At 35.3% G+C, this 1,153,433-nt stretch overlaps 2 protein-coding genes and 6 pseudogenes across 14 annotated transcripts; 6 read left to right on the top strand and 2 right to left on the bottom strand.

Annotated features, from left to right (window-relative positions):
* Positions 1-86,198: 86,198 nt before the first annotated feature.
* Positions 86,199-86,302, top strand: LOC147830195 (U2 spliceosomal RNA; annotated as a pseudogene).
* Positions 86,303-308,817: 222,515 nt separating this feature from the next.
* Positions 308,818-1,144,448, top strand: Sntg1 (syntrophin gamma 1). 12 transcript variants are annotated; one of them, XM_087185775.1, is made up of 24 exons: positions 308,818-309,725; positions 579,120-579,193; positions 600,259-600,399; positions 671,920-672,022; positions 774,381-774,484; positions 813,478-813,520; positions 818,364-818,406; positions 828,080-828,133; positions 836,838-836,972; positions 856,700-856,756; positions 865,343-865,400; positions 866,136-866,179; positions 866,270-866,311; positions 905,214-905,316; positions 916,131-916,213; positions 922,788-922,918; positions 945,159-945,288; positions 977,612-977,650; positions 1,040,240-1,040,356; positions 1,041,900-1,041,971; positions 1,073,279-1,073,431; positions 1,078,873-1,078,965; positions 1,116,741-1,116,851; positions 1,140,500-1,144,448. In XM_087185775.1, exons 8-24 carry the CDS (start codon positions 828,107-828,109, stop codon positions 1,140,656-1,140,658), a joined length of 1,554 nt encoding a protein of 517 aa, XP_087041901.1. In that variant the 5' UTR covers positions 308,818-309,725; positions 579,120-579,193; positions 600,259-600,399; positions 671,920-672,022; positions 774,381-774,484; positions 813,478-813,520; positions 818,364-818,406; positions 828,080-828,106; the 3' UTR covers positions 1,140,659-1,144,448. The 12 variants fall into 12 exon arrangements, with proteins under 12 accessions (XP_087041901.1, XP_087041907.1, XP_087041881.1 ...); XM_087185781.1 differs by lacking the exon at positions 600,259-600,399 and adding an exon at positions 517,110-517,160; XM_087185755.1 differs by lacking the exon at positions 600,259-600,399.
* Positions 640,062-651,650, top strand: LOC147830194 (3',5'-cyclic-AMP phosphodiesterase 4D pseudogene; annotated as a pseudogene). Its single transcript, XR_015440654.1, has one exon. The product of XR_015440654.1 is annotated as a 3',5'-cyclic-AMP phosphodiesterase 4D pseudogene (transcript).
* Positions 677,477-677,974, bottom strand: LOC101698414 (ADP-ribosylation factor-like protein 5A pseudogene; annotated as a pseudogene).
* Positions 732,394-734,320, top strand: LOC101698038 (tubulin beta chain-like). The gene is given in 1 exon segment (XM_087185816.1): positions 732,394-734,320. A coding segment is annotated over 1 exon segment (693 nt). The 5' UTR covers positions 732,394-733,363; the 3' UTR covers positions 734,057-734,320.
* LOC106008304 (protein PAT1 homolog 2 pseudogene) lies at positions 956,462-959,445 on the top strand (annotated as a pseudogene).
* On the top strand, positions 1,074,700-1,074,801 carry LOC147830193 (U2 spliceosomal RNA; annotated as a pseudogene).
* Positions 1,144,449-1,144,478: 30 nt separating the features above from the next.
* LOC101697677 (securin pseudogene) lies at positions 1,144,479-1,146,154 on the bottom strand (annotated as a pseudogene).
* Between the last annotated feature and the right edge of the window lie 7,279 nt (positions 1,146,155-1,153,433).

Below are 1,153,433 nucleotides of genomic sequence, written 5' to 3'. Positions count from 1 at the left end.
GAAAACAATGAGGTTAAGAAAGAGCATGGACTATTAAATGATACAATTTCCTTACCATTTACAAGGGTTTGAAGACTGACATATAAGAGAATTATTTTGCCTATAAATAGCAACATTTGTTCAGTCTTCCTCAACCTTGACTGTCATGCTTATGACTGGAATAATGAAATTCTCATTCTGCAAACATACACTTTATATGTATTTTCATATTTAGTTATTTACCACACAAAATAAATCCGATAAAATAAAACCGCAAAATCTGATTACTTATGACTGTAATGTGGGAGTTAAATTACATGATAGAAAATGTCTACCTAATTCCAAATTAATTATTTTTTCTTTTCTTTTTTGTACTTGTTTGTTCAATCTTTCAATAACATCAAAGATAGTACCTGGTCAGGTTAAAAGCAGAATAATAGCCCAAAACCCTGGTAGTAATTTTTTTCAATGCAGATAACAGAAAATTTTAAATTGGAAATAAAATTATTGCTGTGATTTGTGTGACATTGTTTAAAAAGTTACTCTTTTAAGACTGTGTTAAATAAAGTCCTTTCTATTAATAATGTTAGCTGATTTTCTTTCCAGACTTGTAACTATGAAATGCTTGAGGTTTAGGATGAGGTTTCTGTTTGTCTCTACATATCCACCAGGCCAGGGAGGTGTTGGAAATTTAGGGATCTATTTGGGATGTGTTCTGATACTGTAAAGAGATGCTGGCAGAAGGGGAGAGAAATGCACATCTTTTGAGTAATATTATCAGAAAGAGGCAGAGACAGAAGAGAGGGAACGTACATCATAACCAGCTGTGAAAACCAGAGATAGAAGGTTCTACAACTTACTCATTCAACCAAAATCTGTTCAGCAGTGAAAAATCTACCAAGCAATGTTTCTCTCATGGAGCTAAACTTCTACTTATCATTTGGACAGAAAAGCCCACTAAATATATTATCAAGTACGTGCGTGTGTGTGTGTGTGTGTGTGTGTCTGTGTGTGTGTCTGTGTGTGTCTGTGTGTGTGCATCTATGTGCCTTTTACCAGCTAACAGTAATCCAAAAGAACAATGAAAACTCATTGCTATTGAAATTACTGCTTCTTCTAATCAAGTTGAAGTGACAGAGAACAGATGTATCTTTCCACCGAGGCAACTGAAGAACTGTACAGAATATATGAAATGTATGCATGGTGCAGGAAACAGTGAAGGACAGTGGCCCAAAGATATAAGAATTGAAATAGAGAACACCATGATAGCAGCTACTTCCTAGAGAAGTTTCTTATCTGAAATTTCAGGAAGGGGGCACCCAAGTGAAAATGGATGTATTGAGAAAGTAAAGATTCTAGATCTGCAGGGGCAGGCACCAGTGATGAGAGAACTGTGTGGACAATTGGCCCTGGCAGTCTGCAGAGCACAGCCCCAGGTCTCCAGTGGAGGAATGATTGCTACATAGATATGAGGAAAATACCTGATACCAAAGGAAGAATCACCAAGAAGATCAGAAGGACAATAACACGGACTCACAGAGGTCAGTTACAAGTCTTGTAAGAACCAAGCAGAATGGAAAATCTCACCATGTGTGAAGCATTAAGAAATGCAAGAAGAAATGCTCAACATCACTGGCCTTTAGAGAAATGCAAATTAAAACAACACTGAGATGTCTTCTTAGCCAGAAAGAATGACTATCATTTACAAAAAAGTAATAAGAAATGTTGGTGAAGCTGTGGGGATAAAGGAACCCTTATACATTATTGGTAGGAATGTAAACTGTTATAACCACTATAGAAATCAGTATGAATATTCTTCAAAAAATTACATCTGAGTCTGGTTTTCCATCTGTACTTATGATTATTGACTTTAAAAGGTCTTATATGGTAAATAAAACTGATGCTGGAAAAATAAAAGGGGGTACAGGCAGGGGCTAAAAGAACATGTACCAATCACCTACAATGAATGTAATCATTGTGTACTGCAAACATGTACTAATAAAAGTTAAATAAATAAATAAAGCATCAACTAAAAAATTCCACTTGGCCCAGTTATTCCCCTCCTAGGTATTTTTCCAAAAGAGTTAAAGATGCCATATTACAGTGATACATGCATGCCTGCATATAGCAGCACAATTAATAACAGATAAATCTTGGAAGCAGCCTATATGCCCATGAACAGATGAATGGATAAAGAATATTTTGTATTTACATAAAATAGAGTATTACTCTGCCATAAAGATAAACTTGAGTCACTAGCAGGAAAATGGATGCATCTTGAGACCTTTATTATTAACTAAAATAAACCAGGCACACAAGCTTAAATATTGCAGTTTCTTTAATATGAGAGACCCAAAGTATAAAGAGCAAATTAAAGACAGATAATAAGAAGTAGAAAGATAGATCTTTCCACAAGGGGAAGGGGTTCACATGATGGTGGGAGGGTGCAGGGCGGAAAGCGAAAGGGGATAAAAAGGAATTAAAAGTGAAGAGAAAGTGGATAAAAAAAGAACTAAAATATGTTATGTACATGTACCTACTTCATACAAGGAATATGAACACTATGTACTATAAACACATACTAATAAATAAAATTATCAGAAAAAAAGATATTCAAACTCAACTAACTATCACTAAAGGGACCAGACATAAATAAATACATTAGGCTTTGATGACCATACATAGTTATAAAAAATTTATGCTAGCTTTTAAAAAATACAAAAATAATTTTAGCTCATATGTATAAATATACACACAAGCCAAATCATTTAGAATATTTCTATGAATAAGAAAAACAGCACCACACAAATTAAATTAAAAATATTGGTGATCCAAGCAAAAAGTAACTAAGCACTCAAATAAGATGGGAAATAGAAAATCAATATAAAATCATCAAGAAGTGGCACACACAATAGAACTAATTGGTAAAGTCATTACATAACATATATTCAAGAGATTGGAGCAGAAATTAGTTGCAGATAGTAAATACATAAAAATACATACACTTAAAATATAAAAGGCAACAACTAACATGTCTGAGATCAAAAAATTAATAGGGTAAATGGAATTAACAGTATCCATTAACATTAACCTTACCAAAATAAGAGTAATAAAACATAGCAACAGAAGTTGTTAGCTTTCCATTTTTGTAACAAAAAGCCTGGGTAATCAATTTTTAAAAAGAGCAAATTTATTCTAGTTCACAGTTTTAAAGGTTTCAGTCCATAATCAGTTGGCCCCTGTTATGGTTTGAGTCTAGATGGGCCCCCAAAGCCTCATGTGCTCACAGGCTTTTGCAGAAGTGGCTTAATCTAGATTGTGTTATACTGGGACTGATTCATGATGCGATGCTAGGCTCAAGGGCACTAGGATTAAGAATGTGAGTGTTTTCCATCCTAAGTTGTCTAAATAAGGTAAAAGGGGCAGAAAGACACTGTTAAGGTCTCTTGTTGGTTTTGTTACTTTGTGGGCACCATGAACTGTTTCTCCTCTGAGATCCCCCTTTGCCTTGTTCCAGTCTCTCTTGGAGCCAGCCAATTATGGACTGAAATCTCTCCCAACTGTTAGCCAAATAAACCCTTTCCCCTCTAACTTTGAGGTCAAGTATTTTGTCTCAGCAATGAAAGCAAAGTAATTAAGATAGCCCTGTTGCTTCTGAACCTGTGCTGAGGCACAACATCATGGCAGGAACCATTGTGCTGGAGCAAAGCTGCACATCTCATTAACACAAGAGATGAAGACAAGGGGCTGAAGTCCCACCATGTCCTCCAAGGGCAGAGCCCCAGAGACCTGAAGACCTGTCCCTAGGCTCACTTCTGAATGTCTCCACTGCCCCCAGTACCACCAAATATGGTGCCATCTTTTAACTCATGAATAACTGTAGTATATTTCATATCCATAGTATACCAAATATGATAAAAAATGGGAGAAAAATTCTGAAAAAATACCCAGCATCAGTGTGTTGTGAAGCAAGAACGAGCATAATAATATTTGTACAAAAGGAGATTCTAGAAGAGAAAAGAAAGAAGAAAAAATGGAAAAGATATTCAGAACTAATGGCCATCATATTCCTAAATTTGATGGAATCCATAGATGTACAGCTCCAAGAAACTTAATGCAATATAAACACAAGAAATGTGAAGAACAATGATCTCAAATTAAATTGTAATTATATTGCTTAAAAACAATGATTAACAAAGATCTTGAGAGAGCCTACAAAAAGAGACACATTATAAGCACAAGAACAAAGATGAGAAAATCAATGGAATTACCTAGTAAAGAGTATAAGCCAAAAGGCACTGGAGCAGTATCTATAAAGCTTCAACAGAAAAGAATAACCAACTTGGAATTTGGTACACTGCAAAATAGGATTAAAGTTATACGTGAAATAAAAACTTTTCCAAACATGCAAAACCTAAAGTAATTCATCATATTTTATTATAAATAATTAACTTTTGGAAAATCCTTCTTCACAAAGGACTGATGAAGCAACAGAAATGCCAAATACCTGGGTAATATATATGAACATATATATGTTATATATTGAATATATTTGAGCCGATGCAAAAATAATTGACTATTTAAAGGGAAATATGGAAATATGATAATATTGTCTTGTCAAGTCTACATGACAAGTAAAAGTAAAATTTTGAAGACTAAAAACACAACTGCCCAGATAGGAGAAACGGAACTGTGCTTTTGTAAGCTATGCTCCGAACAGAGTGATATAACACCACTGAATAAGTTACATTTGTACAGTGTAAAACCTAAAATTCCATGACAACAAAACACATATAGTTTTAGTAAACAGGATAACAAAAAAAGATAAAGGGACATATAAAGATACTTATTCCAAAAGGGAACAACAACAGAGAAAAGAAACAGAATTGAAAGCAAATGTACTTTTTGATATTATATTTTTATACTGATAGTGTTCAGGACATCCTACCCCAACATGTGGCACCATGGCATTGGAGCAGAGAGCAGAGTAGCTGGAAGATCGTGCTGTAATGTTCTCCCACTCTTCATCTTAGAAGTAGGTCAAAATAACTAGGAATGATTTTCTGACCTTCTCCTGAAGCATATCTTAAGACCCTTTTTGAAAGGTGTCTACCCTATCCTTAAAGAAAAACACCCTTTTCTCTGAAGAATACAGAAGAATTTGAAAAATATTTTCTGTTTCCTCATGTTTGTTATCATCAGATCATACTCTGTGTTCAATCTCATTTATCCCAAAGTGTAAACTTTTCATGAAACCTACCATAAAAATAGACGCGTAAGTACATCTTTTTGTCTTCACTTTGTTATGAATTCTGCCATGTCACAAAACTTTTCAGCATTTCTGGGCTTCGAATCCATGACCTTACACATGCTAGGTAGGTACTCTATGACTTATCTATTCCTTCAGCCATCACATAAAACTTGTATTGAATAAATATATATGTTTCTCTCCAGTTAATCTGTCAATGCCAGATTTCCTTTCAGAAGTAAAAGCTACTGTGGACATCAGACAAAAGTCACCAAAACAACATTGGTCTCCCATGTCTCTGCCTAAGGGGAATGGACAAGTAAAACTGGTTCAACACTTTTCTTTCCAAATTCAGATTACCAGTAGATAACATTTTTTAAAAATAGTTGCTGGGGAGGAAGGATGAGATGAGGTTGATAAAAGGGTACTGAGTTAGAGTTAGAAAGAAGGAAAAGAAGTCCTGGTGTGTTATTGTACAGTAAGGTGAATGTAGATAACAACAATGTACTATATATTTTTAAAAACTAGAAGATTTTGGATGTTTTTACTATGCATAAGGAAATGATAAATGTTTGAGGATATATACATGTTTAAACTGATTTAAACATTACATAATGTGTACATACATCAAAACATTACATGATTCCCCCAAAAAACTAAATAACAAAAAAAAATGAGAAAAAATATTTAAACTCTGACTGTCAACAGTAACATTGAATGTAAATTATGTAAAATTCCAATTAAAATAAAGAGATTACCAGGCTCGATAAATGAGCAAGACTCAATTATTTGAGTCTCACATAAGATCCATTTTAAATATTAATAAAACTATATTTTAAAATGAAAGATGGAAAGTAGTCAAAATAAAGATGGAAGGCCTATATAAATACAAAGCAAAATTGTTTTCTTCCCCCAAAATATTGCCAAGGATATCACTCTTGGTCATTTAATGAAGAAGGAAACATAACATTTATATTTTTAGTAACAGAGTGTATTGGCCAGCTTTCCACCTACTAGGATAATGCACCAACATCAAAAACTTAAAGTCAGAGAGGTTTATTTTGGCTCAAACTTTCAGAGGTGTCAGCTCATTGTCAATCAGCTTCAAATCAAAAGCATCATGGTGGAAGGGTCAGCGAAAGCAACAGTGCTCATTTTCTGAAGGCCAGGAAGCAAGAAACCCCAGCAAGAGATGCATCATCCAAAAGCAAGCCCCACTGATCCAGCTTTAATTAGATCTCACTTCCTAGCAGGACATTCAGCTATGAGTATCAGAGGATTAATCCACTGATGAGTATGGCACCCTTGTGATCCCATCTTCTCTCTAAGAATCTCTTATTCTATTCAATCTGACACCAAGGTTAGCGATCATGCAGAGTTTTAAAAATTATCAAGCCAAACCTAATAGAACTTCAAGAATAGGTGGAAAAATCCTCAAATATAATTAGAGATTTGAATTTTTTCACTGATTGATAGAAAATATCAAAATCAGTAATAACGTAAAAGAGGCAAACAGCATTATTTAACAACTTACATTAACATTTATAGAACACACTACCTAATATTACAAATTATATATTTCTTTCAAATGCATGCCCTTAAGCTCTTTTACTAAGAAACACATTGTTCTTGGCCACAAACCAAACCATAATCAATTTAAACATATTCAAGTCACACAAATTGTACTTTTTGACAACAATGGATTAAAATTAGAAATCAGTAGCATAAAGTCATATTTTGGGAATCTACAAAAAATAATAAAGTTAATAAATATTAGTATACAAACCCTCTTTCTTTCCATATATATGAAACCACCCTAATAGAAATTGAAGGCTGAGTTATAACTCAGTGGTAGAGTGCTTTCTTAGGAGGTGAATTTGATCTCTAGCACTGTCAAAAAAAGTAGTGTGAATTTAAAAATAACCCTAGAGTAATAACCAAATATTATTTAGATTAAATCTGACAAAATTGAAGAAGAATCTGTAGACTGACAAATTTAGGAGAGTAGTAAAAGAGATTAAAGTAGAAGTGAAAAATGGACAGATGTTCTGTGGATATTATGAAAAGACTCTTCTCCCCTAACTGACATGTATTCAGTGTTACACCATACGAAATGCCAATGGGCATATTATGTAAAAGTTGAGAAGTTATTACTAAAATTCATATGGAAATACAGAGGACCTAGAATAACCTTAATAATTCTGAATAAAAAAAGAACAAAATTGAAGAAAATAGGCTAATTGGAGTATTACACATCTTTAACAATCCAGGCAGTGTGGGATGGAATAAAGATAGACTAATAATTCACTGAAAAACTGAATAAAGGGTACAGAAATAAACCCACACACGTGGGTTCAATTATTTTCAAAAGGACCCAACACATTATTATTCTAATATGACTTTCAAAAACATGCTACTTTCATCAGATAGCCCTGTGCAGAGATGAATTTCAATCCATACACTGTGTTGAACTAAAATATAACCTACTAAATGTGATGCTATGAGAACATATTTAAAATCTTTGGAAACTTAGGTTAGAAAAGATCTCTTAGATATGACACTAAAACAAACTCCAAATTTTATCCATTCAAATAACTCAGTATCCTGATATTCATGTGGGCATTATCATTTTTTAAAATTTTCATAAAAGTATAAAACTAATATCATAGAGCCTAGAAAAAGACCAAACTGAAATAGGAAACAGCTTCTGTCTGCATAATTTCCCCAAATGATCCCTACTTAAATTTAATAGTATGTACATGTGAGACATAAAACTATTATTTACTTTCCCAATTTTATATCACCTTAGGAATTTTCAGCAAATGGAATTAGAAAGATGTTTTGAAAAGATTAAGAGGTTGATATTTGCAACTGTCCCTAATGGCACAAAATATCATATAAATGCTAATTTTCTTAGGTATTTACTAATTTCAAATCAAATCTCAATAACTTTTCATTTTATAAAAGCTTCTTAACAAAAATTGAATGCACATTTTCAAAATTAACTAAATCTGAAAATGTGCCTAAGTAGAAAATGAGTGCATCAAACCAGGTTTTCCAGTGCCTAAAGCATTCACTGTTAGTTACCAAAGCAGCTTGGAAAACTGACAAATCATGTAAGCTGTAAGTGTATCTTTCAGTATGATGGAAAAAGTACATGCTTATTTGTGTTCTAGACATTCAAAACAGAATTTACCGAACACGGTGAATTAGGAGAAACTTCAAGATCTTGATTTGTTATTTAAAGATATTTAGTTTAGTGGTCATATATTTAGACTGCATTGAATATAAGCTATTTTGTTGGTTATTTCATGATTATAAAATTGGTTTTGGTGATGTTTAATGGTTTAATTTATTAATTTAAAATGTAAAGAATATGTGCATGTTATGTGTTATGTAATGTGTGTTATATAGTATTCAAAATCCGCACTATACTGAAAAGAAGTCTTTCTGTTTCATGTTTGCTAATCACTTGCTTCCTTCTTCTATAATGCCTTTTGTTGAATGGTTACTTGCTAAAAACTTGTTTTCTACCTTATTTATATCCTGTGCAGTGTACCTTCAAGGTCTTTTCATTTTAGTATGTTTAGAACTATCCCATTCTTTCCCAAATATCATTGTATGGATATAACAAAATTTATATAAGTCCTTGACTAATAAACATTCATGTTGTTTCAAATAATTTAGCCAGTGGACACAGTAGACACAACTCTGGCAATATATTTTTGCATGCACCTGCTTTCTCCATGTGCTACAGCATGTCTGCAGGTGTGTATCTGGGAGAGGATGTGATGGTTCCTTTCTCTTGGTTTATGAAGACTATGATCAATCCCCAAGCAAAAACAGGAGAAAAGGGAGGAGAAAGGGGAGGAGAAAAACCCAAAAGAAAACTGGAGATATGCTGACCTGGGGAGAAGGCAGCTTCCCTTCATAGTCGTCAGAGGAAGAAGCTGGAGTAAATACGTGTCAGTCTTAATTTCCCCTCTACAGGGTATAGGGTAGACATCTGTGTCTATATCCACATTTGCTGGAAAACTGGATGCCTGAGGTCTGTATCTCAGGAGCAATATCAAGACACCTCTGGGCTTCAGAAAGACTTGCTGACAAAAGCCCCAAATGGAACCAACTGGTATAATCTCAGGGCAAGATGGACAAACAGCCTGGCCAGTGAAATTATACTCTGAGAAGGGTCCTTTCCAGAGCTGCTTCAAATTGGGCTACTGGGTACAAAGGAAAAAGAAAACCCCATGAGTGGGTTGGATGAGGCGGATCAGATGACCTAGAGTCTCTGTCCCTTCAGCTCTTTGAGTTGACTGCAGAGCATGTCTGATTTTCTTTCTTCTCAGTGCTGAAAAAAACAACTGCTAATCCAAACAGTTAAGCATTCATGAGCACGGCCTGGGATTTACCTCCCAGCAACACACCTGCCTTGCAAGCGCAAGCTCCTGAGTTCAATCTCCAGTACCAACCCCCCCCCCCAAAAAACCAAAACAAAACAAAAAAAGAACTCATGAGCAAAATTTGACTTTTGAGGCACATAATGTATAGAAAAGAAACACAGAAGTACTGTGCTGAGTGCTGTGGTGCTCAGGACTGAGTGCAGGATAGAAGTGATTGTCTATTTATGACCCACAGCGGGTCATAAATTTCCAGAAAAAAAGACATTGAGAGAGAGGTAGAGAGGAGGAGAGGGAGGGAGGAAGAGATGGGTGGAGAGGAAGGGAGAGGGAGGGAGGATGAAGGGAGGGAGGGAGGGAGGGAGGGAGGATATGAAGAGGTTGTGATCACAGAGGTAGAAGTGGCAACATTTTCTGGAAATGGAAAAAATAAAAGAAAGAACTCCTTCATACCTAACCGCAAACGTTCCTCTTCAGAGCTTCTTGGACTCAACCTCCATCTCTTTACTCTGTGAACATAATCAATATATTAGTGGAAATATAAAATAGATACAACAAATGCGATCAAACAGAAGCTCTCTCACTTTTGAAACACCAATTTATCCATAAGCTCTTCCACTCTCCATTTTCTTCCTGTAAGATGTTAGGGTTCTTGAAAGTAATAGAATTTATAGAAAAAATATGTAATAGATTATAAAGAATACATAATGAAAAGTGTATGTTCTTATGTAACACATATTTTATATAATATATGTCCATATAGTATATTTTCTGTATATAGAGATATATTTACTTAATATCTCTCTCTACATATATATATATATATATATATATATATATATAGTGATTTATTAGGTAAGCTTACAGCATCAAAGGTGGGAGCATGCACAAAGGCAGAGAGTCTATCTACATGCTAAATAACCAGAGGATCCAGTAGCTTCTCATTCCCAGAAGCTGAAAGTCATAGAACAAGAGGGTCAAAGATGTAGCATTAGTTTGAGAACAAAGTCCTGCAAGCTCCCTGATGAGACCCTGGTATGAGCATGCATCGGAAGGCTGATTCAACTGGAGTCTGATGTCCACAAGTGACAGACAACATTCACAAGATTCACCTGCTGGAGTCAGATGGAGCGTTTTAACTCATACCAACTTCATCCTTCTTTCCTTTTTATGCCATCAAGGCTACAAGCCTATTGGGTGTTGCCAACCACAGCTATATTGGGTCTTTCTTGCTCAGTTTGCTGCCCTATATGTCAGTCATCCTTGGAAACATTCCACATATACAGAACTGTGTTTTACTGACATACTAGGTGTATATTAATCCAGTCAAGTTGATGTGTCATACTTATAAGTCACAAGAACAACTATCCATCTTTGCCTCTGGATTGAATTCTTTCTGTTATCAAAGGATTTCCTCCTAAGGCTGTATGAACTCCCTTCAATCTAGTTCTCCTCTCTATTAAGAAGATTTGCCTTAATACAAAACAAAACAAAACACAATAACCAACAAAATTCTTCTTTGAATTAGCATTTCCTTCTAATCACAGTACATTCTCAATTCTCTACTTTTTTTCTCTTTCCTTTTCAACCAGGTATTTAAAATAGAAATCATTATTTCTATTTATTCATGTAGTAATCTGCTACTGGCACTATTCTATGTCTGGGAATATGAGATAAAATACAACAGAAAAATGAAGAACAAAGCAAGGATCATGCCCACAAGCTGCTTATGTTCTGTGGGTTCACTTGTCCGCCTAATAGTCCTCCTATGCCAGGGTATGAGTTCCTATCTGTCCTTTTGAAATAGCCCTTGACATCTCAGTGGACAAAATCTAAAGGTCAATACTCTGTTTGTCTGATCACTCTTCTGTCTTCAGTTGACTTTGCAGTAATGATTTGCTAAATAAAACTTACAGGAGATGCATCTTTGTATTAGCCCCCTGCTCTGGACCCCCAAACCAAACCTGAATGGAGTCACTCATTCTGGGTGCCATATGATTGCACTAGACTTCAAAGGGGGTCAGTTAAAAAAACAAAATAAAAACAAAGCAAAACAAGAGATTCATATCAAACAACCAGAAGGACCCACTTTACCTGAATTGGCATAGTAAAGAAGTGCCCTCCATTTTAACCCTGTAAGCAAAGTAACTGAGCAATGATCGATCTGTTTCTTAGTCCTTACTTTAGATTTCTTTCTTTAGGCTTTTTCTCTCTCCAGAGCAAAACTAGTTAGAATGCTCTGTTAGCTAGGATGCTCATTCTATTTTATATACATTTTATATTTTATAAACATTGCCCAATCCTAAAATCATGAATATATCTGTCTAGGTCTTCAAATTGAATTTTTAGTAATTTTGTCTTTTACACTTGATCTTAGACAAAAGGCTGAGTAACAATGTAGTTCTTTCTTTTGATATATCATAACTGACCATTTTCCTTGAAAGGAACCATAAAGAATCAAAGTAAAAATCTACATTATACACAGTACATACCTAAAAGGGTGTCTTAGTTATGTTTCTGAAACAAAATACCTGACACCCAAAGTTAAATGTGGAAAAGTTAATTTTAGCTCACAGTTTGTAGAGGTTTCAGTCCATAGTCAGCTGGCTCCAAGGCAGAGTGGAACATGGTAGAGGGATGTCGCAGAGGAGAAACAGTTCATGGCACACAGAGGACAGCAAAACAAACAAGGGACCTTAACAGTGTCTTTCTGCCCCTTTTATCTTATCCAGACTATCAACCATCTCTGAAAAAGCCACCTATGGTCTCATGAGGATTTGGGGGGACATCGAGACCTAAATCATAATAAAGAGGAATAGCTGGGTCAAACAGAACCTCCAGTTTGTTTGTTGGTTTGTTCTTGAAGAATCTTCATACTGATTTCCACAGTGATTGTAGCGTTTTCCATTTTACTCTACCATTAACAATGGAGAAGTTTCCTTCTGTCCACAGCTATTCCCCTTCTAGGTATCTTCCAGAAAGACAGTCATCATACCACAGTGACACTGACATACTCATGCTTATAGCAGTACAATTTATAATAGTTACATTTTGGAAACAGCCTATATGCCCATCAACAGATGAATGGATTATATACAATATAGTACTACTCTGACATAAAGGATAAACTTAAGACATTTTTAGGTAAATAGATCCATCTCAAGACCATAATATTAAGTGAAATAAATCAGATGCACAAGTGTAAATATCACATTGTTTCTCTTGTGTGAGAAACATAAAGTGTAAATAAGGACCAAAATGGGGGATAGATATTAGGAAGAATTTATTCAAATAAGAAGGGGAACAAGAAAGGTGGAAGGGAAGGCAAAGGGGGTTTTACAAAAAGAAAGACAGTGTAAGGAAAAAATGGAAGCAGAGCTTTTTGTAATTGGGGTGGGAAAGAAGGGTTGAAGAGAGGGGAGGCAAACGGAAAAAAAAGAATTAAGACATATTATGTACAGGTATAAATTCCCCACAATGAATGTGATCATTATGTATGGCAAACACATCCTAATAAAACCATAGATTAATTACTTAAAAAACACAGTACAGTAAGCTTTAAACAAAGATAAATAAAACATTCTACAAACCTTTATCAAGAACAGTGAACAAATAAGAAAGTAAGAGTCAGACTACTATATTTTTCATCATCTCCAGAGAGAGAAACCAAACCATCTCTATTTGGTTCAGAATAAACTCATATCAGCAGGAAGTTATAAATTTGCTTCCTCACTGCCCTCAAATTACCATTTATTTCTAGATTTCATCTAATAATCATGTATAATACCCCCATCATATTAAATAACAATAATCATAAATATACTTAATTTAAATATAAAGAAATGGAAATCAAAAAAAGAACTGGTAGGGGTTGGGGATTTAGCTCAGTGGTTTCGCTACCTGCTGCGCAAGTGCAAGGACCGGAGTTTGATTCCCCAGTACCAAAAAAAAAAGAACTGGTAAAAATCTATCCAATGTTAGCTAGCTAGTAAGGATGGCCATACAATTTGGTTAAGAAAGAAAAAAAAAAACCTCATTTTTAAGCCCTACACTTTTGCTTTCTGCATTACTAAATTTGTGGTTAAAATGTGCCTTGCTCTAAAGGGAAATTTTATGTAATTATTTCAAAGCTTTATAAAACGCTAAATTATTAGATAACTCAAGAATTTTATAAGATATCCTATGAAAGGAACACGTATTTTCATTTAAGCTTTATAATATAAGTTATACATTATAGCAAGTTATACATGTTACATCTAATTATGTAAACAGCTTCTCTAATTTATGGTTCACTCACTTGATAAATACCATTTTAGGGTACTATTTTAGACATATCATTTTAGGAGGTATGTTAGGATAGTAGATATCTAAGTGTGGTAGACTAGTCATCTTGAGTGGGAACACCCAGATGGAGTGAGTCAGTGTGGTTCTGAGCATGGAAGACCCACCTGAGGATTGTTGCCAACAGCACAAGTGGGGAGCAGGAAGGGAAGATTGCATGCTCTTGATTTTCCCGGAGAAGCTTGCTTCTGCTGGTGTTCCTGATATGAACTAGGCTGTTCTCACTGTTGCCTGGGATGGCTTTCTCTTTGAAGGAGCTCTGGTCTTCACCTGGAGTGTAGCTTCCTGCTCTAGTGCAGATGCCTCAACTTTCTGACACAAATCTTTTACCCTGCTGGCGCAGACTTCCTAGCTTCCACCACTGGCCTTTGGGCCTTCCTAGTGCAGATCCTTGATAGAGACTTGCATGAGACATTGCCATGGGCTCTTGGCTTCCAGCTGAACTCTTAGAGGACACTTCTGTGGACACTAGGCCTTTGGTTGAACTCTTATGGGACATTGCCTTGGGATCTAGGCCCTTGGCTGGATCCATCGGGTATCTGGTGTGTGGACAGATCTCTTCCACTCCTCTGCATTTGACTTTTTAGGTGAATATTATAAAGTAATCCTACAAATTATGTGTCCTGTATTAAATCTATTCCTTTGCAAAACCCACTGACTCTATTAAACTCTGACTACAACATTAATCATATTGTTTTAATGCAGCAAAAATTTAAGTCCCTACTTTTTGGATACATTAACAGAATTAGTATCTTAAGACAAATTCAGTATTTTTAAATAATCAGTTCCCTCAAAAATATTTCTTTTAGAAATATTTGGGTTCCACCCTATTTCAAAACATTACATAAACTGCACCCATAAAGAATATATAGTTGTAGATGATAGATGATTGATAAATGGATACATATATACATTCATAGATTAGATAGGACAGACACTATGATAAAGACAGCTGTGGTCTTCTTCCTTAGTAATCTGGATTTTAGGTAAAATGTGCATGATTTTTCCCTAAAGAGAATTAGATTTCTACTAAATAGTGAAATAAATGAGTTTTTCATATCCAGCACCTGCAATTAATTCTTTTTTTTTATTTTATGGATATATTTCTGAAACACTCCATCAAAAGTAAGTAATTCAGGCTTTTTTTCCTGGAATTTTATACTCACAAAGACAATATTTCTTGGTATATCACTATTGCAAATCTTTTTCCTTCCAGTTCTCATGACTATTTCTTGCCATTTTCCTGTGGCCTTGATAAAGATATTCAAATGATAGTTGATAGTTATACTGATGGGCTGATATGATGGACAGATTTCTCTCATGGTTAGTTTTGGTTCCTGCTCCTACAGTTCATTCATTAAGAGTTCTGTCGAATTTTGTTACATAACGCTTATCATATTCAGATATTTCCTTTCTGCTCCTACTTTGCCAACATGTTTTATTTTGTTTTAGGTTTAGCAACTACTGTCTTAGCATCTAAGCAATATTTTCTCTGTTGTAAACTAGGGTGATAAATATAGTGATTCATTTTGGGTTTTTGGGATTTTTTTAGACAGGGTCTCACCAGGCAGTCCTTGAACTCCATATAGACCCCAACAAGCCTGACTTCAAAATCTCAGTTCTCCTGTCTCAACCTCCGCAGTGCTGATATTGCAGGCATGTGCCACTATGTCAAGCTTACTGATTCATTTTTTTCTTCTGTACTTGAATGTTTTTATTGGAGTGAGGCACATTTGATCACAATCAGTTACACAGTTTAAATATATTTTTAGACATGTTAATTAATATTTAGTTATATTGTATGTACAAATTAGCCTGTATTTTTATTTTCTTGTATTATTCATATATCCTAATTTGGATTTCAAATCAACAATACAGTAGCCTCTTAAAAGAATCTGAGTAGATTCTTTTCTTTCTATTTTTCAGGGCAAAAAACTCAAAGGGTAGAAATAATGTTTTGGAAGAAATAAAATAAAATTTGGAGAGAAAACTTACTTGTTATTATTTCATTTTAATAGTTTAATTATTAATCTACATACAATTTTCTTCCTTATTAATTTTGCTGTGCTAAAGCATTCTTGGTACTTCTCTAATTAATTTAATTTCCAATTTTTCATATGTAACTTTCTTCTTTCTTAAAATCTCTCTGGTTGGTTTGTTTTCATCTTTTCTTAAGTGATTAATCTTTTAATATGTTTATATTATTAGTTTTTTCAGAAAACTTATTAAATTTTTCTTGTTTTGTTCTTTCTTCTTTTTCTCCCTCTACAGTTTACTGATTTGAGTCATTGCTACTTTCCTTGCTTCTTAACTGCTTGCTCTCTCTCTCTCTTTTTCCAAACTGTATAGTTTCAGGCTTAGTGCATTCATTTCTAAGTTTTCTAATAATTTTATTAAACTTGGAAGTTTTCTTCAAAGTAACCTTTCAACGTTTTAAGTATGCTTCTGTTTATACTTTTGTCTTTCTGAACTTTTAATTCAAACGATGTTCAATAAAATATTAAGCTTACCGACACAACTTTTAAAGGCGGGGAGGTATATCTGACTCACATTTTAAGCAAATTCAGTCCATGGAAGGAATATCATGGCCGAAGGCCGTTGCAAGGAAACCCTCTAGTTTCAGGATGCCTGGAAGCAGAGCAGGGAACAGGGCCAAAAAATAAGGGACCAAGGACCAACAGAGACCCCGAGGCCATGCCTCCATGGCCACCCAGACACACCTTTGAATGTGCTCCAGTCCTCTGCGTAGCTCTCAAGCCAACCAAGTTAACAACAGTCTAGTTTAACTATCACATTCCTGCACTGATTTCGACTATTTTGAGATTGTATCGCTAAGTGGATATATTTTTAAGACAGGCCATTCAAAGATGAACACACACAAGCATACCTAACTTATTTCTAACGGTAAAAAGCTGTCATAGAATCATCTTATTATTTGAAAGACTTCAGTTATATAGGGGATGAAAAAAACTTAGTATTTTGTATGTGCCATGCTGTAGTGCTGTTTCTCTTAACAGCCAGTATTGAAAAAATGATGATCCATTGGTACAATTATAGTCATAAATAGGTTTTTATAATTTTTGTAGTTCTTGACAATTAAAATGTTGAATTTTGAATGCTTAAAGTGCAAGATGGCTAATTATTGTCATAAGAATTATTTATGTAATAAAACATTTTTTCACCAGTATAAATAAATTAACCAATAAAACTCATGTTCTTACTCACTCTTAAAGCATAAACTGCCGGTTAATACTGCCCACTTAGAAGTTGAGGTGTCTTTCTCCCAGTTCCTGAAATGAACTGCCCACCATTTGCTTGGGCTGGACAGTGTCTGAAAAGAAAGCACTATTGCAGATTATCCTTCAGCTCTATGCGAGCAGTGTCTTGATATTAGCAGCCATAGGTCTTGGCTGTGTGTTGGCGCTGAGGGTGTGGAATAGGAAGTGACTAGATATAGGAATAAGTGCAACAGGAATGCTACTGAGTGAACTCAGGTCCTCTGAGTAATGAAATAGTTGAATTTAAGGGCCAGTAGGTTTTATCACTCTGAAATACATCAAAGGTATGTTGGCATAAGAGGACATTAATTAATAGAGAGGAAAAATTAGAGAAAAATCAGAAGACTGAAATTGTGAATCACACAATTGTGAATTGTGAGAATCACTGGGCACTGGATACACACATGCTCCTGAACTTGTTTTTTATCATTCTGATCATGTGCAGAGTCCTTCATGATGACATTATCCTAACTTTAGTCCAGGTCACAAGTCCCAGTTGGGTTCCTTTCCCTCATTTTACATCCCTGCACACAGTTTATTTTCCACACTCATTCCTTGGTTTACCCTGCTGATCTCCAGAGTTTAACCCACCAACCCTTGTTCTTTTTCCACTGTAAACCATAAATATCTAACATATCCATAGATAATCTATATTAATTTTTTCCCCTAACTGAAACCTGGCATTTGTTTCAAACTCTCATGCTGACAGAAGAAAAGGATTATCAAACAAATGTTTGAGTGTTTGTATGTATGTGTTTAGAATATTTTAAATGAAATATTTGTGTCAATACATTTTTCAACTGCTATGTGATTTTGTCAATAAATATATAATTGCTTACTCACTCAATCCTATGAGTTCACACTTTCTACTTTACAATCCTAAAACATATAGTGTTTTAAAAATTTGTACCAAAATTTTATGTTTTACTTTTACAAAGAGCACAGGAATTACAGTTTCTTGTACTCTGCATTGAGAAAGTATTTATTTGTAAAAGTGTTTAACATTACTTCACGTAGTGTATGACTTGTATTATTTGTTCCTCAGGGTAAGCCTATAGAGAAGGGAAGGAGGGTATGTCTTTCCTTGTCACATAATCACTCTATATAAAAAAGAGAATCTGCATCTGAGAGGTTAGATAATCTTCCCACATTTTCACAGCAAATGTCTCAAGGCTAAGACTGTATATTAAATATTTGCTTTGAAAAGTAAATGCGAGTTAGGTTACATACTCATATGCTCTTCTTATCGCAAATCTATTCTCCAAATTTCAAGAATTTTTCTTCACAGTTAAAAACAGAAAAATGAGCAGTGCAGCCTAATTTGCAGCATTCATATTAGTCTAGTTGAAAAGGACTGGATGAAGTTTGGAGAAAAAGCACATTTTCCTTTCAATTTTATATGGTTTGGTTTCTCTGAAAATATTCAAATGTCCACATATAATTTCTCTTTGTTAGATTAATGGCTCCACTAAAAATCCTAAATTTTGAGCAACCGCCTTTAATTTTAGAAAACATTAATGAATAAAATAATTAGACTAATTCCACTGCCAAGCCAGAATATGAGGTTTTTTTCTCTATCATTGTTTACTGTTGTCCATTTCAGTGTTCTCACTTCTAATTGCTACTACTTTATGCAGAGCCCATCCCTCACTTTATACACTAAAGTAATCAGTCTGACACTTTCCCTGGAATGTGTCGGGTTACATTAAAAAACAATGATAGCAATTACATGATAAATATTTGATATTCTAGTTTCATGCATTCATAGCACTTATCTAAAAAGCTATTATGAAAATAAATTTATGCCTCCAAAAGTATAATCACTTACCATTTAAAAGCAGTACTCATTTATCCCAATATTCATGTATTATTTGCAGTAGTTACAAACACAGTGCATTGATTCTTGGGATGTAACGGCAAGCATAAGCATAAGTGACTCTCAGTGCTTCAACATATTTTTGTAGACATTAAGTCACTGAAAATGTCTTTCCCCTGAAAAGTGGCAAACATGTCATAAAAGTAAGATCATCTGTAGTTAAAACATGTGAGACACTGCAGATAAGACACAAGTCTCCCTAAGGGCAGATCACTGATATTACTAGTGAAAAGAAAAGCTATGTTAACAGCTTCACGTGTACTGAGGATGTAGAAAGAGTCACAACAACAATGAACTCTGCTTCAGTGCTAATCCTGCTCCAGAAGACCACGGTGTGGGAACTGAAGTTGTTATCAGGAACATACCTAGTGTGAGTTTGACTCTTCAGGAAGAGGTAGAAAGCAGAATTGGTGGTGCAAAGATATTTTCAGTTCACTAAACTACAAAATTATGACTTTTTTTGGTACTAGAGATTGAAACCAGGGCCTTTGCACTGAGAATCAATCCCAAACCTTTTTTGTATTAAAACAAAAATATTGGTCTGTTTTTAAGACTAGGTCTTGCTAAGTCACTAACTTGCCCAGGCTGGGCTCTTTCTTATTTGCTATTCTCCTGCTTCAGGCTCCCAGAGGGCCTGTGCTACCACACCAGGCTTCTCCTCCCCCTCATCTGCCCCATTGTATGTGCTGTGGCACAGCAAAGAGGCACAGAGCAGGGAACAGTGAAGAAGGGGGCCGCCATGTGTCAAGATGGCTTGCTTCTACCTGGAAATGGAGTGGAATTAAAGAATTATTACTCCTTCTACCCTCAACTGATACACAGTCTAACTGAAGTACTATTCCTCCTTTACAATTCAACGACTTCATTTCAAAGTTGTGTCTCAACCACCAAAGGCAATAGACCCAAAGGAACTTTAAATCAAGTTTATTGCCTCAGCCCCTAAATTTATACTCTGAAAACATTATTTTTTACTTGCAGAGGTAAATATCTTATTGATTTTCTGGAACAACTTTACACCTTCAGTTTACATTACCTGTATCTACAGATGAGATCGGAACACAAAGTGATTGTAAGTCAGGCCACATATGTCTGGATAAAATCTTTGTATGCTTATAAGAAATACATGAAAATGAAATATATTTTCTGAGTTCTTGAAAATATTTTTTAGCGTATCCTGTGTATGAGGATTGTCACTGATACTTTTTCAAAAAGGTTTAGAAAACACAAATTCTGTTCTAAACAGTGCCCGATACATTGACGTGACATATTGCTTTTTATCCATCCACCAGAAGCTTCATCTGACAATGACATTCACTGAAACAGGTGACTCTGACGGGTCTCATGAGGTAGCCCCACCTTTGTGCTTTCTTTTCTCAAGTCACAGGGACTGCTTTTTCCTTGAGAAGTCAAAATGAATTTCTGCATTAGCTCCTAATTTTATTTCTCTACAGGAAACATTTCTTTTTACTTGTACATGTACATTATTTTTTTTTTTCTTAAATTCTTTTATTGGTACATTGTAGGTATACAACACAATTACATTTCTCATTGGGAATTGGACCTTTACATAATGCATCTTGGTTCTTATTTTTTCCCCATTCCTAGCCCTCCCTTCACGCCCTCCACCCTTCCCTATTTACAAAGACTTTATTTCCATTTTTTCCATTTCTCATCATCTTTCCTTTCCCTTCTTTCCCTTCCCCTGCCCCTCCCACTACCCCTACCACATTGGACATTTTCTTACTATTTTCCATTATCAATTATTCATTCTAATCATTGGTACATTTGAGGTATACAATATAATGACATTCATTGTTGGAAATTTGCAACTTTACATAATCTCTCCTGGTTCTTATTTTTCACCTTTGCCCAACCCTCCCTTCAACCCTTCCATTCCTCCCTGTTTACAAAGATTTTGTTCCTATTTTTCCATTTTCTCATCTTAATTCCATTCCCTTCTTTCCTTTCCCCTACCCCTCCCACTTCCTTCCCCTTTGCTCCTTTTCTTCCTATTTCACATTACTTATTATACATTTTAGTCTGTATTTACACTTTCAGTTTCTCAAGCCAGAGAAACTATTTGGTATTTATACATGTGTGTCCTATTTATTTCACTTAAGAGTATCACCTCAATGCACATCCATTTAGCTATAAATGTCTCTAATTTCTCATTTTTTATGGCTGAGTAGTACTCCATTTTATTAAAAAAACACATTTTCTTTATCAGTCTCCAGTTGATGGGCATTTGGGCTGTTTCCAAGTTTTAGCTATCACAAACTGTGCTGCTATGAACATGGGTGCACATATATCACTGTGGTATGATACTTTTAATTCTTTGGGGAAGATCGCCAGCAGTGGAATAGCAGGGTCAAATGGGACTTCCAGTCCTAGTTCTTTGAGGTATCTCCATATTGATTTCCACAGTGCTTGCACCAGTCTACACTCCCACCAGCAGTGGAGCAGGGTTCCTCTTTCCCCACAGCCCCAGCAGCATTTGTTATTGCTTGATTTCATGATAGCAGCCATACTTTCAGGAATGAGGTGGAATCTCAGCGTTGTTTTCGTTTGCATCTCTCGAATGACCAGTGATGTTGAACATTTTTTCATGTATTTACTTGCTATTTCTACTTCTTTGTCTGAGAAATGTCTGTTCATTTCAGATACCCATTTTAAAATTGGGTCTTTAAATTTGGGAGGTCTGATCTTTTTAAGTTCTTTATAGATTCGAGATAGTAGACCTTTGTCTGAGGAACTGCTGGAGCAAATTTTCTCCCACATTGTGGGTTGTCTCTTCACACTACTGGTGGTTTCTCTTGCAGTGCAGAAGCTTTTTAATGAGAAGAGATCCCACTTGTTGATTGTTTGTGCTAGTTCATGGGCAACTGAGGTTTTGTTCATAAAATCTTTTCCTACACTGATGTCTTCAAGGGTTCTACCTAACCTCTGTTCCAACTGGTTCAGAGTTTCTATTTTAATATTTAGATCTTTAATCCATTTTGATTTTAGTTTTGTGCATGGTGAAAGATACAGGTCTAGTTTTAATCTTTGGCAAGTTGAAGCCCAATTTTTCCAGCACCATTTATTAAAGAGGCTATCTTTCCTCCAGTGAGGGCGTTTGGCTCCTTTATCAAAGATGAGATGGCTGAGTGTGTCTGGCATTGTTTCTGCATCTTCTAATCTGTTCCACTGGTCCTCAGGTCTGTTTCTTTGCCAGTACCGTGCTGTTTTTATCACAGTAGCTTTGTAGTATAGTTGCAGGTTGGGGATTGTGATACCCCTTGGCATGTCTCTGTTACCTAGAATTGCTTTTGGTATTCTGAGTCTCTTCTTGTTCCAAATGAATTTTTGGATTGTTTTCTCATGGTCTGAGAAGTATGCTAATGGGATCTCAATTGGAATTGCATTAAATCTATACAGCAGTTTTGGAAGTATGGTCATTTTCACTATATTAATCCTTCCTACCCAGGAGTAGGGTATGTCTGTCCATTTTCTGATATCACCTTTAATCACTCTTTTCAGACTGCCATAATTTTCAGAGAAGAGGTCTTTGATTTCTTTCGTTAGGTTGATTCCTAGGTATTTCAGTTTTTTGGATGCTGTTGTGAAAGGAATTATTTGCCCTATTTCTCTCTCAGTGAGTCTGTCATTGGTGTAGAGGAAGGCTATTTATTATTGTGTGTTGACCTTGTAACCAGTTACTTGACTGAATTTGATTATTTAAGTCTAGAAGACTTTTGGTGGAGTTCTTGGGGTCTTCTATATAGAGTATCATGTCATCTGCAAATAATGATAATTTGACTTCTTCATTTCCTATCTTTATTCCTTTTATTTCTTTCTCTTGTCTAGTTGCCATGGCTAATGTTTCCAGAACTCTATTGAACAAGAGTGGTGATAGTGGACATCCTTGTCTTGTTCCTGATTTTAGTGTAAAGGATTTCAGTTTTTGACCATTTAGTATGATGTTGGCTGTTGGTTTTTCATAGATGGCTTCTATCAGTTTGAGGTAGAGACCATCTTTTCCAATTTTTGTAGGGTTTTTATCATAAATGCATGTTGGATTTTGTCAAATGATTTTTCTGCATCTATGGAGATAATCATGTTTTTGTCCTTGGCTTTATTGATATCGTGTATTACATTGACTGATTTGTGTATATTGAACCATCCCTGCATCTCTGGGATGAATCCCACTTGAGCAGGGTGTATGATCTTCTTGATGATCTTCTGCATTCTATTTGCCAGTATCTTAGTAAGGATTTTTGCATGTATGTTCATTAGTGAGATTGGCCTATAGTTCTCCTTTTCAGTTGGGTCTTTCTCTGCTTTGGGGATCAAGGTGATGCTTGCTTCCAGGAATGAATTTGGGAGTATTGCTTCCCTTTCAATTTCATTGAAGAGTTTAAACAGTAGTGGCAGCAGTTCCTCTCTAAATGTCTTGTAGAATTCAACAGTGAAGCCATCAGGGCCCAGGCTTTTCTTAATTGATAAGTTTTAATTCCATTTTCAATTCCTTTAGTTGATATGGGATTGTTCAGAATTTTTAGGTCTTCTTCATTCAACTTTGGTAATTCATATGTATCTAGGAATCTGTCCATTTCTTCTGTGTTGTCCATTTTATTAGCCTATAGGTTCTGGAAATAGGTATTGATGATCCTCTGGATTTCTGCTTGGTCTGTTGTAATTTAAACCTTTTCATTCCTAATTGCGTGGATTTGGGCCTTTTCTTTCCTTTTTCTGATTAGGTTGGCTAAGGGCTTTTGAATTTTGTTGACTCTTTTGAAGAACCAACTCTTGACTTCATTGATTTTTTATATCATTCTCTTAGTTTCCATCACATTGATGTCTCCTCTGATCTTTATAATTTCCTCCCTTGTATGAGCTTTAGGTTTGTCTTGCTCTTCTTTTTCTAGACGCTTGTGGTTCAGCATTAGGTTGTTTAATTGGGCTTATTGTGCTTACTTAATATGTGTATTCACAGCTATGAATTTCCCTCGTAAGACAGCTTTCATTGTGTCCCATAGATTCCGATATGTTGTATTGTCATTGTCATTTAATTGAAGGAACTGTCTGATTTCTTCTTTAATTTCCTCTATGACCCATTGGTTATTCAGAAGTGTGTTGCTCAATTTCCATGTGTTTATGAAATTTTTCGAGTTTCTTTTGTTATTGATCTCCAATTTCATTGCACTATGGTCTGATAATATACAGGGGATAACTTCAATTCCTTAGCACTTACTTAAACACATTCTATGTGTGCGTATGTGGTCTATTTTGGGGAATGACTCATGTGCAGCTGAGAAGGATGTGTATTCTGATTTTGTGGGGTGGAAGACTCTGTAAACATGGGTTCATTCTGCTTTGCTTCCTGGGGTTGTGATCCTCAATGTCTGTTCCTAGAATATTGTGTAAAATTTTTTGGAGTGCTGGTTTGTTATTCTCGAAGTTCCTAAGGTGCTCTTTGTCATAAAAGTATCTTATTTCTCCAACAATTTTGAAAGAGAACTTTGCAGGGTACATCAATCTGGGTTGGAGGATGTTTTCTTTTAGGGCTTGGAATATGTCACTCCAAGCTTTTCTTGCCTTGATGGTTTGTGTTGAGAAGTCTGCTGTGATTCTGATGGGCTTTCCTTTGTATGTGATTTGTTTCTTTTCTCTAACTGCTTGTAGAAGTTTGTTCTTCTGTTGAGTTTCTGGAATCTTAACAATTATATGCCTATGTGTAGATTTTTTTTGATCAAGGCTATTTGGAGTCCTATATGCCTCACTTATCTGTATGTCAAGTTCTTTTCCCCTGCTTGGGACGTTTTCTGCCATTATTTCTGTGAAGAGTTTTTTTTTATGTCATCTGCACTCTCTCCTCTTTCTTCATTGACTCCAGCCAGTCTTATGTTATTCTTCTTTGCATCATCTAGCAGCTGCTGGATTGATTTCTCTTGTCCCCTTATAATTTTGAAACAGTTTTTCTTTTCCTTGTCACTAATTGCAATCTTATCTTCTATATCTGAAATTCTGTCTTCACCTTGGCTCATTCTTCTGTGTAGACTTTTGATGGAGTTTTTCATGTCCTGGAAATCTATTTGCATCTGTTTTATGGATTCCATTTGTTTCCTATGTTGGGATTCCATCATGTTCCTCAGCTAGTCTCTAGATTTATTAATCATGTCTTGCACTAGGAGCACAATTTCTCCTTTTATCTGAGAAATTATTTCTGATTTCATTTTTCCCAGATCCCCTTTTGTTGCCAGTTGAGTGGGTCCAGGTGGTTGAGTATCAGAGGGTTCCATCTCATTTCCCATTGGGGTTGCTGTAGGTGATCTGCAAGTCTCGTTTTGAGACTTATTTACATGTTTTCTCATTTTGACTGGGGGGTTCAGGGGGAGTGCTGTTTATGTCTGCGTGGCTCACCTCCTCTGAGCTGGGAGAGGTGGGACAAGGGCCGGGAGCATTGGTAGGGATGGTGGCCCAAAAGGCCCTTCCTCTGGGGCAGGAGCAGCTGGACATTTGGCAGCCCAGAAGCCCCTTTCTCTGGACCAGGAGCAGTGGGATGACTGCTCAGAAGCCCCTACCTCTGGGAAAGAATTCTTTAAAATGCTGAGAACTTGATTAGGTCCAGTACAGTGGTCTGGTGGTCCGCTGTCCTCTGCATCTTTGTAGTGTGTAACCAGGTGGCTACCTACCTGCAGCGGACTGATTTGGTGTTTTCTGTGTGACTGGCGACCTCGGGACTGTGTTTGCAGACCTGCCTGTCTGTAGCGGGCTGATTCGGTGTTTTCAGCGAGACTCCATGTACATTGTTTTCAATTCAGGTATTACCATTATCCACATAAGCAATGAAAAGTTGCTCAAGCTTCATCCTTCATTTAAAAATTGAGTAAATAATACTACTTGTCATTTCTCCTTTATTCAACTATATTTCTCCCTAACCATAAGAATATAAGTACCATGTTACATTGTGGTTTAGTGCTTTGATGACACCTGTCCTATCACACAGAAGGTCATCTATGAACTATTTCCATGGAATATTTCATTTATCAAAAATGTTAGTTTTTTTCTTGTACCGTGTTTGCAGAATCACATTTATCTTATTCAGTGGTGTATTTTTCCAGGAAGAAAGTCAGTTTATTTAACTGTGATGCTGACTCTTTGTCACTGAGCAAATGCTTTGAACTTAATTTCCTACAATTTGGAGTCCAGTACGTGATTTTCTACTTTGCACTCTTTATTTTTATCTGTCTCTGCATGAAAGCTACTCAATTTTTGCCTGAGTTCATCTCTTTTTTGAAATATATTTCTGAAGACTTTGAGTCTTTCTAATCACATTCTCTGAAGTCAGTGTCAGCATGTGGTCTTCCCTCTAGTTACTTCAGGGAATAGATTAGCCAGTGTTTTCCTATTGCTTGGCATGGATCTGCTGATTTACGGCATGTGAGATCCATTTCTTTTCTATAAACTGAATAACCCTAAGGCAATGTTACTTGTTAACCCTAAGCCAATGCGATTTAAGTTTTTGTGATAGCAGTGTGCCTGTTTTGTCCAAATTCCTATGTTAGCTAACATGTAATAGTTCTTATATCAAACACCATTTCAGCAATCTAAAGGATTAACTATTTCTTGCTCACACAAAGGTGCAGTGCAGATCTAATCAGATGGACAGGAGTGATGACAAGACTTTTAACTTGTCCCCATGGTTCCCCAGCAGCATCCTGAGGAGTCCTCAGTGTTGACAGTCAGAGGACAGGTAGGGAGAGTGTAAGAAGGTCATATAAATGACTTAGTGGACAAGATCTTTGTCCATCCATTTCATTGTTACAGATGAGTGCCAAAGAGGAGATGGCCAAAATCTTGCTATTTCTCTGCCTTTTGCCCATTTGCTAATAGAAAAAAACTTTGTTATGAATCAGTTGAGTTTGTGTATTTTTCTTATTAAATGTCACATTGTGGTTTAGTGCTTTGACGGCACTTGTCTTACCACAGAAGATCACTTGTGTGAGATATTTTCATGGTATACTTGATTTATGCAAAATTTTAGATATTTTTTGAACAACCATTTGAAACTAAATATGTTTATTGTCTTCTTTTCAGTATCTGAAATCTTAGTGTCATGGCTTGTACCTAGACATTCACCCAAAGTCTCATGTTTTCATTGGTGGGGCTTTTCAGAAGTGGCTGGATCTAGACTGTGTGATGCTGAGATTAAGGATTGATGCTGGGATTAAGGGTGTATCATTACTAAATTAGCCCATGTATTGGTTTAACAGAGTTCTGGGTGTGAATAATTGGAAGGCCCACCTTGGGTGTAGGTGGCACCATACAAATGCTTGCTGCCTTCTGCCTGCCCTGCTTTGCCATGGACTCTTTCTCCCCTGTGATACCTGTCTGCCATGCTACCCTGCCTGAGAGTCCAGCCAACTGGACTAAAACCTCTACAAATTGTAAGTGAAGATAAATCTTTCATCCTTTGAATGTCAAGTATTTTGTCTCAGCAATGAGAAAAGTAACTGAACACTTAGTTATCTCCTAACAGGTTTGGGCAGGGACCAGTAATGTCTTGGAATTACTGAGATAAAGTTGGGTTTCTGCAGTAAGATAACTATGGAATTATGTCTGGAACTGTGCTTTTAATAAGTTGGTCTTTGTGAAGCTGTTTTCACTGCGGAGGTAACAAAGGGTTCAAAACAGTGTATTTTGATTTTGTTGTTAAACTTTTGATTTTTGCACCATTCCTCAGATTTTTATCATAAATTTGAAATAATTTTAAAATTTATTTTGGGGAATTTCAAGGGTATTTTACCCCTAACAGAATAGATAGTTTGTGTATCATAGAACCTTGAATTGAAAAAAAATGGTTTGAAAAAATAAATATTTAAAACACAACTTTGTGGGCCAGGATTTAGCTCAGTGTTTCTGCCATCTGCCCTGCAAGAGCAAGGACCTGAGTTTGATCCCCGGTACCAAAAACAAAAGCAAAAAACCACAAACAACAGCAACAAAAAAAACAAAATCACAACTCCTTTACATTTAAACTGTTTACAAATAAATAAAAAGTCAGGGCAATATTTGCTTTATTCCTTAGCTTTACAGAGTGACTAGGCTGAGACCTGAAACAGAATAAGATTTTATTGGATAAATTCATAGTTTTAAAAATATAGCTATACAATGAAGAGTTAAAATAAATTAGGTGAAAAAAAGTAGCAAATGATGTTGAGCAGGAAGAAGAAAAGAATAAATAATGCTAGTGTTTAAATGAGTAATGGCAGGTGACAGGAAATAATAGGAATTTTCACATCTGGAAAATAATTTTGAGCAAAATCTTGAGAATAAGCACCTGCCTATATCCATCCTTTCATTGCTTTTCTTTATGAAGTCCCCTGGGGGATTTTACTTGTAATAGTATACATGTTCAACTTAACAGTTTCTTAAGATATTTTCCCTCTTTGGTGCTTGCTTATTGAACCAGTACAATGAATCTGTGTATCTCATAGCTAATTCCAAGATACTTGGACCCAAGTTAAACAAGAAAAACAAAGAAAATGGAGACTCTCACTGTTAGCATTATAATTCAAAGGCATTAATTAGCAAGGTAAGATATAGTATGATAAATAAAAGTTACTGGAATTATGGGAAACTAGAGGGGACAGTGGAGGAGACAGCTGGTTTATCAAGATTTAACATGAGAAAATATTCAAATAATACAAAAGTGAATTATAGACATTAGTGTGAATCACTCATCCCTTTTTCTATTACTAAAATTATAAGTGATATCTTTTCTTTCATTTAGTACCAGAAATCATTTGGGTCAATATAATATAGTCCCTCAAAGTTAAGGCTTGATATTTAAACATATTCTCTAGTGAAAAGATCCAGACATTTTTGGAAGAGAGGGCTGCTCAGGGCCAAAAGTAACAACAAAATATTTAAAAATGGAGACAATGGCTATTCATCAGGGAAGGTGAGTTTAAAGGTACAAAGCTGAGTGAGCAAAGCTGATGTACAACAGATTGATTATAACATGCTTAAGACTCTGATATATTTGGAGTATTAAGCCATTCAAATGATTATGTAAATCTTCTATCATACTCTGAGGTAACCAAGTATAAAAAAGATATAAAAAGATCAAATAGGTTGTTTTCTTCAGTAAGAAGTCACTATATTCACATAACTGGTATACTAATACATCATTATTTATTAGGTAATAAGCATAAATATTAATCTTTTATCTCATTAACAACACCTCTAAAATGTGATGTATATATCTTTCCTTCCTTCTGTTGAGTAGTAGATTAGTTAAAAATGGACTGAAAAAGTGCATGAATTTTAATAAATTAGACATTATTATGTAGTCATTTAATACCCTACACTGTTTGGGGTATTCACACTTGCATCGAGTCTTATTTCCTTTTCACTGTCTCTCTTTCTCTCTCTCTCTTTTTTTTTTAGATAAGTAGGAACTCCAGAATCCTATACATTTAAGCTGGAGTGAATTCTTGTGAATACATAAGATTATATTTGTAATACATGTGATATAGTTCCTTTATTGAAAGGGGATGAATCAAAGAACACATCCAATGAAGATGTTATTCCCCCTAGGGGAACTATCATTTATTTATATAAATCTTATTTGAGCATAAATAATGAAATCAATAGAGGTGCAATATATTTAATCTATATTTTTAATACCAAGACTATGTATTTAAATAACAATATTTTTCTAAGTATATACAGTAAAATGCCTTTTTGCTCAATTCTAGAAAGAAGTAATATCCAGCAATCTGAACAAATCAATTTTTCAATATCAAACAATAATGCCTATTTTGTCTTTTCTATGTGTATGGTTTATTCTCATTTATTACACATTTAATAAGCCATGATAAGGATGAACCACATTCTATTGTCCATTTACCCACTAGTCAACTGTCTGCTAGTCAATTGTTCAGTTTTTCTTTTTTGTTGTTGTTGTTGTTCCAAAAAATATCCTTATGCATTCTTTTCACATTGAGACACCCCAATGCTTCTCCAGGGAATGTTCTAGAATTATAACAATAAGGTTATATGAGCTATAATCAAAAAATATTGTAAATGTTTAAATTTTAAAACAACTTTTACACATTGCCATTGACTCCCATCAAAATACTCCTCACTGCTTCAAACACATCCAATCATTGTAGCCAATTTCTGAATCAGTTCTGGAAATCCTCTTTCATGAGGGAATGTCATTACTTGTGCTGTCATGGCTCTTTTGATGTCTCGAATTGACTGAAAACATTTACCTTCCATGTTCCTTTTGACTTTGGAGAAGAGCCACAAATTGGTGACAGATCTTATGAATAAGGGGGATGAAGACACACTGTAGTGTCTTTATGAGCCTGCATTTCAATTAGATGGCACATAGTAGAATTCATCATATTTTTTACGACACTTTATAAAATCACTCCTGAAAGGGAACTTCCAAACTGCTTCACAAAATGGCAAGAACAATGGGATGTTTGTCTGAAGCAAGTGGAAGTATTTTGAGGGAGATTAATGGCATTGGATCTTTGGCTGTAATAAATGTTTTATTTAAACATTCACTGCACATCTTGAGCACCTCTTGTATGGTATATCAGTTCTACCATCCTTTTTAATGATCCTTAAAAGTGACAGGCTAATTTGTACCATTTCCTCCATTTCCTCCAACACCGGCACTGAATACTCTTAAAAGGTTTGTTTATGTCAACAATGGAGAGAAAATGTTAGCTCATTACAATTTTTTTGTGTGTGCGCCAGGGATCGAACTCAGAACCTTGCACTTGCAAGGCAGGCACAGTGCTACTGAGATAAATCCCCAGGTCAGCTCATTACAATTTTAATGTCCAACATTCTTTTGTCTAATGAAATTTAGCAACTTTTTATTATTATTCCAGTCATTTGAGAACCATTCCTTGTGAATTACCTGCTCATAACTTTTGCCTACTTTCCAGATTGTTTTATTTGATTGCTTCTAATTAATTTAAAGTGCTATGAGCACAATTCTAGATGTAAATCCCTTATTTATTTAGATACTGAAACTATTTTTCCATTCTTCTTTTAACATTTGACACTAAATTGGTGTTTTGTGCTAAAATATTTTAGACTTTTACTTACAAATATATTTGCCTGATTTATAATTTATGATTATTTTGATGGGTTTAAGAAAACATCCTGAAATACAAGATACTTGTTTCTTTGGTAATATTATTATTTTGTTTTAGTCAGTGATTCTTATGTCTTTAATTCATGTGTGTGTATAATGACATATGTGCATACATTTACTCTTTTAAGTATAGCTTTATAAATATGGAATCAGTTATTTTTGATGTATTACAAAATCTAATTTTATTCCTTTAATATATTCTAATTCCTGCTGTCATAAATGAAATTGTTAAATCACTCCTCAACCTCTTTTTAATTTCTCTTGTAGTTGGCTTTTCCAGAAAGTGATCAAATACTTGGCTAGTAGGTTAAGTGGTAAGAATAAATAGAATAGTAAAGTAATAATAACTGAGCATAATTATTTATAAAAATTATAATATTGTTAATTATAGAACAGTATTTTATTTTTATTATTATGGTAATTGGGGATAAAAAGTTTAGCATTTATACCAGAGTTCTTGGGAATCATAATTACAAGGGTTAGTGTAAGGCAACACGAGGTCATGTAATTCATGATATAATCTCTTCCAAATACATACACAGAATAGACTTCAACTAGGTTATTAAGGAGAAAATTGGAACACTCCTGCCAAGAGCGTTTGAGAAAGTAGAATGACCACTTTTGTAAAGGTGTAAGATCTGAGGAAGGAAGGGCCAAGAAGTGCAAAAGGGCCAAGAATCTAGAGGAGAAAGGTAGTGGGTGAGGGGAGCCTGCAGACCTTCTCTGCCTTCCACCAACAACGTTCACAGGCCTAGATCACAACTGAACCCTTAGGTTTGCACGGGGAGGTAAATGCTTCTGTAGACAAGCAACCAGCAAAGCATTTGACCATCCCCCAAAGCTAAAGAGAGAAAGATGAAAATTTGAGACCTTGTTTGTGAGGCATTGGCAAGTTGCAAATCCGTATAACAAGAAAGATGAAAGCTAAGCAAGAACCTCTCAGAGGTATATCAGATCTGTGTGGGTCTAAGGAATCCAAGAGGAGGGTTATGATAAGCAGCAAGAGAAGCAAACTGATCTCTCCAGAATTCCCTCAGTTGTGAGAACATTTGTAAGGACAGTCTTGATGGGACCTAGAGCAGAGGATTACGTTTCTGTGTCTAGACATGTTGGTAGAGTCTTGAGAACCCAGATTTTGGGTAGCACATGGTAACATACATAAAGTTTCCATAACCTTCTGATGGATGTTTCAGAAGTTGTCTGCCATTTATTGAGGCTCTCCCTGAAGCCAAAAGCTTTTTAAAAAGTATTCAGTATCTGGGCCACTGTCACAGCCAAGTTAATGACAGAGCCACTGAGGTTTCCCCAGACTTCCACCATTTCTTGGTTTTGTTATGTACCATGTGGAGAATGAGGCAAAGAACAGGTAGACATACTTCTTCTTGAGAACAGAGTCATGTACCGCAAAATTACTCCAGATCCTACATCACTTACCTATCCATAAGTGTTTTATTCTCTGTAAAATTAAGTACAAAAGATAGAATTATTCCTGTCATATCCCACTAAAATGGAAATTAGGGGCAAGAGGAAAGAAAAGGAAACTCAGGTCATGGACACCTATTTCAGGAACATCTTACAAGAGTAATTCAACATATCAGCCTGAACTATCTTTTAGACTATTTTTACTTGACTATTGACAATGGAAATTGCCACCTCTGACCTTGAGAACAACTTTATATAGTAATGACCTTGACTCAAAAATCAAAGCTTCCCAACTCCTGCAAGATTCAAAAGTACTAATGAACTTTCTTTCAAATAACTTGCTTAGATTTCAAGCTTTCCCTTGTTCTCCAGACATACTAGAAGCCAACTAGCCTGTGCATGTGTGCCCCACATAGCAATATTGCTCTGGGTTTCTTACCAAGTCGAAGTTTTGGACTCTTTTATTGGAGCTTTGCCTCTGTTTTTATCTGACTCTGACAGCTCCTCCAAAATTTAAGTACAATGATCACTAAGCTGGGAAGATATGGTCAAGCTTCAAGCAGGTACAGTATAGCCAGAACGCAAATGCTGTGCAGAGCGATCATCTCCTTTAGGAGGAGTATGGTTTATTATTGTGTTTGGTTTCTGGGTAAGAACGGAGGCAGAAAAGTTAGGAAAAAGGGACATGAAGATTTACCCTGTCACTGCCTTCTGTGATTTTCTTCTGTTATGTTTATAGAACATTTGGTGAAATTCCTCCAAATTTGGTTCATTACAGTCAGGTAGTGACAACTACAACCCTGTACGTTATCACTGCTATTGATTCTCTCACTAGATCTCTACCTTTATTTAAGAATCGTAACATTCTTTCATAAAGAAATATGGTGTTAAAAATATTATTTTTCAAAACAGAAAAAAAATGCTTTTCAAAATAATATGGAATGATTTTTTAGACAATGCTGATTATGCAATTATAATTACAGCCTATAAATCTTCAGTGTCCAACAGTAGGAAGTGGTATGTGTGTGTGCATGATGTGTGTGTGTGTGCATCTGTGTGTGCAGAGGGGTGTTAAGTGTTATTACTCTGAGCAAAGGAAGAGAGAAAAAGTATAAAATGTGTAGTTCAGAACAAGGGTTTGGCAGGTATAAAAAAAGAACAGGCTAAAATGTTGACTATTGGCAAGCACTGAATGTAATTATGAGGAAAGGAGAGAATGGAACAGCAACACTGAGAGGAAGTAGAAGAGATTTTAAAACACCAAGAGCTACGGTCATGATAAACCTTCCTTATTACTTACAGCTCAGAAAATCATTTATTTTGTTTGAGATACACCTTCCATCTCATATTACACTTCACAACTTCAACTGGAAGATTTTGAGCCAGAAACCCTCCCTGTCAACTACCGACAAAACTTACAGATCTTGTATTGATTTAAAACCTAACAACATTCAATATCATATTAATTTACACTTTGGTAATGAATGAATGTTCTACCCACAGAAATTTATTCAATAGGATAAAGTATTATTAGGAACAAAAACCATGTTTTGCTTTTTCATAGAGTCCCTGTAGGATTTTATCCTGTGAAAACATAGCATAGAAGCTATGTTTGTTGATCTAGAATTGATTCTGTTATTGGAAGTACTTAAAACAAGGGAAATATTTAAAGTAACTGAAGATAGCTGATTTTTAAAAAATCTGAATTTTAAAAGCTCAGCTAATGCCTGTGTAGTATCTGACATATAACTGCGGTGGGGTCCGTAGAACACTGTTGGGGATGGCCGTTTGCCTATCACTCTGTTCAGATAGCTTGCAGCCTATAAATGATTCCAGCTAAAAGTAACTAAGAGAGCCAGATAAAATGCAATGAAAATGATAATTACAAACCAGTTATCAGACATGTTGAGAGCAAACTTAAAAAGAGCTATGATTAACATGTTCTAGGAGGCAAATTACAACTCAAGAATATTATAACTAAAGGACTAAAAGAATAGCTTTTACAACAGAATTAAACACAGCAGGAAAGAAAATTAATGAATTGGAAGCTAGGTAGTAAATGTGTTTCCACTAAAATCTATTATATTTCTTCAGTTATTACCAACAGAGTGAATGAAATTTAAGAAAAAATTAAGAGAGTTTGTGTGTTTGCATATTTTGATTGTAAAGTTTCATACTTATCCTTCTGTCTCTCTAAATCACCTGATTCTTTTTTTAAAAATAAAAATTATAAAGTTACAAAAATGATTACTTAAATATATATTCAAATCACCATACATTTTCACTATTTTAAGCAATGATTCTTTTAGATTCAAAATAACTCTATGATATATATGAGCATCTGATTTTTGAAAATTTTATTGGTGTAATTTAGATATACATAGTGATCACATTCATCATAGGGAATTTTTAGCTGTACATGATATATCTTGATGCCTCTTTTTTTCCCATTCCCCTCCTCTCCCTTCGACACTTCTTCCTCTCCTTATTTATTTAAGTTTTGTTTCAATTTTTCCTCCTTTTGTTATTTTTCTTTTCCTTTCCTTCCTTTCCCCTCCCCCTCCCTAATTCCCTTTCCCTTTGAGCAATTTCGTCCTATTTCACATTATCTATTATACGTAAGGACCATATCTTTTTAAATTTGTACTTTTATTTGTTCATGTTTGGATTACATTCATCTTGTGGAGTTGGTACCTGTTTTCAACATATCTTAAATCTTTTTATGGCCCCTTGTCCTCTCTTTTTGCCCCCTCTCACCTTATCTTGGTCCTCTTCCCATTTACAAAGAATTATTATAATTTTTATTATTCTTTATTATTATTTTTATTTTCCTCTTTAACTCATGTACACTTTCAGTTTCTCATATAAGAGTAACCATATGCTACTTAAGGTATATGATCATGTCTTGACCTGCTTCTTCAAAACAATTGACTCAAGTTTTGGTCACATTTCCATAGGTAATATCCAAATTTTTCAGGGTCAAATGTTATAGACTAATTGAATGTGTTTTTCTTTGAGAAATCTTTGAATTCTCGAGTCTAATCATTTCCCTTTATATCAACTGAATCTTCTCAACCATGCCAAGTCTGGTCATATACATTGCTTCTTTGACAGAATTCCCCATGTTTTCTTTGTTTTCATTTACTTTTAGTTTCTCTGAACTTGTAACTCAGGTGATTGTCTTCTATCTTTTCTTCAAATTCTGCCTTCTAAGTTTTCACTCTAATTGTTCTCATTCAGCTCAGCTACCATAACACTGGACACTGGGTGCCTTAAATACTAGACATGTATCCGTAACTGTTCTAGATGAATTTGTTTCATCCCTCTGCATTTTGTAGATTACAAATAGCTATCGACTCACTCAAACTGTTGCTTGTCAGTCACTGTCACTAATAAATTAAAACTGGAGTCCTCTTACTGATAAAGTTAATTTGGCCAGTTTAAGGTGCCTGGTAAACTTAATTGATGGACATATTCCTTTCAAGGATGAGGGGACAATTTTAGTGGTCAATTAGTCAAAATTATTCAATTGTGTTTTACACAATGTCTGAGTCATTGAATCTGGTAATGTCCAACATTTCATACAACTATTAAATTCTTAATTCTAGAGTTTGCGGAGCACCTACTACATTTATAATACTATAACTGGTACAATGAGTTCTTGGAAAGATGGTAGAGATATAATAATGAGGAGTAGAATCTAATTGAAGCATTTTAATGGATGTATATTGGTTAAGTATAATTTACTTAAAATATTCTAAGTAGTGAAATATTTCCTCAAGGCTTTCTGCATAAACTGGTTGCATTGCATTGTCAGAGTTTCATATCTTATTCAAATGTTAGTAACACTTAATAAAGCTCTAACTTTATTTGATATATTTGAAGTGATACATTCAGTTAAAATGTTGCAAGCAAGAAGAGTGGTCTTCACTATTAATAAATTACATGAATATGATATGCGAATTTACTGCGTGTTTGCATATTAGTTAGAAACAAACATTCTGGGCTGTCTTAAAAGTTTCCCTTGGGGTTAAACAATTAATTAAAACTTACTAAAGCTTAATTAAATCTTTAGATTTAAATAATAGACGAACATTCAGGATTATCTCTTCAATGTAATTCTGCAAGGTTTAGTATATGCATACATATTAAAATTATTCTTAAATCATATACAAGTGGTTGATTACCCTGGGAATATGTTGACAGGATGTCTTCAGGGGAGAAAATGAATTAAATGTAAAGACTTTTGCAATATGTCTTGATATCTTTCAAACATTGGTAAGTGCAATGACAGAGTTTTTATCTACATTCAATGGGAGCGAACTTAAATTCAATTTCTTCTGGCATAAGTGCAAAGAAGGGGAGGTCCCTGTGCTGCAGATAAGAGCTACTGGCTCTGGATGATGCTCAATATCTGAATTTCCTTGTAGTCAATGCCTTCTCTCTATGTTATCACTCCAGGCTGATGAGACTTCATGTTTAATCCCCAAATGTCCATACAATTCCTTAATTTCATAATCATTGAATATTGGACAATAACTATTTTAAAAACTTTACTAAAATGTTGGTGTAGGGGAGATGCACAAGTAATAGAAATTATTTGTATAGAATGGAGAAAACATTTAATGGCCCTTCATTGATTTGTTTACTTTTGAAGTGACTACAATGAGACAGTACTCTAATGACATTCTAATAATGATTATTCTCAACATCTAGGAAGAAAATATTGCAGGTCAACCATCATAAGACTTAGGTTAGGAGTTGAGCATTCTATTTATGTGAGCTTGAATTGGTAACATAAATTTCATACACTTCAATATTCACCCTATCATGTAGTAATGGAGGTAATAATAACTTATTCAGAGCATTACAGAAAGAAAAGACATAAAATATTCTTAGTACATGTCTAGAATTAAACACTCAAGAAATGCTAGGTACTATTATTTCTAGTTTATTATGTAACAAAAGTACAATTATCATTATATAATAGACCCTACATAAAACTTTATGCTCCATGGATATTCCAATCATCTGTGAGTCCTGTGGATCAGTAATTTTGAAGTGTCACTGACTATCCTAGGAGAGGATTCTAGGATCAGGGTCTCACAGATGGCTAAAAACCCTAGGAATCAATGCAAATTATTGAGTTATCTGGAGAAATTTCCCAGGCAGACTCAGAAATTAGCTCTCGCAGTCAGCCCATCATGCCCATGCGTTGCACACTGTGTTCTCTACATCTGCAGCAAGAGTCACACCATGCTGCTTCTTTCTATACTGGATTCCAATTGGGTGCTTCTGAGTTTATATTTTTTTCAGTCATTTTCAAATCTTGAATTAGTTAATAAAGTTTAGCATTCCCATCATGCCTCTGAAAACTTTGGTTCCAATTCATACTGTGGCTCTAAGTGGTCTTAGTTGTAGTAAATAAGATGATTTCCCCTTTTGCTGCACTTGGTACTCAAATCCTGGCCCTAATCCTGATAGTTACAGGCTTGGTCACACAGCCATCAGTGAAGGAAGGGCAGAAGGTAGTCCTACCACAATCAACACTGCCTGGAACACTTCATCACTGGTAGGAACACTTTTTTCCAATAAAGCCCAATTATTATTTGAGAAACAAACCTTGTACTTTTGAACTCCCTAAAAATTTTCCCTTCACAATTATATATAACAAAACTATATTTTTGTCATGTCATATAAGAAGGAAGTATAGTAGAAATACCTCTATAGAAACTGAACTGTATGAATCTTGGTAGGTTTTACATGTACCCTATAATACCTGTTCTTTTGGTAAGTGGAATATACCACATGGACAGGCATTTGGAAATTTTGTGTTGAATAGCACAATATGTAAAGTTTCCCAGGAAAAGTTATAAACAAATGAAATCAAAAAGCCTTGATATCTAGAAAATTTATCAAAACTTTAAGAAATGTTTATTGTACATATGAGACAGCAACTACTTTTAAAATAAGTAGCCTGTCTGGTTTCTTTCTTTCCCTTCTATTTCTTTCAAATCAGTGGCCATTGAAGAAACAGAAATCTACAATGAAAGCACTTCTGATTAATATGCTCCATTCCATCAGTTTACATATTCATCATCTCTTTCCCACTTATATTTTATTTTACTGTTCAAGAAAGGAAATATTCATATGCAAGGCCCTTAGATTGCTACTTCTGAGGTAGTCACAACATCCTTCATTCTGTAAGGTTTCTTAACAGAATTAACATGAACTATAAAACCATGAGAAAACTTACAAGTCTGGCATATACCTAGACTACTTCTACTGAAATTATAAAGCTAAATCATTATATAACTATAAAATATTACTTATTTTAAGAAAGTATACACATAAAAGGAAAAGATAACATGGTAAAATAATGGCTAAATATAGAAAAATTATTTGATAGAAAACATTCTTAACAGGAAGGTACAGATAAAATATATATCATGTCTTAAAATTTGAGGACAGTTTATACAATCAATTTAAACAGGATTTCAATTTGAGGGGGATATCATTTTTATTTCCAGGAGAGTAACTAAAGAAATATAATAAAAGCATGCTTCACTTTTACTGAGCAAATTGAACATGGATTTTCAAGCACTTTGAAGGTGTAAATCAATCCAGAGATTCACTGTACATTATTGTGATTCTGAGCAAAGGACCTGAACATGTCCCTTCTCCATCTTGTCCCAGGTTGGGGTGTCTTACCAGTTTCTTCATTGTGGTGGGCCTGGGCTTCCTCATTTGATTCAACATGATAGTGACATTGCCATCTAATGGGTCTACATGCAAAAACACTAAGAACAGCATAGGTGCACAGTGATAGGGTATGCTCGATTTTGTGATTACTGTTATTATTAAGATCAAATACACTTTTATAATAAGCAGGAAAATGACTCCAATGCTTTAAGAAAATAATATCAGAAAGAGAAAAATGAATGTGTCAATCAAAGAATGAATGACAGTTTTGTTCTTATCTGTTGCCTTTATTTGTGAATCCCCTTGCATTAGAAAGTTTCATAAACGTCATCAAAACTTTCAAATATATTTTACTGACCCCTCAATTTCTGCATTAAACAGTGATTTCTGCATTTAAGAGACTAGCACAGCCAAGATAATCAGTACAAGCACCAAGGATATTTTGGACTAAGGAAAAAATAGCATAATTATGATATGCTTTGAATAAAATAAAACTACTGAGAAAGCAAATTGAGAAAAGTAACTGGAATAAAGAGCTAAAGAGTAAGAAAAGTGAAACTGAGTGTTCTGTCTGACATTCACTACTGCTCAGGTCAGAGATGGCGTTACACCTGAACACCTTCTCAAAATAGAAAACAGAGCTGCCACAAGAGGAATATTGCCGCATCTTAGCAGGATTCTAAATGTTCTGTACCCTTGAAACAGTGCTCTGGAAATAATAGCCTGCTTGTGGTAATGGCAGCAGATGTTGTTGTCAGAAAGCACTTCCAATTACATTTCAAATTCCCTTGTGTTTCAGAGAATTCTAAGTCTAGCTCAGTAGGATTAGGGAGGGGGTAGAAATTTACTTACCTTACAATTCTATTCTAGTGATTCAAAGGCTATGAGCCTGAGCTCACAAGTTCTGCAAATGAAAGATAACAAATAAACAACATGTGATAATGAAAAATAAACCCAGTGCTCATTTTCTCTAATTATACTAATGTAAGTAATTAAATGCACATATATTTGATGACTTAGTATTGGCAGGGTCATTACTTTTCTGAATACAATTTTTTTCTATGCACTACTTAAATAAAAAAATATTAATTTCTTTAATGAAAGTCTTCCAAAGTCAATATTGCATTTTTTTCAAAGTAAATGAAACAATTTGAATACATCAAATTTAAAATGGGAAGGAAATGTTTCTATTTATATAAAATTATCTAACTAATTAATAGACAAGAAAATTTTCTCACCCTTAACTTTGAGAATCTGATAGGTACAAAATATTCAAGCCTCTTTAAGCATAGATGTTCCTATATCAATGTCTATCAAGGCAAGTATAGGGAAATAGATCAAATATTTCTATTTAATTCAAATTAAAATTCAGCAAAGAAGTATTTGTCAGAAATGGTTATAGGCAACATAGTAAGTTTTGTTTTGTTGTCTTAGTCTATTATGCTATAAATTGCTGTAACTTTTATTTTCAATTAATGAGGCAAAATGCTTTGTACAACTGCTACAGAGTCTATGTAGTATTAGAGTTAAGTGGGTAGTATTTACACAGACACATATCTGTGCATGAACTCACATACACGTAGAAAATTGAACTTCAACAAACATAATTCTTTGTAAAGATGAAACATACACATATTTCAAATACTGAGTTGAATTGTCAGAATGATAACATTTATTTTGCTTGTGGTTAATCTACTTGCATTTCCTTTAAATTTACATTTTTAATTTACTATATTTAATAATTTCAGAAAAACATTTTTACATATTTTATGTAAGCTTTATCTTTAAGAAAAATACTAAAAAGTGCTGCGGGTTTAGCTCAGTGGTTCTGCCGCCTGCCTTGCAAGCTCAAGGACCTGAGTTTGATCGCCAGTACAAAAACCAAAAACAAACAAAAAAAAAAAAAAACCCCAAAATACTAAAGAATCCAATGCCCAGTGTTTTTCTGTAAAAGAAAATTCAGTGAAAATACAAGTAAATAGCAATAAGTAAAATAAAGGTATCCTCTATTTTACTCAGATATCTCTTTATTCTAATCTCTGTAAAAAACCTCCTTGTTGTGAGGAATAACAAGAACACTATTCGAGTTATAATACATTTTTTTCCTTCTTTGAAAAAACAACCATCTTAATAGTGCAGAAACATGTGTCTCAGCATGGGCCACTTCATGTCAATATTTTCCTTTTATGACACTGCACTCCTTTTGTGCTCCGGCATGGGAAGCTGACAAAACGTCAATCTCGTATTTTGGCTCCAGATTGTCATAAATGTACCAAACCAGGATTTGAAAAAGGCATAATCTGCCAAGCTGTAGGACACTCTTGCACAGGAAGTACAGCCTACTGTAGCCCAAAGAACAGCAAGACAGTGCTGTGCCTGCCACACATGGCTAGATTTCTGCTTTGCTCTTGATTCTAACACTTATGACCATATGTCTGTGAGTAAATTTCTTGACATCTGTAAACTTTAGTGGTTTTCACCTGTAAGGCTGAAATGACACCAACTTGCCCCCTTCTGAAGGATTTGATTGTCAAGTTATGTACATCTGTATTATCACGACTGACCCATTCTTCTCAGTGGAATGTAAACCACACTTGTATAATGTCTGGCACATAAATGTTGAACTGACACATTTATTCACTATTTAGTGAATCACACAAAGAGAGCCCTATAACGTCTTCAGATTTAGTTTACAGCAAGAACACCTGCCAGATATACAAGTAAAATGCTTTTCTTGATGAGAAATTTCATATAAAATTACAGAGGCAAAAAATTAAGTGTAGGCTTAGTGATGTAGTTCTGTGGGGGAGTACTTGCTTAGCATGGGCAAGAACCTGAGTTTGATCTCCAGAACAGCAAAAAGAAAAACATTAAAAATTTACAAATGTTTATGAATGTAAACATGTGTATTTTATATTTATTTATTTTCAAGAGTAGAAGCAAACATTAGAGAACTGTTTATACATAATAACTTTCATTTCTTTTTCTATTGGTAATTATATTATCAGATCATTACATTTTTCTTCCTAGAAATTTTGTTACATGAAAAAATTAATTGAATATACATTGATGAAATGTTCCTGATTAAGTACAATATTTTTAAATGATTCTTTTAAACTATCTGAAGAATAGTGATCATATGTATTTCATAATTGTGTTTCTTTTTTGCTTGATATAAATTTTATGTCTGTCACATTCTTTTACATTGTCCAAAATTCCAGATAAATATTAAATAATAACTTAAAGCCATGTGTATGCTTATTCAGGACAATTTCTAGACTATCTAAATTAGTGCATGTAATTTTTAACTATTAGACTATTCTACTCTTTGTAATAATGCTTTTTAAATTTTTCTTTCAACCCTTCTTAATTTCTTTTAGAAACCACAGAAATAGGCACAGGGTTTTATGATTTGGTTTATTAATATTTAGTCACATTTACCTCATTACTTTTAGGAATTTAGGACAATTTTTCTCACTATACATTATTATTATATAATATATTATATTCTAATTTGCTAGTAGGAAGGTTAGTTCATTAATGTTTTAGAAGACATATGAACATTGTTTAATCTTTTTAATTAAACTCTTTCATTGGTATATTGTAGGTATACAACACAATTACATTTCTCATTGGGAATTGTACCTTTACATAATGCATCTTGGTTCTTATTTTTTCCACATTCCTAGCCCTCCCTTCACGCCTTCCACCCTTCCCTATTTACAAAGACTTTATTTCCATTTTATCCATTTCTCAGCATTTTTCCTTTCCCTTCTTTCCTTTCCCCTGCCCCTCCCACTACCTCTACCACTTTGGACCTTTTCTTCCTATTTTACATTATCGATTATTCATTCTAATCATTGGTACATTTTAGGTATACAATATAATGACATTCATCATTGGAAATTTGCACCTTTACAGAGTCTCTCTTCGTTCTTATTTTTCACCTTTGCCCAGCCCTCCCTTCAACCCCTCCATTCCTTCCTATTTACAAAGATTTTGTTCCTATTTTTCCATTTTCTCATATTAATCCCATTCCCTTCTATCCTTTCCCCTAGCCCTCCCACTTCCTTCCCCTTTGCCCCTTTTCTTCCTATTTCACATTACCTATTATACATTTAGTCCTTATTTACACTTTCAGTTTCTCACACTAGAGAAAGTATTTGGTATTTATGCATGTGTGTCCTATTTATTTCACTTAAGAGCATCACCTCAATGTGCATCCACTTAGCTATAAATGTCTCTAATTTCTCATTTTTTATGGCTGAGTAGTACTCCATTTTATTTAAAAAACACATTTTCTCTATCCAGTCTCCAGTTGATGGGCATCTGGGCTGTTTCCAAGTTTTAGCTATCACAAACTGTGCTGCTATGAACATGGGTGCACATATTTCACTGTGGTATGATTCTTTTAATTCTTTGGGGAAGATCCTCAGCAGTGGAAGAGCGGGGTCAAATGGGACTTCCAGTCCTAGTTCTTTGAGATGTATCCATACTGATTTCCACAGTGCTTGCACCAGTCTACACTCCCACCAGCAGTGGAGCAGGGTTCCTCTTTCCCCACAGCCCCACAAGCATTTGTTATTGCTTGATTTCATGATAGCAGCCATTCTTTCTGGAGTGAAGTGGAATCTCAGTGTTGTTTTCATTTGCATCTCTCGAATGACCAGTGATGTTGAACATTTTTTCATGTATTTATTTGGTATTTCTACTTCTTTGTCTGAGAAATGTCTGTTCATTTCAGATGCCCATTTTCAGATTGGGTCTTTACATTTGGGAGGTCTGATCTTTGTAAGTTCTGTATAGATTCGAGATAGTAGACTTTTGTCTGAGGAAGAGCAGGTGAAGATTTTTTCCCACATTGTGGGTTGTCTCTTCACACTGCTGGTGGTTTCTCTTGCTGTGCAGAAGCTTTTTAATGAGAAAAGATCCTACTTGTTGACTGTTTGTGCTAGTTCACGGGCAACTGAGGTTTTGTTCATAAAATCTTTTCCTACACCGATGTCTTCAAGGGTTCTACCTAACCTCTGTTCCAACTGGTTCAGAGTTTCTATTTTAATATTTAGATCTTTAATCCATTTTGATTTTAGTTTAGTGTATGGTAAGAGATATAGGTCTAGTTTTAATCTTTGGCAAGTTGAAGCCCAATTTTTCCAGCACCATTTATTAAAGAGGCTATCTTTCCTCCAGTGAGGGTGTTTGGCTCATTTATCGAAGATGAGATGGCTGAGTGTGTCTGGCATTGTTTCTGCATCTTCTAATCTGTTCCAGTGATCCTCAAGTCTGTTTCTTTGCCAGTACCATGCTGTTTTTATCAGAGTAGCTTTGTAGTATAGATGCAGGTTGTGGATTGTGATACCCCCTGCCATGACTCTGTAGCCTAGAATTGCTTTTGCTATTCTGGGTCTCTTCTTGTTCCAAATGAATTTTTGGATTGTTTTCTCAAGGTCCGAGAAATATGATGCTGGGATCTCAATTGGAATTGCATTAAATCTATATAGCAGTTTGGAAGTATGGCCATTTTCACTATATTAATCCTTCCTACCCAGGAGCAGGGGATGTCTCTCCATTTTCTGATATCATCTTCAATCTCTCTTTTCAGAGTGCCATAGTTTTCAGAGAAGAGGTCTTTGATTTCTTTCATTAGGTTGATTCCTAAGTATATCAGTTTTTTGGATGCTGTTGTGAAAGGAATTGTTTGACCTATTTCTCTCTCAGTGAGTCTGTCATTGGTGTAGAGGAAAGCTATTGATTTTTGTGTGTTGACCTTGTAACCAGCTACTTGACTGAATTTGGTTATTAAGTCTGGGAGACTTTTGGTGGAATTCTTTGGGTCTTCTATATAGAGTATCATGTCATCTGCAGATAATGACAATTTGACTTCTTCTTTTCCTATCTTTATTCCTTTTATTTCTTTCTCTTGTCTAATTGCCATGGCTAATGTTTCCAGAACTCTATTGAACAAGAGTGGTGATAGTGGACATCCTTGTCTTGTTCCTGATTTGAGTGTGAAGGATTTCAGTTTTTGACCATTTAGTATGATATTGGCTTTTGGTTTTTCATAGATGGCGTCTATCAGTTTGAGGTAGAGACCATCTATTCCGATTTTTGTAGGGTTTTTATCATAAATGCATGTTGGATTTTGTCAAATGCTTTTTCTGCATCTATGGAGATAATCATATGTTTTTTGTCCTTGGCTCTATTGATATAGTGTATTGCATTGATTGATTTTCGTATATTGAACCATCTCTGCATCCCTGGGATGAATCCCACTTGATCAGGGTGTATGATCTTCTTGATGATCTTCTGCATTCTGTTTGCCAGTATCTTATTAATGATTTTTGCATTTATGTTCATTAGTGAGATTGGCCTATAGTTCTCCTTTTCAGTTGGGTCTTTCTCTGCTTTGGGGATCAAGGTGATGCTTGCCTCCAGGAATGAATTTGGGAGTATTGCTTCCTTTTCAATTTCATTGAAGAGTTTAAACAGTAGTGGCAGCAGTTCCTCTCTAAATGTTTTGTAGAATTCAGCAGTGAAGCCATCAGGGCCTGGGCTTTTCTTAGTTGATAAGTTTTTCATTACATTTTCAATTTCTTTGGTTGATATTGGGTTGTTCAGAATTTTTAGGTCTTCTTTGTTCAACTTTGGTAATTCATATGTATCTAGGAATCTGCCCATTTCTTCTGTGTTGTCCATCTTATTGGCGTATAGGTTCTGGAAATAGGTATTGATGATCCTCTGGACTTCTGCTGGATCTGTTGTAATTTCACCCTTTTCATTCCTAATTGCATGGATTTGGGCCTTTTCTTTCCTTTTTCTGATAAGGTTGGCTAAGGGTTTGTCAATTTTTTGATTCTTTCAAAGAACCAACTCTTGGCTTCATGGATTTTTTCTATCATTCTCTTAGTCTCCATTGCATTGACTTCTCCTCTGATCTTTATAATTTTCTCCCTTGTATGAGCTCTGGGGTTGTCTTGTTCTTCTTTTTCTAGAAGCTTGAGGTTCAGCATCAGGTTGTTTAATTGAGCTCATTCTGTTTTCCTAATATGCATATTCCCTGCTATGAATTTCCCTCATAAGACTGCTTTCATTGTGTCCCATAGATTCCAATATGTTGTATTGTCATTGTCATTTAATTGAAGGAACTGTCTGATTTCTTCTCTAATTTCCTCTGTGACCCATTGGTTATTTAGAAGTGTGTTGTTCAATTTCCATGTGTTTATGAAATTTTTTGTGTTTCTTTTGCTATGGATCTCCAATTTCATCGCACTATGGTCTGATAATATACAGGGGATAACTTCAATTCCTTTGCACTTACTTAAACATGTTCTATGTGTGAGTATGTGCTCTATTTTGGAGAATGACCCATGTGCAGCTGAGAAGAATGTGTATTCTGATTTTGTGGTGTGGAAGACTCTGTAAACATCTGTTAAGTTCATTTGTTCAAGAGTTTGATTGAGTTCTAGTATTTCATTACTTATTTTTTGTCTAGTTGATCTATCTATTTATGACAGTGGGGTGTTGAGGTCCCCCACTACAATTGTATTAGTGCATATATGACTTTTCATGTCCGTTAGTATTTGTTTTATATAGTTGGGTGCACTAGTGTTTGGTGCATAGATATTTATGATTGTCATCTCTTCCTGTTGGATTGTTCCCTTTACAAGGATGTAGTGTCCTTCTTCATCTCTCTTAATCAGTGTTGGTTTGAATTATACTTGATCTGCAAAGAGGATAGCTACTCCTGGTTTTTTGGGGGTTCCTGTCGCATGGAGTTTTGTTTTCTACCCTTTAATTTTCAGTCTATGAGTTTCCTTTCAATTAAGTGTGTTTCTTGTATGCAGCATATTGTTGGATTTTGGTTCTTGACCCATTCTGCCAGTCTATTTCTTTTGATTGGTGAATTGAGATCATTAACATTGATGGTTATAACTGAAATGTATTGACTTGTCATTGCCATGACTTTTTCTTTTTCTTGGGTTCTCCCCCTTTACATTTAATTTCTTGTCATGCCAGATGGGTTCATTCTGCTTTGCTTCCTAGGGTTGTGATCCTCAATGTCTGTTCCTAGGATATTGTGTAAAATTCTTTGGAGTGCTGGTTTGGTATTCATGAAGTTCCTAAGGTGCTCTTTGTCATGAACGTATTTTATTTCTCCATCAATTTTGAAAGATAGCTTTGCAGGGTACATCAATCTGGGTTGGAGGCTGTTTTCTTTTAGGGCTTGGAATATGTCACTCCAAGCTCTTCTTGCCTTGATGGTTTGTGTTGAGAAGTCTGCTGTGGTTCTGATGGGCTTCCCTTTGTATGTGATTAGTTTCTTTTCTCTCACTGCTTGTAGAACTTCATTCTTCTGTTGAGTTTCTGAAATCTTAACAATTGTACGCCTATGTGTAGATTTTTTTTTTGATCAAGGTTAGTTGGAGTCCTATATGCCTCATTTATCTGTATGTCAAGCTCTTTTCCCCTGCTTGGGAAGTTTTCTTCCATTATTTCTGTGAAGAGATTTTTTATGTCATCTGCACTCTCTTCTGTTTCTTCATTGAGCCCAATTAGTCTTATGTTATTCTTCTTTGCATCATCTAGCAGCTGCTGGATTAATTTCTCATGTTCCCTTATAATTTTGAAGCAATTTTTCTTTTCCTTGTCACTAATTGCAATCTTATCTTCTATATCTGAAATTCTGTCCTCACATTGGCTCATTCTGCTGTGTAGACTTTCAATGGAGTTTTTCATGTCCTGGAAATCCATTTGCATCTGTTTTATGGATTCCATTTATTTCCTATGTTGGGATTCCATCATGTTCCTCAGCTCCTCTCTAGATTTATTAATCATGTCTTGTACTAGGGGCACAATTTCTCCTGTTATCTGAGAAATTATTTCTGATTTCATTTTTTCTAGATCCCCTTTTGTTGCAAGTTCAGGGAGTCCAGGTGGTTGAGTATCAGAGTGTTCCATCTCATTTCCCTTTAGGGTTGCTGTAAGGTGATCTGAAAGTCTGATTTTGAGACTTATTTACGTGTTTTTCATTTCGACTGGGGGTGGGGGTGTCTGTTAGCACCTGCATGGATTACCTCCTCTGAGCTGGGAGAGGTGGGACAGGTGCCAGGAGCAGCGGTAGGGTTGGTGACCCAAAAGCCCTTTCCTGTGGGCTGGGAGCAGTGGGACAGAAGTTGGCCCAAAAGCCCTTTCCTCTGGGCTGGGAGCAGCGGGAGGGATCGTGACCGGGAAGCCCCTTCCTCTGGACCAGGAGCAGTGGGAGGGTTGGTGACCGGGAAGCCCCTTCCTCTGGACCAGGAGCAGTGGGACTCAGTACCTTGGTCCAGTGTCCTCTGCGTCTTTGTAGCATGGAATCAGGTGGCTGTACAGAGGAGTGGGGGCTTGGAGGTCCAGTGGATTGTTGCCGGGGTGCAGGCTGATTCCATATATGAACTTTATAATGTCTTCTGATATCTTTTAATGACTTTTTACAATTCTACATTTGAATATTTTTTAAATCTTTATTGTAAACATATACATAAATATATTAATTTATTTGAATTATTCAAGTAAAGACAAAACATGGCTTCTGCTTTACTACTCAGGAAATAACCTAAGACTCTTTTTAGTGACACAAATTTCCTTAAGTTTTAAAGTTTATCTCTTGCTTTTCTCTCTCTCTTTCTCTCCTTAACATGCACTCAAAGTGCACATATAATTTAGAATTTTACACCCAACTTTCCTTTACATTTAAAATTACATATTCAGTATTTTCACCATGTATTCACACAAGCAGTTCTCAATGTATCACTGTACAAAGGATATACCATGATCTATAGTAAATGCCTTATATCCATCCCATTTTCACAAAACTACTTACATAAATCAACTTGACCATTACTATGATTTTTCTGTTGCCTTGTGCACCACTAGGGGGTAGCATTATTGCATAATTGGGGAAAATGAGATCCATGGGGTTATTAATTGGGTGTGATGTATCATATAGTAAACAAGAAAGGGTTCTTTGTCAAAGTAGTTTAGGGAACACTGGATAAAGCAAAGTGAGGAGAATTATTTCTTCCAAAATTTCTTGTACCCTTTATATGTTAAGATGACTCTCCATGAAAAGGAAGCGATCCACTGCTAATTTTGACAAAATACATGAAATAATTTAAAATGAGGAGAGGTTTGTTTTGGATCATAGTTTTAGGGATGTCAGTCTTTGGTCACTGGTCTCATTGTGTTTGAGCCTATGGAAAAGCAGCATACTGAAATAGGGAGCATGTCATGGAGCAAAGCTGTTCATCTCATGGCAGGAAGGAAGCAAAAGGAGAGAAACAAGAACAGCCATGTGTTCCAGTATTCTCCTCAAGGTCACACCACCAAGGACCTAACTTCTTCCTGCCAGGTCTGAACTTCTAAAGGTTCCACTACTACCTAATCAGGCTCTAGGCTGAAAAACAGTGCCTCAACACACAAGCCTCTGAGAGATATTCAAGATTCCAACTATAGCAGTCATGTTTCCCAAATCTTGTTAGATATGATATTCTTTTATCTCCCACAAAATATCTCTTATGACAAATATTCTATAGAATCCATTTTGAAAAGTAAATAAAACCTGGAAAACTTGAATATTTAGCTACTTTTATTATTATTTATTATTATCATAATTTTTAAATAAGATTTTCCATTCTTACACTCAAGTTTTATAAACCTTTAATTATAATTGTTTTATTCTACACGTCTTATTTTTATTTACAGAAAGTTACATATGTAAATAATTTTCAGCAAAACTGCATATATGACGATGCATTCTATTACTAACTTATTATTACAACTTTCCCGGCACTAAATCTAGATTAATTCACTTGTCTCCTATAATTTCTTTCTTTAACTCCATTATTTCATAAATTTTATTTTTGTTTTTGGTGTTGTGTAGTTTCTTCTAGTCATCTGCTATCAAAGAAATCCATAATCACATGCAATAAGCATATGCGAAAAGAAGAGTGAATGCAAAAGCAAAATAATTTACTGAAGAGTTTGGAATTTATTTGTAAACTTTCCATCTTCATATTGATTGCTCATGAGAATATTAGCTGTCTATGGGTGTGTATTGCACAAATTCATCTGCAACATGTTAACATATTTTAAAATTTTTCTGTCTTCTCTACCAGATTCTTTGACACAAGGAATATGATACATGTCCTGGAAAATCTAGGCAGTTTGATATTGTCATGTGGTTGCCAAATTACTGTTTTCATACAGTACTGACTCTGTCTATCCCCTTCTCAGAGCCCATAGATGCTCCTCTCTCCACCTCTGCAATGGCAGGCAGAATTCTAAGATGTTCACCAGAACAACTTCCTCCTAGTGTAAGGGCCCTGATAATTTCCTCCCTTCAGGTGTAAGCAGCATTTGTGAAGAACATGGATATCACCAAGTTTACACTGTGGTATTTGAAGGAGTGATTTTGCAAATGTGATTAAGGTGTCAGTCACTTTGAATCTTATATTATCCTGACATAATCAAGGGGGACCCTTAAAAGAAGTTGGAAATTTGCAGCAAGATAGATTCCTGCTGGCTAACAAGAGGGACATGTGGCAAGGATATGAGACCAATTTCTGTGAGATTGGGTGAGAGTCCTGGTTTACAGTAGCATGAAAATTATATTCCAGACCTTCAACAGGAAGGAAGTAAATTATACAATAACTAGTATGCCGTGAAAAGGGAGTAGGCCTCAAAGATCACAGCTCCAGCAGATGACAACTTGGTTTCTGTTATGATCCTATAAGAGGAGCCATTTAAACTACACACCAATTCCTGGGCTATATAGATACCATGAGATAACATGTGTGTATTGGTGTATGACAATAAGTCTGTGGTGATTTCTTCTTTTAAGAGCAGGAAAAATTTAATGGGAGAAAGAAAGCTTCTGTCTAAGAGAGACAGAAGGGGGACAGGAAAGTGGGTTGCCCGCACACCCAACTCTACAAAGATGTTTTATACAGCAAAGCCATGTGGTGAGGCAGGTACAAAGTGGGACACAACTATAAAACAATGGAAATTTACAGGTGGGCATGAGGTGGGACAAACCTACGACCAATCATTAAGATTACAAATACAGTCACCCAGGTAACATTGATTAAATAGGGGTCAAATGAGGTAGCAAGTCATGTAGCAAGCGTACAAGGATTTTCAGTAAAGGTGGAGGTCAGGGATATTTCCTGGAGACCCTGGGTTAAGACATTAGCCCCATACCTACTTAGAATATCAATCACTGCTATTCATCCTAATGGGTGTGGTAGTTTTTCTCCTTTTACAATGCTGGCCTTCAGTAAATGTGTCTTCACTGTCCTCCATGATGGGTCCTTGACTGTCTTCCATGTTGGCTCCTCATGGGCTGACCCTGTCTAACTGCCTACAAGATATCTAATTAACTTACCTATCTGCAATATTCCCCCCTCTGAAGAAGGACCCCTAACTGCTGTGAGGGGGCAAAGGGTGAAGACTGTTCTGGGTACTTCCGGCTGAAGAGGGTCGTAGTTGTGATCAGCAGTCAGAGTTACTCTACAGAGTCTCTCTAAAGGCCCTCAATAGGCGCCAGGCATTAGTGAGTGGTGATTTCTTATATAGATTAGTCAATGGAAAACAAATTCACTTTGTCTCTAACATTTAACTGAAGATTTCCTCTCTATTCCTCAGCCTTTGACTACATTCATCAATATGTGAATACTGCCAAAGGTAATTTTTAAATGGAGTTTGAAAGTAGAAGCAATGAACTTAGCATGTAGTTGCTTGGGTGTTGGTGAGGGTAGCTGCTCAGATTTTGATTTTTGAAGATTTGGAATAACTACCCAGTGAGATTGACAGACATGAGCTTTGCTTTTTCCTTATTTATTTCCCAACCTCCATCATTCTGGTTATGACAGTGATTATCTTATTTGTTTTTTGTTTTTTCTTTTTTTGGTACCAAGGATCAAAGTCGGGTCCTTGAGCTTGCAAGGCAGGTGGTGGAACCACTGAGCTAAATCCCTAGCCCTCTCATTTGTTACTAATTGTTTTCTTTAAGTTATGTCCAAGAGACAAGAAAGTGAAAATTTTCCGACAGCATCATATACAGCCTATGTGTATTTCTGTGTTTTAAGAGCAGTGTGTGTATATGCCTTAGTGTGCAAATCTCTGGGTATATTTTTATTTTTAATAGATTGGCTAACATAAAAGTATTTATCTTTTCCTTTGGGATGAGCAAAGAGATGGAAATATACAGAATATGACTGCATCCAAAATTGTTGCAAACAATTTGTACCTATCCAGAGAATAAGCATAGTGCTTATGGAGGGGAGGTCCACACACCCTCAGTAATCTAATCTATATCCCACTTTTCACTAATGCCAATGTATGCAGAGTTCAGGAGTTTCTTATCCTGCCAATAATACCTGTCATCTCCAACAGCTTAATTTCTATATATGGAACCAAGGAGCACACACAAATTTTCACAGTGAACTCAAAAGCAAGCAAAGTAAGATTTGTTAGAGTTGAGGATGCTGCACAGAGCCCAACTATTACATACCTGGGCTGCATTTATTTTTTTATTACTCAATTTTCTCATTACACTTAATCTCTAGTAGCTAAATTCATGTTTTGATTATTAATTTTGTTTATCAACTTGGCTGGTTCCCAGACATTTGGTCAAACGTTATTCTGGATGTTTTGTGAAGGAGATTTTAAGAATGAGACTAACACTGAAATCAAAGGGTCTTCAGTAAAGCAGATTGACTTCAATAATTTGGGTGGGCCTCATCCAGTCAGTCAAGGCCTAAAGAGACTGATATCCCTTAACAAAGGAGGAATTCTGTCACTATACTGCCTTTAGGCTTTTTCCTGAGTTTCGAGCCTGCTGGTTTTCTCAGCAGATTTTGAATTTTTCAGCTTCCATAATCTCATGGCCAATTCCTTAAAACCAATCTGTCTACCTATCGTATATGCTTTGTAGACTATTTCTGGAGAATATTGACTAATATACATGATCTTGTGAACTCTTGCCTATGTCAACTTTTATACATCAGTGAAGATTTCTGCTGAAGGTGAAATCTTACAAGATACACATCAATTTGCTGTGATTCACTGCTTTTTCCAGATTTTTCTGACTCTCTCCTGCTCAACTCTACCCCATGACTCTCTCCATTACAATATCTATAATCAAAGAGAGGGTCATATACCACAAGTACAAAAACAGTAAGCTACTAAAGTAAGAAACTCAAGTAAATATGAGTAAGAAACTCATAATTTTCTCAGATATATGTGTACCTTGTAGAAGCAAGAAAATCTTTCATGTTTAACTACATTTACTGAAATATGACATTTACTTTTTACTAAATGAACAAAGAAAAAATAAAATATTTTATTCTTTATGAATTAAATCATTTTCTGGGTAGTGTAATATTCAGTGGATACATTTCCATTATTGAATCATCTGAAGTTTATGTTTTTGGTGAAATTCATTATTTGGAAATCGGGGGGAAAATGATTTTTTGAGTATCTTCAAAGGCAAAAGGGAGCATGTGGAAACAAAGAAAGATGCACATGAATGAGCAAAACAGGCCCTGGGATCCAAGGACATAGAAAGGAGCAGAAAAGGACAGGCTTATTGATTCTGGTGTGTGCTAGTCAGTTGGGTTTTTTTTTTGGTACTGGAGATCAAACTCAGGACCTTGTGCTTGCAAGGCAGGCGGCAGAACCACTGAGCTAAATCACTGGCCCTAGTCAGTTGGTTTTCTAGCCTAATTACATCAAGGCAAGCCTATTGTGGAGGGAGTGGAAGGACAGGGTGAGGAGAATTTTACTTTTCTGATTATTTTAATTTCTTAATTTCTTAGTGCAAAGGAATTCTTCATATTCCAAAACAAAAAGAATCCTTGCAGATGAATGAGAAATCTCTCTGTGTAACCTATGAAGGGTGGATGTCTGAGAAAGACAAGAGGAGAGGGTACAGATGCTGCCCTTAAATAGGTAAACTCTGGGAAGTAGCCAACAGCCACCACACGGGTCCCAGGCCCAATGTGTGGCAGACTAATAAACAGACTGGCTTTGAAAAATAGGGGAAGAAAGTGTTTCCATGTGCTTTACTATTTTAATATATATTTTTTATATCCTATGTTCTTACAATATGTTAAATGTGCTCTTCTGGGTACTAGAAAAAACAAATAATATCCACAACAAAAATATAATAGGTTTTTGTATTTCGAGTTCATATTGACAAAAACACAGTAGACTAATCTAGGATCATTTTTAATCAGAAACACTAGGTCAGGAAGTTAGGAGAATGATATGTGTCTTAGTCAACTCAAGCTACAACAAATTGCCACAGACTTGAGAGTGTAAATAAGCAGTGTATTTTTCTCAGAGCTTTGAAGGCAGAGAAGTCCAAGATCAAGAAGACTACCTCCTGGTACATAGATGCCCATCTTCTTGCTGTGTCTTCACATGGCATAGAGGAAACAGAGAGAGATGGGAGAGAGGGAGAGGGAGAAGGAGAGGGAGAGAATGAAGGAGAATCCTCTCTTTTCTTACAAGGGTACCAATCTTGTTCACAATGGCTCTACCTTCATGACTTAATGATTTCCCAGCTCTCTCCCTTCCTAAATCCATTGCATTGGAGGTTAAGTTACAACATATAAATTTTGAGGAGACACAAACCATTCATAAGAACACAAATGTATTTTCTCTCAAAATGTCTTCTCATGGTCCAAAGTATTTATATGTTTAGTGATTTCTGAGGCAGTGTAGATCTTTGAATACTATCAGTATATTGATAAAAGATAAAGCAGGCTCAACATCTCTGTCCTTAGCTCTGGTCTGGAATGATTTTATGAAGGATTCTTTGAGCCATAGGCATGCATATAAAAGCAGATGATGCATAAGACTAGGTGAAAATCCTAATTGAGATCCAAAAAGCACATGAGAATAGTGTGAAACACTTTTCTTCAGTCTTTAAGTCAACATATAAAAGTCATTATCTCAGCTCTAACTGAAGAATCCATAATGTCAAGATTTGTTAAAGGAAAATTTCCTGTACTTTATGCCTTTTGAAAAATTATTTTGTGCATGTTTTACCAGCATCAAAAGATTTCATTATTCCCATTCAATTCACTCAAATAACTCTTACATTGGTAGAATAATGTAAACATTCTTAATTCAAAGCATTCTAATTAATTTCTATAAAGACTTTCCTAGTATTAAAATCAGGAAAACAAACCTCAAAATAATCACATTGAAATCAGTAAAGAAAGCAGGTGTATTAAATGTGATATCTATTGGGAAGCTCTTCATTTAGAGACTATAAAAGATATGTTGCCTTCTGAGAACCAAGTGTGAATATTTCATCCTACCTGAAAGTAACTGTTTTGAGCTCAATTTATTCAGTATTCAGATTCTGTGCCAACCGCAGTAGAGTTTCCCTTATAAAAATACACTGATGAATACTTAAAAAATATATGTTTGTATTTATATGTATGCACAGTATGTGCATGTGTGTGTTGTATGTGCACTCACTTGTAGCTATGCAGCACTTTATATTGATGCCCATTGGTAAGAAATATTGTACACTTCTGTGTAGAATATCGGAGTTTCAGATCAATTTTATTTAGGTGTAATGTACACCTGGTAAATTTCACCTTTTTTAAAGGTAGGTTTTAATGACAATTTTATAACAATTTTTATAGTACTTATACCACTCAAAGTTCCTTGCAACCTGGTGTTCGGTCGACCTATTTATCCTAATGGACTAAACAATCATAAATTTTTCTTTTCTAGAGTTTATTTAAAACAGAATCATACAGTATACAGACACATAATGTGTCTGTCTTCTTTTGCCAATCAGAGTATTTGAGTGTTGTCCATTTTGTTGTGTCTAGGTATTTTGTGATTCCCTGCTGGTGTGAGGTTTCCCACATAGATAGGTACTTCATGTATCCTTTACCTGTTGGTGAAAATTTTGGTTTTATTTTCCAAGTTTTTCCTATTATGAATAAAATCCTCATCAACATGTTGTAGAAGTATTTGTGTGGACATACAAAGTAAACAGCTGTAAAACATTGTGGGTATTTTAATTAGGTATAGAATAATTTTGAGAACTTGCTGAACTATTTTGCAAAGGTAATGATTATCTTGTTCCAGCAATATGTGAAAAATCTGTTTCATATAACATTTGAGGTTTCAATCATTTTATTTTTAGTCATTCTAAAGGATGGCATTTTTCTAATGACAAAAGATGTGCAGCATGTTTTGTCTGTTGTTTAATATTCAGGTATATTATCTCTTGAAGTCTTTTTCCAAATTTTTGCCCAATTTAAAAAATTGATTTAGTTCTTATTATTTATTTGTAGATATCTTTATATACTCTGGATAATATCCTTTGTCAGGTATATGTTTTGAAAGTAAATTCTCCTTATTAATAGTTTTATTTTCATTTCCCTGGTGATCTATTTAGAGCAGGAGAAGCTTTTAATTTAGATGAACAACAATATATTCATTAACTAGTTCATCAACTTATATCCTATCTAACAAACTTTACATATCTTAAAGCTGCAAACCCATAAATATAAAAAAGAAGCCAGTACCCATATCCTCTACCTGAAGTTTGTAATCTTAGTGTTTATATTTAAGTGTGCATTATAATTGAATCAAATCTTATGTACAGAGAGAGATATGTTTCAAAATTTGTGTCTTTGTTTTTCTACTTATTCTAGAGACACTTTTGAAGGCATTATCCTCCCTCTATGGAATTTCCTCATAATCTTTGTAAAAGAGAACAATAGATATTTGCAAGTGTTGTGGAAATGTATCTAGCTTTATTGGTCTGTTACACTGAGCTAAAAATTTATCCTTTTGTCCATAACTATACCTTGATTACTTTGGGAGTATGTTTTAAGTTTTGAAATTAGTATTCTGTTCTTTGTCTCTTTTCAAAATCATTTTGCCTATTCTAGGACCATTGCCTTTCCATACGAATTTTGAACAACCTGTTTTGACTTCTTCAAAAGGATTCCAAAATTTATTAGAATTTCATTAAATTGTAGATCAATATGCAGAAAAAAGTGTGCCTTAGTACTATATTCATTCTTTCTAAACAAGTAAAAAGTATGTCCATTAATTTAGGTAGTCTTTACTTTAGTAATATTTTGTAATTTTTTAATGTGTACATATTTTCTTAAATCTATCCCTAAATTGTTTCTTGTTGTCATTGTAAATGATGTTGCTTTTTTGTTAGATTTTATTTTCCAACTATGTCTTGTTATCACAAAAATACCATTCATTTGCAAACTGATTTGGGTTCACTGACCTTTCTAAATTCAGTTATTTGTTCTAATTTTTTTATTTTTAAGATTTCTTATAATACTCATCAATATGTCTCCATTATTTATTAACAGAGTTTTCTTTTGCTTTGTAATATAAAAGCCTTTTGTCTCCTTTATTTACTTTATAACAGTAAAACTTTAATACAATGCTGAAATAAAAGTAGTCATGATTTATTCCCAATCTCTGAAAGTATTCAATTTTTCAATATTAAATGTAATGGTTTTTTTCTATCATGACAAGAATTTCCTTTCTATTTTTAGTTGCAAAGTGATGCAAGAAGAACTGGCTTTGAATATTGTCAAATTGATTTTATACCTATTGAGAACACCATGTGTTTTCAACAAATATTCTTTTTTATTTATATATTTATTGGTACATTTTAGGTGTACAATACGTTTACATTTATCATTGGGTGCTCGTATCTGAACATGATGCATCTTGGTTCTTATTTTTTCTCCCATTACTTGTGCGCCCTTCATCCCCCCCTTCCCTATTTACATAGACTTTGTTTCCATTGTTTTTTCCTTCTAGTGATTTTTCCTTTCTCTTCTTCCTTTTTCCCTTCCCCTCCCACCACCCCTACACCTTGGACCTTTTCCTATTTCAAATTACCAATTATTCACTTTAATCATTTTTATCCTTATTTACACGTTCAGTTTCCCACACTAGAGAAATCATTCGGTATTTACACGTGTGTCCTATTTATTTCACTTAAGAGTATGGCCTCAATATGCATCCATTTAGCTGTAAATGACTCTAGTTTCTCATTCTTTATGGCTGAGTTGTACTCCATTTATAAAGAAAACACATCTTCTTTATCCAATTTCCAGTTGATGGGCACTTGGGCTGTTTCCAAGCTTTAGCTCTTACAAACTGTGCCACTATAAACATGGGTGCAGATATATCTCTGTGGTATGATTCTTTTAATCTTTGGGGAAGATACCCAGTAGGGGAATAGCTGGGTCAAATGGGACCTCTAGTCCTAGTTGTCTGAGGTATCTCCATACTGATTTCCACAGTGGTTGCACCAGTCTGCACTTCCACCAACAATGGAGAAGGGTTGCTTTCTCTCCACACCCCTGCCAACATTTGTTATTGGTTGATTTCTTGATAGCAGCCATTCTTTGTGGAGTGAGGTGGAATCTCAGTGTTGTTTCCTTCTGTATCTCTTGAATAATCAGTGATGTTGAACATTTTTTCATATATTTATTTGCTGCTTTTACTACTTTGTCTGAGAAATGTCTGTTCATTTCAGATGTCCATTTTAGAATTGGGTCTTTGAATTTGGGGGGGGTCTGATTTTTTTTTCAATTCTTTATATATTCTTGATAGTAGAACTTTGTCTGAGGTATAGCTGCTAAAAATTTCTTCCCACATAGTAGGTTGTCTCTTAGCTCTGTTGGTAGTTTCTCTTGCAGTGCAGAGGCTTTTTAATATGATGAGATCCCAGTTGTTGATTCTTTGTGCTAGCTCCCGTGCTACTGAAGATTTGTTCATAAAGTCTTTTCCTATGCCAATGTCATTAAGAGTTCTACCTAACTTATCTTCCAGCTAGTTTAATGTTTCTGTCTTAATATTTAGATCTTTAATCCATTTCGATCTCAGTTTAGGTCATGGTGATAGGTATGGGTCTGGTTTTAATCTTTGGCAGGTTGAACTCCAGTTTTTCCAACACAATTTCTTAAATAGGTTATCTTTCCTCCAATGAGGGTGGTTGGCTCCTTTGTCAAAGATGAGGTAGCTGAGTATGTCTGGAGTTGTTTCTGCATCTTCCAATCTATTCCACTGATCTTCGGGTCTATTTCTTTGCCAATACCATGCTGTTTTTATCACAGTAGCTTTGTATTATAGTTTCAAGTTGGGGATTGTGATACCCCCAGCCATGTCTCTGTTGCCTAGAATTGCTTTTGCTATTCTAGGTTTCTTCTGCTTCCAAATGAATTTTTGGATTGTTTTCTCTAGTTCTGTGAAGTATATTGTTGGAATTTCAATCAGTATTGCATTAAAACTATATAGTAGTTTTAGAAGTATGCCCATTTTCACTATATTGATTCTTCCTACCCAGGAACAAGGAGTATCTTTCCATTTTTTTATATTCTCTTCGATCTCCTTCTGCAGAGTGCTGTAGTTTTCAGTGTAGAGGTCTTTTGTTTCCTTTGTTAGGTTGATTCTTAGATATTTCATTTTTTTAGATGCTATTGTAAAAGGAAATATTTCCTGAATTTCTCTCTCAATGGGTCTGCTATTTGCATATAAGAAGGCTATTGTTTTTTGAGTGTTGACTTTGTATCCAGCTACTCTATTGAATCTGTCAATTAGATCTAGAAGACTTTTGGCTGAGTTATTAGGATCTTCTATGTAAAGTATCATATCATTAGCCAATAATGACAATTTCACTTCTTCTTTTCCTATCTTTATTCCTTTTATTTCTTTCTCTTCTCTAATTGCTACGGCTAATGTTTCCAGAACAATATTGAACAGGAGTTTTGATAGTGGTCATCCTTCTCTTGTTCCTGATTTTAGCATGAAAGTTTTCAGTTTTTGACGATTTAGTATGATGTTGGCTGTTGGTTTTTCATAGATAGCCTTAATCAGGTTGAGATAAAGACCTTCTATTCCAATTTTCTGTAGCGTTTTTTATCATGAATGGGTGCTGGATTTTGTCAAATGCCTTTTCTGCATCTATTGAGATGATCATATGGTTTTTGTCCTTGACTCTGTTAATACAGTGTATTACATTTCTTGATTTACAGATGTTGAATCATCCTTGCATCCCTGGGATAAATCTGACTTGGGCAGGGTGTATGATCTTCTTGATGACACTCTGTATTGTTTGCCAGTATCTTGTTGAGGATTTTTACATCTATGTTCATTAGGGAGATTGGCCTGTAGTTCTCTTTGGGTTGGGTCTTTCCCTGGTTTGGGAATCAAAGTAACACTTGCTTCCAGGAAAGAATTTGGAATTATTGCTTCCCTTTCAATTTACTTGATGAGTTTAAAGAGTAATGGGGATGATAATTCTTTAAATGTCTTGTAGAATTCCACAGTGAAGCCATCCGGACCTGGGCTTTTCTTTGTTGGTAAATTTTTATTACATTTTCAATTTCACTCATTATTATTGGGATGTTTAGAATTTCTATGTCTTCTTTTAACTTTGGCAAATTGTATGTATCTAGGAATCTATCCATTTCTTCTGTGTTTTCCATTTTATTAGAGTACAGGTTCTCAAAGGAGGTATTGATGATCCTCTGGGTTTCTGCTGGGTCTGTTGTGGCTTCACCTTTTTCATTCTTAATTGCATGGATTTGAGCCTTTTCTTTCCTTTTTTGGTAAGGTTAGCTAAAGGTTTATCAACTTTATTTATTCTTTCAAAAAACCAACTCTTTGATTCATTGATTTTTTGTATCATTCTCTTAGTCTCCATTGCATTGATGTCTGCTCAGATCTTTATAATTTCCTTTCTTGTACGACCTTTGGGTTTGTTATGCTCTTCTTTTTCTAGGAGCTTAAGGTTCTGCACTCAGTTATTTAACTGAGTTCTCTCTGTTTTCCTAATATGGGCATTCACTACTATGAATTTCCCACGTAGAACTGCTTTCATTGTGTCCCACAGACTCCTGTATGTTATACTGGTATTATCATTTACTTGTAGAAACTGTCTAATTTCTTCTTTAATTTCCTCTGTCACCCATTGGTTGTTCAGGAGGGTGTTATTCAATTTCCTTGTGTTTGTGGGAGTTTTGCGCTTTCTTATCTTATTGATCTCCAATTTTATTTCACTATGGTCTGATAATATACAGGAGATGACTTCAGTTTTTTTACATTTACTTAGATATGTCCTATGAGCTAGCATGTGATCTATTTTGGAGAATGACCCATGTGCAGCTGAAAAGAATGTGTATTCTGATTTTGTGGGGTGGAACACTCTGTAAACATCTATTAAGTCCATTTGTTCAATAGCTTGGTTCAGTTCTAGAATTTCATTATTAACTTTTTGTCTAGATGACCTGTCTATTCATGATAGAGGGGTGTTGAGATCCCCCATTACAATTGTCTTAGTGCTTATTTGGTTTTTCACGTCCATTAATATTTGTTTTGTATAGTTGAGGGTATTCATATTTGGTCATAAATATTTAGGATTGTCATCTCTTCTCTTTGGATTGTTCCCTTCACAAGTATGTAGTGACTATCTTTGTCTCTCTTTATTAGTTTTGGTTTGAAATCTACTTTGTCTGCAAATAAGATTGCTATGCCTGCTTTTTTCTGGGTTCCTGTGGCATGGAGAGCTGTTTTTCCATCCTTTCACTTTCAGTCTATGAATTTCCTTTTGAATTAAGTGTGTTTCTTGTATACAGCATATTGCTGGGTTTTGCTTCTTAATCCATTCTGCCAGTCCCTTTCTTTTGATTGGTGAATTGAGGCCATTAACATTGATAGATATAATTGAGAGATATTGACTCATCCTTGTCATGATGTTTTACTGTTGTTAGCTCTTTTATTTCCTATTTTCCCCCCCTTCCCTTTAGTGTCTTACCTTGTGTGGTGTCTTCTCTCTGTTGGGCCTCATGGAGGTGTGACATTCATTGTCTTTTTCTAGGATATTGTTTAAAATTGTTTGGAGTGCTGGTTTGGTGTTCATGATATTTCTCAGGTGTTCTTTGTCATGAAAGTATCAAATTTCCTCATCGATTTTAAAAGATAATTTTGCTGGATACAACAGTCTAGGTTGGAAGTTATTTTCTTTTAGGGCTTGAAATACTTCACTCCAGGCTCTCCTTGATTTGAGGGTTTGTGTTGAGAAGTCTGCCGTGATTCTGATGGGCTTTCCTTTGTATGTGATTTGTTTCTTTTCTCTCACTGTCTGTAGAATTTTGTTCTTCTGTTGGGTTTCTGGGGTCTTGACTATTATATGTCTAGGTGTAGATTTTTTTTGGTCATGGCTAGTTGGAGTTTTATATGCCTTACTTATCTGTATGTCCAATTCTCCACCTCTGTCTGGGAACTTTTCTGCTATTACTTCTGTGAATAATTTTTTACGTCAATTGTACTTCCTCCTGATTTTTCATGGATTCCTATCAGTCTCATGTTATTCTTCTTTGCATCATCTAGCAGCTGTTGGATTGATTTCTCATGGTCCTTTACTATCTTTAAGAAATCTCTGTTTTCTGGGTCCTTAACCGCAATCCTGTCTTCTATATCTGATATTCTGTCTTCAGATTCTCTTAGTCTGCTCTGCATGCTTTCAATGGAGTTTTTAATCTCCTGAATATCTATTTGAATCTGTTTCACAGTTTCCATTTCTTTCTTATGCTGGGCATTCATGGCTCCCAGCATGTTTTTGATGTCATCTATTTTCTTATCTGTTTCTGCTCTAGAGCCTCTAATCATGTCTTTCACTCTACTCACCACCTCTGTATTTATCTGGGAGATTATTTCTGCTTTTAGTTTTTCTAGAGCCTCATGCACCTGCTTTGTTACTTCCTGTGCTATCAGTTCAGGGTATCCAGGTGGTTGATTATCAGACTTTTCCACTTCATTTCCCCTAGAATTTCCCTTTTGTGGTGTGGAAGCCTGTGTTTGTCCCTTGCTTAAATGTCTTCTCATTTTTGTTTTTGGTACTGTCCTTGGTTTAATTCCTGGGTTGATATTTCAAAATTGCTTAATGTAGGTATCTTTGTTGCTTGTATTTAAAACCCTTGTGAAATGATTGCTTTTCAGAGGTGTCTTCCAGATATAGCTTGTGTTTAGGTTTTGAGACTCTAATGACTCTGAGGCTATTTTATTTTCCTTATACCAAGAAGGAAAACTGATTAGATCAGTCACAACATGTTAGCCCAAATGATACAATCAGCAATATCATAGCATCAAATGCAGCTTAGAAAATGGCAATTTGTGGTAGTTATTAATCTATCACATTTAACGATGTGAATTACATTAAAACCAAGGTCCAACCCAACATATGTTTATAGTGAATAAACTCTTACATATACCATCTTCCCCCTTAGGGCTGAGGAATTAGAAGGAGTTGATGAGGGAAGGACATGTAGAAGGATCAGGAAAGATTAGTGGTGAAGCCAGAAGATACAGGAAGATCACACAAACTCTAAGAAATTGTTAAAGGCAAGAGGAAAAGGCATAATGAAAGAACAAACATGTGAACAGAATCACCTAACAGCAACAGGGAGGTTAGATACCATATTTACTTTCCTTTAAAACTAATGATAATCAAGAGAAGGAAAAAGAGAAGAAAAGAAAAATAAAGGAGAAATCTGAATTCAGTGCAGAAAGGAACAAATGGGAAGATGAAGAGCAATATGGGACAGCAAGAGACTGAGTGGAGAGAGAGAGAGAGAGAGAGAGAGAGAGAGAGAATATAAAAGAAAGAAGTGAAAAAAGTAAAAATTTGAAAAGAGTAGAAAAAAGTAAAAATTAAGAATTAAAAATAAGAGAAAAATTTTTTTTCTTTTCTGCAAATAGCAAAAAATAAAAATGATGGGCTTCCTTCAGAGTATGTCTCTACTGTCACAGTAGGCAATGTAGGCAGCCATGTGCATATACAAGTCAATGAGTCTCAGCAAGCCAGCAGCAGACCTGTGAGATTCAGGCAGATTTCTGACTGATAGACCCAAGTTGAGCTCCCTGTCCTCCTGCAGGGTTGAACTCTACAAAGTTATACTGCAGGTTCCAGTTGCCCTTCCCCTGAAGATAGTGCAGGTTTTGATGGGAGGTATTGGTCCCAGGTGATGATCCCTCCAACTTACCAAGTATGGTGGTCTGGTGTGCCTTTATTATAGAGATTCTCTTTACTTTTCTGCTGAGCTTCAGTTTTCATCGAGGAGCCTGAGAAGCCCTCTTTCTGTTCCTAACTTCTGCTCTATTTTGTGGTGCTCAGGACAAGGGCCTTTATAATCCCCTGTGCCTCTGTAGTGTGGGACCAAGTAGTAGAAGAGCTGGAAGGCCAGAGGTGGGGGAGAGTGGGACTGGGCCTTGCAGGCACCTGTGCAGCTAAGCCAAGTGCTGCATGGGGGCAGAGCTCCAAGCTGTGCCTGGGACCTCACCGTGGTGTGAGTGGGGCCCAGAATGGAGCCAGGGAGCTTCAGGCTGCTTGTCTCACCCGCTTGTGCTGGCTACTCACCGAGCAGAGCACCAGATGGGGTTCAATAAATATTCTAAGGATGAAGTCAATTATATTGATTATTTCTAAGAATATTAAGCCAAAACTTGCATAAGAAAGATTTTGAAATATTTGAAAGAAGTCCCAAATAAGTAAAGTGGAAGGAAAAGTTAGAAGGAACCTAGTGGAACTATATTACAGTCAAAATTCAGTATGAATCCATATTTTCTTTAATCTATAGAAAGGCAGACAGATACAAACAACTGAATAGACATCCATGAATTAGTATAATACCCACATTTCTACTTGTCATAGAGTGAGACTAGAAGAAGAGACACAGTACCACAGTGAGAACTCCAGTTTAGCCAAGGTTGCTTCTTTGGAAATATAGATAATTCTAAGTCCAAGGCAGGGAAAAATACAAACTGTGCCTATAATATCTTGCATTGCAAGAAAATAAGGAAATGCAAAAACAATGGCACTTGATAAGGCCGTCAAGAGGACTTAAGAAGCAACTTTTTAATGCTTCACATGGGCAAAATTGTAATAATTTGAACAAAAAAATTGTGATATAATTGGATTATAACACAACAACAAAAATAAAGATATATAAAAAATAAATATATAAGGAAAATCAGATGTATTCATTATAGAAGAATTTTTAGTAAAACTTTAGAAAGAATAAAGAGAAATAGGAATATCATCATCTAGGAACATCACATTACTGTAGCCAAGATCCACTGAAGAATGCAAAAATTAATAGACAGATCTGTAGATAAATAGTATAACTGTATAGCATCGAAGTAGCTCCCAAATATGTGATATATATTGTGGTTTTAGCAGAGATATCAAGATCCTTTGATATTCTTTTCTTCAGAAGAGGGCCTTAATTTACATATTTGGTGTGTGGCTGGAGAGGAAGATTTACATCTAAGGAATGATGTGAGGAGAAGGGAACAAAACCCAGTAAATTTACAACAGACAAATTAGAAAGAACCAATTGAGCATGTTTATTATGATGAATCATAAATTATTTTTCTACATCATTCATGCAGAAGAACATCAAAAAAGTGCAATTCACACCTTTTGAGTGCACTTCAAAAATATGTTAATCTCAATCAAGTCACAAGAAAACATAAGACAAACTCAAATTTAAGACATTTTTCAAATTATCTTCCCAATAGTTTTTAAAAGTGTCTTCATGAAAATCATGAAAAATTTTCTAAAACAAAATAATACAATGAGAAGAAAAAGAAAAATCACTTTTCCCCCTTTTCTTATGGAAGTACTCAATCTATTTTAGAAGTGTGCACTGACTGAGTGCCCACAGTGGTTCACACAGTGTTAAATAGTTAAGAGACTAGGAAAACAGATGAGTAACTCCTGCCAGTGGGAAGCTTACATTCTAGTTAGGGAGAAAGACAATGAACTATAGATATGATAAGCAAAGTATTTAATAGGTTAGCAGTTTAATGTGCTTTGCTGAGGCTGATAAAATATTGCATACTGCTCATGAGCAGTGAGTTTGGATGACAAAATCTATGATTCTGTTCTCTGAAGATGAAAGAGGTAGAACTTCATGGTTAATGCTCTCACACTGAACACAATACAGCCTTCAGTTAATGAATTCCTGGAGGCTCCAAATCCGAGTATGTGAAAATTGGGGTGGTGGGCAAACATTTTCTTTACATAGGTATTACATTTGTAATAATTAAGAATCAAATTACCTGGCAAAAATGTTCCATTTTTTTACCAGTGTAGTTAATTTATATTTATAGTCATAGAATGGAAAAGGACTTATCATTGATTTACTTTAAATCACAACACAGTTCTGTACTTTCAGATTAATCTGATGGGAAGATATAAGCAATGGAATCAAACCTGAGGGAGAAATTTTTAACACAATATTTGAAATAAGCTTAAGAAATCAGTCCTATAATTATAAAACCTCCAGATAATGGAATAAAATGTGATTGCATAAACCTGTAATTCTACACACAAAATAATTTTATAAATGTAAACCTATTATTATCATGTCTGTAAAAATTGTTTAGTACTTAAAAAACTTTTCTTAAAATAATGTTTTTAAGAAACATGGATTTTAAAAGATAATTTTATGAACAAATTTTAAAGGCCACATGATCAATAATCATTAAAAATTAAAATTAGTAATAATATTAGCAAAATAAACCAGTTTTAAAATAATATCACTGTGATAGTTAAGTGATTATGTCAATTTAAGTGAGAAACACCCAACTAAATTGGTTGGGTATGGCTAAAGGAAATTATTGAGGACAGAAGACCCATCCTGGGTAGGCTTGTTGCTTGAATGGAATAAAAAGGAAATGAAGAATGAAGTCTCACTTCTGATTCTTTGGAGGAGCTCCAGTCTTCATCTTCACCTTGGACATCTCCTGGCTTACACTGCAGATTCTTCAGGCTTCCAGTACAGAGCCTTCAGGGTTCCAGGGCAGACCCTATAGCCTTCCAATGCACACCCTTTAGCAGCACTTGCTCAGGTCATTACAGTAAGCTCTAGGCCTTTGACCTTCAACTGGATGCTTCATATCTCCAGCACTCACACAGCCCTGTTGTATTCTTCCTCACCTGACTGTGGGAGGCTACTGTAAGCCTATTCTGTAAATTCTTATATGTTTATTTATCATGCATTAAATCCATTTATCCAGTGAGCATTGACTGACACAGATTTTGGTATAAGCAGTGGCTCTAGAGAAACAAACAAGCATAACACTGGGTTTCAAAAATCCATCCTTACTTTTCTACTATAAATTTTTACTTTAGCATAATAGTAAACAGCTATGCATCTCTGTAACTTCCCCTGAAGGATACAGGAAGCAATCTTTGTATTTACTTATTGGCACAATGAAGAGTAAGGTATATGTACATGTGCAAAATTAGAAAACTGGGATTTGGACCCACATTATGCTCCAGCTAACAGATTTTGCACATGTTTACCTGAGCATCATAAAGGGTATATATAATATACCCACACAACTCTATGATTTGGTTAAAAAAAAAGTTTTATTTTGATTTTTCTTTAAAAGTAGCCCAATTCAGTACAATGGGACATGAAAAACCAGATTTGCAAGTTTTGGAGGTCAAAAATGAATGATCAGATTACTCATGTATGGATGATGAAGATGATCCATTATGGTAAAATACATGTTTTTATAATAAAAGAGTGGTATGAGTGTATGATGATGGTGATGATGATGTTGATTTTGATGTTGGCCATGTGAGACAAAGTTCCTGTGACAGTGAAATAGAGCAAGAATTGACCACTACAAACACAGAGAATACAGACCTCCTTGATTGATTCAGATGAGGAAAAAAACCAGCAGTATAAGTGCATATTTGACTAGTCAAATGTCACAAAATGATCATGAAACCAAATGAAATGATTCAATGTCAGAACTAGGTCTGAAAATATAGTGAGGATTTTGGCAGGGGTGAAAATTTTTAGACAGAATGCCAGCACTGCCATTCAATGTCTAAAATTATAACAAACAAAATGCTACAAGATGATGAAACACACAAAATATGAACTACAAGTAAAGCATTCTGTATGCACCAATAGCCTTACTCAGAAATGTATTTATTATGACACCCCACTAGCTGAACTGAAAGCTTTCATAGGTTTGGTGTATTTAGCAGGGCTTTCTCATGGAAATTGCAGGAATGTAAACCGCTTATGAAAAGCATGAATGTGGGCTTGAGGTTTGTAGACTAACAATGACACTGAACAGATTTGGTATCCTTCAACATTGCCTGAGGCTTACTGACAAAACTACTCACCAAGAAAGAAAAGGAACTGATAATCTGGCTGCTATCTGGTCACTGTTTGACAGATTTGTTAGTAATTGTCAAAGAATTTACACATTATTCAAATATATGACTATTGATGAACATCTTGCAGCATTTCATGGCTGCTGTAGCTTCAGGGAGTACATGACAAAAAATCTTCAAAACATGGCATTAAAATGTAAGTTTTTGTAAAGCTGAAGACTTATTGATGCTTTCAATTTGAAATTTATACTGGAATTCAGCCATCAGGTCCTTATTCATATGGTGATAAACTAAATGATACTGTAAACATGTATTGCTCCCATCTCCCAAACTAATCAGAATATGACATTTGACAATTGGTTTATGAGTTTCCAATCCATGCTATATTTGCTAACAGAGCACAGCATAGGAAATATATGCAGGAACAAAGCAGAAATTCCAAATGAAATGTTGCAATTTCAAAATAGAAAATTGTATAGTACAATTATTGGATTTCAGAAATATTTACATTGACCTCATATATGGCAAAAAACAAACAAACAAACTGGTACTGCTAATGTCAACATTTCACCATGATGGAAATATTGACAGGAAAACTTGACAAAATGGAAGCCTGAGATGGAAACTTTCTACAATAAAACCAAAGGCAGAGTAGATATTGTTGATGAATATAGAGCAAATATGATGTCATTTGAAACACAAGTATTGGCCAATGGTGGTGTTTTACTCAATCCTAAACATGTGTGACATATATAGTTTGATAGTTTAGAAAGAAAATAACAAGTGCAAACTCCCACAGAGAAATTTTCTTAGAAGATTGCAACTGGAACTCATCGGAGATCATTTACAGGGAGGAAAAACAAAATGTTTCTTCCCAAGGAACTACATAAAATAATTATGGAGCACACTGGTGAGGTGACAGCTGAACAGGTAGGTGCGACATCCCAAAGACCTACTATGACAACAGAAAAACTAAAAAGATGTCAGTCATGTTCTACAAGAAAGGATAAGTAAACAAAACATATGTGCTATCAGTGTAAGCCATACTTGTGTATGGAACATGCAATTTTCATGTGAGAAGACTACCTTGTGTGTGACAGTTGAAGCAAAGATTATTTTCATTGTATAGTTCTACTGGTATTTTCATTGCAGTTCACATAATTTTTTATTTCCCATATTATCTTTTAGGTTTTGTAAGCAAATAAAGAGGTGATGTAAAAATCTTGATGCTTATTCTAAATATGCAACATATGTTTAGAATTTAATACTTTATTTTATTGATATTTTATGTTCCTGTTAATTCCACATTGTATAATATAATAAGAACCTCCTAACAAAACAGCAAGACCAGGGAGATGTCAAGTATGTTCTACAGAAAGTTCAGGGTAGCAACGCAAGTGCAATCAGTGTAAGTGATATGAATGTATGTAATGTACTGTTGTCATGTGTGAAAACTGCCTTAGGTGTGACAAATGAGGCAAAGATTATTTTTTTAGAATTGTATTAGTGACCTGACAGGGTGAGTTCATATTTTTTTGTAGAGTGCTATTGTCATTTGCATTGTCGTTCACATAGGTTTTTAATTCTGAAGTTCTTTTTCTAGACTTTGTAAAACAAAGATCAGTTGATGAATATTTTGAAGCTTTTTTATAAACACTCAATAAATATTAAAAGTGCAATATTTTATTTTTGTGATTTTTTTCTGTTAAGCACTCATTGTTTAATGTAATAAAATTTTTAAAATTAAAATTAATAATTCATCAATAAGGATATTCAAAACAATAAACATGAGTTTGACACACCCATGTGTATGCACCTTTATGACAAAAAGTTGTTATGCTCCCACATGTCTTTAGTGGTTCCTGAAGTTGACTCGATAATTTGATGAGACCCAAGGATGCCATGGTCTCTCCTTCTGAAACTGTGGGGAATACTAATAATCCTTGTTGTGAACTATTCAAAGTAATATACAATTTAGATTCATTTGATTACCCTAATTTATCACTTGTGAGATAAAAGGAATTTAGTGACTCCATATGTGGTACTTTCAATATTTTTGACAAAGTGGAAAATATAATTATGCTGGCTTTTAGCATCTCTAGACAAACTAGGGAAGGAAAACAATGAGCTCAACATATCCATAGGAAATCTAAAGTCTTCTTACTGTGAGGACAAATTAATAAAGGAAAATAAGGAGTTCAAAGATTCAAGTTCCCAGCTTTAGACACACATAAATAATTTAAAAGTTTCTAAGTGTGTTCTGAAAGAAAATCCCCTCTCCTTTAGCTCCAGAGCTGAGATGGCAGAATCCCAGCCACAGAACTTCATAATCCAATTGGCTAATATAGTTTAAAATGAATTCTCAGTCTTGAACAGTATCTGAAGTGAAGGTGAGGGCACTGATCAGAAAAAAATGGGGTCCCATAAGCTGGGATGGAGATGTTTGGGAGACCTTTGATGAGGCTGAGGATGTTGATCTCCTAGATTCTAATGAGATTATTTTTCCAGAAGCAAGATTTCCCCACCCATGGTGGTGGAGGCATCCCCACTCACAACCTTTGTGCTGTTCAACTCTCCTAGCATACTTGAAGAAACTAATCCCTGTGTTTACCAAGCACAATATTGTTGACACTCCTCAGGACCTACCTCATCACCCATTTTTGCCTCTAGGCCTATATCCAGATTCAAATCACAGAAGGCTGCTAAGGATGAAGTATATAGTGTGACCCATGAGGGGATCCACTCTTCTCCTAAAGAACTTCTGTAGTTTTGTAACTCTTATAAGCAAAGGAATGATGAACAATTGTTGGAATGGATTTCATGGGTGTGGTATAATGATGGCAAAAACATACACCTGGATCAGGCTGAGCTTTTTTTATATGGGTCCATTAACCACAGATTCTGAATTTAATGTTGTAGCTTGTGGAATAAAAACATGTCAATATTTTATTTGGCTGGTTGGCAGAAGTGTGGATCAAAACATAGCCCACTGTGAATGAGTTAGAGATGCTTGATATTCCATAGTTTATTGTTGATGAGGGAATTCAGAGGGTTAGTGAAATGGAAATGCTGGAGTGGATTTGTCATGTTAAACCTAATCCTCCACAGTAGGATGATCCAGACAACGTACACTTCACTAACACCTTGAGAAACAGATTCATGAGGGGAGAACTAGGATCCTTGAAGACACCTGTCATTGCTCTTGTCTGTATGCCAAACCTTACATAGAGAGTCTGCATTACTCAGCTGGGAAAATTAAAGCCAACAGGTTTGATTGGATCCCAGAGTAGCAGGAGTCAATTGGCATTCAGGTAATTGACAAAGACAAGGTGCATGCAATAGACAGCAGAATCAGAACAATGATCATAATGATCTGACAGATATAGACTTATGATGTTGCTGATTAGCCTTGGCATTCTCAAAAGTGAAATAGGAAGTCTACAAAGTTTTTACTAGATTTATATAATCAAAAAATTTAAGGGAAATGAATAGAAATCTACTTCAAATATAGTAACAAACAATCACAGACCCTCAAAAAGTTCCCAGATTTGAGTCAGTTTACAGACTCAGAATCCTTTGAATGAAGGAGAGGCCAGGTCTCCTGAAGAAGACCCCTGGTGTACCACAAAAAATGTATATGATCGATCTTTCTCCCATCCTTCACCAAAAGAACCTAAGGCCTTTTACTAAGGTAACTATATTTGGTGAAAGGAAATGATCAGACATTTTGGGGACTACTGGACATAGGTTCTGAAATAATGGTGATTCTAGGGGATCCAAAACATCATTGGGGCCCTCCAGTAAGAGTAGAAGCTTATGGAGGTCAGATGATCAATAGAGTTTTAGTAAAGCTTCCACTCATAGTGGGTCTTGAAGGACTTCAAATCCATTCTGTAGTCATTTTCTCTGTTCCAGAATCCATAATTGGGATAGGTATACTTAGTACTTGGAAGAATCCACATATTGATTCCTTAACCTGTAGTGTGAGGGCTATTATGCCTGGAAAAGCCAACTGGAAGCCAGTAGAGTTGCCTTTGCCTGATAAAATAGGAAACAAAAAAACGACATCTGTGGAAGGATTTCCGAGATTAGTGCTACTATCAAGAACTTGAAGGATGCAGGGATGGTGGTTTCCAGCATATTTCCATTTAATTCTCCCATTTCACATGTGAAGAGGATGGATGAATCTTGGAGAATGACAGTGAATTACCATAAACAGAATCAAGTGTTGACTCTGATTGCAGTCTGTACCAGATATGGTTTCCTTGGTTGAGCAGGTTACCGGTACTTGGTATGCAGCTATTTATTTAGCAAATGCCTTCTTTTCCATACCTACCCATAAAGCCCATCAGCAACAAGTTGCTTTCAGCTGACAAGACCAGCAATACACCTTTACTGTCCTATCACAAGGTTATATTAACTCTTGTGCTTTGTTTCACAACTTAATTTGCAGGAATCTTGATCACCTTTCTCTCCCACAAGGTATCATACTGGTCTGTTACATTGATGATATAATGCTGATTGATCCAAGGGAGCAGAAGGAAGCAACCACTCTGGATTTGTTAGTAAAGCATTTGAGAACAAGAGGATAAGAAATAAATCCAACTAAAATTCAAGGTCCATCTGCCTTTTGATATTTCCAGAAGACCAGTGGTGTTGGACATGTAGAGATATCCCTCCATAAAAGATAACTTCTTGCAATTACTAACAAATTTATGGAAATTAAAACCTCACTACATATCTTACTTCACAAAACTTACCCCTCTGAAGAGGAATAGAAGTACTTTTTCTCCCCTTCTGGTAACTCCTGCTAAAACATCCTTGAATATTCTATATGAAACCAACATAAATAGACTTTGAAAACTAAAGAATATCAGGGAGTTAAAAAATGACATGGTAGTGAGTATCTTGGATTTCTTTTTGTTTCCTATTCCTGACTGGATGCAGAGAAGCTAGAAACACTGAGGCAAAAGGAATAGAAAAAAATGGGTATACTCTCTGACAAAAAGACAAGAAAAGAGACAACTTAACAAGACATAAAAACAACTTAGACAATACCCGTTGGACTATAGCCAAGCACCACAGCAAGTAGAAGTTGAACTCCATCTCACTTTCACCAGCCAAGATCAAGTGGAGAACTAGATTTCACCCTTGCCCAGGTGTAATGATATGATATGGTCTATATTTCCACTAACACAGTGTTAAAAGGCAGAGAAACAGAGACTTCCACTTCTCTTCCCATAGTCAGTGGAAACAAGTAGGCTTGGACTTCATTCTATTCAGTGGTCAAGAGGCATGTACCTTGCTCTTTTTGGCAGGAAAAATCACTTTTAATACTAAGAACCAAGAAATCTCAGAATGAGGGAAAACAATATATAATTAACAGATGCCAATAATATGATGGAATAATGAACATTTTAAAGAAGTCGTAAAAATGTTTCAACAAGTGATTACAAACATCCTTGAGACAAATGAAAATATAGGGAATCTCATAAGACATAGAAATTTTCACCTTAAAAAAAAAAAAGTAGCCTCAGAGAACTGTGTAGTTTTAAAAAAAGGAATATTTGTGTTACTAATATTTGTGTTACTAAAACCCCAGAAGGAGAAGAAAATAATTGGGGATAAAGAGATGATTTGAAGAAATAATGACTGAAAATGTCCAAGATTTGGATAAAACCCAAACCAGTAGATTTAAGAGAAGTAAACAACATCCATGACCAATACAAAGAAATCCATGCCAAGACACACCTTACTCGAACTTCTGGAAACTGAGTAACAATATGGAATTATAACAGCAACTGGAGAAAATGACATATTACCTGAAAATCACAAACTTCTTTCCAGCTAAAGCACAGTGATGTTTACGGCCACTGGCCATTAACAGAGCATCAACACATTTATTGAAAGAGGACACTTACTGAGAAGACAATGAAGAGAAAGTTTAGTTTCACCTTCCTTCCTCACTGGTTCCTTCCATGGCCTCTACAAGCCTACCAATGTGCATAAGGTTTATTTTTGAACATCTTGAATAAGTATCATATTTGAACTGCAGCATTTTCAAATAGCTGTCTTTTCAATTCTCTTCTCTTTTTTGCTTCTATATACAGAGAAATGTTGGAGAAGACAAAGGTTTTTTCTGGACTTGGAGAAATAAAGTTTTGGCTTGATAGGATTTACTTATATGAATCATAATTATTTACACTGATAATATTTGGAGGAACTTCACAAAAAGAAAGGATGAAGAATGAAGATCTTTGTCTCATGCATCTCAAATATAAATTTGAAAATAGATTACAATTGATATTGCTAGAGGAAAAATTGAATTATATTTTTATTCTTTTTATAAAAAATGATATTGTAAAGTCATTGTTATAGAAAGAGCAACAAAATGTGCATGTATCCAAAAATTTTATGAAGATATGAGATATATCAAGCTATTAATGATTAAATATTGTGCTCTTTCTTCTGGAATTTTTCATGTGCATATTTGTTACTTTTTAAAATCTGAAATTCCTTCCAATTTCATATTTATTCAAGTAATTATTCACATTTTAATTCAGTTCAGTAATCTCATTTGTTTCCATAATTTGCAGTTTCCAGATTTCATAGACCACAAAATATAGCTCTCTCCAATGCACCTGCAGTATATCAATGTGCAATATCTGGAACGAGACTTTACTATGAACAACAAAATAAATGAGGTCTATTTAGCATACATCAATCACAATTTATTTTTCTTTCTCTTTATTAAAATAATCTTCATGACAAATATAAATACCCAAATTGTTAAACAAGAAATTAAAGCATATCTGTTGTAATATGGCTTGATGAATTCATTGTAAACATATGGCTTAATGATTTATCAAAGTATGTTATAGAAGCTGATTAATTCAGAGAGTGGGAAGCTAGCAAACTAGTTGTCTGAGAAAATAAAACCTTAATGTGTATAATTTACAGATTTCCATTGTATAAATTTTCCCACCATGCCCAATTTCAAGTTATTAAACAGTAATAAACAGCTTAAAAACTCCTGCACACTTAACCATCAGCTCTCCTAAATTTTTGCTTGCTCTGGCACACCACTGGGTTCAGTCACATGAAAATGTTTCTGTGAATCCCTAGTTTGTGCTGGTGAAGAGAAGTGAATGATTTATGTCACATTTGTCTTCCAACCCTATACTATTTCAAAATACTCTTTGTCAGGGGCATGCTCAGTGGTTGAATTTCAGTTCATGTCTTTTTACTGTAAAACAGTAAATAGCAGTGCAGTTTGTAACAGCTAAAACTTGGAAACAGCCCAAATGGCCATCAACTGCAGACTGGATAAAGAAAATGTGGGGTTTTTTTTTATAAAATTGAGTACTACTCAGCCATAAAAAATGAGAAATTAGAGACATTTATAGCAAGGTGGATGCATATTGAGGCAATACTCTTAAGTGAAATAAATAGGACACACATGTATAAATACTGAATAGTTTCTCTGGTGTGAGAAACTGAAAGTGTAAATAAGGACTAAGTGTATAATAGGTAATGTGAAATAGGAAGAAAAGGGGCAAAGGGGAAGGAAGTGGGAGAGCTAGGGGAAAGGATAGAAGGGAATGGGATTAATATGAGAAAATGGAAAAATAGGAACAAAATCTTTGTAAATAGGGAGGAATGGAGGGGTTGAAGGGAGGGCTGGGCAAGGGTGAAAAACAAGAACCAAGAGAGACTATGTAAAGGTGCAAATTTCCAATGATGAATGTCATTATATTGTATACCTAAAATGTACCAATGATTAGAATGAATAATCGATAATGTAAAATAGGAAGAAAGGGTCCAAAGGGGTAGGGGTAGTGGGAGGGGCAGGGGAAGGGAAAGAAGGGAAAGGAAAAATGATGAGAAATGGAAAAAATGGAAATAAAGTCTTTGTAAATAGGGAAGGGTGGAGGGCATGAAGGGAGGGCTAGGAATGGGGAAAAAATAAGAACCAAGATGCATTATATAAAGGTACAATTCCCAATGAGAAATGTAATTGTGTTGTATACCTACAATGTACCAATAAAAGAATTTAATACAAACAACAACAACAACAACAAAAAACCAGTAAATTACTTTGGGCACATGCATTGGAAAGGGCCCAGAGTACTCTGTAAATGTAGAAGACCCATATTATAATTCTATTATATTTAAAATATTATGATTCTTTTCTTTTACTTAGCAAATAGTGATTCTATTTGTTAGCGAGGTACCATGTGATATTTTGATGTAGATCTATGTGCTTTTATCAGATTATTGGTGTTCCCCTTAATCTTTCAAAACATGCACTTGCACAAACTGAAAACTTGTGAAGCCAGAGGAGCTCAAGACACTATGGTAAGACATGCCATAACTCTCAGGGGATGAAATATCATCTCAATATTTGGAGCTGAAAACAAGGATCAGTGATTCTGAGTAATGCCAATCTAAAGATAAATGTGAAATGTGTTAACACATACAAAAAATACAAGTATGCATAAGTAAGTATTCAAAACCAAAATTACAAGTCACATATGAAGATCATTTATATTTTCCATCATTGGTTCATTTCATTTCCTGATGCATTGGCTCCCCCTCTCCACACCTCTCTGCCATCCTGCAGTATGAAGCACCCCAATATCATGAAGTCAGCCCCTAACTCACTTTGCTATCCTTGGTCTTGGCTCACTGTCCTACCCATCCTCCTTGCTTCCTTCATCATCCACACTTCAATCAGAAATATGGGAGATGATTTCATGGGATTAATTCATTAAAATTATTAAGAAATTGTCTATTTCTTGAAATTTATAGATTAAACAGATAATCATTGTAAGAAGGCCTTAGTAAAATGGTCATAAATCTCCTTTTCAAATGATTTTCTAAGCTCTCAACCATATATAACCTCGTGCTCTGCCTATACAAAATTTTCTGTCACTTTTTCCAGAGGTGACAAGTAAATTGACATTGATATGTAGTGATTTCTTTCTAAATTCTTTAATGTTTTTTCTTAGAAAATAATGATTCTACTTGTTAGTGAGGTGCCATATGATGCTTTGATGTAGCTCTGTGTACTTTTATCAGAAGTATCAGAATACCCGTGTTTCCTTTAATCTTTTAAAACTCATGATTATTTGTTAATCTCATTCTTCACAATGCATTTCTGAGACAGTGATTAAAATCACTCACACCAGAGCAGAGTCAGTTTCTTCCTAGTCTTCCCAATCCTTTTAAATTAATATGTACAAGCAGCTTTAATGTTTAATAAAATGAGTATTTGAACACCTCTGCAAAAAAAAATTATTAAAGAATAGATTATGTCTATCCATATTTCATTCCCAATCCCAAGCTCACTACTCAATAAATATTTGCTAAGTGAGTGAATGGATGTTAAATAGGCCTGGCTGCTGACATGACTTATATATTGTACTTTAAAGCAATATTTAAAGATGACCTATATCAATGAACTCTAGGCCAAGAAATGGTGATTAGCTACTAGGGGATGTTATTTATATCTTCTATGACTGATGCCTTTGCTTTCTTTCATCGATATAACAATTTATTTGTATGCAATCAGATGTTCTATAAATCTTTTTAGTTCTCAGACTTTATGCAATGTATAAACTCATGGCCTCTCACTTTATGCGTTTTTTATATTTATTCCTATGGAACTAGAATTCAAACAGTCTCTTTAGAATATTAACAACTCTAAGAAGGAAGATATAGTCTACGTTATGTGATGATCATTCTCAGAAACATAGTAGCTATAATCCACCTCTTACCTTTTATGAATAAACAACTATAACTATCCATAAAGTCCATCATATTTTATCTTTTAATATAATAATTTGATTCTTTTAAAAATTTAAGCTGACTAGTGATACACAAAAATATTGTGTATGGTGTTCACTTTTGATCCCTTTTTCCACTAACCTAAAATATAAATAAGTTATTTCAGAATAGAAAATTTATGTTTCTCTCTGGAGAAACTGTTGAAATAATTTCACCATTCAGTGAATAGGAAGGTGTTTAAGGGTAAGTGCTTAGTGCTAGTATCTGCTGGTGAAGAAAGACAAGCTAGCTAATGGAGTCAAACATGAGGTGGTGAGTCCGATGTCCTTCAGGGATTTAGAAAAATCTGAAATTAAACATAACAGAAAATTAATATGTAAGAGTGCACTGAATTTAAAGATATAAAACCACAAGATAATTGAAAACATCAGATGCATTGAGAAAACTAACAATGTAAAAAGAGGAAATGTGTTTATTGATTCAAATGATTTTAACCTCCAACATTGTTTTAATTGACAGGCCATATACTTTATGCTTTCAAATAGAATATGATCACAGTCTTTAGCAAAGTTTCAGATGCAATATCTGTTTCAAATGCATGGAAAATTGTAGCATTTTTTTCCACCATTAAGTTTATTGGTACATTTTACATATAAAATACATTTAAATACATCATTGGGATCTTGTACCATTACATGAGTATCTTGGTTCTTATTTTTTTCCCCTTCCTCTGCCCTCCCTTCATGCCCTCCACCCTTCCCTATTTGCAAAGATTGTGCTGTTTCAATTTTTCCTTTCCTTTTCTCATATTTTTTCCCTTCTTTTCTTTCCTGTTCCTCTCCCACTTCCCCTGCTCCTTTAGACCTTTACTTCCTATTACACAATATCAATTATACATTTTTAAAATTAAAATATCAGGACCTAGGAGACATTAACACAGATTTTACAGAATTTAAAAGGATATAGAAAGTGTATTTCAAAAATCTGTTTTAAAATAAATTTGACAACTTCTAAGAAGTACCTTGGAAGACAAATTAATGAAACTAACTCTGGAGGAAATAAAAATTTGACTAGCACTTTTTTAAAAAAGTATATTCTAGCTTGAAAACCTACCTATAGGACAACAGGCTCGTATACATTTTAACTGATAAATCATATCAAACATTTAAAGTAGAAAAAGAAGGAACACTTCTCCCCTCATTTTAGGAACTCAACATTGTGCTAATCCTAAAACTGGATAAAGGTAATAGAAGAAAAAAGTATGAACATAGATAGAAATTTGTTTAACAAAACAAACTATTAGAAGTCAGATCTGGTGGTATGTAGAAAGTGGTTTTATTAAAGGGATGGCAGTGTTGGTTCAGCAAAGGAAGATCCACACCCGAAAGTCACCATTTTAACAGAGGAAAGGAAAAAGTCATATGATCCTGTCACTAGTTGGAGAAAAAGTATTGGACTAAATTCTACAGCTGTTCATGGTAAAAGCTATCAGGAGACTAGAAAGTAGAACAGAAACTTCTCAACAGATTAAAGACATGTACTCCACACTTCCAGCGAGAATGCCTTATATGAATGGAGAAGATACAATGCTTTCTCCTTAAGGTGGAGAACAAGGGCAGATATGCTTATTCTTCATCTGTCCATTAAACTTTGAAATATAGGCCCAAACCAAAATAGCCTGGCAATAAAATGACACAATTAGGATAGGATTGGCAAGGTAGAAGCAAAATCTTTATATGCAGATGAAATGATCATCTACAAAGACAATACTAAGAAATCTCTAGGAGCCCCTAGAACTTGTATTTGAATTTAGCAGGATTAGAAAACACAAGGTATATATAAAAAATTCAGATCTATGTATACCTGTTATAAGTGACTAATTGTATATTGAAATTTAAAAGTTATGTAGGAGTACAAAGGACCTAGAAAAGTAAAAAGAAAAAGGGAACAAAAAAGTATTGGGAGATGTTTAGTACATAATTTTAAGACTTCTTGTAAAGCTACAGTAAACAAGATAGTGTTGGTGTAAGGGAAGAGGTATAGATCATTTGAATGAAACAGAGAATCTAGAACTAGAACCACACATATACGATCCACTGAGTTTTGAAAGATTATTTAACATTAACATTTTATAGAATATAAACTCAATTCAAGAGCCAAGGAAAAGATAGTGTTTTCAGCAAATGGCACTACAACACCTCTATATAAAAAATTAACCTCAACCCTTTATTTCCCTACATAAAAATAACTTGAAAGGATCTATGAACCTAAATATGAAAGCCTAAAAGTATAAAACTTTAAGAAGAAATGATAAGGGAATATGTTTATGAATTTAGGGTAGGCAAGAACTACTATTATACAAAAAACACGATGTATAAAAGAAAAAAACTGATAAATGAGATTCCATGAAAATTTAGAACTTTAAATGACATCATTAAAATGAAAAGTAGTCCTTAAACAGACCATATTTCCAATGCATATCACCTATGACCAGAATATATAAAGAATTCTTAGAGCTCATTAATAGACAACCCAATTAAAATGTAGATGTAAGAAGATGATAAATAGCCAGTATAGCACAAGTAATGGTGTGCAACTCTAGAATCAGAAAAATAATAATCAGTACAATAATAAGATTGAATTATACACTCACTGGGGAGATGAAGTTAAAAGTTTGAAAAGCCTTGTCATGACTTTTTCTTTTTGTTGGATTCTCCCCCTTTGCTTTTAATTCATCACTCCCAATGGATTCATTCTGCTGGGCTTCCTGGGCTTGTGATCCTCATTGTCTTTTCCTAGAGTATTGTCTAAAATTTTTTGGAGTGCTGGGTTGGTATTCATGAAGTTCCTGAGGTGTTCTTTATCATGAAAGTATCTTATTTCTCCATCAATTTTGAAAGATAGTTTTGCAGGGTACATCAATCTGGGTTGGAGGCTGTTTTCCTTTAGGGCTTGAAACATATCACTCCAAGCTCTTCTTGCCTTGAAGGTTCGCATTGAGAAGTCTGCTGTGATTCTGAAGGGCTTTCCTTTGTATGTGATTTGTTTCTTTTCTCTCACTGCTTGTAGAATTTTGTTCTTCTGTTGGGTTTCTGGAATCCTAACTATTATATCCCTATGTGTAGAGGTTTTTTTGATCAAGGCTAGCTGGAATCCTATATGCCTCACTTATCTGTATGTCAAGTTCTTTTCCCCTCCTTGGGGAGTTTTCTGCCATTACTTCTGTGAATAATGTTTTTACATCATCTGCACTCTCTCCTCTTTCTTCATTGACTCCAATCAGTCTTACATTTTTCTTCTTTGCATCATCTAGCAGCTGCTGGATTGATTTCTTTTGTTCCCTTACAATTTTAAAGCAATTTTTCTTTTCTTGGTCACTAATTGCAATCTTATCTTCTATATCTGAGATTCTGTCCTCACATTGGTTCATTCTGCTGTGTAGACTTTCAATGGAGTTTTTAATCTCCTGGAAATCTGTTTGCATCTGTTTTATGGATTCCATTTGTTTCCTCTGTTGGGATTCCATCATGTTCCTCAGATCCTCTATTTTTTTATTTGTGTCCTCTCTAGATTTATTAATCATGTCTTGCACTATGGGCACAATCTTTGCTGTTATCTGAGAAATTATTTCTGATTTCATTTTTCCCAGATCCTCTTTTGTTGCCAGTTCAGGGAGTCCAGGTGGTTGAGTAACAGAGTGTTTCATCTCTTTTCCCTTTGGGGTTGCTGTAGGTGAGCTGGAAGTCTGCTTTGAGGCTTGTTTACATGTCTTCTCATTTCCAAGGGGCGGGGGAGTGTTTCTGGTGCCCATGCAGCTCATCTTCTCTGCTCTAGGAGCATGGAATGGCAGCAGAGGAGCCTCCTCCTGGGCGCTGGGACTGGCTCACCTTCTCTGCCCTAGGAGCATGGAATGGCAGTAGGGGAGCCTCTTCCTGGGTGCTGGGACTGGCTCAGCTCTGCCCTAGGAGAGTGGAATGACAGCAGGGGAGCCTCCTCCTGGGCACTGGGACTGTCTCACCTTCTCTGCCCTAGGAGTGTGGAATGGTGACAGTTGTAGCATTTTGGATAATTTTTTTTTCAGCCTTGGTAGAATAGCTTCCATTCCTTTTATAAAAGCATTATGAATCCTCCCCTTGATTTCTTCTCCATAATGACTTGTTTGTATCTATCCTGTATAGCATTTACCATGGTTTGCTGCCATATGTTTGCCTGTATTTTCCTTTTCACCAATAAAGAACACAAGTCTTTTAATGAGCACCTGCTTTGCTGTAGTGCAGACTTCGTGGTGGATGGTATCAGCACAGGAGCAGAGGCAGAGGACAGTTGCAAGGTGAGAATAAAATGAGAGGGATTCTGGGGTCATGTTCAGTCTTGTTATAAAAACCCACCATTGTAAGGACTAATTCACTCTGCAAAGCCAGCATTATTCCCTTATGAAATTTATTCCCAGATGACCTAATTATCTCTCACTAGGCTCTTCCTCCTAAATGTTCCATGGTGTCTTACTTTTCTCATTGTTGAGAAAAAATATCCAACACCCAAAGTTAAAGGAGAAAGGTTCTATTTCAACTCACAGTTTATAGAGGCTTCAATCCCTAGTCACCTGGCTCCAAGGCAGGGTGGCACATGGCAGAGGGGCATTACAGAGGAGAAACAGTTCATGGTGTGGCAGGCTGAAGACAGGGAGCAGCAAGCAGCCAACCTGTATTTCTCTTTTATCCTATCTAGGGTACCAGCCTTTTGGTCGGTAACATCCAGAAATATGCTAATTCCAATCAGTAAACTCATTTAGTACCACACTCTCTTAATCCCAGTATCGCATACCCTAGGTTCAGTCCCACCCATGAGTGCATGATGCTCTGGAGAAACATCTGGATATAAACCATAACACACCACCTCCCAAGACTGTCACACTGGGGACTATGCTTTATGTCACTGGGGACCTGAATCTTTTGGGGACACATTCAAACCACACCAAACCAATGACATGATTTTTTAAGTGTTATGGTTTAAATCTAAAATGTTCTGGCATGTCTCATGTGTTTGGAATGTGATTGGATCATGGAAATGCTATACTCATCAGTGGATTAGTCCATTGATCAGTTCATGGCTGACTCTTCTTTTGGAGGTGGGTCACTGAGGGTGTGAACTGGAAACGTAAATTTTTTCCCTATCTTCTACCTATCCCCTCCTTCATCTGCTTTCTGACCTCCAAGTTGAGGGTATCATATATAGTATTTCAACACTGGGAAAGCTGTTTAATATTTTAAGACTGGTTTCTGGTGAAGGGAAAGTATAGGTTACTGTTTCCTCTGGATTCTGAGGGACAGACAGAGAAAGAACTTCTGTTTCCTTTTAAACACTTTGTTTTAAGATTTAATTTGCATGCAGGAAAATTCAGAAATTCTAGGTATGTAGTTCAAGCAGTTTTGACAATTTGATGTGTAGAAGAAAGTAGTAGTATATTTTTTGTGTTTCTGTATCCTACACCACTCAATTTGGTTTTGTTGTTTCCCTTATTAATTTCTCCCAGGAAGTTTATGACACTTGCCTCTATAACTATTCAAACCACTAAATTCATAATATCGAAGTAAGTGCTGTCTTACTGCTAAATGCAGATTTCTTTTAATTTACACACGTTATGTGGGTGCAGGTGTTGGGTGGGACTAGTGCCGAGCTATGTCTACTGGCTAGTATGCTAGTGGCTTATGTTATATTGAAATCATGTTCCTTTATTACAGAAAATAATTTCCTGATTAGAATTGGAAATATGAGATTTACTTCAATTAGGCAAAGAAATCAATGTTAAAAATAAATTTTGTGTTGTGAAAGCTAAATATAAGCCTGATTTTAAAAATGTATCTCTAACTTTACATTCCATAATAATGAGCATTTAATTAATGGCAAACTATTAGTAATGCCTAGAGAAGGACTAAAGTAGCTCTTATAAGGAGAGTTGTGCAGTATTATGGATGGGGGAAGATATTCTAAGTGTGTTCCTCACAGAGGCCACTTGTCTAAGAAATTGTCTAAGCCTCATAGAGGGAATGGGACACAAATTTAGATGGCTAGTGATTGTGTCATCAGTTGACAGAAAGTTATGGGATCACCATCCTATATGTGGTTAGCTATTGGCTAAAATGTCAGTATGCATTCCATAACACTGTCATTTTTGAGTAAACAAAGAAAAACTTAAAATTTTCCTAGTAGTGTAACTTAAGGACAGTGATTGTTTTATTTAAAAATTTCTACTTCTCTTCCAGAGACAAATGTAGGGATTGGAGTGAAGGCAGGTGTCTTAGTAAACTATTTAACTAAAGTTTGGTATAAATGTTGCCTTATGTGTGAAATAACAGTCCTAGTGGGAAAGGACAGAATTTAATACAAAGATCCACCAATTTAAAGAGGAAAACTAGTTGTGGAGTTCCCATTACTGAACTTATGGGGATTTAAGAAGCATTTTAGAGTACAAAGGATGTGTAAATACTAACATGCATTTCTAAATTCTCCATCATCACTGTAACGTTTCTCCACATTTCTTGGCCCTAATGGCAGATATATTACATACTTTCTTCAATAAAATAGGAACAAATGAGAAATTGACAAAGCATATTTCCTGATAGGATACATCAGATAGTCATAGATTGCTGAATCTCACACTGGAATTCAACATGTGCTTTCATTCTAAAATAAAGGACATGAATTGTTTGAAAACATACTAAATGAAGAGCTTTGAAAGGAAATAAATGTGTGCTAAGAGGACACGGTTCCTCTGGTTCCTACAAGAAGCACAAATTCCTAAGGATAAGAGAGAAATAATTACTTAGTGTATGATTCCACTCATAGAAAATCTAAGAATATGTACATATAACTTATTGTGATATAATAGTGATTAATGGAGCAGGTATGTTCATCACCTGGGAATGGACACAAGAACATTTCCTGGGATTCTGCACTGTTTCTATCTTAGAATATTATACTTGTGTAAGTTATTAATAGTAAGTACATATGTATATTCACCTATAAAGAATTCATTAAGCAATATACTTAATTTACATTACTATACATATATTATGGTACAATAAACATTATTAAAGAGCAAAAAATTTTCCATATGGAGAAAACAAAGGAAATGTCTTACCTCCCACTATATACAATATCAAAGGCATAAATTTGAAAGCCAAAGATTTAGAAGAAGTCATAAAATCTTCTTTATGATTTCACAGGAAAAGCCTCATCATTCTACAAAATAGCAAAAGATATTTACAATACATATTCCAACTAATGAATTAATATTCAAATACATAAAAAGACTAAAAAAGAAAAATAACCATTATAAAAGTCAACAAAATACACGATGACATTTCTCAACAAAAGAAACAATATTATTGTACAAACATCTGAACATAATTGTAATTCTATGAAGGAAAGCGAAATTATGAACAAAGTAAAATTTTATGACCAGTAGATTGATCCAAACTCAGTATTATGCCAGGAATGTAGGAACCAGATCAACTTAGAAAGGAATCTGACCCCATTTGTAAAATATTTACAAAAATATTTTTAAACATGTATGCAATTTGCAAATGTCTATAATTTAGAATGGTATAGGAAAGTAACCATTACAGAGAAGAAAATTCAATTCAATAAGTACAAAAAGGTTAAACTTTAAAGGCCTAATATTGGAAGAAAATGAAATTCACAGAATGTTACTTTGAATATGACAGTATTTTAATAATGCTTATCGCTTCTTGGCCTTTTGGCTAAGATCAAGTGTAGTATTTTAATAATGCTTAAAAACTAGCCTAGCTGAACAATATATATTTCAGAAAATGTACACATGCCATTTACAATATTTTTATTAAAAGCAAGAGAATAATTAATACCAAATCAGGAGAGAAATATTTCTGAGTACTGGGTTAAGATCTGAGATAGGTCAGGCATAAGTGAAGGGTAATTTTCTACTTCTTCAATTGCAGGTAGGGCAACATAGGCTTATTTCATTATGTATAGAGATAGACAAAAAGACAGAGAATAAAAGAGTGGAAGAGAAAGAGGTAATACATTTGTGTATGTACATATATGGTTTATCTTTATCTTATTAATATATTACTATTTATATTACATATAGTATATATTATATTAATTATATATTATTATGGTTTATGTTTATACTATAAAAAATGAATATGTGTAAAATTTGTTTCTAGTTAGAAATTTAGCAAAATAATTTTACAGAGAGATTTTTAATAAGTAGATTGCTTTTTTTTAACAAGAGAGACTTTTGAGATCACTGTGGCAGTAGCTGTGACAAGAGCTTTCACTTGGAAGGAGAAAACCTATAATGGGGGTGGACAGGATGTAGCCTACCTACATGTTCTCCATTATATTTTTCTTTCTTGAATTAAGAAAAGCTTGAGGGGAAAACCCTGCCACATACATGCTCATAGTATATTTGTTACGCCTGTGGCATAAAGGAACTTTCTGAGGAGTTTCAGATGAAAGCAATGGCTACATTACATGGAAACAGCTAGTGCAGAAAGCTGGAAACTTTGGAGGTCTGCAGCATGAATGCTTGCAGCAGAGGTGCAGCAAGCCCAGAGGCAGCAATGGGTCCAAGCCTTCCGGAACCCAAATGGCTCAATGCCATCTCTTCTCAAAACCATTTCTAGTGCAATAGCATTTTAAATGCCAGGATGATGGCAAGGAGAGGCAGCTCTGTAGGAACGAGCTGTCAAGTTCTAAACAGCCTAAACAGACACTGCAGGTGTAATTTAAAAATAGAATTGATTCAAAGTTTCATTTGACTTTTTAAAAATTGACATTCTTGATTTAATATAAAATTTCCTGTGAAATTTTAGAAAAAAATGAGTTAATACACACACGTTATTTAGAAACAGGCAGTACTCAGTTGAGTTTGACAACATAATATGTGAATGGTTACATATTTTCCAACTATGTTTCCTAGCATTACTGACAGGGCAAGTGTAAAATACACAGGAGAGCATGATTTTGTAGCAGGAATCATAAATTGTGTCCATAGAAATTTTCAGGTTCTTACAAGATATTCCAAGGGACTAAGTTATCTAAAGCAAGAGTGGCTTTTCTATCCTTACTACTTATTTTCTACCCACTTGGGTAAATTTCCTTTTTTTTTCTTCAAACTAATCCCTGGAGACATCAAGTACCCAGGTTCCAAGGGCAGAGATGTACCTGGGCTCCTCAGAGTACACAGTGCTAGCATTCATTCACTTCCCAAGGCAGGCATACATTCGTTCATTCATCCAAGGTAACCATGCATTTTTTTTTATGGATCATATAGTGGATGTAAGGCAAATTGTTGGGATTCAGAGATGTATAATAAATTTCATACACTGGATATTTAAATGGTATATTATCCCTTTATACAGATTCATATTATCACTGTGTCTGCCTCATATCATTTTCCATTATAATTTTTTAAAATAACTATGATTAAACACCACTATCCACTATGTAGGAACATGATCAAGATAAAAACATCACAATTAAAATCTGTATCCATTTTAAAAGACATTGCAGTAATGAATAGGTTTCTATGATGTGGAGTAATTGGGGAATATATGAAAGAGGCAGATCTAATAGAAACTTTCAAGAGCATGTGTCATTTCCCAATCACTCAAAAGAAGACACATGGAAATTATTCAATAATTAAATCTCAATTAAATGAGACTTGAATATGCAGCATGAAGTCAGAACAGTGGGGTGGATGCAGTATATGTGCAGATTCAGTAAATTAATTGGCAAACACTAGGAACACTGGTCCTCTGGTAGGAGAACAAAACAAAACAAAACAAAAAGTTAGTATTTACTGACAGTGACTACTGTATGATTCATGCAACAACACTGTAGGTAACCAGGAAATTCAACAGCTATGCTAGGTGAGCGGACTAGAATGTATTAACTTAGGCTTGAAATCAATAAGAGCATGCCCATGTCATAAAAGAAGATTATTTCATTCATCTCCCATGGTGTGAGCAATATATGTGTCAAGGTTTCAGATCAATCTGATTACAGGGAAAGCTACAAATATCAAAATAGCCATCTGTCTGCTCATGCACAGACTAGACGATTTCTTCGGAAAAGACTTAAATGCTTATTTTTAATATTCCTGAAGAATAAGAATAGCAAACCACCAGTTAAATTCAGCTAGACATATAACAGTTTTAATGATACTTCATTTTATAAAATGAAAATGAGAATGAATATATAATGTGAATAGACTCAGGGGATTTTTGTTTATACCATTTGGCATGTGTGCAGTGAAAATATATACAAATGCCCCAGCTGAGATTCTTACCCTAATATACTGTTCTCACTGTCTTGACACTAGTGCATACAATATTCTAGGCAGATGGTGCCTTTGGGTTCTGAAAGACAAATGACATAATGGATTTATAATTAAGAAAACTTGAGAATCAGGAATTTGGCAAAATCAAGAAAAGGAAAAGAAAAACTAATCTGCTGAATAATGTCAGACAAACACTAAAGAAGAAATGAACTATTAGAAAACAGAATGACCCATGGACAAGCTTTCTGAGAATCTTGAGAATTGTAAATTGAACACCTGAGAAGGATTTTGGATTTCAAGTAGGTGGCTGCTATTATCTACCAAACATGACTGGGCCGATTTAGATGAAATGGTCTCCCTTGTTATCATGCAAAATTACCACTGAAATGAGATATCCTGAAATAATAAGGATTCATGTATCAGTTGGATCCTGTGAGTACTGGAAAATAGAATGTGATTAGATATGCAAGAGGTTCACTGGGGGAAGGTCTGGGATGGATAAAAAGAGTGGGGCAGGGACAGAAAGGTAAACCAGATATACTTGAAAAGTCAACATCTATAAGTATAGAGAGGCAGCAGGCAGGACAGAAGCCTGAGGCAAAAGATCTTACACTTCACTGCTTCTCAGCAGGCCTCCTTGGGCCAACAGGGCCAAGCTCAGAGGATGCCTGTTGCTGAAGCCCTGCTGGACAGAACATTCTGAATCTGCCATTATGCAGCATGTGTCATTGACCAGGAGCTGCTAGAGTACTTGAATGGATAGTAAAGAGACCTCGGGGCACAGCTGCGGGAGGGCCCAGTTTAGAAAATCACCCCACACTTCCACCAGGGCAGGTCCCCTTGAAGAGGGTGAAATGGTGGCCACCACACTCCCTGTGGTACACACACAGGTGCACTGTCCTGAGACACATTTGGAGCTCACCCTCAGAAAGTGAAGGTGATAACATAAATAGGAACAGGATGGACAAGTTCTCCTGAAAAATGACATAGAGAGGAAGCTGAATATGTAATAAGGCCTAGAGTATGATTTATTGGTGTTTGCCAGTGGCTGGTGGCAAAATGCAATGTAAGTTAATTTAAACAAAAATACTAGTAAGAAGGCCCATGAGACAGGGTACAGATGATATAAAATATTTGTGCTTCTCTACATTCTGACCCTTATATATCACAAAATCTCAGGCAAAATCTTTGTACCCCAGAATGAGTTGCAGGCTCATTTTTATGGTGAACTATGATAATTGAAGTGCTCCGGTGGCCTCAATGTAACTATAGTTTTCTTTCCAGGAATGAGAGATATATGTAATTTTCACACAATCAGATGACTAGAAATAGGGACTACTGTACACTGTGAAACAAGGGATGATTCCCTAAAGAGTTCTTCTGGTAAGGAAATCCACAAAGGGACCAAGAAGACATCAAAAGACCCATATGTTAAAGGCTTACTCCACACTTTGGCATGATTGAGAGGTAATTGGTCTTTAAGGGTTGGACCCTGTTAAGAGGATAAACAGTCACTGTCAGACTATGGTATATCTCAGGACCACTGAGGAGTTTGGCAAGTACAAACACCAATCCTCATTGTCACTACAAAGCATGGATTCTATGCTGTTCTTTGGTCTCTCATGAGATTCTGATATACTTCAACACATAAGAAACACTGCCTTAGAGCAGTCCAAGAAAATAAAATGACAATGAAGTAAATGAGGTCTACACAATTCCCTAAACTATTCTTTCACTCACTTTCTCTGGAAGTTTAGTACAATTCCTCATATATTCTTTTTCATACTTCTTCTTTGTTTCTCATTACATTTAAAAGATTTATACTCTCTGGTAATTCCAAATGTCCAGGTGTTTGGCTCCTTATATTCTAATATACAGATTCTTGACAGAAATAAGGCATGCACAGTCAGATCCCATCAGAGCGCACACGTCTACCCAATGCTTTTTGCAAATCTAAGGTCTCAGCAGTCCTTGGAATCATAACTGTTTACAGTGGGTTAGCTTGAAAGAATCCCTGATGAGTAAAGAAGAAACAAATCCAAATAGATTAATAGGCTATTTGTTCTCTGCTGGAAATACAGAATTGCTCAGCCTTTTAATAGAAAACAACATTTATATTGATAATAAGAAAAGAAATAGCCAATATCAATTCCATGTTGTGTGTGGTCTCTTGCTATTTTGTAGTCAACTGAACAAACATAGAGCCCTGAACTTGGTTCTGACATTGCCAAATATGCAAATAATCACAGAGGGAGAAAATGAGAACCTGGGAGCATCAAATGAGAGTTTTAATTCTTTCTGAATTCCTTTTGCTGAAACAAATCATATTCAATAAGCAGTAAAAAATTGCTTCACAAGAAATCAGTAGATATTTGTGCATTAAAAATGTAAGATGTTATATTTATAGGGCTAACATATTTTGAGCAAGGAGAAATCTTAAAAAGAGAAGAATATCCCCAAAATAATTTTATATTTGATAGGAACAAATTATTAAATTTAAAATTAGAAATTTAAAACTATATTAGTATGCGTAATGCAAAAGTATTTATGAATATGACACATTTTAAATATATCTTAATTGGTAAAATATTCGAGATATTAAGACTTAATTTACTACTTTGCATATTTTAATTAAAATAGTAAAGAAGCATAAATTGTGAATAGTTGATGGATACAAATTTATTCTGTTGAAAAATATTTCGTATGAAAACAATTTCAACTAGATTAGCAAGTGTGACCAAACTATAAGCATTATTTTAAGAACTCTATACTCCTTATATAAGAATTCTAGTCAAGTAGTTGGATATAAGGTCAACACACAAAAGTCAATAGCTTTCCTCTACACCAATGACAGACTCACTGAGAGAGAAATAGGGCAAATAATTCCTTTCATAATAGCATCCAAAAAACTGAAATACCTCGGAATCAACCTAATGAAAGAAATCAAAGACCTCTTCTCTGAAAACTAGGGCACTCTGAAAAGAGAGATTGAAGATGATATCAGAAAATGGACAGACATCCCCTGCTCCTGGGTAGGAAGGATTAATGTAGTGAAAATGGCCATACTTCCAAAACTGCTATATAGATTTAATGAAATTCCAATTGAGATCCCAGCAGCATACTTCACGGACCTTGAGAAAACAATCCAAAAATTCATTTGGAACAAGAAGAGACCCAGAATACCAAAAGCAATTCTAGGCAACAGAGACATGGCAGGGGGTATCACAATCCCCAACCTGCAACTATACTACAAAGCTACTGTGATAAAAACAGCATAGTACTGGCAAAAAAACAGACCTGAGGACCAGTGGAACAGATTAGAAGATGCAAAAACAATGCCAGACACATTCAGGCATCTCATCTTCGATAAAGGATCCAAACACCCTCATTGGAGGAAAGATAGCCTCTTTAATAAATGGTGCTGGAAAAATTGGGCTTCAACTTGCCAAAGATTAAAACTAGACCTGTATCTTTCGCCATGCACTAAATAAAATTGAAATGGATTAAAGATCTAAATATTAAAATAGAAATTCTGAACCAGTTGGAACAGAGATTAGGTAGAACTCTTGAAGACATTGGTGTAGGAAAAGATTTTATGAAAAAAAACGCAGTTGCCCATGAACTAGCACAAACAATCAACAAGTGGTATCTCTTCTTATTAAAAGGCTTCTGTACAGCAAGAGAAACCACCAGCAGTGTGAAGAAACAACCCACAATGTGGGAAAAAATCTTCACCTGCTTTTCCTCAGACAAAGGTCTACTATCTCGAATCTATAAAGAACTTAAAAAGATCAGACCTCCTAAACGTAAAGACCCAATCTGAAAATGGGCATCTGAAATGAACAGACATTTCTCAGACAAAGAAGTAGAAATAGCAAATAAATACGTAAAAAAATGTTCAACATCACTGGTCATTTGAGAGATGCAAATGAAAACAACACTGAGATTCCACCTCACTCCAGAAAGAATGGCTGCTATCATGAAATCAACCAATAACAAGTGCTGGTGGGGCTGTGGGGAAAGAGGAACCCTGCTCCACTGCTGGTGGGAGTGTAGACTGGTGCAACCACTGTGGAAATCAGTATGGATACATCTCAAAGAATTAGGAGTGGAAGTCCCATTTGACCCCGCTCTTCCACTGCTGGGGATCTTCCCCAAAGAATTAAAAGAATCATACCACAGTGGTATATGTGCACCCATGTTCATAGCAGCGCAGTTTGTAATAGCTAAAACTTGGAAACAGCCCAAATGCCCATCAACTGGAGACTGGATAAAGAAAATGTGGTTTTTTAATAAAATGGAGTACTACTCAGCCATAAAAAATGAGAAATTAGAGACATTTATAGCTAAGTGGATGCACATTGAGGCAATACTCTTAAGTGAAATAAACAGGCCACTTGTGTATAAATACTGAATAGTTTCTCTGGTGTGAGAAACTGAAAGTGTAAATAAGGACTAAAATGTATAACAGGTAATGTGAAATAGGAAGAAAAAGGGCAAAAGGGAAGGAAGTGGGAGGGCTAGGGGAAAGGAAAGAAGGGAATGGAATTAATATGAGAAAATGGAAAAATAGGAACAAAATCTTTGTAAATAGGGAGGAATGGAGGGGTTGAAGGGGGGGCTGGGCAAGGGTGAAAAATAAGAACCGAGAGAGATTATGTAAAGGTGCAAATTTTCAATGATGAATGTCATTATATTGTATACCTAAAATGTACCAATGATTAAAATGAATAATCAATAATGCAAAATAGGAAGAAAAGGTCCAACGGGGTGGGGTAGTGGGAGGGGCAGGGGAAAGGAAAGAAGGGAAAGGAAAAATGATGAGAAATGGAAAAAATGGAAATAAAGTCTTTGTAAATAGGGAAGGGTGGGCTAGGAGTGGGGAAAAAATAAGAACCAAGATGCATCATATAAAGGTTCAATTCCCAATGAGAAATGTAATTGTGTTGTATACCTACAATGTACCAATGAAAGAATTTAATAAAAGAAAGAATTCTAGTTCTTATAAATATGTAAATATTACTTTAAACAAAATAAATAGATCATATAATTGTCATTAATTCATTTCATTCAGGCATTTAAATGTAAAATACTAAATCCCATTTTTTTCTTTTTTTTGCTTTGGGCCTGAAAGGTAGTGTCCTTGCACCTATGCAAGATCCACTAAGGACAACAAGAACATGTAGAATGGCTATGGGAAATCACATGTAGATACCAAACTGTTTTATTTTACTCATTGCAAGTCACTTATGAATCAATACTCACACTTTACATTTATTTATTTTATTATTGTTTCCTTTGTTCATCACACAGCTGAACTCTACAAGAAGGAAAACTACCCTGGACCATTCATGCCTTTCAGTCCCTGTAACCACATAGATCACTCATCTCCAATAGATATCTCTGTGGGAAAATTTGAAATTCTTTACATTAAAGACTTACACACATTCTATCTAATCTCATATATGACATGTCTTTGATTGAATTAGATTGCTTCTTGATATTAAACATAATTGTAAACCTAAGTTCATTGGAAGGATAGAAATAACTAGGACAAAAGCCCCAAACTAAAACTGAGTTGAATGACTATTGTAAATTCAGGAATAATCCAAATTAGCTCATTCCTTAAGACAGCATTACTGTTATTTTTGAATAATGTAGCACGGCTCTTTTCTCTTTGTGGTTCACTGAAAGTTGATCTCTTATATGCATGAAGATATCATGGTATGTGCACGGTCTCTCAGTATATATCAGAGTTTAAGGTTCTTAGATAACATAGATCCGAAGATGAGTCAGATACATTTATTTTTTAAGTACATAAATTCTTCTATGTTAAACTTTTATCTCTAGTCATTTTCTCTCATTTCCAATTAATGCAATACTGAAATGCTACCCGCAATGGTGAAATGTATACCATTAGTAACAGCATTTCTAAGTGGATGGTTAAAATGGTCTCAGTTCTATGATAACCCTTTTATAATTAGTATTTCATTTATTTTCCTAAGGTCTGAGAAATTTTAACAGCTGAAGAAAGTGACATTGGCCCTAGATATAGGGCCAGAACAAATTCAAGAGTCCACAGAAAGAGGCTGAATGGAGGGGGAAAGTAGGAATTTGGACCCTGAATCCTGCGTTTCTAATCACAGCAATTCACTGCCAAAGTACATGTTTCATATTCAAACCCTGCTGAAAGGTAGTATTGTACTCTTTTAGCCTCTGCAAAATGTCTTACTTAAAAAAAACCTATCGTAAACTTTAAAAGAGTATATTAATTTATAAAACATGAAATTTTATATTCATCTAATGTGCTTAAGTGACATATATAATATATAGAAGGCATATGTATATATATGTGTGTGTGTGTGTGTGTGTGTGTGTGTGTATGTAATTTCAGTGTTAGAATACCATGTGCTACATTTTAAACAATTGTGATGCTACAACTTGGATGTGGAATGTACTCCGATTGCCCTGGTGTTGAAGGCTTAAGCCACAGGTTGGTGTTATTAGGAGATCGTGGAAAGTTTAAGACCTGGGCCTGATAGGAGATCCTCCTAACTATGCTCTTAAAGGAGATGTTGAGACTCAGCATCTCCTCTTTTTCTTTTCTTTTGTATCCCCAGGGTGAGGTGAACAGTTTGCTCCAAAATGCACTCCATGCTATGATGTGCTGCCTCAACAAAGGCTCAAGACAATGGAGCCAATTGCTCCTAATCTAAAATCCCCAAAGGTTTGGAGGACTTTTCTTCATAAATGTATTATTTCAGAATTCTGTTGCAGTAACAGCTGACTAACAAACATGAATTCATTACTCTTTTCTTTATATGTTTTTCTGAGTGCCATATAGCTAGAAGGTAGACAGAATTCATAATTCCTTCTCTGTGGGATGTATAGTCCAGTGAGAGATACAGACATACATGATATAAATATGCAGGCATTCTTTCCTGTTGATAGGTCACAAACATGGAAAGTGGACCCACTAATCAAATGTGTTTGAATGACAGTTCAGAAGTGAGCAACTGAGGAAACAGAATGGATCTGGATTTCTTTCCATGAAAGTGTCAACAAAGCCTTTCAGTTTTCATTGGTAGAGCTGGTCCACGAGCCACCTGTGTTTGCTAACTTGGGTTTCTGATGTGGAAGTGGCCTTCATGCTGGAAGCTACAGGAACGCTTTTTTTTAATATTAAGAAGTTTATTTAATAGTAAATTTGACCTTAGCCCTTGTGTCAGTCAGGAGTCAGGACTCTCCAGAGAAACAGAATCATGTGTGTAAGTGTGTGTGTGTGTTTATGGTTTTGACAACTTACCAGTCTTTTGTATTAAGTAAACAGTGATGCTTTTTTTTTTAATCATTCCAGTTCCCTAGCAGAACACTGAGCATCACTCCTGGAAGCTTAGCTTTGCCTGTCTTTCTTCAGTCATTCTTTTTTCAGCCATTCTGTATGTCTGTAGACAATAAAATGATACTGACTAAACATTGTTTCTGCATAAAGCAGCTAGACTAGTAGTAATTGTTTGCAAGTAGGAATCCTAATAAAAGACATTACATCTCAGAACAGAGTCCTGCAAATGATAGGATCAAAAATTAAAAGTGGAAATGTAGCAATGGGCACTCAGATGCCCAGATAGAAAGTGTGTGCTGTGTTATTCAGTGGTAAATATTTGATTGATTTTCAGCTTTTATCTTTTGTTCAGTGCCTAAAGGATTTAGTGCTAGAAAAGTAGTGTGTAAAATAAAAATATCAGTTGTGTACCAGCCACTTTTAAGACCAATAGCAATATTGTCACATAAATGAATGGATTCATATGAAAGGTGCCCAATTTGGAAGCCCTGATTGGAGGAAATATTACTTTACTTACAAAGGGGTTTTTGCTTGTGTTTTAGTTTGTGTTTTTGTTTTTCTGTAGCCTGAGATCTAGAATGACCAAGAAGACCACAAGAGAGCTCCAAATATTTATAGGCCTCAAATAAATCACTGTGCATCACTAGTTGAACCACATAAAGTTGCCAGTACTCAACTAGATTTTTACTTTAAAAATATTTTATGGAATTTAACTTAATATAAAATTGTTTATGAATAGGCAGCCTAAATAGGAAATTAGATTGTGGCCCCAATTACCAAATAACTACTATCAATACTTCTGTGCCAGGCAATGAGGAAGACAGTTTAATACACAGAAACTTTCTGGTATCTCATTCAACTGGAACATGTCATCATGGGCTGGAGAGCAGAAGAGGATTCCAAAGGACTGGTGTTAACACAGAAACAAATGGGCTTCCCTCATGAACATGTTCGTGTGGTTTCCCTGCCTGTGGGGAATAGGAGTGCTTGTCAGGCCAGTCCACGGTGGTCCTCCGCTTGTTAATGCAACCTGGCCCCAGGATCTCTTGGTGGAGCAAGAGGAAACTCGGGCTGGTGTAGAAAGTTTACATTTTTCCAGCCACTTACAGACACAGGTGGTGCTGGTAGATCTTCTACCTAGTCTCATCTCCTGGTTTTGTCAGAGGAACTCCCCTCAGGAGATGAGCCCAGGTGGGCACCTGAGGGTGATGAGGTTGGATGACAGGAAACCCTTAATCACAATCGCCTTCTTTTGTAAAGTGAGAGGTGAGAAGACTTTTTGATTTACTGCTCCTTGCTGCCCTCCCAAAGGAGGCCATCTCCCTCTGTTTCACTGTTCTGATTTCATTCTATGCTATTTCCAGCTTTTACAGTTTTATTTCACAAGAACAGCCAAGTCTGTGTCAGTTTGTACTGAGTAGAAGTCTCCAATGTGGATTTCGACTGGCACTGTGGAGTTAACTTTTTGTAATTCTTTAATAACTTATTCACATCATCCTAAATCTTAGTTTTGTTCCTTTTTACAAGAGACTGTGGCTTCTTATGATAGCCCTTCTTTTCTGTTAACTTCTTTTGTTTACCTCTGAGTCCTTTCTTCCTCCCTTCTGGATATGGAGTAAAGCCACTCCCCTCAGTGTTGTTCTGTTTAGGAATAATCGCATCATTTCTTTTTCCAAATGATGAGAACAAACTGAGATATGAAGCTGTTTATCAACACTCAGTTCTGGTAGTTTCTCTTGATATTGCTCAGATATACTAGTTCATCTCTCTCTTTAAAGATTTCCTCTTTCTGCAACTCTTCCTTATGTAATCCAGTGGGAACTTCTGCTTCAAACACTGACTAGAGAGCTTGCCTTCACTCTTCAGCTACTGCCTTCAGGAATAACATCACCGGCTTGAATTGCTAGTTTTTCTCTAGGTCCTTCTTCCTATGATTTCCAGAATTAGTGGTAGAATCTTACATGAAGCAGAGCAATGTTGTGGAATAATTACACTGTTTCTCAGAGTACCTTTTTAGAATTCTGTATGACTTTGCATTATTTTACGATCTTGGATTTCTGTGTCTGTAAAAATTATTTCTTTCATGAATCAAGGTTTCATCTCATTTGTACCTTATATCCGATAATATTTGAAGGTGGGAGTTTGTCATGTGTCTGAGCCCTGATCATTTTAATCACATGATCAATTGTTTTGCAATTAATATCTTCTCATCCCAGATACTGACACTGTCCATCCATCATTCTTCATAGACAGAAGCAAGTATTCACCTGAGCTACATCTGCACAGTGATGCAGAAGAACAGAATCCACTGGCATTTCTAGGTAGATGAAGTTTCGAACTTACCATCAACTTCCTTAAAATAGTCTGAATTTTAATGATGCCATTACACAGTGTTCTCATCTGGATTTAAAGATGTCAAAGAGGTAAGTTCATCCTGCTCACCATACAACACACTGCCTCTGTCTGGTACCTAAGAATTAGGACTTTGTTAGTACTTTCTTTTTTTCTTCCTCTTCCAGATGTTAATTTTATTTTAAGTCTTAATTGTAGTTAGTCCTACTTTAAGTTATCTTTATCATGGGCCGGGGATTTAGCTCAGTGGTTTCGCAGCCTGCTGCGCAAGCACAAGAACCTGAGTTCGATCCCCATTACCCAAAAAAAAAAAAGTTACCTTTATCTTTTATAGTTAAAAAATAGCTATTCCACTAACATAAATATAACACAGTGAGATGATGTATGAATTTAAAGATTGAAATGTTGATAAGAGTCCACATGATGAATTTTATGGTGCATCATAACCAAGTTCCTAAAGTGACCCTAAATACACAGTTTGGTATCACTGCAATAGTTCCACTGTTTCACAATTCTTCTACAGTGATTATTTGTCACTTTAACTCATCATCTCATTCCTTTTGACACCACTTGTTTTTACTTTCTTTTTTTAAAGTAAATATTTATTTAGTGACTGTTTTATGGCCAGCACCATTTTAAATGCTTATATGAGAAGGAAATATTAAAATAAGTTCCAGGCCAGAGAAATGTACTACATATTTATGTAGATAAAGCTACTACTCAAATACATATCATAATTTTTTTCTTTCTATGAAGAGTACATTAGGAAATAAAAGTTTGCATTAGAATAGTTCAAAAACTCTTTACAGTAAGGTTGCCAATTAGCTTAGAAGAGTACATAGAATTCCATTTATACATCAACGCCGTTTTTCATTTTAAGAAACAAAAAACATTGAACTACTTAGCAAGAGTTTAAATGCTGAAATCTGGGTACTCAGTGGTGAGGAATAAACATTCAGTGGTAAGAAACATCATTTTAAACCATAAATAAAATAGAGTAGCATTGCTGTTATTTAGCTGAGATCTATTAGTTGAATGTGTGCAGTTGCCTGTGAGCAAGTAGCAAATGCCAAGGTCTTCTTCTACCACCTATTGCTACTATAGGTATATGAGTCTGTGGTTCTTCTAGGCTCTGTGAAGGTGTTAAGGATGTGCATGATTGATTACTTTGTTTCAGGAGATAAAGAAAATCTTCCCATGGGCCAGGAGGTGTAGATGTGAAGGTGGGCTGGTTGGATTCATTCTGAAGTGCTCTTCCTGAGGGCTGCTAGAGGACATTCTTCAATGTCAGCCCTCTTAAGACTGTCTGAGCTACAGAGAAGTCCCTTGTAGAGGAACGTTACATTCCTTCCTGTGGCAGCATCTGACATTGCTCATAAATACCAGGGTGTAAAGGTCAAACCTTACAGCTCAGCAGAGCCACTTTCACTCCTGAGCACTTCCAGGACAGTTTGTGGTGTCTATTAACCTGCATGGCAGCTCCACTTCGCTTTCTGACCCTCTGGCCTCCTACTGCCACAAGCACTGTGCCTATGGATGCTCCTTAATAAGTACTTTCTTTCCTAAGCTCTATCTTGGGTGTCCTCCTGGGGACCAAAAAATTAGCAGAACACAATGTGTTAGGGCCAAGAGGAGGCCATAATATATTTCTACACACAATAATAGCATCCTGTCTCTTTGGTAGTTTTAGGGAATTCAACAGTAGCTACGTGCAAGATGATTAGAGTGAGCAGAACATGGTTTTATGAATAACAGAGGGCAGATAATGCAAATGACAGAGACATGGCAGAGTAATGACAGCCGGCTGAGTCATGGCAAAGGGAATTGACAAGAAGGCCATGGAAAGAAGAAATGACTGGACTACGTTTTCAACAAAGGAAGACATTTAAAGTCTTCCTGAGGCCCTATTCAGAGAAAAAAATGTTGTTTCTCTTGACAGAAAAAATAAAAATTAAGTCAACATTTTGTCGCTAATACAATCTAAATAAATATACCCACGGAACAGAGTGAATATTCTTAAAAAAATTTTACTTTCAAGCAGCACAGTTAGAAAGGAAGCCAAGCCACTCCCTTCCCTTCACTAAAGGCTACAGCATCCTAATGATTATCCTTGCTTCAATAACCCTAAAAGAGGGAAGCTGTGTGAGCCACTTCCATTCTCTCCATTCAACCATAAACACACCACCACCCTAATGATTTTTCAGGCTTAAGCCTAAGAGGTCTCCCAGATTGCTGACATCAGTAAAGAGAGACAGTGGAAGGCACCTAGGACCAGTGGATATCTGACCCTATGAATCCTGGAAACCTGCCTTACAAAGGCCCTTTTTGCCAACTTTGCCCTTCTTCTGTTCTTGCTACTGCCCCATGATCTTCAATAAACTTACTACATACAACAAGGTGTATGCTTGGCAATTCTTGCCTTGTCATGCACAAGAACCTGGATTATTTTTGGCCCACTCAACTGCAGCACAAGTGTGTTCACATATACAATATATTATGTGCGTGTATGTGTGTGTGTGCATGTAAAATAAGAGTGTTTGGACACAGTTTAAAGGAGTTTCAAGAGTTTAAAATTTATATGATTATTGTCTCTCAATTGTATCAGAATCACCTAGAATCATTTGAGCTTTTTGAAGAAAAATGTTGTAAACTTTTGGATCCTACCTTGAATCTGCTTTTCTTTTTCTTAATTTTAACAATTAAGGATCTTTATGCAAAGGACCTTTAAGTAAGGATCTTTATGGAAAGCAAAGTTCAAGAATTGTTGTTGAAAATAATATCAAAAATGATAGAGCCTGAACAGGGACATGGACAGTTTGAAAATCCCACCCACCATCTTAGGGAAATCACATTTTACTTAGGTCACAGAGACCATGACAGCAGGTCACATAGGACACAGGGCCTCTCTGACTGACCCCCTTGAAAACCCACCAAAAAAGACAAAAAACCTCTTAGCCTGTAAGAGACACCTTCCCTGCTCTGCTCACAGAGAGGCCCCACAAGTTTAGCAGGAAACCTGCTTGTACTGTTGAGTTCGCATTTCCTCCTTCTGGCTCAGAAATGCATGTTGTATCTGTCCTTGAACCTGTCTGGTATCCATGGTGTAAGTCCTTCAAAAAACGTAAGAGTTAAATTTGGAGAAAAACATACTATATTTAAATCAGTTATTTATAAAAGCATTTAGTGAAGAAACAAGGATGAACTGAAAGTCAATACTGAGACCACTAGAGTCAATTGGCCACCTTGGTGGAATGTGCATAGGCCATTAACGTAGAATATACAGAAGAATCAAGAAAGGAGAAAGTATCTTTTTAGCTTAAGAAATCAGTTATTAAGGAAATTGCCTCAAATCCAGGGTGAAGAAACTGAGTGATTATTATGTTAAGGGAATATGCACTTTTTAATTGAGAAGGATTATTTCCATCACTTTTTTTCAAGAGTCTTATATGAAAATGGTCTTTATGTGTAAATTATAGAAAATTTTATATTATTGTGTTGTTTAAATACAAACATAAATATAGAAATTGAGCCTATGAGAAATACATAAACATAAAACAAAACTTAGATGAGAAACTGAAGTCTTTTGGCTGTTGATTTTAAAATGCTGCCTTTCCAAAATATCTCCAAAGTACCTTGTAGAAAAACAGTATTGGAATCCAGTGATTGTGGCACCTCCAAGAGGGAAAGGCCAAATCTGGGACATTCCTTAGGATTTTATAGAGTGATTTAAAGTAGATTTTCAATGGAGGAGTATGAATGGGCATGATGGACCCGCAGTAAACACTTGATGAATCCTATCAGAAGTTCCTAAATTGCAAAGTTTATCTTCCCATTGAAGTATTTCCTGGAGTAGTAAAGTTACATTAGTAAAGGTAGTGGAATAATAAAGTCATGTTAATCTGGAAAGAAGTTGGACTCAAAACAGGATACCCAAAAATGTGGCATTTGGTAAGCTTGGAACTTTATACTGAAGAAGACTGGAAGTCCTCAGAAAAAGGCCAGCTGACCCGCACCTGTGCCCTTGTCTCCTACCTCTCTCCCTTCCCTGAGAGGCAAAATCTCAAATCTAGAACTCCTTTTCTTAAGCAAGTCATAAAACAGAAAGATCACCATCTTGTCAAGGGAAATATGAAATATTATATCTCCCAAATGGTTAACTATATGATACTCAGAATTCTTGTTCTCTAGAACTTAAAGAATGAGTCCTAGGACAAAAGGAGGTTAAAAGTAGGAAGATATTTACTCATAGGAAAGTTCAGGGCAGGAGGGGTCCCGAGTGGGTAGCCCAAGGACCCCACTTTACAGAGGCATTTTATAGGGTGAAGCCCACATGGATACAATGTGGGCCACAGCCATGGACATCCAGTAAGATTACAAGTATAGACACTTAGGTAATGGTGGTCCAATTGGGAAGCAAGTCACAAAGCAAGCATAGATGGAAAGAACAAGGATTTTCCTAGGGAGCAGTGGGTCCAGAGGTCTCTGGTCAATCCCAGGGTGGTTGATGCTTTACTTCACTAAGTCCAGTTCTTTGAAGAAGTATGTGGATCTGGTTATCTTGTCTCCATCTTGAGGCCTGATTTTCTGCTGATGTGGAGCTGTGGTTTGTTTCACCTTTGTCCTGGCCCTCGCGAGGACTTAGCCCTATCTGACTGCCTATAATATTTCTACCTAACTCATCTACCTATAATACTCTCACTTTCATTTCTCCTTTGAGGACTCACTCCAGAGGGTCCTGCCATATAGTCAGGGGTAAAAAATGCTGCACAAAGGGGCTGAGAAAAATTTGGACATATCTTCCTGAGTGTCACTTCAGTTTATAACATTGTATTAGATCTTTTGTCCAGTTCAGGCAAGGAGCAAACAGGACATTAAAGTATTTTAAGTCACTTGCTCAAGAGCAAACAGCAAAAACACTGCAGAGATGGATTTAAACCCAAGTGGTCTGACCCCAGGGTCCAGGTGTATAACTGAGACAGAGAGCCCAAAGGCTTGAGATAATCACCTGATCAGAAACAGGCAGACATCTATACTTTTGGGTGATAAGGTGGGTGGGAAAAGCAAAAGGTTACTCAGAGGAGCAAGTAATGAATCCCTAAGATAAGGAAGCAGAATGTGCAGGGACAGGGGAGACCCGATAAATATGAGTTGTGTTTTTTCCTCAGTGTAACTCCGACTGCACAGGAGTCAGATGCTTTGTCTGTGGTGTAGCTGTCCCTGCTGTGTCTGTATATCTTTTTTATAATAAACTTTCATTTCAGCATTAAACTCTGCCTGTATATGAGTTTCATTTTCATGTAGGGAAGAACACTATCTGGCAACACAATCATATTTCTATGTGGCTGTCTATGCTTTGTTGAATCTATGCATAAAAATGGACAGCTTTCCCTGGATCTCTGGGTCATAATTTCTGAAGTATACATGTCATGTAAAACTTTGATTGAATAAATTTGTCATTTTTTTTGTCAATCTCTGTTTTGTTGTAGAAGTGTAAGCTGTGACTGTATGGGTTAGTTATGCATTCTTCCCTTACATGAAAGGTAAATTGTGTGAGTACAAATGTATTTGGTTTTCACATGCAGAAAAATTTTTGAGCTCTACAATTTACCAGACTTTCAATAATTCACTCAGTTGGTGTGGAATATTAGGTATGTGAATGAAATAATATTACAAATTAGCTAGGAAAGCTAATTATCATACCCAGAAATTAAGAACCAGGCTAACAGGCCAGAAAACATATAAAATACATAAGACAATTACACTAAAAGGTGAAGAGGAAGAAAAACTGAGACATATGATGTACATGTAACAATTCCCCACAATGAATGTAATCAGTATGTACTGCGAACATGTACTTTAAAAATTAGCTAGTAGAGAGACAAGTGTTCAAATTAAGACTGTACAAGAAAATGGGGATTTATTGTCAATTTAAAACTGTACATTAGATTGTATTGAAATATCACCAACAAAAGTTTACTAACAAATAACTCAAAAAGGAATAGACCTGGGTTTTATTCAAGTGTGGAGCCAAGGGGGTTATTTAGATAAGAAAGAATGGAGATTTTTGTTTTCTTGCAATATTTGTAGGCATTTCCTGATACACAGAAGAATAAGGGGTTACCTTAAACCTTGTTGTTTCCTAGGAGAACAAGGACTGGGTACAGTTCAACACTGTTAGGATACAGAGTACTTATGTGTAGTGGAAGCAAAACATAAATATTTGGGCTTGATAGTTTGGGACACAATTAACTTAGGAAATACAAGCAGAAGCGATATACCAGAAGGCTGGGTTCTATTGCTGATTGCATCATGTCATCATGCTTCTGAAATGAGAAGAAGAGATGATAGATCTAATTGAACTTCAGTTTGCTAAATGGCAATGTTTAACTTTCCGACACAGAATGGAAACAAAATAAATTAATATCGACCTTTACATATAGCAAATAAAAGAGAAGGAAGCAAAAATAGAATAAAATATTTTTTAAAGGTTGGAAAGACAAAAACAACAAATAAAGAGGAGATTAGGAGAAAATGTGTTCATGCTAGGAAATTATAGAGCATCACTAACATTGTCTCAGGTACTAGTCAGAATAGCAGGTTGCAATTATTTCTTTAAATGGGCTTATAAACTCTTGTTAAGACTGGAAATGGCTCTCACATAGATGCACAACATGTCAGATAGCCCAATCATTGAATAAAACAAGTTTTGACTTCTTACTTACTTCTTACTAACTTTAGGTTAAGTTAGGTCCTAAACATTAGTGAGACAAATACGGCAAAACAAAACCCTTAAATTCACTTCTTTCTGATATCAGTTATTCTTCCATGTGCTGAATACCACCTTTAAAATAAGTGCTAAAGAACACTGTAATTGTCTATAACCAAAACTGAAACAGAAGAATGAATTTTTCCCCAGCAACAGTAGGAAAAATCTTAATAAAAAGTGAAAGAATTCTCACCAACAGCTTTCTCTCAGAAATCAAATGCCTTGTAGGGCAGGGGACTTAGCTCAGTGGTTCCGCCGCCTGCCTTGCAAGCGCAAGGACCCAAGTTCAATCCCTGGTACAAAAAAAAAATGTTATTAAATAGGTTGGTTTTAACACTGGTTAATTCTGTAGAAATAAATGATGACCAATCAGATGAGAAAACAAAGAGGCTATTTATTCAGAGTGTGGTGTCGAAAGGGAATCAGCTATGTCAAATGCATGTAAGTGTCTTACAGGCAGATAGAGGAATGAGAAAGTAAACCAAAGGAAAGGCCAGAGAGATGTGCTCCAACTGTCCATATGAAAAACAAGGATGTGGGCAGAGCTGGCTCATGAGAAGGTTGTCGTCATATATAGCTGGTGGTGGAATTTATTTTGTTTTTTTTTCTGCTCATAAGTTGAAAGCATGGACCAAAATAAATGATAAGAATAAATAACTCAATAAAAATAAATTGGAGAATAAAGTAGACACTGACCAAGTTCTGATGATTCTGAGTCACCTGCTATAGGAGTCTGTGGGTCAGAATTCTGTTATCACTCATGGTCAGTCCATTGTCCAGCTATCTATTCAGACACTCAGTATCTTAGAAGAAATAACTAATTGTTATCAAAAACCTAATTTTGTCTTATTTTTCTGTCCAAGTGTCTTTATATCAATCACTTAATTTTTTGTTGGTGTTGTTTGTTTGCTTTTATTTTTTTCCCAATACCAGGGATCAGCTCTGGACCTTGCACTTGCCAGGCATGTGCAGCGCACTGAGCTACATCCCCAGCCCGATCACCTGGCATTTTAAATGTACAAATATGTTTTCTCCTTCAATAGCAATCCCACTAATAGTTTTGCTGCACGCAAGTTGTTCACTATTAAAAGCACTGATGTCTTTTTACAACCAAAGTAATCCTTAGGCTTCTTTTTGCATGGAACATAGACACAGTGCTTGTCTTTTGCTTGATATTCATTTTATAAAACTAATATAAGAATACATCCTCTTTTTAAAATATATAACATGGCAGAAACATGTTGCCTCACTTTTGACAATCACCTCTAGTCTGCAGAATATAACTGTTATGTTTGAGATTTTAAATGCCTCCCAAAAGTTCACATGTTGAAGGCTTGGTGCCTAATGCTGCAGTGTTCAGAGGTGAGGTCATTGGGAGGTAAAGTGGACCATGAGGGCTCTTACTTTATCAATGGATTAGTCCACTGATAGGTCTTCTCTTGACAGGCTATTTGATGGTGTTGGAGAATTTAGGAAGTAATGCCTAGTTGGAGGAAGTAGGTCACTAATGCAATAACTGGGTAAAATAACTGGTATGAATCTCATTGTACATTACACAGAGCTTACTGTATGCTGGGCCTTCTTCTAAGACCCTTATGAGGGTAAGCACTATTATTATTCTTACTTTAGGGATAAAGAAATTGATGAAAGTTTGGGGCACCTAAAAATAGGGCAATATGAACATCTTCATTCAGTTTTTAGTAAACAAATTTTTAGTATCTATTGGTAACTCTCTAGAGTTCAATTTCTATAATAGATAAGGGTTTCTTTTCTAAATTATATTACAAATTTTTCTGTTTGGTATTGCCAGAGTTAAAGTTAGTCAACACCTGGCAGGAATGGAAGGGTCTATAGTATTCAGATTGCTGAAACATGGATATTTCCTTTAGAATTTCAACTTTTAGTTCCATACATTAGCTTTGTATAAATTTCTTGTTAACTTTCAAGGGAAAAAAAATAAGTCTATGATTATTTGCATGAGATACAACCCTAGCATTTGCATCTATGTTACACAGGTAGTGCTTTTTAAAGTAACATCTTCACTTAAGTAAAAATTGTATGCTCAATGAATCACCTGAAAGCTGCCTAAACAGTGGCACACAGTCAATGTTCATAGAAAGTTTGGCAAGTAAGCATGTATTTCCATAAAAATTTCATAACATCCCAATTTGAACATTAACTTCTAACAATAATTAAAGTAGGTAATAAATTCCAATATTTAAGAAATAGATACTGTAATGAAAAAAGTTAGTGATTGATATTATAACCATGTTCATAAAGATACAAAAAGGGATATAATAAGTATTGACTTGAGTTATCTTCAGCAGTGATGTTATTAATATTACATATACACACATACATTTAACTAAGAAAATAATTTCTGAAGAGCTGGTTGAAATTTCTTTTCTTCAGACAAAACGTATTTTTACTTGGCTGAGAAATAGTACTTACTGATATGTTTTCAGTTGTGAAGGTTTTTTTAAAGAGAGACAAATTCACTTCTTTCTTTTGAAAACCCAAAACAGCTACATAAGGAAACATGAATCATTTATATTAGCCATAACTACAATCCAAACAATTGAAGTATATACCTGTGAAAAAAGTTTCTTAAAGCTAAATGCTCATAATTATCTCAAAATAATATTTTCCTTCTTTTCTTTGATGGACTATCAAAATAGCAGTTGTCTATATGCTGAGTCTGATACCAAAATCAAAATGGTACCTGAAGGTTGTTGCCTGAAATGCTTTCATACTTTGGAATATTAAGTGTCTAAGGTTTTAAATTCAAAAACAAAATGAAACTCTAAAGCAACAATAGCACACGGCTTTTTAGAAGCTACAAAGTCTCCTCTGAATATTCAAATGCCTAACAATTCAGAAATAGACTCCTTAGAAAAGTACCATTAGTAATCCCAGGAGTCCAAAATTTGGAAAAGGCAGAGCAGGAAACTGACCTGAGGGAGAATGACTTCAATTCTTATGTTCCTACCCAACATATTATATATTAATGAGTTTTTCAGTGTCAAAAATAAAATATTCAAATGGCACAGAATGTAAAAGAATATTCAAGAAATAAAGAAGAATCAGAAATATCATACATAATTTTAATATATGTAAAGTTACTATCTTATATTCCAGGATATACAGTTGATTGCATTGAACATTTTACATAAATATGCTCCCATTGAATAATTGCCGGAAACATTGGCCTTCAAATCCTAAGAGATGCTTCCCCCACAAATAATTTTAGAATGAATATCCTTAGAATACCATGTCTCCCATGGTGTCTTACATTGCACATAAATGCTTTTGAAAGGATGGATACAAATCATGAAGAAAGGAAAACTATGGAAATAGCAGAAACCCACCCACATCGCTTTTTCATTTTTATTTCATCCATTTCTGATTTAGAAAAAGTTAAAGTGACAGCTTTAAAAACATAGCTGAAAATATCAGAGGTGTTGTCACTCATAATAGTTTTTTGGCCACAAGAAAAGTAGAAAGGGACAACATTAATAATTGTATCCAGATGTCAGCTATAAACTACAGCAAACCAGGATCAAATTCATTAATTGTGTGCTAAATGTCCCTTCAGTTAGTAGATAATTTTAAAAATATACTGAGAGATAAAACACAATTTCTTAAGGCATAGGATATATCCAGTGCCTTTAAAAAATATATAGATATATATTTATTTATATACTTTTATATATTCAGATGGTTTCTATCTGGCACATAGCATCAAGACAGAAATCTTTCTGCTATATTTGATAGCCATTATCCAGCAATGACTCACTTTTTCAGAGCTCACTTCCCCCTCATGTGCCTAATTAAAGAAACATAGGTTTGAGACTAGCTACAGACAGCTGTCCTTCTTTCAGCCAACTGCCAGAAGACCTGCATCTGCAGCTACATGAAAAGCCATCACTCACTGTACCCTTGGTTTATGTGACAGGAAAAAGAGCAACCCACTTGGTGAGCATCCTCAGGCTACAGCAGATAGCACTAGTTCCAGAGGAGTCATGCAGTGCCAAGACCCTTCTGTCACTCAAATCTTCCCAGGGCTTACAATTCTAGTGGCCCCTAAAATCTCTGATAAAACTTAATATCACTCTGTGTGTGTGTTGTGATCAGGGTTTGCAAGGGAATAAATTTAATACAAGACACATAATTTATAGGATTATTTTATATTAGTCACCCAAAAAGTCAAATGCAGAGGAGTGCAAGAGATTAACCAAACAATAGAGACCCAAAGAATCTAGTGAAGGGCCTGGATCCCACAGTAATGTCCTGAAGAAGTCCAGCTGAAGTTTAGAGTCCAAGATAATGCCTTCCTTGAGTCTAGCCAGTGTCCCAGAACCTAAGGCAATATCTCATGCTTGTCTATATCCAGAATCTTCACTGGGAAGACCCAAAAGCCAGTGGTGGAAGCTAAAAAGCCTGTTATGGCAGGGTGAAGGATTTGTACCACCAGGCTGAGTGATCTACACCAGAGCCAGGAAGGGATGCACACAGCAAAGATCAGAGCTCCTCTGAGGTGAACAGCAGCCATTCCCAGCAACAGCAAAGACCCAGGGTCTTCCTCCTGATATAGGGCGAATAGGTGTAACTCCCAACTTGCTAGATGTAAGATATACTAAGTTCAGTTTCCCCAAAGTCAAAGAATGAATTCTAAGCAACAATGGAGGTTAAGAATAGGAAAATTTGGGGGAGGATAGGAATGAGGAATAAGAATAGTTCCTGAGAGATAGGAGGGCTCCTAAATGAGTTGTCAACAAGGCCACTTCTTAAAGGTAGTTTTATAGAGCAAAGTCAGGAGGACTGGGTAAAACATTGGTAAAAACAATAATCAACCAATAGGATTACAAGTAGAATCACTTAGGTAATATTAACACAATAGTAACAAAGGTATATAGATGACATCTTTAACCTTGGTTGAGAATCTGTAGATTAGACTTAAATTTTCTTAGTCTTAGTGGTATTAGTCTTAGTGGCTGGAGGAGGATGGCCCACCCTCAATGAGATAATGGTCTACTTATAACAGAATGCCCAATAGGGTGGTACCAATAATCTCAAACTTCTATTCATCCCTTATAAAAGTATGCAAATCTGGCCATTGTAGCTTTAATCTTCAGATGGAACCTCCAGCCACAGCTTCCATGTGTTCATACCCTCTGCATTGACTTCCTCTGCCCAGCTCAGTCTGACTACCTAAAATATTTCAACCTAACTTAGCTGTCTATATCACTACGATGAGAGAACAGCCAAGTCTGCATTAGGAAAACCACCTTTGGCAAGCTTCTCCAAGAAAATCAACATCGAATGATCTTCCTCTCCAGTTCTGTTTTTAGGCTGTTGGCAACAATCTTTAGGTGGTTCTTCTAGCCCAAACCATGCTGATTCAGTTCAGCCAGGTGTTCCAAATTGACCATTATTTAATGCACCACAATCCACCCCTGGTCAATTTGATAACCAGATGTATTTCCTTACACCATAGCCTCTATGGTAGATTTATGAAAAGTTAACATATCTTGATCTCCTCAGATTCACATTAACAATTACATATACAAAGGGTTGGGGACTTAGCTCAGTGGCACCATGCCTGCCTTGCAAGCACAAGGTCCCGAGTTTGATCCCTAGTACAAAACAAACAAACAAACAAACAAAACCACAAACCATATATACAATCCTTATTACACTCATTTCCATATTATGGCTTCAAATCTTAAAAATCTTTGGGTTGCCTTTTATGTACATGATTTAACAACACTTAAAAAACAGTCTTATATATATCAACATCATATTACCACATTAAAATCATAATAGGAGAGAACTATTAAAAATCACAATCTTTGTTTCCCATTAACTTTGACAAGAGGTGCAGCAATACTAAAAATATCCCAAGAGATCTCCTGCATTTCAAATACACTCTTCCCTTCTGGTACAAGGTTTCAAAAGAAAAGTAATTAAGAATGAAATTTGTTACCAGGAGTGGGGATTCTGCAGTGACATTACCTGGCCATGTGGCTCAAGATACTTTAGAACTGGCTTATGGGAAAAGGAAGAGGTCGGAAAGACTCAGAGATGCCAGCTGAAGAATTACAGATGGAACATCTTAGGCTGTTCTGTATGAGAGATTCTGGTCAGAGCTCTGAAGACCAAACAGGCAGTAAAGACCAGGCTTGGGAGGTTTCTGCTGGGAAGAAGGACTGCATTGGCTGCTGGACTCCAGACAATATGTGTTATGCCTTGCCACAAAGTTTGTGTGCATTTTGCTCATGTGCAGAGACTTTACCTGAGATGGACATTAAGGGGAGCAGACCAAGTAATCTCACAGAGGAAATCCCAAGGCAGTCTACTGTTGAGGCCATGGCATAGCTGCTGTTTGGAGCTTTTACCCAGATCTATGTTGAGAATCAAGATCAAAGAGCCCATAAGAATGATTTAAAATGTTTTGAGTTTGGTCAGAAAGGAAGCTCCAGTAAAATTGGAGCCTGAAAAAATAGAACAGAGGAGAATTTGGTTGCAGAAAAGAATAGCATTTAAAAGCCAAGTATTTTGACAAAGGACAATAGAAAAGATCCCCTGAGGGTATCACAAGAAGCAGCAGGACTCCACAATTTGCAGCCTCAAAATTGCAAAAGTGAAAGACTTTGCTTTGAGAAGACAGCCTCAGAGCATCACGTTCCAGAATAGTGGTGACCTAGGGAAGTTGTTCCTCAAGATTTGGTTCATAGCCACTAGACCCCTATAACCAAGAGAAAACGAAGCCTGGCTACCGCTCCAGCTGGCAGCAGACCTAGGCATCATCCATGTGGTGTTGGATTTAAGTGCATGCAGAATGCAAGAATTGTAGGGTCAGGAAGGCTTCCACCCAGATCTCAGAAGAAGGCCTGGGAGGTCAGGCAGTGTGCCCCTGAGAAGGTAGTGTGTGAAGCTGTGAGTAGGAAGCTGAAGGTGCAGTGGAGATCCCAGAAGTTTGGAAAAGCCAGAACCATGGATCATTTGAGAAAACTGCAAGGAGAGACCACAATCAGCACAAGAGAAAATCCCTGGGAGCTATAACCATAGGCAGTGTCCTAGGGGCAGAGTCCCACAAGCCCTTTTAGGTTACAACTTGCCGTAGATTGCCATGGAGGCTGGAAACAGAACTGTGGGATTTAATGCTTTTCCTGCTGGATTTTGGACTTGCTTTGGTCCCATTCCTTTGTATCTCCATTTATAACTTCTGGAATGGAAATGTCTGCCTTGTGCCACTGAATGTTGGAAATGTTTAACTTTCTTTTCATTTGTGCAGGGCCTTGCAGCTAAGATTTTACCTTCAATCTCAGAGGAGACTCTGGACTTGGTTTTTTCAGCAATGCTGAAACTGTTAGGACTTTGGCAACTCTTGGAGTTGGACTAAATGCTTTCTTTGCTTAAAGGGATGAGCATGAATCTTTTGGCGGGAGGGGCAAGGGTGGAATGTTATGGCTTGACTTTCGATGTCCCAACAAAGCCTCATGCAGATGAGGCAAGGCTGTCTTTTCCAGATGTGGCTGAATCTGGACTATGTGATACTGGGATTAAGGGCGTGTGAGTACTAAACCACTACAAGTGAGTGATTGATTTGGCACTGTCCTGATCCCCGGTAGTCTGGATGGACTAAAAAGGGCAGAAAGATGTTAAGGTTCTTTGGTGCTTTTGCTGTCTTCTGCTGCCTTAAACTGTTGCCCCTTTTCCACTCTGCCTTGGAGCCTGCTGATTATAGACTGAACCCTCTATGAACTCTTAGCTAAATAAACCCTTGTCCCTCTAATTTGGGGTGTCAGGTATTTTATCTCAGGAATGAGAGAGAAAGTAACTAACATGGCATATTTTTTAGAAATTCTATGATTCAAGCTATGTCATGTGCAGGTGCAAACTCCCTTTGATGAATATGATCATTATGTATATTTAAATTGTACCAATAAAATTAATTTTTAAAAATAAAATTAAAAAGAAACTATATGACATCAGCAGCAACAGAGAATCTCACATAAACTCCACTAACTGAATAACACCTTATCACCTTCTATCTTCATTTTCTACCAGCTTTAATTCTCTTTTTAAAATTCTTCCAGAGTTACGAAGTGACCTTTTGAGTTTTCAAAGGTCTTATTTGAGGTAATCATTGTGCAGTATATTCTTTCTGTGAAGTGAGGAAAAACAGTTTCTAGTATTGCTTTTCAAACTACTGTTTAGCTCACTCTATACACAACATGGCCCCAGAAAATAACTTGTGTTTATTTCAGTTGTCAATGTTTAGTGAGAAGTAAAACTTTAGAAGCTTATCCTCTGTATAATGAATCATAGTCCAAGTTGTTACAGTTTACTAGTTTTGAAATAAAATAAGTTTTTCCTTCATAACTCTAAGTCACACACACAAACACGTAAACACATATATTAAAATATGTCAATTGATGAAAAATAGATACAGTGATCCATGACACAGAATAGAGATCCAGAAATAAATACAAATAAATTTTCAAGAGATTGTGACAAAAACAATTCAATGAAGAAAAGATAGTCTTTTAAAATATATAGTATTCAACAATTAGACAGGACATTCATATGCACAAAAATGAATCTTGACTTAAACTTTATACCTCCTGTAAAAATTACTTTATAATGGATTTTAGGCTTATGTGCAAAATGCATTATATGATGCAGAAAAACATAGGAGAAAAATTAGAACCAATGATGAATTTTAGATGCTACAACTCAAAGGCACAATCTATGAAGAAAAATACAGTATTTCTATTATAATAAAAATTTGGTCTCCAGAAAGACACTGTTAATCAACAGTGGATGAGAGGATGAGTCACTGCCTGAGAGTATTTCCAAATTACATATTTAATAAAGAGCATATACACAGAATAGTGAAAGCATTATACACAATTAGAGAACAATTATAATCAATACACAATCAAAAAACAATCCTATTAAATCTTATTGGAAAGATCTGAGTGTCCACTCCACCAAAAAAGATACATGCCTGGAAAATAAGTATATGAAAAGACATTGTACTATTTGACAGCATAGAATTGTAAATTAAAATGTCCTTAGAGAAATGCAAATTAAAACTGTAGTAAGGTAACACTATAAGCCTATTAAAATGACTAAATGAAAGCTAATAGAATCAGTTGCTGACAAAGATGTGAATGAACAGGAACTTGTTCATTTCTGGTAGGAATTCAAAATGGTACTGTTACTTTGACAATTTTGCAGTTTCTGTAGAATCTAAATATGAACTCACAGTATAAGGCAATAATGAGGCAAAGAGTATTTATCCAATAGACTGGAAACCATATCCATGCAAAAAATTTGAACAAAATTTTACAAGTACTTTATTTATAATCAATTCTTACTAGAAGCATTTAGAATGTTGAAGCAATCTTCTTCAATAGGCAAATTAAGAAACAAATAGAGATATACCCAAATGATGGAATATTATTCAGCAAAAGCAATAAACAATGCATTAAACCACTGAAATGTATCAAAAGAATCTTACATGCTTATTGTTAGGTGAAAGAAGTCAATCTTAAAAGGCTGCATTTTTAATGTAACACCCTAGAAAGGACAAACCTATAGAGATAAAAGACAAGTAACCGTTACCAGTTACTTGTTTAGGAAAATGAGATGGTTCACTGGGTAATTAGGTGATTTGTAGCACTTTGAAACTGTTGTGCATAGCACTTTATGTTGTATACAGGATACTATGAATTCACCTAACTCATAGGACATTATAACACAAAAGTGAACTTTAATGTATGGAAACTTAAACAAATGTATGGAAACATTAAAAAAAAGTCAGTTACTAGTACAAGTTATCCCCAGATGGAATACAGACAATTACAAATACTATAAATTTATTACAACTGTAATATATAATTTATCTGAAGAGATTCTGGGAAAAGAGTGGCACGGATTTATGAGATGTTAGAAGTGACTGGGATTATGAGCATATCTAAAATGTCACCCAAAATTCTCACAGGTGTGGAGTTGACCGAGTCATGGGGGGCCATACCCGGCCTGCTATTGGGCGTGGGCCCCTGGTTGGAGCTGAGTCACTGAGGATGGTGACCTGGAAGATGCTATGTCCCTCTTGGGCTCCTCCCTTTTCTTTCTACTTCCTGACCACCGTGATGGGATCAGATTTTCTCTGCTATGCTCTTCTATCGTGTTTTCCTGTCTTAGAGCCAGGTGGCCATGGATTGTAATCATGAGCCAAAATATACTTCTCCTTTAATTTGTGAGTGTCAAATATGTTTCTCAGCAACTGACTAAAGACACTGAGTGAGACAAATAGAAATTTCAATAGCAAAGACAAAAAGTGCCACATAGGAGCATTGTACGCTAGTTAAAATTGTTCTTTATAGGTATGTGTTAACATCCCTTTATTGCTGAAAGTGTTTACTAGGAGTGAACAAATAAACAAATATAAGATGGTTGATAGGAGCTGCTCCTTTCCAATGTAATGGGAGATTGTAGAGGAGCAAAGAGGAGAAAGTAGAAGAGTAGAGTGAGCCATAGAGACTGGATCAGAGATGTGCAAATTACTATGAATTTACCTTTGGCTTCATAGACACTTGCCAAAAAATATAAATAGATGTAGTTATCTGTGTGTTATGTGTGTGTTCTGCCTCTGTGCTGAGAAGTTCTAGAAGGAATGGCATCAATATCTAGCACCTAGGTCTTGGTTTCCAATATATAGCTGGTTTGAGAAAAAAAATACATTAGCTTGTAGCATTTTGTAGTTCTTTTCCTTCTTGAAGAAGGAAATAAGTAAATAAACAAATAAATAAACAAAAATAACAACAAAAAGGCAGCAAGAAATAACACTTAGGAGAATGTATAAAGGGGACATTGAGGACAAAAAACAAAAATAACTCCTGATAACCAAAGTTGGAATAATTTGAAATTCAAAATAAAAGCTGTGACATTAGAATATAATCTAAATTGTGAAAAAATATACATGAGTTCATACTGATAGAAATAATTGAGTAAGTAAATAAAGGAAAAGAGATATATCTTCTGTACCAGATTTTCCCAAATAAATGATTGTCAATTCAACTGTCTCAAAGAGGAGGTGCACGGTGTTTCCTTCACAGGAACACAAAGAGGGACTTTACATTAAAAAACATTGACAGGCACCATCTCAGCCAATAATCACAGTCAACTTGAACAAGGGAGAGTCACATTAAGAGTGTGTAGAAGGGACATGATCTGATAAGCAGGGTACTCCACCTCTGTGGCCATCCGCAACACCAAGAAACTAGGTCTAAACATAAGAAAATGATCAGACAAACTCAGACTCAGATACATGACAAACTACCTGAGTTGTACACCTCAAACTATTGCCATGTAACATTCAATCCTAATACATCGATATCATTGAACTAAAAACCACCTAGCAGATGAGTAAATGATGCTCCTGGGTAAATCCTGACCTTGTGTACTATATATACTCTTTCACCTATCCCTCCCTGGCATTGTTCACAGCTTTTCTTCCAGGTCACCCAGAGCTCAGCAGTTTTCCTGTGCCACATCCTTCTGTCATGATGTTTGTGGTTTGGAACCAACTGATTACGGACTGAATCCTCTTGAAACTGTGTGCCAAATTAAACCTCTCCTCAAATTATGGGTGTTGGGTACTGTGTCGTAGTGATGGGAAAGGTGAATGATACATGTGGTCATAGAAAAATATTTTAAAAATCTGAGAAACTGTCAAAGCCACGGGGAGCCTAAATATTTGGTGAATCAATGTCATATGATATCATTATTGGAATTCTGGAGGATGAAGAAGACAATCAGAAAAATCTCAATTACCTATGGGCTTTAGTTAGATATTTATATTGTTTCTCTTTTAAAAAAATGAACTATAGCAGTGGAAGTTATTAATAGTTGAGGAAACTGAGTATTCTTTATACTTTTCTTTACTACTTTATTGTAAATATAAAAAAACTCTATAATAAAATGTTTATTTTAAAATATTTTTAAAATTATCCCATGCGCTGCTCTTAGAGAAAGATTACAAATGCCTTCAAAGAGATTATGATGATTTGGAAAAATAGAGGAATTCTTGTGAAAAACTTGAAAAAGTAAAGTGATAATACACTGGCTTTTGCAGAGGTCTTAAGAAGTATGGGGAAAGTGTAAGTATATTCAAGTCCTTTCAGAAAGTAGTTGAATGTGTTTTAGGTATGAACCTAAGTAAAAGTAAGGAGCTCTCTTCTTTGAGTAATTTTTGTCTAAGTATATGTCTAGACAAGAGCACCAATTTTTATTTTTGTTCTGCTAAGTGTAACAGAATGTTTTCAATATTTCTAAGGCAATGTTGTAAAACATTTTCCATCCTTACATGCATACTTCCTTCCTTACCAACGTTCATATGCTTTCACTAATAGAAGGCGACAAAATAATGAAAGGGGTTAAAAGTATTCTCATCACCCTATATTTCATGTTGACATTTAGTTCCTCCCTCTCCATAGTTTTTTGTTCTATGGTTAGTTATTTGTGGTCAATCTTAGTCTAAAACTATCAAATAGAAAATTCTAAAATTAAACAACTTGTAAGTTTTATATTCTGTGGCCTTCTATCATGATAAAATCTTGTGCCATCCTCCTCTGTCTTAACTAGAACATAAATTATTCCTTTATCCAGTGTGTCCATCAGTATAAACTATCCACCCATTTGCCATTTAGTTACCTTCTTGTTTATCATGTTGGCTGTGGAGGTATCACAGTATGTGTGGTCAAATAACATATTTTGCTTAACAATGGATTCAAAGCAAAGGACAAATGATACTTGGAACTCAAATATGCTAAAGGGAAATGGCAAAGTGTTTCCTGTAAGTAAAAAGGTAAAAACACTCCATTCAGTGAGTGAAGAAAAAATTCTTATGCGGAGGTTGTTAAGATCTACAATAAGAATAACTTCTATGCATGAACTTTTGAAGAAAAAAAATTTTGTACCATTTTTACTGTGGCGCCCCCAAATACAATAATTACAGCTAGAATGCATAGGATAGCTAAGATAGAAAAGCATTACATTATGAGGTTTGATACTATTTATGATCTTAGGCAGCCAGCAGGGGTCTTGAAATATAACTGCCTGGGAATGTAAAATTGTATTTTACAGTTAGTTCAGGTACTTGATTGTACCATTAAATGTTCTTCACTTTGTAGTTCATAACATCTGAGAAGATAATGAGGAAAATGTAGTCTGAAAGCTAGAGATGATTAACCAGCGATGACAAACCCCCATGCAACGTTCACTAGTTGAGCATATCCAGAGCTCAAAATGAAGCCCCAAAAGAAAGGATTGAAGCATAAGTACTGCACAAAAAACATGAAAAGTCTCATAAAACAGAATCATGAGGAGATGTACAAATGTTTGCCTAAGGATAAATATTGCTTCAGGAACATGTCAAAAAACTGCTAGTGCCAGCTAGCCTAGATTCCCATCAAAAGATAAATGGATAAAGTAAATAAAGTACTATAAAATACTATTCATTCATAAAGAAGAATAAAATAATGTCATTTTAAAAATAAATAGAATTTAAAACCATAATGCTAAGTAAAATAAGTCAGACACATAATGTTAATTTGTTCATGGTTTCTTATATACATGAGTAATCTAAAATATAAATAAAAGAGTAAAATAAAGGACTGATACTAGGTGTCTTAGTTACTTTTCTCATTGCTGAGACAAAATACCTGACACCCAAATTTAAAAGAGAAAAGGTTTATTTTGGCTGACAGTTTGTAGAGATTTCAGTTCATAATTAGCCCTAAGGCAGAGTGGCAGGGCAGAGGGGCATCACAGAGGAGAAATAGTTGACGCATGTAAGGGCAGGCAGGAGGCAGCAAAGGAGTGAAGTACCAAGAGAGGACAACAGACCTCTTTCTGTCCCTCATAGTCTATCTACGCTACATGCCCTTAGGGCAGACAGCGCGCACACCCAGGGTGGGCTTTCCCATTATCCACACTCAGAGCTTTGTCAAACAAATCGTGGAATTAATTTTAGTAATCACACACCCTTAATCCCAGTATCCCACACTCTAGATCCAGCCAGCTCTGAAAAACCCCACCTATGACTGCATGAGGCTTTGCAGGGGCGTCTAGACAGAAGCCAGAACAGGAGGAAACAGGAAACTGTACTTGCTGGAGATGGGAAATAGATTGTGGAAAAGAAGAGGGTAGAGAAGGAGGGTAATGAGTTTGAAAGTGATCAAGATGGTATGGACATGTACATTTCCCCAAATAAATACAACTATTATGTATTGCAAGCATAAATTAATTTTAAAGAAAAAAAAGGAATGGCAATCCCTAATCTTTATAGTGGTGAAAAAGCATTAAAACAAATTTATCTGACGAAGGTAAAGGGATGAAGAAAGAGGAAAAAAGTGTGACATAGTAGATAAGTGTGATGAGCAGCAAGGATGAGTCTGAGACATCTGTTTATGCAGTGGTTCATAGCCACATACAAGTGTTTGTGGAGAGCAGCCTATGAGTTAGATTGCCTTGACTCTCATAATAAAATTCTCATAATCCATGTGCCTTAAACAATGGAAATGGTATTTCCTATGATTCTGGAAGGGAGAAGTCCAACATCAAAGTGTCTGCAGGGTTGGTTTTATTTTCCCCGAGGTCTCTTTCCTTGCTCGCAGATGGCTGTCTTCTCCTGCGTCTCCATTTGGTCTTCCATCCATGTGTATCTGTTTCCTAATCTCCTCTTCTCATAAGGATACCAGTCACCTTGAAATGGACTCACCCTAGCAAAACGATTTTATCTCTTTAAAGATGCTGTCTACAAATGTAGTCACATTCTGAAGTACTTAGGTTTGGTACTTTCATATATGAATTTTGTAGGAATAGAATTCAGCTGTAACAGCCTGGCAATAGAATTAAATGGACAGCAACACTGCCACTAAATGATGTGTAACTCAAGACATTATACCTAATTGTAGTTTAGAGGATAAAGTGAAGACCAGGAAAGCTTAGATACTATTGCTATAAAATATAGTAAATAACAAAGAACCAAAATAGTGTTGTAGAGTTAATTTGAGATATATTTTATTTGTTGAATGATAGTGATTTGATAACTTATAGGTGTGTAGTAGAATTTAAGAGTTAGACATAAAATCCATCAAGGTTGATGTATACGAAAATATTAGGACATGGGAAGAGGAGAGGATGTCTCAAGGAAATTATATTAAGAAACACTGGATTTGGGTTCATTAAATATTGGGCATGAACTACCTAGTTTTCAGCTTAATGTCAACCATCCAGTACTAAATACCTTTACCCATATATGAGATTTCCTTTGTGCATTAGTTAGAAATCTAAGGATGAAACTTATGATGATTTATTAGCTGGGTTAGGGCCAGAAAGTTTTTGTGATAATCTGTGTGGCATGCTATGAATATATCAGTTTAATATATCAACAAAACAGTTTTTATATGATCAGCTCAAAGATATTTCATTACTGATTTTTATGGAATTCACTTTCCAAAGGAGTGTGGAACTATTTTCCAAATGCAATTATTTTTGTTATTTCCACTCCTACAGGGGATATGATCCTGCTAGTTACTCACCACTGCTTACATTTCTATGAGTAAACAGGCTGGCAATGCTTTTGAAATCACTTTATGCAACCTTTTAGCATACTATACAGGACAGTTTGTGTATCCTAAGTAAAGGCTAGAAGTGTATGTCAGTATATGGGTGTATGAAAGCTTCATAATCCAGTCCCCAGTTCAAAATTTTGTTATCTAACAAGTTATGATTCTATTACTATTAAGTATGCTTAACTATAGAAAATGAAATCCAACTGCTTGGGATTTCTTTTCTCACTAACCCTGAAAATAAGTTTAAGCTCTCATTGTGTCATGGTCAATATATTGATACAACACCATGGATGTTTAACTGATAAGTCTATCGCAATTAACACTGAAAATAATGAAGCATATGATTCTTGTGAGTCTTCTCCAAGAAACTATAAATATACACTTTCAGAAGTATAATTTTATCTATAAATTTCCAACTGCCATTAACTTTAAGCATGGTGCCTTAATACTGGGCATGCTTGTGAGTGTTAATAAAAGGACACATGATCTCTAAAGGAGGGAGTTAATTTTCACACATCTTTTATTATCATAGCTTAGCACTTAAAGGAAAATAGTGATAATTAATAACAACTAATATTTAAGCAAAGCAACAATTACTTTCCAGCAAGCTGTTCTCTCTATAGAACACAAAAGATAATCTTGAAAAGCAATATGAAACTCTCTCTCTCTCTCTCTCTCTCTCTCTCTCTCTCTCTCTCTCAAAACAGTGGGTTAATTCTGAAAACAAGTGACTGGAAACAGCGATATTGATCCTTCACATATGTGCCTGAAACATAAACCTGATCTGGTTCTCAGTTTCATCAGTTGCCAGCAGCAAAAGTATGAGTTCTGGATTTTATTTTCTGGTTAATGTTAAAAGACACAGTAATTCTTCTGAAAGCTTCCAAGAGAACTGGCACAAGCAATAATGGACCAAAAGACAGAATTTTTCATAAGATTACATGGTTGCTCAACCAAACCTGAACTTGCTCAAAGGTGTTCCTCCATGTGAACACTTCACTCACTTGGCCAACAGTCAGCACAATTTTTCCCCTAGTTTTATAAAGTTATTAATCTCCTTGTGATGGTTAACTGATTATGCCACATAAAGTAGGAAGCTAAATTGGATCACCATAGTCCTAAGTGTGGCTGAGGGGGTTGACTGAAGACAGAAGACTCTGGGAGGCTTGTCAATTGAATAGTGTAAAGGGGAAACAAAGAAGGAAGGGTCACTTCTGTTACTGCAGGGGAGCTCCAGTCTCCACCTTTACCTTGGATATCATTTCCTGGCTTTCCGCACAAACCCTTCAGCTTTCTGGCACAAAACCTCCCATCTCCTAATACGGACCTGCATGGGACAATACAGTGAGCTCCAGGCCTTCAACTGGATCCTTCAGGTCTCCTGTGCTCAGACAGACCTCTTGCACTCTTCCACACCCAGCTCTGTGGGGAGCCATTGCAAGTCGATCTTGTAAACTATGTATTCATATATCTTGCATTAAATCTGTTTCTCTAGTAAGCAATGACTGATATACATGCATGTACAGACACGCATGCATGTATAGTACAGACACAGAAATAAATGTGCTGCTCACATTCTTCCCAATAAATAATTTTAACCAGCCGGGGAGTACCCTGAAGATGCAACATCCAGCTCTCAGATACTTGTAAGTCTGCCTCAACTATGTAGAGCTCCTGTCCTCCTCAAGCTCAGATGCTCCATCAGATGACTAAGCATGGCAGCGTAAATAGGCCTGGCCATTTTAGCTGAACACAGCCATTCTGATGGGCAGTACTAGCTCCAGACTATTTCACAGCTTGGCCAGTGCTCTTGATAGCCTCATACTGCAGGTTTATTTTAATTTCCAGCTCTTATTTGTCCCCTTTTCTGTGGGCTTTGATACCCAGTGGACCTTTCACACTTCAATTGCATTTTAACTTCTCCTTCTGAAGAAATCTCCTGTAGCCTATGTGGCCATAGAATCAAAAAGATGCTGAACAATAAGCAAATATTTTAAAAATTAAAAGAATGAGGGTGTAGCTCAGTGTTAGAGTGTTTGCCTGGCATGTGTGAAGCCCTGGATTCAATCCTCAGCACTGAAAGAAAAAAAATTAAAAATAGTATATCCAAAGCTAATTGAGGCAAGGGACAACTTATAAAACCACCAGAATAAGAGCAATAGGGACAAATCTATGTTGATTATATTTGGCCTACATAGCATATGGAACTAAAAAAAGTGGACCCTTGACTTAAAAACTCAATTTGTTCATGATGGCTGCTTGTAATTCAAATTGGTTGTAAGTCAAGACTATTTTTCCATAAGAAATAATGGAAATATCCATAATGTATCCTGAATCTCCCAATGAACCCCTTAACTAACCTTTTCATAATAAAAAGGGTTGTATAATGTGCATAATTTACCAGAAACACCAATAATTTTCCTAGTGTATTCACCAAAAAGTTATAAAATGTCCCTAGTTTACCAGAAACAATTTTACACTGTGCTCACCATTCAAGTTAATATATTTGGATTGCAGGAAGAGAGGATGAAATGGAAGGTGGTTATTGTTTGGAATGAGAGTTTCTTTCAATAAGAACATCAGGAATCTGTATCTTTGGTGTCTTTTCTCTCCTTGGGAGAGTCTGTAGCCCACTAGGACCTGCTTTGGGCTCACTGGATCTCAACCCTTTTAGAACTAAAAACTGGTCTAAGGTTATCTGTTTTTGTCTTTTGTTCAATAATGTTCTGTAGTATGACATGACATTTTCATTGAGAAGTGAATGCAATGAGGGGCTTTAACTCTACCTGAGTGGGTTTTCACTACAAATGTTTGTAGCTCTGTTCATTTTTTTCAGGATTTCCTTTACTTTGGAAGAAGAATTTTGCTGCACTGATTGTTGATACTTTCCCTTCTCTTTAGGAAGTTTCTCACCTGCCATTCTTTGTTGCTCAGCCAGAAGTTGCTGAAGTTCCTCTGTAGATAATTCCTCTGAGTGTTCCTCTACTAGTTCCTCAACATCACCACTGTCTTCCTACAAGCCTATGGACTCTGCTAGAGTGACAATATTGTAAATCACAAGGTCAATTAAAGGCTCAGGCTCCTCTACACAGCCTTTAAAGTCTCACTTCTGTATAATTTTAGGCCACACTTTCTTCCAGGCAGATCTCAGTGTCCTTAGAGAGACACTGGCCTAGGATTTCTCAATTAACCTCACTCAGGAAAGGATGTTGTAATGTTCCTTCCAGAACTCTTTGAAGGTTAAATCTGTACCTGAGACCATCTAGAAGCACTTTAGGAACAATTCCTTAGTGTGTAGCTTCTTAAAGTTAGCTATAACCTGCTGGTCCATAGGCTGCAGTGGAGAAGTTGTATTAGGTGGGAGGTACTCCACCGATAGCCATGGGAATTCTTCAGCCAATTCTTCTTCCAAATCTTGTGGGTGAGCAGGTGCATTGTCCATGGTGAGGAGAGCCTTGAGTAGCAAATGTCTGTCCTCTAGATATTTCTTAAGAGCAGGACAGAAAGTCTCCCTCATCCACTCACGAAAAAGTACTCTTGTTACCAGGTTTTTTCATTAGATCTCCTCATGACCCCTAGCCTATTCTTCATGACTTTATATTTTCTGAACACTCTAGGGGTCTCAGAGTGATAAACCAAGAAATGCTTCATCTTGAAGTCACTACTCACATTGGCACATAGAAATAAGGTTAGCCCATCCTTCATAGGGTTGAGGCCTGGTATTTTCTTCTTTTCTGGGTAATGTATGTTCTCCTGGGCATTTTTAGCCAGAAAAGACTAGTTTCATCACAGCTGAACAGTCGATGAGAGCAAAAGCTATTTCTCTGTGTCATCATTTCAAAGTGGTGTATGTAATTTTTAGCAGCCCCTGTATCAGCACTGGCTGCTTTGCTATGCCTCATCATGTAATGGACCCCAGTTCTCACTTTAAAATTGTGCAACCACTCCTTACTGGAATGATATGTTTCACAATTATTATTCATCGATGGATCCTCCTTGACAAATCTGCATTTATAGCTCTAGCTTTTTCACAAATTATAGATTCAGATAGATTGTAACCTGCCATCTGCCTTTGGTTTATCCACTCTAATAATGGCTTTTCTACCTCATCTGACACTGTTGATCATGACTTACTAATTTGAATAGCACTTTTAGCAAGGCTAACTTCCTTGTACAAATATTTTTTCTGTGAGATGGTCGAGATGGTGGATTGCGACGTGCTGTGAGATCATCAAATGAAAACCACTCTCATATTTCTCCACAATTTACTTCTCCCTTTTGATTGTGATTGTTTTCTTTACCTTCCCTTCTTTCCTTAGCTTCTTTTCTAGATTTTTGGGGGCCATTTTGATAGCAGGAATTGTAGTGATTATATACAGCACTCACAAAAATCATATCTACAAATGTGAGCTTCAGGGCTCACACTGATGCTTAGGTACACTTACATATGCTCTTCTCACATCATGAGTCTTTGTATACAACCACATAAGTGGCTAGAATTCATGTCATAACTCAAGATTTTGGTTGTAAGTTAAAACTAAAATTCTACGTCTAATGGAATACTACTCTCCTATAAAGAATGACAGATTCGAGACATTTATAGGAAAATTAATGCACTTGGAAAATACAATGCTGAGTGAAATAAATCTGACACATAAGCTTCAAAAAACCACTAAAATTCTGGTTGTTCATACATGAAGCTGGTCACCACTCAAGGGTCCACTGTATTATTGACTACATAATCATCTAGGTAGAATAACAATGCACATTTTTTATGCCATCTGAGACAAATGTGTAATATAGAAAAATATCATGTGGTGGGAAATCATGGAGAGATCAGTGTAAGAATTCTCAAGTGGAATTTTATAAATAGGAGTTATACTGATATAGGAGAAATGCCTGTAGTCAGAACAGAAGAAAGTTTACACACTCAAATATAATGCATTCAAGTTATTAGGCTAGCACTTGTGTTTAATATGTTTGTATGTGCAGAACAAAGTATGTATATCACATACATTAAATCTATTTAGGCATATGCTTAAACATTTGCATATGAATTATGCATTTTTTTGTACTAAATAGACCTTGATACATCTTGAAGTACTAAGAACAGAGAAGAATACAGAAGATTCATCACTGTCCTTAGAAAATGGTCAATGAGAGAAAGAATGTAAAAATAAAATAATAGTTGGTTAGCCATAAGCACAGGATGCTAAGGCAGCAAACAGAATCAACATTTACAGAGGATGAGGTACTGGAATAAAAGTGTCCTTGAGGAGCATGAGTCAGAATTAAAGTTTTAGTAATGACTGTGTTTCTTAGTAATAGCTTGTGGAATGGTGGAAGTGAGTTTGGACAGGTTATCTTAGGCCGCTCTCACCTAATGATGACTAAAAAGGAAGAGGAAATTGAGAGTTAAATATAAACACTTGTGAATATTGGAGAGACTTGTTCAGGTTGCTACTATGTTGTAGAGTAAGACTGAAAAAAAGAAGGACGTAAAACACAAGAGCTATGGAAGAAAACAATACTCCCAAAGAACTAGTTGGAAATAATTGCCTTTGAAATGAGTAATCATTTTGTCATAAATTATCTGCAATTACCTAGAAAAGAGCCCATTTATGAATATTCATCATATCTTACCCACTAGATAGTAGGAGGAAGGCTGGATATAAATGAAACAGTAGAGTAGGGTGGAAGCTGAATTTTGAGGGAACAGATGCTTTAATAGAAATAAAAGAAATGTGAAATTTAGAAAGAGCTACTGGGGGTGAGAAAAAGATATTATTAGATAAAATTTTGCAAAGCTCTGTGACCAACTCCCCTCATATATATACTAAGGCTTGCTGGGATTAGAATTACAATGAAGAGAAACTGAGGTAGGGGTTATGCTCCTCCCAATGACTTAGATCATAAACATCTCATCACTCTCCATGCTGAACTTTAAGAACCTGAGAAAAACTTAAATTATAAAGTACTATAGCTCTACAACTTGTGTTCCCAAGAATCAGGGGTAAAAAATACCTCTGACACCCCTAGCAGAATGAGTCAGCTCTATCACTTCACTGTACTGAAATCAACATGTCACATGAGCCATAACACAAGCATGCCTAAGATTTTTGAGCACCAAGAATGCAATTCCATAGGTCCCAGGAAAACACCAAGGCCAATATTTGTAAAAGGCAGATATACTAGCCTTAGCTAAAAGAAACCCAAATTACAAATAAAGAGCAGAATAAAAATAGATAATAGGAAGTATAGAGATAGATCTATCTCAAGTGGAAAGGGAATTAAGAGATGGAGGGAGGAGGGAGCTAGAGGAAGGAAAGGAGATAAAAAAGGAATTCAGATGTGTTACGTACATGCACCAACTCCACACAGGAATGCAAACATGCACGGCAACTATGTACTAATAAACAATTTAAAATTAAAAAATTGTTATAAAATGTATCAGTGTTTCAGTTAGAAAGCTAAAACTACTCCAAAGTTTATATACTTATTTGTAAAGGATAGTCAGTTAAAAGCTTTTTTTCTCTTTCATTTCCTCACTAAAAGTTATCTGGAATTCTGGTTACAGGAGGTTACATGGCCTAGTGGCAGGCCAACAGCCTATGACAGCTAGGTACACCACAGGCAGTAAACTGATTTTTGTTACAGCATGGGGTGAGGTTTTATCCAGAGGTCCTCCGGGTCTATGTGCACACCAGCCAATAGAAGACTGCTCTGGCCCTTCAGCTGCTGACCTAATTCTCTGTATATCCAGTTGGGACACTGGGTGTGGGGTAGGAGGTTGCTTCTTTTCCCAAATGCAAACTACCATAGCGTATAGACAATGTAAACAAATGTGAAACACTAGGAAAAAAAATCCATTATGAAAATACATTTATAAGTGAGCGCAGGCTGTAATAAAATCTTTGTAGACCATAAATCTCTCATTTTTCAATAATCCAAATGAAAACTATTAAAAACACTAAAACATAGCAATATGGTAAAAATTCTTTAACAGGTGATCATTTGGAAAATTAGTGAGTACTTTTCATATTTAAATGGACCTTCATTCTATATTAAAGTTCTTTTATATCAATAATCAAATGATGAATAGGAGAATTTTTAAAATGGCATTGGCATATCAGAAAAAATATCAAAAATAAACAGGCTAAACAAATATTAAAATCATCTAAAGTAACATTCAGGCTGAAAGTAAATTTTTGACCAAAATATGGAAACAAATAGATTCCTTTAGGTATTAAAAGACAAAACTGCAAATCTATCAAAAATATTTTAAAAATATGAATAGAGAAATAAAATTTATCATTGATGCATAGGCAGTTCCAATTTTCCCTTGGGAATAGTGAATCCAAATGTTGTGTCCTGTCACTTTAACTGTCATAGGGGTTAGTGATTGAAGTCCCCTTCTATGTCCAACCTACATTACTATTTTTTTCCTTAAATTCTTTCATTGGTACATTTTAGGTTTACAATACATTTACATTTGTCATGGGGTGCTTGTACCTGTACATGATGCATCTTGGTTCTTATCTTTTCCCCATTCCCTACCCTCTCTTCACCCCCTCCACCCTTCCTTATTTCCAAAGACTTTGTTTCCATTTTTTCCATTTCTCATAATTTTTTCCTTTCCCTTCTTTCCTTTCCCCTGTATATTACTATTACTTTTGCATAACTTTGGTTATACTTATTTGTTGGGTGTTCAAGACTAAGTTAAAGTGAGACTGGGATTAATCAAAATTAACTTCTTGGTATACATCAAGTTTAGTTAAGTCTTTGTCTTAGTTACTTTTCTTGCTGCTTACACAAAATACCCAGTACCCAAAGTTAAAGGAGGAAAGGTTTATTTTGTTCATTTGCTTGTTCTTTGTTTGTTGCTTGTTTTTGTGAGGCAGGGTCTCACTTTGTAGTTCAGCCTTGCCCTGAACCCACTATGTAGCCCAGGGTAACCTCAAACTCATGGCAACCCTCCTGCCTCTGACTTTCAAGCGCTGGGATTATAGGCATGCGCCACCACACCTGGCCAGGAGAGATTTATTTATTTTGCCTCACAGTTTTAGAGGCGTCAGTCTATAGTTGTAGGGAACAGGAAAAGGGGACATTAGTAGAACCTCTGCAGTAAGTCCTAGTCTCCTGCAAGCCATGGCAGCACAAGGAAACTAACTTATTATATGTGAAAGGTAGAAAAATGAGACTTTGAGAAAAAGCTGAGCTTTGGGTCTGATCAGTGCTTCTCTGGTGGCAAAGAAGAAAGCCCTCAGCTTACTGCACCTTTTATTCAGTACATCAGGGGAAACAGATGTAACAAATGACTTGCAGAGAGTTCAGTACATCGGGATAAACAAAGTGTAACAATCCAAGAACAACGAAGAACTGAGTAGATGAAGATTTTGTTCCTCCCAGGATGTATTCAGCTGGTGTAATCTTGTCCTGGAGCGGCACAGCATCACTCGATCATGGAGGTCTCAGTTGTGACTGGGAGCCAAAATAGAATTATGTCTCAAAATGCCATAGCTGGCCTATAGGCAGGAAAACTAGGCCTAATCAAATGATTTTTCCCTAAAATTATGTAGCATTGCTCTTGACATATAGTCAGCTGGCTCCAAGCCAGGGTGGCATGGCAGAGGGGCATCCCAAAGAGGAAACCATTCATGGTATTCAGAAGGCAGCAAGGCAGTGAGGTAGCAAAGAAGCAGCAAGCAACAATAGCATCCCTCTTTCTGTTCCTTATATTCTATCCAGCCTACCCTCTCTTAGAGTAGGAAGTACTCACACCCAAGGTAGGGCACCCTTAACCCTAGCATTGCTCTGTGAATCATTCCCAGTATTATATCCATTACCCTAGCATCACACATTCTAGATCCAGCCACTCCTAAAAATTCCCACCTATAACCACATGAGCCTTGGGGGACATCCAGATACAAGGCATAACATTCTTTCTCTGGACCTCCAGAGACTCAGCACATCCCTTTATGAATAAGGCATTTAGTCCATCTCCAAGAGTTGCCAAAATCCTAACAGTTTCAGCATTTCTGAAAAGTCAAAGTCTAAAGTCTCCTTCGAGATTTAAGGCAAACTCTTAGCTGCAAACCCCTGTAAAAATGAAAAGAAAGTTAATTACTTCCAACATACAATGGCACAAGATAAATATTCCCATTCCAAATAGGGGTATAGAAAGAAATGATACTAAAGCATGCCCAAAATCCAGCAGGACAATCGTTAACTGCTATAATTTCATGTACAGATTTAATGCAATATATACAAATATATAAGAACTCCCAAGATTGACTTACAATGGCCAGAGTCAGATATAGAAGAATGCAAAGGTCTATTTGTACACAGGGGATCTGAAGGATCCGGTCAAAGGCCTGGAGCTCACTACAGTGTCTCCTGCAAGTCCATATCAGGGAGCTGAAGGTTCTGCACTGAAAGGCTTACTGGTCTGTAGCAGAAGGCTGAAGGAATGCTAGTGGAGGCTGAAGGATCTGTGCTGGAAGCTAGAAGACATACAAGGTGAAGGCAAATCCTGGAGCTCCTCTGAAGATACAGAAACAATCCTTCCTTCTTTGTTTCCCTTTTATATAACATTCTAGAACCAATCTTCCCTAGAGTGGGTCTTCCACACACAGAACTATACTGAGCCAATTTAGTTGGCCATTTTTTACTCGTTAACATAGTCAATTAAATATCACAATTTCCTTAGGCATTACTTTTTTAACCATATATATAACCTCTTTATCTCTTCGTCAGTGTCAGGCATCAGGATAGGTCACAGTCTTTCTTGACAATGTGGCTTCCTGTGAAAGCATGATTTTCACTCTGATGACCTTCATTTTTAGCACACTGTGCCAATTCCTGTCCTCTGGAGTCCAGCAATCTTCCTGTTCAGGATGTTGGGTAACTCACCAAAGTTGTAGGATTCTATAGAAAAGGTCACTTCATGTCCTGGGTCTTTATTGACCTTGGAGACTCAGGGCCAAAATAAGGGCTGTTTTTTAGCCAAATTATCTTTCTAGCTCTGGTCTCTAAACCTCAGTTGTTGAATATCCCTGTCAGTTACATCACTATTGCAGTGGGAGCAGAATAGATACTGAGTTATTCATAGTCAGATTTATTAAATCTTTAAGATTTGTCTTGTATACTTTGGAAAGAGATAAATACAAGTAAATCAGGTTAGGCTACATGTGTAGCCTGCTCAAACCAGGTTGGCATTGTCCGAGGAGGCAGTTTTGTCCTTTATTTTCATCACCAGTCTAGGTGTCCCTTCAGATCATGTATAAAAGCTCATGTTCAATATCAGTCTCAGACATGAGTTATAGCCTTTGTCTGAAAGTACTAGTTAGACTATAGAGAAGAGAGTTGGGACCTGGGAAAGAGTGATTGATGATCTGAGGGTGTGGGCCCCACCCTTTCTAGCTGTGTGTGTGTGTGTGTGTGCATGCGTGTGTGTGTGTGTGTGTGTGTGTGTGTGTGTAACAAGGAGCTCTTAGAAAGCACAGACTGGGCTCAACAAAATCAACAAGAGCAAAAGCTCAAAGGAACCAAACACACATATTTATTTTTATAAACTACAACCTCCACAAACTTTTTCTCAACATATTTGAGCCTTTTAGTTTTGCTGCTAATTTTCTCTCTGTTTCTTAGCCTGGTAGGACAAAAATGTTATCATACAAAAATCTCACATCAAATATATAGCTTTTACTTATAGCTTTTCCCATATTCTTTTCTCTGCCTTACTACGATCTTTTTATAAACCTTCCAGTCATCCTAATTATAAGACATTAAATGACATTATGATGCTTTTACTCAAATTTGTCATTCTTCAATATAAGGCCAACTACGAAGACAAAATAGCTGCAGGTTTTGTTACTGGTCATTAGCACAGATTGAACAGACAGCTGAACAAGCACAAATCAGATAAGTGTATTTAAATCACTTTCAGGTGTATTAGCCATGATATCCTTTAGTTGCAAGAATACTGAGGAGAAGTCCCATTGTGTTTTGTTTTTTGGTAAATTTCTCCTAATTTTGCAGAGTTAACAGGGTTAACTCTTGCTCCCCTTCAGCCCTACCCTGATGCAATGGAGAAAGTGCAAATGGGGCTCTTCTCCAGAAGGTGTTTCGTAGACCCGTTTGGGTTTGGAAAAGGGCAAGGCTCATCCCTTATGTGGACACACACTTTGACTTTGCCTTCTCCTCTTCTGGCTCCTCCATGAATTTTATAGCAAGCAATGTCACTCCCAATGGCCAACCCCTAAAGGTCTTTGCTTTTCTCTATGCTTGAAAGTCTCACTAAGAAGAAATATCACATCATCCCAAGTTAACCTAGACAAAGAACTCACCCTTTGAATGTCTCTCATATGTCCATCTAGGTCATCTATGAAACTTCCCAGATCTCATTCAATTTCTCTCAATTTTGAGTAAGAAAATGGGACCTATTCTGGTTTTTCCCTCACTTTAGAAAGAGGGACATAACTCAGAGGGACCTAACTCATAGTATGGCAGAGCAGGTCCTTTCTCTTTAGAGGCCCAGTCAAATTTCTTCTCTCCAAAGGAGGCACACTTCCTGGTTCATGGTGTCCACGGGTGGGACTGAGTGTTAATGCCACTCAATGGCAATGAGGGGTCAAGAAAACACTGAGATACCTACTCAGGAGAAAAGTTGTGCATAGAGGATCTCACTCCACTTTTCTTTCCTTTTACAAAATAGTCTAATTGATGTATGGGGTTAAAATTGAGGGAACCCCTGACAGGCCACGTTTCCTGGTCCCCCAGCTTGTACTGTACCCAGGAATCATTACAACAAAAAATCAGGGCTTTTTTCCTTAAGATTTGAGGGCTTAAATCTTTCTAGTGTTTGAGCAAACACTCTCAGGGCAAAAGTGGTGGGACAGTGGGAGATCCAGTTCTCATCTGTGGGGAATGGGGAAAAAGACACCATGAGAAAAACTTCTCTATCCAGGGTCCCCATATGAGGTGTTCTATCTTATAGACAGGGTATCCCTCATTCTGCCAGGAGGCTACTCCACCCTAGGGTCCCCTTGTGCTGAGCTTATCCTACTACTTTCAGAATTTATCTGCATCTTACACACTATTGGATTGGAGACTTCAGCTCCAATCCAATACAATATGACCGGACTTTGGCCTTTACATTCTTTCCTATTTTGCCTAGAATGCTGATGTTGCCATCCCTTAAACACACAAAGCTCCCAAAATGACGTTTTCTTAGCTGGGGACAGTATAGCTATTAAAGTGAACTCACGGTCCTGTGGAGTCATTGTGGAAAGTGGGGACAAATAATCCTTCTAACTCTCCCTGAGGGTGATTAGACCTCTTCCAGTATTCAGTCAAGGGACACATGTTGAAGACTTCCAATACGTGGAGGGGGACCACAGGTCCCCTGGTATTCTTCTCTCATAGCACCCACCATGCACCTGAGGTATCTGTATAAATTATTGGGGAGACTTGGGAAGTGATAGAATAGGTGCAAGTTGAAGGGGAGTTAAATAGCCGGGGCCCAGCCACTGTCATGCTGAGAAGGCCCAACTTTCCCTCTCTGTGGCATGGCAGAAGGGATGATGTCATGTGGAGACCCCTAGTTTCATGAGGAGTCATAAGTCCTCTCATGAGAAATATAATTTGAAAATGGCTTGAAAAATAATTTTGTTCTGTGTGGGCAGAGAGGCTGCTGGGACATGATGGGGGGTCCTTCTCAACCCCTCCTACTTACCTAAGGACTCTAATCTAACGGAACGAAAATGACACCCTCTTGGGATAGGCATGTCGGTATAAACCCCAACATGGCTGTATGGCTCAGAACGAGCCTGGTTGGAGTCTAACAAGAATCTCCAGACAAACTGCTACAAAGCCATATGAGGGTAAAACTCAGATTTCCTCTGCATTTTGTTGCAGACAGGGAATGATCCTTCTCAAATCCAGGGCTCCCTAATCTCCGTGTGTGTTAGATCATGGTGAGGAATATCTCTGGAAAGCAAGCCAAGAAGAGGATGGAGTGTCTGCCCACGTTTGCTCTAGTTTAGGCTGTATTATACTGACAATGTCTAGTGGTCTTCATTGCCTTTTTGTAATTCTCAACAGGCCTCCAAAACATGTTGGATCCTATGGGTTTATGGTCACCATCCCACCTTCAAATTTTCCTGGGCTTGTCTCTCTCTCTGACATAGAAGGAGGCAGAGTCAGAAGTAGCAGTACAGAGCTGGAGTAGATTTATTGTAACAAAGCAAAAGTAAATTTATTGCAGAACTGGTACAAAGCCACTCCCCAGTGGGGTCCTAGAGCTGGGTGACCAATGGATATAGGGCAGCAGTGCTATCTTTATGGGATCCAGGACATCTTCACATATGCAGAGGGTCTGCAATTAATTGGTTAATGGGTTTATTCCTAAGGGTGCAAGGTCATACAGTGTCTCAGGGTAATTACAATGCACAGTTTAGGAACATTTCAGGATGTTCAAATCACAAAGTGGTGAGGGAACAGTTTTGAGAGCAGATTCAAGGTTATCTCTTGGGGGTGGGCTTGTTGTTTCTGAAGTAAAATCATAAAACTGCCTACTCATAGCCACAGAGGCTACTTTCCTCTTCCCTTCTCAAGTGCCAGTGTCCTTTAGTCTAACCCTACCTGACTCTGAGTGTGTGAAGCCCTGGAGAACATGGTGCTCCCTCTCCAGCCAGTTTCCTAGCACTATTATAGCTCTGAGACAGAAACATGTGACCAAGATTTCTCATCCTATCAACTTGTGTTAAAAGTGCTCTCTTTTCAGCAAGAGCAGCTGGCAGGGTTAGGGAATCTCTTCCTCCAAACCCTGGGAAATCAAGGAGAATGCAGTCCCAGTGCTCCTTGCTTCAGCTCATTTGAAGGGCAGAAAGTTCATCCAAGAGAAGCAATCCCCTCCCCAACCCTGCCACAGAAAGAAATAAGCTTCTGAGCACAGTGATTTGACAACAGTGAATTCACTGTCCTTGTCCTTGTGTGGCAGTGACTCAGAAGTTCTCTGAAGGAGAGGTGAGCCAGTCAGAGTAAGTGCTCATGTTCTCATATAGGAACTGACTTTATTTTGAACAGAATGTGGGGATGCTATAACAGGGTACTCTTGCAGATAATAGATATTGTATTTTTAATCTATTAAGAGGGGACTAGAAGATCCAGGACATAAAGTAACTCTTAACATGAATCCCAGAGAAGTGAGCAGAGACAAAAAAAAAAAAAAAAAAAAAAAAAAAAAGACTGCTTAAAAGATTCCTCCTAGGCTGGACCAAATCTCAAAAAATAACTTCAAAGTTTACCCCACTAAATCAATCCAAATTTAGCTGCATCAGACTGTGACACAATGTATTCTCCAGAAAACTATGGAAAATAAGGAGGAAATCAGCTAAAAGTTAGTGAAGGCTAACAGCTGGTGTAATGCAGGCAGACAGTGTAACAGAGAGATTAAGAAAAAGTCTCAGATGTACATTGAATATATTCCATGACAGAGCATAGGTAAGAACATAAATAACAAGACCTCAATGAATTTGACAGGATAAAAGGTAGATTCTCTGGCACATAGTAGTAAAATTAGAAAACAGTTATGGAAAAATATTTGGATAATCAAAATATATAATAACTGAAAAAAGCATTCCTAAATTATATAAGTGTTGAAAAAATAAGAAAGAAATCAGAAAATACTTTGTGATGAATAATAAAGAAGATACAAAATACCAAAAATGCAGAAATGAAACTAAATCTATACCTGTATAACAGCCTTGCTGCACCACATCCTTGCACCACGTTATTTCTGCCTTGGGGCAAACTGATGATAGACTGAATCCTTTGAAAACATCAGCCAAATAAACCTCTCCTCCTTTAAGTTGCCAGGGCCGAACACTTAATGCCAACAATGGGAAAGCTGACCAATACAGGAAATGATGCCACAGAGTCACTTAATTCACATCGCTACAAGGAATTAAAAGACTCATAAATGGTAGAAAACAAGGTTCATAAACTAACTCCATAAATATATACCATTTTTCTTAATTTCTCTAAAATTCTTTTCCAGCTTTATTTTTCTATTAGTGCACGTTTGTAATTACATAATGATTGCATTTCTCAAGGGAAATCCGTACCTAAACAGAAGACATCTTCATTCTTTTTTTCATCCCCTTCCCCTCCACCTCCTCACCCATCCCTCAATCTCTTCATTCCCTTTCCTTTTACAGAAGATCTATTTCTATTTTTCCACTATATTGATCTTTATTTATATTGCTTATATTTGTGTGTCTGATTTATTTCACTTAATATTAGGGTCTCAAAATGTATCCATTTTCTTCCAAATGACTCATTTGTCCTTCCTTCTGGCAGGATGGTGCTGTATCGTGTATTAAAGCCACATTTTCCTTATCCATTCATCTCTTAATGGACATATGGGATGCTTTCAAGATTTATCTATTATGACTTGTGCTGCTATAAATGTGTATATTCATGTAATATGATATTTTAAACTCTGGGGAAGATAGCTAGAAGAACAGGTGGGTCAAACAAAATTCTAATATAAAGTAAGAATTGCAACTATAATTCGGGGGTCAGCAATATATATAATTATAACTTGTATAATAAAAAAGGAGATGAAATATATACTGTCAAAAATGTATACATCATGAGAAATAAGAACTTGTATAAATATTTTACTACTACATTTATTGAGACATCCTGAGATCAATACAAGTTACCTTTGACCTCTAAAATAGCAAGAACTGCCCAGAGAGATGGCCATTAGTTTCCAGACATTTATACATTGTTTTTGGTGGGCTCTGTAGCATTTAAGAATAAAGATTTTGTGTTGTGTCTCACTGTAATTAAGTTGGAATAAAATGATTCAGGCTCTGATAAGTTAAGATGTACATGATAAGATCTAAAGTTAATAACAAGAAAATAACAGAAGTAGTGCAGTGAAAAACATTACAGAATTAAAATGTTACAATAAAATCATTAATGCAATAGGAAATACAAAGGAGGAACAATACGTAAGAGTCATATGATGTATACGCTGATGAGTGTACTTAAATTACACAGATATCCCCAAATAGATGCAATCTCAGTCAGAAACATTTTATAAAAATTGATAAGTTAAATATAAAACTTAAACAAAAATGAGAGGTTGCAAACAAATATTTTTAAAAGGTCCATCAATGGGCCGTTTTATAGTACCAAATGGTGGGCCAGGGATTTAGCTCAGTGGTGCTGCACCTGACTCGCAAAGCACAAGGTCCTGAGTTTGATCTCCAGTATGGCAAAAAAAAAAAGAAAAAATGAAAAGGAAAAAGAGATAGTTATAGTACCAAATGTTAATATTATAATAGAATATTGTAATCATTAATTAATAATATTTGAGAAATAATAATAAATATTTATTAATAAACAATTACTAAACAATAATTAAGACAATAGTACCGAGATAGAAAAACAGAGAAATGGGGAAAAACAGAGTTCAGGAATATCCTACTTGATAATACAAGTATAATATTTCAATATATCAAAAATATAAATAAAAGCCCATTTAATAAATAGCACTGGATTAACTGCATGTTAATTATAGAAGTTAATTATAACAATAAATTATAGGAAAATGCATCTTGACAGCTCTCTCTCACCATAAACAAAAGGTTGATAAAGATAGCTTGTTGATCTAAATGAAAAACTAAACAATTTGTTGCATAAGAAATTTAAATATACATTCAAAATTTTCATAAAAATATTTTTCAAAAAGATATCAAAATTGCTTTAAGAAATTTTCAAAAGATAATTTCATCTACAATAAAAGTAAGAATTTCTGCTTATCAGGAGAGAAAATAAGAGAAAGAAAAGGTGTCTTAGAGTATGAGAGAAAATATATGAAATATTCAACTAGTAAAATATATGTATTGAATATATATGAAGGATTCCCATACATAAATTTAAAACAAAGGAAACACTAATAAAATTGGGTGCTCAATTTAATTAGTCCTCAGAGAAATGCATACAAAACATACAAGACAATAATGTCAATCAGCTTATAGGGAAAATCACAAATTTAAAACAAATGTTAGCAAATAAATTTAATAGATTCTAAAGAACAACACAACCCTCGAAGCAATGGAAAGGAAAAGAACAAACTTCTAATACTTTAGAATCAGTATTTGTACTATATGTTTTAAGCCTAAGGAAAAATAACTGCAACCAAGTACTACATACTAGTTAGTAAATTTCAAAATAGTATGGATTGAATAACTGTTAAACTACTTAAAATATTCTCTGCAATTGAATAAAAACATCCCTACAAATAGTGAGAATATTGTTAGAGAAAAGTGTAACATTAACAAAGACAAAAAGTCTGTGACATGCAAAGGCATTATTCCTATATGTATAGGTAGCAAACGGGTAAATAGATGAGCAATAACAAGATCAACACAATAATAAGCAGATTTTAGTGGTAATAAGCAGATTTGTTAATCAGAATTCAGTTGCTAAACACCATTTTTGGTGTAAGAAAACAGAGCTCCTTGAAGAAATATTTTATTACATTGTAGATCTAGGGAGGTAACAGTAGGGTCTGAGAATTTGGAGAGCAATAAAAATTAATGAAGTCTTCAGAAATGTAATGAGGACACAGCAATGTGACAGAAGATCAACTTGAGTTTCTAGATGCCAAATGAGTTTGATCTTGAGGAACAAGAGTGACAGTAAGTACTTATAATGGTATATACAATAGCCTAAAGCCTCAAGAGTCTATCCTGATAGAGAGATTGATCAATCCATGTGGTAGAAAGAATTATTCACCCTTATAGTAGAATTCAAATTTATAAATGTAAATGAATGAAAGAGGTCAAAAATCAACATTTAGCAAGTGCCCCAGAAATAATTTTACTAGGAATAATTATTAATGAATGACAAAATTAGTAGGCAAAAGAAAGATTAAAAATAAAATATTTGTGATTTGGGGGATGCAGTTCAGTGGTGAAGCATTTGGCCAACATATATGAGACTCTTGGTTCAATCCCTACCACAATAAAAAGCAAACAAAAAGGCAAAGAAAGAAAGAAAAACTATTTGCATAATTTCAAAATATTTTCCCATAAGATACTTACTATGAGAAAAGAGAAATTATTAAAAGTAAAAGTAGTAACTTTACAGTGGAGAGAACAAGGAGACATCATCTTAACTAAGAGATAAAAATTAACATGACCAGAGAGTGGCAACCCTGCCATCTCATGACTTCTGATACCATGAACTGCAAAAGATATTTTACAATATTTTAAATTATTTCAAGATGAAAATTTAAAAAGTAAAATTATTAAAAGAAAGAAGAATTAATAAAAGTCACTGGTCCTTTCCACTGAAATAGGCTATACCACTCCATGTTCATCAAAAAGGTCAAAATCAAAAAGACAATGCCAAATGTCTACAACTTCATCGAGAAACTGAATGTTCAGTACCTCTGGTGAGAGAGGAAATTGACATAATAACCATTTTACAAAATATTGTAAAGTTGCCTGCATGTTAATCCCGTGTTCCAGGACATGTACTCCTAAGATATACACAATAGTCACAAGTTCGTTTATTCTAGTTCTGTTCTTCATTACCCCACACAGAAAACAAGCCAAATGCTGTTCAATAGCTTTGTGCTATTTACCATTGGAACATGATTTTGTAGAGAAGCCATGACCATAATTGTACAAAACAGTATTGCATGAACATGCTAAACTTCACACTGAACAAATAATGCACATATTATATGTTACCATTATATGAATTTCAAGTATAAGACAATCTCTGTGATTTTTGACTTTAGGAAACTATTGTAATGGGGTAGATATTGACTGGTAAGGATAGGTAGGCTTTGGGGATACTAATGCGGTTTTCTCTATCTCTGGTGTGCTAACTTTTTAAAATTTATCAGGTTGTCCTTACAGTGTGTGCACACACATACATACAGAGGATGTATATATTTACCATTATTTGCATATATATTTTCTAGATGTTACCCTATTTTTAAGCTATCTCTCACCCTCATTCAGCCTTCTATTTTCTCATTGCTCCTTCAAACTACTGTGCTATATTTTCCATGTATGCAACAGATCTAAATTATTCAGTGCTTTCTAATTATCAGTAATGATCTTTTACATTTAGAATTTGGCATTTCATTTCCACATCCTGAATCTTGCAACTCTTCTCAGTTATTTTCCTTCTTTTCCCAGAATTGCATATGAATGAATGCTATCTTTTGTCAGGCAATCTGTTAGGCAGGAAAAAAGTGACATTAAAATACACAAAATATATTAACTAAGTCATGATGGAAAATCATAGAACACTTTAAAAGTAATAGAGAACTAGAAGTAGCTACAATTTCATTGTTTCAAAAGCTCTTTCTTCTAGTTTCCCTGTTATCTCTACACCAACACAATATTCTCCTAAAGTCAAATTTCACAGAAAACTTGTCCTGTATTTGAATCTCATAGGGTGATTTCTTTTTTCTGTACTGGGGATTGAACTCAGGATCCTGCACTTGCTAGGCAGGCAGCAGAACCACTGACCTAAATCCCTGGCCCTGAATCTCAAATGTATGGGAGCACGCAGTCTGTATTCTCTTGCTTAATATGATGTTCTGTTGGTGAATATGATAGTATGCTTTTATCTTTTCATGACCTCTGTTCTTTTTCTCATACCTGTGCAGCATCCTCCTACTTCAAGGCCTCTTCCCTACACAATTCTCTGGGAAAGACAATTCCCATGGCAACACAACACATTCCTCCTCATTTCCTGTGAGAACTCCACTTCCACGCATAGAGGACAATTTCTATCTCCTTACTTTGCCTTGTTTTTACTGCACATAGCACTTATTACTACATAAATTCTAATATAATTATTTCATTTGCTTATTCTAACAATGGAGTTCTACTAAGTCAGAAATTTTCTCATTTTCCTCTACTACACTATGCATAGTTCTTTGAATGGTACCCAGTAAATTCTCAATAAATATGAACTAATGAAAATATTGGTTGAATGCTGATTCCTCTGTGAAAATTTTAATTGTACATGAATGGGAAATATTACATTGTTACAATAAAAACTCTAAAGTCAGAACTTGACCATTTAAAATGGAGATTAAAGATGAATGATAATCGTATATATTTCAATTCTATGATTCAAAATCTACCTCTAATTTTTTAAAACTTCACTCAATAAAGGTTTTATGTAAAGTGAGACATGAAGAAACAGGATGCTATGTAAATCAGGGCAATATCTGCTTCAAAGAGAATTAAAGTAAAGTAAATTTTAAAATGTTTCCTTTACATAAAATATGAAAAAGGAATATTCATTTCTGAATATTACTTCATCTTGGAATTCATATAACATCAAATCATTAGCTCATAAATACTTGTGAATTACTATTCAGAGAGATGTCAGTGGATGATGAATCATCTTTGTTTTATAGCTGAGTAAATTCAAAGAGAAATTAAAAGAGAAGGCCAAAGTTAAACAAAACATTATGGTCCAACTTGGAGTTGGATCCAGATAGTCTAACTTCTCTTCCCCAAAAGATTACATAACCCTTAATGGCTTGCTCACTTACCTTCCCTATGATGGATTTTATCTGCCATTATTTTACCTTTACTTATGTATTTATAAGAATGTTATCCAATCTAATAGAATCAATCATTTCTTTGGATTTAATAATAAATCATTTCAAACAGAACTGGTGGCTCATATTTCTCTCCACAAATAAGTGTAGAAAATTCATAAATGTCTTTCAGTTTATTCTTCAAAAGAAACTTTAGTAAAGAAGTCCGCATATTGAACTTGAAATTCCAGCTACTTCTCTTCATGTTCCAAACTGGTGAAGCACATTTCATATATTTGAAGTTAAGATTAAAGAGGTAATCTGCTCAAGATTACATGAGTAGTAATCAGAACAGTATTTGAATTCTATCCTTCATGATTCCTAAACTCTAAAGCTTTATTTTGTTGTGAAGAGATTGTGTACACCAGAGAAGAGGATATTCAACCAAAACGGAAATACCAAAGTATTCAATCATGGTCCCTTTCAGACAAATGTCATTTCATCATGCCAGAAGGCAAGAAAGTCTTCAAACAAAAAAAAAGATGGAATTCTATCAAAGGCACACAGTAGTTACCTGAAAGTTGGTAAAAGATGGAATAATGTAATCACCAAAAACAAAAAGGAGAGAACATACTATGACCCTAGTATAACATATATATTCATTTAGATAGATATAGATATGAAACTAATGAGTAAATACATGGAATAAAACAGAAAAATCTCCTGTACAGACAAGTGCCAAATAATTTTGGCAGATGTTCCATTTTTGAAGGGGGAGAGCATGATCTTTGCTGCTTAAAAGTGGGCAGAGCATAATGACTGTTCACAGGCTACTGTGTGGTATTGTGTGGTAGAGGTGGGGGCTGGGAAAAGGATACTTCACAATGGAAAAATGAGAGATATTGCATCATTCAGGTGACCAGGGTCCTCATCACCAGTGATACATCACATGGATATGTGCACCCTCAGAATGTCATGAGAAAGTCATTGCACCTCTAAGGTTTTACTGCCATGAACTCTTAATTCTAATCTAATGAGACAAATATCAGATAAGTCATAGTTGAAGGACAATCTACAAAATATCTAACCAGTATTCTTCAAAACCATCACTGTCAATGTCATAGAAAATAAAGTCTAAGAAACTGTCACTGTTTAAACAGCCCAATAGCAAAAGATGAATAAGTCAAATATGGTGCCTTGAAAGGTATCTTGGAACAGAAAAGGTATATTACTTTCAACAAACAAACAACAAATAGAAACCAATAATATTTGGATGAAATATGGATTTTTAATAGCAATAATAAATCTGTCTTCATGTATTAGTTGTGGTGAATGTAAATTAAAATGGAAATGGGGCGTGGGTGGTAGCTCAATAGTGGAGTTCTAGCCTTGCATGAATAATGCTCTGGCTTTGATCTCCAACAAAGAGAGAGAGAGATAGAGAGAGAGAGAGAGAGAGAGAGAGAGATCTTCAACAAAGAAAGAGAGAGAGAAATAAAAAAGAGAAAGAAGAGGGGAGGGGAAGGGAGAAGAGAAGAGGAGAGGAGAGGAAGGAAAAAGAAAGGAAAGAGAAAGAAAAAGAAAGAAAGAAAGAAAGAGAAAGAGAAAGAAAGAAAAGAAGGAAGGAAGGGAAGAAAGGGAAAGAAAAAGGAAGGATGGATGTTGGAGTATGTAAGAATTGTTGGTGCTACTCATAATATTGTGTGAACTAAAACTATACCAAAATTTAACAGTAACCATAAAATCATAGGCTGAGGGATCAAATGATTTCAGTAATTTGTAATTCATAAATATTACCTAAATGATTCCTTTTAGGAACACAGTTATGTAGTTGCTACAAAACCCAATTCCTCAGATGTTAAAAATTAATTTCAGGAAAATTGTGAAACTTTTCCAAGATCAGAGAGATCAGGCAACAGATCCAAGATTTAAAATTGTCTAACCTGATTATGGAACCTCTATCTTTAAACTCTGCAGCATAATGTACAAAACCTCTATCCAATCTAATTCATTAGTTTTCATTTTTTCCTTCTGAGAATACTTTTACTGGAGTAAAATACATTTTGATTTCATTCATTTTATATTTAAGAAACTTTGTCTTTAGGCTTTATAACCATATTTTAGTTTTGTTGTAAACAGGAAATTACTAACAATGAATTTGATATCTGACAGCATTGAAACATTTAAAAAGGCTTGAAAAGAACAGCTTGTAATGCAGCTGCTTGATAGTCTAAGGTAAAATCCATGGAAGTACCCTAAGATACTTTCCTATAAACTTGTAAGCGAAACTGGACCACAGAAAATAAGTAGACACAAAAACACATTGGGATCAACATGAAAAATATAATAATTAAAACATCTTAATATTTTAATAAGTTACAGAGTAACATAAAAGAGAGATAATAGGAAACAAGGAGATAGAACTTTTGTAAAGGGGGAGGGAACCAGGAGACAGAGGGAGGAGGAAGGAGGGAAGAAGAAGGGAAGAAAAAGAATTAAGATGCGTTATGTACATGTACCAACTCCCAATGATGAGGAAAATAATTATATACTGAAAACATGCACTAAATAAATTTTTAAAATCCAAAACAAAAATACTTCAGTGAGCACAGTGTGAGTGAGTGTGTGTGTTTGTATAACAAAATCTCCAAGTTGTAGAATAGCAGCACACCAGTGAGGAGGGCGTTGATAAACCACCAAGCAAAGCTTTCCCCAAGTCATATTCATTTAGCCTTTCCCTGTGGTTACAAATTAATTGACAGTTGCAGCACACAGGAAATAACAAACTATTGTTAAATGTCAAATACACTCCAAAGCAGAAAGTTCTTGCAGAAAGCTCAAGAACACAAGCAATTTATGATTAAGTTATTATGTTTTAAATTAAAGATCTTTCAGGATTAATGAAAGAAATCACTTAAGTTCACTATGAGAAATCTGGAACACAATGGCAGAAAATAACAATTATACTGTCACTTAGAGGCAAAAGAATAATTTTTAAGAAAAATGTTAAGAAATGTGAAAGTTAATTTGTCCCTCTGGAGACAATGTAAAAAAATGTATTTTTATAAAAACAAAGTACATAATCCTCACTAAGTTTAGTTTGACCCTGGAGTTTTCTTTCCAAAAGAAGCCTGTGTCTTTGAGAAATTGAGTTGTGTGTGTGCATGTGTGTAATTATAATTCTGGGAGTTTTAAATTTTCTTTGATACCTGTAGTTTTCTTCTCAAATCAGATTGTCTATGAGGATAATCTTAACAAATTCTAATAACTTAAGATAGTAAGATCTTCCTTTTTGGAATATACCTTTTCCCCTTAACTTAGAGATTAATACTTTATTATTACAATTGTTTGATTGTTACAGAATTCAAATTGTTTATGAATATTCTAAGAATATTATAACTTAATAGTCAATAAATACATTCACTAAACAAAGCATCTCAATAAGGCTTATTCTTGGTGTCCAGATAGTTAGTAGCCCTTATTAGCCTTAACTTTTAAAACATTTTGCATTAGATCACACTTTTTATCCTGCCTCAGGAGATTCTACTATTACTGTTCCCAATTCAATGTGTCTTAGACTCAAGGAAAGACCTAATGTTTGTTAACAAACATTATACATATAGGACATACAGCAGAATTAATATATGCTTGCAAACGCACACAAGGCCAATGGATCGATTTGATTAATAGATTCCATGTGATTCTACGTATTTTTAAAATGTAATCTATGAGCACAAATGCCTACGCTGTGGAATACCCATAATGCTAGGGGGTTTTCTACATGAGAAAATTACTTCTGTTATTTGAATAAGATTAAAATTTTGCAATTTAAATATTCAGTGACTTTGAAGAAAGTCTTTTTTTCAAGAAGATTTTATTTTTATATTACTTACTACCTTTCTTGTCCCTTCTTGTACTTGCTCCTAGAGAAAAGTGTAATAGGATACAAGATATTTCTATTCATCCTGGTGGCTTTATTTTCATCAGATCTCGTGGGCAAGTAAAAAGCCACTATCCAGCATAAGCATATTTAGAACCTGAATGTGTGCAAATGTTATTCTTCCATTACTGATTGGATTTAAATGTTTCTCAAAGGCCCATATGTTGACGACCTAGTTCCCAGCCCATGGCATTATTGAGTGATGATGAAAATGTAAGAAAGTGGGATCTGCTGGGAGGATATTAGGTCATTGGGGGTGCCCTTGAAGGGAACATCGGGATGCTGACCTCTTCCTCTCTCACTCTCTGCTTCCTGGAAGTTATGAAGTGAACAGAACTCCTTTGCCGTGTACTCACACAGTCACAATATTCTGTTTTTTGTTTGTTAGTTTGAGACAGGGTCTCTCTTTGTAGTTTAGGCTGGCTGTGAACTTACTATGTAGCCCAGGCTGGCCTGTAACTCTAAGCAATCCTCCTGCCTCAGCCTCCTGAGTGCTGGGATTACAGGTGGGTGCCACCATACCCGGCCACTTATGATGTTCTGTCATGCCACAGACTCAAAGAAAAAGTGGCCAAGTAACTATGGACTGAAATATCTGAAACAATGAGCCAAAACAACAACTTTCTCTGTTATAAGTTTACTATATCAGGTATTTTGTCATAGAGATGGGAAGCTGGTGAACATACCTGCTGTCCACATTGAATATATTACCTGTGCAGAGAACATTAATACACACATTTGTTTAGTAAACAATGGCATCAATTTGAATGTCACATGTAAGAAGTCACTTTTTCTTTAGGGAGAGGGATCATTAGGCTGCTAAACTACTGCTCAGCATGACCAAAAGATAAATGACCATTTTTCCATACATTCTGACACTGCCCAAAGATCAACAACTCTTTGCCCTATAAGACTCTGGGTTAACTTCCAAATCTTTGTTTCCATCTAAGCAGACTTATGTGCCTGTACAGATAGGTCACTGTACAAATGAGACTTTCTTGCATGTATTTGCTTACAGTGCCTCTTCTCTCTTAAGGTATAGCTAGCAAATCTAAAACTTACCTAGAGAAAAGTCCCAGAATAGCACAACAAAATCTCATATGTACTTAACATAGAAACACAAACTGTAGACATTCTATACTATTTTTTTTTATTTTTTAAGGTGTCTCTTAATTCAGAAGATCAGCTCCCTTAAAATAATGTCTCAAGATTTTTCTGATGTCTCTTGAGATGGTTGATTTTGTGTATTTACTCATCTACACTATGGTGTTTGGTTGTTTGGTTAAATAACGGTATGGCTGTGTGGATATGATTAGCATTTTGGCTATGATTAGCATTTCAGTTAGTACTTACTGATCCAACTACTTTGAGCAAAGCACATGATCCTCCATTATATAAGCAGGCCTCATTTAATCACTGAAGGCCTTAAGAGTAAAGACTGAGATTACTCAAGGAAGAAAGAATTCTCATGTAACAGAGAAGCCTGTCTAATTTTCCTGCTAGTCTATAGAATTAATACTCAAAACTAACATCAATTTATACTTGAACCTTTGCCCTATTAGCCTATAGACTTTTAGACTTGCTAGTCCCCATACATAGGAGGCTTAGCAAGCCTAAATATCTCTTCTCTCTCTCAATATATATATATATGATATGATATGATATATATCATATGATATATATGAATATATGAATATATCATATATTCATATATATATATGATCACACAAATCATATATATTGATTCTTTTTTCCTTTGGAGATCCATTACTACAATACATGTCATTATTTTAAGACGATATCAAAAATCATGGCACATATGAGGAACAAGAAATAGAAGGCATTGGTTATTAAAAGAAATTGTTTTGGAAAAACTAGACCTTATTTTCTCAAAGTACTATACTATTTGTCTTAATTCTTGCCTTAGTTTTTATTTGTTTTGCTGCTACATCTGCTTCTCCAAAATTTCATATATGTTTGCTTGGAGGCTAGATTTTAGGAATAACTATTTGAGTTTTCTTTTATTTTATATACTTCATAAAAGACATACCAGAAATCTGTCTACACAAAAACAAAAGTAATGCAAAAGTAATAAGCTTTGCAAAAGCTAATCCATCTTCATCAACTGTTTGACAGAAAGTATTTATTCACTCTCATTGACTCGCTATGGTAAGATAATCAGAAGCAACATCCATCCCCAAACCTACACACCAAACAAATGGAACTTGCAATGAAGTTATAGGCATTAGATTGGGAATTGAAACCCAAATCAAGATTCCTAAAAAAGAAAAGATCGTAAAGATAGCAATGTAAGGTGCACCAAAAAATCATTCCCATTTAATTCCAGAGCTATTCTAATGTTTTCAAATTCCAGGAAAAGGCTTTGATAGTGGATTATGAATTTTGGTCAGTTTCAGCTTTTAGTACATCTCAGATACCCTTCCCTCAGGCCCAACCCCATGCCAGCCAAGCATGTATGTGTATCTGGGGCAGTTGGCATAGAACTGTGTAGATAAGGGTGGAAAAAAGGACCTCCCTTGAAAATGTCAAGGGTTGATATTCTAATCTTTGATTGTTGATTCCGATTACAAAGGTTTGTACAGAGGTGGGCAGACTGTTTGATAGCCTACTCTTTGCTCTACAAGACCCTCCCCATAAGGCTAAAGTCATTTCCAATGGATTTAGTATACCAGTACCTATTTTTCTTCAATCATTTATTTTCTGTTTGTCCCTACTTAATTTTTAAATTATTGTTTTTATTTTAGAAACCACATATTAAAGAATAAAACATTTTAAAAAGCACATATACAGAATTTAGAAAGTCACTCTGCATTCCAGGGGAAAGAAACAAGTTCAGGAAATTCTAAGAAAGCCTTAGGGTTACATCATGTGAGGTCAATCTCTGGCATACAAACAGCTCACCAAAATCGAATAACAAAAGCAAAGATCAACAAATTTAGAGAAAACGAATAATTTGATTGCTAGAGTTACTATTTTTAAAAATTTAAATGTTCAATTTCTAACAAAAAAAAAATCCTAAGGCTCGTATATTGGTTTCTTTGGGCTATTATAACTAAATACCATAGCCCAAGTGACTTTTTAAATAGAATTTATTTCTCTTAGTTCTGGAGACTGGCTGTTGTAGATAAGGGGACCATATATTGAGCATTCGGTGGAGGGTCTTTTCCTGGTTTACAGAGGAGCACCTTCTTGCTGTAACCTCACAAGGTGGAAAGAGAGAGAAGTCTTTCTTTTTAATGAAAGCATTAATCCCACTGTGAGAAACTCATCTTTATAACCGTTTTTTTCAAAAGCTCCACCTCCAAATACCATCATGGTGGGAATCAAGGTTTCAACATAAGAATTTTGGGAGGACACAGATTGTACATTCATAACAAAATACAAGGAATAGGAAATATGGTCCATTCAAAGAGGAAATAAAAACCAAAATCTATCTTTAGGAAAGAACAAGGCTTTTAAACAATGATCTTAAAGATGTTCAGAGAAGTAACAGAAGATACAGAGAAAGTTAAGGAAAGCATATATGAACAATATGGAAATTATCAGTTGGCCTTAACATCCAAGACACAATAACTAACAAACACAACTGAAAGGAGGAAAGGATTAATTTACCTCATAGTTTTAGGAAATTTAGTCCATAGTCATCTAGCTCCAAGGCAGATATCTCATGCTTGAATGGAAGAATAAAGCTGCTTAGGTGTTGGAGGCTGGGAAGTAGAGCAAAGGAACAGTGCCAGAGAGGAATGGGTGAGGACCACACGTAGTACCCAAGGTCATCTCCTCATTGACCCATCCAGACAAAACCAGAGTGATTTACCAATCTGCTAGGTATTTCTTAATCCAATAAAGTTGACATATCAGGGTTAATATTCATGGAAAACTCAGAAAAGAGGTAGAAAACTTAAAAAGACACCAAAAAAATAAATTCTGGAGATGGAAATTACAATTACTGAAATGAAAATTTTATTAGAGATATTTGAAGACAGACTGAATAGGTAAAAGAAACAATCAGAAAATATGAAAAAACAATAATTGAATTGACTGAATCTGATAAACTAAAGGAAAAAGACTAAAGATGAGTTAATTGAGCAGATTAAACTGAGGGAGAGAATCAAGTAGTTCAACAGATGTGTTGTGGGAATTTCACAAAGAGAAGAGAAAGATGAAGGTGCGGAGATGATATTTGTGAAAACAATGGCCAAATCTTCCTAAATTAGAAGCAAAGAAGCTTAAAGGGTCCACATAAGTCAAATTCAAAGATACATACATCGAGACACATTATACTCAGATTATTGAAAAACAATGTCAAAGATTCCTGAAAATGGCAGGAAAGAAGCAAATTATCATACACAAGGGATTCTCAATCATATTACTAGCAGATTTCACATCAGAAACTTGGAAGACCACAAGGAATAGGCCAATATTTTCCCAAAGTGCAGAAAGAAAAACAAAAATGAAAAACTCAACCAAAAATCCTACGTCTAGCAAAATCAACTTTCAATGTGGAAACAATTTAAATATTCCCAGATAAAAGTTGAGGGATTTCATCACTACTTGAGTTGTTCAGGAAAAAAATGCTAAAAGGAATACTCTAAGTTGAAATAAAAGGACATTAGAAAATAACTTAAAAATATATAGAAAAAGATAAAACTCAGTAAAGGTATGTTATGGCTTGTGTCTAGATGTCCCCTCAAAGAGGCATGTGGTCATAGGTGGGGCTTTTCAGAGGTGGCTGGATCTAGAGTGTGTGATTCTTGGATTAAGGATGCAATGTTGGGATTGATTCACAGAGTAATGCTAGGATTAAGGGTCCCCCCACCAACCCTGTGAGTGCTATCCACTCTAAAAGTGTGTAGCTTGGGTAGAATGTAACCAGTAAGCTTGTTGCTTACTGCTTTTACTGCCATGAACTGTTTGTCCTCTGCAATGCCCCTCTGCCATGCTGCCCCTGTCTCGGAGACAGTGGATTGAGGACTGAAACCTCTACAAACTGTGAGCCAAAATAAACTTTTCCTTCATTAACTGTGGGTATTTTGTTTTTCATGTGGACAATGTGAAAAAATTAAGTAAGACAAAGTAAATGCAGGAACAATGGTAAAAGCTAATATACTAATATTGTTTTAAATTTGGTTTGTTACTCTACCTTGTGTTTTCTAAATGATTTAAAAAGCTATTTTATAAACGTACTAGTCTAAGAGTAGTATTGTTAAATTTGATTTTTGACTCCATATTTTCTGTATATTTTAGGACAGTAATGGATTCAAATATTATTTTACGTTTTTCATACATCCAGTGTAAAGATATTGTGCCAGGAATAAAATGTAATTTTGTGGTGGCTCATACCTATAATTTCACCTACCAGGGAGGGTGAGGCAGGAGAGTCACAAGTTCAAGGTTAACCTGGCAATTTTTTAAGACTTTGTCTCTAAATTATTTAAAGGCTGGGGATATATATTAGTGGTAGAATATTTGCCAGCCATGTATGAGAGCTTGGGTTTAATTCCCACAGACCCATACACAAAGATGTGATTTTGTGATATCATTAACTAAAAAGTATTGAGGAAAGTTGTACATGAACAGAGATTCCTTATGTGATTAAAATTAAACTGGTAAAAGTATAAATTACAATGTTATAACTTCATGATGCTAAATGTAATCATAATTACCATGGTAATTATGAGGATAATACCTTTATTGTTTAAACAAAAAAAATGAGAACGGAATTACCACATTGTCCTGTAATATATCAGCTATACAAAATATAAACCAACATCATGGTTTAGATCTTAAATGTCATACAAAGGCTCAAGTTTTAAAAGTTTGGTCCTCAACTTCTGGCATTATTGGGAGATGATGAAAACTTTAGGAGATGTGGTATAGTTGGAGGAAGTAGGTCACTGGAAGTGTGCCTTTGAATGGTATATTTTGTCCCTGGGATGTCTCTCTCTTTCTGTCTCTTTCTGTCTCTGTCTGTCTCTGTCTCTCTCTTTGCTTCCTAGCCAACATACGCTAGTCACCATGATGTTCAGCCTCCCTTCAGGTTTACAGCCATGGGGCCAAGCAACCAGTAATACAGACAAATGGACAATCAGTAATACAGAAAAATGAGGTACATATAACTGTAAGGCATAATAACATAAATTATATTTTATCATAAATTACTTGAAATGTAAATAAATTAAACTCTCCAATCTGAAGATAAAAATTGGCCAAATGAATAACAACAACATAAGCTAACAATATGCTGTCTACAATAGATTCCCTTTAACTCCAAGGACACAAACTAATCAAAACTGAAAAGATTAAAAATATATTCCATGTAAATAGTAACCAAAAGAGAGCAAGTGTGCTAAACTAATATCAGACAAAATAAAATTTAAATCAAAGGTTACAAGAGATAAAGGAAAATGTCATATATTAATAGAACTTTCAATACAGCAAGAGTTTATAACAATTTTAAGCATTTTCATACCTAACAAAAAGCTATTAACAATATAAATCAAATATTTTCAGAATTGAAAAGAAGAATAAATCTACCAAAATAGTTGGAGACTGTATTATTTCACTGACAATAATGAATGAAACAACCACATCATTACATAAATAAGGAAATGGAGGAATAGAAGAATAGAAGAATGTTTACAAATCAACTAGATTTGAAAGGCATACACAGAGCACTATCTGACAAAAGCAAAATATACATTCTTCTCAAGTGTAAATGTCATATTTTCTAGGATAAGCCATCTGATAGACCACTATTTAATATTAATAGACTTTAAAAGGTAGATATCATGCAAAGTATTTTATCTCACCATAAGGAGATAAAGCTATAAATAAATAGCAGGAGGAAAACTGGAAAATTCACTAATTTGTGAAAATTCAGCAATACAATTTCAAAATATCAATGACTCAATGAAGAAATCACTAGATGTTCTAAAACATTTAGAGACTAATAAAAATGGGAATTATCAAAATTGATACAAGACAACAGCAGTGGTATCAAGAAGAAATTTTCATAGTGTCCTAGTCACTTTTTGGTCACTGGGACATAATAAATACCCAGCACCCACAATTAAAGGAGGAGAGGTTTGTGTTGACTCACAATTATAGTTCAGGGTCTGTGGGCTCCAGAGCAGAAATGAAGCAGAAGCAGGACCATGAAGAGAAGAACTGTTTATATCATGGCAGCCAGGAAGCAGAGAGAAAGGGAAGAATTACAGAGGGAGAAAAAACCTTCCAGGTACACACACATACACACACACCCCTGTTCCAACCAGCAGCACACTTAGCTGCTGAAGTGACAAATGGATGAATCCACCAATGAATAAAGTGCTGCCATGGTCTAACGATCTTCCAAAAGCCCTGCCATTGACTACATGGGAGTTTTGGGGATCATTCCAGATCTAAACTATAGCACATAGTTATAGAGCCTTCAGCATTTTACACAAGAGCTAAATATGGAGGCAGCCAGAGTGTCAAGCACAAGAGGGACAGATAAGCAAATTCAGTCTTCACACAATGGAATGTTATTGGACCTCAGAAAGGAAATTCTGTCATACACCTGAGCATGAATGATTTTGAGAATAGGATGCTAAATAAAATGAGCCAGTTATAAAAAGATATTCAATGCATGATTCCACCTAGCTGAAGTATCTGGAGTATTCAAATTCATAGAAACAACAAGTAAAATGGTGGTTACCAGAGATTGGAGGGTAGGGTTACTGGGAAATTATTTTTTAATGAAAGTAGGGTTCCATTCTACAAGATGATAGGACATCTGGAGACGGTCTGTTGTGACAGTTGCACAACAATACATGTACTTAATTCCACTGAAGTGTAAACTTAAAATTGGTTAAGAGTGTACATTTTATGTCATGTGCTTTATTTCAGTCTGAAAACTTATTAAAAACAAAGAAGAAAGAAAAAGAAAGAAAGAAAGAAAGAAAGAAAGGAAGGAAGGAAGGAAGAGTAAATGGAAGGAGGGAGGCAGGAAAGAGGGAGGAAACAAAGAGATCTGTTTGTATAAATTAAGGTTCTACAGCAACTAATACCTGAGAACCGAGTAAGGAAGATCGGGTTATCACCACTTGAAACCTTCAGGCAGATCATATAAATATGCATCAAAATTTATTTTATTCCTCATATCCTTTCTTAGAGTTTATACCTCCATAAGGTTTCTCTAACACGGAGTCTATTATTTATATTTAAATATAGAATTACATATATATATGGATATATATAATCTTGCAGTAGTTATGTATGGAACTCAGGGCCTAGCACATGCCAGCTAAAGCTTGACACATTTTGTGAAGGACATAGGGAAAGAAAGAAAAAGGCACTAAAATACGAATAGTGAATCCAACAAACAAACCAAAATGTTAATACATACTTAACATCTCCCTGCTATCTCATGATGTTTATGATTAAACAATAGTACCATATAAATTATAGCAAAATGTAAAACAGCATGAGTTCAATAATTGGTTGTCATAGGGATAAGATTTTTGAGAACAAAAAAGTTTAAGGTTGATAAAGTCCTTTGAAATCACCTTTCCTGGGAATGATTCTGCTGCTTTCTGTAGGCTTTTACAAGTCTAGTTCTCCATAAACAATGATGATAAGATGACTTAGATGGAGAAGAAGGGAAAATAACACTTACTCTAATTTATTTTATATAAATCAGGACAAAGTGTTTACACCACATAAAACTACAGCTCTATTAGTGTTCCTTCAATGCATGTAAGACATCTTAAAATTAGGTCACTTTTTTTTTCAACATGGGTAACTTTAATCCTTTAAAATTATGCTTTGTGCAAAAAGCGTCACGTGTAAATCTGAAACACAAGTCAATTTGTCTTATTTCCTGATTAAGTGCCTGGGTGAAAACAAATGAAGGTAAACATTGGCTAAACAAGTGCCCAGGACTACACATGCATAGATAAAATGAATTAAGGAAGGTATTTGATGAATATGTGCTGATTGTCCAGCAGGACAAGCAATTTTGTTTACTTGATAGTTAGGACAGAATGTTTATCTTTGAAATGTGTTCAAATTTTTGGCAGCTGAAGCTTCAGTTTCTTGCTTCTAATCCCAAGCATTTGAATATGATATCATTTAAAGATGGGAGCCAAGATAAAACAGGCATTTTTGGGATAAAAATTAGCCAGCTGCCAGGAAGTAGGGAGTTTTGCAATAAACAACTAGAATTGCTGTCACTTGCACAGCCTGGAGACTTCTCAACAAATCCTTAATCATCTTTCCTGCATCTCTTGAGAACTCCCCTCTAGCAAGAGCGGCCATTTGTGACTTCTCTATAGACAGGGCAAAAGCCAACTGATATTACCAAAGTCATGGGTATTGTGGTGGGAATGGTAGGGTTATTGTTGACAAAGAGCATCGAATTAATATTATTATTGTTGTTGGGAAATGAACCAGTTTATTGGAAGTTGATGTAGTAAAGTGTATAAAGCAAATAAATAAAGCACCACTAGGTACCAGTGAAATTACACAATTTTTGTGAAAATACATCAGAAACTATGAATCATTCTTTAAAAATTTTTGAAAACATGTAATAGATATTTTCCATATTAATAAAATATCAAAAGCTGCAAATATGGCACAAATTATGGGTTTTGGTTTCAATGTTATTACTCTATATTGATTATTTATAAAAGAGTTTATAACCACTGAAAAGCATAGGAAAATAAACTATAACCATTGAAGACCATTATAATAAATTATATGTAAAATACTTCAATAAAGTGAAATAAGCATTTATAAAATGAAAGCAGTAAAGTTAACTGGATATAATATCAAACTGCATCCAAAATAACCAACAAATTTCCAACTTATTCACACAATATACAGCATAAAAGATATTTTACCATGCAGCCCCAAAATTCTACTCTGAAGTATTAGTCCAAGAAAAACAAAAACACAAAGATGAGTTTGTGTACCACAAGCTATATGGAAATGAAACAAAATGCTTATTGAAAGAAATCAAACTCAAAAGACTACAAACAATGGTATACGCCTGAAATCCCTCCACTGTAGGCTGAGGTAGGAGGATCACAAATTTAAGCACAGCCTGGTCAACTTGATGATTTAAAAAGATCCTATCTCACAATTTTATAAAATGAAGATGAGTAGGTTGATTTAAATTGTCAGAAGGTAACATTTTGTGTGATATAAATGTTTTATATGTTCATTAAATGGTGTTAATCAATACCCATGATTCACTGTTATTATTATACTGGAATCAGTAATCCTAAGAGTAAAGTTTACATATTTATATAAAGAGTTGAGTTTTATAGTTTTCAATTAATTCAGAAGTTTATTTTCTTTCTAGAGCTACCCCATAGAGTAGAAACTAGCCACACATGGTTATTCAATTTTAATGTAAACTGAAATTAAATAAAATTTAAGACTTGGCTCCTCAGTTATTCTAGCCCTGTATGGCTAGCAGTTATTATGCAAGAAAGTGAAAAAAGAGACTATTTCTAAGATCACAGAAATATTTACTGGAAAATGATGTTCTAGAATTCTGTATCACCACTAAAATGAAGTGTCCAATCTTAAATTCTAGATAATGGTATTTAGTTTGCCAATTCTATTCTTTTCACAGATCTGGGTGTTGATATGTATAACTTTATACAAAGTGAAACTCTTACTTCAAGTATTTTGTTTTCTAATCTTTTATTATCTGATTTTAATGTACCATCATTTCTCTATAGTGTTACAATTATTGATGCTAACTCTGATTTGCTTCCCTCTCAATTTGCGAGACAGTAAGACTAAAGGCAGGGTGATTAGCCTGATAATCATACCAGCTAGTAAAGTCAAGAACTAATATACAGTACTAAATTCACCATACTTTCCTTTCAAATTTAAAATAATCCCCAGAGCCTCTGAGATTTTTAAGAGCCTAGACATAAAATGTAAATTATATCAACTATAGTGCAAGATAAGAAGTTATTGATTGAAAAGGAGAGCAAGTTAAAATGATGTCTATTGTGTTGATTAAGACTGTCTGATATATGTGATGATATTCAAAAATTATGTTCAGAAAAATCTTCACTAAAATCACATAATAAAAAATTAGAACATTTTCCAAGCTTATAAACATATACAGGTACAAAGCTAAATGGGACTTACATTCTGAAAGTCAATATTATAGCAAACACAAAACTAAAATTTGTTCAAGTTGGAGGAAAAACACTATACCAACATTCCAATTTTTCAAGGAAGCATTTATTCTTAAATTTAAACTGACATTCAGTCAGTATTTAAGAATGCATGCATTAAAGATTCAAATGAACATAACTTCTGACTTTCATGATTGTATGAAATAGTCAATAAATTCAATATTTAAAGATTGAGATTTAAAAGGAACATTTCAATTTAACTGATATTTTCCAAACTTGGTCATTCATCTTATTGTATATGATACATGTTGCTTATGGGTGAAGTTGACATTCTGTCAGATAAAGCACATTTCTTTTACATGTTTTATTAAAATTCTTGGCTTAAGACTGATGTGTTCCAAATTAAGAATTTTAAACACAAATGATTTCAAAAGAAAATGTGACATTTTCAGGTTAGACACTATTTGAAAATATGTTAGCTAAAAATCAACTTTGCAGATCAAGGTAAAAACAGCTCTATATCCACTTGAATAGTCAACACATCAGAAATGTTATAGCTGTGTTACTAACTTCTTAGATTTATTTAACTTTTAAAAAATATTATACTTAGAAAAATAAGTTCATTGACTTATTTTTTAAAATTCCATATTTTTTATCATTTCAGACTTTCAAGGTATAATACATTTAGTGGCTCAGTTCAAGGAGTATTTAGTGGGCAACTATTTTCTTCAGTGCATTGTCTTAGGGCTTGAAGAAGAAGCCCATTAAATAATAGGTGGAATTTCTTCCAGAGACACCAATGAATGGTCCACTCAACAGTGATAGTTTTTCCTCTGATGGCAGAGAGTGTCTACAATGTATTTTTGTCAATATATCACATATTACATAGATATAATATATTTTGTATTTTACACTTAATACCTGGAAAGCAAGTAAAAAATATTGATTTTTTTAATTAAAAAAGGCAAATCTATGGGCCACAGATGTAGCTCAGTGGCGCTGCCCCTGCCTAGCAAGAGAAAGGTCCTGAGTTTGATCTCCAGTACCACACACACACACACACACACACACACACACACACACACACAAAAGGCAAATCTTTAACCAATCCCCTATGGAATTCAAGTATCTTTATGAGAATTTGTTGACTTTTAGGTGACCCCCAGTCTGGCGCTGATTAGAGTGGGAGAGAAAAGAGCACATCTATGTATCTCTGCCAACTGTCACACATTATAAAATTGTACAACCTCAGCAACTGTCTTTCCTTTTTTGTCCAGTAATATGGGCTTGCCCTGCTACCATGACAACATAGAAATCTGGACAGATTAAAATGACATTCAACAAATGGTACTTCTGAATATTTTGGTCTAACTCTATTGTGACAAAAGAAATAAATGACCATAGATTAAATATTATCTAAACTTCCTATTAGGTACAGTGCAAACTTAATTTTTAAATTACAGTCACTATTATTTCACAAACCTGGAGACTCACCAGCCCTGAACATGCAGCTCCTTTACATCTAAGTTGTGTTCTTCTTCTGACATGAATGAACTATGATCAACACAATAATTAATATTATCGAAAAGGCAATTTCAAAAGACAAGTTGACCTTTACAAATATCACTGGCTTGGTAACTTTTAAGACGCTTTAATCCTACAGATTTTTTCACTTCTATAAGGGGTAATATGTTGACAACTGTCTCCAAGAGTTGTCACTACCTCTGTCCCTAACATACCTGAAGTTAACACATCAAACCCATGTCAGTGAGACTGCTTGTCTAAAAAACAAAATTTAAAATGCTGTCATTAAGATTTAAATTAAACTACTATTCACAAGTATTGTTCACATTTCTTCTTGCCATATGCTTTCATTATCTTCTCATTAAAGTCAAGATTATATCAAAGTGTGTTTAGAATAGTCTGTCAGAACCAATGCAAAAGTTCTTGTCTAGACATCATCAATTCAGTAAAAATAAAACAATGTACATTTAAGCACAATTTTCATCCAAGTTTTTTCATTCCTGTCATTGCTATTTCATCCAATGCATATCTTAAACTCTGAAGACAAGGTCCATGTTTTAAAACATTAACCCCGACTGATACAGTGTCCCGTGCTAAAGCAGAGCTTCTCAGAGTGTAGTCCTTCATCCATGCATGTTACTATCACATAGCACTTCGGAAAGTCAAATTCTTGGGTCCTAACATAAACCAATGAAGTTAGAAAATAGCTGACCACAGCAGTGTGTGTTTCTACAAGCCATCCATGTAGGACTACCAGCCATCCAAGTGATTGTGACATACATAAATTCCTCGTGTTAGTTTTCCATTACTGTGACAAAATATTAAAACAAACAACTTAAAAAGAGGAAAGGTACATTTAGACTTACAGTTTCAAGGGTTTAAGTGCATAGTCAGTTGTCCCTGCCTATTTTGGCCTATAGCAAGGTCAAACACCATGGCAAGGGGTATATGCTGGGTCAAATCTGCTCACCTCATGGTAGCCAGAAAGTAGAGAAAGAAAGAAATACAGATGAGAGAGACAAAGAGAGAGAGTGAGTATTAGGGGAAGATATACCCTTCCATGTATGTCCCTATGGACCTTTTTTCCTCCAACCTAGCCCCACCTCATAAAGTTGCCACTAGTTTCCAATTAGTTACATCAGCTGTCTGATGCTTAAACTGAATTGTTAACTTGATTGGCTTGGGAGCAGCCTAGGGATTAGTAAAGCACATGATGGCTTTTGTCTGGGTGGAAACTGGAGGCATGGGTCTAATTTAATCTATCACCCCTTCCCCTCTAGCACTGTTACGCTCCTCTGCTCTGGCCACCATGATGTTATTAGCTTTCCTCCACCAAGGCCTTTGGCCATGATGTTTTTGCATCAGAGCTGGTTGACCATGGATTGAACTCTCCAAAACTATGAGCCAAATCGAACTTCTCCCTTAAGTTGTGTCAGGTACTTTTCCCAAGCAACAGGAATGCTAATACAGCCGAAGACCACAGTTTTGGCACATGGATCTTTGTGAGAAATTTAGGATCCAAATCATAGGACTAATGCCTAAGAGTTTTGAATTAGAGCACTGTAACAGCCTCAGGATTCTATGATTCATCCACTGCTGATTATCTTGTGACTATGCATCCATATTCACTACTGCTGAGCATCTCCAGGAATATGGAACTCATTAACTCCAAAGAAGCTCATTTAATTTTCAGAGTTCTTGGAAATGTTACAAAGCTTCATATTATCAGAAGCTGAAAATATTTAAATCCCAAGTGAGGACCTAGGCATCATAGTTTCTATTCATTAGTGCTTAATTGTAATAGCATGTTCTTAATTCTACTTAAAAATGATTACCAAGCTCATCATTTTATGAAAATTACTTTTCTTCTCTTTGAGAGTGTCATTGTTTTATTAGCCAAAATTCCCTCTTAGAGTGTGTGAGAAATTCACTCTATTAATTTACAAATAAATCCTGGTCATCATCTTTCACATATGACTTTAATTAATAATAATCCTGGTACTTGTGCTATGCTTTAATGGGAAATGTTTTCTGAAATCTTACATATTGAGGGCTTGGACTGCAGTGCAGCAATGTGCAGAGATGGGGCCTAAAGAAATGATTGACTCATGAGGGCTTTATTTTCATTAGGGATAAGATCATATTTTGATGGCGTTATTAAGAAGTGATGGAAGCGGGAGATGGGGCCACTTGAAGTGAGTGAGATATGAGGGTGTGAACTGGGGGACTATGTCTTCTCCCTGGTCCCCTCCTTTCCAAATCACTTGCTCTCTGGTTCCTGGTTGCCACAAGGTGAGGAAATTTCCTCCAACATGCACTTCTGCCATAATGCAGTGCTTCACCTCAAGCCCACAGCAATGAAAACAGTAAACCATGGATCAAAATCTCAAACCATGGGCCACAATAAACCTTTACTACCTTGAAGTTGCTTATTTCAAGTCCTTTGTCACAGTGACATAAAGCTGACTAATGCAGCAAGGAAAATGTGGAAGAAGGTAAAACATTGAAGTCACCCTGAGTGCTAAATGAAAAGAGCTGCTAAGTTAATAATAACATACTGTACATTTTCAAATAGGTAGAAGAGAGTTTCTTGGATTTTCTCATATAGGGACAGTTGGGATCCTTAGGTAGGGTTAGATTAGGGAACTGGGCCCCTTTAGGAGGTAGGAAGGAGGAGGTCTTCACTTCTCAGCAAACAGCTGAGCTGACAGACCTGCTTCTGTGTGGTTGCACTGAGCTGACAGTCTGTGGTGTTGAGCTCTGCCTCTGCGCAGGTGGCACTGTCCCTCCTAGTGCGGGTTGCCATGCCTGACCCAATTCCAATATTAGCCCACAAGACCAAACCCCTAGAAACAAGCCCAACAGCCAATCAACCAAGTGTCGACCCTCAGCGGGTGGAGAAGGGAGCCTTACCCCACAAAACAGGATCACAGCCCCAGATTCAGCGGTAACCCAGCTCTGAGAACACCCGGTCCACTGCCCTTGCCAAGTGGCTTTGTACTACTTCTTCTGTCAGTACCTGCAATAAAGGTTTTGTTCTGCGCTACTCTTCTCTGATTCCTCTTCCTCTTTCCACACCAAAGAGACAGGCCCAGTGAGGGTGAGTCTAGGGACCCCTTAGACCCCAGTCCCAGTGGATGTAACACTCACTAAAAAAAGTAATTTAAAATATAAATATATGAGGTGATGGATATGTCTTTTATTCTGATTTGATTATCACACAGTGTATTGAGACATCACATTGTACCCCATAAGTATGTATAAATGTGTCCAGAAAAAGGGAAGCATGTTATCAGCATTATGCAGTAGAGCTAGGCCAAGTAGCTGAACTTTTGAGAAAGGTAGGAGGTATTTCTGAGTTTCTCCCTTCCTTAGCTTCACTTTTTTACTTTCCTCCTTTCCGACTGATACATAATTTATTTTTTAACCAAAAAGACAAAAAATTTAGCTCAGTGGTTTCGCCACCTGTTGCGCAAGCACAAGGACCCCAGTTCCATCCCCGTACCAAAAAAAAAAAAAGAAAGAAATGCAATTTCTTTATCTTTCACTGGCTTAAAACAGAACAAAAAAACCTTTTCTCGGTGATAATCTAAATATCAAAATCTTTTCCTTAGCATTTTTGGGAGGTATTTTATACTTTATTTTATTATTTCTGAGAGTTTTACCATTCTATACCACAATTTTTATATTTTCTGGATCATTTGTGCTCATTTTAATATTTATGTGAGCTTTAAAAATTAAAGAGAAATTTGAATACCTGCTACAATATGGATGTACCACAAAGATTTTATGTTGAGTGAAATAAGGCGGTCACCAAAAGGGCAAGTACTGTATCATCCCACTTATATTGAATATCTAGAATAGTTAAATTTATAGAGACAGAACATATAATACAGCTACTAGAGGCTAGGGAAGCTAGAGGCTAGGGAAAGTGAAATAGACACTTGTACTTAATGAGTTTCACTATCATTTGGGAAGATGAAAAAGTTCTAGACATGAATGGTGTTAACTGTTTTATTAACAAAATGAATATATTTCATACCACTGAAATATATGCATAAAATTAATTAAAATGGCAAATTTCATTTGTAGTTTACCACAGTAAAATGTGTGGTGGATTAACTAATGGTCAGCTTGGCATGCCCAGCTGAACTGAGTCAGCATGGTTCTGGGCGTAGAAGAGCCACCTGAGCATTGCTGGCAATGCCATAAAAAGAGAACTCGAGTGGAAGGTCGTTGCAGTTGATTTTCTTCGAGAGGCTTGCCACGGCTGGTTTTCCTGATTTGAACTTGGCTGTTCTCAGAGGAAGAGCTTGGGTCCTCGCTGTTGCTGGGAATGGCTGCTGTTCTCATCAGGAGAGCCCTGATCTTCGCTTTGAGAGTTGCCTCCTGACTCCAGTGCAGGTCCTTCAGGTTGGTGCACAAATCCTTCACCCCACCAGTGCAGGCTTTCTAGCTTTCCCCACTGGCCTTTGGGCCTTCAGTGCAGATCCTCCATAGGAACTTGCATAAGACATTGCCATGGGCTCTAGGCCTCTGGCTGGACTTGTACAGGACATTGCTGTGGGATCAAGTCCCTCAGCGGGATGCTTTGGGCCTCTGGTATGTGGACAGATCTCTTGCACTCCTCTGCATTTGATTTTTTGGATTAATATTATAAAATCCTATAAATTGTGTTCTGTATTAAATCTATTCCCTTGCAAACCCTGACTACAACAACATGTTTTATAAATTAAAAAATATTGTGAAATATGCTATAAAATTAATTCCACCAAAAGGAAAATCTGCTATTTAAGAAAAAAATAGTGTCAAATATTTTATACAATTTTATACAATTTATTACAATTATACAATCCCGCATGAACTGGGATAAATACAATACATGCCAGTATAGTTTCATATATATGGATATATGGATCCATATACACGGGCTTCTAGTGTGTCTTTTAAATACACACATTTAAAGACTGAAAAGCCACATTATTTGCAGATATTTATTCTAGTTTGTAGTTTTTCTTTCACCAGCTGTAAATACAAATTTAAGAGAAATGTTAAGCTTTGATGAAAAGACGTTGGACAGGTTTATACCTGGCACACAGTCTGTTGGAGGACAAGAAACTGTCTCCTGACAGACGCTCCAGTTGGCCCTGTGGAGAAAACAGACCACCTCGAGCTCCTGCCGAACACTCACAGGCACTGTCACTAACATTAATCACTGTTTTGAAGTTCTACAATTTACATTCCTGCTCTCTCCTTGTCTCCCTGAGAGCAAGTCTGAAAAATTGAAGTAATAAAGTTTTAGAGAATTTACTGGTGTCAAAGCCTGTAGAATACATAATGGTTTAGGGTTTTGCAGCAGAGTTGAGGTTGGTGCAAAGGAACAATTAGCTGAAAATGCAGGAAACATAAAATAGAAAACGGATTATATTTAGGACCTTACAGAACATCCGGCATGGCTGGGACCAGAGAGTGTGGATGGCTAGCAAGCTGGCAAGTCTTTTCAGAGGGCCACACACTGGCCATGTCACACCCTCTGTGTGTCTGTTTTCAAGATACCATTCTCTAGTCTTTGAATATGAATTGCAGATAAGAATAAAAGAACCTACACACATAAAAACACTTCTACATGTGAAATAAATGGAAATAATTTTAGTATTTGTCTCTATGATAGACTACGTTTTTGAAAGGACAACTAGGATGTGACAGATCCTCTCCTTTGACCAACCTTGAAACTTGAGGCAGGCTTCTCTGAGTCCTTTATAACTAGGCCTAACCTTCAGCATCCTTCTCTGTCCCTGTGTGGTACACAATGAGCAGGAATCCCGCTAGGTCCACTTAGGGAACATCCTTGATGTTTCACCACATAGGCCCGCCTCAAACCAGAATTCCGTTGAATAGTCTAGGAAAAAATCCTCCCGCTCGCTCTTGGTGTTTGCTTTTAGTCATTTACCTTCCACTAAGGCCCACTATACTCCTTGGCTATAAATCCCCACTTATTCTTGTATTCAAAGTTGAGATCACTGGCACTTGCCCAGGGCAAGACACCATTGGAACCATCTCTTCAGTAAAGTCTCTTACCATCTTAAATGAGAGTCATGAACAGTTTTGTTTGTTTTTTTAAAAATAATTGTAGGGCTACCATTTGGGTAGGATGAAATTCATCATTGGACCACTGGACCTCTCCCTCAAGGGGAAAGGTGTGCACCTCTGAGGTGTCTATCTCCATTTCTGGCTATTTCATCAGAGATTTATTGGAGAAGAAAACTCCTGAGCCAGTGCTCCAGAAAGATCTAGCAAGAGATTTTTATTTATTTCTGGGTTATGAGACAGGGCCTCACTTACACAGTTCAGGCTTGCCTTGAACTCACTATGTAGCCTAGGATGTCCTTGAATTCAAGGTGATCCTCCTGCCTCAACTTCCTAGGTGCTAGGATTAGAGGCTTGTACCACCACTTGAGGCTTAGATTTTGGTTCTTAAGCTTCTGCGTGTACTCTGAAGAGAGGCTTTCTAGAAAGATGTCTTCTGGGTTGGAAGTCTTTTCCTATTGGCTCTTGGCTGGAGGGAGATGCTAAGTGTTTCTAACTTCTTGGCCTAACCCTAGCCTTCAAAGTTCTTGCTGCCTCAGTGTTCCTGAGGCAGGATCATTACCTGGCTTCTTGGGCTAGAAGGTTTCCTTGTTCTTTTGTTTGGAGGGAATCTGTTCCCCAAACCTAGGCTGATTGTTTTTCTGGCCTTTAGTAAGAGTCTCTGTTCTTTTTACACGATCCTGCTTCTTTCTTGGACATTTCAGAGGTAACTGAAACCACCTCTGGAATCTCTGCTGATGTGTGCTCTTCTAGCTCTATTTTATTTCTCTCAGAGGATTTTGCTGAGGCATTTCAATGGCCTTGTATTAGTCATATTTTCAGTTGCTTGGGTACAATTCTTGACACAATCTAAAGGAGAGGTTTTAATACGGCTCATGGCTTCAGAGGACTCAGTCTATGGTCAGCTGGCCCCAAAGCAGAAACATTCTGGAGGAAGGGTGTGGTAGAGCAGAGCTGCTTGTTCATGGAGGCTGGGAAGCAGAAACTGAAGAGTCACTGGAGAGAAGGAGCCTAGGGACCAGATGTAGATCCAAGATCACTCCTCCATGACTCACCCAGACATACCCAGAAGTGTGCTTCTAATCTCCTAGGCAGCACCTAATCAAGTTGATATTTAAATTAAACTATTTTAAATTTGTTCCCAAATTGTTTCACTTAAGATCTCTTCCTTTGCTTTTTGTCTTCCTTCCACCTGTTACCACCTGTAACCTTAATTTTCTTATATGCATAAGTAGAGCACAGGGAGGGGCTTGAGTTCAGAGGATTTCAGAAGAGTTCAAAAGCAAACTGGCTATATTGCATTTCTTTCTCCGGGTCAGGTTGAAATATAGAGCCTGAAGTCAGGGAGGATCTGTTAGGGCTGCTAATTTTTTGTTTTTTTCTGGTACCAGGTATTGAACTCAGGTTCTTGGGCTTGCCAGGAAGGCGCAGCACCACTGCTGCTAATTAACTCAGTATTCTGTTGATAAGGGTCTTCTTTCTGGAAGCAAGAGTCCTTCTTTTTCTATTCTTACCTCAAAATGTTAACCCTTATTCTTGTAATTTTTATTTTTACATGTCTAAGCGTAAATGGCTGCTTGCTTATCTCTTCCATCGGGTCCTATCTTAGTCTTCTCCAAATTCCTCCTTATAAAAACTAAACTAAGCTACGACCATGGGAAGTCATTTCCTGGCACATGTTAACTACTACTCTATAAGTGATGCAGGTTGCACAACTAGGGCTGTGGGACATCTCCCCTTCCATCCACCTGAATTTGGGCCACACCCCAAGGCCAGTCCTCCTCCTCCTATCCTAAGGGAAGCAGAAAAGAGAATAACAAGGACCCAAGAAATTTCTCAAACTCCAGGCCGAAGCACATGTATATTAGACCACATGGCATGATCCATAGTAACTTGAAGTTCATTAATGGTTCATACATGGGAACTGCATTTTCCTAATTATTTACTGCAAAATAAAGCACACCACTATGTAAATCAGCTTTAATTCCAATACTTTACAGAAATGGAACATAGGTGAATAAAAAAGATTGTTAAAAATTCAAGAATTAATTGAAAAGTATTTATTGGGCCAATTGAAACTTGTAATGAATTTTTCTTTGAAAAAATAAAGAAGCACAAACACTTTACACTATGTTATTTTCTTAGAACTACAGATGTGTCTGCATGAAATCTTCTAGGTCTTCATGGTGTATCTCCCAACACTTCTATGAAGCCTCCAGTGGCTACTGGGGTCCCCTGTGTTCTGTGTATCAATTTTGCCTCTACAGGCAGAGACTTGGGCATGGTGGCACAAGCCTGTCATCCTAGCACTTGGAGGCTAAGGCCGAAGAATCACTGTGAGTTCGAGGACAGTCTGGGCTATATAGCAAAACCCTGTCTCCCAAAAAGGAAAACAAAAAATACAGGGTTTCCTGAGCCCTGCTGCCTGCACTGGGCAAGCTGAGTAGTGGTGAGGACAGGAGAGGCACAGGTCTGTCCTTCCGTGCAGCAGCAGTGTGGGAGGTTGCAAGAGACTTCCCAGAAGACACTGGGAGGTGGCCCATGGGGGCAGTGAGGTCTGCTGCAGTCTCATTTCATTGTGTTCGTCCACAGAGGGACTTTGGGTCCTTGTGTATTACCATGTTTAGCACACTTTTTCCACGTCCAATTAAGTATTGCTAAATGCCCTCTTTGGGAGCTTTGGATGAAGTTTAATTTGTGAGTTCAGGCTCACATAACCTTAGGGGTGTCTTTTTATTATTCTTCGTGTGCTGATCTTGAATATCTAAAATATAAATATGTCTATTGTAAACAAAGTCCCCGTTATCTTTACCAATGAACTTTTTCAAAGTCTGGGACTTTTGTTACTATTTTGGGTGATTGTCACCTGCTTGTTAACCTGCCAGGCAGACAGACATTTGAACAAAGATCCTCCCCCTCGCCAATGGCTTCAGAGTAATTTCTTCCAACTGTTGTCTTCTGGGTCCTCCCACAGGGTCCTGTACCCTGTCCAGCCCTCCAGCACTTTCCATCTTCCTAGTTGACCCGGTACTCACAGAGGTACCTGGAACAAAACCTTTTGTCATCTTTGATTCTTCTTCCTCAAAACGAACCTTGAATCACTAATAAAGTACAGTAGACTGTGCCTCCTTAACTGATTAAACCTGTTCCATTCTTTCAGTTCAGGTACTAATTATCTCTTTCCAAGATTGTCAAACATCCACAAAAGGGGAAATGATGTTCTTTCCCATGAGTGGCACTGGAGAAATTAGTTTTCCATGAGGAAAAAATGAAACTTAACCTCTTCACACTGTACTAAACAATTAATTCACTAGTAACTCAATATGGACCATGTACTTAAATGTAAAAGGTTTAAACAAAGCTTTTGAAAGAAAGAAAATATTTTCATGATGTCTATTTCTAAATCTGATTAAAATAAGACTGATTACAATAAATGTCTTTAAATTAATTGTTCTTTTAAAAGATTTCATTGAGAGTAAAGCAAAGAAACTCTATAGCCTGAGAGAAAATGTGCAATATTTTCCAAGCCATTGTGCCTAGACTATATCTCAAAATCAATAAGAAAAACAACAACCCATGTTTAAAAAATTGCAGTAAAGATTTGAATAGGCACCAGCTGAGAGAAAATATTTATACCGTATCTCCAGCAATTGTGCCTACACTTTATCTCAGACTTTTTAAAGTATGAGAAACATTTAAATAGTCAATATAGAAAGTGTGATATCTAATTGGCATAAGCAGAAGAAAAGGTGGTCAGCAAAGTAGCTCATCAGGGACATGCACACCGCAGCCCTGATATGAAATGAGATACCACCGCATACCGACCACAGCGGTGAAGGCTCACAACACTGGGTACTGAGTGTGGACGAGGAGGCAGAATTTTCTGACGTGGTAGTCATTAAACTCTTTAATTATATTTACCAAAGCTAAACAGTTGCCTACTCTACAACTTAGTAATTTTATCTCTAGGTTTATAGTCAAGCAAAATTAATGAATGTGTCCACAGACTTATTGATTAGAGTTCAAAACTGGAAATAATAAACATGTCCCTAAAAATAAAAATGGACTAAAAATTTATAGTACAAAATTAAATGTCTTATGATCGTAAGGAAGAACCACATACATAGGCATAGAAAAAAATGCCAGATATCCCACTGGGTTTGGTGGCACATGCTAATTATCAGAGCTGAGGCAGGAGGATTGCATGTTCAAGAACATCCTGAGCAACTTAGATCTTGTATCAAAATTTAAAAAAGTAAAAAGTGCTGTAAATGTAGCAAGTTGTAGAGCACTTGCCCAGCATGACAGGCCCTGGGTTCCATCATCAATCATGCACACAGACATACAGATGGAAGGAAAAAAGGAAGATATCAAATAATACATATTACTACATTGAAATATTACATTTAGATTATGTCCAAGATCAAATATGAAGTATAAAAGGCAGAAATTTTCATTTCATTGGCAAGAGTATTGATTAAAAGTTATAAGACACACAAGTCTAAGTGTTGTAGATATTCTATACCTGAATCTGAGTAGCAGATATCTTAGTACATACAGATGTACAATGTCAATATGTTTGTACATTAAGAGTTTTGTACTCACTTCTCTACATTATATTTAATAAAAAGTTGTAGCTATATACCGACGTAATTTTTTTTAAAAACTCTCCTAAAATTCCCTGTTCTTCTCTAAGGAATTTATCAAAGTGAGAATCGCATCTTGCTGGCCCCGTGTGTGTCTTTCTCTGGGTTTTCTGTTGCTTTTTAGGTAGGACCTTTCAAGCACTGGTCTTGACTAGACCTGCATGCCACCCTCTGCCTCATTCTCTTTGAACCCTGCACCTTGCTGTTCTAAAGTGATTGCACTTCCTCTTCTTGTTCCTGTATTCTTTTGTGTTTTTCCAAAAAGTATTTCTTCCTAGAAGGTTCTCAAATCCTTTTTTTCCCAGCTGGGTAAGTTTTGTTCATGCTCCACTGTGGTTGAGGGATTATCTCTTCTACATAGCCTCCTGATCACTAGCCCTACCCAGTCACAATATCCAGCCAAAATATCTTATACATCCTGTAACCCTATTTTTTCTGTCTGTCATATAGTACGAATCAGCATACACTATGACTATTTAATGTTTCATGTTCTCATATAATATTTTTTGTCTCTGTATCCACGAATCTTTTCTCACAGCTTGGCTCATAGTGGACATGCAATAAATACTGTTACATAATGGGAAATCATTTATATTTGAATAATTAATTTAATAACTTTCCAACCCATTTCTCCACATCTAATCTCTCCCTCTTCCTATTCATTTGGTAAAGCTCTTTGAGCTAAGTTTCTAAAATATGTTGTTGGTCATAATTGTACTGATCATTTTGAAGCCAGGCAGTGCTCATGGTCATATGTAGCTCCTCTAAGTAACCCAATGACTTTCTGTATATCCTCCTGTCCTCTGGCTCCTCATGTTCCCTTTGCTTCAATGCCTTGTCCTTTTCTATTCTCCAGTGATGTTTCTGTGTATTCAGACCCTCCTGATTTGTGTAGAAGACAGTCCCTGGCTATGATTAAAGTCCTTTTGCTTCTCAGTAACATAGATCAAGTTAGGTGTCTGTAGTTACTGTGGTAGTTAATTGACTAATTGTCAACTTGCGTGGGAACGCCCAGCTGATTTGAGTCAGTATCGATGTCCAGTCAGTATAAAAGAATAACAAGAGGGTAGGATCAGCTGATCTTCCTTGAAAGAGCTTTGTTGTGGCTGCTTTTCTTTGCAAAGAGTTTCAGTGTTTTTTCTTTGTAGGAGCTTTGACTGCTTTCTTGCGTCGGTGGAGGGAGCTTCAGTCCTTGTCCTCATCTTGAACATCATCTCCTGGCTTCCAGTGCAGATCCCTCGGGCTTGTGCCTCAGGTCCTTCACCCTTCTGGCACTGGCCCTTGAGCCTTTCAACCACAGATTCTTTGGTCTCACATCGCAGATTCTTCAGCCTCCTTGCAAGGGACACTGCCTGGGATCCAGGCCCTCGGCTGGATCCCTCAGATCCCTAGTGTGCAGACAGATCTCTTGCACTCTTCTATATTTGACTCAGTGGGCAAATATTGTATGCTACTCTTGTAAATTTCTGTGTCCTTCATTAAATCTATTATCTTGCTAACACAAACTAAAGAATTTACTAATGTGATAACAGCATTATAAGCAACAGAATGCCTAACACTTACATTGTAATTGCTTAAAGGCTGCGTCTCTCAGTATTTCCCTTTCTGTTGCCTCATGTTGTCTACTGGGTCTCATAGAATGCAACACATAGATTCCAGCACATGGAGCTCAGAGAAGGGAGCATGAAATGTGACACCTCACAAGACTGCTACATGGATTTTTCAGTCGTGTATCAGTGGATGTAAAAGGGTAACATTTCAAAGGCGAAAACATAAACTGAGTGTTGACTCTTCATGTGTAATCCTTTATTCAAAGAAGTGATCTATAATGCCTAAGTCTATTAGGTAACAGCACATCTATTTAATAAGCAAATTACCTCACTTGGGAAATTATAATGAAGTCTATTGTACTTAATGCTCTTTCAAGTCGTCAAAGAACTTGACAAACACTAATTAATTTTCTCAACATCTTCATCAAGTAGATGCCAGCATGGTGTGCCACTTCCTGCAGTGAACTCCAGCGGATGCATAATTAACCTAAGATGGTAAAGAAAACATGCTAAAGATTGGAGCAGGTGTAGAGCACTGATATTAGTGATAGTATGTAGAGAAATAGCCTTGTTTTTCAAGTGTACTTTTGGCTAGTGACACTACATTTATTTTAAATAAATTAGAAAATAATTTAATAAACGTTAGAGAAGACAATTACCATAAGAGTGGATAGCTTGCTATTTAATTAAATTATTATAAATATGCTTACAGACTACATTCTTAATTTTCTTGTCTTTTTCCTTTGATGCTTTCCAATAACTTAGACTGTCATCTACCATAACAGTTTGGATTTATAATTGCTACTGACCAGTGTTGATTTAGAATTAGAATTTAGACAGTCTATACTTAAGCATCAAAACTTATCATTTTCATTTGTTAAATTTAAACAAATCTTCTTAACAACAGGCCAGGCAATGTTTTAATTATTTGTTTCCCTACTTTTTATTTTAATGGTTGATAATGAAATTCTAGTTACATACATTTTGACTGTCTCCCCATCAATTACAGAAACATCCTTTGAGTTCTTCTGGTTGGGATGACATAATAAAAGCTAAACTGGGGCGCCTCATTCCTGCCACCTGTTCTCTCCACGAGCCATCACCCCAGCTCCTTGGGCCCCAATCTACCTCTCTAAGCAAGCCTGCAGTGACCTGTGCCCAAACTGTCATTGAGGAGGAGGCTTATGCTCCATACCCACACACTTGTCTGTCCTCATATCTCATGTGATCCCTGATTTTAAATCACTCTCAAACACTCTAGTGTTTAATTTCACTTATCTTTTTCCCTCAATAACAGAAAACATAAGTTGAGAATCATAGAAATTTCTTAACAGAACTATTGGTATCTTAGTTACTTTTCTCATTGCTGTGACAAAATAACTGACACCCTTAAGTTAAAGGAGGAAAGGTTTGTTTTAGCTCACAATTCATAGTTTTAAATTCATAGTGGGGGGCTCCAAGTCAGGGTGGCATGAAAGAGGACAAACTGTCCATGGGAGGGCAGATAGATGGCAGCAAGCAGAGAGCCTTCCTTTCCTTTTTATTCCATCCGGGGTATATTCCTATTGTTTTCGCCACCCATACCCAGGGTGGACCTTCTCATTATCCACACCCAGAGCTATGCTAAACCAATCTGTGGACTACTTTAGTCAATACACACACTTAGACCATATTTACACACCCTGGACCCAGTCACCTCCAAAAAGCCCCATCAGTGAGCACATGAGCCTTTGGGGGGATATCTAGATGCAAGCCATGATAACTGGCTTTAGTTCAAGCCTCATTCTCTCAATTTGAATAATAAAATTTTAGCTGAATTCAGTAAATGTGAAAAATATAGCAAGATTTGTTTTCAAGATTTTTAAAAGGGCTGTGATACTGAGAAACATACTAGTCTATCAAATAAATTCACAGTAAAGAAGGAAAAGTCATTTCTTATTCTGCTTGTAGTTTTATCTCTCTATCAGCAAATAGATTATAAGATGAAATATTTTCAAATCAGATTTTATAAGCTCCCTGATCATTGGAGCCCCAGGAGTAATAAAACATACTTCTCAAATATAGTCAAAACCATGAAAGTTAATAATTTAAGTAGCAAGCATATGTGATAGCTATTTGTTTCCATGTTCTGTACCTATTTTCCTAAGGTTTATGCTTCAGACTTGTTTGTATCAGTAGTCTTTGTGAGTTGATTAAAGAAGTTCTGGAGGTTTGAAAATGTCATTTTAGAAATACTGCTTGGCAAGCAACTTTATGTTGACTCTGAGAGTGTTTATGTAGTTCTAAAGTTTACACAAAGAGATGGCAGTGCACAATGTCATGCCAGGTGGGGCTACAACCAGGAATCCAGTCCTGGCTCTCTGCATCTCTACAGAAGACTTTGAACAACTTGTTTAATCTTCCTGGAGTTAGGTGCCTAATCGTTAACCTGAAGGCACTTTACTGGATTACAATCCCTTTTTACTCTAAAATAATAGCACTGTCAAAATAATGATGATTATAGAAACAATTAAGTACTCAGCAGCTCTAAATTATTTATTAAAACTAATTTTGAAACTTTAAAAAAGTTATACATGTTAAATTCAGTCTGATTTTGAATCAAATTGAAATATTTTAATTTAGACACTGCTTTTCAAAAAGGATTCATGCTGAGTAACTGATTTTAGATAATGTATTTAAGTTGTGTAATATATTGAAAAACTGTAATTTCATCTTATTGGGGAAATAAGAGAAAGCTGCCATAAAAGAACCAATATATCAGAGAGAGGACGTAATTGATTAGTGAAAATTACTCATAGATTTACATGCATATATGGTTGCAGGAAATGAATGCTAATTTAGGACAAAATCTCACACAGCAAAGCAGAGGAAAGACTAATGGCTTCACAGTTTCCTTATGCATGTGTCTACTCACTGCTTGAGAGACCTTTCTGCCCAAGTAAATATTTGAGTTACAATTTTACATATTTGGATGTTACTTAGCCCAAAACCTTGAAGATATTTCTATACTCTAAATAAATAGAGACTGGGCTTAATCTCAGAAAAGATTTACCTTTATCCCACAAATTAAAGCAAGGATAACATTCAAATAAAGGGGAAAGGTAAAAAGAATCTCTTTACCCATTTTAAATTAAGAAAGTGATATGCATTCATCTTTAAATCCCTACAGTAGTATACCTTTTCTTTATTGTATCTAAAATGTGGAGGGGAATTACTGCCCTATACTTTCCTCCTATAAAATATTTTGCTGTTTTGCCAAAGACAATATATCAAAGATTAGAAATATTAATAACCGCATCTTCAAATATATAAAACTATTTTTATTTCTCAATTAAGGAAAGGTCAGTACTCTATTGGAACAGATGATTAAATCAGAGAAGAATACACATTTTTTGCACTTTACTTTTTTGCAATCGAATACTCATATATTTTGAATATCTCATTTGCTGTCAGACAGTGTTTTAAGTGTAGGGCAAGTTGTGGAGACCTGTAAAGTGTTCAATTCTAGGCCTAAATTGATGCCATGAACCTCAGATAAAAGTTATTTCAAGGATATCTAAGAGTTCTATTTTATTCTGTTAATCAACTGTCTAAATAAAAATGTTTTAGAGCAAGTTTCAGTTCTCTTTTTAGTTTGTAAAATAGTAACACCAATAAATGAAAATTTCATCTCTTTCACCCTTTTATCATCAACTCAACCATCAAGAAGCATAATTTAATAAATTATTTCTATTGAGGTAGGAGTAGTAGGTCCACATCTAACTCTCTTCCCACTATTCACCCCTTTATTTGTGTATGAACTGCAATGCAGTCTGGGAGAAAAAACCAATGAAGACACACAGGTAACATATACACAGACACACACACAATCACACACCTTCACACTACTCCTGGATGTGGGTGGGGTGGGGGTGCAAGTGTTGAGATAGAAGTGTGCATGCACTGGCTTTATTTATTTTTGGCTTGAATTCTTTTATTGGTACATTTTAGGTATACAATACATTTACATTTCTCATTGGGTGCTTGTACCTGTACATGACGTATCTTGTCTCTTATTTTTTCCCCATTCCCTGTGCGCCCTTCCCTATTTACATAGACTTCTTTTCCATTTTTTTCTCATAATTTTTCCTTTCCCTTCTTTCCTTTCCCCTTCCCTCTATCATTTCCCCTACCCCTTTGGACATGCATTGGCTTTTGTTTGTCTTTAAATTTGGAGCACATTTACCTCCAAATATTTTCATTATATATCAAAGAGGAAAGTTTTTTCTATATCAGCTCTATCTTGGTTTCAAATTAATTTCCTTTTCTTTAATTAATGATCATTATTTAATGCAATTTACCTGACAAATTACTGGCACTCTGAGTGCATAGATTCCTTTGTCCATTATTCTTTTCATCATATTTATAGTATGTTCAAATTTGATCTATAAAAATGTTTATCTTGACTGATGAATTTTATCTGCATTAAAAATAACAATTGAGATTTCTATCTTTTCTCACTAGATGAGAAAATATTGAATATTTTTAACTGATATCTCTGAAATTTATTTTTAACCAAATTTAGTTTGATATATGTCACATTTTATATGGCAAAGTATGCCATAGCTCTTTTATAGCTACAATATGAGAGTTATCAAGGAAAAGACACTATCAAACACTAATACTTTCTATGTTTAATTCTCACAAAAATAGACTGAATTCATTTCTTCAACAGGTATGTTGAAAAAATTCAAAAGGCTTTAATAGCATGTAAATAATACTCTGAAATACAATGGTGGAATCAGCCCTTCAACGGTGCACTCATCAATTATTTTTTCAGGCAAATATATATGATATTATCACATATATCACATATGTCTGTATCAGTCAGCTTTGTGGCACTTTAATGAAATACCTGACACAGGCTACTTATGAAGAAGAGATGTATTTAGCTCACGGTTTTGGAGGTTTGAGGACATGGCTCTGGCACAGGCTCAATTCTCAGCCCTGTCACAGCATGACAGAGAGGTGGGGTCTCATGCAGTAGCAATCATGTGATTACGTCTCTACACAGGAGCAATGAAAGAAAGGGCTGACACAAACACAGGCTTGTATACTTTTATAAACAGTTCTCTCCTGGGCCAAATGCAAGGGGTAGGAGAATATGATAAGTGACAATGCAGAGAATTTTAGGGTATGACAAGCTTAATATGAAATAACAATATAGTTTAGCTGCCCAAAATTAATGTGTCTACAAATTACACTAGGCAATGTACAGTCAACCTTCATCGTTCATAGAAATTATAGATTCACTGTGAAATTGAATTATAGAATTAGATCATACTGAACCACAGCTTTTGTGAGAAATACGGAGTTAAGTTCTTGTGAAATTTTGGTCAAATTTTTGTCAACTGAATGATATATAATCTAGTATTATATATTTTTCTCCTTAAAGGCACTTTCTTTAATTTATATGATTGACTCATTAACAATGAACTATTCGACAGTGGCACTGTTACTCAGGCTTGAACACAGCTTCTCTAACACGCATAATTTTTCCATGGAGAGTTTGGCAGCCTTCTTCACTTAGGGACCCTAGGCAGCACTTCAGCAATGTTCAGCACTGTTCTCGAGGACCATTGTAAATGGTGAAATCAACAACAAAAAGCACAAAAATGAGAAAAACTTGGCTCTCAACCAACCTCGTAAAGAGCACTTATTTATAGCATGACAGCAGAATCAAGAAGGCAGACCTACTACTCTTGTTCTGCTCCAATTGAGAACATGTGCATGTTTGGAATGTTTTTGCCACTCTTCAAATGCCCATGAATGATGCTAACAGTGCCAGTGTGTACTGATCTAAGGGCACATTTTGGCCAGTAAGTAAATCCACACATAGAGCCTCCATGAAAGTTGAAGATCAGCTGTGGGCCAAATAGACGAACTATACTTTCTCTTGGGCCCTCTTTAAGGCAGATGTAAATAAAATGTAATCACAGCAGAATGAGAATGTTGAAGTGGGTGAATGCTGTTTAGAAAGGCTGAGGGAACAAGAAAAAGTTAAACTAGAGAATAGAGTGGACTGATGAGAAAGGAATGAAACACATTTTTTTTCAAAGTTGAAAATGATATGTTGTTTCTACTTCCTACTACGTCTCTTAATGTTGGGCTGATAATCTCCCCACATGCCCGTTTCTAGTTCAGCATTAGGGATGAGCAAGACCTGTGTCCAATAGGCTGCCTAGATATCTCCCTTCTCCTCTAGCCATTCATTAGGAAATTCATGAGCTAATTCTCAAATGGAAATTATCTCTAAGCTCCTTTATGTTTTATAGTAGTGATTGCTTATATTCCACTGAATATCTTTTGAATACATTATGAAACTATATGAAGATATTCTAACAATAAAATCATATTAACCTAAATTTTTCTGTGTATGAAAATAAAACAATCATTACAAAAAGACAGACAAAGAGAATAAAAAAGTCCCCTGCTCTTAACCACATAATCATTTTTAAACTTATCTTTTTAAATTGTGGCAAAATAGATAAAAATGTATTATGTTGACCATTTTCTACAATTCAGTGGCATGAAATATATTAACTTTTTTATGCAGTCTCCATTTCTGTAAAAATTTTCACCTTTTGGAAGTGAATCTCTGCACCTATTAAATAATAATTCCCTTTCCCATTCACCTTAGCGCCGGGAAGCTACAACTCTGTAACCAATTTTAACATGCTACTTCCATTTACCAAATTATTAGAATATACATAAATGACTTCTAGCTATTTATATTGCTTTGATTTTACAATCATGTATGGATTTAGCAGAAACAATATTTTATTAATAGAAGATCAGAATGGGGCCGAGGATTTAGCTCAGCGGTTCCAGCGCCTGCCGCGCAAGCACAAGGACCCAAGTTCGATCCCCGGTACCAAAAAAAAAAAAGACTATCAGAATTCAAAATTCTTAACAGCTCATCAACTGGAATTAGAAATCAAAATTTTAACTTTGAAACTAAGTTAAGAGTGGGTTTCAGAAAGCTCCTCAATGGAAAGCCCTTATGTTCTTGAAATTTAACATTAAGGAAGTAAATTAGATTAAATTTTCTAAACTATTCTGTTATATACTGCTTTAAATTTTAAAAAGCTCTGTAAAATATTGAATTTATTTATGAATTTATTTTATATTTGTGCCTGTTGCTATGGCAAAATATAATGTAAATTATTTTAAAATAAAAATATGACTTGTAATATATCTTGATGAGAGTACTGTGATCTACTACATGATGGCATATCCTTCATTAACTTTTACAATTCTGACCTAAATTTTGCAATATAGCCCCTTGAAGGGCTGTCATTAATTGCAATATATTTTAGAATTTATTAATTTTTTTAATGAATTTTGTTGGTACATTTTAGGTATACAATATAATGACATTCATCATTGGAAATTCATACCTTTACATAATCTCTCTTGGTGCTTATTTTTTTCCCCATTCCCCTGCCCTCCCTTCCATCCATCCATCCTTCCCTATTTACAAAGATCTTGTTTCCATTTTTTTCATTTTCTCATATTTATTCCATTCCCTTCTTTCCTTTCCCCTACTCCTCTCTGTTCCCCTTCCCTTTACCTCTTTACTTCCTATTTCACATTATATATTACACCTTTTAGTCCTTATTTACACTTTCAGTTTCTCACACTAGAGAAACTATTCAGTATTTCCACATATGTGTCCTATTTATTTCACTTAAGAGTATTGCCTTAATGTGCATCCACTTAGCTATAAATGTTTCTGATTTATCATTTTTATGTCTGAGTAGTACTCCATTTTATTTAAAAAAAACACATTTTCGTTATCCAGTCTCCAGTTGATGGGCAATTGGACTGCTTCAAGTTTTAGCTATTACAAATTGTGCTGCTATGAACATGGGTGCACATAAATCATTGTGGTATGATTCTTTTAATTCTTTGGGGAAGATATCCAGCAGGGGAATAGCTGGGTCAAATGGGACTTCCAGTACTAGTTCTCCATACTGATTTCCACAGTGATTGCACCAGTCTACACTCCCACCAGCAGTGGAGCAGGGTTCCTCTTTCCCCACAGCCCCACCAGCATTTGATATTGGTTGATTTCATGATAGCAGCCATTCTTTCTGGGGTGAGGTGGAATTTCAGTGTTGTTTTCATTTGTATCTCTCACATGACCAGTGATGTTGAACATTTTTTCATATGTTTAATTGACATTTCTACTTCTTTGTGTGAGAAATATCTGTTCATTTCAGATGCCCATTTTTGGATTGGGTCTTCAAATTTGGGAGGTCAGATTTTTTAAAAATTCTTTATAGATTCAAGATAGTAGACCTTTGACTGAGGGACCACTGGTGAAGATTTTTTCCCACACTGTGGGTTGTCTCTTCACACTGCTGGTGGTTTCTCTTGCTGTGCAGAAGTGTTTTAGTAAGAAGAGATCCCACTTGTTGATTGCTTGTGCTAGTTCACAGGCAACTGAGGTTTTGTTCATAAAGTCTTTTCCTACGCCAGTGTCCTGAAGATTTCTACCTAAGCTCTGTTCCAGCCGGTTCACCATTTCTGTTTTAATATTTAGAGCTTTAATCCATTTAGATTTTAGTTTAGTGCATGGTGAAAGATATGTCTAGTTTTTGTCTTTGGAAAATTGAAACTCAATTTTTCCAGCACCATGTATTTTTTATTTATATATTTTTAAATTCTTTTATTGGTACATTGTAGGTATACAGCACAATTACATTTCTCATTGGGAACTTGTACCTTTACCTGATGCATCTTGGTTCTTATTTTTTCCCCATTCCTAGCCCTCCCTTCACACCCTCCACCCTTCCCTATTTACAAAGACTTTATTTCCATTTTTTCCATTTCTCATCATTTTTGCTTTCCCTTCTTTCCTTTTCCCTGCCCATCCCACTACCCCTCCCCCTTTGGACCTTTTCTTCCTATTTCTCATTATCAATTATTCATTCTAATCATTAGTACATTTTAGGTATACAATAGAATGACATTCATCATTGGAAATTTGCACCTTTACATAGTCTCTCTTGGTTCTTATTTTTCACCCTTCCCCTGCCCTCCCATCAACCCCTTCAGCCCTTCCTATATACAAAGACTTTGTTTCCATTTTTCCATTTTCTCACATTAATTCCATTCCCTTCTTTCTTTCCCCTACCCTTCCCACTTCCCCTTCCCATTTGTCTATTTTCTTCTTATTTCACATTATCTATTATATCTTTTAGTCCTTATTTACACTTTCAGTTTCTCACACCAGAGAAACTATTTGGTATTTATACATGTGTGCCCTATTCATTTCACTTGAGAGTATTGCCTCAATGTGCATCCATTTAGCTATAAATGTCTCAAATTTCTCATTTTTTATGGCTGAGTAGTACTCCATTCTAGTAAAAAAACCCACATTTTCTTAATCCTTTCTCTAGTTGATGGGCATTGGCTGTTTCCAAGTTTTAGCTATTGCAAATTCTGGTGCTATGAACATGGGTGGACATCTATCACTGTGGTATGATTCTTTTAATTCTTTGGGGAAGATACCCAGCAAGGGAATAGCTGGGCCCAATGGGACTTCCAGTCCTGCCTACTTCATTGAGGTATCTCCATACTGATTTCCACAGTGGTTGCACCAGTCAGCACTCCCACCAGCAGTGGAGCAGGGTTCCTCTTTCCCCACAGCCCCAACAGCATTTGCTATTGGTTGATTTCATGATAGTAGCCATTCTTTCTGGAGTGAGGTGGAATCTCAGCGTTGTTTTCATTTGCATTTCTTGAATGACCAGTGATGTTGAACATTTTTTCATGTATTTATTTACTTTTTCTACTTCTTTGTCTGAGAAATGTCTGTTCATTTCAGATGCCCATTTTTGGATTGGGTCTTTAAATTTGGGAGGTCAGATTTTTTTTGTAACTTCTTTATAGATTTGAGATAGTAGACCTTTGTCTGAGGAAAAGCAGGTGAAGATTTTTTCCCACATTGTGGGTTGTCTCTTCACATTGCTGGTGGTTTCTCTTGCTGTGCAGAAGCATTTTGGTAAGAAGAGATCCCACTTGTTGATTGTTTGTGCTAGTTCATGGGTAACTGAGGCTTTGTTCATAAAATCTTTTGCTAAGAGTTCTACCTAACCACTGTTCCTGCCGGTTCATCATTTCTGTTTTAATATTTAGATCTTTAATCCATTTAGATTGCAGTTTAGTGCATGATGAGAGATATCGGTCTAGTTTTAGTCTTTGGAAAATTGAAACCCAATTTTTCCAGCACCATTTATTAAAGAGGCTATCTTTCCTCTAGTGAAGGTGTTTGGCTCCTTTGTCAAAGATGAGGTAGCTGAGTGTGTCTGCTGTTGTTTTTGGATCTTCTAAGATGTTCCACTGGTCCTCAGGTCTGTTTCTTTGCCAGTACCATGCTGTTTTTATCACAGCAGCTTTGTAGTCTAGTTTCAAATTGGGGGTTGTAATGTCCCCTGATATGTTTCTGTTACCTCAAATTGGTTTTGATATCCTGGGTCTCTTCTTGCTCCAAATGAATTTTTGGATTTTTTCTCAAGGTATATGAAGGATGCTGCTGGGATTTCAATTGGGATTGCATTGAATCTATATAGCAGTTTTGGAAGTATGGCCATTTTCATTATGTTGATCCTTCCTACCCAGGAGCAAGGGACATCTTCCATTTTCTGATATCCCCTTCAATATCTTTTTTCAAAGTGCTATAGTTTTCAGAGAAGAGGTCTTTGATTTCTTTTGTTAGGTTGATTCCTAGGTATTTCAGTTATTTGGTTGCTACTGTGAAAGGTATTGTTTGCCTTACTTCTCTCTCAGTGAGCCTGTTTTTTCCTATAGAGGAAAGCTACTCATTTTTGTGTGCTGACCTTGTAACCAGCTACTTGATTGAATTTGGTTATTAAGTCTATAAGACTTTTGGTCAAGTTCTTGGGGTCTTCTACATAGAGTATCATGTCATCTGCAAATAATGACAATTTGACTTCTTCATTTCCTATCTTTATTCATTTTATTTCTTTCTCTTGTCTAATTGCCATGGCTAATGTTTCCAAAACTGTATTGAACAGGACTGGTGAAAGTGGACATCCTTGTCTTGTTCCTGATTTTAGTGTGAAGGATTTCAGTTTTTGACGATTTAGTATGATACTGGCTGTTGGTTTTTCACAGATGGCTTTTATCAGATTGAGGTAGAGATCATCTATTTCAATAGTTTGTAGGGTTTTTTTTACCATAAATGCGTGTTGGATTTTGTCAAATGCTTTTTCTGTATCTATTGAGATGATCATATGGCTTTTATCCATGGCTGTATTGATAGCGTATTACATTGATTGATTTGCATATGTTGAACCATCCCTGCATCCCTGGGATGAATCCCAGTTGATCAGGGTGTATCATCTTTTTGAAGATTTTCTGCATTCTGTTTGCCAATATCTTATTAAGGATTTTTGCATCTATGTTCATTAGTGAGATTGGCCTATAGTTTCCTTTTTGGTTGGGTCTTTCTTTGCTTTGGTGATCAAGGTGATGTTTGCTTCCAGGAATGAATTTGGGAGTATTGCTTCCCTTTCAATAGTAGTGGCAGTAGCTTCCTCTCTAAATGTCTTGTAAAATTCAGCGGTGAAGCCATCAGGCCTTTTCTTGGTTGGTACCTTTTTAATTATGTTTTTAATTTCATTGATTAATATTGGGTTGTTTAGAATTTTTAGGCCTTCTTCGTTCAACTTTGGTAATTTCATATGCATCTAGGAATCTGTACATTTCTTCTGTGTTTTCCATCTTACTGGCATATAGGTTCTGGAAGTAGGTATTGATGATCCTCTGGATTTCTGCTGGGTCTGTTGTAATTTCACCCTTTTCATTCCTAATTGCATGGATTTGGGCCTTTTCTTTCCTTTTTCTGATAAGGTTGGCAAGGGGTTTGTCAATTTTGTTTATTCTTTCAAAGAACCAACTCTTGGCTTCATTGATTTTTTGTATTTTTTCTTAGTCTCCATTGCATTGATTTCTGCCCTGGTCTTTATAATTTCCTCCCTTGTATGAGCTTTGAGTTTGTCCTGCTCTTCTCTTTCTAGAAGCTTGAGGTTCAGCATCAGGTTGTTTAATTGGGCTTGCTCTGTTTTCCTAGACTGCTTTCATTGTGTCCCATAGATTCCGATATGTTTTATTGTCATTGTCATTTATTTGAAGGAACTGTCTTATTTCCTCTTTAATTTCCTCTGTGATCCATTGGTTATTCAGAAATGTGTTGTTCAGTTTCCATGTGTTTATGAAGTTTTTGCAGTTTCTTTTGCTGTTGATCTCCAATTTCATCACACTATGGTCTGATAATATACAGAGGATAACTTCAATTCCTTTGCACTTACCTATATATGTTCTATGAGTGAGTATGTGGTCTATTTTGGAAAATGACCCATGTGCATCTAAAAAGAATGTGTATTCTGATTTTATGGGATGAAACACTCTGTAAACATCTTTTAAGTTCATATGCTCAAGAGTTTGATTGAGTTCTAGTATTTCATTGCTTGTTTTTTTGTCTAGTTGATCTATCTATATATGACAATGTGGTATTGAGGTCCCCCACTATTATTGTATTAGTGCTTATGTGATTTTTCATGTCCATTAGTATTTGTTTTATATAGTTGGGTGCACTAGTGTTTCGTGCATAGATATTTATGATTGTCATCTTTTCCTCTTGTATTGTCACCTTTACATTGATGTAGTGTCCTTCTTTGTCTCTCTTAATCAGTGTGGGTTTGAAATCCACTTGATGTGCAAAGAGGAGAGCTACTCTTGCTTTTATTCTGGTTCCCATCACATGGAGTATTGTTATCCACCCTTTAATTTTCAGTCTATGAGTTTCTTTTTGATTGAAGTGTGTTTTTTGTATGCAGCATATTGTTGGATCTTGCTTCTTTACACATTCTGCCAGTCTATTTCTTTTGATTCATGAGTTAAGACCATTAACATTGATGGTTATAACTGATACATATTGAGTTATCATTGTCATGACTTTTTCTTTTTGTTTGATCCTCCCCCATAGCTTTTAATTTCCTGTCATGTCCAGCGGATTCATTCTGCTGGGCTTCCTGGGGTTGTGATCCTCATTATCTTTTCCTAGGAGTTTGTCTAAATTTTTTTTAGTGCTGGTTTGGTATTCATGAAGTTCCTAAGGTGCTCTTTGTCATGAAAGTATCATATTTCACCATCAGTTTTGAAAGATAGTTTTGCAGGGTACATCAGTCTGGTTTGGAGGCTCTTTTCCTTCAGGGCTTCAAAAACATCACTCCAAGTTCTTCTTGCCTTGAGGTTTTGCACTGTGAAGTCTGCTGTGATTCTGATGGGCTTTCCTTTGTATGTGATTTGTTTCTTTCCTCTCACTGCTTGTAGAATTTTGTTCTTCTGTTGGGTTTCTGGTATCTTAACAATTATATGCCTATGTATGGATTTTTTGGATCAAGGCTAGTTGGAGTCCTATATACCTCACTTATCTGTATGTGAAATTCGTTTTCCCTGCTTGGGAAGTTTTCTGCCATCACTTCTTTAAACAGTTTTTTTATGTCTTGTGCACTCTCTCCTGTTTCTTCATTGACTCCAATCAGGCTTATGTTATTTTTCTTTGCATCATCTGGCAGCTGCAGGCTTGATTTCTCATGGTCCCTTAAAATTTTAAAGAATTTTTTTTTTACCTGGTCAATAATTGCAATCTTATCTTCTATATCTGAAATTCTGTCTTCACATTGGCACATTCTGCTGCATAGACTTTCAGTGGAGTTTTTAATCTCCTGGAAATCTGTTTGCACCTGTTTTATGGATTCAGTTTGTTTCCTATTTTGGCATTCCATCACATTCCTCAGTTCCTCTATTTTTTTAATCTGTATCCTCTCTAGATTTATTAATCATGTCTTGCACTATGAGCACAATCTTTGCTGTTATCTGAGAAATAATTTCTGACTTCATTTTTTCCAGATCCTCTTTCACTGCTAGCTCAGGGAGTCCATGTGGTTGAGTATCAGAGTGTTCCATCTCTTTTCCATTTGAGGTTGCTATAGGTGATCTGGAAGTCTGGTTCTAAGGCTTGTTTACCTGTCTTCACATTTTGACACCAGGTGTGTGTGTGTGTGGGGGGGTGTTCCTGGTGCCTCTGTGGCTAACCTCCCCTGTGCTGGGAGCTGTGGCATGGCTACCCAGAAGCCTCCTCTACACTGGGGAGTGGTGGTGTGCTGACTCGGAAGTCTCCTCTGGGCTGGGAACCATGGCACACGGACCCAGAAGTCTCCTCTGGGCTGGAAGCTGCAGCACACCTACCCGGAAGCCTTCTCCTGCCTGGAAGCCATGGCACGCTGACTTGAAAGTCTCTTCTGGGCTGGGAGCCATGGCATGCCGACCTGGAAGTCTCTTCTGTGCTGGGAGCCAGGTGCATATATATTTATGATTGTCATCCCTTCCACTTGGATTGTTCCCTTTACAAGGATGTAATGTCCTTCTTTTTCTCTCTTAATAAGTGTCGGCTTCTGCAAAGAGGATAACTACTCCAGCTTTTTGGGGGGTTCCTGTCACATGGAGTATTGTTTTTCCACCCTTTACCCTTCAGTCTATGAATTTCTGTTTGAATTAAGCATGTTTCTTGTATACAGTGTATTGTTGGATCTTGCTTCTTGACACATTTTGCCAGTCTATTTCTTTTGATTGGTGAATTGAGACCATTAATGTTGATGGTTATAACTGATACGTATTGACTTATCATTGTCATGACTTTTTCTTGCATTCTCCCCCTTTGCATTTAATTTCTTGTCGTGCCCAATGTATCCATTCTACTGGGCTTCCCAGGGTTGTGATCCTCATTGTCTTTTCCTCAGATATTGTCTAAAATTTTTTGGAGTGCTGGTTTGGTATTCAGGAATTTCCTGAGCTGCTCTTTATCATGAAAGTATCTTATTTCTCCATCAATTTTGAAAGATAGTTTTGCAGGGTACATCAATCTGGGTTGGAGGCTGTTTTCCTTCAGGGCTTGAAATACATCACTCCAAGCTCTTCTGGCCTTGTGGGTTTGCACTGAGAAGTCTGCTGTGATTCTGATGGGCTTTCCTTTGTATGTGATTTGTTTCTTTTCTCTCACTGCTTGTAGAATTTTGTTCTTCTGTTGGGTTTCTGGTATCTTAACAATTATATGCCTATGTGTAGATTTTTTTTTTTTGATCAAGGCTATTTGCAGTCCTATATGCCTCACTTATCTGTCTTTCAAGTTCTTTTCCAATGCTTGGGAAGTTTTCTGCCATCACTTCTGTGAACAGTTTTTTTTTTATGTCTTGTGCACTCTCTCCTTTTTCTTCATTGACTCCCATTAGTCTTATATTATTCTTTGCATCATCTAACAGCTGCTGGATTGATTTCTTGTGGTCCCTTACTATTTTAAAGCAATTTTTCTTTTCCTGGTCACTAATTGCAATCTTATCTTCTATATCTGAAATGCTGTCCTCACATTGCCTCATTCTGCTGTGTACACTGTCAATGGAGTTTTTAATCTCCTGGCTATCTGTTTGCATCTCTTTTATGGATTCCATTTGTTTCCTATGTTGCGATTCCATCATATTCCTCAGCTTCTCTATGTTTTGTCTGTGTTCTCTCTAGATTTATTAATCACATCTTGCACTATGGGCACAATCTCTGCTTTTTCCTGAGTAATTATTTCTGATTTCATTTTTTCCAGATCCTCTTTTTTTGCCAGTTCAGGGAGTCCAGGTGGCTGAGCATCAGAGTGTTCCATCTCGTTTCCCTTTGGGTTTGCTTTAGATGATCTGGAAGTCTGGTTCTGAGCCTTGTTTATGTGCCTTCTCATTTCAAAGTGGGTAGGGACCTAGGGCAGCTCACCTCCTTGGTGATAGGGGCCGTGGTAAGGTGGCCTGGAATGCTCCTTCTTGGCACTAGGTTTCTTGGCTCTGATCCTTTGCGCTGGGGCAGTTACACTGAAGTTCTTAGATATGCCAAGAAGTGACCTATTTATATATTTGTGAAGCTAAGAAAACTATATGTCAGATATTAGGCCACTTTTTCATGAAGGTTTAATAAGTACTAGCTATATAAAGTAGGCCTTAGTTACTTAACTTGTCTCATCATATATGATTCTATGTACTTTACTCATGAATATTACAGTCAAATCAAAACTTTAGTTATATAATCAATGCTTCCAATTATGTCATATCATAAAGAGGAGAGTTTTTTTGAATCTAGGGCCTTTGCATTGAGTGATATCCTCAGGTTTTAATTTTTGTTTTTCTGAGTCTTCCTAAGTCACCACATTGCCACATTGACCATGCTGGGCTCAAACTTGCAATCCTCTTGCCTCATTCTTCCACAGTGCTGGAATTACAAGTGTGTCCCACCATACCCATCTACTGATTCTTACTTAACTTATGTAAACAATTATGTTGGTATGAGAACAAACATATTTTGAAACTTCCAAATTAAAAAGGGATCTGGTAGAGATAAAAACCTATTTCATTTTTGTTTATGAAATCATGCTTTATAGCTAACTTTAAAAAGAAATTCTTTTCTTAATCTAGTATAGGCGTACCCTATATACATTTATAGTTATATAATTATACTTCGCCATGCATTTAGTACCACTTAATTATTCTGCTACTTAATATCAAGTTGCTGACTTCATCTCATTTAGAGTTCTTGAAGTTCTTATTAGTGGTATTAGAAGCCTGTACTCCATAATATCTGCCATAGTCCTTTTCATGGGTCTCCTAGTTAGCCCCCTTTTGCTGAAGATACACACTCTGGCCCAGAGTTCATTACAAGAAGTTTTAAGAAAAGAGAAAAGTAAGGCACCACCTGGAACATTTGCCAACTCAAGTATGCCCATCTTTTTACCTCTTTCCCAAATTTTTATGTCACTAGTTTTCTGATTGTGTTTCTCACAAGTCTTCAACCATCCAGTCAACTCATAACTTGGTGCTTAATTACATGTCTGGCCATTTCTCCTTCCAAGTGCTATACTTCCTGAAGATCTGACTACTGGCAGAATTTATCTTCACTCTAGTCCTGCAGGCAGAGAGTGAGAAGATATGGTAATAGGAGTGGAGATTTCGGGCATTCAGGCCACCTCATGTAGATTACCTATATCTTCAGGGATTGCTCAGACCCAATGGCATATACATGCTCATCTTTATGGTTTGTGTGTCAAATAACACCAGATTCTTGATGGGCTACTCAGGTCCCATGGTAATTCCATGGCTCATAATTAAATATACATTCTCTACTAAGGCCCAGTAATAGTTCAACAGCTGTTTTTCCAAAGAAGGACTGAGAAGGATAAATCCTTGTTTTCAAATTCTAAGAATCTATGCTATGAATCATCTGTTGGGGGCTGTCAAAGGCTGTAACCAACATCTGTGTGTCACTGACATTTCAAGAACCATTGAATATGCTGCATCAGATGGCCCAAATGATACAGCAGCTTCTACATAATCCTGAACACATCATAAACCCTTGTTTTTCTCTAGGTATGTCAAAATTAGTAGCTTTATGAAACATTCAGAAAATGGCCAGTGTAGTACTCTTAAATTAGAGCTATGTTACTAGAAAAATCCAAATAGAGTCTGCCCTGTAGACATTGTGCCTCTTTGTTGGTTCTTGGAAGGACCAGATGGAACAACTTATTTTTCATTTTATAAGGAATATATTGATACACATACATTGTTGAGTGTCTAGAAATGTCTCTGAATTACATGGCTCATGAATTTCAATGGGATTTATTTCCTCACTCATTCTCTGAAGTATAAGGGACCTATCAATTTCAGATTAGTTGCCACCTTTTGCCTATACATCTTATCACCGAGTCATTAATGCAATAGTGTAATAATTCGTGGAACTGAAGAGAATTACATTTTAACATAGGGCTGAAAAGCAGATATATTGCTGAGGTAGTTTAACTGAAGTTGTAGTGTTGAGCATTCCAGCTGGAAACAGGCTACTTCTGTTGGTCCTTACTGACCAGGATGGGGAAAGAGTCATCTCCCAGCTTAGTAGCTTCATACTATACAAAGAGTTATAGAAATCTGCCCAAGTAAAAATATGCAGCTAATACAACAACTACAATTCGAGTCACCATCCAGTTAAGTTTTTAATAATCTAGTAGCATTCATCAAGATCCATCCATTTTCTAGACAAACCAAATATACAGGTTGAATAATATTGTAGGAATCACAGCCTTCGCATTTTTAAAATCCTTGATGGTCCCACTAAGTTTTAGAATCCCTCTAGGAATACAAAAATGTTTATGGTTTATTATTTTGCTGGATTGAAAGGACTAGAGGGTTCTTCACTTGACCTTCACCACGATAAGAGATATTACTTCACAGGTCATGAAATCGATGTGGAGATTCTGCCAGGGGCTGTGTTTGGGCATTCTAATTATGCATTCAGGAACTGAGGAAATAACCACAGGATGGGTTGAAGCACCATTATGGCCCAATATGAGATGGATCTTACCTGAAATTGTATTCTACTCCTGTCCTTCTAAAGCCCTTTCTCTGACTCATAGACTGTAAGGATAGTTTGGTTCTCTTGTAAATAATGTCATTTACAAGCCATTATCTACTAGTTCCTCAAAGATCTAATTATTTCCTTTCCCCAAAGCACAGTTACCCTGGTAAAAGATTGTAAATCTATTTATGGAAAGCAGCCAAATAGATTAACATCATGAATATTTGGCCTTGTAATGTGATCCATTCTCAAAGGGCTCAGCCTCGTTTTGAAAGGGTCTGGGTGTAAAAGTCAGAATATGCAGATTGGTCCTTTGACTTTTCTGTCCATTAAAGTAAATTCATCCATCTTGTCCTTTGAGTGCTGCCACTTAGCCTGTGAAGCCCTGAGACCCAGCTACTAGTCTTTTATTTCAGCTTCACTATTTAGAGTCTGGATTCCTATTGTAAGTTCTTGCTTACAGATTTGTGATTATAGAATTCTTCAAAGGTTCTGGGGCTTCCTCACAAATTTGTCTCATGGCCCTTCCTAGTATGGGTGATTAGGTTTCAAATGACAAATCCTCATTAGCATTTTAATCTCATTAAATCTTTGAATCCTGACTTGGGGATGAAAATATAGACAAATAAACTTTGAGAGGGCATTTAGAATATAAAATATAACAAGTTATATTATATAGATGAGGGATCATTGTCAAAATGGACAAAAGATGTATCTGTCAAAGTATATATTGTAAAAGAAGAGTATGAACTTATTTGTATTATTTTCGTAATAACAGTATCAAGCAAAAGATAAAGACTGTGCCTATGTTTGGTTTGATTGTAAAAATACCTGTAAAATAGTCCTTTTGAAGTTGAAAAATTTGGATCTAGCAAAAATACAACTTCAATCACTTCTAGGAAAGAAAGAATATTTTTACATTTAAAAGGTTAAGTGTAGCTGGGTATGGTGGCCCATGCCTATAATACCAGCACTCAGATGGCTGAGGCAGAAGGATCATGAGTTCCAGTACATCCTGGGCTATACAGAGAATTCAAGGCAGGCCTGGAGAACACAGCAAGATGCTGTCTCAAAACGAAATAATGAAACTAAACAAAAAAATTTGCTTTCTGGCTTTTAATCACAAAAGGAACCAGATATTTACATGTAATCTTTCACTTATTTTCTAAGATCTGTTAATAAAAAGAAAAGTTAACATGTTCAGCTCCTCATCTTAATAATTTATATTAGCAATATCTTATCTAAAGACAAAAGTAGCACACTTAAAAAAGATAACACATAATGTGGGAAAAAATTTTTACCAGCTGTTATTCAGACAAGGGTCTACTATCTAGAATATATAAAGACCTCAAAAACATCAGACCTCCCAAATATAAAGACCCAATTCAAAAATAGGAATCTGAAATGAACAGACATTTCTCAGACAAAGTAGTAAAAGCAACAAATAAACATGAAAAAATGTTCAACATCACTGGTCATTCAAGAGATGCAGATGAAAACAACACAGAGATTCCACCTCACCCCAGTAAGAATGGGTGCTATCAAGAAATCAACCAATAAGAAATGCTGGTGGAGGAGTGGGGAGAAAGGAACCCTCCTTCATTGTTGGTGGGAATGCAAACTGCTGCAACCACTGTGGAAATCAATATGGAGATACCTCAAAAAACTAAGACTGAAAGTCTCATCTGACCCAGCTATCCCTCTGCTGGGGATCTTCCCCAAAGAATTAAAAGAATCATACCACCGTGCTTATGCTCACCCATGTTTGTAGTGGCACAGTTTGTAACAGATAAAATTTGGAAAAAGCCCAATTGTCCATTAACTGGAGAATGGATAAAGAAGATGTGTTTTTTTTTTTTATAAAATGGCATACTACTCAGCCATAAAGAATGAGAAACTAGAGACATTTATAGCTAAGTGGATGCTCATTGAGGCCATACTCTTAAGTGAAATAAATAGGACACACATGTAAATACTTACTAGTTTTTATGGCGTAAAAAACTAAAAGTGTAAATAAGAATCAAAATGTAAAACTGGTATGTGAAATGGGAAGAAAAGGTCTAAAGGAGTAGGGGAAGTAGGAGGGTAGGGGAAAGAAAAGAAGGGAAAAGAAAAAATATAAGAAAAGGAAAAAATGCAAACAAAGTCTTTGTAAATAGGGAAGGGTGTAGGGGATGAAGGGAGGGCAGGGGAATGGGGAAAAATAAGAACCAAGATACATCATGAAAAGGTACAAGATCCTAATGATGAATATAACTGTACTGTATACCTAAAATGTACCAATAAAGTTAATGGAAAAAAAAGATATTATACCTAATGCATGGTCAAAAGAACATGAAAACTCTAAAACCTTTGGTTTAATAACCAAATGTTCACAGGGCTTCTTAAATATAGAAAACAATTTTTCTGGGGTTAAGCAAAAGAGTATAAAAAACTTTAGGTCTATTTTTAATATTGAAACAAATTTAATCAATGATTTAGCAGAAGTTTTCATATATTATAATCTATAGGAGTTACTGGAAATAAAAGTTGGGATTCCATAATGGTTAATTAATCTTTCACTGATAAATTTCCTATCAAAGTCCATTTGGGATCAATTAGAATATGGATTACAGTGTTTTACCCTTTAAATGTTTATAGAATCAAAATGGAAATAATTTACACTGTATAAAATTCCACTCACCTTTTCTTAAACATATTGCTGAATGTAAATATTCAATGAGGATCATAAAAGAGAAAACAAGTAATCCAAATTTGCTAATCATTTTTTGCTGTAGCAAATTGAACTTAAAGGTATCCACATAGCAACCACTAAAAAAAACTATCAGCTTCATTAAGTTCTTTCAAAGTGATAGGAAACAATGAGAAAATTATAGCTTTTAAGGAGAAAATCATGATATTGAGAACTGGCTTAATTATAGGAGTTTAGAATCACTTCTATTTGTGATTTTGTTGCTGTAAAAAATATTTTTCACACAAAAATTTATATATATATAGATAATATATATCTATATTATCTATATATATGTGTCTATTTATATATAAAATTACAAAACTTATAAATAGAAAATTTAACCCATTTAAACACTACTAAATGAAGTTTCAGACTGAACTATAAAACTACAAATATATAACATTTTGCTCTTCACTTTCAAATACAACCAATCATTTTAAAAATAAAACTAATTTATTCAGGTGAAATGAGAATTTGCAATCTAAATGTTGAAAAAGTTTACATTATTGATTGAGAAAACTGAACTACAAACATCATGATACAACAATTATCATATTTATATGTTACATCCATTTTGGATCTTTTTGTAAGGTGAAAACTCTGTTTCAACATTTGAGTATCATTAATACTAAATACTACAATACAGAGTAGAGTAGGAGGAGTGACACAGATGCTTCAACATGGCACCTGCTTTTCATGACTCTTACTGCTTGAGCAGGAACCCACAAAGTCCAAAATTAAAGAGCCTCAACACTGCTCTTGGACTTTGTACAGCTGTATGCTATCTGGTGTGTGGGGCCATGTGGCCACTGCTATTGGTACCCAGCAAGATAATTTGAATGCCGTAATTTCTCTCCAGCAAATGGAGAACCATGATGAGGAACAGAGCTGCCCCCATTGCTGAGGAGGAACCTTCTAGGCCACCTTATTGTGGCCCCTTTTACCAAGGGGCAATGCCACCCCCAGCACTGAGGAGGACCCTTCCAGGCTGCTGAACCACAGCCTCCAGAGCCAAAGAGGTGAGCAACTTGGGTGCCAGCAGCACACCCCCCTCCCCAATTGAAATGAGAAGACACATAAACAAGTCTCAAAACCAGACTTCCAGATCACCTAGATGACACAAAAAATCTGTTCACAGAAGTGATGGCAGAAAACTTCCCAAGCATTGGAAAAGAACTTGACAGACGGATAAGTGAGGCATATAGGACTCCAACTAGCCTTGATTAGAAAAGATCTACAAATAGGCATATAATAGTTAAGATTCCAGAAACCCAAAAGTAGAACAAAATCCTACAAGCAGTTATAGAAAAGAAACAAATCACATACAAAGGAAAGGCCATCAGAATCACAGGAAACTTCTCAATGCAAACACTCAAGGCAAGAAGAGCTTGAAGTGACATATTTCAAGCCCTAAAGGAAAAGAGCCTCCAACCCAGATTGATGTACCCTGTAAAACTATCTATCAAAACTGATGGAGAAATAAGATAATTTCATGACAAAGAGCACCTTAGGAACTTCATGAATGCCAAACCAGCACTCCACAAAATTTTAGACAATCTCTGAGGAAAAGACAATGAGGATCACAAGCCTAGGAAGCCCACTAGAATGCATCCATTGGGCATGGCAAGAAATTAAATGCAAAGGGGGAGAATGCAAGAAAAAGAAAAAGTCATGGCAATGATAAGTCAATATGTATCAGTTATAACCATCAATGTTAATGGTCTTAATTCAGCAATCAAAAGAAATAGACTGGCAGAATGTGTCAAGCAAGATCCAACAATACACTGTATACAAGAAACATGCTTAATTCAAACAGAAATTCATAGACTGAAAGGTAAAGGGTGGAAAACAATACTCCATGTGACAAGAACCCCCCAAAAAGCTGGAGTAGCTATCCTCTTTGAAGAAACCAACACTTATTTAGAGAGACAAAGAAGGACACTACATCCTTTTAAAGGGAACAATCCAAGTGGAAGAGATGACAATCATAAATATCTATGCACCAAACACTAGTGCATGCAAGTATATAAAACATATACTATCAGGCATGAAAAATCATATAAGCACTAATACAATAAGAGTGGGAGACCTCAATACCCCACTGTCACAAATAGATCAACTAGACAAAAAAGCAACAAAATACTAGAACTCAATCAAACTCCTGAGCAAATGAACTTAACATATGTTTACAAGGTTGAATCCAAAAAATCATAATACACATTCTTTTCAGCTGCACATGGCTAATTCTCCAAAATAGATCACCTACTAACTCATAGAACATGTTTAAGTAAGTGCAAAGGAATTTAAGTTATCCTCTGTATATTATCAAACCATAGTTCAATGAAATTGGAGATCAGTACCAAAAGGAGCTGCAGAAATTTCACAAACACATGGAAATTGAACAAGACACTTCTGAATAACAAATGGGTCACAGAGGAAATTAAAGAAGAAATCAGACATTTCCTTCAATTAAATGACAATGACAATACAACATATCAGAATCTATGGGACACAATGAAAGCAGTCTTATGAGAGAAATTCATAGCAGTGAATACTCATATTAGGAAAACAGAGTGAGCTCAATTTTACAGCCTGATGCTGAACCTCAAGCTTCTAGAAAAAAAGAGCAGGACAAACCCAAAGCTCATACAAGGGAGGAAATTATAAAGATCAGGGCAAAAATCAATGCAATGGAGCCTAAGAGAATGACACAAAAAATCAAGGAAGCCAAGAGTTGGTTCTTTGAAAGAATAAACAAAATAGACAAACCCATAGCCAACTTTATCAGCAAAAGGAAAGAAAAGGCCCAAATCCATGCAATTAGGAATAAAAAGGATGAAATTACAAGGCACCCAGAAGAAATCCAGAGGATCATCAATATCGACTTAGAGAAGCTATGCGCCAATATGATGGAAAACATGGAAGCAATGGACAGATTCCTAGATACGTATAAATTACCAAAGTTGAAAGAAGACCTAAAAATTCTAAACAACCCAATAGCAATCAATGAACTTAAAAACATATTTGAAAACTTACCAAGTAAGAAATGCCTGTGTCCTGATGGCTTCACTGTCGAATACTACAAGACATTTAGAAAGGAACTACTGCCACTAATGTTTAAACTCTTCAATGAAATTGAAAGGGAAGCAATACTCCCAAATTCATTCCTGGAAGCAAGCATCACCTTGATCCCCAAAGCAGAGAAAGAAACAAGTGAAAAAGAGAACTATAGGCCAATCTCACTAATGAACATAGATGCAAAAATGCTTAATAAGATACTGTCAAATAGAATGCAAAAGGCAATCAAGAAGATCATACACCCTGACCAACTGGGATTCGCCCCAGGGATACAGGGATGGTTCAACATATGCAAATCAATCAATGTAATACACTAAATCAATAGAGCCAAGGACAGAAACCATATGATCATCTCAATAGATGCAGAAAAAGCATTGGACAAAATCCAACATGCATTTATGATGAAAAACCTACAAAAAATTGAAATAGATGCTCTCTACCTCAAACTGATAGAAGCCATCTATGAAAAACCAACAGCCAATAGCATACTAAATGGTCAAAAACTGAAATCCTTCACACTAAAATCAGGAACAAGACAAGGATGTCCACTATCACCACTCTTGTTCAATATAGTTCTGGAAAAATTATCCATGGCAATTAGACAAGAGAAATAAAAGGAATAAAGATAGGAAATGAAAAAGTCAAATTGTCATTATTTGCAAGTGACATGATACTCTATATAGAAGACCCCAAGAACTCCACCAAAAGTCTGCTGGACTCAATGACCAAATTCAGTAAAGTAGCTGGATACATATTCAACACAAAAAAAGCAATAGTGTTCCTCTACATGAACAACAGATTCACTGAGAGAGAAACAGGGCAAACAATTCCTTTCACAATAACACCCAAAAAACTGAAATACCTAGGAATCAACCTAACAGAAGAAATCAAAGACCTCTTCTCCAAAAACTACAGCACCTGAAAAGAGAGATTGAATACAATATCAGAAAATGGAAAGACATCCCTTGCTCCTGAGTAGGAAAAATCATCATAGTGAAAATGGCCATACTTCCAAAACTGCTATATAGATTCAATGCAATCCCAATTGCAATCTCAACAGCATACTTCATGGACCTCGAGAAATCAATACAAAAATTCTTTTGGAACAAGAAGAAACCTAGAGTAGCAAAAGCAATTCTAGGCAACAGAGGCATATCAGGAGGCATCACAACCCACAATTTGAAACTATACTATAATCCCTCTGTGATAAGAACAGCATGGTACTGGCAAAGAAACAGACCTGAGGACCAGTGGAACAGATTAGAAGATGCAGAAACAACTCCAGATACACTCAGCCACCTCATCTTCAACCAAGGATCCAAACACCCTCACTGGAGGAAAGATAGCCTCTTTAATAAATGGTGGTGGAAATTTGGCTTTCAACTTGCCAAAGATTAAAACTACACCTGTATCTCTCACCATGCACTAAACTAAAATCGAAATGGATTAAAGATCTAAATATTGAAGCAGAAACACTGAACTACCAGCTGGAGCAGAGGTTAGGTAGAACTCTAGAAGACATTGGTGTGGGAAAAGATTTTATGAACAAAACCCCAGTTGCCCGTGAACTAGCACAAACAATCAACAAGTGGGATCTCTTCTTATCAGAAAGCATCTGCATAGCAAGAGAAACCACCAGCAGTGTGAAGAGACAACCCACAATATGGGGAAAACTTTTCACCTGCTCTTCCTCTGACAAATGTCTGCTATCTATAGAGAATTTAAAAAATCAGACCTCCCAAATTTAAAGACCCAATCCAAAAATGGGCATCCGAAATGAACAGACATTTCTCACAAAAAGAAGTGGAAACGGCAAATAAACATATGAAAAAATGTTCAACATCTTTGGTTATTGGAGAGATGCAAATGAAAACAACACTGAAATTCCACCTCACCTCATAAAGAATGGCTGCTATCATGAAATCAAACAATAACAAATGCTCCTGGGGCTGTGGGGAAAGAGGAACCCTGCTCCACTGCTGGTGGAAGTGTAGACTGGTTTGATCACTGTGGAAATCGTCATGGAGATCTAGGACTGTAAGTCCCATTTGACCCAGCTATTCCCCTGCTGGGTATCTTCCCCAAAGAATTAAAAGAATCATACCACAGGAATATACTTGCACACATGTTTTTCACAGCACAATTCATTATAGCTAAAGCTTGGAAGCAGCGCAATTGTCCATCAACTGGAGATTGGATAAAGAAAATGTGTTTTTTTATATATATATAAAATGCTGTGCTACTCACCCATAAAGAATGAGAAACTAGAGACGTTTATAGCTAAGCGGATGCACATTGAGGCCATACTCTTAAATGAAATAAATAGGACACACATGTGGAAATACTGAATGTTTTCTCTAGTGTGAGAAACTGAAAGTGTAAATAAGGACTACAAGGTATAATAGATAATGTGAAATAGGAAGGGATTTACATATTTGTTTAATTTAATTTTTAACAATTACTTCTACATTGTCCAGAAAATGAAAAACATCCGATAAATACAAGTTAATATTCCAAATAATTTTTGTTTCCTGAGGGAAAGTAAAATTTTCAAAAGTTATAGTCAAAACCTGGAAATTTCATCTACACGTGCAGTATCCAAATCCTATTTAAAAATTCTTGAAGGCTTTTCTCAAACTTTGAACATGAATATTTACACTGATCTCAATCAATTATTTTTTTAACAAATTCTCGTGTCATCAAAATGAATCCACCTATAACACTACAAAAAGAAACAGTATTTGTCATTGGTGTTTAAAATAGCAAAGTTCAGAAAATCTAGGAAGATCCACAAACAGGCAGAAAAACTGTTCCCACATGGCTTGTCAGCCAAGTTGATAATGTTATTTCCAATGTAAATGTGGATCCTCCCCTTTCACCAAATGTAGAAGTATAGCACAGCTGGTCCATGTTTCTTCAGAAACAAATTAATGTGAAAATACAAAATTTTCTGTTCCTTCTCATAAACTTAGTTAGAATGCTCTGAAATGGACTTTCATTTTGATGTCTAGTAAAATTTTTAATTACTTCCACTTCTCTACTGTAATAATTCATAGAGTTTGTCTATTATGCAACTTAACTTCTGCTGAGTAAATTAACCTTGTAGAAGCTGCCAGTCTTTGTAAACCATTCATGCAGAAGAAAGCAGTCCTAAAAATATTCTCAATCCAACACTCAAAAGAATGATGTCATAAGGCAGTCAGGGACCATCATAGGGATGGTGAACAGCTTGCTACTCATTAAAAGAATGAGTTTCCCCCCTCCCCTTTGTGATAGCAGGAAACTTAAAGCCATTTCTACCATAATCCAAGACTCTTAACAAATGTCTAGCAAAATATTGCCAATAGAACCTCATCTGCTAATACAAAAAGCAGCCTTCCCACTGACTATTGCTAAACAATTTAAACTTTCAAATAGAAGAACGCCCGACCAGTGCTATATTAATATGTATGCCACAGTTTTCAATATTTTGCCTACTCTGATTTCCAAGTATCTTCAAGATTTTAACAAATTCAAGATTTAATTACCCTTCCTTTGTGGTCTTTAGTCCTTGTTTTATAACTTTTGTAAAACTGAAAATTCTCTTTCAAAAGTCAAACACCTAAAGAAAAATAAATTTCTTTTTTTAAATTTTTTTTTTATTTTGGTACTGGGGATTGAACTCTGGTTCTTGTGCTTGCACAGCTGGCAGTGAGACCACTGAGCTAAATCCCCAGCCCAGAAAAATAAATTTCATTGGCTAAAGGGTAAAATGTAAGTTAACATTTCTGGAGATATTTTTATCTTTTAAACATTTTTTAAGTCATATGGACTAAAAGACATTTGAATTTAGGCTTCCTTAATTACTGAGTGCTCTTATTTTTAATTAATTTAGTACATTCTAAATGATATGTCACAAGAATATACTTAGACATTAAATATAACACATACATTCATGTCAACACACATATGAAATAACTTAAATTTATCATTTACCAGCTTGTAAAAAGTTATAATAATGACATGATTTTTCCTTTTGCTATTCTAGCAATACTTAACCAGAAATTTGTACATCCAAACGTATAATAATTGTACCAAAGTGAGAAATAAACATCTCAAAGAAGTTTGTCTAGTTAATCAGAATTTGAAATTCCTGAAGTTTTTCCTTTTCCTTGCCTGAATTTATTATGAGTCTTGATCAAGTTAACAGTTCTTCCTCAGAGTTTTAGGAAATCTCCCATTGTTTTAAAATTTAGATAGGTAATCAGAAGTTTATATATCACAAAAATCAATTTTCTGCAATCAATTTTGACAAATATTTTGAAATAACTAGTTTAGAATGGATACCAGATTGTTAGTCAAAACGAGGGAAAATTTAAACCCCAAGAGAAGCTCAACATTAGACTAGAAGCTACACTGTCAGTAGCACAAAAAATGGCAAGAATGTGTAGGTATCAATCGTGGCCAAAGTGACTTCAAAGAATCTTCTTAAAGACAGTTCCACGAAATCAGGGTGTACTTTCAGTTATACAGCTCATGTTTCCTCACAATAAAATTGCTCTTTAAAAAAAGTCACTAGAACTTCTCTAGGGAGTTGCACAGTAGCACAAGCACTTTGATTCCTGAACAATTTAGAACAGAACTCCTCAAAGACATCGCCAGTATCTCTATTCTCTTAAATCTCCTAATCCAAAATGTTGTTTAACAAATTGTTTAAGAATCTTGAACTGTTTGCATGGCTTGAAGTCCCTAATGGCTTACTTAATTCTAGACAATGCTGAAACCCTGATGCCATCCTAGAATAAAGATGGTTATAAGAAAACAAAAAGATAAAAAAACCAAAAACAGACAAACCAAACCAAAAAATAAGTACTCCAAACCAACAAAAATGACTTCTTTTTTCTACCTCTGAACTTCTTCTTGAACTGGTCAGCTCCCCAGAATGTCATACAGCAGATCCAAAATGGCCCCAAATAGTGAAGGCATTACATCACCAAAAATGGCATTGCCAAAAAAACTAAGAGAAAGTACAAATGGTGGAGGCAGCAATTCCCTGGGGCACACTTGCCAGCAGAAAATCAGGCAGAACTCATCAGCTTCTCAGCTTTTTTCTTTTTACCAAGAAAATCATTTACAAGCAGCCCTTGCCTTGAATAGGGAAGGAGAGAGATTCCTAGGTGCAAACGCGTCCCCAGCAGCTTCTGGAATGTTCCTGAGTCCTGACCTGCCACACGCAGTCAGTCCCTGTTGCCTGAGAACCTGCTGGATGCATGCATCTCATGAGCTGGGACTTACTTCCTGGCTGACTTGCCAAAACTATCACTGTCCAATTATATTCATACATTCAAGTTTATTTGCTTGCTGCTAACCAAATCAAAGGAGGCCAAATATTTTTGTAGGAAGAAAATAAAGGTTTATTCAAAGCTAAACCTGAAGAGACGGAGGGGTCCATCTACCTCAAATCACCATCTCATCATGTACTTGTGGGTAAGGAGTTTTTATAGCAAGGAATAGAAAGGAGGAGAAGCTGGCAGAGACAATGCAAATCTTCACACTTGCTTTATAACTTCCAGCCTTCTTCAGCTCAGGTGGAAGGAGAGCACAGAAAGATAACGGAGATGTCCACATGTGTGTTATCACCTCCAGGCATCTTTGATTCATTCTTCTTTCTTGTAGAAAGGAATCTAGGCTCTGGTAAGCCCCTGACATCCGCATATTCTGTCACTTCTTTTTAGGATGCCGGGAGAAAATATTGGTTATATACTCCGCAAGAAGAAGTTTGGAGAAATTGCTTACCTTTACAAAACCAATCGAATGCTTAAATTTCTATTTTTCATTGCTGGTTACACCTCTACTTCTCTGTCTCTTCACCCTCTAATTGACCTCTTCCTTACCCTAATCCTAACCCTAACCCAGTGTAAACCACATTCATTCATTTTCACCATACAGGAAAACTCACAATATCTCTTAAACGGAATTGTCATTATTTTTGTATTTTACATGAGGAAACTAACACACAACATTGCACAGATAAATCATGGATTCAGTACTTCAATCTAGATAAATCTCATTCTTTTTCTAACAGGCTAATTTCTTGATATCTGTTCATGGAGTAAAAACGATCAAATTCCAAATGTTCAAACAAATTTAGAGTTTTAATAGTAAAGATCTGACTACAACTCATATTTAAAAGCACACATGAAAATCTCAGTCAAGAACATTCACATTTTAGACATTGAGAATATGTTAAATTTAAAGTACTTATATGATCATGTAGGAAAATTGACTCATCATTGCACAAAGTGCACCTTACCAGGTTACTTGGATTTGACTCTGACTCACTGGAAGATTTGTGCCTCTTATTGCCTTGGAAGAATTTTCCACCTCTGTAAATTTTGAAGAACTGAAGGAAATGCAAATTCCACTTATCTATTGACAAATACATAATTTCTGTCAGTCATTTTTCTCAATTCCCTCTCCTAGAAAAGCCAGGTTTGTATCATGTGCAAATTCACTTCAGTATTTCTGATGTATAAATGTCTTTTCTCAAATTTCTCATTTGAACTAGTTTTCATACATTATAAATTTCCTTATTCTTGTCTTAAACAAGGCCTTGAACATGTGTTTATTCCACATCTATTTAGAAATCATCACTTTGGTAGAATTATCCTTTACTAATAGAATTATGGAATGATAATCTTATTTTAAAATATTGGTATAATGATAAAACTACAAGCAACTTGAGACATAAACTACTTAATTTATTGTTTAAATACTTTACTTACATTAACACACGGAGACATACTGAAACCATTTTTGCTACCTTCCCCTGGCCAGTCAATGCTTTTGTAACTGGTGCTGCAAAATGGAACTTTAACAGTTAGGTCCTTTTGTTTAGAGAGAGACAAGTGATTTCTGCACACTTCCTGAGCTCTGAGCACGAATGACTATCCCCATCTCTCCTACACCTAGATGAGTGGACAGAATATACACATGCTGACACCAGAAGGTCAAATCTAGTTTCACTTCCGCATGGAAGAAAGGAGGGATCTGGGCCTAAGAAAGGGTGGAACGAGCCTGTACATGTCTATTTTCTCACTGTACTACTCCCCAGCATGGGGGATGGTGATTTGTGTGAGGCCCCTTCATCTCCTCAGAAGTAGCATTGACTAAATCTTGGTTCCTTTTTCTCAAGAAGCAGGAGGAGGAGGAGCGTGGAGGAAGGAGAGGAAGGAGGAGAGAAAGGGGAAAGCCTCTTTTGATTTGGTCAGCAGAGGGCAAAGAAACCTCAGCTTTTGAACCTAAGTGGCCAGTAAACATTACAGTTGCAACTAATTAAAATTCCCATCGACTTTCAGTGTTTTTCCCAATTGTAACAAACTAAATAATTGCAAAATAATTCCATAATGGGTACGAGCTGTGTAAAAAATAAAGTTGTAATAAATGACCTATTTAAAACCTAAAAAAACACATTAGTAAAAAGTAGAAAGTAATGTATTTTTAAATTTTTTTGTTTTTCAATTAATTTTCTTAAATATACCCTAGAAAGAATTTACAAAATTATTTTACTAGAGTTACATAAAAATATAATTTTATGTATAATGACATATATTTTATTAATTCTATCAAAACTCATATTGCCACAAAAGGAAAATCTAATAAAAAGGCGTGATAATATCATAGTATCCTCACCAGGCCAGGTGTGAGAGTTTCTCAGACTTAACCCAACCTGCTGTAGCAGACTTGCTGACTCCCATCATAGAAAAAGAATCTTCAGAATGCATCAGAAAGAGGCATGAGTAAGGTTTATTAGACAGAAATAAGAGATTATAGGACACACTCATGAGAGGAGTGCAGGTGTTCCAAGAAATGAGCCACATTACAGTTTGAAGCTAGAGACATACTGCATATGCTTTTCTTGAGGGGATGAAGAGCTAGGGAAGAAAAGCATCCACTCATTTCTCCCCTCAAAAGGGTACCAGCCCATTCCAAGGCACAGCTTTTTAACTTTTTTTAAATAGGTGACTTAAGCATTCTCTGGATTTACTCAAATTGTTTACTTTCTCAATTGGGCCAATTTCTGGCCTTCTAATTGTGGGGCGGGGGGGGGGGATGTGTGAATCTGTCTAAGGACTTGACACTGGGACAGCCCTTATCTCAGAGCCAGGTTCCTAGTTGTTACTTTGTTAAGGTCTTTTAGTGACAGCCCTGGTATTGAACAGGTGTAAATCTACAGGAGGAATGATGTTGTGGGGCTGTCTCGGGTGACTTTGTCTAAATCCTAGAGGTTGCAATCTTTTTAAAAAGTACAATTTTTATTTATGATTTCCTGTATCCTTTCTACCTAGCTTTTATTCTATCCTACCTCAGTATTACTTGAGGCATATGTCTAAATCATGTGATGAATAGATGAATAATTTGAAGGAAGGAGAAAATTTAATCTAAAGCAATCCTATTTCTACTAGGTACTTGCTGTGCAATCTTTAATTATATAGAAAGAAATGTTGTCTTTCAATTAAGAAGTGCATTACACATTAGCACATCCTCAGGGTTATCAGATTATAGCCTTATTTATGGCCTTGAGTAATTTCATAAAGCTTTGCAAAATGTAAATAACTGATATGCATACAAATTCTGTTGTGTGGTAAAGATTTTAATTGACTTCCTCCACTTAGAGAAACCAAATTTAATCTGTTTCAATTTGTCTCGAGTCTTTTATTTCATAGATTTTTGTGCTGTTTATACTTTTCTTTTGAACAGGTAATAATATCTGCCTGGTTGCCACATATTGTATGAATAACTAAGTTCTTTAACCAGTGCTCATTTCCATATCTTTGTAAGAATCGTTGATTTTATATTTTCCTGAAAATTTAATTTTGACAGTTACTCTCAACCTCTATTAGATTTCAGAACTATTAAATTAAGAAAGCTGTATTCTGGTGTATAATAAATGTTTCAGGCATATATTTACATAATCTTAAATGTTTCTCTTATAAATTGGAAATGACTAAGTTTACTTGCTAATATTAATCAGTAGAAATGCTGTGTGTGAATAAGCAGTACATAACATGATTTTTAATTTAATTTAATGAAATTCCTTCTTAGTCCACCCAGTTTATGAAATATGAGTTTATATGTTGCTTCTTTCCGCTAGAATTGAGGTATGTATTATAGATTTTAACAGAAGCTCTTCTGAGAATCTCTTGATTATCAGAGAGTAAAAATTAATTTCAGTAAAGTCTATTTTTGAGCAACATATATTTTGAGAGAAAGATTTTACATAGTTATGTTTCAGTCTTACAACTATTAGCTGCCTTGGTATTATAGGCTAATCATTTCAAGCTTGAGGCCAATTCCAAGCACTCTCAAGAGTGCTGATTGAAGCCTGAGATCTGACCTCAGCTTGGGAATTGACATCAGCACCATCTTTCAGGACATTTATGTAGAGTTTCTGGCAAGTTTCCTTGAGATTTGGACAGCATAAAAGGACACACTGAGCACCTGGAAGGAAGCTCCCCTGCCACCATCCCATCCTCCTAGGGCAGAGAAGCTGAGATGGTCCCAGCACCAGGAAGGAAGCTCCCCCGCCACCATCCCATGCTCCTAGGGCAGAGAAGCTGAGCTGGTCCCAGCACCAGGAAGGAAGCTCCCCCACTGCCATCCCATGCTCCTAGAGCAGAGAAGCTGAGCCAGTCCCAGCGCCTAGAAGGAAGCTCCCCTGCCAATATCCCACGCTCCTAGGGCAGAGAAGGTGAGCTGTGCTGGCACCAGAAGCACCCACCTCCCACCGTGGAAATGAGAAGACACATAAATAAGCCTCCAAAACAGACCTCTGGATCACCTACAGCAACCCCAAATGAAAACAAGATGGAACAATCTGATACTCAACATTCTGGACTCTCTGAACTGGTAGCAAAAGGGAATCTGGGAAAAATGAAATCAGAAATAATCACTCAGATAACAGCAAAGATTTTGCTCATACTGGAAGACACGATTAATAAATCTAGAGAGGACACAGATTAAAAAATAGAAGATCTGAGGAACATGATGGAATCTCAACATAGGAAACAAATGGAATCCATAAAAGAGATGCAAACAGATTTCCAGGAGATTAAAAACTCCATCAAAAGTCTGCGTAGCAGAATAAACCAATGTGAGGATAGAATTTCAGGTATAGAAGATAAGATTGCAATTAGTGACCAGGAAAAGAAAATTGCTTTAAACATGTAATGGAACACGAGAAATCAATCCAGCACCTGCTAGACCATGCAAAGAAGAATAACATAAGACTGATGGGAGTCAATGAAGAAACAGGAGAGAGTGCAGATGACATAAAAAAACTGTTCACAGAAGTGATGACAGAAAACTTCCCAAGGAAGGGAAAAGAACTTGACATACAGATAAGTGAGGCATACAGGACTCCAGCTGGCCTTGATCAAAAAAAAAAAAATCTACACATAGGCATATAATAGTTAGGATTCCAGAAACCGAACAGAAGAACAAAATTCTACAAGCAGTGAGAGAAAAGAAACAAATCACATAAAAAGGAAAGCCCGTCAGAATCACAGCACACTTCTCAATGCAAACCCTCAAGGCAAGAAGAGCTTGGAGTGATGTATTTCAAGCCCTAAAGGAAAACAGCCTCCAACTCTGATTGATGTACCCTGCAAAACTATCTTTCAAAATTGATGGAGAAATAAGATACTTTCATAATAAAGAGCACCTCAAGAACTTCATGAATACCAAACCGGCGGTGAAAAAATTTTAAACAATATCCTAGGAAAAGACAATGAGGATCACAACCCCAGGAAACCCACCAGAATGAATCCATTGGGTGTGACAAATTAAATGCAAAGGGAGAGAATTCATCCAAAAGAAAAAGTCATGACAAGGCCTTTAAAACTTTTAACTTCATTAATTGTACTGATTAATATTTTTCTGATTCTAGAGTTGCACACCTTTCCTTGTGCTGTACTGGCTATTTATCATCTTCTTATGTCTACTTTTTAATTGGGTTGTCTATTAATGAGCTGTAAGAGTTCTTTATATATTCTGGTCATAGGTTATATGCATTGTAAATATGGTCTGTTTAAGGACTACTTTTCATTTTAATGATGTCATTTAAAGTTCTAAATTTTGAATGAATCTCATTTATCAATTTTTTTCTTTTATACATCGTGTTTTTTGTATATTAGGTAGTTCTTGACTACCCTAAATTCATAAACATTTTCCCTTATCATTTCTTCTTAAAGTTTTATACTTTTAGGCTTTCATATTTAGGTTCATAGATCCCTTCAAGTTATTTTCAAGTATGGAAATAAAGGGTTGAGGTTAATTTTTTATATATGGATACCAGGTGTTCTAGTGCCATTTGCTGAAAACATCATCTCTTCCTTGGCTCTTGAATTAACTTTATATTCTATAAAATGCTAATGTTAAATAATCTTTCAAAACTCAGTGGATCATGTATGTGTGGTTCGATTTCTAGATTCTCTGTTTTATTCCAATGATCTATATGTCTTTCCTTACACCAACATTGCCTTGATTACTGTAGCTTTAGAAGAAGTCTTAAAATTAGGTACTAAAAGTCTTCCAACACTGTTTTTTGTCTTTTTTTAACTTTTCTAGGTCCTTTGTTTTCCTACATAACTTTTGAATTTCAATATCCAATTCTTCATTTATAGTACATATACATAGACCTGAATTTTTATATATACCTTGTGTTTTCTAATCCTGCTAAATTCAAATACAAGTTCTAGGGGCTCCTAGAGATTTCTTAGTATTTTCTCTGTAGATGATCATTTCATCTACATATAAAGATTTTACTTTTACCTTGCTAATCCTATCCTAATTGTGTCATTTTCTTGCCAGACTATTTTGGTTGGGCCTAGGTTTCAAAGTTTAATGGATAGATAAAGAGTAAGCATATCTGCCCTTGTTCCCCACCTTAAGGAGAAAGCATTGTATCTTCTCCATTCATATAAGGCATTCTCACTGGAAGTATGGAGTACGAGCTTTAATCTGTTGAGAAGGTTCTGTTCTACTTCTAGTCTCCTGATAGCTTTTACCATGAACAGATGTAGAATTTACTCCAACACTTTTTCTCAAACTAGTGACAGGATCATATGGCTTTTTCCTTTCCTCTGTTAAAATGGTGACTTTGAGGGTGGATCATGCAATGCTGAACCAACCCTGCCATCCCTATAACAAAATCACTTTCTACATCCTGCCAGATCTGACTTCTAATAGTTTGTGTTGTTAAACAAATTTCCATGTACGTTCATACTTTTTTCTTCTATTATCTTTATCCAGTTTTAGGATTAGCACAATGTTGAGTTCCTAAAATGAGGGGAGAAGTGTTCCTTCTTTTTTCTGCTTTAATTTTTTGATATAATTTATCAGTTAAAATGTTTATGAGCCTGCTGTTGTCATATAGGTAGGTTTTCAAGCTAGGAATATACTTTCTTTAATATGTGCTATTCAAATTTTATATTTCCTCCAGAGTTAGTTTCATTAATTTGTCTTCCAAGGTACTTCTTAGTAGTTGTCAAATTTATTTCAAAAAAACTTTTTGTAATATGCTTTCTATATCCTTTTAAATTCTGTAAAATTTGTGGTAATGTCTCCTAGATCTTGATACTGTAATTTAAAAAATGTATAATTGATATTGTGTAATAGGAAGAAAAGGTCTATAGGAGCAGGGGAAATGGGAGAGGTAGGGGAAAGGAAAAAAGGGAAAAGAAAAAATATGTGAAAAGGAAAAAATGGAAACAAAGTCTTTGCAAATAAGGAAGGGTGGTGGGGTGAAGGGAAGGCAGGGGAATGGGGAAAAAAATAGGAACCAAGATACTCATGTAATGGTACGAATCCCAATGATGAATGCAACTGTATTTTATACCTGAAATGTACCAATAACATTAATGGGAAAAAAAAGGACACATTGACACCATGAAGAGCCTACTATTATTGTTTTCTGTGATAGCCCATGCTATGTTTTCCAGATGCAGTGTATATTTTTAGTTTTGCTTTTACCCCCTTTTGCTCTTTACTTGGTCCGAGCTCACTCTGCAGAGACAGTTTCTTCCCCACTTCTTACTTTTACTTTCTTGAATAAACTTTGTCACTCAAAAAAAAAAGAGTTCTGATTGATTCAAGACACCTTAACAAGATTGGAACTCAGGATATGATACACCAAGCAAGGTAGTCTGGCCTGCTGAGGAATTTGTGTGCAGAGAGATTGGAAGGATCTCAGAACAAAAGGGTCTTTGTACCTTCTCTTACCTACTTACCTCCTACTCCTTTTTCTGCACTAAGCAGGCCACAGGAACTAGCATTTTTTCCCTGCAAAGCCAGTCATAACACCTAAGAAGGGCTCTGAAATTCTTTCCTTCCCCTGAAGTTTCACTTAAATCATGTGTCTTGTCCAAATGTGCCCAGAAAGAATGTTATACGTATATGCAAAAAATAATTTGAGCAGACCTGTAAGTCCCTCTCCCTCAGTTTATTACCATTAGATCAGACTCTTGTTTTTCTAAATATATTTATCCACTTTTATTAACTTCTTTCATTTGATGGCATAAAATATATAGTGTTTTAGTATCTTTGGGTCTCCTTTTCTGAAGTCTCTCGTGTCTTGTAAAACTTTGATGAGTACATTTATGGTGCTTTGATCTCGTACTTCTCTCTGTGGTTGTATGGATCTCAGGCATCACATTTGTAATGGCTGAGGAAAAGACACTGATTTTTTTCCCCACTATCCTGTTACCCTATATCAATTCTTAGTGATCAATTGAGAAAATAATGATAAATATTTTCAGTGACAATAACAGTAAAAATTTACAATGACAACATCAATAAAATTGCTTTCAATAATGCTCATGTCCATGAAAACTTAAGTTTTCCTTCATTCTTTTCTACTTTGTTTCCTTTCTTCTCAAAGTGCTATTCATGGTGACTCCATCCTGTGTCAGGAGTATTTCTCCTGAAGCCTAGGAAACATTTTGTTCTTAAGCTTATTTGCTTTTCCCCCATCCTATTATTAAGCTCATCAATTAAAACAATTTTGTTCTTAAAGTGAAAACCAGTAAAAAGGAAAGATCATTATTTAATAATTTGGACAACTCTGTCAGATATCATTCTGAGTCTCAAGGAAAAGCAAAAGAAATAGAATTGATATTTTACCCATATCCAATATACACAGAGCAATAAGTACAATACATTGTGCAAAGCAGGGTGGTACTTGCCATTCTTAGAGCTTCTATTAGCACAGAACAGAGCCACCCATGAATCTTCTGAAGTCTCCTATGAAGATGGGGAGATAGTGTGAAGTGTGTGGCTAGGTCGACACTCCACAACTTATTTGGAGGTAAAGAAACAGTTTAGGGGTGGAAGGTTGTAGATCTTGTTTTATTGTTAGTATAAATTCCAAGAACATGTACACTGGATGCAAAAAGTTTTGAAAAGTATAAAGCGTTTTGGAACACCAAATATTACATATTGCTGGGGAGTAAAATTCAAAGCTCAGTCCTGGGATTAAACTAGAAGAGTTATCTAGGATCAAATTCTAGAAGTATAGTTCTATGACAAGGAGCAGAGATGGGTCTCATTAACAAAGAGTTCTGTGGCTAGATGTGGGTCACAGGTTGTTTATCCCCAGAAACTGAATGGAGGATAGTCAAACATTCCAAAGAGACTAGCGATACTATGATACAATTGCCCTGATAGAGGATTTGGAGCACTTAAACCTGAGCAGTTAGGTGAGGTTTCAAAATTTTGAGGCATAAGCAATAGGACTTGTTAATTTTTTTTGGATGGTGGAGATGGAATGTGTGATTAAGGATAGATGGATGGAAGGACCTCGCCTCTCTATTTGCTCTGATTGGAGTAGGGAGCACAGAGCTTTGAGGAGCTTGGGGAACACCTGAGTGGAGATATTGAGAAAGTCATTAGATCAAGTTTAAGGGACATGCCTCAGAGTATGGATCGTGGGGTCATTTCAGCATTGCTAAAGCCCAAAGATTCAGTAAGATGACTCAAAGAGGGCTAATTCTATGGCACTAGAGGAAGGAATAAAGTTTCCAAAATCAAATGCCTAAAAATTAGATATTTTTACTCAGAGGTAACGTTACTTAAAAAAATATAGTGAGAATTGAAAAAGAAAAGTCAACAGTTTTATAGAAGTTAAGCCATCTATTTAGATAAAAACTGTCATTGTTCTGCAAAAACTGAAGATTAGATTTTTCACATTATAATCCAAAGTTAGTAATCAAGTTTGCACTCAGAACCCATGGCAATTACAGTGAGGGCTAAACACTGGCAAATTTAGCTGTTGCAATTCTTTGAAAAGAAAGGAGTGGAGAACAAGTCTTGCCCTTTTTGGGAACTGTTAAACTTTTTCAAATGTTTCAAGTAGCTCCCTATAGAGATACTTATTGGAATACCATAAAAATCACATTCTGCATGAAAGATTGTAATTTTCTCAGTAGTGAGAAAAAAGTGTGTGTGACAAATATTTGTCCTGCTATGGTATACAGAATGATTTTATTTTACTCCTGATGGTAACCTAAATATCAGTATGATGGAATATTAATTCTAAATAGGTTTTTAAAATATTTTATGTTAAGATGAACATTGCTAATTTATGTTTCTTCTAAATTGAATTGGAATTAAAGAAAGCCATTTTCACAAGTACCTGTATTTAATGATGTAGTTGATTATAGCAAACTATTTGTGAAATTGTTTTTGTCTTTTTTCTTTACATATTTTTGTAATTGTCATTTGTTGAGGGCTTGAGTAATAAATTCTATCATAGCTAGGTAACAAAATTGCTATACAACTTTGAAGCAAGGCAACTTTGTAGCAGTATTTTAAGTAAAACTGTGAGTTTCTATTATGCTTTATTAGTATACATTAAACATTTATTGTACCTGTATCTTTACTCCTTTCATTTCATAGATGAAAATATGAGCTATACTAACAATATGGTACAAGATCTTGCAAAAGCCAATCTTTCTTATTTCACCAATAAGACAAAATGATTTTTGGTGTATCAGTCTATGAGTAAAAGTCTGTCATAGCACAACCTGAGGATCATGGGCAAGCTCTGTGCACAAGTCTAATCTATTCACATGGATTTTACTTGCATCTGCTGTCTTGGAAATCTGAGAAACTTTTTTTATTGCATCCTTTTTGGTAAATTAGCCAATCATAAAGGCTACTTCTTCTGAGAGAAGGGCATATTGCTTTCATACATTTTGAGCAAAATGGCTGAGACACTGACTTCATACTTTAGTAAAGCTTTATGAGAATTCCAGAAAGAACAGTTAAATTTTGCATTTAACCCAGGTAAGTACAGAGCCAGAACAATCACAATGAAACAGAGGGAAAAAAAAATCTGTTACATAACTTGCACAAGTTTCAGACCCTCCCCAACTTTCAACTCCACCCTTACAAGGGAATGATGTTAATGTGCACTCAATATTCCAGCTTTTAGGCAACTATCCAAGGAACAGGTGTCTATCCCATCTAGTTGAGAGTGCTGTGGAGAACCAGCATAGTTTTGATGTCTGCAGCCACAGAAAACTAAGAGACATACAACTGACTTGTTATAGCCCCAGAGAACCTGAAATACTGCAAACACAGATTGGAAGAAATGAGGAGATTTCAAGCTATGGAAAACAAATTTAGTAAACCTCTCTGAGAAATTACATGTATGAGTCAAAAGGATGCATATCCCCAAAAGGCTTGAGAGCCAACAGAATCTGTTGTAAAGCTGGAATACTGGTGAATGTCCTTCACTGTACAAGGGCACTATGCAAGAAAGAGGAGGGACAATCGAAAGACTGACCTTAAAAGTGAAGATCTATTATTTACCCAAGAAAGAATTCAAAGTGACCATCTTAAAGATGACCAATGAGCTACAAGAGAACACTTACCAATGCTTAAATAATGAGGAAAATAATACATAGGCAAAATAAAAGATCACCAAAAGATACAAACTGTAGAGAAAATGAAATAAATTATTGAACTGAGGAATACAACTGAACTGAAAAATTACCTAAAAGAATGTAAAAGAATTCATAAGCTGACTTAAGCAGAAGAATCAGCAAATTTAAATAGAAGCCATTTGAATTTACTGAATCAGAACAACAATGATAACAACAACAAAGCTGAAAACTGAAAAATATCTAAGGAACTTAGAGAACAACATCATACAGACTAATATGTATATCGTGGAAGTCTTAGAGTAGGTAAACAACATATTAAAAACACAATGGTTTGGAGCCTTCCAAATATAGACAGGGAAATAGTCATGGATTCATGAAGTATAAAAGTCCCTGTGTTACTTACTTTTCTCTCGTTGCTGAGACAAAACACCTGACACCCAAAGTTAGAGGGGAAGGGCTTTATCTGGCTTACAGTTTGTATAGATTTCAGTCCATAATCAGCTGGCTTCAAGTCTGGGGTGGCAAACAAGCATTGCAAAGGAGAAACATGTCACGCGCAAGGCACCAAAGGTTACAAGGGGGAATAGTGGTGTCTCCCTACCCCATTTATCTTAGACTACTTAGGGCAGGAAGCACATCCTTAATCCTAGTGCCCTTGAGCCTAGTATTGCATCATGAATCAATTCCAACTTCTCACACTCTAGATCAAGCCTATGACCACTTGAGGCTTTGGGGGGACATCCAGACCCAAACCCTAACAGTCCCAACTAAAACTTTGAGCCCAAAGAGATCTCCATTGAGACACAAAGAATCTTGAAAGCAGCAAAATAAAGATTCCACATCATATAAAGAAGAGCTTCTGAAATATTATACATTTATTTTCAGTAGAAAAGCTACAAAGCAGAAGAGGAAGAGATGCCATATACACCTAAAATGTACCAATGATTAGAATGAATAATCGATAATGTAAAATAGGAAGAAAAGGTCCAAAGGGGTGGGGGTAGTGGAGGGGCAGGGGAAAGGAAAGAAGGGAAAGAAAAAATGATGAGAAATGGAAAAAATGGAAATAAAGTCTTTGTAAATAGGGAAGGGGGGAGGGCGTGAAGGGAGGGCTAGGAATGGGGAAAAAATAAGAACCAAGATGCATTATATAAAGGTACAATCCCCAATGAGAAATGTAATTGTGTTGTATACCTACAATGTACCCATAAAAGAATTTAATAAAAAAAAAAAAGAAAAAAAGAAAAAGTGTTAAGAGGGTAGCAGTATCTCATTTGGGAAGCCTGAGTTTGAGCCCCAGAACACCACAAGAAATCTGAAAGAAAAAAATGCCAGCTAGAATACCGTATTTGGCAAAACTGTCTTCTAAAATGATGAAGAAATAAAGAACTTGTAAGAAAAACAAAATCTGAGGGATTTCATGCTATCTGTCTTTCCTTACAAAAATACTAAAGGAAGCTGTTCAAGTTGAAATGAAAGTATCCTAGATAGAATTGTAAAAGCTTATTGAAATATAAAGGTCACTGATAAATAGACAAATGCAGACTTGTAATACTGGTAATACATAAATTACTTTTACATCTGGCACAGAAGGAAAAGATAATGCATAAATATTACAAAATATACAACTCATTGATATAAGTAAGTGTAGAGACAAATATAGGCTTGTGTAATACCATAATGGTAATATGTAAATTGCCTTTAATTCTGGTACAGAAGGAAAAGATAAAAGTATAACAATAGTTATAACTACAGAACAACTTAATGGATGTAAAATATTTTTATAATCTAACTTCTAATACCGTAACATAAATTATGTAGGAGAGATGTAAAAGAGTAGAGTTTTCAAGTGATTGAAGATGTTATCAATTTAAACTTTATGCCTATAAAATGTTTCTTGTAATTCTCCTGGTAACCACAAAGAAAATACCTGTGAATGATATTTAAAAGTAAGTGAGAAAAGAATCAAAGCATGCCACTATAAAACTTCAGTAACACTTGAAGCCAGTAAGAGAATAAAAGAGGAAGAATATGACTACAAGACATACAGAGGACAATTTGAAAGGGGAATAATTAGTGCTTCCCTATTGTCCTGCCCCTATCAACACCATGAATTTTAGTTGATTATTTTCTTCAATCAAAAGCATATACTGAATGAATGGTTTAAAAATAATACGTAGCCACATGCTGTATACAAAATATTTCTTCTTTTAATTCATTAAGTTTATTGGTACATTTTAGGTATACAATATGATGACAGTCATAAATTTTATCTTTACATAATATATCTTGGTTCTTATTTTCCCCCATTCCCCTGTCCTCCCTTCAACCCCTCCAACCCTCCCTATTTACAAAGACTCTGTTTCCATTTTTTTTCCTTTTCTCATATTTATTCCTTTCCCTTCCTTCTTTTCCCCTACCACTTCCACTTCCCCTCCCCCGTTGGATCTTTCCTTCCTATTTCACAACATCTAATACACATTTTAATCCTTATTTTCACTTTCAGTTTCTCACACCAGATAAACTATTTGGTATTTCCACATGTGTGTCCTATTTATTTTACTTAAGAGTATCGCCTCAATATGCATCCATTTAGCTATAAATGTCACTAGTTTCTCATTCTTTATGACTAAGAAATAAAAATTGAATTGCCATATGATCCAGCAATTCTACCCTTGAGTATACATTTAAAAGTGTGGAAAACATGATCTTCAGGAAATATTTGAACACTCATTATTTACAACACTCAGTAGTTGGAAGCAATCCAAATGCTCACTATAAGATGAATGAGTAAAGCAAAGCCAGTATATAAACATAAAAGAATCGTTCATTCTTGCAAAGGAAATCATGCCACATGTGGCAGAACAGGTGAATCATGAGGATATTTACCTAAGTGAAATAAGCCAGACACAAAAGGAAAAATACTGGATTATTACCTTTGCGGAAGGTACCTAGAGCAATCAAATTCTTAGACATTACTTTAGATAATCACTTCTAGATTCTAGATTCTCCTAGAGATAGATCTTTTTTCAAATGGGAAGGGGATCAAGAGATGGAGGGAGGGGGAGAGAGATGTTGAAATGAAGATGGAAAAAGAATTAAGATGTGTTATCTACGTGAATCACTCCCCACAAGGAAAGTAATCATTATGTAAAATACACAAAAATGTACTAATAAAAAATGAAAACTGAAAATAAAATACAAATGTATTCCAAAATAAAATGAAAAACAAAATGAAAACCAGACTAAAAAGTATGAAAGCTCACACAAAAGTTTAATTGAAAAGGAAAAAATGAGCTGGGTATAGTGGTACACTCCTGGGATTCCAACACTGGGGAGGCTGAGACAAGAGTATTTCCATGCTTTCCAAGCCAGACTGAACTACATAGCATGACTGTCCAATAAAACAAGAAAGAAAGAAAAAGGGGGGGGGGAGGAAGGAAGGAAGGAAGAGAAGGAAGGAAGAGAATGGCAATGGAGAACAGTAATTATGGAGAAAAACAAGGATAGCCCATTAACAAAAATTTTCATTGGGTTTTTGGGTGGTGGTAGGATCTGATGATTTGTCACTGGTCTTAAATATGATATCTAAACATTACTTTTTCAGGGAGCCTGGAGCTTGCTGTGTGGGCAGTGGGCTCCCACATGGCCAGCCATTCTGGTATTACAAAGGCGGAGAAAGGGCAAGAGATGCTGGGCACCTCCCCCAAGAAAGTGCTTACATTACCCATCTTTTTACCTTATGTTAGCATTAGTCCATGGTGTTTCCACACACAGTAGCTGAGCAATTCTTTGGTGTCCTACATGGAGTTTGGCTGGTAGCCTTGATTCTTAGCACAGAAAAAAACAATCCTGTAAATGGCATGGATGAGCTGGGCCTTTGCTGAGGGTGATCATAACAGACTACATACACTTGTTCAAAATTAATATCTTTGGGTAACCCTGGTCATGCTATGGAGTGGTTGATTATTATATCAGGACTGGTTCTCTGAAGCTCCAGGAAAGGCATCATCTCTTCAAGGGGTCTTGTGGTTCCCAATCGGGTTTAGGTTTTCCTGTGTTTCTGGCATGGGATAATTGCTTTGGCAGTCAGGGAGGGGCAATCTCATCATGGGGCGATCCATTCTGTAAGGCTTTCTCTAGCTTATGCATATATTTTGTCCCTTATCATAAAGATATTTGTGGATCAGATCTCATGTTCCTAGAACCCAAGTTGACTGCAGAAGAGGGTTGCTCAGGGGCAGAAAATGTTAGAGGTAAATAGAATCAGAGAAGGAGAAGAAGAATTACTTTGGGTTGTGACCGGGACCCCCTTCAAGACTTGTCTTCATTTTTTCTGATAAACTTTCAGAGGAAGTTTGAGATTTATTGCACTGAGCATATGGTTCCATGATATTTTTTATATTAAGTATACTAAATGTGAATGTGTACCTAAAAAGAGAAAAATTGAATTGCTGGGCTCTACTAATATTTGGGAATAAATACTTAAGATGCTTTGATTATTTTTTCTTTATTCTAAAACAGTTTTTTTCTAAATATACACCTGTTTTTCTTTAAGAACAGATGCTCATCTGGTGCTCACCTATCTGCCTGCCATCTTTTTTACTATGGCAGGGCCTCTATCTGCAGGTAGTACAGCTTTAACCAGGTTAAAATTTGGGGCAAATAAAGTATAATTAGCAAAGACATTCACTAAGATCTGGGGGTAGAGCAGAAGAAATTTTTTAAAAAGACAAAGATGTGGGGATTTTTGAATTTTACTTAGAAAAAAAAATCTGTAGTTTAAAAGTTAATCCACAAAAGTTACTCCAGCTTTTTTTTTCTCCAGGAAACTGACTAAAATAAATATTTAAATGAACAAACAAACAATTCCTCATGGTCTTAAGGACACTGTAAATCTGAAAATTGGATCTGTACTGGTACTTTTCACCTGTAAGTTGTGCTTCTTCCATTTTCAAGGAAGCAGCAATATTAATGGGCAGCATATCTCAACTTGAAACACATCTAAATGGTTTACATTCAGACATAGCCTGCCAGGTTGGTAACCTGAAAGACAGAGCGAATGCTCATCCTGCATCACCAATCTTGAAGGCATATCTAAGATGCCATAATGTACCCAGCTCTGGCTCATGTAATACCTCTCATTCTTGAAGGTCCACACTCCATTTCTTTGCGTGCATACCTTTAATATCTTACCAATAAAAACTTTTCAAATACCTTTGTCTGACTAGTTCTGCAAATTATTTTTTTCATGATGGGAGACAGTGAACCTCCAAACATTCTATGTTTAGGATGGATTCAGTTTCTCATCTCCCTCATCTCAGCTTTGGGAACTTCTCAGACTCAGTCCAGCGACAGGTGCATCTAGTATGTGTATTACAAAGGATAATTGCACATTAACAAATAATTCGTAGTTGGCCTTTATTGCCCTAAGCTAGGTTTGCTGTGATAGAATGGAAGCTGTTTTAAAATGCAAATTTAGTTTTACATTTTGTGCATTCAATTAGGGCCTTGGCTCAAAAGAGAACAAACTTAATAAACACTGGCTCTTGTAAAATTCAACTACAAATAGATTTTTATTGAACTCATTGAACTATAGGATACAGGTTCCACACAGGACTCCTTCTTGTCTTTTGGGGTGAGATGTCTAGCAGGCACTCAATTCTGCAGAAGAATTATTTCCTAGACACATGTCTTAGTTTCAGTACCTGCAATAGATCTGACATTGATTTTTCAGGATTTGTTTCATAGATCCTAGAGTGTAGGAAGTATATATTTTGACACGTATTTCAGAAAAAAATCCTGGAGTCTTAATATGATAGAATTTTATTTTTAATGTTTTAAGTAAGTTTATTGGTACAACTTAGATATACATAATGATCACATCCATCATATGGAATTTGTACCTGTACATAATGTATCTTGATTCTTATTTTTTTCACATCCCTCTCCCCTGCCTTCAACCCCTCTTCTCCTTATTTAGAAAAGTATTTTCTTATAGGTGGCATATTCATTTGACACAGGGTAAGAAATTTTGGAAAGTTATTTATATGCATGTAGAACAGCTTGACATAAGATACATATGTACTACAACATGTTTATGCCTCTTTTATTCTATTTAATTTATAGTATTAATTACTCTAGGAATAAAAAAAGGCTTAAAGAATAAGAGATCAATGTAAATGTAAGGCAAATGAAATTAAAGCAATATCTGTCTTTATTCACACAGTTTTGTAGCAGGATATACAATAGCAACTGCAGCTATAATTTATGAATAATGTTACATATATTTAAGAGGCATAATCTATTTCTTTATTCTTTTGAAGCAGCTTTCTCTTTGGTATGGCTTAAGATCAAAAACATCCTTCTTTTGAGGAACAAAACAAATCCAAAATTCTGAAAAAACTTACTGATTATTTTTCAAGTAATGATATGTCAGTTTCCCAAAATTTATATGAAAATGACAAAACTATAAAAGTATAGTTGCACTGTCAAAACCAGTTTGATAATGAATTACTCTACTTGATAGTGCGTCATTTCCTTTGGTTCCGAAAGATAATCCAATAAATTGTTAACATTTAAAAATCGAGAATTGCTGGTTTGAGCCCCTCTGGGCAATTTAGCAAGACCCTGTCTCAAAATAAAAAAGGGCCAGGCCGGGGATTTAGCTCAGTGGTTCCGCCGGCCTTGCAAGCGGAAGGATCCCAGTTCCGAGTTCCATCCCCGGTACAAAAAAAAAAAAAAAAAAAAAGGGCCGGGAATGTAACTCAGTGGTAGAACACTCCTGAATTCAATCTCAAGGTTTGTAAAAAGCAAAAGCCTATAATAACTATTAGACTACATGGTGATCTTTCTCATTATTTTCTGTCTTTGGAAAATCATCATATTGTTGCTCTAAGAAGCTTAGAACCAGATATTTTCTTCTATATGGAGAAATATAAATAATACCAAATCCATTACACCGAAAATTACAAGTGAATAAAAGGTTCAATTATATGTATCATGAAATATCTTCATGACTAACCAAGTTTTCTTTCAAATGTTATTAATACTGTTGTAAATGTAAACTCCTTTTGAGACATATTGACTTTTAAGATACTTTAATTCATCAGAAATTCTTTGAAAAATTTAAGTGAATTTTAGTACCCAGGAGAAATATATGATTATCTAAAAATATAAGTGATAGTTTTCGCATATTTACTTCTATTGAACCAATAAAATTTGGGCTTAATTTATTACTTTTAGCTATTTATAAATATCAATTTAGCAAGACAAATGTCAAATGTCCATTTCATGACAAAACCAATGACAAAACCAATGACAATACCAAGTATTGTGTTTTTTTGCTTTAGCTTTTTTCTTACAAAAAAATTATGTGGTGAGTATTAGAATTCAGTGTGTCAGGAAAGGTGATAAGAGTTATATAAGCAAAGTGAGATTAAATATAGAAAGTGTCAAAATATTATTCATATGATTATAATTCCATCACTTGTTAAAATACATGTATTTGAGTAATGACTCGACAGTGTCTCATTTTAGTACATGTATTGCTTTTTGTAAGCACATCTCTAAGAATCACTTCATCCGTTGTGTCCTGTTTGAACTGAACCCTCTCTATTTGTATCTTAGCTACTTTTCCCATTACTGAGACAAAATACCCAACACCCAAAGTTAAGGGAGGAAAGGTTTACTTAGCTCACAGTTTGTGGAGGTTTAAGTCCATCATCAGCTGGCTCCAAGGCAGGGTGGCATGGCAAACAGGCATTGCAGAGGAGAAACAGTTCATGGCACGCAGAAGGTAACAAAACAAGCAAGAGATGATCACAACTCTTTCTATGGTTTATGTCTCATCCAGGCTACCTAGGGTGGGTAGCACTCACACCCTTAATCCTAATGCCCTTGATCCTAGCATTGCACCATGAATCATTTCCAGCCTCACACACTCTAGACCCAGCCACTTCTGAAAAGGCCCACCTATGACCACATGAAGCTTTGGGGGGGACATCTAGATATAAGCCACAACAGTTTGTAACAACACTTTCTCTGTGAGCACACCCTTTCCTACTCCTAAGCTTTCAGCAAAATGGGCTTTACATGCCCACAATAACTTAAATTGCATTGAAATTAAATAAGAAAATGATTCTTACAATCATTAGAACAACTTATCTCTGAGCTATTTTTGACCTCAATCTATAGTTGCATATAAGTTACAATCTTAATCATGATTACATGTATATAAGATTGCAAAAACAGTTTGATCTTCTGGGCAGAGTTGCTTCAGGCATAAATAATTTGATTCTTTATCTGGATGATCAGTTTCTCTTTTACAAATCACTGAAACACAGCTTTTATAATAAAATAACATCTTGTTTAATGTCCAGCTCACTAATAATCATATATAACCCAAATTTTTCTCATTTATAAGGGCGCTTTGAGCTTTCTAGAATAAGTGCCTTAATACTTGTTATTTCCTAAATCATTGACAGAAACCTCTACAGCATTTCTAACCTTAACCTCAGTTATAATCCTATACATGTGTATGATTCTCTAAGTGTAGATAAAAATGATACATAGGAAAACAATCATATGGTGTAATGGGACAGAAACACTCAGAATATTACAACTTACCGTGAACATCTTCAAACATAGCAGATGTTCTAGAGACTGAAATCAAGCCCTTTTGTCTAATTTAATTATCTTCCACTGTTTCATGGTCATTAGCTGGATCCATATCTTTATTACCTGATTGGAATTTTGATTTGGACTTAGGAAAAGCAGTAGAATAAATTAGAAAGAAATCAAGAAAAACTAATTTCAATGGGAAAAATATTTTAAGATTATATGACTTTTACTATTTTGAGACTGTGTTATTCTTATTAGTCAAACTTACTGTATTTCCTATAAAAGGTGTCACATTTTTAACACTGTGATTCTTTTGGGGTCACTGTACATTCATTCTTTGCCAGTGCTTGAGTCAGGACAGAGTTGGCTATACTGCAGTAATAAGCAATCTTAAAAATTCAATGGCTTAGCAAATTCAGGATGTAAGTCTCACTCAATTTGTTTGCTGGGCTAACAGAGCTTCCACCTTCAGAAACAGCACAAATCACAGAGGCAAAATGAAGACGAATTTAGCTAGCTATGCAACAGCTACTAAAATATAAGTCTAATTGCAAGGGTCTAGGGAAATATCAGAACATTAGAATATTGTTGAACAAGTAATTGACTCCCACAGTTCACCATTGTGGTCATCATATTAATTCAAGGCACCTTACACTCATTGTCAGTCAATCCTTGCAATCATATGAGTCATCTAAGTACTATGTTATAGATAAGTTTAACAAAGCTAGTTGGCCTATTCACAGCTAGTTGTGTGAAACAAAGGCCACCCAATTGAGGAAGACAGAGCTTGCTGTAGCCAAGGAGGCAGCCCTGGGTCTTGCACTGGCAGATACTCACTGGCAGGCCGAGGACAGTGACTCCTGTACTCTGGAGGAAAGGGAAGGCAACAGGTGAGCTCTGTGGGAGGTTATAGCACAGAGAGGTGTGGCTAAATGGGAGCTCCTACGTGTCAGCTAGAGGCAGATATTTAACTTTCTCTGGTTAAAGCTAAGTTGAAAATGGAGGCAAAAATAAGAAAGCCTGAAGGTCCTGACCCTGTGGGCCTATTGCTGCAGAAGCTGTGTTTCTGCTCCCTGAACCAGCTGCGGCACTGGGTATGGGTCGTATTTCTGTTGTAGTGCATGATCTTGGCTTTTTGCCATTTTATACTCAGCCACTCAATATCTTCTACTCATTTCATGAGTCATGGATCTCAGCAAGTCACAGTTTTAAAAGCATAGTCAATCTTATAGAAATTCCCTAACAAGAGACAGTTCTAGCAGTGACTTCCATGTGAACTTATGCTTATTTATTTCAAACAGATTTTTTTTGTCCTCACTCAACATACTTTTGGGGGCATAGAAAAATTTTCTTTTCATACTCAACAGTCAGTATTGACCCACCACAAGGAAAACCCTGCAAATCTTTGGTATTTTAAATAAATACATGAATTTATATGTCTTAAATATAAATTTATATGTTTTGCATTGTATATATATTTCATTATATGATTAGATTTACATGTGCAATCATACGTTTGTGCATGTATATATGTGTTGTGTATGTACATATATAAAATATATAATATACATATGCATATGTGCATACACAAACGTGCAGTTAAATCAAAGGAGATTTACTGTGTTGTCTGTAATCATTCATTTTACATTTTGGCTGTGGAAGAAATCATCAGACAGATTTTCTGAAGTGGAGTATATACAGTATGTTCCATTCATACTACATATGTACCTTAGCATAATATAAAAAAATGAATTTCACAATGTAAATTTATTGTCTTTAGTAAAAATCTGAAATACTTAGTGTAATTTTGCACTTCTTTTATGAAGTCAAGCAACCACAAGAAAAAATTTTAGTGATAATTTTAATGACAGTTAAAAATGATCCCATTTATTACAGACATTATCTTTTAGAATAAATCACATAACTGCAAAACATTAGAAACCATTTACCAAATGATAGAAAACGGATGCATCTTGAAAGCATAATGTTAACTGAAATAGATCAAACATATAAGCTTAACTCTTGCATGGTTTCTTTTGTAAGACAACTCCAAGTTGTAAATAAAAATCAAAAGGAAAGACGTTTGATAGGAAGTAGGGAGATGGTTCTTTCTCAAATGGTAAGGGCATCAAGAGATGAAGGACGAGGGCAAAGAATGAAAGGGGATGAAAAAAGTATTAAGATGTGTTATATACAGGTGCCAACTGCACATGAGGAATATGATCATTGTACTACACACATATACAAAAAAATAAAAATAAAAAGGAGAAAGTTTCTAAAATACGAAATGATGATGCAGATGCTGAGCCTAACGTTGTAATATTCTCAGGGGAAATTATGATCTGACTCTAAGCTATTTCTATGTTCATTATCCCCCAAGGACACACTGCTTGCTCTCTCCATCTCTGATACTGTACACATTGGGTGCAGTGCTGTCTTACTACGTCACTACACTGGCCTCCCATCCATACCAGTGAGCTGGCCCCGCATTCTCTTCTGAAAGCCTCTCCGCTGAGACTGCTGCATGCATTGCTTCTGACATTAGTCCGCCTGGTGCAATGCCACTTGCACAGTCTCTGAGGAGGACACATGTTATCTCCGGTCCTTTTACTATCTAGCCATTCTCTCTGGAGATTTTCAACACTTCCCAGCTTTTATTTCTAATCTCAAAATTGATGCTTTCCAAATTTCAACTGCATAAAAATCACCGGGAAACCTGTTCAGCAAGCACACACCAGAGGTACTCACCACACAATCCTTGATTTATCGCCCCGCCATGAGGCACCTAAGCACGTGACCCCTTTCTCCTGACTTAAACTCACCCACCCGTACTTGAGATGTCTCTGCGGGTACTTAATAGCTACTAAAATGAAGCATGTCCAAAGGAGAGCGCCCTACGATTGTTGCGATGTTTCCTCCACATTCTCTGGTTCTTTCCTTCTTCTATCACCTCATGCCATTCCTTTTGAATGTCCCTTCACCATATTCCGCATTTTGCGGTCTTTATTCACGTTCGTCACTCATAGCCTGTCCTTCCAGAAACAGGAATCCTGCCAGTGCCCACGGATCCCTTCGAATACCCATTTACTAGAGATTTAGCTGGCTCCATCTCAATCGCAAGGCCTCAGAGGTCTGTCCTGCTCCCTAACGAACTTGCCTTTTCTTCCTATTCTGGACTCCAGTTGTAATCTACATTTGGTTTTGAGTTTTACTGATATTCTGTCCTCCTGCCAGTGATAGTACGCAAGCACTTGACAGCAGGTTTTCTAGCCACTGTGTTCTCACTGCCTTTAACAACGTAGGACACAGAGACATTATATAGTCGGTTATATCTGAAGGAAGGGAAGAGGGAGGCAGAATGGATAGAAGGAAGGAAGGCAGGAAGGAAAGAAAGAAAGAAGGAAGGCAGGCAAAGGAAGGAGATGAACTCAAAACTTGTCCTGTATTTCAGTATCTCTCTTTTCTCTTTCTCTCATACTAATTTTATCTGACTGTTCAGACGTTTAAGCTCACATAGATAAATAATTGGTCCCAGTAATGATCTTCCATTTTTATCTTTGCAGTATTAAAAACACACACACACAAATATTGCAAATAAACTATTTTTGCTTTTACAGGTATGTTACAGTGGTGGTACAGTTCATATAGGGGCTTGCAGGTTGACGGCTCTGTGCTTCCTTACAGGGTCCTCCACATCACCACTGCTTTTCCTCTTGCTCCTGGACCCCCCAGGCTCTGATTGAGCACTGCACTACTTTATACTACTGTACTGTACAGTAAGCACACAGCAGCACAACTGTGACAATGTTGGGCAGACACATGAGCTACTACTGTAATTTGTTTGCATCTATGAATGTTCCTAATGTAAGGTCCATTTGTAACTGTGAAAGTTCACAACTCAGATGTTTATAAATCAAAGTCTTACTGTAATCCCAATGCCTCAAGTAAACATTTGCATTCCAAAAGGGAGAAAAGAGTAATAGAAAAGATTTGGAACAAAGCAAGAGGGCAAACATTAAATCCTTTAGCTCCACATGCAGCATCTAGAGCACATGGTGGTTAAAAAAAAAAAAAAAAGTTGCCCTATCCCTATTCCCTTGCCGGACATAAAGCACATGACCTCCCTTTTGGGCTGGCTTCACTTGTGGCCTGCAGCTTTCCTTGACTGATGTTCCACATTCCTGGCATCTCCAACTAGATGGGGTCTCTCACCACTGCACCTTTGGAGTCACTCTCAAAACCTCATGTACTTCTCTCCCAGGAGCTCCTTACCTGGAATCCCAGGCTGTGCTTTGAAATTGGCGTAGAAGCCTCTTTGCCCCCATGGCTCTTGCATTTTGCAAGTAATACCAGTATAATGTGGATGAGACCAAGATTTCCTATCAGCAGAACCGTAGCCTGCCCACCTTGGGCCATTTCTGCAGTGGCCTCTGAATGTCTGATTAGCTGAACATGACAAAATGAATCCTGGAGAACCGATTTTCTAGGAGGGCCTCCGTGAACAAGGGTCACAGGACGCCTCTCAAGTGAAAGTTTGACACCTTTGTACGATTAAGTCTGCAAAGGGCTGATTCTTGATGCTTCCTGAGATGACCTGAAGGCATCTTTTTTTTCCCTTTGTACAATGTACTTGTTTTGGGGAGGTTTTTTTTGGCTTAAATTCTTTTATTGGTGCACTTTAGGTGCACAACACCTTTACATTTATCATTGGGTGCTTGTACCTGTACATGATGGATCTTGGCTCTTACTTTTTCCCCATTACCTATGTGGCCTTCACCTCCTCCACCCTTCCCTATTTACATAGACTTTGTTTCCTTTTTTTCTTTTCCATAATAGTTTCTCTAGTGTGAGAAACTGAAAGTGTAAATAAGGATTAAAATGATTGAAATGAATAATTGATAATTTGAAATAGGAAGAAAATGTCCAAAGGGGTAGGGGAAGAGGCCAGGGAAAGGGAAAGGAAAGAAGGGAAAGAAAAAATTATAAGAAAAGAAAAAAATGGACACTTGGTTTGTTTTTAATAATACTAATCTCTTTAGCAGCCATATCTGCTTTGACCCCAAATTTACACATAAATCTCGCCCAAAATATAAGTTTTTCAAATGAATCTCCTCTGCCTATTGTGATTTTTCCAACTATAAATCTGGTCAAAGCAGTCAGAAGCACGCATTCCACAGCCTGAATTTTGGGGTGCTTTGAAATTTTATTTGCCATATCACTTAGTCCACCACACTTAATGTCAGACACCCACAATCTCAGGACATGTTTCCTAATCTAATGAAGTTGACATATCGGGATTAATGGTTTTATATACTTGAACAAATACCTGAGATAATGGATTTACTAAGAGAAAGGTTTACTTTGGCTCATAATTTTGGAGATTTCAGTCCATCATGGTTGGCCCACTGCTTTTGAACCTGCTTCACCACAGGTTAATGGAGGTACAGTGTGGCAGAGGAATCCCTCACTTAGTGACCTTAAGTAAAAGAAAGGAAGAAGAAGGAGCTATTTCCTTCAAGGGCATATTTCCCATGATCAGAAGACCTAACACTTAGCCCCACCTCTTAAAGATCCCATTATTTCTCAATAACACCATGGGCTGGGGAACAAGCCCTTACGTATGGACTTTTGGAGACACTTATCCAAACCATAACATTCCATGAAAAGCATTTAGGATGTACTCATTAACTATGAGTTATAAGCTCCGCATGGTGGCACATACCTGTAATCCCAGCACTTGAGACCAGCCTGGGCTGTACAGTGAGTTCAAGGCCAGCCTGAACTACATAGTGAGACCCTGTCTCAAAGAAAAAGACAAACAAAGAACTATGAGTTATTATAATTCAATTTAGTGTTCTTGATTTACTATATCCAACTCTTACAATATTTATTTTAAGCTTCCTCTAATAACTCATACAACACTGATCTCTTTTTCTTGGTTTTGTTATTTTCCATTGTACTACATTACTTTCCATCTTAAATAGTAACTATTATTATCATTTTAACTGTAGTATATGTTAATAGCAAGTCATTCTTCCCTATAATTGTCCTGAAGTCTTTTTATTAAACAAGTTATAATGTTAATTCTAGGCATTGATTAAAACTTGAATTAATTATCAATTTTATTCTGGAAAAGGGTTTGTACTTAACTATGTCCACCTTTAAAACTTTATCCCATCTATTTGTTCTCATTTCCACCTTATGCAAATAAATTGCTATCTTGTGATTTGGGCCTTCCAAATAAAGACGAACATTTATCACTACATCAAAGATTAACAACCAGACAAATAAGAGACAAGATCTGCTAAATGAATATTCCCAAAGTGAATTTAATTCAATGAGACAAATGTGACATGTAAAACATTGAAATTATTTTTCATAATTATTTTATATAGGTTATATATAATAGTCTCTCTATATATATATTACTGTTTATTTCAAACCAAAATATATTCATAATCATTTTTCTTTCAATGTTATTAGGTACCATTCACTCCTTCACAAACCTTATTAGGAGGTTTCTGACATAATTCGAAGTGACGTTTCCACCTATCCATTCACTGTCTTCCTACAGTTTTGTTGAGTATGTGCCACAGATGAGCTAAAGCTATTTATCTCAGTTAAAATCAGATTCTAGCCTGTTGCTGATGAGAATTTTCTGGAGATTTATACCAATGTGTCTTATCTGGGGAGAAATGGAGATGGATTTACCAGGTGATTTAGAGGAAGCTGATAAAATATAATGGGGGTGGGTTAAGAAAGTATGTATTGGTCAATTTTTCCTGTGGGTAAGACAAAATATTTAACACTCACAACTTAAAGGAAGAGTGATTTCAGTCTATAGTCAGATGACTCCAAGGTAGAAACCTCATGCCAAAAGGTCAAACTGGAGCAAAGTTGCTCATCTCATGGCAGCTGTGAAACAGAGCAGCGCAGAGGGGAAGAATGGCAGAGCGGAAGGGGAGAGGGACCAGGTACAGCCTCCAAGGTCAGGCCCTCATGACTCCCTCAGAAGGGTGCTTTATTAATCTCCTAGGCATCTCTTAATCTAGTCAGGTAGAAAGCACAAATAACCATCACAGTCTATCCTCATACATCCAAACCAAAAGATGACCAGTATCTCAGTGCACGCTAGCCTTATTTCAGCATGACCCAATTATGGCACACATAAACATTGCTTCCAAGGGGATCACTGGATTAGAAACATACCTCACTGAAAGCGAGACTCAGCTGTATTTGATGAGACGCCCTGGTTTTTGTAGTTGGTATGAAGTTCAGTTTTAAGATCAGGTCCCAGGGAATACACAGAGTATTCAGGGAAATGGGCCTCACAGCTCAACACTGTCCATAAATCAGGAGGAGACCTGCATGGGACACCTCTTGTGCTCGGTTTGTCACTGAATGATCTAAGCACAATGAAGATGCCTGAGGAAGCTTGAGAGGAAACAAGGAGAAGAGATTATAGGGAGGGGCAAAAATCTCCAAAGCAAAGTGCGTTGGTACAAGCTCCTTAAAAATTAGGCAATTGTTCCTGAAGTCCATTTTATTTTTATTATGCTACCATTTTCTCATCATACTTATTATAAGATGAATAATTCATATATTTGTGCAGATCTGGGGGGGAATTGTTAAGAAATTACATTCACTCATTACTGGAAATGTTCCTACTTTTCTTGTAGATTAGTTCCATGGGTTTGCCATGCAGGATACTGCTGCCTTCTAAAAAGAGTGACAATTGTGCTGATTGCCAACCTAAGTAAAGGTAAATCATATCTCTTTTCTCTGCAGTACATAACACTAGACAATATAATCACCTTGAAATCATTTGAAAGCTAGCAAAAAAAAAATCTATGGATATTGAGTACAGAATGAGAATAATAGAGCACATCAGCCAATCTTACTTCTGACTGAAAAGTTCCACAGCACCAAAAGGAAAGAGCTACTTTGGGATAAAGCAAGTGCAGACCTTAATTTTTTTAAACCTTCAAACAGGTTTTATATTCTGCTCTCTATTCTTCTCAAGGGAGTGCTTTGAAAAAAATGAAAAATCATATATGAATCAATGCATGCTTTTTCAAAGCCTTTATTTTGTTTCTCATTTAAAATTGAGATACATCTGATTCTTTTCCAAAATGACCTGTTAGGTCCCATATAAGATATACCATTAAAAGAGTGGTTTTTATTGCATCAAAATAAATAAATGTATAAACTTTGAAGGAAAGACTCTTTACTCTGATTGGAGTGAGTTTCAAGGAACTCAAGCTTAACAGTCTGTCCTTATATGAGGTGTTATTAAAAAAAAGAGAGCTTAATTTCTAAAAAACTATTACGGTAAGAAACATTGTCATTAATCTTCCTCAAAATGTTCCTTCTTTCTTTGGACACATTTACCACTTTCTGAGCAGTTTTGTAAATGCTGTTTTATGAGTGTCTTTAGCTGATACTATTGTGGCTGCCTTTACTTCCTGAAATGATTCAAAATCATTTAATGATCATTTTGACTTTGAGGAAGAACCAGAAGTTGCAGGGTGCCAGATCCAGTGAGTAAGGTGGGTGAGGACACACCATGATGTTTTTACCAGCTTGCCCGTTGGATGGCACTCAGCAGCAGCATTAACCTTTTTAAAAAATCACACATAAAGAGGAACTTCCAGAAGTACTTCGGAAAGTGACAAGAATAATTGAATATGTGTATTCAAAGAAAGAAGGTATTTTGGGGGAATTAATGATAATGAGCCCTTTACTGTAAAACAGTATTTTAAAACTTAAACATCCACCAAATATCTCATCACCCTCGTAGGTCCCAGGACAGTGTAATATATGGTTTATGCCTCTATAATTTACAGGCTCTGCATAGGAACTCTTTTTGTGTTTCCTTATTGTATGGTGTCTACTCAAGCTTTATTTTCAGCTTAAGGGTAGCCCTGCAGGATGTCTATGCACTGCATGTCTCCACTGTGCTGGGAATCCAGTGGCCAAGCTTCAGCACTAAATGGCATATGCAGGCCATTATTATCATTCTCTCATCTGGCATGTGTGATCGTTTCCACTAATGTGAGGTCAAAGAGAATGCTTTAGAATCTTCACGGGTAGTACATAGTGAGCAGTATCATATAAGTTAAATGGGAGAATTGATTATCCATATGGAAGAATGAATCTAGACCCATATCTCTCATCCTGTACTAACAAAATGTCAAAATGGATCGAAGACCCAGATGAATCTGCTATAATATAAAATAGGTAAAATTTTTTAAGACAGAGGGAAAGGCAAGGATTTTCTGAACAGAACAGCAATTGAACAAGATATAATACCAGAATCAACAGATGGAACTATATTAAATTATAAAACTCCCACACCGCAAAGGAAGCAGCCAACAGAGGGAAGGGACAACCTACAGAATTGGAAAAAAAATTGCCAGATATTCATAAGACAGAAGATTAATATCCAGAATATATAAACTGCTCAAAAAATTAGACAACCAAATTAAAAACTCAATCAAAAACTAAGTATTGAAATGAGTAGACACTTCACAAAAGATGTACAAATGGCATATAAGTAAAAGAAGTAAAGAAAGGAAGGAATAAAGAAGAAAGAAAGAAAAAAAGAAAGAAAGAAAAAAAGAAAGAAAGAAAGAAAGAGAGAGAGAGAGAAAGAAAGAGGAGAGAGAGAAAGAAAGAGGAGAGAGAGAGGGAGGCAGGAAAGAAAAAGTTGGTTTGAGTGCTATAAAACAGGAATCCCCCAGTGGAAATGAGTGCCATTTGAATAAAAAAGTGGAATTTTACTGAGGGACACAAGATCTCAATAAAACGTCTCTTCTTCTAGTCTCTCCATGTATTTTATTTACTTTTTGACAGTTGTGTCTCATTATTTGACCTAGTACCTAAGTGCTTAGGTTTTGCCACTTCGGGTTTTCATTTTCCTATGAGAGTTCCCATGAAGATATAAAAACCTATATGTACTTTTTCTATTCATGTAAATTATATTAATTTGATTCACAAGCCCAACTTTACAGGGAAAATTTTTCTTTCCTTGTAAGAAATACTTATTTTTCTATGGTTTTTTTGCAATATTTTAGTGTGGTTTTAATGTGAACGTGATGGTTGTCTCGAAATCTACTTGGGAATTATTCTCTACATTCTGAAAATATTTGGGTTGTTGATATGCCTTTTAAAATGTTTGATAGAATTTGCCATTGAGGATACTGAGACTGTGCATTTCTTGTTTTGGAGGTTTTGTGTGTGAAACTATGTGTACTTGCACATACTCGGACACAGTAATTTTCATAATTTGTGCCTTTTTATTTTTCATTTGACATTGAATCCAGTGCCTTGAATTTGCTAGGCAAGTGGTACCAGTGAGCAACATCTCCATTCTTTTTTATTTTGTTTTGAAGCAAGGTCTTTCCTAAATTTCCTAGACTGGCTTTGAACTTATGATCTTCCTGCTCCAGCCTGTAACGTAACTGGGATTACAGGTATAAGCCATCATGACCCAGAAATTAATTTTACATTCACTCCTAGCTTTATTACAATCTCTAAATTTTGCCTATCAAGGAACATGTCCATTTAATAAGTTAAATAATTTACTCACATAATATTGTTCATCATGTTCACTCATTCTGCATGCTTACAAAAGCTCTAGTAACAAGTCCACCTTTCATTCCTGAGTGAATAAATTGAGTACTGCCTACTGTCTTCTATTTTTAAATCAGTTTAGCTAGTCTGATCAATTGTATTCATCTTTTCAAAGATTTAATATATTATTTTATTGATTTTGCCTGTGTTTTGTCATTTTTGGTTTCTTGAGTTTTGATTTTCATTTGTATCATGGCTGTCTTCCTACTTTAAAATAATTTACATTGGTACCTTGGTTCATGAACCAAATTCATTCCACGATTCTAGGGATGATGGCCACCTTTGTGTTTATGCAGGGAAGATGACCATGCTCATGTTCTTAACCTGATACAGAGAACATGAATAGAAGCAAAATTTTACTGAATGTTTCTGTTTATGAGTAGAATTGTTTGCAAACTGAAGCATTTGTGAACTAAGGCATTACTGTACTTTTTCTTATCTAATTCTTTTTTTTTTGCTTAAATTCTTTTATTGGTACATTTTAGGTATACAATATGTTTACATTTGTCATTGGGTGCTTGTACCTGTGCATGATGTATCTTGATTCTTATTTTTTCCCCATTCCATGTGCTCCCTTCACCCCTCCACCCTTCCCTATTTACAAAGACTTTGTTTCCATTTTTTTCTTTTCTCTTAATTTTTCCTTTCCCTTCTTTCCTTTTCCCTTCCCCTCCCACTTCTCCTACTCCTTTGGACCTTTTCTTCCTATTTCAAATTATCAATTATTCATTTTAATCCTTATTTACACTTTCAGTTTCTCACACTAGAGAAACTATTCGGTATTTACAAGTGGGTTCTATTTATTTCACTTAAGAGTATGGCCTCAATATGCATCCATTTAGCTATAAATGTCTCTAGTTTCTCGTTCTTTATGGCTGAGTAGTACTTACGTTGGTTTTATACAGGTTTTTTTTTTTAATTACAAATATTTAAAGATTCAAATTTTTGCCTGAGCACTCTTTAGCTGAAATCTTTGTTTGATAAGTTTTTGTGCTTTCAAGTATTTTCTGGTTTCCCTACCATTTTGTCTGTGACCCTGATGGGTGTGTGTGTGCATTTTTGTATGGTAATATATTATTTAATTTTCAACCCTGTAAGGATTTATAGATGTCACTGTTATTGATTTATAATTTAACCCAATTTTCAGAAAATACATTCTGCACATCTCTAATTCTATTAAATATTTGAAACTGCTTTATGTTTCCTTTTTATTTATTTATTTTTGAGATGTGGTCTACCTATTATATCTGGGCTGGTTTCAAACTCCTGAGCTCAAGGGTTGCTCCCACTTCAGCCCCTCCTAGTGCTTGGACTACAGGTGCACATTACTGACCTAGCATTGAGATGGCTTATGGCACAATACATGGCCAATAATGGTTAAAACGAATATGAACTCTACTGTGTGGTTGTTTTAGTGCACAGTATGTAAAGTAGTTCAAGTTTGTTATAACTTTGTTCTAATTTTCTATTATTTATTCTTACTTTCTCTTTTAACAATTACTAAAAAGTAGATGTTTTAAATCTCCAACTGAAGATTTATATATGTCTATTTTCTCTTTCAGTTTTTTAAATTTTAGCTTTATTTTTATTTTGAGTTTCTGTTGTTAGGAAAGTTAATAACTATCATAAATACTTGATTATTAGATTTTCTAGGTTAATTCTTCCTTTTATAATATAAAATTCCCCTCTATATTCTTTATGACATTTCTTTTTCTGTAGCTGCTTTTGTGGATATTTTAGTATAGTCATTTGAGCTCTCTTAGGCTTAGTGTTTTCATGGTATTTCTTTTCTATCATTTAAGTTTAGCCACTTGGGTCATGTTGAAAGAACATTTCCTTTGACAGGATGTATTTGTGCAGTGGTATTTAATAAATATGATAGTTTCTGCCTTTTAACTCAAATTCTGATATTGCTTTTATAATTATTAATATAGTTTGCTTAGCTTTACCATTTGCAAATTATCTTCTATTTATTCCGTTTATCCTTTATTTCTTTTTTGTTTATGCTTTAGTGCTTTTTTATTAGTTAAATACATTTAGTGCTTCATTTGATCTATACCTTAAATTATTCAGTAGACTTTTCTGGTTTATTGCTGGCTGTTCTATGATTTATAATATGAAATCTATAACTTATCACAGTAACTGTCAGATCATATTATGCCATTGCGCATAGGAGATTTTTAGAACAGTATATTTTCATCTTTCTTGTCCTCCTTGATAGTGTTATTTTCTTATATGTTTTAGTTCAATATATTATTAAACCACAATATAATTTTAATTTTGCTTCAATCATTTATCTTTTAGATAAATCTTTAAAAATAAGAAAAATTATATTTACCCATATATGTCTCTTTCCAATATTCTTTATTCTGTTTTTTTCTCTAAGTAACTACTCAACTGGCATCATTTTCTTCAGTCTGATGAAGTTCCTACAACTGCTTTCTGCAAGCTCCGACAACTGAGTTTTTTCTCACCCTTTTAATCTCAAAATATCTTTATTTTGCTTTCATTTATTTTCAACAAGATGCAGAATTCTTCTACCAATGGAAATAAGCAGTAAATTTCTCTTCCAAGTTGAAAATCGAAGCTATCTGCTTCCATTGATATCACATTATTCTGACTTGACTGATTGCCAAATAATAGGAAGCAGAGGGCTGGGCACAGCTTCTGTGTAACTGGGCGCTACTGAATTATAATGCAAATACTTGAGTATGGGTAAACTGAGTAGAATAAATTAAAAATACTTCCCTGTAAAGAGAAAAAAATATCACCCCTTTTTGGAGTTTAGTGACTTTGGCACAAAATTTGAAGACAATTTAAATACTTTCTATTGATTAATATGTTGTGACCATTACAAACCACAGTTTGTACATACTCACAAACATCAACACACACATTTCAGTTAACTACGTGGAAAATACAAGTGATAAGCTTAAGTAATATTTATTTATAATACATATATTTTTATAATAGTATACGTAGAACGGATAGAATTTTTAAAGACCAACTTACCTGCAGTAAGGAAATCTAGGGATAGAAGAAGGAAAGGAGGTTTCTTCCCTCATTGACTGAAAATGAAAATATTGTCTTACAAGCCAGTGAAATACATATTCAGAACTTCACAATTTTCTTTTTCCTCTAGCAGAGATTTCTTTCTTGAATTCCTATGAAAATTCTTTTTCTTTTTCTTTTTTTTTTTTGGTACCGGGGATCAAACACGGGCTCTTGTGCTTTTGAGGCAGGCAGCAGAACCACTGAGCTAAATCCCCAGCCCCTCCTATGAAAATTCTGATCAGAACTAAAGTAACTTTCGGTCTTGTCTTAGTCACTTTCCTCCTTGTTGGAATAAAATACAAGACACTCAGAACTTAAGGAAGGGACAGGTTTACTTTGGTTCACGTTTCAGTTTGTACTGGGCTGGATCTAAGGCAGGAAGGCGCACCAGAGGAGCATAGCAAAGCAGAGCTGCTCTTCACATGGCATCCACGAAATGGAATGAGAATGAAAGAAGAAGAAAACCTTTCCAGGCCACTTCCACAGTCACCCACCTCCTCTGGCCAGACTCCTCCTGCTAACAACAAGCCTGTTATAAATCCCCACAGTCCAGTCATCTTCCAAAAGCCCCACCTCTGAGGACCAGAGGCTCTTGGGTGACATCTAGATATAAACTGTGACAAATCCTCAGAGATCCCTGCCTCATCACCACTATGGTTGACTGATTCTCGCTAAGTTAAAAGGAGCAGATAAGACAAGGTTGTTTTCTTGTTATTGTTGTAGTCTTTTTTCTGTGTGTGTGTGTGTGTGTTGCTGGGAATGGAACCCAGAACCTCAATGAATACTGGGCAACTGTTCTAATGCTGAGTGACAACCCCAGCCCAATGACAATCTTAACAGAACTACTAGCACAGGTATGTAGCAAGGAGAATTTAAACTAGATTCGTAGTCTTCTGTTTTTCCAATGTCTTTTAGGGGCTCGTTTTCTCTTTTGACACAGAAGCCTCTGAAGAAATTCTGTGAATTAAAACCATTTTATCAAATTTCAAATGACAATTGATGGCAACCCTTCTCCACTCATTGTTACCTGCACATGGTGCAGATTCTCGGTAGCCTCCTTCTCTGCACTTGTTTCTCGGAGTGCCTAACGGTGAAAGATGAAGATGTTCATCCAAACCCTAAATCAAACACTTCTGACACCAAAGGGAGACACTTCTCAGTCTTTTCAGGGTCTGATTAAGGATCTGCATATATTATTAATGGACTCTCTTAATTGTGAGGTAGCTTTTTCCTTTTCACTTCAAAATTGGAGCATGCTCTATAGAACTCTATAAATCCTCAGCATTTTCCCTTATGCAGTGATCAGGTACACATTTACGTACTTGTCCCTAATAAGCTAATTCAATCAATAAGAACTTTCCAGAAAAATCAAAGTATAAAAACTGTGGCATGTATCTTTTTGTTACTCTTTGAAAGTGAAACCCAGGTAAGCCAGCTGTGCTAGGCTTCCTAGTGACCGTGTACCAAGGGACACTGTGTATCATAGTGGACAAAGGGATAAGCCGCCAGCGGACAGCAAACAGAAAGAAGGGTGCTCAGCCTGCTACACAGCCCCAAGGGCTTCCTTCTTACCAGCACAGTTTGCGGTTCTTACAGTCACTCTGCTCATCCTTCTTCCCCTCTTACAACCTCAACTCCTTGTCACTGTCCTTGCAAACCTGGTCTAAACTCTCCCTTTCCTTCCTTGCCTTCCTTCATTCCTTGCCTTCCTTCCTTCCTTCCTTCCTTCCTTCCTTCCTTCCTATTAAACCTTGAATAAAAACAAAACATACAAAACCAGAAAACTCTTTTGGTTGACTGACTGCCAAAATTCTTATAAATATAAATGTTATAATTTGGCCAAGACTCTTAAATCAAAACGTCTATCCTAGCAAGATGCCCGATGTCAAAATAATAATCATCATATACATCTGAAATTTTTCTATAATTTGCAGAATTTTCCTATCATAATACCATGCTTCTTAACGTATTAATAACAATTTTGATTTTTAGATTTGGATATTGCACATATTAAAATACTTCATAAATTTTGTAGATATTTTCTTAATAAATTGGTACATTTTATGCCACCCAAAGAAAATATAGCAATTGTTACTTAGTACTAGGGATAACCAACTGCATAGATGTAGCCATGAGAATGTATGGGTGTTTATTATTTACATATATTAAAATGTTTTTCTAGTCCCTGATTAAATTTTTTAAAATTGAGTGCCTTTGTAGAGTCTGAAACAATTTCTTGCTTTTGAATCAGGGCTGATCAAATTTGCTAACTGTTTCTAGTCTAAAAAATAACTTTGTAAGAGAAGAGCATTTTTAGTGTTCTATTATTCCAGAAGGTCCCTTTCTCTTTCATGTTAAAAGACCATCTTAGTGGCAAAGAGAAATTCATTAGTGTCCTGGGTTTTCCTTTATATTTCTTTGTTTCCACACTGTTTTGACAAATTGTGTTTTCTTAGTCCCCTTGATAGCTAAAAAAAGCTCTGCTTTCAAAAGCAATAGAGTATGGAATTATTTTAAACTTCATGCTCTCAGCTTTTTCTTCTTTTACAAGTGAGCTTTGTTGGCTGGGGAAATAAAACAGCCTATTTCCACAGCTTTTCTTCCTTCTTTACCAGATGTTAATCTTCCAAACCCAGTAGTTTTTACATAGAAGTTGGTATAAGGTGAGGATGTTCGTTGGGGAGACTAATGAAGTAAAGCAGAGTGAGCCTGTGCTGTGGGTTTAGATGCAGCATGTCCTTCCAGGACCTCAGGAGCTCATAGGCGGTGCTCTGGTTGACTCCCTGGCAGGAGGTGCTTTCTAGTCACCAGAGGGAAGTCACTGGAGGGGTGACAGGGTATGTGTCCTTTCCCAGCTCCTTCCTTCTCTCTGCTTCCAGGCCACAAGACTAGGAGTAGCTTTCCTCCAGCAGCCCCTTTCCCCATGCAGCTTCTGCCTGGAGCCAGCTTGCTGTGAACTGAAAACACTAAAACCTGTGAGTCCAGATAACCCTCTCCTCCTTTAAACTGTGCAATCAGTATATTGTGTTCCATCTAAGAGAAAGTAACTAAAAGCAGAGAATATGGAATGGATTATGATGTGATCATAAGATGTACCTGACATATGAGTATGAACAGTCCTACCTTAGATGAAAGGCCACTTCCTGTTTATGTAAAGTTATCATTCATGGAAGGGGAATCTACAGAATTTTAACATCCACTTTTCAATCACAGTATCCAAAAAATGATATTCTGGGCTATTTTTGGAAAACATGGAATTGTTAGTTTGATTTTTATTAGGAAAATAGGATACTGTTTTCAAACATATGGTTCACTTTCGTTTGGCCTTCCCTCTGCTCTGATGTGTTTCTATTTCCTTCACATGACCAAAGTTTGCATTTCAGAGATGCCCTGGTTGTAACTTGTAAAGAGCAGACAGGGCATGAAGAGGTAGGGGATTGCTATTAAACTATTTTCTGCACTATTTGATTTTCAACCATGTGCAAGGGTTAATGGGCTTAAAATTAATTTCATAAAATACTTTCCTATTATTATTACCTGATAAAACTATTGCCTCTATTAACTTGGGAAAATAGATTATTCATGAAGTGAGGTATAAATATTATCTAAATATTTGGAAAATATAAATTTAGCTTGGTTCTTGCCTCATGTCACCGACAAAAATTCTGATTGGAATACAAATTGATGTATAGAAATTAAATCTAACATGCAAGAGAATACATTCTGGAAGGGAGCCTTTTTGTCATATGACAGTTACTGTGAAGAGGAAAAGTCAACAGAAGTGGGTACAGAATGATTTAAAATTTTGTGTATTACAAAGAGACCATAAGCGAAATCAAAGTTTAATTAAAAATACTTGAATACTCTGAGATAACAGGTGACTAGCCTTTTGAAGAATAAACATTTTAAAAAGGTAATAGGAAATATTGAACACCATTGTGGAAAATTAGGGAAGTTTGTGGAGAATTTATACAAAATTAAATTTAGTTGCTCATAAATATGTACAGAAAAATAATTTTACTGTTTTAGTACCAGGGATTGAACTCAGGACCTTTTACTTGCCAGGCAGGTGCAGCACCACTGTGCTACCTCCCGGGCCCTGAGAAAACTAATTTCTCTAGAAAAAATTTCAAACACATATCTATGTAGCAGTTACTTTGATTATGGAAATACAATTTAAGCCAAGTGTGCTAAGTGTTTTAGAAGTGTTGGATTATATCCTGTGAGATGTATCATACATACCAAAAATGCATAAAATTAATGTCAATAATTTAAAAATAATAACAATTAGCATCAGTGTAGCTAATATAGAGATTAAGAAAAAGAACAGTGTCAGTGTCTTTGATTTTCTGAGTCTTCACCAATCACATCTTTGTCCCCTTCCCAAAAGATTAATTAATTTTCTGAATATTGCCTTATAATAACCACTCTTTCAAGGTAGCTCTATTTTTAGGGTATATGCATTCCTACAAAATATATAATCTAGCTTTTCTATTTTTAACTATTTTATCTTCTATTTTTCTGCTTTGACGTTGTAAGGCTCTACATTGGCTTGACTGCAGACATTTTGAATGATAACTTCTAAGACTACGCCTGAGCAGTCAGGCTCAGCTTTTCCTGTGTGGTTTCACAGAAAAATATAAAGAGGCAAAATCAACAGAATGACATGTGCAGCTTTGAAACCCTGGGGCCAGGTGCCTGGCATTTTGTTGTTAACTTGTGGAAAACTAGGTGTATTCCAGTTTGGATGCAGTCACTTTTGTCCTGACCAATGTACATGCCCCAGCTTCTGACCAAATTGTGGGAACCCAACTTCTCTTGCTCCGCCCTGGACCGGTTTTGTCATTAAGTTCACAATAAATTACACTCCCTGTGATCCAGGATCTATCTGCCTCTTTCTTTGGGCTTTCAGTACCTGGGGCACACACTGGGACTGCATTGTACAAGAATACACATACTGCTTTCTGTTAATGAAATATTTTTGAAATTGATCTGTATTTTTGTATGTAATCCTATTTAATTCCTTTGTGAGGTTTTATAATGTAGATGTACCAAAACATATGTAAATATTTTACTCTTGTTGGATATTTTGCTTCTTTTCCTTCTTTTAAATAGTTCCGTGAGTAGTTCTATAATTTGTTTTCTAAGGCTATTGTCCAAAAATTTTATTTAAAGAAATATATTTAAGGGCAAAATTACTAAGCAAGAACATTTTTACATTCTAATTTTAATAGGTAATATCCACTTTCTTTTTTTTCAAAGGTGTTGTTATGATTCATGCTTTCATCGGCCATGGTGGAGATGTTATTGCTATACATCCCAATGAACACTTGGCTTAATCTGATTTATTTTTTCTTGATTATGAAGAGGTAACGGCATCTCATTGTGGTCTTAATTTGCATTCTTATGATTACTAATGTTGTGTTTATTAGGTATAATTTTGAGCCATTTCTGTTTGCTCATCTGTGAATTATCTGCTTGTGTGTCTTTACTCATTTTCTAATGCCTTATTATTATTATTTATTAATGCCTCAGAATGTAAAGTATACGAATCGTTTGCAGGTATTTAGTTTACAAATATTTCTCTCAGATTTTGGCTTATATTTTCACTTTCTTCTTAGTCTATTTGTAAGCACAGTAGTTATTAATTGTAATATAATCTAATACATCAAACATTTCCTATTATTTGCAAAGTTTGTGTATTATTACCTAACTGAACATCATGGATTTTTCTCTGTTGTAAAATATATCTAGCCTTCAATTATCAGTAAGTCCTTTGTTATAGTTAGTTAACAGTGTATATATTCATAGATTTGTTTCTGAAATAACCAACCATTTGCTTATGCTGGCAATTGTTTTTCTGTGTCCATGCTGAATTTTCTTAGTTGTGTTTTATGATAAATCTTCCTACCTTCATCAGTTTCCTGGTTTTTCTTGGACCTTAATTTTTTGTTATTTCTTAAATCATTATGTTCATCCTAGGATTAAATATATCTCTAATTTAAGTAATTATGAAGTCCCATCTGTATCCTTGCTTCTCTCTCATTTTGAGTATCTCGCCTTTCTCTTGAATTACACGAGGAACACCACTCTTATTTCAAAAATGGCTTACATTTGTCATTTTGTTTATTTTTCTTTTTAGAAACAACCTTCTAATAGAATACAGTTAGTTAAGTAAACACACACATCACTTTTTTATTGCAAATTCCTAAAAGATAAGAAATGACTTCTTCATGTTGCATTTAGCATAGCATCAAATTCAATGTCTTGAATTCTGTCAGTACTTAGTATATGACAAATTGATTAGTGATGATAAAAACAAAATAAACTTACAAATTTTATTTGAATTTTAAATTATATATATAATTACAATACATTTTATCTGACTCAGTTAACATCATTGTAGTATGAATTAATATTTAGATTTGTAGCTGTACTGTTTATATTTGAAATCCACAAAATGGTCCCAACATAGACCTGAGACAGAATCTACCGAGTTGGATAAAAATAATCATTTACCTTGTTACTGATCTGCATCCATAGTTTATTTTATGTATATGTGTTCTTTGCCTTTTTGTATGATGATGAATGTAGTGAATCGTGAAACTAGAGATTTGGAAGGACTGATTTTGTGGAGAATGGCTGATAAAATAGGGAAAGTATTATTTTTTAAATTACGTGAAATGGAACACATTAGAAAGATACAAAAAATTGAATTAAATATTGTTAAGATCCAAGAGAAGAAAACACACAAAATTGACATTCCTCGAGTGTTACATTCTCCAAGCCCTTTGCCAGTTATGCAGGAAGCTCTCTGAGATGCTGAGAAGTGAAGAAGATCCCAGGATGCCAGGGTCTGCAGGAGGACCTGGGCCTGGCCAACACACCCCTTGGAACTTTAGGACAAGTCCATTTTAATGTTTTCTCCTATTTAAAGTGCCTGACGTCTTCTCATGTCACATGTAACATAAAATCTAACCTCCCCTATTACCACTTTTTTGTCCCCCACCCTCAGTTCCAAGTAGAAGCTGTGTACAATTTGGTGTGCGATTTGCATAAATTTATGGTATAGGTTGCATAATTTGTAATACTTTATCCTCAGATTTTCACAGGATTTCTTTTGTATTCACCTTCAAATCTCAGTTCAAATTTCTTTCTCAGTGAGATTTTTCTAGACTTCTCAATTTAAATTACCCGTCAAACATCATTTGTCTGCTTTTCATATCATTTTCTATTGCATTATCCTCTTTCATTTCTTCAAAGCATGGATCACTCTCTAAAACTATCTTCTTCAGTGTCTGTCACTCCAATATAGAAGTCTTCTCTGGACAGCACTAACCTGGCCTATCTCTCTCACTGTTGTATGTGCTGTGCTAACACAATAGCTGGAGGATCACGTGCATTGAATAAATATCCAGTGTGAAATAGCATATTGGGCTTTCTGCTTGTGTTGAATGTTCTGGTCTTTCTAAACAGATTAATGGGAAACACTTGAATGGGTTCATTTTCCCACATGGGTCACTAATTTTCTTTGTCTGAGTTAATTGGCCACTTTTAAATTTATTTCAAAGTATAAAGGAGGAAAAAAATATCTTTCCCTCTACCCATTTTAGGTTTGTTAGCCTGGGGTCCTATATATAAGTGTGACAAAAGACCTGTTAAAGATCCCTTTGGTCCTGGGGCTAACAAAGATTTCTTGACTTTAACTTTTGTCCTTCTGCGTAGAGAGAGGAGGCATGACCCTTTATAAATATATGTCTTGCTTTTTTGTGTTTGTTTGTTTCAGTGTTAGAAAAAGCAGTGCTACGTGAATGCCAGGTAAAAACTACTGCTGAGCTACATCCCCAGGCCAAGGAGTTTTTCTTGTACCTGTTTTTCAATTTCCTTCAGCTCAAAATAACCCATATGCCAAAGTGATATATGGGGTGAGCATAATCTCCTGACCTTCTAAATTTGTCAAGCTTTGTGGAAATATATCACTTTGAGATAATCTAAAGAAACAGTCACATAACCTCGCCTGTCTAAATGTATGGAGAAGGACGCCTTTGTGCATAAGTTAAGAGCCCAGGTACTCCCTGAGAAGCAGTGCGATGGGCAGCAGAGCCTGAGTGGTGGGCAGCAACTGTGCTTCCAGGGCATTGGCTATGGAGCCTCTTCTGTCTCTTCAGCGTCCCTCTCCTTGCCTTCTGCCTCACTCTCTAACAGACTTCTCTCCTCTTCACTGTTCTTCTCTGTTCCCTTCACTTCTATATTATCGTTCTGCCAATTTCTTGTCCTGCTTATTCTTTACCCTGCTTGGAAAATGGCTGTGAAAGACATCGTGTCTCATCCCCTGGGGACACTGGATGAAGAAAATTAAGCTTTCCTTTTGTCTTTGTCTTTATAAAATGAAAATCACATGATTAGTTTTTAACTTGTTATTTCCTAAGTGATTATTATCTAAATTAAACTGCTTTTATTTTAAGCTCTGTTTTTCCATGCCTGCATGTGTATACACTGAGTCAGAATCAGTTCTCATTCTCCCCATAGCATGGTGCCAATAACAAAGAATTGCTAATGTGGGGGGTATCATGACTGGGGTTTATCGTCCTTTCAAACTTGCTCATAAACACATTCTCAGGTGGATAATGAGAGTAAAAATCATATACTAACTAGTCCTTGAAACATGGGGAAAAGACTCTAATAAGATATAAATATTTGCTTGGCTGAATGATGTTTGAAAGCTACTAGATTTTATCCACATTTATTCTCTTACATGATATTAAAACTCTTAAATGATTTCAGAACCTCCAAGTCCTGTAGTCACTCCAGTTTTAAAAATTAATTTCTTTCACATGTATTCTGCCTGAAGAGTCCTCATGAACATACTTCAATGACTTTTGCTATAATTGCAACATGACAAGTTCCAATCAGTGCATTTGATGCTGTTGGACCCTAATGATTTGCACTGGCAGGCGAGTGTGAATATAAAACAATAATTAAAGTAATTGTAATAGCGCTTGCTCTGAGGACCCTCCAGCAAAGCCTCATGAAGCCTCTTTCTTCTTGCCCTAATGGGCTCTTCACTGACATACTCTCACAGTGGCTTTTAATTGTAATTTTTCCATTAAAATATGATCTCAAATATGTGTCCCTTCAAGACATAAATTTTCTCCAAAAATGACTAGTGATCCTCTCACTAGAATATCACTTTTTCTCTCAGCATGACTTTGCTTTCAAAGCCAAACTGAAACTGATTAATCCCTTAGGTCCCATATTATCTTGAAAATTGCCATCACTTTGAAATGTGTCCATTTTAACAGAAGTCCATATTCCAAACGTTCTTCACATTTTATTTTTATTTTAATTGACATGTAACAATTGTACATATTTGTGGTTACAGAGTGAGTTGGGATATATGCATACATTGTATAATAATCAAATCAGAATATCTAGCATATCCCTCAACTTAGATATTTATCATCTCTTTGTAGTAAGAAAATTTAGAGTCCTCTCTTCTAGTTATTTTGAAGTATAAAATATGTACTAACAATAGTCATCCTACTGTGCAGTAGAACACCAGAACTAATTCCTATTTTCTACTTGCAATTTTGTACCTGTAGACCAATCTCTGTATTCTTATTTATCCTCAGATTGCATAAATCTTTCACCTTTCACCAGACATTTCTAAATGTTTGTGAAATTTACCTTCTTTTTTAAAATTTCATTTTATTGATACAGTATATGTTTACAGTATTTGGAGTTTGCATTCATCTTAGGGATTAGGTACATGGACATAACAAGCTTCATTCTTTTTTGATCTTCTCCCCACCACCACCTCCCTTTTCCCATCTCTAAATTTCCCTTTCCCTCTTATTATTATTTTTTTTTAGTTCACACTTATGACATATAATGTTGCACTTGACGTGGGTATTTGGTACATGTGCATGACACATATTAATCTTTTCATATGAAATCTGTATGTATTCTTGTGGTCATTAGGAAAATGTTAATCCTGTGGAAACCCATCTTCCTAGCCAGATAGGATGAGACTACACCATGACAAACCCACCTTCTTAAACAGAGATGCTACTTAGAGGTGTGTGAATTAGAAACAGCGGGGAAGACGGCTTTCTTTTCATCTTAGCTCACAGAGGGACCACATGTCTGGTTTTTGTCCTTGTTTTTACACCAGATGAAAATTAAATATAATCCATATGGACTGAGATCTTAATGCCCAGGATTCGGTTCAACTTGTTTAGACAAGTCTTTAAAGAGGTGATTGAATTAAAATGAGATCAGTAAGTTGGATTCAAACTCAACACGAATGATGTTGGGATGTGCTATACACAGAGGGAAGAGCATAAAAAGACAAAAAAAGAGATGACTACCTGCAAACCGAAGAAGGAAGCCACAAAAGAAACCCACCCTGCCAACAGCTTGATCTTGGAGTATGAGGCTCCGGAACCATCCATTTCTTCTGTGTCAATCGCCTGGTCTGTGGGACTTTCTTACAGCAGTTCTGGGAATGGACAGTATCCCAGGGATTTCTGCAGCTCAGACTTGCAGAGGTTTTCTCTCTAGAATGTGGACAAGCTTTCTCCGCAAGAGTCCGAGTGAGGAGGCCACGCCCTATTCAGTAGTTTGGAGTTCATCTGTGATGAGCCAGCCAAGGATGATACCAGTAACACAGAGGTGTTACACAAAACTTTACATAGTTACCAATTTTCATCTTCAAACTTCATTTTCTCAAAAGATTCAATCAATTTTGATAAATATTTATATAATACATTTAAGAAGCATTTATGAATCCAGAACTTTCTATAGGGGCTGTAGATGTAGCTCAGTGATAGAAGGCTTGCCTGGAATACTCACATGCACACACAACAAAACAAAACCCCCAAATCTTCCCTAGGCCAATGCAAAAAGTCTCCAAAATATTTTTGCTTCTGTGCTAAACTATTTCTTCCAGAATTCTTTTAAGCATTTTCTTTCTTTTATAACCAGTGTATCTCTCGTCTTATTTGTTCTTGCAAGTCAGTATCATGTCCTCCACTTTTTGCTGAGCTGGTCCAAAGTTTGTATTGATTTATTTGTTCCCTTCAGGCTTCCCTGTAATTTATTCTTTCACCTTTGGACTCCGATTACCTACCTTTTCCCCATTACCATGAGTAATGTTCCTGTCTACCTATGATCTTTCTTTGGACACTTGAATTCAGGGGAAATGGGTAAAAGTTAACGCTCTCCATTAATTTCTCAGAAGTTCTCCAGTTGTTCTACTTCGTCTTCTGCACAATTCAGACTAAATTATTTTTAAATTTTCTCCTAGCAAAATATGTACAATAGCTTTCATTTAATATGAACTATGTTTCAGTGGTAAGTTCTTTGGTAGATGCAATTATTTCCATTTTTCTAATAAAGAAACTAAGGTCTTGAAATAATTTTTCAGAGTTCATACTGATATTATGTTTTGGAAATAGCATGCAAACAAAGATCTGTATTATTTTGTAATTAGGTTTCAAGCCACTTATTACATGGCTAGTTTTTTTAGAGATTTGTAATTTTGAATTCTATAATACTTTAAAAGGATGATATATGTATATAGTTCTTTCCTTAAAAATATTATATTTTCCTTATAAGACAAAGCTGTAGGAATTTTCTCAGAACATGAAGTAAAAAAAAAAAAAGAAATTTGATATTATGACCGAGTTTCCATACACCTCACATTCGAACCAATGCTAATATCACTCCACAACATCCAGATTTCCATAGTTCTTGACAATTGTTCTTTTCTTGTTCGAGGTCTCCATGTAGGATCCTACATTACACTTAGTCACTAGCTCCTGTTAGGTTCCTCTTGTAGTACCACGATTTTCACACCACCCTTGTTTTTGGTGACCTTGACAGTTTTGAGGAGCACTGGGCAGTTATTTTGTGTCATCTTCATCAGTTGGGATTTATCTATTTTTTATGTATTAGACCAAAGTTATGCATTTTGGAGTAGACGAGCACAGAAGTGCACCTTATGTCAAGTGTACACACTGCCCTAACACAAGTTACCATTGTTGATGCAACCTTGGTCACCTGGCCGGGTTTCTCAATGGCAAAGCTACTCTTTCCTGCCTTTCCTCTGCTGTACTCTTTGGAAAGAAGTCACAGATAGGGAGGGGAAGTCATGTTCCACCTGCTCAAGGGCCGAATATTTACATAAATTATTTGGAAACTTCTGCACTGGAGATTTTACTCTGTTTCCTTATTTTCTTTCTTTCTTTCACAATTTTCTTAATGTGGACTCAGATATTTTTAAGTTTGATCTAAACTAATTAATCTATGCTGTTTCCTCAAATTTTCCCATTTCTACTTGGGGAGCTCCTGTGTCTCTTTGACTCGCCTCCATTTTTGATGTGTGTGTGTGTGTGTGTGTGTGTGTGTGTGTGTGTGTGTTTGAGAACTTTCTTATTTTCTGGTGCTTCAACATATATCAGGGTCACTCTTATGTACAATATCTCCCATTTACCCATGGATTATATATATCATGAACCACAGAGGTTGCCTGAAATCATAGGTAGCACCAGATATATTATACACGTAAAGTATACATAGCTAATACTATATGTACTATGTTTTTCACCTATTTTGCCTACATGATCTTCACGAAGTGCCAGGGTTAATTTGTCCTTCTATGTTTCCTGCCCTGTGCCTACTTTGTATCACAACTCTTGTACTTTGGGCCATTATTAAGTAAAGGAACACAAGCACTATAATGTCAAGTCTGTTAAAGTGATAGCTGAGACCTTTATAAGGTACTAATGGGCAGGTCATATATTCAGTGTAGAATACTGGAAAGGGATGATTCTTGTCCAAAGGAAGATGCAGCAGTATGATATGAGATTTCATCACAGTACTCTGAACAGTACACAATTTGGAAATTATGAATTGTTTATATCTAAAATTTCCATTTTATATTTTAAGACTGAATTTAACTATGAGTAACTGAGAGCACAGAAAGTGAACCCTGGTTAAGAAGGGGCTCCTATATTCCTTGAAGCAGTAAATGCCATAATGTCGAGGTAGAGAGAATCTTCATTTCATGGCAGCCTATTCTGAAAATTAAAACTGTCCCTGACAGCCACAGTATGGCAAATGTTCCTGAAATGTGGCTTTCTTCCTCTCTTTCTTTCTCCTCTCTCATTTGGTAGGTCCAAAAACCATAGGAAGTTTGCATATTCACCCCTGCATTCTTGAGTTAGAAAGATTCCAGAATCCACTTCCAATGTAGTACAAGTGAAAGCCAAAGTCTTACCCTGATAAAAGTATATTGAAGAGCCCCCTAATTTTAAGTGAATCAATAACATCTTGTATTAATATGCTGAAGCAACAATTCTCTGAGTAAATCTCAACCAGTTAGAACCTGCTGGGCTAGGAAGTCACATCTGAAAATTGTGTTTCATGTCATTTCTATAACCCAAGCAAGCAAGCACTGGGCCTTCCACCTCCTCTACAGACCAACTTCTGGCTGTTGGGCATTTAAAAGTCAAAAATCTAACATTAAGTGCAGAGCAAAATGCATTAACAAATGTCTCTTTAAGGTCCCTTTTCCTTGCACTCTAATAGAAAATGATAGTTGAAGTTTTGTAGACAAAAAGGTATGGAAAGGAGTCCATCTCTCAAAAGAGGACTGATAACTGTGTGGTGAGCTCTCAGGTGAAGTGACTTTTGGCTTTCCCTTTGGGGTCTTGCATGCAAGAGGTAAAAGAATGAATTGAGAGATTCTGTCTCTGGGCTCCTACTGAGACACTGAGTATCAGAATGAGGTTTCAGTCACAAAGACAGCACCAGGCATTGGGTCTAATTATGTCCTCAGTTGCTTGCATATTATCACTATCCCCATTCTTAAGTTGTTTATATGTTGAATGGAAAGCTATTTGCTGAATAAAATAATCCATAAATAAGAAAATATTTTTTATTCTAAATCAATCATCTTAATTTCAAGACAACATAAAATATTTTTATTTTTTTCTCAACCTAACTGCAGAAAATGCTTATCTCATAAACTCTTTATGTGTTCAGATGGTAATGGTTAAAGCAATGCAACTCATATGATGTCTGAAGATTGAATTTTTCTGATATAAACAGCTTTATTTTGTCTCACCTGAACCTGTGAATTGTGATAACTAACTTTTGTCACAGCACCCTGAGGCCACTGAGGCCACAGCGCAAGCTGCCACCCTGGGACTTCTCGGCACTGAGGCTGCTAATTCTCTGGCATGTTTTATTGATAGCACACATATTATTTATTTGTCAGTACCCCTGAAGCGCACTCAGAGTGTTGGAAAAATGGTTTGTGCTGATGAGAAGACAGATTATCCATGCTAAGCTTGAAATTGTCGATTATGGGTAATTAAATGCAGCTCTCCTCTTTGTAATTTACTTTATACTCTTTTAAAATTAAAACAATATGAATGTGTATATATAACAACATGACAGAGGGGTGTAACTAATATGAGAAACCCAGTGGAATATAAATGAGTTATACATTTAATAGCAAACATTAATGAGTCCTGTTTCAAAAAATTAATATATACATTACTTTATATTGAAAAAGATACCTCTGGTTCAGGGTGTGTCTACTAAAATGTATAATGTGTGATTATCAGATTTTATAGTGTAAATACCAACTTAAATATGTTATCTAGTATATAATTTTGAATGTTGTTTAGTATCTAAAATTTCATGATACTTCACTCTTACCAGGTGGAGAATATTTTCTGGAAAAATTCAGCCACTTTTATGATTATGAAATTTGATCAGAATCAAACTTCAAAATATTGTATTAACTGGTGATACATTACACTAATATTAACAGGAAAGATGATGTTTAGAAAATTGAAAAATAGAATGTTGACTCTCCTTTAAACTAGAATCTTAAATCGAAGAAATTTGCAGTTGACTAATTCAATTCAGGACACATCTTGGTTTAGAAATGTATGGAGAAGGCAGTATACAAAAAAGAAATGAGTATTCATCGTGTACTGAATATATATTTTCTAAGTTTGATTGCTTCCTGCAGAGCATTTGCTTTATATCATTTCTAATTATGTATGAAGGAGAGAACGTGATGCAAAGCCCAGATTTGACAAATAGATGGACATGACCTCTGAACTGACCTTCTCTGGTTCTGAGACTTTCAGAAATATAGATAATATCTTTGCACTTCACCTTACCCACAAGTCCAGGGGAGTAAACAACACCAAGATTTTACTCAGCTCACAAGAATGTGGTCAAGGTGAAAGTGCATTTGAGTCTCTTTTTATTCACATGCACTTCCTGGACTCAGATATTCTAAATGGGTTCAATATGAAGGAGCTGCTTCACGTTCTCCAGTATTTGTGCTTAGCAATCTTTATTGTCAAATTGAAAGAATACTAGATTTGCTAAAACTGATGATGGAGATCAATTTTACTAGTTAGGTCAAGAGGGAAGATGAGGTTCTGTGGTGGAGTACGTGAAACAGAAAACATCCGAAGACAGAGGTTTGCTCTACTGTATCAAATGGAAACATGTACCAACTTCCTACAAGGAAACATTATATCCTGCAAACATGTATTGTACTAGTAATGAAAACTGAAAAAAACCAATCACAATTTTCTAGTGTTTTTTGTTCTGTTTGTACTCTACTAATCTATTTACTGCAGTGCGGATGTCATTATTAACATTTAGTAAATTGTGTTCTTTATCAGAGAGCCTGTAAGTTTGATTTTTTTTTTTTTTTTTTTTTTGTACCAGAGATCTAACTCCGCTTCTTGCGCTTGCGCAGCAGGAGACAAAACCACTGAGCTAAATCCCTGGCGAGCCTGTAAATTTGTTTTTTGCTTGTTTGTTTATTTACAGATTTTACAGAATTTAAAAGGATATAGAAAGCGTATTTCAAAAATCTGTTTTGAAATAAATTTGACAACTTCTAAGAAGTATCTTGGAAGACAAATTAATGAAACTAACTCCAGAGGAAACATAAAATTTGAATAGCACCTATTAAAGAAATTATATTCCTAGCCTAAAAACCTACTTATATGACAACAACAGGCTCCTATACATTTTAACTGATAAATTATATCAAACATTTAAAGTAGAAAAAAAAGGAACACTTCTCCCCACATTTTAGGAAATCAACATTGTGCTAATCCTAAAACTGGATAAAGATAATAGAAGAGAAAAGTATGAACATAGATAGAAATGTGTTTAACAAAACAAACTATTAGAAGTCAGATCTGGCAGTATGTAGAAAGTGGTTTTATTATAGGGTTGGCAGGGTTGGTTCAGCATTGGAAGATCCACCCCCAAAAGTCATTATTTTAACAGAGGAAAGGAAAAAGCCATATGATCCTGTCAGTAGTTGGAGAAAAAGTATTTGACTAAATTCCACAGCTGTTCATGGTAAAAGCTATCAGGAGACTAGAAATAGAACAGAACAGTCTCAACAGATTAAAAACATGTACTCCATACTTCCAGTGAGAATGCCTTATATGAATGGAGAAGATACAATACTTTCTCCTTAAGGTGGGAAACTAAGGCAGATATGCTTACTCTTTATCTGTCCATTAAACTTTGAAACATAGGCCCAAACCAAAATAGTCTGGCAAGAAAATGACACAATTAGGATAGGATTGGCAAGGTAGAAGTAAAATCTTTATATGTAGATGAAATGATCATCTACAGAGAAAATACCAAAAAATCTCTAGGAGCCCCTAGAACTTGTACTTGAATTTAGCAGGATTAGAAAACACAAGGTATATATAAAAATTCAGGTCTATGTATACTTGCTATAAATGAAGAATTGGATATTGAAATTTAAAAGTTATGTGGGAGTACAAAGGACCTAGAAAAGTTAAAAAACACAAAAACAAACAAATAAACAAAAAACAGTGTTGGAAGACTTTTAGTACCTAATTTTAAGACGTCTTCTAAAGCTACAATAATCAAGGCAGTGTTGGTGTAAGGAAAGACATATAGATCACTGGAATAAAACAGAGAATCTAGAAATAGAACCACACATATATGGTCCATTGAGTTTTGAAAGATTATTTAACATTAACATTTTATAGAATATAAACTCAATTTAAGAGCCAAGGAAAAGATAGTGTTTTCAGCGAAAGGCACTAAAAGACCTGGTATCCTTATATAAAAAATTAACCTCAACCCTTCATTTCCATACATAAAAATAACTTGAAGGGATCTATGAACCTAAATATGAAAGCCTAAAAGTATAAAACTTTAAGAAGAAGTGATAAGGGAAAATGTTTATGAATTTAGGGTAGGCAAGAACTACCTAGTATCCAAAAACATGATTTATAAAAGAAAAAAAACTGATAAATGAGATTCCATCAAAATTTAGAACTTTAAATGACATCATTAAAATGAAAAGTAGTCCTTGAACAGACCATATTACAATGCATATAACCTATGACCAGAATATATAAAGAACTCTTATAGCTCATTAATAGACAACCCAATTAAAAAGTAGACATAGGAAGATAATAAATAGCCAGTACAGCACAAGGAAATGTGCGCAGCTCTAGAATCAGAAAAATACTAATCATTACAATAACAAGATTGAATTATACACTCATTAGGGAGATGAAGTTAAACGTTTTAAAAGCCTTGTCATGACCTTTTCTTTTTGTTGAATTCTCCCCCTTTGCATTTAATTTGTCACACCCAATGGATTCATTCTGCTGGGCTTCCTGGGGTTGTGATCCTCATTGTCTTTTCCTAGGATATTGTCTAAAAGTTTTTGGAGTGCTGGTTTGGTATTCAGGAAGTTCCTGAGCTGCTGTTTATCATGAAAGTATCTTATTTCTCCATCAATTTTGAAAGATAGTTTTGCAGGGTGCATCAATCTGGGTTGGAGGCTATTTTCCTTTAGGGCTTGCAATACATCATTCCAAGCTCTTCTGGCCTTGAGGATTTGCATTGAGAAGTCTGCTCTGATTCTAAAGGGTTTTCCTTTTTATGTGATTTGTTTCTTTTCTCTCACTGATTGTAGAATTTTGTTCTTCTGTTCGGTTTCTGGAATCCTAACTATTATATGCCTATGTGTAGGTTTTTTTTTTTTTTTTTTTGATTAAGGCTAGTTGGAGTCCTATATGCCTCACTTATCTGTAAGTCAAGTTCCTTTCCCCTCCTTGGGAAGTTTTCTGCCATCACTTCTGTGAACAGTTTTTTTATGTCATCTGCACTCTCTCCTCTTTCTTTATTGACTCCAATCAGTCTTATGTTATTCTTCTTTGCATGGTCTAGCAGGTGCTGGATTGATTTCTTGTGTTCCCTTACAATTTTAAAGCAATTTTTCTTTTCCTGATCACTAATGGCAATCTTATCTTCTATGTCTGAAATTCTATCCTCACAATGGTTCATCCTGCTGTACAGACTTTCGATGGAGTTTTTAATCTCCTGGAAATCTATTTGCTTCTGTTTTATGGATTCCATTTGTTTCCTATGTTGGGATTCTATCATGTTCCTCAGATCCTCTTTTTTTTTATCTGTGTCCTCTATAGATTTATTAATCATGTCCTGCGCTATGGGCACAATCTTTGCTGTTATCTGAGTAATTATTTCTGATTCATTTTCCCCAGATCCTCTTTTGTTGCTAGTTCAGAGTGTCCAGGTGGTTGAGTGTCAGATTATTCCATCTTGTTTCCCTTTGGGGTTGCTGTAGATGATCCAGAAGTCTGTTTTTGAGGCTTGTTTATGTGTCTTCTCATTTTCACCGGGATGGGGATGCTTCTGGTGCCCACGTGGCTCATCTTCTGTGCCCTAGGATCATGGAATGGTGGCAGGGGAACCTCCTTCTGGGTGCTGGAGAGCCTGTAAATTTGAAAGAGAAAAAATGTGTGTTTTCAGTTTTCTGAGTTCTACTTAGAATTTAGCACTTTGGGGGACTATGAATATAAAAGAATAGTAGCTTTTGACATACCGATAAAACCTATAGAAAATTTTAATACTTTAATACAAATATATAGGTATTAGAGATATCTCAAAATATTATTTCACCTATCATCACAGTGATGGCAGTTATCAAAATAAATAGTCTCATTAAGTTAAATCATGGTTCATATTAATCCTACTGTGAGATGTTGCTTAATGTAGTTAATAAACAAGTGCATTGTAGGTTATATTTCAAAATATTTCTTTTCCTCTGTGATTTTATGAATTTAATTATTCTCCTGAGAAAGAGCTTAAGGACATGCACTGCCAGGCAAATTTAATAAGCTTTGTCTGGGAAGAATTTTCAAAGGCAGGAAAGAATGTGGAAGCTGTTTGAAGGTAGCTTCTATTATGGAAAAACTTTAAAAGTCCTGCTGAAAAGAATGAATATTCTGTTGTAGAGGTGTGAAGTAGTCTATATATATATACATTAAGTCCAAGGGTGTGATTCAGCTCTGAAATTTCCTTATTGAATTTTTGTTTAGTTGATCTATCTCTTTGTGAAAATGGGGTGTAAATATCCCCCACTATGATTGTGTTACTGCTCTTTATTTGATCTTTCAATTTCAGCAGTTTTTGTTTTATGATGATAGGTGCTCCAAAATTCGGGGCATATATGTTTATCAGTGTTATCTCATTCCCTCAGTTTAAGTAAATATAAAAGAATAGAGATTACTCCACAAATACTATCAGAACAATGTGCAATTAAAATAACAATCAACAACAGAAGAAATTTTGAAAAAGGCAAAAGCTCCTGGAAAGTTAACAATATACTCCTAAACAACCAATACATGACAAGATAAATCAAAGAAGAAACCTTCTGTATGTTAATGACAATGATAGTACAACGTATCAAAACCTCTGGGCCACTCAGACAGTGGTTCTAAGAAGGGAATTCATTGCAATCAATGCTCACATTAGGAAAACAGCAAGCTCAAATAGACAACCTTATGAGAAAGCTTAAGATATTTGAGCATAAACAAACTACCACCAAACCAAAATTAAGGAGCAAAATTATAAAAATGAGAGTGAAATCAGTGAAATTGAGATTGAAAAAAACAGTACAAATGATCAACGAATTGAAGGGTTATTTTTAAAGAATAAATAAAATACAGAAACCCCTAGACAGATTTACCAAGGGAAAATGAGGAAAGGCTCACATCAATGCAATTAGAAATGAAATGGTGAAGTCACAATAGACACTGTGGAAATCCAGAAGATAGTAACTACTTCAAAAATTATATTCTGAGAAATTAGTGAATCTTGAAGAAATGGACAGATTTCTACCGAAATTAAACCAAGGTAACATAAATATGCTTAATAACCCAATGACAAGCAATGAAATTAATACAGCAATAGAGAATCTACCAACTAAAAAAAGCCCAGGACCTGATAGATTCACTGCTGAATTCTACAAAACCTTTAAGAATGCTATATCACCAGTACTCCTCAAGGTCTTCAAAGAAATTGAAATGGATGGAGTACTCCCAAATTCATTTATTCAAGCCAGTGTCATCCTGATCCCAAAACTGGATAAATACCCAACTACAAGAGAAAACTACAGGCCAATCTCTTTAATGAATATATATGGAAAAAACCTTAATAAGATACTAGCAAATAGAATGCAGTGCATTGTTAAAAAGATCATATATCATGATCCAGTAGGTTTCATCCCACAGATGCAAAGATGGTTTAACATACATAAGTCAATACATGTAATAGATCACATAAACAGAAGCAAGGTAAAAAGCCTTCCTTCATATCAATTGATGCAGAAAAGGCCTTTGACAAAATCCAACACCCTTTCATGACAAAAACCCTGAAGAAAACAGGTATAGGAGGGCCATACCGGCACATTATAAAAAGCTATATATGACAAGCCAATAGCTAGCATCATGCTAAATGGGAAAAACTAAAAGCATTCTCCCCCTAAAATAAGGAAAAAGACAAGATGCCCGCTATCTCCTCTTTATTCAACATAGTACTTGAAACATTAGCCAGAGCAATTAGTCAAAAGAGAGAAAGAAAAAGAATGCATATAGGAAAGGAAGAACTCAAATTATCATTATTTGTAGATGACATGATACTCTACGGAGAAGACCTAAAGAACTTTACCAAAAACTCTTAGAATTTATCAAGGAAGCAGATACAAGATCACCACACACAGATCGTTATTATTTATTAACATCAACAATTAACGAGATGGGAATAAAATTATGAAGTAATAAAATTCACACTAGCTTCAAGATAAATGAAATATCTAGGAATTAACCTAACCAAACAAATAAAAGACCTGCACAAAGAAAACTACAGTACTCTGAAAAAGACTGAAGAGGACATCAGAAAGTGGAAAGATGTACTCTTTTCCTGGATAGACAGAATCAATATTGTACAAATATCCACACTCCAAAAATTGTAATACAGATTTGATGCAGTCCCAATAAAAATACAAACAACATATTTTACAGATTAAAAACAAAAATCCTAAAATTCTTATGGAACCAGAAGAGTCCCAGAATACCAAAAGCAATTTTAGGCAATAAGAGCAAGGCTGGAGGCATGGCGATACCTGACTGTAAACTATACTACCAAACAATAGTGATAGAAAATGGCATGGTACTGGGACAAAAACCAATACATGCATCAGTGAAACAGAATTCAGAAAATTCTGCAGACACATTCAATCATTTGTTCTTCAACAAAGGGGCCAAAAGCATATGTTGGAAGAAAGAGAGCCTATTCAACAAGTGATGCCAGAAAAACTGGTTATTTGTGTGCAGAAAATTGAATTGGACCCTCATCTTTCACTATATACTAAATTAAAATCAAAATGAATCAAAGATCTAAGCATTGAAACAGAAATATTAAACCTGCTGCAAGATAAAATAGGTAAAATACTTGGAGACATAGGTGTAGGAAAGGATTTTCTAAACAGAACCTCAATTTCTCAAGAAATAGCGAGAATCAACAAATAGGATCATATCAGACAAAAAGCTTTTGCACAGCAAAAGAATCAATCGGTGGAATAAAGAGAAAACCTACAGAATGGGAAAAAAATTTTGCCAGCTACTCCTTAGGCAGAGGACTAATATCTAGAATATACAAAGAACTCAAAAAATTAAACCAGCTAAAATTAAAGATCAAGTCAAGAAATGGGCATGAGAAATGAACAGACATTCTGTAGAAGAATAAATAAAAATGGTCAATAAATATATTTTTAAAATGCTCAACATCTCTGGCCATTAGAGAAATGCAAATTCAAACAACACTAGGATTTCATCTTTTTCCAGAAAAAAAAAAAAGGCAATCATTAAGAAATCAAACAGTAGCAAATGCTTCTGAGGCTGTAGTGAAAAAAGAACCTTCCCTTGTTGGTAGGAATGTAAACTAGCACAGCCATTATGGAAATCAGTGGGATTTCTCAAAGAACTAAAATTAGAAATTCCACATGAAGCAGTGATCCCCCCTGCTAGGTATCATCCCCAAAGAGTTTAAGTCATCATACTACAGCAATACATGAATACCAATGTTTATAGAAACACAACTCATATAACTAAATTCTGAACACAGCCTGTAAATCATCCATAAACAAATGATTAAAGAAAATGTGGTATCTATATATAATGGAATCCTATAAAAAATGACAGATTTAAGACATTTGTAGGAAAATGAATGCACCTGGAAAATACAATATTGAGTGAAATAAACCAGATAACAAGCTTAAATAATGTATATTGTCTCACTTGAGGGAGGCAAAGTACAAACAGAAAGAATAATAATGGATGGACAGAAGGGGACAAGAGATGGATCTCTTGAAATAGGGAAGTGGTCCAAGGGAACAAGGGTGAGGGGTGAGGAGGAGGGAAAGGGGAAATAATTAGAACAAAGATGAGCCATGTACAGGAACCTAATAACCTTAATTAATGTAAACATTTTATGCCTGAACATGAGCTATGATTACTGTCAACAAGAATGAAAAATGAGATGGGGGAATTGGAAGAGAAAGGAGAAAGAGGGAGGGAAGGCGAAAGGAGTTTAAAACAGGAAAAAGCTGCGGTGGATGCATATAACCACCCCCTAAGATGACTGTACACTGCATGAGCGGCAAACATGCATTAATACAATAAAAAATAAATTGCAATAAAAGAATGTAGTCTCCACCTATTTCAGTATGGCGACTCTAAAACATCTGAAGTAATTATTCTAAAGAAGAGGTAGGAGCAATAGAAATAGGATGGAAAAAGGAAGGGAAAAAATGGAAACATAACTTTTATAAGTAGCAAAGGGAAGAAGAGTTGAAGAGAGGGGAGAAAAATGGGGAAAGAAAAGAAAAATTAAGACAGATTATGAAAATCCCCTGTGATGAATGGGATCATCACGTATGGCAAATAGGTACTAATAAAAACTAATTTAAGAAAAGAAATAATTCCGCACAGCGAAGACCACGCGTCTCTCCTAACATCCTCTGGGAGGTGTGTGGGTCCTCTGAGAGCTGTGCCTCACAAGGTTCCTCTAAGAAAGTGTTACTCTGGGATTTGTGCTCTCACAAGTAGTAAATGCTACTAATGCAGCCGGACTTGGGAGAATGGGAACTCAATTTCAGAGAACTACAGAGACTCGGCAAGAATATTTTCAATGATGACCATGGTGGATGGGAGACATGCACTTGCTTTTTGGGGAACTGCAGCACCCTCCGTCCCAACTCCCTGTTCAGATGATTGTACAATTCTGAGGACGAGGAGGGAGTTACAAAATGATTGTAATTAAATTTACTGCCATCATACTAATGTGAAGTCAGGTTTAGTGTGATGTAAAGAAAACGAACAAGCATTTTTCCTGCAAGCAAGTTTGTAAAGAATCACCCAGATTAGTTGTATTGCTTATTTTGTGATACAATTAACATTTTTATTATCGTCGTTTTGTGAAGCATAGAGCATGTTGTTTTAAGGTTTGAATTTTGATAGGAATAATGAGGTTTAAATTTTTACAGTTTTTGGAAACTAGTCTGATAGAGAAAATATTTCTTGTGTACTATGTCACACCAAAAGGAAGCACTTTATGGTAATAATGATAATAATTATAGTGACCTTTAAATATTTCCTGAAAATCAACTTTTATCTTGCATTAACAAACATTAATAATGTGTGCATCGTAGAATGCATGGAACACTGAAGTAGCAAAGCTATAGCTATGGACAAAAAGCACAGGTGATGGCTCTGAGCTTGTGTTTGGACAGGAGAAGTGAAAGTGAATGATCACCGTCGCTTTGGCTGATGCAAAGAGTGGATGTGGGCCATGTTACAGAAACTCCAGAGTGGTCGTAGGCTGTTTTCCCTCCTAGTGAAAAAAGGGTTTCTGAGGATTTGGGTTTTGTTTCAGGATTTTAGTGTAGAGAAGGAAAAAATAAGACTAAAACCAAAGAGAATCCTGACTGCAGAGACTCCTGGGAATCAGCATGGTCATGCTGGGAAGTGAAAGGCACTATAGATTTCTGAACATATAGGGCAGGAAAAAATTGAGTGATGATGTAGCCATAGTAGTGAGTCTGGCTTTTTTGCATGTGATGGGGTGTTTTAAGGAAAGAATTCTACATTTGATAAGGATCACTTTGGATGCCATGGTCAGAATGCATGACGAGTAAACAAGATCTGGGTACAGGAAAACAAGATTGGGTACAGAGTAGATGGTAAGTGGCAGTAGTCCAAGTTTAAGATGACAGAGACTTGAACCAAGTTGATGACAAGTGTGGAAGGACCAGTTTGCAATTAAGAGATATGTTTTGTAAGTTAGGCTCATGGGACTTGCTGAAAAAAGTTAATTTAGAAAAGACTAGGGTAATCATATAATTTTCTCTCCAAACCATGACACTTTTAAAATAAAATGAGGTGATTATTGTTAAGCCAGTACTAGAGGTATAAACCAGGGCTCTCCTGAATAAATTAGGACACATATTTGTCCTAGATTTAAGGAAAAAGAGGAATCAAGGCTGAGACCAAGGTTTTGGCTTCATTGACTATGCAGATGGTGGCATGCTTATTATTAGAGCCAGTGAAACCTGAAGCAGGGCAGATACAGAAGAAATCAACTGTTCCCCTTTGCACACTCAGTCGAAGAAGCTCGTAGACAAATGACAATAAAGATATATGGTGAATGCTTTCATTTAAAAACCAGATTGCAGTAAAAGACACTTGGCCAATTGTCTCCTTCAACGTGCACTCCATCACTTCAAACACACTTATCCCATCATTCTTGCCACTTTCTGAAGCAGTTCTGGAAGCTCTCTTTCCTATCTTTAGGTACACTGTCCTGGTTAAAAATGATTATCTCTCATGGTCTTTTAGACTTCGGGAAAGTGCCAGAAGTTGCACAGTGTCAGGTCTAGTAAATAAGGTGGATGAGGACACATAGTAATGTTTCTATGAGCTCGGCTTTCTGTGGATGGCACTGGGCAGTTTTAAGCATTGTATTTTTATCACACCTCATAAAGACATTCACAAAAGAGGGCTTCCAGGACTGGTACACAAAGTGGCAAGAATGATGGGATAAGTATGTTCAAAATGAGGGAGAGTATATTGAGGGAGATTAATGGCAATGTGTCTATTAGTGTAATAACTTCTTAAAATTCAAATATTCTTTATATTTTTCTATCACACTTCATATATCCTTTTAAGTCACTGAAACTGACACATGGAGTTAGTTAAAATGTACCTTATAACAACTATTATCTATTATAATAGATATGTACCTTATACAACAACTATTATCTATTGCCAAATTTTGCTATCATTTTGCTCATTGATATTTGAAAAAAACTAGGTAGCATTTCATAATTTAACATTCCAAACTGACTGAAAAAAATCAGTAAACAAATTTTTTTCATGAAATATTTGAAGAAACTGATGTTATCATTAAATATTCCCAGATATATTCCCTTTAAATTATTCTGTTCATTTATAATTTTTTTCATAGTCCTGGTTAATTATTTCAAAATTATCAAAATAAAGATAAGTATAATGACTTTTAAAATTGATTTCTTTTTTTCTGAAAATTCTATACTTATAGACTGTCAAAAGTAGCACAAAACTTTTGACTGTAATTATAGAATTAAGAAAAATACATTTAACCGAAAAATTATTCTTTGCTTAAGAAACTATATTTTAAGTTGAGGAAACCAATTCTAGATGAATACCATGTAATATCAAAAATTAATAGAATCCAAATTGAGGATACAAACTCCAAAGATACATAAAATGATTATGTATAGGAATTATTTGTACATTTATTCTATATATTCCTAAAACACGAATCTTATGTATATTCATCCTGCAGAATCCTTAAAAATTGCTTTAATGTGAATGTTTTATTATTAACATGATGTACTGGTGCAGTGCTGCATGTGTTACATACTTTAATCACACATATGCCCACATACGTACATATGGGTTCCTAAAGTACCAATGATGGTACCACATACTTTTGCCTTCCTGGGACTTTCTTTCTGATAGAGCTGCTCAAAGTCTGGCATGAAATGTTTGTCTGGCTGCATCCTCACCCTATGAATCTCTAGGGGTGGAGAATGTTTCCCGTCCATCTAAGGAAAAATAACAAGTTTGACCGGCCAATAATAACCCTAGAGGTTTGAATCTCGATCACCATAAGTATAAAAGAGAAAATTGAAATTGTTTTATAAATTATAATGAATACATGATGACCATAATAAAGAAAGATCTTATTTAGATACCCTCAATGTGTTTCATCTATTCCCTGAAAAAAAAGGAGGAAATCTTAACCCTATCTTTAAAGATATCAAAATGCAAGATTGGACTTTCATGCTTTAAAAAAAATATGTATACAGACATGTTCACATATTCTAATAGTAAATTTTAAACAGCACCATTAAACATACAGTAATACATACATATAGGCAAAAGTAAATAATGGCAGGTCATAATGTTAAGTTATTTTTTCCAATATTTGTGAAATGTAAATGGAAGTGATAAATCTAACTAGTTTATTAGAAGTTTACTTTCACAGACAGAATTCTAATTTTAAAAAAACATTAAATTTATATTAGTCTAATGTTGGAGAAATGTCAGAAATTAGATATTTACATACCTTCTGGGATTTGCCCTAAATTAACAATTTGAGAAAATAATTAGAAGCATAATATATGCAATCTTATCTTGTCTTACAGCATCAAAACTAATATATCAAGTCAATGAGTAAGGTACAGAGCCATAAATTTAATGGAGTAGAGTAAGTCTTAACAAAAGATAATAATGGCTTCCAAAAATGTATTTAAAGGCATGGTAGCAACTAAATTTTCATAACTTAATTTATGTAATCATAATGAAGTGCATACTCTATAACATGGTCATAAAACTAAGTAGGGAGGCATTACTCTATTTTATGGAAAATAAAGTAATTTAGATGAACTTCAATTTTCATTTTAAATGTCATAATTCTTTCTGTGATTTGTTAAAAATGTCATCTCCTGCCTCTGTGATTTGTTAAAAATGTCATCTCCTGTCTCTAGTAAATCTGCACAACCATATTTCATTGCCAAGTGTCATTCTTTACCAAAAAACAACTCTAAGGATCACTTTGCATTGAAAAAACCTTCTTTTGATATTTACTCCATAATCTTCGTATCATATACCTAATACTTTCTAAAATCAGTGTGATTCCATATGGTATCTACAAACAACTAATCCAGGTAAAGCTTATAAATTAATTTCAATCACTCCGGCTCACCCTACCATCATCATCCACATCCATGACCACCACCACCATCAGCAACACCACTAGCAACATCATCATCATATCATCACTATTATCAATCATAATTTTTCAGAAAATATTACTGTTGTTTCCTGTTTATGTATGTAAATTTTTACATGCTGCTAAATACTTCCCTTCACCTAGATCTTTGACTTTGTCATTCAGAACCTTGTTGGCAGAGACACAATCCTAGAAAGTCAGAAGGGAGAACCCTAGGCACCCTACAGTAAGGTCACTATTGGATGAGGCAGAATAAAATGGTTACAATACAGGAGTTTCTGTTAGTGTATAGCTGATCTTGGAGGTCACACTGAGACAACCTAAAACAAGTTTTTGATAGATGGTTTTCATGTCAAGATCAGGTAAGAAATTTCAAATAGAAAACAAATGAAGAAGTTAATGAGCATAGTGTACAGAGAAGAAAGCAAGCATCACTGTGCTCAGAGCTGTACTCAGAGCTCATAAATTTATAAATTATTAGTGATTGACTGTTGGTTAATCTTAGGGTGCATGGAGACCCTCAAAATTCTTCCCTTGCTATTTTTATAAACAGAACAAAGATCTGAGGTTATGGAAAAGCAAGATAAATCATTATCTCTTAGAGCCAAACTCTGGTCTTTGAGCTTCTAGAAAATATTTCTCCTTTGCCAAGTGTTCACTGGACAGTGGAACAAACTGGACAATTTCTCCAATGTGTGCCTCACAATACAGCTCTCAAATTTGATTCTCTAGTCATTTTAAAGTTTAAGACAATTCAGTCAGTAAGCCTTTTTTTCTGTTGAAATCAGTTAATTTTACTTCTGTTGGTAAAATAACTGCTACTAATAAGAATCTTTGGAGATATAAAGAAGAACCTGAAAGCTTTCAAGAAACTGAAATCAAATCACCAAATATTTTTTACTGATGAGCAACAGTGTGAGCTGCTAGACCCCTTAAAACCCCTTGGCACTGGCACCATTGTCAGAAGGCAAGGAATATGCAAACCACGTTCATGTGGCTGCTGTAGAAAGAGCAAACCAAGGCACTGAGGCACGGACACCCTGCCAGGACACAGGTGTCAGCATGTTAGTACAAGGTGACTACTCTGGTCCCTTCTACATGGAAACCCAACTTGTAATGTTTTGCAGAAGTTATTGGCAAGACAATGTCGTTATTGTTATGGCTTGGATTTTATATATCTCCTGAAAGGCAGGTGTTCAAGGCTTGGCCACTTGCACATGGTTCTTTTGGGAGGTGGTGAAACTTTCAGGAGGTAGAACATAGTGGGTACCATTGAAAGACATATTGAGACTGCAGCCTCTCCCTCCCTCTCTCTCTCTCCATCTCTCTCTCTCTCTCTCTCTCTCTCTCTCTCTCTCTCTCTCTCTCTCTGATTACCAGCCTCTAATGAGGTGAACAGACTTCCTCTGGCACATCCTGCCACTATGATGTTCTCCCTTGACACAGTGCAAAATCAATGGGCAAGCAACCACTAGACTGAAACAATAGTCAAAATAAACTTTTCGTCTCCTTAAGTTGATTATTGTCAAGTATTTATAATAATGTAAAATTCACTAATATGTGCATACAATCCCATTTATGCTCTGTGCATTAGATGCTGTGGTCAAATGGTGCCAACACTATCAGAATATAGTTTTATCTCAGCCACCACCACCAATTTCTGTACCAACCTCCTACCAACCTCCCTGATAGTGCAAAATGAGAGCCAAGGCCAGAGAATCAGACCATAGTGCTTCTCCAAGGTACAGGGAGTAGCAGGTCATGTGAACAGGAAGCTGCATTTGGCAGAAGAACTCTCTTCCCAAGAATATGGAAGTGACATTACATGAAAAGGAACTAGTACCATCAGATTTGTGTTTTCAAAACTTGGGGAGCTTTCAGAATGAGAACTTTTCCTACATTCAGGAATGGAAGGACTATATTTAGAAAAAAATATTTTTATGCACACTGAGTCAGAGTCTTTATGTACAGAAATTAGGATAAGTGTTTATTTGCAGACAAAGTACACTTAGGTTAAGGACTACTTTTCATCATGAGTCAAAGTCAGAGTATCCCGGATTTGATCGAAATAACAGAGTTGAATAGAAAATATTATCAGATACTTTTGGTTGAAAAAGATAATAGGAAATGCACAAGATTTTCTCTTCAGTTTGAGAGCAGGTCAGGACAGTACTTCCGGGACTCACCATCTTCTAGTGGAGAGTAATGATTATGATAAGGATAACAATATATATTTTGTAGATCTTTCTGTGTGCTAGTACTGTTCAAGGTGTGTCATACACTCAAACATTTCCTTTGTCCACAGAAATCCTATAGTGCAGTGGCTTCTTTATCCTCCATTGTTCAGAGGGAGGACTGAGGTCTAAGGTCATATATAACCAGGACAGGATGGAGCCAGCATCCTGACTCAGGATATTATCACAGCCCAGATCTGATCACATGAAGACACCATGAGAATTTAAATATATTATAAAAAAGGATATAAGTTATTTTGAAAATGCTGCTGTCCTTAGATAATATAATTATATGTGAATGACTTTAGAAAGTCAAAGAAAAGACTTCTTTAGATGCTAGGCTGCTTCAGGAAGCAGGGTTAAAACTGTCCCTTGGCAAATGTTGAATTACAGTGGCCTTTGATTTCTAAATAGGAGAGTAATCACAGATTGAGAAAATGCTTCTCCCTTACATCACAGTAATTCTCTTAAAATCATGAATAGATCAAAAAATAAAGAGGAGTAGAGGTCATTCATAAAGGCCAGGTATTCTCCATGAGCAATTGGCCATAAGCCTCCAAAATAGCAGTGGCCTGGATATGACTGTATCCGGGGAGGGCTCTGTAGAGAGATGAGGGACCCCTGGCTGCTGTTCTGAGGTGAAGTGAAGGAGTCTTGCAAAGATGGCCATCTCCAATCTAAGGATTGGCTAGCCAGGGATTTTGTGCAAAAGTTTGCTGAGTCTCACAGTTCTTTCATTGTGTATGCTAGTGCCCGTTTGGAACTGTAGACATTACTTAATCAAGATGAGGACAGGGAGTAGAAACCCTTAGTATTCTCAGTTTGACTGTGGAGTTGTTTTTATTACATTCATAAAATAGAAAAAATTACTGCTGAAGTGAGCTAGCCAGGATACACCTAAGCAGATATTTTGAGCACATTTTTATAGGAGAATTAGAACCCCGTTTCTCATGACTGCAGCAATGATGACACCAGGTCTATTAAAGTAGCATTTTACTCCCCACATGCATTAGGCTAGAACACAGGTATTGGCTGTGTGGCCCCACTTCAGACACCATAACAAATCTAGAAAGAGAACATGTCTATCCAAGACAGAAAAAAAGAATGGGTTCCAAATGGAGTTGAATCGGAGGCAGGGCTGGCAGCACAGAGCTTAGCCTTAAGGATGTGCCTTTGTGAAACTTACTTGACCTTATCCCACCTCCAAAGGAGAGGAAGTTTTGTGAAGATTGATGAGAAGAGTGAAGAAAGGAAGAGAAAAAACAGTATCTCTAAATATGCCAGCTCCTGACCAAAAATCCAAAGAATAATCACCATAAATAATTTGTAGATACAGTTGATTTTTCCACAGAAATACTCCATTCTGTATTTGGCCCTTCTTGAAGGTAAGAACATGCTAGAGTTAATAGTGACTACAAAATTTTTTTCCCTGTGACATCACACTGTATTTAGAATGGTACATCTGCCTATATTACTTACATATTATTTCACTGTTCCTCTTTCAAAGTAACTCTATTATTTTTAGTCATGACCATTTAGTACTCATGTACATTTCATTACAAAGATTATAAATGATAAATCAGAATATAAATGAATGAAATCAAATCACTTCTGTTCCTTTTTAACATTGGTAACCAATAAACCTTGCATTAAATGCCTTGAGAAAACCATGTGGAATTAATCTTTATATTAACTGTTTTCCATTTGATGATATTGACAGTCTTCACTGAACCAGTCTGTTGAGAATTTATGACCTTTGCAATGTTTATTTAGGGCATAGGTTTCAATATATCCCACCAATTATCAGTGTATTTGAACACATAGTATTAGAATAATTACAAAACTACAAGGGAATCCAGACCAGTGAATATGACCAACAGGAGAACTCTCTTTCAGATTTTAGTGTTTCAGTATTTACAGTAGTTTTCCCTCTTGAGTATTCTAAATCATACCACTGCTTATCTCTCCTTTGCACTAAATGGTACAAAGCACAAGGCCAAAATATTGATCAAGTAAATTTTTTTCAAAAATACATACCTCATTTTGGATATTATATTTTACCCTGGGTCCTAATTTTCTCTACCTTTACTTACTCTTTAATGTTATGCATTTCTCTGTTTCAATCTTGAATACCATGATTCTAAAATGCTTTCCAAATACTTTTTAAATAAATTGAGGAAATAGATTTATGAGAAGGAAAATATGTACAAGGATTAATTTAGTAACTAATAAAAGTAAATAAATCTAGTTTATTTCAAAGTATTTTCTTAAAGCAATATACCACTATGTTTTGCCAATTGGTTAATCAAAATACCTTAAAGTCATGATTATCCCTGAGAGTCTGAGTGCAATTAAGAATGAATTTTATGATGTGGATCCAAACTTTATTTATAACCAGCCCCATGCTGGCTTGCTGTGGTGTCTTTATTTTTAGAAACATTCAGGGAAAATTCTCCTCATGAAGTTTTTTACTTAGCTACTCCTTATTTTGCTAGCTGGACTACTTTTCAATTCAATTGTCTTATTTTTTGGCTCTAGGGCAGTTTCACTGATTCATTGCAGTGGGTTTAAATCCTCCCCTGCCTTTCCTGTAACCTTTTCAATGGTAATATTATAAGAATTGCAGAGACTCAAAGAAAATGTAGTCAAGGTAAAGCAGAGCTACTTCATACCTATATCATGTTTTCATTCTTTCTTTATTCAGAAAGTCATACCTTCCCTTTGGGTGCTTCCTTTGGGTGATTCATTTATCAAACAATGATATTATTTTTATAATAAATACAGATTTGAAGATCTCATAGTGTACTTTTATGATATCATTAAATAAATTTAAACAGTGATACAAATAGTACCAGCAACTTGTGAATATATTTATATTTTTTGAGGTTGAATATTGACATATCTGCTTTGTTTACAAACATATTGTAGGGAATTTACCTAAATCAGGAGAATGTCTACTAGTTATTTTCTACAAAAATATTTGATTTTATTTGGCAGCAACCATCTACAAGTTGTCAAATTAGAAGATGCACAACAATGGATAATCCTTGCTCCATAAGAAAGAACCTATTTTTTAAAATTAAGAAGTTGAAGAAGAAAACATTTCTGAGTACTTAGTTTCAGTTGGATGGATTGCATGTGGGGATGAATACTTTACATCTTTCTCTTTCTTTTTGTGATACTGGGAATTGAACCTAGGGCTTTCACATTGAGCTACATTCTGAGCCCTTTTTATGTTTTATTTTGGGACAATGTCTCACTAAGTCTCTAAGTTGCCCAGGCAGGGGTGGATGTCATGTTCCTCCTGTACCAGTGGCCCAAAGTGCTGGGATTACAGGTATGTGCCACCTTGCCCAGCTGAGGTCCTACAGTTTCCACTGTCCATATTTCTAACCTTTGTCTGGGTACAACATGTCAGTTGTAAGGTTTGTTAAGTGATGAGCTAGTAGGAATAGGAAGCAAGAAAGTGTGAGTTCTGTAATAAATACTTGATGTACTGGCTCATAGAACTACTCCTGGGCTAGAAAACCTGGAAAGGACTGTATTATGCCTGCTAATTCAAGCCATAGATATAGTGTGCCTTCTGAGCAGGTGTTTGGAGAGCTTGTAAGAGCAAATACTGCCAGGAAAAGACTTTGCAGTGTAGGAATAAAGAGAATTTCATATTTTTCCCAAAGTTACATCAATTTTTAAGTCTCTTTGTTTGAATTTCAAAGGCTGATAAGAACTTCCTGGCTAAAATCAAATAGCTGCCTCTTCAGTGTAGGAGTTGTTGCTTCTCTGATGAACATGAGTCCTGGGAGTCCTGACAAGCAGGGCTGTTTGTGGAACTGGTGGAAGGAAACATAGTCTCTGAGGATGACCTGGAGGAAAATGTAACATTTTGGGGGAAAAGGGAAACTCCATGGCCTCTCATGTATGTCTCAAATGAGATTTCCATTCATTCTTGTATGTGCTAAACTTAATTTGAGAGCGAGATAAAGAATGGGTGGAAGATGTATTTCTGGATGTAGACCTTATTTAAACTCTGAAGAATATTCTGGATCATTATGCTCACTGGTAGAACTATCCACAAGGCAAAACAAGAAAGATGTTTTAAGATAGATTTTTTTTAATAAGTTCAAGTTGAGTATTCCTAATCTAAAAATATGAAGTTCATAATATTTCAAAATCCAAAACTGTTGAATGAAAAAATTCCACCATAAATGGACAATTCTGTACCAGACCTCATGTACAGATGTAGGTACACTTAAAATGTTATATACAGTTATGTTTAGGCTATGATTTGACATGGATTGCAGTCCAGAGATGTCTCATGTATATACAAATTATTCAGAAATCTGAAAAAAAAATCTAAAATTTGGAACACTTCTGCTCCAACCATTTCAGTTATGGGATAGTCAGCTAGTTTTGTGACAGCTCTTATAAACTTAGGGGCAAATATGAAGTGTCTGAAGGCAAATTAGAATGGTCTGAAGAAAGAAGGTTATTTCTTGCAAAATACAGAAAAGGTAAATAACTCAAACAGCAACAGTTACAGAATTCAGGAGATCATCTCTGGTATCCATCTAAGACTTTCATCTTAAAACAGGAATGAAGAAGGAGTTAGCTAAAGAGGGCCAGCAGTTGGATTGGATCATGGCGGCTAAGATTCCTGCCAACTACGTGGCACCATCTGCCACTTGGTTCTCTATGGGGTGCACACCAATGAGATAATCCCATGGTAACTGGAAGTTAAACATGATGAAGTAGATAAGCCACAGATAGATAAGGAGAGGGTGAGGCTGGGAATCCTATACTGACACAGTTGACAGTTGCTCAGGAAAATTTCAGTGGTTCCCTTACATTCCTTGACAAAGGGGAGCTACAAAAATTCTTCAAGCAAAATAAGACAAAAAATTTACTATAGCTCAACTCCAGAAATTCTCCCAGGTCAGGAAGTATAGAACTCTTGGCATGGTCCCTCCATAGGACGAATGTCTGCAGTAGGAATGCCAGTTTGCCATTGTTTGAGAAATTAATTTCTTTTTGCTTTTTAAAATATTACTGCAATTTTATAACTAGCAAATATGTAATGAATGACACTGGAAGTTTTCCAAATAGTAATTTCTTGGTGGTAAGCAGAAACCCTAGGAGCAGGACCTTGTGGTACAAGCATGTAATCTCAGCATTCTGGGAGGCTGAGGCAGGAGACAGCAAATTCAAGATCAGACTGGGCAGCTTAGCTACTTACTGAGACAATGTCTCAAGATTCAAAACACAAAAGCAGCCTATAAGAGAGAAATCTGAAGGCTTCTAACCCAGGGAGCACAATTGGCTCAAGCTTCACACAACAACAAATCAGATTTTTCAAACAACTCCATTGAGAAGTTCAGTTGCCAACTAGTAAGTGCAGATGAAGCTGATACTGGGCTAGTGCTGGAATGTGGCTAGTGAAGAAATCTAGGAAAGAAAAAGTCTCTGTATACATAAAGCTAGTTGGAATCCATCCAGGCAGACAGAAACCATTTATCAGCACAGCTGCCCAGCTCCTGAGCTGAGAAATAATACCCACCATGAGCCGAAAGCCACATACTCTGGTGTCATCACTGCCTCCTGGGAAAGTCCCCAGTGCAAGGACTGATCACTCCTTCCCCAAAGCTCCAGGTTGTACAGAGTGCTGGAGGAGATGAGCTCTTGGAAAAGAAGGTCATCCTGGCTCTAGTATTTTTCATCCTATGACCTTTGGAAGATGACTTAAACTTTCCATTTCTCATCTGTGAAGGAGGAATAAATTTGGGACCTACATCAGAGTTAAATGTAAAAACAAAATGGATTAATAGAGATAAATCACATTCCAGTCCATTGCAAACTCACAGGAAATATTAGTTTTTGTCATTATCACTGTGGGTCAACAGGCCCAAGTCTTAATTCTAGATGAGGAAGAATTGAATACAAAGCTATTTGTTAGATACATGTAAATTCAGTGAAAATGCACAAAAGAAAAAAATCTACTCTCTGAGCCTGAGTTTGAAATCATCAGCCCCCAAAAAATAAAATACAAATTATTGCTTGCTAAAAAGGCAGTTGTCAAAATTAACAAAAGGTACATAAACACATTCCAAATAAATTGTTTTAAGGAGAACACTGACAAGGCCTTAAAATAAATCAAGATGTCAGTGCAACTAATGAAAACCAATACCTATCAAAACAAAGCAAGAAACTCTGACCCTGAAAATGAGTAGAAACAACCACATAAATATTTATAAGAAACAATCAGGAATATTTGAGATACAAAATATAATCTTGGAAATTTTTAAAAAACTAACAATACGTGAGCCAAAAATGTCTACTAGTCTGAGAACAACAAAGCATTGCATTATAACAATTGTGAGACATTCTCCCAGAATGCAGCTAAGAGATGAACAGGTAAAATGCACTGGAGGGAAGTTAAGAACCAGATAGGTAGGAACATGCCAGTTCTGTCTACTCAGAGTACAGATGAAAGACATGAAAAAATGAGAACGACATCGTCGAGATTTCCCTGGAAATAAAAATGACTTCAATAAAAAAACAAAAACTTCCTGATTTCCAACACAGGTAACTAAACATGAGCCCAAGACTTAGAATTACATTTAGGGTATTGATGTTTGATGAATCCCTTTACCTCTACATGTTTTGGAGGAGCATACCTGTACCTTTTTCTTTGCACCTGTGATTTGTGTTATGCAATATCCAAATGTCACCATGAAGGGCGTAGAAACCCATCCCGTAACATACCAGCATGATGTGATTGAGACACAGGTAGATCCCTAAGTCACAGAGTCTGAATAATGGCTCTTTTATTCACTACTTTGATGACAGAAGGTGAGCAAGTCCTTTCTGTAGCTCAATTCTCTCATCTTCAAAATGGGATTTTATTAGTGCTCATCTCATAGACCTAGAGTGAGGACAAAATGAATGGGTACCTGTGAAGTTTTCTTCATTGTGCCATATTGTAGAGGTGAATTTCTTTATGAATTTTCCATTCTACCCACTGGCTCTTATATTTTAGGGTCTTCTTCTTTTGTTTGTTTGAGACAGGCATCCCAAGGGCTGGCATCATTACCCCTACTATGACTGTGTATTTCATTTCAGGAAGTCATAGTTTATTTTTTATAAAAATCTCCTTTTATATTTTTATATTGAGGCTATTCCTTTAAGAATTTGTAAAGCGCATTTTCTCAAGCATCTTAAATATTTATTTTACCATTGCTATCATCTTACTGTTTAAGCAGCTTGGATCCTGCAGTGCTCATCCCCTACTTGTTCTGCTTGCTGACTCCCAGGAAATTTTTCCCCTATGCATTTGGAATGTTTAAATGTCAACTCCTCTTAAATAGGCATCTGGGGAAGGTTTCTATGGGGAACCTCAGAAGTGTCAGTGATGTAGGACCAGGCTTTCTGTTTGCCTTTAAAACTGGAGCTTCACATATACTATTATCTTTGCAAATATGTATTCCCACCAATGTTGAGGTAGAGGTTTAGAATTTTTTTTAGTTTTTATTAGTAGGAGTACATTAGGTACATGCAGTACATAATCATTACATTCATTGCTGAGTTAGTACATGTACATAACACATCTTAATTCTTTTTACATCTCTTTCCCCTCCCCATGAGAATTTTTCTCAAATATTGTCCAGCAAAAACCAGCTACTTTGTTGTCCTCCTAGGACACTGGCTAAAGGTTTTTAGTCCCTCTTGAGATTCCAACTTAATATAAGAAATTGAATTCCAATTCACTTTTCTCAAGTTACCGACTTCGTTTCATAAATATCTCTTTGAGTACCAATATTAAATTTCTAGTGATTTCTGTCAGGCACTACCACCCATTCCCACCCAGGGCCGTAATGTTATCAGAGCATGCTCAGACTTCTACCCTCAGCTTGGTGGCCTTTTGGGGAGGTTGGGGATCGCACTTCTTTCCTCTGGGCTACATCATGCATCTTCTCAAAACTCCTCCTGGTGTAAGAAAGCCCTTCCTGCTCACTGCTACACCACGCCTCTATCATTTGGGTTTTGTTAACCAAGATAATATTATTCATACTTCCATTAACCCTAAATTAATTTTGTAATGTATTTTTGTTACATGTTGAGGTGGGACTGTGAATAAAGTTATCCTAGACACCTTTCTCTGACCACATTTAATTGGTTCAAGTACTGCATTTCACAAGGGCCTTCAGCTAACTGAAGTTAATTTAAAGCTTTGTCAGAAAATTTCAGCCTCACCAATACTTCTGCTACTGATGTGGTCTGAACATTTAAGTTGCCTTCAGAAGCAAAAAGAAAAAGACCTGGTTTGCCAAATAACTTTGGCTGTTGGGACATGCAGTTCTTCAGTTTAGCAGTTCAGAAGACAACTTTTTGAATATTGTGCATTTTTGTTTTAATTTGGAAACAAGGCCATAACACATGGTCAAATGAAGGAACATAAAGACACAAAACAAAGAGTAATTTACAATATTATTCACATAAACATATTTGATTTTTAAGATGAGTTAACTATAAAAATGATTTGCATAGATCAATATAATTAATAGCTCATACATTATATATAGAATTATCTCAATTTCTCTATCATTATAATTTAAACAAGTCTGTAATAAGTACCAAAAACATGCACAACTTAGTCCTTGAGTGATTTGTCATAAGATTTTACATATAAAGTTTATACTATGTATTACAGGTATTATACATAGTTTTAAGAATCATGTTTATCCAGCAGCCAATATTCTTCAAAGCAAATACCTTAAATAAAATTTAAAAATTTTTCCTAATTTCATAACTTTTGATGAGTGACTATGATAGTTAATCCTGGTAGTCAACTTGATTGGATTGAGAAACACCTAGGAAATTAATAAAGTACATTTTAGGTGTGTCTGTGAGAGTACTTCAAGACACAATTTATATATGATACACTTTGGGCTGGTTTGTTAGCAAAGTGATAAGTGAGTCCCAACTGAAATGTGGGTAGTATCATTCAATAGGGTAGGGGCCCAGATAAAACAAAGATGGAGTACTACTCAACCATAAAGAAGAATAAACTTGAGACATTTCTAGATAAATGGATACACCTTGAGATCATACTCTTAAGTGAAATTAATTGGACACGTGTAAATATTGCATTGTTTCTCTGGTGTGAGAAATTAAAACTGTAAATAAGGACTAAAATGTATAGTAGATACTGTGAAAATAGGAAGAAACTGTTCAAATAGGAAGGAAAACTAGGGCAGGGGAAGGAGGAAAAGAAGAAAGGAAAAAGAAAAAAAGAGAAAAGAAAGAAAAAATGGAAACAAAGGTTTTAAAAATGAGGGAAAGAGAGGTTGAAGGGAGGGAGAGGGGAATGGGAAAAAAAGAATCAAGATATACCATGTACAGGTTCAAATTCCCTAGGATGAAGGTGATCATTATATCTAAAACACACCAATAAAGTTAATTTAAAAAAAACCTTGAAAGCATGAAAAAAAAAAAGAAAAAGTGGATGAGGAAGGAAGCCTGCTACCACAGGGTCTTCTCCTCTCTCTCTTCCTGGCTTCCATGAGATGAGCAATTTTTCTCTGCCATGCCCTTCCTCCATGATGTTTCTGCCTCTCACAGGCCTACAGCAATGGAGGCAACTGATCTCAGGCTGAAACCTCTGAAACTGTCAGGCAAAATCATTATTTCTTACTTTTTGGGTGATTTTCTAAGGTATTTTGTCATAATAATGGATAGCTAAGATAGTGGCCATGTATTGCTTAAACTGAGTTGTTGTGGTAAGGACATAATTTTTCAAATGAGTGTCTATTTGTATGGAGACTACATGAGAGATTGAATTATTGGTCTGATTCTTTACCACACAGAATACACATCCTTTGTCACATGACTTTTTGCTTCTTTCCATTTAAGGTAGACAATTCTTCCAAGTCCATGAAAAAACTTAAAATATACCTAAAATTGTCTACCATTGGCAGGAGACTAATTGTGCCTACTAGTCCTTGTCCTGCATGTCCCTGGAGGATGACCACACATGGTGCTTTTCAGAGCCACCTGCAGTTTAGAGCCAGACCAGGAAGGCTCATCTGTAATTACACGGGGCAGAAGGAGTCAGTGTCATTTTAAGATATGCTTGTAGGCTGGTTTGTTAGTTAATATTATTGTATGAATAGTCAAGATGTACAGTAAATCCCCATTCTACGAACATTCAAGTTGTGAACTTTCACGGATATGAACAGACCTCACATTGCAAACATTCGGAGATGTGAACAAATGCCCGAAGTAACTCACATGTCTAGCAGACAATGTCACAGTTGTGGTGCTGTGTGCTTACTGTACGTATGATGGTGTACAGTATTTGTGTGTGTGTGTGTGTGTTTGGGTTTTTTTGGGCTTTACATTGTATATTTGTGTCAAACATGTATAAGACTCATTTTGTCAGACTTAAGAACAAATCTGACTTAGGAATGAATTTGACTTATGAACATTCTCTCAGAATGGAACTCCTTCCAAAGTTGGGCACTAACTATAGAAGAGAGTACACCTAATAATTTTTGACAGTCACTTGGATTTATGTATCTAACAAATTCTTAGTGATTTTTCAACAACAAAGATGTTGAGTTTTGGTGAGATCTCTTTTACTATTCAATTAATATGTGAAAGGACACTGAAAGCTAATAGACCCTGAAATTAGACAGACCAGATAATATTTAATTTTAAGAGCCACTATAAATCTTGAAATGGTTGTGTAGAAATTTATTCTAGGTACGGTAGATTAAATAATGCAGACCTAGTCTTTCATAAACAACAAACGAAAAATACTTTATGAAATTCATAGACAAAAACTATTAAATTCTCCTTAAGGCTTCCCAAAAGCTTACTAGCTAGTAAGAGATTATAAAACCAAAAATCTATGAGGAGAGATTCCTTCAAAACTGCTTTTTACCTGCGGGCATTTCCTAATAAAAACAAAACAGATGAAACTTTTCAATAAATGGATATCCATATGGATGAAAAAAACCCATGCACATATGACATACTGAATCTTACTTGCATGTGAAGACCAACATGTGACAATCCAAAAGTTAAAATTAATAGGAGAGAATAGTTTTATATCCTAGAAGATAATAGTAAGTAGGGATAGCAAAAACTGCAATATCTGTTTAAAATCTTGGAAAATGTACTTTGAAGACACTAAGACCCTACTATAAAGCTATTGATGTCTAAATTTAAAAAAAAAACTGACCATACTACTGATCAATAAGGATGATGATTGCTTAAAGGATTATCAAATATGCTATACTGGGAAACACATTTCATTATCTGATAAGTTTAAAATATACAAAATCTGTGGTCCAACAATTTCAATCTTGGGTATATTTCAGAAAGAAACTACTGCTGTGTTAATTATATGTTGCAGTATAAAATTTAACCCACAAAATAAAACTTAAAACACCATGCATTGATTATCACATATGGTTTCTCATGTTCACAGTGGAAGAAACGTAGCTGTGTTGCTCTGATTTAGGATTCCCCATGTGGTTATACTCCAGCTTTCAGAGCAGGGCTGTAGTAATGTCAAGGCTCACCTATAAAACCCACTTCCAAATCTATTCGGCATGCGGGGGAAGCTCATTTCCTCAGATGCTATTGGCCAGAGGCCTTCATTTCATTCCATATGGGGCTCCATATAGGTTTGTTTATGCAATAGCAGATGGCTTCTACCAAAGCAAGAAACCTGTGAGAAAGACAGAAGAGGGAGACAAGGAGGAGAGAGACAGAAAAAGGTAAATAAAAAGACACAGAGAAGATGGGCTAGCAAGAAAACTTCCAAGACTGAGCTCTGGATTTTTGTCACATAATCTTTGAGGTGGCATCCCCTCACTTTGGCCATCTTCACACTCAACCCTGGTAGAAGATGAGAAAGAACCTCAGAGTTCACAGGACATGAGAGGTAATGACAATGGCCTCAGGGAACACATATGTCGATCTTCTTGAATCAAATTGTTTGCAATAGTCTCAAAGTAGAAAGAGAATAAATGTTCAGCAATGTTAGGAAGCATGAATAATCTTTGATATAGTCATAAATTGGAGTACTATACAGCAAAGAAACTAAATCGACTCTAGCAACAACACAGAGATAATTCTTGCAGGCACAAAATAGAGTGGAAGGGAGATATAAAAGAATAATTATAGTTTAATTTCAGTCTTCAATTTGCTAAACAGACAAACCTAGCTCATTTTTAAAAATACACATATTGGAGGAAAAACTATGAACAGAAACAAGAGTTAATTATGAAAAAAGGTAAGATAGAAGTTATATCTAGGAGATAGAGAAGACTATGTTTGGAAGAGCATAGGTTGATCAGCAGCACTGGAAACATCTGTTTCTCAAACTGGGATGGCTGCTATGATATTATGTTATATAATCCCCAAAAGAGTTCATAGAATGTAGAATTTCTCTTCTCCACGATGAATAATAAAATCTCGTATCTTCCTCCATCTTTCTGTCTGAGATGCTCATGAAGGAATCACTTGCCTCATCTTTATCCAACAGAAAGTAACACGACACTTCCCCTTGTGGAGAGCAGCTATCCCATATCCTGGAGGCAGAAATGCTGCACAGAAACACAAAGAAGAATCTGAATAGATCGGCTTGTTAGACATCCCTACCCAGTCTATTAGCAATCATGCCTACACAATGAATCTTCCAAAAACCCAGAAAGGCAGGGTTCAGGGGGTCTCTGGCTTGCTAACCATGTGGAAGTTGCTGGAGGATGAATGCCTGGAGAGGGCATGGACTTCTATGCTCCTCCTGCCATGGTTCACCATATTTATACAGTCAGCTGTATCCTTTGAAATAGTTCTTATAATAAACCAATAAATGTAATTAACCCATACCCTAAATACTGTGAGCTGCTCAAGTAAATTAACATAAGGAGGGGGTTGTAGGAAGTTCAGTTTATAGGTTGTCAGTGAGAAGCACAAGAAAAAGAAACCTGAGTCTTGTGACAGACATTTAAAGTGGAAAGGGTATCTTGGAAACTCAGTCAAAACCTGAGGGATCTAATTCTGTCTCTAGGTAGATGGGGTCTGATTTAATTGAATTAGAGGACATCCAGGGAGTGTTTGCTGTCAGATTGATTGCTTACTTGCTAGTAGGGAAAAATCTCCTCATTTAAGTGTCTGATTGTTGCTATGTCAGAGTAGTGAGACAAAGCAATTATTTTTTCCTTCTTTACTGAAATAAGTAAATTGAGTATTTCTTGTATAATTATTCATTATATTCTATGTCTATACTTTTGCATTTTGTGTTATATGCATGATGATACACTTAAAAATTATACAGTCTAGCTAGATTCTTAAGTGAAAATCCATTCCATCTACACCAAAATATTCTTAGATTGATTTAATGGATGTTAGTGAAAAAACTCATTAGATATTAGAACAAAAATGTGAAGATTTTAATTTAAATACGTTTATACCTTTGTCAAAAATGACTAAAGTTGCCACTGTTTGATTCCATTGTTCCTTATGTTGTTTCTTAAATGTTACAAAACATTCTCAGAGTTGCAATAGAAAATGTTAGTTTTCAGAGAATAGTAAAGCAAGAGTCAAGTAGACTAAAAAAGAGAAAATAATGGAAGACACAAATGGAAATTAGTAGTCAGCTTGCTTTATCTCTGGGATAAAGTACCCGACAACAGCAACTTAAACAAGGAGCGGGTTGTTTGGGTCACAGTTACCAGGAGTTGAATCTGTGGTTGGCTAGCTATAAGGCAAAAATGGCCTGGCAGAGGAGGATGGCAGAGAAAAGCTGTTCACCACATGATGGTGAATAAGCAAAGAGGAAAAGAGAGGAGCTCGGCATGAGAAAAAACATCCTCCCAGGTTCCAGGTTCGGTGGCTCAGCACTTCCAACCGGGCATCACCTCCCAACAGCACAGTCAGATCTGAGCTTATGGATGGACTAAACCACTGATGTAACACCCTCATAAATCAGCCACCTTCTAAAAAGACTCAGCTCTGAACATAAGACTTTTGGGGGTGCATTTTAGATCTGAGCCATAAAATTCTCTACCACTAGCCTCAAAAGGCGCATGTCCATCTCATTATACAAAACGCATTTAGTTCATGTCTAAAATTTGCCAAAACCTTAACAGTTTCAGAATTGCTGAAAAGTCCAAATCCAGAGTCTACACAAGGTCAATGCTTAGCTGCAAGTCCCTGTAAAAATAGGAAGAAGTTAAACTGTTCCAACATACAATGGTACACGGTAAAAAGGGAGGAATTCAAAAAGGGAGGACTAGGGTAATAGAAAGGACTGGAACCAAAGCAAGATCAAAACCTAGTGGGGCAAGCATTAAATCCTGCAGTTCCATGCCCAGTAATTACCTGGGCAGATTGTGGTGAGATGTGAACTTGGGTTGCCCCGTCCCAATGCCCTTTCTGGTTGCAGCTACATGGCTTCTCTCTTGAATTGGCTCTGGTCACTGTCACCAGACATTCCACATCCTTGGTATCTCTCATTTTGCTGGGGCTCCAATGTAGATTTGTCTTCACTCTCACAGCTTTACACATTGCCTTGTCAGAGCTCCTGACAGGGACTGTAACCTTGTCATACATTATTGCCTGGCTTCACAGGCCTTCATCTGAAATCTGGGTGGAAGCCTTTGTGATCTCACTATTCTTGAATTCAGTATGCCTGAAAGACCAGCACCCTGTGGATGATGCAAATATTGGCGTCAACTTTGAGTAGTAGCCATGCCCTATTGTACTATGGCTGCAGTGGCCTCTCCGTCCCTGGGTGGCTGGACTCCAGGATATACATCTCTAGGCAGCACTAAGTGAGTGTATGTACCAGAGATTCATTTCTCACATAAAAATTTCACAGGTTTGAAATCTTGGAAACTGTGATGGGTGGGGTCCTGCTGATTTCTGAGATGCTCAAAAAGCATCTTTCTTTTTGTACAAAGTACCTGGCTTCTTTTTAACATTAACCCTTTCAGAAACCATTCTTTTTTTCCAAACTTTCCAGGTGCTTCTTTGGTGCAAATCTGCAAACTTTTCAAACAGTTCAGTTGTGACTGATTCTCATTGTCCATCGAGCCTAAAGCAGCCAGTAGTATCTATCTATACAACAGCCTGAATATAAGGCTGCCTTGAAATTTCCTCTTTCAGGTTTATTAGTCCACTGCCATTAATCTCAGCCTTCTGCAAAGTATTAGAACATGGATTAAAGAACAATTTTCTACAAATATGTAACACACATGGCCTCAATGAAGTCCTGGATACTAACTGAAATCTCATGAGCTTGGCCTTTACTGTCTGTATTCCTCTCAGAATACTGGTCTTTTGAGATCTGGACAGTATTGCACATCGATCATAGCTCACAACATTATAGGGCTTCTCTAATGGGCATCTCCAAATTTTTCTGAACTCCTCTACAAATCAGCTCTAAAGGCTTCTCAATTACATGGTTAACACAAACACAGTGATGACCTCACTCTTTGTACCAATTTCCTGTACTAGTCATCTTTCTTATCTCTGGGACAAAGTTCTGAACACTGACAATTTAAATGAAGAGAGGTTTATTTGGTTCAAAGTTTCAGTGGGTTCAGTCCAAAGTCAGCTGGGTCCAAGGCAAAAAACATCATGGCAGAGGGCATAGTATAGAAGAAAGCCGCTCACCAGGAAGCCAGGAAGCAGAGAGATGAAACAGAGCTGAGGACAAGAATATACCCTTCTATGTCATGAGTCCAGTGACCCAATACTTCATACCAGGTACCACCTCCAGACAGCACAGTCAGCTATGAACTCAAAAATGGAGTAATCCACTGGCAAGTACTGAACACCCATGGTTGAATCACCTTTCAAAAGTCTCACCTCTAAGCACAAAAATCAGGGAGGCGGGGGGCTTTAGAACTAAAACATAAGAAGAAGGATATGAAATAGTGGGGAAGAAATGGAAGCTAATAAGACAATAGAGGTTTTATCTAGATGGACAGAGTTGCAGAAATAATCTTGCTTTAACATTCAAACATGTAATGTATTACAAAAATATATGCTTTATCTTTTTATATTGGTTGAAATAATTGGAAGAAATTAGTTACTGGCTGAAAAATAAAGAAATTAATACTTATTTTATCTCTCATGGAAAGCCATATAAATACATGTGAAACAGCTTGGCAATTATACATTTCTATACAAACTTCATCATCATTATGTTTGAATAGATTTAGTAATATATTTTAAATGAACAAATTCCAAGTCATTTAAAACACTTTTATAATAATTTCTACAAAGCTAAGATTAACATTTAGACATTTCCATATTTCCAGGATGTTACTTAACGTACAATTATCTTAGCACAGACATTGTTACTATGTGAACCTCACGAAGAGCAGAATCAACAATGGCACCAACTGATGCTGTCTGAGTTCAAAGATGATGGTTGTATTTCACCAGACCCAGAGAAGTCAAAGTCAAGGAATATCCAGAGCCACCCTCCTACACTGATCTTCCTAACTGATCATCATTGTGTAGCTAAACATCTGAGCATTAATACAGCACAAACCCTGGGCCACTAGGCTTTGTTCAAGAAGCAACCTTTTGCTCTGGTATTTTGGAAGGGCTTTGTTTTGAGTCATAGTCACAGTCCTTGAATCAGCCACATATATCCATATCTAAAAGGCACATTAGGGTTATAATTTTGAAAGTTGTGGTGTAAACGATCCAGAATCATATGCCATACTGCCATCCTAGCAATTCTTCTCCCATCCCCTTATCCATCACAGGGTTTGAAAGGGACAGACTGCCTGACCGTCTTTGTTAGTTATGGGTAAATACACAAAACTCTTGTAGAGCAATTCTTATATAGTATTTTAAACAGTCAATTGTATATAACCCAAAATATAACTCATATAAGCACTATTTTTAAAATTATGTTGTTATATATAATACAAGTAACATTTAAGTAATAATTCTTAGAGTGTGAATGCTAAAGCCAAATGAGGTCCTTTCATAAGCTATGTAGCTAGCTGACATGTTTTCCCTTACAAATTCTTTAAAGTAAATTAATACTCTGTAACACTGATGCTTACCTTGGTTTTGACAATGTGTATGTTTGCATCCTGCTTTCTGTGGCTTTTCAAATTATGTTTGCACTAATTTCTTCTTTTTGCCTTCAAGTCAAACTTGAGCATAGATGAAAAATATGTGCAATGTAAATGCCAAAAAAATACATGTTACCTCTCCTCCTCACTTCGAAGTTTCTAGCTTTCTGAAAAATATCAATATATTCTTTATTTGCCATCTCTCTTTGTCCTGGTTCTTTGAGTATAAGCAAGCATTCCTGTCTCTTCTAAGTAGCCACTCTAAAATCTCAATGTACCTCTCCAATACAATATTTGAGGAAACACAAGACATGTACTTAGAAACAGATTTTCACACCACTGTGAATTGCAGTTTCCACTTGTAATTTTTACCTCTAGCTTTAAGTGGACTTCATCTAAAGGAAAGTAGCAACTATTATTCAGAGGAAAAAAATTTGTCATAATATTCCTTTTCAGGATAAGAATGATCCACTTCAGAGCATTAGAGAAATAACCCCTTTGGCATTGTTGAAACTTCACTTTTTTAAAAACTCTAGATTTCACAGCAGGTGAGTGCAACAAAGGAATGTATTCCCTATGAAAGTTTTGATTTATATAAAATGATACAATGATTAAAATGCAGATGGAACCATGTTATTATTCATCACAGTCTATTTAAATGTAGCAAAAAGTCACCGTTATCTTTTCTGGAAATTATGACTTAAAGGGACACTCCACACAATTATCACATTATTTTTTGAAACTCAAAGTCAATGCTGACATATTTTGGAAATTAAAATGAGATGCAGAGTGACCTAGTGAAGTCTAAGACACCACTGGGATTTTGGTTTCCATCACAGCCGCATGCTCACCTTCCAGAAAAGAGCAGTATGTGGCTATGCTACATCACCTCTTCTCAACTTTGCTAAGCTTTCCAGCAGTATAAAGGGATAAAATGGGATCTAAAGGAAAGCAAATATATATATGCAAAATATTTTATTATATATTTATTATTATGCATTATATTATTGTATCAAATATATTTGTTGTTATATATATATTATAGTAAATCTATAAAATGGAAACAGACAGTTGACAATTGTTGTCAAGAGCAGATACCAAGCATTGCACACACTTTTGAGGATAAAGCAAAGGCCTTACCTTTCTCCTCTGCAAAGATCCTGAAAACAGAAGCAATGGTCGCTATTCCTAACATGGTCGGACAGACCTCCAGGAATGACAGCAGCAGCATAGCAGCCTCCTTGGTCAAGGACACAATGTCCAGGGACTCCACCTATAGCTGGCGCCACTTCCTGTCAACGTCGAGATCAAGTCCCGCACTGGCCACACTGCCCTAATCGATGTTACCATCTGGAGTTGTTCTGTCTTTCTCTGCTGAGAATTGGGCCTTGTTTCGGTTTTGAGTATCAGTGGTTAACATTCATTTTTGCCATTTTAAAACATGAAGCTCATTGTCTCTTTGGGACACTTACTTTAGAATGGTTTGGTTCCTAGAATTTCACTGAATCTATGAAAACAATGTGCATAATGGGGAGGTGAGAGACGTGATCCAGAAACTTTCTGGACATTAAAATATAGATTTATTTCGTTCTACTCTGTAATAAAGGATTCCTTTTTTCCATTAAAAACTACCTATCTGTAAACGATTTTAAACTTTGAACTTTTTATGGTATGTATTTCCTAGGAAGTACAGCTTTCCTTAAAGCCAAGTGACCAAGTCAAGTCAAGTCATATATATAATATATATAATTTTGATTTTGGCATAATGTATTATACATATATTAAAGCCAAGTGACCAAGTCAAGTTTAGGCACTATATATATATATATATATATATATATATATATATAGTGCCTAAATCAAAATTCCAAAAATAACATAATATATCTAAGGTAAATCAATTAAGTAATGATCTAATAAACTCAGTTAATTATATAATTTTTAAATGTCTTTTAAACTTAGTGAAAATTAAAAGTAGACTTTCATTAACTAAAATAAGGACTATTAAGGTTCATTGTACCAATTTGATTGGGTTGGGAGCAATTGGTGGCACACACTTCTGGGTATGTCTGAGTGGTCATAGAAGTATGATCTTAGGTACTGTGTCTGGTTCCTCACATTTTTTTTCTCTGTCACTGTTCCCCGGCTCTGCTTGCAGATTGGCATAAACTAAGAAGCTTTGTTCCACCATGTTCTTCCATAATGTTTCTACCTTGAAACCACCTGACCACAGACTGAATTACTTTAAGTTGTGAGTAAAATTAAACCTTTCCTCCTTAAGTTATGGATATTGGGTTCTTTGTCTAGCAATAGGAGAGCTGACTAATAAAGAAATGTTCACTGTATTATATAATCTGTAAAAGCAGTGACTACATTTTCTAAGGTCATGCTGTTTATAATGCAAGTGTGTCCCAAGGCTTTCAGATGGGTATAGAATTTTACCTAGCTTTTCAATTTCTAAAATATAATTGGCCTTTTAGATACAAGGATTCTGCATCTGTGAATTCAACCAAACATATATTGAAATTAAAAAAGATAATGTGAAAGAAAAGGTCCAAAGGTGAAAGGGAGGGGAAAGTGGGAGGGGTAGGAGAAAGGAAAGAAGGGAAAGGAAAAAATATGAGAAAAGAAAAAAATGGAAACAAAGTCTTTGTAAATAGGGAGGGCTGGAGGGGTTGAAGGGAGGGCAGGGGAATGGGGAAAAAATAAGAACCAAGATATATCATGTAAAGGTACAAATTACCAATAATGAATGACATCATAATCTATACCTAAAATATACCAATAAACTTAATGAATTAAAAAAGAAAATTACCACAGGATATGAAAAATGCTCAACATTGCCAATTATCAAGGAAATACAAAACTGCAAGGAAATATCGCTTCATCCAATTAAAAAAGCTGTTATCAAAAGGACAAAAACAACAGATGCTGACTCAGATGTGGAGAAAAGAAAACTCTCACATATTATTGATGTGAATGTAAATCAGCACAGTTATTGTTGATAATAGTCTGGAGTTTCTCCCCAAATTAAAAATAGATCTAGATGTACCATATGATTCAGAAATCCATTGTTTTAGTTACTTTCTCATTTCTGGGACCAAATGCCCAACACCAACAAGGTAAAGTAAGAAAGATTTATTTTAGCTCACAGTTTGTAGAGGTTTCAGTGCACAGTTGGCTATCTTTCATGACAGAAGACCATGGCAGAGAAAAAGCAGTCCATGGCAAGGGATGTGGAAAGCAACCATCTTTCTTCTGCTTTCTCTTTTATTCTATATGGGCTACAAGCCTATTGCTTGGTGCCACGCATGCTCAGGGTGGGTCTTTTCTGTCTTCAGTAAACCCATTCACCCAGAACCTTAGTAATCCAATCAGAAGACCAACTCATTTTTCATGCACCCATAATTCATAGTCACACACCCTTGATCCAGCCATCCCTAAAATGCCCCACCTATGGAAGCATGAGGCTTTGAGGACACATCTAGATACAAGTCATAACACTATTATTGGTAAAAGAAATGGAATCTGTATGTCCAAGCTTTCAAAAACAAACAAACAAACAAAAAGAACAAGACCCTACAAGACATAATAAAAGAGAAACAACATACACAGAGTTTGAAATGATAGAACAAATATTGCCAAACTCAAATACTGCATAGATGTTAAAGTTATCATACAGGACATTAAAACATCTTTAATACACTAAGGGCTCTGGTAATAAAAGTGGAAAAATGCAGAAAAATGGAAAATCTGGGAGATAATCAAAGATGATGCTAGCAATCAGACACAGTGTAACAGAAATGAAGAATGCCTTCCATGGGCTCCTTGATAGAGGAGATAAATTTCCAAAACTGAATTACAAAAAGAAAAAAGAATGAAAAAGACAACACAGAATACTCAAAATCTGTGAAACTACTACATTGTGCGTAAAATATGCATAACAGGATATCAGAAAAAAAAAAAAAGAAAAGGAGAAATGTCTGAAGCAACAACTACTGAGATTTCCTAAAGTTAATGACAGACAATAAAGCAAGAACCGGGAAACTCAGAGAACACAAAACAGGATAAATAAAAAAATATATATATAATATTCATTGCTACCCCAAGAGAGTGGCCATGAGGGCTGCAAATTAGCAGTGTTTTAGGGATGGTCTTGCACAAGTCCTTTGGGGTTCACATCTGTGCCCCAGGGCTGGACATCGAACTGTAAGATTTAATGTTTGCCCTGCTGAGTTTTGGTTTTGCTTTGATCCCATTCCTTTCCATTTCTCTTTTCTTCCCTTTTGGAATGGAAATGCTTACTCTGTGCCACTGTATATTGGAAATCTTTGACTTTTAAAAAAATTATATAGAGGTTAACAGCTAAGAGTTTTCCTTGAATCTCAGAGGAGACAGGATTTGGACTTTTCAGCAATGGTGAAACTAAAAATTGTCCACTCTTAGAAATGGACTAAATCCTTTTTCTGTAAGACATGCGCTTGAGTTTTTTTGGGGGGCTAGGTAGAATTTAGAAAGTGACTGAATTATAGAAGTACTACAGATGACTTGGTGTTAGAAGGTGGGGTCTGGTTGGAAGGGTAAGGTCACTGGGAGCATGACTTGGATGGCTATATTTCCGTTTCTGGCTCCTTCCAGGCCACAGTGTGAGCATCTTTCCTCTGCTCAAGCCCTCCCACCATGCCATTGCTGCCTGGAACTGGCCAATTTTGCAAGAACAGTTCTGTAACTGTTGTATAAGCCAAAATAAACCTTTCTTCCTTTAAGATGTGGTTGTCTGTGTTGGATATTTATTGTGTCTCAGCAATGAGAGAGTATCTATTTTTTATTATTTCATGTGTGTAGTGCATAATGCTTACATTCTATGTGTGCAGTTGATACATGTACAAAACCCATCTTAATTTCTTTTTGTCATCCCCTAATCCTTCTTGTCCATTACCTCCCTCCATCTCTTCATTCCCTTCCCTACTTAAGGACTGAGAAAGATTTATCTCCCTACTTCTTATTATCTATCTTTTATTTTGCATTTTGTTTATAATTTAGATTTTTCATATAAGACAAACCACATGATATTTAAATTTGTGTTTAAATATTTCACTTAATATTATGGTCAAAGGTGCATTAATTTTCTTAAAAATGGGTCAAGTTTTTCTTTATGGCAGAATAGTACTCCAATGTGTATAAATACCACATTTTATTTATCCATTCTTTTATTGAGGAACATATATGCTTCTTCCAAGATTTATCTATTAAGAATTATGCTGGTGTATCAATAATGAATGTCATTATATTGTATACCTGAAATGTACCAATGATTACAATGAATAATCGATAATGCAAACAGGAAGAAAAGGTCCAAAGGGGTAGGGGTAGTGGGAGGGGCAGGGGAAAGGAAAGAAGGGAAAGGAAAAATGCTGAGAAATGGAAAAAATGGAAACAAAGTCTTTGTAAATAGGGAAGGGTGGAGGGGGTAAAGGGAGGGCTAGGAATGGGGAAAAAATAAGAACCAAGATGCATTATGTAAAGGTACACTTCCCAATGAGAAATGTAATTGTGTTGTGTACCTACAATGTACCAATAAAAGAATTTAAGAAAAAAAAATTTGAGCTGTTTAGTTCTAAAGAAATGCTATGGAAAGAAGTAATAATTATCCACAATGTGTTTCTTTACCTAAAAATGTAATGTACTTTCATGTGGCCGTACCAATTTTTCAGATGTAACGCTACAGTTATAAATCAAAATGCATAGCCTGATAGACTCATCTTGCTGTTTGTCATGTGGTCTGTCTTCTATTCCATTTAGACCAAAACTGAATTAAATTCTCATAGACATCAAAGAAGAAAAAGAATTATGCTGGTATAAACAGGAGTATACATGTATCACTTAATACTATGTCTTTAACTCTTTCAGGAAGAATCCTAGAAGGGGAATAGCTGGGTTCAGTGGAATTTCTAACTTTAGTGTTTTGAGGAATCTCCGCACTGGTTTCCACAGTGGTTGGACCAGTTCACATTCCCACCCACAGTGAGGAAGGGTTCCTTTCTCCCTGCACCCTCACCAGCATTTGTTATCATTGGAGTCTTGGGAAGTTAGTGTGGTTCTTTGATAGGCCTCCTCTTAAATAATTGTTATTTTTTTCCTCTTTGGTTTGGTTTGATTTGGTGGTGGAGTGAAGATTGTCTATGTTTTTATCCATCAATGTTTGATGTGCTTTCCACCCTTCTCCCATATCCGCATTTGGTGAATTTCTATCTATCTGTCACCACCATCTTCAAATTGCTTGCCTGACACCATTCAGCTTAGTACAGGTGTCTTTTCTTTCTGTTTCCATACTACCTGAGTGTTTCTTTATTTAACCTTTATTGGTATATATTAAGAATCCCTGTTCATGCCTCTCTCTTTAACAATGGCTGCAAACTACTTGAGGGCAGAACTGTATCTTCTTTCTCCTTTTGTGTCCAGGATGAAGAATAGTGATTGATATTCAACAAGAATACAAAGGTTTGTGAAATTACTGTTAGTATTATTATGAAGAAGTTGTTTAATGTGTGTACTTTATCTGCAGCTAGACTACAAACTGATGTTAACAAAAAAACCTTTTTCGTTTCTTTAAAGAAATTTACAAGCTGTTATATTTTCAGTGTTAAAATACAAATATTATAAATATATACTGGAAGTCATGTTAAACTACTTAATTCTAAAATGTCATGAGGTATCTCGTTTTCTTTCCTCATTAATTAATCAGCTCATTAATCTGTGTGTGGATTAACCATGCCCACCTTCCTCCAGGGATCATTTCTCATCCTTCAAATCCTGAAGATCGGTGGATATAGAAATAATTTCCTTTTTTTTTTTGTTACCAGGGATCGAATTCAGGACCTCATACTCTCCAGGCAGGCATGGCACCACTAAGCTATATCCCTAGCAGAAAGAATTTTCTAATGTATTCCTATTCCATTTTTTAGGTAGGCTAATTCCTATGTCTGTAAATTCTTTGGCACCCATGTGTCTATGAGAGAAATTATTTTTTGTTTCTGTGATTATATTTGACCATGCAGTTTATTTTATTTTAATTCTTATTTTCTATTAGTAAGTGTTTGCAGTACATAATAATTATATTATTCATGAGGAGTTGATGTATATATTCTTTTTTTTTTTTTTTTTTTTTTTGGTACTGGGGATCGAACTCGGGACCTTACTCTTGCAAGGCAGGTGGCAGAACCACTGAGCTAAATCCCTGGACCGATGAATATATTCTTAATTCTTTGTATATTTCTTTCACCTCCCTGCCTCCATCTCCTGCTCACTTTGCCTTTTGTAGAGGACTTATCTCTCGATTTCCTATTATTTATCTTTTACTTTGCTCTTTATTTATATTTTGGATTTCTTGTATAAAAGAAATGTGACATTTAAGATATTGTGTCTGTTATATTTCACTTAACATTATGGTCTCAAGAATTATATCCTGTCAAAATTTCTACCTACTTTATGCCAAGGAAACTAATTTACTTTTGTAACTTCAGCACCTAGCACACTGAGTAATATAAACTAAGCATTCAGGAAAAGTTTTGTAATAAGTGCACTGAACTATCTTCAACTAAAATCTTTAAAAATATCTAATATATTAAGAAGTCAGTTCCAGAACTGATTTCCTTAAGGCCAACACTTAGCTCTTATATTTTTCTTTCTTGACACAATAGAAGCTTGAGTAAATAAAATTGAACATTTTCTTATTTACTTACATTATTTTTTATTTTTATGTTTGGTTGTTTTATTAACAAATATTTCCACTATTTTTCCAAATACTCTCATTCAATTGTCCTCAAATTTTTAGATGCTGAAATAACATTTTTCATATACAAACCACATCTTAACCATTTCAGATTTATCATTTTGCCTAAAATATTTTTCAACTGTTTTGTACATTTATGATTAAGATCAGCTTCTATTATTGAACTCCAACTTGACAAGTGGCACATCAGATAGAAGCCAAATCATACACTAGCAATATTCCAAATAAAAGTAGTGCAAATCAAAGTCTGCAATTTGATATTGCCATTGAAATGATATAAATTTGAGAGAAAGCTATTTCATGGCGAGGTTAATAGAAGGGAGAATTTATGAAGGAAAATTAAATAACTTTTGCCCTGCCGAGAATCTGAATGTTCCAACTCCTTAGGTTTGAGTAATAGCTACTTACTAGTTACATGATCTTCAACAAGCAATTTAACTTGACCACCTTGAAACCCAGTTTTGTCATTACTAAAGGGAATAACTTTGAGTGGAGAGATTAGCACTTAGAAAACTCCAAGAGAACCTAGCTATTATTACTATCATAGTTATTGTTATCTTTATTTTCTTTCTTACACTCAAGAAGCAAGAAAACAGGGTTATTTTACTTCAGGAAATCTTGGAGTATTTTAGACACATGTAGGTAAACTTTATCTCAAAAAACGATTCATGCTCATGCATTACAAAGGTGAACTGCTTCTCGCTTATTTAAATAAATACAGGTAGGTATTCCAGTTCAATGAAGGTACTAAGCACAATGGTAAAAAAATAAACATCTATCTGAAGAAGCTATAAACGTTTTCAATTCACTGAATTTCTATGTCAGTTAAATGACTGTACAGTGTAGCTTTTACAAGACATGCTGCCTAAAAGATAATTAAAAGTCTTTAAATATGGATGAAGTAGTTCCTCCTTCCCTAAATAGTTTACACTACATTAACTTGCATATCCGTGAGCAGGGAGGGGAAAACATTGAGCTCCTGAGCTCCTCAAAGTCTAGAAATCCTGTAGCTGCTAAAGTCTCTCCCTTTTCCTTCCCTTTTGTCTCTGTCTGCCTCTCTCAATGTCTGTATTTCTCTCTTCTTGTCTTTCTCAGTAATATGTTCTCTATGAGACATTATGCTCATGGTAGATAGATGACGTCCCTGTGTTCTCAGGCTATCAAGCTGGTTCATAATCCCTAGGACTTGTTCACCTCCTTACAGAGCATCACTCGGTTCTTCTCAGCCAAGCTCTTCCCTAGCCATGAAAACAGCAAAAAGCTGTGTCAAGGCTGCAGAGACATTTATGTGACCTTCCCTTCTAAGAAAAGTCCTTCTTAATGGAGGTGCTTTTACAGACAGTGGAAACATTGTGGAAAACAAAAATCTACTCACCAAAAGGTATTAGAAAAGAAGTTCTGAGGAGGGCAGTGATCATAACAGCTTTTTAAGCTTTTTTCCTAGAAGTCATTGGTCTATAAATGACATCAGAAATATAACAATAATAATAATGATGATGATAATAATGAATTCATAAAGCATTCTTATCTTGTATTCTTTTGTATTTGGAAAGATGACTGCTTCCCATATTCTAAACAAACCAAATGGACTCAATGATCATTCTTAGAACACAGGGTTCATTAATGAATTTCAAAGTCAATAAAATATTTCATTTCTTTTAATCAAATGAGTATTTTGGACTCTCATAAGAACTGTGGGCATTCTTACCCAGAAAAAGAATGCACACATTTTATCCACCAATTCAGCATGAAATGTCAATGGTCCTCGGGACTTTCAAAGTCCAAACAATTCCAAAGCCTACCTGGTACATGTGCTTGTGTACAGTATATAAATAAACTTATATTCAATTGTAATGAAAGTGGGCAAAATTAGGAATAATGTTGAATTTTGCCTGGCAGTCTGTATATCATAGACAATTACTAACAAGAGTAGAAGGGGTAGTTACTCTGTGATACCAAAGTACAAAATAATCAGCCCTTGATCACTTGCTCTGTTAATGCTAAAATTAGATAATTAATAGTGACTCCTGAGAGACATAGCGGGCAAGCAGCTTGTGAGCTCTCAAGAACAGTTTCACAGGTCATCTTAGTAGCTACACAGAGTCTTGAAAACTTTAGGCAAAAAAAGTTCTCTATCTTTTCTTTTACCTGTCGTCTTCCTTTTCTGATTCTCCTTGTTTATTTCTCTGAAAAGACATTTAAAATTTGAAATTCTAAACAAGATTATTGATGTGAAATGAAAAAGAGAACAAAGACAATATTAAAATAATGTAGCTATACAAGTATAAATTTGGGGAAGATCAGATAGCAAGGGCTAGGACATAAGCAAATGAAGCACTGCAACTCAACAAAACATTGAATTTAAGTGAAGGCACAATAAAGTAAGAGTCTTGTGATACAAAGAAAGACAGAAAATGTTAAAGCTCATCAATACTCTGATTGATTCCTTTGCTGTGAAGAAGATTTCAATTTGATATAGAGTTAATAGACAACTTCAGGAAAGGGGAAATGCGTCAATAACAGTTCTCAGAGGAGCAAGGTATAGAATATATAAAGAATCCAAAAAAAAGAAAAGAAAAAGAAAAAGATCACCTAAAACACCCAAGCAAGCAATAAGGAAGTGAAATGAACAGACATTTCTTAAAAGAAGTACAGATGCCCAAGAAACAAGAAATATTCAACCGCTCCAGCCATTGCAGAAATACAAATTAAAACAACACTAAGGTTTCATCTTACGTCAGAGAGAATGACAAACATCAAGAAGTCAAAAAATTAACTGGGAGTGGTGCCTGTAATCCCAGTACTCAGGAGGCTGAGGCTGGAGGATTGCCATGAGGTGGAGCCTAACCCGAGCCACATGATGTGTTCAAAGCCAGTCTGAACTACATAGCATGACTGTGCCAGAAAAAAAGTCAAGTAATAACCAAGTCTCACAGCTGGTGTGGCTTTAGTGAAAAAGGAACCCTCCTACATGGTTGGTGGAAATGTAAAATAGTACCACCATTATGGAAATTTGTCAGTGAACTAAAATTAGAAATTCCGTATGATCTAGCTATTCCCTTTTTAGGTATCTTGTCCAAAGAGCTAAAGATGTCATATATATATATATATATATATACACACACACACATAAAGTGATACATGCGTGCCAATGTTTATAACAGCATAATTCATAATAGCAGCTGGTATGTCCATCAAGAGGTGAATGGATATAGAAATTGTGGTAGTGATACATAATGGAATACTACTCAGCTACAAAGAAGAATAAATTTGAGACATTTGCAGAAAAACAGATGAACCTGGAAAATATAATGTTGAATGAAATAAATCAGTCACACAATCTTAAATATCATATGGTATCTCTCATTTGAGTAAGGAAAAATACAAACAGCAAAGAAAGAGCAGGATAGAAGGAAACAAGGCGATAGATCTCTTGCAGATGGGAAGGGGTCCAGAAGACTGAAGGGAGACAGGGAAGGAGAAATGAGAAGAGTTAAGATTTGCCAGGTACAAGACCCTAATAACCACAATTAATATAAAAGTTGTGTCATAAACTTGAGCGAAGAAGAAGAATAACAGCAATAATAATGAAAATGAGGAAAGGGAATCTAGAGACAAAGAGAGGTGGGCAGGAAGAGGATTGAAAGAAACCAACAAGCTATGTTGTGTGCGTCTACCGACTCCCCGTGATGAATGTAGATTTCAGGTATAGCAAATATGTACTAATAAAAATAAATATAACGCTTACGGACATTATGCAATAGGAAGTCAACTGGAAGACAAGATTTTTTTTGGAAAATTGAATGTTGTTTTGGCAAAATGTATATAAGATGGAATTTACCGCCCAGGATTTAGCTCAGTGGTTTCACTGCCTGCTGCACAAGCGCAAGAACCAGAGTTCGATCCCCGGTACCAAAAAAAAAAAAAAAAGACGAAATTTACCATCTAAACTATTTTTAAATGTACAGTTCAGTGGCATCAGAGTTAATATTTTAGGTTTGAGAACAAGATTCCTTGTTTGCCTGGGGTCTATACTGACACAAACAAAATGGATGTTTTATGTTAGAACAGAAATACGAACCAGAAGTCACTGCTATCTGTATTTTCTGACAACAAAAAATAAAATAACAAAGCCGAATATTTAGATCAAAAATGATTCCCATTTGTTGTAGGGAAAGCAGAGTTCCTAAGGTACTGTCTGCAATGTTTTCAAGCCCTTCCTGAGATTCTGCTTTTAATTCCCACAACTTCTAGCGACTGATAGGATAGCAAGTGGAAACTTTCCATTTTCTCTCTAGCAGAGAAGACAAACAGAATCAGTACTCAAAACAAACAGCTCTGAAGAGTCTTTCCATGGAGATCACTGGGAGGGAGAAAGAGAAACGGTGTGAGGAATAGTGACCCATTTGAAAGAAATATTTAAGGAGATGCAAGTGTGAGAATCAAATAAATCCTCTATTTTGTGTAAGGGTGGAAACAGATGAAACCTTCAGAGCAGCTATGAAATACAGATACCATAAACGAATTGAATGTGTTGATATTTCCTTTTCTCTTTGTGTTTTCTGTATTTTTACAATAATCATGTACTGCCAATTTAAGATATTGTTTTAAATGACTAGTTACTCAGGTGTCTTTTGTAAGGTAAGACATTTTCCTAAGCATACCTTTAGAATTTGTTATATTACAACATTGTTGGATCTAGTTATATGGAACTTAACTGTCTCTCATGCTTATCCTCATAGTAATAACCTTTGTATACATTTCCCAAAGTAAAATGTGGAGTCTAGTTTATATAATTCCATCTATTGAGAGATAAAATTCAAGTTTATAATGCAATATTTCTTGCTTCTTTTTAAAAGCTTATTTAAATCACCAGAAGACAATGTTAGGCAATGAATAAATACATTATAAAAAATGTTTTTGCTATGAAGTATATAAACATAATATAAACATCAGTTTAAAAGACAGACTGCTGAGATGGCTGAGTATATCTTTTGTTTTTCCTATAGGCAAAGGTAGAATGCATTTATCATAGCTATAAATGCCAATATTATAACTCAAAATCCATTAGTCTAGTCGATTCATAGAAGCTGTATTGTCTTAATACTGCTGAATGTCCTTATATTGAAAGATTTTGCTACATGTAAGTATCATTCAGTACAGATTAAAACAGCTAAATTTTCAATAGCTCTTTCATGTTAAACACTTACTGACTAACATAAACTGTTTGAAAACACTACAGGTTAGCATCAATTAGTATCACCAACTTCATTGTCCCTGGTTTTGCCTTAGTAATGTGAGTAAAGAATACTAAAGTTAATTTTAAATCCTAAACCCATTTCTAATATAAGTTCTAACACACTGTGGCTGCTGTTTCTCTTTCCTTGTCTCACTGAGTTTGAAATAACCGACTGGCATGCCTGTCTCAGCTCCACCAGCTGTATAAATCCACACACAGCACCCTCACCCTCAATGTTTTCTGGTTTCTGATGTCAGGAACTGAGAAGGGACTGAGAGCTCCGCCTCCTTGTAAGCCAACAACTTAACCTGTCACAGCTCAATAGTGCGTGATGGTACAAGAACAAGACTCAAGATTCAGAAAGGAGTACTTTATTACTCACGACACAGTAAGCAGAATGAACTTCATATTGGCATCAGTTTCTCATGTCCTCCTTGCCCCTTGGGAGTGATGAGGAAGGTAACTGAAATTGCTACACAGTGGGTTTGTGTCACAGTCGAGAAACACCAAGTTTAGGAGACCCTCAATATTATAAGGAGACTGTTAACAAAGTGCTCAAATCTTGCCCCTTAAGTAAAATATTTCTTTATTATTTATGGAAGAAAAAAGAAATCTTCCCTTCTCTAGAGGAACGTACTGAACTGCCTCTACCTTCCAAAGCTTTTGTTATACAAATATTCTTGAAAAGATAGTGCAGGACAAGGCTGTCACATGTCCTGCAGAAACCCTGTAAAGAATCTCTTGCTCCAACACCTTTGTTTTTTTACCATTAATTAGAATAAAAAATATTTTCTTTTGGACATTATCGTAATACCAAATACAGTGAAGAATAAGGAAGAAAGAGTCAAAGTCATTCTCTTAAAATAGGAACAAATTTGTTTTATAGTTTTCAAACATAAAACTGCATACTATTGGTATTTCTTTATCACTTCTGATCCAGAGGATTAACATTCTAAAGAGCTACTGGATTTAACGTGAGGCCCCCATGGCTGTGGTGGCATGCACATCGAATCCCAGCACTGAGGGAGGCTGACGCAAGAGAATAGAAAAGTTTGAGCCTACCCTGAGCAATTTAGGGAGACCTTGTCTCAAAATTAAAAAATGAAAAAAGGCTGAGGATGTAGCTCAGGGCAAAGGCCCTCATTTCAATCCCCAGTAACCGCCTCCCTCCGACACACACAAGAGGCCTTATAGTAAACTAAATGTTCATGGCCAGTCTTTTCTCTTTTGTACCATTACGTATTCAATGTATAAAAATTCAGAAATAATATGGCCGGGATTTAGCTCAGTGGTGCCTGACTCGCAAGGGTCAAGGACCCCAGTTCCATCCCCGGTACCAAAAAACAAAATTCAGAAACAAAGCATATGCATATATCTGTCTCCAAAATTGAAATAGTACTTAAATAATACTTTAATATACTTCAATAATACTTTAAATATAAAATGATAATTATATTTGTGGTTATTAAATCTGATGTTTTGTATTCTCTGTGGATGAATTCTGACAGTATCCATTGAATAGCCATTGACTTCTTCAAACACTTCTTGAAATGTTAAAGACACTAAAAAGATTCCATCATAAAAAGTATTTTTTAGATGAAATATATGCAAGGAAAGCAATAAATATTTAATACATAAATAAATTTTTCTTTAATGTGTGCAAAGTACTAAAGAATTTTCAATATATGTTTATTTTAAACTTTAAATTCTCAGTACTTACACAGAATTCTTTTAAAATGTTTCTGACATTTTGAGTTGTTTATTGTTGAGATTATATTAGTTGACTTATCTCATGGTCGTCAAAATAGATTTCTTTAAATGTCCCAAAATATCCCATTACATTACTTCTAAGTTGTCTCGAGATGTTCTTTGCTAATTTGATACTCATATCACTAGAGACAGAGAACTGTCAGACATGATAGCTTCCACAGATTTCAGCAAGATATTGAGGCTAGAGATTAGAGCATGACCAGCTAGCTGAACAAGTGGGCATGATCTGTCAGTCACAGAAATCAGTTCCCAAGCCCTGCACCTGGGGCCAATCAGAAAATGTTATCTTCAATTTTGCTGGCATAAAATCAAGCAAGTTTTTGATAGGACAATCTAGATCTGATGTCTGCCTGAGGAGTGGTGGATAAAAAAGATGGCGGCATTAACCTCCTGGCCACAGTGTTCTCTCTTTCACAGTGGTCCACGCTCTGCAGAGATTACTTCTTTGCCTACCTTTAATTAAAGTAAAATCTCTCTACCTTTTGTGTATCTCTTGTCTCATTCTTTGTTCAGGACAAGAACCTGGAAAGAATCACTAGAAGGAGCCCACAGAGTCCCAGAAACAATGTTATATTACTTATATCTAGCATTTTCAGCCATGGAGATATATCGCTATACTAATTCTTACTTTGAGAATAAATATTTTCAAAAACATAACGGTGCAAGCTGGAAACTCTGAAGAATTCTTTGCGAAGGACTCCTTGCTTTTCTTTACTTTGTTTACTTTTTAAGTGTAACCTGGGAAAAAACAAGCCAGTCTCTAGTTATAATATTCTTGCTTCAACTCTGTTTGCTCTGTTCTCATCCTGTACTCAACCTTACCTCTCTTAGGAGGCTGGATACAGTCCTCGAACTGGGGTGTAGATTTAGAGAGCTGGGAACTGAATGAGCTTTGCTTTTCCAAGGTCCTAGTGTTACCAGGGAAGCCAGGTGCTGATGCCCTGGGATTGTAAGGAACCAGATCTTCATTTATTTGTGTCTTTGATAAGAATTGAGATGGCCACGCAAAAATATAAGCAGAGTGTATTGCAAAGCAAAGATATAGGCAGACTACACCTTCAACCAAGAGGCAGGCAGTGCCATGTAGGCATCTGCTCTGAGTGGAAATTTGGATATCATTTTATGCATAGGAGACTCACTCCTAGGGATCAGAGAACTATGATGATGTTGCATTATCTGCATTATGGATATAGATACACACATGAACATTTTCTTAAAAATTAATTTGGAATGTCAATATTTCACTGTTGGAAATGTCTTCCTTTTCAGATGCTCAGTGTTTCCCTCTGGAGCTTTACTCATGTAAAAAATTTAGGAAAGAAATTTATGAAAGAAAAAATTCTAATTTATTTATTTATTTATTTTTTCTTTTTGCAGTTCTGGGGATAGAACACAGGACCTTGCGCTTGCAAGGCAGGCATGGTACCACTGAGCTAAATCCCCGGCCCCGAAAAAATTCTAATGTAAATCAGGTTTCCACTCAAGTGGGACAGTCTTTAATGAATGTTTTTCTTTGTGATATTTTTTGGTCTATAGTCTGTGGCAACCAGAAATGCTGTATATCTTCTTCTGAAAATAGACCTAATGAATGATTACAAATGTATTATATCCTGAGCTCTTTGTTTGTATGTATTTTTTATTTATTCTTGTAATTGAGCCTAGGGCTTTTATACTGATCTTGTTATAACCCCAGCCCCCTTCCTTCCTTCCCTCCTTTCTTTCTTCCCTCCCTTCTTTCTTTCTCTTTCTTTCTCTCTCTCTCTCTTTCTTTCTTTTTTTCTTTCCTTCTTTCTTTGTTTCCTTCTTTCTTTCCTGATAGTGTAAAAATAGTTCAGTTAGGTTATGAATAAGGCAGTTATCTAGGGAAAGGGACTGAGTGAGGTACACTTGGATGATCAGCCATATTACTAAAAATTAAAATAAGAATAGACAGTGAACTAGAACTTTGGACTAAGATTAAACTTTGTCCCAAAGCATGGAATGCAGACTTCTCCCTACTAACGGGAATTATAGACACTCCTTACTAAGCTTCTGAGTTTCTAGGAACTTAAAATACAAAATAACAACTTTTTCTTTGAAATTCCAGTTTCCTTTAAACCTACCTGCAGAGGAACTATGTCAGACACCTTGAATTCCAATTGCTCACTTAAAAATCACAGACCCACCTGGATAGGTAGCCACTAAATAATTGAGGAATCCCTGTGTTCCACTCACCCATAAAAGTTCTAGACTGAGGGTTCATGTGGAATTTCCGCCTTTGGAATTCTCTGCCTGGAGAAACCAGAAGCACTTTTCCTCCCTTCTCCTTATTTCCAGTAAAAACCTCTCCTAACTTCCTCCTTTTGCTTTGGGACCTCTTTACCCCTCCTTCATGGAACCACATGCTTGGCTCCTATGGTAACAATAGGGTTTGGGTAGCTCATCAAATTGCCAAGGCTGACCTCAGACTTGAAATCTTCTTTTCTCAGATTGTTCAGAGTGCTTCTTTTACACCCTTGCATTGCCATGCTTGCCTCTTCATATTTAATTACAACTAGCAAAGCATGTCATTTTGGATCTACTTTGTCCATCAGGACCTCTAATGTATAACTTCCTGCTTAACAAGAATTGGCCGTTGGGAAATGCATCAGTGTCCTGAGCCAGTCTTTTGAGTCTTTCTAGAGCCACCACTGGCCTCTACTCTGGTCCACTACCAAAGTCATTTGGGTTGCTATTGCACCTCTGACTCATTCTCAGCTGAGGTTCTGACCAGGCACTGAAGTAAGAAGGGAGTTCTGCCATTTACCTGGAGAAACTGTGATTCTAGAGATGGCTATCTTGAACTTTAGAAGTCCAGCTTCCATGCTGAGCTCAAGACTGAAAGCCCCTAAGCTAGGAAAGACTAACCGTATGCTGTGCGATATGGACAACATGAATGCTGAGCATGTTTGGTCTCTGAAGGGGTCAGCAGGTGATCTACGTCCCCCAAGTTGTTCAAAGGATCTTTGTGCAGGAGGTAAGTAAAGGTTAACAATGTTTCGAAGGTCAACTCCCATGGGGCAGGCACTGCACCCATGTTCAAAGGGTCAGCTGAAGACCAACAGTAGCCTCTTGAATACAGTTTAAGCACTTCAGACCAATGGTACTCCATTTTCGAGAGTTTTTTCTCTTGACAAATAGCTACCCTAAAACATTCACAAAATGAGTTTCCCATGAAAGGGTGAAGGAATAAATGACAACACACGTAACTGCTCTGGACAATTTGGACTTTCAAGGACATTGAAAGTATCTCAATACAATAAAGATGCTCTTGATAAGAGACATCTTGTTTAAGAAACTTGAACCTTTGAGAAATGAAAATTCACTGCTGTTATCACAACTTTAGAGAACAGGAAAAATTACAGAAATCTTTTTATCTGCACCTTATGAATTGTGTTGGTAATGAAAACTCTAGGCTGTGTATAAAGGAGACAAAATATAATTTCTTTTTATCAACCCTCATAAATTCTTAGCCAAGAGAGATTCCTTTTAACAAAAGGCAGATTAACACAGAAAAACAAGCAATTTTAATAACACATGCAAGACTGTCACCAGAGAAAGAAGCAATTCTCTTTGGAAAGTAACTCTACTCAAATCAGTGGCTTATAACTTGAAGAGTATTTTAGCAGAGAGTAATAAATTTTAGAGTGACAAAACAAGGTTTCAGAGGGAAGATGGTGAAGCTTGCTCCAGGATTCCTCTGGGCCTCCTGGCATTGACGCCAATCTGAAAAGCAATTGTCTTCACTAACGGAGGATTTACATCTCTGGCTTTAGGCAGGAGAAGGGAGGAGGGTAGACAGATCTTTTGTCTGAACCTTTTTCCTGCCATCAAACAAAGGAAGAGAAAGAAAGTTGCCCTGCATTTTAACAGGTTTTCTGTAAAGAATTCTTAATTAATTTATTCCTCCTGTTACAGGGTTTCGGTGTCCTGGGGACTCCTTCTAGAGATTCTTTCTAGGTTCTTCTTTTCCTAAACAAAGAATTGGACAAAACAAGAGCAAAAGGTAAAGAAACATGGTGTGAAGAACAAACATGGGCCAATTAAAGGTAGGAAAAGAAGTGCTCTCAACAGATTGAGAGCAGGCCACTGTGAAAGAGAGAGCACAGTGGTCAAGAGCTTAATGGTGGCTGACTTTTGTATCTCCCACTCTTCAGGTGAATATTAGACCCAGGCCATCCTATTAATATCCTGCTTGAGTATTTGCTAAAATTGAAGATAGCACTCTCTGATTTGTTCCAAGTTCAAGGCTTTGGGAAATGTTCTGCACATGTGTCCTGGAACTCCCTCAGCCAGTTTGCCATGACCTAATTTCCTGCCTCACCATGCTGGAGATTGGACCTAAGGCTTGTATATGCTAGGTAAGTGTTCTACCACTAAGCTACATCTGCTGCCTAGTGATCTTTAATATTTTAGGGAGAAATATTTTTATTTCATTCACTTATTTTTATATGATTGCATAGAGAAGATGAAAGGAAGAAGGAAGAAGATAGCAAAAAAGGAAAAAGCATAAAAAGAGTATGAGGAGAAAGAGAAGGAAGTGGAAGTAAAAAAGAAAAGAATAAAAAATATCATTAAAGACTAAACTTTTCTGTGTGTGGTGGGACCAGCCTTTAGGAGGCAAAAACAGGAGGATCATTTGGAGTTCAAGGCCACCCTGGGTTACATAGTGAGTTAAAGGCTAGCCTGAATTACACAATAAGACCCTATTCAAAACATCAAAACTAGAATAAACAAATTATTAGAAATAAATATAGAATGGACATTGGATATTACACACAGTAAATAAACATTATCAGTGTTTTCAAACAGCATTCTTAGTACAATTTTAAAAATTTCAGGACTCTACAGATAAGAAATTTACCTAAAGAACTATAATTGCTATTTAAATATTTCTCCATGATTTCATATATGCAAATATCATTTATATGTATATAATTGATATATAGAAATTATATTTAAATTATACACATACTATACAATAAATCTTATTCCAAAATTAAAATGTACAATTTGTCTTGAGTGGTTCTACTTCAGTAGGTAATGGCTCCATTTCCTTCTAAAATGAGACATTCTTTGGAGTTCAGGAATGAGGGGAAAGGTTAGATCACTTAAGAGCAGCACAATGTCTCTAGGGCTGAAGGTCAGATGGTCAAACTTTCTTTTTCCTTAAATTCTTTTATTGGTACATTTTAGGTGTACAATACATTTACATGTACCATTGGGTGCTTGTACCTGTACATGATGCATCTTGGTTCTTATTTTTTCCCCATTCCCTGTCCTCCCTTCACTCCCTCCACCTTTCCCTATTTAGAAAGCCTTTGTTTCCATTTTTTCCTTTTCTCATAATTTTTCCTTTCCCTTCTCAATAACAAATGCTGGCGGGGGTCTGGGGAGAAAGGAACCCTGCTCCACTGCTGGTGGGAGTGTAGACTGGTGCAACCACTGTGGAAATCAGTATGGAGATACCTCAAAGAACTAGGACTGCAAGTCCCATTTGACCCTGCTATTCCACTGCTGGGATCTTCCCCGAAGAATTAAAAGAATCATACCACAGTGATATATGTGCACCCAAGTTCATAGCAGCACAGTTTGTGATAGCTAAAACTTGGAAACAGCCCAAATGCCCATCAACTGGAGACTGGATAAAGAAGATGTCGTTTTTTATAAAATGGAGTACTACTCAGCCATAAAAAAATGAGAACTGGAGACATTTATAGCTAAATGGATGCACATTGAGGCCATACTCTTAAGTGAAATAAATAGGACACACGTGTAAATACCGAATAGTTTCTCCAGGGTGAGAAACTGAAAGTGTAAATAAGGATGAAAATGAATAATTGATAATGTGAAATAGGAAGAAAACATCCAAAGGAAGTGGGAGGGGAAGGGGAAAGGAAAGAAGGGAACAGATGGTCAGATTTGATATTTAGTTGAGGAAGTGGGAGGTTGCTAGCTGTGGCGGTGTCTTGGGGAGTGACACCATACAGACATGTGCTCATGTTCAGTGTACCTTGGTAAAGCTGCTGTCCTCATCAGCCCCCTTGTTCCCTGTATGAGGATTAGCCCTCCCTTTCCATCATTCATTTCTTAGTGTTCCTGATACATGGACAATAAATGCTTTTCCCAGTAGGCTCTGTGAAGAACAGGAGCATGGAATTATCTATGTCTACTTCTCCATTCAATGCCTGGAGCACTCAGCCAACACACAGAAAGGCAAGACAAGTAGATTGGCAATGTCTGCTACCGATTTAAGTGCTGGGACCCAAATGTGTCTAAATGTATTTCTCTGTGATTCCTTTTAGGAGAATCAACATATTCCTCTGTTTTGCTTTCTAAAATGCCAGAATAAAAATTAAAGACATTATAATGTACTGTGAAATATGCTACAGAAATTTAACTAAAATCCTGACTCTGTCTACATTCTGCAATGAGACATTACAGTTTCCATAGAGTTCTTATCTATTTTTCTACCTCTCCATGCAGAAGAACCTTGAGATTTGTGTTTACTAATATTATGTGGGAAGAGGAAGGTCGTATTGGTCCCAGGACGTGGCCTCAAGAGCCTTTAACTGGTGCAGCTCTCACGGGGCCCTTTTCCTCAACAAGACTGCTAGAGGTTGGGAAATGACCTTCTCAGCTGACACTGTCCAAGTCCAGCCCTTTCCAGTTGTCTTCCCGGATCGCCATGGACACATGTGCAGCCCACCTCAATGAGATGCCTTCGACTCAGGTGTTCAGGGATAGTTTCCTTCAAGGTGATAACTAACTCCTACTGTATATCATATTGACTTCAAGTGTCACGTTTTTCCATGACCCCTTTTACAAATGACCTTGTTGAGTTATTCACAATCTACTCTCTACTTTGGTAGCACTTGATAACTTCATTTCATTATCAACCACTTTCTAAGCATCTACTATAGGCTGGAGCATTGTTGTAGGGCAGGAGACTCATGAGGCATACAATGGAGTTCTTTAATGCAGACTTTATTTAGAGGCAGAGGAGAAATAATAAAGAAAAAACACACCAATAATTTCTGTTTGTGATGCCGGCTGTGAAGAAATTAAAGCAAGTTGATAGATTGATAGAGATACTGTGTGAATTCATAAAAATGGCCAGGGGAAGACTCTCTTAGAATGTGACATTTAAGCTGACATCACAAAGGAAAGACTGAGGCAACTGTGTAAGGATCTGAGGGTAATATTTCAGGTTTGGGGAATGGCATAGGTGCAGTCCAATGTCAGGATGTACAACACAGGTGATCAAAGAGAAAAGAGATAGGAATCAGAAAGGCAAAATCAGATGCTGCCCAAAGTACATCCAGAAACACTGAAAGGCTTCAGCAAAGGCACGACATGGTTCAGATCCTGAAAAGTCCTCACCTACTGCTGTGCAAGAGGGAAGATGGAGTACAATGAAATGAATTAGTAGATTATTAGTACAGACAAGAAATTTTAGCAGCTTAAACTAGAGTGAAACATTTACAGTAGAGGAAATGGATGGATTCAGAATTGATTTCAGGAGCAGAAATAGCCATCCTAGTGGAGTCTTGGGAGATGATGAGTGAGGAAATATAAATGTGGTGACAAAGGTTAAAATTCTCAGTACCAACACTTCTTTAGTAACATCCTTCTGCCCCGTACATACTGGACTGCATGAAGCACTGCACCAATGGACTAAAAGTGGCATGAAATAAAAATAAATCCAAAAGCTATTGTTTCCTCCCCTGAGCAAATGTTACACATTTTGCAAAAAAAGGTTGAAATATATAGATGTCTTTATCTAAATCTAAACAGCTTTTTTGAGGCTAACAGATCTTGACAATTTGCAACTTTTTTGTAGTAGTTTAGACATAATACAGGCGTTCCTAAAAGATTGACAAAAACAGGATGCCCTGGAAAATGTATTTCTAAGATATTTACATTTGCCAACTCAGACCCTTTCCCATATCTTTCTTCCCTTATAAAAGTCCCAATCTCTCACTCTGACTGAACCATTCTTCTTTGGAAATTCATCCCATGTCTCTCCTGACTCAGCAATCTAAAACTCTTTCCTTTCCTATATCCCTTGTTTATTGGTAAATTCTTTTATGGCCTGCATCACCAGCCATTGAGATGACTCATTGATTATGAGTTTTGAAAAGGTGTGCAGTGATGCATTTATTTGATGGAGACACTGGTCAGAAGAGTTTCGCTGGAGTGGTAACCCAGAGGGTTTTTCCAAATATTTATTTCCAGATAGCAAACATATCTGAAAATAAATAGTAAATATTTATGAAGGTTTATCTTCTACCAGTAATTGGCCACCAGCTGGAAGTGTTCATGCAATATTTATTTTGTTTATATGTATCCATATATTTATGGACATACATGCTTATGCACACACATGCTTATGTATGCGGATATGCATGCATGTGCATGCACACATGTAGATACAGAGTCATATTTCGGTTTAAAGATGGAAACTACTAACACCGAAGTGTGTGTGTGTGTATATATATATATATATAAAATTGTTTATGGGAAGAGTATATTACTAAGCAACTTAAAAAGTATTGCATAGATCTAGGTAAAATTGGGAGCAGATGCTTAAGGATAGTTTTGGTTTTTTGTTTTGTTTTGTTGCCACTGGTGAGCAATTCAATGTAAATGGGTGACCTGATGTGGTGTGAAGACATTGCCGTAGCACTGGATTCCTGAGTATGGAATTTCTACACGCTTGTGTAGCAATGCTATTCACACTGCTGTATTTTGCTTAAAGCAATGTTTCCTGCTTGATGTTGATGAACATGCTAAATGATCTGAGGCACTATTTCTGTCAGAGAGGTAAGGAGAGATGTTGTATGAGCCTCTGGTTCCGTGTGAAGCATTCTGTACACTGGTCCCTGGTGCTGCACACTAGCTCTACTAAATAGGTTGTGTTACTTCCACTTCATTTATGTATTTATTTTGTGGGTTTTTTTTGAGATATAATCTCACTATGTAGTCCAGGGTGGCCTGGAACTAATTTTGCAGCCTAGGCTGGGCTCAAATTCACTGTGATCTTCCTGGCTCAGTCTCTTAAGTGCTGGGATTATAGGCATGCTCCACCATCCCTGGCCATTATGTCCATTTTAAAGTGAAAAAATAGACTAAAAATTGTTAAGTATTTTATTCACTTCTGTATCAATTGAGTCCATACTCAGGGTTTGAGAGAGAGAGAGAGAGAGAGAGAGAGAGAGAGAGAGAGAGAGAGGTGTACCATTAAGGAGCCATTGTATAAAATGAAGTCCCCCTCATAGGTTTCATAGAGACTTGTTTTTACCGGTGCCCAATTCCCTAAGCTTTTCTGACTACAACTTGTTACCCCCACCCCACGCTCAAAAGAAAATTAAATAAATCTGTTAGATTTTTTATTTTAGTTAATTTTAGATCAATAGGTTTTAAATTCCCATCTACCTTTTCGCCTGTAATCAGAGTCAGCTGAGCAAAACTGATACAAATACAGACAGGAAAAGTCTTCAATTCATCTGACTCCGAAAATTAATAGCATCTTAGCTGAGTAAAACTATGTGTCTAAGGGTTCTTACATTCAAAGGTGCCAAAAGAATATACAACTCAGTAACATTTCACAAAAGGATATTTTAAGATCATTGTTCCATTTCAGAAATAATTTATAAGCAATATTTAGTTGTACTTGATTGCAATGAAAAAAAATCAGCTTAAAACTATACTGAAGATACAGAAACTATGAATTGAAAGTGACTAAGATAATTACATCGGATTCAGATAGTCTATCTCTTAACGAGAAGCATGAAGCAAAGCACAGAAATGATTAGAACTGTATTTTAATAAAAAATGAAACTCCTAAAGTAGATATCCAGTCTTATAGGTGTAGAAATAATGAGCAAAGCGTGCTCCATAAATGATAATATTGTCTATGTCTGTAGAAATTAACAAGATATATGAAAATTTTACATACATTGTTTTTTGTACATGATAATTCAATGAGGTTAGCAGAAATGATATATCATCAATATACACATGGCAATGAGATGATTCAATATCGGGAACTTATGAAAGTTATACAGCCTATGTCAGAATTTCCTAAGTAATGGTCATTACATCACGTTTTATGGAGATTTTGCTTCTTACTGCAAACTCTCCCCAAAGGGACTTCAGATTTTATCCAAAAAGTGCTACAAACTAATATTTCTTACATTCCTAAACTGTGAAGTGTAGACTGGGTGAAGATTGTATCTCAGTTTTATAAATTGAGAGGGATTTAAAGACCTGGGTTAACACTTACAGGTTATTACATTTTCTTGTGAATATAATGTTTCATGTATTGTTTTGATGATCCACATCAACATTTTACTATGTTTACATTTTCAAAATAATGGTAATTTAAATTAAGAATAAAACATTTAAAATGATTATTTTACAAATATTGAAGAGCAAAAATTCTTAAAATACTTCTTCAATTCATCTCAGTTTATCTGTCACCTACTTTTTCTTATACTTCATTTATATTCATTTGTAGCATCAGATGTTAAACTGCCTTTGATGTTCATCATCTTAATTTCCATAACTGGTTGCACAACTTGATGAGAAATATGAAGTGGATTTTGCTTCTTCAAGAAAAGACATCAAACTAACATAATCTGTTAGCTCTGACAGCTCAAATTAATCAACTGTTTCTTTTCTCCTTTTACTGGCAGGAGGACGGGAGGGGGAGAGAGAAATTGAGAGGGAGAGAGACTCTGCATTAGCGTCAATCAGTGCTCAGAGAGAAGGGAAAATCTGTTCCTCTAGGTCTGAATAATCAAGTGCATATGTTTTTAATTAGCAACATCTTTGCACTCTGTGCCTCATTTAAATGATTTTCTTTTATCTGGTGCGTTAATTTTCTGTGATTATTCATATCCCTACATGCCCAGAGAAAATAATTTAAACAATTAATTAAATTAACTCTGGATAGAATTAAACACAGCAGAGAAAAATCTCTTTCCTGACAGGCAGTGATGGTGGCAAAAGAATGCAGCCCTCAAAGAGATCCGTTTTCCTCCTCTAACACAATCTGAGTGTTTTCTGAAAGTTATTTGTACAGATGACATGCACTTCTTCTGGCAGATACAGGAAGCACGTGCTTGTCTGATTCCTCGGAGGAAAAGATCTTCATTTACCAGGGTCCTGAGCAATCTGTTTTTGTTCACAAGAACGGGAAAACAAAACGTTTCCTTCAAACTTAGCCTGCAGAGACGGAGAGTCTGCAGACATGGGCATCTCCGTGAGGTCAGATGGCTTCACCAGATGAGGTTTTACAGGCTCACACACACTGCTTTGACGTTGCCCCTCTTGCTCGAAGGAGCTGTAGGAGAAACTTGACAGCTGGCTCCCCGGGGCGGCGAACATTTCTGTGAGCGCAGCTCCACACAGCGTCCGCGGCCCGCACTGATCCCACCCTGACCCTGACCCGGGCTTCTCGCACCCAGCGCCCGGGGGGAGCACGCAGCGGCCACCGCAGCCAACTGAAGACTTGGCCGCCGCCACCGCTGCTTCAGGAAATGAGTCCAAGTCCTGCCAAAACACCGACTTTTTCTGTGAGTAAATAAGCCGCCTGTTGGGTTTTCTTTCTGTAGTGATTCCCAGCTCCACGGCGTCGCTCCTCGGAGGAGGACCCTGGACCTCGGCTGGCTGCGACCGCCTCCTGGAGAGCGCCAGAGCGCGCCGCCCCTCCGCCCCCGCCGGCCGGCCGAGCACCAGCCCCCCGAGGACGCTTCCAGACCAGCCCGGCAGGCTCCGCTGCCCGATGGAGGCGTGGGAGGACAGCACGGCGGCCTCTACCACGTCCACCTTACCGCCACGGCCGGAGGGAAGAGAGAGGAGAATTTGTTTGGAGAGGGGGGCCCGGAGCAGACGCTGGCCGCACCCCACTACCCCCGAGGCCCCCGGGTCGCCAGTCCTCAACCCCATCCCGCCCCCTCAGCCGTCCTCCTCGAATTTCCTCTCGGGTCTGTGGACAATCTCCTGGTGCAGAAACGTGCACCGCACAAGTTCGGTGCTGAAGAGGTTGGCAGGGTCAGGGGATCCCCCCTCCTTCGCACTTCTTCCATTTGTCCTACACTTAGATCCGAGGCTCCTCGTGGACGTGATTTCAAACGATTTTCCAACAGTTTCAGTACCGAATAGTTCAGTGCCCATCTCACCCTACTCGCGTCTGCACCCGCTGCCACGTGTGCGCAGGGAGCCCTCTGCGGCCGCCTTCAGGACCACCTCCCCCGCCCCCCAAGCCGCCTGTATGCTCAGTACCAAGCCGCTGCCCATGGCTGGGACGTGGGCTAACCTGTGGGTCTGTAGGGAACCGGAGGAAGAGCCCGAGTCCGAGTGGGAAGCCCAAGTGCAGCGAGCGGCTGGGGGGAGGGGAGGGGGCGGTGAGAGGAGCAGAAAAGTCCAGCCAGGGTCTGGGAAGGGTCCAGCCCTCCCGCTGACGGCATGCATTTCTTTTCCCTACCCTCTGTGCCTAAGCGCTTCCCGCCCCTGCAGGAGCCTGGGCAGTGGGAGCTGGCGCGCTGGGCCCTGGGAATGCAGCCTGCGATGCCCTCCGCGCAGTGGCCGAGTCCAGCACTCACTGACGCTCTCGCGAACTGGGTCCGCAGGCTCCTCTTAGCTGCTCTGAGATACTGAGCCAGTCCGGCAGCATGTTTTAGGGTAGCAAAGCCCATAAGCCTCCCTTTTTCTTTTCATTCTTTCGTTCTCTTCTTAGGTTCTAACAATAACCTGCCGTTTCTGTTTGTAGGATTTAAGTATTTTCACTGTGTTTAATCTAGGATTTTCAAATAGGGGTCTCAGAATTCAAATGCGGTTTCTCTAATTGATAAGCAGGATTTCAGAGACTTTCAAAATAGCCTTTTTTCATCTTATGTAATTAAAGACCCAGGAGCTTTCCGAAGAAGCTCTGGATGTTCCACGATGCACAATCTCTCTCTCTCTCTCTCTCTCTCTCTCTCTCTCTCTCTCTCTCTCTCTCTCTCTCTCTCTCGTGCGCGTGTGTGCGCGCTCGTGTTCGTGCGTTTTCTTTCATTTCTACCGTTAGGAAACTCGTTCAGGGCCACTGAAAACTCAGGAGAGGCTCAGATCTTATTTCCCATGGATTCCTGCCTTTCCCGAAACGCTGCCACCAAATAAGTATGCGAGCGTTTATTTTGGCGAGACAATTAACCCCTGCCAAAAAATAAACCACAGGAGGAAAAGGAAGGACAGGCTGGAAGACGAGGAAGCTGCCAGGATTCGCTGGTGGAGAAAGTGCGGTTTGGGTTTGGCCGCGGAGCTCCAGTCCCCTGACTTCAGCACCGGAGGGGATGGACAGCGTCTCGGGACTGGGCAGCAGCCTCAGGGACCTAACTGCGCTGCCGCCCCCGCCGCTACTGTCCTTGCTGCCGATGTCGTCGCCACGGGCAGCTGAGTACCAGGCTTCTCGCAACTAAAAGGCGGTGCCTGCTAATAGCCCCTGCCTCCCTGTCCCCTTCTTTGATGGACGAAAACTGACCCCCCCCCATCGTGCTACACCTGGGCACCGGGCTCTGAGTACGCTTGCTCCAGTTAAACTCTGAGCAGCAACTTCAAGAATAATTTTTCTTTAGGGGGCTGGGAGGAATGCAGGCAGAAGAGCGAAGTGGAAGTTCTTAGACGCACTGAGAAATCATGAGCTCTGCAGCAGGGGTTGAGATACTCCAAGGCCCACATTCTTGAAATAGGCTGAATGTTCCTGAGTGGATTGCAACTATTTTGGAAATAGCTTTGTGAGAAGAAGTAGGAAATCTACTCAAAATCCTACCTTACAGAAACTGAAAAGATTTGTTTCTGCTACTTGTCAGGTAAGTGATAATACTATTAGTTCTTTTGTATATAAATCTCATGACTTTTCCCAAGGTTTAACAGGCAGAACATTGACAGTATTATTTTTCCTTTTGTATTGAGGAGAAAACAAGTAATTTTGCTTTATTTTTATATCCTTATCCCTGCAGCATGGTCTTAGGAAATCTCTTGCCTAATAAATATTCAGATATTTTATCTTCTCTGAAGTCTCTAATATGACAATAATAGTAACAAAAACATACAGTTGGCATGTTATTATAGAACTTTTAGTTAGACATTTTTCCCATTTCTTAGCTAATATCTCTTTGAATCTGTATATCTTGTTTGTTTTCCTTTAAGAAACTAAGATAAACTGGTATTTTGCAAGAAGGTGTTTCTTGGTCTTATGCATGCAATTAAAAGTGATTGTGCCTGGGTTGTATCATGGGCAAGACTCAAAAAGTTGAAAAAGAGATGGCTTGAACACCCTTTCCCATATATTTTATATGGTTATAAATCACCAAACCACTTGCAAGCACATAAATATCTGCTCCCTCTCTGCATCTGACCCTCAAAGCATATCTACACCGGCAGAATTTTATCTAAAGAAACACAAATTTTTACACAGCATCCTCGCTCCAGCCTTTTAAATCTCAAGATTGCTTGTTCAAACCAAGCCCACTAGAAGGCAGAACATGAGAAGCTTTACCATGTCTCATCAGGAGACCTGGGTTTTGACCACATTCTTATTAGTTCTACAAAATGTATCTGTCACTGATATACAGAAAGTCAAAGGGGCCAATAGCTTCTTAATAAACTATGGAGATTAAAATACTAATTAAATCTGTTTTCTCTTCATTCTTATTTCTGGAAACTTCTTTTGGAGCTTGAAAATTACAATCTTTCCCAGTGACCTTGATAAGCATTTTAATAAGAAGGGTTCACTGGGTAAAAGCAGTTATACAAATTTACAATCTATGCCTGACATTTGAAGAACCAGATTAATTCCAGTGAGCACATTCGGTTCAGTGGAGAGTATTGACTGATAAGGACAGACTTCTACAGTTCTGTAAATACATGTGATGGTATATACATAATAAAATCTGTGGAGTTTGCTCCTTCCAAAAATTACAAGAGTTCTGGAGGCATTTCTTTTAATTTTATAGGTCATATACAACAGATAATAAAATATTTCTAGCACATTTCCACACTCACCCTCTTTCTGAATTTTAATACACACACACACATGTACAACTGTGAGGTTGTTACAGTGGTACTTGTGAGTGGGTGATGGATCCTTGTTTTGCATTGGCTGAGAATAGCAATTACACTGTGAGGAAAAATCATTCTTAAGTGTCACTTACCACTTACAATGAACCTGCTTGCTTAGCAGAAAAGGAGCAGAGGCATTTATGTCACTGAGCTCCTAGGGAGCTCTTTTGTCCCAGATAGGTCAGAAATGATCATCTGAGGAGAAGAAGGATCTATCATTGATTTGGATTCCTATAATGTGTTCCTGACACAATCCAATTTTTTTCACTCTCAGAAATGAAATTACCATATGGAAAACTTAATCACATTTTAAGAGAGTTACAACATGTGGTTAGGCTATTATTTTGGTTGTCAATTAATTAGCATAGATGGACTTCCCTGGTCAGTGGAGCATAAAATGAAATCTGGGAATTCGTTTCAGAATGCATGCCGGTGGGTGTATAACCGCAGTTCCCTTCTCAGTGGTTGAGGGGCAGACTTACTCTGTGTGTAGCTGAAACCACACAAAGTAAGTTACCTTTGCCTTATCTCTTTGGAGATTTAGTGACTGAAATAAATAACTCTAACTCACCCTTCTAAACTCATGAAAGTGCTTGGAAGCCCCTGTCAGTCTTTGTCTCTGGGGAAATGTGACATTCAGATAGAGTTTTCCCAATCAATTTAATGCCAAATTAAATGTTAAGTGGCAATTGCATAATAAATAATTAAACAGATACCTACATACATACATATATGCATACATACATAGAGTATGTGCGAAAGCCAGTGAGAACCAGCCTTCATTTTGATTTTACTTGTCTCCCAAGAAAAATCAGCACTTCATTTGGGGACATCTGTACCCCATTTATTAAAGCAATCCCTTTGCCCTGATAGTTATTTTGTTTTGTTCCAAAAATAGAATGCAAGAGGTCTTACACATAGCAGACAGTAATTAAAAATTCATCCCCTCCCCCTGAAAAATAGTTTGTTGTGTAGGATAAAGTAGCTTACTTATGTTAAATAGGGTTGAGTAGACTGTTGCTTACATTTGAGACTCAAAAGGAAAAGAGAAATGGAATTACACAATCAAGAAAACAACAAATACAAAAGAGCAGAGGATAATTAAAAATGAATCCAGAAATCTGTTCAGTTGCCTTTTTTCCATAAATAAAAAGTGGAGTGTGAAGTGGGGAAGAGATTTCTAGCCTGAATCTTTAAATTACAAAATATTGAAAGAACACTACTTGGTTAATTTTTGTGCAGGCCATCTAAATACCATTTGAATGTTCTAAAGTATTTATGAGATACATACATCATATTGGGTCTGAATGCCCATGGTTGTACTGGAGTTGGTGAGTTTGATCAATGTTTAAAATTTATCAAAAAACAACAAGAAATTTGAGAAGACCTTTTGTTAATTAACCTTTTTCTTCTACATTTAAAAGCTACAAATTCCAGAAGGCCAATCTGTTTTTATTTTACTCTATTCTATACAGGAAGGCAAAACCTAGTAAGGAAGAAAAATATATTGTAAGGGGAAATTATTTCTAGTCATCTTACTTCCCCAGAAGCCTGAATAATGAGTCATAGAATAGGACTCAAAACTTGTTTGATATTTTCATCCTGTTTAGCTTAACAGAGTGAGTTATATACATGGCATGTATTGAGAGAGACAACCTGCTGCAGTATAAAACATGTTATGCATTATGGTGTAGAAAAATAAGTATTGTTTGACAGCCAAAAGATCAAGATTTTTGAATTACTGATCATAAGATCTCTTACAAGTTATTCAACTCACTGAAGTTTAGTTTTCTTTCCTGAAATGAGGAATCTTTACCAGTCAGTGAAGGAGAAACCTTTACATGTAGATGACACCTAAATGTTTGTGAAAGGAAGGAATGATTTTCACTTTGTGAACTATTGGGAATTCTAAATATGATGTTTTTCAAAGTGTTTTGAAAAGTTAAGTGTTATGTCTGTGACTGTAAGAAATTTCATTCACTAAAGGAAAAATTCTTTATGGAAGGCACATATCTTATACTTAAGAACTATGAGGCTATGGAATATAATATGTTCCAGATAATTCCACAGGCACTGCTTTTATGTAGGTTAATGATATCAATATTTTAATGCAACAGGACCTGCTTCAAAAATACTTATTACTCAAAGTTGATAGTATCCTCTGTATCTACTGGTTAGACCTAGGTCAATGTAACCAGAGTAGATTTTAATACCTTTCATCTTGACCTTTGCAGAATCTGTCACTATCTTTGTGGCATAGTTTTCTTGTCTATAAGGGAGGATTAAGATTTACTATAAATAATATTGACAAGGAGACTCAAAGGATTAAGTAGACTTTGAAACTCATATCTCAAATTATTTTTCATAAGTGCTCATACGCAGAAGACATTTTGTTTTGAATTATGGCTAGTGGGGTTAGTGGGAACCATGGGGAAAGAACATTCTATGGGAATAACCTGAAATGCTAAAGATATTGTTTCAATTTAGTACAAAGCCTAGACTCTATTCATAGATCTTTTCAGGAAATAATAAGTTTAGCAACATCTCATTGTTTACTTGTTTTCATCACATGAAATTTTACATTTAACTCTGATGTTTTCAATGCAATTTATTAACATTTGATGTTTCTGGATGCCTAGACTATCACTAAAAGTGTTCTGACAGTATATTATAAAAATGTAAATTATTTCTTGGTGCTAGAGTCATTTCCAGTGTAACTTTGTGGTAAAAAAATATTTGACTGTAACAAAAATTTAAATTTTATAATTACCTAGTTGGTGATATAATTTGGAAATTTAGGGAAGTTTGTTTTGCTATTGCTTACAAAACAAAAAGGGAAAGGAACCAAAGATAAAAGATAATGGAAAAGAGCAGAGAGTTAGAGATCATAAAAATAATTTCATGGGGCCAAAAGTTTTATTTTGGAATAATGCTGTGAAGCTTGATCAGCAAATTGTCCATGCTCAGTTTCAGAAAATCATTTTGGTTTTTATGAATTTGCTCTTCAATTTATCAGCAAAAATTAAAGTAATATGTTTATTAAAAATCAATTAGAGAGGGCCAGGGATTTAGCTCAGTGGATCGCCGCCTGCCTCGCAAGTGCTAGGACCCAAATTTGATCCCCAGTACCAAAAAAAAATCAATTAGAGAATCATTAAATCAATTTATTTGAATACTTGCTAATTATCACTTCATCAAGTTTAATGTGCATACTTGCATGCAATTTTAAAATTAAAGACCATGAAGTAATTAAAATTATACTTATATTTAACAAATATATTACCAATCACTCAAAATTTTAGTTCAATATTTTTAAAACAGCAAATGCTTACTGGTAATTTCATGAAATAACAGGACAAGAATCTTTTAGAAATGCCAACAGACATAAACAATTATGTGTTTTTCATAAAAACAGTAAAAAAAAAGTGGGCCAGGGATTTAGCTCAGTGGTTCTGCTGCCTGCCTCATAAGTGCAAGGTCCCGAGTTCAATCCCTGATACCAAAAAAACCCCACAAATTCCAAAAAACAGTAAAAAAAGAGTAATTTTTCTCTTTCAGTCTTCTCAAAAGGAACACTAGCAAGAAATAAGTACTTGACATTAAGCAAATTTAATAATTTACATGAGAAAAGAGTACTATATGGTGAAAAATACATCAAATCTCTGCAAAATCTGGGGTCTAACATGGTTTTCCCATCCTTAGTTATGGGATTTTGGGTACAACACTTTATCTTAATTTAATAGCTCATCAGTGGTTTTTGTTTGTTTGTTTGTTTGGTCCTATTGGGAAATAATTACTGTGTTCATGAGGAAATAAACAAGAATTTAAGGGTGTAAACTCAAAACATTTTTTCCCACTTCTCTCAAGCCATTCCTGTCATGTTCCCATACCCAAATGATAGAAAATACATGGGATTTAGGAATTAGTTGATCATTTAACAATACGTTACAGTAGACACAGTTGAATTCAGATAGTCAAATAATGTGTATATTTCTCTGTGTTGTCTTTATTTGTAATCAGGATTTTTAAAAATCTCTGTCTCTCTTTTACATCTTTCTGTGTTTCTGTTTCTCTGATTCTCTCTCTGTATCTCTATCTCCCTATCTCTCTATCTCTTTTTCTCTTTCCTGTCTTTGTCTCTTTCTCTGGTTATCTTTTTCTCTCTTACACTTCCTCATTCATTAGTGGTCAACATTGTTTCTTTTTAAAACCATTTCTCTTTTCAATAGTACTAGGAGTGGCTAAGGAATATTGCACACTGAAGCCAGAGCTTAAAATAAGGTAGGGGTCACAAAATCAGGATTGATTGAGAACATAAAGCTAGTCTTTAAATGACTATCAGGGTGTAGTTTTTAGCTTAAGGCAGACTACGTCATTAGGATAGGCAAGAATTGCCTGCTATAATACTATCAAAGAATCTGCCAAAGATTTCTAAAATATGTAGTTTAATCTGCCATTGACAGAATACTCAGCATATCAGACTCATTGGTTTATTGTCTATCAGAAAGCTCTCTTTTCTAAGAAAAAAAAATTAAGATAAAATATTCACAATGAGACCTTCAGTGTAATTCATGCACCCCAGCTTTGTGGGTGGCCTCTTTATTATTCAAAATGAATAATATTCAAAGAACACTCACATGAAGTAAAAGACCAAGTGAGAATAAAATGACTTCTTCCTGGATAGATTTTGATTCTATTTTTGGTGCCTTTTTTTCTATGAATTTCAAATCCTATTTCCTTATTTATCATATGGTGGGCCTGCTGCAGTTTATTTAGATTATTTAGCTCGTGATTTCCTGGTCAGATTTTGAAGAAATCAAATCCCTGAAAGCAGATTAACTTAATTGCCTATGTTTTACACCATTGATTATAGATAACACAACCAAAAAACAATAAAACAGGTTACATTAGAATCAAAGTAAGTCACATAATGGTAGTATAATTCATTAATTTCACAGCATATACACAGTTTCTTTTACTCTACAAGCACATAATTTTCTCCACTGAAGAATTCTTTTAACTAATTACATAAAATGTAATTTATCAATTTTTAAAAATTTTGAACTATAATTTTATTTTATTTACTTTTATCTTTGGGGTGGCTTTATTTTGTTGGTGTATTGTAAATATACATAATGACCAAATTCATCATAGGGAATTGGTGCCTGTACATGATATAACTTGTTTCATCTTTTTTCCCATTCCCCTCCCCTCCCTTCAATCCCTCTTCATCTCCTTATTTACAAAAGCTTTGTTTCCACTGTTTTCCTTCTAGTCTCTTCTGTTTTTTCTTGTCCCTTTCTTTTTTAGGGTCTCCCCCTTCCTTTGTTTCCCTTTCCATTTGAACATTTTCTTCCCATTTCACAATATCTTTGATACATTTTGGTCCTTTTTTACACTTTTAGTTTATCACACCAGAGAAACAATGCAGTATTTAAACATATGTGTCCAATTTATCTCACTTAAGAGTATGTTCTCGAGGTTCATCCATTTACCTAGAAATGTCTCAAGCTTATCTTTTATAGCAGAGTAGTACTCCATTGTACAAAAAAACCCAAACAAACCCACTCTATTTTCTTTATCCATTCATCAGTTGATGGGCATTTGAGCTGTTTCCAAGATTTAGCTATTAGAAACTCTGTTGCTATAAACATGGATGTGCATATTTCATTGTGGTGTGATGCTTTTAATTCCTTCAGGAAGATATCAAGAGAGGGAATAGCTGGGTCAAATGGAACCTCTAGTTTTAGTGTTTTTTTATTTTTTTGTTTTTGGTATCCAGGATCTAACTCCAGTCTTTGAGCTTGCACAGCAGGTGGCGAAACCACTGAGCTAAATCCCTGGCCCTAGTTCTAGTTTTTTGAGGAATATCTACACTGATTTTCACAGTGGTTGCACCAGTCTACATTCCCACCAACAAGGGAGAAGGGTTCCCTTTTCCCCACAGTCTTCCAGCATTTGTTATTGGTTAATTTCTTGATAATGGTCATTCTTTCTTGAGTGAGATGGAATCTCAGCATTGTTTTAATCTGCATTTCTCAAATGACCAGTGGTGTTGAACATTTTTTTCATATATTTATTTGTATTTGTACTTTGTCCGAGAAATGTCTGTTTATTTGAGATGCCCATTTTTTGATTGAGTCTAAATTTTGGGAGTCTGATTTTTTTAGTTCTTTATATATTCTAGATATTAGGACTTTGTCTGAGGAACAGCTGGCAAAATTTTTTCCGACACTATGGGTTGTCTCTTCACTCTCTTGGTGATTTCTTTTGTTGTGCAAAAGCTTTTTTAAATATGATAAGATCCCAGTTGCTGATTCTTTGTAATATTTCCTGTGGGATTGGTGTTTTGTTCATAAAATCTTTGTGTACACCAATGTATTCAAGAGTTCTACCTATTTTGACTTCCAAAAGATTTAGTGTTTCTGTTTTAATATTTAGATCTTTGATCCATTTTGATTTTAGTTTAGTATTTGGTGAAAGTTTTATTCTTCAGCATCTAGAAAGCCAGTTTTTCCAGCACCATTTATTAAAGAGACTTTCTTCCAGTGAAGGTGTTTGGTTATTTTGCTAAAGATGAGGTGGCTGAGTGTGTTTGGAGTTGTTTCTGCTTCTTCTAAACTATTCCATTGATCCTTATGTCTTTTTTTTCCCCCCAGCACCAATAATTTACCTCTCAAAATCAATTGCTCTTTATTTTTGTTTTCCATTTTGTATTTTCATGACATAAGTTTCTGGTTAGCCCCTTGAAGTTGGAGTTAGAACATCGTGTTGTTGTATAATCTTTTCAGATAACATACTAAATACATTCTAGGAAATTTAACCATCTCTTTTAGTTTCCACCCACAGCATTATCTCCTGGCATTTGGCCTGATAGTAATAGTTTTTAGAGTCTCATCTCATGGCACCTCATGTGATTTTCACAGCAGGACTTTTTCACTTCCATTTTGCAAATGAGATAACTGAAGCCCAAAAAGGTTAAATGATTTATTAAGGTTTAAGTGTAAATTAAGACTTGGAGTCGATATTTCATATTTTTCTACTCTTTATGATTGGCTTGTGAAGAAAAAGACAGTCTTGTATCTTGCCTACTACATGATTTATTTCTTTAGATTGTGATAAAAATTATAAAGTAAAAAGGAACAACAACAAATTCTTAATAACTGTGTTTTGATGGTTTTCAGTATTAGTAACTTCATGTATGGAAGAATTTAAGTTGTCAAAGATCTTGAAGATTCATGTATTGTTTTGGCTTTTAAGTAGATAGGAAGGCTTGTTTAAGGTCATGTTATAGAAGCATCAATAGTGCATAATGGAATAGGGTTGATTCTGTTGCAGAATTCAGATCTCAGGTGATAAGAACTAGACTTGGTGCAGGTTAGGAATGAATTAAAACTGGATGACTAGATACTAGTAATGCTAATAAGGAACAAAAGTAGAATGAAGAAGTATTCACATTTTAGAGGGGGAAAAGGAAAGGAAGGAGACAAAAAAAGAGTACTTAGAAAGGTGCAAAGAGAAAATAGGGAAAATAGAAGTTTTTTAAATGTATATGCAGTGTTGATAAAAAATGAAAGAAATAAAGACATAAAGTGCCTTTGTGTATGCTCAGAAGTAGATCACTGGCTGTCATGGAGAATGCCTGAGATGATGTTTGACTATCAAATCTTCAGGATCAAACAAAAGATAAGGCAATGGAAATGACAGATTCATTTAGAGAAAGTGATGGGAAAGAATAAGCATTTTGTGCATAAAAGCACTGCAGGATTATTAAATATGTTTTGAGTCATCCATATTAAATTTCTATTCACAGCGCCCTTTAGAATTTGGTGGCACTGTCTTTCTGAGAATGTAAATATTTTGTTGCATTAGATCAGCTCTGTGGTGATGTGGGTTTAATGAGAGAAATTATAACTTATGGTAGACAACCTAAAATATATACATAATGCTCTGAGAGAGACCCATTTAAAGTTTGTTTTCTCTCCTTCGTTATATATTTATTTTTAATGGTCATGTATGTCAGGTAAAAGGGCCGAAGACCAAGACCAGACCAGGGCACAATAAGCCTTTATTAGGGGAATAGATCTGCCGGGCTGTCTCTGAACAAAGGAGAGACAAAAGCAATATGGCCGGGGCAGGGAGAGTCTTTTATAGAGACTGGGGTGGGACTTGTAGGGGCTGAGGCGGGGTTGAGTGAGGTAGTGACTAGGGAATGGAGGAGCCGGTGATGTCCCTAGGTGGTAGGAGGTGAGCGAGTATTAGGTTACTCTCTAGGCGGGAACAGGGGCATGCTGGGAAGAAGGGTTAATTCTTGGTGGGAGCAACCATCTTGGCATGACGTCACACAGGGGAGGGAGCAAGGCAGGATAGGAAGAGGGCAGCTACTATACATAATAGCTGCTGAGGTAATGGGAGACCTATCAATGTACAGTGTACATGAAATGAAAATTATTTAAGTTTGTTCTAGCCACTGAAAAACTGACTTTTATCCACTAGTACTAAGTAACATAATATTGAGTTGACTTGAAAAGTTTAATAATTGTCAGTAATGATGTCTTCATTATATCCTCCTGTTATATTCTCATGTACACTATTATTCCTTTCCATCTATGCTGTTGTGTTTAATTTATGTATTTTTCTAAAATAAATTTCTGAATATGAAGAATGACTACAAGAGATCGGCAAACTAATCTAAATTCCCATAGTGCTTTGGTCATTTACTAGGACTGACTGACTCAGAAGACCCACAGAGGTACTATCAATTCCATTGGGACAGCTGGAATTCCCCAGAGTTCAGACAAATACAATTTGCTTTTGTCTGATATTTAAATTCCTTTCTCAAACCACTCAAATTCTCTGGATAATTTCCTGGCTTTATCTTGATACTGGAGGAGTAAATTATCTACTTTCTGGAGGCTAATTAAGTTTCCTAAACCATCAGTGTGCCATTTAGCAAATTACCTTTTCAGTGCACTAAAAGGCTCCCCAGTAACCCAAAGGAGTTAATGTACCACCAAACAGAGGGTGATTTATTCCCTTCTTGCTGATGGGAGCAGACAGTTTAAAGTATTAGTGGGAGCTTTGGAAAGAGTCACCATGGTGCATGGAGTCACTGTTCCTGTAGGCTAAACCATGGAGGGTGGGAAGGTGTTTAGCACCTTGTAGGAGTGAGGAGGCAGATGCTCCTACCCTTGAAAATACAGATACTGCTTTCACCCATTGTCTGAAGGAATCTCTTTACATAATCTGCATACTTGGTAATAAAAGAAAAATTAGAAATTTTGATCACAAAGAATTGTAAATTTGGATATTGAGTGTTCTTGTGAAATAATCAATTATTTTATTTTTCATATAGTGGTCATTGGCAGGTTTTATCCTGTCCTTTCTTACAAAATGTAATGATTTATTTCCTATCAATTAAAAAACAATCACTTAAATTTAAACAAATGCACTAAAAATAACTCTTTTTGGTTATAACCCTTCTCATGTGTATATGTAAATTTACCGGTAATTATAATGATTCATGTCTACTTCATTATTCGCTATTATGTCCTATCACTGTTGAGATTCCATCCAAAATATCTGAAGTTTCAGCTAGAAAAAAATTAAGGACATTTTTTCTTTTAACCATTGATCATATTTGATGAAATAATATTTGTGAATATAAAATTTTATTCAATTGGATAAATCAGAAATGTCTTGCATTGTTTTTAGTGGATAACTGATAAAAATCTTAACAAATGTTGAAGATGTTACAGGCATGTGTATGAATGAATGAAACTGTTTTCAGAAATTAAAATTCTGTTGCATATAATTCAAAGTTTTTATTTCTCAAAAATTAAGTTTTAAAACTGTCTAACTTATTTCTCTGAAACTCTTTTTGGAGGGGATATGGATAAATAAGTATAATCATAGAATAATAAATTAAATGAGGCATAGAAATAATTTCTTTTTACAAGCATATAAAGCCTTCAATAGACTATTTTTGCCTGAACAGAATTAACAAAACTCCAAGTGAAATACAGTGTCTTCCTTCAATTTGTAGCTCCAGAATATTTGCATAAAATCTACACTTTCGTGTCCTCTACTAAGTCAAATAACTGAACCTTGGTAAATTTATCAAGGTTAAATATTAAGAGAGTGAATTTTAGGAGTGACATGGCACTCAGATAAAAGTTTTAAATATCAATCTCAGACTGTATTTTAACTCTTCCTAATGAACACAGAATTTGAACATTTGGAACAAGGCAAATATGTGCCCAACAGGAAAGAGAAAAAGGCTTGGCATCTGATGAATTACTTAGCATTTCTTTTTGTAAAGAATAAAAGCTCCCTGGCTTCCGACAAAGAGTTTGTGAGCTGTGTGGCAGTATTTTGAACAAGGAAATCATTTATAAATGCTGTCTTTATATTTAGGAAATGATTACGGGATGCAGCTGCAGGTTTTAATGACTTTTAATAAAGTATGTTATAAGTGAATTGGCAATAAATGTCTAACAGCTGATAATCAAGACGTTATAGAACATCATTAGGTCTACATACTGGATTGTTAAAATTAGATATGTATGTGTGTGTGTGTGTATATATATATATATATATCTAATACCAGTATTTTGGTAATTTTCTAAGATATTTTGTAAAAAATTTTAGCACAGTTTAATTTTCAGTGAATAAGATTAACACAGCAAATAGATTTGCTGAACCAATAATCATTTAGATACATAATTAACAAAATAAGAAAGCTGAAGGACTCCTAATATTCTGAGTAGAAAAAGGTTTGTAATTTTTTAGTCTTTTATTAAGAAAAGATTAATATACTTCATAGGAAAATAAAGTTTGTTAAAAACATTTCTATTCAACACTTGTTTTGTTGCCATTTCCAGGAATTTAAATTTCCTTGTCAAGTGGCCAAAATATGGATGAGCAAAGGCAAGCATAGTTCATAACTCACCACTTCCTGTAGGTGCAAGTATTTGTGGGGGATCTCAGCATGTAGAATGATGCAGCATAGACTTTGGTAAAAACTAAGGTTTGTTGTCAACTTCAAGAACTCTCAATCTAATGAAGCAAAGCAAGGTTCTTGTAGAGTCATGATGTCATTGCGAGGTAGAGTTGAAAATCTACTCACAGATTACCACTTCAGGAAACTGACCCTCAGAAAATGCTTGCACTTTGTTATAAGTTGCAAACAGTTCATGACTGCGTTGACATAGGCCCATTTAATTGACGATGATGCTACAAGCATAGTAAAAGAAAGTTGAATAGGGTTTAACAACTGTCCTTTTATGAAACCAAAACAGTTTGATGTAAATGAAAACCTGGGATATTGAGGAGCTAGAGAGCCATGGTATAAGTTCTCCAAAGTCTCAAGAAAGTGTGGTTGAATTCCTATCATACATGCAGCTAGGTATAGCAATGTTATAGTCAGACAATCACTTTATTTTCAACTTTTTATTTTGAAATAATTATAGAAGATGTTGAAATAGTTTCTTAAGAAGCTTCATCCAGATGTGCTCAATGCTAATATTTAGTTAAACTACAATAGCAAAACTAGGAATTGATATTGCTATAATACTGTACTGTCAAATATTCTACAGCCTCTTTTAGATTTCACCAGTTTTACCTGGACTCATTTGCATGTCTGTATGCAGTTTTATGTAATTTACCCACAGGTAGATTTGTATAACCACCACCAAAATCAAGACAGACACCATATTATCACCACAAAAGAACTTCCTTTTTTTAAAAAAATCTTTAGAGTGTGATTCATTGCCTGCTTCTTGGAAATCACTTATCTGTTCTTCATCTCTATAATGTTGTCCTTTTAGACTATTATATAAGTGGGATCATATGGTGTCTAGTATTTGATGTCAACATTTTTTACTTCGAGTCATGTGTTTAGAGACATCCAAGTTTTGGCATGTATAAGCAGTTTATTCTCTATAGTTGCTAAGAGATGGCCATCATATGATGTACTAGTTGGTTTGCCCATTCATAGGCTGAAGAATGTAGAGTAGCTTCTAGTTTTGGAGGAAGACCTCTAAAGGTTCTACAAAATTCACATACAGGTAGTTTGTTATACAATAATGCATAATCAAAATAACTCCCTGTAAGAACTCTTGATCACTTAAAAGACATGTTAACAATATATGTTGAGGAGGTAGATGATATACTGGATAGATTATAAGAATTTGTTCAGCCATATAGTACTAAATTTTTAACATTGGCTTTCCATTGATGAATGATGGTATTATAATAGTTACTTTTGCTTTGTAATCATTAGTTACTGATACACAGTGAGTATAATTTTTTTTCTCTAAACGTGAATGCAAAAGTCCCCATACAAACATTTATTTTTCTAAGAAAAAGTCCTAGAGTTAGTGCCATATTTGCTCAATCTTATAATCTCTTGTGCATTCTAGGCAAAGAAGGTGAATTTTCAAAATTTTTGAAATGAATACTATGTACAAAGCAGATTATTTACCATTTATATTACTTAGTTCACAAATATATATATAGACTTGAGTATAAATTGTGCCATAAAGCAACTATGCCAGCTTTCAAATGGTTAAAATTTTAAGAGCATGATCTTTCTCCAAGAGTATTTTGTGTGTGTGTGTGTGTGTGTGTGTGTGTGTGTGTGTGTGTTGGGGATTGAAACCAGGGCATGTTAGACAAGCACTTTAGCACTGTACTATGCTCCCAGACATCATTAACAATATTTTAATTAAAACTAAATTAATACAAATGACTAGATTCTTTTCAGTGATGGTTCTGGAACAATTGGAAATACACATGCAAAACAAAGTAAAAATAAATCTAAAGATATAATGGCACAAGTGTGTTTGAAGCAAGCGGGAGTATTTTGAGGGAGATTAATGACAGTGTGTATTTTACTGTAATTTTAAAAAATTTAAACATTCACTGTATATTCCAGTCAACCCTCTTAGATCTTAAATCTCACACCATGTCACCTAAATTATCTCACAATGGATCATCAACATAAATGTAAAATTTAAAGTGAATTAATTCCTTGAAAATTGCATAGGAAAAAATATAGATGAATTTGAATATAACAATGACATTTTAGATATATTATCAATTAAAAATTTAAGTAAAGAATAATAAGTAAACTAAATTTCTTAAAATTAATTGCTCTGTGAATGACTATATCAAGGGAATAAAGACACACTATGATAGAAAATTTTTGCAAAAGATACACCTCATAAAGGACTGTTGTCCAAAGTATAGGAGGAACATTTGAAATATAACAATCAGGAAATGAACAATACAATTAAAATTTGCATAAAATTCTGGACAAATGCCTCCTAAACCAAGATATACAAATTGCAGATAAACATATAAGAGGATTTTGACACTATAAATAATTAAAAGCACAATTAGAATTGCAAAATAAAACAAGAATGACTTACAACTCCAATAAAAACAAAGAAAAAAGAAAATTAGAAAGGACAAAATCCAAAACACTGGCAATATCAATTGTTGGAGAGGAAGAGAAGCACGAAGAACATACATTCATTTCTGTGGGGAAGGCATTGATAGGGATGCTTGGGAAGACAATTTGACAGTCTCTTCTAATTCTTTTTTTTCCTACCTATCTTATTCCTTTTATTTCTTGCTCTTGTCTAATTCCCATGCCTAATGTTTCCAAAACTATATTGAACAGGAGTGGTGATAGTGGACATTCTTGTCTTGTTCCTGATTTTAGTGTGAAGGATTTCAGTTTTTGACCATTTAGTATGATACTGGCTGTTGGTTTTTCATAGATGGCTTTTATCAGATTGAGGTAGAGACCATCTCTTCCAATTTTTTGTAGGGTTTTTATCATAAATGAGTGTTGGATTTTGTCAAATGCTTTTTCTGCATTTATTGAGATGATCATATGGTTTTTGTCCTTGGCTCTATGGATATAGTGTATTACACTGATTGATTTGCATGTTGAACCATCCCTGCAGCTCTGGGATGAATCTCACTTGGTCAGGGTGTGTGATCTTCTTGATGATCTTTTGCATTCTATTTGCCAGTACCTTAGTAAGGATTTTTGCATCTACGTTCATTAGTGAGATTGGACTATAGTTCTCTTTTTTGGTTGGGTCTTTCTCTGCTTTGGGGATGAAGGTGATGTTTGCTTCCAGGAATGAATTTGGGACTATTGCTTCCCTTTCAATTTCATTGAAGAGTTTAAACAGTAGTGCCAATAGTTTCTCTCTAAATGTCTTGTAGAATTCAGCAGTGAAGCCATCAGGGCCTAGGCTTTTCTTAGTTGGTAAGTTTTTAATTATGTTAGCAAGTTCATTGATTGATATTGGCTTGTTTAGAATATTTAGGTCTTCTTCTTTCAACTTTAGTAATTCATATGTATCTAGGAATCTGTCCATTTTTTCTGTGTTTTCCATCTTATTGGTGTATAGGTTCTCAAAGTAGGTATTGATGATTCTCTGGATTTCTGCTGGGTCCATTGTAATTTCATCCTTTTCGTTCCTAATTGCATGGATTTGGGCCTTTTCTTTCCTTTTTCTGATAACGTTGGCTATGGTTTTGTCTATTTTGTTTATTCTTTTGAAGAACCAACTCTTGGCTTCCTTGATTTTTTGTATTGTTCTCTTAGTCTCCATTGCATTGATTTCTGCTCTGATCTTTATAATTTCCTCCCTTGTATGAGCTTTGGGATTGTCCTGCTCTGCTTTTTCTGGAAGCTTGAGGTTCAGCATCAGGTTGTTTAATTGGGCTTACTCTGTTTTCCTAATATGAGTATTCACTACTATGAATTTCCCTCGCAAGACTGATTTCATTGTGTCCCATAGATTCCGATATGTTGTATTGTCATTGTCATTTAATTGAAGGAATTGTCTGATTTCTTCTTTAATTTCCTCTGTGACCCATTGGTTATTCAAAAGTGTGTTGTTCAATTTCCATCTGTTTATGAAATTGTTGTGCTTTCTTTTGCTATTGATCTCCAATTTCATTGCACTATGGTCTGATAATATACAGGGGATAACTTCAATTCCTTTGCACTTGCTTCAATATGTCCTATGAGTGAGTATGTGGTCTATTTTGGAGAACAACCTGTGTGCAGCTGAAAAGAATGTGTATTCTCATTTTGTGGAGTGGAATGCTCTGTAAACATCTGTTATGTTCATTTATTCAAGAGTTTGAACTGTAGTATTTCATTGCTTAATTTTCTCTAGTTGATCTATTTGTGACAGTGGGATAGTGAAGTACCCCACTACTATTGTATTAGTGCTTACATGATTTTTCATGTCTGTTAGTATTTGTTTTATGTAGTTGGGCGCACTAGAGTTTGGTGCATAGATATTTATGATTATCATCTCTTCCTCTTGTATTTTTTCCTTTACAAGGATGTAGTGTCCTTCCTTGTCTCTCTTAATCAGTGTTGGTTTGAAATCCACTTGATCTGCAAAGAGGATAGCTACTCCTGCTTTTTTTGTGGTTCCTATTGCATGGAGTATAGTTTTCCCCCTTTTAACTCTCAGTCTATAAGTTTCTATTTCAACTAAGTGTGTTTCTTGTATGCAGCATATTGTTGGATGTTGCTTCTTGACCCATTCTGTCAGTCTATTTCTTTTAATTAGTGAATTGAGACCATTAACAATGATGGTTTAAACTGATACATATTAATTATCATTGTCATGACTTTTTCTTTTTGTTGGATTCTCCCCCTTTGCATTTAATTTCTTGTTGGGGCCAATGGATTCATTCTGCTGGGCTTCGTGGGGTTGTGATCTTAGTTGTCTTTTCCTTAGATATTGTTTAAAATTTTTTGGAGTGCTGGTTTGGTGTTCATGAAGTTCCTAAGGTGCTGCTTCTCATGAAAGTATCTTATTTCTCCACCAAATTTGAAAGATGGTTTTGCAGGGTACATCAATCTGGGTTGGAGGCTGTTTTCCTTTAGGGCTTGCAATATGTCATTTCCAGCTCTTCTTGCCTTGAGTGTTTGCACTGAGAAGTCTTCTGTGATTCGGATGGACTTTCCTTTGTATGCGATTTGTTTCTTTTCTCTAACTGCTTGTAGAACTTTGTTCTTCTGTTGGGTTTCTGAAATCTTAACAATTGTACGCCTATGTGTAGATTTTTTTTGATCAAGGCTAGTTGGAGTCCTATATGCCTCACTTATCTGTATGTCATGTTCTTTTCCCCTGCTTGAGAAATTTTATGCCATCACTTCTGTGAACAGTTTTTTTTTTATGTCATCTGCACTCTCTCCTGTTCCTTCATTGATGACAATCAATCTGATGTTATTCTTTGCATATTCTAGCAGTTGGTGGATTGATTTCTCATGGTCCCTTACAATTTTAAAGCACTTTTTCTTTTCCTTGTCACTAATTACAATCTTATCTTCTATATTGGAAATTCTGACTGCACATTGGCTCATTCTGCTGCGTGGACTTTCGATGGAGTTTTTAATCTCCTGGAAATCTGTTTGCATCTGTTTTAGGGATTCCATTTGTTTTCTACATTGGGATTCCATCATGTTCCTCAGCTCCTCTCTAGATGTATTAATCATGTCTTGCACTATGAACACAATCTCTGCTGTTATCTGATAAATTATTTCTGATTTCATTTTATCCAGATTCTCTTTTGTTGTCAGTTCAGGGAGTCCAGGTGTTTGAGTATCAGAGTGTTCCATCTCGTTTCCCTTTGGGGTTGCCATAGGTGATCTGGAAGTCTGGTTTTGAGGCTTGTTTACATGTCTCTTGTCTTCTCATTTCAATGGGGGGTGCTGCTGGCACCTGCGGGGCTCACCTCCTCTGTGCTGGGAGTGGTGCTATGGTGGGTCTGAAGTCTCCTCCTCTGTCCTGGGAGCATTGATCCATCAACCCAGAAGCCTCCTCCTCTGTCTCTCTTCTAATTCTAAAATGCTTTTGCCGCATTATCCAGCAACCACAACCACAATACACACTACTTGCTAATCTGAATAAATTGAAAATTTAAGTCTGCACAGTAACTTGCACATAGATGTTTATAGCAACTTTCTTTATAATTGCTAAAGTTGAAAGCAAACAATATACCCTTAAGAATGTGTTTGGATAAATAAATAGTGGCACATCCAAAGTACTACTATTTAGCTCTAGAAAGAAATGAGCTAGGAAACCATGAATATAGCAACATGTACTTAAGCAACATATAACTGGCTCTTCGTAGTTTCATAGCTCATTCATATAGCTAGAATCAAACAGTATTCATGAATACGGAGAGACTGAATACTGTTTGATTCTAACTATATGACATTTTGAAGAAGTAAAAAGTATGGAGATAATAAAAGGATGAAGATTGTTAGTCCTCGGGAGGAAGAGGAAATTCATAGACAAAGCTTAGATGACTGTGAGGGCAGTGAGACTGTTCTGTCTGATACTGCACTTGTAGACATATGTCTGTACATATTGGTTTAAACCCATAGAATGAACAAAACCAAAAGTAAACTCTAAAGAGAACTGTGGATTTGAGGTGATGACAATATGTGAGTGCAGCTTCATCACTTGTAGCAAATGTGTCCCAGTAGGGAAGATGTCCATAGCAGGGTGAGCCTATGCAGGGGGGAATGAGGGCTACTGGCCACAGAGTGCCTTCTGCTCAACTCTTCTGTAACTATAAAACTGCTCTTAAAATGAAATCCACTTAATTTTTAAAATACTGGAAATTTTCCATGTTTGTAAATTAAGAAACAGTTTTCCCATGATACAAAAATATAAAAAAGAATCTTAAAAGATATTAGAAAATATTTTAAATTGCACAATAATAAATTGTACACATGAGAATTTGTAGAGTACTGGTAGTTTAAAAATTATTTTCTAACCATATTATATTTTAGAAAGGAAAAGAAGATAAATATATTTAAACTAAGCATCTAATAGAAATTTTAAAGTCAAAATTAATCACAGTGAATGTGACAGAAAGGCTAAATTGAAGCCTATGTATTGAAATTATGATACAATTATTTCGAACAATCTAATAGTGGTACAAACTACTTTCTTAGTTTACTAATAAAATAATCTTGCTAATTGATATAAATGTAATATGTAGCAGTGTAATTCATTAAAAACAAAAATAACAGAAATTTGTAAGTAATTTAACAAATAGTGTTTTGCATCAATGTAATAGAATGCTATCTATTAATAGAAATGGAAGAATATTATGTGCTCAGTGTGAAGGAACTTCATAATTATAACATTCAGTGCAAGCAACAAGACACAAAAGGAAAAAACACATTATGACTTCATCTAAATGGAGTTCTCAGACTGGCCAAAGAATATTGTTTTGTGATGTATTGAAAATGAGTAACACCTGAAGAATGGAGGAGACTTGTGAGATTTAGTGGTATTCATTATCTTCATTTGAATACTCCTAACTACCTGCTAGCTTTCCAAGAACACTTGAAAAGTGTACACATATAGTTTATGTATTTTGTACACACACAATTTTAAATTAAAGAAAAATATGTTAATGTACTTAAAGATATCAAAAAAGAGTATGAAAGAAAAAATAAACATAATAATTTCTATTCAAGATATTTACTTCTGCCTGTGGCTCAACAGGTTTATAACAGAAATCAAAAGTGCTGACACACAAACAAAAATCTGGTACAATTTATAAAATCAGTGAGCAGGAGCATGTCTCTTATCTAATGAGTAGCTACTTACTACTACTTATCTAGTGAGTTACCATCTTACATATCTAAATTTAACTTAAGTTTGTTATCCTCTAGTTTTATCAAGTGTACTTTACTTCAACATGAGTATCTTTCCTGAGTATGTAAACTTTAGTCCTTTCCTTGGGATTAACATCTTTCCTGGCGGGGGGGGGGGAGAGAGAGAGAGAGAGAGAGAGAGAGAGAGGGAGAGAAGAAGAAGAAGAAGAAGAAGAAGAAGAAGAAGAAGAAGAAGAAGAAGAAGAAGAAGAAGAAGAAGAAGAAGAAGAAGAAGAAGAAGAAGAAGAAGAAGCAGCAGCAGCAGCAGCAGCAGCAGCAGCAGCGGGGGACAGAGAGAGACAGAGAAAGAGAGACAGACAGAGAGACAAAGAGACAGAAAGAGAGAAGAGAGCCAAAAAAGTATACACACTACACTTCAGGAGAAGGAAATTTTGTATAAATATTTTAATACTAAACTTATTGAGACATCATAAGATTCATGCAAGTTACCTTTGGCCACTACAATTACAAGAGGTGCTCAAAGTGGTGGCCATCAGCTTCCACACATCTATTAGTATGGCGAACTGCTGCTTGGGTAACTTTGGTCATTGTGATTGCTGCACAAGCATTTTCAATTTCTTCTCTAAGGGCCGGCATACAGTGAGTTTTCTGTGATACATGATGCCCTTTAGGGTCACCCGTCTGGGTAAAACACCACCTGTTGAAAAGACATCATGTGATTTTCCTTTCCCTGAAATCTTCTGTACACATTTTTGACAGTCCCTCTCTCTCTCTCTCTCTCTCTCTATATATATATATACATATATATATATACACACATATATATGTATGTATATTGACATATACATGATACTACATATATATGACATTATATATATGAATATATAGAGATATATATGAATATAGATATAAATATAGATAGATACATATATGTGATTGAATGGCATTTGCAAATTAGGAAACAAAGACGTAAGCCAAATTCCATTTGGATATTAAGTGACTAATCTGTGGAGGAAATGCTATGCTAGAGAAAGTAAATATAGTAATCTGTTAGTGGGAGAGACTCAGAGCGAATATGGGACTGGGTTATTCACTGGAAAACATACAACTGAAAGCTATGTGTCTAAGGATATTTGTTTTGGAAAATGAAATGAATGCAAAATAAACATACTATTGCCATCAGTATAATTATTACAAGAGTTCATATGACATTTCATCAAAAATACAGACGTAAATGTAAGAGCAACATATTTGTATAGATATGCAAAAATAGTATACTATTTGATCAGGTTAATAAATTGATTTTCTTTATACAAAAATATAAGTTTTAGCATGAACCACCCTCAGCCAAATAACTCAAACAGGTTTTGTTTGTGTATCACAAATGAATCTCTGAGAGGATTAGATGAAAATCCTGGGACATAGCAAGAATACAAGAATCGCTCTTCTTTGAATTTTTGGAAAAGTCTTAAATGTATTTTATAAACAAACTGATATGTACATCTTTACAAAGCATGATAAATGAACACAAATATTTATTTAGCACTAGTAATTTAAAACCATCCAGTAACATAAAGATTGAGGAAAGTAAAACCTATGTTTTCTAGATTATTGGTTAATAAAACTAGCCAGGCAATTATCAGAAACTTTTAAAAATATGAATTTAAGGCTCTATTAAATTTAAATGTTGTCTATGGAATGAGAAAAGAACTAAGCTGGTTTCTGACCTCTCAGTCCTGGTTAGGATACAACAAGAGGAGCTGAATCAAGGTTTGCAGGACCCAGACTGATTTGGCCCCCAGCCAAGCCTTTCCCGCTGTGCTCTTGGGCTCATCTTTGGTTGGCAGGTTGCAATTCTAGTCCAGGGATATTATCCAGAGTCATCAGAACTTTGGCTACTGTGGAATTCAATGCTAAAATTTACCTAAGAGCCAGGCAGGTGTACTTATCTATGTTTTTTCAAATTCTTATTCTCATACAATTTTACTTTCATTTCTTTTATTAGACTATGTGGTATGACAGTTCCTTTTCTTTTCTTTTTTTTTATAAATGCTCTGCTACTATATCTGTGATCATTTAACTGGCAGGAATAGCAATGAAGTTTGGCATGTTCAATTTAAAGGAAGTAATTGATTACATGAAAGGAGATTCAATTAAAACTGATCAATATTGAAACTAAAAAAGTGCTTGTGAATACTGAAAAGAAGCCTAATTGGAATCTATTATATCATATAGACTTACTTGGCAATGGTTGGGTTTGGAAACTGCCAAGATCTTAGAGGTCATTACAAACTAATGAACGGAACTTAACAGGCTTAACAGAAGTAAGGATCATTAGCAGAACTGCCCAAAATTACATCAGTTAAATTAATGTCTTTTTAAAAAATAAATTTTAAAATTGATGTTGATAAAACCAACATTTTAAACATTTTTTAATATAGGCTCCCTTATTTTCCTTGAAAATAAAATCTTAAAAAATGTCAAAGCTTCTTTTTCTACAATTTCCTGTTTAATATATTGATTTTATAGTGAACCTAATAGTCATAGCACTTTTATCTAGTCAAAATTAGAAACAACCTAAATCTGCATCAACAGGTGAATGGATATACTGTGGTAAGTCCATATAAAGAACTACTCTCAAACAATGAAACACAGTTAATTATTGCCCTAGCTATTGACATGTGCATAAACCTCATTGAACTTGAAAATAATTATGCTCAGCCAAATGAAGAAGTTTAAAAGAAAAAAGTACATAGCTATAGGTGTAATTATTTGTAGAGTGCTTGCCTACTTATGTAAGGCCCTAAGCTGGATTCCCAACAGCCTTTTCCGCACCAAAAACAGTTCATGGTTCTTCCAATTATCTAAATTTGTAGAAAATGGAAGATAACTACTATGATCAGTAGATAAATAGTTGCGTGGGGTTGAAGAAAAGCAGGAATGGCAGAAGAAAGGGTCTACAAAGGAGCATAAAGAAATTTAAGGGTGACATATTTTAGTTATGGTGATTGTTCTAATGTGAACATTTAAAATATATACAACTCAATATATGTGCGTAAATTATTTTTAGTGGAATCTGTTACGAAATTAATTTACCTGTTTCTCTGTGCTTTCCAAAGGTGATTCTTAGAAAATTTAAAATTACCTGTCCAGGTGATATTCCATTTCTATTAGAGAGCCCTGAGCTAGAGCTAAGAATTTTGCAGGAAATATGAGGGACGGTGAAACATGTTCAACACCATCACTAGGGCTTCATCAGCTCTACCTAGAGCTTAAAACTGCAGGGCAAATGACCAGACTCTTTCTATAAGTAATAATAAGTGAAACTATAATTAGAAAAAGCCATACAAAAATAAGCCTATGTAATAAGAGATATTTTAAAATCTTGATTTAACCTTTCTTTTGTAGGGTTCTTCTGTTGTCTTAAACACAGCATATTCCCTTTTTTCTCTTTCCCTCTTCTTTGCTGCCTCCTTCCTTTTCCTTTAGGTTCCTCTGTGAAACATTAAGCAGATGTACAAACAGTAAATTAGGCATAGTCATGGGCTTCCTGCTACCTCCTTTTCCATATCCCATCCTGATATGTTTAAGATTCTGCTTTGTTCTTGCCTCCCTACCCGGTTTCCTCCCTCCATGGTTATGAGGACAGTCTTATAATTTTTCTCTGGCTCATTTCCAATCCAAACCACTCTCCCTTATCTTCTAAAACCCAAATCTTAATCGCTCCATGCCTTTGCCCATTAAATTTCATTGGCCGCCCATAATGACAAGGTAAATTTTGTCACAATTTGAAGAGCTGTTCACAGCCTGAGTTCACTTGTTTCTCTACACCAGTTTAAGGTTATTCCCCACAATACTTCCCAAAATAACAAGACTAATGTGTGCTAAGGGTTTTGCCTGCCATAGCTATTTTCATCTGTGTGAGAATTTTAGAAAGTAGGTAACAATCACTCATGCATCAGAAGGTTTTATATTTTTAATTTTGTCTAGTATAGTACTTTTCCAAACTGGCTCATTGAATTCATATTCCTTCTGCTATCTCCTGAATATCTCTGCTATCTTCTGAAATAAAGATTTCAATTTTTTCATGTTCTAGATAATCTTTGGCATAATCTACCCTTTGCCATTCTGATTAATATAAATTAATGTAAAAATAAATTGATATTTGAATTTTTATTTCTCCCATTATTAGTAAATGCAAGAATTTTTTCACTTTTTAACTATTCAAGTCTCATATATAGTCTATTTATAGTCAGTAGTCAATAGTTTAATTGAAAAATACACATATAATAAATTCTCACTTTGTAAAAAGCATTGCATAATATTTGAGACACCAAATTTCTGCAATATATCTTTTGAGTTGGCTCAGTTAATTCGAAGGAACAACTCAGTAAGGCTTTTAACATAACCAGACTAGGGCCGGGGATGTAGCTCAACAGCGCTGCACCTACCTGCCAAGCACAGGGTTCTGAGTTTGATCCCCGCTACTGAAAAATATAAATAAATTAATTGAATAACCAGACTGAGCAACATGTTTTAGGTGGGTTTGATACTGTTCTATGTTTGATCTCCTGAGGAGCTCTGAGCTCAAGAAGCATTCCTAATCTGAGGTCTGTCTTGGGAAGATAGCAGCTTCTGATGGTCCCAGGGTCTGTTAATTTTTCTAGCCTTTTATTTTTGTGAAAAGGAAGAAAAAAGGACCCACAAAGTATACAAAGTGAAATAAGCTAAACTATGAAAGAGTTACGTACACAAGAATAAAATAGTGCATTAGAGGATATTTGGATTCAATGTATTTGTTGTCTTTGGATTTAGTCCTGTTAGAGTTCAGTTTGAATAATCTAAGTTCCCTGAAATTTTAGGACTTGAGTTAGAGCAACCCATTGTAGAGAAGATATGCACTGAGTCCTTAAATGGCAAAAGAGCACAAATAAAAAGCATGAAATGCCTTAGAAATGGAATTAAGAAAGAATCACCATGGAGTCACCACCACGTAAATACATGGAGCACAGATGTGTAAAAGTGCCTGTTAGAGAATTCCAGGCCAGAGGCTGCAGGTAGAGAGAGGTTCATTAACTTATAGTAAAGATGTACCTGGGAAATGGAGTCGAAATAGAAAAGTCTGTGACTGATCCAATCACAGTGTTAGACATTTCCTTATTCCAAAGTGCTGTATCTCTTAACTTGTTTCCATAAAACATTAATTTCAAAGTACAATGGGTGATCACAATGACATGAATACTTAAATTTTAAAAATTATTACACTCAAGGATACATTAACCCTCTTCAAATTACCCTCACTTCAAACACATTTATTCCATCATCCTTGCCATTTTCTACGTAAGATGCGGCATTTTTGCAACTTCCGGTTCTTCTCCAAAGTCAAAATGACCATGAAAGGTAAACATTTCAAAGTAATTCAGGATATCCAAGCAGCCATGACGGGTCAACTGAAGACATGAAAAAGAACTTAGAGAACTACTTTCAGACAGTGGCAAGAGTGATGAGTGGTTTTGAAGCAAGGAGGAGTATGTTGAGGGGAGTTAATGGCAATATGTCTCTATAATTTTTATAAATTTAATAATTCACCATAGTATTCAATCATATTTCATCCTAAATCCTCTGCTCTGACTTCTGCTATGGTTTGACTATCCCCCTCCAAAGTCATTTGTTGGAACATTAATCTCCAATGCACCAGAATTAGGAGTTGGGGACTTTGGGAGGCACGTCATGAGAATTTCACCTTCACACCCTCGTGCATGGATTCATGTTCACTACAAAAAAGCTTGAGACTAGGATTCCTAAATCTCACCCCCTTGTCCTCTTTTTCCCTTTACCTTCTTGTCATGGATGACACAAAAGAAGGTTCTTGATAGATGCCAGCTCCTTGATCTGGCACATTGCACCCTCCAGAACTGCGGGAAAATGAATTCCTCTCATTTATACATTATCCAGCCTCAGGTATCTTGTTATATTAACTATGAACTAAGACAAATCTGTTATTCCCAACCAAACTTTTGTAACATTTGCTCTCATTTCAGGTCTGTTCAAGGGGATGTAATGCATTTAACAGAAAACATTTGTGTACATTGCCTTTCGTCAAATAACCTTTAAAAATATTTACTGAGCTGAGCACCTAGCATGTGACAAATACCACACTAACAATATAGAACACAAAGCATAGTCACATCCCTGGATACAGAACACAAAGCATAGTCACATACCCACATGCTGGATACATACCTTGATGGGAAAGTACAGAGTGCTACGACAAGAACATTCCATCTTGTGGTGTTAGGAATAACTGCCCCAAATAAATAATCTATGAACTGCTATTCTATGTATAATACATTTTATTTGATAAAATTAAGGTAACTTTGATTGGGCAGCATTTAAGATACTTTTAGAACTGTTTAGGCAATTTAGAGATGAGAAGTTGAACGACATTGAATTAATCAATAAAATGAGATTCATAGGGTCTAAGTGGACAATCACCTTTCTGAGACAAACTCTCCAGTCCCAAATCCATTTGCATTTGCGCTCTGACAGAGCTCTGTAAAGAAAGTGCCTCTCCTTCATTTCATAGGATGCTCCTTTTTTGATCTAGGACACAGTTTTGATCTAGAAGACATGAGTATATCAGTGTTGTTGTGAGATGCCTTGATATCATCCTAGAAGCTCAGCAATTCTCTTCTACAATAAAGGGCTCCCTAGTCCCTGGGAAAATTGTCTTTATGGCTCTCCTACATTTTCTAGAAGCTGTAAAGTTTTACTTCACTTAAAACTGATATTACTATTAAATAACTCCTGCAACTTTCTATATTAATACTGACATTTTCAATGAAAATAAATAAGTGACATTTTCTTAAAATGGTGAACATTTTTTAATGGCTCTTAAATTAGGTCCTGGAGCCCTTTGCCCTTCCATAAAATTCATGAGGATCTCAGCTGGCATTCTGAGTTAACTGCAGGTTTGCAGTTCACACAGGGTCTGGCAGGTATGTCAGGCCTCAGCAGAAGATACAAGGGACTCTGGTAGGTTGGTAATGAAAGGGAAGAGAGCTTTCTGGAGGGAGGTTGGACTGGTCCTTCTGATCAATTCAAAGTGGCCTTTCTTAAAAAACAACTACCTCTTGCTTTACTATTTCTGTATTTATTTACTGTTCTTAGAATAGCCTAATTTACTAGCCTGGAAAACATACTGCAAGCACAGTCCTAGGATAAAATTATTAGAAATGTTTACACATATTGGTCACATGTTTGATATCAAGAAGTTTATAAACTAGTGAGTGTATACAAATGATTATAGATAAACATAGATCAAAAAGATGGAAGTGTATTTTAAATATAGACTAGGCCACATCTGCCTTTCAAATTGGAACATGGTATAATGGAGCAAAAGGACATTCTTAATCTTGGGCAAATAATCAAGTGAGAAGTCTTCTGATTAAGTACTGCATTTACTGTGAGTCCGATCTGATTGAACACGAGATACATTAACTAATAATCATCAGTTTTTATTTGCATATCACTTTCCAGTTTATAAATGTCTTTTACATACAGCCTATCTTATTTTTTTAAATAAACTTTTTATTTAGAAGTTTTAAATATACATAAAATTGCAAGAATAGTACCAAACATTTCCATATTCTACATACCAACTTTCCCCTTTTATTATCCCACATTATTATGGCAGCACTGGTACAAAAACTAAACAAATATTCATGACTTTACTAAAATCCATACTTTGTATCAGGGTCTGTAGATTTTTATCTAATGCTCTTTTTCTGTTCCACGATCCTGTCTAGCACATATTACACTTAGTTGTCATTTTTTATATGCTTCTCTTGGCTGCGACAGTTTCTCTGATTTTCCTTGTTTTTGATGACCTTGAGAGTCTTGAGAATCTTTGGCCCACTATACTGTAAGCTGCCTTTCTCCTAGAGTTTGTTTGATATTTTATCATTATTAACTGGGGTTTATACATTTCAGGAGGAAGATCACACCAAGCCAAGTGCTATTCCCAATACACCCACCCCAGGGTGCTAACCCTCAACATGACAGTGTGGATGCTGACCTTGGTCCCTGATTGAGGTCAAGTTTGGAGTTTTCTCCACGGTGAAGTTACTCCCCACCCTTCCTTCTGCTCTTTGGAGGAAAGTCAGTACATGCATTTTGGTTTCATTTCCTTGAAGACAGTCCATTTACAAAAGTATTTGTAATTCTTCTTTATAAGGGATTCATCTTTTCTCCCCTATTGTTTATATATTAATCAGTTGGATCAGTATGAACTCATGGATATTTATTTTATAATTTCAGCCGTAACATAATATTATGCCATTTATTTCATTGGCCAGTAAGTTTCTTTAAAAACTGTTTGATATTCAATCCACACTGTTAAAAAAAAAAAGAAGGCAGGAAGGAGGGGATAGCTCAGAGACACGAAATGATTTGTCAGAGAAAACATATTCAGGACTTGTACCTAAATTATGTTCTCAAAGGCAGTACTCCTTGGTTGACAAGAGGAAGCCTTCAAAGTACTGAGGAAATTGGCCAATTAAAAAAGAAATTGCAGAACAGGTGCTTGTAGGATGAAGATGAACTATATGTTCCAGTATTATATTATTCAATAAATATTAAGCACCAGCTACATTGCTGGCATTTCAAGATAATATTAATGTCTTTAGAACTCTGAAATTATATTGCTTTTCCTGAAATAGGTAACAAAGAGGTACATGAAGATTTATGAAGAGTAGGAGTTATAAAAAAAATCTTAGGTTAAAATTATGTGCATACCAAGTGATCTGGCTACATGAAGGCCCGGAAACCTTTATTGTATTTCCCCTCTTGCAAAACTGTAATCCTTGCCCCTTTGCCCTATAATTGATGCATTAAAAATTTCATTGTGGTCTTTACATTAAGTATGAAACTTATTTGGATGAAAATATCTCTATACTGCTAGTTCTTCCAAATTACATTGCATTTTCTTTTGTATTAAAATGGGTCTTTTGTAGAAAAGCAAACTTTTGCATCTCATTATTGAATTTGAATTTTATTTCCATTTTCACTTTAGCATAATGAAAATATTTTAGCAACCAGTTAAGTTTAAATGAGTAATATTTGTCATTAGATTATTTGGCTAATGCATTTTAAAAAAACATTTAAAATTAAAGTAGGAAAATTTAATTGGATGATGGCTCTAAAGCAAATAAAGTAGTTACAATATAAATATAGAATGATCGAATACTACCTGTCGATAATTATCATTTTGGAATTTATTATATAGTAGTTAAAAACTATCTCTCAAGATGTCCCTTCCAATTAATTTTAATAGTTGTTCTATTCTTAATTTTGTGTATCTTTTGATCCTTGCTTGACATCATATACAACCAAATCTTTCAAGTATCCTAATTCTGACCCATATTTTACAACTATTTGAGCAGAAAAAGAACAGCTCCTAAGATGGGTGATCAGGATATTGAATTTGACACTAGAAAGCCCTTTGTAGGTTGTGAAGGATTAAAGAACTTTACCTTTAGAGATTAGTAGATGCTGTACTAGGATGAAATTTTTTTTAAAAGGTGTTTGTATTAAAATTAAGCATGTATTCTTAATCTTTTAATCTGAGTATTAATTTGTTAATGTATTTTTTCATGAAGTTTCCCCACTAAAATATTTATTAACATGTAATTAATCCAATTGACTACACAGCTCACATAACATGATGGGTACTCTGAGTAGGGATCTAATACTTATGGATTTATTATACTACTGAAGATTTTATCTATTAATTGCACCTTTGGATGCAATGTTAAAGTGTTAGAAGTTTGCTAAATTAATTAAAAAACACACACACTAATGGATTGATGTTTAATCTTTGGCTACAAGCTTCTCTCCACTCTGGTATAGAAGTCCCTGGGGGCAGTGGCCTTGGTAAGGTTGGAATTTCCCCTGTTCTCTGCTGGGGCATCTCACACAACCAGAAGCACTGTATTCTTCAAGGTAGCTCTTTGCAAGACTGAGCAATGCCACATGGCTAGAAAGCCTATGCCTGTTTTCCTTTAATGTTTTTCTCTAATCTTATGCTTATCAGCTATCACTCTAATAATGCTGAGTTATGAACACAAAGATTTATAGGCATAAGATTTTGTGCAGTATTTCTTTTCTTTCTTATTTCCTCCTCCTCCTCCTCCTCAAGATTGAATCTAGGGCCTTGGCACAGAACTACATCCCTGGTCACTTTCATTTTTTATTTTGAAACAGTGTTCTCTAAATTGTTAGGTTGTCCAGGCTGGATTGTAATTTACAATGCTCCTGTCTCAGCCTCCCAGAGTGCTAGGATTACAGGCATGTGTCACCATGCCTCATCAAAATTCTTCATCTTTACATTCATAAGCCAGCACATAACCAACAGATTATGTTCAAATGATCTGCAGGTAGAGTTTTGCTACAGGGTCAGGCTGGAACCAGATTGGTTTCACACTCATGCTCCAGGCCCAGGCTATGAGAGAACAGTTATTGGGGCCATCTTCTTGGAGTGAACCAATGGAGCATGACAGGCAAGCCAAGCATTTAGGCAACTTGAAAGTCTCTGTTTGCATCAGCTCTGTAATGGTCCATTGTCAGAGCATATCCCATGGCCAGGATCAGTAGAAGGAATAGGAACTGCCACTCTGCCCTCTCAGGAGGGCAGGGTAACGTAGGACAATAATTCACTATCTCACTCTTCTTAAACTTCTGATCTGCATGACAGCAGATCATTATGAATATACTCTTTTTTGCCTTTAAAGTAGCTGATAATCAGAAATATTAGATATATTGCTCAGGGTCATACTAGTTAGACCAGCAAGAAAACTTACACCCAATTGAATATACAGCCCCTGTTCTTTGCAGTGTTTCCAATGCCTTTCTCTAGTTCAATATGTTTCTCTAAGTCTCTCACCCTTGTAGCAACCTTAGTCTCAGGTTCAGGGTGCCAGCTGTAAGCAACTCCGGCTGCAGAGCCCCACGCTGGGGTGCCCCTGCAGCGCACTCACCCAGCCATAGACCCACTACTTTGTTCTGCCTGACCTGGGGGAAAAACAAGGATGAATGACAAAGAGACACAGTCAGTTTAACATGAGGGCAGACAGGGGACTCTCACCTCTAGCAGCCAGAGGAACCCCAAGCCTTTGTCTCACCTCACTTTTATTCACCTAAACACGGGCACAAGCAATCAAAGCAACACAGGATTCATCTGCTTTCCACTATCCATTAGTACATGCTCGGGTAAACAACTTAAACTCAGCTGTCTTGACTTTGCCCTAATAGGCGATCACCTCTGAGTACAGCCTTTCTCCTTTGTGCTCAGAGAGGAGGCCAATTAGGACTTAATTCTCCTCTGGCCATTGAGTCTTTCTTGTATCTATCTCATTTACATGCTCCTCTGTCATCTATTTATCTCATGTTTTCGTTTGTATCATTTATCTTACCCATCCACACATCCATGCATGTTGGAAGTACATTCACAAAAGTTTGTCTTTACCAGCTTTACTGTTCTTTCCTATTCCCTTCAGTTTTCTATTATTTTCATATAAATCTTCCTCCCAGGTAATGTGGTCAAAATAATTTCTTACTCTTAAGGACATTATAGTCTATTAGCGCAAATGAACAAAATATTTTAAATTACTTCCTAAATATACTAGTCCAATAGATGTATGATCCCATTCAGATGACAGAGAGATTCTGTGAATAAACTCTTGAATCCTCTAGGCGATGATGAAATATGCATGCTTAGCAAAGATTTAGGTCCTCTCTAGATTTTATATGGGTTTTTGAAAATTTTAAGTTCATAAAAGGCATTGGCTTTCAAGTGGCTGATAGTAGCTTTAATTTTACAGACTCCAAAAAGGAGGAATTTCAAAATTTCTTTTTATATAGAAAAACAATTTCTTAGTTCAGGTCATAGAAAACTTAATTTCCTGTTATTTGGAAAAGCAGGAAAAAAGTGGTTTAATATTAACTCTTATAATATTACTATAGTCAAATTAGGCCTTTGAATGTAATCTAAATCTTGTATTTTTTTAAAATTATCATTATGTAACACCTTTATCTTTTTATCTAAATCTAATCAAAATCATAAAAAGCTTAACCTTGTATCTCTGTGAAATAATCTTCAGAAGACGTAACCTTTAGTTGGAGTCTAGTTTAATTTTAATTGCATTCTATATTCTTAACATGGATATAACCATAACTAGTCATATTTTCAATTTTTTCATTAACACATTCAACACCCATACTTACTACTTGTTTTCACTTCAAATTAGTCTTTAAGTTTTACAAGAGAAATAAAAGAGAGTAAAAGTTTTGACTTCTATCCTCAAGCAGTTAAAACTTTTTCTAAATGATAAAATAAAAATGAAGAATAGAGCTACAAAGAAAATTGCCATAATACACAAGCAAAAAGGAAAACATACAAAGCATGTGATTGGCACCTGTTGCCTTATCTGTGTGACTTTGGCCAAATCATCCCTGATTCTCATTGAGTCCTGCTACAGAGAGAGAGAAAGAGAGAGAGAGAGATATTAATGAACTAATCTTTCATATAAATGTCTGTCATATGAATGTTCCAAACATATTAGCTATTTTTTTCTATTAAGAAGCATAGTATATATGTTCTTTCATATGGGCAGGGATATTCCTTTTCAAATTTGCTTTAAACATAAATATACTTATCTGGGTGTTTGCATTCATAGTTTAAATAAAATTGACTTTAAATGTGTGTATATTACTTGTATCCCTGTATATTTTAATTTATGAAACATGATCCCAACCTTTGCTTTTAAAATAATAGAACATTTGGGCTGGACATTTAGCTCAGTGGTTCCGCCACCTGAGTTTGATCCCCCGTACCAAAATAAATAAATAATAATAATAGAACATTTAAAAATTAGCAATATTTAACATAGGATTTTGATTTTATAATAGTAACAAAATTGCAAGAAAAATAACTAGTGTTCCCCAAATACCCATCCTTTCCTTTTAAAATAACTTGACATTATTAAAAGGCTTTTTAAAGACCTAAAATGATTAACAAAGAATTTACTTCATGTTTTATCCAAGAAAAACTTAAAGACAGCACAAATAATGCAAGAAAAAGAATATAAAGATCTTTTAAAACTAAGACTGTTAGATGCCTCATTTCTAAGCACAGATGAGAAATTTCCTAGGCATATATCCTTCTATAATTTATTTTGTAAATACAACTTCATACAATGTCATACAACTTCATCTGTCATGTAGAAATGTGTTTTTTTATGTATACCATATAACGCCTTTGTAAATTTCAAGTGGAGTAAGATGTGTGAATCCACATTGCAAACTCTTAACAAAAAATACTTGCAAAGACATGACTCACTATTATCATCTTTATCTGGGCAGTCTACAGAGAGGTTTGCTGTTCATTTTCACTGTTAAACACATATATTATAATGGGAATCTTCCAGGAAGGATGTTTCATCTTAAAACTTAGTGATTTTAATCTTTCATAGATGTTGTCTATATCAATTAAATATTTATTTTTTCTAACAAGCTGTGAATATTGTGATTAAGATGTTTATTGTGGGAGGAACTCAGTCCCATTGAGATTAACTCAGGAGAGACTTTATGTACTTGAAATAATCACTTTCTAATTTCTTTAGAGACCAAGTGACAGGAGCTTAGAAATTTAGAGGAAAATTCTCAAAGATCTTTAAACATTCTCTCAATAAACGTGTTTTGGCTATATTGAAGCTTTGTGTTAACCCTAAAAAAAAATGGCACTTTGAAAATAAAATTCAGAAGAGGCTTGGATTTGTGAAATTGCAACATAAACATCTTTGAATCTTTCATTTTTTTCTCCCTTCTAGATTCATAAGGCCTCTCTAACATTTGAATAGATTGGTCCTTTATTTTTAAACTCTAACATTTACTAAGTTCGTACCATAGGCTGGGTATCCAAAACTTGCTTTAGTATGTTATTTTATTAATGGTCATAGGCTATTTTACTGTGGTGAGGAAGTTCAATTTTACAGATGTTTTGATATCCTCTACTGAATATGAAGATCATAAGTTTATTGCAGGAATAACCGTCTCCTCCAAATATTACAATTTTCCCTAGGGATTCTTGCCTTGGGCGTCATTTAATGTATAATTTTAGATATTTCTTCCGTGTGAATTTTCAAGTCACTCTTGGCTCACTTCTTCAATCATCTCCTGAACAGTTTGATTTGAAAATTAAATTCTTTTGAGTGTAGTACTGTACTTGGATCTCTTTAAAGTACTCATTAGTGTTTGTTTGGTATAAAGTACCCTCTGTGTTCTCTTAAAGCTGTATTTTTGTGGAATTCCATTTTGTTGATTTTTTTCCCTCTATCCAGATGCTTAGCTTTCTTCAGCTACTCACAATTGACCCCTAAAACTCATCCCATGGATGCCTAAGGTTCCGGTTGCTGAATAAAATTAATGAAAGTGGTGAAGTGTCTCTTCTGTGGGTTAGTGGGTTAGAGACTGGTCAGGCTTTTGCTGAGGCACAAGGCTCCAAATGCTGCAGACCCCTCAGGCTCTGGGCATAAAGAAACCGATTCCATCTTTTCATGGTTCCCATCAGGTCTTCTCTGATCTCTGGTAACCTTCTCTTAAGAGCTCCAGAGCTTCTGAGAGGCCCCCTGCCCACATCATAGATGCATGGATCCTTACCCACTGGCCTTCATTCCTGGACAAATGCTCCTCAGGCAAGGTAGACAATTTCTATGATTATCCTCAGTCTCTACACCACTAGGATTTGAGGTCATCCTGGCCTCATCTAGACCCTTCTTTGTAGGACAGAGGTGGTATTTGATTTGTAGTTGGTGAGGAGGTTACATGTGGTGCTGTCTAGCAAAGTCTTACTAATGAGTCGTTTTAAAATGGTACTGTCCATTTGCAGAAACATGGACCAACAACACGAAAAATCAGTGTTCCTGGGGGGAAAGTATTGTCCAAGTACTCTACCCACAAAGGAAGGACAATTTACAATTTAGTTGAAAATAAAAAATGACTTCTATTTTACCAATTGCTTAGGTTTGTTTCTGTTGTCAAAACTGCCACCCCAAGTGCTACGACATGCCCATGCATAAAATGTTAAAACAAATATATTCTTATATTTGTATGTTTTCAACCTTGCCAAGGTGCTATGGGAAATTAGTAAAATTAGAAAAATATATTTTAAAAATATATAATATATTAAAAAGGAAAATAAATCAAGAATGAATGACTATTCAGGCTTTATGGTTAATTTGTAATTCACTGATCTTATTAAGATAAATCACCCTCCTTTTCTTATCATATGGATGTGACTCTCCCTTTGTGATGTGTTAAGTATTTATTTATTTTGAATTTCACAAATCAATGTGAAAATATTTGGAGTAAAGTTATAATAACTCCTGATACATATTTAGCTCTTGATAAGCAAAAGAACTGCTTAATAAAGTGACTGTAGGATGTCTTTGACTTTTTTATATTTTTAATTTGATATATGAGAGATCAAATTTTATATGTGCAGATATAGCTTGTATTGCATAAGAATACTATCCATCCAAAAGCCTGAGGGAGTATGTTCCATACAAGAGTTTGGGGTAGGAAATCTATCATATTCCAATAATGCTTTTATGGGTGAGATTATTAATGACTGATATTCTTAAGCGTATTTTAGTTACTATTAGGATTTTCATCTTAAAGGACAAAAAATTTCATTATACCTTTATAGATTTCTGTAGGTAAATTTTAAATGTTAATAGCTTTACTAAAGGTAAATACATTATCTACCATCTCAAATGTCTCATGACACAAGATTTATAACATGAAATTATTTATTTTCTAATTACAATTATAAATGTTTCAACAAGTGATTTCACCATTTTGCATACTCTTTCTTCTAGAAGTTCTTATTTGTACTGTTTGAGCTATTTTTCTAACGTAACTGGGAATTCAGAGTAAATTTTCTTGCTAATCAAAGATGCTTTATTAATATATTGGTACTTTTTCATGAAGAGAATATATTTTGCTTTCCTCAAAGTGATAAATTTGGTCATGTGTGAAGACTGGGCAGCTGGTTTTGATTTGACATGTAGAAAAGCTGTCAATTCTCACTTTCCCCGTGGGCCAAATGTGGGTTATACCAAACACTCCCCAGGATCCCTTCCACTTCTTGAAGCTTTGAAAGGTGTGAATTCTTCCTACGATTCCAGAAAATATTGTCACTGTTTTGAAATTTTGCATTTTTTTTTTACCACTTTGAGGTGATAAAAGCTATTTTTTCATTTATAAACTTAAGCTTGCCTGGGAATGTTGAGTCCGTTTATTCTCATGTTTGCATTTTGGGGGACAGTAAAAAATGAGACCAAGAAAAATTATATCTTTGCTCCAATTTCACACAGATAATCCATGGACTAAGACTAGAAATGATGTGCGTTGACCTCATAGTCCATCATACAGTTATAGTTTTCATCTCTGAAGTATTTGCTGTAGCATGATATTTTACCAATGAAAAAGAAAATAAACAGTAATCTAAGAAATGAAAATAATAACTAGTCTTATTATCTGAAGGCCTAGTCTATCCAATAAATTGTGGATCAGAAACTTGTGTGTTTTGTTGTGGCATCAGAAGGAAGAAATTTTCTCCCAGGTCAAATTCACTTCCTAAGTGATTTGTCAAACTTTGATCAGCAGATATAATCAGTGTATTTCATGGTCAACACCATTGAGGCACAGAGAGTGTGTCCTCTGACTGTAGTCACATAGCTAGGAAGAGGCTGCGCTCTTGTTGGAGAATCCAAATATCCAAGAGTATCCATTTAACTCCTTTAGACCTTGTGTAAACACAAGGAATGGGAAGGGTCAAATAAACATACCACCTAGCACCACTCTTTGGCTTGTTATTTTATGAAAATAGCTGAAACTTGATTGATCTCAGGAAGTCATTGAGCTCTGATAAATATTTCTACCAGAAATGTTATTTTAGGCTTAAATGTCTTCACGATGTTCCTGTTTATCTTATTCAGTTCCACATGCAATACATTTTATACCATGAAAACTCAAACAGGACACGGAACAATACATGGAACAGTCCTCATGGATCTTTGAGGAAAGACAGTAATCAGATCATGAGAAGTGTTATCAAGCACAGATTTTTAAGACCGTTGCATGAATTAACGTGTAAGACTGATGAGAATTTGGCAAGAGAAGTGGCCCTCTTGAGGGTGAGAACAGCAAAGAAGTAGCCCGTGCACACACAGCTGCTGGCAAGGCCTGGCACAGGAGAAGCACTGGTGTGCAAGCAGAAAAGGCCTTGGTGTGGCCAACAAAGTTAGAGATTGCCTGGGACAAAGGTTAGGGATGAAGGGATGAGAGCTTAGACAGCACAGAGAGACAGACAGCAGCCCGGTGGGTTTCAACAGATGTGTGGCAAGATCTGTCCTTCATCACTGCTGTTACCATTGCTTTCATCAATAGCTGTCCAGAGGTGCCCGGCCTGGGTTGGCATTGTGACATAATCATAAACGCTGACAGGTGGCCTAGATCATTGCAGTGGTCTGGGCCACACTTTATGGTATCTTGGACTAGGACCATGCTCATAGACTTGGGGAAATTGGGGTGTCTTACCCATGGACTTGAATAAATAGGCCTAGTTGGCTTGTTGGGTGATGACAAGGAAGAAACCACAGGGAAAGGTCTAGATTTTTGACTTGGCTAACTAGTTGGATGGATCCCATTTGATGAAATAGCAAGCACTAGGGTTTCGTATGGATCACTACTCATTGCCAATGGAGATGGCTGGCCAGCTAGTAGGAAGTGTAACTTTGTCTTAAGAAAATGCAACCAGTATGAGCAGACCTGGGGAAGAACCAGAGGATTAATATCCTGTACTCCTTCTACTCTCTCTTTTTCCTGTCCTCTGTTGGTGATGGCCATTGGCCAAAGCATGCTGGAAACTAGAAGGTATGGAAGCGTTTATGTGTGGCCACCTAGAGCAGTGTTTGGGGTAGTTAGGAGGGCAGAGAAGGAGGACAGTCAAAAAAAGTCATTTGGTGCAAAGAGCAGACAATTTTAAATCCAGATTATGAAAATGATACTCTTTTTCTTATAATTGCATATAAAGACAAAGGAAGTGGGGAAGATATCTATTTTGCTATCTCACCAGGGTATAATGAGAATTAAATTACTTGAGACACTGGAAATTGCTTGAAAAGTGTACAGCTCTATACAGTGTTAGCATTGTTATTGCTGAGGTTGGCTCACCCACAGAGAGGAGAAAAATATTAACTCAGGTCAGGAAACAAGTCCAGTGTGGGGAGACTCAATTCATTTATCAGAAAATCACATCTCTGAACACAGGAAAAACCTAAGCACTAGTAAGCAACTTAGGAAATTATTTTATGTAGTGACTACAAGTTGCTGCTTTTCCCTCATTTTCCCTTATTTTGTAGAAATTTCCATTTTGTTGAAAACAAAAATGCTCTGTTTATGAAAGAAATTAAAATCTTAGATTTTTAAAAATATTTCTTCAATGAGAAAAAAGCTAAGCTTTGAAAGCATCTGTCATGTTTGCTATTACAATCAAATTTTAGGGGAAGGAGGTAAGACAAGAAATGTTATGAGGGTGATTCTTATAGGGATAATTATAACAGTTTAATACCTATTTTAATTTGATTTATTTCTCAATAATTGTTAACTAACTGGGTAATTTTAAAAGAAAATTCAACCATACAGAATCCCAAATGGCTAGAAAGTAAAATTTAAATGAATATTATTGTCTTAAAGTATAGTAATTAAATTAGCAAGACACATTCAGAGACTTATCAAATAGCTAAATGGCTTGTGTACTTGATTAGTAACAATGTATCAAACATAAAACTCACCAATAGCTCTCCTAGTAGAAATTATTTTAGGCTGTTACGTCTATAAGTACTATCAGTTAAAGCTAATTTGTAAATATTGCTTTTGGGAAGGAGAAAGGTGATCAGGTTATATTTTCTTGTTTTTATGTTAACTGTTCACAGACAAATATAGAGCCAAAGGCTTAACTTGAAATATTTTTTATTTCCTTTCTTTTTGTCTTTGCTTTTTGTTTCTAATAAAATCTACTATTTCCTTGAAATTTTACATGACAGAACCTCCCAACTAAAGCAGTAACCCCCTCCCATGGCAGTCTTGTGGCAAAGCTTTTAACACTTAAGTTCAGAATGCTCAGTGCATGCATCTTCATGATATCCCAGGTGAAGCTTTGTATTTACAGTGAGTCCCAGGGCTCTAACCCTCTTCTGCACATACAAGTACACAGGGAAAAAGTAAAACTCTTGCAATTACAAATCAACTGGCCCAGACATGGCCTGTAGCTTTTTATCATTTACTTACTTCTAATGGGAAATTAATTAATGTGACTAGCTCTTACCAGGTACTTAGTGGTATTCCGTTGATTTGAATGGACTTTCTGCTCAAATGTTAACTCACATTTTCATTGACATACTCCCATTCAGTAAAAGAGTAGAAAGGTGGAAGCACTGTTCAGCCTTGCCGTAGGTGCTGCAAGACCAGCCTGGCATGTACACTGCAGAGCAGCACTGCCATGTGTGTCCAAGGCTCCACACCTCATCCTTGTCTCATCATGAGGTCAGTGCCACTCACAGGCTGGTCTCTTGTCAGGTTAGTGAGCTTGGAGAAGCCTGTGGCCTCAATTCCTAAATATTTGACAAAAGACTTGTAGGACCCAAACATGTCACCCTATTTCCAGTGCCGTTTTTCTTCTGCTTTCTTTTGAATGACATATGTTTCTTCTCTGTGCCAGCTTTTTCTTTTCTCCAGCTGTATGGATTTTCTCTTCAAGGAATTCTGCTGCAGTTACATATATCAATTGCTATTTACTTAACAGGAGACACTGGTACAAAGAACATACAGATTTAAAATTCTCATCTAGTTTATTTTACAATTTTCAGAGAGAAATTCGATATAGTCTCATGTGTATACTAATTTTAGGTGCTGCAAAGTCATACTTTAAGAGTTTGAGCAAAACACTTTATACAAGTAGGACTTTGAGAACTCCATGGACCCAATTTTGTACCATTTTGACAAATCCTAAAACCCAAATAGTGTCCTTTCATTGAACTATCCAAATTGAGAAAGTTTACTCTTTTCAAATAATTGTGCATCTTCAGTTTGTTTTCCTATTTTAGTGTTCCCTCATAACCCATCCATGTGTATTAACAATAAAGTGGGTACCCATTTTGCTGCAGCAGATGGTCAGTGTACAATGCAGTAGCACAGGACACAGAGCAGGTCTCACCAAGAAAATGAAGTCCTAAGAAGTAATGAAAAGACTCTAACATTAACCAGCCACGGTTAATCCAGAATCCCCAAACCTCCTTGTAAAATGTCTTTTTGTTTGCTTTCCCTGAGATTTATTTAAGCCAGACATAGATACTGTATGCTTGCACTTATGTGTGGATTCTGAAGAAGTTGAACCCATGAAAACAGAGAGCAGAATGGTGGTTGCCAATGGCTAGGAGTTGAAGATAATGCTGGCATTTTAGTTAAAATATATAAAATTAGGGTTATAAGATCAATAAGTGAATTCAGTCCCTTAAAGGCAGCACTGGCCCAGGCTCTAACCAAATGGAGCAGCCAGTAACTTATCTCAGTAGATGAACACCAGGAGAGAGTGCTTCTACCACCCACTCAATGGCAAATGGGTTTTGTGAAAGGGAAAGTGGGTTGTTTCATTCTAGCACTTTCCAGCAGAAAGACCTGTTTTGTAAATAAGAATGGAGAGCAACAAAGTCAGAAAAAAATGTCATTTTATTGAAATAAGCTATGTTTTCATTATGGGTGTCAGGACGATAGTGTGTTTTATCTTACTATAATAAACTCTTTTGTAAATATGAATATTACTGATTAAGGTTGTTATTAATCTTTATGATCTTTTACTTTGCTACAGATAAATTTTGTACAATGTAATTTTGAGCCGTAGGGGTTGGTTTAGCCACATGCAGGAGAGTGAGGGTGTTATGGTATTTTTTTATATTAGAGGGAGTACTGGGGAGGCAGGAGGATTACAAGGGGCACCCAGAAGGCAAATACCTTCTAGAAGACAAATACTTCCCCACAGACAAACAGATAAAAATAAAATCCAGATCATTCCTAGTTCTGGACCAAGTTTCTCACTCTGCTGATCAACTTCACCTTGTACCTTGGGTGGATTTTGGAGAGTTGATTGAAAGGGGGAGGTGGTTTTAAAATTATGCAGAGAAATGTAGGGACCGTGGTGCACGATGCTAGAAGTCTTGCCTTTCAAAAGAAAAATCTGCTCGGTTTAATGTTAATGGCTGAGCTTCTGTGGTCACAGATTTAACTCCTTGCTGTTAGTAAGAGATCAGGGATTCAGACATCCGAGTGGATCCCCGACCCCGAAGGTAGATGAAGCAGAAACCAGTCCTTCTCTCAGACAGGTAATGTGGACTGCAAGAGGGACCAGGCCCTATTATACGGGTCATACATCAATGCCTTATGCCCCTTGTGGGACCAAACCAAAGATGAACTCCAGTGCAGAGGCCTCCACTTGACGACAGAGTGAAAGACTGCTGGTATCTGTCCTAACCAAATGGACAGCGAGGTGACAATTTTTACAGTTGGACACTTAAAAAGGAGGTGATACCATGACTCCAGTGTGATTTTCTGATTAATATTTTCCTTGTATTCCAAAAACTGACTCTCAAAGCATAGTTAAAATAATCCTTAGATGAAGACAATGGTGCACATCTTCACAGGAGAATCATTTCCTTGTCATGGAATAGAAAAATGATTTTGATTACTAGAGAAATATTTCTCCACTTGAGCCTCCAAAGTAGAGATCGAGGCCTTTGTAAAAGTGCAAAAACAGCTTTAATTAAAGCCTAAACTATCTTGGGGTTGAAAATGTGCTTTCACGTATCCAATAGGATTTTTTTATCTTTTAGTTAATATGTAGAATATGGATCTCCATGCAATATAAAATTAAAGCCACCTAATTACCTTTTGAACTTTTTGCTGGTTTTATTTTTGTCAACCATTAAAAATAATTGAGACACATTTTGTATTAGTAATTGTTAAGTCACACTGCAGGCACTTTTCTGATTTATAGATATTATGCTCACAAGAAAATGACCTCCCATGTGTTAGTGACTGGGACTCTCTCTCCCTCAGTCCCTCCTATCCTGACATGAAAGATGCTGGTGAAGAGTAAGAAAGGGGGAAAAGGAAAAAAATTCCTATTTATTAAAATTAAATGTTATTGCAAACTAGGATTCTTCAGACTTGCAGCTCCTAGTTCTCACCACCTAGATTGAGATTTTAATAAACAAGATTCCATGTGCTTCTGGCATCTGAAAGATCAGATACTTGAGTTATTTTCCACAGAGATATGAGTACACAAGCATCACTTCCCATGTCCCTTACCTCAGCCCTAAGCAACCACTAATCTGTCATCTCCATAGATTTGCATATTTTTGGCATTTTATATGAATGATATTCTACAATAGTTTTTTTGTAACCTTTTCCACTTGGCATGCTTTCAAGGTCCATCCATATTTTATTAGGAATGAGCACTTAATTTCTTTTTATGGCCAAATAATATTCCACTATATGCCAATACTGTATTTCCTTTATTCATTCAGCACTTATATATTTGACTGTTTCTACTTTGGGGCTGTTAGAAATAATGTGTTTGCAGAAATTTGTGGTCAAGTTTCTGTGTGGAAACACATGACTATTTACACTTAGTTTTTAGAACGAATTGTAACTTTTCCTACCCTGCAAAGAATCCTGCTGACCTATGAGTTAATATTGAATTCTATTAGAATGCTTTAAGGTTAAGTGGATGAATATTTCTAGGTCAGCCTCTTCGCTTTTCATATTAAAAACTGGATCCCTTCCCATGAAGTTAGTAAATTGCCCAAGGTATTTCACCAGTTTAGTCCCAACAATTTAACTAAAATCTGCTTGAAACTGATTTCAGCGTTCTTCATACTGTGCATCGTGGAACCAAACTGGGTGCACCAAACTGAACTGAGATCAGTGAGGTCAATTGGAAACCTAGGTCTTGCAATTATTTATTTTAGAGAAGAAATTTGTTCTACAACAGTCCTGATATAATTGAACTTTAACTTTCATATTTGATACTTCAAAACGAATGTGTATATGTGGTATGAATAGTCTGTATTGATTGGATATAACATTTTAATGATGACATTTTCTATGATTTATGCTTTGAGATTTAATTTGCATAGATTTAATCTAACAACACATATTTATTAACTATAAATGATGAATTTAATGTGGGATATGTTGTAATGCAAAGGGAACTACATTTGTATTAAGTAATCATAATGCTACAATCATCAATGAATAAGGAAGTGGATATGGTTAGATTGCATAGGCTATATTGACCATTTTAAGGTCAGTTGGATCATAATATACAGGTTTAACACTGAAATGTAGATTTTCTATCACACTTTTATACAAACTAATTAGAAATATAATTTTAAAATCTATTTCTTTTATTATGTTATATTATTATTTTTATTTATTTAATTTTTGGTACTGGGGATCGAACTCAGGACCTTGGGCTTGTGAGGGAGGCGGCAGAACCACTGAGCTAAATCTCTGGCCCCTATTATTTTTGAAAGGACTAAATATGTTAATATCCAGTGTCCTTTATATATAAATATTGTGATTCAAATGGTACCATGAGTTATTTTGAGGCATGCACAACTACATAACACGTACAATTGTGTATATGCTCACATCTATCAGCATGTGAGTGGGAGGGGTAGAATCACAATGAGAAAAGAACTCTGGAAGGAGTAAGGTCTTGTTCTAGCTCTGTCCTGCAAATGAAGGCTTCTGTGACTTTCTACATCTGCAATTCCTTGGGTGAAAACTGTATCCTCTCCCAAACACCCCATCCTGCTGAGATGCAGTGAAATAATGATGCCCTTCTGGATACAGTGACAAAAGTCTCCCATTGTTTAGAATAATATGGAGAGATCCTAGTCTGGACATGGCTAGGACCCTTCACAGCAGACATTACTAGGAGAAAAGTTATATTTACAGTAAGTAAAACTTTTAATAAAAGTATATCTTTATACAAATAAAAAATGAGTAAACTTTAAAAATGTTTTTCTACTTAGCAAGGCTGTCATTGTCCAGAAATGACAGTGACCTGCTAGCTTGGGGAAGAAAAGAATGACTGAAGAAGTAGGAGTCACCCTACTGTAATTTTAGCTTCAGCTTAGCTAGACAGGCCTATGTGAGTCCTGTTCACCGCAGACTTTTCAAACACAGCTGGCCTCTCTTTTCTCCCCCTTCAGAGCTCTTTCCTCTTTAAAGGAAATTTCTATTCATTGTTGCTTCTATTATTATTGCAGGCAACAATAGTTTGCAGCAATACTACTAACATTAGTATCATATTTAAAATCTATCAGCATCATCAACAAAAATAGAACTATTTCTCCCAGAAAAAGTCCACATACTACCATCCTTAACAGGCCAGAATAGTGGACCCCCAAAATTTACAGGGGTTTATTCCTAGAGCACAAATGAATTGTGAAAAACTATGAATTTCAGATAAGATCAGAAAAATGCCTACAAATGCCTATTTTTATACTTTAAACCCTAAATATTCTATGTCTCCTGCAGTTATGTAATTTAATTTAATAAACAACTGTGTTAATAAAGCCTTAGAAGGTGCAGGGCATTTTGGCGGCATCTTAGGGATTTTAGGTCTTTAAGAAGATCCAAGTGGAGAACACTTAAATGTGGTACAGCAACCTGTTATGATGCAGGAATGGTGTGGGTTACTGGGCAGCAACCAATCAGCAGCAAGGAAAGCTGAATAACCCTCAGATTGCACTGGCTACTTGCAAACTTCCTGCCCAAAAAAATTGTGGAGGATATCTGTGGTTTCCATGAAATTGTGGGGATTTCCTCAAATAATTATTACATAGGTTCTAAGGAAAAAATCTGCCAATGACTGAGGCCATGGATTCTGAACTAACACTCTGCTGCAGTGTGGTATATTCCACTGTGGATGGAAAATTTCTAGTTATGGAAACAGAGTGGTTTGAATCCTGATCTACTTTTTTCCTAAAATAATATTTTCAGCATTATTCTGTTGTTATTGTTGTCGTTGAAAGTGTGTGTTTGTAAGTATAACCTGGATAAATGAAAGGTTTGCAGTAGAAATACCTATATCACTGCTAATGATAGTATTTCAGTTTGATTCTTTGGAGTAAAAATTTTTGTTATAAGTTATTGGGCTATAATATGTCTAATAATTAAAATAAAACAATGACAACTAACACTGACCAAACATATCTGCTAAGTCATACCTGCTATTTCTTTATGGAACCTCATAGATCACATTTACTTACACGAACCTGCACCTCCTGTCAACTCTTTCTGGTGGAGGAGGACACTGATGAATAGCATCAGGTCACATCTTGATATTGCATCAACTTTATGGAAAAGGGCATCATTTCTATGGCCTTATCAATACTAAATTATAATTGACTTTAAGGAAGTCTGAGATTGGCACAAAAAGGCATGTGGATGACATCTAGAAAGAAACTCTATGGCTTTCCCTCTGCCTGCTGGCCCTGGCTGGGGCTCAGGTTAGCAAGCTGCAGGAATTGTGATATTCAGAAGCCTTCTGTGCAGAGCAGCTACAGAGGAAGAGGTGAAAAGTGAGGCTGGCCCTGGTGACTTCTGAGACCAGAGGTTGGAGTCAGTGATCAGATGAGAGTGGACTAGTTCTGGGGAGCTAAGAAAATGACTCTGACAGTAGGCTTCTTAGTTTGTGTGTGGTGGCAAAGACCATGGTGCATCCATGCAGCAGCAGGGGACATCCAGGGCTTTGGAACCCCTGGGTAGGTTCTGTCAGGACCACAAGAAAAAACAACTCCAAGGATCCCCTGTTTCCTCAGCTTCCTGACAGTACTTACCAGGTTTTAATAGGCAAAACCCAAAAAGATTAGTTAAAAGAAGAAAATAATGGATGAGTGAGTAAAGTATAAATAGATGAATACATGACCCAACCTCATCTTAGGAAGCCCTTTTATTCTTAGCCATTACTACCTCCCTGGCTTTCTCTTTCCCAGGAAGCAAAAACATTGAAGACATCTGTCCACAGCCCAGGCTGCCTGAGCATTGCACTGCAAACACTCTGCCAAGATAGATAAATAAGAGACTGGACACTCAGGCTTGGAAGCGCCTGTTGGCACATTGCCCAGTTCTTATCTTGGCAGGGCTGATTGTGTTTTGCTTCATGTCTTGGACTTCTAGTATTCATTTCTATTTTGCTCTTTCACTATCTTACCATGTTTGAGTCTTAACTTGTAAGAATTTATATTACTTATATTATTATTTCTAGGCAACCAAGGTTCTCTTCTCATATTTAGTTTGTTTTCCAAAAAATGTATGAGTCATTGATCTTGCTTCTTTGGCTTTTACGGGACTTTTCTGACCAAGTGGGCATCACCTCTGTCCCTTGCTGTGTTACCTAGGAGCAAACTAGATCAAGTGCTTACGGGTTGGGGCTTCTTTTCCTGCAGGCCACTGGTCTTTATATCATTCCTTTGGAGGCCTAGTTAAGCCTAAATGCATGTTGCAGTGCTATGAATAGATCCTACTCTATTCCAGTGAATTCCAGAAGTTTTTAAGAGTAGGACTTCACAGAAACTTCACCTTTCTATCTGTTCTCCATCATCAATGTAACAAAACATGTCTTTGTTAAACTTTTCAAGATAGAAAATTTGGGGGGCCAGAGATGCAGCTCAGTGGTGCCACACCTGCCTGGCAAGTGTGTTTGATCCCTAGTATCAAAAAAAAAAAAGATAGAAATTATTTTTCTTTAGATCCCCACAAATTTCTGACTTTTAGAGACATACTTCAGAGTCCAAAATAGTAAAATAGCTTTAATCAAATCTGTTAAATTATCTGAATTAATTTTGACTCCATACAAGTTAAATGCAGTCTGTGCTTCCCATTGTCACAGTGCCTTACTCAGAGTAGGCCCTATCTGTTAATTTGGGTATGCCAGGACACCTGGATCCTTGGTGAAAGATTATCCTGAATGTTTCTGTGTTGTTTGGATAAGATTAGCATCTAAAATGATAAACTTCGAGTACAGCAGTGTATTCTCCCTACTGTGGAAAGGCCTTATCAAATCAATTGACAGTCTCAATGGAAAGACTGACCTCCCCCCATCTGGAAAGAATTTTGGCAGCACTCTGCCTCCAGGCTCAAAGTGCAGCATCAGCTCTTTCCTAAGTCTCCAGCTTTCTCTCCAGTCCTGTAGATTGTAGAACTGTCTGCTATTGCAGTCACATAAAGCCAATTCCTTAAAATCAAAGTCAGTCTCTCTCTCTCCTTAAGTACATGGATATGTAGGCAGACAGAATGGTAGGTGGATGGATGGAGGGAGGGAAGGATGGATAGATAGATACATAGATAAAGAAATACACATGCAACTTATTAGTTCTATTTCTCTGGAGAACTCTGATTGTTTCTTAGTGATGGTTGCTTTATTCCTTTCATTCTCAGCAGTTGGAAAAAGTTTATGCTATTCCTTTGAGTCTTTCAGGCATATTTGTTGAAACAAAGAAGACTCCTCCTGTTTTTTTTTTTTCTCAATTTTATTACTTTTCTAATTTCTTTCCTCTTTTGATCCAGCATTTTGATATTAATCCAGTTGAGTAACAATAAGTATTTATGAATGATAACCTTGTTGCACTGAAGCTTTTAAAATTATCTTAATTACCGCCAAGATATATGGCAGTGACCTCAATTATAGTTTTGAAATTTAAGATATTTTGTTTTTTCTATAACTGATAACATATATGTACATAAAGTATTATCCCAACATGTTGCCACTAGAATTTAATATAAATTAGAGTTTAATTGTATAGCAGTTATTGAGGCAAGTTAAAACTATTAATGGCATAAGGAACAAGATAAAACGTGGAATCTCTGACTTTTATTCTTGGTTAAAACAGAAAACACTGATCCAATGCTAATTTTCTATTTTTTATGAAATGAAAAACAGTGCCACACACCGACATTGACAATTCTCCTTACTGTGTCAAAATGGCATAATGTGTCCATCATCAGCAATAATTGCATTGCACATTTTTTAAACCTTTAGGAGTGATGGACTCCCATTAACTAAATGTTGACAGGCTACAAACATATTTGGCCTAAGGATTAGTTTTACAGTGGAATATAATAAATTTGGCTACAGAGTGGGCACTCAAAGGTGTAAATAACGATGATGGTGATGAAGATGGAATCCAATGACCCTTTTCATATTGCTTTCTCCATACAGAAATCTAGGTGTGAGTATATTTACTAACACACAACTTGCTGTTTAATCAATTTGTTCTTGTGTCAATACTTCTTGCTCTGATTTTCATGTTTACTCCCCTGAACAAACAGAATGAATATAGAAAATGCATAATTGAAGTTATCAGTGAGAGCTCAGGAGACTCCTACTCTGAGTGGTAGGCAATGATCTCTATGGAAATGTGAAATATAGGTTAACAGACACCTGACTTGTGTTTCCTTTAATACATTCAGATTTTGTTGTAGGTCTTGATTAGTGGAGACCCCCTACACCCACCAGATGGGTTCCTTTTCAGATGACACAGAATTTTAATGAAAATAGTACGGTTAGATCCCAAACTGGCTTTTGAAATTTAAAGATATTTAAAACAAGAGATTTTATTACATATTTTGGTTCGTGTGTGCTTTTAATGTTTCTTTTCCTGATGTTATGCTTATTATTTACCTTTCTCTTTTTTGACTTTGTCCTGAGGTCTCCTACCACCTTTCTTTTTACCTTCTATTTTGTTTACAAGGAAATGAAAGTGAGTCAATTTATTGAATATTTGTTATCTTTTCCCCGTTTTAAACTGGGTTCTCTAATTCCTCCCCTTCACCCGTTCAGTTTGTCTGTGCATTTGCCTATTGCAGCCCCTTCTAGTGTTTTCACCATGTAACATTCGTTCTTAACGTATCCGCTTTCCCTGTCTGATTACTCTGGTCTCCAGGGGCCTGTATATTTTTCTCACCTCTACTATTGGGAAAAGAAGGAAAGAAAATAGTCTGGAATTTTGAGTTTGAATCTTTGGTGAAGTTTTTAATGCTTCATTTTCCATCTCTGTAAAAGTATATATTTATAGTTCTTAGTTGATAGTCAATTTATAGATTTAAACACATTTAAATTTGTATAAATAAATATAGTCAGTACTTTAAAAGTTTAGTTACTATTACTTTTTTCCTATTGAAAATAGGAAAATTTTATTTTTTAAAAAAAATATATAGCTTCTGAAAATGAATTTTATTTTTATTCCAGTGGTAGTTATTTTGTTAGAAACAAGATTTAATTAGTTATGAAATTTTTTTCTTTACTATTTGTGTATGATTTCTATTTGGAATTCTATATATGCTTAACTAATACTAAATGGGCAATAAATAATTATTTTATGACTATACTTCAATGCAAACAGATTATGTAAATTTGTATCATATTATGAACTTACCTACAAGATTTTTTAAAAAATATTTTGATAAACAATATCAACAAATATTTTTGTGCTCTATTTACTATGAGGAGGGTGATACACTAAAAAAAGCCAATAATGATAATTGTACCTAACATTTCCTCACTGACTTTTGGCTAGGCATTGCTCCAAGCACTTAAGAAAATTAGAATCTTCATAAGTATCCTTTAAAGCTAGATCATTTCTGATTTTTATTTCACTGATGAACAGGTATATCGATAGAAAGATTAAATGACTTTCCCAAAGCAAACAGTCAATAAAATGGAATATGAAGGGCTTGAAAAATGCCTGTCTGGCTTTGGATTCCATACCTTTAACAATAGTACTACACTTCTACCAAAATATAGAGTCTCAGTCTTCACGGAGCCTATGATCTCTTCACACTGTGATAAATACCATTATGCAACATAGACATTTTTTTTGTTTCATTTGTTCTAATATGAAGTTTAGTTTTATAATGTTGTCTATATTTGTTTTCTACTTAGCGTACAAATTGTATACATGTGATGTGCAAGATTTTCAACCGATGAATTTTCACCAATTTTTTGTTCTCCATTTTAAATTTATTATCATGTACAGATCAGTTCTAATGGTTTAACTTAGTGAAAACCTGTTTAGTAAATATAATTATTTAGTCTTTTCTCAATCCATGTTCGCCACCACAGTGCCAGATATTTTGAGTTCAGCCCTTTCTCTGAAAAATCTTTCATTTGTAGTGAGAATTGATGGGTGTTAATTATCATTGGAAGCTAGATAAAAGGAGTGAAAGTTCCATTAAACAAAGTCACTAGGTTGACATTTAATAAAAATATTTTTTAAAGATGAGCATCTTAATATTGACCTTTGTAGGTTAAGATAATAATTATCAAAATAGTCTGTCTTTAAAGCACCTTCTTCACTGTCTCCAGAGCTTGTTAATATACCTGTCTATGGCCAGGTGTAGATAGACAGCCAGGGCATCTTTCTCTCCAGGTCTTTGTCCCATCTGCATCCCATAGCACATCAAAAAGCCACCCTCCTTATCTATGACTTCAAGCACATTTCCTCTATGCCTAATGAATATTCTTGGTTTTCTCTATGAAGAAATACAGTGGTAACTACTCAATATACATTTTATTTATATGTACCATTTGTGTGGGAAAAATATTCTTGGAAGAAAAGGGTGCATAATATTTTGCACTTTCCACTTTGGGTTCAAAGCCATTGCTCACATACTTCAGTGAATCTGACGATTTGAATTTTACTCCAACTGTATCTGATATTTGACAAAACATCTTATGTTAGTTTATGTAAAGTCAGCACTATTTTTGTCCCTTGGTCATGCTATATTTTGTCTCAAGGATAGAGTTTTAACCCTAAAAACACTTTTGTTTCCTGTGATTTAAAATTTACCAATAGAAGCGCGACTAATAATGTTTTCCCTCAGTAAGTTGGCATAGTGGCTGACATTGCATTAATTTTTTAATCACAAAACTTTCTTAATATGTAAAAATTTTTTTAAAACTTCAAATTGCTAGGTAGGAACTAAAAGGATATAAAATGAATCAGATATGACTCTTGCACTGAAACAACCTAAATTTCCCAGGTTACTCTGAACAGAAGTTACTTCCCTTTTCCAAGGATAGGATAGCCTTGTTGATAATCAGGTTTGGAGGGTCAGGAGGCAGCTTGATGATGTAAATAACACTGGATCCAGATCTACAAGAATGATGAAAACTTCCCCAGTGAAAGAAGAGCCTCTCAGAGAAGTGATAGAGCATTTATTTCCTCCAATTTAATCCAATTATCTATACGTGTTATGTTCTAATATCCCCCCAAATTGGGAGGCAGAAAAATTCAGGATATAACTAAACATAATGGATCTTTCTCTGCAATTGATGTTTATTCCAGACAAAGGGCAGTATCAAAGCAAATGAATAAAAACTAGGCTGCATGTAAAGCTTGACAAGCTTGAATGCCAAGTGAAAATGTCTAAAGAAATTCTGGAGGAACAAGAGAGGGAGAGAACATTTCTAAGCTTTAGAATATTAATTGAGAAATGGTGTGTAAAATTAATTGCAGGCACAATGAGAGACAAATTTGGTGACCACACAGCCACATGGAGGTAACTAATATCTTGGTGGCTTGCAAGTGTGCTCTCTTATTTAATTAAAATCTCTATTCTTATTTTCTTTTTAATAAAATGGTGAACTATTTTTTTAAACAGGCTTAGGTCACTTTTTAAATTTCCTCCTTTTAATTGAATATGAGTTGGCAAGAACTTCATGAGAAGAAATAATACAAAGAAATAGATCCCCCCCATGGGATGCCATAAATTCATTTATAGGGAGTTGTAGAGGAGAAAAATTCTCAGAAGCAAATTTATTTTAATTCATTTAATATTTGAAATTTTCTCTGTTACATATGGTATTTAGGGTGCAGGCATGCTAAGAGAAATAGTTTTACAGTGTTATAAATTTGAAGTTTATAGAAAACAACAAAAAAATAGCAATTACTTCCCCAGCTCTCCTTCTCAGCCACACACCAAATACTGGTGCGGATACATTTATTCTGGGGTGGTGACAGCGGAGAAATGGGTTGAAGCAAGTAAATTCTAGTCTGACTGTCAAAGGGCTTCAGTGACCTGACAACTCCAGTAGCATCTCTGCATTTCACTTTCTTAGGAAAGTTCCCAGTGCCCATATGGCGAATAAGAGGCTCTTCCAGGCCACTCCCAGCCAGTTGTCATCATCCACAAAGAGGCTCAAGGCTATTCACAGCCAGTGGGTCCTGCTGCAAGCAGAAATGTGCATTGCAGTGCACTGCATTCTTTCAGAAATAACTTTCTACTCTGTTGCTCTGCTTTTATTCATTTAAAATCTAGCACCTAGTGACCTGGTCTGATTTGGGCAGTGACTTTCTTCTCCGAAAACATACAGTTGTATTAGATGATTGCTTTTGCCCTGCACCTTCAAAAATAATCAGTAGCAAAAATACCCATTTCATTAGAGAAATAGGCACTTGCTCCCATGGAATCCAAATTATATTTAGATGGTCTTTTTTCCTTTTTTTTTTTTTTTTCCTTTTTTCCTTTTTTCCTGTTATTCCATAACATCACTTTCCAAGCGAGGGTCAGAGAAAGTTATAACGTATGTAGTTCTAACTCCTGTGTCTCTTGAGAACATTCTGCTGCCCTAGATTCTGCGCTAGTGAGACAGGAAAACAGCTTATTTTTAAATGCTAGAGACTCCTTTCTCCCACCTTGAACACTTGGCAGCTGTGATTGGGCGTGATGCCAGGTCTATGCAAAGTTGATTTAAAGGTACAGGGGATCTGGAGAAGCCGAGACACTATGAGTTGCATTAAGAGTCAACAACTAGCTGGCTTCAGATGTAAAGAGCCTGGCTGTGTTCCAGCTCAAATAAAATTCCCTGATTTAACTTTGTGAGTTTTGGCTTTCATCAATCATGTACCAAAAGAATTAAAAGTATTTTGATCAAGATATAAAATACATGAAAAGGAGTACATATTACAGACAAGAGTATTGTTTCAAATGATTCAGCATTGATCAAATCAATTCAACTTTAGAATTGTAGAATTAGAGATTCAGGGTCAAAAAAATAATATTTGTAAAACTATCAGCACAAACAACAGTTATAATTCTGACCTCATTTGATAACCTATATAACAATTTATTTCAACTAGACCATACTTCTACAATTATTCTGGCCACTTTAGGTTCTGTGATTTGATCTAAACTAAATAAGAATCCCGATGTTATTTATATTACCATATTAAGGAAATCATATCAATATAAACCCAAGCTTCCCTGTTGTTAAATTTTTCCTGTTTGAATTCATTAAGATTATCCACTAGTTCAAGTTTTTATGATTCTTATACCAACCAGTATGCTATTTGCCAAAGTGAATAAATGTAATCTCCAAATTTTCAAAATATCCAGCTGTCTTTTGGTCATTGCTGTTATCTAAAAACACAGGCTACAACTACATTAACAACCAGAAAAAAAATATAGACCAATAATACAAATTATCAAAAATCACTTTAGATTTTGATCTTTTACAAATAGAGGTCAGTTAAGCATGAGATGTGATCAAAATATATGGTGAATGTTAAAATTAAAAATTTATATTATTACACTGAATGGCACAATGCAAGTAATCCCCCTCAAAATGCTCCCTCTCACTTTAAACACATTTACCCCATCATGCTTGCCTCTTTCTGAAGAAGTTCTGGAAGTCTGCTTTTTTGAATATATTTATAAAATGTGATAAAATGTAGCGAACGTTGCTGCCATGTGCTGTCCAATGGGAAGGTAGGCTCATAAAAACAACTCATCTACCTTATTTACTAGGTATGGCACCATGTGACTCTTCCTTAAAGTCAACAGGACCATGGCAGACAGCTGTTTTGAATAGATTTAGGATATAAAGGCAGCCACGACAGCTCATCTAAAGACATGAAAGAGGATTTCCAGAACTGCTTCCGGAAGGGGCAATAACAACAGAATAAGCATTTTTGAAGCAACGGGGAGTATTTTGAGGGGCATTAGTGACACTGTCTACTTTACTGTAACAAATTTTTAAACTTTAAACATTCACAGTATTTTGGAGCACATCTCACCTAGCAGCTTCACTTATCTCAATGAATGAGGACCAATATTTGCTCGAAATCATTCATGTGGAATGAATGCCACTTGCTGTTTGAACTTCTCCATTAATTCAGTGAAATAAGAGATAAAAACATGATTAAATATCTATTTTCCAGAAGAAGAATCAGTACATATATTTAATAAGGAATAAAGTGAGCCTCAATTTGGGTTCCAAATTCCTTGCTCTTTCAAGTGTTCCTTGGGGGCAGTTCCATGAGGGATCATTTTGTTTTTATTCTTTGGTCATCATAAGAGAGCACCTTGGCTTATGAATTAGAACACGGCCCTTTTGTGTCAGATCAGCAATTTACTAGCTGCACGACCTTGTAGGTCCTTTTATAAACTATAAATGAAAGGTTTGAACTAGATCATTTTAAGTACTTTCAGCTATAAAATTTGATGCTTCTATTTAAAATAATGTAAGGTGTTTCAGAAAATGCATCTATAATAATATGTTTCATTGCTGAAAGTTTTCCAGAATGTATTCTGTAAATAATATTTCCATGTATGTTAATATATATTATAGCATAAAAGAGTTTTGTGGTCAATTTGGTTTTTAGAAATGCAGAGTAAAACAAAATTAGACATATAACTCTTGAGGGTAGGAGTTCTTAGTGACTTCAATGTACGGAATACAGAGTGAAAGTAGAAAAAGAGAACTTAGTGTATACATGAGCAGCCATGTTCCATGGATGTGCTCCTGGGGACGATAGGACAGAACAGACTCTCTGGGGAAATCTGTTGCAGCCAGAACAATCACTAATGGCCTTTTACTCAGAAAATTGGGATTATTTATACCTTGCCTCTTCCAAAATTGATTTTCAGGTGGTCAAGAGCTGTGCATTAAAAACATATTTAGTGACAAAAATTTAAAGAATATTCTTCAACCAACTGTAATTACAACGTGAACTTTCAGAATTTTTTAATTCATGGTCACCTCTGCTGCTGAGATTTTTCAACAATATTCAAGAGATATTTTAATTCACCCTAATTTATGATAGTATGATACTGTTAAAGGAAAGGACTTTTAAAATGTATTATATGGTGCCGCGGATTTAGCTCAGTGGTTTCGCCGCCTGCTGCGCAAGCTCAAGAACCCCAGTTCGATCCCCGGTAACAACAACAACAACAAAAAAGTATTGCAATTTTATATTGAGTCCTGAATTTAACTTTGTATGTTCATTAATGCTGACATTATGATCTAAACTTATTTCATGAAGTTTCTCAAAGTTCCAGTATCAGTTGCTACAAAATGCACAGTGGAGGCACTAGGAGTATAGCTCAGTGGGAGAGCACTTTGGTTAGCATTTCCAAAGAAAGAGTGAAAGGAAAGGGGGAAGGAGGGAAAGAGAGAGAGAGAGAGGGAAGTAGAGAGGGACAGACAGACAGACAGACAGAGAGAGACTGACAGAGACACAGAGACAGAGAGGGAGGGAGAGAGCATAGGAAGGAAGGAACGTATACAGCAGCATTTCCCTACAAGACCATCATTACTGTGCTGGGTTGTGGAGTTGGCAGAAGATCTCTACAATCTCCCATACTGTTTGTTCTTATTTCTGTTTTTTTGGATGCAAGTACTATGAAGCTGATCTGAATGCTTTTGGCATCCACAGGCCTAGTAACATAACTCTGCAATAACTACAGCAGACAGGTTCTCTGGGCACATAAATCACAGGCAGTACATAAGAAGGGGATGATTATTTTCAGTTTGAGGAGAGCTTTATCTTGTTTTAAAATAGTATCACTGCATGCCTTCAATGCTTACAAAAGCATATTGTTATTTGTAAAGGCCCCAGAAGTTGATATATAAACAGTTTTTATTTTTGTGGCAAATTAGTAATGTCATCAATAATTTATTGTATTTATTTTATTCCAGCATTCCTGCCTTTGAATTTATTTATTTTTGTTTATGTTTCTGGTGAGATACATGAAGTTGAGTTTCATTTATTTTTCAATTAACGTTTTCTTTAACAATGTATACTTTCTTCCTGAGTTATTTATTTTTTTATTTTTATTTTAAAAATTGAAACGAAGAGAGAATTGGAAGGAAAACCTACTACAATTCCTAACACCTGTTACTCTTTCAAAGCGCACATACTACTTTACTAGAGAACAATCAGTGGCAAATTGAATTAGGTTTTCTATATTTTTGAAGAAAGCAAGGCGTTCTTTTGAGGTTCAGTGTGTGAATATTTATGTGGAAACTAGAAAGGAATGGAAAGAGAAAAGTTTCTTTTTTTTAAGTGTGTTTCTATAAAATTCGTTAAGTAGCTGTGTTACAGATAGGCCAGATTAGGTGGCAAGTCACCCTTATTCTCTGTTTTTACATTTTTATATTTATTCCAAAAAAAATACCTATTCCTTGTTTTCCTTGACACTGAGTGAATGAATAAGTCAGACATGTTCCTATTTTTATGAAACTTATAGCCAAGTGTATACATTTGCTATATTGGAGGAATGAGCAATAAATGGATACACAGGGCACGGGGCAGTCATGAATGTTAGGCAGAGAATTTTTAAATGTCAAACAAAAATAAAAGTGATATTAAGCTTGGCCAAAGAAGCCTTCTTTGATAAGATAAATTATAAACTGTGATGTAACAGATAGAACAAAGCCAGACGTTTGAGGATTAGCTGAAGAGTTCAAGAAGCAGACCTAGGGGCCCAGGTAGGGAGCCTGAAGCCAGAGGCACCAGGAGAGAACAACCTGACCCTGCTGGGTGAATTTCAAAGCCACGGAGAGAAGTTTCACTTAGACTCCCTGTTCCATAGGATGTCACCAGCAAGTTTCAGCAAGATTAAATGGCACACTTGTGTTTGTTTTTAGTGTTTTTTTCTAGCTAGTCTTCACAAAAACAAACAGTGGAGACAAGAATGCAGCTGAGAGTTGAGGGGAAATTGTCTCCAGCACCAGGGGACAGAAGCTGGTGGTTGGCAGCAAGAAATGTGGGTGAGGAGAAGCGGGTATACTGAGGGCTCTGACTCCGTGATTTACAAATGAGGTGTGCGAAGACACAGTCACTCTAACCCACCCAATTTAAGCAGAAGAGAACAATCTGAAGGGCAGCCAAGGGGAAGGGAAGTGGATAGCTTAGTGATGTGTGCCAGAAGGTGATAAAAGGCTAATATTCTCTGCAATCCTGATCAGACTCAAAAGTACATGTGCATAGCTGTGTGAATAAAAGTGTAAGTCTTTGTCCTATCCCATAAATAATTTATATTCCTTTCTTCATAAAATACAGATGTCATTCAAGTAAAGCAATTTAAAAAACGATGTGGATTGTTTTTCCACATTCTGACTTGAAAATAGACTCCGACCTCTGTTACATAGCTCTCTGGTACTGTAACTAATAAGAGAATCAGCTTACAGGGAAAGAAGGTTTCTTTAGAGGTTTGGAAGATTCAGTCTGTGATTGGTCAGCCCCACTGCTTTGGGGTCCCTGGAGAGACTGTACATCATACTGGGTATGCTGTGGCAATAGCACCCTCCTCATAGACGGAGAAAAGAGAACTTGATTATAGAATTCCACCTTCGAAGCCAGGAAGCATCTTAAAAGTTGATTCTCACTCATCCTTTTGGCATGTGAGCTCGCACAGCCCAGAGATTACAGGTTGCCTGCAGGGCCACCTAGGAAGTAGTACCTACCCTGGCACTGCTGACGATGGCTTCCCTCATCCAGCCAGCGCAGTTCATCCTTTCATACTGATGTCATATTTTCTATAGTCTGAAATCAGATTTTTTTCAAACAGAAATTGAGAAAATAGCATAAAGACAGACAGCTCTGAGGTTAAAAGAGGGCCTGGGTATGTAGATGCTGTGTCTCCATAAGTCCCTGAGGGCAAACGTGCTGGGGAAGCGCCCCTGAAGGGTCAACAACCTTTTCTCAAGTGAAGGCAGAAAACATATCCTTAGGTGCAGCACTTCTCTGTGTCATCACTATTTTCTCTGTCAGCACCACAGTCCTCTCCCTTGACAACGTTCATGCATCACTCCTCTGGCCCCTGATTACCCATCACCTCCTTCATCCTCCCAGGAGGCTGAGACTAGGTCCTTTCTCAAGTGGAGTGAGATGTGCTGCCTGGGCAGTGTCGAGACTCGCCTATGAATTTGCTTCTCTAGAGCTGGACTTCTATACTAGATTGCCGAGTTTCTTGAAAGCGGGAGTTAGCCTCTTCAACTCTGAAGACTGTCGCAGATGTACGGCTGAGACCACACCCAGGATACAAAGACTTTCTTCTATACGAATTCTTTCAAATTTAGGCCCCAACTTATGTTCCTCTTTGTCATTGTTGATCACTTCATAGGTAGAGGATACTAAGCAGGGGAATTTATAGCAAGAGGTAGTAAAAAAGTTCAGGATGGGGTGGCAGGGTCATTTGTGTTAATGCTTATAAGATGCTTCGCAGGATGCCTGGTGCCAGATCAGCACAGTAACTGTCCTTTTTCATTATATGTACATTGCTCTTTTCTTCAAAGCTCTCTTCTTTTTTATAAGGTAAAGAGACACTGGGATAGAAAGAGGATTACAAATAGCTGGTTCTTCTTATTAGCTTGTGTGCATATGCAGGTACAAGCCTCTGGAATATCAGACTCTCTACCCCAAAGTGTGGCTCTTTATCAGTGCATTGTCTTTGATGACAGTATTTTCTCTTCATCCAGACTACTTCAATATGTTGCTCCATTTACATAATCTGTGTTCTTCTTTCTGATTATTCCTATCCTGCCTTCCTCCCATGAGTCTACATGCTTGCTTCCTAGGACTCTTTCATTCTGCCATTCTTGGCTTAGTCTCGCACTTGGTCTAGCACTTCCCTTGTTCAGGTTCTCCACTGTGATCCCATCATGGGTTGTTGAAGAATCTGTCTCCCAGATTGTATGCTCTCTGCCAGCAGGGGCCAGGCTTGTCAGCTGCATATGCAGACTGCTCAATGTTTATTGGCTGAATATTCAATGAGAGAGATTTCACAGTGTTAATAGATACTCAATATTCACATCTCAGGAGTGTGTGAGTAGTAGATGGGTCAGTTATTTATAGTTTTGTTGTTTGTCTTTGCATGTGTGGAGAAAGAAGGATGGAGGGAGGGAGGGATGGAGAGGAAGAGGGAGGGAAGGGGAGAGAGGAAGAGGCAGATGCACATGTCTATTTATATCTTCAGATTATTTCTGTAGAGAAAATTTTATCCTGGTAAAAGAGCTTGCTTTTGAGAAACAATCACCCATATAGGAGTCGTAGAATTCACACAATACCGTTGCATCGGCCTACTTCTCATTGTCAGGGTGAAAGGAGGGCATGGGACCCCGAAATGCAGGGCAAGTAAAGAGGAACGCACACACGCACACACACACATGCACACACGCACACACACACATGCACACACACACGCGCACAGACACACACACACACCAGGAACTGTTCTGTCTTGTCTAGTTGTTTGGACAAATTTATTTTACACCTATATTTTCTAATCACCTTGAATTTCATTTTTCTTTGCTGTTGAACTGTGGGCATCATGTCAGATCTTAAAATTTATTTAGCTATATGTTAGTTTAGAAATATTGAGGATTGAACCCAGGGCCTTTGCTGAGCTAAATGCCTCAGCCCTTTTTCTATTTTCCTTGTAAGTTTTTTTTTTTTTTTTTTTGGTACCGGGGATCGAACTCCAGTCCTTGCGCTTGTGGGGCAGGCTGCGGAACCACTGAATTAAATCCCCAGCCAATTTTTCTACTTTTTCTTTAGAGACAGGATCTCCTTAAATGGATAAATTGGCCAGATTGGAGTTGAATTTGCCATCTTCCTCCCTCAGTCTCCCAGAAGACAGGGATTACAGGAGTGTACCACTATATCTGGCTCCTTATTCTTAATTTAACTGTGATAAAATATACATAGCATGAAATTTACCATCTTAACCCATTTTTACTGTTCAATTTAGTAGTGTTAAATATATCTACATTGTGGTATAATAGATCTGTAGAACTTTTCCATTTTGGAAAGCCCTGGACCTATTAAATAACAACTCCCAACCTCTTCCTTTAAGCAAGATCCTGGAAGTCTTCATTCTTTTTTATGTTTCTGAAGAATTTTGTCCCTCCAGATGTCTTGTATTTTAATTACAGCCTCATAGCATTGTTTGGATGGATAGCCATTCTCTGGTACACTCCCTTGTTCCTGGTTGTTTAAACTTCTGGATGTTTAAGCTCCTGAAAACCTGAGACCCTTTCCGTTTCCGGTTTAAACATGCATAGAGGTGTGATCAAAATATATAATGAATGTTTAAATCTTAAAAATTTATTACACATTGCCATTAACCTTCCTCCAAATACTCCCCTTTGGTTCGAACAAACATTATTGACACTCTGAAGCAGTCCTAAAAGTTCTCTTTAGCGAGTTTCTTTAAGAAGTGTGATAAAAAAAATATGATGAATGTTGCTGTTGTGGCTTCCACAGGAAAGGCGCACTTGTAAAAACATTATACTGTCCTTATCCACCTTATTCACTGGATCTGGCCCCATGCGACTTCTGGCTCTTCCCCAAAGCCAAACTGACTATGATAAGTACATGTTTTGAATCAATTCCGAACATAGAGGCAGTCACAAAGACAAAAAAAAGATATGCAGACCTTCGGAAATTGACAAGAACAGTGGGATGACTGCATTCCAGATGAGGGGATGTATTTTTAGGAGTGTTAATGGCAACATGTCATTTACTGTAATAAATATTTTTAAAATGTAAACATTCATCACTTTTTTTTAATCATAGCAGTAAAGTCGCACACAAGGCCCTGCTCACCTCTCCAGCCTTCAGTCATTCCCCCAGCCGCAGCCCCAGGGCTCTGTGTTTCCTGTCTCTTCGTTTGCCTCTTTCTCCTCCTCTGAGGATGTGATTGCCTCCAGGAGTCCTGTTCCACAGCTCTGCTTGCTTTCTGCTGCCAAGCAGTGTGGACTCCTAAAGCATAGCTCACACTTGTGAGCATTTTCTAGTAAAAAATTACAACATTACATGCAAATCATATTTATGCACATATTATTATACATCAAATTATACATTATACAGAAATAATAGAATTTATCATTGGATGTTATTAATTATAACTGTGTATGGATGAAATAATTTTAATTTCAGAGACTTTTCAATATGGTGGATCTGTGGTTTATACTGAGGAATTAAAAATTCTATAAACGACATTCTTCAGCAAAATGTATTCCTAAGTCTTCAGACACACTGCACCAAACTTTCGGTAAAGATTCATTGGTAAAGGTTCATACACTCTTATGATTTCTATTCATGCTTTGTTCACACTTGTTTCAAAAGAAAACCACTTCTTAGAAAAGAACTGTGTTTCCAATAAAAATGAGGTGGACTCCCAGAATATAAATCTTGTCTGTGTGAGTATCATTCAGAGCCCCGTGCACACATAAGACAGTAAAGCCATGTTTTAGTCTTTACCTTTAGAACCGTAAACAGAACCAAAGCAGACAATAGTACTTGAAGCAACCTTAGCAAAGTGATCATAAGAAGAGAGAAATAAACAAGCTGGCACCAGAGACCCTTGTGGAAGATGAATAATTAGAAGACCCAAATAGGAGAAATGCAAATATTGAACCTGACTTTCATAGGACATCAGACCCAAAAGCTTTGGCTGTTACTTTGATGGACCATGGAAATCCCCATTTAGCTTATTTTGGAGACATGCTAGAGTAGAATGAGGGAGAGCCCAGAGAATATATTTAAATTTACTGTATCACACTACTCTCTTTTAAGAGCATTATTGATTAGAGCAGGGTAAAAAGATGGGAAAATATAATTTGTTTTTGCCTGTTCTCCATTATAATTGCTTGTTTATCAGTCTACCCCAGTCATTTTAGATGCAGGCAAGGAAGGAGAATATGGCTACCTTATCATTGTATCCTACTAGTATAAGTAAACCAATAGGTTTATAATTTTGAGGTCATTGGTGAGAGTTGAAATAATACCGTCAGCCTTTTATGCATTTTTATGTATTTGAAATGCTTCTTAAAACTGCATGAAAATAGTTTGTTTTCAGGTAAGAAATTAAATATGTTATAAATAAAAGTTAACACAAGCAAATATGGTGGCACATGCTTATAATTTCAGGTACTTAAATGGCTAACACAGAAGGATTGAAAGTTTGAGGCCAGCCCAGGTAACTTAATGAGATACTGCCTCAAAATAGAAACATTACAAACAAAAAGGGATAGGGTATAGGTAGATCTATTAGTGCATCTCTGTGTTCAATCCCCTGTGCCACAGAAAACAAACAAAAAACTCCCCCAAATTTAACATTCTTTGCTTCTTTGGGGTTTCACAGTATATCAATTGCAAAAAATATTTGTAGTAAAAATATTGAAATAAATCAAATAACATTTTAAAGTAACTTCACCTTGTTTGTATCTTTATTGTTTAGGATATGGATATTATTAATATCTTTACCACAAGTTCCTGTTAAACAAAATGACAGACAATATATCTATGGAGAAAATGATAGCTTTAAAAACAGAAGTGTTTCATAAAATCATTATGTTTTCGAGATAATTTGGTCCAATAAAGTCATATCTTCTTTAAGCTAGGTACACTATCCTTCCATTTTCATAAAAGGAAAAGCACACTTATGTTTTAGAGAGTTATGCAATGAATGTCAGTTCTTTCAGTTATAATACCTATGAGCACGTTAAAGTGCATGAGTCCTCACTGGTATTCAGCTGCCCAAGTAGATGATATTTAAATCTTTCATGTTGAGAGTTCAAAATAGTTTGGGCATTCAAGTGACTTAGATTCCATTAGTAAATGTTTTTTGAATGCTTGCTATTTTCTGGCACTGTTCTAAACTCTAGGATTAAGGAAATATAGAAATTTAGCTACCAGAAATTCTGAGTTCTAAGATAGTAAATTTCAAAATTGATGCACATAAAATAAATACAGAGCAAAATACTAAGCATTTGCATATATAGTTTTTGTGTTTTCTAAATTACATGCCTTCAAACCAGGGCCAAGCATGTTACTTTAGCTTTTATTTACCTTAAGGAATTACATATCTTACTCAGGTCAAGTTTGGATCATTCTTGGTTTTATTTTTAAAAGAATTACCAGATGAATTTTTTCTAGTAACACTTATGACTACATGTTTCCTATAATTATACATAGAAGGTGTTAGAATCCTTTTAAGTTTTTCTTAAATCATAAGAGAAAGAAAATACAGTTCAATTAATGTAATTCCATTCCAATGAATTGGAACGATACTGATTTCAAGAAGTGTTAAACAGTATACCTCACACATCCTTTTAATCATGTTTCTCAAAGGCTGAAATGCTTGTTTAAAATAAACCCAGTGAAACTTCATAAACACAGGTGCCTCAAGATCTTGACCAAGGGATGATGCCAGAAGAGGAGGATTCACACCACCGGGGCTTCATGGACCATCAAACCTCAGGGGTCCCCACTTCTCCGCAGTCACTTGGAAGATTGTCTTTGATGGATAGTTATAGTTCATGGGAACTCACCTATAACCGACAAGGGGAAAATTTAGCATAGGAACTTTCCAAATGATTCTTTAAGAAATAGTTTTCTATAAATCTAGTAAATGTCAGAGTTTCAGAATAAAAATAAAATATTTATTTTTTCAAATTTACTTCACCTTTCAATAAAATTATTCATTTGCTATGACTTCATACAGATGACATCATGGATTTTGTGCTCAATAAAATATTTTCATTTGTATTAGTATATAATCAATACAAATTTTATATATTTAAGGAATCCTTTATTTATTGTTTTATTATTTTTATTAATAATTAAAATTATTAATATCATTTATATTATTATTTATTTTATTTCTCCCTCTGCATCTCTAAATGCTTTATAAATAATCTCATTTCTCTTTTACAGCTAAGAAATTTATAAGATACATGAATTTAGCCAAATGACATGCCACATATAAGGGCACACAGTGTAGTGTCTAAATGTCCAATAACTTACTGTTTTTATTCTTTTACCCTTAACTCTCCTGCTGAAGGCAATACCAACCCTCATCATGGGGAAGAAAGGCCTACAATTTAACTCCACTGTCCTTGGAGAGGGATCCCTGAGGTTGACTGGTTAATCCCCTCTCATTAGCCTGATACTTTTACAAGGTTTGCAGGAGATCTGTGTAGTAAAGAGCCAGTGCTGCTGTGCTCCCATTTCCTTGGCCCCTCTCTAAAATAAAGACAATATTGTTCTACTAAACATTTAATCTTTACTTCTAATTTTATTCTCAAGACAACCCATTACTGTGAAATGAAGGGATAGGGCTATGGCTTCCCCTTGTTGGAGTTAACTTTTGTTAAAAATGTGCACATTTTTCTATTACTCTGAGAAAAAAATCTGTCCTCTTCAATAGCCACCATATTTCTTAATTACTATACCAATAGCTTCCTTGTGAAGCATTTTATCTTTCATTTTGTAGATTCATTTGATTTAAAGTAAAATACAAACATATAAAAATATAACTCATGCTGTGATCATTTCTTTCTTTCATTATTTCTAAATAGTATACTTCACTTGGAATGATGCCAAATATAAATTATTTCCAATAACATCAAATGAATGGCAAGATATAAAAGTTTCCTTAATGTTTCAAACCTAAATGTACAACTTATACAGATACTTATAACTAAATGTATAACTTATAATATATTACTATATTAATTACTGTATTATTTTGCTATCTTTTTTCAAAGTCATTACTACATTCTGTGTAAAGCAAATTGAAAACTGGATGCATTGTAATAGGAAGACATTACCATTTAAGTACATTACAGCTTTTAGGAATTTCTGCCTGCTGATTTCATTAATGAAATGGTATGTTTCCCACACAATGCTATTAAAATATTTGGCTGGAGGTGTGTCATGAAAGGTAAGTTGACTCTGTAATCTTACACTTAAGCAACTGTAGCAAAAGGCAAGTTGGTCTTTGTTGGAGTACATTTTTTAACCTCAGCTTTACCAATTTCCTCAAGGTAAATTGTCTCAAAGCTATCTTTGATTGAATTCTAATTACTTGGCTTTCCCTCTGGTGACCCAGGTTTAGATGCCCAGGGAAGTAAAACTTCATAAAAATGAATCGAGAAGGAAAGTTACAGAGGCACAACTTAATTGCTGAAATGTATTGAACATGTTATTGAAGTGGAAGCAATCACCAAGCTTTTATTCTATTAAAGTAAACATTAAAGTCACAATTCTTATTATCGTCTTAGAGAATATGAATGTTATTAAGTTGCCATAGAAATTTGTTCACATAAATTAGGCTTTATTGTTTGAACTCAAAACAGAAATGTTTTCCCTCATACTTAAAATTTGAAGTCTTAATGACAAAATATTTCATGTAAATTATATAACATAGAATATACATTATTAAAGGAAATTTATATTCACATAATAACAGTATAAGTTTTTTTTTAATAGTATAAGTTTTGATTATTGCATTCACTCTTTCAAATAAGCAGAAAGGGTGTTTTTCCTCCATTTTAGGTAGTGTGGTCTCTTACTATAGTTGGTCATAATTTTACTTTATTGTTTTTAAAACTGATTTTATAGCCAGCTTCATGTTTGACAGTCTCTGATTAAAATGCTATTTATGCTGATAAATCTGATAAAATGTATTTCATAAATATGTCTTTGTATTGCAATCTCCTAGAATTCTATTTATTAAAATTCAATTCATTTAATGTAATACCAAAGACTCACGTGAGAGAGACCCTATAGAGCAGTGTTAGCTGTTTTTGGATTTTTCCTTTTTTGGTGGTGCAGGTGATTGAACCTGGAGACTTCACACTGAGCTACATACCCATCTTTTTATGTGTTTTATTTCGAGTTAAGGTCTTACTAAGTCACTGAACTTCCCAGGCTAGTCTGCAACCTGTGACCCTACTGTCTCAGTCCCCCAGCATGCTGGGATTACAGCTGCATACCGCCCTATGCAACAGATATGGTTCATGTTTGCTGACAGTTTTAGGGGACTCAGTCTGTGACTGTTTGGCTCCAGAGAGTAGTAACATCATGAGAGACGGGTGTGGTGGAGCAGAGCTGCTTAGTTCATCATTACCTGTGGGAAGCAGAGCAGAAAACAGCATCAGAGAGGAAGGGCTGGGGACCCAGCCTCCGTGACCCACCCAGACACGCCCAGAAGTGTGTTTTACTCATCTTCTAGGCAGCTCCAAACCCAGGCAAGTTGATAAGTAAGAAGGACTGGCCCAGTGCTCTCCATGTTTTGCTTCCATTTTCCTGATAAAAGAGTGCCATTGTTTTACTAGTTTTTATGTAATAGAGTGTTCTTCCATGAAGGTGGAGCTTTCCTTAAAAGGAAAGGCAGAAAGAAGTTGGGCATGTAATCCCAGCTCTCTGGGAACCTAAGGCAGAAGAATACAAATTAAAGGACCAACAAGGTCAGTTTAGTAATTCAGACAGAATCTATCTCACAATAAAAGAGAACAGAAAGGGCTTAGGATGTAATTCAGTGCGAAAGTCCTGTGTTGTATCCCCAGTATTGCAAAAAAGTGGAAGAGAGGCAGAGGGACAGGAAAAGTTGATCAACATACTAAGTTATGGTTAGAGAGGAGAAAGAAGTTCTCATGGGTTATTGGACAATCGGGAGACTATAGAGAACAATAACGTACATTTTAAAAGGTTGAGAGAAAGAATTTTGAATATTTTCATTACAAAAAAATGATAAATACTTGAGGAAATAGGTATGCTTAATGTGATTTTAAAATTACACAATGATTACATTTAACAAAAGATTTTAGAGTACCCCCATTAGAGTACCCCATGAATACGGACATTTTCTGGTTTTATGTATCAGTTAAAAATAAATTTACATTAGGAAACATCTCTCAGACAACTTTCCTTAAATTGATAAGATCCCTGATCCTTTATTAGATCAGCTATGGCTAGCTGGGTGCATAGCATGAAGGAAATCACTGGAATGTTATAAAATTAATCAGTTTCCCCAATTTTCTGCACTGAGAGCCTTTCAGTGGAACAGGAATATGGTTATGGTGCCTTCTCAATGATTCCAGATTGAATGATGATCATCTGCATGCTCTGAGCAGAGAAGAAAGGTCTTTGGGACTGGAGATCAAGTTAAAATTCAGTGGAATGGCAGAATTTTAAGCTGAAATGAGCAATTCCATTAGACCTGCATTTGTACTTGGAAATAAGAAATGAGTTATGTTTGAGGAAGTATAACAAACTCCACTTGGAGAAAGCTGAGTTTGTATAGCATGTTGCGGTCAATGAGCAGAAATTTATAAAGCTGAAATGCTATACTGGATCCCAAGAGAGAAGCTACGAGTCATCTTCATGTAAATGGTAAATGCATAAAGGCAAAAAAAAGAAAATATGTAATATAAAATCATGGAATTCATGAAAAATCAAGTGTGGGCATGAAAATGCAAGAAGAATAAGCTAGGAGAATGACTTCCAGAGTGTGAAATAATCATATTAGTTAAAATTAGAAAACAAAAATACCCCAATGATTTAAAAATTATGAAAGTCATCTCAGTGACACACAGAAAATGAAGATATATTTATTCAAGAAGTTTACCAGGTCTCAGAAAGAATACTGAGAGTCTGCATCTGAATCACAGTCAACTTTTCAACTACTCAATTCAGCTTCTTGACCAGATGCAGCCAGAGTATGGGGCTCCCTGACCACTTGGCTCTATGCTGTACATTCTCCCCTGGAGCAGCAAACCACCAGCATTTCTCATCTTCCCCAATTCTGTGATGCAGAAGTGCTATTCCAGCAAGAACAACTTCAGGTCTAAAGCTCATTCCCTCTACCCACATCCTACTTGTGGGTCAGAAAACTATCTGAGACGTTGCTGCCTCCAGTTACTGGAGTCTTGTTAGCCCTGGACCCAGCACACTCATGAGGAAAGATTCCATGCTGGGAAAGGCAAGCTAATTATAGAGTTTTTTCTCTTATGCAGGTACCCCTGTAAAACAGGTGTTTGTAGAAGTGGACCAGTGTCCCTGAATTCAGTTTTTTCCAAGAGGAAAGTCAAGGCTTAAAAAACAGTGCTCTTAATATATCTCCAAGGGAAATTATTTTGTTGGTACAGAGTTTGAGAAGCTTACAGCTAAAAGTACAAGTTGAAAACAATGGAGATTTGATTCTAACCAATTAAGAGGACGCTGGCAGCTTCATGAGAGCAACAAAGTAAGTACCAGATCATCTAAAAGTTTAACACTGAGAACCAAGAAAGATACAGCTAACATGAGCCTTCCTGAGATCAGAACAACCTCGAAATCTGTCCTAAAAACTTATTCCTGAAGTAGGACCCAAATTTAATTGTATCAGATTGTGGAACAATGGATAGTCAGAGCATTTCTTTAATATAATAGAATGATCAGCTGAAATTGGTGGATGCTAACTGCTAGATATAACACAAGCCAACTCAAAGACAACCTGACAGAGCTATATGGAACTGTTGTTTTGTAAAAGTGATTGCACAGGCCAAAGCTGTAATTTGTGATTTATGATTGTAAAGGGTGACATCAATAACTTCACATGGCAGTGCAAAGAGACCCCCATGAAACACTTTACCCAAGAAGCTAGACAAACAACGGGGAAGGAAAACAACAAAAAAGGCCTTGGGATAATGGGAGTAGAAACCAGCATGAAGCATTGCTGCAATTTATCTTATAAATTGTTCAGTATTAAGCAAAAAATCGAGATACAAAAAAGAAACAGAAAAATAGAATTCATACTTAGAGAACAGACAACACAAACTCATAGTTCTGACTTAGTAGACTTCAGAACAGCTGCTATTCATGTGTTCAAAGACGAATGAAAACTCTACATAAATTAAAGACATGAATATTTCATCAACTAATATAAAGGAGAAGACAAAATTATTTAAAAGACTCAAATGAAAATTCTAGATTTGAAAAAGTATAATCAATAGTTAAAATAAATGTATAAGTGTAACAATTAATTTGAGATGGCAGAAAAAGAATTAGGCAATATGAAGATAGAAATCATGCAATCTGAAAGGGATGAAAAAAGTGACTAGAGCTTCAGTGAGCAGCCATATGTGAGTAACAAGAATGCTTTGTAGAAAGTGCTTTGAGAAAAATATAAATGAAGACAACACATCAAAAGTTTACATGCATGGACTAATGCAGTACTTGGAATTTTACAAATTAAATGTCTATGTAAAAAAAAAACAGGACCCTCTTCCATTAAAATCTATGAAAAAAGAGCAAAGTAAATGTAAATTAAAAGAAGGAAGGAATAGGAAAAATGGGAGAAAATTATTAAATTGAAAGTGGAAGCAAGAGAAACATGATGAACCAAAAGTTATCTCTTTGAAAACATTTTTTAAAAGTGATAAACTGGCCAAGAAAAGGGGAGAAGATTCAAATTGTTGAAATAAAAAAATGGAAGGACATTAATGCTGATCTTAGAAAACTAAAAAGAATGATAAAGAAGTACAGTGCTATGAAGTATTGTCAACAAATTAGATGGTTTAGAGTAGACATACAAACTCCTATAAAAGATAAAAATTTTAATGCTTGATTAAGGAAGAATTAGTAAATCTTACTGGAAAAATCACTGGTAAATAGATTGAAGGATTAGTTGAACACTTTTCCAGAAATTAAAGCCAAGACTTACCACACTTTATTTCACTTTTGAATTATACTACATTTTTAAGGAGAAGAATTGAAATAATTTTTAAACAAAATTTCCCTAAATACATGAGGCTGGAACACATTCCAGCTTATTCCATGAGGCCAGTGATATCTTGATTCCAAAGTTAGGCTAAAACATTACAAGAAAATTAAAGTACATACTTCTATGTCTTATGAATACAAAATAAAAAATCCACAACTGGGATGGGGATTTAGCTCTGTGGTGCTGAAGCTTGCCTTCTAAACATGAGGTCCTGAGTTCAATCTCCAGTACCCAAAAAAGAGAAAAAAATCCTCATTTAAGGGTGGGTTTGGTGGTGCATTCCTGTAATTCCAGCACTCTAAAAGGCTGAGGTAGGAGGATTCCAAGTTTGAGCACAGGTTGGCCAAGTTAGTGTCTCAGCACGATCCTGCCCCCCGCCCCCAAATCTTCAATTCAATACTAAGAGAGTAATAGCAACCTATTCAAAGAATTATGTATCATAAACACATGAGATGTAATTCATGAATTCAAAATTGGTTTAACATCTAAAAACCAATGAAAGCAATATAAATGCCTTATTAACAGAATAATAAAACAAAGATCAATCATAGCAATATACATAGAAAACACTTTTAAAAGCCAATACCCTTTTATGACAAAAATACTCAGATTAAGAGCAAAAGAAATTTGATGAAAAACATTCCTGAAAAACTACAAATACTACATTACATCCCTGAAAAAATGTAAATGGGCAAGTCAGAGTGTTTTCCCCTTAGATTTCAGAACTAAATAAGGATACATATTCACACAAATATTCAACATTAAACTGGAATTTCTAGCAGGAGTAGGAAAAGAAAAAGGACTTTAAAAAAAAGGAGTAGAGCCCCAAAGGAATTAAGGAAAGAAATACAGCTATAACTGCTTGTACATGATGTGATCCTGTATGGAAAAAACCTTAATGAAGACACTAAGAAAAACTATTAAAAATAATAAGTACTTGAGTTCACCAAATTTTGAAGTAGCAGATCAATATGCAAAAATCAATTCTATTTCCATAAACTCAGTAAAAACAATCTAAAAATGAAATTAAAATCATTATACTTAAAGCACCAAAAAGTAGGTAAGATACATACCCTGAAAACTTAAAATACTTGTTAAAAAATTAAAGACCTAAAATAATGTTACAACTCATACTTACAAATTATAAGACTGAATGTTGCTGAAATGGAAATTCTTTGCAAATGGATCCAAAGAAATCCAGCTTAGTTATTTCTGCATGTGCTTTCCAGAAATTGGTAAGGTGATCTAGAAATTCACCCAGTATAGACAAATACCCAGGGGACCAGAATAGCCAAAATGAAATTGAAAAAGAGCAAAACTGGAGGATTCACAATCTCAGATTTCATGTTATTACAAAACTATAACTATATAATACAGTTAATATGTTAATAAAGTTAATACTTGCATAATGATAAACATAGATTAATGGACTAGATTTGAGATTCCAGAAATAAACATTTTTATTAATGGTAAATTTATTTTAAATTTGTGGTAAGGAATTTAATGGAGGAAAGAAGAATTTTGTAGACAGTATGGAGACTACTCAATATCCACATGTAGCCATGATTTTTAATTCCTTCTTCACACCTTGTGTAAAAATGAACTCAAAATACATTGTAGACTAAAATATAAAGCCTAAAGCTACATACATTAGAAGAGAATGTAGGAGAAAATTTTATAATCATGAATTGTATGAAATATTCTTAAGTATAACAGAATTTTAAGCAAAAAATGAACTCATACATTAATTGGACATCATCAAAATTAAAATCTTGTGTAATCTAAAGAACACCATTAGTAGAATAAAAAGTATTATATAGAATTGGAGAAAGAAGTGACACATCATATATCTGATAAGAAGCTTTTATATATAAAGGACTCATAACTTAGTAATAAGTTCACAATGATCTAATTTCAAAATGAAAATGAACAAAGGAAAGGTACAAATGGACAGGAAGCATATGAAAAGATGCTCATCAGCCTTTCACTTTTGCAATCTGAAGATCAAATCATAATTAGACGCCATCTCACACTCGCCGTGGCACGATCGACAAGAAAAGTGGTAACAACTGCTGTAATGTAGGAAATCAGAGCCCTCATGTGTTGCTTATGTGAAATGGTGCAGCCAGTTAACAAAAATGGTCTGTTGTTTTCTCAGTACTTTAAACTCTTATCGTACAAGCCAACAGCACTTAGAAATACATCCAAGAGAAAGAAAATGCATGTTCCCATAAAACTTTTATATTTAGCTGTTTATAACAGCATTATTTTTATAATACTGAAAAGGTAGAAACAACCCAAACATAAAATGAAGGGAGAAAAAAAATGCAGTACATCCCTATAATGGAAGAATATTTGACAATAAAAAGGAAGTAATGATACGTACTACGTAATATGGATGTGCCTTGAAAACATTATGCTAAATGAAATAATAGGATCATAAAGGAGCCCATATTTTGAAATTGCATTTCTTCATAATGTCCAGAATAGAAAAATCCATGCAGACAAAACATGAACTGCTACTGGTGGGCAGCATATGGGAGATATAACAAGATAGTGTGATATCAAATGGATACTATATTTCTTTTTGGCAGGATTAAGTGTTCCAAAATTAGTGACAATATTTGCACAAATTTATTCATGCTATAAATGAATTGAAACAATTAAATTGGGAAATGTTGTGATATACAGCTTCTATCTCATTTAAAGCATCAATAAGTAGGGTGTCGTGGTGTATGACTGCAATCCCAGCTCTCTGGGAAGCTGAGCAGAAAGATCTCAAGGTCAAGTCCATCCCGAGTAACTTAGTAACTTAGCAAGACCTTGTTTCAAAATTTTTTAAAAAAATAGAAAAGAAAAAGAAAAAGCCAGAGGATGTAGCCCAGTGCAAAGGCCCTGTGTTTAATCCCCAGAATCAGCCACACACACGAAAAATAATAAAGAATGACTGAAAGAGAATTCCTCCATTTTTTCCTCGCCTGTTTCTCCAAACATGGTCCTACTATGTTTCTCTACTACATTTCTCTTCCTTCCTTATGGCATACAATCCAATGCAGCAACAGAATCCCGGCACAAAAATACATTGCCTATATTGTTGAAACTATATATTGTAATTTTTCACATGTTCAAGAAATGTGACTTTTAAAATTACATTATTGCAATACTTTGCACTCCAACACTGTAAGAAAGTAAGAAATTTTCAGAAAGGGTACCATATTATGGAAAGAAAGACTGTGTGAATGGAAGTGACAAGAGAGTCACAAAAGATGAAGGATTATAGAGACCCCATGCACAATTTTGGCAATTCAACATCAATGCTTTGACTCTTCCTAATTCTACCTATGAGAGTTTAATTTTAAATATTAGGTTATGATGTGTTTTTTAATTTAGGAAAGAATTTCTATTTCAAATATAGTTTGAAAGCTATTTTGTTAGTATTTTCTCAACGGACTTCTATAACTTTTAACTTGAAGCATATTAAATTTTATGTTACTTAAGGCATTTCATACTTAAATAAATCTATATGGGTAAAAGTCTTAAGTGCCCACAGAGAGCCTCAGAAACCTTGTTAACTGGAAGCAAACCTTCCCATGTCTACATTGACAAATGCAGTGCTTGAAGAAACTTAAATTGGTTTTCATGGTAGCCCCTACCAACACCAGAAACACAGAATTCAAAGTAGTACATTTCTCCTGATTTGCCATCCCTGTAGGGGAAAAGTGGGTTTCATTTAATGGTGAACCCCTTGAGAGCAATTAGATTTTGTGTATTGCTTTAACCATTAATTTACAGACATAATTTAAAGTCTAATGTTATTAATTTATCCTTAGTAAATAAGAACCTCGGAAAAATACTACAATCAGCTTTGTAACCAACAGTACTCAGATTACCATTTTTCATTTACTCGCTGATCTAGGTAGAGCTCATATATATAGGCATTGCAAAGTTGAAAGTGGAGTTGAAAGTTACAGAAGTGTACTGTTCATGTGTATTATTTATGTGCTCCAAATCTCTTCCATCGTGAGGAAAACACTAGTCATTGTATGCATGAAAATACAGGATGTGATCAAAAATATAGTGAATGCTTAAATTTTTAAAAAAAACTTATTACAGTAAAAGACATATTGCCACTAATTTCCCTAAAATTACTTCTCCTTTCTTCAAACACATTTATCCCATCATTCTTCCCACTGTTTGAAGCAGAAAGGAAGTCCTTTTTATTTTGCCTTCAACTATGCTGTTGTGGCTGCCTCGATATCCTGAATCAATTCAAAACATTTACCTTTTATGGTCATTTTGACTTTGAAAACTAGTCAGAAGTTGTATGGTGTGCCAGATCTCATGAATGTAGTAAATGAAGACCCACTGTTATGTTTTTACTACTGTCTTTCCATCGAATGGTACATGGCAGCAACATTCATCATAGTTTTGATCAAACTCTTTAAACTCATGAAAGAGTATTCCAAAACTGCTTCAGAAAGTGGTAGTAATGAGTGTGCAAAGTGAGGGGGGTATTTTGAGGGGATTAATGGCAATGTGTATTTTACTATATTTTTGAAAATTTAAACATTCAACATATATGTTGATCACTTCACACATACACATATGTGTGTACATACATATGCATTCATTTAAAATTATTTTTAAAGAAGACCAAGAATGCTATGTGAAGGTTTTTTTCATCCTAAAGGTGAAAATAAGACATTTCTCTAGATTTTGTCTTGAAGACAGTGGCATCACTTATTGAATGAGTATGACAATAGATGAACCATTATATTCCTAATGGAAACTTCTTACAATTTCTTTCATATAAACACATGGAGTAACATTGCTTACTCTCATATCCTTTTCTCCTTGCTACCTACCAATACACAGAATTCTAACTCCCTAGGATATCCATTATATAACCTGTAGTTTATTGCATTTAACTATTTGCCTTGCTCAGCATTTTAAAATTGTTATGAATATTTATGTATAGCTATGTTGATAAACATATATAATTTCTCAGTATATAAATATGCTTTGCTTTATTTGGTATAATTGATTTTTTTTTTTTTTTTTGGTACCTGGGATCGAACTCGGGTCCTTGTGCTTGTGAGCCAGGCGGCGGAATCACTGAGCTAAATCCCTGGCCCTATTTAGTGTAACTGAGACTTGTGAAAATATCAGTCTTTTCCTATTATCTCTCTGGTGTTAAGTATAACCCTGAAGATGATTATTCTTACCGAGAAACATAAGGAGCTGTGCATTGCATTGAGACAACTTAATGCAATAAGATTATTTCATAGCTGAAAGAACTGTTAAAGCTGATCTAATAAATCCCCTCACTTTTGAATGCTACTATTCACTGCTTTTTCTCTGAATCTAAGGAACTACTACTCCTCAATTTTTTTTCTTAATCTGATGTAATGAGATAAAAGATGTTAACGTTTTATGGTGGAAAAGTCAGGACAAAGAACACTGAATGGGTTACAAGGGCCTTCACATTTAGGGTCTTAAACATAATAATTGTTACTTTTTTATTTCATTTAGAATCATCTCAGATATTAAGGTATAGTAAAGGAAACTTTTTGATCTCAGTACCCCTTTGAGTCTAATAAATAAGAGAATATAAGTGCACGAAGCATGTGCCCAGTGAAATCACCTCACAATTTAAATAGAAACATCAAGGTTCAGCGGTAAGATGATTCAAGCTTGGTTTTCAAAATGGGACAACACAGAGAAAATTTATTGGTGATATTAATAAAATAAAAAAGAGGGACTATCCATGATCAGAAGTTTCAAAAAATTTAAAGTAAACGAGATCTCAAACTCTTGTGAAGAAATGCAACTTTAAGATGGAAATGGCCATTTAATATAGTGTGAAACAGAAAAACAACAACAAAAAAAGGTTGGAGGCAGCTGTGAGTTATTTGTTGGATTTGAATAACTATTGACAATGTTATATTCAAATAGCTTTTAAAAAGAAAAAAATGGCATAAGCTTATTTGCAGAAAATAAATCAGAAAGCCATACAGCTATATTTAAGGAGACTGGAAAGTATACCTGTTAAGGAGAAAAAGTGTTTACTGGCAAGCAGGTTGCGAACTCAGTTGAGTCTGAAAACCAGAAAAGCATGGTAGCTTTTAATCAATGTTGGCAGTGGTTTGATTTTGCTCCAGTGGCATCCAACAGTTTAGGTTTTTGCAGAACTCACCTAGAAGTCAGATTTAGTAAAATATAGGGGCCCTGCCCCTGCCAACACACACACACGCACGCACACACGCCCAGCATGGGTGATGCTCCAGTCCGCACTCAGACGTTATTTGTTGCTTGAGCAACAAAGCCTCATTTTCCTCCACTTGAATTCCATCTATACAGGTTCTTATTGATGATCACTCAAGATACTTCTACATTTTTAAAAATTTAATTTTAAGGCCTAATTATTAACATCTTTACCCCTAAATATGTACTGCAATTCAATGATTCTACAAATTTATGCTGACAACTACAGGGTAGAACAAGAGGGAAAATGTGCCAAATCTAAATTTTAAGGAAAAAAACCAAAAAAAACAAAGACGATAGACATTCAAAAATTATTGAAGACCAGAAAGTATATGCTGATCAATTTACCGCTTAAATTAGTATTTAGGGGTGTATCTTGTTTTTGTCATTTTAGATAACTAAGCCATTAACTCATTTATATTTCCTTTATCTTTTTCTTTCCCCAATCTTATACATAAAGTAAAATAAAATGAAAAATATAATATTTTATGAGAGTAGTGATTTTGTTCTAGGATGTCATGATGTTTCTATGGAAAAAAGCAAGAGCTTAGTAGTAATAAATATCTTGGCAATATGGATTGTAGTGTTGAGTATTCTGGAATAAATGAATCCAGAAGAAAAGTTACAGTAGAAACAATGTTTTTGGAAAGGGGAGCACTTTGCTTTATGTTGTTGCCTATCTTCTTTTCCTTCCTTTGATTTTAATTAAGAGCCTCATATTGCATGTTGCAAAGAATTTTGTTACTATAACACTTGTTAATAAGAATAAGCTCAAAATAAACTCTTTAAAAGAACTTATTAAGATACTAACCACTTAAAGAAAGAATTTTATTTGAATAAGTCACCGAATAGTAACCAAAGTGTTCATTAAAATTTGCTGTCTAATCTGGGTTTCCTGGCCCAAGCCTGTACTGGGGAAGCAGAGGCAGGAGAATCACAAGTTTCTGGCTGAGCTGGTACCTTAACAAGACCTTGTCTCAAAACAAAATTTTAAAAGGCCTAGGAATGTGTGCAGCTCAGTAGTAGAACACATGCCTACATGTGCAAGGCTCTGTGTTCAAATCACAATACTACAAAAACTCACTCTGACAATTACCTATATCAGCCTACTGCCGATATTTTTACTGCTTACTACCATTGGAAGGGCTATAGTTTCAGTAACCACTATTTTTCAGGCCTTGAATTTTTAATGTCTGGACTTTGGGTACTCTCAGGAAACAAAAGACAGTTCTTAATTTCTAAGCTAAATTTGAAAACGGATTATACACTTTTTAGGTTATGGTAATGCTGGAATAATTTTAGTTAATGAACTTATGTTTTAATGAGATACATTTAACATTTCATCAGCTCTTCAATAAGGGCCTTCTGTGAGCTGCTTACTTAGGCAAATGATAGCTCATGCCTATAATTCCAGCACTAGAGAGGCCAAGGCAGGAGGATTGCTGTGTGTGTAAGGCCAGCCTGAGCTACTTGGTGAGTTCAAAGCCAGCCTGACACACATAGTGAGACCCTGTCTCAAAACAAACAAAAAAAAACCCTGACCTGATCCTTTCAGAATATTAATCTAAGTAAGATCTTCCTGAACTAGGTCACTAGGTGAATCTACAAGTGTGTTCTTGTGTATACTAACAATGTAGGAGAAGAATTCCACATGTTTTATTTTGAGCAGTTATACACAGAAGATTGTCGTGGATCTATCTAAGGGCACACCATCCACTTCTTTGTCATACTCCATTCCCTCTCGTCTCCTCAAAGTCTGTGCTCTCCAGAATTCTTTCTTCTTTCTACCCTATCCTTAATCCTACACCTTATGAATTATTCCAATAATCATATAAACACACTGTTAATTTTTCCATCAGAAACTGATTTTCTGTACCCACCACTTTACATCTCTGTGGGGTCTGCAACATGCAGTTATATGCTTCCTCTCTCCAGTCTTTCCTTCCCTCTTGATAAATCCCTTCAAGGCATGTTTGCCCCTCACTTCGTCAGAGAAACTTTGCAAGGTTACCCCTGAGTTTTTTGTTGCAAAAAGAATAACCAATTCTTGGTGATCACCTTGAGACAGTGAGAGAATTAAAGAAATTTTTCACAGTTCATCATTCCCTATACCTGAAACTATTATCACTTGATTTCCAGAAAAAAACAATAAAAAAAGAGCATCCAATTTTTCACCCAATCTCACTACTTACTCGTTCTTAGATTTTCCTGTTGTTATTGTTTCCTCCTCAGCATTTTGATCTCAGGATCTTGTAGTGTCCCAGAACTTAATACTTAGAGGTCAATTATTTCATACATTGTATGCCTTTAAACACTGATGACCTAAAAAATTTCATAGTCAATAATGACCTTTCAAGAGGGGTCCACATATGTATATTTCTTTGAATGTACAAAAAGGAACATTAAAAGCATGTCATATTGGTCAAATTTCCTTTTGCTGAGAAGAAACACCTGAAACCTCCAGATTAAAGGAAGAGAGGTTTATTTTGTTCATGGCTTCAGAAGGGTCAGTCCATGGCTAGCTGTCTCCAAGGTAGGAACATCATGGGAAAAGTTTGTGCTAGACAAAAATGGCACAAATCATGGCATCCAGGACATAGAGAGCCAGAAGACTGTCTAGAGAAGGGGCTAGGGCCCAGGTATAGTCCCCAAAGTTGCATCCTCAGATGACCCACATTCTTCCACTAGGTCCTGCCTTCTAATGTCCCATTTAGCTATGAACTTCTCAATGACTATTGATGAGCCTGGTGCCCTCACAATCCAATCACCTCTCCAGGAGTCTCTTAATCCAGTCACACGGACAGTGAAAATTAACTGGCATAAATGTCCGTATCTAATTCTTGAATTTTCCTTTCAAGTTTTTTCTTGGATCTATTTTTCCCTTTGCTTAGCCCCCTCCCCCCTTTTTTTGCTTTCTCTCCTTCCCTGTCCGTTTGCTCCATTAAGAAAGTACTTAATGTCTCAAATATATTAGGATGCAAGCACATCTGGCTACCTCTGCTCTTGCTACCTCATCAAAGCCTACAAAGTCTTTGTCCTAGATTATTATTGAAGTTCCCTGACTGGAAACAAAGTATGTTTTTGTCTCTGTATTTATCCATCCATCTTCAGTTTATTCTTGACACAATAGCCACCATGATCTTCTTTAACCAGTGTCCAGTCTGAACAGTGTCTCTAGTGACCTTCTACATCTCTCCCATAAAAACCAAGGCTCATGAGAAGTCCAGCCATTCACCCACTTGTTTTGGGCACAGTGACTCTCTAGCTTTTTATTTCTTTCAGCAGAGGCACAAGAGCCTCTCTACATGTGCTTTACCCTTGCTGTTTTATGGATCACAAAGTTCTTCCCTCAGATATCTGCAAGGCTCTTACCTCCCACCTCCTTTACCTGGTATACTAAAAATGCTAAATATTTGCTTAACTTTATTTGTGTTCCTCCACTGGAATGCAAATTCCAAGAGAACTTCGATGATTTGGTTTCTTCTATCTTCCCATAGATTCCATAGGGGACTAGTACCAGAATCCCCACAGACACCCAAATCTACAGATGCACGAGTCTTTTACATAAAATGACATAGCATTTGTATATAACTATGTATGTCTCCTGGATGCTTTGAATTATCTGTGGTTTAGGTATAAGACCTAATACAATGTTAATGTGATGTAAGTAATTGTTATACTGTTTTATTTAAGAAATGATGCCCTCCAATCTGTATATGTTCACTGTGGACTCAGTTTCTTTTTCCAGGTATTTCTGGTCTACTGTAGGTCTAGCCTGTGAATGTAGATTCTATGGATACGGATGCCCAACTGTGTTTGTTCCCATCTTTATCTCTATGGTCTAGATCACTTCCTGGCTTAATAACTATTGTTGAATTGAGTAATTGTACCTGATATTAACTTTTAATCCTTCTTCACTATGCAAGGAGTAACATCTCCCTCTGGTATGATCAAGAGCATCTGTTCACTCATTTAACACTTTCCCATGCAGTGCTGCCCATAGTAGCTGGTGTTTGCCAGGCTACTCCAGATGTTGCCTTTTCATATTCCAAGCTCTCTGACCTGCTTCTGTTCTCCTTTCTTGCCATTTGTGTTGAAATGATTGATTGCTTATCCTTGGATTTAATATCCACAGCAAAGAGTTTTCAGGTTTTTTTCTCACTAGCATTATTCCTACTTCAGATCTTAAGCACAAGTGTCATCACTTATATTTTTAAAAATTTATCAGTTTCTGTTCCTCTGAGTATTTGAATCACAGGAGTGCTGGAAGGTGGTTGAGTGCACTCTGAAAATCCCTGCTCTTCTTTGTTACTCTGAGATTGTTTTCCTTTTTATCACGTTGTGCTTTCATTCTGCATGTCTTTATCTTCCTCTATGTCCCTTTCAGCAGCAGGAGGAGGCATGAAGAACCTGTTGATTTGTGTAAAGAAATACTGTTCTGTGTAGAGTCTGCCCCAAGAAAAGCTAGCTCCTAACGCAAATATCACAGACGCCATGCAGGTTCTCATAAGCAATAGCAAATATTGTTCCAACAAACTGAACTTTGATTTTTTCTGACCTAAATGTCACATAAATGTGTGAGTGAACAGAGATCATGCTTTATAAACACAGTCAGAAATAACTGCTTCCTGCTAGTTACTTAATGTATTTTACTCCAATCTTGTTAGTGTCCTATAGATTTGGACAAGAGGTTATCTTTCATGCCAGTGGCAGGCAAATTTGTTTGTTTCAGGTGATTGAGGGAAACTATTTCACCACATCTGAACTTTTGACCCTTTGAAAGTATAAGAACATCGTTACCAAGATATACTGTGGTCAAAGGTTTTCTTTCGTGTTTCATTTTTCTTTCTAGAAAATTTATGTCAAAGATAAGCAAAGTGGTAAGAATGGATTTTAATCACTACTCCATTGTTGCAATATGGAACTGAGCTTGGATGTGGTCAGCATTTTAAAGGGTGAATACGGATGTAAAGTAAAAGGCTCCGTAAAGTCAGGTATGTTAGTCAGCATTCCATTGCTGTAACAAATGCCTGAGATAAATCAACCTAGAGGAAGTAAAGGTTATTTGGGTTCACGATTTCATAGATTTCAATCCATGGTTAAGTGATCTTGTTTCTTTGGGCTGGGGCAGCACAGCCCCTCATGGCAGGAGCATGTGACATAGCAGACTGCTCATCTCCAAGCGGGAAGGAAGCAAACAGGGACAGAGGAAAGGGTTGAGATATCCATATCTCTTCAGGGAACATCCAAGATGACCAGATTTCACTCCAATGGTCCTTGCCTCCTAAAGGTTTCACCATCTCTCAGGAGTGCCACTGGCTGAGATTTAAGCCCTCAACACACTGGCCTTTGAGAGATATTTCAGATACAAGCTATAGCATCAAGAAAGTTAAAAATCACAAAAAGCAAAACCAAAACAGACAAAACAACATCAAAAAACAAAAAACAAAAGGAAGGAGGTAGACCACATGAAATTCACCTGGGTTTGCTAACTGTGCCTGTTGAAGTTAGACTCCTACCTTCCCACAGGGATAGAGAGGTGGGGCCCTAGCTTCAGGTATTCCCTGGAACAAACTCAATTCTTTGAGCAACTTTGAATGTTCTTCAGCGCATACTTTAAAGGAGTCTAGGGTCATCCTAAGGACAGACTCCTAACCTGTAGAAACAATAGCTAGTTTTGCTTCATGTATTTATTGAGCAAAGCTGTGGGCTTGTCAAGGAAAAGGCCCAAAGGAGTTTGGCTAGCGTTTGGTCCAAAAGGGAATCTTTTACACTTATCCTGTAATACAGTTGATATCTCTGGCTCCCCTTTACCACTAAGACACCAGCTGCTCTGAATTTTGTGTGATTTTCAAGAAGCCCTCTGTCCATACACAGATAGGCCTCTTACAATATGCTCTGGAACATATAACAAAGTAGAGAGTATGAAAGTGTTAGGTGCTCCTGCTATTCTAAACTGAGTGTTGTTTATTGAAGTGCAGTAACCACTCTTTTCTCCATACTGGGAAGTAGCAGTCTGCCAAGGCTTGCTGTGACATATTCCAGCAACCACAAAGCTTGCTCAAGGTTAAACAGCTAGTTTGCAGCAAGGTTTATGGTTTATAAAGTAATTTCACAAGTATCAGTTTGTGTGATTTATACAAGCTCCTTGGGATGAAGGCAGGAAACTGAACTATGCTTTGTAGATAAGAACACTGAGCTCACAGCAAGTAAGTGCTTGCCAGAGGTGACACGGGCAATAAAGAGAACGAATTGGGCTGGGAATGGAAGTTGTGGCACCTCAACTGAAGGTATTGCAGACTTGTGTCTCATATCTTATCAGGCTTGGCGTGCATTTGGCACCTCTAGTACTAGCCAATTTATCATATTTAAAGGTTCTGCTACTGAATGATATCTCTAGAAACTGAGAAAACATAGGGCCATTTGAAGTGATGAGATTAAGTAGTTATAGGAAAGTGACATATTGCAAAATAGATATTTCTTCAAAGGTCTAACTTTAGGTGTTTTCTCCCTTTAATTACAGGAATATAATGTCAGTACTGCTTACTATCAGGACGTCTTCTGTATTTTTCTTCTTTACTTACTTAATTTATGTTGTCTCCTCTACTGCTTTGTGATCTTCAGGTAGAGAATGATGAGACTTCTTGTCATTATTTGTTTATAGTTGGTATGTGATGCAACTGAAAGTTATTGATGAGGAAGTATCTTTTCATTTTAAGGTATTTTGCACACACACAAATATATAGATATTTGTTAATTTGGAACGTCATTAAATGAAAGGATTCGTTTACCAATGGGTGAGGTGGATTAAAAGGTAGACAAGAATTTTAGCAAAGGTGAAAAAAGTACATTTAATTAAAAAGTCTTTGATTTCTTAAAGCAAAAAAGAAACAAAATGAATAACTGGATAAGTTTAGTAGTGATTATTTCTATCTTGTGTTATTCAAATATTTTCATTAATAGCTATACAAGGGCTGGGGATTTAGCTCAGTGGTTCTGGTGCCTGCCTCGCAACCGCAAGGTCCTGAGTTCGATCTCCAGTACCAAGAAAACCAAAACCCCCCAAAAAACCTATGCAATCTTTTATAATAGGAACAGTCATTGAAGTTCAACACTGGAAATAACCCTGAATACAACTTTAATATCCTAGTGAAAATTTCCCCTTTGCTTTGGAAAGAAATATAAAATATATTGGGAAGATTGCTCAGTTCTTCTGTGAGCATTGTTCAGGTTTCAGTTCTTAAGTTATTTAACAGATTACATAGGCCATTTCCTCAAAATTAGGTATAGTTAAGCATTATTTGTATAATTTCAGAATCTAAGTTAACAAATGACCCAGCAATTCTACTCGAGTATATACCCATGAAAAATGAAAACTATGTCCACACAAAACCTTGTATAAAAATGTTTTCAACAGTAAAATTTATGAGAGCCAAAAATAAGAGAAAGCCAGTGCTCATGATTGAAGACATACATAAACAAATGTGATATATCCTTGCAGTGGAATATTACACAGCCTCAAAAAGGGCCAGTGGCTTATACAGCAAAAATAAACCTTACCAACATCATTCTAACCAAATGAAGCAAGGGAAAAAGGACTGCATTATATGGACCCAATTATAGGAAATACCAAGAATAGAAAAATCCATATAGATAGAATGTAGATATGTGGTTGCCATGAGCTGGTAAGTTGGGAGAATGCATACTGAATACTTATGGGCTATGAGGATTTCTTTTGGAGTGTTTAAGATGTTGTGGAATTATATTACAATGATTGTGGTACAACTTCATGATTATTCTAAAGACCACCGAGTTCTTAACTTTTAAATGGCTAATTTAATCGTGTTTAAATTATGTTTCAATAGAACTGTTACCAAAAAAGGTAATATGATTTAAATTTGTTTAAAATAAAGGGCACAGTAATTACTGTATTGTTTATTACTTAAAGTATAAGTGAAAAATAAATATCAGTGTTTTTCCCCAAGAAAATATAGTGGCCTTCTGGGAAAAAAAATTAAATGGTTTAGCGAAAGTCTTCATGGAATCTAGCAAACGTTGTTTGTAATTAATTATTTGAACTAAGCACAACTATTTTATTTGATTTAATATGAGGATAAAACAATGCATTTCAAATATTGATGTCATTATGGAAAGATTTTTCTTGGTGTCTTACTTTAATTAAGATTTTTTTGTACACTTTAATTAAAAAGCTAGATTATAGTGTGAAATTTCTTTTTCCCTAAAGAATCTCTTAGGAGAAAACTCTATTTAGAAGACTGACAATTTTACTGCTGTAACTACTTGATATTTTACTTTTTTCCTGGAAGAGGAGCTGTCCTTGTATATATTAGAACAGTGGACTAACGGCTTCAGGGGGAATAAAAATGATTTGGTCATTTTCTTTCTGGAATGCACCCAAATGAAAACAGCTTGCTCGCTTGGCATTCTCAGTTAGAACTAAGTCATGCGTCCAGGTGTCTCTCTCCTGTTCCCTGGAGTCTGGTCTAGATCCAGAAAAATCTGGGTGAAGCAGATTTCACTGTGATTGACCCAGGGCTATCGTTCCACTTAAAAGAATTTGCCAAGGATCCAGATTTGTGTTAGGAATTTGTTCCTGTTTCAATTGTAAGGGTTTGCAAAATGTTTCAGAAGGCTGGTGATAAGCAGTAGGTGTATTAAATTCGGAAGATGCAAAGCCTGTGTGATCACAAGAACATCATTTAATGTCCTTGAGTCTAACTTTTTACCCCTTTACTAGAGTAAAATAAACCTACGATTAGTGATTTTGTAAAAATTAAATGTGGTAATGTATATTTAGCTTAAGTATATTAAGTATCTGTGAAAAAACAACTTACATTTTATCCTTTTTTATTCCCAAGATATCTATAACAGGACAACTCACTTCACATAACCTGAGATCACTAGGTCTAAAGATGTTTATCTGGGAATTCCTAGTAAATTTTGGAAATAGGGTCAGTTTCAACTACTTATAACAAATTTGATGGTTCCACATTTCAACAGGGCAAAAAAGATAATGGTAATGGTGGTCACTGGAAATTACAATTTTTCAGGATGCCAGGATGTGCACTTCATCTACCTCAGCACTGCATTGTGCCTGCCCACCCATCCCTCAGTATGCCATCCTCCTCTGGTTAACTCCCACAGCTCCCCTGCCAGTTTATTTTTGATAAAGTTGACTTCAACTTTATTGTAGAACAGGGAAAGTTCCTAATATTCTATCCACTGGCAATATTTCCTGTTGTAGTGATTGACACATGGCCCAGTGTAGTCCAATATTGCTACGTGGAGATTTTGGGGCCTTTGGGGAAATAAATAATCAAATTTCCTTAGTCTCCTGAGATAACTTGCAGAAGAAATTTATCTTTCCAAGAATGTAAGGAAACAAATGCACCTATGGCTACTGAGAACTAAAAAGGAAGCTCATATTAGACTGAATAGCTCAGGTAGGAAAGCAGAAGGAATGAACAAAATTGGAGTCCTCATGACATTATCACACTGCTAAATTGAACTGCGTGATACCTCTCTGCTCAGTGACTTTCCATTATTTGAGGTGAGAAATCTCTTTATTTCATGTGCCAGATTGAATTATACTGTATTTATTTTGTTTTTACCATAGAAAATATGCTGAAATTCCAGATAGTGCTTGCTTTTATATTTTTTCTGATAACTAGAAAGGTATAGTCTAAAAGTCTAAAATCTATTCCTTCACACAGCTAGTAATGATAGTTAAAATGTACATTAAAGTAAAATAGTAAAATTTATATTCTAAACTGAGGAAAAATGAAAATACAGAGCACAATATACTTATTGTCATGTGTTCCAGGAATACAAATAAAATATTACTTTATTTTGTAAAATGCAGTGATCCATTCCAAGAATGATAACAAATAATCTTTCATGAGTGACAATATATTTTATGCTGTCACATTATATTACATTTATCTGTGTCCTCTCTAGATTTATTAATCATGTCTTGCACCATGAGCAAAATCTTTGCTGTTATCTGAGTAATTATTTCTGATTTCATTTTTCCCAGATCCTCTTTTGTTGCCAGTTCAGAGAGTCCAGGTGGTTGAGTATCACATTGTTCCATCTTGTTTCCCTTTGGGGTTGCTGTAGGTGATCCAGAAGTCTGTTTTTGAGGCTTGTTTATGTGTCTTCTCATTTCCATGGGGCGGGGGGTGCTTCTGGTGCCCGTGCGGCTCACCTTCTCTGCCCTAGGAGCCTGGGATGGCAGTGGGGAACTTCCTTCCAGGTGCTGGGACTGGCTCACCTTCTCTGCCCTAGGAACTTGGGATGTTGGTGGGGGAGCTGACATTATATTCCTTTTAAATGAATGTGTATATCCTAAAAAAATTTAAAATTTTTTCTTATGTTTCTCATCTTGTAATAACAGTTGAGATTATTTGAATACAATGATATAATTTACAATATTGCTGTGAATATGAAACAGTATTGATCATTTGACTGTACATTTTAATAGGGTACATATTTGTAAGAATAGATATTTATTCAAAATAAACTTAAAATGTACAATTAGGTTATTATATACATATATAAAGTAATCATGCCTACTTATTGGATTATTTTTGAGGTAGAATCAAAATTAGATTTACATATACACGTTCTTAGAGCAGATAGTATACAATGAATACTTGAAATTCAGATGCAAAGCACCCATGTGACAGAATTAGATTAGCTTATGCGAATGTTGAATATTGTTCCACGAGTCCCCGAGGCCGTGCTTATTGTTCCTCCAGTATTCTCTCTGCTGTTTTGGATTCAGTAAATTCTGTGGTTCTGGCTCCAGTTTCTTCTTGTGTGGTATCATCACCATTTGAAGACTGAGTCAAGCCAGCATGTTGTACTCATTTCTGTTATTTTACTTCTGAATTTTATAGCTTATAATTACTTACTTCTACTGCGTTTTGGGATTTTTTGTGTTTTTCATTTGTTTCAAGGGAATGTGAAGTTCCTTGTTGAAATATTTTGTATGATATTTGCTTTAAAATTGTTTGCAATTACAATATGTGATTCAACTAATTGGCATTAGATGATTATCATTTATCTTTCAAATTATAATCATGCTGGTTCTCAGTGAAACATCTTTCATTGTAGCCTGTATTTTTGCTTGTTATGTTAGGAGATTCTGGGTCCCGTTAAGCATATATTCAGCATTCAGCCCATGTAGATTCAGTCCTGACCTGATTCTACACACTGGTTGTCTGGTTTCATGGGCAGTCTAACTTTGTGAGTCTTTATAGTGGTACTTTGGTCCAAATGATTTATTTGCACTATCATGATCTCCACTTGTCCTTGCTGATTCTTTTTGTGGGGACAGAGAGAGCTAGGAAGCCCAGGCACTCTGGTACTACTCATTAGAGAAAAAATCCCTACTGAAAAGGGCAGAGGAACATTTTCAGACCGGCGCTTATGCAGGAGTATTGTCTGTCTGTGGAGGAGGAAGGAAATAAGGGGGATCTCCCAGGAGGTGGGACCCTGGGCAGAGAAATCCTTTTGGATACATCAGAAAAATGTGATGTCTCTGACCAGGGGAGGGGAGACTCAGGCCCTGGGGACATGCAGAGCTGGGCATTTTTATGGCCTTTATCTCTACTTGTGTTCTCAGTCAATGGTGTCCTTTGATCTGTTGGGAGAAAATTCTCTAACCAGTGAAGAAGACCAAGTTTAGGATACACTTACAAGGTTTCTGTGCAGTTTCTTTCATAGGTTGTTTACAAGTTCCCTGGTGTGGCAGAGCTCTGTTTTCATGCAGAGGGGGCATAAGTGTGGCTGGTCTCCCCTCCACTATTATGCTGGAGGTGATATGATGTTCATTTTCAAAGCTTTTCAGTCCTAGGTCCCTAAACTTTGCCCCCCTCTTTGGACTTGTCAGAGCTTTTACTGCCTTGTACAGAGGAGCAAGGGAAGCAAGGAGAGACAGTTATCACCATATTACCTGGACAGGAAATCAGTAAAAATTCGTTTTACAACATAGCTATTTCTCCTACTTTTCAGCAACACTCTGTTTTCCAAGAGGAGAAAATATGTTAATAGTATTTTGGGACTCAACACACTGAGAGTTGATAAGACACAATTTAGAAGGTGAGAAGAGCTGAAATCATACAATGTATATTGATAGTGCTAAGGATTGGTTTCAGAATATACCATGAGGCAGGCTAGGACTTGTTCTTGAATAGGTATTGTAGAATTTCACAGAAAAGGAAAATCATAGGGAGTGAGAAAGCGTGGGAAGATTGAATTGAAGAGAATCTTAGATTTCATTGAAAGAAAGTTAGAAAAACAAAATGATTTTTGGAGATTTTTATGAAAAAAACCATTTGTATGTAGAAAGTAATATTTAGTTATTAAGAGCGGGAGTTCTGGAGTGAAAATACTAGATTGGAGGACTCACTCTTCTCTTGGTAGATAAGTGGAATTGAGAAATTTGCCAAAATATCTGCACTGCCGCTTCCTGATAGGACAATGAGCTAATATTCGTACTTGACTCAGGGGCTTCTAAGCGGAGAAAATTAACTGATCAGGGCACATTTCTTAACATGATGTCTATAGATACATAACTGATGATTGTTGTGTTGCTTTATTAGGCAAATTGTATGGGAGATATTGCTTTCCTTAGCAAGGCTCCAATCTTTCTTCTTGTATTAAGTTCTTTATTATGAGCTTTAAAAAATCATCACTGATGTGGTAGGTGAGCATGTGGATGGATGGGTGGATGGATGGATGGATGGAGAAATAATGAAAAATTCCATCAATCTTACAGTAGATAATGCTAGAAAATGCTATACTTATTTAATTTTGCCTAAAGCTTGTTGCAGTAAATCAAATTATGTGTAAACCACCTGTTTCACCATATTGCTGATTTGTTACAAGTGAACTAGATTTCTCATAAAATTTTAAAACTGATTTTGCTGAGATTTATGTAGAAGCATTATTTAAATGGATACTATATGTAGCTTTTGTTAATTAGGTGCGTGTCCATAGTTGCAAAATTATATCAGAGTATTAGAGAGGCATCATGACATTTTTCTCAGAACACATAAGTAGTTATTTTGAGTAATTTTCAAATAATTTTAATTTTCATTCTTCAGTCTCAAAATTTACCTCTTATAGAGAATCAATTTCCAGTTAGTTCTTCACCTAATTATTTAATATTAGAATTCAATTTATTTTTATGAAATCTTGAGTTTGACATGCTTATTTGAAAGAGTATTATAAGTAACTATTTGAGAAGATACTAAGCTACCAGGTTATCATCAGTGGACTCCTCCACTTCTGAATGTGTATGACTTTCATGTTTGTTGACTGGAGACTGACTCTTACATGGCATGCTGCTCTTATTTAAAATACAGCACTTAATGTCAGTTGCCATGCTTCTGGTAATTCTCATTTTAATAATGGGGATGCACAAAATTTTATAGTCTCATTTACATGGTTTAAGAATTCTAATGAATATACTACTCTAGGTACAAGAATTGTTATGTTAGACTTGGATTATTTTTCTCTGAGACAAAAGGGCATGGCGGTGTAATTTGGGATATGTGTGTGAGGTTTCTCATAAATATATCCATATGGAGTTACTGTCACAGAAGCATTAGCCTAAACATTTTGTATTAAGGTTCTGCAGTATCATTTAAAATTTATGTTTGGTATTCTGAGAACCAATTCTTGTCAAATCTGTTGTCTCTACTATTCATCAGGAAATCATTATCTAGATTTTTTTTAGGGGAGATATTACCAGTGTACAAAAATAAAAAAGGCTCTTTTGAACTACCATAAAGAAACTTTGTTGCAATTTATTCTTCATTATTTACTCAAATAAGAATGTGTACAGTACTTATACCCTGTCCTATTATTTATCTCTGGAATTTTTTTGTTTTCCTTTTCATCAGGTCTTCTTAAGCAAGCTTCCTTTTTTGATGGATTTTAATCATTTCTTTTTTTAAAAAGTTATCAACATGTATAAATGGAAGATTCCACACTGCCTCTTTACACTAGTTTGTAATTATATCTACACAACACTAATTTGTAATAATACTTGTGTCCATTATGTGAGACATTACTCAAAGTGTATGAGTTAGAATAACTCACTTAATCTTCACAACTCCCATGAGACCTTTGCCTCATTTTACAAGTGATGGAACTGAATCACAGAATTTAAGAGCTCATCTATTATCACACAGTAGGAGATGCTCTTGATCATTTTAGTAATTTTATCAATCTGATGCAAATAATTTTATGTGTTTCACCAATATTTAGAGTGAAAAGTGCAAGAGTGGTCTAACATAAGCCAAAATTGAGTATCTCACGTGGCTGTGAATACATAGACATAAGAAATCATGTATGGCTGAAAATATATATTTTTCTTTTGAAAACAGTAACAAATTCACTAGGTGCAATATCTTGCATTCTGAGACGCTTTCTTTTTAACTGGTAGATTTTTTTTTATACCCCTACTAAAAACTTCCCTAAGGAGACTTTCAGAATCTCTTTGTTGCTTAGGAAAGCTTGATTCCTATTCTATCAGACATACCTTTCAATAGATAGGCTATTGCTTTTCATATATAAAATAATTTATGCTTCTTGGTTATGTTTCCTTGTGGGCAGTATGAGAAATATGCTTGATGCATATAAACTGGTAAATATTATACTACAATATTGGAGAGCACAGGCTTCCCTCAAACAATGTGTTTTCGGGGAAATAAGAGTAGGAAATGGAAGGAATTTAGATAGTGGCTAGTTTCACATTTATTTTGTTATTTTAACAAAAGTAGAATTGTATCATTTTATTTATATTTTATATCTTCATATTGTTAAAATGAATTAATATTCATTTTAATAATATTGAAATATTTTTGCAACATTGGAAATATATATGCCAATTTAACTCATTGAGTGAAATAGAGAGGAATTTAAATGATTTCTATCGTACACTTGTTTTTTTCCATTGATAATTCACAGTAAATACTGATTATGACTTGATCAATCTCATCATTTTACTGACAGATTATTTGGAGAACTAGAACATGATAGACCTGGTTTTGACTCCAGTTGTGACACTTACTAGCTTTTCACCTTAAATTAATAAATCTTATACCCATGTTGAAGAATTTTGAAGGATAAAAATAAATTTTTTTTTGAAACAGGGTCTTGTTGTGTAGTTCAGGCTGGCCTTGAACTCACTATGTAGCCCAGGCAGGCCTCGAACTATGGGCAATATTCCTGCCTCAGACTCCTAGGTGCTGGAATTACAGGCATGTGCCACCAAGCCTGGCCAAAAATAACATTTAAAAAAACCCAAACATTTAGTATATGATACTAATCAGTAGTTTATTTCACGGATATCCCATGATCCTCCCATATTAAATGCCCATATTTCTAACTTTCCCCAAAGATGTGTGACAATTCAGAATTTGGTGGTGTGTGTGTGGTGGGGTGTGATTAAGTTATTTAACGTTAAATTGCATGTATTTTCATTTTATTATTTACAAAACTGTTAAATTAATGGCACATAATCCAATGGTGCAAGTTTTTTGTTTGTTTTTGTGGTTTTGGGCCAAAAAAAATCAGCATTCTAGGGCCTTTTTCTATGCTTTTATGAGGGATATTCCTATTGTTTCAATTTTGTTCAGAGATGGCCAATTCCTTAATGTTAATAGTGAGAAACATATTTTATGAAATCATTCTTTTTTTCATACAAGGAAAGATCAGATTGCTGAGTTCCAGATGCTGAGAGTACAATAGTAAAACATTAGATCTTAGGTTCTGATGGAAGTGGAAACTTTGAACACCTTTTTGTGGTTAAAGACCAGACCTATAAACACTTTATCATCTTTACTTTCTCATTTTTGAGCATATGCCATGACCAACAAAATATTCCTCTGGTAGATCTTCGGGATTAGTAGATTCAGATTATTATACATTTAAGAGTAACATTCAAGACATTCATAGCAAAGTGTTAAACGCAGTTGGCCAGAAATAAGCTATTATTTCTATGCACAACAGTCTTACCTTAACATGTTTTATTTTCAGTTTACTACTGCTCAGACCTCATGAGGACAGGCATATTTTTCTGCAGCGGTAGCCTATATCTCATTTTCCCTTTTCCTATATTCATGTAGAAAAGTGCACCTGAGACTGTTTTATATTTGTTCTATTTTAATAGCCTGTCGGAACCGAGAGTACACTGGTGCCCATTCTAGAAGGAAAAGTGGCATTGCTGCAATATAGTAAGCACCACCCGTATACTAAAGAGTGGGTGAACAATGAAAATGCTAGAAGGGTTAGGGTTTTCAAAATACAGCATTGTTAATTGTAGTCACCCAAACTTTACAATTTCTAATAGGTTCTGTTTTGGTTATGAACTCATCCCATCACAATGGAACTCAATTTGGAAAATTGGGTAACAAAATTTATGAGACTGTTAGGTTCTGTTTTATCATATAGTTTTATGGGCATTTAGCTTGGGTGAGGCAGTAGATCAGGAGGAGATTGGTACTGAAATGATAGTTATTCACAGTTCTCAGGAAGGGTTCTGCATGACCATAGGGGCCAGAGGATGGTGAGTCAGGAGCCAGGGAGAGACAAGGCAGTAATGAAGTCATGAACTGTGCATGGAGGCATAGGTGAGGCAGGGAGAACAGGCTGAGGAGTGACCGACTAATTACAATACTGTCAGTGGGTGCTGCGTGTATGAGTTGTCTAGGTGTCAGGTTCTGAGCCCTGGGGTAATTAGGGCTGGTAAATATTGTCCCAAAGTCTGAAAGCTCAATAGGCAAGGTGGTTGAGTGTTGCATCTCGACTCTTTGGATTGCAAAGAGAAGGCAGTGTTCTTACAGTTGAGTTGTTTAAGATTTCTGGAAGCTGGTGAACACTGCAAAGAGAGGAGCAGTCCGTTAGGGTTAACAAAGCCCTGGGTATCAAAGCGTCAGAGTAAAGATACATGATTGACATAGACCCAAGCACTTTACTCAATAAATATTTGTTGAATTAATGATCACAAGTCAATGTGTATCTTTCAAGTGTTCAATCTTGGTGGAAAAAAGTGGTAATATTCTTTAACAGAGTAATAAAAAGTTCATTAAATGTAGAGAAAGCTGCGAAGATTAGGAAGGGCTTTTTATTTTTTTTAAAGGGAGAAGATAGTAAAAGATATTTGCATTGATTTTCATTTGAAGTTTGATTTCTCAAATCAAATTCTCTGTGGAAGATTTGGTTGCTGACTTTCTTCAGTTTATTCACTTCTTTGGAAAAATTTATTGTTTTATTAACTCTAAAACCTTCAAAATGGAACTGAATTTATGCAGAATTTCTTGATGAGGTTTTCTGAGAAAGTAATTTTCAGTATAAAATCAAATGTAATACTTCATATTTTAATGGTGTTTTTGTAGAATTTTATGAAACTTCACATACATTTAATATATTTTGTTGGAGAAAATTATAAACAGAAAGAATAACCATATTCCTGAGCCCAAGTATTCTACAGACACCCATGCTAATGATGACAGATTTAGAGTCTGACAACTATATGTTGAAGAGAAGATTCCAGAATAAAGAGTGAGGCTCTCAGTTAATTCAGTTTTCCTCTAAAGCAACAAGAATAGCGCAGAACAACTACACCAACTGATGTGTGAATTAAGATAGCCCATGGGAGGAACTGAAGACCATCCACCAAGAGAAAAGATTAAACTGTAGTATGACAGCAAGTTCTGTGATGTTTTTACTTGGTGCTGCTCCAGGATTTCCCATCACACACACACACACACATACACACACACACACACACACACGCACACACACACCAGCTCAGTGAAACAAATCCCCAAAACATTGCAGACAAGGGAGATATGTGATCACATTTGGAACGTCATTAAAAAACACTATCTCCCGGGCCGGGGATTTAGTTCAATGGTGCCACCGTGCAAGTGCAAGGTCCCAAGTTCAATCCCCAGTACCAAAAACAACAACAACAGAAAACCAAAACACAAACAAACAAAAAACCACTATCTCCAAAGCACAGTTAATATTTTGTCCCAGTTTGCAGTTCCCTGGGAAATCTCAGAGTGTGGTAGCTATTTGATTTGACTCAGAGCTTTATCTCAGGGAGGACCAATAGAAAACCAACCCCAACTTTATTACACAAACTGTAGAAAACTGCTGGCAACATCTTAAGCACTAAGGTGGTATTTCAGTTGGGAAAACAAGAGCCTGCATGGGATTTTAAAAGGACATTCTCGGAGCTACACAATGACGACCAAAACATTTTCACATATTCCTGGGCATATAAAAAGATTCATGCTTGTGCAAGGCCTTGTGCATTGTAAGGCAGTACAAACATATCTTTGTTTGTTAATTACTTTTCTCTTTCCTATTTTGTAACTCCATAGAGCAATACTGTAATTATAAAAATGACTTATGGCTTTATAAAACTACAGTAAACAAAGAAACTTTAAAAAAAGGTTGAAAATATTTAACAAACTCAAAATTCAGGAATGCATAAAAAGGAAATTAAAAGACATAAAATATATTGAAAACAAATAACAAAATGACAGTTGTTAAACACAAACTAATTGTAAATGCATTAAACCTGTGATTAAATATGTCAGTCAAAAGTCAAATATTGGTGAAATAAATAACAAATAAATACGATTCAGCAATATAGTATTTGCAAGACATATACTTTACGTGGAAATAAAAGGATGGGAAATATATACAATGGAAAGTTTAATGAATTTTTAGATGAAATAGCAATACCAGATATAGGAAAATAGACATCAGGAAAAAATGTTAACAGAGGCATGAATAGGATCAATTAATCAGGCAGTTTTATTATAAACATATACATACTTAAAAATAAAGCCTCAAATTAAATGCAGCAAAATTTGGCAAAATTAAAGAGGCAGATAAATTAAAAATACTATTTATTTTAGGGTTCAACAAACGTTCAGTAGTAGATGGAACTAGACAGAAGATCAAAAAGAAAACAGAAGAGTAATAATATTATAAAATAAGTTAAGTCTAAAAGACATCTATAAAACCTATCATTTAACAAAAGCAGAATATATACATTTCACAAATGCACATTAAAAATACAAAGCTTTTTGTAAAAAAAATAAAAGATTTCTAAATATATGGTTGGAAAACCTATGTTTCTCAATAAGCTTTAACATTATTAGCATGGCAAGGTTACTTATTTTTTTCCCATTAAGTTTATTGGTACATTTTAGGTATAAAATACAGTTACATTCATCATTGGGACCTTGTACTATTACATGAGTATCTTGGTTCTTATTTTTTTCCCCTTCCCCTGCCCTCCCTTCACCCCTTCCACCCTTCTTTATTTGCAAAGACTTTCTTTCCATTTTTTTCCTTTTCTCATATTTTTTTCTTTTCCCTTTTTTCCTTTCCCCTACCCCCAACCCACTTCCCTTGCTCCTTTAGACCTTTTCTTCCTGTTACATGATATCAATTATACATTTTTTAAATTACAATATCAAGATCTAGGAGACATTACCACAGATTTTACAGAATTTAAAAGGATATAGAAAGTGTATTTCAAAAATCTTTTTTGAAATAAATTTGACAACTTCTAAGAAGTACATTGGAAGACAAATTAATGAAACTAACTCTGAAGGAAATATAAAATTTGAATAGCTCCTATTAAAGAAAGTATATTCCTAGCTTGAAAACCTACCTATATGACAACAGCAGGCTCATAAACATTTTAACTGATAAATTATATCAAACATTTAAAGCAGAAAAAAGAAGGAACACTTCTCCTCTCATTTTAGGAACTCAACATTGTGCTAATCCTAAAACTGGATAAAGATAATAGAAGAAAAGAGTATAAACATAGATAGAAATTTTTTTAACAAAACAAACTATTAGAAGTCAGATCTGGCAGTATCTAGAAAGTGGTTTTGTTATAGGGATGGCAGTGTTGGTTCAGCATTGGCAGATCCACCCCCAAAAGTCATCATTTTAACAGAGGAAAGGAAAAAGCCATATAATCCTGTCACTAGTTGGAGAAAAAGTATTGGACTAAATTCTACAGCTGTTCATGGTAAAAGCTATCAGGAGACTAGAAGTAGAACAGAACTTTCTCAACAGATTAAAGCTCGTACTCCATACTTTCAGCGAGAATGCCTTATATGAATGGAGAAGATACAATGCTTTCTCCTTAAGGTGGGGAACAAGGGCAGATATCCTTACTCTTTATCTGTCCATTAAACTTTGAAACCTAGCCCCATCAAAATAGTCTGGCAATAAAATGACACAATTAGGATAGGATTGGCAAGGTAGAAGAAAAATCTTTATATGTAGATGAAATGAACATCTACAGAGAAAATACTAAGAAATCTCTAGGAGCCCCTAGAACTGTATTTGAATTTAGCAGGATTAGAAAACACAAGGTATATATAAAAATTCAGGACTGTGTATACTTGCTATAAATGAATTGGATATTGAAATTTAAAAGTTATGTAGGAGTACAAAGGACCTAGAAAAGTTAAAAAAAAAAAACAGTGTTGGAAGATATTTAGTACCTAATTTTAAGACTTCTTCTCAAGCTACAGTAATCAAGGCAGTGTTGGTGTAAGGAAAGACATATGGATCATCTGAATAAAACAGAGAATCTAGAAACAGAACCAAACGTATATGGTCCACTGAGTTTTGAAAGATTATTTAACATTAGCATTTTATAGAATATAAAGTCAATTAAAGAGCTGAGGAAGAGACAGTATTTTCAGCAAACAGCGCTAGAACACCTGGTATCCGTATATAAAAAATTAACCTCAACCCTTTATTTCCATACATAAAAATAATTTGAAGGGATCTATGAACCTAAATAAGAAAGCCTAAAAGTATAAAACTTTAAGAAGAAATGATAAGAGAAAATGTTTATGAATTCAGGGTAGGCAAGAACTACCTAGGATACAAATGACATGATGTATAAAAGAAAAAAATTGATAAATGGGAGTCCATCCTTATTTGGAACTTTAAATGACATAAATAAAATGAAAAGTGTCTTTAAACAGACCATATTTCCAATGCATATAACCTATGACCAGAATATATAAAGAATTCTTAGAGCTCATTAATAGACAACCCAATTAAAATGTAGACATAAGAAGATGATAAATAGCCAGTATAGTGCAAGGAAAGGTGTGCAACTCTAGAATCAGAAAAATACTAATCACTACAATAACAAGAGTGTATTATATTTGATGAGAAATGGAAAAAATGGAAATAAAGTCTTTGTAAATAGGGAAGGGTGGAGGGGGTGAAGGGAGGGCTAGGAATGGGGAAAAAATAAGAACCAAGATGCATTATGTAAAGGTGCAATTCCCAATGAGAAAAGTAATTGTGTTGTATACCTACAATGTACCAATAAAAGAAATTAATTCAAAAAAAGAAAAAAAAAAGATTGTGTTATACACTCATTAGGGAGATGAAGTTAAAAGTTCTAAAAGCCTTGTCATGACTTTTTCTTTTTATTGGATTTTCCCCCTTTGCATTTAATTTGTCACACCCAATGGATTCATTCTGCTGGTTTTCCTGGGGTTGTGATCCTCATTGTCTTTTCCTAGGGTATTGACTAAAATTTTTTGGAGTGCCAGTTTGATATTCATGAAGTTCCTGAGGTGCTCTTTGTCATGAAAGTATCTTATTTCTCCATCAATTTTGAAAGATAGTTTTGCAGGGTACATCAATCTGGGTTGGAGGCTGTTTTCCTTTAGGGCTTCAAATACATCACTCCAAGCTCTTCTTGCCTTGAGGGTTTGCATTGAGAAGTCTGCTGTGATTCTGATGGGCTTTCCTTTGTATGTGATTTGTTTCTTTCTCTCACTGCTTGTAGAATTTTATTCTTCTGTTGGATTTCTGGAATCCTAACTATTATATGCCTATGTGTAGTTTTTTTTGATCAAGGCTATTTGGAGTCCTATATGCCTCACTTATCTGTATGTCAAGTTCTTTTCCCCTCCTTGGGAAGTTTTCGGCCATCACTTCTGTGAAGAGTTTTTTTATGTCATGTGCACTCTCTCCTCTTTCTTCATTGAGTCCAATCAGTCTTATGTTATTCTTCTTTACATTGTCTAGCAGCTGCTGGTTTGATTTGTCGTGTTCCCTTACAATTTTAAAGCAATTTTTCTCTTCCTCGTCACTAATTGCAATCTTATCTTCTATATCTGAAATTCTATCCTCACATTGGTTCATTCTGCTGTACAGACTTTCGATGGAGTTTTTAGTCTCCTGGAGATCTGTTTGCATCTGTTTTATGGATTCCATTTGTTTCCTATGTTGGGATTCCATCATGTTCCTCAGATCTTCTATTTTTTTTATCTGTGTCCCTCTAGATTTATTAATCATGTCTTGCACCATGAGCACAGTCTTTGCTGTTATCTCAGTAATTATTTCTGATTTCATTTTTTCCAGATCCTCTTTTGTTTCCAGTTCAGAGAGTCCAGATTGTTGAGTATCAGATTGTTCCATCTCATTTCCCTTTGGGGTTGCTGTAGGTGATCCAGAAGTCTGTTTTTCAGGCTTATTTATGTGTCTTCTCATTTCCCCGGGGGTTGGGGGTTGCGCTTCTGGTGCCCGCGTGGCTCACCTTCTCTGCCCTAGGAGCTTGGGATGGCGGCGGGGGAGCTTGGCAAGGTTACTTATATTGATCTGTACATTTTACATAACTGACATAATACTAGCAATTTTTTACAGAAATGTTTATGCCACTCCTAAAATTTGTACTGAACAACAATGATACAGATTACTTAAAATTATCTCAAGGAAGAATATTGTTAGAAAACTTACTTTTTCTAGCTAATGTCAAAATCTATTGGAAAGCTGAAATTGTAAAGATTCTGAGGTTTTGGCATAGGGATAGAAATGTAGATAACTGTAATATAATTGAAAATTTGGGTGTAAACCTTCACATTTATACTCATTTGATTTGTGACAACAGTCCCAAGATCAATTGATGTGAATAAAACCGTCTAGTTAATAAATATTACTGGGACAATTAGGCATCCGTATCCAAAGAATGAATTCATACTTCTATATCTTGCCTTACTAAAAAATCAACATAAAATGGACCACAAACTTATATCAAAAGCTAAACACATAAAACTCCTAGAAAAAAATAAGGAAGTAAATCTTCATGACTGTGTGTTAAGCAATTTTATTTGTTTTTTCTTTTTAAACTGTAACACATTAAACAAAAAATAAGAAGAATAGATAAAATAAAATTCATCAGAATTAAAAAGTTGCAATTTGCCATTCTTGCCATTCTCTAATGGCATGAAAGTTAAAAACAATATCTAGTATGGAAGGACATATTTTAAAATTATATATCTAAGGACCCAGAACTTAGATTATGAAGAATTATTTCAACTCAATAGCAAATAGGCAAACAATACAATTTTTAAAATAGGCAAAATATTTGCCTAGACATTTCTCCAAAAATGTACAAAGAAGATGTACAAATTGCCAATAAGCATATGGAAAAATGTTCAACATTAGCAATTATTTAAAAGGCAAATTAAAACCACAGTGAGATGTCATTTCAAAACTATTATATTGATTATGAGACAGAAAATAGCAAGGGTGGGCCAGGAAGCAGAGATATCCCTTATGAGTTGCTGTTGAGAATGTGGATAACTACCAGTCACTGTGAAAACAGTTTGGTGGTTCCTTACAAAACTAAACATAGAGTGACCATAACGTCCAGGAATTCCCCTCCCTGGTAAATAGCCAAGAGATAGAAGATATATGTCTGTGTAAAAAGTTGCAATGGGACATCCACAACAGCATTATTCATGATACTTAAGAAGTGGAAATATCCTAAATGTCAATCAACTGATGAGTGAAAAAACAGAATTCATAGTGGTATGTCCATGTATTAGAATGATATTTGCTCGATTAAAGGAATGAAATAATGATGTACTGCCACATGCATAAAACTTGAAAACATTATCTAAAAGAAGGTGGTCACATCACAGCACATATTGAAAGCTACTCTTTATTTAAACATGCACAGATGGAAAACACTCAGAGAAGGGAAGTACATGAGTGATTGACAAGTGTGGCTAGGAAGAAAGAGTAATGGAGAAGCAGGAAGAAAGAATGATTGCTGTTGTGTACAGAGTTTCTTGATTACTTGTTTAAAATTTTATGAAATTAATATGAAGTAATGGATGCACAATCCTGAGAATATAGAAGGAAGACTAAATTGAATGATTTAAATGGGTAAATGTCATCATATGTCAACTATTTCTTTTATTTTTATTAAATTCTTTTATTGGTACATTGTAGGTATACAACACAATTACATTTCTCATTGGGAATTGGACCTTTACATGATGCATCTTGGTTCTTATTTTATCCCCATTCCTAGCCCTCCCTTCACCCCCTCCACCCTTCCCTATTTACAAAGACTTTATTTCCATTTTTTCCATTTCTCATCATTTTTCCTTTCCCTTTTTTACTTTTCCCTGCCCCTCATACTACCCCTACCTCTTTGGACCTTTTCTTCCTTTTTCGATTATTCATTCTAATCATTGGTACATTTTAGGTATACAATATAATGACATTCATCATTGGAAATTTGCACCTTTACATAGTCTTTCTTGGTTCTTATTTTTCATCCTTGCCCAGCCCTCCCTTCAACCCCTCCATTCCTCCCTATTTACAAAGATTTTGTTCCTATTTTTCCATTTTCTCATATTAAACCCATTCCCTTCTATCCTTTCCTCTAGACCTCCCACTTCCTTCCCCTTTGCTCCTTTTCTTCCTATTTCACATTACCTATTATACATTTTAGTCCTTCTTTACACTTTCAGTTTCTCACACCAGAGAAACTATTCGGAATTTATTCATGTGTGTCTTATTTATTTCACTTAAGAATATTGCCTCAATGTGCATCCACTTAACTATACATGTCTCTAATTTCTCATTTTTTATGGCTGAATAGTACTCCATTTTATGAAAAAAAAACACGTTTTCTTTATCCAGTCTCCAGTTGATGGGCATTTGGGCTGTTTCCAAGTTTTAGCTATCACAAACTGTGCTGCTATGAACATGGGGGCACATATATCACTGTGGTATGATTCTTATAATTCTTTGGGGAAGATCCCCAGCAGTGGAATAGCGGGATCAAATGGGACTTCTAGTCCTAGTTCTTTGAGGTATCTCCATATTGATTTCCACAGTGCTTGCACCAGTCTACACTCCCATCAGCAGTGGAGCAGGGTTCCTCTTTCTCCACAGCCCTGCCAGCATTTGTTATTGGTTGATTTCATGATAGCAGCCATTCTTTCTGGAGTGAAGTGGAATCACAGGGTTGTTTTTATTTGCATCTCTCGAATGACCAGTGATGTTGAACATATTTTCATGTATTTATTTGCTGTTTCTACTTCTTTGTCTGAGCAATGTCTGTTCATTTCAGATGCCCATTTTTGGATTGGGTCTTTAAATTTGGGAGGTCTGATCTTTTTAAGTTCTTTATAGATTTGAGATAGTAGACCTTTGTCTGAGGAAGAGCAGGTGAAGATTTTTTCCCACATTATGGGTTGTCTCCTCACAGTGCTGTTGGTTTCTCTTGCTGTGCAGAAGGCTTTTAATAAGAAGAGATTCCACTTGTTGATTGTGTGTGCTAGTTCATGGGCAACTGAGGTTTTGTTCATAAAATCTTTCCCTACACTGATGTCTTCAAGGGTTCTACCTAACCTCTGTACCAACTGGTTTAGAGTTTCTGTTTTAATATTTAGATCTTTAATCCATTTTGATTTTAGTTTAGTGCATGGTGAGAGATACAGGTCTAGTTTTAATCTTTGGCAAATTGCCCAATTTTTCCAGCACCATTTATTAAAGAGGCTAACTTTCCTCCAGTGAGGTTGTTTGGCTCCTTTATCGAAGATGAGCTGGCTGAGTGTGTCTGGCATTGTTTCTGCATCTTCTAATCTGTTCCACTGGTCCTCAGGTCTGTTTCTTTGCCAGTACCATGCTGTTTTTATCACAGTATCTTTGTAGTATAGTTACAGGTTGGGGATTGTGATAACCCCTGCCATGTCTCTGTTACCTAGAATTGTTTTTGCTATTCTGGGTCTCTTCTTGTTCCAAATTAATTTTTGGATTGTTTTCTCAAGGTGCAAGAAATATGCTGCTGGGATCTCAATTGGAATTGCATTAAATCTATATAGCAGTTTTGGAAGTATGGCCATTTTCACTATATTAATCCTTCCTACCCAGGAGCAGGGGATTTCTGTCCATTTTCTGATATCATCTTCAATCTCTCTTTTCAGAGTGCCATAGTTTTCAGAGAAGAGGTCTTTGATTTCTTGCATTAGGAGGATTCCTAGGTATTTCAGGTTTTTGGATGTTATTGTGAAAGGAATTGTTTGACCTATTTCTCTCTCAGTGAGTCTGTCATTGGTGTAGAGGAAAGCTATTGATTTTTTGTGTTAACCTTGTAACCAGCTACTTGACTGAATTTGGTTATTAAGTCTAGAAGACTTTTGGTGGAGTTCTTGGGGCCTTCTATATAGAGTATGATGTCATCTGCAGATAATGATAATTTGACTTCTTCTTTTCCTATCTTTATTCCTTTTATTTCTTTCTCTTGTCTAATTGCCGTGGCTAATGTTTCCAGAACTATATTGAACAAGAGTGGTGATAGTGGACATCCTTGTCTTGTCCCTGATTTTAGTGTGAAGGATTTCAGTTTTTGACCATTTAGTATGATATTGGCTGTTGGTTTTTCATAGATGGCTTCTATCAGTTTGAGGTAGAGAGCGTCTATTCCAAGTTTTTGTAGGATTTTTATCATACATGCATGTTGGATTTTGTCAAATGCTTTTTCTGCATCTATAATCATATGGTTTTGTCCTTGGTTCTATTGATATATTGTATTACATTGATTGATTTTCGTATATTGAACCATCCCTGCATCCCTGGGATGAATCCCACTTGATCAGGGTGTATGATCTTCTTGATGATCTTCTGCATTCTGTTTGCCAGTATCTTATTAAGGATTTTGCTTCTATGTTCATTAGTGAGATTGGCCTATAGTTCTCCTTTTCGGTTGGATCTTTCTCTGCTTTGGGGATCAAGGTGATGCTTGCTTCCAGGAAAGAATTCGGGAGTATTGCTTCCCTTTCAATTTCATTGAAGAGTTTAAACAGTAGTGGCAGCAGTTCCTCTCTAAATGTCTTGTAGAATTCAGCAGTGAAGCCATCAGGGCCTGGACTTTTCTTATTTGATAAGTTTTTAATTCCATTTTCAATTTCATTGATTGATATTGGGTTGTTCAGAGTTTTTAGGTCTTCTTCATTCAACTGTGGTAATTCATATGTATCTAGGAATCTGTCCATTTCTTCTGTGTTGTCCATCTTATTGGCGTATAGGTTCTGGAAGTAGGTATTGATGAGCCTCTGGATTTCTGCTGGGTCTGTTGTCATTTCTCCCTTTTCATTCCTAATTCCATGGATTTGGGCCTTTTCTTTCCTTTTTCTGACAAGGTTGTCTAAGGGTTTGTCAATTTTGTTGATTCTTTCGAAGAACCAACTCTTGGCTTCATTGATTTTTTGTATGGTTCTCTTAGTCTCCATTGCATTGAATTCTCCTCTGATCTTTATAATTTCCTCCCTTGTTTGAGCTTTGGGGTTGTCCTACTCTTCTTTTTCTAGAAGCTTGAGTTTCAGCATCAGGTTAATTGGGCTCGTTCTGTTTTCCTAATATGCATATTCACTGCTATGAATTTCTGCTGTGAAGACTGCTTTCATTGTGTCCCATAGATTCTGATATGTTGTATTGTCATTGTCATTTAATTGAAGGAACTGTCTGATTTCTTCTCTAATTTCCTCTGTGACCCATTGGTTATTCAGAAGTGTGTTGTTCAATTTCCATATGATTATGAAATTTTTTGAGTTTCTTTTGCTGTGGATCTCCAATTTCATTGCACTATGGTCTGATCATATACAGGGGATAACTTCAATTCCTTTGCACTTACTTAAACATGTTCTATGTGTGAGTATGTGGTCCATTTTGGAGAATGACCCATGTGCACCTAAGAAGAATGTGTATTCTGATTTTGTGGTGTGGAAGACTCTGTAAACATCTCTTAAGTTCATTTGTTCAAGAGTTCAACTGAGTTCTAGTATTTCATTACTTATTTTTAGTCTCGTTCATCTATCTATTTGTGGCAGTGAGGTGTTGAGGTCCCCCACTACAATTGTATTAGTGCATATATGACTTTTCATGTCCATTAGTATTTATTTTATATAGTTGGGTGAACTAGTGTTTGGTGCATAGATATTTATGATTGTTGTCTCTTCCTCTTGGATTCTTCCCTTTACAAGGATGTAGTGTCCTTCTTCATCTCTCTTAATCAGTGTTGGTTTGAAATCTACTTGATCTGCCAAGAGGATAGCTACTCCTGCTTTTTTTCGGGTTCCTGTTGCATGGAGTATTGTTTTCCACCCTTTCACTTTCAGTCTATGAGTTTCCTTTTGAATTAAGTGTGTTTCTTGTATGCAGCATATTGTTGGATCTTGCTTCTTGACCCATTCTTCCAGTCTATTTCTTTTGATTGGTGAATTGAGACCATTAACATTGATGGTTATAACTGATGCATATTGACTTATTATAGTCATGACTTTTTCTTTTTTTTGGATTCTCCCCCTTTGCTTTTAATTTCTTGTCATGCCTGATGGATTCATTCTGCTGGGCTTCTTTTGATTGTGATCCTCACTGTCTTTTCCTAGGATATTGTGTAAAATTCTTTGCAATGCTGGTTTGGTATTCACGAAGTTCCTAAGGTGCTATTTGTCATGAAAGTATCTTATTTCTCCATCAATTTTGAAAGATAGTTTTGCAGGGTACATCAATCTGGGTTGGAGGCTGTTTTCTTTTAGGGCTTGGAATATGTCACTCCAAACTCTTCTTGCCTTGATGGTTTGTGTTGAGAAGTCTACTGTGATTCTGATGGGCTTTCCTTTGTATGTGATTTGTTTCTTTTCTCTTGACTGCTTGTGGGACTTTGTTCTTCTGTTGTTTTTCTGGAATCTTAACAATTCTATGACTATGTGTAGATTTTTTTTGATCAAGGCTATTTGGAGTCCTATATGCCTCACTTATCTGTATGTCAAGCTCTTTTCCCCTGCTTGGGAAGTTTTCTTCCATTATTTCTGTGAAGAGGTTTTTTTATGTCATCTGCACTCTCTCCTGTTTCTTCATTGAGCCCAATCAGTCTTATGTTATTCTTCTTTGCATCATCTAGCAGCTGCTGGATTGATTTCTCATGTTCCCTTATAATTTTGAAGCAATTTTTCTTTGCCTGGTCACTAATTGCAATCTTGTCTTCTGTATCTGAAATTCTGTCCTCACATTGGCTCATTCTGCTGTGTATACTTTCAATGGAGTTTTTCATGTCCTGGAAATCTATTTGCATCTGTTTTATGGATTCCATTTGTTTCTTATGTTGGGATTTCATCATGTTCCTGAGCTCCTCTCTAGATTTATTAATCATGTCTTGCACTAGAAGCACAATTTCTCCTTTTATCTTGCGAAATTATTTCTGATTTCATTTTTTCCAGATCTCCTTTTGTTGCCAGTTCAGCAGGTCCAGGTGGTTGGTTATCAGAGTATTCCATCTCATTTCCCTTTGGGGTTGCTGTAGGTGATCTGGAAGTCTGGTTTTGAGACTTATTCACATGTTTTGTCATTTCAACTGGGGCGGGGGGCTGTTAGTGCCTGCACGGATTACCTCCTCTGTGCTGGGAGAGGTGGGACAGGGGCCAGGAGCAGCGGTAGGAATGGTGACCCAAAAGCCCTTTCCTGTGAGCTGGGAGAAGTAGGAGGGATGGTGACCCCGAAGCCCCTTCCTCTGGACGAGGAGCAGTGGGATGGAGGCTCATTAGCTCCTACCTCTGGTCCGGGAGCAGCGGGACTCAGTACTTTGGTCTGGTGGTCTGGTGTCCTCTGCATCTTTGTAGTGTGGAAACAGGTAGCTGCCTGTCTGCAGCGGGGTGATTTGGCGTCTTCCGTGTGACTCAGGACCTTGGTAGAGTGTGCACAGTCCTGCCAGTCTGCAGTGGGCTGATTTGGCGTCTTCCAAGTGACAAGTATTTCTTAATAAAGCTATAGAAAAGTATCCATTTTCTTTGATAAGGTAGCCAGTAGTTGTCAGGGATAGATTTAAAAACCCAGGAAATACAAATCAAAGTGCAGAGGTATCTGAAATGCATTGAGAGATGAAGAAAGAGCAGTGTTAGTTTAGTGAATTCCCAAGAAGTTCTTTTCATACTTTCTACTAATTCTCTGCAAATTCTCTTAGTTTAGCTTGTTTTCCATACCTGTGAAAATTTTATCTGGAGAATTCATTCATCCTTTGATCATACAATTACATATCCATTTGTTTTTCTTGAATGACTCATGACCCATACAATTTATGAGCCTGTTAATTCAAGGAAAGAACACTGAAAAAAAATGCACTCATACATTCAATAAAAAATAAACAAAACCAATAATCTTACAAATGCATAAAGATACGTTAAGCATAGAAAGGCGTAAGATAATAAGAGAAAGATTGTGGGGTGTAGAAGTTTGGAATACAGTTGTGCAAATGATATTTAGGTAATATTTATTCATATTGAGTCCCACTGTGTCTAAAGCACCATAAACATAACAGTATTCTCTAACTATGGATATGACTGTTCCTCCCTTGTCACACTGAGATGCAATGAAATTAGTCCATTTTCACAGGCTCCTTTCCAATGGATAGCAGACAACTTTAGCTCTTCTCAAGCTCAAGAGAAAGCTTCACTTCACCCTCCAATGCTAACCATGCTGTAACCATTTCTTGTATGGCCAAGCTTTTGAAGAAAAGAGCTGAAGGGAGAGATGAGAGTTCAGCAATGAATCTGTAGATTTGTAGCAGGTCACCTTCCCAGAAGTGATTGAAATATTGAAATAGATGCCAATTTGGTAGCAGAATCCATGGTAACTTGTATTGTTGACCTTTAGGAAAAGATGAGAAATCAATCAAGCCTTTTATACCACCGTATTCTATCATTAAGTACAGAATTACACTTATTTTGTAGTATTGAATGAGACTTAGTGTGATTATCTTTTTCTTCTTCCTTTGCAAACCTGAATTATGAAAGGAAAATTCTTTGCACTGACCAAAAGTTATTCTCCTCCTCTTTTTTATTTTTTAATGCATTGGGGTTTTTTTCACTCATTTTAGTAGAGAAAGTAAAGTTTCTCAGAATTCAGAGTAAATAAGAGACCCCCACTTTCTTAGTGTTTGCGTTGACATATTTACACTAGGTCTTCTCCAGAGAAAGGCAGTGACAAGGCTTCCCAGGCGGCTGCCAGCCTGCAGTTCATTTCACTTTTAAATCACTGGGTTTAATGCAAACACAGCCAAGCTGAGTTTATTAATTACCTTTGTAGATAATAAACATTATTATATGCAATGTAATTGTTAAAGGAATAGTACACTTTCCGTTGCAATTCTCTTTAAAACATATTTTATCTGGTAGATAATTTCTTCTTGCAATACTTGCACTATTGTTTTACTTGGGCACACCATTAACCTGTGTCCATTGTTTTTTGTGTTGTTTTATTTTGTTTGTTTATTTTGGATCCACAAACCACATATCTTTTTACAAAGGGATGTTTTTATTGGGAAGCAGATGATGAAAATGTACAGATGATACCACTGTACAGGTTCATGATTTGTACCCTTAAAAGCCGTGATAAGCAGAAAACTGAAAATGCTTTTTTTTCTGAAGTTATAAGTGGGCTGTCCACTGTATCTGAGAATTTGACTTCATTTCTTCATTTACATAAGGCAAAAAGGAATTTATTTGTGTGGTTGATATTCCCCTAGTTTCTAAGAAATTTCTTGTGAAAATAAATAAACTCTAATATAAGTGATTTCTTTGGTCTTATCTTAAAATTGTAGATATAGGTGAAATCTGGAGCTGCTTACATTGCATTCTATTGGTTAGCATCTGAGAATCACCTAACATGCTTTCCAGCAAAGGATGTGACCAGAGACCAAATCTAGACTACCACAATGACTCTTTCTAATCAGGACAAAGGAAGCTGCATTTTAAGCACTGTTCTCAGCATATTGCTTATGCCCACAAAGTCCTGAGTAATTCTCAAGTCTTTCTTCAGGCTTTCATCTGGGCTAAACTTACTGAAGCAATTATCTGGGATAAATCCCTTTGATTTTAAAGCAGCTTTCAGAAGACAGAGTTGCAGTTTAGATCTGATGTCGCACCCTGATAATGCTCTTTCTATTGAATTCTTTACTTCTGTCTACATTGCCATTTTTTTACCAACTTCATTTCAATACTGTTAACTTCATTTTTTAAAAATTTTGCCATTCCTTTCTCAAAATTGGCACAGATTCTAGTTTATACTTTTCTGATCTAACTTTCTTTTACTTTGAGCTCCAGGATGTCCATGTTAAAGGATATTTCAGACTTGTCCAAGCAGAAGTTAAGTGTGTGATTAGAGTGATTTTAATGGTAAACAAGACAAAGCAATAAACACACACACAAACATACAAAGCACCCAATTAGTTAATGAATGTTCTTAGTAAATGCATGTTAGGGAACCAACTTCATCGCTAGTCTAACAAGCCTGGTCATCCATAGACATCAGCATGGTTAGCATTGGAAGGAGGAATAGCATGAGTTTCTTTGAACTTGAGAAGAACTGAAGTTGTCTGTTATCCACTGGGAAGGAGCTTATGGAAAAGGATTGATGGAAAAGATGAGAAGACCATAATGAATCTTTGTAGGTTTAGCAGTAACGTGTGGTATTAGAGCAAACCAGTATACCATCAGTTACTCATTTTCTCTAGGATTCTAATTCAGTTTAATGGTCTGGTATGGAGAGACTCATAGCTATGGATTAGAATGTGAAAAGATAAAATGAATAGTTTTTTTGTTCGCATCAGGAACAGCAGATTTACAAATTTGAAAGAAGTCAAATGGCATTAAGATGGCACTATTTTGTGGATTATAACTTTCTAAAAAGAGTAGAATTTCAGTACAAAGTTCAAGGGGCAAAAATTAAAGTCCATTTTCTATATTGTCACAAAATGAGCATGCATATGCAAGTGTGAGTTTCAGAAAAATTGCTTTCATCCATAAAATTCTAACAGACTCTAAGGAAAGTTCCTGACAATTTTGATCATAGAACCATCTTGGGAACCTCTTCCCTTATCTTTTTCAACATCTTCCATGACTTTGAAAGATTCTTGCTACCTCAGAACAAAGAAAATGCTTTCTGTGCATCCAATATATTCAATAAATCAATCTTTCTTAAAATGAAAGAATAAATGACAATAAAAATGATAATGATAAAGTATCTTAAACTTACATGCAATCCAAATAATCATTGAAATGAATAAGAGAATCTTTGTGCCAGCCACCTCCTGACCAGCAACTCCATGAATCTGTGTAGGTATACAGGGACTGGGATATCGCTGAGTTCTATCTGTTAATGAGTATAGCGAGCAAATGCTCTTAAATTTTAAACCGGTTCAGTGTTACAGTTTCATCTATGGTCTGGATAAAGTTGCAATTGGCATTAAAAAAGAAAATTCTCCCATCTTCCCTTTGTGCAACCAGAGATTGAATCAGAGCACAGTGTCTTACCCAGGCTGGGCTTGAACTTGTGATCCTCCTTCCTCTGCCTGGTGGAGTGCTGGGATTACAAGTATGTGTCACCACTCCTGACTTTGTTTTCATTTTTGGCCCCACTGGTTCACTGAGTATGATCTTCAGAGCAACTGCATCATCAGCATTGAGAACTTACTTGAAATTCAAATTTTGACTATACCCTAGTGATGTAGGATCAGAAATTGAGATTGTCCCTTAACAATCTTTATTTTAATGAACTCTCCAGGTGACTGATTACAGTACGGCTTGGAAAGCACATTTCTAGTCAAACAGAGTTCAGATCTCAGGAAAGGAATGATTGTATAATACCAAAGTAAGATGCCTTTAGTCAGTTACTAAAGTTAACTTGCAAAGTCATGCATACTAGGTTTCTTTTAAGAAAACATTTTTAACCAACTGAAAATTACTCCCAGTTAGTCATACTCATTACTCTCCACCATGTCTTCTGTCCAAAAGCTAATAGTGTACTGTTTTACTAAGTAAGATTGATTGTTTCTATTGAAATTTAACCTTTTATACATTATTGTTCTTATATTTGTATAACAAACACCCTAAAAGATATGACAAACCAAGAGGAGGCATTTTTGATGAACATTTTAAAATATACAAGAATATTCACTCCCGACTTCCCTGGCAAAAAGTAGAATATGATTTCACATTAAGAAGGGATGTATTCATTAATTTCAGACATCCACAAGGTATTTTATCATTAATCTTAATCCTAATTCATCCAAAATCCTAATTACTAGGTATATTTCTTTCTCTGCTGACTTTAACATGCACTCAATTGTATCTGTCAAATTATCAATTAGTTTAGAGTATTAAATTTGCCCTCCCCAAAGTTAATGGAAAATGAGAAATCTAGTTTTATGAGATGATGTGATATCCACAGATCAAGAAAAGGATTTTCTCTTTATAATAATACTTGGGAACAAATAATAAATCTGAAAACACTGGAAGAATGTAGGTGGGAAAAAATGCCCATAGAAAGGTCTATGGTCAGAAAAAAAGTTCTGTTAGTATTTTTTTAAACTCTTAACAATCAAGGTATCAATTTTTGAAGAAAATCCCACATTTTTGTCAAAGTTTCACTTTGAAAGAATTTGTGGGAATATTAGTACAATAAAACCATTAGAACCACTCTTACACTCTTCTTTCATCTTGTTGCTTTAGGAAATAACTTTCTAATCGATACTTTCAATTTCTTCCTCTCATGGTTACATGTTTCTGTACAGAGTTCATCTCACTGGCTATAGTGAAGCAAAGAACTCTATTTCTCACATTGATAAAATGCTAGACTCGTGGTTACATAAAAGATCTTGCATGCAGCCAGCAATCCTCCCTGGAGCTCTGTATTTAGGTCTCTGGCCCAGATTTTCTCAAACTTCGGGCTGCTATATATTTAGAGTAGAATACAGATGAGTTGCAGAAGAACATAAATTATCTAAACTTGTTCCATACTGAAAAATGTTCAAATGTTTATCTATGAAGATTTTCTTTGAACATTTGCATACCATTTTTAATCAATATGCATTCTGTTTGTAATATAAAAGCTGGCTTACTGTGTTATTCCCGTTTCTATATTATTTTAGTACATTATATCTTATTAAAATGGTTTTGCTACTTGTAGAATTTTAAACTAACTCAAGCCATATGGAAAGGGCAATGGTTGCAATGATTTAGGTCTCTTTCTGGGAAATCTTTTTTCTATTTTTATGCCGAATTTTCAGAATCTACTTGTTATGTACGTGTGCACAATAACCTGAAGGGCTTCTCTTCCTCTAATTGTTGTAACATTTATCTAGTGAGTTAGCTTGTTTGATTAAAGGGGTGGATAATGAGATAAAGGTTGAAGGTTCAAAAATCCCTGTTGACCAATTAACTTTCTAAGAATTTTCCAAACTCTTGGGCCTGGGACTACTGCATCACAAATGCAAAATGTTAGATGTGAGCGATATTTATGACCTTAAGGATGATTCAGCAGAAACACTAACCACAAGTAGAAAGAAACTTAGAATCACCAAACAAGAGATGATTTACATGTTCATTTTTAAATCAGATATATAGATCGACATGCCCAAAACAATTATCTTGCCCCTCAGAAAAGAATAAAGTCTTTACAAGTTTCACAAAGAGATGAGTTTAGAATTTTTTTCTAATTCATAGATTTTTGCAATGTTTAAAATCTATGTACTTTTTACTATTAAGAAAGCACAGGTGGACCTTGGATTTAGCTCAGTGGCATTGCGTCTGCCTCACAGACACAAGGTCCTGAGTTCAATCCCCTGTACCAAAAAAAAAAAAGCATGTGTGTGAAGTGTCAATGCTAAAAGAAAATTAAAATGAATGTATAAATCAGGGACAAATGGACAAGCACTAAATTTGTTTGGTTTTGAATTTTTCCCTTCGTTGTGTTCCCATTCCCATTGTTCAGTGCCTCATGCTTATACATCATCCATGAAATGCTGCACCTTCCTAGCTGGCCACACACCTTTCTAGCTAATTCTCTTCTGAGGACCTACTACACACCACTGTGAGATTGATAAGCCAATTGATTATTGCTAACCATGTCATTTCTGCGTTTAAAATAAATATTCAAAACATGGGCACCAAAGAGAGTACTTTGGTGGTGGAAGGGAAAAATAAAATGTTATTCCTGCAAAGTACAACCTTGTCTTTCCTGGCTGCCTATTCTCTACACCTTCCTCTGGGCCAAGAGTTCCGTTACCAAACTTCTCTGGCCATGGCTTTCCTAGTTCCCCTTCAGTTGAAAATCAGGTATCAGCACCACTGCTTGCCAGGTACTTCCTGTGCTGTTTTGATGCCCAGCCTGATTCGGGTTGAATTCTGTCCTCCTTGCATTCCTGTCTCCCCAGAGCCTCAGAACGTGACCTCATTTGGATATGGAGTTTTCACAGACATCGTCAATTCAGATGAGATAGCATTGATTAGGGTTTGCCCTACGCGGGACTTAGGAAAACAAAAACACACAGGGAATGAAGGAAGAAGGCCTGTGGCAGTGGAGGCAGAGAATAAAACAGCTGCAAATCAAGACTGAGAAATGCAAGGCAAGGTCTTCCCCCAGAGAAGGAAGGGCCAGGCTCACAGGGCCTTGAATCAAGACTTCAGCTCCATAACTGTAGGAGAGGCCAAAGGTTGTAAGAAGGCTTGGGTGTGTCTCCCAGCATCTTCATATGTTGAGATATAATCCCCACTGTGAGGTCCTCAGACGCGTGAACACGGACTACCGAGATGAGAGACAGGACCCTCAGGAAGTGATTAGGGGCAGAAAAAGTCATCAGGATGAAGGCACCATGATAAAACACTGGTGGCTTTATTATTTTTTATTTATTTATTTATTTATTTATTTATTTATTTTTTTGTTCTTTTAATTCATTAATTTTTTTGTACCTGGAATCGAACTTGGGATCTTGTGCTTGTGAGGCAGGTGGTGGCACCAGTGAGCTAAATCCCCAGTCCTAAAATTCATAAATTTTATTGGCACATTTTAGGTATACATATAATGACATTCATCACTGGGAATTTGTCATTTACATGATCTATCTTGGTTCTTATGTTTTGCCCACTCCCCTGCCCTCCCTTCACCCCCTCTACCACTCATTTACAAAATCTTTGTTTCCATTTTTTTCCTTTTCTCTTATTTATTCCTTTCCCTTCTTTCCTTTCCCCTACCCCTCCACTTCCTCTTCCCCATTGGACCTTTTCTTCCTATTTCACATTATACATTTTGGTCTTTCTTTACACTTCCAGTTTCTCACACCTGAGAAACTATTCAGTATTTACACATGTGTGTCCTTTTTATTTCACTTAAGAGGATGGCCTCAATGTCCATCCATTTAGCTATAAATGTCTCTAGTTTCTCATTCTTTATGGCTGAGTAGTACTCTATTTTATTAAATAAAAAAAAATGCCACTATGAACATGGGTTCACATATACCCTTATGATATGATTCTTTTAATTCTTTTGGGAAGATAGCCAGCAGGGGAATAGCTGGGCCAAATGTGCCTTCTAGTCCTAATTTGTTGAAGTATCTCCATACTGTTTTCCACAGTGGTTGCACTAGTCTATACTCCCACCAACAGTGGAGCAGGGTTCCTTTTCCCCCACAACCCTGACAGCATCTGTTATTGGTTGATTTCATGATAGCAGCCATTCTTTCTGGGGTGAGGTGAAATCTCAGTGTTGTTTTCCTTTGCATTTCTTAAATGATCAGTGATGTTGAACATTTTTTCATATATTTATTTGCTGTTTCTACTTCTTTGTCTGAGAAATGTCTGTTCATTTCAGATGCCCATTTTTGGATTGGGTCTTTAAATTTGAGAGGTCTGATTTTTTAAAAATTCTTTATATATAATAGGTAATAGACCTTTGTCTGAGGAACAGCTGGTAAAAACTTTTTGCCACATTGTGGCTTGTCTCTTCATGCTGTTGGTGGTTTCTCTTGCTGTGAAGAAGCTTTTAAATAAGAAGAGATCCCATTTGTTGATTCTTTGTACTAGTTCATGTGCAACTAAGGTTTTGTTCATGAAATCTTTTCCTAACCCAGTGTCTTCAAGAGGTCTGCCTAAACTCTCTTTCACCTGGTTTAGTGTTTGTTTTAATATTTAGATCTTTGATACATTTGATACATGCACAATTTTAGTTTAGTGTATGGTGAGAAATATAGATCTAGTTATAACCTTTGGCAAGTTGAAACCCATTTTTTCCAGCACCATTTATTATAGAGGCTATCTTTCCTCCAGTGTGAGTATTTGGCTCTTTTGTCAAAGATGAGGTGGCTGAGTATGTCTGGAATTTTTTCTGCATCTTCTAATTTGTTCCACTGGGGGTTGGGTCTGTTTCTTTGCTAGTATCATGCTGTTTTTATCACAGTAGCTTTGTAGTATAGTTTCAAGTTAGAGATTTTGATACATCCTACCTTTTGAGACAGGGTCTCACTATGTAGCTCAGTCTGAATTTGAGGTCACTATGTAGTCCAGACTGGGCTTGAACTCATGGAGATCCTCCTGCCTCAGCCTCCTGAATGCTGGGATTACAGGCCTGGCCACCATGCAAAGCTAAATCCTGGTGGCCTTATAAGAAGAGAGAAAGAGATCAATTTGTGGACTTTGTTAGAGCACCAAGACCACTAATATATCATCAAACACAATTCATGGATTATAGCAGCTGCTCAGACTATTGCATTTGACTGTTTTTACCCTATTTACTAATTCTCTAAATTCACTTTATCACTTAAATGAATAATAATTTAAAAGCATTTTTGGAGTAAATATGAATACTGAGAAAGTTGACAAGTTATTGCAGAGAGTCTAGTATGCCTTCACCAATTTCTCCAATGTTTACATCTTTGAATATGAGAAGTAGGAAACTGACATTAATATGGTTTGATCACTGCAATCAAGGTGCAATATATATGGCCATGCTCTCCTTTGTACTTCTGGAAGCCAACACAGTCTTTCCTGTCTGTATAATTTTTTATTTTAAAAATGTTTTATATATGGACTTATATGAACTGTAACTTTTGAGGTTGGCTTTCTATATTCAGCATAATGGCCTTGCAATGAATGAAACTCTTTGTGTCTCAAAATAGGTTTTTCTTATTCTTGAGCAGTATTCTATGGACTATCAGTTTGTTGTCTGTTACTATAATGAAATACTCAAGTATGGGTACTTTATAAAGAAAAGATGCTAATTTCACTCACAGTCTCTGGTTTAGGGTACTGCCATTGGCATCTCTGAGCTCTGGTGAAGCCCTCAAAGTAGAGGGCATCACAGACAGAGGTGCACGTGAGAAAGATGGCATGATGAGTCAGGAAGCCAGAGAGCCTGGAAGGCTCAGGCTGATTTGTAATATACCCTCTCAAGGGAATGAGTGCCTACATCCTTGCATCCTTGAGAATGACCTTAGTCTTTTCCAAGGGTAGTGACTCTACTGAACTAATGACCTTCTCTATTAGGCTCCACCTCTTTTCTATTAGGCTCCACCTCTGAAAGGTTCCCCTCAGCCCCACCACCATGGAGCCCCAACCCATGGTTAAGCTCCCAATACATGGACTTTGGGGGCACAAACCACGTCTATATCACAGCACACAATGCGTATGTATCACATACACCATTTAGGGTTTTTTTCAGATATTAATCAATTCCTATTTTTTGAATAAACCTATTATCAACAATGTACAAAGAAATTTGTCTGGATATAAATTTTTATTTCTCTCAATAAGTGGCCATCTGTATCAATCCTGTCATTTGATTATTATATGGTAGTTGAATGTTTAGCTTTCTTATTTTTACAGAAACTGACAAAATATTTTCTCCAGTAACTGGAAATATTTACTTTTCCACCAACAGTGTTTGAAAGATTGAGTTTCTCCAAGTTCTTTCCCAGAATTTAGTTTCTTAAATGTTCCAGTAGACTAATAGATGTGTCACAATATCACCTTGTTTTCTTAATTTACATTTTCCTAATGGGTAGAGATGTTAAACACATCTTTTATGAGCTTTTTTTGTTTGTTTGTTTCTAGTATTGGAATTTAAAACCTTCACACTGAGATATAATCCCCAGCCATTTTTCTTACTTTTTATCTTCAGTCAGGGCTACACTAAGTTTTCCAAGCTGGGTTCCAAAATTTTTTTTTTTTTGTCCTAGTGATCAAACTCAGGACCTTGCACTTTTCAAGCTGTGCTGCTGAGCTAAATCCATGGCCTCAACCAACTTTTGATCCTCCCGTGTTTCAGCCTTCCAGAGTGTTAGGATTACAGGAATGAGCCTCCACACTCAGTTTGTGAGCCTTTTACTTGGATATTCTCTTCAATTAAATGTTTGTTCAAATCTTTCGGCCACATTCTAAGTGGCTTAATTTTTTTTTAAAAGTTGAGCTTTGATAGTTCTTCATTTGTGATAGCTAAAAGTTCTTTGGTGAGTATGTGATTTGGAAACGGGGTCTTTCAATCTAGAGTTTATATTTTCATACTCTTACCAGATTATAGTTTTGTAAAATAAAAAGGTTAGGTTTTGACAAAGCCCACTTTTCAATTTATTTTTCTTTTATAGGTTGTGCTTGTGATTTTATGTATAAGAACTCTTTATCATAGATCCTAAAGATTTTCTCTAAGTTTTACTCTAAAAAGCTTATGTGAAAATTTCACATTTTTTATCTTAAATCTCCTTTGGACTTTTGAAAATATGATATGGTATAATATTTGGCTAGAGGTTCATATTTATGTTCATAGACGGTCAGTTACTTAACTGATTTTCCTTCCTCCATTGAATTATTTTTTCTCTTTAGTGAAGCATTGTGGTTACTATTCATGTGGGACTGCTGTTGGATCCTCTACTTTGTTCCATTGATTTGTGCATTAGTCTATCTACTATCAGTCTTCATAAATATTATACTATTGCAATCTTCTTTTAAAAATATCTTTAGCTATTCTTTTTTTCTTCATCTTTCCATAGGTATTATAGAACAATTTTGCATATATTTATTAAAAACTCCAGGGCAAAGGAAAGAAGGGAAAAGAAAAACTATGAGAAAAGGAAAAAAAATGAAAACAAAGTCTTTGCAAACAGGGAAAGGTAGAGGGGTTGAAGGGAGGGCAGGGGAAGGGGAAAAAATAAGAACCAAGTTACATCATGTAAAGGTACAAGATCCCAATGATGAATGTAACTGTATTTTATACCTAAAATATACCAATAAACTTAATGGAAAAATATTTTAAAAAACAAAACCTGACAGTAAAATTTGAGTACGATTGTGTTAACTAGCACACAAATTAATGGAAAATTGACATATTTTATTATGTTAGGTTTTCCACTCCATAGACATCGTGCTTATTTATTTAGTTAGATCTTTAATTTTACCCAGCAATCCTATATATTTCAACATATAGCTTTTATATAGAAAGTTTTATTAGACTTAGACCTAAGCATTCTTTCAGTTACTATGAGTGATATTATATTTTAAATATCTGTTTCTATGTGTACACTCCTGATATATAAAACTATAACTGACTTTTGTGCCTGTTTATTCATCTTGTATCCTGTGACCTTATAAACTCACCTATGAGGGCCGGGGATTTAGCTCAGTGGTTTCGGCACCTGCTGTGCAAGCTCAAGGACCCAAGTTCGATCCCCGGTACCAAAAAAAACCCAAAAAAACCCTCACCTATGAGTTCTAGATTTTCCTGTTGAATTCTCCAAGTTTTCTACATAAATCATCATTATTTTAAAACAAAGATTGTTTTATCTTCTTTCCAGATCAGTATGCCTTTTATTTCCACAACTTGCCTAGTTATTCTTGTAGCGTTATGGCATGGCAGGGGTGAGATAGAAATCCTTGCCTTTGTCGCAATCCTAGGGGGAAAATTGTTGAGTCTTTACCATATTAGCTTTACATTTTTTCTAGGTATTCTTTAGTAAGTTGAGCATTGCCTTCTTCTAAGTTCATTGAGGGTTTTTGTCATGAATGGGTGCTGAATTTTGGTATGATACCTTTTCTGCCTCAATTGATCTTATTATTTGATATTTCTCCTTGAACTTATGAAACAGAGGATTATATGGATTTATTTTTAAGTCCTGAACCAGCCTTGTTAATCATGGGGTATAATTCTTTTTATGCATCAATAAGTCCTACTGACAAATATTTTATTAAGAATTTTTGCCTTTTCAATTCATTAGTAAAGTTGTGTTGTCTCCAAGCACAATTATAGGTATATCAGGGTTATTAGTTTTTGTTTCACATATCTTAGAGCTTTGTTGTTTGGTGTATACATAAGTAAGATTTCTATCTTATTGACTATTTTACCTTTATAAAGACCATCTCTATAATGGGCAATTTTCTTTACTCTGAAGTATGTTATATCTGTTCTTATTCTACCTTCTTTCTTTTGATTAAAGTTTATAGCATATATTTTTAATTTTTGTTTGCATATATTATATTTAAAGTGAGTTTTTTTATAGGAAGGATATACAGTAGTTTGGTAACTTTATTAACTTTAAGCCATGTGGCCAATTCTTATCTTCTAATGGATGTGTTCAGATAAAGCAATGATGACAATGTATGTACATTTCTGATCTTTTACTACTGAAATTTTCATCTTGCCCATCTGGTTGAAATCATAAGAATCACCCACTGTTCAAAGGGCATCATCTACCTGTTAGTCTGACATCTAAGTCACCAATAATATGGTCCATTCCAAATGATCACGAGTCAGATTTACTCTATCTTTAGATACCTGCTCAATATTTCCTACTCAGGTATTTCACTGAACCTCAGCTGCTTCTATTTGCTTAAATCATGGATTTATTTTAGAAAATTAAATCTCATGTTGCAGATGACAGTGCTTCAAAAGCTATTTTACATAGTTCTATGAAGAAATAATTATTCTTAATAATAAAAAAATGATATGTAATCCATATCTCTGTAATAGTTTATAAGGGCTGCCATAAACATGTATCCATAGACTAGGTTATTTTAATGTCAGAAATTTATTTTCTCACAATTGTGGAAGGTGATTTTCAAGATTAAGATGTCAACAGAGTTGGTTTCCTCTCTGGCTTGGAGAAAGGGAGATTCTTGCTGTGTCCTCACATGCTCTTTGCTTTGTGCACTTGCCTCTTGGGCTCTCTGTATGTCCTCATTTATTTTTCTTGTTATAAGGACACTAGTCAGGTTCAATTAGGACCCATACCACTGACTTGATTTTAACTCCTTTGGCCTTTGAAAGGCTGTATCTCCAAATGCAGTCACATTCTGGGGCCCTGGGTTTCAGAAATTCAAGATAAAATTTATGGGTAAGAGGAGGCATTAATACATCTATAACTTCCCCATGTTTTTCAGAATATAGAGGCTGTTTGGTAATCTCTTCAATTGGTTCATTTAAAGTTACAGATGGAAAAAGGTAAACAGTAAAAAGAGAAATTGTATTTTCAGCAACTACTCTTGATTTTGATAAAAAACATTATTAATTGCATTCTTTGACAGTAGAAGTCAGAATTCAGTAGAGAACAGGATGGCAAGGAGGAAGGTTTTCTTCCTTTCTGAACAGCATAAAAATGTGAACTATCAGCCACATTTCCCTAAGCATATGGAGTTAAATAAATTAGTGTTTTTCCTTCTCAAATCAAATAAACTCAGCAATTGAACTATCACATGTGTTGCCAGAATGTTTATAATACATAAGAAAACTTTAAAACAAGCAAAAGGGGTAACAATAACATTCTGTATTTCATTAGAAGAGAAAAGAAATTATATAACATCGATGAAACTTTTCTTAGATTTGTTATTTAATATACTTAGAAAACAAACAAGGTTGTCTGAGCTCCTAGACACACTGTTCTCACTATTTAAGAAGTTTAAGGCTAATGCCAATATTTTAAAGTCAAATTAACTCTTTTGCATGAAATTCCTACAGCAGTAAGAGCAGAGGTTGCTCATGGGGCGGGGGGTGGGGGGTGGGGTGGTTAGTGGATTGGGAGTCTCAACTTCCTTTCCGAGGGAGAAAGTCTCTGCCCCAAACCTGGAACTTTATGCCATTTTGGGTAGTCTTAAATTTTTGAAAATTAACATCATTTTCTGAAAGAAATAGCTGTGAGTTTTAGATTTTCATGACACAGGTTGGCTTGCATTACGTTCCAGCCTCCCCAGTGGTAAGACGGAGAAGGCATCTATTGGCACAGATACCTGCTCTCCAAACTGCCCCATGGCTGAGGGATGTACATATAGTTTCTAGTACACGTCACTCTTTTGTCACTTGCCTGTTGGAATTCCCGCTTGGCCTGCTCTTTCTTAGGACTCAGTGCACCAGTGGTCTTCCTGAGCTCCCTTAGAGGAGGAGCCACTCATCTTCCTAAGGGTGCTGAGCTATCTGTCAGGTTTCCTCCTGGGAATGCAGGTTCCTCCCATGGAGTTGATTTACAATTTGAATAAATGAGTCTCAGTTCTACCCCATCTTCTCACTCACCCTGGGGACAGTCTTTCTCTAACATGCCCCACCTCCGTGGTTTCCTTTTGTTTGTTTTGCTCTACTTCTCATGTTGTATCCAATCCAAAAGGAAACATATTTTCACTTTTCCTACCTGACTTGTGAACACTCTTTTCCTGCATCTTAGTACAGGTTTGGGTTCACCTAGTTTTCTTTCCATTTTTTCCAAAGATGGCATAAGATGTGACAATTTCAGAGAGATACAAGTCAAATCTTTTGAGGATCTAGCCTCCTTAGTAGAAATGCATACTGCACCTCTTATGGTCAGATCAGTTCAAAAGTAAATCCTATTCATCAGCTGAAATTCAAAAAGCAAGCAATGCAAATGACTTTGTCCCTCTCCCAGTATCATAGGTACTTAAAGATGATGTCCACCGTGGACAGTCTCAACAGGTTCAAAACTAGCCTACTTAAGGAACAGAGGGATTGAAGATGTGACTGAACGAAATGAGAACCTGACAGCAGGAAGGGCCAGATGGAGTTGCTTTGAAAAAGATCTAGGTTAATCTTTAGGACAGATGTCTAAACATGGCTTGCACCTGTCATAATCAAACTAGATGGACAACTTGGAGGCCAGTTTGTGCCATTTCAGGGATCATGTGAGAAAAGGGCGGGGAAAAAGGTAGGTTTTAAGGAATCAACATTTTATAATTAGAAAAACTGACCTAGAAAAACTGACCTGTTTATGCACAACTTTCTCTTCACAATAAATCCCCCCAAGATGCTCAAAAATGGTGGGAAATGTGTAGTTATAGGAATGAAAAGTAAGTAACGTGTTACTTTTTTGTTGTACTGGTGCTTGAACCCAAGGCCTTCAACATGAGTTATATCCCCAGGCCTTTTAAAATTTATTTTTAAAAATAAAAAATAATGTAGTTAAATTACTTAATTTCCCAAGTTTGACTTAAACGTAGGATCCTCTTGTGTCAGGCGTCCAGAGTGCCGAGGTTACAGGAGTGTGCCACAACACTCCCGGCTAACTTGTTACATTCAAATGTGTGATAATATGAGTTAAATTGTGCTGTATTTCACAAAATGGGTTACACATACATGATTTCTCTTAGAAACTAACTACAAGATAAATTAAAACCACTTTGTGAGTAGGAAGAAGACCACTTGTATATCTCTGCAGCTTCTTCACAACCTTTTCATTTCTTACATTGTACCATTCTGAGTGTCACCTCCAATTCTTCAATTCAATTTTTTCCCTCCCTGAAAAACCTCTTTTCTCCCCTTTCATTGGATTCATGCCTATTCAGTGCTTAAACTTTATCACAGATTTGCTTGCTTCATAATGCTTTGGTTCTGAAATGCATCCCAAAGGTCTCACATGTCCTGAGACGGGGTTTGGGAAGGTGATAGAATCATGGGCCTCCCTTACTCACGATTGGCTTGACCCACTAATGAGTTCACAGCTCAGTGTTGTGTTAAGAGGCGCTGCGGGCTGGTTAGAAGTGCTGGTTCCTGGAAGCACTGACTGGAGGGATATATTCTTGTCCCTGCCTTACCTCCCTTCCCCATCCTCCCTTCCCCCATCATCTCTCTCTCTCTCTTTCCTTCCTGGCTGCCGTGAGTTGAGCAGTTTTCTTCTGTAGGTGCCTTTTCACTGTACCATGTCTGCCTCGGAGCAGCCACCCTCAATGAACTAAACCTCCAAAATCATTAACCCCAATAAATCATCTCTTCCATTACGCTGTATGTGTTGAGAATTTTATCCTAATGATGGAAAAGTAACTAATACAATGATGCATTGTCCACGATTAGTTTTTCTCAGAAAGTGTCACATGAGCTATATCTATACTCAAGGCGTAGTTCCTTGCCCATTTCCTCTGTCAGCTGGAACTCACAATGGACAAGGAGACTATTGCATTTGTTAATGGCATTCCCAGATTCTACACCGTGCCTTGTCCGCTATTGGCAGGTGACACTATCCTATTAGTGTAATATGGGGATGGTACAGCTGATTCAGTGTTTGTAAACGTTTATGTTTATTTATTATGTATAAACAGGCTAATAACAAGTTCCTTTTCTTCAGTCAAAGCAAAAACTTCCTGCACGTTTAGAAGAATTATGGTTTCATTCCCTCAGAAGCATGATATCATCTTTTATTTTGCCTAAAATTGTGTTCTAACAATAGGTATTATTCACTAGCTGGCAGATTATTCTGGAACTACATACTTATGAAATACACTAGGATTTATGTAAGAGTAAAAAAGTTAAGATTATATAACCTGCAATCTTGGGACATGAATATCTATGCAAATTTCAGTGACACAAGTTCATCTGTTTACTAGATACTTATAGCTTCTTCATTTACTTTATGGATACATAACTTTCACAACCCTAGCTTCTCAGCCTTAGGTAGTCCATATTCCTTTTCTAATTGGGTTCATGTGACAACTGGGTTGTACAGCTTGCTCTTTACTTTCTAAGCTTAGATAGTCATCAGCACTGTGTGTTTTTCCACAATGTAATTGTTTGACAGGATTGTTAAATTATGTATTCAAAGGTATTATGTTAATGTAGGGGCTTTTTGAGGTTTTTAATGAGTGTATCATAAACCAGTTTTTCTTACCCATCATCCCACATGAAGCATCTGGAGATTTTGTTGACATAGAGATTCAGATGTGGCCTATCTAGGGTGGGGCCTCAGATTCTGCATTTCTAACTAACTCAATGTGATGGCTGGTGATGCTGGCCCTGGGACCAGGAGCTCAAAACAGAACTTCCTGTCTGCTTCATTCGGCAGTGGAATTAATAATAGGTGAATAGTTACAAGGACATTGTTTCAGATTATTTCTGTTACTGTTAATTAAATTTCTTGTTCTTCTCCTAACATTCATGGTGTATACTAAAAGTAAGGGCTAAATTTTAAAGCCAGATTTCCTGGATGTAGGCTCTGGATTGTTCATTTTGTGCCTGGTTTTCCATGAGCAAAATCATTAATCACTTTGGGCTAGTTTCTAAACCTTAACTTTCTTTATCTAGGAGTTGTTTTGAAAAAAAATTTTTTTACTTAATGTAACCATAAGTATGGGATATAATAATAGTGTTAGTTTTCCTTTCTTTGTGACAAAATAACTGGAACTGGACTAAATCAACTTGAAGGAAAAAAATTCGGCTCATAGTTTCAGTCCATGATTGAGTTGACTCCAATATTTTGGGCCAGTGATAAGGCAGAAAGTTATTGTGGAGAGCATGCGATAAAGATTTGTTGACCTGATAGTGACCAGCAAGATGAGAGAGAGAGAGGAGAGGATAGAGTCCTAATAATACTAATCTCCCTTTTGAAAATAAAGAAGAATATGTAATAATTGTCTTACTTACTCATAATAGTGAATTATGTTTAGTTTAACCCTTCTTCTTACATCCTAGTCCCCTCTGTTGAGCCACATTCCTGCTTGAGAGGCTGAGTTCCCTGTGTTTGTGTTTAATTATTCACAAACCCCGTCCATACTCCAACTGCAGCCCCAAAGCATCTATCATTCCTTTATTCTTTCTTAAAGACTCATATAAAGATTGCCTCATTACTTGTCCATGTGATCATCTATCAACTTTTAAGGGGTACTACTAGCTTCTTCTTTGCCACCTTTTCATGTTGAAAACAGGCTCTTCAATCTAGGCACCTATTTAAAAGCTACCTTCTTGTGTTTATATTTTCAATATACCTCTTAAAACAGAGCACCAGAAGTGAATGAAACGTCTCTAGTGAACTAATATTATGTGTATATTATAGACTGGATTCTTCCAAGTGTCTTATTTTGGTAATCACGGTCCTCTTTCTGTATCCAAAGATCCCACTGACATTGTGACCACTTCATTGTATGTTTCCAGCGGAAATTTCGAATGACAACATCCCATGGTCTTCCATACCTAACTGTCACCCCTCTCTGCTACTCTGATGCACACAGGGTTTAGGAGCCTTATTGCCCCCTTGCCATGCTAAATGCATCCTATTACAGTAGCCACATCCAGCTCACATGAATTTGGATAATTTTTCTATCTATGAATTTGCTTCAAATGATACACATAAATAGATGTAGATGTACATGCACATCTACATGTAGATGAAAGTGTAGATAGAGACATAGATATTCCTTGTTGAAGTCAGGAATAAAAGGCCTCAAAGAAAGAATTCTAAAGACACAAAAGTAATAGTGATGAAATGATACCTAAAGAATGTCTGTAAGTTTTTATAAAGTTATGATTAAGCAAAGAGGGCTACTATAAAGGGTTCCAATTACTGCTTATTATTTCCAGACCAGTATTTTAGTGTTCCTAGGAAGGTGAAGGACCAATAAATATCTATTTAAGGGGAAAATATATCTATTTAACTATCCTCTGTTGATTTTCCTAATTTCCGCTCTGCTGTGTGATTCTTGGTTAAGTCCTACATGCTAATAAAATTCTTTGTTTGTTGCTTTTTCCTTTATGGTCCTAGGGATTAAACCAGCGATTTGCACTTGACAGTCAAGTGCTCTAGCACAGAACTATATTCCCAGTCTTTAAAGTTCTTCATATACATTGGTAAATGAAGACAGACACTAACTTTAAGACTATCTAATTAGAAAATTTGGCTAGAAGTCTGGAAGAGTCAGACTAAAGTTGTTGCACATTAATTTCAGATAATTATCTATACAATTGTGTAATTATCTATATACTGTACTTTTTTTGCATTTTTCATTTTAAAAATTCAGTATAGTGACTGAAACTATGTTGCCTTAATATATGTGGCAACATTATGGTGTGGCCAACAATTATAATTCTCTTTCTTCTAGGTATTCTGAGAGTAGAGGTGATAGTTTTTTTTCCAAAGGTCACGGGGTCAGTTGAAAACCCAACTCCTGACTGGCAAATATTCACAGCTAAGAAAATCCCCAGGATGAGAGGGTGAGTGGGCAGGATGGAATCCAATGGTCCTGAGAGAAAAGTGAGAGAAATAAGTGGTTACCATCTGTGGGTGCACCCTACCTGCCCATCAACAAGAGATCAAGCTGGGCATGGTGATGCATACGGTAATCCCAGCACTCTGGACAGCTGAGGCAGGAGGACTGAAAGTTTGAACCCAACCCTGGAAAACTTAGTATTAGGAAGACACTGTTTTGAAATAAAAAACAAAGAAAAAAGGGCTGAGGATGTAACTCAGTAAAAACACCTTTTGTCCTATCTCCAGTACTGCTATAAAGAAATAAAATACAATAAAAAAGACAAAATCCACCAGCCAAGAATATCTTCTGCACTTGTACATGGGTTACCTAAGTGTCTGTCTGCTGCCTGGCCAGCTGGCTGCCTCAGGGAGGTCCTGTGGTGCCATGCAAGTCCCTAGGCTGCTGGGTGGGACAGAACCATGTGTTGCCCTTTGCAACATGGAGAACCCTTATTTGTGGTATCAGGAATAAAGTGCTAAAATTAGTTTTTAAAAAGGGGGGTGATATTTGCTTGCAGTGGCCACAGTATGTCTCTGCATTTATTTTAGTCTCCTCTCAGATGTGATCACTTTATTAGATAAATAAATCCTGGAATAAAAGCCATGCTTAATCACCAGGCAACTTTCTTATCTAAAATAGGGATTAGCACAGGTTAGACTCTCTAAGTGGGGCCTATTAAGTGATTTCATTCACGCAGTTCTAATAATGAGCCCATTGTATTGGTCCATTTTCTGTAGCTTTAACAGAGTATCTGAAAATGAGAAATTTAGAAAGAAGAGAAATTTATTTTTTTTAAAGTCTGGAGCCTTGTAAGTCAATGGTTGAAAGGCCACATCTGGTGAAAGCCTTTTTGTTGGAAGGGCTTTCCAGAGTCTTGAGTATTACTGAGCGTCACATGGGAAAGGGGACACATGCCAGACATAAGTCTCCCTTATACAAAGCCTTTTTTCAATAACCCATTAATCCAGGTGGGCATGGTGACACACACCTGTAATCCTAACACAGGGAAGGCTGAGGCAGGAGGATCACCACAAATTTGAGGCCAGCTTGAGCTACATAGTGAGTTCCAGGCCAGCCTGGACTACATAGTGAGACCGTGTCTCAAAAACAAAACAAAACACAAAACCAATTAATTCACAAGTGAATTCATGAGGTCAAAATCCTCATGAATCATCTCCCAAATGTCCAACCTCCAAATACAAGTAATACATGAATATGAGGATTAATTTTCCAACATAAAATTGGAGAAGCACAAATAACATTATAGATTATCTTCCTTAATCTCCCCCAATCATTTCTTTAATTAATGATCTGCAATTCTTTAATAATTAATTATTAAACATGAATGACTATATTCCCTATTACCCATGCCAATTCTTGTTATTAGATTCTTCTGTGTTCTTTCATAGATATGAGTTTTCGGGTGTCTGCACTTCTGTTTTTGGTCAAATTGATCATATTCCTGTTCTCTCTTTTCTAGTGTAATGTAGTCAGCATAGATTTAAGCCACGGACACTTCAGTCATGATTCAAAAGACACCAAGCTTGCTTTTCGCTAACTGAAAGTGGGCGCCAGGAGTGAGGCCGGCCTTACCTTCCCTGACGGCCAGCAGGGATAGGAGTCTCAGGGTGTCTGGTGTTGCCATCTCTGCCCCTCCTGCCTGCAAAGGTGGCATTAGGCACAGCACACAGTGGCTCTTGAAGCCACACAGAAGTTGTGCCTTTGAACTGAGGATTAAGATGAGTCATGTTGAGTCAAGGACTTTTGAAGGCCATAGACTAGAGAAGCAGAAAGGTGAGCTAAGAGCAGGAGGTGTACTCTGAACATTTCTCAACCAGCTCTGGAGGCTCCGGCATGCTCATGGGGTTGCTGGCTGTCAGCACTGGAGGTCTCGCCCTTGCCCAAGAGCAAGAGGTCACCTCAGGGGGACATAGGCTTAGGCCTTATGCTCCAAATTGTAAAGCCGGCCACATTTAACTCCCTATCTTTGCTTTTGGTAGAATTGCATTTTTTAAATATCACTTTTTTGCTGTGAGACATTGACCGCATACTTGTTCAGGGCATATTTACATTTCCTATTAAGCATTTATAATTTGTACAGGTTCAAATTACACTAGGTTATCCTTTGTTAGTGATCCCTTGGAATAGTTTTAACACAAAAAATTAAAAATTTATCTAGGAAGAATGACATGATTGAACTAATATAGGGACTGTTAATCATTTCAGGCAAATTTACATTGTGAGATATCGTATAGGAGAAGCAATTGTATTTCTTCAAATAATAAATGAGATGAGAGAAAAGGGAAGAAGATTGTTAATAGAAGACATTTAAGAGACAGGACAAAGAAAAGTAAAATACAAACTTTGTCTAGATTTTGATTTGAACAATAGCACAGAATACGAGACTTTTTTAAAAATTACAAAATTAATCGGATATTAGACAGTTCTGTTACTAATTCCATTGTTACTAATTTTATTATGGATTTGCATGGCACTTTTATTGTTTAATAATGACCCTATATGCTAGACATACATAAAGCGAGATTTGTAACTTAAATAAAATGGTATCACTGAATTATTTTAAAATTCAGTCAACAAAAATGGAATGAGAAAGAAAAGATGGACCAATTGGCCAATGTTTGATTGCTTTAGGAGAGGAATTTTGGGTACAGGAAAGATAACTGAAAGGTTCCCTCCAATCATGTGACATTATGAAAATTTTCATAATAAAATATATAATAAATTTTAAAAGACATCATTAATTGTTGTAGACACTGAATATAAGACTAGTGATAAGTTGTGACCTTCAAAATGAGGTGCTCTGGTAAAAGCAAATAGATCAGTAAGACTGTGAGAGAGATAAAGGATAAAATTATGAATTTATTCAGTGTAAAACCTAGAAAACTTGTGGTTAAAAGACACTGAAGTTTTAATTACTAAAATAATATTTTCCTCTTCAATTTGTGCTTATTATTGCATTATAGATTTAGAAATCTTTCATAACATATACTTTCTTTTCTCAGGCACAGTAGCCTCAAGAAATTAAGTGACTACGACACCAGACGTTTGCCTCAGTTGAAAGGCAACACCTTGCTTTTTGATTCCTGCCTGTCTGCTGTAGAACACATTTCTCCATTTAATACTCAATCACATTTCTCATCTAGATGCTAAGTTTGACCAAGTGGAAAGTAAACTTATCAGACGCTCTTCTTTTCCACAGGGGAGGCTTTTGCTCCCAAGTCAGGTGGCTGTCACTTCATGGTTGCTCGTTGAGCCAGCCTTGTACACTTCACGTGTTTGTCCTATGTTTCCAGCCTTTTCTTCTAGCTTTTCTTCTTCATCTAAGCATGGGAGATTATTTCCTCAACCTTCACATTTCCATGCCTTCCATATACAGTTAAGTACAATTTTATGCCTAGCTCTCTCTGGGACCTGTTCCCTCTCTCCTCAAGTGAAGCTCTCCAGTTCTCCCTGCCATTATCCTCCCCTGGTGACAGCTAAGCCATTGCACAATTTAGCCACGCACTGTTCTTCACAGAGAACATTGAAGAAACTCACAAGAGTGCAACCCTGACAATATGGTTCCTGATTAAGACGTTGAGCAAAGTCTCTTCCCTCTATTGCTGTGGGAATACCCATATGTGATCACCCACAGACTGGCCAATCATCTTTCCCAATTCTCTTGTCATTGACTTTCTTACTATCAGGCTCCAAATCCAACTTTGAGAATCCTTTCTAGGTGCCATGCTTTCCCCAGCCTCTCTACACTCTCAAATGCCCTGCAGTAAGTTTCCCATCTTTGCTTTATTCAGTTACCAGGTCTTAGCTGAAATCATGCTTCCTCAGGAAAGCCTTCTTCATGCTTAGAAAAGTCCAGAACTTTCTGACGTATATTCTCAGAAGATCCTGGCCCGTCCACCATCACGTTGGTCACTGCTTATGGGATGCCTTAATGAATGGATGTCTCTGTGGGGCCAGACCGTCCCTAGGGCATTATGTTTGCAGGGTTTGGGATTAATGCTGAAGGACACTAGTAAGGGATCTACATTTGACAAATCACTAAAAGGAATATAAAACTTTCTAGACAGAAAGTGTTTGTATTGAAACATATCTTTTGTAATTTTTAAAACAATGAAACTTCTTTGATTAGACTTCTTGTAATTATTATTATTATTATACTTACCATCCATATAGTATTATAAAAGTTATAATTCTTAGAATCTTAGATACTTCTCATCTAAATGATAACATTTTTTGTGTTGGTACCTGGCTCCTTGTGACTAAATAAGGTTTCCCTTAGTGACAGTCCTTTCTTTAATGGAAGAAGCATGTAGTTTCAGTTAATAATGGGGTTCTAGATAATAAAAATCAGACTAAATTTTTATTATATATAGAATTGGGGATAATAATTTAATTTCTAATTGATTTTTATGAGATCATACTTTATATTATAAAAGAACCTAAAACAATACATAAAGACGAAGGAATTTAAAATGTGTGTAACCAGTGCTATTCGGTATGGGTCTTTTATCACTTCATATCTTAATTATAAACATTCGGTATAAAGTTTTTGAAAGTCTTATAAAACTAAAATTATATAAAACACATGTTTATTTTGAAATCACATTTTTGTTTATGTATTTATTCAATTTTTGTTTTGCTGAGACAAGATCACTTATGTAGTTCAGGTGGGCCTTGAACTATGTACCCAGGCTGGCCTCAAATTCATGGCGATCCTCCAGCCTCAGCCTTTCAAATTCTGGGGTTCCAAGTGTGGACTACCATGCCTCGCTGAAATCTCATTTTTAAAAGGTGCTATTTTAATTTCTTCATTTAAAATTAATGGGCTTTGATAAAAATCAACGCTTAAGTCAAATCTCTCTTTTCTCTTTTTTTTTTGGTACTGGGGATCGAACTCGGGTCCTTGGGCTTGCACAGCAGGCAGCGAAACCACTGAGCTAAATCCTCAGCCCAGTCAAATCTTTCTTATGTAGTTCTAATATATCATATAGTTTTTCTGTCTCTGTCTTTAAAGTCACTATTAATTATCCTCCTACTTTTTTAGTACATGAACAATGAAGAGTTTGGTATAAATATCTTTAAAGGTAACAGACAATTTTGTTTTCAGATATTATTATTTACCTTTGAAATTACATACATTTTGAGATGTGAATGTCCATATTAATTTTATTTTAATTATTTCACCAATAATTCATTGTTAATTAAAACAATGCAAAGACTTTGGTTTTGTCCATACATGTCAATTGTTGACTCACACAATAATTTATTATTCATTGCACTGTTAAGATTACTAGCTTTATCCAAATACATTCCTATCTTTTTCCCTTCCCTCTGCTATTTTCTTTCTCCCAATTTTAAAATAATAAATATATCATAAGTGTATACACTTTATCAAACTGTAATCTGCAAAATAATCACAGGAGAACCTTGTTAAGATACAGATTGTGCATTACCATTCCAGACTACATTGGCAATCTGGAATGAAGCTAGGAATCTGATATCTTATAAGTGATTGATCTTAATAGATTGTGTTTATCAAGAGACAAAGGCCCAAAGGCCTCTGGAACTCTTTCTTGTATAGAAAGGAGTTAAATTAAATTTTTTGACTACAGTACAAGTTTTTTATACAATCTATAGAATCCTAGAATGGTCAAACTTAAAATTTTAAAAATAAATATATAAAATCCCTTTACATGATTGCTGGCACCTTACTCTCATGGACTTTATAACAACAGTGTGATGGGTAAAGTAATTTTCTAAGAGCTGTCATCGGTAGATCTGTGAGAGTGAATTTTAAGTTCCTTTGCTTTAAGATGATGTGGGTGACCTGGATAGATATTTTCCCAGAGCTCAGTGTGTGTACCCATCATTAAGCCACCCAGTAGACAGTTGTTTTATGTGTGCTCAGACAATTGAGTTATTAGATAGTTCCTGCTTCAACAGCTCAATTAAGACTGCTTTTGTAATCAAATGCATCCTTGCTTTGTCAAGATGCTTCTTGTGGAATAAGACTGAAACATAGGGAAAGAAATACACACATATCACACACACACACACACACACACACACACACACACACACACCAAGAATGGCCATATGGGCTCAGGGTGCAAGTCACCTGTTACAGGTTAGGTCTCAAATGTCCCGCCGAAGCCTTGTGTTCAGCAGTGGGGTTTTGGAGTGTGGTGTGGCTTAATCCACTGATGAGTTCATAGCTGATAGTGCCGTTAGGAGGTGGGACCTGCTTGAAGGTGTTTTCTTGGCCTCAATCCTTCCATCACTCTTTGCTTCCTGGCTGCATGGAGTGAGCACATTCTTCTACCATGCCCTGCCTCCATGCAGGTCCTGCCTCGGAATAAACCTTGGACTATGGACTAAACCCAATGCAGGTATGAGCTAAAACCTCTACTTCTTTAACTTGTAAGTGCCAGGCATTTTGTTCCAGTGATCAGAGAGTGAATAATACACCAGGCATCTGGAAGTGTATTACCCATGACATTGTACATCCAAGGAGGTGTTCCCAGTGAGAATCTCAGAACTGGAGCATCCAAAGGCTTTACATATCTTCTAAGCCTATAGAAAGAAAATTTATCTGGGATAATACCAATCCCTTGTGAATTCATTTATCCACCTGATACTCCTTCGCTTTGCACTGCCTCTTCCTATAACATTGAAAGGACTTTTTTCAACAGTGTGCAACATTGAGCCAGGACATAAAAGAGAGGGACCATTATCACCTCTTCTTTAGAAGTCAGCTTAGAGAGGTCCCCAATAAGGAAAGAAGATGCTGAATATTTGCACCATGTTCCCATGCTTTGAATACAACATAAGCTTGGAAGTATTATTTAACTATTAAATTGACAATGTGTTCGACAGTTGAAGTTACCATATAATTTTTCAGCTAAGAATTACATGTCTTGGAGCTCTCAACACTTCACACAAGAGGAGGGGAAGAATTTCTCCAAATATATTGTAAATCAAGTTGCATTTACTACTTGTTAGGTATCAGTTAAAAATCCAGAGTCTTTTTCCTCATTTGTCACAACTAAACCCAGTTTCATAAAACCTATCAAATAGAATTATGATAGCTGTTTCCTCTGATCATGCAATGAGCCAACAAACAGGTTTTAGTTGAATCATTCTGTATGGAGACATGTAAGTTTCACTGCTGCTTTGAATACAGCATTTCCTAACCTCACCCAAATTCATCCTTCTGACTCAGGGGCAGCAGCAAGAAGCCCAGATCTGGTATTTCTGAATAGCTTTGAACTAAACCAAAATGTGTTTTGGTTGAGAACATTAGGTTTATACAGAAGTCTAAGGGTATAGACTTGGAATTTCTTCTTGATCTTCATAAAAATCATTATCTATAAATGGATGTATCTAAAATTTGCAATGTAGTTAACAGTTGTTTCATCAATTTAGACATTGAAATATTTTAATCTGACAGGGAAAAAAGTTATTGATTCATCAGTAACTTCTGGATAAGAAGTTAAGAGTAGATTTTAAGGCTATAAAGAAATTTTGCAATTGTTCAGTTGATTAAAATTATATCTGTAACTCATCTAGAATAAAGTCAAAATGTAGGAAGTACTATGTTGGTTTGCACTGATGATGGATGCATGGATAGATAAATAGATTGAGTGAGGTAGACCAAGAAAGCAAGCCTGTATAATACAGGTCTTTTTCCTATGTTGTGTGGGAGGAACAGCCCCTGTGTGGGGAGAGGGAGTGTGAGAGCACCAAAGAACAGGTGTTGAAAATAGGAAGACTTGGGTTAGCATCTTAGCCCAACCCTTTAACTATCTTGATATTTTCCTTCCTTCTTGAAGCTCACTTCCTTTATTTCTAAAGGAAATAAAGATATATTGAAAATTATTAGAAATAACTGTTGTAAAAATCAAATTAGATATACAACAGACTTTCCCAAATGGTTACACTGTGTAGGATACATGTTGAATGATTTTCAAGCCTTCTAGAGCTAAATCCGTAGCGCTAAGTGAATATATGATTCTTTTCGAGCCAGGTGGATTCAGACAAATGGTGGTACACAGTGGAAAGGTCCCACAAGCAGTCAGCCTATCTGAGCTCTGATTCTAGTTCTTCTTTGAGCTATTGGAAGTACCTGGGACAGGCCTCCAAACCGCTAAATTCTCCTTGTGGGAAGAAAACCTCAACCAGGTCAGGAGTTAGCAAGTATTTTTGTTCATGGTTGGAGTCAGGCATTTCGGCTTTGAGGTGCTATGTGGTATTTGTTGCTGCTGCTACTCTCCACCGTTTTAGTGAGGAAGCTGTCATAAACAATACATGGGCAAGATCCTGTGATGTGGCCTGAAAAATCATAATAGACTCGGAAATTTAATATCTGCATCATACCCACTTAGCATTAAATGGTATTCTTCTGCTGGCATTTTTTTAACCTTTAAAAAATACAAATCATTCTTATCTTGCAGGTCATGAATAACCGAATGCAGATAGGATTTGATGTTGGGGCTGAAGTTTACTGAACTCCAAAGTAGATTATTTCCAAAAGCCATTATCTTTTAATTCTTGATTCTGATAAGACCATTCCTTTCTAATCTGTTTTCTGATTCTCAAGCCCACAATCCCCATTCTGCTTATCCACCTACTATTTAGTCTAACAATTGCCTGATAGTTGCAATATTGTACTTTTCAAAGCACAGTCACAGAGATATATATTCTTTCTTTAACTTCTCATCATTCATCAAATAGTAAGTTAATTATTTTTCTTTCAAAATATTCTTCTGAGATCCATAATCCTAGTCAAACTCATTCTAGAGTGAATAAAAGCATTGTTAAGACTTTGCCACGAGTAATCATTCATTAAACTGAATTCAATTACATAAATTTAAAGCAATCAACATAGGGATCAAAGATAAACAATCTCAGCATTTCTGTTTTTTGTGTGTGCCTATTTATGTAAGCAGAAGAAATGATTTTTCCGTTGCTATTAATGGTGGTGGTTTAAGTTTTGTATCATTTCAAATTTTCTCATGTGTCTAATTTGATATGTTATGATTTTATTCTGCTTTTATTTTAACCTAATAGAATTTGATGCTTTTTCACAACCAAATGGTTAGCTTAATATGATAAAATTTAAGATTATTGATCCATATTAGTTATGCTTCTAGTTATACTAGTTATGCTTCACTTTTCCAAGCAATCTGAAGCATCAGTCATGTTACTAGGATAAGTGATTTTATTTGAATATCCTAAATTCTTGGTTTCTTGTTCTTTTGCTTGCTGTTAGAGTATTAAAATTTTTTTATCTGAGAAAAGGCTAAAAACATTTTTAATTCAATATAAAATCATAAATATTTAAATATTCCTACAAATAATTTAAAATTAATGTTTTTTAAAAAATTAGGTCAAAATGAATTTATGTACCAAGTAAAAAATAAAAGGTAGGTCTAGGGGAGGATTCAAAATTAAAGAATATTATGTAGCCTTAGCAAGAGCAAGCTACTGTAGTCACGTGATTACACTAGCCTAGTGACCAGACTGTTTCCTATGGCAAATTAATGGTAGAAATCATTATAATTTCGCAGAATTTATAGTGCTATGACTTTAATCAAAATGTAACTATCAGTCTTTAAAGTCTATTGAATATGTTGAACATAAAATGTCTCCCATTTTCCTTGCTCATGTTAGTAGGGACAGCAAAGATTGTCTATTGTTTCCCAAAATCATGTGCCAATGACTATGAGGAACAAATGAATTAAACATTGCCTTGAATATTCTACATAAAGCTGGACCAAGGAGCCTATATTTAAATAGAAGTTGTTGTGATTTTTAACCTGGTTTTAATAGCAAAGCGTTAAAGATCAGTGTCTTAGTTTCTTCTTCTTTAAAGCTGAATATTAATAATCATTTCAGGGTATGGTTTAGAGGATTAAATAAGAGAGTACATATAATGGACTTATTTCAGAACTTGGCATAGAAAAAACAATAAAATCATCCAATTAAGTATAATAAAATATAAATTGAATTGCGTTAATATGGCATTTAAAGGAAAGAAAATTACAGATATGTTACATATATTTCGTTTATTAGATAGAATAATTTCCTCTAAACAACCAGCTAAGAAATTTAGCAGATTCGTTCATTTGTTTGAATTTTAATTTGTTTTTCATAAAAATAAGAGGTTAAAATGGATAAAAATTTATATTGTCATTGAGAAAATTTTGAAACCTTCATAAAGCTTAAACAAAGGGACAAAAAGAAAAAATAACATTGCCAAGAAACAAATACTAAAGAGTAAAAATGATGGTATCTATGTATTAGGGTAACTATATTAATAGTCACTTAAATTGTCAATCTTCTAGAAAAATGAATTAAAAGACAAACTATCAGACTGGATAGAGCTACAAGAAACAATGAAGAATCCTCATTAAATATAATGACAAGGATATAGTACTTGTAAGCGGATGGAGAAAGATGTGTCATACTAACACTAACCCCCCCCCCCAAAAAAAAAGCTTAAGAAGTTCTAATGAATTCAGATAAAACAAATTCCAAAGTCAGGAAAATAATCACAGATAAAAAGAGGGCAGTATACAATGACAAAAAGTTCAGTTAACCAGATGACATAATAATCCCTAACATAGATACAGCTAAAAACATCATCTCAAAATATGTGAGAAAAAACTGACAAAAAATGTAAGGAGAAACAGAAACATTCAGTTTCTGTTGGCTCTTCACCCCTTCATCAGAAATGGACAGATCCAAAAGGCAGAAAATCAGGAAGTGCACACAATTGAAGCAAACAGTACCATTGATCAAACACTTCTAGTTGGCATCTATAGATGAATTTATTGACACAAGCAGAATACACATTTTTATTGATTTCACATGGAATAGTCATGAAAATCGATTAGATTTTGGGCCACAAAATACACGTTACAAAGGTAAAATCATGCAAAATATATCTACTATATCTTAGACCACAGTAAATTAAAATAGAAATCTATAGCAGAAAGATAGGCATTAAATTCTTAGGCATTGATCAACTTTTAAATAATAAATGAGCTCCAGAAGTCTCACAAGAAATTGAAAAAAATATTTTGCACCAAGGGAAAATATTAAATTTTTTAAAAACTTGCAGCAAAATTATACTTAGAGGGAAATTTGTTTCACTAGATGTATATCATAGAATACCAATATTGAAATAATAATATAAGCTTGCAACTTAATAAACCAGAAAATCAAAGTAAAGAGAAGTAAAGAAATGATGAACAAAAATTGGATGTGAGGACAACTGGATTGTGACATGTGTTACCCCATTGTTCACCAAGGTTGATTAACTGATCTGGCTGGCTAGGTGAGTTTCCTCTTCCTCCCTCATCACTCTACGTACGTTTGCTCCCAAAAGTGCTCACTTGGTAGAAGAGGATGGCTTTGTCCAAAAGAGGAGAATCGTTCTTTAGTCAAGGGTATAAGAGTAGCTTCCCTCCCAAGATAGAACCTCCAAACAAGCTCTCAAGAAATAAGGAACAGAAATCAATAAAATGAAAATAGGACATTAATCGAGAAAATCAATAAAATCTCCAGCTGGTTCTTTGAAAAGATCACTAAAATCAATGAAACTCAGCAAAATGAATAAAAGTGAGAAGACACAAATTACTAAAATCAAAAATGAAAGAGAGACCTCATAGACACTGACAGAATAGTAAACAAATATTATGCTCAAGTCCATGTATGCAAATTTAAGGGCTAGAAGAAATGGATCAATTCCTGGAAAGATATGGCATGCCAAAACTCACAGAAGAAAAAATAAACAATCTGATAGGTCTTTATCTACTTAATAAATTTAATCAGTAGCTAATAACCTTCCAAAACAGAAATCATCAAGCCAAATGCATTCACTAGTAAACCCCTCCCCCAACTGGAGGAAGTAAACAGCATGAATTGCAAATTAAAACCTGCCCCCCCCCAAAAAAAAATGTCTAGGTCCAAATGCTTTATTGGTAAATCCATACAAGTCCTTGTTGAACAAATAATATTCATCCTTCACCAAATCATTTTTATATAAATGCATAACATGAAAAGATAAAAAACTACATGTAAGTTTTCCTTGCAAATATAGATATACAAATATGTGGTGCAATAAAAACAATTTACCAAAGAAAATATGCAATTTAGGGTTCATTTTCCTGAAGCTTCCATATGAAAGTGTCACAAAGTAAATATTTTTAAATAACAACAATGTATTGTTTCCCAATTGTGTAGGTTAGAAGTCTGAAATGAAGGTGTCAACAAGGTTTTGTTCCTTCTAAATCACAGAGAGGGATAGTCTTTGTCTCTTATATTCTGTTGGTTTGCCAGCAATCCGTGATATTCTTTTGCTTGCAGACAATTCTTTTATCTTCACATGATCATCTTCTTGTAAATACCTCAGTTATATTGAATTATATCCCCACAATACTCCATGATTTTAACTGGTAACATTTGTAATAACCCTAATTTTTAATATGGTCCTATTTCTTTCTTTATTATTTATGTATTTATTTTAATTTTTCAGTATTCAGGAGGTCCCAATCCAACCCATAAAAATTTGTTTCCTAGAACCAACAAGTATTTTTTAGAAAAATTAAAGATGATCTAAGTAAAAGGAAAAATATCTGCTAGATATGGATATTAGGATTTAGTACTGGTAAGATGTTTATACATCCCAAATAGATCTAAAGAAGACAGTTCTTATGGAATCTATTTTTATTTATTTACAAAAGGAGAAGCAGTAAAGTGAAAAACTGTAGAACTGCTGAAACAATTCTGAAAAAAAAGAGCAAATTTAGAAAACTCATGCTTTCCTATTTTAAAATAAAAAAAACCTAAAAAGTTGCAATAATTACTCTAGTACTAGCATAAAGATGAATGTATACATCTATGGAGTAAAATTAAGAGCTCAGAAATACATTTTTACTTAAAAACTCAATTAATTTTCACCAGTACTGCCCAGAAAATTCAGTAAGTAAAAGTGTTTTTGTCAAATGGTGCTAGGATAACTGGATATTTACATGTAAATTAATTTAGAATTCTATATTACACAATATAAAACCTTAACTGAAAATACATTGTGGATTTAAAGGGAAGAGCTAAAATTATAAAGATCTTTTTGAGGAAAACATAAGAGAAAATCTTCATACCCTTAAGTTAGGTCATGGTTTCCTAGCTATGACATAAGCAACATATAAGCAGCATTTATTAAAATTAAAAAAGTTTTTGCTTCAGTGCATAATATGAAGAAAGTGAAAAATAATATAATAATTAAAGAGAATATTTGTCAATTACGTTTTTGCTAATGGTCCACTGGTATTTAGAATGTATAAAGAACTCTTTCAATTGAACATTTAGAGTCCAACTTTAAAAATGCAAGGAATAGACCTGAAAACTCCCCCAAAGTGGTATATGAGCAAAAAGCAAGTGACAATGTATCAGTCACCAAGTTCTGTTCATTTGGATTTCTAAAGAGAGTTTTCATCTCTCTAATTCTTTCCTTACCCATTGCTGCTATCCTTGTCCAATCCCATAAAATTATTTTTTATACTACTGCCAGACTGTTCCTTCTCATCAGAACATTGTTTACTGGTTTCCATTGTCAGGGTAATAAGCAAATCTCATAATGTGGTCATTGAAAAATATTCCCCTTGCTACAGTTCCAGCCCAGCTCTTTTAATTTCTGACTCCACGTGGCTGGACCACTCTACCCTCCCTTAAGTCCATCAAATGGGCTGTAATCCACTGACATTCCAACTTTCCTAAATTAAGAATTATTCTTTCTCAAGTTAACTTTAACCGCTTCCATGGTTCCAGCTAGTTAGCATCAACTGAATATTCAGAATTCTCTGAATGCATACTCTATCTAAGTACTTTTCCCTGACCTCACCCAACTTGATATAGGGCTCTTGCCTTCAAGCTTTCATATTGATTGTTAGATTTTCTCTACATGGTATTATCTCCAGGAAAGCAAGAATCATTCCTATTTCCTGACAGCTTGCTTTGAAAAAATCTGGTGTCAAATAAATATTTTGGAATAAATAAATTGAAGATTATTCCAGGATTTCAATAAACTTTGAAAATCACATTAATGATCTTGTTTCTCTGCTCTTTCCTGTCCTACACTGAAGAAGCCTATGAAAGAAGTTTCCCTAGTGCTGGAAAGCATAGATCTAGGAGAAAAATAGGATTTTTCCCGTGTGTATGAGTAAGTTTATTAAAATGTCAGAATCTAAATTGCCTAGTCTGTTGAAGGCATGAGGTTGGTTTGTAAATGAAAGAAATGTTGAATGAAGCCGGTTAATTTTCCACGCAGGCTTCCCACTCCCACAGTGACACAGTGGGTCTTGAGAAAGCAGATTTCTGAGATATGCCCTAACTTGTAACTCATCCTTTGTTCCTTTTCATAAGGAAACAACTCATTTGCATTATTTCTAAGCAGCATCTAGAGAAATAAATGCATCAATGTATTGGGTTATTTTTAATTTTTTCTTACCTAGATTTGATAGTCTCTTTTTTCCTCACAAATTGTTTAACCCTCTTTCTATAGAAAACAATGGCTAATATACCATGCCAGAGAATTCTGTTTGACCCTATTTTTGTACCCTTTCTTTTTTAAGGGCTTGGAAGAAGTTCCAAAGGGAGGGAAAAATGAGTCATTGTTGTGCCATGCATGTGTTTTGGACTTTCAAACTGAATATGGAAATAGCCTTGCATTGTTTCACATAACAATAGCTAAACACTGGATGTCTATCAGCTTTGTGACCTTTTTGGTTCACCCTGTGCTCCTGCTTCAGACTGAGTCCTCTCTGTCCTTGTGTCTGAAGAGTGGTCAAGTCACAGCGAGGCAATGAAAGACCATGTGTCCTACTATTTTCTACATCTAAGATATCAAGCTCTACAGTAAAGGTCACAGATGAACGGTCACTGACATTTTGGACCTAGGAGCAGCCTTGGGCACTTTATCCGAAAGAGAACAGCTGCACCTTACTTGAGGCTACGTCAGCTCCCTCCGCTTATTGCTATGGAAACTTTTCACTCATTTTTCAAACATCCAGGCCAGTCATATGACACAGAAGCGAAGTCATGAAGAATACTGATGTCAGGGTGAGGGGACCATCTTTCAAATTTTTAGCAAAGTGATTAATCATCAGGCTCTGGAGTCCATCTTACAAGTCTGTTTGGAAAGCACAAGAGGCAGGTTTCTTCTCCATACGCTGTGAGTGGCCATATCATTAGCAAACGGGAATGGAGGCAGAAGACTTCCTTCTAATGTGCTGTATGATTTACTATATGCAAAGTCTATTAGTGCACTGTCTGGTGTAGTCAAAATCAATGTTAGTTATCATTCTCAGGTATCTCCTCCAACAATGTCAAGTAAGACAGATGAGGGAATGAGTGCCTCAGAGGCAACTGGAAGTTGCTAGAAGAGAGGTACATTGGGCTGCATGTGTTAGGGTCAAGGGCAGATGTATTTTATTTCAAGATAAACAAACAAGCAAACAAATGCTCACTGAGCCTCCAGGCTTGTTTATAGAGAGTAACTATGTTATCTACGCTGCATTTTCAGGTTTAACCTATAATTTATTATATGTACCCTAAATATATTGTCACAAGAAAAAAGTTAGTCATATTTCATGATTCAATTTGTAGAGATTCAGCAAAATATAATTTAGAGGAAATGTTTAAAATTGTGATTGTTACCCAGAAATAGATTATAGATTACTTTGCTTACTTGAACAATCTCTCTCTCTCTCTCTCTCTCTCTCTCTCTCTCTCTCTCTCTCTCTCTCTCTCTCTCACACACACACACACACACACACACACACACATTTCTTTTAAGAAAAACTTATTGGCTGACTTAGATGTGATGTTCTTCTGGCCTGTGTTATGTTCAGTTTTGCATTAGTGTTTTCTTTGTCACAAGTGTCACAGGACCACACTGAGTGAAAATGCAGCCAACAGGACAAGTCCAGCTCATAAGTGGAAGCCAGGCTGTGGGAAGATACAATCAGCTAAGGGGGTTCTACTGTGGGAAGGTGTGCTTTAGCTGAGCCTGTACATTTTTTCTCTCTTTTCTCCTTCTGAGGACTTGGAGCTTTTTGATTGTTTTGTTTTTGTTTGAAATTTTTCTAAATTTATCTGAAATGCTACAGTTGGGCAGAAAATGTATGAGCTTTACTTTGAAAGAGAACTAAGGTTAAACCCAATATTTGCTTCTTGCCTAGGCAGGTTATGGAACCTTCCCAGCATCAGTGTCAACACCTGTAGAGTAAAGACGATATCTAATTACAATGATTGCTTTAAAAATTGAATGTATAAGTTATACACTAATATTTGCAGCACCGTGAGCATAGGATAAGGTGTAAATCAGAGTTTCTTCCTCTTCTGCCTTTAGACTTTATGGCACTTACAGTCTGAGAAAGTGTTCACCCCTGCTGTTGTCACTTGGCTATGTCCCTGTAACTTCATATTTATTGTTACAAGAATGATCATATCTCTGGATCCTGTGATCCTATTTCAGGATCCCAGGAGCCATGATTATTTCAATTTTAAAAAATAATGCACACAAAGATTTTCTGACTGTTGATATGTCCGTGAGATAGCTGTAACAGTCATTTTATGTATTTTAACTTATTGGATGGGATTTACATGTAATTTGATAAGGCACTTGCATGTATCAGAGAATAGGATTCATGTACAAACTTGAATACTTTGTGGTTAAGGTAAATCAAAATTTATTATGTGTTTTTATGGTTGAAAAATCAAAAGTGCCTCCTTGGAATTCAAGGTCTGAAGGAGACCTTGGAGATTTTCTAGCCTATCTTATTAAATTTGTGAACCAGAAACTGTAAACCCTGAAGGCTTGAGGAGTTTTGGCAATAGATCCTTGAGCCCAAATAGGCTACAATAGGTAAACAACATTTTCAAAATACTACCATGCTGTTTCAAGTTTATAGATGGCTAGGTGAGTAATAAAAGTAGAAACCCACAGAAGAGGTTTTTTTATGTGAAAATTTCCATCCTTGGTTTTTAAATAAGTAAACTTATCAAGTGGTGAGTAGCGGGGGAAGAAACTATAAAATGTTTTGCTGTGTGTTATAATGATTTACTGTCCAATAGGATGGAAACACACATTTTATTTATACTTCTCCATTTCCTATGAAGGAAATTAAAGCCTGGGATGATAAGGTGACTTTTTGAGGCGTCACGCCTAAATAAATGGTAGAGCAGAGTTTACAGAACATGTCTTCACACATATTGTAATGTTCTTTTTACAACTACTTTCAATTTTTAAATTAAAGTTTCAAGTTTGAGATAAGTATAGTTTGACAGGCAGTTGAGAAATAATGTTTAATGATCTCTGATCTCACTGTCCAGTGTTTCTCCATAGCTAACATTTTCACTGTGCAGTACAATAAATAACAAGAATGCAGTCAACCGATTTTTTTCAAGTGAACAGTTTTGCTTTTGTTTGGTGCTATAAAATTTTATCACAGGTATGTGGTCTTCTGCTCGTCACTGTGTGAGTTACTTTTTATCACTATAGCAAATACCAAAGAAAATTAACATACATAGAAAAAATCATTTTTGGCTCATAGTTTTGGAGGATCTAATGCATTACTTATCGGCACTATTGCTTTCATTCTGACAAGACAGAGGAGTTAATGGGGAAGCAGCAGGGGAATGTGCCAAAGAGAAACTACTCACCCCAGGGCCAGTGAAAAGAATAAAAGAGAAGAGACTGGAGTCCCACTATCCCCTTTGTGGTCACACCTCCAGGGACTTAAGAACCTTCCACTAGACTCCACCTCTCAAGTGTTCTAATGCCTCCCAACTACACAACCTGACACCCCCCCCCCCTTAACGTAGGGCCTCTTAGGGAAACTGAAGCCACAAACAACAGCAATCACTTGAGTCAAGATGCAGAATGGATCCATTGCCACAAGATCCTTGCTGTTGTGTTTTTATAGCCATCATACCCTCTCTGTCATCCTTTTCAAATGCTGTCACTATCTGATAGCAAGCAAGAAACTGTTCTTCATTTCCATAACTGTGTCATTTCAAAAGTGCCATATAAATACAATCATATGATACAGGCCTTTGGGATTGCCATTTTTCGTTCAGTGCCATTCTCTCAAGAAGCATCCAAACTGTCATTTATGTCAGTATTTCTTCCCTTTTTATTTCTAAGTAGTGTTTCATAGCAGGCATGTACCACAGTTTGTTTAATCATTCACTCACTGAAGGATACCTCAGTCATTTCTTTTTTTTTTTTTTGGTACCAGGGATCCAACTCAGAACCTCATACTTGCCAGGCAGGTGCTGTGCTACTGAGCTGCATTCCTGGCCTCAGTTTTTACTAATTTTGCTTTTACAAATAAATCTCGTATACACATTTATTTCAGTTATTTTCATTATGTTCAAGAGTGTAATTTCTAGATTGAACAGTAGTAGCCTGTTTAGGTTAGTTCAGTTTTGTTATTATTTTAATAGACTTATTGTGTTGTAACTCACATACCATCCTAATAATCTTTTTGAAGCATACAATTCAATGGCTTTTAACAAATCCACAGTGTTGTGCATCAGTCAGAATAATTAATTGCATAACATTTTCATCCATTAAAAAGAAATACTGTACCATTAAATATCACCCTTTAATTCCTAGAGTTCTCCAAACCCCCAGGCCCACAAGGAAACCACAGATCTGCTTTCTATTCCTTATGCATGTGCCTATTCTGAGTATCTCATATAGACAGGCTCATATTATATGTGAGCCTTTATTACTTGTTTGATTTACCTGTATAATGTTTTCTAGGTTCATCTATGTTTTAGCACATATCAAGATTTTTAAATCGCATAATAATATTCCATTGTTTGACTACACAACATGATTAATACATTTATCATTTATAGACATGTGGGTAGTGTGTACCTTTTGTCTATCCTCTGTAATAATGGTCTTAATATTTGTATACAAAGTTTTTGTGTGTACATAGTGATATTATGTCTCATGAATATACACCTAGGAGAATTGCTGAATGCTATGATAACTCTAGGTTTAATAATTTTAAAAACTGCCAAACTGTTTTCCAAAGCAGCTGTACCTTTTAACATTTCTTTCAGCAGTGTGTGAGGGGTTCAGTTTCTTCCTTTCTTCACAAACACTTTATATTTTTCCCTTTGATCATTATAGACATTCAGGTTGGTATGAAGTGGTACGTTTTGTTGTTCAAATTTATATTTCTCTTGTGCTTAATGATTTTAAGCATATTATCATGACCTTAATGGTTGTTTTTATATATTCTTTAAACAAATACCTATTCAGATCACTTTAACACTTTAAAAACTTGGGACATTTATTTCTTATTGAGTAGCAGCTGTTCTTTATACACTCTATATAAAAAAGTCCTTTTGCAGAGAAATGGTATGAAAATGGTTTTTTCTCATTTTGTGGATTTTGTTTTTACTTTATGGTTTGTATCCTTTGAAGTTTAAAAGGTTTTAATTTTTATGATGTCCATTTATTTTTTCTTTTTGTTTGTACTTTTGTGCCATATCAAAGAAACCGTTTTGTTACTTATTCATGAAGATATATATTATTGTAGAAATTTCATCATTTTATCTCACAAGATATATATTATTGTAGGAACTTCATCATTGTCTGTCTAACCTTTAGGTCTGAGCCATTTTGACTTAAAATTTTTAAATGGTGTGAATTAGGGCTTCTTTTTTCTTTTTTTCCTCATCATAGAAACTTGAAAATAGAGCTTTCAAAACTATGATAAGTCAAAACTGAAAGTCCTGTGATCAGACATCTTTGCTTGTCTCTTATCTTATGCATAAGCATTTTATCTTCCACAGTTAAGTACATTATTAGCTTTGGGATTTTGTAAATACTGTTTTCTCTACTAAAGACAATTTTTTCTCTAGTTTCAAGTTGCTAGTTTTCCCATTTCACCTCTACTTAACATGGATGTGTGTAAAGATTTGACTTATGCTATTTTATGTTGATTGACAGAATCATATGAATTTTTTTTGTTTATTTTGTTGATATACTACAATATATTGATAGATTTGTCCATGTGAACCAACCTGGCAGAATTGGACTAAATCACACCAGATCATGATGCATATTTATTTTTATATATTATTGGATTCAATTGAAGAATATTTTATTTAGGTTTTCTGTGTAAAATCAAGGGAAATATTTGAATGCATATTTAGTCTTGGTTCTGTTTTTATCTGATTTTTCTATGTGAGTAACACTGGTCTTAAAAATGATTAGGGTTTGATCTCTGCTCTTGTGTTTTATGGAAGAGGTTATATAAAATCAGTTCTCTTAATGCTTAGTAGAATTCAAAATTGAAACCATTTGAGTTAAATATTATTGAGAGGTTGAAATCCAGTTTTTCCAACACCATTTATTAAAGAGGCTATTTTTCCTCCAATGAGGGTGGTTGGCTCCTTTGTCAAAGTTGAGGTGGCTGACTATGTCTGAAGTTGTTTTTGCATCTTCTAAACTATTCCACTGATCCTCAGGTCTGTTCCTTTGCCAGTACCATGCTGTTTTAACTAGACCCATATCTATCTCCATGCACTAAACTAAGATCTAAGTGGATTAAAGATCTAAATATTAAGACAGAAACACTAAACTTGCTGGAAGATAAGTTAGGTAGAACTCTTGAAGATATTGGCATAGGAAAAGACTTTATGAACAAAACCTCAGTAGCAAGGGAACTAGCAGAAAGAATCAACAACTGGGATTTCATCTTATTGAAAAGCTTCTGCACTGCAAGAGAAACCACCAACAGAGCTAACAGACAACCTACAATATGGGGAAAAATTTTTAGCAGCTGTAAATCAGACAAAGGGCTACTATCTAGAATATATAAAGAACTGAAAAAAGTCAGATCCCACAAATTCAAAGACCCAATTCAAAAATGGGCATCTGAAATGAGCAGACATTTCTCAGACAAAGAAGTAAGAGAAGCAAATAAACATATGAAAATATGTTCAACTTCACTGGTCATTCAAGAGATGCAGATGAAAACAACACTGAGATTCCACTTCACCCCACAAAGAATGGCTGCTATCATGAAATCAACCAATAACAAATGCTAGTGGGGCTGTGGGGAAAGAGGGACCCTGCTCCACTGCTGTTGGGAGTGTAGACTGGTGCAACCACTGTGGAAATCTGTATGGAGATACCTCAAAGAACTAGGGCTGGAGGTCCCATTTGACCCAGCTATTCCCCTGCTGAGTATTTTCCCACAAGAATTAAAAGAATCATACCACAGAGATATATGTGTACCCATGTTTATTGGGGCACAGTTTATAATAACTAAAGCTTGGAAACAGCCCAAGTGCCCATCAACTGGAAACTGGATAAAGAAGATGTGGGGTTTTTTTTATATATAAAATGGAGTACTATTCAGCCATAAAGAATGAGAAAGTAGAGTCGTTTATAGCTAAATGGATGCATATTGAGGCCATGCTTTTAAGTGAAATAAATAAGACACACATGTGTAAATGCCGAATAGTTTCTCTAGTGTGAGATACTGAGAGTGTAAATAAGGACTAAAAGGATTAATAACTAATAATTGATATTTTGAAATAGGAAAAAGGTTCAAAGGGGTAGGGGTGGTGGGAGGGGAAGGGGAAAGGAAAGAATGGAAAGGAAAAATTATGAGAAAATAAAAAAATGGAAGCAAAGTCTATGTAAATAGGGAAGGAGTTAGGGATGAAGGGTACACAGGTAATGGGGAAAAAAAAGGAACAAGATACATCATGTACAAGTACAAGCACCCAAAGATAAATCTAAATGTATTGTATACCTAAAATGTACCAATAAAAGAATTTAAGAAAAAAAAGAAATATTATTGAGGGCAAATTTAAAATTATTATTTCAATTTATTTGATGATTGAAATATTTAAAATAACTGTCCACTTTGGAATAGTTGGGTTTCTAGAGTTTGTAATTTAAAAAAAATATTGGCTTATTTTTCTCAAATTTCTGACCATACAGTTGTTTAGTGCTCAATTATTATCTTTTTTGTGGTTTCAGGATTTGTAGTGCTAAACACAGCTTCACTTTTTTCTCTTTTTATTCTTTATTAAATTCTTTTATTGGTACATTGTAGGTATACAACACAATTACATTTTTCAATGGGAATTGTACCTTTATATAATGCATCTTGGTTCTTATTTTTTCCCCATTTCTACCCTCCCTTCACCCCCTCCACCCTTCCCTATTTACAAAGACTTTATTTACATTTTTTCCATTTCTCATCATTTTTCCTTTCCCTTCTTTCCTTTCCCCTGCCCCTCCCACTACCCCTACCCATTTGGACCTTTTCTTCCTATTTTACATTATCGATTATTCATTCTAATCATTGGTACATTTTAGGTATACAATATAATGACATTCATCATTGGAAATTTGCACCTTTACATAATCTCTCTTGGTTCTTATTTTTCACCCTTGCCCAGCCCTCCCTTCAACCCCTCCATTCCTCCCTATTTACAAAGTTTTTCTTCCTATTTTTCCATTTTCTCATATTAATCCCATTCCCTTCTATCCTTTCCCCTAGCCCTCCCACTGCCTTCCCCTTTGCCCCTTTTCTTCCTATTTCACATTGCCTATTATACATTTAGTCCTTATTTACACTTTCAGTTTCTCACACCAGAGAAACTATTCAGTATTTATACATGTGTGTCCTATTTTTTCACTTAAGAGTATCACCTCAATGTGCATCCACTTAGCTATAAATGTCTCTAATTTCTCATCTTTTATGGCTGAGTAGTACTTCATTTTATAAAACAAACCACATTTTCTTTATCCAGTCTCCAGTTGATGGGCATTTGAGCTGTTTCCAAGTTTTAGCTATCACAAACTGTGCTGCTATGAACATGGATGCACATATATCACTGTGGTATGATTCTTTTAATTCTTTGGGGCAGATCCCCAGCAGTGGAATAGCGGGGTCAAATGGGATTTCCAGTCCTAGTTCTTTGAGGTATCTCCATACTGATTTCCACAGTGGTTGCACCAGTCTACACTCCCACCAGCAGTGGAGCAGGGTTCCTCTTTCCCCACAGCCCCACCAGCATTTGTTATTGGTTGATTTCACATTGGCAGCCATTCTTTCTGGAGTGAGGTGGAATCTCAGCGTTGTTTTCATTTGCATCTCTCGAATGACCAGTGATGTTGAACATTTTTTCATGTATTTATTTGCTATTTCTACTTCTTTGTCTGAGAAATGTCTGTTCATTTCAGATGCCCATTTTTGGATTGGGTCTTTAAATTTGGGAGGTCTGATCTTTTTAAGCTCTTTATAGATTCGAGATAGTAGACTTTTTTCTGAGGAAGAGCAGGTGAAGATTTTTTCCCACATTGTGGGTTGTCTCTTCACACTGCTGGTAGTTTCTCTTGCTGTGCAGAAGTCTGTTAATAAGAAGAGATCTCACTTGTTGATTGTTTGTGCTAGTTCACAGGCAACTGAAGTTTTGTTTGTAAAATCTTTTCCTACACTGATGTCTTCAAGGGTTCTACCTAACCTCTGTTCCAGCTAGTTCAGAGTTTCTATTTTAATATTTAGATCTTTAATCCATTTTGATTTTAGTTTAGTGCATGGTGAGAGATATAGGTCTGCTTTTAATCTTTGCAAGTTGAAGCCAATTTTTCCAGCACCATTTATGAAAGAGGCTATATTTCCTCCAGGGAGGGTGCTTGGCTCCTTTACTGAAGATGAGATGGCTGAGTGTGTCTGGCTTTGTTTCTGCATCTTCTAATCTGTTCCACTGGTCCTCAGGTCTGTTTCTTTGCCAGTACCTTGCTGTTTTTATCACAGTAGCTTTGTAGTAGAGTTGCAGGTTGGGGATTTTGATAACCCCTGCCATGTCTCTGTTACCTAGAATTGCTTTTGCTATTCTGGGTCTCTTCTTGTTCCAAATGAATTTTTGGATTGTTTTCTCAAGGTCCATGAAGTATCCTCCTGGGATCTCAATTGGAATTGCATTAAATCTATATAGCAGTTTTGGAAGTATGGCCATTTTCACTACATTAATCCTTCCTACCCAGGAGCAGGGGATATCTGTCCATTTTCTGATATCATCTTCATTCTCTCTTTTCAGAGTGCCATAGTTTTCAGAGAAGAGGTCTTTGATTTCTTTCATTAGGTTGATTCCTGGGTATTTCAGTTTTTTTGATGCTGTTGTGAAAGGAATTATTTGCCCTATTTCTCTCTCAGTGAGTCTGTCATTCATGTACAGGAAAGCTATTGATATTTTTGTGTTGACCTTGTAACCAGCTACTTGACTGAATTTGGTTATTAAGTCTAGAATACTTTTGGTGGAGTTCTTGGGGTCTTCTATATAGAGTATCATGTCATCTGCAAATAATGACAATTTGACTTCTTCATTTCTTATCTTTATTTCTTTTATTTCTTTCTCTTGTCTAATTGCTGTGGCTAATATTTCCAGAAGTATATTGAACAAGAGTGGCAAAAGTGGACATCTTTGTCTTGTTCCTGATTTTAGTGTGAAGGATTTCAGTTTTTGATCATTTAGTATGATATTGGCTATTGGTTTTTCATAGATGGCTTCTATCAGTTTGAGGTAGAGACCATCTATTCCAATTTTTGTAGGGTTTTTATCATAAATGCATGTTGGATTTTGTCAAACACTTTTTCTGCATCTATGGAGATAATCATATGGTTTTTGTCATTTTCTCTATTGATATAGTTTCTTACATTGACTGATTTGTGTATATTGAACCATCCCTGCATCCCTGGGATGAATCCCACTTGATCAGGTTGTATGATCTTCTTTATGATCTTCTGCATTCTGTTTGCCATTATCTTATTAAGGATTTTTGCATCTATGTTCATTAGTGAGATTGGCCTATAGTTCTCCTTTTTCAGTTGGGTCTTTCTCTGCTTTGGGGATCAAGGTGATGCTTGTTTCCAGCAATGAATTTGGGAGTATTGCTTCCCTTTCAATTTCATTGAAGAGTTTAAACAGTAGTGGCAGCAGTTCCTCTCTAAATGTCTTGTAGAACTCAGCATTGAAGCCATCAGGACCCGGGCTTTTCTTAGTTGATAAGTTTTTAATTCCATTTTCAATTTCATTGGTTGATATTGGGTTGTTCAGAATGTTTAGGTCTTCTTCATTCAACTTTGGTAATTCATATGTATCTAGGAATCTGTCCATTTCTTCTGTGTTGTCCATCTTATTGGCATATAGGTTCTGGAAGTAGGTATTGATGATCCTCTGGATTTCTGCTGGGTCTGTTGTAATTTCACCCTTTTCATTCCTAATTGCATGGATTTGGGCCTTTTCTTTCCTCTTTCTGATAAGGTTGGCTAAAGGCTTTTCAATTTTGTTGATTCTTTCGAAGAACCAACTCTTGGCTTCATTGATTTTTTGTATCGTTCTCTTAGTCTCCATTGCATTGATTTCTCCTTTGATCTTTATAATTTCCTCCCTTGTATGAGCTCTGGGGTTGTCCTGTTCTTCTTTTACTAGAAGCTTGAGGTTCAGCATCAGTTTGTTTATTTGGGCTAGTTCTGTTTTCCTAACATGAGTATTCACTGCTATGAATTTCCCTCGTAAGTCTGCTTTCATTGTCTCCCATAGATTCTGATATGTTGTATTGTCATTGTCATATAATTGAAGGAACTGTCTGATTTCTTCTTTAATTTCCTCTGTGAACCATTGGTTATTCAGAAGTGTGTTGTTCAATTTCCATGTGTTTATGAAATTTTTCGAGTTTCTTTTGCTATGGATCTCCAATTTCATCGCACTATGGTCTGATAATATACAGGGGATAACTTCAATTCCTTTGCACTTACTTAAACATGTTCTATGTGTGAGTGTGTGGTCTATTTTGGAGAATGACCCATGTGCAGCTGAGAAGTATGTGTATTCTTGTTTTGTGGGGTGGAAGACTCTGTAAACATCTGTTAAGTTCATTTGTTCAAGAGTTCGATTGAGTTCTAGTATTTCTTACTTATGTTTAGTCTAGCTGATCTATCTATTTGTGACAGTGGGGTGTTGAGGTCCCCCACTACAACTGTATTAGTGCATATATGATTTTCATGTCCGTTAGTATTTGTTTTATATGGTTGGAAGCACTAGTGTTTAGTGCATAGATATTTATGATTGTCATCTCTTCCTCTTGGATTCTGCCCTTTACAAAGATGTAGTGTCCTTCTTCATCTCTCCTAATCAGTGTTGGTTTGAAATCTACTTGATCTGAAAAGAGGATAGCTACTCCTGCTTTTTTTCGGGTTCCTGTCACATGGAGTGTTGCTTTCTACCCTTTAACTTTCAGTCTATGAGTTTCCTTTTGAATTGAGTGTGTTTCTTGTATGCAGTACATTGTTGGATTTTGCTTCTTGACCCATTCTGCCAGTCTATTTCTTTTGATTGGTGAATTAAGACCATTAACATTGATGGTGATAACTGAAACATATTGACTTGTCATTGCCATGAGTTTTTCTTTTTGTTGGATTCTCTCCCTTTACATTTAATTTCTTGTTATGCCAGATGGGTTCATTCTGCTTTGCTTCCTGGGGTTGTGATCCTCAATGTCTGTTCCTAGGATATTGTGTAGAATTCTTTGGAATGCTGGTTTGGTATTCACAAAGTTCCTAAGGTGCTCTTTGTCATGAAATAATCTTATTTCTCCATCAATTTTGAAAGATAGTTTTGCAGGGTACATCAATCTGGGTTGGAGGCTGTTTTCTTTTAGGGCTTGGAATATGCCACTCCCAGCTCTTCTTGCCTTGATGGTTTGTGTTGAGAAGTCTGCTGTGATTTTGATGGACTTTCCTTTGTATGTGATTTGTTTCTTTTCTCTAACTGCTTGGAGAACTTTGTTCTTCTGTTGAGTTTCTGTAATCTTAACAATTATATGCCTACGTGCAGGTTTTTTTTGATCAAGGCTTTTTGGAGTCCTATATGCCTCACTTATCTGTATGTCAAGCTCTTTTCCCCTGCTTGGGAAGTTTTCTGACATTTTTTCTGTGAAGAGATTTTTTTACATCATCTCCACTCTCTCCTGTTTCTTCATTGAGCCCAATCAGTCTTATGCTATTCTTCTTTGTATCATCTAGCAGCTGCTGGATTGATTTCTCATGTTCCCTTATAATTTTGAAGCAATTTTTCTTTTTCTGGTCACTAATTGCAATCTTATCTTCTATATTTGAAACTCTGTCCTCACATTGGCTCATTCTGCTGTGTAGACTTTCAATGGAGTTTTTCATGTCCTGGAAATCTATTTGCATCTGTTTTACGGATTCCATTTGTTTCCTATGTTGGGATTCCCTCATGTTCCTCAGCTCCTTTCTAGATTTATTACTCATGTCTTGCACTAGGAGGACAATTTCTCCTGTTATCTGAGAAATTATTTCTGATTTCATTTTTTCCAGATCCCTTTTTGTTGCCAGTTCAGTGGGTCCAGGTGGTTGAGTATCAGAGTGTTCCATCTCATTTCCCTTTGGGGTCACTGTAGGTGATCTGGAAGTCTGGTTTTGAGACTTATTTACGTGTTTTCTCATTTTGACTGGAGAGGGTGCCGTTGGCACCTGCATGGATTACCTCCTCTTAGCTGGGAGAGGTGGGACAGAGGTCAGGAGCAGCGGTAGGAATGGTGACCCAAAAGCCCTTTCCTGTGGGCTGGGAACAGTGGGAAGGATGATGGCTGGGAAGCCCCTTCCTCTGGTCCAGGAGCAGTGGGATGGCGGTTCAGAAGCCCCTATCTCTGGTCCGGGAGCAGCAGGACTCAGTACTGCGGTCTGGTGGTCTGGTGTCCTCTGCGTCTTTGTAGTGTGGAACCAGGTGTCTGTACAGAGGAGCAGGGGGGTGGTCCAGTGGGTTGTTGCTGGGGCGCAGGCTCAACACTGTTTCATTTTTCATACTGGTCTTTGTGTCTTCTTATTCTCACCAGCTTTGTTAGTGGTTTATTAATTTCATTGATTACATTACCATTTAAACTTTTTGCTTTATCAATTTTTTATTGTTTTTATGCTTTCAATAACATATTTTGCTATTGTTCTTGTCATTTCATTTCTTCTGTTTGATTTAGCTCCTCCTTATCCTCCTTTTCCTCCTCCTCTTCTTCCTTTTTCCTCCTCCTCTTCCTTCTTATCCTCTTGCTCCTCCTCTTCCTCATTCCTCTTCCTCATCTGCTTCCTCTTCCTCCTGATCCTCTTCATTTTTTCCCTCCTCCTTTCATTCTTCCTTCTCTTTTTTATTCTTTTCTTTCTAGTACCGTATTTAAGGTAAGAATACAGATTCTTCAAATCAGGTCTACATTTCAAATATAAGTATTTGCTGATAGAATTTCCCTCTTATCACCACTTTAGCTGTATCACACATATTTTAATAAGCTGTACATTCACCCTAATTCAGATTTATGTAATTTTATTTCTTTTGAGATTTTCTTTATGACAATGCATTATTTTGTAGTCTATTGTTTAAGTTTTCATAGATTTTTTCTTGTTATCAATATTAAGTTTGATTTCACTAAGTCAGAATATTTCATTTCCTTTAAATTTGTTGAAGTTTGCTCTATGATTCTGCATGTGATATTTCTTGGTGAATATTTTATTTCTATTTTACAAACAATGCATATTTTACTGTTATATGGTGAAATGTGTTACATAGGTTAATTAGACTGTGTGGTTTTCTTCTTCCATATTCTAGCTGATTTTCTGTTTAGTAGTTGTATCAGAGTAAACTGATGGAAATTCCAACTCCACTTGTGTATCTTTCTGTTTTCCTTTTCAATTACATCAGTTTTTGCTTCATATATATTATGGGTCTGTTACTGGCAATGTACAAATTAAAATTGTTATGTCTTTTGCTGGACTGACACTTTTTATCATTACATAATGTCTTTTTTGCCTTAATATATTTCTTTGTTCTGAAATTTATTTTATCAAACACTGTCACTCTCCTCCTTTACTTTGTTGTTTACATGTTAAACATATTTTTTTCATTCTTTTACTTTTAAAAATGCTTGTCATTGAATTTGAAATTAGTTTTGTATACTCAGCCAAATTAGATTCGCCTTAGTATGATTTGTTTTCTCTTATTTAGCATTAATTTTGAGGAACTTACAAAGGTGCTCTTCCTCAATGACTTAATGCATAAATTTACATATAATAAATGTAAATGAACTCAGCACACTGTATACATTCTGTGTAGTTCTGTGAACTTCTACACATTCTTAATACTACTTATTTTGGTTGGATGTGTAATATATATGTACATTTATACCAGGTTTTAATTTCATAATGAAGTCAAATATATGGATATTAATGATTAGATATGTGACAATAGTTATTTAGCTACAGCCATGTATTACTTGTTCAATGACTGCAGCCTTAGATTTAATCTGTCTGTAGATAAATGTACAAGGTATTTTAAAATATATGCACAGATATTCAGCTTCAGGTGAATCTGAGTGAACTTTTGATTCTTTGAGAAAAGGCTCTCAGATTGTTTTCTAAACTCTAGAGTCAGAGTCTCTGACACCACATCTCAGATACTTAATTTTATCATCATAATAAAAATAGAGCCACTTTTTAGGGCTTGACTGGAGTAGACAAATTTAGGAGATGATTGCAAGAAAACAGCAAAAGAAAATGCTGAGAATTCCCAAAGCACCCAGAATGCTCTGGTTTGCGTGGTCATCCATCTGCATACTGACAGTGGGAAGTTACTTACTGTCAAGCATCCTCCATCAAAAGACAGATGATAATGAGAATTCATGAGTAGAGGAAAGCGGGGAAGTGAAATGGATGGTTCAACTGTTAAATGTCATCAGGACACAAAGTGAAAACAGAGTTGCTAGTAGAATGAGGGTACTTTAACTGTCTTGGCAGTGAGTCCAAACAGTCCAGCTGGATTTTGTGTTCTTAACCTCTATACCATAAAAAAGGATCAGCAGGGAGAATAGGCTCAGGTGTGCAAATGTGGAGATCACTGGCATCTCATCAACCTTTGCATACATTTTTAGTATGTTGAGTCTGCAATTAAGTGTACAAGGAAGACATGAAAACGAGGTACCTTTTTTTTTAGTGTTATACTGGTAAGTCTTTACATATTAAAAGTCAAAGGAAAGAGAAACAATTATTTCCAGGTAAAATAAGCCATGCTACTATAAAGTAATCTGATAGAAACTTTCTAAATAGGACAAATAGTTAAATCAGCGTGGATTCATTCATAAGAGATGCCAATTAACACTGTGGTGTTGTCTCAGGAGAGATCAGTCAACAGTTTTGTTCTGAGTGGCTACCAGCAAGATGATCGTTATCAAAACATCCTGACCATACTGGCTACCCTGTTCTCACTTTGGGGCTCAGTGATATTTAACAGTGAATCACTGAAATGACTCCTGTTTCTTGTTCATCAAGAATTCTCACTATCATTTGTCTTCTGAATAGAACATAACTATCCAGTGATGATGGAAGACAGTGACTTCACATTGTCAACATGCAGATGTAGAGCCATGCCAACCTGAGCATTCTAGATGCTTTGGAAATTCTCAGTATTTTCATTTCCCATTTTTTAATTCATCTCCCAAGTTTTCTACTATGGTTAAACTCTAAAAAGTGAATCTACCCTCATTTTGGTGACAAAATTGGATATTAGAGATTTTAGATCAGAAGCTGTAACTGCAAATTTTGTTGTGTTCACATTAATGGTGTTATACCTTGGTACTTTCTGAAAAAAACAATCTATTAGTTTTTTTCTTGGTGAATCAAGAATCCACTCAAATGTTATCATGTTGTTGAATACTGATGCATATATGATAAAGCACCTTGAAATTTATCCACCTTAACAGAGAGATTACATAAATCAAATCCCACTTAGAGCAACTTGCAATTATATAAACCTTATATAAACTTGAACAAGTTATTAACTTTTCTTTGATTATCTTCACAACTATGGAATGGGAATAAATGAGGATACCTATTTACCATAGAATAATTTTGAAGATGCATGTAAAGAAATTTAGACATGGCTTGGCACAAATTGAATTCTCATAATATGTTACTTATTTTTCCAATTTTCTCTGAATTATCAAGTGTAATATGGCTATACTGGAAGCCTTAATTCTCACATTCATACATAAACAGACCTTTACTCAGTCCTCAGAAATGGATCAGCCCAGTACCTGAGGCTCACAACTTAGTCACCATTAGTGATGCCACTTTCCAAATTTTTCTTCCTCTTTCCTCTCAGGAAGTTCTTTCTTATCACTAAAGCATATAAGCCTGGTGTGGTGGTGCACACCTGTAATCTCAGCACTGGGAAGCTGAGTCATGAGGATCTCTGAGAGTTTGGGGCCAGCCTCAACTACATGGTAAGACCCTGTCTCAAAAAAACAAAAAAAGAAGGAAGGAAGGGAGGGAGGGAGGGAGGGAGAGAGACAATAACTAACCCATCTTTATCTTCCTTCCTCAGTGGCTCCCATCTGGTCAAGGTCATTGCCTTACTATATTTTGTACTCATCTCCTAACTGACTTCTGCTTCCACTTGTCACCTTTGCCTCTTTTGCCACACTACAGTGATTCATCCACAAGTTAGAAAAGTCATGTTTAACATCCAGGAGGATGTGCTCCCCCTCAGCGGCTCTTCATTGCAAACCTGTATTGTGACCTGACCCGTGAGCATTCCTGATCTGGTCATGCCCACACCTCCAGCTTTATCTCCTGATTGCAGTCTCTCTAGCCCTTGAAGTACCCAGACCATCCCTGTCTCAGGGTTTCTGGTTACTCCAGTTTTTTCATCTGCAAAACAATCCAGACCTTATAGGTCCAGTCCCTCAAATCATTCTGGCTTTAGTTCCCTCCTCAGCTTCACACAGAGCTGACTTGGCCACTGTATCTAAACAACCCTCCGACCCTGTATGCTCTCATCCATATCCCTGTATTTCAGTGTTTTAAGATCTGTCATGAATTTGGTATAGAAGCTAACATTTATAATTTGTTTCCCTCTCATTAGCACTTTAGAATGTGGGTCCTCTTTTAAATTAAAGTGCTTAAAGCCTGGCACATTGTAATTTAAAAATTAATCATACATTCAATAAATAGAATAGACAATGTTAAAAAGAAATCTAAAGCAACAAAGCAAACAAATATGTTTGTAAAAATTCTGTGAGGTTTGGATTCTAGCTTATCTTTCAACATTTATTAAAGTATTATGATTCAGAGTTAGTCCTATATATAAACAGACAATTTTATTTTTTTTTAATTTTATTTTGTTGGTACATTTTAGGTATATAACATAATGACATTCATCATTGGAAATTTGCACCTTTGCATAATCTCTCTTGGTTCTTCTTATTTTTCTCAATTCCCCTGCCCTCCCTTCAACCCCTCCATCCCTCCCTATTTACAAAGGCTTTGTTTTCATTGTTTCATTTTCTCATATTAATTCCATTCCCTTCTTTCATTTCCCCTACCCCTCCCACTTCCCCTTTCCCTTTGCCCCTTTTCTTCCTATTTCATGTTATCTATTATACCTTTTAGTCCTTATTTACACTTTCAGTTTATCACACTAGAGGGATTATTCGGTATTTACACATGTGTGTCCTATTTATTTCACTTAGGAGTATCGCCTCAATGTGCATCCATTTAGCAATAAATGTCTCTAATTTCTCATTTTTTATGGCTGAGTAGTACTCAATTTTATCAAAAAACCACATTTTCTTTATCCAGTTTCCAGTTCATAGGCATTTTGGCTGTTTCCAAGGTTTAGCTATTACAAACTGTGCCGCTATGAACATGGGTGCACATATTTCACTGTGGTATGATTCTTTTAATTCTTTGGGGAAGATACTCATCAGGGGAATAGCTGGTTCAAATGAGACTTCCAGTCCTAGTTCTTTGAGGTATCTGCATACTGATTTCCACAGTGGTTGCACCAGTAGACACTCTTACCAGCAGTGGACCAGTGTTCCCCTTTCCCCACAGCCCCACCAGCATTTGTTATTGGTTGATTTCTTGATAGCAGCCATTCTTTCTGGAGTGAGGTGGAATCTCAGTGTTGCTTTCATTTGCATTTCTTGAATGACCAGTGATGTTGAACATTTTTTTCATATGTTTCTTTGTTATTGCTACTTCTTTGTTAGAAACGTCTGTTCATTTCAGATGCCTATTTTTGAACTGGGTCTTTAAATTTGGGAGGCCTAATTTTTTTAAGTTCTTTATTGATTCTAGATAGTAGACCTTTGTCTGAGGGACAGCTGGTGAAAATTTTTTTCCACATTGTGGATTTTCTCTTCATACTGCTGGTAGTTTCTCTTGCTGTGCAGAAGCTTTTTAATAAGAAGAGATCCCACTTGTTGATTGTGCTAGATCATGAGCAACTGAGGTTTTGTTCATAAAATCTTTCCCTACACCAAAGTCTTCAAGAGTTCTTCCTAAACTCTCTTTCAGCTGGGTTACTGTTTTTGTTTTAATATTTAAATCTTTAAGCCATTTCAATTTTAGTTTAGTGCATGGTGAGAGATATAGATCTAGTTTTAGTCTTTGGCAAGTTGAAAGCCAATTTTTCCATCACCATTAATTAAAGAGGCTATCTTTTCTCCAGTGAGGGTGTTTGGCTCTTTTGTCGAAGATGAGGTGGCTGAGTGTGTCTGGAGTTGTTTCTGCATCTTCTAATCTGTTCCACTGGTCCTCAGGTCTGTTTCTTTGCCAGAACCATGCTGGGTTTTTTTTAAATCACAGTAGCTTTGCAGTATAGTTTCAAGTTGGGGGTTGTAATATGCCCTGCCATGTCTCTGTTACCTAGAATTGCTTTTGCTATTCTGGGTCTCTTCTTGTTCCAAATGAATTTTTGGATTGTTTTCTCAAGGTCCATGAAGTACGCTGCTGGGATTTCAATTGGGATTGCATTGAATCTATGTAGCAGTTTCGGAAGTATGGCCATTTTCACTATATTGATCCTTCCTACCCAGGAGCAAGGGATATCTTTCCATTTTCTGATATCATCTTCAATCTCTCTTTTCAGAATGCTATAGTTTTCAAAGAAGAGTTCTTTGATTTCTCTTGTTAGGTCGATTCCTAGGTATTTCAATTTTTTGGATGCTATTGTGAAAGGAATTGTTTTCCCTATTTCTCTCTCAGTGAGTCTGTCATTTGTGTAGAGGAATGCTATTGATTTTGTGTGTTTACCTTGTATCTAGCTACTTAACTGAATTTGGTTATTAAGTCTAGAAGACTTTTGGTGGAGTTCTCGGGGTCTTCTATATAGAGTATCATGTCATCTGCAAATAATGACAATTTGACTTCTGCATTTCCTCTTTTTATTCCTTTTAATTCTTTCTCTTGTCTCATTGCCATGGCTAATGTTTCCAAAACTATATTGAACAGGAGTGGTGATAGTGGACATCCTTGTCTTGTTCCTGATTTTAGTATGAAGGATTTCAGTTTTTGACCATTTGCTTTGGTTTTTCATATATGGGTTTTATCAGATTGAAGGAGAGACCCTCTATTCTAATTTTTTGTAGGGTTTTGATCATAAATGCGTGTTGGATTTTGTCAAATACTTTTTCTGCATCTATTGAGATGATCATATGGTTTTTGTCCTTGGCTCTATTGATGTAGTATATAACATTGATTGATTTGTGTATGTTGAACCATCCCTGAATCCCTGGGATGAATCCCATTTGGTCAGGGTATATGATCTTCTTGATGATCTTCTGCATTCTATTTGCCAGTGTCTTATTAAGGATTTTTGCATCTATGTTCATTAGTAAGATTATCCTATAGTTCTCTTTTTCAGTTGGATCTTTCTCTGTTTTGGGGATCAAGGTGATGTTTGCTTCCAGGAATGAATTTGGGAGTATTGCTTCCCTTTCAATGTCATTGAAGAGTTTAAACAGTAGTGGCAGTAGTTCCTCTCTAAATGTCTTGTAGAATTCAGCAGTGAAGCCATCAGGACTGGGGCTTTTCTTGGTTGGTAAGATTTTAATTATGTTTTCAATCTCATTGATTAATAATGGGTCGTTTATAATTTTTAGTTCTTAGTTCAACTTTGATAATTCATATGTATCTAGGAATCTGTCCATTTTGTATTTTCCATCTTATTGATGTATAGGTTCTCAAAGTAGGCATTGATGATCCTCTGGGCTTCTGATGGGTCTGTTCATCCTTTTCATTCCTAATTGCATGGATTTGGGTCTTTTCTTTTTTGGATAAGGTTGGCTAAGGGCTTGTCAATTTTGTTGATTCTTTCGAAGAACCAACTCTTGGCTTCACTGATTTTTTATATCATTCTCTTGGTCTCAATTGCATTGATTTCTGCTCTGATCTTTATAATTTCCTCCCTTGTATGAGCTTTGGGTTTGTCCTGCTCTTCTTTATCTAGACACTTGGGGTTCAGTATCAGGTTGTTTAATTGGGCTTGTTCTGTTTTCCTAATATGCATATTCACTGCTATGCATTTCCCTTGTAAGACTGCTTTCATTGTGTCCCATAGATTCCGATATGTTGTATTGTCATTGTCATTTAACTGTAGGAACTGTCTGATTTCTTCTTTAATTTCCTCTGTTACCCATTGGTTATTCAGAAGTGTGTTGTTCAATTTCCATGTGTTTATGAAATTTTTGTGGTTTCTTTTGCTATGGATCTCCAATTTCATTGCACTATGGTCTGATAATATACAGGGGATAACTTCAATTCCTTTGCACTTACCTAAATATGTTCTATGAGTGAGTATGTGGTCTATTTTGGAGTACCACCCATGTGCAGTTGAAAAGAATGTGTATTCTGATTTTGTGGCATGGAACACTCTGTAAACATCTGTTAATTTCATTTGTTCAATAGTTTGATTGAGTTCTAGTATTTCATTGCTTGTTTTTTGTCTCGTTGATCTATTTGTGACAGTGAGGTATTGAGGTCCTCCACCACCAATGTATTAGTTCTTCTATGATTTTTCATGTCCATTAGTGTTTGTTTTATATAGTTGGGCACACTAGTGTTTGGTGCATAGATATTTATGATTGTCATCTCTTCCTCTTGGATTGTTCCCTTTACAAGGATGTAGTATCCTTCTTTGTAGCAGACAATTTTAAAGTAAAATAATTTAATTGTACTGCATATGAAATAAAATACAATAAATTGAAATTGGGTTTTCTATAATTAAAAATACCTCTCAGTACACCAGAAAGAAGTTGATATAGTGTTTCATGCTTTCATTATTAATTTTAAGTGTTTGTGCAATAAAAACAATTATGATTTTACATCACAAAATCCAAAGAATAAGTCAACAAAGAGATAAACAAATTGGACAAATAAAATATCAATTTTAAAACTCAGTTTATTGAAACTAAGTTGTAAAGCATTTATCTGGTAAGATTATTTTTTTAAAAAAGAACAATTTATATACTACTCTGAAGCAAACTGTGTGAGTCTACCATGTTTTTCTTTTATTACATTTTATGGCACATTACAGAATTCTTATTAAGAAAAAACTTTTCTTGGAAAACAATATGGATTGATTCTGAATTCAGAATAATTGCAGAAAGTTTGAACATTGGATAAATAGATACATGCATTTTTATATATACCCTGAAGCTTAAAAATAATGCATGAATTGAAGTGTTTAAACATGCTTTGAACCAATCTGCAAAGTACTATCATACAAAGGAATGATGAGAACAGATATCTCTCTCTCTCCCTCCCTCCTTCTCTCTCTCTCTCTCTCTCACACACACACACACACACACACACACACACACACACACACGCACCCTGTCTGCTGCCTTCCTAACATGTACAGTGTATGATGTCTTCCTAGGCTGCTTTGACCAGAGGGAGAGAGCTATAGAGCTCTAGTTCTCATGTCACTTCCTTTGTTTAAAATAAAATAACTACTTCATCATTAATAGCTGTTTGCTTTATTGTGCTCACCACTCCCCCAGCCTTATTAATGTACAATTGATAAATAAACATTTTATATATGTAAGGCACACAATGGGTTGTTGAAATAGCTGTACCTTGTGAATTTATTCCCACAGTAAGGCCAATTAACATACCCATTACTCCGTGTAATACTTATTTATTTTGTCAGTGAGAAAGTTTCTGGGAGATAAGGTTAATGATAATGATCCTTACGATAACAACAGAAAGACAAGTTTACAAATAATTAATTTCTTTTCCTTTTCTCTTCCTCTATTTTTTATATTCACATTCATGCTAATGAAAAACCTTTCAGATACACATATGAGTCCAAATCGAAAGTGAATAGCTGTGAGTTTATAATTCCACCACCTTATTATTGTAAACTTGTAGTGAAGGATAAATAACATCTCCATTAGCTTCAGTGTTTATAATTAAAACAACTTAGTAGAAGTACTCTAATGTCATGGTCTTTGTTTATCTAGACAGATGGCACTGTCTTTGACTTTATATTTTGAAACCTGTCAAACTGCCTATTCATTTGTGATTTCTATCACCTACTAACTAAGTTACTGGAAAATCCTCAAGGAAAACAAATCACTACAGAAAATGATAGACTCATGGAAAACTTCCCTCTGGGCAGTATACCACTGAATAATACATTTTCTTGAGTAGTAAGTGAATATTACCCATCACTAATTTTATTAATCATTTTTCTCTTCTTTTCATTTAAGACACACAAAGCCATTCTGTTATTAAGAGCATTCAATTTACTTTTTTTCTTAAAATGTGCCTTCCCACCAAAGATCTCAAAGTATCACCTTACTTTCCACTTAGTCTTGCTGCTTTCTCTCTCTTCCATTAGTTTATTTACTATGTTTTGGTGCAAGCAATTTCAATCACATTTTCCAAAGTCAAAAACATTCTTATTTTGCACATAGGTGGTTTTTCACCAGTTTATTTCAAAATTCAAACTAATACCATTACTTTAAAAATTGAACTATTAATTTACACATCATTTAGCTTCCAATTGCATTCTGAACCTAATTTAACTTTAAATTTACCTTTAAGCCATTAAAGAAATAAGATTAGTCTAAATACAATTGCAGGCCATATGGTTGTTTCTGGCTTCTCCATTTCTGAGGCTGAATTTTATTTCAAATGGGCTTGTTTACTTAGCTCAATGTGAAGTTAGTGGTTTTCTAGAACTACACTCCCAGCTCTTACATTTTGTGAAACCTTTTTAATCTTCCCTTTAACAATTTGTAATGGTATTCATTTGATTTCTTTCCAAAAACTACTCTTTTAAATCTTTACTCATGTATTATCTTTGGCAAAAATCAGCAGTTGAGTAACTTTCTCTCTTTGTCAGAGGTTTTTTTTTGTATTAAATTCTTTTATTGGTACATTGTAGGTATGCTCTTTGTCAGAGTTTGAGGATTCACACCTTGAGTTTTATGTCCTTGTTCTGATGCCTTTATCATGTAGTCTTGTAGATGTTGCTCCTCAGTGCTCTGCTTGTTCACAGTCCTAACAACAAATTACCTTAGCAGTTGGATGGGGACCTTGGATACAGGGACCTTTTCTCTGCAGTCACCTTTGGGTACTGTCATAAGCAAGGTCTCAGTCAACAGCCACTGCATGAAGGATTGCAAGTATCTTTTAGACGAATTTAGATTTTTCCCCAGTGAGCCCTCTGAGAGTATCTTGTCTTACCACACATTGTGTTCAAGCATGCCCAATCTTTCTAATCCTAACAAAAATCAGACAAAATACTTAGAAACAAGTGTAACATATATCTGAGGGGTGCATATCATGAAAAATAAAAAATTTTGCTAAAGAAAATAAAATATACACAAGAAAGGAAAATACTTAGTCACGTTCCTAAATAAGTTGTCTACCTAAGAATTTTCCTGTCCTTCCAAGTTTCAGGCTTGATGCATTTCTCATTACCGTCTCTGTGGAATTATCCAGTGGAATGCAGAGGCTCTGGAAAGGCTGCCCTTACATTCACCTGAAGTTATCTTTCAGTGCATCTGCCTGTGGTATTGCCTCCAACTATAAGTTTGCTTGCCATTTCACTTGCACTTCCTCTTAATCACTGTTGTGAAAGCAAACCACATTCCGAAGCAAAAAAAAAAAAAACAAACAAAAAATCATTTCCAGGTATGTTCAAGGTGTCTGGGACAACGTGGTTCTGAGGACACTTTCTGGTCCACTTTCAAGTGTTCCAAATGCTCAGTGAGCTGCAGCCAGACCCTGGCCCTGCCAGCTTAGACAATTCCTCTTCCTTCTGCTCTGAGCTATTTTTCTAGTAGCACTGAGCACTTTCTTTCATAGGTATTCTATGCTACTGATTTATCTTCATTATCTCCACCTCTACAGACTGGGCGCTCCGTTAGCTAGCTTTTTTCCCCTGTTGATTCATGACAGTAGAATATCTGTAGCACCTAAAATTGTCTGTGATCCATACTGGCATCTAATATTTGTGAAATGAGAATGTTGCTGTTGAACTGTAGATTTCTTGGCTCTTGCCCAGGTGATACGAACTGTCCTTTTCCCTTCCTCTTGTCTTGCTAGTCATCTTCCCACGTGTGTTCCCCAGATTCATTCACTACATTGTGACCAGCACTGCAAAGTTAGATTGTTTTCCTTTAGTGACAAGTGGCTTCTCCAACCTTTCTCAGAGGTCAGGCAGCAGAACCTAAATTGCCACCCTTAGGTCTCCTCCACCCAGAGACATGGACAGAGAATTTACAGATGCTGACACCAAGTGGTGGAAGTCCAATTTCATTTCAACAGGTAAGCAGGGTCCAGAAAGAGATGAAAGTAAGCCTGAGCATGGCTACTGTGTCATTGTATTCCCTCCTGCACTGCAGTGTTCCTTGCAATAAAAGACACTGTTGCACCTGAATCTGGTGAAACGGTGACATGGGTGATGAGGCTCTTTCACTTTCTTAGAGCTAATTTTGAATAAATCCTTTCACCAAAATAAACGGCCTCCCTTCATTAGTCAGAAGCAAGTAAAGGAGTTATGTGGAACTACGTGAACAGTAACATCATCAGTTAGAGCATTATTCTTAAAAACTGGAAGCTGCATAAAACCAACATGTCTAATCTCTACATAGCAGTATGTACCTCTTCTCAAAAATAGGAAAATGAGCATAAATCATACCCATAATGCACAATTTATCTGTGTCCTCTGGATTTTTGAAATTGTCTTTATTCTTACAAAATTTTGTCAACACTTTTCTCCCGGGAGTAGAGTCCAGGATTACAGTCAGATATTGTTTATAAAGGGAAATGTATGGGAATCAAGTATCTGATGACAGAAAAAACTGAAATAACCCAGGGCTACCTATAGAATTGCAAATAAACTCAGTGACGCACTTACTGCTCCAGCTGCTCCAGAGAGCCCAACATTGTGAGTCTTCCCAGCCTGGTGCTTAGGACCACATCCTGGCAGCTTGAAATTGCCCAATGTCTTTATATCGCAAAAATCCCACAAGTGCTGCGCACAAGGGTTGTTCTTTCCCAGAGTGGTGGTTGTTAAACATTTACCACAGCATTTAGCAAACCAGTAAAAAGAATTCAGAGATCCTGTTATTTTGCAGAGTATTCATTGGTGTGGGAACATGTTCACAGTAAAAATGCTCTATAAAATTATTCATTGCCAGAAATTATGTATCATATTGAAACCATTTTGAAAACAAGTGCTTTTATATGGTACTAGTGGGGATCTCTGAGCAGTGAGATGGATTGGGAGTAATTGCTTTTTCTTTTTCTCCACTAGGAATCTACAATTTCACAAAAAGAAAATCTTTTAGTCTTTAAACCCACTGTATGTAGGTTTCCCAGAGACTTCTATTTCTCAGAGACTTCTTAATGTGTCCCTGGTGCGGAAACCCATGCCCTATCCATGCCCTGCTGTTTGCACTATGCCCTACTTGGCACCTGGTACCCACCTGTCTTGTTTTGATGCACTCAGGACGCAAAGCTTGGTTCAGTCTGCTTCCTCCTTTGAGTCTGCACCAAGACAGGCTAACACCTTAGCCACTGGGACTGCTTCTGTGCTACCTGGGTACTTTTCTGGGAGCACAATTGGCCGGCAGTCTCTTCTAATGTGAAGACATATGGGATTATGTCTCCAGTCATTACTCAAAACACGGAGAACATTCCATGTATGTTTGGTGCAACAATGAAGAATTAACAGATATGTCGGTAAATGTACTATCATTGCAATAGTTAGCGTTTCATGCATGGTAACCTTTTTGTCAAATCTCAGGAAAAGAAAACATGTGTCCTGGAGAATATCAGAAACAGAACTTATCCTTGTTATCTAAACATGCGAAGAATATTAAAAGGCATTTGTAGAGAAAAGCATATTTTTTTCTGTCTCTTCAGAAATTAAGATGAGAAAAATGTATTCTTTTACTGTTGCTCCCCTCATTTGAAAACAAAAAGCAACTCCTCTTTTCTCTTCCCAACTTGTTTTAACATTTTGTAAACTCCATTAAAAATTTATCATATGCCAAAATTTAAAAGCATTTTGTGACATTCTTATAAGTAGATGTGGCCATAAATTTAATCTTCTTTTTTTCCTGTTAGAAATAAAACCATCAATTCCGACAACCTACACATACATGCACCTGCATATTATTGGTCAAGCCAAATGACTAGTCTCATCAGCCAAATTCCACAAAAGCAAGCTGGACAGGGCCTTCAGGTTAAAGATTTGGGATAGAAACAACACCAAAAAATGGCTTCAACTCCATTAGCCATTGTGTAAAATACATGCAGTGATGCTTAACAAAGTACACACCAAGGTTGCAGGAAGGGACTAAAGAAATATATAAAACTCTAAATTATGATTCATACATTTAATACTTTTCTTATAATCTTTTTGAAAGAAAAACAAAAACATAACAACCAAAGCACCTCCTGATTCATGAGTTAGCTGCCTGAGTTATTTCCATAGAGTTGCTCTAATAAAGTAGAGCAAATGAGACTTGAAATAATGAGATTTATTACTCCACAGTTGTGGAAGATGGAGATCCAAAATCAGAGTGTCAACAGGAATATATGCCCCGATATTCAATGCAAAATCACCCTTGCTTTTTGCCAGCTTTGGGTGGTGGTCACCAATCTTTGGTGACAGCTTATAGCTTTATCACTTCGATTTTTCTTTATCATTATATAGTGTCCCCTGTGTATCTCTGTCTTCATTGGACATTTTTTATCTTAAAATATACCAGTTATATTAAATTAGTGCATGCCTAACTAGCTCATCTTAACTGGATTCCATCTGTAAGACTCAGCTTCCAAACAAGGTACTAGGGAATAGGGCTTCAACATATCATTTTAAGGGATAAAATTCAACCCATAACAGTGCACACTCTGGTTTGTCACAGTTCATGTACTTCCCAGTTCCAAAATATACTCAACCCACCCCAACATTCCCCAGAACAACATCCCCCTTTCCAAATCCTGTATCGCCTCTGAGTTCCATATGCCACCTAAACATAATCAACTCAAAAGTCCAAAATCTTGTTTTCTAAATCACATTTGCATCAGTTCTTAGTGAATGTTGGCATATGACTTATCTTAGGTAAACTTTTCAAACCACCATGGAGCTTGTAAAACCAGTAAGTTATTTACTTGCAAAATGGAATGGTGAATCTGGCATAAGGCAGACATTCCAACTCCAAAATGGATAAATTAGAAAACAGCTGTGAGAATTCTATTGCATTCAAAGACCTAAGAATAACCATCTATGTTTGATTCCCTTCTGAGTTTACTAGTGAAGCAGCTCCTTTACCCTTGGCCCACAAAGGCAGCACCAATTTCTTCATCCATTGGGGTGGCTACCCTGCCTCTTGACCTGAGGAGGTCCTGTGGACCCAGGCCTCTGTCTCTGTGGCTTGACCTCAGAGTTATTTTTCAGTCTACCAGCCCCATGTCTGACATTCCACATTGGTAGTGTTCTCACTTGTACAAAATTATCAAAAATATTTTTGATCTTCTGTGAAATTCATGGGGATCCATTAGGCAAAAGAGCCAGTCTTGTGCAGATAGTTGTACCTCTATCCTTGCTTCCGATAAGGTGGGTGATTATAACCAAGAATATATAACACATCTTAACTCTCTCGAAATTGCTTTTCCAGTGCCAGACTAGTCACAGTGTCAGATTTGCTGACAATTTTTGGCTAGGGAGAATTTTCCAAATTATCAGTGCTGGTTTCTTCTTCAGTAATTCCTTCTGCAGCTATCTTTTTTTTTTTTTTTTTTTTTTTTGCATTTTTTTCTACAAGAAGCAAGGAGAAATAAAGCTTCAACTTCTTGTGTAACTTCTCAGCTAAATATGGCAGCTCATCACATACAAGTTCTGCCTTCCACCAACAGTATGACATTTGTCTACCCTCCAGCTTCTAGAAAATGTTTCTCCTTTCTACCTGAAATATAACAAGAAATAACTTCATATTCAAATTTATATCAAAAATTCTGTCCAAAATGTTACATGTATTCTCTGGGATAAGGCAACAGAAAGTCTTCTGTCTTTCTCCCTTCTTTTCTTTTTAGAACTCATCCGAACTGCCTCTTAAATCCACATGTACGCCAGGCCCGTGTTCCATGCCTATAATCCCAGAACTGGGGAGGCTGAGTCAGAAGGATCACCATGTTTGTTCAAGGCCAGTTTGAACTACATAGTGAAATCCTGTCTCAAAAAACAAACAAACAAACAAACAAACAGCAAAAATCCACATTTCTGCCAAGAGTGTCTTCAAAATTGTCTAAGCTTTTTCCATTGTGGGCCTCAAAATTTTACCACTCTCTACTCATGACCCATGTCTCAGCCCACTTCTCGATTTATAGAATATGTAACACAGCAATACCTACTTTCCAGTATCTTGATACATATTTACTTTCTAGGTCTGCCATTAAAAATTAGCAAACACTGCTTTAAAACACCATAAATTAAATCTCTAAATTCTAAATCCAAAAGCCTGAAATTTAGATGTTAGCAGGTCACACTCTCAACAAATCCTCAAAGAGACAGTTTTTCTTTGCTCCTCCAATCTCTAGAAGCCCCAGAAGTTCCTTGGCTTATAGCTGCATTATTTTATTTTATTTTATTTTATTTTTGTTTGTTTGTTTGTTTTTTTATTAAATTCTTTTATTGGTACATTGTAGGTATACAACACAATTACATTTCTCACTGGGAATTGTACCTTTACATAATGCATCTTGGTTCTTATTGTTTCCCCATTCCTAGCCCTCCCTTCACCTCCTCCACCCTTCCCTATTTACAAAGACTTTATTTACATTTTTTCCATTTCTCATCATTTTTTCTTTCCCTTCTTTCCTTTCCCCTGCCCCTCCCACTACCCCTACCCCTTTGGACCTTTTCTTCCTATTTCACATTATCAATTATTCATTCTAATCATTGGTACATTTTAGGTATACAATGTAATGACATTCATCATTGGAAATTTGCACCTTTACATAATCTCTCTAGGTTCTTATTTTTCACCCTTGCCCAGCCCTCCCTTCAACCCCTCCATTCCTCCCTGTTTACAAAGATTTTGTTCCTATTTTTCCATTTTCTCATATTAATCCCATTCCCTTCTATCCTTTCCCCTAGCCCTCCCACTTCCTTCCCCTTTACCCTTTTTCTTCCTACTTCACATTACCTATTATACATTTTAGTCCTTATTTACACTTTCAGTTTCTCACACCAGAGAAACTGTTCGATATTTATACATGAGTGTCCTATTTATTTCACTTAAGAGTATTGCCTCAATGTCCATCCACTTAGCTATAAATGTCTCTAATTTTTCATTTTTTATGGTTGAGTTAAAAAACCATTAAAAAACCACATTTTCTTTATCCAGTCTCCAGTTGATGGGCATTTGGGCTGTTTCCAAGTTTTAGCTATCACAAACTGTGCTGCTATGAACATGGGTGTAGATATATCACTGTGGTATGATTCTTTTAATTCTTTGGGGAAGATCCCCAGCAGTGGAATAGAGGGGTCAAATGGGACTTCCAGTCCTAGTTCTTTGAGGTATCTCCATACTGATTTGCACAGTGGTTCCACCAGTCTACACTCCTATCAGCAGTGGGGCAGGGTTCCTCTTTCCCCACAGCCCTGCCAGCATTTGTTATTGGTTGATTTCATGATAGCAGCCATTCTTTCTGGGGTGAGGTAGAATCTCAGCATTGCTTTCATTTGCATCTCTCCAATGACAAGTGATGTTGAAAATTTTTTCATGTATTTATTTGCTATTTCTACTTCTTTGTCTGAGAAATGTCTGTTCATTTCAGATGCCCATTTCCGGATTGGGTCTTTAAATTTGGGAGGTCTGATCTTTGTAAGTTCTTTATAGATTCGAGATAGTAGACCTTTGTCTGAGGAAAACCAGGTGAAGATTTTTTCCCACATTGTGGGTTTTTTCTTCACACTGCTTATATTTTCTCTTGCTGTGCAGAAGCTTTTTAATAAGGAGAGATCCCACTTGTTGATTGTTTCTGCTAGTTCATGGGCAACTGAGGTTTTGTTCATAAAATCTTTCCCTACACCAAAGTCTTCAAGAGTTCTACATAACCTCTATTCCAACTGGTTCAGAGTTTCTATTTTAATATTTAGATCTTTAATCAATTTCAATTTTAGTTTAGTGCATTGTGAGAGATATAAGTCTAGTTTTAATCTCTGGCAAGTTGAAGCCAATTTTTCCAGCACCATTTATTAAAGAGGCTATCTTTCCACCAGTGAGGGTGCTTGGCTCCTTTATTGAAGTTGAGATGGCTGAGTGTGTCTGGCATTGTTTCTGCATCTTCTAATCTGTTCCACTGGTCCTCAGGTCTGCTTCTTTGCCAGTACCATGCTGTTTTTAATCACAGTAGCTTTGTAGTATAGTTGCAGGTTGGGGGTTGTGATAACCCCTGCCATGTCTCTGTTACCTAGAATTGCTTTTCCTATTCTGGGTCACTTCTTGTTCCAAATGAATTTTTGCATTGTTTTCTCAAGGTCCATGAAGTATGCTGTTGGGATCTCAATTGGAATTGCATTTAATCTATATAGCAGTTTTGGAAGTATGGTCATTTTCACTATATTAATCCTTCCTACCCAGGAGCAAGAGATGTCTGTCCATTTTTTGATATCATCTTCAATCTCTCCTTTCAGAGTGCTATAGTATTCAGAGAAGAGGTCTTTCATTTCTTTCCTTAGGTTGTTTCCTATGTATTTCAGTATTTTGGATGCTATTGTGAAAGGAATTATTTGCCCTATTTCTCTCTCAGTGAGTCTGTCATCGGTGTAGAGGAAAGCTATTGATTTTTGTGTGTTGACCTTGTAACCAGCTACTTGACTGAATTTGATTATTAAGTCTAGAAGAGTTTTGGTGGAGTTCTTGGGGTCTTCTCTATAGAGTATCATGTCATCTGCAAATAATGACAATTTGACTTCTTCATTTCCTATCTTTATTCCTTTTATTTCTTTCTCTTGTCTAATTGCCATGGCTAATGTTTCCAGAACTATATTGAACAAGAGTGGTGATAGTGGACATCCTTGTCCTTTTCCTGATTTTAGTGTGAAGGATTTCAGTTTTTGACCATTTAGTATGATATTGGCTATTGGTTTTTCATAGATGACTTTTATCAGTTTGAGGTAAAGACCATCTATTCCAACTTTTTGTAGGGTTTTGATCATAAATGCATGTTGGATTTTGTCAAAAGCTTTTTCTGCATCTATAATCATATGGTTTTGTCCTTGGTTCTATTAATATAGTGTATTAAATTGATTGATTTGTGTATGTTGAACCATCCCTGCATCCCTGGGATGAATCCCACTTGATCAGGGTGTATGATCTTATTGATGATCATCTGCATTCTATTTGCCAGTATCTTATTAAGGATTTTTCCATCTATGTTCATTAGTGAGATTGGCCTATAGTTCTCCTTTTTGATTGGGTCTTTCTCTGCTTTGGGGATCAAGGTGATGCTTGCTTTCAGGAATGAATTTGGAAGTATTGCTTCCCTTTCAATTTCATTGAAGAGTTTAAACAGTAATTGCAGCAGTTTCTCTCTAAATGTCTTGTAGAATTCAGCATTGAAGCCATCAGGGCCCAGGCTTTTCTTAGTTGATAAATTTTTAATTACATTTTCAATTTCATTGGTTGATATTGGGTTGTTTAGAATTTTTAGGTCTTCTTCATTCAACTTTGGTAATTCATATGTATCTAGGAATCTGTCCATTTCTTCTGTGTTGTCCATCTTATTGGCATATAGGTTCTGGAAGTAGGTATTGATGATCCTCTGGATTTCTGCTGGGTCTGTTGTAATTTCACCTTTTTCATTCTTAATTGCATGGATTTGGGCCTTTTCTTTCCTTTTTCTGATAAGGTTGGCTAAGGGTTTGTCAATTTTATTGATTGATTTGAAGAACCAACTCATGGCTTCATTGATTTTTTGCATCATTCTCTTAGTCTCCATTGCATTGATTTGTCTTCTGATCTTTATAATTTCCTCCCTTGTACGAGGTCTGGGGTTGTCCTGCTCTTCTTTTTCTAGAAGCTTGAGGTTCAGCATCAGGTTGTTTAATTGGGCTCGTTCTGTTTTCCTAATATGCATATTCACTGCTATGAATTTCCCTCGTAAGACTGCTTTCATTGTCTCCCATAGATTCTGATATGTTGTATTGTCTTTGTCATTTAATTGAAGGAACTGTCTCATTTCTTCTTTAATTTCCTCTGTTACCCATTGGTTATTCAGAAGTGTGTTGTTCAATTTCCACATGTTTATGAAATTTTTTGAGTTTCTTTTGCTATGGATCTCCAATTTCATCGCACTATGGATTGATAATATACAAGGGATAACTTCAATTTCTTTTAACTTACTTAAACATGTTCTATGTGTGAGTATGTGGTCTATTTTGGAGAATGACCCATGTGCAGCTGAGAAGAATGTGTATTCTGATTTTTGGGGGTGGAAGACTCTGTAAACATCTGTTAAGTTCATTTTTTCAAGAGTTCAATTGAGTTCTAGTATTTCATTACTTATTTTTAGTCTAGTTGATCTGTCTATTTTTGACAGTGGGGTGTTGAAGTCCCCCACTACAACTGTATTAGTGCATATATGACTTTTCATGTCCATTAGTATTTGTTTTATATAGTTGGGCACACTAGTGTTTGGTGGATTGATATTTATGATTGTCATCTCTTCCTCTTGGATTCTGCCCTTTACAAGGATGTAGTGTCCTTCTTCATCTCTCTTAATCAGTGTTGGTTTGAAATCTACTGATCTGCAAAGAGGATAGCTACTCCTGCTTTTTCTTTGGGTTTCCGTCACATGGAGTGTTGTTTTCCACCCTTTAACTTTCAGTCCATGAGTTTCCTTTTGAATGAAGTGTGTTTCTTGTATGCAGCATATTGTTGGATTTTGCTTCTTGACCTATTCTGTCAGTCTATTTCTTTTGATTGGTGAATTAAGACCATTAATGTTGATGGTTATAACTGAATCGTAGTGACTTGCCATTGCCATGACTTTTTCTTTTTTGTTGTGTTCTCCCCCTTTACATTTAATTTCTTGTCATGCCAAATGGTTTCATTCTACTTTGCTTCCTGGGGTTGTGATCCTCAATGTCTGTTCCTAGGATATTGTGTAAAATTCTTTGGAGTGCTGGTTTGGTATTCACAAAGTTCCTAAGGTGCTCTTTGTCATGAAAGTATCTTATTTCTCCATCAATTTTGAAAGATAGTTTTGCAGGGTACATCAATCTGGGTTGGAGGCTGTTTTCTTTTAGGGCATGGAATATGTCACTCCCAGCTCTTCTTGCCTTGATGGTTTGTGTTGAGAAGTCTGCTGTGATTCTGATGGGCTTTCCTTTGTATGTGATTTGTTTCTTTTCTCTACCTGCTTGTAGAACTTTGTTCTTCTGTTGAGTTTCTGGAATCTTAACAATTATATGCCTATATGTAGATTTTTTTTGATCAGGGCTATTTGTAGTCCTTTATACCTCACTTTTCTGTTTGTCAAGTTCTTTTCCCCTCCTTGGGAAGTTTTCTGCCATTACTTCTGTGAAGAGTTTTTTTACATCATCTCCACTCTCTCCTGTTTCTTCATTGACTCCAATCTGTCTTATGTTATTCTTCTTTGCATTGTCTAGCAGCTGCTTGATTGATTTCTCATGTTCCCTTACATTTTTGAAGCAATTTTTCTTTTCCTGGTCATCAATTGCAATCTTATCTTCTATGTCTGAAACTCTGTCCTCATATTGGCTCATTCTGCTGTGTAGACTTTCAGTGGAGTTTTTCATCTCCTGGAAATGTATTTGTGTCTGTTTTATGGATTCCATTTGTTTCTTATGTTGGGATTCCATCATGTTCCTGAGCTCCTCTCTAGATTTATTAATCATGTCTTGCACTAGGAGCACAATTTCTCCTGTTATCTGAGAAATTATTTCTGATTTCTTTTTTTCCAGATACCCTTTTGTTGCCAGTTGAGTGGGTCCAGGTGGTTGAGTATCAGAGTGTTCCATCTCATTTCCCTTTGGGGTTGCTGTAGGTGATCTGGAAGTCTGGTTTTGAGACTTATTTACATGTTTTCTCATTTGACTGGGGGGGAGGGGGGTTGCTGTTGGCACCTGTGAGGATCACCTCCTCTGAGCTGGAAGAGGTGGGACAGGGGCCAGGAGCAGCTGTAAGGATGGTGGCCCAGAAGCCCCTTCCTCTGGACCAGAAACGGCAGGACAGAAGGCAGCACAATAGCCCTTTCCTCTGGGCTGGGGGTAGTGGGAGGGATGATGGCCAGAAAGCCCCTTCCTCTGAACCAGGAGCAGTAGGATGGCAGCTCAGATGCTCCTACCTCTGGGCCAGGAGTGGTGGCAGGCATGGTGGCCTTGAAGCCCCTTCCTCTGGGCTAAGAGCAGCGTGAGGGATGGTGGCCAGGAAGCCCCTTCTTCTGGACCAGGAGCAGTGGAACAGCGTCTCAGAGATCCCCTACCTCTGGGCAAGCAGCGGTGGGACCCAGTACCTTGGTTTGTTGGTCGGGTGTCTCCTGAGTCTTTGTAGTGTGGAACCAGGTGGCTGTACAGAGGATGGGGGGGGGTGTACAGTGGATTGCTGCCGGGGTATGGGCTGATTTGGTGTTTTCCACGTGACTTGTGATCCTAGCTGCATTATTTTAATTCCAGGGTCTGTAATTACACTTTGTCTCCTATATGGCTCTGTGTTCACATGGACTTTTCTTCTTATTAAAAGAACACTAGTCATACTGGGTTAGGAACAACATTAATGACTTACCTTAACTTGGTAACATCTTTAAGACCTTATTTCAAAATAGGGTCAAGTTTATGAATACCAGGGTTTAAGACTACAACATATCTTTTCATGAACACTTTCCTGCACAGACCATATACAAAAGACTAGAACATAAAATATCATAATCTTGGAATTTCTTCTTGGATTGGCTAAGTCCTTGGAGAGAAATATCAGAGAACAGATTTATGTTATGTATACAATGTTAAAGGGAACTTCAGAATTTTTTCCTTGAGCACCAAAATGATGCCTAGTTGGCTGCCAGTTTACTCAATAAAAGCTGTTCTGCAAAAAGTTCCTGGACCCCCATAAGCTGGATGGATGACACTGAAAAAGTTTCTAGCTAAGTAAGAAGGCAGAACCAATGTAAGCACGGGATGGAGTTAAGCTGCAGGCCAATTTAACTGAGGGCGAGCCCTTTTCTTAATTACCAGACACTGGCTTGGTCACCTGACAATGACTAGTCCTTACGTAACACCAAAACTAAAAGGAAAATTTCAAAATTCTTCTCAAAGTTAATTTGTGGGTATTATTAATATATGACTATGCTATTAATGTTTAATGTTATAAAATATGAATTCAATGAAAATATATGACTGCCAGGGGAATGGAAAGGTCAAGAATAAAATTATTTCTTTCCAAAAGAAAAAGTTTGAATGGGCCATAAAAAAGGTACACAACATTATGTTATTTTGATTACAATTCAACTAATATGAAAAATTACTTGAGATGAATAAAAAAAGAAGAAATAAATTGACATCTACTTAAGTTTATTCATTATATGTCATAAAAATATTAAAATCCTCAGTTGCTTAATTATTGATCTCTAGTGTTTCAGATTTTTCTCTGAGTTTTCAATCTATATTTATACATGTCTTGTTTTCCTATGTAAATTATGCTAATCAGCTCACATTTACTTCTGGGATGTATTTTGAGTTCCTTGGGAAAAGAAATCTGCAATAATCATTATAAATTATTCAGCTCTATTACTTATAAGGCAGACTATATTTTAAATTTTAAATTGGTAGTAACTCAAAAAAAATAATAAGTTGGTAGCAACTCATCTTCAGGACTATAATTCTCCCGGTGCTTTCTTTTAGATTTTTAAATGCATTTAAATAAAATTATGATGGCTCAATGCCAATCTTTAAGTGCAAAATGTGGATTAAGGAATTCGGCTACTAATGACACAAACTTTTGAATATCAATGTTCTAAATATTATTTTCAATGTACTGAAATGTTATCAAAATGAAGAGACTTCTTTTTCTTCATCTGAGTTACTCTCGAGCTTCCTCTCTGAGGTGCTGCTCACTTTTCCTGACTGACAGATTGCAAACACACAGCACAATATCCAACTAATATTTTGGCTACAAAGAAATGAAGCACAGAAAAAAAATTATCTAATTCTCAGTTTGGCAGCCCCAGGTAGAATCATTCTTGCATATTCTCTTTATTCCTCCCAGAGTTGATTAGCATGCATTTTGACCATAGGACAAGGTATCAAAACTAAAATTATCTGGCATGAAGATTAGTAGTTCATATTACTTCTCCATAATTTTCTAAGTTCATTTGATAAAAGTCCAATACCTTACCTTGTTGAAAGTAATAACAAATATTCTTGTTTTCCATTTTCTCCCTTGAAGACAATAGTTAATTCTAATCAGCTTACTTCTCTAGAACATGATTACTCATATTATGGTTTTTAAGGATTGTTTTATAAAACATTCTGAAATGTATATTTTCAACATTCATTTGAATAACTATTTTACAGCTTTTTTTAAAAAAGCTTCAAGCTATAATTTGTGAGATGAAATTCACCCATTGTAATGGAAAATTCACAAATGTTAATAAATTTTAATAAATTTTAATTTTGTTATGCAACCATCATTACAGTGAAATTTTAGATTAATTTCATCATTCTGGAAAGTTTGTTCAGCCCCCTTTGAAGACAATCCCTTTTTGCCACACTAGACCTTTTAATGTGTATCTAAGAATATTTGTCTAATTAAATGGAAAAAGTATTTTCCTGTATGTATATGTGTACACATTTTTTTCATATTAAAATGAATTTATTTTTAGGAATATTAAGTAGTTACCAATATCACAACAATATTTTTGAGGAATTTCACAAAAATTACAAATAGAATTTTGGAATGTAAATAATTTTTAACTTGGAAGACCATCTGGATATTGTTAGTAAAACTGTTCCTAGAAGAAGGGTTAAAGAATTATGCATATAAAATATTTCACTGGAAAATCTGATAGGCTGAGTTGAAAATATGTACAAACTATTGATGCTTCAATTTTTAGAAAACTCCAAGTGAAACATTTAATTGCCACAGAGGAAATACTATTGAGTATTCTTGCTATGAATAGTATAGAAAACTGGGCCCATAATTCTTCCTCCTTTTACTCTTTTTCACTTTTTTTTAAAGTTTATTGACGCATTTTAGGTATACAATATGATGACACTCATCATTGGGAATTTGTACCTTTACATGATCCATCTTGGTTCTTATTTTTTCCCATTCCCCTGGCCTCCCTCCAACCCCTCCCCCCTCCCTATTTACAAAGACTTTGTTTCCATTTTTTCCTTTTCTCATATTTTTTCCTTTCCCTTCTTTCTTTTCCCCTACTCCTCTCACTTCCTCTTCCCCTTTAGACCTTTTCTTCCTATTTCACATTATCTATTATACATTTTGATTCTTATTTACACTTAAGGAAGATTTTTTTTTTATAAAATGGAGTACTACTCAGCTGTAAAGAATGAGAAACTAGAGACATTCATAGCTAAATGAAGGCATATCGAGGCCATATTCTTAAGTGAAATAAACAGGACACACCTGTGTAAATACTGAATAGTTTCTCTGGTGTACATGTTATTTAATGTTTTATAGATTTTGCTTTTGCTTTATTTCTTTGATGGATTTGAGTTTATTTTTATTTGTATGTATTTGGTGTACATGATGCCTACATTCTTCTAAGGAGTATGTACACGTTCTTAACATACCTTGATTCCTTTTATTCCCCTTTCCCTCCCCATGTTTCTCCTTCCCTTCATCTCTAATTCACCTTTCCTCATTTTCATTACTATTATTACTTTATTTCATGTTTGTGATGTATAATGATTAGATTGATTTCAGGCAGTTCATACATGCCCATGGCACATGTCAAATTTATTAAATTAAATAGGTTACAATATATACAAAATATTAATTATAAACATATATAATATATATTTGTGTCCTTGTGTACCTATGTATATATGAATATGTGCCTCTAACTTGAAAAGTCTTCCCTCTCCCTATAGAATTGTCCTGATACATTTGTCAAAAATTATTTGAATATAAATGCAAAGTCACTGCTGAATTCACAGGTCTGTTTTGTTGATTTATTTAACCTCTTTAGATGATGCCATAGTGTCTTGATTTTTGTAGCACTAAAATAAGTTTAAAAATTGTGTAACATTCATTGACATGACCTGCACAGCCTAGGGTCAGAAGCCAGGGAGGGCTGTGGGAGGTGAAGAAAGATGACAAAACCAAGAGTACTCTTAACTGGGACCAGGTGGAACCATAGCTTGTCGGGAGCTAAAGGCTGCCTGGAGAACCATGTGCTCTTTGTTTATAGTGGAAGGCAAACAGGAAGAGAAAGCAGGGCAAATAGTGCTGGGTGGCCTATGTGGCCTAGTCAGAATGTAGCATGATTGTTTTGTGATCCAGGCATGTGCAGGAAGGGAACAGGGAAGAATACAAGGTAACTGTCTCCCGGAGCTGTGCCATCCAGGGTTTACACAAACATGGTCTGTTTGACTCTCTAATCTATGGAGGACAAAGGAAGTAGGGGACAGGAAAAGAGCAGGGAGGAGAAAGGGCCATCTTCAGGCTCTGCCTGCAGCAACTCATCTTCAAACTTCTTTTTCCTTTCAAAATTATTTTAGCTACTCTACTACTCTTCTTTGCATTTTCTGATGAGTATTAAGTTCATTTTTCATTTTCTGTAAATGCCTGCTAGATAGATAGAGGTTGCATTGAATCAATAAGTATGTCTGCAGAGAATTTCCTCTTAACATTCCTTGACTGTGGCATAGTTTTGTATTTATTTAGATCTTATGTAACATGATTTAGCCACTGTTTTATGATTTCCAAGTATGCGTTTGGATTTATTTTGTTAACTTTACTTTTTTACATTTTATGATTTTTTTTTTTTTTTTTTTTTGGTACCAGGGATTGAACTCAGGTACTTGCGCTTGCAATTTTATGATTTTGATTGCTATCATGAGATTGTTTTTCTAATTTTAGTTTCTAATGTGCACTGATGATACTATATACAAATACAATTTATATTTATAGTAATTTTTAAAACTATGGCTGGGGATTTAGCTCAGTGGTTCCGCCGCCTACCTCACAAGCTCAAGGACCCGAGTTTGATCCCCGGTACCCTCACCCCCCCCAAAAAAACAAAGAAAACTATGATCTTGCTAACCTTGTTATTAGGTAGTTTTATTATGGATTCTATACTATTTTAAATATTTTGTGATGTACTAGAAATTTTGTTCTTACGGAATGTCCTCATTCTCTCTTGCAATGTTTTGTCTGAATGACGCCTTGTTTTGAGAGTAATAAAGCTAGCCCTGACTGCCGAGGGCTATCGTTTACATAGCTATCTCTTGCAGCCTTTTATTTCAGTCTATTTATGCATTTGAATCTAAGATGCCTCTTGTTGATAACATACAATTGCATCTTGCTTTTCTCTCAAGACCAAGAATATAAATGAGATATTTATATAAATGGTAGCCCATTCATATTTAATGTTATTATTAATACATTTTATTGAAGACTATTGTTTACTCCTTTATTTTCAAAAATCTCATGCTCTTTTATTTTTTCTAGTACCGGGAATCGAACTCAGGACCATGCGCTTGCTGGGCAGGTGCATTGCCACTGAACTAAATCCCCATCCCTTCAGGCCTGTTCATTTTCTCTTTTTTCCATTATTGTCTCTTTTTTGCTAAATAATTACTTTTATTTTAATTTAATTTTTCTATTTTTCCTATATTCAAATATTTTCTTTAATATTGATATATGTTAAAAATTGGCACACTTTTTGTATAAAGGAAAAGAAAGTGAAGATTTTAAGTTTGGGAGCCATTTCTCCATTGTGACAATTTATCAACTCTACCACTATAATATGAAAAAAATAAGCCACAGTAACATATGAGTGAACAAAGCATTGCTATTTCCCAGTAAAAAGGCATTTACAAAACAAGTAAAGTGTCTTAAGGATCATAGCTGGCACAGTTAAGATCTAGGGATCACATTTTACAGATTATCTAGCTACAATCTACTCCAGAATCATGGTAGCTAAATCCTGGGAAAATGCCATATAGTAATTATGCTCTAATATACATACATATATATATATATATATACATATATATATGTATATATATATATCCTCCCACATTTGTTGATATAATATCTCCTATGTATTATATCTGTAATATAAACTGAAAATATGGTGTCATAATTATTAATTTATATTATCTTTTAAATATAGTAGTAGAAAGGCAAAAATATATTGCAGAATTTTATAGAAATACCCACATAGTACCATTTACACCATTCTTGATTCTATCTATTTGTATTACTGTCTGGTTGTTAAGATTCAGACTAAATGATTCCTTTTAGTATTTCTTGTAAGCCTAGTCTATTAGCAACAGGTTCCCTCCATCTTTTTAAAAAATATATTTTACCTTTGTTTTTTAATGACTAGTTTTACTGGTTATAAAATTCTTGGTTGGTTCTTGGCATTTTTTGGTCTGTCTTCAAACTTAATGATTCTTTTTATTGTGAATATTCCATCAAGCTTCTCTAGAAATTTATTTTAGCCATTGTACATTTCAATTCTATTTGATTCTTTTAAAAAGTTGATGCTTATTGATGTTCTCTATTGGCTGAGTCATAATTGTAATTTTTCATTTAATTCTTGTGACATGATTCTTTTTAAAGTTTTGGAAACATTCACAAGAACTTTTGACATCTTTTCTGAATTCCATATCTGCCGAGAGAGTTCAAGATAACACTACCTATGGACATTTTGCTTCCTGAATATTGGACATACTTTCTTCTTTCTTTGCATTTTGAATAATAATTAATGTTTTGTTTTGTTTTGTTTTGTTTTTGGTACCACGGATTGAACTCAGGTCCTTATGCTTGGGGGGCAGGCAGCAGAACCACTGAGCTAAGTCCCCGGCCCCAATAATTAATGTTTTAAATAATAAACTCCAGGTGCTTAATTTTTTCCCACTGAGAGTGTTGTTTTCTTTGTTTTATGACCTGCCTGGAAAATACTGATAGAATCTCTCTTTCAGTGTGTACTGGGTCTTTTCTCTGCTTTACATCTCTCTCTCTCTCTCTCTCTCTTCCTGCTTATATCTTTTTAAATTCTGGATTCTTATGGATAACTGCTATTTTTGGAAATCTTTGGGTTCTATTAAGAAGGGTCAAGGGATGTGCTCAAAGACCTTGAGCCACAAATAATTTTTCTGCTTTTTGCTTATGAAGCTATGTGGCTTGGGCAGAGTTTTTTTTTAATTAAGTTTATTGGTACATTTTAGGTATACAATATGATGACTTTCATCATTGGGAATTAGATGTTAGGTCAAATTAAAGCTTGCCTGACTTTTGCTTCAAACACTTCCATGCCTTCTCAGAACATGCTTTTAGGGTTCCTTTATGAAGTTTTTGGGTGTCTTGGATCTTTGTGGCTCTAGGGAGCATGCAGATTGACTCTCCAATCAAGGATGTGCGGACAGTTATCCAGTCCCCTAGCACCCCATGGATCTCTCAACTTTTTGAGCTCCCTGTTGAATCCATGCTTCCCCTGCTGTCCACAGTGTACCTCAACTAGGACTCAGTCTAGGCTATTGCAGATACTGAATTTTCTTTCTGAATGCTACCAAGATTGCCAATTTGATGAACAATGCTCCCAATCCAGTGAGCCCTTCTCAGCAGTGGTTATGAAGCTGCCGGTTTCCAGGGCATCTCCCATAAGAGGATGTAAAACAGAATGCCAACAGAGCTGAAGAAATCCCTGGACAGCCATGGGAAAGGCAGGCAGACTGCTGGATGGAATTTCTCACTGTTCAGGAGTTTCCATGGGAAATGCTTGTCAGTTTGTTGTAGGACTTTTGTTAAATGCCAGAAATCTAAAGTAACTCATTTTGACTGTTTGTCTAATTTTGCCATTCATTTTTGAAGGTAAGATTTGTCACAGTGCTCATGCCCACAGTGAGAACATTTTAATATGAATCCTTGTATAAAAAACTAAAGGCATTTATACACTTTTTATTTTCAAATTCATTGCTCAATAACCAAAGTCAGTTTTGCCCTCACACATTGTTCCCTGATGGTCACAAGGTAAATAAGCAAAATTTTTTAATGAATGAAAGGGCTGATATTAAGGAAGAATAAGGTGAGGGAAACCTATTCTGGCATCATTATGAATGTATAAATTCAGATCTTAAGACTGTGATTTTATGTAAATTAATAAAATCTTTTAGAAATACATCCTATTGATCAGAAATACTATATGATGCATGCCAGCTCCAAATTTATTTGAGTAATTACTTCAAGCATTCCTTTTATTGAAGTAATAAAATTTGGTTGTTCTAACACATACACATCTGAATCAGAATATTTGTTTCTTGAGAAAACGTGAACTGCGAATATGATAGAACTAGATTTGCTTATGCTTCTCATTTACTCAATTCATTATGCTTTCTGACTGTCTAATTCATAATTTTGCACTATTTTGATCATTATTCAGAGTTTTCTTGTTTTATAGTTACCAGAAAAAGAAAACATAATTTTTTAATGCTTTCTTGACCATCCTTAACTTGTTATGTAATTTTTATCTAGAACTTTTTGAACTCTAAGTGTCTCATTTTATAGTCTTAAACTCACAAATTATTGCAGTTAACACATTCTAATTTGAAAATATATTCTGTTAGCCACCTCTTAATGGCACTCATTGTACTAAATGGCTCACTTGGAGAAAAGTCTGTGCTAATTATTGTTTAATAGCACAAAAATTTTAACTGAACTGACTTCTTGACAAAATCTAGATCAAAATCTACATGACCTTACTTATTTTTACATTGAATTATTTCACAACATATTTTGCTATACTGCCTAAAATTGCTAATCATGAACAGGTTTGTGATTCCAATGTTTCAGTAAAAGTGCACTCCCAAATTTGATGACACAAGAGCAGGAAGTGATTAAGCAGTTTCTTTAGGAAATCCCGAGTCTATGTTAAGACATAATCATGGAGGAACTTAAATAAAAGCTCTTTTATGTATTTTTCAAATAGATCTTTTCCTCTATTAAAATTATCCACAACAGTTTTAGAAGATTTACAATATACAAAAAATTTATGCATATTGAAAGAAATAATCCAAAACATTTCTTTCTCCCTCCCCCGCCCCTTTTCTTTCCTTTTTCTGCTGAGGATTGAAGCCAGGGCTTTGTACATAACAAATGTGCTTTCCACTTCTGAGCTACATCGTTGAACTTTTCATTTTTCCCCTTTTTTCTTTTGTCTTCATATTTTGGAATGGAGAATCACTACGTGGACCAGACTAGCCTCCGTCTCCTAGACTCAAGGCGCCTCCTTCCCTGAGGTGCTTGAGTAGCTAGGACCACAGATAAACATCACCATGGCTGGCTGACTCCTTCATAGAAAAATCTGTCAGTCACTGCATAACTCTGTAGTCACATCTTCACTCTCCTTTGAAAATTTAACAGTTCACAAGGCTGATTTTCTGCTTCTTTTGTTCCTTCCCTCCATACTGTATACTGAATACCAGAAGGTACTGATCACTCCTGTAGAAACAGGTAGCTAATGCCTGATAACACAAGCAAAATATTTTTCTCAACTAGGTTACTGTACATTCCTCTGAGAAAGTTAGTAGCTGAAGGATTCAAAAATAAACAACAAGGCTTTATGCACAGTATAGTCTGCATCTCAGCAGTAACGTGGAATGCTAGATTCTCTTCCTGTTAAATTCACCATTAGGCTGGCCTCCTCCTCTTTACAGTCCATTCTGCAGTCTGTACTACCTGACTCTTCCTTGTGCTCAATCTAAGAAAGAAACCTGACCCCTGAGCTTGGGAACATCAGTCATTCCCTTTCATCTGATTAACTCATCTAGTCAGGAGCCATCCCAAGGGGAATAACTGTCTGTGGGAATCCCACTGACCCACTGATTCACACAGCTGCTCTCATTCATGGCTGCTCTTTAGGAACTTGGTAGAGCATAAAATTCACTGAGGCTCTGGACCCATATGGGGCCTATGAAATCAGAACTTCTGGTCCTGGAATCTTGGCAGTATATATTTGTTGTTGTTTGTTTGTTTGTTACCAGGGATCAAACTTGGGACCTTGCGCTTGTGAGGCAGGCAGTGGAACCACTGGGCTAACTTCCCAGCCCCAGCAATTATAGTTTTTAAGGTTCCACATTTTTAAAGGCCTAAAAGGAGAGTGAGAATTTAGCTTTAAAGATCTTATGATGGATGGATACTTCCATTAAATTAACATTCTTTGAGAAGGGAGTATTGACCTGTGAACCAATAAACCATGTCCATAAAATTCTTCACTATTTTCACGAGAGCTAAAAGAGACATGACACACAGAAGAATGGAGAGGGGCACCCTGGTGGGGAAAACATGGACAGCTGGCCCTGATGTTTGAGCTAAGTCTTCAAGAGTTAATAGGAACTCTCCAGGTAAGAATTTGGCATGATTAGATGCTCAGTGTGGATTCTACTTACTGATTCCTGTGTGGATACAGTGGTGAATAGGAAAGTAGAAATTGAGCCAGAGAGCTAGAGAAACCATTGTGAAGCTGTAAGTGTAACCTGTATTAAGAAAGACAGTGCACTGAATTTATTCAGGAGAAGATCTATAGCCAAGGCCATGGTGGAAGGAATACATAAGAAAACAATCAATAATATGTTCTCATCAATTAGTATTGTCTTACACGATGAGAAAGAGAACATTTGTAGAATGACAGCCAATTTTCTACTTGAATAGTCAGAAGGATATTGGTGTCATTTGTAGAGATAGGAAATATCAGGGAAGGACAAGCTGGGAAAGTAATGTGTGTTTGAAGTGTTTGAGTGCTTCCAGGGGCCAACCCCAAAGTACATGCAAATGGCAGTCTTGGGAATAAACTGAGTGTGTTCAAGAGAAACAGAATCTCTGTTTTGTTTACAGAGGCAGTTGAAAATAGGGACTTAGTGAGCAACAAGGAAAGGAACAAACAAAAAAGCCACGTTATCGATACTGATAGGTTATTTCATACTGTGCAAAGTTATGAGGGATAGGACTCAGGTTTATAAAGCACTAATGGCAACCTTTTAGGATTTTTTTACAGTGGAATAATAGCCTTCTAAGATTGGGAATGGGCAGTGTGTTTAGAAGACTCTTTTTGAAAATCATGTATGTTCAAAGAATTCTAAGAATTCTAAAGCAGGGTCCTGGTTGTTTCATTTTTTTCTGCACAGTAAATCCTTCAGGGTCTTGTTGGGTTTATGAATACCTTTAGCTTGTAATACTACACCATTATGTGCTGGGTAGATTTTGTGAAATAACTGACAGGTTGTCATCTCTATGTTTTGTATTGCCTTCTATGACTGAACTTTGGTCAGTAAGACATATGTTAGAAAGACTCAAAAATTCCTGGCTCATTTTCAGGTTCTACTTTTCATAGATTCAATTTTTCTCTCAGTTATGATCTCCTGGGGACTTGAGCTTCCCTTGAAGGGGTCAAATCTGCCTTTGATTATAACAAGACTGCTGCTCGAAGACCTTTGAGTTTTGGTATCTCAAAAAGAGCATTTGGACAGTTCCAGAGAGTCTGAAATTCTTCGTCACATGTTTTATTTATTCATTTATTTATTTTTGCTGTCATGTACAAACTTGCTTCGGTAATCTCAGTAATCTTTATATGGTATGAAAACACTATTAAAATTTCTCCACTTGCTTATTTTTTCCACCATTTCTCTTTTGCTTCTATGATATTTTAATTGTTTTCAGCAGAAAGAATATTCTGAGAGTATATTCTACTTGGGTTTATGATGAGTTTTGATCAAAGTGTGAACTCAGTAATCTTCCTTAGTACAAAATAAGTGAGGATAATATTTACTGTTAAACTTCCAATCCAAATTATCAGGCAGACAACCGTGGCAAGTCCTTTTATACTTGAAAAATTACAAGATATTCTCAGAGAGAGAATTTCCATAATATCTTTCCCAGAGCTATGAGATTTTCTTCTTTAGGTAACAAATAAAAACTAAACAAAGTATTTCTTTGCCAAATAAATTAGATTAACATTTACTTATTTGCATTTCTCTGTTTTCTTCGCATGACTGGTGAATAGTAATTGATAATAAGTTTAGAATCAGTAAAATCATCACAAAATGTATATTTTGATTACCATTCAAAATATGTTTCTTTCAATTTTTAGATTAAATGAGTGGAAATACAGTTTCATCTTTGCTCTAAATTTAGCATGTCTTTTCACTACCTATAATGTTCTTATTCAATTTCCTGTCTGATTAAATTCTTACTCATATTTTAAAAGCCAAAGCAAATGCCACTTCCTTTTGAACATATTACCAGTTTGCCAGAATTCATCTACTGCCTGCTTCTTTGTATTACTCATCAGACAATATAGTGGCACCTCTACAGTGCTTTCTTGGAGTGTAAAGACACTTTTTTCTTGACTATTCCAAGATATTTGAGCCAGCCTTTTAATTTTATTGCACATATTACTCAGGGTTTTTTATTTGCCAGTGATAAAATCTAGTTCTGAATTGGCTTAAACAAGAAATATTGGTCCCATAGTAGTAGAGAGTAAAATAATGAATACCAGAGCCAGGGAAAGATGCAGGGGAAGAATGGGTTGGAGGGTGGATAATTAACAGTATGGGGGTAGTTGGATCCATGGAATAACTTCCTTTAAATTATGAAATACTGGGTTTTTTATTTTATAACAAAATAAAACAAAATTTCATAACTAATATGACAATAACTTTTTGTTAATGTCTTGAACTCTGAGTAACTATTTGGAAGATAATGATAAACACCATTAACTATTGCTATTCCTCTCTACTATTCTATAGCACGCACAGTGAAATAGCTATGGTTGAAAACAACTAATTGAATATTTCAAAATAGCTAGTAGAGAGAATTTTCAACATTTTCAACATAAAGAAAGAAACAATAAAATGTATGAGGTGATAGATGAGCCCAGTACCCTGATCTGAGAATTGCGGGTAGGATGCATGCATCCAAATGTTACACAGTACCCATAAATATGTACAATTATTACATGCCAATAAAAATATATATATTTTAAAATTAAAATAATTGTACTAATGCTGAATAAATAAACAAATAAATAGGCCTAACCAGAATAACTTTACTAATGCAAAAACAACAAACAAAGTGGCCTGAACAAAAGAGGAACTGACTGACTTCTAACGTGTACCTCAGGATGTGAGGCTGGACCTGGCTCTGGGCAGCTTCCGATGCCATCATGCATCTGGTCCATCTCTCCATTCGTCACTGTCTCTTTCAGACTGGCTTGCATTGAGACAGGACCCTCAAAGTGATGTGATTTTCTATACTACATTCTTACAAGTCTAGAAACAGCAAGTCTGTGGGGCTTATTACCAGATAGTCAACTTTCTGAAAATATTTAACTCTTTATTTTTATTTTTGATTGACTGATTGACTGAATGATTTTATTGTGATTCTGAGGATCAACCTCAAAGTCTCCTGTATGCAGGTGAGTGTTCTACCACTGAGCTAAACTGCAGTCTCTAATAGCTCCTTGTCTTTACCTTTTCATGCTGATGACTTAAAGAGGTATAACTCTGCTGAAGCTGCTACTTCAGAGTGAGAAAGGAAGTCCTGATATTCACCCTGAAATCAATAGCCATACCCCAGGTCAATGTCCCTCTTTAGGTGACTAGCATGGACAGGTAAAAAATAATGAGCTAAATGTATCCTGTGCTCCAACTTTGGAACTTCAAGATCATTTCCTCCAAGATTAAACTGAATGAGAGTCATGAAGAGCTGTGAGCAACCAGAAAAATCAGGAGCTGACAAGAAGAGAAAAGATGAGTCCTGTGTCAGCAACCAGAAGTAAGAAGGAGAGCCACTGCATTGCTGCACACATGGTGCTGATTAGGACTCCAGCACAATCATGCAAGGACATGATTTTAATGTATTTAATCCTGGGAAGGTAATGAAAGAATAGCGAGGTAGCTTTCCTAAAGCTAAGGCCACACACAGGGCTCTCCTTAATATTACGATTTTGAGAATTTTATTTAGAAAGGATTACTTTTAGAAATGCTCAAAGCTACTAAAGAAAGGAAAAATACTAAGACTAGTGTTATTGGGACAAGTATTTTCCAAAATACACTGAACTTTCTATGAGTATGAATATAAAGAGTGGCATCTATAATCAAGAATTTATAATAAAAATATATTTCCTTTTTTATTTTGGAGCTAGAGAACAATACATTATATACTTTTTTTGGGTTTTTTTTGGTACTGGGGATCAAACTCGGGTCCTTGCGCTTGCGCAGCAGGTGGCAAAACCACTGATCTAAATCCCTGGCCCTACATTATATACTTTTTTATGGTATACCTTTGAAATATACAGTATGATACACATATGCTTAATGAGACTATTACCAGTCAATCAAATTTACATAACCATCACTTCACCTAGTTAAATCATTTTCCTTTCTTTGTATCCTTCCTTCGTCTTTCTTTCTCTTCTTTTCTTCTTTCCTTCCTTTACTTTTTTGTGTGTTTATGTGTGTGTCTGGGTGGGTAAGGGAATGTGAACTCTGTTTTTCACAAATTTCCAATATATATATATTACACAATGCAGTATACTATTATGTACAGACAATAAAGATTATGCTATGCCTTTGATCTATAGACTTATCCACCCTAAATAATAGCAGCTTTGTGTTCTCAGAGCAACAATTTTTCACTTTCCCCACTTTCCCATCCCTGGTAAAGACCACTCGATTATTCTATTTCTAGATATTACACTTCTGTAGATTCCATATGTAAGTGAGATCATTGCAGTATTTGTCTGTTTGTGTCTGGATTGCTTCATTTTGCATGTTTGCCAGTTTTCACGAATGGCAGGAGCTCCTTCTTTTTGAAAGATGAATAATATTCCCTGCATGCATCTACATATACATGCCACAGTTGTATTTTTCTGAAATACGCTTCACTTAGGATAATATGTCAGTCTTCCATGAACATACCCTAGGTGATTATACCCTTTAATAATGGTTGAAGGGAAAATACGTTATTGACTGCTCTCAATCTGTTAGCATGATAACAAATAGTTGACTTTTTAAAAATTAAAATTATTTCTATGTTTTTTTAGAAAGAGAATAAGAGATGTATTGTAAGAAATAGAAATTTGTAACAGTCTCACTATATTATTTACTAAAATGCAAGGCTCAATTTGAATGAAGTACACACTATGACAGGACCTCTAATGAGGTTCAAGTAGCAATGACAGACAAAAGGTCATCTAGGCACCCCTAGTAAAACCAAAGTAAAAAACAAAAAGCCCAAATAACTTCGGTTTCCTTTGTCGACGCTCAGAAAAATATCACAACACATTTATTTTTTACTGTGGCAGTCAACAAAATTACAATGAATAAAGCCAAAGGTGATGCCTAAGCTTGACCCTTCTGTGGCAGAGATCCTGTTCCCTGGCTCACGCCTCAGTTCCTGCCCTGGGAGCAGAGCAGATTCTTCCTGAATTGTGATAAATTGATGTTAAATTTGAGACACAAGGACCTAAAACAAGGCTCTTACTCCAATCCATGAGCATGAGCATGTTATACGTAATCTAAATACTTAAGATTTGGGAGATTCATGCAAACCTCCGTGGCAGCCATGGAAGTAGCTCTCAGATCTCCTCCTTGATTAGCATAATTAATATAGGGCCCACTTGCTGGGTTCTGAATTCTGCTGTGTATTTGCCCCAAAACCACATTTCCTATGGGTTACTCCCAGCCACTGACTAACTGTGGCAGGAAATGTAGCAGTCAACTCATTTCTGGAAAATGTGGGATTTATTTCACAGTCAACTTGGCTTGAGGGTTGGCTAAAATCCTTGATGAACTGCTTCACCTTACCTGGTTATTTAGGGAACTTCAAGCCATCCTCCCTCTTTCTGCACCAGCAGTTAACTTTGCAAGACGGGTTGAAAGTCTTGGAGACTTCCTGGGCCTCCTCTTTATTTTCTTTCACAGATTATTTCCCTAATAAAATTCTTGTATATTGAATCCCAGCTCAGCATTTGTTTTTCAGAGAACTAGGAATAACATAACCATAGTACACAATCAAATGATTTTAATAGTATTTGATAAGCTGGAGTGATATTACTGTGCTAGATTCTGGAAATGCAAAGATAAGAAATATAATTAACATTTAATTAAAAATTTTACTATATTAGGAGAGAGAGTAATTTGATTGAATAAAATTGGTGATCATTTATATTATATGAATGTATCCCTAGTGGAAAATGCTGTGGTTGGAGGAAATGCAGCAATCATCTTGTTGAAGAATTATGTAGCAAAGAATATTAATTGTTATAATCTGTTGTAAAGATAGCAATATAAACCCCACATCTTAACCTGGGAGCAAATCAACTCATTGTTAAGGCCACAAGTAGGTAGACAGTCATTGTTAATCGTTTCACTGAAGTAAGGGGTTTGCAAGACACTACCATCCTTTACACTGATTCTCAATCTTCAATATATTGATAAGCAACCTGGTGCTCTCATTAAAACTTATAAGTTTGGGACAAAGCCAGAGACCACACTGATTTTTTTTTGTATTATTAATTTTATTGGTACATTTTAGGTATACAATATAATGACATTCATCTTTGGGAATTTGCATCTTTACATACTCTATCTTGGTTCTTATTTTTTCCCATTCCTCTGCTTTCCCTTCAACCTCTCCACCCCTCCCTATTTACAAAGACTTTGTTTCCATTTTCTTCATTGTCTTATATTAAATACATTCCCTTCTTTCCTTTCTCCTACCCCTCCCACTTTCCCTTCCCCTTTGCCTATTTTCTTACTATTTCACATTATCTATTTTACCTTTTAGTCCTTATTTACACTTTTAGTTTCTCACACCAGAGAAACTATTTGGTATTTACACATATGTGTCCTATTTATTTCACTTAAGAGTAATGCTTCAAAGTGCATCTATTTAGGTATAAATGTCTCTAATTTCTCATTCTTTATGGCTGAGTAGTACTCCATTTTATAGAAAAATTACATTTTTTTAATCCAGTTTCCAGTTGATAGGGAATTGGGCTATTTCAAATTTTAGCTATCATAAACTGTGCTGCTATGAACATGGGTGCACATATATCACTGTGGTATGTTTCTTTTAATTATTTTGGGAAGATACCCAGCAGAGGAATAGCTGGGTCAAATGGGACTTCCAATTCTCACTCTTTGAGGTATTTCCATACCGATTTCCACAGTGGTTGCACCAGTCTGCACTCCCACCAGCAGTGGAGCAGGGTTCCTCTTTCCCCACAGCCCTGTTAGCATTTGTTATTGGTTGATTTCATGATAGCAGCCATTCTTTCTGGAGTGAGGTGGAATCTCAGCATTGTTTTCATTTGCATCTTTCGAATGACCAGTGATGCTGAACATTTTTTCATATGTTTATTTGCTATTTCTACTTCCTTGCCTGAGAAATGAGACAATACTGTTTTACGAAAATTTTCACTGTGGTATAAATGCAACACCGTGATATTCTCCCACTAAAGTATACAGTGTGTGTGTGTGTGTGTGTGTGTGTGTGTGTGTGTGAGACATATTCACATTCCCACATCTCTTGACTGCTACCTAATGTTAGGACACATTCATCATGCATAATTGTATTTTTAATATCAAGCTGCAACAGATCTGAAAGGGCCACCAGTAACGGGCCAAGAGCTCACTCTTAAGTGCATTTCTAGGATTCCAAGTGAAATAATAACCAAAGTTCATCAGAGCTTTTGTCCTCCTTTATAGGACAACAAAAACCTTCAGTCCTACTTGAGAAAGTTTTCTTCTGATCCTCACTAAGAGTAGTTGAACCCAGAAAAGGAGGTTAGATAAGAAATCTAGTGACATTTGTTCAGAGGAGATAAAATAGATTGAGTTTTGAAGAAAGGAAAGAAGTCTTCTAGATTTGATTATGAAGTTCTGGAGATAATTATGATGTAAAAGAATCTTGTCCCTTATAGCACCTACAAGAAGCTCAGCACAAATGTGGAGGAAAGTGTACAGGTGCTCGACTCTGACAAAGAAGTAAACTGAGAGAAAACCTTGGGCATCCAAGCCCCAGGTAGGAGCTTGGGATCTGATGTGAGTGCAGTGTTGAGCTGTCACACAATGTAAAGCCACAAAGAGCCATGCTTAATAGCCACTGTAGAACATTCACAAGGCTAGAAAATGAATTTAAATTTTTTTAGGTTGATTGGAAGCAGAACAATCACAAAGATGTTCTGTCAATCAAAAAGTAATCCTTAAAACTCCAAATAGTTTATATGCACTTAGGTTAAAAAGTGAGATATAAAGATAAATGCAATTATGGGATGATTCAGCTGAAAGATATGGGAAGAATAGAGGCCTTAAATAAAACTCAAGATGCTAGTTTGGGTGATTTAAGAGGATAATGAGTACATTACTTGAGAGGACCAAGGAAAGAGAAAGTTTTCTGCATATGTGTTTGATTTTAATTTTTTATGTGTTTTAAAGGGAATTGAAGTTTAAGGAAAGGGATGGGTTACTGATCTCTCTGAGTCTTATGTAGCTGTTTGCTGAACTTATGGCTCAGAAGAGGTTGAGATTACAGAGCCAGTAGAGAAGGAGAAAAACAGCACAAGGCAACATCAATATTCCAAAAGGGAAACAGAGAGGAATGTGTTTAAAGGAAATGAAAATTAAAACGTTAGTAGACTAGAAAAAAGATTATGGAACTGAACTATCAAATTAACTTGGTAAAAGAAGAATTTAGAGGGATGCCTTGGTGTAAAATGCTGCATAGAAATTTAGCATGATGAGGACTGAAAGTTTTGTCTTGAAAGTCACTGTGGGCAGCAATAAATCAGTTCACTTGTCAGAGAACAGGTAAAATGCTAAAATTTTTGCCTATTGCAGCATTGTCAATTTTATTACCAAAAAAAGCTCTATGTGGCAAACCAGAAGAGGGTTGGACATAGCTGTGCAGATCTAAGGGTATATGCTCAAGTGTTACGTAAATTTAGGACTCAGAAGAACAGGTACAATGATGTTTTATTTTCTTCTTCTTTTTGTTTTGTTCATTTCTGTTGAATGCCTTTAAATAAATGTGAATGAAAAGTTGTAAACATAACCTCTGAATGAAGATTGATATTGCATATTTTGATTCTTAGGATGCCTTCTTATTTTAGGGATCAGTTTCACATAACTGAGGCTATTTTTCAAATTCTGGAAAATGGGTGTGAGCCTGTTTTGGGTATTTGTGATGATGATGTAAAAACAGATAATATACAAGTGACTTTAAATGTAAAAATTAAGAGCATTGTAAATTATTTTCCTTATTACTATTATCAAAACATAAAAATAATTTCTAGACATGGCGAATATATTTAAGGACAAAAACAAGAAACCCTAGTCAAATATGACTAAAACAGATATTTCACTATAATTTATTTTATTTATTTATTTATTTATTTTTTGGAGGAGTTACTTTTATTGGTATTGTAGGTATACAACACAATTACATTTCTCATTGGGAATTGTACCTTTACATAATGCATCTTGGTTCTTATTGTTTCCCCATTCCTAGCCCTCCCTTCATGCCCTCCACCCTTCCCTATTTAAAAGACTTTATTTCCATTTTTTCCATTTCTCAGCATTTTTCCTTTTCCTTCTTTCCTTTCCCCTGCCCCTAACACTACCCCTACCCCTTTGGACCTTTTCTTGCTATTTTACATTATCAATTATTCATTCTAATCATTGGTACATTTTAGGTATACAATATGATGACATTCATCATTGGAAATTTGCACCTTTCCATAGTCTCTCTTGGTTCTTATTTTTCACCCTTGCCCAGCCCTCCCTTCAACCCCTCCATTCCTCCCTATTTACAAAGATTTTGTTCCTATTTTTCCATTTTCTTATATTAATCCCATTCCCTTCTATCCTTTCCCCTAGCCCTCCCACTTCCTTCCCCTTTGCCCCTTTTCTTCCTATTTCACATTACCTATTATACTTTTAGTCCTTATTTACACTTTCAGATTCTCACACCAGAGAAACTATTTGGTATTTATTCATGTGTGTCCTACTTATTTCACTTAAGAGTATCGCCTCAATGTGCATCCACTTAGCTATAAATGTCTCTAATTTCTCATCTTTTATGGCTGAGTAGTATCCAATTTTATAAAAGAAAAAAATATATTTTCTTTATCCAGTCTCCAGTTGATGGGCATTTGGGCTGTTTCCAAGTTTTAGCTATTATAAACTGTACTGCTATGAACATGGGCACACATGTATCACTGTGGTATGATTCTTTTAATTCTTTGGGGAAGATCCCCAGCAGTGGAATAGCTGGGTCAAATGAGATTTCCAGTCCTAGTTCTTTGAGGTATCTCCATACTGATTTGCACAGTGGTTCTACCAGTCTACACTCCCATCAGCAGTGGAGCAGGGTTCCTCTTTCCCCACAGCCCTGCCAGCATTTGTTATTGGTTGATTTCATGATAGCAGCCATTCTTTCTGGAGTGAAGTGGAATCTCAGCGTTGTTTTCATTTGCATCTCTCAAATGACCAGTGATGTTGAACATTTTTTCATGTATTTATTTGCTATTTCTACTTCTTTGTCTGAGAAATATCTGTTCATTTCAGATGTACATTTTCAGATTGGGTCTTTAAATTTGGGAGGTCTGATCTTTGTAAGTTCTTTATAGATTCAAGAGAGTAGACCTTTGTCTGAGGAAGAGCAGGTGAAGACTTTTTTCCCACATTGTGGGTTGTCTCTTCACACTGCTGGGAGTTTCTCTTGCTGTGCAGAAGCCTTTTAATAAGAAGAGATCCCACATGTTGATTGTTTGTCTTAGTTCACAGGCAACTGAGGTTTTGTTCATAAAATCTTTTCCTACACCGATGTCTTCAAGGGTTGTACCTAACCTCCATTCCAACTGGTTCAGAGTTTCTATTTTAATATTTAGATCTTTAATCCATTTTGATTTTAGTTTAGTGCATGGTGAGAGATATAGGTCTAGTTTTAATCTTTGGCAAGTTGAAACCCAAAATTTCCAGCACCATTTATTAAAGAGGCTATCTTTCCTCCAGTGAGGGTTTTTGGCTCCTTTATCGAAGATGAGATGGCTGAGTGTGTCTGGCTTTGTTTCTGCATCTTCTAATCTGTTCCACTGGTCCTCAGGTCTGTTTCTTTGCCAGTATCATGCTGTTTTTATCACAGTAGCTTTGTAGTAGAGTTGCAGGTTGGGGATTGTGATAACCCCTGCCATGTCTCTGTTACCTAGAATTGCTTTTGCTATTCTGGGTCTCTTCTTGTTCCAAATGAATCTTTGGATTGTTTTCTCAAGGTCCATGAAGTATGCTGCTGGGATCTCAAATGGAATTGCATTAAATCTATATAGCAGTTTTGGAAGTATGGCCATTTTCACTATATTAATCCTTCCTACCCAGGAGCAGGGGAAGTCTGTCCATTTTCTGATTTCTTCTTCAATCTCTCTTTTCAGAGTGCCATAGTTTTCAGAGAAGAGGTCTTTCATTTCTTTCCTTCGGTTGATTCCTAGGTATTTCAAATTTTTGGATGCTATTGTGAAAGGAATTATTTGCCCTATTTCTCTCTCAGTGAGTCTGTCATTTGCGTAGAGGGAAGAAATTGATTTTTGTGTGTTGATCTTGTAACCAGCTACTTGACTGAATTTGATTATTAAGTCTAGAAGAGTTTTGGTGGAGTTCTTGGGGTCTTCTATATAGAGTATGATGTCATCTTCAAATAATGTCAATTTGACTTCTTCTTTTCCTATCTTTATTGCTTTTATTTCTTTCTCTTGTCTAATTGTAGTGGCTAATGTTTCCAGAACTATATTGAACAAGAGTGGTAATAGTGGACATCCTTGTCTTGTTCCTGATTTTAGTATGAAGGATTTCAGTTTTTGACCATTTAGTATGATATTGGCTGTTGGCTTTTCATAGATGGCTTCTATCAGTTTGAGGTAGAGAACATCTATTCCAATTTTTTGTAGGGTTTTTATCATACATGCATGTTGGATTTTGTCAAATGCTTTTTCTGCATCTATGGAGATAATCATATGGTTTTTGTCCTTGGCTCTATTGATATATTGTATTACATTGATTGATTTGCATATGTTGAACCATCCCTGCATCCCTGGTATGAATCCCACTTGATCAGGGTGTATGATCTTCTGAATTCTGTTTGCCATTATCTTATTAAGAATTTTTGCATCTATGTTCATTAGTGAGATTGGCCTATCATTCTCTTTTTCAGTTGGGTCTTTCTCTGCTTTGGGGATCAAGGTGTTGCTTGCTTTGCTTCCAGAAATGAATTTGGGAGTATTGCTTCCCTTTCAATTTCATTGAAGAGTTTAAACAGTAGTGGCAGCAGTTTCTCTCCAAATGTCTTGTAGAACTCAGCATTGAAGCCATCAGGTCCCAGGCTTTTTAAGTTTTTAATTCCATTTTCAATTTTATTGCTTGATATTGGGTTGTTCAGAATGTTTTGGTCTGCTTCGTTCAACTTTGGTAATTCATATGTATCTAGGAATCTGTCCATTTCTTCTGTGTTGTCCATCTTGTTGGCTTGTAGGATCTGGAAATAGGTATTGATGATTCTCTGGATTTCTGCTGCGTCTGTTCTAATTTCACCCTTTTCATTCTTAATTGCATGGATTTGGGCCTTTTCTTTCCTTTTTCTGACAAGGTTGGCTAAGGGTTTGTCAATTTTATTGATTGATTTGAAGAACCAACTCATGGCTTCATTGATTTTTTTGTATCATTCTCTTAGTCTCCATTGCATTGATTTCTCTTCTGATCTTTATAATTTCCTTCCTTGTGTGAGCTTTGGGGTTGTCCTGCTCTTGTTTTTCTAGAAGCTTGGGATTCAGCATCAGGTTGTTTAATTGGGCTCGTTCTGTTTTCCTAATATGCGTATTCACTGCTGTGAATTTCCCTCGTAAGACTGCTTTCATTGTGCCTCATAGATTCCGATATGTTGTATTGTCATTTTCATTTAATTGAAGGAACTGTCTGATTTCTTCTTTAATTTCCTCTGTGACCCATTGGTTACTCAGAAGTGTGTTGTTCAATTTCCACATGTTTATGAAATTTTTTGAGTTTCTTTTGCTATGGATCTCCAATTTCATTGTACTATGGTCTGATAATATACAGGGGATAACTTCAGTTCCTTTGCACTTACTTAAACATGTTCTATGTGTGAGTATGTGGTCTATTTTGGAGAATGACCTATGTGCAGCTGAGAAGAATGTGTATTCTGATTTTTGGGGTGGAAGACTCTGTAAACATCTGTTAAGCTCATTTGTTGAAGAGTTCAATTGAGTTCTAGTATTTCATTACTTATTTTTAGTCTAGTTGATCTATCTCTTTGTGACAGTGGGGTGTTGAGGTCCCCCACTACAATTGTATTAGTGCATAGATGACTTTTCATGTCCATTAGTATTTTTTTATATAGTTGGGTGACCTAGTGTTTGGTGCATAGATATTTATGATTGTCATCTCTTCCTCTTGAATTGTTCCCTTTACAAGGATGTAGTGTCCTTCTTTGTCTCTCTTAATCAGTGTTGGTTTGAAATCTACTTGATCTGCCAAGAGGATAACTACTCCTGCTTTTTTTTGGGTTCCTGTTGCATGGAGTATTGTTTTCCACCCTTTAACTTTCAGTCTATGAGTTTCCTTTTGAATTAAGTGTGTTTCTTGTATGCAGCATATTGTTGGATTTTGCTTCTTGACCCATTCTGCCAGTCTATTTCTTTTGATTGGTGAATTAAGACCATTAACATTGATGGTTATAAATGAAACATATTGACTTGTCATTGCCATGAGTTTTTCTTTTTGTTGGATTCTCCCCCTTTACATTTAATTTCTTGTCATGCCAAATGGTTTCATTCTGCTTTGCTTCCTGGGGTTGTGATCCTCAATATCTGTTCCTAGGATATTGTGTAAAATTCTTTGGAATGCTGGTTTGGTATTCATGAAGTTCCTAAGGTGCTCTTTGTCATGAAAGTATCTTATTTCTCCATCGATTTTGAAAGATAGTTTTGCAGGGTACATCAATCTGGGTTGGAGGCTGTTTTCTTTTAGGGCATGGAATATGTTACTCCAAGCTCTTCTTGCCTTGATGGTTTGTGTTAAGAAGTCTGCTGTGATTCTGATGGGCTTTCCTTTGTATGTGATTTGTTTCTTTTCTCTAACTGCTTGTAGAACTTTGTTCTTCTGTTGAGTTTCTGGAATCTTAACAATTATATGCCTATGTGTAGATTGTTTTTGATCCAGACTATTTGGAGTCCTATATGCCTCACTTATCTGTATGTCAAGCTCTTTTCCCCTTCTTGGGAAGTTTCTGCCATTATTTCCGTGAAGAGATTTTTTATGTCATCTGCACTCTCTCCTGTTTCTTCATTGAGTCCAATCAGTCTTATGCTATTCTTCTTTGCATCATCTAGCAGCTGCTGGATTGATTTCTTATGTTGCCTTATAATTTTGAAGCAATTTTTATTTTCCTGGTCACTAATTGCAATCTTATCTTCTATATCTGAAACTCTGTCCTTACATTGTCTCATTCTGCTGTGCAGACTTTCAGTGGAGATTTTCATGTCCTGGAAATGTATTTGCATCTGTTTTATGGATTCCATTTGTTTCCTATGTTGGGATTCCATCATGTTCCTGAGCTACTCTCTAGATTTATTAATCATATCTTGGACTAGGGGCACAATTTCTCCTGTTATCTGAAAATTATTTCTGATTTCATTGTTGCCAGATCCCCTTTTGTTGCCAGTTGAGTGGGTCCAGGTGGTTGAGTATCAGAGTGTTCCATCTCATTTCCCTTTGGGGTTGCTGTAGGTGATCTGCAAGTCTGGTTTTGAGACTTATTTTCATGTTTTCTCATTTCAACTGGGGCGTGGGACTCAACTGGACGGATTACCTCCTCTGAGCTGGAAGAGGTGGGACAAGGGCCGGGAGCAGCATTAGTAATGGTGACCCAAAAGCCCTTTCCTATGGGCTGGGAGCAGCTGGAGGGATGGTGGCTGGGAAGGCCCTTCCTCTGAACCAGGAGCAGTGGGATGGTGGCTCACAAGCCCCTACCTCTGGCCCGGGAGCAGTGGGAGGGATGGTAGCCCGGAAGCCCCTTCCTCTGTTCCAGGAGCAGTGGGACGGTGGCTCAGAAGCCCCTACCTCTGGGCCAGGAGCAGCAGGACTCAGTTCCATGGTCTGGTGGTCTGGTGTCCTCTGCGTCTTTGTAGTGTGGAACCAGGTGGCTGCCTGTCTGCAATGGGGTGATTTGGCATCTTCTGGGCAACTCAGGACCTTGGTAGGGGGTCACAGACCTGCCTGTCTGCATTGGGCTGATTCTGTGTGTTCCGCATGACTGGGGACCTCAGTAGGGCATGGGCAGACCTGCCTTTCTGCAGAGGGGTGATTCAGTGTCTTCTGCGTGACTCAGGACCTTGGTAGGGCATGCACAGACCTGCCTGTCTGCCTAATTTATTTTATTTTTAATCTTCACACTGAAGTACAATTTAATTACATTCATTCTCCAAAGTCAGATAGCTAGGTATTGGCAGAGCTCTGACAAAGATTCAGTTTTCGATCATTACCAATTACCATTACCATTTCCATCAACAACACTTCTTGAAAATATTGAATTTGAGGGTGAAATGGCACAAAAATAATATAATTGTGAATTATTTCAGCATAGTTTTAGAATTATAACACTTCAAATTATCCTACTGAAAATTTTCACCAAAGTTTCACTCTGGAAAGAATTGAGCCTCTAAAAAACAAGAACAAATTTGTAGTTAGAATGGAGGGATTTGTCATTGTAGATGAGACCCAAATGATTCTAGTCTTAAAATAAATAAAGGCTTTACTTGATTTTCTAACATCCTTGTTGTACTGTTACTAAAAACTGAATTGTAATGTGTTTCAAGTTAATGGAGAGTTTGTATTTTGTCTACTCTGAATATTATCCACTTGAAAATCACAAATATGGTAGAGTTCCATCGATCTGGACTGGAGGAAGCAACGTTTCAACAGATATACAGTTAACACGTGGCCCTGTGCCGAATGGAAGGGCTGCTCTAACCCATCATGTCAGAGACTATGGCTGTGTGCTTGCGCCTAGGCTCCTGCCTCCTTCTCTTCGTGTGGAGCCCAGCAGGAACGACCTGCTCCTTCAGGTGCGGCTCAACGTCAGCTGGGACAACGTGCTATATGCACTGAAGGAAGAGTGAAGGGATTAGATGGGTCTGTTGTTTTTCTAAAGAATCAATTTCCTTTCTTCCAAGCATCTGAAATTGTAGCAAAATGTACTGAACGGAAATGAAAAAAAAAAAGAAAAGAAATATGTTGTATAATTACAATAACAAGTTTGCAGACATAAATAGATTTTCAGGCAAACACAGCTGACTAGCTCTATATAAGAATTTCATGATGGACAGCAGAAGTGTATAAAAATCATGTAGTCTGATGGCAGTATGAATGTTGGATGCTAAAGGTACCCCCTAGTGAAAATGACAATTTCAGAAAGAAAATTTTTACTCTCTATGAAATAAATGTCAATTAAAATAAAATTGCTTAAATGTACTTGATATTTCTTCTTCTATCTTTACTATTTTTGATCTCTTAAGACTGTCATAAGTCACCAAAATAAAGAGATTTGGCCAAACTACGTGAAGACATAGACCCGCAACATCCTTTGTTAGATGCTAGATGGCATATTAGTAATAAATATAATGGATAAATTCCCAGAGAGAGATGTTATTTAAACATCAGTTTCAACAATGTAAATAATTTCTAATACTTTTAATTAATTATACTGAATAACTGTACAATGAATTAAGTCACTATTTTAAAGTTTAGATGTAAAATTATCTAAGATTATGTAAAAGAGTAAAATAAAATAAATAAGGGAATCATGGTTGTTACTAAGATTTGCAAGAATCAAATGAAGTTATATGTAAAATATTTAATATTAGTATCCCATAAATGATGTCCATTTATAAACATTAGTTCCCTTGGATTTGTCATGAACATTTCCAAAATTCATAGTTCACACAATGAGTCAGTCTCTACTCCACTGAAAACATCTTATCTGCCTAAGGTATTTCCAAACAGTGAGATTCTTGCATATAACAAGGTAGACTCTGACTTGGCTCACACAAATTCCACCATGTATGGTCTCTTGTCTCCAAGAACTTTGGCCAACCTTGCTTTCTAACTAAATAGAAATCTGTTCAAGAGGCATTGAAACAAAGTAGAATATTTTTAGAATTTTATAAACAACAGCAAACAAATATATAAGGCACTGTTATTTGAGCTGACATGCTGAGTAAAATCAAGTTGCCTACAGGAGAATAAAGAGATGTTATAAAATATAATACAGGTAATATTATTATGTTTTAGGGTGCAGGTCGAAGGGTTGTGTGGAAAGAATTATAAATATTTTCTATTCTTGGCAATCATTTCATGTGGAACTTGGGATTGAATTTGATGTTATATTAAAGGAAAATATTGGGGTCAAAGATGATAAAAAAAGAATTTTGATGGTATAAAGAAGATACATTACAAAAACAAGATATATTTTACAACAAAAAGTTTATAAAGAGAAAAAAATCCCCGCAAAACTCAGGCTAAGATTTACTGCTAAATAAAACAACAAAAAATGAGTTAGCAGTTTCTTTTGTTATTTTCTTGAATCAAAAAATATGTGTGATTTGGTTCCATTTATGGAATCTTTGTTGGACACCTACTCTGACCCAGACCCTTTGCTAAGTTATTTCTTGATTGCTGTGATAGCTAATATTGTACATTACTCAAGAAAACTCACACTTAAAGAACCTGGGCTCCTTTTGGCACCTGGACAGAGCAAAGTCTTGATATTTGGCAGGTGTCAGATGCTCATGTCTGCAGCAGTCTCAGAATTGATTTTGTGCATGTGTGTGGTAGTCCAGGGTGGAAGCAGGAGGACAGGCAAAGGGGAGTGTGATCACCTCAAGAAAACCGCATGACAAAGGTTACAAATGACTACTGAAGATCTGCTTTTTATTAAGGAGATTGCAATGGAAAAATATTATCAGACAATTAGATCTTTTAGAATCTGAATCTTGAATATATGAGAGAATTTTATCAACACATATAATCTTGAAGGGCATTATTAAAATTTTTAAATTTGAAAAAGAAAGGGGACCCTCCTCTGCTTTCTAGGTGTATCTCTGTGAAAGACTAGATATTTCTGTTGACATCAAAGCCACTCCTCAGTCCTGGGTGTGGGGTACCCTGTACTCCCCTCCTGGTGCTTTTATTCTTAGTTTTATGGGGAACCGCCACACTATTTCCCAGAGTGCCTGTACTAGTTTACATTCTCACCAGTAGCAGGTGACAGTTCCTTTTTCTCTAAAACCTCATGAATGTCTGTTAGCTCTCGTTAGTGTTTTTGTTTTTAATAATAGCCACTTGAACTGGGGTGAGATGGAATCTTTGTAGTTTTGATTTACATGATGGATGAATATACTGAGCATTTTTTACATAAATTTATAGGTCAGTTGTCCTTGATCTTTTGAGAACTGTCCTAAGCTGGGACAATATTAATTTACAAGTTTCAGAAATCATGAATTTTGGAGTCCTACAGAATATACCATTACCAAAACTGTGACAGAAGTCAAAACAAAGATCCTCTATGGGAAGCGTAAAACATGGAGATGACATTTTAGATATGATTGGCAAACCTACCTGCATTCCTTTTTTAAAAAATTTAAAGCAGGAAGTTTCAAATTACATTTTGCAATGTTTATATTATATTCCTATATAAATAACATTAGGATGATTTTCAAACTTAAGGAATAGAAAATCTTACAACAATTGGTTAAATTAGAAAATAGTTGAACTATCTCATTCAACACAATTCAGGGGCAGGTGTCACTGTCATAGCAAGAGTTTTCATGGTGGCAGCAGTTATTTGGGGTACCCTACTTGTGACCTGGTGGACGTTCTGTGTGAGCCCAGACACATCGTTTGCTTTCATGCATCAGCCTTTTTCACACTCAGTCCTCTCTACCTCCTGTAAACAAACAGAGCCTGGAAGGGCAGGAAATTTAACCTCCTGGAGCAGACCTCATTTACAAAGATGAAACTTCTTCTCCATTAAACCTAAGATCAAACTATTTTTGTTGAAAGATAGTAAATATTTTAGCCATATAGTCTTCGTTCTTACTACTCAAAAATTCCATTATAGCGCAAAAATACCAGACAGTGCTGAAAGGACTAGGCACAGCTGTATGTTCCAATAACATTTCATGCACAGTAGGTGGCCCCTGGCTGAATTTCACCTATCGGTTGAGGTTCCATATTCAGGCTATAAAAATACAAGACATTTAGTTTTAGTTAGAATTTTAAATGAACAACGATTAAGTTTCTAAGTACAAGTATGTCCTAAACAATAATTTGGTGTTCATATAACAGGTTGAACATCATAGTGTATCTTGGATTTCAGCTATCAGCCAGGTCTGCAGGTTGTAGTTTGGTAACCTCTACTTTTTTTGTATGAGATATAAAGATGCATAAACTATTCTTTGTCTTTGAATAGCTTAGAACTCTGGGAAAGAAATGGGAAATCCCTCAAATAAGGATAGCTGCTTAATAAAATCTCTCAGGGTTGTCTTACTAATTATATAAAAGCAAAATATTTCTCTCAAAGATATAGAGAAGATCCTTTAATAACTTTCTTAAATTTCTTAACTTTCAAAAGCAAAAACTCAGTCACGTAGGCTAACAATTACAAATATACATAACAAGGAAATAGGGCTGATTATCTAAATCCAAGGTTGTGCTAGTAATTTCAAGGAATACAAACAGTACCTAGAAAAATTGAAATGTGGATGCTAAAAGTCCCTTAATCTTACATTCCAACCTGACCTTCTAACCTCTGCTTTTAGATGATTGTTTAGGTAGGAATTCAGGATGATTCTTTTGATTCCTGCAAGAACCACTTGCCTATTATCTACAACCAAAGAATGCATGAAAGTATTGGTGTTTTTTTCTTCTCCTTACTCTCTCTCACATTGCTTTCTGGGATCATGTACTAAGGATACTATTTTGGAACTACTATGGAGCATTTCACTCCCTAATACCTATACATGGAAGTTCTAACCCACAATGTGAAGATGGAACTCCTAAGGAGGTAAATAAGATAAATAAGATTATAACAGTGAGAACCAAATCCCAGATAGTGTCTGTAAAAAAGACGGAAGGCTTGTTTTCTGTCTCTGTCTTTTCACCTGCAAGAGAAACCCATATAAATTCACAATGAGAAGGCCAAAGACGAGAAAACAAGGAAACAGACTTCATCAGAAATGAACCTTGATATTTTGTTCTTTGATTTCCAGACTAAAAAACTGTGAGAGAAATAATGTTTGTTTTTAAACCCAGCTAGTCATGATATTTTGTTATTAATAACCCAAGGACTATAATACATCCACCCCATGAAAATTTTTAATGAGAAGAAAGGACGATCATGAGTGAAATTGCATTGGTATTTGCCAAGGCGCAGTAAAAGGTAAATCTCACAGTCCAGGCAAAAATCCCAGAAAATGGAAATTATAAATGATAGGCAGGGCATGGAAGGTAGCTGCATGATCAAATGATAGTGGTAAAAAATCAGAGACGACAGAAAGAGAGAAAGAGAGAAAGAGGAAAGAAAGAAAGAAAGAAAGAAAGAAAAAGAAAGAAAGAAAGAAAGAAAGAAAGAAAGAAAGAAAGGAGCTATAAAATTATTTCTCCAATAGGTAGAATGAAAGAACTCACATATTTAAAAAAGGCTTAGGACAAAACAATATAATCACAACATAAGAAACTGTGTGGAAATAAAAAGAAAAATGTGTTGTTTTAAGAAATTTGAAATTTATCAAGTTCTACAGCAAAAGGGGCAGAACACTTCAATAAGGTAATAATACTGGGAAAAGGTCAGACATAAAAGAAAAGGTTTAACCTTCAAAGAACCCATGATTAATCACTATCCAGTGAATTTGAAATCACAGAAAAGATAGTTGTTATATATTTCATAGCACGGTATTACTAATATATGACTAAAACTAAATTTGACTTCGGAATACAGATGAAATCAATTTAATTGTAATGCTAGCAAATTAAAAATAAGTTGTACCAAAAGAAAAATATAGCAAAACAAGTATGTTTGTTTTACAGTCATATATAGATGATTCAATTATTAATGTGTTAAAAGTTTTTAAAAAAGAGTAAAGTTCAGTAACCGAGAGAGAGAAACCAAAACACCGGAAACCACAAGAAGAGACCACTTTACACCTACTAGGATGTCTGTAATCAGAAAAGTGGAAAATAAGTATGGTCAAGGATGTGGGGAAACTGGAAACCTCGTGCCTTGGCGGTAGGAGTGTAAAAGTGGTGGAAACTCTGTAAAGAACAGTTCGGGGCTCCTCAAACAGCTAAGCATAAAACCACCATATGACCTGGTCGTTCTACCTCCAGGTATATCCCGAGAGAATTCAAAACAAGACTCAAACAGGTACTGGTATATATGTGTTCACGCAGCACTTCCCACATAGCCCGAAGGTGGAAGCAGCCCAAATGTCCATCTTTGGATGACTGGACAAACCAACTGCATGGACAGTGCCATGGAGCATCACTTAGCCAGTCTGCATAGTGATATAGATGAAGCTTGGAAACATTATCCTACGTGAAATAAGCCACAAAACAAAAGAACATGAAATACCTAGAATAGGCTTGTTCATAGAGACAGACAGAAGCTTTGAGATTTTTTTTTTTTTTTTTTGTACCAGGGATCGAACTCGGGTCCTTGAGCTTGCGCAGCAGGCAGCGAAACCACTGAGGTAAATCCCCGGTCCCCTAAAGTACTCTTTTTATAGACCCAATAACAAATGCATGACATGTTAAAACACCTCAGTAGCTATTATAACAGTTACACCTCAATAACTATTATAAAAATCAATAGAGAGGACTGGATTGTTTTGCAGATGATGAATGTCAATAGTCATTGATGAATAATATATTCAATACTATATTTGATTAGAGATACAATTATTTATTTCACTTCATTATTATATATCTAGAAAATGAAAGACTTAATTGGAATTATAAGTAAACAAAGAATATAACTCATTCTCGGAAGTGACAGACATGCTAAAACTACTTAAAATAAGGGGATATTATTATGGTGACTCATGATTAAGAAAAGAAGTAATGATAAATGTCAGCTGAGAGATAAAAGTATCTCTGTGTGTTGGTGTGTGTGTATGCAGAGAAAGAAAAAATTTTCCTAGTTCATTATTTAGCCAACGATTTTGTAAACTAAAAGATTTTTAATTTGATGAAGTCTAATTTATATTCTTTTTCTTCTCTGGACTGTGATTTTTGTAGTCCCATTTAAGAATTCTATCTACTTTTACATGTCAAATATTTTCTTCTATTTTTCAAAGACATTTATATTTTATGTTTATTTATAAGTCCACAACCCATTAAGAGATAATATTTAACAGATAAAGATTAGATAAAAGTTTATATAACTTTTTGAGTATGGATATTCAGTTGTTCAGCACTGCCTATTGAAAAGCCTCTCTTCCATTGGAGAGAATTTTGGTTCTCAGCAAATTAAGTGTCCATCATTCTATCCCAGTCCTTTGGTATTATAAGATAGCTATAATGTAGTGTAAAATATTAATAGATAGCCTTGAACTTTTATTATGCTCATGGATCTATTTTAAGTGCTTTTGTCTTTTTATTTAATAACTTTATGCCTTGTATAATATTATTATCTCTATTTCACTTTAAAAGAAATCATATTGTGGGTCAACATTAGTAGATTCTAGTTATTAAATTGATCAAACTTGGGATACCAGGTTCCAGACCTGATGGTCTGTATTAGTATAACTAATGCCATCTAGCATTTTATTCTTTAAAAATGAACTTTTCTAAATAATGTTATATTCCCCCATCACTCTGTGAAAAGGCCTTTACTCTAAGATTACTTTTAGCACAAAATTGGTCTTTCTGGCTTCTCCCTAGCTCTGGCTTTTCTCCACATCCATACTTAGGTCTCACATATCAATCATTTTCACTTATTCTTTGATTTAATTTATGTATGATTTTATAAAATCATTGCCTTGTGCTGCAAAGGACTTTAAAACCATACAGGAGAAATTCTAACCCATTTCTGCCTCAAGTCTTTACCCAACCACTTCATTCAATTTGATAACTGACAATTTTAAATATACATACACATAGCATACTTATTGGATACTTGCCTATGTGAAGTTTTCTATTTTTAAGTTATGGTCTATCCCTTTCTTTTGTTAGTTAAGTTATGATGTTGTATGCCAGAAATCTTTTATTTTAAACTCACTTGGTAGGAGCATTTATCAAGTGGTTTACAATGATTGCTGCTCCTAGTTCTGTGCTGATATGGAAGTCATATTTCAATAACTTTCTGAGTTCCAATCTATTCATTCTGGTAATTTACATTCAATTAGTGAAATGACCTGAAAACTGTGAAAAATAGAACCCTAAACAACTTCACCATTTTAATAAGTAGAAAAGTTTATATTTCACCTACAGAATACCAGGGATTCTGAACACTTAAAATTTTTTATGCTTGGGCTCATTTTCTCAGTGGAGAATGAGGCATGGAACACAGAGAAGAATATCATGCTGGATAATTTTATCATCCAGACTCATATTGTAAAGCAACTTTCATAATACCAGAACCAACACATTCTAGTCTTCCTGCTCTAATTACTAGCTGATGGAGCAGCATCATTTCTCACTGCTCCACACCTGCCTACCCACATTCAAGTAGTTCTTCAGACACTATTTCCAGTGTGTGTACACACAATATAGGTTTGTAATAGCATTTTTTTAAAAAATAAAAACAAACAATTTCTTACCACGACTTTGTTATAACATTATATTCTAGAATATCATGAAATTGACAGGCTAAACTTGTTTCTACCGGATGTGATTCTTTAGAATTTCAAGGAAATTTCGGGAAAAATAAAACAAGAAAGATTGCTATTTCTCTAAGGCTGTATCAATACATGAGTATATAGTATAATTTTCCTACTTATAGAGAACATGAATTTTAAGGGGTTTAATTAGTTGAGGAAGACAGCAACATTTTAGAGTGACCTAGTAAATAGGTACACAGGAAGAGGGTAAAGCATACATTCGGTTGTGACTCATGCTTCTCATGAAAATTCTCTTTCTTGGAATTCTGCCTGAATCCTAGAATTTATTTTGAAAATAATATTTTCCAAAATGAATCAGCAGCAGGAAATTTTTTCTTATTAGATTTGCATGAGTACTGAAGTGGCTCTCCTAGTTCACTAAGTTGAATTATTTATTCTCTCTATTCTTGCTGTCGCATAGCAGAAAGCATTTACCATTAACTAAAAAGTTTCTGTAACTAAGAAGAAGGCAACCTTGGCCTTATTCATTTTTATTTTATATTTTAATATTCACACTGAAATCAGTTACGTTTTGATTACTCTTCCCCACCTGATAAGTACTAGCTAGATATGTCATTACCCAAGTGAGAGGTTCCAAGTGTACATTATCTTGGTAAGAGCTGGTAATGTCAGCACTAGTGAAGGAAAAGACCCTGACTACAGGCCGTGCTCTTAGTCTGATTCCAGCAGAAAGCACCTTCTTGCTTCTCTGTTTTATAAATTTATAATTTAAGAAGTATCCCTTTGAGAGCTGGTGGTATAGCACAATAGAATGCTTGCCTGGCATACTGGAGGGCCTGGGTTTAATCCTCACCACACTATCGTTTAGCAAAGGTTTATCCCACATGCCTATACGCTGAAAATATGATAAGCTGGCCAACTTGGGATCTCCTGCTCATTTAGGCATTTGAGCTGTTTGACTTCCATAAAATCCATGATCCAAAGTATAGAAACCATGCTTCAGCCACTAGGCAAGGCAATGCAACTCCAAGAAGCAATGTTTTATTTTCTCATTTTTATTACACTTATAATATTTATAATATTATATCATTTATAATATTTTATTTCAAAATATTGGCATACATTAAGATTGATCAGTCATTGTTTTTAGCCCTTCAACACACTATTTGTACACAGAACCTCGCCGAGGTAGATGCTATGATTTGCTACGTATTTAAAGAAACAGAAGCAAGAAGGAGTACAGTTACATACTCAAGGTCACACAGCTAATGAGTTGCTGAGCGATTTATGCAAGGAGCTGACTGAAGGATCCTGCCCTGGCCTCTTCTTGTGGCCTCCCAAGAACCCTGGCATATTGGAGTGAGAAATGGAGAGCCTATGATGACAAAACAAATCTGCGTCTTCTTTCATTTTCCTTTACAGCTCATAAAATTGAAGTTCATTCTCAAATACCACAGTTGCTTGTTTTTCAAATGAAGAAAAGGTATCAGCTTTTTATTATCATTCTCAATTACCACACAGGAATCAATGCAAAATTTATACTCAGTTCAAAAACAAAAAGGAAAAGACTTGTAGACAAAGAACTGCACTTTGGAAGTTCTATGTGTTAGGTTATATAGAAATGTCTCTGCTTTGTCTGAGGGACAGAATTCTACCTCTATCTAGCTCAGGAAATAGCTGAATACCCAGAGGATACAATAGCTCGCACACACACACACACACGCACACACACACACAACTGAGGAAAGATCTGAACATGGTGGTGCATGCCTATAATCCCACCTCTCTGGGAGGCTGTGGTAAAAGGATCACAAGCTTAAGCTCAGAGTAATTTAGAGATTTAGTGAGATGTTGTCTCAAAAAAATAAATAAAATAAAAATACTAAAAGAGCTGGTTATGTAGTTCAATGCAGAGGCCCTTGATTCTCCTCAGTACTAGAGAAAAAGAAAGAAAGAAAGAAAACTAACAAAGGTGAAATCCTCAAACTTCTGGGAGTGGAGGAGTAGAAGCATTCAGCTGTTTTTCAGAAACAACTGTCTAAAACAGTAAACACTTGGGAAGTCATTTTTCATTCATTATTTGATTTTTCTCTCCTAGTTGGCCTATTTTCCCTCTGTCACTAACTTTCTCTACAAGGTGGAAAAATACAGCCAGTGAAAGTACCCAATTTTACATATTCTCACTGACACCACAGAGAGAAACTGGTTTTCTTCAGCTACAATTTGAAAAATTTCAAGAGTACTCAGATTCACGTTGCTAGAGAATGGCCTCCCTGAACTGATCAAGTGTTGTCAGAGGACTGGTGTGCTGGGAGGAGAGGAGGGAATAGGGGGCTCTCTAGATCCCTCTCAGTGAGTGGGTGGCATAAGTGGCATGGAGCAGATCAAACCTAAGGAAAGCTCCATTGCAATCTGGCAGGAAGTAATGCCATACAATTAAAAAAACACAGATTAAAGAGTTAAAGAAATAGCGATCCACGACCTGGCTCAATTAATTAATGTTTGAGTGACTTTATCAAATTAACTTACTGAGTCTCTTCACATTAATTGATTCATCTGTAAAATGTTGTAACAATTAAATAAAGTAGCATGTAAACAAATAATAACAGCTAGTATTGAGCTAGCTAGCCCTGATGTTTTAGTCAAAGCCCTTGCACTGGTTCAGTTCATATAATTTTTATGATGCGATTCAAGTTACTATTTCCCTTGTAGATGAGAAACTGAGGCATGGGGAAGTTTAAAAATATCCTGCTCAAAAGTTCACATCTAATGAATTTAGCAGCCAGAATATTTACCTGTTCAAAAATATTAATCTTTTAATAGTATGAGCTCAAAATGCATTAATCTTAAAATCACATTGACTCCTACAGGATAATGTAAGGCTTAGATAGGAATTGCACCCTAGATTCAGAATTGCCAGGATTTTCAGAATGATCTTTAGTGTTCTATTCACTGGTAGCAATTACTCATCATTAGTCCTGTGTGTGGCTGAGCCTCACTGTGAGAGAGACAGCAGCTAAGAGCATGGGCTCAGGAGCTGGTCGGCCAGATTCAAGCCAGAGCTTTTCCGTTTCCAAAATATGGAGCCTCATGCACGTTACTCAGCACTCAGTGACAATTTTAGTTTCTTTCCAAAAGTAATGGTATCAGTATCTATATTTGGGGATTAGTATAAGGAAAACAAATGAATACTTGTATGGGTTTGAATAATATCTGACCTTTATAAACTCACAAGAAATACCTACTACATTGCTACTACTACTATCATTACAGACATCACCACTATCATGATGATTGCTGTCACCACTACCATTACTATTACTAGTACTTCTACTACCTCTCCCACTGTTGCCACCACTATTGCCTGTGACTCTACTACTGCCAGGCAACTGAAATCATTACTACCAGCACCATTGCTACCTCTACCTCCAGTATTAACTCCATGGCTGCCAGCACCACCGTCACACCCTACAATAACTACTACTACTTTTACCCCTTTTGTGGACATTCACCTCCTATCCCCTCCATTGCTACAATATTACCACCACTACCGCACCAAGTTTTCTTCTTCTAAACCCACTTCTTCTAGGAGTCACATTTTCATTTCCACATTTTATCTTTATTTTTGTTTTCCACATTAAGTCCGAAAGTATACATCAGTCTCTTGTACTGTGCCAAAGTGGTGAAGAAATAATGTTGAATACCTTAAAGGAGCAAACCATGTAGCTGTGAAATGAGCACAGTTGTCAACTGGTCATTGTTTTCCCTTTTTTCTTTTTGTTCTTTTATTGGTACCTTTTAGGTGTACAATTCGTCTACATTTATCATTGGGTGTTTGTACCTGTACATGACGTATCTTGGCTCTTATTCCCGCCCCCATTACCTGTGCACCCTTTACCCCCTCCACCCTTCCCTATTTACATAGATTTCATTAACATCAACTGGTCATTTTTACAGGGCAGCTAGTTGTGACTCTGGGTAAATACATTATTGCAGAGTTTAACCTCTAGCAAACACTAAGATACACTTTTGTTCCCCTTCGTGTCATTTTATTTATACCCATGCTTTGTGAACACATCAAACTGAACAAGATACTAAACAGAAAATATTTATATTTTAGATTTATTTTCATCTAAGAATATTAGACTGTCTTCTGGCTTTAGTCCCAATGAATACACATTTGCTATGCACATAAATAGTCTCCCAGTACTATTATTTTCCATCTGAATATAACAGCATCTTCAATTAGAGTCAAAATTTATTGTACTGGATGCTTCAAAACTAATTTTGGCTTATGGTTTGACTCTGTCATTTATTATTTCTGTAAACTTAGGCAGGCTACAAATGTTGAGTCTTAGTTTCCGTATCTGTAAAATAAAATACTTTAAAGGAATGATCTCTAAGTCTCTTGTAGTTTTGTAGTCTTGTACTTTTGACATGCCCTGTTCCATATATAATACACAGAAAGGTAGTACACTCTTGAACACGTACCTTCACCTGTCATTTACATTAAAACGTACATGTTAAAGGCCATCAACAGAATGTTTATATGCTTTCAAAGCTATTAGATATCAGACATAACACAACTGAATCAAATAAATGATATGAACTCACTTCATTGTACAGTGCAGAGTTCATGAAAATAATTAGAATTTCCAAAGATGCAACATTGATGCAGGGTTATGACAGTACCAACAAAGACAGAACACATTTGAAATCCTAAAAATAATGAAGCGATTGACTTGAAAATAGATAGGAAAATAAAGCAAACACAATGAGGCTAGAATATCTATTTTAAATCTAAATCTTAAATTTAAACTTTTCAGATGGAAAGCTGATAACAATGGTATATTTCAATGGTAAAAATCTTGGGTATCCAGAGTGGTGGAGCACACCTGCAATCCCAGCATTCTGGAAAGCTGACATAACAGAATTTCAAGTTGGAGGGCAGCCTAAGCAATTTAGCAACTTAGTAAGATTCTATCTCAAAATAAAAATAAGGTTTGGGATGCAGGTCAATGCAAAGGCCCTGGCTTGATTACACAGTAGTGCAAAAAAGGGGAAAAATATTGGAAAAGGAATTAACTTCAAGTGATAATGTTTAGTGGCTAGGGTGTTTGTGCTGGTCCATAACTCCATGCTGACCAATGTGTTCTGCCTTCTGTGCCCAGTACTTTTGCTTAGGGCTCCTAAGTGTCTTCTACCAAACCAGACCCACCCCACTGGTTGTGTCTATACTGGCATAGTCAGTATTTCTATATGCCTTTAACTCATGATTTCCTTAAAATATACAAGATTTCTTTGGTAATACATAGACTACTGTTATGGTTGGCATCTAACAGGTCTATTAAAAAGAGTCATTGTACTGAAAAATTAGTGCTGATGGGTTACTGGATGTGATTAGATCATAAGGAATTTAACTTGACTATAATTTGAGGATTATAACTTGATGATGATGATGGAAACAGACGTGGGGTCTAATTGAAAAGAGTAGATCATAGAGTCATTACCTTGGCACCTATGTACGGTCCAGGAGCCATGAGCTGAGCAGCTCTGTTCCACCATGCCCTGCCACTATAATGTTCTACTTCAGCACAAGTCCAGAAATAATGGAGTCTGCTGACCATTGACCGGAATTCTGGGCCAAAGTAAATATTTCCTCCTTTAAGTTACTTTTCTCAGCTATTTGGTCACAGTGATCAAAAGCTGACCAACAAGTAACTCCCTTGCTCTTCATTTGGTTTATAAATCAAATAGTAAGATGAGTAAGCATTTACTGGCTGATTCTGGTACATAGCTGCTTGTTATTTGAACATTCAGGATGTTTGTGCACCTGGAGAAGGCTGGGGTGGAGAAAGAAGAAAAAGAGAGGGAGTGCTCTGAAGTAGATTTATAAGGCCAGTGTGAACCAAGAGGAGTGGACAGGGAAGACTGAACATGCCAGAAAGTAGATCCAAAGACCTTGTAACAGTGCTAAGCTGTTTGAACTTCATTCTTCAGGCAACTGTCAAGAGTTTTGAGACCTGGTTTGAGCAAGAGAGGACAATTTAGATTTATAGTTTAGAAAGATCATTCTGGCTAAAATGTCAAGAAGTAACTAGATGAGGGTTAGGCTGAAGCTCAGGATCAGTGAGATTGTTAACAGTTGAGAGGAACTGCAGCCTAGAGAAGGGCAGGGAATTGTTAGTGGGGGAAAAAAGATGCCTTGGAAAGGACTGTTGACAAGTTAAGGGACAACAGGGGTAGCAGAGAGAAGAAGTCTCAAACATATAAAGTAATATCAGTAGATCTTCTCATACAAAATTGAATTGTGTGAGCTCCCACAGGGACAATGAATAGAGAAAATAATCTAATTCCTTTGCTTATAACATGGAGATTGCAGTAGATTTACTTAATACATATTTATTGACTGTGTATTATGTGTTAAACACAAACACTCTATGGACTTGAGGGTCTTATGACTTCCAGCTAATGGTGAAGATTAAAGAACTAAGTGGAAGCATGTGGTAAGCTAAGATCATCAATTCTAACTGTGAAAATTCGATCACTCCAGAATGAAATTTTAAATGTATTTGCACGGAAGCTACATGCCTCTGAGAAGTCATGTAAGTCACTGAAATACTGATCTGCATGTCCTTAGGCATTGCAGAGGTTTACATAAATAAAGACTAAAAACCCATGGTAATCGCTGTACCCCTTAGTGCTCCAAAGCACAATTACATGGGTGTATAAAGGACAAATATTTAGATTGTCAGACAGTTAATTTAAGAAAATAAATGTGTTTGCTAGTTTCAATGTTCCTGAAAGGAGGAACTAGGATGCTTGTGGAACAGGAACAGGTCTTATGTGAATTTCTAATGATAAGCAAATAAACCATCTGTAAAATAGCAAGAAGATGATGCTATTAAACTCAACTAATAAATTTTTATAGTTTTATTCACTGCTGCCAAGAAATAAGAAAGATAAGATACTTATATTAAGAAAGAAAAGGTATAATGTACTCATATATATTATATGAGAATGTGAGATTACTATGAGATTCCTATTGTAGTACATAGTTAATCCTCATATTCTCATAATTTTTAAACAGATCCTTCTTTTAGAATAGAGTCATTATTAGATATTTCTGAAGCAGTGGTTGTTTTTATTTTACCACTGGAAAATGGCAGTATCTTTGAACCTCCCCCTCAGAAAGACACTTTGAAGCAAACCAATTAGTTAAACATAAATATGGATAGTTATGATAGTTTTTCTTTAATGTTTACTTCTTTTATAACCTCACATTAAAAAAATAAAAAATAGGGCACAGATCTAATTGATAGCAATGTCAAGAAGAGTATGTTTTGAGTTATTTTTTCAGTTTTTCCATTCAGAGGCATAAGAACACTCACTGACACTCAATTCCTAGGCTTCCTCCTAGACCCAGGTAACCAGACACCTCTCAGAAGCATCGGAAGTCTGTCAGGGTCATCACCCCTACCCAGCACTTTGAACACATTAAACATAAAAGTATTTCTAAAAAATTAACTTTCTATTAAAATTGACATCTAAATATAAGATGCTAGAAAGTAAGACAGCCCATACTCTAGGAACTGAATAAATATTGAAGCTGTATTTTTAATCATCTGCTTGTAAATTATTGATAGAGCTTCAGATTATTGGTGAAAAGGCTGAAAATTATCCAATTCACATTCCAAATTACCTTCAAAAGACTTTCCTTTTTTTCATTTGTGCTAGGCAGTAGCAGAGAAAATTGTGGCAATATTTCTAAAGAAGTTGGTCATAATCATTGAAGCTTATTGGTAACATTGAAAAACCCCTCTATTGGAAAAAGATACCATTAAGGACTTTTCTACTGTTAGAGGAGTCAATGCCTGGCTTCCAAATTTCAAAGAGCAAGCTGACTTTCTCACTGTGATTAATTTTAAGGTGAAGACAATGTTTCTTTATTATTCTGAAAATCTTAGGGCTCTTAAGAGTTAGAATCAGTCATTTGTTGTCCATGATTTATAAATGGAAGAACAAAGCTTGGCTGGCAGAACATTTCTTTACAACATGGTTTACTGAATATTTTAAGCCCCCTATTGAGAAACACTGTTCAGAACACAAGATTTCTTCCAAAGTGTTACAGTTTATGGCTATGCACTTGGTTATGCAAGAACCTCTTTGATGGAGGTGAATCCTGAGATAAACATAATCTTTTACCTGTGAACACAAATTCATTCATAGCCCATGGATCAAGAAGTAATTATGACTTTTAATTCATTATTATACATATTTTGTAAAAATTTGTTTCCATAGTTAGGGATTCCTTTCATTAATTTGGGTAAAGTAAATGAAAATCTGGAAATGATTCTCTATTCTAGGTATCACTGAAAAAATTAATTATTCATGGAGGTAGCCAAATATCAATATTAGCAAGTGTTTTGAAGAAGTTTATTCTAATTCACATGGTGACTTTGAGTGTTTTAAGATTTCAGTGGAGAGCACAACTGACTATGTGAAGGAAATAGAAAGAGAACTGGAATTAGAAATGAAATCTGAAGATGTGATTCAATTGCTACAATCACATGATAAAACTTTAAAGGATGAACAGTGACTTTTTTATAGATGAACAAAAAAATGATTTCATGAAATGAGATCTACCCCAGCTAGAATTGCTGTGAACATTGTTGAATGACAACAGAAGATTTAGAACATAACATAAACTTAGTTGATAATGGAGCGGTAGGTTTTGGGAGGACTAATTCCAGGTTGTGGAGAAGTTCTAATGTGGTAAAATGCTATCATACTCCCTCACATGCTACAAAGATGTCCTTCATGGAAGGAAGGGTCAACAGACACAGTAAACTTCAATACTGTTTTATTTCAAGAAATTTCTGGAGCCAACCTTCAGCAACTACCACTCTGATGATTCAGCAGCCATCAACAATGACCCAAGAAAATTACAACTCATTGAGAACTCAGGTGATCATTAGCATTTTAGCAGTGAAATATTTTTAATTAACATATACATAGCTATTTAAAGATAATACTATTACACACTTAATAGATTATAGTATAAACCTAAATTTTATATTAATCAATAAACCAAAAATATTATGTGACTTGATTTTTTACGCTATTTCTTTTATTGCATAATCTGCAACAGAATCTATAATGTCTCCGAGTTATGCCTTTGTATGTCCTCCAGGGAGAGGACAAGTATTCTGAATCATGGAAGAACATGTTATATTTGACTCTTTTAGTACTCATTTTGAAAACATTGTAGAGACCATATGTTAGAATTGGAAAGTGCTTTAATCAGCTTTCATTCATTAAAACAAATAGGTAAGACAATCAACTTACAAAGATAAGAGGTTTATGTTACCTCATGGTTTTAGGGGTTCAGTTCAGGATCATCAGTTGGCCTCATTGTTTTTAAGCCTGCAATGGGCCAGTACATCACAGCAAGAATTCATGGTAGAGAAAAACCAATCACCTCATGGCCAGGAAGCAAACGAAAGGAAAAGGAAGGGATCAGACTCTTACTGTCCCCTTTGAGGAATGTCCACAGTGACTAACATTTCCTAGCAGATCCTGCCACTTAGTTCACCGCCTCCCAGAGCTGTAGCCTAGGGGCCTTTGAGAGACATTGAAGACTCAAACCATAAGAGAAAGTACATATAAGTGACAATAAGCATCATTATAATAACATTCAACAATTATTAGTATTTATTAAGTCTTTTTCTTTTTTTTTACCCATTAAGTTTATTGGTACATTTTAGGTATGCAATACAGTTACATTCATCATTGGGATCTTGTACCATTACATGAGTCTCTTGGTTCTTATTTTTTTCCCCTTCCCTTGCCCTCCCTTCACCCCCTCCACCTTTCCCTACTTGCAAAGACCTTGTTTCCATTTTTTTCCTCTTCTCATATTTTTTCCTTTCCCTTTTATCCCTTCCCCTACCCCTCCCACTTCCCCTGCTTTTTTAGAGCTTTTCTTCCTGTTACTCAATATCAGTTATACATTTTTTAAATTACAATATTAAGATCTAGGAGACATTACCACAGATTTTACAGAATTTAAAAGGATATAGAAAGCATATTACAAAACTCTTTTTTGAAATAAATTTGACAATTTCTAAGAAGCAGTTTAGAAGACAAATGAATGAAACTAACTCTGGAGGAAATATAAAACTTGAATAGCACCTATTAAAGAAAGTATATTCCTAGCTTGAAAACCTACCTATATGACAACAGCTGGCTCATATACATTTTAACTGATAAATTATATCAAACATTTAAAGTAGAAAAAAGAAGGAACACTTCTCCCCTCATTTTAGGAAATCAACATTGTGCTAATCCTAAAACTGGATTAGAAGACAAAAGTATGAACATAGATAGAAATTTGTTTAATAAAACAAACTATTAGAAGTCAGATGTGGCAGTATGTAGAAAGTGGTTTTGTTATAGGGATGGCAGTGTTGGTTCAGCATTGGAAGATCCACCCCCAAAGTCATCATTTTAACAGAGGAAAGGAGAAAGCCATATGATCCTGTCACTAGTTGGAGAAAGAGTATTGGACTAAATTCTACAGCTGTTCATGGTAAAAGCTATCAGGAGACTAGAAGTAGAACAGAACCTTCTCAACAGATCAGAGACATGTACTCCATACTTCCAACAAAAACTCCTTCTATGAATGGAGATGGTACAATGCTTTCTCCCTAAAGTGGGGAAGAAGGGCAGATATGCCTACTCTTTATCTGTCCATTAGACTATTAAGTCTTTTTCTTATATTATTCCTTAGTAGGTCGTGAACATTATATATTGAAGTTACACTTTAGCAGATAATTTTAATAAACTATTTTCTCTGTACATTGAGTTTTCCCTATGAAATACTGTTTATTAAGTGGTTTATAAACAACAGAAATTTATTGTTCTGGAGGCTGAGAGGCGCAAGGTGAGGGTGCTGTAAGATCACAGGTGCCAAGGTTCATAGATGATTCCTTCTCAATGGATTCTTATTTGATGGAAGGGGGCAAGGAGCCTCCCTCACGTTCACTTGAATGATTAGCCAATTACATTCATAAGCTTTCTGTCTCCAACTTAATTACCTTGCAAATATCCCCAATCCCAATCCCATCACCTTGGCGGTTAAAATTTCAATGTACAAATTTGGGGATGACATAAATATTCAGACTATTGCAACTAATCAACAATTGCTCTTTGTTCCAGGTCAAAGGTGTGTCTTCCTCATTCACAGAGGTCTTATTTTTTATATAAGTGTCAATATCCCTAGATTCGGAAAATAAAGAGTGGTAAATTCTAAGTAAATATGAGATATAACTGTTTATAGTAGTGACTGGTCATAAAAATAAAAACATGCAATACAATTCCTGCCAAGTAGACACTGACAAAAAACAAAGAAGCATGGCAAAGGCTGCCTAAAGCTGCATGCCTGTCCTTTTGCTGCCTTGCTTTGAACATATCTGTGTAAGCTCCTGATAGCAGGTTCCGCAGCTTCCTCCTGGATCATGACTCCTAAGGACACTGGCAAAACACTGAAGAATGGGAGACAAAAAAACAGAAATAGAGAGTAGGAATATTCAGAGAGGCCACTAATCTACATGACTTGGTAAAGAAAACCATGATTTTAAGTTGTGAAAAGTGCCATATGACCACATCTCTAATAATATCAACTAGCATCTTTGCACTCCAGCTGGCTAATTTAAATTAGGTGTAATAGACAGTATACTATTTTGGTGATTTACAACAGTAGTTGATATAGAAGATATAGGTCTGAATGAAAGGAAAATGAGCTTTTCTTTCTACAGTATTTCTTTACAATGTTCATACAATTATCTTTTTAAAACTTCATACTAGGGGCCGGGGATTTAACTCAGTGGTTCTGTCACCTGCCTCACAAGAGCAAGGACCCAAGTTCAATCCCTGGTACCAAAACAAAACAAAAAAACAAAAAAAACTTCATAGTAGTTAAGAAACAATAAGAAATTACATTAGATTTTTTTCTTTTCCCTTTTTTCCTTTCCCATACCCCTCCCATTTCCCCTATTCCTTTAGACCCAAGAAAAAACATGAGAAAAGGAAAAAAATGGGAACAAATTATTTGTAAATAGGGAAGGGTGGAGGGGGCAAAGGGAGGGCCAGGGAATGGGGAAAAAATAAGAACCAAGATACATCATGTAAACGTACTCCCAATGATGAATGTAACTATAGTGTATACCTAAAATGTACCAACAAGTAAACTTAATAAAAAAAAGAAATTACATTAGATATACTTTTAAAGACTTTACTACTGATGTAAATGAAAAAGATGAACATTAACTTTAGAAGATAGAGGTTTAAGACTATCTACCTATATACTCATACCAATTTTTTTTTTTTTTTGGTACTGGGGGTCGAACTCAGGTCCTTGCGCTTGCACAGCAGGAGGTGAAACCACTGAGCTAAATCCCCAGCCCCCTATATACTCATCTATCCATCTAATATATATCCTAACATTAGTGGTAGGCAAGATGGTTTTGTGGCGGAAGGTGTGGAAGTTACAGAAAAGTGAAGAAAATTTTGAAGCATTTGGCAGTAGTATTAACTTAGATGGAAAGCAGGTGAGAAAAACATTTCATGAACTAGAAAGACCAGCAAAGGTCAAGTGGGGTTCTGCAAAGGGGCAGGGGTACAAGATTTGTCTTCAGGAAAATAAGATCTGGAGCGTCATGTTTTATAATTAGCAACTACATTAAGGTTATATCTGGAGTCATGGGAGTTTAAATATTTCAAACCTCTGCATTTAGGGCCAGAAATGTGGATATTTAAGTCACCTGATAAATAAGGACAGTGGAAATGTGAAAATAGAGAAATTTGATATATAATATCAGATATTCTGTACAGTATAACTTTAGAAAAAGAAAAGGATGCAGACAGGTGATGGAGGAGCAATACTCTGGTTAGAGACTGTGAAAAGAGGTCTGTTTAAGAGAAGCACTTTGGGCTAGCTGAGGTGGTGCCTGGTTGTAATTACAACACTGGGGGACAGAGACTAGAGGATCACAAGTTCAAGCCAATTCTGGGTATCCTATCAACTTTTTGAGATCTTGTCTCAAAATAAAAAAGTATCTCCATGTGAGGACCCTGGAGTCAATCCTTAGCACACACACACACACACACACACACACACACACACACAGAGGAGCAAGAACCATTTTGGAAATTCATTTATTGTGTTTTGTTTTGTTTGCCTTTCTTGTTTTGGCTTTTTGTTTTTTGTTCAAAAGCAGGGTCCACATTGTCTTCTATTTCTTGAGATCATGCTGTATCTACCTCCTAAGCTGCTGGGCATACAGAAATACGGCACTACACCCAGGTTTTCTGTTACTTTTGAGGATGATGATGTAGTTCCAATAAATATTGCATTAAATATATATTTTGGAATACTAGAGAAAATGTGAGCTTATGGAGTTAATTGGAAATATCTAAAAACACATTGAATGACTTACACAAGAGATTCCATTGAATTAAGTGGTCTGTGCAGGCTTTTCTCATCAAAATAATTCTGGTTCTCTGACGTGAAGGTGGAGGGTCAGCAACAGAGTCTCTGAGCCTTTCTGAGCATGTGAACCCTTTCACAGCTGCCTTTCTCAGGGCCTGACAATTGTCCATGGTCTCTGCCCAGAACCTACCTGGTCTAGACCAGAGTTTGCCCAGATTGAAACATTCAAGACATATGATAAGTTTTCTATCACTGGTAATGCCATTTTAATTAGTTTTAATAACACTTCCTTCCAGCATGTCCAATCTTAATATCCATGAGGACATATTCTCTTTGGTAAAAAAAAGTGCTATCTTCATTTATTTGTATTGGATTGCCTTTAAATATGTTCCGTAAACTTAATTGTTTTGCTTTTCTGACTGTGGCTGCCCCCATCTGGACACACATCACTGCATCGAAACACTGCTTCTAATACCACTTCTGTATTCAATAGGTGGATTTTAAATTTATATACACTATTATCATGCTAAACTGGTCATTAGATTGGAGAGAGAGCCTAAAAATTGCCTTACACTGCAAACAAATGGGAAGAATCAAATTTTAAATCATTTAAACTGGATAGGACTGCATATTAAGTTTCTAATGTGGAACTCCAATTACTCTCTAATGAGGAATCAACCCACAAATATATTTTTTAAAAGGTTCTGCACAGAGACACTGTTATTTCAGGATCAGTACTGGTGTTTTACTTTTATTTGTTTCTATTCCTGACAGTGACAATAAAGATGCAGATACACACATGGCAAAAGTGAATGAAATGATGCTTGTAACCAAGGAATAAACAAAGAGATACCTTGGTATTTTATAATGTATAACCTGGAGCATGAGATTCTATCTTTAGACATACAAAGCCTATTGAAGAAGACTGTAAAAATATAAGATCAATATTACTTTATACAATACAACCACGTTTGAAGTGGTTTTATACCCATAACAAAAGTGTGAAATTTCACAGGATATAAAAGCAGTAAGTTTATGTCAATTCTTTTAAAAATACCCATTCAAAATTCCCATGTTAATAAAGTAAATTCACACTGCTTTCAGTACTTCATCTTAGGGATTTAGCATGAATGACAATAGTGGTATGACTTTAGATAAGTTGAGTTTTTTGCTTCTCCACCTATAACATGGAAAAAAGAGTGTAATAATGTAGTTAGGTTCTACTAAAATGCTGTTTGCACCTTATTGAAAGTAATTATAATTACAAAAAAAGTTTCAATGGAATTTTTCTAAACTACAATTCTTTAAAAAGCTCATAACTTTGTTTTTATATCATCATACATGAGAGACATGCACACTTATTGAATGAAAGTCTTCCTAGAAACTGTGACTCTTCTTCCATTTAACTTTCATACACACATCAGTCAGAAGAGTTAATTGGAAATACAGTGTGACTGAGAATTAAGATGATCAGCTTTAGCAGTGAAAACATCATTTGATAAAGATAAAATTCATGCCAGATAACTTTATTTCCTGAAATTGTGTATGTATATTACTAAACTTTCTTATTTATGCAGCAAATATTTATCAATGGCAACCCTGAACCAATTAACGCAAGAGGTGCCAGGGATACAGGAATGAGCAGATTAAAGTAAAAATCTCTTCTCTACTACAATTTGTATGGTTAATTTAGTACATAGGATGCCTGATCATACAGACTACAGAACATTGTGCTGGAAGGTAAAAGGATAGCTAAGAGAGTTTCTATTCCAATAATTTATATCCTAGTACAAGGACACCCAAAGTTTTACTGTCCAAGAAGAGGCCAGCAGGCCAGAGCCTAAATAAATTTAAAGTAAAACCTTAGCTTAAAGCCAAGCTCAAAGGGCCAAAAATACAGTTCAAAATAATATTGATCTGTCTGAAAAAGTTGAGAACATGATGCTTTGACTTGCTTGGCTTGGGTCCTGAGTGGGGCACAAGGTACTATGGCTAAAACTTCACTCACAGACTTGCTCTCATGGGTCCATGGGTCTAAATCTATAGGACTCTGGTGGAGAAATAGCTCAGGCTTGACAGTTCTCCCAACTGTGCTGTAGAGAAACTATCTTCAACTCACTTATTATGGTATTAAGATTAAGAACAACCAAACATGATTTCTTATCTCATAATCAACAGTTAAAATGTAGATAGTGGGAAACAAATGTCTATTACTGAAGGTCAAAATAAAAACTAAATACAAAGTAATTGTACATGCCTAGAATTTGAGGGATTTTAATGAGCATATGTAAAATATGAACTACAAACAGTTCGTTCACATGTAAAATAAATAGAATTAGAAGTCACAATTTTGTACAATTGACATTAAAAGTTGTAAATGCAATTTTGAAAAAAGTAGTTCTACTTGTTGATGATGTCAATTGTCACAGAGATGTTAGTTAGAAGAGGACTTGTTTTAAATGTGATGATTGAGCTTTCCTGAATTAGGGAAAGTTATTTTGAGGAAATTGAGGGGAATGTAATCAGCAAGTATAAACAACAATTTCAACAACCTGTGCTGTGGGGGAAAAAGAGGGAATGACCACTAGCCGACCAAGCACGTTCTATTTTCTTGTTTTTTTTATGAGACACTGAGATACACATATGTACTTAGAAGAAAAAAATGTTGAAGGGTTGAAAGTAAAGGAAGAGGTGATGTACTTGAATAACTGATGGGATGTAATTTCTAGAAGAACTGAGATTCAGAGCAGAGATGAAAGAATTCACTTTGAACAGGAAAATAAAATGATCCAAACACACTATGAAAAAGCATCTGACTTTGATGATATTCTTTCAATGATTATAAGAATAATACTCAGTTCTCTTTTGTTATTTGCAATGAGAAGAAAAAAGCACAGATCTGATCCTGCATTGGTTGTTTTCTGTGATCTCAGTGAGAAATGGCTCTACGGGTTCAATTATGTCACTACCATAGTCATCCTGGAAATGAACATTTCTGTGAAACTCAGTTTTCTCCTTCTGCCCACTGCAGGCTTCAGGATGAGAGCAGCTAATCTTTTTCAAAGCCCTACCCCTGTCAACAAGGAAAAAGATCAAAAGTGACTTGATCTATTCATGGTGACTCATCCCCTTATCGAAACTTTGTTCTCAAAGCTTTCTGAATGAAGTTGGGTTTTATTTTATTCTGTATACATTAATATTTGAATCTGATTCTAAATCAAAACTCTCAAACTTGTTACATGACTTTCCATCATGTGTTAATAAATGACTGGAAGGCCCAGAGATTTAGCTCAATGGCAATGTGCCTGCCTGCCTTGCAAGAGCAAGGTCCTGAGTTCAATCCCCAGTCTTGAAAAAAATAAATAAATAAATAAATGACTAGATGAGTCAAAGTGCAGTATCACAAAAAAAATGCAAGTGAAGAACTATGGTCCTCTTTTATGTTTATTTTCATTTTTATAACATTTGTCATTATTTAAGCCATTGGTAGTTTGTGCATTTATCAATAGGAAAATGTATTCATAGATATTGTTAAGGTACAGCAGATACTAAAATGATCAATGAGAACAGGAAAGATTTTGTAGTTATTCATATCTGATCTTGAAAAAAGATGTTTTATTATTCATTAAACTTTACACAATCTCTTAGGCTTTTCTTTTAATTTTTCACAGTATTTAATATTTCACAGTACAAATATTGTAGAATACTAGCAAAAGAGAGTCTTTTTTATATATATCCTTGTATTGGTACATTTTAGGTGTACAATATAATGACATTCATCATTGGAAATTTGCACCTTTACATAATCTCTCTTGGTTCTTATTTTTCCCCCTTGCCCAGCCCTCCCTTCAACCCCTCCATCCCTCCCTATTTACAAAGACTTTGTTCCTATTTTTCCATTTTCTCATATTAATCCCATTCCCTTCTATCCTTTCCCCTACCCCTCCCACTTCGCCCTCCCCTTTTCCCCTTTTCTTCCTATTTCACATTATCTGTTATATCATTTAGTCCTTATTTACACTTTCAGTTTCTCACACCAGAGAAACTATTCAGTATTTACACGTGAGTCCTGTTTATTTCACTTAAGAGTATCGCCTCAATGTGCATCCATTTAGCAATAAATGTCTCTAATTTCTCATTTTTTATGGCTGAGTAGTACTCCATTTTATTAAAAAAACACATTTTCTTGATCCAGTCTCCAGTTGATGGGCATTTGGGCTGTTTCCAAGTTTTAACTATTCCAAACTGTGCTGCTATGAACATGGGTGCACGTATATCATCGTGGTATGATTCTTTTAATTCTTTGGGGAAGATACCCAGCAGAGGAATAGCTAGGTCAAATGGGACTTCCAGTCCTAGTTCTCTGAGGCATCTCCATACCGATTTCCACAGTGGTTGCACCAGTCTGCACTCCCACCAGCAGTGGAGCATGGTTCCTCTTTCCCCACAGCCCCACCAGCATTTGTTGTTGGTTGATTTCATGATAGCAGCCATTCTTTCTGGAATGAGATGAAATCTCAGCCTTGTTTTCATTTGCATCTCTCGAATGACCAGTGATGTTCAACATTTTTTCATGTGTTTATTTGCCATGTCTACTTCTTTGTGTGAGAAATGTCTGTTTATTTCAGATGCCAATTTTTGGATTGGGTCTTTAAAGCAAAAGAGAGTCTTTACATTCAATGAAATTTGGAAGTATCTGAAAATTATTAGTTGAGTTTAAAATGCAAAAAGGAACAATCAATTTCTACAATTCTCAATTATAGCAACTGATTTTTGTTTTACATTTACTGAATAAAAAATAATCTCTTGATTCTAAATTCTACTCCCATGGCCAATCTTTCTTTCCTAACTTTCTGGTTATATTTCATTAAACCATGCATGCAATGCCTTGCTTGATGATGTCCTTCCTGTAGTATTTGAAACTCCTGTTTTATAATATGCATATTTTATGAGGGTTACTCCATAAATTATATACAATTTCAATTCATCTCTCTGTTCTTCTCTCTTCCACCACTGTCACCATTAAGCTCCACACCTAAATTTTCATTTCCTTCCTGGAGCACTGATCTGATACTCGCCAAGTGTCATTTTAGGCCTGACTGCAAAGGGAACAGAGATGAATATAATATATCTTTATGTTCAAGGACATGATGTTGCACAGATCTACAAACCAATAAGCCTCATGGCAACTACTGGGGGTTCTGACAGAAGTACCAGGTACCAGTTTGGAGGCATGGAGAAAGTGCTACCCAAAACAGAAAGAAGTCAGGAGCATCTTTAGAAGAAATACATCTTACCTCTCTACTCAATAAGAATAGGATTTCACCAAGCAGAAAAGTGCAAAGGATTAGAAGCTCAATAATTATTTTAGAAAAGAATATATGGAAAGGAATCTGAAATACTAAAACATATTTGGGTATAAATCATTCCTTTAGAGTGTGCCATAGTTTGAATCTGGAATGCCCCCGAAGTCCCATGTTTTAAGGACTTTGTCACTAGCTTGTCTCCATTGGGACATGGTAGAACTTTAAGTAAGGCCTAGTAGGAGAATTTAGGGCACTACTGGGAAGAGGGTTTGGAAATATCAGTCTCTTTTTCTCTTTCCCTTTTTGTTCCTGGCTATGAGGTGAATGAGTCCAGTATGTATTCCTCACCATGATGATCTGCTTCACCACAGGCCCAAAAGCACTGGGGTCAGCCAAACATGGACTGAAACTTTTGAGACTGTGAGGGAAAACAAACCACTTCTCATTTTAAGTTTATTATCTAAGATTTTGTTACAGTAACAGAATAACCTCAGTTTTGACAGTGTTTGCTACAAGATCCCTTTATGATACTCTAAGAAATAGAAATATTATACAATGTGCAGTGTTAATGCACTATGTATGGAAAAGAAACTCTTTCCAATAGTTTGGTGTGTGGAGTGAATTAGGATGAGATTCAAACTGAGAAAATGGGTTATAAGGTCTTGCTTTCTAAAAATAGTGAATGTAAAAAGGATTAAAATGTGATACGTATATGTACCAACTCCACACAATGAAGGCATGGATTATATATCACAAGCATGTACTAATGAAAATATATATGAAAAATAAAGTAAAAACAGAAAAATAAAAGGAATTGATATACTAATTCTCCTTATTTGATCATTACACAATGCATATGAGTCAGAACATCACATTGTAGCCCACAAATATTTACAATTATTTTTTGTTAATCAAAAGACTAATAATGACTAAAAGGAAGACGAGCATGAAATAGTATTTAACCTGTCCATTAATCTGCTTACTGTTGTAAATGACAGGATCCGAGTCCCTTCTGTTTCTTTGGCTTGATATTGTTTCCTTATGCACACCCCACTGCCCGCAGTCATATCTACCTCACTCAGAGGTTGCTTGTGTTGAGTTCGCTTGGCTCCAAGCCCTGGTGTAGGTGTGGGAACATAATAATAAGCAAAATGAAGACTCCACCCCTGAGGAGTTTATCTTCCTGTGTAGGACACTCATCCATTAATGAAATGTGTCTATAGGTAGCATGTGAAAAGCCATTAGTATTATTGAGATTAAGCAGAGGAATGTGAGGACAACAGAGTGACAGTAGACTCTTTTACATGGACTCACCAGAGGAGCCTCCATGTGAACTTCAGAGTTGAGAATGATATGGAGGAAGTGGCAGTGAGTAAACCATAAGGCTCATGGAAAAGAGGTTACAGCAGAGTTCCAAGGCAGGAAGTGTTGGCTTCCTGTAAGAGGCTCTGTCAACTTAGAAGTTAGACCAAGTCGTCTTGGAGGTGACCATGCAGGGGAGGGGGTTCTGAGGAACTCACCCTCTGTACCTTCCAAAACTTGTATAATGGACTTAACCAGATATAACCGAAGAATAAAAAATTATCACCTGTGAGTAAAGAGAAAACCAAGAGAAAGGTGTGTTCTGGAAGTTAGATGCATACCACATTTCCAAAATAAAGAGGGAATGATCCTCGTACGGTTTAAACATAAACTATCTTCCAAAGACTCATACATTAAGGGCTTGATTCCCAATGCAGCAATGTTCAGAGGTGTGGCTTAGAGAGGTAATTGGATCATGAAGATGCTGACATCATAAATGGATTAATTCATTGATGAGTTCACAGCTGAATAGGCACTTAGGCAGCAGGAAGCAGTTGGAGAAAATAAGTCAATGAGGGCATGGCTTTGAAGGATATTTCTTGTCTCTGAACACTTACTGGACATTTTCCCTCTCTGATTTCTGGATACCATGAAGTGAGCAGCTTTCCTCTGCCACACCCTTGTGCCATGATGTTTCTGACTCATCACAGGCATAAAACAGTGGAGCTGGCTGACAGTAGAATGAGACCTCTGAAACCATGACCCAGAATAAATCTTTCCTCCTTTATATTAGGTATTCTGTTCCTGAAACATAAATCTATTACAGATCTATTACGTTGGGTTAGTTTTCAATCATGTCTATGGTGGGATTTGATAGATTCATACAGGTCACAGTTACTATCTCAGAGCCCTGCATCAGGAGTCTGGGTACAGTCAGCTTTGGAGCTAGAATCAACACTTCTTATGAGGACAATGTAGTCATGAGAGGGCATCTCATCATCTTTGGTCTATTCTATTGGTTAGGAGAAACGCTGAGATCCTAACAGCTATTGAAGAGGGGATTGCCCAAAGGCATTAAACCAGAAAATGAGGGTCATAGGAGGCTAGCTCCTGTTCTGTTCATCACATATGTTGGATACTGTAGATAGGACAGATAAAATGAAGATTAAGAATAGGTATTTGGACTTTTTTCAGTGAAAGAGATGATGTTAACATCAATAAGTGCTCTTTCATAGTTTAGACCCATTGTTCAAGACAGAATGGATAACAATTACACAAACCACAAGCCTAATCATGTTAAATCTCTGCTTTAATACTTTTAAATCATTTGTGATTCATTGGAGAATAGGATTCTAATTCTTTTTAAAGTAGTAAAATAGTAGGTTTATCAAAGTATAACTTCATATGAGAATATTGTAAGTATAAAAATTATAGCTTGATCATGTTTAGTAAATGATGGTGTTATGAAACTATCACCACATTCTACTTTTAGAACATTTGTGTGACCTTGAAACATTCCTTCTGTGTTTCCATTCAGGCTCTGCTCCCATCCCCTGCTCACGGCACCTGATCTCTTTCTACATACTGCTTTTTCTGGGCAGTTCACGTAAATGGAGAAATAATATAGGCTATTGGATTCTTTCACCTAGCCCAATATTTTTAAGGTTGAAGTATTACTAGTATCAATAAATGGTACCTTTTCAGTTCTAAATAGTCCACTGAATCCATCTATTACAATTTGGGCGATAACTATTGTTGTACATGTTGAAAGGTACATATTGGTGTCCAGTTTGGGCCTGTTATAAATCATATTTAGCTTAAACTTTTCAAAGCCTGCTGACTCCCATGAGTTCCTCCTAGATCAAACATTCTAGTTTGTAGCTGGCAAACTTTTTTTTGAACTAATGAAGATTTGACACTTTTAAGATATCATGTCTCAAAAGTACAATTAATAAAACTTACAAATATGCAAAATATGCAAAACTTCTTGCTTTTCCTTATTATTGTTTAAAAAAACTTGACATATTTGTACAGACTTACAAACAATTGACCAAAGGAGGTATTCTTTGTAAAATTTGTTGTAACAAGTTTTCCTTAATTCTACTTGAGATGTGATTGACCTCTACCATCAGGGTTCCCAGAATTCCAAAACTTCTCTCCCTTGAGGGTTTTTCCAGTAGATGGGAGATGTGTTGTTATTGCCAATTATAGGAAAAGTGCAAAAATGTTCCTTACCCTAGCTTCCCAAGGAGGACAGCATCTCAATATGACCTAGGATCTGTGCAGTAGGAAGTCTTTCCTAGGATAGTTCATCAAGAAGAAGTAATAAGAATGCAACCACAGGCAGGACTGTTTATGAATAATGAGAATTCAGCCAGACAGCACCCCATAGCCAGGAGGAGTGGTGGCTATAGCAGATGGGATTAAATTAAGTGGCTAATAGTGACCCCAGCTCGAGCTGACTCCTCTAGAGAAAACCGCTCTGTTGCTCATTTATTAACCACCTGTCACCTCCTGGGATATAGTCTGTCTTCCAAGTCTGATTCTCAGCTTTTTCAGTTTATGAGATTGAGCAATTGTCTTCCTGATACATACATTATTTTTTTGTGCTTAAGTTTGTTACTATTGTCTAAAACAAAGAAAACTAACTGGTGGGGGAATAATTTATTTGTATGTAGACAACTTATGACTTTAAACCTTGAAAGTTGCGTTGATGTAACTATCTTATTAATATTCTGAGGTTGAAAAACAGACAAAACACACACATGTGTCCACACACATGGAGACATGCATCCACATATTATATATTCCCACTGATGAAACACTGAAATGACCTGTCTAGATAATCTACGACAGCGGTAAATTAACATGGTGCCAATGTAAGGATACTGACCTGAAGAGTGTGGTGGCCCAAGCCTATAATCCCAGCACTGCCAGATGCTGAGGCAGAAGTATCACAAGTTCAAGACTACCCCAGGAAATTTAGCAAGTTAGTGAGACCCTGCCTCAAAATTAAAGTAAAACATTTTAAACAGGCTGGGGATTTAGCTCAGTCTGTAAGCTCTGGGTTCCATCATTGCCTCAGGGGGCACAGGGTAGAATGCTGGTGGGTACTCACTGTAACCACTCATGATTTAAGATATTAGGTTTAATAACTGAGTAGAGATATTGCAAACAAAGCAATTAAAATTGTAAACTGTGTTTAGCTAATATAGAGTGTACCATAATGACCTTAAAATTTTAAATGATTTTATATTATAATAATAGTGTTAATGTGATCTATAAAATTTAGAAAACCAGTGAAAAACTAAGCCAATTATAATATTGCTATACGCAAGTACTGCTGCCATTTTAAAGTATCCATTTCCAGAATTTTCTACATAATTCCACATATTTTCATCCATCTAAATATTCATACATATGTTTTCAAAAGGAAATATTAAGGTTATTAAAACAATTTTATTTTGTAAAAAACTTTTGACATATAGCATAGCAAAATTATGTCATAAGAACTTAAATAATTTATAATGAGTGAAAAATGTGTTTGTGTATTTTCATTGGTGATTGATAAATAGCAACTGTACAAACTTATGGGTTATATTGACATATTTATATATAATGTATAATGATCACATCAGGGTAATTGACATATTTACCACCTCAGACACTTATAATTTTTGTTGGTAACATTAGAATATTATCTACTAGCTATTTTAAAATATGCAGTTAACTATCATCAAGCATGGTAAATCTAGTGTGCTATAGAACATTGGCAGTTATTCTTCCTATTCAGCTGCTCCCACGTACCTGCTAACCATCCTCTCTGCACCCAGCCCTCCCTTCCTTGCATTCTTACATATTTTCCAGGATTTGATTAACCATTATTCTATCATCTGCTTATTTGAGATCAATGTTTAGCTTCCATCTATGAATGGAAACATGTGACATTAGTCCTTCTGTGTTGACATACGTAATGTATTGTTTTCCAGTTCCATCTATGCTGATGCAAATGATAAAGTCTCCTATTTTTAAAGGATGAGTAGTTTTCTACTATGTATGTGCCCCACTTTTTCTTTATAAAATCATCCATTGATAGGCACCTATGCTGATTTCAAATCTTAGTTATTATGAAAAGTATGCCAATAAATGCAAAGGCAGATGTCTACTTGACATACACTGATTTCAATTTCTTTGGATATACAGCCACAAATAGAAACAAAATACACTAAACATACATATTCAACTCATCATTTATAGTTGGACATGTAATTTGTTTTTAATTTTTGTTATTACTTTGCTGGGGCTATTCATATGTGGCTCTTTATGTGGCTTAATTTCTGAAAGTAATCCCTAAATGTCAACTGACTTAATTAAGGAGCTCAAATTTTAGACTTTAATACATATGGAATAGCCATCACAGAGGGCTGCAATTTGTCAGAAGAAGTTACTGAGGTAGAAAACAGAATGCTTCCTTCACATCTGCTGACGTGTGACCTGGTTAAAAATCTCTGAATGTATGCTAAAATTGCTACTCCGGATTTCTGAAGAGGGTCTTGTTGAAAGTCCTAAGACACTAGAGCAGATTCTTTAGCTGTGTTCTGGGATAGGCAGTCATCAGAAAGCTCAGCATGGAAGGAAGAAGGACCCTTTTCCAGACAGGATTCTGGAATTATCTCGGTGGATGCCACAGTGGTGCTATATGAAAAAACAGTTAGTTATCTTTCATCACCTGCTGTACACATTCCCCAGATACCTGGCAGGACTGCAAAACCCCAGAGCCAAGAATGACTCACTGGAATTTAAAGGACAGGAGACAGTTTTCAGGAAAATTCACAGTGATTCTTAGTGATAAGTAAGCTAAAAGAGTTTCTGATGTATTTGGTTTGCATTGGTCTTTCCCAGTTCAGTTGATACCTGAAGCTTTTCACAAGCCTTAAAAGAGCATTGCACTTTTATTTAATATTTCAAAGAAAGCTCCTCAAAAGTTATGATAAGAGCTGAAGTAAAATATCACACAATTCATGATGTCAGCAGGATAATACAGTGTTCTATAAAGTACAGTTGATTAGAAATCATCAACCAACCAGTAGTCATTAGTGAATGAGGAAATCATTGTTCTTTGGAATGCTGGGAATTATGAGAAAGTGAGAGGAATACCTCCAGGATTTGAAGAAAGATTCCTAACTCAACTGTTGTTATGGTAGCTAAGAGGAAGGGCACTGGAGGGGTCCACATGCCTCACATGCAGGATTGCATGCTTCCCAGACATACTCATGTTTGTGAACTTCTGTGTCTCCCTCTACCAGGTTTTCTGTTTTGATTCACCTTGTTCATCAAGAATACGTGTGTGACTATGTGTCTGTGTAGCTAAGGGTTTTTGACTTAACATGGTACATTTGTGTATGTATGAGGGGTATGTGTGTTTATGTGGACATTTATTGTGTGGACTTGGGTATACATAGGTGTGCTAGTTTGGGTAAGTTTTTAATTACATTTTCAATTTCATTACTGATATTGGGTTATTTAGAATTTTAATATTTTCTTGATTTAGGTTTGATAATTCATCTACATCTAGGAATCTGCCCATTTCTTCTGTAGTTTTCATCTCATTAGAGTACAGGTTCTTGAAGTAGGTATTGATAATCTGGATTTCCACAAGGTGCTTGTCTTGTTCTTCTTTTTCTAGAAGCTTGAGATTCAACATTAGATTGTTTATTTGAGCTTATTCTGCTTTCCTGATATGAACATTCACTGTTATAAATTTTCCTCTTAAGACTGCTTTCATTTTGTCCCATAAGTGGTGGTAGGTTGAATTGGCATTATCATTTAATTGTAGATATTGTTTAATTTCTTTTTTAATTTTATTGGTGACCTATTGGTTTTTCAAAAGGGTGTTATTTTACTTTCATATGTTTATGAAATTCTTTTGGTTCCTTTTGTTGTTGATTTCTAATTTCATTTATAACAGAATTCTCTATATAGAAGACTCCCAAAACTCCACCAGAAGACTCCTAGGTTTAATAACCAAATTCAGTAGCATAGCTGCATACAAAGTCAACACTCAAAAATCAATACATCCTGTACACAAATAATAAACTTACTGAGAAAGAAATTAGGGACACAACTTTCCACAATAGCATCGAAATAAATGAAATATTTAGTAAACAATCTAACAAAAGAAGTAAGAAATCCTTACAGTAAAAATTACAGCACTATGAAAAAAGGAGTTCAAATAAGATATCAGAAAATGGAAAGATATCCCTTGCTCTTAGGTAGGAAGAACAAGTATAGTAAAAACGGCCATACACCCAAAATTGTTATATAAATTTAATGCAATCCCAATCAACTTATCATTAGCATACCTTATAGAACATGAGAAAACATTACTAAAATTCAATTGAAACCAGAGTAGACCAAAAATAACAAAAACAATTCTGGTCAACAAAGACAAGGCAGGGGGCATCAAAATCTCTAACTTGAAATTATACTACAGAGCTACTGTAATAAAAACAGCATGGTACTGGCAAAAAAGTACACCTGAGTATCAGTGGAACTCACTAGAAGAGGCAGAAACAACCCCAAACACACTCAGCCACCTTGTCTTTGACAAAAGAGCCAAACACCTTCCCTGGAAGAAAGAAAACCTCTTTAATAAGTGGTGCTGAAAAAACTGGGTTTCTACATGCCAAAGACTAAAATTAGACCCATGTGTCTCACCATGAACTAAACTAAAATCAAAATGGATCAAAGATCTAAGTATTAAATGGAAACACTAAATCTGCTGGAGAAGAGAATAGGGAGAACTGTTGAGGACATAGCTCTAGGCAAAGACTTCATGAACAAAACCTGACTGCATGGGAAATAATACAAAGAATCAACATCTGGGATCTCATCCTATTAAATAGCTTTCTCAAAGCAAAAGAAATCACCAACAAAGTGAAATGACAACACATAGAGTGGAAAACAATTTTTACCAGTTGTTCCTCAAAGGACTAATATCTAGAAATATAAAGAATTGAAAAAAACAAACACACTCTCCAAATTTAAAGACCTGATCCAAAAAAGTTGGGTATCTGAGATGAATATACACTTCTCAGATGAAGAACTACAAACAGCAAGTAAATATATGAAAAAATGCTTAATATTAGTGGTCATTCGAGAGATGCAAATTAAAACAATGCTGAAATTCCATCTAACTTCAGAAAGAATGACTGCTATTGAGAAATCAACCAACAACAAATGCTGGCAGGGCTGTGGGAAAAAAGGAACCCTTCTCCACTGTTGGTGGGAGCGCAGAATGGTGCAACCACTGTGGAAATCAGTGTGGAGATTCCTCAAAACAGTAGGATTAGAGGTCCCATTTCACCCAGTTTTTTCCTTCTTGGTATCTTCTCAAAAGAACTAAAAGCATCATACCACAGCAATTTATACACACGCATGTTTATAATAGCACAGTTTATAATAGTTAAATCTTGGAAACAGCCCAAATGCCCTTCAACTGAGAAATGCCTAAAAAAAGTGTTTTTTTTTTTTATATAATAGAGTAATACTCAAGCATAAAGAAGGACAAACTTGAGACATTTCTACCTAGAAGTGAGATCATTTTACCTAAAATGATGCACCTTGAGATGATACTCTTAAGTGAAATAAATCAGACTCACATGTAATTATCACATTGTCTCTCTGGTGTGAGAAACTGAAAGTATAAAAGACCAAACTATATGATAGATATTGTGAAATAGGAAGAAATTCTTCAAAATAATGCCAAGTGTCAGATACTTTTTTAATAATTAAAATGTTTTATGCAAAAGAAAGGTATAGTTTTCTTAGAAGTTAAGAGATAGATTACCAATTGCAAATATATATATTTTATTATTTTTTTTTAATCTTGTTTTTGGTACCAGGGATCGAACCTGGGTCTTTGCCCTTGTGCAGCAGGTGGTGAAACCACTGAGCTAAATCCCCGGCCCTGAAAATATATTTTTAAGATCATGATAGTGTATCTACCATTGTTACCCTAATTATTTTATGAAATTTTGTTTTTAATAAGAGTGCTTTTATACTTTATTAATAGCTACTTGTATTACATTAAAATAAAAAAATTAAAGAAAGCCAGAAAAAAATGAATATTTTGTATACATGGAACATATTATGGCTTTTGTGACCATTATGTTACACAAGAACAAAAATAAATGGTACGAGATACATCTTAGAGAATCTGTAGTGTTTTGCTTTGTTTTTCTTTCTTATTTTATTAGTCCATGTTTGCAGTATATGAAATTGACATTCATCTTATGAAGCAAATGTATGTACATGAAACAACTTGATTTTTTAATCCTCTTCTTCCTACCCACCTCCTTCCCCTTTCCTCATTTTTATTCTCATTGCTATTATTATTACTTCATATGACATATACTATTTCTGTTCATTGTATGTATTTGGGACTTGTAAGTGACATGTATTAAATCTTTATACTTCCTGTTCACCCCCTCCTTTTGCCCTCATTGTTTAGTGAAGGACGAAATGTATGTATAAATGTATGAATCACAATATGCTGCATTAAAGTTCTACAGGATAGCTATACTAAGAAAGAATCAGGGGAACATGAGCAGCTAGTGACTGAATTATCTACCTAAAGATTCAGTTAAGTTTCATAATGTTTAAGTATGTATTTTCATAAATTAATAATATAGAAACCAGAAATACATAAGAACTATATCTATTTATATCTCATCTATATTGCAACATCATGTAACTATCATATGCACAGTCATGTATGTTAACACATTATTGCAAAATCACCTTATTATATTGTTTTATAACTTGATTGCTTCACTTTAAAAATTATAGCATTTTATGATTATAATTCTATCTGTTGGTGTGCTTATCTCATTTTTGTGACTTTTTAGTATACCATAGTATAATTCTAATATTGCTATTTAAATATTTTCAAAACTATACAGCCAGAAAAGGTGTTAATGATACTAAAGATATGAAACCATACACAGGCTTTGTCCCAAAGTTTGGGATCACAAGATTGAATTCCAGTTTCTCTTCTACAGAAATCCAGACAATAGTAAAGATGAAGACTACATAACATTTAAAATATAATGACATAAAATATATAGTTCATTTATTGCTATTGACAGTTAAGAGAACACAGTAAAAGATTAAATAAGAATTCCCAGTGGATGTTCACACCAACAAAACATTTGTCTGTTTTCTGCATAAAAACTTGCTATTTCTTTGTACACTTAGATTGAATGATTTAAGTGATTGATTAAATAAAACTACTTATTTTTAAGAAAAGATAACAAAGAAAAAATGTATGTAACTTTCTATCATGTTTGCTTCTTACTGCTAAATTTTTGTTAATCAAGTTGATGGTAAATGCAGTAATGTTTTCTAATCACTATGCAAGTCATTTATTCCATAAAAGTGTGATAAGCATATTAATAATGTTTGATAAGTCAATTTTATCTTGTTAAAAAATTTCACACAAATTTTAGAAAAAGAATGTAGGTTGAAAATAAAGCCATAATACTTCATTATCTAAAGAAGTGACATTATTTTGCCATGCTGCTTCCATCGGCAAGAACATCTTATTTGGTAGGAAATGCATTTATGTGCTCTTGATTTCCAACACTATTATTATAACATCACTTTCTGTCTGATAAAAAGTTTTCCTGCTTAGTTTTTAGATTACGCCTTTCTAGTTTTGGTTTTATTTAATTATTTATTGAGGAAAAATTGTAATTATTCATTTTCCTCGCTTTACACTGATATACTGAATACAAATATGGAATACCATTATATTTCAGCAATGGAAGGGAGGACTCTAGAAAATATCTGCCAAATAAGGTGATGATGTGTCAGTGTTGGAGCAAAAAGTGGTTCTACATGTAAAAGACTTATTCATATTAGAGAGTATATCAAAAGCATTTGTTTGGACAGTTTTCCCACCAAACTGCATCAGAATTTTCTTACTTTTAAACGTGCATAGGCATAACATTTGCTCATATCCAAGTGTTGATACAAATCACTTAACAAATCATGTATAAAACTAATTTTGGGAAAACCAATGTTATATTTTTGGATGCACAACTCTATGGTCTACTCTAATTTTGGGATGTAGTTCAGTGTAGCTCAAAGAATGGATGTGTAAAATCTTTCTGAGTAAAGCCTCCTTTAAAGATACCCTTTGCAATGGAAAAGACATGCTTTGCTTTGTTAATAGTTGAAAGTGGCATTCACGGGCCGGGGATTTAGCTCAGTGCTTTCGTTGCCCGCTGCACAAGTGCAAGGACCCGAGTTCGATCCCCGGTACCAAAAAAATTTTAAAAAATTAAAAATATAAAAAAAAGAAAGTGGCATTTACAATGGATGTCTTAATCAGGATGTAGAATATAGCTATTCCATGATACTGATGAACAGTTATGCCACACACCTTCACTAGTATCAAAACATGGCACTTCTTTAACAGGAGAAAATTAAGACTCATACTAAGTACATTTCACAGAAAAGACCATGTCTCATATGTGAACATTAGCATCAGTAACTATTTAAACCCAGGAGAATAGGATGAGATTGCACCACATTGGATCACAATCCTTGACAAAGGAAGACAGTTATACGTGTTAATTTCCAGCATCTTAGCCAGAAAAGTTAACCTGGAATATTTTTCACATTAAATGTAATATCTAATTCAAACATAACTTTGAATAATACGACATCTAAGGATGCTCTAAAAGGGATATTTTGAAAAATTTAAATGTTCACAAACATCACTGATCAGGTTGCCAATTTTTGAACAAATTGATTAGGATGCATTTTCTGTTGGAGCTACAGAGAGAAGACAAAGGAAGAAATAAGTTAGGCAGGAAATATGCAAAGGAAGAAAATAATTCCAAATGGTGGTAATTTCTTTGAGAAAAATAAAATGAAAAAAAATGGTAGAAATGAGAAAGAGGTCTGCCCTGCACAAATTAGGTTATCAATGATAGTACTCCTCTGAACAGGGGCTATTTGAAGTGGGATAGGGAAAGGAAGAAGCCGGTTATGCACAGATTTTAAAGGAAGAATACATTAGAAAATAGAAAAGAATAAGTACAAAGACCTAAGATAGAAATAAACTTGTCACATTTAGAAAAAGATGGCAACTCAGTAAGTCAGAGTGAAAATTAGATAAGGAGTATTCGTTTAGGCAGAGGTCAACTATTAGAGGACATTAAGCTTAATAGTGAGGATTTTGTCACATATTCAATAACATTGGAAACTTTTAAGATACAGAGCACAGTAGTATGACACATATTTTACCATTGTGGGATGAATGGGGGCAGCACCAAAATGGATCAGATCAGTAAGGAAGCTCGTTCCGAAATCCAGGGAAATAATAGTGGGGTAAATGACAGTGAAAGCTATGATGACAGAAAACATGATGTTCTTTGAAGTTAGATTGTAAAGATCAAACAGGCAAGAATCAAAGCATTGTAGTTGAGGGGTGGTAGGAATCAGTATTGCAGGGTGGCACTTGGGCAAATGAAATAAGTGGATGGTGGTAGATATCCTGTTTTTGTATATAGCTTACTGGAAACACATTTATCTTGCTATTTTATAAAGGGAACAATTCAAGATAATTGAATTATATGCTAGGTTGGAGGTGCCTATGAAGTATTCAAGTAATGAAGTCAGGTAGGTAGCTTTGCTAATCTTGACAAAGTTCAGAAATGAGAAGGGCCTTTGCCGTTGCTGAAATACAAGTAGTGCTTAAGGTCATGGGACTGGAAGAGACTGTGTGAAGAATCCAGGGATTAGAAGGATTATGCTGAAATTTGCAGTGATACAGGCATTAGAAATTCTTTTGAGGGAAAGCCGTAAGAATAAGAGGTGAGACGTTTTCATAAGATGTGTGTTGAATTACATGGGAAACTACCACACTGTCAGGCACAGGGGCTGTACCATTTTCACCCCATTGCCAAGGAGAGTCACTGGGCCTCTCCACCCTGACCAACATTTTAATGTAGTCAAATTTTTGCTTGAATTTTATACATTCTAAAATTATGTAGTAGCCTTTCAATGTGGTTTAAATTTGAATTTCCCTATGTCCGTATTTGGCATCCATATATCTTCTACAATTAACTATCTATTAAGGTCTTTTGATCCTTTTTTGTTCTTCATTCTTTGCCTGTTCAGCTTCAAGATAATATCAGATAGCATGTGATTTTTGCTGTGGTTTTGTTTTTTTAATATCAGGTTTGTGATTTTCTCATGATATAGTTCTTATTTTCTTTCAGTGTGTTTCACAGTGCAAAAGTTTCAGTTTTTGTAAAAGCAAACTTTTCATGATATCCCTTTGCATATATTGTTGATATTTTATCTACAGACAAAAGCAGGAGTGCCAATAATTTTCTGCATGGTACTTGTGTGGTCAAAATACACAGAATTATACAATTTGAATGTGAACTTGAAAATATGTCTATTAAAAACAAATCCAGCAAGAATTCTGGAAATATCACGTGATGCTGGAAAAATTTAGGTGAGAAAATATATAATAGAGCAAGGCATTAAAACCTAGATTATAAAATAAGCATGCATGATTCCATATTGTTATAAAATAGTGGAGAAAATGAATATACAGTGAGAAGGAGAGAAGAAGGATTCTTCCTTGAAGAAGAATTCTAAATACAATATATTCAGATACTCCTCTTTTAGAAAGTGGAGTTAATTTTTCTCCTCTTATAGGTACGTTTGACTTAGAGAATCACTTTCAAAAACTAAAGTATGTGCACAAAGGAAATCATAATAACATTAAGATAAAGATGGAAAACACAACCTCAAGGAAGTGATCAAAATAAACATGATGAAAAAGAAATCATGTTAATAATCGTCCATGGTCTGGTAAAATGAAATCAGAAGGGTATTCAATTCTGTGGTATTTATCACAAAATCTACCACCCCTGTCTCATCATGAATAAACGTAATTCCTAACCAAAACTGAGTGGCCTTCTAGAAATTACCTGACCTATATTGATCAAAAAATGTTAAGATCAAAAAAACAAGAACAGTTTGGAAAATTATGCCATCAATTAGAGGAGACAGAGGAGACACGGTGGCTACATTCAGTGTCGTGTCTTGGATGGGATTCTGGAACCGTAAAAGGACTTTAGTGGGAAAAAAATTGAATCCTAAATGTAGTGTATACTTTAGTTCACTATAATATTGCAATGTTAACATCTTATACTGTTGTATAATGTGTTAATCCCAAGAAAAATGTTCATGGAAAAATGTTCACAATGTGCTCAGTAGCTTTTTATATCACAATCAAAACTGAACAGCATTAAAAATTCTGATCAAATAAATGGATAAACAAATAGTGTTGCATTCATACAATGAGATACACCTTAGCAACACAAAAATACAATATTGATACTTAGAAAAACATAGCTAAATTTGAGAAACATGCTTTCAAACTAAGAATCCCATTGGGAGTAGAATTATTTTTGATTCTTAGGTAAATTAAACTATGATGATAAAAATCAGAATATTGATTGTACCTGGTAATTATAAAAATTTTGCATACTTTGATTCGAGATTGACACTGAATCAATCAGAGGCTGAATCAGTGTTTACAACTTTAATGCATTTATTAAAACTCATAAAACTGTGCCTTGTGTATCTGAGTATTTTATCTGAATTATGCCTACTGTATTAGTCATTTTTTGATTTCTAGAACAAAATTCTTGACAACCTTTACTTAAGGGAGGTAAAGTTTATTTGACTCATGTATTTAAATGGTCAAGTCCGTGGTCAGCTGGATCCAAGGCAGAAATGTTGTGACAGAAGGGCCTGAAAAATCTGTTGAGCCCATTAGAGCCAGGTAGCCAGGACAAGAGCTATACCCTTAAAAGTCACCCCCATGGTTATCTGTTTCCTACCAATAGGCCATACCTCACAACAGCATATTAAATGAGGAACTCGGTGGTAGATGAATCTATTGGTGAGTATAGTGCCCCATGATCCAATCATCTTCTAAAAGCCTAAACACTGAACTCATGTGACTTTGTAGAGAAAGAGACTGGAGTGAAATATTACAAGCCCTAAAGGAAAACAATCTCCAATCCAGATTGATGTACCCTGCAAAACTATCTTTCAAAATTAATGGAGACAATGATGAATGTCATTATATTGTATACCTAAAATGTACCAATGATTAGAATGAATAATCAATAATGCAAAATGGGAAGAAAAGGTCCAAAGGGGTAGGGGTAGTGGTAGGGTCAGGGGAAAAGAAAGAAGGGAAAGGAAAAATGAAGAGAAATGGAAAAAATGGAAATAAAGTCTTTGTAAATAGGGAAGGGTGGAGGGAGTGAAGGGAGGGCTAGGAATGGGGAAAAAATAAGAACCAAGATGCATTATGTAAAGGTACAATTCCCAATGAGAAATGTAATTGTGTTGTATACCTACAATGTACCAATAAAAGAATTTAATACAAAAATTGATGGAAAAATAAGATACTTTCATGACAAAACTCCTGAGGAACTTCATGAATACCATACCGGCACTCCACAATTTTTTTGTTGTTGTTGTTACCGGGGATCGAACTGGGGACCTTGTGCTTGTGAGGAAGGCTCTAGAACCACTGAGCTAAATCCCCAGCCCTCTCCACAAAATTTTAAACAATATCCTAGAGAAAGACAATGAGGATCATAACCTCAGGAAGCCTAGCAGAATGACAAGAAATTAAATGGAAAGGGGTGAATTCAGCAAAAAGAAAAAGTCATGACAAGGATAAATTAATACATATCAGTTACAACCATCAATGTTAATGGTCTCAATTCACCAATCAAAAGAAATAGACTGGCAGAATGGGTCAAGAAGCAAAATCCAACAATAAGCTGTATACAAGAAACACAATTAAAAAAGAAACTCATAGACTGGAAGTTAAAGGGTGGAAAACAATACTCCATGTGACAGGAACCTGAAAAAAGCAGGAGCAGCTATCCTCTTTGCAGATCAAATGGATTTCAAACCAACACTGATTAAGAGAGACAAAGAAGGACACTACATCTTTGTAAATGGAACAATCCAACAGGAAGAGATGACAATCATAAATATATACACCAAATTCTAGTGCACTAAACTATATAAAACAAAGACTCACAGACATGAAAAATCAAATAAGCACTAATACAATAGTAGTGGGGGACCTACCTCAATACCTCACTGTCATGAATAGATAGATCAACTAGGCAAAAAATAAAGAACGAAATACTAGAACTCAATCAAACTTTTGAACAAACGGAGTTAACAGATGTTTACAGTGTTCCACCCCACAAAATCTGAATACACAATTTTTTCAGCTGCACACAAGTCGATCTCCAAAATAGACCACATACTTGCTCATAGAACATGTTTAAGTAAGGGCAAAGGGATTGAAGTTATCCCCTGTATATTATCAGACCATAGTGCAATGAAATTGGAGATCAATAGCAAAAGATACCACAAGAATCTCATAAACACATGGAAATTGAAAAACACACTTCTGAACAAACAATGGGTCACAGAGGAAATTAAAGAAGAAATAAGACAGTTGCTACAATTAAATGACAATGAAAATACAACATATCAGAATCTATGGGACACAATAAAAGCACACTTACAAGGAAAATTCATAACAGTGAATACTCATATTAGGAAAAGGGTGAGCTCAAATAAACCTCAAGCTTCTAGAAAAAGAAGAGGAGTACAAATCCAAAGCTCACAAAAGGGAGGAAATTATGAAGATCAGAGCAGAAATCAATGCAATGGAGACTAAAAGAATGATACAAAAAATCAATGAAGTAAAGAGTTGGCTCTTTGAAAAATCAACAAAATTGACAAATCCTTAGCCAACCTTATAAAAAAGGAAAGAAAAGGCCCAAATCCATGCAATTAGGAATGAAAAGAGTGAAATTACAACAGACCCAGCAGAAATGCAGAGGATCATCAATACCTATTTCAAGAACATATATGCCAATAAGATGGAAAACACAGAAGAAATGGGCAGATTCCTAGATGCATATGAATTACCAAAGTTGAATGAAAAGGACCTAAAAATTCTAAACAACCCAATATCAATAAACAAAATTGAAAACATAATTAAAAACCTACCAGCTAAGAAAAGGCCAGGCCTTGATGGCTTCACTGCTGAATTCTACAAGACATTTAGAGAAGAGCTATTGCCACTACTGTTTAAACTCTTCAATGAAATTGAAATTGAAACAATACTCCCAAATTCATTCCTGGAAGCAAACATCACCTTGATCCCAAAAGCAGAGAAAGACCCAACCAAAAAAGAGAACTATAGGCCAATCTCACTAATGAACATAGATGCAAAAATCCTCAATAAAATACTGACAAACAAAATGCAGAACATCATCAAGAGATCATACATCCTGACCAAGTGGGATTCTTCCCAGAGATACAGGGATGGCTCAACATGTGCAAATCAATAAATGTAACACATTATATTAATAGGGCCAAGGACAAAAACCATATGATTATCTCAATAGATTCAGAAAAATTATTCAACAAAATCCAACACACATTCATGATAAAAACCCTGCAGAAAATTAGAATAGTCAATGTTTCAACTTGATATAAGCCATCTATGAAAAACCAACAGCCAATACCATACAAAATAGTCAAAAACTGAAATCCTTCACACTAAAATCAGGAACAAGACAAAGATGTCCACTATCACCACTCCTGTTCAATATAGTTTTGGCAATATTAGCCACAGCAATTGGACAACATAAAGAAATAAAAGGAATATAGACAGGAAATGAAGTTAATTTGTCATTATTTGAAGATGACATAATCCTCTATATAGAAGACTCCAAGAACTCCACCAAAAGTCTTCTAGACTTAATAACCAAATTCAGTAAGGTATCTGCATACAAGGTCAACACACAAAAATCAATAGCTTTCCTCTACATGAACAACAGATTCACTGAAAGAGGAACTGGAGAAACAACTCCCTTCACAGTAGCATACAAAAAAATGAAATACCAAGGAATCAACCTAACAGAAGAAATCAAAGACATCTATTCTGAAAACTATAGCACTCTGTAAAAAAGAGATTAAAAAGGACATCAGAAAATGGAAAGACATCCCCTGCTCCTGGGTGGGAAGAACCAATGTAGTGAAAATGGCCATACTTCCAAAACTGCTATATAGATTAAATTGCAATTCCAATTGAAATTCCAGCAGCATACTTCACAGACTTTGAGAAAACAATCCAAAAATTCATTTAGAACAACAAGAGACCTAGAATAGTAAAAGCAATTCTAGGCAACAAAGACAAGGTAGGGCGTATGACTATCCCCAACTTGAAACCATACTACAACGCTACTGTAATAAAAACAGCATGTCACTGGCAAATAAACAGACCTGATGACCAGAGGAACAGATTAGAAGATGTAGAAACAACTCCAGACACACTCAGCTGCCTCATCTTTGACAAAGGAGCCAAACATCTTCACTGGAGGAAAGATAACCTCTTTAAGAAATGGTGCTGGAAAAATTGGTTTTCAACTTGCCAAAGATTAAAACTAGACGTATATCTCTCAGCATGCACTAAACTAAAATCAAAATGGATCAAAGATCTAAATATTAAAACAGAAACACTAAACTGGCTGAAAGAGAGGTTAGGAAGAACTCTTGAAGACACTGGCATAGGAAAAGATTTCATGAACAAAAACTCAGTTGCATGTGAACTAGCACAGAGAATCAACAACTAGGATCTCTTCTTATTAAAACATTTCTACAGGGCATTTAGCTCAGTGATTAGGCCGCCTGCCTCGCAAGCACAAGGTCCTGAGTTTGATCCCCGGTACTAAAAAAAATCCAAGTCAAAACCAAAAAAAACCTTCTGCGCAGCAAGACAAAGCACCAGCAGTGTGAAGAGACAACCCACAATGTGGAAAAAAATTTTACCAGCTGTTCCTCAGACAAAAGTCTACTATCTATAATATGTAAAAATATTTTTAAAAATCAGACCTCCCAAATTTAAAATCCAAATCCAAAAATGAGTGTCTGAAATGAACAGACATTTCTCACACAAAGAAGTAGAAATGGCAAATAAACATATGAAAAAATGTTCAACATCACTGGTCATTCAAGAGATTCAAATGAAAACAACACGGAGATTCCACCTCAGCCTAGAAAGAATGGCTGCTATCATGAAATCCACCAATAACAAATGCTGGAGAGGCTGTGGGGAAAAAGGAACCCCGCTCCACTGCTCGTGGGCGTATAGACTGGTGCAACCACTGTGGAAATCAGCGTGAAGATACCTCAAATATTTAGGTTAATCTGTAGGTCCCATTTTTCTCAGCTATTCCCCTGCTGGGAATCTTCCCAAAAGAACTAAAAGAATCATACCACAGAGATATGTGTATATCCATGTTTATAGCAATACAATTTGTAATAGCTAAAACTTGGAAATAGCCCAATTGCCCATCAAATGGAGACTGGATCAAGAAAATGAGTTTTTTAAAAATATAAAATGGAGTACTACTCAGCCAAAAAGAATGAGAAACTAGAGACACTTATAGCTAAATGGATGCACATTGAGGCAAAACTTTAAGTGAAATAAATAAAACAAACATGTAAATATTGAATAGTTTTTCTTGTGTGAGAAAATGAAAGTGTAAGTAAGGATCAAAAGTTATAATAGATAATGTGAAATAGGAAGAAAAGTTCCAAAGGGGAAGTGAACGTGGGTGGGTTGGGAAAAGAAAAGAAGGGAATGGAATTAATATGAGAAAATGAAAAAATTGAAACAAAGTCTTTTAAAATAGGGAGGGGTAAAGGGAACGAATGGAGGGAAGGAGAATGGTGAAAAAATTAGAACCAATATATATTATGTAAAGGTATAAATTTCCAATGATGAATGTCAGATTGCATCTAAAATGTACCAATAAAATTGATAAAAGTAATTGTTATGCACACGTGTCCACTCCCCCAAAAGAAGGTTTATATAATGCAAGCATTTACTAAGAAATAAAAAGTGAAAAATATAGTAGTCCATTTTGAGTAAGTTAAAAATTTATCTTCATTGTTCTCCATGATATTTCCGGTTTATGCCTGTTGTCCCGACAGATTATTAATAGCTCTTCCAAGTGCATTGTTGTTTGGGTGACAAATTGTATGATCATGATACTCTTAGTCACCTGGTCCTTGTGAACTTCAAAATGAGAAATTTGGGTGAGTACTTGTATTAAGAAGCAATGGTTCTCTTCCCATTGTCCACTCAGATTGTGGGGAAACCATGACATTGAAAGCTGATTAGATATTTTAAGTTCACATGGCTGGAAACTTAGAAAATATTGAAAAATTTAAATTTACATCCAATCTATTAATCTCACACATATGTAGCTTCATTTTTAATATGTCTAAATACACAAGAAGAAAAATAAAAATAGACTGTGCTCATGTACACAATAGCTTTTTGGTTGTTAATAATTTTTAAGTGAATGAAGTAGTTCTATAGATGACATAGTGATTTTTTCAGTTTATATACTTAGTGGAATCTAAAAACCCATTGCCTCTTAGTCACAAGCATTTATTATCTGCATTTTTCCATATTGATGATTATGAATCATACTGTGTTGTTGGCCAAACTGATCTTTGTCTGATTGTCTATGACCATATGAGCCTTTTGATATGAGTACTGCATATTTGGGTTTTTGTTTCTCTAAAATGCCTTTTCCTGTCTTATGCCCATTTTTATATTGGGTTATTTTATATTTTTCTTGATTTTCAGAGAATTTTTATTTAATAGTCTTTTCATTCAAGGCCATGAGTGTGTGTGTGTGTGTGTGTGTGTGTGTGTGTGTGTGTGTTTGTGTGTGTGTATGTTGCAATTGACTTCTATGGGTTAGTTACTAAACTTTTTTGTAGTACTGGAGATTGAGCGCAAGGACTTCCCACTGAATTACATTCTCCTCTACCCTCTGTTTAATTTTTTTTTTTTTTGAAAAAAAATGCCTTGAAAAAAAGGACCTAGCTAAGCCTCTAAGTTGCCAGGCTGGGCTTGAACTTGTGATTCTCCCCTCTCAGCCTCCCAGAGTGGCCAACTGTTGCTAAATTCTTTAGATATCCCGTAAGCCACATTTCTTATTTTCCTCCTCACTTGTGGCTATACTTTCAGACACGTCTACACTTGCTAGTGTAACTGAAATTCTGAAATATAAATCATTATATTTTTTTTCTCTCCCAACTGCTCTCTTAGGATAGGTTCAAGCATTCTTTGACCTTCTAAGCAAATTACTAAGCATCAGTCTGATTCTCATTTTCCAGAAATTTGTTCTGCCCTTTCCTGTCCTCCGTTATTCCTAATCTCTTGGCACTATCTCAATGGGATTTTGGGTGCTAGCAAAAAGAAATTGCAGGCTGTGAGTTAATTTTTGCACCCCCTTTAATTGGAGACAAGTTGCATTGCTTGACATGTTTGTCCCCAAAATTGAATAAAATAATTGTCATTGTTTTCTTCAATGAAACAAAAAGCCATCTGTGCACAGTTAGGCATGTTTGCTCATTTTGCACAGTAGCCGAGACTCATGCTTTTATAGCACATTTTTAGAAGTGTGCTCATTCTACACTCTCATCCATCCTGCCCATTGGCCTTACCAGTCCCATGATATGTGGGAAGGAAGTGCAGTTCAGACACTTTAATTAACTTCATCTGGTGTACTGCCATCCAGGTAGAATAAATTAAACCTAGTTCGTCAGAATCCACTTGCAGTTTCCTCTCCTATTAAAAAATATGCCCAATCATCTAAAAAGGAGCACTTACCCCATGGACTTTAAATGAAAAATCAGCTGGGAGCAATTTTAATTCAGAACAAGAAAAAAGTAGAAAACTGCATGTTTGACATTTGTGCAGCACAACATATTGAACAATGTGTTTGCTTGTTTTTCTAATAAAGGGAAGACATGCTCTTGGGCATTGCACTTAATTTTCAATGCAGTCTTCTCTAGGTCTTTTGAGAAAAATATATTAATCTTTAGGGTTGGAAAAAGTGACAATACTCACTAGAGCTCTATGGGACTGAAATAAATTTCTGATGCAAAAACTTAGTTTCAGCAAATTGACTTTCAGTAATATCTGATATTTTGAATGAAATAAATGATATGAACAAGATCTATTCTAGTGGAAAATAGTATACTTCTATTGACTTCTAAGATGAATTTGAAAAGGAAAATGATATTGGTAAGAAACAATTACCTCTTTCTAAGAAGATAATCTCCATTTCCTTAAAGACTCAAGTGGATTACTCAAGATTAACCATCACTTAAGGCTCTGATCTGTTTTCTTTTTTCTTTAATTTTATATTGCAAACAAAGGTGCCATTTAGATTTTACATTTCCTAGTAAATGAAATGTAAATAAAATAATATAGTTTATTAATTTTTTTCTAAAATATAAACTGTGTAGCTTATGATTTCCTTGAGCAACAATATGGTATAAAATCTTCCTGAGAGATCATATGAGTCGCTCATTAGTGCTTTGTGGGCCCCCTTGTGCATTCTGAACTCAATGGCCCACTTACACTTGTGCCCCCTTATTTGATCCTTGCCAGGCTCCTGCATAAGTAACAAGTGGGCTTCAGGACTTCTTTAGAAGTGCAGAAGTGGGGATAGGACATAAGTGAGCAGTTTCTGGAGGAATGTTAGACAACAAGTAGGTGTAAGCCTGGCAAAAGAACAGGAGGCTGAAGGGTGCAGGAAAAATGGAATGTATAAGGACCAGGGATGTGGAAAACCTAGGTCTCATTTAGAAAACGGTAATGACTTTAGAGTGCTGACATTGAAAAGATATGACTGTAAATTCAAAGTTCACCGAGAACAATGAACAAATAGTACTGTAAATGTGACTGATTGTGCCCTGAAAATTGTAGAGATCTTCGTAAGGACTTGAAGCTGAAGAGTTACATGATTACATGACATTTATGTTTTTAAAAGTTTATATGTTTCTAATTCAAAACGATACCTTAAGCAGCAGTGTTTAGGAGGATCAGTGTTTTTATGAGAGAAAATATGTGACCAATATTCCCATTATTATGGAAATCAAAGCAAGGCATGATAATAGATTAAATGCACACAGTGGATTTGGATACCAAAAAGAGACAGACAAGTGTATGGGAGATAAACCACCTGAGGAGGAAGGCTGAGGGGAAGGGAGAAGTGAGATACAAATCTCAGTTTCATGGGTATATGACTGTCCCATTGATGGTGACAGGGTACCTGGAAAAGGCAGATATTAAGAATGGGGAAAGGTTATCTTACAATATTAGTATCTTGATTCTGAAGATTTCCTGGGATGATCTGTCTGAGAGCATGTTGTATATATGTATCTGGAGTTGAGAGAAAACTGTGGCCTAGGGTTACAAACAAGTGCTTGATATTGAGTGGATGAGGTGAAGACAGGGAATTTAATTAAAAACACTGGCAGAGTGGGAGGAGAGTTCCCAGAAGAACAGCACAGGATCATCAGGAACAAAAGAGAAAAAAGAAAAAAAAAAGAGAAAGAAATCAGATTCAAAAGATCCAGGGTCAGAACAATATTTAAGGATCAGAAGTAAGCACCACCATTCAGATCAAGAGAGAAAAATTTCAAAAACCCAATTCATTCCTCATTGTGCACCGATAAAAGATTGAATCTTAGCCACGCACTCAGAATAATCCTCTGTCTGCCCTGAATTGCCTATTCAGAAATAAAGGAAAGAGGGATGAAACTTAGAGAAGGAGAGGGATGGAAAGAGGGAAGGAAAGAGGAAGAGAGGAAAAGGGAGAGAGGAAGAGGAACAGGAAGGGGGAAATTGCTGTATGGTGGAACGGAGTCCTAGCGGAGACAAAGAAGGAAGGTGGAAAACAAAGCTTGATTGCCACTTCCTGGGGAGGATAAAAGAGGTATTGAGGGGAGGAAATTATGTCAAAGAATTAATCACCTCGGTTCTTTTCAGGGCAGCTGACTTTTAGGAACACCCCCACCACTGGCAGAACTTTGTCCTCCATCACCTCTGTCACCTACTCCTTAACCTGCCATATCTCCCTCTCATGTTCTATCCATCTTCTCTAGGAATCTAGAGCGCAAGGGGGCATTTATGCCACATGTGATGTTTCACATCATTCTGCTGTGGTAAAAAACCAAAACCAAAAAACCAAAGTGTAGTAATTAGACCAGAATCTGATGCTCTTCCTCCATCTGTCCGCCGTTTTGTTCCCAAAGGAAGAAATGCCCCAACTCCTCACATTGTCTAATGCGAGCTTGGACACAAAAGCATTCTCTCATATCCTGCTGCAGAGTACAACACAGACCAACTCGCAACACTTAGGATGACTTTTCTGATGGCTCTAGTTAAATACCAGTGTAACTTGGCTACTTTTAGATTAGCTATTTTGGTGCATTCTCGAGTTGCTAACAACCTGCTTCTAGATTCAGTTGCATAGATTCTTCTTTCTCCATGGTGTGATTCCTCTTCAAAAGAGAGCCTTGTGCCTTCACTACTCACCAATGCCCTTCCTCATTTATAAATTCCTTATAGGTCATGCCCAACAGAAGAAAACCTCTCAATTCAACCAGTTTTTTCACCTCTCTTCTGTGAAACAGACTCATTATTACAGACGGTATAACCCATATATTTTCAGCTTTACATTTTCATAAATATATATATCTATTCATAAACTATAGAATATTGGATACAAGACAATGTGTTTCTTTTATTATTACATCTCAGTATTTTAAAGTACATTTTTTTTGAAATGTGGACTTTCTATTTAAAAGTACAAGTTTCTTATAGAGAAATTATTAGAAATTTTTTTGGATTTTTCATAAAATTAATTTACTTTTATAGTAACATAATTGTAATTATAATTTAAACATTAAAAATGACATATTAAGAATTCAAGAGCTGAGGACTTAGCTCAGTGGTTCTGATGCCTGCCTCGCAAGGTCCCAAGTTTGATCCCTGGTACCAAAAAAGAAAAAAAGGATTCAAGAATACCATTTATGTTGAATTCTACTTTTCAAGATAATGATTATATATTTACAATTACAACCCCTGGCACAAGAAATTATTTACTCCTAGTTTTGTTTTGTTTTGTTTTTTGGTACCAGGGATAGAACCCAGGACCTTGTACTTGTGAGGCAGGCACCGGAACCACGGAGCTAAATCCCCTGCCCAAGCAGAACAAATTTTTGAACTGACAGATTTAACTGTGTATTTGCTTTACCTCTTTATTTATTGATTTATTTTTTCCTTGTCTATTCTTACGCTCTGATTTTCTTCAGCGTGGGTTTCATTTTTTTATTTCTTAAATGTTTTAATACAGGCTTGCTGTTCATAATGTTTATATTCATCTCAGTGAGTAGGTACATGAACTTAGCATATTATGACTAGTTTCCCCTTCCCCTTCTCTACCTCCTTCCCCCTCTTTCTGTATCTAGATCTCCTTTCCTCATTTTCTTTCCTTTGAAAATTTTTTTTTAGTTCACATTTATGATACATAATGATTATATTCATTGTAGGTAGTTGGCACATATACATGACACATCTTAATTATTTTAATGTCCCCTTCCCATTTGGAAAGATCAATGTTCCTGTTTCCTTTTATCTATCTTTCATTTTGTTATTTATACTTTGGATTTCTCATTTAATAGAAAAAATATGATATTTAAGCTTGTGTGTCTGATTTATTTCATTTAACATTTTTTTCAAGGTGTACTCATTCTCTACAAACGAGTCAAATTTATGCTTCTTTATAGCAGAATAGTATTCCATTATGTATAGATACCACATTTTCTTTATCCATGCCTATGTTGAAAGACATATAAGATTCCAAGATTTAGCTATTATTAATTGTGCTGCTATAAATATAGGTATCCTTGTATCACCATAATATACTGTCTTTAACTCTTTCCAGAAGATACCTATAAGAAAAATAGCTGTGTCGAATGTAATTTCTATTTTTATTTTTTCCAAGAATCTCTATAGAGATTTCCATAATAGTTGTGCTACTTTATGTTTCCAACCAGCAGTGTAGGAGGGTTTTCCTTTTTTTTCCTCACCAGCATTTGTTATTTGACTTCTTGATTGCCATTTTTTCTGGAGTAAGATGAAAAAATCTCAGTGTTGTTTTAATTTGCATTTCTGTAATGGTTAGTGACATTGAGCATTTTTTTCATCTATTTATTGGTCATTTAAATTTCTTCTTCTGAGAAGTGTTTATTCATTTCAGTTGCTCATTTTTGACTGGGTCTTTTATTTTAGAGTGTCTAATTTTTTGTATTCTTTATGTATTCTAGATATTAGTCCTCTTGCAGAGGAGGAACTGGCAAAATTTTTTCTCATTTTGTAGGTTATGTCTTCACTCTGTTGGTTGTTTCCTTTACTGAACAAAAGCTTTTTAATCTGATACAATTCCATTTGTTGATTCTTGATGTTATTTTTTGTGCAACTGGAGATCTGTTCTTATTGATCCCAGAGACCTTCAAAGAAAGCTATAAATGTTTTTGTGCTATATATCACCATGGACTTGCTGACTATGATTAAAATATAGTCATAAGTTTTTAAAGAAGCAGAAAGCTCATTTATAACTCTTTCTTATATGGTTAAGGAGAATAACACATCATTCTACTGTTATTCACAAGCTTTACTATAGCTGATATGACAAGATATACAGATGCAAAGAACTTTCCACAGTAACATGCTGTGTTCTAGTCTAAAATTCTAAAAGGAATTGCTTTTTATGAGAGAGCACATAATTCTTAGTTGATCAGGATGGACAGAAAGCAATATGGTAAGCCCTATTTACTGATACTTGTGACATAGTACCATAAATATAAGGCATTCTCACTGAAGTGATAGTTTAGTTCTTCAAAATCAAAGATATTTGAAAATAGGTTTTAAAGTAAACCACAAAAGGTTTACTTTAGGTGTGTTTTAAACCACTATGAGATACTGTAATTCTTTTTGGTGCATATGATGGACGTTCCGCATGCTCTAATAAAAATTTCATTTCAGTATTTGTTCATTCTCCAACAAGAGCTTGGAAATTACTTGGAAAAAATATTTAATTATTTTAATATAGCATATATTATATTTATAATATATGCTGAGTACTTTTTTCTTGGTACCAGGGATCAAACTCAGAACCTTATGCTTGTCAGGCAGGTGCCATGGCACAGAGCTAAATCCCCGGCTGCTAAATACTTCTCACTTTGTTCTTAAACTACAATAAATCTATAGCGATGTTGCATTTAGGGATGAAGTTTATTCTTCTGAATATTGTCCTAACATCATGGTCAAATAATGAGTCATCTTGTACACCCAGGTTTGACTTTAGTTGATCTCGTGTATATCAGGCATTAGGAAAATAGTGACTTTATTACCCATAGAAACAAAGCTTTTATTTCTCCCAGGAAAAAACAATCTTTTTCTCACTTTTAAAAATTTCTTGAAGTTTGTCTCAGGTCTTCATAATATTTGGAAAAGGGAAGCATTACATTCTGCTTCAATGAGCTTTGCAGGTATAGTTTTGTTTACTGGAAGGACTGCAATTGGCTTAATGCTGCTTGATTTAATTAAGTGAACTCAATTTAACTTAAAGGTTAGTCTCTGTCCCCAGCCAGGTTCTCCTATTTGCCTCATGGTAGCAAATTGTCTGCTTGTGAAGAATAACTCTGTATTGCAGTGAAGTCAGACACACAAATAAGGTTTCAGTGAATTGATGTATGGATGCAGGGAAAATAGTTTTGAAGATGATGATTTATTCAAACAAGGGCCAAGAAAAGTGTGTTTGTCAAAATACACTCAAAATTTTATTTCTGCCTTCCACACTGCTGTTTACTATTAAGTTTTAACTTTGTATTCATCTCTAGGTAGTGATTTTTATCGGGAAGGAGTACAATTTTCTCACAATTGCTTAATTTAACAATGTGAATCAATAAACGTAGATGATGGTTTTCATTCCAACCAGGGACACTCAGCCACTTTGCTTTGCACATTATCTGCTTGGAAAATCGATTCCACTATCTTCTCCCTTTTCAGTCACTCCCATTTTTCTTCCCCCTTTTCAGTCACAGCTATAATTTTCAGATTGTAGCAGGAATTCAAATTTGGAAATTTTTAGCATTTTTAAAAAAATTACCAACATGCATGAATGTACCTGGATTTGTCATATATCCAACAGGCATTGCTATTCAAACCTAAATTCTTAAAGTCGTGAAGTTACTATGAATAAAAATGTCTATCTTTGAAAACCATTAAGACAATGTCTGAATTTTAAGTTATAATTTGGTACTATATTTAGTGAAATGTAAAAAGTTATTATTTTTTAAGTTATATCATAAAAAGCAAGTTAAAATATTTCTAAATCTATTTCCTGCAATGCTTATTATTTCCCAATTTCCTCAAAATTCAACACATCTTTATAAAAGGACAGATTTGTGAAAAAATATGATCCCTATCTATTAATTTGATTGATAAATATATCTCAGAAATAGCATTTTTATATCATTAACATAGGACAGGCAAATGTAGATGAGACAATAAATTATAGATTTACTCTTAAGACTAGATTATTTCATCCAGTATATTATTGACTTTTAAAGGATAATATATTGTTTTTCTCTAACAATAAAGAGCTGAAAATACATACCTCCAATGTGAAGAAATGCATACACAGTATGAAGCACACATTTCTTTTTTGACTTGTTTTAATTATTTCAATATAATAATTGACATAGGTAGAAATGGAGGCAACATATTCATGTGTGTATATACAAGTGAGTGTATATATTTGGTACAAAAACCTATTAATACCATAAGTGTTTGTGACTCTACTACCTAATATAAGGGTTGGAATGTGGACTAACAATTTCCTGGTAAACAATTTAAGAAGAGAAAAAGTATATTTTCCCTCATAGTTTTCTAGGTTTTGTTCCATATTGGTAGACTTGGTGAGAAGCCCATTATAGCAGAAAGGTGTGGTGGAGGAAGCCCACCCACCTGATGACAGGGTGCCAAAAAGGGGAAGGGCTACTGTTCCCCCTCCTCTTCCAAGGCCCACCACCAAAGATTCCAATTCTTAAGAGTTTCACAAACCTTCCAACAGTGACATTCTAAAGAAGACGATACCAACATGTGGATCGTTGGGGGATACTTAGCATCCCAGCTCTACCAGAACCCATTCTGTATTCCTCTAATAGATAAAATTAAACTAGACTCAGTTTCATCATGTATTTTAGGGTTTTAAAATTAAAGTTTGAGATAATGAGAGATTTCAGGAAATTTCAAAGAAATATACAAGAAAATTCTGGTTGTTTTTCACCCAGCCTCACCCAAGTTCATTGTCCTATATTATCATAGACATGATTATGAAAACCAAGAAACTGAGATTGATACACTTCACAGAATGTATTCAGTTCCATATACATTCCTTTATTCTGTGTGTGTGTGTGTGTGTGTGTGTGTGTGTCATTTATCACATGTGTATCTTTTTTGTACCTTCTACCACAACCAAGATAATTAACTCTGCTTTCACCGGAGTTAGAGTGGTTGGGAAAGAAAGAAAAACAAATGTAGGGAAAAATTTACAGAAAATGTGCTCATATATTGCTACCCCTTTGAGACCACACTGAAATCACGATCCCATCCCTAACCCCTGGCAACCTATAATCTGTTCTCCATTTCTGTGATTGTATTACTTCATGAATATTATATAAATAAAATTATACTTTGTGCTCTAACATTTTTTCATTCAGCAGCTTTCTTTTGAGATTTGTCTAAGTTGCTGTGCATATCAATATTCTGTTCCTTTTTATTACTGGGTTCTAGTCCACGGTACAAAATGGTTTGTCTAATCATCCTTTGAAGGAAATTTTGCTTGTTTTTGTTTTGAACAGTCAGAAATAAATTTACTATTCATGCACAAGGTTCTGAATGAAAATAAATTTTCATTTCTGTGACATAAATGTCTAGGAATACCAATGCTATGTCATATTAAAAGTCTATTTTTAATTTTAGAAGAAACAGCCCAACTATTTTCCAGAGTGACTGTATCATTTTACATTTCAGCGATGTATGAACACATTTTCTGTAAATTCTTGCCTACATTTGTTTTTCTTTCTTTCCTAACCATTCTAATGGACTTGTAGTGATATCTCATTGTGATTTTAATTTGCATTTTTGCATTACTGTAATAGCTGATGATATTGAAAATCTTTTCATATGGTCATTTACCATCTGTATATCCTCTTCAATAAAATATGTGTCCATATCTTGTGACCATTTTCTAATCAGATTATTAGGTTTTTTAATGTTCTGTTTTGAGAATTCTTTATACATTTTAGATAAAAGTCTACTTTAGGATATGTGATTTGCAAATACATTCCCACAATATGTAATTTGTTCTTTCATCCTATTAATAGGGTCTTTGGCAAAGCAAATGTCCTTTGGTTTGATGAGATCTTATTTATCAGTTGTTTATTTTTATGGATCATGCTTTTAGTGTCAAGTGTATTTTCCTACTTGTAGCTATATGGATATCCAATATATAGACCATTTATGGGAGAAGTTATCCTTTCTTCCTTGAATTGCTTTAAGTCCTTCATTGTAAATTAATTGGGTGTATTAATACAGTTTACTTATGCTTCCTCTGTTTCTTTTATCTGTGTTTATCTCTCCATCAATATACCATACGGGTTAATTACTGCAGCCATACATTAAACCATTAGAAAAGATTCTTCCCTTCCTAATCTTCTTTATCAAAAATTCTTTGCCCAGTGTAGGGCCTTTATTGAAAAAATTAGTAAAGCCTATCTATGTCTTCACTACATCTTACTAATATCTTGATAGACATTCATTAGACCTAAGGTTTAATTTGGAAAAGAACTGACATTTTTATTATGTTGAGTCTATCAATCCATGAGCAAAATTTGTCCTCCACTTATGTAAGTCCTCTTTAAATTTTTTCATTGGCATTTTATAATACTCATTATGTGGGGCCTATATAAATAAGCAGAAGCATTGTATACTTGTTATTTTCTGCCTGTTTCGTGTTCATATATAGAAATGTAATTGATTTTTATACATTTTTCTTGCATTATATGAGTTTACTAAGTTTCTTGTCATGGAAGCTGTTTTGTTTTGTTTTGGTAAATTCCATAGAAAATCATATATCCTATAATCATATATATAATTATATATTAAAGATAGATTTATTTCTTCCTTGACAATCTTCATGTATTTTATTTATTCGTCTTCCCTTATTGTACAATCTAGACTTAAAACTACTGTGTTGAATTAGAACTGTGAGAGTAAACTTTGTTGTCTTCTTAACATTAGAGGGAAAGTATTCTTTCACTTTTGCTTGAAGCAGTACTTTTTGTTTGGGTATTTAATTTAGGGCTTGGAAACTTTTTGTTGTGTTTTTTTTTTTTTTCCTGGTTGCTTTTTATGCTATTCTCTCTTCCTACTTTGATGACAGATTTTATCATGAATAGGTATTGAATTGTATGTAATTCTTTTTCTGTGTCTATTGATATGATAATGTTTTTATCCTTAATCCATTAATATGGGGATAATATAGGTAAATTTTCAAATAGCCTTGCATAACAGATTGATCATGGCAAACTAGTGGGTCATATAATTGCTTTTACACATTGGTAGATTTAATTTTCTCATTTATTTTTAAAAATTTTTGTCTCTAAATACACAAGAAATAATGTGTTTTAGTGTTGTGTGTATTTGTTTCTGTGGGGGGGATGTATGTCTCTGTGTGTGTATTGTTTTTATCTGGTTTGAGAATCACAGTAATTTCGGCCATATAGACTGAACTAGAAAGTGCTCCCTTCTCTTGGAGTTTCTTGGAAGATTTCCTGTAAAATTAATATGAATTCTTTAAATATTTGTGAAGCTCTGCACTAATACCATCTATGCCTAGAGATTACTTTCCTGGAGCTTTAAATTACAAATTCACATTACTTAATCAGTATGGAACTAAATAGTTTGTGTATTAACTTTTAGCTAATTTTAGTAGTTTGTAGTTTTCAAGAAATTAGCCTATTTCTTAAAACGTGCTGAATTTATGACAAGAAAGTTTATCATAGCACTTCTCCATGTTCCTTTAATGACTGCAGGATACACAATTATGTTCCCTATTTCATACCATAGGTTTGTGATTTGCATGTTCACATTTTTTGCCTTTGTCAGGCTTGCTAAGTTTTTCAATAATACTGTTTTCAATAATTACCACTATTGTCTTAATCTTCTCTATAACTTTATTTTTGTCAGTTTTATTGACCTTGATTCTTACATTTTCCTTTTGTTGGCTTCAAGTTTATTTTTTGATTTTTCTAGTTTTTTAAATTAGGAAATTGGATGAATGATTCGAGATACTATTTTTTTTTAATAATGTAAGCATTTAATGCTACAAATTTCCTTCCTATGACTGCTTTGGGTATATCCAACACACTTTGATCTTGTATTTTCCTTTTCATTCATCTTAATGTATTTTAAAATCTTCCCTTGAAAGTTGTTCTTAGTGCCCTGAATTATTTATAATTTTATTTAATTTTAATATGTTTGAGGAGTTCTTTATCTTTTGTTATTCATTTTGTTTAATTTCATTATGGCTGGAAAACACCTTAATTTTCAGTTACTTTAAATTTGTTAATGTTTGTCTCATAAGCCAAGATATGTTCATCCTTGATGATTGTGTCATGGACACCTGAAATAACTATATTCTGATTCTGGTAACGTATCCTTGTAAGTCCATTACTCCTTCTTATTGGTGGCTCTATTCAGTTCTATATTTTTCCTAATTTTTATTTAGTATAAATTGTTGAAAGTGAGGTGCTTAGGTCCATGTTATAAGTGTGGGTTTGTCTGTTTCTCCTATTGACTCTAATGGGATTTTTGTCATGTATTTTGAAGCCCTGGTTTTTGGAGTGTAAACACTTGAGTTCACTATGTATTCCTCATCAGTTAATCCACTTACTATTATATCAATGCCTTCCTTTTCCTTGTAATTTTTTTTTTTTGCTCTGAAGTCTACTTATTCTGAAAATAAAAGTTTTTTTTATTATTTGCATTATATGTAATTTTCAATATTATTTTCAATTTACCTAATCACTATATTTGAAGAGACTTTTTAATAAACTGTTTAAGTCTTGGTTGACATTTTAAACCCATTTGCTGACTTTTGTCTCTTAATTGATGTTTTCTGATGATTTATATTGAAAATAATTGATATGTCAGAACCTATTCTTCTACTGTTGTATCGTATTTCTCATTTCTAGGTTTATTTTTTTCTTGCCATCAGTCTTCACTTATGTGAATTCCATTTTGATTTATTATAATGTGTTTTGAGTATATTGATTTTAGTGGTGTTTATTGTTGTTCTAGTATTAAATATTCAAATTTATCTTATTGCAGTTTACCAATAGCAATATTTATCACTTCAAGTTGCATTATTAAATCTTTCTTGTCATATATATATATATACATACATATACACATATATACACACATACAACTATACATATACATATATACATATATACACACACAGCTTAAGAACTCATGAGGTGTAGTATAATTAATCATGTTTGCCTCCCTTTTTATTTCTTTCATTCCTTTTTCATTCATAAAGTTTCTAAACTTGTTTTTTTTAATGTTTTCCTTCTGTGTGGAGAGTTTCCAGTAACATTCTATAAGGGAATTCTCCCAGCAATGAATTATTATAGCTTTCTTTGGTGTTTCAGCCCTTACTTCTTCTTCTTCTGGAAACATTTTTTCTCCCCTTCATTCCTGAAGCACAGTCTCTCTACAGATAGCCTCTGCATGTGACCACTGCTTTCTTTCAGTCATTGAAAATATGCCCTACCTTTGTAGCTTCCATGGTTTCAGATGAGAGGTCTGCTGTCATTTGATGAAAGGTTCTTTTAAGGGTAATATTTTGTCTCTCTTGATCAATTTAAGGATTTTTCTGTCTTCAGTCTTCAAACTTGTAATTAGGGTACATTTCTATGCTGATTTATTTTGGATTGGGATAGCTTGTTGAATTTATAGGTTTATGTCTTTATCAATTGTGTGAAGTTTTCAGTCATTATTTCTTTGAATTCTTTTTCAGTCCCATATTGTTTCTTCTCCCCATATAGAAGTTCAATAATACCCAAAGCAGAACTTTTGTTATTGTCCCATAAGTCCTTGGATATATGTTCTATTTCATTTCTGTTATTCAGATTGTGTAAATTCTATTCATCTGTCTGAAATTTTATTTGTTGTATCCTCTGTTATTTCCTCTGTAATATAAACTTTATCCATATATATTTTCATTATTATATTTTTAATTATAAAAATTCTATTTAGCTCTATTTTTAACTTCCATTTCTTTGCTACCATTTTCTTTTTTTTATTTTTTCAAGAGAATTTATAATTGTTAGTTATTAAAATCCATTTCAATATTTCACCATTTGACCTATTGTGTTAGTGTCAGTTGCTTCCCTTTTCTAATTCAAATTGCATTTCTAATGGTTCTTTGCATGATGAATTACCTTTTTATTATTTAATAGACATTTTATGTCTTATGTTAGGAATCCGTTGATTCTGCTTAAATCGCTGTTTTCCGTAAGCAGTCAGTTTATTCAGTTTTACTATGAGGGACCTGACCTAGGTGTATAAGGGGTGTATTTGATGATACTATCATTTCCAGAGCCCTTGCTATGTTATTCTGCTTAGCTTTGTTCTTGTTCAAATGGACTCTCCTTAGAGCCCTGTGCATGCTGCATGGGTCACAGCTTTCTTAAGGTTGGAATTTCAGAAAAGTGTGGTCCTGGTCACCAGCAGTGTGGTGAATTAGGTGTGTCACTATCTCAGGCAACTGATGAGCTTACTGACCCTGAAGCTGTAACAGCAGGTCAATTCCTTGCTACCCTGTTTTGGCGGTGGTGTCTCAGCCATGTTGTCCATGTAATACATAGGATCTGCTACTGTCCTTACTGTTGAATGGTTCCCCACTGCAGCTGCTGCACTTGCAGTTTGGGTTATGCTGCTCCATGTATTTGGCAGGGTCAGCACATGTGTTGGCCAGGCTATATTGGTGATGATACTCTAGTCAGGCTATTGGCACTGAAGGGTCAGGCAGGGACACCTCTGATGCCACTGCCATCATATATCAGACCACAGCTGCTTCAGGTGTGGACTAGTCGAAGGGTTATTAGCCTGCCCTTATTGACTCTATTACTTTTCTGGATGGAGATATCAGTTGTCAGTGATAGTGTTGGATCATCACGTTGATGTCACTCCTGTGGGTGAGGATTCTTCTGACCTGGTGTGAAGCAGGAAACTTGTATGTGCTGACTGGTGGAGAGAACTCGATGTTGGCAAACATCCGGATTGAGGTTCATTTTCCTTTGAGATCTTTGCTGCACTGACCATTTTATGACCCTATGGCAAGAAAGCATTTTTTGGTTCATTCTGTTTTATCTTAGAATTTTTTTATATTCATGGGGATTAAACCCAGGACATTGACACTGACATATATCCTCAGCCTCTTTTTTCTTTTTCTTTTTCTTTTTCTTTTGAGACAGAGTATCACTAAGTCTGTAAATTTCCCAGGGCATCTTCCAGCCTCAACTTCCCAAAGTGCTGGGATAACAGTTGTGCACTGTGTCTGGTTTATCTTATACTTTTCGACATTGATAGCTTTCAGGGTTTTCTGGACATAAAAACAAAACGTAGGAGACATACTGTGGAGTTGCTGCTAAAGTCTTAGGTATCCAGCAATTGTTCCTTTTACCTTCTATCTTTCAGTCATGTTATGATACTCTTGAATTCTTTCCAGCATATTTAGTTGCATTTAGAAGAGAGGAGCATGGAACAATGCCTTCACTATCTTGTTGAAAACCGAAATCCCATCTTTTTTCTTTTTGTAGAGTATATATGTCTCAACAAAGCAATGTTAAATTTTCTTGTGTTTTATACTTCTTAGTATTATGAAACACACATTGTTAGGAACTTAATCTTTGACATTTTATTTTGAATGCCTAGGCAAGCTCCCTTTGTGCAATTTTGTTTATATATTAACCTCAGTACACCTCTTTAATACTCATTTCACACCTTGAGGAACTACTTAACAGTTTTCCAAAATGCTGCATTATTTTGTAGAATAAGAAATAAATTTCTGTGCTTATAGAGAAGAATATTAACCATGACTTTCGATTTTTGCAGTTTATTTTGCCTTGACATTGATAGAAGCATAAGAAAAAAGATCCAACCCTTTGTAGCTTGATACATTTCTACAAGTCTACAACTGATATTCTCTGATACATAAGCAGATATATATGTAAAGGTATTTATATTTATATATATTTATATATGTATATGTCATGGCTAAGAATTTCAAAATAAAAGAGAAACAATTATGAGATTAATGCACTTGTCATTTAATTATGTAATTAGACACATGAGCAATTCAGTTCTACATTTCCCTTGTTAAGTATTTTTTGCATCACAAAACCATCTCAAGGTATAGGGACTTTATTATCACTTGAGCCTGTGCCATAGCCAAGAAATACTTGTTTTACTTCTGCATACTTCAGTAGTTGGCTGTGGCTCTTTGAACATATTAACTGGACTCTCAAATGTCCAAGGCCACAGATGAGTCATCTAGTGAGCTCTCTTCATTTAGTAACCCATTGCAGGCTTTTTATATGACCACTTGGAAGAGTTTGTGAGACACAGAAAACAAGCAAGACTTCTTGAGCCTCAGGTAGAGTGTTGGCCCTCACTGTTGCTGCACACTACTGATAGGTCATGTGTAGTGTTCCTGAGATGTGCTGTAAAATCCCATTGTAATGGAGTCTGGGTAATGGGAAGGCATAAGGACTACATCTTTCCTTGCAGTCTTTTTAGTGGTTATAAAAAATGTGATTTTTCCCAACTGTTTATGATCCTGAGCTGACTCTAGCAAATCAGTTAATCATTATGGCACAGGACTCTTACAAGACATATTCTGAAATGTAAGAAAGTCAATCAAATATCATTAGACAAAGTGTTTTTCTATAAATATTATATAATAATTATTTTTATTCTTAAAGAAAAACTTAAAAACCATGAGTACTATTCCTATGCTCACCTTGGAGTATGGAATGCTTTTTCATACAAAGCCTTCACTTGCTTACCAGTCCTTTTTGTTTTCAGATGACAAACTTTATTCCATATTGAAGATATCAAACTCAGCTATGTCTAGTTACCAAATCTTAATACTTTTGTTTTCCATCTTTTAGATACTGCTTATATTCTTTACACTGAAGACATTACTGATGTTTATATTTTTATTTTATGAAAAAATAAAGCAAAATTTCATAACAAAATAATGACAATAACAATGTCTGTTTAGCAAATTGGAATATGTGTGCTTATAGCTATTGATGGGAAGGGTAATTTGAGATTGTCATGCTGGTATATGACACTTTATTTTATAACAAAAGACTGATGTTTGGAAGACGTAGAATATTTTTGTGAACAATAACAGGGTGCTGGAGTGAGTTTAGGCAAGAAGAAAATTTACTGTAGCTCTCCTAAAATCAATTGTGAAAGAACTTGTTTCTTCTTTTTGTAATGTTGAAGATGTTAACATTTTTCGAATAGTGACAAACATCCTATTTAAAAAAATGTTCTCAGGTTTGAAACTCTTATTGTTCATAAAAATGAAATAATCAGTGTTGAAAATATTTTTAAATGTACTCCCTCATAGGATGATACTATTACTTTTTCTCACAAAGTCTGTGATGAAACCCTATACTGAAACCTAACTAGTACTTTACGGCTTGCCTCATTAAATCATATATCAGGCAGAGTGATTTTTTTAAATTTAAATATGCATGACTAGCATTTCAAAAAACTTTATAATTATTGATTTAATTTTCCCTCATTTAACCTTTTCATTTCTGATATTTATGGTTAAATTTGTTTTAGTTAGTAATATTTTTGTTTAATGTTTCAGGGAATAATTATTTTACAAAAGAGAAATTATAGAGTACATAGATAATATGGATGTATCTGCATTAAATGCCACATTCTGAATAACTGAAGGAAGCAAGGTATTTCAAATGTCACATGCATATACTTAAAGTGTATATTTAAATTTCCTAGGTAAATTTTTAATCAAATATGGAGATTGACTTCTGGCTCTCAGCAAACTGGAATTGAAGTACTTCTAACTTTTTTCGCTCATTGAAGTACAATTTAAGATTCTGAACAACATAAAAAAGTAGTGGTGAGCTGACCATCAGTGAGCTCAGAATCTTGGGAAAGACATGGTGGTCAGAACCCAGGAATTTTTTTAATTTGTTTTGCTTATCTAACCCAATTGGATAAAACTTTGCAATTTACTCTTGCTCCTATTTTTATTAAGTAATAAATTGATCAATATATGTTTGTTTTGTTGTTTATCCTGCTATCTATAGTGAACTTTGCCTGACCTGTTCATTTTTGTTTATCGTTTTTACTGGATATCTTGGTTTCTTTCACAATGTTACACTGACACTTTTTGCAGAACTCCCAACCATTGCTTTTACTGGAAAATAAGTAGGTAATTGTGGAACTGTGGCTGGTAAACACTGAAAAAGAGACACAAGCTGAAACATCTTGTTATCAAGATTCCTTTATAGTTTTTCATTTCATTCTTGGGTCTGTGTGCATCTGGGACTTTGAGCATGGTCATTTTGACCATTGTAACTTGGTATGAATCCATTCCCCTCTGTACCAAAGAAATCCAGGGTGACCTGCTCAGTGAGAGCTGCATGTTGCTGCTGTGAGTATTTCTACTTTCATCCCTAACACTGGCCCAATAGAACACAGACACATGAATACTTCTAATTTTTTAAATCTGAGAAGTTTGATATGTATTTACCATTTCAGAGATAAACCTCATAAGCCCCACAGAATACATTAATAGAAAAAAAAATAAATGAATGAAGGAAATGGGGTTAGGTTAAAAGTATGATGTCATGTAAATACAACTAAGGGAAGACTCTAGAAAAAACTTACATTTCAAAATATGATAATAATAATTGTGGTGCACTTAATATACTAAAGTTTTTTTGACAAAAGAAGCAATTATGAATTCTTAACTTAAAAGTTAAAATAAATTTTGAATCCCATACATGGTTCATGGCTGCATAAGGGGACATGCAAAGTTGCAGAGATACAGGACTAAGGCATAGGACTTATCTCTCAGATTGATTAAGAGTGATTGAAAATTGCTGCAATGTTGGTGGCCTAAACAGCACTCCTTTGTTATCTCACAGTTTCCGTGGGTCAGAATAGACACAGCTGATTTCCTTGTTCACGATCTCACCAGGCTGTGCTCTCAGGTGGAACATGGGATTTTTTTCCCCTCAAGCTTATTTAAGCTGTTGGCAGAATCCAGTTCTTTGAATCTGTACCGCTGAGGTTCCACTTTCTCGTCTGCCAATCAAATGTTGCTCTGAGCTGCAGCAGTCAGCTTTGAGAAGATTTAGGCATGTGATTCTCTCCCTGACACAACCGCTTACTTCTTCCAGGCCAGCAGCAGAATGTGTTCCAGTCTAATTCTCTGACCCTTCGTGAATGCTTCGTGATCAAGTCTGTTCACCCAGGATAGGCATCAAATTGGTTATCTCAAAATTAAATTAAACGATTTTGGATACTGCGTTTACAAAAGCCCTTTGACTTTGTCATCTCATGATCCTCATCCTTGTGGCACAAGCTCAGTCCACCGTCAAGACTTTACTGGAGTGGGAATCTTGAGCACCGTCTCAGAATTATTCTTACCACACCTTGAAAACTCTCATTGCACTTTAGGGTTCCCAACTTGATTATGATTCAGATTTTTCTCAGAAGCTCTTAAAAATGTATATCCATAGGCCTCTGCATGAATCTGAGTCACATTCAAAATCAAAATATATCTTCTGAATCTAATGTATATTTTCTCTAGTTACACTAGCAACTCCTACAGAGGCAGCCCCACTAACATGGAAATGTGCTAATTGCTACTCTACTAAATGTAGATATCACAGGTAGCTATCATTTTATTAAAGTATTAGAGTCTTTTTAACACTGCAATTAAGTTCATGAGAGGACAAGTAATGTATATGGGATCATTAAAAATTAAATGGCAAATGCAGAAACATGTGAGCCTTGGGAATGGGCAAGCTGTTGCTCCAACATGAATTGTGTTGCTTCTTATGGTTCAACACACTGTTCTACCCCAGACTTGGGTTAATGCTTAAGTCTCATAAAAAAGTCATTTCTTCTTGGCATCAAATCAATAGGTGATTCCTTACAATAAATGTTTTAAAATATTATCACTGATATAAACTTGAAGCCTTGGTATCAACAGTTTAGTTTCAAATGTCAAGTGTTAGAAAATGAAGTTTTGGGCAGATTACCAAATAGTCTCTTGCTTTTCCCTTCAAGTCAATAAAGTGAGTCTACTTAATCTTTTGGCACTAGCCATTTGGAAGATAATATCTTATTTCTGCCCTTGATTCATGAAGACCTGAGCTATTCCTAGAAATTGATGAGAAAATCTGGTAAAATTGGATATAAATGTGCTCTGTATGAATGCCTGCCTTATGGGAAAAGGGAATACATGTCATATATACATTTCACTACTTCTATTTGGAATATTCATAGAATTTCTTTTTCTTTTTTTTTTCCCATTTTTTCTCTAGACTGCTTTCCAGAATGCTAAAATTGCCAGAGAAGTGATCACAGCAAAGGAAAACATTGCTCTACTTAAAATCAAGTAAGATCATTACATCATAATAAATTATTGTGAGTTCATCAATGAAAAAATCATTTCTTTAAGATAATTGTTTTCTTTGATATTAAGCATTTTGAAGCCGCTTTATCTGTTTTGGAAATACATCAGTTTTCTTCATACCCTAATGCTTGGTCATAGTTAGATTGTATTTCAGTAAATTTTTTCACAATGTTCATTTAAACACCTATATTGAATGAATTTTTTTCAACAAGCATCACTTAGAAGAAGGAGAAACATCCATTAGTTTCTGAGAGGTCTCCTTTTTCAGTTGCATGATCAAAGCCCCCTTATTAAGAGGAGAACTGAGTTGCATGCTGCAGGGAGCCTCCTTTGAGTCCTGAAGAAGGGAAAATAAGTAAGAGTCCTTTGGAGGCTCAGCAAAGGTGTTTCTGGATGTGCCATATAGCACTGGGGAACTGCCTCGTTCTCTTATGTTTGTCTTAAGCAATGGGTGACTTGGTGTGAAATTAGTAAAATGAATCAAATATACCTTCAGAAATGGTATGTGAATCAGCAGAGTGAAAGCCCATATACCATGAATGGCATCCCTGGCCTTATGCCAGGGCAAGTGTCTCCTTAGGAAGGAATCACATTGTGTTGGAAATGGAAAATCTGGAATTGAAGTTACTAATTGATTTTCCTAATATTTCTCATCGTAATTTTGGGTTCTTATGTCCTTAAACTGCAAAGACTTGCAGTGTGAATTTAGTGAAAAGTCAGAAAACTCACAGTCCTCTGTAATGTTCAAAAAATGCTAATACTGATAACATTGTATACATACATGCTAATACTGATAGCATAGTATACATATTGATACAGTAAATATACTTCAATATAATATAAAAATAGTAAGAATCCTTGAGCATATTTCCAAGTGTTATGAAAATCATGGAATGTTATGATTGGACTGGATGCATCCACATAAATTTTAGGAGAGCTCCGGCTAGATTCTGAGGGCCATTGCCAAGTTCAGAAGTACTTATTTGTGTTATAAGTATGCACGTGTCAGGGTCATTCTACTTACTGAGTACTCTGTTGGACTAGATAAGATCCAAAGTTTCCAAATTGTTTTTCATAGCTAGATCTTTTTTCATAGTTTGGGTTTTTCTTCTAAACAAAGCAAAGAGAAATCAAGGAGAAGCTCAGATGATAAAGGAGAGCTAAAAGAAGCATTTTCATCGGGGCAGGTATGGGTGATGTAGGACTTGGCCTCCCTTCCATTACCTTTCTTACCTCCATCTCAATTCTTACCTCAGTCCCCAAACCTTCAGAGTAAATAGACATCATCATTTCTTTGTACCCTGTCATTCTTTGCTTGTTCAGTCCTTCATTTGGAAGTCGTTAATTCTTCATGTGGAAGAATTAACTGAAGGACACATAGATCCCATGATACAAGTGGGGCTTATAAAATTCCATGTTGCTGACCATAAGTGGAAATGATTGTTTTAAAATTGCTTGGAGATTTACTCCCTCAAGTATTTCTCCCTTGGTCCTTACCTCTTCCCTGTGCAAAGCCCACTTTATATAATTTCAAAGGTTGTACACTATAAATTTTGATTAAAGCCCATTAAATAGTATAGCATCTTCTTATCCACAATTTCACATTTCACATTTTCACTTACCGTGGTTTTAGTTATGTGCAGTGGACTGTAGCTCAAAAGTATTAAATGGCAATTTCCAAAAGTAAACAATTCATATTACATTGTTACATATTACATTGTTCTGAGCAGCATGTTGAAATGACATGAGTCATCTTTTTTCCATAGTATACATACACTATATACTACCCACCCTTTACTCACTGAGTAGTTGTCTTGGTGATCAGATTAACTATTGCAGTATCAAATGGTTTTCTTAAAGTAACTCTTAATTTACCTACTAATGGCCCCAAAGGACAGGAGTAGTGATGCTGACAATTTTATTACAGTGTAGTATCATAATTATTCTATTTTATTATTGGTTATTACTCTACCTAATTTTTAAATACAACTTCACTGTGTGTGTGTGTGTGTAAGAAAAATATAGTATACATATAGAGTTTAGTATCATGCACAATTTTAGGAATCCACTGGGTGCCTTCATACATAAGAAGTCAAGTTATACGTGTTTTCCCTGATGAAATGGAAAAGGGCAGTTGTAAGGGGAGTAAAGGAAATTCACTTGACAGTTGCTGCTGCCTTTCTCAAAGCACCTTCTTAAGAAAATTCCAAGAAGTAATTCACATTTTGCTTTTTATATCTGGGGGGATTGCAAACATTTCTCTAGCTTCTTAAGTACTTATCTTGACCTCATATATTTTATTCCTGCTCATATTTGCTCACATGTAAAGCTAGACTTTCCCCAGTTTACATGGGAAGTAGCCCCATGAACAAGAGCACCCTGCATGGCTAGGGTGCCAGCAGCTGTTACAGCTGGACTGTCAACTCCTGCCTTGTGTTTACGGCCTCTCCACTTGGCTAGAGGAAATCTCAGACCTCCAGAGCATTTTCTTATTGCCAAAACAATATAAGTGTTTATAAGTCCTAACAATGAAACATAAATATTTAATATTTTAAGAGTAAATTTTATCCTGTTACCGCTTTTCCATATTTCGTGTTTCAGGGATATTTGGAGCATCTGCCCTTTACTTCAATTGGTATTTCCACAGTTTGTCTCCTCTTTATGCTATTGTAACTTCTCACAGGATGAAATTTCTGTTTGGCTATTTGCCACCAGAATTGTTGCTCAAATTCCTCGTCCTTTCAAGCAGGTTTATGATATTATAGAATTACTAACTTCACTGGTAAAACATCTCTATTTCTAGTTTTGCTGACTGTGCTGCTTATAATAAATAAAATGACGTAAAGGACAAATTTAACCAAGATTAACCTTGATCCCAAGACTGACTTCATATCCCAGCAAACTTTTGTAATCTCTTCTGCCTGTGACCCACTGCCCACCTCCCTAGTGTATTGGCTCTGACCAGATAAGCGTCCTGAAGGGGAGGGCAGATGAGGTTCCTGGAGAGGAGAGTCAAAGATGTTGAATTGTTTTCTGTTGTTTGCTTTTGGAAAGATATGAGAGTTTAAAGAAAGTAATTATAGCTTCTCCTTGTGACCCCATGATTTACTATCATGCTAAAATGTAAAAACGTATGGGATCCCAATAAATGTTTTAGGAAAATTAATCAGTTGATGACACTCTTTCCTGAGCTACATTCTGTGCATTTCAAATCCTTTCTTCCATGGCTGAGATAAAGGTGGCTGCACTATATTTTTTAAACACTGGCTGCACTTTTTAGAAAATCAGGTTGGTTGTTCTCCTTTCTGTCTCTGTCAGCAGAAATAGGCTTTCTGCCAGTTCTTTGTGTTGCTTCCCTTGTTGAGAAGACTGGTCGGGACTTTGGGCTTGGTGATTCCTTCTCTGCCTGTTCAGAAAAAGTTTGATTATGCAGTTAGGATAGTTCTGCTCAGGTAAAAACCACCAGCAGCCTCTTAGGTCTCACATTGTGGACCTGTGTTTACCTGTGAAAAAGATTCACCAATAATATTTAGGTCACCATTAGACACCTTTGGCAATAAAGGAAAAACAAAAGGTTCCAAGAAATATTCTCATAAATATTATCGCACTGAATGCTGGTCATTGTGTCAAAATGGCAGAACACAATTAAAAGAATCCTGGGGTATACCAACTACAATTTTGGAAGCAGATAGTGTTTCCCTGTGAGTGTGGACCAAATTGATATATTCTCTGCATCACCCAGCCTCCTGCTTTCCAAATCTAATCTGCTGCTCTGGCTTTCAGGCTGTGATATCCCTGATGATTGTGAACACCATCTTAGTGATTGTAAAGTTCAGTCAAGGTTTCATTTCCTAACATCTCTGATTGTCTCCCACTCTCCTGGGTGCAGAGGCTAGTCTGCGGACAGCATCCATAGTGATTACCACAGAAGAGGAGCCCCAGATGCTAGGATGGGAGTTTTACCCCAGGAAGGCTCACAGAGACCTTGATTTGTTCAGAAGTCCTGGTTACAACCAGCAGAAGCTCAGAGTCTTATAGTAAAACTTAGAGAGGTCTGATTCTGTGGGTCTTCCTACTGCAACCTTACAGGGCCTGCGCAGGCATAGGACCTCAGGTTTAGACTATAATCCCCAAAGATACAATCCTGAATGTTGAAATTCTGAAAGATCAGTATCTCTAAAATCTAAAATCCCTAGATTTTAATATCTATAAAAATCAAATTTTGAAAATATGATTCTAGAAAAAATAAATTTAAAAGTTCTTAAATGAGGATTTATTTGTGAAATGTGTAAAAACATGACAAAACACTTAACAGGCTACTTTATACAATAAAACAGGCTGTAATAACATATATAAATACTCAGGTATAACAACAATAGTTACATGGGTATAATAGTCACAATCAGACAAATCATATCCACAAAGAAATAGATAAAAATAAAAATGTAAAAATGCATATCATTATACTGGTTATTGTGTCAATCTAGTACTGTAACTGCAGTCATCTGACATAGTGAAGGACAGTCTGTCTCATGAAAAGATAAAAAGCCAAAGTGGATCACTACAGTATATGCAATCTTACAAAGAACTGAGATCTGAAGAAATTTGGCTTTTTACAAAGGAAAATATGCAAATAGGACATCAAAAATATTTTTATACACATGAATAGTATACACACAGGTCAATGTTGTAATAATGCATTTTTGCAGGGTCAAATTTGTGAAAAGTAAATGCATAAAACCAATGAGAAGGCTGGGAATTGAGCTCAGTGGCACTGTGCCTGCCTCACAAGTGCAAGGTCCTGAGTTCTACCCCCTGTACTTAAAAAGAAAACCAATAAAAAATGATGGAAATCAATTAGAAAATTCTGTACGTAATTTATACTTCCAGTATTGAAAACAATGTGTAGGTGACCTACATTGCACAGCAAATCATACAATAAATGCAAATTATTTAAAATAGTAGAGTGAGGCCTATAAAAAGAACAGTAATAAAAGAATAAAAAATTCTAAAATAAAAATTTGGCAAATGGAAAAGTGTTTTATAATGATAGATAATAGCCAGTTGCCTGGAGGTAGTCCATAAGAACTGGCTGACTTTCCTGATTACTAACTGCATTTTGAAATCTTGCATCTCAGTGAATCACTGCTTCTCTTATTTTAGGGCGTAGCTTTCCTGGGGGAAATTCATTTTCTCACATTACCCCTCACACTCATTTCTACCTGGTGGGTCTTCCCCACCCAGTCAACTCAAATCCAAGCACTCCTCTCATCTGGATACACCCATAGCTACACCCAAAATACTTCTTTACCAAATTACTAGGTGTTTGTTCTGCCTAAATAATACAACTATCCTCTAAACAACTGAAAATACACAATTTCCTTCCATAGAACTTGGCTTTCTGTCCCCTTTATAAGTTTTTGGGGGGCATTTATTGTCAGTGGAGATTGCAATTTGGGAGATTTAAAATTTATGATTGCAAGGTTCATGATTTTAATCTTTAAAATTGCGATTTTGGGGGGATTTTAGACTTCAGGGATTTTGATCTTTAGGGATGCCAACATTTGGGGTTATGGCATCTGGAATTATGTGTACTTGGAATTATGATGAGGATCACAGGTTGTGCACTTGGTGGAATGCTTTGACCTATTTAATGTTTGAATTAATTTGCAAACATTACTATTCACCGTTTGTGCTAAAATATGCTATGTCTTTTCACAAATGCATAAATCATGCAACCACTATTACAGTATCATTTACCACCCAAATATATCCCCATGCTTCATCTATTCAACTCATGTCTCCTCATTTTTGAAATCCTAGAAGCCACAGATCTTTACCTTTTCCAAAATTTTGTTTAACAACACATGCTTGTGTCCTTTAATGAATGAATGGATTAAAAATGGGTTTGATAGGATATTATTCACTTTTAATAATGAAGGAGATACTGACATTTTCAACAATAGAGATAAACCTAAATATATTGTGGTAAATGAAAGAATCATAAACAGAGAGACAAATTTGGGCTGATTTCATTTATACTAATAAACATGAAAAGAGAGTAGAAAGGTGGTGATCAAGAATAGAGAAGGGGAGGAAATGAAGAGATGTACCATAGATCAAAAGCTCCAAATCTGCAATTATATAGAATGTATTAGTCTAGATATTCAAAATGTGCTAGAAAATTTTAGATGCTTTTACCACAAAAAACAATAAGAACTAGAGTTAGTATATCAAATGTAAATTTACTGAATGTCCCAGAAACATACACTTTAAAATGATAAATTTTATCCTATGTGAATTTTAACTCAATAAAAAGAAATCTAAGGCAAAGGAGGAACCCAAACTTCAGCCACATTTAACAATAATTCAGGTACCTCAATTCTAACTATTCTTCTCCCGTGCCTCTGTAATGATAACATTTTTAATTATTTTTCTCTATTTTCTGTCTTAGCTTTCTGTTACTATAAAAAGAACCTGAGAAAATTAACTTATAAAGAGACAAGATTTATTTGACCTAACTATCTTAGAGCTTCCAGTCCGTGATGCATTGGCACCTTTGCCTTGAGCATGTGGTGAGGTAGCACAGACAGCAGGAGGGTAAGGCAGAGGAAAACCCTCACCTCATTGAGATCAAGAAGCAAAAAGTAAAAAAGGAAGGGCTAGGACCCCGCAACCTCTTGTAAGGCACATGCCCAATGACCTAAGAATCTCCCACAAGCCTCTTCTCCTAAAGGTCCACCCTAAAAGATACTGAAGATCCAAACTGCAGCATTTTTTCCTACCATTGTGACCTCTTGGAGAAAAAGTCTTGAATTTAGTCTACCACTAATAATTGTACTTGTTTAACCTTGTCATTTCACTCAGTCTGTCTGAACATATTTTTCAGGCTGGCACTGTTACAGGCAACCATCCTGCATCTTATTTTTAATTAATTTAAGGTGGTTCAGCTCTGCTACTCTTACCTACTCCCTGTTACCAAAACATACCTAGTGCACCTTAAATACAGTACCTGGATTTTTAGACTCAGTTTTGTATTTAATTTTCTTGGTGACCATTAATATAAAGTTCACCTTTGTTTCTTTTATTTACCTCGATCTAATTCCCTTTTAATAAACTAAATCTCCAAAGAACAGTGATTAGGTTATATTTTCCTCATTCCTACATTCATGGATAGGTGAGGAAGAAGGAACAGTACAATTCAAATGATGCCATTTGCATGTCATACTTTCTGATTGTTTTTAAAATTTAACGGAAGTAAATTGGCATTTACAGTAGTCATTGCTTCTACAGCTATCATTTTGAGTTTTTAAGGAAGTAACTAACTCAGTACAATGGATAATTGTTTAAAATGGTTCATTTTTAACTCGAGTGTGGTTGCTAATATGCATACAACAATTATTAGATGAGAAAATGACATAAAATGCTATCCATTAGATGTCTCAGTAGTGCATAGTGACATAAAAAGTAGTATGGTTTTCAAATGTGATATTACCTGTTAGTCTTTAAAATACTTAATGTACTTTTTTTCCTACATGTTGTTTTTATGTTATATTGGTTGAAAAATCAATAATTTGAGAAGGGGCCAATTGACCAAAAGAACAGAACTCCCTTGAAATTAGTGTCATACTGACACAATATAGGAATTATTATGCTCTTTAAAAAACTAACTTTAACTTTCCAAATTATTCTACACTTGTGTCACAGTATGTAATATCAAAATTCAATGGGGCAATTGGTGACATCAATGAGAATATAAAATTATATTCTAAAGTGAGATCAAAATAAATAAAGTTTCTATTTCAGAAATGTCATTTACAAAATGAGAATCCTAATATAAATGCTTGTAAATTAAAGAGTCAGAGAATAATAAATATATAATAGCAATAAATTGCATGGTATTTTCCATCTTTTTCTTTTATTGTTTGAAAATATCTTTCTGAATTGTTAATATGCCAGTTTCTGTTATTGCCAATTTAATTTCTCCAAGCTTTTATGTTGAGATTATGGCAGATCAAGGAGTGCCTCTTAATAATCCAAATTTTTTTCACTACATGACATTAAACTGTTCTAAAATTGCAATGTTTGAAAAACATAAGCAATGAATCCTTAGTTAAGTAGCATATAACTAATGGAAGAGAGAAATATATAAAAGTTGGGCAAATATTATTAAATCAATGTTCATTTATCTGTATGTCTACAGTAACCCAATATATTAGTAATAAATGTAGTCCTAACTGAAGCAGGAAACATTTTTCTAGAAATGATGTGTGTGTGTGTGTGTGTGTGTGTGTGTGTGTGTGCATGCGTGTGTGTATCAGAGAACTCAGAAGAGCTTCTTTGGGTTTACTGGTTTCATGCATCTCATTTGGTAAATTCTTCCAGCTTCAGCCACTACTCCAGTGGTCAAGTCTACCTGGACATCCAGGTATCAATTTCAAGCGCAAGCTACCAAGTTCTCGTCTTATGTCTGTGTTTCCTATCACGCACCATTTTTTTCTTCTCCCTAGAAATGTTCTATTAAAGAGAGATACCAAGGAACCAAGTGCTATAAAATTAATATTCTATAAGGCACATGCCAAGAAAATGTTATCTCAAGTCACATGAATGTTCCCTTCATCTTCTCTCCCTAATTCAAACCTACAAATAGCTTGAGGTCAGTGTTTCATCTCTAGCCTTCTAAGAAGGGAGCTATCGCTCCTCCTGCAAGTCGGAAACCATGAGACCCGGAGGAAGTTAGTGTGTACCATTCTCCTCCTTCCTTAACCTGATCTTCTCTTTTTTTCCTCATAAATTACTATCACTTTGCTCTTTATTCCTCCAGATTTTGCCCATCTGCATGCTTGATGATAGCATCTGATAAGCACATAGTCACTCTTACTCATTTACTAAAGGTTCTGTCACTTATCCAACCACGTTTCCACACCACTTCCAGAGCTCTTATGCTTCAATATTCACTGTGTTAGTTACTTTTCTCTCATTGCTGAGATAAAATACTCTACACCCAAAGTTAAAGGGGGAAAGACTTATTTGGGTTACAGTTTGTCGAAGTTTCAGTCCATTATCAGCTGGGTCAAACGCAAAGTGGCACATTGCAGGAGGTGTTGGAGAGGAGAAAGATTTCATGGCGCCCACATGGCAGCAAAAGGAACAAGGGACCTTAACAATGTCTTTCTGCCCCTTTTATCACATCCAGACTACTGGGATTAGGGTAGTGACAAACCAATCACTCACCTGTAGTGGTTTAGTAATCACAGGCCCTTAATCCCAGCACCACACATTCCAGATTCAGCCACCTCTGAAGAAAGCCCCACCTCATCTGCATGAGGCTTTGGGGGCATCTAAACACAAGCCATAACCTTCACCTAGAAGATTCACTCAGCATCCTGGTTTTTAGTCCTTTACCAATTTCTTTATGGCTGTTTGTCCATTTTGTCCACAGACAGCCATTTCTATGATTATTTCCAAGGTTGCATTACTGCCTATGGCCATGTCAGGTCCAGGATCTCAGCTTTATAACTCTGTGTCCCAGCTTGATGATTCACTTACTTTCATTATGCCACTCCAGAGTTTGTTGTGGATTTGTAATCCATTATTCCTTTCTCTGGTCAGTGTCTCTAATCCTTTATGCCTATATGCCAGCCTCATGTAATTTACATTTTATTATATAATGATATGGTCAGTATTTTGCATGTACCTTCACAATTTTTGCCTTTATTTCCTTCATGCAAATCACCTAGAAAAAAAAACAAAAATAGGGTTAGACCAAATCTGTAACTGTTAAACCAAGTAGCAGAATGTGACTACAGGAAAACATACTACAATATTAATGAATTCCCTTTTAACTTGTGACCACAAACTTCAATTAAGTCTTAACTTACTTTCAATAATCATTTATCTGATTTGGCTATTTTAACCTTTATTCTCTCCAAAATTTCAGTAAATTTCCTCCTTCTCTGTCATGCCTAATAATATTGCTTTTGTTTTACTGCAAAATTTAAACAATAAAAAGGAAATACCCTATCTATAAGTCAAGAATTATACTAAGCTGCCTGCATTTATATTCTGTCCTTCTATTACTAGAAGTGCAATGTGTACGATCCCATCTTAGCCAAACTTTTGATTTTTATATTGGATTGCATGTATTTTCACCAACTCGAAGACTTTCTCTAAAATTGTATCTTAGTTCGCCAAGCATTACCAATTCATCTACCTCAGCTTTATGTTCCTAATTCCATCACAACACAAATACAGTTATGTCTTAACCCTAAAATCACTTCTGTAGCTCTGTCTATCTCCCAGGATTCAGCCTGAAATTTTCACTTTCTCCCACACCAAACTTCTCATAGCACTTGTAAGTACTCCACATTTCCAAATAGTCACACTTTATTCACTCTCACAATTATTACAAGCAGGTTTTCGCCCACCATTTCACTATGACCACTCGTATTAAGAAAACTAGTAGAAATCTAATATATGCCCCAACACATTTACTCTCTTGAAGCATCCTCCTTCATATACTACTCATTTAGTAGTTTTTATTATTGTTTGTTCAATTTACGTTGCTTAATTTTAAACAATGTAATTGCAGCATCAAATTAAAAGATGTAATGAATGGTAATTTTTTTAGTGGTACTGAAGTTTGAACCCAAGGTATTTCCAATGAACTACACAGCCCTTTTTATGTTTCATTTTGAGACAAGTCCTCATTATGTGGCTAAATTGTTCACGTTGGACTTTAACTTGATCCTCTTGCTTCAGCCTCCCAGTATGCCGGGAATACAGGCATGTGCCACCATGCTCAACGATGAATGGTGTATATTTTTTGTAAAAAATTAAATGTCCCCAGGTCAGATTAAATATCCTTCCTGTGGGATTTATATATTATTGAATTTTTAAATTATAATAGTTTATTTCTTTGAAATTTCTTAATTTTTCTAATATTTTAAACTCATTATTTTTAAACAAAGTTTGAGAATTTTGTTATTCAAAGTAACACTTTGTTGCCTTGATCTCTTTGAGGATGACAAATGATTTCATGAAGTGATGGAATTCTATAGTAGGCTCAAAAATACGTGCAAGTTAAAATGCATGGCTGTATAGATATACTTTATATGGATTAGGTCAAAACTTTATGCTACTCTTCACTAGTCATGACAATTTTTATTGATTGATTGATTGATTTGAGGCGATGGGGATCGATTCTAAGGACTCACATACTAGGCAACTGTTATATCATTGAACTGTATGCCTTCAGTTTATCTGGGGGGGTTCTTAAACTTGCTGACCCACATAAATCCTAATCCTCTGGAAAGATAATTGGATAACATGAATAAAGTGTTTAATGTAATTTTATCAAATAATATTAATGAATGGATTTATTAATACCAAGATCATTTTGAGCTTTAAAGCTCAGTCACAAATAATTTGGGAAAATGTAATAATTAAACTTTTAATTAATTTCTATAGGAGCTTTCTTAAGTAGATGCTATTCTTGGCCCATTTTATATCTGATATAATTTCAAAGAAAATAATTGTCAAATTATACAAAACCATACAGATGTAAAATAAAAATACAAATATTTTAAGAATTTGTGAGTATAAACCAATCATTGTGCTTCATTTGCTATGAGTGAGTTTCATAGTCAGATGCAATGCTATGCTTATATAGTCTCAAAGGATGTTTTATAAGATCATGGATAATCATTTTGATCAAAGAACTGTAATCAAGGGAAGCCAATCAATATCTACAGCAAGGTCTATTACACTAAGAACAAAGCACTACACCTTCTAGGATGGAAGGATCCAATGTGATCAGCCAGAATCCCTGATCAGCCCAGGAAATGGTGCCATATTGATAAGGTTGGATGCAGAGAAGGCTGGATGGGTGGGAACCTATGTTTCTCAACCCACACATAAATTTCATCACTGCCTCCTCAGCCACTTTGTCACTAGCCTATGGTATGTGACAGTAATGTCCAGGGAAAGAAAACAAACGGATTGACATCAACATAAGTCATCTAGACCTCATTATTAAACTATTGTTCTGCTAAAGTCACTTGTTGGTAATATTTCACACAGGATGCAAATATCTTTATATGATATCCATCTTGGGAGGTTCCCACACATGCCTTTTTTCCAGACCTCCCTGACACCAATATTCCAATCATACGTCTCATTCTCAACCATATATCTAAATCATTCACATTAGGTCAAAAATAAATGTAATCTTACATTTCTGGCATCTGTCCTAGGAAAAATGCTCAACCAGATGTGTTCATCCAAATTGTGCTCCTGCGAAGATTTTCCTCCATGTTCCTCTTCAGAACTATTCTAGATTGGGGGCACAGTTGATCTTTCTTAGGTGTCTTAGTTTCTCATTATTGAAACACAATACCCAACATCCAAAGTAAAGAGGAGTAGTTTATTTGGCTTATGTTGGCGACATTAGATTGCCTTGGAACATTAGGTTAGTGGCCTAACTAAGGGAGATTAGTCTGCCTCCCTTAATCTCAACCTGCTGCAGTCTTGGGACATGAACAAAATGTTGACAAATTTTCTGCCAGAGCATAACACATATAGTTTTTGTTGAGATTTACATCTATGTCACCCCAAAGCCTCATACAATCATGGTGAGGCTTTTCGGAGGTGATTGGATCTGGAATATGGATTAAGGATTTAGCATCGTTCTAGGTGTGCATAATGGGAAGACCCACCCTTAGTGCGAGTGGCACCAACCAATAGGCTTGCAGCCTGCATAGAATAAAAGAGAAAGGAAAGCTAGCTTCTAGCTGCCTCTTGCCTGCCTTGGCATGGACTGTATTTCCTCTGCAGTGCCCCTCTACCATACTGTGCTGCCTTGGCACCAGGTGACTGTGGACTGAAACCTCTACAAACTATGAGCCCAAATAAACCTTTTCTCCTGTAACTTGTGGCTGTCATACACTTTGTCTCAGCAAGGAGAAAGATAAGATGGTCTTTAACTGAACTGCCAGTGGGTTCCTTTTCCCCAGTTGAAATTTCCTGAGCCTTGCCTTTACTGTCTGCATTTCTAGCCACATTCTGCTCTTCTGACCAAAATCTCCCATGAAACTCAGCTTAGACCATTTTAGTGCTTCTCCAGCCAGCACCTCAAAAACTTTCCAAACTTCTCTTAAACTAGTTCCAAAGACCTCTAAACCACGTAGTCAGTCACTACATCAATGAACCCACTTCTCTTTTACCCAAATCTGACTTAGTCACTTTCTCACCACAGGGACACAATACCCAGTCCCTACAATTTAAAGGAGGAGAGATTTATTTTGGCTCACATTTCAGTCCCGGTTGGATGCCTCCAAGTGGAATGGCAGGGCAGAGGAGATTTGCAGGGGAAAGCTGCTCAAATCTGGGCAGCCAGGAAGCAGAGAAAGCAGGGAGAAGCTGGGAATGGAGGAATGCCTTTCCAGTCCACACACACAGTGACCCAGCTCTTCTGACCAGACCTCACCCATTGCTAGCAAATTTGTTAAATTGCCCCCATAAATCAATCATCTTCCAAAATCCCTGTGTAAGAGCACACTGAGGCTTTGGGGGAGCATTTAATTATAAACTATGACATTAGGGGTACTTGCATAACCTTGAGTTCCATCAGTGAACTTGAGTTTTTACATTCTCAATTAGTGATGTATTATCAATTACTGTCCATGAGGCCCTAGTTACCAGCTAAAAGAAAGACCAGTGTAGCTGAGTGGGTTATTTGGGTATTTGGACTACTTAATGTAACATACATGTGACTTCAAGCACTGATTAAGCCCAACTACTGTGTCTACTTCCTTTTCATGATGAGGTGTTGCTATCTATGTTCAAGTGTAAGGCTTTAGGGGCCAAACAATACAGGGCTCATAATGAACACTCAAGTTACAGTGTCACTTGTGTCTCTATGGTCAAATAGCTCATCTCAACTAAGTCTCTGTAGCAGGACAAAATTTGATTCTTAAAAGTAGTAGAGGGATGCGTGACTCAGTGATAAGGGACCTGCATGCATGCATCAGGTCCTGAGTTTGATCCCCAGCACCACCACCCACAGAAAGGAAAGTGGATATTCACTGAGGATGGCAGGTCTTTGGTACAGAATCCTAAGGGCTTTTGATGAGACTTACCTGTAGATGTCTCTCCAAAGAGCATTTTTGTCTGCCACTTTACATACTTAAAAGTTTACCATCCACTGACATTCTAAACACCATCAGATCTGCTAGATAATACATGCTAAGAAGCAGAGTAACTTGTACAGCAGGCTGGACCTGTTGCACAGACTCACTTTGCTTTAATAACTCTTTGGGTCATGTGAAAAATGAGACAGAGTGGTAGACCCCAATGAGATAGATGCTTACACCCAAACTCAAAGAAGCCCAGTAAGAACAGGACAAAAGTCCAGAACCTGCAGCTTGTCCCTTGCCTGGAAGGGATAATGTGACAACGTCCAGACCACTAGACCCTAGAAACTCTGGAAAAACGATTAAATCAACAAAAACACTGTGAATTTAAGCATAAAGTTGACAGACAGGAAATACTTCCTTATTATTATCCTATGTCTTCTTTATACTTTTTGGATATTCTTAGATATCACAGAGCAAGTGGTTCTCAACATTGAGTACACAACAGAATCACCTGCAAGGCATGTTGAACCTCAGATATGGGGGTCTCAAGCCTAGAGTTTCTGATTTGGTAGGTGAAGAGTGGTGTTCGAGAATTGTTAGCTCTAATAAGCTCCTAGGTGCTGCCGATACAGAGGCCACACAGTGAGAACCACAGAACAGGGACCAAAATGAATGCTGCATGTTAAAAAGCAAGTTATATGTTGACTGCGCTGATTGCTTACTATTTTCTGCTTTGTTTCTTAACTTGAGATCACTACCCTACGTGAAAGGAAAATTAACATTTAAATTCCAAGAAGCAAGGGCCACTGGATATCCATGTCAGAATTCTCCTGACAATTCTCTTTGCATCTAGGTATTTACATGTGATATTTACATGTCAGGAAGAATTTTGTTATTTGCCAGGAGAGATATAAATTTTATTGTTATGGGTATTGAATATTTAATGCCCAAAAATAATGCCTTTCCAACAATGTATACCAATAAAAAGAGATAAGATTTTAAATCGCTTTCAGTAGCAGATCTAAGAATTAAGTTTCCTTTAATCATCATTTTAAATTTTAATCTAAGTTAAATTCTCCTCTAGAACACATTTCAGTACAGATTATTTTTTGAACAATGGGAAAATATTTTCCTGTGCTATGAGTAGCCCCCAATTTCTATTTGAAAATTAAATTACCTTTAACAGTTCTTTGATAGGATTCATCCATTCATTTATCTATTCAAGAAGTATTATTGAGCACCTACTATATCTTCTGTTACACACTAGCATTGAAAATGAATGGGTATAAGTTACTGTCTTTAAGAAATTCACAGTTTAGTGTTTTGTAACTGAGTATTCACAGAGGAAGGTCATCTTTCTGCTTCAGCTTCTCCTTGAGACAATGTTATATTTCTTTGAATAAGATCTTATGCCTAGTGCAAAATTTAGCAATTGACTATACTTCATAATCATTACTTCCTTTGATTGAGAAGGTCAATTAGAATAAAAGGTGGTAAGACACATATTCCTTATTTTTGTTCTCATTTTATTTTATTCAATGTGCCTGATTTAAGTCTGGTGTTGATGATATTGGTAGTATCAGGAAGGGCATGACTCTGCAATCAATTTGAAATGCATAGTTGCCGTTGATTTAAATTGTTTCCTTCTGGAACAAAAGAAAAGAATTAGCTATAACTAATTGTCATGTCATAATCACTCCAGTGTTCTTTTCACTTGAAAACGTAAGGCAGGAATAATAACAGAAAGTACCTTTCTTTCTCTTTAAACATTTACCAGTGACTTTTAAAGGTAAATTGTTTCAATAAAGCTTCCTGCACACTCTTGCAGAAGCCTTGTCAGCCAATTCTTCACTTCCTCACTTCCTGTTGACAAACACAGCAAGGTCCTTTACATATCACAAAAGTGACCTGCTTGGTCATGTTGGGCAGGCAGTATAACTGAGGAAGTTGCCACCTGTTCACTCTTTCAGGAGATGAAGCAAAGTGGCTGGAGTACATGATAGAAAAAGTTGGAATGACAAGATAATAAGAGTAAATTGGGCTTAGATAGAATGGTGCAATTACATTACAAACAGCTTGCCTTTCGCTGCCAATAAATGATGCTGGCTGAGTATTTTTTGGATAAGCACTTGGTTATTTTTTACTTAACTGTTTCCTTTTTACATTTTATTGTTTCAGCATTATTCTGTTTTCACCTGTCTTACCATACATCATGAACATTCATTTCTTCTTTTTTTTTTTTTTTTTTTTTTTTGGTACCAGGGATCAAACTTAGGACCTTGCTCTTGTGAGGCAGATGCTGGAACCACTGAGCTAAATCCCTGGCTTAACATTCACTTCTTTAAAGTTCATAGGTGTGTAGAATTTTATGGTCTAAAACATTAAGCTGTTTTATTTTTTGTTTTATTTTACATATATTAGTCTGTGGTTTTTCAGAGACAAAAATCTCCCTGACATCATATGATATAGCAATATGTAGCTATTTGGTGATAAGAGAATGAAGATTTTCTGTTAAACGTATTTTTTATTCTCACTTTGATTCATTAAAAGCAACATTGTAGGACAAAAGGAGAACAATGATTGGCAAATTATTGCTAATTTTGAAGCATTTGGTTATTGTCCAAGGCTGTTCCAACATGCCAGGTGAATCAATATTATTTTAATCATTCACAAGAGCACAGTGGAAAATCAGAGAATCATCTACCTTGTGTCTTTGGATAATTAGCTGTAAACTATGTTAGAAGCAGATCCTTTGGTACAGAATTGTGAAGGGGAACCAATTCTCAATATGAGATCAGTGATACCAATTGGCATACAATGTTTGTTTCTGAAGTACATTAGCATTATGACAGGACAATAAAAGAGAGGATTTCCAAATTCTGATGGATCATATTCATCCTTCCATGTTTACCAGGTTCATAGAGAAAGAAGGCTATATGTAGCCTGAACAATTGAGAGCCTACTAGGCCTGGTCTTGAACAGAGAACGCCAAACTCAGTGTTCATTCAGAGACTGATGCTCCTGTATGCTGCAAAAAACAAACAAACAAACAAAATTGCTAAAGGTGCAAAGAGTTTTCCTATTTGTTTTTTGGTTTGTTTAATTTTTTTTGCTTCATTTTCTTTTTTAAAAAGAACAAATCAGTTTGGTCCTATCAAATCCTACTGGCCTAGAATGTAGAGATCTTTGACTCAAGTACTATCTTACTTTATGAATTAAGAAATAGATTTGCTTCTTTCGTCCTTCCTTACTTCACCTGTAAGATGAGCAAGTTAACCCCAATTCATTGTTACATTCTGACTGCACTTTGATTAAGGATCAAAGCACCATGGCTCACAGGCATTGACATGTACTTAAGTTGTGGCAGAAAAATATAAACTTCATCCTTTGTTACCTTGATTGTGTATTAATTTTTTTATTTATCAAATTACCAAATAAGCCATGTCTATACTATATCTCAAATACCTACAAACAGGGAAAGTAAGCAATAAATGAAGTGTTTTTCCATTTCTTTTAAAACAGACTTTTATTTTCAATATTTAAAAATATTAAAGCTCATGTTTTTCTTCGAAGACTTTCTCCATGGCTCAGATTCTTCATTTGTCATTTGGAAAATTAATTTCTTCTCTATAACCAATTAGAGTGATTACATTATTTTAAGTCCTTCTTAAGGTCTTTTGAGTGCTTTATATCCTGCTTTCAATTAGAATATAAAACTTCTTTGATAAAAACAAATCAATCTAATCCACTATATCAACAATTACTCCAATCTCAGTGCTGTCCAAGTTTAGAAGGGGCTACATTACATTTCTAAGCTACTTCATAAAACTGTAAGTTTCTATGACATGAATCTGGAAGATAAGAGATTGATGTTGCAGCAAAAATATATTGACTATTACAATTTAATCAGTACCTTTTATGCATTCACTGTATGAATTACCTTATATATAACCATTCATGTAGGAGTTGAAGGTTAATGAGGTGATGCTTGTAGAAATGCACTCCATGCAATCTTATCATTACTGGGGAGACCACAGTCCTGTAATATATCAGGGTGTGTTTTGAGGTGCAATTTTACACCTTTTTGCTTTACTGTTTCAATACATCTTATATGCATTTCACACATCTGTCGTTCACGCCATCTAACAAAGATGCTGGAGAACAAGAGCACAGGTCTGAGGCCAGGGTTAGGACCCCTTCTCTTCCTCTACTCACATTGTCAGCTTCCTCTTCAACTTCTATGTCTTAGACAAATATAAATAAAGACTGTAATAAAAGATCAAAATTATTATGTCAAGATTTTTTGACTTGGTTTATGATTTATGTTGCCAATCCTATGTCTTATCAAGAATAAATGTTCACATTTTTCTAAAGGGTGAAAAAATACACTGAATTTCAATTTGAATGAGTAATAATATCACATTCCACATTTTTCTCATATTTTGAGACATAGTAGTAAGTTAGTAAAATCATTTACATTTCTCAGAAGAAAAGTGAATGACGTCAAATTGAGAATTCCTTGACAAAAATACATTTTAGCTGGACACCATGTTCCACGCTTGTAATCTCAGCTTTTGAGACTGAGGCAGGAGGATTGCTGTATGTTTGAGGTGATCCTGGGCTACATAGTTAGTTCAAGGCCAGCATGAACTACACAGTGTGACCCTGTCTCAAAAAAAAAACAAAAAACACAACAAAAATACACTTATTGTACACATTTGCCTTTCATAGTTTCCCTGAAAATACAGCTGTTATCTACTGGCTTCCAGCAGATTGTAAATTAGCACATTATTAAATTTCAGAAACTCATAATAGTGAAGGTGTAATGAAAAGATATAAATCTGAAAATAAACATAATTTTGCTAAAGTCATACATTGAGAGACTATATGTAGATTTTTCATGAAACTTGGGATTACCAAAAAAAGTTTATTAAACATTAATTTTAAAGGAGAGTGTAATCCACTTACATTGTGAGATGAGATTTTATCATCAATAATTTACATGCAGATCTTTATCTGTCTGAGTGTACAAGGTGACATAACTGGAATTAATTTTGGGAGCTCCTTGAGCTCAATGCAAAAGTTCTTCTTTCAAGTAACATGCTTACAATTTCACACTGCTGGAGTTGGTGCACTTGTCCCAGGAAATCACTATTTTCTAAAGTCTTAGGCATCCTACCTTAACTGCCCAATCCTCACAAAGGTTTTGGACTTAGTGTCAAGGAAAAATCACATGACAGAAGATTTAGACAAAAGATGATAATTTGCTTTTTATCACTAACAATTCTAGTTATCTATGCAACCATGTTAAAAGACATGGGCTTATTAGGAAAGCCTAATGATACAATATATAATGATTTAAAAGTTAAAGAATTAATCATCATAACAACTAAGAGTTAATCTAGAACATTCCCCAAAGCCATCTTTGAGCACTCTTTTTCTTTTTATTTAAACTATCTCCATTTTCCTGTACCCCAAGTCTGGTTGGTTGAAGAATCTATCCAGTATCTGTTATAAATTATTTTGATCAACATATCTTCTGCTTTCTTTTTAATTTTATTCTCTGTAGAAGAGAACAAGGAAGAAGGAAAAAGTATTTTAGAGCCAAAGCTGGCAAGTAAATGTATTTGATCCATGAATGGTACCATAAAGACAGAGAAGAAAGGAGTATGAGGAGGCGATCTCTCTTACGCATAAGAATGTGTGCAATTACTTGGTTTATTCTGCTGAAAATGCGATATCGGCAGAGAGATTCAAGACTTGATATTAGCAGAGAGCTTATGTTAGTAAAAAGTGCTGTTGTTAATAACTGGATCAATTTTTCTGTACAGCACCCAGTTTCAAAACTTGAATTAATCATATCGCTAGCTCTGTACCCCAAATCACCATGGGTCTTCCCATTGTCTCCTTGACTATATATTTATGTATATTAGGAATGTATAATACACAATGCTATGTGCATTCATATATCGAGTAATAAATTGAATCAGAGGCAATTATTGAAACCACTTCCTTTGGCTTCACCCTCTCGCACTGAAATCTTGGCGGCAGTCTAAATGCTAGATATGTATATTTCTCCCTTCATTTGCTCACATGACTGTGTCAGAAAAGTATACAGAAAAGGAATAGCAGTACACTTTTTGTTACCCCTCCTGCATGCGAGGCACTGTACTATGCGTATTACCACACTGACTTGCCAAATCCTTTGCTAACTTTTTAAATTAAGTATCATCAGTAACTCCACTTAGAGTAAGAAAACCAAATTGCCAAAATGAAAATAATTTGCCTAGCATCAAACAAGATTGAATGAATGCTAGAAATAGAATTTTTACTAAGGTAGTTTAGGTCAGAACCACTATACTGTCAATCATTTGCTAAAACTTTTGATATTCCTGGAGGTTATGACACCAGACAATCTAAGGTCACAAAGACTTGCAGTGTAGAGAAAATATGACCATAGAAACACACTTTGACTCTTCTGATTATGGCGTTAATGCGTTAGACTCACCCTGCATCATTGCGTTAAAACTTGGAAAGTATAGCCAGGAGAAACAAACCCTCCTTCTGTGGAGGCAGAGAGGAAGCTGCAATGCTGTTATCTTCTGAAATCTAGCTTTGGACATCCAAGCATCTATTGAACAATACACCCTCTAAACCTCCCTTATTCAGCCCTTTACTCAGTTACCTTTTGAGAAAAATCAGCTCATTAGCAACTCCTCTAGATATTTTCGTACTGAAAAATGAAGAAATTATTTTTTTCTCAAGAAAACTGAAAATACATGGATTGTAGTAGCAAATTACATTGACAGGATAATTGGTCTAAACTTATGTTTATAGATTAGAGGAACAGTGCCTGTTTCTCAGGTTACTGTATTTCTTTTACTTCTTTTCTTGTATATTTTCTAATATTAGGATTGTGAGGAATTAAGTGGAATGGGACACTACCTCTCCAAAAATTAATAAGACAGAGATCTAAGGAATGGCTGTTAACCATTGGAATACATTTACAATCATAACATAAGAAAGGGACCACTGCTCAACACAAACGGAAAAGTAAGTCCATGTGAAGAGAATATACATCATGTCTCCCTTATCGCTTTTATTGTGATTGTAAGATACTTTAGTATGCAGTTTTAAATTTGCAGAAATTTTGAGACTATAGTACACAGAGTTCTCATGTAACCTCAACCTTTCCTATATTATTAATGTCTTACATTAATATGGTTCAATAGTTAAAATTAATAACCTATATATACAGTATTATTAACTGATATTCATAATTTATTCATATTTTCATAGCTCACAGCTAACATTCTATTTCTGTTCCATGATCTCCTCAAGGCCACCGCATGGCTTTGGTGTCAGGTCTTCTTAGGGTCCTCTGGGCTGAGACAGCTTTTCAGAATTCCCTTGTTTTTGATGATATTGAGCATATTGAGGAGCACAGATATTTTATAGGATGCCCTTCAACTGGGATGTTTCTGATATTTTTCTCATGGTTAAACTGAATTCTTGGATAGAAGATGACGAATGTGTCCTTTTCAACATATCTGTGAAGGGCATTACCCTCAATGTGATTGATGGCAGTACCTTCAATGTGATTGCTGCCTGCTGACGTTGACTTCGGTCACTTAGCAAAAGCAGGTTCCTCACCGTAGAGGTACTCCGTGCTTCTTTTCACACAGTTCTCTTTGAAGGAAGTTGCTGTGCACCACTCACATCCAGGAAGTGAGTAGTTTTGCTGTTTTATTTAGAATAAAATATTTAATATTATTTGGGATTTGCCATTTCACTAATAAAACCTTTTATTACTTTATTCAATGATATTTTATGTCAGTATAAACTCACAGATGGTTATTTTATATTTTAGGTATTATTCCAATATTATAGGCTGCTAAGTTAGATAGAACTTAATATACAGTCAGAAAAGGACTGGGCTGTCAAGGAAATCAGCAGAAAAAAGTAGAGATCAGAATGGTGGCTGGAGACACATCTGAAGAATGCCAGACCTCAAGACAGAGATGCAATGGCCAGGCCTGTGTGCCTTCCTCGGGCATAAACAGTAACTGGGAACAGTACTATAATTGGGATCACCTGGTCCAATAAAAATCCGGACAGATATCCGTCACCCAGGTGGGTGACCAGACCTCTGGACCCGTCCCTTCCCCAAAATGCCTTGGTTTTTTATGTACTCTTGCTACAGGACCTGCCTTCCTATTGGATCAATATTGCCTAAGCAGCTATACTTGTAATCTTATCGGTTGATCGCAGTTTTTACACAAGTGGTACCCACCTTGTGGTTTTGTACTCACCTCACAATTTTGCTCCATAAAACCTTCTTAGAGAAGCAGGGTCTGTGACAACCCAATTCTGGGACCCCTCCTGTTTCTCAGGAATTATTCTTATTCCCTGATAAACATTTCCTACTCTTAACTTCCTTTGTCGTTTGGAATTCATTCTTTGATTTCAGGGGACATGAACTCAGCATATCTGACATCTAGCAGGTTTGGAGTTACATTTCTCCCTACGCTGTCAGGGTTACTTTATATAGTTGCTCAAATGGTTCCACTTCAGCCACTGACAGCTCTTTTCAGATGGTTCCTCTACATGTTGGACGTAATCCAATCATGCTGAGTTTTGAATTGTGAATGTATTTTGGAACAATTTCTTATTCTCCACTGTCATCTTGCATTTTCCTGAGTTTTAGAATCAACCATTTCTTTCAGGAGTCAGGTTCCATTTTTTGAATGATGATTTCAGAAACCAAGGTCTACTGCTAGGTGTCCTTTTTACTTTCTCCTTTCTATCAGGTCCTCTTGATACAGGAGAAACGTAACTCCCAACCTGCCTTGATATTAAAGAATGAATTTCAAAGAAGAAAGGAGGTTAAGAGTAGGAAAGGTTTATTGGGGAATAGTAATAGTTCCAGAGAAACAGAAGAAGTCCTGGAAGTAGGTCCTTTGTCAGGTAATTTATACAGCAAAGTCACAAATGTGGGTACAACATGGGTCAAACTGTAATGAACCAATAAGATCACAAGTGTAGCTACTTAGCTAATATTGAATCAATAGGGACACAGGGCAGGTAGCAAGAATATGTGGATGACATCGTTAGCCTTGGCTTATCTATGACTTTTTTATGTCAAGATAGCAAGTTTATTATTGTATCTAAAGTTTACAGTAAGCTATTTGAAATCCGGAAAATAGAAAAATAGCAGTCATATTTAGCTAAGCAACATGAATTCAACAAAATAGATATACTCCTTGGTAGTAACTAACAGGAAGTTTTCTTGAAAATTAACATCTTTTCATCAGAAAAATATAAAATTTTTGGGCTCTGTCTGGCAAATAAAATTGTGGTAGATTGTTGAATACAGATAATAAACTATAAAACTGATTTGCATGGTTATTTTGAAAAAGATTTCTTAGATTCATCTTTTAGTCAATTTAGAAATTGCATTTTTTCCCTGTTAAGTTTATTGGTACATTTTAGGTATAAAATGTATTTACATACATCATTGGGAGCTTGTACCATTGCATGAGTATCTTGGTTCTTACATTTTCCCCTTCCCCTTCCCACCCTTCAGTCCCTCCAACCTTCCCTATTTTCAAATATTTTGTTTCCATTTTATTCCTTTTCTCATATTTTTTCCCTTCTTTCCTTTCCCCTACCTCTCCCACTTCCCCTGCTCCTTTAGACCTTTACTTCCTATTACACAATATCAATTATACATTTTTAAAAGTAAAATATCAAGACCTAGGAGAAAATACTACAGATTTTACAGAATTTAAAAGGATATAGAAAGCATATTACAAAAATCTTTTCTGAAATAAATTTGACAACTTCTAAGAACTACTGTGGAAGACAAATGAATGAAACTAACTCTGGAGGAAATATAAAACTTGAATAGCACCTATTAAAGAAAGTATATTCCTAGCTTGAAAACCTACCTATATGACAACAGCAGGCTCATAAACATTTTAACTGATAAATTATATCAAACAATTAAAGCAGAAAAAAGAAGGAACACTTCTCCCCTCATTTTAGGAACTCAACATTGTGCTAATCCTAAAACTGGATAAAGATAATAGAAGAAAAAAGTATGAACATAGATAGAAATTTGTTTAACAAAACAAACTATTAGAAGTCAGATCTGGTAGTATGTAGAAAGTGGTTTTGTTATAGGGATGGCAGGGTTGGTTCAGCATTGGATGATCCACCCTCAAAGTCATCATTTTAACAGAGGAAAGGTAAAAGCCATAGGATCCTGTCAGTAGTTGGAGAAAGTATTGGACTAAATTCTACAGCTGTTCATGGTAAAAGCTATCAGGAGACTAGAAGTAGAACAGAAACTTCTCAACAGATTAAAGCCATGTACTCCATACTTCCAGTGAGAACGCCTTATATGAATGGAGAAGATACAATGCTTTCTCCTTAAGGTGGGGAACAAGGGCAGATATGCTGACTCTTTATCTGTCCATAATTTTGAAACCTAGGCCCCACCAAAATAGTCTGGCAATAAAATGACACAATTGGGATAGGATTGGCAAGGTAGAAGAAAAATCTTTATATGTAGATGAAATGATCATCTACAGAGAAAATACTAAGAAATCTCTAGGAGCCCCTAGAATTTGTATTTGAATTTAGCAGGATTAGAAAACACAAGGTATATATAAAAATTCAGGTCTGTTTATACTTGCTATAAATGAAGAATTGGATATTGAAATTTAAAAGTTATGTAGGAGTACAAAGGACATAGAAAAGTTAAAAAAAAACAATGTTGGAAGATGTTTAGTACCTAATTTGAAGACTTCTTCTGAAGCTACGGTAATCAAGGCAGTGTGGGTGTAAGGAAGGATATATAGATCATTGGAATAAAACAGAGAATCTAGAAATAGAACCACACATATATGGCCCACTGAGTTTTGAAAGATTATTTAACATTAGCATTTTATAGAATGTAAACTTAATTCAAGAGCCGAGGAAAAGATAGTGTTTTCAGCAAATGTCTTTAGAACACCTGGCATTGGCATCTGTATATAAAAAATTAACCTCAACCCTTTATTTCCATACATAAAAATAACTTGAAGGGATCTACGAACCTAAATATGAAAGCCTAAAAATATAAAACTTTAAGAAGAAATGATAAGGGAAAATGTTTTTGAATTTAGGGTAGGCAAGAACTACCTAGGATACAAAAGACATGATGTATAAAAGAAAAAAACTGATAAATGAGATTCCATCAAAATTTAGAACTTTAAATGACATCATTAAAATGAAAAGTAGTCCTTAAACAGACCATATTTACAATTCATATAACCTATGACCAGAATATATAAAGAATACTTAGAGCTCATTAATAGACAACCCAATTAAAAAGTAGACATAAGAAGATGATAAATAGCCAGTACAGCACAAAGAAAGGTATGCAACTCTAGAATCAGGAAAATATTAATCAGTACAATAACAAGATTGAATTATACACTCATTAGGGAGATGAAGTTAAAAGTTTTCAAAACCGTGTCATGACTTTTTCTTTTTGTTGGATTCTCCCCCTTTGGGTTTAATTTGTTACGCCCAATGGATTCATTCTGATGGGCTTCCTGGGGCTGTGATCCTCATTGTATTTTCCTAGAATATTGTCTAAAAATTTTTGGAGTGCTGGTTTAATATTCATGAAGTTCCTGAGGTGCTCTTTATCATGAAAGTATCTTATTTCTTCATCCATTTTGAAAGATAGTTTTGCAGGGTACATCAATCTGGGTTGGAGGCTGTTTTCCTTTAGGGCTTGAATTACATCACTCCAAGCTCTTCTTGCCTTGAGGGTTTGCATTGAGAAGTCTGCTGTGATTCTGATGGGCTTTCCTTTGTATGTAATTTGTTTCTTTTCTCTCACTGCTTATAGAATTTTATTCTTCTGTTGGATTTCTGGAATCCTAACTATTATATGCCCATGTGTAGATTTTTTTGATCAAGGCTAGCTGGAGTCCTATATGCCTCACTTATCTGTATGTCAAGTTCTTTTTCCCTCCTTGGGAAGTTTTCTGTCATCACTTCTGTGAACAGTTTTTTTTATGTCATCTGCATTCTCTCCTCTTTCTTCATTGACTCCAATCAGTCTTATGTTATTCTTCTTTACATCATCTAGCAGCTGATGGATTGATTTCTCATTTTCCCTTACAATTTTAAAGCAATTTTCTTTTCCTGGTCACTAATTGCAATCTTACGTTCTATATCTGAAATTCTATCCTCATATTGGTTCATTCTGCTGTGCAGACTTTCAATGGAGTTTTTAATCTCCTGGAAATCTCTTTGGATCTGTTTTATGGATTCCATTTGTTTCCTATGTTGGGATTCCATCATGTTCCTCAGATCCTGTATTTTTTATCTGTGTCCTCTCTAGATTTATTAATCATGTCTTGCACTATGAGCACAATCTCTGCTGTTATCTGAGTAATTATTTCTGATTTCATTTTTTCCAGATCCTCTTTTTTTGCCAGTTCAGAGAGTCCAAGTGATTGAGTATAAGATTGTTCCATCTCGTTTCCCTTTGGGGTTGCTCTCTGTGATCCAGAAGTCTGGTTTTGATGCTTGTTTACATGTCTTCTCATTTCCAGGGGTGGGGGGTGCTTCTGGTGCCCGCGCGGCACACCTTCTCTGCCCTAGGAGTGTGGAATGGTGGTGGGGGAGCTTCCTTCTGGGTGCTGGAACTGGCTCAGATTCTCTGCCCTAGGGGTGTCTATGACTTTTAAAATAGAAAAGTTTTGGGGAAGGGATGCCCAGGTGTTCTGATCATCCATGCAGGTGTTTGATGTGTGTCTAGATTTATTGAACTGAGTGGTACTAATTACAGTATAAAATCAAATTTCCATTCATCCCATAGGGAATTATGCAAAGCTGGCCATTGTGACTTTAATCTCAATGCCTTGTCTTCTTCAGATGGGCCTCTAGCCACAATTCTGGTGTCTCCATCTTTCACTGACTTCCTTGAGAACCCAAACCCTCTCAGATTGTATATTAATTTTTATCTAATTTAGCTGCCTATAATACTTTCAGCTGATGGAGCAAAGAAATGTTTGTGTGTATACTAACTGCTTCTAAACAGACAAGTGTAATGCTCCTATATATGTATCCATTTGAATCTAAATTGAGATAAGAAGACTCCAACTCTTAATTTATTTCCACACTGATCATTTTGGTATCTTCCTTTTTATTATTGGTAAATACTCTAGCAGTTGGAAACTGCTGTTTTGGTGTAGCTTTATATCATATTTCCTCAAAAACTTCTTGTGGCTTGATAGTTTGTTTCCTTTTATTGCTGAATGCTGTTTTATTGTATCTATGATCCATTTTTTTTTTATCCTTTTACTCATTGAAGAGTATCTTGATTCCTTCCACTGTTTTTAACATCAATGAATTGTTGTTATCAACATTTGATGCTTTGGAACGAAGTTTTTGAACTAAATGGGCAAATGCAGGGGAATTAAATAAAGACTACACCTAGATTTCAAAGAAACTGCCAAACTATATTCCAAAGTGACTGTACCTTTTATACCAGAATCAAAAAAATTTCTTGTTGTTCTGCATTTTTGCCAATAGCTAGCATTTTCAAATTTTTGAAAATGATCCATTATATTAGGTGGGTAATGATATCTTATTATTGTTCTAATTTGCAATTCTTCACTGCTAGATTGTATTGAATACCTTTTAATATGTTTATTAGCCATCTGTATTGCTTTCTTTTGGGTTCTGTGAGGTGTCTATTCAGATTCTTTGCATATTTCTTTATTTAGATTGTTTGTTTATATATTGTTACATTTTAAGGAGCCTTTCTATAGTTTGAAAGCAAGACTTTTATCACTGGGACTTTAATTTACCTTTACTTAATATTATATTTTGTAGTGCATACGTTTTAATTTTATTAAAAAATTTCAATTTATCAATTTTTCAAATGTCATGTTTATGCTTTTGGTGTTGCATCTAAAAAAATTCCAGCCACATAACATTTTTCTCCTATATCTGTTTGCAGCAGTTTTATAGCTGTGCATTTTACACTTAGCTATATGTTCCAATGTGAATTAATTTTTGTCAAACATGTACTGTTTCTTTCTCAGATAAGGGTTTGTGAGCTTTTGCTTTTTTTGTTTGTTTGTGTTTTTGTCATATGTATGTCATAGAGTATCAGAAATATTTGTCAAAAGACCTATCCTTTTTCCATGGACATATTTCAACTTTGTTGGAAGGCAGGTCACTGTATTTGGGTAACTGTCTTTCAGTTCTCTTTTTTCTGTTCTATTGATCAATACCAATACCATGCTTTCTTGATTATGATAGTTTTTTTTAATCAAGTTGACCTTGCTTAGTGTTAATATTCTAACTTTCTTCTTCCTTGATGTTGTGTTAGCTTGTCTAGATCCTTTGGGTTTCCATATAACCTACAAATTCATTTTGTCACTATTTACAAAGTAGCATGTTGAGATTTTGAATAGGATTTTGTTCATCCCTACAAGTGGATTTGGAAGAATTGGCTTCTTACCAATATGGACCCTTCCAAACCATGAACACAGAGTATCTTTCCCACTTTTTAAATTATTTTAATTTTTTAGAGGAAGTAATAGTTTCCCATGTATAATTTGGTATATATTTTTGTTAGAATTCCAACTGTGTGTTTTATTTTTTGTGTTGTTTGGAATGACCTTTTTTATTTGAGCATTGCTGGTATATAAAACAATAATTGAAATTTATACATTAGCTAATCTTGTATCCTGTAATTTTGCCATATTTTGTTTGATTATAGGAGTTATTGTTATTGGTTAATTTAATAGAATTTGAAATATAATTATGTCATCTGTGAAAAATCTTATTTATGTTGTTTCAATCTACATATCTTTGATTTTCTTGTTTTATTGAATTACCTAATATTCCTATTAGAATGTTATATACTAGGTAGGGAAGAAAACATTATTGTTTGTGCTTGATCTTGGAGAGGAATTCTCACTAAAGTGTCTACATTTCCTTTGGTATTTTTCAAAGTGAAAAATTTCCTTCTATTGCTAGAAAGTTTCTGTAATGAATGGGGAGTTGGATTTTGTCATGTGCTCTTGATGTATCCAATTGTTATGATTATATGAGTTTCCTTTTCTAGATTGATAAAGCATTAATTCATTTTTAATCTTAAAATATCCTTTTCTTCCATAAATAAATACATTCCATTTTTTGTGTTGTATAACTCTTTCTTATACATTACTGGGTTTATACATCTATATTCACAAGAAATACTGATTTTTTTGTTTTCTTTATTGTATCTATATTTGTACAGAATGAGTCAAAAAGAGAGAGAAGACAAGGGAAAAAAATGGAAACAAAGCTTTTGTAAAAAAATGAAGGGAAGAAGGATTGAAGGGAGGGGAGAGGAATGGGAAAAAAGAATTAAGATATATCATATATAGGTACAAATTCCCTATGATGAATGTATATCTAAAATGTACCAGTAAAATTAATTTTTAAAAAGAAATAAGCCTTCTGCTTTTATTTTCTGGAAGAGATTGTAGAGAATTTTTTTTAACCACTTAGTAGAATTCACTAATGAAACCATTTGGGACTAATTTCTTTTGGAAAGTTATTAATTGATTCAGTGTTTGTTTTGGTTATGATTATTTCTATATCTGTCAATCTTAAAGATAGATATTTGTCTTTATGGGTGTTGGAATTATATTGTATCTTTCAGGGAGCTAAGCAATTTCACCTGAATTATCACTTTGTGAGTATCTGCTTGTTCACAGTATTCCCATATCATAGTCTTTTATGTCATGGGACAAGAGATGATGCACCCTCCTTTATTGCAGACACTAGTCACTTCTTCTTTCTTTGTGTTTTCTTGGGGTTCCTGAATAGAAGGTCATAATTTGTTTATGTTTTAAGGAACCTGCTCTTGAGTTTGTAAATTTCCTTTCTCAATTTTCCATTTTCTATTTTATTGATTACTGTTTTAATTTTTATTATTTCCTGTCTTTTGCTTCCTTTGGATTAAGGTCCTTGTCTTTCTATGGTTTCATCAGATGTAACCTTAGGTATTTTATATCATTCTTTTCTAAGGAGCATAATTTTAATGATATGATTTTCCTTTTGAAAACCATTTTTGCTACATCCTACAAATTTAGATAATTTGTATTTAATTTTCATTTATGTCAAAATATTTTAAATTGTTACTAAAATATTTCCTTTGATTTGTGTATTATTTATTGTTTATTATGTGTCTGGATAGAGGATGAAAATATCTGTTTCTATGGAAATAATTGGGAATTTCTCAATCTTTCTATTATGGGCTTATGGTATAATTCCACTGTGATTTGAAAGCATACTTTAAATGGTTTCTGTTTTTTCAAATTTGTTAAAGTATGTTTTATGGCCCCATATGTGGCTTAGCTTCGTTACTGTTCCAGTTGAACTTGAAAAATTATATCCTCTTGGGTTATTAAATAAGCTATTCTGCAAAGGTCAATTGGTCAATTCAGTTAAGTTGAATGATAGTATTGTTCATATCAACCTCGGTGGTACTTTGGTTCACAAACTTAATTCATTCCACTATTCTGGAAAAGATGGCCATGTTTGTGTTCTTTCAGGAAAGATGGCCGCAGTCCCACTAATTACCAGATGTAGAGTTAAAAAACGAAAAGAAAATATTGCCAAACGCTTCTGTTGGCTAACCAAATTTTTCACACACACACACACAAAAAGCATCTGTGAACCAAGGTACCAATGTTTATTCTGACTATCAAACTTACTGATTTTCAGTTGTTGAAAGAGTATTGATTCTATAATAATGCCCTTGTCTTTTTGTTTTTACAGTTTTATTAGTGTTTATCTCAGCAATTTAAGGAAAGAATTTATATGTTTACTTGGAGAATTGACCTCTTTATCATTTGGGAATTTCCTTATTTCTGAAAAGTTTTTTTTTTATTTTAAAGTCTGCTTTGTTTGAAATTACTTCAACTATGTTAGCTTTTCTTTAATTAATGGTAGCATGGTATTTGATAACCATTTCCTTTATTTTTAACCTGCCAATTGCTTAAAGTTGAGTTTTTATAATTTATAATTGGGTCTCTCTCTCTCTCTCTCTCTCTCTCTCTCTCTCTCTCTCTCTCTCTCTCTCTCTGGTCCTCTAGCTCCTTGTTTTTAAATTGGCATTTTTAGACCATTCAAATACAAAATGGCTGTTGAAATAGCTGGATTCATAGCTACCATGTTTGGATAACTTACTATTTGTTTCTCCTTTTCTTTTTCTTTCTTCTTTTACTACTCTTTCTAATTTTTGCAAACATTTTAAGTGCTTCTCTCATTTCCTAGCATATCACCTGTATGTTTTTCTTAAAACTAAATGGTTACCCTAGAATTTCTAATATGCATTTGCAATCATTTTAAATAGCACTGTCCCACTTCACATAAAGGGCATATTCCTATGACAGAGCATTTCCAACTCCTCCCTCATGTCTGATGTGCTATTAGTGTCACTCAATTGACTTATCTGTATAGTACAGTAAAATATATTCTTCTTATTAAAGTCATATATTAGTCGTGTAAGAATTAGATAGACAAAATAGTTCAACTTCATTTATTTTTCCTTGTGCGCTTCCTTCCATTATATAGATCTGACATATATAATTTACCTTTTCTTATCAGTATGGAGATACCTCAAAGTACTAGGACCAGGAGTCCCATTTGATGCAGCTATTCCCCTGCTGTGTATCTTCCCCAAAGAGTTAAAAGACTCATACCACAGTGATATATGTGAACTCATGTTCATAGCAACACAGATTGTAATAGCTAAAAGTTGGAAACTGCCCAAATGCCCATCAACTGGAGACTGTATGAAAAAAATGTGTTTCTTTTTTTCTTTTTCCCATTAAGTTTATTGGTACATTTTTGGTATAAAATACAGTTACATTCATCATTGGGAACTTGTACCATTACATGAGTATCTTAATTCTTACTTTTTTCCCCTTCCTCTGCCCTCCCTTCACCCCCTCCAACCTCCCTTATTTGCAAAGACTTTGTTTCCATTTTTATCCTTTTCTTATGTTTTTTCCTTTCCCCTACCCCCCCAATTTCTCTGCACCTTTAGACCTTTTCTTCCTGTTACACAATATCAATTATACATTTTTTTAAATTACAATATCAAGACCTAGGAGACATTACCACAGATTTCACAGAATTTAAAAGGATATAGAAAGCATATTTCAAAAATCTGTTTTGAAATAAATTTGACAACTTCTAAGAAGTACCTTGGAAGGCAAATTAATGAAACTAACTCTGGAGGAAATATAAAATTTGAATAGCACCTATTAAAGAAAGTATATTCCTAGCTTGAAAACATACCTATATGACAACAGCAGGCTCATATACATTTTAACTGATAAATTATATTAAACATTTAAAGCAGGAAAAAAGGAACACTTCTCCCTTCATTTTAAGAAATCAATGTTGTACTAATCCTAAAACTGCGTAAAGATATAGAAGAAAAAAGTATGAATGTAGATAGAAATTTGTTTAACAAAACAATTAGGAGTCAGATCTGGCAGTATGTAGAAAGTGGTTTTCTTATAGGGATGGCAGTGTTGGTTCAGCATTGGAACATCCACCCCCAAAAGTCATCATTTTAACAGAGGAAAGGAAAAAGCCATATGATCCTGTCAGTAGTTGGAGAAAAAGTATTGGACTAAATTTTACAGCTGTTCATGGTAGAAGCTATCAAGAGACTAGAAGTAGAACAGAAACTTCTCAACAGATTAAAGATATGTACTCCATACTTCCAACAAGAACACCTTATATAAATGGAGAAGATACAATGCTTTCTCCTTAAGGTGGGGAACAAGGGCAGATATGCTGACTCTTTTCTGTCCATTAAAGTTTGAAAACTAGGCCCAACCAAAATAATCTGGCAATAAAATGACACAATTAGGATAGGATTGGCAAGGTAGAAGAAAAATCTTTATATGTAGATGAAATGATCATCTACAGAGAAAATACTAAGAAATCTCTAGAAGCCCCTAGAACTTGTATTTGAATTTAGCAGGATTAAAAAACACAAGGTATATATAAAAATTCAGGTCTGTGTATACTTGCTATAAATGAAGAATTGGATATTGAAATTTAAAAGTTATGTAGGAGTACAAAGGACATAGAAAAGTTAAAAAAAAAACAGTGTTGGAAGATGTTTAGTACCTAATTTTAAGACTTCTTCTAAAGCTACAGTAATCAAAGCAGTGTTGGTGTAAGGAAGGATATATAGATCATTGGAATAAAACAGAGAATCTAGAAATAGAACCACATATATACTGTCCACTGAGTTTTGAAAGATTATTTAACATTAGCATTTTATAGAATATAAACTTAATTCAAGAGCCGAGGAAAAGATAGTGTTTTCAGCAAATGTCTCTAGAACACCTGGCATCCGTATATAAAAAATTAACTTCAACCCTTTATTTCCATACATAAAAGTAACTTGAAGGGATCTATGAACCTAAATATGAAAGCCTAAAAATATAAAACTTTAAGAAGAAATGATAAGGGAAAATATTTATGAATTAAGGGTAGGCAAGAACTACCTAGTGTACAAAAGACATGATGTATAAAAGAAAAAGATTGATAAATGAGATTCCATCAAAATTTAGAACTTTAAATGACATCATTAAAATGAAAAGTAGTCCTTAAACAGACCATATTTACAATTCATATAAACTATGACCAGAATATATAAAGAATTCTTAGAGCTCATTAATAGACAACCCAATTAAAAAGTGGACATAAGAAGATGATAAATAGTCAGTACAGCACAAGGAAAGGTGTGCAACTCTAGAATCAGAAAAATATTAATCAGTACAATAACAAGATTGAATTATACACTCATTAGGGAGACGAAGTTAAAAGTTTTAACAGCCTTATCATGACTTTTTCTTTTTGTTGGATTCTCCCCTTTTGTGTTTAATTTGTCATGCCCAATGGATTCATTCTGCTGGGTTTCTTGGGGTTGTGATCCTCATTATCTTTTTCTAGGGTATTGTCCAAAATTTTTTGGAGTGCTGCTTTGATATTCATGAAGTTCCTGAGGTGCTCTTTATCGTGAAAGTATCTTATTTCTCCATCCATTTTGGAAGATAGTTTTGCAGGGTACATCAATCTGGGTTGGAGGCTGTTTTCCTTTAGGGCTTGAATTACATCACTCCAAGCTCTTCTTGCCTTTTGCATTGAGAAGTCTGCTGGGATTCTGATGGGCTTTCCTTTGTATGTGATTTATTTCTTTTCTCTCACTGCTTGTAGACTTTTGTTCTTCTGTTGGATTTCTGGAATCCTAACTATTATATGCCTATGTGTAGATTTTTTTTTGATTAAGGCTAGCTGGAGTCCTATATGCCTCACTTATCTGTATGTCAAGTTCTTTTCCCCTCCTTGGGAAGTTTTCTGCCATCACTTCTGTGAACAGTTTTTTTATGTCATCTATACTCTCTCCTCTTTCTTCATTGACTCCACTCAGTCTTATGTTATTCTTCTTTGCATTGTCTAGCAGCTGCTGGATTGATTTCTCATGTTCCCTTACAATTTTAAAGCAATTTTTCTTTTCCTCCTCACTAATTGCAATCTTATCTTCTGTATGTGAAATTCTATCCTCACATTGGTTCATTCTGCTGTGCAGACTTTCTATGGAGTTTTTAATCTCTTGGAAATCTGTTTGTATCTGTTTTATGGATTCCATTTGTTTCCTACGTTGGGATTCCATCATGTTCCTCAGATCCTGTATTTTTTATCTGTGTCCTCTCTAGATTTATTAATCATGTCTTGCATAATGAGCAAAATACTTGCTGCTATCTGAGTAATTATTTCTGATCTCATTTTTCCCAGATCCTCTTATGTTGCCAGTTCAGAGAATCCAGGTAGTTGAGTATCAGATTGTTGCACCTGGTTTCCCTTTGGGGTTGCTGTAGGTAATCCAGAAGTCTGTTTTTGAGACTTGTTTACATGTCTTCTCATTTCCACAGAGGAGGGTGTGCTTCTGGCTCCCACACGGCTCACCTTCTCTGCCCTAGGAACTTAGGATAGCGGCATGGGAGCTTCCTTCCGGGTGCTGGGACTGGCTCAGCTTCTCTGCCCTAGGAGCTTGGGATGGCACTGGGGAAGCTTCCTTCCAGGTTCTGTGCATGTGTTTCTTTTTTTATAAAGTGGAGTACTACTCAGCCATAAAAAATGAGACAGAGACATTTATGTTAAATGGATGCCCATTGAGGCTATACTCTTAAGTGAAATAAATAGGACACACATGTGTAAATACTGAATAGTTTCTCTAGTGTGAGAAACTGAAAGGGTAAATAAGGCCTAAAAGGTATAATAGAAAATGTGAAATAGGAAAAAAGGGGCAAAAGGGAAGGGAAAGTGGGAGGAGTAGGGGAAAGGAAAGAAGGGAATGGAATTAATATGAGAAAATGAAAAAAAGGAAGCAAAGTTTTGTAAATAGGGAGGGATGGAGGGGTTGAAGGGAGTTCAGGGGAAGGGGGAAAAATAACAACCAAGAGAGTATGTAAAGGTGCAAATTTCCAATGATGAATGTTATTATATCATATACCCAAAATGTACCAATAAAACAATATACAGTTGAAAAATAATTTATCTTTTCCTGGGTGAACTTCTTACAATATTTTATACAAGATAGACATGCTTTCATGCTAGCAATGAATTCATTGTTTTGTTTTTGTATTTTTCTGTAAGCATCTCTCTCTTATGAAGGATGATTTCACTTGATATAAAATTTCAAGTTAATGAATTTTTGTCACTAAGACTAAATCCTTTACTCTATGTCCATCTGCTTGCGTGGGTTTTAATTAGAAATATGGAGAGTGGGGCTGTAGGTCAGTAGGTGGAGCATTTATATAACATCCAAGCAACATACAATTCAATCCTCAGCACAGTAAAACAAAAGAAAGCGAAAAAGCCAATGTAATTTTTACATTGTTCTTCTATAGGGAAGGTATTCTCCTACCTCCCATCTATAGACGTGTAACTACTTTCAAGATTTTCCTTCTGTTTTTCTTTTTTATTTTTGTTGTTATTTATCCCACTCTGCTCTCTGTATCTGGATCTGTAGTTTTAATTTGAATTAAGTTTAGAAAATTTTCAGCCACTATTGCTTCAAATACTTCTCAATTTCTCTCTTTCCTTTTGATATTTCTATTACACATACCTTACAATACTGAGTAATTTCTCTATTCCCTCCTCTTCCTCCTATCCACAATTCCTATTCATTTTTTCCTCTTTGTATTTCAGTTTGGAATGTTTTCATTTGCATTTTAAAACTCTTTTATTCTCTCCTTTGTCAAATCCAGGCTTCCAATTAGTCTATTACAGGCATATTTCTGCTATGAAGCTTTTGATTCTAGCATTTCTTTAGATTTTTTTTCTTGGAGTTTCTGAATATCCATTTACATTCTAATATTAGCTAGTTTTGTTTTGTTTTGTTTTGGTCACAGTAACCAAAAATACCTAAGAAAGCAATTTAAAGGAGAAAAGGTTTATTTTGGTTCATGGTTTCCATGGTTGAGGAAAGCTTTTCACTACATTGCAGCCAAAAAACAGAGAAAAACAGACAAAGCCAGAAAGGAAGGAGCCTTCCAATGAACAGATACAGTTCTCAAGGTCACATTTCCATACTCCATTCAAGGAGGTCACACCTTCTCTTTCCATCACCTTCTGTCAGATTTCTTGCGGCTGAGACACAATAATTAACCACCCACAATTTAAAGGAGGAGAGCTATTTGAAGAGTGCCAAAGAGGAATAGGCAAGAAACCATATATAGTACCCAAGGCCATGCATTCATAACCTACTCAGACATACCCAGGAGTATGCATTACTAATCTGCTAGATATTTCACCCTCCAATGAAGTTGACATCACGATTACCGGTCCCTCCTGCTAATTCCCACATTATGATCCCATCATTGTACTAATCCACCTGATGAGGTATATGATCCCTTATGATTCAGCCATTTCCCCAAAATCCATCAGCTGAAAACCTATACTTTCACACAATAATTTTGTGGGACATTTCAAATATAATAACAAGTCCCTGTCTAATCTTCCACGCTGTTCGCTTTTTTCCAGAAGCGCCCAGTTTACACCTCCAGCAGCTTCACCTCCAAGTAAGCTGATCTCAGCTGTTTCTCTGCATTTGTCAGTCTTTCTAGATTTAGGGAGCCAGTTGGCAAAAGACCTCAATTCTCTGATAGGTTCAATAATAATCATTGCATTTCGGTGTGTTCAGTTCTTTTCTTATAAGGATAGAAATAAGAACCTGTAAGCTTTTTAATACAACACAACTGAAACAAGAAGTCTACATTTTTTTTAAATGTCTGAGTCCAGGATCTTTTTATATTTAGTTTTATTCTATGTACAGAAAACCAAGTGGTGCAGGATAAACCTGAAATGTGCACCTTTTAACTGTGCATTTCTAGTTGTTTTTGGCACTAGATATGGAGGCTCAGCCCAGGGTTAATACAAAAGTTTGTACTTTGGTTATTCTTGCAGTTCTATTTGGTGAAATTTTATATATATACAATAAAATTTTGTTATAATTATAATGAAGAGTAACATTTTAGTTTAATTAAGGTATAGAAAGGAATATACAGTGCTTAAAAAACTGCTAAGCAATGTCAGTATGACTTTTGTAGAAAATTTATAATTTTTCAACCTAATAATTTTGCTGTTATTGATGGGCCCTGCAAAGGGCAATACTGTGTTCATGACCTTTCAGGTTTAAAATGTTATGAAAAATACATAATGATATTCTCTGATAAAAATGTAATAGATACATTTTGTGTAGAGGCGGAATTTCATCTAAGTTTAACAATTTACTAATGCCTTAAACCAAGGAAGAGTAATGTTTAATTTCTGAAAATTGGAGTGACTGACAGACTCGCTGTATTTTCCAATCCTGTACCTATTTCTATGAGATTTATTTGCAGCAAGTGATCAAATTTTAATTTTTTTCCATTTCTTATTATCTACATTCTACCTATGTTCGCACAAAATATTTAGTATATATCTTTTTGTTTTCCAATGAATAAGACATTGAAATGAATTTAAACCCCCACTTAATTATCTGGATGTGAATTTTTCTTAAAGTGGATTAAACTTACAATATTTTTTATCTTTCTCTTGTCAATCATCTGTTTCTTTCTTTTTTTAAATAATGTATAACTATTATCATGCACTAAACACACACATATACAAAAATAAAAATTATTCAAAGAAAAGCAATGCAAGGGAAAAAACTATAATAATATTCAAATATAATAGAACCCAACCAAAGCAAAACTGAGAAGTACTTAAACGTTTTTCCATATAATTGAAAAAAACAAATCTCAAGCATTAACAAGACATCAGAAGATGTGATTTGTTTTAGAAAGATTTTCAAAACTAATATTGAACAAATAGTGGTCTGGAGAAAAAATTCTAATTAACTAGTAAACTCCACATACGGCAAATTTTTTAATTTAAATTTCAATACAGTTATGTGATGTGTGATGGAAATATAATCTGAGAAATATGTTACTAGGCAATTTCATCCATGTGTATCGCAAAGTACCACACAGAATGCCAACTTCTAAGTGCAAACTGAAATGGTATACGTCAATCATCTGTGATGGTCCCTTGATATTATCCAAATACGCAGTTAAACACGAGATACATGAGGCTACCAGTGGCATAGCAGCACACTGTTTTACAGTAAACACTTTTATATAAGTAGAATTTTCACTAAAGGATGAAAAGCACAGCATGTTATGATAAGTACCTAAAACAGTAACAGTCATCTATCACACTATCGAGTACTGTGTACTGTACATAGTTGTATGTGCTTCTTCTGGAAACACACCCTTCTCTCCTTTGATCTCAGTGACTCTTCCTTCCCAATCCACTGATGAGCTCCAGCCTAGTCTCTATCTACATCTCTTCCTATAGTTGTAAACACAATCTATATATGATTCTTCCAGATTCCAGCTTGTAACCTGATCTGTTTCTCTCTTAGGAGACAGGTTTGCCTCGCCTAGATAGCTTTTAAGTAAATTACAAGCACATTTTCATAAAATATTAACCTAGGAACTAAACAAATGTGAAAATAAATTTGTCAAAAATAAATTTATTCAATCCTAAAAGGAATAAAAATATTTTAATGGTGGTCTCTTTTTTTTGTTAAAGTTGGACTCTGTTTAAATAATAATGATTGGGTTTGAGACATTTAAAAATTTCCTCAAATATCTGAAAGAAGTATTACAATGATACTATCATATTTTAAAGACAGAATTTTTTGTGGAGCTTTAATTATTAGGAAAGGCAGAGTAAAAAATCAACTAGATTAGAAGGTAACCTCAGTTGTACATAATCACTAATTAACTTTCCTCTTAGCCAAGTCATGTATGTTTCTAGATATAATTGGTAGTGTATAATAGCCCTGTACTGCAGGGGTTTTGATTCATAATTTACACTTAGTTCTTTCAAGTCTAATATTTAAAATCAATTTTGTTTAAAATACTGTAAGAAAACAGGGCATTACAAAAGTCAGACCAAATATGTAATGCAATATAATCACAGTGGATTAGGGTTATTTTGTACAATTAATTTTTATTATTTCATACTGATAGTCAGATAAAAAGCAAAGTAATCTGGACATTTATTATTTAACAAATTTAAAAATAGAAGAAATTTGAATGTGGAAATGTTTAGAAAATATTTCTTCTCTATAGTTTACAAGCACCTAATAAAAACAAAAATTGTTAGCTTTCATTTTATATGATGTTGAAAAGATATTTATTATGAGAATTATGTTTTATTTTACCAGATAATTATATTCAGTTAATAATAATGACAAGCTTTGCATGCTTACCATGTAAGCTGCACTATGTTAAGCTCTTTTTTGTTTTTGTGTGTTTGGGGTACTGGGGATTGAACACAGGGTCTCTGCATTGAGCTACATAGTCTGTTCTTTTTGTTTTTTCTTTTGAGACAAGATATACCTAAATCACGAAGATTCCAGGCTGGGATCAAATTTATGAGGCTCCTGAATTAGCTGGATCAAAGGTGTACATCGTTGCACCCAGATTTTCCTAAATGTTAATTAACTTTCTCTTTTTATCGTGATAGAAAAACTCGGAAGCCAAGGGTCTTTTAGTCATTTCACCAATGATGTAACAGTGCTTTCAGGGTCAGAGCAGAGATTCCAAGACAAATTGGAATCAGAACTGTTATGTATTACTACTTTTCAATTAAGGCTGTTTCAAGAGAAATGAAACAATTATCAATGAAAAGACCTATTGTTTCAGGTTTTAGTCTTTAAAAAAAAATAGGTCCTGGATTCAATTCCTACTCCGAGAGAGAGCGAGAGAGAGAGAGGATACCTCATATTTATAAAGTGTTATTTTCATGATAAATTTCAAAATAACAAAAAAAATCTTTTTGTTTGAATAGGATAAAATAATTTATAACACAAGATTATCTGACAGCCAGTTAACAAATTTATAGTCTTGCTTTTCAGTAAGTCTTCTGAATTTCTACTGTAAAAATATACACCCAAGAACAAAATACACAGGTTTCTCTCCTCAAGGATTCTTATATTTTCTAATAAAGAAATAGATAACAAACAATAGTAAATAGTTATTATATGTGCTCTGTAGTAAAAGAAATCTCTTCAGAAATTTTAGGAAATTTTAATGAATAAAAATGTACTACATATAAAAGCTGACATTTATTCTTTTATTTCAATAAAAATTAGCGGATCTTTTCATTATTCTCTTTATCTGAAGACTTCCTATAAACAGGATTTTTTTTGAATATTTTTTTAAACTTCTATTGTAATTATCAGGAAAGTCATTTAAACCAAGAAGCTCTGTTGCCTGGGTAACACACCCTTTCCTGTATTCATTTGGTAATAGGTGGGGGCCCATTTTAACCATGAAAAGGCTTCCATATGATAGGTGCTAATGAATAATAGGGATTCTGTCCAATGTGAGTGATGAAAATAAATTGCAGGAGAAAGATCTCTGTTTAGCACCATAGAGGATGTAGTGCTAAGATGTGGGATTTCAGGGATAAGGGGACTGAAGCATAAAATACCCATGGAACATGCATTAGGCCAGCAGTCTTAAGCATTAGGTAAAGTGTGATAGACAAAGAAATACACACAACTCATTTTCTCCAAGAATCCACAGCCTATTGGAAGGATTGGATGAATAAAAAACAAGCTGATAGTATTAAAAAAGAAGAAAAATGATAAGTACGTATTCTGTTTATCTACTGCAAGGGGCTACTGTGAGATGAGACATTTAATTCACATCTCTAACATGTAGTCTATTCATGAGAGAGATATATATTTTCTATGGTAGAAAACTTCAGAATTCTGCATGGAACAGATCAGACATAGTTTGTCCATGAAGCAGCTTGATTGGCAGGACTCAAAAGCGCCCTTCACTCCCTCCAAAAAGTTGTGTTGTAAAATCAGGCTGACCAGTTTGAATAGAAGTCTTGGCTGCAACATTCCCAGAACTGTCAGAAAATGTATGGGTGCAGCCACAGAGCACTTTAGGCCTGCCTTCATGGTGGTGAACTGTGTCTCAAACGATGCCTCTTCCCACACCCTTTTCTGGGAAGCAACTTTTCTTTTGCTTCTACACTATTGTAATTTATTTACTTATTTTTGTTCTCATTGTGCAGCCCCTGCCATACATTCCCTGTGTCTGTGTAGTAAGTACATATATCATTAAATCTACATACCTAAGTATCCTAAATAGTAGTAAGCATGACTGCTTGGGCATAGAAGTCATTCAACTGATATTTCTACAAAGAAACAAACCATCATGTTTATGTACAAGATACAACATGTTAACATCTAGGCAAGACATTCTCATTGAAATATTCTGTACAGGCATTTTCTTCAAATAGTTCTGTCTTACCGAATTATGATTTCATGATTATTTCTTGAATGTTAAAAGCAAGCATAAAGGAAATGAAAGTAGTGTTGATACAATCACTAATAAATTAGGTAGGTGGTGGTACCTCATGTCCTACCATTGGGAATAATGTTTTTGGTGTATGTATAAGATTTTATAAGTTTGGGAATAATCTAAAGTATTTTTTCATCAAACTTTAGGAAGAATAAAATATGCACTTTTTTCAGTTATAGAATTAGAAAAATCAAAAGTCTATATTCTCCTTGTTTTCACATGAGTTAATAAGAGAGGGTACGAGTTTGAATTGCACATAATTGGTGAATAGAGGGACGTATGCATCTCATACTTTCTAAGGACTAGGAAAAGTTGACCCAAAGAATATCCTGGGTTTTTTTTCTACTGTTTCTTGTTTTCTGCTCCTGAAATTTTGCTGCATTATTTGTCCAGTGAAATTGTCCTTACTTGATTCAGTAATAAGGCTCTATCTCTCATAACATTTTGATGTGGAGCCTGGAAAGCTTTTTCATTTTTCCACTGTAGTATTTTACACTTAAAATATTAGAAAGACCTGGAAAATAGTAATAAAATATTGCACCTTTGTGCAATTTAAGCTGATTATCTCAGCTAAACTATGGAAATCTGGTAACAGAGAGGATAGAAAAGTGATAGCTTAGAAATAAGGGGAAAGTATGTTGCCCCAAAAAGTCATCTCCTTGTCTCAAGGAGACCTTATTTGGCCATATTAGTGGCATTTCCAGTGGCTTTGAAACTAAACAGCAAAGAATCTGGGTCCATATCCCACTTACGGAAATCAGAATGTGGCTGTCACAATTTGTTCTGATATTCTCTGAAGGCAGAAGGGACTCCCCACAGCTCTGAGGAAGGGCTGAGCACCAGATGTCTCCACATGCACTAACTTGTCTTTCAGGGATTCTGGTTTTCAGAGCAACTGGACTTCTGTTAGTTACAGCACAAGTAAATTCATAAGAGAAAAACAGAGCAATCAGGTGAAAATGTTGGAAGAAGTTATTCTTCAAGATACTTACAGGGTTTTTTAAAAAATTCTTTTATTGGTACACTTTAGGTATACAATACGTTTACATTTATCATTGGGTGCTTGTACCTGTACATGACGTATCTTCGTTCTTATTTTTCCCCATTACCTGTGCTCCCTTCCCTATTTACAAAGACTTTGATTCCATTTTTTCCTGTTCTTATAATTTTTCATATCCCTCCTTTCCTTTCCCCTTCCCCTCTCCTTCCCAATTCCCTTATCACTTTGGATGTTTTCTTTCTATTTCAAATTATCAATTATTCATTTTAATCATTTTAATCCTTATTTACACTTTCAGTTTCTCACACCAGAGAAACTACTTGGTATTAACACATGTGTGTCCTGTATATTTCACTTAACAGTATGGCCTCAATATGCATCCATTTAGCTATAAATGACTCCAGTTTCTCATATTTTATGGCTGAGTAGTACTACATTTTAGAAAAAAGACACATCTTCTTTATCCAGTTTCCAGTTGATGGGCACTTGGGTTGTTTCCAAGATTTAGCTATTGCAAACTGCAGCTGTAACATGGGTGCACATATATCACTGTGATATGACTCTTTTAAATCTTTTGGGAAGATACCCAGCAGAATAATAGTGGACTCATATGAGACCTCTAGTCCTAGTTCTTTGAGGTATCTCCATATTGATTTCCACAGTGGTTGCACCAGTCTACACTCCCATCAACAATGGAGAAGGGTTCCTTTCTCCCCACAACCCCACCAGGATTTGTTATTGGTTGATTTCTTGATAGCAGCCATTCTTTTTGGGGTGAGGTGGAATCTCAATGTTGTTTTCATCTGCATCTCTCAAATGACCAGTGATGTTGAACATTTTTTCATAAGTTTATTTGCTGTTTTTACTTCTTGGTCTGAGAAATGTCTGTTCATTTCAGATGCCCATTTTTGAATTGGGTCTTTAAATTTGGGGAGGGCTGATTTTTTTCAGTTCTTTATATATTATAGATTGTAGTCTTTTGCCTGAGGAACAGCTGCTAAAATTTTTTTTCCACATTGTAGGTTGTCTGTTAGCTCTGTTGGTAGTTTCTCTTGCAGTGTGGAAGGTTTTTAATGAGATGAGATCCCAGTTGTTGATTCTTTGTGCTAATTCCCATGCTATTGAGGCTTTGTTCATAAAGTCTTTTCCTATGCCAATGTCATCAAGAGTTCTACCTAACTTACCTTCCAGCAAGTTTAGTATTTCTGTCTTAATATTTAGATCTTTAATCCACTTCAGTCTTTAGTTTAGTGCATGGTGATATGTATGGGTCTGGTTTTAATCTTTGGCAGTTTGAAATCCAGTTTTTCCAACACCATTTATTGACTAGGCTATCTTTCCTCTAGTGGGAATGTTTGGCTCCTTTGTCAAAGATGAGGTGGCTGAGTATGTTTGGAGTAGTTTCTACATCTTCAAATCTATTCCACTGATCCTTGAGTCTATTTCTTTTCCATTACCATGCTGTTTTTATTACAGTACCTTTGTAGTATAGTGTAATCCTAAATTGGATTATAAAACCCCCTGCCATGTCTCTGATCCCTACAATTGCTTTTGCTATTCTAGGTCTCTTCTGTTTCCAAATAAATTTTTGGATTGTTTTCTCTAGTTCTGTGACATATATTGTTCGAATTTTAATTGGCATTGCATTAAATATATATAGCAGTTTTGGAAATATGGCTATTATCACTATATTGGTTCTTCCTATCCAGAAACAAAGGATGTCTTTCCATTTTCTTATATCCTATTGATCTCTTTTTTCAGAGTGCTGTAGTTTTCAGTGTAGAGGTCTTTTGCTTCCTTTGTTAGATTGTCTCCTAGATATTTCATTTTGTTGGATGTTATTGTAAAAGGAATTGTTTCCCTAATTTCTCTCTCAGTGAGTCTGTTATTTGTGTACAAGATGGATAATGTTTTTTGAGTGTTGACCTTGTATTCAGCTACTCTACTGAATCCGTCAATTAAGTCTAGAAGTCTTTTGGAAGAATTTTTTTGGTCTTCTATGTAACGTATCATATCATCAGCAAATAATGACAGTTTAACATCTTCCTTACCTATCTTTATTCCTTTTATTTCTTTGTCTTTTCTAATTGCTGTGGCTAATGTTTCCAGAACTATATTGAACAGCAGTGGTAATAGTGGGTACTCTTGTCTTGTTCCTGATATTAGCGTGAAAGTTTTCAGGTTTTGACCATTTAGTATGATATTGGCTGTTGGTTTTCCATAGATAGACTTAATCAGGTTTAGATAAAGACTTTCTCTTCCAATTTTCTGTAGGGTTTTTATCATGAATGGGTGTTGGATTTTGTAGAATGCTCTTTCTGCATCTATTGAGATGACATAGGATTTTTGTCCTTGGCTCTGTTAATATAGGGCATTACATTTATTGATTTATGTACATTGAACCATCCTTGCATCCCTGGGATAAATCCAACTTGGTTAGGATATATGATCTTCTTGATGACCCCCTGTATTCTGTTTGCCAGTATCTTATTGAGGGTTTTTGCATCTATGTTCATTAGGGAGATTGGCCTGTAGTTCTCTTTTTTCCTTGGGTCTTTCCCTGGGTTTGGGATCACAGCAACATTTGCTTCCTGGAATGAATTTGTAAGAATTGCTTCATTTTCAATTTCATTGAAGACTTTGAAGAGTAATGGTAATAGTTGTTCTCTAAATATCTTATAGAATTCAGCAGTGAAGCCATCAGGAACTGGGGTTTTCTTTTTTAGTAAATTTTTAATTATCTTTTCCATATCACTAATTGTAATTGAGGTGTTTAGAATTTTTATATCTTCTTCGTTCAACTGTGGCAATTCATATGTATCTAGGAATCTGTCCATTTCTTCTATGTTTTCCATTTTATTAGAGTACATGTTCTCAAAGCAGGTATTGATGATCCTCTGGATTTCTGCTGCATCTGTTGTGACTTCACCTTTTTCCTTCTTAATTGGATGGATTTGAGACCTTTCTTTGCTTTTTAGATAAGATTGGCTAAGTGTTTATCAATTTTATTTATTCTTTCAAAAGGCCAACCCTTCTATTCTTTGATTTTTTTTGTGTCATTCTCTTAGTCTCCATTGCATTGATTTTTGCTCTGATCTTTATAATTTCATCTCTTGTGTGAGCTTTGTGTTTGTCATGCTCTTCTTTTTCTAGGAGCTTGAGGTTCAGCATTAGGGTGTTTATTTGAGCTCTCTCTATTTTCCTAATGTGGGCATTCACTGCTATGAATCTCCCTCTAGAACTGCTTTCATTGTGCCCCATAGAGTCTTATATGTTGTACTGGTATTATTATTTACTTGTAGAAACTGTCTAATTTCTTCTTAATTTTCCTCTCTGACCCATTGGTTGTTCAGGAGAGTGTTGTTTAATTTTCATGTGTTTGTGTGGGTTTTGCAGTTTCTTATGCTATTGATCTCCAATTTTATTGCACATGGTCTGATAATATACCAGGGCTAGCTTCAATTGTTTTTTTTTTCTTTTTTTTTTTGTACCAGGGATTGAACTCAGGTCCTTGCACTTGTGCAGGAGGCGGCAAAACCACTGAGCTAAATCCCCGGCCCTAGCTTCAATTCTTTTGCATTTACTTTAACATGTCCTATAAGCTAGCATGTGGTCTATTTTGGAGAATGACCCATGGGCAACCGAAAAGTATGCATATTCTGATTTTGTGGGGTGAGACACTCTGTAAACATCTATTATGTTCATTTGTTCAAAAGCTTGGTTAAGTTCTACAATTTTGTTGTTGATTTTTTGTCTAGATGATCCGTCTATTTGTGACTGTGGGGTATTGAGATTCCCCACTATAATTGTATTAGTGGTTATTTGGGTTTTCATGTCCATTAATATTTGTTTTGTATAGTTGGGGGCATTCATATTTGGTGCATATATATATTTATATATTGTCATCTGTTCCTCTTGGATTGTTCCCTTCACAAGGATGTAGTGACCATCTTTGTCTCTCTTAATTAGTTTTGGTTTGAAATCTACTTTGTCTGCAATTAAGATTGCTACCCTTATTTTTTTCTGGTCCCTGTCTCATGGAGAACTGTTTTCCATCCTTTTACTTTTAGTCTATGAATTTCTTTTTGAGTTAGGTGTGTTTCTTCTATACAGCATATTGTTGGATACTGCTTCTTAATCCATCTGTCCGTCTATTTCTCTTGATTGGTGAATTGAGGCTATCAACATTGATAGTTATAATTGATAGATATTGACTCATCCTTGTCATGATGTTTTACTCTTTTTCCCCCTTTCCCTTTAGTTTCTTGCCTTGCTTGATGACTTCTCTCTGTTGGACCTCAGGGAGTTGTGACATTCATTGTCTTTTTCTAGGATATTGTTTAGAATTCTTTAGAGTGCTTTTTCGGTTTTCATGAAATTTCTCAGGTGTTCTCTGTTGTGGAAATATCTAATTTCCCCAATGATTTTGAATGATAATTTTGCAGGATACAACAATCTAGGTTGGAAGTTATTTTCTTTTAGGGCTTGAAATACTACACTCCAGGCTTTCTTTCATTTGAGGGTTTATGTTGAGAAGTCTGCTGTGATTCTAATGGGCTTTTCTTTGTAAGTGACTTGTTTCTTTTCTCTAACTGCTTGTAGGATTTTGTTCTTCTGTTAGGTTTCTGGGATCTTGACTATTATATGTCTGGGTATAGATTTTTTATTGTGGCTATATGCCTCTATATGCCTCACTTATCTGTATGTGCATTTCTCTACCTCTGTCTGGGAAGTTTTCTACCATTACTTCTACGAACAGTAATTTTATGTCAATTGTACTTTCTCCTGTATTTTCCTAGACTCCTATCAGTCTTATGTTATTCTTCTTTGAATCATCGAGCAGATGCTGGATTGATTTCTCGTGGTCCCTTAGTATTTTTAAGAAATCTCTGTTTTCATGGACAGTAACCACAATCCTGTCTTCTATATCTGATATTCTATCTTCACATTCCCTTATTCTGCTGTGAATACTTTTGATGGAGATTTTAATCTCCTGGATATCTGTTTGAATGTTTCATGGATTCCATTTCTTTCTTATGTTGGGTGATCATGGTTTCCATTTCTTTCTTATGCTGGGCATTCATAGCTTCCAGCATGGTTCTGGGCTCATCTATTTTTGTATCTGTTTCTGTTCTAGAGCCTCTAATCATGTCTTTCACTCTGCTCACAATCTCTATAGTTACCTGGAGAAATTATTTCTGTTTTGAAATTTTCTAGAGCCTCATTCATCTGTTTTGTTACTTCCTGTGCTGTCAATTTAGGGTGTCTGGGTGGCTGCTTATCAGACTTTTCCACCTCATTTCCCCTAGAATTTGCTTTCGGTGGGGTGGAAGTCTGAGTTTGTGCCTTGTTTAAATTTCTTCCCATTTTTGTTTTTGGTACTGTCCTTGGTTTAATTCTTGGGTTGATACTTTGAAGTTGCTTATTGTAAGTATCTTTGTTGATGTACTTAGAACAATTAAGGAATGATTGCTTCTCAGAGGTGTCTTCCAGATATAGCTGATCTTTAGGTTTTGAATCTCTAATGACTCTGAGTCTCATTTTCATCATACCAGGAAGGATAACTGATTAGATCAATCACAAAACCTTAGCCCAAGTGATACAATTAGCAACACCATAGCATCTAGCACAGCTTAGAAAATGACAATTTGTGGTATTTATTCATCTATATATCACCTTTAAGTGTGTGAATTAAATCAAAATCAAAGATCAACCCAACATATGTTTATAGTGAATAAACTCTTCAATATAGAAACTTTACCCTTCAGGATAGGGAGTTAGAAAGAGTTGGGGAGGGAGGGATAGATAGGTAGAAGGATAGGAGAAGGTTAGCAGTAAGGCCAGAGGACACAGGAAAATCATGCAAACTCTAAGAAACTGTTGAAGACAAGAGGAAAAGACAGAATTGAAGAATAAAGATGAGAATAGAACAACCTAACAGCAGCAATAGGGAGGCTAGAAACTGAATTTCCTTTCCTTTAAAACTAATGACAATTGAGAGAAGGAAAAAGAGAAGAAAATAAAAATAAAGAAGAAATCCAAGTTAGGGCCAGAACATGAACAAAAAGGGAGATGAAGCATAATGTGGGACAGCAAGAGAGTGAGTGAGAGAGAAAGGAAAAAGAAAAGAATGAAAAAAGAAGACAAAAAAATAAAAATTTGAAAAGAGTAGAAAAAGTAACAATTAAAAATAAAAACAAAAAAAATTGAAAATAGCAAATAAAAAATAAAAATGAAGGGCCTCCTTCAGGGTATGTCTCTGCTATCACAATAGACAACATGGGCAGCAGTGTACAGATATATTTCAATGAGTCTCAGCAAGCCAGGAGCAGACCCATGAGATTCAGACAGATTTCTGGTTGCAAGTCCCAAGTTGAGCTCCCTGTCCTCCTGCAGCATTGAACTCTACAAGGTTCTGCTGCAGGTTCCAGCTGCCCTTTCTCTGAAGATAGTCCAGGTTCTGATGGGAACTGATGATCCCTCCAACTTACCAAGTATGGTGGTCTGGTGTGCCTTTATTGCAGAGATTCTCTTCACTTTTCCAGTGGGCTTCAGTTTTCATCAAGGAGCCTAAGAGAGGCCCTCTTTCTGTTGTTCACTTCAACTCTATCTTCTGGAGCTCAGGACAATGGCCTTAATGACCCTCTGGAACTCTATAATGTGGAACCAGGTAGTGGAAGAGCCAGGAGGCCAGAGGTAGGGGTGGGGTGGGGGCTAGCATGGCTAAGCTGGTGTCTGGGGTGTGGGGCAAGGGTGGGATGGAGCGGGGCTCCACATGGCAGGCCAAGGTCCTCACTATCTGCTCTGCCAGCTCTACAGTTTATTTTATAAAATTAAAATTTCTAAGTTTTTGCTTAAAAGCAATTAAAAATAACAATAGATACAGCACTGAAGGCATTTTTATATCTAAACAGATATATTTTATAAATTGTTCTAAGTTTACATGGGTTTCAAATACTACTTCATGTTGCAAATAAATCCATATTTAAATTTCGTATTATAATGAACAGCAATATAATACCTTAAACCTCAAATTTTTCTGCAAAATATAAAATTGTTTTATGTTTATTTTATGTATATACATAAAGATAGAAGTTATATGTGGAAGGACAAACATTTTGATATCATGCACCAAAGACTAAAGATGAAAACAGTTATAGAGAAAAATAAATTATCCTTTTCTCTCTATACCTTTATTTTCTACTACAAATAAAATAAAACCTAGCAAACTCATCATTTCAAAGTATATGATATATTAAATTGTCAACAATTCTTTAAAAATATTTTATTTACATCAACTCTTTAGAATAAAATAAGTACAAATTACATTATGAAACAATAATAAAAACAGTTTATCTAAAATGACAATCATTTTGTTATTTAATGAGGGTTGTTATGACTCTGTTCCTTCTTGAATGTATCATATCTAATTAAATATAAAGGATTGATGTTTGCTTATGATATCCTGAGATTTTTATATAATTGGTGTTTAAAATGACAGTAACAAGGATCAGTGAGGCTTTTGGCAAAGGAAATAAATTGCAACTTATTTCTAAAAATAAGACAAACTATTGGAGTCCAAATAACTAGTTGAATCTAAACTCTCTGCATTAAAAAGAATGATAAACAGAGACATATCTCAAGCTTACAATCCTATACTATTTAAACTCTCTAGAAAAGTTTTAGAAGACTATGAGTTTAATTAAATTTGATCCTGTGTCACCTTTCACACTATATTTGCCACCTGTGTAATGGGAGTCAATGTAAAAGTAATTATAAATCATTAGTAGAAATCAATGCAAAAATAATTCCCATGAGTAATATCCAACTTAATTATAAAGTGGAGTCAGTAATTGTGTGCAAATAAGATAGGTACATTTTTGTTGAGAACATGTTGCCAACATGCATTGATCAATCCTAATTGAAAAATCAAGGACTTTTCTCATAGAAAGTCTAAGAGTTTCTCTCTCATTTAAGAGCATGGGTCAGATGTATCTTCTATCCTGGTATATGTTCTTTGGGTGACCCATGGATGGCTATGAGGCCTGTAAACCTGCTGATTCCTTTGTCAGGTTCGTTCACTTGGTTGGCAAGACTAATATTTTTCCTTCTTATCTATCTTTCCATTTTAAATATTTTCCATGACTGTAAGGAGACAAGAGCAATATCATAATCACCTCTTTAAATATTATTGATCACTTTTGAAGTTTTTTTAATCTTCCTTACCATTTATTCAAGGCGTTTTAACTTTTTATTTTATATACCATTTTTCACATTCTTTTCAGATATGGACCACCAATTTTTCCAATAAAATAAAACATTACTAAAAGAAAAATGTATTGTACTTATTTTTTCAATAATCACATATAAGGTTAGTGAATCTGGTGAAAAGAAAAAAGACAAATCAATAAATTCACACTGTTAAGAATTGTGATGGACTGAAGGATGGCACTGCTTGCCACTAATCTGCATATCACTTTGTTTTAAATTGCTTAGACAAAATTGTTTCTCATTTCACCTGCCATGAGTATTAGATCAAATTATTAATGGAACAATTTAAGAAAATTTGTACATGCTTAAATCATGATATTAGGATGTTAAAATAGAACATGTTATATTAGAAAATAAATCTTAGTTTCTGAAGATTTTTTAATAAGCTCAGGAAAATTTCTAATATTTCATATTAAAATTGACCAAAATTAAGTTAATGGGTAATTTTAGAGAATATTACATATGTTCTTCTCAAAATACATGCCAAAATAGCATATGGTAAGTCACATTACAAGGCTTGTTGGATACAAAGATTGTTCAACACACCAAATGGCCCATTGGTAACAAGTAAGAAGTTATTTTTGAGTTTGAGAAGGAAACAACTTCAGGACAAATATAGGAAATAAATATATTTTCTATGATTATATGTGTAATATATATATAATTTATATACAAATACATGAGTTTTGAATATTAATGTAATAAATGTACTGACACTGAAAGGAAGTTATATTTTAGGCTTGTGATTCAACAGCACAGATATATAAACTTAATAAAAATAAAACCATGTCATGATATGGATGTTTGCACATTTCAACACTGGCAACTTAAGAATGGCTGGCATATTGGTATATACTAAACTTGCTTTATATTGCTGCTGTAAAATCACGTGAAGGGAAAGTTTTAGGTTGTGAAGAAAAAGTCTTATTTTCAGTCCCAGGAAGTATGATGCAGTAGGTTAAGATATTCCATGTCTATTACAGTATATGTCAGAAACAATTTTAAAATGCTATTTCCTGACCTTTACCATATGATGAGTTTGTTCATTTGTACTTCTATTCGAGAACCCTCTTAATAGGTCTTGACTATGTAATGATGCTCTTACCTCAAGTCCATATAATGAATGTAGTGTGATTTTGACAATTATAGTCTCAATCATGAAATTTTACCCATGGGATTTTTGGTCTCAGGTACATGAGAAGAGTTACCAGTGAGAACTTGTTGAAGTACATTCTAGATATGTGTCTTTGGGGAACTATAGAATAGAGCAGAGTCTAGATACATTATGATAAATACGTCACTGGCCAATAGCACATTTAACAGAAAAATGTTGAGTGGATGCACACAAGGCCAGCTCTATTCCCGATTTACCCTCTGGATCTAGAATAGACTTATAGTATGAAAAATCTTTTATATTAAGTGTTTCTTAACATTATACAAAGCACTGTTTTCAGACTGACTGGACACAGTCTCATCATGACATCTGTCTCATCTGACATTCTGGGACAAAGAAAATTGCCTGATTTTCCAATGACTCTGGGAGTGACAGAGATTGTCCAAACCCTGTTGTTCCAATCTCTAGCTCTGAGCTTTGACCACATTATTTAGCTAAAAGATGAGGCAGCAGATGTGAGCATGAGGCAGAAAGACTGAAGATTAAATTCTTCACTGAGTTATGGAAAAAAAGGTGGTTTAAGTACTTCCATTTTTATGAAATTTTTCTTGTTAACTGTTTCTCTATGAATAAGGTAAAATATCACAAAAGCTCCAAACTGCCTCACACCTTGAAAGGAAGTTTTATACATATCTCAAAAATTCTGAAACATTCAGGTTGAGCTAATTTCCTTCGAAACAGTTTGGATACATATATTTTTGATTTTTCATAATTTCAGTTAAAAGTTACAATCCTATCATGCTGTTTTATGCTGTCTTATAAAATGAGAGAAATATTTTCTGTGTTTCTATATTAGCAATACACTTAACATCAATATTTATGGGATATAGAGCTAAAGGGCTCTTTATAATTTGTAGAAAATTACAAACTTACAGTTCTGGGAGAATGGTTAGCACTGTATATTATGTTTTCCTTCTCAATCACTTTTTAACTATTCTAAAGTAGTTAAAAGTATTTAAAAGTAGTTGAAAAAATTTAAAAATTTACAGAGAAAATAATTCATTCATTTAATGCTATTAGAATCCAACATGTAAGAATACTCATTGTTTTGTTGTTATATATTTAAATTCTTAATACTTTCAAGTACTTGAATGATAAGTTCTTATAGAAAAAAACAGCTATTCATCTTACAAATATGGATATTTATGAAGTACTTAACAATCATGATTACATTATGTCTATAATTTCATTTCAATATATTTGATTACTGTGAAGTGTAGGATTAAACAAATGTTACATTTAAAATAACATGTGATGATGATAACATGTATAATTATGGAAAGTTTGAAAATATAGGAACACAAAGAGTAATGTAAAGAGCAATCATAATCAGACCTCACGTTCCAGCTAAATGGCAGGCAGACCAATTACCTGAATAAATTTTGTAACAGTACACAAAGAAATTGGATACAAACATCCTTTTTATGTACATAGATAAGTTGTCAAGAATAGGACAAAAATTTTCACAAGCAGAATAGAAGAGCTAAAGAAAATTAAAACCAGGAAACTGAAGGCAACCATGAGAATATTGTTGATTTCTCCATTTTAGCATGCCTCATGAGGAAAAAAGGAGAAAAACTCTTGACAAGGTGAGAATCATTACGAGGGTCTCATAGAAATAGACTCCCAAAGGTGATTTTCTTAAGGAAAGGACAAATTATGAAGCCAAAAAATTATCCTTAGAATAAATTAGAAACACTCATTGTTCACCTTTATGTGAAAGAAGAAAACAGCTTTAACAAAGAATTTCCAGTTTCTCAAATTAAAAAAAAGAATTTACAGTAACATACTCATTATAATGCTTCTAGAATCCACTCTATTACATAGTTCCCCAAAGACCCAAGTCTAGAATTTACTTCAACAAGTTCTCACTGTTGACTTCTCATGTAACTGAGAGAAAAAAAAAAAATCCATCCAAAATCTAAGCCACGAGAATCCCATAGGTAAAATTTCATGATTGAGACTATAATTGTCAAAGTCATATGAAATATAAAGGTTCAGACATCATAAGTGATTGTAAACAGAAACAAGGACACCAGCAGTGAAGTGACCAAGATTCTAGATGGAATAACAGATTAAAAGTAGTAAATGATAGGAAAGTGATGAAACTTTATTAATAAAAAACCAAATATTCTTAAGACCAAAAGCTTTTCTAGAGCTCAGACAGTAAATTTTGATTCACCAGAAGAAAATAGCAATTTTATTATTTTTTTTAATTTTCAGTGTTATACATCAAACCTAGGGCCTCATGCATGCTAGGCCAGCACTCCACCACTGAGCACATTGCCAGTCTCCAAAACTCTAATCTTACTTAATTATACTACCATAACTTCAAACATGTAAAGTCAAAAGTAAAAGAGCCACAAGGAGAAATAGATAAATCTACAAATCTTTGGTTGTACCTTGAATGCACCTGTCTTGAAACTGACTGTAAGTGTTTGGAAGATTTGGCTCGCACAGAGTCTATAAAATGAAAGATATAGGTATGTCTACTGTAAAACATTATATCTATCCTGAAAAAAATTTCCTGCTCTGAGAAAATATGTAGAGAGATAGGACAGATTATGAGAAAAAGATTTGGAGAGAATAGGACTGACCTATATCTTTGAAACAAGAGTGCCAGAAAAGAGTAATTGAGACTCGAGGGAATAATTTGTCACTCAGGAAGACATGTCAGTGCAAACAGATGCTGCCACAGTAGTTACTAAAAATGTACTAAAACAATAGAGGGGAAATGATGGCCAACTTGTTTTGGAGTATTTAGTTTTGGGTGCTGAGCCAGGCAGATGGGAGGAAGCATGAGCCCAGGTACCCCTGTAGGGTTACCAAGGGAAGTTGGGCAGAGGACCCAGAACAACCATGGCAGATGATACATGTGCCTCTCTGCAATGGATCCCTGAGTACTTGCTCCCCCTTTTCTTAACATTGATACTGGATATTTTTCTTACCAAGAGATGAGCAATTCTGAACACTTCCATTGTCAAATGAAGCTTATAACTCTCCAATCATTCTGCCTTCTCTTGCCTAGGATACATTGTTCTATGAACCAACACAATTTTTACTCTATTCTTTGTGATGGTGAAAAATCAGTATTGCATGAATTATTACTGCCCCAGGACTGTTTTGTCCATGCCACAGTATGCCCATCACTTTAATCAATGAGCTTTGTAAAAAGAGAAAGAGTTTATTTGAGGGGCAGCTAAGCACAATTAGAGACGTTATTCTCAAATCTACCTTCCTAGGATAGGGGTTAGCAGTACTAATAGCTAAAAGAATAGGGAAAGGAAACTGGAGGTAAAGTGAACAGTGGTTTGCCTGTATATTATCAAGCATTATGGCTCTTCCTGAGACACAAACTCAGAAAATGGTGGAGTTAACATGCTCTATGGTGTTTTTCAGCCCAGTGATATCTAGAAGTCATCCATGGGACAGGTACACAGATCCAATGGAAGAATTGGTGGTTTTGACAATAATTACCTTCAAGTCCCTGAAAGTAGCCTAGGCAACCATTATCATCACAGCCCACATGTCAGAGGTGTTGCCTACTCCAAAGCTAGTTGGAGACTAATAATGTACTCCTCAGCTGTATGACCTCTACAGTGAACTATTTTTTAAACTCAACTAAACACAAGTAACTAAAAGCAAATGGAGCTGGAAATTTTATACAGGTTTCTTCTCAATTTCAAGTAGAAAATGGTCAAGTCTAAATTTCAACCTTTCCCCAAGCAAGAGATGTGCAATGCATCTTTTCTCAGAATGCTGGGCAGTGGCAGTGAGACATTGCTCTTTACCAGGCACAGTAACAAGGGAATTACTGACCTTATAGGGTGCAATCTTGCTAAGCTAGGATGTTTGGAAGGTTGGGTGCATTTGATAAATTTTCTACTGACAGTTTGTTCGTCTTAGCATGGGATTACCAACATGTTACCATGTGGTGAGTTGAGGAGAATCTATATAGAGAACAGTGCCCTGGACACTGGGGAAAATTTCTTTCTTTTAAATCATGCCCATAAATCAAGTACTTACATTGCTTAGAATATATTTTTTGAGTATAATATAGCAATGAAGACTTAGTAACAAAAAAGTCATGTAAAGCTCCACACATTTGGAAATTATATCTTCTATGTAACACATAGTTCAAAGAAGAAGTCATAATAAAAATGAATACAAATTTATATAATATGGTAATATAGAAAATGTTAAACATTGATAGTTTTAGGAAAGAAAGAAATAAATAATGTTCCTTGGAGGAAAATGCAAGACTGGGAATTTATTGAATGTTAATAAAAGTGCAACAGAGGAAAAATAATAAAAATGAGAATTAAAATGGCAAGGAAATACAAAATAGAAGTTCAACAAGGTAAAGAAAAGATCAATAAAAGAAAATGTTAATAACATATTGATAATAATGCAAAGATTTCCACTTTTGCTATCCCTCCCCACCATGCACACACTCACACACAGGCACATATGCACACATACACACTATGAAAAAGATTGGGCAGTTATGCAAACAAAGACTCCAGGGCAACAGGGGGCGCTAATGATAGAGGGCAGGTGGAGTGGATGATATTAGTACAACAATGCAGGCTGTAGGTTTGGCCCATTTTCTGCCTTATTTTCTCATTTGAGAGGAAACTGACAGTTTGTGGCACTCTGAGGGGCAGTAATTTAGTTAGGTTTTGGCAAGTCCTGTGATCCAGTGATACAGTGATGTTTAAAATATAATAATCAGGGGCCAGGGATTTAGCTCAATGGTTTCGCCACCTGCTCTGCAAGTGCAAGGACCCGAGTTCGATCCCCGTACCAAAAGAAAAAAATATTTATATATATATAAAATAATCATTGCCTCTCTAGATTAAAGATAGAAAAGGAAAGCATTTTCAACAATAGAAAATTTGTTTATGAAATTTATACCCATAAGAAATTTAAGAAGAAATATCTCTTTAAATCCAAACCATAACAGTTTGCTGAAATGCAACTTCCATTATAGAAAAAGATAAATAAAAATTCACTGTAGTAAATAACATTTTTATTCAGCGGCAACCACCATTATCCATATAAAATAAATTTTAAAATGATTAGATACTATTAACTCTGACGGTGATAAATAAAACATGAGCTATAGACGTCTATGTAAAAATATGCAAAGTAAATGACACACATTGCAAAAAAACTTAAATAATTTTTTTAAGACTTCAATAATTTGAAGAACTTGCATCACACTAGAGGAAATTTTATTATGTTCAAGATATTAATTCACCTTACACTGATTTAAATATTTAAGGCAAGAGAAAAAAATGACATGAAATACCCAGACACTAGTCTGAAAAGAACCAGAATCAGACGAGAAACAGATTTTAGAATTATCAGATAGGTAATTAAAAATAGCTATGTTTGGGCCGGGGATTTATCTCAGTGCTTTCGCCATCTGCTGCGCAAGCACAAGCACCTGAGTTCAATCCCCGGTACCAAAAAAAAAAAAAAAAAATTATGTTTGGTATGGTATGTTTATTTAAAAAGTAGAAAATATAAAAGAATGAATAGGTTTTTAAAACACAGAAAAATGCTAAGAATAAATATAAAGAAAATTTCATGTTAAAACAGTTAGTAAGTTAAAATTACCTTTGCTTTTTAAATCAACACATTTAAAATAGTGAAGGGAAAAAACATTGCAAAACTAAAATGATAAAGGAAATGAAAGAAAACAGAACATCCAAAAAAGTTCCTACAATTTCAAAACCCATCATATGGAATAGCTGAAGAAGGAACAAAGCAGAAGAGGCGGGCAAGGGGGGACAGAGGGGACAAAATAGCATTGTAGTAGTAGTGGTTGAAAAGTTTCCAAAATTAATGATAGACATGAAACCACAGATCCAGGAAGAAGGGAAAATACCAAACATGATAAATACTAACATTATCTATTTCAAGGAATATGATATTTAAACTGTAGAAAACCAAAGGTGAACAAACAAGCTAGAGGAAAACACACCTTAACCTATGGAAAGCCGAGTATAAAAATTGCAGGAAATTTTCCATAAGAAATCATAGAACAAAGAAGGTAGTAGAGTGAAATATTTTAAATGTTAAGGGGACAATTTCCATCAGCTTAGAATTCTATATCTAACAAAAACTATTATTCAAAATATCACTAGCAGACATGTGTTGCAGAGAAGTTTAAAGGAACCTTTAGGGGGAAGGAAAATAGTGTAACTCAGAAACTCAGATCTATGTAAAGAAAGGAAGGACACAAGAGAAAGAATAATTATTTTTATTATTTAGTTGATTGAAAATTTTACTGTTTAATCATTTAAAATAATTCATGAGCTGATCATATATGTGTAAGTTGAATGACATAAACAGCATAAGGAATGGGAAAGAGGGATTGGGAATATTCTATTACAAGGTACCTACACATCAAGTGAAACAGTGTATTGTTATTTGAACATGGATTTAAATTAAGCAAATTATGAATTGCAAAATCTAATCTATTTTTAAATTGTGGTAGGTATAGATAGGATACTATAGTTTTTATCTGAAATATCGTCCCCACTCAAGCTCACGTATTAAAGGGTTAGTGCCTGGCCTGTTGTCCTACTGGCAGGAGATGGAACCATTAAGAGATGAGGGCCAGGTGAGAAAATGTTAGATGAAGGAATTGTGCCCCTAAAGGCAACTTTGGAATACCTGCTGCTTCCCATCTCTTTCCCTTCCTGGCCACCATGAGGAAGGGCTTCCTCTGCCGTGATGTAATGCCTGCCTGGCCACATGCCTAAAAGAAATGGGCCAACGGACAATGAACTGAAATCTATTAAACTGAGTGAAAGTAAGCCTTTTTAATTTAATTTAATTTTATTTTTAATTTTTTGATACTGGGGATTGAACTCTGGTCCTTGCGCTTGCACAGCAGGTGGCGATAAGCCTTTAAAAAAAAAAAGTTGATTATCTCAGAGATTTTGTCACAGTGATGGAAATCTTACTAACATATTAGTAATAAAATTGTATAAGATTTTCAATTCAAAATAGCTAACCACTAACGTGGGGGCTTTAACTATGTTGGAATTTCATGCTGTGGTCTGTCTGTCTGCCGTAAATGCCTTTTGGGGGACTGAAAAGGTCACTGTAGTTCTGGCTGGACCCCTGGAGTTGTAGATCTACTGAGAAATAGCCTGTAGGTGGCTCTGATAATTGTAGTCAGAGCCACCTCCAACACAAGATAACTTGTACTTTCTGCATTTCAGCTCCTTAGAAGATTCAGCTTTACACATCACAGTTACTGTATAAGCTGGCACTCTGCCCCCCACCAATGTTGCTATGGTCTCTCCTACCTATTCTGGAGCCCATATTTACCTATATTTGGCACTCTATGTCTTCAGTGCTTTGTTAGTTTCCTTTAGAGCTTTGTTTGGGTAGACTTTTTAGTTTTTGCCATTCAGCACCTCTCTCTATGTTAGTGGTGTCTCTGTTTGTGTTGAAATAGATTCAGGAAAGACACACCAACTATTAATGCCTTTGCAAAGTGAGTTAAATGAGCTTCCTAGAATTTAATGCTTCAGTGTTTTAGTTTTATAAGTTAAGATTTTATTTTATTTATTTTAAGAAATCTGTGGGATCAAATCATTTCCCTTGTAAATTCTACCAAACATTAAAAATAAAGAAGAACACTAATTCTACACCACCTTTTCTGGAACATAATTTTTGGGGGGGGGGGTACGGGGGGATTGAACTGTGGTCCTTGCACTTGCGAGGCATGCGGCAGAACCACTGAGCTAAATCCCCGGCCCTGGAACATAGAATTTGAAAAAAGATTTTTCCTAATTATTTTGAATGAAGCCGGAATTACCCTGCTCCAATGTCTGCACAGAGAGAGCAAAAAAATGAATGGATGAAAGGAAGGAAAGAAAGAAAGAACCACAGAGCAATATTTCTCTGTGTCTGCAAAATTGTTTTAAGCAGTATATTTGAAAAGTACATACTGTCATTGAGGGTTTTTTTTTCTGGGCCCACAGACTCAATATACACTTATAACAAATACTCTCCAAAACTTTGTAATGAAAAGAAACTTTCTCAAATTGATAAATAGCATCTACAGGAAAAAAAAACTACAACTAATACAATAATGAGAATAATTATGTTAAGTCTGGGACCAAAGCAAGGGTATTTGCTCTCCTATTTTTTAGTGAAAATAGCTCTGGGGATTGACTCGCTTTGAGCTCCCTGCAGGAGGCTCGGCCGGCGGGCAGGCGTGGGGCCGGGACCGCTCTCCGCGAGCGGGCCAGGTCCGCGGGGCTCATCCTCCAGAGCAAGCATCCAGGACTCCGACCAGACACCAGACGCGCCGCACAAAAGGCGCACAGAAGTGCTCTTTCCGCCCGCGTCCCCCGTGAAAGTTGGCTTGTCGCACTTTGCGCACCCTCCAGGAGGCCGAGCCTGACTGCCAAGCTGGATAAACTGCACCTCCAGTCGCGCCAGCCGGCTGGGCAATATGAAGGAGGAGCCCTCATGTGCGGGCACCGGGCACCGGAGCATAGCGGGAGGAGGCCTACCAGACACTGGCCAGCGAGACCCTGGAGGAGCTTGCAGACCTTGCAGACCAGGCACTCCGTCAGTGAGATGGCCTCGAACAAGTTTAAAAGGATGCTTAATCGGGAGCTCAGCCATCTCTCTGAAATGAGTCGTTCTGGAAATCAAGTGTCAGAGCCTATATCAAATACATTCTTAGATAAGCAACATGAAGTGGAAATTCCTTCTCCAACTCAGAAGGAAAAGGAGAAAAAGAAAAGACCAATGTCTCAGATCAGTGGAGTGAAGAAGTTGATGCATAACTCTAGTCTGACTAATTCAAGTATTCCAAGGTTTGCAATAAAAACAGAACAAGAAAGATGCCTTGGCCAAGGAACTAGAAGATGTGAACAAATGGGGTCTTCCTGTTTCCAGAATAGCAGAATTGTCTGATAACCAGCCTCTGACTGTTATCATGCACACCATTTTTCAGGAGCAGGATTTATCAAAAAATTTAAAATTCCTGTAGACACTTTAATTACTTACTTTATGACTCTGGAAGACCATTACCATGCTGATGTGGTCTATCATAACAACATCCATGCTGCTGACGTTGTTCAGTCTCCTCATGTACTATTATCCACACCTGCTCTGGAGGCTGTTTACAGATTTGAAGATTCTTGCAGCAATTTTTGCCAGCGCAATATGTGACGTAGATCATTCTGGTGTGTCAAATCAATTTCTGATCAACACAAACTCTGAACTTGCCTTGGTGTACAATGACTCCTCTGTCTTAGAGAACCATCATTTAGCTGTGGGCTTTAAATTGCTTCAAGAGGAAAACTGTGATATTTTCCAGAATTTGACCAAAAAGCGAAGACAGTCTTTGAGGAAAATGGTCGTTGACATTGTACTTGCAACAGATAGGTCGAAACACACGAATCTGCTAGCTGATCTGAAAACTATGGTTGAAATGGAGGAAGTAACGAGGAGTTCTGGGGTTCTCCTCCTTGATGATTACTCTGATAGGGTCCAGGTTCTCCAGAATATGGTGCATTGTGCAGATCCGAGCAAGCCAACAAAGCCTCTTCAGCTGTACCGCCCGTGGACAGACCGGACAATGGAAGAGTTCATCTGCCAGGGAAACCGAGAGGGAGCACGGCATGGAGATAACTCCCGTGTGTGACGAGCACAGTGCCTCTGTGGAAAACTCACAGGTGGGCTTCATAGACTATATTGTTCATCCTCTCTGGGAGACATGGGCAGACCTTGTGAAGGGCACCAAAGCACAATCCCTCAGAGCCCCTCTCCTGCACCTGATGACCAAGAGGAGGGCCAACAGGGTCAGAGTGAGAAATTCCAGTTTGAACTAACTTTAGAGGACGATGGAGAGTCAGACACCGAAAAGGACAGTGGAAGTCAAGTGGAGGAAGACACTAGCTGCAGTGACTCCAAGACTCTGTGCACTCAAGACTCGGCCTCTACTGAAATTCCCCCTGATGAACAGGTGGAAGAGGAAGCAGTAGAGGAAGAGGAGGAAAGCTAGTCGGAAGTTTGTGTCATAGACGATTGTTCTCCTGACATGGAACAGTGCAGACTGTCACACTTCTTTTTTTTAGTAGTGGAAAAATTGTTTCCACACTGCATGTGACATGCCACAACCATGGCCACACCTCATTATCATCTGCCAGGACATTTGTTGAACAGAACTGACCTTGACTACTCAGTCTGGCACTCAGGAATACTGTACCCAGTTTCTTCACCTCCATGTCATCAGAGCAAGGGGGAACATCTTCACATACAGCATTTGAACATTTCAGCTTGGTAGAGCTGACAAAGCAGACAAAATCAACTCCAAAATGTTTTCAAGGGAGCATGAATCTGTTCCCAGAAGGAAGAAGAGCCGCAGGAATTGCATAATTTTCTAATTTCAGGTATTTCTGATACATGACTAAATAGTGTGGTTCAGTGAGCTGCACTCACCTCTACATTTTGTATGATATGTAAAAGATTTTTTCATAGAGCTTACTTTTATTATTAAATGTATTGAGGAATTATATTTTTAAAAACTATGTTCAGAATTTCATCTGCCACTGCTTATTTTTTTCTAAGGAGTAACTTGCAAGTTTTCAGTACAAATCTGTGCTGCACTGGGTAAATCTAATTTATGAATTTTACTTGCACTATATAGTTCATAGCAATTAACAGATTTGTAGTGGTCATTGTTTTATATGCCAATGACTTCCATATTTTAAAACAGAAAAACAACTTTATATTGCGGGAAACCCTTTTTGTAAGTCTTCATTTATTTTGATTTTTATTTCAATCTTTCCCAATAAGCAGAGCTGCTCTCCACTGAAGTTTTTCTTCATGTTGTGCAAAGTGAATATTTGTTCTACTTCGACGTGTATTATGTCCATTGTGTTTTAAGCCTCATAGAAACATCAGCTGGTGTTGTCTGAAGCAAATGGGAGATTATATAAATACTCAGTAGCTAAAATGGTCAGTGTTGTTTAGAAATTTTCCTACACAGTGTCTTCTGATGACTCTTTGCTCTGTCGATTGCATTTCATAAGTCCACGTCCTTGTAGTAATCTGCACATTTCATGTTAATTTGTGTTTTTTACAGCCAGTTAGAATAAGAAGGTTTTCCCTCTTCTGCTGCTTTATTTAATGTGTATTTGAATCTCTGTCCATGTTTTCTAGATGAGTCTTATCAAATGTATCACCACCATCCTAATTGATGAAAAGAAGCAGGAGTAAAATTAGGGTTAGCAGTTAATTCTACCCTGAGGTTGTTTGTCATGACTAGCTTTTGCTCTGGGGTTACAGACAAAAGTTAGAAGCTAACCAGGCAATGTTTAAGAATATTAAAAGAGTATATAAACAAATATCAGTACAATTAATTCTATTTTTTTCTATAGTTTCACCATGGGTTCAGAACTATATGAAAAATATCCCCAACAAGTGCTTTTAAGTGTAGCAGCTACTCTTTCTTAATGGATAGCTGTGCAACTTATAAGAATTGCTGTATCAGCTACTGACCCAGATCATGTCTTGGAGGAGGGAACCATTTCTTTAAACGCATGGAGTGGAGCAGTTGATACAACCATTAGACTAATAGCTTGGTAATGTCTGAAACTCTGGATTAGTTAAAATACTCTGCCTAAATGAAAAATTAGAGATCATTAAAAAACCAGCCAATTTTAGCACCAAGAACTATATTGAAACTTTAGAGATAATACCAGTGTTTATCTCCTGACGGCACTTGGTATCATGGGCTATTTAATGTGGACTTTCTTTCCAAATCAGTTGTTGCCTTCTCTGAAGAATTTGGAGTGCACATAATCATTTTTTGCATTGATAGCTAAGAATTGAGTTAGGAACAGAAGGGTTACCCAACTACATTGAAGGTAAATAAAACATATAAGAAAAATTGCAACCCTGAACAAATTTGTATTTGGAACTTCTCAAAGAGCCTTCTGGGGTCAAGTAATTAAAATCATCAACCAGAGAAATGACCTAAGCTAAAGATAGCTCCGTTTTAATTTCCTGAGATCCAACTGATGTTTAACAACCTTGATAGAAAAATAATCTGATTTTTTACATAGGGCAGAATAGGAATTAACCAATTACTGGGTTTTCACTCACTTTCCCTTATTAAAAAAAACAATAAAGTAAACTACAAGAAACCTATATTTGACAGAGTGATTTCCCAAGAACACTTGGTTACTTGTATTTCTTTTAATTGTATTTGTTCCTGAGGGAAGTCTAGAAGGAAAAGGCAAAGAGTTGAGGGTTTATTCCTCTTTCCAAATCATTCTGTCCTTCCCATCCCTACATATGGTATTTCCCCCATAGAGTGCCTGGAGTTTTCATAATAAAAAATTTAAAAAGCAGCAATATGTCATAAACAGATCTTGACATGAAAGGGTTTGTACCTGCACTAAAAGAGACTTTTCCAGTTTGTTGGTTTTTAAAGGTACCATGTTGTAAAGATACTCGCTGATGGGCAATCAGATTGTAGGAAAGACGTAATATCCGAGAGTTAGGAAGCAAATGCACTATACAATCTTTACCCTCTCCCTTCTCTCCTGCTCCCTTCAACTCTCCCCCATGTTCTCCCTCACAAAAATGTGCTTCAGAAATACTGCATTAAAAAGAATATCCTTATACAAGTGGCTTTACATTTCCTAAAATCCCATAAGAAAATGCAATATCTGGGTACTGCATGGGAAAAAAAGTCCAAGTTTGTATAAAACCAGTACATTTCAGCTTGAAAGTTACTGAACACAATAATGCTGTTTTAGTTTTGTTTTCTTTTGCATCAGTTAAAATTCACAATAATGTAGATAGAACAAATTTCAAGCAAGGAAAGAAAAAAAAACTTGAAAGAAATGGATTTTACAGAAAGTTTTATAATTTTTTAATGCAGTGCTTGCTTCGGCAGCACATATACTAAAATCTTTGAATGCATTATTTATTTTTTGTGCCATGCATTTTTTTCTCACCAAATGTCCTTACCTGTAATACAGTTTTATTTGTCTGTTTACAGCCTTGTAATTATTGCAGTGTACATACTGTAATGTTAATTGTTAATTATCAGTTCTTATTAAAACATCGTCTCATATGGGATGGTGTTGATATATTTGGAAACTCTTGATGAGAGAATGAATGGTGTGTATACATACTCCTTGTACATTTTTTTTCTCCTAAAATATAATCTTGTCACCTTAGGGGTTGTTTATGGAAGAGTCAAGAAAACTATAAAATACATAACAATATATAAATTTAAATAACATAGCTGCAGGTCTTTGGTCCCAGGGCTGTGCCTTAACTTTAACCAATATTTTCTTCTGTTTTGATGCATTTCAAAATAAAGGTAGAGCTAGGACTGGGGAGTATATATCTAAGCTTTCAATTAATTAAATTTCTGACAATAGCTGCATTTGACAAAACCACAGACAACCTCTGGAAGATTCTGCAACCCTTCTGAGATAAAAATTCTTGCCATGGAGCAGCACCACATGTGTGACAATTTATCGGCCAGCTGTTGATCAGGAGCTACTTCAGTTAACATTTGATTGTTTTTAATTTCAGACACTACTGGGGAAATATGTTCTTATCCAGTAATTCTAGAAAAGTCTTTTTTTTGTTTGGTTCTCATAGGAAAATGACAATGAACTTGGTTTCAAACAGGAGCTATAGGTCACTTGATTAGTCATCTGTTCACCAGCTTCTTGTCAAGTTAAAGAAAACCACAATATAGAAAAGGCCATTTTTTTACCCATAGAATTTTCAACTAAAATTAACCAAATTTCTTTTAAACATCAAGTTTTGTACACTGTCAGTTCACATAGCATGAAGGATTCATTATTCTCTAAAGGTTGTGAAAAATTCCTATTTAGATTTAACTTTGCACAGTGGCTCCTGAAAGTTGTGAATAATTCCTAGTGGATAGTGTAGAAACCTGCTGCTGCTGCCTAGCCCTTAAATGTGTGGCTTACTTGAAAGGAGAGATTCTTTTTGTAGGAAAAATGAGCCTCCTATTTTATTTTATTTTATTTTATTTTTTGACATGAACTGTAGATTTTAGCAGCCCTGGCCCAAAGAAATTTGATTACTTTTGTTTTAAATAGTACAAACGGAACACTATAACTACAAAATACATGCTTACTGATTTTAGTTATTTTTAAAATTTTCTTTGGATATGTTTCAGAGTGGTAAATTGTGTGTGAGCATTACAAATGATTCTTTTAGTGGTTTCTTAGCCTCTCTCACAGCCCATGGGGATAGTACTGTACATCAATCAATACCATCATATGAAATTTTTATATGCAATGAAAATAAAAGCCTGGATTGATTCTGTCTAAAAAAAAAAGAAAAGAAAATAGCTCTGGAAGTTCTAGCCATGCAATAACAAAAAAGGCATCCAGATATGAAAAAAGAAATAATTTCTTATTTATCTATGTTAACAACCAAAAGAGACATATAAAACTCATACTGGAACTAATAAGTGAGTTCAGTGAGATCATGAGTACAATATCAATATTCAATAATCACTTTGTATTTCTATCTACTCCTGGTTTTTGAAATTTAAAATAGCATATCATTCACAATAGTACAACACAATAAAATATTACAGTAGAAATTATGATAAAACATCCAAAGGACTTCAAAGCTGGGATAACAAAAGTTCTTGTGAAATAAATTAAGCCAGAGAAAAATAAATTGAGAGACATACTGTATTGGATGATACCCCTCAATATAGAGAATCCCAATTCTCAAATCAAGGTATAGGTAAAAAGAAACTCTTGTCAAAATTCCAGCAAGATATTTTGTGAATGTAGATGTGATTATTTTAAAATTTACACATAGGCCAAAGAACTGTAATAACAAAAAAATTTTTTGAAAAGTAAGAATAAAATGGGATGAGTCAATCTACTTGATTTGAAGATTTATTAGAGATACTGCACAATAATGGAACTGTGATTTTAGCAAAAAGATCCACACATAGATTAACAGACCAGAATACATATCTGTATCATTCCTGAAGAAAAAGTAAGGCATTCAGCACCATGTCCCTGAAATGCCCTTTTTCTTTCTCATGACTCTTGCCAAGTCAGGGAGACAATGAAAAGTTTGCCCAGCCCAGACAGTCTAGATAAATGTTACTGAAAGACTATTCCCAGAGAATACTGAGCAAATTAGTACAGGTGTTATCTGTAATGAGAAACTGCCTTCCTGCCACATGCTATGTCCATTGTTTCTTGTAATGCTGGTCATACAATGGAACAAAGCAAGACAATGATGTCACTGCTTATGTAGTTTAACCTGTACTGTGAAGGCAAGTGCTACTAGTCTAGCTGGGCACTCCAGAAACTTCCAAATACTGCCACCAGACCTCTGGAGATCTCCTGCCACCTCCCTGTGTCATTGGATCTTGTGGATCATCTTCTAGTCCATCCCATCACCAATGTACCCCCTTCTGTTAGTAAATCTCAACCTAGTTGAGTATGGTAGCCTTAAACTGAAGTACCAGCACTCTGGAAGTCTGAGGCAGAAGGATCACAAGTTTGGGCTGAATCTAGCAACTTAGTGACATAGTAAGACCCTGTCTCAAAAAATAAAAGTAAAGGAATGGATGAAGATGTCTCTCAATGTGAATTCCCTGGATTCAATCAAGAGTACTGCAAAAACTAGACAAAACAACAGCAAAAACAACAATAACAAACCGAAGAACTCTCCTTTTTGCTTATGCCTGTTAGTAAATATAAATAAATGCTCTTCCTCACATGCCACCTCTACTTTACATTCTTCAGTGTCTCCTCAAACTACCCAACTGCCGTAGCACAGCTGGGCCATGGACCCAGCATTACTCCAGAAATTAACTTCATTTCTTATTCAAAAACTAATAACTCAAAATGGTTCAAAAATCTAAATGAAATCTGTGAATCTGTAAAACTTTCAGAAGAAATCATTAGGACCGGGGCTTAGCAAAGACCTGTTAGATGTGGCATTAAAGCTGTAATTCACCCAAGAAAAAAAATTAACAGTTTGGACCTCATCAAATTAAAACAATTTCTCTATGAAATTCCTCAAGATACAGCTGACAAAAAAATCTGCAAGGCACAAATATGATACAGGGTTTATACTTAGAATTTATAAAATATTCTGGAAACTCAACTCTAAAATCTACTAGTACACAATGGACTCTAAATACGAAGCATTTCACTGAAGAGGATACATGGATAGCAAATAGGCATGTGAATGACTGATCAACATTGCTAACCTTTAGGGGAATGAAAATAATCCCCACACTATGATGTCCTTCATTATTAAGACAACTAAAAGGAAAATTATGGACAAATCCAAATGCTTTTGAAGGAGAAAAACATGGAAACCTTTGATGAGGTCTGTTAGAAAATTACATCATTTGTTTACATTTTTTAAATTATAGTAAAAGACACATTTCCATGAATCTCTTCAATCTTCTCCCTCTTGCTTTGAACACACTTATTCCTTTGTTTTTGCCACTTTCTGAAGCAATTCTGGAAGTTCTTTTTCATGAAAGATCTTTGTGCATCATGGCTGCCTTGATGTCCTCAATTGATTTAAAATATTTCCTGTTTTGATAGTTAACTGTGTCAATTTGAGTAAGAAATGCCCAACTAAATTGGATCAGTATCATTCTGGGTGTGGCTGAAGGGATTTATTGAAGACTGAAGACTCAGCCTGGGTGTGAGTGGTACTGACCTTTAGGCTTGTCAACCGAATAGAATCAAAGGGAAACAAAGAAGGAAGGCTCGCATCGCATCGGTGAAGCTCCAGTCTTCACTTTGCCCTTGGACATTGTCTCCTGGCTTTCAATGCAGACTCTTCAGCCTTCCAGGACAGGCACTTCAGCTGCCTTTCAGCACAGACCCTTCAGCCTCCTGGTACAGTCTCACATGGGCCTCAACAGTGAGATCCATGCCTTTGACTGGATCTTTCAGATCTCCAGCAGGCTGACAGCCCTTTGGCACTTTTCCACATCTGACTCTGCTGGCGACCATTGTAAGCTTATCTTGTAAATCCTTATATATTTGTATATTTCGTATTAAATTTGTTTCTCTAGTAAGCACTGACTAGAGTGACCTGTTTTGGTCATTTTGACTTTGGGGAAGAGCTAGAAGTCATATGATACCAGCTCTGATGAATAGCACGCATCAGGACCCACCATAATGCTTTTGCAAGCCTGACTTTCCAATGGATGACACTCACAGCAGCAGCAGTCACCATATTTCTGAAGACATTGTATACAAAAAAATTCATGAAAGAAAACTTCTGAACTGCTTCAGAAAATGGCAAGAATGATGGGATAAATGTGTTCAAAGACAGGGAGAGTATTTGGGCGGGGGCTAATGGAAATATGTCCTTTACTGTAATATTTATTTAAATATTAATTATTTTTATATCATTCCTTACATATTTCTGATAGGTATATAAAATAGTACAGCCTTTGTGGAAAATATTGGGTAAAGTCATAAATCTGAGCAGAAATGGCCACACAACCCAGTAATTGATCTCATAAGTGTTTTTGTTCAGATACAAGAAAATTTATATTCTCATAAAACATGATCATATAATCATGTATAGTACACTATTATTTGATCCAACTTTACTTGTAATAACAAAAATCTAGAAACAAAAATACATCCTCAATAGGTGAATGGTCAAGTAGATGTTTATGTTTCTGTACCATGGTATGTAACCCAAAAATTCAAAGGAGTAAATAGTCAGTATACAAAGAAGGCTCAGAAGATCTAAAGAAAATTATGCTGGTTAACAAGAAAGAAAGAAAGAGAGAAAGAAAGAAAGAAAGAAAGAAAGAAAGAAAGAAAGAAAGAAAGAAAGAAAGAAAGAAAAAGTTTCAGAAGGTCCCATGAAGTATGATTCTAGTCATATAACTTTCTTGAAATGACAAAACTATAGAAATTGAAAACAGGATAGTGTATTCCAAAGCTGGAGGTGCATAACTATAAAATTATAGCACCATCGGGCATGGTGGCACACACCTGTAATCCTAGCATTGAGGGTTGGGGGGTGGGTGGAGGATTTCCTTGAGTATGAGGCCAGCTTGGGCTATATCATGAGTTTAAAGCCAGCCTAAACTACATACTGAGACCCTGTCTCAGAAAACAAAACAAACAAACAAATGTAGCACTGTGACCTGTGGTGATAGAATAGCTTTTTGTAATAGTTCTGGCTTTCAATTTAGGTTTTTGCTAGTTGCCACAATCTAAAACCAGTGATACAATGGTATTGCGTTATACATGCATTTTGTACTAATGCTAATGTTCTGCATTAATATTTTATTATTAATTATTAAATTGTAACCAATAGGAGAAACTAAATGAAGGGCAGGAGTTACCTCTCTGTAGTGTGTCTGAATCTTCTTGAGAATGAATAAAATTTCAAAATGAAACATTTTAAATATATTAATTTATAAAAGCATACCCTAAATGTCACTAAAATTGCTTAGTCCTAGAAGTACAAAAATAAACTGATACAACTTCAGATAATTTGGTAAAAATTAAAATCACTTCAACTTTAAAAAGATTACTTTGGGTCTCTTTTTGACACATCATATCTACATTTTTTATGCAAGAATAAGAAAAGGTCTGAGATATTATTAGTGTGGAAAAATTGACATTGTCAGAAATAATTATGGAACAGTAAGAGAATAAAAGTAGTGAAAGAAGTAAGTTCATTGGGAAATTTAAGTGTGAAAGTTAAAAATAAAATATTTGAGTTTTGATTGGGTATTAATCAATAATATTTTATTGAAAATGAGAGTATACGTAATGTCCTATTATTGGATAAATGCAAATAATTTGTTGAAAGGAAACAATAAATATTTAGTTTAGCAATACTTTTTATTTGTAATAACTGATGTTTTAGAGTAATTGTGATTAAGTAGTGGGTTATAGGTGGAAAAAATGTTCCTTAGAGCAGCAAGTAGGACAATTGACAAGATCAGTTGTCATTTATCTTCTTCTCACTGGTATAATATGTATAATAATTTTTTCTTTTCCTAAATTTATGGAAATATAATGGTACAAAGGTAATTAAAATCAATTTACTTTAGTTTTCTTATTCCCCTTTAAGACAAATGTGTAATTTTCACAAAGCCTTTTCCCAGTGAAAGAAAAGCAAATGTTTCTAGTTAGATTCTAATTTAAATGTATATAAGATCCCAACCAGAAGGAAATAAAACAGTTGACTAATCTACTACTGCTAAATTTATAAACCTGGGAGGAATCTAAAAATAGTTATTCTGAAAAAGCAGAATAACAGCTTTTGCCCTTCTGTGAAAGATAGTTTGAAGGGAGTTGGGGTGGGAAGGGGCTAGTGCGCCTCTGGGAGGCTTTTCCACTCCTGCAGAATTCCTTCTGATGTTCTAACAGAGGGAGCCTCTGTCATTTACTATAATGTACTCAGGAATTCTTAAGGCTGAAGTGCGAAAATTAAGAGGAAATAACTTTTGGAAGATAGACCATGACTGAGCGTAGAGGCAGCCCACACTTTAACTTGTTCTTAAAACTTCTTCTTTCCAGATGTAAGAGTCAGAAGTGCTGTCCTTTCACCTGTAGATGCTAAAAGCTCTATATGTTCACAATCAGTTTTTAATTATACAAATTTCAAAAATGTGAACATATAGAGTGATTCTAGGAACCGATGTGTAGATCTAGCCTAGTTTCAAGTGCCAGCATGTGATTATGTTTCTTCTCTACCCACACACTTTATTCTATTTTCTCTAAATATTTTGAAACAAGTCCTAGACATCAGGATACTTGATTTTTAAGTAATCCATTATGTGTATCTAAAAATTAACAATTTTTAAAAAATAAAATAAAAAATAACAATTGATTGATTTATATCTTAATGTTATTATCACAAATAATGTTTAAATATAAACAAGTATTAAGTATTTTAATTTCTCCAGTTGCTTTATAATATTTTGAAATATTTTATTCAAATATGGAACTCATAAACATCATCAATTTAGGATCATACAATCCCTGGTACCAAAAAAAATTTTCAATTTTCTGTCTTTTTATTTTACTACCATTTTATTTTTTTCCTTGCAGTTTATTTCTTCAAAAGACCAGGCTTATATAACATTGCATGCCTCTAATTCCAGTACTCTGGGAGGATGAGCCAAGAGGATGGAAAGTTTGATCCCTGGCCGGACAATTTAGAGAATTAATGTGACACTGTCTCAAAAAAAAAAAATTTAAAGGGCTGGGCATAAAGAATGATAAACTAGAGACATTTATAGCTAAATAGATGTATATTGAGGCCATCTTTAAGTAAAATAAATAGGACACACATGTGTAAGTACCAAGTAGTTTCTGTGGTGTGAGAAACTGTGAGAGTAAATGAGGACCAAAATGTATAATAGATAATGTAAAATAGGAAGAAAAAGTCCAAAAGGGAAGGGGAAGTAGGGAGCGTGTAGAAAAAAGGAAAGAAGGGAAGGAAAAATACGAGAAAAGAAAGAAAAAATGAAAACAATATTTTTGTAAATAGGGGTGTGGAGGGGTGGAAGTGAAGGAAGGGGAATGGGGAAAAATCAAGAACCAAGATATATCATGTACAGGTACAAATTCCCAATGATGAATGTGATCATAGTGATTATTTATGTATTTATTTATTTGGTACTGGGGATCGAACTCAGGACCTTGGGCTTGCAAGGCAGGCACAGCGCCACTGAACTAAATCCCCGGCCCTGAATGTGTTCATAATATATACCTAAAATGTACCAATAAATTTAATGGAATAAAAAATAAAAATAAATAAAGGGCTGGGGATGTCACTCAATGCAAATCCTCTGGGTCTGCTCCTCAGCGTGGGGGAAGGGAGACCAGGCTCTTATTCCAACAGCATTTCTCACAATCTGTATTATTTTCAATTCCTTCACTATGAAGTAGTATAAAATATTCTCTCTTCTCTGCATATTTCTTTCAAACCTCCAGCTAGCACTCTGGGGTGGGTAATAGTTGAGTATTTGAGTCCATTATTTTTGCAAGAATATTGATGATGCCATGTACATCTATCTGCAGCTACATTTTAATTTTATCTACTTTTATGAAGTCAGCCATCTCTTATGACCATTGACTAGATCTGTTATTCCATTAGCGTTTGAAAATGGTCTTCATTTATCACCTAGAACACATTTCAGGGAAAATTTTCCTTTATGACCTATTTAAGTAACCAGAGAAATGGTCCTATAGAAGAGACAAAACAAATGCTGATTTGTACTTACAAATCTTCAAAATAGTGATTTTTTTTCCCCAAAATAACCTTTAAAGAATATAAAAGAGTTTAAAGTTCACAATTTTACATATATGTATTCCATCACTGAACATATTCTTATTGATGATCCAGAGACGAATTGATGATCAATTTGGGCCAATAGGAATGTTTTCAAATGAGCCTATATAATATCTCCTAATGGTATGTAATAGTGCTTTGTCTCCTATTACTGTATTACTGGCCCTGAAATTAGCTAAGAAAATGATATTTAGAGATGAAACTCTAGGCACTGTGGTTACTCATTCCTTCTCTGACAGCCATGATTTCTGGGCTTTTTAATAGAAAAAACATAACATTTTTATCCAAGATGAGACACATCATGAGATCATATTTGTAGTTCTGATGAAAACTGTAGAGCCATTGCTTTTTTACTTTCCATTTATGACTCCTTCTTTCCACAGTGAAAAACCAGGTTCCTTACACCAAGATGCTAATTTATTTCATCTCACAATACAAACAATAATGTCAGAACCACAACACTAATCTTCCTTTAAAAAGTGAAAATATAGAAAAGTATGATATAAAATACATTTCCATTTTAATTTTTTTTTTTTTTTTTGGTACCAGAGATCGAACTCGGGTCCTTGCGCTTGCACAGCAGGCAGCGAAACCACTGAGCCAAATCCCCGGCCCCAACCATTTTAAATTTTAATACATTGTCTTAGTCTACTTTGTTCTCCTATAACAAAATACCTACGACAAGGGAATTTATAAAGAACAGAAATTTTATTTTCTCACATCAGTGGAGGGTGTGAAGTGCCAGATCAAAGAACCAGCGGGGTTAATTGTGTGGTGAGGAATACTGTGTCCTCACATTGCAGATGTCAGAGGGAGAGAAACAAAACCCTGTGCAAAGCTGCTTCTGTAAGGGTTTAGTCTTGTTCACAAGGGAGGCACCTGACATCTTAATCCTCTCTGCAGGGCCCCACCTCTTGATACCATCACATTGGCAGTACCCAGATTTAGGAAGGGACACATTCCAACCACTTATGTCTGTGTCTGTGTGGAGAGAAAGACAAATATTTTCCAGCTGATGAGATAATAAAGCAACATTTCACCTTCTGGTTGCTAGAAATTTTATTTTAAGATAAATTAAAGAGGCAATAAACTATTTCCTTATTGGGGTGGTTAAAAATTTATAGTTCTGGAGCTATAAATGACACCAAATGACAAAATCATTTCATGTGAGAATTCACACACAAAGAAACCAAAGCCATCCCGTTCATTAAACAGAAGCACACATTAATTTTCCAACCCAAATTCTTCTCTTAATAGCATTATTACAGTTAAATGAGGATGCTAGAAGACCCAGTTCCCACCCTTACTTTAACCAAACTTACAGTGACAGAGACATAAGCCTAGTTAGAAGTTAAAGCCCTGAGATTTTGCAAAGAAAATACAGACGTATTTCTCAGATTTTCCCCAGAAGTTATCTGAAAGTCAGAAGAAAGTTAGTGAATGCATTCTTAGATATTTAGGGGTACAACTGATGGAATGCATTTCTTAAAAAATCTTGAAGTTGTTTATAAATGTGATATTTTTCCATATTCTGCTGATTGGCATGTATTTTGGTTTATCATAAAAAATATATCTCCTCTAAATCTTTAGAGCTGATACTTGAAGTCGGTGTGTCCTATTTGTTGTGTAGTTCTCTTGTATGTCAGCTAATGTATTGATGTGAACCTCACATTCCCATTTGAGAGTTATGGCAGTGGGTAGACATTATGTATGTGAAGTCTATCCATTATAACATTTGTACATCCATATTGATATAATACTACATTTATTTTAATTATATTTATAGAAATAAAGCGTTATGTCAGTTTCTACAACAATATTTCATAGAAGTCATGGAATTTGCTTTGAATCATGCAGGTTTTACCCAGTATGTCTGCTGAGATTTCTGATCAACTTGTCTGACATTTCAACTGGAGGTTTAAATTCACGTTGACTCATAAAAGAATTAAAATTATATTTCTGAGAAATAATTATCATATGTGTAAGAATTAGTAATCTGTTGAAAAACAAAGAAAACCTATAACATATCTAAGGATGTATTGAGCTAATATCAAAAGTAACAGGTAAAGGCTCAGTTAAAGTGTATTTTACAATATTCGAAAATTACACATCATACTGACAGTCTGACTGTAACAGTCTTACTAAAATCTCAATTACATTATCTAATGTTTCAGGTTCCATAAGCAATTTCAGCAATGTACCCTGAGTCAGGGTTTTGTGCAAGTAGTTTTCTTGAACGTTTTGGTGCTTCACTTATAGAGTAACTGTTCCATATTTCACTATAAATAATCTAGCTAAGCTTGATTTTAAAAATTTATTTTCCAGCAATATCTTTTTTTCATGCTCTGCTGGACTCATTTTAGAAATTAAAGATTCATGGGATCTGAAGGAATTTTAAAATGTAAATGTTCATTTGTTGAAACAAGTCTGTGTTCTTCCTGCTATATCACTGATTAACCAGTTTAAACATCTTCAGTATCTGAGATCTCACTAGTTTCAGCACAAAACTCCTTGGGCCTACTTGAAGAGCAAAAGCAACACATTTTAAGACATTTTTTTTAGCTAAATCTCAGTGCTAGACCCCCATCCCTTCTAATTTTGTCCTAATGTTCCATGGACTTGTGCTCAGATCACATCTACAGCATTAGGTTGTAGGCTGAAATTCTGGTAGACTATCTCCTTTTATTTTATTAAAAAAGCAAGTATAGTGTTTACAAACAGACATGGGATTGAGCACATAAGAAATATAGATATTCTATAAATTGTCCTTTCTTCATTGAGATAAACTTGAGGTGCCTGAAGTCTTCCTGTCGGTGAGTTGGTGTATCCAGAGTGCGGAGCCTTTTGTCAAGCGTGGAGATTCTTGTTCTGCTGCTATTACTCATTTCTAGTCTGTTATTCATTGTGTCAACAGGCTACTTGAAGTGTCAAGGTGGGCATAGCAAAATATTTCTGCTTTTGACCCTCTTATTAGTGTTTCATATCATTCCTCTGTTAAAATATATCAGGCAAGGTGTTTAAAACCAGGTCTATCTAGTCGCAAATATCTGTATAGTTTTTTCATTTTGCATCGAGCATGGCACTTCTTCTGTTTCCTTCATGACTACTACAGGAATTTTATGTTTCAGTATGAAATTTAAGTGAACCTGAGGTGCTTAGTTAGCATAACAGACAATCTCACAGGCTCCATCCTGTGTATCCATAGCATCCCCAGACACGAATAGTTACCAAGCCTTTTCCAATGCAGGATCATGTAATATCAAGTTCAATCTTAAGGCACATGGTTCAGAAAAATTTGCAGCCTCAAATATGCTTGGTGATTGCAGAATTGATGCTAGACCACTGTTTTCGATGTATTTACCTATAATCCTAACTCAGAGAGAAAGGGCTAGAGACAGACAATTGACAAAGTTAGGATTTATTTTTCTTTGAAAATATTTTATTCTACAGAATAAAATATACCTTGGGTTAGTATGAGCAAATGATGTTTTTCCATTTCTTTTTCAAGACCATCCTTTCAACAAAGGTTTTATTATGTCTCCTTGGTCAAATCAGAGCCATTACTGCTCTCAAAGTGCACAAAAGTAGCCTCAGGCTATGCCTATGGAACAACAAATACGGTTCATTCCCTGGGTTAATCAGGTTGTTCTCCCCCTAAATGGCCTATGGGATGAGTACAGCAAAGGTGAATAGAGAATCTTGCTTGTGCTTCTCACGTCCCAAGGGGCACCCAGACCTGGAGGCCTGGAGGAGTTTGATTACCTGATTTGGTACAGAAGGTCAGACTATAAACTCTGCTCTCCACTGTTCTTTTCTCTCTCTGTCTCTGTCTCTGTCTCTGTCTCTCTCTCTCTCTCTTTCTCTCTCTTTCTTTCTTTCTTTCCATTCTCTCTCCCTCCCTCCCTTGCTCCCTTCCTTCCTTTCTCCTTCCCTTTCTTCCTTTATTTCTTTCTCTTTTTTTCTTCCCTCTCCCTCTTTTGTGGGTTAGGGTTAGGTTCAGGTTTTGAGGTTAGGGTTAGGATTAAGGTTAGTTTAATCAAACTCTGAATTCAGGGCCTGGTGGATGCTAGGCAAGCACTCTACCACTGAGCTATACCCCCAGGTCCACTATTGCTCTTTTAAGCCTGATAGTTAAATTAATAAAGGTGGCACGGTATAAAGAAGACAGGAACAGTAGACAAAATGTTCCCACTCCTCCCTGTGATCCAAGGCTGTTCAGATATTCCTGGAAGCTAAGGTGATAACATTATAGGTGTGAGAATACCCTTCTTTTGTTGATTCATCTTGAACAATATACTATTCTCATGAACAATATATTGTAGGAAGTTTGCAAATGTCTGAAAAACTGCAAACTATTCACAGCTATATCACTGGCTTTGTCATTCAATTGTCCTTAAATTTGGGAAGATGCTAAATCTTGCAGCCTCAAAAGACAATATAACAGCCTAATAAAGACTGTTAATGTAATTAAAGATAGAAAAATAGGTAAATGCTCTTTATAAAAATGTATTAAGATCATTCATGCATCGCTTCTCGGCCTTTTGGCCAAAATCAAGTGTAAAATCATTCATTCATAGACAAAATATATACCTGGCATTGAATGCATTAAGTATTAGTATTATGTATTAGTATAAGTATTAGTATTATATATTAGTACTGGATAAGTAGGAATTATCATTTAAAATGAAACAGAAATATGGCATCCTAATTCTTCATACTCTGAATTTGTTTGCCTATGCTGGGGCAATAATATTAGAAATTAGTTTATAGAGGAGTTATTTACTCTTACAGTTCTAGAGCCTAGAATTCTGAGATAAAGATGTTAGTATAATTTCTCCCTTCCAAAGATTGCGAGGGAAAGATCTTTTCCAGGCTTCTCTGTTTGGCTTGGAGATGTCCATTTTTCTCCATCTTGTCATATCTTCCTTTTGTGTATATCTGTCTCTTTACCCAAATTTCCTTTTTTTTATGAAGTACAGAAAATACTGCAACCACTCAATATTTGTTAGTAGAACAAATTTTTTAAAAAGACCTAAAGAATTAAGAAAAATAATATGAAGATGGTGATAGTTGTAGTCATGTTAGCAATTTCTAAAAAATTTTTGACTTTGCCACAAGCTAGATATGTTAACTGTTTTACAAATTGTTATTTCACCAAATTTTGTCATATATTATTTGTAAAATGTCTCACTTTATCCAGTTTTTAAAAATGGATACCAGGATTGAAGGCATGAAGATTAGTCTCAAAGATATACATATTCTTAATAAACACAAAGTATTGACTAGCAAATAATATAGTCCATGCAAAGTGTCTGTGGCACATGATGTGCTTTATCTTGCTGAACCCACTTTCCACCTATTACCATTTTTGGAAATTCAAGGATTACTAAAATTACCTCTGAAATCTCATCCTCAAAATTCCCATTAGAGACTTCAAACTCCTGGGTAATTTCCTAAAGTTTCCTTCATATCAATATTATGTTTCTTCTCAGTGATGACAAGACTAAAACGAACTGTACAAGAATAAAACCAAAGAACAAGGTGAGCACTGCTCTTTTGCAATGTTTCAGCTGCTAGGCACTTGGTAATCTCTGTCATTCCCACTTTTTCCCCAAAGGTTTTTGTCTCTCTCTAGTAATTTTCATTAAAGTCACCTCAGACTGAATTGTAGCCTTTCTGGTATTATTCATCTATATCATTTTATTTGCTCTCATAGATTCAATGTGCCTTCTGTCCTTTTTAATCGACCTTTTTAGATCTGAGCTCACTGTACAGTAGCGAACTATCTCTGCATCCAAAATTAGTCTTTAGAAACTCCTAGGGTTTTTTTTATTAGGGTCATTTTAATTATACTGTCAGACATCCAAAATGAAGCATAAGTGTTTGGCACATCCATCAGTTGATTATTACTCTTATCACTGAGCTGATGTTTTCACCTCCAGTTCATTTTTCTTTTTTATATGTTATGTCAAGTTTCTCCTGTTTTGAACTAATTGTAAACCTTAATAGTCATCATGTTTCTTAATCTGCTAGTGCAGATAATAGTAACACAGATAATAAATAAATAATAAAATAATTAAAATAATAAAATAAGTAATAAAAAGTGACACAGATTCAACGCATTATATCACTTGCCATTGCACAACCATTAATGTTCCCCCATTACTGTAGAGGATAAGATAAACTACCTTGGCTTTAAGGCATATTACAATATTGTTCTAAACAATACAGTAATACCTCAAATCACAAATGCTTCTGATTGTGAACAATTCAATTTGTGCACAGTAGCAATCAGCAAAATTTTGGTTCTGTTTGCAAATTCTGCATGAATTAAGCTGTTGAACCAAGCTACAACTGTATTGTGATTCACTGCTACCAGGTCTATTCACTGACTATTGAGCATGCTACTGGCACTCAATAACATCTTTGTTCCTCTTCACTTTGTTGATTCTAACATTAAGATATCTTCTTCCTGAAGTTTTGTAGATATCAGGTCCAAATCCATGCATTCCTACACTTTTCTTAGATGGGTTTTTATTTTTTAAATTTTTTTACTATCTCAATGTCACTGCTTGTTATTGGATTCATCAGGGTCTTTATATCTTCTTGGTTCAGATTGAAAATTCATATGTATCTAAGAATATATCCATTCCTTCTGGATTATCCAATTTATTGTAGTGTAGGTAAACTAGTCACTAATAATCTGGATTTGGACAGTGATTTTTTCTTTCCAATTGTGTTGGTATAGATCTTTTTTTCCTTTTTTGGGAGAAGATTAAGTAAGGGTTTGTCTATTTTTTTATTATTTCAAAGAACAAGCTCTTTAATTCATCAATTATTTGTATTATTGTTTAGTCTCAATTTTATTTATTTCTGGTTTAGTTTTCAAGTGATACTAGCTTCAGATTTGGAGTTTTTTGTTTTTCTAATGAAGTACAGCATTAGCTTATTTATTTGGTTTTGCTCTGTTTTTCTAATGTAAGGATCACAGTTATAAACTTCCCTCTTAGAACTGCTTTCCTTACGTTCCATAGGTTCTACTATATTGTACTGGTATTATTGTTTGAGTCTAGGAGCTAAAGTCTATCTTGATTACTTCCATGATCCACTGATTACTCTAGAGTATATCATTAATTGACAGGTGTTTATATAATTGCTGTGGTTGCTCTTGCCATTGATTTCTAGTTTTTATGATCTATTGGTATTCATGGGGTAATTTCAGTTCTTTTGTATTTACTTAAGCATGTCTTATGGGCCTGTATGTGGTGTTCTCCACATGCTGCTGAGAATATGGACTCTGTTCTTGTTAGGTGGAACACTCTATAAATACCTATTAAGTCCATTTGTTTAAAAATATGTTTCAACTGTAATATTTCTTTGTTGATTTTTTTGTCTAGTTGATGGATGTATTTGTGGTAGTGGGACATAAGGACTCAAACTATAATTGTTTTGATTTTTATCTGCTCTTTTATGTCCAGTATTACTTATCTTCTTTTGAAATTCGGTGAACTGGTATATGGTGAATATTTCTTTATAATTATTATTTCTTTCTGTTAACCCCTAACCAATATGTTATGACCTTCTTTGCCTCTTCTTATCAGTTTTGACTTGAGATCTACTTTTGTAATGGAATAGCTACTCCTGCTTGTTTTGGTGCTCCATTTGCATTGAATATTATTTTCCATCTTTTGATTTTTAGCCTATGAATTTCCTTTTGGAGGAAATGCATTTCTGACATAGAGTATACCATTGGGTTTTGTTTTTTGATTCAGTCCACCAATCTATGTCTTTTTACTGGAGAGATGGGATCATTCACTCTGAGACTTATTACTTAAATGCATTGGTTAATTCTTCTCAGTGCATTATTTTCATGTTGTTTTTTTAATTTTAATTAAGTTTATTGGTATAATTTAAATATACATAACAATCACATTCATCATATGGAATTTGTACTTGTACATGATATATCTTAATTCTTATTTTTTCCCATTCTCTTCCCTGCAACCCTTCTTCCTTCCTTATTTACCAAAAGTTTGTTTCTGTTTTATCTTTTTCTTCTCATTTTTTCCCTTTTCTCTTTCCTCCTTTTCCCCTTTCCCCTTCGCTCCGTGCTCCGTCCCATTTGAACTTTTTCTTCCTAGTTCACATAATCAATTATCCATCTAGACACCAAACTCTTAGGTGAAATAAATTGGACATGTGTAAATATCATATTGTTTCTCTGGTGTGAGAAATTTAAAGTGTAAAAAAAAACCAAAATGCGTTTCCCTGTTGTTAATTCCTTTTCTTCCTCTTCTTCTTAACTGCTCACCCCACCTAACATATTCATTCCAATGGACACTTGATTTCACTGGATTCATTATCTCTTTCTTAGATACCCTTGAGAATACTTTGGAGTGCTGTTTTTTTGTTCATAAATTTCTTGATGTTTGCACTGAAAGCACTTATTTCTCCCTCAGGTTTTTTTTTTTTTTTGCTTAAATTCTTTTATGGGTACATTTTAGGTATATGATACATTTACATTTATCAATGGGTGCCTGTACCTGTACATGATGTATCTTAGTTCTTATTTTTCCCTATTTCCTGTCCTCCCTTCACCCCCTCTCACCCTTCATTATTTACAAAGACTTTGTTTCCATTGTTTCCTTTTCTCATAATTTTTCCTTTCCCTTCTTTCCTTTCTCCTTCCCCTCCCACTTCCCCTACCCTTTTGGACCTTTTCTTCCTATTTCAAATTATCAATTATTCATTTTAATCATTTTAATCCGTATTTACACTTTCAGTTTCTCACACTAGAGAAACTATTTGGTATTTACACGTGTGTCCTATTTATTTCACTTAAGAGTATGGCCTCAATATGCATCCATTTAGCGATAAATGTCTCTAGTTTCTCATTTTTTATGGCTGAGTAGTACTCCATTTTATAAAAATAGCACATCTTCTTTATCCAGTTTCCAGTTGAGGTGCACTTGAGCTGTTTTCAATCTTTAGTTATTATAAACTGTACTGCTATAAACATGGGTGCACATATATCATTGTGGTATGATTCTTTTAATTCTTTTGAGAAGATACCCAGCAGGGAAATAGCTGGGTCAAATGGGACCTCTAGCCCTAGTTCTTTGAGGTATCTCCACACTGATTTCCGCAGTGGTTGCACAAGTCTGCACTCCCACCAACAGTGAAGAAGGGTTCCTTTCTCCCCACACCCCTGCCAGCATTTGTTATTGGTTGATTTCTTGATAGCAGCCATTCTTCCTGGAGTGAGGTGAAATCTCAGTGTTGTTTTCATCTGCACCTCTCTAATGACCACTGATGTTGAACATTTTTTCATATGTTTATTTGCTGCTTTTACTTCTTTTTCTGAGAAATGTCTGTTCATTTCAGATGCCCATTTTTGAACTGGGTCTTTAATTTTAGGGGTCTGATTTTTTTCAGTTCTTTATATATTATAGAGTTACAGGGTATATTAGTATGAGTTGGAAGTTCTTTTCCTTTAGGGCTTGAAAATTTTTATTCCAAGATTTCCTGGCCTTCAAATTTTGTGTTGAGAAATTTGCTGTAATTTTAACAAGTTTACCTCCATAAGTGATGTTTTTGCTTTTCTCTAACTGCTTTTAAGATTCTGACATTGTGTTTGACTTCTAGGGTTTTGACTATGTGTGGTGCAGCAGTTCTTTTCTGATTGTGGGTACTTGGAGTTGTATATGCTCCACTTACAGAGCGTATGTTAAATTTTGTCCCTACCTTGGAAAGCTTTTTTCTACTGTTTCTATTTGAAAAGATAATTTATACCATTCGTGCTATATTCTGAGTTTGTTTTTTTTTTTTTGTACTGGGGGTCAAACTCAGGACCTTGCACTTGCAAGACAGGCGATGGAATCACTGAGCTAAATCCCCGGCCCTGTCTTCTGATTTTTAACTAATTCCATTTAATCTTAGATTAGTCTTGTTTGTATCATCTAGTAGTTGTTGGATCTACTTTTCATGATCTCTTCTTGTTTTTAAGGTATATCCAAGAATATGCTCACTTGCATCAGTCCCATCCTCTAGTTCTGATATTCTGTCTTCAAATGAATTTTTCTCTTGGATTTCTGTTTGGTACCTGTTCATGGAATCTAATTCTCTGCCAAACCAGCCATTCATATTTTGTATCATTGTATATAGCTCAATTAGTATTTTATTAGTGTCTTCTGTAAGCTCATTGATCATTTTGTGTATTAAGTCTAAAATAACAGTTTAATTATATCATCTTTCAAATCACTCAACAACTTATTGATCTGGTTTTTTCTTCCTATTGTATCACTTTATATAAATTAGCTGTTTGGCTTTTGATTTCCTTTGCACTGATTCCCCGTGAATCAACTTTGGGGAAGTTGGGAGTTTTTGCAAGCATTTTCTTGCCTTGTTTTCTCATGTGGTGTGTGTGTGTGTGTGTGTGTGTGTGTGTGTGTGTTTGCGCATGCATACTTGCTAAGCTCTGCAAGTCAATTATACTGGAAAGATTTTTTTGCTATCATGCAGAACTCTTCAAAGTCTTCTATCCAGTGATGGATCCTGGGAGTGCCAAAATATAGATCTTTGCGTTGGTCCCAAGATCTAACTATCTCCACTAATTTGTGGATGGAAAAGTGCAGTGTAATCATCCCATCCCTCAATTATCTGGAAATAAAATGCAGTTGATGACATATTGACAAATCAGATTTTGGCATACAGTAAAAACCGATTAATAGCTACAAATGTACCACACTAGCAAGAGTATCAAAATTAGCTACAATGGACTCAAAGAGAAACTGGTTATTAACATACCAAAAAAGTACAACTCTTTCATTCTTAACAATGGAAAAGAGATTTGCAACAGTAAGACAGACACAAAGACAACTCCAATAAGTATCTACTAAATAACAATAATACAATGATTAACAATAATAACATGGATTTGACTGAATATCTAGAGATTAATGAAGCTTAATAATAATAATAAAAATAGAGTCAGTAAGGGAGGGGGAAATGAAAGAGGTAACATTTAAAGGTAAAGAAAAGGAAGTTGGAGAGGAGAAAAGTGAGATAAAATATTATTTAGGAGTAAAAGAAAATTAATAGAATTATACACAAGTATTAGAAAAGAACAAACAAGCAAAAGAAGAAAAAAGAATGAATGAAAAAGAAAAAAGTAAAAGAAAATCTCCACCCTTTCCTACAAAAAAGAAAAGGAGAAGTGAGTGCAAAGACTCCCTCTGTGTTTTGAATAAGTGATTTTTTGCAGGATCTGAAGTATTGGAATCCCCCAGATACGGGGGAGAGTTACTGAGTCGTTACTAAATCCTGTCTGCGTGAGTCCTCACAAAAAAGTCCTCACACTTTTGTTTGAATGCCGAGTTCTTCCCTGTCTTTCCTGCGGGGTGTGGTCAGTCAGGGTGGCCACTCTACTCATCCCAGCCATTCCCAGTTTCCATGTTCCTCTGTGTGCCCCAAGTCACTGCTTTCTGCTTTTAGCTTTATGGTCTAAGGGTTTGTGAGGTGCTTGCTTGGCTCTGTCCAGAACCTGCTCTGCCTGTGCAGTCCAGGCTGTGGAGACAACCAGGCTGAAGTTTATCCCTGATCAGGTTTGTCAGTAGAAAATTCCCAAATAGAAACAGACAAGGAGAAAAAAAGAGCTCCAGAACAGAAAATATATTCAAGAGTTTTGATATAATTATGAAAGTTTTAACAGATGTATACTGGAAATCCAGAAACAAAAAAAGAGAGAGAGAAAAGAAACTGATAAATATTTGAAAGAATAACAAATGATAATAACTGGCTATTGCCCCAGGTTAAGGTCAAAGAATGAGGTATAGATCCAGAAACCTCACCAGAGCACCAAGCTCAACAGAGAAAAGTTACCACATCTAAGCATATCATGTTCAAACCTCAGAAATTCAAAGCACAGACCTTATTTGAGAGGGAGGAATGAAAACCACCATATCTGTTGAAAAGATATCTGTAGAAAGGACAAATGTAATTATTTAGACTTGTCATCAGAAACTATGAGCAAGAGAATGGTAGAATGAGGTTTTAAAATTGTTGAAAGAAAGTAGTCCTTCAAGCAAGAATTTTGTACAGAGTGAGATTATCCTTCCTAAGAAAAGGAAAATTAATATTTTGAAAACAAAAATAAGAGGATGTTTAAACAGACCTACTTTGCAAGAAATATTTGAAATAATTCTGCAAAAAGAATGAAGAAAATAAATGAGTGAGAAAAACTTAAATGGGAAAGAAAGGGCTCTAAAAAGACCAGTGCAATGATATCTAGAAGAGGGGGGAGGAATTGGACATGAGTTTGTATCAGGTATTTACACTACTCAGAAAACAGTACAGAGTACAGTGGATTTTGGATTAGATATATACATGTATTACAAAATTTAGGATAGTCAGTGGAGAAGGAGAAAAAGGAAGAGAGAAGGAGGAGTTAAGAAGAAAGAAAAATATTTAGAAAATCAAATATTGGAAATTTAAATGATGCTTTATATAAAATATAAGTCAAAGGAGAAATCTTAAAAGCTATTAAATATTTTTGAGGTAAATGAATGATAATAATGCAAGATTTATGAAGATTTTTGCAATGAGTCCAAAATAGTATTTATATAGGAAATTGTAGCAAGAAGGCACATATTAAAAAATATCAAATCAATAATCTAAGCTTTCTCTTTATGAAGCTTTAAAAATAAGAAAAAATTAAACCTTAAAAAAGAAGAAAATAAGTAATACAAATTAGAGCTGAAACTAATGAAACTGTAACTGGGAAATCAACAGAGAAAAATCAGTAAACCAAAAACTGTTTTTTGAAATACAATGAAATTGATAACCTTATATAAGCAAAAAGAAAATGAAATATATAAATAATAAATATCAACAATGAAAGATGGGCCATAAATTTTAATATAGTAATATCATCAAATCTATGCCCTCAATTTGATGACCTATACAGAAGTGATGAATTCTTTGAAAGATAAAATCTTCCCAAATTTACACAAGAAGAAGTGAACATTTTGAGAAACCTTATATATATTAAAGAAATTAAATCAGTAATTAATAGCCTTCCAAAACAAAAACAGAGGCTTTGAGTAGCTCACTCATGAATTGTTTCAAACATCTGAGAAAACATATCATTTCTCTGCAATCTCTTTCAGAATATAAAAGCAGATTGAATATTTTCTAGCTCATTCTGTGAGCCCAATATAACCATATTACAAAAGCTAAACAACAGCCTATCAAGGATATAAAACCACAATTAGTTGTTATGAGTATAGATGCAAAAATTTCTTAACACGATATTAATAAATCAAATTCAATCATTATAAAAAACAGCTATGCACCATGATGAAGTAGGATTCAGGAACATATCAATAGATCCTCAAAAGTCACTTGACCAAATCCAACATACATTCATAATAAAGGTTCTCAGTAACTTAGGAATAGATAGGAAACTCCTGAATTCAAAAAAAAAAAAAATATATATATATATATATATATATAACTGACATAATTAATGGTCAGAAACTAGGTAGACACTTCTGCTTCCAATGCAAGGATGTCTACTCTCATTTTCCTTTCACAGCATTGTTCTGGAACTACCAACTTGTACAATAACCAAGAAAAAGAAAATAAATGGGTACTGATTGTTAAGCAAGAAATAAAATTTTGTTTATAGATGACATGCTTGTCTGCACAGAATGTTAGTTAAAAGCCAATAAGGCAGCTTCTGAAACTAATAAACAATTACAAGTTTATAGGTTAATGTAAAAAGTCAATTTTTATATAGAATGAGTAAGTAGATTTTGAAATTTAAAACAGTACTAATAATGCTATTGATTTCATGTCCTGCTACATTGCTGAATTTTGTTATTAATTCTAGAAGTTTTTTCATGGAATTTTTTGACTATTCTATGTAGAGGATCTTATTATCTGTAATTGATAATACTTTGATATTTTTTCTTTCCTGTAGGCAGCCCTTTTATTTCTGTCTCTTCCCTGATTAGCTGTTTCAAAGACTATGTTGAATAGGAGGGATGATAGTGGACATGCTTGTCTAGCTCCTAATTTTGTAGGAAAAACATTCAGTTTTAGAAAACAATCCTAAAATTTATATGGAACCCAAGACTCAAACTGACAAAAAAATCCTGGGTAACAAAAGCAAAGCAGGGTGCACGACAATCTAAGATTTGAAGTTGCACTATAAAGCTACAGTGAGAAAAACAGCATGGTACTGCAAAATAAATAAATACACATGCAGATCATTGGAACACAATAGGGGAAGCAGAAACAACCTCAGTGTGCATCTAGCCATTTCATCTTTCACAAAGAGCTCAAAAGCATAAAACTGGAGGAAAAATAAACTCTTTAATAAATGACGGTAGGAAAATTTTATATCCACATGCCTTCTATGATTGGGATGCAAAGAGGTGTCCCGTGATTAGGCTGCTGATATTCCAAGAGGAACACAGATCTGTGTGGTCTTTAAAATAACTGAGTGAAGTAATGGTTTCAAGACCACTTTCATCCCATAAACTCAGTGCGAAGAGGACTCAAACTGCTGTTCAGGCATCTGTCTTTAGTGCTCCTTGTGGCACTAAGAACATAGAAGATGGATTTGTACTTTGAATTAATAAAGAATGCATACATACATGAAACAGAATCAGTAGGCTTCGCACATGCTTCTGGGTGTCAGAGAAAGAGAAGACCTAAAATAATGACTTTTTCAGCCTCTGGTGTGTGGTGAGTACAGAGTTCCATAAAACAACCAGGGAAGTTATAGTTCTTCCTGTGAGTTATGAGCCAATTACTGCTCAGTTGTCTGCAGAGCCTTTGGGCATAGTTGGAATATGATGAAAGTCACTCTGAATATGCTCTAGTTGTTTCTGTTATTGTCACTTAGAAACACTCAGTCAGGGTTAGAGAAATAGATGAACCTAGTGATTTTTCTAAGGGAGGACATGAGACACTATGTACCAAATTCAAGTCAACAACCAGCACTTTGATGTTGGATGATTAAATGGAATAACAACATCCCTGGTAAACATGATTAAGGTAAAAGATTATAGAAGCATGTTAGAAATGGAAAATATTATTAAAAATATGTCAGCTTTTGGTATTTTATCCCTAGTCCTTTCCAAAGATCCACTATTATGCCAACAAAATACTATAAGGATAATGATAATGACATTTACTAAAGAAATATAAGCAGTATAACTTTCCATGTTAATGTTCCATATTTCTCATGTTTATTCAGTACTCAGAAAGCTCTTCTGTTTATATTTAAATTCACAGTGGTTTTCTTTCAACTTCTTTTAAAATCGCTAAAAAATACTTATCTTTTGTTATCTGCATAAATTCTGAAGTTTTATGAGATTTTCTGATAATGAATGAGTAACAATATTTTAATCACATGAAATTTTTGAGCAGTTTTTATTGCTCATTGTATTTACAAGGAGTTATTTTATACCTATGTAGATTTCTTAAAGAAGTTTGCTTTCTGAGGACTAAATTAGCAGGCTAAACATTGAAATATCATTTGGTATTATTTCATCAGGATGGCTCCATGGAATATCTGAGGTGTTAGAAAATATATTTGTGATAACTTAGTTCCTAAAGCATTTGACCTCTGAAAATTCTATAATTGAAATTCCTTGGGGGACCAAGTTGTGTTTACTTAAGGCATCTTGCTAGCAGATGTAGTGCTATGGCCTGTGTTCTCCAATTTCATGTTGAAATCCTAACCCCCAAAATAAAGGTATTAGGGTATGAGGTCTTTAAGGAAATGATTAGGTCATTATGATGGAACCATTGTGAATGGAATTTGCCCTGTATAAGAGTCTGGAGGAAGTTATTTTGCATCTTACACCAGTGAAAATATAGTTAGAGGAACCATTCCTGAACCAGGAAATTTCCTGCATCAAACATAGAATCTGCTGGGCCCATGGCCTTGGATGTACAGAGTCCATAACTGATGGAAATATTTCTGTTGTTTATACGTCACACAATTTAAGGCAATTTGTTATAGTAATTCAAACTGACTAGGACTCTTGATTATAATATCATGATTGCAAATTCTTGTATCTTTCCCAAATATTCATTTTGCTAAGCACCAAAAGAAACAAAAGGACAAAAGGAAAAAGAAAAAAAAATTTGTGCAGGGTCAGGGAACATACCTCCGTGTTACACCATTTTCCAAGGAAGGAAGGAAGGAAGGAAAGAAATGTGTGCAATTCTTTGCATGTTCATATTAGTTTTCAAACTAAATGGACAAAAATTGAGGATCATAATGGCAGGATCGTATGGAAACTACGTTTAGCTTAGTCAGAAACTGCCCAGTTTTCTTCCAAAATGGCTGTATAAATTATGCATGCTGATCAGCAATGAATATCTGTTATTATACAGCCTTCCAACATTTTATATTTATACTATATTGTTAATCTTCGACTGTTAGCCTTTGCACTGCTTGTTTAGTGATATCATACTCCACTTTTAATTTTGATTATTTTTTATTATCTATTCTGTTCCACTAATCTATCTTTAATTAATACAAAAGCTTCATAATAAACCTTAAAGTCACACAGTGCAAGTTATCCCACTTTGTTTTTCTTCAGTATTGTTTTAGTTATTCTGGATCTTTTGTGTTTGGGGGTAGATTCTTAAAATCTATGTAGTATATATTAGACAAAAAATTCGTGATTTTTGATTATACAAATCAAGTTGGATAGAATTTTCATCTTGAATATTTTGAGTATTACCGTTGAAAATATGGAATATCTCATTTGTTTCAACATTTAGTTTTTAGTTTTCTCTATATAAGTTGTGAACTGACTGTTAGATTTCACTGAATTATATCTTTTTTTGGTTCTGTTGTAAATGGTATTAAGAGATACTATGTTTTACTTCAGAACTGCAGTTTTTCACTACTGGTATGTAGGAATGAAACTGAATTTTGTATATCAGCTTTGTATCTCGTGAACTTTTCATAATTACTTCTTACATCTAGATGTTCTATGTCAATTCTTTTAGGAATTTTCCAACAGACAATCATGTCATTTCTGGAAAAAACACACTTATTTTTTCATTCCTTTTCAATCTTTGTATCTTTATATTTCTGTACTCACCTTTTTGCCTGAGATCAGACTTCCGTTTCAATCCAGTGAATACCAATATTGAGAGTGGATGGTCTTGTTTTTCCCCATCTTAGTGAAAAAGCCTCCCATGCCTTACCATTAAGTGTGTTAGCTCTACGTTCTTTTTGAGATGCCCTTTATCAAGTTAAGGAAATTCCTCTCTTTGTTTCTAATTTGCCTACAGCTGTATTATTAATGAGTGCTTATTTTGTCAACTAAATTTTTCATATATTAAAATGATCATATGATTTTTAACTTTATGGATGTGATAGATTATATAACTGATTTTCTAATATTTAAAACAACCTTCCATATTTAGGATAAATCCCACCGGTTTTTACTGTATAATTCTTTTGATTCAATGTTGGAGTTGATCTGCTAGAATTTTTAAGGATTTTTCACAAATATTCATAAAAGATATTACTCTATGGTTTTTTGTCTTTCAATTCTTTATCTAATTTTCCTAAAGGAATTGTTTGCTATATTTTGGAAGAGATTTTAAAGAATTAATGTATTTTTTCTTAAATATTTGGAAGATTTTCCACTGAAGCCTGGTTATCATCCTGTTTCTATTTTTCAAGAGCTATTTTCCTTGTATGAGTTTGTGTAGTTTCATCATTAGGAATTTCACTTTTTCTTCTAGTTTATCAAATTTGGGGGCAAAGTATTGTTTGTGTTTCTTATTTTCATTTTGAAACTATGTGATAAGTACTCATGACCCCCTTTTTTCTGATATTATTTTTGTTTTCTATTTTTTAAAAATTGGTCTTCTAATTTTTATTTTAATCTATTTTATTCTCTATTTTTTTATTATGACCACATATTTTGATATTTTATAATTTTTCAAAGCCCTATTCTTTGTTTAATTGCTTTTTTTTTTTTTTTTTTTTTGGTACCGGAGATCGAACTCGGGTCCTTATGCTTGCGAGGCAGGCGGCCGGCAGAACTACTAAGCTAAATCCCCAGCTCCCTGTTTAATTGTTTTTTCACTATAGATTTCCCAGTTACAATTCTGTTGACATTTGCTCTAATTTTTATTATTTATAGGCTTCTTCTTGCTATGTGATTATATTGCTCCTTTTTCTGTAGTTTCTGAAGATAAAAGTTTAGATTATTGATTTTTGATCTGTTTTTCACATGTAATTCTAACCTAACAAATATCCCTCTAAACACAAATTTTGCTACATCCAAAAATGTTTGTTAGTTTTCATGTTTCAATTTCATTTAGTTTAAAATATATTTTTCTAATTTCTTTTTTTTCTTATTTTATTTTTTACTTGTGTGCCTTGAGAAGTGTATTCTTTAATCCCAATTATGTAGAATTTTTTATCTTATTGATTACTAGTGTATAATTTCATTGTGGATTGAGGACACACATTGTATGATTTCTGTTCTTTTAAGTATTTTAAATTGATTTTATGGCTCAGAATGTGGTCTAGTGTGGTGAATGTTTTATGTGAACTTCTAAAGAATATTTACGTTGCTGTTGAAGGGTAATATAAAAATATTGATTAGATTCAGTTAATTGATGGTACTTTTAAGTTCCTTGCATTGCTTTCTGCCTTCTAGGTCTGTTTGCTTCTGACAAAGGAATGTGGAAGTTCAACAGCTGTCATAAGAGTCATCTGTATTCATTGCAGTTCTGTCACTTTTTGCCTCACCTATTTTAACGGTAAGTTATTATGTGGATGTATATTAAGGACTGGTTTGCCTTTTTGGAGAATTGATGCCTTTTGCATATGTTTATGTTATCACTGATGGTATTCTTAGATCTGAAGTCTACTTTGTCTGAAATACTAGTATAGTTACTTAAGCTATGTTTTTGATTAGTGTTACCACAGTATATTTTTGTCCATCTTTTCAAATTTAATCTTTCTAGGTTTCATTTTTAAAGTGGGCTTTTTGCAGACAACATATAGTTTTGGTCTTTTTAAAATTCATTTTGATAGTGTTTATCTTTTATTCATATTTGGTGCACTGATATTTGAAGTGATTACTTTTATTGTTGAAATAAAATTTGTAATATTGACATTGTTTTCTATTTGTTCATACTTGTTTTCCCTTATTTGATGCCTTCTCTGCTTTTGAATAAATATTTCATATAAGTATAATTTTTCTCTTCTCCTATATATTGACTAAAATCTTAAAAATACTCCTAGTGGTTGTCCTACAGCAATGCACATTTACAAATCATCTAAGTCCACATTCAGATAACACTGCACCCCTGTGGAAGTAGTGCAGGTAACTGACTCCATAGTGCTCACCACCCCTCAGTCCCTTCCTCGGGACACGGGTGCTGGGGCACTTGTTTCCCTTAGGCCTGGGCCATGCATGGTACACCACTACATTGCTGGTGGTACTACTTTGAACAATAGTTACTTCTTAGGTTAGTTGGAAGTATAAAAAATAAGAGATTGTATTTATTTTATGACTTCTGTGATCTAAATTTTGTCTATAATAATTTCCTTCTCTCTGAAGTATTTAGTATTTTTTGGGAGGTAAGTTACAGGAAGAAATTTCTCTCATATATGTTTGTTTTAAAGTCCTTTCTTTCATCTTTCTTTCTTCCTTCCTTCCTTCCTTCTTTTTATTTATATTAGAGACAGGGTCTTCTGTATTCCATGTGACTTGGAACTTTCCATCTTCCTGCCTCAGGCTCACCGGTATTGAGATTACAGATGTTGCCACTATGCCTAGCTCCTCCTTCTCTTTTGAAAGACTTTCATTAGAAACAGATTTTGTGGTAGAGATTTTGTTTGTGTTTTGCTTTTCCTTCAACTTTTTGAAAACTGCAGTCTGTAGCCAGTGGTATATACTGGTAATTTCAGCACTCTGGGAGGCTGAGCCAAGAGAATTCCAACTTTGGGTACAGCCTGGGCAACCTAGCAAGAGCCTGTCTCCAAAAACGATTTAAAAAGTCTGGGGAGATAGATCAGACAGTTAAATCTGACCTAATCTGGTCACACTTTTTTTGCTTAGTGGTGGTGTATGAGAAGTCCCATGTGATTCTCACCCATATTCCTCTAGAGTGAGCTTTCCTTTTCCCTTTGTCATCTTTCAAAAGAATCTCTTTGTCTCTGTTTTTTTTTTTTGTAGTTTGAATATGCTACACTAGATGTTCACTCTATTACATGTCTTGCTTAGTACCTGTCCATAAAAATTCTTAGCCATTATTTCAAATACATTTTGTTTGTTCTTTATTTTCCTCATGTGTGTGTGTGTGTGTGTGTGTGTGTGTGTGTGTATGCACATCCTTTTTCAGTGGTTGCACAATGTTTACATATTCGGGGATATTTATCACGTTTATTTTTTCCTCTTTGCTTTTGTTTTGAGAAGTTCCCTGTGTTCTATCTGGAAGCTCCCTGATTTTTCTCATGAAATATATTTTGTCTACTTGACCTACTGAGACATTCTACACTGCTGTTACAGTGGGTTTTTTAAATTCCTTTTCAGATTTGATTTGATTCATTCCTTTCATGTTTCCACTTACTCATTTGTTCTTTCCTGCTAACATGATTTTCCTTTTGATTCTTTAACATATTAATAACATTTATTTTAAATTCTAAAAAATGTGGCATGTGTGCTTAATCCTCATATTTGCTTTGTCACTTTTTTTCTTTTGAGATTTTTTTCTAGTCTTCAACATCCTGTGTAATATTTGCTGAAAATCAAACTTAATTTATGGAGAAATGGTAATTAAGAAACCTTGTAGTGTGAGGTTTTCTGTTTTTCTGCTTTTGGGGGTTTTTTGGTACCAGGGATCGAACTTGTGTCCTTGCACTTGTGAGGCAGGCAGTGGAACCACTGAGCTATATTCCCCCAGCTGGTTTTCTGTTTTTCTAAGGCTCAATATATATATTATTTACTGACACAATATGTCTCACAGACGATAGTTTCCTCTAATTTTCATATGTGTTTGTTTCTTCCACTCTTGTTTCTGGTTTCCCTAAGAAATCCATTTTAAATAGTCTGGATCTTGCACCTCCTTGATTATAGTCCATGGACATTATACTGAAGCCCTGGACATGGTAGTAAGGCTTTGGGGACAGGACATATTGTATAATCATGGAATGAAGTCTTTTTCAGTTGGCTTGAGATCCTAACTTTGACCTTGAGCAGCAATGCTTCTTAACCCTATTTTTGTTTTTCTGAGGAAAGGGAAGGATAAGAAAGGGTTTGACTTGCCTAATTACCTTTCTCCAAGGTCAGGTAAGGTTTGGTAGTTTCCCTAAAAAGACGGGTCGTTTCCAGGGAGCATCACCTTGGCATATTGCAACATAGTTATTTTTATTTTGCGAATATTTTTAAATAGCACTTTTCTATTAATTCCCCAAAACATGAGGAGATTCTTTTCTGTTCTTCATTATCAGGACCGGAGTTTGAACTTCCGAGGGTGTGTTCCCTTCCCCCACCGGAGACCCAGGCATTTTTAACTCAAGGATAATTACATTCGGTCCACCACAATTTATCGAAGTGGTTGTGGAAATACTCCTGCAAGCTATTGATTCTAGTGACTACTGTTTCAGAGAAGCTGATCTTTGTAATGATGCCCTGCTGTTAGCTGTCTCTTCAGGTTTAGGGGTGGCAGTTTGTCCTGTGAGAACAATTCTTGAACAACTCTTAGAAAATGCATTTGTTTTCACTTTAAGTGTTACCTTGGTTAAGATGGAGTTTAGAATTCAAAGTCTTAAAATGTCAGTGCTGAAATCAGAAGAGTCCAAATAAACACACACATTTCTATCATGTTTATTTTGTCAATATCTTATATTTTTATTGCATTATTTATTTTCTTTCTGGTAAATTTTTGTCTCTACATGTTTTCAGGGGTAGGGGAAATAAGGGAATTTTTGATACACAACAAACAATTTTTTATACTGACTTGAAAAATGAAAATATATAAACAAAGCTTAATAATTTAGGATTTCCTTTTGTAAAAGTATGTTGACAAATATTAAATATTATATTTACATTTTGAATACTATAAATATAAAACACAAAACATCCAATGTTAACACTGATCTTCCATGCCTAATTTGAATTTAGATATTGAGTAGTTTATATTCGACAGGAAGGAACTTTCAAAGATTCATCAGTTTTATGTCTATTTTTCCTTATCAAAATCTTCATAAAATTTAAAAATCTGATGTTAAAAGCAGTTCATCCTTCACTTGAATATTCTAAAGCATGCTATTTTGGATTTATCTTAAAATGTTTAGGTTATGAAAGATATGCAAACAGAGTTTCCAAGAATATAGTTTAACATAAGCTAATGTTGTTTATAATTATGAGTGAAGTATCTTTAACTTTAACGAAAAAACAAAACAAAACAAATAAAAATAATCCTGTGCAAATATAAAAGTTTAGTTTGGGTCATTTCTTAGTACAAATAATATACCACGCTAATCAATATTTTAGCCAAATTAATAAAGGCATTTTTAAAATATTTGAATTTTCCAATTGTTAAAAAATGCATTTATGCAGTAAAGGAAGCTGCAAGAAAACTCACAAAAACAAAAAACTCGAACTCCTAAAATATTTGCAAACTGAGAAATTACCAATGTTGCTTAGAAAATATGCCTTACTCATACCCTAAAATTCACTTTAACTGGTTTACCTAAAATTTGACGTTTACAAAGACTGTACCTAAATTCATAATATTTTTGAATGCTATTACTCTGGATCACGTAGTTTTCAGTTATGAGGAAATCACTTGGTAGCGTGAATCAAATTTATGATTGATTAATGCATTAAAACTTATTAATAATTTAGATGGCTTAAAAATCAAGCAAAGGAGTAATTCATAATTGTTCACTACACAGTTCTGTCCGTTTATAATATGAAATCAAGACTTTAACAAATATTTCACACAATTAGATCACATGTTTTCGTGTGTGCTATTGATCAACAAAATAGGCATATTATATATTAGTTAAGGTTCTCGAGAGAATCAGAATCAACAGAAAATATATGTATAATTATCCAAGGGTTTATTAGGTGGATTTACTGGATCAGAGGTGGGAAATTCCACAAGGGCTGTCTGTGAGCTGGAAAGCTGAGGATTGAGTAACTGCTCAGCCCAGAAAGATAGAGACTGCAGAACAAAAGGAACCAAGGACTCAACACCAATCCAAGGTTGAAGGACTGGAAGCTCACTGTGGAGCCACCGGTGTGCATTTGCATTGGACGGCTGAAAACAATGGAGACTAATCAATGTCCAAAGCCAATACTGAAGACAGGAGCTTTTCAAAAATGAGCATATTTCCTTCTTCTTTTACCTTTCATTATGTCCAAGCCTATTGATTGGTGCTTCCTGCAATCAGGATGGGTCTTCTTCCCTCATCTTGCTGGCCTACATGTCAGTCTTCCACAGACACACCCAGAACACTGCTTTACTTATATACAAGGTGTTTCTTAATCTATTCAAGTTGACATACCATGATTAATGGCCTCAGTATATAATGTCAGGCTTTTTCCTGTTTCTAATTTTCTTTTATTTTCTTAAGAGCAGCTCAATGATTCAGGGAGTTGGCTAGTATGATACAAATAACATAGGGGAAAAGTTCAAAATAATACTTTAACACCAGTGTCAATTTTCATTTCATTAGGGCAACAGCTAAGATTCTTAATTTTTGCATTATCTCACTTTCTGTAGAACAAAAATCCAAGGGATTAGCCTGAACTTGATGTACACACATAATAGATACACAGCCTTAAACAAAATAGTTTCATAATGTAATGTTACACTTCTAAAAACTGGAAACAATATCTGTGCTGATTTGTATTTTGACTTAATGGAACAAGAAGAGAACATGAACTAGAGGGAGTTGTGCTAATATTAAGACGCTTGAAAGTTCAAAATGTCGTCTTTTCTCTTTGTACTTATCACAGACTGAGGAATTCATTATAAAAAATATGTCATTCACAACTTTAATAACATACTTTAGAAAAAACTAGTAAGAAAGCCATTTGGAAGGTGAAACTTCAACTTTGTTTTCAAATAAGTGGTCATAATTTTTCTTTTTACAGAAAATGTTCATATATACAGTATATCTCAATGAATTTTGGGGCTTTCAGGTAAAGACCAGCGCTGTTCATACAAAAATCTATGAGTAGAGGTTAGTAGAGATCATCTGTTCTTAAGCTGGGACATCATCCATTCAAGTCCTTGGCATCATTCCCCACCAGTAAGAGCACAGCATACTTAGATATGCAACTGGTGATCTTTAATGAAAATTCCTTTCAAGAACTGAAATATATCTGCTAGAGTCATGTATTCTTTAACATCGTGTTTATTGGCAAAAATCAGCAATCCACCTTTCTTTACATGGTTAGTGCTAGTATTTTGTACAGTTTATTTCTAATTACAGTAGTCCTTTCTGTCTCCTCTGTCCCCAACAACTATCAGCAACTCTATGTTAGTATACTAAGTGTTCCATGAAGAATCAAGAGGAATCAAGAGATTTTTGGCCACCAATATCGCACATTAGGAAATGTGTATTATTAATCACTACCTCTTCTACATTCTTTGGTATTATGGGGGATGTATATACAGCTTCATTCATAGAAAACTGATAGAGGATGATGGTATTCCCTGAATGATCCTACCCCAGGATGATGATTTCATGTTGCTGATGTTGAATATTGTCTATACTTTGGTAAAGGGAATTTCCACTCTTGGGGAGCAAACCCCCTCTAGCTTCCCTGGGCATCTGGCCTCCACTGGCTCAGGTGAGTGGGAGAGAAGAACTAGAGCCTCCACTTCTGCTGCTCCTGCTCCTTCCTTGGCTTCAGGCCACTCCCAGGCATTTGCAGAGAGGTCTCTCTGCTCTGCTCAAGGCCCAGACTTGCTGCATTGTCTGCCAGGAGCCTCTCTCTCTCTCTCAGTCTCTCTCTCTCTCTCTCTCTCTCTCTCTGACTTATACACACCTAACCATAACTTCTGGAGGAATAGGTAAAGAGTGTGAATCAGGGAGACATCTATAATTTGCCAGTGTGGGCACACATGCATGTATTTGGTTCTCTGTTATTTAATAGTTCATAGCAGAGTCCAGTGGATCCTTGCTTCACTACAAACCCACATGCTCTGGATACTCACAAAGTTGATAAAAGTGAGTTTTATTTAAAGGATGTTGTCACTTACTCTGAAATTACCAATAGGTCTCAACATAGAGGTTAGCATATATATGTATGATTTATTATCCTCATTAGCCAAAGAATTCATTTAATTTCTTTAATTTTATGACTTCAAATTCAATTAACACTTTCATATGTAACCTAGCTAGAAGCCATTGACTTTAGCAGTCAGAAAGAAAACTGACATTTGATTTCTCCTTGACTTTTCATAACTTAAAAGTGCCAGAATAATTGAAAAAGACATTAATCTACTGTATAACTTTTAATTCTATACTGACCTTTACTTTTTTACGTTGCGGTATGGCGTGTGTTTGTATATTTAGGGCCTCCCTGTAAGAAGTAGTTACTCAACATCAATAATAACATTTTTGCACACAAAACTATCCAAAAAAGGTCTTTCATAGACTATCTAATCTAGAAATAGATGATATTAGTATCATGAATAAGTCCAGCTGTAGCTGGCTAGCTACCTTGGACCTTGCTTTAGTGATAATGGAAATTGATACAAACACAACAGCATGAGTTTAAAAGCAAAAGCATTAAATTGGAATATGGGAGAAGATAGGAAAAGGACTCATTCTGATGAAGAGTGGTACATTTGCAAAGAAGAGGATGGCTTTTAGAGATGATGTGGTAAAGTGGGATCTGTAGATCATTATATCCATCCTGGTTTCACAGGTCTAGAGGAATCCTCTTTACTTGAGTTCCAATTTGGATCTGCTGAGAGAAGTTCTCATGACTCAGGGAAGTCCGTCCTGTGAGCTCTCCTAAGGTCCAAGTGCTCATAAGCTTAGGGCACTGGAGACTTCTGGACATAGGTATTCTTAGTCTTGAAAGGTGATGAGATAAGCTTGGTAAATTTAGGGCTAATAAACCTGGTTGTGCCAATTTTTAGTCAAACACTCCTAAAGACTAACATGCTTCTATGCAGAGCTGAGAAGTATTTGACTCAGCTTTGAAAAATGAACATCAAGTCTTATTCTGTTTTAATTTCCTTTTAAGTATCTGGAGATCCAGGTGAAGAGACCTAGTTTTTAGGAAAAAAAAAAGAGAAATACTTTTAAGTTCCTTTTTATCTCAGAAGAAAACACAAATTGTGCTTTTAATGAGTAACAGGTTATTGGCCCAGGAGTTTATTTGTTCTATGACCCTATGGTGGTTCCTGTGTCACAATTAAGTTCTAATCTTTTATATTCAACAAATTGCCATGGTTCCATTAGATCACAGAAACATTTTTGTATGCAGAATTGTGTATATTTTTCAAACCTTAGGTACGTCATTAGATAAAATAATTCTATATCTAAATAAAGCAAGGCAGACTCACTTGATTTCAGTCTGTTTTGGATGAAGTTGAAAATGATAATATCTAGTTGACAAATACTATAAAATAAAATCCAGATTAGCTGTTAACAATTGTGTGATATGCTCCTATATGTGTAAAACAGATACTTAATTTTACCAAGGGATTTGGGTATCCTGTAAACTTTTCCCAAGCTTCTTTTCCATAAAAGACATTTCTAATGTATTATCTTGTTCTGAAACTTATTAATACATATGGAAGCTACCGAAGCGGGGTCTTTATAGGTTAAGTTTTTATTAATTTTATTAATTACTTTTATTATCATCTTAATATTATTCATGATTACATTGATTACTAAAAATTAATCCACTGAATGATTCGTTTCACAGACATTAAAGGGAAAATGCAATTGCTTCTCATTGTTGAGCATATCCTCCCAAAAAAGGAGTGGCTCAGTTATTTCTAGTTCCTCACACCTTGAAACTGTGGGAATTATTTCTTACTGGTTTCCAGTTTCCCCCTTTCTGTTGACTTTGACCTTGTGGTGTACTTTATGCCTCACTAAAAGTATGTTAATGAGGCCTGCCTAATTGAAATGGAAATCTCTTCAGAACACCCTGTGATTAAATTTATTGTAAATCATAAACAAAGGCTCTTTTAGATATACAGAACTTTGCATATTGATTCATACTTAAGTGCTTAGGCCCTTATGGGTTGCTTATTTGTCAAATAAGCTGCTCCCATTTTGTAATCTTTCAAACGTAAAATATATTGCAGAAAAAGTAATGGTTTCTAAATTTAAAAATCTCAAATATGAATTAAAAGGGCCCATGAGAAAGATAACAAAGAAAAAATGATTTGAGAAAACAATGGGATTATTTTAACCTTTAAATAAATCAAACCGAAGCTGCATATGTAGAAAAACAAAAAGGAGTCACCTTCTTCCTTAGCCACAGTGTTTGTGATGAAGTAAATATTAATGCTATTAAATTGATTTTTATATTTATTCATTTGTCTCCATGGAGGATTTACTTCCTTATTTTTTTTGTTTTCATTTGTTATTAGTACCTGTTTTCATTACCTGTTTGCACTACCCATGAGGAGTTGTCACACATATAAATTCTCTTGATTCCTTTCCCATTTGAAAAATATCTACCTGATTGTTTCTTATTATCTATTTTTAATTTTGCTCTTTATTTATAGTTTGAGACTCAGAAACAATGATATTATCAAAAAAAGAAAGAAAAGAAACGTGATATTTAAGCTTAGGTCTGATTTAATTTCATTTAAGACTGCATTTTCAACATGCATCCATTTTCATACAAATAACTCAAATCTATTTTTATTTAGGGTTGAGTAGTACTCTATTGTGCATAAATAATACATTTTCTATATAATTTCATCTAAGAACATATAGGCCACTTCTGTATCATTTCCCTGGCCAGCAGTGTTGAATTTTTTTATGTATTTTTTGTCCATTCATATTCTTCTGTTGACAAATATCTATTCATTTCAGTTGCTCATTTTTGGATCACTCCATTTATTTGGGGAGGTCTTACATTTTTGAGTTTTTATATATTCTAGATATTAGGACTCTGGCTGATAAAGTTTTACCTTCCATCAATCATTCATTTTAACATTTAGATCTTTCATCCATTTTGATTTTAGCTTAGAACATGAAGAGATATGTATGTCTAGATTCAGTCTTTTGCACATGGATAGTCATTTTTCCCAGAACCATTTATTAAAGAGATAATCATTCCTCTGTATGTTTTTGGCCCCCTTATGAAATATTAAATAGTTGAATGTGTCTGGGGATATTTCTGTATTCTTCCTTCTGGTTCATTTATCCACATGTCTGTTTTTTATGTCACTACCATGTTGATTTTGTCACTGTAGCTTGGTACTGTAACTTGAAGTGTAAGATTGTGATGCCTTCTGCTTTGCTCTTGTTGCTCAGGACTCCCTTTGTTATTCTGGTTCTTTTCTATTCCATACAAATTTTATGATTGTTTTCACTAGATCTGTGAGGAATAATATTGGTACAGTAAGTCCCTGACTTATGAGTAAATTCTGTTCCTGGAGAACATTCTTAAGTTGGATTCATTCATAAGTCCAATAAAGTGAGTCTCTTTTACTCCTTTGACATGAATATGCAATGCAAAGCATTAAAAACCTTAACATGTTCCATGATCTTGTCCTTGCTCTTTAGAATTTTGGCAATGATTGAATGATTCATGTTATAAGAACGAGTGCTGTCTACCATCTTTTCACCTCAATCCAGTCTCTCTATTTTCACTTTTGTTTCCATAGTTACTGCTTTCCACTTCCTAGCAGTCGTGACCACATCAGCATTGCTTTTCCACCTGCTTCCAGACACCCTGGGCTCTGACTGACCACTGTACTATTATCCACTCTTGCAACGTGCAGCAAGCACACAGCAGCACAGCTGTGACACATGAGCTGCTTCCGTGATTTGGTCACATCTATGAGTGTTAGTAATTTGAGGTCTGTTTGTATCTGTGAAAGTTTCCAATTTTAATTTTTGTAAGTTGGGGACTTACTGTATTTTGATTGGCATTGCTTCAAATCTGTATATCAGTGTTGGAAGTATAGCCATACTGACAATAGTGGTTCTGCCAATGCAAGAAGAAGAGATACCTGATCTGTTCATTTTCTGATATCCTCTCTGATCTCCTTTTTCACAGTACTGTAGGTTTTGTTTTAGATTTTTTTTTACTTCCTTAATTTGGTTACTTCCTAAAAATTTAAATTTTTGACGCTACTGTGAATAACATTCTTTTCCTAATTTCTTTCTCAGTGAATTCATTATTGGTGTAAAAGAATCCTGTTGATTTTTGTGTGTTGATTTTGTATCCTGCTACATTGATGAATTTGATTATTAATCCCTGGAGTCTTTTTGTGAAAATTTTCAAATCTTCTATGAAAAAGATCATGTCATCTGCAGATAATGATACTCTAAATTCTGCCTTTCCTGAATGTATCCATTTTAATTCTTGTTTTGGCTCATTCCACTGCCTAACATTTCAAGTATTGTGTTGAGCAGGAGTGGTGATAATGGAAATCTTGTCTCATTCCTGATTTTAGAGAGAAAGTTTTCATTTTTACCCCCACTTAATATGATGTTGGCAGTAGGTTTGTCATAAATGGCTTTTATCAGATTGTGTTAAGTAGTTTCTATGCTTATTTTCTTCAGGGTTTTTTATCATGAATGGTTGTTAGATTTTGTCAAAGGCTTTTTCAGCATCTATTAGCATGATCATGTGACTTTTGTTCATGGTACTGGTTTATGTGATGTATTACACTTATTGATTTGCCTATGTTGAACCATCCTTGCCTCCCCGGGATGAAGCCTATTTGGTTGTGGTGTATGATCTTTTTGATAATTTATTTCATTCTGCTTGACAGTACCTTTTTGAGAATATTTACATCTATGTACATTAACTTGATTGGCCTGTACTTCTCTTATTTGGTTGGATCCTTGTCTAGTTTTAGAATCAGTATGCTAGCTTTCAGGAATGACTTTGGGAGTATTTCTTCCTTTTTGATTCATTAAAGAGTTTAAAGAGTAATTTTAGATATTTCCTGAAGATTTTAGAGAATGTGGCAGTAAATCCATCAAGACTTGGGCCTTTCTTAGTTGGTAGGTTTTTTATTGCTGCTTCAATTTCATTGCCTGTTATTAGCTTATGTAGGGTTTCTTCTTGGTTCAGGTTTGGTAATTCATATGTAGCTAGGAATTTATCCATTTTTTCTGAATTCTCCCATTAATCAGCATAAAGGTTTGTGAAGTAGGCATTAATTTTCTGTATTTCAGCAATGTTCTTTGTGATATTTACCTTTTACATTTCTAATTACATTAATTTGGATCTTTTTTCTCTTTTATTTCATAATGTTAACTAAAGGTTTCTCTATTGTATTTGTTCTCTCAAAGAACCAATTCATCAATTCATTGCTTCTTTTATTGTTTTAGTTAGTCTTCATTTCACTGCTTTTGCTCTTATCTTTAAAATTTTCTTCCTTGTGTTAGCCTTAGATTCAGATTGTTCTTTTTCTAGAAACTTGAGGTGCATAAAGTTAATTTTTAGGGCTTACTCTATTTTTCTGATGTGGGCATTCACTCCAGAAACCAACCTCTGAGAAGTGCTTTCATTCTGCCCCATAGGTTTGGGCATGTTTTACTGGAATTATCATTTGATTCCAGGAACTGTCTAATTTCTTCTGTGACCCATTGATTATTCAAAAGGGTATTGTTTAATTTCTATATTTTTGGATAATTTTTGTGATTTATTTTGCCTTTGACTTCTAGTTTCATTACACTATACTCTGATAATATATATGGGATAATTTAATTCTTTTGCAATTACTTAAGCATGCTTCATTAGTATATAATGTTCCATTTTGGAGAAATTCCCATATGTTGGTGAGGAGACTGTTTATTTTGTTATTGGATTAAAAATTTTGTAGATCTCTATTAACTTCATTTGTTCCAAGGTTTGGTTCAACCCTGACATTTCTCTGTTGATTTTTTTCTAGTTTATCTATCTGATTATTTGTGACACAGGGGTACTGAGATCCCCCAATATAATTGGTGTTGGTGTTTTTCTGATCATCCACAGTTTGTATATCTTCTTGGTTCAATTTTAGCAATTGATGTCTTAAAGAATTTATCCATTTTTTCTTGATGTTTATCAGATCTTTTATGTCCAGTAGAGCATGTTTTCTGCAGCTGAGTCTGCCATTATAAGGTCATATGTGCTTATGATTGTTATTTTTTTCTTGTTTATTTGTTATCTTACCCAATATTTAATGACCTTATTTACCTCTTCTGATCAGTTTTGGCTTAAAGTCTAATTTGTCTTAAAATAGGACACCTACTCTTTTTTGTTTTCAGTTGCCATTGCATAGGCTATTGGTTTGTATTTACTGATTTTTAGTTATAATTTCCTATTCCAGTTAATTATGTTTCTCATACACAGCAAACTGTTGGATTTTGTTTTTTGATCCATTTTACCAATCTGTATTTTGATTGGAGGCCTGAGAACATTCATATTCATCTCAGTAACTGAAAGATTTGGACTTATTTTGGTATTCTATTATATTCTAGTTGCTAATTTTCTTTCTTTCCCTCTAAGTAACTTCTCAGTCAGCTAAGTATATTCATTTTATTGTACCTTTTGCCATTATTAGCTTCATTACCTCTTTCTATATTATCCTTGAGAATTGTTTGGTGTGTTGCTTTGTTGGTCATGAATTTCTTTAAGTGATCTTTACCATGGCACTATCTTAGTTCTCCATCAATTTTGTTTTTTATCCTGGTTTATTAATCATACATACTTACAATTCTTGATCAATGATCTCTAAATATGTGCCTGTTTTTTACTTAAATACAAGGTAATCCTGGTAAATTCTATCACAGCAGCATGAATGATATCATTGGTCTATGGTATGTTTTCTTTGTGAAAAAATAAAACAAAATTCTGTAAAAAAATAAGAATAACAGCAGTTAATATCATTATTTTAAAAGTAGTTAATCAGATTATATGATATAGACAAAAATAGTATCTTTTACAAAGAAGAAACTAGTTATAACACAAAACTTTCTTTTCAATATCCCCATGAATTTTGAAAGACAATTTTGCATGTTATATCAGTACCAGCTGGAATCTGTTTTCTTTTAGGGATTGAAACACTTCAGTCCAACCTCTCTTGGTCATTCAGATTTGTGTTACAAAGTTTGCTGTAATTTTAATGAGTTTTTCTTTATAAGTGATCCATTGCTTTTCTCTAACAGCTTTTAAGATTCTGTTCTTGCACTGCACTTCTAGGGTTCTGGCTATGATGTTTTGTGGAGAATTTCTTTCCTGATCATCATTTTTTCAGGTTCTATATGCTTCATTCTTCCATATATTAAATTATATTCCAATATTTGGAAAGTTCGTTGCTATAATTTTTGTGACAATTTTTATGCCATTTGTTTTGTTTTCGGATTTTTCACAAATACAATTAATGTTAGCTTAGTTTTCTTTGTATCAGCTGTTGAATATATTTTTAATGTTCTCTTGTTTTTAAGGTATGTCTCAATAGCTGGTCACAAACAGCAGTTCTGTCTTCTAACACTCTGTCCTCACACTGCTTACTTTTGCAGCCCATACTTTGAATAGAATTTTTAATCTCCTGAATTTTTCTTTGTTATCTTTTCATGGACTTAAAATCTTTTCCATACTGAACATTCAAGTTAGCATATTTTGTTTAGTTCAGCTAGCCTTTCATCATTGTTTTCTATAGACTTTCTTACCATTTTGTGTACTGGGTCCTTTATTTGTTTAGTTATATCTTCTTTGAACTTATCTTTATATCTTCTTTGAACTCATCAAACACCTTAGTGATCTGTTATTTTTTATCTACTATAGTATCTTTTCTAATATTGTACCTGTGTTGGTTTTGACTTACCCCCCTTCAGTGCCCCATGGATCAGCATTGGGGAAGTTGAGAGCTTTTGGAGGCATTTTGTTACCTTGTTTTCTTGTGTTTTTAATTTTTGTTTGGTTCTTTTGTTGAGGCTTATGGATTTATGATAGTGGGAGACTTTGTAGTTACTATGGAGATCTCTTTAGTTACTGTCTGCTTTTCAGTGACACAGTCTGGGTGTGGCTAATTATAAGTCTCCACCTCTGTCCAACAATCCCACAATCTTCATTTATTTGGGAGAGGGAGGCTGCCATGTATTGGGCTCAGTACCCAAAGTTGCTGTACTGTTAATGACACCAGGGCAATCCAGATATTGGTTTACAGAGAAAAAAAAAACAGGAACATTAATAGTGTCAAAGACAAACTGGACATTTATATACCCTAAGAACCACTAATGTACCACATCCTTAACCATAGAGAAGAGACCTGCAATTATAGTACGAACATTAAGACAAATAAAAAAATTGACCTACTGTAAATATCTATTAAATGAAACATGTTTACATTCACTAACAATAAAACAATATTCAACAATAATGTCATTATATTAACTAAATATTTATATTTGTAAAGGTTAATTGTTAAACTGGTAAAGATAGAGAAGCTGAGGAATCAGAGAATGAGAAAAGTAAAAGTTTAAATATTGATCAATGGACATTGTGGAGGAAAGAAAAGTGAAATAGAGAATCCTAGTGAGGAGTAAAAAGAAATTAATAGTAATAGATAACACTGGCAGAAAAGAATGAATGAGAAAAAGAAAAAACAGAGAACAAAGTAAAGAAAAATAGAAAGAAGTAGGAAAAATATTGAAAGAAGAAAAGAGAAAAGAGAAAAACAATCCCAGCCACATCCTCAAAAAAAATGAAGGAAAAAGAGAGAAAAAATTGAGTCCATTAAAAGAAATTCATCAGTTTTTTTTGAATGAGTGATTTGAAGAATCTGCAGCCTTGGAATCCAGTAAGTCCAGATTTTCTCTACCTAGCTTTATGGGCTGTGGGTTTGTGAGGTGCCCTGCCTGCTGCAGAAGTTCTCTGTCTATACCCCCAGCATGTGACAACCATTAGAGCTGAAGCATGCTCTTTTTGACATTGGTATTTGAAAAGCTATCAGCCCTTTGATCGTTGCTGGTTATAGGTTATGGAGCAAGTGTTGAAGCAGATTTTTGGACTTGCTAACATTGTCACGTCCAGTCTCCTCTGAAAGCCACACTTTTTGGCCTAGATTCTCACTAGAGAGGGCAGGACCTGTGTCCTTCCCATCCTGATTTTAATATCTCAGGGGTCTGTCTAGCCCACATCGCCTCTGTGGCTATCCCTCATGGCTGTATCTCACCCACTAGCTGTGGGAGGGTAACACTGGAAACTCTGAGGTGGAGTTGTCTTGTAGCTGTTCTGTAGCTCAGTCTTAAATAATTAACCCTGTCCTGCACTGGGTTTCTTCTCCAACTCTCCAAAGGAGTCACTTTCAGAAGAAAACCCCACACAATTTGTGTAGTTTACAAAATCCATGGGCTTTTCTTGAGGCTGGCACTACTCACCAGGTTCATTATTTCTACATGGAGCTGCCAGCTCTCTGGGGTTTACCTTGAATCCTGGGGTATTGGCCTTGTCCACAGTCAGTTTGTTCTGTTGGTCAGCAGTTTTGCTGACTAGTGTCAAGGGAAAAAAACAAACCACATATACACAAAGTGAGTTTGGTGGTTAAACGCAGCTAGGTCCACGGGCGTGGAGCACTAACTAAACTGATTTTTTTTAAAAAAATCTTCAATCTCTGAGGAAACAGTTTAAAATTTTTAACTCTCATTTTATACTATAGCAATTTCAGGAATGTTTGTAACATCGTTGAGGTCCTTTTAAGTACTGTTCTTGTCATTTTTACATAGTTAAAAATATACAAGGTGATGTACTTTTCATTATAATTCAATAGGAGCATGAGTCTAGGATATGAGAAAATGCTTTCAAAAGTTTCTCACATCTGATCTTTATCCAATTAGTCAAAATATATTTATTGAAAGTTTACTGGGTACACAAACATGCAAAAGCTTATGTTTCTCCACCTAAATAATTTAAGTTATAATGGAATTACAAAATACTGTATTTTACAAATGAAGCATGGGTGTTTGATAAAAGTAGTGAGAGTGAATAAAGCTAAGCAAAGATCAAAAAATCAGTATACATGTGGAACATAGCATTGAGAAAATTTTTCAAAGATGCTTATGATTTTATTACCTTTTTTCTGTTTCTTGGTCCTAAAATTTTAAAAAATCTTGTGAGGAATCATGGTTGTTTTATCACCATTTCTTCGAAGGTGCTAAGTCTGTAGTATAACCTTCCACCTTACAAACTATGTACGAAACTACACCTACATCACTGGATGATCTAACCACTTGGCATATCTTAAAGACGTGTTTTTAACAATTTTACTTGAAGGAACTGTTTTTTGCAGTTCCAAATGTATCAGACCCTGCCGAACAAAGACATTACATCAGGCTTCACACAACTCCTGCCTATCTCTAGAACTGAGATGGATGGATAATAGAACTACCTGGACCTGATAAAGACATTTCTGGGATGACATTTTTATTCCTTCTCCTCACATAGAGAAATAGGTGTCAGTGAATTTTATGGCTTGAAAACTCCCAGACTTTCAGGAGGTGTCAGAAGTAAGAGTTGTCAGTCCTCTCATGGTCTACCTGTCCAATATGAGGACTGCAGATTGGATTCTACACAGAAGAGTCCCAAGAAGGAAAAGGGCCATTCTGACTTCAACATGGTAATGATTTGAAAATACATCATCAACTTGCAGAGGTTGTTCATGCAAAGAGCTTCAAGAGGCATAACCCTTGGGCACTCAAAGAAGTATAGCAATTTTCCATGAAGTAATGAGTACTCCAGATATGTATATCAATATGAGACTGAGCAGTGCTGTCTGGGTCAAAGGAATAAGGAATGTTGATGCCATATCCATATTTAACTGCCCAAGCAATATAACAAGGATGAAAATTCACCAAACAAGCTGTATATTATGGTAACGTGTGTACACATTGCGACTTTCAGAAATCTATAATTAATGTGGCTAACAAATGAACTCTAATTGTCAAAAAAATGTTAGTTAACTGCAAAAAACAATGCTTTGTAACTTTGTAGATGGATCCTAATTTCTTGCAGTTGAGGTCAAAATTCTTGGACAGGTTTGGGCAATCCGGCAGATTTTGCTTTTAATCTTACAATTTATGTAGCTTAGAATGGTGAATTTGTATGAATGCATATTCTCATGTATCTCTCATTAGAGCATCATTTAGAGTAGTTTTATTGCCCTGAATCATCCCTATGTTTTACCTATTGGTCCCTTACCCATCCAGCAACTAGAGCACTGAAAATCTGATGCTTTTATTATCTGTATAGTTTTGCTTTCCAGAAATGTCCTATAATTGATTCATATGTTATGTACCCTTTTTCAAATGGACTCTTTCACTTAGTAATATGGATTTACCATTCCTCCATGACTTTTTATGGCTTGTCAGATAATTTGTATTACGAAATAATATTCCAGTATATGGATGTTGCACACTTTTTTTATCTGACCCCCTATCAGGGAGAAATATGTGGTTTTTAATTTGGGGTACTGTGTGGATATAGCCACTATAAACAGTTGTGTGTAATTTTTTTGCATACTCATACATTTTCAATTCAGTTGGATAATTTGTTGGACCATATGCTAAGATTATGATAGTTTTAGTAAGTATCTATAAAATTGGCTTGTCAGCATTTAAAAAAATTTTTGTTACATTTTAGGTATTCTAACAGATGTGCATTAGTATCTTCTTTTACAAAAAGGCATTATTTTTGATCTTGGGGGAAAATGTCTAGTTTCTCGAAATATGGTGTTAACCATAACATTCTTTGATAGATTTTATAAACTTCCTTTGTCCCTAATTAACTGAGAATTATTACAATTAATAGGTTCTTTATTTGTTCATAGCTTTATATCAATAGATTGATATGACTCTTTATCATACTGATAGACTTAATTATATTAATTTATTTTCATATTTGAAGCAGGCTTTTATACTAGAATAATTTTCACTTGGTTATGTGAATGATTTATTACTATTTAGTGAATTGCTGAATTTTACTTGATAATATTTTGCCAAGTCTACATGCTCTTGTAATCAAAATTCTACAGTTTACTCTTTCTTGTCTTTGGGTATTGATATTATACAAGTGTCACATATTAGTTTGATTTTATAGAATTCCTGTAAAAATAAATGGAATGATTGTTATTTCTCATCATTGGTCTTCCTTTATCAAAATTTTCTGAGAAATTATATGCTGTATGCTTTTTGAATATATATGTATATATCTCACAGAACTTTTTCTTGTATTATATATTAGAAGATACTTTTTTCAATTTGTTTGCCTTCACTGATCTAACTTAACTTTTTTACATGAATTCAATCTTATTTTTTGAAAGGCTTTCTTATATTAGGAATTTTTTCAATGTAGTTTATCATATTATTGACTTCACCGGTATTTATTTTCCTTAAAATATAATTTTCAATGCCATTGAACTCCTTTAGAGTGCTTATTAACCTGATAACAAATAATATAAACATAAAAATATAAAGTAAACATTAAAAATTTCCCTATTACTGAAAGTTGTGTTGCTTCTAACTCCATTTGTCTCACCATTAACATGTTTATTTTATTTCCCCTTTTATATTTTAATACTTTTTGCCTAATTGCCACATTATTTAAAACTCTTGCTGAAATCTTCTATTCAATAATTTCCTTTAATAATTTCATAGTACTAAATATTTCTCAGGTCTTTTCCATCTATATCTATATCTTTATCTACATCTATATCTATATCTCTACAATCTTCATTTCCCTCATATAATTTTCTAATTTTTCCTATTCTATTTTTATTTATCTTCAATAAATGATTGGTATGGGGCAGCGATGTGGCAGGAACAAGGTGAATTAGGTGAAGAAAGTCAAGTCAAAGCACACTCTCTTTGGTAGAAATCTACATTTATTGCTGGAAGTTTTTTATAATATGTAGTTTTCTCTGCTAGTGTTCTCTTTAGGTTTTGTGGAGGTCGTGCATATTCCAATATGATAAAGGCTTTGGATCTTGAATTATTTTTTCCCTGGTTGAAGCCAGTATTACAAGAGCCTCCAGTCTCACAGGCATCTGTGCCCTGGTTATCTCTGATTCGCCCATTTCTTTGCACAAGTAATTACTTTTCACCTCATCAAAATAGGAAACTATGATAGCTACCAACTTTCTGTTCTTGAAATTTGTGGTATAAAGGGAAATTCCCAAAACCCTTACCATATAACTGTTGCTGGCGGAGACAGATGGAGAGTCCCCACAGTCCGGGCCTGACTCTCCCCATGAGGCCGAAGGTTGTGGAACAATCAGAGATGGAAATCGTAGAAGCAAAGTTGTACGTTTATTCAGCAAGCATGCCTTCTCTCAGCGAGACACTCGGGGGTGCCCGAAACAGAGCCACCGTTGAAAGGGGCCTCAAGGGGTTCATTTATAGTGGCTGAGGGTCCACCCTGTCTCTGGACTGAGGGCGCCTCTACTTGATTGGCTGATTGGTTGATGCGGCTCATTACCAGGGAAGGGTCCTGGGGGCTTTCACACCTTTAGCGTCAAATTTTCTTTTTTTCAGTTTTGATCTTAGCAAACCAAGCTTTGTAGGGAACAGAGTAAAGAGGAAGTGTGACAGCAGGCTGTCAGCTTTTCCCATGTGGTTAGGCCTGTTCTGCCACCTGTCAAACTCCTTCGGGGGTGGGGGCATGCATCACCTTTCCCTGACTAGGGGTCTCTATCCCTACATAACTGTATGACTCCAGGCTTTTAGAGGAGGAGTGAATACCCTGTCTGGAATAGTCTATCTGCTTAGCACCCAAATCATTTCTTTGTCCTTGCTCATCAGTTTAAATTGTTGTTTATTCTATGTAAAATTATTATATTTAGGGAAAGTCGGGGAATTCGTTGCTTTGTTTTGCAAATGTTTATGAAATTCATAATTGGTGCAAACATTCTCAGTCATTTCAACAAGGAAGAGTCAGTATAATTTTCAAGCCATGTGTTTTGGTTTGGGTACCATCATTCAGCCGGTCAGCTCTGACAGAGGGCTGACTGATACCTAGTTTCACTCACTGCACTCCATCATTTAGTGTCATTAAATTCCCTTTAGTCTAAAAATTGCTCTCTTTTCTCAACAACTGCCTCATCATCTCCTTACCACTCTGATCTACTTGCCTATTCCTCTGGTGATATTTTCAGGTCTTCCTTCCTTCCTTCCTTCCTTCCTTTCTTTCTTTCTTTCTTTCTTTCTTTCTTTCTTTCTTTCTTTCTTTCTTTCTTTCTTTCTTTCTTTCTTTCTTTCTTTCTTTCTCTGACTCCTAATAACATACTGGTTTTCCCATAGAGTCTCACACTTTTCCTGGTTCTCTTTCCTTCCATAAGAAATCATCCCTAATTGAGTGTTTCCAACATCTCTCTTTTTTCTTGTTACCTCAAATATATGTCCAATTAAGATCTGTCTCTTAAAGTGTAGCCCATCTGAGCACTTTCTCCTGAAGCATATCACATCAGAGGTTACAGTTATTGTATTTTCTCCTAATATCATTCTTCTCCTATTTTCTTATCTTCATGAATAGTAACACTTTAAAAATGTATTGTGAAGGTAGGGCTCCTTATCATCCTTCCCAAGATGAATTTTCTCTATCAACTTATGCAAGACACAGACTCAAAATAGCACCAGGTCAGGAGACTCCTGAACTTCACCAAAAAAGAACAGGTGAATGCTCTGGGCTAGCAAAAGCCCAGCTCCACACACAAAATGGTGCTCAAGTCTTCTATCAATGACTTTGATTTCAGTGCTGGGTCTTCATCTCCTTTCAGCCTCAGGCATGGTTTAGAAGATCTTCCTTTTACCTTGCACTTTTCTGCCTACTTCCAGAATTACCCAAAATGATCCATCTTCCAAGTTTTCTGTGTAATTTTTACAATACATGTTCCTGAGCATGTAATTTACCTAGTTAAGTACTTACCTACCTTCCCACTGCTGTAGCCTAAGTGCTCATAATTTCTATCAGTTCACTGAAACACCGTAATTAGGCTTTCATTCTTCTTCATTTCCTGGCCCAGCTCCTGGTGCCAATATTCCACACCAAATTAGAAAATTCTCATAACTTTCTTGTGATCATGGGATTCCCAAAATGTACTGTGTTTTTCTGTCCCTCTTTGTCCATCTGGCTCCATTTAATATTTTCCAGTCTCATCACTAACATCATCTCTCTGAAGCGTTTCTCAGTCCTTATCATTTCTCATTTTCTCCTTTGCTCCCTTTTAAATGTGCAACTTATACTATAAATCTTCAAGAACTGTAAATTTCATTAGAAAAATAAAAGATGTTCTCATTTATTTATAAATTCATCTCTAATATCTAAAAGAGTGACAGCGATACATTAAGAAGAGAAGGACCAGTATTGATGGATAAAGTACATACTAACTCTAAGTAAACATGCTTATTTTAAAACAATTTAGATTTCTCAAGACAATTAAGATTGTACATAATTTATGTCTTCTAAGTACAAAGTGCTTGCTCCATATTTTACATTTGTTTGGGAAAAGGAAGAGTACTCTCCGCAAGAAACCAAAATATTTTAATACTTCTAAGTAGTGTGCCACTGATTTATTGGTGAAATTGGTTCATTTATTTTAGAGAATAAGTAATGTGATTTTTAATTTTCTCTATAATTTAAGAAATACTTCACATTGGGAAACTACTTTTATATTCCTTTGAGAGTGGAGATTGTCTTTGTTTGTCATTTTTTGTTTAATGACAAATCCAGTGTTCTGCTTTTGTCCACATTAGATGGTCAATGAATTAAACTCCTAATTTTATGACAACTCAAGTCTATGGGAACACATAGACTCAAGAACACTGAATGCTTTAAGCTTTCAGTGTTGGGTTAGTAAATGTGTTCCTTAAGGTCATCTGGAAAATAAAGGGTGAGATAAACCAAATGATTTCTAAGTGTACCATTAAGTGCCATTTACATATGAGACTATTATTGTTATTTTAGACGTTAATATAATTTATACTTTATTCTTAAAATGAAGTGAATAATTTATCCTTTAATTGCCATCAAGTATATAGTTTGTGTTGCTAACATTAATTTGCAGTGTCACCTTTCTTTACATTAAATACAACAAATTTATCATTTTCTTGTTGAAGGAGCAAGAACATGTACTACTTTTATTTACTGGGAAGAATATAATATATGGTTCCAAAGTGTGTCCAACTTGACCGAATTAAATCTGGTTCTGGAACTCTTAAATTTTGTTTTGTGAGATTCTTTTGAGAGGAACAAAATCGTGAAGCTTAACTTTTAGATAAATGATTATTAGAATACTATAACAATAGCCAGAAGATTTATAGCTAAGTATCACAATACTTTGTTACATGCTATGTGGAAAGTAAAAGAATATACAATCCACTCGTGTCGTATGACACCATATGAGAATCCAGATAAAACTGTGTCTTGCTACCTACATTAAGTGTGATGAAGCTTATGCTGTCATCTGCTGCACTTTCATGGACTATGGTGCACAGACATGGGACACCGCCATGTAACCACTGCCATAGTAGAAAGTACAGTGCCGAGGATTTAGCTCAGTGGTTTCACTGCCTGCTGTGCAAGCCCAAGGACCCAAGTTCGATCCCCAGTTCCAAAAAAAAAAAAAAAAAAAAGAAAGTACAGATGGGGGTTCAGTAGGTAAGTTTATGTTATAGTTAGAGTAAGTCATTGCTATGTGCCATTGGAACTGAAGTAATTGTTAGCCACTGGCACCACTGAAATTTTTAAAAATATTTAATTCTTGGACAAAAAGAAATGACAGAATTCTGAGCTGCTCTTACATACATTGAACCTAGAATGTAAATGACATTGGACAGGAAATTTTCCCTTTGTTCTTGATTGTACTCCCAGTACCTAGAATAGAGTGTTATTGTTTATGCTCAGCCTATAATTTTTGAATAAATATTGAAGAAAAGAGGAGCTGCACGTGTTTACACTGGTGGTTGTGGACATCGGGAAATAGTGGTGCAGTGGATTGAGGGTCCTCTGCTTCCCTTCAGAATATTTATGTTTCTTATCTTTTATAGGAAGAGAATAAATAGAACAGAGAGCTAGAATTTTTTCCAGAATGTACTCACTGGATGTGAACGACCACATGCAAAAGATTATGAGGAATTAGTTTCTGTAGTGTGTAGGGACAGGGGGTTTAAATTCCCTTCAGAGGTGAATGATGCATTGTTTTTTTTAAGGTTAGCAGAGATCTGAGCACTCTTATACCCTTAGACTTCCCAGAAAAGACAGCTCTGTTCCTCATATAGGGCACAGAACTCTTTCTAATCCATTCTTTTCAATCATGTTCTTTAAACCTCTCCTGCATCCAGGTTCCTCCACATTCAACTTATTTTAGATATCCAGAATTACTCTAATAAAACATTTTGGAGTCATATATTTTGATAACATATTTAACACAACTCTCTAGAAAAAGTGCCCTAACTCTGATTTGTGGATGCCATTTGGGATACCGAATGGTCATTGAAAGAGAATCCTTTTCTTCTTTTAAATGTCAATAATGATGCATTTTCTAAATAACAAGGGCCACTGCAAAGAAATACTATTGTTTGGATTGCCAGGATCTTAGTCAAGTGCAATGTGCAACAAATACCTAAAATCTATGGAAATGTGTTTTCCAAATATGTATAGATTTGTTTTGTTTTTTTCAAGTTCTAATTCCTAAATAAAACAATACTATATTGCTGGGTTCTGGATTCCCAAACAATTCTACTGAGGCTACTGCATTTGTATCTTTAGAATTAGCTCCAGACTCAAACTTACTGGTTATTTCATTATATATAGATGTGTTATGGGCTTTTTAAACTGAACAATTAAAATATACACACATATACACACAATTCCTAAATTTAATCATACTATACCGCATGTTACTTTATTGTTCCTATTTATTTATATATTGGATTTATTATTCATTATCTTTGAGGAGGAAATCTAGTCAGTTTCAATACTGATAAGAACAACACTCATCCATAAATTCACATATGCATGCATGCATGCATTCATTCATTCATTCTTGTATGTGTGTCTTTCATTGAAGTCATAGCTTTTGGGTGTTTGCAGGACAGACTTCCTGGCCCTAACATTCCAGCAGAGAGGAGAGGGGCAAGTCCTTCCTCAGATGTCTTAGCTATTAAAGGGAGATAGACATAAACATGTGGAATACTGTGCCAGATAATTAAAAGGGCTAAAATGAAAGAAAACAGAGTAGAGGGATGGAATGTGTAGTATTGTTTTTTAAAAAGAGTAGTCAAGGAAATATGTGTCTAAAGAGTGTTGTTTGCACAGAGAGATGAAAAAAATCAGGGAACAAACATGTCAATATTGCAGAGAAAACTCTTCCAGGTAGAGGGAAAAGTTGTATGTGTGTTATGTGATAGAATGCTGTGTGTTTATGGACCAGAAATACTGTAATGAGGGACAGAATGGTAGAAAGTGATGTTGGAAAAGAAGCACCGACAGGTTTTGGAAGGCTTTCTAGGATGTGGTCAGGATTTGGAGTTTTTATTCATGTAGAAGGCCACTGAAAATTTTGAACAAGGAATAGCATAAAGACATGATTGTCTTAAAAATTTACCCTGGTTGCTGAGTGAAGAATGTGCTATTAAGAAGGTAAGAAAGGAATCAGAGAGTAGTTAGGAGAATAACAGAATAATCCAGGTGAGAGTTGCTTGAGTAATGACCAAGTATGGGGAATAAAACCAAGTAGAAGACATAGTTAGAAAAGATTTTGAAGCCAGAGTAGAAAGGATATTATATGGATGGATTTGATCTGAGATGAGAAAGAAGGGGATGCCTTTCTTTCTTGTCTGGCCAGTGACAGGAAGTCTTATTGAAATGGAGAAAAGTTTATAGTTGGCAGCAGACTGGGTGGAAGTGTGTGCGTGTGTGTGTGTGTGTGTGTGTGTGTATTTTAATTGTTCAGTTTGAAATGCCCACAACACGCCTATATATAATTAAATAAACAGTAAGTTTGAGTCTGGAGCCAATCCTAAAGATACAAATGCAGTAGCCTCAGTAGATATAGCATTTAAAACTGAGAGGCTGAATGATCTTACCCAGGAATAACACTGACAGGGAAAGGCTCAGGTGAAGGAAGTCCTGGGGAGAAGGCTGCACTGACATGATATGTAGCATTTGTAGTTGAAAACACCACTTATTTGAAGTTAGTACAACCACTTTGGATAAAATAGAAAAGAAATAGTGTCTGTGAGTAGTATGAGAGGACAGGAAAAGGAAGATGGCAAATTAGGATGGGGCTGGCTTGGTGTGAGGGTCCTGGGGAATAGCTGGAAGATTCTCGACTCTAAATCACTACCCCAATCAGTTGTATTTTGTATTCTCTGGTTAAACTGTGAAAACTGGTTCAGAAAGAGAAAGAGAAAAAGAAGTTTAAAAGACAAGATTAAAAGATGATCAAGTCTTCCACCTTGATGGAGAAAAAGACAAGAAGACATGGGACAGGTGTGTAGTTTGTCTCTTTGGTGGAGGCGTTAATATCTGTCAAATGAGACAGAACACCCATTGATGGGAGCGTCTTCATTAATTTAATGTGCTTTTTGTGAAATGGTTGTTTAGCTATTTGGTAGCAGAACTGGAATTATATTTTGATTCTGAGTTATCCACCTACAGGTGACATTTAAAGCCACTGACGTCAGGGGGCTCTTTCTTCAGGTACAAAAGTTGAGGAGCAGGAGCATAAAGCTCTGGAGCAAAAGTAGTAAGCAATAGCATTTAGCAGAGACTAAAGCTGCTGGGCCTGGTCATTGTGCCTGTGAAAACCAGCACTCGGGGACACTGAGGCAGGAGGATTGCAATTTTGAGCCTATCCTGAGCAACTTTGCAACTTAATGAGGCCTAGTCTCAAAACTTTTGTTTACAAAGTGCCGTGGACATAGCTCAGTACAGAGAGAGGGGAGAGAGAGAGAGAGAGAGACAGACAGAGAGAGATTGAAGTTAAGTGAAGAGGATTGAGAAGGAGCAGATCAGATACTCAGGTAAAATTCAGGAGACTCTGTGAGAGCTGAAGAAATAACAGCAGCCCCATTTCTGCCCCTCTTATAAGGGTTCAGAATTGTACCCGCTTGAAGTGGCTCCACCACACTTCTGTGTGTGCATCTATTTTGTTACTTCCAGGATTTATTATAGAGTTAGGACAACCCATATGTATTGTCAGTACAGGTTTGCTAGGGCTATTGTAGGTAAGTGACACAGACTGAGTGGTATGAACAATATAATTTTTTTTCTTGAATTTAGAGGCTTGAAGTACAGGGACAGGTTGCTGGCAAGGTGGTTTCTCCTGAAGTCTTTCTCTTGGGGTTGCATATGGCCATCTTCTTTAATCTTCACATGGCTTTCTTTTTCTGTATATTTGCATCTTGATCTTTCTTCATTTATACAGATACTGTCATCCTGGATTAGGACTCATCCTTATGATCTCAATTAAACTTAAATACCTTTTAAAATAACTCCAAATATAGTCATATTTGACAGTTCAGGAATTTAGACTTTATATATGAATTTTAAAGAATAAATTTTGACCCATAATACTCAAATTACATAAATCTTGTCTTTATAAGAAATGTGAAAAAATGAAAACTTCTGAAATCAATCAATAAAAAGTCTTATAACTTTCCTCTTCCTAGAGAAAAATACTTTATATCATCATATTACTGGAAAATATGCATTTTCAAGAAAAATTATGACCTGAACAATAATGATGAATTAGTTTAAGATCTTTTATCAGGAGATGGGAAGACTAGACCAAGTTGTCTGAGTAGGTGCATTCCTACTCTCTCTTCTATCCAAAAACATATGAAATGGTGAAAAGGAAAAGAGATAAATCCATAGAATAAAAGACTTAAAATAATCTAACAATAGTACATTTAAGATTAAGTTTTATTTACATTTAAGTAACTCCTAAAATGCAAAAACTAATGTCAGATAAACCAATAAAACCCTATCACGTTAATCCTAAATATGCAATGCTAATCCAGGTTTAATAGACACAAGAAGCAAAAAGTGCTCAGGAATCATCTAAGTCATTTATTTCAGTGGAGAAGCCTGTAGAAGACAAAATGAAACAACAGGATATATGCCTATATATGTAGAAATTTATTTTAGGGAATTGGTTCATGCAGTTATGAATGCTGGCAAGTTCAAAATCTGCATATCAAGTCCAACTACCATTAAGCAGAGGCCCAGGAATGAGTTGTACTCATTCAAATTCAAGTTCAATGGCTCTCTGCTGACAAAATTCCGTTTTGTTGTTTGGGTCAATCTTTAGTTCTGTTCAGGCCTTTAGCTGATCATTTGAGGCCCACTCATATTATAGAGGTCTACTTGCTTTACTCAAAGTCCATTGATTAATTCCAATCAAAGCCATCTTCAAAGAAATACACAAAATTACATTCCACTGTAGCTCTGGCATCATAGTCCAGTCAAGTTGACCAATAAAATTAATCATTATAGTATCAACTTCTCCTCTACCTTGCTTAGCAATGGCCAGCAGCATGACTCAGAAGGTTGGGGACATGTAGCCACGGTCCTGCTGAGAAACACCAGAGCTGGACAGGAACACAGGTCACTCTGCCCTATGACACACATCACATCTGCCCCCTTAGTTTGAAGATGCATGGTAAAGCAGTCAGGGAAGCAGGATATTGTACAATTGAATGACTTTGTGTACAGCATATAACCATAGGCACAGAAGTCCGAAAAGGAAACCATTTTAAGACAGCTCCTACCTCCATGTGAAATTTTGCAAATGTAGATAAAAAATAAAGGTAATTAATCAAAGCTAGAAAAACACTGCATTTTAAGAGAGTGCCATTTCATTGTGAAGTAATAAACACATTATTATTTACAGTGGGGTGCATTATGATGTATTAGAATTTAGAAGTGATAATGCAACCCACTGTAAATACACACGAGTTCCAAAATTGCCAACATTGATAAGCAGCTGAGCACAGTGAGTGACTTGGCTTAGCGACTTCCATTTCAAGCTTTAAGTGTCCTACAATCCTGCTTATTTCAGAAAAATCCATATACATCATTCCTAGTTTTTCCCAGTGTACCTTAAAACAATTTTTTTCTTTTGACTAATGATTTCTTTAAAATAGAAATTCTGATATAAGCTAGCCAGAGTGTATCTGTGGCTGCTTCACTTGAGAAATGATTTTCTAGCTGCCCTCAGAGATATATTGATGTGAGTCACTTCATTGTCAAGTCATAGTTCTTTTTCCTTACTGTGACAAGTTAAAAGGAGAAAAACCATCATTGCCAGTGAGTGTTGGTGCAGACAAATAACCTTTCACAAGGTTAATTATTCTCATTGTTGTAGATTTTCTTTAATTGCCTCAGCCAGCTTTTGCTTGGCTATTCAAATAACAATTTAAGGGAAATTTAGAAACTGCATGAGTCCCCATATACCCAAATGGAAAACAAAACACTAAAGTCAGGGATATCTTTGAACAAAATGTTTCCCCATTGTGTCTAATTCCATTCTTGATGTTTTGAGTACTCTTAATTACTAATCAAGAAACTGTTAAGGTAAAAAATATAAATACGTGTAATGAATTTAGGTCCTATGATGGCATTTGACATGCCCCTATCTAATTGACGTGACCCTACACTGGGAAAGTATATTAAACTGTTTAAGAAGATTTTAAAATTTGTAGCATTTTAAAGAAAATTCTAGAAATGGAAAGGGCTAGGCTAAAGGCTACATTTGAAAAAAAAATCATAAATTTCATGCCATAGATTTTATGTCATATTTGAGGAAATTAGCAACCACTATTTTTAAGTAGTAAATGTAAGAGATACTCCCAAAATATGTGTCCTCCAAATGAATAAATTCACTTGGAGATTTACTTTTCATCAACCTGAACTCCGGATTCCTTAAGAATAAGGTTAACCTCTTATTATCCCTAAATCCCTAGTGCCCTGCAAAGCTCAGAACATAGGGTGAAGCTTATACACATTCAGAGTCTTTAATTTTATGGACACAATATTTTGTTAATTAACTACAAAGGCTTTTAGAAGAGGAGACTGTTGACCAAAAAGTCATTATTGCACATGAAAAATAATGAAGTAGAAACAGATCTGGAGTATAGGAGGAAGACTTGGTTAATACATTTGGATTTTTAACAACAAACAATTAAATGGTTGTGTGCGTTATGTGAGAAATCACTGCTAGACAATGAGAAAATAGGCATAATAATTTCATTTATTGTCTAAAACAAAACAGAGCAATGGCAGAGGCAAGAGGACACAGGTTCTTTGCATCAATATTCCAATCAAACAGTAAAATATACATAGCAAGGACTGAACCCACATTGGGCCAGCCTTTCTGCTGCTTAGAACCTTTCTTCTTTACTAAATGCACTCATGACACATAGGCCACTTTTTCCCTTTGTGTCTTAAAGTTTGTCCACATGTCCCTTCTGTCTCAGATATTCTTGACATTGATCACTCATCCCTCCTTAATAAGATACAGATGGGGAGCTGCTTCTTCATGTTTCATCTAGAAAGTATTTTCTCAGGGATTGTGTTGCAGATTTTTCTTATCATGTCACCTCTTCCTGTTCTTTAGGTTCATTGACTCTTGTGTTATTTCTTGACAACCACTGACAATCTTAATTATTAACGTAAATAACTATTGTATAATTAATAAATTATAACATCTGGGTAAAATGAGATCAACTCAGTTTTGTTCTTCTTACATTCCTATTATATGATAAATATACAGGTGTGTGTGTGTGTGTGTAACAGAAATACACCACAATAAAGAGGAAAGGATGGAGACACGCCAAGAGATTCAGAGGAAGGAATTTTAATTGGATTAGGAGGTCAGCAAAGTCTCTCCAGAGGACAGATACTTGAGTTTAAAAACTTGTTAATAGGTATTATTTGATAAGATAGTAGTATGAAAAGTGGTCTCCAGGATCTTATTGTTTGGATTTGTTCCTTTAATGTATTATATGTAGTGTTTCTAAACCTGTACATGTATTATATGTAGTGTTTAATGTATTATATGTAGTGTTTCTTGCTTATAAAATGGAGGTAATATTTTTCCTTTCTCGAGCTACTCAAAATTATATCTTCATTCAGAACAAGTGATGAATTTATCAGAATCCTGGCACATTTTAAAGATTGAACAATGGAATAGAAAGGTATTCAGGAAAATAAATTGTCATGAACAAAAGCATGAAAGCATGAAATACAGTGATTTACACATTACATGAGTTTGGACAGCAATGAATGCTATAATTTAATTAAAAATATGAAACATGGAGCTGCAGGACTGCCTTGCCAGCTTTAGCAAAATAAACTTTCTTGTTTTTCCCATGTATTTTTATGTTTCACTTTGCATGTAATCACATTCAATACTAGTTTTATGAAGCTGAGTAATGACTACCTTCTAAACTGTAAAAATAAAAACTATAAACATTCACGTAACCCTAGGTTTATATATCCTATAAAAAATAGAGTTGTGAATTTGATGACAAGAATTGGTTGATAGGAAAAAATAGACTGAGGGCTACTGACTTTTCAATATTCTTTATTTGATGTATCTTCACTGCATGTATGAAGTGCTGTCATCTTTAATTGACAGGGCATTTGAGCCAAGACTCCCAGTGGATGCCTGAGAAGAGATGGCACTTGACTCTCTATATGTATGCTCCATGTTTCGTCCCTATACATAACTATGATAGACACAGTCAGACATAACAACATATAACAAAACAAAACAATTATAATAATATACTGTCACAAGATATTTAAAATTTATGAACTGTTATTTCTGGAACTTTTCCCTTTATATTTTTGACTGTGATTGAATGTAGGTAGCTGAAATCATCGATAGCACAATGGATGGGGGTGGCTACTGTACTTCAAAGTAAAAAGTACATCAGCAAGTATGCCTTAATCCCATGTCTTACCCCCTTGAGAGCCAAAGAGGCATTTTCTAGTAGGAGAAGATGGGCACTGCTTCGGTGAAGGGTGAGGAAGATGGGATTTCTCTACTGCTAAGGCAGAATTAGGCATTCGTTCCCTCCCCTCTAGAAAGACTTTGTGGAAACATAATGGACCATAATTCTAATGCCAAACTCTTGGAATATAAATAATATCTCTTTAGGATCCAAATAGCCCCAACACATCTGGATCTTTCTAACCTAGAGATGTTTCCAAATTCATAGGTCTCATTTCTCCTTAAAATGTCAATACCTAGGAAGCCGTCTGTGCCACTCTTTCTGACAGCTTGGAGCATAACTGGGATGTAGTCTGACTATTTATCCATCTGTGGGGAATAAGAGATTTGTTGCCCTCTTGCATGAGAGAAAGAAACTGAAGAAATGGCCACAGATCCAATTCTAATGGTATGCGAAGAGTAAAATCTGTCTCATTGAAGCAAAGGTAGTTATTTCCTGCCTTCTGTTCCATAGATTCTGTTTCTTAGAAGGATGGGACTTCTAGCTCTAAGAAGTCCAACAAAGTTTTATTTTCCTGCAAAATATTAACCTCTGCTTAGTATTTTCAGACTCTTTAACAATTGATCTCATAACAACCATGTCAACCTGATGAAGTCATAGAATTTTATCCTCTAGAAAGTAACTATGTCCAGTCTGATTTAAATACATCTGTTTGAAAGTGAAATAGCATAACCTCGGACTTGAGACCTCAAAATTCTTATGGAAACAAACCAAATAACAGAATTCCAAAGCAAATATTAATATTAAAATTAAGCTATGGACTATCCAGATTCTCTTGCTAGACAAGGTCCCTTTTTCGCTCAGAATGTAAGATAACAGATGAAGGCAAACTTACTGTCATGCTTCTTACTTTGAAGTACAGTCTTGACCCCCTCATCCATGGTTTCAGCTCCCCATACTTAATCATCGTCCAAACAGACCAGCTCATGATTTTGACAGTTTCAACACCCAAAGTATAAATTTAAAGTTTCATGATAAAAAGAAAATTAAGTTTTCCAAAAGTTTTATTCATAAATATCATGGTCAAACATTTTTTAAAATGAGATCTTCAACCTCTATTTTCATGTTGGTCCTCGTAGCTTGCTGGGATTGGTTCTTGTGTAGTTTGAACATAAAATAGTGACACTAGATGAAGTCTTCGTCCAGTAAGTCCAAAAACTATAAATTCTCAGGGATGCTGCCTACTAAATAATTTGTTTCACTTTTCTGGGTCATATTTTCTTATTTCTATGTGTATTTTATTTTATTTTTCTGGAAATTATATTTCTTTGAGATATGGTTTGACTGTGTTTGCCAGGCTCATCTCAAATTCCTAGGCTCAAGAATGCCTAGCACTTCAGCCTTCAAAAAAGCTGAGACTACATGTAGAAGCCACTAATTAACTATTTGATAGTTAATTATCATAACTTTTTATTTTTTGTCCTTGAATTGCTTTTTTGATAATTTTCTTTTCTTTTTTAACTATTTCCCCTTAAATTACTTCTCTTTGATGAGTTAATCTTCTTGGAACCTGTATTCAGCAAAGTCTCTGTTTATTTTTTATATTTTTAGCCTGGTTTTCTAGGGATTTCCTGTGGATCAGCTCTGCTTAATGGTTAGCCACAGGTTCACTAGAGGTTGTGCTCAATCATTTGTTTAGTGACACTTTGCCAGTGAGACAGGGTGTGGGTGGCGAGCACATTCAATTCTGAGACAGTTACAGGTGTGCCTAGCTCTTGATTCCTGGTTGTACAAGCTACCCTGCCTTGCCAAGGACTCTCAGTTATCTGCAGGTTTCTCCTGTCTCTTTAGATGTATAGACTTTCAGACAACTAGGCTAATGGGAGCTAACTGGAGCCCCTCTGGGTTGTCTCATTCCTGAGATTTCCCTGTGAACTTTCTAACTGGTCTGTTGATTGTCCAAATCAATATCTTGATGTCAGACTAGCTTTGTGTTTTTCTTTTCTGATTGCCACCAAGATTAGTTTTGATAGTGTTTTGTATCACATCACTGAGTGTTTTTGCACTTCTCCTAGAATCAAGACTACCCCTGTTATAGTGAATCTGCCCATCCTCGGGACTCATTTTATCCAAGTGGAACTTTCCGTGATGGAGCTGAGTAGGGAATCGAGGGCAATGCCAAAGAAACTACCATGGATTCCAAATATTCTTAATCAATTCAGCAAGTTTTCTAAGAGTAAATACCTTTTAATGTACTGCACATTGTGAATTGATTTCTAGTGTTCCAAAATAATTGCATTTGATAAGTTGCCTGATTTAATACTTTCTCTTTTGGAAAATGTCTGCTGAGATCCTTAACATTTTAAAAAATAATGATTAAATTTTTGATGAATGAAATATGTACTTATATCCCACCTAACAGCATCAGTGTTTTAAAATGGGTCATTTAAAAAATTTGAAAATATTTTGTAGGAACTATTTCCACACATACTTATGCTATCATTTTGAAATATCTTAGTAATATTCCTATGGTCTTCATAATGAGGACTTACTGTTTCTATCACAATAGACTATCAAACAAGTAGTTAGTTAATGAGATATTCACTCATTTATTCAAATAGTCTAAATTTATGTTACTGACTTTCAAGTTATTTTCTGCAGGTCATAGTCTTTTGAAATTATAACTTTTCCATGTTTTCTGCACAAATAGCAAAATTAAGATGCTATAATGTTTCATCGTGTTAGGATTTGTTTCAATATTATATATAAAATAAATAACGTTTATGAATGATTAATGCCATTTTGTGTAATATTCATTGATGGTCAACACATATACAATGATATGTTATTAAAAATAATATAAAATTTGAAGTTAAATATTGAATAATTTTGTATTGGGATTTATCAGAATATATAACTATTTATTCTTTATAAAATGTATAATTCCATAGAACATCATACAAGACCTACAAATTAGAGATATCTTTGTAACATTTCAAGTAAATTTAGGATCCCTGTGGTTGGTCCTTTAAAAATGTCTTTTTGTTTCTTTGTTTTTATCTTTAAATATAAAATACTGTACTTTTAGTGTCTTATTGTTTGGACTAAAGTCAAACTACAGGTCTGAGAACATGCTCCATTTAGCATTGGACATTGCAAATAGAGTCAGTTTAGAGTCAATAGTGACAGTTTCAAAAGTGAAAAGTCCACTCGGTGTTCTTCTCCTATTTTTATACTTTGAAAAATAATCTTTTAAATGCCCAAGCTGTCTTCCTTTAATTCTGTTATGTGCAGTAAGATTTTGTGAGTCACACTGCAATTATGCCAAAACAGATATGTTGGTGTTTGTTTTGAAAGCCTCACATGGCCAGTCTCTGCCATGACATTATGGCTCCTTTCGAATTAATTGGATTAACTATAATGCTGAACATTATATCAATTGATTTTCTCTATGACAAATTTGACTTGCTTTTCAATGTTAAAAGTCAAAAAGATTAAACCAAAAATAAAGGAAAAATATGCTAGACAAATGCAAATAGAAAGAGAGAAAAGGTCAAACTCAGCACTTGACAGTATTTGTTTTAGAGCCAAAATATATATTTAAAAGAACAAAAAGTTTATTTTATCCTGTTCACCATCATTTTTAATTTTTAACATACATTTAGTTGCCTGAAAATACAGCTACTTCATATCATACCTTCTCCCCTTTAACCATTATTAAATTGTGATACATCAGCAGAAAAAAAAAATTGTGCTGACCAGCACTTCTTATATTCCCTTCTGCTGTTTGGATGATATGGAATATGTTCTCTGGTAGATTCCTCAGGAGAGACTCATGGGAACATTTTACTCATTTTTTACACAGTGATAGCAGATGGTCTTGACCTTTGTACTTTAAAAGCAATTTCTTAGCTCACATTTTCTTTTCATGAGCATTGTAAATACATTATTTCATTTCCTTTTGGCACCAAGTGTAGCAATTGAAAAAATTCTAAGTGCTATTTTATTTTCTTTCTCTTATTATTTATTGATCCACTCCATTGTTGCTTGAGAAATGAAAGGATTTTAAATTGTTTTCCTTTAAAGTCTAGTGTTTTTAATAGAATACATTTTGTTGATCATTGGTATTTGGTTTTTCCATACTTGATGTTATTTTAAAATGCAATTTTGAATTTCTTTATTTTTAAAATTAATAGAAAGTTCTCTTGATGTACATTTTGTCTATGTTTGTAGTTGCACACATGAATTTGTTCCATTTCATTGCTTTGATTTTAATAAATTATGTGCAGATCTTTTTGCCTGCCTTCAGTATTTGTCACTTTCTTTTCAATACCTTTTGTTTTACTTCTTATTTCATTTAAAATATTTAATTTAAAAAATACACATTAAACATTTTATAGTTCAATGAGTTGAACATACTCGAGTATCTAGACTTAAAATAGATTTTCAGGAGCTGAGTGGTCCCCACATATAATAATCTCAACATTAATGGCACTGAAAGGTAACCAATTTCAAAGCTATATCCGCTTTTAAATTTTACGAGAGATATTTAGAGCGCATATTATTTTCTGTCTGTTTTCATTAAGTCAACTTCATGTTTGTGAGATTGTCCATGTTGTATTTATTTGTTTGCTATTCTTCATTTACATGTGTTACTTTGTTGAATGAAGATATCATGATTTAATTGTGCATTGTACTGCTTATTAAAATTTGGACTCTTTGAACCTCTTGGTTATGTGAATAGCTCTATATTGTGAATATATGTACAGATTCCCTTGTACATGTATCTAAAAATAGAGTTGAAAGGTCTTAGGATACGAATATGTCAGATTTCAGGTACTGAAAATTTTCCAAAGGGATTACATCCACCAGCGTGTATGAGATACTTAATTATGCTTCAATACAAACGGTTGTGATTATACATCATTTCAAATTGTTATACATGTTTTGAGTGTATGCAATAGCATTACATTATACTTTTATTTTCCTAATTTGCTTTTATGATTTCTCCATCCCATCTTCTATTTTATCCAAAGGAATTTGTTGGGTTTATTTACTTCTATTTATTTTTCTTAGTCTTACTTATGAAAAAAAAGTTTTATCAATAAGTATTGCCTTTGTTTTATCATATATGCTTTTAAAATCCTTATTATGTCTTCATTGCATCTTTCATCATGGTCTTAATTTATTTTAGCTAATTCTGAAATATTAAGTTATAGCTTTTGCCCACTTATGGCCTGTGTTTTGCTCCACTGTCTGTAAAAGCATTACTCTGTTCTGCATTATTTTTTCAAATAATAGCTTTTCATCCAGTTTTTTATTTTTTCAGTGCTTGTTTACATTACATAGTGATTACAGTTCTCATGGGGAGTTGGTACATTCATATAACATATCTTGATTAATTTTTCATCACCTTTCCCTCTCCTCTTCCACCCTTGCTCCATTTGAAACAGATCTATATCCCTATTTCCTATTATGTCTTTTATTTTGCTCTTTATTTATATTTTAACTTTATTCAGTTGCACTTCTCTCTGTTTTTCATTTCTCAGATGAATTTGGTTTTACCTGGACTATCAGGAGGGAGAGCACCTGAGAGATGCTCTTCAAGACTATGGCCCTAGAACTCCTTTCATTGTCTTTACAATTATTTAAAAGGAAGTCCCCAGGGTTCTTGTGGTGTCCAGACTCCTCTCACTTGAGTTCTTTCTTTGCACACAGTTTTTTCTTTTCCTTTCACTAAAGAATATATTCCCAAAAGTTTCTCCAAAGCTCAGATCTGTGTTCCGGAACGGAGCTTGAGCTAGACTTTTGCAAGTAGCCTCAGACTCAGACGGTCCTGGCACACTCTTCAGATTTTAACAGGGATCCTTTTCACTCACCTGTTACTTTGAAAGTAAAACAACAATTCAAGTTTCACTTATTACTCTCAAATTATCCACTCTGCTTGCCAGAGAGTTCCTACTGCTCTTAGGTTTTCATTTCTGAATTTTTTCATAGTCAACAGGGGACTTCTTTCTCTTCGGTTGCTCCACTAGATCTGTAATGGTTTATTTATTCCTTGGGGAACATATTTTAAATGTGTGTGGCTACCTTGTGCCCTTTAGTGTTGTCATTGTTATTGATTTTTATCCATTTATTAAATGTCCATCTGTCCAGCAGGACATCGTAGTACACACCTATAATCCTAGCACTCTGGGAATCGGAGGGAGGAGGATCACAAGTTTGAACCCAGGCTGAACAATTTAGCCATTTATTGAGACCTTGTCTCAGAATAAAAAGTTAAAAAAAAAATCTCAGTGTGAGGACCCTGGTTCAATCTTCAGTAAAATAAATAGATGAATGAATTAAAGTATAAAAACGGTCAAGATGTATAGAAATTAAAAGGTCTATCTACCCATCTGTCCATCTATCTCAATGTGTATGTATGAATGCAGTCATTCTGCTCATGGAGAAGGCAGTTAAGAAGATCAAGCCACCAATTCCACATTCTTTCTGTTTTCTTTTAAGATTTAACATTTTCCAGCTTCTATGTATTAAAATTCATAGAGGGGCCAGGGATTTAGCTCAGTGTTTTCACAAGCGCAAGGACCCGAGTTCAATCCCTGGTACCAAAAAAATAAAATAAAACAAAATACATAGAGTGCACTAATATTCATGTAATATAGATTTTTAATGGCTCATATTATACCTATTCATTTATTATGCAATATTAAATGATTAATAAAATTTGCTATCATTTTATAACTGTCCATAGAGATGTATTCTAATAAATGGCTGCTAATTTATAAATATTATTAGATTGCTTTGTTCTTGCTAACTTCCTGGTCACATTTTCCCAGAAAATGTTTTAAAGAGCAAGATAATTTCAAAAATATTCATTTTTTTAAATGTTTCTATTCATAAATCAGAATTTTGTCCAATATAACTTGAAAGCAGCAGATTTGATCTATACATCAAAGACCTTCAATAGCTTTCATGAGAAGGAAAATGTATCTTCAATTCTTGGCATTTATAGTCATCTGGAAAAAGCTAGTGCTAGAAGCAATAAAAAACATTTTTCAAAGGATACCTTATGGCATTACTGGACATTTACTGAGTTTAATCAAGCTTAAAGTTCACAAGATGAAGAAAACTGCATGCTCTTGGTTGTTGTCATAGGTGTGAAATTGCACGTAGGGTTAAATTTTTTGAAACTTTTATATGATTTGCAAAATCAAAACTGGCAGTATTTCAAGATAAGAAGGTAAAAGCTATTTATTCTTGTCTTATTTTTAAGTGTCTAAATATTAAATAAACCATATCTATTTTTCTTTTGAGAGTGAAAAAGCTATTATATAAAAATGTACTGATTATTGCAAGAAAATACAGTTGAGTGGTTTTATTTCTTTTGCCTACATGGTTTGATGCAAAGCTATTACTCAGCAAACTTTGCATCAGATCTTACTATACTGTGTTCAAATTTCAAGGGGATAAGTGGGAAATCTTGACAAGCAAGTTGTGTTCACTCATTTAGTGCAAATCGATTGTATCTTTCTGGGTAATAACATCCCCAAGAGCTATCCAAGTGGCAGGTAACATTTAGCAGTGGAACTAGTATGCTATGTCTTAATCATGGCTTCAGTATGCAGCATTTTAAAGAAGATTGGCATTGCCTCCTAAAAAAGGAAGTGAAATTTAAGGCAATTATGTACTTAAATAGTTTTAATTAATCCTTTTTCCAAATGTTTTATAAACTTAATGGCAAAGTATTTTAATACTTAATATCATGATATGTTTTTCATTTCAACGTCTTTCACATATAAAGTCACTGTCCATAATCCTCATTTATTTTTTAGGATTCAAGAATACTGACAAATAATTGAATTGAAATAATATACTAAAAAACATTTTTATTTTTAATAGCATCATAATGGTGTCAAAAAAGAAAGCTCAGTGTTTATATGTGTAAAAACACCAACTGCATCTTATATTTAATGTGTCTAAATGAAATCTCAGTCAGTATATATGCATAGCCAGTGGCATACGTTTGTCAGCTGGACTTGAGCTTGTCATGCATAAAGAAGGTTGTTCTTCACATTAGTCAACCAGCAAAGGAGTTTATTTATACCAGTGATGCTGCACTGCTCAAAAATATCTGGGGTTTTGGTTTTATTTCAGTCTCATACACAGATTCTCGAGTTTTATTAATTAGTCAATGGATTCCTTGGAGCATTGCAAAATTTCAATTTCAAAGAATAAAGATTTTCCACTTCTAAAGACAATCACAGAAATGTATTCTTCCTTTTTTCCTTAAATTCTTTTATTAGTACATTTTAGGTATACAATAAATTTGCATTTATCATTGGGAACTTGTAGCTTTACATGATGTACCTTGCTTCTTATTTTTTCCCCATTCCCTGCCCTCCCTTCACCCTATCTACCCTTCCCTATTTACAAAGACTTTTTTCTCTTTTTTCATTTCTCACAGTTTTTCCTTTCCCTTCTTTCCTTTCCCCTATCCCTCCAACTTTCCATAACCCTTTGGACCTTTTCTTTCTATTTCACATTATCAATTATTCATTTTAATCATTTTAATACTTATTTAAACTTTCAGTTTCTCAGATCAGAGAAATTATTCAATACTTACACATGTGTGTCCTATTTATTTCACTTAAGTGTATGACTTCAATGTGCATTCATCTAGCTATGAATGTCTCTAGTTTCTCATTCTTTATGGCTGAATATACTCCATTTTAGAAAAAAACCCACATTTTCTTTATCCAGTTTCCAGTTGATGGGCAATTAGGCTATTTCCAAGCTTTAGCTATTACAAACTGTGCCGCTATAAACAAGTATGGGTGCACATATATCACTGTGGTATGATTCTTTTAATTTTGGGGGGAAGATACCTAGCAGAAGAATACCAGGCTCATATGGGACCTGTAGTCCTAGTTCTTTGAGATATCTCCATACTGATTTCCACAGTGATTGCACCAGTCTGCACTCCCACCAGCAATGGAGAAGGGTTCCTTTCTCCTCACATCCCCACCAGCATTTGTTATTGGTTGATTTCTTGATAGCAGCCATTCTTTGTGGGGTGAGATGGAATCTCAGTGTTGTTTTCAGCTGCGTCTCTCAAATGACCAGTGAAGTTAAGCATTTTCTCATATGTTTATTTGCTGCTTTTACTTCTTTATCTGAGAAATGTCTGTTCATTTCAGATGCCCATTTTTGAAGTGAGTCTTTAAATTTGGAGGTCTGATTTTTTTCAGTTCTTTATATATTCTAGATAGTAGTCCTTTGTCTGAGGTACAGTGGCTAAAATTATTTTCCCACATTGTAGTTTGTCTCTTAGCTCTGTTGGTGATTTCTCTTGGAGTGCAGAAGCTTTGTAATAAGATGAGATCCGAGTTGTTGATTCTTTGTGCTAGTTCCCATGCTGAGGTTTTGTTCATAAAGTCTTTTGCTATGCCAGTGTCTTCGAGAGTTCTACGTAACTTATCTTCCAGAAAGTTTCGTGTTTCTGTTGTAATATTTAGACCTTTAATCCACTTTGATCTTAGTTTAGTGTATGGTGATACATGTGGGTCTAGTTTAAATCCTTGTCATGTTATCTAGTTTTTCCAACACCATTCATTAAAGATGCTATCTTTCTTCCAGTGAGGATGATTGTCTCCTTTGTCAAAGATGAGGTGACTGAGTATGTCTGGAGTTTCTGTGTCTTCTAGTCTATTCCACTGATGCTCAGGTCTGTTATTTTGTCAGTACCATGCTGTTTTTATCACAGTGGCTTTGTAGTACAGTTTCAAGTTGGGGATTGTGATACCCCTTGCCATGTCTCTGATCCCTACAATTGCTTTTGCTATTCTAGGTCTCCAAATGAATTTTTGGATGGTTTTCTTTAGCTCTGTGAAGTACATTGTTGGAATTTCAATCACTATTGCATTAAGTCTATATAGAAGTTTTGGAAGTACAGCCATTTTCACTATATTGGTTCTTCCTACTCGGGAACAAGGGATGTCTTTCCATTTCTTATATCCTCTTTGATCTCTTTTTCCTGAGTGCTGTAGTTTTCAGTGTAGAGGTCTTTTGTTTCCTTTGTTAGATTGACTCCTATATATTTCATTTCTTTTGGAAGCTATTGTGAAAGGAATTGTTTCCCTAATTTCTCTCTCAGTGAGTCTGTTATTTGTGTACAAAAAGGCTGTTGATTTTTGAATGTTGATCTTGTATCCACCTACTCTACTGAATCTGTCAATTAAGTCTAGAAGTCTTTTGGCTGAGTTTTTTGGGTCTTCTATGTAGAGTACCATATCATCAGCAAATAATGACAGTTTAATTTCTTCCCTTCGTATCTTTATTCCTTTTATTTCTTTCTCTTTTCTAGTTGTTGTGGCTAATATTTCCAGAACTATATTGAACAGGTGTGATGATAGTGGACATCCTTGTCTTGTTCCTGATTTTAGCATGAAAGTTTTCAGTTTTTGACCATTTACGTATGATATTGGCTTTTAGTTTTTCATAGATGGCTTTTATCAGTTTGAGGTAGAGACCATCTATTCCAATTTTTGTAGGTTTTTTATCATAAATACGTGTTGGATTTTGTCAAATGCTTTTTGTGCATCTATTGAGGTGATCATATGTTTTTTGTCCTTGGCTCTATTAATACAGTGTATTACATTGATTGATTTGTGAAAGTAGGACCATTCCTGCATCCCTGGGATGAATCCCACTTGGTCAAGGTGTGTGATCTTCTTGATGATTTTTGCATTCTATTTGCCAGTATCTTATTAAGGATTTTTGCATCTATGTTCATTAGTGAGATTAGCCTATAGTTCTCTTTTTTGGTTGGGTCTTTCTCTGCTTTGGAGATCAAGGTGATGCTTGCTTCCAGGAATGAATTTGGGAGTATTGCTTCCCTTTCAATTTCACTGAAGAGTTTAAACACTAGAATGATGTTGGCTGTTGCTTTTTCATAGATAGCCTTAATCAGGTTGAGATAAAGACCTATTCCAATTTTCTGTAGGGCTTTTTTTTTATCATGAATGAGTGTTGGATTTTGTCAAATGCTTTTTCTGCATCTATTGAGATGATCATATGGTTTTTGTGCTTAGCTCTGTTAATATAGTGTATTACATTTATTGATTTACAAATGTTGAACCATCCTTGCATCTCTGGGATAAATCCAACTTGATCAGGGTGTGTGATCTTCTTGATGACCCTCTGTATTCTGTTTGACAGTATCTTGTTGAGGATTTTTTCATCTATGTTCATTCGGGAGGTTGGTCTGTAGTTTCCTTTTTTGGTTGGGTCTTTCCCTGATTTGGGAATGAAAGGAAGACTTGCTTCCAGGAATGAATTTGGAAGTATTCCTTTCCTTTCACTTTCATTGAATATTTTAAGAGTAATGGTGATAGTTCTTCTCTAAATGTCTTGTAGAATTCCACAGTGAAGCCATTTGGACCTTGGCTTTTCTTTGGTGGTAAATTTTTAATTATGTTTTCCAATTTCACTGATTGTAATTGGGGTGTTTAGAATTTTTATATCTTCTTTGTTTAACTTTGGCAATTTGTATGCATCTAGGAATCTGTCTATTTCTTCTGTATTTTCCATTTTATTAGAGTACATGTTCTCAAAGTAGGTATTGATGATCCTCTGGATTTCTGCTGGGTCTGTTGTGACTTCACCTTTTTAGTTCTTTCTTACATGGATTTGAGCCTTTTCTTTCCCTTTTTTGATAAGATTGGCTAAGGGTTTATCAATTTTATTTATTCTTTTGAAAAACCAACTCTTTGATTTATTGATTTTTTTTGTATTGTTCTCTTAGTCTCCATTGCATTGATTTCTGCTCTGATCTTTATAATTTCCTCTCTTGTATGAGTTTTGTGTTTGTCATGCTCTTCTTTTTCTAGTAGGTTGAGGTTCAGTATTAGGTTGTTTATTTGAGCTCTCTCTGTTTTCCTAATATGGGCATTCACTGCTATGAATCTCCCTCACAGAACTGCTTTCATTGTGTCCCACAGATTCTGGTATGTAGTACGGGCATTATTATTTACTTGTAGAAACTCTCTAATTTCTCCTTTAATTTCCTCAGTGACCCATTGATTGTTCAGGAGAGTGTTGTTTAATTTCCATGTGTTTGTGTGGGTTTTATGGTTTCTTATACTATTGATCTCCTATTCTTTGCACTATGGTCTGATAATATACAGGGGGTAACTTCAATTCTTTTGCATTTACTTAAACATGTCCTATGAGCTAGCATCTGGTCTATTTTGGAGATTGACCTGTGTGCAGCCAAAAAGTATGTATATTCTGATTTTGTGGGGTGGAACATTCTGTAGACATCTATTAAGTACAGTTGTTCAAAAGCTTGGTTCAGTTTTAGAATTTTGTTGTTAATTTTTTGTCTAGATGATCTTGTCTATTTGTGACAGTGGGGTGTTGAGGTGTCCCCCACTATAATTATATTAGTGCTTATTTGGTTTTTCATGTCCATTAATATTTGTTTTATATAGTTAGGGGCATTCATATTTGGTGCATATATATTTAGGATTGTCATCTCTTCTCTTTGGATTGATTGTTCCCTTCACAAGGATGTAGTGACCATCTTTGTCTCTCTTAATTAGTTTTGGTTTGAAACCTACTTTTTCTGCAAATAACATTGCTACCTCTGCTTTTTTCCAGGTTTCTGTCACATGGAGAACTTTTTTTCCATCATTTTACTTTCAGTCTATGAATTTCTTTTTGAATTAGGTGTGTTTCTTGTATACAGCATATTGTTGGATTTTGCTTCTTAATCCATTCTGCCAGTCTATTTCTTTTGATTGGTGAATTGAGGCCATTAATATTGATGGTTATAATTGATAGATATTGACTCATCCTTGTCATGATGTTTTACTGTTGTTGGCTTTTTTATTTTTTATTTTTCCCCCTTTCTCTTTAGCTTCTTGCCTTGCCTTGTGGCTTTGCTCTGTTGGACCTCATGGAGTTGCGACCTTTGTTGTCTTCTTCTAGGATATTGTTTAGAATTCTTTGGAGTGCTGGTTTGGTGTTCACGAAATTTCTGAGGTGTTCTTTATCATGGAAGTATCTAATTTCCCCATCGATTATGAAAGATAAATTTGAAGGATACAACAGTCTAGATTAGAAATTATTTTCTTTTAGGGCTTGAAATAATTCACACCAGGCTTTCATTAACTTGAGGGTTTGCGTTGAGAAGTCTGCTGTGATTCTGATGGTATTTCCATTGTAGGTGATTTGTTTCTTTTCTCAAAGTGCTTGTAGGATTTTGTTCTTCTGTTGGGTTTCTGGGATCTTGATTATTATATGTCTAGGTGTAGATTTTTTCTGATCGTGGGTAGTTGGAGTTCTATATGCCTCAGTTATCTGTATGTGTAATTCTCTACCCCTGTCTGGGAAGTTTTCTACTATTACTTCTATGAACAGCTTTTTTTATGTTATTTGTACTGTCTCCTGGTTTTTCATGGACTCCTACAAGTCTTATGTTATTCTTCTTTGCATCATCTAGCAGCTGCTGGATTGATTTCTTGTGGTCCCTTACTATTTTTAAGAAATCTCTGTTTTCCTCATCACTAACCGCAATCTTATGTTCTATATCTGATATTCTACTTTCACATTTGCTCTATATTCTGTGAATCCTTTCAATGGAGTTTTTAATCTCCTGGATACTTGAATATGTTTCATGGATTCAATTTCTTTCCTATGTTGGGCTTCATGGTTTCCATTTCTTTCTTATGTGGGCATTCATGGCTTCTAGCATGGTCCTGAGCTCATCTATTTTTTTATCTGTTTCTATTCTAGAGTCTCTAATCACCTCTTTCACTCTACTCACCATCTCTGTGGTTATCTGGGAAATTATTTCTGTTTTGAATTTTTCTAGAGCCCCCTTCATCTGTTTTGTTACTTCTTGTGCTACCAGGTCAGGTTGTCCAGGTGGTTGATTATCATATTTTTCCACATTGTTTCCCCCAGAATTTGCATTTCATGAGCTGGAAGTCTGGGTTTGTGTCCTGCCAAGATGTCTTCTCATTTTTAATTCTGTTGTTGGTTCTGTTTTTTGCTTTAATTCCTGGGCTGATACATCAATAGTTCTTATTGTGAGTATCTTTATTACTTGTGTTTAGAGCCCCTATGGAATGATTGCTTCTCAGAGATATCTTACAGGTATACCTGGACTTTTTAGGCTTTTCATCTCTAATAACTCTTAGGTAATCTCATTTTCAGTATGCCTGGAAGGACAACTGATTAGATCGATAATGACCCCTTAGTCCAATTGACACAGTCAGCATCAACAACAGCATCAAACACAGCTTAGAAAATGACGGTTTGTGGTAGCAGTTAATATTTTACCTTTAACCCTGTGAGCTAGATCAAAATGTAGAGCCAATCCAAAATATGTTTGTAGTAAGTAAATACTTCAATATGGAAAATTTTCCCTTTGGGATAAGGATTTAGAAGTAGGGGAGTGAGGGAGTGAGATTGAGGGAGAGAGAAAGGTTAGAAATGAGGCTAGAGGACATGGGAAGATCATGCAAATTGTGGGAATCTTTTGAAGACAGGAGGAAAAGACTGCAAAGAACAGAGACAATTATAGAACAAACTGACAATAATAGGGAAGCTAGAAATTGTATTCATCTTCCTATAATAGTGACAATTGAGAGGACAGGGAGAGAGAGAAACAATTAAAATGGGACAGGAACAGAAGCAGAGAGAGAGAGAAATATAGAGCCAGGAGGGAGAGAGAGAGAGAGAGAGAGAGAGGAAGAATATATATATATATGTGTGTGTGTATATATATACACACACACATATATATATATATAAAATAAAACAAAAGTTCTCCCTCAGGATATATCTCTGCTTTCCTGGTAGACAATGTGGGCAGCAGTTTGTGGGTCTAAGTCGATTACTCTCAGCAAGCCAGCTGTAGTCTGCTGAGATTCAAGCTGATTTCTGGCTGCAAGGTCCAAATTGAGGTCCTTGACACCCTGCTGGATTAAACTCTGCAAGGTTCTACTGCAGGCTCCAGCTGTCCTCCCCCTTTTTATGGGAAGGGCTGATCACACCAACTTACCAACCACGATGGTCCAGTGTGCTTTTATTGAAGAGTTTTTCTTCACTTTCCAAGATAGCTTCAATTTTCATTGAAGAGCCTCAGAGAGGCCCTCGGTGTTGTTCGCTTCTGCTCTATCTTCTGGGGCTCATAACCATGGCCTTTATGATCCCCCTGGTGCCTCTGCTGTGCAGATTCAGATACTGTGCGGCCTGAGTGGCATGGTCCGGCAGGGCTGCTGGCATCTGCAGGATGGGCTCCTTCACGGGTCACAGAAATGTATTCTAAAAGCAGTCCCAAGAGTAGAATTTCAAGTCATAAGCAATAGAATTGTATTTAATAAGTATTCTCCAAAAGTGAATCTGTGAGGCTGTTAATGTGCCTTTAGGTTTATAAGATTTACTATATTGTTTGAATATTTTAGGGTTATGAAAGATAATATACATATGTAAATATAAAATGCATGTTTTCCTAATGAAAATAATATGTATGTATGCATGCATAGTTTAATCATGGACTGTCATAATTAAGTAGGATCATTTAAATAATCTGTGTCAACTATGAAGTTCCACCTATTTCCTTTAGACAAGAGAGTAAACTAATGTCCAGAAAGGTTTATTTCAACATCAGTTACTTAAGACCAGAGCCAAAAATATGTTCTAATGTCTTATTCATTATTTACTTAAATAAGGTATAATTATTTTCTAAATGAAGTTTCTTATGAACTCAAAATTACTGCCTCTAAGATTTGTTTTTATAAATAGATTTTTCTGATTTTTGAATCTGGAAGGTGTAAGTGTGTTCTGCACCTTCCCCCATTCCTCTAACAAGGTTAAAGACTGAAGCCTGCCTAGGTAATTGGCCCTCCCTCAGCATTCATTGTCTGGGGTTGTGGGAACCCAAGAGGTGAGCCACTTTACTAAAGGTTATGGTCTTTGTATATAGCAATATGTATACTTATACACCTCCAACTTCACATTTTAAATGGAGAGCCAAAGTACTTTTATAATCACATTTTGATGGGGCCTGTGTTTGACTGAAAGTAAAATTAACCTTTTATTAACACAGGGTCTTGAGGTCCTCACACTGAATATGTTGTTTGCCTAGAGTGAAAAGAAACCTTTCACATATAAGTGAATTGTTTTTCAAATGTATCCTTTTAATATGTATAATGTGACTCAGAGTACAAATGATTTTGGTCCATGTACTTTGAAATTCTAAAAATATATTTCAAAATCTTATAAAATGTAAACTACTCAAACCAGGTCAATTTTCTACACATCTACTTCTAATAGACTCCACTATGGAGACATTTTTAAAAGTACATAAGAATTGGAAAATTGTTTATCTTGAGTTTATTCTTTAAAATATTCTGTAGAAAGTACATGGAAATATACTTTCTATGCTTTTAGATGAAGAGTAACGTGTTCAATTAAGTAGGTTGCCAGGATTACCAAGTACTAGTTTTTAAATTTTGATTTTTCTAGTTTAGGTGTTTAACCTTTGAACATGATCTGTACCCTTGGGATCTTCATAATTATCTCACTAATGGAAAGAACTGGAGGAATAGATTCTCTATAAGGAGTATTTTTAGAATATATTTTATGAAGAATTTATTTTTCTATGTCACTCAACCCTGATTTTCAATCTAGCTTCAGTGTTCTTATCTGAAAAATGTGAAAAATGTGAAAACTCTGGATTCCAGGGTTATTAGAGCGAATATACCAGTGATTTAAATGATATTGTAAAAAATTAAAGGAATACATACTTTTCAGTTCCCATTCATCTTTCTGGGAAATTCTCTCATCTTTTTTCCATAAAAAGTAGATATTTAGCAATTGTCTCAAAATAATATAAATAGGTGACCTCATTTAGAAATATTTAATTTCTTAGTAATCTTTACTAAATTTTTCTGTTATTCTATAAACATATGAGAAATTAAGTAATCTAAAGTTATAATGTACAATGTATAAAATTCTAGATAAAATTTGTTCATAAAAGAATTTTAAATGAATACAGTGAATATCAAAGTCAAATTGAAAATAAAGCTATGACTAGTAGCTGACATGTCAACTGCACCATGGAAGGAAGAAAATGTGAAGACAGAAGAGACTTCTACTTGTTAACAAATTACTTGGGTTAAAATGCACAGTGTTTCGAAACAACAGAATAGGTAATTTGGTGAATTATTTGAACTTTTCCTTACCTCCTATTTATGTATCTTTTTATTTGCTCTTTATTTGTATATTTATATATCTATATATTTATAGATATATAAATAAATCTATATATCTCATCTATCTATCTATCTCTCTATATTCTCATAAGAGAAACCATGAGATGTTTAAACTCGTGTCTAACATATTTCACTTAACACTGTGTTCTGAAGTTGCATCCATTTATCTATGAATGCTTCAAGCTTATCTTTCAAAACTCATGCTCGCTCAGAAGATACCACACATGCTTAACGAGAAAAAAATGATACTGTGAAAACCCCCGCTGCAATGTAATTCTTATCACAATTCCACTGTCATTCTTCAGAGAAATGGAACATATAGTGGAGGAAAAAGGATGGTCTCTCCGATAAATAGTGTTGGGAAAACTGGCAAATAACAAGAATAAATAAATTGAACTCTTAGCTTAAAAGAAGAATAAACTCCAAATGGGTTAAAAACTTAAATGTAAGAACTAAAACTGCAAAACCACTTGAAGGAAACCTAGGGGAAGCACTCTACGACATTTCCTGGGGGATAGTTTCTTGGAAAGGACTCCTCCCTAGGCACAGGTAACAAAAGCCCAAGTAGGCAAGTAAGATGGCATCAAAACTACAAAGTTTCTGCCCAGAAAAAGAACTGATCAGCAGAATGAAGAGACAGCTTATAACTGTCTCTGGGAGAAATATATGCATATAATGTGTCTAATAAAGGTCTAATATAATATATAAGGAACTCAACTCCATAACAAGAAAACAGTCCTGTTAAGAAATAAGCAAATGGCGTGAGTAGACTTTTCTCCAAAGACATAAAAATGACCAGATGTGTATGAAAAACTGGTCAAATTAGTAATCATTAGAGAAATTGAAATTAAAATCATGAGGTCACTTCATACCTATTAGAATAACTGTTATCCAAAAGATTAAATTAACTAATATTGGCAGGGATAGGGAGAGGAGAGAACTAGAAGACACTTGATGAGAATGTAAATTAGTTCAACCACTTTGGGAAACATTATACAGGTTCCACAAAAAAACTAAAAGAATTACTGTATGATCCGGCAATCTCTCTGCAAGGCGTAGACATAAAGGGGTGAGTTCAGTGTGTGGATGAGCCGCTTGTACCCATGCCAGTGCACTACAGCATTGCTCGTATTAGTCCATAGGGCAGAATGGAATAGTAGTCACCGCTAAAAATATAAGAAAACTGTCATTTGCAACAAGACAGATAAATCCAGAGGAAAAGTACTTTAAATGAAATAAGCTAAATATACAAAGGCAAATACTTTTAGTGGTAGAGAATAAAACCTTGAAGAGGAAAAATCTAGTTACACACTACAAAGTTTCAGTTAGAAATGAAGAATAAGTTGTGGCAGTCTTCACAAGGTGGTGACTATCATGTATTTTTCAAAATTACTGAAAGACCAAATTTTAAGTGTGCCTGTGATGAAGAATGGCAAGTAATGAGGTATGAATATATAAATTAGTCTGATTCATCACTCCCCAGGGTACACATGTGTCATAACATTACATTGTATCCCACGAAGATATAGTTATTATTTGTGAATTGAAGAAAGTAAAGTAACTCAAATTGAGATATATTTGTTTGCATTGACAAGATTTTAAGTTGTATTTTTCTTCAAATAATCACTGATAAATAATTTGCGGTTAAGTAAATTTTTATATCAGCACATTTTATAGACATTTCAAGTTTTACTTGTTAAAATTAATTTTGAAGCAATATTTTATGAAAGTATCTATACAAAATATAGTGGGACATATGAAAAAACAAAAATATTGTAAACTCTTGTTTGTTTTGTTGTGGTTATGTTTTTCTTGGTGTATGTCATTTCTGTAAGTCATTATAATCATTTCTAATTCTGTTTGTCATTTAATCTGTATTGAGTCAATGACATTTAGTTCATGTTCATTGATTGAATTATGTGAAATGGATCGAACTTTACACATTTGCCAACTGTCATGTATTTTCCACGTAAGTGATCTCTAATGAGATTCTATTTTATCTCTTTTAGAACATCCCCTGATTTCTCCTGCAGCCATGGCCATATTCTCTACTCTGTTTCTAGACTTCAGACATAGGACAGCTTATTTGATCTTTGTAAATATAACTCACACATTTGATTACTTATTCTATCCTTCATCTATGATCTTGCTGTGTTGTGAAAGCATTTCTCCCCTTCCTTCATTATAAAAAGAAAAATGAAATTTATTATGTGATATCTTATTCTTTTATTTATTTCTTGTCACTGACTTTTTTGGTTTTCATTCACTGTATTATCTTCTTTCTTTATGTATCTGAATCAAGTTTCTTTTACACTTGGCATTTTGTTTCCCACACTTTTTCCTTTTACTGTCTTTCAAACTAAAACAATAAAACTTCTGTACTTGTTTGTATCTACATATCTGTGTATGTGAGCATTTTAGTTTGCTGCTACCTCTTGATCTGTGAGGTTCAGTAGTAACAAAAACTTCAGGTATTGTTTTTAATATTTCAGTATCCCCAACCAATCATAGACTAAACTAAGGAAGAAAGATATTTTGAACTAAAGGGTGCTGCGTAATATTTAATTGCTGATCTGCACAGACTCAGCTTCCACGGTATAGTTGGTTATGCAGCATTGTTTCCTAGCGTTGAGGCATGAATGTACAGAGCTTACAAGTTTATTTTAATATATACCAATGCCTGAGTTGCAAAAGGTAGGTGAAATTATGCTCTCAATTTTCAAAATAGTTTTCTAAACTGACATAACATACGCAGATAGTTGAATGTTTATCAAACGGATTCCAACAACAAGATTAGTAGCCATGACTCTGTTAGAGCTTATTCAGTTAGAAATTGTGGGAACAACTGCTTCAGAAAGCTTTACTCTGTTCACCAAGATAATTACACCCATCCAAAAATCAATGTTTAAAACTGCAGTCTAGTTTCATATATTTCAATTGAAAGGTTTCTTAATTGATATATTTCCTATAGCAGATAGCCTCAGTTACATGCTGGTTTTGATTGTGGGAAAATTCATTTCTTTCACAAATGTTTCCTACATGAATAGAATCATTTAGGACAAACAGTAAAGAGGCACATGAAAATTTAAAACCTGTCTTTTCATTTCAGCGGCAATATCCTACTTTCAATCACTACATTCACTGTTATGCTAGTTGTTTACAGGAAGTTCTAATTTACAGATGCGATTTCATTTATTGGTCACTGGCTATTTTTTTAAGTAGAGGGACTACGCATATATGATAATGTATTAAAACTGTTTAGTCATATGTTTTGAATTTATTTTATGATTATTTCATATTTTATTTTATAATATAGAACACTTAAGTAAAATTGGTGTTTTAAAAATATGTCTATAGTTATTTTAAAATACATTTTTATGGTAAAATGTAAATATACAGATATAAAATAGTATAATAAACCAACATTGATCAATATTTTCTTTCATCTCTTAATATTATTTTCTGAAGTATTTAAAAGTAAATTTGAACTTTCTCATTTCCACTTAGAAAACTTCAACATTCATTCCTTAGATGTAAAACTTTCTTTATCTGTATACTGTTTCCCCCAAAATTAGACCTAGATGGAAAATAATCAGCCTTGAAAACTAGAGATCAAAAATGCCCACCCCATCAGCCCGTCCTTATATCCTATCCATCCTTATATCCTATACCCTTATATTCTATCCATCAGCCTGCTTATAAAAGCAGCTCCAGGGAAAGAGAATAGTGATGGCAACTAGGGCAAGGATAGGCTGACCGGAGTTGGCATTTTTGATCTCTAGTGTTCAAGCTGATTATTTTCTGACTAGGTCTTATTTTCAGAGGCAGAGATTAACTAGCTTCCTATTGTCCTACTTTAAATAATGTATTGGTGAAACTTTCATCCGTGTTTCATAAGCAATCAAATTTTATATACTTTAAAAATGTTTCCTTATACTATATTTTCAACCTTGATTTCTCCAATTTAGGACCCAAATGGGCTCTATATTGTTATCCCTAGATCACCTGGTAATCTGCTTTGAGTCTCTTCAGAGATAGAATTACTTATTTAACATCGCTAAAAAAAAATGGAGTCAACATTCTAATTCACATCTGGCTGCTGTGTTCTTTCTTTCTTTCTTTCCTTTTTTTTTTTTCTGAGATGATACTTTTATCTTTATTTTCAAAGCCTGAAAATCTTGGCCCCTTTCCCCTCTGTACCATTTTATTTTCAGTCATTTTGACCAACTTTACATTGTGACACACTTTGGTATTATTTTTTTCATGTTCCTTGTACTTAATTGTAATGATATTCCTGAATCTGTGGGTTTACAGTTTTCATCAACTGAAAATTTTCAGCCATTTTGTTTTCAAATATTTTCCTGGGGTTTTTTAGTTTATCCATTCTAATTAAGCATGTATTTAGACAATTGTGATGATCTGGGTTTTTTTAAATAACTTTTCTATCTGTTTCACTTTGGGTTATTTCTACTACTATGTCTTCAAGTTTACGATTTTTTGGTCATGTTTAGTTGTTCTCATTCACATTCTGTGTGTGCGTGTGTGTGTGTGTGCTGGATTTGTGGCTTTTCTAATGTCTTCCACTTCTCCACTTAGCAAGTTGAGTGGATGGAATCTAATTGTAATTTTGTTGTAATATCCTAGTGTGTTAATTCTAAATCTATGTCAGTTCTGAATCAGTTTTGATTGACGTTTTACCTCTGTTGTGGGTTATGCTGTCTGTTTTGTTTTGGTTTTTTGCTTCCTTAGTTGCTTTATATTGGTGATCTGAAACTGAATTATACTACTTTTTTCCTGGATAATGTTTCTATTCTTGTAGCTGTTACTAAGGTTTATTTGGGGGAGAATGTTACTTAGAAAGAGTTTGATCCTTTTAGATACCACTGTAACATATTTAGGCACAGGTAATGCAGTGTTCAGTCCAGAGCTAGTTACACCCCACTGAGGCACAATCCTTGTCTGTTGGCTCCGTGTATCCTGAGGTTAGATTCTGCCTGAGAGCAGAAGCATTGCATAGTGCTTGCTGTGTGAGGGTTGAGTGCTACTTCCTATAATGTCTTGCAGTCTTATTTATCACCTTGAGTAATTTCCTGGTATAGCTGTGATGATTGGTAACCTGATGTATTTGCAGGGGGATTCCCTGGAGACTCCCAGAGTTCTGTCTTTGCACAGCGTTTTCATACTGAGTATATCTACAGCTCTTTCTTCTTTCGAAGATTATTCTGAGAACTCAAACCTCCTTGGCTTTTCCAGATTTCCTTTTTCCTTTATGTCGGTTTCCCGCTGTCAATCATCTTTGTCATGCAATTGCTTAAATTAAGTTGACATAATTTTTATAAAAATGAGAGAATCAATTCAAAGATAATTGGGCATTAAATTCTGTGTAACTTGGTCACCTTTGTATTTAGAAGACTCCTAGTGAGTGTCATGGAGACTACAAGTGTCAGAAGAAGATTGAAAAGCTTTTTAGACCTGCTCCTATCAAATGACAAACCAGTCCTCCATTTGAAGGAAATATAATGGGTTGGACTTATAGGTGGAGACCTGAGTTTCAAACATCTTGCTATTTTCTGAAAGTGTTTATAATTTCTAAAGTCACACTTTTTCTTATGCCATTTCACCAATCTTGTATCACTTCTTCCCTTAAACCATGTCAAAATAGAAATGATAATTGTAGGACAATTTCAAATGTCTCTTCTACACAGACTGTTACGATCTCTCCAATTAAACATGATCTCCTTCAACTCTGCATTTGGTCTTGACTGCTCCTGAGTACTTTCAGTCTATCTTGTATTATAAGTACGGGTGAACATTTCTGTCTATTAGGTGGTGATTAGTGGAGATCAAGAGAGTATGTTACTTTTTTATTTAACCCTGCTGGTAATTGTTATGTAATAGGAAGGTTAAAGATGACTCCTTAAAAAGCAGAATTTTTAAAAAGATAAATTTTACAAGCTTTTTTCCAAGGTGAATTTAAAGTCTTTGAGCTAAATTTTTTAATCTTCTTTTAATGCATCATATATTATTTCTAAGATGCAAACTCAAAGGAGAGGACTGGAGAGGTCACAGAAGGATGTCAGCTTTTCCTCTGTCTGTCATGGCTGTGACTCAGTCAGTGTTCAGTGCCATGCAACAACATTTCTCACCTGTGGATATGAAAAAGGAATAGTGATGAAGCTGTTCTGAAAATACAAATATAAATTATCGTTAAAATGAATTATTATTTTTAAATTTACATTATGAAAGTCATCACATTTTTAAATTCTGTATATAAATTGATAGATTGATTGATTGATTGATTGAGACAGGGTCTTACTATGCAGTCTGGGCTGACCTCGAACTCAGGTGATCTTCTTACCTCAGCTTCCAGAGTGCCAGGATTACAGGTGTTAGCCACCATGCCAACTGTATGTGCTATTATTGACTTTCCCCTTTAATTAGATGGTGTATCAGATAGCAAATTAACTGAGTAGATTGTATTACACAACATTTTTGAGAATTGAGGTAATATACAAAATAATATGGAAGTTATAATAAGTTAATATTGCAGGTACTGAAAACGATGCCTCAGAAAGCTTTGAATGCCCCATGAAAAAATCACAAAGTGCATATTGCTGCAACAAACAAATCAGAAGACCTAGTGCTAGACTAAAATGTGGAACAGTAGAAATTATGTGAAATTTGTATTCACTCCAAATTATTTTTCTCTTGGACATTCACAGTAAAAATAGGTATGCCTTCTTAAATACCTTCCATTCAAAACCACTAAAAATAAGCAAAATAAGAGAGAAAAATAATAGTAAGGATACAAATCGTCAAATCTCTGCTCTGCTTTGTCCCTGGCATGAACATCTGTCCTGAAATTAAGCTCAGTAATTCACAGGTGTGAGCTGAATGTGCGGATGACAAGCACATTGTTACCATTTGAATTTTCTTTTTAACAAATAATACCTGGAAATTCAGAAAGGTAGACACCGGATGTAAGAAGGCATTCTTCTTAAATAATACTAAAATGTTTTCCCCGATTTTTTTGATTCATTTCACAATTCAGTTGATCTGCAAGAAACCAAGTTTAAAATCATATATTCTTCTTCAAACTTTAGGTGCCAGATTTATCTAACCTTACTCTTTTCATTACGTTCAACCTTCTTTGTCAGTCTTATCGCTGCAGTGATTAAAATAAAAGGCTTAAAATTATAAATAAAAAATAATATACAAATGCAGATTCTCCTACTTATAGAACTTGGCAAACATGGTAGGATCCATGACGCTGCCAGGCTATGTTTATTAACAACAGAAAATGTAAGTTCCAGGCATAGGAAGTTAGGCGAGTGGCCTTATCTCTTGAAATGGTGTACCATATACCCATGATGATGTACATTTAATTAATTTTGGACTCATTTCATATGTTCAGCTTTACTTACAAAAATTATATTTGTCAAAGTGAATTATTAGTGCCAGAAAGTGTATTTATGAGCAACATTTGTTTTTCATACCACTTTCTGCTTGGTCATTATTTGTAGACCAATTCTACCCAGGAATGGAATGTGTGAAGGGACTTTTAAACATTTTACTTTCTGTAGATAACAAACTATGATGGTCTAGATGTTATGGCAAGAAATATTTTCACTAATTCAGCAGATATTTTGAAATTAATATGTTGTGGGTGATATATGGTCAATAGTATATCCTATATGTTGGAATATAATTCTACCCTTGAGAAACATATAGTTGATGGCAAAAAAAGATTTGCAAAAATGATTACAATAGGAAATGTAAACTAGCTCAGTGGTTCATGTATGAGGCCCTGGGCTAGATTGTCAGTATCAAAAAGCAAGCACAACACACACACACACACACACACACACACACACACAAATAGAAAAGCACAGTCAATATACATATATTGAGCAACCACTCTGTCTCAAGCCCTGCACTGCATCTCACCTATGCTGAATTTCTAGTAAAATGGAGTGAACTTTCTGTTAGCACACATCAGAAAATATTTTATGAAAATAGTACTTAAGCTGCATTTTGAAAGATTAAATATAATTGCTAAATGAAGATGAGAGAAAGATACTCATTGCTAAAGAAGTTATGATAAGAAAGATCTAAACTTCACTAAAATTTAGAAATTAGTATGTAGTTACATTAATAAAAAGAGAAGATATGTGGAAGTAAGGAAAATAGGTTGATAGTACAGTAGATTCACTAGATGACCAAGTGGCATAGTTTTTCCAGAATAATCCTGATTCAGTCCTATTTCTGGGATTTTTTTACTTCCAAAAGTTATCTTGGTTTGTTCGATCCCCGGTACAAAAAAAAGAAAGTTAGCTTGGTTTGAAGTCAAACTACAAGGTTGTTCAGTACTTGGAGGTTAATTTACAAAGAGTTTACACGTTAGCCCATGAGCAACCAGGGGAAAGCAAAACTCTCCAGGTGGGAGAGTAATAAACTTGCTTTTCCTTGAACATAACCCTGGCAGCAAAGTGGAAAATATTCAGAAGTGAGACTGAAATGTTAGGACAGCCATGTAGAGAGCAGTGTCAGCACAAGCAGGAACAAATAAGGAAATCAGGCAAGTGGGAGGAAGGAGGGTCTACTGCAGCATGGTGCCAATCTTTTGCACGTCTCCTTGGGGAAAGAGCTGAGACATTCTGTTTTTCTTTTTCTTTACCATATTCTCATGGGTATCCTTTGCCTTCTTATCTCTTGTCTCTCACTACCTGGCCTGTGATAGTAATAGATTTGATTGTCTTCTTCCCTGCAAGTGAGGAAAAGGATGATCTTTTCTCACTTTTGTTTAGTCTGTTCTGTGCATGGATTAAAGAATCTATACATACGTGTAAAGGAAAGTCTGAAGGTAATTATATGACTATACCATTGTAAAAGCCATTGGACAGAACACTTAAATTAATGAAGAGCATCAGTCTTTCTTTAATGTATTGACATACTCCTTGTGACCTAGATCTCGTTTGCCTCCTGGAGCTCCATCTGGTAAATTTTCTTACTCATTTTCCCTACCGAAAGGAAGATAATGCCTGATTCATTGCCCCCCATCACTTCACAGCCAAGATCTAATCTCTCAATTACCCATAATTCAAATGCCACTGTGTGACTCCCATGTTAACGCTCTGAGTTATTTCTCTTAAAAGCATCTGAACAGGGGCTCAGAGCTCTGCTCCCACTACTGATGAGAAAATGTCCTGAAGTAGATTTCAGAAACCGTAAACTTTTCTGTCAACACTTCAATTCTGTTGCTTATGGTAATTTAGACTTGTAGAGCAATGAGTATCAGTTCTAAAATGCTGAAATATATGTTCTATGTATATGTGTACACTAAACTGGTGTATTTATATGAAAAATTATATATATATATCTCCATTCAACTGTTGACCTTATATTTTTCCCATTAAGTTTATTGGTACATTTTAGGTATAAAATACAGTTACATTCATCGTTGGGATCTTGTACCTTTACATGAGTATCTTGGTTCTTATTTTTTTCCCCTTCCCCTGCCCTCCCTTCACCCCCTCCACCCTTCCCTATTTGCAAAGACTTTGTTTCCATTTTTTTCCTTTTCTCATATTTTTTCTTTTTCCTTCTTTCCTTTCCCCTACCTCTCCCACTTCCCCTGCTCCTTTAGAAGTTTTTTCTTATTACACAATATCAATTACACATTTTTAAAATTATAGTATCAAGATCTAGGAGACATCACCACAGATTTTACAGAATTTAAAAGGATATAGAAAGCATATTACAAAAATATTTTTGAAATAAATTTGATAACTTCTAAGAAGTACCTTGGAAGACAAATTAAGGAAACTAACACTGGGGGAAATATAAAATTTGAATAGCACCTATTAAAGAAAGTATATTCCGAGCTTGAAAACATACCTATATGACAACAGCAGGCTCATATACATTTTAACTGATAAATTATATCAAACAAAGCAGAAAAAAGAAGGAACACTTCTCCCCTCATTTTAGGAAATCAAGATTGTGCTGATCCTATAACAAGATAAAGATAATAGAAGAAAAAAGTATGAACATAGATATAAATTTGTTTAATAAAACAAACTATTAGAAGTCAGATCTGGCAGTATATAGAAAATGGTTTTATTATAGAGATGGCAGTGTTGGTTCGCATTGGAAGATCCACCCCCAAAAGTCATCATTTTAACAGAGGAAAGGAAAAAGTCATATGATCCTGTCACTAGTTGGAGAAAAAGTATTGGACTAAATTCTACAGCTGTTCATGGTAAAAGCTACCAGGAGCCTAGAAGTAGAACAGAACCTTCTCAGCAGATCAAAGACATGTACTCCATACTTCCAGCGAGAACACCGTATATGAATGGAGAAGATACAATGTTTTCTCCTTAAGGTGGGGAACAAGGGCAGCTATGCCTCCTCTTCATCTGTCCATTAAACTTTGAAACATAGGCCCAAGCCAAAATAGTCTGGCAGTAAAAATAAACAAATAGCGTAGGATTGTCAAGGTAGCAGCAAAATCTTTATATGTAGATGAAATGCTCATCTACAGAGAAAATACTAAGAAATCTCTAGGGGCCCCTAGAACTTTTATTTGAATTTAGCAGGATTAGAAAACACAAGGTACATATAAAAATTCAGTCCTATGTATACTTGCTATAAATGAAGAATTGGATATTGAAATTTAAAAATTATGTAGGAGTACAAAAGACCTAGAAAATTAGAAAGAAAAGAAAAACAGTGTTGGAAGACGTTTAGTACCTAATTTTAAGACTTCCTCTAAAGCTACAGTAATCAAGTCAGTGTTAGTGTAAGGAAAGACATATAGATCATTGGAATAAAACAGAGAATCTAGAAATAGAACCACATATATATTGTCCACTGAGTTTTGAAAGATTATTTAATATTAACATTTTATAGAACATTTTATTAAAAAGCCACATCTTCTTTATCCAGTTTCCAGTCGATGGGCACTTGGGCTGTTTCCAAACTTTAGCTATTACAAACTGTGCCAGTATAAACATAGGTGCACATATATCCCTGTGGTATGATTCTTTTAATTCTTTGGGGAAGATTCCCAGTAGGGGAATAGCTGGGTCAAATTGGACCTGTAGTCCTAGTTCTTTGAGGTTGCTCCATAATGATTTCCGCAGTGGTTACACCAATCTACATTCCTGCCAACAATGGAGAAGTGTTCCTTTCTCTCCACACCCCTGCCAGCATTTGTTATTGGTTGATTTCTTGATAGCAGCCATTCTTTGTGGGGTGAGGTGGAATATCAGTGTTGTTTTCATCTAGATCTCTCGAATCACCAGTGATGTTGAACATTTTTTCATATATTTATTTGCTGTTTTTACTTCTTTGTCTGAGAAATGTCTGTTCATTTTGGATGCCCATTTTTGAATTGGGTTTTTGAATTTGGGGGGTCTGATTTTTTTCAGTTCTTTATATATCCTCTATAGTAGACCTTTGTCTGAGCTACAGCTGCTAAATATTTCTTCCCACATTGCCATAAAGAATGAGAAACTAGAAACATTTATAGCTAAATGGATGCATAGTGAGGCCATACTCTTAAGTGAAATAAATAGGACACACATGTGTAAATACCGAATAGTTTCTCTAGTGTGAGAAATTGAAAGTGTAAATAAGGATGAAAATGATTAAAATGAATAATTGATAATTTGAAATAAGAAAAGGTCCAAAGGTTTGGGGATGGAGGGAAGGGAAAGGGGAAAGGAAACAAGGGAAAGGAAAAATTATGAGAAAAAAAATGGAATCAAACTCTGTGTATACAGGGAAGAGTGGAGGGGGTGAAGGGTGCACAGGTAAAGGGAGAAAAAATAAAAACTAAGGTACATCATGTTCTGTTACAAACACCCAATGATAAATGTAAAAGTATTTTATACCTAAAATGTACCAATAAATATATATATTAAAAAATGGAAAAAAAAACATTTTATAGAACATAAACTCCATTCAAGAGCAGAGGAAAAGACAGTGTTTTCAGCAAATGGCACTAGAACACCTGGCATCCATACATAAAAAATTAACCTCAACCCTTTATTTCCATACATAAAAATAACTTGAAAGGATCTATGAAACTAAACATGAAAGACTAAAACTATAAAACTTTAAGAAGAAATTATAAGGGAAAATGTTCATGAATTTAGGGTAGGCAAGAATTTCCTAGGATATAAAAAACATGATGTATAAAAGAAAAAAAATTGATAAATGAGATTCCATCAAAATTTAGAACTTTAAATGACATTGTTAAGAAAATGAAAAGTAGTCCTTAAACAGACCATATTTATAATGCATATAACCTATGACCAGAATATATAAAGAACTCTGACAGCTCATTAATAGACAACCCAATTAAAAAGTAGACACAAGAAGATGATAAATAGCCAGCACAGCACAAGGAAAGGTATGCAACACTAGAATCAGAAAAATACTAATCCGTACAATAACAAGATTGAATTATACACTCATTAGGGAGATGAAGTTAAAAGTTTTAAAAGAACAAATGTCAGCTTAGGTGTGAACCAGTTAGAACTTTCTAATACTGCTAATGTGAATGTAAAATGATAAAACCATTTTGGAAAACAATATAGAAATTTCTTGTATTACTGTTAAGAACCAACAGTCCTGTTCTTAAGTTTTTACTTGAGAGGAATGAAAACCTAAACCTAGAGAGGAATGAGAACCCTAAAGCTCACCACACCCACCTGTGGTGACCTGAACCACCTAGTGTGTGCCACCATGAGTGGGACCACGACCTGCCTGTGCTTCCCTGGCCAGCTCAATGCTGACCTGCGGGAGCTGGCTGTGAACATGGTGCCCTTCCCCCGCCTGCACTTCTTCATACCTGGCTTTGCCTCCTTGACCAGCTGGGGCAGCCAGCAGTACCGCGCCTTGACGGTACCTGAGCTCACCCAGCAGATGTTTGATGCCAAGAACATGATGGCTGCCTGTGACCCCCGCCACGGTCGCTACCTGACGATGGCTGCGGTGTTCAGGGGTTGCATGTCCATGAAGAAGGTGGATGAACAGATGCTTAATGTGCAGAACAAGAACAGCAGCTATTTTGTCTAGTGGATCCCCAACAAGGTGAAGACAGCTGTCTGTGACATCCCACCCCAGGGGCTAAAAATGTCTGCCACTTTCATTGGCAACAGCTCTGCCATCCAGGAGCTGTTCAAGCGCATCTCGGAGCAGTTCACAGCCGTGTTCCAGCACAAGGCCTTCCTGCACTGGTACACGGGCGAGGGCATGGATGAGATGGAGTTCACCGAGGCCGAGAGCAACATGAACGACCTGGTGTCCAAGTACCAGCAGTACCAGGACGCCACGGCCGAGGAGGAGGGCGAGTTTGAGGTGGAGGTGGCTTAGAGCTGTCTGTTAGCTGGTAAAGTGTGGAAGCGGTGTGAGCTCTATTCATCCACAGTCTGCTCTGATAGCCCTGTCTCACTGTGTGCACTGCTGTCCTTGTCTTGACATCACATGCTGTACAGACACCACCATTAAAGCATTTTCATAGTGTGGAAATAGATTTGTACATACAAGTTGAGTATCCCTTATCTGAAATTCTTGGGACCAGAGTGTTTTTCCGATTTTTGTTTGAAATCCATTTGATCTGGAAAGACAATAACTACTCCTGCTTTTTTTTTCAGGTTCCTGTCACATGGCGTATTGTTTTCCACTCTTTAACTTTCAGACTGTGAGTTTCTTTTTGAATTAAATGTGTTTCTTGTATGTAGCATATTGTTGGATCTTGCTTCTTGACCCATTCTGCCAGTCTATTTCTTTTGAATGGTGAATTGAGACCATTAACATTGATGGTTATAACTTATACATATTGACTTATCATTGTCATGACTTTTTCTGTTTGTTGGATTCTCCCCCTTTGCTTTTAATTTCTTGTCGCACCTGACAAGTTCATTCTGCTGCACTACCTAGGGGTGTGATCCTCATTGTCTTTTTCTAGGATATTGTCTAAAATTTTTTGGAGTGCTGGTTTGGTATTCACGAAATTCCTAAGGTGCTCTTTGTCATGAAAGTATCTTATTTCTCCATCCATTTTGAAAGATAATTTTGCAGGGTACATCAATCTGGGTTGGAGGCTGTTTTCTTTTAGGGCTTAAAATACATCACTCCAAGCTCTTCTTGCCTTGAGGGTTTGCATTGAGAAGTCTGCTGTGATTCTGATGGACTTTCCTTTGTATGTGATTTGTTTCTTTTCTCTAATTGCTTGTAGAACTGTGTTCTTCTTTTGGGTTTCTGGAATCTTAACAATTATATGCCTATGTGTAGTTTGTTTTTGTTTGTTTGTTTGTTTTTTATCAAGGCTAGTTGGAGTCCTATATGCCTCACTTATCTGTAGGTCATTTCTTTTTCTCCGCTTGGGAAGTTTTCTGCCATCACTTCTGTGAAGATTTTTTTTTATGTCATCTGCACTCTCTCCTGTTTCTTCATTGACTCCAATCAGTCTTATGTTATTCTTCTTTGCATTGTCTAGCAGCTGCTGGATTGATATCTCATGGTCCCTTACAATTTTAAAGCAATTTTTTTTTCCTGGTCACTAATTGCAATCTTATCTTCTATGTCTGAAATTCTGTCCTCACATTGACTCATTCTGCTGTGTAGACTTTCAATGGAGTTTTTAATTTCCTGGAAATCTGTTTGCATCTGTTTCATGTATTACATTTGTTTCCTATGTTGGGATTCCATCATGCTCCTCAGCTCCTCTCTAGACTTATTAACCATATCTTGCACTATGAGCACAATCTCTGTGATTATCTGATAAATTATTTCTGACTTCATTTTTTCCAGATCCTCTTTTGTTGCCAGTTCAGGGAGTCCAGATGGTTGAGTATTGGAGTCTTCCTTCTCTTTTCCCTTTGAGGTTGCTGTAGGTGATCTGGAAGTCTGGTTTTGAGACTTGTTTATGTGTCTTCTCATTTCGATGGAGGGGAGGGATGCTGCTGGCTCCCGTGTGGATCACCTCCTGTGTGCTGGCGGGGGCAACCTTATATTTTAATATACATATTTTGGGAGACTCTTTAAAAGTGTGATTGCAGTAACATATTTCCTGCTCTAATCTGTTATTCTTATTTGGCTTATAAACCCAGACACTTCTGCTCTTCAGCTATGTATATTAAAAAATCTTTACTCACCAGTTTTCAAAAAATGTTTAGATATTGCCAGTAGAAACACATATATGTCCATTAGAGTTTTAAAAAAACTGTCACAGTAGTTTTATTCACAGTATGTATGAGTTGGAAACAAGTCATGTGGTTTGTCCATAAGACAATTATTCACTGAATTGTGCTGTCCTTGTTTGGTGGAATATTACATACCTATCCAAATGAAGTAATTAGCAATGTACACAGTAGTATGGATAAATCCCACAGAACCAGAGTCATGTTTAGGAAGTCAGACCAACACACATATTTTTTTTAAAGGTTAAAAATAGTTAAGAACAATCTCTGCCAATAGAAATGAGATTAGTAGCTATCATTGTAGAGGACACTTCTGGAGATGGTCTGAAGTGCATGAAGCTTTCTACTTCCCCATCTGGATATTATCACATAGATGCACATGTAAATTAAAGTATACTAAGCTGTACATTGAACACTTCTGTGCTATAGAGAATGGAAACTATAATATAATTTCAAAAAGTATCTTGGTTCTTTGACACCATATAGATGGCTAATAATGGTGGCTAAAAATGCAAACAGGCATACACATGTATGTATAAACCCACACAGACACATCTACATCCATATACTCCAAGTACACATTGGTCCACAAATACACATACTCTCATACACTCACATCTACACATATATCCACTTATACACACACACACACACACACACACACACACACACCCAGTCACACCTCCTGAGCTCAAGAGTCTACTTTCATAATACTAGGTGATAAGAGTTGTTCTTACTGATTTTCAGATAGACTTTTGCAAGGTTCTGTTTAAGTAGCTCCTCTGTCTGTTTTATTATTACTAAATTCTTAAACTTTTATATTTTTATTTGTTTAATTATTTAACTCTTCTGTCATTTTTTTTCCACTTCCTTAGTAGTTTGACTATAAGCTTAATGTATGTCCCAGAACATTTTGAATATTTTCTGGCCCAAAATTTATATCAGCTGTTTCTCCAAATAGCATATCCATTAAGAAAAAAGTAATATTTGGAGACATCAATTTGTAATGTAAGAAAGCTATTTCTATTGGATTGGTCATCATCTCATGATTCTTTAAATTTGCAAGAAGAACAATTTTATTGGAAAAGGACTCTAAGTGGAATTGAGTTAGATTTTTAGTTACAAGACTTATTTTTTCAACACAGGTCATATATTTTATCATTTTTTAGAAAGTTGTATTTGTGTTTTATTATACCTATCTGTATGTCTCCTATTTTTTTTTAAATCTTTTACTTTATCATATATCACTTTTTCTACCTTTCTTCTTGAATTTTAATTTTTCCCTCCTTTGTCTAAATATATTATTTACTGTATTTACTGAGCCTGTACTAAATTTTAAGTTTTTGTCATCTTTTTCTGAATGTTAAAAACTTCCCCCTGAGATTTTTAACTTTAATTCATATTGTTATTTTATATTTTTCTATCAATAGTTTAATTTCATTTGGATTGTCTTAGACCATTTGGTAATGATTTGATGTGCTGTGGTGATGTATTTCTACATACTATTTGGTTAGGAAATGCTATCCTTTCCTCTTTCTACATAGTACATTTATATGGGGTTTAGTCATGATTCTTTTCATTGCTTGTTTTATGTGTCTGTGTTGATGCTGCTTTTAACCCTAGTGTGGGGGAAAATGAATTATTTCAATTTTAACTATATGTGGTTTCTTTTGCTATTACCATCTAATGTAAGTGCATCACAACCAGAGCAGAAAACTTATTGTACTTGTGTGCACAGGCACAAATGTATGCCATCCATTGAGTTTGGTCCCCTTCCAGTAGGAACAGAATCTGAATTTTGATTTCTACATCTTTATTCTTGCAAGTTTCACAAAAAGAAAGTTCTAGAGGTGAAGTCTTGACAAATATTCTCTGGGCAAAATGGCGTCTGAGTTTTAGATAAAAATGTAGGCTTAAGTATATAACCCATCATTATCAGAATTATCAATCCTATTAGCTTTGCATTATAATTGAAAATTATGTACAGAAAGGAGCACAGATAAAAAATGATCATTTTGTGAATTCTGATGAGGATACAAAGTATTTCCTTTCCACTATCACTAAAAAAATTCTTCATGCTTCTAGATATACTCATTTTTTCCCATTAAAATTTGCTTCAATATTAGTGCTAGATAGTGAATATTTTATTTTACTTTATGAATAAAGCATTAATTTTATACTCATCTAATATGGGATTCATTGTTAATGCTCTTTTTAAAAAATTCGTATTTTTTTATTTTTAGCATTTTTGCATAAGCATAGATTATATGTTTACATGAAAATGGCCAACAACAAACATCCATTTATTTTTCCTGAAGACATGATGTTACTTAATTCAAAATATTTTCCTTCTACACTCTGATGATGTTGTTCCCTTCCTTCTCAGTATCAAGCTCATGCAACATTTGACAACAGTCTTACTCCTTGCCCCTCAGTGAGAGTGCCTGTCTTGTCATTTTCCCTATAAACACTTTTGTCATTTTTCTTAACCAATTCTATTTTGAAAATTGACTGTTATGCATGTAGATATTTTATAGTTCAACTTTCCCTGAATTTATTGCTGCCTTTAATTTTAACGTTTCTATCTATGCAAGTAACATGCTTAACAAATGTATATCAAGTAACCTAAATCGATTTATTCCATAATTTTAACTTTCTAAATTGCTCTTTTGTCTTCATTTGAGTTTTTCAAGTTGACTTTTTCAAGTTCCCTGTGGCTCACATTTAAAATTTCCAATTATTTCTGGATTTATTTTATGGATACTGTACTCTATTCCATTTCTTAGTGTATATTGATTATAGTTTTTAAGAATAATTTACATTAATTCAGTTTACAGTGACATTAATTTTTTTATACATTTGTAACCCTTCTATTTTGTTATTATATGGTATTTCTCACATGAGAAATGTAACAATAAATCGTATCAAATATTCACTTTCTGCTGTGCTAAAGAAATGCCTGAAGTTACTCTAAATGCTATTTTGTTTCCTGCCTCCTGAATCTGAAATTTAGAATTCTAAATGCATATTTTTATACATTTAGTAAAGCTTAAGGTCATATTTTCAATTTTGATAAATTCCTCCAAAACAAAAGTTTGGCATCAATCCTGAATCATAAGCAATCCATGGGGCTGGAAGCACCTTCTTCTGCAGACTTGTGTTGGGAATGTCCTTCACGTTTTGTCCAGGAGATTTATGCAGTAACTTGGAAATGTAAACTACAAAAAGGTCAGTTTAAAACATTTTCTCACATGAAAGAAGCAAGGTATCCACATCAGCTCAAATGCTTTTATTTAAACTATTCCTTTTTTTTTTTTTTTACCAAGAAAACAACAAATCTAACAAAGATTTGTCAATACCAAAGTAAATCATAGGTCTTACATGATGTAATTAAATATAAAATGCTTACATAGTTGGCAGACATTTTTATTTTTGAAAGATATTTTTTAAGTTTGTAAACTTTTATTTTCAGAGCTGTTTCGGGGTTATAGAATAATTGAAGAGAAAGTGTAATGAATTAATATCTCTCTCAGATCACCACCGAGCCCTATAGGTATTCCTTGGTACCGTAGCCTTATTTATTACATAGCCTTATTTGAACATTTGTTACAATTGAACTAATATTGACATATCACTTTCAAAGAAAGTCCATTTTTTTATTAATTTTATTGGTACATTTAAGGTATACAATATAATGACATTCATCATTGGAAATTTGCACCTTTACATGATCCATCTTGGTTCTTATTTTTCCCCCTTCCCCTGCCCTCCCTTCAATCCCTGCACCCTTTCCCATCTACAAAGACTTTGTTTCCATTTTTTCTTTTTCTCATATTAATTCCATTACCTTCTTTCTTTATCCCTACCCCTCCCACTTCCCCTTCCCCTTTGCCCCTTTTCTTCCTATTTCACATTATCTATTATACCTTTTAGTCCTTATTTACACTTTCAGTTTCTCACACTAGAGAAACTCTTTGGTATTTAGAATCATACCACAGTGATATATGTCCACTCATGTTCATAGCAGCACAATTCGTGATAGCTAACACTTGGAAACAACCCAATTGCCCATCAACTGGAGACTGGATAAAGAAAATGTGTTTGTTTGTTTTTTAATAAAAAGGAGTATTACTCAGCCATAAAGAAGGAGAAATTAGAGACATTTATAGCTAAATGGATGTACATTGAGGTGATACTCTTAAGTGAAATAAATAGGACACACATGTATAAATACTCAAAGTCCATATTTTACATTAGACTTGACTCAGTAATGTGTTTTGTCTTGACAAAATATAATGCCATGTATCAACTATTACAGTGTCAGACAAAAGAGATTCATTATTTTAAAAAATGTTCTGTGTTCTGTGTGTTCACACATTCATGACTTTGCTCAAGTCACTGAAACCACCTTGTTGTATTCTGTCAGAATGTCTTATAGTTAGAATTGCAGAGCATGCAGCCTTTTCATCTCAGCTTTGTTCATGTGATAATATGCCTTTTAGGTTCCTCCTTAAATGCCTTGATAGCTCATTTCCATTTATTGCTGAATGGATGCACTACAGTTTGTTTATTCATTTCCCTATTAAAAGACATATTGGTTGCTTCCCAGTTTTGCCAATTAAAAATAAAGCTGCTATAAACACTCATGTGCAGGTTTTTGTGGACATAAGTTTGCATTCATTTGGGCAAATACCTAGGATTAAGCTTTCTGCATCATATGGTAAGAGTATGTTTAGCTTTGGAGGAAACTGCCTAAATGTTTTCCGAAGTGGCTATGCCACTTCGTACAGCATTCTGCATTTGTAAAGCAATGAATGAGCTCCCATTGCTACACATCCTTGCCAGCACTTCTTGTCACTGTTCTGGATTTTTCCCATTCTAATAGTTGTGTATTGGTATAAATTTGGATTGCAATTCTCTCCTAAAATATAATGATGAATTATTTCCACATTTTGAATAATATTTCTATATCACATATGCCTTTTATAAATATTTTCCCCAATCTGTGACTTATATCTTCTCATTTTCTTAAGAGTGTGTATCACAGAGCAGAAGTTTTAAATTTTACTGAAATCCAGTTATCAAGTATTTCTCTCATGAATCATGAAATCTAAAACTAAAAACTCAATCAAATCCAAAGTTATGTAGATTTTCTCTTTGGCTATTTTTATGATTTTTATAGGCATGTTACTGTTAGATCTATGGTCCATGTTGAGTTAATGCTTTGGGACAGATATAAAGTCTCTATTATTATTACAATTATTAGTTTGATATAGATGTCCAAATTTTCCAGCAGCATTTGCTGGAGAGGCTGTTGTCTTCATTTTGTAAAAGATAAGTTGATTCTCCTTTTGCCATACTGTTTCTGGGCTCTTTATTCTTTTCTATTGACCTATTACCCTCTCTCTACACCATGTTCTTTATTACTGTAGCTCTCTAGTAAATCTTGAAGCCACAAAGTGTGTCTTTCAACTTTGCTTTGCTTCAATTCTCTGTTCACTATTCTGGATCATTTGACTTGCAATCTTAATTTTAGAATTAATGTCTTGATATCAATAAGATAATTTTCTGGGATTTTGATTGGCATGGTGTTAATTCTGTAAATCAAAATGGGAAGAACTTACATCAACAATATTGACTCTTCCTGTCCATAAAAATATTTTACAAGATGTTTTAAAAAATTTCTTTTGGCAGAATTTTGTGGATTTCCTAACATAAAATTGTACAATTTATGTAGATGTACACACCTATCTATTTCACTTTTGGGAGGTATACAAATGTTAATGGCATTGTTATTAATTCCAAATTCCCCATATTAATTTCTGATCTATAGGAAATCATGTGCCCTTTGTATATTAACCTTTTATACTACAATAGTGATATAATATTTTTTAGCCCAGGAGTTATCACTTTAATTATTTTAAATTATCTACATAGATGATCAAGGCATCACAAGTTTCTTTCTTCCCAATGTGTATGTTTCATTTTGTTTTCTCATCTTATGACATTAGCTAGGAATCTCTACATTATCTTAAAAAGGAACATTGAGAGGGGCATCTTTTGCTTGTTCCTGATTTTAGTGGGAAATCTGACTGGTTCTCATCATTAAGTGTGATATTAGCTTTCCTCTATTTCTAGTTTTCCTCTATTTCTGGTTTGCTGAAAGTTTTTACCAAGAAGAATTGTTGGATTTTGTCAAATAATTTTTCTGCATGCAATGATGCATTCCTGTGCTTTTTCATTATTAGCTTGTCAGTGTGACAGTCTACTATAATCAATTTTTAAATTTTGAAAAAGCTATGAAGCCCTGAATGAGTTCCCTGTGGTTGTTGTCTACATTATTTTTATATTGTTGTATTTTATTTGCTAATTCTGTGTGGAGGCTTTTTGCATCTATGTTTGCAAGACCTATTGATCTGCATTTTTTCTTTTCTTAATGTTTTTGATTTTGCTATTAGTATAAAACTTCCCTCAAATAATGAATTAAAAAACAATACCTGTACTTCAGACTTTGGAAAAGCTTGTAGAAAATTGTTATAATATCTTCCTGAAATATTTGGGACAATTCACTCTTGAATAGTGCTGTTGCTTCTTGTTTGGGAGGGGCACTAATTATAGCTTTGACTTTTTAATAGATATGTTTATTTAGATTGCTGTTCTATAAATTTTTGGAAGATTATGTCTTTCATCTTTCATGGTCAGTTTTAACAATGTTGAATTTATAGGCATTGAGTTGTTCACAGTATTCCTTTATTGAAAATTCCTTTTGTGTTCTTGGGATCTGTATCAACATCTTCTCTATCATTTTGAGTTAGCCTGGAAAGGACTAAAACGCATCTCTGATCACATTGTCCATGTGTTCCTTATGCTGAGATCCTCTGGATATTACTAGTTATTTTAAATTTCTGATCTGATAATTCAAATATCCCTGCTGTATTTCACCCTGGTTTGATCCTTTCTCTATCTCTTTAAACTATGTTATTAACTTTTAGAATAGTCATTTTTTGTTGAAAGTTGGACTTAATGTACTGAGTGAAAAGGACTGAAGTAAATCCTCTTGCAGTAAATTGTGAGGGAGAAGAAGCATCCTACACTCCTATGGGTACCTCAGTGTCTTTTAGTGAAACCACTTCCGTGGACTGTGAACCGCTCCAGTGCTTCTTATGTCTGAACTCCCTTAGGTGGAATAACATAGATAAATGGGGCTGGAGTTGTCCTTTCACCCCAGTTGTCTGGGCTTTGGAAAACCTCCAATACGTTAGAATGCGGTAAAAGAGTTTCTCTTGAGTACAAGGCTTGTTTAGAAAAGCAAAATGCTCTGATGTATTTTTAAATGGCTATTCCCTCCCACTTCCTTCCAGAAGTAGGAGGAAATACTTTTCCAATTTTCAATATGAGAATCTGCTAAAATCCTAAAAAGTAAAACTCACAAGTGTGGTGACCTCAGGAAATTGACAATGCCTCTGGCCGCTCATCAATTACAGTGCAGGTTTCCTCACCCTGGTGCTGGCTTTTGTAGAGGTGTCTGCCTGTAAGTAACTTAATTAAGCCTTGATGAGTTGTGAGTCCTTGATTCTGCTCATCTGTTTATAATTTAGGAGAGAGAGCAATTTGCTCTGTGATCTCAGTGCTCTAAAAGATCCAAGAGCAGTTGTTGAATTTTTAGTTTGCTCAACTTTTCACTGTTTGGATGAAGTAATGATTACTAAGTTCTTTACACAAAAGTAGAAACTGAAAGTCAGTTTAATTTCTTTTGATTTGTGTTTGCATGGTATATCTTTTTCTATCACTTTAGGTTTACTTTTCCTGTCTTTGTTTTAAATTTTTTCTTATATACAGCCTATAGTTGCATCTTGTATATTTTATACACTCTACTAACCTTTGCCTTTTAATTGGTATATTTAAACTATTCATTTATACAGTAGTTATATAGGTATATGTTTGGGAATTTCTCTCGGTTGACAGACAAAATCTAATTGACTCATTTTAGTTTTTATTTTTTATTCATTTATTTTTGGGGGCTACTTGGGATTGAACTCAGGACTTGGGATTTGCAAGGTAGGTGGTGGTACCACTGAGCTAAATCCCTGGCCCCAGACTCATTTTAGTTGTTGCATAGTAATCTATTATCAGTGGATATGTTGTGATACTATTTATTTTTGTTTTCTCTGGTTTATAAAAATTTAGATTGCTTATATACCTTAAACACATTTGTAATTATTTTCTACTGATTAGCATTCTTCAGAAAAAATTTCTACCATGTTAGATTGTAAACACCAAAAGTTTTGCATGAAATTTGAATCATAGGTAATCCATGGGATTCAAGCAGATTGCTCCTACAGATGTAGGTGGGAGCGGAAAGTTCTCTTTATTTTTAGTCCTGATAAATTAAGCAATAGCTCAGAAAGCTAGAATATAGAAAAGTTTTTTAAAATCATAATTTTTCTTTGCACACAAAGTAGGCTAATCAGAATATCTCAAATTCTCTTATGTAGTAAGTTCCTATTTGTCTATGAAAAGAATAACTCTTACAGATACTTGTCAATACAAATGTAAATGATATGGTTTATGATACAATGAAATTGAAGATTGCTTGCATTTTATATATAGTCAAAATATTATTGATTAATGACTTCACATAAAGCCTTTTTCATCATGCATAATAATGACAGTCACTGGTGTGCTAATCCATCCATTCCTTTCATTATAAATTTCAGTATGTTCTAGTCAATTTCCTGTCTCTCTATATTACATATATTTAGATCTATTAATAATGTTGTATTTGTTTTGGTAATTTTATATAATAATCGTGAAGTTTCATGACATAACTTAATTTTTTCTCCGTTGTACATTTTTCAGATTTCTCTATCTTGACAAATATAATCTAGTTGAATCATATTAGCTGTTGTTTAGTGATCAATTATCAAAACATGTGTAATGCTAACATTTATTTGTGCTTTCTCTGGGAAAGCCATTTACTTGGTTGTAGAATATATAATTTCAGATTGCTTTATAAAGTGCCTGTGACAATTTGCACTATTGCAATTAACACATCAGAAATTTTGTAAATAATAATTTACCCAAAAGGAATGACTTGAAGAAAAAATGTGTGTATATGTATTAGGGACATTACAAAACTTTCAAAGAACTTATTGCCAGTTTAAATGCAATATAAGCACACTGATTGACAGGCACATACAATGACACTCACGTTATTATACAGGCAATTTAAACAGTTGATTTTTGAAGTAAAATCAGAAAACAATCTCTGTAGGCAAAATTTTATAAAAATTGTGATTTTGCAGTTTGAGTGGTCTTATTAAGATTTGTCTTTCATAGCTCCCACAAAGCTTTTAGCTAATGTGACAAAAGCTATATGTGCAGATGTGGATCTTATACTTTGGGCCTTGATGTTCACACTGTAAACTTCTGAAATCGTGGCAAATCTTGTCCTTTTTCCATAGCCTATAAGACAATTGTGCATCCTCTTTTTTATTCTCTATCTCATTCAGCATTTTGGAATGTATATTATGTGATAATTTTCATGATATTATATAATTTCTTCTTGAAAAGCTTTACAGAAAATGTTTATAGTCCATATAAAATATAAGAAAGAGGAATATCAAATATAATAGAATAATTATTTCCAAATAAAGAAAAGCATCATTTTTCTGTTAATGTCCCATGATATGAAGCAACCCTATACTAGAAACATAAATTATGACAATATAATTTGATTTCTGAAACCGAACCCCAGTATGCTACAGTGTACTAATAATGAACTCATATTATAACAACATGTACATATTCACAACAATGATTGTAATACACTCTTAAATAAATTATAGAAATGCAGAAGAAAAGAGAAAATCAATAAATTATTTTTATGGCACTAATAAGGCATTTAAATCATTTAGTAAAATATGTATTTTATAAGAAACCAAATATATACATATTTTCTGTATAATAATTCATTTATAGATTTATATAAATTATTACAAATAAAATAATTACATTCTTAGAAGCATAAAGAGTAAGAAAAGTGGCTTTTGTTTGCATTTTTTTCTTAATATTCCAAAATCAAATAATGAAATTAATAATTTAGAATACAGTTTATCCTTTTTTCTGGGTCAGCACTAATTAGCTTTCTAAGTTCTCATATTAATAGATCACGTTTTCACTGATGAAATTGTAAAGTTCTATTATCAGAAAGAATGCCATGAATTCCATTGCTGAGATCAATGTAAGGCCTCTAATGTGCCCTCGTGAAATAAGAAAAAATTCCAGTTTATCTCCTTTGCCCGCCTGATCCATGAATGCTGCATTGTGCTGAGCACATAGCTGGGCATTGCCAGTTAATTAATATCCACATAGCTTGAGGACTTTTTTCTTAACAATTTCACAATTCTGCTGTTTTGTTTTCCAGCAGAAGGTTGTTAAGAATCACATTATGACAGGAGAGAGCTTTGCTCAGAGAGTTGTTTAAATTGGGCAACTCCAGTGGGTCATGGCTATGAACAGAGAGAGTGCGAGGTCATGCGGACAGCAAACACACGGCAGAGCTCTGCCTGGAGCACTCCCACCCCATCGGAAAGGAACTGCTTCATATACTTGCATAGATTTCTATGTAATGGCTTATTAGGAATGAAACTTTCCTATGAAATTTTACTTCATAACAATAAAAATTTGTCTTGAGTAGTTTCACTAAATGTATTTTGTGGAATTCGAAGGAAAGAGAATTAAACTACTTCCTTGCCTGTATCTTCCTACATTTAATAAAAAGTGTGAAGATTATGTTGCAGAAGGATTAACTATTTGAAAAGCCACCAGGTATAAGAATAATAAGAAATAATAAAATGAAAAATGGTGTAAGGTAATTTGGCATTCTGAAGGGGCTTATTATTTCTTTTTTTAAGAAATGTGATTACAATGCCAATGATGGAGACCATAGACAGACACAGATTTGAAATAAAAAATATTCTGAAAGGAAAGTTACACTGACACAAGTACACACACACACACACACACACACATAAACTCCCTTTATATATTCACACATACATCTATATTAGTATTTAAATGCCAAATTAAAAATTCATTTTTAAAACTTCTATGATATTAATGTATCTATGACTTACAATTTCATAATATTGTTTCTGTAGTTTAAGGTCAAAATTTTTATTTTATTTTCAAATTTTTGTTTTATTACTGCATATTTCCATCATATAATGATTACATTCATCAGGGAGAGTCGGTACATGTACACAACATATCTTTATTCTTTTTGCATCCTCTTCCTTCCCCTCCCTTCCACCTCCCTCTCGAAGCCAAAATTTTTTATGAGTGTATTTTCAAGCACTAATTTAAATTCATATAATAGATTTAATGAAATAGTTTAGCAAAATGTGAATTTGAACATGTCTAAAGTACCAAATTTTAGATATAAGCATAAAATGTCATTATGAGACTATTTGTCTAATTACAAATATTTTCAATTACATAAGTACTGACAAAGGTATACATGTTTTACAAATTTATTTATATTATATACTCTTATGGCTTGTGTCTAGATGTCCCCCCCCAAAGCCTCATGAAGTCATAGGTGGGGGTTTTTCAGAGGTGGCTGGGTCTCGAATGTGTGACACTGGGATTGATTCATGGTGGAATGCTAATATTGAGGCCAGTATGATTAAGGGTGTGAGTGCTACCCACTCTAAGTAGCCTGGATAAGATATAAGGGATAGAAAGAGATGTGGTCATCCCTTTTTGCTTTGCTACCTTCTGCCTGCCATGTACTGTTTCTCCTCTGTGATGTTTGTCTGTCAAGCCACCCTGCCTTGGAGCCAGCCAATTATGGACTGAAACTGTGGGCTAAATAAACCTTTCCCCTTTTAACTTTCAGTGTCAGATACTTTGTCTCAGTAATGAGAGAAAAGTAACTAAGACATGTACATGATAAGATTAATATATCATATACATCAGTACTGAAATACATTGATGAAATATATTTGCTTCATTTCCTTATAGTTAATTAAAAAAAATTTGAATTCACCAGGCTCACATAATATTTTAACAGTTTTCTACTCTTTTCTGGAACTGAATAGGTTTGATGAGAAATCCTAACCAAGAATTATAAATGTCATAAGTACTTTCTATTAGATTACTTTTAAGACACTCAGATACATTATCTAATAATACTTAAGACTCTTCTGTGAAGCATATGGCCAATTTCACAGAGTAGAAGAATGTGGCCCTGAGAAATTAAGTACGGTTCTCAAATTTATCAGACAAATTGTATTTTTAAAGTATCACAAGTGTGCTAGCTGAGAAAGTGTGGGATCACAACAGCGAACCTTGTGAAATCAATTTGCTCTGTAAGGCAAAGTGCAAGGTGAGTCGTGCAGGGTCTGGTTCAGGTTGAAGGCAGCAAAGGAATCGCTGATAAAGTTGCTTAGCCTTGCAATCAAAAGTGTCCCTTCTTACACCCTGATCAAAATATGTAATTGATAATGTGAACTAGGAAGGAAAGGTCTGAAGGGATAGAGGAATTGGGAGGGGTAGGGGAAAGGAAAGAAGGGAAAAGAAAAATATGAGAAAAGGAAAAAATGGAAACAAAGTCTGTAAATAGGGAGGGTGGAGGGGGTGAAGGGAGGGCAGGGGAAGGGGGAAAAATAAGACCCAAGATACTCACGTAAAGGTACAGATGAATGTAACTGTACTGTATACCTAAAATATACCAATAAACTTAATGAAATAATAAACTTAACAATAAACTTAATGAGAAGAAAGAAAAAAGTGTCCCTTCTTAGGGTTCTAAGCTGAAGAAGCAGCTCCAAGTGAGGAAGGGGTGCAGTGGTTCTAGGAACTAAGGCAGGCCAGGGGGGCTGGTGTGAGTGAAAAGGGGGATTCTAAAGTTGGGAGTCAGATGACACAGCATGTGGAAAGGGTTTTTCCACTACGTTTTACGTTTCCAGAGAAGACACTGTGTCTGAGCAGCACAGATTTGTGTTCCCACAGACCTTGTGAGCGCTTGTTGAGAATGCGTGGAGGACGCAGTTGAATGGCTGGCCCAGGAAAATGGCAGCCAGGGCTTGGACCCTGAGGTGCCTGTTGGTGGAGAGAGGATGACAGGTCCACAGTATAGTGCAAAGGCGCAGTTGACAGGAGGCGGTGGCAGATTCTGTGTGGCATGTGACAAGGAAGGTCTGGCTATTTCTTTACTTGTAAGTTTACAATCTGAAAGGAAGAAAACAGCAGAAAGGGTAGTCAATGAACACCTTTTAAATCGGGGGGAGATGCAGGTGGCAAATTAAAAAAAATGAAAAGGAACAACAAGTGGAATAACTGGGATAGATGTAAAATTCGGAGGCCACACTGCTAATTACAGCTCCATGACGTAATACTAGGCTTCTCTGACTCCCAAATACATACTCTTAATTCTACAATCTTATAACATCTCCAGAATTCTCTGAGTCACCTCATTCATTCTGATGACCTGTGTGTGTGATCTGTTTACTATAAATATATTATTTCTGAATTTTCTCCAATCCCTGTAGATGGTTGTTATAGTCAGTCATGTCTCAAAATAGAAAATTTAATTCCAGAGTTACAAAGTTCATGAAATCATTGTTTCTTTAACTTTTCTGGACAAATTTCCTCTCACATTTCCATGGCTTTCTTTGGCTTAGAAGAATGAAGTCTTTAGGAGAAAACTGTTGCCTAAGTCTTGATTGAAAAGAAATTTATTTACTTTGTTGTCACCATTAATAATACAATAAATTTCATTGAGACACGACTCAAACTTTTTGGGGAATATAATGTTAAAACATAAAAATACTGTGCAATATCTAACAATATTTTATATGAGTCCTTTGAAGAAATTACATATTACCTCAAAATCTCAAGTCATGTATTACTAAGTCCTGACTACAGAGGCAGTGATCTGTCTCTAAAATTAAAATGAAAGCTTTGCCAGGAGTCCATACCCACTGTCATTAGAACAAATGATACCTGAGTCTTTGGAATGCAAGGAAGTGTGAGGGTTCCTTTCATGCGAGCCCACTGGAGCTACTTAGTGCTGAATAATTACAGTGTCACCAGGAAAGAGCTCTGTCACCGAATAGCACAGCTGGAGCAGCTGCTTTCTTCTGAAGTACAGTACAATTACCTTTTTCTCAGAACAAATGTAATCATTTGAGTAGATCCACTTCTTCTCTTCTCAGATTGTATATGTGTATCAGTGTGTAATATATAGCAAATATGAAAAAACCATTAGAGTTGAACTAACAATAGTTTCATGTAGAAGAAAATAAACTTAAATATTGAAAAGATAATGTAAGGACACAAAACAATGATAAAAACAACAACACAAATGAAAAACAAAGAAAAAACATTAAAAAATTCAGTGCTAACATGTTGAAAATTTAATATATTTTTAATTCTGTGAATGTATTGTGCTGATCACTTATTTTATTGTTGTTAAGGATATACTGTTCTATTTACCATGACTATTGGAACAAACACTAATGATGGGAAAATATTTTTCATGAAAAAGAACTATACATATTTTTGTTGAGGTCATAGCTGCAAAATCTCTCGTTTGAATGCTTGTCATCAAAATGACATTCTCAGACAATGTTGTGGTTTGGATCTTAAATGTCCCCAAATGTTTATATGTTTAAGATGTGGTCCCCAATACAACAGTGTTCAGAGGTGGACTGTGAAGTTCAAAGTAACTTCCTCAACCATAGACTGATGCTTATGAAACCATGAACCAAAAGAAATTTTCCTCCTTTGAGGTGATTTCTCTCAGGTATTTTTTCACTGCGATGGATGCATGGAAAGAAAATCCTTATGTAACCAACAGACTTTCTACTTATTTCTTAAATTTCCCTTCACTAGTCCAGAGAAATCAATCAAAAATCAAATCCTTCAGCAAAAAAAGAAAAAATATCAAACTAAAGTATGACTTGCAAAAGCAAGGGAATTCTTAAGGCACTAGATACCAATTAAACTCTATCTCCATTAAAGTGGACAAAAATGCACATAATCTTGTTTGGAGAATGTATATGATTTATATCCTTTGTCAAAGTAATACATTTAATAAGTATACTGAAAGTGAAGGTTTATATATTAATAAATGTCAACTATTGTAAAATAACATGTTCAACAACATTGCAATAATTATTAGCGTCTTGTCTTCAGGCACTTTCAAAGGCTATTTCATTTTAAGATGCAAATATTCTATGGTCTTTCTCCTTAAAACAAAGTTATCAAGAAAGTAGCAGTCAGAACTACAAGAATAATATCCTCCTCTTTTAGAGTGGGTGCAAATTGGGGATAGATGAGATTTCACCCAACAACCTACTACATTATATGGAAAAAGGAAGACTGTTAAAATAGGCTTATAATTCACATAAGCCCTATCAAAGGAGAGAGATATTTTTGTTTTGTTCCTATCTGGTGACAAAATAAATGAGAAAAAACCCTGAAATTTTGGTGGGGGAGCTACATGAGGGAGATTCTGCTGTAGGTTTTGTGGGACTTTAGCACTGCCACTCTATGAGAACACAGGTGAGGGACAGCCTTATCCAGGTGAGTTGTCCTGGGCTAGTAAAGAAACAGACTTCAGTCTCATAGTTAAGAGAGTAGATTCTGCCAGTCACCTCAATGAGCTGGAAACAGATTTTTTTTTCTTAGTCAATTCTCAAGACAAAAATGCATCTGGCAGCCCTTCTTGATCTCAGCTTCTGAAGCTTGGAGCCAAGAACCCTCCTATGCCATGCTAAACTTCTGATATTGGAATTGTGAACTAGTAAAGTGGAGTTGTTGTTGGCCACGAAACGTGTGGAGATTTGTTATGGCCGCAATGGAAAACTAATAAAATCCTAATAATAACAAACTCCTTTCAACTGTCTTTCTGATGAGCTTTTTCTCTGCAATAGTCCAATTCCTCATTCTCTGCCTGTGATTTTGCTCTTCATTGTTATCTCTGCGTGCTATAAGAACAATTTCCCTCACTGCTCAAACAAATAGTTGTTTGCCATTACTCATTTTATCTAATTTCTGCCGCAATTAAAGATTAGCTTGAGAGAATATGCTACAAGAGAAAAACTCAGATGTGAATCCAAGAAATTCCAAGGGCTATGTGAGGTAGACAAATTACTCAATCCCTTTTAATCAAGTTTCCTTATGAATGAATAAAGAAATGTGAGTTTTCCTTATAAGATTATGTGGAGTCAGTGAGAGTGTGAAAAACGACCTTTTAGAATATTTTAAAAGTCATTTATTCAGAGATGTCTTTTCTGACCTCTATTTCTTCCAGGATACACTCCCTCACTGTACCTCTCCCCTTTGCACTTATTCTAATTTGTAAATATAGCATTACTGCTGAAAATGTGCTAATGCCTATATCTTCCACTAGATTGTCATTTACATAATGAAAGCTGTTTTTGCTTCCTGTAATATTTCAGTGCATAGTGTGATACCTAGAAAACGTTAGGTAGTCCAGGGACGTCTGCTAAATAGACAAATGTCATGACTGTACCTAGAACATAACAGATTTTCACATGTTAATTTTCTACTCTGCTTCACACTGGCTCATGTACCAGTTTCAGGGAGCTATGTTTTCAGTTTAATTATTCTTCCCTCTTGTTCTATTCCTTTGAATTCCAAGAATTAACTCTTTTGTTACTTTCCTATTCAACTCACAACAAATTACCACATATCTGATGGCTTAAAAATACCCACTTACCATCTCACAGTTCTGTTGGTCAAAAGTTTGTGTTCTTTTTTGTGTGTCTCTGAAGACAAAAATTCCATGTCAACAAGGCTGTGTTCTCTTTCAGGGGCTCTGGAGAAATATCTGCTCAAATTCAATCAAGTTGTTGCCAGAATTCATTTGTGTTTGGTAGTAAAACAGAGTTCCCTGTTGCCTCATCTGCTCTTGGTCCAGGAGCCTGCTTTGGTTTTTAGACAGCCTTTTCATGTTTTTAGTCCCTACTACTCTAAATCATTAAGGCTGCATCCTGTCCACCTTACATTTGGAAAATGTCCAGCCTCCTTTTCCATCTCCTCCTCTGACAGCAGATAAAGTTCCGGTATTTATGGTCTTCTCTGATTGATTTGAGATCTGGGATAATCTCCACAATCTTTCTCAAAGCACAAGTCACTGTCACTTTAGCTTCTAATATCAGTTAACTATATCATAGCTACTGCCAAACTACTTTTCTAATTCTACTGATTTCATTGTATTTTGCTTTATTGTTATGGGATCATACGACTTCTGAGAAATGATGCATCCATTAGTCAAAGTAAGTTACATGAAGATGATTAAAAACAATCTCAATATTCTAATCTGTCTTCTGAAACTGCTACCTTCAATGTGTGCTCATATTGTGCTTCAGAATTGAAGGGATGCATGTTGAACTCCAAGGAGATTTTGTGCCTTGAGGGAGCTTATACAGGAGCAAGTAAAGGATTACATCAAACCAGAGGTAGACAGGATGGGAGGGGCCAGGGTTACTCCTTTTATAACAATTCTCTCATGAGAATTACAGGGGTAATATGAAAATTAGCAATGAGTGACGAGAGATGTACATCATATCCTCAGTGGCCTAAGGATCTCTCGTTAAACCTTGCCTCTTACAGCTTCCACTGCCTCCAAATACTCCCACCCTGGGGAGCAAGGATTCAGTATATAAAGTTTTGAGAGTACATAACTAAACCATATTCCATCCACAGCACCTACCATACTTTAGGGTGTGTTCAGAACACACATACGCACCCCAAATTTTGCCATTCCCATGCATGACATGCTATTTTTCCCCCCCAGAATGTGTGATTCTTGTTTATCTGTATGGACAGGTGCCTTTCATTTACCATTGACAACACGTTAGTGACACTGATGGAGCTTCTGTTGGGTTCTTTGAGTTTTCCTAAGCCAGGGTGGTCATTTTCTTTCTGTTCTTTCTGTTCTTTGCATACTGCAGTTCAGAAAAACCGTGGGTGTAGTCTGTTTTCCCAGAATGCTGAGGACAGATATATCTGTGAATATCTAACTTTAGCAAAGTTCCATGCGTATTGTAAACTCACTGTTTAAATAAATAACATCTAAATGAATATATTAATTAATATCATATAAAATTATTGAATTTCTGGTTTTGCTTTGATTTTGTTTTTACACACTGGGAATTGAACTTTGATCATTTGCACTGAGCTATATTCTTAGTCTTTAAATTTTGTTTTTTGAGAGAGTCTTGCTAAATTTCCCAGGCCAAGCTCAAATTTGCAATTCTACCTCAGCTTTCTACAAATGCTATAGTCACAGAAATGTTCCATCATACCCAATTCAAATTTATGTTCCTTAATAATGTTATCTTATGCTTATCTCAACCTTGTTATTTTCCAGGTGTGAGCATACTACAAGTAGGTGACTGAGATAACTCCATAGAGTCTGAACTGAAAGAATAGCAAAGAAATCTTTTAATCCACACACTCTATTAAGTTTGTACTTTTACTACTTTACACTTCTTAATATTAACAGTATCCTTTAAAATAACAACTATATCGGTATATATTATGTGCCAAAATTTGGAACATTTGCTTTACGTATATTAGCTCCTGTTAATCTAAACACATTTGCTATGGAAAAGGTATTGTTGGCACTTTGTTTCCTCAAATTTCATCAGATTAGAAAATTTAGGATAAAGACTACTGTTTCTGCTTTGACATGGAAAGGAGAGTTTTCTCTCTCTTCCTCACAACAAGAAAAAGTGAAAAAGCTATATCAACAACTCTCCTTAGATCTACTAGGCAATTGTAGTCATGGAGCAAACAGTCACACCCATAACTAGAGAGATGGAGTGACAGCTTCCTAAGAGTAAAAAACACTGTTGGAGCCAGTAATAAAAGGAAATACCTTGAAGTTCAGCCAGCAATCACTTGGGAGTTAAACCTCCTTAAAGTCAGATCTGCAGGGATACACTACTCCATGAGTTTTACTTTCAAGATATTAACCAAATTATCAAGGTAATAATGAGAGAAGAATTTCTATTCCTCGCAGAAGAAAGAAAAAGCCAACAATTATATTAGTCATAAATGTATATTGCAACCACTAGTGAAACCTTTAAATTAAATTGAAAAAATTTAATGAAGTCACTATCCCAAAATGAAAGAGAAAATGGAATCATAAAAAGCTCAGTCAAAACTCTAGAAGACAAAGAAACGATTATAAAGAAACAAAGAGAAAAGTGCAAGAGGTAGGTACAAATATGATAGTTACAAATCTACTTGCATTAATAATGACTTAAAAGATGATGTAACTGCACTAATGAAAAACAGACTAAGAGTAAATAAAAATAAATGAGACTCAGCTACATATCATGTAAAAGAAACTCATTTTAAACAAAGGACAAAGTTAAAGTTAAAAAGAATTCCAAAAAATTAGGTAAAATGTATAAAAATAAGTAAACAACCTAAAATGAGAAAACTGAAAAGTTCTAAAGAAAGAAATTAAGAAAACTATGAATCAGTGGAGAGAGAGTTCATTTTCATGGGTGAGAATACTCTATATTGATAAGATTTTAGTTTTCCAAAGTGATCTATAGGTACAACACAAATTTCAGTGAGAATCCGAGTGTGCTACTATGTGAGTATTAATAAAATGATTATAAAGTTCATATAGAAAGCAAATAGCATACAATAATCAATAAAATAGTGACAAGAAATAAAGTAGAGGGATTGATATGAATAATTCTAGACTTTTAAACTTAAGTTAATTAAGAATAAAGCAAAAGAATGAGTACAATGGTCAATGTGAAAGAATACGAGAGTCAAAAATAGACCCACAAAAATATTAAATTAATTTTCACAAAGGAAAAAAAGATGAAAAGGATGATCTTTTCTGGAACAGAGCCTATAAAACTGTATATGTCCATGAAAAATATATATGTAGATGCATTCCTTAAAACTTTTACAAGGATTAATGCAGAATGAACCATAGATCTACACTGAAAACACTAAATAATTAAATTCCTAAAATAACATACAGAAGAACATCTGGGTGACCTTGGTTTTGACAGTGAGTTCAGATACAGCTCCAAAGCATAAAACTTGAAAGAGAAATATTGATCATTTGGACTCTATTAAAATTAATCACTGGCTTTGTGAAAGACACTGTCAAGAGAGTGAGAAAATAAGCCATAGTATGGAAAGAAAATACTTGCAAAAGAATATCAGATGTTCAAGGTATACAATGAATGTGTAAAACTATCATAAGGAAATGAACAGCCTAATTTTTAAAATGGGCAAAAACTCTGGACAGCTCACCAAAAATAAAAGATAGATCATAAATAAGCATATGAAAATGTGTCCCAAATCATTCATCATTAGAGGATTGTAAATAAAAATGATGATGTACCACTAATCACTGATTAGAATAGCTGGAGTCTGAAATATGATAATATTAAATACTTGAAAGGATGTATAACATTAGGAATTCTCTTACATTCCATCTAAGAATGCAAAATACAGTACACAGTTTGGAAGATGGTTTAGCATTTCTTTTTCAGTACAGGGGATCAAACTCAGAACCTTGCACTTACTAGGCAGACACAACCCCACTGAGCTACATCCCTGGATGGAAGATGCTCTTGAAGCTTGTGATAAAACTGAGCTTACTCATCATATGCTTCAGCAGTCACATTCCTTAATATTTACTCAGATGAGGTGAAAACTCATATCCACCCCAATACCTAAATATGAATGATTTTAACAGTTTTATTCATTATTGCAAATAAAGAAGGGTTGGTCAGCAACTGAGATTCCTTCAGGAGGTAAATATATAAACTATGATACATATGTAATGAAATATTATCCAGCAATAAAAGCAAATCAATGACCTGCCAATCCATGAAAATGTTTGGCCTAACTTTAAATGGTTATTTCTAAGTGAAAAAACAATCTAAAAGGACTTTACATTGTATAATTCCAATTATATGACACTTTGCAAAAGGCTAAAACTACAGAGATGGTATTAAGTACAGTGGTTTTAAAGGGATTGGGGAAAGGAGGGGTAAATGGTGAGCTTGGGATATTTAGGGTAATGAAATTATTTAATGTAATAGTTTAATGGTGGATACTTGCCATAATTTGCTAAAACCCTTTATGTATAAATTACAAAGAATAAACCTAATGTAAAAGGGAGATTTTAATTAATAATAATGTATCACTGTTGCTTCCTCAATTGTACCAATTGTACAACATTAAGGCAAGAGACTAGAAATAGAGAAATCTAGGTGGTGACAAAAATATATTGGTTATTTCTATGCATTTTACTAACTTTTTTAAACATAAAACTACTTAACTACTTTTTTAAAGTCAATTACTTAAAAAAAAAAGGGAGAGTTCATAAATTTACCAGGATATCAGATATTTCTGACCCATACTTTTTTACTTTAAAAAGGTAAAATATAATGTAGAATAACACAAAATTACATATTTAGGATAGTGAACAGTTTATGGTTATTATCCAGCAAAAATTAGAAAACATTAACGAAATATTAATTGTGTTAAGAAATAGTCTTTAGACAATATATCTAATTAACAAAATATTCTTGAGCAACACATATTTTTGTTGCCCCATTACATTAGTTTTTATTATAAATTTTAATTTTTATTATAACTTTACAATATATAATAATTACGGTTGATACATATACATAACATGTCTTAATTCTTTTTACATCCCTTATCGCTCCTCCTACTTCCAGCTCCTTCCAACTCTTGGTTCCTTTCCCAGTTGCAAAAGTTCTATCTCCCTTTTTTTCATTCCCTTTCCGTGCCCTCCCTCCCACCGCATCTGTTTATCCCTTCCCATGTAAAAAATATCTCCCAACTTCTTATTATCTATCTTTTGATTTTCTCTGTTTTTATATTTTGTGTTTCTCATATAAGAGAAACTATGTGCTATTTAAGGTTGTTTGTCATATATATTTCACTTAATATTATGGTCTCAAAGTGCTTTCATTTACACATAAATTACTCAAGTTTATTTTTTGTGTGTGTATAGAGTAGTACTCGATTGTGTATAAGTACCACATTTTCTTTATCCATTCATCAGTTGATGGCTTATAGGCCATTTCTAAGATTTAATTATTATTAATCATGCTGCTATAAACATGGGTATGCATGTATCACTGTAATATCATGTCTTTAGCTCTTTCAGGAAGATATCTAAAAGGAGATTACCTGGATCAGATGGAATTTATAGGTTTAGTTTTTTGAGGAGTCTGCACACTGATTTCTATAGTGGTTGTACTAGTTTACATTCCCATTAACAGTGTAGAAGATTTCTTTTTCCCTACAGCCTCTGTAGCATTTGTTATTATTTGATTTCTTGATGATGGCCATTCTTTCTGGAGTATGATGGAATCTCATTGTTAGTCTAACTTGTATTTCTCTAATGGCCAGTGATATTGAACATCTTTTTGTTTTATTTGTCCATTTGTATTGGGTCTTTTATTTTGTGCATGGGTCTAAATTTTTCTTTTTGAGTTATTTATATTTTCTAGATGTCAACCTTCTGGCCAAGGAAGGCCTGGCAAAAATTTGTTCCCATATTTCAGGTTGTCTCTTCATTCTTCTGGTTGTTTTCCTTACTATGCAGAAGCTTTACAATTTGATATGATCCCATTTCCTGAATTTTGGTACTATTTCTTGTTCATTTGGGGTTTTGTTCAGAAAGTCTTTACATATGCCTATGTCTTCAAGAATTTTACCTATTTTTATCTCCTGGAAATTTAAGTGTTTCTGTTTTAACATTTAGAGCTAATATCCATTTTGATTTTGTTTAGTGCATGGTGAGATATATTGGTTTAGATTCAATCTTTTGTATTTAGACATTCACTTCTGCTGGCACATTTTATTAAAGAGGCTCCTTCCTTAAGCATTTGTTTTTGGCTCTTTTGTCAAAGATCAAATAGCTGAATGTACCTGGGGCTGTTTCTGCTTCCTCTGTGCAGCTCTATTGATCTACATGTCTATTTTTGTGTCAGTGCCATGCTGTTTTTATCACTTTAGCTTTATAATATAATTTCAAATCTGGGTTTGTGATGACTTCTGCTTTGTTCTTATTATCAATTGTTTTGCAGTTCTTCTCTTCTGGTTCCACATGAATTTTTAGATAGTTTTCTCTAGATTTGTGAGAAATGCTGTTGGTGTTTTGATTGAGGTTGCATTATCTACATATTAGTTTTGAAAGTATGGCCATTTTGACAATATTGTTTCTGGCTATTCATAAAGAGGGGATATCTTTCAATTCTTGGATGTCTTCTTCAATTTCCATTTTCAGAGTACTATAGTATCCATTGTAGAAGCCTTCCACTTCCTTAGGTTGGGTCCTGGCTATGAATGGTACTCTTTTCCTACTTTCTTTCTCAGTTCATTATGGGTGTACAGGAATGCTATTGATGTTTTGTATTGATTTTGTACCCTGCCATATTCCTAAGTTTAAATATTGATTCTAGGAGCACTTTGGTGGGATTTTAAAAAATCTTTTATGTAGAGGATTATATCTTGTCCAAATAATAATTTGACTTCTTCCTTTTCTATACTATTGTTTTAAGTTTGTTGAATCAGAGAAGTGACAATGGACATTCTTGTCTTGTTTGCTATTTTAGAGGATAGCGTTCAGCTTTTTCCCACTTAATATGATGCTGACAATAGGTTTGTCATAAATGGCTTTTATCAAATTGAGATAAGTTAATTCTATACTTACTTTCTTCAGTGTTTGTAAAATAAATGGAAATTGGATTTTGTCAAAGGCCTTTTCTGTGTTTATTGAAATGGTCATGTGATTTTTGTTTTTGCTTCTGTTAATGGATGGATTATATTTATTGATTTGGATATGTTGAACCATCCTTGCATCCCTGGGATGAGGCTTACTTAGTAGTGATGTATAACTTTTTGGTGATCTTTTTCATTTTGTTTGGCAGTACCTTGCTGAGGGTTTGTGAATTTATGTTCATTGTGCCTCTGGTTATCATTTTTGGTTGAGACTCTCTGATTTTGGAATCAAAGCAATTCTACCTTCCAGGAATTAATTCAGGACTATTACTTTCATTTTTTTTTTAAAGTATGTTGAATATTGGCTATAGATCTTCCCTGAAATTGTTGTGACTCAGCAGTGAATACATCAGTACCTGGGCTTTTCTTAGTTGGTAATTTTTTTTTATTACTGGTTCAATTTCATTGGCCATTTTTTGATTACTCAGGTTTTTAAACTCTTCTTGGTTCCATTGTGGTAATTTACATGCATCTAGCATTTTATGCATTTCTTCTGAATTCTTCAGTTTTTGGTGTACAAATTTGTGAAGTAGTTGCTAAAAATCTTCTGTATTTCAGCAGTATCAATTGTGATTTCACCTTTTAAACATCAATTTTGAAGAGAGTGTTATTTTAAATTGGGTGTGCTGCCTTCAGAGTCTAAAAAGATATCATTGGTTTTCCAGATACTAGCCTTATAAATAATGCTATAATTACTTAAAAAAATGATTTTGTTTGTAATAAACCTGTAGCATATTGCTTCTAATCAAATTTTCACTCCTATTTTGTTTCCTTTAACTAAAAACAGATTTCTTCAAAAGGTTTACCAGTATTTAGGTTGTCCCATCTCACCATTAAGTTAAAAGAATATTTAAAATGTCATACTATAAAATCCAGAACTTCTCTCTACATTATATCTAAAATGTTTTTTAAGTGATGAAATAACTTCAATATTAAAAGTAGGTGGTCCATCCTGCCACTCCTGGCCCAGAGATAGGGGCTTCTGAGCCACTGTCCCACTGCTCCTGGTCCAGAGGAAGGGGCTTCCTGGCCACCATCACTGCCGTGGCTCCCAGTACAGAGGAAAGGGTTTTTGGGCTGCCTTCTGTCCCACCACTTCCAGCCCAGAGGAAGGGGCTTCCAGGCCACCATCCCTACCAATGCTCCCGGCCCCTGTCCCACCTCACCCAGCTCAGAGAAGGTGAGCTGCGCAGATGCCAGCAGCACCCTCCTGCCCCCCTAGGTGGAATGAGAAAACACATAAATAAGTCTCAAAACCAGACTTCCAGATCACCTACAGCAACCCCAAAGAGAAATGAGATGGAACACTCTGATACTCAAACACCTGGACCCACTGAACTGGCAACAAAAGGGGATCTGGAAAAAATGAGATCAGAAATAATTTCTCAGATAACAGGAGAAATTGTCCTCCTAGTGCAAGACATGATTAATAAATCTAGAGAGGAGCTGAGGAACATGATGGAATCCCAACATAGGAAACAAATGGAACCCATAAAACAGATGCAAATAGATTTCCAGGAGATGAAAAACTCCACTGAAAGTCTACACAGCAGAATGAGCCAATGTGAGGACAGAATTTCAGATACAGAAGACAAGATTGCAATTAGTGACCAGGAAAAGAAAAATTGCTTCAAAATTATAAGGGAACATGAGAAATCAATCCAGCAGTTGCTAGATGATGCAAAGAAGAATAACATAAGACTGACTGGAGTCAATGAAGAAACAGGAGAGAGTGCAGATGACATAAGAAAACTCTTCACAGAAGTAATGGCAGAAAACTTCCCAAGGAGGGGAAAAGAACTTGACATACAGATACGTGAGGCATATAGGACTCCAGCTAGCCTTGATCAAAAAATAACTACACATAGGCATATAATTGTTAAGATTCCAGAAACTCAACAGAAGAACAAAGTTCTACAAGCAGTGAGAGAAAAGAAACAAATCACATACAAAGGAAAGCCCATCAGAATCACAATAGACTTCTCAACACAAACCATCAAGGCAAGAAGAGCTTGGAGTGACATATTTCAAGCCCTAAAAGAAAACAGCCTCCAACCCAGATTGATGTACCCTGCAAAACTATCTTTCAAAATGGATGGAGAAATAAGATACTTTCATGACAAAGAGCACCTTAGGAACTTCGTGAACACCAAACCAGCACTCCAAAGAATTTTACACAATATCCTAGGAATAGACACTGAGGATCACAACCCCAGGAAGAAAAGCAGAATGAACCCATCTGGAATAACAATAAATTAAATGTAAAGGAGGAGAGCCCAACAAAAAGAAAACATCATGGCAATGACAAGTCAATATGTTTCAGTTATAACCATCAGTGTTAATGGTCTTAATTCGCCAATCAAAAGAAACAGACTGGTAGAATGGGTCAATAAGCAAAATCCAACAATATGCTGCATACAAGAAACACACTTAATTGAAAGGAAACTCATAGACTGAAAATTAAAGGGTAGAAAACAAAACTCCATGCGACAGGAACCCCCAAAAAACCAGGAGTAGCTATCCTCTTTGCAGATCAAGTATAATTCAAACCAACACTGATTAAGAGAGATGAAGAAGGACACTACATCCTTGTAAAGGGCAAAATCCAAGAGGAAGAGATGACAATCATAAATATCTATGCACCAAACACTAGTGCACCCAACTATATAAAACAAATACTAATGGACATGAAAAGTCCACTAACACAATTGTAGTAGGGGACCTGAACACCCAACTCTCACAAATAGATAGATCAACTAGACAAAATATAAGTAATGAAATACTAGAACTCAATTGAACTCTTCAACAAATGAACTTAACAGGTGTTTACAGAGTCTTCCATCCGACAAAATCAGAATACACATTCTTCTCAGCTGCACATGGCTCATTCTCAAAAATAGACCACATACTCACACATAGAACATGTTTAAGTAAGTGCAAAGGAATTGAAGTTATCCCCTGTATATTATCAGACCATAGTGCAATGAAATTGGAGATCCATAGCAAAAGAAACTCAAAAACTTTCATAAACACGTGGAAATTGAACAACACACTTCTGCATAACCAATGGGTCACAAAGGAAATTAAAGAAGAAATCAGACAGTTCCTTCAATTAAATGACAATGACAATACAACATATCAGAATCTATGGGACACAATGAAAGCAGTCTTACCATTGAAATTCATAGCAGTGAATATGCACATTAGGAAAACAGAATGAACACAATTAAACAACCTGATGCTGAACCTCAAGCTTCTAGAAAAAGAAGAGCAGGACAACCCCAAAGCTCATTCAAGGGAGGAAATTTTAAAGATCAGAGGAGAAATCAATGCAATGGAGACTAAGAGAATGATAGAAAAAATCAATGAAGCCAAAAGTTGGTTCTTCAAAAGAATCAATAAAATTGACAAACTCTTAGCCAACCTTGTCAGAAAAAGGAAAGACCCAAATCCATGCAATTAGGAATGAAAAGGGTGAAATTATAACAGACCCAGCAGAAATCCAGAGGATCATCAATACCTACTTCCAGAACCTATACACCAATAAGATGGACGACACAGAAGAAATGGACAGATTCCTAGATACATATGAATTACCAAAGTTGAATGAAGAAGACCTAAAAATTCTAAACAACCCAATATCAACCAATGAAATTGAAAACAAAATTAAAAATTTATCAATTAAGAAAAGCCTGGGCCCTGATGGTTTCACTGCTGAATTCTACAAGACATTTAGAGAGGAACTACTGCCACTACTGTTTAAAGTCGTCAATGAAATTGAAAAGGAAGCAATACTCCCAAATTCATTCCTGGAAGCAAGCATCACCTTGATATCCAAAGCAGAGAAAGACCCAACCAAAAAGAACTATAGGCCAACCTCACTAATGAACATAGATGCAAAAATCCTTAATAAGACACTGGCAAGTAGAATGCAAAAGATTATCAAGAAGATCATGTACCCTGAACCAAGAGGGATTCATCCCAGGGATGCAGGGATGGTTCAACATATGCAAATCAATCAATGTAATACACTTTATCAATAGAGCCAAGGACAAAAACCATATGATTATCTCCATAGATGCAGAAAAAGCATTTGACAAAATCCATCATGGATTTATGATAAAAACCCTACAAAAAATTGAAGTAGATGGTGTCTACCTCAATCTGATAAAAATCATCTATGGAAAACCAACAGCCAATATCATACTAAATGGTCAAAAACTGAAATCCTTCACACTAAAATCAGGAAAAAGACAAGGATGTCCACTATCACCACTCTTGTTCAATATAGTTCTAGAAATATTAGCCATGGCAATTAGACAAGAGAAAGAAATAAAAGGAATAAATATAGGAAATGAAGAAGTCAAATTGTCATTATTTGCAGATGACATGATACTCTATATAGAAGACCCCAAGAACTCCACCAAAAGTCTTCTAGACTTAATAACCAAATTCGGTCAAGTAGCTGGTTACAAGGTCAACACACAAAAATCAATAGCTTTCCTCTACACCAATGACAGACTCACTGAGAGGGAAATAGGGCAAATAATTCCTTTCACAATAGTGTCCAAAAAACAGAAATACCTAGGAATCAACTAACAAAAGAAATCAAAGACCTCTTCTCAGAAAACTATGGCACTCTGAAAAGAGAGATTGAAGATGATATCAGGAAATGGACAGACATCCCCTGCTCCTGGGTAGGAAGGATTAATATAGTGAAAATGGCCATACTTCCAAAACTGCTATCTAGATTCAATGCAAATCCAATTGAGATCCCAGCAGCATACTTCTCACACCTTGAGAAAACAATCCACAAATTCATTTGGAACAAGAAGAGACCCAGAATAGGAAAAGCAATTCTAGGTAACAGAGACATGGCAGAGGGTATCATAATCCTCAACCTGCAACTATACTACAAAGCTACTATGATGAAAACAGCATGGTACTGGCAAAGAAACAGGCCTGAGGACCAGTGGAACAGATTAGAAGATGCAGAAACAATGCCAGATACATTCAGCCATCTCATCTTCAATAAAGGAGCCAATCACCCTCACTGGAAGAAAGATAGCCTCTTTAATAAATGGTGATGGAAAAATTGGGTTTCAACTTGCCAAAGATTAAAACTAGACCTATTTCTCTCACCATGCACTAAACTAAAATTGAAATTAATTAAAGATCTAAATATTAAAATAGAAACTCTGAACCAGTTGGAATAGAGGTTAGGTACAACTCTTGAAGACATTAGTGCAGGAAAAGATTTTCTGAAGAAAACTTCAGTTGCCCATGAACTAGCACAAACAATCAACAAATGGGATCTCTTCTTATTAAAAAGCTTCTGCACTGCAAGAGAAACCACCAGCAGTGTGAAGATACAACCCACAATGTGGGGAAAAATCTTCACTTGCTCTTCCTCAGACAAAGGTCTACTATCTCGAATCTTTAAAGAACTTAACAAGATCAGACCTCCCAAATTTAAAGACCCAATCTGAAAATGGGCATCTGAAATGAACAGACATTTCTCAGACAAAGAAGTAGAAATAGCAAATAAATACATGAAAAAATGTTCAAAATCACTGTTCATTCGAGAGATGCAAATGAAAACAATGCTGAGATTCCACCTCACTCCAGAAAGAATGGCTGCTATCATGAAATCAACCAATAACAAATGCTGGCAAGGCTGTGGGGAAAGAGGAACCCTGCTCCACTGCTGGTGGGAGTTTATACTGGTGCAAGCTCTGTGGAAATCAGTATGGAGATACCTCAAAGAACTAGGACTGGAAGTCCCGTTTGACCCCGCTATTCCACTGCTGGGGATCTTCCTGAAAGAATTAAAAGAATCATACCACAGTGATATATGTGCACCCATGTTCATAGCAGCACAGTTTGTGATAGCTAAAACTTGGAAACAGCCCAAATGCCCATCAACTGGAGACTGGATAAAGAAAATGTGCGTTTTTTTTTTTATAAAATAGAGTACTACTCAGCCATAAAATATGAGAAATTAGAGACATTTGTAGCTAAGTGGGTGCACATTGAGGTGATACTTTTAAGTGAAATAAATAGGACACACATGTATAAATACCAAATAGTTTCTTTGGTGTGAGAAACTGAAAGTGTAAAGAAGGACTAAAATGTATAATAGGTAATGTGAAATAGGAAGAAAAGGGACAAAGGGGAAGGAAGTGGGAGGGCTAGGGGAAAGGATAGAAGGGAATGGGATTAATATGAGAAAATAGAAAAATAGGAACAAAATCTTTGTAAATAGGAAGGAATGGAGGGGTTGAAGTGAGGGCTGGGCAAGGATGAAAAATAAGAACCAAGAGAGACTATGTAAAGGTGCAAATTTCCAATGATGAATGTCATTATGTTGTATACCTAAAATGTACCAATGATTAGAATGAATAATTGATAACACAAAATAGGAAGAAAAGGTCCAAAGGGTTAGCAGTAGTGGGAGGGGCAGGGGAAAGGAAAGAAGGGAAAGGAAAAATGCTGAGAAATGGAAAAAATGGAAATAAAGTCTTTGTAAATAGGGAAGGGTAGAGGGGGTGAAGGGAGGGCTAGGAATGGGGAAAAAGTAAGAACCAAGATGCTTTATATAAAGGTACAATTCCCAATGAGAAATGTAATTGTGTTGTATACCTACAATGTACCAATAAAATAATTTAACAGAAACAATAATAACATAAAAGTAGGTGTTTCAATTGTTGAATAAATTTAATGTTATAGATTTTAGAGTTTACAGTAAGGCAGAAATCACTTGATTTGTTAACAAATGAAATTTTTACTTTTAATCGGGATTTAATTCTTTTAATCCCAAATTTCAAATATGGGGTAGATATGGATGAAATGATGAAGTTAAGATTATCTGAGCTCTGAGCTTTCGTTGGTGCAGCTGATGCTCTTCTTATTTGTATTTTTCCAGCTGTATCACACTCTGGGAAACCCTATGCAGTGCAGTATTAAAAGAGGATAATCCTAAACCTCTGTGAGGAGATTAGACTCTGTAGTATTTTTAACTATAAAAATACTTGACTAAGTACTCTTCTTGTTACATTAACATATGATCAATACCATAAAAATAAGCAATTGATGCACTGGAGTTCAAACAAGGGACAAATAAGAGATGAAGGCACAATGTATTTTTTATTTCTGATTATTCAATAAATGGAGCTTTTCCCACTCCATCTGTATAATTAGATTTCAACTCAGTAAAGCAAGTATGGAAGATGAGTAGTAGTAGGTATAAGAGGGAAGATGAATGAGGCCAGTTGAGGAATGCAACAGTAGTCTTTGCTTAGCTACAGTAACTGACAAGGAGAGCTCGAGAAACCATGGGTGCCTGAAAAGATAATTGTTGGAGAATAATATAAATAAAGATATCTTTTTATTAATTTTCATCTGTGCTAGAAAATACTCAAATATCTAACCATTTTCATAAATGATTTTGTGTGATTGGCTATTTCCATTTTCTCATTTATTTTTTTCAAATACTGTGATTCTCAACCTCACTTCATCCAAGTTACTCTTACAGTCTGGATAGCTATAAAAATGACATAATCACTATAGTATTTGTATAGTAGTGATTTTGTCCTTACTTGCAGAAGACAATAAATGTATAGCTTGTTTTTGTTCCAAAGGATAAATAGGCAACTAAAAAAAGGCAATTTTTGTTCTACTCACTTTGATTCTGAAGAAAACAGTTGAAAGGCATCCAGAATAAAACGGTGTCCTTTTAACACTTCAGACTGACATCTTCTGGAAGATGTAATAAACACCTAAAAACAACTGTGAAAACTTGTACTATTTAGTTTATTGAAAACAAATAAATACATACAAACAAAACAGAAGAAATTGATATGCATTATGTGAAAAATAACTAGCTTTCTTTTTCATGTGCGGTCTTAAAGACAATAAATTTTCATAATTATCCTGATGTTCATTATATTCTATGCATTGTAGAAACAGTTCTTTGTACATGAATCTATAGATATAAAGGGAATTGCTTTGCTAAGTTATGAAATCTAGAAGTTTGTTTGGAAAGATGTGTTTTGGATGGAAGTATTAAAACACATGTATTTTTTTAATCTGCCAATGATTCAATCATGTCATATTCTAGATTATCTTAAACCCATCATGCATCCTCCCTGAACAAAATTGAAGCCATATATATAGGACAGAGTAGAAACCTAAGAAGAGTTTGCTTATCAGTACAAAGAAATTATCCCTCCTATAAATTGAAAATGACTTTCAAAGAAGAAAGAAAGATCACTCATGGTCGTGTTTGAGTAAATTTAAACTTACCTTCTTTTGCCTATGTACAGTACAAACTCTGTCCATACACCCAGGCATAGTTCATCTCCTCTTTAAACTGGACTGGGCATTTAATAGCCCTTCTGTTTTAAAGAAGGAGAGAAATATCTGATCTAATCTTTAATGTTCACAGCTGCAGCAAGTGAGCTGCAGAGAAGCTGAGTGACCTGCTGGGACTTCCCTGGTTAATTCACCAGTACAGTAGCTGTAGATTATTGAATCAGTGTCTGCTTTTAAGAAAAACTACCTATAATTTCATTTTCAAGAAACAAAAGAAATGTTGTCACCAAATTGTTTTCGGCCTTGTTATTGAACCAACAGTTATTTCTGTTGGATTTTTTGCTGTCAATAGGAATAGATTTAAAGCAAACTTGAAAAGGTTCAACCTCTTAGTGAGTGAAGAAAACTCATACCAAACCTACCTTGGAAAAGGGGAAAGAGAAATAAGGATAAGATTCACATAGACTAAAGAGATTCCATTGAATTGCTCAGAAAGTAGTTTATCAGCTAAACATTAAGTGGAAGACATTGAAATCACTACAAATAATGATTTCTGTGTCTAAATCCTTACTTGAGTTTATGAAACTTCCATTTGAGACAGAATAGTAAAATGAGATGTTCCTGTTAGAACAATCTATGATCTGTCATAAGTATTGGGATGGGTGAAAGCAGTTAGCAATTGATTTATTTTAATTATGAAAACACAATTTTGAAAGATCACAAGTTACAAGCAAAAAAAATCAGTAAGATTATTTTAATGTCATTTCTAATGATGCATTGTATTTTTAAAATGAAATGTAAATAACAAACTAAAAGCAAATGAGATAACATTTTTAGATTATATTCTGCATTCCATTTTATTTATAGTTGAAGAAAAATGTAATCACTAGCTAAATTATATTTGTGATTTTTATGCGATCTCCGTATCTGTTTAACACATAGAGACTATCATAAAAAGAAAATCAAAACAATGATTCCATTGACATTTTAGATAAATAATGACAACTCAGTATATAGAGACCTGAACATTTCTTTTCAGGTCATATTCTAGATTTAGTACAACTGAACCCCTGAGTCTTGAGAATATCACAATATTGATTAATGTGCATGTTTCCCCAGTCACTAGACTCAGAAATAAGACATCAGTCAAAACTAAGGCTAGATCAGGATTAGCGGTGTTAGCCACTTGAAGACATAGTAGCTCAGTTCCACCAGTGCAAACTGAATCTTTCTTTCATGCTCTGTTTCTTTTCTTTTCCCTTTCTTTCCTCTTTCTCTCTCTCTTCTCTCTCTCTCTTTCCCTTCCTCTCTCTCTCATTTCCACCCTTCTTCCCTCTCTCCCTCCTTTTCTGACAAACATCTAATCCTCCAATGACAATATTCCAAAAAATAGTGTCCAAACTATGATATTCACAACATTTCACTTCCTCCCTAAGAAGGCTTAGGTTCCGGGGTATTGTTTAATTACTAGTGCATTACTTGATTGTATTATACTCAACTTATTATAGCTTTACAGTGAAATCTTGAATGTATTATTTTTAAAAGAACTCAGTGTTCCACTAACTTTGGCTCCATTAAAAGTATGCAAAAACTAAGTACAAATAAGATGTATTTTCCTCAGAGATCTTTACCTTGAGCAGAGCAGTGAAAACACTCATTTCTGGTCCCCACGGAGTTCACTGGCACCTCCAAGGCCAATAGCTAGGCTCCTCTGAAATCAGTGGGGAGCACTTCTAAGGGCTCTGTGTATTGTGAGTCTGTGTGAGAATTTATCTCAGGCTATGGTTGGAGTAACAGATAGCTTCCACAACTCCAAGTGATCTAAGAGACAAAACAAGGAGAGAAGAAAGGCAGAAGGAGAGAGAGAGAGAGAGAGAGAGAGAGAGAGAGAGAGAGAGCATAGCATCACTTCAGCTCATTTTATTTTTTTCAAGCATGTCACACACACTCTCTTGTGCTACAATGGGAACGGATATGGACTCCACCTCGTTATGAACAGGTGAAAGGTACTGAAAGAATGTGAGAATGAGGAAAGAAAAATAATATTGTAGTCATTTAGGGGACACTATAACTTATCACATTCTGCCTTCTGACCACCACCATTCATATTTTCTTTTGAACATGCAAAATACTTTGCTTCTCCACAGGCTTCCCAACATTTTATACTATTGTTGCTCAGTGTCAAGATCTAATAATCTAGCTCAGATGCTGAGGTATGGATAAAGCTCTCACATTTGATCCCTTGAGTACAGCTTCTACTATTCTCAAAGATTTTGGGGGGAGAGGGGGTACTGGGAATTGAACTCAGGGCCTTGCACTTGCCAGGCAGGTACTATACCACTGAGCTACACGCTGGCACTCAAAGATGCTGTTATAAGCTTAATTGTGTCTGACTGAGGCACCTATGTCGAAATTCCTTGAAATACAATTATATTTGGAGGAAAAGCCTTCAAGGAGGTGTGTTGATCAGCTTTTTATCACTGGGAAGCAACACCTGATGCCCACACTTTAAAGGAGCAAAAGCTTATTTGGCTCACAGTTTCCCAAGTTTCAGTCCAAGGTCAAGTGGCTACAAGGCAGAAACATCAAGGTGGCCGGTCATGGAAAAGCAAAGCTGCTTCATTTCTAGTAGCTAGAAAGCAGAGCGGTAGTACTGCCGCAGAGAGGAAGAAGCCAGAGACCAGACACAGTACCCAAGGTCAAATCTCCACCCAGACACACCCAGGAGTGTGCTATGGTAATGCTTTTGGGAGGAGCTCACAAGCCAATCAAGCTGATAATCCAGTTGAACTGTCACAGGAGGCGATCAGATTTTAAAGAGGCCAGTAGAGTAGACTGTGATCCAATATGACTATAATCTTATTGAAAAGAAGATAGGGAAGAGCCATTGGTGATGTGAGAGCAAAGGAAAAGTGCAGTGCCAGGGCTAGGTGGCCATCTGCAAGACAAGAGAGGCCTCAGGGGAAGCTAGGCCTGCCTTTGACACCTTGATCTCAGTCTTCAGCCTCTAGGACTCTGAGACAATACATTTCTGTGTTTTTAGCCACCTTCTTTGTGGTGCTTTACTTTAAAAGCATTAGCAAACCACTGCAGGTTTGAGTTAAAGAGACAAGTTAGCCTCTCTTCCTCCCTGCCCGTTTTATATTGGTCAGGCAAGAACACAATAACTAAAATATAATTTCTTATTTGAGAAGAAGGAATGCTGGAGGCACACAGTGTAACTGTCCCATAGAGTTTTGAGGCCAGAAAGGTATAGGTCTGTTCTTTGATTAGTGCTTACTTAGTTCCAGTGATTGGAAGGGGCCCACTTAGCTCCTGACTCTGCCCTCTAAGATTCTGGCTCTAAGATTTTCACTCTTGTTTTCTGCAATCATCAGCCTAACCTCAGGTCTTAGCGCTCCACTTTGAATAATGTTTTTAGTGTTCTTTATCTGGAAAGCTAAAATATTTATTTTTGACTTGGAGAAATTTGGTATATGTATATACAATATATAATATATATATATATATATAAGTCAACCTCTTTCATTACATCCATTTCTACTTGATTCTTATTATTTTCTAATTACTTTATAAAGATCAGAAAGATCTGAAAGACTGCAATAACTGAACGTTTATTTAATTTTCTTTAAGTGTCATAAATTTTACTCTTTAGAATTTCAGTATTATGCTATGGTACATATTTACCCCTGTATACGTAAAAGTTCTTAGTCTAAAATAATGAGTTTTGCTTTAATTTGGGGGCTTTTTCTGGATATTTTCAACCTCATTTTAATTTTGTATGCTTTGAAATGGTGTATTTTTAATTGATTCTATAATTTAGTATAACAAATTTTCAGAAAAACTAGTATTTTAATCTACAGATTCTCACTTCCTCTTTTTAATCTCTTTTTACTTTTTTATTTTCCTGTGTCTACACATCCTGTGCATTGGTGTTTAATTCTGACTGCTAGATGGAGTCACATCTCGTATGTGCTTGCTTTTCCTAAGTTGTTTTCCTACAGTCACATGTGATTCTCTGAGGAGGTGCATTCTGTACTGTAGTCTTTTTAAGTGATATTTGTGGGTGTTGGTGATCATTGCCTAGTTCTGCTGTTCAATGTGGAGTCAAATGTTGCTATTTGAACATACTCTAGAACGCATTCTGCTATTTCTTCTATGGTTTTCACGTATTAGCTGGGCTAAGGGTTTCTGGCCTTAAATGTATATTTTTAATGCAAAACCAGCAAAGGCCCACAAAACTGGGATAAATTGGCTCCTTTGATGGAAAACATCCACATGTACAATGTCTCTTCATTCACCATTTGGCTAGGCAAATGTAGTTTGTACGGAAAGACACAAAAAGACAAAATATTTTTTAATAGAAATGTTGAATCCTACTCTTGAAGGATACTGGAGAATTAATTTTTATTAACAGTGTATTGGGCTGAGGTTGTAGCTCAGCTGTGCAATGCCTGCCCAGCAAATGTGAGGCACTGGATTCAATTCCTGGTACCAAAAAAGAAAAAGGGAAAAAAAGAGAATAGTGTGATTATCTCACCTGACTAATACACTTTCTTTTTTAAAAAAAATGTGGCTCCTCTTATCCATGTTTTCACTTTCCATGATTTCAGTTTCCTATAGTCAACTATATTCCAGAAACATCAAACACAAAACTTCAGAAATAAATAAAACTCCTAAATTTTAAATTACATGCTATTCTGGGAAGCATGATGAAGTCTCACCTTGTGGTACAGTCTCTCCCAGGAGGTGAATCATCCCTGTTTCCGGAGCATTCCCACAGTGTGTACCAGTGCCTGCTGGTCACTTAGTGGCCATCTCAGAAATCATATCTTCTGCGACATCACTGTGTTCATATTCGAGTAACCTTTATTTTAAATAATAATGGTCCAAATCATAAGAGCAGCGATGTTGGTATTTCAGTTATGCCAAAGAGGAGCCATAAAGTGCTTTCTTTAAGCACAAGAGCACAGCAAGGCATTTCAAGAACAAGGAGCAGAGAGAAAATATTCATATAATGTTTATTGTGGTACATTGTTGTAATTGTTCCATCTTATCATTTATACTTGTTAATCTCTAACTTATAATTTAAAGTTTATCATAGGTATGTATAACTATAAAACAACAGTATACACAGGATTTGCTACTGTCCATGGTTTCAGAAATCCACCGGTGGGCTTGGAAAATATCTCCCACAGATAACAAGGGACTTCATAGAGTATTTAGTTTGATTACATATAATTTAATAGTGGGCATTTTTAAATAACATTCAATGAGCTCTCTTTGGTATAAATAAGCTAACTAGTAATAGCACCATGAAACATAGACTCTGCAGTAACAAACTGGAAGGGAAACTCAAAACAAATGACAAGAAGTTCAATAGTGTTAAAACCAAATTACTATCCAATTTAAAGAGATATGAAGTGTTGTAAACAGCTGAAAGTTCTCTTATTTAGTACCACATTATCACTGGCATGAAAAAAGCTGGAGAATAAACTGGTTGATTAAGGAGATTCCTAAAAACTTGATCACTAAAGTTGTATCTTTCCTAAAATAGGCAAATAGTTGCTTAATGATATTTGGTTATGGCAAATGCCACTGAATCTTTACTGAATTGAAAAAAAAAAGAGTTAGAAACAAATGCTGAGAACCTCTGTTAAAAGTGCTATGATGCTTATAGAAGGTCAGATAGAAGAATATGTTTTGCCAGTGAGGAGATTTTAATGCTATATTGGTTTGGATATTGAAAAGAGGATATCTTTAGGTATAATAAAATAGTATACAATTCTATGTTGAATGTATAGTAAGCCTGCAAATATACAGAATTTCCTGCTTTTCCATGATGGTCAGCTATGTGCCCACCTCCAACACATTCCTTCAGATAAAGCACCCAACATGAAAATTAGTGAGTGTACCATAATATTTGTTGCAGTTGTAATCACTGAGCTTCATTAGTCTTCAAAAAGCCAAGAATTATACATTAGTAGATTGTAATGCCTGAATATATCATACTAATATTACTCTAAAGCCTATTTTTCTCAAACTATTTATACGCCATCATCCCTCCATATCCACAGGGGATTTATTAGTTTCAGGACCCATCCTTCCACACAAATACCAAGTGCATGCCCATGTAGCTTATATAAACTGATATAGTTTTTGCATATAAATTATGCACATTCTACTGTACACTTTAAATCACTGCTTGATTTCTTATATTACCTAATACAATGTAAATGCTCTGCAAATAATCATAACATTATTTAAGGAATAATGACCAAAAACATCTGCATATATTCAATATACTCACTAATTTTAAAAAATATTTTGATCTGCAGTTGTTTGTATCCATGGCTCCAGAACCTATGGACCCAGTGGGCAGACTGTATTCCTAAATTTCAAAGAATTCTTCTTTTCCAATTTATGCAGAAGTCATTTTAAGGTATGGTTTCTTCCTAAGATATTACTTATCCTGGTGAAAAGTTACACTTCTAGAGAATTTGATTAACCCATATTGTTTTGTGTGTTCCTGTCTTTTTTTTTTTTTTGCTTAAATTCTTTTTTTTTTGGTACATTTTAGGTATATAATATGTTTACATTTATCATTCAGTGCTTGTACCTGTACATGATGCATCTTGGTTCTTATTTTTTCCCCATTACCTGGCCTCCCTTCACCCCTTCCACCCTTCCCTATTTACAAAGACTTTGTTTCCATTTTTTCCTTTTTTCATAAGATTTCCTTTTCCCTTCCCCTCCTACTTCCCCTACCCCTTTGGACCTTTTCTTCTTATTTCAAATTATCAATTATTCATTTTAATCATTTTAATCCTTATTTACACTTTCAGTTTCTCACACTAGAGAAACTATTCAGTATTTACATGTGTGTCCTATTTATTTCACTTAAGAGTATGGCCTCAATATGCATCCATTTAGCTATAAATGACTCTAGTTTCTCTTTCTTTATGGCTGAGTAGTACTCCATTTTATAAAAAACCACATCTTCTTTATCCAGTTTCCAGTTGATGGGCACTTGGGGTATTTCCAAGCTTTAGCTATTACAAAATGTGCTGCTATAAACATGGGTGCACATATATTACTGTGGTATGATTCTTTTACTTCTTTTGGGAAGATACCCAGCAGGGGAATAGCTGGGCCAAATGGGACCCCTAGTCCTATTTATCAGTACCAAGTAAAGATGTTGAAAATTTTTGTAAACGTTTTTATGCATCAGTTATTGCCCAATATGTTTTCAACCTGAAGGACAAAACAAACAAACACAATGACTTTTTCTTATTTTTATTTTCTTTCTGTTCTATCTGTAGAAAGAAACTGATATTTTCTCATTTTGCTTTACTAGTAAGATTAGTAAGATTGAATCATGTACCCAGAAAAATTTTATCTAAAACAGGTTTAAGGATTTTATTGCTAAGCACATCACCTTACATATTGTGAAACTAAGATCCCAAATGATAGACTTGTCAAATTAACTGTTAAGAGTAAATAAAAGTAGATAATTAGCTTAAGACTAGAAAGTAATTTACAAAACAGAGTTGGACTAATGTGTCCCTGTTTTAATTGAATTTCTAGGAAGGCAACTTTTACTGCTTTCTTAATATTCTGAGCACCCCTACAGAGAAGAGAGGCGCCTGCCTAGGATCACAGCTATTCAAAACACCCCAAATCCTACTGATTGCATTTATTCTTTCTATTTGTATAAATGCCCACAACCCAAAATAAGGTAGCTATCAAACATATTTTCAGACACAGTAGACATTCTCTTGCCTACCCTCACAATATTTATACTTCTAAGAAAACCTGTGATAAGAGCAGGCCTTTTAACATCATCCTTATAGAATGGTGCACTGCAAATAGGCAGGAATATTTCAATTCTTTTATTATTCCAAGAAAGGAAAACTCATCAATATCCTGAAAAGTAAGAATGTTACTTTGATAAGTAATTTATCTCAATATTTTATTCTAATGAAATATGATAAGCTAGTTTGGGCTTTATGTAGTATGAACTACAAGTCATACCCTGAACGAGTGTATGAGTGCATAGCCAGTCTCTTGTGTGTGCCTGTGTGTATGAGCTTGCCTGAGATCTTTGACCCTGCTGTATAATAATACACTGAGTCCAGAAACAATCACTTTTCACTTATACAAGGTCAAGTTCAACCACAAAAGCTATATGCAGTAGAGTAACAGGAATGATCTTTAAATAGAATGGTAAACAGATGAATAATTAGTAAACGAAGACTGGATGCCATCTGGGTACGCAGGATGATGGATATATTTTTCAACCACAAATCACATGCTTCTAGTGTTTGGTATTTTTACTGGTCTCAGAAGAAACCTATAATGCTTCAGAAGTACTGACTGAGAGCATGTACTGGGCTCCCTGGTGAGGAAAACATATGAGCCCTCAGCAGGGAGTCTGCTTATCCAGCAAGGGCAGTCCAATAACTGCTCTCTGGGTATTCTCCAGAGCAGGGCTCTGCCTTTCAGAAAGCTGGTCCTTATACATCTCTGAAAGCTTAGCCTGCCTTCTCTGCCTTCCTGGTGAGGTAATATTCAGTTCGCTTTCATTAGTTATTATTAAAGAAGGCTTTGACTTTCCCCCCTCAAAGCTTTAAAAGTTACAGACAAAAAAAAAAAAAAATTACAGACAATTCTTTATCTCCGGAGCAAACAGTCACAGATATACATTTTACTAAAAATTGTTATTGATTCTTCCCAAACTAAACAGTGGCTGAGCTACGTTTACATTAAATTCCATCAAAACTATTGGCAATATCATCACACCATGCCTGGAATACTCAATAGAATATTAGTGATGATATTTTCATACAAAGTTCAGGCTAGTTATTTATTTCTTTACTGGATTGAGATCATATTTTCCATACTTTGTATCAGTAACAAATTTTGCCTGTAGCAGCTCAACCCAGGAATAAGCTGTGATATTTGTGGTTTAGAGGCAAAATGTCCCCCAAAAGGCTCATATATTTAGAGGTGGAAATGTTTCAAGGTGATGGGTCCGTGGGGGTCTTAATCCACTGGTTCGTTCAGAGCTGACTGTGCTGTTACCAGGTGGGGCCCATTTGAAAAAGGCAGATAACAGGGGGGTGGGGGGTGACTTGGAAGGAGTCATACCTGCATCATTCTCCTCTACTCTCTTTCTGCTTCTTGTATGCCATGGAAAGAGCTGAGGTTCTCTACCCAGGTCATTCTACCATGCTCTTTCTGCCTTGGAGTCAGCTGAATATGAATTGAAATCTCTAAAAACTGTGAGCCAAAATAAACTTCTCCTCCTTTAAGTTGTGGATATTGATTATTTTGTCCCAGCAGTGGGAAAGTGACTAAGACAGATTTTGGTATCAGAGAAGTGAAATTGTTGCTGTGACTGTATCTGACCATGTGATTTAGAAGTCTTGGGAACTTAGCTGCAGTGGAGTTTTTTTCACCCATTAAGTTTATTGATGCATTTTAGTTATACAATTCAGTTACATTCATCATTGGGAAGAGTTTTTAAAAACTTGGAGAAACAGACTGGAGAAATTTTAGAATGTTGTGAGCTGGTCTTGACATATGATACTGTTCAGAATTCAGAAGATCAAACTATTCATAAGAATGTGGACAGTAAACTCCAGGCTTGGGAGGTTTCAACTGGGACCAAGAACTCCATTGGCAATTAGACTAAAGACCATTTTTTTCTGCATTTTGTTCATGTCTTGAGATTTTTCTGGGCAACTGAGATTAAGGGTGATAGACTAAATCTTTTGGTGGAGAAAATTTCCAGGCATCTCAATGTTTTGATTGTGTGCTGGCTACTTTTACCCAGATTTACAGTGAGAATCAACACTAAACCTTAGAGTCAAAAACATATAAAACATTTCCAGTTATGTTAGAAAGAAAACACCTGTAACATCGGGGCAAACTGGAGAATCGTTAGTACGAAGATTAGCATCGACACGTTCCTGTCAGTTTGGACCACCAGTGGTATATTCATGACTGTCACATTGGGTGGCTTATACTAGCCAATGAGACTTTCCCATGCCACCCAATGGGATGGTCAGGCACATACTATGGGATGAAACATAAGAAACATGGCCTTGTCATGAACATGTTAAAGTCTAGTACTTCGCATCAGAACAAGAGGAAAGATGGCTTGAAGGCATCTCACAAATCAGCAAGACATACCCTTTGCAAGCTCAAGCATACAAAACTGTAAAGTTGTCATTTGACAAGACAGCCACAGGATGCCCTGCTCATTATGGACTACAGAGAAAACCTCCCCCCCCCCCCCCCCGTTCAGCCATCTGAGCACTCAAGGAGGCTTGATTTTTGCTCAAGCAAGAACCAGACCTTGGCGTCATCCGCGTGATGCTGGTTTCATAGGCATACAGAGTGCGTGGGTTACAGGGCCATGGAAGCCTCTGGCCCAGTGTCAGGAGACAGTGTCCCTTAGATAAGACAGTGGTGTGTGAAACTGCAAGGATGAAGGTGAAAGAGCACTGCAGACTCGAGAAAGTTGGGGATGCCAGGAATGTGGAACCTGTGCTGCTGTAAGCTTCAGGCAGTGAGCAGAACCAACCCAAAAGAGAGTCCATGAGAACTGCAGTGAAGATCGCTGTAGGGAAGGGGCTGCTCAAGGGCTTTGAAGTTTACATCTCACCACGAATTGCCTCAAGCTGGTGCTGGACATGGAATACGGGATTTGATGTTTGCCCTGCTGAATTACTTTCTTGCTTTGGTCCATTCCTTTCTATCCCTCTCTTCCTTCTTTCTGGAATGTGAATGTTTGCCCCATGCCATTGTAACTTTCTTTTTGGTTTTTTACTGGCACTCACCGCTAAAAATTCGCTTTGAGGATCAGAAGATGCTTTGAGTTGGACTTTTCAGCACTGAGGAAACTGTTAAAAAACTTTGGTTACTCTTGGATATGGACTAAAGGCACTTTGCATCCTTGGGGTCCAGGAAAGACTGTTTTGGTTCAGATCTAACATATCCCCATAAAGGTTCATGTGTTTAGAATTAGAAGCTTTGGAAAATGATGTGATCATAAGGTTGCTAGACTCACCCTAAGTTCAGAACTGAATGACCTGTTAGGTGATGAGGCCTGGTTAGAAGAGGTGAGTCATGGTGGTGTGACTTGGAAGAACGGATTCTTCCCAGCTCCTCCTTTATCTGTCTATTTCCTGGCTGCTGTGATGTGAGAAGCTTTCCTGTTTTCTGCCCTTTCATCATGCCATTTCTTCCTTGGATCCGAGACAATGGGCTAGAGCCATGGGCCAAAATAAACTTTTTCTCCTTTAAATTACGGGTGTCAGGTATTTTGTCCCAGTGAGGAGAAAGTGACTTATATACCTGGTAACCTAGGGGCAACACTTGTAAACTGAGAATTGACATTACTACCTCTTCTAGTATATTGGTTTTCTATTGATGTGTAACAGATTACCACAAACTTAATGGCTTAAAACAGCCTGCATTATTATCTTATAGCCAATCCAGAGCCCTGGAATGGCTTAACTGGACCTGCAGCTCAGTATAACTCAAAGCTACAATGAACTTTTCCTTCCAAGCTCACATGGAGTTGGAAGAATTCAGTTTCTTTCAGTTGTAAGACCAACATCCCCATTTTCTTGCCAACAAAATTTATTAACAAAAGTGAAGTTGTTTATAATTGGAACACCACTTTGAAGAGAAAGCTTCCTAAAAGTAAAGAACACAGAACATATACTTAGATATATGAGTTAAGTGTTCTTAAAATATCCTGACCTTAAGAAGCATATATTATTTCAGAAAAGGACATCTGAGGTTTGAAAGTTCTGGAAGAAGAATTTAAGTGCAAGTCAATTTACTTTCAATTCTTTCATTATTTCCCTGCAATCATGCTGCTTCAAGGGGAATTTTAGTTCAAAGATTTAATTTAACAAATAGTAAAGGGCCTGTGATTTAGCTCAGTGGTTTCATCGCCTGCTGTGCAAGCACAAGGACCCAAGTTCCATCCCTGGTAAGTAAAAAAAACAAAAAGCAAACAAAAGAAATGGAGAAGTGGAGAAGAATATAGGCCAAGTAGCCAGGTAGTAAAACATTTAGGATTAAAGGACTGATATTTTCTCATAGTCACTTATTGATTTTATTATTAATTAGATTGCCAACTCCAATCTAAATGGTAAGCTTATAGCACTAATTCATGGTAAATCATAACTAGATAACATCTCCTGAAAAAGTAAAAATGAGCTCCTCATGCTGTATTACTGTCACCTAAATTTGAGAATTGTATTAATAACATTGCTTTGAATATCACTTTTTTATTTATGTACTTTACATGTTCATTTTGTTTACTATAAAAAAGTTACACAAAAGATAAAATTTACAAATGTTTTCAGGTTCCCCAAAATATTTTGCTTCAGCCTTAACTTATGAATAATTGGTTAGGAAACATTTGGTTCGAGAAATTTGAAAGCGTTGCTGCAATATCTTTTAGTGTCAATTACTATTGATGAGAAATTTGATGACCACATGTTTTAAAGTAAGAATTAATTGTGGGACTTAATCCAAGTCAGTGGCTTTCCTATGGTATAAAATTAAAGAGGGCTTCATTTTAGGGTTGCAATAGCCTCGTTTGCTGCCTCAAGTGTCCCAAGAGTAAACTTAATCTGTTCATTAAAAAAAGTTTATTATTTATCTGGTGTTTACCACAACTTTTAGAGTGCCTTGATTCCACCCTGCAGTCTAAAACCCTGGGCATTACAGGTTTTTCTGAGCTCAGAGACCCTTCCAATTGGAGGAGAGTCAATTCATACCACTCCATGCAACCTTGTCAGTTTGTCCTGGGATTTGGACTTTCCTGCTGTCAAAATTCTTCCACTTCTTTTTTGTTTCTGCCCTTAAACATTTGGAATGATTCTTGCACTACTGATTAACCCATTCATGTGCTGAGTTATTTCTTCTATACATTTATGCCATTGAATTCTATAGAAGGTTAGAGGTTAAATGTTTTCCCAGTTCACTATTGTGATGACACCCACCTTGACCCATTTAAGCAAAACCTTTTGGTTTAGATTCCCAGAGAAGGAGTTGAACAGCAGGATACAGAAATACAGCAGGCCTCTGTTAATCTGGGGCTTTGCATTTCCCTTTACTATTTCTAATGGAGAAGTAGAAATCGGAATGAACACACAGTGCTGATATGGATAAAACTGGGGATTGACAGTGCAAAGGAAGTGTTCGATATTACTATGAAAATTAATCACAGTAAACTTGAGGTAATAATTCTAAATAATTCTAAGTGAAATAAAGCAGACCTAGCAGGTTAAATATCACATGGTTTCTCTCATACGAGACGACCCAAATCTAAATACTTTAAAGAGAAAAATAAAAGAGAGGTGACAGGTCACAGGGAGTTTGACTTTGTGGAGATGAGAAGGAGTACTGGGAAGTGGAGGGAGATGAGTAGGAGGAGAGGAGGAGGGGAAGTAAAGAGAATGAAGACGCGGTACATGGACGCATTCGTTATGTATCTTTAAAATACACTCACGAAAGTGAATGACAGTATCATGTTGGGAAAATGTTCTAGGCTTTGTCTCAGCCTCTTATTGTTGCTGTTAGGAAATACCTGAGACTGAGTAACTTATAAAATACAGAGGCTGGGAAGTTTCACAGGAAGGCACTGGCATCTGGTGTCTTCTCGCTGCATCCTCACACGATGGGATGTGGAAAGGCAAAAAAATGCAAAGATTTTCTCTGCTAAATCCCTATTTCCACTCACAGACAGGGGACCTTTTCAATCACCTCTGAAAGGCCTCATTTGTTAATGCCATTATATAAGTCATCATGTCTCAGTGCCCAGATTCTGGATGGCACACATTCAAGCCTCTTTGCATCTGTTTCCACATGCTCATCATGGAGCTATAAGGCACTGACATGCACTGCAGCTGTATTTGTATGATTCTGGGTTCGTTGCTGGTCCCCCCAAATTCCATGGTCTCAGCAAATTTTCATGCCCCATCTGGGCTCTCTCCAACTTTTGCTTTTCTAATCATGGTGAGCTTCACACGCTTCCTTCTTTTATCTAAATTACTAGTGGGCCCTAGTGCACAGTTTTTCCTCTCTCTGCGCAGCTTTTCTCCATGATCTGCTAAGAAGCTCCTCTTCCTTCAGGATCTGGCGTCCCGGTCTCTGTAAGACTCTTTGATGTCCCTTTCCCACATCAGTCATTCTCTACAAGCAAAGGGTTGTTCTCCACCTTCAGCTACCAGACCTGAAGGATATAGCTGTGCTTCCTCTTTGGTGCCAGAACTCTTGGGAGACAGCAGTCTCGCCCCACACCTCTGTTAGTCCCATCCTAGTTCCTGACCTGACGTCCACAAGTTAATCAGCAAATACTAAGTTAAACTGAATGGAATTGAGTGAATTAGGATGCATTCTGAGACATGCTGTATAGTCTGGCCTTATTATTATATTGAAATAATAAGAATTTTCAGAGCATCGGGCAGAGTTACGTCCCCAAGTAAGTTCAAAATTGCATTCTAATATCAATGGGGGTCCTTGGCATTTGGAATAATCACCAATGCTTTCATGACCAAGATGAATAGATTTTATAATATATTAACATCATTTTCTGGGTGGTGAGACTAGACTTGAAAGGTAAATGAGTATCTTTGATAGTGAAACAGTTTTAATGCTGTCATCTCCTCATTATCCCTGTCAGTACATTCACATTTATCTCTGTTTTTAGAATGATTTTCTTTTGTCATCTAGAATATTTTCTAGTACATCGATGATATATTAGTGGTGTGCTTTTAAGGAATACGAAGTAATTTCGTCTTAGACTACTTTAAAAAATAATGAAACGAGTCTATAAGAAAAAACTCATATGATGAACTCCAAAGCCAACTCTAAATAATTGCTGGAATGTCACTCCATTCCCCCTTAATAATCTGATAACTTGATTATGTTGACATTAAGTGTGCCTGTAATCAAGAGTTCTGTTTCTTACCTTTTTAAATGTTTTTTAGTTCCTTCTTCACTCTGAAAGTCCAAATCCCAGCTTAGCTATGTATAAGCCTTTCCAGCTACCTTTCCATAATGTGAGATCTCTTTTTAATATTTACTGAGTTCCATTGCATGGCAGGTTCCATTCAGTCTGGGTGCTAGGAATGCTGTGACGATCATCTGGAAGCAAATCTGCAGGGAGCTCATGGGCTATTTTCAGAAGCACCTTGAACTTTGTAGGAGTGAAAGTTAAAGAAACATCCAATATTTTTACCACACGAAATTGTATTCCCAGCTCATTCTAGTTTGCTTGAAAGAGAAATATGCTTATACTCCTGTGTTGTCTCAGCTCATTATGGTGTTTTTAAAAATTTCATTACCTAATGGAGGATATAGGTAAAAGTCAGGACCATATAGTTGCACATGTCCTCAGGAAACCCTGAAAGAGCATAACAGGGAATATTTCCTGTTTGCAAGTGAAACACTGAAGGACAAAACTCAATACAGTGGGATGTAAGATCTCAGAGACGAATAACACAGGACCCCTGCTTACATTGCAAGATTTCTGATGTATTTGCAGTGATTTAGGCCTTCAAAACATTGCCTCAATAACATTGAGTTCAATTTTCATAACAATTTCATTCTTTTAAGAGGTTCCTCTATGATAATAATTTGTGTAAGTTATGTAACTATAAATTACCAAATGACTTTGATGAAAGTATAAAAAAAAAGTTAATTTTGGCAGCATTGGGATTAATGATGTTATTTTTCAAGATTACAAATTCAGTCACTAAATTAAAATCTTGTGTTAAAGGAAATTACCTTTTCTGTGCAGGTATGACAGATATATAAAAAATTGACAATTTAAAAACTTGTCAAGGCTGGGGGAATTAGTTCAGTGGTTCTGCCACCTGCCTCGCATGTATGTGCAAGGTCCTGAGTTTGTTCCCCAGTACCAAAAAATAAAATAAAATTAAAAAGTAAATAAATAAAAACTTGTCAATTGACTGACAATTCTAGTTCAAACCATCAAATGTGACAATAAAATACTTTTCTGCTTGTCATTTTCATTTCCTATTGCTGCATATGAGGTCAGAAAATTTGATGTTCTTTTATCTTTCACTGTTCTAAGAGAATTACATACGGGCATTCTTCAACCTAAAACAAAATTAGCTTTGCGGATATCTATAGCCACGTCGTCACATGGCACCAGGTGAAAGTAAACTTTCCTGCTTTCCATTTGCAGAATGTCCTTTACTGTCATAACCCAAGCTGTCAACTGATTCTTTCCTTGGGTTCGTGAATGTCACAATTTCCCAAAATATAGCTTTCATTGTGCCCTGTGCTAAGTCCTCATCTGTGCTCACTGCTTTCATCACGAAACCACCCCCTGCCCCAAAGGGTCTCTCAATTCCAACATTTTTATTCTCCAGACTCCTCTGGTCACAGGCTCCACTCTGCACTCGGCTGTGTTCACCAATACATATTCGATCTCTGGCCTGGATCTGCATTCAGTATTGCTCTATGCAATCCACCTTCTGGGCCCTACTAGCTTTTCAGTGATTGGGAATTTGCTGGCTGTCCACTTTATAACACAATATAAGCCTGGCCCCTCTCCAGTTTTGGCTTCTCTGTTTTACTTGTTCCTCTGATATGATAATCTTTTATTTCTTAAAGAAGTTTACTTTAAGCCAGTCTTGCATCACTGATAGTAGTGATGTTTTTCCAACTCAAAATTATTTTGTGAATCTGTCTAAACTATGCTACTGTTTCCCCAGTGAAAATGAATGAATGCTAAATTAATTGTATGAAAGAAATTCAAGTGATCTATCAGATTCCCCTTCATCAACCTTTCAAAAAATATCCTTCAATATAATGGAAGTAAATTTTAAAGTAAAAAGCTTCAAAGTTAAAGATTAAGAAATATTATTTCAAAATAATTTTCCAGGTCTTTCTCTACTTTACATTGATTTTTCCAATCCTTGTTTCAAATTTACTCCTCTGGTTTTCTATTCTGTTATTCCTTTCATTTCTACAATGATATTTTTCTTTCCTTTCTCCACATAAACTATTATATATTTTTGTGACTATATTAATGTCAAATTAATTATCTAAATATTAGTGCTAATATATTCCTAAGGGCCAGGGGATTTAGTTCAGTGGCTCCTCACCTGCCTTGCAAGCACAAGGTCCTGAGTTCGATCCCCCATACCACACACACACACAAAATATATATATATATATATATATGTATATATATATGTATATACATATTCCTAGAAATATAAAAATTTTCATAGAACAGTTAGCATAAATAAATGGTTGATTCAATTTTTATTTTTAAAGAATGTGATAATCAACAACTCTTAGCACCTGTTAGCTATTCATACAGAAATATCAGCAACACCTATGGAAAGCCTAATGGATCATCATTACTACATGTCATTCAGAATTCTTCATCAAACTACACTGAGCAACTGTGTAACTACTTTACCAATGATATACATGTGTTAGACAACTCACCACCACTTCCAAAATATCTATAATAATGACTACAATAGTGATAGTAGTCACATGGATTGATCATCATCTACCTGATAATTCAGGATTCTATCAATATCCGGAAAATCAGTTTTTTGTACTGTATTTTTATGTCATGGGGAAAGATACAAGCCTTACCACTGTGGTATTTGTGTGTTGTCCCACAAAGTGCTGGTCATTTATCATCAAATTTTTCTTTTGATATATTTAAATAAAATGTTCTTATTTTCCTATTTAGATCCAAATGTGCTTACTGTTTCTTTTTTTTTCCTTTGGTACCAGAAATTAAACTCAGGACCTTCTGCTTGCCAGGTAGGGGTGGTGCCACTGAGATAAATCCCTGGCCTGCTTACTGTTCTTTTTTTGATATGTTTTCAAAGATTTTGGCATAGCAAATATCTGTAGAAGAGACAGCATCTTCTTCCAGAGTAAAGAGCAGGCATGTTTAATATCTAGTGTAAAAAATTCAATGGTGTTACAGTGAGTCCCTGACTTTTGAAGGAGTTCCACTTGGGGAGAATATTCATAAGTCAGATTCATTCATAAGTCAAACAAAGTGAAACTTATACACCTTTGCCACAAATATACAATCCAAAGCAAAAAAAAAAAAAAAATCAAACACACATGCAAAAGGAATGAGGAATGTCTACCATCTTTTTTCCTCTGTCCAACCTGTCAATTATTTTCACTTTTGTTCCCATAATTATTGCTTTGCACTTCTTAGCACTCCCCTATACATCACCGGTGCTTTTCCCCTTGCTTCCGGACATCCTAGGCTCTGATTGAGCCCTGTGCTTCTGTGCACTATCACACTGAACAGCAAGCACACAGAGGCACAACTGGGACAATGGCCGGCAGACATGTGAGCTACTTCCAAGATTGTTCCCATTTATGAATATTTGTAATTTGAAGTTCGTTTATGTGCAAATTTGCAACCGGGATGTTTGGAAGTCAAGAATTTGCTATACTACAGAGCAGAAGGCAAAGATGTTTTATGTCTTATGGTAGAAGCTGGAAATAAAGACGTGTGCTCTTTGTCCTACCTGAATATAAAACTTTTCTGTGTGTCTGTTTGCACAGGGGTGGGGTTAGTGTTTAGTGTGCAGCAGTGGCCCTGATGCCAAGAGACATGTGTGGGCCTTAGCACTTGCAGTATGATCTCTGTGGCTGCTGGGAGCTACCATCGAGTGTTTTTTCTTCAAAAAGCAACTCTATCCCTGAAGTTTATGGTTTAGAAAAATCATTTTAGTGTGTTTGTGTGTACGTATAATAAATAACTCTTTGTTCAGTTGTGATATGATTAGTGAAGAAGTGAGAAATTCAGAGAATTTTATGACATGAAATTTGGATTATTCAGAAATATGAAGTGACACTTGAATAAAATTGTATCCAAACCCTTTTTTCTTCTAGAACATGGCCCCCTAGTTACATGGTATTTTAAATTTAAAAAGAGCTAGCTATTTAACAGGAATTTTTGTAGGTCCAAATAGATTCATCCCCAGATACAGTTCCTTTAGAAAGAGGATATGGAGAGATTCTCATAGGTGTTTGAATAGTGGTCTACCCAATTATAGCTTTATCTTTGTGAAATTTATATCTTACTTCACTGGTGGTGTCATGCTGGAAATACAAAATTGATTACAAAGTAAAACAAGTAACCACACCCTTAATAGTATCTTCATGCTTAAAAATATATCTAAAGGAAAACTATTTCTCCTTTATTACTATTCTCAATACTTCACTTCTGACATTCAATATGACACTAAGAAATGGTGTCATTCTAACATTTTCTGATGGTAAGAAATTCTGTAATTGATGTGGACAGCAAAAGGGTGCCTTTAATTCAACTCAATTCAATCTGATACCATCTGCCTGAGGTTAGCTGCAGATTCCACCAACAGTGACTCAGTCCAAGACTCCCTCCTCCTACCTACAGGTTCAGGCTGTCAACTGAGCTTCAGACCACCTGGAGTGAATCAGAGATTCCCATACCTTCCTCCTTGCATTTGACAACTTGCTAGAACAGTTCACAGAATTCAGGAAAACAGTCTGCTTGGCAGATTACTGGTTTACCATAGAAGGATACAACTTGGAAATTGCCAGTAGGAAGAGCTTTATAGGGCAAGATATGGGGAGAGGAGTCTGGAGCTTGCATACTCCCTTTCCTGGACTTCCATGTGTTCACCACCTGCAAGCTCTCCTAAACCCTTAACTCAGGGGTTTTGGTGGAATCTCTGTTACTGGAAGATAGGATTGATTAAATCATTAGTCATTAGTGGTGACTATTTAACCTACTGCCTCCAGTTTGGTAAAACAGAGTTTGATAAAACGGGTAGGATTTAAATTAGTCATGTGATTAGTTGCACTGGTAACCAACCTCCAGACTTTGAGTCTTTTTAAAAGTCGCTGCATCACCATAAACTCAGGAATGCTTGAAAGGAGCATGTTTTGAATAACAAAAGACATTTTGTCTTTATGTCCATCTTCACTCTTACTAGTTAAGAAATTTTCAGTGCTTTAGGCACTCAACCTAGGAACATGGGACTAAATATTTCTTACATCCTAATATCACTTGCTTGCAGGTTTTTTTATTATTTGTTTTTTTTTTTTCATGCTGATGGTTTGTATGTCTTGAGAGTAACAGGAGAAGTGGATAAGGTCTACTTTAGGCTAGTAGATGCTTTTTTAAATATGAATCTATCATATATGTCAATGTAAAGTAACAATTCCTCTTTAAAAGTAATAAGAAAATAGATTATTCTGCTATAAGTAAGAGTGATCATGGCCCTGGAACATGGATTCAAGTTACCCTGAATGATACATTCCACTTTGGAAGAAGATGCATGAACTTGTATAGATGCAGATCAAAAGAAAGTCATAAATTAGTACATTTACCAGTGACATTGGTGGGGACATAAGGTTGGTACAGGCCACAGCAAAGTGGGAAAATCTTTACCATAGGTTTCAAGTGTTATAGGGTTCTCAACTTTAGGGTTGGTAGAAGCCAGACATCTACTAAATTCAGTGATATATTCTAAGAAGTTTACAAAATAGGAAATTGGAGAATATTAGGTCATATACAAAAGTTAAGGTAAATGGTTATTAAATGACTTAATACAGCACCCCAAATAATTTTGACTGCTGACCTAAAAAGTTCCATCTGTCCACAGTCATGATATTCCAGTCAGCAGGGCTAAGCAGTCCACAGTATATTTAACATAGATGCAACCTTTTCAGAGAACTTCAGTTTTGTTCCCACATCTATAGCATGCCGATTTGTGCATTAACACACAGCACCAGTGCATTCATTCCAGTACCCTTCATTATTATCTTGGTTGTAAAAAGCTTATGACGTATAATTCACTTAAATTCAGGGCCTATCCCTATGTTTGGTTTCTTTTGGTCATTGAAAATTGTTAAAAATATTTTCAAATTCATTTTGTTCAATTTCACCAGACTCAGCACTTTTAGTCAGCAAAACATTTTTTATTCTTTTCTTTCTGTAATAAACATTTAAATAATTTTGTTGAGTTGTCACCAATCATAAAAATCAGATAATAGTCATTACATGTTTTGGGAAAAAATAAATTTAAATCATACATAACTTTAAAAACAAAATCCTTTGAAGCTTTTTGCAAAACCGTAAGGATTTACTTATTATGACTACTATTACAAATGCTACATGGTATAATAATTATTTAAATAGACCTCTGAGGTAAAACAAAAGCAAACATAGAACAAAATGTGGTCTGATGAGTTTACTTTCATATTTGTTATTTTTGAATTATCCCTTTTAGCTCTCTCTATACATGTCTGTTCAAATAGATGCACATCAAACATGTTTATGATTTTTTTTTCATATTTGCTAGTCCATCAGTAGGAAAACTGCTACACCTAATCTAAAGCACTTGTTCATTTATTTTTATGACTTTTTAAAATCTTGCATAAGTAAATAAATACTTTTGTTTTAATCTTTTATAGACTTTGATATTAGAGGAAAGAATGCAGCAAATTGAAATTCAGTTACTTTGACCAGTTCCTTCAATAATTTATTGTGTTATTTATTTCAGTAGCCTGTTTTATTGTGTCTTAATTATGATTTGATTAAGAAATTTTATGACCACAAATTATGAATGGCAAAGCACAATTGGTTCTTGCTTGTTCATTTTAAATTGTATAAAATATTTCAAAAGCTTATTAGTCTCTAATTGCTAACATAAATCCCTTTGAAACCTTTTTTCTTGCAGTGTTGAAAAAACCCTTTAAAATTCAGATGTGATTCTGGCTTCCTGATATGAAACCTATTTCCTGCCATATTTCAAAAAGTTAATTAGCAGGCCGGGGATTTAGCTCAGTGGTTCTGCCGCCTGCCTTGCAAGCACAAGGTCCTGAGTTCGATTCCCAGTACCCCCCCCCCAAAAAAAACCAACCAAACAAACAAACAAAAGTTAATTAGCATAACTACTGGTTGGTATAGAAGTCATTTATCACCCAACTATTTGAAGAATATGGAATTTTTATCTTGCTATATTAAAAATTTCTGATAAACAATTAGAGAATGAGAACTAGAACCTATCCAGTAGAGGGGAACATTTTCAAATGTCTTGTACAGCCTTTTATTGGCTCTATTTCTCTGGAGAACCCTATCCCAGGGGTCCTCAGACCTGAGCCATGGCCATGAGGTTGCACAGCAGGAGGTGGGTGGTGGACAACTTGGCAAAGCCGCACTTGTATTTGCAGCTGCATCCCATCACTAGCATTATTGCCTGTGTTCTGCCTTCTTTCAGCTCAGATGTGGCATTAGAGCTTCATGAAGCATTACTATGAACTGTACATGGAAGGAATTTACATTGCATATTCCTTATTAGAATGTAAAGTCTGATGAGCTGAGGTGGAGCTGATAGAGTGTTTTGAGCACTGGAGAATGTAATTGTTACGCGTTGTAAACATCTACTACTAAAGAAAAAACTTACCTCTCCCCTTCCCTCTGTGCAAAAAATATCTTCCGCAGAACTGGTCCTTGGTACCCAAAAAACTGGGAACTTTTACCATGAAGAACAGAGATATTGTGAGAAGTGGAATGCTGTTGGAATGCATACCTAAAACTGTAGAAGTGGCTTGGAAACTTGGTAATAGATAGAGGCTGAATGAGTTTTGAGAGGTGCAGTAGAAAAAGTCTTACTTGCTGGGAAAAGATCATTGACTGAAATATGCAGGTAATAGGCAATTCTGATGAAAGCTAGAAAGAAGAGAGCTGAAGAGGGAAATTTATTCTTTCTTCAACTGTAAATCATCAAAACCAAGATTGTTTGTAGAACAAACAATATCCTGGTACAGTCTTAGATGGAAATGAAAATCAACTTATTGGAAATTGTGGAAAAAATGCATTCCTTATTAGAAAGTGACAAAATAGTTCCACTTATTTTGTGGAAGGAAGAAGTTGCAATTGATAAAATTGGTTATTTAGCAGAGGCAATTTCTAACCAAAGTGTTAAAAGTGTGATGTGGATCTTCCTTTCTGCCTATAGTAAATCACAAGGGAAGAGAGATGAATTAAAGAAGGACTTGTTAAGCAAAAGAACTCAGAACTTGAAGATCTGGGAAAACACCAATCTATTCATGCTATAAGAACTGAGAAAGTGTGTTCTGAAGAAGACATTGGCAATATGGGATGTCTTAGTCACTTTTCTTATCGCTGGGTGTCTTAGTCACATTTCCTGTTGCTGGGACACAACACCTGACATCTTCACCTTAAAGGAGGAAAGATTTATTTTGACTCACAGTGTGAGAAATTTTAGAACATGGCTCAAATGCAGAAGTGGCGTAGTAGAAGGGCCTCCCATGGAAGGAAGGTGCTCATGTCATGGTGGCCAAGAAGTAGAGAGAGAAAAGGGAGGAGGCAGGAAAAGAGATAGAGCATTTCAGGTCACCTTCCAAAGGTCCCACCTCTGAACACTTGAGGCTTTTGGAAATATCCTAGACCTAAACCATAATATTGTTGAATAACATTTAATAAAGAAATAATGGCTATGACTGTTGAATTTAACCAGTCATTTTAGCAGAAGACAGGAAAAATGAAATCCATATACCAGAAAGATACTGTCAGTTTTTCACTAATGGGAATAGAGAAAGCAGAACAAGTGAAGGAAGGCTTTTAGACTTTTAGACTGTGCCACACTAGACCGTTGTGCTATTTGGCTGTATTATTTTCCACGAAAAAGGAAGGACAATATCAAATGTTTTTCAGAGATCTTCAAAGCTATCACTCCTCCTATAGACCTGGGGGCAAGGTAATTTATTCCTTCCTTGGTTTCTGTAGGCAGGGCCCTAACGAAGAAGAGTGGGGATGAGACCTCTATCTCACAAGGTATTCAGCCAACAGGATTACTCTTCAGCCTTAATATACAATAAAAATTTTCTTCTTAGGATTTCTGCTTGCTTGGGACAAATCACCACTTCCTTTTTTCCTTTCTTTCCTTTTGGAATGTATATGTCTCTCCTACACTACTCATATCACTGTATTGTGAAAGCACATAACTTGTCTGACTCATAGGTTCAGAACTGCAAAAGAACTCTGCCTCATAATTACACCTCAGATCTCATCCATATTGAATTTAAATGATACTGCACTTAGTTAAGACATAGGGTTTCGGACTTTGATGTAGGCATAAGCTAAAACATTGGGGATTATTTACGTGGAATGAATGCATTTTGACAAGAACAACAGTGGGGCTGGTCCTCAAGAGCAGAATTCTGGGAACTGTACTGTGTCCCTCCAAAATTCCTCTTCTGAAGCCACATCCCCCAACGTGACTATGCTTGACAGTAGGGTTTTTATGAGATACTAAGGGGAAATTAGGTCTTCAGGTTGACACTCAAATCTGGTAATAATAGTCACTTTTACAAGAGGAAGAGAAACAAAAGCTCTCTCCTTTTCCACCATGTGTGGACACAGTGAGAAGGAAGCTACTTTCAAGCTAGGAAGAGAGTTCACATGAGAAATCAGAACCTGTTCCTGATCTTTTTGTTTAATTCACTGTCTATTGATACATTTTAGGTATACAATAGGATGACATTCATCATTGGGAATGTGTACATGATATATCTTGGTTCTTAATTTTTTAAAATCTGCTTCCCTGCCCTCCCTTTAACCCCTCCACCCCTTGTATTTACAAAGACTTTGTTTCCATTTTTCCCTTTTCTCATGTTTTTTCTTTCCCTTCTTTCCTTTCCTCTACCCCTCCAACTTCCCCTTCCCCTTCCCCTTTGGACCTTTTCTTCCTATTTCATATTATCTATTATATATTTTGATCCTGATCTTGTACTTCCAGACTCCAGAACTGTGAAGAATGCATTTCTATAGTTCAATTTAACCCAAGCTATCCTATTCCTTATGGCATCTTAATCTGATTAATATAGACTTTGGTGCTAAGAGTCATTCTAGGGAAACAGAATTTTAAGAGTAAATTGTTTGAATTGGCTCTCTAATTTGATTTGATGTAAAGATGGTAAACACTCTAATTCCACTAGTAAGGGAATCCCTAATAGTCTATAGTGTGAATTGGCAATGCAGATATGGAAAATAACACAATTGGATACTTTGAATGGAGAAAGAAAAGAATTAACTCAGGGCTTCAAATTCCCAGCTCAAGTGCTGTTTAAATGACCTGAACATTTCTGGATATGCTGTGAAAGAAGTTCTTATCTCTTGTAGTCATGGGGCTGAGATTGCTGATTGCTGAAAATGCAATGCAGAATATCACCCTTTAATTGGCTGAATTACAACATAAGCTGAACTCCAAGCCTTTCAGGGTATTTCTGAGATCCTGAACATGTGAAGAAGAACCGGGGGAAGACCCCAATGCAGCTGTGACCACTGAACTACTAAATTTTGATGGATCTTTTTTACCAGTGGAGAGTTCTGCCCACACACCATGGAAGCATCATCCATACCAGCACTGGTAGTGTTCTGCCGGCCCTGAGGCAACTATGCAAGGCAGTGCTTTTTTTATCACAGTCCATCTCCACTACCACTCTTATCATAACTAAAAGTAGACTCTAATTCCAACGGGTCCCAAAGGGGAAGGGATACAGATTGTGACACATAAGGAGATGTGCTACATTCCAAGAACTACTTGTTTTGCTAATTTATGTAAGCAGATTCCCAAGGACTCTGAGGAAACACTACTAAGGATTTAGATAATAGTAGAAGGAATATAAAGTTGGTTCTAACTGAACTTACTGACATGGTCACACTAAGCAGAGTTTCTCTTGATGATTTAGGAAGGGTTCCAATTTTATTGGATGAATAAAACATGAACCAAAGGGCAGATCATATTGTGCAAATTAGAAATATACAGGCCTGAGTTTGGTAGGCTGCTATAACCTCAGGATGTTGGAATGAAGCTCAGCCATCTAATGTAGATAATTTAAGTCTTTTTGAGAGACAGCTCTTGATCTACTACTGAATCTTTATAGACACAAAATGTTTAGCCATCAGCCACAAGTTACCATGTGACCTGAGTTGCCCATGATGTACTGAAAACTATCTCATCCTCCAAATTCCAGTGAATAAGTGATTGGTCCTGAGCAGATGCAGAACGAAAAAGGAGGTTAAATAAATTATGAACCAAATGCTCATGGATCCCATTCTGAGGGCAATGGGTTCTCCCTCCTGGCCTGTGCCTCTGTTCTCCCAGAATTTCCAATTGGTCAGTTGGCAGAGGAAGAGAAGACTCTAGCCTGGTTCATTCACAGATCTCTTGTGTTGGGTGAAGTATTTTGTAGCTGTCTTATAAGTCAGATTTCTCCACAGTGTAGTTGAAGACCTCCACTGATCTTTTGTCTCACCAATTTTCCTACCACTATTAAAAACAGGGTGTTTTAATCCCCCACTATTATTGTATTATATTTATTTTTCTATTCTGTTCTGTCAATATTTACTTCACATATTTGGGTGTTCTGAGGTTAAATCCACATATATTTATAACTATTATATCTTCACCAATTAATTGACTTTTCTCTTTCTTTTTTATTATTATATTAATTCTTTTTTGACTCTTCTGGCAGCGTTTAATTTAAAGTCTATTTTGTGTAATATAAGTATAGATAGCTATTTCTGCTCTCTTTTGGCTATAATTGGTGTATAATATCTTTTTCTGGTCCTTCACATTCAGCTTATATTTGTTCTTATATCTAAACTGAGTTTCTTGTAGGTAGCATAGATTTGGATTTTTGTTTTATAATCCATTGAGCGATCATAGGTCTTTTGAATTGAAAATATAATTCATTTATATTTAAAGCAATTACTGATACAGAAAGACTTACTATTCTCATTGGATCAATTATTTCCTATATATCTTTTTTCTTTTTCTTCTTTTCTTGCATTTGTATTTCATTAAGTTTTTGTAGTTATATGTTTTGATTTTATTATCCACATTTTTCTATATGTGTTTTCTTTCTTGTTACCATGTGTCTAATTTAAGACATCTTATAGTTATAACAATTTATTGTGAATTTATAAATTTAATCATATGCAAAAACTACTCCATTACATTTCTGTTTCCCTCCTCTCACTCCACTTTCTTGTATGATACCTTTTTCAGTAACTGTTGCTGTGACAGAATGAGGTCTGAGATTTCCCTTTCTGTCAATTTGTTGATGTCATTAACCTCTTACCTCTTTTTCTTTTAATGTACATATATGTTTTTGAATTAATATTTCTATTACAAATAAGTCATAAAAACAAAATATGGTCATAATTTACCTTTGCACACTTTCATTAAATGTCTTCTATATAGCAGTTTCATTGAAATGCTTGGAATATCCCAAGAAAAAGGAGATATTTCTGAATATGGTACGACAAATTTATGACAATTTTTAAGAGTTTTTGATAAGCAGCTGGTAAACACAACAATTGGATTAGAAGTTACTAGTGTTACATTGAAAATAACTTTATGTTACTTTCATCTGCCCAAGTTGTATATTTAAATTTAAACACTTACCACTTAGCAAGCATTTAAATGCCTTTTACCCACTCACCAAAGAAGCTCTTAATATTTGTCTGTTCCTGTTCATAAATGACTTTTATTTTATTCTCTGCTGATAACAGAAGGAGGTGAAATGGTCAACGTTGGTAAAAACAAACTATTGCATGTGTGTTTGCAAATCATCCTAATGTAACATTTGGTAAATTCTAGTTTGAGAGATATAAATAAATTTATATTTTGTTCATGATAATAAATGAATTATAGTTATTTTTGATTAGAGATTATTAAATGCCAGCATACCATTATTTAAATATACAAATAAGATTTCACAAAATATAGATATTAGCTTAATTTTATAAATTCAAATGTGGTAGACCATATTTAAATTGAGTAAATCTCACATTTTGTCTACTGATCACATTTTCTCAAATAGCTTTCCATCTTAATTTTTAAAATGTGACATGGGAACTACAAATTAATTATTTGGATTAGTGATATATAAGATTGTATGATTTTACTGTGTGACTAAGTGGTTATACATATAGCAATAAAGTTATGTGAGTAGTTTAAAATGTATAATATATGTTTCAGTTTCTTTTACTTTAGAAGATATGCCTATTTCTTAGGATTATTCTGATGATAGATAATAAATGGAAATTTATTTTTAAAAGTACAGACTTTTCAATTTACATGAGGCATTATACTTTTATTGTGGCTAAATGTGCATTTAAAATGTATTTTAATAGACCAATATGCTACTAAATATCACTTTGTTCTCTAAAGTGAGATGTCCTTAAGTCTTCCTCTAGTCATGGTGACAGTGTCTGTGAAGTTAACTGGCCTATGTTCTTGCTAACTGCAGGTTGTTTCCATCCCTTCTTATTATTGGATCAGGAGGTCTTTTGTCTCATGGCTCCAACCAGTATACTTTGCCCATGAATGTTCTCACTCCTGGGTCCTTAGCAGCACCATTGCCTTCATCTTTTAGATTCCAATCTGGAGATCTCTAATCTAGCCCACAGAATTGTATGCACTGAATCTTTGTGTTCCCCCTAATACACTAAAGCCTAATACTCAAACTGATGGTATGTAGTGGTCAGGTCTTTGAAAGGTACTTATATCCTGAAGGTGGAATCCCCACGACTCAGGTTAGTGCCCTTGTAAGGAGACACAAGAGGGAGGTTATCTTCTCTCTTTACTATGTGAAGAAACAATAAGCATCCCTATGAAAATTAAGCAACCTCACCAGTAATCAAATGGGCTGGCACATACATCTTGGACTTCTAGCCTCCAGAAATTTAACCCTTTGGAGCTTGTGGCTAATCTGAGAGATACAAGTTTTTTCCTTAATTATTATAACATATATCACCTGTATAGGTTTAAAGTCAGGAGTAGCTTTGCCTTTGCACGTGACTAATGTTAAATCATAACATTAAGCCTTCAGTTTGGTGAAAACATGATTTTGTATAAGTGTGTGATATTCAACAGTAAATTGTATCTGAGAGGTACTGCTGATTTCAGAGTCAGTGGTTGAGGGGGTGGACTGTGTGTATCTTTCATTTACCATTGAAAATGGCTGGAAAAATATCTGGATTTGATAAGTCAAGAGATTTTTTAAGAGCTTCAGCAAAAACTACTCAAGCCCAATAGTAAGAATGATAGAGTCAAATGTAAAAATGAAAGCAATTTAGAAATCTCATAAGACGGTTAGTGTCAGAAAAAAAAATTTAAATTCATAATGTGTGCATCAGCCTTTACACATGAAATTTTGTCAGTTTCAAACACAAATTGAGGAAAATTTTAATGACAACACAGATATGGCTCCCCGGACCAGCAGAAAAAGAAAAGGTGTTTTGGGTGGTATGCATCCAAAATGAGTCCCTTATCAAAACATTTTTGGAAGTATGAAAAGTATTTGTGCTTTGAGCATAGCAATATTGTTTGCAATTGACTCATATTTTGCAAAGCCAACAATTAAAGATTCTCATTCATTAATGTTAAAAATATTTTTGGAGGGCTGGGGATTTAGCTCAGTGGTCCCTTGCCTGCCTCAAAGTGCAAGATCCTGAGTTCAATTCCCGGTTCTGAAAAAAAAAAGAAAAGAATTGTGGTTGTATTTTTTAGCACTATCTATGTTTCCAAAGTTGGAAAAGTTTATATTCTTTATATTTTTACATTTGTTTGTTTAGTTATTTCTAAACTGTAACTGAAAAGAAAAAGTCATGTATTTTATTATATAAATATAATAAATGCAAATTTGCAATGTTTTCAATTTTTTTTCACATTTCAGCATGTAGCAGTAATGAATGAGTAATTACCTAGAGTAATTTTCTCTAGGAAAAATATGACTTCCATTGTAATTCTTTGACCACAACCTCCACAGGGTGAAGAAATTTGTTGTTTAAGCCATCAAGCATGTGTTTTGTTAATACCGGCACAAACTAAGACAACCATGATATCACCCTAATTTTTATAAAACATGCCTACCTCTAAAAATTCTCCAAATATGGTTGCTATCTGCCTTAATAACATGGTCTTCACTAAACGTTCTCCTTCTACCTCAACTGACTTGTTAATTCAACAGCTGTTTCATTTTATCCATGCATTAGCTCATGCCTTTTCTTCACAGAGGATGTTCTGGTCCCTCTTTCTACCTAAATTTCACTAAATTTAATCCATCAACACAGTGTGTGCAAATGTAGTTACAAATACCTGGGGTTGGAGTCATGATTCAGCCTTTATGACCTGTGTGAACCAAGCATATTGTTGATACCTTTCTTAGTTATATGAACGGGACACATTGTTGAAAACTTCTGTGCTTTGTGTTCTCATCCACACAGTAAAGGTAACAATAGTGTCCAATTTCTGAAGCTGATTTGAGCCCTAAATGGAAGACTGTACTTGGATGACACTGCTCTAGCATGGAGCTACAGTAGTTAGTCAGTACAGCTGTTGTTATTGGTAGTTGTAGTGATAACAGCTGAAATTGTGGTCATGCTGGTAGTGTTGGTGCCGGACTTCTATTCTTGGACTCATGTACTATAAACTTATCTTTTACTCCAGTAATCTTGAAGGTAAATCTTTCTAAAATGTAGTTCCAGGTCATTACCTCAACTGTACCCTATATTGCTCACCCTCTGACCAGAGGTGAGGAATTTAATGCTTTAATATCAATAGTGAGCTCTTGCCTGATAGGTCAGACCTATGGATAAAAACGTTTCTCAACTTAGGGTGGAATTTCTGGGCCTTTGTGCTGCGTCTCTGGTGATCCTGGGGCAGAGTGCAGCTGGGCTCAGTGGCAAGCAATGTTCTCACCACTGCTAGCCACCCAGCCAATTCTTCTTTTCTACACTTTTCTTTCCTTTCCAGCCCTTAATGTCATTTTGTTCCCTAGGGCCACCTTCCATTTAAGCTTTTGACTCAAGCTCTGCTTTTTGAGGTGAGACATAAAGGTTTAAAGCTTCGACTTCTCTATATTTAGGATCCAGGAACTTGATTTTATCGCATGAATTCTTTCAGACCACATACCAATTCAGAGAGATATTCTGTTACTTATGCCATTGTAGAGTTAAACATATGCAGAACTGTGACATTTTTATGTGAATGTATGACTATATAAAATATATATCCTCCTACTACCACTGAATATCTGCCATGTGCAAACAGTTCTCCTAAGGTCTTCATACATGTTATCTAACTGAACTCTGCCCCCATTTCTCCTCAGAGGTAGAAATGATTACTTTAAAATTACAGTTGAAGAAATTAATACTTAGAGAATTCAAATAATTTTCCAGTTTCTTATACCTAGTGAGTAAATGGCCTCTATTCTATCCTGTGTAACATTTCCCTTCTAATATTAAGTTTATATTTTGTCTTGCCATCTGGGATTGGGCTCTATCACTTTTTTTTATTTCACACTGTACCCAACATTGTGCTTTTAACATAAATATCAATAAATATCAGACTCACAATGAGATGAATAGTTCACCTAGGTTTGAAAAGTTTTGTTTCTATTTTAATGTCTGGGCGTACTTCTGAGAAAGCTTGGAAATGCATAATACTTTCCTGATATATTTTCTTCAATAATATAAAACAAAGATTGGACTAAAAAAGATTGTGAAAGCTCTGTCTGGCTTTACCATTTTATCACCTATTAATTTGATTAGGTACTTACTTGATAGACTCATAAATTGAGATATTGTTTGAGAGACATGATGACTAACGAACTTACCTATAAAACTGATTAATTTTTATTATTTCCACAATGAAATTATTCTTCATTATCTTAAATATTGATTGTTATATTTTAACAGTGCTCTTGTTTGGATGTGTGTGTCCCCTAAGAAGTTTACTCTCCACGGTAAGGTAATAAGAGGACAGAAACTTAATCCCACTTCAATGTTTAGAAGTAGGTCCTTTGGGAGGTGATTAGAATTAAATAAGGTCATCAAAGGAGAATTCCCATAATTGAATACTGGTGGCGTTATAATAAAAAGGAGAGACCAGAGGCCACACACATAATATTCACTATCTTCTGCCATGTGATCTTCTGAAACACCTGATTCTACCAACACAAATACTGAACACCAGATACAAGCTCTTGAGAACTCACAACTCTGAGATGAGTAAACCTCATTTCTTTATGAAGTAGCCTGCCTTAGATATTGACAAATAGTGTTGCAAAATATTATTTTTTTCTAAAATTGAGCTGAATGCATGTCTTTCCTACTGTCAACCATAATACCCACACAGTAGTGTTAATATATTCTGCTTCCTAGGAGACCTATTTTAAGGGTAAATGAACTGAAAAAAAAGGGTTTTGTTAATACCATCTTACTATATTTTTAACCACCTTTTAGCTATCTAGGCATTCTCTGTTTACCAGTAAAATCTTAATTTTCATGGGTGCAAACTGATAATCTGTGGCTTTACTTATAAATGTGATAAAAGAATCAATAGGGCTTTGATCCTTGCCTGAGAGACTGACCTCTTATTTGGGACTAACTAAATGGGAGTCTGCATGTTAACAAAATTTCATGATGATTACTTTGCAGAGTAAATTTTAAGATGCATTTCTCCGAAATACGACTCAATTTCTGCCCTAGGCAAGAGTCACTTGTATTGTTACATTTTCCTAACACATTGCTCTCTTTAAAATTGTTAATGAGTTATTTCAATAAAAAGATAAATCAAGTATCTATCAAAAATTATCATTATTGTTTAACCCAAGGACTTGGTATCGAAACCATGCTAGTAAGATTATCAACATTCCTACAGAAAACTTTGGTATTATATTTGAAATAGTATGATTGAGTTTGTTTCTTTATATTTTTTCCTTAAATTCTTTTATTGGTACATGTTAGGTATACAATACATTTACATTTATCAGTGGGTGCTTATACCTGTACATAATTTATCTTGCGTTTTATTTTTTTCCCCATTACCTGTGGGCCCTGCACACCTTCCACCCTTCCCTACTTACACAGACTTCGTTTCCACTTTTTTTCTTTTCTCATAATTTTTCCTTTCCCTCCTTTCCTTTCCCCTTCCCCTCCCACTACCCCTACCCTTAGGACCTTTTCTTCCTATTTCAAAGTATCAATAATTTGTTATTCCTTTTAATCCTTATTTACACTTTCAGTTTCTCACACTAGAGAAACAATTTGGTATTTACACATGTGTGTCCTATTTATTTCACTTAAGAGTATGGCCTCAATATGCATCTATTTAGATATACATGTCTCTAGTTTCTCATTCTTTATGGCTGAATAGTACTCCATTTTTTTAAAAAAATCACATCTTCTTTATCCACTTTCTAGTTGATGGGCATTTGGGCTGTTTCCAAGCTTTAGCTATTACAAACTGTGCCAGTATAAACATAGGTACACATATATCTCTGTGGTATGATTCTTTTAATTCTTTGGGGAAGATTCCCAGCAAGGGAATAGCTGGGTCAAATGGGACCTGTAGTCCTAGTTCTTTGAGGTTTCTCCATACTGATTTCCACAGTGCTTGCACCAGTCTACATTCCTGCCAACAATGGAGAAGGGTTCCTTTCTCTCCACACCCCTGCCAGCATTTGTTATTGGTTGATTTCTTGACAGCAGCCATTCTTTGTGGGGTGAGGTGGAATCTCAGTGTTGTTTTCATCTGCATCTCTTGAATGACCAGTGATGTTGAACATTTTTTCATAAGTTTATTTGCTGCTTTTACTTCTTTTTCTGAGAAATGTCTGTTCATTTCAGATGCCTATTTTTGAGTTGGGTCTTTAAATTGGGGGGAGGGTCTGAGTTTTTTCAGTTCTTTATATATTCTAGATTGTAGTCTTTTGCCTGAGGAACAGCTGCTAAAATTTTTTTCCACATCGTAGGTCGTCTGTTAGCTCAGATGGTAGTTTATCTTGCAGTGCAGAAGGTTTTTAATGAGATGAGATCCCAGTTGTTGATTCTTTGTGCTAATTCCCGTGCTATTGAGGCTTTGTTCATAAAGTCTTTTCCTATGCCAATGTCATCAAGAGTTCTACCTAACTTATCTTCCAGCAAGTTTAGTGTTTCTGTTTTAATATTTAGATCTTTAATCCTCTTTGATCTTAGTTTAGTGCATGGTGATAGTTATGGGTCTAGTTTTAGTCTCTGGCAGGTTGAGATCCAGTTTTTCCAACACCATTTATTAAACAGGCTATCTTCCCTCCAGTGAGGGTGGTTGGCTCCTTTGTCAAAGATGAGGTGGCTGAGTATGTCTTGAGTTGTTTCTGCATCTTCTAATCTATTCCTTGGTTCTGTTTCTTTGCCAGTACCATGCTGTTTTTATCATAGTAGCTTTGTAGTATAGTTTCAAGTTGGGGATTGTGATGCCCCCAGCCATGTCTCTGTTGCCTATTATTGCTTTTGGTATTCTAGGTCTCTGCTGTCTCCAAATGAATTTTTGGATTGTTTTCTCTAGTTCTGTGAAGTATATTGTTGGAATTTCCATTGGCATTGCATTAAATCTACGTAGTAGTTTTGGAATATGGCCATTTTCACTATATTGGTTCTTCCTACTCAGGAACAAGAGAAGTCTTTCCAATTTCTTATATCCTCTTTGATCTTTTTTTTCAGAATGCTGTAGTTTTCAGTGTAGAGATCTTACGCTTCCTTTGTTAGCTTGATTCCTAGATATTTCATTTTTTTGTATGCTATTGTAAAAGGAATTATTTCCCTAATGTCTCTCTCAGTGAGTCTGTTATTTGTGTACAAGAAGGCTACTGTATTTTGAGTGTTGACCTTATATCCAGCTACTCTACTGAATCTGTCAATTAAGTCTAGAAATCTTTGGCCAAGTTTTTTGGGTCTTCTATGTAAAGTATCATATCATCAGCAAATAATGACAGTTTAACTTCTTCCTTTCCTATCTTTAATCCTTTTATTTCTTTCTCTTTTCTAATAGCTGTGGCTGTTTCCAGAACTACGTTGAACAGGAGCAGTGATAGTGGGCATCCTTTTCTTGTTCCTGATTTTAGCATGAAAGTTTTTAGTTTTTGACCATTTACTATGATGTTGGCTGTTGGTTTTTCATAGATAGTCTTAATCGGGTTGAAATAAAGACCTTCTATGTCAATTTTCTGTAGGGTTTTTTTCACGAATGGGTGTTGGATTCTGTTGAATAGCTTTTCTGCATCTATTGAGATAATCATATAGTTTTTGCTCTGTTAATATAGTGTATTATGTTTATTGATTTATGAATTTTGAACCATCCTTACATCCTGGGATAAATCCTACTTTGTCAGTGTGTATGATCTTCTTGATGACCCTCTGTGTTCTGTTTGACAGTATCTTTTTTTTTTTTGAGACCAGGGATCGAACTCAGGTCCTTGCGCTTGCGAGGCAGGCAGCAGAACCACTGAGCTAAATCCCCAGCCCTGTTTTCCAGTACCTTCTTGAGGATTTTTGCATCTATGTTCATTAGGGAGATTGGCTTGTAGTTCTCTTTTTGGGTTGGGTCTTTCCCTGGTTTTGGAATCAAAGTAACACTTGCTTCCAGGAATGAATTTGGAAGCCTTGCTTCCCATTCAATTTCCTTGATGAGTTTAAAGAGTAATGGTGATAATTCTTCTTTAAATGTCCTGTAGAATTTAGCAGTGAAGCCATCAGGACCTGGGCTTTTCTTTGTTGGTAAATTTTTTATTACATTTTCAATTTCACTCATTGTAATTCGAGTATTTAGAATTTTTATATATTTTTCATTTAACTTTGGTAATTCGTATGTATCTAGGAATCTGTCCATTTCTTCTGTGTTTTCCATTTTATTAGAGTACAGGTTCTCAAAGTAGGTATTGATGATCCTCTGGATTTCTTCTGGGTCTATTGTGACTTCACCTTTTTCATTCTTAATTGCATGGATTTGAGCCTTTTCTTTCCCTTTTTTGATAAAGTTGGCTAAAGGTTTATCCATTTTATTCTTTTGGAAAACCAACTCTTTGATTCATTAATTTTTTGTATCATTCTCTTGGTCTCGATTGCATTGATTTCTGCTCTGATCTTTATAATTTCCTCTCTCATATAAGCTTTGGATTTGTTGTGCTCTTCTTTTTCTAGGAGCTTAAAGTTCTGCATTAAATTATTTATCTTAGATCTCTCTGCTTTCCTAATATGGGCATTCACTGCTATGAATTTCCCACGTAGAACTGCTTTAATTGTGTCCCATAGATTCCTGTATGTTGTACTGACATTATCATTTACTTGTAGAAACTGTCTAATTTCTTCTTTAATTTCCTCTGTGACCCACTTGTTGTTCAGGAGGTTTTATTCAATTTCCATGTGTTTGTGGGAGTTTTCCAGTTTCTTATATTATTGATCTCCAATTTCATTGCACTATGGTCTGATAATATACAGGGGGTAATTTCAGTTCTTTTGCATTTACTTAGACACGTTCTATGAGCTAGCATGTGCTCTATTTTGGAGAATGACCCATATGCAGCCAAAAAGAATGTGTATCCTGATTTTGTGGGGTGGAACACTCAGCAGACATCTATTAAGTCCATTTGTTCAAAAGCTTGGTTCAGTTCTAGAATTTTGTTGTTGATTTTTTGTGTAAATGATCTGTCTGTTTCTGATAGTGGGGTATTGAGGTCCCCCATTATAATTGTATTAGTGCTTATTTGGTTTTCCATGTCCATTAATATTTGTTTTGTATAGTTGGAGGCATTCCTATTTGGTGCATATATATTTAGGATTGTCATCTCTTCCTCTTGGATTGTTCCTTCACAAGGATGTAGTGACCATCTTTGTCTCTCTTACTTAGTATTGGTTTGAAATCTACTTTGTCTGCAAATAAGATTGCTACCCCTTCTTTTATCTGGGTTCCTGTCACTTGGAGAACTGTTTCCATCCTTTTACTTTCAGTCTATGAAATTCTTTTTGAGATAGATATGTTTCTTGTATACAGCATATTGCTGGATTTTCCTTCTTAGTTCATTCTGTCAGTCTATTTCTTTCGATTGGTGAATTGAGGACATTAACATTGACAGTTATAATTAATAGATATTGACTCATCCTTGTCATGATATTTTATTATATGATCTTTTATTTCTTATTTTTCCCCCTTTCCCTTTAGTTTCTTACCTTGCCTGGTGGCTCCGTCTGTTGGGAAAAGAGAAAAAAACTAATAATACTAATTTTGGGAATAAAAAATAACAATGAAGATGAAGGGCCTCTTTGAGGGTGTGTCTCTGCTGTCACAATAGACAACGTGGGTAGCAGTGTGCAGATATAAGTCAATGTGTCTCAGCAAGCTAGTCACAGACCCGTGAGATTCAGGCAAATTCCTGGCTGCAAGTCCCAAGTTGAGCTCCCTGTCCTCCTAGAGGATTGCACTCTGCAAGGCTCTACTGCGGGTTCCAGCTGCCCTTCCTCTGAAGGTAGTCCAGGTTCCGATGGGAGGTGATGATCCCTCCACCTTACCAAGCACGGTGGTCTGGTGTGCCTTTATTGCAGAGAGTCTCTTCACTTTTCCAGTGGGCTTCACTTTTCATCAGGGAGCCTGAGAGAGGTCCTCACTCTGTTGTTCACTTCTGCACCTCAGGACAATGGCTTTTATGTCCCCCTGTGCCTCTGCAGTGTGGAACCAAGTAGCTCCACAGACAAGAGGCCAGAGGCCGGGGTGGTTGTAGGGGCTGTTGTTACAGGCTCCCACTGCAGCCAAGCCGGCAGCTGGTGGGCATGCCCGGGGGGTCCTCACCATGTCCTGGGTGCAAGTGGGTGGACCGAGCCATTTACAGTCATTCTGCAACCATTGTGCCCGAGCGGCCAAGATGGCGGCTGGTGGGCATTTCCCCGGGCGGGGGGGGGGGGGTCCTGTTGTTTCTTTAATATCTAAACATTCAACTTGTCAAAATATCAAGGTTGCTAGTTCTAGGCCCATGGAAAAAAAGATCACAGTAAAAGTAAATGTTTTCTAATACAACTATATTAGAAAATTCATATTTAGTCAATATTGCTCATGGAACTCAATGTATTATTACTACATAAATATCTTTTATCTCAGTTATGTTTTTATGTAGACCCTTCTACCACAGTATAGACCCTAAAAGATCTTGACTTTTTGGCACCTTTATGTCAGGCTTCTCTTTTGACTACAAACCTAATCATAGGGTGCTTAATCCCAATGGTGATTACCTAATTGAATCATCTTCATACTTTGCTTTGAAGAACTCCAGGCTTCAAGAAGAGTGGCCGAATTTAGAGTGGGAAAGAAAGCAAACAGGAGCAACCCAAGTCTTCTTCATGCTCATATTGATGGAAACGGCTCAGAATTTATGCATTTATCATATTGGATAGCTACATAGCATTTAAATGAAACAAAGCACTCCATGGCTAAAGAAATAGCTAAAATAACTTAGTGTTCTTCACTTAGAAGATGGAAGACCTTTTTTAGGTTGGAACCTTGTTTCTACGTAAATGAAAATGTTTCATGGTGAAGAGCAAAGTCCATGGACTCAGAGGACTCAGGCATTGAAAAGTGAAATAAACGAGGGAAGGCCTAATGTGTCCTGGATGAGAGGAAATGGTACTTTAGAAATGGTAATAAGTGGTCGTTTATGGATGGGTAAATGTTCTGCTACAGTAAAATTTTTCCACACAAATAACAATAATCTTCAGACCAGATTTGGCCCTGTTTTTTTTTGAATTTGGGATCCCTTATTTCAGAATGCTTGAAAATATAGAGTAAAAAGATGTGTTCTGAAAAAAAAATTATTTCTGAAATTCACGCTTGCGATGCAATGTTGCAAAATTGACCTGTATTGACTCAGATCCTTGAATCATCAACCTAAGATGAAGAGATACTGGTTAGGCCCATGGGTGCATTGGGTGGACACAAGGTCAAGTGCCTGCAGTGCTTCAGAATGGGATGGTGTTAGGAGGACCTAGTGACTTGGAAGAGAGTCAAGAGTGTGTGTATAACGCAAATACAACTGGTGGAGGAGACGATGAGTAATAAGGAAGGGCACTGTGTAGTCATATCACAGTAAGAGTTGAGAGCAGATAGTCCAGGAAATGGAGCTCTTTGGGCTTGTCATTTAAGCTCAATGAGTAGTGTTAACTTTACTGTCCTATCAGAAGCTAGTTTTGGAATATTGCTCCCATTTAAAAAGGCCAAGATAAGATATGCCTTCAAAATTCTCCTATTATGATAGACAATTGGAATTTTATATTACCAAGTCTGGGAAAAATAGTAACTCCCATTATTTCTTAACTGGAATGAACCCTTCTAAAAAAAAAGACAGATTAACAGAGGAAAAATAATGTGAAGTTTATTGACATTTATATTTAACATATAGAAGGAGTGAGTAGTTCTTAAAGAATTACAGCTTTACAATATCTTCGACAAAGAATGGTTATTTTTAGAGAAGCCACAAGACAAGGAAAAAGGATTTTGCTTCCATGTGGGTGGTGACTTAGAAGGAAAGTGAATAAATGGAAATAGAGTAGGTAGTTAGAAATGCTTGTTCATATAGATTTTTCAGAATAATCTTCAGGCCAATGACAGTCTAAAATTTCTGCACTGGGCAGCCTCTGTTCTCTGTAGTAGAAGGAGCTGGGATGCCCTTTGTCCTTGGAAATCATGTCATACGTTCAGCCAAAAAGAGGGAGGACACAGAGCTTCCTACATCTGCTTCTACTTAATTGTCTGCAGCTCAGCCATCCTTCTTGTCCTGCAGAGGCACGTTCTGGCCTCCCACAACTGTGACTCTGTAGGTCATATAAACCGATCACTTTATATTTGTAACAAAATCGGCAATTGCTAAAATTGAGCTTTATTTTTGTTTAGAATTTAGGGTTTATATGTCCTAGACTAGGCAAAGAAAATTTCTAAATCATTCTAATTTGTTTTTCTTGTAGTGGCAATAACATTCTTTGCTTCCATATTCATAAAAATATATATGCTTTCCAAAATACATACACATATTTTATCTAATTTGAACTTTAAATATCCTTGAGAAAAGGCCGTTGAAAGTTTTCCTCATTGACTAGAAAGGGTTATTGAGATTTGGATCATTTAAGTTCACAATTCAGGAAGTAAGAGACCTGATGGATACAGGAGAGTTTTCTGACTGCAGCACAGTACTTTCCATGCTGGACCTGCTTCTGTCTGAGTCTTCATTGAATGAGATACTTGTTTCTGCCTGCCTTCAACAATCTCAGGGCTCTATTCTAATCTATTTCACAAACACATAATGAAAATACTAGTTCCTCATGGGGTTTAAAAGAATATTACCTTACCTTATAGCTCTCTGCACCTTTCCTTCTTTTGTAAGTTACATACATTGATTAATTTTACTGAGCACTTTACCTAAGTTGCTTTTAAAATTTGCCATCCTTAACTGCATAGCTCAAAGATAAAACCTCTTACATAACTGCTGAAAAGAGCAATGGAGACATAGATCTGCCTGTCCAGTGTGTGCCTGTAGCAGAAATTAATACAGAGTAGCAACAAAATAATTGACTTTAAAATAAAAGTGACATCATGCCTTGAAAATCAGACCACTGGAGATACCATCCTTGTGTTAAGACTTTGTACCTGGAGTGACTGCCATGTTCTAAGCTATCCTGCCAGCAGGAGCCAGCTGCTTTGCCAGACAATGAGAGAAGTATTGAGGAAAAGAGACCTGGCCTGGGGGCTCCAGTTCTTGCTAGCAACCATGTACCCAAATTCACACCAAGAACAGTATTCAAAGAATGAGTTTCCTAGGCCATCTGCACAAAACAAACATGTATAATGGAGCCAGACCTTGGGGGAATTAGGGGGAACTGGGGAGAAATGAGCTGGCAATTAGATGTACGCCGCTTGTTTGAGATGTTGAAATGGTAAAATCTAAGCATGGAGAAGCCTACAACATCATCAATAAAACTGGGGGAAAATGGAAGGGAAAAAATTTGAATATGAAGGAGCATGAATATTTATACTGACATATATCTGTTGTTCACTTGTTTCTGTGCACATGAAGTTTACCAACATTGCACATGATTTTTAGTGTTTTATTCATTTTCTATATTTGGAGGAGGATATAACTTTTGCAAAAAGAAAACATCCTTCAGCATTTGTAGTGCTCTTTTAAGCATATACGTCTCAGCATCTTCTTGGTTTTATTTCTAATTTGATGGGTCAGTGGTCATCTATAATGTACTGACAAATTTAAACAATTTGTTCTTTTTCTTTATGTGCTGATGTTTGATAAAGAATTCTTTTAATAGCACATTATCAAAATTGCATAATTAAAAATTTAAACAACAATAATGTCAAAATGTTTTTATTGTTTAAAAAGATTTTAGTTTAAAAAACAAAATCACTTAAGGAACTGTCTCTTTTTTGAAGGTACAAAGGTTAAATTTTAAAATGGCAAGGATAACTTTGGGAAAAAGGCATCCTTATGGCCAGGACTGGCCATCATGCTCTCAATTCTGGGGTGTGCATTTTAGCTGGTCACAGGCCTACCCCTTTTGTGCACTCCACTTCCAAGTCTCAGTGTGGCTACACGTAGTAATCTTGTAACAAGAACAAAATGTGATTGGACTAGATGTATTCAATTCTTATTTTATGTCCTAGTGGGAACTCAGATATGAATGCCGAACTGGACTCTCAGATCACATGTGCCAAAGTTGACATAGAAATAAAGTACAGAAACGGTGACTCCAAATACTTTGAAATCATTTTTGTTTTCAGCACTGACCTTACAGGACCAAGAAACCAACTGCTATCTTCTTTAATTCATTATAATGTTGACAATTTTTTAAAAAAGAAACCAATATGTAATCTAATCAACGTAAAAAGATGAAAGATCTGCAAATTGCTGTCTCCAAGGTACACATTGACCAGAAGTTTCACACACACACACACACACACACACACAAAGTCAAATGACTGCAAATGTTATTTTTAATCCTACCAATTTAACAAACTTTGTGGGGAAAGATCAATCAATCTTTTTCCCAGCAGTAAGGTTCAACCTAAAGATGTGAATTCACGTGGAGAAGGTACATACTCAGCTTGGGTTTGGGATACTCAAAAAGATAGAATATAAATTTTGCATATTTCATAATTTTGCCTAGAGCAAACTCTATAAATAGATAATATTTTTTCTTTCAATAAACAGAACTATCAGAGAAAGCAGAGTTTTAGGAACATTTATACACAATTCAAGAAAAGCATTTTGGAAATTATGTAAACAATTTTAATCTAAAATACTTTGGCCTTATACTTTCTATCTTTTTGCATGTCCATTTTCATCTATATGGAGTACTGAACTATAGAAAGTGTTTTCTATTCTATTTTACATAACTCTGATTCAGTTTTCCAGTATTTTTTCATGTGGGTTACTGTAGGTGTATGTAATCTTTATTTTATCAGCTGCTTGATAAATGAAACATTTGAAAGAGTGGTATGACTTGTAGTCACAATACATAAATTTTGCTGTATTTGACTAATTTTGCTTTCCAGATTTTAGTTTCAAAGATCAAAGTTAACAGCAATTGATTCTGTTCTTAACTTCACTGATGACAATAAATCTGGTTAATTTCTGAGTATTAGGGTTAATATAAAGATGAAAGATTTTTGGACTGGGCCTAAGGCAGATGATCCATTACATATAATTGGAGCACTCTGAGCACCACGGAAAAGTTTCAATTTCACTTTTTTTTCAGGATCTAGGCTGTCACCATTGTTTGCTTGGTCACTATATAATAGTAGTATAACATGCTTTGTGAAGAGAGACTGTTTTGTGTTTTTGTTTTTATTCCATTAAGTTTGCTGGTACATTTTAAGTATACATTATGATCACTTTCATCATTGGGAATTTGTAACTGTGCATGATATAACTTGGTTCTTGTTTTTTTTCTCCATTCTCTTTCCTTGCCTTCCACCCATTTACCCCCTCATTTACAAAAACTTTGTTTCCATTTTTTCCTTCTTTTCTCATATTTTTTCCTTCTCTTTTTTCCTTTCTACCACCACTCTTCCTACTTCCCCTTCCCCTTTGGAACTTTTCTTCCTATTTTATCTATTATATATTTTGGTCCTCGTTTACTTTCAGTTTTTCACACCAGAGAAACTATTTGGTATTTACACATGTGTGTCCTATTTATTTCACTTAAAGTATAGCCTCAATGTGCATCTATTTAGCTATAAATGCCTCTAGTTTATCATTATTTAAAGCTGAGTACTATACCATTTTATAAAAAAAAATATGTTTTTTATCTAGTCACCAGTTGATGGGCACTAGGGCTGCTTTCAAGATTTAGCTATTACAAACTCTGCCACTATAAACATGAGTGTATATATATCACTGTGATATGACGCTTTCTAAATCTTTTGGGAAGATTCCCAGGAGGGGAATAACTGGGTCAAATGGCACATCAAATCTTAGTTCTTTTAGGAATCTCCACACTGATTTCCACAGTGGTTGCACCAGTCTACACTCCCACCAACAGTGGAAAAGAGTTCCTTTTTCCCCAAAGCCCCACAAGCACTTATTGTTGGTTGATTTCTTGATAGCAGCCATTCTTCCTGGAGTGATATGGAATCTCAGTGTTGTTTTCATCTGCATCTCTTGAATGATCAGTGATGTTGAACATTTTTTCATGTGTTTATTTGCTGCTTCTACTTTTCTTTTGGAGAAATGTCTATTCATTTCAGAAGACTATTTTTGGATTGGGTTTTTAAATTTGTGGGGTCTTATTTTTTTAAGTTTTTTATATATTCTAGATAGTAGACCTTTGCCTGAGGAAGAGCTAGTGAAAATTTTCCCCCATATTGTAGGTGTCTCTTCACTCTGTTGGTGGTTTGTCTTTCTGTACAGAAGTTTTTAATAAGATGAGATCACAGTTGTTGATTCTTTGTGCCCGTTTCCATGCAACTTATGGTTTTGTTCATAAAATCTTTTCCTGCACTAATATCTTCAAGAGTTCTATCTAACCAACCTTCCAGCAGGTTTAGTGTTTCTGTTTTAATATTTGGATCTCTGATTCATTTCAATTTTAGTTTAGTGCATGGTGAAAGATAGGATCTAATTTTAATCTTTGGCAAGTTGAAACCCAGTTTTTCCAGCATCATTTATTAAATAGGCTATCTTTCCTCCAGTGAGGATGGTTGGCTCCTTTGTCAAAGAATAGGTGGCTTAGTAGGTCTGGAGTTGTTTCTGCATCTTCTAATCTGTTCCATTGATCCTTGGGTCTGTATCTTTGCCAATACCACGCTATTTTTATCAAAGTAGCTTTGTAGTATAGTTTCAAGATGGGGACTGCGATACCCCCTACATTGTATTTGTTGCCTAGAATTGCTTTTGCTATTCTAGGTCTCTTCTGGTTCCAAATGAATTTATGCATTGCTTACTCTAGTTCTGTGAAATATGCTGTTGGGATTTCAATCAGGATTGCATTGAATCTAAATAGCAGTTTAGAAGCATGGCCATTTACTCTATATTGGTTCTTCCTACCCAGGAGCAAGGGAAGTCTTTCTATTTTCTGATATCCTCTTCAATCTCTTTTTTCAGAGGGCTGTAGCTTTCAAAGTACTTCTTTCATTAGATTGATTCCTAGATATTTCATTTTTTTGGATGTTAGTATGAAAGGAATTATTTCCTCAATTTCTCTCACAGTGTATCTGTTGTTCATGTAGAAGAAGACCATTGATTTTTGAGTGTTGACCTTGTATCCAGCTACTCTACTGAATCTGGTTATTAAGTGTAGGTGTCTTTTGGTGTTTTTGGAGTCTTCTATATAAAGTATCATGTCATACACAAATAATGACAATTTAACTTCTTCCTTTCCTTCTTCCTTATTTCTTTTGTTGTCTAATTGCTGTCGCTAATATTTCCAGGACTATGTTGAACAGGAGTGGTGACAGCATATACCCTCATCTTGTTTCTGATTTTACTGTGAAGGTTATCAGGTTTTGACCATTTAGTATTATATTGGCTTTTGGTTTTTCATAGATGGCTTTTATCAGGTTGAGATAAAGACCATCTATCCCAATTTTCTATAGGGATTTTATCATGAATGTGTGTTGGATTTTTCCAAATGCTTTCTCTGCATCTACTGAAATGATCATATGTTTTTTGTCCTTGACTTGGTTAATATAGTGATTTGCATATGTTTAACCATCCTGGCATCCCTGAGATGAATCCAACTTGGTCAGGGTAAATGATCTTCTTGATGATCATCTGCATTCTATTTGCCAGTATCTTATAGAGGATTTTTGCATCTATGTTCACTAGGGAGATTGGTCTGTAGTTCTCTTTTTCATTTGGGTCTTTCTCTGCTTTGGAATCAAGGTAATGTTTGCTTTCATTAATGAATTTGTGAGAATTGTTTCCCTTTCAATTTCATTAAAGTCTTTGAGAAGTAGTGATATTAGCTCTTCTCTAAATTTCTTGTAGAATTGAGCAGTGAAGCCATCAGGACCTGGGCTTTTCTTTGTTGGTAAGTTTTTAATTATCTTTTCAATTTCATTGATTTATATTGGGTTGTTTAAAATTTTTATATCTCCTTGGTTCAACTTTGGTAATTCATATGTTTCTAGAAATCTGTCCATTTCTTCTCTGTTTTCCATCATATTGGAGTATAGGTTCTCAAAGTAGGTATTGATGATCCTCTGAATTTCTGATGGATCTGTTGTAATCACACTTTTCATTATTAATTGCATGGATTTGAGCCTTTTCTTTCCTTTTTTTTTGATAAGGTTGGCTAAGGGTTTGTCAATTTTTTTATTCTTTCAAAGAACCAATTTTTTGATTCTTTGATGTTTTTGTATCATTCTCTTAGTTCTCATTGCATTGATTTCTGCTCTAACCTTTATAATTTCCTCCCTTGTACCAGTTTTTGGTTTGTCTAGCTCTTCTTTTTCAAGGAGCTTGAGGTTCACCATTAAGCTATTTATTTGACCTCACTCTGTTTTCCTAATACAGGCTTTCACATCGATGAATTTTCCTTGTAGGACTGCTTTAATTGTGTACCATTGATTTCAGTATGTTGTATTGGCATTATCATTTAATTGTAGAAACTGTCTCATATCTCCTTTAATTTTGTCTGTGACCCATTGTTTGTTCAGGATGGTGTTATTCAACTGCCATGTGTTTGTAAAATTGTATGGATTCTTTTGCTATTAATCTGAAATTTCATTGCACCATAATCTGCCAACATACAAGTGATAACTTTAATTTCTTTGAATTTACTTAAGCATGTTCTATGAGCTAGCATGTAGTCTATTTCGAAGAACAACCCATGTGCAGCTGAGAAGAATGTGTTCTGTTTTTTGGAGGTGGAAAACTCTGTAAACATCTAGTAAGTCCATTTTTTTAAAGGTTTGGTTCAGTTCTAATATGTTACTGTTGATTTTTTGTCTAGTTTATCTGTTTATTTGTGGCAGTGGTCCCCCACTGCTATTGTATTAGTGCTTATTTGATTTTTCACGTCCATTAATATTTGTTTTACATAGTTGGGTGCACTAGTATTTGGTGCATATGTAATTATGATTGTCATTTCTTCTTCTTGGATTGTTCCCTTTACAAGGATGTAGTGGCCTTCTTTGTCTCTCTTAATTAGTTTTGGTTTGAAGTCAACTTTGTCTGCAAATAGGATTGCTACCCCTACTTTTTTCCAGGTTCCTGTCCAGTGGAGTATTGTTTGCCATCTTTTAACTTTCTATGAATTTTTTTAATTAAATGTGTTTCATGTGTACAGAATATGGTTGGATCTTGATCCATTCTGCCAGTTGATTTCTTTTGATTGGTGAATTGAGGCCATTGAAATTGATGGTTATAACTGATTGATATGTATTGACTTATCCTTTTCATGATATTTTCCTATTGTTTGCTCTTTCATTTATTTTTCTCTCATTTCCATTTAATTTCTTGCCTTGTCTGATGGATGCATTTTGTTGGACTTCATGGAATTGTGACCCTCATTGTCTTTTTCTAGACTTGTATTCAGAATTTTTTGGCATGCTGCTTTGTTATTCATGAAGTTCCTCAGGTGTTCATTTTCTTGAAAATATTTTATTTCTCTACCTATTTTGAAAGATAGTTTTGCAAGGTACTTCAATCTGGGTTTGAGGTTGTTTTCTTTTAAGGCTTAAAATACTTCACACCAGGTTCTTCTTTGAGGGTTTGTGTTGAGAAGTCTGGTATGATTCTGATGGGCTTTTCTTTGTATATGATTTGTTTTCTTTCTTTAACTGCTTTCAATATTTTTTTCTTCTGTTGAGTTTCTGGAATCTTGCCTATTATATGCCTAGATGTAGATTTTTATTATTATTATTATTATGGCTAGTTGGAGTCCTATATGTCTCATTTATCTGTATGTCAAATTCTTTTGCCCTGCTTGGGAAGTTTTCTGCGATTACTTCTATGAACAGTTTTTTATGGCATTTGTACTATCTCTTGCTATTTCATTGGCACTGATCAGTCTTATTTTATTCTTGTTTGCATCCTCTTGTAGCTGGTGGATTGTTTTCTTGTGGTACCTTGCTATTTTTAAGAAATATTTCTTTTACTACTCACTACCACAATCCTATCTTCCGTATCTGGTATCCTATCCTTACATTGGCTCATTCTGCTGCATATACTTTCAGTGGAGTTTTTAATCTTCTTTGTTTTCTATTAAATTTATTGGTACACTTTAGGTACTCAGATAATTACATTCATCTTTGGGATCTTGTGCCTTTATGTGATGTATATTGGTTCTTATTTTTTCCCCATTTTCCTGCCCTCCCTTCACCGCTCCACTCTTCCATATTTACAAGGATTTGTTTCCATTTTTTCCTTTTCTCATATTTTTTCTTTACCCTTCTTTTCTTTCTCCTACCCCTCCCATCACCCCTACTCCTTTAGACTGTTTCATCCAATTTCACAATATCAATTATACATTTTGATCCTTATTTACACTTTTAATATTTCACACCAGAGAAACTATTTGGTATTTACACATGTATGTCCTATTTATTTTACTTCAGAGCATGGCCTCAATGTGCAGCCACTTAGCTATGAATATCTCTAGTTTCTTGTTCTTTATGGCTGAGTAGTACTCCATTTTATATATATAAAAAAAATCTTCTTTATCCAGTTTCCAGTTAATGGGCAATTGGGCTTTTTCCAAGCTTTCACTATTACAAACTGTGCTGCTGTAAACATGGGTGAGCATATATCACTGTGGTCTTTTAATTCTTTGGGGAAGATACCCACCAGAGGGATAGCTGGGTCAAATGGGACTTCAAATCCTAGTTGTTTGAGCTATCTCCATACTGATTTCCACAGTGGTTGCACCCGTTTGTACTGCCACCAACAATGGAGAAGGGTTCCTTTCTCCCAATAACCCTGCCAGCATTTGATATTTGTTGATTTCTTGATAGCAGCCACTCTTTCTGGGGTGAGGTGGAATCTCAGCTTTGTTTTCATGTGCATCTCTCGCATGACTAGAGATATTGAACATTTTTTCATATGTTTATTTCCTGCTTTTACTTCTTTGGCTGAGAAATGTCTGTTCATTTCAGATGCCCATTTTTGAATTGGGTCTTTATATTTGGGGGATCTGATTATTTGAGTTCTTTATATATTCTAGATAGCAGACCTTTGAGGAACAGCTGGTAAAAATTTTTTCTCATGCTGTAGGTTGTCTCTTAGCTCTGCTGGTGGTTTCTCTCACAGTGAGAAACTTTTTAATAAGATGAGATTCCAGTTGTTGATTCTTTGTGCTAGTTCCCGTGCTACTGAGGATTTGTACCTAAAGCTTTCTCCTATTCCAATGTCTTCAAGAGTTCTACATAATTTATCTTCCAGCAAATAAAGTGTTTCTGTTTTAATATTTAGATATTTAATTCACTTCAATTTTAGTTTAGTGAATGGTGAAAGATATAGATTTAGTTTTAATCTTTGGCAAGTTGAAATCCAGTTTTTCCAATTCCATTTATTAAAGAGGCTCTCTTTCGTCCACTGAGAATGGTTGACTCTTTTTTCAAAGATGAGGTAGCTGAGTATGTCTGGAGTTGTTTCTGCATCTTCTAATCTATTCCACTGACCCTCAGGTCTGTTTCTATGCCAGTACCATGCTGTTTTTATCACAGTGGCTTTGTAGTACAGTTTCAAGTTGGGGATTGTGATACCCCCTGCCATGTCTCTGATCCCTAGAATTGCTTTTGCTATTCTAGGTCTCTTCTGGTTCCAAATGAATTTTTGGATTGTTTTCTCTAGCTCTATGAAAGATACTGTTGGGATTTCAATTGGGATTGCATTGCATCTATAGAGTACTTTTCGAAATATGGCCATTTTCACTATATTGAGTTTTCCTACCCAGGAACAAGGGATGTCTTTCCATTTTCTTGTATCTTCTTCAATCTTTTTTTTCAGAGTGCTGCAGTTTTCAGTGTAGAGGTCTTTTGCTTCCTTTGTTACATTGACTCATAGATATTTCATTTTTTGGACGCTATTATAAATGGAATTATTTCCCTAATTTCTCTCTCAGTGAGTCTGTTATTTGTATACAAAAAGGCTATTGATTTTTGTGTGTTTACCTTGTATTCAGCTACTCTAATGTATCTGTCAATTAAGTATAGAAGTCTTTTGGTGGAGTTTTTTGGGTCTTCGATGTAGAGTATCTTATAGTCAGCAAATAATGATAGTTTAACTTCTTCCTTTCCTATCTTTATTGCATTTATTTCTTTCCCTTGTCTAATTGCTGTGGCTAATGTTTCCAAAACTATATTGAACAGGAGTGGTGATGGAGACATCCTTGTCTTGTTCCTCATGTTAGCATGAAAGTTTTCAGCTTTTGACCATTTGGTATGATGTTGGCTGTTGTTTTTTCATAAATAGCCTTCATCAAGTTGAGATAAAGTCCCTCTATTCCAATTTTCTGCAGGGTTTTTATCATGAGTGGGTGTTGAATTTTATCAAATGCTTTTTCTGCATCTGTTAAAGTGATCATATGGTTTTTGTCCTTGACTCTGCTAATATAGTGTACTACACTCATTGATTTACTTATGAATGTTGAACCATTCTTCCATCCCTGGGATAAATCTGACTTGGTCAGGGTGTATGATCTTCTTGATGACCCTCTGTATTCTGTTTGCCAGTATCTTATTGAGGATTTTTGTATCTATGTTCATTAGGGAGATTGGCCTGTAGTTCTCTTTTTCGGTTGGGCCTTTCCCTTGTTTTGGAATCAAAATAACACTTGTTTCCAGGAATGAATTTGAAATATTGCTTACCTTTCAATTTCATTGATAAGTTTAAAGAGTAGTGGTAATAGTTCTTCTCTAAATTTCTTGTAGAATTCAGCAGTAAAGCCATCAGGACCTGGACTTTTCTTTGTTGGTAAGTTTTAATTATGTTTTCAATTTCACTGATTGTAATTGCAGAGTTTAGGATTTTTATATTTTATTTGTTCAACTTTGGTAATTCATATGTATCTATAAATCTGTCCATTTCCTCTGTGTTTTGCATTTTATTAGAGTACAGGTTCTTGAAGTAGGTATTGATGATCATATGGATTTCTGCTGGGTCTGTTGTGACTTCACATTTTTCTCCTAATTTCATGCATTTGAGCCTTTTCTTTCCTTTTTTCATAAAGTTGGCTAAAGGTTTATCAATTTTATTTATTCTTTTGAAAAACCAACTCTTTAATTTGTTGATTTTTTGTATCATTCTCTTAGTCTCCATTGAATTGATTTCTGCTCTGATCTTTACAATTTCTTCTCTTTTATGAGCTTTGGGTTTGTCTTACTCTTCTTTTTGTAGGAGCTTAAGATTCAGTATTAGGGAGGCTGGGGATTTAGCTCAGTGGTTTTGCCGCCTGTTGCGCAAGCGCAAGGACCCAAGTTCGAGCCCCAGTACCTTAAAAAAGAAAAAAAAAAAGATTCAGTATTAAGTTGTTTACTTGAGCTCACTCTGTTTTCCTAATGTGGCCATTCAGTGGTTTGAATTTTCCTCATAGAACTGCTTTCATTGTGTTCCATAGATTCCTGTATGTTTTACTGGCATTATCATTTTATTGTAAAAACTGTCTAATTTCTTAATTTACTCTGTGACCCATTGGTTGTTCAGGAGAGTGTTATTTAATTTCCATGTGTTTGTGAAGTTCTTGTGGTTTCTTTTGCTATTGACCTCCAGTTTAATGGCACTATGGTCTGAAAATATACATGGGATAACTTCAATTCCTTTGCATTTACTCAAACATGTTCTATGAACTACTCTGTGGTCTATTTTGGAGAATGACCTGTGTGCAGCCGAAAAGAATGTGTATTCTGATTTTGTGGGGTGGAATGCTCTGTAAACATCTATTAAGTTCATGTGTTCAAAAGCCTGGTTCAGTTATAGTATTTTGTTGTTGATTTTTTGTATAGGTCATCTATTTGTGACAGTGGGGTATTGAGGTCCACCACTACAATTCTATTAGTGCTTATTTGGTTTTTCATGTGCATTAATATTTGTTTTGTATAGTTGGGGGCATTCGTAGTTCATGCATATGTATTTAGGATTGTCATCTCTTCTTGGATTGTTCCCTTTACAAGGATATAGTGACCATCTTTGTCTCTCTTAATTAGTTTTGGTTTGAAATTTACTTTGTGTGTAAATAAGATAGCTACCCCTGCTTTTTTCCAGGTTCCTGTCCCATGGTGAACTGTTTTCCATCCTTTTACTTTCAGTCTATGAATTTCTTTTTGAATTAGGTGTGTTTCTTGTATACAGCATATTGTTGGATTTTGCTTCTGAATCCATTCTGCCAGTCTGTTTCTTTTGATTGGTGAGTTGAGGCCATTAACATTGATGGTTATAACTGATGTGTATCGACTGGATACAAGTCACAAGTTGAGCTCCCTGTCCTCCTGCAGGGTTGAACTCTGCAAGGTTCTAGTGCAGGTTCCAGCTGCTCTTCCCCTTAAAAAAGTCCAGTTTCAGATTGGAGGTGGTGATCTTTCCAGCTTACCAACTACAGTGATCTGGTGTGCCTCTATTGCAGATTCTCTTCTCTTTTCCAGTGGGCTTCAATTTTCATCAAGGAGCCTGAGAGAGCCCCTCTTTCTGCTGTTCACTTCTGCTCTATCTTCTGGAGCTCAGGACAATGGCCTTTATGACCTTCTGTGCTTCCGTGGCGTGGATCCAGGTATAGGTGCAAACAGGAGGCCAAAGGTGGGGGGGAAGCCTGGGGCAGTGCTGCAGGTGCCCGAGTGGCTCCACTCCTCAACAGTCCACCCCTCGCTGGGAGGCCCAGAACGGGGTAGTGTAGCTTGGATGGCTCCATTAATCTTCTGGATGTTTCTGAATCTGTTTTATGGATTCCATTTCTTTCTTGTGTTGGACTTTCATGAGTTCCATCATGTTCCTGAGCTTCTCTATTTTTTTTAACTGTGTCTGCTCTGGAGATTTTAATCATGTCTTTTATTATGGTCACCATTCTGTTTGTAACAGATATTATTTCTGATTTCATTTTCTTCAGAACCTCTTTTGTTGCCAGTTCAGGAAGTCCAGGAGGTTGATTTTTGGGGTGTCTCATCTCATTGCCCCTAGATTTCCCTTTGGTGATCCGGAAATCTGTGTTTGGGTCTTGTTTAGTTGTTTTCTCCTTTGTATTTTTCTTGTTGTTGTTGATGATGTTTTTGGTTTAATTCCTGGGTTACTGCCTGTAAAATGCTTATTGCAAGTATCTTTCTTGCTAGTATTTCACACCCTTAGGGAATAGCTATTTTCTGGATCATTCTCCAGGTATAGTTGGCCCTTGGGCCTTGTGTCTGTAATGGCTCTTAAGCAATATCAGTGCTGGTGCATCAGAAAGACACTTGATCAGAGCAATCATATCACCTTGGCCAAAGTAATACAATCACCATCAACAACAGAGGCTAGATGGTTTCTATACTGTGTGGTTTATTCCTGAAGTAGTCATGGGTATTGTAAATGCATCAAGGATGAGAGAGGTCACATTTATATACAATATTGTGATTCTGTAAGTATTAAAGATAATTTTATTATATTATTCACCAATGCTACTTATGTATTGCTAATCTCATCTCCATATTTTAAATGATTAAGTTTTCTAATAACTTTTTAAAAAATAATTTCTATGAAGGGTTTATTTTTCCCTTAGTAAACTGTGGGATAAAGATGCTAAATAATATGAAATTATTAACTTTTTTATTTATCCCTTGGTACAAGTATGAAAATACCTGGAAATTATGTGCGTTTTGCTGCATATTTTAATACAATCATTACTGAAAAAGAAAAACCACTAATTTAATAAGAAAAACCACACAGAGAAAAACCACTAACGATGTTAGATGTGAATATGAAAAAAAATTACATGGAAAAAAATATGATTCTTGGAGAAAAATAGTTTTGTTTGTTTTGTCAAAACAAGTTAAAATTTCAAATTTTCAAAGAAGATATTCACTAAATTATATTGTCAATGCACCAGCTAAAAATAAAGTGCTTTTTCTATGATTTGTATGCTGTAACTCAGATATACAGTTATGCTGCATGAAAAGAGGGATATACTCTAAGGAATGCTTCATCAGATAATTTCACCATTGTGTAAATATCATAAAGTGTACCTTCACAAAGACAAATGCACTATTACCAGAGAATATAATCTCATAGTACCACCACATTGTGCATGATCCATAATTGAACAAAAATCATTATACAGTGCAAAACTATTATTTCTGCACCTTAACATGTTGTTGAATTTGTTGGTCATTGTTAGTTCTCTTGAATAAATTTTCAAGAATATCCACAAACATGCTCTTTTAGTCAATCATTCTCATAATATAACAAAATATTTGTAGGATACATAATGCTATAATTCTGTATTCATGGCATACATAGAACCAGTAAAATATCTCTCTAGCTATATACATATTTTAACTGATTTTTAAAGAGTGGGTTCATGGAATTTAAAGGCTAGAATGTCTAAAATGTATAAATGTATATGATATATAAATGTATATGTCTAAAATGTATAGTCTAGTAGGAGGGAAACTTATAGGCAGGAGTTGCTTCTGTAGTTTTATAACATTTCTACAAAATACTTCCAAACAACATATTGATTGGTCTTTGATTGATGCACTATGGTTTAGCCAAGGGAATATGTCAACTAATCATGACTGTCTATCCCTTGTCAATATGGTGCCCTATTCACAATTCACATCTCTTAAAACTACTTAACTTTCAGATATACTTTGGTTTTTTTCCTTAAATTCTTTTATTGGTACATTTTACGTGTACAATACATTTACATTTATCATTGGGAACTTGTACCTTTACATGACGTATCTTGGTTCTCATTTTTTTCCCATTCCCCTGCCCTCCCTTCAGATATACTTTGTACCAGAGTAAAAATTTGAATCAACATGCTACAACTATGCTTCATACAATAGAAAAAATACTAATTCCTCCCCTAAAGGTGATGCGAAACTTTGGGATGTATTTACTCTTGTTGATATGTTATAATTCAAGTGCCATAATGCAAACTTAAATAGTATTAGTAAATCCTATGTTGGATGATAGGGAGGATAAGAAATATATATATATATGTGTGTGTGTGTGTGTGTATATATATAAAATCACCCCAGCCTCCTAGTAATTCCCTTCTTTATGTATTGATTCAGAGATATGAGAAACCCAAAATTACAGTATTAAGTTTGTATTTTAACTTCCAGTTCAGTGGAATCATTCTTATGCTTTTTGATGGAAGCCTTTATTCCCTTTGCCACAAACACCATTATATCAGAAAAAAGCAGAATGGAAACTAGCAAATATTCCAACCACTTTATTTTAGGAGCTCTGAGTCTGTAAAAGGGCTCAATTCAGTGAAATAATTGAGGGACTGTGATTTGCCTTTGGTGATTTATGTTAGACTTTCGTTCACTCAACCTACAACTCTAGTTCATGAAGATGAAGTAATTAATTCCTTGGCACAAATGATCAAACTCTCAATATTTTAGACTTCCCAGAGTCAAATTGTTCTGACTACTACTTTGACCCTGCTATCAATGTAATCATTCCTTGTCTTTGACAACTTGGTTCTACCATGTGGTCCCTACCTTTCAGTTATCCAATACTAGTACTTCAGATGAGGACCCGAGGTCAGAGGAGGCCATTCTTTCTGTACACTCTGCCTAATGGAGGAAGGTGTCTACAGAGCTCCTCAGCAGTGTTGGGATCCCTGCCCATTTATTCCTCACAATCATACTAAAAGGTGTGTCTGCTGAACCTTTCCAAGATGATTAAGCAGTTTGCTTATGAGAGATTTTTTTCTACTTTCCTCTGTAATATTTCAAGGCAATTCAGGCATTTCAATCTGAGTTAGTGTAGGACATTTATGGTCTATGCTTAAATAAAATGACTAAGAAAGTACTCCCTAGGACCCTAATATTAAATCCAGAATATCTGCTTATCAATGGATATCAATAAATTTGGCCTGACACAAACTTTATTCTTTCCATCATTATCTATCATCATTAATCTCCAATCTCACATGTATTCCCTAGAATTCTGTCTGTGTTCATTTGGCAAAACATTTCATATACCTCATGAGTCAAATTTTGTACCTTGTAGTTTGGGTTCTTTTGCAACTTGAGCCTACTTTCAAGTATAGATGTAAAGAAGGATATAGTGGTTTGACCCTGAAGACACTAAGCATTGTCTTTCAGGATAACTACTTCAGGGGAGACCCTAACTCTAGAGACAAGGAGGACTCAGAGGAATTCGCAAGTTCAGTCATTCCACCTTTATTGCAATCTTCACATAAGTCTCCGTCCATTTTGATATTTAAGATCCTGGTTCTTCCCAATGAATGTCCTCTAAAAGAAGATCCCCCCTGAGACTAGGAATTTAACTTGTGATGTAATTCAGCCCCTGGAAGGATGAGATTCTGAGGTTAATGTTCAGAAATCCCAGTCTAGATTGGAGTTTATTTTAAAACAGGCATAGACATACTCAGATCATTTATGCAGCATTTAAGCTAGAAGTTAAAAGCTTTTAATGCATCTTCTTTACACTGTCTCTGCCATCGTTAAGAGAAAACAGTAAATCTCTTTAGTCTCATCTGAAAACATATTCTGAGTTATCAAATATATGGTTGCTGAAAAGCTTGCCTTATATAGATATTTGATTAGGAGTGTCCAGTGGGTATATTTTGGGTATCTCTATTGCCTCTTCATGTCATGGCCTAGCAATTCTCTTATTAATCTGGAAATAGCCTCTAGTGCCTTTAAATCTAATTAGATTCAACAATTCTGGAAACCCAGAACCATTTCCACAAATTCATGTTTAGGAATCTGTTGCTTTAAAACCACTTTTAATCCAAAGATCTGTATCAGTGTGTATCTGTATTTCTGTATGGTTCTCTGGAGAATCTGTAGCATGCATTATGAAGCTAATGCAATTATAATGGTGAGCAATTTTGAAGTCTTTTATCACTCCAGCAAGCTGGAAATTCCCAAGCAGAAGTCAATGTTATTGTCCTGAGACAGAATTTCCTCTTCAGAGAAACCTCAGTGTTGAATTTTAAGGCTTTTCAACTCATTTGCTGAGACCCATCCACATTACTGAAAATAATCTCCATTTCTTAAAGAAAACTTACTGAACATGTTAACCACATCTACAAAGTATCTTCACAGCATCATCTAGATTAGTGCTTGACTGAATAACTGGATATCCTAGGATAGCCAAGTTGGCATAAATGCTAACAACCACAAATATGAAGCATTCATTTTGCTCAGAGGCCTGCAATATGTCTTTAGCAGCTCTGCTCAAGGTAAAGGTAAAAGGGTGGCTCTGCCTACCCTGTCATCTTGTGAGTCTTTGGAGGAGTTTTGTTTCATATGTATTATTCTGAGGCCATACCAAGTTCTTGGATCTCCTCAGGAAATGGCAGAGTGAGCAGGAGAGAGCATGTGGCCACTTCTCATTTGTCACTTAGATTGCCATAATTTTGCCTCTGTGTGTGTGTGTGTGTGTGTGTGTGTGTGTGTGTGTGATACTGGGGATTGCTTTAATTACTTTCCTTGTTGCTGAAAAAAATAACCAATACCTACAAGTTAAGAGAGGAAAAGTTTATTTAGGTCACAGAGATTCCAGTTCATACTTGGCTAGGTTCAAGGTAGGGTGGCATGGCAGAGAGGCATCACAGAGGAGAAACAGTTCAGGGTGGGCAGGAGCCAGGAACATTGCAAAGCACCAAAGTAGCAAGCAGTAAGTGGCGACAGCAGTCTTTTTTCTGTCTCTTAGGGCAGGTAGCACTCACACATAGGACGGGCCTTCCCATCATCCACACTCTGAACTATGCCTAACCAATCAGTGGACGAATTTAGTAATCACACACCCCTAATCACACCATCAGACATTTTAGATCTAGCCCCCTCTGAAAAAGCCCCACCTATGACTTCATGAGGCTTTTGTGGGACATCCAGATACAAGCCATAACAAGATCAAACTCAGGGACTTGCACATACTAGGCAAGTGCTGCACCACTGATCCACATCCCCAGCCTTGCGTAAGAAGTTCTGGCAATGCACACAGTCTATAAGATTAAAGAGGCAAAATAAACTACTGTAGTTGCTATGCTTGGTTCTCATGTGAGTATGAGTTGATGATGCTGATATGGCTATTCTCATGTCCTGGAATTGCACAGCTAAGTACCTTAACGAGAAGTTACTCAAAACTAAGTTTCTCATTATCCAATCAGGAATTTACAAGTAAGCAGGAGATTTGGATTGTACATGGATTTACATATTAGAGGTAGAACATCACTGAAAATCCATGTTTAGTTTAGTATAGATACAATGGAGAAATCTGACAAATACTACCTCTGTCCAGTCATTAAGTTAGCAATGTTGTTGTAGTGACAGTGTGTATTCTTGGTTGCATGGGATAAAAATGATACTTTGTGTTTTTTTTCTTCTTACCCTGTAACCCCAGTCTTATTAAGAAAAAAAATTAGAATAATCCCATTGAAAGAAAATATACTAATTCTTGACCAGTTATCACTAACGCTGATTTCTTTAAAGACAAGGAAAGTTGGAGAAATGGTCACAGCCAAGAGGAACCTGAGGAGACAAGATGACTAAACATAAACTAAACAAGCTATGGGTGGGATCCAGGAAAAAGAAAAAAATGACACTAGGGAAAAACAAAGGAAGATACAAAGAAGTTCCACTGTACTTTCAATAAAGTTCTTGCATTCCAAAAAAAAAAAAAAAAAAAAGGAAATATGAATAAAGTTAGTTCTTTAGACAGTAATAATATATCAACAATATGCCTTTAATTGCAACCTATATGTCATACTAATAGTAGAGAAAGATAAAGGTGGGGTCCATAGGTGGGAACCGTGTTAATTTCACAATTTTTATAGAAAATAAATTTTTAGATTTTTATATAAATCTAAACATTATTGGGAAAGAATTTAAAAATTTAAATGAGTCTATGTAACTCACTGTTTTTAAATTTGTAATTGAGAAAATTAGTTTTATTGTAGTTATAAAATTTACTGTGGTACCTAGTAAATAAAATGTTTTGAATCTCATATTAATCTTTTTCTGAATAAATAACTGATGTTACTATTGAGTGTCTGGACAAATCAAATGTAAGTTTAATCTTTTAAAAGAGAATGTGCTAAAATGATCGTGGCATAAATAAAACCTCTGTTTAAATTTGTCCTACTATTAAAAATAATCACATCTTTTAAAATGTATACACTAAATTGAAATTTAGCATGTGAAATTAAATATAAGGCTGATTTTAGATAAGTGGTTAACATTCTCACATCTTTTCTGTGGTCGCTTACTGAAACCAGGAATTTCATTTTAGACATATCTTATTTTTATATAGTCTGTAAATATTGAAAATTTCCTACTTCCAGGTTAAAGAAATAACAACATTAATTTCAGGAAAATAAAACCAAGTTCACAATCCACAAGGCTTACTCAGGGAAAATATTTTATATATTACTATATGACATGTTCGTTACTACTGAAAATGGCCAATCTTTTTTTCTTCAAAGCCAGCAGTAATAATCTATCAATGCAGTGACAGCTTTCATGACACTTCCCACTCTATTTTACCACACTTTCCTGATCAAGCATTTTTTAGTCTCATCTAACAAACAAATGGCAGAAAGGGATAAAATGGTTTACCCTTTCCAAGACTGAGAGAAAGACTGATTTTGAGGAGTATGGTTTTCAAATTTGAGAGTAACCACATATTTTACTTTGAAGTCTCATTTAGCTAAGCATTATATTTTGCCTCTCCATAGTTTTATTTTATAGTATAAGAGTATCAAATTGTGTGACAACTTTTATTTTTGTTATGTCTATCCTAAAGTGAAACAAAATGCTCTAAAATAATTTTTTTAAAAAATCCTCATATGATTTAAATCTATATTCATCAATTAGTTATTACAGTGTTCCCTAAGTGAATAACTGTATTGGGTATTTTATACACTGACTTATCTTAATATTACACACTCAGATAAATAGTTTGCTTCTCTGCATCATACTGGTGTGAATAAAATTTTAAGTTCCAGAGAAAATTATTCATGCGTGCAGGTTTTTAATTAAAAAGAGAAAGATTAGTCAACCTTTTTCTAAGAGATAACCAGATGAAAGGCAACTTTTAATTACTCTTTCTGAAGTTTCTATCCCACTTGCAAACTCAGGTTTCAAAATGAGTAGTGGGAAGGAGCAAACACCTGAGAGAAGAGGTTAATTGTATAACAGATCCTGTCTGAATGCCTGGAGGCGTCGAGAGGTGTATGGAAAGGCACATTCCACCTCAGTGAATGTCTGCAGCATGTTTATACTTCACATAGCTGAGGATTAAGACTTTTGCCTCTCCTCATTTCTCTCTGTCAACTCCCATGCAGTTCTTCTTCCCTATAGGTGATTGTAACACAATTTCTGTATAGTGCCTGCTTCACAATTTCTCACACGTTGTAGGTGTCCTCTGTTACACTGCATGCTGTGCTAAATGGCTTCCCATTTCTCTGCTTTTTCAGACCACATCCTTTGAGGTGCCATAGCACATGGATTTCAGAACTGCCTGTGAGGAGGTAGGTGAAATGGATTTCTGCTTTTCCCATAAGTAAAACATGTTATAAACAAGAAACACTTGGCCCGCTTTCTGCAGGTGTAACACTGCTCTTGGCAGAGGATAAGCAATGGGCTCATTTCACTTCCAGATTATGCTTGCTTTCTACAAAGCTAGAAAACCAAAACATGCCTGGGAAAGCCTTGGATTTTAACTCTTTCAGTAAGAAGACTGGAACATTTCTGAAATAATTGAATTTCTCCTGCCCATCAAGTATGGACTGCATGATTTCAGAGAGTGAAAGTGTAAGGAATTCTTTGCAAGCAAATGGTTAAAAGTTAAAAGATATCCAAGCTTCCTTTTGGCACTAAAATCCTAGCATTGATAATTTTAATGTTATGTAAGTTTTTCAAAGTTATTTAAGTATTACTAGATAACAATTCAGATTCTCTGCAGAGCTGTCATTGCACCTTGGTAAGAGTTACAGTGATTCATTACTCTTTCAAGGATATTAAAGACCACTGAAGTGTACCACTCAATAGCCTGTGGATATGAGGCCCTGGGGGAACATAACCATTCCATCTTAGGAAGAAAGGCTATCTTTTTTCACTAAACATGCCTCCTGCAAAGCATTGGGGTCTTTTCACTCTTAAGGCAAAGTATAAATATTCATGGGTTAAAAATATTTTGCTTTTGTTGAAAATGTTGAAAATATTTTGCATTCTATGTGAGTAATTCCTCCACGAAAACAACCATAACTGGATTACCCATGGTAGAGAAAGACAAAACTTTAGTTAACATTTGTGAAGATTTTCGCAAAATGCCATGTATTTCATTCCTAGCATGAATTATAGACTCAATGCTTTATTTTCCTCTGAAGCAAGAGCAAAAATGTCTATTCAAATACAGTTGTTTCAGTGCAAAGTTCTGAATGTTAGAACAGTTCTCTCAGGAAAATAGTAAATTGCTTTTGTATTTTAATGGTACGTCTCCTCTTTGTTTTCTAAATTTTAAGTATATTATACTTCCTACATTTATGGTAGAATTTTTCAAATTACATTACAGTTATTTGTTAACAAACCTCTCTCATATGCTTCACTAAATACTCTAGGGTTAGATTATATAATTATTCATGGTATTAACCCAACATCTATCAGTTCATACATTTTTATTGATTCAACTACTCTTCTAAGCTTAAAATTTAATCAACTAGTTTTAAGTACTTATACTTTTTATTTTCATCAAAATGCTGTCTTCTTTTGAGCAGCATAGCATTCATACCTTGAATCATTGGAATATTTGTGTGAGTGATACCCATGTGGGACCCATTAAGATTTACGTGGTAGAGATGGTTAGTGGTTAAATGCTGTTACAGTGAAACTTACTTTAGACTTCAGAGGCTCATATAAGAGGCCCTAGATCTCCTGTTAAACAAACGGGTTTGATATGTTGAGTTGGCACATCTAGAAGATTCTCTTTGTGATTTAAAAGGTTTATTTTAGAATGGGAATACCACAGATCATCTTATCGCTGTTTCCATGGTAGAAGGTTCTTTTCCTCTTGCAACAAGTTCTTTGAGAATTTTTATCATTTAGACTCAGCAGGAAGCAAAGCGCTTGCAATCTGCTCAGCATAATACTTACATAGTCTACTACACAGTGGCCAATTGGCAGGACACAAGACGCTCTGAATATAGTCAGATGTCTCAGAAGAGGGACCAGAGTCGGAATTTGGCTGATATTTATAGTGGTGAAAGATTTAAGTGGACAGAAACCATAAAGAAAATTTAGTATAACTGTCATTTTTCCATGAAGAAATTGAGAGGTTTTATGAAATGTTAAATGCTGTTTAATTAATTCCTTCAAAGTACAGCTATAAGGTCCAGATTGGAAGTCCTAATAATAAGCTTATCCCTCTTTTTAAAGTACTACATTTCTGGAAATCATATCAAAGTCAAAGACATATTCAATATAATTTGTTTTTCTCTTGACTGGTACTAAGAAACAAAGATGAAAATCTTATAGAAATTCCCATCTGTTCAAGGTAGAATATTGCCCTCCACATGACAGGCAGGTTCCTCTTGGTAAAAAATAGAAGCCTCACCAGATAATTTCCATTTAAAAGCATCTTAATTATCTAATACATAGGCTTTTTAAAAGGAACATGTATTGATTGCAATATTTAAATTTTTGAAAACAAAATGTTGCCGTTCATTAAAGAATGGGCTTTCATAAGTCTAAAACTAAGTGAAATTGAAGATGGAGACTTACAGAACTACAGTATGGAAAGATATAAATTCTAGAAGAAAACCTGTACACATAACCAGACATAATTATGATTATATCTGCTTTTAAAAAGTGTCATCAAATTATTGTATGTGTTCACATAAGCCAATATGTTTTCATTAGTTTAGCTGTTCTTCGTATTTCGTTTTCACATCTATATTCTTTAAAGTATAATGCAGATATTTATGCTATGAAGAAAGTAGTGTGTAATTCTTTTAACACAGTCTTGCACCATCTAGCAGCATTTCAGTTAATGTTATGTTATGTAGTGATGCAATAGGCATCTTAGTATAAAAGTACTGTCATGTTCATATAAAACAATTATCTAAAAATACATTTCTCGGAACTTGTCTCCATTGCCAAGCAATGCATGACTATTTAATATTTTAATAATTAGTGCAGGTATATAATTTAATTCAGCTTTCTATAATAAATTATACTGTATGATTGTGTTTCAATTGTAGAGCAGCTTACATTTGCCCACTGAAATTTCAATAATTTCAGTCTATTAAATAAACTGTCAGTAGACACATTAACAAGAAACAATGTGCAAAATTCACTGTTGTGCAGAAATGCAATATTCATTCACCATGTATGAAACTCAAAGCAAAGGATAGGTAGCTAAAGGTTAAATCTCAGTGGAGAGAGGGAGATGGGGTGTAGGCAATTTAAGAGGGCTAGTAAGTCCTTCTTAGGGTACATATGGGACCAGAAGGACAGACAAAGTTACCCTGCATTTTAACATGGCGTTTGGATTCAGTCTTCCTTCTTGCAACATGAGTTAGTCTTTCTGGTTAATAAAATTTCAGGAAGAAGACAGAAGGCAATAGTGTTCCTGTTTTGACTAATCCAGTCAGAAAGATGCAGTAATTCTACACAATGGCTATGCCTGGGCTGCAAGGGGGAGTATGAAAGGAAGGGCAGAGAGACCTGGAATCTGGGACATCTTCTAAGCCTGTCAGCATTCCAAGCACAAGTCCACAGAGTATCATTTTCTAGCCCCAATACAATCAACAAATGTCAAAAGAAGTTTTACTGTGAACAAACTACTATGATGGGTCATATAGATTAATTATCCTCAGTGATTAAAAGAATAATAGCTTAATATTAAAATATCTTGAAATAAAAATAAATAATGTGATGTAAAACAAAGTATTATTGAAGTCATTACATGTGTTGTCCAAATGTATTACTGATCAGTTTTGGACTGAATATTTATTTAATGAAAGCCTGGAGTTGAAAAAAGTGAGAAATTATCCTCAGAAGGAGTGGTTTCAGAAGGCTTCAAATAAAAAAGAATCTTGTACCAGGACCCAAAAAATGGCTAGAATTTAGATGAGGAAGAGGCCAGGATTAGGAGTAATCCAAGAAAGGGAAAGTAAATGGGAAGATAGAATTTGAAACACCTTGTCTGAAATAATATTTAGTATACTACAGCTACAATAAGGTTCAGTATAATAAATTGCAAATTACTTAAGATTAGAGATAAACAAAAGAAATTGCATTTGACACCTAAATAACAGGAATACCTGCAAGAGTATTTGGAATTTATATTACAGTCTTTACCAGGTTTATTTCATTTGATATTGTAAGTTCTTCATTTCAAGCATACCAGCTACCCACAATGAACATATTCATTATGTACTGCAAGCCTGTACTAATAAGAAGTATCAGAGGCTGTGGGGGGCTGAAAGGAGGAGGAAGCTGAAGGGAAATGTTTGTCACTTACTTACTAAATCAGCGGGGGGACAAACCTCTTGGCTGTGTGAAGAAGAGAAACAATGATTTGATGATCAGTGAGGGCAAAAGTCTTTCTAAACAAGAAACACAATCAAACAACACAACACAAGGACGCTGAACAGGTTCCTGATGTGGGCTGCACCCAGAGGCTGGCAGGATCTAGGGGCCCTGCCTGCCTGGCTATAGGAAGACACTTATTTTGGAATTGCAGGGAAGGTCTATGAATAAAGTGATAACTAATTAAAAAATAGCAAAACAAATAAGTTTCACAAAAACCTACTTTTTATTTTTTGATTAGAATATTAGAACATAACTTTAAAAGGTCTTAACTTTTAAGTAGGATGTAGATGACAGCCTACTTTTTAAAATTTCAATTTAGGTACTCAGTTAAATTCTTTGCAAGTTTAAACCTGAGATTTGATTATGTGATAAAAAGTAAGTTTCTGCAAATTCATAACTACACTTCATTGATTCGGAGAAAACACAGCCGATAAGTAGAATTTTAAGAATATTTCCTTTTAAATTACTAAAGAATGTCATTTTTATTTATTTATTTATTACTTACTTATGTATTTATTTATTTATTTATTTTTGGTACCGGGGTCCTTGTGCAGGCGGTGAAACCACTGAGGTAAATCCCCAGCCTAGAAATGTTATTTTTATTAATTCCTTTTATATAAATCCTCTCCAATATGGAATTTATAAAATCTAGGTGATACCGTTCATCGAGCACAAAAAAACAATATTTGACTTGTATTATTTTTATGAATCATCCTTAAAATTATAAGCTTCATGCATGATTTATAGTAAATTAGTATATTATATGACTCACATACATTTCTCAAATTATGTGTGATGTTATGTATAGCTGACAAAATTTGGAAACAAAGAATTGATAATTGTTGTATTAGTAAAGAAATAGGGCTGGGGATTTAGGTCAGTGGTTCTGGCACCTGCCTTGCAAGCGCAAGGTCCCGAGTTCAATCCAGAAAAAAAAATAATAAAGAAATAAAAATTAGTAATGGCTTATATTTATCCTAAAATTGAGGACTGATAATTGTTCAGGTAACTTTTAATTTGTGATGGTGCCGTACAGACTTGACAGCGAGATTGTTGTAGGAGACTGGAGATCAAACCCACCCTCACCCCATACAGTGTCCTATGACCCCACGTAGCATGGCTTTAGGGGAAAAGATTCTTTTTGTTTCCATTATTTACATTATTTTGATTTCGGGCTGTTCTGTGGTCCCGGGGATCACCTGGTAGGCAAGCATTCTATCACGGAGCTACAACGCTTGCGCCATGAGGATGGTAATGGCCACGTCCTTGTTTGCAGGAAGACTGGGGCAGGCAGCCGTAGTCCGTCTCTGAATGAGAGAAACCAGAGCCAGCGGTAAGGAACACCAGAAGGAGCCCTGTAGCCTGGACTCCGCCCTGTCGTGCCACTCCTCAGCCCCTGCTCCTGTCCTCTGTCAAAGTGCTTGCACTTGCACGGGGTTGCTAGAAAGCACAGCAATTAATAATCTTTGGCACATGCTAAGTATTTGTTATTAGTAAACAGATACAAGGAGTTTGCGGCGACATTCCATTACTGAGGATCCCCATCAAGCCTCATAGCTCCCCCTCATGACTGAGCTCGGAAATTGATTTTTTAAAATCTTTAATCTCCCAGAGGAACTTTGACTCTAATTCTACTGTTCACCAGTCCCCAGCCTTCCCTGCTCAAAGTCTAGGCTTCTGTCAAAAGTAACTACATTTCACCTTCCAATTTCCTCAATTTCTTTTCTTTCCTGTAAGCAACATACTTAGCATAAATGTGAACGTATTATTTTACCATTCACTTTTGGCCAGGGCATATCTGTTCCTTCAAATCCCTGGCACATCGTATGAGGGCTTGGACTCACTTCCTCTTCCAGTTTCTCATCCCACACCCTCTGCCTGCCGGGTCACACAGCCCCACATAAATGGTGCCTTCTTCCTTCTTTCTTCTTCCTTCCACTTCTGTTTTCTTGCCTCCCGTGAGCTCTGCATTTTCATACCTCCTTATCTTTGCTCATTTCCACCTCTTGATTAAAATACCCTTTGTCTCCTCTAATAATCAGTTCCCCAATTTATTTCTGAGACAAACCACACGTTTTGTACCTGCTAACCCTCCTCGAAAATCTCCTTCTCTCAAGAATATTTAATGCTTCTCTCCATGATGTTCTCATATCAGATGCCCATTACATCCTATTTATACTTGTACTTTAAAAATAAGTAGGAATATTTTGAGGTACAGGACTATTGCCTAATTCATATCTGTTTTTCTGTTAATGTTACACAATACTTATAAAAGTAATGAATGTACGAGATTAAATGTATCTTCATGTGCTCTGGCTAAGCCCTTATTGTAGAAATATGTAATTCTATAACCTTTCAAAAATTTTATGTATTTTAATATCAGTTTGTCTCAAGTTCTTCCTGTTTCCTCCAAGCTATAATTTTGGGGGGATGGGGAGCACTTGACTCTAACAAAAATCTACCTCATTCTTTATTTTTTGTAAATCTTGTCCTCTCGGTACCCCAAAGTGAACTATGTTCTGTTTTTCTAGACAACTGTCTAATAATTTGGGGACATTTTACACATCACTCGAGACAGTGCTGGCCTTGGCCACATTGGAAATGAATGGAGAGAGAGCCCTTAAGGCTGTATCTGAGTTTTTAGCCTTTCTCTGAATGATCTGTTGTATCTCTTTGATGTGTAACAAAAATGCACTTCTGGGCTCTCAGGGAAAAGCCCCTCTGTCATCCTGAAGTAAAAACAGCATTATTTGTGACAACTAGGGGGAAAATGTGCCAAAAATATAGTGTACACTGAAAAATCATCAAATGTGCTCAATTACCATCACTTGGCTTTCATGTAGGATTTTACATCTTCACTCTTCATATCACTTACAGTGCCTGCATGTCTACCCCCGCCAAGTTCACATAGTGAGCATGAGAATATTTTCTTATGAAAATGTAGAAAAATAATATTTTATAGTAAGGAAAGTCTAATTTCCTTGTGCTGAAGTATTTTCGTCTACTAGACGTATCCACTTGAATTACACTCTAGAGTAGATTAGTCGGCATGATTTACTGAGCACCTGCTGTGTGCTGCGGCCAGGAATGAAGAAAGAATGCTGTCTTTCACTTAAAGAAGCTTCTATTTTTCCTAAAAACAGCAGACATAACTCTTACAAAATGATTTTAGGCTAATATGTGATTGTATGGGATACTGGGGAATATGGTACATATTGGCACATGGATAAATCAGTTTACAGACTGATCTTTGAAAGCTGCAGTATCTAAATATCTTTCCATCATCAATACCAAAAATTCTTCTAAAGCAACAAATTCCTTGTAATCTCCATGGAAAATTATACCCCAGGAAAAAGCTTGGTATTATTTTCCTGGAACATTACACTCTAAATATTATGGAAAAATACGTATCACAATTTATTTGTCCATTTAGTTCAGAGCATCTAGCTAATTATCAAACAAAAATGTCATTTCTAAAATAGTCATTGCTCCTGATGCCTTTTGGTTCAGAACGAGAGCCAGAGATATTCTGTCTCCAAGGAATTTCCTTTTCTGTCTGTGACAAAGGGGAAGGTTAAATACACTCCCTAGGAAGAATGAATTCATCTGTGTGACTATTACAGCACCAAAGTGATTTGAAAATGACAAGATTCACAGATTTTGGTGATGGCTAAGGTGCTGGTTTAAAGCCTATAGTACACATCCAGAAATTGTTCACAGTCTGCTTTCATAATTCCCAAATATTGTCAAATAATAACATAGATTGAGAAGTAAAAATTTTGGAACTTCAGTTAGGCCCTTTTCTTTTCACTGTGTTCATTTAGGTAGCTCACCTACCCCCTATCCACCTCCCCTCATATGTATCAAATGTGTGTCTGTGTGTACGTGTGTGTGTTTCTGCACATGCAGTTGTGTGTATCAACAATGAGGAGTGATAAAAGAGTAAATGTTATGCAGTATGTTACCAGTTTTAAAGATTTACTTTTACTTCTATTACTGCACGTTTGCAGTACATGATTACATTCATCATGGGGAGATGGTACATGTTCCTTACTCATTTGAATTCTTTTTATATCCTCTTCTCCATTTTTTCCTCTCTCCTCTCTAAATGCTTATGATAGAGACAGAAAATAAATTAGCTCTTGCCTAATCTGGAGCATGTGGAGGGAACAGAAAGGAATAGGAGTATGAGGTATTTTGGGGAGTGAAGTAAACATTCTGATATTGATTACAATAATGGGTGCATTCTTCTGCATATTCTAAAAACACATGAACTATACATTTCAGAGGCTGAATGCTATGGAATGTGAATTGTTTGCCAATAAAGCTATTGTTTTTATATTTAAATATTAAGTATTAAACCAAACTTTCATTGTTATTCAAATGCAACAGTATTTTTCTGGAATCTTATTCTCCAAATGTGTAATTTTCTTAACATAATATTCATTATCTGAATGCTATTTTGCTTAAAATGCTTATACTTTTGGTCTGCACTTATACTGATACATTCAGACCCACAAAAATGCATTTTCCTCAGTTCTAAAATATTATGCGTCATGTTTTGGTGTAAATAGGCCATAAAATTATAAACTAAGAACACCTTCTTTTCTGTTTTGCTTTTTTTTTTTTTTTTGTCTGAAGACAAAGACAGGGATTTGTTTGCTGCAGGATGGTAATCAGGAGCCTTTCAAAATCCGGCTGCACCTAGCCAAAGACATTCTGATCATCCAGGAGCAAGATGTGATATGCGTGTCTGGTGAGCCTTTCTATTCCGGTGTAAGTAGCTCTTCCTTCTGTTGACATTTTTGGTTAATAAAAATATTTATTCAAAGAAAATTCTTAATATGTTTTACTTGCAGAGCCTAAACAGTGGTCCTGCAGTAAGTTTTGTTCACATTGCTAAGTAAGCCATGCCCATTTGTGAGGACCTTGCCAGGTCCACAAGTGTGAGCCCTACTCCACCTTGATGTCTGTGACTCCTACCTGCCTTATGGTGGGGAGTGGCACTTGCATTTTCTGATTATGAGAGTGCGTTCTACCTGCTTACCCAGAAAAGTGGCTGCGAACAATGCATGAAGGTGCCCCCTGCTTTAGTTTTCTCTTGGATGTGGTACAAAGTTGAAACCCATCTCCCTGTGTCCATGAAGCAAAAAGCTCTAGGTAGTAGGCGCTGAACTCAGTGTGAATAATTTTCCCATGGAATTGTATTAGAATGGTTCTGTGGACCTCTTTGATAGAATTATGCATGTTTAGCAATTCCTCTCTCCAATGAGCTAATCTGTGGACATATCATGCTAGTTTTAATCTAGCCTCAGAAAGAACCATACATTTTCATACAAAATTGATTGGTGTACTTAGTATCATGGAAGCACAGCTGTGGAAAACTTCCTTAGGTGAGATTAGATTTTATTTGATAAAAAGATTTTACCCTAAAACAGAATAAACTGTAGAGGTTACCATTTGTTATATAATATCATTAAACACATCATTGCAACAATGTTGCCATATGTGATTTCCGAAAAATAATTCCAGAACATTTTGAACACTCTGCTCTTTTGAGTCCCTATATATCTGCAGCTATTTAGCATGAAGATTTAATTTGTTCCTTGCTAACAGACTTACCTTGCAGTGTTCAGCTGGTGGTGAATAATGCTGAACTGAAGTTTACACATCACTTCTTAGTAACACCCTGTGGGAGTCACACAAGGTCCTAAATCAGTGGACCTGTGCTAACTAAAGATAATGGGCATTTTGCAGACTGCTTTGTCACAGACCATTTAAATCATCCTGAATCATGGGCTTGGATGTCAAGGCTGATTAAAATGTTCCCATGGGATTGCCCTTTCTTCTCCTTGGTTAATAACAAAAGAGTGATCCATTTCTTTCCTCTCTCTCTCTCTTTCTCTCTCTCTCTCCCTCCCTCCCTCCCTCTTCCCTCTTCTTTTTTTCAGAGAAAAGGTATAATTCATACAATGCTCTGGAATAAATATATCACATATGCCTGAGATCAGTAAAATATAATTGTAAATTTTAGTATTTCAACATGCAACAATAGTATTGATTTCAAACTTTTCAAGAAAAATAGGTAAAATACATAGACCCACATTCTTTTGAAGGAGGAAATTTTTCATGGCAATGTCAACAAATGCAAAAAAAACATTTTATACTGTTCAACACCTATTAATAAGCACTTTCAACAAAATATAAATAATATTTATGTGACAACAAGGTCTTACCAATAACTTTATAATTCACACCAAATATTCTTTCCAAAGTCAACACCTGCATCCTTTCTACTCAAAAAGATTTTTTGGATATTCTAGCTTGTACAGCAATTCAGAACATGAATATAAAACAGCATAACAATTGTAAAGGAACAGATAATACTATATTATTTCTAGATTTTATTATGTAAGCAGAGAAAAGTAGGATAACACACAAATTTAGCAAAGTTGCTGGAAATAGGCACATCCCAGTTTCTATAACTAACAAGCTATTGGAAAATGAAATAAAAATAAATTTACAATTCATCAAAAGTATAACATATTTGGGGATAAATTTAACAAAATATATATATGATATCTATCCTGAAAATTATAAAACCATGATGAAATAATTTAAATAAATGAATGTGTTAAACGAGGCCCAGGGATTTAGCTCAGTGGTTCCACCACCTGCCTTGCAAGCACAAGGACCCGAGTTTGATCCCCAGTACCAAAAAAAAAAAAAAAAAAGGATGTGTTAAATGAAATAAACAAATAAATGGCGAACTATAACATGATCATGAATTGAAGATTCAACGTTGATGAGCTGTCCTATGTCCTCCTATACCAAAACCAGTCAAAGCACTCACGCAGATATGTACAAGCAGTTTATAAAATTTATATGGAAATTCAAAATATTTATAATAGCCAAAAGCATACTGACTATGGAGAGAATATTGCAGTGTTTGTGTTTCCTGATTTCAGAGCTTACTATAAGATTCCAATAATAAAGTCTGTGATGTCATAAATATAAACGTGTATCAGTGTAACATCGTAGGTAGTCCAGAAATAGAACCAAATTTGTCAGCTGAGTTTTTTATTATCATGAAATATATATAACATAAAATTCACTATTTTAGCCATTTTGAAGTTCTTTGGTAGAGTTCATTCTGGTTCTTGTATAGTCACCACCATCTCTTTCCAGAATTTGTATCATTTCATTTTGATACTGTGAACTTAATAATTAATAACTTCTCATGTCCTCTCAGCATCAAACTTTTTGTCTCTATATATTGACTATTCTAGGCAACTTGTACAGGTGAACCATGAAATATTTGATCATTTATATCTGGGTTATTTTACTTAGCATAATTGTTTTCAAAGTTTAACCATGTTGATGCCTGTATCAGAATTTCATTCCTTTTTAAGGCAAATAAATATTTTATTGTATGGACATTATATTTTGTTTATCCATTCACCCAATAGTGGAATTTTGTTTTATTTTAACCTTTTAATTAATCTTGGAACAAGCATGAATACCTATTTAAGTCTCAACTTTCAGTTCTTTTTGCATAAGTCCAAAAGTGAAATTCCTGAATAGAACAGTAACTCTTCATATTTTTTTTTCATGAACCACCATACTATTTTCTACAGTAGCTTCACCACTTTATATCCTAGCAAACAATATACAAGTATTCCAGTTTCTGTACATTCCATGCCAAACCTCTTATTTATGTAATTTTGGTAATAGATATACAAATTGGTGTGGTGTTGGATCTCATTGTGGTTTTCAATTACATTCCCTTGCTTGTTAGTAGAACATTATTTTACATATTTACTATTTTATATTTCTTCTTTTGAGAAATATCTTTTCATGTCCTTTGCTCATTTTCAATTAAGTTGATTGCTTTTTTGGAGTGGAGTTGCAAAAATTGTTTGTCTATTTTGTGTAGTAATCTCTTATCAGACGTATGATTTGTGTTTTTTCCAAACATATAAATTGGCTCTTTACTTTAATATTGTCCATTGATGCACAAAAGGTTTTAGTTTTGATTAAATCATGTTGGTTTATTTTTCATCTAATAGCTGTATCTTTTGTGCTGCATCCAAGAAATTATTTTCAAATTCAATATTATTGATATTTCTCCTATATTTTCTTCTACATTTATCGTTTTAACTCTTACTTGTAGGTTATTCATCCATTTTCAGTAAATGTTTGTATGGTATAGGTAAGTGTACAGTTTAATTTGTTTGGTTTTCTTAATAACGTTTACATCTTGGAGACCTTGTCAAAAAACATTTATCAAGCATGTAAGGTTGTAGTTCTGTGGCCTATATTGTATAGTCCCTTGGTTTACATATTTATCTTTATGTTTGGAACACACTATTTTTTGTTTTGTTTGTATTGTAGCTTTATAACAAATTTTGAAATCAGGAAGTATATGACATTGAGCTTTGTTTGTTTCCAAATTGTTTTGACTAATTGGGGTTCCTCGAGATTCTTTTAGAATGAACATTTCTACTTTTGCAAAAACTACTATTACAGTTTTAGTAGGAATTGCATTCTATCTGTAGATCACTCTGAGTAGTGTGAACATCTTAGCAATTTTAAGCTAAAATAATACATGAACATGGGATATCTTTCCACTATTTTGTGTCCTTTACTTTCTTTTAGCGATATCTTATAGTTTTTAATGTATAATTCTTTCACTTCCTTTGTTAATTCATTAGTGTTGTAATCTTTTAGATTATATTGTTATGAAACTGAGCTCTTAAATTATTTGGATTATTTGTTATGAGAATTCTAATTGAATCTTGCATGTTGATTTTGTATCTTGGTACCTTGATGAATTTAGTAGTTTTAATAGGTTTTGTAGAATATTTGAGTTTTCCTACATATATGAGCTTGTTATCTGTAAACAGAAATAATTTCACTTTTTCTTATCCCCCTTTGATGCCTTTTCTTTTTTTTGCCTAATTATTCTGACTAGGATTTTTCATAATACGTAGAACAGAAGTGATAAAAGCAGACATTTTTGTCTTGGTACTGATGTTAGAGGAAAAGCTTCCAGTCTGTCTCCTTTGAGTATGATGGTTCTGTGAGTTTTCATATCTGTTCTTCATTATGGTTAGGTAGTTGTCTTCTATTCCTTGTTTGTTGGTTGTTGAAATAGTGATAGTGTTCAGCTCTGTCATGAACAGGTATGAGATTTTGGCAGATGCTTCTTTCTGCATCAATTGAGATAATTATGTGTGCTGTTGTTTTCTTCTGTTTTACAGCCCATTACTCTTTAGCTACAAATGCTTCCTGGGACCTTCTCCCCTCTGAAACTCTACCATCTAGGTCTGCATCTGGGGAAGCCCTCTTGTAAAAAGGAATGTAGCGCACTGCACTCTCAAATTTCCAGGCCTTTTCTGGGAGCACTCTCTATGTCTGGTTTTTAAAACGTTTCACTGGTAGAAGTCCTCAAATACCTCCCCATTGAAAAGCAGATCTCCTTTGAGCCTGGCCCTCAACATATATTGCCTTCTTTTATTGTCACAATGTATTGTTCATGCGCTCTCTCTGCAGTGATAGCTTCACTTGTCACCGCATTATAGGAGCTTGAAAGAGTAGGGAATTAAGGCTGTAATAATTATCGAACATTTAAGGGAGGGAGGAATTAAACTCCATCAGGCTGAAATATCCTAGAGAAGGTGGAGTATCAGTTTTTCTTACACCATTAAAAAAGAGAGGAAGCTGATACAGTGGACCTTAGCGTTATGACTGGCCTAACATATGAACCCCTTGGGTTGCGACCGGGACTTTAGTTTACGTTATAACCAAAGTCTTGAATTACAACCTGAATGCCAGCCACTTGTGCTTCCAGACGGCCTCAAATACAGATTTAACCCTTAAAGGGTTCTGGAAGGAACATTACAACGTTCTTTCATATGTGGAGTTTATTGAGAAATTCTGGACCAGTGTCTCTCTAAGGACACTGAGATATGTCTGGAAGAAAGTGTGGCCTAAAATTATACAGGAGAGACTTTGAAGACTGTGTAGAGGAGCCTGAATATTTGATTGACCAACTTGAGTTACAATCATCCTTCCATAAATGGATTGAATTTATAAGTGAAGGGTCTACTTAATGAACTCAATCAGTTCCCAAGGGCTGGTTGTATGTCAATTTGGTTGTAAGTCAATACAGTTGAGATATGGATGTTTACCTGGGCAAATGAATCTTCTATTAACCTAATTAACCCAAGATGTTTGTATATTAGGCCGGTCATAACTTGAAGGTCCACTGTATTTATGTTTCCACACTCATCCCCTTAGCTGAAGACTACATGTAGAATTTTCATCACTGGAAACATCTGGCATGTTCATCTCAGGCTCAGAGAAGACACTTGGCAGTGTAACTCCTAGGTGGCAACAGGGCAGTCCTGGGCTGCAGAGTTAGTGGTAGGCATGACAATTTCTCCACATCATAACCAGAGGTGGGGCAGTGGACCTGGGACTTAGCATTGACACTCTGATTATGGAATACAGATACTGGGACATGAAGCCAAGTGAAAGACTTGCTCAGAGGATCAAGGCACTGAACCAAGCAGTTGTAGAATTCAAGACGGCCATCATGTCAGGACAAGCAGACTAGAATCAGCTTGGCATCCAGGCTGGGTGAACCCCTTAGCTCCTTACTCTGAAGTCCTTAACATATGCTAAGACTGAGCTTAGCTGCAGGATTCCAGAATTGAATATTCATGGTACATGTATGAGGGGGTATCTGTGAGAAGGCAGGACACTTATTCGGAGTGTAACGGACACCTGAGACAAGATTTAACTTCATGTCTGGAGTTAGGGAGCAATACTAGTCCAGGGGTCAGCACATAAACACTACAACCTGATGAAATTTGTTGGCAAACAGTATGGAGCTGAGTTCTGGGAACACCATCAGTGTGAATTCATAATGAAAGTCACTTACCATAGACCTCTATTAAGTGCTGAGCTTAACCCTGCTCAGCACTCCCTCCCTGGGGAATCTAGGGGTTCACAACAGATTTCAAGCAGAGTCTGAGAGGCATGCAGAGATGGGGCAGGGGAAAGATACTCAGCACATTTAATACATCTGACATTTTTATTCAGTTATGTGCAGAAAATCTTATAAAATATTCATCATCTGGAAAAGCATGTAAACATTTTTAGTTGCCAGAGACATCTAGAGAGTTAAAGCTGGGCTATCCCCAGGATTCACTTTGACTTCTACCAGAAAAGAAAAGGCTACATTTTCCCCTCAGTGTTTTTCATTAGCTAGTTTATAGGAAGACTCCGTGATTTATTCAGAGATTATGCAATTGAAGTTTTAGCCTTGAGATCATATCAGATAAAATCTATTCTATCTACGATCATTTAAAAACAGTATCAGAATGTAGACAGCAATGATTCATGATCCTTAGGTGCAGATAATAGAGTGACTGTTGATCAAAATGATGAATAACATTTGTCGGACAGGTATGTTAAAGCATCCGTTAACATAAGAGACCACAATACTCTCCCCTTGGAGCTCAGAAATCAAATATCTAGTTCCTATCCTTGTGAACAATTTACCACACTAAGGCAGCAATATCGGTTACTGTCCTGATAGTATCATTCCTTTCCATGTACCCTGTAAAAGGATTAAATTTAATCTATACTAGTTTTAAATATTAACAAGAATATTTTTAGAAGGCTAATGGGGACAAAATCAATGCAAAATGACTATGTATTTCAACTTGGAGAGTCCAGCCTCAAAAGTATTGCTAGTAAAAGGTAAGAAAATATTGGAGATTAAATTCCAGACATGACAGGACTACCAGATAGTGTCAACATGGTCAATCCCTCAGCAGAGTTTTTGCCGGCATTATTAGACTTAAGAATCAACACAACAACTTTCTCCAATCCTTTCTTGTGGAAGAACATGTGCAATTAGTAGTTTCTGTGGTGTATGTCTTGAAGACAACAGTGAGAGGATATCTGCTTTTAATCTTGAGGTGTGCACTAGATTCCTCACCAGTGTGACTGGAAGCTTCTTTTACCTTTGCTGAAATTCACCAACACAGCAATCAGAGTTTGTACACATGTGCATCGCAACACACACATTATATATGTTTTCAGAGTTTATAAATGGAATTCTATATGCCAGTTATTACCTTTTAAAATTTTAATAGGTTGTATATATTATATTTTGTTTTAAAATATTGAATTGGCAAAGTGGTCATATACTATTTAACACTAAAACAATTTTTGAAAAAACAGGTCATTAGCCGATTTTGTTCTTTGTGAACACTGCAGAGTATACTTATACAAACTGAACTGGCAACAGCATTATTAGGTTACATAGTCTCATGAAGTCATTTATCTGTATATAGTGTGTTATTGAGGAAAAGGTTCCTAGCTGCCACAAGACTATACTGAGGATGTAAAGCCTGATGATTTGCTGTATGCATCCGTTGTTTCCTGATTATCACTCAGGAAGTACATTATTTCTGAAGATCCTGTTCATCTTATAACTGAAGATTATCTAGCTTTGGATACCCTAAGTTTCATTTTACCTTTAACATAATTTTAATATGAGATTTTCTCTTTTCATTAAAAACATATTATTGACAGCTTTTTAACATGGGCCAAAATATCATCCACTGGTCATTGCCATTTATTTACAAATATCCAAATGTTGTCAAAATTTATTATATTGATCATAGGCACAATTTCTGGAATATAATTATCAAAGAATTAAACATATTTTTTAAATATATGATTCAAATACTTGAATAAACAGAACAAATCATCACTGTAGTTATTCAATTGTTCTTATAATTTTAAAATCCTATTATTTCTATATCTAAATAATTTTTTAAAAAGAATTCATTTGCATAGGGAAAACAGTATCTAATTCTTGACCTATTATTATATATCATTGGTTATAGGCATAGGTATTAAATCCTAAAATGTAAATAAGTTTTCCCATGTCTTCTGTGGCTCCACATTCTAAATGAAAATTCCTCAAAATAATCAGACAAAGTAGAGATGTTGGAATTAGACTTTTTCTGCTCCAGACTATTTCGTTTACTTCTTCAGTAATCTCAGATTTCTTATAAATAACTGAGAATAAAACTTCTATTTGTTTACATGTAAATCATACAAATTAAGATAATAGTTACCTATCTTATGGGTAATTAATAACAAATGATTTAAAGTGTGTAAAAAGGTACATACTAAGAGCTCAAAATTATATTTTTATTAACATGAACCCTAATACAGTGTGGGTATATATAGATGTGGTAACAGCATAGAAGGAAGACGTCTAAATCAGGTGCTGATCCCCAAGAGATGTAGTTCAGGTTCTATATCTTAATTATTATGTAGAATTTGTCAGGTCTATATGGGTAGGGGATAGCCTAAGCAGAAATGTGTGGAAATTTACCAAGTTGTGAAGGCTGTACAGTCATCAAGGATTGTGAGCGTTGCTTGTGGGTTACAGTGGGATAGGATGTAAGGTTTAGGTACAGTAGACTGGTAGGCTCTCATGTCACCTATGTAGGCAAATATTTGAAGAAGATCAGGTTATCAGAGGAGTAAGATGAAGGTTGAATTGACACATATTCAGTTAGTGTTGCTCATTAGAACTCCATTTGCACAATTCTCATAGCATGATACATGTGAGGCTCAAAACAAATATGCAAAGCAACATTGGCTTCCCAGGCTTGCAGGTAAGTGGAGTCTCTACTGAACCTATTCTTATTTTTCTCTTCATGCCTGAGAAGACATTTATTATTATTCTCTGTTGTCGTGTTCCCTTCTTCCAAAAGATCATGAGACCTTGGAAAGTGTGGGATGTGTATCAGTCTTTCCTGTAGCCTCTGCACTGCACACTGCACGTACACAGCAGCAACCTTTGGATAGCATTTAATGGGATTGATAGTGAGGGGATGAGTTGTCTCATAGAAAGGTTTTAATTTGAAAAGAAAGAAAACTAATTGCCTAGAAGGGTGAACTGAAGAGGAGGCAGCCTTTCATACTATTGTCTTCTAGTCTCAGTCTGCTCCATTAAATACTATTTCAGAGGTGTGGAGAAGCCAGGAGCCAGATCAGAATAGTTTGAGCAGCACATGAAATATTACGTGCTGAGTCCTCAAGAGAAGGATGACAGAAGAATGTGAGTACAGAGGAAATTTGAAGCAGCTGTGTTCATCCTCATGTGTTTTTTTGTTGTGTTTTGTTTTGGGCTTTTTGTTGTTTTTTTTCCACTGTGTAATCATTGACCATGGGAAGTGACCAAGAAACATCATGGAAAGGAAAGGAGGAGCAAAATACCATTTAAGAAGAATTAACTAGACTTAGGAAAAGTGACACCAAAATCTAAGTTTTTCCTCATTATAGAAACTCTTAGCAGCTAATGACAACAATAATACATAGAAATCATTTCAGGACAGCAGAATTGTCAATGTTGTTTTAATTTGTATTTGTCAAATGACCAGTAAATGTTGAATATTTTTCATTTATTTATTTGCTGTTGGTACTTATTCATCTGAGCAATGTCTGTTCATTTCAGATACCCATTTTTGGATTGGGTCTTTAAATTTAGAGGGTCTTTTTAAAAATTCTTTATATATTTTACATGATGGCCCTTTGTCTAAGGAATAACTGGTATCAAATTTTCTCTTATTCTATACCACGTTGCTGGTTTCTTTTGCTGTGCAAAAGTTTTTAATGTGATATGATCCCTGTAGTTGATTCTTTGCAATATTTCCTGTGTGACTGGAGTTTTGTTCATAAATTCTTTTCCTACACCCATGCCTTCTAGAGTTTTATCTATTCTATCTTTAAGCAGATCGAGTGTTTCTGTTTTTATATTTAGATCTTTGAACCATTTTGATTTTAGTTTAGTGCTGGTGAGAGACATGGGTCTAGCTTTAATCTTTGGCATGTGGAAAGCCAGTTTTCTCGCACTATTTATTAAAGAGGCTATCATTCTTCCAGTGAAAGTGTTTGGCCCCTTTATAAAAGATAAGGTAGCTTAGTGTGCTTGGAGTTGTTCCCAGATCTTTTATTCTTTTCCATTGGTTTGCTATTTTGGTCATTATCATGATGTTTTTTATCATGGAAACTTCACAGTTTAACTTTGAATAGAGGATTATGATGCCCCCTGCCTTGCCTTTGTTGCCCAGAATTGCTCTTGCTATTCTATGTCTTTTCTGGTTCCATGTGAATTTAAGGACTGTTTTCTCTGATTCTGTAAGGAATGCTATTGGTATTTTTATTGGGATTGCATTAAATCTGTATAAAAGTTTTGGCAATATGGCCATTTTCACTATATTGGTTCTGCCTATCCAAGAACAGGGAATATATTTCTATTTTCTGATATCCTTTTCAATCTCCTTTTTCAGAGTACTGTAGTTTTATATGTATAGGTCTTTCACTTACTTTGTTAGATTGGTTCCTAAATATTTTAATCTCCTTAATGGTATAGTGAATAGTGTTGTTTCCCTAATTTCTCTCTCAGTGAATTTGTTATTCATGTACAAGAATACTATTGATTTTTGAGTGTTGAGTTTGTATCCTTTTATGCTCTTGAATTTGATTATTAATTCTAGGAATCTTTTGGTGAAGTTTTTGGAGTCTTTTGTGTAGAGTATCATGTCATCTGCAAATAATGATAATTTAACTTCTTCCTTTCCTATCCATGTTCATTTTATTTCTGTTTCTAGTGTAATTTCTCTGGCTAATATTTCCAGAACTATTTGAATAGGAATGGTGATAGTGTGTACCCTTGTCCTATTCCTGATTTTAAAGTGAAATCATTCAGTTTTTGTCTATTTATTATGATGTTGGCTGTTGGTTTGTCATAAATGGCCTTTTTCCAATCAAGATAAAGTCTTTCTCTTCTAATTTTCTTTAGGGTTTTTATCATGAATGTGTGCTGGATGTTGTCAAATGTTTTTGCTGAATCTGTTAAGATGATCATATGGTTTTTGTCCTTGGTTCTGTTAATATAGTGTATTACATTTATTGATTTGCATATGTTGAACCATCACTGCATCCCTGGCATGAATCCTACTTGGTCAAGGTGTACAATCTTTTTGATCTTTTTTTTTGCTACATTCTGTTTACCGGTATCTTATTGAGGATTTTAGTATCTATGTTCATTAAGAAGATTGGCCTGTAGTTCTTGTTTTTTGGTTAGCTCCTTCTCTGGCTTTAATAACAGGGTAATGCTTGCTTCCAGCAATGAGTTTGGGAATGCTACTTCCTTTCTAATTTAATTGAAAAGTTTGATGAGTAGAGTCACTCATTAGCTCTCTTCTAATGTTCTTGTAGAATTCAGCAATGATTCTATCAGGACCTGGGATTTTCTTTGTTGGTAGTTTTTTTTTTTTTTTTCTCTTGAATTTCATTGACTGATATTGGGTTATTTAAATTTTTATATCTTCTTGATTCAGCTTTGGCAATTCACTACATATTGTTAAGGGAACAATCAAGAGGCAGAGATAACAATCATAAATGTGTATGCACCAAATACTGGTGCACCCAACTATAAAAAAAAAAAACCAGCACTAATGGATATGAAAAATCAGATAAGCACTAATATAATTGTAATGAGAGACCTCAATACTCCGCTGCCACAAAGAGACAGGTCAGCTAGACAAAAATCAACAAAGAGGGCCGGGGATTTAGCTCAATGGTTCCCCTGCCTATCTTGAAAGCACAAGTTCCTGAGTTCGATCCCCAGTTACCACCTCCCCCCCAAAAAAGAAAATCAACAAAGAAATATCAGAACTGAACCAAACTTTTGAACAAATGGACTTATATCTACAGAGTGTTCCACCCAATAACAGAATAGAAATTCTTCTCAGCAGCACAGGGAGTTTTCTCCAAAATAGATCACACACTAGCACATAGAAAATGCTTAAGTAAATGCAATGAATTGGAATTATCCCATGCATATTTTCAGATCATAGTGAAATGAAATTGGAAATCAATGGCAAAAGAAACCACAAAATTTATATAAACACATGGAAATTAAATAACACCCTCCTGAACAAACAGTGAGTCACAGAAGAAATTAAACAGTTTTTACAATTAAACAGTAGTACTAAGATGACATACCAGAACTTATGAGGCATTATGAAAGGCAGTCCTACCAGAGAAATTTATAGCAATGAATTCTCACAATAGAAAATCGGAATGAGCTCAAATAAATAACCTAATGTGGAGCCTCAGGGTTCTAGAAAAAGAAGACCAAGTCAAGCCCAAAGCACATATGAGGGAGGAAATTATAAAGATCAGAGCAGAAATTAATGCAATTGGACTAAAAAAGTACCAATACAAATAGTAAATGTATTAAATAATTGGCTTAATTTTTAAAAAAATATTTTCTCCTTTCTAAATCAGTAAAAAGTCCCTCTTTCAGTATTTAATGTAAAAACTAAAGAAGTTTTGTGTTCAGTCCATGTCATTATGATTGATATTAATTGCCAGATATATTGCTAACATTTACTGGTCTTTAGATATTAAATAAAATCGACAAACCCATAGTCAGTCTTACCATAAAAGGAAAGAAAAGACCCAACATCCATGCAATTAGTCACTAAAAGGGCAAAATCACAATGGACCTACCAAAATCCAGAAGATCGTCAATACCTACTTTGAGAACCTGTATTCCAATAAGATAGAAAACTCAAGAGAAATGGACAGATCCTTAGGTACAACTCAGATATTCTGAAACTAATTCATCTTTGAAGATGAGAGGGCACAAATCAGACAATCTTATTTCAAACTGTGTATCAATTTATATTTACAAAATCTTAGGGAAATTTACTTTGAGTCTTCCATTCAGAGCCAACTTCAAGATGAACAAGTTTTCTACTACAGCTCATTGGGCACTAGGACTGATTTTCATATGCACACACTAAAAGAACTATATGTGCAGTAACTACAATGTCATTCCTTACCTTCCTGGGTCCCATGACTGGGGGTCATATGTGCAGAAACTTCTTATCCCTGGACTTCTAAATTTTTTCATCATTCATGACAATGGAGATATTTTTCTTAACCTCCTGGCTACACATTTAGCATATAGTTGTTTATTTATTTTGTCCATAATTTTATTATATGCAGCCTTAAAAAAAATTTCAGTATATTTGATTGAAAACAACATCAGAGCAATGTGTGTGTGTGTGTGTGTGTGTGTGTGTGTGTGTGTGTGTTAGAAGTTGGTTATTCTTTGGTGGTTTGGAAAGAAAAACTATCAGCTCTGAAATGAAACAAGCTTGGTTTCTAATTTCAGCCTTCCTATTTGTTAACCTTTCTGACCCTATGTAAGTTAGTTGCCTTCACTCAATTTTGTTTCTCATGAGTGAAAAGTGGAATACAACTCATTTACATCCTTCATTGTGACAAAATTAAATGAGATTACACATTACCTTGGTGACTCCTAGAGAGTATCAAAGTTGCTTCTCTTCTTTTCCCACTCTGCTTTTTAAATATTCATATGTGTTTTTCTTATTTCCATAGCATTATTTGGGGTCATAAATGTTTGCTAAAATAATCAATGAAATGCTGATCTGGATATTTGTTTTTTTCTTTAATTTGTTCTGCCTAAAATTTTGAATGATTTTCCTGGATGAGCAATTTGATCTAGATAAACAATTTTTCTGCATAAAATAAGAAAACAAACCTCTGACCTCAAAAGAATCTTCCATGAGTGAAGAAATGCTTTCTAAATGCCATGAAGTTTCATTATTGCTTATGAATCAGACTCTCTATGATACTAATATAGAAAAGTCTAAGGCTATTCTAAACATTATAGATTTATAAATTTTCACATTGTTTCTGTAGAGAATCATTTCAGTTAAATATATAGTACTTAAGTGAGATTAAGTAGGATCTGATAAGCTAAAACTTTCACTTTTCTGAAAATAAAGAATCAAGTAACACTCATGTAAATTAAATACATAAAATAAGAACCAAGATATATCATGTAGAGGTACAAATTCTCAATGATGAATGCCATCATATTGTATATCTAATGTATCAATAAACTTAATGCATAAAGTAAAATAAATATAATTCATATAAACATTAATATAGAAGAAATAAAACATTTTGGAAAAATTGGTCATTTTTGTTAATAATGTATTTGTACATTCTTCCATGGAGCAACTTCATCAATCACTTTGGTACCAGAGATAGAAAAGCTCAATTTAAAAAAAATATATATTTTTTTCTCCTTTCTAAATCAGTAAAAAGTCCCTCTTTCAGTATTTAATGTAAAAACTAAAGAAGTTTTGTGTTCAGTCCATGTCATTATGATTGATATTAATTGCCAGATATATTGCTAATATTTACTGGGAGCAGGATAAAAAGTCTATTTTAAGTTTTAAAATAAATTTGTGTGAATTTGGAGTCAACGAAGCCCAGAGTTTAAATGTATATTTTAAGTTTCAGAGATTAAGAAGGGAACACAGATTGATCATACTTAGTCCAAAAACCTGAAATCCATAATCTCCAAATCTGTAAATTTATAAACACCAACATAATGCCTCAAATGTTTCAGATTTTAAAAGATTTCAGATTTCAATTTGGAATTAGGAATGGTCAATCATACAAAGTCTGTAAATATATTCCACATTTTGAAAACATCTGAAATCTGAAACACTCTGTTCCCATACATTTCAAATAAGGGATACTCAACCTGTTATTAAAAGTTACCTTCAATAAATTGATTATTGTAAATAAACTGAGACTTTGAATGCATTGAAAATAGTAACAATGGTGATGGGTGATTATAAGGAGAGTAAAATATTGGCAGTCATGAATAATTAAATAGCCACAAAAGGTCAAGTTTTCTTTGTAGATTAATATTTGCATCGTTACAATGTCAAATTTTTAAAATAATTTCAGATGGTACTTTGCTCCTTCACATCTGTGATAGTCAAATGTATTTCACACTTTTATAACTGACTTTTTCACTGTACATTAATCCAGTGACAATCTGTGGTTTGTGAGATGGTCCATTTCCACACTAAATATTCCTAGAGTGCTATGGAGATTTTGTGGATATCTATACATGTGCCTGAAACAATTTTATAGTTCCTTAGGATTTATTCCATTCTAAAATGCTGTTAACTCCATCAATTTCCTGTCCTTTGGATCCACATGAACAATATAGTAAAGTTCTAGGAAAAACAAATCTGAATACTTGAGACATTATACATAAGAGAATGAATTGTGCAACAAGCACAATTCAACAGGATTTATTTAGTTTCCTTTGTGCCTTTCAACACCATTTCTAATAAATGAGGTTTTTGATCATCTAAAATTTAACCTTGCATTGGTTTATGATTGATACTCAAATTTACAGTATAATCTAGATCAATTATTTTAGATTTATTTCAAATCACTATTACGTATGTATCATTTCTTTCATTCCAAAAATGATGAGTGTGAAGCCCATGTGGTTTTGAGACTCTAAGTTTTGTCCATCTTTAAGATAACAGCTAGTGCCAAAACTCCAAGTTTAAAAGGTAAATTGAACTGAATAAAAATGATAATGACAACATAATATTTGTGGGAAGTGGCTAGGTCAAGATTGAGAGGGAAATACCAAAAAATACATAGTTTGGAGAAGAAACATCTGACACAAAGAAGCTAAAGTCCTACCCAAGAGACACAAAATAAAAGCAAAACAAACACCAAGCAAGAAGAATGAGAGAAATAATAAAAGAATGGAAATCAGTAATAAGAAAACAAAATAGTTACAAAGAAAATCAATGAAAAAATCTGATTGTTCTGAAAAAATAAATGAAATTGGCAAACCCCCACAAGACTGAAAAATAAAAAAAGAATGAAGTCACAATTACTAATATTAGAAATAAAGGTAAAATATCACTACAGTCATACAGGCAATAAAAACAAAATAAGAAAATATACGAGCAACTTTATATACATAGGTTTAACAAATTACCTGAAATAGACTCATTAGTCACATAGTGTTACTCACAACCCCGCCAGCATTTGTTATTGGTTGATTTCATGATAGCAGCCATTCTTTGTGGGGTGAGGTGGAATCTCAGTGTTGTTTTCATCTGCATCTCTCGAATGACCAGTGATGTTGAACCAATTAACATATATATATAAATAGAAATAGGAAGATTTTATTGTTATGGACTATTGTGTTAAAACTTGATAATACAGTATCTTGATCTCCCAAAGGACAGTGCTCTATTAGTAGGCAACAGTGTTGAGGAGACTCAAGATATAACTAAATACACTTTCGGATCACCTAATATTCTCTGATTTGTGAGGTGAACAGTTGAAATAATTCATGAATGTTGCTTATTTCTTTCTCTATAAATCACTTGGGGGACAAGAGGAAAGAACCAGATGTGCAAAAGAGAAAGGAGGCAGAGTGGCAGGACAAATACAGGGATAAACAATTGGTAAGATCAGAGAGGTCCCAACTGAGAACTTACTTTTATGCTTCCTGCTGCTTGCAGTGACTAAGTTAAAACTTTGCTTTAAAAGCCCATGTAAACCAGGCATGGTGCAGACCTGTATAATCCCAGAAATCCAGGAGGTTGAAGTAGGAAGATTACAAGTTAAGTGCAGTCTGGGAAATTTAGTAAGACTCCTTCTCTAAATGAAAAAATTTTTAAAGGCTAGTAATGTAGCTCAATGTGAAGGTTTTGTGGTCAGTATCCAGTAACACACACACACACACACACACACACACACACACACACACACACGGTAATTTGTTTGGCCCTGTTTCATTGTCTTGCTTAAGAGTAGCAAAGGAAACAATAGCACATGGAGGTGTGCTCGCTGGAATGTGCAACAGTCCATGCCTGAGTGTTTAAACAACGTTAGATAAGTGCTGCTTCTGAGATTTTCAGCAGTCAGTTTCTGCTGACTCTTGGAACTCTTTTCTGCATCAACAATTTGTGTTTGATTTGGAACTTGTTCTAAATATTCACGCCCCGCACAAAGAATGAAAGCCAGACTTGTAGAGAATAAGGAAAGGCATTCCAGACACCTTGACCAGCCTGGTGTGATGCCATTCCTATCCAAGGAGAGCAGTGTTTCATTATGCTCTGAGCTATAGAATAAAGATTACTGACCACACAAGGTTTCATTAATAGTGTCCCCTAATTACAGTGCATTTACTCTGATGGACTTTTCTAATTTCTTGTTTTTATTTTTTTGGCACTAGGGATTGAACCCAAGGCCTTCTCAGTAAGCTACATCCTCAACCTATTTATTTATTTATTGATTGATTGATTGATTGATTGATTTAGATTTATTTAGATTTTTGTTCCAGATTTCACCAAGTTTCTAAATTGTCTGAGTCGGGCTTGAGATTTTGATCCTTCTGTCTCAACCTCACAGAGTCCTGAGAGTATAGACCTGTGCCATAGCTACAAATGATGGTCTCGTTGGTTTTACAATTATTTTAAGAAATAAAGAATTCATTCCTTGCAGACAAGAATTAAGGAAATTGTCCATGACTTCAAAGAACTTTACATTGCTTTGATGGGCAGTTTCGTAAAAGCAGTTTGCCTATCTGTGTTATAAGGATAAAAATCACTATTTAATTATCTATTCCTATCTGAGTCCTCCACTGTTTGAGCTAGTGTATGGTGTAAATATTTGAATGTGAACTGGATAAATGTTAATTAGAGATTTAAGTGATTATTTTGTAAGAATTCCTGTCTGGTACTTTAATATTCAATAAGTTTCTACTATCTGTTAGGGTTTTTCACAAATATTAATCCACAAAGTTGTTACTATGTATTATTTATCAGCATTTTGCAGATTTAGAAACAGGGGCTCACAGGGCTTAAGTAATTTGGCAAACATGTTAAATTGTGAATATTTGAATCATTGATGTATTCATTGACTTCAGTTTCAATATCCTTTGCAAGCTCAACTTCTCTTTAATAAATCTTATAATGGATATGAATCAAACAGTAATTAATTTTAACAGATTGCCTTTGTCCTCTTCAATAAAAGGATAAATGTTTGGGATATTTTAAATGAGATTTCCTGCATGCATAATGCACATACTCACTTCCTTTTTGCAGTGGTAGATGATTTCTATATATGCATAGACATTGCAATATAAATTCTAGAACACAGCATTTTCCCATACAAGTGTTTGTACTGGTGAAGAGTAATATAACAGTGGGCTTACAAATGAAAAGCAATAGAATTTATGGTGTTAATATGATTAGCATATCTTATATTTCAAGTTTTCAGAAATTTCAGTACACATATACTCTTATTTGTATAAATAAAACTGTAATGTTGATTAGAAATACGATTTAATGACAAGTTATAAAAATAAAATAAATGTTATAAAAATTGATGAAATTGCTTCACACATTGTAAAGAGGTAGAAAATTTATATTTCTGAATGTTATTTGTGTACACTTATGAGTTTTAATAAATATATACTGATCTCCACCAAAAGACTAATCTTTATAAATAAATAATACTTAATATTTCTTAATTTATAGTATGACAGTCTTGCTCTTTCAAGTATTTTTTTTCATTTACTAGAAGTAAATATTTGGCTGCAAAAAATAAATATCTATCCTAAATGCAGGAGGAGAAGGCTGGTGTTTCACATTACTATGGGATGGGTTGGGGCAAGTGCAAGAAGACATTAGTTATAGATTTAAAAAAAAGTGGAACGGGGTATAAATCATAGGTTTCACCCCTCAGTGTTATGTAGAGATGATGACATTAAAAGAGATCAGTTATTGATTAGCTAAAAAAAATTATGGAATCTGTCCAAAAGTGACTCTTTGTGCCTTTGTAAATTTTTAAAGCTCCACAAACTATGACTGCATTATTGTTTCCATTGTAGAAAGATAAATAGAACTGATTTTGAAAATTGGTAACTCTGTTACCATTATTACATAGGTATGTAATTCATTCCTTGTCCAAACATGCAATTACTATTTGCATTTCCATCTCAGATATCATTTGAATCATTCATGTGCTGGGACATAGCAACCTCAAATCTCAGCTTTCAAATCGTAAATATTGTGACTTGGTGGTGGGAGACATAGGTCAAGGCTGAAAGTACTTATCATTGACATTGACCATCACGTAACCAAAAATTTGCTATTTCTTAGACAGCAAGAATATACAATGTGAAAATGACAAGTGTAAAAATGACTGTTCCAAAATATGTCCCAAAATGTCATTGAAAATAATTTTTCAGAGTTTAGTTTATCACAACATGCTCCTTTTTGTTTTTGACAAATATTTTAAAATTTGAATCAAAATGATAAAACATTTTATTAATTACAAGATTTAGGGTCTCTATACTGTCAAATAATCTCTCTCTCTCTCTCTCTCTCCCCACACCCCTCTCCCTCTCTCCCTCCCTCCCTCCCTCTTTCTGCCAACAAAATCAAAACTCTGACAATTCTGGTATGTAAATCTAGTATTAGGAAACACTAACCACTCTTAAAAATCCTGTCTTTCAGGAAAGAACGGTGACCATCAGAAGACAAACTGTAGGAGGATTTGGATTAAGCATAAAGGTAGCCTGCCTTTCTACTTTCTAATCTGTCCTTGTAATGGACAAGCCATAAAGCCTGAACTTTTGTGTATTTTAAAGCTTGCTGATTAATAATTATGAAAATGGTATAGGAAAAACCTTAATATTTAGAATGGGAGGTAAATTAGGTAGGGTATCACAGAACCTTGGTCATACAGTAGCTTTTGATTTAAACATTTTTAAAAAAGATTTTGGAATTTTACTTTTCCTGACATTTAATATCTTATTAATTTTCTTTAGGTGGTTTGTTCTAAAATACTGAATATGATGCTACATGAACATATCTTTCTTTAACCCTCCAGAGTAGGAAATGCTGACTTGCAGACCTTTGCTTATGTAGAATAAAAATCATTTATATGACTCAGATAAATGTTTCAGTGAATTTTAACACAAAAAGTTTTTATGCTTTGGAAAGCTGAACTCTACATTTTATGAATATCATCTTTAGTCAACTTGTGAAAATGACCAAGAAGAGAGGTCAATGTGCAAAAGCATTGTACTGCTTGTGATGAGAATATTATTATATAAAACATGAGTTCTAAAATGTATTTTGCATTTGCTTTACCTGTCAACAGCTGAAACCATGAAGGCACATAGAACAAATTACAGGTTGTAAAAAGTACACCATGAGAATTCTATTGTTCAATAGACAAGCTTTTTTGGCCTTGATTTTTTTTTTTCTGCCAAGATGGTTATTGAGATTACCATTAAAATTTTAGAGCCATAGCATTAAATATACTAGAAAGTCCATGAACAATTTCGTTTGCCTAATGCATTTTTCCTATCCTGGCATGGATTCTATTTCAGTAATGGAGCTATATTAATTTTATGTCCATGAAAAATGCTTTTCTTCCTTTTCTTTTTGAATCTATTTATAATTTAAACCCAATAGCACAATGCTATTTACTTTTACTTAAATTCCACATTTTAGCTTATTGTTTAAAGCATTAGGAATTTTGCTAAATTAATCTTTTCAGTATATTATTTTCATCATTTCAATTCAAATATATAATATGATAATTTTCTCAAAAAAGTGTATATTTACCATTCAAAATTGTGGTCATGAAAATAATATTTGAACTATGTTTTTGCCCTTTATTAGAGTGTTTGACCAAAAAGAAATTATTGTAAAATTCTTATTACACACACAAACACACACACACACACACACACATTAACCAGCAAAGAACATTAATTTTTACTTAGAATATTATACATTCATCTCAGAAGAATTGCTTTTATGGTTTGCTTAATACTGACTTTTGAATTTTTCTTTTTTGTTTTTGAAATTCTTTTTTATTCTGGTTATGTTTATCAAAATAATATTATTCATTGCAAGTAACAATATTATTATACAAATCCCTTTTCTTTATCTTACTAGAATTACATAAACTACTCTGTCTATTAGCATTATCTTCTTTAGAGCTGAGAATTTTAAAACATATATATGTAACGAATACTTTTTATAAAACCATTTCGGGCTAGAAGAAGAATTAATATTGTAACGCTACATTGTTTATTGCTACCAGGAGAAATTTAGAGTCAATAACATAATTGTGCATATTAATATACAAACATTTTATTTTTATTTGTTTCAGTTAAATAATCACTTCTAGCATACTCTAGAGGTTTTATAGTAAAAACTACTAATTAAAACCTTTAATATCTCAACGAATGATAGCAGAAAGACGGTGGTAGTTCAGCCGATGACAAAGGCATTTACCAATAGAGTGAAGATTCGTACAGGTCTAAGGTGAATTTCAATTGACTTAGAACACACGGTAACTCAGTTTTGCCTTCCAAAAGAACCATTTGTTAAAAATTTGGCTGAAGGTGAAGAGAATATGCTTTGGGTAAGGAACATTAAAATAATCTCACATGCTCTCTTAGTCCAAGCCAGGTCACTATGCTCATGACGATCTCGGTTCCTGGCCCTTGCCCCACACAGCCTGCACCCTGCCTGGGAGAAATCCTCACTTCTCCCGTCTTGCAGTCAGTGCTGCCAAATTTGGTGGGTAACAATGCGAAGAGGATTCTGGTGTGGGTTTTTTCATAGTGCTTGATTTATGAACATGCTTCAGTGAGTATAGGTAATAGGCAACATTCTCTTGCTGTGGCTATCAATGTCCGAAAATCCTTGATGCTCATTTCCCTTGATGCTGGGCCCTGCTGAGCCCTCTCTTCAACCCCACCCTTTGCAGGAATGTATGTTGGTGATGAAATAAATCAGCTTTTACCCTTATTTTCTTCACCTTTTATAAGACAATGTTGAACTTCTGAGAGAAAAATGTGCAGGTGGCTTAGACATTGAGGCAGCAGCGTGTCTCTACAATTAAATATAGAACTTTGACCTCTTCCTTTGAAGGGCTAATGATGGAATATGATGTAGAAATCATTAGAGAAGCTTCTCATCTCAGGATTTCCTAAAACGCCAAATAATAAGAGGAAAAATAGATTTAGGGATGAAAGGTAATTGTAATTCATTGAAATTTTTAAAATAATTTTTAAGTTTACATTTTTTCAAGTTTTATGAACTATCCTTCTTATTATTGCTTCTGTTTTTTAACCTTAAGAAATATTTTGTGTTGCATTAAGGGGAATTTCTTAAAAACTATGCAACTCTTCTTTGAAAGTCTTGCTTTTTATGATATATCCAAAGATATTAGACACTAAGTGTGGAATATAGCCACATAAAAATACAGGCATCGATTACATTTTGGTTTATGTAAGAATCACCGATTTATCTTCATAGACACTTATTTTTCACTGCCTTAATATTTCATCATTTTATAACAAAAATGGAAAGACAAAGACCAATGCCACCTACATATCCATGACTGTTCTAAATATGAAGAACATAGAAACAGTGCAGTCTAAGCTGAGAGGCAGGTTTGAGCTCCTGCTGCACGTGCTGGTAGACGTCCTGACCAGGCAAGTGATGTACACAAGGTTGCCACTCTCGTTCCCAAATTCCCCTTGCCTGGTTAGGGCTTGACCTCTTTCCTGAAATTACAAGGGACTCTCTTCCATCCATGCAGAGTGTGCCTATGCCTGGATCAAGCTCCTTCCTCTGCCTTCTTCTGTATTATAGTCTTTTTGCCTTACTGTCTACCAAGTCTAGTAGAATCAAATGATTAAGTAAACCTGTTGCAAGGAGATGAAATGTGAACACACACCTGCTGATTCCCGGCCCTCTGTCCACTCTACCTGACCTTCTATCTGTAAGTCCGACCTCCAGGATGGACATCCATCTTCCTCTCTGATGAGAGCCCCTTTGAGGGCCTTTTGTCTTGTGCTCACCCCTGCCCTCAGCTTCTCCAGGAAGCCTTGCTTATCTAAGCTCTTTATTTCTTAGGCTGCCTTTTAAAGGTCTTTTCATACCTGCTGTGACTTTAGGTTATCTTTAACCATGATCTCCTAGCTGTTGTCATTATTCAGTTTTCTTCATTTAAAACATTTTTCAACAATCATGAACTTGGTGTTTTTCCTTACATTGTTTTGTTTTGTTTTTTAAGTTTGCCCTTTAGTGGGAAAGCTTGCTTTTCTATTCGTATTTTTTCTGATTTCCACAAAAGGCACACATGTTTTTGTGCAGTAACTGGAGAAAAGCACTACTAAATTTCTCACTTATAATCACATATTCTTTTTGTTCTCAGAATGAACCTGCTTCCTTGGTAGTGGTCAGATTTGTCAGGGTCACTGGTGTGTAGTCTAAATTTCCCTGCAGGCTTTCTGCATCTATGCTGGTCTGGCACATAGCCTCTACCCAGATTAGTTTTCACAATTGCACCATCATTTTACCAGCATTGTCGGGTTCTTCTCCCAGATCTGGGCAATTTTATCTTTCCTTTAAGGTGCTTCTGATAGATTATTCCTTTCAAGTGTCCATCCCTTTAGTGTGCACAATCCTGAGAATTACCTTTCTATAAATAACTTAATATACTCCATGATTACACCCACAGATGTCACCAATGTTTTTCATCAGAGGATCCAATAATCTTGTACTTTGGCCTCAATGTACTTATAAGAATTAGCACAAGGATAGTCATTGTGAAGCAAGGCACCATCTTGCCCTTGTGAGACTGACTTTTTTTATGTTTTTTAAGGTAGAAGTTCATATTTGCATATCATTAAATTAGAACTCTGCCATTATAATTCCTTTAAATAATAACTTTTCAAGGAAAGGATGTTTTAACTACTATTACTAGACAATATATACTACATTTTTAATAAAATCAATTTTGTTTATGTAAACAATAAATTATCAATGTTCATCAAGTAAGTGCATTTAATCAAGGTTGATTTCTATTTGGGAGCATAAGCTTTTCAGCCTCACAGATGTAATTATAATCATTGTTACCATTAGTTATCTTATCATCTAGGGACAACTGGTAATATTTATGACCTGTACATGAAGTGCCATATTCAGACCTAAATACTTTACATTCTATTTAATTTGGCTTCATTATCAAGCAAAATATATAACTATTGTTATTCCTTCCAGAGAAAATGAGTTTATAGATTAACAAGTTAAGTAATTTATCCATGGTTGTATGTGGCAGAATTGGACTTCAACTTCACCCAAAGAAGATGACTCTTAATAATCTGCTTATTACTTTTAATATTACTGCTCATATTTATAAAACCTAGACTAAATTATCTCTAAACTTTCTAGTGGGAACACAAATCATGCTTCCACTAAGCTACTCACATTTTGTTTCATTTAAAACTGAAACAGATAAAAATGGCCAAGATCAGTCATTTCTGAATGTCTAGAGTCAAGTATTAGTAGGATCAAATTTAACAAGTAACAATTTCCCTTCATAGTAGAATAAATAATTTTCTGCTTTTGAGATTTATTAGTGATTTCTGGGCAAATAATAACAGTTAATGTAAGTAAGCACACCTTTGTATAAACTTCTCACCAGTCTGTCCGTGGATTCTTCTACTTGAGTCTAGTTCACTAGTTTCCACCAAAAAAATAAATTTATACCTTACCAACATAAAAATAGAATGTGACCGCCAAATGGTCCATCTTAATTTCAAGATTATGATTTACTTCCAAGAAACAGTTAAAACCACTGGACAAAGATGATTAGTTTCTTCTAACTATATTTTTGAGATACAATTCATACACTGGAAGTTTAATCATTTAAAGTGTGCAGCTAAAAATTTTAGTATATGTTACAGATGTGAATCACCACTGATACAATTTTAGACCGTCTCATCTCCTCAAGAAGAAACACCAAGTAGCTCTGCTCTCGATCCTTGGGCCCTAGTGTACATCATCACCTTAGCCCTGAGCAAGCACTGATGTACTCTGTGTCTCTGCAGATTCCATTCCTTAGGTTTTCATATGAAGGTCATCATGCAGTAAATGGAAAAGGCTATTAATTTTTGCTACGACCAATGTAAATTGATTTTGGCAGATTATGATGGCATCCAGATAGGTGATGATATTTGATCATGTTCTTTCAGGGTATATTTTTTGCAAACTTATCTACTTTTGCTCTACTTTGTGGCTGTCTGGGATGTCTTTCCCTTACTCTGAATTTAAGAACAATGTCAAGGTCTAGGCATCTGTTTTTCTTCCCAGAATCCAGAATACAATTGATTGATTGATTTCAATAGTGAAAATACTGAACTGAAAATATTTATTAACAAGATTTCTGATACTCTAAAAGCATTCTAGCTTTGATTTAGTGGTATTTCACATTGAATCTGGCAAAATAACTGTACAGAGTTCTTCAAATTGTTTAAATGGGCTTCATAGCTTTGTTCCTTTACTAGCTGCAGTACCAACTATGCTTTGTAAGAACATTGCAGGATACATTAATATGTGCTTTGATATACAATCTGCACTTCGGAATATTCTGTCACTTTCCCTAATCTTGAATCTTATCTTACCACTGAGATAACACTGCTTGGTTAATGCATGGTTTCTCCAACCCCTGATCATGGACCATATTCTCGGAACCAGAGATATTTTGGGAAGAAGATGAGGACAGAAGCCCTGTCCTGAACTCAGGCATTTACTCTAGTGGGAAAGTAGAATGAGTGGATGATTCTATGTATAAATAAGTATAAATCACAGCCGTCATCCACTGCTACATAAAAAAGAATTACTTCAAGTAAATAAACAGTGAAAGTGGACATTTTACCTAAATCTCGAATATGGGAAGGAATTCACAAGGTCAAGAGGAAAGAAGAAACATTCTAGACAGAGAGGAGAGTAATTACGGATGTCTTTTGGTGTTTAGAGTGACAAAGTGCTGAGCCAGGAGGTTGAGGTCACACCACAAGGATTGTTAGCAATTTAGATTTTAATTTTAAGTGCAATAGGAAGCTTATTACTTGTTTTGAAGAAAGTGACCCACATGATTTCTCACAATGAGAGCTTATCATTTAATAAATGCATGTATATTAATTTTAAATTCCAATTTTATCTTCTGAGTTTTGCTTCAAAATTTGCCACCTAATCAATAAAGCCATTTTCTGAGATTAATTAAAAAATTCTCCTGGAGCTCTCACTACCTGGTTTCAAAGCTAAACAATACCCCTCCTTGCAAAAAATTAAACCTGGCTTGCCCTGAATATAGATAAAATTTACATATAAAGTTACATATGAAGTTTCTTTCTGTTCTGCCACTTGCGTTACAAACTTAAACATTAAGGAAATCTTTGAATTTTATAGTGGAATGAGAAAAAAATGCAAAAACACTTGTACAGAAGCCATGGGGAGAAAATTGGAGTAAACTGTGTTGTTCTTTCTCCAGACTAATGGATTTGCAATACTGTGGTTGATTTATTTCATACTTTTTGGACTACCTGGAACTTTATAAAGGTGATGATTTTAGTGAAGTAGCTTTTTCTTCAAAGAAAAAAATATAGTAGCATTCTCAATGTCCTTTCCAATTTCCAAGTATCCCTAGACATTATCAGTGACCATAAGCTCGGCCTAGAAATTTTATTTTAATTTATATTTCAAAGATTATTTTCAATCTTTACTTCAAACCTTTATTTGAAACTACATTATTCCATGCCCTGGGGTTTTGTCCATGCACAAAACAAACTACCAAACACTTTCATAATCTCCTATAACTAGCATTCTCATTAGGGATGTGGAAGAAAAAGGTAAGTAATAAATAAATTTATTAATTCTATAGCAAGTTAGAAAAGAATAAAATGATTACAAATGATTGGAAGTACAGGCCTACTACATACTAGGAGCCTTAGAGTGGTTTAGTTCTGTCCTCGGTTTAACTTCCTGTGGTTGCACTAATAACCTTAAAAATAGAGTACATTAGAGTCTAGATTTAGCTACCGTTTGTTCAGGGTTTATTTTGTGCAAGACGAAAACTGAATTTCTATCACAAGTCACAAGTCACTACCCCTTTGATCAGATGAGAGACTGGATCATCTGAGTCAGGACCAGGGCTTTTAGAGACCAACAAAGAGACAGAATCACAGCTGGGAGCCACTTTACCCAGGGGAGGTGGCTTTTCTCTGCAGTTAGTGAGGGCTGGGGTGGATGGACATTGGGATTGTGGGAAATAGTGAGAAAAAAATAATAGTTGATAATGTCAACCTGAGTAGAACAGTTTTATCATCATATTTATTTTGTTTCCTTATTGTGTACAAGAAAGGATTCCACTGGCCAAGAAACAGTTGAATATTATTTTTTTTTCCTCAGAAATGATTGTCTATCTTCTATTTCAGGTTTAAAAATCAATATTCAAAGGGGAAAAGTCCATTATAAAATATTTGTTGTCCTTAAAAAGACGTCGAGGGGTTACATATTTTAAAGATGAATAAACCCAATAGAATTTTGATTGTATTTGTAACTATCTTATGCTTCTTTTTACACATTTTATTCCCTAATATACTTATTTGAATTTTCAAATGTTTTTAACCTTCTTAAATCTGCAGTGATAAAACAGGTTTTTATGAGACTATTTTAATAATTTATTTTTTCTTAGGTCATTTTTGTCCGATAACAAAAATGTGCCATATTCTTGGCAGTGTGTTTTATTATATAAACTTTATAGTGTGTGTTTTCACACCAACAGGAATCTAATACTAATTAAGGAAATGCAGATGAGCCTGTTTCTATTCACACATTCTGATTTTGTTTAACTGTTTGTGCTGACAAAGGTCTTGCTGGTCACTTAGCATTCAGAAAGGTCTCTGAAATTGGTTGTAATCTAGAATAACTTAGCCAGTGAATCAAAATACGTGATAAACTGATGTTTAGAATCCAAATAAGAATTCCTCCATGCATAGCATTCATACAATGGACTTGGAGGAGAATGTCTGTTTAAGAACATTATCAAACTTTTTGAGAAATAAAAGCTTTCAAAGTCAGTTATTACTTACTATTAGATATCTTAGCAAAATTCTAAACAGAAAGATAGGCTTTGTGGGAGCACTACCTTCTTAGTGAAAAAATCTAAGTTTATTTAAATTGCACTGGGTGTCTGGTTAACATGTATTCAGCACCTATGTAATGTCTTGGCTAAAGACTACTTTTTTGATATTAAAAATATTATATGCAATTTTCTTTTTCTAGGGAGGAGCAGAGCATAACATTCCAGTTGTCATTTCAAAAATCTCCAAAGAACAAAGAGGTAAGGTATTAGGTAGTAATATAGTAGATACTTCTTTGAAAGTAATTATTATTGTTTCTCTATGACCGGGAAGTCAGTGGCTGAATCTGAGGATTTGATTTACAGGAAAGAAAAAAAAAAGGAAGTCAATAAACCATGTGACCATGTATTAATTAAGGACTGCATAGCTTTTCAATTGTTTAAACACAAAAACAAAACCAATGATAACAAGTCACATATAGTAAAGCAATTCCATAGAGTACTTTTTTTAAGTTCTTATTGCAAATTTGCTCAATTAACCCTTCCTATCCAACTTCATCTAAGAAAATATAATAAAGATATAAAACAGTTGTTGCTGTGACTAAAATCAGTAACTCAACATAATGTTTACACGTAAACTTGGAGACATTTTCATAGCTTATAGCTTACGGATGTTTGCCTAAAACTTTGTCACAGAAAAATCACAGGTGCCTATGAAAATTTGATGTCCCATTCGGAAAATGGATCAGTTTTTAGCTACTATCAGCTTTGAAATAAACTAAATAGAAATATCCCTGTTTGTGATTCAATAATTAAAGTGGGCTGGATCATATCATAGTTTTACATTTCCATTCTGTATGGATGTTTTAAGACATTAACCACATAAAACATTTAATTTTGTTTCATTTATCAGTTTAAGCTTTAATTTAAAAAACAAACCTTCATTTGTTTGTGGAAAATAGTCAATGCATAATCATTTCTTCTGTTCATTCACAGCGGAACTTTCAGGGCTACTCTTTATTGGAGATGCAATTTTACAGGTAGGCACTTTATCATTTTATCTGTGAAACCAAAGCATAAAGTCAATTTGCAGTATTGTATATGAAACTATGCTTTTATATTCATTGCAGATAAATGGAATTAATGTGAGAAAATGCAGGCACGAAGAAGTGGTGAGTTTACTTTTCCCTAATGTTATAATTTTCTTCATGTCCAAATAAGGTTTTACTGCAGTGCTAAGAACTACCATTATATTCATTAAGAAGGTATAACATTAGTCTAGTGTGCTGTCAGACTTGCAAAGGATCTCCTCATTGATGTTTTTTCCTCTCAGAAATTTATTAGTGAGTACAACCTATGATGCACTGTATTTCAAAGAAGTACTTAAGGATAGTACTTGCTATGTTTTCTCATTTTTTTTTTATTAATCTCTACCAGTTTATGTAGACCCAAAATATCCCTAGGTGAAATATATTTCTAAAGCCTGGAAATGTTAAAAGATTACAAGCAATGAATTTGAGAGAGAAGGAAAAAAGGCCTAGCCCTTCCCTTTCCCCTGTCAGTCATGAAGAAACCATGACGTGAAGGTGGCTGCCATGCTCCTTCCCTGATACAGCCACTACTGCTATCTCTCTGAGGAGCAATGGAAAATTGTACCTGACCACAAAGACTGAGGAGGCACCATAGCCCATATCTGGTATTCTCCAGGGTCCTTTTAACACCAGGTACCACTGATTAATACAACAGTCCCACCCGGAGATGCCAGAAAAGTAACACCAGCCATAATTATTTCTGAGGAAGCTCAGTAGCTTTGTGCAGAGCTTTCCCCATGACAGCTAAGCCTGTCCTATATGCCCTACATCTGCTGTAGAAGTTATGGCCTTGGGTGCCATAACCTTGAAATGCTGACCTGTTCCATAGGCCTTGACTATGACCACTTAAAGTGGCTTTACCCTGCTCCCTGTATTACTCTGCTCCCACAGCCCCCCTTCAGTCAGTAAAGGGGGCTCCCTCTAGCACAGTACCTGTGCTGAAGCACAGGGGATGATGAAAATCTCACTCAGGCAGTCCTATTCCCTGTTCAGGTAGAGTGGGCTGAACAGACTGCACTAAAAGCGCTTGCTAACGCTAGAGGTTATGAACCTCAAAGACTTAGGGGGTGGGAGTAGACAGCAGAAGGCAGTGGAGACTGAAGACCTGTGTTGAGTGAGGCCTGGGGCCAATGAGCAAAGGGTGGGACTGAAACCCCTGAGAAACCCAAGGCCAGAAGCCATCAGTGAAGGCCCAAGCTTAGGCCAAAGTCTAGAAGCAGCTACAAGCCTATCAGCCAAGGCAAGGCAGATGCCTAAAGTGTGAGACCATTGGCCAAGGAAGAATAAAAGGGCTAAGAGGTGAGGTGGGCTGCCAAGGCAGCTTGTCCCAGAGGTGCCAGCAGTGGAGGAGCCAGGAAGGCAGCAAACCTTGCTAGTGGGATCCGAAAAGCTGTAAAGGGGCCTAAAGGCTGTGGGTGTGCTGGAGGTGATGGGATGACTAGAAGCCGCTGGGAACTGTAACATTAAGAGCTATGATACCAAGAACACCACTGGGAGTTAAGAGGGGCTGGCACTCACAGCTCAGAGCCATGGCACTAAGGGCTGAGAGTCACTGCAGTGAAAGCCTGGAGTCACTAAGCTCAACGGAGCAGCATGATGCCAATTCTAGATTTCCATCCCAATTTGACAAAACAACCTGATTTGTAGCAAATTGATTCCCGTAAAATTTCAAATGAAACAGAGTATAAAGATTATGTGGGTGTGCATGTGTATATGTACATGGAGATTCTCGTAGTCAACTTTTGATGGAGGGGTTGTTCTCAAGGGCAACAGGTTTTGCTCCAGGAATAGCCATCATTGGTTTTTACTGTGGTATTTTGGTATTTTTTTCAGTACTTCTAAACTATGCATATTTCAATAGCCCCAAATTAGATACTCTAATTAAGTAAGTTTGTATGGGCCCATGAATTTGGATTTTTTGTTCCTTCTTTCCTTTTTTCCTTTTATTTATTTTTTTCAGTATTGGGAGTGAAGCTCAGGAGCTCTCTACCACTGAGTTATATCCTCAGCCCTTTTTATTTTAGACAAGATCTCATTAAATTGGTGAGTTGAGGTGATCTCAGACCCATTACTGTCTTGCCACGCTCTTGGGAATGTAGATTTTAGCAATCATTTTAAGTAGTTCTATTGTCGGTTGGTTCTAAACTACACTTTGGTAGAAAGTTGTTGGGAATGTTGAAAATCATAAATAATTATGTGGAAATGAGCAGGACAGTGTTAGACAATTGGAGAATGTCTATCATGATTGTTAAAAATCATTCATAAAGCTGTCACTGAATTTCTGTATCAGCTTCTAAGGGAAGGGGTAGAGGAGAAATTACATTTAAAAGTTTATGACAATACCAAACAAAATGAAAAAATACTCTATGCTTTTGTTTCTCAGAGCTCTAGTTTATTCAATTTTGGGATACATTTCTCTGCTATGCTTTCATATTTCAAATCTCAGAACGGCAACCTCAGGTGTCTATGAAATGACACATTGTCACAAGTAGTGACATCACAGGGTTCTTGATCATGAGCACATGGTATAAGTGGCAAAGTTTTCTTAGCATCCACCACTTGACTCTGTCTTCTCGAAGTATTATTTGGGCCATCCTATTGTTAAACATCACGTGAAATGTATATATTTCAAGTCTCAGATTTCCTACAAGTATGTGCAGAAAAGAAAACAGTATTTTAGCAAAGTTTTTTTAATAAGAGAACAACATTCCTCCTGTTCTGCAGATTCCCATGTAACTTTTAAAGATAGCCATGTTAGCAAAGACACTTTTATCTTTAGCCTTTTTAAAAGTACAAAGTGATTTCAAACTCATTATCCAGAGAATAAAAACAAAGTACATTCTCTTGCAAAACCATATGTTGTTAATTGCAATCTACTTGCAACTTTCTCTCCGGAAGCAGGCAGTGTGCTTAGACCAAAGGTCATAGATCTTTGATTAAACAGGTTAGTACGACTTGGAAGATTAGTATGCATTCATAGTGCCACTTCAGCTGGAATTCATTCTGACTCAACAGAAAAAAATTTAGATTATTGAAAATTATTTTGTGGGGAAAGCTTAGCCCTACAAGCTTTGAAATATAGATACTAATATTTTATTTAGTTCTAATCTTTGATTTTCCAAAACAGCAAGATGCTTTTATCTTCACCAGTTATTACCTAAACAAATGGATTTACACCTCAGAAGGAATGACATATTAATTAAAATTTTAATAATAAACTTACAAGGGCTGTAAAAAAGCACAAAGACTCAGAGAATGTAAATAGTTTTGAAATAGCAAACTGATATACCATATCCCTTATAGTGCATCAAATTCAGAAACCAATTGGGGAGGCATAACATGTTGTAGGTGTAACTTTTCTTTTATTCACTTACTGTAATTCGTTGACATTGTTAAAAGTTCTGCATTTAGTCCCCATCAGCTTTACTTCTAGAAAGGTTTTGGTAGTACAGCTGTCACTTTTGATTTGGAGTTATGATTTTGATCTACTGAGTGCTCAGTAGATTTGTCCGTGAATTTCTTTAGCCAAATCCCTAAAATTAGATCATTGAGACATCTGCATCTATATGTTCCTCATGATACCAGTTTGTACTGACAATAAGTCCATTTTGTGCTTTACACGTACCACTCATGGCATTCTCACTGGAAGGTTGATAAGGAAAAGAAATGCACAGTGTTTTCTCATTAAAAAAAAAAGAAACAAATCAGTTCTCAGTGCTGCTTTGCACCATATGGAGTATACGTGGGGCTTTCACTCTGAGAAGCAAGCAGTTGTGTACAAATCCCAGCTCAAATGCTCACCAACGTTGTAATTTCAGCTGAATGAACTCACCTTTTCTGAACTCCTATTATGCATCAGTAAAAATGAACTAATAATCATTGCTATGCGAATTTAAAGAGCATAAAATGTCTCAATCTCCTAACACACTCCTAGCCACATAAGAAGAGTTGTCTGCTCTTTTAGGCCATTAAACACTGTGGGTTCATGAGCTGGCACTCTCCCACTGTCTCCAGCGCCACCCCTTGAGATCCTCGCCCCAGGCAGAGATGGCACTGACTGTGCTCAGGATCCCAGACTCCTCTTACCAGCTTCTCTCAGGAATTGAAGTGAGCACCTGAGACATGAGAGGCACAGCCTTTAAAAACTGAGGGATCCTTATTCATTCAGGCAGGGCATATTTTGTTTCTGATGTAAATAATATTTTGTAGTCTATGAGTTTTGCCACTAAGATAAGCCTTTGCTGTAGCCATATTTTTTTTCTGTATTTACTGATGTGCTGATATTTTTGCCCCTGCTGATATTAAGATCGATATTACTTTTCTTACCACAAAACTCTGTACAAATTGAGCTGATTATCTTTATATCCACGCTTACTCCATATTTTTCTTTTGTTTTACATGAAAACTGATCACATATCAGAAATCCCGAGTGTCACTATGTTAAACACACTGAAATTGAGTCCTATGTGTGCTAAGATTATAAAAATATCTTTGTAATGGATCTAATACAATTGCTATGTTGCGATCATTTTTTAAATTTTAGTAATAAAAATTATTAAAAATTGGAGAAAGTTATTAGAAAAAGGCAATATGGATACAGTGTTGATATATAATGATTTTCAGAATATAATAAAGATTTATAGTCACTAGACATAACAAGAAGTAAATTTAGCCAATTCATTTCTTGAATTAAAAAGCATCTTGGTTCTAACAAGAGAATCTTTTAGCATAATTGGAATTGCCATATAATAGACCTTAAAATAGAGTATATCATAATTAGCTAAAGCAAGCCAGGCTTGGTGGTGCACATCTGTAATCTCAGCACTTGGGAGGCTGAGGCAGGAGGGTTGCAATGGGCCAGCCTGGGCTACACAGTGAGTTCAGAGCCAGCCTGAGCTACAAAGGCAGACTTGGTCTCAAAAAAAATTAGTCAAAGCAAGATGGATGGACATCTATGTTCCCTGAAGTTGCTTTATAAGGAGACATTTCTAGTTTCAGATTTGAGATTTGGAGTCCCAGAGAGGCCCATAAATTTCTTGCTTCTATGGTTTGTATGGTTAAAAGCTATTATTAGATTATTTGAAATGTAAATAATTTCCCCCTAATTCTGAATTTGTGATTTTTAAATTTAACCCTTAAAAATCCTCATAATTCTTAAAAGAGCAGAATGAATAGCTAAAATTAGGTAGGTTAAAATAACTTACTCACAGTACAATGAAAACATATGTTGATAAAACAAATATAAAATGATGATTAATAGCACTTAAGTCAGAAGATATGCTTTATTAACTTAAAATTCACTATTGAAATAAAATAAACATACTCCTTTTAAGCATAGAATGATAATAAAAACATACACAAGACTTATAAAAAATCATCTGAAAATAAGACATTTGTTTGTATATTGGCAGAATTTGAGAGTTTTTACGCATCAGAGAGGAAAATATTAAGCCTGTGATCTGGGTACAGATATCATTTTAGGCCTTAGAGACAAGATTAAAATTTCATTGAGTTTCATATCATGCTTTGCTTAGCTGTTAACAATTATATTGTTCACAAGTTAAAAACTATTTTGAACTGTAATTGATTAATATTTTCTTGAGAATTTAAACCACTGTGGATTCTTTTACTCTGAATTAATTGCCACTAAAGAAAGTCACCCATGAAGTTACTTAAATTTTAATATTTCTTAGTATTTGGGAAGTGCAAAGACAAAAATGTCAGAAGTACTGTCCATGCTGTGTTGGATTTTCAAAATAAATGAAATATTCAAAACTTGCCTCATTTATATACATAGATTCTCATCTATACACTTAAGAGTTCCTTCCCTTTGGATCTACCTGCCTATTCCCTAATTAGGTTATATGTCAAAAAGGCCAAGGTAACACTTTAATGAATGACATGGGCCTTGCAACTCCTGGATACTGGTTCTCATCAAATCCTCCTTTGTAGTCTTGACTTTTTGAACAAAGATGGATAACATAACTCAAAGACCAGATTTTGCAGCCTCTATGTAATGGGACAAAAACAAGCCTGATAAACCATAATTTAACAAGACCCCAGCTAATACACATGGAGGAATACACATAGGATATACAGCAGCAGGAACAGCTAGACCACATCATACTGAGAGGAGAAAGGCTCTGGGGTCCACATGAGCAAGTCAGCTATGCTTTCTCAGCTTCACAAGCACCTCTTTGTCACTACCCTGCTCCATGGACTGTAAGGAGGAGGGGAGACTTGTGTGTTACAAATTGTTTAATTTCGACATATCTGACATTTTATTTTCAAAATGCAAATTGTAAAGCAAGAAGGCATATGAAGTACCAACTTGAAGATATACATTAAAATTTTCATCACAGATACTTTCTAGCTGTGTTGATAAAAGGCCTAATCCACTATAGGCTTCATTTTTATATCTGAAAGATGGAAAATTTTAAGTAGATTATGCCCAGTGACTTTTCAGGTCAAATGCTGAATTATTTTATTTTAAAAGAGCATGCAAATTAAAACCCATAAAATGGTGTAACACAAATAGTGAATTTGCATAGATTTCACTGTGGCCCTTAGTTAATAATGATGTGTGTATATAGGCTCATAAGTTGTAACAAATGTGCCACAGTAATGCAAGATCTTAATTGGATGGAAAATTCTGTGTACTATAAAATGATTATAAACTAAATATACAAAGTATTTCTTTGCTTACAAACTAAAGGCTCTGCACATAAAAATCATGAAGATGGGAAATAACATTGAAATTTACTATTATTTCTTATATTAGGGTTTTTAAAAAATTTTTCTTTCATTCATCTATAATCTTTGTGGATTTTGTGAACCTTGAGTTCCCAGGAGAGAGTTCACGAGGGGAGGGGAAAACAAAACATCAAAACTGGAAAAAAACCAAACATGTCTTAGGGAAAACATCTCTAAAATATTGGGATGTATGGCTAACTCTGGGAAAATGCCTCTCATAAAACTTACTGCCTCTGTGGTGCACTGTCAAATACATAGTATCCAGCAAAATCAGCCACAGTCACAAGAAGAAGCAGTAGTGCTGGGCAGAATCAGCCATAACAAAGAGAATTCAACAGAAGCTACCGGAGAAGAAGGGCGAACAGACAAACAGCAAGAGCAGTTGCTAAGTAACCAGAAACATTGGGGAGCAAATGATTTTTGTGAAGGTTGAGATCATGCAATTTTAAAGTGAATAAAAAATAAGTAAATGAGTCTAATTAAGGTTATTCATCTTTCAGTGTCAATGATAGGTCTCATTAGCAAAAAGAAAATAGCATGACTCCTTCAGATCGTAAGAACTCCAGTACTGACCCAAAGGAGAATGAAGCCTTCTATAATTCACATCTAACCTTGCCCCTTCCTGAAAATGTTACTAAGAGGCTTCTGGAGTTATGTGTTCTGCAGAAGTTGATGGTGTAAGTTACTTCTGAAAGTAGTTTGGGCAACAGTCATGATTACCTGGGAGAGATGCATGGAAATGAGAAAGGGGGAAAATGTTGAGGTCTGAGAAAGATGCATGTGTTTGTGTTCACACTTACTCTGTGAAGGACTTTGAGTGACTTTATGGTACAAACACATAGTTCTTATTTTTAAGGGTGTTCGGGATCCCCAAACCGGCTGTTGTGTTGAAGACATGATGTGCTATAGAAATATGTTATAGAAATTATCGTAAATCTATTCAATAATATCGGTGATGTGTATGCAGTAGTGATACTAGTGATGTGCATACAGTGACACGATCCAGTGATGTGTGAGCAAACAACCACTGAGAAAACTGCCTTGAGTTCCTGGTTTTGGAGATTGCAATAGCATAGCAAAAAACATCTCTGACCCTTTCACAATTAATTATCATTACGACTTTACAAGGAGCAATTTTTTTGTGGTACTTCAGCCCTTTTCAAATTTTTTATTTTGAGAAAAGGACTTACTAAGTCCCTAAATTGCCTACGCTAGGCTTGAACTTTTGATCTTCATGCCTTAAACTCTCAGACAGTTTGGATTAAAGGCCTCCACCACCGGCCCTGATGTAAAGGTATAATCTTAAACAACTCAAGTAGAGATTTTAGGTTAAATGGGATATTTCTATATCGTTTCCCTCCTAAAACTCATTAAAATGACAACAAATAATTTTAAAGATAAAGTAACAGAAAAAAGAGTTTGAAAAGACAGCAGGCAAGGGTAATTTTATTTGAAAAACAAGCATTAAAAAATGAGTAGAGATTGTCTTATTTGGCCCGAGAAAGCTGTAGGCAAAGAACATATCTAGCAATCATTCATACGGCAGACCTCAGGTAAGCTTTGAGACAGCAGCCTCCTTAAGACTCAGAGGTGAGGAGGGATCCAGAGGAGCAGAGTACTGATTAAAATGCAACCAGAGACTCTGAGGTACTGCAGATGACATGGGTGAGGTTGTTCTGGAAAATGAAGTAAGATGTACATTCTGGGCAGGAAGGTGTGCTGACTCTCCTCTCCTTTGAATTCTTAGAACACTGGCATCTGAGGTTTGTTTTGTTCAGCTTTTTCCCCTAAGAGAGGAAGTTAAGAAGATTCTTCTCAGAGAAATTGTTCTACGAGAGATAACCCACAAATAACCCATTTGGGCTTTCTGAGTGCACTTTGGGTTCTCACTAATAGCACCACAGTGGAGCCCAGGAGTGGATAAGCTTTGCATCTCTGCCTGGAGCTGTCAATCCACTTCTCAGTGTCTCCTTCTTAAATATTGACTGATGCCAAAGTATCACCTACATGTGAAGAAAAATCTACATCAAAGGCAAAGACCAAAACCAACCCAGAGCCAAAAAAATGGAGAAAACAGAAAAAGTAAGTTTCAGAAAAAAAATGACTTAGCTATAATATTTTCAGATAGATGGCAAAGATTATTTTATAGATTAAATAATAACATTATACATAAAAGCAACATACAGAGTTAAAAAGAAGAGCTCTGGGATATTTAAACATTGATAGCAATATTCAAATGTAGAGGATAGTATTATAAAAGAAGCCAAGAATCCCTCAAATGAAATAAAATAGCATATAAGCAGGCAATGTAAATGCAAAAGAATATTAGAGATATGCCATTCAATAATTCTTGTATCAGACCAGTGGAATTAAGAAAGAAAATACATAAAAAAGGAACATCCTGGTTTTACGTATATCCTTTCAAATATTAAAAAAACAAAAAAAGAAAACTATTTTAGAAAGTTTTCATATCAATGCTTCCTATATAATGACATCATATTAGAAACTCGTCATTGGAAACTCTACTTTCTTTAACAAATTTTATATTTTAATTTTTTTTAATATTTTAAATTTTTAAATGTGGGTCTCTGATTCATTTTGAGGTTTTTTGTGAAAGGTATCAGAAAAAGCTGCTTCTAAGTTCTTTTTTTATTTACAGCAAAGGGTTTTCCAGTAGTTTTAGTACATTTGTCAAAAAGTCTGTCCATTGCCCATTCAATTGACCTTGCTTCTTTGATCAATTGATTTTATCTGTGTCTCTTTTACATCTCTTGATTTCTTTTTATTAATCAATTCATCTATTCTTTTGACAACACCACGCTGCCTTGCTTATTTTTATTTTTTGTTTTAAATAATGAAATCAGGAGGAATGAACCTTCTTTGTTCTTTTTTTCCAACATTCTTGGATATTTTATATCTGTTACATTTTCATATAATCTTTAAAATCATTTTCAAAATATTTGAAAAATAACTTGAAGAATTTTGATGTATGTTTCCTTAAATTGATTGATAATTTGGGAAAATCAACATCTCAATGTTACTAGGTCCTCTAACCTATAGCTATGCAGCATGTATTAATTGAGATTGCCTTTGTTCTATCATCAGTGACTTGCAGCTTTCCACTTTATATCTTGGACATATTAAGAAATGCAGAGCTACAAACCTCAATTGGTCAATATTATTGTTAAGGGTACTGTTTTACTAACTTCAACTTCATCTGTTAGGAATAAGAAAGCAATTAACTATGTATATAAAATGACTGTCCTGGCACCTTGCAGGATTTTGGTTTGGTCTTGGTTCTGGTTTTGGTAGACTTAATGGTATTTTCTACACAGATAATTATATCTCCCGTGAAATAAAGGTAGTTTTTATTTTTTACTGTACAATCTATGTCACTTTCTTTTAATTTTGTTTGTTGCCATTTTCACTAACTAGGACTTCCAATACAATTTGAATGAGTGCTGTGAGAAAGGAAACTTTTTCCTTCTTCTTGATATTGGCAGGAAGGTGTCCAATTCCTCACCATTAAATATGATGTTAGATGAAAATTATTGTAAATTTTCTTTATGGAATTGGAAAGCCAAACCAGAAGACTTTTTTTTACATGGCTGTGTGTTGGACTAATTCAAAAGATTTTCTGCATTGATAGGTCTATATGATTTTTCTTCTTTAGCTTCTTTGATGTGGTGGATTACACTGACTGAATTATAAATGGTGAGCCATACTTGCTTAACTGGAATAAATCCCATTTGTTTGGCAACAATTCCTTTTATGCATTATTGAGTTTGATTTGCTAGTATTTTGTTGAGAACTGTGGTAGTTATATTTATGAGAAATATTCGCCTTAGTTTTTACCTATATTTATTTTTAAAATTTTTTGAGTTATTAATGTCATTTTAGAATGAGTTAAGAAGTACCAACTCTGTTTTCAAGACAAAATGGTGGAGGATTAATACCATTTTTTTCATTAAATATGTGATAGAATAAACATGGTATATATTAGAGGTTGGGTGCTTTTTTTAACTTTAATTTTATTACTTATTAGTTCATTTTTTTTCATAGACCATTTCAGATTATCTGTTTCTTCTTGTATGAGTTTTCCAAATTGATCTATATCATGAAGATTATAGGCATACAATTGTTCACAGTATAATTTTATTGCCTTTTTATGCCTGTAGGAGAACTAAAACTAATCCCTCTATCATTTCTGCTTCTAATTTGTTAGTCTCCTAGTGGTTTATCAGTTATAGTCATCTTTTCAAAGAACAAGCATTTAGCTTCTTTGAGTACTCTTAGTTTTGCTTGTTTTTCAAATTTCATTGACTTTTGGTGCAATTTTTATGATTTATTTCACTATTGCTTTAGGCTTTGATTCTATGACTTTTCAAATTTTGTATTGGATTTTCAGATCATTGATTTTATGCTCTGTTACTAATATATGCACTTAGTAGTATTAATTCCTGAGTACTGCTTTCTCTGTGTCCTGCAATTTTGATAAATTGTACTTGGATTTGCATCTTGCTTGAAATACTTTTCAATGTCTCTTCTATCTTATCCAATGTGGACAGTGTAGCTAAAAGTGTGCCTTGACTTAGTACAATTGTCATACATGTATTATATGGTCTTGGCCTATTATTCTGATTTTAAATCTGTACATATGATAATTAACTTTATAAGGTTTTATAAGATAAATAAATGAATCTGATGCTGGAAAAATAAAAGGGGGGTAGAGGGAAGGGGAAATAGGGAATAAAAATATGTTATGTACATGTTCTAATCCCCTACAGTGAATGAGATTATTACACAATGCAAACATATACTAATAAAAGTAAAAAATAAATAAATAAACTAATAAACACTCAGAAAAATGTGAAGGCTAAAATTATAAAAATAGATATGTCTGTTTCTCCTATCACTTCATTCAGTATTTTGATATTCAGTTTCTAGTTTTAGAGATTGGTATGGTTTCTTAGATATTTTACTGTATTGTTATTATTATTATTATTATTATTTTTTTGGTACCAGGGATCGAACTCGGGTCCTTGCACTTGTGCAGCAGGCGGTGAAACCACTGAGCTAAATCCCCAGCCCCGACTGTATTATTTTTTAATTCCCATTTAGTCATTATTGAATTCCCCTATTTATTAATATTGAAAATTCTCCTTGTTCTGAAGTCTTTTTTCACTATAATGAATACATTTCCTCCAGCTATTTTGACTAGTGCTATCAATGTATATTTTTCTCTATCTCTGTCTTAAACCTATGAAAGGACTCATTTAAAATGTGTTATCTTGTGGAAGTTAGATTTATGGATTATATATTCTTTTGGGAATCTCTTTTAATTGATTTTTTACCATTCAACTATAATTATTAATAACAATTATCATCTCCCATATTCGTAACTTTTCTCAATTTGCTGTATCTGCTCTTTATTTTCTTTTCCTGTGCTCTTTTTTTACTTTCTTAGTTTATATTATGTATTCCATTAATTCTATTATATCTCTGTTACAGAATTAATTGTATTTCAATAGTAATTAGTGTTTGCTTTAGAATTTCCACTATACCTTTTGTCAATCTGTGTTTCCTTTTAAACAGCACTATACTGCCAATGTGTACCCAAGGTACTTATTACAGGATATTGGCCACTCATTCTTCCCCTCTTCTAGGACATCACTTCCATTCTTTTCCCTTATCTATATATTTAATAATCCCAAACATCGTTACTATTATTATTTTAAAAATATTTTTGTGTTCAATTAAAATTGAGAAAAAAAAATAAGAGGGCTTATTTAGTTTCACCCATGTCTTCAGTGAATTTCTTTTGTTTATGTTGGTCTAAATCTCCAAAATATCAATTTGCTAATCCATGTCAAATTCTTGTAACCCTTTTTGCAATTCGTGCTTCTGGTAAGGTATTCTGTGTTATTGTTTGTCTGATAAAGTGTTTATTGTTTCATTTAGAAAGGTAATTCCTCGGGATATAGAATTCTTTGTATGTGAGGGTATTTTTTCTTCCAACACTTCAAGTACTTCACTTTAGTCTATCTTTCTTTTCACAATTACACATGAGAAGCCAGTTGTAATTTTCTTTTTTTTTTTTTGGTACCAGGGATTGAACTTGGGACCTTGCGCTTGCGAGGCAGGTGGCAGAACCACTGAGCTAAATCCCCGGCCCTAGTTGTAATTTTCATCCTTCTTCCTCTGTGAGTTGTTCTCTATGCATAAAATTTCTTTTTTGTCTTTGATTTCGTACAATTTGTGATTTGACAATACCCAATGTATATAACATATATCATATGAAAACTTAAAATATTCATAGCAGCATAACTTATGTAGAAAAATACCCCACAAACTGATTATTGGATAAATAACACTTAACATATCCATATAATGAAACATTATTTTAACAACACAAATAATGAAGTACTCATGATATTGCAATTAGGTGGATGCTGATAATATTCTGTCAGCCCTCCATAAATATAACAAAATACCTAAAATAAACAACCAAAAGGAGAAGTGTATTTTGACTTACAATACTGGTTTGTGCTCATGGATGCTTGGCTATGTTGATTCGGGTCTGCAGCAGCACAGTATAGCATGGTGGGACTATATGGCAGAAGAGGTATGAACACTTCGTGTGAGTGGGAAGCAAACAGAGATAGAAGGGCGGAGGCCCCAGTGCTCCCTCCAAGGCCACATCCCCAGTAACTCAACTTCCTCCAAGCCGACTCACCTTCTAAACATCTATCACTTCTCAATAGCAACATGAGAATTTATGATCCAAACCATAGCACTAATTAAAACAAGCCAGTCATAAAAGACTGTACATTGTACAGTCACATTTATACTAAATTTTTAAAATGTTAAATTTATAGAGATGGAGATTAGAATATTAGTTACCACAAACTAGAGAAAGAGAGGGAATGCAAAGTGACTATTACTGGCTACAGGTTTGTTGCAAGTATTGATAAAAGTAGACTATACCAAGGAACAATGATTATATGACCACATATACATGTATACAGAAATCCTGTGGAATTTTATACTTTAAATTGGTGAATTACACATTTTCTGCATGATTTATCAAGAAAGATGCTTTATAAATGTATTTTTGCAGAAAGCTTTGACTATGATTTAAATGCTATTTCAATTTTTTACTTTAGTTCATTTCTTGTAACTTTTTATGGCAAAATAAAAGCAGATGTAGAAAAGCATTTCAAACAACTCTCCAGCTTAATAAACTATGAAGCAAATAATCTGTCATACATTCCCATGCCAACAAATAGGGTTTAGCATACTCTGTGCTCTAACCTAATCACAGCCCTCCAAATACAACCAGTGATCTCTTTATGGTGGACAGAAAGTAGCGAGCAGGAAAAGAGCAGCAGAGAGAGGGGCTAGAAACCAGATACTGTACAGTGCCTGGGTCACATCCTGTGACTCACTTCCTCTAACTAGGCCCCACCTCCTATGAGCCCCTTCCACTGTGAACTCAGCCATAGGTTAACCCATGATGAATTTAGCGCCCTCCCAATCCAAGCACCTCTCCAGGACTCTCCAGTAACTCTATTAAATTATATGGACAATCAAGACTAATTGGAACCCTCACATAAACCAAACACATCTTTCATATTTATCCAAGCCAACTATAAATCTGAATTAACCAAAATACACATGGGAGGTAGAAAAGTCTAAAACTCTTCTTGCTCTCCTTATTTCCAAAAACTATACAATTTCATTATTAAAGTCTACAAGCTAAAATGTAACCTTGACTTTTCTGCCATACCCCTGAGCTTCTGAACCTTCTTCTTAACTAAATCACAAGCCTATCTACTAATCTCAGTAACTCAGTAATCTCAGTAACCACCCCCTGATTTCATGATACTGTCACCTTTTGTTACCACAAGTCTCCTACTGCCCTCTGTACTCCAGAGCATTATCTCTGCCTGCCATGACTGTGCTAGTCAATTTCTTCATTGCTGAGACAAATACTCGACACCCATGATTTAAAGGCTGAGTGTTTTGTCTTGGCATACATTTACAGTCCATGGTCATCTGGGTCCAAGACCGGAAACATGAGAGAAGAGCATAGGGCAGGAAAAACTGTTCACACCATGATAAACAAGAAGCAGAGAGAAGGCAGGAGCTGGGCAGTTACACAGTTTTCCATCTCATCCCACCAGTGCCCAGCCTCTTCCAGCCAGACCCACCTCCTAACAGCAAGTCAGCTACATTGCCCCCATAATGCAATCACTTTGGAAAATCTGCATTTGTGAGTCCCTGAGACCTTTAGCGGATCTTCTTGATCTCAGCCATAGTAATAGCCAACCATACAGCAGCCAAGTTATATCATTTGTGCTGAAACTCTTATTTTAATTTCCCAGCACACAAAGAAAGAGTGCTAATTCTTCATCTGGTCCTAAGCAATTCAAAATTTAAATACATTTATACTAATCTTTCCTTAAACCAACTATGTACCAGCCTCACTCAAATTTTATTGATTTCTCCCATACCAGACCCACATTCACCCTAGGGCCTTTGTTTGTTTTGTTTTGTTTTGTCTTGTTTTTTGTCTTCTATGCCTGTAGTTGTTTCTCAGAATCTCTGTTAGATTCTTCTTGCCATTTTCACCTATTTTGACTTTTTCCCATGGTACATAGAGGTCATTTGTGTTTGGGGACTGTGCCATCATCATGAAAACATTCCCATCAGAGAAATAGTTCAAGATAATTATGCTATAGGGCCCTGCATATAATGACATCAGCAAAAAGGATATGAGCAGAAGGAAGATAGGTTTCCTCAGTTCCCTGGAAAATAGAATGTAAACAAATAAATGAATTAAGGTTAGGCCAAGTCAATCCTGTTAACAAGGGATTTTAGTCCCATGAAATGTGGGTAAAGTATCACGATGAAATTGTGTACCATGGTTGAAGTATGGTCAGGTCTTCAATGTGACAGTATTAAAATCCAGGTTTCACCACTGATAAAACATCATAACCAAGCAATCATTTTAAAATCACAGATTTGTTTTGTATGTGTGGAGACATCTTTGTTCCTATCAGAGTATGTTTCTGTTTTGTGAGCTACTACTTTTCTAATGTACTTATTTTTTTGTGTAAGTTAAAAAATGTCTTCTATGTGTACAAAAAAAAGACAATTTTAAAAAATCACTGTAATGAATACTAATAAATGGAATACCATTTGGTGATGAAAATTTTTTTAAAGCCCGGCTTGGTGGAACACACCTGTAATCCCAGCACTGCACACTCTGAGAGGCTAAGGCCAATTATAGCCCACTCTGAGCAATTTAGTGACTTAGTGAGAATCTATTTCAAAATTTTAAAGCAGAGAAATTTAAAAAGGGCTGGGGATTCAGCTGAGTGGGAAGGCCTTGGCTTCAATCCCCAGAGCCAAAACCTAAAAAATAATAACAAGTCACATAAAAATTTAGATATATGACTTTTCATAAAAAAATAGATACTCTGGCAACTGTAGGTGTACACATAATCTTCTTAGTTTGTGGAAATTTTCAGCTATCCTCCTTTGCCCATTTTCCTCTCTGGTTTTTGTAGACACTTGAATGGCAGCCCTCATATGGCAAAATAGCCAAGATAGAAGCATTGCTCTGTGTTTGATGAACATCCTCTGAAGGAGCCTGGAAGACATCAGCCATGTCATAAGTTTCTCTAATCAATGCCTCCTAATTACCTATGGAATGATATGGACAATAATACTGCCTTTTACATCCCATAGCCCATGGTGTTAAGCAACGACTGGTCAAAGTGAGATAACTAACATATTTGCTCAATAAAATAACTTTTAAAATATCATTTGAGGAGTTTGGGGTATCTCTAAATGGAATGACAATATAACTATATAATCTAAATGCAGCAAATAAGGTGTTGCCTTAATTGGGAAATAGGTGGAATCTAAAACTAAAGACTCAGAAATGTTACATAAACAATATACTTAATTTGATGAAATTATTTCCCTAAGAGAATGGATTGAAAAAAATTGAAAAGCCACTCTGCACATATATTGGAATTGAACAACAAAGTAAAAGATAGTGAATGTGGAGTTGGGATTCTCATTGTTGGAGCAGAAGGTTACAGATCAGTGAGGGAAGAGGTCAAAATGACCTATGCAGTAATGATGACATTTGGAGCCCTCAGTAAAAACTCTGACCTTAGTACAGATAGTGATCATAGCTTATAGAAGTATTTATGTAGGTATGTAGGGTAGTTGGTTTTATCCATGGAGGATATGTTCCAAGACCCTAGAAGCTACTTGGAAGTATGTGTAGTACTGAATTTTATATAACTATGTTTTAATGCATACACACTTATGATAAAGTTTAATATATAAATTAGGCACAGTAAGAAATTGACAACAATAACTAATAGAATAATTACAGTCAAAGTTCTCTACAAACTTAAAGATTATTTCTGAAATTTTTAATTTTACTTTTGCTTCACATAGCCAGTGTCATGTTTCCATACATACACCATGTTCAGATCACAAGCATTCTTCTTTGATCCACTACCCCCTCCACATAAATCATCCCTCGCCTCTTATTATCACTAGTCTTTATTCAGGTTGACTTTTTAAGCTTCTATACATAAGAGAGAAAATGAAGTACTTGTTTTTCTGTGTCTGACAAGTTTCACTTAATATAATATCCTATAATCCAATTCCTGCTGGTTTAATTAACAGGATTTTGTTCTTTATAGCTAAATGATACAGAATTTTTTGCTTAATATTTTTGAGACTTAATCACAGATAACTGAAACCATAGAAAGTGAAATCATACATCAGGGAAGACTACTGGATACACAAGTTCTTAAATTTGTGTAGATTTTCATGCCCCTTCTGTCACTTTAAGAGTTTAGAAGGCCACTCCAGTAGCAATGAGCACATTCAGTACTCAGATCTTGGTATATACCAATCTCCAATAAATGGAAACATGGCTGCTTAGAGAATTGGCTCCAACAAGAACCAGGGAAGAACATGTACAAGAAGAGTTTGGTGCACTTTATACTTTCAAACACACACACATGAAAACAAACATACTATTATTGGTGGTGGCATAACAAGGGGCAAAAGAGCCAAGTCTAAGATCCTGCAATGGGCAAATCCAGAGCTATTTGAATGTGAAATAAAGAAGTATAGAATTTAATCTAGTGTATAAAATTCATATTCATATCTATGAGATTTCACTGATATAAATGTTTGAATAAGTAATTTAATGAAGAAAACATTCAAATATATTGAAAACAATTTTGAATAATTTATGTAGATAAGCTATACTCATGTAGGTAAAGTTAAACTTGCCAATGTTTAAGTTTAGGCTATTGCACATAGTGACTTTCTTCCAAAGAATACAGTATAAAAAGGTTGGTGCAGGGTTTAACTTTGGAGAATAGAAACATGAAAAAAGCTTTGTATACACTTGATATCATGGTTTATGTCTAGATGTCTCCCCAAAGCCTCATATGCTCATAGGTGAGGCTCTTAGGAGTTGATTGGATTATGGGGGTATTGTAGCTAAATGTAATTTTGGGAGGTACACCTGGTAGGAGGAGGTGGGTCACTGGGGGTCATGACCTAGAAAAATATATCTCCCGATCCCAGGCTCCTGGGGCAGAGAAGGTGAGCCGGTCCCAGCACTCAGAAGGAAGCTCTTCACCTCCATCCCAGGCTCCTAGGGCAGAGAAGCTCAGCTGGTCCCAGAATCTGGAAGGAAGCTCCCTGCCTCCATCCCAGGCTCCTAGGGCAGAGAAGCTGAGCCAGTCCCAGCACCCAGAAGGAAGCTCCCCCACTGCCATCCCAAGCTCCTAGGGCAGAGAAGGTGAGCTGCGTGGGCGCCAGAAGCACCCCCCCCATGGAAATGAGAAAACACATAAACAAGCCTCAAAAACAGACTTCTAGATCACCTACAGTAACCCCAAAGGGAAATAAGATGCAATAATCTGACACTCAACCACCTGGACTCTCTGAACTGTCAACAAAAGAGGATCTGGGAAAAATGAAATCAGAAATAATTACTCAGATAACAGCAAAGATTTTGCCCATGGTGCAAGACATGATTAATAAATCTAGAGAGGACACAGATGAAAAAATAGAGGATCTGAGGAACATGATGGAATCCCAACATAGGAAACAAATGGAATCCATAAAACAGATACAAACAGATTTCCAAGAGATTAAAAACTCCATTAAAAGTCTGCATAGCAGAATGAACCAATGTGAGGATAGAATTTCACATATAGAAGAAAAGATTGCAATTAGTAGGAAAAGAAAAATTGCTTTAAAAGTGTAAGGGAACACAAGAAATCAATCCAGCAGCTGCTAGATGATGCAAAGAAGAATAACATAAGACTGATTGGAGTCAATGAAGAAAGAGGAGAGAGTGCAGATGACATAAAAAAACTCTTCACAGAAGTGATGGCAGAAAACTTCCCAAGGAGGGGGAAAGAACTTGACATATAGATAAGTGAGGCATATAGGACTCCAGCTAGCCTTGATCAAAAAAAATCTACACATAGGCATATAATAGTCAGGATTCCAGAAATCCAACAGAAGAACAAAATTCTACAAGCAGTGGGAGAAAAGAAACAAATCACGTACAAAGGAAAGCCCATCAGAATCACAGCAGACTTCTCAATGCAAACCCTCAAGGCAAGAAGAGCTTGGAGTGATGTATTTCAAGCCCTAAAGGAAAACAGCCTCCAGCCCAGATTGATGTACCCTGCAAAACTATCTTTCAAAATTGATGGAGAAATAAGATACTTTCATGATGAAGAATACCTCAGGAACTTCATGAATACCAAACCGGCACTCCAAAAAATTTTAGACAATATACTAGGAAAAGACCATGAGGATCACAACCCCAGGAAACCCAGCAAAATGAATCCACTGGGCATGACAAATTAAATGCAAAGGGAGAGAATTCAACAAAAAGAAAAAGTCATGACAAGGCTTTTAAAACTTTTAACTTTGTCTCCCCAGTGAGTGTATAATTCAATCTTATTATTGCACTGATTATTATTTTTCTGATTCTAGAGTTGCACACCATTCCTTGTGCTATACTGGCTATTTATCATCTTCTTATGTCTACATTTTAATTGGGTTGTCTATTAATGAGCTCTAAGAATTCTTTATATATTCTGGTCATAGGTTATATGCATTGGAAATATGGTCTGTTTAAGGACTACTTTTCATTTTAATTATGTCATTTAAAGTTCTAAATATTGATGGACTCCCATTTATCAATTTATTTCTTTTATACATCATGTCTTTTGTATCCTAGGTAGTTCTTGCCTACCCTGAATTCATAAATATTTTCCCTTATAATTTCTTCTTAAAGTTTCATACTTTTAGGCTTTCTTATTTAGGTTCATAGATCCCTTCAAGTTATTTTCATGTATGGAAATAAAAGGTTGAGGTTAATTTTTTATATATGGATACCAGGTGTTCTAGTGCCATTTACTGAAAACACTATCTCTTCCTCAGCTCTTGAATTGAGTTTATATTCTATAAAATGCTAATGCTAAATAATCTTTCAAAACTCAGTGGACCATATATGTGTGGTTCTATTTCTAGATTCTCTGTTTTATTCAAATGATCTGTATGTCTTTCCTTACACCAACAGTGCCTTGATTTCTGTAGCTTTAGAGGAAGTCTTAAAAACAGGTACGAAATGTCTTCCAACACTGTTTTGTTTTCTTTTTCTTTTTACTTTTCTAGGTCCTTTGTACTCCTATATAACTTTTAAATTTCAATATCCAATTCTTCATTTATAGCAAGTATACACAGACCTGAAATTTTATATATACCTTGTGTTTTCTGATCCTGCTAAATTCAAGTACAAGTTCTAGGGGCTCCTAGAGATTTCTTAGTATTTTCTCTGTAGATGATCATTTCATCTACATATAAAGATTTTGCTTCTGCCATGCCAATCCTATCCTAGTTGTGTCATTTTATTGCCAGACTATTTTGGTTTGGGCCTAGGTTTCAAAGTTTAATGGACAGATAAAGAGTAAGCATATCTGCCCTTGTTCCCCACCTTAAGGAGAAAGCATTGTATCTTCTCCATTCATATAAGGAATTCTCGCTGGAAGTATGGAGTACATTTCTTTAATCTGTTGAGAAGTTTCTGTCCTACTTCTAGTTTCCTGATAGCTTTTACCATGAACAGCTGTAGAATTTAGTCCAATACTTTTTCTCCAACTAGTGACAGGATCATATGGCTTTTTCCTTTCCTCTGTTAAAATGATGACTTTTGGGGGTGCATCTTCCAATGCTGAACCAACACTGCCATCCCTATAACAAAACCACTTTCTACATCCTGCCAGATCTGACTTCTAATAGTTTTTTTTTTGTTAAACAAATTTCTATCTATGTTCATACTTTTTTCTTCTATTATCTTTATCCAGTTTTAGGATTAGCACAATGTTGAGTTCCTAAAATGAGAGGAGAAGTGTTCCTTCTTTTTTCTGCTTTAATTGTTTGATATAATTTATCAGTTAAAATGTTTATGAGCCTGCTGTTGTCATATAGGTAGGTTTTCAAGCTAGGAATATACTTTCTTTAATAGGTGGTATCCAAATTTTATATTTCCTCCAGAGTTAGTTTCATTAATTTGTCTTCCACAGTAGTTCTTAGAAGTTGTCAAATTTATTTCAAAAAAGATTTTTGTAATATGCTTTCTGTATCCTTTTAAATTCTTTAAAATCTGTGGTAATGTCTTCTAGATCTTAATATTGTAATTTAAAAAAATGTATAACTGATATTGTGTAACAGGAAGAAAAGGTCTAAAAGAGCAGGGGAATTGGGAGGGGTAGGGGAAGGGAAAAAAGGGAAAGGAAAAAATATGAGAAAAGGAAAAAAATGGAAACAAGGTCTTTGCAAATAGGGACGGGTGGAGGGGGTGAAGGGAGGGCAAGGGAAGGGGAAAAAAATAAGAACCAAGAGACTCATGTAATGGTACAAGATCCTAATGATGACTGTAACTATATTTTATACCTAAAATGTACCAATAAAGTTAATGGGGAAAAAATATATATCTCCCGCCCTGCTTGATTCCTTTTTCTGCTTCCCACTGCCATGCCATGAACTATCTCTCCTCTGCCATGCTTCTCTGCCACGGCACCCCACCTTAGAGACCAGTGACCATGAACTGAAACCTGTATAGTGAACCAAAATAAACCTCTCTTCTTTCATGTTGTAGGTGTTAGTATTGTGTCCCAGTGATGAGAATGTAAATAAGATACTTGATCAAGGACAATAGCAAGGTGAAAGTCATATCCATGGCATGTAGTCTTGACATGATAGGGAGAAAACGACACTTTACTTTTGTGGCCTTCTTTCTAAAATCAAATAATCACAGTATAACTCTCTAAAAAAAAAAGACCAGAAAACTCCTAATTCAGGAACACACTGTAAAATCTGTGACCAGTACTCTTCAAAACTGTTAGGGTTATAAAGAACAAGAAAATTTGGACAAACTGCCTCAGCCAAGAGGAACCTAAGGAGATGTAACAACTAATGTACTGTGACCCTGGATGAGCTCCTGGAACTGAAAAAGGAAACATTTGTGAAAAAATTAAGAAAATTCAAATAGACTATGGACACAAGTGAAAACAGATGAAATATTGTTTCATTGTTATAGTTTGTATCTTAAATATCCCTCAAGGTCCATGAGTTAAAGTGTTGGTCTCCAGCCCGTGCTGCTACTGGGAAATGGTGACATCTTTAGGAGATGGAGACTGAAAGAAAAAAGTAGGACTGTTGGGGATTTGTGCTTAAAGGAAATATGAGACACCAACCCCTTTTTCTAATTCTCTGACATTCTGGCCTCCATAAGGTGAGCAGCCTCCTTTTCTATGAAATTTATCATAACATAGTGGCGTACCACAGGCCAAAGAGCAATGGGCCAACCAACCATGAACTGATACCTTCAGAGCTGTGAGCCAGGGCTGGGGATGTAGCTCAGCGGTGCAGTGCCTGCCTGACAAGCAAGAGACCCTGAGTTCAATTCCCAGTACCAAAAAGCAATAAAAGAAAACAAAAAAAAGACCAGAACTGTGAGCCAGATTAAACCTTTCTTCATTTTAAGTTTCTTTGCTCATATATTTTGTCACATGATTAAAAGATTAGTAATGTATTCATTAATTGTGACAAATACACTTTTAATAGGACATAAATAATATAGGAAACTGGATGCAGGGTATATGGAAATCTTTATACTATTTTCAATTTTCTCTGTGTTTTAAACAGTTTTAACATAGAAATTTTATTTTAAAAAACTCAATAAATCGGTACTTATCATGATCTGATTTCTTTTTCCTGTTTTGTTTCCTTTTATTATTTTCATATCTTTCCTATATAGGATACCATTCCCTCAAGAGCATAACTTCTGTCTCTTTTTAAAAGCACTGTGTACTGGCATAATATATAAGATCAATAAATATATAGTGAATAAAATATTAAAATTCTCTTTCTAACTTAATCTACATAGTCCCATTTGTCTATATTCTTTTATTGTAGATGTTGCTATTTCTTAGTTTCCAAATAATTTTACTATTCAACTGATATAACAGCTCTTCCATCAACTTATGAAAAGGAGTCTCTAAATATTAGGCCTCAACATATTGATTTTAAAACATGTCTTTTTCTAAAAATAGCAATGAAATTTCAGAAGCATCAAATATCTAGCTACAATTTTTAAAACCTCCATTTCAAAGTTATTTTTGACATATTTCTACATTTGTTTGCTTTAGTATTAATCTGGTGCCATTCTTTAATTAAAAGTATTTAGATTCATTGTTATCTTAATTTATTTGTCTTCCCATTGTAGATTTCTAAGTAAGATGTAACATTTGATTAGATGAAATATAAAAATTTTACTCCTCAAATTCCCTGTTTATCAATCATGTCACCCCTCTTAACACTAAGGACATAACTGCTTTCTAATCACCAATTTTTGTTTTATTCTATTTTAGTGTTTTGTTTTTGTTTGTTTTATATTTTGTCTCGTTCTTTGTTTTTCAATTGGAAGATTTCTGGAATAACTCCTCTCACATTTTTCAAATTGTAAACTATGTTCTTAATAAGTAGTATATAATTTAATGCATATGATACAAGAATAATGTAATTCTTAATGAGGAAAGTGTATTTTCAAATGTTGCCTGCCTTCTTTTTCTCTTAGTTTAACAGTATGCTTGTAGGGTTGAAACTATCCTCCCTATTGAAGGATTCAAATTATTTCCGAAAGCTTTCATTTAAATGTTAGGAACTTCTTGGAATTTGGTAGTTCTTAAAATGAGATCGTGAATGGATAGACATGGCCTGAAACTTCCAGTTCTATTTCATTGTGATTCCATATATTCATTGAGTAGTTTTATTGCATAAAGTATGTATGCTTTGGGAATATACAAACATTTGTATGTGATCACCCTTATCATGTCAGGTAAGCAAATTATTTTTCTGGTGCTAAAAATTAGCATTTATTAAGTAAATATAACTTGCTGTGCTCTCCATTATAGGAAAACACTGAATCTTCATGACCTCTTAAATGAGTGTGGCAATTTCTGTTATTACGGAGAAGAGAAAGGTGTATTATAAAGTAATTAAATCAATTGCTCAGGGTTACACAGCTGGCAAATTGTGGAAATAGAATTTAGACTAATGAGTTTTATCTCCATATTCCTAATTCTAACAAGTACATGCCATATAAAGTAAATAGATTAAAGATGGTTTTTAAAAATCTTTTGAAAATGTAATGGGAATTAAAATCCTTTGTTTCTTATTTTTCTTCAACATTGTAATCAAGCTTGAGTGTTGAGGGACTCTTGTGTTTCCCCAGACTTCTGCTCTACATGTGAGTCTTCTTGTATAAATATCTGATAGTGTTTTTAAGTGTTCCAAACCTGCAGTGCATAGTGTATTAACAGAAAAAAATGCTTTCCCCCTGTAGAATTTGGGATGGGTTTGCTCAGTGCTTGTTTTCTATCTATTTCTCCACTGACAGGGGAATTATTGACTGCTTTCTTTTCCCCTTGCAAACTTTTCTCCACCTTGTTGATGTCTCTGATGCAACGTAGCTCCTCATCTGGACAGAATTTGGTTTCACAAGATATGAGATTCACTGGAGAGTCACTCCCTCTGTGTCAGGAGACATCCCTTTTTCTGAGCCAGCACTGGTATGGAGCTCTTGGGCCAAACCCCTGCCACCCTGCTCAGTGGTCCTCCTTACCAGGCAGTGTGTTTGTGAGAGGGATCTTCTGTTACCAAGCTATTTGCTGGCTCACATCCTGCTGCCGAGGTTTTCTAAGACATCTGGATAAAGTTACCCCAATGAAATGCTTAAATCTGTTTCTATTGGTGAGACAATGATAACTATAAATGTTTATCAATATTTTAAGTTTCCTCTGTCTCTTAATGATTGCTGCTGTATTTTTCATTGAAGAAAGTCAGTAAATGTTGATTAGGATAATAAATAAGATAAGTAAAGGCTATAAAATAAATTTAGCATTAGTAATAGAGATTATACAATGGTAAAACCTTGTCTGAAGATAAACTCTGTCAAGAATTATATGTCAAATATCTTCAACTCTAATACTTAACATTTCTTTATTTTCTACTCATAAGTCGACATCTCAAGCACATCAATATAACATTCTTTAGTAAGTTATTGCCCTTTTCAGTTTACACACATTTATATTTATTCTGAATATGGAATTTAAAATAACTTTGATGAATGCTACTATTTTTCCTTCCTTGAGGTGTTTTTCAATATGAGAAAATTAGGGGCAAGCTCATTATCAGATGTGCGCAGTCACCTTTGGAATGGGTGAGACTGCTGTCCGTTGATATGAAGGGAGATTTTTCCCCTAATTCATTGTCATAATTGGAGTTGAAATTCTTGATTTACTGAAATTTAATCACTGTTTAGCGGGAGATCTGCTCAGGCTAGCAGGCTTCTCATATGTAATATCAAATATAGTTCAAGCAAATAAAAACACCCTGCGAGCTCACACTGCAATGAATAGATAAGATGTAATCTTCTGGCATGAAAATGTTAACAACATGAACAATTCAGAAAACGTAATAATCTTTAAAGTACTCCTTTTACAGTGATGTGATACTGAAGGTCTGATCAAAGACAGTTTTGTATTCTACACAAAATTACATTTTGCTGACCAAACTGCATTCTGATTTATTTAAGATTTGGTAAAATACTATTTTACTTTCATAAAAGAAAGCAGCTTATATATAGCAAAATAAAATACTTCATTTGGGAAAATTTCAGGCTGTTAAAATAAGAGATAACTGTTATCTTTTTAATATGATGTAGCGTAAATACTACGTAAGAAGTGCAAACTATAAGTACTATTGCTTTTGATAAGCAAGTATTGAATATCCACTGTGCACATAGCATTTTCTTGTGTATAAAAATCATTAGACAATCTGTATCTTGCCATAAAAAATCTATAGCTTAATTTGATGGCACCCATAAAACAGATAATAGTTTGAAGGTACTGATCAATGTACAGGAGAACTTACAATCAGATTCTAGTAATGGATATATAATATTTATTTGTTTTAATATCCTTCCACTATTTCCTATCATAACATTTGTTCTCTATATTCAAGGAAAGTGAAGTTTTATGCTTAGTAGGTAGCAAATAACTATGAGTATAACCAATAAAATTCAAAAACTTCACTCTCCCCGTATGTTAAAAAGTGGAGATTATATATTGAAGAGCCTGCACTTTGGTTTCCATATTACTCTGGTCTTCAGGGAAGTAGGCACAGCATTGATTTGAGATTTATTCCTCATGAACAATTGGAATAAGTTTATGTACCTCGAATTTACATCGAGGAAAGATTTGAGGATTTGTGTGGAAAACGTCTAGGAATTCCTTTCACATTTCTTTGCAAAGTAATGTCACAGAGAAAGCATGCTTTATTGCTCTTAGTAGTTTCCTTTAAAACACAGTATTTGTTGGTATTAATCAGTTTTGTGATTTTTGTGAAGTAATGGAAGTGAGACAGTCAATTCTGGCAGCATGGGAAAGCACTGCTGGTCTTAGATTTTCAGCTCAGCATGCAATGTGTTCCGGACATATTTACTCAGTCTCCAGTTTATGAAGCTGAGATAGAAACAGAGTCAGCAGAGTTGTAGTGATTTCCCAGTCCAGTGATCTGACAAATTGTTGCCCAATCAAACTGTCAAGATGTCTTTCTCAGGCTTCCTCTTTCCTCTCACCAAGTTGTACTTGCAGAGTAACTCTGTCTGGGGGCCCTGCTGACCTAGGTTGCCATGGAGACCAAAGCATTAATAGATATGGAAGGGAAAGCAGCTCCCTTTCCTTATTACTAGCAACCAGAACCTTTATCCCACTCAAGACTTCAAATATAACTAAGGCATTTGGAGAGAGAATAAGGGGATTTCAAAGCCATGTGGGTCTTGCTTCTATAATACTCCACCTGGGGCAGAAAGTCCAGCTTCCCCTGTTCCCACCTACTTCTCACCTGCTTTTCAAAGGCAATGATTGTGAGAATTACAACCTGTGCTTTCCTGTTATGCTCTTTCATTTGAAAGTATTGTCTGTGAGTTCACACACTCCCGATGAACATTCATTTTTCTTAAATGTCTAATAGAATGTAAATCATCTCAATCTTATGACTCAAGTAAATAACATCAAGACTTATGAAACTGGCAGTCATTTCTGTCAATTTAAAGAGATGTAGCATAAATTCCCAGTTGCTACACCATTGCTGTGACTTCACACAACATTCATAGATTCCAGATGGCCTCTGATAAATTGCAATCATGAAACATGACAGGACTTATATGTGGGGAGCAAGCTATGTTTAATATAATGTCATTGTATCAGTGTTTCATTTTTGGAGAGTCCTTTGGAATGAGATAATTGAATTCGTTTGGAAAGAAAAGGGAGTAAGGATGAAATCTGAGTCTGAAGCTCAAAGTATAAGTATTAGGGTTCTTAAAGGGTTTCTTGTTTTGTTGGATCTTGTTTTGGTTTTGTTTGTTTTTCTCCTTTAGGTCCCAGGTGATAGAAATGTTCTTTGGTATTCTGTTGCAAAAGAAAAAAGGCTTAAAAGCAGAAAAGTAGGCTTGAAAGAAATCTGAGATAATAAATAGGTGGGTGATGATTTTGCAACATTGCTAAGGGTCATACTTAGATATTTTTAATTTCCGATGAGAGAAACATAAATGACTTCCAAATACATATTAAGTATTGAAAAATTTCAGAAAGTCCATGCATCTTGTGCCATTTGGTAGCTGTTGTTTTTAGAGTTATATATCTGAGTTTTTGTGCATGACAGATTTCTAGAAGGTTGAAACTTGATCATTAGATGATAGGATGGACACATTTTCTTCTTCATGTATTTAGCACCATATAAAGCAAACTGTTTTCTCCCTGTTCATTTAATACATTATATTTAGGATACACATGGATATTTTTAAATGTTAGAAATTACTGGACTCCTAAAGAAACCGTTGTTTCCCAAGGCAGTACAGCTGTGCTTCCCCTGGAGACTCTAGTTACAAGCAATCCTAGCACAACCCACTCAGCTGGGCCTAGCAGTGCTGTTTGTGATATCAGAGTACTTAACCTGAGCTCAATGCACATCGCAGGGCTGACATTTACAATTCAGAAAAACACATTTAAATGATTCACGCAATAGGCTGAAATGGCAGGAAGCAATGTAAGCAGTCTTAAAATATTTACTTCTTAGTTTTGTGTTGTACAAACATTTTCTGATAATACACATAAACAAATATTTAGCAACCATATTCTGCAGCTGTGAATCTAATGTGGGTGTAATAGTGTTTAGCTTTATTTTTCAGATCTTGACAATTCATTATGCTCGAGATAGTCTTATACAGAACTTTATAAAAATAAGTACAAAGTGTTGATTTCTCATTTCCTTCAAGAATTCTACTTAAATATCCTGAGTTACAAACTAGGCACTTAGAAAGCTATAGTAACTTCTAAGAATTTAGAGTAAATATGTGCCTAAGTTATTTCTATTTAATGTAGTTGTGTTGTATATTATCATTTGTATGAACAAAACTTTAATAAATACTTTCGATTTTCTTTGATATTAAGATCTTCTATACCTCAGTATTTTGTCTCAAATATATCATAAATAAGTGTAAGAAATATATTACAATCTTTTTCACCTGTTAAAGTGTCTTTTCTTCCTGCTCCCCAGGTTTGAACCGAAGATAAAGTGCCCATTTATTTGTGCAATCCATTTATCTTTGCATTTTATAAATATACTCTCCATTTTGAAGAAATATGGAGAGGCATTCCTGCAAAAGGATCCAATTTAAATATTTTAGCCACTCAGTAAATGTTTGGTTACATTTGATATAATGAAGCTTTGCTGATTTGAAGAACTCATAGAAGGTTTCTGAGGTATGATCAGAGAGTGCACGGGAGAAATTGCTGGAAATAAGGCTAGAATCTTAATCATGAGAGGGCAGAATCCCACGAGTTTTTGTTTCTTCTTTTGCACTAACCAATGAGATGTTCTGCAAAGCTTCAATAATATCAATATTATCAGCACAGTGATTGGGTAAAATACTTTGACACCTTGTATGTTAATGAGATTTGGGACCTGAGTTCTTTGTATAGTACTATTTGCTTTTTTAAAGAAACTTTCCTTATATCATTTCCTCCTCATTTTAATTTATTAAGAGAATTTGCCTTTTTGCCAGTTTGGTTGTCTTTGAATTAAAATGTTGGATTGTCCTGATTCTAACTTTGCACATTTTATGTTACTGCACATGGTGTTTAGACACTTGATAGGTTTGTTACATTGATTTAAATGCTACAATCATTGACCCCCCAAAAGAATATACCTGGGTTTGTAATTTATAAAGATGCAATCTTACTAATATACGGTGTTACCCATTTGATCTTGTTTTCTCTGTGTAGACTCTGTTGTCTCCTTCTCAGATGTGGGACAGTGAGGTGATGTTGTGGATCTGGACTTCATAGATAAAGAAATATTCGGAGCCACGCATGGTGGCTCACATGTGTCATCTCCACGCTCTGGGAGACTGAGACAGGGGTACTTCCACTTTGAATACAGCCTGGGCAACTTAGGGATTAATTGATATCCTATCTCAAAATTTAAAAAAATACAATAAAATCCTTGGCATGTAGCTCTATACAAAAGCCCTGGGTTCAAATATATTGATGGAAGTGATGATCATCTTGAAACTGCTATTATAATAAAATATACTTTCTACAAAATTAAGATTTCCCATTTACTTTTTAATAAATTTCATTTAAAATTTTAACTGATACATCAAAATATTTTAATTTGCAGATTTTAGTGGGGTACCATGTGATGTTTCAGTGTAAGTGTTATATATGCATTGTGTAATATTTAAATCAAGTTAAACATACCTATCTCCTCCAGTGTTTATAATTTCTTCACAGTGAGAGCATTCCGTATCTTTTTTCCCTTGCTACTTGGCATGGACAGTATATATCTGCTACCTATAGTCACCCAAGAGGGCCATATCAGAGCAGAGCGTCTTTATCCAGCCTTTGTTAAGTGAAACAAGCCAGGCACACAAAGAGAATTACTACGTGATCTCCCTCATGTGTGGAATATAAAAAACTGATCTTATAGCTTTGAGAGCGGTATGGGGTCACTGGAGGTTGTGCAGAGTAGAGCAGGGAGGGATGTGGAGAGGTTGATGGTGAGGACTCAGTTATAGTGAAATAGGAGCACGAATTTAATATTTTTATGAGAGTTGAAGGAACAGAAAAGTAATTTATACATGTAGTTTTTGTCAGTCTGCCATGTATTATCTGTTATATTTGAGCAAGCCACTTAGTATTTTAATATTATAAAATTTTAATTAATAAAATAAAAGACAGTAATTTTGTTTGTTCTTATTTCATAAAGCTAAGCCTCTATTGTATTTGAGTATTCATAGTACAGCATAAATTCGTATTGTTCATGGTAATTAACACTTTGTGATGTTATTCACTTAAATAAAAGTCAAAGATCAAACATGAAGTTGAATATAAGACTTTTCTTAAAAGCAAAGTAAAAATCAAAAGAACCATTAGTTAGAAAATGTGGTTCTACCATCATCAGTAGGTAAAATACTATTATATTAAATAATTAAAATAAATGAATATGAAATGTTGAATATTTTATCAGTTTTGAAATTGTGTCATTGTTCTCTAAAGATGTGTAGTATTGAAAAACTCCTTGATGTATGTTTTAGTTGATTAAAAATGGTGGCAATGTTGAAGAGAGGGTGACTAGAGCTTTGCTATCATGCAGCACACTTACCACATTTTGGTATAGTTTTGTTTCTATTATTTAAAACCTAATCCACATAAAATGTGATGTAAGAATCAGGCTGATTTTTCTTTCTTGTTTATGTCCAGTGCAAGTGTAACATGATAAACATGAATTCCTCTTTGCTGTTTGTTATGTTTAACCAATCTGTGATCCATAGGACTTTTCTTTGTGGATCATCTAAAGCACAATATCAAGTTAAAATAATAGCGGACTAGTAACAATTGCTTATGGAAACTGAGGCCCAAACAAACAAACAAAAAATCATTCTTTTCTCATAATTTGCAAGAAGTCGGTAACTCAGTGGAATTCAACAAGCAAAACTTGCAACATATACATTCACCTGTGTAGCTTCACAGGTACAGCTTTATGATATGATTTCTCTTCTAGGTTCTGAATTTGTAGTTCAATTTACCATATTCTTCTCACCTTTGATTTATCTTGTATAGTTTTTTACCAGACTATTTCTGTAGTATTACATTTAAGCTTTCATCCACTAAGATTTATTGTCAGGCTAGCATGTGTGCTGTTTTATTTTCCTCTTTATGAATGAATATCCATACTTTCTGGCAACATTTATAGGCAATTTTTAAACTAAATTTATATTTAAAAATACTTTGTCACGCAGTTCAAGTACATTAAGATCCTTTGGAGTTTCTGTGATTTGCCTCTCTATAGCAATATGATATTGACTTGATTATAAGACTTAATAGCATGTTTAGATATTAATAGTTTAGCTCCTCCCAGCCCTTACTGCTGTCACTTTCTCTTCCCACCTTTATCTCCCCCTTCCAGCTTATTTTCCCCTTCCCATTTGCAAAAGATCTCCCTACTTCCTATTCGCTACCTTTTGTTTTGCTTTTTAGCTTTTTTATTGACTTAACTTTTCCTTATAAAAAAAAATTCTAGGAAGCACGTGGCAAATCTGTGCCAAGGTTTGCATTTGTTTTTCACTCTTTAATATGACTTCAAAACTTACTACAAAGAAATCTATGCCTATTCGTCAAATTCCTAAGGATTTTAATAGGATTTACTTTCCATATTTTTAACATTTCCCCAGGTGTTTACTGATACCAGAGGGAAAAGTTTTTGCAATGTTTAATGAAGCTACCTCAACAAATTGCCTTTAAAATTTTAATTCCCATTTTAGTGGAATATATTTTTTCTCGAGTATTCAATTATACTTTTAATAAAGAGGGATGACTTTCTCAATATTTATAAAAGTAATTTTGTTTTCTTATTTTACTGCACTTGCCAAAACTCACAAAAGAACTGTTGAAAAATAATGAAGGTAATGGATGTCAACATGGTTGCATTGTTTTAACATCTAAGACAGTTTCTTTTCTGTTTCATTTTGTTTTAAACTCTTTATTTAACTGACTCATTCAAAACTATGTAACGATAATCCTGCAGGCCATGTGCCATGTTTAGCTTTTTAAATCACCCATGAACAAAGCAGAGCATGCTGCCATTGTATACCACATTTTTTCAAGGGGCAGAGACAGAAAACAGCAGAGAAAAGGTGTATATAAGCACAGAATGGGCAGGTTGTAAGGTGCATGGGAACTAACAGGTAGATCAGGTAAGCAAACACAGAGGTATATGAGGAGCTACTTTAGGCTGGTGAGAGTTAGGCTCAATGATAAGATTTCTGATCAAAGAGTAGAAGGAGGTAATGATGAAATCCATGCAAATATTTAAGTAATGAGTATGCTAGGCTCGGGGACAGCCCTGAGTAGGGGAACATAGCAAAGTGCTTTGTCTTCCTAGTTCCCTTAGAGTATCGTGAAATTATCTTAACAGTAATTTCCTAAACTTTGCTTAGATTTTCTATTTTGAAATAAAACCCACTTGTCCATAAGGCAATTTCATTTGTCACTTACTAGATTCTAAATACTTATACTGTTTTATAGTATATTATTAGCATGTATGTTCATATTCATAATGGTATTTGTTTCTTTTCTTCATACTATTTTTCTCAATTTTTTTTTTACTTTTCCTTTTCATTTACTTCAACAAAATTAATTGAAGACACTTCAGCAGTTCTCTACTGGCATCATCTCTTCATGAAGAATTAGATGCTACCAGTTTTACTCTTCAGTTTTTGATCTTGGATTAAGTAGGACTTTTATAAATTATAAAATTTAATTTAACCTACTAACTAAATTTTAAACTAATCAACTGGCCTCATAATAGTAGAAAACAACCTAAAATCTTGCTTGAATCATTGAGGAAGTCATAATTAAAATGAATTCCAAAATATAATTTTTGTAGTCATGTGAATTATCTAGTAGCACATTCAAGTTAAATTTAAACTCAACTAGGCTGTGACTTTCCATATACTTTGGTTATATAGAATCTTGTTTTAATAGGGTCTTGGAAAATGACCAAATTATTTTAGTCATAATTTTAAATATTATAATGAAATTTGATCCAGTGTTTTAAATTTGATTCTTGCTTATAGTAAATGACCCTTTCCCATTCTGAAATTCAATCCTATTAGAGTTATATCATTGTATCCTGATTATTAGAGCTGAGAGCTGAACCTTCATTATTAGTTGTAGTCAACACAGACCAAGATACAAATGTTGCTGCATATATAGACACTATTTTCGGTTGAAACTTTGGGAGATATTTTAAGATTTTTGAAATATTATCATTTTCATAGTTTTTACATCACCGATAACCAGATAAACACTTTACTGTTAATTTTCACTTTAAAGCAACATAAAATTTAGGCTAGAAATATATATGCAAATGTTCCTACTTTGTTAAATAGAGACTTTCTATCGTCTATTATTTTTACAAATAAAATGAAGGCAATATAATTAAATAATTGAATGTATCAGAATATCACTTTATATATATATAATTTTTTTTCCAGTATCAGGGATCAAACTCAGGACGTTGTGCTTGTGAGGCAGGTGCAGCACCACTGAGCTAAATCCCCAGCCCTGTCACATGATATTTTTGAGCTGTTATATCTACACAATGCAAATCCTAATTCCTAATTTGGCATGTTCTCAGCTTTTCCAGCATTGTTCCATATCCCCTGGTCTCAGCAATTCAAGTTGAGAGCTGATGTTTCTCAATCATCCCAAATTTCTTATTCTCTTCAACTGCTTCCTCTATGTTCCATGTTACAGTTGACACTTTACATTTGATTCTCTCACTACATCCAATGGTTATTTATGACAATTTTTGTAAATACAGTTCTATACCCTATTTGCCATGTGGATAATTTCTACTTTTCTACTTGATTTATTATCTAATGTGACTAACTGTACCAACTCTTGGGAAAATCAAAGACCCTTCTTTGGTCAGACATTCCTTCCTGAAGAAGGTCCTACCACTTATGCTGCAACTTGTGTGCAGTGCATCAGTGTGAATGTGTTCACGTGCACTAAATCATGAAAGAATGGGTCATACACTGTCCTCCCACACTCAGCTGCCCCTGTGCTCCTCTGTAAACTGCATGTAGCAGTAGATACCAAATGGATTACACAAGGGGACAACCCTACACCAGTATGAAAACCTTTAAATTAGCTTCATCCCTGTTATTCAATGACACATGTGATAAGTCAAGTTCTACTTTTCCCAATGATTCATAAGCCAATGTATAGAAAAGATTGTTTTCATTCAGTGTCCTCATAAACTCATTATTCCAAGATAAATAAGTGAAAAAGCAGTTACGAATTCCAGGTTAGCCTAATGAATTCATCTGTAAAGTCACTTGTCTCAAAATCAACCACAAATTCACATTTAAGATTATTTATGACCAGGCTCCAGGACTTTCAGGAAATAATTTACTGAGTCTAATGTGAAGATAAAATTCCAAGTGACAGTTTTCTCCACTGTTGTGAGCACTAATACTTGTTTTCTTCTCTTGAAATCTAAATCATAATTGATTCTCTCCACATCATTTTAGGGTAACGAAGAACCTCACTGCCTTGTTCTCTCTGAAGGGGTGTGTGTGTGTGTGTGTGTGTGTTTATCCTGGTTTGTGCTCAAAATATGCCCAAAGAAGCAGTGCTCTCTTTTTATCAAATAAGAACAAAATGATGGTTATGGTTATGGGCACTCTTGACTGAGCATAGGCAGGTACTGAAATTCCTCATTGAAGCTCTCATGTAAGACAGACTGGCCTTCAAGGACAGAAAAGAAAGAGGAAAGAACAACTGAAAGATTTCTTATGATGGTTTCCTTTTAACAAATGATTGGAACACAAGAGCATACGGTTCACGAACTGAGTTGTTAGATTTATAGTGGACTTAATATTAAAGCCATAAATATCCTCTAATACAATTTTGCTTTCCCATTCTGATTGATTGTTATCATTCATCACCCTCATTCTCTTTGATAAGGTGCTTAACCTAAAACACTTTGAGAGAATAACAGGGTTAATATGGTATCTGTTTAAAATTCACAGTATTTAATTTGAATCATAAAGTGTGAATGAAAATAAATTAGATTTGCGGACATAGATTTCTGATATTTTAGGGTTAGGGTTAGAATCTATTCTATATTACTCATGAAATGGAACGGGATTTTGCAACTAGAGTGTCAGAGTCATGAAATATGGAAATCATAGGAATAAACCTGAAAGAAAATTTTTTAACACACATATTATTAGTGCTGTACCATGTATTAATTTAGAAATACACATGTATAAAAGTTTTGAAATTGTGATGAGAGACACAAATGCCCACCTACAATTGATATTTGAATTTTAAAAATAGTCTCTGTAGGATGAGATTTTATGATCTTTTAAAGTTCTTATTTTTCTCAATTGTAAGCTTTCCATTACCCATTTGTTAGGCAGCCTATAGGGTTTTAAGAATTTTCTGTCTTCCAAATCATGCAATCTCCCAATAATTACATCTTTAATTTTTATGCATGCTAGTATTTTGTTACTTCATTGCATTAAGACCTGAGGAAATATCAAGGAAAAATGGTGATAATGAATATTTCACCCTTTTGTGACCTCAGAGAGATATATTTCAATAATGTATCATTAACAACGTTTTTTTCTTTGTATATAACTTTGATAATATGAAGGGTAATGATTTCTATTTCTGCACATTTTTCTATGAGGATTTATTGATTTTTTTGTACCTACCAAAATTATTCTTGCAACATTTAATATCCTGAAGTAACATTAATTTTTCTATATGTTAATGACACCAATTCATTTTCTAATGCTAAAAAAGCCTTGTATTCCTAGATTAAACACCATTTAGATCAAACTGTTATATTTTAAATTTATTCTTGAATTTGATTTTTTTTTTTAAAAAAACTTTAAGAATGTATACATATGTGCCTTATCTTTGACTTCTTTCAAGAATATTAAGAAATCAGGGGCCGGGGATTTAGCTCAGTGGTTCTGTCGCCTGCCTTGCAAACGCAAGGACCCAAGTTTGATCCTCGGTACCAAAAAAAAAAAAGAAATCTGTGCTTTAGGCTGCAGAACTTAATAGTGTTGTATGTTGATATAGATTTTGGCTACATTATTTGCAGTTTCTTCAGCTTTTTGAATCAGGTGTTATTTCTTTGGTTATAAGATCTCTAATGTGCAGTTTGGGTGAATTCTATTGTTTTGCCTTATTTTTAGTAATTCTGTCCTTTCTCTACTTTATTATTGAGCTAATACAGAAAATTTTATTGATGTCATATTAAATTTTATAGTTTACATTTCGATCTTTGTTACAATTTGCTATTTCCTTACTAGATTTTTGTAAATTTTCATTTGTTTCAATAGAACTTCCAATTCACTGTTGAAACATTTTTTTATTATGGTTACTTTAAAATCCTTGTTAGAAAATTTCAAAATGTGATTTATCCAGTTTTAGTTGATTATCTCTTCTCTTTCAAATTCTGATATTCTTTTTTAAATGTTTATTTTTTATTTTAATATAAAACAAACAGATATTAACAAAGAAAATATAAAAGGCAATTTATGAAAGAATATTTCATAACAAAATTATTAGCAAATAAAAATGGTAAATTCACTGTACATCATGATCTAAAAGATATATTTTCATTTGCTAGTCTCTCAGCTCATTTCCTAATAATACTATGTCTTTTTTATTATGCTTAAAACATTTTAAGTATTCTCAAAGTATGTCACATTCTGTATAATTTTAAACAACTTCATATTTCACTGTATTCTTTTTGGTCTTTATTTTCACTTTCATTTTCTCACACTAGAGAGATGATGTGATATTTACATATGTGTGTTCAATTTATTTCACTTAAAAGTATGTTCTCAATGTGTATCCATTTTCTTGATAGACATGTAATTGTTATGCCATCCTTGCATTTTGTTTATTATGTTATTAAGATCCTAGGTTAGTGTCTTACATAAGATATTCTTTTAAGTAGGAATTTACAACGTTTAATACACTAGCCAATTCCTTTTACAGCATGTATTCTAAACCCTGTTTGGTGTGATTCTAGACCGTAGGATTATGCTGTGTTACTGGGAATTTCACTGTTCTCTGTTGGTAATAATAGGAAATGGAGAGAGCTTTCCCAGATTAGACCTTGGTACCATCAACTAGGTAAAGACAAACTTTGTCTAGTAGTGAGTGAGCATATTTCCAGATCAGTTTGTTGAGAAAAGTCAATACTTGACTATGAAGAAAGTAGAATTGTGAAGAGATTGGAAAGTGGTTACCCTCTTTCATTCTCTACCTACGTAGGAAGGATAAAGTAACTCCCCTGGACACTTAGAATGAGAAACTTTTGCCAGTGTTTCTGGTCACACAACTCTTCTAGGTAAGGAAGAGGATTTTTCAGGCCCAGTGGGATTTTCCCAGAAAGAAGTGGATTTTCTATATATTTAATAACAAATTATATCTCCATGCTTATAAATTACTTTTTAACTAGTTAGTCTTAATTCCCCCTTTAGTTTACATGACAGTTTGAAATTCTAGGCACATTTATATTTATTTTTCGGTATGTTGTCACAAATAAATAGCGAGCTTCTTGTTTATTTAAAAGTTTTTTTTAATTTAAAATTTTACATTGGAATAAGGAGTGATGAGAAAGAGAACTGGGAAAGGGAAAGTAAAAAAGGATAAAGATGTGATATGTATATGTACCAATTCCCCACAATGAATGTTATTTATTGTGCATTGCAAACATACACTAATAATAAAATAAAATGTAGAAACTTAATTTATATTATTTTACTTACATTTCCCTTTCTTTGATTTTTGGAGAATTTGGCATTATTTCAACTGATAGAACTAGACTTACTTATTCTGTAATTTAAGAAAGTGTTGACAATTATTAATAGTTCATTACATCATTATTTCAGGTATTTAGGGAAAGGAAATTATTTACTGGTGAGCAGGATAGTAATGCCTATTTTTACAAAAGGTTTGAGTAAATTACTGCAATATTATTTAATTAGAGTCAGCACTTTGTACCATATCTTCAAGGTCACTTTTCCCATGCTAGAAAGCTGAGTCCTTTTTATATACACCATAGATGTCATAGACTAATTTAATTAAGTTAATAAATACAGAAGCTTGAACATTGCATTTATCTTACCATAATTCCAGGAGCTCTCACATTGCCTAATGTACACCATAAACTATGACTATTTTGATAAATGTGAGAGGAAGGTACACTTTGTGTATGAAGAGAAGACCACAGAGAGTATGGTGAGAATGCGCACCAATGGTGATATCATCGACATTGTGTAATTTACTTCCTTATCTTTCATAAAGTGTTTCTCATCGCTCGAAGAAAACAAGAGGTGGAAAAGACAACTAATAATTTCAAAATTTTACAATCATATAAAAATTATAAATGCAGTAATAATTATTATTTTTATTCTTTCTATTTATAGGTTCAGGTTCTTCGAAATGCTGGAGAAGAAGTGACCTTAACGCTGTCATTTTTAAAAAGAGCACCTGCTTTCCTCAAACTCCCACTGAATGACGACTGTACATGTAAGCATTACAAAGTCCCATTATCATACTGACTCGAAACAATTGCTTTCTGATGGTAACTCATCATTTCTTTGAAAGTTAAAATTCCTGCCTAAATATAAACATTTTTATGCCCCAAAGTGTTTTCCTGACACTATGGAAAGGAACCAGGTGGTATTTTTTAAAAATATATTAACCATGTCACAGTCTTTTTCTAATGTATAATTGATTATTTGATTTAAAAATAATAACATCATAATAAACATCATCCCTATATTATTTATCTTTATTAAATTTCATTCATAGAATTAGGTGGATATATTTTCTCTAACCAAAAAATGATATTGACTGCTAAGCAAAAATTTACACTTAAGTTGTCCTGGAGAAAAGCAGGAATATTAAAGAAAGCATTTAGTATTTCCCTCTTGGAAAATGTAGTAATTTGCACTAGAGTTACTTTCAAAGTTCTTCACCAGTGTTTTTTCTTTGTTCTTTTTTTCTGAAAAAAAAAAGTATATTATTTACTACTTTTGCTAAAAATAAAGGATATATTTTTAACTGAGGCATAATGTACATGTACTGAAATGCAAAGATTTCAAACGCACAGTTGGATCAGTTTTGAAAAGGCAAACATTTGCTTAGCCACACTGCATTCAATAATATAACAGTTCCTCTGTAACTATTCCCAGAAAATGACAGCCACAGAAAAAGCCACTGACTTAATTTCTCAACATCATACACTACCTTGTCTCTTCTAGAACTTTATGAAACAGAATCATGTTTTATTTAACTTTTTATATGTTCTCTTTTCATTATGAATAATTAGAATCACCTGTTATGTATTTCAGTAATTTATTCATTGATGTCCTGTGCAAGGTCCCATTGAGTGAATACACTAAAGTTTATTAATACATTCTCCTACTGAAAATGTCAGATCTCTTTCTCTTATTTTGCTATTATTAATGAAGTTGCTCTAAATGTTCTTGTACAATGCTTTTGGCAGCTGTGCAGTTGAGTTTCACTGTAATAAATACCTAGGAGTGTAATTGCTGAATGACAGAACAGATGCATAATAAACTTGTTAATAAATTACCAAATATATCTCCAAAGTGAGCACATTTTTATTGTAGTGAATAACATGTATCATCTAATTTGCCCTGGTAAGCATTTTTCAGTGCACATTGTAGTAGTCTAACCAATGTGCACAGCGTTGTGCAATAGATCTTGACAATTTTCATCTGGAAAAACTGGAACTGTGCTCCTTAAACAAGAGATTCTCATTTCCATCACCTTTATGCCCTGAAAAACACCAGTCTAGGTTCAATTATAAGAGTTTGATGATTTTTAGATACCCCACAAAATTGGAATAATGCAGTATTTGCCATTTGTCTACTTTATTTGGAAATGCTTAGCATAATGTCATCAAAACTCATCTATATTTCAGCATATGACTGGATTCTTTTAAAACAATTTTTTAATTGACAATAATTTCATATATTCATTGGATGGAGTGTTACTTTGACACATTTATACATGTGCGGTGATCAAATCAGAGTAAAATAATATATCTGTCACATCCAATATTTATCATTTCTTTATGCTGGGTAAATTAAAATCTCTTCTGGCAATTCTGAAACATACAATAAATTACTGTTAACTAGAACACTGGAACTTAATCCTCCTAATTGTAGTTTTGTGCTCATTAACCAACTCTGTTCTGTCTGCCCTCCTTCGTACACTTCCCAGCTTCTGGTAAAGACCACCCTACTTTCTACTTCTATGAGATCAACTTTTTAGATTCCACATATGAGTGAGACTATGTGATATTTTCCTTAGTCTGTCTGGCTTTTTTCTCTTTACATGAAATCCTCCAAGCCCTTCCATGTTGCTGCAATGGTTGGATTTCATTCTTTCGTAGGGTCATTAAGTTCTTTAATTCATGAATACACACCTAGGTTGAATCCATATCTTGACTATCATCAACAGTGTTGCAATAACATGAAAGTGATGATATCTTTTTGCCATGCTGATTTCCATCCCATTGGTTGTGTAGCCAGTAGAGACTGCTGGGTCATGTGATAGTTCTATGTTAAGTTTTTGAAGAAACCTTAACAAAGGCTATACTGAGTATAATTGTATAAAATCCCCCTTTTTTCTCATTCTCACCAGAATTTGTTATTTTTTTGTCTTTTTTTATGATAACCATAAGAGCTTCATTTACAGTATTACAGGATTCTGCATATGCCTATATATTTAAATCTGCCAAAAAGTTTGACTTTTTATATATATTTTATACAGTTGCCTGTGTCCTTGAATTTCAATTTCAGGAATTGAAAAGTTTGTGTAAAGCTGATCTAGTAGTGATAATAGCTTTTGTTTATTTAGGAAAGTTTGTATTTCTCCTTCCATTGGTTTGAAAATTCTGTTAGATATAGTTCACTTGAATGGCTAACTTTGTTTTCTTTCACTATTTATAGTGTATCATCCCACTAACTTCTTGTCTGAAATGTTTTTGCTGATGAATCTGTTGATAATCTAAGAGAGCTTCCTTTTATTGTGCAAATTGTTCTTCCCTATAATCAAGATTCTTTTTTTATTCATTAAGTTTATTGATAGATTTTAAGTATACAATATGATAAGTAACATTCATCACTGGGAATGTGTATCTTATCTTTACATGATATATCTTGGTTCTTATGTTTGTCCCCATTCCCTTGCCCTCCCTTCAACCCCTCCACGCCTCCCTATTTACAGGCTTTGTTTCCATTTTTTTCCTTTTTTCATATTTTTCCTTTCCCTTCTTTGCTATTTCCTACCTCTTCCAACTCACTTTCCCCTTCCCTTTCCCCTTTGGAACTTTTCTTCCTATTTCATATTATCTATTATATATTTTGATGCTCATTTACACTTTCACACCAGAGAAACTGTTCAGTATTTATGCATGTGTGTCCTATTTATTTCACTCAAGGATATGGCCTCAATGTGCATCCATTTAGCTATAAATATCTCTAGTTTCTCATTTTTATGGCTGAGTAATACTTCATTTTATTAAAAAAAACCACATCTTTTTATCTAGTCAACAGTTGATGGGCATTTGGGCTGTTTCCAATTTTTAGCTATCACAAACTGTGCTGCTATAAACATGGGTGAGCATATATCACTGTGGTATGATTCTTTAATTCTTTTCAGAAGATAACCAAAAGGAGAATAAAGGAGTCAAATAGGACTTTTAATCCTAGTTTTTTGAGGCATCTCTATACTGATTTCCACAGTGGTGGCACCGATCTCCCCAAAACCCCGCCAGCATTTGTTATTGGTTGATTTCATGATAGCAGCCATTCTTTCTGGAGTGAGGTGGAATCTCAGCATTGTTTTCATTTGAATCTCTTGAATGACCAGCGATGTTGAGTATTTTTTCCTATGTTTATTTGCTGTTTCTATTTCTTTGTCTGAGAAATGTCTGTTTATTTCACATGCTCATTTTTGGATTAGGTCTTTAAATTTGGGAGGTCTGACTTTTAAAGTTCTTTACATATTGTAGATAACAGACCTTTGTCTGAGAAACAGCTGTTAAAAATTTTTCCCACGTTGTGGGTTGTCTCTTCACTCTGTTGGTGGTTTCTCTTGCTGTGCAGAAGGCTTTTAATAAGGAGCGATCCCACTTGTTGATTGTTTGTTCTAGTTCACATGCAACTGAGGTTTTGTTCATGAAGTCCTCCTATGCCAATATCTTCAAGAGTTCTACTTAACCTCTCTTCTGACTAGTTTAGTGTTTCTGTCTTAATATTTAGATCTTTGATCCATTTCAATTACAGTTTAGTGCCTGGTGAGAGATATAGGTCTAATTTTAATCTTTTGCAAGTTGAAACCAAGTTTTTCCAGCACCATTATTAAAGAGGCTATCTTTCCTCCAGTGAGGGATTTTGGCTCCTTTGTCAAAGATGAGGTGGATGAGTATGTCTAGAGTTGTTTCTGCATCCTCTAAGATGTTCCATTGATCCCCAAGTCTGTTTCTTTGCCCATACCATGCTGTATTTATCACAGTAGCTTTGTAGTATAGTTTCAAGTTGGGGATTGTGATACCCCCTACCTTGTCTTTCTTGCCTAGAATTGCTTTTGTTATTCTAAATTTCTTCTGGTTCCAAGTGAATTTTTGGATTGTTTTCCCAAGTTCTGTAAAATATGTTGTTGGAATATCAATTGGGATTGTGTTGAATCTATATAGCAGTTTTGGAAGTATGGCCAATTTTATTATGTTAAGTTCCTTCTACCCTGAAGCAAGTGATGGCTTTCCATTTTCTGATATCCTCTTTGATCTTCTTTTTTCAGAATGCTTTAGTTTTCCAAGTAGCATTCTTTTATTTCTTTCATTAGATTCCTTCCAAGGTATTCCATTTTTTTTTTTTTTTTTGGATTCTATTGTGAAAGGAATTATTTCTCTGGTTTCTCTCAGTGAGTCTCTTGTTCATTTACAAAAAGGCCATTGATTTTTGTGTTTTGATCTTGTATGGAGCTACTCTACTGAATTTGGTTATTAAGTCTAGAAGACTTTTGTTGGAGTTCTTGGGGTATATAGAGTAACATACTGTCTGCAGATAATGACGATTTGACTTCTTCATTTCCTATCTTTATTCCTTTTATTTCTTTCTCTTGTCTAATTGCTGTGGCTAATGTTTCCAAAACTATATTGAACAGGAGTGTTGATAGTGGATATCTTTGTCTTGTTCCTGATTGTAGTATGAAGGAATTCACTTTTTGAGCATTTAGTATGATGTTGGATCTTGGTTTTTCATAGATGGCTTTTATCAGGTTAAAATAAAGTTGATATATTCGAATTTTCTGTAGAGTTTTTATTATGAAAGGGTATTGGATTTTATTGAATGCTTGTTTTGCATTTATTGAAATGATTATATAGGTTTTTGTCCTTGACTCTGTTAATATAATGTATTACATTTATTGATTTACATATGTTTAAACATCCCTGCATATGAGGGATGAATTCCACTTAGTCAGGTTGTATGATCTTCTACATTTTGTTTGCCAGTATCTTATTGAGGATTTTCAATTGGAGCTGTGTCTGCCTTATAGAACAATGTGATGCTTGCTTCCAGGAATGAATTAGAGAGTATTGCTTCTCTCTCAAATTCATTGAAGAGTTTAAAGTGTAGTGGCAATAGTTCTTCTCTAAATGTCTTGTAGAATTCAGCAGTGAAGCCATCAGGACCTGCACTTTGTTGTTGTTGTTGTTGTTATTGTTGGTAAGTTTTAACTACATTTTCAATTTTCTTGATTGATATTGTGTTCTTTCAAATTTTTAGGTCTTCTTCTTCAACTTTGGTAATTCATATGTATCTATTTTAATATGGTAAATCATATGTGTCTATTTCATATTCATATGTCTAATGTCATATTCATATTTCTATATTCGTATTTCTATTTCTTCTTTGTTTTCCATCTTATTGGTGGATAGGTTCTCAAAGTAAGTATTGATTATCCTCTGGATTTCTGCTGGATCTGTTGTACTTTCACCCTTTTTATTCCTAATTCCATGAATTTAGGCCTTTTGTTTCTGTTTTTTTGAAAAGGTTGCCTAAAGGTTTGTCAATATTGTTTATTCTTTCAAAGAACCAACTCTTTGCTTCATTGATTTTTTTGTATCATTCTCTTTGTCTCAGTTGCATTGGTTTCTGCTCTGATCTTTATAATTTATTTCCTTGTGTGAGCTTTGAATTTGTCGTACTCTTCTTTTTGTAGAAGCATAAGGTTCAGGATTAGGATGTTTATTTGAGCTTGCTCTGTTTTCCTAATATGGGTGTTCACTGCTGTGAATTTCCTTCATAAGGCTGCTTCATTGTGTCCCATAAATTCTTATATGTTGTATTGTGATTGTTGTTTAATTATAGGCACTGTCTAAATTTTTCTTTAATTTCCTCTGTGACCCATTGGATGTTCAGAAGGTTGTTGCTCAATTTCCATGTGTTTTTGAAGTTCTTGTGGTTTCTTTTGCAATTGAACTCTAATTTCATCACACTATGGTCTGATAATATACAGGGGATAACTTCAATTCCTTTGCATTTATTTAAATATGTTCTATGAGTGAGTCTGTGGTCTATTTTGGAGAATGACCCATGTGCAGCTGAAAAGAAAGTGTATTCTGATTTTGTGGGGTGGAAGACTCTGTAAACATCTGTTAAGTACTTTTGTTCAAGAGTTTGGTTGAGTTTTAGTATATTGTGTGTATTTTTATCTAGTTGATATATCTATTTGTGACATTGGGGTACTGAGGTCCCGCACTACTGTTGTATTAGTGCTTGTTTGATTTCTCACGTCTGTTAATATTCATTTTATATACTTGGGTGCACTAGTATTTGGTGCATATACATTTATGATTGTCAACTCTTCATGTTGGATTGTTCCCTTTAGAAGGGTGCAGTGGCCTTCTTTGTTTCTCTTAATTAGTGTTACTTTGAAATCCATTTTATCAGCAAATAGGATAGCTACTCCTGCTTTTTGGTGGGTTCCTGTCACATGGAGCATTGTTTTCCACTTTTTAACTTTCAGTTTATGAGTTTAGTTTTGAATTGGGTGTTTCTCGTATGCAGCATATTGTTGGATCTTGCTTCTTGGCCCATTCTGCCAGTCTGTTTCTTTTGATTATTGAATTGATGCTATTAACATTGATGGCTATATCTGATATGTATTGACTTATCCTTGTTTTGATTATTTCTAATTGCCCCCACACACATTTAATTTCTTGTTTTGCCAGATGGATTCATTCTGTTGAGCTTCCTGGGGCTGTGACCCTCATAGTCCTTTCCTAGGATATTGTTTAAAAATTATTGGAGCACTGGTTTGGTATTCATGAAGTTCCTCAGGTGTTCTTTCTCATGAAAGTATATTATTTCTCTATTGATATTGAAAGATAATTTTGCAGGGTACATCAATCTGGGTTGGAGGTTGTTTTCCTTTAGGGCTTGAAATACATCATTCCAGGTTCTTTTTGACTTAAGGGTTTGTGTTGAGAAGTCTGCTGTGATTCTGATGGGCTTTTGTATGTTATTTGTTTCTTTTGTCCAACTGCTTGCAATATTTTGTTCTTTGATCAGGTTTCTAGAATCTTGACTGTTATACGCCTAGATGTAGAATATTTTTAATCATAGCTAGTTGGATTCCTATATGCCTCACTTATCTGTATGTGAAAATCTTTCTGCCTGCTTGGGAAGTTTTCTGCAATTACTTCTGTGAACAGTTTTTTTAATGCTGTTTGCACTTTCTCCTGTTTCTTCATTGACTCAGATCAGTCTTATGTTATTCTTCTTTTCATCGTCTACCAGCTGCTGGACTGGTTTATCATGGTCCCTTACTTTTTTTTAAGAAATCTTTCTTTTCCTGGTCATTAATTGCAATCCTGTCTTCCATATCTGATATTTTGTCCTCACATTGGCTCATTCTGCTGCATAAACTTTCAGTGGAGTTTTTAATCTTCTGGATATCTTTTTGAATCTGTTTTATGGATTCTATTTCTTTCCTATGCTGGGATTCCATTATGTTCCTAAGCTCCTCTATTTTTTTTATCTGTGTCTGCTCTGGAGTTATTACTCATGTCTTTCGCTATAGACACCACCTCTGTTGTTATCTGAGAAATTATTTCTTATTTTATTTTTTTCCAGATCTTCTTTCTTTGCCATTTCAGGGAGTCCAGGTGGTTGAGTTTCAGATTGTTCCATCTTGTTGCCCCTTGGAATGACCTTTGGTGATCTGAAAGTCTGGTTTTGAGTCTTGTTTAGGTGTCTTCTCATTTCTGTTTTTTTGTTGTTGTTGATGATGCTTTTGATTTAATTCCTGGGTTGCTGCTTGTAAAATGCTTATTACAAGTATTTTTATTACCAGTATTTAGAACCCTTAGGGAATGGTTACTTCATGGATTATCTTCCAGGTTTAGTTGGCCTCTGGGTTTTGAGTCTGTAATGGCCCTTATGTAATCTCATTCTTGGTATACCAGCAAGGACAACTTACTAGAATAATCACATCACAGTGGCCAAAGTAATACCATCAGCATCAACAGTACCATCAAACACAGCCTAGAAAATGACAAATTTTGCTACCTATTAATCTACCACTTTTAATCACATGAACCTGACTTGTGGTTATATATCAAAATTTAGAACCAACCAGAAATATATATGCAGTAAATGAGCCCTTCAGTATAGCAAATTTGCTCTTAGGGGGCCTTTGGAAGGTGTTGGAAGGGTAGAGAAATCGAAGGAGAGGAAAAGATTAGAAGTAAGGTTAAAGGACACAGGAAGATCATGTGAACTTTGGGAAACTGGTGAAGACAGAAGGAAAAGAGAGAAGGAAGGAACAGAAACAAGAAAAGAACAAACTGACAGCCACAGAAAAACCAAAAATTGTATCCTCACTCCTTTAAAAATAAGAACAGCTGAGTAAAAACAGGACAAAAACAGTAATAAGAAAAGTGAGAAATGAAGAAGGAGAATAGAAAAGAAAAAAGAAGTCCCCTTCAAAGGATGTCTCTGCTGTTCCCGGTGGACAAAGTGGGTAGTGTACAGATCTGTGTCAACTGATCTCAGTGAGCCAGCCATAGTTTGCTCAAGTCAGGCTGATTTCTGGCTGCAAGGGTGAAATTGAGCTCCCTGACCTCCTTTGGGTTTGAACTCTCCACTACTCTGAACTACTGCAGGTTTGATCTCCCTTTCCTCTGCAACAAGTCTGATTCCAGTAGGATCTGTTGACCCTAACAACTCACCACCCACTGTATTTATTGAGCTGACTCTTTGCTCTCCCAGTGGTCTTTAATTCTCAAAAAACCTCAGAGAGGCCTTCTTTCTACTGCTCACCACTGTGCCAATTCCTGTGCTCATAATGGTGACCTTCTGGATCCCCATGCTGCACTGTTGTCCAGGTGGGCCTCTGACTGGGGCCTATACACCCTTTCTGATGGTATCTCTCTTGCATCAAGTTTCTATATTTGGCTAAGACTGACTTTTGACAATTTGACTGGGTTCATCCAAGTTAAGGTTTTTTGTTTTGTTTTTGTTTTTTGAAATAAATGTCATTTTCTTTCTCAGAGTTGGAAGATTTTTGAGCACCATAATGCATATATTTCTTTATGGTATCTCATTACTCTCAGATTTTCTTCACATTTCTTTGCTCTTTTCCTCCTCTGTATTAATGATTTTGAATTCCAAGCCTTTAAGTTTACTGAATTTTTTCTTTCATTTGATTAATCTGCTTTTGAACTCCTGTAATGAATAGTCAATATACTTATTTTATTTTTTAGCTATAGAATTTCTGTTTGGTACTTTTTTCCTACCTCTTTATTGATATCTTTCTGTTGCTTATGAATTGCTCTTCTGATTTCATTGAGTTGTATGTGTTCAGTTGTAGCATAATGAATATCTTTAAAATAAATATTGTGAGATTTTAGCAAAGAATGCATAGATCACTATTTTTTTATTACTTCAGTTTTCTCTGTATTTCTGTTTGTTTTTCTCTTCTATTGTTAACTTCTTAAATTGAAGCATAGATTATTAAATATATGCCTACTTTATTTTCATTTACACACTTATATATTTAATATTTACTCAATCATGACAATATATATTTAGAGAATTTGTTCAGTTTAAAATGGGTGAAATTTTGTAAGGTCCTGAGTTTGATTCCCAGTACAAAAAAAAAAAAAAGTAAACTTGATGAAATTTAAATGACATATAAGTATATTAAATAATAGAGAGATGAAAGAGAAATAAAAGAGAAATGAAGATAAATTCCAATAATTTTAAATATTTAAGTATAAAATGTGAAAGAACTAACTAAGTTGGTATAATAAAACTGCTTATCCTCTGGTTCTCAGTAGCAGGAAGCTTAAACAGTCTTAGGATAATGAGAAAGGAAATTAAAAACTTTAAGTTTTGACCACATGTGTTATGCTTGTTACTTACCTATTATACAGGGTGTTTGAATTTATGAATGATATTTAAAGTAGTAATTAGGAGCCATTTACATGAACAGATCAATATTTCAATATTACTGGCTCCAAACTAATAGTCTTATAAAAATGAAAGAATCAGAAATCAAGAAATATGTAGTATAATCTTAATGGTAAAACTAAATTGTGACATCTTAGAAAGTTACAGATTGGTAGGACAGACAGTACTTGTTTTAAACAAACATATTACTGGGCCGGAGATTTAGCTCAGTGGTTCTGCCGCTGCCTCCCTTGCAAGTGCAAGGTCCTAAGTTTGATCCCCGGTACCAAAGAAAAAAAGAAAAAAAATTACTAAGTTTCTCATGAGCACAAAATATAAAATTTTGTCATTACCCTTTTACAAAAGTGGATAGCTTCAATGAGAGTATTGGAATATATAACAAGAGCACCTGTAAGACAGAGCACATGTAAAATGTTTTTTTGTCATGGAAAATTATGGTTTCTGAATACAGAATTTGCCGGTAAGATAAAACATGATATAAAATGGAAATTTTTGACAAACAAAATCATGCACTATTATCAGTATGATGTATAAGTGTAGGCTACTTTGGATAAAGTAATAAAATAATGCTTCCTATGTTGTGTATTTTCTTAGATATATCCTTAATGTTCTTAAAATCTATGATAAATATGTGTCTTTTTTTGCGCCATAAAACCTGCAATTGCTTAGCTCACTTGTAAATCTCTGGCTTTAGTATTAGTGAATTCCAATTTTATTTTAGACCTTGATGTACTTGCTATGAGTGTGAGCGTTTAATGTGGACTGGGTGGCCCTAGAACAGCATGGAATTCTAACTGAGGGATGTTGGGGTTTTGTCTCCCCCAGGTGCTCCAAGTGACCAGAGCAGTGGCACCTCCTCCCCTCTTTGTGACAGTGGCTTGCATCTTAACTATCATCCCAACAACACAGTAAGATGTCCCAGGCATAGTTCTGATTAATAAGGAGATAACACAATGAAAAGCTATGAAGTTATATAGAGGTGTATTTATAGTTTGTAAAAACTGCTACTGTATTTATTCTAATGTGTCTGCTAGCCATGAAAATCAACAAGTGCTTTGTCATTTAAGCAGTAAAATAAGCCTGAAGGAAAAAATAGTGACTTGTTATTTTTATTTTATTTTTCTCTTTGAGGTCTGTCCACATTAACCCTTTTATAAGCTATAGATACTTTTAATTTGAAGAAGTTATAAATAATATCACACAATCATTTTAGAACATTCCATTTATATGTAATTTCATGCTCTACCTTATTTGACACAATTTTTATCATTTTTTATTTAGATAAAAGTAGCTATCATTTGTTATGATTTGTTAGCAATCTATGCATACCAGGGAATTGCTACAAATTGAGAAAATCTTATCTACTCATTATTGTGAAATGTGGTAACTGTTAAATGATATATATATATATATATTTCATAGAATATAAAATTAACATGTTGTTTTACAGACATTTAAAACAATTTTTAATGTTTATTTTCCACTTGTATATTGGGATAAATAGGTATTTCTCCTATAATTATGTCTGAAATGCACACATTTTAAAGATGAAAAGAATTCTTTTTGTTTATGTAGATCTAGCAATGGTCCACTCTGCTCTCAAACATGAAGAGTAGCACAGCTGACCTTAAGGAGAGTTTTATTTTTCTGTTCCATGTATTAAAATGTGCAAAGCTTACAGTTTCTTCTGACTTTTATGACTAATACACCATTTGAAATTCTTGACCTAAATATGGTGTTTTATTTCAAAAGTCTCCTTTTAAACATCCTTGAGCTAGCACTGTGCCCTAGTTGAGTACCTTAGGTCCTCAAGTTGTTTGCTTTTTTTCCTTATAGAGAAGAACATTTGGTGAAATCAAAGGTTATTGATAGAAATGTAAAGACATTTTATAAAACCAACCACATCTAGATATATTTCATCTAATCTTTTAAATTTTATGTATCAGAGGAATAACTGTCTCATAATAATATTTAAAACACTGATCTTCTGAAGCTGGCAAGATATGAGTCATGTTAAGCCTTAGTTTCCTAATGAGAAAGAATATAAGTATTAACAGTTCTGTCAGCAAATTCCACAATTCCAGAGACTTCTTACATTGACCAGCCTTTTTTTTTTTTTTTTTCCATGCAAGGCATTAAATCCAGGGCCTTGTGCATGATGGCAAGTGCTCTTTTCCTGAACTAGAACTCCAAAGCCATTTACTTTAATCTGTTATCTTTCATAATTGCTTTGCTCACCTTGTACATAGATGCCCTTTATGCTTTAGATGTCCTTTCCACTCCCCTCTCCCCTACTGGTGCACCAGCGCCAGATGCTGTGAATGTTAATACCCTTATTCACATCCTCCTTCCCCTTTTTATGAAGCTTTTTTGCCAGGTCTGAGGCTGCTGAACTTCCCACCAAATGTGTAGTGTGCCTTGGCTGTGGGAGGACAGTAGTTGATCTCTCCAGGTCATCTGCTGATGAGCCTAGGGCTTCCTTCAGGAAGCTGCATCTTTACCCAGAGTGTTGGTCTCTTCAGCCTGGCCTCCTTCAGTCTGCAGGCTTCTTCTGACAAATTTCCATGTCATTCACACAAACATCGCCATCTCAGCTGTGTTCCTCAAACAAAAAAAGAGCAAATTTATGTCAGAGTGGAAGAAAGCTGGTTGGTGTTATTCTTAATCTAGATCTTATCCAGTATGATTTGAACTCTATAATAAAAAGCAGAGAAGTCAGAATAAAAGGGATGAAATCATCCTGGCTTGCTTTTAATTCATTTTACTGTCATACACACACAAAACTATAGAATAATTTCATCCTATAGAATGCCATATTTAGACCAAGAAAAACTAATTTTATAGCACGATTGTTCCAAATGTATCCAGTTGTATAAAATTCAAAACACCATATTTTTTTCAAACTGGAGCTACGTTTATCCATTTCCAAGAGGCATATTTTGTCCTCCTTTTTAGAATTAAGATTGAACTTTCTTCTGACAGTGCTGAAGATGTTTCAGTGTATGGAAATGAAAGGTACTTACAATATTTTAGAGGATAAGAATTGAGACATATAAATTCAAATAAGGTACATTTATTAGTTCAATGAATATGAATTGGATGTGTTTTGGTAAGAATTTACTATATGGAAAAACTTTTCTAGGTATCTTGAGAATCAATTAATTATGAATCCTGACCCCCAAAATTAAATATCTAAATCTATAGACAAATCCATAAGAGTAATTTTAATAAATCAATGGCCATCAGCATTTAAATAGCAGACGGTGGTTACAGACAATATGAAAACCAGACATAGTTCAATTCAAGAAGTTTAGAGACTACAACAGGAGTGGTGATATATACCTGTATTATGAGCACCTTGAGAGGCTGGGGCAGGAGAATCCCAAGTTCAACTCCAGCCTTCGCAAGTTAGAGGCTTAGTGAAAACCTGTCTCAAAATAAGAAAATAAAAAAATAAAAAGGGCTGATATTGCTCAATATGAAGGGTCCTGTACTAAACAAAAAGAAAAACAAAAAAGTTGAGTGTACATACCAAATGTATGTTCTGCTGATCACAAGAGAATATTCATCTTTGATCTCAATCAGATCATGCCTATTTATATAGTCATGCTACCCCATTTTTATCTTGAATAAGCTTTGATGTAGAAGTGGAGGAGAGAGAATAACTTTACTCAGAGATTTACAAAATGTATTATGAAGCAAAATGTTTATTGATACATTTTAGATATCCATAATGATAACACTCATCATAGGGAATTTACACCTGTACATGATACATCATGTACAAAATTAAGAGAGGATAAAGTCATGTTTTTTTTCTGAAATATCAATGAACAGTGGGCACTTGGAAGAATGTGTGCATTATGAAGAATATTTTCCACAGAAGATTTGCTAATTACAGACGCTTGATCTCCCTAAAACAAACATTGGACTCCACAGAATATCTAATCCAAAATTCTGTTCTGGGCCTAAGAATTCCATTTTTACTTTAGGAAAGGTTGTAAATTAAAAGTATAGAGTATATAAAAGCAAAAGTTGCACAAACTCCATTTTTAATACCTGTGTTTTAATTATACTCTAATGTGAAATTTGAGTTAGTAGGGACAGTTTTGGTTTTTTGAAACATCCTTAATATATTTTATGGAAGCATTTTGAGTTTCAGAGAAAAAAAAAGCCTTAAAATATATTAGAATCACTTTACCATTCCACATAAAAATATATTCCATTCCTTCTAAGGACTGGAGGTTGGCAATTTTAGGGAGTACAAGAGTTACCTGTTTTTGACAACCAGGGCACAAACACTGGATGCTCCAGCTCAGACCCACTGAATCTGCTTCCTCTGACATACAGTAAAGGGAATTGTTTTGGAGACTCTAATTCAGATGATCAGTCAACCAATTTCTGAAAAACATTTTATTTTGTTGTTTACTTCTACGAAATACTTTGTATGCCAAGTTCTGAATAAAATCTGGATCAGCGTTTTGCCCTGCATCCAGTTCTATTTTGGTAAAATGGCAATTCTTGAGGTTTTTGTGTGGCTTGTGTTAAGTTTAGGGACAGTCTATTTTCAAACAAGCGGTATGCAAAAGTCCCTAAAACTTTTCAGTCACACCATTAACAATTTTAGGAAACAATATTATTGACATTGTAATTTTCTTAAAAAATTATTATAATTTTCAAAATCATAAGATGGTTCCATTTCCAGATTATCTTTTATACAATTCTAAACAACTACAGTATTATAAAAAAGGCCAGAAAGCAAATTTTTATTTGTTTTTATAATTAATATAAATCAGTATAAATAACCTTTAAAGGATATTAGGTAATTCACTCTAAATAACTGCTCTATAATATAAAATGTATCAAGCCAGATTATTTCAATAGCCGATTATATCTATTTCATATTTCTATTGAGGAGGAAGCATAAAAGAAAGTGACACATTTACAACATTGATGCATAAAAACATCAAATCAAGCTGTTAAAAATAAATATCAAAGGGCCTAAGTATTTTCATATCTACCAATCTATGACATCTATCGATATTATTTTTGAAATGTCATACCTACCTATTGGTGATTGTCCTTATTCTCAGTTTGATTATCTGTGTCTATTATATTTTTTATTCATGGAACCTGACTAATTCTTATCTTTTGTAAGACATGAGAAACCATCTTTAACTAAGTAATTTGCCAAAACTTATGCATCAAAAATATTAAATACTTAACTGAAAAATCTGAATTAGTCTCTCATTTCAGCTCTGATTTTGAATGTTAAATTATGTGCTATAATACAGTTTTGGTTGCAGAATCAGAGGCAGGTTGGTTTGAGTGAATATTAGAGCTACCCTTAGCTGGTTGGATGTCTCCGTGGTTTTGCTGCAGAACCTCCAGGAATGAGCATGCGTACATTGTCCTGGGCATGAGTTTCAGGTGTGCATTGGGCTGGGCTGTGCTATAAGGTACATCATGTATTGCACAACTATTCCAACTAAAACAAAGAGCTGACCCTACATCATGGGCTGCCCACCCATGACATCTGACACAAGGCCAGTAGGAAGACTGACATGTGGCTATTCCCTCACAGGAATCGATTTGATTTGCCTCACAGCTTTTTTTCCTTCTGTCCCTTCTTGGAGAAAATGGAAGTCATATCTCCTTGCTTCTGCAAAACAGCTGTTGGTTTTTCCCTATGCAAAATGATATATTTTTGTGAGGGGTTTAAGTAATGCATTATAAGCAAGTTAGTATAGCTAAAGATTATAAGCAGTAGTAGTCCCAATACTGCTAGAATGAGTAAGGATTTCCTTCCTGGAAGTTCATGTTTAAAATAGTTTTGTCCATTTTTCAAACTTATTATTGTTAAATATGTTACATAGTCAGTGTTTACTTCCTCCTATCAAGTGATGTTTCCATCTTTTCTGCTGTTATTAGTAAATGTAACATTTCCATTACAGTTTTTTGAGATATTGAAAATACCATGAAGCTCAGTGTTGAGTATATTGTAAGCATTTCCTCATTTATTTCAGATTATAATCTTACTAGTCACTGCTATTATTATTCCCACTTTGAAAATAGATACAGCAAGACACAGTAACTTGAAATAACTTGACTGTAGGTTAATGGACTCATCAATTGAAGAATTGGGGTTCAAACCTGGATGGTCTCACCACTTTGTTACACTGCTACCCAACCATCCCCATGTCACATGCTGACCACCTATGTCATCAACAATGAAGAAAAGATGCCACATTACCTACTGTCATCTACCACATGCACCATGAAGAGCTAACCACTCATGACAACTGATCTAAACACTAACCTCACATCACACACTGACAACTGTCACAGCTTACACGAGGGCATTCGAAAGACCAATGTGAAACTTTGCTTTGAGTCTTTGTAACCAGCAGATAAGCATAGGGAAGAGTGGTCTCTCGCCAAAGGACCTGTGCTCAATGAGTCACAAGCAGGGCCCTTCTTTGGTGCTCTTAGTCCAACTTTCCAAATATTTCACACTATTTCATGGACTTGGTACATTTTAACCATTTTCTTCCTAACCCACTTAAATAGATACTGGAGGTACTACTTAATAATATTTTGACAACAAAGTTTCAAATGTGGATTAAAATGAAGTCTTCTTAACACCATCTTTAAAAATCAGTAAACAGAGAGGAAACAAAGTCAACAGTTCTCTTGTGAAGCTGAACCATGACAGACTTACAACCTGTCTACTGCTACAGAAACATTTCAACAATGAAGCTGGAATAAAACATCATGTGAAAAAGCTCATTTTTTTTAAAGATACGTGTCCTCAATATTTGAGCAAGAGAAACAAACTCCTAACAACGATGAACATACATGTAATTTAACACCAACAGTAGTTGCCTTGTAAGATATGAAACAATATAAGAAAATAATGTATAACCCTTTATAAACACGAACTTCAAACATCGAGCACAGACTTCCCCAGGCAGTGTTCTGAAAGCTGTCTTATAGGAATGGCAATTCATTTAAAAATATTTGCCAGGAACTGATAAATAATAAGTACTTTTAATGGTGCTTAGCACTTCACAGGTACTCAGAAAATGCTGCTTCTTTGAATGAACTACAGCTGATTTTTATTTTTGCTTACTGGTTCACTGCAGTTAGTTTTGCTTTCTCTCTCTCCTTCTTGAATGAGTCCAGTTCAGCCATCCTTCTTTTCTTTTTATCCCATTCTCTTCACCTCATTGTTTCCCCTGCATCCTCACTGGTGCTCTGCCTCGGAATGAATCCTCCCTGGCCTGCTCACAGAAGGACATTAGCAGTGAAATCAACACATACAATGTCAGGGTCAGTGTGGGTTTTTCCTCATAACGAGTTAAACGCCTGTAAGTCTCTAACGGTGTTCTGACCTATAGGGGTAAAAAATAATATCTCTCCAAAGGAGGAGGGTTTGTGACAGAAAGGGTAAGAAGGGCTGAATGTGCGTGTTCCTTGCAGGACACGCTGTCGTGCTCCTCCTGGCCGACCTCCCCAGGCCTGCGGTGGGAGAAGCGATGGTGCGACCTCAGGCTCATCCCGCTGCTGCATTCGCGCTTCTCACAGTACTTGGCTGGGACCGACCTGAGCCGGTGAGTGTGCTCCCTCTGCAGCCTCGGCCTGGGCTGGACCCTACTCAAACCTGGAAGTAATGTGCCCTGTCTTGCTCACTGCAGCATGTTTCTGAGAGCAGGAAGGACCGCTTCAAAGAATAGCACAGTAAAACATGTAAGAGCCCTGTGACAAAAACAATAATCCAAGTTCCATCTAACGATGCTAATGAATTCAGTGTGTGTAACGATGCAGATTTATTCGTGTATTTACTGTATTTATATTTCTTCTTGTGTTAGCTTTGGTGCGGATTTTTTTCTCAAGGAATTTTTGCTTGTTTAAATCGCAAGATTCATATTCATTCAATTGTTCATCTTATTATCTTTAAAATAAGTGTACAATCACCCAGTGATGTCCTCTTTTTCATGTCGAAATCTAAAATGATCACTACTTTTTGCTTTTTATCTTTATTGTTTGTATTCCTTGAATTCCTTAGTTTGAAGTTTTGTTTTTAGAATTTCTTGAAACAAGTTTCAAGGGTTAGGAAACTTTTCTGTGAAGAACTGCATTGTATCCATTTCTACTTAGCTCTTCCAACCACCAGGGGGAATCAGAGGCTTGGTTCAAAATAAGGTGCCTGTGCATCCCTGCTGAGACCTTGGGGAGGAACAGTGGTTTTGTCTGTTGGGAATGTGACTGGATTGTGGTAGGGATTGACCAAGGGTTTCTGGTTTTAGTTAATGCATTTCCCAGTCCTTATTTTGAGCTGCTATTTGTGACGCTGTTGCTTTTCTGGGTTGGAGCTTCCAGGGCACCCTGCCTAGGATACACGTCTTGTATACTGCCATCTTGTCAGTCCTCACTGAGGTGCCTAGCAATCAGCCCTTCTCTTACCCTTGCAGACTTCCAATACTGGTCTTTGTTGCACCCAGTGAGAGAGAACCAACCAGAGACCGATATTAAATCCACACAGGAGTTTATTAGCGCCCGGGACTGTTCCAAACATCGGACTCCAGCCTCAACTGGGGGGAAATTAACATATTTTATACACCTTCGAGGCCAGCAGTTTCTAGACTCCCCCTTTGGGCTAGAACTAGTAAAGCAAGCAAAATGTACAGAAGCAGAACATCCTGCTGTTAGAACATTTGTAAAACAATAGTTGATTAATTATTGTTTCTAAGGGATTCTAAGGAGAGGAGGTTTCTAAGCTTCCTACTTCTGAGTTCATCTAAAGGGCAGGCAGGTGGGTCTTTCAGCAGCAATATGGAGTCTGTCTTGCTAACTAGGGTCCTTCATTCCCCACTGGTTCTTGTAACTTAATCAAATCTTTGATTTCTGTATTTATTTTTCAGATTTTTCCTCTAAAACATCTTCTAAAACCTCATAATTTTGTCTCAACACCATTAGTTTACCTGTATCAACCCTGTGTCTAACATATTTAGTCAGAGCAGTTATAATGTAAGGTCCCATGAGCAAAAGCAGAAGTAAGATAACTAAGGGGCCTGCTACAGCAGAAAGTAGGGTAGTTAACCATGGGGACCAGTGAAATAGATTTTGAAACCAATTTTGATCCTTTTGTTGAGCATATTTAGTCTTTAAATTTTCCCTGACCACAGCTAAGGTATCTCTAATGACACCAGACTGATTAGCATAGAAGCAACAGGTGTTTTTTTTCTAGGGCTACACATAACCCTCCTTGTTTTATGAACAGGAGGTCAAGTCCCCTTTGATTTTGCAGGACCATTTTAGCTAGGGAATCAACATGTTTTTTTAATCTGGAGATCGAGTCTTTCAGGTGACCCAAATCTCTGGCTACTTGGTGGCTTAGGGCTTTAAAATTTGTGTCCTGAAGGATCAGGGAGGAAGTTCCAATAGTCACTGACCCAGCTATTCCTAATCCGACCAGAATGGGCACTAAAACGAGGGCAGCCCATTTACTCCTATAGTGTTTAGTGGTTAATCCCAGATGTTCGAGGCCCCCTTTTTTATTACAATACAAGACTTGTGGAACAACAAACACAGTGACACAAAATAAAGTGGCAGATTGGGTAGCCAAGACTGATTTGGGAATGTATTTAGTTAAGTCCTCGGTGCAAGCAAACCAAGCATATCAGGACCAGGTCTCCTGGCTTGAAACCATGGGGCTGGAACATCGCAAAGGTTTTTTTTTTTTTTCTTGAGCCTGTTGTTTTGTAGCCTGGATCTCACTCTGAAGAATCTGTAAGGCTTGAAGAGACTGAAGTAAAAAGACACGAGAACTCTCTGTTATCTGTTCAAGGTTTAACTTAGGGAGGAGTGGCAGCGGCCTCCCATAAAGGATTTCAAAAGGGGTAAACTTGTCAACATATGGGGTACTTCTAACTCTCAACAAGGCTAGAGGAAGCAGATCGGGCCACCTACCACCAGTTTCTAGAACATATTTAGTCAGGGTTTCTTTCAGGGTCCTATCCATCCTTTCCACTTGCCCTGAACTTTGTGGGCAATAGGCACAGTATAACTTCCAATCACTATGTAGTGCCCTATCCAAGAATTTGGATGTCTATGCCATGAAGGCAGGCCCATTGTTAGACCCCAGGTAATGAGGGATGCCAAATCGGGGAACTGTCTCCTGGAGCAAAACCTTAGTTACTATGTTGGCTGATTTTCCACAAGTGGGGAAAGCTTTTACCCAACCTGAGTAGGTGTCAACCAATACCAGTAAATATTTGAACCTATTGCTGGATTTTATTTAGGTGAAATCAAGTTCCCAACGTTCCCCTGGCTCTGTTCCCCATAGTCGATTACCTGTGTTCCTTGGTCTCTCCTTGGAGTTTAACTGTGTACACACCTGACACCTGGAACTGATGTCCTGGACCATAGAGGTCAGTCCTGGACCATAGAGGTCAGTCCTGGGATTGAAAACTTAGACCACATTAGTCTTTTCAACTTTGATTTTCCCAGATGAGTTAAGTGATCTAACTGATGAACAAGTTGTTGCCCCAGGGCTTGGAGGAGACAAATTTGTTTGTTTGTTCCTTTCCACCAGCCTGAGTCCAATTTTGTACCCCCTCGCTTTTGGTTATTTTCTTTTTTTTTTTTCCAGGGTATATGTGGGTCTTTCTGGCAGGTAACCAAAGGGTTGGATAGGCAGAATGTCTATTGGCCCCACTGATTCTCTGGCCACTTGTCAGGCCACATCATCAGCCTCTCAGTTACCGTGGGCTTCAAAGCTGTCTCTTTTTTGGTAGCTTTTGTAATGAATAATGGCCAACACCATGGGTTTCTAAATTGCCTCCAGTAAGGCCAAAATTTTTTTTTGATAGTTTTCTCTTCTAATGTCAATAGCTCTCTCTGTCTGTAGATATCACCATGCACATGGGCAGTGGTGAATGCATACCAGCTGTAGATGTCTACAGCCTTGTCTTGACCTAACAGGGCTTAAGTTAAGGCTATTAGTTCAGCCCTCTGCATTGAAGTCTTTTGGCTTAGTGCCTCTGTCCAATGTACCTGTTTTTCTGGACTGACTACGGCCACCCCCACATACCTGACTCAGTCTTCCACGAAGCTGTTTCCATCAGTGAAGAAGGTCTCATCTGGGCTTTGCAGGGCAACATCAGTCAGGTCTGGGTGGTTGGTGGTGGAAGTTTTCAGAGTGTCCAGACAGTCATGGAGGCGCATATGTATGAGTCAGAGTCTGGGAGTAAGGTGGCCAGATTGAGGGTCATTTCTTGGGTGAATTTGATGCATGGAGTATCCACCAACAGGGCCTGGTACTGAGTCAGGCAGGCATTGGAGAGCCATCATTCTGGGGCTCCTCTCAGCAACGTCTCCACCACATGGGGTGCAGTGATGACCAGGTCCCATCCCAGGCTGAGCTTATCTGCCTCTTTGACCAGGAAGGCATTGGCTGCAACTGCCTTCAAATAGGTAGACCATCCACTTGCCACAGGATCAAGTCTTTTAGACAGTAGGCCACAGGTCTGTTTCAAGGCCCTAATGCCTGGGCTGGCACTCCTTTGGCTATGCCCCCTCCTTCAACCACAGACAACCGAAAGGGCTTGGTGACATCAGGTAGGGCCAGGGCTGGTGCTGACACTAAGGCTTCCTTTAAAGCCAAAAAGGCGCTTTCTCCTTTTCTGTCTGGAGGGACTGTCTCTCATGCCTAGAGTGCAGCAATAGTGACTTTCCCCAGTTTTTTGACTAGGACTTCCTCGGGGCCATCACAGTTATCATAAACTTTCTGGGCTATGTTCAGGAGTTTAGTCCTATTCTTTCCCTCAAATCCCTCCAATTTCTGTAATTTTTTTAATGCCTGGGGTGGACCGGGAAACAAAGGCCAGATTTAAATCTGCTGCATTTTTGGCCTCCTCTGTGTCAATAGGAGTGAAAACTCTATAGGCTTCCAAGAGTCTCTCCAAAAATGCAGCCAGAGACTCCGTTTTTCCCTGGTGAACGTCACTTACTTTACTTAAATTAGTGGGCTTTCTGGCAGCTGCCCAGAGTCTCCCTAATAAGTGCTGGCAGTAGGTCCCCAGGCTCCTCTTAACATCCTCATCATTGGGGTCCCATTCAGGGTGTCACGATGGAACTACTGTTTCAGCCTTGGCTGAATGCCCCGGAGTTCCAGGAGTGATGCCGGGGTTTGGCCCCAGGGCCTCTTTGACTGTCTGTTGATAAATGCAGTCCCATTCCTCAGTGGTGAACAGGATCTGTAAAAGCTGCTGGCAGTCATCCCAGGTTGGCTGATGGGTATGAAAATCAGGCTCAAGAAGAGATTAATGCCTGAGGATTTTTCAGAGAAGGGGGGATTTTGATGTTTCCAATTGTAAAGATCACTAGTTGTAAAAGGGACATAAATCAGTCCTCCCCCGGGCTCTGTCTGTTTTAAAGGAAAAAGGGAGGAGGAAGATGGGGCTGATGGACCATAGTCCTGTCCCGATCAAGTGCCAAAGGTCGATTGGGACCTGTGGGGGCCCGACTCCCGTGACCACATTCCAAACCTTTCGAGCAATGTGCACAGAATAAGTTCCTACCAGGGGCCAACTGACTCTGAAACTTGGCCATTCTGATTGACACAGAGTTCACAATTTGCCTTTAGGAAATTTCATGCCATATTCATCTCTGTCTGTGGAATACATTTTTTTGAAGTTATCCAAAACACAATCAAGTGGAGTTCCTTCTGTGGACTTTGAGGAACCCATAATTTTAGCCTGTGAAAACACAAAAGGCACACAAAGCAAGCAGACAGACAGACAACAATAAACAGACAAAAAACAGACTTTGGCCACATAAACCTCTGGGGATGAATGGATTCAGACCCCACCCAGGGAGTCGCTCTTCTGAGGGCTCTGACCCAGTGAGTCTGCTTGCCCTCACGAAGAGACTCTAGATAGGGGAACCTGTGCTGCGTCCGGCTTCCTCCTACCTACCCACAGTGCACTAAGAATCATTCGATTCTTACCTCTAGAGGCTTCCCCGATAAACTCCTGTGGGTCGGTTGATCGGCAATAAGGCCCAACTGGGACCAGTCTACCCAGAGCCCCAGAATACCATCAGGGTGGCCTCTCCTTCCACAGACCGGTGTCCAGAGGGGCCAAACACCTCCGATGTCCAATCCTGGTCTCTCCTAAAAAGAAACAATGGCTCCAAGATAATAAGCTCCACAGCAGCTGGCTATCTTGCTGGGGCCTCCGAGAATGTTGCACCCAGTGAGAGAGAACCAACCAGAGACCAATATTAAATCCACACAGGAGTTTATTACTGGCTGGAACCTGAGCTGAGCATCGGACTCGAGCCTCAACTGGGGGGAAATTAACATATTTTATACACCTTTGAGGCCAGCAGTTTCTAGACACCCCCCTTTGGGCTAGAACTAGTAAAGCAAGCAAAATGTACAGAAGCAGAACGTCCTGCCGTTAGAACATTTGTAAAACAACAGTTGATTAATTGTTGTTTCTAAAGAGACTTTCTAAAGGGAGGAGGTTTCTAAGCTTCCTCCTTCTGAGTTCATCTAAAGGGCAGGCGGGTGGGTCAAGCAGCAATATGGAGTCTGTCTTGCTAACTAGTGTCCTTCAGTCTTGCTAAGTCCTTGTTGCATTCTGGAGTACCTTGGAAGGCTGATGCTACTCTTTCTTAGTCAGCATTAAATATCCACAGTACCGATATGTATGTCTTGTCTTTTATTTAATGGTATTTTCTCATTTTTCTTACCCCTTTGAACTATACATTATTTAAATTGTACCGCAAAATTTTAAAAGATTTCGGGATTTTAATGATCACTTTTGTTGTTTTCTAGTAAAATTTCCTGCTAGATGATTTTAATTCTTTGACAGTGGTTAAGGCTTGATTTTATCCACCATATGAACTACTTGGGGAAACTTCCCATGTGCACTGAAAAAGGAAGAATGTTGTCCTTTTAAGTGCCGCATTCTATATATTACAGCTAGGTGATATATATCTATTAGGGCTTCTCATCCTCTGATACATTTGCATATGTCTCTTTTTCTTGAATTGGTGTTCATTGTTATCTATTTAGTTGTAAGCTATTGTTATGGGGAGGTGGGGCAGAGGGCTGAATCTCAGCTCTATTTGGATTCATTTATCCCCTATCAAAAGTATGAGAACAGCCCATAAAAATAGGGGGAAATGTTTTTTTTTTTCTTTTTAAACTGACCAAATTGGAAGGGCAGCTATTCCTCTCTCTTTAGCACACAGGAGCACAACTTTAAGAAGGGACAGAACAAACGCTAAGAAATGTGCATGTGTGGATTCCATCAGGCTTTGGCCCACAGTGGGCCTAGAAAAACAAAGTTGAAAATTGAAAATGTTTCCTTTGAAATCTGGTTGGCCCAGGCCTCGAGGTGAACAGTCTCGCTTGCATCATGAAAAGAAACCAGAGAAACAGTCTAGCTTTATATATCCTAATCTTTCAACCTCGGTTTCATTTTTATTTCTTAGACTAAATGATCAAGAGTGCAATTATTGGGTTGTAGTATATTACCATAGTTATTCTTTTTAAGAAACAGGCAAATTGTTTTCCAGAATGATCATTTAATTTTATATTCCCACCAAGGAGAACTGTATGAGTGATCCAGCCTCTCACATTTTTGCTAGCATTGCTGTGGTTGCTCCCTTTATTGTATCATTCTGATAGGTGTGTGTGATGCTGAATATCTCTTCATGTACATATTTGTCACCAGTACTTCCACTCACTTTGGAGAAATATCTCTATCTTTTATTCATTTTGTAATTGATTTATTGTTGCTTGTTTTTATTCTTGATTGAGAGTCTTATATCAAGGAAAAAAACCTATATTTCAATCCATTTGTTTTTATATTCTCTCTCATCTTCTTACTTTTTATAATAATTAAGCATTATCATTATGTAATCCAAACATGTATTAATGAAAAGTTTTTAAATGTATAAAGCATTTTATTATTTAATTGTCCCTATGTTTGATTTATATATATACTTTTATTATTGTTTTAATTTTGTATACTCTATCATGTGTATATTACTTATTAGTTTAATATATAAAATTCATTAATGTATTTTTTCAGTAAATTCTACAAAATTACTGGCTTTTTTGTTCCTTTTTTATCTTTGAGGATAATTTTTATATGAGGTATGATAAAAAAAGTACAGAATATGTGTGAATTAGAAAACATTATTATAATAAAAGACACATTGGAATTAATTCCCCTTATAATAGCCCCTCATTTAGAACACACCAGCATCTCTCTGGCCATTTTCTTTTTTTTTATTTATTTTTTATTAAATTCTTTTATTGGTACATTGTAGGTATACAACACAATTACATTTATCATTGGGAATTGTACCTTTAAATGATGCATCTTGGTTCTTATTTTTTCCCCATTCCTAGCCCTCCCTTCACCCCCTCCACCCTTTCCTATTTACAAAGACTTTATTTCCATTTTTTTGATTTCTCAGCATTTTTCCTTTCCCTTCTTGACTTTACCCTGCTCCTCCCACTACCCCTACCACTTTGGACCTTTTCTTCTTATTTTGCATTATCAATTATTCATTCTAATCACTGGTACATTTTGGGTATACAATATAATGACATTCATCATTGGAAATTTGCACCTTTACATAGTCTCTCCTGGTTCTTATTTTTCACTCTTGCCCAGCCCTCCCTTCAACCACTTCATTCCTCCCTATTTACAGAGATTTTGTTCCTATTTTTTCCATTTTCTCATATTAATCCCATTCCCTTCTAACCTTTCCCCTAGCCCTCCCACTTCCTTCCCCTTTGTCCCTTTTCTTCCTATTTCACATTAACTATTATACATTTAGTCCTTATTTACACTTTCAGTTTCTCACACGAAAGAAACTATTCAGGATTTATACATGTGTGTCCTATTAATTTCATTTAAGAGTATCACCTCAATGTGCATCTATTTTGCTATAGATGTCTCTAATTTCTCATTTTTTATGGTTGAGTAGTACTCCATTTTATAAAAAACCCACATTTTCTTTATCCAGTCTCCAGTTGATGGGCATTTGGGCCATTTCCAAGTTTTGGCTATTACAAACTGTGCTGCTATGAACATAGGTGCACATATATCACTGTGGTATGATACTTTTAATTCTTTGGGGAAGATCCCCAGCAGTGGAATAGAGGGGTCAAATGGGACTTCCAGTCCTAGTTCTTTGAGGTATCTCCATACTGATTTCCACAGTGCTTGCACCAGTATACACTCCCACCAGCAGTGAAGCAGAGATCCTCTTTCCCCACAGCCCCGCCAGCATTTGTTATTGGTGGATTTCATGATAGCAGCCATTCTTGCTGGAGTGAAGTGGAATCTCAGTGTTGTTTTCATTTGCATCTCTGGAATAACCAGTGACGTTGAACATTTTTTCATGTATTTATTTGCTATTTCTACTTCGTTGTCTGAGAAATGCCTGTTCATTTCACATGCCCATTTTTGGACTGGGTCTTTAAATTTGGGAGGTCTGATCTTTTTAAGTTCTTTATAGATTTGAAATAGTAGGCCTTTGTCTGAGGAAGAACTGGTGAAGATTTTTTCCCACATTGTGGGTTGTCTCTTCACACTGCTGGTGGCTTTGCTTTCTGTACAGAAGCCTTTTAATAAGAAGAGATCCCACTTGTTGATTTTTTGCGCTAGCTCACAGGAAACTGAGGTTTTGTTCTTAAAATCTTTTCCTACACCAATGTCTTCAAGGGTTCTACCTAACCTCTGTTCCAACTGGTTCAGAGTTTCTATTAATATTTACATCTTTAATCCATTTTGATTTTAGTTTAGTGCATGGTGAGAGATATAGGTGTACTTTTAATCTTTGGCAAGTTGAAGCCCAGTTTTTCCAGCACCATTTGTTAAAGAGGCTATCTTTCCTCCAGTGAGGGTGTTTGGCTCCTTTATTGAAAATGAGATGGCTGAGTGTGTCTGGAGTTGTTTCTGCATCTTCTAGTCTGTTCCACTGGTCCTCAGGTCTGTTTCTTTGACAGTACCATGCTGTTTTTATCACAGTAGCTTTGTAGCATAGTTGCAGGTTGAGGATTGTGATACCCCCAGCCATGTCTCTGTTACCAAGAATTGCTTTTGCTATTCTGGGTCTCTTCTTGTTCCAAATGAATTTGTGGATTGTTTTCTCAAGGTCCATGAAGTATGCTGCTAGGATCTCAATTGGAATTGCATTAAATCTATATAGCAGTTTTGGAAGTATGGCCATTTTCACTATATTAATCCTTCCTACCCAGGAGCAGGGGATGTCTGTCCATTTTCTGATATCATCTTCATTCTCTCTTTTGAGAGTGCCATAGTTTTCAGAGAAGAGGTCTTTGATTTCTTTTGTTAGGTTGATTCCTAGGTATTTCAGTTCTTTGGCTGCTATTTTGAAAGGAATTATTTGTCCTATTTCTCCCTCAGTGAGTCTGTCATTTGTGTAGAGGAAAGCTATTGATTTTTGTGTGTTGACCTTGTAACCAGCTACTTGACTGAATTTGGCTATGAAGTCTAGAAGACTTTTGGTGGACTTCTTGGGGTCTTCTATATAGAGTATCATGTCATCTGCAAATAATGACAATTTGACTTCTTCATTTCCTATCTTTATTCCTTTTATTTCTTTCTTATCTAATTGCTGTGGCTAATGTTTCCAGAACTATATTGAACAAGAGTGGTAATAGTGGACATCCTTGTCTTGTTCCTGATTTTAGTGTGAAGGATTTCAGTTTTTGACCATTTAGTATGATACTGACTGTTGGTTTTTCATAGATGGCTTCTATCAGTTTGAGGTAGAGAGCATGTATTCCAATTTTTTGTAGGGTTTTTATCATAAATGCATGTTGAATTTTGTCAAATGGTTTTTCTGCATCTATGGAAATAAACATATGCTTTTTGTCCTTGGCTTTATTGATATAGTGTATTACATTGATTGATTTTCATATATTGAGCCATCCCTGCATCCCTGGGATAATCCCACTTAATCAGGGTGTATAATCTTCTTGATGATTTTTTGCATTCTATTTGCCAGGATCTTATTAAGGATTTTTGCATTTATTTTCATTAGTGAGATTGACCTATAGTTCTCCTTTTTGATTGGGTCTTTCTCTGCTTTGGGGATCAAGGTGATGCTTGCTTCCAGGAATGAATTTGGGAGTATTGCTTCCCTTTCAATTTCATTGAAGAGTTTAAACAGTAGTGGCGGCAGTTCCTCTCTAAATGTCTTGTAGAATTCAGCAGTGAAGCCATCAGGGCCTGGGCTTTTCTTTGTTGGTAAGTTTTTAATTACATTTTCAATTTCATTGGTTGATATTGGGTTGTTCAGAATTTTTAGGTCTTCTTCATTCAACATTGGTAATTCATATGTATCTAGGAATCTGTCCATTTCTTCTGTGTTGTCCATCTTGTTGACATATAGGTTCTGGAAGTAGGTATTGATGATCCTCTGGACTTCTGCTGGGTCTGTTTTAATTTCATCCTTTTCATTCCTAATTGCATGGGTTTGGGCATTTTCTTTCCTTTTTCTGACAAGGTTGGCTAAGGGTTTGTCAGTTTTGTTGATTCTTTCAAAGAACCAACTCTTGGCTTCCTTGATTTTTTGTATCATTCTCTTAGTCTCCATTGCATTGATTTCTCCTCTGATCTTTATAATTTCCTCCCTTGAATGAGCTCTAGGGTTGTCCTGTTCTGCTTTTTCTAGAAGCCTGAGGTGCAGTATCAGGTTGTTTAATTGGGCTCCTTCTGTTTTCCTAATATGCATATTCACTGCTATGAATTTCCCTCGTAAGACTGCTTTCATTGTGTCCAATAGATTCCAATATGTTGTATTTTCATTGTCATTTAATTGAAGGAACTGTCTGCTTTCTTCTTTAATTTCCTCTGTCACCCATTGGTTATTCAGAAGTGTGTTGTTCAATTTCCATATGTTTATGAAATTTTTTGAGTTTCTTTTCCTATGGATCTCCAATTTCCTCACACTATGGTCTGATAATATACAGGGGAAGACTTCAATTCCTTTCCACTTACTTAAACATGTTCTATGTGTGAATATGTGGTCTATTTTGAAGAATGACCCATGTGTAGCTGAGAAGAATGTGTATTCTGATTTTGTGGGGTGGAAGACTCTGTAAACATCTGTTAAGTTCATTTGTTCAAGAGTTTAATTGAGTTCTAGTATTTCAATACTTATTTTTTGTCTAGTTGATCTATCTATTTGTGACAGTGGGGTGTTGAGGTCCCCCACTACAATTGTATTAGTGCATAGATGACTTTTCATGTCCATTAGAATATGTTTTATATAGTTAGGTGCACTAGTGTTTGGTGCATAGATATTTATGATTGTCGTCTCTTCCTCTTGGATTCTTCCCTTTGCAAGGATGTAGTGTCCTTCCTCTTCTCTCTTAATCAGTGTTGGTTTGAAATCTACTTGATCTGCAAAGAGGATAGCTACTCCTGCTTTTTTTCAGGTTCCTGTCACATGGAGTATTGTTTTCCACCCTTTAACTTTCAGTCTATGAGTTTCCTTTTGAATTAAGTGTGTTTCTTGTATGCAGCATATTGTTGGATTTTGCTTCTTGACCCATTCTGCCAGTCTATTTCTTTTCAATTGTGAATTGAGACCATTAACATTGATGGTTATAACTGAAATGTATTGACTTGTCATTGCCATGACTTTTCCTTTTTGTTGGGTTCTCCCCCTTTACATTTAATTTCTTGTCATGCCAGATGGGTTCATTCTGCTTTGCTTCCTGGGGTTGTGATCCTCAATGTCTGTTCCTAGGATATTGTGTAAAATTCTTTGGAGTACCGGTTTGGAATTCACGAAGTTCCTAAGGTGCTCTTTGTCATGAAAGTATCTTATTTCTCCATCAAGTTTGAAAGATAGCTTTGCAGGGTATATCAATCTGGGTTGGAAGCTGTTTTCTTTAAGGGCTTGGAATACATCACTCCAAGCTCTTCTTGCCTTGATGGTTTTGGGGGAGAAGTCTGCTGTGATTCTGATGGGCTTTCCTTTGAATGTGATTTGTTTCTTTTCTCTAACTGCTTGTAGAACTTTGTTCTTCTGTTGTGTTTCTGGAATCTTAACAATTATATGCCTATGTGTAGTTTTTTTTTTTATCAAGGCTGTTTGGAGTCCTATATGCCTCACGTATCTGTATGTCAAGCTCTTTTCCCCTGCTTGGGAAGTTTTCTGCCATCATTTCTGTGAAGAGATTTTTTTATGTCATCTGCACTCTCTCCTGTTTCTTCATTGACTCCAATCAGTCTTATGTTATTCTTCTTTGCATCATCTAGCAGCTGCTGGATTGATTTCTCATGTTCCCTTATAATTTTGAAGCAATTTTTCTTTTCTGGTCATTAATTGCAGTCTTATCTTCTATATCTGAAATTCTGTCCTCACATTGGCTCATTCTGCTGTGTAGACTTTCAGTGGAGTTTTTCATGTCCTGGAAATCTATTTGCATCTGTTTTATGGATTCCATTTGTTTCCTATGTTGGGATTCCATCATGTTCCTGAGCTCCTCTCTAGATTTATTAATCATGTCTTGCACTAGGGGCACAATTTCTCCTGTTATCTGAGAAATTATTTCTGATTTCATTTTTTCCAGATCCCTTTTTGTTGCCAGTTGAGTGGGTCCAGGTGGTTGAGTATCAGAGTGTTCCATCTCATTTCCCTTTGGGGTTGCTGTAGGTGATCTGGACGTCTGATTTTGAGGCTTATTTACATGTTTTCTCATTTCAACTGGGGTGAAGGCTGTTGGCACCTGCATGGATTACCTCCTCTGAGCTGGGAGAGGTAGGACAGGGGCCAGGACCAGCGGTAGGTATGGTGGCCCAAAAGCCCTTTCCTGTGGAGCAGCGGGAGTGATGGTGGCCAGGAAGCCCCTTCCTCTGGTCCATGAGCAGTGGGATGGTGGCTCAGCAGCCTCTACCTCTGGTCCGTGAGTGGTGGGAGGGATGGTGGCCCGGAAGCTCCTTCCTGTGGGACTCTGGCCATTTTCTGAAGCAGCTCTAGAAGTCCTTTTTCATGAGTGTTGTTAATTTCAATGTTGTCTCTGTATTGATGTTCTAAATTGATTTAAAACATTGAACTTTTACAGTCATTTTGACTTTGAGGAAGAATTAGAAGTTGCATGGTGCCAAATCCCATGAATAAGGTAAATGAGAACCCACTATAGTGTTCTTCCCAGACTATCTTTCCATTGAATTGTACTTAACTGCAACATTCACTGCATTTTTGATCACTTCTTTTAAAGACCAGAACTGCTTTAGAAAGTGTCAAGAATGATGCTATATATTTTTTTGAAAAAGTGGGAAATATCTTGAGGGATATTTATGGTAATGTGACTTTTATTGTAATAATTTTTTAAAAATTTAAACATTCAGCATAGTTTTTGATTATCTCTTGACCATTTTTACTGGTGCATCACATATGTTTTTATGCCCATGTTTTTATGTTTTTATTGCTTTTACATATCCATTTATTGAAATATATCCAGGCATTAATGTTTCTTTTTATCTCATTTCTTATTTAATCTTGCTTTAACAATTGTCTTAATATTTCAATTTATGTTATTTTTAAGTGTACATTTGTTTTCTTTAGAATTTACTTGAAATTTGTGCAGCAACATTATGTGCAGACATTTAGGTAGATTAATTTCTACTTATAAATGAATTGTTTGGATGAATCCAGTTATCTTTACATTTTATTTTTATGGACCCTGAAAACATCAATAGCTTTTAGTGACTGAATTAATTACTTTCAGTAAATATTACAGTCAGAAGCAGTTACAAACATAGCACTATTCAGAATGTATTTCACAGCAATTCTGATTCAAGAGCTAATTTATTGTTTGCTTATTCTCTCAATAAAGACTGATTTAGTGTCTTGAGTGGGAGGCATTGTGTTTTGTCCTTTTCCTAATGAAGCTCACAAGCTAATAGCAGTGAATTCAGGGAGGAGGAAAAATAATCATCTCATGATAATAAATATAGAATATTATTTACTTTGGCTGGAAACCTAAGGTATTATTTCTGGTTAATTTTTGCCAAAGCCCATAATTCTAACTTCAGTGATATAATATATCTCATATTTAATTACAAAAAAGTTGTCACTGTCACTATTGTGTTTATATCAATTGATTAATTATAGTATTTTTTACTAGCAATAAGAAAGTTTATGTTATCATGTGGTAATGACCCTGATTCAGGAATATACATCTGCTTTATATTAAGAACTAAGTCAGAATAGTATAAAGATATTAAAATAGGAGGTAGAGATTCTGGGAATGTTCATGAGTCTTTATTCTTTTTAAGCATTATTTTCCGTATGTGCAAAATTAGCATATAAATAGACATATATGTGTGGTGACATGTGTTTATGTGTATACATTTGAATTTAGCAAACAGAGTATTTATGTTTATACCAAGTATTTAGCACATTTTATGACTCTCAAGGCCTCAAAATATTTATTAAATAAGTTTTAATGAGGAAGAATTCTATCTATTCCATCTCTGTTTATTTCTTGGTAAGATTATGCTTCTAAAACACTATAAAAATCAATAATATTAAAATGAAACCTACTAATTTTACTTGCACTTTTATAAAATTCCAGATGATAACAGCATTTATAGTTCATCCTGAGACTGTACACCATTTTATCCTGAGGTAATGGCACATTTGGTATCCATGGAAGAGGCTTAGTATCTGAACAATAGGCAAAAGTTGTCACTGTGAGAACAGAGCTTTCTATAATGTAAGACTTGCCTTAAATGATTCTCTAATAATGGAGGCAGATAGGAAGAACTCAGTGCATGACTGCTTTTAGGGGCAGTCATTTAGAGATATATATTTTAAAGGATAAGAGAAGCATACAGAATTAGTGAGTACATACAGCAGAAAAGAAATTCAAATAAAAAGAACTGTGATATTGTAATATCACAGAACCCACTGCAAATAGGGCTTTAAATTAAATATAGTGGTTGTTCATGTCAACTATTGAAAAAATATTGAAAGGACTAAGAAACAGTGATTCATTTTTATACAATAGTGGAAAGGCTAATTTTAAGAGTGAATCAGACTGAAAAACAGTTTGTTAGAAGAAGGATATGGTAAAGAAAGGACAAAATATATAAAGATGTGCTATTTGTGAAATGTGGTTTAAAATAGAAGAAATGACATGAGTTTAGATCCTGGCTGGAGAGTAGTCCATGGAAAAAAAGATCCTAATAATAAGAAAGCACTGTGTTCCCACAAGGGGCCATGCTGCATATCCATCAGTCTGACATTATGTGGGGTCTTTTACAAGTGGATCTAGATTGACTGAATTGATTGACTTGTTTCATTTTCACAGATCAGCCCAGAGGTACCCAAGAACAGTGCCCTATATAATAAAAGAATAATCAATAATTTTCCAAAAATGCTCTTAAATAACATTACAGTCCTACATGATTTCATGTACTCCACGAGATATACAAGTGTCTCTGTGTAGCTCAATCTTCACATACACTCAATCTCTTCATTTGTCATTGCAAATGGCATCATGGGGTTAAGGAAAAAAGTGCCAGCACCCCCTATATTATAATCATGCCTGGGTATCTTTTCACATTAGTTCCAGGAAACCGTATGGATATAAAAATCGAAGGATACTCAAATCTCTTCTATATAATGTCATAGTGTTTGTATAAAGAACTTTCTTCTGTATACTTTAAATCATCTCAAGATTATCTATCATAGCTAATACAATATAAATGCTATGCAAATAGTTATTATACTATATCGCTAAGGGAATAATGACAAGAAAAATCAGTATTAAGTTTAGTATAGACACCTTTTTCCCAATACTTTCCATCCACAATTGGTTGAATCTATGGGAGCAGAACCCACAGTCATGGGATGCTGAGCATAAACTGTCTCTGGAAAAGCCAGAACTTCCTGTGGACAACTCTAGCATGGTTCTTTCAATCTGGAGCCAATTATTTTGATGAAGTTTTCCTACTTGCTCTATGTTTCATATTTGTGAGACACTTATTTAACTGTAGAAATCTATTAGTTACCTATTAATATTTTCCATAGCCTGAGGATAGTTTCCTAAGGAACTTTCATATCTGCAGAAAATTCAAAAAAAAAAAAAGGAATAAGCTTTGACTGAGAACATTCTAGTGAGCTCTAGGTTTAGATAAAAGAGTTTTGGTTGATAAAATGCCAGACGTGTATTTCTAAAATCTATAAGTTCTAACAATAACACAAATAAGATAAAGTCCTAAGGTATAATGTTTCCACTGGCTGGATACTAGATATTAAAAATTTGGAAAACAAGACTATCTTTTCCTAATGAATTAGAGATAGGGAAGATTCATGAGTGAAGAAGAACAGATACATTAGACTAGCTTTACAGGTAGTAGGATTAAACAGCAAGAGATTAATAAAATAACTTCTATGTAGGCATGAAAATCTACTAGATATAATGTTGACCTATGTAAGAATAAAAGGATAATAAGTAGATAAGAGGAATTTAGAAGCCTGTATTCCCAGACACTAATTGTATTGGGACATTTTTGCAAAATTTATAATTTTTGGAAAGGAATACTGGCATATAAGAAAGAAGGGGTATAATTAATTAAATTGGAGTTATTCAGAGCTGAAAATTAGTAATGTGGGGACAGGGAGAGGTCAAAAGGACAGGAACTATTAGAGTGGAAAAATTCAGCATAATTTACATGGAAGAACAAAAATCCCAGTCTAAGGAGGAATGCAAATATTTTCTGAATAGATTTATGCACTATGAAAATTGAGAAAAAAGTAACAAAGACGGCAAAGAATAGGTTAATTGGGTGGTGATGGAAAAGAAAAGGTTTTAGTTGATGAACATAAGGGTCAGAATGCAAGTCTGATCATGGAGGTGTATGACATTATATCTTAAGCAAACAAAAACTAGATGTTGCTAAAGTGCGGTGGAGATAAGATATTTTTGTAATTAAATATTAAAGACTATGATTACCGTGCTAACACTATGGACAAAGAACAGTGCCTGGTAAGGACACGAACAGGCTTACTGCCTGGGAGAAGAGGTATTGCTGCTAAGGAACTGGGAAATCTGAGAGCATGCAAGTGGGAAAGACTCATTACAAATACTCGAGCTATAAAAAGTACCACAGAATATGTGAATTTGAGTTAAATTCTTCAAGCTTGAGTTGAATTTTGAGTGGTAGAAACAATATAACTCAATTTTAACACACAGTCCAAAATATTCAATATACAACAAGACTAGGACAAGTGTTGCTTTCTTCATTTTAAAAATACAGAAAATTGCATTTCAGAGAATTATGGAACATTAAGTGACTTGCAGTAACCTCACAAATAAACAGTATAGTAGGGTAGAAGGGCATTTCAGAGCACATGGAATACTATAGGACAGAATAGAGATGGTTATGAGTGTGGGGCTTTTAACAGGAAATGATAACCTAGGTCAGTGGTGGCAAAACTATGGCATGCATGTCGCAGCAGGCTGTTTATTATCAATGAAGCTCTAAAAGGTTCGCCATCATTGACCTAGGTGGTTTCCAATCATAAAAAAGATTGGTTAATTTAAGATTTGGAAGATGGGTAACAGTTTGGAAGGAATCCTTATGGACTTCACTAAACAGGTTTATTTTTGAACCTGAGAAAAAATGATAAGGTAATGAACTATAGTAGTGTACACATGGTAGAAAAGACTGGACCTCCTTCATGTGAACTGAACTCAATGAGCAACCAAGAATACACTGATGAAATCAATAACCAAATGTCCTTGCTTTCCTTCAACATCAGCTTCCTATTAATGAATAATCAAATCAGGTAAATGATGTATCTTAAATGCTCCTTTCCACATGCACAGAGCTACTTTCCTGAGACACATCATTGTTCATCTTGTGTGTTAAATCCCCTCTCACATCTCTTTCAACCTTCATTCTCCCTTTTCCCATCTTCGTTAGCACCACAGAAAGATCATTTTAAAATACAAATATGTTCTTTTTTCTTTCATTAGATTTATTGGTACATTTTAGGTATACAATAGTTACATTCATCCTTGGAATCCTGTACCTTTACATGATGTATCTTGGTTCTTATTTTTTTCCCATTCCCCTGTCCTCCCTTCACCCCCTCCTCCCTTCCCTATTTACAAAGACTTTGTTTCCATTTATTTCCCTTTCCCATTACAAATATGTTCTTTTCATTCTAATGCTTAAATGTTCCCATTGCCTCTCTCTGACCTTCAGGGTGTAGTAAATGTAGCAACGTTTGCAAAGCTCTTGCTGATTAGGCCTTGTTTTATTGCCATCTTTATCTGTACAATGAAATATGTATAAGCAACCTATATTTCTCACAGTATCCCATGCTTTTTAGAACTTTGATACTCAGTTTTGGGATTAATTATCTTCTAAGTTGCCTCTTGCAACTCAGCTATTTCACTGCTTAGGTCCGAAACCCCAGAACAATTTTGACTCTACCTTTCTCCCTCATAATCCATTTAAAATGCAATTATTGAACCAAATCCTTTCTAATGACTTGAAATCACATAAACTAATTGTTTCACTTTCACTAACATTATTTCAGTTCCACATCATCTCATATTTTACCAGTTATAATACTCTCCCTGCTGGTCTAACTGAAGGACCCCCTCCACATACATCTAGAATTGTATTCCCCATACACCGTCCAACCCTGGCTCCCCTTGAACTTTACTCTCCCTGTAAGACATAAACAGCCGTCTTCACCTGGAGCTGGTTCTTCCATACCAATTTCCCCAGATTTCTACTTATGAGCACACCAGTCCAGCCGTTGCAAACCTGTGTATTTTAGTCTCTAAAACTCTTGTTCCTCATGTGCAAAGTTTGTTTTGCCTTCTCCTGTTTGCATCTTAGCATCTTCCTGGATAATTCCTTCATGTGGTCTGAAATCAACAATGAATGAAAATATGGATTATTCATTGTACTAAGTAGAAATGTATGTGTATTCATGTGTATACATACGTTAGATCAAAATATTTATGAATTCTTATGAGAAACATTACTTTTATACAAGAATGACTAAATTTTTATAAATGAACACAATTACTTTGAAATTCAGTAATATTTGAGAATAGTTTTATTGCCAAAGGAATCCTTAGGATACTTTGAAGGTATTAACTAGAAAGTGGAAAAATCAATCTGATCTCAGAGATTACTTAACTCTTTAGTTATTTCAATTTTATATTTTAAACTGAAAACAATAGTTGTGTCTGATTACACTCAATACTACATCACCACTGTTAAATTTTAATATTTACCAATATTAAATGAATTATGGGGTCTACTGGATTTCAGGAAATATGCCATTGAATAAGATGAAACAAAGAGGATTGACTATTCCTGCTTACTTTGAGTCAAAGCATTAGATTTTTCTAAAAGCCACAAATAAAAGCAAAAGTGCTGAAGTTCTTCTGGTTAGTGAAATAAATGTGTGATGACATCATCACCAAACAGTGACATATCACAATCTTAACCACATGTTCATAGGTCATTCAGAGAAAAATCAATCATAGAGAGTCAAATATTGTGAGAGCATTTGGATCCCACAAATTATTTAGAAAATACTTGTTAAATCTGTAAAATCTATCTTTTCATTTTTCTCTTGGAGAAACTGAGGCATGACTAAATGGCTAATTTGTCAGTACCCTGTCTTCCTTTTGGTAGTAAATACAGAAGTATAACCCAGATAAATGTAATCTTTGTGATCAGCCTCTTTTGTAAGAGGTGACTTAGAATAAAAGAAGTTGTTCCAGTCCTTTATGAAAGTCTTCATCAACTTTGAGAAGTTGATACAGAACATGAAAATTGTTTTGTGTTAACTTACAGGATTAAGTTTATAAAATATTAGTCCTTCAGAAATATTCTATTTAGAGACTATATAACATAGAGTTATATAGACTGAAAATTTTATCTGTGTCTTGACTTGAATCAGCTAAAAATACCTCTTCTTTAAATATTAAAGAAGAATAGAGGACAAATATGTTCAAGACATGCTTTAATTTTTGGTACATGAAGCAATAGTTATGATAACCAGAAAGTGGAAAGAAACATATTCAATTCAAATTAGTTCTCCTTTTCCTTTGATAGCCAATCTTCTCTCTAGATATTTAAAATGTCTTATTCACTTTTGAAAAGTAGGACTAAAGGTAAAAATGTACTTGTGAATGTTTAACATTCTTTTTGTGGTATACATATATTTTTCTGTTTCAATTCAAAAGAACTTTCAAAGAGGCAGGTAATGTTTTTATTTCCTAAAGGTATTTCATACATTTTTAAGAGAAAACATAACTGTATATAGAAACACATTCCTTGTTTCAGTAGATAATCCTGAGTCTAGGAGTAAAAACCAATTCATCTAAAAAATATTAGTAATTTGAATGCAGAGCACTTTGGATGCCCATAGCTTCAGCGTGTGTTCAGTTCTCAGCAAGGAGCTGGTCTAAAGAAAAGAGAGCATCATAGAAGCCCAATTGTGCACCTAAGTCAGATACATGCTCCAGGGTTTTTTTTTATTTGAGTAAGTGAATAATGTTTTATACCCATAAATGCTCAGTTGCAAAACTCAGAAGATATTTATTTGGCAAAATATAACTTTATGCAACTTATCTAGCATTCTGAATACTGTGCTGCTGAAGTTTTCTATTGCTTTCACAATTGACTGAGACTTAAATAGAGTTTGTACATTTTCTAAAGTGTACTCTGTTGCATAACTGATAATTCTCAAGGCTAAGGCATTTGGCTAACTTCCATTCACTTTGGGATTTTATCTTTTTCTTCCCATTAAGCTTATGTGTAAACATTTCAAGAACTTGATGCAGAACAAAAAAGTAAATTATTGTAGCTTTAGGGAGTTGGTTTAAATTCTGTAGCATTTTTTTATATAATGTTGTATGGTATTATTTAATTTTCTCTAACGATAACAACAAAAATCCATAGAAGCCATATAGTTACATTGAACATTGGATTTCAAGACAAATTTTAATGTTACTGAAATTCTCAGCATTCACACAAATTAAGAACAAAATCATTCGCAGAGGACGTATGAACCTTCTGTCCCAAACCATATTTGAGAATATGAATACACTGAGATTAAGTGTGCAAACAACTACCAGAGAGCTGCAGCCGAGGAAAGTCAAGGGATCTTTTCATATGGATTTAATATTTGTCCATGTCTATAGTTTTTCCATTGTAAGTCAGAAAGTGCATGCACAAAGGTCAAGAGGAAATGTTGATAAATAAAATAATATATCAAGTCATATATTTTAATGATAAACTGGGAAAGAATGCTTCTAAATTTCTTAGATCTTTTCTATTTACATACTCTATGTTTTCTCAAAGTTTGCTCATATTTTTTTGAAATCTAAGAATGATTCTTCCTAATTTTAAAATATATTTAGTTTTGTCATTGCACTTAAAAATGAATATTTATTTTTGTCATTGCACTTAAAATGAATATTTATAAAGGGAAATGATAAAATTTGAATTTGATAATCATTATTTGAAAGAGGAGTATTTCAACTGATACGCTTTTCCCTTTTTATTAAGACATGTTTACAGTATATAATAAGGATATTTACCATGGGGTGAATATAATGTACGTATCATATCTTGATCCTTTTTACTCTCTCTTTCTCTCCCCTTCCCTCCATCTTTATCTCCAGGTCCCCTTTTCATTTCCAAAACGTCTATTCCCCTTGTTGTCTATTTTGAGTTGCAAACAGAGAAGCAACATCACATTTTGTTCTGATTTGTTCTGATATGTCTGCAGGCAGAATGCTTTTCAAGTCATTGCTGTGGATGGAGTCTGCAGTGGGATTATTCAGTGCCTCTCCACTGAAGACTCTGTTGACTGGCTACAAGCAATAGCAACTAATATTTCAAACCTCACAAAGCACAATGTAAGTAGCAATTCAAGGAATATTTGACTACAAAGTTTCTCAGCTTTGCAAAATTCTTCAATATATATTTAACTTTGAATCAACTGGGTGGTGTTCTTCCAAGAAGGAGCTACTTCATATCTGATGAGAAAACTGTTCTGGAACACTTATGAAGAGAAAAGTCACCTTGCCCTGAGAGTTCGCATATAGTTTATCAATTCACAAAGATTTCCAAGTTAGCTTTCATTCATAAATATCCAAAGTACCTGTTTTATTTAAATAAAAATAAGTATTTAATATAAATACTAAATACATTTAGGGAAAAATCATTCAGGACTAAAATAATCTGAATTTCAAAAGAGCATTGTTGGTTTACTCTTAGTGATCTTGGAACAGTAACTGGGAATGTTTAAAGAGTAACATCCTACGATGAAAGGAGTTTATGGGGAGATTGAAGGCCTGTTTGGAACTCTACTAGCACAGGGTTAGGCAGAATACGTCCTTGTGGATCCAGTTACTTGCACATAAGAGCCAGGACTATGTTGCTAGGAATGGCTTTGCTACATTTCTTCTACTGTTCAACTCCAGCATTATCTTCTCTCCCCATTCTTGTGTCCCTTTTTTGCCACTATCTTCTCGTTGTTATTCTTTAAGGACCAGATCAACCTTTTGTCTCATTTACCTCTACAGGGTGTATAACATAACAAAATGCACAGAACCATAAACTTGATTTCCTTGAGTTTTGATGTAAGTGTACATAGGGATTATTTTGTTTTAGGAAAAATTTCCTCAGCCATACCTTTGTCTTAATTCTCTCCTCTGTCTCCAACTGTTACTTTCCATGTTGAAGCACTTAAGAAGTCCTAACAGAAATTCAGAAGTTTAATATATAAAAGTTTAAACAGAAATATGTAACTCTTACTAACTCATAAACATACAAATCTTTCCTTATGTAAATGACCCTCCAAACCTGAGTAATTTTGCATATATTTTGATTTGAAATCTAGAAAGAGGAAATGACAGACATGTCTTTCTTAAAAAATAGAACCACCTGCCATTAAAGCCAACTGCTTTGCTTCAGTTTGTGGCTCTTTTAAACAATGAGTGCCATGGTAGTGGCCATGAACGTGGTGACAGATGCTCTATGAGTGGAGATGATAACCAGGACATTAGTACATATTCAGTTTTCCAAGATGTTTTTCAAGTGGCCATGTGATTTGTCTCCTCAGCCTATGGCTGACACATTTTCATGCATACCTTATTCTCGACATCTTGCCTTTTTAACTTGTAGGTGTGTAAAGTTGTGTTGTGTGATGGTATGACTAAAGGCAGGTGGGAAGAGGCATTTTTTGTGGTATCTGAATAGGTCACATACACTGAGCCTTACCTGAAAGTATTTTCCAATGAGGAGGCCTGACCTGGGCATGGCTGGATGGGCACAAGTGACCCCTTCCTTAGTTAGTCTTCCCTAATATGGTAGAGTCATGTTAACTAAAGGTATTTATAAAAGAAAGAGAGGGAGGAGGAGAAGGAAGGAAAGAAAGAATGAAAGGAAGGAAAGAGAGAGAAAGAAGAGAGAAAAAGAAAGAAAGAAAGAAAGAAAGAGAAAGAAAGAAAGAAAGAAAGAAAGAAAGAAAGAAAGAAAGAAAGAAAGAAAGAAAGAAAGAGAAAGAAAAACGAAAGAAAGAAAGGGAGGAAGGAAAAGAAAGAAAAACAAGGCAGTTATTAAAGGATTGTGTCGTTTGCCTCCTGTATTATATTGATGTTAAGGATGAGGTAAATTTTGAATATCTATTGCATTGTTATGGAAAACTGCTTCATTGGGATAAATGTTTAGTTAGAATGATGTGATACAGCTGACAAACAGCTGAAACCACAATATAGTACTTAAGTTTAAAAAAAACGTAGATGCAAAGGTCATTGGCCTCTGTAAGCCTGAAGAAGATATATTAATTAGTTAGCTTTCTTGTGGCTGAGATTCCTTATCCAACACTCACAGCTTTACAAAGGAGACATGTAATTTGGCTCACTGTTTGGGGGATTCAGTCCACGGTCATAGTTTCAAGACAGAAATATCTTGGCAGAAGGGTGTGGCAAAGCAAAGCTGCTCAGCTCATGGTGGCCAGAAAGCATAGCCTAGAAACACTGACAGAAAGGAATGGACAGGGAATCATGACCCACCCAGACATTCCCAGAAACATGCTTTCCTAATCTGCTATGTGTTTCTTGATCCTATGTAGTTGACATTTCAGATTAACACTCACAGAAAGAAAAGCCATATTGTACTATTTCACGTCTCATCTTTGTAATACGTGCCATGAGACATATGATACATACAAAAACAGATAATGCCTTCATCTTACCTTGTTTTAACTGCTGGAAGAGCCTTATGTTTATTATGATATTGCTCTATTATAAGTTACCTATTTGTTCTTTCATCTGTCTATAACTACATTCTAATTTTGTCCTTTTTTAGAACCAATTCTTACAAAAAATAACTGTGATTACAATATAGTACTACATAAATGAGATTGGAAAATCTGTACAATCCCAGAGCTAGAAAACAAAATAGTTCAGACCAGTCTTTGAGGACATGGAAAATTAAATAATGGAGTTTAGAATCACAAGAGGAAAAATAAGAGTTCTGCTCTCCCTTCTCTGTGACATATACAGAATTACTTTGTTATACCTTCTTCTATTATGCACAAGAAAGCATCTCCCATTGAGCTATTCATTCAATTCTGGGTGAATCTGTGCTGTGTTCCAGATCTAATCTAGAAAATAGAACTCACTTTAATACTCTTTCTTCAATAAAATTTTAGCTAGCCCCCACTGGCGTTCTTGAGAGCCTTAATAGTCCTGCTAAAATTCTCACCAAGTAATATCAATGCCATGTATATTCTTTTGGGTAGAAAATGATAACTACACTTTTGTAATTTGTATTACCAGAAAAACTGAAAAGAAATTTGAAAATGTCATTTCCTCAATAATTCAAACCTGGAGCTCGGTTCATTATATCAGATTTTAATTTTATGCATTTATGATAGGTGAAATAATGCCCTCCCTCAGCTTATGTGACCTAATCCTCAAAATCTATGAATATTCTATATCCCATGGCAAAGGAGAATTAAGGTTATAGATGTAATTAACATTGTTAATGAACTGACATTAGAATGGGAAGATTAGCCTGGATTATTCAAGGAGGTCAAATGTAATTATTTATGCCTTTCAAATGGAAGAAGAAATTAGAGTAAAGGAGCAAAAATGTCAAAGAAGGACTTGTCCCAATGTTGGGAGCTCAGAAGATGGAGGATCCAAAGAAACGGAAGGCCAGTAGAATGCTTCTACTCTAGATTCTCCTTAAAGGAGTGCAGTTCTGCCAACTACCTGGATTGTAGACTCATTTAGAACTTATGATATACAAGACTGTAAGATAATAAATATGTTATTTATGTAGCTATACACCAAGTTTGTAACAATTGTTATAGCAACTATTGAGAACAAATGCAGCTTCTCTTTACCTTCAGATAAATCCATTTGTATTTTATCACTAAGTGAGAAGCTCATAGTGTAACTTATAAATCAGACCTTTACTCTCATCACCAGTTTTTTCAGAAAAACCATTTAATTCCCTTGCATCTATTAGAAAATAACCTGACCTTTATATTATTGATTAGCACAAGTACAAAATAATTTATAATAACATCACTAGAGTTCCTAGATCCTTTATAAGTACTTAATTGAAATTACAAAAAAAAAGAGTTGTAATTGTTGAGTTCAGTCAGCCTAATCAAGAACTGTCTTTAAGTTGGAAGTGCTACCTTTTCCTCTTGGTGTCTGGGTAAGCGTGGCTAGAAGCTTTCAAAGACCATGGAAACTGAGGACAGAGAAATTGTGCAAGAGCTGCTAGAGACGGAAACTCACACATGACTCACGTCATCAGCAGGTCACAGGTGAGGAAAGAAGGAGATCAGCGCCAGAGAAAGCTGGTGTGAAGAGGAGGTGTAGGATGGCTTGGCGATGAAGGAGCAGGGGCCCTGAGCAAGCAGCAGTGGGTCGGGTGTGGCTTAAGTGACCAGATTGAGTCACCAACTATGCCCTGTGTCAGTATTTAACACAGGGCATGTTGAACAAATAATTAAGTGGATGAATGAGTCAGTCACTCAAATGCTAGTTGTTTGATGGAAAATTTGCTGAGAAAGTTAAGAGGGGAAAAGTCCCAATTGGCACTACATTTAGGGATTCAAATATTCCACTAGTTAGGTTGATACATTTACAAATTGACCTCTCATTTTAGAGTAGATGAAAGTAGCTGTGGAAAGAGGAAGAAAAGTGCTAAGGTATTATCCATGTGTGTTCTCTTTTGTCCTTTATAAGTTGCTACCTCTTCTAGGGAGATGCCTGGAAAACAAATTTGTGTTTTGCTTTGTTTTTCAATAAACCTTCATATAAGTCATTACATTAAGAAACAAGGTAGAAAAATCCAATCAGCCATAAGGACCAGTGATAAATGAACTATAATAACATATTTAATTGAAAATGAAGCTAATAATTTAAAACACCATTACAGGACACATTTATGTACTATTTTTATTCTTTTAAGAATATATTGATTTGTAGTTTCCTAAAACTTTCTCATTGGAAGCAATGGAAGAGGTTATCTAGTGCTCTGCCTCATCCAGTGAAGAGCTATCTCTCTCAAAGATGGCTTTAGACAGCTCTCTGCAGGAAATGTTTCAATGACATGAAAGCCACTGTTTTGCAATGCAGCAATTGAATTTTTGACAACTCAATATTAGGTGATAGTTCCTTATACTGAATAAAAATCTGTCTTGTAAATTTCACCCATTTGTACTAGTTCTGCCTTGGGAAAGACACTATAATTTAACTTCCTCTTTCATTTGGCAGTTATTCACATATATAGAGGCAAGTATCATATGCTGCAGCCTGCTTTTTTCTTTCCTTTCAATAGAAATATCCCTGGTTCCTTCCTACTCCTCTCTAGTAGGTCACTCAAGACTTTCCCTGTTCTGTTTACTCTTTCTCAAAAGGGAAGCCCATTAAAATAAACAGAGCAGTAGTTATATATTTAAAGTTTTTCTTTTTTGTTTCCATAAACTCAAGTATCTTAGAGATTCATTATTGTCTTCACATGCATTTACTGATTTTGTAATATTCCTGTAAAATCACACATCTAGAACTCAATAATATTAGATCTTATGATGATTAATCAAGAATCACATTTCTATACTAACTAATATTAAACTATAGTAGCAAGAATGAACAAATTTTAAAGGTCATGTCTCTATTTTAAACAAACTTATGAATCAGAAAACTTGGTCTTTTTACTGGTTATACCAATTACGAAATACTTATACTGTAGTAATGTAAGCTACCTATGTATAAAATATTGGCAAAGGTACGGCTCCTCAGTTTCTTTACATTTCAAAGATTGAGATTTTACCATTCTTGCCTTTATTTTACTAGATTCTAATAATATTCAAGTAAGATTTTTAGGGCAAGTTTCAAATGTCATAGCTTGGAAGGTATTTTTAAAGAACACTCATCCATTCAACATTAATAAAAATTTAATATTTGTCCTACACCTTTGAGAAGTATGCTGTATGCTGAGTTAAGAGTAAAGATTCAGTGAGCGAAGACATTTACGCAGAGGTAATAGCATACATGTATCTATACAGAAGGCAAACTTCGTAAGTTTAATTATAGCAGTAAATATCATGTAATATAGAAGTTATCACCAGTCTCAGGTAAAATGAAAGTGTTTATGAGATTCTAAATGAGTTGTTTTGATGTAAGAATGTTGATGAAACTGGAAATGCTGAGTTAAAAATATATGTCTTGTAGGGGCCGGGGATTTAGCTCAGCAGTTTCATGGTTTCACCGCCTGCTGAGCAAGCACAAGGACCTGAGTTCGATCCCTGGTACCAAAAAAAAAAAAAAAAAATGTCTTGTAATGACTAAACACTGAGCAGCTTCATCGAGATCTGCAGCTGGGTTACCTCGTTTGTAAAAGAGACAGAGGAAGCAGGGAAAGTGCAAATCTTTCCTTCAGCCAGCATCTGTCAGCATTTTAATTCCTCCCAATCATTCTTTCCTACCACGGCACACAAATTAATCCCAATTGATTCACAGAGAGAATTTCATCTGACATTTCTATTAAGTTACCTACTAGAAAAGGTTAAAAAACCTCTCCACCTTTATTGTGGATTCTTCTATATGTACCCTATGTGTGTCATTTATTAGAATAAATGAATATATTGAATATATATATACATATATGCACACATATACATTTACATTTGTGACATGAATGTGTGATATAATTCTATACTTAAAACAAGAGAAACTTTGCATGTTGATTGAAAATATAGTTATAGTTTCATTTTTCCCACCTGACAAGAATTCTGGAAAGTAGTATTTACTGTGTTTCAGTGGTTCAGGGATGTCACCAAGAACTCACCTGCTATCTATCCACATTATTTTCCTCCACTATCTTTACAATGATCTTTCTGCTTTGTTGTCATGTTGGGCTACAACATTTCCAAACATCATTTCAGTGTTCAAGATAAAAATGGAAGGGAAGAGAGGTGAGTGGAACCAGGGACATCTGTCCCCCTTAATCAAACTAAGAAAAATTCCCTAACACCTTTCATTGGATGAATGTGCAGTTGGTCTCCTAAGCTTACTTGTTGGGGGTCTGAGGAAAAGGTGATGCGTGTGGCTAGTATTTGCCTGTCCTAGCCTCTATAGTGTGATTGTGAATAGCTTTTGTAACAGTCAATCAACAATATCTACCACATTTCTTAATATAGAAAATATGTTCACCTTAAGGAAATGTATGCATGGATAACCAGTACTCTCTGTGAGATAATCGTAGCCCTTCAGGATTTACAGAGAGACAGAGAGAGAGACAGAGAGAGAGAGGATTTAATTGTCTATTTGAGTTTAGTTAGCAGATATGTCACCAATGTTCCTGTATTTTACACACGTTTCTAGTTCTTTGAGTCATATATTTAATTCATAGAGATTTATTACATTGAATAGTAAACACAAGTTTAAAACATCATTTTTTCCATAAAGATGCTGGTTGTGAAAAGCTAACTGAAAAAAGCTTCTCTTATGTCTGCCACATCGAAAGACTCAACAAAGCTTGTAGGTGAATTGAAAGTCATGACAAAATAAGGAGAAGCAGCACAGAGATTTACTGAAAATGAAGTAAAGGCTATGATCAGAGGCTGTGAAGTGTGGCTCTGACAGGCATGGGTGTTACTTAAGTAGACCTTTTCTTCCTCTTTACAACCGATGACATGTTTGAGGCCTTAGATGTATTTTTGGTGCTAATACACTGTTGTTCCCTGCATCATTTTTCCTTACACAACAAAATGTGGATGTCAAACATGCAGGTGCCAGCTAGAAATGGGCTGGAGAGAGTGAAATTAAATCACTTTGGAGACAGTCACTGAAATCAGAATAAAAGCAAGGGTGAGTTTGGGCAATGTATTATATGGAATTTTTTGACAATCATTGTTTTTTCTTTTTACACAATTAGAGTTTATTTTGACAAATTATGTCAGAGAGGATTTCATAAAATAGCCTGGTTTCTCTTGTGCAATACTGCTCACCAGAAGTTGAAGCATTTTAACAAGTCTTTAAATTCTCAGGCAACTTTTACTTGCCACAACCCAAAACATCTGCTTTGATCTAAAGTGAATAATGCTGTCATATTAAAACGAGGCAGTTTTACCATACAGACTCTTTGTGCCTCCTTGATCCAGCTGGTCCCGCCTGCCTGGCCCCATCTCCCTCGTTCTTTGCTCTTCCCTCCTGGGCAGAGTAAACATTTTTTTTTTTCAGATTCTGCAATTTCAAAGCCATAATGCTGTATACCCACCCTGTCTGCCTGCTCCAGTGCTTAGGGATGGACTTCAGCATGGCCTTAGCCAGGCCCACAGTGCTGAGCCCTCCTCACCAATCGCTGACCCCTTCTCGAAATAATTCAACAGGGGATGGGACAATTATTTCCCACGGGATAGATTTTGTCCCATTAAAGAAACAACCAGAAATGGAAAGAAGCCACCTAGCAAATTGCTCACCTTTGCTCAACAGCTAAGCTTTTTTGATTCAGAATTGCGGGGATGATTTGGACCACATACACACAGACTGAAGAACCAACAGTGTCTTTAACATAGCTGAGGGCACTTCTGCAACTCAGGCATCTTGTCCCCTGGCTTGTTTTCTGTTGGCCTGCCTGACTTACATTTACCCTCTGCTCTTGCTTTCTTGGTACTGAACATCCTCACTTAATACATTTTTGATGTATGTAACCTTACTTCAGACTCTATTTCTAATGAAGCAAGATTAAGACAATACCTTTTACCTCTAAAGGTTCTTTCCAGGATACTGAGCACTCCATACATTATAGATTCTCACCTACTGTCAAGCACAGTACTGAAGAGAAGGTGTGAATGCATTGTGATAGATGATAAGCCATCATTTATTATTGGGTGCCTGTACCTGTACATGATGTATCTTGATTCTTATTTTTTCCCTGTTACCTGTGTGCCCTTCACCCCCTTCCACCCTTCCCTATTTACAAAGACTTTGTTTCCATTTTTTTCTTTTCTCATAATTTTTCCTTTCCCTTCTTTCCTTTCCCCTTCCCCTCCCACTTCCCCTACCCCTTGGCACCTTTTCTTCCTATTTCAAATTATCAGTTATTCATTTTAATCATTTTAATCCTTATTTATACTTTCAGTTTCTCACATTAGAGAAACTATTCGGTGTTTACACACGTGTGTCCTATTTATTTCACTTAAGAGTATGGCCTCAATGTGCATCCATTTAGCTGTAAATGACTCTAGTTTCTCATTCTTTATGGCTGAGTAGTACTCCATTTTATTAAAAAACCACATCTTCTTTATCCATTTTCCAGTTGATGGGCACTTGGGCTGTTTCCAAGCTTTAGCTATTACAAACTGTGCTGCTATAAACATGGGTGCACATATATTTCTGTGGTATGATTCTTTTAATTCTTTGGGAAGATACCTAGCAGGGGAATAGCTGGGTCAAATGGGACTTCTAATCCTAGTTCTTTGATGTATCTCCACACTGATTTAAACATTGGTTACACCAAGTCTATACTCCCACCAACAATGGAGAAGGGTTCCTTTCTCCCCATACCCCCGCCAGCATTTGTTATTGGTTGATTTCTTGATAGCAGCCATTCTTTCTGGGGTGAGGTGGAATCTCAGTGTTGTTTTCATCTGCATCTCTTGAATGATGAGTGATGTTGAACATTTTTTCATATGTTTCTTTGCTGCTTTTACTTCTTTGTCTGAGAAATATCTGTTCATTTGAGATGCCCATTTTTGAATTGGGTCTTTGAATTTGGGGGTCTGATTTTTTCAGTTCTTTATATATTCTAGATAGTAGACCTTTTTCTGAGATTCAGCTGGTAAAAATTTTTTCCGACGTTGTAGGTTGTCTCTTAGCTCTGTTGGTGGTTTCTCTTGCAGTGCAGAAGCTTTTTAGTAAGATGAGATCCCAGTTGATTCTTTGTGCTAGTTCCCGTGCTACTGAGGTTTTGTTCACAAAGTCTTTTCCTATGCCAATGTCTTCAAGAGTTCTACCTACCTTATCTTCCAGAAAGTTTAGTGTTTCTGCTTTAATATTTAGATCTTTAATCCACTTCAACCTTAATTTAGTGCATGGTGATAGATATGGGTCTAGTTTAATCTCTGACAGGTTGAAATCCAGTTTTTCCAACACCATGTATTAAATAGGCTATCTTTCCTCCAAGGAGGATAGTTTTTTCCTTTGTCAAAGATGAGGTGGCTGAGTGTGTCTGGAGTTGTTTCTGCATCTTCTAATCTATTCCACTGATCCTCGTTATTTTTTATTAGAACATGTTTGCATAAAATGATTACACTCTGTGCGTAATTGGTACATGAATACAACATACCTCAATTCTTTTTTTATTCTCTTTCCCTCCTTTCTGTCCCTCTTCCTCTGTTTTTTTATCTCCTTCCCATTTGAAAAACATCTACGTCCCTACTTCCTGTTATCTATCTTTTATATTTATATTTTTGTTTCTCCTATAAGAAAAGTCATGTGAAAAAAACAACAACAAAAAAAGAAAAGTCATGTGGTTTCTTTAAACTTTGCCTGCTTTATTTCACTTAACATCTCTATCTTTCATTATTTCATTCATTCTTTCTTTTGTTGTTGTTGTTGTTGAGTCTTTATCTAGTTTTTATATTTGGGTGATATTTGCCATATAAAATACATTTGGAAAAATTTCTTCCTTTTCTATTTTGCATGTTAACCTGAGAAGCACTGTTGTTAGTTCTTCTTTAAACATCTCATGAAATTCAGTTGTAATCCAGCCAGTCTTAGGCTTTTCTTTTTTGGAAGACATTTTATTACTGCTCTACTCTTATTGCTTCTTATTGCTCTGTTTAAACTTTTTATATTCTCTTGGTTCAATTTTTGCATGTTGTATCTGTCTAGAAAGATATCTATTTTTTCTAGATTCTTCATTTTATTGGAATATAAATTTTCAAAATAGTTTCTAATAATACTCTGTATTTTAGTGGTATCTGTTGTAATAGTGCCTTTTTGTCTTTAATTTTATTATCTTTGTATCTTTTCTCTCTTTCTCTGATTAGTTTAGCTCAGGGTTTATCAATCTTTTTATCTTTCCAAAAAACAACTCTTTTTTTTCCCTTCAATTCTTTTATTGGTACATTTTAGGTAAACGATACATTTACATTTATCATTGGGTGCTTGTACCTGAACATGATGTACCTTGGTTCTTATTTTTTGTTTCATTGGTCCTTTGTATCGTTCTTTTAGTCTCCCTCATTTAATTTAACCACTGATATTTATTATTTCTTTCTCTGTGTTTTGAATTTGAATGAGTCTAGTGATACCAGATTTTAGAGTGTTGGAATCTCCTTCTGTAGGTCATTTCTAGGTTCTTTTCATTTTGAACAATGAATTGAACATGACAAGCAAAAATAATGACAAGGTTTATTTGAAAAAGTGAACGTGAAGGGTAAGGGAGAAATTGGCTCTGCAGAATGAACTTGGGCTGAATAAAAGAAGGAAGAAGGTATACCCTGAGGAACACAGGGCAGGCTGCCACGAGGAAAGTCATGGTAGTAAGCTCTTCATGGCATCTGTGTCCTCTTATCCCATCCACATCTCTCAGGAACTGGTGAGAATTTCTCCATATGAGGTCCTGAGAAGCAAGGCTGTCTAGATTGTAGGATCTTGCCACTCCTTTCTTCCCAGTCTAAGTCATGCCACATTTACTAACTCATTTCCCCCGAGAAACACAAATCCCCTTAATTCTTTATGGGCTTCTGAAGGAGTGGTGTCTCTGTCTTCTAGAGCTTCTTGAAGCTGGAAGTGGCTGTAGACCCTATCCACTCAGGATTATGTGCTCTCTGACTGCTGTGGGGAGCTGTTGTTCACTGGCTGGGTGGAACTAAGAAAAATCTATTAGAAAACAGTGAGAAAAGAGTTATGACCATTGAACTTCTTGTTTGATGGGAGAAAGAAACTTCACTATTAGCTGAAATATGAGAAGCAGGTCAGATTTCCATGCTTTCTGCAGAGAATATATATTAGAGCATATAAATTATCAAGAGTCTGACAGCCATGGCCTTAGCAAGATCCTGTTTACTTATCTGTAGAGTCTTGCTTTTTAAAGAGAAATCCCGAGTCTTTAAGAGCTCACAGGAGTAGCTTTCTCCCTCTGGGGAATCTTGTTCTTCAGGTAGTTCAGATGGAACTGGCTTTATTCTAAAAATAAGAATCCAGTTATCTGTCTTTGCCCCCTTTACTGAAGTGAGTGTGGCAAGGATCACAGGAAAGAAGCCCTTCTAAGCAGAAAGAACAGCAACAGTCAAGCGGTTTTTCTTCCAGAGGCTGACAGACAGTGCTTTCTCAGTGGAGGACACAGCCATAGAGGAAGACTGCCAGCCTACCCAGATGAAATAAATGTCTTGAAGGCCCACATTTACACCAGAAGCCAGGCAAGTTCTTTGGCTCCTTGATTCCTAAGGAAGAAGAGAAAAACGAAGTGGTAGAGGAAGAGGATTTAAATCCATATTTGGTCACAGACCCCTGTGAAGAAGAGAGTGATCTTGGGGATCCAGCTGCACTTGATGCCACTCATTACATGAAGCCTACAGTCCCCAGCACCAGTTCTGCAGCTTAGCATTTTGGACCTCAACAGACTCATCTCTCTTCTGCCACCCACTTCCCTCATGGGCTTCTAGGCTCAGTCATCTGACCCAGCTCCACCCTCAGCACCAAAGGATCCGGCAGCAGGAACAAAGTCAAACACCAAGTTCCTCAGCCAAGAAGACTTGGTTTCAGCAGCCAGACCCTTATGCTAACCTCATGACCCGAAAGAGAAGGATTGGGTGATAAAAGTGCTGATGGCTCATCTGGATGATTATTACTATCAGAAATATTATGAGAAACTAGAGAAGAAGGCAGATGAAGAACTACATGGACAAAGGAACAGGGTTCAGTCTTCTAAGTTGGTGACACCTTATGTTCAGAAGGCAGAGACTTATGAATCAGTGGTTCGTACTGAAGGTTCCCTGGGCCAGGTAGCTGTATCGACATGTTTTAGTCCTTGCTGAGCTATTGATGTTGTATCTCATGGAACTCAAGAGGAGGATCCAGCAGCAGCAAGCAGTCAGAAGCTTCGGGTATTATGCAGAATTGAGAGGATGTTCCTTCAGTTACTAGAGACAGAGGAGGGCCAGAAGGATGGGCTTCCACCGCCCTGCCCCTTTGGGCAGCAGAAAAACCAGGTTGAGAAGCTCTTCCAAGCCTTAAAGACCCAGGAGCAGAACAACCTAGAGGAAACATCACTCTCTGTGAGGAAGGGGAAAACCTTGGTGGCCCGGCTGCTGCCCTTTCTGCTACCTGATCAGGCTGTAGCATTCTTCTAGTTATTACCCAGCATCTGCCCCTCCTGATCCGGAGAGATGTGACTCACCAGGCCCTACACATGTTATTCAAGCCTCTGGGAAAATATATCAGTCATTTGACCTTCCATAAACTCCTCCAAGGACTTCAGGGGCTACTGTTACTACCACCTGGCTCCACAGAGCACCCGGTCACTGTGGTACTTCAGAACCAGTTTGGAATATCTTTGCTGTATGCCCTGCTGAGTCATGGGGAGCAGCTGGTATCCCTGGATCCTTCCCTAAAGGAACCTAACAGGAACCACTCAGCTTGGACAGACATGGTAGTTCTGGTTGCCCGGGAGATAGCTCGAATGCCTACAGCCTCTCTGGCAGAACCCCGAGCCTTCCCTAGCAATGTGGTGCCCCTGTTCTGTCGCCTCATGGACAAACAACTGGTTCAGCAGCTGGAGGCCAGAGTGCAGGTTGTCTCATCTACTGATCAGTTTGTTTTGGAATACCTCTACTGGTATGTAGGAGGCTTAATCATTGACAAGAAGTTGTATGAGTGCTCTACAGCAATCCAGGCAGCCTGAAGATATTTCTCACACCTTGGGATATTGGAAAGCTCTGCCCCAAATATTTTCATTTCCTTTCTTAAAATCTAAATGTTCCTAAAAGTAAAGCATGGATTAATAAGATAATTAAAGAGGTAATCAAAAAAAGAAAGAAAGTAAAGAAGTCCTTCTATTTTGGCTTTAATTGGTCAGTGGATATTTTCTATTTCTAAGGTTTACAAGCACTTGTTCCCTAGGATGGAAAGTAGGTGATTCCCCTGGGCCAGGATCTGGCAGGACTCTGTTCCCATATACTTGGATAGGCTGTTCCACTTGGCCCAGATTAATGAGGTAGTATGAGTTTCACAGTCTTTGTCTGCTAACATACCAAAGGATAGAAATTGTCTTCCCTATAACGTCTCAAATGGGTTCATATTTAGTCCAGTGTTGGGCATGTTATGGACACTGATAAGTGCCACTGGCAGTAATCAGAGCCAGGACTCAGACATCTCTTGGCAAAATTTTGCCAGAGCTCACTTTAGGGTCTGGTTGGCTCTCTCTACCTTTCCAGAAGACTGAGGCTGCCATGTGGAGTGGTGGTGGTAGTTTACTCCTAAAGTCTTTGACAACCCCTGAATTATTTGAGAAGTGAAAGAAGGTCCATTGTCATTCTTGAGGGACTGGCGTAGTCCAAATCTGGGGGTGACTTCTTTAAGAAGCACCTTGACTACCTTTCTAGCCTTTTCTGAAGGGGTAAGAAAGGCTTCTGTCCAGCCCATAAAGGTATCAATTAAGACCAACATCTGTTTAAATCCTCCATATGGTACCATGTGGGTAAAGCCTAATTGCCCATCCTCCCCAGGGTATGTTCCTCCCCCTCTGTACAGGTTCTAATAAAAGAGCTTCCTTGAGTTGTAGGCACAGAGTGGGAAAGTTTGCAGACCTGTCCCATGGCTGTTGCTAGCCTAGTTCTATGAAAACTTGAGGGACCATTTTCAGTGTAGCATTTCTTCCCATTTGTAGGGAATCATAACATGTTTTGATAGCATTACACTGTGTTCCGTAAGGAAGAACTGTTTATTTTCTGAACACCACCAGAGTCTTTTTCTTAAATTCCTGGTTGTCCTGAGGCTCATTTACTTCCTGGGGAGCAGAGACTAGTGTTAATTGTTCCTTAGGAGCTGGAAATAAGGCTTGAGCCTTAAGGGGCCATAAAGCTGTCCTTTTTGCTTCCCCATCAGCCTTTTGATTTCCCAAGGAGACTTCAATATGTCTCTCCAGTGCCCGTTATTGACAGTGTGTGGCTGCGATCTGCCCGGGAAGATAGAGTGACTGGGAGCTGTAGAATTTCCTGCCTGTGGTTTATAGATGACTGCGTATTGGTCAGTAAGCCTCTTTCTTTCCAGATTGCTGCCTAAGTATTGGTATGTTTATATAACAGTATATTTATGAAAGACTTGTACTTCTCAGTTGTGGAAGAGAGCTGGATTCCTTGCTGCACTCTTTATGACACCACTCACTTTATCAATTGTTAGCAGACTTTTTAATGTACCTTTTAATCCCAATAGGAAGAGCAACTAGCATGTTACATATCATTTCTAGTCCGTGACTGATATTATAGTCCCAATGGGGTTCTATTCAAGGAGAATAGCCATTCTAGGGAGGTTTCTTTCCCCTTTCAAAGGATATTGCTATATGCATAGTTCCCAGTCACTTGTAGGGTTCTTTGTCTATTATCTGGGGTACAGTAAGTGGCCAAGATAAATTGGACATCTCGCCGTGATAAATCACTTTTGAAATAAGAGTCAACGTTGAAACCCATCTGCAAACCTACTAGCATCCTCTGACAGTTGGCCTAGTTGTTTCTTACACTGTTGGACATCTGTTACTGATAAGAGGACCTGCACTGGAGAATTCCCTTCCACCCTTATCATCTCTCTTAGGAGCAGGATAAGTTGTGAAGTAGAATAGCAAGAAGAAACACCTTGGGTTCAGCCTGTGGGGCTTAAACTCTGTGTGTACCCAGTAGGACTAAGGGCTGTCTGAGAAGCATGAGGAGGGGGCTGAAGACATTGAGTTTCTCTTGGGCACCACCATATACTGGAATTCCCGAGCCACTGGGAGGGGATGGACCTCATTTATCGGCCTGGGGACTATAAGGAGAAGGTTGAGGAGACCTCTCAGTGTCATCAAACAGGTCAGAGAGAAAAGTGGGGTTCTCAGGATGGGATCATCCAGAATACCTTTCTCCTCTTTGGGGGCTGCTCTATGTAAGTCAGACTGAGGCACGATGGAGACCACTGAGGCAGGCAAAATCAAAGCAACATTCCATGAATTTATTGCCATCTGGGTGGAGACTGGCCAAGGGTGAAAAAGCCACTGGCACTGAGAGGAGGGTGTGTGCAGTTGTTACAGAGGAATTTAGATAGAGGAGGAAGCAAATTTTAGACAGTGAAAAATTTTAGAGTCCCATGGGTGATGAACCTGGAGCTGGCTGATAAACAGGGTGGTGGTAGGAGCAGCAGGGGGCTGCTAGTTCCCTGTTATCTCTATACTCCTGTGGATGTGGGTAGTGGATCTGCTTGGGGGGGGTCCAAATTGGGGGCCTGTCATCCCCCTCATAAACAGGAAGAAAAAAGGGGGGTTGTAGATTCTCATGACTTTTTCCAGTGTGACTGGGGCCAGTGTGGGCTTCCTGTGGGGGGAGAGAGAGATGAGAAAGGGGAGAAGGGTGATTCAGTCTTAGAGAGAGGCAGTGGAGGTGTCAGGAGTATGATGACCTTGCGGCCTTTTTCAGGGGTCAGCTGGAGGCTCTTGTGGGATAGCAGTGTAGTGAGCCAGCGAGCCATCAGGAGTAGTTGTCTGGACGTTATGGATTGGTTTCATTCCTAGATAAAATCTGTCAAAAACTTTATTATGCAGGGTCCAATCAATAATAGTAGACTGGGACTAGGGGCACTAACATAGGGAGAAGCGAGAAGCCAGGTCATCTAGCCTGCTTGCAAGACTTCCTTAACCATTGGTATGACCACCTTTTGCCTATTTTCTGAGCCTGGTGGCTTGATCCCAGGGTGCTGCAGAAGCTAAGCCAGCAGCGAATATGAAGGCCAGATGTCTGTGGTGAGGAGGAAGAGGAAACGGTGGTACATGAATGAGTGGGGTGGTGTCTAGGCAGGAGGTGCAGGGAGGTTGGGGAAGAGACCAAAGGTGAGTAGGTGTATTTTGTCTGAGGGGGAATGGGTAAGGGACCTGTAGAGGACAGTTCCTCCAGCCAGTCGTAGAGTAGAGCATCTCTAGTGAGTCAATCTGGGGATGGGGATGGAGGCTACAATGAGTCTGAGTCTGAATCTGGGGAGTCGTTTCGGGGTGGGGAAAGGAGCTGCTGTGCCCAGGGCAGTGGGGATTCCAGCAAATGAGCCTGAGGGGAGTGAGCAGCAGTCTTTGGCTGAGGATGGCTTGCAGGATTGTACCCGTTCAGCAGGGAATGAGTTAATTGCAAGGTTTGGTACAGGTAATTGGGAACAGCAGAGGGGAGCAGCTAGGGTGCTGTGGAAGGGCTTAGAGAAAGAAAAGGAAAGGCTTAACTGGGTCAAAGGGGGTAGGGAGGAGGAAGGGAGTTTACTTGCAGGAGTGAGAGAAGAGGCCCCATCTCTGAGGCAAAAGACAACTGAGTCAGAGCTTTAAACGGAGGCTTTGCCATCGACTGTCAGACAGGAGGAGGTGAGAAGGAAGGAAAACAATTTGGTCTGCTCTGGGTAGAAAAGTTACACCGGGGGCCCTGAAAGCAGACGTGTTTTATCTCAAACATGCAGGTTGAGAGAGGGAGAAGATACAGGGTGGGAGGAAGGCCCAGCAGTAGGTGTGAGAAGGGCAGTGACAGGGTGGGGAGCAGAGACTGGAATGGTGAGGCTGGCAGAGCTTTGTTACAATAGCTCATCTAAGGGGTGGGACTGGACAGGTGGGAACGACTAGAAACAAATGAGTAAGTATGCGGCTTTCCAACTGGCATCAGAGCACAGGGGTTTCGAGAGGCTGGACACAGTGGCATCATTTCCCACAGCAGTAATTGAGGCTAAAGCTAGCTGTCCTGAGAATGAAGAGAGGGTGCAGTGGATGGCCCCATACTGATCAGAAATGAAGCGGTCTTGTCTTACCTTCCGCGGCAAGATTTACCCAGTTTGGCAGCTGTGATGGTCCCAAGGGCATCCAAGACCTCTGAGGTGCGTCAGCCATCTGAGGTCCAAATGCTCAGGATGGCAAGGGTTTCTGAGCCCAGTGAGTGGCCCTGGGAGGGGGCTGCTGAGGTGGGCCCGGTGGCCCGGTACAGTCCGCCTCCCAGTGAGGGCTTCTGCAGGGGGGGCAGGGCTCAGGAGGGAGTCCTGGGTTGGGACAGTCTTTGGCCCAGTGGCCAATCTGGTGACACTTAAAGTAGGGTCCTGGACCCCTTTTCTGGGTCCTCAGAGATTTTACTTGGCCCCTGATTGCCTTCCAGCCCTTTTAGTGGGTTTCTTACGGTGGATGTAAGCGGTTATAAGTCTGCTGGCGGGCGGCCATGTCACAATTACGGAAATGCTCGATTGATCAATTTCTGATGGGCATCTGAGGGCCAGACTTAATTTTTTGGAGCTTTCCTTGAATATCTGGGGCTGAATGGGTAATAAAATGCATCCTTAAAATAAGCTGCCCTTCTGGACTCTCAGGGTTTAGAGCAGTAAAGCTATCTGAGAGCGGAGGCTAGGTGACATATAAACTGGGCTGGATTTTTATCTTGCATTTGAGTCATTTTCTTTCATTTGTCATAATTAACTGATTTGTGGGCTACCTTTTTTAAGCCCTCAAGCAGGCAAGTTACCTTGTCGTCTGGGCATTGCCTTGTAGGAATGTGCCCCTGTGCATCAGTGTGACTGGAATCCCATGGGGGCTTGGCCGGAGGGGCTGGGGGAAGGGTGTAGCTCCAGCCTCTAAATTGGGCTCAAATGGCCTCTTTTGTCATAGGATTGAGCTAGGAATTAAATCTGTCCTTGCTCCTCAGGAGAGAGTGGAGAAGTATGGATATGTCCTCCCAGGTTCAATCATAAGATTGAGTGAGATACTGAAATTCTCGAACATATTTAGTGGGGTCTGTGGAGAAGGAACCCAGGCACTGATGAGCCTGAGAAAGGTCAGACAGAGAAAAAGGGGCATGAACTTGGAGTGTCTTCTCCACCCACACCACCTCCCAAAGCAGAAAATGAGGATGGGGGTAAGGAAGAAATGCCAAGTTGCATTTCAGACCTTGAGTAAAAGAGGGTTGGGAGGGGCTTGTTAAGATGAGGAGGAGGGTTGGAAGTGTCAGGTAAGTGAAGAGAACATGGGGTGGCGCAGAGGACCTGCTGATGGGAGGTCCTGAGGGAAGCTAAGCAGCTTTGGCGGCTGCGGCTGTATGGGGAGGAGGGACCGGGGCTGGCATAGAGGAGAAAAGAGACCAGACCAGTATGGGCAGGGCTGGGGAGAGCTGGTAGGGAGGCAGGGACAATGAGAAGTCATTGCAGTTGGGGCAGGTTAGGAAGACACCAAGGTTGTGGGAAACGGGAGGCAGAGCCAGGGAGTAAGCATGACTGCAGAGAAGAGTCACAGTGAGGGGTGGACAGACGGGAGCCGACAGAGGAGTTGAGATGTGAAGTTCAGTGGGGTCACAAGAGGCCCAGAGAGAGGGGAGTCTTCAACTAGCGAGGACTGCCTGGACATATGGGGCCTCTGACCATTTTCCTAGCCAGTGACAATAACTGTTTAGTTCTCATAGAATTGAAAAGTTGAAAGTGCCCTTTTGGGGCCAATGTGATTCGTTATCTAATTTGTATTGTGGCCAGGCCCTATTGTAAAAATAAATGAGATGGTTTGGCTTCAGGTCAGGGATGAGATGGAGAGGTTTAAGGTTTTTAAGAACCCAAGACAGGGGAGGAAAAGGAGGAATAGAGAGAGAGAGGTTGCCCACAGTGATGTCTGAGGCTGGACCCGAAACCAGGGCTTTTGGGAAAAGGAAAGGACATCTCCAATCAGTTGCTGACAGCCGTGAGAGAGGACAGGTGACTAAGTCAGGCATTTGCAAGATTGTGCAGGCATAAGGGGAATCTGGTTCCCGGGAGAGTGTGACCAGTACTGGGTTCGAGCACACTTTGGGCCTGAGCCAGGTCAGACTGAGGACTCTGGGTAAGAGAGGGTGACAGGAAAAGGGTGAGAGGGAATGAGAACCCAGGCGGACATTGTCTAGGGCAAGCGGGGGGGACCAGGGACACCTCACCTGGGGAGGGACTGAGATCCCAAGATGTGTATTCCATTCGGGGGAATGAGAAAGATGAGTAAAGTATCACTTACCCAACCTGAAGATAAGACCTGGACTAGCAGTGAGCCAGAGGTTGGATGTTGTGGGTGGCCTCAAAGTGCTTGGTGGGATTTCGGGGAGGAAGCTCAGACCTCCCCATAGGGGCCACCAAATGTAAGGTCAGACTGAGGCATGATTAAGACCACTGGGGCAGGCAAAATCAAAGCACCATGTGAGGAGTTGATTGCCACCTGGGTGCAGATGGACCGAGGGTGAAAAGGCCGTTGGCACTGACAGGAGAGTGTTGGAGGTTGTTACAGAGGAGTACACACAGGGGAGAGGGCACTGGTCAAGAGTGTGGACAATCTGAGAGTCCCGTGAGTGACGGGCCTGGAGCTGGCCGATAAACAGGGCAGTAGTAGGAGCAGGAGGGCGGCTGCTGGCTATCGGTTATCTCTGTCCTCCTGTGGATGTGGGTAGTGGGTCTGCTTGGGTGGGGATCTGACTTGACTCGGGTGCCTGTCACTCTAAGTATCATAGTTCCCAAGCATTCCCTCGGATAAAGGGTCAGAAAAGGCTCCACAAAAGAGATTTCATTCCACCTTGTATGTTTAAGCAGAAATTCTGTAACTGGAGAAAAGCCTCCTAGTTTAAAGTATGCCCCCATGCCCATCTCTTGCTACCTGCGGGTCATAGTGAGCCCAGGCCATACTGCAATAGTACATAAGTTGTTTCTGTTTTAGATTGCTAGGATCAAACCTCCTCACTCATCAAGGGTAAGGCCCAGTGGCAAAGATGGTGCAGTCTGTGTAGTGGAATGGTCCAAGAACATTCCCGTTGGCTCATTTTCGGGCCTATAGAGACAAGGAGACAATGAGTTCTTGGCACCTTAAGATGGCATCGCATGCAGAAAGTGAAGACGTGAGGGCTCTACAAAGCCTCCCTGTGAAAACCTAACTCAGACTAGCCAGAGGTCTCTGTCTGAACCTTTAGAGTGATGCGGGCATTCTTCACAGAACCCCAGAGGGAAGCCCCCTGAGGGCTTTTGTCTCTATATTTGGGGCCTATTAACTTTTGGGGACCAGGGGCTTAAGCCATTTGCAGGGTCTACCTGTCCTTTGACTCCCATGAGATAAGGGTGGAACTTTCCCCCAAGCAATGTTCCCTTGGACACCCAGGGGAGCCTTTTGATGGCTCACCTTGCACAATGGAGCCAATTGGGAAAATTATCCCTTGCATTTATTTCAATAGTAAATTAGTACTTTAGTAAATTTAGTACTTTTTTTAAGACAGTAGAAATGAAAATCCTTTTTTTTTTCTAAGAAAGTGGATGGGCTGTCACATTGCATACTCACATTCACTATAATTAGGTCTTAAATGCTATTCATTTCTTCTGCTCCGGTCATCAGGCATAGGTCTTTAAATTACCTGCGCTTAACCACTTAACAATTTACCCCAAGCACCCTTCGGCCTTGCATTTGTTGAGGCAGTGACTATCCCAATCACCCACTTGGGCAGGTGTCATTTCGAACAGACCAGTTGATTCTTGTTTGCACAAGATACACTCATACATGTCATTTTTATATTTCCTGTTATATGATCTTATAAAAATTAATGAAAAATATGAAATTTTTGGTTATCTTGCATTTAAACAGTTGGGCTGGTAAGTGGTTAAACAAAGAAGAAATCCAGGCTGCCAACAATGGCCCCAGGTGAGGATTAAAACAGGGAGGGAGCCGAGTCAGCTAAAGCAGCACAGGTCATGGGAGTGTGGGAACAGCTTTGGCCAGCCCATGCTGTGCATACCACCAGGGCAGGGGCTCAGCTCTGCCCACTCACCGACCCAGCCCTTGCCAGCCTGTAGGGCCTTCGACCTGGTGCTGACAACCAGCCCTACCCAGTGCTACTCTGAGGGGTTCTGCCCACCACTGGAGAACAGACCCTCCTGGCCATTAACACTCCCTGGCAAAAGCCTTGGGCATTTTTTTTTTTGAAACTGATACATTTTTCTGTTCCAGGAGAGAAGAACTGCTGTCCCATTTAAAATCATTTCAAAGAAAGAGGATTCCTTCCTCTTGTTTTCCAAAAGCCCACATGTTCTCCAAAATCTGAGGTTTAGCTTATAAGGCCAGTTAGTAAAAAAAGAAAAGGGAAAAACACATGGCAGTAATTGACATAAGCCCACATCTAGCCAAGGACAGAAGACAACACAGTAGCTGGTCACTGGGAAGGCAGTATGGTGATGCCCCAGACCAAAACACAAACTGATAACAACCATTTGTAAACCGGAGTAAGCAGAGGCCAGACTAATTTCCTAAAAGGGTAGCAAACAAATATGCAGGCAACAGGGCATACAACAAGGAGAAAACAGTATATTGTGGCTGGAAAAAAAAAAAAAAGTCATGCATTCCCTTCTCTTATTCACCACAGCCAGAAAAGCAACTAACTATTCTCTGCATGCCATAAGAAAGTCCTATTTCTGGCCTAAGGGAGAGAGTAAGAGAAAGAAGGACAAAAGAAAAGCCTTGTGAAGTTTTAGAGAAAAACCGAAAGTGTGCCCATCAGGCCTTGCGTGGTCGCCTCCTGGCCTGCTGAGGCAAATCATATTACTGGGTTTTGGAGTGCTGCAGCCACCTTCTGGAAGTGGTTTCTAGATTCTTCTCATCTCAAACAATGAACTAAATAAGACGAAATGGTGAGAAAGCTGATTTGAAAAAATAAAAGTGAAGGGCAAGGAAGAAAGTGGCTCCTCAGAGTGAATCTGGGAAGAATAAAAGAAGGAAAAGTGTAGACTCTGAGGAGCACAGGGCAACCTATCATGAGGAATGCCATTGTAGCAAGCTTTTCACGGCACCTGTGCCATTTTATGCCATCCACATCTCTCGGAATCTGCGAGAATTTCTACATACACCTCCAGAGAGGTGCTGAGTAGATTCTAGTATCCCACCATACCTCTCTTCCTCGTCATTCTAAGTCATGCCCTATATACTATCTCACTAGGATCCCTCCTTTTGTGACTTCCAGAGCATGACTGACAGCATGATTGACAGGGTGCTGAGTCACATCAGCTGTATCTATTATGCATGTCCTTTCCCATAACTGGCTTACTATAATTGTTTTATATGAATGAAATTTTCATGAGCTCCGAATGAAGAACGGTTACTATAGGTCATGCAGGAGAATGTAGCATGCATGCATCTTGATTTGGGACTTTGAAATCTTCTAAATTGCGTCCAGGGGACTTTGTATTTCTTATCTCTGCCTTTCCATAGTAAGCCTTGGGACAAAAGTCAGGGAGTTGGCCCTGGGGCCTTGCCCAGATTCAGTTGAATGGAGAGGAGTGGTCCTAGAGCTCCAATTGTGCTATTCACATTAATACTGATTGAGGTTAAGTGATCAAGAGGAAAAATTCAGAAAAAGATACACTACAGTGAAGTAGCATTTCACGTTTATATAGAATCACCAATTTTCTTTCTAATTTTTTTAATATCTCAAAACTAAAGAATTCGTTTTCTTTTGTTCTTTTCATCTATTTTTCTGAAATTATTTTTTCATGTAACTGGTTTTAAATTTCAGTGTAAAATTATTCAACTTATTCTATAATGAGACAATATGAATCTAAATTATCTATGGAATATTGGTACATCTTCATAAATGTTTGGCAATATAGAAATATTAATATGGTCTGAGTATATGTGTATGTATGTGTAGGAATATGACTGGGTTTGTGTATTGTAATATATATTATATACCTGAAAATAATTTGCTGTCTGATTTCTCCGAGACACTAAAAATTTCCATTAAGAAAGAAATGTTTCAATATGATTCATAAAAAAAAATTAACTAAAGCACTACATATTGTTTCCCAAAAGCAAATCTGGTGGTCCCTATTACAACAAAAATAATTTATGATTTTCAATATGTTAGGTTTGTTTCTTCACCACTGACCAAATCAAAGGAGGCCATTTGTTTTGGTAAAAAAGGAAAATAATGATAGGGTAAACTGAGGCATGACCAAGATCACCAGAGCAGACAAAAATGAAACAACAAGCGAGGGTTTATTTCCAGCCTGGGTACAGACAAGTCAAGTGTGACAAGACTGTTGACTCTGGGGCCTGGGGCAAGGGGAAACTTTATAGGATAGTTTGGGAAGGGGAGGGGTAGGGCCAGGAGGAGTGGAAAATTTTGTTCTGGAGTGGAGGAAGTCTTTTGATCTGGGGCAGAGGCACTTTGGTGGTCTCCAGGAGTATCTGGATCTGCAGGTGTTGCTGGTGGGATGAGCTGTTTATCTCAAACCCGGGGCTTGGCTTCCTTTTATCTTATGCACCTTGCGGGATGTGTTACTACATTGCCTGGGAAGTTTTTCTCTGCCTGGGTGAGGGTCTGATAGAAAGATTTATCGGAAACTAGCTCCAAGGAGATGGAAGAACCGTATTACCCAAATCACCGTCTCACCTTTTATAGGTGTGTTAGGGTCTTTTATACCAAGGAACAGTGTGACAGGGGATGCAAGGAGACAAATGGATATGTTCAGGCTTATTTCAACTCTTCCTGTGGAAATAAAGCTGGGCTTTGACCTCCTGGTGCCCACATCTGCAAATTCTGTCCATTCATCTGGGCTGAGGAAAGCTGAGGGTGCTGGTTTATGCCCTAGACCTGAGGATGTTTGGAGAAGCCATTGTCTCCAAAGGAGAAATATTTAACGTTTAAAATTTTATTCCTCCTCACCAGTTACATGCTTAATTTGAATAACAATTTTTAATGGATGCAATTTTAAATAACTATTACACAAAGTGTCCTTTTAATCTTTTCATGTTTTATGTCATTCATACAACTAACCACATTTTGAAAAATAAAAGATAAAAGACAGAATTTCAACGGTCCAAGGGCCTGTGATGTCCCGAGGAATCAAAAATAATTCTGAGAATTACCCAGGAATTTGAGGAATGAATTGTCACAATTGCAGCATAAAACAAAAAGTTGATGTTTGCCTTTAAAATATTTAATTATCCTACCTTATTCATATAAAGTTTATTATGCTCAGGTAAAGTAAGAAATTAATACTAATTAGATTTTGTTTCATTTTTGTAGGTTATCCTGTCTTGAGTCTAGATATCTTCTTCAAAATATACATAGTCATTAAATAAATAATTTGTAAAGTACTCTGACATCAAAAATTCTTAGAAATGGGAACCACTGTGACCCCTTTCCTCACAGATTAATTTCTTTCTTGCTGTAGTCATTTTCTCTGACATGGACATTCGTAATAGATTTTAATATTTGGTGAAAGCTTGTCAAATCACACTTGTTTATTGGGTTATAATATTTTCTTCTTTACTAAATCTACTTTATAAAATTTCAATGTGTCCATAAGACCTCTTGAAATGCAAGCAAAATGCTGAGCATTTTTCTTTATTTTTTTTTTTTCCTGTTTAGAGGTCACAAAAGTCTCCGATTTGTAAAGGGTATGTGATTTAAAGAGGTTAGACATTTTGAAATAATACCTTTGAAAGAAATGTCTTTTTTAAGCTAGCAAAGGGATTATAATTCTATAGTCTTGCTTGAGGGTGTCAAATCTATATGCCTGGGATGTTTTACTCCATTTTCCTTCACTTATTTCTGCAAATCCTTTACTTATAAGTATTGGTTTAAGGATGATTTATGTTTTTTTATTATGAATGAGGTTGGGAGAGCTTCCTACAAAATTAAAATTTAAATTATATCTTCTTATACTTTTATATAGGCATTAAGTGCATTCCCCATTCTTGACTTAAGTCTACACTATGTAGCCCTGTTATTTTATTTTGGCAATATTTAATTAAAATTTGTCATATTATATCTAAAAATGTAGGAATATTCTTTTTTGAAGAAAGCATTTATATTTGAGAAAATTATTCCATAGGGTGCAAAATATGTAAATTGTCTTTTAATATTTGCCTGTTATGTAATGTGTATTTGAGAAGGTATCCTGAGTACCAAGGGAACGGAAAGTTATAGGCAATAAGAAAATAGGATCTCTCTTCAAAAGTGTTTACATAAAAAGAGCCACATAAATGTCAAAGTAATTACTTTTATTGTAAATAATAAACTAATAGCCAGGCATGGAGACACACACCTGTAATGCCAGCACTCGGGAGGCTGAGGCAGGAAGATTGCTGTGAGTTCAAGGCCAGCCTGGCCCACATAGTACATTCAAGGTCAAGCTGAACTGCATAGCAAGACCCTATCTCAAAAATAATAATAAATAGTAAACTAAAAATAGAAGAAAGAGACATAATCTCCAAGGTGAACTGCTACTGTTGAGATCTAAAATGGGCCCCTAAGCTTCATGTGTGAAAGGTGATTGGATTATGGATGCCACAGAGATGCTTATTGTTGGGAGGCAGGGTTTGAATGAAGGAATCAGGTCACCGGAGGCTGGGTCTGCAGGAGTAAATCTCTCTCCCTAACTCCTCCTTTCTCTCTTTGCTTCCTGGCTGCCATGAAGTGAGTGGGTTTCCTTGTGCCAGATCCTCCCAACATTCCTTCCTGCCTTGGAGCCCACCAACTATGGATCAAAAACCTGAATCAAAATAAACTTAAATTGTGTATGTAGAGTATTATGTCTCAGTAACAAAATAGGTGACTAAGATATGAACTATTGTTTCTGGTAACCGTGAATATTTAATCATGTTAGGCCCAAGAATAAAACAGGTCTAAGACAAATTCTCATATTCAAGATGACTACTGAGAGAGAGAAGGGTAGTTCTTGAAAGTAAAAACACTGTGGCTTCCAAAGCACTCAACTGAACAATGGTAGCCCTCTAGGTTTGAGCTTAAACATTAATAAGAAACAATAATTACTAAAATTTATTTTGGTAGTAGAAGTATACCTCATTGGTGTGCATGTGGCTGAAGAACAGGTTATTTTTGTAATCTCGATACTGCTTCAGCTCTACAAGTCTGACATTCTGTGAAACCTCCCCTGTCAGAGCTGTCTTCGGCTATGTTCTTGAAAGCCACTGGCCTGAATGGATGCTTAATCCACTGGTGGTTCACCTCAGATCTCTCCAGAGAGCCCTGCAGGCTTGAAACAGGAAATGTTCTCAGTAACTGCACCAAGGAATCCATTTTTAGGAAGGAGGAATTTCAAAATGCAGGCATAGACTCTGGGTTGCACAGGCATTTCCAGATATGTGAACTTTAATTTTTGTTCTAGAATAAGGAAACAATGCTAAGTTTGCATGGGTAGCTAGTGAGAAATGATCTTCCAAGAAATCAAGCAGAGCTGAAGATATAATTTAAGGGCTTATCTTCTCCTCTGGACTAAAAGCTTTAACATGTCTTATTCATCTCAGTTTATTTGATAATAGTTTATATCACTTGCTGTTCTTGTAGAATGATGTGTTAGTGAATCACAGTCTACATCATTTTGCTGCTTTTATAGCCTGAGGATTAATAGCTTAAGTAATCATGCTCCATAAGCAACGGTTTTTCTTATGTGCATTGCAATTATATCCGTTCATCTCTGTAAGCCTCGTGTTCAGACATTTCTCTTCTTTTGTTCAACATTATATTAAAGTCTCAGCTATTTTTGTTAGTCCAGATAAAACATAGGTAGTATTAGTTTCTAAGAAGTTTAGCATAAAACATACTGGGAAAACTTTCATTTTTCATATTTGAAGAACAATCTTAAACTGATTCAGCGATTTTAGAATTTCCATGGCTGAAAATTAGCTTTATTTACAAATGTAGCAATTTTTGAAACTTTGTTTTCTTTTTCTTTTCTTTTTGGTATGGAGAATTGAACTCAGAATCTTGCACTTGCCAGGCAGGTGGCAGAACCACGGAGCTAAATCCTCGGCCCTGAAACTTTGTTTTCTGAATTAATTTTATTACTAAGAACATACAGTGGTACCTCAGTTCATGAATTGAATTTGTTCCACGATTCTGGGGAAGATGGCCAAGTCTGTGTTCGTTCAGGGAAGATGGATGCGATCTTGTCGCTTGATACCAAGTTTGTGAATGGAAGCAAAATTTTGCAGGATGCGTTTGTTGGAACAGAATTGTTCAGAACAGAAGCATTCATGAACTGAAGTATTACTGTATTAGTTAAAGTTTAATACTTTGGTATGTGTAATTAATCCAGTACTACCACAATTGTATGAACAATGGCTTATTTAAAAAGTAAATTGAAGTTAATAAATATTTCCAACATATCTTTCTTACCAAATTTAAACTGTCTCATTGATATTAATTTTACATTTATAAAATAAGTATTTGTCAAAAAATTACTGCCAGTGAAAGCAGTTCATATACTTTTTTGGGTTCCCAGGATATGACTAAATTCAAAAGAAATAAACCATGTCTAATTGGTAAACACTAGATAATCACTAACAATGATTTTAAGACTTTTCAAATTTTTCATGGTGCAATGGTAAAATAGATTTAGTAGAAAATATATTTGCAGGCTAGAGATATGGCATGCAATAATCTACAGTGTACTGTTGAAGAACCACGATGTTTGTTAGATTAGGTGTATTAAATATGTTCTCCATTTACCATGGATTTAAAAGGCTATGATCCCACTGTAAATTGAGGAGTATCAGTGTGTATTCACATATGCACTAGGAAGGTCTGAGCATCGTTATAAGCATTTAAAATGTCATGAGTGATTTCAAAATACAGACTGAGAAGAGATAAAGCAAACATCTGTCCTTAAAAAGTTATATTTTGGGCTTTGTTTTGATGGCATTTTAGATTTTCAGAATTTTATACAGTAAGATAGCCTTATTAAGAGAGTAAGCATTGCACTGATTGAATTATTTCTTAATTATACAAGTTATGTGTATTTTTCAAAAAATTGAGAAAAACAAAGCAGAAGAAAATACTACTATCCCTAAGCCAAAAATAAAATCATTTATAATTTTTTTTTTTGGTACTGGGGATCAAACTCGGGACCTTGTGCTTGTGAGGCAGGTGCCAGAACCACTGAGCCAAATCCCCAGCCCTATATTTTTTAAAAATTATCTTTGTGGTACTTGCATCTTTCTAAGTGTGTATATTTCAAAATAAATTGTGTTCATGTTTATATAAATTAAATGGAATGTGTAAGTAAAGGAGTATACATGACTCCTTACATATGTATATACACATTTTCAAAAGTAAACCTTGTTTGTAACTGAAAACATTTTGTAAGTATGCTTTTTTATCAAAGAATAACATGAGCATTTTTAATGAATATACACTATTCTCTTTTGGACATACTTGTTATTGTTTAGGATGATAAAATAATTCAATATTTACTGCACACTGATCTTAATTGAAGTACATTGTCCATGCCATTTTTAAGCAGTATGTGTAGGTTAACATGTTAGTGTGTTGAGAACTTTTGAAATGTGAGACTTCAATTTTTTCTTAATTGTTTTATTTTAAAATGTTAGTATAGTGAATGGAATAATCTATATTGTTCTGCTCCATTTGCTGTAAGAAATATTAGAATTATCTTTGAATGGATTTGAATGTGTATGGATTTAAAATCTTGGCAAGAGAAATCTACATAAATTATATTTATTTTCCTTGCTGCCAGAATGAGGGCATCAGGGTGCACAGGTCCTTATGCCATGGCAAGCATGAACCACATTGTTGCTGCTATCTTTCATTGCTGCAGTAGTTTGGTTACCTGCATTTATATTTCCATTATTACATGAATAGACATCAGTAAATTATTTTACTGCAACACAATTTAAAACACACAAAAAAGCAACAACAACAAAAAAACCTGAACATGGTGGTACACGCTGATAATCCCATCACTCTGGGGGGTTCAGGCAGGAGGAGCAGAGAGTTCAAACTCAGCCCAGGCAAGTAGAGACTAGCAAGAATCTATCTCAAAATAAAAAATTTAAAAAGGGCTGGGGTTGTATCTCAGCGTAAAGGCACTCAGCACAATCTCAGTTTATCATCATAAAATAAAAAAGTTCTAACATCAAATAAATTGACACTATAGGTAACAATTTTTAAGTGTCACCTGAATTTTAGCTGAATATTTTTACTCAGATTCATGGGATAAGATAAATTGTCCAAATACAAGTCATTATGTAGTTAGGTCGTTATGAAAACACGGTGTCCAGTTGGACATGGTGGGCTCCTGCAGTCACTGAGACTTTGAAGGGGAAGCAGAATTGTGAGTTAGAAGTCAGGATGGGCAATGAGGAAATAGGTCTAGCCTCAGAAAATAATAAAATAAAATTAAAAATAAATAAAATAGGAAGCAGTGTGTAAGTTGAAAGCTTTAGTGACATCACATGAATAAGACAAATAAAATTTATTAGTGTTTCCAATGTAAAGCATGTCACTACTTCAATAGTTGACTTTACTATCATTAATAATGTGTACTATTTCCTTATTATATTTGTCTTAGGTTAGAAAAATCTAAAAATAGTTCTTGTTTTTAATTTTATTGGTACATTTTAGGTACATAATATAATGACATTCATCACTAGAAATTTATATCTTTATGTAATCTACCTTGGTTCTTATTTTTTCCCCATTCCCCTGCCCTCCCATCAACCCCTCTACCCCTCCCTATTTACAAAGACTTTGTTGCCATTTTTTCATTTTCTCATATTAATTCCATTCCCTTCTGAGTAACTGAAAGTGTAAATAAAGACTAAAAGGTATAATAAATAATGTGAAATAGGAAGAAAAGGGGCAAAGGGGAAGGGGGAGGGGAAGTGGGATGGGTAGGGGAAAGGAAAGAAGGGAATACAAATAGTTCTTAGAGACAATTTCACAGGTTTCTGAATATGCCTTTGCTAACATACTAATTATTAGTATTTTAAGGCTGTATTCAAGTTGTTGGCATACCTCACTCTTTAATCGTTCTGTCATCATTAATGTACATTTCTTTTACTTTCCTTTTGTTTTAATTTTTGTCTATCTCAATTGCTTCAATATTCTTAACTAGTAATTAAGGAGTGGTAGGAAGTACACACCACAATTTATTTTCTCTTACTTGTATTAATATTATGCAACACCATTACAGTGAGGATAAAGATAGTAAGATTCCGATGTTACTAATCGATCTGAATGAAATACTAAAGAAAGCTGTAAAGAAAAACCAATAATGAATACAATATAACAGCTTTATATAGGTAAATATAGCAGATGGTCTAAGAAGCATTCTACTGGGCAACAGCAGTGGACCACCAGCCCTGGCTAGGATGATTAGCAGAACAAAGTGCTGTGATTAACAGGAGTTTCACTCAGCCACTGGTGTGGTTCAAGGGCTATCTGCAGTTTTCAAGACTTTATAAAAGATTATTTATATTAAAATAATCAAAAGTTCTAAAACTGGGCAGTACACTATTAAAATAAAGGTCCATGTAAAATATTAGTTGAATTTAATAATCCTTCATAACAATCTATAAGCACTAGCAAAAAATATAGTGCCACTATTAATATAAATTTGATTGATAAATAAATGAATTTAGAATCAGCTCTTAATATCTACATTTCCACATTGTCTTGTTTTTGCTTAGGGTACTAGGAGTTTTAGAGGTCCTGATCAGGTTCTTACAAGAATGAAAAAAAAATTTTAGATTATTTTAAAAATGTAAGAAGCATAGATTTCTGTACATGTATATTTTGAAATTTTCTTTTATTTTTGTATTTTAAATGCCAAATATCCTGCAAATCAGTCTTTACTCATAGAGGAGCCATGTGATTATTTTTCAAATTTGTGCTCTATATCAGGAGATTGCCTATTATTTCACATTCACCAGGAAGAAAAAGGGGAACTAAAAAAGAAAAAAATAAATCCACAAAATAATGTATAAGTGAAAGTATTCTGAGTTCAGTCTGATATCTTTTACCATATTGAGTTTGCATTGCATTTCTCCATAAACCAGTGGAAAATAATGATTGGTTTTAATTAGGAAAAGCATTGTTAAACAAAAACCTTTTGCCTTCCAAGTTCATTTATCTAAACATAATATTTATTTTCATTTCATTTTTAAGTTTGTCTCCATGATATGCCTACAGAGGAAATGGTCTCTTTAAAGATTTAATTTAAATTCTTATAAAATTCCAGTCATTAAATTACATTAAATAAATGTTACATTGTGTTTGGGATGCTGACTGAAATTATTTCAAATATATACTTTATTGTTTAGTGTTTGACTATTCCATTTCTTCCGTTCCTTGAATGTTAAAACTAATTGGATGTTATCTAATTTCAAAGTTGAAAAACAAAACTACAGAATATTATGCTCCACATTCTTGATAATCATTTAGCATTGTAAGGAAACACAGGGTGACTTCCCACAAATGAAAAATATATAAAATAGAAATATTTTTTAAAATGTTTATGCATGACATTTAGGATAATTGCAAGAGCCAAGTAAGTAATTGGTGTTAGATATGCAATGATTTCAGAATGTCGACAGATTATTATCATATCTTAACTAACCGAAAAGAGAGCCTTATACAAATATTTGGTTCATATGTTACTTAATTCTTTTTATTCTCACTTCTTCATTTATTTATTATTTCAGATTAAAAAAATCAACAGGAACTTTCCTGTAAACCAGCAGGTAAGATCAAGTAATGCTTGGAAAATCCAATAATATATTTCTTGCATTGTATATTTTATAGAACATAATCTTGATATCTGAATTTTAGACAGAATAAATTAGTAATATCATTTACCATCTTCAGAGAAAAATATAAATTAAAGGAAATCTGCTGATTTTGTATCTGCTTCTCTTATCACGTTAGAGAGTGGGCTTTACATATTTTATGAAAGTAAACTAAGGTGAAATGTGTTTTTTGAGAAATGATTACACTTATTTGTATAGAACATTGAGGAACTTGGAATACCGTTTTCATATGGTAGTTTTAATATATCCTAACTTTTGAAACATATATTTCTAAATCAACTTCAAAGTCCAAGGAAAATTTACAATGTGCAGATAGTATTTCAATTCAAATCTAATTTAATTAATAGAATGAAAATAATATTTTATTACTAAGTTTTATAAACTTATTTCTCTTGACATCAACATTGACTTGCAACCTTGTTCAAAGTCTGTATTTCTAAGATGGCTTGTATAAATGGTACATAAATTGTAAGTCAATTTCAATCATTAATATTTTAAAATCCTCTTCAATTTTTAAAAAGTAAGTTACCTTTCTATCTAAACTTCAGTTTCCTTATCTATAGTATTTGTATAAGGGAAACTATCTTTTAAGTTTACTTTTCAGTACTAAATGATAAACACATGCATATCTTCCGTATATGGTATTATCGTTAGTAATGCTAAAAGTTTTAACTTGTCCTTTGGAACACAGAATCTATGTTTTCTAGAATTTATGTCATTAATGATGTTGCTAGCCCACACTAGCCAAAAAAGCCAAACAACTATGTGCAACTGACATGCTCACGAGAAAATCTCGGATTGGAGAACTCGGTGTGTCTGCTGTGCTCCGATCTACTGCCTTTTCACCTCTGAGAATCTCATCTTTTCTGCTTGAAGCCAACAACCCTGAGCCTAGATGGTATTTTGGATAGAGGCAGTGGTTGGAGGATATGTGTCATAACACACACTACAACAAGCTACAATTGTATTTGAGGTCCTTATTTACAGTGCCAAGTTCATCAGAGGTGCCCAGAGCCCCTGATTTGGTAGCTCTGTGAGAATACCTAGGCAGCTGCTGTATAGCTTTGATCTTGTCCCAGATGACTCTAATTTTGGTAGTACACATGTGACATTTTGGGAACTATGTAATTATTTTATAGGGCTCCAGCAGAGGGTAAATATTATTAATAAGAAATTATTCAAAGAGAAGAAAACATCACCCATGATGAAGTTTGTAATATCCTCCAGTAGACAAGGCTGCTTTATCACCAGACACATAAAATGGAAATTATGAGTTTTGTGAATGGTTGCCAAAAATAAAAGCGATGAATCTTTTTGGATTTAACAATGACTCTGAGGTCTATGTCATACCCTTGTTCTTTCTAAGATCAACGTGAGAAATATTAATAGCTAGTATAATTTACTTTACTGTGAGAGTTTTATATCCCTGATAATTCCACAGCTATTCTTTACTTACAATGACAATCATGCTTTAATGCTTCCTACTGTTAAAGAAAAATCTGAAGCACAATACTATGTTCGAGTTTGAGTAAGGAGCAATTCATGAATTGAGAAATAATAAGCTGAAAAGAGTCTTAGTGTACCAATGATGAAGTGTTAAGGCAAGTATTTGTGGGAAAAAATGCAGAAGGAAAATGAAATTATTTGATTGCTTACAGTGATAGAGTTAACCTTACTTGGTCTGTCCTATTGGAAAGTCCCTAGACAACTTTACGTTTTTATAATAAAGTGTTGTGGCTTCGTATGATTGATTTACATTAAGTTCTGTTTTTCTTTAATGTAAGCATTCATAAGAAATAACCCAAGTTGTTTCCGTATTTGCAAGTCAAGCAAGGCTGAAGTCACTTACCTATGATACCTAAGTAGCTTTGTCTCCTGAGTGACACTTCAAGCCCTGGTCATCATATTAACCTACTTTAACACTGTATAGTCATATTGCTGACTGGTAGCCCTTACCACTTCTGCCTTTATCTAGGTTTAGAATAGCACTGAGTGAGATAAATGAGAATCGGAGTGAGGATTACATAAAGAGTAAACATCAAAATCTTTGTATTTATTTTTGCAGTACAGGATATTGAACCCAGGGCTTTTACACTGAACTATACTCCCGATATTTTTTTTGAGACCAGGCCTTGCTAGGTCCCTAAACTTCCCAGGCTGGGCTGAGACTTGTGACTGTCCTGCCTTGGCTTCCCAGAACATGTGTGCCACCACACTCCGCTAATTGCAACAAAATACACATATATGATATTCATACACATGTCTAGTACATATGCACACATATAAAATAAGCACGGATTTATGTTAGTGTGTTTTTTAGTGCATTTTTTCATTACTATAGCAAAATATATAGGGCTGGGTAATATACAAAAAAGGTTTATTTAGCTAACTTTGAATCCTGAGAACCCCATTGCTCACATGACGCTGTGGCAGCTGCTGTCGTGGTATGAGCAAGTTCAAGATAGAGAGACAACAAGACAGAGAGCCACGGAGAAATTCAGGGGTCGCACTTGCTCTCTCCTAACAGCTCTCTTACAAGAATGAGCCAAGGACCCGGGAGATCAACCTGAGCTCCTCCAGTGGCAGTTCTCTTAATGACCTCGCAATTCTCCCTCCCAAGGCCCAGCCCCTCGAAGGCTCCATAGCACCTCCCATCACCACCACGTGAGCGAGCAGTTGTCAACACCCGAGCCCTTGGGACACACTGAGAGCAAGAGCGAAGATATTTCCTCCTTACTATTGTCTACTCTATAAATGGAGAATTTCAGAAATACAGTCTAATTTATAGTGCCACATTCATGTTTATGCGTAGTAGGAAAAACTCACTTACAAAATATGATGATGCTTTAAGAGACTAGGGTATATGCCCTGCTTAATAAAATGTGAGCCACCGTAAGGACTTGAAATAAAAACATGTGTAATCCTATTTCTGTTCCAGATTTAGCACTCAAGCAATACTTTTGCCTTGAAATTAACCACACTGAGGTGCTTTCATCTCAAAGTTTTGCTAACTTGATTTTCCCATGATTTCTGAAACTTAAATTAGATATAAATCCATATTTGTATACATATGTATATAATTAAGCAATTCATGCAGATATTCAAATATCTATGTGTTATGAAGAGATGGGCAATGTGAGGTTTTCTATTTCCAATGTTATTGGTATTAAAAAGGGAAAAAAAGGCCATTGGGTCAGAAGACCTCTGCTTCCTGTGAGATTTATCATTGAATTTGTGCTACACAGGTGATATCTTTGTCCAACCTGAGATGTTAAGACAAAAACAAATCATAAGAGTAACAGGAGAAAGCCACTGCCGGCCAGCAGAGGCCAGCGCTGAGGGTTAGCTGCCCAGGGAACTGTCCTACATAAGAATGCAGGACACTTCTGGTGAAAACACACCAGAGATTTGTACCCAATGCTGTAAACTAGATGAGGAGATAAACCATGATAAAGGAAGCTATCGTCTAAAGATAAAAGAAAAATCCAAAAATATGTCAGCTTTTTTCTTCTAAATAAAGGAGTACAAGTTGTAAGACAGAAACAAGATATGCAACATGTCCAAAAGTGGATGTGCAGGAAAATTAAATAGACGTTGAAGAATGAAAAAAGTTTAGTTAAATTAAAAAGTTTCAGCCAACTGAGCAAATCTATCTCTTATTTCACTTTTTTGTTAGGGATAAGTTTTCCATTTCCTCTATGGACTTGGGACATATTCATCTGCGTTCTCTCTTAATGTTTTAATCCGTTTCGTTCATGCAGTAAACATAATGAACTTCAGATTCTACTAATAATGGTTTATGGAAAAGTAGGGAAAGGGGGCTGTGGTCTTGCTGTTAAATTAAGCAGTCGCACTCTATGAATATAAAATCCTGGCGTGATAACTCTCTCAGTGTTTTAAAGCTCCACCCAAATAGGTGCAGCCAGCCGGCCAGACTTGTGCCATGGTCCTGGATATTCCACAGCTTATCATATTTATCTCACTTTTCATTGCACTAAGTGTAACTAAAACACCTCCATCCTGAAATGCATCTCTCCAACATAGCATTCAAAAATAAATTATTTCTGAAGAATGAGACCCTACCGTGAAGTGAAATAAATCAAACACAGGAGCTTGAATATCACATGGTTTCTCTCATACAAGAAACTCAAATTATAAATAAAGAGGAAAATAAAAGATAGATAATAGGAAGTAGAGAGACAGGGAAGGGGAAAAATGGGAAGGGGATTGGGAGGGGAAAAAGAGGATGAAAATAGGGCTATGTAAATGTGCCAACTCCACACCAGGATCATAAACATAGTGTGCTGCCAACATGTACTAATAAAACAAATATTAATAGAGACAGCCCCTATCTACCAATAATTTTATTATATGATTCAGTCATTTATAACTTTTTGGATATAGAGTGATATTGTTTTTTAAAAATTACCTCAGGTAGCTAATCACAAAGAAGTATTCATCTTTGACTATACATGATAATTTGGACCCATCAATAATAAAGAGACGACATATAAACAATGCTGAGAAACAACAAAGAAATAGGTGACTTATTGTCTTTAAATATATTGGAGAGAGCTTAGAAATTAAAGGATAGCCTAAAAGTCCATTTCTGGCCAGGCATCAAAGAAGAAAGAGGATAAAGGACCTTCAAAAATTAGCTTCTGCATGATAGCAACAATAACAAGAACAACGACAGCAGAAAAAACTGGGAAAAATGGCTAGACCCAACTTTTTATTAATAAAGAAATTCACCAAAGACTTGCCTAATCCAGGGAGCAATTATTTAAGAAAACTAGCTGAATCCGAGAACAGTAAGCTTTCTGACACTGGAACTTATTCCAGCCCTAGTTGCTGCCCTCCAGCAACATAGTGCTCCTGAAAAACAGCAGCTGGAATTATCAGTGCAGTTTATCTTCTCAGATCTATTGATTTTCCAGTCCAGGTCCAAGTATCAGTTAAAAGCTTTGCACAGTGGCAGTATCATAGCCAATGGGGTTTATCTGAGGTGCAATTACTACCAAGTATCATTTAAAATCAACATCCTACACTTTTTATTTAATAAGATGCATATTTGCTTCATTAAAATTTAGCTTTATTGAAGATGTGTGCATATATATATGCACATTTTAAATAATATATTCTATTTACGAGACTGACAGTTGGCTTTTATTTTGGTCTGGGGAGATATAAATATCTTTTTATTTTCAACTTGAGGAAAACATTTTTTTCAGCTTTTTATGTATTCAGCGTACAAAATGTTGACAATAAATCATCGAGTTACCTAATCTAGGGATAAAGCACTTGTTGTCATTCAGGTCTGTTTTATAATACTTGGTGATAAAATATCCTGACATTTTGCGTGATTTAAAGGAGGCGCCTCCTCACAAAAGCAATCCTTCCATACAAATTCACTCTTAAAAAAGCAACTAGCTTACAAATCATTAAAAAAATAAGATTGGCATGGTGGCAAATGCCTGTAATCACAGCTACTAAGAAGGCTAAGGCATGAGCATTGCACGTTCTAGTCCAGTAACATAGAGAAATCCTGTGTCAGAATAAAAAATAAAAAGAGCTGGAGTGTTGCTTAGTGGAAGAATGCTTCCTGAGCCAAATATAGTCATTATAACTGAGATGACATTTACTACTCAGTAGAAGACTTTTAAGAGGGTTACTGAAATAGAACGCAGCCTATGTGCACGCTTGTGATGTGTTTGCGTGCTGTATTTGTACACGTTCAGGGGCTTCATTTTCAGAAGAGCTATCTTGATACTTTTTTTTGTATTGTTTAATACACAAATTAAAATCTCAGAATTCTGAGGGGAAGAACATCTATAGCAAAATTGCCTTGTTCACTGTTACACAAACACACAGACACATTGATAAACACACAAGCATTGATTGATAGGTTAAAATACTGATAGGGAGAGACATAATAAATGACAGATAAGACAGAATATTTAAACGTATAGTTTATATACATATATAGTACATAAGGTCCTCTATATTAAGGTAATACAATGTAAACAATGGAATAATGGGTTACTGTCATATGAGGTGTTACCATAGTGCACATACAGCTAATGTGTAAAAGGTAAACCCAAATCTCCCGTGATATTTCTTGGCAACAAAAAAAGCCTTTTTCCTGGAGCATATTCTTCACAAAGAAATATTCTCAGCACTTACTTTCAGTTACCTCTATAGGCTTGTACTAGCTGTATTTAGGTCTTGAATATTTCAGTTTAGAGATACAATGCTTACTCTGACAGACGTTTGCAGAGAAGTCGCAGAATCTTTATATTTCCTTTGCCCCTTTCTTTTCTTTATCCCCATACTGATTTTGTTCACTGCAGATTAGTGGGCATTTGCTGCAATTTTATGCAAATAAAATCATACTATATGCATAAAATTTTCTGGCTCCTTTCACACTGCATAATATTTTTAGTTTTGTCGATGTGACTGTTCAATGTGTGCACTAACAGTTCATTCTCTTTTACTGCCAAGTAGTATTTCAGTGATAGCAAAATCACCATTTATGTGTCAATAGATGTGTTAATTCATATTTGCTGTATTCTAAGTTTCAGGTCCTGTATTATAGTAAAGCTACCATGAATGTTTATGAACAAGTCTTTATATTGACATATGCTTTCTTTTTTTGTAAAATTCTGTAGTGGAATATCTGGATAATTCAAATATGTTAAACATTTTGTGAAATTGAAAAACAATTTTGCCAGAGAGCTTTATCATTTCATGTTTATAGTAACAGTATAAGGAGTATACCTTGGTGAGGACAATCTTCACAATTTTAGACATTCTAATAGATGAGTTGAAAGCTCTCATTTTAATTTTAATTTGCATTTACCAAAGGACTAACAGTGTTGAGCATTTTTATATGCTTGTTTGTGATCCATTTGTCTTCTTTTGTGTAATGCCTGTTCAAATTTGTGAAATGCCTATTCAAGAGTAGAAATTTTTAATTTTAATGATGTATACTCTGTCATATTTTAATACATTTTGCTTCCGCAAGTTAAGAAGCCTTTGCCTAACCTAGGACAGAAAATATTATAGTTTCTTAGATTTTTGCAGTTTTTATATCATACCCCTTATATGAAAGTCATGATCCTGGCAGAATATACTTCCTTTGGCAATGGTCTCACTCAACATTTATCCACCTCCACAGAAACAGAATTAAAAAGTAGATGCTATCATCTCTCTCTTCCTGATCCTCACAGTTTCTCTCATAGAATAAGCCCAACAGGAAGCAGGAGGGCAAGGGAATTTGTTTACACAGTGTGAACAAGTTGGCATTCCAGATATGAAACAGAGTAAAAGAATAAAAATTATATCTAGTGCAGGGGCTGTAGAAATATAACATACTTCATAAGCAATATAATTTTTTACTGGTTTCACTGTTGGATGATAATCAACTTACTGAGTTTTTTTCAGGGGAAAGGAGGAAAATAAATACTATTTTTCTTCTGTGTCATAACATATTAAATATATTTTGCATTAAATCACAGTATGAAAAACATTTTACTTTTTACCACTAGACTACCCTTAAAATTATAGAGTACAAATGAGAGTGTGATGAACCCTTTAGTAACTTTTCAATGAAAATAGATGGATAATATTTTTACACTACTATTTTAACCTTTGTGCCTCTTAAGTATTTAGGAGCATATTTATCTCCATAATAACAGCAGAAATATCTTTTTAATATAGTTAGGTATACATGATATGTTATACATTCTTTTTTTTTTTGGTACCAGGAATCAAACTCAAGACCTTGAGCTTGCGAGGCAGGCACGGTGCCACTGAGCTAAATTCCCGGCACCCAGTGTTATACATTCTTAACTCACAGAAAAAGACTTAACTTTAGCATGTCATTAGATTTAGCAAAATCTTTGAACAATATAGTAATTCTCATTTATGTGTTCTCTTGTATGTCTCTAAATACATGACTTATTCAAATTCTCTAAATTTCTTTTTAGAAAGCATTTAATTTCAGTTAATGAGAAGTTGGATTTAGCTATTCTCTTTTGTCATGTTCCTTTAGTTCTGTAATATGTTGCACTATATATTAGAAAATAATGATCCTTCTTCAGTTATGTATATGAAATAAATGAATGAAAGTGATCCTAAAAAGTAAACATAAGACTAGAAGTTGGGAAATTCCAATTAGAATCCTAGTGGTACTCCCTCCCATGTTCTGGTGTATACCCTTCATTATGTAATTTGATGTATTCTTTAAAATGAGAACAAAGCCAAGATTTCTAATATATCATTAGAAGGAAGTTAAGGTAGTATGTTTTTCACATTATGACAGCACTATAGACAGAAAACAACTTCAGCCACCCATTTAGTGTTTGGTTTCTAACATAGCGGTGTACTGTGTATCTGACAAGAAGCTACATGTGGAAATGTGCCTATCTTGGGGCAGATGTGATTCTGAAGTGCAAACAGTAAGTTAGGCTCAGTGTTTGAGTGCTGAGGAGATTACAGAAGAGGAAATCTGATGAAAGGCTAGTAAAAAGGAAGAAAACACTGGGCAAGTTTACTAATGTTAGGCATGTAACCCATAGAAGTTCCCCATTTAAAATTTGAAAAAAGGACAGAAATATATTTGTTAAAATCTAACTGCACGGGCGGGGATTTAGCTCAGTGGTTCTCGCACCTGCCTCAGAGGGTCCCGAGTTCAATTTCTAGTACCAAAAAAAAAAAAACAACCTAACTGCAAGATGAGAATCCAATGATCAGGAAATTACAGTTTATGGGAATTGTCGTATCTTTCCCTATTATACTTGAAATCCATGACTTGTATATAGGGAGTACTTAAGAAAAACTTGGGTGAAGTTAAACCTACTTTGGTGAGATTAGAAATGTAAAGTATATTTTCTTTTAGTTTTTTTATTTTTTATTGGTGCATTTTAGGTATACAACACAATTACATTTCTCATTGGAAATTGTACCTTTAAATAATGCATCTTGGTTCTTAATTTTTCCCCATTGCAGGCCTCCCTTCACCCGCTCCACCCTTCCCTATTTACAAAGACTTTATTTCCATTTTTTCCATTTCTCATCATTTTTCCTTTCCCTTCTTTCCTTTCCCCTGCCCCTCCCACTACCCCTACCCCTTTGGACCTTTTCTTCCTATTTTGCATTATTGATTATTCATTCTAATCATTGGTACATTTTAGGTATACAATATAATGACATTCATCACTGAAAATTTGCACCTTTACATAGTCTCTCTTGGTTCTTATTTTTCACCCTTGCCCAACCCTCCCATCAACCCCTCCAGCCCTCCTTATTTACAAAGATTTTGTTCCTATTTTTCCATTTTCTCATATTAATCCCATTCCCTTCTATCTTTTCCCCTACCCCTCCCACTTCCTTCCCCTTTGCCCCTTTTCTTCCTATTTCACATTGCATATTATACATTTAGTCCTTATTTACACTTTCAGTTTCTCACACCAGAGAAACTGTTCGGTTTTTATACATGTGTGTCCTATTTATTTCACTTAAGAGTATCGCCTCAATGTGCATACATTTAGCTGTATGTGTCTCTAATTTCTCATTTTTTATGGCTGAGTAGTACAACATTTTATAAAAAACAAAACACATTTTCTTTATCCAGTCTCCAGTTGATGGGCATTTGGGCTGCTTCCAAGTTTTAGCTATCACAAACTGCCCTGCTATGAACATGGGTGCACATATATCACTGTGGTATGATTCTTTGAATTCTTTGGGGAAGATCCCCAGCAGTGGAATAGCAGGGTCAAATGGGACTTCCAGTCCTAGTTCTCTGAGGTATCTCCATACTGATTTCCACAGTAGTTGCACCAGTCTACACTCCCAGCAGCAGGGGAGCAGAGTTCCTCTTTCCCACAGCCCCGCCAGCATTTGTTATTGGTTGATTTCATGATAGCAGCCATTCTTTCTGGAGTGAGGTGGAATCTCAGCATTGTTTTCATTTGCAGCTCTCGAATGACCAGTGATGCTGAACATTTTTTCATGTATTTATTTGCTATTTCTACTTCTTTGTCTGAGAAAGGTCTGTTCATTTCAGATGCCCATTTTCAAATTGGGTCTTTAAATTGGGAGATCTGAACTTTTTAAGTTCTTTATAGATTTGAGATAGTAGACCTTTGTCTGAAGAAGAACAGGTGAAGACCTTTTTCCCACATTGTGAGTTGTCTCTTCACACTGCTGGTGGTTTCTCTTGCTGTGCAGAAGCCTTTTAATAAGAAGAGATCCCACTTGTTGATTGTTTGAACTAGTTCACGGGCAACTGAGGTTTTGTTCATAAAATCTTTTCCTACACCGATGTCTTCAAGGGTTCTACCTCACCTCTGTTACAGCCAGTTCCGCACTTCTATTTTAATATTTAGATCTTTAATCCATTTCAATTTTAGCTTAGTGCATGGTGAGAGATATAGGTGTACTTTTAATCTTTGGCAAGTTGAAGCCCAATTTTTCCAGCACCATTTATTAAAGAGGCTATCTTTCCTCCAGTGAGGGTGTTTGGCTCCTTTCTCGAAGATGAGATGGCTGAGTGTGTCTGGCGTTGTTTCTGCATCTTCTAATCTGTTCCACTGGTCCTCAGGTCTGTTTCTTTGCCAGTACCATGCTGTTTTTATCACAGTAGCTTTGTAGTATAGTTGCAGGTTGAGGATTGTGATACCCCCAGCCATGTCTCTGTTACCTAGAATTGCTTTTGCTATTCTGGGTCTCTTCTTGTTCCAAATGAATTTTTGGATTGTTTACCCAAGGTCCATGAAGTATGCTGCTGGGATCTCATTTGGAATTGCATGAAATCTATATAGCAGTTTTGGAAGTATGGCCATTTTCACTATATTAATGCTTCCTACCCAGGAGCAGGGGATGTCTGTCCATTGTCTGATATCATCTTCAATCTCTCTTTTCAGAGTGCCATAGTTTTCAGAGAAGAGGTCTTTGATTTCTTTTGTTAGGTTGATTCCTAGGTATTTCAGTTTTTCAAATGCTATTATGAAAGGAATTATTTGCCCTATTTCTCTCTCAGTGAATCTGTCATTCGTGTAGAGGAAAGCTATTGATTTTTGTGTGTTGACCTTGTAACCAGCTACTTGACTGAATTTGGTTATTAAGTCTAGAAGACTTTTGGTGGAGTTCATGGGGTCTTCTATATAGAGTATCATGTTATCTGCAAATAATGACAATTTGACTTCTTCATTTCCTATCTTTATTCCTTTTATTTCTTTCTCTTGTCTAATTGCTGTGGCTAATGTTTCCAAAACTGTGTTGAACAAGAGTGGTGATAGTGGACATCCTTGTCTTATTCCTGATTTTAGTGTGAAGGATTTCAGGTTTTGACCATTTAGTATGATATTGGCTGTTGGTTTTTCATAGATGGATTTTGGCAGATTGAGGTAGAGAACATCTATTCCAATTTTTTGTAGGGTTTTTATCATAAATACATGTTGGATTTTGTCAAATGCTTTTTTGTCCTTGGCTCTATTGATATAGTGTATTACATTAATTGATTTTTGTATATTGAACTATCCCTGCATCCCTGGGATGAATCCCACTTGATCAGGGTGTATGAACTTCTTGATGATCTTCTGCATTCTGTTTGCCATTATCTTATTAAGGATTTTTGCATCTATGTTCATTAGTGAGATTGGCCTGTAGTTCTCCTTTTTGGTTGGATCTTTCTCTGCTTTGGGGATCAAGGTGATGCTTACTTCCAGGAATGAATTTGGGAGTATTGCTTATCTTTCAATTTCATTGAAGACTTTAAACAGTAGTGGCAGTAGTTCCTCACCAAATGTCTTGTAGAATTCAGCAGTGAAGCCATCAGGCCCCAGGCTTTTCTTTGTTGATAAGTTTTTAATTACATTTTCAATTTCATTGGTTGATATTGGGTTGTTCAGAATTTTTAGGTCTTCTTCATTCAACTTTGGTAATCCATATGTATCTAGGAATCTGTCCATTTCTTCTGTGTTTTCCATCTTACTGGCATATAGGTTCTGGAAGTAGGTATTGATGATCCTCTGGATTTCTTCTGGGTCTGTTGTAATTTCACCCTTTTCATTCCTAATTGCATGGATTTGGGCCTTTTCTTTCCTTTTTCTGACAAGGTTGGCTAAGGGTTTGTCAATTTTGTTGATTCTTTCAAAGAACCAACTCTTGGCTTCATTGATTTTTTGTATCGTTCTCTTAGTCTCCATTGCATTGATTTCTCCTCTGATCTTTATAATTTCCTCCCTTGTATGAGCTCTGGGGTTGTCCTATTCTTCTTTTTCTAGAAGCTTGAGGTGCAGCATCAGGTTATTTAATTGGGCTCGTTCTGTTTTCCTAATATGCATATTCACTGCTATGAATTTCCCTCATAGGACTGTTTTCATTGTGTCCCGTAGATTCCGATATGCATTGTCATTGTCATTTAATTGAAGGAAATGTCTGATTTCTTCTTTAATTTCCTCTGTGACCCATTGGTTATTCAGAAGTGTGTTGTTCAATTTCCACATGTTTATGAAATTTTTCCAGTTTGTTTTGCTATAGATCTCCAATTTCATTGCACTATGTTCTGATAATATACAGGGGATAACTTCAATTCCTTTGCACTTACTTAAACATGTTCTATGAGTGAGTACATGGTCTATTTTGGAGAATGACCCATGTGCAGCTGAGAAGAATGTATATTTTGATTTTGTGGGGTGGAAGAGTCTGTAAACATCTGTTAGTTTCATTTGTTCAAGAGTTCAATTGAGTTTTAGTATTTCATTACTTATTTTTTGTCTAGTAGATCTATCTATTTGTGACAGTAGGGTGTTGAGGTCCCCCATTACAATTGTATTAGTGCATATATGACTTTTCATGTCCATTAGTATTTGTTTTATATAGTTGGGTGCACTAGCGTTTGGTGCATAGATATTTATGATTGTCATCTCTTTCTCTTGGATTGTTCCTTTTACAAGGATGTAGTGTCCTTCTTCATCTCTCTTAATCAGTGTTGGTTTGAATTCTACTTGATCTCCAAAGAGGATAGCTACTCCTGTTTTTTGGGGGGTTCTTGTCACATGGAGTATTGTTTTCCACCCTTTAACTTTCAGTCTATGAGTTTTCTTTTGAATTAAATGTTTTTTGTATGCAGCATATTGTTGGATTTTGCTGCTTGACCCATTCTGCCAGGCTCTTTCTTTTGATTGGTGAATTAAGACCATTAACGTTGATGGCTATAACTGAAACATAATCACTCATCCTTGCCATGACTTTTTCTTTTTGTTGGGTTCGCCCCTTTTACATTTAATTTCTTGTCATGCCAGATGGGTTCATTCTGCTTTGCTTCCTGGGGTTGTGATCCTCAATGTCTGTTCCTAAGATATTGTGTAAAATTCTTTGGAGTGATGCTTTGGTATTCACGAAGTTCCTAAGGTGCTCTTTGTCATGAAAGTATCTTATTTCTCCATCAAGTTTGAAAGATAGTTTTGCAGGGTACATCAATCTGGGTTGGAGGCTGTTTTCTTTAAGGGCTTGGAATATGTCACTCCAAGCTCTTCTTGCCTTGAAGGTTAGTGTTGAGAAGTCTGCTGTGATTCTGATGGGCTTTCCTTTGTATGTGATTTGTTTCTTTTCTCTAACTGCTTATAGAACTTTGTTCTTCTGTTGAGTTTCTGGAATCTTAACAATTATATGCCTATGTGTAGATATTTTTTTGATCAAGGTTAGTTGGAGTCCTATATGCCTCACTTATCTGTATGTCAAGCTCTTTTGCCCTGCTTGGGAAGTTTTCTGACATTATTTATGTGAAGAGTTTTTTTATGTCATCTGCACTCTCTCCTGTTTCTTCATTGACTCCAATCAGTCTTATGTTATTCTTCTTTGCATCATCTAGCAGCTGCTGGATTGATTTCTCATGTTCCCTTATAATTTTGAAGCAATTTTTCTTTTCCTGGTCATTAATTGCAATCTTTTCTTCTATATCTGAAAGTCTGTCCTCACATTGGCTCATTCTGCTGTGTAGACTTTCAATGGAGTTTTTCATGTCCTGGAAATCTATTTGCATCTGTTTTATGGATTCCATTTGTTTCCTATGTTGGGATTCCATCATGTTCCTGAGCTTCTCTCTAGATTTATTAATCATGTCTTGCACTAGGGGCACAATTTCTCCTGTTATCTGAGAAATTATTTCTGATTTCATTTTTCCCAGATCCCCTTTTGTTGCCAGTTCAGTGGGTCCAGGTGTTTGAGTATCAGAGTGTTCCATCTCATTTCCCTTTGGGGTTGCTGTAGGTGATCTGGAAGTCTGGTTTTGATACTTATTTACGTGTTTTCTCATTTGAACTTTGGGGGGGGGTGGCTGTTGGCAGCTGCATGAATTACCTCCTCTGAGCTGGGAGAGGTGGGACAGGGGCTGGGAGCAGTGGTAGGAATGGTGGCCCAAAAGTCCTTTTCTCTGGGCTAGGAGCAGTGGGAGGGATGGTGGCTGGGAAGCCCCTTCCTCTGGACCAGGAGCAGTGGGATAGTGGCTCAGAAGCCCCTACTTCTGGGCCAGGACATGCAGTACTCAGTACCATGGTCTGGTGGTCCGGTGTCTTCTGGGTCTTTGTAGCGTGGAACCAGGTGCCTGTGCAGAGGAGTGGGGTGGGGGGTTGTCCAGTGGATTGTTGCTGGGGCATGGGCTGATTCTGCATGTTCCGTGCAACTCACAACCTCAGTGGGGCCAGAAATGTAAAATATTAATGGACTATAAATTGTTGAGTGTAGGATCTCTTTACTTTGAAACTTTGAACAAGTGAAAGGTGTATCTTGTAAGGAAATAAAGAATATCGTCCTTGCAGTCATGTATTTAATATCAATAATGTATCTTTTGTTACAAACAGTAAGTTTAAATAATATATTTGTAAAAGTAAAATAAATAGTATGAATTAAATTATTTATGATTTCAGTATTATCAAATGAAATAGGGAAATAAAAAATTCAGAGATACGTTTTCCTAATATTTGCTCCATGAATTAGTCAACATAGATATTTCTGAAGTACAGAATCATCAATTAAATTGTCTGTTTACATTTGTAAAACATGTTTATTATTACAGTCACTTTGATGCATCTTTACTTACAGTATTGGTGAGAGTGTGAATTTTTAATACAAATTTTAGAGGGCAGTTTTGTATTAAGTGCCAAAATTTTAATTGTGTACATCATTTGTCTCAATATCTCTCCCTTTTAAAAAAATATTTTCACAAAAATATATGTGTTGTCGTCACCCTCATAGATCTGTTTGTGCAAAAATGAAAGTTCTAAACTAAATTAAAACAATTTTAGAATTACAAAACATTCAATCTACTTAAGTACTTTATAATGCCCATGGCCATAGATTTCTTTTTAGGTTAGGATGATATCTGTGAGATGCATCCTTGTGTAACCTTTAAACAATACTGGAATTGGGGAGAGTTTGAGGACCAAACTGCCATGTTTTATTTTATATACTTTTGTATATGTGACTTATTTTAAATACACATTTTTATAGATATTATTTCATGACAAATAATGAAAAATAAGACAAAAATTCATGTATTGCCTGTAATTTATTATACAGAAATAAAATCTGGATAGGATATATGATTCTGGGACATAACTTTTAAAGTTTCAAGTAATTTTTGACTCAATTATACCTTTTATATGTATGGACATATTTCTGAAATATAGAAAAGCAGCATTGGATATTGAAGGAGACTAATTATTTCTTGATTTGGATGTCTCTCATTTTCATAGCAGGAAAATCATATAATTTACAGTTCCATTAAAATCAGAGCTAATTTTCTTTCACCAAATATGGAAATTTTCTTGGATTGTTAATTTTTATTTTATCCCACAAGATGAAATCTGATATCTAATGGAAGAATTAATTCGTCACACTCAAAGTATATTTTGACAAATTGACATGTAGTAGAATGTCATGATTAACATTTATAGCTTTTTTTAACTAGTCAATGAACAATGGCCTACATTGGAATTTGCATTTTAATTATAGAATCCTATGCACTGAGGCATGAGTGAATTTTAATCAGTTTGAAAAACAGGCAGCTTTTGTATGTTGAAAATGAATTTGCTGGGTATCTACTTGTTTAATGACTGAAAGTGTAGCTTTTAAATTTGAAGTTTATTTAGATTTTCAGCACTTCGTAAATACTGTATTTTGTTCCATGAACAAACCATGAATGCATTATGCATACAAAACATATGTTAAATATAGTACAATTTAGTTATTACTTAATAAACTCATTTAAGATTTCGGACCATATCTTTTAATTTCTCTTTACTTTTATTAGTACATGTTTGCAGGGAAACATGATTACATTCACTGTAGGGTATTGGTACATATACATACATAGTTCAATTCTTTTTTTTCCCCTTCCATCCTTTCTTTTTTATTTTTTTCAGCATCAGATTCATTTATTTATCTTATAAAAACATATAAGTTAATTATCATATATAAAGATTGAAAACAACACTAAAAGGCTAAAGGTCCTATAAAATGTAAGACAATTGTACTAACTCAAGGTACACTTTTAGATACATTGTCAACTCTGGATTACAATACCCTTTTTGTCTCTCTTTTTTTTCTTATTATCTGTCTTTAATTTTACATATTTATATTTTTTCATATAAGAAAAACCATATAATATTTAAGCTTGTGTGTCTGAGTTATTTCATTTAACATCATGGTCTCAAGGTGCATCCATTTTCCTACAAATGACTCAAGTTTATCCTTCATGGCAGAGTAGTACTCCATTGTGTATAAATATCACATTTTCTTTATCCATTCATCTTTTGATGGACATATAAATTGTTTCCAAGATTTAGCTATTATGAATTATGTTGGTATAATTATGTATCACGCATATATCACTGTGGTATGACGCTGTCAAATCTTTTGGAAAGATTCCTAGAAGGGGATAGCTGGGTCCAATGGAATTTCTATTTTTAGCTTCTTAAGGAATCTCCATACTGACTTCCGTAATGGTTTCACCAGTGTACAGTTCCACCAACAATGGAGAAGGGTTCCTTTCTCTACACAGCCTCACCAGCATTTATTGGTTGATTTCTTGATGGTAGCCATTCTTTTTTGGAGTGAATTGGAATCTCAATGTTGTTTCAATTTGCATTTCCCAAATGGCCAGTGATATTGAATGCTTTTTCACATATTGGTCATATATTTATTCTTCTGAGGAGTGCCTATTATTTCTGAATCCCATTTTGTAATTGTGATCATGTCTTTTAAGATAATCAGAGGTACCCAAGAAGAGTTTTTCTGTAGGAAAAATGATACAGTATATTTAGAAGTTAATGAATATTGAATATTCTATAATGAATTATTAGATGGAAAGTATTCTAGCAGCAGAATGGAACTGTGGGTAGAGGAAAACTAGAATTATTTATATATTGAATATTCTATAATGACTTATTAAATGGAAAGTATTCTAGCAGCAGAATAGAACTATGGGTAGAGGAAAACTAGAATTATTTTATCTATCAACTTCTTTTGATGTTTAATTCAATTAAAGCATTTTAGGCTTTCCATGTGGAGAAAGCTGTTCTCCTGAACATTTTATAGAAACCTGGAGATAAAAAGATGGAGAAGAAGCCTAGTTAAGGGTGTACTGTAAACATCGTGTTTTTACTGGTATTTTATAGATTACATTTTGGAGATATAGTCATGAGAATTCATTTTGCAAACCTCTCCAACAGCATTTGATTGCTCAGAATAATATCCAAAATCATTACAAGACAGTCTCAGTCAAAGAGTCCCATCAGAAGACTGAAATCACTTTTGATAATCAATTAATTTTATTTTTGATTGAAACACAATATTTGATTTATGTTTATATTGAGTAATGCTTACCTCAGTTTAGCAAATCTATCACATTAAACTTTAATCATTTGTTTTTGGCAAGCATATTTACAATGCTCTCCTAATTATTTTGAGACATGCAAGCACACTATTGTTAATTATATTCACCCTGTTGACTCATGGAACACCAGAACTCGTTCCTTCTACCTAACTGAAATTATACCCCAGACCAGCTTCTACTCCTGCCATTTCCAACCTTTGATAGCCACTATTCTACTCTCAAATTATGAGATTCAAGTTTTTAAATTCCAAATATGGCTGAGATCATGAAGTGTTTTTCTGTGCTAGACTTGTTTCACTTAAAAAATAATTTTCCACATACATCCATGTTGTCTCCAGTGATAGGATTTCATGGTTTTTATGAGATCACAATATTCTATTGTGAATATCCACTGCATTTTCCTTATCCAGGTGTCCACTGAAATACATTTAGATTAAAAAAGAGAGAGGGAGAAAGAAAGAAAAAGAGAGATCATAAGGTTATTTAAAGAGAGAGGATTTAATATGAAGCAGCTATACTTAAGAGCAACCAAGCCTCAGGTAGAAGAGAAATGAAGGAAGCAGTGCCTCAGTAAAAGGTATCCAGAGAAGTACAACCAACAGTAGATCTGTCTGTCTGTCTGTCGTCTGTCTGTCTATCTATCACAGGAAATTTTCACAGATTGACTATTCTGCATGCTGATATGGCAAATCTGAAACCTGTAGCAAAGTTAGCAGGCAGGAATCAGAGGCAGGAATATACTGAGTGTTGAGACAGAATCTCTTCTTCAGAAAATCTCAATTTTTTCCTCTTTAGGTTTTCAACTGATGTGATGAGGCTCACCCACATTATAAAGGACAGTTTGCTTTACATTAAGTTAACTTACTGAAAATGTTAATCATATCTGCAAAGTAACTTTACATCAACATCTGAATTAGTGTCTGTGGATACAAACGGGCACTAGAGCCTAGCTCTGTTAACACCACCACGGGTAGGAATAACTACAGCATAAAAATTTAGGCAAGGAGAGGAAGTCAATCCTGTGCTGATGTTGGTGCTCTGAACTCTGGAAAGGGACCTTAGGAGATGGAGTTATAAACCACTGAAATAAGACAAGTTCTTTTGAAGAAGGTGTGCAATGAGTTATGCACTGAAAAATTTTGAACAACTGTGAAGATGACAGCTGTTGCTACTGGAAAGCTCTGCTACTGCCAAGGTGAAGAGGCCTCCCTAAAGTGATGTTCACAGGAAGCAAAGGGAAATGGATAAAAACAAACCAGAAAGACCTTTCTTTACCCTTACAGTATTCCTCTGAAGCCTTCTTCCACTGCCAAAAGCAGAACCAATCAGCAGCTGTCTTTATGCAGTGGACCCATGATTTGTGTGGAGAATATCAAATGTTCATGCCTGTGGACCTTACTGTATGAATGAATAAGACTGACACAGCCTGGTTTGTAGCAGGATTGTGGTGAATTTGCTCCATAAAGTTCATGTTTAGAAGTTTTAGTCCTTGAATTCTTGGCTGGCTCCAGGCAGAATCAGCCTGATGGTGGAATCTGGTGGAGGAAAGATGGTCAGGTCATGGTAGATAGGAAGCAGAGAGTGAAGGGAGGAGCCCAGAAGGAATATAAACCCTTCTAGCGATCTGCTTCTTCCTAGCAAGCCCTACCTCCTGCAATTCGGCTATACTGCACCCATAATCCAATCACCTTCCAAAAGCCCTGCCTATGAACACATGAGGGTTTAGGGGGACATCCAGATACAAAAAATAACATACTGCTCCAGCCCCCAAAATGCTTATGTACATCTCTTTATGCAAAATGCATTTAGTCCATTTGTAAGAATATGAACTCTTCCAGCATTACTGAAAAGTCCAAATCTAAAGTCTCCTCTGAAACCAAAGGCAAATTCTTATGTGAGATCTGCTGTAAAAAAGATATATATGTGTGTGTGTGTGTGTGTGTGTGTGTGTATGTATATATATATATATATATATAACCACAGGATAAATGTCCCCATTTCAAAAAGGAGGAATAGGGGTTTAGAAAGAAATGGGGCCAAAACAAGACTAAAACCCAGCAGGGCAACCATTATATCCTGTAGCTCAATATCCAGCATCCAGGGCAAGCTGTGATGAGATGTGAACTCACGGGCTTGTGCTGCTGATGCTTGTAGTGCTCTTGGCTTCTCTCTTTGACTGGCTTTGTCCACTCCCGTGGCTCTCCACAGACTTTCCTCATTCCTGGCATCTCAAACTTGTAGGGTTCTCTACTGAACTTTTGGGCTCACTCTCACAGCTTCACCCACTGCCCTTTTAGGGGCAGTTGGCCTGGCTTCCCAGGCCTTCTGAAATCTGGATGGAAACCTCCCTGAACCCTAAATCTTGTATTCTACATGACAGTAATACCAGCATCCTGTGGAAGACACCAGTGTCTGCTGCCAGCTCTAGCAGTAGCCAGGCCCTTTTGAACCATAGCCACAGAGACCTTTGAGTGCCTAGAAGGCTGATCACTGTGGACTGAGTTTCAGAGAATGAATTTTTTTAGGCCACCATTCTGTAGCATGGTGTCCTGGGCTTTTCTCTCAAAGTCTTTTATGGTTGTACTTTTGACCCTGCAAAGGGTGGGTCTTTGCTGGCAATTCATATGTCCTTAAGGAATCTTTTCTATTACTCTGTTATAAAATACTCAGCTTCTTTTAATGCTCAGCTTTTCAGCCACCATGTTCTATTCTGCTCCAACTTCACAGCTCCTTACAAGAGTGTCTTTTTGGTTAAAGTCAAAACTTTAAAAATCAGTCAGCTGGCTGCATTTACTCATGATACTCAATGTAAAACTGGCTAAGAGCCCTAAGAGCCCCATACTCATGGAACAGCCTGAATGTTGGGTTGCTTTGAAATTTCCTCTGTCAGTTTAAATAGTCCACTGCCCTTAATCTCAGTTTCCAACAGTGTCTCAGGACATGCGCAAAATTTAGACAAGTTATCTACAACAACATAAAACACTTGGCCTGGAATTCAACTCCCAATGGAGCCTTTGTTCCCAGCTGAAACCTCTAGAGCCTGACCTTTATAATTAGCATTTCTATCAACATTCTGGTTTTGTAAAGTCTGGCCAGAGTCTCTCATTAAGTTTGGTTTACAGTATTCTAGGGCTCCTTTTCCAGCTGGCTCCTTTTCCATGCATTTCCAAACTTCTCCAGCAAGCCAATTCCAAAGGCTTCTGAACCACATGGTATAGTCCTGGTAACACTGCCAGTGCTGTTGCTAAAATCTGTCTTTGTCACTTTCTACATCACTGAGACCTAATACCTGACACTGCAGCTTAAGGAGGAGAGGTTTATTTTGTTCTTGCTTGAATGGCTGGCTCTGGCAGAAGTGTCATGGTGGAAGCATGATCGTGTCACCAGAGGAAAATTAATCATGTTATGGCAGATAAGTTGTAGAGAGTGAAGGAAGGAATTGGGGAGGAAGATAACCTCAGTGACCTCTTCAAACCAGGACCCACTTTCCAGCAACAAGTCAGCTATATAGTCCTCATAATCCAAGCATCCTCCAAAAGCCCTTTCTTTGAAAACATGAAGGTTTGGGGGAGCATCCAGATATAAACCATAACATATTATAAAACTGCAAATATTACAAATAATTGGAAAATAGTCAAAGGAAAGATAACCAGTATCACCACAACATCAGTGACACCAAAAGAACACCTAAGTATATCTATAACTTGTGCTTCATTCTCTCCTAATATTTTTTTCTGTAGCATTTTATTTTCTCCAGAGAATTTTACTTCCTGTATATTCATTTCATATTGTAAGCATTTTTCACTCTTCAGTCTATTAGTATTCTTTTAATATCTACATCATATCTATGTCATATACTAGATTTTTTATCTATGGTAATAGATTTATTTTTTAAGTTTCCAAATTGAAAGCTGTATGTTTCCTCTCATTGTTCTAATAAGTTACCAAACTAAGTGATTTAAAACAGGATATGTTAAGCTTTCCAATTTGTAGGTCAAAATTTCTGCATAGCTTAGCTTGGTTTTCTGCACAGGGAGCAGTGGTGGACTGCATCCTTCCCATGCTTTGAATCCCTGTCTTCTTTTGTGATATCTTGCCAATAGACTCTTCTGCTTCACTCATCCACTCTTAAAGACTCATGTGATAAGGTCACTTCCATTGATTAATCTAGAATAATACCACCATCACAATGTCCTTAATCTTTATTAAATCTGAAGAAAGAACACATTCACATACATGTCCAGAGAATTAGACTTGGTGGTCATATTTTGCCTGCCATGAAAATGTGTTGAATCTGTCATGTTTTCTGCATCAATTGAGATGACCATTTGTTTCTTATATTAATATGGCTTAATATGGCTTAATATTAATATGGCATCCATACCTTGATATTCATATGTTGAACCATCTTTGAATTCCAGGAATAAATATCACTTAATCACAGTACATAATCTTCTAAATTTTGCATACAATTCTGTTTGCTAGTATTCAGTTGAGTGTTTTTAAAATCTATGTCCATCCATGCTGTCATTAGTTTATTATTGGGAATTTGTCTACCTTTGGTGTCATATTAATTATAACTTCATAGAATTAGTCTGGAAGTTTTCCACTCTCTTCACATTTCTGGAAACAATTGAGTACTACTGGTGTTAACCCTAAATATTTGGAGAAACCAGTGAAGACATATGGTCCTGGAATTTTCTCTGTTGGGAGGCTTTTAAATTAAGATACCCAATCTAAAGACATAAACTAGCCTCATAGATTACAGAAAAAAAAGAAAAGTACCAATCTATACACTGTCTATAAGTGAGTCACATTAGATCTAAAAGACCTAAGGACATCAATAAGGGCATCTAAGATTTTTCAGAGTTTGGGGAAAGATAGAGGAAGAGGTGAGTACAGGGAGCCCACAGAATTTTTAAGGTGATGAAACAAATTTGTGGGATAATGTAAAGATGATCTCATTATACATTTCTCCATTCCTATGGGATATTTAGCATCTAAAGTTCACCCTAATGGAAACTATGGATTTTGGGTAGTAAGCATGTGCCAATCTGGGTTCATTAATTGTAACAAATGTACCACTCTGATGAGGGATATTGATAATGGAGATTTATGTGTGTGTGGAAGCAAAATACATTAGAATTTTATACACGTTTTCCTCATTTTGGCTGTGCATCTAAACTACTCTAAAAATAAGATTTTAATATTTTTAAATAGATAAATTTCAATTCAGAAATCTAACTTTATGTCTTAAAGAAAACAACTAAGCTCAAAGTTAGCACAAGGAATGAAATAAAATTTAGAGAAGAGAAAAATAAAATACAGAACAGAAAAATAATAAATGAAATTAATATACTGAGTTGTTTCATTAAAAATGTTAATAAAATGTGTACTTTTTATCTAGATTAATTTAAAAGAAGATGAGGTTGAAATAATTGCAATCAGAATTTAAAGAGCAGTAAATAATCATTATTTATAAATAAAAAGGACTATAATAGAAGAATTAGGTGACAAAACACTGGATAACCTAGTTGAGATGGCCAGTTCCTACAAATACTCAAGGTATCACTATTGAAACACAAAATTAGAAGTAACAAGAAAAAGAATCTGTAATTAATCATACTTAAACTAATTACTGACAGGGAACAACTTACTATTCTCATTTTGTATTCTTTATTATTATTAGCTATTTTTTTCCTTTACCTGTTTTCTCTTTTGTTTACTACTTTCCTTTGTGTTTGGTTGATATTTTATAATCATACATTTTGTTTCCCATATCACTTTATTTGGAACAGATATTTTCAAACAATGAAGATTACCTATAACACCATGAAGTTATACTATGGATCATTTCAGCCCTACACATTTTTAAATAATTTCACAAATTAAATCTTCATATTGTAAATATCCATGAACATAGATTGATGATTATTTTTATATTTTGTCTTTAGATTCTTTTAAATGTTCTGTGATAAAAAATGTTCTTACAATCCAAAATTGTAATAATACTTGATTTTATTTGTTCACTTATTTATATTTTCTGTACAGTTTTATGTTTTCCTACAGTTTGAAGTTACAGACTCCATGTTTTCATTTCAACTTGAAGAATTACCTTTAAGATAGCCTCATAGGGATGGTGTAGTGGTAATGATTAACCTTTCTTTTTGTTTACCTGTAAATGCCTAAATTTTCATTTATTCTTAAAATAATGTTTTTCCAGATATATAATTCTATGTTGGAAGTATTTTTTTTCTTTTCAATGCTTTAAATATATACCTCGGTTCACAAACACTTCAGTTTACAAACATTGCAAACAGAAGCATTTGGCAAAATTTTGCTTCTGTTTGTGAATTCCACACCTGGTGATACACAGAATCACATCCATCTTCCCCAGAATCGTGAACTGAGGTATCATTGTATTATCTATTGCCTTCAATATGACTGCTATAAGATTTCTACCATAAAATCTGCTGGAAATCTTATTATTTTTTCATGGTGCAATGTTTTTATTTTTTCTTGATACTTTCAAGATTGCTTTTTACATTTCAGTTTAGGATAGTTTGATTATAATATGTTTCAATGAATATTTCTACAGGTTTATTCTACTTAGACTTCATTGAATTTATATTTGTATATCCAGGTATTTCTTCAAATTTTAGAAAAATTTAACTATTATTTAAGTTTTCTACCTAATACCTCTTTTCTTCTGAGATATCTATAGTGTCTATACTGGTCTGAATGATGTTGTCTGATAACTCTCTTGGGGTTTACTTTTTTTTTGTTCTTTTACTTTTCCTCTCAGACATAATAATTTAAATGACCTGTGTTTGTCGTTGATTTTTCTTATGCCTATTTATGTTTGCTCTTGCAAACTTTTGTGAATTTGCAATTCAGTTTTTGAATTTTTCAACTACAGAATTTATTTGATTCTTTTTTATAATTTATGTTTGTTGATATTCATATTTTTGCTCATGTACGGTTTTCCCAAATTTCTTTAGTTCTCTGTTTTTAGGACTTTCTGAATATTTAAGATAGTTGTTTCAAAGTTTTTGTCTATTAAATCTGAAGACTGAGTGTCTTACTTACTTTTCACTTGTTGCTGAGACAAAATACCTGACCCCCAAAGTCAAAGAAGGAAAGGTTTATTTAGCTCACAGTTTGTAGAGGTTTCAATCCATAATTGGCTGGCTTCAAGGCAGGGTGGCACATGGCAGAGGGGCAACAGTTCATGGTGGCAGAAGACAGAAAAAGCAACAAGGGACCTTAACATCATCTTTCTGCCCCTTTTATTTTATTCAGACTACTTAGGATGGGGAGCACTCACACCCTTAATCCTAGTGCCCTTGGGCCTAGCATTGCACTATGAATCAATCACACACTAGTTTAAACCACCTCTGAAAAAGCCCCACCTAAAACCACATGATGCTTTGGGAGGACATCTAAACACAAGCCATAGCACTGAGTTTCTGTAGGTGGCCCTCTGGGGATTATTTTTTTCCCTTTAATGAACCACGTTTGCCTGTTTCTTTTATGTCTTCAACTCTTTTGTTGAAATTTGGGCATTAAAAAATATCAGGCATCTTTACCAGTCTTTGTGGGTTGATTCTCTTTAGAGGAAGTCTCTCACTCATTTTCCAGCCCAGCACGAAAGTTTAAAGATTATTTGTTTTATTGTGCTGTGTTTTGTTTCATTTGGGCTTTTTGTTTTGTTTTGTTTTCAGGCCTTTTATTAGTGTTAGTCTTCCTTAACCCTGTACATGTACTTTTTACCTAATCTTCCTATATTGATAAGATCTTTTAAATGTTCTAATTCCTCTGACTCTTACGCCTACTTATGCTTCTTACAAGTTCTAGATGGTCTCCCATGTTCCTCCAGTTGTAATTTCTTTTCTTTTTTTAATTCTTTTATTGGTACATTTTGGGTCCAGTTGTAATTTCTTATCCTTCTGTGCTGCAATTCTACAAACCCTCTGAAGTTTTCATGCCCTGTGACATTTGCCAAGGCCTTTGGCAGCCTTGTACAGGAGATCCAAACTATGCTACATCCCCATAAAAACTCTAAGTCAACCAACAGAAACCAGTTCTTGGGAAAGTCCATAGTCTGGCCAGAATGTTGGAATACCAGTTTAAGGAAGGAGCTGAAAATTTGGTAGGCCTCCTCCTCCCTGAGGCATATTGTACTGGGAAGGGGCTGGAGCAAGGTGAGCAAACGGACCAAAAAATCACCTCCTATGTTAAGTGTAGCTACAGCGTTTTCTTCACTTGGCATTTGCTTGATTGCTGCAGATCCTGTGCTATTTTTTATGACTCCCACTAAGCTATTTTAGTCAGTGTGTTGTTATTTACTTAATATTTTTTATAAGGGAAGAAGGGTCCGTGGCTTCCTAGTCAGCTGTCTTGCTGATCTTATCTCCTTGCTTTCCTGCTTTTATATATCATGAATTGTCAGTTAATTGTTACTGGAATGGGGAAGCATAAGTTTTAGAATTTACCATAAAATATAGTTTCATAAAGTATAATTCCTTTATGATCAAAATTTTAAGAAAAATTTTAGTGTACATTATACCTCCTAAATTCCGTAAAATTAGACATGAGGTTACAAAGAGTAAATTCATTTTTGAATAGCACTTAATAAGTTGTAGATATCATATAGCTTTAAGTGAACAGACATAATTTTCAAAGATAAGTGTATAAATTTTAATAAAATAGTTTCTTACAACACTTATAAGTTTTATATTTCAATTATCCTTGGAATTAAGCTTCTTCTTGCTTCAATAAACACACAGAATAAAAAATAACTATATTTTAAAATAAATGTAGTTGTACAGAAATATTAGCTAACTTCCATCTCATCCACTTAAGATAATTTGTTCATCCACTGTTTTTATACACAAAAGTGCCTTTGTATCTTTAAATTTTTGTCATATGGCCCAATTGTAAATTTAACAAAAGTTGAATTACAGGTATTTTAGGCTTAAAATAATTTATTCACTTGTTGAATACATTGAATTATATATAATATTGGAATATCTCACAGGTCTGTAATTGTACACTAGAAAGAAAAAATTTAGTTCAATAATTGAGAAATGTAATATCCAGATTACTAGTCCTTGTTTATGCCTTTTCTATTCTACATGAAAATTTACAGAATTTTCACAAATCATCATTCTTTATACCTTAAAGATAAATCATGACTTTTCAAAAGTTTTTTTTCCTTATAAGATGAAATACTATAAATGCTTTTGGTTTTATATACTGATTTTTAAAAAGTATAATCACTATGAAAAGTTGGGAAATACATCCAAAGAGAAAGAAGCATGGGCCTCAAAATCACAGTGCGGAGCAAATTATGTTTTAAAAATCATCAGCATGCACTCTTTGTGTGTTTATTGTTATGTGATTTTTACTTGAGATCCTCCTGTTCTTATTACAACTTAAGATTATACTCAGTTATTTATTGTGACCTTTTTCCTTTATTCTTTTGAAATATGATTTGAAAAGGTTGTGGCAACTTGTATAGAAACAATCATTTATTAATGTAAAATTTTTTATATTCTTATTCCTCACAAATACAATTTCATTGCATGTTTGACAATTTTCCTAGAAATAGTTCTAAGAAGTATTGTTACACAGATGATTTTCATATCTATGTTAATGTAGAGTTCCAAATATCACCAAACTACCCTAAACAAATGTTGTGAAAATGCCTCTATTCAGCCACATTAGAGCAACAACTAAAGCAATTATAATTCCAACTCCTCACACTAGACTTCAAGAATCTACTCTCCTTTTGGGAAACAGTTTAGTTCTTGACCACTGGCAGAAAGCAAAATCACTTTTGTTGACCAATAATAGCAAGTATGTTTTATAACTTTATCTGGCATCTGTAAAGGAGTGTTTTATCTTCCTACATATCTAGAACTTCTGGTCATTTTCTGAGCCTCTCTGGACAGACATCAACCGTGTTCAACTTTGCTAGGATGAACAAAATGGCCCCAGAAGTCACTTTAACTCAGAGGACGAAGAGATGAAATGTGAAACTTGAAATCTTCAGAGAGAATAAAGTGAAGGCCAGTTTAGAAAGTGCTGCTATTAGAAAACACGCTGCCTTTCTGATACAGTGATCTCGCTAGTATCGATAACCCCTTTTGTTTTATAGGATTCAAGTCTTGAGAAAAATTGTAACTTAACCTCCATTTCTTAACATCACTATCTTTTTAGCTGATACTACTTATTTATGCATTACTCTTTTGCACAACTTTTTTATTTGTAAGTTAGTAAAGCAACTATTCTATTTGAGAAATGTTATTGTTTAAAGGCTTCCTTAAAATGACACCAATTCACATTCCTGGAAGTACCTTTTCAATGGAATTACATTGTCTACTGGAGGATCCAAAGTTTACTGTCTTCTACGTGGACACTTTCATAGAATCAAAGAAAGGTTCTCTATATATTCTCCTCTGTGACTTAATATACTGAATTTCTTTGTTATTCACTTTCTGAAATCTTCCACATTTCTGATGCTTTTCACTAAACATAAATTAATCAATTTCCCTTCTAAATTGTGTTTCCAGTATAACTGTAACCATGGGCATTTTCTAAGGTCATTAGCTGTGTTATCTCATTAGTTCCACATTATATTTAAGTGCTAAGTTCTATGATCCCACATTACAGATAAGGATGCTTCAAGACAATAACATAAAGGGACTGAGCAGAGTTGCATAGGGAGCTATTGACAGGATTAGATGTTGAACCCCAGCAATGTGATACCAGCCAAATTACTTTGCATTCAGACCACAGATGTAGCATACAAAGGCAGATCACAAAGGGGATATAATTTCATTTTTTGAATCATGTCTAATATATAATGTCAAAGATATCATTAATATTTCTTACAGTCATATGAAAATGATTTAGTGGATTTTAAATGGCTTGATTTAGTCATCCCCTCTCTTTTCTCTCTCTTTCTCTCTGTATTGTCTTACACGATATATACGTCTAAATTTTTCCATTACAAAAACAAAAAGAAAAGCATATGCCATCTGCTTATATTGATCTTTTAGGCTACTTTTAAACAAATTTTGCCACCATATGTTATTCCTCTTCTGCTTTCAAAGTTAACATTCTAAAAGTATATAAACTTTAATATTCAATATTTTTAAACTCCATCAGTTTGTTTCAATCAAACCAAGAGTATTTTAGTCCTGCTTTCCTGCTTCATTGCATCATTCTTAACTTGGTGCCACTACAGCTTTGATAGGAATATTTTCTACTTCCAGTCAAAGTAGTCATAAAATTGTCAGAAATGACTTGATATTTTACATATTTACATATCTAAGTATGATGTCATAGTTACTTTTCTCATTGCTGAGACAAAATACCCAACACCCAAAGTTAAAGGAGGAAAGTTTTATTTGGCTCATAGTTGGGGAGGTTTCATTCCATAGTGTTATGTTTGCAGTATTCTATAGTTTGTTATTCATAGAATTATGTCTAAAATCTATCTACCTTGTTAATAAAATGTCTTCTTGCATGAAAATGCCAATGATCATCTGAGCCTTCAGTGAATTGTAAACACCTTGCCTCAATCTGCTGATCAAGGTGGTGGTTGATGAAAATTGTGGCGCTTGTGGAAGTTTCTTCAAAGAAGACAACAATAAAGTTTGCTACATCTACTGACTCATTCTTTTCAGAGAGATATTTCTGAAGCATGTGATGCCGTTTGATAGCATTTGATGAAGAAGTTTTCAAATTGCAGTCAACCCTCTCGAATCCTGCTGCTTCTTCAGCAGCTAAGTTGAAATAGTATTCTAAGTCCACTGTTGTCATTTCAATGATATTCACAGCATCTTCATTTCAGTGAACCACTTTCTATGCTCAACTATAAGAAGTAACTAGACATCCATTAAAGTTTTATCATGATGCTGCAGTAATGCAGTTACAGCTGCAGGCTCCATTTCTACTTGAAGTTTGCTTGTTATTTTTGCCATATGTGCAGTTACTTCCTCCATGGAAGTCTGGAACCCATCCAAGTTATCCACGAGGCTGCAATCAACTTCTTTCAAATTCCAGTTAACATGGATGTTTTGACTTCCTCCCATAAATAATGACATAAGAATAGTGAATCTTTTCCAGAAACTTTTCTTTTTTTCTTCCAATTTTAATTTTTTATTAGTTTATATGTTTAGCACTAGTAGTTTATTTAGTATTTATATAGTCGTTTATTAGTTCTCGTGTTTATAGTACATAATAGTTGCATTCCTCGTGAGGAGTTGGTACATGTACATAACACATCTTAATTCCTTTTTCATCCCCTTTCCATCAACCCCTTTCACCTTGCCTCCAACCAAAATATCAATAGCATTCTTCATAGAAGTAGAGAAATATATCAAGATTCATATGGAACCAGAAGAGACCCAGAATAGTTAAAGCAATCCTGAGTAACACAGAGGAAAGCAGAAGGCATCACAATCTTGGTTTTCAAATTGTATTACAAAGCTACTGTGATAAACTCCAAAAAGTTTTCTATTGACTTTGTCCAGATCCTTCAGAAGTGTTATTATCTATGAGAGCTATAGTCTTAAGAACTGTATTTTTAAATAATAAGACTTGAAAGCCAAAATTACTTTATTCATAGGCTGCAGAGTTAACTGTTTGTCAGTGGGCAAAAAAAATCCACATTAATCTCATTACTAGTGCATCTTCATCAGAACTTTTAGTTGAGTAGATGTTTTGTCGATGAACAGTAATATTGTAAATAGAATCTTGGGTTCTTGGCAACATGTCTCAGTATGGAGTTTAAACTATTCAATGAACTTAACCTGGATGTGGTGGCATATACCTGCAATCCTAGGGAGGCTGAGACAAGAAGATCTCAAGTTCAAAGCCAGCCCAGGTGACAAAGTGAATTTGAATCCAACTTGGACTACATAGTGAGACTGTCTCAAAAGACAAAAAAAGACAAAGCACTTAAAAAACATATTGTAAACAGATGTGTGGTAATTCTGGTTTTGCTATTGTATTCAAAGAACAGGCAAGCATAGATTCAGTATAACTCTTAACAGCTCTAAGATTTTTTTCGAATAAGAAATGAACATTTGCTTTTATTTAGTCATCAGCTACAATAGCCTCTAACAAGAGAGTCAGTCTGTACTTAAGAGTGTTGAAGCCAGAAGTTGACTTCTCTCTAGTCGTGAAAGACCTAGATGGCATTTTCTTCCAATAGAAGGTGTTGAAAAATCTATCTTTTAGTGTAGCCGCTTCATCAGCGATCTTAGTTCAGTAGGTCTCTACATTTTTGGATTATACGATGCATTAGTTACTGTCTGGCATTTTTCAAACTGAGGACAAATAAGAAATATATGGCATACATGAGGTGTGGAAGTGACAGAACCCACCTACATGGCTCTGAAGTTGCTAAAATTAAATTCTCTGTATAAATCTTACAGAAATGCAAGTAGCAGTGCTCTCTAAACAGACTCCCTGTGCAAGGATTTATTCTCCATTTCTACAAATGCTCAGCATCACTAAGGACATGTTTACATAACTTTCAATTGATATCCACTAAGGCCTGGACATACTTGGGCATAAATTCCTTAAATAAAGAGTTTAAGTTGTGTGATAATGGATATAGGTAGGTAGATAGATAGACAGACATATAGAGAGGCAGATAGAAAGATTCTGCAGAAACATGAGATTATGAGATATCTGAGTCATGGGAAAAAATGCTCTTCACGGATACAGCTGAATCTACAGCCCAGGGAGGATCAGTGTCAGTCATTCAACTCATATCTAGATTTTTAGGGTTATATTCCCTCCAAAAAAGAAATGAGGGAGAATAGTGTCTTTCCTTCACTTAGGCACAGGTGAATGGCAACTGCCCTGCTATTTTCCCGAAAGGAGGAATAGACAAACCATCCTTTTGGTACAGTGTAAAGGATCCTGGCTCTTTACCTACCTTTTATTTATAGATATTTTTTTTGGAAATTGAGCATTGAACCCAGACCCTTGCACTTGTCATGCAAGGACTCCACCAATTGGTTGCACCCAAACTCCATATTTTTATTTTATTTTGAGGCAGGAGCTTGGTAAACTGCCCAGGCTGAGCATGAAGAAGCTGCACTCCTCCTGCCTCAGCCTCCTAATCTCCTGGGATTACAGGCATGTGCCATCACTCCCTGCCTAAACTTTTTAGTATATCTTTCCAAGGGCTTGAAGAACCCCAGGTGTCTGGGTTTTATGCCCTTCGATTTCTCCAAGTTCTGAGCTTTCCATTTTTAAAGGTACACACAAGTAGAGAGCATCCCAGTTTCCCAGCCAGCCACCCCTGGGGCTAAGCCTCCTGGCCTAGTGTAGGCTGTAACTATGTGGCCTTCTCAGTGAGGTAGGGGAAATTTTATAACTCCTGTTTAGATCAGAGTAACTAGAAAAGGTAGCTTCAGATCAAATTCTCATGTTGTCGTAGAAACAAGTTGAGAATTTTTATCTTCTGTACATAGCTCCAGCCTCACCATGGAGGCTTGGACTGTATATGACAGCATTCAGAAATTCAGAAACATTTTTTCTTTTCCACAGTACTGGAAACAGGCACTTGTCTCCCAGAAACAAATACAACACTTTTAACATTCTTTTATTCACATGTACTAATTGTGATCCTGATTATGTTACACTGCAGGAATGGGAATCTAGCTGAAGGAGAATTCATTCTGACTGCTTTCCGAGCAACATTCTTTTCCTGCTTCAGGATTGTTTATAACGTTTCACTGACCTCATCAAATTAACAATCAGTGACTATGAATCTCATAACCAAGAAGTTTATTATCCAGGGGATAATTATGATAATTACATTTATACAGGCAAGTTAGGGAAGAATAAAACAAGCCCCACAGATGAAAACAGTTATGTTTTTAAATAATGTGTGGATAAGCCACTGCTACATTGTTTCCTTTATCACTTCTTTAAGTGTGATTTAATTAGGCAAATTGTGTAATCCATCCCCCTTGATGCATGAAGTGAAGTGTAAGTGATTAGTACCAAAGGAAAGCAGAGTGGGGATGCTTGGCTTACGAGACCCATTCACCCCACTTGGGTTAATGGATTGATTTTGTGCTCCTCAGTGCCTGCCCTGCAAGGCTTTCTTTAGAGCACAGTTCCCTCTCTACCAGTTTTGGATGATGCAGGCACTAAACCAAGTTCACATCTTCTACATTTCACTGGACCTTAGTTAAAAGGCCAAGACAGTATATCTTCTATAGTCACTAGTCCATTTTTTTTAGTGTTATTAAAGCATTAAAGTATAACTCAGACTATATGATTTAATATGTGAATTGTCATTAAGAAATACGTTAAAATTAAAAATCACTTGAAACAGAAATCTTGTGCTGCTTTTTAAAAATGGTTAATTTTCACAAGCATAGGATATGCTGTTAACTGAAGCACAAAACAGGTTAAAGTGCACAGAGTCTATTAAATTGTTTTTGTTACTTATTAAAATTATTATTATTATTACTATTATTTTGATACCAGGGATTGCACTCGGGACCTTGCCCTTGCAAGGCAGGCGGCAGAACCACTGAGCTAAATCCAGGGCCTATTAAAATTATTAATTTCAGTATTATTAGTTTATTTACAGTTGTACTAGAGCAGTAAAAGGTGAGTGTATGGTTGGGATACTGGAGGACTCTCTGGTAAAGTAACTGTCACACCAAGTGCTTTTCTTTTATTAGCTTAAGAAAATGTGTTTTTGTGTGCTATTTCTATAATGAAATATAAGTAAAAATACTAAATAATATGTAGCTGTGAGTTAAATGTTATGAAACAAGAAAATAGAAGCTGACTCAAAACCAGGAATCTCAAGAAGACTATCATATGAAAAAAGGGCAGTATAGGTGAGGTCTGTAGACTCTGGAAGACCCAAGATGAGGCGGGTGATGGTTGTGATGCTTAGCATAGTTCTTAAGTGGGAGGGCTCTGAGCCCATTTGGGCCCACATGGGCACATGCCTGGAATACCAGAACTAGGGAAGAGAAAAATTATTAGTGAGAACACTGCTGAAAAATAAATCCAAAGGGTGTAGCAAATGTTTGTGAAGTCAGTATGAGCAGTGCTATGACTCAGTCACCAGGTACACACCTTTTTGAAAAACACCCTTCGCCTGAAGCTGTTAAGCTGATCCAGGCAGACTCTCTGACTTAACAGTTTCATTTTAGGAGTATGTCAGCTTACACTTAGTCTCCAATGTGATGGTATTTAGGAATGAGGGAACCTGCAGGAGATGTTTGGCTCTCAGTGATCCATCTGAGGAAGGTGTCCGTCATTACTATGGGAAGTTTGCTCTCACTGGATAATGGATGAGTTACCATGATGGTGGGTTATTAAAAAGCTGGGCTGGCCCTTCTGTTGTGCCTCTCTTGGAGACACTACTTACCTTTCCACTTTCTGCCAACAGTTGAAGCAGCACAGAGGCGAGAGTCATCCTTTTGGATTTTCTTGCCTTTAGATGAGCCACAATATACCTCCATTTTTCCTAAACTATCCAACCTTTGGAATTTCTATTATCGCAGCAGGAAACAGACTAAGATAAGCCAAAAGGTCTTTAGTGCAGTCAGTCAGGTCAAAGAGTATCAAAGAAGGGAGGCCAAATTGTCTGTGGCCTGTGATGTTAGTGTTTATGTCGGTGTAGGTCAAGAGAGGTTGGATTCTGGGGTAAGAAGAGGTGTGCATAGCTGGTTAAATTAGTAAGGAAATGAAACTCTTTATTCTAATGGAGTTAAGGAAGACTTGATTTTCAAAAGAATTTAAGAGATGTGTTAGGGATGAATAGGACTAATGACAGTTGACAGAAATGCAGGTTCAAAAGAAAGGTTACAGCCTATTTTGTATTTTTCTCTGAGAAGTCACAGAAATAGATCTTTTAGGATTCATACGAACATAGAAAAGAAAGGATTATCACCAGAAAGTTATCCTAGTACTGGAAAATATTTCTCTCTCTTTTTTTTTTTTTGCTTAAATTCTTTTATTGGTACATTTTAGGTACACAATATGTTTACATTTATCATTGGGTGCTTTTGCCTGTACATGATATATCTTGGTTCTTATTTTTTTCCCATTACCTGTGCACCCTTCACCCCTCTTTTAGCCTTTCATACTTCTATCATTACTTGGGAGCAGAAACACTTTATTCCCAGAATTCAAGAATATTTACACAGAAAATAGGACTGGAAACTACAGTGTTTGACTTTAGGGTGAAAGGAAATCTTGTGTATCATCTTGGAAAATAGACATAATTTCTGACATGAGAGCAAAGGGGAAGTATGCTTATAACCCCATTATGAAAGTTTCAGGTCTCTCAGTTCAGCGATTGTCTCATGTAACGCAGCCCATTAAGTGGCCAGGAACATCAGATACAATATGGTGACATTCAAGGTGTTTGTTATGCTGTAATTACTAAAATCCTTTTCTCTGATGAGAGAATATTTTGTCTTTGCTAGTTAATCAAAAACCTGCGATAGGCTAAGTGATTCACTTGTAAAGTATGGACCTTCATGCCCCATAACATTTTGGCAGTCATGCTGAGCTGTTGACAGAGACTTGACCTTTGAGGAGAAGAAGAATGAAATTCTTATGAATGACTAATGCAAGTGGAGAGAAGTCCGAGAACATGAGTAGCAAATATAATCATCAAATTGTTTGATCAGCCAAGCTATAAGAATGTACTCCATGTCACTGCCTGTTAATGAGGAGTACCGGGAGAAAGAGCTACAGCTAGAGGACTAGAAATTAGGCTTCAGAACTGCCTCTTGAATGATACCTTGAGTATTTCTCATTGCTCCTCAAGTGACTTATTAACCAGTGTAGCAGATCATCACCCTGAAATAATCAGATTTGTCGTGGGATGGCAGAAATTGCTGAGTCTTTTCAGATCAGAGTTATACCTATAACCCTGTATTAGAGAAGGGAAACTCCCAGCCACATGGATAGAAACCAGGGGAACAGTGAGAATTTTACCTGGTTTACTCAACCACAGCTTCCTCAAAGGGAAATATGAGTAAGACATAGTTCTAAGGTCTCTTGTCTCCCATGGGAACAAATATACAACCATCCAAGTGTTCTGTGGATCTTCAGGCAGGGGAAGGACTGGCAGTAGTATCGTTCTTTTTGAAACAAGTACATATGCTATCATCTTATCTGTTCCTGTGGGAACATGGGGTGGCTGAATTCAACAAATGATATTTAGGAAGCTGTCACATAGTAGAACCTTGATGTGAGCCCTTGAGACCAATTCAAAGTGTTTTTGTTGTTACTTCTACCCTTGTATATATAGCAGGAACTGGTGTGTTGTATGCTTGCACCTGTCTCATAGGTGTCAGAGGTGATATTCTCAACTGAGAAGAGTCACATATAGAGAAGAATTCATAGCTTTGTAGTTCTACAACCTACATGACCCCTTTGAGCGGTGGTCACTGTGATTTGCTGATTGGAATTTGACAAAGAGAAACTGCCTCTACCCAGAGGCATTCTTTGAGGTTTTAGACTCATTGCCTGCCTGACCCAACTGCCAGGTACACACCCCTTTTTAAAAAGCAGCCTTTTGCCTGCTGCTATTGAGCTGACCCATGGAAACCTAATGACTTTCTGACTTGACAGTTCCATTTTGGAGTTGGACAGCTCAGAGTCCACTATTAACAATGTGGGAAGGATCCAACAGACTGCACTGGTCAGATAGAAATGGAATGTTCAAGAACACATCTGGGTGGCACAGAAATATCTCATTTTCGGGTGAAGTAATGACAGATTCCATTTTTGGAGAAACACTATACCTCATTCTGCCACCTGACTGTAAGTCAGCACCTCAGTGGACCTCTGTATCCACAAGTTCCTCTAAATATCCAGGATTGGGTCACAAATGGCTCAGCCTGAAGATACCAACTAGAAGCACACCTTGAAGCAGCTTTGCAGAGCCAACATTAAAGTGGCCACTCCTCTCAGTGGACACACTCAAGGTCATTCTCCTAGTGCCTGCCAAACTCCCCTTAATAAGCCTTGCTATATATTTTTTGCCACTTAATATTTTGTCTGTAGCCCAGGTGTTTTGTCTGCAATTTAGAACACTAAAGCTGGCAGATTAAAGGCCCCTTTTACAAAAGCCACTAACTGTGGAACAAATCTCTGCTGCCAATCACACTGTCTGGGCCACTCATCTAGATGCCACAGTAAAGCCCGGTCCTCTGCCAGAAAATGACCCCTGTCTTACAGAGTTAGAGCTGTGAGCTCATCTTCCAGCATTGCAAACAAGCTTTTGATTCCAATTTCTTTCCTTGCTCAGTGAGTTTTTTATTGAAATTTTTATTGATACAGTCATTGATTCGCATAACATTTAAGTGAGAACTTTACCTGGTTACGTTGAAGAAATAATAATCATACAATAATGTGCACCATATTCCTAGTTTCCCCCAGTGGCATCATTTTTGGAAAATTATAGCATGATATCACAAGATATTGAAATTGATTCAATCCATCCATATTATTTAGATTTCTTGAGTTTTACACATAGCTTGAGTACATTTGTGAAGTATGCACGTGTGTGTTCACATGTGTAATTAGTTCCATACAATTTTAGAATATGTGTATGCCCACATGTATGCACCAATCAATATACTGGGGAGTTCATCCTCACCTTGACTCCTTCCATGATTACACCCATCTCCCACTATGCCAAAACCCCCTAAAACTAAATGCTTTCCATTTCTAAAATTTTATTATTTAAAAAAATGTATAGAACTACAGTGATATATTTTATAACTACTGGGTTTGACAGCTATAGTCTACAGCTTTTGACATTGTCCTACCATATTCTGCTCTCTGGTCTCCATTGACTCATGTTCTTCCCAGATGTGAAATATATGCACTCTTTAAAAAGCCTTTCCAGCAATCTCACCACATTATAGTACGTATCAGCTCAAACTCCAAAGTCTTTTCAAATCTTATCTCAAAATCCAAGATATCACTATGCACATCACATAAAGCATGTACAGATGAGATCGGTCTATACAATTCTCTAACCACAGCCTCTGAGGCTCAGATCTTGTTTATCTGTAGACTATGAAACCAAAGTGGCAACTGATCTTCCCTCCAACATTACAAGCGCTCAACAGTGGGCAACACTGAGTATAATGTAGGCTTAAAAGCTGTCATTTGTCCTTAAAGTTCTGAAATCCAGCAAACACAGGATTTCTTTGATTGGGTTTCAAGATTTGGTCACACTACTTTGTTTTATTCTACCTCGTGGTTTCTTAATTCTACCCTCTGAGCCACTTTTCTTTCACTATAAATGTAGCACCCATGTTTGTAGTGGCACACTTTGTAAGAGCTAAAGCTTGGAAACAACCCAAGTGCCCATCAACTGGAGACTGGATAAAGAAGATATGTTTTTTGGTGTTTTTTTTTATAAAATGGAGTACTACTCAGCCGTAAAGAATGAGAACCTAGAGACATTTATAGCTAAATGGATGCATAATGAGGCCATATTCTTAAGTGAAATAAATAGGACACACATGTAAATACCGAATAGTTTCTCTAGTGTGAGAAACTGAAAGTATAAATAAGGATTAAAATGAATAATTTACAATTTGAAATAGGAAGAAAAGGTCCAAAGGGGTAGGGGAACTGGGAGGGGAAGGGGAAAGGAAAGAAGGGAAAGGAAAATTTGTGAGAAAAGAAAAAAATGGAAACAAAGTCTATGTAAATAGGGAAGGGTGGAGGGGGTGAAGGGCACCCAAATAATGGAGAAAAAACAAGAACCAAAATACATTATGCACAGGTACAAGCACCCAATGATAAATGTAAATGTATTGTATACCTAAAATGTACCAATAAAAGAATTTAAGCAAAAAAAAATCTAGCATATATTTGTAAGTCGTTTATTAGATGGCTTCCTGTGGATGGAATTTAGATTTACCTTTCTTTAATTTTGCATACTTTCTCTACCTCTTGTATTTTACTCTGACATTATTTCTGTGGAAACAGTTTTCTTAATTAGGGGTTCTCATACAATTCAGGAGTACTTACTCCATTAGACAGAAACCATTTCATGGGAATGTTTGTGCTAATCTTCTATGTTGCCCTACTGCTGATATGTCTAAAGGTTTATACTTTTGATTTTTGTTGTTGTTGTTGTTGTTTTGTTTTGTTTTGTTTTGTTGGTACCGGGGATAGAACTTGGGACCTTGCAAGGTAGGCACAAGGAACCACCGAGCTAAATCTCCGGCAGGATTATACATTTAGGATTTCTACATACCCTCCAGTTTGAATGAAAAGATCTCTGAGTCATATCTTTAAGCTCTTGAAAAGATCATGTATATGAAAAGTTCATCTTTCTGAGATTTTAGCAAAATATTATACAATCACATGCCTAGGCTTTTTTTCTATACCCAAATTTCAGAAGGTTCCACCTTTCAGCTTATTTTTCTCTGTAGAGAAGATGAGTATATTAAAAGTCATCCAATCTTGTTTCATTTGTATTTAATAGTCCTTCAGGAAGTCTTTTTCTTCCTTTCCTTCTCAGGCATCAACTTCAACACTGTTTGGAAACCTCTGTGGGTATATAAACAGCTTCATTCCTTACATCTTTTTGGTTATGGTCTGGTTTTGATACAAGGTCTTACCATGTAGCCCAGGCTGAGCTCAAATTCACTGGGATCTTTCTGCCTCAGCCTCCAGAATGCAAGTCACTCTGGGCACCAGCCTAGAAGCTCGAACCTGACCAAGAGGTAACCAGGATGAAAAATAAAAAAACACAGAAACAAGTTAAAATCTGGGGGATTAGGGGGCTCATGTTTCCTTCAACATAGAGCCCCAAATGACTGGCACACCTTGACTTTATTCATTCAGTCAGGGGCTCAAGCAATTGGAGTTTCACAGTATTCATCTGTCTCCCACCTTCCATGGTACTTCTCCGAGTAAACAATTTAATCTCGGGTGTGTTTATTTTTCCTGAAGCCTGTTAGCATGCTTGCATGCCCTCTTTGTTCTCCGAGCTCACTGAGGAGGCCAATTGAGCCTCGTTCTTCCCACCTGATCTCCCACATGCCACCACACCTGAACATTCCTTACAATTTTTGCTGTCCACATAATTGCAGAACATAATTACACCAAGCTTATTGCCAGTATCCAAGGTCTCCATTTCTTCCTGTTTCTAAAGTTTCTCACATCCTTTTAAACCCTCATGGTAAAATCCTTCAAGTCCATACTTTTACTAACAATTCTGGTAGATTAAACCTTTTTTTCTAAGGGGGGTAGGATTTTTTTCCATGTTCCTCAAAACTTTTTCCAGCCTCCACCCACTTGCCAGTTCCAAACTTTTTCCCACATTTTAAGTAGCTGCAAAAGCAAAACTCTTATTTCTCATACCAAGACCTGTAATCCAAATTGCAGCATAGGAAAGTAATAGAAATGTAGTCACTTTAGACAACACAAAACTATTATCTCACAGTTACTGCTGGTCAAAAGTCCAGCCTTGACTCCACTAGGCACTCAATTCAGGGTTTCCCAGGTTGCAGTTGCAGTTTGGGTCAGAGGTGTTATCTCATCTGAGGCTGGGAGTCTTCTTCAAGGCTTCAGTTCCAATTGTGGGGCCGAAGCCCTCAGCTCCTACAGGCTGCTTGTCATTTCCTTGTCATTGGGCCCCTGCCAAAACATGATAGTTTTCTTCTTTATAGTCCCTAGTTATGCATCCCTGCTGTTCCCAATCACCTTTAAATGGCTTACCTGATGAAGCTGCTCCAGAATAATATTCATTTTGATTTAATTAAAATGAACCATTTAAGGACTGTAACCGAATCTACAGTCTGTTCATCTTTGCCATGTAAACTTATAGCATCAAGTGACATCCACTATATTCTTGGTTCATATACTTATGATAGAGAATTATGCAAGAGTATGGGCCACTGTAGATTGTATTAGAATTTATTTTCAAATTTTTATTCCATCTAACAGATTTATTGATCCTTTAAAAAATCAAAGTAATCCTTAAGGATTAACTAAAGCTCTATGTTTATTGTCTTGTTCCATTTGGGATGCTATATCGATACATAATGCTTATAAACAATAAATATTTATTTCTTAAAGTTTTGGAAGCTGGAAAGTCCAAGATGAGGGTAAACACAGATTCAGTGTCGAGTGAAGGGCTACTTCTTGATTCAAAGATGGCCGTCCTAATGCTTTAATGATTTTAAAAATAAGGGTGCTTTCTGGAGCCTCCTTTTCAAGGGCACTAGTCCCTTTCAGCAGCGTTCCACCTTCATTACATAAGCACCAACCTGAGGACACCTGGAAATACTCTCAAAAATAGGACCACACATTGATTTGAAGAGGATATAAGTATCAATGTGGGTATAGCAGCTATCTTATACAGTGAACTGTGACATTATACAGCTTCAATGAGTACCTATTGCTTAAATTAATTGCTTCATTTCCTAAATATTGCACAGCCCCTAGCAAGTTTAAGCAGCCAAGATAGAATTGGGTACTATGAAAATGAAGAATTAATATACATTTCCTATCACTTACACAAGTAAGATTTAAACTGTAAAGGAACATTACATATTAGTGTCTAAAATATATCAGTGTATAATTACATCATATGAGTAGTTTTAAAGAATTTTAATAATTCTTTCATCTGAGAAAAATAAGTTAATTATAACAAACATAATTTCTGTGATCATTGTATTAATTAGGGTGGAGAACTATTGTAAAAATAGACTCACAAGAGTAAAATGCTTCAAATATCTTATAGGTGTAATTTTTTCTTACCTAATGGCCCAAGAGAGATGTTCCTGATCGGTAGGCAACTTCTATCCCCATTGTGGTTCAGCGTCTCCCAGAACATTAGTTTCCAAATGCATCCAAGTACAGAAATAAGGTTAGAAAAGCCTACCCTGAACGTGCACAGATAACTTCAGCCTACATCTCACTGGAATGATGTTGAAGCCAAATGTTGATGCCTTATCGGCAATGGGACATGCAGCCCTTTTGTATATCTACTTGTATTTGTCACCTTCGTTTAGTAAATTCATCTTAGTATCATTTTGTCTTTGTTGACTTAGGGCTTAGATATCTTATGATGATTCATATTTCTTGTTATATAATTATGTTCATTAAAATTATAAACTTTTAAATTCAGTGTTAGCATTAGGAATTATTGAATTTATTTTTCTCATTTATGGAGAGAAAGACCAAAAAGGTTAATTAATTCAATCAACTTCCTTTCTGTTATCTCCAGAAAGTACCTTTCTGAGGTTCTAATTAACCCACTATGAATAAATGGTCCTTACTCTCAAGGAGCTTAAAATACTGCTTATTGAATGTCTTACCCTAACTCATAAAGCCAAAAAAGTCTAGAAATAGGCTGAGAATCCTAATGTCTTAAATATTATTTCACTGCATTTTTTAGTGCATTGTTTAGTAAATGACTGCTCCTCTTTTATCTTTAATACAATCAGGAGAACAGAATTAGCTGTCTTATAATATTTATGAAGGGAAAATAGGTAATAAAAGATTCTATGGTTAATTTACACCACTTACTAGTGCAGTGGACCCTTGACTTAAGAACTTGATCAGTTCCTAAGGGAGGGTTGGTTATGTCAATACAGCTGAGATCTGGATGTTTACCTGGGTAAACACTGTAGATAGCAAGAGGCAGATGAATCTTCCGTTAACCTAAACCCAAGTTTTTCATGTCAGGACTGTCGTAACTTGAGGGTCCACTGTACAGTGGCTATCTGCCTCTTGTTATCTACAGTGTGTACCCAGGTAAATATCCAGATCTGAGGTGTATTGACTTACAACCAACTTTAGTTACAATCAGCCCTCAGGAACCAATTGAGTTCATAAGGGTCCACTATATCAATATTGGCTTTATTTAATTTTTCAAAGAATTTATTGAAACCTATTTTGTTATCAAAGTACTCTAAGATGAAAGATTCACTAAAAATCAATAATTAACTATTAAATAATTTTCTTAAATCACACCAATGTATAAAGGTTAAATTTCTCAAGCACATTTTCTCAACATATTGATTCTTCCAATTTTATTTTTAATAAATGGTTGCTTATTAGTTTATGGACAGTTTAATGATTCCCGAAGATATGTACACGTCTTAATCCCTGGTACCTAAGGAATATGTGCCTTGACTTTTCAGGTATAATTATGTTTGAGATGTTGAATGTTGAGATGGGAAGATTATTCTGGATTATCCAGATTATGTTATGTAATCACATGAATTCTTAGAGTAGAGATTTCTTTCAGGTTGAGGAGAGAGAGAGAATCAATATTTGCAGACGTAGCTAAGAAGATATAGAAACAGGACAGAGATGCTATGCTGTTGGCTTTGAAGGTAACCAAAACAAGAGATCCTGAGACAAGGAACAAAAGCAGCCTTAAGAAGCTGGAAAACCAAGGAAATAGACTCTAGACTCTTCTCCAGAGTACCCAAAAAATAATTCAACCTACTGATATTTGGTTTCGGTGTATTAGGATGTTTTTCAGATTTCTAACCAACGGAAGTATAATAAATTTGTGTTGTTGTGTTTTTTAAGTCACCAAAATGATGATAACATTTTTATAGGCATGACAGGCAACCAATACAGAATTTGGTATCAGGAAGTGAGATGCCACCATAAAGTACCAAAATCTGCAGTTATTTATAAAGCAGAGTAGATTCAAAGGTACTGTTTAACAATATTGCTTTTCTTTCATCTACTTTCTTCCATGCTTGTTGATTAAGAAATCAAGGAGTAGAACTCTAAGATCCCCCTGCCAACCTAGTGTTCCAGGGTTGAGGTGGGGAGGGCATAGAGAGAGGTTATGTATGAGAAAATTGCTCAGGAAATTGTCATAGAAAATGCTTTTCAAAATACTGATATATACAGATAAGGAATAAATACAATTACTCTTCAGCTTCTGGGTTATTCTTGAGACTTTTTGACCTTCTGTAAATACACAGTTCTACACCAGAAGAGGAGGTGGTGGTATCCTGTGTCTCAGTTGGTGCTCATTCCAGAAGAAAACTATCAGGTTGTTCACTTTGGATGCTTTTGAACTCAGTGAAGATTTGCTTAAAAATTATAATAGGAATTTAGAAGAGTGTGTGGTAAAATAGTAGCAGTTTTCGTGCACCAAAAAAATCATATCAGATGTCTATAAAGATAGATCTGTCACTGTACATGCAGATTATATTTATCTAGACCCTTCCATGATTTATTTTGCTGAAGACTGCAACAAAAAGAATATATATGCTCGAAAACTGAAGCATGCTGAAAAATGTTTGTTGTGACTGTTTGATTTTAAGCTTTTAAATTATTCAGCTATTGGGATTTACATAATATTTTAATTATATAAGAGTTTGTGCTAAGTACAATCTGATATTAAGGAAAATGTATTATTTATACAAAGTCAAACGTAAGCATACATTAACTGGAAATTCAAGTTTAAAGTTCTGTGGGAGAAGCTAATCATTTCATTTTAAAATAATCTGTTAGTGAGATATATTTTTGAGAAGAAACTTACTGCTATATTTCAGTAACTTGCTTGTTTTTACAGTGTTTCTTTAGTTACTGGCCTTTTCCTGAATAGGACATTGTATCAAAAGCTTTGCTAAGCTGAAGTTTTAGTAATTTGCTTCTTTCTTATGATTATTTTTAACATAGCATTCTGAAATGTTTTATATGTATAATTTATCACCTTTTATGTTCTTTGAAACCATATATGATAAATAAAATGTAATCCCATCACAGTCATAACATTAAAATGAATTGTAAGCAATATGGCTTGACTTTATTGCTTCCATATTAATTTCAAATATATGTTTGTTTAAGGTACTAAAATTTGTAATATCGATCCCAACAGAATTCTCTGTAATAATGTTGGAATGTCCTACTGGAAGATTTATGTAGAGTATTGACAAGAAAAAAATTTCAATTATGCCTCTGCTACAATAATGTATATTTTAAAACTTACTTATATTCAAATAATATATCAATTAAATTCCTATAATGAATATTTATAAATTGAAATCTGCAACAGTAAATAAATCTTATCTTTATGTGTATTATGAAGTGTAAGACTTTTGATTTGTTCCAAAACTCACTCTTCGTGTTCTTCTTCTATAAATACTTATCAATTTCCCATCTGTAATTGCTATTTTCTAAATGAAATAACAGGAGGTTTTATTTTTTTTTAATAAACAATCCCCATGTGCCCATCACTTCAAGATCTTACTTGTTCATGGAATTATGGCATTTCTTGGGTAGGCATTTTGCATTTTTAACTCACGTTAAACCCTCTACTAAAAATTGAATTTGGCAAATTGTTGGAGAAGTTTACTTGGCAATGCACAAGAAAATTTAATTAGATAATATGATTTAATTTGCTTATTTAGACATTACAAATTACTTTGCTGAGAACTTTAACTGTATGAGGGACATAGTTAAATACAGAGGAAGAAATGTGTTTCATTATGCATTGTGCATTCCTCTATGGAGAAGAATGGCTTTTCAGTGCATTATCGTATTTATGTTTAGCTATTTGCCTCCCCATCCCACCCTCCTATTCTGAATACAGTGGAGCTGGAAATATTTGTAAAAACAAGACCAGTCATCTGCAAGTTCTGTCTGTTCTTTAGTTCTGCAGTCTATATTCTTTCCACCTTCCCACACTAATTGAAACCTGACTTTCCTGCGGAGATGTGATCCTGCTGATCTCTCAACGCTATCTAATTCTATTCCCTAAGTCTTTTTCATAATGACCTTGGACATGGATAGATATTCCCGTTCCTCAGTGTTTTCTCCATCCCTCCATTACACACACTCATGCACACACACATATTAAATCCAATTTTACCATGCACTATCCCAGACACCTGTAGACATCTTCCTAGCCAGGTAATAATTTAGTCCCTGGATCATTATAACTATCTCTGGTATTATTCCTTTAGCACTTTTCACAGAGAGAAAATACATTAATATTCCCTGACCTTTCCATTTCTTGATCTGTGCTTATCACCTTGATCTTCATGAATCTTCAATCATACATTCCCATGGACATACTCTACATTGTCACTATGAGTAAGCACAAATAAGACCATAAACTAAGCCTCATACATCCTGCTTTAGAAGGACACCTTCGAATCTTTTGCTATATAGTGTAAGTCTGGAGTGTCTCTCCAGAGCTAATGTGTTAGTGGTTTGGTCACCAGCCTATGGTGCTACTGGGAAGTGGTGAGAGCTAGTTAGGAGGAAGTTAAGTCACAGAAGGATGCTCAGGAATAGGAATATTGGAACATTGGCCCTTTCTTTTGTGTTACTTTGTTTCCAAACTGCCCTGAAGTTGGTTCCACATTATGTTCTGACCATGATCTTCTGCTTTGCCCCAACCCTTGGAGCAATGGCCTGAACTGACACTGTGAGCCAAAATATATCCTTCTCCCTTCAAGTTGATTATCATAGTATTTTTCTGTGACACAGAAATAGAAAGCTGATTAACACACCTTCCAAAGCATCCCCTTTAGCACACAGTACTATTACAATACTCAAAATGTAATGGAGTCTTCAACTTTTTTGATTTACCCCCTTTTTTATTACCTCATTTATCATATATGATTTATTGAGCTTAAATTTCATGTTGTATTGTCATTCTCTGGCACAGAGGGTGAGTTCTCTTGGAAAAAGTAATTCAGATAGATCCAACCTTCCTTTCCCTGTCACTCTCCTCGTTTAGTTACATATGGCTGAAGAAAAACAAAAGACTTAATGATTTATCTCACACTAAAGTCATGATCTCCAGTGAGCTTCTAAAACAGCCTGCTCATCATTCTGTCTTTCTCTAGTCCATTCTCTCCCTGTCTTTTAAATAAATTTATGGTATCTCCTTAAACTTCCAACACCACGGTCCTCATCCTCAGTCTCAAAAGAGAATGTTACCTTCTGCCTCACTGAGAAAATTAAAGCAAGCAGAGAAAACTAAACACATCTGCCCACCTCCCTGCATCGGCGCTTTGCTTAGGCTATACTGCACTTCGCGCTCTGAGCTATCCTTACACGCTCTCTTAGGTGCATTCCTCAGACCTCTCCCTTCCTGCTCCTTGTATCCAATCCCCTCTTTGTGCTGAATCTTTGTTATGAGCACCTCCACTTTGCTCCCTTTTAGAGCAAACCACATTAAAAGAGACTATATTCACAGTCCCTGATTAACATCTTCTGTCCTGAAACAAATCCAGTAACGATTTACTCACGGTACTCAGCGGCAGTTAATCTTTACCAAAGACACAAATAGATACTATTTTGCTAAATCCAGTGATCATTTCTTGGGTCTCATGTAAAGCTGAGTCACCCATAGCATGTGACGCCATTGATCAGGGTCTTTCCACTTGTTTTTCGTTATGTCAGACTTGCTTGTGTTTTCTCCTCTCCTTCTCCACTGCCCCTGCTACATCTGTCACTCCGGGACGTGGTTCTTGGATACCCCCTTCACATACCTTCATCCAGTTTCAAGGCTTTAAACAACTGAATCAAGATTCTACATGACAAGATTTGACAACTTTCTTATGGATTAGCTCAAGAAATCAAATTTGTTGCTTGATATTTTCCACTTTGTTCTAAATTTATCATACGCTTAAATATCTGAGACTGACTCCGGGATTTTCCCTCCAGAACAGACTTGCTCAAGTCTCTCCCATCTCCTGATGGCCTCTTTCATTTTTTCCAGTTGCAAAAGTCAAAAGCGTTTTGCCATTTTTATCTTCCCTTTTTCTCTCACACAGCATGTTACAGTTATATTTTCCAGTACACCCAGAATCCAGCCTCCTCCTAGGCCCTCCCTGCGCCAGTTGCTCCCCAGGCTCCATAATCTCTCACCTGATTGGCGGGGAGCATTCTCAATGGCCCTCTTTCCCCTTGTTCTTCTTTCCCTTTTAGCATATTGATCCTGTCAAAACAGATCGGATTGTTTTCTCTTATTTCCACAGATCACAATGGTTTGCCACCGAACTCAAAGCAAAAGCTAAACTTCTTGCAGTGACCTAAGGATGGTACACATCTGTAGCCACGTTCCACTTCAGCACATTATCCACGCGTCTCCATTTTCCCCTGGCCATAGTGGCCTCTCCATTCTAATATGCCCCTCATTTCTGATCTTTCCCTCTGTTGTCCCCTTGACATCCTTCTCTCAAATATCTATATGGATAATTCATAGTTTTCAGGATTGCATTCAGATGTCCCTACGGCAAGACTTTATTGTAATCTCAACTAAAATTTTGCCCTTTCTCAATACTTCTGTCTCTTTTCTTTGATTTGCTAACTTTTTTTTCCTTAAAGGATTTATTTGTAACATACATGTATTTGGTTTTTTTTTTCTTTTTAATTTGCAGTATTCCCAAGAGAAATCTTGGTTATATTTTTTCCATTTAGTTCTCTACTGTATCCCAAGTATTTATGATGGAGGTTTGAATGAAATATTTTATTTTTTTGTTCAGATTACAATTGTCTGAGGAAACCACGGATGATATTATATCTGATATTTCTCCTGGAAAAAATCAAAGCATATAACCTTGATTTTTACATTTAACCATAAATCAAAATGACCTGGAATATTTTAAGTGTCAAGAAAAAAATTAACTAAGGAGAAATATATATTTTAGATAACACTGATATATGTTGCCAGAATATAGACATCCTATTTCCTACTAGCACACTTGGCTCTACTGGCAATTCTACCTGTTTTCTGATTCTGACACTGATGTCTTTTTTCTTTCCTAATTTCTGCACTCCAAAATGTCCTGGCACCATCCCAAACTGCTTAATTTCAATGTCTTAAAAGAAACCTTTATAGCCAACTCTTTATGGTGAAAATCAGGGTAATTGCCATGGTCCCCCATTTGAGGGGCTTTGTGCTACCAACAGTAATTGCTAGCTCCACAGTGGTTTTCAGGGAAACAGCTGGCAGGAGAGAAAGGAGATAGTTTTCTACAGCTGATATAAAAATGACAATAGGTTCATTTGTAAACTCACAATCAATCATGTGCCCTTCTACCAAAAATAAAGATTATATCTTTCTAAGTGTACCAGGGCAGTCAGGATATATTTAGCTCCTTTTGTAACTTTTTTTTTTTTTTACCATTGAAAGCTCTGTTGGAAATTTATTTTATTAGTATTTCTCTTGGAGAAATATTAACACAGCATAAGTCTTGTGAAAGTCCCTCAGGAAGAAGATTACCCAATGGAACATCTATCAAATCCTGGCCGATTAACCCTAACAATGGGGCTGGGAAGAGAGGAAATTGCCTGGAAGAGACTGAAGAAGTAGGCTTGATTACTACACCAGAAAGTGAGAATAAGGCCACCCTTAATCCAGAGGGAGGAGGAACCTGGATGCTAGATACCATCGAAGGATGTGATGAGCTACTGCTGCCTGGCCTATTGAGCTGAATAGAGTCAACAACGGCAAGTGGTGGCCACCGAACATGAAGAAGAATGGAAATAGAAGAAAATACATGTTTATATTAGAAAGTAGATGAGCAAATTCTTAGCTCAACCCGAGGGCTGCCCAGAGGGCTCCAAGGTGAGAGGTCTTTGCAGGAAATACAAAGAGAAGGCACCAGTGATGTCAATAGTGATTGCATTGGCCACACAGTGTCATCAGTGTGGGCAGAGTTGTACCAGAAATCTCCTGCAAATAAAGTCAAAAGCAGACATCTGGATTCGTGCTGTTTACATCATTGTTTGGTAGAGTAGGAGTCCAGGTGAAGCATAAAGAGGATTGTAATTTCATGAATACACACTTGCTCTCCACTGACATGGGAACTTGAGATTAATTCTGGTCTTCTGAAAGGTGAGGAGTGCTATGGGGTCAGGAGGCCACCAAACTAGGCACTTCAGCAAATAATTCTAAAGTTATTATCTTCTTGCCTTCTATACACATTTTAGCTATCTCTGACCTGGAGAAATATCTGTTATGTGCAGCTGATTTTAATTGTGATGTTTAAATTTAGGCTAAAAAGTTCTGGGTCCAGAATTAAGGGGCAGAAATGTGGATTTTTTAATTCAGTGACTATTAAACTCACTGCTGTATTCCTCTCTTCAACTATGTATGTAAAATCTTTCGGAAAAATCTATGGATTGAGTTCATAGTTTTTTATTCTATTTTCATTTCTACACACCTATGTTATTACTTTGTAATTTCTCCTTATCAACTGTACTGTTTTGGCTAGCATCCAGCATTTAAATACATTAATTGCACCCCATAAATCTGTGCAAATATTATGTGCCAATAACAAAAAACAAATGAGCACAGTAGTTTTAAAGTCTGAATTTGCTATTTTCAAAGTCTGAATCGTCTGTGTGCATGGGTTATTTTTCTCTCCTCTCTGTTTTATCTTGGTTCTCTGAACTGTATTCTTGCTTTCTTATATGGGTTAGAAATATTGATTAACAAATACACATTACATATAAATATGAAAACATAAATTGAAACTTGGAAAGGTGTTATCTTCCACTACAGAGAATTTTTGCTTATGTCTAGTGAAATTAAATCAGAGGTACAATTGATCTTATTCCAGTCAGGACTGAATGTGTTTGAACTAGGCTCCAGTTGTTATGAGGCATGGCCTGTTATGCATTTGTTTTCCCTTCTACAATGTTTCCTGCTAAATTTTTCTTGGAAGGGACTGAGATTTGACATGTTTCACTTATCCCTTTGAAACTGCTGGGATTCGCCATTTCAATTTCAAAGCAAGGATCATGCCATGTAGAAATTCAGAGGGAACTTGACCTTGAAGGTAACTCATTTTGAGTCCTTATTTTCACTGTGAGTTTGACTGCTTAGGTCTGTTGACTTGGTAACATTGTAATCCTCTCTAAAATGTTTTTATTTTCCTTTTCAAATTTTTGACTGTTTTATTCATTGCCCCTGGACATAGAATTTTTCCACAAGTTGGTCTACCATTGTTCTCTTTGGAATGCCATGGTTATCAAGAACACATCATTTCTTTTATCATTTTAAGTCCCAGAACATTCTGATTATGGTTTCTTTTGTCTTGAGTAACAAACACTGCTCTTGTTAATAGCCAGCCTTAGCAGCTGTTGGGATTATAACATAATTATATCATCTTATCCCTGATTTAGGGATTAATATCAGCCTAAGGTAGAGACAGCATCAATATCATCTGAAGAATGTTTTTAAAAATATTGAGAGTAAGGCTCCCCTAAGATTTTTTTCTGATTCACTAGGACTGGGAGAAGCCTTAAACTTTGCATTTTTAACATTTGCAGATGATGATGATGTGGTTAGACCAGAGGCCACACTATCAGAGAGAGACTAGATAAGCATGCTATCTGCCTTCACATTGGCTGAGAAGGAATTGCAGACAAGTGTATAGACCTGTTGTAATAAAACCAAAGGACTTATTGAGTTATAATTATTTTGCTTCAAGAATTCACCTTTCCAGCTCATTGTGTTAGCACAGGCTTGTAATATCAGCAGTCTGCAAGGCTGAAGCAGTAAATTCAAGCCAGCCTGGGCAACTTAGAGAATTAGTGAGGCCCGTCTCAAAAGAAAAAATAAAACAGATCTAGAGATGTAGCTCAATATGAAGACACTGAGTTCATTCCCCAGTTACACACATACACACACACACACACAAACACACACACAAATTCATCTTTGCTTCACATTTGCATCTTTTCTATTTTTATGATAAGCATTTGGTACACGCTATATGGATTCTACTTCATAATACACTTTAAAATCCCCTCAGTCTCCCTTTGGCCCTCCAAACACCAAAAATTGACATACAAATATACTCATTATAAAATATTGCCAATATCAATTAAAATTCTAGCAAGGTATATTGTGGATAATGGCAAATAATACTAAAGTTTATGTGTACAAGCAAATGACCCAGAATAAAAAACAAAATATTGAAATGGAGCAAAGTTGGAGGACTTCAGTATTCTATTTCAAGTTTCGCTAGTGGCAATAACCAGAACAACATGGTATCAGTGAAAGAAGAGACAAATAGATGAATAGAAAACAATAGAAAGCCCAGAAATATACTCACATAAATTTAGTTCCCTGATCTTTGAAAAAGGTAAAAGGCAATACAATAAAAAATGTTCTTTTTGCAAATCATTGTAAAAAAACTAAATATCAACATTAAAAAAACTAAAGATATTCCTTGTACCCTTTACAAAACTAACTCAAAGTAAATCATTGATCTAAATGTAAAATGTAAAATAATAAAACTCCTAGAAGATAGCAAAGTGGGTACTCTAAATTACCTTGGTTATGGTGCTAACTTTTTTATATAGACCACCAATCGAATGATATATGAAAGGAATAATTGATACTCTGGACAGCATTGAAAGCATAAGATCTAGTGCTCGGTTCAGCAGCACATATACTAAAATTGAAAGTATAAGATCTTTTTTTGAAAGACACTGTTAATTGTAAGAATACAAGCAACTGACCAGACAAAAACATCTCCAAAGGACATAGCTGATAAAAGACTTTTGTTCAAAAATACAAAGTACTTATACAACTCAACAATAAGAAAAGAAATATCCTTTTTAAAAACATATGAAATACCTGAATAGATAGTTCACCAAAGAAAATAAACCGATTGGAGATAAGTATCCCTCTGGTTGGGTCTTTGAAAGCAAGGCAGGCTGCAAGCGTGTGAGGGAAAGAAGGTTAGGGATTATAATTTAGACTCCCTTGTGCTGTGTACCTGCACTGCAAAAACTAGTCTATTTAAAAGAAAAATTAATGAAGGGAAGTAAATTTAAAAATATTAAAAATCAAATAATCACTGTGTTATACAGGTTTCATATATGTGGTATGTTTTGAGACATTTACACTTTTAACTTAAAGTACTCGAGACTCAAAAATAACGATTTTTAAATGATAGGTGCTTGAAAGTCTTCTTGTCATTTCATGTGCATAGGAAAGTATGTCTTTTTAATTCTACTTGTTTATATAATATCCCTTTTGTTGTTCCTCTTTCCCATTTTATGTACTTTTAAGATCAAAGTACCCCATTTATATTTAGAATTATTATTTGCTCTGGCTCGCATGAAAGAATTTACTCAAATGCTTTATATCTCTTCAACCATGCAATTATCTCATGTGTCTTGACAATGATGACAAATGAAAAACTACCTTTTGACATTTCTGCACAACTGAGAAGAGCCCATTACCTGGTTTGGCATGGAAATGATAAATGGAAAGGTGATCTTTGGCCCAGAGAACAAGAATGAGGAAACTCACAGACAGATCTGATAATTCCATTTTTATTAGTTATAATCTGAACTCATTTCCCAAAGCAATACTCAATTCAAAATGCCAAAATTATATCCAATGATGATATTTCTCAAATAAGAACAGTCTACCATTCTTAATACTTTAGCTTCAAACAAGTTATGTAAGTTGGAAGAGATAACAAATTCAAATGTCAGTCTGAAGTGTCTTAAGTCTTTCCTATTTGTGATTCTGTACACCGTACAAGCTTTTTTCTATCATTGTCAATGGGTCATAAAGAGAGGGGCTATGAATTTCATGAAATTGAATTAAATGAAAAATTCTGATTTAATTGAGGAACAGTAATTAATGTTCTCTGATTCAGAATAACTAAAATTTCATCTCGTTGCAATGACCTCCACGCTGCAGGGTGATCTAACTCAATTTGTCAGAATATTCTCTTTCTATTAATTTCACAGAAGTCTATGTTATTTTGGAAAGATGTTATAAAACAGTTACTGATAATACAGATCAAATGGTATTTTTAAAATTTTATAAAATATAATACATGGTGTTTTAGTTCATTTGCTATTGCTGTTAACAAAATACTTGAGCCTGGGTCAGGTAGAAAGAAAAAGATTGAAGAAGTGTATGGCTCTGGAGGCATGGAAGTTCAAGACCAGGAGGCTGCATGGGTTCAGGGCTTCCTGGGTTCAGGGCTTCCTGCTACATCTTAGCATGGCAGAAAGCACCCCATAAAAGGAAGTGAGGCAGCCAAACCCTTATGGGACTACAAGCCGGGTCGATAAAATAGATTTTTAGCCATGGAGATGCCCTCCCCACAGCCTGTGTTCTCCAGTCACAACTGGCTGGCTCACTTCTAAAGTACCATTGTCTCGACTTTTGGGTAATGACAGCCTTGCTTTACTAGGTTGTTCTTAGTATTTTCAAATTGAAGCCATACTCTTAAGTGAAATAAATAGGGCACACGTGTAAATACCGAATAGTTTCTCTAGTGTGAGCAACTGAAAGTGTAAATAAGGACTAAAAGGTATAATAGATAATGTGACATAGGAAGAAAAAGTCCAAAGGGGAAGGGGAAGTAGTAGGGGGAGGGGAAAGGAAAGAAGGGAATGGAATAAATACGACAAAAGGAAAAAAGAAAAAGAATGAACTTAAAATTGTCATACTTCTCGGCCATAAAGAACAAGAAACTAAGAGACATTTATAGCTAAATGGATGCACATTGAAGCCATACTCTTAAGTGAAATAAATAGGGCACACATGTAAATACCACATAGCTTCTCTGGTGTGAGAAACTGAAAGTGTAAATAAGGATCAAAATGTATAATAGATAATGTGAAATAGGAAGAAAAGGTCCAAAAAGGAAAGGGAAGTGAGAGGGGTAGGGGAAAGGAAAAAATATGAGAAAAAGAAAAAACGGAAACAAAGTCTTTGTAAATAGGGAGTGGTGGAGGGGTTGAAGGGAGGGCAGGAGAATGGAGAAAAAATAAGAACCAAGATACATCATGTAAAGGTACAAATTCCCAATGATGAATGTCACTGTATTGTATACCTAAAATGTACTGATAAACTTAAGGAAAAAAATTATCATACTTCATTTAAATTAGTTTATAAATATATATTTTTTGTATTCTTTCAATTAATACTACATTCTAATAATACTACATTCAATTAATACCACATTCATCCATGTTCTGTGTAACTGCAATTTAATAATTTTATTGTTATATATTCATATTGCAATTTAGGACTACATTCATGCATAAAAATATATTTGGGAGTACACAATTTATTAATATTTTAAATATTGGTGCATAGTTGGGCCCACTCTAAATCAGTCTGCTATGAACATTCCTGTGAATGTTCCCAGGCACACGTGAACACACGGTTGTATTCAGGTCATGTTACAGGTAAAATATCAGATTCTGGGCCCCAGTGCAAGACCTTTTATGTTACTATAATCTCTCACCAAAATTTCTCATTTTCTGTCCTTTAATTTTAGCCTCTTTGAAAGGTCATACTGGAGAGTATGACAGTTTTAAATTTTATTTCTTCAGTGAGCAGGTTAGTTGAAGGCAAATAGAAGTTGAAGAACAGAAATCTATACAAGTTGAATAGTCCAAATCATTTTTATCACAAACCTCATTCATACCACTGCCCACTTTCCCATTTTTCTACTACCTTGTATTTTTTTCAGTTCTTACTATAATTAACCTATTTAAAATTTTTTGCCCACTGTTCATATTTTGAACATTAATTTTAAACATTAATTTTCATACTGATTATGAATTCACATATTAATTATAGTGATTTATTTGAAACTAAGTATTTCAATGATTTTAAAGAATTAGTAAAAGTTGAAAATGGAATCACTAAGTCCTTAAATTCTCTTTTTTTGAATACTTAAAAATACAAATTAAATCCTTAATAATTATAGAATTATTCATTTGATGAAGCTTGTTCCCATTCTGATATTCTTGTAAATACTATATTTTATTTAAATTTTAAAATTCACTGGCACAATAGTTCATGATATTTATAACATCACTATAATATCTGTAGGATACAATATCATGAATATTAATTCATGCCTCTCTTGCCCTATAAATTAATATCTGTAAACAATATTTTTTTAATTACTTAAATTCTTTTATTGGTACATTGTAGGTATACAACACAATTACATTTCTCATTGGGAATTGTACCGTTACATGATGCATCTTGGTTCTTATTTTTTCCCCATTCCTAGCCCTCCCTTCACGCCCTCCACCCTTCCCTATTTACAAAGACTTTATTTCCATTTTTTCCATTTCTCAGCATTTTTCCTTTCCCTTCTTTCCTCCCTGCCCCTTCCACTACCCCCTACCCCTTTGGACCTTTTCTTCTTAGTTTGCACTATCAATTATGCATTCTAATCATTAGTACATTTTAGGTACACAATATAATGACATTCATCATTGGAAATTTGCACCTTTACATAGTCTCTCTTGGTTCTTATTTTTCACTCTTGCCCAGCCCTCCCTTCAATCCCTCCATCCCTCCCTATTTACAAAGATTATGTTTCCATTTTCTCATATTAATTCCATTCACTTCTTTCCTTTCCCCTACCTCTCCCACTTCTCCTTCCCCCTTGCCCCATTTCTTTCTATTTCACACTATTTATTATACATTTTAGTCCTTATTTACACTTTCAATTTCTCACACCAGAGAAAATATTCGGTGTTTATGCATGTGTGTCCTATTTATTTCACTTAAGAGTACCACCTCAATGTGCATACATTTAGCTATAAATGTCTCTAATTTATCGTTTTTTATGTCTGAGTAGTACTCCATTTTATTTTAAAAAAACACATTTTCTTTATCCAGTTTCCAGTTGATGGGCATTTGGGCTGTTTCCAAGTTTTAGCTATTACAAATTGTGCTGCTATGAACACGGGTGCACATGTATCACTGTGGAATGAGTCTTTTAATTCTTGGGGGAAGATACCCAGCAGGGGAATACCTGGGTCAAATGGGACTTCCAGTCCAAGTTCTTTGAGGTATCTCCATACTGATTTCCACAGTGCTTGCACCAGTCTACACTCTCACCAGCAGTGGAGCAGGGTCCCTCTTTCCCCACAGCCCCACCAGTGATAGCAGCCATTCTTTCTGGAGTGAGGTGGAATCTCAGCATTGTTTTCGTTTGGATCTCTCAAATGACCAGTGATGTTGAACATTTTTTCATGTATTTATTTGCTATTTCTACTTTGTCTGAGAAATGTCTGTTCATTTCAGATGCCCATTTTCAGATTGGGTCTTTAAATTTGAGAAGTCTGATCTTTTTCAGTTCTTTATAGATTCGAGATAGTAGACCTTTGTCTGAGGAAGAGCAGGTGAAGATTTTTTCCCACATTATGGGTTGTCTCTTCATACTGCTGGTGGTTTCTCTTGATGTGCAGAAGCCTTTTAATAAGAAGAGATCCCACTTGTTGATTGTGTTAGTTCACAGGCAACTGAGGTTTTGTTCATAAAATCTTTTCCTATACCAATGTCTTCAAGAGTTCTACCTCACCTCTGTTACAGCCAGTTCCACATTTCTATTTTAATATTTAGATCTTTAATCCATTTCAATTTTAGTTTAGTACATGGTGAGAGATATAGGTCTAGTTTTAATCTCTGGCAACTTGAAACCCAATTTTTCCAGCACCATTTATTAAAGAGGCTATCTTTCCTCCAGTGAGGATGTTTGGCTCCTTTATCGAAGATGAGATGGCTGAGTGTGTCTGGCATTGTTTCTGCATCTTCTAATCTGTTCCACTGGTCCTCAGGTCTGTTTCTTTGCCATTACGATGCTGTTTTTATCACAGTAGCTTTGTAGTATAGTTGCAAGTTGGGGATTGTGATACTCCCTGCCATGTCTCTGTTACCTAGAATTGCTTTTGCTATTCTAGTTCTCTTCTTGTTCCAAATGAATTTGTGGATTGTTTTCTCAAGGTCCGTGAAGTATGCCACTGGAATCTCAATTGGAATTGCATTGAATCTATATAGCAGTTTTGGAAGTATGGCCACTTTCACTATGTTAATCCTTCCTACCCAGGAGCAGGGGATGTCTGTCCATTTTCTGATATCATCTTCAATCTCTCTTTTCAGAGTGCCATAGTTTTCAGAGAAGAGGTCTTTGATTTGTTTCATTAGGTTGATTCCTAGGTATTTCAGTTTTTTGGATGCTATTGTGAAAGGAATTATTTGCCCTGTTTTTCACTCAGTGAGCCTGTTGTTTGTGTAGAGGAAAGCTATTGATTTTTTTGTGTTGACCTTGTAACCAGCTACTTCACTGAATTTGGTTATTAATTCTAGAAGACTTTTGGTGGAGTTCTTGGGGTCTTCTATATAAAGTATCATGTCTTTGGCAAATAATAATTTGACTTCTTCATTTCCTATCTTTATTGCTTTTATTTCTTTTTCTTGTCTAATAGCTGTGGCTAATGTTTCCAAAACTATATTGAACAAGAGTGGTGATAATGCACATTGTTGTCTTGTGCATGATTTTAGTGTGAAGGACTTCAGTTTTTGACCATTTAGTATGATACTGGCTGTTGGTTTTTCACAGATGGCTTCTATCAGTTTGAGGTAGAGACCATCTATTCCAATTTTTTGTAGGGTTTTTATCATAAATGCATGCTGGATTTTGTCAAATGCTTTTTCTGCGTCTATGGAGATAATCATATGGTTTTTGTCCTTGGCTTTATTGCTATAGTGTATTACATTGATTGATTTGCATATATTGAACCATCCTTGCATCCTTGGGATGAATCTCACTTGATCAAGGTGTATGATCTTCTTGATGATCTTCTGCATTATATTTGCCAGTATCTTATTAAAGATTTTTGCATCTATATTCATTAGTGAGATTGGCCTATAGTTCTTTTCAGTTGGGTCTTTCTCTGCTTTAGGGATCAAGGTGATGCTTGCTTCCAGGAATAAATTTGGGAGTATTGCTTCCCTTTCAATTTAATTGAAGAGTTTAAACAGTAGCGGCAGTAGTTCCTTGCTAAATGTCTTGTAGAACTCAGCAGTGAAGCCATCAGGGCCTGGACTTTTCTTAGTTGATAAACTTTTTATTGCATTTCCAATTTCATTGGTTGATATTGGGTTGTTTAGAATTTTTAGGTCTTCTTCGTTCAACTTTGGTAATTCATATGTATCTAGGAATCTGTCCATTTCTTCTGTGTTTTCCATTTTATTGGCGTATAGGTTCTGGAAGTAGGTATTGATGATCCTCTGGATTTCTGCTGGGTCTGTTGGAATTTCACCCTTTTCATTCCTAATTGCATGGATTTGGGCCTTTTCTTTCCTTTTTCTGATAAGGTTGGCTAAGGTTTTGTCAATTTTGTTGATTCTTTCGAAGAACTAACTCTTGGCTTCACTGATTTTTTTGTATCATTCTTTTATAATTTCCTCCCTTGTATGAGGTTTTGGTTTGTCCTGCTCTTCTTTTTCTAGAAGCTTGAGGTGCAGCATCAGGTTGTTTAATTGGGCTCATTCTGTTTTCCTAATATGCGTATTCACTGCTATGAATTTCCCTCATAAGACTGCTTTCATTGTGTCCCATAGATTCCAATATGTTTTATAGTCATTGCCATTTAATTGAGGGAACTGTGTGATTTCTTCTTTAATTTCGTCTGTGACCCATTGGTTATTCAGAAGTGTTTTGTTCAGTTTCCATGTGTTTATGAAATTTTTTGAGTTTCTTTTGCTATGGATCTCCAATTTCATCTCACTATAGTCTGATAATATACAGGGGATAACTTTAATTCCTTTGCACTTACTTAGACATGTTCTATGTGGGAGTATGTGGTCTATTTTGGAGAATGACCCATGTGCTGCTGAGAAAAATGTGTATTCTGATTTTGTGGGGTGGAAACACTGTAAACATCTGTCAAGTTCATTAGTTCAAGAGTTTAATTGAGTTGTAGTATTCCATTATTTATTTTTTGTCTAGTTGATCTATCTATTTGTGACAGTGGGGTATTGAGGTCTCCCACTACAATTGTATTATTGCATATATGACTTTTCATGTCTGTTAGTATTTGTTTTATATACTTGGGCACACTAGTGTTTGGTGCATAGATATTTATGATTGTCATCTCTTCCTCTTGGATTCTTCCCTTTACAAGAATCTAGTGTCCTTCTTTGTCTCTCCTAATCAGTGTTTGTTTTAAATCTACTTGATCTGCAAAGAGGATAGCCACTCCTACTTTTTTTCGTGTTCCTGTTACATAGAGTATTGGTTTCCATCCTTTAACTTTCACTCCATGAGTTTCCTTTTGAATTAAGTGTGTTTCTTGTATGCAGCATATTGTTGGATTTTGCTTTTTGACCCATTCTGGCAGGCTATTTCTTTTGATTGGTGAATTGAGACCATTAATGTTGATGGTCATAACTGAAATGTATTGACTTGTCATTGCCATGACTTTTTCTTTTTGTTGGGTTCTCCCCCTTTACATTTAATTTCTTGTCATGCCAGATGGGTTCATTCTGCTTTGCTTCCTGGGGTTGTGATCCTCAATGTCTGTTCCTAGGATATTATCTAAAATTTTTTTGGAGTGCTGGTTTGGTATTCATGAAGTTCCTAAGCTGCTCTTTGTCATGAAAGTATCTTATTTCTCCATCCATTTTGAAAGATAGTTTTGCAGGGTACATCAATCTGGGTTGGAGGCTGTTTTCTTTTAGGACTTGGAATATGTCACTCCAAGCTCTTCTTGCCTTGATGATTTGTGTTGAGAAGTCTGCTGTGATTCTGATGGGCTTTCCTTTGTTTGTGATTTGTTTCTTTTCTCTAACTGCTTGTAGAATTTGTTCTTCTGTTGAGTTTCTGGAATCTTAACAATTATATGCCTATGTGTAGATTTTTTTTTGATCAAGGCTATTTGGAGTCCTATATGCCTCACTTATCTGTATGTCAAGTTCTTTTCCCCTGCTTGGGAAGTTTTTGGCCATTACTTCTGTGAAGAGATTTTTTTATATTGTCTGCACTCTCTCCTGTTTCTTATTTGACTCCAATCAGTCTTATGCTATTCTTCTTTGCATCATCTAGCAGCTGTTGGATGATTTCTCATGGTCCCTTACAATTTTGAAGCAATTTTTCTTTTCCTCATCACTAATTGGAATCTTATCTTCTATATCTGAAATTCTGTCCTCACATTGGCTCATTCTGCTGTGTAAACTTTCAATGGAGTTTTTCATGTCCTGGAAATCTATTTGCATCTGTTTTATGGATTCCATTTGTTTCCTATGTTGGGATTCCATCATGTGCCTCAGCTCCTCTCTAGATTTATTAATCATGTCTTGCACTATGAGCACAATCTCTGCTGTTATATCAGAAATTATTTCTGATTTCATTTTTTTCAAATCCTCTTTTGTTGCCAGTCCAGTGGGTCCAGGTGGTTGAGTACCAGATTCTTTCATCTCATTTCCCTTTGGGGTTGCTGTAGGTGATCTGGAAGTCTGGTTTTGAGACTTATTTAAATGTCTTCTCATTTCAACCTGGGGGCTGGGGGGTGGTGCTGTTGGCACCTGCGCGGCTCACCTCCTCTGAGCTGGAAGAGGTGGGACAGCAGCTCAGAAGCACCTTCCTCTGGGCCAGGAGCAGTGGGACGGTGGCTCCAAACCCCCTACTTCTGGCTGTAAACAATATTTTTTGTTTAATATCTATTTTGCATTTGTTTTCTATTTCTTCTATTTATTTTACTTTGTTTTTGAGTTTCTTTTCCTCAATACCTATGTTCAAACTATTTCAGACTTCTTGATCAACATCTTTACATTTAGGATTTTTCAGACATATTAAATGCATACAGATGGGCTACAAAATCCTAAAGATAGCCTCAAGTTTTATGTCATATTTCATTATTATTTTAGTTCAAACTATATTTTAACATCATTTGTTATTTTTCCTTTGACTTATGGAGTTTTATCACTCAATTTTTAAATGTTTGTACAAGGAGAGGTTATTGTACTAGTGTGACTATTGTCCTCTGATTCTACTTAGAGAACAAACATACCATTTGAATAAAAAATTTATTTGATATTTACTTGATTACCAATAGATAATAATATAAGTTAGTAAGTGTATTCATTTTTTAATTCAGTGTACTTGAAAATAATTTGTAGTCCATTTTTGTTTAAATGTCTTAGGCTTAAATATTAGGGAGATTTTATTAATTACATGGTTAAAAAATTTCTATGCCCCAATGGATTTTAGCTGAATTTTGTTCAAATTTTTCTAAACTCTCCTACTTGGGTTATTCATTTGTCCATTTCTTTTGTTATTGTTTTGTTGGGCTTTGAACTCTATCTTTTAAAAGGATGTTATCATATACATGAAATCTAAACTTTACTATTGGTTCTTTTTTGTAGGCTTGATACTTCAATATTAGAATTTTCTTTTTATTTCTATAAACAATTCTTGTGCACCTAAATATTTTGTACTGAGAGTGCATTTCTGTATAGTAAAATGAGAATCATTGGCAAGTTAATGAGTATTTTGATTCTATTGGAAATATATATTTTTATAATAAAAACTGGGGAAAAGTGGGGAATAGAATTCATGTCAGGTTGAGTTGCATAAACAAACACTTGATAAATGCTAAAAGAAACATATTTTGAACTGTGTGAAAACTGTACACTTATTGAAAGTGAGTATGTTTCAGTTTAGTTTTTGCATACTTTTATTTGATATTTTTATGGGATTATAATCCACCAAGATATGAAAAATAAATACAAGATGCCTAAAATAAGTTTTTTTGACAGTTAATTATGTGCAATTTCCTTCCAGATAGTGTATATGGGCTGGTGCGAAATGAGAGAGCAAGACCCCCTTCAAGACCGCATCTATTCTCCAACATTTCTAGCCCTGAGGGGCTCATGTCTTTACAAGTTTCTGGCACCTCCAGTGAGTATTTTTGTCCAAACCTACCGGTTTTTCCAATTTTTTCACAACAGATGAACATCACTGAATAATACCAAATAGCACATTGTCAACCTATTTTGGAAATTACATAGGAAAAAAAGAAAACAGCCTAGCTCTTTCTGAAATATCTTATCAAGCATGTATGTTATTGTATTAATAATTTACTTTATGTTTAACAAATGAAAATTTTGGGAAGTGTTTCTGTTTAGACCATGAAAATGAAAAATAATGGATCGGATAATAATTCTGTTAAAAACCCCACAAAGACATTTCCAGGATTTCAAGAAATATTCCCAGGCTATGTCACCATACTTTGTTCATTCAATAAAAGTTAAAAAAATAGTTATATCAAGAAATGAATATGAGTGGGGTAAATGATTTTAAAGATTCTTTAGACATTCTCAAATAAGGTTATTAATCTTATAGTCAACAAGCCTTTTCAGAGCCCCTTTTAATTTGTCACTTTGAAGTACTACCAATAAGTTTTCAACTTACATTTAATTTATTATTGACATGTAATAAACATATCTCACAATAATCACATTTACCCAGTTAGTATCAAGTCTATCTCAATTTAATCAAACTTCTGTTGTGTTAAAGGTTTAAATTACAAAGCCTTATCCTTGGCAAAAAATCCAAAATATTGTCTGTGAGCTATTATTTATGATTGTCAAAGTATGTTGGTCTGTGCTGGGCCATCTTTCTAAATCACATCAGTGAAATTGTTCACAATCTGCTATATTCTTTATAGTGGTCATTGGTATTTGTACTAAGTATATGCGGATACTTATTACATCTAAAGTCTTGCTTTTGGAAACATCTACCTTACTGAACAGTAGACTCTCAATAAATAATAGTTAAATATAAATACTAAGTGCCAAACCATTCACCTACAGGACTAATAATACAGAGAATCTGAGAATTGGAAGTTTGAAAGTTATTTTGAGTGTCTGTGTTTACACAAATTGCAAACCACCAGAAAGGAAAGAAAAAACAACTGTAAGGCTATATCTTTTATTTTGTTCCTACTTTGAATACCTTTTTGTTTATATCAAATGTAAATACTAGACAAACTTATCATAGTGTTGAATTCTTCACAATGTTATAAGGCATCTTAGAATCATTTCCCAATAGAAATCCTATTTTTAAAAAATTGAAGCCAGTGTTGACATCTCATGTTTCTCCTGTTTGATGGCAAATCAAGAAAAATTATTTATGTGGAATATAAATACCTAGTATTTATATGTAGAAGAAACACATTATTTAAGTCATACAGAAACTTGAGGCAAATGGAAGTTTTTACATATAACATAAAATACTTTCTGATAAAATAATAATAATGATAAAGTTGGAAGAGAGGAAATCAAACAATATACACAGAAATTTATCAGAGTAAGTTCATTAAATGGGAGATAAAACAGATACATGGTGTAAGTTTCACTTATGTAGAATATTATACAAACAAAATAAGAGGAAAGTAGGAAATATCTTTCTAACAAATAAAATATTTTTTCATCTTTTAAAGGTGACCACTTGGGACTGGACCCGAGCAGAGAAAACATTCTCAGTTTATGAGATTATGTGCAAGATTCTCAAGGTATGATCATTAAGGGATTTTTAAAATGACACTTTCTCAGCAAACAGTATTTATGGGGTCATAATTCCCTCATGAAAAATAAAATTATAGATATAAAAGCAAAGACAGCATCAATATAAAAATAAAGTAAAAGAAAATAAAGAACATAGAAAAATTGTGTAGACATTTTGCTAGAGGTTCCAGTAAGCAACAAACATGTGAAATTCCTTAGTCAGGAAGCAAACAGAGAGGATCTAGCCAGGAGTCCATCAGGGAGGAAGTAAAAATTCAATTAACAGTGGTCTGAATTTAAGCCTACATTTGTACCAACTTAGTTTTCCTGAATGAAATATGGAGGAAAAATGTGGATAATGCCTGAAATTAGAAGAGGTAAAGGATGGATAGATAGATTAAAAAAAAAGTACAGAAAGGTATATTCATTTGGCTTCATTTTGGGACTTGACCATATCTCTGAATATGTAAAAGTGTATGCAATTTTCATAGATCAATTTAATTGCTCTGTGCAATATGGGATTGATACATAACAAGTCACCAAGAGATATATACAATTCTAAATAATGCCTGTACCCTTTTTAAAGAGTTAAAATGAAAATAAAGACTATAGAGTTTATGTCTTTATTTATATATATTTTTTGGTACTAGGGATTGAACTCAGGACCTTGCACTTGTGAGGCAGGCAGCAGCACCACTGAACTAAATCCTCAGTCCTATGCATTTCATTTTTAAAATAAATTTTATTGTGTATATTTAGGTATATAACATAATCTTATATACTTAAATACATATAGTCAAAAGTTTACTGTGGTATAATAGACTAACATGTTCATCACTTAGCATAGTTTCCAATTTATTTTTGGTTTTGTATTAAGAACAGATAAGATCTATTCATCTAACAAGAATTCCACATACAGTACAATTTTACTACCTAGCATCTTTATGTTATATATTAGGTCTATTTATTGTTCCTGCTACATATATGCTACTTGTATCCTATGACCTACGTCTTCCCATTCCTGCCTACCACCAACTCCTATAAACCACTTTCTTTTTTCCCACTATTGTATATTTGGAGTCTTTAGATTTTTTTTCAAATTCTCTATATAAGTGAGATCATGTAACATTCTTGTGTTAGTGTCTGGTTTATTTCACTTATTAACATAATAAGACATTATTAACATAATGTTCTCTAGACATTCATGCTGTGCTTAATGAAAGGACCTTATAATTTTTTTAGGACTGAATCCCATTTTATTGTATATATGTGATATAGTTTCTCTGTTTTCTGTCAACAGATATTTAGGATGTTTCCATATGTTGGCTATTGTGCATGATGCCATAGTGAGCATGAATGTGCAGATGTCTTTACTAGGTAGTATTTGTGTTTCCTTTATGTATATATCCAGAATAGGTGTAGCTGGGTTATATGATATCTATTTTTAGTTTCTTTAGAAATATTCATATTATTTTACATAGCACCTGTATCCATCTAAGATCCTACTAACTCTGTACAGGAGTTCCTTGCTGGTACATGCCTCATTAACAATTTTTTTCTTTTGATTTTTTTCATAATAGCCATTCTAACATATGTGAGATAGTCTTAGAATAATTTTGGTTTGCATTTCTTTGATAATTAGTGATGTTGATCATTATTTCATACACCTGTTGATCACATTCATGTCTTTCTTGGAAAATGTCTATTCACATGTTTTTCTCATTTTTTCTATTTGTATTTTTAATGAGGACATATTTATACATCTTAATGAAGTATATTGCAGTAATTCAGTAGATGTATACAATGTGTAATGATCAAATCAAGGTAACCAGCTTTTCCATCTCTTCAAACATTAGTTATTTTGTGTTGAGAATTTTCTCATCAGTTTGAAATACATGATAGGTTAGATCAACCAATAGTTACCTTACTTTCTATGGAAATAGCAGAAGTAACCCCTCCTCTCTTGCTGTGCTTTGGTGATGCCTTTTTTGACTTCTCTTTGTCCTTCCATTTTTGTGCTCTTCTCAGCTTCCAAACATCACGATTCTATTCCATTTTTCTGAAAGGTTAGTTTTGTAGTTTCTATGAATGAAAGGAAATGTGGTATTTTAATCTTTCTATGTCTGGTTTATTTCACTTAGCATAGTAACCTCCAGTTTCATTCACTTTTTGCTCATTTTTATTGAACATTTTCTACTGAGTTATATGAATTCTAATTTTTTCATATTATCCACTTATCAAATATGTGGTATACAAATGTTTGTTCCCAACCCATAACCTGCCTTTGTATTTTCTACATTGTTTCATTTACTATGGAGAAATATTTCAGTTTTATGTAGTCCCATGTATTTATTTTGCCTGTGTGTCCTGAGCTTTTGAAGTAGTTGCTAAAAAAAATCATCTAGGATAATGTTCCAAGGTTTTCCCCCATGGTCTCTGTTAGAAGTTTTAAAGTTTCTTTCCTTATATTTAGTTCTTTAATTTTTTTTTAATCTTTTTGTGTGGTATCAGTAAACACCCAATTTTCTGCTTTTGTATGTGGAAATACAGGTTTTCTTGTGCCAATTATTGAAGAGATCATCCCTTCCTCATTGTGCCCTTTTGCTGTCTTTGACAAAAGCTCATTGACTACTCATGTTTGGATTTATTTCCTGGCTATTCTGTTCCACTGGTCTATGCTTCTGTTTTCACTTCAGCACATACTGTTTCAATGATGATAACTTTGTAATATAGTCTTAAATTAGGGGATATAATGCTTCTAACTTGTTTTAATTCCTCAGAATTATCTATTTGGTATGTTTTATGCTTTATTTTCAATTTTAAGATTATATTTTCTGTATCATGAAGAATGCCATTGGAATTTGACAAAAGTTGAATTGTGTCTGTATATTGCCTCTGTAGTATGGACTTTTTTACAATATTAAAATTTCTGATACATAAGTATAGGATATCTTCCCACTTATATGTGTCTTCTTTAATTTCTTTCATCATTTTACAGTTTTCAGTGTAAAGATTTTTTTGCCTCCTTGATTCCCAAGTGTTTCAATTAATTTTTGATGTATCATAAATGGGTTGGTTTTCTTGATTTCATTTTCAGTTAGATCAATATTTAGGTATAAAAATATTACTAATTTGTATATGTTTACTTCATATCCTGCAAGTTTACTAAATTCATTTATTAATTCTAGTACAGTTTTCTGGGGAATTTTTGCTGTTTTTTCCTAGTAGGATCATATCATCTGCCAATACGGATAATTTTACTTCTTTTCTGATTTTAATGCCTTTTGTTTCATTTTCTTATCTGACTTCCTTGATAGTGCTTTCAGGACTCCATTGAGTATAAGTGGCAAAATGGGCATCCTTGCCTTATATCAGATTTTAGTTGAAAAGCAGTCAGTTTTCCTCTATGCATTATAACATCTTTGAGTTTTTTTTACAATTTTTTAATATGTTGAAGAACTTTGATTATATAACAGAAATTAAGAATTTTTATCAAAAAAGGATGTAAAACATTGTCAAATGTATATTTTGCATCAGTTGAATTTGTCATGTGTCTTTTAATCTTCTGTTATTGTGTAGTACCCCATTGTTTACTGTATGTTAAATCAGCCTTGGATGCCTGGGACAAATTATACTTGGTCATGAGTTGTAATCCTTTTTGATGTATTATTATGATATATTACTTGATGCATTATTTTGCTTGATTTGGCAATATTTATTAAGGCCTTTTGCATCAATGCTCTTCAGATAATTTAGCCTGCAGTTTTGCAGTTTTCTTTGGTTCTGATATGTTGTTTGGCTTGAGTATCAACATGCTGCTATCTCATAAAATATGTTTGGAAGTATTCACTTTATCGCTATTTTTTGAAGGAGCATTGCTATTAATCCTATTTGTTTGCTTTTTGAACATTTGGTATAATTCATCCACAAAACAACCTAGCCTTGAGCTGTTACTTTTCCCAAAGTCTTTATTAGTATTTCTTCAAAAGCTTTGCTATTCCTCTTGTTAAACTTTTTCAATCTTGTCAGCTTGTATTTTTCTTAAGAAATGTATTCATTTCATTTAGGTTATTCAGGTTATTGGCATATAATTGTTGAGAATAGTCCATTACAGTCCTTTTTATTTCCTAAGATTCTGTTGTGACTTATTCACCCTTTATTTCTTTGATTTGAATACTTTCTTTTCCTAGTTAAACTAGCCATGATTTTCTTGGTTTTATTAATTTTTTAAAAGCTCAATTTTATTGATTTTGTTTTCTGTGTTTAATTAATTTCTGTTCAAATTTTTATTATATCTTTCTTTCTACTCATGTTGGATTTATTTTTCTTTTTCTATTTCCTTGAGACAACTGATAGATTGTTTCTTTGGGATCTTTCTTCTTTTTTATGGAGGCATTTATGCCCATAGCCTTTTTTCCTTATAACCATTGTTGATTTTGGTATGTTGTGTTGCCATTATAGTTTATGTCAAGATAGTTTTCAATTTTTCTTCTTTGATTCCTTAGCTGTTCAAGCAAATGTTGTTTAATTTCTGAATATTAGTGAATTTTCCAAGATTTCTCCTGCTACATTGCTAATTATATACCATTGTGGTCTGAAATGATATCAAACACGATTTCAATCTTCTTTAATTTGTTACAGCTTGTTTTGTTGCCTAACATGACTTAGCTTGGAAAATTTCCATGAGCAATGAAGAAAAGCTTATTATATTTCTATAGTATGGAAAGTCCTGTATATACCTGTTAAGTCCTTCTGATCAAAGATACAATTCAAGTTCAGAATTTTCTTGTTAACGTTGTGCCTAATTGATTGATCACTTTTTGAAAGTGGCAGATTAGAGATCTCTATTATTATTATTATTATTATTATTATTATTATTATTATTTTCTTTTTAACAATTTATATTTGCTTCATGTATTTAGGTGCCCCAATTTTTAGTGCTTATGTAATTATAACTATTATGTCTTTTTGATATATTAGGTCTGAATTAAGGATGTTCTTTGTCTCTTGTGACAGTATGTAACTTGAATTATATTTTATAAGAGATATATATTGTCACATCTGCTGTCTTTTGTTTTTCATGGGAATGGAGTATCTTCTCCCTCCCCTTTACTTGTACATCAGGTATGTTCTTAAACATTAAGTATATCTATTGTAAGATTTTATATCTTTCTTCTAGTCTCAACTCTGTTTTGGAGACTTTAATCCATTTACATTTAATGCTCTTAATATTGCCAATTATCAATTAATATTATTGATTGTTGAAGACTTATAGATTCCATGTTATTTGTTTTCTGGGTGTTTTGTAGCTCACTTTGTTATATTCTTCCCATGCTGTGTCCAGTGAATAGATAGTTTTCTGTATCACTAAGCATTGATTCCTTTCACTTTATCATTTGTATGTCTGCTATAGATTTTTTTCTTTGTGGTTCCATGACCCATATGAAAAACATCTTAGAGGTATAATCTACCATTTTAAGCTCATAACAACTTATATTGTGTTGCACATAAAACTGGAGTTTTACTCACTTTGGACACATAATTTGTATTTTAACATCATAATTTACATCTTTTTCTATTGTGTGTTCCTTAACAACTTATCATACCTCTAGTTACTTTTCCTCTGTGGTATTATTTTTCCCTTAAATTCTTTTATTGGTACATTTTAGGTATACAATACATTTACATTTATCATTGGGTACTTGTACCTGTACATGAAGTATCATGGTTCCTATTTTTTCCCCATTCCCTGTCCTCCCTTCACCCCCTCTACCCTTCCCTATTTACATAGACTTTGTTTCCATTTTTTCTTTTTCTCATAATTTTTCCTTTCCCTTCTTCCCCTTCCCCTTCCCCTCCCACTTCCCCTACCCCTTAGCACCTTTTCTTCCTATTTCAAATTATCAATTATTTGTTTTAATCATTTTAATCCTTATTTACACTTTTAGTTTCTCCCACCAGAGAAACTATTTGGTATTTACACATGTGTGTCTTATTTATTTCACTTAAGAGTATGGGCTCAATATACATCCATTTAGCTATAAATATCTCTAGTTTGTTGTTCTTTATGGCTGAGTGTACTCTATTTTATAAAAATAACCCACATCTTCTTTATCCAGTTTCCAGTCGATGGGCACTTGGGCTGTTTCCAAGCTTTAGCTATTACAAACTGTGCCACTATAAACATGGGCGCACATATATCACTGTGGTATGATTCTTTTAACTCTTTTGGGAAGATACCCAGCAAAGGAATAGCTGGGTCAAATAGGACCTCTAGTCCTAGTTCTCTGAGGTATCTCCATACTGATTTCCATAGTGGTTGCACCAGTCTGCACTCCCATCAGACCCCTCAAATTTAAAGACCCAATTGAAAAATGGGCATCTGAAATGAACAGGCATTTCTCAGACAAAGAAGTAAAAGCAGCAAATAAACATATGAAAAAATGTTCAACATCACTGGTCATTCAAGAGATGCAGATAAAAACAACACTGAGATTCCACCTCACCCCAGAAAGAATGGCTGCTATCAAGAAGTCAACCAATAACAAATGTTTGCAGAGTTGTGGAAAGAAAGGAATCCCCTTTGGTTTTTAACTTTTGTACTAGATGTATATGTGATGTACACACCACCATTATACAATTCAAGTACTGTCTATTTATCTCTATAAGTAGGTTCTATACTTTCATATATAGCCATGAAAATAATTATAATCTATTTACTTCTCTTGAAGAACTCATGTAAGCAAATTTTGTAAGTCTGTCATGCAGTAAGAAATTCCATATTTTGATTATCTAAGTTATTTTATTTCTCCTTCCATTGGAAGGACAGCTTTACTATGCATGCTACTCTTGGTTGGTAGGTTTCTTTTCTTTTTTTCTTTCAGCACTGTAAATGTACTATCCCATTTTCTCTTAACCTGCAGAGGTCTTATTTTAAAAATCTGCTGATGATATACTGAGGATTTTAAAAATTTGTGACTTGATACTCTTGTGATGCTTTTAAATTCTCTCTTTATCTCTAACTTTTGAATGCTTAATAATAATGTACCTCAGAGAACCTCTTCCCATTGAGTAAATTTGGGAATATTTAAGCTTCATTGATCTGGATATCTGTATCTCTCTAAAGTCATGGGAAGTTTTCAGGAATTATTAAATAATCTATATGTCTCTCTGTCACTTCTATAACTACAATAATGTAAATATTTTTCACTTAATGGTGTCCCAAAAGTCCTGTAGTTTGCCTTCATTCTCATTTCCCCACCTCTTACCAAGACATTTCAAAATACCAATCCTCATTTTCAGATTTGTCGCTCTGTGTGATCTAGTCTCCCTCTGACTCTCTCAATTATTTTTTCCATTTGATTCACTGAATTCTTCAATTCCATAATACATGCTTGGTTCTTTTCATATTCATCTTTCCTTTGAGTTTCTAATTCAGTTCATAAATTCTTTTCTTGATTTCCTTGAATTTTCTACTTGTGTGTATGTTTTTTTAATGCCACTGAGTTTCCTTAAATTCATTATTTTACATTTTCTTGGGCAATTCATAAACTTCACCTTTCTTAGTGGTCAGTCACTACAGAATTACTGTGCTCCTTTGGTGGAATCAAAGTTCCTTACATTTTCTTGTCTCTTTTGTGCCTGAATTTTGTTCCAAAATTTATAATGTGGCTCTTGTAGAGTGTCTGTCATTCCTAGAACCTTAATGCCCAGGTAGGCTGGGGTTTGGAGTAGTGTCAGAGAGGAAAAACAAGCAAATGAATAAAACCTGGAGATCACTTGTGAAAGATAAGTTTTGCTAAGGCCATAACTGAAGAACAGAGAGTTATTGATCACCTACTTGTGAGGGAGGGGCCACAAAAAGTGTGTATGGGTCCAATAGTGATGCTCAGCAAAATTCCACAAGAAATTCTTACTCAACAACAGCCATGGAAGCCAGTAAGATGAATTTGTCAATAGCAAGTTACTACAGGGAGGAGGGGATTTTAGAGAGAAAAGTACATAGTGGTGACATCATTAGTTTTCTTTGATCCATTTCATTACCAGCAGTCCAAGGAACTGCCGGTTTAATATATGAACAGAAAGGCAGCTTCTAGGGATAACACTAGTCTGTCATTCCCAGTACCTCTCAGATCATATATAGCCATACATTATGGTCCTTGTCTGCTTACAAGGTTTTCTTGATTTGGCAAAAGTCTTAGAGTTACAAAAGGAGCATTTGAGATATATGATGCTAAACGCCTTAGCTTTTCTCAGGGATAATACATAAGGGATGATTTTCACCTGCATTTGAGTCTAAGCATGCTGGTTAGACAGAGCATAGTGGCTCTGGCTCTACATGGGAGCTGTGATGCTGTCTCCATAAGGGTTCTTCAGCTGATCAATATTAATGGTGATTATAAGGACCACAGAGGACAAGGCTACCAGAGGACTTGGCAGCGAAGGAAGCCATGTAAATGAGAATGAATGTTTTAGGCATCCTTCTGTTCTCATGTTCCACACAGTGGAGATTCCTTGCTATGGGGATCTGTCTTGGTGAGGAGTATAACATAACTCTGAGTCAGTCAGGAAAACATTGAAATCCAGGGCCTAGAAGTTTAGAGAAGACCTGGAGCTAGTTTTCTGGGCTCAGAGTCTTGGAGACTGAGGTGCAGCCTGATTCTCCCAGGCACAAGTAAATGGAGTTCTCCGACTAAGCTGAGGCCTGCTGCTGTGAGGCATGCCCCAACAGCTCAGGCCCAGGAGGCTGGGGTATAGCAATGATTATGATTCTGCTGTTCAGGATACTGCACTGGCACAGCTCTGGGGAGCTCAGGCCATAGTGAGAGGGCCACAGTTGCAGTTCAGGATCTGGAGTCAATAAGGCATGTGGTTCTATGCAGTGGTGACTCTAGCCTCTGGGATATTGGTTTATGACAGCAATTCAAACTTTGTGAGATCAGGGATAGGAGCACTACTGTCCAAGGAATGATAGGATTCAGTGGTTGCTTGGACAACAATGATTACACTCCCTAGAGAGGGAGATGCCTCAGCATCTTGTAATACAAGTGAGGCATTGGTCCAGTTCCAAGTGGGTGGAGTGCTGTGGTTGTTTTGGTCTGGAAAGCAGAGTGGCACAAGTCAGCAAAAGCTTTGACATAGTTGCCACAATGTTCAGCCTCAGAAAGTGAGGCTATCTGAGTCAATAAAATTTCTGAATACCTATGTATGGGGTGTTGTATCAGCTATGACTCTGGGAGGTAGAATTGCTCCAGTGTGCCAAAGGTTTGGAGCCATCAGAAGATGGGAGTATTACTTTGCTGTGGCACTGTTGGCATGTGGTAGTGGGGTGGGGGTGTTCTATAGGCCTGAAGTCCCTAAAGGGTGGAGCATGGCATTTTCCTAGGTCAAGGGGTGCAATTGCTCTAGTGTGCTGTAGCACTAGGGAATGCTCCCTGAGTAGATGCTGCCCCAATTATGGTGCTAGAGGTGTGACTGTTTTAGCATATCCAATTGCTGGGTCTCTGGAGGGTGAGGAGTGACTTCAGTTTGAGACAGTACCCTAACGACTGGATTTAAGGATACTCTCTGTGGCAGCTTGGCCCTAAAGGTAAGGGAGAGCAACATTTCTACTCAGGTGGGCATGATACAGTGGTGGCAAAGCCTCAGTGTTGGAGGTGTGCAATGGCTGCCTACCTCCAAGGAAGAACACAATTGAGCAGTGGCTGCAGTTCCAAGATGGCACACACTGCAGCAGCAGATGCCATCAGAAGAACAGAGTTTCAGCTTCTTCTCTGGGGTTAGCTAAGGATGTGAACTCCAGGAAGCTCCGACTGTACTCAGGGCCTCTAAGGATGGCAGAAACCTCCAGTAGTGAAGTCTGCAGTGATGACAGAGGCTGCTGAGATCCTCTTGCTCACCTATTTCCTGCAGGAGGGAGTCCTTCTTGATTTTAGGTTGATGCCAAAAGAGGGAAGGAGATTGATGAGACAAATTATTTTCTTCAGTTTTGTGTGGGCCTTCTGAGTGGCTTTCTGTGCTAAACAGTATTTCTGTTGCTCACTTGTTCTCCAGAGCTTTCCTTTAGCAATTCTGGCTGAAATTCATTGTTTGTTTGTTTGGGCACGGGTGTGTTGTGTAAAACTAAGCTTCATCTTGGCCACCTTGATGACATTGCTGTTCATCCAGGACTGCTGTTGGGGCTTGCAGGTGTGGAAGTACCACTGACAGGGAATTAAATTCCTTGTTTAAGAAAGCCCTTGTATCTGTAGCTGAGGAGAACTGAGTCTCTTGTATTTTATGTTTATTTCTTTTTCTTCTAAACACTCAGAATAGAAAATGCTGGAACATTTACATTATAACAAAATGTATCAGAGCTATGTAAAAGCAGAGAGACACAAATATTACCACAAACCCATTTCTAATATTTCTTCCTCATACAAACTTTAGATTACAGCTGAGGTTCTCTACAGTGCAAGATCTAACAATAATATGACTTACTGATTAGTCATCCATTTTCATGGTGATGGGAGTAATGGTGGAAGAATCACTTGAAGTACTTGAGATATTATGTTAAGATGGTTCTATCAATTCTTAAAAGATGTACTGTATACAAGAAAGAGAAGTTCCATCCCAACTCCTTTAAAAATTTTGCCAAAATGGCTACTGAGACAGTTTTCCAAAAGTATATTTTTAGCAAAATAGCTGATGAAATAGTAAGAAAGCAAAGGGATGGAAAGGGAGAGAAAATGATGTAGGAAGTGAGTGGGAATGTAGAAACAAGTCACCTCAATATGTTGGTTTTATTGACTCTTCCCTACCCATACACCAGTATTAGTTTTTGTAGTAATCATCCAGCATATATTTTTGTATCCTTATTTAAATTTTAATTATTTTCTACTCATTTTCCTAGTAGCTGCATGATCTTTATAATACCCTATATTACAAAATACCAGGCTGTTTAAATATCACATATTGTAGTTTATTATAGTGCTTTAAATTTTAAATAATGAATAATGTTAAAATGAGAATAAAAATTAAGTATTACCTCTTATATCATACAAACTTTTAATGTTTTATTTACATTTTAAAATTTTATTTGGGCAAAGTTAGGATTATACAATTCATTATGTACTTTTTTCATTTAAATATGATGAGATTATTTTTCTACGTCAATTTATATTCTAGAAAGAAATCTTATTATATTTTGATAGATGTCTGTTCCATCATTTGTCTATGTAGCCAATCTGTAAGGATAGGATTAGTGTTAGTGTCTATGGCATTTCTACTAGTGGTGTTTAAATTGAATCTAACCAGGAGGATATATCCAATCTAATGAAATAAAGGTAAACTCTAATATAATTTAACCAAGCCAAATGTGGTCTAATCTGACTGTCATGAGTAAACATCCAGGCAACCTAGATGGGGCACATTCTGCAAAGTAGCTGATCTATATTAGTGTCAGTCATTAAAGACAGGGAAAGACCAAGGCACCATCCCCCTGGAAGACATCCAGTAAAACAGAAAACCTCATGCAGCAGATAATACTGAAGTGGTGGGTCATGGGTGAGCTGCAAATGCACAATGTCAAATTCCTCATTTTGCTTGTTGTGTTGTAGTTGGTATAGGTAAATGGCATACTGTTCTCACTTGGAGGAAAACCACTAAAATATGGAGGTGGAAGGTGCTGAGGTGTCACATTGTTAGTTATCAAATTGTTGAGGGAATGAGTCTATAACTCAGAGGTAAATCTTCTGTAAGTCTAATTGTACTTAAAATATTTCACATTTCTAGATTGCTAAATAAATAAAACTACAAACAAACAGATAATAAAAAGAGCCCGGCTGGGATTTAGCTCAGTGGCTCTTCTCCTGCTCACCAAGCAAAAGGTCTTGAGTTCGATCCCCAATACAAAAAAATAAAAAGCCTGCCTTCTATAGAATAAAGATAGGAAATTGTGGTTGAAACTCTGAAAGGTGGCCACACTATGAATAAACGTGCCAGAGCAGTGCTGGTTAAAACGTGGCTCAAATTAAGACTAACTGTAAAGGAATACTGTTAATAATGTGTGGGAAGGGAGGGCTATGGCTGAGTGGTGAACTGCTTGCCTCACATACACCTGGGTTTGATCCTGAGGATACCAGAAGATAAAAAGTACTGTAAGTTAAGAACCAGGGACCCCTGCAACAGGTCACAATCTCTTGCTCAGGGCTACAATGCATGGTGAGAAGAAAGATTTAGAGACAGAGTTAAAGAGACAGAGACGGGGAACTAGGATGACCAATGCTTGAGTGAGCAAAGGCCCTGAAAGGCCAGAGCCATCCATATTTATTGGTGACACAATCATTATTAGGTTGGGGTGAAGCGGTGACATGAAGGGGATACATGTGGTGGCTAGCAATAAGTTGCTGAAACAGGCGAGGCTTGTAAAAGAAGAAACAGTGCATTCTTGTGTTAGACTGGGGACAGAATTGGGGTGAGAGTCATTCTGTCCTCATCTGTGTGCTATCTCATATGATTTAGTCAGATTAACTTCTCAAAATAAGCCAGTTCTGGGGTTCAGTCTTTATAGCCTGCACTGCTTACAGCTGCTTTGGGAATGATCAGTGCGGGGCTCCCCCACATGAAGAGATAAATGAAATTAAAACAATGGATTTTATAGCTAAATAATGGACTAATCATATCATAAAGAAATAAATATATGGCCTTGCCATGGTCTTCATATTTTCATATAAAATATAATTTATAATATCCCATATTGATTATATAAATCATTGAAAAACTAAAGCTAATAACATTATTCCTTTTCACCATCACTCTGTCATTTTGGTGGAAGAGAGATACTCTGAAATCAGGGTATTTTTTTAATAATCTAGTTTAAAATAAGCAAAACTAAATACTTACAAAATAATACAGAAATATACTATTGCAATGGTCAATTTTCCCATTGCTAGACACAATCTAACATCCACAGTTTAAAGGAAGAAAGATTTAATTTGACTCACTTTTGAAGGAAATTAAGTGTGTGGTTAGCTGACATCAAGGTAAAAACATTGTGGTAGAAATGCAAACATGGTTAGTGGTAAAAGATACTTGGGTCTTGGCAGAGGAGGGCAACTCTGCCAGGAAGAAAGTGGCCAGACATAGACTTCAAGTCCACATCTTCAGGACCAACCAAGGCATACCCAGAAATGTAGTCCACCATCCCCTGGGAGGATTCCAGAGCCAATCTAGCTGTCATTTAAACCTAACTCCCTCAACTACATACACATATGTGAAGATATAACAAAAGCAAACTGTAAAAGATGGTATGTCTGTCATATCAAGGTGTATCAACATTAGTAGGCAGGTACTAAAGGTTTGTTAGGGACAAAAATACTTTCATAAGGCTTTAATTCATAAGAATAATTATTTCACTAGGAAGAAAAGGTCTAAAGGAGTAGGGGAAGTGGGAAGGCTAGGGGAAAGGAAAGAAGGGAAAAGAAAAAATATGAGAAAAGGAAAAAAATGGAAACAAAGTCTTTGTAAATAGGGAAGGGTGGAGGGGGTGAAGGGAGGGCAGGGGAAGGGGAAAAAAATAAGGACCAAGATACATCATGTAAAGGTACAAGATCCCAATGATGAATGTAACTGTATTGTATACCTAAAATGTACCAATAAACTTAACAGAAAAAAGAATAATTATTTCACAGTAGAATTTGTCAGTAACAACTGTTAGTAGAAAATATTACAACTCAATTTTGAGTTACTATTTTGAAAATAGTTACTTTTAAAGGAGAATATCTTAGTAGAGAAGATGCATGCCTACATTTTCTGAATATATTTATATAAAGTCCCTTTGTAAAATGGACATCCTTCTTAAAAGTTTATTGATTATATTACAATTTATAAAGTCAGTTAAAATAATGGTGGTTCTGGGCCAGGGATTTAGCTCAGTGGTTCTGCCGCCTGTCTCGCAAGTGCAAGGTGCCGAGTTCAATCCCTGGTACAAAAACAAACAAACAAACAAAATAATGATGGTTCTTAGTTTATTTAAATGTAACATTTTGGGATTAAATTGTCATAAAGTTTAAAGTTTTCTGAAAATCCACCTACTTACCTTCTTAAAAAGTTTTCCCTTCCATTACACACCTCTGTTAGCCTGTTTGTGTATAAGAGGTTTTCCAGGATATAAAGTAAAGTTGTAGTACTACTGCTTGTGGGTGAAAACTGGTTCAGTTATTCTGAGTACTGAAATTTGAAAAACGTTAAGAACATAAGGGAGTAGTCACGTCCCTCCATACGCCCAGCCACAGCAATTTCAAATGCAGCTTGGTGTCTCAATAAAATATAGTAGCTTTCTTTGATTAAGAATGTGGATTCATCTTTCATTTTTATTATTTTATAATATTTTGTTGGATTTATTAATATTTTAGAATGTACCCTCTTGTAAGAGTGAGTTTCATAAATTCACCATCTATTATATAGTGTACTGCTATTTTTCTAAGACATCTTTCAAGCCCCATGGTATTAATTATGGAATCTCATTTTTCAAAATTTGTTTCATTGACCTGTTTATGCTCTTTAAAACTCAAAGGAATCCTAGATGGACACTCTTTTTCTGCTTTGCTCTCTCCATCTGGAGGTTTATGATCCTTTTAGGATATTCTTATCTAATGGTACACATTTTCTTTCTCCCATTATTATTTTTCTCTTTGCATTGCATTTTTACATCAGTGTGAACAAACCATGCATTTTTTAATGTGTATTATTTCTGTGTCCTCTCTGATGATTCCCAAAGGTTTCTTTGTCCTTTTTGTTATAAACATTATGTATTTACAGTTTTTCATGAAACTGCTAAAGCAACTAAATGTCGTTATTTAAAGCAAACAAGTGTCTCTCAGTATTGGTATATGGTAATAAAAAGAATCAGCCATTTCACCTTATTTAGAACTTAATATTCATAAGTGACTGAATGCTGTTTTCTAATATTTGGGGGTAGAAGCATTTCCACATATAAAAATAAATCAAAATCATATCTCTGTCCTTCTCAAAATCTAATTATGTACTAGCCATTCTTCCTTCATCTGAGTAGATCTCAGAGCAATATGTTTATCTATGAATTGCAAACTATTGTGTTGCAGAAATCTATCCCTTTCAGTCTGAGTTAGAAGCACAGGCTAAATATTATTCTGACAATAAGCATGGAGGAGCACTTCTGTTTTAAAAGCTAATATTTTAATTTAATCCAATCATCTTAATGAAATTGTGAGAGTTTAACCATAGTAGGAATTTCTAACTAATTCAAATATGAAGTAGGAAAACATTGAATATTTTCAGAGTATTTATAAATGATGATCTATTGTCTATAATCACTTCCTGGTTAGTAAAATATTGTCTGGAAAATTAGAGCATGTCCTTAATGTTAGAAGAATGCTAGAAAAAAGCTTTGCTGCCCAAATCAATTTGGGACCACTCTCAAGTCTGCATTCCTTAGAAAGAGAATTATTTGCAAGCCTCTATTCAGTGTAAATTCCCTCGGGTCTAGTTTAGATTTCCTGTGTTCTAGAATTAACCCTTACATTTTTGTTTACAGTAATATTTGCCTTACAAATGCACTACATAATCATAAAACTGTTTGACATTCAAAAATCTTATTATATTGTGGTTAAAGTGAAAAATACAATTTTCCTATCAAATAAAAACATCTGCCATTTTCTTCTGAGGACTTAATCTAATAAAGAATAAAAATAGAAGTGTAAAATCTTTGAAATAGCCTTACAATTGACTTAGAATATTTTTAAAAGATATAATAGCATAAATAGTATGCAGTGCTAGTTTACAATTATATCATTTTCTTATCACTAAAATTAAAAATAGTTGTGTAACATTTTATTCATAATGATGTGATTTTTATAATTTTTGTCTTTATTTCCTTTAGAATGATACAAACTTGTGATTTATATTATTCCTTAAGAGAACTCAGCAACATATCAAATACTTGATCTCTCATTACTTAGCATTTGTATATTTTTTAAAAATTGAACTATCAATTCTGTTGCTCACTATTCCTCTTTATAAAAGTAAAAAAAGTGAAGATTAGATAAGATGTGCCTGCTGAATACAAGGCACACGAAGGACTCAACTTTCTGGGCCACTCTACTGTGTGCCACCAGCCCACGTCAGGAATGTGGTTTTAGAAGGTTGTGACTTTTAAAATAAATATGTTAGCATATTAATATTATTTGAAGTAGATTTTGGAGCAAGTCAAGTTCTTTCTTGTTTACTAAATGAACATGATTTGCTAAATTTAACTTACTGAGGCAAGTTAGGTTGTTTTGTAATTTTTTTTTGTATTAGTGCATGTTTGCAGTACATAATACTTACACCCCTTGTGTGGTGTTGGTACATGTATGTAATGCATCTTAAATCTTTTTCATCTCTTTCCCTCTCTTTCTTTCCTCCCTCCATTTCTTGATCCCCTTCAAATTTAACTTACAGTTTTTAGATTTCACTATTTGTTTCCCCCTTTGTAGATTGGCATTTACAATTATGGTATCACATATGTATGGAAAAAAGGCTTTGTCCAAGCACTGAAAAATCTAATTTTCTTTTACTTTTATTTGGACATTGCTGCAGTACATAATGATTGCATTCATTGTAGGGAATGAATGGGTATGTGTACATAACAGGTGAGTACATAACTACATGAGTGGGTACATGTACATAACACCTCTTAATTATTTTTTCTCTTCCCCCACCCCCTTTTATTTTACAGCATCAAATTCATTTATTTATCTTATAAGAATTTATAATTATAGAATTATCTTATAAGAATTAAAATTATCATATATACAGAGTAAAAAACAGATTAATGATCAAAAACATATAAAACAGATAGGACAGCTTTACCAAGTCAAGATACACTTTTAAACACATTGTGTTGGATTAAAATACCTGATTTGGTTTCCTCTTTCTTTCTCTAATGATAAAGAGAACACTTACATTTTATTTTTTTGGTGTTATATCCATCCACACTTTGCTCTTATCAAAACTGAATTTTTTACACTTTCTTTTGAAATAACTTCCTAGTGAGACAACCCTTTATAACATTCTAATCTATTGTGGCCAAGACTCTGTCAGTGTGTGTGTGTGCACATGTGTGTGTGTGTGTGTGTGTGTGTATGTGTGTGTGTATCTGTGTTTTGAAGAGATTGGTTATAATGTTTTTGAAATATATCTAATTTTGCCTTTTAATTTAAGCATGAAGTAATATTGAATTTTGCTTTAGTATTACTGTACATCTTATTAACTTTATGCTTTTGTTTGTTCTGAATAACAATGAATGGATTTTATATAAACTAAGACCTCTTGGGAATATATCTATAGTTATTATTTATTTCTAGAAATAATTGTATGATTTTTATTTTTATCTTAATAGAGGATTTAATATTTTAGTTATTCATCCTGTTATAAGCATTATTTCATTTCTGTGGGCCTGATTAATACAGGTTACTCATTTAGTTGGTAGAAAGAATAGTAGTGTGTTAAGACTATGAGCCAATTAAGTTTTCATGAGCCTGAATTTTGGCTTCAGTAATTACAATAGTATTTCACCAGTAAATTTATTTAATTATCTTTACTTCAGGATCTTCATCCTTAAGCCAGGAGCTATAATTATAGCTACATTATAGGATGAGAAGCTAAATAAGTATGCTTAAGAGTAGCATTTGATAAGAATTAAATATATGGTACTTATTTTAAACTCTATATTATTTTTGGAATGTATATTGCCCTTGAAGTGGTGTCAATCTTGTACAATGAGGGAATTCCTTTGTTTTTATCCAATGTATTCCATACCCATTTTATGAGTAATATAACTTTCTGGTAAATCTAAAGACCTAGATATGTTTTATATCAGCACAAATATGCATTTGAAAAAGCTGCTCCTCCCAGCCCTGGAATCAGAGGATAGTCTTTAGAGAAATGCTTGAAATTAAGAGAATGTATTCATGTCATTGATGGGCTGGCATTTGACTGTCTTTGTAAATTGTAAAGGTTGTTTTTCCAAGTGTCAGCTGTTCTGTCACAAACACACACACACACACACACACCCCACATACACACGCACACAGCACTATAGAAAGAAAAATGGAGCATGCCTCAATGACCAGAGATAAGGCTACTACTCAGCGCTAGGTCTTTCTCAGAGCCACATCCCATAAGGAAGTCACATGCAGATGCCTCTATGCCTCCTCTTTGGACAGAGGAACGATTAGCAGGTGTTCCTTGGGCCTTCTGTTGTATGGAAACAACAACAGAGATGGAAATATAACCATCATCTGTTGGCCTCCTAGGATGTTGCTCGTTCTCTGTTGCTCTCAATTGTGTCTTTTGAAAATAGTAATCATCACATAATTTGCAAGTCCTTCAATTGAACGGTCCATCTGCTTAACCCACATGCTACTTGGAGGATGAGGCCAGTTATGATGTTCAGACAGCTTCTTCCAAAAGGTCTCTGTATGTGACAGATAGTTTCATTTGAAAGACTTTTTTAACGTAAAAATTCAAAGATAATTAATTCAAATAGTGTTTTCTTCTGTTTGTGTTTTCATATAAAATTTGCAAATAGCATAAGGAATCTTTGTTTGAAAAAAATGATATGCTTTTCAACATCTTGACTTAGGAGCATGAGGCTGATGAAGCTGTCATTGGCCGACTCATTGTAAATTCTGTGAAAAGCAACAAAGCACTAAACATAATACATTTGGTTTTTCATATTGAATGTGAAGTGTCATACTTAAGAGAGACCATTTTCAGATCCCCATTTCAGTTGGGGAAGTGTCAGCATGCCCATACTGGAATGTGTCAGGGCCAAATGCTACGAAATGGGGTGTAGTGACAGGATTGCAGTCACTCATGCGCCACTTCTGCCCTTAGTCTTCAGAGGAACCCTCTCACATTTTGTTCACCAGACTCAGTTTGATTCATGGTCCTCACGTGCAGCATCGTAGGGCCTTGGTGACCTAACAACACTGGGTTGTCATAAAGTGAGATGGGGTGAGGCTCCGGCCAGGATTATGCTCTCATTGCCAGCCCTGATTATAGACTCCCTGGAAAAGTCAAAGACCTTTGGTGACCTGGCCTTCTATCCGCATGTACATGCCATCAGAGTGGCCCTGAAGACAGGCATTTTCTCACAAGAGGGCAACATCATGCAATGTGGTTTAAATAAAATTAAACACATGATTAAACTTTATTATATTTGGCTTCTGCTTTATATTTCTGTTTCTAAAAAATGCTTTCATATAAGCAAAAGTCAAAACCATCTCAAGAAAGGGTAAATTGACATAGGAAATATGTTACTTTAATAATTTGAAAACTAATACACCAAGTATTATATAATAGACGAATTACAGACTTTGAGAATTTTTGAAGTTTGAGTGGAGAAATAAAACATTATGAACAGAAGAATAGCATATGCTTTGTATTTACATAAAATCACTTAGATTATATACTTATATTTTACTTATTTTGAAACATAAACTAATATAATGATCACTATAAGGCATGTGGTTTTTTTAAATGTCAGGAATGAAAAAGAATTATATACAAAGGGAGAGAAAGATGTATTTTATTCTAGATATAAAGTGTGGCCCTGAGTTATACTATGCACAATTATTCTCAAAATCTCTATTTCTGAACAACATATAAATTAAAATATACTTCCTTAATGTTTATATATAAATATGTATGAAACATTTACATAGTTTTAAATCAGACATTATTACACGTACTTACACATAACACATATCCTGATTTTTAACTAAATAGAAATGTTTAAAACTGACATTAATGCTATCTTTAGATTGTGGCAGAAAAGTTACTTTTGAAATAAGTTTCAATAATTATATTATTTTATAGAAAAATGAAAAAGAAAGATCAAAATTCACTAAAACAGAGGTAATGGTCCCTCATGGAAACTTTCTCCTTAGATATTCCCAATCAATTTTCGATTGCATTGCATTAAATGTCATTTCTCTGCTAGTTATTCTGAGTTTATTAGCACTTTCTCTTGCATTCCAAACAGATGTATTTCTTGCCATCTGTATGCCTCCATGTAAATATCTAATTAAATATCAAACTTGACATGAGCTCTCAAATACCTGCCTCAGGTAATGGATTGCTCACATCCAAGACCTGGGATTCACACTTGAAATCTGTCTTGAAAATGTCCCTTACCTGACATATCAGCAAAATTATCTCAACTGCTGTGGCACTGTCTTCCTCATGCCTGTTCTGTACTGGCCTCATCATTTCTCACCTGATCTCCTGGGGTTTTTTTCTTTATTAATTTTATCGGTACATTTTAGGTATACAACATACTGCCATGAATCATTGGAAATTTGCACCTTCACATAATCTCTCTTGGTTCTTAATTTTTCCCCATTCCCCTGTGCTGCTTTCAACCCCTCTGTCCTTCCCTATTAACAAAGACTTTGTTTACATTTTTTCATTTTCTCATATTAATTCCATTCCCTTCTTTCCTTTCTCCTACACTTCTCACTTTGCCTTCCCCTTTACCCCTTTTCTTCCCATTTCACATTATCTATTATACCTTTTAGTCCTTATTTACACTTTCAGTTTCTCACAATAGGGAAACTATTCGGTATTTACACATGTGTGTCCTATTTATTTCACTTAAGAGTATCACCTCAGTGTGCATCCATTTAGCTATAAATGTCTCTAATTTCTCATTTTTTATGGCTGAGTAGTACTCTATTTTATAAAAAAAAAAAACACATTTTCTTTATCCAGGCTCCAGTTGATGGGCATTTGGGCTGTTTCCAAGTTTTAGCTATTACAAACTGTGCTGCTATGAACATGGGTGCACATATATCACTGTGGTATGATTCTTTTAATTCTTTGGGGAAGATCCCCAACAGGGGAATAGCTGGGTCAAATGGGACCTGCAGTCCTAGTTCTCTGAGGTATCTCCATACTGATTTCCACAGTGCTTGCACCAGTCTACACTCCCACCAGCAGTGGAGCAGTGTTCCTCTTTCCCCACACCCCCGTCAGCATTTGTTGTTGGTTGATTTCATGATAGCAGCCATTCTTTCTAGAGTGAGGTGGAATCTCAGCCTTGTTTTCATTTGTGTCTCTCGAATGACCAGTGATGTTGAACATTTTTTCATGTATTTATTTGCTATTTCTACTTCTTCATCTGAGAAATGTCTGTTCATTTCAGATGCCCATTTTTGGACTGGGTCTTTAAATTTGGGAGGTCTGATCTTTTTAAAGTTCTTTATAGATTCGAGATAGTAGACCGGTCTTAACACTTTAGACCTACTAACTTCCAATTTTACTTAGTTTGTGATCTCTACCACACCAAAGCTTAGCCATCCTTTCTCCACTCTAGTCTTCTGCCCCTTGAGTAATAATTCACCCATTTCCTCTGTTATATTTCAAAACTGCCAGCCTCAGGTTCTTTTAATTTGTTGTCTTCCTCTCCAAATATCCTAGACATTTTACCCTTTTATTCCAGGAATCCTCTCAAATGTCACCTTTTATCAACCTATATAAACACCAATTTCTGCTGAGGCTAGCACTCCCTAAAGCTTCTAAATGACTGTCTGAAATATTTATTATAAACAGTGTGCAGTCGCTCTTACAGCTTGTCCTGTCCCACTCAAATGGAATCTCTCTAAGGCAGAGTAGACACCTGTTTGGCTCAATGGTATTTTCTTATAGCAGAACAGTCCTTGGCACTCTTGAGGGGTGCAGTATTTTTTACTGGATGTCTGTTGTATACTTACTATACATATTGCTATAGGCCCAACCTAAAATACTTTCTCAAATAGTAATGTGCATATACAATCTTGAACTCTATTTAAAATGTTTCTACAGTTTTTTGCATTTGTTTAAAGAAAGTAACAGTATGGAGAAAGACAATATCTAATGGGACTGGAGTTAAAATTGTACTTTTTCACCATGAGACATTGTTTAGAAGAGCTTTGAAGCTAGGCCAAAAATGATATCATCCATATTAATGAGTACTAATTGAACAGTTGAAAAAATGTGCAGGACTAATTGAATACATTTTATGAGAGGTTGTGCTGCCATTTCCCTTAATGATCAGCTTTTATATCTCCCTAGGCAGAGCTTTAACAGTGTGCTAGGATGTAGAAACTGTGGTGCAGTTTTGGTGACATGCTATTCCCTTTACAGCACATTTTTGATCAGACTCACATAAGTCCAATCTGCTACTTGAAAGCTTTGACTACCTGAGAGATTCAGAATAAGTTGGATAGGTTACAGCAGTAAGATATTAAGATAATTAAATAGCTAAAATGTAACACTATTTAGGAAAGGTAAAATAACATGCTTTCTTTGGTTTTATAAAGAGGAACCAGAAAAGTTATTTGATGATTGTCCTCAAGGATATAAAAGAATGCTTTTCAAAAAGTAGCAACTTATTTTTAATCAAATCATTAAAAAAGTAAGACAAATAGTATAAACTGTGATGAGTGATGCTGTATAAAAAGAAACACTAGAATACTGAAGAACAAACTCTACATAACAAGTATTAATGAGCAAGGATAGAAGTTTGAATCTTTGGGGACATTTAAATGTGTAATTGTATTCTTTTAACGGAGTCCTCATTTCAATGGCACATACACTAAAATTCTTTGAATGGAGGACCACATGACTACCCACAATTCATACTGTATTGTGACCCTCTGACGTCCTCATTTATAGCAGCAAATATTATCCCCTGCAGCCAATTCTCTTGAAAGCCATATGCTCTCTGCTTATGCATTTCTTAAACATAAATGTGTTGATGTTTTAGTATGATATGATTATTTTCAGTAGATTATTATAATTAAAATCCTGAAGATAAGTCTTATAACTATTAATTAAAACTATTGATCTCATTAGGTAATTTTGAAAGTTATCCTATTTAATAATACCATAGGAAATTAATCTTATTGTTTTATGTTTCTATTGCTTTGTTTGTTTTACTTGTTCTAATTTGTGTTAACTGACAGTAGTAAGGCTTCTTTTCTTTCTTGTTTTTTCTTCCCTAAAGTTCTGGGGAAAATTTGGATATCAACCAAAATAATAATGAAAATATTTCAAGTATATTAAATAAGAAATCAAGAATGCAAAGAAGTTTCTTTGATAATTATAATGTGCATATAATCCACCCACTTTCTTAAATATTCTCACATGAAGAATTATTTACAATATGAATGTAGAGCATTTGCCCTCTTGAGCTAATTGTGTTTTTTTTTTTAAGTAGAGCTTAAGCCATAATGTGTAGGTAGATTTAACAAAGGAATCATTATGAATATCATAAAGAAAGAGATATGTTATAATGATAGGAGGTTGGTTGTGGAGTCTAGGAAAAATAACCTTAGTTTTTCTCCACAATATTAGTTCGTTATGCAGTATTTACTTCTGAATCTGTTAAATCTCAGGGACAGGAAAAGTAGGAAGACCTGTGCCTTTTACACCTCTACTTTTATGGAGTCATAGAAGACTGGAGGAATTAATTCTAATCTTAGAATATGACTTTTAACTCTGATAATGAGGAAGATTTATGAGAGTGATTATACTTCACAAGCATATTTTACTTACAAATTTTAGAATCTTTCCATGTTCAGCATATCAACTTGTTCAAATCATTTGTTTTTACTTTTTCTATTTTTAATTTTATATATTTATGTTGTTATTGAATGCATTATTTTAATGAATACATAAATACATGAAAATTGTACACATAATGGTTAAAGTGATGTTTCAATGCATGTATGTATTGTGTAATGTTAAATCAAGTTAAAATGCTTATCTTATCTAAATGTTTATCATTTTTTCCATTAAGTTTATTGGTACATTTTAGGTAGGCAGTACAGTTAACATTCATCATTGGGAAATTGTAACTTTACATGATGTATCTTGTTTCTTATTTTTTCCCCATCCCCCTTCCCTCCCTTCATTTCTTTAGTGAAAATATTAACAAACTTTTCTTCTAAGTTTTTAAAATAGACAGTATGTAAAAATAATCTATAGTGAACAATTGCTATGTAGTTTCCTAACTGTGCAATAGCACACTAGAACTTCTTTCTCTTAACTATAACTTTGAAACCACTGATCAACTCTTTTGCATCATTCTTCCCCTGACTCCCTCCAGGCTTCCTTTACCACCATGCTACTAGAAACTTTGATGAGATCAATGCACTTAGATTCTACACAAGAGGGAGAACAAGCAGTACTTGTCTTCCTATGCCTGGCTAAATTGGCTTAAGATACTAATTTTGACCTTTTAAAATCTTAACTTTCTCAAATACAGAATGGATAATGGAAGAACTTCATAATGAACGGTATTTTTCAAAAGGAAAATATTAACTGAAACAATAAATAAATATCTATGGGGACTAGGTTGCAGTATTTATATAGATATGTTAAGCTGTGACAGTTCACACACCTGAGTAGCCACACACACACACATACAGAGTACACACTTGGCCTTGCTTTGAAGAGAATGGCAGCAGAGTCAGATCTGTCTAACAATAGACATTCTGGAAACCATGTTTCCTTTTCAGAGTGCACAAAGTTAGCTGTTCTTTTAGTAAATGGGTCTTTTTAACTCTGCTTTGTACATTTCACATTCTATCACAGTAGTATAACATTATGTGCATCCTTGTGCATGTATGAGAAAATACTCAAGATTCAGACAGATATGATCTGGATTTTAAATAATGATAAATATTAGTGATTGATAATATGGCCATTATTAATACTATTATGTGATATTAGTGATATTGTGGAGCATTCATTTTATACTCATCACTTTCCTAAGTAATATATAGGTATCTGATCATTTAATCTATACATGAATCAGAGTCAGGTACTCTTATGCCCTCTTACAAATGATTCTTAAAGAAATGAAGAGTGACACTGACTTTCAAAGTTCAGCTAAATGAGTCCAAACTTGCCTTTTTATTTAATCCTTAGTCAACAGCTTCCCTAATGGGGAAGTGCTGGATTTGTTTGAGATCTTCCTTTCATCATTAGGAATGAAGACTATAGCCCAATTTGATTATTATAAAGATTAAAGGAGAGAATATATTTGAAGAATATTCTTCAATATATTTATGTCAGAGATTATAGTTTCTTAAGAAGAAGGAGGAGATTTAAAGTTGTACCTGAGCACAGGAGAGGTGAGCAACTTCCAGCACATAAGAGGAGGCTTCCAGGCCGCCATACCACTACTGCCAGCACACAGGAGATGAGCTGCTCCCAGCACACAAGCGAAGGCTTCCAGGACACCTACCACCCCTGCCAGCACACAGGAGGTGAGCCATGCAGGCACCAGCAGCAACCCCCACCTCCGTCGAAATAAGAAGACAGGTAAACAAGCCTCAAAACCCGACTTCCAGATCACCTACAGCAACCCCAAAGGGAAATGAGATGGAACACTCTGATACTCAGTCACCTGGACCCCCTGAACTGGCAACAAAAGAGGATATGGAAAAAATGAAATCACAAATAATTTCTCAGATAACAGCAGAGATTGTGCTCATAGTGCAAGACATGATTAATAAATCTAGAGAGGACCTCAGGAACGTGATGGAATCCCAACATAGGAAACAAATGGAATCCATAAAACAGATGCAAACAGATTTCCAGGAAATTAAAAACTCCATTGAAAAGTCTACACAGCAGAATGAGTCAATGTGAGGACAGAATTTCAGATAAAGAAGATAAGATTTCAATTAGTGACCAGAAAAAGAAATTTCTTTAAAATTGTAAGGGACCATGAGAAATCAATCCAGCAGCTGCCAGACAATGCAAAGAATAACATAAGACTGATTGGAGTCAATGAAGAAACAAGAGAGAGTGCAGATGACATAAAAAAACTGTTCACAGAAGTGATGGCAGAAAACTTCCCAAGCAGGGGAAACAAACTTGCCGTACAGATAAGGGAGGCATATAGAACTCCAACTACCCTTGATCAAAAAAAGTCTACACATAGGCATATAATTGTTAAGATTTCAGAAACCCAACAGAAGAACACAGTTCTACAAGCAGTTAGAGAAAAGAAACAAATCACGCACAAAGGAAGGCCCATCAGAATCACAGCAGACTTCTCAATGCAAACCCTCAAGGCAAGAAGAGGTTGGAGTGATGTATTTCAAGCCCTAAAAGAAAACAGCCTCCAACCCAGATTGATGTACCCTGCAAAATTATCTTACACAATTGATGGAGAAATAAGATACTTCCATGACAAAGAGCACCTTAGGAACTTCATGAATACCAAACCAGCACTCCAAAAAATTTTAGAAAATATCCTAGGAAAAGACAACGAGGATCACAAACCCAGGAAGCCCGGCAGAATTAATCTGTTGGGAGTGACAAGAAATTAAATGCAAAGGGGGAGAATCTAACAAACAGAAAAAGTCACAACAATGATAAATCAATATGTATGAGTTATAGCCATCAATGTTAATGGTCTCAATTCACCAATCAAAAGAAATAGACTGGCAGAATGGGTCAAGAAGCAAGATCCAACAATGTGCTGCATACACGAAAGACATTTAATTTAAAAAAAAAAACTAATAGTCTGAAAGTTAAAGGGTGGAAAACAATACTCAATATGACAGGAACCAGAAAAAAAAAAAGCAGGAGTAGCTATCCTCTTTGCAGATCTAGTGGATTTCAAATGAAAATCTGAAATGCTCTGGTCCCAAGAATTTCAGATAAGGGATACTCAATTTGTATGTGAACATGTGTTTTCATTTCTCTCAAGTAAAATATTAAGAACAGGACTGTTGATTCTTAATGGTAATACAAGAAATTTCTATATTGTTTCCCAAAATGGTTTTATCATTTTACATTCACATTAGCAGTATTAGAGAATTTTAACTGGTTCCCATCTAAGCTGGCATTTGTTCTTTTAAAGCTTTTAACTTCATCTCCCTAATGAGTGTATAATTCAATTTTGTTATTGTACTGATTAGTATTTTTCTGATTCTAGTATTGGACACCTTTCCTTGGGCTATACTGGCTATTCATCATCTTCTTTTGTCTACTTTTTAATTGGGTTGTCTATTAATGAGCTGTAAGTGTTCTTTATATATTCTGGTCATAGGTTATATGCATTATCAATATGGTCTGTTTAAGGACCACTTTTCATTTTTTTATGATGTCATTTAAAGTTCTAAATTTTGATGGAATCTCATTTATCAATTTTTTTTCTTTTATACATAATATATCTTAGGAAATTATATATCCTAGGGAGTTCTTGCCTAGCCTAAATTCATAAACATTTTCCCTTATAATTTCTTCTTAAAGTTTTATAGTTTTAGGCTTTCATATTTAGGTTCACAGATCCTTTCAAGTTATTTTTATGTATGGAAATAAAGGGTTGAGGTTAATTTTTTATATACGGATACCAGGTGTTCTAGTGCCATTTGCTGAAAACACTATCTTTTCCTCTGTTCTTGAATGGAGTTTATGTTCTATAAAATGTTAATATTAAATAATCTTTCAAAACTCAGTGGACCATATATATGTGGTTCTATTTCTAGATTCTCTGTTTTATTCCAATGATCTATATGTCTTTCCTTACACCAACACTGCTTTGATTACTGTAGCCTTAGAAGAAGTCTTAAAATTAGGTACTAAATGTCTTCCAACACAGTTTTTTTTTTCCTTTTTCTTTTTATATTCCTAGGTCCTTTGTACTCCTACAAGCTTTTAAATTTCAATATCCAATTCTTCATTTATAGCAAGTATACATAGACCTGAATTTTTATATATACCTTGTGTTTTTTTAATCCTGCTAAATTCAAGTACAAGTTCTAGGGGATCCTAGAGATTTCTTAGTAGTTGCTCTGTAGATGAACATTTCATCTACACATAAAGATTTTACTTCTACTTTGCCAATCCTATGCTATTTGTTTATTTTTATTGTCAGACTATTTTGGTTTGGGCCTATGTTTCAAAGTTTAATGGACAGATGAAGAGTAGGCTTATCTCAAAACTCAAATGAGGAGAAATCTAGGTCTAATACTTTAGATGATCATTTTTAAAGCAAACTTTTACAGTGTTTGGGCTATAGTTACTGCTCACTAATCACCAGAAAAAGGACCTGAAACTTACTGCCTTTTTGCAAGTTCTCCTCCCATTCACCTACACTTCACACTCAAACAGTCAGTTCTGCCTCCTTCTTTCCTGATGCCTCCAATGTTTCCTCTAGCAGTGCATCCCTGTGAGTTTCTTAGCAGCATCGGGGGATTTCTAACTGATTGCTCTTACATTTGCCTTGAAGTCCTTGAGGATGCTACAATCTATTTCTTGGATATAATATCCCCCTTCTTACTATCTCAAAAATAATTTATTGTTCCTTATTCTGTTTCTTTTAAAAATTCTTTTATTGGTACATTTTAGGTATACAATACATTTACATTTATCATTGGGTGTTTGTACCTGAACATGATGTATCTTGGTTCTTACTTTTTCCCCATTACCTGTGCACCTGCCCCCCCTCCCTATTTACATAGACTTTGTTTCCATTATTTTTTTCTTTTCTCAGAATTTTTTCCTTTCTCTTCTTTCCTTTTCCCTTCCCCTCCCACTTCCCACACCCCTTTGGACATTTTCTTCCTATTTCAAATTATCAATTATTTGTTTTAATCCTTATGTACACTGTCAGTTTCTCACACTTTCTAATCATTTTAACTCTCATAACTTTTAAAAATTATTTTGACTCATCTTTCTCACTCAATGGAGGCCTGAATTCTCAGATGCCCCTCGGAGTTCATAATGTGAATCAGTATATGAGAAATGCTTTATAAATAAGAATAACAGATGACAGAAATCATTCAGAGATGTTGGAACTTTGTTTGCAGAGTTGATTAGAGAATCCTTTGGAAAGGCTTCAGCACTTAGGTAATGAAATGGAAGGTGCTGGATCAAGTTTGAAAAGAGTAATGAAGTTTAGTTTTCCCAAGAGAATAGAAAAATTATACATGAAGCTCATTTTACAATTCTATTGCAACATGCAATTTATGAGAATGAAAAGATAGCAAAATTGCCTAGCTGGTAATAACATTGATTAACATTTTTGTTGGAAGAAAAGTTAAGGCCAAAGTGTGAACCATAAATTGGGAAAGTTTCTGAAAACCTGAAATGTTTGGTAATAATTTTTCTGCCAATGTTATTAATTTTAAAAGTTAATGTAGGGGCCAGGGATTTAGCTCAGTGGTTCCACTGCCTGCCTTGCAAGCACAAGGACCCGAGTTCGATCCTCGGTACCCCAAAAAAAAAAGTTAATGTAGATCTGAAAATATTTACAGCATAGATGGAGGAAATGCTACAATTTTGATAAAATAGTTTGTTGTTAGATTTATGTTCAAATGCAAAATTCATAACTTGACCAGTGACCTTAACTCCTTCCCCAGCTTCAGATCTCAATGACACTCACCTTTTGCTTTGAATTTCTGGAGTACACCCTCACAGATACTTGCTTGAGGACTGTAGTACACCCAGCTCTTCTCTCTGGAAAGAATACTTTTGCTGCCAATTTAATACTTAATCTCCTACTCATATTTTAACCATTGTTTAAAATTTACTTCTTAAAGAACATTTCCCTGGCTTCCCAATCGATAGTGATATAACATCCCATTCTTACTAATTATAATGGTGCTTATAATACTTTGTACTACCATGGTTATTGATGTAGTTATATTTTTACTATCTGTTATTGATGATCTCCTTAGAGATCATATGGTCCCAGTTACTTTAAATTATTTTACAACTTGTTTATCTTTGAACTGTACTCATCAAATATGACTTTTAAAAATTTTATTCCTATAGAAAAAAATAGGAAAATCATGAACACAAAGGAATCACATTGTTCTTTAGCTTTTTGAGCATCTACTGGTAGCAAGCATCAGAGTTAAATTCCACAGCACTAGAAGTAACTTTCTTTTATTAGATCTTTCCCAGAAGTTATAAGAATAGGAAACCAGAAAAGAGTTAGCAATTTTTAATTATGGCCAAATTAACAGAGAATTCCATCTAACATAATTTTTGATGTCTAATGATGATATGTTTATGTCCATACCTCCATCAATGGAAATGATTAAGGATATTAATGATCATACTTTCAAAAATTTTCAGTATACTGCATATGTATTTCAAAGGATATCTCTGACAAATTGCATTTAATAATTTCTTATCTATATTTTTTCACATTTAACATCTCTTGAAATTGGAAAACACATTGGAATTGAGTACATCAAAACTGGTGAATGCTTTACTTGAAAGATTCTAGTAATACCAAGAAATTACCAGTGTGAAAGTTTTTTGTTTTATTTTTTTGACTCAATGAAATGCAGGTACACAAGTAAGAAAAAATTTGGAGATTTTTAAAGAAAAGTATGATATCATTGCTGTGGGCACACTAGATCTACTTTCTTTTGCATTTCCAATATCTAGTAGTTTCCCAGTGCTATTACAAAATTTGAGAGGTAAATCAACTTAAAAGAAAAAAAGTCTTAGAGTTTCAAAGGTCTTTAGTCTATGCTCACAAGTGGTGAGTCCGAATATCATGAAGGAAGTAGGTGGTAGGGCACAGCTGCTTAGTTCATGTTGTTGCGAAGCAAAGAGAATTTCATTTTATAACAGTCGCTTCTCTGAAACCTATTAAACTATGAGTTCATAAATGTATTAATCCACTGATGAAGTGAAAGCTTTTATGATTCAATCATTTCCACAATGCCCCTCCCACCTTGAAACACTGCTCACTGAGGACAATCCTTCAATGCAGAGCTTTTGGTGGACATTTAAGTTCCAAACCATAACACCATGGTTTCATGATTCTTAATGAAGTTTGGAAATAAATTCAGTAAGAACCTTGCATACCTATTCAGCTCCTTAAAATTTGCAAGCATAATCATAAGCTCTTCTTGATTTTAATGTCTTGACTACTGTGTATAGAAGAGAGAAGATGATGGGTTATCCCTTCCTATAATTATAAACCGACTTGAGAGTATTACATTTTGGTAGCTATCTTGCTAATTAGCATTGAAGTCAGAAACCTTAGTATCTGTTTTATGGACAAGCTACAGTGGTAACACTGAAGTAATGTGTTAGTTGTGGACTTTGAAGGTTGGTGTTTTGGTTGCTGTAACCATGTTTAATGAGGGCTCAGTGGTGTAGTATACAGTTACCTGTTTGACTGTGGCATCTGCACCTTGCGCTTGTCAACACTGATGCAAGGTGTGGCCATGGTAGCATTAGGAATTGATGTATGCCAGCCTGTGTAACTCCAGTTTTTCATCAGGACAGTGACCTGCTGGACCGGCGGAAACATTGCTTCACTGTGCAGTCTGAATCTGGGGAGGACCTCTACTTCTCCGTGGAGTTAGACAGTGACCTCGCCCAGTGGGAAAGAGCCTTCCAAACAGCCACTTTTCTAGAAGTGGAACGGATACAGGTGAGAGGCTGTGGAATGTAGAATCCCTGCTTTTCAGGGGTATGTATTTAATCTCCTAGAATTCTAATTTATGCTTAAAGTGGTATAAAAGTAGCTCAGTGAACCTTGACCTCTTTATCAAATATATTCACAAGAACTAGCCATTATTGTCAAATGAATAATAAGGATGCTTGGAAGTTTTAATTTTCTCACAATTTTATCCTTCTAGGCTATTTCCTAGGACCCATCAAAAATACATTTCTAATTTCAGTTGGACGGTACTCTAACTTGAGTCTGACACCCCAATTTCAGTGAATTGTTTACAAGACCATGTCCTGTTCCCCAGACAAGGACACCTAACTTGCAGCCTGCTCCCTCCTCCATTCACTTACAATTCTCTTTCTTCCCTTCCCTTGTCTAAGCCCTTCAAATCCAATCGTGACTGAAACTGTTTATTTTAAAGATTCTATTATCTATGGACATTTTTCTGATTTCTCGTATGTCCAGCCCAGTAATTACAACTCCTTCCTGAACATTCCTTTCCTATTCTTTTGTCTTCTGCCTTGTGAAAACAGTGTCACCTTCTTTGGTTCATTTTCTTAGGACCACTTACATTCTGTCTTGGGCTGGAGTGGTATGCTTGTCACTTCCTCCACTAAACTGTAGGAAGCTTGAGTTATATTATTCATCTATCAACTGAAGTATCATGCATGTTGTACATCACAATTATTCAATAAATATTTACTAAATTGTATTTCTTCAGAATGGAGTCATATCTAAATCAAAATTCATAGAACCTTCAGTTTTACAATTCAAGAGAGTACAAAATGGAAGCCAGAATTGTTCTGTGGCTGACCTGTAACAGATCTAAAAGTTAGGATGCCCTTGTCCCATGCAAAAGGATTCACAAAGCCTAAATGGACCCTTAATTTTGAAAACCAGTATGATAATACTACAACTTTGATGACACCAAAATGTTTATCTGTAATAGGAAATCAATATGTGTGTTAAACTGATTATTTTTTCACACTATAAACCTCAATATCCACCTTATCAATTTGTGTTAACGTGACATTACAATTAGAGTAGAAATAGAGAAATCTCAAATTTAAATTGTTTCATTTCTACTTGACATTTTTAGCAACTCTACTTTTGTCTTCATATATCTAAAAATTATGAGATAGCTGAAAATACTTTTCATAATTTACCTGTATCTAAATCTATTAAAATAGATATTTTAATATCAAACTGACAGGATGAAAAATCGTAAACATTATTTTATTCTTAGTATCGCTTCTCAGCCTTTTGGCTAAGATCAAGTGTATTTTATTCTTAGTGTCAAAATCTAAAATCATTTAAAAAACTAAATATACTTTAATTGAACACCAATTGAAATTTTGTTATTTATATTTTTTTAGGCTTTTCCACTTACTGTTTTTCTAGAAAATTCCACTTCACTTAGAAAAACAACTGTGTGACAAATTCTGCAAGTTGATTCGAAGTTCAGATTTTATAATAAGTACCTGTTGTCTAGAAATGAGACAGAGAAGAAATTATGTGTTTGCTTTGTATGTTAATTACTATTCTGGGATTTTGGACTTCGAATTCTCTAAGATGTTGTTCAGTGGAATCCTTTGAATTATGTTCTTACCAACTTCCAATGCCAGTTTAAGATGCATGTCAGAAATGAGAAGTAACATACTTAATTTTTAACTTTAAGTTTTTCTATATACTATAATTTCTGTTCGTGTATATTTAAAATTAGCAATCATTCGCTGAATATTTTGGTAGTGTGATTTTCGATATTAAAATATTTGAATGTATTTATATTAAGAATTATGTCTTTTACCTTTATATTATCAATATTTCACTCTTATTAAATTTAGTTAGAAAATAAAATGGAATATAAGTTGTACTGGAAAATCAGCAGAAAGGAAGAAATTCAATAAACTGATATCATCATTTATTTCATAAATAAATTTACTTCTTGCTTTGAAATTGTAGCTGTTAACAAGACTACACTAAGATTTCCTGTCTTCTAATCTTTTTTAAACAAATGTTCAAATTGTTTCTAATCTGTAACATACTTAAGAGTGATATAAATACTTACTTATTTGAAAGGATGACCCATGGAAAGCATGCATTTCTAAAATATTCCACAATGTCAAATGAAAAATTTAAAATTAAAATAAATATATCAAATAATGAAACAAGATAATGAAAATTTATGTAAGTAAAATCTTACATTTCACCCATGTTAAGCTACTGGTAACAAATCTAATTCGTTTTCAGTATTTAGTGTCTATAATCTTCTCAGAATAAATGAAAGCTACTTGTAAAAAGCAAGTTTTAAAACCTACACTAATTTAATTTGAATTAATTTGCCTTTTTAAAGTAACTTTTACAGAAAATATGCATTACTTTTAAAAGTTTTTAAAAAATTAAAGGAAAATAAAAGTTTATTTTACGTAATTTATGTCATTTTGAAGTGTTTTTGTTTTTTGGTTTTTTTTGTACCGGGGATCGAACTTGGGTCCTTGCACCTGAGAGGCAGGCGGCTGAACCATTGGGCTAAATCCCCGACCCTGAAGTGTTTCTATAAATATTTTGTCTAGCTACAGGCATTTAGCCACCATCAGAAAGGGCATTCTAAAAACTTTATGTTGTCAATGATTTATCTTCAAATATTTCATAATATATAAATATAAAATTCTTTTAAAATATAACTAAAAATTCTTTAAAAGTGTCTGTTTAAGCTTCCCTAAAAATAATAATTTTATCATCTTTTTCTCTTATAATTCAGTTACCTTTACATAAACAGAAATTAAACAGAAAATATTTCAATATTAACACATAGTGCACTTGTGATATATATTTATTAACATTATGTTATTGAATTAAACTTAAATAGGTCTCTAGAGTATATCTATTTTCATTTAAAGATTGTTGATATGCAATTTAAATAATATTGCTAAACTTAATACAAAGTAATCAATGCACTATACTAAATGTATTTTTACCTAGAACATTCTTTTGTTTCTGCTTTTTGCCTTTTGTTTTTTGTGAGACAAGATTTGACTATGTAGTTCAGTCTAGCCTTGAGCGCACTATGTAGCCCAGGCTGGCTTCGAACTCACAGCAAATCTTCCTACCTCAGGCTCCCAAGTACTGGGATTACAGGTACATGGTACCATCCCAGCTAGAATTTTTTTTTTTTAAAGACAATACTTGAAATTAGAAAACAAACCTAAATCAGGAGAAAATGATATAGTCTTAAGCATTTTTTAATACGGACACTTTTAATAAAGTACTAATGAATGGATACAGATATGCAAGATGTCCATGTATTAAGCAAATATAATTACATATAAAGTGCACTTTCGAAGCTCATTAAGCAGGACCTCTAATCTTTTGTGAAAAATTTTTCTTCATGGGTAATTTGGCCTGGTCTCAATTTTCTTTTCTAAAATTAGACTTAAAATATGAATATCACTTTTTGGTGAAGACAACTTGTAGTATTTAGCCATGATTACAGTCAAAATATGATTCATTTAATATATGTTATGTAAAATATTACAAAACAAATACTATATAAAAATTGTCATTTAAAATGTGAAATATGTAGCTCACTGTCTTACTGATCTTATATGTGAATTACATATATTTGCTACATTTCATATACAAGAAGTGAATTACAAATGAAATTATATTGTGAGACTTTACACAGCAAAACCTTGGCTTGAGAGTATAATTCTTTCCAGAAACATGCTTGTAATCCAAAGCACTTTTATATCAAAGCAAATTTCCCCATTAGAAATCATGGAACCTTGGACAATTATTTCCATAGAACAAAAAATTCACATAAAAATGATTATAATACTTTAATATAATACAAAATAAAAAATTCAAAATATAAAGAAAAACAAATTAATCTGTACTTACCTTTGCAAACATGGCTAGTGTGAGGGAGACAAAAGAGAGGAGAATAATTGTGTAAGACAGACTTCACTGTCACTATGAGAATCCCTGCTATCTATTGGATCAAGGGAATCTCTTCCTTTTTGTGCAACTTTAACAAAGAACCTATCCAGCAATACACTTTTAACTCCTTTTGAGGATTTCACAGAAATATGACAATGCAACGTTGTCAAACAAATTCATAGCTCACAGTGTTACAGTCTTACTGGGGTGGTGTTTTCTACCAAGTTTTGCACTGTTTTCCACATTTTCCTATTCTCATTTGCTGTGATTCCTCCACTTTTCTCTCCTCCTTCCTTGCAGACAAGATCTTTTCCACAGCCTCATATTATTGGGAGAGGATCACCTACAATCCTACAGCGAGAGAGAGAAAGAGAGACAGAGAGAGAGAGGGAAAGAGAGAGAGAGGGAGACAAAAAGAGACAGAGAGAAAGACAGGAGAGAGAGGAACCATTGATCACATGATGTTCAGCTTCATGAACTGCTGGTATAACAAGACATCACTCGTATATTAAGAATGTTTGCTTGTCTGTAGAACACTGGCAGAACAAGCTGCTTACAATGCAAGATTTTACTGCATAGTAAAATTGGAAGTTTCACTATAATTTGCAATTAAATGTAAATGAAGGCATCCTATGTGTACTATAATGCATCATGTTGCATATGAAACCCAAATTATTTCATATTTGATTTTATCTTATTTTTAAATTTTAGTGCTCATATTTGTTAATCTTAAGCGTTAATATAACTAGAACTACTATATAATCTGATTTCAATGTGAAAATCCGTTACTTGTATTTTTAATTAATTACCTTCTGTTGCATGGTTGAGGATAAAACCTGTTGGCAAGCACTGTACCACCATGCTACATCCCCAGGCCATACATATTGATTTTTAAAGAATCTGTATTTCAAACAAGTATAGGACAATGGTAAAATACCTTTGGATAATGGCTTATATAACATGGAAGAACAAATGCAGACTCTTAATTTCAAGATGTCTTTTGCCTTGGTTACAGACTCTATATAACTGTTCCTGCCAGTTCTTTATAATAATATCCATGAAACTGGTGTTCTGAAATTTTAATTTCATCTTAATAATTCATCCTAATTAATTTCATCTTTAATAATAATTCTACTTTGGCGTAATAAAAATGGGGTGATATTTTAGCCTTAGGATATAACAACTTAATATAATCTCACCTAAACATAAAAGTTTTGTAACAATTTATTGTCAATATAGCAAAGAAAGATAGTTGTGCACAATGTAAACAGATACTGAGGAATAGAAGTGGAAGTTTGACCCTGAGAATCTATTGTGAGATCAAAGAAACATTCTTAATTTGTTTTATTATAGTGAGAGGTTTATAGAACTACCTTCCTTTGTGCAATTATTTCTGGTATTAAATTAGACATTGTGTAAACTACGTAATATAGAAGCTGTCACATGCCCCTTAAACTAACAATGTCCTCTATTCTCTCTAGTGCAAGACATACGCCTGTGTACTAGAAAGTCATCTAATGGGCCTCACAATTGACTTTAGCACAGGATTTATCTGCTTTGATGCTGCAACAAAGGTAATGTGTTCAGGTTGGCTCTGCAAAATATGTTGCCAACATTCTCATTCAAGAACAAGTGAAATGCCTTCAAACTCCTTTCATCATTTAATTGCCTGTCATGTGTCAAACTTGAGATCTTTATTTGTTGGTCAAAGATAAATTATATTTTAGTCTGTTTATGGAAAATTTTGAATTATAATCATGCACTACAAAACATAACTTTGTTAATATAAATCTATATTAATTTATAAATACAAATATAGACAACAATGTGTATTTTGTTTGTATTTTTGCTTTCTCCCTCTTTTCATAAAGAAATGGCTTCATACTTGAGAGAACATTTTCATCCCTAAGGAACAAATTTTTTAAAGATTTCCTTAATGACTTTTTTTGTATCAATATCTACAAGGTGAAAATAAGGAAAATAAATTTTTATAAGTGGCAGCTTAGCACTATGTGTAGTATGGTAGAGTTTTGAGTCTTGAGGTTTCTAGCCAAGATGGACACCCATTGTAAACACTTGACTGAAGAAGGGCTTTGAGCAATCTGATGAGCTGGGTGAGATGCACAGGAATAATTAAAGGTGCCTCCTCAACGAGTCATACTTTAAAAACTAATCCAACATGGCGATTATAGAGTGACACAATAAAGCCAAAACATTATGCGTTACTTTGTTATGTAACCAGAATGATCTTAATGTTCTGCTGACCCACGCACAACTGCTACTCTGACTCCAATCACTGCTGCACAATCTGACTGTGGCTCTGGTCCCCAGGAAACACATGCCCTTCCTGTCCATTAGAATGTATCTCCCTAGATTCATTCTACTTCCTACTCTATCCAAGAATGGTGCAAAGTATCAACCAAAAGACTCCTTCTCACTGATTTCTGGATTAGTAAATAATCTTTTACTAGAAAACACACATTTTATCCAGAAGTTAAGGTTTGCACAGGATTCTTACAAGCACATACCAACAAAATAAAACAATGACACAGATGTGTGAGGAAGATGGTGTGCTTTGATCTTGGGAAGGATGACAATGTAGTGGTGGGGTACAGCAAGTCATAGCTAGGTAGAATGCCATGCGTGCTCACAGAACTTAGTAGACTTCATGACCAGCAATTGAGATTGTCATGCAACATTTAAATTATCTACAGACGGGCAGTGTTTCTTTTTATCAATCACATGAAATTAATTGCCACACTAATCCAGGTCAGATTTGGCCACCTAGTGTATGGACTTTGCCCAATGCCAAACAAACACTCCTATAAATTCCAGTGATCCTTTTGATCAATCTGCCATCAAATCAGGATAGGCTCATGAATATTAAATTAATTTAATCAATTAACTACTTTAATGATTTAAATATTCAGCTAACTAGGTAACTCATTTTAGAAATAAACAACAGATAAAGTCTGATTTTAAAAAGTAATATCACCAGTATTGTCGCCAAACTGTATTACATGAATGTGGGTCATAAATTAGTAAATGAGACAGAAACAAAAGTTATCTATCTGAACACATATTAAGTATCTGAATCTCTTCTGAATATATGTTTAAGGCTAGTAAAATCTAAATCCATTTTAGTGTCCTGGTCATTCTTTTTGTAATAGAAGAGAAAACCATGATGTTCACAATCTTTCCAATATAAGGGTGAAATTCTGCAAGGAGTAAACTGGGATTGAGTAATTAGTAAAGAGAATCAAAGAAAATTGGTATAATTTCATCCAGGGAATACCATTTAGTAGGGAATAAGAATTTGGTTATTGTAAGCCTAACATGAAGGAAATAACAAGGATTTCAGGAGTAGCAGCCACCATCCTTTCAATTTTTTTATTCTATTGGAAACATCAACCTTTAAGGCAATCTGAGGTTTGAGAAGGAAGAAAATCTACAAACATCATAATGAAGATGATATTATTCATTACCCAGACTGTGACACATGGAGAGTAAAAGTGAGAGGGATTGATAATCATGTTAAGATGGCAGGCATCAAATGAAAGAGTCTTGGGCAAACTGCTGAGCAAACTTCACTGCAAGAAGCTTGCCCCACTCAGTGGAATGTCTGGCAGTCACTTTTAAATACAAATGGGGTAGTTGTTACATACAAACTAAAATCTATCTTGCTCCAATATTTTATTAAAACAAGTAATACCAACTATTTTCTCTCCACTTGATATTCTTGTGGAAAGTGCCCTTAAGAAAATATAGTCAGAAGATTTTTTTAGTTACAGCAAGGTCATTGCAACAAATCTACTCATACTCTATTAGCTGAATGCATTTTATTCTGCACTACATCACAACCAAGTCTTCCAAACTTAAAGTCACTGAGGAGCAAACCAAATATCCTATGATGAAGAAAATTCCAAGCAAAGGGAGGATTCTGTTTTGAGTTATTAAATGAGTTCCAGATGAAGCAGACATTGTCTTGCTAATATCAGCAAAGGGGAGAATAGCTGCATCATTATTTTCTTTAAACTTTATTTTTCATTTTTATGAGAATTTTAAAGTAATGAGTAACAGATATAAGCAATAATGAGAAATAAAGCTAAAGAAGGGATTGGAGACTTTTATCATAGAGAGTGAGAGTCAAACTGATTTTAGATGGCAAAACAGTGCTAAAAATTTGGAGGTAGACTCTTATCTGGATATCAAGCTAATTCTTATTACTGGCCATCTGTGCTTGAAAGTTCTTCAAGAAAAGTACTTGAATTTTCCAGAGTACAACACATACTGAACAGCACACTATTTCATGTGGAGTGTTTTCATGATATCCCCTGAAGATTGATTCTACAATCATTGCAATGTAAATAGATGTTATACTACATTGTTTAAGAAACAATGACAAGAAAGAAAAGTCTGTACATGTTCAGTACAGATGTATTTTTTAAAGAATATTTTCCACCTATGGTTGATTAAGTCTACAGATATAGAACCCACAGATATGCGGTAGGGCGTAAGAGGGGCACAAGTGTATAATGTACAATTTACTGTTTACCTCGGTGTTACTGGATGATCCGTTCACAAAAGTTTATTGCCATACCTCAGTTTGCACTTTGGAATGTTCATCCTTACCAAAACAGTCTTTTCAGTGTTAGAAAAGGGTATCATTACTTCTATGTCAAAGTACAAATTTGTAATTCTTATATAATTTACATAACTAAAAGTATATATTAGTTGCCATTACATTCATTTACATTTTAATTACACTTTTTTCTCTACACAGTATAATTTTATTCTGTGAATAATAAAACAAAAATAAAAATTTGCCAAATAGGCATTGTAATATAAATGGCTTAAAAGTTCTATTCAGAATAATAATCTTTGGGAAATTTCAGTTTCTGTTTGTTGCTGGATACCAGTGAGCTAGTTCTGGTTTTATTGCACAATACTGGGCCAAAACAAATAATCATACTTAGTAAAATTTTAAAGAAAGTTTCCTGTGAAAGGGTAATGGATTATTATCACAGATAGATGACAAATAACTTTAATGAGACTATCAGCAGTTAATTCTGCTAAAGAATTTTAAAGAGAATGCAAAGGTTATTATCCCCCATTTTTGACATAGAATGTATACACTTTTTATTCATGTGATGAGTGTTTAAGCTTTTTCTCTTTCTGGTAAGGAAAGAGTGTGTCTAATATTGGTCATTCAGAGCTGAACACGGAACTTAATTATAGTACGATGTAATAAAACGTTATATGTTCCTTCATGTATCATGTCCAAGATTACTAACTTGGAATGACTGAGCTATTGGAATTGCATTACGTTTACTACTAAAAATTTCAGGTCTTCACTTGCAGTCATTACTCACAGGTGTATAAGATTTTGAAGGTGTATTTTGTACTGACTTCCCTTCTTGATCTTCTTGATTTCTTTTCCTTCCATCTACTTTTTAACCCATTTCAATTGATATTTTCTTTTTTCAGTTTTTATTTGTTATTAGTACATGTACATTACATAACAACACATGTATTAGTATGTTACATAACAATACATTTCTTTTGGGAACTTGGTACGTGTACATAACACATCTTAATTGTTTTCATCTCCTTCCTCCTCCCTCTGTCTCTTCAACACCTTCTTGTTTGAACAAAATGTAACACCCTACTTCCTATTATCTATTTTTTATTTTGTTCTTTATTTACAGTTTTGGTTTTTCAAGCTTAAAAACCATAAGGTATTTAAGCCTGTATGTCTGATTTCTGATAACTTATCATTATGGTCTCAAGGTGCATCCATTTTCCTGCAAATGACTCCAGTTTATTCTTTTTTAGGGTACATTGTGTTTAAATGCCACATTTTCTTTCTTCATCCCTCTGTTGATGGCTGTATAGATAATGTGATTTAGCTATTATGAATTGTGCTGCTATAAACATTAGTATTATTGTAATATGATGCCTTTAACTTTTTCAAGAAAAAGCAATAGAAGGGGAATATCTGGGTAAAATGGAATTTCTAGTTTTAATTTTTTGAGGAATCTCCATAATGATTTCCAGAGTGTTTGTAACAGTTTACATTCCAACCAAAAATGTACAAGAGTACCTTGACCCCTGCGGCCTTGCCAGCATTTGGTATAATTTGATTTCTTGATGAAAGCCATTCTTTCTGAAATGAGATGGAATCTTAGTGTTTTAATTTGTGTCTCTGGTGGCGCACAATGTTGAACCTATTTTCAAGAATCTATAGGCCATTCATACTTCTTCTTTTGAGAAATGTCCATTTATTTCAATTGTCCATCTTTTGATTGGCTCTTTTATTTGGGGGTCTAACTTTTTGAGTTATTTAGATATTGCAGATATTAGTCCTTTGTCTGAGGAATAGCTGTCCAAACTTTGCCCATTCTGTAGGTTGTCTCTGCACTCTGTAGTTTCCTTGGGTTTGAAGAAGCTTGTTAATTTGATATGATCTTTTCTGTTGGTGCTGGTACCATTTTTGTGTCATTGGAGTTCTGTTCAGAAAGTGCTTACTTATGCCTATGTCTTCAAGAGTTTTATCTATTTTATCTTCCAGCAATTAAGTGTTTCTGTTTTAACATTTAGATCTTTGATTCATTTTTATTTTAGTTTAGTACATGGTGAGATATATGAGTCTTGACACAGTTTTCTGCTTGTGATATTCACTTTTACCAGCATCGTATATTAAAGAGGCTATCTTTCCTCCAGTGTATGTTTTTGGCCCCTTTGTCAAAGGTCAGATAGCCAAATATGCTTGGGGTTGTTTCTCTATCCTCTCTGTTTCATTGACCCACACACTTGCTTTGTTGCTACTATGATGCTGTTTTTTACCACTGGAGCTTTGCAGTAGAACCTGAGGTCCAGGATTGTGATACACTCTGTTTTGCCCTTGTTGCTCAGAATTGCTTTTGCTATTCTATGCCTCTTCTTGTTCCAGATGAATTTTAGGATTATTTTCTCTAGTTTTGTGAAGAAAGCTATTGGTATTTTGATTGGGATTGCATAAATCTGCATAATAGTTTTGGACATGTGGTTATTTTTACTATATTGATTCTTCCTATTCAGGAACAGGGATATTGTTTCATTTTCTAGTGTCTTCTTCACTCTTCTTTTTCAGAGTACTGAATTCTTTTACTTCCTTGGCTATGTTAATTCCCAATTATTTAGTTTTTCTTAATGCTAATGTGCATAATACTGTTTTCCTAATTATTTTTTCAGTGAATTCATTATTGGTATACAAAAATGCTGCTGATTTTTGTGTGTTCATTTTGTATAGTGCCACATACTTGAATTAGGCTATTAATTCTATGAGTCTTTTGGTGGAATTTTTTGGATCTTCTATGTAGAGGATCATGTCATGAGTATACGTGCATTACTGCAATATGATGATTTTAACTTTTTTGGAAAGATATCCAGAACAGGTATAGCTGGTAAATTTCTATTTTTCATTTTTTAAAATTAACTTTAAGTTGTGACAGGAATGGTAAAATTATCCAGGAAAACATCCTTAAGGAAAAGATAGAACTTAGTAACAGAGGAGAGGAGAAATCATTCTTGTGATTAATTAAGAGCCAGATTATTAAGGAAGTTTCATTAAGGAATTTTGTGTTCTTCTTAAAAATAAAGGAACACCTAGAAGAGTTTCAAGCATACCAAGGTAACAAACCTAGTAATAAAGTATGTGATTATGATTAATAGAGCCTGGTCAAAACCCAAATTCTGAATTCCAACAATCCAGGAGGTGTCTCCCACTGTGAGGTTCCTAACCAGACCATTCTTATGGAAAAGAAAGTCAAAGGAAAATATTATTGCAAAATGGGGGAGGTAATCATAGTTTATCCACAAAAGTAAGTGCAAGATGCTCAATACAAATGAAAGTTAAATTTCAAGGAGAGACAAATAAATTGGGGCCACATGATAAGGGGCCAGTGCATGTTTGACCTAAATCTTATTTGTATTATGGAAAGACACTCTAAGGTACAGCTTGTGTGTGTCGACAATATGGAAGTAATGGACATTTATGCTTTCCTTTGATGATTTTAGAGGAATAACTTCCTAACCTCTTTAAACTATGAAATTTTATTAAAAAGTAAAAAAGCAAATTAAAAAGGGAACTTTTTAGTCTACACCAAACCAAGAAAAGCTGAGTTCTAATTTTTGAAATGAGGATGAAGGCATCCTGGACCTCACACCTGGAACTGCACAAGTGAGGCCTCCCACTTGCTCTTTATCATGGCGCAGCCTAGGAATCTGCTGAGGACTTGGAGGGCTGCATTGGCTGCAGCTGGAGTGCAAGGATTATTCATCTGTGTAAAAGTCCATTCTGAGGATGAGGACAACATAAATCCTCAGTCTTAAGCCTGTGTGCAAGTAAAAGTCATTATTTATTACATGATTTCTGTTTCCCTGGTGGCGTGTCTGAAACCACTGATTGCCCAAAATTATGATAGTTTTGTAGTTTTTCTTCTTTTATGTTTTAATTTTTAAAATTGAGAAATGCTAGGATAAAATACTTAAAATAGCTTCTTTATTGCAACATACATATGAATCAATACTGACACAGAAAATTAAAAATATTTTGAGGTTATGATTAGCTAACCCAACTATGAAGGTTATAAATAGGAAGTAAATAAAAGTAACATTCTTAGATATGCTAGAAGCTATTATAATGGTTATTACTAGTTTTCATTAAACATAAATTGAAAATATTATCTGAGGTAAATTTATAAAATCCATCCACAAGTATGATGACTTTCATTTTAGGAACTTGTGTGCAGTAAGAGACAAGGTAACCCTAAATGAAATCACCTTCTTCTAGTTTTCTCTATAAAATTGGAGGATTTAATCCTGTTACATAAAAAATATGCTTCAAAATTAAACTCAGTGTTCACAGATAGCATTTGTATTTCCTGAAATATCTTTATCTATATAGTGCTTTCAATTCTTTAAAATGACACTGAGTTTTATAGTGTTTCAAAGGTAAAATTTGAAAGTTAAAATGGCTTACATTTACAATTTTCATCACCAAGAATCTTCACTATGGCTTGGATGTTTTAAAGAGATCTGATCTCATATTTCTTCAAAAGTATATAACATTCATTTACATGGACACACACAATATTTGTTTTCGAATTTTTCTATAGAGTATACTATTATAATTTTAATACAAATTCTTCTCTCTCATAATAGAATTAAAAATTTATGCTTTTTATGCTGTATTATTTAGTAATCTTTCAAATATTTCACATCAAATGTAGTTATTAAGAATCTAATTTTAATGTATCAAAGTGAATACATTCTTCAAACATTTTCTATGCAACTAGAAATCCTAACAATGCATATGCTGTTATGTAGTTATAAAAATATTCACAATAAACTTTTGTAGTTTTAAAATAACATATTTTAATTTTTCCTCCCTAATTATGTAAACTACAGCTCAAAAAAATACATAAACAGCTATTTGTTGAAATTTTTATATTCTTTTTTAGTAAATCATTTCTTTTTTTGCTTTTAGGAGGATAAAGAACATTGTATTTATTGCAAAACAAACTCAGTCATTTAGGGAAACTATCCATCAGGTAATTTTGTTTTTAATCCTCAAGCACTTCAACATAGCCCTAAAGTAAATGTTCAAAACAGAAGTCTTAACCCAAATTTTTATGTAGGTTATTGTGTAAATATAACAAAAATTTCCTGCCTTTTTAATTCTCTCATGCAATGTATTCACATTATAAAGTAATGTGGAAATTAACACAAATTTTATTGCTTATGCTTGTAATTAAAACAATATAAAAACAAAATCAGGTAAGAATCAAAAGTCTTTTCTAATGTAACCTTTCCATATTTTTTACCATTGGATATTTTTTCTTCATTTTAAACTTTTAATCTAATTCCTTTTTATAACTTTTGATACATTTTTACATTTTCAGTGTTCATTTATTATTATAACTAAGAATATTGGATCTAAATTTTTTCTAATTGTATTTTTAGTTTGTCTTTTCTTGAAAAAACATTAAAATTTTTATTAATTCAACTATTAATCTCTGAAACTCACATATTAAATCAGAATAATAGTAGCTGTGTTGCTATCAATAGCATTGTACTAAAATTAAGAAAATGATTTTTTTTAAAAATTGGAAACTATAAAACATAGATTTTTCAAGCATTTAAGGTTTATTTCCATTCACCCATATTTTAATAGACTTTGTCTCCACCACAAACATGTCCTTTGAGCATGCCTAAGAATCCGTGTGGCTCTCCTTTATATATGTCTAGGAATCCATGTTACTCAGCTGTTACTATAACAAATACCCGAGACAATCAATTGAAACTGAGGAAAAGTTTTTCTTGACTCACAGGGTCAGAGATTTTAATCCATGCTTCATGGTCCCCATTACTTTGTGAAAAACTATGGTGAAAAGCTGTATGATAACCAGAGCAGGTAGCAGAGCAAGCTGTTCATTACCTGGAAGCTAAGCAGTGAAAAGAGAAAGATTGGGGCTAAAATTTCCTTTCATGGCCCTAAATCTGAGACCTAAGACCTCTAACCTTCAACTCAAGGGCTGTTGAAGAACACTTTTCCAAATTTTAGCAAATCTATTATTTTTTCCCCTGTCTGTTTTAAATTCCCCCGAATACATCATTAGGCTGCCTCTGTCTTCCCAAACTGAACATAGGCAAGACCTTTGAAAATCACAAAGCAATTATAAGCCTACTTACTTCATTTCTCTAAAATATACAGCTTTCTCACAGGGTTGTTACAAAATTTAAACAAGAAAGCATATGTGGTGTGTGTTGCACAGTAAATGGTACCTGAAAAGTCTGTACCAATGGATGGATGCTTTATTAACATCCTTCATTCACTGCTGAATATCTCTGGCCACAACAGAGCATGAGCACCAACCCACACCCTACCATTGTGTTGTCATTCTCAAGATGTCAAAGCAACAATTTGTCTTCCAGGACTCAAGATCAATTAGTGTGTTTATTGTCTGTTACATTATAGTCCTTGTAGGTTTCTGGCTTCGTAGTGGTATTTATACTTCTAGTGCCCAGTGGGAAAGACTAACTTTGAACAAGAAGTGATAGGTTTAATGTTTCTCAGCAAAGAGAGTTTAGGACAGCATGAACGTGCATAAACCAAGTTAAAGGGTCCTGGGTGATACTTGGATAAAATTACATTTCACCTGAGAATTTGTGGTCCTAAGTAACTATGTGGGCACATCATGGAAGAAGATTGAGCTGCATGTGTAAAGGACCTGAGGCATCAGAGTGCTGACAGATGAAGAGAAGAATTATGGGTATAGCCCAGGAAAGTATTCAGGCACCAGATGACAAGGAGCCTCAGATATTGTGTTGAAGATTTGGGTCATGTATCTATTAGCTGTGGCCACAAAAGTGCCACTCAATACATGATGGTAAAATATCAGTGCTTTACAACAGAACATCTCACGTGTCTGTTGGATTCAGATGATCTGTAGCTTGAATGGTTCATGTATGTGTTGAGAATGACACTGCTATGCTCCTTCTTTGTTCTTTTTGGAGGACCAGGAAATTAGCCCAAGCATGCTCTTTTCTTGCAGATCACAAAGGAGAAAGAGAAAAGCCCTTGATTGTGTGAACATGCATTAGGCTTTGTGATGGGAACAAGGGCAGAGTTTCACTGGTCAAAATGTCATGTGACTGGGGCCACAACCAAAAAGAGGCAGATCACCCATGTCCCAGGGAGAGAGAGCAATTCAGAGTTACTTTGCAACAGGTCTGAATACAAAGAGTGGTGACCATTGGGGCCAATGTGGCCACAGTTCTAGTCCACTGAAGATGGATAACAAATGTTATACAAATTGACATGATCTAGTTTAAAACCACTCTGGCAGCTTTGTGCGGAGGAATATTTCACTTGTAGCTTAGAAGTGGGGATGTGCAAATTCAGAGCAGTGAGGAATTGAGGAGCAATAGGGAAATTCAGTCAATGGGGCTATGATAAGAGGATTGGATTCAGTATAGCATTGAGTTTTCTGAACTGAACAACTCTGTGCAAAAGACATTCACTGGTTTTGTCTTAGTTCCATTTCTCATTGCTGAGACAAAATGCCTGACACTCAAAGTTAAAGGAGGAAAGGTTTATTTTGCTCACAGTTTGTAGAGCTATCAGTCCATAATCGGCTGGCTTAAAGGCAAGGTGGATGACAGACGGGCATCGCAGAAGAGAAAGAGTTCCCGTCATGCAGAAGGTAGCAAAAGCAAGAAAAGGGATCAACCACAGCTCTTTGCATCTCTTATATCTTTTCCAGAGTGCTTGGAGTGGGTAGTACTCACATCCTTAATCCTAATGCTCTTTTTTAAATTTTAAAACATTTATTCATAATTAAAGTTTTACCCACTAGGAAACCTCAGGCTTAGTTGCTTCATGAGTGAAACTCTTTTTTTTTAATTTATATATTTATTGGTACATTTTAGGTATACAATACATTTACATTTATCATTGGGTGCTTGTACCTGAACATGATGGATCTTGGTTCTTATTTTTTTCCCCATTACCTGTGTGCCCTTCACCCCCTCCACCCCTCCCTATTTACATAGACTTTGTTTCCATTTTTTTTTCTTTTCTCATAATTTTTCCTTTCCCTTCGTTCCTTTCCCCTTCCCCTCCCACCACCCCTACCCCTTTGGACGTTTTCCTATTTTCAAATTATCAATTATTAGTTTTAATCATTTTCATCCTTATTTACACTTTCAGTTTCTCACACTAGAGAAACTATTCGGTATTTACACCTGTGTGTCCTATTTATTTCACTTAAGAGGATGGCCTCAATGTGCATCCATTTAGCTATAAATGACTCTAGTTTCTCACTCTTTATGGCTGAGTAGTGCTCAATCCTAATGTTCTTAAGCCTAGCATTGAACCATGAATGCATCTCAGCATCACACACTCTGGATCCATCCACCTCTGAAAAAGTCCCACCTCTGACCACACGAGGCTTTGGGGGAACATCTAGATGCAAGCCATAACATTCTGGCCCCCTGCCCCCACAGGCTTATGCTCATCCCTTTATGCAAAAAACATTTAGCCCGTCTCTAATAGTTGTCAAAGTCCTAACAGTTTCAGCATTGCTGAAAAGTCCAAGTATAAAGTTTCCTCTGAGATTTAAGGCAAACTCTTAGTTGCAAGCCCCTGTACAAATGAAAAGAATGTTAAACACTTCCAACATTCAATGGTACAAGATAAACATTACCATTCCAATATGTACAAACAGGGAGATACAAATGAATGGGATCAAAGCAAGTCCAAAACCCAGCAGGGCAAAAATTAAATCCTGTAATTCCTTGGTCCAGCATCCAAGGCAATCTGTGGCAAGGTGTGAACTCCAGAGGGCTTCGTTAGCTCCACCCCTATGACACTTCTGGTGGGTGTAGCTCCCATGCTTTTTTTCTGTGGTTGGTTTTGTTCATTCCTCACAGCTTTCCTTGGTTAATCCATATCCTTGGCTTCTCCAAACTTCTGGACTCTCCACTGCATCTTTGACTTCACTCTCACAGCTTTCCACCCTGCCCTCTCAGGGACACACTGCCTAGTCTCCCAGAGCTTTTTCTGAAATCTGAGTGGAAGGAATCTGGAATCTGAGTCAAGAATCTTCCTGACTCCACAGCTCTTGCATTCTGCATATACCTAAAACCAGCATCATGTGGATGATGCCAGCGTCTGCTGCCAGCTGGATCAGTAGCCAGACTTCCTTCCCTCTTACCTATAGGGTTCCAGTGCCCATGAACTAAATCCCAAGGAACAAATTCCTGAGGCCACTGCCATTTTGGAACATGGTGTTTCAGGACTCTCTTCTCAAAGCAAAGTCACTTTTGCAATTTTGAGGTCACAAAGAGAGGAGATCTGCTGCTTCCTGTGATGCCCTCAGGCCATTTTTTCTATTTTCCTGTTCCTTCTCAGCAATCAAGATCTCCTCTGCTCTATCTTTGCAGTCCACAGCTTTACTGAGGCTTCCTTTCTGGCCAAACTCACAACATTTTAAATCATTCTGCTGGCCTCTTTGCTCTTGATTCTCAACATAAATCTGGCTAAAAGCCCCTAAGAGAAGCCATACCAACACTTCAACATTAGACTACCTTGAAATTTCTTCTACAAGATTAACTAGTCTGTTGCCCTTTATCTTATCTCAGGCAAAGTCTCTGTACATGAGCAAAATGAAGATAAACTTTCTTCCAAGGAATAACACACATTGTCTAGAGACCAACAGCCAAGGCAGTCCTTCCCAACAGAAACCTTCTGACCCTGGTCTTTACTGGCAGGACTTCATCACCCTTCTGGTGTCCTATGCTTTGACTAGAGTCTCTCATTATGTACTGCCTAAAGTGTTCCAGCTCTGCTTTTTTTAGCAGGCACCTCCAAACCTTTCCAAACTCTTCCCAAAGGCTCCTGAACCACATGGTCAGGTATAATCACGGCAATGACACCACTTCGCTGGTACCAAATTATGTCTTAGTTACTTTTCTCATTCCAGAGACAAAGTAACTGGACTCAAAAAGTTAAAGGAGGAAAGATGTATTTGGCTCACAATTTGTAGAGGTTTCAGTCCATAATTGGCTGGCTCCAAGGCAGGATGGATGGCGGATAGTTTACAATATATCTATTTATTCTCATGAAAGTAACTGTGTAGAGGTCAGTGAATGCTGTATATCCTTGGAAAAATGAGTTTACCTTATTTTTCCTGTGATACAAAATACTTGCTGTAGATCTTCTATTAGTTAGACTGACTTTTCTGAGTTTCTTGAAACAACATACTCTATCTTAGTGTGATACACAATAGGATATAGATATTAGAGACAGACAAGTCATATTATCAACATAAAACACTGAAATATAGTTCTTCCTGCTTCTCTCTGTACTATACGTTGCTGAATAATTGTCTGTACTCAAGTCAGGATAAGTTCTAGCCCAGGAGAATTCTTGGTTTCTAATAAAAACTGATTTCTGGTAGGCAAGTTTGTTCTGTTTTAACAAGGGCAACTGATACATGATATTACCCCAGATTATTTTCATAAATTTAATTTAGGCTGGAGCTGGGACCTTTCATATGAAATATATGTGACATCAATCCATTCAAGTATTGCACTTAAACATTCCTTCATTGTGAAATTCAAACTCATCTTCAGTGGCTTATAAAACTGCATGGCATGTTGCACTAAATCAAGATGATTCAACACAGAAAGAATGAACATGCATTCCAAGATAATTCACTATATGTTGCTAATTTAAGGAACACAGTTTTCTGAATACCTTTTATCTTGGAGTCAACTATAAACTATCAATTTATAGAAATATAAATTTTGAATTTTTAAATTATCCCCAGAGGGAAAAAAGAATACATGATTGATTCACATCAGCAAAATTAAAATTTAGTAACAATATTAGTAAATATGAAGAATACTGTTATATCAAAAATAAAGATACGCAGATACTTGTATATTGACTTTACATTTATTTAATAAGGTATCTAACCTGTCAGAATCAGTCCGCAGATGATACATTATCTATCTACTTAATATAGCTATCTCAACAAACTCAATTTGTTTGCAGTCTCCAGAATCCTGACCATCCATTGAAGTAACAACTGTGTGTTCAAGTTTTAAAAAGAAATAACTAGAAGAGTAGATTCCTACAGTGACTTTATAATATGAATTATAACTTGCACTGAATATTATGTTAAAAAAAGCAACAGTAGTGCATAAAACAACACCCATCACAAAAAATGCTTCCTGTGGATTAAATGTGTCTCTTCATGATTCATATACTGGGAGCTGGGGAGGCAATTCCATGATAGACCACCTGCTTGGTTTGTATTGGAGATATTTATTGTTATCATTTGTTTTTTTTAATTTTTAATTAATGCAACTTTAATTTCTGATCATATATTATTAGTGAATTTAATTTTGAGTAATGTGGATCTGAGGAGCCCTTCATGCTACACAAAAGTTAATTTGTTCAATAACTTGAGTCCCTTTGTGGTAGCCAGTTTTGCCCTGCTTTCTCTCCGCTGGTCATAATGACCAGCTTTGCAAATCTGTCTTACAAGGGCAGGTTTTCTTCCTTTTTCCTTCCCACTAAAGTACTCTAAATCATAGGCATTTTCAAATATTTAGCCAGTTCTAACAAATGGCCTTACTCAAATTAATAGCTTATGAGATTTTTTAAATTTATACAGCAAAAAGTTTAAAATAGCATCAGCAGCATTATTATGATGAAGAAAAGATGACTCAGAGCACACTGTTTCAATAAATCAGTAAATTGCTTTCCTGGCCTTAGTGTCTTGTTCTAAATGGTATTCTGAGTGTCTTCTTTATTTTAAGAAAGAAATCACACATTTGTTATTAAAGTTCATTTATAGACATGCTCGATGAATGGGTTTCTGATGTGTAGTTAAGGAAATAATTGTAGAAAATCACAGAGGCAATTTAAATTAGAAGAAATATGAATCATAGAGAATCACAGGATAGGATTTGATTCCTACTTATTAGCTGTGAAATATTATGAGTGTGTACGATGTTGGCTTAATTGTATCATCTAGAAAATGGCAATAACTTTGGTTATTGCAAATCTTTTACATGGATTAGAAATATATACCAAGGGCCTCAAATGGTGTTATTCGCATTCCAGTAAATAACAAAGATTATGTTCCACTGAAGGGAAAAACAAAAAATGGGCTTTCAGAATTCCTCTCAGGCCTTAAATGAAGTATTTATAAGTTTTTCATGATCTATGCTCACATTCAACCACTTAATGATTCAGTGCCAGAATTCTGATTATGTGCCTCATTTTCTTAATAAGGAATATTCTTCTTAAGAACATTTCAGTTTCAATTTGATGTGGTTTAACCATTAGTTGTAGTTGTATTGAAAAAGAGATGGCTATTCTGATTTAGAATGATAATGTTAAATTACAAACTCCAAGGCTGACCATTGAATTCAGTGTTCTTTGGTGTTAATCTATTTACATGTATTGTTTACAATAAAACTTATCTATTATAGATACTAACTCACAGGCAAATAATTCTTACACAAAACTTAATTTTCTTATCTATTATTTAATTATGAGACTACTTTGGTCAATAACCTTTTATTTTATGTTTCTATAACTTGCATTCTCCACTGGTAATCTTCAATAACTCTTTTATAAATACAATATTGAAAGTTCTGGGATTCATAGTGTAATTCTTTCTTTATCTTTTCTTGAAGATTTAAGGCACATAAAGCATACCTCTAAATGCCATACAAATTATTTATCTATCACTTCATATAATTACTCAAAGAATAGTCTAAATTAAATGTTTTATGCTGTCAAAACCAACAAGCTTTAATAAGTCAATAAAGCATTTGGATACATTAGCACTTTTCATAAATTTATTAGATATTTTACTCTAAAGAATGTATTTTGTCATTTTCAAAATATATTCCATGGGGGAAATGTCTAGTTAATAATAAATGAATCTCTGTCATAAAAATTGTCTCAGATTCCATTGTGCTATGGAAGATCACCAAATATCCTGACCACATCTTAGTTCCTTTCTTTGTAGAAGCAAGCAGGAAGAATGGTCCATGAAAAGACTGAGGAATGAGAGTCTGGTTTACAATTTCTTATTATTAAACTTTTAGATTAATGCTAGATTTTGAAAATGCTCAGGAATTTCATCATACATTACTATTAGTTTTGGCTTTTTGATTTTTCTTTTTTCTCCCTCCCTCCTTTTAGATTGACTATCTGTCAAGTTTTACAAATTAAGATCAAGAGAGTTAACAGGAATTGTTCAATCTGAAATCAGGGCCCATAGTCCAAGTTCTGTAGAGAATACTAGTGGGCTTGTACAACCCAGGAGTTGCTATTTTATACCATAGCCCATTCTGAAGAGGGACATTTCACAAAATTTTACATATTCTCATTTTACTTTTTTTTCTCACTTTTCCCAGTTGCTTGCCACCTGTAACATGACGATCACACAATGAGAGATAAGGAAAGAAACTTTTTTTTGCTTTTTGTTGAAGTTTATCTTCTTTAAATCTATTTCTTTCACAAAAGTTAGATTCTTTGTGTGCCTGCTGCATCCCAAGTACTCTGTTAAGACTCACGAATGCATCAAGGTGTCAGTCAGGCCAGCCTGGAGCTCTCCGCACAGGGGAGGGACACAGAATGTAAAGTCCCCAGGTTAGCTCTGGGGCTGTGAAGGAAATGAGCAAGCTATAGAGGGATAGAGAATTTATGAAAATCTCCGTATGTACAAGTTTCCGGTCTATAATGGTCACGTTCATTGTAGGGAGCTGGTACATGCACATAGCTCCTCTCAATTCCTTTTTGTCACCCTTTATCTCCATCCTCCATTTTTGTCATCATCACATTCACTTATTTATAAGGTCCTTATAAATTATCATATGTACAGATTAACAATCAGGCCAAAAACATATCAAACATATAAGATAATGATACTACTTCCCCCCTGCCCCCACATCTTCACCAGCATCTGTTATTGGTTAATTTCTTAATGATAACCATCCTTTCTGGAATGAGATAGGATTTCAGTATTGTTTAAATTTAGATTTCTCAAATGGACAATGATATTGAACATTTGTTGTGCATTTATTGGCTACTTGTACTTCTTTGTCTGACACATTATTCATTTCAGATGTTCGTTTTTTATTGGTACTTGATATTGGAGGGGTCTAATTTTTTGTGCTCTTTATATATGCTAGATACTAGTCCTTTTTCTGAGGAGTAGCTGGCAAAAATTTTTCTCATTCTGTAAGTTTTGTCTTTAATCTATTGGTGGTTTCATTTGTTGTGAAAAAGCTTTTTTATTTATTTATATTATTAATTTTATTGGTACCTTTTAGGTATATAATATAATGACATTCATCATGGGAAATTTGCACATTTACATACTCTGTCTTGATTCTTCTTTTTTTCCCTGTTCCCCTGCCCTCCTTCAACCCCTCCATCTCTCCCTATTTACAAAGACTTTGTTTCCTTTTTTTCATTTTCTCATATTAATTCCATTCCCTTCTTTCCTTTCCCCTACCCAACCCACTTCCCCTTTTCCCCTTTTCTTCCTATTTCATATTATCTATCATATCTTTTAGTCCTTATTTACACTTTCAGTTTCTCACATCAGAGGAACTATTTGGTATTTACACATATGTGTCCTATTTATTTCACTTAAAAATATTGCTGCAATGTGCATCCATTTAGCTATAAATGTCACTATTTTCTCATTTTTTATGGCTGATTAGTACTCCATTTTATAGAAAAATGACCTTTTCTTTATACAGTCTCCAGTTCATGGGCAATTGGGCTGCTTCCAAGTTTTAGCTATTATAAATTGTGCTGCTATGAACATGGGTGCACATATATCACTGTGGTATGATTCTGTTAATTCTTTTGGGAAGATACCCAGCAGAAGAATAGCTGGATCAAATGGGACTTCCAGTCCTAGTTCTTTGAGCTATCTCCATACTGATTTCCACAGTGGTTGCACCAGTCTACACTCCCACCAGCAGTGGAGCAGGGTTTCTCTTTCCCCACAGCACAGCCAGCATTTGCTATTGTTTGATTTCATGATAGCAGCCATTCTTTCAGGGGTAAGATGGAATCTTAGAGTTGTTTTCATTTGCATCTCTCAAATTACCAGTGATGTTGAACATTTATTTTTTCATGTTTATTTGTTATTTCTTCTTCTTTGTCTGAGAAATGTCTGTTCATTTCAGATGCCCATTTTTGGATTGGATCTTTAAATGTGGATGGTCTGATTTTTTAAATTTCTTTATATATTCTAGATAGTAGACCTTTGTCTGATGAACAGCTGCTGAAAATTTTCCCACATTGTGGGTTGTCTCTTCACAATGTTGGTGGTTTCTCTTCTGCGCAGAAGGTTTTAGTAAGAAGAGATCCTACTTGTTGATTGTGCTAGTTCACATGTGACTGAGGTTTGTTTATAATATCTTTTCCTATGCCAATGTCTACCAGAGTTCTTCTCATCTCTCTTCCACCCAGTTTAGTGTTTCTGTTCTGATATTTAGATCTTTAATCCATTTCTCTTTTAGTTTAGTGCATGGTGAGAGATATAGGTCTACTTTTAATCTTTGGTAAGTTGAAACCCAGGAGCAGGGGATGTCTTTCCATTTTCTGATATCATCTTCAAACTCTCTTTTCAGAGTGCTATAGTTTTAGGAGTAGAGGTCTTTGACTTTTTTGTTAGGTTGATTCCTAGGTATTTCAATTTTTTGGATGCTATTGTGAAAGGAATTGTTTGCCCCATTTCTTTTTCAGTGAATCTGTGGTTTGTGTACAGGAAAGCCACTGATTTTTGTGTGCTAATTTTGTATCCAGCTACTTTACTGAATTTGATAATTAAGTCTAGAAGAATTATGGTGGAGTTCTTGGAGTATTCTGTGTAAAGGATCGTGTCTTCTACAAATAATGAAAATTTGACTTCTTCATTTCCTATCTTTATTTCTTTTATTTCTTTTTCTTGTCTAATTGCCATGGCTAATGTTTCCAAAGTATATTGAACAGGAGTGTTGATAGTGGACGTCCTTGTCTTGTTCCTGATTTTTGTGTGAAGGATTTCAGTTTTTGACCATTTAGTATGATATTGGCTATTGGTTTTTCATAGATGGCTTTTATCATATTGAGATAGAGACCCTCTATTCCAATTTTTATAGGGATTTTTATCATGAATGCATGTTGGATTTTGTCAAAGGCTTTTTCTGCATCTATTGAGATGATCATATGGTTTTTGTCCTTGGCTATATTAATATAGTGTATTTCACTGATTGATTTGCATATGTTGAAACATCTCTGTTTCCCTGGGATGAATTCCACTTGATCAGGGTGTATGATCTTCTTGATGATCTGCATTCTGTTTGCCAGGATCTTATTAAGGATTTTTGCATCTATGTTCATTAATAAGATTGCCCTATAATTCTCTTTTTTGGTTGAGTCTTTCTCTGCTTTGGGGATCAAGGTGATGCTTGGTTCTAGGAATGAATTTAGAAGTACTGCCTCCCTTTAAATTTCATTGAAGTGTTTAAACATTAGCGGCAATAGTTCCGCTTTAAATGTTTTGTAGAATTCAGCAGTGAAGCCATCAGGGCCTGGGCTTTTCTTAGTTGGTAAATTTTTAATTCCATTTTCAAGTTCATTGGTTGATATTGGGTTGTATAGAATTTTTAGGTCTTCTTCATTCAACTTTGGTAATTCATACATATCTAGGAATCTGTCCATTTAGTATGTGTTTCCCATCTTATTGGCATATAGGTTCTTGAAGCAGGTATTGATGATCCTCTGGATTTCTGCTGAGTCCTTTGTAATTTCATTCTTTTCATTCCTAATTGGATGGATTTGGGCCTTTTCTTTCCTTTTTTTGTTAAGGTTGGCTAAGGGTGTGTCAATTTTGTTTATTCTTTCAAAGAAGCAACTCTTGGCTTCATTGATTTTTTTTTTTTGTATTATTGTCTTAGTCTCCAGGGCATTTATTTCTGCTCTGATCTTTATAATTTCCTCCCTTATATGAGCTTTGAATTTGTCTTGCTCTTCTTTTACTAGAAGCTTGAGGTTAAGCATCAGGTTGTTTAACTGAGCTCGCTCTGTTTTCCTAATATGAGTGTTCACTGCTATGAATTTCCCTCCTAAGACTGCTTTCATTGTGTCCCATAGATTCTGATATGTTGTACTGGCATTGTCATTTAATTGTAGAAACTGGTTGATTTCTTCCTTAGTTTCCTCTGGGATCCATTCATAAGTGTGTTGTTCAATTTCCACGTGTTTATGAAATTTTTTGAGTTTCTTTTGCTATTGATCTCCAATATCATCACACTATGGTCTGACAATATACAAGGGATAACTTCAATACCTTTGCACTTACTTAAACATGTTCTATGAGTGAGTATATGGTCTATTTTGGAGAATAAACCATGTGCAGCTGAAAAAAAGGTGTATTCTGATTTGGTGGAGTGGAACACTCTGTAAATATCTGTTACATTCATTTGTTCAAGAGTTTGATTGAGTTCTAGTATTTTGTTCATTTTTTGTCTAGTTGACCTATCGATTTGTGACCGAGGCATGTTGACATCACCTACTACAATTGTATTTGTGCTTATTTCATTTTTCATGCCCATTACTATTTGTTTTATATAGTTCGGCACACTAGCCTTTGGTGCATATATGTTTATGATTGTCATCTCTTCCTCTTGGGTTGTTCCCTTTACAAGGATGTAGTGTCCTTCTTTGTCTTTCAGGCTATGAGTTTCTTTTTTAATTAAATGTGTTTCTTGTATGCAGCATATTGTTGGATCTTGCTTCTTAACCCATTCTGCCAGTCTATTTCTTTTGAAGGGTGAATTGAGACCATTAACATTGATGGTCATAACTCATACATATTGACTTATCCTTGTAATGACTTTTTCTTTTTGTTGGATTCTCCCCCTTTGCATTTAATTTCTTGTGTTACCTAATGGATTCATTCTGCTGGGCTTCCTGGGGTTGTGATCTTCATTGTCTTTTCTTATGATATTTTAAAAAATTCTTTGGAGTGCAGGTTTGATATTCATGAAGTTCCTCAGGTGCTCTTTGTCATGAAAGTATCTTATCCCTCTATCAATTTTGAAAGACAGTTTTGCAGAGTACATAAACCTGGGTTGGTGGTTGCCTTCTCTTTGGGCTTGAAATATATCACTCCAAGCTCTTCTTGCCTTGAGGATATGTGCTGAGAAGTCTGCTGTGATTCTGATGGACTTTCCTTTGTGTGTGATTTGTTTCTTTTCTCTAACTACTTGTAGAATTTTGTTCTTCTGTTGAGTTTCTGGAATCTTAACTATTATAAGCCTATGTGTATATGTTTTTTTATCATGGCTAGTTGAAGTCCTGTATGTCTCACTTATGTATATATCAAATTCTTTTCCCCTACTTGGGAAGTTTTTTGGCATTACTTCTGTGAACAGACTTTTATGTCACCCTCACTCTCTTCTCTTTCTTCATTGACTCTGATCAGTATCATGTTATTCTTTTTTGCATTGTATAGCAGCTGCTGGATTAATTTCTCATTGTCCCTTACTATTTTTGAGAAATGTTTCTTTTCCTGGTCACTAATTGCAATCCTATCTTCTATATCTGAAATTCTATTCTCACCCTTGCTCATTCTGCTGGGTAAACTTTCAATGGGGTTGTTAATTTCCTGGAAATCTGTTTGCATCTGTTTTATGGATTCCATCATGTTCCTCAGGTCCTCTATTTTTTTTTTATCTATGATCTCTAGATTTATTAATCATGTCTTTCACTATGGGCATAATCTCTGTTGTTATCTCTGTTGTTATCTTAGAAATTATTTCTAATTTTATTTTTTCCCAGATCCTCTTTCATTGCCAGTTCAGGGAGTTCAGGTAGTTGAGTATCAGATTGTTCCATGTTGTTTCCCTTTGAGGTTGCCTTAGATGATCTGAAAGTCTGGTTTTGAGAGTTATTTATGTGTCTTCTCATTTCAAGAGATGCAGCCATCTGTGCCTTTGTTGAGGCAACTTTTTGGTCACCCAGTGGTCTTCAATTCCCAGCAAGCCACTGAGAGCTCTTTCTCTACTGCTCACCAGTGTACCAATGCCTTGCTTCAGAGTGGTGGCCTTCTGGGTCCCTGAGCTGACCTGTTGTGTGCGTGGGCTTCTGGCTGGTGCCTGTGCACACTTGGAATGGTATCTAGGCATGCCTCTGGCTGGAGCCTGCCCCCCTATGTGGCAGTTGTCTGGGAAGTTCTTGGCTGGGAGCTGTACACCCTAGACCCTGATGTCTTAGCAGGCTTCTGGCTAGGGTCTCCATGCACTTACCAATGATATGGCGGGCCTCTGGCTGATGCTTGTGCACCTGTGCAGCTCTTTTCTTTGCTGCCCTTTTCTTGGGCTTGTGTGCCCGGGCCCTTTGGGTCAGGGTGGGGCCCTGGCTGGGATCTACCTACAGCTGGTCAGCTGTGGTCCACACTGCTGCTTGCTGTGATCTGTGCACACTTACTGATAGTATGGGTCATGCCTCAAAAAAGCTTTTTTATTTGATGTGATCCCATCCATTGATTCTCAGTGTTATTTCTTGTGCCACCAGGCTTCTGTTCAGAAAGTCCTTGCCTATGCCTATATCTTCAGGAATTTTTGCCAATTTTATCTTCCAGCAGATAAAGTGTTTCTGTTCGATTGTTTAGATCTTTGATCCATTTGATTGAATTTTAATAGATAGTGTGAGATATGCATCTAGGTTCAATCTTCAGCATGTGGATAGCTAGTTTTCCAAGTATAATTTGTTACAAAGACTATCTTCCTTCTAGTGTAAGGATTTGCCCCTTTGTCAAAGATAAGGTTGTTGCATTTGCTTGGAGTTGTTTCTGTATCCTCTGTTCTATTACATTGAGCCACAGGTATGTTTTATGCCAATGCCATGCAGTTTTTAGTACTGTAGCTTTGTAATATCCAGATAGAGAATTTTAGTAAGGCTTTTAGAAGGCACTAAGACAGTGATATTTGAAACGGACTTTTAGAGTGAGAATAAAACATTCATCACATAAATTAGAGGAAGAATTTCCCCAGTAGAAAGTATAAGACATTCTTGAGAGAGAGAAAGAAAGAGAGGATAGAGGGAAAGCAGAGAATATATAAAGATAATTCTGATTGATTTATATAAAATTAATTCATATGTAAGGCTTTATTCTATGTATTATTTGTATGTAACATTTGCTTTGCGCTTTAAACAGTCCCAAATATATTTATCATGCTTGATGTTAAAAACAAAACAAGGTACTGGCTTTGAAATATATCACAGATATATTGGGAATAATTACAAACAGAGGTACCAAATGAAATATACTGTGTGTTGATGATCATTGATGATAACTTAAGGAATATCAGATATGTATTTTGGAAATGGAAACAGGTAGAGAATATATTCAAACATTTTCCCCTCATCTGAATCTCTGCACTTCTTTCTAGAGGAATATTAGATTTACTGTGGGTAATAAGTATATTTTGATTCAATTTACTGTCTCAAATGTGACAGTGAATAATTATTACCTAACAACTTGGTCTGCTAATTTTACTTTGACACATGAACAAGAAAACTAGAAATTAAAAATAACCCAATTTAATTTGAATGGAGTCTTTTGATTTAAATAAAAAGTTTTTATGAAGGATGAGTTATGAATACATCTTCTCTAAATATATCAAAAACAACTTCTTTAAGGCAGTGTTTTTCCTTTTAAAGTAGGAACCAATATATCAAGCATAAAAATTTGAGCCTTTGAATTTTATGAAATCAGTGGTATCATTTCATGCTGCATAGGTGAATATAAAAGAACATTTTGTGGATTTATACACTCATCATCCACTTGTTGAAATGTTAAAATTCATTAGTTAATGTTTCATTAAATACTCATCTTCATTTTTAACTTATTCCAACAATCTAATGTAAAAAAGTTTGAAAAGTACTAAATTATAAAATAATTTTATATTTTAATCACACAATATGTATCAAAACTTCTATCATGATTATTCAGATTACCATCTATAAACCCTAAGATTGTGCTCACTTCGGCAGCACATATGCTATAAACCCTAAGATGCCCATTTATCATCTGACTGCTGCACATATTTAATGTGTATGACATCTCCCCCCTCTGCAAGTTTGGCTGATGCTAGGCGACAGGTTATAGCAAGCAAGTTGGCCACCTGGCTCAGTGACACTAAAGAGTTTCCTACTTCACTTCCACTCCCATAAACTTGCAGAAGCAAGTTGTCTATAGCAATTGCTATCCAAGCGCCCTGAGTTTTATCAGCAAGTACCCTGCATATTCTATTTCTGTCCGCTAGAAAAATGTTCTTGTATGACATAAAGTAAAAACAGAGCCTCAGGCATGATGATGCTTAATTTCACAAATGCACGTTTCCTACTTTTACTTCATTAACATGACTGTAGGATTCATAAAGCTGGCTATTCCTTTAGACTTGAAACAGAAATGAACTACTTATTCTCTTTCTTCTCCATGTAAAACACAATAACACATCTTTACATTGTGTCTTCCTTCAAGGTACAGTTTACATTTGAAGATTTAACTCCCTAACCCCTCGCTAACATGTTGCTAGCCAGAAACTCCATGGTGTGCTGAAACACTACCTTAAAGTGCTTTTACTAAAATCATCAATGACATTATCATTAATAATTGCTTAAAAATAATAAATAAAAACATTTTACTCTAATTCTATGATACTAAGTGCTATGGAGGAGTTAATAAATGCACGTCATCCAGCCTACAGTTTATTTTCAAAAGGGCTTCCTCAAAGAGGTATGATTTTGGTGGAGCTGAAAATTAAAATTTCCTGTTAACCAGCCAAAGTGGAAGGAACTCTTAGGTGACATTGTCAGGCAGAATGGACAGACAACAGCATGAAAGCAGAGGGAAAAGGCATTGTGATTGTGTGTAACAGATTAGTGGTTTGGCTATAGCATAGTATGTCGGAAGGACACTGTCAAAAGACAAGGTTACATATTTAAGCACAAGCTCCATTTTCAAGGATCTTTGTTTTAGCAAGATTGTTTAGAAAGAGAACAGAGAGGACTTGTGTTACAGGATGTGACTGTGAAGAATAGGGGAAAGAAAAGTAATTTCAAGTCACAATGAACATCCAAGAAGCAATTGGTGTCTAAACTATAGCAGTGGTATGCAAAGATAATGATGACATTAGACATTTATAAGATGTGTGGAAACTAGAATTAATAGATTAGAGGCAGTGGATCTGATGGAAAACTTGACTATTATTTCTGGGTTTAATGCTTAGAAGATGGAGTAAAAGAGATATCGACAATGCTTAACATGGATTGAAGAAGAGGGTGGCCGAGAGATAGGATAAAAAATTTCCCTCAATACATTAATTAAAACACATGTCTAGGACATAAAATCTGTCTTAGATTGGGTTATTTAAAAAATAAAATAAAATAAAACTTCTTTGGAGACAGACTTCAGTAGATCCACTCCTAGCAGCTTCGGAACAGAGCAGCTCTGAAAAGATTTGAGTGGCGAGACATGACATCCATCATAATGTATCTCCAGCATCATAATGCCCTACTTGTGTCTAACTTGACAACTGAGCTAATCTGTCAGCCCTGAGAGCTGATCCTGTGACCAAAGATGGTGATTTTGTCTACTTTTTATTAAATCTGGTATTAGCAGAATAAAATGGCATTGAGTGGAGTTATTGAAGGTCACATAAGTCTCTGTGTTCTTTATAAATTTTGTCAATTATCCCTTACATACAATAACTCCTTTCATTGTCTGCTAGTCTCTTGGAACAAGTGCATAGAATGACCAGCAACCACTGAGACTTTCAAATCTCTATGGGTCTAGTTTAGAGTTGAGGGTACAGGATGCTCAAATTCCCCATGTATATAACAGAGAGTGATGGTCAGTGCGACCAGTCTTAAAACAATCTCTTCATCCCCTGACCCAAGTGGCCTACCCACTAGGGACACACAACTTTATTCTAGCTAGAGATTCACATACGTACCACATGCTAAGAATGGTATCTTCTAAAAATATTCTTCTCAGATGATCCATTAGCTACAGTTTTTGAGACCACTGCATTATTCTGTCCTGATCAAAACTTTTGGGTGATGTCTTACTGAATAAACCACCAGATCCTCTGGCTGTAATCCTACTCCAGAACTTCCGTTGTTGTAAAATGTGTTCATTGATGTGACTTATGTTATGAGAACTTCTGGAAACACCATATAAGTCCTAAAACATTGAGGCCTTATGATGAGGAAAAGCAATCTGTAACCACAGTGTGTTGTCTATGTCTAAATGAATTGTTGGTTCTCCATGGTGACACAGATCCACTGTCTTCAGTCCACCACCAAATAGCTGCTGAGTTTTAACACAGAAATTTGGAGCTATCCTGGATGCTTATTAGTGGTTCTGTGGGTGAATCTATCTTTGTCAGTAGGGCCATGTTGTTGGCTTCCCATTTGTCCATTTGTCCTTTCTGCCAATTACAGACTGGATGATATAAAACTGCTGGAGTATTACATGGACTTGTTCAGTGGTTTCCTTGGAATCCCTGTCCCTAATCTTGCAACATCATTTCCTTACAGATCCCTATCAACTCAATTCTTTCCCCTCTCTCTGTGAGTCTGTGTATATTGTTATGTCAGATCCCTTGTTTTTGCACAAAGTGAATACCTAGATACACTTGGCATAGGTGGTACAGTTGAGGAGTATTTTCTCCTCAATGCTTTCTTTTGGGATCATCTAATAAAGGAATTGTGGTCAAGAAACACTCAGTATTTAGCTTGTACCAACATGGTGAGCCTATTCCTCTAAACAAACTTTTAGCCTTTTTTGTTGCCATGAAAGATTTTCCTTCTTTGTCATACTTGCAGGATTATGAAGTGGTTCAGGTCCAAGAATGTTGGGGAGATGGGGTCTGTGTGCCAGCATAGACAGCTGCCCACGCCCTCTGGCTCTATTCAGATGTAATTCCAGGTGAACTTATTATACCTTGCAACTTTTTTTTTACATGGACCTACTACCATGACTTAGAACTTTTGGGGCAGATGGAGCCCAGGTATGATGGTGGCTCTGTGCAAATATGAACTGCTGTCTCCATCAGGGTCTCTTATCATTCCAGTGTACGCGTATGGCACGGTGTACAGACTTCCTGGTGATGTCACTGCTTAACTCCAGAACCCAGCTGTCTCTCTTCTGAGATTTTCCTATGAGAATTTAACATAAATCTCATACCAGGCCTTTCTCCCAAGCAGACATTTCTGAGCATCGTAGAGTCTGACAGATTGTACTTAGTACAACTAAACCACTGCCTACTCCACTGACTACCAGGGATGAGGTCTCTGTTGTCAGCCAGCTCTCAAGCAGTCATTCTTTGAGGTACGACTTTGTCTGTGTATTGGATTAGATTGCAAATGTCTTAGATTCCATTCCATGGGGAAAGATCTGAGGTAGAGAAAGGTGTTTGTTGGATACTGCTCTCAGGAGGTACAACTGTACAGAAGAAGGAAGCAGAGTAGAGAAGAGGAATAAGCTAACACCCAGATGATGAACCTCAGAGTCCATCAAGAACAACTCAGGACCTTGAGTTTCGTTTCCCTAAAGAATTATGACTGCAAGACAGGGCCAGAGCTTTGTATTTCTGTATCAGACAGGATTTCAGCACTGGAAAACTGCTCCCTGTGGCTAAGAAATTGATCAGCCACAGAGGCAGGTCATCAACAGCGGATGTTCCCAGCAGCGGAGAGGTGGATGTGCTGGCCCCGATCCATAGGGAGCATTGAACAGGTTCTGATGCTGGCACATGTTTGGATTATTAAAAGTGGGAGCCACAGAGTTAATAGAAAACTAGAAGGAAAGTGCAATCCATAATGCAATACAATTACAGTTTAGCAAAGGTACAATTCCTCCTCCTCTTCTTCTTCCCCAACCTTCTTCCTTTTTTAAAGAGAAGAAGTGATCTGAATTGATAAAGGTAAAAATACATTTGGACAAGTAGGAGGACAGTGGAAAGACGGTGAAAAGACAGTGGAAAGACACACAGCTGTCTGCCATGTCTGGTGACGGGAGAGGGCTGCCTCACACACACAGAAGGGCAGAGTTGGACAGAGGCATTAAAGAGCATCATAAAGAAGATTGCCATGTAAAAGGTTTTGAGAGAAACAAATATATTAATGAATTTACATGTCTCTTAAAAAGGTCTAAACACTCAGTCAAAAATTTCACCTGTTCTCACTATTTCTGTTCCACTTTTCCATTTCTCCCTCTCTTTATTCTTAGGGGCACTATATACCCAAAGCTTTATATGTTTAATGAATTACCTTAAAGATCAAACAAAATTTTAGTTTTGAAGCGAAATCAAAGAATATTGTATAAAGAACTATTGCAATTTCCATCATTAAAATTTGTGGTAGGCAATATTTATCTTTACAAATTCTTATGGGTACAACTATGAACTATATTAGAATGAAAAATACAGACTAATTCATACATTTTTCTAAGTTTTATCATGGCATTATGCAAAGTCACTTTTTCCAATACAGTGCATCTCAGGAAGGACTTATTATATCTTCTACATTTTTTTGCTAGTTAAAGAACTTTAAATCTTCCCAGCATGGTGGTGCAAACCTATAGTTCCAGTAGCCTTGGAGGCTGAGGCAGGAGGATCAAACGTTTGAGCCCAGCTTGGGCAACTTGGTGACTTAGCAAGACTCTGTCGCAAAATAAAACATAAACAAAGGCTGGCTGTGTGGTTCAGTGTGAAAGTCCTGGGTTCAGTCTTTGATATGGCCAGAAAATTTTTAATTTGACAGATAAATCATATGCATTTGTCCATGTGCAACATTACCTCACAGATAGTACTACATGGTGGTTCACTTTCTACTAAGATTGGCAAGCTTTTGAGGCAGGAAATACCTAGGCTGACCTTCTTCACCAGTACCTTGTCTCCACGTACATCAGAGTCAACTGAATAACCACAACCCCACTCTCCACTCCCACCTGAGAGTTCACCCCGCACTATCTCATCTCAGTCCATGTCTGAGTCAGCTGCCAACAATCTGCAATTGTGCTCACCCAAAGCACTATAAGTTGCATCTTACAAAACCATACCAGTGCCCGCTCATCTTTTTTATCATTATTATTCCAAATATAATTGCTATAATATTTATTTATCAGAAACTTAATGACAATATGCTTGTGTAAAATATGTCACTGCCAAAAGTGTTTTTATGCCATTTTCAGACCTTTATAACTTTCATTGACAATAATTCTGACATAAATTACTCTAAATTAGCCTTTCTGAAATTCTTTGAATGTTGCCTTGAGTCTTACAGTTTTTCGTAGTTTGCTGTGTTATCTCTTAGCTGAGAAATCCTTCTGTGGATCTTTATATTCATTAACTACTTTCCTCATCTTTGGTAGACTCCTACTCACAACCAAGAGTTTATATTCCATACTTTGAAAAGGTTCCAACATCCTTCATGTGGTTCTAATGCACATTTGTGTAGTCAGAAGAGCTGTATTATATGTTATTGGAAATAATGAACACATAAAATCTGTTCACTCTTAGAAATTCCTGTAGTTGAAAGTCAATTCCTGTTTTATACTATTATGATTACATATTAAATATCATTTTAAACTTATACCTGTATTCTGAGGATTTTAAAACCTTTAATTTTAGAGCTACACTAAGCTGGAAATAGATTCATATCCAAAACTATGCAGGTTAATATCAAGGCCTGTGATATATATGGTGATGTATTTTGACAGACATTTTTCCTTCATTTTTTTTTTGCAAGCATTGTTGTTTTACCAGTTATCTCATCTAATTTTATGTCCTGTGTTCACCCTGGGCATAATATTACCATTCTGACCCTTACCTACAGTTTTGTTTTCTGTAGTTTCAGTCACCACAGTTAACTGCAGCTCAAAAATATATGGAAAACCTCAGAAATATTCTTCATACTGTTCTAAGTTGAGGAGCTTAAGGAAACGTCCTACCATTTCATCCCATCCCTCCTGGAACATGAATCATCCCTCTGTCCATCAGACTGACACTGTGCATGCTGCCAGCTCATTGGTTATTCACCAACCTTCTTAGTTATGTATCAGAGTGACTGTACAGTAGCAGTGCTTGTATGTAGAGTCCAGGATGTTCATGGTTCCAGGCATCCACTGGGCGTTTGGTAACATATGCTGCACAAATAAGGGACACTACCACAGTGACATTTTGTTAGCACTTACATGATGGTCATGAGCATTACTTTACTGGAAAATGTTTTGGAATTTCATCTTTTGATATTTATTAATAATGTATTTAACACACTCTTTTAATCTTCATGTATTGTATTTTCCTGAAGAAAATTTCTGTAAAAACAATTTCTTGATCAAATTATATTAAAAATTTTAACCCTTAAAATAAATTTTTAATACTACTAAATTTTAATACCACTAAAATTTCACACTATTCCTAACAATATTATGTTAATATCTGTTTTAAAATAAGCTTATTAGCCCTAGTTAATATAATTTCTAGTAATCTTTACTAATTTAATGATTGGGTAAAACTGAGTATATTAATAAAATATTTTTGATTTTTTTAGGGTATAGAACATATTCTTATTTATTTACTAATAAGAAGTACTGTTTTCCTCTTTTTTCTCTCCACATAATTGGAATGATTTCTCTCCACATAATTTTTCTAATTTAGTTGGCATTTATGATGTTCCTTTCATTTTAACATATTTCCTGCTACCTGCCACTAAGAATATTTCTTTTCTTTTTAGTTACAGTTAACATATATTACTTTAACACAAATGGATCTGTAATATCTTATTACTACTATGCTTAGAACTCCATCTCCTTTCAAAAATTACTAAATAATTACTTATACACTTGCTAATAATTTTACTGTACTTTGGTTTATTTTCACTCTTTGAAACATTGGAATGTAGTAAGTTATGAGAGAATTTAACTGTTCTCCTTTTTACTCAGAAAATTAATTGTTCCTGATAATTGTATTGACAAAAGTGATATGTAATAACACATTTAAAGGAAACATTTAAGGCAATTTGAAATGATTAGATCTTTTTTGTCAATGAATTGCATACTTTCATATACTTTCATGTAAGTAAGGAACAAAGATAAGGGATGAATTTAAACAGATTAACACCTCCAGGATAGTGATAGTTTATTTTTCTCGCTAGCTAACAAAATAGAATCTATTACAAAAATATCTGTTGAATGCATAGATAAAATGAGTGATAGTCTGTACAAATTCATTATGCTTCAAGATAATTATATTATTTGATAATTTTCTCATTCTTATTTTAGGACATTTATATTTTTTCCATTGTTATTATTTTTGAAATTTAACCATTTTAATTAATATTTGCTTTGAATGGATTCTGGGAATTTCTAGAACCATTTTTGCAATGACTAATTATGTTAATGTATATTTTATAATGTTTAGTTAAAACATTCTTAAGTTTGCAAGTCGCCATTATTAATTAATTCATATTGTTCTGCAACCATCACCACAATCTTTTGAAAAGATAAAATTTGTACCCATAAAGCAAAAACTTTCTTTTCTTCTAGTCCAATATATTGCATTAAAATTATGTTATGCCCACAGGGGATTAATGCTAATACTAAAAACACAGATTATTTGAAAGAGAAATTATGAGAAAAGATATTCCATGCAAATAGTACCAAAAAGTGAGCTAGGTGCCTAAACTAACATCAAAGAAAGGAGTCTCTTTGTTATAAGAGACAGAAGACATTATATGTTAATTAAAGGAAAAATTCTACAATGAGGTAAAGAGTAATAACCATAATATAAATGAACCAAACATCAGAGCCTCAAAAGCATATGAAACAAACATTGACAGATTGGAACAAGAAATACTTTTACAATAATAGCTGGAAAATTGTCTACACCCACATAAATAATTGAACTTTAAAAAAGACAAAAAACTTGTAAAGACATAGAGACTTGAACAATCCTATTACTTAATCCAAGTGTCAACCAGTTATTTTCTGTATGTGACAAACTGATTCTAATGTGTTTATGGAGAGGCAAAATACCCAGTGTAAAATTAAAGAACAAAAAGAAAGTTGGTGAACTGACTTATTTGACTTCAAGATTTAGTATACTGCTATACAGACGGTTTGAAAGAAAAATGGTGAGAAAAAAATATTTCAGTAGCTAAAAGGGAGATAATTCAGTGTGGTATTTGGTGAAATAAAAATAAGACAAATAGATCAGTGGAACAGATTACAGGGCATAAAAATAGACCCACATAAATAGAGTCAAATTATTTTTGATATAAGACCAAAGGCAAAGCAACTAAGGGTGTATAATCTTTTAAACAAATGATCCTGAAATAAGAAGACACACACATATGGATAAAGAAATCATTTCACAGACCTTACACTCTTCACAAAAAATTAATTTAAGAAGAATCACAAGGATGATATGTAAAGTGAAAAAATATATAACTCCTAGAAAATAACAAAGAAAACCAAATGACTTTGGGTTTAGATATGAACCCAACATCTAAGCCACAATTCATGATAGAAATAATTCATAAACTTGACTTTGGTGTCAAGAGAATGAGAAGAAAATTCACAGATGAGAAAAAATTCTAGCAAAATCATACTGGATAAAGTACTGTAATCCAGAATAAACAAAGGCCACTAAAACTCAAAAATAAGAAAATAGCCTGATTTTTAAAAAATGGGCCAGACTTTAACACCAAAGAAGCTATAGATATGAAAAGTAAGTATGTGACAAGATGCTTCACAGCATGTGTCTGGAGGGAAATGTTAATTAAGACAGTACGGAGAAGCCACTGTGAACTTATTAGAAAGTCTAGAGCCCAAAACACACAAATTCTGAATGCTGTCAAAGACATGGAGCAATAAGAAAATTGATAATATGGAAGACAATTTTGTGGTTTCCTACATAAGTAATCACACATTTACTACACGGTACAACATTAATATTCTTCAGTGTTTACTTAAAGGCATAAAGGTGCCGAATACTTATGTCCTTACAAAAATCTGCATGTGTATGCTTAGAGTGGTTTTATGTATAAGAGCAATTTTACATATACTTGCCAAACTTGGAAGATAGTAGGGCTACGATGAAAATGTTGCAGAATAGAATAAATGTACTCCAGCAATTTCAATAACATAGGTGAAATGAAGGAATTTTTAGAAACATCATCTTACCAGAAGTAAAAAAAAAAACCTTAAGAAGATTGAATCTATAATTATAAATCTAATAAAGAAAAGACTTCCACCATGATTTAACTTTTGAATCCTACCAAACATTTAGAGAATATTAACAATAATAATTCTTAAATATTAACAATAATATTAATAATAAACAAATAATAATTCTTTAAAAACTAGAGGTAAGAACACTTTTTAACTCATTGTGAGAGTCACTCAAAATTAACAGCAAAGCCAGATGAAGACATTACATAAAAAACAAACAATATACCAATATTCCTTATGAATATTAATGAAAAATTCCCCCAAATATTGGAAAATAGTATTCAACAACATACTGAAAGTATTATAAAGATTAGAAGTATTTATTCTCAGAATCCAATAAAGTTTCAACATCTGCAAATCACTTATATTATATACTGCATTGATAGTGAAGATTAATAAATATATAACTTAATAAAAAAATTTCACAAAATGTTTCAGTCTTTCTTAAAAAACAGTATAAATTTGTAATAGAAGGAAATTTCCTCCATGAAATTAAGGTCATATATGTAAAACTCACAGCTAATATCTGACTCAGTGTTGAATGATTTAAAGTTTTTCCTTAAGATCAGGAACATGATGAAGATATCTCCATTTCTGTTTAACATGGCATTGAAAGTTCTAGGCATAGGCAGGCAACATGAAATAAGCAGAGATATTATCTCTGTTTACAGATGATGTCTGATATGTAGACAACCCACAAACACATTCACACACACACACACACACATACACAATTCAAACTAAAAAATAATTTAACAATTTCAAAAAAGTTGTATATAAAATCAGCATACAAATATCAGGTATGTTTCTGTACACTAACAATCATAATCTAGAAAGGAAATTGACAAAGACAGTCTTTTTAAAATAGCATGAACTTCTTTGTCTGAAAAATGTCTGTTCATTTCGGAAGCCTATTTTTGGATTGGGCCTTTAAATTTGGGAGGTCTGATTTTTTTAAGTTCTTTATATATTCTAGATAGTAGACCTTTGTCTGAGGGACTGCTGGTAAAAATGTTTTCCCACATTGTGGGTTGTCTCTTCATGCTGTTGGTGGTTTCTCTTGCTGTACAGAAGCTTTTTAATGAGAAGAGATCCCACTTGTTGATTCTTTGTGGTAGTTCATGTGCGACTGAGGTTTTGTTCATGAAATCCTTTTCTATGCCAATGTCTTCAAGAGTTCCACCTAACTTCTCTTCTAGCTGGTTTAGTGTTTTTGTTTTAATATTTAGATCTTTGATTGATTTCAATTTTAGCTTAGTGCATTGTGAGAGATATAGGTCTAGTTTTAATCTTTGCAAGTTGAAACCCAATTTTTCCAGCACCACTTTTTAAAGAGGCTATTTTTCCCCCAGGGAAGGTGTTTGGCTCCTTTGTCAAAGATAAGGTGGCTGAGTATGTCTAGAGTTGTTTCTCCATCTTCTAATTTGTTCCACTGATCCTTGGATCTGTTTCTTTGCCAGTACCATGCTGTTTTTATCACAGTAGCTTTGTAGTACAGTTTCAAGTTGGGAATTGTGATACCCCCTATCTTGTGTTTGTTGTCTAGAATTTCTTTTGCTATTCTGGGTATCTTAATCAAATTTTAAAAAATAAACTTAATAAATTTAAATGGCACACATCCTGTGTTCATGAATTGCAATAATTAATATTGCTAAGAAGAAAAGAAACCAATGGGCTGGGGATTTGGCTCAGTGGTTCTGCCACTTGCCTTACAAGCACAAGGACCCGAGTTTGATCCCCAGTACCAAAGAAAAAAAGAAAACCACCAAACCAATTTCACACATTCAATGTAATCCCTATTAAAATCCCATTGATGTTTCTGAAGAAATAGAAAAATTCATACTAAAGTTTTTATAATATCTCAAAGGATCCCATATAATCGAAGTAACCTTGAAAAAGATCAAGGTTAGACACAGTAGATTTCTGATTTCAATATTTACTATAGAGCTGTAGTCAAAAATGTTCCAGTAGCATAAAGACAAACAGATCAATAAGATAGAGGAGAGATCACAGAGATAAATCCTTGTGTATATTGTCAAACGACTTTCAACAAAGCCATTCAATAGGAATGAAAAATCTTTTCAACTAATGATACTACTAAAACTTAATGCTCATGTGCAAAGAATGAGGTTGGACCTTTACCTTACTAAAAATCACACAAACACATCAAAGATCTAAATATGAGAATTAAAACTCTAAACATGGAGGGGTGCAGAAAGGAGAGGAAAAAGAGAATTTAAGATGTTTTGTATACAAGTACCAACTACCAACTTCACACAAATAATTTAAACTTATGTATAGCAAATGTACACTAATAAAACATAAATTTAAAAAATTATAAAACTTAAGGAATGTCAAAGGGAAATCTTCGAGATGTTGTCTTTGGTGATGATATTTGGAATGAACCTCAAAGCAAACAACAAGAAAAAAAGTAGGATTGGACTGCATCAAAATTAATAACTCATGAAACTCAGTCTGAATGTTACATGTCCTTGCTTCCTACCAGTAAAATCAGGTATTTTCAAATAGAGACCATTGCTGATGTCTGCTTGGCATAAACCTGAGTGGGTAAGCTGAAAATATTACCATGAGGAAAGTTCATGTGTAACTGTGTGCAACTTTTGGTTGGAGTTAAAAGTTATTCACTCATTTTCATTTGACCTTAAATATATCCTTTGTAAACTCTATTACTCTTATTTTCCTCAGTGCCTGTGTGAGATAATCTTAGAGAACAAGCATTTTAACTGAACATTATTGTTTATTCTGCTGGGTGAGGGGATAGTACTTTCTCATTAGATAATCTATTTAAAGAATTTAAGGCTTTAAGAAATGTGGACTTCAAGGATTTATAATAGTAAAGTTCATTTTCATAATATGTTTAACTGTAATTTACTTTTAATAAGTCAAAGTGAATATGCTCACATGTGCATATTTGCTTATTTATATAGAATTTCTATTGAACATTTTTCTGAAAAAATGTGAGATACATATTTTATTCTTTATTTCTTTACAATTTTATCAGAAAAAATAGCTTAACCAGGACTGCATGAAGAAAAATTTAAATAGATCAGTTATGTTTTTTGATCTATTTAAAAAGCACCAGAAATCATGTTTAATGAAACGTAATTTGTTGAATGCATTTCTTTACATCATACATTAAATAGTCAAAGTTATATTAAGATATTTTTATTGTCTTTTGTTTTGCTCTATATAATTTTTATTAGTAGATATTTGCAGTATGTAATGATTACATCTCTTTTTTTTTTTTTGGTACCAGGGATCGAACTCGGGTCCTTGTGCTTGCACAGCAAGCGGCGAAACCACTGAGCTAAATCCCTGGCCCAATGATTACATTTCTTATGGAGAGTTTTTCCATGTTCACAATACATCTTAATTCTTCTTTCATCCACTTTCCATTCCTCTCCCTTGCTCTTTCCTCCATCTCTTGGTTCTCTTTCCTTAATTTAAAACATGAGCTACTCAAGAGAAATGTAATCATTATGGACTGCAAACATATACCAATAAAAATATTTTTTAAAACAACAGCCAAAAACCCCCAAAGCCACAAGGTGTGTGATTTTATTTGATCCACACAGCATTTTGCCTTTCATGATTTATGTGATTGGCATTTTACACCAAGCACACGTTTGTAGTTCTATGTGCCAAAGAGCAAAGCTCTATATTTGCTCTTAGTCAATAAGGCTTATAACATAGAAAATATAAGAAATCATAGTGTAAAATGTCTACTTATTCCCAATTTAATCTTTTTTGTATCTCCATTTTTCTATTTGAAAAGGCACGAATTTTTATTACTTTGAGCTAAAGAGAATTATATTTGTGACATACTGTATTTTAGAAAGGGACTATTTCAAAGACATAAACTGATATGGAAGGCTCTATAAAATGTTCAATCTAGTTCAATCTCATAAAAGCATCATGTGCATCTTTACAATATGTATATATACATATGCATATATATGCATGTGTCATTTGCAGAGCTGGGACTAACCAAAGTCTCATGAAAGCTAGAAAATCATTACACCACTGGAGGTACACCCCTAGGCCCAAAAGTTATTTATTCAACTGATATATCATCTTGAGAAAGCTACAGATCATTAGTTTGAGCTTCAAGAGAAAGTTCCAGAATTATTGAACAAAAATTTCATCACTTTTACTGATTCAAATCAAAGACACAATTAATTCCCATTGAAATATGATAACAGATTGAAAATTGTTTATTTATATATATTTTGCAATAAAAATTTCATGGGTAAAAAACTATTTCTGGAAATTAGAGAATATATTAAATATTAAAATGTAGCCTTTAATAAATATGTGTCATTTACATTTTAGTACTGAAACATAGTACTACATTTATATAACTAACTTTCACTATTTAAAAGAGAACTCTTGGCTTAAATACAGATGTTAATTGTATTGACTTGCATATGTTTCTCTTTTTTTTTTAGGCTGTACTTTGGAGGTACAAATTTTCTCAGCTTAAAGGTTCTTCAGATGATGGCAAGAGCAAAATCAAATTTTTGTTTCAGAATCCAGATACTAAACAGATTGAAGCAAAGGTAAACACAAGAAATTCATCACATAACACAACTCTGATTACATTAATCCAATTAAGAAGCAAAGGCAGAAGATTAGCAGAACCAAAAGACCAAGAACACACATTCTCTGCTTACTTTGAAATATCCCTTATGGCCAAAAGAATAAATTCACTTTAAGATTTTAATGATAAAATTTCACTGAAAGCCATCACTTAAATTATACACAATTAATTGTATTTCTTCATTTTAATACTTCATGAACTGCATTTGTGTCACAACTAAAATAACATTCTAGAAGCTAAATGGATCACTAGATGGTTTCACATTCTAGATCACTTAAAATACTGAGAAAAATTGACTCCTTTATCATTACTTATTCTTTCCTTAAATACTTAACACATATTACTACACAAAACTATTTTTAGAATCATTTTTTGCATGTAATTCTGTGTCAAAAAATGGATTAAATGAAAGATTTTTATTTTCAATATTTTGTAATATATTAACTATGCTAGTTTTGACTCATCAGAAAGATTCACTATTTTTATTTCAATGAGAACATATTTGTAGATATTCAAAATCTAAATTATTCTAATATATAATTTATAATAATAATGTTTGGATAAGAATAAGTTATGTACATATTATCCCAATGTGGAAGAAAAAATATATAGTGAATAGTAAAATTAAAAATTAATTACATAGATGTGAAAACCCGGTATAATTTTCAAAGATGAATCAAAATTACCATAATTCTGTTGTACCTCTTTACTTACTGAATTCAGGGTGAGAGACTTCATCTGACATTCAAACTCTTCTAGTCCTGGCCCTATGTGATATCCAGACTAAGCCTCTTGTCAGGCCACTCTGCATTCAGGTCAGACACACTCCTTTGAACAAGGTGATCCCTTCTATGCCATTTGCATTCCTCCTTAACTTTTTTCCAAATTGCTCTAGGGATACACATTCTTGTTTTATATTTGTCTTTTCACTTGTCTTTACTGCCTCTTCTTATACAGGAGGTTGTGTAAATTAGGAACTGTTAATTTAATACCCTTATGCTGGTTCCATCCCTACTTCATTTATCTAAATTATTAGTGTTACTATAGCCTTGCCTTGTATTTATATCCCATCAGTTTAGACAGATGCCTTGATAACTTCATCAACTTACTTTGTTGAACTTGCTTCCTAATTTTCAAGTCTACACTCCTAAGATGTCCTCTTCCCTATGCATGTATCTCTCTATGCACCTGTCTTCTCTCTACTTCTCACTCCCTCCACAACCAACTGCCATTAATGGATCAGTTACTTTGTGTCAGCTAGGTATATTGCTATTTAAATTGATTCTTGCTGTTACTATCAAGAAATGCCTCACTACTGCACAAAAATATTTACTTTAGCTCTTGCTAGAACTTTCAATATTTCAAAACACAGCATAAACTTAATACTGGTAAAATTTTATTAATATAAGTTCTGTATATTAATTTTATTGGTACATTTTAGGTATACAGTTTAATGACATTCATCATTGGAAATTTGCACCTTTACATAATCTCTCTTGGTTCTTATTTTTTCCCCATTCCCCTGCCCTCCCTTCAACCCCTCCATCCCTCCCTATTTACAAAGACTTTATTTCCACTTTTTCATTTCCTCATATTAATTCCATTCCCTTCTTTCCTTTCCCCTATCCCTCCCACTTCCCCTTCCCCTTTGCCCCTTTTCTTCCTATTTCATATTATCTATTATACCATCTAGTCCGTATTTACACTTTCAGTTTCTCACACTAGAGAAACTACTTGGTATTTACACATATATGTCCTGTTTATTTTACTTAAGAGTATCACCTCAATATGCATTATTTTAGCTATAAATGTCGCTAATTTCTCATTTTTTTTATGGCTGAGTAGTACTTCATTTTAGAAAAAAACCACATTTTCTTTATCCAGTCTCCAGTTGATGGGCATTTGGGCTGTTTCCAAATTTTAGCTATTACAAACTGTGCTGCTATGAAGACGGGTGCACATATATCACTGCGGTATGAGTCTTTTAATTCTTTGGGGAAGATACTCAACAGGGGAATAGCTGGGTCAAATGGGACTTCCAGTCCTAGTTCTTTGGGGTATCTCCATACTGATTTCCACAGTGGTTGCACCAGTCTACACTCCCACCAGCAGTGGAGCAGGGTTCCTCTTTCCCCACATCCCCACCAGCATTTGTTATTGTTTGATTTCATGATAGCAGCCATTCTTTCTGGGGTGAGGTGGAATCTCAGCATTGCTTTCATTTGCATCTCTTGAATGACCAGTGATGTTGAACATTTTTTAATGTTTATTTGCTATTTGTATTTCTTTGTCTGAGAAATGTAAGTTCTTATTCTTCAGGCTGGTAGGAAAACTTATGCACCAGTTGCTGGCGGCAGTATAGTATTTGATATTTTTTGTTATTACACTTATAACACTTTTTAATGAAGTAATAATCCCCTAGCACTGAAGCAAAAACTAAGTTTAATGAAATGATTACTAACTCTAATATTTATAATTTTCTTTCATGTAGTATAATTATGTATGTAACTCTGTAACTAATTATATTTCCTTTATATTGAATATTACTTATTTTTGCTATTCATCTTTTAAATATTATTTTATAATTTCATTCATTCAGTGCAAATTTTTAAGAAGATAGTATTTGTTTGAGTGTGATTCTCAAACATAAATGTACCATTTGTAGAATAGTAGAAAGAACAGTCTTAAAAGCAGTAAGTCCATGCCATTTGATACATTGAAAAATGTCTTTCAATTCAGTATCTTTGAATATGAAACAAGAGAAAAATAGAACCTCCATAGGTGGCAGTAAAAATACCAAATTATAAATTGCAAGCATTTAACAAGAAAAGGCATTGACTAACTGGAGTAAAGACCAGGTCTATGGAATTGTTTAGGCATTTTTACATCTATAACTGGTTATCATCTCTGCTGACAACATAGCAATTTCTTAATTAAATTAGAACATGTGCTATTTGGTAGCCTTAAGTGCAACTTGTTAGCAGTAAGCTAATTGAGTAGTGAGATGACATTCAAGTAGAGGAGGAAAGCATAATAGCGTGAGGTTATTTTTGGACATACGTTTTATTTTCTTCAGGACAATGTCCACAAATGCAAATTGCTGGGTGTTGTTTATTTGGTTTTAAAGAAGTTACCCAAATATTATACCAAAATAGCTGTAACATTTTATATTCTAGCCATCAATATATGAGAGATGTAGTTTCCCTACTTCCCTGCCATTATTGTATCTTTTCACTCTCCTTTTATGTATTTTTTCACATCATAGTTTTTAATTGCATTTTCCCAATACCTAGTAAGAGTAATAAAACACAGCTCTTTATGGCATATCTCCTAGTCCAAATTAGTCTTTGGTGAATTATTGTTAATTCTTGGTTTTTGCATGCTAATTGTATTGTTTATTTTTATTGCATTCTACTTTTTCTGTGTTAATCATGCTGGATACTTTGCAAAGAAGCAAAATTATTTTTTCATTGATTTTCAGTTTTGTTCTTTGCAATCGATTAAGTGAATTCTTCTTTAAACCTTAGCTTCTTTTTTTGGAGCTTTACTTTTATATTCCTTCTATCTAATGTGAAGTAGGATTTTAGATTACTAATTTGGAGTTTCTTTCTAATGTAAGGATTTGGTGCTACAATTTTCCTCTTAGTTCATATGCTGCATCCCTCAAATTCTGATATATTGCGTTTCTATTTTCATCTTTTCAACGTGGTTTTGTTATTTCCTTTAAGGCTGTCTCTTTGAAAAACGGCCTTTTGCTCCCTTTGTTCTTTTTAAAATTTGATTAATTTTAGGCTTCTTTTAGGGTTACAGCACAAATTGGTAGAAGATTCAGAGATTTCTTATATAAGCTCTGCAACTGTCTTCGACTTATGAACACCTCTCTTGGAGGTACCACATTGTAACAATCAAGTATTCTACACTGACACATCATTATCCTCTGACATCACAGTTCACATTAGGGTTAACTACAGTACATATAACACTAACAGTTAACTCTATTGTAAAATACAGGCTAATTTCCCTGACATAAAGATACTCTTGCTTTACCAATTCATCCCTACCTCTCCATGCCATTGACAACCACCCTTTTTTTTTTTTACTGTCTCCCTAGTTTTTCATTTTTAAGCATTTTATGGGCTGTATGATACAGTGTGTAGCTTTTAAAAATTGACTTCTTTCACTTAGTAATATGCATTTTAATTTTTGCATATCTTTTAATGGTTTGATAGTTCATTCTTTTTAGTACAGAAAAATTCAATATTCCATTTTCCAGTTGTACCACAGTTTAGTTACCCATTAACCTACTGAAGAATAGCTTGGTTACTTCCCAGTTTGAGTGCTTATGAATAAAACTGCTGTAAATATCTATATTTAGATTTTTTTCTACATGCATAAGATTTCAACTCTTTAAATGAATACTAGGATGCTTGATTGCTGGATCAGTGAGTGAAAAAAAGTGTTTAGTTTTTAAGAGACTGCCAAACTGTCTTTCAAGTGGATAATTTTGCATTTCTATCAGCAATGAACGAGCATTCCTCTTGCTCCCCATCTTTGCCACCATCTGGTTTTGTCAGTGTTCTCAACTACCTTGAGAATGGGATCATCCGTGCATTCTTTTTGGTTTTGTGGGAAAGTTCTAAATTCCTTGCAGTGTAGTCTTATATTAATTATAGGTTTTTGATAGGTTTTCTTCATAAAGTTGAGATGTTTTCTATGTATTCCTAGTTTCCTGAGAACACTTAATCATAAAAAGGTATTACAGGGCCAGGGATTTAGCTCCAGCACCTGCCTCACAAGCCCAAGGTCCAGAGTTCGATCACTGGTACCAAAAAAAAAAGGTATTATATACTGTCTCTGAACTTAATGATATAGTCATATGATCTTTTTTAGCCTGTAAATGTGATGGACACATTGACCTTCTAAACATAAATAATTCTTAAATATCAACTGTAATAACACACTCACAAGTTTCTCCTTGCAGTTCTCCAAGTTTTGACTCAATAGTTTGATATTTTTATTAGGAACATAAATATTAAGGAGTATTTTACCTTCTGAAAAAATTTGACCTATTTACGTCATGAAATAGGTACCTTTCTTCCCGGTAACTTTCATGGTTGAAGTCTCCTGTGTCTGAAGTTAATAAAACTGCTGCGGCTTTCTTTTGATTAGGGTTAGCATGCTATATTTTCTCTACCCTTTCACTTTGGCTGTATATAGTATTTTTTATCTTTAAAATATTTTTATAATCAAAGTTGATTTTTTTTCCAGAAAATAAATTTAAATGTTTCTTGGCCCACTATGAAAATCTCCATTTTAATTGCTATCTTTAGAACATTAACAGTCAAACAATTATTGATATAATGGAAGGAATATTTACCATATTTGTTACTATTTTAAACTTCCTGCCCTTGTTCTTTATCTTTATGTCTTCTATTCTTTTGCTTTACATTTTACATGATTTGCCATTTTATGATTCAATATTCTGTCTTTTATTAGGATAAGTTGTATTACCCTCTCTTCCTTCCTTTCTTTTTCCTTTCCCTCTCCTTTTACACATTCCCCTCCTTTTCTTCTTTTTTCCTCTCTCCCTCACTCTCTCTCTACCTTGGTCCCTCCCCTTTTCCTCCTCTTCTTCCTTTTTCTTCTTTTTTTCTGCCCTTCTCCTTCTTCTTTTACTTTTATCTAGTGGAAAACAAGTTTGTTATACATATATTACAAGCCTGGTCCAAATTCAGAAAACATTATTCTGGTATTTTTTGTGGCCCAGCTCATGGTCTTTTGACAATTTAACAAGAGCACTGTGGATTTCTAGGGTTTTTGCTTTGACATCACAATCATATAAGAACATATGTACCTGATGAACATAGATGCACAAATATTCAACAAAATAATACAAAATCAAATATAGAAGAATAGTGACAAATTATTCACTATGATTAAGAGATTTATCTCAGGATTGCAAAGATGCTTCAATATATTCATATGTGGTATGATATATGACATTAAAAGAATGTAGGACATAAAATCAAATGATCATTTCAGATTCAGAAAATGCATGTGGAAAATTCAACATCTTTTCATGTATTCATGATAAAAACTCTCAAAAATTGTGTTTAGAAAATGTTCCTATAGCTACAAGTGGCAAGCCAATATTTTACTCAATGCTGAAAATTTCAAAAGCTTTTACCTGAAGATCAGGTATAATTGAATTAACTTCCATTGAATACAGACCTGGTAGTCACTGCCACAGCAATTAGTCAAGAAAAGGAAATAAATGATATTCAAATAATAAAGGAAGAAGTAAAATTGTTGCTCTTTGCTGATGACATGATCTTATATGAAAAAAATAGTTGAGTCAAAAATTTGAGATCTAGTAAAAGAATATTGTAGAGTTACAGTATACAAAATCAACAAACAAAAATTAATAGTTATTCCTATGCACTAACAAGAAATGATCTAATCAAGAAATCAAGAAAATAATTCATTTTCCTTGGGTAAAAAACAAATAAAATAGGAATACATTTAACCAAGGAGATAAGAGAACTACACAGTGAAAATTATAACCCTTTCATGAAAAAAATTTAAGGATACCCAAGTATATGAAAAAGATAGTTGCTGTTCATGAATTGGAAAAATCAATATTGCTAAAATGTCCATATAAACAAAGCAATACACACATTTAGTTTCTATATAAGTGAAATTTTAATTATTCACAGAAATAGAAAAATTCCTAAAAAAATGATAGAACAAAATAAATTAAAAATTTAAAAAAACAAATAGTCAAGAATTCTTGAGCCAAAAGAACAAGGCTAATAGCACCACACTACGTAACTTCAAACTACACTATAAAATGATATTAAAATAGCATGTTACTGGCATAACACTAGACAGATCAATGAATTGATAAAATAGAAAGTCTGAGAACCCATACATTTACAGTCAAATGATTTTTGCAAAGGCATCAAAAGTAAATACTGGGAAAAGCACAGTCTCTTCAATAGACAGTATTAGGAAAACAAGGTAACCACACAGAATAATGAACTTTACTTTCATCTCATGCCATATACAAAAATCAACTAAAATAGATTTTAAAATTAAGCATAAGAGCAGAAAATATAAAACTGTTGAAAGAAAATATAAGGTAAAAATTGTAGGGCATTGGTCTGAACAATTATTTCTTGGATTTGACCTTAAAAATTCAAGCAACAGGGCCAGGGATTTAGCTCAGCTTTGCCGGCCCCTAGTTTGCAAGCGCAGGGTTCTGAGTTCGATCCCTGGTACAAAAAAAAATCAAGCAGCAAAAGTAAAAATACACAAGTAGGATTAAGCTAAACTAAAGTGTTTCTGTACAGCAAAGGAAATAATTACCAGAATGAAAAGGCAGCCTACATAATAGGAGAAAATATTTTCCCGCCATACATGTGATAAGAGGTTAATATCCAAATTACTAGGTGTGATCAAACCTATAGTGAATATTTAATTTATTTAAATTTTAAAAATTTATTACAGTAAAAAAACATTTTTTCATCAATCCCCCTCAAAATACTGTACCTTACTTCAAACAAATTTAACCCATTGTTCTTGCCATTTTCAGAAGCAGTTCTGGAAATCTTTCATGAATGTCTTTAGTTATGATACTGTGGAAGCCTCAAAGTCCTGAAGTGATGATGAAGGTTATCCTTTCAGGGTCATTTTGGCTGTGGGGAACACCCAGAAGTCACAAGGTGCCTGACCTGATGAATGAGGTGAATGGGCTGTACAAGGCTGCCTTTCTGTTTGAGGACACCTGGCAGCAGCATTCACCCCATTTTTCATCGTACCTCATAATGGCACTCATGAAAGAGGACTTCCAGAACTGCTTCACCAAGTGCCAAGAAGGATGTGGTGTGTTTAAAATGAAGGAGAGTACTTTGAAGAGGACTACTGGCAATGTGACTTTTTTTATAATATTTTAAAATTTCAACATTCACTATATATTTTGTCACCCCTTGTGTAAAAGAATTCAAACAACTCAAGAGCACAAAAACAACCAACTAAAAAATGAACAAAAGATATTTCTAAAAAGAGGACATACAGATGGCCAACAGTTATATGAAACTCTAAATCATTAATCAGTACGGTAATGCAAATTAAAGCCACAATGAGATAGTGTCTTAGAACAGTCAGAATGGCCATTATCAAACTATTTAAGAGAAGCGTTGCCAAGGATGTGGATGAAAAGGAACCCTCATTCGGTGTTGGCTGGAATACAAATTAATAGAGATTAATAGACTACATATTAATAGAGATTAATAGACTTAATAGAAATTAATAGAATACAAATTAATACAAAACTGGATAGAAGTTCATAAACAGGTAAAGTTAAAAAAAAACCAACGATCCAGTATTCCCACTTCTTGTTAGTCTAAAGAGTTTTAAATCATTTTACTGAAGAGATATCTGCATTCTTATGTTTTCTGTGGTATAGTTCACGATCTCCAAGTTGTGAAATCACCCTGTGTTCACCATCTAATGGGGGGAATATATATATAGATTATGTAAATAATATATATAATTTCTATACCTATCAGCCTTAGCAGAAAAAATATGTATTTTATTACAACATGAATGAATTGGAGGGCTTATGCTAAGTGAAATTAGTGAGGCACAGAAGACAAATCCTGCATTGTTTTATTCATGTGTCAAATCTAAAAAATGCAACTAATAGAAGCAGAGAGCAATATTGTGATGATGAGAGGCTGGGGAATGAGGGGAACAGGAAAAATCTAGTCAAAGGGTGAAATGTTTCAGTTAGTCAAGAAGAATCAACATAAATAATTGAGATTGTAAAAACAACAGAAGTCTGAAGGATTTGGGGTAGGTCTTCGCTGGTGTAAGTAGGTATGGGGTCACAGCTTTTCTTGCTGAAGAGTAAGTTTGCATCACAGTTGTCTGTCTTCCTAGGCTGTCCCCTGTCAGGCCGTATGACTAGATACCATACGCTTTGCCTGGATTTTTGGTTTCCATTCTCTGGTAGTTCTGGGTGGATGGCTCTCAGCTGTCTTCTTTGGGATACATAGTGCAGAAAGGAAAACCCAGATAATTCATCATTCTATTATTCCATGGGTCCTGGGGTCTCTACGTTACTAGCCTATAGGCTTTATTCTCTCATATTTCACAGTGTCATTCTGTTTATTGGTATGTGTATGCTGGGCAGGTTGTGTGTGTGTGTGTATGTGTGTGTGTGTGTGTGTGTGTGTAGTAAGAATAAGAAAAAATGCATTACTCCACAATCCTAAAATTAAGACCATTATTGGTTTTTAAACTAGCAGTAATGTCAATTCTAAAAAATATGTAACTTACTTGGCTAGGTCTGTTTTTAGTAGGTCTCTTTTATAACCAATGAAATAATGCCATAAAATATTAAAAATTGACATTAAAAATGTAATTATGAACAGTACTCTTCATATAATTGCCAAAAAGGGTCTGGAAAACAGCTACCTGTAAGGACCTAATTAAATGGTTCTATTCAGTAAACTATAAGTACTTTCCAATATAATTAATATAACTCCTAGGTTTCATTTTACTTTTATTGCAAGTCTGATAAAAAATAGACTATGTGATTTCAAATGTTGATGTTCACATTGCTAAAAATTTAATCCAATTAATTTTTAAAGCTTATATTTACTACTAGAAGATTAAATATAAAATACATTTAAACTGTTATTGATCATGAGTGACACTAGATTCACTGGCAGAATGATTGTGAACCCAGAGCAGTTTGTTTGGGGGAAGGTCATATTCTCTATAATAGGAGACTGTTTTGTCTATACCTCTCTTCCTTCATCAGGTACCATCCACTAGAACATTTTTCATCCTGAGAAAATTAAATAACATTCATTTATCAAGGTCAAGTTTTATATTTTTGCACCACTCCTCTTGAAAAGATTTTATACAGGTATACAAATATGTAGATATGAATGACATCTAAAATTAATCATATTAAGATAGTTTACTATGGTATTTCCAAGTCTGACTGAGTAGTTTATGATGCCTATTATTTTGTGCTTACTTGATATTGGTTTGGGACTAACAAGTGAAAACTAAAAATTTCATTTATTTTTATATAGCTTAAAGATATCAATAGCTATTTCCATGTAAAACTTTCACCAAAAACTACTATAATTAGAGTTCTTGGGGTCTTCTATATAGAGTATCATGTCATCTGCAAATAATGACAATTTGACTTCATTTCCTATCTTTATTCCTTTTATTTCTTTCTCTTGTCTAATTGCCATGGCTAATGTTTCCAGAACGATATTGAACAAGAGTGGTGATAGTGGACATCCTTGTCTTGTTCCTGATTTGAGTGTGAAGGATTTCAGTTTTTGACCATTTAGTATGATATTGGCTGTTGGTTTTTCATAGATGGATTCTATCAGTTTGAGGTAGAGACCATTTATTCCAATTTTTGTAGGGTTTTTATCATAAATGCATGTTGGATTTTGTCAAATGCTTTTTTTGCATCTATGGAGATAATCATATGGTTTTTGTCCTTGGTTCTATTGATATAGTGTATTACATTGGTTGAATTGCATATATTGAATGATCCCTGCATCCCTGAGATGAATGCCACTTGATCAGGGTGTATGATCTACTTGATGATCTTCTGTATTCTGTTTGCCATTATCTTATTAAGGATTTTTGCATCTATGTTCATTAGTGAGATTGGCCTATAGTTCTCTTTTTCAGTTGGGTCTTTCTCTGCTTTGGGGATCAAGGTGTTGCTTACTTCCAAGAATGAATTTGGGAGTACTGCTTCCTTTTCAATTTCATTGAAGAGTTTAAACAGTAATGGCAGCAGTTCCTCTCTAAATGTCTTGTAGAATTCAGCAGTGAAGCCATCAGGGGCTGGGCTTTTCTTAGTTGATAAGTTTTTAATTCCATTTTCAATTTCATTGGTTGATATTGGGTTGTTCAGAATTTTTAGATCTTCTTTGTTCAACTTTGGTAATTCATATGTATCTAGGAATCTGTCCATTCCTTCTGTGTTGTCCATCTTATTGGCGTATAGGTTCTGGAAGTAGGTATTGATGATCCTCTGGATTTTTGCTGGGTCTGTTGTCATTTCACCCTTTTCATTCCTAATTGCATGGATTTCGGAGTTTTCTTTCCTTTTTCTGATAAGGTTGGCTAAAGGTTTGTCAATTTTGTTGATTCTTTCAAAGAACCAACTCTTGGCTTCATTGATTTTTTGTATCATTCTCTTAGTCTCCATTGCATTGATTTCTCCTCTGATCTTTATAATTTCCTCCCTTGTATGACCTTTGAGGTTGCCCTGCTCTTCTTTTTCTAGAAGCTTGAGGTTTAGCATCAGGTTATTTAACTGGGCTCCTTCTGTTTTCTGACTATGCATATTCACTGCTGTGAATTTCCCTCATAGGATTGCTTTCATTGTGTCCCATAGTTTCTGATATGTTGTATTATCATTGTCATTTAATTCAAGGAACTGTCTGATTTCTTCTTTAATTTCCTCAGTGACCTATTGGTTATTCAGAAGTGTGTTGTTCAATTTCCATGTGTTTATGAAATTTTTTGAGTTTCTTTTGCTATGGATCTCCAATTTCATCTCACTATGGTCTGATAATATATAGGGGATAACTTCAATTTCTTTGCACTTACTTAAACATGTTCTGTGTGTGAGTATGTGGTCTATTTTTGAGAATGACCCATGTGCAGCTGAGAAGAATGTGTATTCTGATTTTGTGGGGGGAAGACTCTGTAAACATCTGTTAAATTCATTTGTTCAAGAGTTCGATTGAGTTCTAGTACTTCATTACTTATTTTTTGTCTAGTTGATTTATCTATTTGTGACAGTGGGGAGTTGAGGTCCCCTACTACAATTGTATTAGTGCATATATGACTTTTCATGTCTGTTAGTATTTGTTTTATGTAGTTGGGTGCACTAGTGTTTGGTGCATAGATATTTATGATTGTCATCTCTTCCTCTTGGATTGTTCCCAAGAACTCCACCAAAAAGCTTCTAGACTTAATAACCAAATTCAGTCAAGTAGCTGGTAACAAGGTCAACAGACAAAAATCAATAGCTTTCCTTTACAGAAATGACAGACTCACTGAGAGAGAAATAGGGCAAATAATTCCTTTCACAATAGCAACCAAAAAACTGAAATACCTAGGAATCAACCTAACAAAAGAAATCAAAGACCTCTTCTCTGAAAACTATGGCATTCTGAAAAGAGAGATTGAAGATGATATCAGAAAATGGACAGACATCCCCTGCTCCTGGGTAGGAAGGATTAATATAGTGAAAATGGCCATATTTCCAAAACTGCTATCTAGATTTAATGCAATTCCAATTGAGATCCCAGCAGCATACTTCATGGACCTTGAGAAAAGAATCCAAAAATTTATTTGGAACAAGAAGAGACCTAGAATATCAAGAGCAATTCTAGGTAACAGAGACATGGCAGGGGGTATCATAATCCCCAACTGGCAACTATACTACAAAGCCACTGTCATAAAAACAGCATGGTACTGGCAAAGAAACAGACCTGAGGACCAGTGGAACAGAATAGAAGATGCATAAACAACTCCAGACACTCTCAGCCATCTCATCTTCGATAAAGAAGCCAAACACCCTCAATGGAGGAAAGATAGCCTCTTTAATAAATGGTGTGGGAAAAATTAGGCTTCAACTTGCCAAAGATTAAAACTAGACCTATATCTCTCCCCATGCACTAAACTAAAATAAAAATGGATTAAAGATCTACATATTAAAATAGAAACTCTGAACCAGTTGGAATGGAGGTTAGGTAGAACCCTTGAAAACATTGGTGTAGGAAAAGATTTTATGAACAAAACCTCAGTTGCCCATGAACTAGCACAATCAACAAGTGGGATCTCTTCTTATTAAAAGGCTTCTGCACAGCAAGAGAAACCACCAGCAGTGTGAAGAGACAACCCACAATGTGGGAAAAAATCTTCACCTCCTCTTCCTCAGACAAAGGTCTACTATCTCGAATCTATAAAGAACTTAAAAAGATCAGACCTCCCAAATTTAAAGAGCCAGTCTGAAAATGGGCATCTGAAATGAACAGACATTTCTCAGACAAAGAAGTAGAAATAGCTAGTAAATCCATGAAAAAAATGTTCAACATCACTGGTCATTTGAGAGATGCAAATGAAAACAACACTGAGATTCCACCTCACTCCAGAAAGAATGGTTGCTATCATGAAATCGCCCAATAACAAATGCTGGTGGGGCTGTGGGGAAAGAGGGACACTGCTCCACTGCTGGTGGGAGTGTAGACTGGTGCAAGCACTGTGGAAATCAGTATGGAGATACCTCAAAGAACTAGGACTGGAAGTCCCATTTGACCTTGCTATTCCAATGCTGGAGATCTTCCCCCTAAAATTAAAAGAATCGTACCACAGTGATACATGTGTGCCCATTTTCATAGCAGCACAGTTTGTCATAGCTAAAACTTGGAAACAGCCCAAATGCCCATCAACTGGAGACTGGATAAAGAAAATGTGTTTTTTTTAAAATTAAAATGGAGTACTACTCAGCCATAAAAAATGAGAAATTTGAGACATTTATAGCTAAGTGGATGCACATTGAGGCGATGCTCTTAAGTGAAATAAGTAGGACACACATGTGTAAATACTAAATAGTTTCTCTGGTGTGAGAAACTGAAAGTTTAAATAAGGACTAAATGTATAATAGGTAATGTGAAATAGGAAGAAAAAGGTCAAAGGGGAAGGAAGTGGGAGGGCTAGGGGGAAGGATAGAAGGGAATGGGATTAATATGTGAAAATGGAAAAATAGGAACAAAATCTTTGTAAATAGGGAGGACTGGAGGTGTTGAAGGGAGGGCTGGGCAAGGGTGAAAAATAAGAACCAAGCGAGCCTATGTAAAGGTGCAAATTTCCAATGATGAATGTCCTTATATTGTATACCTAAAATGTACCAGTGATTAGAATGAAGAATCGATAATGTAAAATAGGAAGAAAAAGTCCAAAGGGGTAGGGGTAGTGGGAGCAGCAGGGGAAATGAAAGAAGGAAAGGAAAAATGATGAGAAATGGAAAAAGTGGAAATAAAGTCTTTGTAAATAGGGAAGGGTGGAGGGCATGAAGGGAGGGCTAGGAATGGGGAAAAAATAAGAACCAAGATGCATTATGTAAAGGTACAATTCCCAATGAGAAATGTAATTGTGTTGTATACCTACAATGTACCAATAAAAGAATTTAACAACAATAAAAAAACTATTATACATGAAATATTTGAATAGTTAAAACCCAATTATGAAATTCAGGCTGATTTTGGAGGGATCAATGATTATATTTTGAATATATCTCAGCAGAAGATCGATCAAGTGTTCTTTTTTAGTAGCAACAAATAGTATGTGCCACTTTGTTTTCATGCAAACTCATTCAAAATTCTTGATGGCAAGGGAATATATGCATTTCTTAATCATTAATGTAAAAATTGTTGACCTTGATGGAGGCTTATTGAGAAAGTTCACTTATCTATCACCAATACATTCACCTAAGAATTCCAGAAGTAAGGAGTCGTATACAAATTTTGGAAAAATTCTAGAGGTATAATAAATTTTAAAATGTACTGAACTTTAAAATCCCTTCATTATATGTGTCTTACTCTGGGTTGTGTTGCAAAACAGAATACTGTATCTGAGATTTCATGATTTATAATGAACAGAAATGTATGATCCAGAAACATAGCATAAACATATGGTGAGTTTTATCCTGTTGTGTCAGTGTTATGGAAGGGGAAATAAGGACACAGGAAACAGAGCAGATTGAGAAAAAGAACAGGAAGTGGAAGAGAGAGAGAATTTCAACCTGTGTCTCACAGGAGATATTCAAACTATAGCAACATGCTACATTTCTGAACTTCTGATTGCTTTTAATAAGAAACTAGAACACAATGTAAATAAATTATTGGAGAAATATTTTTTCTCATCAAAGTTTAAAAAAGTAAGGAAGAAAAAATATTGCTCAGGAAATGTGATTTTTGAAACTGAGGAACTGGGTCTTGGTTTATGTGGTAACAGAGATAACTTTTAATAAAACATGTACTTATTTACTAATACATATATACATTCCCAAGGCAAATAAGTTATATAATCAGAGCTTATTTAACAGGAAATGTGGTCTCTTTAGGGGACATTAATTACTTGAGTTTCTATAAATATTACAGGACTAATGGTTTTCAATTCTTTGTGGCAAAGTCCCCCAAATACTTAAGAAATTTTGGCACATTTACATAGGATTTGGAGCAATTTTGTTTTGTTCTTTGTTGTATAAGACTAATGTTAAAAGCTTCCTTTATATTTTTTTTCTCTGAAAGAGAAAGCTCATAAATTCTCACTTCATTACTCAGAACCTTAATACATTTCCCATCAGGTTTCCAAAGCCTCATTAAACTTCACAGACTTAGTACAGCCTGGGAATGGTTCCTGGTAGGAGCCATGAACAATATTATAGTTTTCAGACAAGCTACACAAAGCTTAATTTATTGTTATTAGGAACTAAAGAATTTTACATATATTTTTGTATCCTAGGCAGTTCTTGCCTACCCTGAATTCATAAATATTTTCCCTTATAATTTCTTCTTAAAGTTTTATACTTTTAGGCTTTCTTATTTAGGTTCATAAATCCCTTCAAGTTATTTTCATGTATGGAAAAAAAGGCTTGAGGCTATTTTTTTATGTACGGATACCAGGTGTTCTAGTGCCGTTTGCTGAAAACACTTTTTCTTCCTCGGCTCTTGAATTGAATTTATATTCTATAAAATGCTAATGTTAAATAATCTTTCAAAACTCAGTGGACCATATATGTGTGGTTCTATTTCTAGATTCTCTGTTTTATTCCAATGATCTATATGTCTTTCCTTACACCAACACTGCCTTGATTACTGTAGCTTTAGAAGAAGTCTTAAAATTAGGTACTAAACATCTTCCAACACTGTTTTTGTTTTTGTTTCTGTTTTTAACTTTTCTAGGCCCTTTGTACTCCTACATAACTTTTAAATTTCAATATCCAATTCTTCATTTATAGCAAGTATACACAGACCTGAATTTTTATATATACCTTGTGTTTTCTAATCCTGCTAAATTCAAGTATAAGTTCTAGGGGCTTCTAGAGATTTCTTAGTATTTTCTCTGTAGATCATCATTTCAACTACATATAAAGATTTTGCTTCTGCCATGCCAATCCTATCCTAGTTGTGTCATTTTATTGCCAGAATATTTTGGTGGGGACTAGGTTTCAAAGTTTAATGGACAGATAAAGAGTAAGCATATCTGCCCTTGTTCCCCACCTTAAGGAGAAAGCATTGTATCTTCTCCATTCATATAAGCGTTCTCACTGGAAGTATGGAGTACATGTCTTTCATCTGTTGAGAAGGTTTTGTTCTACTTCTAGTCTCCTGATAGCTTTTACCATGAACAGCTATAGAATTTAGTCCAATACTTTTTCTCCAACTAGTGACAGGATCATATGGCTTTTTCCTTCCCTCTGTTAAAATGATGACTTTTAGGGGTGGATCTTCCAATGCTGAACCAACACTGCCATCCCTATAACAAAACCACTTTCTACATCCTGCCACATCTGACTTCCAATTTTGTTAAACAAATTTCTATCTATGTTCATACTTTTTCTTCTATTAACTTTATCCAGTTTTAGGATTAGCACAATGTTGAGTTCCTAAAATGAGGGGAGAAGTGTTCCTTCTTTTTTCTGCTTTAATTGTTTGATATAATTTATCTGTTAAAATGTTTATGAGCCTGCTGCTGTCATATAGGTAGGTTTTCAAGCTAGGAATATACTTTCTTTAATAGGTGCTATTCAAATTTTATATTTCCTCCAGAGTTAGTTTCATTAATTTGTCTTCTAAGGTACTTCTTAGAAGTTGTCAAATTTATTTCAAAAAAGATTTTGTAATATGCTTTCTGTATCCTTTTAAATTCTGTAAAATCTGTGGTAATGTCTCCTAGATCTTAATATTGTAATTTAAAAAATGTATAACTGATATTGTGTAACAGGAAGACAAGGTCTAAAAGAGCAGGGGAATTGGGAGGGGTAGGGGAAGGGAAAAAAGGGAAAGGAAAAAATATGAGAAGAGGAAAAAATGGAAACAAGGTTTTTGCAAATAGGGAAGGGTGGAGGGGGTGAAAGGAGGGCAAGGAAAGGGAAAAAAAATAAGAACCAAGAGACTCATGTAAAGGTACAAGATCCCAGTGATGAATGTAACTGTATTTTATACTGAAAATGTACCAATAAACTTAATGGGGAAAAAAAAAGAATTTTACATATATGTGATGTATACACTATGTGATGGTTCATATATGGTGTTCATATAGAGAGTAATACATCTAGAATTATATTTTCACAGTTGTTCCTAACTAAATATTTTAAGTAAATATATATTTATTTACTAGTTCTTAGAGCATATGCTCTTATTTATGTACATGTTTTTGTTCTAAAATTATAATTTGATATATGACCAGAAAATTTTTCTGATTTCTAAACAAGCTGTATTCTGAAAGCATTGGTGAAGCTTTTACATGCAAATTCACAACAGTGCCCTCACACCCATGGAAATGCTGTTAAAATATTTCTTAACCTAATGAACAGAGCATATTAATCCTAAACTACTGGATTTGAGCTCTGGATGCCAGAATAGTGTTCTTTGCACAGTACAATAAAAGAAGGAAAAGAAAATTGCTTTTCTATTTATTGTAACAATATAGAATTGGAACCATTTGAAAATAGAGTTAGTTATTGTGGGCTTCCCTCCATATCTTTCTCTTTCCCCAGTCACAGAGTTCCAGCAATTTTAAGCTACCTTAAGAGGGCTTTTCCAAATATATAAAGTATTAGATTTAAGTCAGAAACTAAGGTTTCACTCCCAGTAATACTACTTTCTGGATAATCTCTATAAATTTTAATTTCCTCATTATAACTTGTGGGTAAAAATGTTTACCTTAAAGGGTTGCACTAGAGAATGACTGTTCAGTAACTTCAACATAAGAATGAATTTAAAACACACTGGATGGAACAGTTTGGATGCTTAATAAATGTGTTAAAGAACTTTACTAAAGAATTCATAATGTGTTGAAGTTATATTTTAGAAGAGGATGACTAGTAATCCAAATGAACCCCTGTTTGACCCTTTGGGTTCTAGAAATGAGAAAGTTTAATATTTACAAAGCTTGATAGGTTATTTGGTATCAAGGGTTTATCTCTCTCTGCATCAAAAATGGCAGATCAGCTCCTTGTCCTCTTTACTGTTCACAGTTTCCAGAAACAAAAGTTTTTCTAAACCTCTGAGATACTCATTTTCTTCCTGAAAGATTTACAAAGCCCCAGCTGTTTAAACTGTAGAGAAGAGAAAGGATGACAGGGCAGAGACAACTACTTAGTAATACAGGACCTGCACAAGTCACTGTTTGATGGTGCTGCATACTGTGAAAGAACTGAAGTCGGTGGGAATAAATTAGGACCACAATCCTGGAGTCCACTTTGTGTGTAGGTGTGTAACATAGCTATGTATCAGTTTTGTGTATATGAAATTTCATTTCAAACTATCAGCTATATTAACACCAGGGATATATGATAAAGAGATATCTGGACAGGACAATGCCTCAATCTTAGAAGAAATTTTAAACTCTTGAGAATTTTTAGAGACTCTAAACTGTTTTATTTTATCACTGAGATTTTATTTACTCCTTGTATTTCACCATTCAGGGATACTGAATTTATTTTCCTATTTATATCAAGAGTTCAGAACATTCTTTTTCATGCTAGGCTATAAAACTTGCATTGTCATCATTTAAATATATTAACTGCCTCCAGAATTAGTAGTTATTGGGAGGAATATATTCATGGTAGGAACCTTTTTTTTCTTTTTTGTCAAATGTCCTCATTTAGGTACAGAATAAATATAACTAAATTTTTATGTAACTGAAACAATAATAAAATTTTGAAAAATTAGAATTATAAGATTGAAGACACACTCAAAAGCACATTCCAAGGAGGTAAAGTAGCAGAATATAGAGCACAGTAATCAAGTGCTATATTATTTTCTCTTTACATGAAATGCTACTAAAAATTGCAATAATTATGAAACATTTAAAAATGAAAAACTGAATAGAATTTCAACCTGAAATTAGGTATGTGGTTAATTTAAAAAATACAATACACTTATATGAAAGTGTATTCTCTGTCTAGATTCATTGCATAATACGTTAAGATTAACTGTTTAAATTTAGGTCTCTCAGTTCCCTAGAGAATTTCTTAACTACACTAGTCATACCTCTTTTGAATTTATGGCCTTAGAGATTGAAACATTGGCAGACATATTCCTATTTTAATATGAGAATAATTAAGTAACATGATATTAAGAGATACCAACCTCCATTTTCTTTACATTAATTTAAAAGAAATGAAGCGAGACCTTATTAAACATGATTCTATTTTATCAAGGTCCTACAAGTATTAAAAAGACTTTGAAAGCAAAGAATTTAGTACATATTAGCAATTTAATGAGTTTCTATTTTTATTATCAGTCCCAGTAAGGGAAGTCAGGAGCTAAAATAAATAGTAAACCAATAATCTGAACCACAGAGAGGCACCGGCTACTTGGGAACCTATAATGTAAAGGAAGGCTCAAACAGTAGATGGGAATCTAGTCTATTTTCATAAACAATAGAATGTAAATTAATTTATATTTATTGATTACATGTATTTTGCAAATCATCATAACTTAAGGCTTTTTAAGAAATCAAAAATAAATGTGAGCTCAGCTTCAGAAAGGGCACAGAAAAACTTCTGAAGTTCTGTTCTTCTGAAGAAGCAATGAGAAACAGTAAAATATTAGAATCATTTTTACAGATTTCTGGAAATTAAATGTTTTAAGCAACTATAAAGCATTTATTTAAAAACAAAACAATAGGGCTGGGGATTTAGCTCAGTGGTTTTGCCACCTGCTGTGCAAGTGCAAGGACCAGAGTTTGATCCCCAGTACCAAAAACAAACAAACAAAAAAAACCAAACAATATAATTTCAGTAAGAAAAAAATTTTGTAGCATTTTAACGTGTCTTATTACCCTCTCCAGAGTTCTCCCATAGCTTAAAAACATACATCCTAGAAATCATGGTAGTTCTGAAATTGAAATCAAGCACTTAAAACTCTTTGAGTGATGTAGACTGGACTTCAGCTCTCGAGAAAGCCTTATCTCAAGAAAATCACAATTATTTGACCTGTTGAAGGGATCCCTGGATAAATCTCTTTGGAATACCAGTCATTATTTGACCTGGTACATATCATTCTCATCAGAAAAAGCCCTAATCCAAGGTAATTAATGAAAATAACCAACAGTAAATTTTACAGTTTACAGCTGCCTCTGTTGGCAATGCTAGTTGTGGGAAACAGAAAACTAGTGCATAAATAAAAAAGATTTAAGGAATGAGAAGTTCGTGAAGAACTTTGAAAACATTCAATGCATTGCCAAATCCTAGAAGGACTTAATGAATATACTCAACTGTGTGCATGAACAGAAAGAATAACCTAATCTCTCAGGTACTAGATATGCCCACCTTAATACTCTGTGGTTAGAGTTGCAAATTGCCAGAGCATTGGAGGAGTGTCACAAAACACACAGAACTCCATGAGAAATTTAGAAGACTTTGCTGCAACTTATTTACAGAAATACTTTTCAAATCTTCAGGTGAATACTAAGTTAAGAAGCAGAGGCTTTTGTGGTTTCCTCAAGAAGAAACACAATATAAAATTACTTCAGGAAAATTACTAACAAAAATTGCTAGAATGATCTATTATAAATACATTCAAAGGACTGATGGAAGTCATGCTCAAAGAATTAACACGTCTTAGTAAATAGAGAAATTGATGGAGATATAAAAATAATATTGAAAATCAAATGAAACTCTGCACTTGCAAGGGGGAAAACTGAAATTTTTAAAAATTCATAGAAAAATTGAGCAACAAATTTGAGTTTGTTAAGAAAGAATAAGAGAATTTGAAGAATTTAGTTTATTTTCATAGAGCCACTAAGATTAGCCAAAGAAATAATAAATGAATGAAGAAAAATTAATGGAGTCTCTGAAACATGTGTAACACCACCAAATGTACCATCATACACGTAATGGAAATATCAGGAGAGCAGGAGAAGAAAGGAATAGAAAGAATATTTGAAGAAATAATGACTGAAAATTTCTCAAATTCAATGAAAACATTAACCTACAAATTTGATGACCTCCCCATGGGATAAATGAAAATAGACTTCTTTAAACATTATGGTTAAACTGTTAAAATCCTGAAACAGAATCTTGAAAACCAGGGAAAACTCATAAAGGATCAATAATATGAAAAACAGCTGATAAATCATAGTAAACCATGAAGGCCAGCAAGCAATAGAATTTTTCACATAATTTTTGACCATTTGGAACATTCAACACTATTTTCATTCTCACCTAGAATGAATTGCATGTTTCTGTTGTTGTTTTATTTTTTAGTGACACACAGGAAAGTCATACATTTTCCAACACTTTCCAACCTTTTTCATATCAGGTGGAATTAAAATGGGTTAACACAAAGTATTCAATATCTGCATGAGAATTAATCTTGCTGCACGAAGAATGACAGAGTGAATGGAGGATTTTCAGGGTGAGTTCAGGCAAGAGGAAACATCCTAGCTTACAGTAACACATTGGAAGTGCTCCTAAGGTAGATTGCTGAAAATAAAGCTCTTAAAATAATCATGATGAAGTTACTAAAAACACGTTTGGTGGAAGCATTTTAGGGAATATTTGCCGTTAGAGATTGACTATGAAATACTGAAGATTTAAATGTAACTATTGAGACAGCAGAGCTTTGTCTTCTACATTGCACAGGCCTATACATATATATTACACTCCATCTTGCTCCTAGGTTATAGCTGAAGAAAATATTAATAGGAAGAATTATTTTATTTAAATAATTCTTTGATACCTAACAGATATTATAATATGTCAAATTGATTAGATATTCTGTATTATTTTTCACTGCCACATACTATAAATTGCAAATAGTAAAAGTAGAGTGCAAATAAATTGTAATTTGCATCTTTTATTACAAATATGTAATGATACATTATGCAACATGTTTATCAGTAATTTCATAGTTGATTAGCCATTAGTTATCCTCACTGTAATAAGGTTCACATACTAACTTCATTAAGTACATCAGCATATTAGTCCATTCTTTTTTTTTATTTAAAAATAACTTTGTTATGAAACACACACACATACAGAAATTCAAACCATTCAAAGAAGAACAAAGCACGGGAAAGAAAACTACAATAATATTCAAATACAGTAGAACTCAACCAAAACAAAACTGAAAAGCACTTAAACATTTTTCCATATAACTGAAAAAAAACCATCTCAAGTACCAACAAGACACCAGAGGATGTGATTTGTTTCAGAAAGATCCCCAAAACCAACATTGAACAAATAGTAGTCTGGAAAAAAAAGCTCCAGTTAGCTAGCATACTCCACATAAGCCAAACTTCTCCCTAATTTAAATTTCGATACAGTCATATTACACGCAATGGGCACACAATCTGAGAAATATGTTATTAGGCCATTTCATCCGTGTGCATCCTTAATTACACTTTCAGTTTCTCACACCAGAGAAAATATTTGGTATTTACACTTGTGTCCTATTTATTTCACTCAAGAGGATGGCTTCAATATGCATCCATTTAGCTATAAATGCCTCTAGTTTCTCATTCTTTATGACTGAGTAGTACTTCTTTTTATAAAAATCCTGAGATTTGATAACTATTTTGACAGTATTTATGTTTTGAAAGACATTTTTTCTATTTTTTGCAATATACAAAATTTGCTTATGCATCTAAATGGGAAACATAGTTTTAAGAATCCATAAGAATTAGTGGACTCTAGTTAATTTTTATTTTATTTTGTAAATATGTCATATATATATATATATATCATTAAACAAGTAAGTACAACAAGTATAATTAATGCATGAATTATTTTTTGTAAGCCATTTAGTTCCTAAACTCCTAGTGTCATAACATGTTTGGATTCAATATTTGATATTCAATTTCCCATGGCAAATAATGACTTATTCTATAGAACAGTAAGGTTTTTAAAAAATTATTCTAACCTCTGTTCATCGTTTGAAATATGCATAAAGAGACAAAAGTATGTTTTAAGGCACTTTCAAGATTCTTTTAACTTGTACACTAGCTAGAATAAAATTCAACCTCACAGAATAAATTTCTATGCAGTATTTATCAGCCCTGAAATAGTTTTCATGACCAATAGTTTACTTAGTTCTTCTGTCTCCTCCCCACCATCTTTTGAAGTAAATCTGCACGGGACATTTACATACAGAAGAAAAATACCTATATTAGAAATTAGTATTCATGCATTAGATAGCATGGGTTCTAGATAATTATATAGTTAATAATTATATGTTTGTGAATGACTAGTCATTAATTTTGTTTAAAAATTGATTTTTATTTTTATCACACCTATTTCTCCTTTCCTTTCAGGAGCTGGAATTTTCAAATTTATTTGCTGTTCTTCACTGCATTCATTCATTCTTCGCTGCCAAAGTGGCCTGTTTGGACCCTCTCTTCTTAGGCAATCAGGCCACTGCTTCTGCTGCAGCCAGCTCTGCTACCACAAGCAAAGCAAAGTATACGACTTGATATCCTGAGTTCTTTAGTGACACTTAACCATGACAAGATAAACAGAATAAACATATTAGTTCTCTTACACCCTGAGAAGCCACAATAATAAGTCACCAGTGGAGTTGGATTGAAATTTCAGCAGAAAAATATCACGAGGCATCTTAGACACATTTCCAATGCAGAAAGCATCTGTAAATTATTCTGAGTGGGTAGACGACCCTGTTCTCATCTGGTTGATTAGTACCTATACACTGCTTTCACCAAACATGGAGACAAAATGAATGAGATGAAGAATTGTGTAAATAATATAAAAATTGTAAGCTACCTATAAATAAAAATGCCAATCAAATGGTTATTTCTGTATTTTAGATTATTTTGTATGACAGATACATATTGGGCCAGGACATGAACTAATGCCCTATCATTGATTGTATCACCAGTGTAAAGAGAGAAGAAGAAAAAATGACAGCAAGGAGCATGCAAAAAAAACTTCATCAAAAAGGAAACACTTTAATTTGCTGATGTAAAATTTTCCTTGTATTCTCATTCCACTGTTCTGCACCTGCTTTCTAATGTTGCCTATCTGATTGTAAAATATTCTTAGGAACGCATAAAAATAATCATTCTGCCCTATGACAGACACAGTATAAACTGGACTACTTTTCTTTTTGTTCACTGTTACTAAAATATTTTCCTAACTGCCAGTGTCAACCAAACACCCCAATAATGTGTTACTTACGAATGGTGGAACCATTCATGGATCTCTTGTTCCTTCCTTCATTTTAAACAGATTTATATTTTGCCAATGAAATTTATTATCAAATTAAAGTTTCATAGATTTTCAGTGACTCTAAAAAACTTTTATAGAGAAAATAACATCAACAAATATCGTTATAAGAAATAGTTTTGTAACCCTATCTCTACTAACTAATGAACTGAGATTCCCTTACAAAGTAGTCTCAAAGCTAATTGATAGTGAAATAACAGTTTTGAGTGATATTTTATTAGAAGATATGGTAAGATTTGAAAATAAAAATTAAAAGCTGTATCTTACCATATCATGAAAAGTGATTAACGCCAACCTAGGTATTTTATTTTTAGATTGTAAATATGGAAAGATTACAAAGTTGAAAGTCGTAGAGGTGTGCATATACAACTAGGAGACAAGGTATTATATAATTTATTGTATGAAGTGGATAAAATTCTTCATCACTAAAGCTTGATTGACATCTGCTTTTAAACAACTAGCTCCTTATTAAAACATAAAAATTAACTTTTTAAAATTGACACAAAGATTTCCAACTAAACAAAACACTACATATTTTCTTGTAAAGATGAGAAAATTCTAATAAAAATTGTTCAATTTTCTTTTTTAAACAAGAGAATAATCATTCAAGATGGAAATAAAATGACTCAAAGGATAATTATAAATTAAATTTAAAATATCAGTGTCAGGATTTTTTCACAATCACTACAAATTATTAATTTATTTTGCATTATATTAATTCTTAAAAACATGAAATGAAAATAAAGACTGGAAGTTTGTAATTGGACCTGGGAAACTATTAAGTTGGATCCAAGATACTTGTGAAAAACTCTGTGTCAAATTAAATAATAAAGAGCTTTAATATAATTTACTCTGATTATAAAACTAAATTGATAACTAGGAAACCACCCTGGATTTATTGCTCACTATATTGACCAACCTCAATAGACACAGTAAAATATAAAGCCTGGCAAAAATCTGACTTTATAGTTCTCTTCTGAATTTATGTAGAAATAGGAGAAAGAGAGAGAGAGAGAGAGAGAGAGAGAGAGAGAGAGAGAGAGAGTGTCCTGGACATCTAACACAGGCTTCTAAGCAGTGTGGGTGGTTGAATATGGAACCTTGCTACCAACTAGGGTTGAATCTCAGTGCACCCCACTTCAGGATGCTATGGGTATGGCTACAGGGTGTTGCTCTTTGTATGGAGGCTGTAAGAAATGGGCTAGTTGTCTAAAACGAAAATAAATAATAAATAAAATTAATGCTAACTTTACTTAAATGATATAGAATGATTAAAAATTAATGCCAAATTTTATAAAAGTCCTATTTTAAAGTACAAAAGTAATTTAATTAAATCATTTTTGCATTATTGAAATTTAATCTATGTTAACATATATGATGGCAGCAAACGTGTACAATGGTATATATGTTAATATTTGCCTCCTGTCCAACATGCACACATACATGCATATATGTGTGTATAAATATAATAAAATGCTTATAAATTATATTAAAATGTATCACATACAAGCACTTAACACAATTTAAATTAAATTTGCAGATCATTAGTTTTAAATCATTAAAAACTTGACAATACCATTATTTTTAATATTATTATTATTGATTCTACTGATATAAAATCAACCTAAATTGCTATTTACTCCCACCAATTAGGAAAGTATTATTCTGATTTTCATCAGTTTCGCAATTAGTATTTAATAGTTTCTTAACAGTGTGATGAATAACCATTGTATTTGTTTTAATTTGGAGTACTTGAATGAGAAAATTAAGAAAAGTAATCATAAATTTCTTTCTCATGTAATTTGGGTTTAGATTCATGAGATTTATTCATCAAATCCTAGTTTCTCCATTAATCACATTTTAACAAGAGAATGCTTAATTATGTGATCACCCCTTCAGTGCCTTGGTATAAATATGCATATGTGCATGTTCACTACAGGGTTCATTACAGTATACATACTGAAAATTTAAGAGGAATATTGTAGGTATCTCAGTCAGAGAAGGAAGTTCAAAATTATTTGAAAACTTCTAATACAACAATGCCTTTTACCTGGTAAAGAATAACAAATCATTTAAACTGAAGTATATAAAAGCAGGAGTACTTTTAATTTGTTACATTGTAACAAATATTTATTTCAAGATTATAATAGATAACATATGTGTAATATATATTCCAACACTTACCACCCAACCTTATTTTTAAAGGGAGAATAATCAGCTAGTCATTGCTTGTCCATATTTCAAGCATGTATCATCTTATTGTTTTGAAACCTTCACTCATAAAACTGTCATTCAGCAAGAGAACAGCAATTAATTGAAAAGAGATGGCAACTCCATGTTAGCAAGCAGAGAGTATTTTTTATGAAAGCAGAGAAATCTTCCTTTGGATGCATTAGTTTATAGAGTCACATTTTCCTCATTTACAGTGACAAAGTTTAATAAACTTTGTCTATGTTGAAGGCTGATTAGTAGAACTTTGATTTATTACTGGTAAAAAGTAATAATCCTAACAATGATTTAGAATTACTGCTTGAAATCAGCAGTGTGGAGAAGCTTTAAAAGCACAAGGGCAGTCTTGTGCATAACACTTACCAGTAAGTGTAAACTTTCCAATATTAATAACAAGCATTTTGCTACTATTAATACTGCTATATTCATGAGCTCTCCTTAAGGAATTGCTTTATTCATACCTCTAAAGTTATTTATGATTTATTATTATTAGTTAATACTTTAAGGTCATAATACCACTTCTTTGCACATAATTTAGTTTTTAAGATAAATAAAATATTATAAATGTTATATATTTTATACATATTAAAATGAAATGAAAATACTAGAAATATGAAATGTAAATATATTTATTTCATTTTTAATTGTTTTGGTGGATGTTTGTAAAATGTAAATTAATATCTGTGACAAACATTTGTCACTTCATTCCTTTAGTTCATTAATGTACTACTAATATAAATGTACCTTTTTTAATGAAGCATACTGGAAAATAAAGCAAATTCTTTTTACTAATTTTCTGTGTTTTCATTTATTTGAATTTGATTTCTAAACCATATGTATGTTTAAAATATGATCTTGAGAGATTTAAATACAATAAAAAGGAGAGGTATGACCTGTCTACCCTGGAGTGCAAACCTTTTGGAATGTAATCTGTTCTGGTTCATCAATATTTGTGATGCTTTGATATCTGATCTTTAAAAGGCCCCAAAGATTAGAGAAAGATGCTACTTGCAAAATTACTTAAGCAGGCTAAGAGTCACAACTTTTGGAAGCATGAGAACTTTGAAATCTTTATAATGGCCTCGTGAGTCTATATTGGGGGATTGGCAGAGAGGATATCATTACCTTGTCATTAGTAATTGAGAAATAGTTCATCACCCTGTGTCCTACAATACCACAATTGTCTTTCAGATAATCATTGTGTCACAAAGATGAGTGCTGATAGAAATAATTATAGAACAATCCTGATATTTATGTTATTCTTGTTACTAAATTTTTACTTTTTACTTTAGCTCAGTTTTGTTTCAGCTTTTGGTTTGGAAAAAAATTCCATTTAATAAAAAGTGAATGTTCATCATGGGTAATTTAAATACTTAAAAAGAACACAAAGAAAAATTAAGAGATACATTAAATTTCACCACCAACTAATTTAACACAACTCATTTTGACAAATATTATATTGTACATGTATTTGTTTATATAAATATAAGTAGATGAATTTAAAGCTTTTATAAAAGCCCTTGAGTTGGGGAAGTACCTCAGCAGAAGAGTGATTGTCTAGCATGCACAGGCCCTGTGTTCGATCTCCAACACAACAAAAATAAGAATAAATAAATAAAAATAAAACACTCCAATAGAAATATAATATAGAATAAATATTTGGAGGAAGTATATTGACAAGTTTAGTAAAATTCAGGTATCATTGAAATTGAGTGAGGAGTATGAAAGACTTGATCCACAGAATGTATACCATTGGAAAGATAATTGAGTGCTAACAAAAGGCAGAATTATCCATATTTTTTTAAAATACAGAATGCATTATTTATATAAACACACAGAAACTATAAAGCACTAAGAAATTTAAATATCCATGTCATAACAAGCAGGTGGCATTCACCGTCCAGGACGGAAAGAATGCTTGGAGGAGGGAGAATGCAGCAGATCAGCTCCCCACGGGGAGGGCATCTTCAGGGGTGAAGGGGGCCCAGCTGGGGCAGCCTCTCCAGCCCTCTCTCCTCCTCGAGCACCGTGAGAGGCACTCCGCTCAAGGGCGGCTGTGCGATCTGGTCTTGCTCCGGCAGACAGACGCTCTCGAAATCTAGAGGATTGAAGGGAAAGAATTTCTCAATTTCTGGAAAGGTGTCGTCAGAGGCAGGAACAGAGCTTTGCACTTTGATGGTCTTCTCAGTCCTCTTTTTGGCAGAGAGGTTTGGGTTTTGTTTGAGGGGTCCATTGCTCTTTACTGATTTTTCCGTAGCTCTGTTGACAGTTCCCAAAGCCTTTCTGGCAGTTTTTGGTAAGGCTGGCGGAGCATTGAACAGTTTGCCAACTTGCGACATTGAAACCCGAGATCTCCCATCTAAGGCTTTGACTGCAGCCCCAGACTCCAGCTTCAGCCCATCCTTAGGGGCCACAGGGGCGACTGGTTCTCCGTTTTCCTTATCGACAAAGATCAGAGTAGCCATCCTGTACCAAGACGCAGCCAACAGTGACGCCACACTAGCGGTTTAAACCACAACTAATGATACAATTGGCTTCTTCTGGGAGGCGGAGTCTGAGAGAAGGACCAATGAGGGGGAGCAAAGCCATCAGGGCCCGCCCACAGGTCTTTCCCTGAAAGTTTGTGACTCACCGCACAAAGTAAATAACTAGGCAGGCACAACTTTAATCTCCAACGCTGGAGCGATCCATATATTTTTTAAAGGTCATTGGTTATGTTCTCAAGTATGTTTTATAATTTTAAGTTAAATGTTATACAAAAAAATCATTCATTTCACAATGTCAGTCTGTGCATTTTGCTAAATGAAAATGATTGTATGCCACTAACAAGTTTAAGGTACAACAATTTAGTTACACCAATAAATAACCCAGTGTTCCTCTGTAACCAACACGGTCCCTTCTATCAACCCTTGCCAATAACTGATCTGCTTTTTGTCTCACTAGCTTCCTCTTTTCAAATTTAATTGGTGAAATATATCACTTTTGGAGGTTGGCTTCTTTTATTTAGTGGAAGGCCTTTGAGGTCCATCCATTCTCTTTGTACATCAGTAGTCTGTCCCACTTTGATTGTACTGCATATGGCCACGCTTTCCCTGACTGAAGGATGCTTGAGGGCTTCCGATTTTGGATGACTACAATAATGTCACCATTAACCTTAACATATAGGCTCTTTTGTGAACATAAATTTTCATTTTCAACACTAAATTCCTAGGAATGGGATTGCTATGTTTTGTCATACATGTTTTAAGGTAAATGCATATGATAGAAACATAATAGCTACTTTGTAAAGTAGCTGTACTATTTTACTTTCTCACAACGCTCTTGCTGCAAAATGTGAGAGTGTGAGTCACCTCAGATCTCAGTCACCACCTGGTTTTGCCATTGTTCTTAATGTTGGAATAATTGTGTGGATACAGATATCCTACCGCAGGTTAAACTCACGGCTCTGTAATGACCCATAAATTGGAACCTCTTCTCTATGCTTATGTGTCATATGTTTTTTAGTGAAATGTATCTTCAAATAAATATCATATACTTTTGAGTTATAAAGAAATTTCCTAAGTCCTTTATAAAAGAGACAGTTTTTAAATATTTTCTGCCAGTATTAACCTTATTGTTTCAGTCCCTTAAAAGCATCTTTCAAGGGCCGCAGATTTAGCTCAGTAGCTCCGGCGCCTGCCTTGCAAGCGGAAGGATCTGAGTTCCGTCCCCGGTACCAAAAAAAACCAAACCAAAACAAAAAAAGCATCTTTCAAGCTGGTCTTAAGTTGACACTATATATATAACCCATAGTTTTTCTTTGTTGATCCTTTCTTGACAGCAAACAACATTTTTTATGTTATAAATCTTTTCTCAACCACAGAGCACAAAGATATTCTTTTATATTCATTTCTAGAAATTTCATAATTTTAGGCTATAGTTTCTACATACAGGTTTGTTAGCAACTTTAATTTTATAAAGAGTGAAATGTTTAGTTTTTTTTAAATAGATATCTAATTGTACCCCCAACATTTGTTAGAACTGTCTTACTATTGAATTGCCTTTGTATCTTTGTCAAAAATTTAGTGGACTATATATATGTGGATTTATATTTCTACTATCTTTTCTGTTAATCTGTATGTCTAAGTTTTCTCAAATGCTCTATTCTGTTCAAGAAATGTTATTGTTACTCCAAATATTAGTCCTCTATTTTTTATCTCATTTTCAAAATCATTTTGATTATTTTAGTTTCTTTCATTTTCAATATAAACTTTATAATCAGCTGACCAAATTCAAAAAATATTTATTTGATCTTAAATTATAATTATGTGGATGTACAGATAAGTGTAGAGAGATTTGACATCTTAATAATCCTAAGTGTTCCGATCCATGAACACAGCATATTTCCCACCCTTATTTAGGTCTTGTCTCATTGCTTTCACCTGTGTTTTGAGTTTTTATTCTATAAATGTGCACATATTCTGTTAGATTCTGTGTAATCTGTGCTAGTCTAGATAGTAATTTTTGCAGTTCATTTGATAATGGTTCTTCGTTTATATATAAAATATGGTTTATTGTGTATCTTGAAACCTGGGTAAAGTCATTTATTAATTTTAATTCCCTTTTTGTATATTCTTTTTAAATATTCTGTATAGACAATCATGTCATATTCAATGGAGTCTAATTGCCTCTCTTCTTTGCTAGTCTGTTTTAATTGTATCTTCCTCCACATTGCAAAAGTTCCAAGCTGCAGTTTCACATTAAAGAGCATTGTTCAAAGTAAACATCCTTGCCTTAATTTTATCTGCTACTATTAAGTAATTGTTAGCCACGAGTTTTTGGTAAATCACCTTAAGCAGATTAAGCAACTTCCCCTTTATTCCCTATTTGTGAGGATGAATAGATAATGAATGTCAACACAGGCTGTTTCTGCATTGTTCAAAGGATTATATGACTTGCATTAGATTATACTCTGTTTCCAATATTGAGCCATCCTTGTGCATTGCTGGGGTAAGTGCATTTGGTCATAATATATTACGTACTTTATATATTTTTATTCAACATGGTTTATTCCCTCCAAATTATTTTGTGATCACTTCTCCTAAGAAAGCCTTATTGTTTTTTCTTCCAAAAGAATGAAAATTCTGTTCCCTTTCAGTGTGCCTACAAATATTCTATAAATACCTTCATCTGGAGTCCACTTGTCTTTCATCATGGGCAGCTCCAAGCAGCTTTAGAGTTTTCTAGGCATGAGATATAAAGTGTTCCTTAAGCCCCATACATTCTAAAGGTCAACTATCAATCAAACATTTTGTTGATTTTCTGAAGCCCCTCTGTCTCACTTTTTAAGTAGAAACATTCAACTGAAATGCTAAGCAGGGAAAGAGAACTAACATAAAAATCATATAATTAAAACTTCCATTACATTGGAAATGAAATGTGGAGAAATGTAGAGAGAAGAAAGAAAACTGTTTCCATTTAAGTAAAATGCCACAATATAAATCTCCTTGGATTCAAGGGAATGCAAGAGTTGACTTTTGAATAAATGTAAGTTTTTTACTTATTTGGGTAAATACTTATTGAGTACAATTGCTGGGCATCAGTAGGTGTGGGATGAGGTTATTATTTGCTTGCTTTGTTTGTGGTGCTGGGGATTTGCACTAGCTAAATCCCCAGATCTTTTTTTTTTCTTTCTCTCTCTCTTTTGAGACATCATCTTGCTAAGTCACTGAGTTGCCCAGGTTGGGCTCGAACATGGGCTCCTGTCTCAATCTTTAGGAGTATGGGATTACAGATGTGCATTAACTCATCTGGCAGGGGTGTGTTAAATTTTATAAGAAACTGCAAAACTGTTGTTTAAAATGGCTATGCCATTTCCTACTCCTATCAGCAATGAATGTTAGTTCTTTTTGCTCTGTTTCTTTACCAGCAAGTTATATTGTCAGCATTCTAAGTTTTACCCTTTCTTATAAAGTGTAGAGGGCTCTCATTGCTGTTCAATATCCACTTCCTTGATTTATTTATTTTTAAGAATTTTGACAGGTACTTAACATAAAGAAAAAACAAAGATGGAAAAATGAGATATATTGAGACTATAAGTAATTAAAGAGAAGTAACAACTAACAAGGACAAAGGAGAGCTAACAACTCTTCAAAGTTACTGTACACCAGGATTTATAGTAAATATACAGCTTAAAAGGATAAGTTTACATAAAAATATACTTCTACCTGGGAGTCTTTTGATAAAATACAAAACTGGAAAACAATATTATCTATATACTATGGAAATAACTTACTCTGTGATAAGGAATTTGAAGTTTTCTCTTTTGACTATTGAAAAATATAAATATATCTTAACCAAGAAAAGTTCATGAGTGGTTTTTATTTTCAGGCTTATTTTTATCAGCAATATTGAGACCAACACTAGAAGCAAAGAGGAAAGCTTACATTTGAAAACTGGCAGAAAAAAATCAGCCGTCTAGAATGGTTAAATTCTCAAGGGAACTAATATGATAAGCCTGAGAATTATATAGAAAAAATAAAGAGAAAAAATCCAGGATAATAGTTTGTAGACCAATTAGAAATAAATAGCAAATGAGATTCTGGAGAAATATATTTTCTTAAATGTTTTGTATATATGAAGAATCTAAGCTACATAACTTGAAATTATAATTATCAACAGGTTGCATTTCCGAGTAAGGATGCATGATCATAATTGATATTTTTTGTGTACATATTCAATGTTATATAATACACTATACACAGGAATACCTTATTAATTTCCAAAAGGTTAATAAGAAAAACAAGAGGAACTGACCTACAGCAAAATAAAAGAAATGCTTCATGAGTGAAAGATATCTGCTGTGTTGGTCAAATAGTATATGTAAGGAATAAATAGCCCTTTCAAAAATCAACACTCTTCTCAGTGTAGAAAGCCATCTCAACCAGAACACTGGGCTGAGGTGTAACTCAGTGGTACAGTGTTTGTCTAGTATACTCAAGGCCCTGAATTTAATTCCCAGGACTATAAAAAAGGTGTTTTATTTAACAATAGAAGAACAAATGTAATGATGGAAGTGTTAAATTTATCAGAACTTTTATAATGATGTATCATTATATTAATTATATGATGACACAAAGAGTTCTGTCTTTGAAGTACTATGGTTTTTCAAGGTGTAACTTAACAAATAGATTGGGTGGGAAAATGAGGTGTTATTGGAGCAAAGAATTACCTCAAGTGGTTCATACTATAGTACAGAAGGGTGAAAATATTATCAAAAGGTGAAAGCTTGTTTTAAATATTTGAATCTTATTCTTTATTTCTTTATATTGTTCATTTATTCTTCATTTTATAATTTCATAATCAAATCATTCCCTTGAGATTTCAAGATACATCCAAGTAATTAACACCTTGAAAATATTTACACTCATATAATAGGGTTTAATTACCAAAAAATGAATACTCATTTGCATTGTTAAAGAAAACTTTTATACATGAGTGAATCATTAAAGTAAAATTTTTGTAAGTTAATTAGTATTTGAAGAATCATGTTCTCCCATCTATAATTTTAGTTTGTTTCTCAAGTGGCTTTGTAATTGATCTACTTGTCATAGTGCATTAAATTTTCCAGTACAGTTTTCTATTTAGAATAGCACAAAATATTATTTGCATAATATTTGAGATGCAGTTGGCAAACAGGAACTGTACTGGTCTATTCTTGGTAGGTAGACAGGGACCCCAGACACTGGTGCACCTTACTCAAGCTGTTTACTTTTCACACCTGACAAACAACCACCCATGTCACTAAAGTGGAAAGTACAAGATGATATGTCTTTTAGTACATATTCATGGACCCTAATGAACGAGCTCATACTGTGGATTCTAGTTTATTTGTCCTCTTTCTCACTCTACATTCATCTTACCTTTCCAATTGCCAGTCCTACTCAGATGCAAAAATAATAGGCTTGTAGAGAATATCCAGTCAGTTTTCAGAATTGTGTGAGTTCAGTTGGAGGTTTGTCTCAAAGAAAGAGAACAGGCCTAAGGTGCACAAGGCCCTAGCACATAAAAAATGAATAAGGTCAAGTCATTGTAATAAATTATTTTATATCAGTGACCTAGATCTAGATCTCTCTGACTCCTAATGGAGCTCCTGTATTGTCCAGATTTTATTTGGTACTGCCACAGATTTTATGAAATATGAATTATCAAAGAGGCTTAATAAATGTTTTACAAATCAGATGAGTAGTGTTTGTGTAAAGGAGAATGACTTGTTTATATTGATGTTTTCAGACATATGGAAATCATTCAGTGAACTTCATTAATTATTAAACTTCCTGAGGACTCAATTCTCAATAGGTGAAAGACTTCAGTTGGTAGAGGGGATAAATTTGGAGTCTCAATCATAGGGAAACCAGTTAGAATTGATAAAAAGAAAGTTAACATGACAGATGCTCTACCAAGGTCCCGAGTCTCATGGAAGACGCCGAATCACCCCGCTGCAGACAGGCAGGTCTGCCCATGCCCTACCGAGGTCCCCAGTCACACAGAACATGCCAAATCAGTCCGCTACACACAGGAAGGTCTGTGCAAGCCCTACCAAGGTCCTGAGTCACACGGAAGATGCCAAATCACCCCGCTGCAGACAGGCAGCCACCTGGTTCCACACTACAAAGACGCAGAGGACACAAGACCACCAGACCAAGGTACTGAGTCCAGCTGTTCCCAGCCCACAGGTAGGGGCTTCTGAGCTGCCATCCCACTGCTCCTGGTCCAGAGGAAGGGGCTTCCCGATCACCATCCATCCAGCTGCTCCCAGCCCAGAGGAAAGGGCTTTTGGGCCACCATCCCTACCGCTGCTCCTGGCCCCTGTCCCACCTCTCACAGCTCAGAGGAGGTAATCCATGCAGGCACTAACAGCCCCCCGCCCCAGTCGAAATGAGAAACCACTTAAATAAGTCTCAAAACCAGACTTCCAGATCACCTACAGCAACCCCAAAGGGAAATGAGATGGAACACACTGATACTCAACCATCTGGACTCCCTGAACTGGCAACAAAAGGGGATCTGGAAAAAATGAAATCAGAAATAATTTCTCAGATAACAGGAGAAATTGTGCCCCTAGTGCAAGACATGATTAATAAATCTAGAGAGGAGCTCAGGAACATGACGGAATCCCAACATAGGAAACAAATGGAATCCATAAAACAGATGCAAATGGATTTCCAGGACATGAAAAACTCCATTGAAAGTCTACACAGCAGAATAAGCCAATGTGAGGACAGAATTTAAGATATAGAAGATAAGATTGCAATTAGTGACCAGGAAAAGAAAAATGGCTTCAAAATTATAAGGGAACATGAGAAATCAATCCAGCAGCTGCTAGATGATGCAAACAAGAATAACATAAGACTGATTGGGCTCAATGAAGAAACAGGAGAGAGTGGAGATGACATAAAAAATCTCTTCACAGAAATAATGGAAGAAAACTTCCCAAGCAGGGGAAAAGAGCTTGACATACAGATAAGTGAGGCATTTAGGACTCCAAATAGCCTTGATCAAAAAAAAAATCTACACATAGGCATATAATTGTTAAGATTCCAGAAACACAACAGAAGAACAAAGTTCTACAAGCAGTTAGAGAAAAGAAACAAATCACATACAAAGGAAAGCCCATCAGAATCACAGCAGACTTCTCAACACAAACCATCAAGGCAAGAAGAGCTGGGAGTGACATATTCCAATCCCTAAAAGAAAACAGCCTCCAACCCAGATTGATGTACCTTGCAAAACTATCTT

The sequence above is a fragment of the Heterocephalus glaber genome, unplaced genomic scaffold (assembly GCF_053883595.1).
Source record: "Heterocephalus glaber isolate CG9 unplaced genomic scaffold, H.glaber_assembly_v1.0 deba00000281, whole genome shotgun sequence".
NCBI classification, from domain to species: domain Eukaryota; kingdom Metazoa; phylum Chordata; class Mammalia; order Rodentia; family Bathyergidae; genus Heterocephalus; species Heterocephalus glaber.
The sequence above is the reverse complement of the archived record's forward strand: the minus strand, read 5'-3'. Positions and strand labels throughout refer to the sequence as shown.

Excerpts from the sequence above, each read along its gene's own strand:
- Sntg1 (XM_021248956.2), top strand. The coding sequence starts at position 828,107 with ATGGATTTCAGAACTGCCTGTGAGGAG. Across the intron at positions 828,134-836,837 it reads TCAGAACTGCCTGTGAGGAG|ACAAAGACAGGGATTTGTTT; the intron begins GTAGGTGAAATG and ends TTTTGTCTGAAG. Across the intron at positions 916,214-922,787 it reads ACTATCATCCCAACAACACA|GACACGCTGTCGTGCTCCTC; the intron begins GTAAGATGTCCC and ends TGTTCCTTGCAG.